Raw genomic sequence first — 1,128,245 nt, 5'->3', positions numbered from 1 at the left:
GTTGGGCACAATGGACCACTGGTCTGACCCAGCAGCAGCAATTCTTATGTTCTTAGGTGTTAATATCAGTGGGTTTGGAATATATAGAAGTGACAAATTTCTTTGACTCTTATCTTGATAGAAATGTCCAGAAATGCAATGTTGCTACAAAAACATTGCATTCCAAAGCAAATAGTATCATGACAAAAATTCAAAAAAAGCACAAGCTCTATTAAACTATCTTCAGACACTCTCCAGATCAAAAAAAGTCATCAATGCATCTCCACCAACAAATCGCCAAATGAAACCACTGAGAAGTGTATACAGATTTCTCCTCAAAATGGGTCATGAATAAAGTGGCAGTCTAAGGAAAAAAAGCTGCCCCATGGCTACACCTGTTTTTTGCAAAAAACTTTTTCATCAAATTAGAATAATTAGAAGTTAAAGGAATCTCCATTAGTGACAAAATACATTCAACAGGGACAAGCCGTAGTCACAGGGCTTGTTCCAAAACTATACTTGCCACTTCCAATGCTTTATTCTGGAATATGTTTGTATACAAAGATGTAATATCCAAAGTAACAAGGAACACTGGGGTTCAGGCACTTCAAGAGTAGATAATAGCTTTAATACCGTATGCTGTCCTTAATGTATGATTCGATTTGCGAGACCCACGATTGTAAAAAAGAGCCAACATATTTGCAAATACGTTCCAACAAGAATCCACAAGCGGACACAATAGGTCTCTTAGGAGGATTCGTGAGCTGTTTATGAATTTTGGGTAAAGTATAAACACTGGAATTTTAAAACTGATAATGTAATGTAATGTAATGTAATTTATTTCTTATATACCGCTACATCCGTTAGGTTCTAAGCGGTTTGAAGAAAATATACATTAAGATTATAAATGAGAAGTAAGAAGGTACTTAAAAAAATTCCCTTACTGATTTTGTTTTAAAAAAAACAACTGCTTTCTTGCCATCCATGGTGATCTTCGCTATCCTGGCCGCAGTTGCATCTGAAGGAGCCTCAGGAAGTTCAAAATAAGTAGTCCTGTCATCCAACTGGCAATAAGCCTCAGTCAAATGCAGACACTAGAGCAAGCCTGTGGAATGCTTTGGAAGGGCAGTTATGATTATATTCAAATAAGTTACAATTTAAGAAGCTGTTAAAAAACTCAACTGTTACAGTATTTTTGTAATATATTTGGTTGATTCTGGAGCAGGAGATACTTTTTAAGAGTAAAGATTTTATAATCTTATTTTGTGATGTTAATTTTATGTATGTTTTATTATTGTAAAACCGTTTAGTCCAGGGGTGTCCAATGTCGGTCCTCGAGGGCCGCAATCCAGTCGGGTTTTCAGGATTTCCCAATGAATACGCATGAGATCTATTTGCACGCACTGCTTTCAATGCATATTCATTGGGGAAATCCTGAAAACCCGACTGGATTGCGGCCCTCGAGGACCGACATTGGACACCCTGGTTTAGTCTTTAGAAGGTATATAAATTTTAAAATAAATAAATGTAATCTTCTGTATTCTGAAGTACTATTGTTCCTCCTTTGTCAGCCTCGTGGATCACTATCTTGGAATTATTCTGTAATCCCTTCTGCTCTTGTGTCAAATTCATGGAAACCCATGGTAGATGACCTTCTAGTGCAGAGCTGCCCAAGTCCGGTCCTTGAGATCTACTGGCAGGCCAGGTTTTCAGGATATCCACAATGAATATGCATGAGAGAGATATTTGCATACCAAGAAGGCAGTGCAGGCAAATCTCTCTCATGCATATTCATTGTGGATATCCTGAAAACCTGGCCTGCCAGTAGATCTCGAGGACTGGACTTGGGCAGCCCTGCACTAGAAGGTCATCTACCATGGGTTTCCATGAATTTGACACAAGAGCAGAAGGGTTTACAGAATAATTCCAAGATAGGCTGACTGAGGAGGAGCAATAGTACTTCAGAATACAGAAGATTACATTTATTTATTTTAAAATTTATATACCTTCTAAAGACAAAACGTTTTACAATAATAAAACATATATAAAATTAACGTTTGAATGAATGAACGGAATGAAATGTTTGAAGTATAGGATCTAATGGGCCACTCACACTTCACATAGAAGAATCTTTAACAACAGACCTATCTACCCCGCATCCCAGACAATCTGCAAAATGTAATTTTAACTGTAACTTTCTAAAAAAAAACAAAAAAAACACAATACCTTTCTAAATCCATCCTGACTTGGAAGGAATTATGTAACTGAGTCAGTCCTTAAGTTTCTGAGGGCTGTTCTCACATTAACTGAGACTTTTTTCTCCATGTTTGTGAATGGTCATGTGATATGTGTGTTATACACAGAAACATGATGGCAGATAAAGGCCAAATGGCCCATCCAGTCTGCCCATTCTCAGTAACCATTATCTCTTTCAGTCTCTAAGAGATCCCACGTGCCTCATGAGCATTTACATTACATAGCTATTTACATGTTTCTATCATATCTCCCCTCTCCCGCATTTCATCCAAAGTATACAGTTTGAAATCTTTAAGTCTGTCCTCATACGCCTTATGACGAAGACCACGCACCATTTTAGTAGCCTTCCTCTAAACCAGGGGTGTCAAAGTCGATCCTCAAGGGCCGTAATCCAGTTGGGTTTTCAGGATTTCCCCAATGAATATGCATGAGATCTATGTGCATGCACTGCTTTCAATGCATATTCATTGGAGAAATTCTGAAAACCCGACTGGATTGCGGCCCTCGAGGACCGACTTCGACACCTGTGCTCTAAACCAACTCCATCCTTTTTATTTCTTTTTGAAGGTGCGGCCTCCAGAATTGTACACAATATTCTAAATAAGGTCTCTCCAAAGTCTTATACAGGAACATCAATAAATCCTTTTTCCTACTGGCCATATCTCTCCCTATGCACCCTAGCGTCCTTCTAGCTTTCGCCGTCACCTTATCAACCTGTTTAGCCACCTTAAGATCATCACATACAATCACACCCAGGTTCCGCTCTTTAGTCGTGCACATAAGTTCTTCACCCCTAAACTGTACCGTTCCCTCGGGTTTTTGCAGCCCAAATGCTTGACCTTACATTTCTTAGCATTAAATTTTAGCTGCCAAATTTCAGATCATTCTTCAAGCTTCACCAGGTCATCTTATTTACACCATCCTAGGTGTCCACTCTATTGCATATTTTGGTATCATCCGCAAAGAGGCAAATCTTACCCGGCAGCCCTTCAGCAATTACGTTTATAAAAATGTTAAAAAGAACAAGCCCAAGAACAGAACCTTGAGGCACACCACTGGTAACTCCCTTTCCTCAGAGCGATCTCCTTTGATCACCACCCTCTATCGCCTTCCACTCAATCAGTTCTTGACCCAGCCTGTCACTTTGGGATCCATCCCGAGGGCACTCAGTTTATTTATTAGACATCTGTAGGAATGGGGGCACTGGTGAGCACCAAACATGGTGGACGCTTAGAGCTGGGCTCCTGCAAAACACCATTAAAGAATCAAAAACCTTTGCTTTTTAGCTGCTCAAAGCTACTTCCTTTTACAGAAAGCTGCAGCAGGTGATGACTACCAACAAACTGGGCAAACGGAGAAACACTGATCCGGTCTCACCTCATAAATCATCTGGAAGTAAGGCAGAGGAGGAAAGCACTCAGACCATTATCGAGTAGATTCAGGCCATGCGGTCTGAAGTCAAATGGGACACGGAGGAAATTAAGTCTGAGCTGGCTGCCTTTAAATCAGAGCTTGCCGAAATTAAAACTAAGGCTGCTGATACGGCTACAAAACTTTCTACTGCAGAAAACAACATAAAGGATCTAACGAGGCAATTGAAGCATATTACACAGCTGGAAATGCAATTAGAGGACTTTAACAACAGAGCACATCGTAACAACTTCAGGATCCTGGGCTTACCCGAGGCGCAGGAGGGACGGAACATGAATGATTTCCTAGCAAAAACACTGCCCAAGCTACTGGATCTTACCTTTGATCTTCCATTTGAAATTGACAGAGCACACAGGGTCCCCTCGAATTCACTGCCTAATGGTGCTGGCAAATATCCCAGACCCACGGTAGTGAATCTGCTGCACTACTCCCAAGTCCTGACCATCATGCAGCAAGCATGTGTCAAGGCCCGATAAAGTTTGAAGGGAATACTCTGCTGTTTGTCTCTGACCTGGGGAAACATACTGCTAAGATGAGAAAACTGTTGCTTGAATACAGACCTAAACTAAAGCAGTTAGGGGCCTAATTTGGTATGATGTATCCAGCCCGTCTGCGTGTCACCTACAATAACAGTACCAAGGACTTCACTAACCCTACTGACCTCGCCAAATATCTTGAGCAAATTGCACCGAGTACAATTAATTGTACCTGATAAGTATTCTGGCTGATTGCAAGTATTCTGGCTGATTGCTGCTTTGCTATGTATTACTGTATATTCTGCTATACTGTGTTGATATATTCATTCTGCCTGTGATTGTCTCAGTGTAAGCTTGTTCTGCATTTCATTGTGTTTTGGTTATGCAAGGTGTTATTCACTTGTTCTCTTGCAGGTTTTGCTACCTTAGCTTCTGCTTTATGTGTACCCATGGCTCACTGACCTGTGTTAAGCCATATAGATATGCACTCCTGTTTTTTCTTTAAAAAAAACAGGCTCCAGGTTTTTGACCGTTCATCTACTTTTCTTTATGTATTTTTATTGTATGCTTATTCTCAACTCATTTCTTATGATACATCTGACTTAGTACTGTTTTTTTCTTCTCTCCCATGCCACTAGCATGCTCCACCCTCAATGTTAAGGGATTAAATAATCCAATTAAATCAAAGAAAATCCTGAATTACCTATCCAGCCTGTTAGCAGATGTGATATTCCTACAGGAAACACATCTAGATGCTGAGGCCTCTAAAAAACTGTCTCTGCCTTGGGCCTCCCTGCCACTTTTTTCACCTGTCGTTGAAAAAAAAATGGTGTCCTTACCTTCATTAGAAAAACTGGGGGGCTACAGGTTAGAAACATAGAAACATAGAAAATGACAGCAGAAAAGGGCCATGGCCCATCAAGTCTGCCCACACTAAAGACCCACTTCCCTAAATTTACCCTCCTAGATATCCTTATAGCTCATCGAGTCTGCCTACTCTGATGACCCTCCCCCCAACTATACCCTCTTACAGATCCCACATGCGCATCCCATTTATTCTTAAAATCTGGCACGCTGCTGGCCTTGACCCACCTGCACAGGAAGTTTATTCCAATGGTCAACCACTCTTTCGGTGAAAAAATACTTCCTGGTGTCGCCATGAAATTTCCACCCCTGATTTTTAGCGGATGCCCTTTTGTGGCCGAGGGTCCTTTAAGAAAGAAAATATCATCTTCCTCCTCGGTATGACCGGTGATATATTTAAACATCTCAATCATGTCTCCCCTCTCCCTACATAATTTATTCAGCCTCTCCTCGTATGAGAGGTCCTTGAGCCCCGAGACCATCCTGGTAGCCATTCGTTGAACCGACTCAACTCTCAGTACATCTTTAAGGTAGTGGGGCCTCCAGAACTGCACACAGTATTCCAGATGAGATCTCACCATGGATCTGTACAACGGCATCATGACCTAGAGCAGGGGTGTCAATGTCCCTCCTTAAGGGCCGCAATCCAGTCGGATTTTCAGGATTTCCTCAATGAATATGCATGAGATCTATTAGCATACAATGAAAACAGTGCATGCAAATAGATCTCATGCATATTCATTGGGGAAATCCTGAAAACCCGACTGGATTGCGACCCTCGAGGAGGGACTTTGACACCCCTGACCTAGAGCTTCCGGCTGACGAAACTTCTATGGATACACCCCAACATTTGTCTGGCCTTGGATGAAGCCTTCTCCACTTGATTGGCAGCTTTCATGTCTTCACTAATGATTACTCCTAAATCACGCTCTGCTTTGGTCCTAGCTAAGGTCTCACCATTTAGGGTGTAATTTCTGCACGGATTTTTGCTGCCAAGGTGTATGACCTTACATTTCTTAGCGTTGAAGCTAAGTTGCCAAGTCGAGGACCAACGTTCCAACAAGAGTAGGTCCTGTGTCATACCGTCAGGCAAATTGCTATGTTACACAGTTTGGCGTCATCGGCGAATAATGTTATTTTACCTTGAAGCCCCCTACAATATGTTGAAAAGGATCGGGCCCAAGACTGAGCCCTGCGGCACTCAACTGGTTACCTCCAACGTTTTGGAGAGGGTATCGTTAACCACCACCCTCTGAAGTCTACCACTTAGCCAATCATTGACCCATGTAGTTAGTGTATCTCCTAATCCCATCGATTTCATCTTGCTTAATAACCTATGGTGTGGAATGCTATCAAAAGCTTTACTGAAGTCCAAGTATACGACGTCTAAGGACTCTCCCAAATCCAGTTTTCTTGTGACCCAGTCAAAGAAGCTAATTAATTTGGATTGGCAGGACCTACCCTTGGTAAATCCATGTTGGTGGGGATCCCGTAGATTCTCTTTGCTCAGGATTGTATCTAATTCATGTTTAATTAGTGTTTCCATGAGTTTACTCACTATTGATGTGAGACTCACCGGTCTGTAATTCGCAGCCTCTGTCCTGCAACCCTTTTTGTGCAGTGGAGTGACGTTGGCCATTTTCCAGTCCAAGGGGACTCTTCCCGTACTCAGGGAAAGATTAAAGAGCATGGATAACAGTTCTGCTAGGACATCACACAACTCTCTGAGCACTCTGGGGTGTAGATTGTCCGGTCCCATGGCCTTGTTTACCTTGAGTCTTGATAATTCACGGTAGACGTCGCTGGGTGTAAACTCGAAATTCCGAAATGGGTCTTCCGAGCTTTGCCTTGCCTTCAACTGTGGACCGGACCCCGGCACCTCGCAAGTGAATACTGAGCAGAAGTATTCATTAAGAAGTTCTGCTTTATTGGAATCTGATTCTACATAATTCCCTTCTGGGTTTCTAAGGCGTACTATCCCGTCTGTGTTTCTTTTTCTGTCACTAATATACCTGAAGAAGGATTTGTCCCCCTTCTTAATGTTCTTCGCTAGATTTTCCTCTATTTGAAGCTTGGCCTCTCTGATTGCCATTTTGACTGCTTTAGACTTGGCTATATAGTCTGTTTTAGCCGCCCTTTTCCCAGGTTGTTTGTAGGAAATAAATGTTCTTTTCTTTAATGAGGTCTGAGATCTCTGCAGTGAACCATTGGGGTCTATTGTTTCTTCGCCGTTTGCTCACTGTTTTTATGTAGCGATTTGTTGCTTCGTATAGGGTAATTTCAGGGTTGACCACATCGCCTCCACGTTATCGGCTTCGGTTTGGTTTTGCAGTGCCCAATGGACGAAATCTGCCATGAGTTTGAAGTCAGTGCCCCGAGAGTTTGAGTACTTTTGTTGACGTGTTCGATCTAGTGTAACCTTTCCTGAGGTTGAACCATACCATGTTGTGGTCGCTGGAGGCTAGCGTATCGCCTACCGAAACCTCCGAGACGCTCTCTCCGTTTGTGAGTACCAGGTCCAGTATCGCCTGATCCCTAGTGGGCTCCAATACCAGTTGTTTGAGTCGTGCTCCTTTTATGGAGGTTAATAGCCTTCTGCTGCCGCTGGTTGTCGCTGAAAGTGTGTTCCAATCCGCATCGGGCATATTGAAGTCCCCTAACAGTACAGTGTCCCCACGTAAAGTGGTATTCTGTATGTCCTCAATTAATTCCATGTCCTTGTCTTCCAGTTGTCTTGGAGGTCTGTATACTACACCAAGATACAGGCATTTTTCGGTACCTCTGGCCAGGTTCACCCAGAGGGAATCTCCGGTGTACTTGACATCTGTGATTCTGGTAGTTTTGATGTCTTCTTTAGTGTATAGTGCCACCTCTCCTCCTAACTTGCCCTCTCTGTCTTGACGAAGTAAGTTGTAACCCAGTATAGCCATATCCAACTCATGTGAGTCCGTGAACCAGGTCTCGGATATCGCCACCACGTCTAGCTTGGCGTTCATTATTTCCGTCTCCAATTCCAAAATTTTGTTGCCTAAACTGTGTGCATTAACATACATAGCCCTCCACATCTTATGTTTGCTAAGTCCCTGTGGGGATTTTCCCAGTCAGTGTGATTCTTAAAGAATCGTTTGCAATGTGGGTACTTACCTCGGGCTCAGAAGTGGAGTCGTGACTTACCTCCTCAGGATAGTTACTTACTGCGCTGGTATGTGAGTGGGTACTCTCCCCCAACTTAACTAGTTTAAAGCCCTACGAAGTAGGCGGGCTAGTCGATGTCCAAAGATGTACTTACCTCTACTGGTCAGGTGTAGTCTGTCTGGTCCCTGAAGTCCCTGCAATGCCTCTCCATGGTTTAGGAATCCGAAGTTCATCTCCCTGCACCATCCATGTAGCCACTCGTTAGTCCTCTGGATACGCTCTTCCCTTGCCTCTAATTGGGAGGATCGAGGAGAAGACCGCCTCCGCTCCCGTCCGCCTCAGCTTCTCACCCAGAGCTCCAAAGTCTTTGGGTATGTCCTCCGGGTTGTCTCCCATGACACTGACACGCAGGGAAGATGGGTCTCTGTCAGACTCAGTGTTAACTGTACTGAGATTGACTTGTTAAACATTTATGGCCCCAATATTGATGATTGTGAGTTTTTTGATGATCTTGCCACTAAGCTTAATAGTTACCAGGATGCCCACTATGTGATTGGTGGAGACTTCAACCTAGTTCAAGATCCACTCAAAGATAAGAAATCAATATATACATATAGGAAGACCAAAGCTTGGCATAGATTACAAAATATTATTGCCCAATTCAAGGTAATTGACCCTTGGTGTTTAACTCATATGGAAGATCGTGACTACACCTTCTTCTTTGTACCCCACTCCTCCTATTCAAGAATTGATTATTTTTTTATTAGTCCTTTGCTTGTCAAAATATTACATTCTGAAATTAAAAGATTAGCGTCTCAGACCATGCTGCTGTACTGCTGACCTTAGATTCCCCTGGGCCCATGGAGATTCAATTCATCTTTATTGCAAGATAAAACATTTCATGCTCACATAGTTAAGGCTATAGAGGAATACTTTACATTCAATACAACATCTGATAGTAACTAAAAAAGAAATTCATACCTATGAATCTGAAATAAAGAAATTGGAATCTTTGCACCAATCCAATCCACTAGATATAGAGAATCTAAAAAAGCACCAAGGGCTCTGTTACCATTCTAATACCTGTTTGAGCAAACAGGCTGCCTCACAGGTTTTCTTCCAATCTGCAAAATATTACACAGAAAATAATAAATGTGGCCACCTGCTTGCTGCATATTTAAAGGACAAGCATAGCAAAACTAATATTACTGCCATTCACTCTGATCACAATGACACATCTGAACTGACTGAGGATCATTCTCCTGACTCCTTTCTTCATAACCTAGTTTATAACACTCTTATCTAGTGAAGATAATGTTATTTTAGATTCTCCATTCACCATTCCTGACTTGACAGAGACCTGTACAACATGGCTCCAAAAACAGCCCCCGGCACTGATGGGCTTGACTACAGAGTTCTATCAAACTTTTCAAGAATGGTTTTCCCCTCATTTAATAGAATTCTTTAATTACATGATAGATTCTGGTGATATTAGGGGTTCCTTTACAGAAACCACTACCATTGTGCTTCCTAAGGTAGGGAAAGACCCCTTAAAAGTGCAGAATTATAGGCCATTTTCACTCATCAATGTGGACGCCAAATTGTACGCTAAAGTGCTTGCTGACAGGCTACAAAAAATTCTCCCTAAGTTGATTGACCAAGACCAGACTGATTTTATGGCTGGACGCCTGTCCAGTGATAATACCAGAACTTTCACTAACATCATCTCCTTGTCTGCCTCTATAGATCATCCCTTACTAGCCATGGGATTAGATGCCGAAAAGACATTCGATAGGGTGGCGTGGCCTTACTTATTTCAAATCCTGAGGTAGTTTGGCTTCTCGTCCCCTTTTATTGCAGTGGTAAAGGTCCTCTATTCCTCTCCAATTAACAGAATCTATGTGAATGACATGTTTTCAGCCTCATTCTCCCCCAGCAGAGGTGCTAGGCAGGGCTGCCCCCTGTCTCCTGTGCTCTTCAACCTTGCGCTAGAGCCACTGTTGATTGTCATCCGCTCGTCTATGGATATCAGGGGTTTTTGTCATGCTGGACTAGAAATTAAACTCTCTGCTTATGCAGATGATATTCTACTATATATTACACAAGAATCCATACCTCCCCTATTGAAGTTGATTGACACATATTCCCTTTGCTCAGGCTATAAATTGAATGTTTCCAAGACAGAGGTCATGCCATTGAATTGTCCTGGTCTGGGTCAAGATATTCAACAATTGGGTTTACAGTGGTCGTCAAACAAATTGAAATATTTGGGCTTATACTTTGGACCCTCCATTGCTGACACCCTGGATTACAACACCACTTACCTTCTTGACACTGTTAGATCTCTAACTAACAAATGGTCCCCTCTGAGGCTCATATGGTGGGGACGTCTGGAAACCATCAAGATGATGATCTCCTGTGGTGAACTATATTTTGAGCATACTACCCATATATTTGAAGTCCCAGACCTATAGACAAATTGATAAAATACTGTCTGACTTCCTATGGAACAAGAAGCTTCCTCGAATCAGTCTGAAAAAACTAAGGAATGATAAAGCAAATGGGGGTGTCAATTTCCCAAACTTCAAAAACTATCATACTGCTTTTCTCTCGAGACAAGGCTCCAAGTGGATTGGAAGAAACCAGGTCACTTCAGTGCCTCATTGGCTTAGCCTGGAAAACTTAATCGTGGAGATTTTTCCTCTTGATACCGTCCCATTCTTGGGTGCTCAGGACAAGCTAAAACGAATGAGATATCATCATATCTACCAGCCTAGCTGTGCAAGAACTAGATAATTTGCTCTCTCCAAGGTGGAATGACACAACTTTCATGCCAATCTGGGGTAATACCAGAATACGCATCCAAAACAAACCTGTCCTCAGACCATCTTGGAGCACGACCAGACTTTGGAGAATAAATCAACTATATTCAGAGGCTTCTTGGACAAGTTTCCAGCATCTTGTTGCCACCTATAATATACCCAGAGCATGCAATTTAGTGTATTTTTTAGTGTGGTGCTTGAGAGTTGGCATGCTAGAAGATCCATGTGTGGGGTGGATGTTTTTTCGAGAATGTTTAGAGTTAGGGAGTCTTTGAATATGATTGCAAATCCTCCTCCTCTTTTTTCTCACTGCAAGACACTGTTATTTTATATCCCTGAGGGCAGACTTCCGTTATTCTGGGATCTGTGTCTGACGTTAGCCAGGTTTCTGTAAGGAAGAGGCTAACATCAGACACAGAGGCAGAAAGTTTTGGGCGAGTTAGGGTGATGGTTCTAACTTCCCTCTGTGCTTTCAGCAGGGTATTTTTGGAGAGAAAAAAAAGTTGTAACCTCTTTACAAGCTCTTTCTTACTTTTAACTCTGTGCAGCCTGTGTTGTCTGGTAGACCTATACAAAAATTTAATATTAAATTTTTGGAGAGAAAAAAAAGTTGTAAGCTCTTTCGAGGAGAGACTATTTTCTTACTTTTAACTCTGTGCAGCCTGCGTTGTCTGGTAGACCTATAGAAATATTTAATAGTAGTAGGTCCTCCAGAAAGGGGGAGGGGAAAAAGAGAGTCCAGAGCCAGACTTGGCTGTGCTTTTCCCTCTTTGATCACATTAGTACTCTTTGTGACTCTGTGCAGTGCTGCGTACATCTGAGAGCGCTATAGAAATATTTAATAGCATTAGGTCCTCCAGAAAGGGGAAAAAAAGAGTCCAGGGCCAGACTGGCTGTGCTTTTCCCTCTTTGTGACTCTGTGCAATGCTGCTGCATCTGGTAGACCTATAGAAATATTTAATAGCAGTAGGTCCTCCAGAAAGGGGGAAAAAAAGAGTCCCGGGCCAGACTGGCTGTGCTTTTCCCTCTTTGTGACTCTGTGCAATGCTGCTGCATCTGGTAGACCTATAGAAATATTTTATAGCAGTAGGTCCTCCAGAAAGGGGGGAAAAAAAAGAGTCCAGGGCCAGACTTGGCTGTGCTTTTCCCTCTTTGTGACTCTGTGCAACGCTGCTGCATCTGAGAGCGCTAAAGAAATATTTAATAGCAGTAGGTCCTCCAGAAAGGGGGGGAAAAAAGAGTCCAGGGCCAGACTTGGCTGTGCTTTTCCCTCTTTGTGACTCTGTGCAATGCTGCTGCATCTGAGAGCACTATAGAAATATTTAATAGCAGTAGGTCCTCCAGAAAGGGGGGAAAAAAAGAGTCCAGGGCCAGACTTGGCTGTGCTTTTCCCTCTTTGTGACTCTGTGCAACGCTGCTGCATCTGAGAACGCTATAGAAATATTTAATAATAATAATAACTTAATTTTTGTATACCGCAGTACCAGAAAACTTCAGAGCGGTTTACATGGCAAGAGACTGTACATCGACAGCAAAGTTACAAATAAGTCAATCAATATCAATATAGCTTAGCAAGTCGGGAGCAGGCAAGAAGGAGAAAGCGAAGTTACAAACAAGTCAATCAGCGTAACTTAGGAAGTCGGGTGCAGGTAGGTAGGAAGTCCTCCAGAAAGGGGAAAAAAAAAGAGTCCAGGGCCAGACTTGGATGTGCTTTTCCCTCTTTGTGACTCTGTGCAACGCTGCTGCATCTGAGAGCGCTATAGAAATATTTAATAGCAGTAGGTCCTCCAGAAAGGGGGAAAAAAAAGAGTCCAGGGCCAGACTTGGCTGTGCTTTTCCTTCTTTATGTCTCTGCAGCGCTGCATATATCTGAGAGTGCTATAGAAATATTTAATAGCAGTAGGTCCTCCAGAAAGGGGGGGAAAAAAGAGTCCAGGGCCAGACTTGGCTGTGCTTTTCCCTCTTTGATCACAATTGTAATCTTTGTGACTCTGTGCAGTGCTGCGTACATCTGAGAGCGCTATAGAAATATTTAATAGCAGTAGGTCCTCCAGAAAGGGGGGAAAAAGAGTCCAGAGCCAGGCTTGACAGTGCTTTTCCCTCTTTGTGACTCTGCAGCGCTGCGTACATCTGAGAGCACTATAGAAATATTTAATAGTAGGTCCTCCAGAAAGGGGGGAAAAAGAATCCAGAGCCAGGCTTGACAGTGCTTTTCCCTCTTTGTGACTCTGTGTAATGCTGCTGCATCTGAGAACGCTATAGAAATATTTAATAGCAGTAGGACCTCCAGAAATGTCTAGGGCCAGACTTGGCTGTGCCTTTCCCTCTTCTTTCATTACAGAGTGTTTAGGGCAGGTTAAGCCCAGAAGAGCAAAAATAAAAATCGTTGTAGCACTCACGGTTCCTGTTAAAGTGATACATCTGCCATTCCTTTTTTTTGTTCATATCGTGCCCTGCCGTAGTGTAAGTGTGCACTGAATATCCAATAGGCTCCCACGTTACCACTCAAAAGTCTTATTCATAGGTACTTTTCATTTTACCAACATGAGTAAAAAAGTGTTCAGAAAACAACACTGCTCAGTTATTTCAGAAAAGAGACGCCACAAACTAATGAAGGTGCAGCGTCAACTGCTGATGTGGCAATTTCAGACAAAGACATTGCAGAGGCTGGTATAGGGGAAATCTTTTCAGCACACACTCTGCCATTTGATAAATCTAAGCACCGCTTATCCGGCATAAACAAACAATGGTTTAAAGAGTTTGTCTGGCTAATGGTCAAAGAAAATGGTATGTGGTGCTCATTGTGCTTGAAATATTCAAACAAACACCTCCCAAGGAGGGAGTTACCTTGGGTAAATGTGCCATGCACAAGAATTCGAAAAGAAAGCTTGCTGGACCATGAAAAAAGTAAAACACACATTGAGTCTTCTTCTGATCTTTTAGGAAAGCGTGTACTAGAGCAAACTGGAATCGGTCAAATTGAAAGATCTGTATCTATGTTAAATAATTTACAGAGAGATGCCTTTGTGGGAGCTTTAAGATCCATGTATTGGTTGGTAAAAAATGAATTACCACATACAACGTTGTTTGAAAAGCTGTAGGAACTCTGTAAAGAAAATGTGGTTGTTCCTTTTTACAACAACTCATTGTTGGTATAAAATGCACATTACACCTCAGAAAGAATAATGCAAGAGCTGCTGGATGTCTTAGCATCAGAAATAAAGTCTATACATACTGAAAAATATGCACGCTGAAAATTTTTTCAGTATTCTATATGATGAAACCACAGACATCTCAGTTGTAAAACAATTATTTACATTAAATATGTTTGGCCAGGTCACTGAACAGGTCAAAATTAGTTTTGTATCAACCCACAATATGACTGATGGCAAAGCAGAGACTATAACCAACACACTGAGTGAGAACTATGGACATACTAGGCTTGAAAACTGCTAATCTGGTTGGACTAGGGTCAGATGGAGCAGCTGTTATGATTGGGAAACAGAAAGGTGTGGTAAAACTGCTTAAAGATAAAACATCTGGACTCTTGGTCAACTGCCACTGTGTAAACAATCGATTGGCCCTTGCAAGTGCCCAAGCAGCAACTGCCATATCTTATTTAACAAAACTGAATGATATCTTAAGGCAGCTGTTCTATTCTTCCAAAATTCTTCAGATTAAGCTGAAAATGGCCAGTGACACTAGATGGCTGTCTCATGCCTCTGCAGTACAGTCTCAACGACAATTGCTTGATGAGTGCCAAAGCTGCGCTAGAAATGAGAGGCCACTGAACGAAATGACATCACAGCTGAAGAATTAAGCAGATGTATTTAAACGTCCAATTTTTGTTTCCTCTCTGATATTGTTTTCAGATGTATTACCTTTGTTGTCCAACTTATCTAAGGCTTGGCAAAGGCAAGATGTCAATCTTTACCGAAATTGAGCCAATTTTTGCTCGCCACAAAATTGTCCCTCATGCAGTTGAAAGACACTCCTGGGAGATATTTCAAAGCCTTCAAAGCCTTCATTCAGAAGAATAGGTCAGATCTCCGCATTGTCTATACACAGAGTGATGTAATGGCATTCAAAATTGCAATATATGATAAATACCTAGAGACAGTTGTCAATCATCTAGATGCAAGATTCCCTGACATGCCAATTATTTCCAGCTTTTCAAAAGTTTTCAATGCAGAAACTCACGATTCAAGTGAGTCTGCTGAAATTCTTTTTGCTCATTACTCCAAAAATGGTAGCCCTCCAATTTTAAAAATATGAAAGTAGCAGGCAAGAATGGACAGTTGCATCAAAAATGATCAGAAGTCAATCATGCAAAGACTTTAGTCCAAAACAAATTTTATTAAAAATGGCAACAACATCAGAGCTCAAAGAGTCGTTTCCAAATTTAGGCCAAACTAGCTTATATTGGGCTAGTGATCCCAGTGAGCACAGATGAATATGAAAGGGGGGTTTTCTGCCCTTAAAAGGATCAAGTCATGTTTGAGAAATCGCAACAATCAAAGACGCTAAATAATCTCATGCTGATCTCCTTGGAGGGCCCAGATCCTGAGGACGTTTGATTATGGCAAAGCTGCAGACAACTGGGCCTCTAGGAAAAAAAGAAGAATAAATATTTAACTGAAGGCACCTTCTGCATATGCAAGTTGGCTTTGAAGGTAAAATTATGTCCTTACCCTGATAATTTCTTTTTCTTTAGTCACAGTAGATGAATCCAGAGACTAGTGGGATGTATCAGAGCAGTCCAAACGTAGGGAGGGGAAATAAAGAAGCGAACAGGAAATCCCTCGCCCCCAAATCCTGCCCTGTAGCATGTATCCCAAGGAGATTCTACATTCCAGAGAGTATGTTACCCACGATCATACAGAGGCTACCCTCCCTAGCCTATGTGAACAGGAGGCCATCCTTGCCTGAGAGCACCATGCTGTGGAAAACACGAATAGAATGAGTGCAAAGCCGCCACCCATCATATCCGACAGGCCCCAAATATCCTCCATGTGGAATGGAACCATCATGCCTGGCAATGGTGCTTAGCTGATGTCAAAACCCATGAGCACCACCGCAGACCAGACCTTTTCCTCGCAAGGGTCTAGGGTAGAGAATGACATGGTGGTTGTTACCTGCGGCTAGCCGCGAGTAGCCACGGGTAAACCTGCCGAAATGGGGAAGAAAAAATAGTGGTCTCTGCGGGGACTTGTCTCAGCAGTGAGGGAATCAAGGATCGCGCGGACCCCACCCGCCTGATCGCAGCATTCCGAAATCTCCCTCCTTCCACTTCACCTTAGATGTAGATTGTAGAGCACTGTTCTGCGACTGGTGTCTGTCCGCAGGACATTTCTGCCGGTCCGCGCAGGGCTGGCAAGATGGACAGGCGCAAAAAAAAAAAGGCCTCCTTCCTTTTCCCCTGCTCTTATCGCCCTGCCGCTACTAAAGCCAACAGGAAGTCTTTCCGACGTCAATTCTGACGTCGGAGAGGATGTTCTGGGCCAGCCAATCGCTGCCTGGCTGGCCCAGAACGTCCTCTCCGACGTCAGAATTGGCATCGGAAAGACTTCCTGTCAGCTTTAGCAGCTGTAGCATGGCGGTAAGAGCAGGGGAAAGGAAGGAGGGAGGCTTTTTTTTTTTTTTTTTTGAGCGGCAGGGAGGCAGCAGGCTGGCTATGGCTAGGGAGGGAGGGAGGGAGGTAGACAGGCAGGCAGGCTTCGGGGGGGGGGGGGGGGGGGGACAAAGTGTGGAAGGCAGTGAGAGGGGACATAGGAAGGAGGCACTAGGGGCATTAAAGACATGGAAGGATGCACTGGGGGGCACTAAGGATATGGGAAGGAGGCACTGGGGGGCACTAAAGACATGCGAAGGAGGCACTGGGGGCACTAAAGATATGGAAGAAGGCACCGGGGGCACTAAGGACATAGGAAGGAAAGAGGGAGGAATAGAAAGGGACAATTCTTGGGCCTGAGCGCAGAAAGAAAGAAATGAAAGAAAGGATACACAGACAGAAGGAAACGCAACAAGAGACTCATGAAATCAATCACCAGACAGCAAAGGTAGGAAAAAATGATTTTATTTTCAATTTAGTGATCAAAACGTGTCAGTTTTGAAAATTTATATCTGCTGTCTATATTTTGCGCTATATTTGTCTATTTTTTTATAGTTACTGAGGTGACCGAGTTCGCAGAGATGGGGCTGAAAACGGGGTTTTAACATTTTAGTCCTAGTAGTTTGCCGGTCCACAAAATAATTCTTTATTTCTGCCGATCCACGGGTGTAAAAAGGTTGAAAAAACACTGATGTAGAGGTATGCCAGCTTTCTTCTTCTTCCAGCCGCACGTGCGGCTGCTCGAGTTGATCAATCTTCTTCTCTCCTGCAACTTCCTGTTGCGTCAGAGGAGAATATTGAACAAATGAGCAGCCGCACATGCGGCTGGGCGAAAAAGAAAGCCGGCATACTCTACATCTAAGGTGAGGTGGAGGGAGAGAGATGGCGGAACACTGCAATGGATCGGGTGTCTGCTGTTTTTGTATCACTGCCTGCCTGCGCTCACGTTCCAGATCCTCCTGTTGCTCATTGTACTGCAGCATCTACATGATTATGTGCTCAGGTGGGCATTTTTAGTGTGCACAACTGATCTGATTCGAGCTATAGGTGAACATGGGGGACACATCATTGCAAGGGAGGACAAGTCAATTGATTTATTTTATGTTCTGTTTTTACTACAGGGCAGTGGCACTGAAACAGATTCTCAGTGCAGTAGTAGTAGTGGCAGGACTCTCTTCTGTCTTCATGGTGTTTCGCAGTACTGAGGCTTATATGGATGCTGAGGGGGTGGTGACGGGGACAGATTTTTTTCCCCGTGTCATTCTCTAGTCTAGGGCATCAAGCCTGGAAATGTGACAAGGGAAGACTCCTCCTCTAACTGAAGGCCTCTGAAGCACAAATCTATACGGCTCCCTCAGGAGGCAAACTGTTGACCAAAGTCAAGAAGAATGCCAGAGGAGAAGCAATACAACAAAACTGTACTTGGGCCCTGACGTGACAAGTGCCTTTCCCAGAGCCCCCAAATAGATACAGCAACAACATCAGATATCTGATCCAACTTTTAGCCCACTCCTCCACATGAATGACCCAGAAGGAGTGGAAAGAAAAAAACTCTGATCCAGAGAGAAAGAGCTGCAGCTAGCCCACAACTAGCCTGGCCCCAGCTGTCAGCCAGCCAGGATTAAACAAGGTACACTAAGCTGCCAGTGAAATGGCGCCCCAGCCAAGGCCAACCTCAACTAGGGCCTGCTGAATAGTGAGGGCAAAGGAATCACTGCCGGAGGCGGTATCCCTCCTCCAAGAGGAGAAAGACTGACAGCGGTGACACCCCCCCCTTTCGTGGAGGGAGGGAGGGCCTTGGCCGACTACCCTCAGGGCCTGTTGCTGCCCGCGCAAGACTACGGCTGAAGCAGCCTCGGCTGTCCTACGCGACAAAGTAGTAACAAATTCCTCCCACCGGCACCTCTCATGAATGACAATGGTGACTTCTGTAGCCCCGCACCCACAGAACAAATGAGCTTATGGAACTTTAGGTAGCCAGGTTTATCAAGGGGGGAAGGGACCTGATAGCCAGGTGTTGCCCCCCCAAAATGGCACTGTACAGCCCCCATCCCGCAGCTCAACTGAGGCCTGAGCCGCAGGAACCTTTCTCCCCTGAGGCCTAAAGTCACAGGAACATTTCTCCTCTGAGGCCTAAGCCACAGAAATATCTTTCAAAATCCACAGTAGAATCCAGGAGCTGTGAGGAACCCCTGTAGTCCAAAAGGCACCACATCTAGTAGAGTAAGGGACCTGGGAGGTTTCCAGGTGTTACCTTGAAGAGGGTGAGGTAGGGACGCTGGGAGGGCCCAGGTGTACCTCCAAAGCTGAAACTTGATGGATGTAATCCTACTAATTTCTGGATTCATCTGCTGTTGATGATGAGGAATATATTTTTCATTTTCTTCATTAGGTTTCCCATATTTTTTTTTCATTGTTTTCACTTTTCTTCCTGACAGCGACAATACTTGTGGTGCTTGGTTTATGTCATAACAATTGTTATTTAAAATTTTTGTTAGGATTGCAGGATCCTGAATTGGATACTTTTTAAATTTAATAAAAATATTCTGGCACAAGTGTTGAACCTTAAAAAAGGTTGGAAAATAATTAATGATAATTAACTAATAAAAATAGTACACATTTAATTTCCCCCACCACCAAATTTCCCCGTCCCACCCCACCCAGCTACTTTTTCATGCCATCCGGCTGGAAAAAGTTTCTGGGGAGAACACTGCTTCTCATACTACTGGACCTAACTGCAGCATTTGATCTGGTAGACCATAACATACTACTGCAAATTTTGGACACAATAGATATCTCAAAGTATTCTCATGGTTTGAGGGTTCCTAAAATCCAGAACAGCGAACTGGATGGAAGTCCACAAACTGAAACTCAACCCAGACAAAACAAAATTCATCCTCCTCGAAAATAACAAAACCCCAACTATTACCAACATAGAAATCAACTCGATCAATTACCTCATTCAAAACACCCTAAAACTACTAGGCGTGACAATAGACAGATGTTGCACTATGCAATCGCAATCCAGCTCATAGTTCAATCCCTTATCCTGGGTATACTGGATTATTGCAGCATCCTCTATCTCCCATGCAACAATGATCAAACAACTGCAAACAGTCCAAAATACAGCACGAAGACTCGTCTACTCCCTAAAGAAACATGGCCACATTACTGAAGCATTCATGATCTCACACTAGCTCCCAATCCAGGAAAGAATACTATTCAAATTTTACTGCACGCTATTTAAAGTCATAAACGGAGACAGCCCAACCTACCTGAACAACCGACTCATCCATAATGCCTCAACCAGACAGAAAAACTCACACCCCATTCACACACCCGCCAATCAAAGAAGTTAAACAAAAAAAACTTTATGACGGCCTCCTAGCCACCCAAGCAGTGAAACTGGATAACCAAATCTCCAATCTGCTGATAACAACCATGGACTACAGGTTATTCAGAAAAGAAATAAAGACCATACTCTTCAAGAAATCCCTGATTAAGTCTTAACATCACGATTACCTTATTCCTCCTATCTTATTCTTAACTCCCTGAAAATACCCGCCATATTCTCTACCTTCACTAGTCATGACCACTGATCTCTTCTTGTAACAGACCACTGATCTCTTCTTGTAACAGACCAACCATAAATCTTTTGTAATCCGCCTTGAACCGCAAGGTAATGGCGGAATAGAAATCTCTAAGTGGATACAATCAAAGCAGCCATAGCAGCTTATATGAAAAAACACAAGCTCAGTGATGAAACTCCTGCCCTGCTTCAGCTTTGTAACAAACTGTCTTACTCGAAGCATGAATCATCTCAATGGTATAAAATACTACGGAAAAACAATACTTTTTCGATGGGAGGTCTTCATTCGGTGTGGGAACGAGACACTGGCATGCACATTGATAGCCACATTTGGTCTCGGATTTGGTTGGAATCGTATCGAGCTCTATGGTCATCGGCTATGATACAATTACTTTACTTCCTCTTGCATAAAGCTTTCTGGACTCCGATGAAATTGGCTAAACTATCGAACCAAGTGCACAAGGCTGATGATAAATGCTGGTCTTGCCACACTAAGCGGGAACTTTGGATCACAAATTGTTTTCCTGTCCTACTGTTAATCATTTGTGGACACAAATATGGAAAACGATTAGCAACATTCTACACATCTCTGAGCCCCTTACTCTTGCCACAGTGATTTATGGTGGCTATGGCCTAAATACCACCATGACGGAAGCTTCAGCTCATCTGCTTAAAGCATTGATCTCCATTGCCATCAAATTAATACTGACCCATTGGAAAAACTCATCTGCTCTGTCACACACAGCTTGGTGGAATATGGTCTGTTTGACAGCTAAGTACGAACTTTATGCTGCAGATAAGAAAGGTATACTATCAAAAACCCAGTCCATCTGGCAACCCCTAATGGATTTCTGTGCTGATCTATAATTTTATGATGTATCTATGATATTGTCCTATTTCTGAAACACTATGATAAGAATTTTGTTTGCTGTCTCTGGTTTTTGTAGCTGAACGGTCATTTATTAATTTTGCTGAGTGTTTGATTTCCCATCTTTTTCTTTTTGCATATTTTCTTGATTTTCAGTAATGCGCTGGCTGTACCTGGCTATCCTGATAGATGATAATTTGTTATTGCATTACTATTGTTCTGCTTGAACGTATCTTGTTGGTTGTATTCCTTGTTTATTGTACTACTTAACTGCCAATAAACAGTTTGAACTGAAAAAAAGACATCTGTGTGGAACACTGTCAAAGGCTTTGCTAAAATCTAAATACACCACATCTAGCACACTCCCTTTATCCAATTTTCTGGTCACCCAGTCAAAGAAATTGATCAGATTTGTCTGACAAGACCTACCTCTAGTGAATCCACATTGCCTCCTGTCCTATAATCTACAGGATTCCAGAAACTTCACCATTCTCTGTTTTAAAAGCATTTCCATTAATTTGCTTACCACAGAAGTCAGACTTACTGGCTTGTAATTCCCTAATTCTTCCTTACTTCCACTTTTGTGGAGAGGGACCACATCGGCCCTTCTCTAGTCCCCCAGTACCACTCCTGACTCTAGAGACTCATTGAAAAGGTCAGTCAGTGGAGCCACCAGAACTTCTCTAAGTTCCTTCAGCACCCTCAGATGTACACAATCTGGCCCCATTGCTTTGTCTACCTTTATTTTAGCTAGCTCCTCACGAACACAAACCTCTAAAAATTGATCAGGGTCTACCACTCCTCAATCCCTATTCACGTTTGTCTTCTCCGTGTGTGTGTTATATATACACATAGAGATTGTGCTTTTCTGATTTGTATAAATACTCCCATAATTCCACCGATTTACACTTTACTACCATGCTTTCAAATTCTCACAGTGCCCAACACATGAGTCCCAGTCCAGATTATATGAACTGCCTGCAGAAGCCTTAACTACTTGCTCACTTTATTCCTGGTGATCCAGAGAGTAAAATCAGACAGCCATCCTGGGTCCTGATGTCACTTCCTGCCAAACCTTCCTTTTTACCTGTCAATCACTGCCAACCTATCTCCACCTCCATCCCTTTAAGCTTGTTCCCCCCCCCAAAAAAAAATGTAACCCCTTAATGTGCTTTCTCTGTAAACTTCTTGATGGTGTTCTCTCTTCTACAGGTGTTCTGTTTTCTTCTGGCACCACATAGTTCTCATTCATTTTGAACCACATGTACTGAAACTCCTGCACCTTTGTCTCATAAGAATATTGTGGTATTTTTGGTAGCACACAGCTTACATTCACTGAGAGTTGCACAGAATAACCATTGCAGTGGTTAACCAGCAGCAAGACAATGGAGAAGGTTAGGGAGAAATTTGTATTACAGGAATAGACAGGGGCCACACTTAAGGTATTTAGGGATGAGACTGACTCCTGGGTCTTGCAGTGAAGAACACTATAAGACAAATTGCTTTGTTCTAGGATAGCTTATGCTTTGTCTTCACCAGAGATACTGTATTTCATCATTGAATTCCTTTATGTGTCTGTTATATGTTTTCTAGTAGCAAAACAAAAATTATTTCCCCCAATACCAAACCACTACAGAATGGTTATCAATAGTGCAAGCTTCCTACTCATTGTCCTACCGCAGAACAAATTTTACAGAGTGGCATTGCTTTACCAGCCTATTTCATCTGTGCTCTGGAGGGTTTGCCTCTCTGCTGTACTTGACACTGTTTTTTTGTTTGTTTTTTTTAATTTTGTACTTACTTATTTTTGCTACAGATACATAGAACGGAAGGCTTTCCTGGACCGTGTAGATTACCGTCAGTTTGAGCTGGAGCGAAATATTCGGCTGAAGAATATGAAGCAGTGATGCCCATGAGAAAACTGCATTGATAGAGAGTTTGACTCTTGCCACCCTGTTCTGCATATCTACTATTATCTCTGTTTCCATACTAATTGACAGACAGACTTGAGAAACAACAAATTGATCCTTGCTTTGTAATATAAAGCAATAATCATTCATACAACCTCCTACTGCTGATCTCTACTGTTACTATCATATGTCATGGGAGGGCCTGAATACACTCAAGGGTTATATTGTTGCTTGAGTAACAGGTTTTGCCCTATTAAATACTTAGTGACTGTAACACAGACATTTCTAATCCTAATATGAAGACAGTCTGAATGGCAGTACTGCATAGAAGAGATTCAAAGATGAGCAATCAGATGAAAAGCAGAAGTGGCCTTCACACACTGAAGGGAAGAAGGATTCTAAGGAATGATCTGCAATAGGGAGCTGGTTTTTTTTTATTTTTTTTAGGGGGGGTTCTTACCTGCTACACAGGTTGTATGCCCATGCTCTTCCCACGCATTGGAAGCTTGTTTAAATGAAAGAAAATGTCTCGGTGTAAGTGGTAATTTGCTCTGTAGCCCTGACCCCTGACAGATATGTTTGGTAGTACTGTGTCATCAAGTTCCTATGCTTCTGAGCCCATGACTGACACTGTGTCTGTGGGACAGTGCGCACTGTGCTACATTACCCAGACTTGTGCAGTATCCATTCATGATGTCTATTTTATGACTAAAAATTCTCTGTATATTTTAATTTTGTTTTGTTTGCCATGGCAACAATAAATCCATAAATAGTTTTGATTTAATTCTTAACAGTTGTGTTACACATGTTTTTAAATTGCTTGTGGGAGGAAGGAACTATAGTAAAGTACATTTAATCTAAATATTCAGTAAGTGGTGGGAAAAGGTTCTTTACACCTGCATCTCAGCACAGAAATGTTTGGGATCTGGGAAGATGGAGAGGAATATATGGCTGATAATATATTGGCAGGATTAATACTTTTTTAAAAAGAGGATGTTTAATAATCATTTGGGAGCTAAAGAGACTAAAGGGCCAATATTCATACCATTGAAGTCAGCTGGGCTCAGGGCCAGATTAAAGGGTAGGCCCAGTAGGCAAGTGCCTAGGGCCTGAAAATATCAGGGGGGCCAGGTCTGGTGTTAGGGGGGAAGCAAACAGGGCAGGTGGCCCCCGACTGTCTGAAGGTCAGCTTCCCCCTCCTACTCCCTCATTGCTTTCCCGCAACACAAGGAAACTTAACTCAAGTCGCGGGGCTCAGCGCAGGGCGGCTTCCCTTCTTCAAAACAGAAAGTTAAGCACAGTTATTTACCATAACAGTTGTTATCCAGGGACAGCAGGCAGATATTCTCAACATGTGGGTGACGTCATCCACGGTGCCCCGTAGCAGACAGCCTCACAAGCAGACTTGCTTGCAGAACTTTCAAAGAGTTTGCGAGTGCTGCACCACGCATACGCGAGTGCCTTCCCACCGAACGTAGGTCGTGCGTCTCATGTGAGGTACCTCAGTTCAGATAGCTAGCTAAGAAGCCAACCAAGGGAGGTGGGTGGGTTGTGAGAATATCTGCCTGCTGTCCCTGGATAACAACTGTTACGGTAAGTAACTGTGCTTTATCCCAGGACAAGCAGACAGCATATAACATAGTAGATGACGGCAGATAAAGACCCGAATGGTCCATCCAGTCTGCCCAACCTGATTCAATTTTAATTTTTTAATTTTTTCTTCTTAGGTATTTCTGGGCAAGAATCCAAAGCTCTACCTGGTACTGTGCTTGGGTTCCTACTGCTGAAATCTCCGTTAAAACCTACTCCAGCCCATCTATACCCTCCCAGCCATTGAAGCCCTCCCCAGCCAATCCTCCACCAAACAGCCATATACAGACACAGACCGTGCAAGTCTCCCCAGTACTGGCCTTAGTTCAATTTTTTAATATTATTTTCTGATTCTAGATCCTCTGTGTTCATCCCACGCTTCACAGTCACAGTTTTACTCTCCACCACCTCTCTCGGGAGCACATTCCAGGCATCCACCACCCTCTCCGTAAAGTAGAATTTCCTAACATTGCCTTTGAATCTACCACCCCATAACTTCAAATTATGTCCTCTGGTTTTATCATTCTCCTTTCTCTGGAAAAGATTTTGTTCTACGTTAATACCCTTCAAGTATTTGAACGTCTGAATCATATCTCCCCTGTCCCTCCTTTCCTCTAGGGTATACATATTCAGGGCTTCAAGTCTCTCCTCATACGTCTTCTGGCGCAAGCCTCCTATCATTTTCGTCGCCTTCCGCTGGACCACTTCAAGTCTTCTTACGTCCTTCGCCAGATACGGTCTCCAAAACTGAACACAATACTCCAAGTGGGGCCTTACCAATGACCTGTACAGGGGCATCAACACCTTCTACTGGCTACGCCTCTCTTTATACAGCCCAGCATCCTTCTGGCAGCAGCCACTGCCTTGTCACACTGTTTTTTCACCTTTAGATCTTCGGACACTATCACCCCAGGTTTCCTCTCCCCGTCCGTGCATATCAGCTTCTCACCTCCCAGTATATACGGTTCCTTCCGATTATTCATCCCCAAATGCATTACTCTGTATTTCATTCCATTGAATTTTAGTTGCCAGGTATTAGACCATTCCTTTAACTTTTGCAGATCCTTTTTCATATTTTCCACTCCCTCTTCGGTGTCTACTCTGTTACAAATCTTCGTATCATCTGCAAAAAGGCACACTTTTCCTTCTAACCCTTCAGCAATGTCACTCACAAGCATATTGAACAGATTGGCCCCAGCACCGAACCCTGAGGGACTCCACTACTCACCTTTCCTTCGAGCGACTTCCATTAACCACCACCCTCTGGCGTCTATCCGACAGCCAGTGTCTGACCCAGTTCACCACTTTGGGTCCTAACTTCAGCCCTTCAAGTTTGTTCAACAGCCTCCTATGAGGAACTGTATCAAAGGCTTTGCTGAAATCTAAGTAAATTACATCTAGCATATGTTCTCGATCCAGCTCTCTGGTCACCCAATCAAAAAATTCAATCAGGTTCGTTTGGCACGATTTACCTTTTGTAAAGCCATGTTGCCTCGGATCCTGTAACCTATTAGATTCAAGGAAGTACACTATTCTTTCTTTCAGTAGCACTTCCATTATTTTTCCAACAACTGAAGTGAGGCTCACCGGCCTGTAGTTTCCTGCTTCATCCCTGTGACTACTTTTATGAATAGGGATCACATCCGCTCTTCTCCAATCCCCAGGAATCACTCATGTCTCCAGAGATTTGTTGAACAAGTCTTTAATAGGACTCGCCAGAACCTCTCTGAGCTCCCTTAGTATCCTGGGATGGATCCCATCTGGTCCCAGCGCTTTGCCAACCTTCAGTTTTTCAAGTTGCTCATAAACACCCTCCTCCGTGAACGGCGCAGAATCTACTCCATTTTCTCGTGTAACTTTGCTAGACAATTTCGGTCCTTCTCCAGGATTTTCTTCTGTGAACACAGAACAGAAGTATTTGTTTAGCACATTCGCTTTCTCCTCATCACTTTCCACATATTGGTTCCCAGCATCTTTTAGCCTAGCAATTCCATTTTTCATCTTCCTCCTTTCACTAATATATCTGAAAAAAATTTTGTCTCCCTTTTTTACATTTTTAGCCATTTGTTCTTCCGCCTGTGCTTTCGCCAGACGTATCTCTCTCTTGGCTTCTTTCAGTTTCACCCTGTAGTCCTTTCTGCACTCCTCTTCTTGGTGTTCTTTATATTTCACGAACGCCAACTCTTTCGCCTTTATTTTCTCCGCCACTAGTTTGGAGAACCATATCGGCTTCCTTTTCTCTTGTTTTTATTGATTTTCTTCACATAAAGGTCCGTAGCCATTTTTATCACTCCTTTCAGCTTAGACCACTGTCTTTCCACTTCTCTTATGTCCTCCCATCCTAACAGCTCTTTCTTCAGGTACTCCCCCATTGCATTAAAGTCCGTACGTTTGAAATCTAGGACTTTAAGTATCGTGCGTCCGTTCTTCACTTTAGCCGTTATATCAAACCAAACCGTTTGATGATCGCTACTTTCCAGGTGAGCACCCACTCGAACATTAGAGCTACTCTCTCCATTTGTGAGGACCAGATCCAATATCACTTTTTCCCTCGTGGGTTCCGTCACCATTTGTCTGAGCAGAGCCTCTTCTTTCCGATTCTGCAGACGGAACATTCCAGTCTACATCCAGCAGGTTGAAATCTCCCAAAAGCAGAACCTCCTCTTTCCTTCCAAACTTTTGGATATCCACAATCAGATCCTTATCAATTTGCTGTGATTGAGACGGAAGTCTGTAGACTACACCCATGTAGATAGACGTTCCAACTTCTCTTTTCAGAGTGATCCATACCGCTTCTTCCTCTACCCAGGTTCCTTGCATTTCGGTCACTTGGATATTGATCTTTACATAGAGAGCTTCTCCACCTTTTTGACCATCTCTGTTCTTCCTAAAAAGATTATATCCCGGTATGTTTGCATCCCATCCATGTGATTCACTGAACCATGTCTCTGTGATAGCGACAATATCTAGATCTGCCTCTAACATCAGGGCTTGCAACTTTGTTGGTTAGACTGCGAGCATTTGTGGTCATCGCTTTCCAGCTATTTTTCAGCAGTAATCTCCTTTTTCGTATAGATTTTTGTTTCGTTTCACTTTCCGTTGCAATACTAAGAAATGAGTTGCTGATATTGTTTATGTTGCAATCTTTACTACTATCACATCTTTGCTTTTGCCGGGGGTGGTTTCTATAATTGTCCTTCATACATACACCACCCCCACCTTCTAGTTTAAATGTCTAGAAACATATTGTCTAAATTTCTCTGCGAGGTTTCTTTTTCCTGCTGTAGTAATATGTAGTCCATCAGTGCAATATAGCTTCTTGTCCTTCCATGTATTTCCCCATCCTCCTTTGTACCTGAATCCTTCTTGATGACACCAGGCTTTGAGCCATCTATTAAAGTCCTCTGTGTTTTTCACTCTTTGCTCTTCCTTTCCATATGCAGGCAGTATTTCAGAAAAAGCTAAAGTCTTTACAAAAGGTTTCACGCCGTCACCAAGCTCCCGAAAAGCTTTCTGTGCTGCAAGTGTGGAATTGTTGGTCAGGTCATTTGTTCCCAGATGGATAACAACATCAGTGTTAAAATCCTTAGTTTCTTCCTTAATTATAGTCTGTATTTGCCTGGAACTCCTGGTAGCTGAGGATCCTGGAAGACATTTCACTATTTTGGTCTCCTCGCCTTGTGTTCCAAGGTTAATGCCTCTGATGATGGAATCTCCCAACATTAAGAGTTTTCTGTTTTTGGCTTTTTTATTTGTGTTTAGGGTGCGCTTGTTCTCTTAAGTTACCTTCATTGGTTCCAGCCCCACCTCCCTTTTGTTTTCTTTTTTATTTTATATTTATCAAATTTTACATTTTATAAATCAAGTATCCACTTGTACAGAAAGTTGAAGAAAAGCAGGAAAATAATACTCATAGGTAAAATACATAATAATCAACTAAATAAAAATAAATGTTTATCTTAAATTCAGCTCAAGTCCTCTAAATTAGATCCAAGAAGGATGAGGCGGACATATTAACAGATGCTAACAAATATCAATTCAAATATTAGGAAAACGAAGTCCCTTAGCTGAGGAAGGATATCATTTATTCAATTACACCTCGCTTGATTTCCCTTCATCCAGTCGAGTTCCTGCCAGAAAAGCTGTCAACTGGAATGGCTCAAAGAATACATATTTCTTCATATGGTACTGTATTACACATTTGCAAGGGTGTCGTAGGAAAAAAGTCCCTCCAAGAGATATAACACCTGGCTTCATCAAAAGAAATTCTCGCCTTCTTCTCTGGGTTTCCCGTGCCAAATCTGGGAACATTAATATTTTATGTCCAAGAAATTATTTCATTTTATTCCTAAAGTACAATCTAAGCAACCAGTTTTTATCTGGTGCAAGAGCCACCGTAAGAAGCAATGTTGCCGGAGATGCAAGCTCTCTGTCCGAAAGTTCCAAGATTGCTGAAACATTAAGTGGTTGATTATCCTCCTGTTGTTTAAGTGGTAATTTAGTAGTTTTCATTAGTAAGTAGTATACTTGAGTAAATGGTGGTAATGTATCCTCTGGAATACCCAAAATCTCTACCATATAACGTTTCAACATATCTCTAGGTGTCACAGAGGCTATCTTAGGAAAATTAATCAAGCGGAGATTATTATTACGAGAAAAGTTCTCCAAAGTTTCCAATTTTCTGCGCAAACTTGTGTTATCTTTTACCATTGCTTCATTAAGCTGTTTTGATGCTTTTAACTCCTGTTGTATATTCACAATTGAGTTCTTGGATTCATCAATTTCAACTTTTATATTTTTTATATCATTTTCTTGAAGAGTAATTTTATTTTCCAGCTGCAAAAGCTGGGGCTTAACAGACTTGGCTAGGTCAGCAACTAAATCCCAGATTGAGTCCAGTGTTACTTCTCTGGGTTTTTCAATAACATATGAAAGATTAGAAATTTGAATAGTCTCACCGGTTATCAGCTGATTCTGGCAATCCTTCTGCTGGGCTGAAATGATCCCTGATGTTTCCAAATCCTCTGTACTTCTTGGACTCACCAGAAAACTCAGGGAGTCCATCTCCACGCTCCCCTCTCTGTTCTTCCTGGCCTCCGAGGGTAGTTGCTTGCCTCCTTCCGGGAGCTCCTCCACTCGTGGGGAGCTGGTAACCTGAGGAGGTGGGGGAGGTGCCCTAGCGTCGGGGCTAAGCGTAGTCTCTAGCCCCAAGGAGATCACCTCATTTCCGCCTCTCTGAGGCGTCTCCAGCGGGGGGGGGGGGGTGCCGACGCTGCCAGGATATCCTGCATCCGACGCAGGAGCTCTTCAATATTGCCGAAAGTTTCGTCAGCCGTAAGTTTCGTCAGCAGGAGTTTCGTCAGCCGTAAGCCTGAAGTCATTATGCCATTGTATAGATCCATGGTGAGACCACACCTGGAGTACTGTGTGCAATTTTGGAGGCCGCATTACCGAAAAGATGTGCTGAGACTAGAGTCGGTGCAGAGAATGGCAACCCGGATGATCGCGGGTCTCAAGGATCTCCCTTACGAGGAAAGGCTGGATAAGTTACAGCTCTACTCACTCGAGGAACGCAGAGAGAGGGGAGACATGATCGAGACGTTCAAGTATCTCACGGGTCGCATCGAAGTGGAAGAAGATATCTTCCTTCTCAAGGGTCCCACGGCAACCAGGGGGCACCCGTGGAAAATCAGGGGAGGGAAACTGCACAGTGACACCAGGAAATTCTTTTTCACTGAGAGAGTGGTTGACCGCTGGAATAATCTTCCACTTCAGGTCACTGAGGCCAGCAGCGTGCCTGATTTTAAGGCCAAATGGGATATATACGTGGGATCTATTCACTGAGTTAGGTGGGGAAGGGTCATTGCGGTGGGCAGACTGGATGGGCCGTGGCCCTTATCTGCCGTCTATTTCTATGTTTCTATGTTTCTATGAAAGAGGGGACCGCTGAACGCCGCGAGGCTCCAGCGGCGCTGCGGCCTCTCCTCTTCGGCATCTCAAGTAAGTAATCGCTCTAAAAAAGAAAATTTTCCAATCAGTCTTCTCCGGCGTGCTACTCAGCGTCCGGGACCGTCGGCCATCTTGGATCTCTCCCCTTCTGTTTTCTTGAGTATCGCAGTGCACTAGTGGAGCAAAGGAATTCTGTAGAAGTAATATTTGTGAAGGTGGATGTTTCTGTGTTACATGCCACAGTCTTCCTGAGCCTACTGTGACCCATTTATTCCTGGGCTGTTTTATTCTTTGAGGTAGAGGTGGTAAGTTGGTATGATTTGTGGAGTGATGGAAGCTGCTTTAATTGTATTCAATTCCTGTTTAAGTTTGCAGAGCTCTTCCTTAATACTAGCAAGTTGAAGACAGATGGGGCAAGCCTTGGAATTAAAGCACCACAGTGATTGCATAGAATAAAGGTCATCTTGATTGGTTGTGAAGTGACTTGATTTGAGTAGTCCTGATTATTTGGGTCTCTATATATGAAAAGTGGTCCCTAGGGTTGGTGGGACTATAAGTCTTACCCTTATTCCTATGAAGAGGAAATAAGATTTAACAGAGGACAGAGCAGGGTTTATTTTTTTGTGGGGGGTTTTTGTTTGTTTTTTTTAAAGTAAGAAACAAGGGAGGAGAAGAGAAATTAAGCAGATATAATGCTGAAAAACAGTGAAAAGAGCAGAATATGAAATGCTGAGTAACTTAGCTTTTAGAAGTTCACAGGGCAGACTTGTTCACAGCACTGTCCCAAAGATAATGCAGTTAACCTTAGTAATAAATCAGAGCCCCTCCCTTCTACACCTAATCAGCAGACACAATGGCTGAAACCTAATAGGTCAGAAATGCAGGCTCTATACCAGATCAGTGGCTACCCTAAAACACAGGATTTTAAACAAAAATGCAGGTTCTATACCATCCTAAAACAGGATTTTAAACAGAAATGCTGGCTCTAAACCACCCTAAAACACAGGATTTATAACAGGATTTTCCCTACTTTAGTCACCCTGTGCCACAGGCACCAGGATTTAATTAGAGTAAATATAAGTCTTACCCTTATTCCTATGAAGAGGAAGAGGAAATAAGATTTAACAGAGAAGGGTTTTTTTGTGTGTGTTTTTTTTAAAGTAAGAAACAAGGGAGGAGGAGAAAAGAAATTAAGCAGATATAATGCTGAAAAACAGTGAAAAGAGCAGAATATGAAATGCTGAGTAACTTAGCTTTTAGAAGTTCACAGGGCAAATTTGATGCGAAATAAATCACCTTGGTCGTTCTTAGATTCATATGTTCATTCTGCCTCGTAGACACTTCTACCTCTCTCTTTTTCTCCCTCTTTCTCTTTCTCCTTCTTTACCTTTCTTTTTTTTCTTTTACTTCATCCTCACTTTCTTTTTTCTTTTACTTCATCCTCTCTGCTTATCTACCCTTTCTATTTCTTTTCTTAGCAGTTTCAAATACTCTGAATTCTTCTTAATAATTTGTTATATGCAAATGAATGCAATTACGGTATCTTTTGTTTCTACATCACTATTTCTTATTCAATTTTCATGTACTTGAACTGCTTTCTGTATATTATTTATAATATTCAATAAAATTATTGAACTAAAAAAAAAAAAAAAAAGAAGTTCACAGGGCAGCCTTGTTCACAGCACTGTGGGTGACCTCCAAACTAACCAGAATCGGATGGAGGGAGAGTTGGCAATTTAGGAGAATAAATGTTGTAAAACTGCCTGGCCAAAATGGTCATCCCGTCTGTAGAAAGTATCCAGACAATGATGAGAGGTGAATGTATGAACCGAGAGCTAAGTGGCAACCTTGCAGATTTCCTCAATAGGAGTTGATCTGAGGAAAGCTACAGACACCACCATAGCTCTACTTTATGGCCCGTCACTCAACCCTGCAGAGGGAGACCAGTCTGAGCATAGCAGAAAGAGATGCAAGCAGCCATCCAGTTAGAGATGGTTTGCTTGGAAACAGGATGCCCCAACTTATTTGGATCGAAGGAGATAAAAAGTTGAGGAGCAGTTCTGTGAGGTTGAGTGCGTTGCAAGTAGAAAGCCAAAGCACGTTTACAGTCCAGAGTGTAAAGAGCTGTTTCTCCAGGATGAGAATGAGGCTTTGGAAAAAAACACTGGAAGAACAATGGATTGATTGAGATGAAATTCTGAAACCACTTTAGGTAAGAATTTGGGATGAGTACCGAGGACCACCTTGTCATGATGGAAAACTGTGAAAGGTGGGTCTGCCACTAGAGCTTGACTGACTCGTCTAGCAGAGGTGAGCGCAATGAGAAAAACTACTTTCCAAGTGAGATATTTAAGATGAGCCGAATCTATTGGTTTGAAAAGAGGCTTCATCGAACAACATTGAGATCCCAAACCACTGGAGGCGGCTTGAGAGGTGGTTTGACATTGAAAAGTCCTTTCATAAATCTGGAAACCACCGGATGAGCAGAGAGGGGTTTCCCTTCGATAGGCTGATGAAAAGCAGCAATTGTACTTAAGTGGACTCTTAACTGATGTGGATTTGAGGCCAGATTTAGATAAGTGCAGCAGGTAATCCAAAACTGAAGACAAGGAGGTAGATTGTGATGAATAGTACACCAAGCAGAGAATCTAGTCCATTTCTGGGTGTAACACTGCCTAGTGGAGGGCTTCCTGAAAGCCTCTAGAATGTCCTATACAGATTGAGAGAACTGTATAGTGGCAGTTAAGTGGAAAGGTACCAAGCTGTTAAGTGTAGAGACTGCAGGTTGGGATGAAGCAGAGACCCCTGACTCTGTGTAAGTAGAGAGGGAAATACTGGTAGAAGTAGAGGCTCCCTGGTGCTGAGTTGAAGTAGAAGGGAGTACCATGGTTGTTTGGGTCACTGAGGAGCTATCAGAATCATGGTGGCATGCTCCTTCTAGAGTTTGATAAGAGTCTTGAGAATCAAAGGGAATGGAGGGAACGCATAGAGAAACTGATTCGTCCATGCCAGAAGGAAAGCATTTGCCTTGAGACGATGAGGAGAGTATATCCTGGAGCAGAACTGAGGCAGTTTGTTGTGGGGAGAAGCAAAGAGGTATATCTGAGGAGTTTCCCATTGAGCAAAAATGTAATGTAAAGGAGAGGAATTGAGTGTCCATTCATGAGATGACTCAATTTGTCTGCCACACAGTTTTGCTGCCCTTGAATGTAGACAGCGCTGAGAAAGGTGTTATGAATTATTGCCCAATTCCAAAGCTTCAGATCTTCCTGGCAAAGAGGGAGAGATCCTGTTCCTCCCTGCTTGTTGACATAGTATATGGTGACTTGGTTGTCTGTTTGAATGAGGATTACCTGGTCGTGAAGAAGATGCTGAAAAGCTTTGAGAGCATTGAGGATCGCTCTGAGTTCCAACAGATTGATGTGACACTGACGATCCATGCTGGACCAATGGCCTTGAGTACAAAGACCATCGAAATGAGCCTCCAAGCGTAGGTTGAAGAGTCTGTTCTGAGAATCTTCTGATGAGGGGGCGTGTGAAATAGCAAACCTCTGGAAAGATTGGAAGAGAGCATCCACCAGTGAAGAGAATGTCTCAACAAAGGAGTTACCATAATATGTTGAGAGAGTGGGTCGCAAGCTTGCTGCCACTGAGATGCCAGGGTCCACTGAGGAATTCTGAGGTGAAGTCTGGCAAAAGGAGTCACGTGAACTGTAGAGCCCATGTGACCGAGACGAACCAACATTTGTCTTTCCGAGACTGACGTAAGGGAAGATATCGTTAACAAAGGTGAATGAGAACATCTTTGGTTGAGGCAGGAATGCTCTGAGTTGAACCGTGTCCAGTATGGCTCCAATAAACCGTAGAGTTTGGGAAGGACATAACTGGGACTTTGAAAAATTGATATCGAATCCCAGACTTTGGAGTAACGCTATAGTCCACTGGGTCGCTACAATAACCTCCTGTTGAGATGAGGCTTTGATGAGCCAGTCGTCCAGATATGGAAAGACTTGAAGACCCTGTGTCCGCAGGGCTGCAGCCATCACCACCAGGCATATTGTGAAGACTCTGGGATATGTGGCAAGTCCGAAAGGAAGGACTCGGTACTGAAGGGTGAATGTTCCCCCACCCGAAACCTTAGAAATCTGCGAGAGGCTGGATGAATTGGAATATGAGTATAAGCCTCTTTGAGATCTAGGGAGCATAACCATCCCTGTGATCTATCAGGGGATAGAGTGTTGGAAGAGAGAGCATTCGAAACTTTTCTTTGACAAGAAATTTATTGAGAGCTCTGAGGTCCAGGATGGGTCGCAAATCCCCCGTCTTCTTTGGGACTAGAAAATAACAGGAATAAAACCCCATGTTCCGTTGGTTCAAGGGAACCTGCTCGACAGCCCAGAGGCGAAGAAGAGCCTGAGCCTCCTGAAGAAGAATGTGAAGTTGCGACATGTTGGAAGGAAACTCTTTTGCAGGGAGATCTGGTGGAAGTTGAAGAAACTGAAGCGAGTAACCCTCCCTGATGGTGGTTAGGACCCAGAGGTCTGATATAATCTGCTCCCATTATTGGTAAAAGTGATGGAGACAACCTCCTATGGGAAGAAGAGAAGTCTGATGGATGGAAGTGGACGTTATGCTCAGATTTAGAATGTCAAAAAAACTGTGGAGGCTTAGCTGCAGCAGGAGTCTGGGGTTTTTGCTGACGCTGCTGCTGTGGTTGCTTCCTAGGCGGAGGTCTGGAGAAAGCAGGAGTAGATTTCTGTGGATAGCGACGTGGAAGTGGCCTATAATGCTTGGAAGCTGGAGGTTTAGCCTTAGGTCGAATCAAAGAGGCAAATGATCGCTCATGATCTGAGAGACATTTGGTGGCAGCCTCTATGGAGTCATCAAAAAGCTCATTACCCTGGCATGGTAAATTGGTTAGATGATCCTGCAAGTTAGGATCCATGTCCACAATTCAAAGCCAAGTCAGACGACGCATTGCCACAGAAAAAGCAGTGACCCAAGATGACATCTCAGATGCATCATAAGTGGCTTGAAGCATAAAGAGACGGATTTATGAGAGAGTCTGCTAAAGTTGTTGAAACTCAGGCAACCAGTGTTCAGACAAATCCGGGGAAGAAATAGGGCATGGTCTTTATGCAATATTTCAGGTAAGATGTGAACATGAAGTTGTAATTCAAGATCCTATTTGCCATCATGGAATTTTGATACAGACAGCGTCCAAATTTATCCATTGTACATCCCTCTCTGCCTGGAGGAACTGCGGCATACACCTTGGTGGGATAAGGTTTTGTAAGAGATGATTCTACCACCAGGAATTGGTGTGACAATTGTGACTTCTCAAACCCCTTACAAGGAACCGTACGGTAACAAGATTCCATCTTAGAGGGGATAGCTGGGATTGAATAAGGAGTCTTGAGATTCCTGAGAAAAGTTTGTTTCAAACAGGATTCATGGGAATCCTCATGGTGTCCTTTGGTGGATGTGGCAATTCCATCTCAGCCAAATACTCGGGTATACTTAGACTCGGATACTTAGATTGACTTGAAGAGCCTTACTCATGTCAAAAATGAATTTTGAAAAAGATGTAGATCTGGAAGCCGAAGAATCCTCATGAGGAGAGGTGGAGCGAGATCTAGGCGCCTCTGAATAAGAAGGAGAAGCCTCCCTGGAGTATTGAGAAGGGAGGTCAATATCCAACGTAAGAGTCGCAGAAGAAGCTCCACTATGTGACATTGGGGGAGTTAGTGAGTGCTTTCATTTGAGAAGCCTTGATGGAGAAACCCCAGGAGTATGAGAGATAGAAAGCTTCAACTCGTGCCTCATAGAAACAGGCGAAGGCAGATCCCTCGTAGATCATCTCGACAGAGGAGTCCGGGACCTAGACAAGCCTCAAGCAGGAGAAGTACATATATGTTCTATCATTTTGTTCTTTATAATAGTCTCTACCATTTTGCCTGGCACCAACATCAGACTCGCCAGTCTATAATTTCCCCGATCGCCTCTGGAACCCTTTTAAAAAATTGGCGTCACGTTGGCCACCCTTCAGTCTTTTAGAGAAAAATTACAATAGCTCTGGAAGTTCATTTTTCAATTCTATCTGCACGCTGGGATATATACCCTCCGGTCCAAGTGATTTGCTACTATTCAGTTTGTCAAATTGACCCATTACATCGTCCAGTGTTATAGAGATTTGTTTGAGTTTCTCTGATTCATGAGAATTGAATACCATTTCTGGCACTGGTAACTCCTCCACATCTTTCTCCGTGAAGACGGAGGCAAAGAATTCATTTAATCTCTCCACTATGGACTTGTCTTCCCTGAGAGCCCCTTTTATCCCTCAGTTATCTACCTGTCCAACTGATTCTCTTCCCGGCTTCTTGCTTTTAATATACCTAAAAAATGTTTTTACTGTGTGTTTTTGCTTCCAGTGCAATCTTCTTTTCAAGGTCTCTTTTTGCTTTCTTTGCATTTGACTTGACAGCTATTTTTAGCACACTTGGCGCTTCCCTTGTTATTTGTATAAAGATCTTGCTTGCCATAGGTATCTGAGAGACAAGTGGATGGCCTATTATGGCACTAATTACGCACCCGACCTTGACCCGGGTCTTTTTTGGGAGGCTTCGAAGGCGGTCATCAGGGGTTTATTTCTGAAGTATTCTCTCTTAGCTCTAATACAGTGGTCTCAAACTCGTGACCCTCCAGGTATTATTTTGAGGCCCTCGGTATGTTACCATTATTCTGGAATGTTGCCCGCTTCACTGCTGTAACCTCACGCAAGCGTTTTCCTGTGTCTGTACATGATTGTGAGGTGGAGTGGAAAGGACAATCGCGTACAGATGCAGGTAAGCGCTTGCGTGAGGTTACAGCAGTGAGGCAGGCAACATTCCAGAACATAAGATAACCATTGGAGGCAGTGCAGCTTGTGCGTCTGTATACGTAATCTCGTGAACTCTCGCAAAATTCGGCACCTCTCCTGATGGTGACTGCTTGATGTAAGATGGCGGTTGTGTCCAGTACTGGAGGAGGTGAAAGCTGAAGGTGGTTGCGAACGTGACCACCGGACACTTAAAGCACAAGTTTTCCAGGCACAAGTCAGATATTGATTCTCCCCTCTACAAAAATGCCTAGAAGACTACACCAAAATCTTGTCTATTGCAGTTAATACTTTACAAACTAAATCACAATTGCTTCTGATTATTTCAGCTATACACAGCTGAAAGCAATACAACATGCAGAAGGTGAAAAACTATGGACTAGATTCACTAACCTGCCTGATTGTAACTGATCCGTGTCCGATCCAGGCAGGTCCAATGGATTCTTCAAGCCACAATATTCAAATAGGGGCAATCAGAGGAACACCCCCTTGCGCCGACACGGATCGCTAGTGTGCGATCCAGACACAGTGTTCTTTTGCTGCGTTTTTTTTTTTTTGTTTTTGTTTTTGGGGGGAGGGCCCGACTTCATCCCTGGTGGCAGCAGCAACCTCTTTTTTTAAAAACTTTTTTTCTCAACTTCTTTGCGAGCCCGTGATTTTAACCCACTTAAACCCATGAGATAAAACCATGGGCTTGCTGTGCAGGGAAGGGCAGGAGAGATTCGGGGGAGAGCAAGGCAGCGATTCGGGGTGGCAGGCAAGAGAGATTCAGGGGAGAGCAGGGCGGCGATTCGGGAGAAAGCAGGGTGGCAGGCAGGAGAGATTTGGGGCAGAACAAGCAGGACAGATTCAGAACAGAGCAGGGCGGTGATTCGGGGCAGCAGGAGAGATTTGGGGCCGCAGAGAGCAGGGCGGCAATGGAGCTGGAGAGTCAGAAAGGATGTTTGTGACTGGTCCCCAGCAGTTGCTTCTTGGGTTGATCAGCCAGCCGTTGGTTTGCAAAATTTGTTTTGTGAATCGCTTCCCTGCCTACTTTGCATGCCGTTCCCCTCATTTGCATGTGCGAATCGGATCAACAGAGAGGTAAGTGAATCGGGCCAGAGTAAAATCGGGTCGCAAACCAATTGGATTGCTTAGTTAATCTAGCCCTATCTAAACTTCACTTTCTGCATGTTGTACTGCTTTCAGCTGTGTATAGCTGAAATTATCCAAAGCAATTAAGGAAAGCTTTATAAATTATAGCGAGTTTTACCTCATGCAAAGTTGTCATTTCTTTAATAAGACATTAACTATTTTTTCTGCGGCCCTCCAAGTACCTACAAATTCAAAATGTGGCCCTGCAAAGGATTTGAGTTTGAGACCACTGGTGTAGAGGTATTCAGTGATTTACTTACCTGAGGGCTTATACTCACCCAGGAGCTTTGATCACCCTGCCCCATCACTTCTAGTTTAAAGCCCTCTTCAATAGATTAGCCAGCCTGCTGGTAAAGACACTTCTTCCCTTCTTTGATAGATGCACACCATCCCTGCTCAGCAGCCCTTGGAAAATCATCCCATGGTCCAGGAAGCCAAAATGCTCTCAACGACATTATTCACGTAGCCCCGCATTCATCTCCAGGATAGACGAGAATGCCACCTGCACACCTGACTGCTTCACTTTCTCTTCCAGACCCACAAAGTCACTTTTTTTTGTTCAAAAAGTTTTATTGGCTTTTCAATAACAAAAATCATAAACATAAGATGCATAGAAATTGTAATAAGCAAAGTAATATCACAATGATACAGCATATGTAACAGATAATTCTGTCATCAAATGCAAATTATAATAAGAACCAATGAGAACAGCAATGACAACTCAAAAGGTGAATAGGAATACAACAAAACAATGAGCTAAACAAAAACAAGTCTACATGGTCATGTATAATACAAAATGCATTTGTGGAAGTGCCAAGTAAAATAATAAAAAAAAACCAAGGCCTAAAATACAGAGCATGAGAAGTTCAACCGTAAAAATCACAATGTGGCAGTACAAAAGCAGTGCATTCATTCATCATTAGCAATTTGAGGGTTATCTAGTCCACTGTTCTTTAACTGCCAGTCCGCAGGAAATTTCTGCCGGTCTGCACAGGGCCGGCGAGATCAAGGTGTCATTTTCAGCTGTTCCGCGCAGGGCCGGAGAGATCATAGGGAGCCTCCGACAGTGGCTTTCCCCCTCTCAGCAGCTCTCCTTACTTACCAGCGCAATGATTCAGGAAGGCAGCCTTGGGGCTTTTGCTGAGTCACGGCCACCTCTGATGATGCAACTTCCTCTTTCCTCAGAAGCAGCACGGCCCATCAAAGGACTCAAGGCTGCCTTAGTGAATCACTGCGCTGGCAAGTAAGGATAGCTGCTGGGAGGGGTGAAAGCCACTGTTGGAGGGGAAAAAAAAGCTGTTGGGCAAGGGGAAAAAAAAGGGACAGCTGCTACTGGACCTGGAGGGAAGGAGAAGGAGAGATGCTGCTGGGAGGCGAGGAGGGAAAGGAGTCTAGGAAGCTGCTGGACAAAGGAAAAAAAAGGGACAGCTGCTACTGGACCTGGAGAGGGAGAAGGAGAGATGCTGCTGGGAGGGGAGGAGGGAAAGGAGACTGTGAAGCTGCTGGACAAGGGAAAAAAGGGACAGCTGCCACTGGACCTGGAGGGAAGGAGAAGAAGGGAAGAGAGTTACTGCTGGACAGGAGGAGGAGGGAAGGGAGAAGGAAACAGCTGGCAGGGAGATTAGAGGGGAAGGGGAGAGACAGGCATGAGAAAGTAGAGATTGATGATGGGAAGGGGTCAGCAGAGAAATAAGCAGAGAGGGACAACGATGCTAGATCTGGTGTAGGAGAGATAAAAATGAAGAGAGCAGTGAAGCTGGAATGAATCATGTAAAAAGAGAGGAGGCACAGGTTGGATAGAAAGGGGAGAGGGGCATAGAAAGAAGACAGATACCATATGGAAGGGGGAGAGGGCAGACAGTGGATAGAAGGGGCAGATGCTGAATTGAAGAGACAGAGAGGGCAGACACTGGAAGGAAGAGAGTGAAAAGAAGATGAAAGCAGAAACCAGTGACGATAAAAGGTAGAAAAAAAATAATTTTATTTCTATTTTGTGATTAGAATATATCAGATTTGAAATATATATCCTGCTAGAGCTGGTGTTAGACATAACTGGGGACTGCAAAGCCCAGGCAGTGCTTCTTTAGCTTCCAGCTGGCTTAGGGCTCTCTCTGACCAGGGGGTAGTTGCCCTAGTTGCACTCCCCTAACACTATTTCTGTCATGTATGACTGCAGTATTCTGTTAGCATGATATTTCTGTGTAGCATTCTGTAATAATTTGGCTTATTCAGTTTTCTTGATAGTAGAGGGGATATATGTGAAGGGGAGGGAGACAGGGGTTTGTTGATACTTGCTCTGTATTTGTATTTATAAAATGACAATTGTAAAGAATATTTTCTTTTTATATTTTAATAAAATACATTCAATATAAAATCATAACTGAGCCTTGTGCGGATGGGATCAGATGATTTGCGGGGACCGAGCTTGCAGAGACAGGGCAGAAACGGGATTTTAAAATTTCAGTCCTAGTTGTTTGCCAGTCCACAAAATAATTATTTTACTTCCGCCGGTCAATAGGTGTAAAAAGGTTGAAGAACACTGATCTAGTTGACCCTATTACAAGGAGATAATCAATCTGATGAATGATAAGGAGGTAAAGTCCAATAGTGGAGCCTATAGTTTTTCAAATTTCTGCAGTGCACTTGATCTCGCTGCAGTAATTTGTTCGTATTTAGCTACAAGACATACGGTGTTCCACCAACTTCCATATTTTGCAGCAGCCAAGTTTTACCAGTGAGAGAAGATGATTTTGATTGCAATAAGTACAAATATGTGCAACAAGTTATTATCGTCTTCAGTTAAAGGGATTTGGCCATCATAGCAACCAGTAATGAGGACATTGAATAATAGAGAGTAATTTATCTTAAGTAAGGAGCAGATGTCCGCCCAAATTCTACGCCAGTAGGTACGAAGTAATGTACAGTCGTATAGTATATGGCGTAGTGTTCCCCCTGTATTGCCACAAGACCAACAGTTATCTTCTGTCTTGGATTTAAGTTTGGATAGATGACTAGGTGTCCAGTAAACTCTGTGAAGTAAAAAGAAAGATGTTTGAAGAAACAAGGCCGAACGACATAACTTGGAGGTACGAGACCATAGAATTTGCTAAATATCATCTGTAACTCTCCTGGCGGTGACTGCTTGATATAAGATGGTGGTTATGTCCGGTGCTGGAGAAGGTGAGAGCTGAAGGCGGTTGCGAACGCAACCACCGGACACTTAAGGCACAAGTTTTCCAGGCATAAGTCAGATATTGATTCTCCCCTCTACAAAAAAGCCTAGAGGACTACACCAAAATCTTGTCTTTTGCAGTTGATACTTTACAATCTAAATCACAATTGCTTCTGATAATTTCAGCTATACATAGCTGAAAGCAGTGCAACATGCAGAAAGTGAAAAACTATTCTATTCATAAAACACATAAAATCAAACTAACACCTGCATCACCTGCAACTACTACATATGAACTTCTAATATCATGTCAACTCAGATGTAAACCTTAACAACTCTAAGAAATGTACAAACTACTCCCTAAATACTTCTAGTCTCCGGACAAACCATTTGTAATCCACAAGGCGGAATAGAAATCCCTAATGTAATGTTTAGCTGAAATTATTAAAAGCAATTAAGTTAAGATTTATAATCTATAACAAGTTTTACCTCATGCAAAGATGTCATTTCTTTAATAAGACATTAACTATTTTTTCTGTGGCCCTCCAAGTACCTACAAATCCAAAATGTGGCCCTGCAAAGGATTTGAGTTTTAGACTGCTGCTCTAATAGATTCCTTCACCTCACTTGTTAACCACACCGGTTGCCGTTTGGTCTTCCTTCCTCCTTTATTAATACATGGAATATGTCTAATGTGAGCTTCCAGGATGGTATTTTTAAATAACATTCATGCCTGATATATATTTTTGACCTTTGCAGCTACACCTAAGAACATCTGAACATAAGAATAGCCTTACTGGGTCAGACCAATGGTCCATCAATCCCAGTAGCCCATTCTCATGGTAGCCAATCCAGGTCACTAGTACCTGGCCAAAACCCAAAGAGTAGAAATACTCCATGCTACCAATCCAGAGAAAGCAGTGGCTTCCCCCATATCTTTTTCAATAATAGAATATGGACAGTTCCTCTAGGAAATTGTCCAAACCTTTCTTAAAACCAGCTATGCTATCCACTCTTACCACAACCTCTGGTCCCCGGAATAAAGTGTGGATTTACAAGAAAAAAGATTAGCAAAGGTAAGAACTTAATCTTTTATTCTTATACAATCCCACTTCATTCTGGGACTAGTGAGACATAACAGAGCAGTCCTGAAAATTCAGGATGGGACCAAAACACAGGCACCAAAAGCTGAATCCTGCTTGGCCACCACATTAATCCTGTAAAACTTGGTGAACTAATGCAAGGAGGACCAGGTAGCAGCCCTGCAAATCCCATCCAGAGAAACAACCAATGACTCTGCCCAAGAAGATGAAACACCTTTGATAGAATGAACCCATACAGCGAGGGGGAGATGCTTCTTTCCAGCCGCTACATAAGCAACGGAAATGATCATACAGATCCACCTGGAGATGGTGTCCTTAGAAACTGGACTACTCTTGCGGGCAGGATCCACCAAAATGAACAGATGATCAGAGATGAAACTCATTGGTGACCTCCAGATACCTTAATAGCTTGCGCACATCCAAGGACAACAACACCGGTCCTGCTCCATTGAGCCGCAGGAAGCGGAAGCCGGACTTCCTGATTCACATGGAAAGTGGAAACTACTTTCGGAAGAAAAGAAGGAATAGTACACAGCATCTCACTGGAATCCATAATATGCAAAAAGGGATTCCAGCCTGAAGTTCCAAAGCCCTCATGTTATAGTCACCTTTTTTAAAATGGTAAAATTTTTCAGAGAAAGGAAAATGGTAAAACCAGAGGACATCATTTGAGGTTGAGGGGTGGTAGATTCAAAGGCAATGTTAGGAAATTCTACTTTATGGAGAGGGTGGTGGATGCCTGGAATGCGCTCCCGAGAGAGTAAAACTGTGACTGAGTTCAAAGAAGCGTGGGATGAATACAAAGGATCTAGAATCAGAAAATAAGATTAAATATTGAACTAAGGCCAGTACTGGGCAGACTTGCACGGTCTGTGTCTGTATATGGCCGTTTGGTGGAGGATGGGCTGGGGAGGGCTTCAATGGCTGGGAGGGTGTAGATGGGCTAGAGTAAGTCTTAACAGAGATTTCGGCAGTTGGAACCCAAGCACAGTACAGGGTAAAGCTTTGGATTCTTGCCCAGAAATAGCTAAGAAGAAAAAATTTAAAAATTTAAATTGAATCAGGTTGGGCAGACTGGATGGACCATTCGGGTCTTTATCTGCCGTCATCTACTATGTTACTATGTTACTATGTTGTATTGGATTTCCTGTGTGAACTTATTCCAGGGATTATATCAAATCTGATCATATTATGATCACTGTTATCAAATGACCCCAGCACCATTACCTCCCATACCAATTCATGTGCTCCACTAAGAACTGGATCAAGAATTGTTTCATCTCTTGTTGGTTCCTGAACTAGCTGCTCCATAAAGCAGTCCTTGATTTCATCTAGGAATTTTATGCCAGGCAAGCAGGCAGCATATTCTCACATATAGATGACATCATCCATGGAGCCCTGGTATGTCAGCTGAAAAAGTACACCAGCACTTTAAGAACTTTAGAAAGTTTGTGACTGACTGCACCACGCATGCGTGAGTGCCTTCCAACCTGATGTAGCCGCGCGGCTCCTCAGTTCTTATTTTTCTGCAGAGCTAAGAAGTCGTGTTTTCAAACGTTCATTGTTTTTTGCCTTTACCTTCCCACTTGCATGATATTTTTATCTAATTTTATTCCTTTATTCATTCTCCCTTTGTTTCTTTTTTTTTTTTTAAACACTTTCTGGGAGTTCTTTTTCCATTTCTTAAATGCCGTTCGACAGTTTGACTGGCGAGAGCGCTCTTCTCGCGTCAACCATTAAGTTCAATTTGGCTGAGGCAATGTCCCCATCAATGTCCCACCCGGTAACGGGTTATAAAAAGTGCTAAAGTGCGGCCGCTGCCACAGGGCAATTTCCATCACCAATCTTCACAAATGCTTTCTGCACTATGGAAATTAAAGACTATAAAAAAATACTTTGATCCTCTATCCTTTAGATTATTGGTGCAGGCATTAGTTCTATCCATACTGGATTATTGTAATATTATCTATTTGGGAGCTCCAAAGAAAGTATTGAGAAAATTGAGAATAATAATAATAATAATAACTTTATTCTTATATACTGCCATAGTCGTGAGACTTCTAGGCGGTTCACACTGAAGAGAGCAGAATAGTGCAGAATACGGCTGTCTGACTGATATTTGGATTAGTCCTTACTATCGATTGCTGCATTGGCTGCCGGTGGAGGCGCAAGTACTTTCAAATTTTCTTGTATCTTATCTTTTATCTCATTTCGTGTTGTACAGCCCAACGAGGAAAACTTGGAGTTTACATTTATTCACATATCCAAAAATTACTGGTTGCAGATACAAGACTTTTTGGGATAAGACTCTTGCATTTCAAGCGGGTAAACAGCAGTCCTGGTTGGGTAAATACATTGGTGGGCTATGCTGTCTTATGGTGCATTTTGAAAAGAAATTAAGTCAGCGCTGTTTGACAAATTTATTTCCTAAATGTGGGTATTTTTGTTAGCAAAACTCTACACTGAGTATATTTAAGAAACTTGTTGTATTTTTAACTATTTGTATTTTGCTGATTGTCCAGCCTTCTTCTAGTGTGTAAACCGCCTAGAAATCGTTTGGTTATGTCAGTATAGAAAAATAAAGTTATGTTATGTTTAACTGGTGTTTCCAGTGCCTTGGCTTAGAACATCGCATTGAGACCTGCGCGCGTTGTACCACTATTAAAAGGAAAAATTGTTTGGTGTCAACATGGAGGGAGCTGATGCATCGCATGCCTCAACATCGCAGCCCTCGTCATCGAAGACACCAACGCCAGTCAATACACCGAAATCAACTCCGATGTTGCAGGCCAGCTAAAAAGCCACCAGCTTCCCAGATGGGGTTGCAGGTCATTATGACATCAAGGCCAATCATGCTGACCAAGCGAAGGCCCCCTATGCGACTTATTTCCAAATTGAGGGGTGCATCATCATCTGAGGCATCCTCTCCAGAACGAGTCATGGCACCATTGCTACCGGCGTCTAAGCCAAAGGTATCAGTGCTCACTTTCAAAGAGAAGCTCGATGCTCTCTTTCGTGCAGAGTATGGGGAAATGTGTAAGCTCATTACCCTGATGTCAACTCTTTCTGTACCGGCCCAGTCTAGCATCAAACCATATGAGATGCCAGTACCGCCACTCCATTGATGCACCATCATGGCTCTCAACACCGGTCATCATTCAGCCATGCATCAAAGCATCGTCCCTCCAGACGCCACTCCAGTTCATCGAAGCGTCATTCTTCTCCTTGACGTTCTCAGTCCAGCAAGTGTTCTTGTAAATTTAAACATGCTGTTTCCAAATGTCCAGAGAAACGTAATCATCCTGCATCGCCTTCCATATCGGACCTGTACTGTTCTAAGTGGCAGCATTGATCATTGCATGCATGGTGCGGTCAGTCATGAACTTTCTAAAACTCTTAAAGTACCAGTGTACTGTTGCAGCTGTCCATATCGGGGCTCTGTGGATGACATCACCCATATGTGGGAATATTAGCCTGCTGTCCCTGGATAATACCTGTTACGGTAAATAACTGTGCTTTATCTCCCTAGCATGCCCTAATGTTACATTTTGAGGAAGGGTATAGAAGTCCTGTGTAGTAAAGCCCAGGTGAAGACCCCTAAGATTTCCCCATTTAAGCAAACAGGCCAATACAGCTAGAACCTAAAATGGATGCAGAAAAAGCAAAATGGACACTCTGACTAACAAACTTTCAGCTCTGAAAGACACTTCTGCTTTCTTGAAAGAAAGGTCAAACAGAAAACACAGCTGGAAAGGAAGACACTAATACTGATGTAAGAAACTCACCAAGAAGCTACCGGGAGCTGCGCAAGAAGTAAAGGTTGTAAGAATGTAAGAACTGACCACAAAGCTGAAAAAAACGTTAGGCCCAGGTGCTCGAGAGGGGGGGCTTGGTAGATTAACAGGACATTTATGGGGACAGGGGGACATAGGGCAGAATTAGATAATAAGGGGCATGGTCACACAGTATCACTCATTATGCTAACCAATCAGATTAATAAATGAGATAATAAATATGATTAACCAATGAAAATGTGAAATGTAACATGCACCAAGGTGGGCCAGAATTGTCAAGAGTCATATAAAAGAGAGCTCCCAGGATCAGAGCATCAGAACTCTTCGGAAGTTCTCCATCAGTCTGGCCAGCCTGCTGTGTGCTCTATCACTCTGAGTGCTGTATGATTTATTCTTGTAAACTATTGCTGTTTGATTATTAAATTGATATTATTTGAACCAGCATAAAGAGAGTCGAGTGGTCTATCAGTGGAGGTCGTAATAGCCGGCTCTTCAATTTACCCAGTCAATATTGAGGTAGTTGAAATCACCCATTCTGTTACATTCCTTCCAGATTCAGTACACTAGATGTTCAATTCTTTCCCGCAATCTGGGAGTTGCAGAAATCCAAACACTTTTCTGAGCACATGCTCCTCCCACATCAGACAGAAAGTTAGAGCCCTCTGTAATTTTCAGTATCTGCAAGCAATCCATGCTGAAGTCTTTTGGATTTGCTCTGCATCTTTCTTATTTTATCGCTTAAAATTCATCTTTTGTTGGCTTGAGTACATTGAGGCCCCCTTTGCGGTGGTCCTCTGTCAGAAGAAAGTTACAGTTCCGCGGAGCCGGACTGCTACTTCACTGAGAAACTTTGGTGGATCTGTAGAGTCAGCCTGCTGTGTGCCACCCTTCCTGGACTCAGGGTCCATTCCCCTGGAAGCTCATTTGCCTACTGACCTTGTCAGGGGTTTAAGCGCAGGCTGTATGTGTTCTGAGTAAAACTCCTCCAAGTTTCAGGGCGCAGGCTGCATTTCCCTGTCACATCGAGAGGATTCTTGGGGGCGGAGGTTACAGTTGGTGTCCATCCGACTGGCAGTCCAAAGATCTTCAAGTCTGGTCATTTTGGAGCTATTCTGAGGCAGTAAATCCTTTTTTTCCATTCAGCTGCAGTGAAAACAGCTGACAGGCAAGGCACTTCAGTGACTGTGAGTACACCTCTATCATTCCCTATGGGAACTTTGGGGGGTGGTCTGTGAAACTGTCTAAAACTCATTTTTGAGAGTAGGGCTCGGGTCTCTAGTTTCAAATTTTATTTTTGCCGTTTTTAGCACAAATTTGCTGGTGGCAGCCATCTTGGATTTTTATCCATCTTTTTTTCAAAGTTTTATTTCTGCCTTATAACCCCTTGATTTCATGAAAAATCATTTGGGATGGACTCCCCAGCCCCTAATCTATCAAATGTGTGCATTGATTGCGTTGAAGTGGCAACGGATCAAAAACCGTGTCACGCGTGCTGCAGCACTATGGAGGAGGGGACGGGGGCTTCACTTCCTTTGAGTCCTCAAGGGTTGATCTGTGTTTTTAGGAAAAATTCCTTCCCAGAGGCCATTCTGAAATCTGGCACCAAACGCCAGTGTTAGGAGTCTGGGGACTCTTTTGGCACAGAGCAAGTTCCTCAGCAGTGGACCAGGTGTGAATTTTCACCAGACTTTTTTTCAGGTTCTCTGGAAAGTTTATTCTTTGGACCCATCTTGTTGGACGCAGCCAGTGGGTGTGTCCATTTCTTTTGAAACAGTTGTGCCATTGGCAGAGATTCCTTTTCAGGAGCCCTGTCATCCGGCTCTGGCAGAGCTCAATTCCATTATGCCATATGGATATTATGCCGCTTTTGTTTCCTGACACTGCTTTTATTTTTAATTCAGCTGATACCCTTGCTGGAACTAGTCAACATGGTCACCCTGAGAGTCCAGATTTGAGTGAGGACCCCTCCATCAGCAGACCTTTTAAGCATGGCTTTGTCCACCATTTTATTTCTAAGGTCCTGAAAGAGCAAAAAATTAGAATCTCCCTTTTCCATGTCACAGTATTCGGTCATGGACCGTTCTCATGTGCTGTCCTCTTTTTTCCATCCCATCCACAGCTTCTTGGTCTGGTTACAGAACAATAGGATGCCCAAGTTGCTCTTTCTGGCTCTCTCCAGCTATGTCTAAGCTTTATCCGCTGGCTCCTGCTATTCAGCAGTTTTGAGCAACCTAAAATTAATTCCACTGTGGCACAGGATACCCGGCGCTTGGACCTCCTTAATGATGAAGTTGTGTTTGAGGACGTCCAGGACTGAAGAGCAGATATTCTATTTTAAAACAAACAAATAAACCTTTTTGAAGTAGCTTCTTCAGGCATCAAGGTGTAGTGGCAGCTTCCTTTCCTTTGCGGCACATGCCTGTCACAAGACATTACGCAGGATGCCCTCTGCAGAAGTGGATGTCTGTCCCCAGCTAGTGCTGGATAGGGTGGATTATGTGATAGTTGCCCTTTATGATCTCATTCGAGTTCTTACCACTTATGCGGTGTCTGCGTGCTGGCCTCTAAGGATCCATCCTTGGGCTGGGGACGCTGCCTCCAAGACTACTTTAAGCATACTTCCTTTCAAAGGTCAGCTTCTTTTTGGGAAAAGGTCTGGGTGACTTCATGATTGATTCTGCTGATTGCTACTCTAAGTCTCTCCCTGTGAATGAGTCTCACTGGACTTTGGGAGGGGACGGTAGTAACTTTTGTCCCTCCTGTAGTTTTCATCAGGGATCCTCAAGGTCTTCCTGCCAGAGATATTCCCAGGGATACAGTCCCTGTGACAACACTTCCAATTCCAGACATCCTCAGGCATCCTGACCTGGGCACTTACTGCTTCTAAACAGCCCTCCAGAGGGCCGCCCTGCTTAATTTTACCAGGAGTGGACTCGCATGTCCTTGGATAAATTGGTGCTTGACGTCATTTGGGAGGGGCACAAGATATATTTATTTTGCCTGCCTTCATATTTGTTTCTGGATTCGCCAGCAGGTCGGCTGAAAAAGGAATCAAAGGTCTATACTACTTTGCAGTGTCTCTTGGACATCCAAGCACTAGAACCCATTCCAGAACACAAATCGTGCTCCGACAGATACTCTTTATACTTCATTATGCCAAAGTAGGGCTCAGAGGACTGTTCTGGATCTCAAGTCGATCAATCACTTCCTTCAGATTCCTCATTTCCAAATGGAAACCATGCACACAGTAATTGCTGCTGTCTCTCCTAGGGAGTTTCTAGTGGCCTTGGATCTCACAGAGGTTTTCCTCCATATTCCAATATTTCCAGAGCATCGCAGATTTCTGTGTTTCCATGTTCTGCAACAGCATTTCCAGTCCGAGGCGCTTCCCTTTGAGCTTGCAGAAGCTCCCTGCACTTTCATTAAGGTGTTGGTACTTGTAGCAGTTTTTCTCTGCAGGCAGTGTCCAGGACCATCCTTTCTTGGTTGGTTGTTCCAGGCTCCGTCTTGACTAGAGTGCATCCATACGGTGGAGACGGCGGTCTCTCTGCTACAGAGCTTGGGTTGGTTTGTCAACTTCAAAAGGACCAGTTGATGCCATTTCAGACCTTGGAGTTTCTGGGCCTTCTCTTCCAACACACAGCAGGGTCATGCATTTCTTCCCATGCCACGCAGTCTGAAACTTCAGCAGCAGATCAGAGATCTTCTGAACCTTCCAGCTCCCATTCCCTGGCATTATTTGTAGGTGCTGGAGTCCATGGCAGACCCCTGAGCCAGTGCACATATGTGCCCTCTAAGGGAATCCTCTTTTGGCTACTCATCTGTATCTGATGCTCAGACTGTCTTTCTGGTCGCCTTTATCTAAACACAGCGTATTTCGGATCTTCAAGATCTCTCATGCAGAGACCCTTTCTCCATATTACAGATACCGGAGTTGTTCTCCGTACTGTACCTTCCTTTCTACCAACAGTAGTTTCTGCTTTTCATATCACCCAGGAGGTTGTTTGAACATAAGAACATAAGAAGTTGCCTCCACTGAGTCAGACCAGAGGTCCATCTTGCCCAGCGATCTGCTCCCGTGGCGGCCCATCAGGCCTATTGCCTGAGTAGTGGTCCCTGACTATTTCTATAACCTACCTCTACTCCTATCCCTGTAACCTACCTCTACTTCTATCTGTACCCCTCAATCCCTTTGTCCTCTAGGAACCTATCCAAACCTTCTTTGAAGCCCTGCTCCTGCCTAACACAGCCTCCGGAAGCGCGTTCCATGTATCCACCACCCTCTGGATGAAAAAGAACTTCCTAGCATTTGTCCTAAACCTGTCCCCTTTCAATTTCTCTGAGTGCCCCCTTGTACTTGTAGTTCCCCATAATTTGAAAAATCTGTCCCTGTCTACTTTTTCTATGCCCTTCAGGATCTTGAAGGTTTCTATCATGTCTCCTCTAAGTCTCCGCTTTTCCAGGGAGAACAGCCCCAGCTTTTTCAGTCTGTCAGTATATGAGAGGTTCTCCATACCCTTTATCAGCTTAGTTGCTCTTCTCTGGACTCCCTCAAGCACTGCCATGTCATTCTTCAGGTACGGCGACCAGTACTGGACACAGTACTCCAGATGCGGGCGTACCATTGCACGATACAGTGGCAGGATGACTTCCTTCGTCCTGGTCGTGATACCCTTCTTAATGATACCCAACATTTTGTTTGCTTTCCTTGAGGCTGTGGCGCACTGTGCCGACGCCTTCAGTGTTGTGTCTACTATCACTCCCAGGTCTCTTTCAAGGTTACTTACCCCTAGTAGTGATCCCCCCATTTTGTAAGTGAACATCGGGGTTATTTTCCCTACATGCATGACCTTGCATTTCCCTATGTTGAAGCTCATTTGCCACTTTTTGGCCCACTCTTCCAGTATCGTCAGATCCTTTTGTAGGTCTTCGCAGTCTTCCGTGGTTTTAACCCTGCTGTATAGTTTGGTGTCACCCACAAATTTAATGACCTCACATTTTGTTCCCGCCTCCAGGTCATTAATAAATATATTGAACAGGAGCGGTCCCAGCACCGACCCCTGCGGAACTCCGCTTGTGACCCATTGCCAGGCTGAGTAATGGCCCTTTACTCCAACCCTCTGTCTCCTGTCTGCCAGCCAGTTTTTGATCCATCGGTGGACCTCCCCTTGCACCCCATGGTTCCATAGCTTCTTAAGCAGTCTTTCGTGTGGTACCTTGTCAAAGGCTTTTTGGAAGTCAAGGTAGATGCCTACGTTTCATTCCACTGGCTCAGAGTGAAAGGATCAGATCTTATGCAAGTTGGACATCAAGAGAGTCTTGCTCCACTTTTGGAGAGGATCAATGATTTTCAGATATCTGATCTCCTCTTTGTCCTGACTGCTCTGCCAGCGGACCCAATGCAGTTATCTCCTGTACTGTCTTGCGCTCCACTAAGGACCAAATCTAAAATATCTCCCCCTCTTGTTGGTTCCTGGACCAATTGCTCTAAAAAGCAGTTGTGAATGAAGTCTAGGTATTTTACCTTCCTAGCACTCCCTGATGTAACATTTATCCAGTCAATGTTGAGGTAATTGAAATCAATCCTCAAATATAAACTATACTCTCTTCTGAAGGGGTTCCAATCCCTGTCCTCAACTGGTATATAGTGGAGAAAAAAGACCTCAGTGCCAACACACTATCCGTACCCAGTGTTCTTTCATATTATTCTCCCCTGAAGATGCGCTTGCGAAACAGGGTCTCCTGTAGGGAGTGTGTTAAATTGGTGTGGCGATTTTTGTTATTTTTAATTGGCTGCAGTAAGGAGATTGATTAAATTTCAACTTTAGACAAGTGTTCGGTTGCCTGATTGTAGGACTGGAGCTGTTGGATGATCGGGGCATAGCAGAAGAAATGTGGATGTGAATTTTCCAGGATGGCCATATGTTGGCTTAAGAGGATGCTGGACAGTTAAGTAATTGCTTTGCTCTTCTAACAGTTGCACACTTTGGTGTGTGTAGTTGTGAACATTGCGTTTTGCCAAAGCGTGTTTGAATTTTTTTCTGTGATCAATCGACTCCATTTGATTTTTTTGTTTTCTTTTGAAGAATAATTGGCCACACCATTGAGAGTTTGTTTTGACCATTTTTTCCTGATGTGGGTTCAACTGTTTTTTGATATGGAAGTTTAATGAGTGGAGTTTTTTGGCATCTGATTAAGGTGTGCTTGTTTGACTACTTCAGGCTTGCTTGAATTGAACATTGCACTGTTGGTACTGAGGTATTTTTGCTCCACTATTTACTGGTTGAGGACAGGGATTGGAACCCCTTCAGAGGAAAGTATACTTTATATTTAAGGATTAATATTGTTCTTGTCCTTTGGGAATTTTTCTTGATAATTGAAATCACCCATTATTATACTGTTCAATTTTTGCCAGCTTTCCTAATCTCTGAAAACATTTCATCTGTCTGCTCATTCTGTCCCAGTGTACAGTAGTATAACCCTACCTTTATATTCCTTCCCTTCACACATAGAATTTTTTTTTTTCTTTCTTTAATCTGTTTATTGAGCATTTGCATGATACAAAACAAAAGGAAGTCTCAGATCAATTACAACAAGCACAAAAAATAGTACAAAATCCAAACATCCAGCCTAGCAGTATACAAGAATATAGAAAAACTGCAAAAACTCAGGAACTAGGAAGGACAAATCAGAAAACAGCAGAAAGTAAAACTACTATATAGCAAAAACAACATAGCATAACAAAAAACGCTCAATACTCAAATTTTCTCAAAGCAAAACCCAAAATCGCCCAGAACACCCCTCCCTGACCCAACAACACCCCCCCCCCATGTGTGTTACATTGATAAGATGAGTTCTAATCACAGGCACAACCTGTGCGAGTTGCCAAAGAAAGAAAACCAAAATAAGCAGAAAAGAATAAAGGAGGAAGAGAAGAAATGAGAAAAAGAGATGAAGAGAAGTAGTACCAGAACCCCCAACCAAGAAAAAAAAGGAAAAGAAAGAAGAAAGGAGGAAACTAGGAATTAAGAAGCAAGCTACGCGCTCGATGAGGCAAAGAGTCCCAGTATACCTCCTAAATATCCTGGAATTTATCCCAGCCATGTACTCCCCTGCCAGATACAGCTCGGCGCTAAAACATAGCCAGTTCAAACAGTAAGTGTTTCCATTGACTCAAAGGAGGAATGGTTGAAGTTTGCCAATATATCAGGATCACCTTTTTAGCCAACAATAGCGCCTTGGCCACCAAAAGTCGGTGTCCTCCATGAAGAGTGAGAAAACCATTATCCACATAAAAAAAGAACAATCTGTGGAGAGGGTGCAGGTAAAGATGATAATAAGATCCTCAAAAAACTCCAAATGCGGGACTAGAAAAGTTGAACCTTAGCTGTGACCAGACAGGCTCTGGGCCTGCCAGCGTCCCAGTTAAATCAGAAGGAAAAGTAAAGGGTAAACCCAGAAAGGGAGTTTACAAGATCTGTCCTAGCCCTGATGATGATAATTTCCCTGTCAACCACCAGGGGGAGCCTGATCTTACTAAGAATGTAGTAGGTAGTGAGTATTTGGGTCACCACCGGAGGAGCCCAAGAGCTACCTTGTTCCCTGTTGACTCAGCTAGGTTAGGGCGTGTCCCTAGGATAGAAAAGCCAGCAGTGGGGAACAAACAGACAGGTAGAAGGAGAAGGTTTAGGCCTTTGCTCCCTGAGGATCTCCCTGGGCCAAGCAGGAGCAACTAAGCCACACCTATGGAGGTGGAAGAATCTGGAGATGGCCTGAATGTATCTTTGTCTGACATGGAGCTTCCAATGGAGATACAAGAATCTTTGCCTGAAGAATTGGAGCACTTTGATGAAGCCATGGAGGTTGGCTTATCCACCAGCTGCAAGCAGTAAACTACAAACAGTGAGTTTTGTTTTGGAGCTGTTTGTTTTTTTGGAACTTTTTGTTTGGCTCAGCATTTTTGGTTTTTCTTTGTAAAGCTGGAAGTGTCTCACTGGGGAGAGGTTTGCTGTCACCCAGGGAGGGAATTTTGAAAGCCTTTGGAAAAGCTTTTTTAGCAAACCTAAGACATTCTCCTAATCCTAGCAGAACTACAAATTGCTGCTAGAGGCTTTGTTTGAGAAAGTGTGAACTGTTTGAAAGTAACACACAGGACTGGAATTTGATTTTGGCACCTGGTTTGGAATACAGGTTGTGCTGGCTCTGGGGAGAGCCTTAGCTCAAACATTACTGACTGAGTTTAAAGGAAAGGAAAAAGTTGGAACTTTTCCTGCATTGTTTTATTTGCCTACTTTTGAGTTTTGCTATGAGCATTGTTTTCTTTATTGATGACATCCTGACATTTTTATTTTCCAAGTAAAGGTGAAGCATTTTTCCATTTATTCATTCTTTGTGTTTGATTTTTGATTATTGTGAGTTCCACTGGTGTGTCAGTCCGTTCCTGCAGGGTGACTCCAAGCCGGGTAACACGCTGTTGTGCTTACTAGGTTTAGCCACTAAAGGTGCTGTTGAGTCCCAGTCCGGGACTGCGGCGTGACTACAAGTTTTGGTGTCAGGAGACACAGGGAACTACAATTTTGGAAAAAATTTAAAAAAAAAAGATTTTTTCTTTTGCATTCATTTTTGGACTTGGCTGAGAAAGGTATATTTGCTTACTCTTTATTTTTGTATTTGAACTGCTGAACTATTTACCTATCATTCTGTCTGGACCAGTATTTTTCATTTGTGGCACTTTATCTGGAGTTTCCGGTGGCCTATTCGGAGGAGGAGTCTTCAGGATCCAAACTGGAAGAAGGAGGTCGTCCGGATAAAGACCAGGAGCTTATCCTTTGGAGGAGAGCGATGTGGAGCTCAGTTCCAGTTCAGCAGTGGAGCGAGTAGGAAGAGAGTTCCTGAAGGACCAGAGGACCGAGCCAGAGACCAACTCCAGACTGGAGACAGCACGGGCGGTGCACCCAATCAGCACGCAGGCGCAGACTCATCAGTGCCTCTGGTAAGAGTACCTAGGGGTAGCTGTTGAGGATAAGGTTGTGCTGGTTGGGGAGGACTGGAGATTGGGCCAGCTAGGAAGGGAGATTGCCCTGTTATACAGCCACACTTGGGTTCGCTTTTCTTTTGTTTATTTTTTAGGTCTACAATATGGAGCAGGCTCAGATGCTGGCGACGTTGGCTGGTGAGCGACAGAGGCAATGCGAAGATCTAAAAGCCATTTTGAAATCTAGTGAGGAGCGCTGGCAAGCCAATCAAGAGACTATGCTAAGGCAACACGGGGAACTGATGGCATTTATGAAGGACCAGGCCCAAGTCTTCAAGCAAATCTTACAGCAGACGGCTATACAACCGGGAGGACAGTCTATACCGACCGTACCGATTCCAGCTCCAGTAGGACTAAGTTCTCTTACGCATTTAAACCTCTGCAAAATAGCGCCTAGGGATTCATCCGATGACTTTCTCAGTTCCTTTGAGCACATTCCCGTGGCTGCCGGGTGGCCTCCTGAGCAGTGGGTGGATAGGCTATTGCCCTGTTTGGCCGGGGAGACTCTAGCGGCTTTCCAAACCCTAGGGCCCGAACAGCCAGTAGTTATCTAGCAGTCAAGACCCATATTCTTGATTATTTAGGTTTCACTACAGAACATTACCGGCAAAAATTTAGGCCTACACTGATGGTGCATACTGAAAGGCCTAAGGCTCTGCTACAGCATATAACTAAGCTTGCTGAGAAATGGCTACAGCCAGTTTTGAACGACGCTAGAGCCCTATTCACCAAAATAGTTAAAGAGCAGTTGCTAGAAGCCTGTGCCTAAGAATTTGAGATCTTGGATTAAGAGGCAAAATTGCAGGACAATTGGGCAGGTACTGGAGGTAGCGGAAGTTTACCTGGACGCACAAGAACCTTCAGTAGAAAGCACAAGTCAGCCACAAGGACACACACCCAGACCTCATTTAGGCGAGTCCAGTAAGTGGTGGAACAGGAAAGCCCCAGCCAGGGATTCATTTACACTTACACCTAGATCCAAAACTCAAGGTGGGGACAGGAAATGCTATCGGTGCGGAAAGACTGGCCACACTCAGAGATTTTGTAGGGACAGAAGAGACTTTATGATAACCCGGGGGTCTAATATTCAAGACATGAAGGAATGTCAGGTCCGGTGTGGGTATCAGGCAAGAAGGTGTGGGCCTTAGTAGACACTGGTGCGGAGCAGTCTGTCATGTCCCATCAATTGTGGAAGCAGGTGGAGAACACTCCCTTAGGGAAGGGGAATACGAACAAGGTCTCAGTTATGTGTGTGCATGGTGATACGAAGTTTTATCCGTTGGCAAGAGTGATCATAGAACATAGCAGGGAGAAACATGAGGTACAAGTAGCCATCCTTGACTCTTCTCATTGTCCTCTGATTTTGGGTAGAGACTGGCCGGGCTGGAGTAATGTGGTTACCCAAGTGGCCCGGAGTCCGAGTAAGAAGCGGGAGAAATTTCAGACACTCCATAAACAGGTGTTGGGCGCTCAAACCAGGAGGGATAGGAACGGTGATAGAAGAGCTGGGAGAATCAGACAGTCTCAGTCTAGAGCTCCCGGGAAGGGGTGGCGTCCTACGCTAAGGTGGGTCCCTTTGTCTGGGCAGGCTCATGCCCCGACTCAAGCATATGCCAAATCCACTGGCTATGATATTTATGCAACTCATGAGCAGGTGGTACCAGCTAAAGGCAGGGCTCGTGTCCAAACGGATTTGCAGGTTTCCCCTCCACCTGGTTCCTATATAAGAATAGGACCTAGGTCAGGTTTGGCAGCGGAACACTCCCTAGATGTCTCAGCGGGTATAATTGACCCTGACTATAGGGGAAACATCACGGTATTATTGGTGAACCAGGGGGATTCAGATTACCAGGTTCATCCTGGTGATAAAATTGCTCAATTAATATGTGAGCGTATTTGGTTTCCTAAATTAGAACGCTGGGGACACCTTAGGGACACAGATAGAGGGATAAAAGGGTTTGGCTCCACGGACAGCAACAGCCCGAACAATATTCAGGCCTCTGAACTGAACGCATCACAGGGCAGTGAACGGGAGAACTTTCAGGAGAGTCAATCCCATAGCTCTGAGATTGAAGGTAAAAATCAGATTGAGAGGATTTTGCAACTGCAGCAGGAAGTAGCATCCCTGAAGAGTGAATTACGGGAAGTGGCAAAAACTCAGGGGGACCAATGGAAGGAGGAATTAGAAGCGTTAACGGCTACAGTGGTTGGAGAGGTGCCCTAAGCTGACATCAGAGCCAGAACTACTAGTAGTCTCATGCCTGAATTAAAAGAGGCAGTTAAACAAGAAATGTTGGTACAGACACAGCAGCAAACTAACACTCTGGAGAAACTGATAGCCCAAATGAAAGCCCAGATTCAGGAAATGGAGTCTAGAGTAGCTGGAAGTCAGGTTCAACAGCAGGAGGTGTTGCTACAACTAAAGAAGATACAGGTTACACAGGAGCTCTGGACTGCTGATAGGGTGGAACCAAACATTTTAGTCAAAAAGAGCCAGAATAATAAAACCCAGTTGGAGCAGCAGGCTTTGCAGTTGGGAAGCGTTAAAGAATCTGTAAAAAAAACGTAGGGGGTAGTGTTACACATTTACAGGATCAAATACAAGAACACATGGAAGAAATAGCGCAGGTCCTTACCGCTATCACAGAAAGTGTAGAGGGGTTAGAAGACTCTAAAACCCTTGAACCTCCAGTGCTACACTGGCTGGAAGATTTTGAAAATTTAAGTCCAGACCCATGTCCGGTGTGAGGAAATATAGGAACAGGAGACGCAAATAACATTTAGGGTTTGTTTTTTGTTGCATGTTCCCCAGGGTAAGCATTTGCTTAGGGTGGAGGTATGTGACCAGACAGGCTCTGGGCCTGCCAGCGTCCCAGTTAAGTCAGAAGGAAAAGTAAAGGGTAAACCCAGAAAGGGAGTTTACAAGATCTGTCCTAGCCCTGATGATGATAATTTCCCTGTTGACCACCAAGGGGAGCCTGATCTTACTAAGAATGTAGTAGGTAGTGAGTATTTGGGTCACCATCGGAGGAGCCCAAGAGCTACCTTGTTCCCTGTTGACTCAGCTAGGTTAGGGCGTGTCCCTAGGATAGAAAATATCAACCAAGGCAGGACTTGTGGAAAAAAGATGTTTATAGTATCTTTTAGCAGTGCCCTCAGATACCTGTGCTGTTAATCATAAACGATTGCTTTTAAACAGCTTAAACAGGTTGGAGATATTCACTGGGTTCTGCTCTTTTCTAAAGTGCCAATGCTTAGTGCACATAATCCTTCAAATAAATATGTAAAGTGATCTAGTGCAATTACAAAAAAGTTTAAATTTTAGACAGCACTTATCTTCAAACGCTGTCTTAGCCCAACGGGACCCGTTTTGCCGATCCTTCGGCTTCTTCAGGGGTCGTGGCACTAATTTACTAAAATTAATGAAATAACAAAAGTAAATAAAGTGTATTCTTACAAACTAACATACTATAAACTCTCTTAAAACACTAAAACAGCGGTACTTACTGGGCAGCTCTGCTCACTGATTTCTTTACAAAAAATGGCGCTGGCAGAGTAAGAACGCCGCACATGCGCTTTAAAAGCTAGTTAATTAAATATTTATGACGTTCCTACGCTAATAGAAATCTATATTTTTAATTTTTAACTAATGTACCAATACTATGATAGAAACTCAACTGGAAATGTACAAAGTATTGTTTTAAAAGAACGAACTCCACTCAACTATGTTGTTAAGGCCCGCCGGTTTTAAAGAGCCCAATTTAAAGATCCATCGGGATTCTTTTTGTAAAAGTAATCTCTTACGATCTCCTCCTCTCTTACTTAATGTGATCTTATCAAAACAAAAACTTTTTAAATCCAGAAATTTATGCTGCATTTGAACGCAGTGTTCAACTAAGGGAGCTGTTGTTCTTCCACATTTCAAATTAGATTTATGCTCGTTTAATCTTATCTTAAAAGGTCTGGTGGACATGCCTACATACCATTTGCCACAAGGGCAAATGATAGCGTAGATAATGTGGTCTGAAGAACAAGTGAGGGTCGGGTCACACGCTGTTGTGCTTACTAGGTTTAGCCACTAGAGGTGCCGTTGAGTCCCGGTCCAGGACTGCGGCGTGGCTACGTAGCGCATGACCAAAACATATGACCCAGAGTAGTATGCCCTTGACCACATTTGGGACAAAGATCGGTCTCAGCAAAGCCCACTCTAAACGCCCGCCAAGGAGAGACGAAAGCATGATGAAAAAATTTATATTCTTGCTCCCTATGCTACAAGAGACTACAGCAACAAAGCCATATCCCCTGGCCACAACCGCAGAGTCAATAAGAGCATTCAGGTCCGCACTCCAGGCTCACGCTAAAGGTATGAATTGAGCATCAGACTGAAGAGACATAAGAGACAGAATATAATGTCTCAGGCGCGGAGCTCCCTCTTCCCACATCGCCAAGCAATGCCCTAGCCGTTCCGCAATAGTAACTGTCAGAAAAGAACTATCTAGACCAGAAACATAATGCTGAAGCTTGCAAATACCCAAAAGGATCCACAACCTCAAGATTATATAAAGAAGCAAGCTCCATGGGAGCCAGAAGACGGCCCTGATTGCTAAGAACATCCCCCACCCGTTTGATACCCTGGGTGGCCTAAGTCTGGAAAATATGGGAGTCAGTCCCTGGACTAAAACCCGGGTTCCCCACTAATGGTAGAAATGGGGAGATACTAAAATTCACCTGCAATTCTTTACACAAAAATTTCCAACCTATGCGCATATACGACCAAACCACATTTCCTTTCAGAGGGGCAGCCAGACACGAAGAAGGAGCATGCAGAAGGTATAACCCGGACATAGGTGCCAACAAGTCCTTTTCTAACAAGTAGTCAACAGCAAAGGACGATTCAAGACACCAATCGCGTATCACCCTTAGTCCACATGCTAAATTATAAACCCGAAGGTCCAAAAGCCCCATCCCCCCTTGGAAACAGGAAGCATCAGGACCTGCAAGGACAACCTAGGTCGTTTCCCACCCCCCCAGAGCAAAAGACGAAGTTCCCTATATAACAAAGTCAAGTCTCGATGACTTAACCAAATAGGCAAGGTTTGCAACAAATATAACCAACGGGGAACAATCATCATGTTATAGAGAAATATTCATCCCATCAACGAAACAGGCCAAGAACCCCATAGGCGCAAACACTCTATAGACTTCTTAAGTAAAGGGCGCACATTGCACTCATATAGAGTGGCCAGGGAGGATGGAATATAGGCACTCAAGTATTTCACCTGCATAGCAGCCTCCTTCAATGGAAATTGAGTCCAAAGAGCAGAGATAACACAATGAAGCACCATCGCTTCCGACTTAGAAATATTCAACTTCAGCCCTGAACCCTTACCAAAACAAGAGATCAAGTAACAAAGATAGAGTGACTTCCGGACGTATTAATATTACCATAATATCGTCAGCAAAGGCCAAGGCACAGATGGAAGAGTCGCAACTTCCACCCCCCTCAAACCTGGATGATGTATCTGCAATAGCAAGGGTTCCAGAAACAAGATATATAACAAAGGGGATAGAGGGCAGCCTTGTCTAGTCCCCCGTCCCAAAGGAAATACCCTCGAGACACGGCAATTAACCAATATTGCAGCCGCTGGATTAGAATAAAGTGCCTGCATGGCTTGAAGATAAAAATCCGAAATCCCATAATGAGGTAACAGAGAGAAAAGAAAACCCCATTCAACCTGATCAAAAGCCTTTTCTGAGTCACAACTAATGACCAGGGACGGAATATGATGGAAATCGCAATAAGCCATTGCAAGCAACAGCTTGCAGACATTAAGCCCCGCCTGGCAACCCTGCACAAAACCCACTTGATCCACCCCCACTAAGGTTGGAATAAAAGGAGCTAATCTATCCGCAAGAATCTTGGCTAGGATTTGTAGGTCAACATTGATTAACGAAATGGGGTGGTAGGATTCCACGAAACGAGGATCTTTACCTGGCTTAGGCAGAACCGTAATTAAAGCTTGATTAGAAGTAGCGGGAAACTGACCGTCCGTAATTGCACTATGATAGAAACAATGCAAAGGGTCTACAAGATGTCCCCCAATCAATCGATAAAATTCACCTCCAAAGCCATCCGGGCCAGGGGATTTGCAAAGGGGCAGATGTTTTATAACCCAAATGATCTCCTCCCTGGTAATAGGAACATTGAGGACGTGATGCAGCCTGCTTAGCTGGCCGTGTGGAAGGAGAGCTCCCGCTCCACCGTCACGAAAACCGCGCAAAACTCTGCCTCGTCCCGCTCCCCCTGGGTAAATTTCTGTCTTACCGGTGCCGGCACTCCCTTGCACTGCAGGGGGCACCTTCGGGGGTCGGCTGCCGAGTCGGGTATGCCCATTAAATCGGCCCAAAGTGCCCAGAAAAAGCCTATGCCTGCAGCTCCCAAGATGGCGGTGGAGCCTGCTTCTTTTACGATCCCGGCCGGGGACTGGATCACGGACATCACCAGGTCCGTGTCCGCAACGTTGGCGGATTGGCTGAACAAAATACAGTCGGCTGTGGATGAGATGAACGAGAAATTTGATTCCCACAGCTGATGCTTATCGGAGGTAGAACAGCGGGTGTCCAATCAGGAGGACACGTGCACGGGCCTGGCGACGCAGATGGAGGAGCTGGCAGAGAAATTGGAGGAGCAGGAGAATCAGAGCCGCCGAAATAACCTGCGGGTCGTTGGGCTCCCGGAGACGGTGGCGGACCAGGACCTGTACCGCATCTTCACCATCTGGCTGCCGTCTACGCTGGGCCTGCCTGCGGATACGACACACTATGGATGTGAGAGGGCCCACCGCATTGGTACCAAACCCGCAGATAGGAAGAGAGTGCGCACGACTATCGCCCGCTACAACAACTGGAGGGAGAAGGAGCTGATTCTCCAGGCCTACCGTAAGGCGGGGGCCTTAGAATACGAGGGCTCCTGGGTGTTGGTCTTCAACAATTACTCCGTGCCGGTTGCAGCCCTGTGTAAGCTCATGGCGCCGTTTTGCACGAACCTGCATAACAGAGGAGTGAGGTTTGCGTTGGTGTTCCCGGCCAAGTTGAGAGTTTGGCGTGATGGCGCGACCCACACTGCATCCACGGTTGAGGAGGCCAGGGCCTTGTTGGCGAAGATGCCTGTCTGAGCTGACCGCTTGGACATTCGGTACCTGCGTTTCTTCTCCTGCTCTGGAGGGGCTTCTGGGCCTGACTACGCCCTGGGGGCCTTTGTGTGCCTTTCTTGAGTCCGGGTGGCTTGGACAGCATCTGCTGAGTTTGTTACTTTTCCCTGCCAGTGGCTGTTGAGTCTGCTTGGTGGCCTCTCCTTGTTCTTGGTCTGTGGAGAGGACAGCGTGGCTCTGATGCTCTCCGGGAACTGCCTTCCCTGCAGTGGTCCCTGGTTTTGAGTGCCTATCGGCTTGTACTTGACCTTTTCCACCTCATCGGCTGCTCTGCTTGGACTTATTGGACTCCGGGACTGGGGGGTTGCTGGAGTGGGGGTTTTGGGGGTGGGGGGCGGGGGTTCTCCGGGCAGGCTGGGGGGATTGTCTTTGGGTTTGTGTGCCATAGAGGTGCGCTTGTTCCAGGGGGCAGGGGAGGAGGGAGTTGGGATGGGGGTTGGGGGGCACCTTAGAAACATAGAAACATAGAAAGATGACGGCAGATAAGGGCCATATAGCCCATCAAGTCTGCCCACACTATTTACCCACCCTCTTAAGTCTTCTGACCCCTTAAGTATAATTGTAATTATACTGTCACTCTACTGACCCGCTCATTCAAGTCCTAGTGACCCTATCCCTTGGCATGACCCCGTAGGGATCCCACATGGGTATCCCATTTGTTCTTGAAGTCTGGGATGCTGCGTGCCTCGACCACCTGCACTGGAAGCTTGTTCCAATGCTCGATCACTCTCTCCGTGAAGAAGTACTTCCTTGCGTCTCCACGAAACTTCCCTCCCCTGAGTTTGAGCGGATGTCCTCTTGTGGTCGAGGGTCCCCTGAGAAGAAAGATATCCTCTTCCACCTCGACCCGTCCCGTGATGTACTTAAATGTCTCAATCATGTCTCCCCTCTCCCTACGCTCTTCAAGAGTGTAGAGCTGCAATTTGCTCAGTCTTTCCTCGTACGGGAGACCCTTTAGCCCCGAGACCATCCTGGTGGCCATCCGCTGAACCGACTCAATTCTGAGCACATCCTTACGGTAATGTGGCCTCCAGAATTGCACACAGTACTCCAGATGAGGTCTCACCATGGCTCTGTACAATGGCATCATGACTTCAGGTTTCCTGTTGACGAAGCTTCTCTTGATACAACCTATCATCTGCCGTGCTTTAGATGAAGCCTTCTCCACTTGAGTGGCTGCTTTCATGTCAGCACTGATGATTACTCCTAAGTCTCGTTCTGCCGTAGTCCTGGTTAAAGTTTCTCCATTCAGGGTGTAAGTTCTGCAAGGATTTCCGTTACCGAGATGCATGACCTTACATTTCTTGGCGTTAAAGCCCAGCTGCCACATCAAGGACCAACTTTCTAAAGTACGCAGGTCTTGCTCCATAGCATCTTGTAGATTATGGCCGTTTACTATATTGCATAGTTTGGCGTCATCAGCGAATAAGGTTACTTTGCCTTGAAGCCCTTGAGTCAGATCCCCAATGAATATGTTGAAGAGGAGTGGGCCCAGGACCGAACCCTGTGGCACTCCGCTAGTCACCTCCGACATTTTAGAGCGGGGTACCGTTAACTACCACCCTCTGAAGTCTGCCATTAAGCCAATCTTTAACCCATGCAGTTAGAGTCTCTCCTAATCCCATCGATTTCATCTTGTTCAGCAGCCTGCGGTGTGGGACGCTGTCGAACGCTTTGCTGAAGTCCAGGTACACAATGTCCAAGGACTCTCCTGAGTCCAGTCTTCTTGTTACCCAGTCAAAGAAGTTGATTAGATTTGACTGGCATGACCTACCCTTGGTGAATCCATGTTGGCTGGGATCCCGGAGATTTCCCTCGTTCAGGATCGTATCTAATTTATACTTAATTAGTGTTTCCATGAGTTTACACACTATTGAGGTGAGGCTTACCGGTCTATAGTTTGCAGCCTCAGCCTTGCAACCCTTTTTATGTAGAGGAATGACGTTGGCTGTTTTCCAATCTAACGGAACTTTCCCCGTACTTAGTGAGAGATTGAAGAGCACTGCTAACGGTTCCGCCAGAACGTCTCTCAATTCTCTGAGCACTCTTGGGTGTAAATTGTCCGGTCCCATGGCCTTGTTTACCTTTAGCCTTGCCAGTTCGTTGTAAACGTCCCCAGGTGTGAACTCAAAATTCTGAAACGGGTCATCCACGTCTTGTTTTATCATCAACTGTGGTCCGTGTCCCGGTGCGACTTTTCTATCTGGGAGCAGCGGAGCTCGGCTGGGAGGCTTGGACTGCTCCAGTTTCTCACATTACTGCTGTTTTGACACCTGAGCTGCCTGTTGACCCTGGCTAGGCATCCCATCTTGCTGTGGGGGGAAGGGAGGAGGGGCTTTCTTTCTTTCTTTTCTCTTTTTTCCTTTTTCTTTCTCTTTTCCCTCTGTATCTCTGCTTTAGTTTCCTTTGGTTTTCTTTTGATATGGCGGATTTGAAAGTGGTCTCATTTAATGTTGATGGAATTAAGAGGGCTCGTATCCTGACTGGCCTGCGCAAGGCAGGGGAGGACATCGCTTACTTGCAGGAGACCCATCTCACTCAGATTGAACATGCTAAATTGCGTAAGAACTGGGTTGGTGAAGTCTATTCCTCCACGTTTAGTGGATGTCAGCGTGGGGTGGCGATTCTGTTGCACAAACGGCTAACATTCACACTACATAAACAACTTCTTGATAGGGATGGGAGATACATCATTATTCTGGGGGAGGTCTGGGGTCTGAAAGTATTACTCTGTAACATATATGCACCGAATGTCTACTGTCATAAATTCTTTTCCACAGGTTTGTCCTTAGTGTCAGCCTATACTGAGTACCAAGTGATCCGGGGGGGAGATTTCAATATCACGGCGGCTCTGGGAGTGGACTGCAAACCCCCTAGGGCTAGCCTGAGGGATCATGACAACAAGGGGGTGGGCTTTTTGATGCACCATTTAAATCTCGTTGATGTGTGGCAGGCCTTACACCCTTTTGACTCTAAATTTACTTTTTACTCCCATGTCCACAAGGTTTAAGCCCGGTTAGACTACCTTCTCCTTGATAAATGATTGTTCTCCTGGGTCACCAAATCTGAGATTGCGGAGGCCACAATCTCTGATCATGCGATGGTGGGGCTTACACTGACTCTTTCTAGGGGCCAACTCGCTTTCTCTTGGAAACTGTCCCCGCACTTGTACAATGATCCCGAGTTTCGGACCTTTTTACGGGCGCGTTGGATAGATCACCAGGCCACTAATGCTACTCCAGAGGTGGGACCGGTGTCTTTCTGGTATGCATCCAAGGCGGTCACGAGGGGCCATATTATAGCCTACACAGCCACTAAGCGCCGGGAACACGAGGGGGCGCTTTTGAATCTTACTCAGCAACTTCACAGGTTTTGTAGGGCGCATATAGCCACCTTCTCTGATTCAGACCTTCTGGCATACAAGGGGATCAGGGAGAAGATTGAGGCCCTGCTCCTTCAACGTGCGGAACAGTCTCTCTCTTACCAACGATATAATCTTTATCGCTGGGGTGGAAAGGCAGGGAAACTTCTCACTAACTTGGTTCGCCCTTACAAAAAACGGCAAATTATCACTGCTATTCGAGATACCACGGGGACCCGGCATAAGGGGGAGAAGCAGATAGCTGATCAGTTTGTACAGTACTACGAAGCCTTATACGGGCGGAGGCCGCTGGATAGGGACGCCCTGGATGCTTTCTTTCAGGGCCTTCATGTTCCCCGGCTGGATGACGACCAGGCGGCCTTCCTGAGTCGGCCGATCACTATCGAGGAGCTGAGGGCCACTATTAAATCTCCCAAATTAACCAAAGCGCCTGGGCCGGACGGGTTTGGGCCAGAATACTATCGGATTCTCCCTGATTTGATCGCGCCGCTCCTGTGTGAGATGTACAATGCTGTGGCAACGGAGGGGAGAGCATTCCCAGATAATATGGCCCATGCGGTCTTGATCCCCAAGGCCGGCAAAGATCCGGACCTGGTGGGTTCCTTTCAACCCATCTCCCTCTTGGACCAGGACATCAAACTCCTGGCTATGACACTTGCGAAACGATTGAACAGCTTTCTTCTGACCCTCATTCATACTGACCAGGTTGGCTTTGTGCTAGGGCACTACTATGCCTCTATGAATTTGTTGAAGGTCCTGGGAGCTATCTATGCTTGGTCGGGTCGGGGAGGATTGGAGGCAGTGGCGGGAATGGACATGGAGAAGGCATTCGACAGTATTTCATGGGAATACCTTTTTTGGGTTTTAGGTCAAGGTGGATTTCAGGGTTTATTCTTGGCTTGGGTGTCTGCTTTATACACTAACCCTAGGGCACGTCTTTTGATTAATGGTGGACTCACATTGGACTTTGGGTTGCAGAGGGGTACCCAACAGGGCTGTCCCCTGTCCCCGCTTCTTTTTCTCCTGACCATTGAGTCGTTGGCTGCTAAAATACGGCAGAGATTTCCCCTTTTGTGCACTTTGAAGGCAACTCTCAATTCCTGCCAGGGTGGGGTCGGACGGTGTTTCGCGACTGGCGGCCCGGGGTTGCGCGACTATGGACCACTTGTTAGAGTTGGGTTCTGAGGGCTTCCCTTCCTTCCAACAGATTAGGAAGCGGTGGGATCTCCCCTCCCGACACTTATTCTCCTACTTTCAACTTAGACATTACTGGGATGTTGAACGGAGGAGCCGGGAGGGAGCTTGGGTCAAGGGCTGCCTGGACACCCTTTTTTCCGTGACTCCTGAGTCTGCTAACACTCTGGCTTACTAGTACCGACTGTTGAAATCTTCCATCCCCATATCTGTGCTTGCCCCATTGCGATCTCGCTGGGAGCAGAAACTGGGGCAGAGTCTTTCCGAGCCGCACTTTCTGGCCTGTTTCAAGACCCTCTACACCTATACTAAATCTGCTGACTTCCAGGAGCTTCAGTTTAAGATCCATCATCGAGCCTACTTTACCACGCAGCGGGGGACCTGCTTGGGGCTTTGGGATAGTGCTCTCTGCGTTAAGTGCAAGTGTCAGGCCGGTACTTACCTTCGCTCTTTCCTGGAATGCTCCATGCTGCGCATTTGGGGGGACGCACTCCCTCTTCTGGAGCGCGCCGTACATGCACTGTGGAGTGAGATTATGGATTCCTCCTGGGGCTGCAGACCTCCCTCCAGGGTCAGGGGTTCACTGACCCTCAGTGTCGTTTCTTTATAACGTTACCCTTCTTGTTAAGAAACTGATTTTGACTTATTGGATGTCGGAGGATTCATCTCCGGCGCCTCAGTGGAGGAGTAGACTTCTGGAGATGGCCCGTTTTGAGATTCGGTCTTATGCCAGCTCTCCGCAACAGGACATGAGGCAGTATGTTTGCTTGTGGGAGCACCTGAAGGAGTTGGTTGGGGCATGAGTGATTGCCCAGGATGGGGGGTGAACTGGCATATCCGCACTCTACGTTTTCCTTCTCTTCTTCTTGTTCTTTCTTTTTCCTTATCTCTCTTTTTCTTTTCTCCTTCCTTCCCTCCTCTCTCTCTTCTTCTCCCCTTTAATCGGTATTTTGTCTTCTGGTGGGATTCACTTCTGGTGGTGCCTTGGGGATGGGGTGGGGTGGGTTGGTATGTCTGGGAGTTTGTGTGTTCTGTGATATGGACTGAGTGTGGGTGCGAGTGAGGTGGAGGGTGCAGTGGTTGGTCCCCTTTGGGGACATTTAAACACAAAATGGTGGAAGGTTATGACGCTAGATCTTTGCTCTTTAGTACTTTCTTGTTCTGATGCACTACCCCTGGGCGATACGAGCTCTGCCCAATAGTGTTTTCTTGTTATGCTGAGCTTCTGGAGGGCCCAGAATGGGTAAGTTGCTGTTATTTTTGTTCTTGATGCTTATTTGTGATGTTTGGCTGTTTTTACATTCATGCTTTGTATTTTGTATGAGTCTAGTTGTGACCTTTTTCACTTTCAATAAACATATGTAGACTTCAGAGGTTAGTGGTAAACGGTACCCTCTCCAATACGACGGAATTGATCAGCGGAGTGCCGCAGGGCTCGGTCTTGGGCCCGATCCTATTTAACATCTTCGTAAGAGACTTGGCTGAGGGGCTTCGAGGTAAAATTACATTATTCGCCGATGACGCCAAACTATGCAACATAATAGGCAACCACACAACAGATGAAAGCACAGTGCCCGACAAAAGCTCAATGCCCGACAGTATGACGTAGGACCTACTCCTGCTGGAGCATTGGTCAAAGACTTGGCAACTAAGTTTCAATGCCAAAAAATGCAAGGTCATGCACCTTGGCGTCAAAAATCCATGCAGGACTTACACCCTAAATGGTGAGATCCTAGCAAGAACTGTAGCAGAACGTGACTTGGGGGTGATCATTAGCGAAGACATGAAGACTGCCAATCAAGTGGAGAAAGCTTCATCCAGGGCTAGACAAATCATGGGTTGTATCCATAGAAGTTTCATCAGAAGTAAGCCCGAGGTCATAATGCCGTTGTACAGATCCATGGTAAGACCCCATCTGGAATACTGTGTACAATTCTGGAGGCCGCATTATCAAAAAGATGTGCAGAGAGTTGAGTCGATTCAGCGAATGGCCACCAGGATGGTCTCAGGACTCAAGGATCTCTCGTATGAGGAACGACTGGGTATGTTGCAGCTGTACTCACTCGAGGAACGCAGAGAGAGGGGAGACATGATTGAGACGTTCAAATATGTCATGGGCCGTATCGAGGTGGAAGAAGATCTCTTTTTCCTTAAAGGACCCACGGCAACAAGAGGGCATCCGTTGAAAATCAGGGGTGGGAAATTTCATGGCGACACCAGAAAATATTTCTTCATCGAAAGGGTGGTTGATCGCTGCAATAATCTTTCACAACAGATAATTGAGGCCAGCAGCGTGCCAGATTTTAAGAAAAGATGGGATTGGCATGTGGGATCTCTTTCATGGAGGTAGTTAGGGGGTGGGACATTAGTGTGGGCAGACTAGATGGGCCGTGGCCCTTTTCTGCCATCATCTACTATGTTTCTATGTTTCAAAAAAAAAAAGGAACATTGAGGGAGTTAAGAGCATCAGAAGACAAAGACGGGATATCCACAGAGTCCAGAAAGGCACCTATCACGGTTCACCACCTCCCAGCTCTATAAAGGCCCTGATAGTATTGAACAAACAAATCTTTTAACTGGGCCTGCGTAGTAACTACTTCCCCCACAGAGTTCCTCAGAGAAGAGATAGGCCAGTTTTTAGTCAAGCGAGCCAAAAGTTTCCCCGGGCGATTACCAAAACAATGGAGCTTATATTTATAATAAAAAATTGATTTATGAGCTCTGTCATATAAGAGCGCATTATAGGCATCTTGGGCAGTGCGAAAATCATTTTTATGCTGCAACGAGGGAGAGCGAAGAAACCGCTTCTGACAGAATTTAACTTTCTTCTTAAGCTCCAAAATTTTCCTAGCCATGAGCTTATTCTTCAGGGAGGTATAAGCTATTACAGCTTCCCAGAGAACCACCTTAGCAGCATTCCAGAAAAGCAAGCCCTCCTCTATATGAACATGGTTAAACTCTACATAGTCATTCCATTGTTGCACCAAATAGGTCACAAAATCGGGATCCTGATATAAGGCAACTGGGAAATGCCACCTCCCCCCTCCCCCAAACCCTCCCACCCCCAGTTTCATATCCACCCAGACAGGTGTATGATCGGAAACAGCCAAAACCCCTATAGCTTCATGAACTATATGAAAGGAAGACCTGGACAAAAATATATAATCAATTCATGAGGAAGTATGATGTACCCTGGAAATATGGGTATAGTCCTTTCCCCGGGATGCAAAGTGTGCCACACATCCACCAAATCAAGAGTAATGTAATGTAATGTAATTTATTTCTTATATCCCGCTAAACTCCGTTAGGATTCTAAGAGTCCAGAGGAAAGCAGGCAAACCGTGATCAGACCGGGGAGGGGAAGATGTAGAGCCCCCAGAGCAATCCCAATCAGGATGTAGTACAGTGTTAAAGTCGCCCAACAGTATTTTATGAGCAGGAGCGGTATCCTGCAAGGGAAGTAAAACACCCAATAGTTTTTTCAAAAATGCTCGCTGCGCGGCATTAGGTGCATAGATAGAAGCAAGAACTATACGTTGTTCAGTGTTCTCCCCAGAAACTTTTTCCAGCCGGGTGGCATGAAAAAGTAGCCAGGTGGGGTGGGACATTGCTGAAGGGTTAGAAGGAAAAGTGTGCCTTTTTGCAGATGATACAAAGATTTGTAACAGAGTAGACACCGAAGAGGGAGTGGAAAATATGAAAAAGGATCTGCAAAAGTTAGAGGAATGGTCTAATACCTGGCAACTAAAATTCAATGGAAAGAAATACAGAGTAATGCATTTGGAGATTAATAATCAGAAGGAACCGTATATACTGGGAGGTGAGAAGCTGATATGCACGGACGGGGAGAGGGACCTTGGGGTGATAGTGTCCGAAGATCTAAAGGTGAAAAAACAGTGTGACAAGGCAGTGGCTGCTGCTAGAAAGATGCTGGACTGTATAAAGAGAGGCGTAGCCAGTAGAAGGAAGAAGGTGTTCATGCCCGTGTACAGGTCATTGGTAAGGCCCCACTTGAGAGTATTGTGTTCAGTTTTGGAGACCATATCTGGCAAAGGACGTATGAAGACTGAAGCGGTCCAGCGGAGGGCGACGAAAATGATAGGAGGCTTGCGCCAGAAGACGTATGAGGAGAGACTTGAAGCCCTGAATATGTATACCCTAGAGCAGGGGTGTCCAATGTCGGTCCTCGAGGGCCGCAGTCCAGTCGGGTTTTCAGGATTTCCCCAATGAATATGCATGAGATCTATTTGCATGCACTGCTTTCAATGCATATTCATTGGGGAAATCCTGAAAACCCGACTGGACTGCGGCCCTCGAGGACCGACATTGGACACCCCTGCCCTAGAAGAAAGGAGGGACAGGGGAAATATGATTCAGACGTTCAAATACTTGAACAGTATTAACATAGAACAAAATCTTTTCCAGAGAAAGGAGAATGGTAAAACCAGAGGACATAATTTGAAGTTGAGGGGTGGTAGATTCAAAGGCAATGTTAGGAAATTCTACTTTACGGAGAAGGTGGTGGATGCCTGGAATGTGCTCCCGAGAGAGGTGGTGGAGAGTAAAACTGTGACTGTGAAGCGTGGGATGAACACAGAGGATCTAGAATCAGAAAATAATATTAAAAAATTGAACTAAGGCCAGTATTGGGCAGACTTGCACGGTCTGTGTCTGTATATGGCTGTTTGGTGGAGGATAGGCTGGGGAGGGCTTCAATGGCTGGGAGGGTATAGATGGGCTGGAGTAGGTTTTAACGGAGATTTCGGCAGTAGGAACCCAAGCACAGTACTGGGTAGAGCTTTGGGTTCTTGCCCAGAAACAGCTAAGAAGAAAAAATTTAAATTGAATCAGGTTGGGCAGACTGGATGGACCATTCGGGTCTTTATCTGCCGTCATCTACTATGTTACTATGTTATATGCTGTCTGCTTGTCCTGGGATAAAGCACAGTTACTTACCGTAACAGTTGTTATCCAGGGACAGCAGGCAGATATTCTCACAACCCACCCACCTACCTTTGTTGGCTTCTTAGCTAGTTATCTGAACTGAGGTACCTCACATGAGACGCACGACCTACGTTCGGTGGGAAGGCACTCGTGTATGCGCAATGCAGTACTCGCAAACTTTTTGAAAGTTCTGCAAGCAAGTCTGATTGTGAGGCTGTCTGCTACGGGGCTCCGTTGATGACGTCACCCACATGTTGAGAATATCTGCCTGCTGTCCCTGGATAACAACTGTTATGGTAAGTAACTGTGCTTAACTTTCTGTTTCGAAGAAGGGAAGCCGCCATGCGCTGAGCCCTGCAACTTGAGTTAAGTTTCCTTGCGTTGCGGGAAAGCAGTGAGGGGGAAGCTGACCTTCAGACAGTCAGGGGCCACCTGCCCTGTTTGCTTCCCCCCTAACACCGGACCTGGCCCCCCTGATATTTTCAGGCCCTAGGCACGTGCTACTGGGCCTACCCTTTAATCTGGCCCTGAGCCCAGCTGACTTCAATGGTATGAATATTGGCCCCTTAGTCTCTTTAGCTCCCAAATGATTATTAAACATCCTCTTAATCCTGCCAATACATTATCAGCCATATATTCCTTTCCATCTTCCCAGATCCCAAATATTTCTGTGCTGAGATGCAGGTGTAAAGAACCTTTTCCCACCACTTACTGAATATTTAGATTAAATGTACTTTACTATAGTTCCTTCCTCCCACAAGCGATTTAAAAACATGTGTAACACAACTGTTAAGAATTAAATCAAAACTATTTATGGATTTATTGTTGCCATGGCAAACAAAACAAAATTAAAATATACAGAGAATCTTTAGTCATAAAATAGACATCATGAATGGATACTGCACAAGTCTGGGTAATGTGGCACAGTGCGCACTGTCCCACAGACACAGTGTCAGTCATGGGCTCAGAAGCATAGGAACTTGCTGACACAGTACTACCAAACATATCTCTGTCAGGCAGTGGCGTACTAAGGGGGGGGGAGGTCCGCCCCGGGTGCTCCGGCATCCGTTCCCCTCCCCCCCCCCCCCCGACGTCCGGTTCTTCCCCTCTGGCCTCCCTGCACCATTTAGAGTAGCGAAGCAGCCTGCAGCAAGATCGCGATGCCAGTGATCTTGCACTGCTTCGTGCTGTTTCCTCTGCCGCGGTCCCGCTCCCTCCACTGACATCAGAGGAGGGGGCGGGTCTGTGGCGGAGGACAGCACAAGTAGCACAAGATCGCTGACATCGCGATCTTGCTGCAGGCTGCTTCGCTACTCTAAATCACAGTTCTTCAACCGCTGGTCCGCAAAAAAATCTTGCCGGTCCGCACCGCAAGGAAAGGTGCCGGTGTCAGCTGACTTGCAACTTCCTGTTGCCATCGCTGTGCCAGGACTCCTGCCTTCCACCGCGTATGCCTCCTGCCTTGTCTCTGCACCTCCAGCAGCGGCAGCTCTGTGTGCTTTTAACTTCGGCACAGAGCTGCCCCTAAGCAGTAGTTTAGCGCGGTTTCATGAGGCAGCCTCGGGGCCTTTGCTAGGCCGGCCCACATCGTATCATCGAAGCAGGCCCGCCTAGCAAAGGCCCCGAGGCTGCCTCATGAAACCGCGCTAAACTACTGCTTAGGGGCAGCTCTGTGCCGAAGTTAAAAGCACACAGAGCTGCTGCTTGCCTAAAGACTCTTGGGCCGCTGAAGGAGGGCAAAGAGCAGCTGTCCTGGAGGTCTCCCTTCCTCTCACCTTTGCAGGTCACTTTGGTTTTTTTTTTTTCAAACGGCAACGGGCCCCAGCATGACATCAAATAAGTTCCACTGTTCCTTGCAAGCGGTTCTGCTCGGCCAAAGCTTCCCCTCTGACATAAGCCATCCTCAGGGGAAAGAAAGTGACCCGCAAAGGTGAGGGGAAGGGGGGCAGATGATGGAAGTTGGGGGGGAAGAGAGAGAAGGGGCAGATGATGGAATGGAGGAGATGAGAGAGAGAAGGAGACAGATGATAGAAGTGAGAAGAAGGGAGAGAGAGCAGAAGGATGTCAGTTGAGAGGGGAGAGCAGATGCTGAATGGAAGTGGGGAAAGAACACATACTGGATGGAAGGAGGAGATAAAGGGGGAAGAAAATAGTAAGATAATGGAGGGGTGAGGAAAAGGGGTGACAAGCTGTAACACAGTGAAAAGAGGGAAACAGGACTAAATAGTAAGAAAGAATTTAATTTAGATGGAGGTAGAAAATAGAGAAGGAAGACCAGAGAAGAAAAGGGAAGAGAGAGTAGAGAACGAAATCAGATCTCAGTGGAGGAAATGAGAAGAGAGAGATGCTAAAAACCACAGGGGAGAGGGAAGGACAGAGATGCCAGACCATGAGGGAAACAGAAGGAAGATGATGGATGCCAGACCAAATTGGGGGGGGGGGGGCAGGAGGAGAGATGGCAGAGAAAGACAGACGTGAATGGAAGGGGCAGATGCTGGACTGAAGAGACAGAGAAGGTTATCATGCCGCTATACCAGGCCATGGTACGCCCTCACTTGGAGTACTGCGTCCAGCACTGGTCACCGTACATGAAGAAGGACACCGTACTACTCGAAAGGGTCCAGAGAAGAGCGACTAAGATGGTTAAGGGGTTGGAGGAGCTGCTGTACAGCGAAAGATTAGAGAAACAGGGCCTCTTCTCCCTCGAACAGAGGAGATTAAGAGGGGACATGATCGAAACCGCGTAGTCAGAACAGCAAAGAGAGAATATGAAGAGAAACTTGCAAAGGAGGCACGGAACTTTAAACCTTTCTTTCGATATGTGAAAGGGAAACAGCCGGCGAGGGAGGAAGTGGGACCCCTGGATGAGGGGGATAGGAAAGGAGTGGTAAAGGAGGAAAAGGAAGTGGCGGACAGATTAAACACGTTCTTCTCGTCGGTCTTCACAAAAGAGGACACATCCAATGTTCCGGAAACGGAAAAATTCTTCAAGGGGGACCAAGAGGAAAAATTATCGTGCATGGAGTTAAGCCTCGAAGACGTACTCAAACAGATAGATAGGCTAAAAACTGACAAATCGCCAGGCCCGGACGGAATTCACCCAAGAATACTAAGAGAACTTAGAAACGAAATAGTGGAGTTACTGCAACAGATTTGTAACCTATCCCTGAAAACAGGGGTAATACCGGAAGACTGGAGGATAGCAAATGTTACACCTATCTTCAAGAAAGGAACCAGAGGCGACCCGGGGAATTATAGACCGGTCAGCTTGACCTCAGTTCCGGGGAAGATGGCCGAATCATTGATCAAGAACAGTATCAGTGAGCACATAGAAAAAAATAAGCTGATGAGAACAAGCCAGCATGGTTTCTGTACTGGAAGATCCTGCCAAACAAACCTACTGCACTTCTTCGAGGGGATAAGCGGACATTTGGACAAAGGTGACCCCATAGATATAGTATACCTAGACTTCCAGAAAGCCTTCGACAAGGTACCTCATGAGCGCCTTCTAAGGAAACTGTGGAACCACGGGGTGGAAGGGGACATACACAGATGGATCAAAAACTGGTTGGCAAACAGGAAACAGAGGGTAGGAGTAAAGGGACACTATTCTGACTGGAAAGGGGTCACAAGTGGCGTCCCACAAGGGTCAGTGCTGGGACCGCTGCTATTCAATATATTTATTAATGACTTGGAAACAGGGACAAAGTGTGAAGTTATAAAATTTGCGGATGACACAAAACTCTCCGGTAAGGTTAGATCTGTAGAGGAATGTAAAAAACTCCAAAGGGATCTGGACAAACTGAGTGAGTGGGCAGATAAATGGCAGATGAGTTTTAATGTGGAGAAATGTAAAGTTATGCACATAGGGAAAGGGAACCTGATGTACAACTACATGATGGGGGGGATGACATTGGGAAAAGGCAACCTAGAAAAGGACTTGGGGGTTTTGGTGGATAAAACAATGAAACCGGCAGCACAATGCGCAGCGGCCTCAAAAAAGGCGAACAGAATGTTGGGCATTATCAAAAAAGGTATCACTACCAGAACCAAGGAAGTTATCCTCCCGCTGTACAGGGCAATGGTGCGACCACATCTGGAGTACTGCGTCCAGTACTGGTCGCCGTACCTAAAGAAAGATATGGCGATACTCGAGAGGGTCCAGAGAAGAGCGACAAAAATGATAAAGGGCATGGAAAACCTCTCGTATGCTGAGAGGCTGGAGAAGTTGGGGCTCTTTTCCCTGGAAAAGAGGAGACTTAGAGGGGATATGATAGAAACTTATAAGATCATGAAGGGTATAGTGAAGGTAGAGAGAGACAGATTCTTCAGACTGGCGGGGGCAACAAGAACTAGAGGACACTCAAAAAAATTGAAGGGAGATAGGTTTAGAACAAATGCTAGGAAGTTCTTCTTCACCCAGAGGGTGGTGGACACCTGGAATGCGCTTCCAGAGGGGGTGGTTGAGCAGAGTACGGTTTTGGGTTTCAAAAAGGGATTGGACGAATTCCTGAGGGGTAAGGGAATCCAGGGGTACAATTAGAGGGTTACTATACAAGACAAAATGCTCTTGAGTAATAGATCACTACAGGTCATTGACCTGGGGGGGCCGCCGCGGGAGCGGACTGCTGGGCATGATGGACCTATGGTCTGACTCGGCAGAGGCCATGCTTATGTGCTTAAGAAACATTCAAGATACTGAAGGGAAGACTTGGTAGATAAAGACAGGTTATTCACCCTCTCCAAGGTAGGGAGAACGAGAGGGCGCTCTCTAAAGTTAAAAAGAGATAAGATTCCGTACAAACGTAAGGAAGTTCTTCTTCACCCAGAGAATGGTAGAAAGCTGGAATGCTCTTCCAGAGTCTGTTATAGGGGAAAACACCCTCCAAGGATTCAAGACAAAGTTAGACAAGTTCCTGCTGAACAAGAACGTGCGCTGGTAGGGCTAGTCTCAGTTAGAGTGCTGGTCTTAGAGCAGAGGGCCGCCGCATGAGCGGACTGCTGGGCATGATGGACCACTGGTCTGACCCAGCAGTGTCAATTCTTATGTTCTTAGGACAGACCCTGGATGGAAGAGAGTGAAAAGGCAATGAAAGCAGAAACGAGAGACGACAAAAAGTAGAAAAAATAATTTTATTTCTATCTTGTGATTCAAATATATCAGATTTGAAATATGTATCTTGCTGGACATAACTGGAGAGTGCAAAGCCCAGGCAGTGCATCTTTAGCTTCCAGCTGGCTTAGGGCTCTCTCTGACCAGGGGGCAGTTGCCCTAGTTCCACTCCCCTAACACCATTCCTGTCATGTGTGACTGGTATTCTGTTACATGATATTTGTGTAGCATTCTGTAATAATTTGGCTTATTCAGTTTTCTTGATAGTAGAGGGGATATAAGGGGAGGGGAGACAGGTTTTGTTGATCTTTGCCCTGTATTATTTGTATTTATAAAATGACAATTGTATAGAATATTGTTTCTTTTTATACTTTATATTGTTTCTTTTTATACTTTAATAAAATATGTTCAATATAAAATCATAACTATTTGAGGCTTGTTCGGATGGGATCAGATGGTTTGTGGGACCGAGCTCGCGGGGATGGGGCGGCGATGGTTTTTAAAAAAAATTTCAGTCTTAGTAGTTTGCCGGTCCACGAAATAATTATTTTATTTCCGCCGGTCCATAGGTGTAAAAAGGTTGAAGAACATTGCTCTAAATGGTGTGGGGAGGCCAGAGGGGAATAACCGGATGTTGGGGTGTGGGGGGCAAGCGGTCCTTCGGGGTGGGGCGAGCAGGCAGGCCTTTAGGGGGAGATGCAGGCCTTAAAGAGGGGGGGACAAGCCTTCATGGGGGGGGAGACAGGCTTTGGAGGGGGGGGGACAGACAGGCAGGTAGGCCTTTAAGAGGGGGGGGTGACAGGCCTTCATGGGGGGGGACAGGTCTTCAAGGGGGGTACAGGCCTTCAAGGGTTAGACAGGCATTCATGTGGGGGGATAGGCCTTCAAGGGGGGGACAGGCCTTCAAGGGGGGGACAGGCCTACAAGGGGGTGGGACAGGCCTTCAAGGTGGGGACAGGCCTTCAAGGGAGTGCAGGCCTTCGTGGGGGATGCAGGCCTTCAAGGGGGGATAGGCCTTCAGGGGGAGATACAGGCCTTAAGGGGGGGGACAAGCCTTCATGGGGGGAGACAGGCTTTTGGGGGGGGCAGGCCTTCAAGGGGGGACAGGCAGGCCTTTAAGGGGGGGGGACAGGCCTACAAGGGGGTGGGGCAGGCCTTCAAAGGGGGGACAGGCCTTCAAGAGGGTGCAGGCCTTTAAGGGGGGAGACAGGCCTTTGGGGGGACCCTGGTGTAGAAGTAGGGAAGGGGGTGTTCAAAGAGACGTGCATATGCCAGACTTTGGAGGGAAGAAATAATGGGTCTGAAAATAGAGGAGAGGGAGAGAGATGATGGACCATGGGATTTTAATATTTATTTATTTATTCGATTTTTTTAGCCCGTCCTCCCAAAAGAGCCCAGAACAGGTTACAATGAATATATTGGTGCATTAAAATTATAAGTAAGATAGGTACTTAGAAATTCACTTACTGTCCTGAAGGCTCACAATCTAACTAAAGTACCAGGAAAAATGACAATTAGAAGAGTAATAAAGAAAAAATAGAGATAGAGGAGAAAAATAAGAAAATAAACATTCTAATAAGATTACAATGATCTAAAGGAATTTGAAAGGATAAAAAGAGGGGAGATAGGAATAGATGCAGAGGGAGAACCATTGAAGCAATAGAATTCTGGGGAAATTTAAATGAAATTTGAATGATAAAATAAAACAAAACAAGTGGCAAAACAATGAGTGAGATTAAAAAATATATCATAAACTAAAAAGAAGTGAAAATAAAATCAAAACAGTCAAAACTGAAGTCCAGCTTCAATAGGCCCCCGAGCCAACCGTTGGTCCGATGGCCGGACTGCAGCCCTCCTCTTTCGGCTCCCCCGCTGGAACGGGCCCCTGAGCCGACCGTTGGTCCGATGGCCGGACTGCAGCCCTCCTCCGTCGGCTCTCCCCTGCTGGAATGGGGGAGGAACGAAGACAGTGTCGGGTGCCCCGCTGGAACAGGCCCCCGAGCCGACCGTTGGCCGATGGCCGGACTGCAGCCCTCCTCCATCGGCTCTCCCCTGCTGGAATGGGGGAGGAGCGAAGACAGTGTCGGGTGCCCCGCTGGAACGGGCCCCCGAGCCGACAGTTGGTCCGATGGCCGGACTGCAGCCCTCTTCCGTCAGCTCTCCCCTGCTGGAATTTAGGGAGGGAAGGAACAGAAAGGGAGAGAAATTGGACACAAGGGATGGTGTGGAGGAGGGATAGAGATACTGGATATGAGGGTAATTGGGAAAATAAAGGGAGAGATGGTGGACCCTGGGGTGGTGGGGAAGGAGGGAGAGATGCCGGATGAAAGCGTAGTTAAGAAAAGGTGGATCTGTGGAGGGAGATGAAAAAAAGGAAAGATACCACACTTCCTGGGGAGGGAAGGGAAATGGAAAGGGAGGACAGAGATGGCAGATGGATGGTTAGCATGCAGAAAGAAGAAAGAAGGAGACCCTGGCAAGCAAGTTATCAGAAGAAAACCAGAGCTTTGGACCAACAAAATTTGAAAAATAACCAGACAACAAAAGGTAGAAAAATTAATTTTATTTTCTGTCTTGTGATTACAATATGTCAGATTTGAAATGTGTATCCTGCCAGAGCTGGTGTTAGACCGCAAACGTGAGCTAGGATCTACCAGAGAGAGGAAAAGACCTTTTTATTTCTTTATTTTATTTACACCACGGTGCCAGTGTGGTTAGGAGAAGCCAAAGGGGGTGAAAAAGCTATAAAACCCACCAGGATTTTTGAAAACAATCACCCAACTGGGCAGGAAAATCGAATCGAAAAACCAATTAAATAGGCTGAATCGAAATTTTTCTTCCTGAATTGGGCAGTTTGCGCTACTGTCTCAGACTTTAGGACCTGGGATTGGTCAGACTTTTGAAGGGTCTGCAGAAGAAAAATATTGTATAGGCTGGGGACATGAGACAGCAGGAAATGGGAACTTTTCTTCCTTCTATTTTTGTGAATGGAAAGGCTGAGGATGTCAGAGAGTTCAGTTAAAATATGTGCTTTATAAGAAAATATAATAATGTGTTTTATAAAGTTTATAGCATTGCTAGCCTACCTGGTGAGGTGTTCCTAGTGGTGGTGGTGGCAGCGTGTCAATGTGTTGAGAGGAAGAGGTGGTCTAGGAAATTCTGCTGAGCAAACTCCGGGCCCATTTCCACTTCCCAGTTAGTCCACTCCACTCAACTGGTTCACACACTGAGTGGGTCTTTGGATGTTGTTTTGTGATCTCTTCCAGTGGTTTGTCAGTATCTCCTTCTGGTCCAAGGAAGGAAACTTTGTTAACCTTAGCATTGACCTACAGAATATGTTTGTAACAGCGCTGCTTGTGTGGCATTAGGCTATGTAGTGATCGAAAGAAAAAAACAGACCTTTGCATATTTTTGCACTATATGGTGGGTGTATGAGGAGATTCACATTTCCTGCACAGCTAAGTCCGTGTGAAGTTACCTTGTGCTGTATTTGACATCTAGCAAGGTCTCTGGAAGGAAAGATCTAAGCTTAAAAATTAAGTGGCCAGAAGTTATGGTAAAAGCGGATAGCGTAGCTGGTTTTAAGAAAGGTTTGGACAAATTCCTGGAGGAAAAGTCCATAGTCTGTTAATAAGACATGGGGGAAGTGTCTGCTTGCCCTGGATCGGTAGCATGGAATGTTGCTACTCTTTGGGTTTTGACCAGGTACTAGTGACCTGGATTAGCTACCATGAGAATGGGCTACTGGGCATGATGGACCATTGGTCTGACCAAGTTAGGCTATTCTTATGTTATGTTCTCATCTGTAGGGGGCCTTTGTTTTCACTTCTTATTTTAATGTATTTTTTTTCTGGGAACTTATCAGTTTTTTTATAATGGGAACAAAAATGGAAGAGAATTAATGTGTGTGGAATGGGGGGGGGGTAACTAATTTCTTCAGCTAATTAATTCAATCCACCTCAACCAGACATAGGAGAACTCACGCACCATTCACACACCCTCCAACCAAAAACGTCAAAAAAAAAAAAACTGTTCGACAACCTCCTAGCCATTCGAGCTGTAACACTCGACCCCCAACTCTACAACCTATTGACCTCGACCACAGACTACAAAACCTTCAAAAAAGAAATAAAAACCCTTCTATTCAAAAAACACATAAAACCGAACTAACACAATCAGAACTGTCCCAAGCATCACCTGCAACTACTCCATATGTACTTCTGATGTCATGACAATTCAGACATAATTTGTTATGTTATGTTTGGAATAATGGTTATATATATGAGGTTCAATAAAAGAAAATTTTCACTGCCTGTTTCTATTCTGATCATTTATTCCGTTTCATGGTTATTACAAAAAATATTTTTTTACATGGGGGTGTCAAAAAATGATGGGCTCCGGGTGCCACATACCCTAGGTACGCCACTGCTATCAGGGGTCAGGGCTACAGAGCAAATGACCACTTACACCGAGACATTTTCTTTCATTTAAACAAGCTTCCAATGCGTGGGAAGAGCATGGGCATATAACCTGTGTAGCAGATAAGAACCCCCCCTCAAAAAAAAAAAAAAAAAAACAGCTCCCTATTGCAGATCGTTCCTTAGAATCCTTCTTCCCTTCAGTGTGTGTTGAAGGCCACTTCTGCTTTTCATTTGATTGCTCATCTTTGAATCTCTTCTATGCAGTACTGCCATTCAGACTGTCTTCATATTAGGATTAGAAAAGTCTGTGTTACAGTCACTAAGTATTTAATAGGGCAAAACCTGTTACTCAAGCAACAATATAACCCTTGAGTGTATTCAGGCCCTCCCATGACATATGATAGTAACAGTAGAGATCAGCAGTAGGAGGTTGTATGAATGATTATTGCTTTATATTACAAAGCAAGGATCAATTTGTTGTTTCTCAAGTCTGTCTGTCAATTAGTATGGAAACAGAGATAATAGATATGCAGAACAGGGTGGCAAGAGTCAAACTCTCTATCAATGCAGCTTTCTCATGGGCATCACTGCTTCATATTCTTCAGCCGAATATTTGGCTCCAGCTCAAACTGACGGTAATCTACACGGTCCAGGAAAGCCTTCCGTTCTATGTATCTGTAGCAAAAATAAGTAAGTACAAAATAAAAAAAACACACAAAAAAACTGTGTCAAGTACAGCAGAGAGGCAAACTCCTTCATACATCTATGGTTAAACCCTCCAGAGCACAGATGAAATAGGCTGGTAAAGCAATGCCACTCTGTAAAATTTGTTATGCAGTAGGACAATGAGTAGGAAGCTTGCACTGCTGATAACCATTCTGTGGTGGTTTGGTATTGGGGGAAATAATTTTTGTTTTGCTACTAGAAAACATATAACAGACACATAAAGGAATTCAGTGATGAAATACAGTATCTCTGGTGAAGACAAAGCATAAGCTATCCTAGAACAAAGCAATTTGTCTTATAGTGTTCTTCACTACAAGGCCCAGGAGTCAGTAGCATCCCTAAATACCTTAAGTGTGGCCCCTGTCTATTCCTGTAATACAAATTTCTCCCTAACCTTCTCCATTGTCTTGCTGCTGGTTAACCACTGCAATGGTTATTCTGTGCAACTCAGTGAATGTAAGCTGTGTGCTACCAAAAATACCACAATATTCTTTTTTTTTTTTTTTAAGTCAAGGTTTATTTATTGAAAATTTTTACAAAACATGGGAAAAACAATATAACCCTTGGAACAACAAACCATGCGAGTCAAGAAAATACATCAGAATACTTGCTGTGACGAAAGCAATAAACAGGTCTACATGTCACAACCATAATAAACATAGAAGATGAGGAAATCTCGCATGAGGGTAATACAAGCCATGGAAAGGAAGGAAAAACCAAAGAAGAAAGAGAAGAAAAGGTAAAAGAAAAGGAGAGACTAAGGGTCGGAGCCTTGCAAATAGAGTGTGAGAGGGTTCCATTTGTTAAAAAAGTGGGGTAGTCTATTATTTTTCTTGGCCAAGTACATCTCATATCTATATGTCAGACAGACAAGATTCCATCATTGGGTCGAGGACACCCTAGAAAGATCTTTCCAGGAACTAAGAAGAAGTTTCAGGGCCAGAGAAATAAGAATATCAAAAAGATATGCAGCATCGTTTGGTAAGTTGAAGGTGAGAGCAGATGATTTAAGCAATAGCATCTGGTAGGAGAGGGACACATTGATATGGAAAAGAGAGCAAATGGTGTTCCATATGGAAGACCAGAAAGTTTGTATAGAGGGACATAGGAATAGCAAGTGTTTAAGGGAGCCAGGAGCAGTATTGCACGTCCAACAAGCTTCAGAAAAAGTGGGATTAATTCAATGCGATTTAATCGGGGTCCATTGAGCTCTGTGGCATAGGAAAAAAAGACTTTGCGTAATTGAGGCAGATCTAGAGGAGTGGAAAACAGATTTTAGATAGGAGGTCCAAGCCTGGTCTGAGATAGGGCAACCAATATCTTCCTCCCAAGATTTTTTCACTGAGGGAGGGAGTGGGTAATGTACTTCTTTAAAAAGTTTATAATATTTGTAAGCCGAGTGACCCAAAGTTCGAAATTGGTTGGAGACAGTGAATAGTGGGCAAGGAAGTGCTATCTCTCAGATCAAGATTGGATTTACGTAGTACGGAGCTCAGCTGTAGCCATTGATATTGAATGAGAATCAGGAAGGTCATATTTCCATTGTAGCTCATGAAAGTTGAGCCAGGAACCATCTGAGTGACGTAGAGCAGCAGCATCCCAAATGTGATAGGTGAACCAAGAGGACCAGGCAAATTGCCATTTCCCAATCAAGAACATGGGATTCCTCCAGAGAGGACAGAGAGCGGATCTAGTCCAAGGACGTTCCAAAATGCGGTCCAAATCTTGGAAAGTCTGAAAAGAAGCAAGAAGTATAGGATTGTGAGGTTTAGTTTGAAGGTGAGTAGAGCCTACAAGTCTAAGGAGGGGGATAGGATGTAGAAGAGCCATTTCGAGACTTAATCAATTAGGGAGAAGAGAGATATCAGATGAATGGAGCCATTCGGATCCCTGTCTCAAGAGAAAGGCTTTGTGATAAAGGAGAAGATCTGGGAAATTTACTCCTCCTAAGGATTTTGGAGATTTCAGTTTATGTTTTGATATTCTATGGGGTTTGTTATTCCATAGGAAATCGAAAAGGAGTTTTTCTATCTGCTTATAGAAGGAGGGAGGAAAAAGAAGAGGAAACATGGTAAACATATAGGTAATTTTTGGGACCACCATCAGTTTTAGAGTGTCAAGTCTGCCCCACCAAGAAAGGTGGAGGGGAGACCAAGTAGACAGGGCGTTTTGTACAATGGTGACGGTTTTAGCCATGATAAGATTAGAGGTAATCTTCAGATCTCTATCAAAGGGTACTCCTAGATATTTCATGCCTGTAGTGATCCATGTAAATGGATAAGAGGGAAGAGTAAAAGGGGAGCAAGCGTCGTTAAGAGGCATAAGCTCGGTCTTATCCCAGTTGACCTTATATCCAGACATAGGTGAAAAACGGGAGATAAGGTCTATGAGGGAAGCTAAAGACAGTTCAGGATCAGAAAAATACAGAAGAATATCATCCGCATAGACAGATAATTTAAATTCAAGATCAGAAAGAGTAATGCCCTTAATGGAGGAAGATAATCTAATGTGAGCAAGGAGAGGCTCAAGGGCTAAGTTAAACAATAAAGGAGACAGGGGGCACCCTTGGCGAGTCCCCCTATGCAGAGTGAAGGATTCTGAAAAAGCATCATTGACCATGATTTTAGCAGTAGGAGCATTATACAGTAAGGAAACCATGTGAGTAAATTCAACAGGGAAACCAAAATGTCGAAGTACACAAAACAAATAATTCCACTCCACCCTGTCAAAGGCTTTCTCAGCATCAAGAGAATCTATTAAGAGAGGTTGATCCTTTGACAGGGTGGAGTGAAGAATGTGACATAACAATCTAGTGTTGTCAGCTCCAAAGCGACCTTTCAAAAAGCCAACTTGATCTCTGTGAATGAGAGAAGACATAACATGTTCTATTCTATGAACTAAGATTTTTGCAAAGATTTTATAGTCCAGGTTCAATAGAGAAATTGGTCTATAGTTTTTAACAAGTTGGATGTCTCTGTTAGGTTTTGGCAAAACAATGATATTAGCTTCATGAAAGTGAGAGAGACAATCAGAAGCAACAAGAGTGTGGTAGTAAGATAACAAATGTGGAGTCAAGAAGGTTGAAAAGGTCTTAAAGAATTCTGATGGGAGGCCGTCAGGGCCCGGTGATTTAGAAGACGCCATGGTAGAAATGGCTCTGTAGATTTCATATGGAGAAATAGGTTGCTGCAAAGAATGTTGCTGAGATGAGTTGATGGATGGAAGTTGAGCCGATCGGAGGAAGTCCGAAATGATGTCTGGGCAGGAAGATTCAGAGGTTTAGAGAGATGCATAAAAGGAATGGAAGTCTTTAAGGATGTCTTGTGTCGAAGTATGGATGAGACCAGAAGATGATTTGATATGGGATATCCTGTGTTTGGTCCTTTTCCCTTTGAGATAAGAGGTTAGGAGGCGGCCAGCTTTATTGGAGTCAGTATAATACATGGCAGATTGCTGAAACATGGAGATCGAGGCAAAAGAGCTGAATATCTCATTATACTGGAACTTGAGATGTTGTAAAGATTTAAAAAGAGTGGTATCGAATTTACAGTAGAGTTGAGATTCCAAGTTGTGAATGTCCTGTTCCAAGCGAAGTAAATCCGCCTTCTTAAACTTGAGACGATAGGCCGTATAACTGATACATTCGCCACGCAACCAAGCTTTATAGGATTCCCATAGGATGGCATAATTCGATACTGAAGATTCATTCTCGGAGAAGAAAGCAGCGGATTCAGTAGTGATGTGAGACAGAAAATGATTGTCACTGAGAAGTAGGTTATTCATTCTCCAAGTACGAGGCGACTTGGTATGGTTCCAAAGGAGGGAACATGAGATGGCTGCATGGTCGGAGATAGAGATGTCATGTATAGGTTGTAAGGTTCAAAATATCCTTAGATCCTAAAAAGTAGTCAATGCGGGAGTATGATTTGTGTGGCGCTGAATAAAATGTGGTAGGATGGAGGACTCTCCACAGATCAGACCATCCATACGATTGCATGAGGGTAGAGAGAGTAGACCGTACTTTGAGTTTGGCAGGGCGGCACATGGAGGATCTGTCAATGAAGGGGTCCAGCGGAAAGTTGAAGTCTCCGGCAATGATGGTGTGATCAGAAAAAGAAGAATTGCAGATGGTGTGGAGGTTGTGAAAAAAAGAAGGGTCGTCTGAGTTGGGGGCATATAGCACAGTTACTTACCGTAACAGGTGTTATCCAGGGACAGCAGGCAGATATTCTCACATGTGGGTGACGTCATCCACGGAGCCCCGACGCGGACAGCTTTTCAAGCAAACTTGATTAAAGATTTCAAGTTTGCTGGTGCTGTACCACGCATGTGTGTGCCTTCCTGATCCACTAGAGGGCGCATCCCCTCCTCATGGTCTTCAGTTCAGATAGCTAGCAAAGAAGCCATCCTCGGGGAGGCGGGCGGGTTGTGAGAATATCTGCCTGCTGTCCCTGGATAACACCTGTTACGGTAAGTAACTGTGCTTTATCCCAGGACAAGCAGACAGCATATTCTCACATGTGGGTGACCTCCAAGCTAACCAAAAAGGGACGGAGGGAAGTTGGCAATTCAAGAAAACAGATTACGCAAAACCGACTGGCCAAACCGTCTGTCGCTCCTGGACAGAGTATCCAGGCAGTAGTGGGAGGTGAAAGTATGAACCGAAGACCAAGTGGCAGCCTTGCAAATCTCCTCGATAGGCGTTGACCTGAGGAAAGCTACAGAAGCCGCCATCGCTCGGACTTTATGTCCCGTGACTCGACCATGCAGCGCGAGACCAGCCTGAGCGTAGCAAAAGGAAATACAAGCAGCCAACCAGTTGGACAAGGTGCGCTTGGAAACTGGGCGTACCAACCAATTAGGGTCGAAGGACAAAAAGAATTGAGGAACCGTCCAAGGAGACTGAGTGCGTTGAAGACAAAAAGCCAACACCCTCTTACAGTCAAGTGTGTGAAGCGCCACCTCGCCAGGAGGCGAGTGGGGCTTCGGAAAAAAGACCGGAAGAACAATGGAAAGATCGAAAGGAAAGTCCGAAACCACCCTGGACAAGAACTGGGGTTGAGTACGCAGGACCACCGTGTCATGATGAATTACAGGAAAAGACGGGTCCGCAACCAGAGCTTGCAGCTCACTGACTCTGCGAGCAGACGTGAGAGCAACCAGGAATACCACCTGCCAGGTGAAGTAATTCAAAAGAGTTTCATCAATGGAATCAAATGGAGGTATCACCAATTGAGCCAGGAACACACAAAGATCCCAAACCACCGGTGGGGCTTTGAGCGGAGGATGTACAATGAAGAGAACCCTCATAAAGCGGGAAACCGTCGGATGGACGGAGAGCAGCGTCCCATTCAGCGGCCGATGAAAGGCAGCAAATGCACAGAGGTGGACTCGAATAGATGTAGATTTGAGACCAGACCGAGACAAGTGCAACAGATAATCCAGCACTGAAGGCAAGGAGGCAGAGAGCGAATCCATGCGGTGCTCAGCACACCACGCAGCAAATCAGGACCATATCTGGGAAAAGCATTGCCGAGTGGAGATCTTTCGAGAGGCCTCGAGAAAAACCCCCACCGACTGAGAGAAACAGAAGGAGGGAGGCACGTTGCGAGGAACCAAGCTGATAAGTGTAGAGACTAGAGAGTTGCGCGGGGACAGAAATCCCACCCGTCCCCACCCGTCCCCGCCAAAATCCCACCCATCCCCACCCGTCCCCGTGAGGAATCCCTCCGTCCCCACCCGTCCCCGTGAGGAATCCCTCCGTCCCCACCCGTCCCCGCGAGGAATCCCCTCCGTCCCCACCCGTTCCCGCGAGGAATCCCCTCCGTCTCCACCCGTCCCCGCGAGGAATCCCCTCCGTCACCATCCTTCCCTATAAACTTCAGAAATAGTTATTTAATTTAATTATGCTACTGAATTAAAGGCTCTGGTAGAGACCCATTTACAAATAAGCAAAGAGACTATTAATTTGGAAATATTAATTGGGAAGAATACATACTTTGTAAATGGGTTTCTACCAGAACCTCTAATGTAAATATAAAATATAAATACTCAGCTGATGAGAACCCACAAACTGTCAGCTGAGGACTTCCTTTGCAGTTGGCCTGGGGTCCCTTTTGCCAAGCTTGGCAGGCAGCAGTAGCGTCCCTGAGTCACAGATGCTGGCACCTCAGTGGCTCATGGATGCTGCCAGCGACTGCTGCGCTTGGTGGAGGGGAGTTCTGACCATCTCTAGAGGAGGTCCTCTGCTGGCGGTGCTTGGGGATCCCCACCAGTCACAGCAAGGGCCAACAAGTACTTCAACACTGTAGAAATAAAACCAGAAATGCATTTCCTTTTCTTTTGAACACAAAACAAAGATATCTGCCATATACATTTCCCAAGGCAGATGACTCTATGCAATGTCACCTCGGTAACAAAATACAAAAATAGACAAATACACCCCCTCCCTTTTTACTAAACCACAATAGTAGGTTTTAGCACAGGGAGTTACGCTGAATGCCTCGCGCTGCTCTCAATGCTCATAGGCTCCCTGCGCTAAAAAACAATATTGCGGTTTAGTAAAAGGGAGCCATAGTGCAAAATATAGACAGCAGATATAAATTCTCAAAACAGACACATTTTGATCACTAAATTGAAAATAAAATCATTTTTCCTATCTTTGCTGTTTGGTGATTTCATGAGTCTCTGGTTGCACTTTCTTCTTCTGACTGTGCATCCAATCTTTCTTCCTTTCTTTCAGCCTCCTGTATGTTTCCTCTCCTCCAGACCTCATTCTCTCCCCCAACTTTTTCTTTCTGTCTCCCTGTTCCCCCTTCTTTCTGTCTCTCTGTCTGCCCCCTTTCTTTCTTTCTCCGTGCCTCCCCCAAGCCACCGCTGTCCCAAGCTTTCCCTGCAGAAGCGTCGCGCTGACCAGCATTCCGCTCCCTGACGTCAATTCTGACGTAGGAGAGGAAGTTCCGGGCCAACAAGGCATTTCTCCTCATTCCATCCAGCCTGAGCCCCATCTCTCCTTGATCCAGCATTTCCCTTCTGTGTCTGTCAGAATTACCATTCCACCTATTTTCCAGCATCACCCTTCTTTGTGTCCATCTCACCTATATCCCTATCTCACCACTTTTTCAGAATCTTCATTTGTCTCTGTCCTTGTCTTTACCCCATATTCACCATTTGCCCTTTCAATGTCTTTATCTCCCCCCCCCACACACACTTTTTCAGCATTACTTCTATGTCTCTATTTCACCTCCTCTTCATGTCCCCTCTGTATCTCTATCCTTATTCAGAAGGTCCTGCTTACCCTTTCTCTTCTTTGTGTCACTATCTCCATTTTCAGCTTTCCCCCCTTTTCCTTTGTTACTGCACCCTGTAGCCAGAATCTTTCCACCCTCTCTCCACTCCGGCCCAGCCCAGTATGAAATATTTCCTTTTGTTTCTCTCCCCTCTCTCTTCTCCTCCCTCACCCACGAGTCCTGCATCTGGCCCTCTCCCTTCTACCTGCACCTGGCAACACCCCCCTGCTCCGCGGCTCTCTTAAGCAACTCGTCAGCAGCGGTGATCAAGACAAGCTGCCGACATCGAGGCCTTCCCTCTACGAGTCCCACCTTTGTGGAAAAAGGAAGTTGAAACAAGCGGGACTCGCAGAGGGTAGGCCCCGACGCCAGAAGCTTGTGTCGATCGTTGCTGCTGAGTTGCCGAAGAGAGCCGCAGGTAGAAGGGAGAGGGAGATAGGAAGGCTGTAGAAGCTCCGGAGCATGACACCGAACCCGGCCAGGATGATTTCTTTTTCAGGCTGCTGCTGCCGCTGCCATCGCCCACCCGAAATGACAAAAAACAGCCTAATGCCCGCGTCGGGAAATAGCCATGCTGAGCAGTGAGCTCAGCACGTACACAGATGAAAGCCTTGCTTGCTGATTGGTCCGGCGGCACGGTGGGGTGGGGCCGCCGGACCAATCAGCAAGCAAGGCTTTCATCTGTGTACGTGCTGAGCTCACTGCTCAACATGGCTATTTCCCGACGCGACGCCAGACTTGTAAGCTGCATGCTTGCATCGCCAGAATTTAGGTAGGTTGTTTTCATCCCCGTGGGAGTCCCGTGGGCAAGGGGGCGTCCCCGTGGGAGTCCCGTGGGTCAGGGGGGCATCCCCGTGGGAGTCCCGTGGGCCAGGGGGCGTCCCCGTGGGAGTCCCGTGGGCCAGGGGGGGAACCCGCGGGATCCCCGCGGGACCCGCGGGATCCCCGCGATCCCCGTTCCCGTGCAGACCTCTAGTAGAGACTGCAGATTGAAATGCAACAGAAACCGCAACACTGAGACAGCAGAGACGGGAACATAGGTAGAAGCTGAGTCTCCCTGACACGCTGAAGGAGCAGGGAGAACCATGGCCGCCAGGGCCACAGAGGAGCCATCAAGATCATGGTGGCGCAGACCGACAGGAGGTGTATCAAAGACCCAAGAATCAGAGTAAAGGGAGGGAACACATAGAGGAACCTGCCCATTCCATCGAGAAGGAAAGCATCCACCTCGATGCGAACCCGGGAGAACATCCTCGAGCAATATCGAGGCAACCAGTGAGTGAGGGGCGAAGCGAACAGAACTACCTGTTGGGTTCCCCACTGAACAACCACATGCCGCAGAGTCTGAGAATGGAGCAACCATTCATGCGGCCGAAAAGGGTGACTCAACGTGTCCACCAGACAATGCTGCACGCCCCGGAAATACACCGCCCGAAGAAAGAAGCAGTGGTGTAACGTCCCCTGCCAATGACGAAGGGCTTCCCTGCAAAGTAACAGGGAACCTGTACATCCTGGCTTGATCACAGAATACATCGCTCCCGGGATGTCGGGACGCACCAGGACCCCGCAATCTTGCAATAACGAAAATCCACCACGGCATTGTAAATGGCCCGGAGCTCCAGCAGATTGAAGCGGCTGCGACGGCCCGCACCCGACCAAAGACCCTGAGTCTGAAGGCCATCGAGGTGCACCCCTAAGCCTATGCCGAGGAGTCCATCGGCAGAACCTTCTGATGCGATGATACGAAGAGGTGGCCCACCAACGAAACAAACGTGTCAAGGAGGGAGGCACCACAATGTGCTGGGAAGCGGGATCCCGATCCTGCCATCACTGAGATGCTCGGGTCCAGCGGGGAACACGTAGAGGAAACCAGGCGAACATCGGGACATGAACCGTGGAGACCCATGATCCCAAAAGGATCAGCATCAACTCAGCCGAGGCCGAAGACCGCTGAGACACCAGCTGACTCAGGTGCAGACAGGCGGCCCGCCAAGGCAGAGGCAGAAAAGACCGGAGACGGACCGAGGACAGAGGGGTCACCTTCCGGCATAAACAAACAAGGGCCTCCCCCTGAGGCCAAGACAAGAAGGAGCGCAGACAAACTGGGTCCAGGTCTGCCCCGACGGACTCCCGAGACTGGGGCGGACAGAGTCTGAACCACTCCCGGACCAGAAACTAGTGCAGGGCACAAAGGGCCAGGACCAGACGCAGATGGGAGGATGGGAATGCCCAACCGACAGAAGCGAGGCTATACTCCCGATGCGTAGACACGGAGACACCCCTCCCAAAGGGAGGAGGGGAATCCCCAGAAGGAGAGCAGCCCGGAGGCTATGCGAGAATCGTCAAAAAGACGGCCAGGAGTCACCGAAGCCGGCGGCTGGACCATAACCCGGCGCAGCTGCTGCTATTGCAGCTGCTGCGAAGGAGGCCGAGATAACACAAGAAAGGTATCCGGAGGCCCCTCCGGAGGAGTCCAAACCACCAAGGCAGATGGGATTCAGCTGAAGGCGTCCCGAAAGGCGAAGGACCGGTCGCGTGCTGAGAGGCGGTTAGAGGCCTCCACAAGAGAGGCCTCAAGAAGCGCAGTCCTCACGCAAGTAAAAGTGGCGAGACGATCCTGGAGGTTCGGATCCCCAGCCACACTCTGCACCAAGCGAGATGACGCATGGCGGGAGCAATAGAGCCGGAGCAGGGAGAGAATCTCCTCCAGGAAACCAAACTCCGTACTACAAGATTCCGTCACGGCTGCCCGGAATGAACCGAAGAGAAAGCGGGGAACCCTCTCGAACAGGAGCCGGAGACGCCGAGGCACAGAGCCCCAGATGACGTCGAGGCACTAAGCCCACGTCGATGCCGAGGTATAAAGCCCCCAGCGACGTTGCAGCACCAAACCACAGTCGGCTTCGAGACACAAGGCCACAGCCAACCAAAGGGCACAAAGCCCCAAGCGACGTTAAGTCACAAAGCTCCAGTCGATGGCGAGGCACGAAGCCTCGGTCAACGATGAGGCACAGAGCTCGAGCCGACAATGAGGCCCCCAGCCTCAGTCGACGTCGAGGCCCAAGCCTCAGACGATGTTGAAGCACAAGCGTCAAGTGACGCGAAGCACACGGCCGCAGCCGACGGCGAAGGCACAAAGCATCCGTCAACGTCGAGACACCAAGCCGCAGGCGACATCGAGACACCAAGCTCCAGTCGACGTCGAGGCAGAAAGTCGAGGCACCAAGCCCCAGCCGACGTCGAGGCACCAAGCCCCAGCCGACGTCGAGGCCCCAAGCCTCAGTCGACGTCGAGGCCCCAAGCCTCAGTCGACGTCGAGGCCCAAAGCCTCAGTCGAGGCCCGAAGCCGGAGTCGACGTCGAGGCCCGAAGCCGGAGTCGACGTCGAGGCCCGAAGCCGGAGTCGACGTCGAGGCACGGAGCCCCAGTCGACGTCGAGGCACGGAGCTCCAGTCGACGTCGAGGCACACCGAAGACCGTCAGAAGTCGGCACCATACCAATGAAACTGGTAATAAAGGTGCAGCAGTGCGCTCCATAAAGGGCAACCTCGAGATGAGTATTCCCATGAAAGGAGGCACGCTTTGAAGGTCTCGTAGAGGCGGGCACGACTGCACTCGATGCCTGGAATGCCTGAGACTCAGCCGGCGGCGTTACCGAGGTAACGCACCTAGAAGAACAGAAAGAAAGAAAGAAAACTAACGGGGGATCGAAGCTACTCAGTCCGATTCCAACGAAGGAAAAAGGGTCCCAACCATTCTGCTCACACGAGGTGAGCCCAGAGAGAGGCCAGGGAAGAAGAAAATACAGCTGCAGCCAACTGAGGCCCAGCAGCATGGCTGAGGCCCAAGAAGGGCCTGCCGGTGGAACCAGCAGAAACACAATAAAAAGTCCTTTTTTTTTTTTTTTTTGAAACAAAGAAATATACGATCAATCAACAAACGCACAGTGACTCCCTAACAAAATAAAGAAGCCGCGGTGCTAGAAAGGCACTTAGAAGAATGCAGAGAAGAGAGACAGGGCTTTCTGGCTCCGCGGAAAACTAAGAACTGAAGACCATGAGGAGGGGATGCGCCCTCTAGTGGATCAGGAAGGCACACACATGCGTGGTACAGCACCAGCAAACTTAAAATCTTTAATCAAGTTTGCTTGAAAAGCTGTCCGCGTCGGGGCTCTGTGGATGACGTCACCCACATGTGAGAATATGCTGCCTGCTTGTCCTGGGATAAATATTTAATATATTCAAAGGTTTACCAGCAACAGCGCCCTCAATGTAAGACCATCTGCCCATAGGATCAAAGGAATGCATGGAGAGCCGAAAATTGAGAAATTTGCGCAGGAGAATAATCACTCCATTTTTCTTCCCCATAGCAGGTGCAGCAAAGCAGTGCTGTATCCATCCTCCGACAAGTTTATGTGCTTCCATTAAGTTGATATGTGTCTCTTGAAGGAGGCATATGTCCACTCCCAGATGTTTAAAGTAATGCAGAATTGTCTTTCTTTTAACAGTACTGGATAATCCATTAACATTAAGGGAAACAAGTTTTATGGTAGTCATAGGATTATTGTGATTAGAAAATCAACTGATGACCTGATGAAAAGTGCACAAAGTCCAATGAAGAAAAATGACCAGTAGGTAAAAGAAGGTGTCCAAAGGCAAAAAAGACCAAAAGGTGGTTGTGATGTAGTGGAAAAAAAGGAAAATGATTCAAAAAATAGTGCAAGGCTCCAAAAAGAAAAGGAAAAAGGTAGGATACTGCCGCAAAGCAGAGGAATTTGTAGGGGAGGTTACCAGAGAGGTAAAGTGGGCGGAGTCGTCATTTGTGAGGTTAAAAAATTTTATAGAGTATAAGATTTTATTGTCTCTTATTACTGTACCTCGCTTATAAGGTAAGGTAAGCGAAAATTTTTGCATTGTTATATTGCAGGGGTGTCCAATGTCGGTCCTCGAGGGCCGCAATCCAGTCGGGTTTTCAGGATTTCCCCAATGAATATGCATGAGATCTATTAGTATACAATGAAAGCAGTGCATGCAAATAGACCTCATGTATATTCATTGCAGAAATCCTGATAATCCGACTGGACTGCGGCCCTCGAGGACCGACATTGGACACCCCTGTTATATTGTTTTTGTAATGAGTCATAAAGGCACTTAGGATTCTCCCCCTGCTAGACAGATGAGACTTGTAAGGCTTATGTTGCCTGTGTGTGTGTGACATTCTTCCTTCAGCCTACATCTTTCTGTGTCACCAATCCTTTCCCGTATACGTTTGCACTGTTTATATGTTTAACACTGATTTAGGACATGCTGTTATATGGAATGAATTGCAAGTGGTGTTTGAATCAGTCTAAGATCTCTCCCTCGTAGTTTGTACACAAGAACTGTTTCTTGTCTTCCTTTTGAACATACAATAGTTTGATCCTGACTCATTTTGTGGGTCTCTTCTACGGCTGCTTCCTTTGAGTTCTGTGCTGGCAAAATTTTGTTTTGTTTTTAGAAGATTAGCAAGTTGTAAATTTTCTCTGTGCTTATTTGGATACCTAGTTACTGACCTTAAGGAATGCTTTTGCCCCTCCCCCCAGACTTCCCGGTTTGGGCTTCCACTGACAATGTTGTAAGCAGTATGGTGAGAATCATGATTCTACTAATTGTCACTTTTCTTTCCTCCGGTATTATCAAAACCACTAACAATCCTGTTGTCAAAGCTGATGGCATCCCCCGCTTCGTCCTAGACTTTAGGGCTGTTAATGTATTGGTAATTCTCATTGCACCCATTGTCCCTGATGTTTCTTCCTTCCTCTCCTCCATTCCACCGGCAGCCAATGTTTTTTTTTCTGTCATTGTCCTAAAGAAAGTTTTTTTTTAGTCCCTGTTGATGAGGCTTCTCAGCCCCTTTTTGCCTTCACCTTTAAGCAACAGTATACCTGGTGTGGAATGCCCCAGGGCTATGTTGACTCCCCTGTGTTGTTCTCCATTGTCCCCCGGGCTATTCTACAGCCATGCACTGCCCCTCATGGTTCTGTCTTCATCCTGTACCTCTTTTTGTGTTCCAAAATTCAGGAGACCTGTTAGGCTGACCGTTTGCACCTTTTACAATGGTTGTCTGTGTGTAGTCACAAGGTGTCACAAAATAAACTGCACTGGTGTAAATCTGAAGTGAAATACCTGGGTTTTGTCCTGTCTCATGGTCAGAGGAAACTCTGCACTTTCCACATTGCTGCTGTTCTGGGTCTGCCCCGCCCAGCTACCAAGAAAGACATGCTTATATGATTGGTTCCTGCCGCCAATGGATCTCTGCTTGTTCCTTCTATAACCAGATTCTGAGACAGATCCTGGGTTCTGAAATGACTGCTCTTATCAGATGGACTCATGAAATGTTGGACATTTGAGATGTGCTTTGGTTTCTAGCCCAGGCCTGGGTCTTCCTGATTATGACCATATGTTTTATCTCTTTGTTCGGGACCATTGTAACAACATGAAGGGTGAACATGGCGGTAAGTTACGCTCTGTTGCCTTTTTTTCTATAGTCACTCCTGTTCAAGTTCATGGCATGCTTGCCTGCTTGAGAGCCCTGGCTGCATGTGCTACGGCGGTAGAGATGGTTACTCCTCTGACCCTTGGTCACCCCTCTGACTCTTGGTCACTCCTGGGTCTCAAGGGTGAACAGGATTCTCTTCCTCTCTTTTTTCACAGCTTCAGTCCTTTGTTACCCCCCTCTGAACTTGATGCCTGGCGTTTGGTAGGTGCCCAAAGCCACCCTTTTGGACGGACTTTGGTGCAAAGAGGGGAAACCCTGGATACCAGCTGCTAGCTCTCCCTTATTCATTGCCCCATATCATGGTATTGGTTATCGTAGTGCTCGCTCGACATTTCAACTTCTTGCTAGTGATATTTTCATTCTTGACCTTTTGCTCCTTGATACAGATATATATAGCTCGATAGCTACAGCTGGCACGTTTGTGAATTGAAAACAAATTGGAAAACACAATTCCTTTCTATTGTTTTAGCTGAAATTAGGATGTTGCTAATTTAAAATGTTTTTTCTTTTTCTTAGCAGTAGTTCGGATATATACATAGCCATCCCAGATCAGTTTTGGCACAGATATTTCTAATGTTTTCCAAGGGTCCTCTTTATCACTGCAGAGATAGAGACGCGAGACATTAGCTTTATGCCTTTTTCTGAATATGAGATGGTTATGATATACATTATTTGTAGTTTTGGTTTTTTTTTATATCAATGTGTTTATTTGCAGAGTTTAATTCAGCCCTGCACACTTGACAGATGGAATAATAGCTTCACGCTTAAAACTTTATGTTTTGTCTGTGTCATGTCTACTTGCTTTAGTTTAGTGGGTACCCCAGGATACATAACATTGGCCATTTCTAGAGCTCTTTTTCCACTTCTTACTAGCCTAACGGCGCAATGTTCTTTTACTTATAGCTTTCATATTCTAAATATAGTTTAGTTAGGGGTTATATGTTTAAGAAAAAGTTTTACTTTATACAGCTTTTATTTCGTGGTGCTCCTACATATGATCCATTCAGTATACATTTCTGAATACATTCAGTACATCAGTATGGTCTCTCTGAAGTGCATAATAGTTATATTCAGCACGCAAAAATATATCTTTTTGGATTGTTCAATTAAGAACCTTAAGTAACTGAGTATTGTCTTTCTTTTGCCGTAGCTATACCAAGTAAATGTATTGGTATTGTTACATTTTGCCACATTCAGTACAGGCAACATGGTTTCTCTCTTGTTTTCTATCTCTTTCTGTATGCACAAACATCTGGCTGCTCTCCCTTTGAGATTCTCACGGGATGACCTTTCCTCACCCCATGGGTAGATAAACCCTCAATATTGAGAGTAGTGATCTTCCCTTGATACAGGAAGAATACGTCCAAAAGCTCATTGAAATATTAGGGCTTGTTCAAAGAAACGTGTCTTGCACTTCTCCTTTCTCTCCACAGATTCCTACCCATTTTTTCCAGCCTGGTGACAAAGTTATCGTCCAGAAGCTTTCCAAGGATAGGAAGCAGACGGATTTCCCCTTTGGCCTTCCCACTACTGTGATCGCTGTGACCAGGACCGCTGTACTCACTGAGGAGTTTCCTGTTTGGATCCACGCAAGTCGCTTGAAGAGGGTTAACCTAAAACCCCAGAAGGCAAGTCTTCCCTGCGCAGATTTCACCTCCTCCAGTGGAACAACATGATGATCTCATTGCAGCATTCTACCAACTTTATCATTCTCTTACTGGCAACGCTGCTGCTAGTTTTTATTCCTCTATGGATCACTTCTAACTGGGTTTACAGGGATGATGTGTTCTGGGTCCACGACACTTTCTGCCCATACCCATTTGTAAATGACACTCCTGCTGTAAATAGTACCCCCGGCACCTCTTTGCGAACACGAAGTCAAGCTGGACTCCCTTCCAAGGGCTGCCCTTCAATTGGAATCCAGAAAGACAGACAGTATACTACCCTTTGGTATACTTCCAGCAGTGTGCACATGGTCACCTTCACTTTTGAGTATTGTGACATTGTGGACTGTTCATCAATTGATATCCTAAGGCTGTGCCATTGGTCCTCAGAGATTCCTAAAACTAAAGAAATATGTATATATATGTGTTACTGACTCACGTTGGGGGGATAAGTGTGCATTCTGGGGAGCGGTAGGGTGGAATATTGATACTGACTGGGCTTATAAACCAGAAAGTACTCTGAAAAAAATTGGACCAAAATGGTAAATCACTGCTTATTCATAGGACCCTTCGTAAGGTTGAAAACTGTTATAGGAAAAGTGTTCCTGCACAAATTATTAAGCTTTCTCTTACTATTGACAACCCTAGACCTACTGATGAAGGTATATACATTATGGGCATGTGGTTTAAGGGTGGGTCTAGCTATTCGACCCATCATTTTTCTTACGGGATCTATCTACTCCTCTAGTTTTACCTATCCCCTTTGTGCACTTTGGTGTTCTAAATACCTTTTGCTGCCTGGACAGAAAAACTTGATATTGCCATTACCATCTATAAGGGTAATTACACATGTCATGTTTCTAATCTGACACGGTAGTTTTGTAGGTAATTTACCCCCAGGTTATTGTTCTGTCTTGGCTCATAGGTATGCCCCATTGTTGCAGCATCAGATTTTCACCCTAGGTGATATTTACTGGCTCTATGGAGACTTTTGGCTCCCTGTTAAGCTACCCAGCCAGTGGATAGGCCAGTGTGCTTTAGCTAAGGTTATTATGGCCATTCAGAAATTAGCAGACCTCTTTGCTGAGCTCAAATGTAACTCTGGTTTATCTAATTCTTGGGATCAGTACTTTAGTTGAATGCAGGGTTGGGTAAAAGATCTTTTTATTGTTATAATCTCTATTATTATCTGCACTCTTGTCTTTTATGTAATTTCTCGCCTGCTCATGCACTGTGTTATTCGTATTACAGCTTCTAAAACCCCTCCTCAAGAGACATATCTAGAGTATCTCTCCCTCCCAGCTCATGCTGTGCATTTATGACGTCATTTTCATGACTTAAGAGGGGATTGAAGGGACACGTATCATGTACCTTGGTAGTTTTCCTTAGGCTATGTTTGAAGCTGTAAGAAATCCAGACACTGTTTGCCTTCTTTTGCTGAAATACTGCAAGGCCATTTTATGTTTGAGAAGATGTGTTCTTATCTTGTTGTGAAGTGAATTCAATTGTTTTCATAAGCTGTATTTGTAAGAAGCTTTAGATAACAAATTGTCTGCTATGCAGGGCACCCTTTGGACTTCAGCCTTTAGATAGAAAGATGCTTGTTATTTCTTTAAAGTTTCATGTGACCTGTGTCCATATATGGTTTGTACTTACGTCACATGCTGATGACATTGACTCATGTAAAATGATATAAAAGAGTGGTAAAGCTGACAATAAACTGGACATGTTTGGGAGATAATTTCTTGTCTCTAAGATACTGTCCCCAGATGCAACTGTCTTGCAAATGACAGGAAAGGGTGGGGCAGTAATTGGGACCTAATCCTTTTCAACAGTGTTCCATACAGATGTCTTTTTTCAGTTCAAACTGTTTATTGGCAATTAAGTAGTACAATAAACAAGGAATACAACCAACAAGATACGTTCAAGCAGAAAAATAGTAATGCAATAGCAAATTATCATCTATCAGGATAGCCAGGTATAGCCAGTGCACTACTGAAAATCAAGAAAATATGCAAAAAGAAAAAGATGGGAAATCAAACACTAAACAAAAATAATAAATGACCGTTCAGCTACAAAAACCGTTCAGCAAACAAAATTCTTATCATAGTGTTTCAGAAATAGGACAATATCATAGATACATCATAAAATTATAGATCAGCACAGAAATCCATTAGGGGTTGCCAGATGGACTGGGTTTTTGATAGTATATCTTTCTTATATTCAGCATAAAGTTCGTACTTAGCTGTCAAACAGACCATATTCCACCAAGCTGTGTGTGACAGAGCAGATGAGTTTCTCCTAGGACAAGCAGGATGAGTCAGCCACATATGGGTGTTGTCCCAACAGCTCCCAATTTACGAATAAGCTCTCCAATAGCTCAGAGAGATTTTTTTTTTTTCTCTGAGCACGTGCAGTGCCCATGCACCACTGGGCATGCCCGAGCCCTATCCATTTCCCCCCTGCTTCCCCCTAATCCCCAAGATGTTCCTAGCTGTGGCCAGGTCGGCCATATGGGGAGGCGGGTGGGTTGTGTGGCTGACTATCCTGCTGTCCACGGAGAACCTACGTTACAGGTAAGTAACTACACTTTCTCCTAGGACAAGCAGGATGAGTCAGCCACATATGGGTGATTCCCTAGCCGAGGGATGTACCGACTGGACCTGTGCCTTAGCGCTCTGTGCATCCCTCACCTGGCTGTGGAGGCCGAGCCGCGCAGGGTAATCAGGCGAAGCAGGTGAAGTTGAGGAAACAAGGTTTTAGATAAAGTGCTGTATTAACTGAGCAATAATACTCACAGAACAGTGAACTGGTTGAACGGACACGTATCAGAACTTTAGTAAGTGTCCTTAGGCATATGTTGTTTAAAGATGCAAAGGTAGGCCCTGTTTATCTTTCCCTTCTTTGAAGATGGTATAAGGACATCTATGTTTGTCTTTCTTTCTTTGACATGAATGTTTAAACAGAGTTGTAGTGAAGTGAATTCAATTGTTTTGTTAAGCCGTATTTACAGACAGCTTTAGTTAAGAAGCTCTGCTGGTCAAGGCTTTTTCTTACCTTTTGGACTTCAATCTCTAGATAGGAAAAATGCTGATGTGTTTAAAGTTTCATGTGACCTTCCATATATGGTTTGTATTTACGTCACATGCCGTCACATGCTGGCAAACCTGATTCGTATAAATATGTGAAACTCATAATAAAAGACGGACATATTTGAAAGATGGTTTCTGGTCTTTAAGATGTGTCCCCAGGTACCTGACTTACATATGACAGAGACAGAGAAAGTATGGGGCAGGAATTGGGACCTGAATCCTTTTCAGTTGGGGGCTCGTCCGGGATGGGCAGATGATATCACCGGTATTTTGTGAGTATTTCTGAATTTTTTCTGTTCTTTAATACTCACTGGGTAGTGGTGACCTGTACCCAACCCTTTATTTTAAGTTCAAGCTTTGGGTTCTCTTATGGAGTTTTTTTGGGAAAAATCTCGGGGTACTTTTGGTAAGCGCCCCTCATATATATAAGCAGCTGCCATTCTTTCGGGAAGAATGAAATTATTTATAGAACCCCCCTGCCCACTCTGTCATTTGTAAGGTTAAAAACTTTTATAGAGTATAAGATTTTATTGTCTCTTATTACTGTACTTCGCTTATAAGGTAAGATAAGCGAATATTTTTGCATTGTTATATTGCTTTTGTAATGAGTCATAAAGGCACTTACTCCTAGACAAATGAGACTTGTACGGCTGTGTGTGTGTATGACATTTTTCCTTCAGCTCCCATCTTTCTGTGTCACCAATGTTTACTACTGAGGTAGGACATGCTGTTATGTGGAATGAATTGAAAGCGCTGTTTGAATCAGTCTAAGATCTTTCCCTTGTAGTTTGTACACAAGCCCTAATTTTGTGCGTTTTTTTCTACCTGCTGCTTTCTTTGTGTTCTGTGCTGGATCATAAAAAAAAAAAAAAAAAAAAAAAAAAAAAAAAAAAAAAAGAAACAAGAAAAAGAAAAAATTCCGTTTTAAAGGTTTTCTTTCTTGTGCAGAGCAAAGCTAATCTGTTCTTTGCTTTCATTATCAGGGTCTGTGCATGAATGTTTTTGTCCCTTCCCCCAGACTTCTCTGTTTGGGCTTCCACTGACCCCCTATAGTGCTTCTTTGAAGTTACTCATTCTTGGTTTTATAAAGCAGTAAGGTGAGATTCCACTGCTTGTCTCTTGACTTTTCTCCGGCATTATCAAAACCACCATCTCTTCTTATAATTCGCCCATCGCTCTTGTTGCCAAAGCTAATGGCATTCCCTGTTTCGTCCTAGATTTTCGGGCTGTTAATGTTTTGGTAATTCTCATTGCCCTTATGTTTCTTCCACCATTCCATCGGCAGCCAATGATTTTTTTCTGTCATTTTCCTAAAGAATGTTTTATTTTAGTCCCTGTTGGTGAAGCTTTTCAGCTCTTTTTTTTGCCTTCACCTTTAAGCAACAGTATACCTAGTGTGGAATGTCCTTCGGGCTATTCTACAAGTCATGCACTGCCCCTCATGGTCCTATTCTTATTTTGTACAACTTTTGTGTTCCATAATTCAGGAGACCTGTCAGGCTGATAGTTTGTACCTTTTATAATGATTGTCTGTGTGTGGTCACAAGGTGTCATGAAATAAACTGCACTGGTGTACATCTGAAGTGAAATACCTGGGTTTTGTCCTGTCTCATGGTCAAAGGAAAATCTGCACTTTCTGCATTGCTGCTATTCTGGATCTGCCCCTCCCAGTTACCAAGAAAGACATGTTTACTTTTCTTGCTATGATTGGTCACTGCCGCCAATGGATCTCTGCTTGTTCCTTCTATGACCAGATTTTGAGACAGACCCTGGTTTCTGAAATGACTGCTCTTATCAGATGGACTTATGAAATGTTGGACATTTAAGATGTGCTTTGGTTTCTAGCTCAAGTTTGGGTTTTCCTGCTTATGCCCACATGTTTTATCTCTTTGTTTGGGACTATTGTAACACCATGAAGGGAGAACATGGCGGTAAGTTACGCTCTGTTGCCTTTTTTTTATAGTCACTCCTGTTCAAGTTCCCTGGCTGCTTGTGCTATGGTGGTAGAGATGGTTACTTTTCTGATCCTAGGTCACCCCATTAAGCCCTTCTTTTAAATAGGCTTCTGGGTCTCAAGGGTGAACAGGATTCTCTTCCTCTCTTTTTTCACAGCTCCCTCTGAATTTGATGCCTGGCGTTTGGCAGGTGCCCAAAGCCGCCCTTTTGGACGGACTTTGGTGCAAAGAGGGGAGACCCTGGATACCAGCTGCTAGCTCTCCCTTATTCATTGCCCAATATCATGGTATTGGTTATCGTAGTGCTCGCTCGACATTTTAACTTCTTGCTAGTGATATTTTCATTCTTGACCTTTTGCTCCTTGATACAGAGATATATAGCTCGATAATTACAGCTGGCATGGTTGTGAATTGAAAATAAATTGGAAAATACAATTCCTTTCTATTGTTTTAGCTGAAATTAGGATGTTGCTAATTTAAAATGTTTTTTCCGGATTTATACATAGCCATCCCAGATCAGTTTTGGCACAGATATTTCTAATGTTTTCCACGGGTCCTCTTTATCACTGCAGAGATAGAGACGCTCCAAAGAGACATTAGCTTTATGCCTTTTTTCAAATATGAGATGGTTATGATATACATTATTTGTTGTTTTGGTTTTTTTTATATCAATGTGTTTATTTGCAGAGTTAAATTCAGCCCTGCACACTTGACAGATGAAGAAATAGCTCCACGCTTAAAACTTTATGTTTTGTCTGTGTCATGTCTACTTGTTTTAGTTTAGTGGGTACCCCAGGATACATAATATTGGCCATTTCTAGAGCTCTTTTTCCACTTCTTACTAGCCTAACTGCGCAATGTTCTTTTACTTTTAGCTTTTATATTCTGAATATAGTTTAGTTAAGGGTTATATGTTTAAGAAAAAAGTTTTACTTTATACAGCGTTTATTTCGTGGTGTTCCCTACATATGATCCATTCAATATACATTTCTGAATACATTCAGTACATCAGTATGGTCTCTCTGAAGTGCATAATAGTTATATGAAGCACGAAAAAACATATCTTTTTGGATTGTTCAATTAAGAACCTTAAGTAACTGAGTATTGTCTCTCTTTTGCCATGGCTATGCCAAGTAAATGAATTGGTATTGTTGCATGTTGCCACATTCAGTACAGGCAACATGGTTTCTCTTATTTGGATCACATTGGAGTACAGCTGCTGAATGATATTTGGAATGCTTTTCAAGCATTTCTTTTCAAGTATCTCTTTCTGTATGCACAGACATCTGGCTGCTCTCCCTTTGAGATTCTCACGGGATGACCTTTCCCCGCCCCATGGGTAGATTTTCCTTTGATACAGGAGGAATACGTCCAAAAGCTAATTGAAATATTAGGGCTTGTTCAAAGAAACGTGTCTTGCACTTCTCCTTTCTCTCCACAGATTCCTACCCATTTTTTCCAGCCTGGTGATTGTCCAGAAGCTTTCCAAGGATCGGAAGCAGACGGATTTCCCCTTTGGCCTTCCCACTACTGTGATCGCTGTGCCCAGGCCTGCTGCACTCACTGAGGAGTTTCCTGTTTGGATCCACGCAAGTCGCTTGAAGAGGGTTAACCTAAAACCCCAGAAGCAAGTCTTCCCTGCGCAGATTTCACCTCCTCCAGTAGAACAACATGATGATCTCATTGCAGCATTCTACCAACTTTATCATTCTCTTACTGGCACCGCTGCTGCTAGTTTTTCTCCCTGTATGGATCATTTCTAACTGGGTCTACAGGGATGATGTGTTCTGGGTTCACGACACTTTCTGCCCATACCCATCTGTAAATGACACTCCTGCTGTAAACAGCACCCCCGACACCTCTTTGCGAACACGACGTCAAGCTGGACTACTCCCTCGCAAAGGCTGTCCTTCAATTGGAATCCAGAAAAGACCGATGGTATGCTACCCTTTGGTATAATTCCAGCAGTGTGCAAGTTGCCACCTTCTCCTTTGAGTATTGTGACATTGTGGACTGTTCATCAATTGATATCCCAAGGCTGTGCCATTGGTCCTCAGAGATTCCTAAAACTAAGGACATATATGTATATGTTACTGACTTACGTTGAGGGGTTAAGTGTGCATTCTGGGGAGTGGTAGGGTGGAATATTAATACTGACTGGGCTTATAAACTAGAAAATACCCTGAAAAACAGTGGACCAAAATGGTAAATCACTGCTTACTTGTATGACCCTTCATAAGGTTGGACACTGTTATAGGAAAAGTGTTCCTGCACAAATTATTAAGCTTTCTCTTACTATTGACAACCCTAGACCTACTGATGAAGGTATGTACATTATGGACATGTGGTTTAAGGGTGGGTCTAGCTATCATCAGTTTTCTTATGGGATCTATCTACCTCCACTCATCCTCTCCCGCCATTTTGTGGGGGCCCCAAAAAATACTAACCCACTGGCCCCTACATTCAATAAACTTACTGACATGATGGCTATTGCCAATCCCACTTTTGAAGATATTGTGGCTGTTGAGGTAGGGTTTTCAGAACGTAACCTTTGGTTAGAATGGATGAAATTCACTGCTGATCAACATAATAAGAGTAATTGTTACATATGTGCTCAAGCTAGACCCCATCTAGGAACCGTACCTCTGGACCTCCCTCCTGGTATCCAACCATGCCTTTTTGGGTTATTTACCAATATCTCCTCTAATTTTACCTATCCTCTTTGTGCACTGTAGTGTTCTAAATACCCTTTGTTGCCAGGACAGCAAAAGCTTGATATTGCCGTTATCATCTATAAGGGCAATTACATATGTCATGTTTCTAATCTGACACAGAGTAGTTTTGTAGGTAATTTACCCCCAGGTTATTGTTCTGTCTTGGCTCATAGGTATGCCCCATTGTTGCTGCATCAGATTTGATATTTACTGGCTTTATGGAGACTTTTGGCTCCCTGTTAAGCTACCCAGCCAGTGGATAGGCCAGTGCACTTTAGTTAAGGTTACTATGCTTCTGCATATTCTTTCTGAAAGGCATCCTTCCTATTCACATGGTTTTTCCTTTTACTTGTCTTGATATAAATCTGATCACATGTATACATAGATGCTATAGGGGTCCCAAGAGGGGTCCCAGATGAATTTAAGGCCCGAGCTCAGGTTAAGGCTGGGTTTGAGTTCCTTATTCCCTTTATTACTATTAATAAGAATGTTGATCGGATTAATTAAAATTATTATAATCAGCAACGCTTTGTGAACTATTCTAGGAACGCCTTGCAAAGTATTACTGATCAATTAGGCTCCACTTCTCAGATGGTTCTCAAAATCATATGGCCCTAGATATGATTTTAGCTGAGAATTCTGTTAAATTCTCCTCAGTACTTTAAGCTGTTGTACTTTTCTTTCTGACAATATAGGTCCTCCTATGGACATTCAGAAATTAGCAGACCTCTTTGCTGAGTTCAAATGTAACTCTGATTTATCTAATTCTTGGGATCAGCATTTTAGTTGAATGCATAATCTCTTATTATTTGCACTCTTGTCTTGACTGCTCATGTACTGTGTTATTCGTATTACAGCTCCTAAAAAGACCCCTCCTTGAGAGACATACCTAGGGTATCACTCCCTTCCAGCTCATGCTGTGTATTTGTGACGTCATTTACATGACGTAAGAGGGGAATTGAACGGACACGTATCAGAACTTTAGTAAGTGTCCTTAGGCATATGTTGTTTAAAGATGCAAAGGTAGGCCCTGTTTATCTTTCCCTTCTTTGAAGATGGTATAAGGACATCTATGTTTGTCTTTCTTTCTTTGACATGAATGTTTAAACAGAGTTGTAGTGAAGTGAATTCAATTGTTTTGTTAAGCCGTATTTACAGACAGCTTTAGTTAAGAAGCTCTGCTGGTCAAGGCTTTTTCTTACCTTTTGGACTTCAATCTCTAGATAGGAAAAATGCTGATGTGTTTAAAGTTTCATGTGACCTTCCATATATGGTTTGTATTTACGTCACATGCCGTCACATGCTGGCAAACCTGATTCGTATAAATATGTGAAACTCATAATAAAAGACGGACATATTTGAAAGATGGTTTCTGGTCTTTAAGATGTGTCCCCAGGTACCTGACTTACATATGACAGAGACAGAGAAAGTATGGGGCAGGAATTGGGACCTGAATCCTTTTCACTGGTCAATGACAATCAATGAACAGTGAGAAACCAACTGGTCAACAGTGACAAGTCGTACTTGCATGTGAGAATTCATACTTGCCTATTCCACATTCAGTCTAGACAGGAGTGCTGGAAGACCTACTTAACTCACCGAACAGTGAAACTGGTCAATGACAATCAATGAACAGTGAGAAACCAACTGGTCAACAGTGACAATTCGTACTTGCATGTGAGAATTCATGCTTGCCTATTCCACATTCAGACTAGACAGGAGTGCTGGAAGACCTACTTAACTCACAGAACAGTGAAACTGGTCAATGACAATCAATGAACAGTGAGAAACCAACTGGTCAACAGTGACAATTTGTACTTGCATGTGAGAATTCATTCTAGACAGGAGTGCTGGAAGACCTACTTAATCAATATCTATAACATCCTACTTGATCAGTGTTTGTCGATATTTATAACACCCTACTTGATCAGTGTTCGTCAAGGCTGTGCTAGTGGTTGCTGTCCCTCCCGGAAGGGAAGAGCCACTTCCAAGACTGCTCGGCCGAATGCATTTGGAGCGTGGAATGCTATGTCGAGGCAGTAGTGCTTGGTGAAGGTGTGCATGGAGGACCAAGTGGCTGCATCGCAGATGTCCCCTATTGGTGTGTGGTGCAGATGAGCCGATGTGGTGGCTATGGCTCTGCGCTGGTGGGCGTGGGCTCCCACCTGTGGTTGATGCTGCGCTTTTCTATAGGTGAAGGGGATGCACTTGTATATCCAGCACGAGCGCCTGCGTTTGGTGGCCGGAAGTCCTGGTCTGTTTTGGTCGTAGGAGACGAACAATTGAGGCTTGTCTAATCTGCTGCATAGTCACATACAGTCCAGGAGGTGTTGCTGAGGTGGCTGTGTGCCTCCCTGTGGGGAGATGTAGAATGCCGGGAGGCACGTTGAAGCCACCTTCGGCAAGAATCGGGGGTGGGTTCTGGGTACCACCCTGTTCTTATGGAGGAGTGTGTCGGCCGACACGATGGTCAGGGTTTTCCCAGCCAGGAATACGGGATCTGCCTCCCCCAAAGGTTTGAAGGGGTCGAGGTGAGCTGATGTGGCACCAAGTTGAGGTCCCATCCGGGCGGTGGTGGTCTGACCGGTGGGTGCTGATTGGACAGTCCCTTCATGAAATTTTGTGATTACTGAATGCCTCGACACTGGTTTGTTGTCTAGGCCAGTGTGGTATGCTGCGATTGCACATAGGTGGACCTTGATGGAAGTGGGTTTTAGGTCCCACTGAGATAAGCTCAGTATGTACTGCAGGATGTCCGGTATGGGGCAGTTGTAGGGGTCTCGCTGCGTGTCTGTGCACCGGTAATGGAACCTTCTCCATTTCAATCCCATAGCATTTTCTGGTTGAAGGTCTTCTGGCTGCCATAAGTGTGTGCTCCACATCTTGTGGTAGGTTCATCATCTCATCATCCATGCGGTCAGGGCTAAGGAAAGCAGGTCGTGGTGGAGGGTAAGGTTCCCGCATTGTGTTATAAGAAGTGCACTGATCAGGAGGGGGGAGAGATGGGTGAACTGCTATCCCTTGCCGGAACGGGAACCATGGTTGCAGGGGCCCGGACAGGGCAATCATGATCACCGTTGCTCTGTCCTGAAGGATCCTCTGCAGGACTTAGGGTATGGCGGGTAGGCGTATAAGAGTCCGTGGTTCCAACTCACAGACAGACTGTCAGGGCTGAGACGGCGATGGGTTGATCTCTTTGTGCAGAAGGTCGAGTATTTTGAGTTCGGTTCGGTTGCCAACAGGTCGATGCTCGGTGTGCCCCAGGTGCTGAAGATCTTCGTCGCCGCTGGATTGAGACACCACTCATCGGGATCCAGCTGGTGGCTGAGGCTTTCTGCCAGGTCGTTCTGCTCCCCCGGGAGGTAAGTTGCCTGAATGGGGCATTGAATGGAGTTGGTGAACTCCCACATGCGGCAAACTTCCTTCCATAGCGAGGCTGACCCTGTCCCTCCCTGCTTGTTGATATAGTGCATGGCCACTTGGTTTTCTGTTTGGGTGAGGACTGCCCTGCCTGTCACCCATTGTTTGAAGGTTTCGAGGGCATTCCCTATGGCCCTGAGCTCCAGTAGGTACATATGGAGTGAGGAAACCTGTGCGAGGATCAAGAAGGTGTGTCCCCCCCCTCCATGTTTGGAGGCATCCATGGTGGCCACCAGCTGGTGAGGTGGTGGTCTGGTTTCTCTTTTGCTAAGTTATCTCAGGCCATTCACCAGTGAAGCATCTTGTGTATGGGCTGGCGAATGGGTATCTGGGTGGTCAGAGGTTGGGTACACTAATCCCAGTGACGTCTGAGGTCCCTTTCAGGGATCTCATGTGTAGTCTGGTGTGCTGGACAACAAAGACCGCAGCCGAGACACAGGAGGGAGCGTGCTGACGATGAGCTGCTGGCAGGGATGCACTGGGCCAGGGATGTCATGGTGTCGATCTGGTAGTCCCGTAGGACGGCCTTGGTCTGTGTGGTGTCGATGACTGCCCAGATGAACGATATCCCCTGGGGGGGTATCAGGTGGGATTTCATGTAGTTGATGAGGAACCCCAGTTCTTGGAGGAGGGTTATGGTGGTTGTCGGGGCTGCCAGCTGTCGAGATAAGATAGGATGCACACCCCTTGAAGGCGAGGATGTGCCACTGCCACACACTTTGTGAACGCTCTTGGAGCCGTTGAGAGTCCAAGGGGTAGGACCTTGTACTGGAGGCGTCTGTTTTGGCTTTAGAAGCGACGATGCCTCCTGTGGGCTGGGTGCATGGACACGTGAGTGTATGCATCATGTAAGTCCAGAGATACTAGCCAATACTCGGGCTGTTACAGGGCCAAGACTGAACCCAGAGAGTGCCTCTGGACCTTGTGTATGCACCTGTTGAGCTTGCAGAGATCCAGGATCGAGTGTTGTCCTTGTCCATGGGGACGCGGGAGTTCCTGGAGTAGAAACCCCTTGGTGATCTCCTCTGTTCGTCACCACCTCTATTGATTCTGCCGAAGCAGGTCCTCTCCTTGCTGCAGGAAAATTGGGTCGTCAGATGGAGGGTGCCCCGCCCACTCGGGGGGGGGGGGCGGGAGTGGAGACGAATTCGGAATCCCTGCTTGATGATGCTGAGGGCCCACTGGTCGATGGTGATCCTGGGCCAAGCCTTCGCAGACAATCTGATCCTGCTGGGCCGGACGGTGGTCAAGGTTCTGTTTTTGTCTTGGGGAGAGGGCTGCCCTTGGATGCCCCTGCCCCTCGGGCAGTGTTTGTTTGCGTAGCAGTTATGTTACTGTTGCGAGCGCTGGGGCACAGACTGCTGCCAGTGTGGACTGGCTCGGTAGTGAGCTGGAGTTCCTATTTTATTTTATTTATTTATTTTCTCTCACTGGCCTCCTGACAAAACCGCATCTGGAACTGGAGCGCAGCAATTCGTGCGCTCAGCATTGCACCCTCGAAGGTCTTTTTCCCCGTGGAATCCAGGGTTTTTCAGGTCCTTCCGTGACGGGGCGTTGGAGGGGGGGGTCGTGCTGCCCTGTTTCTCTTAAGCCAAGGCTACCGCAATGTCCATGTATGGCTGCTGCGGGTTGTCGAATCTCTGGGCTGGAAAGATCTGGTACTTCAATCCCAGTCTCCTTGATGTTGGTTGCCCTGAAGAGGGAGTCAGCCAAAATCTTGTCTCTGCAGTCCAGGAGGTTCTTGTGGACTGGAATCGCCACTGCTTGCGTGAAGTACTGGTACTGGTAGTTCAGGCCTTGTAGTACTCTGTTTTGGGTACTTGTCCACCCACGTGGATCTTGAGAAAGGCTATGAGTTTCTGGAGGGACTTGGGGTGAGTCCTCATTTGTGGGTTTTCTTTTTTTTTTTTTTTTTTTTGGTTAATTATTTATTTATTTATTTTTGTGGGTGGTGACTCGGGGCGTGGCTGGAGGCTGGTGTGTTGCTTGTTCCTCCGTAGCTTGGGTGCATCGCATGCCGCTGGAACGCGCCATGTTGTTGTGCGTGACTCCCTCTAAAGGGGGGCATTGGGGGGAGTGTTGCCCGCTGAGAGAGGAGTGGGTCAGCAGGAGGATTAACTGTTGCTGCTGGTCCCAACCCTGGTGGTTCGCAGGTTCATGTGCTGCTCCACTTGACTGGTTGGGTGGCTCCATGTACCCCACCAACATTCTCTGTCCTTCTTGAAAGGGGGGGGAGAGCCTGCAGAGAGGGGGCAGGATGCACCCCTTCATCTGTGCCAGTGCTCCTGGCTACGTTTCCCACTGTGCCTGGAGGCAGAGAAAGAGGAGTGATAATGCCTCTTGAGAGGGCTTCTCCTGCTGTACTGCCTATTGTATATTAAACTGTACAGTGCTGCATATGCCTTTCAGTGCTATAGAAATCATAAATAGTAGCAGAGTCCCTCATGCTGGCTGGAAAAGCATCTGAAGTGCAGTGAACTGCTCTTTAGGCTGAGGAGTTTCAAACCTCCACCTTTGGAGAGGCGTGGTCTGACATGCCGCATCACTGATGATATCAGCACCCTGCTGTGAAAGGCAGACTCCTCGTTCCCGACATGAGAGGGGGAGGGGGGCGGGGTGGGAGAAGTGTGAACTGCAGACTCTGCAGGACCTCAAGAGGGAAAGAAGCATCGAGTTGTTGTTTTTTTTTTTCAGCATATCCTTTACAAGCTGAACTCTGGGGCACCATGTCTCCTGCTGGTGGGAGAGGTTTGCAGGTCCCCTCCGAGGGAAAGAAGCATGGGAGTTTCTTTCTCCTTAAATTCAGATTGGGAGGAGGGTGGGGCAGAGCCCTCGGGGCTGCAAAAGATTATCAGAGGTTTTCCCAAAAACAAGCAGATAGGACTTACCTTTGGGGCTGGAGGGGGAACCCCGATCAGCTCCCTGCAGAGGCTGGCTGTAAGCGGCAGCATGCAGTCTGGAGGGCGAAAACCCCAATCTGCTGATTGCAGAGGCTGGCTTTACGCGGCAGCATGCAAAAACTCCGGTAGAGATCTCTCAGTCTGGAGGGCGAAAACCCTGATCTGCTGACCGCAGAGGCTGGCTTTACGCGGCAGCATGCAGTGACTCCTGGAGAGATCTCTCGGTCTGGTGAGACTCCTATCGGCTGCCCTGCAGAGGCTGGCTGTAAGCGGCAACATGCAGGGACTCCGGGAGATATTTCTCTACCGGGCCGAGTGCAGGCGGGGGGATTAGCTGAGCCAGGGCATCCTGGAGGCTCCTTGCCGCTGTAGCTTGTGGATCCCCCGCTGCTGCATTCCGATGAGGATGGCTGCTGGAGGAAGATTCTCGGGCCTCACTTCTCTTCATGAAGTCTCTCAGTGCCCTCTTCCTTAGCTTGCATGCACGTGGTGACATGTGCGCACAATGCAAGCAACATGGAAACCTCGAGCGCTGGATCCAATCAGTGGGCGCACAATTCATGAGGATCCAGTGTGTTCATCCTTCTCCTGCATCCCAGTCATTTCTTTAGATGATTCAGGCATCTTCAAGGTGATGAGTAGAAAAGTTGTAATGGAGAGCTGTAGAAAATCCGGCCGATGGGAACGGGCGGAAACTAAAGACTGGGGATTAGGGGGAAGCAGGGGGAAATGGGTAGGGCTCAGGCATGCCCAGTGGGGCCCGGGCACTGCACGTGCTCAGAGAAAAAAAAAAAAAAATCTCTCTGAGCTATTGGAGAGCTTATCCGCAAATTGGGAGCTGTTGGGACAACACCCATATGTGGCTTACTCATCCTGCTTGTCCTAGGAGAACCCGCCTTTCACATTCAGCTGTGCTCACTGGGATCACTAGCCCAATATCAGCTAGTTTGGCTAAATTTGGAAACAACTCTTTGAGCTCTGATGTTGTTGCCATTTTTAATAAAATTTGTATTGGACTTAAGTCTTTGTATGATTGACTTCTGATCATTTTTGATGCAACTGTCCATTCTTGCCTGCTACTTTCATATTTTTTTTTTCAGTTCAAAAAAAAATTTTTTTATTGGTTTTTGGAAAACATAAAAAAACTGAAGTACAAAAAGAAGAGCTTCCAAGGAAGCACAGGTTATAAACCGGGTGATGACACCCATCCAGTATATCCAATTACATAATAAGAAGTGGCAATAACAAGATAAATGAACAGTAAACAGTATATCAATCATGTTAGTATGCACATCATAAAAGCCTATAAGAACGAGGAACAAGCTTCGTATGGGATAGTGAAGGGAGTAAATCAAGAGAGATAAGATACAATATAGTCCACGCTAAAACAGTACACATGTGACTGTATATCGTCAGCAGACAATGACAAAATAGTATGAAATAAAATAAAGAGAAAATAAAGGAAAGATCAAACCAGAATACTATAGGTAAATGATCCGGTTTATGGTCAAGGGTCTAAGTGCTGATGTTTGCCAGAATCGACCAAGTTTTATCAAACGTCGCTCTAGATTTATGGCGGTCAGCCATATGTCGTTCAAATTTATTGTGGAGGCACATTGAATTCCACCATTGGTTATAATCTAATTTTGTAAAATCTTTCCAATTATGTAAAATAAGTTGAATGGCTAGAATTAATAAAAGGGTAAAAAGGCGGTCATGATACACAGATAGATGGGCAGTGAGTGCCGAGGAACCCAGAATCAAAATATCAAATGAGAAAGGATCAGTGATAGAGAAAATTTTAGAAATCGTGTGCCAGATCGAATTCCAGAAAATCTGCAAATGGGGGCAATCATAGAGCATATGCCGCAAGGAGCCTTCAGATGCTTTGCAAGACCAGCAAGAGTTAACTGAGGACTTCATTATTTTGGCTGATTTAATAGGAGTCCAGAAGGCTCTATGATAGAGGAAAAGAGCTGTTTGTCTATGAAAGGCTGAGTGAAGGGATTTAAATAATCTGGGCCATAACGCCAACCATAATTGCTCGGTAATAGGGGATTGCAACATCGGATCCCATTTAGAGATGGATTCGACGAGGAAAGGATATGATTTTGCCTGCATATACTTGTACCAATTTGAAGATTGACCTTTGGAAGCAGAGAAAAGTTGTATCTTTGAGTGGAGGTCAGGAGTAGTATGCAAGGATGCGGGAGATGAGAACCTCGCAGTAAGACAATGATGCAGCTGAATCCAATTAAAATATTGGGTGGGAGGGATATGGAATTTTGCCATAATGTCCGAGAAGGTAATCCATTTATTCGCGTTGATAAGATGCGCAATAGTACAGAGACCTTGCTGTTGCCAAGATTTCCAAAGTACCACGGAATTGTCAATTTTAAGTTTGGGATTATGCCAAATAGGTGCAGCTAATGAATCAGCTAATTTGTTCTCTGAGATGGAGTCAATGTGGTTAAGTGTTTGCCAAGTACTATGTAAAATCGGATTGCGTTTGGCCTCTGAAGGCAGAGGAATGGCAGGTGCATGTTGCATGATGTACGGATCGAGTAAAGAATGCTCTAAGGATAACCACGTGGGCGGTGTGCTTATGAGGAAAAGATTAGACCATAGGGAGCCTTGAGATAATAGAAAAGCATAATGGTATTCCCGAAAGCTAGGGAAGTTGACACCTCCCTGGTCCCGAGGACACTTTAATTTACGCAAGGCAATCCGGGGCTGTTTGTTGTGCCACAAGAAGGAAGAAAGGAGACGCTCAATACGAGAATAGACGGAGGGAGAAAAAAGACATGGAAGCATACTGAGAACATAATTTATTTTGGGAGTTATCATCATTCGTATTGTAGAAAGTCTGCCCCACCAGGAGAGGTTGAAGGGGGACCATTTGGAAGTACAAGTGTGAATGATAGAGAAGATGAAATCAGAATTAAGTTTCAATGTGGATTCGAGAGTAGGACCAAAGAATAAACCAAGGTATTTAATTTTGGTAGGGGACCATATGAAGCCAGAGTTAATTGCATCAGTTTGGACATCGATGCAATTTAGCGGAAGTATTTCTGATTTAGTGATGTTTAGTTTATAGCCAGATATGGCTGAGTACTGTCTAATTTGTTCAAGAACAGGAGAAAGAGAGTCCGGGGTGATGTAGAGCAGGATATCGTCTGCATAGGCCGAGAGTTTAACTGAAAATTGGTCAGACTGGAAGCCATTAATTCTATGGTCGTGTCTGATAGCCGCTAATAACGGCTCCAGAGCGAGATTAAAAAGTAATGGGGATAGGGGACATCCTTGTCTGGTGCCACGGGATGGATAGAAAGGTTGCGAGGTACGGCCATTAATCATAATCCGAGTCGTCGGGTGGGAATATAGAACTTTGATCATATCAATAAAAGGATCTGGGAATCCATACCAACGGAGAATATGAAAAAGAAAATGCCATTCTAGGCGATCAAAGGCCTTTTCAGCATCGAGGGCCATAATCAAGAGTCTGTCTGGATGAGATGTAGTGTGGTGGATGATATGTGACAAAAGGCGGGTATTATTGGAGGAGTATCGGTTATGGATAAAGCCAGATTGATCAGGGGAGATAAGAGATGGAAGAACAGATTGGAGCCGGGTAGCAAGAATTTTAGCAAAGATTTTAGCATCCACATTAATTAGAGAGATAGGTCTATAGTTTTTGACATCTTGGGGGTCTTTGCCGGGTTTGGGAAACACAATAAGGGTAGCCTCTGTAAAGGAGCCTGAAGAATCGCCCTGATTGCAGAGAAACTGAAAGAAAGATAGCAAATGTGGAAGCAGAGTAGGAAGAAAGGCCTTGTAAAACTCAACAGTAATGCCATCGGGGCCTGGTGATTTATTCGAATTTAGAGAGTTAATGGCGTCCAGGAGTTCCTGAGCAGAGAAGGAAGAGGAGAGAGGAGACGTCTCGGTAGGTAAGAGTGAAGGATGGGGAAAAGATAAAAATGAGGTAAGCTGAGGAATAGAGGGGGAGGTTTCTGATGAATATAGTTGTTGATAAAAATCATGGAAGGCAGAAGAGATGGAGGAATAGTCTGTAGATAACTGCCCAGATACATCTTTAATAGAAGATATGGTAATCTTATCTTGAGATTTTTTCAGATAGTTTGCAAGTAGATGACCCGGTTTATTATTGTCGGCGTAATATGTGGATGCTTGAACAAAAACAGAGTTGGCAGCAGAGGAGCTTAAAAGAGAGTTGTATTGCAATTTAAGATTGCGAAGATCAGTTAGAGCTTGTATATTAGATGTATCAGAGATATGGATGGACTCAGCCAAACGAATGTGGGATTCCAGATCCCGTTGTGCAGTTTTCTGAGAAGAATGAAGTTTGGCTGAGAATTGAATAATAGTGCCATGAATAAATGCCTTAAAGGCGTCCCAGGTAACAATCCAATTAGTATGTGTGGGAATGTTGAATTTGAAAAATTCTTCAATGGCAGCACTAATGCAATCCGAAAAATGGTCCTCAGCAAGGAGTGAAGAATTAAACCGCCATTGCTTACTGCGAGGTTCTAGGGAGAAATGTGTGCAATTTATTGTAATGGCAGCATGATCTGAAACAGTTATGGAGTGAATGTCAGATGAAAGAATGTGTGTTAAGATAGATGTGCTGACAAGGAAATAATCAATCCTGGAGTATGTGGCATGGGGGGCAGAAAAGAATGTAAATTGTTCATCATCCCTATGGTGGATTCTCCAAGGATCTGTTAGTTGTAACTGAGTCATAATATCATGCAATGCATACCATGATTTTGATTTTTTATAGGGGGCGTGTGATTTCCGGTCCCTACTAGGGTCCAAAATGAGGTTAAAATCCCCCCCTATTATTACGGGAGAATCTGGATCCTGCAATACATGGTTGGCGATATTATGAAAGAAATCTGGAGAATCAATATTAGGTGCATAGATGTTAATAATTCGCAATGCATGATTGGAAATAGAAAGCTTAGCACTTACCCATCTACCATGTGTATCATGAGAGCTAAAAAGTGTGGAAATGGAGGGATGTTGTCTCACCAGAGTAATGACACCATTCTTACCATCCTCAGCAGGGGAGAAAAGGGGAGGAAGAAAACCACGTTTGGTAAACTTGGCAGAGTCAGCAGAATTAAGATGAGTTTCCTGTAGCAGAATAACATCAGATTTAATATCATCCAAATATGACATTAACTTCCGTTGTTTTATTACATTATTAAGACCCTTGACATTCAAAGATGTTATTGATAATGACATTTGAAGATAATAAAAAGAATCTAATAATTGTCTGCATATAAAATATATGGAATGAAATACCCATCAGAAACTGCATACATATCTGTAGTAAATAGAACAGGAGTGATAAATATCAGTGAAATACCAATAAAGAGAGAAAGAAGTAAAGAGCAATAAAATATACTGGAAAAGGTGAGAAAGCCCCCTGCTAAATAGCAGCAGGCCATAAAATATGGGTGGGCTGAGAAGCCAAGGCCCAGGCCGAAGGACAGCACACACCAGCAAACCTATTGACAAAGACTGTGAAAACAGTAGCTCTTGCTGCACACTTAATTATGCAGGAAAACAAAAACAGGATATCAGCAAGTTCAAGCAGTAAAACCTTGAGTAAACAACTGACGCTATTAGGCTAATTGAAAGATAACCAGTCATAACAATCCAGGTAGCAAAAACAGTTGAAGCAGAACTAACAGGGCTGAACAGATACAGGAGCAGCTGTGAGTGAAAACAAGGTGTCAGAGTGACCGAGGAGAAAGCAGAAGGCAGCCGCACACAGTGAGAGGCTAGAGAGAGAGAGCCGAAAACGGCTCCAGAGACAGATGCAGGCAGCATTAAATCTAATGGTGCCGAGGCCCAAGGCGGGAAAGGAAACAAACAGAGAGCACGTTGTCAGCTCGTGGTGTAGAGGAGTGCAGTAGAGGTAAGGAGAGTAGGCAGACATTGTGCAAAAAGAAAAAAAACAAAACAAAACTTGAGCCATAATTACAAAAGGAAGTAATGCATCGTGGTGAGGAAAATTCCGTTGCTCTGAAGTAGAGAGTCACTCTTTAAAGCACAGCCATGCTTCTGCTAGCAGAGCAGGGCAGATCAGACTCACACATTGTCAATCGGGGTGGGCGAAGTTTCTTCTATGTAGGTGGCCAAGAGCTCCGGATCGGTGAAGTCTTTTGTTTGGTTTAAATATGTCACCCGCATCCGCGCCGGATAAAAGAGGCCAAAGCGGGCGCCCATCTTCTTTAGCTGGGGACGGAATGCTAGGAGTTGCTGCCGGGTTTTGACTGTGTTCTTATGAAGATCCGGGAGAATAAGAATCCGGTTACCCTCATAAGTAATGGGAGCCATAGATCTTGCTTTTTGTTGTATAGCAATAACTTGAGGGTATCTCAGGATTTTCATCACGATGGGTCGCGGTCGACGGTCGCGTGGGAGCCTGGAAGATGGCGACCGGTGGGCTCGCTCAATCTCGAAGTCGTGGGTGAATGAAAGATCCAGCAGTTTGGGGATGAACGCTTCGAGGAAGGTGACCATATTGTTTCCTTCCTGCCCTTCCGGGACCCCCAAAAGACGCAAATTGTTCCGGCGAGAACGATTACTCGCGTCTTCCATATCTTTCTCCAGGGCCAGCGTGCGTTTCACATGGCCCTGAAGCGCTTTAACATTAGCCTCCGTAGTTGCCGATTTGATTTCTAAATCAGCCAATTTGGATTTAAATGAAGACAAATCAGTGTGAATCACTGCCAGATCTTCTTTAAGCTCCGATATTGCATCTTTGGTGTCTGTCATAAGTTCTTGAACTGTTTTAATTGCTTCCCACAAGTCAGACATGGAGGGAGATGCAGCAGTATCAGAAGTCTCTGAATTGGAGTTTTTCGCCGGAGAAGGTGGGTCTGGCTTGTGTCTCTTGCCCTTAGTAGTTGAAGCCATAGTTCATACAGCTGAAGGTGGTAATTAGAGGGGTGAAAAACGAAAATATTGCAGCAAAAGAGCAAAAAGTAAAGAAAGGTTGCTGGAGCTAGTTGTTCAAGCGACCATCCCAGTCGGGCTCAACAGCGCCCCCCCCCTACTTTCATATTTTAAAATTGGAGGGCTACCATTTTTGGAGTAATGAGCAAAAAGAATTTCAGCAGACTCACTTGAATCGTGAGTTTCTGCATTGAAAACTTTTGAAAAGTTGGAAATAATTGGCATGTCAGGGAATCTTGCATCTAGGTGCTTGACAACTGTCTCTAGGTATTTATTATATATTGCAATTTTGAATGCCATTACATCACTCTGTGTATAGACAATGCGGAGATCTGACCATTCTTCTGCCAGACAAAGATGAAGGCTTTGAAAATATCTCCCAGGAGTGTCTTTCAACTGCATGATGGACAATTTTGTGGCGAGCAAAATTGGCTCAATTTCGGTAAGATTGACATCTTGCCTTTGCCAAGCCTTAGATAAGTTGGACAACAAAGGTAATACATCTGAGAGCATTATCAGAGAGGAAACAAAATTGTACGTTTAAATACATCTGCTTAATCCTTCATTTCGTTCAGTGGCCTCTCTTTCCAGCGCAGCTATGACACTCATCATGCACTGTCGTAGTGACTGTACTGCAGAGACATGAGACAGCCATCTAGTGTCACTGGCCATTTTCAGCATAATCTGGGGAATGTTCAGAATATTTTTGCATTTCTGTTAAACCAGCCATCCTAACTGAAGAATTTTGGAAGAAATAGAACAGCTGCCTTAAGATATCATTCAGTTTTGTTAAATAAGGTATGGCAGCTGCTGCTTGGGGACTTGCAAGGGCCAGTCGATAGTTTACACAGTGGCAGTTGACCAAGAGTCCAGATGTTTTATCTTTAAGCAGTTTTACCACACCTTTCTGTTTCCCAATCATAACAGCTGCCCCATCTGACCCTAGTCCAACCAGATTAGCAGTTTTCAAGCCTAGTATGTCCATAGTCTCACTCAGTGTGTTAGTTATAGTCTCCGCTTTGCCATCACTCATATTGTGGGTTGATACAAAACTAATTTTGACCTGTTTAGTGACCTGGCAAACATATTTAATGTAAATAATTGTTTTACAACTGAGATGTCTGTGGTTTCATCATACAGAATACTGAAAAAATTTTCAGCATGCATATTTTTCAGTATGTTAGACTTTATTTCTGATGCTAAGACATCCAGCAGCTCTTGCATTATTCTTTCTGAGGTGTAATGTGCATTTTTACCAACATTGAGTTGTTGTAAAAAGGAACAACCCATTTCTTTACAGAGTTCCTACAGCTTTTCAAATAATGTTGTATGTGGTAATTCATTTTTTACCAACCAATACATGGATCTTAAAGCTCCCACAAAGGCATCTCTCTGTAAAAAGCAAGCCCGAGAGCTAGTCTCGACGGGCGACCCTAACGCGGGGCTGGGTGGCCCGCTGAGTCGCCCGTCGGGCTAGTAAGAAGAGAGGGAGAGGGATAGAAAACGAGCGAGTGGAGGGGAGGGGGGGGTGGAAGAGGGGCGGTCCGTGGTCACAGGATCGCTCCCCCCCCCGCCCCTCGGAGCGTCGCAGCCGAGGGGGATTGTGGGTGGGAGGGGTATAAGGCGAGCACGCTCGGAGGACTTAAACCTTTCGGTCCTCCGAGACAGTGTTGCTCACCTCGTGTGCCTGCCGATTCACAGATCTTCACGGGTCGGTTGTTAGCTACCAAACACGATGGAGCACACGTCTACAGAGGACCTGGCAGAGCTGTCCCTGCTAGCGGGGGACTCGCTTGACGAGGGAGACCAAGCCCCGGTAAGTGTGGCGAGCGGGGGTAGGGCCTTGCCTCCCAGGCGGTCCCGTGCAGCAGCCCGAACGGCGATCGCGTTAGAAATAGCGGGGGCGGTACCGGCAGCACAGGAACGTGCGGGTTTAACCCGCAGGGGTAGGGGCCGATGTCCGGGACCGCGCACACGTGGCAGGACATCGGCAGGGAGAGGGGCGGTAGCGACCGTGCCTGCTGCGGATTCGGGGACACAGGTGATATCCCAGCAGGCAAGGGAGGTATGCGATGGTTCAATGGAAGATCGGTCGGGTGTGGGGGCTACACCTTTAATTGGGGGCTTGAGCACAGCCAACGGGCTTCCTGGGGCTCCCGTTTTCCCGGCTACCTCGGGTGCCGCTAGTGGTACACAGGTGGGCATGACGGGCGGTTGGTCCCCGTGGGGTATGTGGGGCCCTCCGTGGGTGATGGGCCCGTGGGCTTCGGTCCCCCCTTCGTTTCAGGTGGCAGGCCCTCCGTCGCATTGGGGACCAGGTGTTGGGGGAGGTTTTAGGGGGGGGCGAGATCCCAGATAGGGCTACAGGGTCTGCGGGGCTAACTTACCCTCCTGCTGCGCAGGTTGCTGGCCCCTGTCCGGATTTCTCCCCACAGGAGATCACCGCTGGACGCGCTGTCATGGCCGGGACATCTACTGCAGGACTGGTTCGGGAGAGACCTGCTGGAGCCGTGCGGACGAACGTGGTGGATACTGCTCGGATTACTCAGCATCCTGCTACGGTGGTAGCTGCGGACGGCGCCACTTCGGAAGCTGCGGACGGCGGATGCGGACCTGGAGTCGACCGGATTACGGGTAACATGGCCCTAGTGGCTGGGGTAGATAACCGGGATAAGCGGGAAAGGAAGAGGGGTAAGGGTAGGAAGCGCCGCAGGGACAGACATTCTTCTTCGTCCTCTTCCTCTACATCAACAGTTTCCTCCTCTTCTTCTTCATCTTCCACTTCGGCGGGTAGCGAGTGGGGGACAGTTACATGAGGGGGACGATCGGGGAGCTCCTGCCCTGGTAGCGTTATCGGAACTGTGGGAGAAGGTACCGCGGTCCTTGCAACGGAAAATTAGGAGGCGTACCTGCGTAGACGTCTTCGCGCTTATGGAGGGTCGGGTGCACGGTAGAAAGAAGAAGGGTAAAAAGGAAGGTGAAAAACCCAAGGTGGGAGTAGTGTCGCGTAATATTGTCAATTGGACACGCGCGTTCTTGCGGCTGGCTAGTGTCTGGGGGAGGGAGAGCCCTCAGGATTATGGCCTCCTATTGGCTTACGCGGACTCCGTATTAGACGCTTACCAGCGCTTCGGAGGTTGGGCGTGGCTAAACTATGACGAAGCGTTTCGTGATAAGATGGAGGAGAATCGGCACATGTCATGGGGTACGCAAGACATTAATCTCTGGCTCACCCATATGGCGAAGCCGGGAGGGTCGGGTCCTGGAACTTCGGGCAAGCAGGTTCAACAAACGATGGACGCGGGACGCTCCTTTCATCCGCCCGGAAGTGCGGGTGCCGGGGGAGGGCCGGGCATCTGCTGGCAGTTTAATAAATCAACCTGCTCCTTTACCGATTGCCGCTTTCGACACACTTGTTCCCTGTGCGGCCAGGGACATCTGGCTACCAAGTGCCCCAAGAAAGGAGTCGGCATGCCTCCTCCCCCGGGTAAGTGAGTCGGGGCCCCGTGGGTTGCCCACTCCGGTTAGGGTGGGTGCCATGAGGCCGTGGCTAGCTCAGTATCGGGATTTGAGGGCGGCAGAGGTACTATTGGGGGGGTTTAGCGAGGGATTTGTGATACCGTGTGTTTTGCCATTAGCTAATGTTCAGGCTTCCAACGCTTCCTCGGTGTCTCAGCTTCGGGTGGAGGTTCGCCGGAAGTTGACGGAGGAACTTGAGTTGGGACGGGTGGCGGGGCCTTTTCGCGACCGTCCGTTCCCGATTATGGTGCTGTCTCCCCTGGCGATCATACCAAAAAAGGAGCAAGGTAAATATTGTTTAATTCACAACTTGTCCAGACCGGTGGGACTTTCGGTGAACGACGGCATACCGCGTGATCTCTGTTCCGTACGTTATGCGTCCTTTGACAGTGCCCTCGGTCTCGTTCGACGGGTGGGCCCTTTGACTTGGTTGGCTAAGGTGGACATCAAAGCGGCTTTTCGGCTATTGCCGGTTCATCCGGCATCGTACCCTTTGTTAGGTTTTAAGTTTGAGGGTGCCTTCTATTTTGATAGATGCCTGCCGATGGGGTGCTCCATTTCATGTGCCTTTTTTGAAATGTTTAGTTCCTTTTTGCACTGGGTCACAGTACGACGGGCAGGGAGGGACGCAGTAGTGCACTATTTGGATGATTTCCTTTTTGTAGGGGGAGCGGCTTCCAATGATTGCTTGCTATTGAAGACTACATTCGAGACCATGGCTGCAGAATTCGGTGTCCCGTTGTCGGAGGATAAGTCGGAGGGTCCCTCCACGTGCCTCACCTTTCTGGGGATCGAGATTGACACCGCAGCGATGGTTACTCGTCTTCCACAATGCAAGGTGCGGCAGTTATTGGAGTTGATATCGCTGGTGAGGGGTGCTCGTAAGCCTACTCTGCGGATGGTACAATCTCTTTTGGGGTCTCTGAATTTCGCTTGTCGGGTGCTACCTATGGGTCGCCCCTTTTCCCGTCGCTTGGCGGCGTCGACAGCTGGCGTTCGGGATCGCAGACACTTCGTGCGGATTTCGGCAGGTATACGGGCCGATTTGCGGATGTGGTCCATGTTTCTTGAGCGCTTCAATGGTTCGCTTCCTATTCAACAGCCAGAGGTCACCAATTTGGAACTCGAATTGCAATCAGATGCGGCGGGGGGTGTCGGTTTTGGTCTTTACTTCCAGGGAGATTGGTGCGCGGCGGCTTGGCCGGAGGCTTGGCAGCAGGCGGGTATTACCCGCAACGTCACTCTCTTGGAGCTTTTTCCGCTACTGGTGGCTTGTGAGTTATGGCCGGACAGGTTGAAGAACAGGCGGGTAGTGTTCTGGTGTGACAATATGGGGGTCGTGGAGGTAGTAAACAGGCAGTCGGCAAAATGCTTAAGGGTAACTGCGTTAATGCGCGAGCTCGTCGTGCGCTGCTTGCGACTAAACCTATGCATTCGGGCGCGGCACGTTCCAGGAGTGCAAAACAGACTTGCTGACGCTCTTTCTCGTTTTCACTTTTTGCAGTTTCGACAGCTGGCGCCGGGAGCGCAGCCGGAAGGATTGCAGATGCCAGCGCATTTGTGGAGCCTGGTGGGGAGCGGATCTGGCACCTCTTGCGACTATCAGTAGCTCAGGCCACGTGGGCCCGGTACAACAGGGGCTTTATAACGGTATCTGGTTTTCTTCAGTCTCGGGGATGGACCCCAGGACCCGTGTCTGAGAGGCAGCTGGCTGAGTTCTTGGCCTCGTCACAGCTACAGGGCTGCTCTCGAAGCGCGACGACTGGTCATCTGGCGGGCTTCGCATTCTTTTGCAGGGCCTTGGGGTGGTCTTGCCCTTCGTCAAGTTTCCTGCCGCGTCGGATGTTGGCGGCATGGGGTAGGTTGGCTCCGCGAGTACCTGACTCTCGTTTGCCCATTACCCATGAGTTGCTGGTGGATCTCGTCAACGCGCTGCATCAGGTGACGAGATCGGCTTTTGAGGCATGCTTGTTTCGGGCAGCATTCTCCTTATCCTTCTTCGGAGCGCTGCGGGTGGGTGAGCTGCTGGTCCACCCGTCGGATGTGCAGGGACTGCGGGGCCTACTGCGCAGTCAGGTGTGTATCTCCGGTCCCACGCTACGAGTGTTCATTGCTCGTTCAAAGGCAGATCAGCTGGGCAGGGGGCGTTCGTTGATCCTGCATCAGGTAGAGGGTAGTACGTCATGCCCCGTCCGATCGCTTACTGCCTACATGGCGATCCGTCCTTCCTCGGCCTCGGCGCTGTTGGTGCACGAAGATGGCACCCTCCTCTCACGGTATCAGTTCCTGGCAGTGTTGCGCCTGGCATTGGGTGTCTGTGGAGAGGACCCGGCCTGTTACGGCACCCACTCCTTTCGTATTGGGGCGGCCACCAGTGCGTTCGCGGTGGGAGTTCCGGACGCGGCTATTCGCCGGCTGGGTAGGTGGTCGTCCGATGCGTATCGTGGCTATATTCGCCCATCGGGTTCGATTCGCCGAGGTGGTTCGATTCGCCGAGGTTCGCAGTTGAAGGGAATTGAATAGCGGGTGGCTGGTGGGGGGCTGGTGTTCGGGACAGGGGCATGGTCGTGGGTCGAAGGGTAAGGGCGGAGGGTGCCCCTACATGACTCACAGTTTACTAACTGCGGATATTAGTAGGTGATGACTTACTTGCTGGGTTTACTTTGCAGGTGCGGTGCAGCGGGTCCTATCGGTTTGGATTTTCGGGCATTCCTTCATCCACTGGGCTGGGGAGCGCGCCGTGGTCCAGCCAGGCGGTCGACATCTGGGCCTCGGGCATCGCGGTGTCTTTGTCTCCTGGTGGGGGCAGAGGGGCATGCGTTGGCACCAATTGCTCCCCCTGCTGAACGATCTTCGGCGGCGTCCTCAGCGTCCAGATATATTGATTCTACACCTGGGGGGCAACGATGTTGATGTAATGAGTGGCAAGCGTCTCATTGACTTGGTAATCGGAGATTTGGGAGTGGTTCAGGGCTGGTTCCCCGGAGCGCGGTTGGTCTGGTCCGATATCATTCCTCGACCCAGCCGATTATCGTCTAAGAGATGGACCAGGGGGCTTGTAAAGGTTAATAGGCAGGTAGGTCGATGGGTGGAGTCTCGGGGAGGGATTCAGGTTAGGCACGACTGGGTGGACATGTCTTGCGGGGGGTTGTTTTATAGGGATCGGATCCATCGGTCCGATATAGGCTGGGATTTGTTACTGGACGACCTCGCCACCTGTTGTGAGTGAGTGTTGGTCTCCTAGCCGCAGCTCTGTTCCTTGTGGGGTAGGGCCTGTAATGGTTACAGGCCTGTGGCGGTATCCCGAGCTACTGGTTACTGGGGCTCATCAAGGGATGAGCGGTGGGCCGGCTGGGAGCCGTGCCTGGTGGGTCGGTTGACCCTGGATAATGGGGCATGTGTGGGACATGCCACCCCTCAGACCCTAGCTTGGATGGCGGGGTCGGGGGCCAATTACTTCGGAGGGTAGCTCGGGATCAGGTAACAATGGTGATACCATTGTTATGGGGTTTTGTTAATGTTTAGGTTTGGCTGTTAACTTATGTATATTTAATCGTGTTGAATTCTTGAATATGTTATTATTCAATAAACAGGGCTGCGGCCAGGTATTTACCAACTAAGGTGTGTTTTGTCTTCTTGGGATTAGTCAGAGGTAGACAGGGACGGGGGAGGGGGTGTCAAGTAAAAGGAAGCGGGCCACTCCAGGTACCGCTGTTAGTTATTTAACATAGATACAGATCTTTCAATTTGACCGATTCCAGTTTGCTCTAGTACACGCTTTCCTAAAAGATCAGAAGAAGACTCAATGTGTGTTTTACTTTTTTCATGGTCCAGCAAGCTTTCTTTTCGAATTCTTGTGCATGGCACATTTACCCAAGGTAATTCCCTCCTTGGGAGGTGTTTGTTTGAATATTTCATGCACAATGAGCACCACATATCATTTTCTTTGACCATTAGCCAATCAAACTCTTTAAACCATTGTTTGTTTATGCCGGATAAGCGGTGCTTAGATTTATCAAATGGCAGAGTGTGTGCTGAAAAGATTTCCCCTGTGGACCAGCCTCTGCAATGTCTTTCTCTGAAATTTCCACATCAGCAGTTGACGCTGCACCTTCAATGGTTTGTGGCATCTCTTTTCTGAAATAACTGAGCAGTGTTGTTTTCTGAACACTTTTTTACTCATGTTGGTAAAATGAAAAGACTTTTGAGTGATAACGGGGAGCCTATTGGATATTCAGTGCACACTTACACTACGGCAGGGCAAGATATGAACAAAAAAAGGAATGGCAGATGTGTCACTTTAACAGGAACCAGTGAGTGCTACAAGGATTTTTATTTTTTGCTCTTCTGGGCTTAACCTGCCCCAAACACTCTGTGATGAAAGAAGAGGGAAAGGCACAGCCAAGTCTGGCCCTAGACTATTTTTCCCCATTTCTTGAGGACCTACTGCTATTAAATATTTCTTTTTTTTTAGTTCAAATTTTTTATTAAATTTTTTTAAAATACAAAATACAAAAAATTAATGAAAATAAGATACAAAATGAAACGAGGAGATGCAAAGAAACTAAGCATATGCAGTCAGAGGGCAACATAACTCTGCTATAAAGATAGTCACAAATATCACAACTTCAATAAAAGGGGGGTAGAAGGATGAACGAGGGAAAAAAGAAAGAAAGAAAGAAGAAGAGGAGGAAACGGAGAGAAATGACGGGAGTAAGTATGAGTCAGTAAAGGTCGGAGCAGTCAAGAAAGAGATTGAGATTGCATAAAGGAGTCCAAATATTACCACGAAGATATTTGGGTGGAGGTTAAGGTGAGGAATCTCAGCAGTCTTGATATACGTAATTTTTGAGAAGTATATTGTTAAATATTTCTATAGCGCTCTCAGATGTACGCAGCACTGCACAGAGTCACAAAGAGGGAAAAGCACAGCCAAGTCTGGCCCTGGACTCTTTCATTTATTTCTCCCCTTTCTGGAGGACCTACTGCTATTAAATATTTCTATAGTGTTCTCAGATGCAGCAGCGTTGCACAGAGTTACAAAGAGGGATAAGCACAGCCAAGTCTGGCCCTGGACACTTTTTTTTTCCCCTTTATGGAGAACCTACTGCTATTAAATATTTATTTAGCGCTCTCAGATGTACACAGCACTGCACAGAGTCACAAAGAGTACTAATGTGATCAAAGAGGGAAAAGCACAGCCAAGTCTGGCCCTGGACTCTTTTTTTCCCCCTTTCTGGAGGACCTACTGCTATTAAATATTTCTATAGTGCTCTCAGATGTACGCAGCACTGCACAGAGTCACAAAGAGGGAAAAGCACAGTCAAGTTTAACCCTGGACTCTTTTTTTTCCACTTTCTGGAGGACCTACTGCTATTAGATATTTCTATATCTCTCTCAGATGAACGCAGCACTGCAGAGTCACAAAGAGGGAGAAGCACAGCTAAGTCTGGCCCTGGACTCTTTTTTTCCCCCCTTTCTGGAGGACCTACTGCTATTAAATATTTCTATATCGCTCTCAGATGTACGCAGCACTGCAGAGTCACAAAGAGGGAAAAGCACAGCCAAGTCTTTCCCTGGACTCTTTTTTTTCCCCTTTCTGGAGGACCTACTGCTATTAAATATTTCTATAGCGCTCTCAGATGCAGCAGCATTGCACACAGTCACAAAGAGGAAAAAGCACAGCCAAGTCAGGCCCTGGACTCTTTTTTTTCCTCCTTTCTGGAAGACCTACTGCTATTAAATATTTCTATAGTGCTCTCAGAAGTACGCAGCACTGCACAGAGTCACAAAGAGGGAAAAGTACAGCCAAGTCTGGCCCTGGACTCTTTTTTTCCCCCCATTTCTGGAGGACCTACTGCAATTAAATATTTCTATAGTGCTCTCAGAAGTACGCAGCACTGCACAGAATCACAAAGAGGGAAAAGTGCAGGCAAGTCTGGCCCTGGACTCTTTTTTTTCCCCTTTCTGGAGGACCTACTGCTATTAAATATTTCTATAGCGCTCTCAGATGTACGCAGCACTGCACAGAGTCACAAAGATTACTAATGTGATCAAAGAGGGAAAAGCGCAGGCAAGTCTGGCCCTGGACTCTTTTTTTCCCCCTTTCTGGAGGACCTACTGCTATTAAATATTTCTATAGCGCTCTCAGATGTACGCAGCGTTGCACAGAGTCACAAAGAGAGAAAAGCACAGCTAAGTCTGGCATTGGACTCTTTTTTTCCCCCCTTTCTAGAGGACCTACTGCTATTAAATATTTCTATAGCGCTCTCAGATGTACGCAGCGTTGCACAGAGTCACAAAGAGGGAAAAGCACAGCGAAGTCTGGCCCTGGACTCTTTTTTTTTTCCACCTTTCTTGAGGACCTACTGCTATTAAATATTTCTATAGCGCTCTCAGATGTACGCAGCACTGCACAGAGTCACAAAGAGAACTAATGTGATCAAAGAGGGAAAAGCACAGCGAAGTCTGGCCCTGGACTCTTTCATTTATTTTCCCCCTTTCTGGAGGACCTACTGCTATTAAATATTTCTATAGCGTTCTCAGATGTATGCAGCGTTGCACAGAGTCACAAAGAAGGAAAAGCACAGCCAAGTTTGGCCCTGGACTCTTTTGTTTTCCCCTTTCTGGAGGACCTACTGATATTAAATATTTCTATATCGCTCTCAGATGTACGCAGCACTGCAGAGTCACAAAGAGGGAAAAGCACAGCCAAGTCTTGCCCTGGACTCTTTTTTTTCCCCCTTTCTGGAGGACCTACTGCTATTAAATATTTCTATAGCGCTCTCAGAAGTACGCAGCGCTGCAGAGTCACAAAGATGAAAAAGCACAGCCAAGTCTGGCCCTGGACTCTTTTTTTTCCCTTTTTGGAGGACCTACTGCTATTAAATATTTCTATAGCGCTCTCAGATGCAGCAGCATTGCACAGAGTCACAAAGAGGAAAAAGCACAGCCAAGTCTAGCCCTGGACTCTTTTTTTTCCCCCCTTTTCTGGAGTATCCACTGCTATTAAATATTTTATAGCGCTCTCAGATATACGCAGCACTGCACAGAGTCACAAAGAGTACTAATGTGATCAAAGAGGGAAAAGCGCAGGCAAGTCTGGCCCTGGACTCTTTTTTTCCCCCTTTCTGGAGGACCTACTGCTATTAAATATTTCTATATCGCTCTCAGATGTACGCAGCACTGCAGAGTCACAAAGAGGGAAAAGCACAGCCAAGTCTGGCCCTGGACTCTTTTTTTTCCCCCTTTCTGGAGGACCTACTGCTATTAAATATTTCTATAGCGCTCTCAGATGTACGCAGCACTGCAGAGTCACAAAGAGGGAGAAGCACAGCTAAGTCTGGCCCTGGACTCTTTTTTTCCCCCCTTTCTGGAGGACCTACTGCTATTAAATATTTCTATATCGATCTCAGATGTACGCAGCACTGCAGAGTCACAAAGAGGGAAAAGCACAGCCAAGTCTGGCCCTGTACTTTTTTTTTTCCCCCTTTCATGGAGGATCCATTGCTATTAAATATTTCTATATCACTCTCAAATGTACGCAGCGTTGCAGAGTCACAAAGAGGGAAAAGCACAGCCAAGTCTGGCCCAGTACTTTTTTTTTTCCCCCTTTCTGGAGGACCTACTGCTATTAAATATTTCTATAGCGCTCTCAGATGTACGCAGCGTTGCACAGAGTCACAAAGAGGGAAAAGCAAAGCCAAATCTGGCCCTAGACTCTTTTTTTCCCCCCTTTCTGGAGGACCTACTGATATTAAATATTTCTATAGCGCTCTCAGATGCAGCAGCATTGCACAGAGTCACAAAGAGGAAAAAGCACTGCCAAGTCTGGCCCTGGACTCTTTTTTCCCCCCCCTTTTCTGGAGTATCCACTGCTATTAAATATTTCTATAGCGCTCTCAGATGTACGCAGCACTGCACAGAGTCACAAAGAGTACTAATGTGATCAAAGAGGGAAAACAACAGCCAAGTCTGGCCCTGGACTCTTTTTTTTCCCCCTTTCTGGAAGACCTACTGCTATTAAATATTTCTATAGTGCTCTCAGATGTACGCAGCACTGCAAAGAGTCACAAAGAGTACTAATGTGATCAAAGAGGGAAAACAACAGCCAAGTCTGGCCCTGGACTCTTTTTTTTCCCCCTTTCTGGAAGACCTACTGCTATTAAATATTTCTATAGTGCTCTCAGATGTACGCAGCACTGCACAGAGTCACAAAGATTACTAATGTGATCAAAGAGGGAAAAGCGCAGGCAAGTCTGGCCCTGGACTCTTTTTTTCCCCCTTTCATGGAGGATCCATTGCTATTATGTGTAAATATGTTTATTGAACAAGAATGGCAAAAACAGTATACAATGAATCAAAACTTTTCCCACCATACCATCACAATTCCCAATCCCCCCCCATCCCACCCCCACCCCACCCAGGCAGCAGCAACCAGAACCAATAGAAAAACAAACAAGAAACATCTCAAGTATCCCAGAGTTGTCTACGAACATAGGAAGTAAAGGTCAAACTAAAAGAATACCAACATTGACGGAAGAGTCTACCTGTCTTGGTTGACATGTCCACAATGTCTCTGCGCTCCAGCAACATTTGCTGCAGCATTAATGCTCTCCACTGTTGAACAGTCGGGGGTTGAGAAGAGAGCCACTGCAACAGAACACACTTCCTCCCCAGCAGAATAGTCCTCTTGATAAAGGCCGAACAGCCCGGCTTGGGCGGGTGGAAACGAATCTGCAGAGTAATGAGGAAGCTCGGATGAAGTCTCCAGGAGCACCCCCATATCCGGGCCACAGCAGATACCAATTGCAACCAAAAGGCAGACACCATTGGGCAGGTCCAAAACATATGTCCAAAAGATGCCATAGGTTGGTTGCATTTACCACAGCCATGCTCCGCACTAATCCCCATCACATGCGCTCTCTTGGGGGGATAGAAAGCTCGCAAGAGAAATTTGTAATTGCGTTCCCATTCCATGGAAGATAGGCGGAGGGCATTCCCCAGGCAAAGGCCCCGTCGAATCATGTCTGCTGTGATAGGCACCTGCAAATCCATCGACCATTTCCCGGCCAAGGTTGGAAAATCAAGATCTCCCAAGCAGTCCAAAAGCAACCCATGATACAATTTCAAGGGTATCAAATCCTGTGCTGTCAGTCCAAGAACTTCTTGTAATTTAGTGTAGCTCTCCTCACACAGCACCGCCGGTGTCAGGTTCCGTAAATAATGTTGTAATTGTCTGTATGCAAACCAATCATTTGCGGTGAGGTGGAACTGAGTGGTCAGGTCTGTGAAAGAGATAGGAAGTCCTGTGGATTGTACGACCTGGGAAATGTACTGCAATCCCACTGAGGTCCAGCGGCGAAATGGTCCAGAATCCAAACCAGGTGTAAAATCCCCATTGCCAGCAATAGGCAAGTAAGACGTCGCCCTGGAATTGATCTTCAACAGTCTGCAAAGGGATTTCCAAGCCTTGCGCATAGCCGGCAGAAGTGGATGAGAGCTAAGCTGTGGCAAATCCGGCAAGTGGAGAGCATGTAGTAAATAACTGAAATGGTAAGGGTGAAAGCAATAACATTCTATCTCCGGTAAAGAAAAATATTTAGTATCACAAAACCAATCATGGATATGTCTGAGCTGGCAAGCAAGGTTAAATCTGGAAACACTTAAGAGACCCAACCCCCCTTTCCTACGAGGCAACATCAACTTAACTAAAGAAATCCTAGCCCGCTTCCCCTGCCAAAGATATGCAGTAAGGTGAGAATTGTGTTGTGATACATGAGCAGGAGAAAGCATGACGGGGAGCATCTGTAATACATAAAGCCATTGGGGCAGGATCATCATGTTGTAAAGGGCAATACGACCCGAAAGGGACAAAGGCAATCGCCTCCAGTTAGCTAAAGTAGTCTCCGTGCGACGGAGCAGAGGCAGGATGTTCGCAGTGTACAGCCGATCCAGGTCCCGAGGTATAACCACCCCCAAGTAACGCAAGGAAGAAGAAGCCCATTGTAATGGAAATTCTCCAAGCCAATCCTGACGTACTGCCTCTGTGGTTGGTAGTGCTAGGGATTTCTGCTTGTTAAGGGTCAAGCCAGAGTAAAGGTGAAATTCATCAAGAATGTCCAACGCACGAGATAGAGAGCGATGAGGGTCCCCCAGAGTTAGTAAAAGGTCATCCGCAAATGCCAACACCCGTAACTGTGCAGATCCCTCAGACAACCCAACAATCACATCATCTCTCTGAAGAGTACGCAACAGAGGGTCCAAATACAGCAAGAAAAGCAGCGGGGAGAGCGGACATCCCTGTCTCGTCCCCCTACCCACATGAAAACCAGTGGAACGCACCCCATTAACTATAATCGAGGCCGTGGGATCTGTGTAGAGCGGTCGAAGCAATGCCAAGTAACTATCCGGAAGTCCAATATGCTGCAACACCTGAAACAGATATTGCCACTGAACCTTGTCAAATGCCTTTGCCGCGTCCAATCCAACCAACAAACCCGGGCATTGGGAATGTTGCGCCCGCGAGAACGCCATCAACACTCTCCGAACATTCAAAACCGAGTGCCGCTCCCGGACAAAACCCACCTGCTCAGGCACTATGATGGAAGGTAACAAAGGTGCCAACCTATCTGCCATCACTCGAGCTAAAATTTTTACATCAACATTCAGAAGCGAAATCGGCCGGTATGATTCAATCTCAGTGGGTGGTTTAGATGGTTTCGGAATTAGGGTGATAAGAGCGTCATTCGCATAGCAGGGAAAGGCACCGCAGTCACGAACTGCTGAATAATAATTCAGCAGAGGCTCCCCCAAGACCGATGATAAGATCTTATAGAACTCCGGAGAATAGCCATCCGGACCCGGAGCCGTGCAGGTTTTTAATGTTTGGATTGCTCGCAATACTTCTTGTGCGTGTAAAGGCCTATCTAATCGAGATATCTGAGCTGGCGATAATTTAGGCATCCCCGCGTCCTCTAAATAATCACACACATCAGGGCCCATATAGGGACCCGGGGAAGCATAAAAGGCCTCAAAATAATTTTTAAAACAATCTGCAATTGCCTCTGCCGAGGTCAATATAGTCCCCGAGGCATCTCGGATCATAGGAATATATCTAGAACCCGACCAGCTCTTAGTTACAGATGCGAGTAATTTCCCCGTCTTGTTACCGTGCTTATAGAATCGAAACTTTCTGTAAAACAACAGTTTTTTTGTGCGCTCATGGATAAGGGTATTCAACTCAGCCAAGACCGTTTTATACAGGTCATTAGCGGCCACCGACGGGGAAGTCAACAAGTCACGTTTCAACTGCTGCGAATGACGCTCAAGTTGTACTATGCGGTGTGCAATTCGTCTAGTCCTAGAGACCACGTATGCTATAATGTCACCACGCAACACCACTTTAGCAGCGTCCCAAAATAAAATAGGTTGTTCTATGTGCTGCGCGTTAAGAGAACAATAATCCTCCCATTTGTGCATCAGAAATTCCCGAAAATGGAGATCTTCATGTAAGTACGCAGGAAATCTCCAACCCCTTCCCGAACCCACAGGGCCCCCCACAGCAATATCAAGCCAGATCATATGGTGATCGGACACCTCAAGGGGGCCAATAGTAGCCTCCGAGACTCGAGCAAACAGCGTCTCAGATAAAAGCGTATAATCAATCCTTGAGAAAGAGCCATGGGCCCTGGACTGGTGAGTGTAATCTCTTTCCGTGGGGTGAAGCAACCGCCAAGGGTCCACCAGTCCCAGGGCCCGACAGAAATAAGGGTTTCCCCTGGTCTGCCTCCCAGACGTCGTCCCCGAGCCTCCAGATCGATCCACGCCCGGATCCATCACCTGGTTGAAATCACCCACTACTATCAGGGGACAGTCCGAGTCTTTCAAACAAATATTAACCAAATTTTGAAAAAAGGAATGTTGATATTTGTTAGGGCCATATCCCACCAAAAGCCGAAAAGGCCCCCCAGGTCCAACCACCCTCACCAAAAGGTAACGACCCTGTGAATCACGCCTCAGAACCTGGATCGCACACTGCAAACCCTTCCTAAATAGTATCGCCACCCCTGCCCTTTTTCCAGAAGAAGAGGCGTAGTGCAGGTCTCCAACCCAACCCCGTCGCAATTTCTGGTGTTCTACATCTGTAAGTCTGGTCTCCTGCAGACAGGCTATGTCCGCTGAGTGATGTTTCAATTGGGACAGAATTTTAGTGCGCTTGGCAGGGGAAGTGATGCCCGATACATTCCAGGAAAGTATACGCAACTTCCTGTCACCCATCAGGGGCCAACACCAGACTCATCACAGCCAGCAAAGAAATCAGCAAACGGAGTCCTAGGGCGCCCAGCCCCACCCCAAGACTCACACACACATGCCATGCATACTTTCTCACCCATCTGAAAGAAAAGTGATTCACTACTACCCTGAACAAGAAAAACAAAACAGATTGATAACCCGGTTGCTGCCACCCAGGACCCCCCCCCCACCCCAAATCCCCCCAACAACTCCAAACTTCCCCCACATGTGGGAGCTAAGAGGTCACCAGAGATGCCCCATCCCGGGCCACCCCGCCCCGCCCCATCAGAATGTGTGCCCCCAAGGGCCCCAAAAAACACACACGATCCCCCATGTAATCAACCAATACTAGAAAATGTACAAACAGACCACAGTGCAAGGTTATCAACAGTGCAATCAGACAGTTCCCCGATCTGGATCTCCAAGCAGCTTGATGAATGCAGCCGCCTCATCTGGTGAATGAAAGGATTTCCAGATCCCATTACGCTGGATCCGCAGGATAGCCGGGTAGTTGAATTGGAATCTGTGCTGGAGCTCCGATAACTGCGCACACAGTGGATAAAAAGGTTTTCTCTTCTCCTGCAGAGCCGTGGAGTAATCCTGGCTTATGCGAATCGGTGAGCCATCATATTTCAAAGTGTCTTTCTTGCTTCGGTACTGTTGTAGTATTTCCACTTTGTGTCTGAAGTTCAGGAGTTTCAATATAACCACACGTGGTCTGGCCTCCAGGCCAGGGCGAGGACCCAAGCGGTGCGCTCTTTCAATGCGCACAGGCCCCGCAGCAGAAGAAATCGGGAGCTCCGTTCGCAGCCATCCTTCCAACAATTCTGGCAATGAGCGCTCCGAGAGCGTCTCCGGGACACCCATCAGGCGCAGGTTCGAGCGACGGGACCGATTCTCCAGGTCATCTAGCTTATCCGCGTGGGCTCGAACCTGCGCCTGCAATACAAGGAGGTCATTACTCTGGGTGGTACCTGCGTCTTCCAGGGAAGAAACCCTCTGCTCCAGCTCCGTGGTCCGAGCCGACGCCGTTTCCAGCAGGGTTTCAATGTTGGCTATCTGGGCTGTCAATACTTCTAGTTTTGGTCCCAAGACCTGGGCCAGGGCCTCCTTTATGTCGCCCAGCGCGGCTTCGGAAAGGCTTGATACCGCCGCCGCGGGGCTCGCCGCCATTTTAGGGACACCAGGCCGCGCCCGATCACGATCTTTCCGTGCCGATTTCGTGTGCATGAGCTCCCGGGATCGAGTCAGGTATCTGTCCATGCACCAGCGCTTTATCAATCTGCGGGTTACCCGCAACGAGGGGGGTTCAATAGTCCGTTTTTGAAAGAAAAGTCGGCAGGGCAGCCCCGGAGCGAGCGAGGAGACGTCCTCACGCGCTCATGACACCACGTGACCTCCGGATCCATTGCTATTAAATATTTCTATAGCACTCTCAAATGTACGCAGCGTTGCAGAGTCACAAAGAGGGAAAAGCACAGCCAAGTCTGGCCCTGGACTTTTTTTTTTCCCCCTTTCATGGAGGATCCATTGCTATTAAATATTTCTATAGCACTCTCAAATGTACGCAGCGTTGCAGAGTCACAAAGAGGGAAAAGCACAGCCAAGTCTGGCCCTGGACTCTTTTTTTTCCCCCTTTCTGGAGGACCTACTGCTATTAAATATTTCTATAGCGCTCTCAGATGCAGCAGCATTGCACAGAGTCACAAAGAGGAAAAAGCACAGCCAAGTCTGGCCCTGAACTCTTTTTTTTTTCCCCCTTTCATGGAGGATCCACTGCTATTAAATATTTCTATAGCGCTCTCAGATGTACGCAGCGTTGCACAGAGTCACAAAGAGGGAAAAGCACAGCCAAGTCTGGCCCTGGACTCTTTTTTTCCCCCCTTTCTGGAGGACCTACTGCTATTAAATATTTCTATATCACTCTCAGATGTACGCAGCACTGCAGAGTCACAAAGAGGGAAAAGCACAGCCAAGTCTTGCCCTGGACTCTTTTTTTTCCCCCTTTCTGGAGGACCTACTGCTATTAAATATTTCTATAGTGCTCTCAGATGCAGCAGCATTGCACAGAGTCACAAAGAGGAAAAAGCACAGCCAAGTCTGGCCCTGAACTCTTTTTTTTTCCCCCTTTCATGGAGGATCCATTGCTATTAAATATTTCTATAGCACTCTCAAATGTACGCAGCGTTGCAGAGTCACAAAGAGGGAAAAGCACAGCCAAGTCTGGCCCTGGACTTTTTTTTTTCCCCCTTTCTGGAGGACCTACTGCTATTAAATATTTCTATAGCGCTCTCAGATGTACGCAGCACTGCACAGAGTCACAAAGAGTACTAATGTGATCAAAGAGGGAAAAGCACAGCCAAGTCTGGCCCTGGACTCTTTTTTTCCCCCCTTTCTGGAGGACCTACTGCTATTAAATATTTCTATAGCGCTCTCAGATGTACGCAGCGTAGCAAAGAGTCACAAAGAGGGAAAAGCACAGCCAAATCTGGCCCGAGACTCTTTTTTTCCCCCCTTTCTGGAGGACCTACTGCTATTAAATATTTCTATAGCGCTCTCAGATGCAGCAGCATTGCACAGAGTCACAAAGATTACTAATGTGATCAAAGAGGGAAAACAGCAGCCAAGTCTGGCCCTGGACTCTTTTTTTTCCCCCTTTCTGGAAGACCTACTGCTATTAAATATTTCTATAGTGCTCTCAGATGTACGCAGCACTGCACAGAGTCACAAAGAGGGAAAAGCACAGCCAAGTCTTGCCCTGGACTCTTTTTTTTTCCTCTTTCTGGAGGACCTACTGCTATTAAATATTTCTATAGCGCTCTCAGATGCAGCAGCATTGCACAGAGTCACAAAGAGGGAAAAGCACAGCCAAGTCTGGCCCTGGACTCTTTTTTTTCCCCCTTTCTGGAGGACCTACTGCTATTAAATATTTCTATAGCGCTCTCAGATGTACGCAGCACTGCACAGAGTCACAAAGAGGGAAAAGCACAGTCAAGTTTAGCCCTGGACTCTTTTTTTCCCCTTTCTGGAGGACCTACTGCTAATAAATATTTCTATATCGCTCTCAGATGTACGCAGCACTGTAGAGTCACAAAGAGGGAGAAGCACAGCTAAGTCTGGCCCTGGACTCTTTTTTTCCCCCCTTTCTGGAGGTCCTACTGCTATTAAATATTTCTATATCGCTCTCAGATGTACGCAGCACTGCAGAGTCACAAAGAGGGAGAAGCACAGCTAAGTCTGGCCCTGGACTCTTTTTTCCCCCCTTTCAGGAGGACCTACTGCTATTAAATATTTCTATAGCGCTCTCAGATATACGCAGCACTGCACAGAGTCACAAAGATTACTAATGTAATGTAATTTATTTCTTATATACCGCTACATCCGTTAGGTTCTAAGCGGTTTACAGAAAATATACATTAAGATTAGAAATAAGAAAAATTCCCTTACTGTCCCGAAGGCTCACAATCTAACTAAAGTACCTGGAGGGTAATAGAGAAGTGAAAAGTAGAGTTAGAGGAAAAATAAAAATAAAATAAACATTTTAACAAGACAGCATTGATCTAAATACTTTGGAAGGTAGAAGAGAGGAGAGAAAGGAATAGAAGCAGAAGGGGGAGCCGTTGAACAGTAGAATTCTGGAGAAATTTAAATGATAGAAATAGAACAAAACAAAGACAAAAGGCAAAACAATAGATAAGATTAAAGATAAATCATAAGCTGGAAAGAAAAATAAAATAAAACTTTGTCTTCAATCCACTAATGTGATCAAAGAGGGAAAAACGCAGGCAAGTCTGGCCCTGGACTTTTTTGTTTTCTCCTTTCTGGAGGACCTACTGCTATTAACTATTTCTATAGCGCTCTCTGATGTACGCAGCACTGTACGGAGTCACAAAGAGTACTAATGTGATCAAAGAGGGAAAAGCACAGCCAAGTCTGGCCCTGGACTCTTTTTTTCCCCCCTTTTCTGGAGGACCTACTGCTATTAAATATATTTTTAGCGCTCTCAGATGTACGCAGCGTTGCGCAGAGTCAAAGTGAGAAAAGCACAGCTTAGTCTGGCACTTGACTCTTTTTTTTCCCCCCCCATTCTGGAGGACCTACTGCTATTAAATATTTCTATAGTGCTCTCAGATGTACGCAGCACTGCACAGAGTCACAAAGAGGGAAAAGCACAGCCAAGTCTGGCCCTGGACTCTTTTTTTCCCCCCCTTTTCTGGAGGACCTACTGCTATTAAATATATTTTTAGCGCTCTCAGATGTACGCAGCGTTGCGCAGAGTCAAAGTGGGAAAAGCACAGCTAAGTCTGGCACTTGACTCTTTTTTTTCCCCCCCATTCTGGAGGACCTACTGCTTTTAAATATTTCTATATCGCTCTCAGATGTACGCAGCACTGCAGAGTCACAAAGAGGGAAAAGCACAGCCAAGTCTTGCCCTGGTCTCTATTTTTTCCCCTTTCTGGAGGACCTACTGCTATTAAATATTTCTATAGCGCTCTCAGATGTACGCAGCGTTGCACAGAGTCACAAAGAGGGAAAAGCACAGCCAAGTTTGGCCCTGGACTCTTTTGTTTTCCTCTTTCTGGAGGACCTACTGCTATTAAATATATTTTTAGCGCTCTTAGATGTACGCAGCGTTGCGCAGAGTCAAAGTGGGAAAAGCACAGCTAAGTCTGGCACTGGACTCTTTTTTTCCCCCCCATTCTGGAGGACCTACTGCTATTTAATATTTCTATAGCGCTCTCAGATGTACGCAGCGTTGCGCAGATTCACAAAGAGGGAAAAGCACAGCCAAGTTTAGCTCTGGACTCTTTTTTTTTCCCTTTCTGGAAGACCTACTGCTATTAAATATTTCTATAGTTCTCTCAGATGTACGCAGCACTGCACAGAGTCACAAAGAGGGAAAAGCACAGCCAAGTCTGGCCCTGGACTCTTTTTTTCCCCCCCTTTCCTGAGGACCTACTGCTATTAAATATTTCTATAACGCTCTCAGTTGTACGAAGCACTGAACAGAGTCACTAAGAGGGAAAAGCACAGTCAAGTTTAGCCCTGGACTCTTTTTTTTTCCCTTTCTGGAGGACCTACTGCTAATAAATATTTCTATATCGCTCTCAGATGTACGCAGCACTGCAGAGTCACAAAGAGGGAGAAGCACAGCTAAGTCTGGCCCTGGACTCTTTTTTTCCTCCCTTTCTGGAGGTCCTACTGCTATTAAATATTTCTATATCGCTCTCAGATGTACGCAGCACTGCAGAGTCACAAAGAGGGAGAAGCACAGCTAAGTCTGGCCCTGGACTCTTTTTTCCCCCCTTTCAGGAGGACCTACTGCTATTAAATATTTCTATAGCGCTCTCAGATATACGCAGCACTGCACAGAGTCACAAAGATTACTAATGTGATCAAAGAGGGAAAAACGCAGGCAAGTCTGGCCCTGGACTTTTTTGTTTTCTCCTTTCTGGAGGACCTACTGCTATTAACTATTTCTATAGCGCTCTCAGATGTACGCAGCACTGTACGGAGTCACAAAGAGGGAAAAGCACAGCCAAGTCTGGCCCTGGACTCTTTTTTTTCTCTTTTCAGGAGGACCTACTGCTATTAAATATTTCTATAGCGCTCTCAGATGTACGCAGCACTGCACAGAGTTACAAAGAGGGAAAAGCAAAGCCATATCTGGCCCTGGACTTTTTTGTTTTCTCCTTTCTGGAGGATCTACTGCTATTAAATATTTCTATAGTGCTCTCAGATGTACGCAGCACTGCACAGAGTCACAAAGAGGAAAAAGCACAGCCAAGTCTGGCCCTGGACTCTTTTTTTTCCTCCTTTTCTGGAGGATCCACTGCTATTAAATATTTCTATAGCGCTCTCAGATGTACGCAGCACTGCACAGAGTCACAAAGAGTACTAATGTGATCAAAGAGGGAAAAGCACAGCCAAGTCTGGCCCTGGACTCTTTTTTTCCCCCCCTTTTCTGGAGGACCTACTGCTATTAAATATATTTTTAGCGCTCTCAGATGTACGCAGCGTTGCGCAGAGTCAAAGTGAGAAAAGCACAGCTAAGTCTGGCACTTGACTCTTTTTTTCCCCCCCCATTCTGGAGGACCTACTGCTATTAAATATTTCTATAGTGCTCTCAGATGTACGCAGCACTGCACAGAGTCACAAAGAGGGAAAAGCACAGCCAAGTCTGGCCCTGGACTCTTTTTTTTTCCCCCCTTTTCTGGAGGACCTACTGCTATTAAATATATTTTTAGCGCTCTCAGATGTACGCAGCGTTGCGCAGAGTCAAAGTGGGAAAAGCACAGCTAAGTCTGGCACTTGACTCTTTTTTTTCCCCCCCATTCTGGAGGACCTACTGCTTTTAAATATTTCTATATCGCTCTCAGATGTACGCAGCACTGCAGAGTCACAAAGAGGGAAAAGCACAGCCAAGTCTTGCCCTGGTCTCTTTTTTTTCCCCTTTCTGGAGGACCTACTGCTATTAAATATTTCTATAGCGCTCTCAGATGTACGCAGCGTTGCACAGAGTCACAAAGAGGGAAAAGCACAGCCAAGTTTGGCCCTGGACTCTTTTGTTTTCCTCTTTCTGGAGGACCTACTGCTATTAAATATATTTTTAGCGCTCTTAGATGTACGCAGCGTTGCGCAGAGTCAAAGTGGGAAAAGCACAGCTAAGTCTGGCACTGGACTCTTTTTTTCCCCCCCATTCTGGAGGACCTACTGCTATTTAATATTTCTATAGCGCTCTCAGATGTACGCAGCGTTGCGCAGATTCACAAAGAGGGAAAAGCACAGCCAAGTTTAGCTCTGGACTCTTTTTTTTTTCCCTTTCTGGAAGACCTACTGCTATTAAATATTTCTATAGTTCTCTCAGATGTACGCAGCACTGCACAGAGTCACAAAGAGGGAAAAGCACAGCCAAGTCTGGCCCTGGACTCTTTTTTTCCCCCCCTTTCCTGATGACCTACTGCTATTAAAAATTTCTATAACGCTCTCAGTTGTACGAAGCACTGAACAGAGTCACTAAGAGGGAAAAGCACAGTCAAGTTTAGCCCTGGACTCTTTTTTTTTCCCTTTCTGGAGGACCTACTGCTAATAAATATTTCTATATCGCTCTCAGATATATGCAGCACTGCAGAGTCATAAAGAGGGAGAAGCACAGCTAAGTCTGGCCCTGGACTCTTTTTTTCCTCCCTTTCTGGAGGTCCTACTGCTATTAAATATTTCTATATCGCTCTCAGATGTACGCAGCACTGCAGAGTCACAAAGAGGGAGAAGCACAGCTAAGTCTGGCCCTGGACTCTTTTTTCCCCCCTTTCAGGAGGACCTACTGCTATTAAATATTTCTATAGCGCTCTCAGATATACGCAGCACTGCACAGAGTCACAAAGATTACTAATGTGATCAAAGAGAGAAAAACGCAGGCAAGTCTGGCCCTGGACTTTTTTGTTTTCTCCTTTCTGGAGGACCTACTGCTATTAACTATTTCTATAGCGCTCTCAGATGTACGCAGCACTGTACGGAGTCACAAAGAGGGAAAAGCACAGCCAAGTCTGGCCCTGGACTCTTTTTTTTCTCCTTTCAGGAGGACATACTGCTATTAAATATTTCTATAGCGCTCTCAGATGTACGCAGCACTGCACAGAGTTACAAAGAGGGAAAAGCAAAGCCATATCTGGCCCTGGACTTTTTTGTTTTCTCCTTTCTGGAGGATCTACTGCTATTAAATATTTCTATAGTGCTCTCAGATGTACGCAGCACTGCACAGAGTCACAAAGAGGAAAAAGCACAGCCAAGTCTGGCCCTGGACTCTTTTTTTTCCTCCTTTTCTGGAGGATCCACTGCTATTAAATATTTCTATAGCGCTCTCAGATGTACGCAGCACTGCACAGAGTCACAAAGAGTACTAATGTGATCAAAGAGGGAAAAGCACAGCCAAGTCTGGCCCTGGACTCTTTTTTTCCCCCCCTTTTCTGGAGGACCTACTGCTATTAAATATATTTTTAGCGCTCTCAGATGTACGCAGCGTTGCGCAGAGTCAAAGTGGGAAAAGCACAGCTAAGTCTGGCACTTGACTCTTTTTTTCCCCCCCCCCATTCTGGAGGACCTACTGCTATTAAATATTTCTATAGTGCTCTCAGATGTACGCAGCACTGCACAGAGTCACAAAGAGGGAAAAGCACAGCCAAGTCTGGCCCTGGACTCTTTTTTTTCCCCCCTTTTCTGGAGGACCTACTGCTATTAAATATATTTTTAGCGCTCTCAGATGTACGCAGCGTTGCGCAGAGTCAAAGTGGGAAAAGCACAGCTAAGTCTGGCACTTGACTCTTTTTTTTCCCCCCCATTCTGGAGGACCTACTGCTATTAAATATTTCTGTAACGCTCTCAGTTGTACGCAGCACTGCAGAGTCACAAAGAGGGAAAAGCACAGTCAAGTTTGGCCCTGGACTCTTTTGTTTTCCCCTTTCTGGAGGACCTACTGCTTTTAAATATTTCTATATCGCTCTCAGATGTACGCAGCACTGCAGAGTCACAAAGAGAGAAAAGCACAGCCAAGTCTTGCCCTGGTCTCTTTTTTTTCCCCTTTCTGGAGGACCTACTGCTATTAAAAATTTCTATAGCGCTCTCAGATGTACACAGCGTTGTACAGAGTCACAAAGAGGGAAAAGTACAGCCAAGTCTGGCCCTGAACTCTTTTTTTTTTCCCCCTTTCATGGAGGATCCATTGCTATTAAATATTTCTATAGCACTCTCAAATGTACGCAGCGTTGCAGAGTCACAAAGAGGGAAAAGCACAGCCAAGTCTGGCCCTGGACTTTTTTTTTTCCCCCTTTCTGGAGGACCTACTGCTATTAAATATTTCTATAGCGCTCTCAGATGTACGCAGCACTGCACAGAGTCACAAAGAGTACTAATGTGATCAAAGAGGGAAAAGCACAGCCAAGTCTGGCCCTGGACTCTTTTTTTCCCCCCTTTCTGGAGGACCTACTTCTATTAAATATTTCTATAGCGCTCTCAGATGTACGCAGCGTTGCACAGAGTCACAAAGAGGGAAAAGCACAGCCAAACCTGGCCCGAGACTCTTTTTTTCCCCCCTTTCTGGAGGACCTACTGGTATTAAATATTTCTATAGCGCTCTCAGATGCAGCAGCATTGCACAGAGTCACAAAGATTACTAATGTGATCAAAGAGGGAAAACAACAGCCAAGTCTGGCCCTGGACTCTTTTTTTTCCCCCTTTCTGGAAGACCTACTGCTATTAAATATTTCTATAGTGCTCTCAGATGTACGCAGCACTGCACAGAGTCACAAAGAGGGAAAAGCACAGCCAAGTCTTGCCCTGGACTCTTTTTTTTTCCTCTTTCTGGAGGACCTACTGCTATTAAATATTTCTATAGCGCTCTCAGATGCAGCAGCATTGCACAGAGTCACAAAGAGGAAAAAGCACAGCCAAGTCTGGCCCTGAACTCTTTTTTTTCCCCCTTTTCTGGAGGATCCATTGCTATTAAATATTTCTATAGCACTCTCAGATGTACGCAGCTTTGCAGAGTCACAAAGAGGGAAAAGCACAGCCAAGTCTGGCCCTGGACTCTTTTTTTTCCCCCTTTCTGGAGGACCTACTGCTATTAAATATTTCTATAGCGCTCTCAGATGTACGCAGCACTGCACAGAGTCACAAAGAGTACTAATGTGATCAAAGAGGGAAAAGCACAGCCAAGTCTTGCCCTGGACTCTTTTTTTCCCCCCTTTCTGGAGGACCTACTGCTATTAAATATTTCTATAGCGCTCTCAGATGTACGCTGCGTTGCACAGAGTCACAAGGAGGGAAAAGCACAGCCAAATCTGGCCCTAGACTCTTTTTTTTCCCCCTTTCTGGAGGACCTAATGAAGGTACCTTTTAGGATAAGGCCCTCCGTTAGTAGTGCAGAGACTTGAGCCAGAGACTGAAGAGATTTAAAAAGGCTTTTATTAAACAAGCATATATGCTGGACTTCTGGGCAGAACTGGCTGCATAAACAGAAGACCCTGAGAATTTCAAACACAAAGATTATATAGGGTCCTAACCAGTCCGAACCAGTTTAACCAGTTCTGACCAAAAGGTAGGAGCAAAGAGAAAAACAAAACCATAAATCCATCCTATAATCTATACATCAATGGCTAGCTAACATCTACATTCCTTTGCCTCCTGGCTGTACCAGGCACTAAGACAGATACATAGAACAGGCCTGCATGCATACGTGATTTCTCAGAGCAGTAAAATGGAGTCACAAGTTGTTCTTTGTACTAATTATGACCCACTGATCTAAAATAAAGTTTTCTTCATCTACACCGTGACCCAGCTATGTCAGCTAGCTAGGGATCCTTCACCTACTGCTATTAAATATTTCTATAGCGCTCTCAGATGTACGCAGCGTTGCACAGAGTCACAAAGAGGGAAAACCACAGCCAAATCTGGCCCTAGACTCTTTTTTTTCCCCCTTTCTGCAGGACCTACTGCTATTAAATATTTCTATAGCGCTCTCAGATGTACGCAGCACTGCACAGATTCTCAAAGAGTACTAATGTGATCAAAGAGGGAAAAGCGCAGGCAAGTGTGGCCCTGGACTTTTTTGTTTTCTCCTTTCTGGAGAACCTACTGCTATTAAATATTTCTATAGCGCTCTCAGATGTACGCAGCGTTGCACAGAGTCACAAAGAGGGAAAAGCACAGCCAAGTTTGGCCCTGGACTCTTTTGTTTTCCTCTTTCTGGAGGACCTACTGCTATTAAATATATTTTTAGCGCTCTTAGATGTACGCAGCGTTGCGCAGAGTCAAAGTGGGAAAAGCACAGCTAAGTCTGGCACTGGACTCTTTTTTCCCCCACAATTCTGGAGGACCTACTGCTATTTAATATTTCTATAGCGCTCTCAGATGTACGCAGCGTTGCGCAGATTCACAAAGAGGGAAAAGCACAGCCAAGTTTAGCTCTGGACTCTTTTTTTTTCCCTTTCTGGAAGACCTACTGCTATTAAATATTTCTATACTTCTCTCAGATGTACGCAGCACTGCACAGAGTCACAAAGAGGGAAAAGCACAGCCAAGTCTGGCCCTGGACTCTTTTTTTCCCCCCCTTTCCTGAGGACCTACTGCTATTAAATATTTCTATAACGCTCTCAGTTGTACGAAGCACTGAACAGAGTCACTAAGAGGGAAAAGCACAGTCAAGTTTAGCCCTGGACTCTTTTTTTTTCCCTTTCTGGAAGACCTACTGCTATTAAATATTTCTATAGTTCTCTCAGATGTACGCAGCACTGCACAGAGTCACAAAGAGGGAAAAGCACAGCCAAGTCTGGCCCTGGACTCTTTTTTTCCCCCCCTTTCCTGAGGACCTACTGCTATTAAATATTTCTATAACGCTCTCAGATGTACGCAGCACTGCACAGAGTTACAAAGAGGGAAAAGCAAAGCCATATCTGGCCCTGGACTTTTTTGTTTTCTCCTTTCTGGAGGATCTACTGCTATTAAATATTTCTATAGTGCTCTCAGATGTACGCAGCACTGCACAGAGTCACAAAGAGGGAAAAGCACAGCCAAGTCTGGCCCTGGACTCTTTTTTTTCCCCCCCTTTCCTGAGGACCTACTGCTATTAAATATTTCTATAACGCTCTCAGTTGTACGAAGCACTGAACAGAGTCACTAAGAGGGAAAAGCACAGTCAAGTTTAGCCCTGGACTCTTTTTTTTTTCCCTTTCTGGAGGACCTACTGCTAATAAATATTTCTATATCGCTCTCAGATGTACGCAGCACTGCAGAGTCACATAGAGGGAAAAGTACAGCCAAGTCTGGCCCTGGACTCTTTTTTTTTTTCTCCTTTCTGGAGGACCTACTGCTATTAACTATTTCTATATCGCTCTCAGATGTACGCAGCACTGCAGAGTCACAAAGAGGGAGAAGCACAGCTAAGTCTGGCCCTGGACTCTTTTTTCCCCCCTTTCAGGAGGACCTACTGCTATTAAATATTTCTATAGCGCTCTCAGATATACGCAGCACTGCACAGAGTCACAAAGATTACTAATGTGATCAAAGAGGGAAAAACGCAGGCAAGTCTGGCCCTGGACTTTTTTGTTTTCTCCTTTCTGGAGGACCTACTGCTATTAACTATTTCTATAGCGCTCTCAGATGTACGCAGCACTGTACGGAGTCACAAAGAGGGAAAAGCACAGCCAAGTCTGGCCCTGGACTCTTTTTTTTTCTCCTTTCAGGAGGACCTACTGCTATTAAATATTTCTATAGCGCTCTCAGATGTACGCAGCACTGCACAGAGTTACAAAGAGGGAAAAGCAAAGCCATATCTGGCCCTGGACTTTTTTGTTTTCTCCTTTCTGGAGGATCTACTGCTATTAAATATTTCTATAGTGCTCTCAGATGTACGCAGCACTGCACAGAGTCACAAAGAGGAAAAAGCACAGCCAAGTCTGGCCCTGGACTCTTTTTTTTCCTCCTTTTCTGGAGGATCCACTGCTATTAAATATTTCTATAGCGCTCTCAGATGTACGCAGCACTGCACAGAGTCACAAAGAGTACTAATGTGATCAAAGAGGGAAAAGCACAGCCAAGTCTGGCCCTGGACTCTTTTTTTCCCCCCCTTTTCTGGAGGACCTACTGCTATTAAATATATTTTTAGCGCTCTCAGATGTACGCAGCGTTGCGCAGAGTCAAAGTGGGAAAAGCACAGCTAAGTCTGGCACTTGACTCTTTTTTTTCCCCCCCATTCTGGAGGACCTACTGCTATTAAATATTTCTATAGTGCTCTCAGATGTACGCAGCACTGCACAGAGTCACAAAGAGGGAAAAGCACAGCCAAGTCTGGCCCTGGACTCTTTTTTTTCCCCCCTTTTCTGGAGGACCTACTGCTATTAAATATATTTTTAGCGCTCTCAGATGTACGCAGCGTTGCGCAGAGTCAAAGTGGGAAAAGCACAGCTAAGTCTGGCACTTGACTCTTTTTTTTTCCCCCCCATTCTGGAGGACCTACTGCTATTAAATATTTCTGTAACGCACTCAGTTGTACGCAGCACTGCAGAGTCACAAAGAGGGAAAAGCACAGTCAAGTTTGGCCCTGGACTCTTTTGTTTTCCCCTTTCTGGAGGACCTACTGCTTTTAAATATTTCTATATCGCTCTCAGATGTACGCAGCACTGCAGAGTCACAAAGAGAGAAAAGCACAGCCAAGTCTTGCCCTGGTCTCTTTTTTTTCCCCTTTCTGGAGGACCTACTGCTATTAAATATATCTTTAGCGCTCTCAGATGCAGCAGCGTTGCACAGAGTCTCAAAGAGGGAAAAGCACATCCAAGTCTAGCCTTGGAATCTTTTTTTCCCCCCTTTCTGGAGGACCTACTGCTATTAAATATTTCTATAGCGCTCTCAGATGTACACAGCGTTGTACAGAGTCACAAAGAGGGAAAAGTACAGCCAAGTCTGGCCCTGAACTCTTTTTTTTTTCCCCCCTTTCATGGAGGATCCATTGCTATTAAATATTTCTATAGCACTCTCAAATGTACGCAGCGTTGCAGAGTCACAAAGAGGGAAAAGCACAGCCAAGTCTGGCCCTGGACTTTTTTTTTTCCCCCTTTCTGGAGGACCTACTGCTATTAAATATTTCTATAGCGCTCTCAGATGTACGCAGCACTGCACAGAGTCACAAAGAGTACTAATGTGATCAAAGAGGGAAAAGCACAGCCAAGTCTGGCCCTGGACTCTTTTTTTCCCCCCTTTCTGGAGGACCTACTTCTATTAAATATTTCTATAGCGCTCTCAGATGTACGCAGCGTTGCACAGAGTCACAAAGAGGGAAAAGCACAGCCAAACCTGGCCCGAGACTCTTTTTTTTCCCCCCTTTCTGGAGGACCTACTGGTATTAAATATTTCTATAGCGCTCTCAGATGCAGCAGCATTGCACAGAGTCACAAAGATTACTAATGTGATCAAAGAGGGAAAACAACAGCCAAGTCTGGCCCTGGACTCTTTTTTTTCCCCCTTTCTGGAAGACCTACTGCTATTAAATATTTCTATAGTGCTCTCAGATGTACGCAGCACTGCACAGAGTCACAAAGAGGGAAAAGCACAGCCAAGTCTTGCCCTGGACTCTTTTTTTTTCCTCATTCTGGAGGACCTACTGCTATTAAATATTTCTATAGCGCTCTCAGATGCAGCAGCATTGCACAGAGTCACAAAGAGGAAAAAGCACAGCCAAGTCTGGCCCTGAACTCTTTTTTTTCCCCCTTTTCTGGAGGATCCATTGCTATTAAATATTTCTATAGCACTCTCAGATGTACGCAGCTTTGCAGAGTCACAAAGAGGGAAAAGCACAGCCAAGTCTGGCCCTGGACTCTTTTTTTTCCCCCTTTCTGGAGGACCTACTGCTATTAAATATTTCTATAGCGCTCTCAGATGTACGCAGCACTGCACAGAGTCACAAAGAGTACTAATGTGATCAAAGAGGGAAAAGCACAGCCAAGTCTTGCCCTGGACTCTTTTTTTCCCCCCTTTCTGGAGGACCTACTGCTATTAAATATTTCTATAGCGCTCTCAGATGTACGCTGCGTTGCACAGAGTCACAAGGAGGGAAAAGCACAGCCAAATCTGGCCCTAGACTCTTTTTTTTCCCCCTTTCTGGAGGACCTACTGCTATTAAATATTTCTATAGCGCTCTCAGATGTACGCAGCGTTGCACAGAGTCACAAAGAGGGAAAACCACAGCCAAATCTGGCCCTAGACTCTTTTTTTTCCCCCTTTCTGCAGGACCTACTGCTATTAAATATTTCTATAGCGCTCTCAGATGTACGCAGCACTGCACAGATTCTCAAAGAGTACTAATGTGATCAAAGAGGGAAAAGCGCAGGCAAGTGTGGCCCTGGACTTTTTTGTTTTCTCCTTTCTGGAGAACCTACTGCTATTAAATATTTCTATAGCGCTCTCAGATGTACGCAGCGTTGCACAGAGTCACAAAGAGGGAAAAGCACAGCCAAGTTTGGCCCTGGACTCTTTTGTTTTCCTCTTTCTGGAGGACCTACTGCTATTAAATATATTTTTAGCGCTCTTAGATGTACGCAGCGTTGCGCAGAGTCAAAGTGGGAAAAGCACAGCTAAGTCTGGCACTGGACTCTTTTTTCCCCCCCCATTCTGGAGGACCTACTGCTATTAAATATTTCTATAGCGCTCTCAGATGTACGCAGCGTTGCGCAGATTCACAAAGAGGGAAAAGCACAGCCAAGTTTAGCTCTGGACTCTTTTTTTTTCCCTTTCTGGAAGACCTACTGCTATTAAATATTTCTATACTTCTCTCAGATGTACGCAGCACTGCACAGAGTCACAAAGAGGGAAAAGCACAGCCAAGTCTGGCCCTGGACTCTTTTTTTCCCCCCCTTTCCTGAGGACCTACTGCTATTAAATATTTCTATAACGCTCTCAGTTGTACGAAGCACTGAACAGAGTCACTAAGAGGGAAAAGCACAGTCAAGTTTAGCCCTGGACTCTTTTTTTTTCCCTTTCTGGAAGACCTACTGCTATTAAATATTTCTATAGTGCTCTCAGATGTACGCAGCACTGCACAGAGTCACAAAGAGGGAAAAGCACAGCCAAGTCTGGCCCTGGACTCTTTTTTTCCCCCCTTTCTAGAGGACCTACTGCTATTAAATATTTCTATAACGCTCTCAGATGTACGCAGCACTGCACAGAGTTACAAAGAGGGAAAAGCAAAGCCATATCTGGCCCTGGACTTTTTTGTTTTCTCCTTTCTGGAGGATCTACTGCTATTAAATATTTCTATAGTGCTCTCAGATGTACGCAGCACTGCACAGAGTCACAAAGAGGGAAAAGCACAGCCAAGTCTGGCCCTGGACTCTTTTTTTCCCCCCCTTTCCTGAGGACCTACTGCTATTAAATATTTCTATAACGCTCTCAGTTGTACGAAGCACTGAACAGAGTCACTAAGAGGGAAAAGCACAGTCAAGTTTAGCCCTGGACTCTTTTTTTTTCCCTTTCTGGAGGACCTACTGCTAATAAATATTTCTATATCGCTCTCAGATGTACGCAGCACTGCAGAGTCACAAAGAGGGAGAAGCACAGCTAAGTCTGGCCCTGGACTCTTTTTTTCCTCCCTTTCAGGAGGTCCTACTGCTATTAAATATTTCTATATCGCTCTCAGATGTACGCAGCACTGCAGAGTCACAAAGAGGGAGAAGCACAGCTAAGTCTGGCCCTGGACTCTTTTTTCCCCCCTTTCAGGAGGACCTACTGCTATTAAATATTTCTATAGCGCTCTCAGATATACGCAGCACTGCACAGAGTCACAAAGATTACTAATGTGATCAAAGAGAGAAAAACGCAGGCAAGTCTGGCCCTGGACTTTTTTGTTTTCTCCTTTCTGGAGGACCTACTGCTATTAACTATTTCTATAGCGCTCTCAGATGTACGCAGCACTGTACGGAGTCACAAAGAGGGAAAAGCACAGCCAAGTCTGGCCCTGGACTCTTTTTTTCCCCCCTTTCTGGAGGACCTACTGCTATTAAATATTTCTATAGCGCTCTCAGATGTACGCTGCGTTGTACAGAGTCACAAAGAGGGAAAAGTACAGCCAAGTCTGGCCCTGGACTCTTTTTTTCCCCCTTTCTGGAGGACCTACTGCTATTAAATATTTCTATAGCGCTCGCAGATGTACGCAGCGTTGCACAGAGTCACAAAGAGGGAAAAGCACAGCGAAGTCTGGCCCTGGACTCTTTTTTTTTTCCACCTTTCTTGAGGACCTACTGCTATTAAATATTTCTATAGCGCTCTCAGATGTACGCAGCACTGCACAGAGTCACAAAGAGTACTAATGTGATCAAAGAGGGAAAAGCACAGCGAAGTCTGGCCCTGGACTCTTTCATTTATTTCCCCCCTTTCTGGAGGACCTACTGCTAATAAATATTTCTATAGCGTTCTCAGATGTACGCAGCGTTGCACAGAGTCACAAAGAAGGAAAAGCACAGCCAAGTTTGGCCCTGGACTCTTTTGTTTTCCCCTTTCTGGAGGACCTACTGATATTAAATATTTCTATATCGCTCTCAGATGTACGCAGCACTGCAGAGTCACAAAGAGGGAAAAGCACAGCCAAGTCTTGCCCTGGACTCTTTTTTTTTCCCCCTTTCTGGAGGACCTACTGCTATTAAATATTTCTATAGCGAGAGGTCACGTGATGCTGTGAGCTGAACGGCTGTGTTTCCGTTCGGCTCCGGAGCCCTGCACTTCATACAGCCTAAATTTTGACCGTCGGCACGAACGATACTGACTCCCCTTAACAACGGACGGAGCGCTCCTTGTATGGACAAGTTTATTACACATTCGGCGTCTCCAATGGCTTCGAAATCGACGAAGAAAGACCGGGAGAAGGTGCGGCCCAACGAAGAAAAAATGGCGGCCGCACCTCGAGGGGACGCTCCGGTGGCGGCGTTCACACCCGATATGATAGCGGAGTTGCAGCAGGTCATATTACAAGCTTTGGGGCCACAAATGGAATCAATCTCCACTAAGCTTACCAAACTGGAATCTTTGATGGAGGACAATGCCAAGCGCGTGACAGAGCTGGAGGGGCGGCTTTCAGCAGTGGAGGACGGGGCAACGGCGAGGGACGCTGCGGTGTCCACCCTGACCACACAGCTTCGAGTGTGCCATGACAAAATTGAAGATTTGGAAAACAGGTCTCGTCGGGGGAACCTGCGTTTCATAGGTTTGCCGGAGACCATAGCAGATGCGGTGCTTTTGTCGGTGGTGGAATCATGGCTGGCAAGCGAGCTTCCTATGCCGTCCTCCCTGGGCCCAGCTCGTTTTGAGCGTGTACACAGAGTGGGGCCTCGTCCAGGAAAAGATCAGAGACCCAGAGTTGTAATTGGTAAACTTCACAATTACAGGCATAAAGTGGAGCTGCTGCGGGCATTTCGCTCCAAAAAAGAGCCTCTGACATATGAAACTTTACCAGTACGTATAGGTCAGGATTACTCTGCAGCACTGACCGAAAAGCGCAAGATCTTCCATCCTCTCTGCTCTAAACTTGTGGAACAAAAGCGGAGGTTTATGTTTCTTTATCCAGCAGTCCTCAAAATATTTCATAATGGAAAGTGGCATGTATTTGATTCTGCAGATTTGGCGGGAGAGTTTGTTAACTGTTCTGACTTCCCTTCGGGAGCCACTTGACTAACATGACTAGCTGTTGCTGTACAACTGGTATTGGGGGTCACTCCTTTATGTTATGCGTTGACGGTTATGAAGTGCATTTATTTTACCAAGCATTTAGAAGGCAGGGTTCTGATAGCCTCTTAGATGTGATCTGCTTTCCTGGAACCTGGAGGGTTTTAGGTTAGTGCAGTTTCTAGACGGTTGGGGATTGGGGGGGGTGAGGGAAGACAAAGGGGAGGGGGGTGGGTTAGGTAGGGACGGAGGGATTGGGAGATTTGCAGAGGTGAAATTGGGATCATCTATATTCTTTTATGTTTTTCCTTCCAGTGTATTCTCTAAGAGTGTTACAACTACATCCTTCTGTTGGGCATTACTACCTAGTTTACAGACTAATTCTCTCCGGTGTGGCTGGGAGCCGGGGGGAATGGGTAGAAGGAATTGTGCAATGCATAATCTGAATGTTTTCACGTGAGTTCTAAATCTTTTCGCATTATATCCTGGAATGTTTGTGGGATTACCTCTCCTGTAAAGCGCAGTAAAATTCTGCAGCGTCTCCGGCATCACAAAGCTGATTTGGCCTGTCTTCAGGAGACCAGACTTTCGGATGCTGAACACGCTAAACTCCTGCGCAGTTGGGTGGGACAGGTTAGTTATTCCTCCTCCTCTATTGGGAAGGCGGGTGTGGTTCTGTTAGTTAGAAGGGGATTTCCGGGGAAAGTAGAACAAATTTACCAGGATACTGTGGGGAGGATATTACTATGTAAGGTTACCATGTCAGGTTCTGCATTTAACTTGCTCATGATTTATGCTCCCAATCAATATGATCACACATTTTTTACCACAGTGGCGGGGCTCGGTATTCGGGACCCTAATAACCCTTTGATACTTTTGGGTGATTTTAATCAGGTACTAGACCCTAGCGTTGATAGAACGGGTCCGGGTCCATCTCAATCCATTGGACCTACTAAGGGTATACCCTACTTATGTGATACTTTAGATCTTATTGACCCTTGGCGTACGTTGCACCCAACAGACCGGGATTATACACATCAATCTCGCGCACACCACACATTCTCTCGCATAGATTACATATTGACATCGTCTGGTTATTTACCAAAAATACAGGCTTCGGAGGTGGGTCCTCTTTCTGTGTCTGACCACTGTCCTATTTGGCTTGACTTATTGACTGGGGTTGACTCAGTGCCTGGGGGAACTTGGAGGTTTCCGTCCTATTTATTCAAAAATTTACATTTTCAGAAATATCTTACACGGAAATGGGACGACTACCTGGCCTTTAATTCTCAACATCAGGAACAACCGTTATTATTTTGGGAGGCGGCTAAATCCGTGCTTAGGGGGGATATTATTTCTTACGTTAGTGCACACAGGAAACGACTCTCTCAGGGAATCCTACATTTGGAGAGTGAATACAAACGTCTAAAGAGGGCTCATATAGCACATCCGTCTCAGCGGTCACAGGAGGCTTTGGCGGCGTCACAGCATGCTTTAAATACTTTATTACATGAACGCACTCAACATTATTTTCATTATTGCAGGTTTAAATTTTACAGATTCAGGAATAGAGCAGGGCGTTTGTTATCAACTCTGACCAAACCCAGTCGTCCAAATCGTCACATTTCACGTATTCTACTTAGTTCGGGTAGGGAACTTACTACCACACCCGATATTGTGGATAGTTTTTTCCAGCACTACAAAGATTTTTATGCCTCTGGAGAAGGTCGGGGGGGGGGCCAGCCGTGGAGGACTATTTGATGGATGCAGGGGTGCCCAGATTGACATCTCCAGAACGTTTACAACTGAATCGTCCCATTCAGGGTAAGGAGTTACAGAGAGCGGTGAAACAGCTTAAGGGGGGCACGTCGCCGGGTCCTGATGGTTTTTCCCCAGAGTTCTATAAACTTCTCTTTCCCTCTCTTTGCGGACCTCTGGAGGCATACTATAACACTGCTTTGGAAGGTGGCTCTTTCCCACAGGGGTCCAATCAAGCCTTCATAACTTTAATACCTAAGCCGGGCAAACCCGAGACGGATGTTGAATCATACCGACCAATATCTTTAATCAATGTGGATATCAAGATATTAGACAAAATATTAGCTAATAGACTGGCCCCATTGTTGTCTAGACTGATAGTTCCGGAACAAGTTGGTTTCGTACAACATCGTCACTCAGTTCTTAATGTTCGCAGATTACTCACAGCAATACAGTGCTCCAAAGACTCTGCTGTTCCGGGTATATTGGTGGGATTGGATGCAGCCAAGGCCTTTGATCAGGTTGATTGGGAGTACCTTTTTAATGTGTTAACATACATGGGCTTTGACGGGTGGTTCTTAGATATGATCCATTTGTTATATAAGGATCCCACGGCTTGTGTATTGTTTAATGGTACACGTTCCCCAATATTCTCAATAGCACGTGGGACGAGACAGGGTAGCCCGCTATCCCCACTCCTTTTCTTATTGTATTTAGACCCCTTCCTGCGTACTATAAGGCAGGATGATATATTAATAGGTCTACCGGAAGGGGATTCCCATCTACGAGTCCTAGCTTATGCTGATGACCTCTTACTAACATTGGGATCTCCTGAGACTTCTCTCCCTAGGGCCCTAGAGTTGTTGGATGAATTCAGTATGTACTCGGGAATGATGTTAAACAAATCAAAATCCATGGTACTGCCTTTGACCTTGGAGGTGCGGATGCAATGGCAGGGTACATTTCCCCTTGTTTGGGCGTCGGATCACCTTACATATTTGGGCATTCTTATCTCACCTGATCCTGCAGAATTGTATACACTTAACATAAACCCTCTGGTTGCTACCACGGTTCAAAAACTTGAGAACTGGAGGGTTTATCCACTCTCTTTAACGGGTAAAATAGCATTGTATAATATGGTTCTGGTGCCTCAATGGCTCTATGTATTTCAAATGATCCCTGTTTTATTGACTGCTCGGCATGAAAAACAACTTGGGAGAAGCTTACAACGCTTTCTGTGGAATGGAAAGAGAGCACGAATTACATTGTCTGGATTGGCACGTCCAAGAGATCGTGGTGGTTTTGGTCTCCGTAGTCTCCGCCTGCTGTCATGGGCGTGTCAGATGAGACACCTGAATGACTGGTTTAGGGGTACAAGCTATTTTTCGGCAACCTCACAGGAAATATTACTTTGTTCCCCATATCATTTTAGTTATCTACTTCATGTATCTCATTTGCCACGGAAATCTAATTCTGCAAGAGACTTGTTTTTAATGCCTCTACGACGCCTATGGAAAATACTATGCCAGCAACTACATATTTCTTTCAAGGTGACTCCTTACTTACCTCTGCGTGGCAATGGTGCCTTTACGGCGGGATTGAACCCGGTGTCCTCCACGGTATGGAACTCCCAACCTAATCAATATGTGTTTCAACTGGTCCATTCTTCAGGTGCCCTGAAGACGTTTGAGGAATTGCAGCGTGATAATGGTTGGCGATCCGCTGATTGGCTTTCTTACCTTCAACTATCCTCATATGTGACTTCGTTGCCACGTGAGGCTATCACCGACCATAGTATGGAGTCTCTTTCGGAAGCGTTGAGTTTAACGGCCCAAGTACAGATTCCATTACGATTTCATCATCGTCACCTTCAGGAACAATTGGGCGAGCCCCCTTATGATACCATTGCTTTTAAATGGACACAGGAACTCTCCTGCGAGGTGACTTCCTGCATGATTCGTAGGGGCACCCTTCGGGCGGCTGGGGTGACACATAGCATGACACTGTTTGAAATGGATTACAAATTCTTACATCGGCTCTACAGATCTACCTCCTACCAGTTTCGTGCAAAAATGTGTACGTCTGATAACTGCCTTAAATGTTCTCACTCTCCATCTACATTGGGACATCAGTTCTGGACATGTCCTAGGATTTTTACCTTTTGGCAACAGCTTTGTGCTCATATTCAAGCCATATGGAATTACAAATTTACATGGACTCCGGTGATGTTGTTTACATTGAACCAACTTCCTTTGTCTGCACCGAAGGGATTTCGTAGTTTCCTGTCTAGAGCGGTGTTATTAGGGAAGAAGGCAATATTGCTCTACTGGATCTCTGCGACGCCTCCGACCCTGTCTCAATGGAGAACATTGATGATTCATCAAGCCTCTATGGAGAGACTTTGCTTTACTTCATTAGACTCTATGCAGGGCAAATTATTTTGCACGCGCTGGACACGCTTTTGTGACACCTTAACACATAGAGCTCGCAGTAAATTATTGAACATCTGAGTTTATTGTGGGGAATACACTGGAATGGTTTTTGAGTTTTTCTTATGGTTTGGTTCAGGTTGTGGGAAGGGAGGTGGGGGGGTGGGGGGGGGTTTCAGATGACAGGTGAAGTTGTGAAGAGTATTGGTACTCATTCTTTCCCATGTACACCTTGTATTCTGACTGTTTGTACATTATGTTGAAAATGCAATAAAATATACTATGAAAAAAAAAAAAAAAATATTTCTATAGCGCTCTCAGATGTACGCAGCACTGCACAGAGTCACAAAGATTACTAATGTGATCAAAGAGGGAAAAGCGCAGGCAAGTCTGGCCCTGGACTCTTCTTTTCCCCCTTTCTGGAGGACCTACTGCTATTAAATATTTCTATAGCGCTCTCAGATGTACGCAGCACTTCACAGAGTCACAAAGAGTACTAATGTGATCAAAGAGGGAAAAGCACAGCCAAGTCTGGCCCTGGACTCTTTTTTTTTTCCCCCTTTCATGGAGGATCCATTGCTATTAAATATTTCTATAGCACTCTCAAATGTACGCAGCGTTGCAGAGTCACAAAGAGGGAAAAGCACAGCCAAGTCTGGCCCTGGACTCTTTTTTTTCCCCCTTTCTGGAGGACCTACTGCTATTAAATATTTCTATAGCGCTCTCAGATGTACGCAGCACTGCACAGAGTCACAAAGAGTACTAATGTGATCAAAGAGGGAAAAGCACAGCCAAGTCTGGCCCTGGACTCTTTTTTTCCCCCCTTTCTGGAGGACCTACTGCTATTAAATATTTCTATAGCGCTCTCAGATGCAGCAGCATTGCACAGAGTCACAAAGAGGAAAAAGCACAGCCAAGTCTGGCCCTGGACTCTTTTTTTCCCCCCCTTTTCTGGAGTATCCACTGCTATTAAATATTTCTATAGCGCTCTCAGATGTACGCAGCACTGCACAGAGTCACAAAGAGTACTAATGTGATCAAAGAGGGAAAACAACAGCCAAGTCTGGCCCTGGACTCTTTTTTTTCCCCCTTTCTGGAAGACCTACTGCTATTAAATATTTCTATAGTGCTCTCAGATGTACGCAGCACTGCACAGAGTCACAAAGAGGGAAAAGCACAGCCAAGTCTGGCCCTGGACTCTTTTTTTCCCCCCTTTCTGGATGACCTACTGCTATTAAATATTTCTATAGCGCTCTCAGATGTACGCAGCACTGCACAGAGTCACAAAGATTACTAATGTGATCAAAGAGGGAAAAGTGCAGGCAAGTCTGGCCCTGGACTCTTTTTTCCCCCCTTTCTGGAGGACCTACTGCTATTAAATATTTCTATAGCGCTCTCAGATGTACGCAGCGTTGCACAGAGTCACTAAGAGGGAAAAGCACAGCCAAGTCTGGCCCTGGACTCTTTTTTTTCCCCCTTTCTGGAGGACCTACTGCTATTAAATATTTCTATATCGCTCTCAGATGTACGCAGCACTGCAGAGTCACAAAGAGGGAGAAGCACAGCTAAGTCTGGCCCTGGACTCTTTTTTTTCCCCCCTTTCTGGAGGACCTACTGCTATTAAATATTTCTATATCGCTCTCAGATGTACGCAGCACTGCAGAGTCACAAAGAGGGAAAAGCACAGCCAAGTCTTGCCCTGGACTCTTTTTTTTTCCTCTTTCTGGAGGACCTACTGCTATTAAATATTTCTATAGCGCTCTCAGATGCAGCAGCATTGCACAGAGTCACAAAGAGGAAAAAGCACAGCCAAGTCTGGCCCTGAACTCTTTTTGTTCCCCCCTTTTCTGGAGGATCCATTGCTATTAAATATTTCTATAGCACTCTCAGATGTACGCAGCGTTGCAGAGTCACAAAGAGGGAAAAGCACAGCCAAGTCCGGCCCTGGACTCTTTTTTTTCCCCCTTTCTGGAGGACCTACTGCTATTAAATATTTCTATAGCGCTCTCAAATGTACGCAGCACTGCACAGAGTCACAAAGAGTACTAATGTGATCAAAGAGGGAAAAGCACAGCCAAGTCTTGCCCTGGACTCTTTTTTTCCCCCCTTTCTGGAGGACCTACTGCTATTAAATATTTCTATAGTGCTTTCAGATGTACGCAGCACTGCAGAGTCACAAAGAGGGAAAAGCACAGCCAAGTCTGGCCCTGGACTCTAGCGATTAAGATCAGGCACACTACAAACCTGCGGGGTATACATCTGGGGTCGCAAGAATTTAAAATCAATCTGTTTGCTGATGATATGCTTATATTTTTGGGGGATGTTATTACGGGTTGGGCCCATGTGCCTCAGGCCGCGCCCCCAGGTGGGACCTAAGGCTCCAGGGCCTATTCTGATTGGCCCACGCGCCTTAGGCCCCACCAGTAGGCGGAGCTTTAGGACGGATGGGCCAATCCGGCCTCATTCCTTCGTTGGCTGCCTGCCGGACTCTTTTTTTTCCCCCTTTCTGGAAGACCTACTGCTATTAAATATTTCTATAGTGCTCTCAGATGTACGCAGCACTGCACAGAGTCACAAAGATTACTAATGTGATCAAAGAGGGAAAAGCACAGGCAAGTCTGGCCCTGGACTCTTTTTTTTCCCCCTTTCTGGAGGACCTACTGCTATTAAATATTTCTATAGCGCTCTCAGATGTACGCAGCGCTGCAGAGTCACAAAGAGGAAAAAGCACAGCCAAGTCTGGCCCTGGACTCTTTTTTTTCCCCTCTTTTCTGGAGTATCAACTGCTATTAAATATTTCTATAGCGCTCTCAGATGTACGCAGCACTGCACAGAGTCACAAAGAGTACTAATGTGATCAAAGAGGGAAAACAACAGCCAAGTCTGGCCCTGGACTCTTTTTTTTCCCCCTTTCTGGAAGACCTACTGCTATTAAATATTTCTATAGTGCTCTCAGATGTACGCAGCACTGCACAGAGTCACAAAGATTACTAATGTGATCAAAGAGGGAAAAGCACAGGCAAGTCTGGCCCTGGACTCTTTTTTTCCCCCTTTCTGGAAGACCTACTGCTATTAAATATTTCTATAGCGCTCTCAGATGTACGCAGCGTTGCACAGAGTCACAAAGAGGGAAAAGCACAGCCAAGTCTGGCCCTGGACTCTTTTTTTTCCCCCTTTCTGGAGGACCTACTGCTATTAAATATTTCTATAGCGCTCTCAGATGTACGCAGCACTGCACAGAGTCACAAAGAGTACTAATGTGATCAAAGAGGGAAAAGCACAGCCAAGTCTGGCCCTGGACTCTTTTTTTTCCCCCCTTTCTGGAAGACCTACTGCTATTAAATATGTACGCAGCGTTGCACAGAGTCACAAAGAGGGAAAAGCACAGCCAAGTCTGGCCCTGGACTCTTTTTTTTCCCCCTTTCTGGAGGACCTACTGCTATTAAATATTTCTATAGCGCTCTCAGATGTACGCAGCACTGCACAGAGTCACAAAGAGTACTAATGTGATCAAAGAGGGAAAAGCACAGCCAAGTCTGGCCCTGGACTCTTTTTTTCCCCCCTTTCTGGAGGACCTACTGCTATTAAATATTTCTATAGCGCTCTCAGATGCAGCAGCATTGCACAGAGTCACAAAGAGGAAAAAGCACAGCCAAGTCTGGCCCTGGACTCTTTTTTTCCCCCCCTTTTCTGGAGTATCCACTGCTATTAAATATTTCTATAGCGCTCTCAGATGTACGCAGCACTGCACAGAGTCACAAAGAGTACTAATGTGATCAAAGAGGGAAAACAACAGCCAAGTCTGGCCCTGGACTCTTTTTTTTCCCCCTTTCTGGAAGACCTACTGCTATTAAATATTTCTATAGTGCTCTCAGATGTACGCAGCACTGCATAGAGTCACAAAGAGGGAAAAGCACAGCCAAGTCTGGCCCTGGACTCTTTTTTTCCCCCCTTTCTGGATGACCTACTGCTATTAAATATTTCTATAGCGCTCTCAGATGTACGCAGCACTGCACAGAGTCACAAAGATTACTAATGTGATCAAAGAGGGAAAAGTGCAGGCAAGTCTGGCCCTGGACTCTTTTTTCCCCCCTTTCTGGAGGACCTACTGCTATTAAATATTTCTATAGCGCTCTCAGATGTACGCAGCGTTGCACAGAGTCACTAAGAGGGAAAAGCACAGCCAAGTCTGGCCCTGGACTCTTTTTTTTCCCCCTTTCTGGAGGACCTACTGCTATTAAATATTTCTATATCGCTCTCAGATGTACGCAGCACTGCAGAGTCACAAAGAGGGAGAAGCACAGCTAAGTCTGGCCCTGGACTCTTTTTTTCCCCCCTTTCTGGAGGACCTACTGCTATTAAATATTTCTATATCGCTCTCAGATGTACGCAGCACTGCAGAGTCACAAAGAGGGAAAAGCACAGCCAAGTCTTGCCCTGGACTCTTTTTTTTTCCTCTTTCTGGAGGACCTACTGCTATTAAATATTTCTATAGCGCTCTCAGATGCAGCAGCATTGCACAGAGTCACAAAGAGGAAAAAGCACAGCCAAGTCTGGCCCTGAACTCTTTTTGTTCCCCCCTTTTCTGGAGGATCCATTGCTATTAAATATTTCTATAGCACTCTCAGATGTACGCAGCGTTGCAGAGTCACAAAGAGGGAAAAGCACAGCCAAGTCCGGCCCTGGACTCTTTTTTTTCCCCCTTTCTGGAGGACCTACTGCTATTAAATATTTCTATAGCGCTCTCAAATGTACGCAGCACTGCACAGAGTCACAAAGAGTACTAATGTGATCAAAGAGGGAAAAGCACAGCCAAGTCTTGCCCTGGACTCTTTTTTTCCCCCCTTTCTGGAGGACCTACTGCTATTAAATATTTCTATAGCGCTTTCAGATGTACGCAGCATTGCAGAGTCACAAAGAGGGAAAAGCACAGCCAAGTCTGGCCCTGGACTCTAGCGATTAAGATCAGGCACACTACAAACCTGCGGGGTATACATCTGGGGTCGCAAGAATTTAAAATCAATCTGTTTGCTGATGATATGCTTATATTTTTGGGGGATGTTATTACGGGTTGGGCCCATGTGCCTCAGGCCGCGCCCCCAGGTGGGACCTAAGGCTCCAGGGCCTATTCTGATTGGCCACGCGCCTTAGGCCCCACCAGTAGGCGGAGCTTTAGGACGGATGGGCCAATCCGGCCTCACTCCTTCGTTGGCTGCCTGCCGGACAGGCGGGTTTGGCTCCCGTCTGTCCGGCCAACTACCAAAGGTACGGGGAAGGGGGGTGGGGGTCGCCAGGGGGGTCGCGGGTCGGCTGGGGGTGCGGTCGGAGGTTCTTGGGGGGGGGCCGTCGTTGGGGGGAGGGGTGTTTGCGTCGAGGGCAGGAGGGCCTGGGATCTCTCCTGCCCGTAATGTAGTGCGGGGTGGGGTTAGGGGGTCGCCGTGGCCAGGAGGGTTTGGGCTCCCTTCTGGCCCGATATTGTCGGGAAGTCGGCGGTCCTTCGGGGTGGGGGTGCGAGTGGTCCTGCCGGGGTGGGGGGATGTATCGGACGTCGGGGAGTCGGCCGGGCAAGAGGGCTTGGGCTCCCTCTTGCTCCGATCGTGGATGCGGGTGCGGGTGGGAGCGCGTGCGAGCGGTCGTTCGGGGTGGGGGTGCGAGCGGTCCTGCTGGGGGGGTGAATCGGGCGTCGGGCGGGGTGGGAACTATGTTTAAAAACTTTTGTATACCGCGCTCACGCATATAACGCGCGAGGGGTATGCGCGGTACGTAAAAACGCGTATAACGCGCGCGTTATATCCGCGAAAATACGGTAAATATTTCTATAGCGCTCTCAGATGCAGCAGCGTTGCACAGAGTCACAAAGAGGGAAAAGCACAGCCAAGACTGGCCTTGGAATCTTTTTTCCCCCCTTTTCTGGAGGACCTACGGCTATTAAATATTTCTATAGCGCTCTCAGATGTACGCAACGCTGCAGAGTCACAAAGATGGAAAAGCATAGCTAAGTCTGGCCCTGGACTCTTTTTTTCCCCTTTCTGGTGGACCTACTGCTATTAAATATTTCTATAGCGCTCTCAGATGTACGCAGCACTGCACAGAGTCACAAAGAATACTAATGTGATCAAAGAGGGAAAAGCGCAGGCAAGTCTGGCCCTGAACTCTTTTTTTTCCCCCACCTTTTCTGGTGTTAAATATTTCTACTGCTATTAAATATTTCTATAGCGCTCTCAGATGCAGCAGCATTGCACAGAGTCACAAAGAGGAAAAAGCACAGCCAAGTCTGGCCCTGGATTCTTTTTTTTCCCCCACCTTTTCTGGTGTTAAATATTTCTACTGCTATTAAATATTTCTATAGCGCTCTCAGATGTACGCAGCACTGCACAGAGTCACAAAGAGTACTAATGTGATCAAAGAGGGAAAAGCACAGCCAAGTCTGGTCCTGGACTCTTTTTTTTCCCCTTTCTGGACCTACTGCTATTAAATATTTCTATAGCGCTCTCAGATGTACGCAGCACTGCACAGAGTCACAAAGAGGGAAAAGCACAGCCAAGTCTGGTCCTGGACTCTTTTTTTTTCCCCCCTTTCTGGAGGACCTAGTGCTATTAAATATATCTTTAGCGCTCTCAGATGCAGCAGCGTTGCACAGAGTCACAAATAGGGAAAAGAACAGCCAAGGTTAGCCTGGACTCTTTTTTTTTCCCCCTTTCTGGAGGACCTACTGCTATTAAATATTTCTATAGCGCTCTCAGATGTACGCAGCACTGCACAGAGTCACAAAGATTACTAATGTGATCAAAGAGGGAAAAGCGCAGGTAAGTCTGGCCCTGGACTCTTTTTTTCCCCCTTTCTGGAGGACCTACTGCTATTAAATATTTCTATAGTGCTCGCAGATGTACGCAGAGTTACACAGAGTCACAAAGAGGGAAAAGCACAGCGAAGTCTGGCCCTGGACTCTTTTTTTTTTCCACCTTTCTTGAGGACCTACTGCTATTAAATATTTCTATAGCGCTCTCAGATGTACGCAGCACTGCACAGAGTCACAAAGAGTACTAATGTGATCAAAGAGGGAAAAGCACAGCGAAGTCTGGCCCTGGACTCTTTCATTTATTTCCCCCCTTTCTGGAGGACCTACTGCTAATAAATATTTCTATAGCGTTCTCAGATGTACGCAGCGTTGCACAGAGTCACAAAGAAGGAAAAGCACAGCCAAGTTTGGCCCTGGACTCTTTTGTTTTCCCCTTTCTGGAGGACCTACTGATATTAAATATTTCTAAATCGCTCTCAGATGTACGCAGCACTGCAGAGTCACAAAGAGGGAAAAGCACAGCCAAGTCTTGCCCTGGACTCTTTTTTTTCCCCTTTCTGGAGGACCTACTGCTATTAAATATTTCTATAGCGCTCTCAGATGTACGCAGCACTGCACAGAGTCACAAAGATTACTAATGTGATCAAAGAGGGAAAAGCGCAGGCAAGTCTGGCCCTGGACTCTTTTTTTCCCCCTTTCTGGAGGACCTACTGCTATTAAATATTTCTATAGCGCTCGCAGATGTACGCAGCGTTGCACAGAGTCACAAAGAGGGAAAAGCACAGCGAAGTCTGGCCCTGGACTCTTTTTTTTTTCCACCTTTCTTGAGGACCTACTGCTATTAAATATTTCTATAGCGCTCTCAGATGTACGCAGCACTGCACAGAGTCACAAAGAGTACTAATGTGATCAAAGAGGGAAAAGCACAGCGAAGTCTGGCCCTGGACTCTTTCATTTATTTCCCCCCTTTCTGGAGGACCTACTGCTATTAAATATTTCTATAGCGTTCTCAGATGTACGCAGCGTTGCACAGAGTCACAAAGAAGGAAAAGCACAGCCAAGTTTGGCCCTGGACTCTTTTGTTTTCCCCTTTCTGGAGGACCTACTGATATTAAATATTTCTATATCGCTCTCAGATGTACGCAGCACTGCAGAGTCACAAAGAGGGAAAAGCACAGCCAAGTCTTGCCCTGGACTCTTTTTTTCCCCCCTTTCTGGAGGACCTACTGCTATTAAATATTTCTATAGCGCTCTCAGATGTAGCAGCATTGCACAGAGTCACAAAGAGGAAAAAGCACAGCCAAGTCTGGCCCTGGACTCTTTTTTCCCCCCTTTTCTGGAGTATCCACTGCTATTAAATATTTCTATAGCGCTCTCAGATGTACGCAGCACTGTACAGAGTCACAAAGAGTACTAATGTGATCAAAGAGGGAAAACAACAGCCAAGTCTGGCCCTGGACTCTTTTTTTTCCCCCTTTCTGGAAGACCTACTGCTATTAAATATTTCTATAGTGCTCTCAGATGTACGCAGCACTGCACAGAGTCACAAAGATTACTAATGTGATCAAAGAGGGAAAAGCACAGGCAAGTCTGGCCCTGGACTCTTTTTTTCCCCCTTTCTGGAGGACCTACTGCTATTAAATATTTCTTAATCGCTCTCAGATGTACGCAGCGCTGCAGAGTCACAAAGATGGAAAAGCACAGCCAAGTCTGGCCCTGGACTCTTTTTTTTCCCCCTTTCTGGAGGACCTACTGCTATTAAATATTTCTATAGCGCTCTCAGATGTACGCAGCGCTGCAGAGTCACAAAGAGGAAAAAGCACAGCCAAGTCTGGCCCTGGACTCTTTTTTTTCCCCTCTTTTCTGGAGTATCAACTGCTATTAAATATTTCTATAGCGCTCTCAGATGTACGCAGCACTGCACAGAGTCACAAAGAGTACTAATGTGATCAAAGAGGGAAAACAACAGCCAAGTCTGGCCCTGGACTCTTTTTTTTCCCCCTTTCTGGAAGACCTACTGCTATTAAATATTTCTATAGTGCTCTCAGATGTACGCAGCACTGCACAGAGTCACAAAGATTACTAATGTGATCAAAGAGGGAAAAGCGCAGGCAAGTCTGGCCCTGGACTCTTTTTTTCCCCCTTTCTGGAAGACCTACTGCTATTAAATATTTCTATAGCGCTCTCAGATGTTCGCAGCGTTGCACAGAGTCACAAAGAGGGAAAAGCACAGCCAAGTCTTGCCCTGGACTCTTTTTTTTCCCCCTTTCTGGAGGACCTACTGCTATTAAATATTTCTATAGCGCTCTCAGATGTACGCAGCACTGCACAGAGTCACAAAGAGTACTAATGTGATCAAAGAGGGAAAAGCACAGCCAAGTCTGGCCCTGGACTCTTTTTTTCCCCCCTTTCTGGAAGACCTACTGCTATTAAATATGTACGCAGCGTTGCACAGAGTCACAAAGAGGGAAAAGCACAGCCAAGTCTGGCCCTGGACTCTTTTTTTTCCCCCTTTCTGGAGGACCTACTGCTATTAAATATTTCTATAGCGCTCTCAGATGTACGCAGCACTGCACAGAGTCACAAAGAGTACTAATGTGATCAAAGAGGGAAAAGCACAGCCAAGTCTGGCCCTGGACTCTTTTTTTCCCCCCTTTCTGGAGGACCTACTGCTATTAAATATTTCTATAGCGCTCTCAGATGCAGCAGCATTGCACAGAGTCACAAAGAGGAAAAAGCACAGCCAAGTCTGGCCCTGGACTCTTTTTTTCCCCCCCTTTTCTGGAGTATCCACTGCTATTAAATATTTCTATAGCGCTCTCAGATGTACGCAGCACTGCACAGAGTCACAAAGAGTACTAATGTGATCAAAGAGGGAAAACAACAGCCAAGTCTGGCCCTGGACTCTTTTTTTTCCCCCTTTCTGGAAGACCTACTGCTATTAAATATTTCTATAGCGCTTTCAGATGTACGCAGCACTGCACAGAGTCACAAAGAGGGAAAAGCACAGCCAAGTCTGGCCCTGGACTCTATTTTTCCCCCCTTTCTGGATGACCTACTGCTATTAAATATTTCTATAGCGCTCTCAGATGTACGCAGCGTTGCACAGAGTCACAAAGAGGGAAAAGCACAGCCAAGTCTGGCCCTGGACTCTTTTTTTTCCCCCTTTCTGGAGGACCTACTGCTATTAAATATTTCTATATCGCTCTCAGATGTACGCAGCACTGCAGAGTCACAAAGAGGGAGAAGCACAGCTAAGTCTGGCCCTGGACTCTTTTTTTCCCCCCTTTCTGGAGGACCTACTGCTATTAAATATTTCTATATCGCTCTCAGATGTACGCAGCACTGCAGAGTCACAAAGAGGGAAAAGCACAGCCAAGTCTTGCCCTGGACTCTTTTTTTTTCCTCTTTCTGGAGGACCTACTGCTATTAAATATTTCTATAGCGCTCTCAGATGCAGCAGCATTGCACAGAGTCACAAAGAGGAAAAAGCACAGCCAAGTCTGGCCCTGAACTCTTTTTTTTCCCCCCTTTTCTGGAGGATCCATTGCTATTAAATATTTCTATAGCACTCTCAGATGTACGCAGCGTTGCAGAGTCACAAAGAGGGAAAAGCACAGCCAAGTCCGGCCCTGGACTCTTTTTTTTCCCCCTTTCTGGAGGACCTACTGCTATTAAATATTTCTATAGCGCTCTCAGATGTACGCAGCACTGCACAGAGTCACAAAGAGTACTAATGTGATCAAAGAGGGAAAAGCACAGCCAAGTCTTGCCCTGGACTCTTTTTTTCCCCCCTTTCTGGAGGACCTACTGCTATTAAATATTTCTATAGCGCTCTCAGATGTACGCAGCACTGCAGAGTCACAAAGAGGGAAAAGCACAGCCAAGTCTGGCCTTGGACTCTAGCGATTAAGATCAGGCACACTACAAACCTGCGGGGTATACATCTTGGGTCGCAAGAATTTAAAATCAATCTGTTTGCTGATGATATGCTTATATTTTTGGGGGATGTTATTACGGGTTGGGCCCATGTGCCTCAGGCCGCGCCCCCAGGTGGGACCTAAGGCTCCAGGGCCTATTCTGATTGGCCCACGCGCCTTAGGCCCCACCAGTAGGCGGAGCTTTAGGACGGATGGGCCAATCCGGCCTCATTCCTTCGTTGGCTGCCTGCCGGACAAGCGGGTTTGGCTCCCGTCTGTCCGGCCAACTACCAAAGGTACGGGGAAGGGGGGTGGGGGTCGCCAGGGGGGTCGCGGGTCGGCTGGGGGTGCGGTCGGAGGTTCTTGGGGGGGGCCGTCGTTGGGGGGAGGGGTGTTTGCGTCGAGGGCAGGAGGGCCTGGGATCTCTCCTGTCCGTAATGTAGTGCTGGGTGGGGTTAGGGGGTCGCCGTGGCCAGGAGGGTTTGGGCTCCCTTCTGGCCCGATATTGTCGAGAAGTCGGCGGTCCTTCGGGGTGGGGGTGCGAGTGGTCCTGCCGGGGTGGGGGGATGTATCGGACGTCGGGGAGTCGGCCGGGCAAGAGGGCTTGGGCTCCCTCTTGCTCCGATCGTGGATGCGGGTGCGGGTGGGAGCGCGTGCGAGCGGTCGTTCGGGGTGGGGGTGCGAGCGGTCCTGCTGGGGGGGTGAATCGGGCGTCGGGCGGGGTGGGAACTATGTTTAAAAACTTTTGTATACCGCGCTCATGCATATAACGCGCGAGGGGTATGCGCGGTACGTAAAAACGCGTATAACGCGCGCGTTATATCCGCGAAAATACGGTAAATATTTCTATAGCGCTCTCAGATGCAGCAGCGTTGCACAGAGTCACAAAGAGGGAAAAGCACAGCCAAGACTGGCCTTGGAATCTTTTTTCCCCCCTTTTCTGGAGGACCTACGGCTATTAAATATTTCTATAGCGCTCTCAGATGTACGCAACGCTGCAGAGTCACAAAGATGGAAAAGCATAGCTAAGTCTGGCCCTGGACTCTTTTTTTCCCCTTTCTGGAGGACCTACTGCTATTAAATATTTCTATAGCGCTCTCAGATGTACGCAGCACTGCACAGAGTCACAAAGAATACTAATGTGATCAAAGAGGGAAAAGCGCAGGCAAGTCTGGCCCTGAACTCTTTTTTTTCCCCCACCTTTTCTGGTGTTAAATATTTCTACTGCTATTAAATATTTCTATAGCGCTCTCAGATGCAGCAGCATTGCACAGAGTCACAAAGAGGAAAAAGCACAGCCAAGTCTGGCCCTGGACTCTTTTTTTTCCCCCACCTTTTCTGGTGTTAAATATTTCTACTGCTATTAAATATTTCTATAGCGCTCTCAGATGTACGCAGCACTGCACAGAGTCACAAAGAGTGCTAATGTGATCAAAGAGGGAAAAGCACAGCCAAGTCTGGTCCTGGACTCTTTTTTTTCCCCTTTCTGGACCTACTGCTATTAAATATTTCTATAGCGCTCTCAGATGTACGCAGCACTGCACAGAGTCACAAAGAGGGAAAAGCACAGCCAAGTCTGGTCCTGGACTCTTTTTTTTTCCCCCCTTTCTGGAGGACCTAGTGCTATTAAATATATCTTTAGCGCTCTCAGATGCAGCAGCGTTGCACAGAGTCACAAATAGGGAAAAGAACAGCCAAGGTTAGCCTGGACTCTTTTTTTTTCCCCCTTTCTGGAGGACCTACTGCTATTAAATATTTCTATAGCGCTCTCAGATGTACGCAGCACTGCACAGAGTCACAAAGATTACTAATGTGATCAAAGAGGGAAAAGCGCAGGCAAGTCTGGCCCTGGACTCTTTTTTTCCCCCTTTCTGGAGGACCTACTGCTATTAAATATTTCTATAGCGCTCTCAGATGCAGCAGCATTGCACAGAGTCACAAAGAGGAAAAAGCACAGCCAAGTCTGGCCCTGGACTCTTTTTTTCCCCCCCTTTTCTGGAGTATCCACTGCTATTAAATATTTCTATAGCGCTCTCAGATGTACGCAGCACTGCACAGAGTCACAAAGAGTACTAATGTGATCAAAGAGGGAAAACAACAGCCAAGTCTGGCCCTGGACTCTTTTTTTTCCCCCTTTCTGGAAGACCTACTGCTATTAAATATTTCTATAGTGCTCTCAGATGTACGCAGCACTGCATAGAGTCACAAAGAGGGAAAAGCACAGCCAAGTCTGGCCCTGGACTCTTTTTTTCCCCCCTTTCTGGATGACCTACTGCTATTAAATATTTCTATAGCGCTCTCAGATGTACGCAGCGTTGCACAGAGTCACTAAGAGGGAAAAGCACAGCCAAGTTTAGCCCTGGACTCTTTTTTTTTCCCCCTTTCTGGAGCTCCTACTGCTATTAAATATTTCTATATCGCTCTCAGATGTACGCAGCACTGCAGAGTCACAAAGAGGGAGAAGCACAGCTAAGTCTGGCCCTGGACTCTTTTTTTCCCCCCTTTCTGGAGGACCTACTGCTATTAAATATTTCTATATCACTCTCAGATGTACGCAGCACTGCAGAGTCACAAAGAGGGAAAAGCACAGCCAAGTCTTGCCCTGGACTCTTTTTTTTTTCCTCTTTCTGGAGGACCTACTGCTATTAAATATTTCTATAGCGCTCTCAGATGCAGCAGCATTGCACAGAGTCACAAAGAGGAAAAAGCACAGCCAAGTCTGGCCCTGAACTCTTTTTTTTCCCCCCTTTTCTGGAGGATCCATTGCTATTAAATATTTCTATAGCACTCTCAGATGTACGCAGCGTTGCAGAGTCACAAAGAGGGAAAAGCACAGCCAAGTCCGGCCCTGGACTCTTTTTTTTCCCCCTTTCTGGAGGACCTACTGCTATTAAATATTTCTATAGCGCTCTCAAATGTACGCAGCACTGCACAGAGTCACAAAGAGTACTAATGTGATCAAAGAGGGAAAAGCACAGCCAAGTCTTGCCCTGGACTCTTTTTTTCCCCCCTTTCTGGAGGACCTACTGCTATTAAATATTTCTATAGCGCTTTCAGATGTACGCAGCATTGCAGAGTCACAAAGAGGGAAAAGCACAGCCAAGTCTGGCCCTGGACTCTAGCGATTAAGATCAGGCACACTACAAACCTGCGGGGTATACATCTGGGGTCGCAAGAATTTAAAATCAATCTGTTTGCTGATGATATGCTTATATTTTTGGGGGATGTTATTACGGGTTGGGCCCATGTGCCTCAGGCCGCGCCCCCAGGTGGGACCTAAGGCTCCAGGGCCTATTCTGATTGGCCACGCGCCTTAGGCCCCACCAGTAGGCGGAGCTTTAGGACGGATGGGCCAATCCGGCCTCATTCCTTCGTTGGCTGCCTGCCGGACAGGCGGGTTTGGCTCCCGTCTGTCCGGCCAACTACCAAAGGTACGGGGAAGGGGGGTGGGGGTCGCCAGGGGGGTCGCGGGTCGGCTGGGGGTGCGGTCGGAGGTTCTTGGGGGGGGCCGTCGTTGGGGGGAGGGGTGTTTGCGTCGAGGGCAGGAGGGCCTGGGATCTCTCCTGCCCGTAATGTAGTGCGGGGTGGGGTTAGGGGGTCGCCGTGGCCAGGAGGGTTTGGGCTCCCTTCTGGCCCGATATTGTCGGGAAGTCGGCGGTCCTTCGGGGTGGGGGTGCGAGTGGTCCTGCCGGGGTGGGGGGATGTATCGGACGTCGGGGAGTCGGCCGGGCAAGAGGGCTTGGGCTCCCTCTTGCTCCGATCGTGGATGCGGGTGCGGGTGGGAGCGCGTGCGAGCGGTCGTTCGGGGTGGGGGTGCGAGCGGTCCTGCTGGGGGGGTGAATCGGGCGTCGGGCGGGGTGGGAACTATGTTTAAAAACTTTTGTATACCGCGCTCATGCATATAACGCGCGAGGGGTATGCGCGGTACGTAAAAACGCGTATAACGCGCGCGTTATATCCGCGAAAATACGGTAAATATTTCTATAGCGCTCTCAGATGCAGCAGCGTTGCACAGAGTCACAAAGAGGGAAAAGCACAGCCAAGACTGGCCTTGGAATCTTTTTTCCCCCCTTTTCTGGAGGACCTACGGCTATTAAATATTTCTATAGCGCTCTCAGATGTACGCAACGCTGCAGAGTCACAAAGATGGAAAAGCATAGCTAAGTCTGGCCCTGGACTCTTTTTTTCCCCTTTCTGGTGGACCTACTGCTATTAAATATTTCTATAGCGCTCTCAGATGTACGCAGCACTGCACAGAGTCACAAAGAATACTAATGTGATCAAAGAGGGAAAAGCGCAGGCAAGTCTGGCCCTGAACTCTTTTTTTTCCCCCACCTTTTCTGGTGTTAAATATTTCTACTGCTATTAAATATTTCTATAGCGCTCTCAGATACAGCAGCATTGCACAGAGTCACAAAGAGGAAAAAGCACAGCCAAGTCTGGCCCTGGATTCTTTTTTTTCCCCCACCTTTTCTGGTGTTAAATATTTCTACTGCTATTAAATATTTCTATAGCGCTCTCAGATGTACGCAGCACTGCACAGAGTCACAAAGAGTACTAATGTGTTCAAAGAGGGAAAAGCACAGCCAAGTCTGGTCCTGGACTCTTTTTTTTCCCCTTTCTGGACCTACTGCTATTAAATATTTCTATAGCGCTCTCAGATGTACGCAGCACTGCACAGAGTCACAAAGAGGGAAAAGCACAGCCAAGTCTGGTCCTGGACTCTTTTTTTTTCCCCCCTTTCTGGAGGACCTAGTGCTATTAAATATATCTTTAGCGCTCTCAGATGCAGCAGCGTTGCACAGAGTCACAAATAGGGAAAAGAACAGCCAAGGTTAGCCTGGACTCTTTTTTTTTCCCCCTTTCTGGAGGACCTACTGCTATTAAATATTTCTATAGCGCTCTCAGATGTACGCAGCACTGCACAGAGTCACAAAGATTACTAATGTGATCAAAGAGGGAAAAGCGCAGGCAAGTCTGGCCCTGGACTCTTTTTTTCCCCCTTTCTGGAGGACCTACTGCTATTAAATATTTCTATAGTGCTCGCAGATGTACGCAGCGTTACACAGAGTCACAAAGAGGGAAAAGCACAGCGAAGTCTGGCCCTGGACTCTTTTTTTTTTCCACCTTTCTTGAGGACCTACTGCTATTAAATATTTCTATAGCGCTCTCAGATGTACGCAGCACTGCACAGAGTCACAAAGAGTACTAATGTGATCAAAGAGGGAAAAGCACAGCGAAGTCTGGCCCTGGACTCTTTCATTTATTTCCCCCCTTTCTGGAGTACCTACTGCTAATAAATATTTCTATAGCGTTCTCAGATGTACGCAGCGTTGCACAGAGTCACAAAGAAGGAAAAGCACAGCCAAGTTTGGCCCTGGACTCTTTTGTTTTCCCCTTTCTGGAGGACCTACTGATATTAAATATTTCTATATCGCTCTCAGATGTACGCAGCACTGCAGAGTCACAAAGAGGGAAAAGCACAGCCAAGTCTTGCCCTGGACTCTTTTTTTTCCCCCTTTCTGGAGGACCTACTGCTATTAAATATTTCTATAGCGCTCTCAGATGTACGCAGCACTGCACAGAGTCACAAAGATTACTAATGTGATCAAAGAGGGAAAAGCGCAGGCAAGTCTGGCCCTGGACTCTTTTTTTCCCCCTTTCTGGAGGACCTACTGCTATTAAATATTTCTATAGCGCTCGCAGATGTACGCAGCGTTGCACAGAGTCACAAAGAGGGAAAAGCACAGCGAAGTCTGGCCCTGGACTCTTTTTTTTTTCCACCTTTCTTGAGGACCTACTGCTATTAAATATTTCTATAGCGCTCTCAGATGTACGCAGCACTGCACAGAGTCACAAAGAGTACTAATGTGATCAAAGAGGGAAAAGCACAGCGAAGTCTGGCCCTGGACTCTTTCATTTATTTCCCCCCTTTCTGGAGGACCTACTGCTATTAAATATTTCTATAGCGTTCTCAGATGTACGCAGCGTTGCACAGAGTCACAAAGAAGGAAAAGCACAGCCAAGTTTGGCCCTGGACTCTTTTGTTTTCCCCCTTTCTGGAGGACCTACTGCTATTAAATATTTCTATAGCGCTCTCAGATGTACGCAGCACTGCAGAGTCACAAAGAGGGAAAAGCACAGCCAAGTCTTGCCCTGGACTCTTTTTTTTCCCCCTTTCTGGAGGACCTACTGCTATTAAATATTTCTATAGCGCTCTCAGATGTACGCCGCACTGCACAGAGTCACAAAGAGGGAAAAGCACAGCCAAGTCTGGCCCTGGACTCTTTTTTTCCCCCCTTTTCTGGAGTATCCACTGCTATTAAATATTTCTATAGCGCTCTCAGATGTACGCAGCACTGTACAGAGTCACAAAGAGTACTAATGTGATCAAAGAGGGAAAACAACAGCCAAGTCTGGCCCTGGACTCTTTTTTTTCCCCCTTTCTGGAAGACCTACTGCTATTAAATATTTCTATAGTGCTCTCAGATGTACGCAGCACTGCACAGAGTCACAAAGATTACTAATGTGATCAAAGAGGGAAAAGCGCAGGCAAGTCTGGCCCTGGACTCTTTTTTTCCCCCTTTCTGGAGGACCTACTGCTATTAAATATTTCTTAATCGCTCTCAGATGTACGCAGCGCTGCAGAGTCACAAAGATGGAAAAGCACAGCCAAGTCTGGCCCTGGACTCTTTTTTTTCCCCCTTTCTGGAGGACCTACTGCTATTAAATATTTCTATAGCGCTCTCAGATGTACGCAGCGCTGCAGAGTCACAAAGAGGAAAAAGCACAGCCAAGTCTGGCCCTGGACTCTTTTTTCCCCCCCCTTTTCTGGAGTATCAACTGCTATTAAATATTTCTATAGCGCTCTCAGATGTACGCAGCACTGCACAGAGTCACAAAGAGTACTAATGTGATCAAAGAGGGAAAACAACAGCCAAGTCTGGCCCTGGACTCTTTTTTTTCCCCCTTTCTGGAAGACCTACTGCTATTAAATATTTCTATAGTGCTCTCAGATGTACGCAGCACTGCACAGAGTCACAAAGATTACTAATGTGATCAAAGAGGGAAAAGCAGCAGGCAAGTCTGGCCCTGGACTCTTTTTTTCCCCCTTTCTGGAAGACCTACTGCTATTAAATATTTCTATAGCGCTCTCAGATGTTCGCAGCGTTGCACAGAGTCACAAAGAGGGAAAAGCACAGCCAAGTCTGGCCCTGGACTCTTTTTTTTCCCCCTTTCTGGAGGACCTACTGCTATTAAATATTTCTATATCGCTCTCAGATGTACGCAGCACTGCAGAGTCACAAAGAGGGAAAAGCACAGCCAAGTCTTGCCCTGGACTCTTTTTTTTCCCCCTTTCTGGAGGACCTACTGCTATTAAATATTTCTATAGCGCTCTCAGATGTACGCAGCACTGCACAGAGTCACAAAGAGTACTAATGTGATCAAAGAGGGAAAAGCACAGCCAAGTCTGGCCCTGGACTCTTTTTTTCCCCCCTTTCTGGAAGACCTACTGCTATTAAATATGTACGCAGCGTTGCACAGAGTCACAAAGAGGGAAAAGCACAGCCAAGTCTGGCCCTGGACTCTTTTTTTTCCCCTCTTTTCTGGAGTATCAACTGCTATTAAATATTTCTATAGCGCTCTCAGATGTACGCAGCACTGCACAGAGTCACAAAGAGTACTAATGTGATCAAAGAGGGAAAACAACAGCCAAGTCTGGCCCTGGACTCTTTTTTTTCCCCCTTTCTGGAAGACCTACTGCTATTAAATATTTCTATAGTGCTCTCAGATGTACGCAGCACTGCACAGAGTCACAAAGATTACTAATGTGATCAAAGAGGGAAAAGCACAGGCAAGTCTGGCCCTGGACTCTTTTTTTCCCCCTTTCTGGAAGACCTACTGCTATTAAATATTTCTATAGCGCTCTCAGATGTACGCAGCGTTGCACAGAGTCACAAAGAGGGAAAAGCACAGCCAAGTCTTGCCCTGGACTCTTTTTTTTCCCCCTTTCTGGAGGACCTACTGCTATTAAATATTTCTATAGCGCTCTCAGATGTACGCAGCACTGCACAGAGTCACAAAGAGTACTAATGTGATCAAAGAGGGAAAAGCACAGCCAAGTCTGGCCCTGGACTCTTTTTTTCCCCCCTTTCTGGAAGACCTACTGCTATTAAATATGTACGCAGCGTTGCACAGAGTCACAAAGAGGGAAAAGCACAGCCAAGTCTGGCCCTGGACTCTTTTTTTTCCCCCTTTCTGGAGGACCTACTGCTATTAAATATTTCTATAGCGCTCTCAGATGTACGCAGCACTGCACAGAGTCACAAAGAGTACTAATGTGATCAAAGAGGGAAAAGCACAGCCAAGTCTGGCCCTGGACTCTTTTTTTCCCCCCTTTCTGGAGGACCTACTGCTATTAAATATTTCTATAGCGCTCTCAGATGCAGCAGCATTGCACAGAGTCACAAAGAGGAAAAAGCACAGCCAAGTCTGGCCCTGGACTCTTTTTTCCCCCCCCTTTTCTGGAGTATCAACTGCTATTAAATATTTCTATAGCGCTCTCAGATGTACGCAGCACTGCACAGAGTCACAAAGAGTACTAATGTGATCAAAGAGGGAAAACAACAGCCAAGTCTGGCCCTGGACTCTTTTTTTTCCCCCTTTCTGGAAGACCTACTGCTATTAAATATTTCTATAGTGCTCTCAGATGTACGCAGCACTGCACAGAGTCACAAAGAGGGAAAAGCACAGCCAAGTCTGGCCCTGGACTCTTTTTTTCCCCCCTTTCTGGAGGACCTACTGCTATTAAATATTTCTATAGCGCTCTCAGATGTACGCAGCACTGCACAGAGTCACAAAGATTACTAATGTGATCAAAGAGGGAAAAGTGCAGGCAAGTCTGGCCCTGGACTCTTTTTTCCCCCCTTTCTGGAGGACCTACTGCTATTAAATATTTCTATAGCGCTCTCAGATGTACGCAGCGTTGCACAGAGTCACTAAGAGGGAAAAGCACAGCCAAGTCTGGCCCTGGACTCTTTTTTTTTCCCCCTTTCTGGAGGACCTACTGCTATTAAATATTTCTATATCGCTCTCAGATGTACGCAGCACTGCAGAGTCACAAAGAGGGAGAAGCACAGCTAAGTCTAGCCCTGGACTCTTTTTTTCCCCCCTTTCTGGAGGACCTACTGCTATTAAATATTTCTATATCGCTCTCAGATGTACGCAGCACTGCAGAGTCACAAAGAGGGAAAAGCACAGCCAAGTCTTGCCCTGGACTCTTTTTTTTTTCCTCTTTCTGGAGGACCTACTGCTATTAAATATTTCTATAGCGCTCTCAGATGCAGCAGCATTGCACAGAGTCACAAAGAGGAAAAAGCACAGCCAAGTCTGGCCCTGAACTCTTTTTGTTCCCCCCTTTTCTGGAGGATCCATTGCTATTAAATATTTCTATAGCACTCTCAGATGTACGCAGCGTTGCAGAGTCACAAAGAGGGAAAAGCACAGCCAAGTCTTGCCCTGGACTCTTTTTTTCCCCCCTTTCTGGAGGACCTACTGCTATTAAATATTTCTATAGCGCTTTCAGATGTACGCAGCATTGCAGAGTCACAAAGAGGGAAAAGCACAGCCAAGTCTGGCCCTGGACTCTAGCGATTAAGATCAGGCACACTACAAACCTGCGGGGTATACATCTGGGGTCGCAAGAATTTAAAATCAATCTGTTTGCTGATGATATGCTTATATTTTTGGGGGATGTTATTACGGGTTGGGCCCATGTGCCTCAGGCCGCGCCCCCAGGTGGGACCTAAGGCTCCAGGGCCTATTCTGATTGGCCACGCGCCTTAGGCCCCACCAGTAGGCGGAGCTTTAGGACGGATGGGCCAATCCGGCCTCATTCCTTCGTTGGCTGCCTGCCGGACAAGCGGGTTTGGCTCCCGTCTGTCCGGCCAACTACCAAAGGTACGGGGAAGGAGGGTGGGGGTCGCCAGGGGGGTCGCGGGTCGGCTGGGGGTGCGGTCGGAGGTTCTTGGGGGGGGCCGTCGTTGGGGGGAGGGGTGTTTGCGTCGAGGGCAGGAGGGCCTGGGATCTCTCCTGTCCGTAATGTAGTGCTGGGTGGGGTTAGGGGGTCGCCGTGGCCAGGAGGGTTTGGGCTCCCTTCTGGCCCGATATTGTCGAGAAGTCGGCGGTCCTTCGGGGTGGGGGTGCGAGTGGTCCTGCCGGGGGGGGGGGATGTATCGGACGTCGGGGAGTCGGCCGGGCAAGAGGGCTTGGGCTCCCTCTTGCTCCGATCGTGGATGCGGGTGCGGGTGGGAGCGCGTGCGAGCGGTCGTTCGGGGTGGGGGTGCGAGCGGTCCTGCTGGGGGGGTGAATCGGGCGTCGGGCGGGGTGGGAACTATGTTTAAAAACTTTTGTATACCGCGCTCACGCATATAACGCGCGAGGGGTATGCGCGGTACGTAAAAACGCGTATAACGCGCGCGTTATATCCGCGAAAATACGGTAAATATTTCTATAGCGCTCTCAGATGCAGCAGCGTTGCACAGAGTCACAAAGAGGGAAAAGCACAGCCAAGACTGGCCTTGGAATCTTTTTTCCCCCCTTTTCTGGAGGACCTACGGCTATTAAATATTTCTATAGCGCTCTCAGATGTACGCAACGCTGCAGAGTCACAAAGATGGAAAAGCATAGCTAAGTCTGGCCCTGGACTCTTTTTTTCCCCTTTCTGGTGGACCTACTGCTATTAAATATTTCTATAGCGCTCTCAGATGTACGCAGCACTGCACAGAGTCACAAAGAATACTAATGTGATCAAAGAGGGAAAAGCAGCAGGCAAGTCTGGCCCTGAACTCTTTTTTTTCCCCCCTTTTCTGGTGTTAAATATTTCTACTGCTATTAAATATTTCTATAGCGCTCTCAGATGTACGCAGCAGTTGCACAGAGTCACAAAGAGGGAAAAAGCACAGCCAAGTCTGGCCCTGGACTTCTTTTTTTTCCCCACCTTTCTGGTGTTAAATATTTCTACTGCTATTAAATATTTCTATAGCGCTCTCAGATGTACGCAGCACTGCACAGAGTCACAAAGAGGGAAAAGCACAGCCAAGTCTTGCCCTGGACTCTTTTTTTTCCCCCTTTCTGGGGTATCCACTGCTATTAAATATTTCTATAGCGCTCTCAGATGTACGCAGCACTGCACAGAGTCACAAAGAGGGAAAAGCACAGCCAAGTCTGGCCCTGGACTCTTTTTTTTTCCCCCCTTTCTGGAGGACCTAGTGCTATTAAATATATCTTTAGCGCTCTCAGATGCAGCAGCGTTGCACAGAGTCAGAAATAGGGAAAAGAACAGCCAAGGTTAGCCTGGACTCTTTTTTTTTCCCCCTTTCTGGAGGACCTACTGCTATTAAATATTTCTATAGCGCTCTCAGATGTACGCAGCACTGCACAGAGTCACAAAGATTACTAATGTGATCAAAGAGGGAAAAGCGCAGGCAAGTCTGGCCCTGGACTCTTTTTTTCCCCCTTTCTGGAGGACCTACTGCTATTAAATATTTCTATAGTGCTCGCAGATGTACGCAGCGTTACACAGAGTCACAAAGAGGGAAAAGCACAGCGAAGTCTGGCCCTGGACTCTTTTTTTTTTCCACCTATCTTGAGGACCTACTGCTATTAAATATTTCTATAGCGCTCTCAGATGTACGCAGCACTGCACAGAGTCACAAAGAGTACTAATGTGATCAAAGAGGGAAAAGCACAGCGAAGTCTGGCCCTGGACTCTTTCATTTATTTCCCCCCTTTCTGGAGTACCTACTGCTAATAAATATTTCTATAGCGTTCTCAGATGTACGCAGCGTTGCACAGAGTCACAAAGAAGGAAAAGCACAGCCAAGTTTGGCCCTGGACTCTTTTGTTTTCCCCTTTCTGGAGGACCTACTGATATTAAATATTTCTATATCGCTCTCAGATGTACGCAGCACTGCAGAGTCACAAAGAGGGAAAAGCACAGCCAAGTCTTGCCCTGGACTCTTTTTTTTCCCCTTTCTGGAGGACCTACTGCTATTAAATATTTCTATAGCGCTCTCAGATGTACGCAGCACTGCACAGAGTCACAAAGATTACTAATGTGATCAAAGAGGGAAAAGCGCAGGCAAGTCTGGCCCTGGACTCTTTTTTTCCCCCTTTCTGGAGGACCTACTGCTATTAAATATTTCTATAGCGCTCGCAGATGTACGCAGCGTTGCACAGAGTCACAAAGAGGGAAAAGCACAGCGAAGTCTGGCCCTGGACTCTTTTTTTTTTCCACCTTTCTTGAGGACCTACTGCTATTAAATATTTCTATAGCGCTCTCAGATGTACGCAGCACTGCACAGAGTCACAAAGAGTACTAATGTGATCAAAGAGGGAAAAGCACAGCGAAGTCTGGCCCTGGACTCTTTCATTTATTTCCCCCCTTTCTGGAGGACCTACTGCTATTAAATATTTCTATAGCGTTCTCAGATGTACGCAGCGTTGCACAGAGTCACAAAGAAGGAAAAGCACAGCCAAGTTTGGCCCTGGACTCTTTTGTTTTCCCCTTTCTGGAGGACCTACTGATATTAAATATTTCTATATCGCTCTCAGATGTACGCAGCACTGCAGAGTCACAAAGAGGGAAAAGCACAGCCAAGTCTTGCCCTGGACTCTTTTTTTTCCCCCTTTCTGGAGGACCTACTGCTATTAAATATTTCTATAGCGCTCTCAGATGTAGCAGCATTGCACAGAGTCACAAAGAGGAAAAAGCACAGCCAAGTCTGGCCCTGGACTCTTTTTTTCCCCCCTTTTCTGGAGTATCCACTGCTATTAAATATTTCTATAGCGCTCTCAGATGTACGCAGCACTGCACAGAGTCACAAAGAGTACTAATGTGATCAAAGAGGGAAAACAACAGCCAAGTCTGGCCCTGGACTCTTTTTTTTTCCCCCTTTCTGGAAGACCTACTGCTATTAAATATTTCTATAGTGCTCTCAGATGTACGCAGCACTGCACAGAGTCACAAAGATTACTAATGTGATCAAAGAGGGAAAAGCGCAGGCAAGTCTGGCCCTGGACTCTTTTTTTCCCCCTTTCTGGAGGACCTACTGCTATTAAATATTTCTTAATCGCTCTCAGATGTACGCAGCGCTGCAGAGTCACAAAGATGGAAAAGCACAGCCAAGTCTGGCCCTGGACTCTTTTTTTTCCCCCTTTCTGGAGGACCTACTGCTATTAAATATTTCTATAGCGCTCTCAGATGTACGCAGCGCTGCAGAGTCACAAAGAGGAAAAAGCACAGCCAAGTCTGGCCCTGGACTCTTTTTTTTCCCCTCTTTTCTGGAGTATCAACTGCTATTAAATATTTCTATAGCGCTCTCAGATGTACGCAGCACTGCACAGAGTCACAAAGAGTACTAATGTGATCAAAGAGGGAAAACAACAGCCAAGTCTGGCCCTGGACTCTTTTTTTTCCCCCTTTCTGGAAGACCTACTGCTATTAAATATTTCTATAGTGCTCTCAGATGTACGCAGCACTGCACAGAGTCACAAAGATTACTAATGTGATCAAAGAGGGAAAAGCACAGGCAAGTCTGGCCCTGGACTCTTTTTTTCCCCCTTTCTGGAAGACCTACTGCTATTAAATATTTCTATAGCGCTCTCAGATGTTCGCAGCGTTGCACAGAGTCACAAAGAGGGAAAAGCACAGCCAAGTCTGGCCCTGGACTCTTTTTTTTCCCCCTTTCTGGAGGACCTACTGCTATTAAATATTTCTATATCGCTCTCAGATGTACGCAGCACTGCAGAGTCACAAAGAGGGAAAAGCACAGCCAAGTATTGCCCTGGACTCTTTTTTTTCCCCCTTTCTGGAGGACCTACTGCTATTAAATATTTCTATAGCGCTCTCAGATGTACGCAGCACTGCACAGAGTCACAAAGAGTACTAATGTGATCAAAGAGGGAAAAGCACAGCCAAGTCTGGCCCTGGACTCTTTTTTTCCCCCCTTTCTGGAAGACCTACTGCTATTAAATATGTACGCAGCGTTGCACAGAGTCACAAAGAGGGAAAAGCACAGCCAAATCTGGCCCTAGACTCTTTTTTTCAAGTTTCAAGTTTCAAGTTCAAGTTTATTAGTTTGCTTGTTGAATCGCTTAATCGGATTTCTAAGCGATGTACAATAAAATATACATGTAAGGAAACGAAAACATTACATACAGTTAATTAATTATAACATAAACAAAAGGTAAGAGGGGGTGAAATACATTTTTTATAGTAAAGAAAGAACATACAGGGAAAATACATAAGGAAATTAAAAAAACAAAAGATAGAAAAATAATTCGCTAGAATAACACTTTATAATAAAATTTAATTAATTTGCAAATGCGTCTTTAAATAAAAAGGTTTTTAATTCGCTTTTAAATTTCCCAAACACCTTCTCCTCCCGTAAAAACATAGGAAGCGCATTCCAGATATGGGGAGCATTGCACAGAGTCACAAAGAGGAAAAAGCACAGCCAAGTCTGGCCCTGGACTCTTTTTTTCCCCCCTTTCTGGATGACCTACTGCTATTAAATATTTCTATAGCGCTCTCAGATGTACGCAGCACTGCACAGAGTCACAAAGATTACTAATGTGATCAAAGAGGGAAAAGTGCAGGCAAGTCTGGCCCTGGACTCTTTTTTCCCCCCTTTCTGGAGGACCTACTGCTATTAAATATTTCTATAGTGCTCTCAGATGTACGCAGCACTGCACAGAGTCACAAAGAGGGAAAAGCACAGCCAAGTCTGGCCCTGGACTCTTTTTTTCCCCCCTTTCTGGATGACCTACTGCTATTAAATATTTCTATAGCGCTCTCAGATGTACGCAGCACTGCACAGAGTCACAAAGATTACTAATGTGATCAAAGAGGGAAAAGTGCAGGCAAGTCTGGCCCTGGACTCTTTTTTCCCCCCTTTCTGGAGGACCTACTGCTATTAAATATTTCTATAGCGCTCTCAGATGTACGCAGCGTTGCACAGAGTCACTAAGAGGGAAAAGCACAGCCAAGTCTTGCCCTGGACTCTTTTTTTTTTCCTCTTTCTGGAGGACCTACTGCTATTAAATATTTCTATAGCGCTCTCAGATGCAGCAGCATTGCACAGAGTCACAAAGAGGAAAAAGCACAGCCAAGTCTGGCCCTGAACTCTTTTTTTTCCCCCCTTTTCTGGAGGATCCATTGCTATTAAATATTTCTATAGCACTCTCAGATGTACGCAGCGTTGCACAGAGTCACAAAGAGGGAAAAGCACAGCCAAGTCTGGCCCTGGACTCTTTTTTTTCCCCCTTTCTGGAGGACCTACTGCTATTAAATATTTCTATATCGCTCTCAGATGTACGCAGCACTGCACAGAGTCACAAAGAGTACTAATGTGATCAAAGAGGGAAAAGCACAGCCAAGTCTTGCCCTGGACTCTTTTTTTCCCCCCTTTCTGGAGGACCTACTGCTATTAAATATTTCTATAGCGCTCTCAGATGTACGCAGCACTGCAGAGTCACAAAGAGGGAAAAGCACAGCCAAGTCTGGCCCTGGACTCTAGCGATTAAGATCAGGCACACTACAAACCTGCGGGGTATACATCTGGGGTCGCAAGAATTTAAAATCAATCTGTTTGCTGATGATATGCTTATATTTTTGGGGGATGTTATTACGGGTTGGGCCCATGTGCCTCAGGCCGCGCCCCCAGGTGGGACCTAAGGCTCCAGGGCCTATTCTGATTGGCCCACGCGCCTTAGGCCCCACCAGTAGGCGGAGCTTTAGGACGGATGGGCCAATCCGGCCTCATTCCTTCGTTGGCTGCCTGCCGGACAGGCGGGTTTGGCTCCCGTCTGTCCGGCCAACTACCAAAGGTACGGGGAAGGGGGGTGGGGGTCGCCAGGGGGGTCGCGGGTCGGCTGGGGGTGCGGTCGGAGGTTCTTGGGGGGGGGCCGTCGTTGGGGGGAGGGGTGTTTGCGTCGAGGGCAGGAGGGCCTGGGATCTCTCCTGCCCGTAATGTAGTGCGGGGTGGGGTTAGGGGGTCGCCGTGGCCAGGAGGGTTTGGGCTCTCTTCTGGCCCGATATTGTCGGGAAGTCGGCGGTCCTTCGGGGTGGGGGTGCGAGTGGTCCTGCCGGGGGGGGGGGATGTATCGGACGTCGGGGAGTCGGCCGGGCAAGAGGGCTTGGGCTCCCTCTTGCTCCGATCGTGGATGCGGGTGCGGGTGGGAGCGCGTGCGAGCGGTCGTTCGGGGTGGGGGTGCGAGCGGTCCTGCTGGGGGGGTGAATTGGGCGTCGGGCGGGGTGGGAACTATGTTTAAAAACTTTTGTATACCGCGCTCACGCATATAACGCGCGAGGGGTATGCGCGATACGTAAAAACGCGTATAACGCGCGCGTTATATCCGCGAAAATACGGTAAATATTTCTATAGCGCTCTCAGATGCAGCAGCGTTGCACAGAGTCACAAAGAGGGAAAAGCACAGCCAAGACTGGCCTTGGAATCTTTTTTCCCCCCTTTTCTGGAGGACCTACGGCTATTAAATATTTCTATAGCGCTCTCAGATGTACGCAACGCTGCAGAGTCACAAAGATGGAAAAGCATAGCTAAGTCTGGCCCTGGACTCTTTTTTTCCCCTTTCTGGTGGACCTACTGCTATTAAATATTTCTATAGCGCTCTCAGATGTACGCAGCACTGCACAGAGTCACAAAGAATACTAATGTGATCAAAGAGGGAAAAGCGCAGGCAAGTCTGGCCCTGAACTCTTTTTTTTCCCCCACCTTTTCTGGTGTTAAATATTTCTACTGCTATTAAATATTTCTATAGCGCTCTCAGATGCAGCAGCATTGCACAGAGTCACAAAGAGGAAAAAGCACAGCCAAGTCTGGCCCTGGATTCTTTTTTTTCCCCCACCTTTTCTGGTGTTAAATATTTCTACTGCTATTAAATATTTCTATAGCGCTCTCAGATGTACGCAGCACTGCACAGAGTCACAAAGAGTACTAATGTGATCAAAGAGGGAAAAGCACAGCCAAGTCTGGTCCTGGACTCTTTTTTTTCCCCTTTCTGGACCTACTGCTATTAAATATTTCTATAGCGCTCTCAGATGTACGCAGCACTGCACAGAGTCACAAAGAGGGAAAAGCACAGCCAAGTCTGGTCCTGGACTCTTTTTTTTTCCCCCCTTTCTGGAGGACCTAGTGCTATTAAATATATCTTTAGCGCTCTCAGATGCAGCAGCGTTGCACAGAGTCACAAATAGGGAAAAGAACAGCCAAGGTTAGCCTGGACTCTTTTTTTTTCCCCCTTTCTGGAGGACCTACTGCTATTAAATATTTCTATAGCGCTCTCAGATGTACGCAGCACTGCACAGAGTCACAAAAATTACTAATGTGATCAAAGAGGGAAAAGCGCAGGCAAGTCTGGCCCTGAACTCTTTTTTTTCCCCTTTCAGGAGGACCTACTGCTATTAAATATTTCTATAGCACTCTTAGATGTAGGCAGCACTGCACAGAGTCTCAAAGAGGGAAAAACACAGTCAAATCTGGTCCTGGACTTTTTTGTTTTCTCCTTTCTGGAGGACCTACTGCTATTAACTATTTCTATAGCGCTCTCAGATGTACGCAGCACTGTACGGAGTCACAAAGAGGTAAAAGCACAGCCAAGTTTAGCCATGGACTCTTTTTTTCCCCCTTTCTGAAGCTCCTATTTCTATTAACTATTTCTATAGCGCTCTCAGATGTACGCAGCACTGCACAGAGTCACAAAGAATACTAATGTGATCAAAGAGGGAAAAGCGCAGGCAAGTTTAGCCATGGACTCTTTTTTTCCCCCTTTCTGAAGCTCCTATTTCTATTAACTATTTCTATAGCACTCTCAGATGTACGCAGCACTGCACAGAGTCACAAAGATTCCTAATGTGATCTAAGAGGGAAAAGCGCAGTCAAGTCTGGCCCTAGACTCTTTTTTTTCCCCTTTCTGGAGGACCTACTGCTATTAAATATTTCTATAGCGCTCTCAGATGTACGCAGCACTGCACAGAGTCACAAAGAATACTAATGTGATCAAAGAGGGAAAAGCGCAGGCAAGTCTGGCCCTGGACTCTTTTTTTCCCCCTTTCTGGAGGACCTACTGCTATTAAATATTTCTATAGCACTCTCAGATGTACGAAGCACTGCACAGAGTCACAAAGAGGGAAAAGCACAGCCTAGTCTGGCCCTGGACTCTTTTTTTTTTCTCCTCTCTGGAGGACCTACTGCTATTAACTATTTCTATAGCGCTCTCAGTTGCAGAAGCGTTGCACAGAGTCACAAAGAGGGAAAAGCACAGCCAAGTCTGGCCCTGGCCTCTTTTTTTCCCCTTTCTGGGGGACCTACTGCTATTAAATGTTTTTATAGCACTCTCAGATGTACGCAGCACTGCACAGAGTCACAAAGAGTACTAATGTGATCAAAAAGCCAACAGAATGCTGGGCATCATAAAGAGGGGCATAACAACCAGGACGCGGGAAGTCATCATGCCATTGTATCGAGCGATGGTGCGTCCACATCTGGAATACTGTGTTCAATATTGGTCGCCGTACCTCAAGAAGGACATGGCGGTACTTGAGAGAGTCCAAAGGAGAGCAACGAAGCTGGTAAGAGGGCTGGAACACTGCCCATACGCCGAGAGGTTGGATAGGCTGGGGCTCTTCTCTCTGGAAAAAAGGAGGCTCAGGGGAGATATGATAGAGACCTTCAAGATCATGAGGGGCATAGAGAGGGTGGATAGGGACAGATTCTTCAGGCTGAAGGGGTGAACAGGCACGAGGGGGCATTCGGAGAAACTGAAGGGAGATAGGTTCAGAACAAATGCAAGGAAGTTTTTTTTCACCCAAAGGGTCGTGGACACTTGGAATGCGCTACCGGAGGAAGTGATCAGGCAGAGTACGGTACAAGGATTCAAACAGGGATTGGACGGATTCCTGAGGGATAGGGGGATCGTGGGATACTGAGAGAGGTGCTGAGATGTAACACAGGTATAGAAAGCTAACCAGGGGTCGCGGCCTACTCTGGTCGTGCATGTGCAAGACCGGAGGGTTAGGACTTCGATGGGAAGATAGAACTCAATGGGAAACCAAGGTGGCAAGGGGGCCCCTTCTGGTGACTCAGACAGGCCGTGACCTGTTCGGGCCGCCGCGGGAGCGGACTGCCGGGCAGGATGGACCTATTGTCTGACCCGGCGGAGGCACTGCTTATGTTCTTATGTATGTTCTTAATGTGATCAAAGTGGGAAAAGCACAGCCAAGTCTGGCCCTGGACTCTTTATTTTCCCCCTTTCTGGAGGACCTACTGCAATTAAATATTTCTATAGTGCTCTCAGATGTATGCAGCACTGCACAGAGTCACAAAGATTACTAATGTGATCAAAGAGGGAAAAGCGCAGGCAAGTCTGGCCCTGGACTCTTTTTTCCCCCCTTTCTGGAGGACCTACTGCTATTAAATATTTCTATAGCGCTCTCAGATGTACGCAGCGTTGCACAGAGTCACAAAGAGGGAAAAGCACAGCTAAGTCTGGCCCTGGACTTTTTCCCCCCCCTTTCTGAAGGACCTACTGCTATTAACTATATCTTTATGTTCAAATCTGTTTTATTATGCAAAACAACAGAAAGCACAACTGCAATAGTAAAACATGGTATACAATGTCACCCAACAACAGCCGCGGAGGACTGGACTCTGATGTCCCCCGCGAGTGAACACCACCCCCACCTCACAGAAGAAACCCCCCCTCCAGCTCCCCCCATCCCACCCCACCCCCCCAATGAACATACAACTCTCAAGTAGGGTACAGCAATGGTGTCGAGAGGAACGGACTCACAAATGGAGCCTATTCAATACGCGGCTACGACTTTCAGGGGTCAAAATGTTCAAATATGGAGTCCAAGTTTGAACAAAGTCTCTGCTCCGGCGACGAGAAGAACAGGCCAAACGGGCCTCCCAGCCCATAAGTTCGTGAAGCCGATTCCTCCAGTGCCAAAAGGAGGGGGGCTCAAGAGAAAGCCAACAACATAAAATACATTTCTTCCCCAAAATAAAACATTTACTGAGAAACAATTTGTCAGAAGAAGTATACATAGACAGGAAAGAGAATTGGGCAAACAACATAGAATTCACTGAGACAGGCACAGGTGTTTTCAACAAGCCCTGCAAAAAGGAGGCCAGCGCCTTCCAAAAAGCCTGAGTCCCCTCGCAGCTCCAAATACCATGAAAATAAGTGTTAACCTCCCCCGAGCAGCGGGTGCAAAATTGAGTACCAACACACCCCATATAGTAAGCCTGACTTTGGGAAGCATAGGCCCGCAAGACAGTGCGATAATGACATTCTCGTAATTCCTCACTATGTATTAAACCCGAAGTACGTTTCAGGACGTTCAACAAGAAATGGTCCCCCAAATCCCTGCCCAGGTCCCGCTGCCAGGCAGCCAAAACACCAGGAAAAACCCTCGGTGGGCGAAGAGCCATTATCTGACCGTGAAAAAAAGAGATAGAGACCCTAGTATCAGTCAGCAGTCAAAAAAGCACTAAGCTGGGTCCCAAAATCCCCTTGCAGGGAACTCCCCGGGAGAGACGCCACGTAATGGCTAAGTTGACAATAGGCAAAGGGGAGACCAAGCTCGGGAACCCCCCGTCCCACTAACTCAGCACATGAGAGGAGAGACCCATCATCCTGCAGAACATGCCTCAACTGCTCCACCCCCCGAGCCCTCCAGCGACCAAAAACTGAGGGGCCAACCCCCGGAGGAAAAGCCAGGTTCCCCACCAATGGCAACAGGGTACTAGTATGGGAATCCTGATTCCATAACCCAAGGAGTTGATGCCACACTGTCCACAAAGATCGGAACAGAAGGCTACACTTACAAGATCTCGGCAATTTGGACAATGGGGCATGAAGGAGATACAACAGATGAAGAGGATAGAAATGATCCCTCTCCATTGAAAGATCCGTATAAAACGAGGTGCCCATCACCCAATCACCCACATGACGTAGCAAACAAGCCTGGTTATAAACCCTGATGTCCGGCACCCCCATACCACCCCTAGAAGCGGGCCCCACCAACAAGGACCATTTCATTTTAGGTCTCCGCCCTCCCCAACAAAACCGGGACAACATGGAGTAGAGGGATCGAATATCCCTCTGTAACAAGGAAAGAGGAAGAGTCTGGAGAACGTAAAGCCACCTCGGGAACACAACCATACGAAATAAATGAATTCTACCCAACAAAGACACCGGCAGCGCCTGCCATTTGGTCAGTAACAATTTAGTGTCGACAAGGAGTTTATCTATGTTAAGGCGATACAAGTGGGCTACCTCCAAAGTCAGCCGGATCCCCAAGTAACGAAACGAGGAATTGGCCCAGCGCAACGGAAAGCGATCCCCCCAAAACCGCTGAAGATGGGTTGAGGAGGCCAAAGCCTCTAATTTTGCAAAGTTCAGAACGAAGCCGGAGAAATCCCCGTATTCCCGCAAACTCTCCAGCAATATGGGCAAGGAACGCTGCGGGTCCGTTAAAAAGACCAAGAGATCATCCACAAACGCCGCAAGTTTAAAATGGGAATCTCCCAATACCATTCCCCTAATATCCGCATTAGCCTGAATCTCCCGGAGTAATGGATCCAAAGAAAGCACGAACAATAGCGGCGACAGGGGGCAGCCCTGGCGAGTCCCCCGGTGAATATCAAAAAAGCCCGAGAGAGTCCCATTGACCGAAATCCGCGCAGCTGGATCACTGTATAACGCCTGTATGGCCCCATAAAAGAAAGGCCCCAAACCGTACGTCCTAAGTACCGCGAAGAGGTAACCCCACCGCACCTTGTCAAAAGCCTTCTCAGCGTCAAAACTAATAAGCATGGAGGGGCCACCCCCCTGTCCCGCTCTTTCCAGAGCCAACAAGATACGCCGGATATTCTTAGCTACAGGGCGATCCCGCACAAACCCCACCTGCGAGTCCGAGATCACTGAGGGCAGGACGCGCGCCAGGCGGGTAGCTAGAATTTTAGCTAAAAGCTTCGCCTCGTAATTTAACAGTGAAATAGGACGGTACGATTCAGGGAAAAGAGGGTCCTTGCCGGGTTTCGGGAGAACTATAATAGTCGCCAAATTCACGTAACGTGGTAAAAAGCCCTTAGCAACACTCAGATTATAAACTTCAGCCAACACAGGCGCTATCTCCGTCACCAACAATTTGTAGAACTCACTCCTGTACCCATCTGGGCCCGGCGCCTTTCCCAACGGACTGACCCCTATCGCCCATTCAACCTCCTCAACTGCAATGGGAAGATCCAAAGCGGCAGCATCTCGCCGAGAGATACAGGGCAAATCGAGGCTATCTAGATAAAGTTGCCCATCCAAAATCTCTGAGCCAGGATCCGCATACACCTCAGCAAAAAACTCCCGCATCAACTCACAAATCTCCACCGGCCGATGATGCAGCAACCCACAGGAGTCCCGAAGTGCGGAGACACCCTCCTGTCTGCCCCGCGGGTGCGCCATGCGGGCCAACAGTCTGCTACTCTTATTCGCAAACCGAAATAATCGAAACTTAAAGTACGCCCGCGTCCGCATAGCCCGGAGGTGCAATAATTCGTTCAATTCCTGCTGGACCTCCAAAAGCTGCGTACGAAGCAGAAAGGAGGGTGTCCCGCTGTACTGCCTCCTCAGCGCAGTCGCCTTTCGTTCCAAAGCCAAAACCGTCCTGAACCTAAGCTTCGACTCTCGGGCCACATAAGCAATGATATCCCCCCTTAATACAGCCTTAGCCGTCTCCCAATAGAGAATGGGCTCCTCGCGATGCTGCTGATTAGTGTGGTGGAAATCTTGCCAACGCTTCACCAGGTATTCCTGAAACCGAGCCTCCCTAAACAAATAACACGGAAACCGCCAGGGCCCTCTAGGGCATGCAGAATCGCCCCAGGTCCACCGCAATCCCACCCATGCATGGTCAGAAACTTCAATGGGCCCCTGATCCACCCCCAACACCCGGGGAAGCAGGTCGCGGGAAATAAGAATAAAATCAATTCGAGAAAGCGTCCCGTGCACCCTGGATATGTGGGAGTAATCCCTCTCCAATGGATGGAGCACCCGCCACACATCCAACACCCCCAGGGTAGATTCCAAGAGCTGGGCCCCAGTGAAAAGTTTAGAGGTCTCTCTGCCCGAAGAAGCAGAGCGATCTAACTTAGGATCCGGCACCTCGTTAAAATCCCCGCCCACCAGCATGGGAACATCACCAAACTGCAAAAGCTGATTGCGAAGCCCCCGAAAGAACCTGCCCGATGGATTGTTAGGAGCATAGATATTACATAACAAAAGGGGCCTATTATCCAGTAACACTAAGGCAACGATGTAACGCCCACGCGGATCACGGAGCACTCTCTGGGTTTGAAGACGAAGACCCTTTCGGATCAAAATAATAACACCTCCCTTTCCCCCCACTGCGGGCGCCTCCAAATGGGAACCCACCCACCAGGTACAGAGCTTAGCATGTTCCACTGAGGATAAACGTGTCTCCTGTAAAAAGGCTATGGAGGTTTTAGAGCGATTCAAACGCTGCAAAATTTTTGAGCGTTTAATAGGGGAATGAATTCCCCCAACGTTCCAAGAAGTTAAAGTATATTCCAGAGTTGCCCACTTAGTAGAAAAAGAGAACATAGAGAAGAAACCAGTAATGCACCAGAGAAGCGTCCCAGCCACCACTTCTCCAGTATCAAGCAGCCGCCTGCCCCAAAAGGCGAGCCATACCCCCGCCGCCAATCCAGATCAAACAGCCCCCCCACCCCACTCCCACTAGAATCTACAATTACCCCAACCACTGAATCCCCAAACCCCTGCTCAACCTCCCCCCACCCCCCAACCCCTCCCCTCCCCTCCCCTCCCTCCCCCTGCCACCACCAACCCTCACCCAACTCACATCCCAGACACCCCAAAAAGGGCATCACTTCCAGAAAACCGTGACCACCCTCCCACGGGATCACTGACCAAGAACCCCCGGGCCTCAGACCCCCACCATAAAAAGACCAAAATGCAACCCCAGTAACCAAAGCTACCCCGAGCACTCAAACACACCCCACCCCTCCCCGCTCCCTACCACCACATCTCCCCCATGCGGTCACACTCTTCCAGCAAAGACCCCAATGGATACAGCACAATATTGAACAGGCCAAACACCACTGGGAAACCTCCTGGATCTGAAAAAAAAAAAAAAGAAACGAAGAAACACACAAACCAAGAGACCCCATCGCCGGACACCAGCAGGACCAACGTGTCAGTCTCCCCTCCAACCACACTCCCACCAGCCTCATCCACGCTTAGAGGGACCCATAGGTTCCAAGCAGACAAAGCGTTAAAAGAAAGGAAAGGAAAAACAGGCCACCAGTCCATACATAAACTACAGGACAGTCCACCGAAGATAGGGTTCCTCAATCCCCGACAGCTCTCTGCGCCTGTTCTTCTGGCATCATCTCCGTCAGGAACTGCTGCGCTGCCTCCAACGTGTCAAAGTGATGTACCCTTCCCAGGTGGGTCAACCGCAAGCGAGCCGGATACTGCAGAGAAAAGGCAATGTGGCGTTGGATGAGACGGGTGCACAAAGGTGAAAACCGGCGCCGTGCCTGAGAGACTTCCGCTGAGTAGTCCTGAAAGCAAAGAACGGGCCTGTTGTCATACAAGAGTTTCTTGCCCTGTCGCAACGCACGCAAAATCTCCATCTTATGATGATAATTCAGGATACGGCAGATAACCACTCGTGGCCGGTCAGCATTCTCTCGCCGCTGCCCCAAGCGATGCGCCCTCTCCACCCGCAGGGGGCCCGAGGAGGAAGATAAAGATAAGGTCTCCGGCAGCCAGCATTCCAACAGCGCTCCTAGCTCCACATCTCGCACCGACTCTGGCAAACCCACAAAACGGAGGTTATTCCTGCGGGACCGGTTCTCGAGGTCATCCACCTTGGCTCTCAATGCAGCCATAGAGGCAGCCTGGGCAGACTGCTCCTGAGTAAGCTGCTGGACAGTATCCTCGGTAGCACTCACTCTTTGCTGGGTCTCTTTCACCTCCGAGGAAAGGGAAGCAAAACGCTGATATAAACTGTCCAACTTGTCCAGTATGCGCTGCAGCTTGTCTCCTAGGGAACTTTCAAGCGCCGCCTGGACCTCCGCAGACACCGCCGACACCCAGGAGGAGTTAGGAGCCTCCGGCGACGGGGGAGCCACGTGGTCCGCCATTTTGGAGTCAGGCGGCTTGCATCTCTCCCGCTCCTTACGGACCGTCTTCGTGGCCATCTCAGCGCGCCGACCCGTGCAATCTGCTCGCACACCTCCTGGGAACACACCACCTCCGTGGGGGGACCGAGTCCGAAGATCAAAATGCGGCGAATTTGCCGAGCCGCGGTCGGGTGGTGCGGAGCTGTAGCTACTCGCGGTCTACAGCTCCATGTTTCCGCCGGAAGTCTCTAACTATTTCTATAGCGCTCTCAGATGTACGAAGCACTGCACAGAGTCACAAAGAGGGAAAAGCACAGCCTAGTCTGGCCCTGGACTCTTTTTTTTTCTCCTCTCTGGAGGACCTACTGCTATTAACTATTTCTATAGCGCTCTCAGATGCAGCAGCGTTGCACAGAGTCACAAAGAGGGAAAAGCACAGCCAAGTCTGGCCCTGGACTCTTTTTTTCCCCTTTCTGGAGGACCTACTGCTATTAAATGTTTTTATAGCACTCTCAGATGTACGCAGCACTGCACAGAGTCACAAAGAGTACTAATGTGATCAAAGTGGGAAAAGCACAGCCAAGTCTGGCCCTGGACTCTTTATTTCCCCCCTTTCTGGAGGACCTACTGCAATTAAATATTTCTATAGTGCTCTCAGATGTATGCAGCACTGCACAGAGTCACAAAGATTACTAATGTGATCAAAGAGGGAAAAGCGCAGGCAAGTCTGGCCCTGGACTCTTTTTTCCCCCCTTTCTGGAGGACCTACTGGTATTAAATATTTCTATAGCGCTCTCAGATGTACGCAGCACTGCACAGAGTCACAAAGAGGGAAAAGCACAGCCAAGTCTGGCCCTGGACTCTTTTTTTTTTCCCCCCCTTTCTGGAGGACCTAGTGCTATTAAATATATCTTTAGTGATCTCAGATGCAGGAGCGTTGCACAGAGTCACAAAGAGGGAAAAGCACAGCCAAGTTTAGCCCTGGACTCTTTTTTTTTCTCCTTTCTGGAGGACCTATTGCTATTAAATATTTCTTTAGTGCTCTCAGATGTACGCAGCACTGCACAGAGTCACAAAGAGGGAAAAGCACAGCCTAATTTGGCCCTGGACTCTTTTGTTTTCCCCATTCTGGAGGACCTACTGCTATTAACTATTTCTATAGCGCTCTGAGATGCAGCAGCATTGCATAGAGTCACAAAGAGGGAAAAGCACAGCCAAGTTTAGCCCTGGACTCTTTTTTTTTTCTCCTTTCTGGAGGACCTACTGCTATTAAATATTTCTATAGCGCTCTCAGATGTACGCAGCACTGCACAGAGTCACAAAAATTAGTAATGTGATCAAAGAGGGAAAAGCACAGCCAAGTCTGGCCCTGGACTCTTTTTTTCCCCTTTCTGGAGGAACTACTGCTATTAAATATATCTTTAGTGCTCTCAGATGGAGCAGCGTTGCACAGAGTCACAAAGAGGGAAAAGCACAGCCAAATCTGGCCCTGGACTCTTTTTTCCCCCCCTTTCTGGAGGACCTACTGCTATTAAATATTTCTATAGCGCTCTCAGATGTACGCAGCACTGCACAGAGTCACAAAGAGGGAAAAGCACAGCCACGTCTGGCTTTGGACTCTTTTTTTTTCCCCCCTTTCTGGAGGACCTACTGCTATTAAATGTTTTTATAGCACTCTCAGATGTACGCAGCACTGCACAGAGTCACAAAGAGTACTAATGTGATCAAAGAGGGAAAAGCACAGCCAAGTCTGGCCCTGGCATTCTTTTTTTCCCTCCCCCCTTTCTGCGGGACCTACTATTAAATATTTCTATAGGTCTACCAGACAACGCAGGCTGCAGAGAGCTAAAAGTAAGAAAATTGTCTCTCCTCGAAAGAGCTTATAACTTTTTTTTTTCTCTCCAAAAATGTAATATTAAATTTTTGTATAGGTCTACCAGAGAACACAGGCTGCACAGAGTTAAAAGTAAGAAAGAGCTTACAACTTTTTTTTCTCTCCAAAAATACCTTGCTGAAAGCACAGAGGAAAGTTAGAACCATCACCCTAACCCGCCCAAAAAGCACAGTTACTTACCGTAACAGTTGTTATCCAGGGACAGCAGGCAGATATTCCCACACTTGGGTGACGTCACTGACGGAGCCCCGCAGCGGATAGCCTCGAAAGCAAACTTGCTTGAAGATCTCGATCTTTCGAGGACTGCACCGCGCATGTGCGCGTGCCTTCCCGCCCGAACTAGGGGGCGCATCTCCTGAGAGGATCCTCAGTTCAGATACCTAGCCAAGAAGCTAACCAGAGGAGGTGGGAGGGTTGTGGGAATATCTGCCTGCTGTCCCTGGATAACAACTGTTATGGTAAGTAACTGTGCTTTATCCCAGGACAAGCAAGCAGCATATTCCCACACATGGGTGACCTCCAAGCTAAGTAAAAAGGGATGGAGGGAAGTTGGCAAGTTACGAAAAAAGATTTTGCAAAACAGATTGGCCAAAGCGGCCATCCCTCCTGGATAAAGTATCCAGACAGTAATGAGAGGTGAAAGTATGAACCGAGGACTAAGTGGCAGCCTTGCAGATTTCCTCAATAGGAGTTGATCGGAGGAAAGCTACAGATGCCGCCATCGCTCTAACTTTGTGGCCCGTCACTCGACCTTGCAGAGGAAGACCAGCCTGAGCATAGCAGAAAGAAATGCAAGCAGCTATCCAGTTGGAGATGGTGCGCTTCGAGATAGGACGTCCCAACCTGTTTGGATCAAAGGAGATGAAAAGTTGAGGAGATGTTCTATGAAGTTGAGTGCGTTGGAGGTAGAAAGCCAAATCACGTTTACAGTCCAAGGTATGAAGAGCCGCTTTTCCAGGATGAGAATGAGGCTTTGGAAAAAAAACAGGTAGAACAATAGATTGATTGATGTGAAATTCTGAAACAACTTTAGGTAAGAATATAGGATGAGTAAGGAGAACCACCTTGTCATGATGAAAAACTGTGAAAGGTGGATCTGCAACCAAAGCTTGTAACTCACTGACTCGTCGAGCAGATGTGAGGGCGATCAGGAACACAACTTTCCTAGTGAGATACTTGATGTAACCCCCGCCTTCTCAGACTGAGGTAAAAAGGTATCCCTCTTGAAATAAGATTTGTTTTGTAGTCGTGCACACCGAGGGTTAAATTGATACCTTTCCCCAGGAGAAGGGGTGAATTACATAAACAAAATAATAATATATAATAATATGGTATAACCTTGAAATAAAAATAGTTATTAAACATATAATAAAATAAATATAAAGAAGCACTAAGGATTCAGAATTTAAATTAGAAATAATATTTAATAAACAAATGCTGTAAATCAAATCTAAGCAAAGAGATTCTACTCTGTAAAGTTCTTCTTTTTTCCTCTGATTTGGGTATTTGAGGCTTTATGTTCTTGCTATGTAGGGGTACCACGTAGGCGCGCTGTTGCTAGCAGAATCTCTTGCTAGCAGACTCTCTCTTGCTGAAAACCACCTACTACTCTGTCTTAAACAAACCAATAAGGGAAAACCCTATCCTAATCTAATAACCCCAAATTGCCTAAATATACTTTCTAAGCTAGAAAAAAAAAATAGATAATTGATGTTCCCTATACTTTTTCCCTCCCCAGAATTTCCTATTTCCAAAATCACTCAAATTTCTTATATCTCAAAACACAAATAAAACCCACAGTCTCAATAAATTTTACAGAAGATATTAAACTTCCAAAACAGTTTATCAAATTTTCTTCACCAATATTCCCTCATGACATTACACAGAAATCTCACAGACTATTTCTAACACCCAATAGTCTCACAGATAAAACAATTCTTCACATCCGCCAGAAAGAAATATTTCAACCTTGGAAATTACCAGAATCTATGAATCAAACCAACTTCAACCACAACTTACAATTCTTATTCAAAATTCAATAAAATCAAATATAATTACCTTCACAAGAGCCACACAATCCAAAACACCTCCTCACAGATCCAAGTCACCCTCCCAACTGTTAAATTTCACAGTTAGAATGTTCAGACAGCTTATGCTGATCTCTGCATGAGGACAGCAGACCTGTGCAAGAGATCAGCAACAGAAAACCTCAAAACTGCACCAATACAAACAATACACAAACCATACTTCTCAAAAATAAAAAAAAGCACAGATATTTCCTTCCAGATCCTCTCTGCTTCATGAAACCCTTTAAAAACTTCTTTAAACCCTGTTTTTTTTCTCAAGTAGCTATTAAATTTTTAACCCTGGTTACATTGAGATGAGCTTTGTCAAGCGGTTCAAAAGGAGGTTTCATCAGTTGAGCCAAAACAACATTGAGATCCCAAACTACTGGAGGTGGTTTAAGCGGGGGATGGAGATTAAGAAGTCCTTTCATGAAGCGAGAAACCATAGGATGTGCAGAAAGAGGTTTTCCATCTAGAGGCTGATGAAAAGCAGCTATAGCACTAAGATGGACTCGAATAGGGTTCATAGACAATTGCGCGCAAGACAATTTCGCGCAAGACAATCGCGCGCGGACAAAATCGCACAGACAACCGAGCGCGAGACAACTGAGCGCAAGACAACTGAGCGTGAAGACAACTGAGCGCAAGACAATTGAGCGCAAGACAATTGAGCGCAAGACAATTGAGCGCAAATTATTTTCAAAAATGTGCACGAGCGAGACAACTGAGCGCAAGACAACTGAGCGCAAGACAATTGAGCGCAAGACAATTGAGCGCAAATTATTTTCAAAAATGTGCACGAGCGAGACAACTGAGCGCAAGACAACTGAGCGCAAGACAACTGAGCGCAAGACAACTGAGTGCGAGCAACTGAGCGCAAGACAACTGAGCGCAAGACAACTGAGCGCGAGCAACTGAGCTCAAAACTGAGCGCAAGACAACTGAGCGCAAGACAACTGAGCGCAAGACAACTGAGCGCGAGCAACTTAGCTCAAAGCAAGACAACTGAGCGCAAGACAACTGAGCGCAAGACAACTGAGCGCGAGCAACTGAGCTCAAAACAACTGAGCGCAAGACAACTGAGCAAAAGACAACTGAGCGCGAGCAACTGAGCTCAAAACAACTGAGCGCAAGACAACTGAGCGCAAGACAACTCAGTGCAAGCAACTCAGCGCAAGGCAAGGCAACTTCCCTCATTATTTTGGAGACCTTAAAAATGCATTATTAATTTTGTTAGGCACATGCCTCTGCCCTGCGCTCAGTTGTCTGTGTGCGGCCTTTGTCTTGGTGTGGTCTTGACCTGACACTGTTAAAGCAGAGATGATAGGAATGGGAGAGGGACAAGGACAGCTACATAACTCATAGGGACAGGATGGTGAATTTAGTTCCTGTGTCCCTGTGTCATTCTCATATTGGAAAAAATAGTTTAATAAATCAAAGTAACAGGGTGGCCAGGTTACCCAGTTCCAGGCTGCAGATTTTGGGATAGTTCTAAGTTTTTGACCCAGGTGTTTTTGTCCCGTTACCAGACACATTAATTGTGGACTGTGAGACCTGTAATAGTGGAAGGTAAATGGGCCTAGTGGGTGTTTGCATTGGGGTCATAATGAAATGCCCATAGTCTGATGCCTGCAGTGTCTATTCATCTGATCCATCTGTCAGATGCTAAGTTTCATTATTTCTGTTTGTCTTGCATGATATGTTTGTTGTATGAATTGTTAAAATTTTGTAAAGCTGAATTAGCTTAATAATCTTTACATGACACAATATATGTTTTAAGTGTTTATGACGATCATTATGTCATTTTCTTTGTTTGTTTAAATCGTTATTCATGTTCAAACTTACAAGTGTCTTCATGCTCTGTCGTCTTCACGCTGAGTTGTCTTCAGGCCCAACAGATTTCAAAGATTAAAGACAAGCTTCACTGCCCCCCCCCCCACCGAATAAAACCCAAACAAAACTGTCCACAATTTGTTTGCAGCTTTCTAGTTATTGATTTTATGAAGTGTTTTAATATGTTAAAAGACAATAATAAACAATTTGTTAAATGACAACGTTAGTCATTATAAGTTCATAATGTCATTGGAGTTTGTGAGTGTAAAATAAATTCTGGAATCAATAGTTGTGTTATAATGTTTTTATTTCTGAGTAACTGTATTATTGAAGAAAGCATAATACAGTGAACATATAGAATGGATAACATAGATCTCCCAGGGCAAAGTTAAATGCAAAGTAAGTATTATTGAACACAAGTAAACATGATGTGAACAGCAAATAATAACATTGAATGATAAAGATCATTATAAGAATTTTGAAATTGAAAAGATTTTGAAATTGGTCTAAAAATAGGATGATGATGAGGGCGAAAGCATAAATTCACAGAAAGAGAAGTATTCTGTATGCTTGAGATTCAGTGTTTGAACTGGAGGATGTAAAAGGCTATGAACTTTAAAAGATCATATGAGATACATACATAAATTTAGTCCATATAGAGTATGTTTTGTGCAATGCTAAAGTATTGTTCCCCCATCAAGCACAGGAACATTTGAAAAATGGACATAGTGTGGAGAAAACTGACTCTTTGGCTCTCATTCAGTCAGTGTGTGTGTGTCTGTGTGCAGTGTGAGCCACAATAGTGGTGAGGTACTTAGATTAACTGAGTACTTTGCAAAAATGTCATAGATTCACAGAGAAGATGGCTTCTTATTATGGATTTTGTGTGCCAAAACACAAGTTCTCCAAGCGTGAAGTACTCTGATTAACTGAGTACATGTCGCTCAATGCTAAACTGCTATTCCCCATCAAGAGGAAAGTTAGAAATATAGCTGAAATAGACTGGGCCTGGGGCAAACTGGCGCACCTGTTCAATGCTAGTGCTTTGACACTGCACTCAGGAAGTACGTATTAAATACATGCTATTACGTCAGGAGACCAGTGCCCCTGTTTTATTGATGGTAAGTAGTTCAGGATTTAAAGCAAACTAAATGTGCATCTCCTTACAAGAGGCATACAGGGAGATGGGTGACTAAAATTATGTCAGGTGTACACCTTATACATCTATCACATTTTGTGTGCACGAAAGGAATGATGTTAACATATCACCTCTATGCATTTCATCTAATTTATACTTAAAGGATTAAGAATGATAAGTGTTATACTCTATTAAGAACATCTCTAAACAAGATAAGCTGTCAATCTTGTAGCATTACAAATTCTACCTAGTTGACACAGCCATGTAAATTAACACTTATGTTTGATAAGGTTTTGCATTTATCCAGTACTGCAGTTGTCATTTATTTTCAATAAGTTGTATATTAAAATGTATTTTTAAAAGTATCATAGATATGATGTCACATTTTTCTGATCATCGAAGGAGAGCTGGCAAGCCAAGTCCAGATGTGGGAGCTGAGACGGTGGGATGCAGGCGAGTCCTCATGCTGGACACATGAATTGTGAAGTTGTAGTCACCGCTGCTGCGACACAGGAGGCTGGAGGGCAAAGAAAACACTGTGGTAAGGGAGAGAGAGAGAGAGAGGGAGGGAGAGAGAGAGAGAGTGGGAGAGAGAGAGATAGAGAGAAAGAGAGGGAGAGGGAGGGTGAGGGAGGGAGAGAGGGAGGGAGGGAGAGAGGGAGGGAGGGAGAGAGAGCCACTCACAGAAGGACTGAAGATCCCACGAGACGGTAGGAGACAGGCGAGTCATGATGCTGGAGACATGAATTGTGAAGTAGTCACCGCTGCTGCGACACAGGAGGCTGGAGGGCAAAGAAAACACTGTGATAAGGGAGAGAGAGAGAGGGAGGGAGGGAGAGAGAGAGAGAGTGGGAGAGAGAGAGAGGGAGAGGGAGGGTGAGGGAGGGAGAGAGGGAGGGAGGGAGAGAGGGAGGGAGGGAGAGACAGCCATTCACAGGAGGACTGAAGATCCCACGAGACGGTAGGAGGCAGGCAAGTCATGATGCTGGAGACTGTAGGTGGAGTGGGGTGGGTATGGTGTGAATGGATGTGAAGGGGTGGGAGTGTGGAGGGGGGTGGATGAAAAGGGGGGGAAGAAGGGGAGGGAGTTGTTTTTTTTACTTTTTTTGTATTTTTTCTGGGAGGGCTAAGGGCAGGATGGGGGAGGGAGTGAGGCAGGGGGGGAAGAAGGGGAGGGAGTTGTTTTTTTACTTTTTTTGTATTTTTTCTGGGAGGGCTAAGGGCAGGATGGGGGAGGGAGTGAGGCAGGGGTTCCCCCCCCACGCCCCCCGTCAGAGCCCTAAAAACGGTCATTTAGAGCGGCGCGGCTTGCGCGCAATCGTCTATGAACCCCCGTCGGAGCCCTAAAAACAGTAATTTAGAACGGCGTGGCGGCGCTGCGCTCAATTGTGTGGGCACGCCTTTGACCCGGCACGCCGGCGCGCTTTTGACCTGGCACCGTATGGGAATTTAACTCTGACGGATCCTAGCATGGGGAAGGGAAAGCATTAGGATCCTTCAGAGTTAAATTATCATACAGCTCTGTCAGAGCCAGAGACTAAATGTGGCAGGGACCCGAAAAGTGGCGCAGAACGCGGATTTTTAAGGACCTGTGCATTTAGATACGGGACCCATGGGGGTGGGGGGGACATCGCGCTGCGTCTTGCGCGCAATTGTCTATGAACCGTTGTGGGGCGTTTTAGGGAAAAAGTATTTTAGGGAAAAAGTTAAGGTTTAAGTATAATGGTATCCCTTGCAAAGGCAGCAACATTTACAAACACGCGCACGTGAGAACTGAAAATGTAAATATCAACATACCCTATATAAACTTCATAATCAATTGCGCCGAGTTTTATGATCATACCCTCCCTTTTCTTGCGGAGTTTTATGATCATACCCTCCCTTTTCTTGCGGAGTTTTATGATCATACCCTCCCTTTTGTTGCGCGTGAAGCGGAAATATAAACATACCTGTAAATGAAGAAATGTGGACGTTCGCTCTCACCAGAGGCGAGAAAAATCCGCGCAAGACAAATATTCGTTATAGATCAAGTACCAGCAAAACCAGATCTTTACCTATAACGGACACGGTCAGGCAGCGAAAGGAAGGCGGGAAAGGAAGGAGGACATATATAATGTGGAAACGTAACCATAGTAACGAAAATGCATTCACGTGACTTATGTTTAAAATGCAAAGAGTCAAGGGAATCATACTGAACACACGTCGACGTGATGACGTGTTCACGTGCTGTACGTGCGCGTGTCCTCCGATGGTCAAGCGGCCTCTAGTGGCGCGCTCAGTTGTCTTGCGCTGAGTTGTCTTGCGCTGAGTTGTCTTGCGCTGAGTTGTCGCTGCGCTCAATTGTCTTGCGCTGAGGTGTCGGTGCGCTGAATTGTCTTGCACGCAATTGTCTTAGCGCTTATTTGTCTGCGCGATTTTGTCTGCGCGCGATTGTCTTGCGCGTTTTTGACCTGTCACCCTCGAATAGATGTAGTTTGAAGTCCAGAATGTGATAAGTGAAGCAAGTAGTCCAGAACGGATGCTAAGGAGGAAGATATCGTTTGCAATTGACGTGTAGAACACCAAGTAGAAAATCTAGTCCATTTTTGGCCATAACATTGTCTAGTTGATGGCTTTCTGGAAGCAAGTAAGATATCTTGAACAGACTGAGAAAATTGAGTAAAGTCTGTTATGCAGAAAGGTTAAGTGTAGAGACTGCAGATTGGGATGAAGCAAGGATCCGTGACTCTGCGTGAGTAGAGAAGGGAATACTGGTAGAAGGAGAGGCTCCTTGACGCTGAGTTGAAGTAGAAGGGAGAACCAAGGTTGTCTGGGCCACCGAGGAGCTATCAGAATCATGGTGGCATGTTCTGACTTCAGTTTGACTAGAGTCCTGAGAATCAGAGGAAACGGAGGAAAGGCATAAAGGAACTGATTCCTCCAGTCCAGTAGAAATGCATCCGCCTCGAGACGTTGAGGAGTGTAAAGCGGGAACAAAAGTGAGGCAGTTTGAAGTTGAGAGGTGACGCAAACAGATCTATCTGTGGAGTTCCCCAACGGGCAAATATTTGACAAAGAGTAGGAGAATTGAGTGTCCATTCGTGAGGCTTTAGAAGACGACTCAATTTGTCTGCCAAATAATTGTGTTGACCTTGAATGTAAACAGCTCTGAGGTAGATGTTGTGAAGGATTGCCCAATGCCACAATTTCAGAGCTTCTTGACAGAGGGAGTGAGATCCTGTCCCTCCCTGTTTGTTGACATAATACATGGCTACTTGGTTGTCTGTACGTACAAGAATCACCATGTCGTGAAGGAGATGTTGAAAGGCTTTGAGAGCATAGTATATCGCTCTGAATTCCAACAGATTGATATGACATTGACGGTCTGTTGAAGTCCATAGACCCTGTGTACGGAGACCGTCCACATGAGCCCCCCAAGTGTATGTTGACGAGTCGGTTGTGAGGACTTTCTGATGAGGAAGATTGTGGAACAGCAAGCCTCTGGAAAGATTCGAAGAGAGCATCCACCAACGGAGAGACTTCCGCAATGAAGGAGTTATGGAAATCAGTTGAGACGGTGGATCCACGGTTTGCTGCCATTGGGATGCCAGTGTCCATTGAGGAATACAAAGGTGAAGTCTGGCAAAAGGAGTCACATGAACTGTAGAAGCCATGTGACCGAGCAGCACCATCATTTTCCGTGCCGGAACGGATGGAAGGCGGAAGAATTGATGAGAAAGCTGAAGAAGTGCAGCCTGACGTGGTTGTGGAAGGTAAGCTCTCATATTGATAGTGTCCAGAGTCACTCCTATGAACTGTAGAGACTGAGATGGAGTCAACTGAGATTTTGGAAAGTTTATGTGAAATCCTAGACTTTGAAGAAAAAGAATAGTCTGTTGGGTTGCTGCAATAACCCCTGAAAAAGAGAGAGCTTTGATGAGCCAGTCGTCGAGGTATGGAAATACTTGGAGACCCTGATTGTGAAGAGCTGCAGCTACCACCACCAGACATTTTGTGAATACTCTGGGAGAAGAAGCCAACCTGAAAGGGAGAACCCGGTACTGCAGATGAAGGTTTCCTACTTGAAATCTGAGGTATTTGCGAAACGCTGGATGAATAGGGATATGAGTATAAGCCTCTTTGAGATCGAGGGAACACATCCAATCCCCTTGATCCATCAAGGAATATAAAATCGGCAGAATGAGCATTCAAAATTTCTCTTTGACTAGGTACTTGTTGAGAGCTCTGAGATCCAGAATAGGTCGCAAGTCCCCCATCTTCTTGGGAACTAGGAAATAACGGGAGTAGAATCCAAAGTTCCGTTGAGCAAGAGGAATTTCCTCTACAGCTCGCAGACGAAGAAGAGCCCGAGCTTCTTGAAGAAGAAAGGGAAGATGCGACTGATTGGAAGGACACTCTCTTGGATGGCAATCTGGAGGTACCTGAAGGAACCGAAGAGAGTATCCCTCTCGTAGGATGGTAAGCACCCGGAGATCTGATGTGATGAGCTCCCACTGGTGACAAAAAGTGGAAAGACGACCCCCCTATGGGAAGGGGAGAGTTGGGAAACAGAGAAATTTGAATGCTCAGACTGAGATTGTCAAAAAGACTGAGCCGGTTTGGTGGCAGCGGGAGTCTGAGACTTTTGCTGACGCTGTTGTTGTGGAGGACGACGAGGTGGAGGCCTGGAAAAAGCAGGAGTCGTTTTCTGAGGATAACGATGTGGAGTCTGTTTGAATCCTCTAGTTGGTGTAGATTTTGGTTTTGGTCGAATGAGAGAAGCAAAAGAGCGTTCATGTTCTGAGAGACGCTTAGTAGCTGCTTCAATAGAGTCATCGAACAATTCGTTCCCCTGCCAAGGTAGATTCGCTAACCTATCCTGAAGATTGGGATCCATGTCTACAATGCAGAGCCATGCTAAACGACGCATGGCTACAGCAAAGGCAGAGACTCAGGAAGATAATTCAAATGCATCATAAGAGGCTTGTAACATGAAGAGTCGTAACTGAGCAAGAGTCTTGAGGATGAGTTTGAATTCTGAAAGACAAGTTGTGGAAATATCTGGGTAGAAAGATGTCAATATTTTGAGAAAATGGTTGAAATAAGATGTAAAAATGTAGTTGTAATTAAGAACTCTATTCGCCATCATGGAGTTCTGGTATGGGCGGCGACCAAACTTATCCATGGTACGACCTTCTCTGTCTGGAGGAACTGAAGCGTAGATTTTGGAAGGATGAGCTTTCTTTAAAGATGATTCTACTACCAATGATTGATGAGAAAGTTGTGATTTCTCAAACCCCTTACAGGGAACTGTTCGATAACGGGATTCCAATTTGGATGGAATGGCAGTGATGGAATATGGAGTCTCCATGTTACGTATAAAAGTTTGTTTAAGAACAGGAGTCATAGGTAATCTGAGGGACTCTTTAGGTGGATGAGGAAGCTCCATATCTGCTAAATATTCAGGAGTATATTTAGAATCTGAATGGAGATCCAGTTTGAGAGCTTGTCCCATATCAAATACAAACTTTGCAAATGAAATGGATTTGGAATCAGATGCTTCCTCAGGAGACAAACTGCGAGATTTAGGAAGTGCTGAGTAGGAAGGAGAAGCCTCTCTAGAATATGGTGAGAGTGGTTCGGACTCCAGATGCAGGGTTACAGAAGAAGCTGTACTATGTGGTGGAGTGAGAGAATGTTTTCTCTTGAGGCTCCTGGATGGAGAAGTACCAGTAGTACGTGGTACCGAATGAGTCGAAGCTTGAGGAGAAGTGTCTCGACGAGTTGGCTTCGACGGAGGGGTCTTCGACTGAGAAGGGCTTCGGGTCGATGCTCGGTGGTGTCGAGATTCGTGTTTCGACTTCAAAGAACGAGGCAAAGAAGTCTCCGTATCCAAGTTAGAGGACTCTCGTACGAAGCTTGGAAGCAAGATGTCTCGAATGCTTCGACCGATGCTTCGGAGGAGGCGATTCTGGTGAAGAATCAGTGGAAGGTATCCTCTTCGGTGTCCGGGATCGGCCTCGAGGCACAGGAAGCTCTGGTTGGGCGACAGGCTGATCCACCCGAGGCAAGGTCAAGGACGGGACTAATTGAGCCACCAATGATGAAATTTGAGTGGTCAGAATAGATTTCAGCATGTCTTCCAGCATCGGCACCGAGACAGAAGGTTCTGATCTCGTAGGTGCAGCAGTACGCTCCGAAGAGGGCGACCTCGAAGGTGAGTATTCCCTTATCTTGGAGGTACGCTTGGAAGACGGGCGTGAAGAGGACTCTGGTGGTTTCTTGGGCAGGGCACCTGAAAGGGAACCAGGAGACTTACCCCCCGCTGAAGACTTCACCGATGTCACCGTCTTTGAGGGCACCGAAGTCAATGGCACGGTCGAGGCCTTCGAGACCGTGGAGGTCGTCGATGTCGGAGTCGAAGCCTTCGAAACTGGGGCAGCCGCCGAGATCGAGGTGGTATCCGAAGGTTGCTCCATGTCTCCAAAAAGTTGGTGGAACTGGGTGCACCGACGTCGAAATGCTCAGGGAGTAAGAGTGAAGCACCGATGACAATCTTCGGGTGAATGGTTCGAACCCAAGCACTGTAGGCAGCGACAGTGAGGATCGGTGACCGAGATCATACAATTACACTGGTGACAATGTTTAAACCCGGTGAGAGGCCGGGACATAGAAAAAATAAAGTCCGTGTCGAACGGAAGGAGCAATTGGGCCGGACTAGCGCAAGAAAAGAAAGAAAATTTTTTTTTTTTTTTTTTAAAGGAGAAATAAAGCAGAAGAGCACAGTGACCGAACTTTTCTGAAAAAAAGAAACAGCCGCGGTGAAGAGAAGGCAAAATTGCTGCAGAGCCAAAGAAAAACGTGTCTTCTTGTCTCCGCAGAATTTAACGAACTGAGGATCCTCTCAGGAGATGCGCCCCCTAGTTCGGACGGGAAGGCACACGCGCATGCGCGGTGCAGTCCTCGAAAGATCGAGATCTTCAAGCAAGTTTGCTTTCGAGGCTGTCCGCTGCGGTGCTCCGTCGGTGACATCACCCATGTGTGGGAATATGCTGCCTGCTTGTCCTGGGATAACTTTCTGCCTCGTCCCTCAGCACAGCGGGAAACAAAAGTTCCGACGTTTAAAGGGCGGACCTATGGAGCGTGGGCAAAAACGTTTTAATAAGTAGATGTTACAAAACACTATGCAAATTACCCTTCACTGCTCACGGTGAAGGAGTAGGGGCGGGGAAGGGGTAATTTGCATAGCGCGCCAAGGCGTTGGACCAACCGAAATACAGCCCCTTGGCGTGCTATGCAAATTACCCCTTCCCAGCCCGTACTCCACCGTGAGCAGTGGTGTGATTCAAGGAAAATCCTTGTAGCAGCGCTGTAGCACTTAATTCAGAAAGCTTGCTTTGGTCGCTAATGCTGGTTCTTCTGTTCATGCTCAGTTAGTCCTGATCTGAGCATGTGCGGAAGAACAGGCATTATCCGAAGTTTGCGTGCTAAATTAAGTGCTGCTGAAGATGTGGTTCGGGCAGGAAAGGTCTGTTCACCTTCAAGTACGGGGTGCAGGCAAACCGGAAGAAGCAGGCGCTTGACAATTCGTGCGCGAACCACTGCTGAGTCGCGAGTCCGATGTCAGATCCCGGAATCGGTTCGGCACGGTCTCTGCATTTGCAAAATGACAGCCTGGCGCTCACTTAAAGTAACTGGGCGGTGGGCCTGGCTGAAACACGCTAGGGAGAACACTCAAAACCTGGTCGATACTACTTGATTATTGTAAATCGGACTTTTGATGTTTGTTATTTCTCTCCTGCTACTCCTGCATTTATTGCTGTATTTTGTATTCTCTTCTTCAACCACCTAATAATGTATGGTATCTTATTGCTTATATCACTACTGTGGTATGGATGATTATTATATCTGTTGTATCTTTATTATTATATTTAGCTTAGCAGCTTTATCACTGATTCCTACTACGTATGCATATTTTATTTCTTATTAAGCAGTATGATATACTTGGCATGTGTTACTATTTGTTACCATTTGCTTCCCTTTTGGAAGCACTTTCACTGTGTATGTTTTTGTTTTCTCTCAATGAAAAACCAATAAAAAATTTTTGAACAAAGAAGTCTATGATCAACGCATTGCAGTTTTAAATCTGCACCCTCAACTGAAATAGCAGTGTCTTACCAAGGACAAGGGATGCTTGCGGCGCATCTGGAAAGCCTGATGCATTGCCTACCACTTGAGTTTCTGGGTTTTTTTTTCTTTATACCTGGGGGGTTTTCTGCTTCCTTTATGGATTTGAGCTAAACTCCAGTTGGTTTATTGGACATTATAGCTTTGTTGCTTGCTGTAATTCTGTTGTTTGCTTATTTTGCCTAGCAGGATTTTGCTTACCAGTTATGTATAGTGCTATGGATTGGCCTTAGTGTGCTCCCTTCTTTTCACTTCTGCTGTTGCTGGTCTGACATCTTTAGGTGCTTGGACCAGTCAGTAGAACTTTGTTGGGGAATAGGATTGGGTTGATGGGGGAGGGGGGGTTGGGGTTCTCTCAAGGGTCTTTTGTATTTTATATTTGGCATTATCTTTTTCTTTGAGACACCATTTATACTGTGGTTGGGATATATGATGTATGTTGGGGGGCTGTTAGCACTGTGGGTTTGTTTTTCTTCTCTTTATTTTGTATATATCTATGACTGTCCTTAAGTGCTTTTCTTTAAATGTGAAGGGCTTAAATTCCCCTCTCAAGCGCCATCTTTTGTTCATGGGATATACTGCGCTTCTGGGCTGAAGTAGCCTTTATGTTAGCAAAACATGAGTATTATTGCATTTCCTCATTTATATTTTGCTTCTAGTCATCACACCAAGACAAGGGTGGTACTGATAGCTTTGATGAGGGATTTGCCCTGGCAAGTACATAAAATCATTCAAGACAGAGAGGGCAGATATTTGTTACATAAAGTGGCTTTGGGCACCCAATTTTTTACTTTGGTAAATGTTTATTTTCCTAACAAGGGTCATGTTGCTTTTCTCCAGTCGCTTATGCAGCTTCATCTTCCTATAGCGGTGGGTATTTGCTTATGGTGGAGATTTTAATTTAGCTTTACGTCCCTCTTGTGATAGTTTTGCTCCTCAGGTGTCCTATGGTGCTTCTGATAGAGTGGCTGTGGAAAAATTTTTTTTTTTTTTTAGTATAAACTTTTTTATTCACCAACATGAAAGATATACACAGAGTAGAGAGAACACAATTATTTTCTCAGTACAATGCCACAATACAGAGTAACATGGTAACACCCAACTAGAAATCTCAGATATCAGCGAGAGTCCAGGCCTGTACTCTTATAGCCTGGAGCCCTCCAAATCCCTACTAGTCACAACCCCCCAACCGCTCCATCCCAACCCCCCCCCACCCCCAAAACCCCACCCTCAACCCACTGGCAAAACAGGAGCAACTGGCTTCCGCAAGCGATTGACCACCTGGCTCTTTATCACAGGGGGCAGAGTATCCAAATAAGAAGCCCAGACAGACAGAAAAAGCTTGCTCCGAGATCCAGAGAACCGAGCGGACAGGGACTCCCAGACCATTAAAAGATGCAATTTATTGCGCCAATACCAGATGGTGGGCGGGGAGTCCTGAAGCCAATGAGTAAGAATACATTTCATTCCCACAATATATCCCTTACGAATGAGCTGGCTATCCCCTGCAGAAAGGCCGCCTAAATAGCCCTCCGCCAAAAAAATAGTCCCTTCCACCGATGAGGGGAGCCGATAACCTACCAAAGATTCCAAATAACAGCGGACCTCCATCCAAAAGGCAGAAATTGAAGTACACAGCCACACCCCATGTGCCAAAGAATTATCAACCCGGTGACATTTCAGACAAAGAGCCGTAGGGGCACAACCGAAATAAAAGGCCTGCTGCTGAGAGACATATCCCCGATGTAAAACCCGAAAGTGACATTCCCGGAGCTCGGCGCTCTGCACCACCCGAGGTATCCGGCGCACCAGAGGAGCCAAGGACGCCACCCGCGGGCGACATCCCAGGTCCCGGGCCCAAGATGCCAAAAGCCGCTTATAATCCCGCCGAGGCTGCAGAGCCACCAATCTGCGATGATATTGAGAGATAGAGAGCCAATCCCACTGAGCATCAAAGAAAAAGTCGCGTACAGTGATAGCAAAAGACTGGGTCAATGAGTCCCTGGGCAAGGAGGCTGCATAATGGGAGAGCTGCATATAAGCAAACCGATCCGCCGCCCCCAAAGACCAGGACGCCTGGAGAGTCAAAAAGGGAACAACGCTACCATCCATCTGTAGAAACTGCTCCAAAGTTCGGAGTCCCTTCCTCGCCCACCGTTTGAAAACAACATTGTCCTGACCCGGACTGAAGGCCGCATTGCCCACTATGGGCAGCAGAACAGAACTAAAAGGCGAGTGACCCCACATCCGCGAAACACATCTCCAAGCCCGACGAAGCGGCTCCACCAAGCAGCTACGGGCCCCCGGCCCCAATCGCACCTTCCCGTCCCACTGTAACAGATAAGGCAGAGCCCACGGAAAAAAATAATCAACCTCCAACTCCCGATCAGTATGCTGAGAGCCAAGAAAAAGCCAATCCCGGACATGCCGAAGCAAGCATGCCAAATTATATAAACGAATCGAGGGAAGACCCAATCCTCCCTGTGCCCAGGACCCTGAAGGAAAGAACGATGCATTTTACCTTTCTTACCCCCCCAGCAAAATGAAATCACCAGTCTCTGAAGACCCAAGATATCTTTTTCCAAAAGAAAGAATGGAAGCGTTTGCAGGACAAATAACCATTTCGGGAAGATAATCATGCGAAAAAGATGAACACGGCCCATCAAGGAAAGAGGGAGATTCAACCAGCGCCGTAAAAGCCCCTTAGTTCCCTGCAACAAATGATCAACATTCAAACGGTAAAGCGCGGAGACATCCATAGACAACAAAATACCAAGGTATCGAAAAGAGGATCCCGCCCAGCGTAACGGAAAGTCCGGCCCCCATTCCACCCGCAAAGATTCCGGAGACGCCATAGCCTCCGACTTCTGCTTATTTAAACGGAAACCAGAAAAATCCCCATATTCACGAAAACATTCCAAAAGAGCAGGGAGGGAGGCCCGAGGATCCGTCAAATAAACCAAGAGGTCATCGGCAAAAGCCGCCAGTTTAAAATGATGAGCCCCCACGACCATTCCCATAATGTCCGGGTTACCCTGCACATCCCGAATGAGAGGATCCAGAGTCAGGACAAACAACAAAGGGGAAAGGGGGCATCCCTGGCGAGTACCCCTACAAATTGGAAAAGGATCCGAAAGGGTATCATTGGCCCACACACGGGCCACCGGGTTTTCATAAAGAGTCCGCACCGCCTGAATGAACCAGGGGCCGAGACCGTACACTCGCAGGACCTCAAACATAAAGCCCCAATCTACCTGGTCAAAGGCCTTCTCGGCGTCAAAGCTGATCATCAAAGAAGGCACCTGATCCTGTGCAGTCCGCTCCAAAGCCGCCAATATACGGCGGACATTTTTAGCAATCGCACGGCCCTTCACAAAACCCACTTGCTGATCAGAAATAAGACTCGGGAGTACCAAGGCAAGACGGGTGGCCAAAACTTTAGCAAAAAGCTTAGCCTCAAAATTCAATAAGGAGATCGGTCTGTACGACTCGGGTCTTGTCGAATCCTTCCCAGGTTTCAACAGAACAATAATCTGTGCCACATTCAAGTGGCGAGGGAGCTCCCCCAGGCCGACCGCCTCGTTAAACACCGAAGCCAACAAAGGCGCCACCTCAGCTCGCAATATCTTATAAAACTCGCTACGCAGCCCATCCGGGCCAGGAGACTTACCCAAAGCGCTAGCCTGGATCTCCCGCTCAATCTCCCCTGCAGTAACCTCCGCCTCCAACTGCTCCCGAGAGGAAGCTGAAAGAGTCGGGAGATCCCGACCAGCCAAATATACCTCCCCATCTAGCAGAGGGTCAGAGGGAGCAGCATACAAGTTCTCAAAGAAATCCCGCAACTCCCTGTTGATGTCTCCATCAGTATGCACTATCTCCGAGGTCCGCGTCTGCAGAGAAGCAATACGCGAACTACCCCGCTGCTGCCGAACTAGCTTTGCAAGAAACGTACTACTCTTATTCGCAAAGCGATAAAGATGATACCTATAATGCTCCATAGACCGACGAGCGTGTTGGTGTAACAGAGAGTTAAGCGAACACTGAGCCTCCAGCAATCTAGCCCTATCCGGGAGTGCCCGAGTGGAGCCGTAGCGTCGACGGAGAGAAGAAACCAGTCTCTCCAGCCGAAGCAGCTCTCGCGTGCGCGCTTTCCGCTGAAAACTAGCATAGGAAATAATCTCACCCCGAAGGACCGCCTTTGCCGTCTCCCAAGCCAACGAAGGAGTACCAAAATGAGCTGCATTGGTATCCTGAAAAGAGCGCCACCGGGCTACCAGATGTTCGTGAAATTTACTATCACGATAAAGGTGGCAAGGAAAGCGCCAACCCCGAGGGGTCCCCGGCGTCCGAGATAGCTGCCATACCAACGCCACCCAAGCATGGTCCGATACCTCAATGGGCCCCAGCGTAGACTCTACGATCTCTGCAAACACAGAGCGGGAACAGAGAATATAGTCTATACGAGATAAGGAAGCATGGGCCCGAGAAACGTGAGTGAAATCCTTCTCCAAGGGATGCAAGACCCTCCAGGCGTCCACCAAGTCAAGGGAAGCACAAAGAATCTCAATTCCAGTAGCAGATTTCCGAGATTCCCTCCCCACCCCCGACGATCTATCCCAAAGAGGATCCGCCACCTCATTGAAATCCCCCCCCACCAACAGAGGAACATCTCCATAGACCGACAAAAGATCTGCTAAATGATGAAAAAAACCCACGCCCGGGCTATTGGGAGCATAAAGGTTGCAGAGAATGTAAGGTTTAGAGTTCAAACTAACCGAGGCTATCACATACCTACCCTCCGGGTCCCTAAGGACAGTCAGTACCTCCAAATGAAGATGTTTACCCACCAAAATAGCCACTCCAGCCCTCTTACCCAACGCCGGGGAATCCAGGACATCCCCCACCCACCAGGTTCGCAATTTGGCATGCTCCGCAGCTGTCAAATGCGTCTCCTGCAAAAAGGCCACGTCCGCCCGGCTCCTCCGCAGCTGTCGAAGCACCTTCTGTCGCTTTATTGGGGAATGAATGCCCCCCACATTCCAAGATAATAACTTAAGGGACATAAAAATGAAACAAAAATACCCAACAAGGAATCAAAAAATTCAAAAGCCTAGGAAGAGGCGTCCCAGCAAGCCCCCCTCCTAAGGCCACAGTCCTGCGGAAGCCAGTGCCTGCGGTCACCATGTAACAAGAACAACAACCCTCCCCACCCCACCCTCCCCTCCCCCCCAACACCAACCCACCCCCACCCACCACCCACCCCAACCCAACCCCCAAACCCAACCAGACCAATCCTACCCCACTAAACTCCTCCCATCCCATCCACCCCAACCCTTCTGGTCCCCACAGGAACCCAATCACTACAGACGCCCCCTCCACAGAAACCCCCCCCAAAATAGCGAAGAGAACTGGACAAACCCCCAAGAGCAACCTTGCAGAATTAGAACCCATCTCCCAATCTCAAGACAGCCTCATATAATGCCTCAGTGTCCCAGGAAGGGCCCCCGACCCAAAGGAACCTAATCCCAGCCCTATCCACCCCCTAATATCCCTTGAGAATGAAAACCAAGAACCCCAAAACTCATACTCAACAGGAACCCCAAAACCCCCACTCAAACTCTCCTCCCCCCCTCCGCACCCATCGCATCAGACACGCCGCCAACCACTCGTCCCCATGCACGCCCCTCACCCCAATCAACAAGCTCAACAACACCCGCTCCAAAACAGGAATCCAGGCCACCGTCCTCCCAACACAGCCTGGGCCGCGCAGGGGTAAAGAGAGGCCCCGGCCACCCGTAATAAACAAGAAAGCCCCACACATCCAAGGGCCTGAAGACCGCTGAAAGTCAAAAGCACAGAAGCTGAGCAGCGCCCCAGTCAAAGACCGAAGTCCAACCAAGGTCCCAGCCAAATCCAAGAAGGAGTCCCAAGTTATAGTCGAGCCAGGTGAATGAGGAGCTCCGAAGAGAGAAATCCAGCAATAGTCCAGGGACACCGTGGCATCTGGAAGCACAAAATCCGAGCGACGCCACCATCAAAGGCATAGCCGCACAGGGCCATCCAAGGACCTGACAAAGATCCAAGAAGAAGACTAGAGTTGCACCAATTCCAGAAGAAAGAGCGTCTCTGAAGACCGGCAGCCATCAAGCCGGACCAGCAGTAGAGGAGATCACACCAGCGGCACTAGTAGAAGGCAGGTCCACATTCCACGCATCCAACATGCTCTGCGCCTCCGCTACGGTAGAACAAAACTGAGTAGTGCCATTGTGATGGACCCTCAACCTCGCCGGGTAGAGGAGGGCGAAGCGAACATGGCGAGCCGCCAGCGTAGAGCACACCGGAGCAAATGCCCGCCGTTGCTGAGCCACTTTCGTAGAATAGTCCTGAAAACAGAGCACCCTGCCGTTTTGATAGGTGAGAACGCGCTCGCCCCGAGCCGCCTGAAGAATAGACTGTTTGTGAGCATAGTTCAAGATCTTTGCTATTACCACCCGTGGCCGGGCCTGATGAGCTGAACTGAGACCCAGGCGATGCGCCCTCTCGATACGAAGCGGGCCGAGATCCGCAGGAAAGGTAACAGAGGCAGCTAACCAAGCTTCCAGCGTGCCTCTCAAGTCCCGCTCCGCCACAGCCTCTGGAAATCCGATAAAACGCAAATTGGACCGGCGTGATCTATTTTCCAGGTCCTCAATACGATCCTCGAGAGCAGAAATAAGGCGCTGCTGGGTTGTCTGGACATCCTCCACGTGCTGCAGGCTATCCTCCACATCGCTCACCCGCTGTCGGAACGCCGCCGTCTCCTGGCCCATAGCATCCAGCGAAGCCTGGACCACCGCCAGCTTGTGATCCAACGGCAGGAGCTTTTGTTCCAACACGAGCTCCATCGCCGCCGTAACTCCGGCCGTGATTTCAGCTATCCAAGCCGGACCCCCCGTAACTGCGCCAGGACTCGGCGGCGCCGCCATCTTGAGTTCCCCTTGCTTGCCGCGGTCCTTTTCTCTGCGGGCCGACTTCAGCGACATACCACCGCAGAAGCGGCCCGAGACTCACTCACAGAGTCCGGAGGGGGGGAGATATCGGAGGGTCCGGTCCAAAGGCTCAAGAGCCGTAGAATGCCCAAAAAGGGAGGGGAAGCTGCGTAGGGCCGCGGGAGAGAGAGACACAAACTAACGTCCGCCTCGCTGCACAACTTCACGGATCCAAGACTGCTCAATGGATAGGTGATTAAAGTCTGTGATCCTAGCTCTCAGTGACCAAGCACGATCTCTCTCAGCAGTGCAGAGAAATCCTTACCAGCGAGTCCAACCCCAGTGCAGCACCCCTCTCCACGTGGCTCCTGGTATTTTCGTTTCAGTAAAGCTGGATGTGTTCGTGGAGCTTGTTATTGCCAGAGTTCTAACAGCTGCATAAGCTGGACTGGATTATTGGGCTCATGCTGGTGTGCAGTGACTTATTTTAATTTTTTAATGCTTTCAGCATCAGCCTTGCATTGTGCTGCAGCACTTAACGTAAGTCATTTGGTTTCATTCAGTCGTTCCCCTCGGTTCAGGGACGGACATGCTGCCTTACAGCCAGTCGCAGACAGGATTCCCTAGCTGTTCCAGGGCACGGCAGCGCCGCCATCTTGACCTCCCCCTGCTTACCGCGGTCCGTTGCTTTGCGGGCCGATTTCGGCTACACGCCCCGACGAAATCGGCCCGAAACTCGCCCACCGCGTCCGGAGGAGGGGAGGTATCGGAGGGTCCGGGCCGGCGCCTCAACATCCGAAGAGTGCCCGAAGGGGGAGGGGAATCTGCGGAGGGCCGCGGGAGAGACACAGACTAGCGTCTGTCCCGCAGCATGGCGTCACGTGATCTCTCGAAAAATTTTTAACATTATGGAATCTTTATGATTTATGGCGGGAATTACATCCGGGCACACAAGATTACACTTTTTATTCTGCAGTACACAAGACCTATTCTCGTATTGATTATTAGTTTGGAGATGCTTGCATCTTTAGTTTATTGGTTGATGCAGAAATTTTGACTCGCTCCTGGTCGGATCATGCTCCTTTGATTTTGGAGTTCTACCTTCCCCAACTCAGTCGTAAGGCCTTTAGTTGGCGTCTTAATGATGTTTTGTTGTTAGATTTCAAAAATTTGGAGCAGATTGAGTTAGAACTCAAAGATTACCTTACTCTTAATGATATGACAAATGTTGAGCCCTCTATTCTATGGAAGGGTCATAAAGCTGTTATGCAGGGGCATTTAATAGTCTTACAATTTCACTTGCATAAACTTGCACAGGAGAGGTCCTTGATTTCCCAAATTCATGTATTAGAAGCACGACTTAAAAGTGGGGTGAATTCATCCCCCTTATTTCAGCAGCTTCTCAATTTGTGTCTTGATTTGCATAAGTTGCATCTGGAGACCTTGGCCTCAGATTTGGAATGGGTGCATCAAATACATTTTGAATTTGGGAACAAGGCCAGTAGGCTATTGGCGCATAAATTGAAGCAGCAAGCAATATGTAATATAATTACTCTGGTCTATGACCCAGATGGATCTCTTTGTGTTTCACAGGACTCTATCACTAATGTTTTTACTCAATTATACACTCCAGACCATTCTTGCTCCTTAGTGGAAATTGAACACTTTTTGGAAATGGTTTCTTTGCCTTCCTTACCATCTTCGGCACTGGAAGATCTTTCACATCCTATAGAGTTGAACGAAATATTGGAAGCTATAAAAGCTTTGCCGTTGGGTAAATCACCTGGCCCTGATTGCTTTTCTAGTCGCTATTATAAATGATTTAGTGCAATTTTGGCCCCTTTATTCCTCTGGGTTTTTATTTCTTTGGACCAGTTGTGCATTCTTCCCCATTCTTGATGCCTGGCGGCTATCACTTTGATTTTGAAGCCTGGCAAAGATTCTCATCAGTGCCAATCTTATAGACCAATCTCTCTGTTAGGGACTGATTACAAGCTCTTTACAAAAATTTTTGCCACTGATTACAGCGGTATTTATTGGATTTAATCCATGAGGATCAGGCAGGCTTTATTAGAGGTAGGCAAACTTTTGATAACATTCGAAGAGTTATTCATTCTATCCAGATTGCTTGAGACACGGATACGCCAATACTTTTATTGTCTCTTGACACCGAGAAAGCATTTGATAAAGTCTGTTGGCCTTTTATATTTTCAGTTTTGCGAAAGATGGGTTTTGGGGGGCGATTTTTTGTATGGTTGCATTTACTTTATATAGAACCCTTGGCATTTTTGAAGGTAAATCATTCTCATTCTGCTATTTTTCCCCTCCATAGAGACTAGACAGGGGTGTCCCCTTTCCTCACCTTTGTATGCAGTGGTGATGGAGCCTCTTGCTCAATCTATTTGGGCTAGCAAGGAGATTTGGGGTCTTTCCTGGGGCAGATTTCACCTGAAAGTGGCTCTTTTCGCAGATGATATGTTATTGACTCTTACGAGACCAGATGAGTCTTTATCTCCCCTTATGAATCTTTTACACAAATATGGTCAGCTCTCAGGATTTAAGGTAAATTATACTAAGTCAAAGATTCTAAATGTTACGCTTTCGCAGGATGTGGTGGCAGGCCTTAAACCTAGTTATCCTTTTCGTTGGGCAAAGCAAAGTATAAAATATTTAGGAATCTGCCTGCAAAAACTCAGGAGTTATTTCAACTTTTGGATCAATGGGAAGGACTGACAGTCTCTTGGAGTGGTCGGATTCAGGCTATTAAGATTATTCTTTTGCTAAAATTGTTGTTTTTGATTATGGCTATTCTACTTCCCATCTCCTAGATTATTTTTTTCAGCATCTTAAGCGTCAGATTTAGCTCTATATATGGAATAAAGGCCTCCCCGAGTTCGTGCTGTGATGATGCAGTATCCTAGGTGGAAGGGTGGGATGGGGTGAAAAGGATTTAGGTCCCAATTCCTGCCCCATACTTTTATCTGTCTCTGTCATTTGGAAGTCAGGTACCTGGGGACATATCTTAAAGACCAGAAATCATCTTCCAAAACATGTCCAAATTTTATTATGAACTTCACATTCCTTTTATATTATTCTACACGAATCAGTGTTGTCAGCATGTGACGTAAACACAAACCATATATGGACACAGGTCACATGAAACTTTAAAGACATCAGCATTTTTTCTATCTGGAGACTGAAGTCCACAGAGGGTCAGAAAAAGCCTTAACCAGCAGAGCTTCTAATCTAAATCTGTCTGTAAATACGGCTTAACAAAACAATTGAATTCACTTCACAACATCTCTGTTCAAACATACATGTCCTTGTAGTATTTTCAAAGAAAGAAAGACAAACAGGGTCTGGCTTTTACAGCTTGAAAACAAGGCCTAAGGACTTGATACGTGTCCCTTCAGGGGGTTCTAGATTTTTTTCTCTATTATAAAGCAGTGCACCTAAGGATTCTTTTTGATTGGCATACTCATTCTTCTAAATTGTAGGTGCGATCGGAACAAAATTGGATTTCTTCTACCCCCTTGTAGGCAGTTCCTTGCCTTCTATTTGAGCTATTGCTTGTCGAACTCCTTTGGCATTGCAGAGCATCTTGGACATCTGGAGAACAGTACAGAAGCTGTTTTTTTGGACAGAAAATACTTTTTATTGACTTCTTTGGGTTATGTGCCTGATTTTCAACCAGCCCTTACTGATAGTGCTTTTTTGGGGTGGGGAAAATGTGGTCTTTATACTCTTTGGCAGATATGGGAGGAGGACAGGGTAGTTTCTTTTCAACTTTTACAAGATGAGTATGGTCTATTAGCAAGTGATCATAAGAACATAAGAACATAAGAACTGCCTTCTCCGGATCAGACCTTCGGTCCATCAAGTCCGGCGATCCGCACACGCGGAGGCCCTGCCAGGTGTACACCTGGCTTAATTTATAGTCCACCATATCCTTATATGCCTCTCTTAAGGAGATATGCATCTAGTTTGCTCTTGAAGCCTAGGACGGTCGATTCCGTCATAATCTCCTCTGGGAGGGCATTCCAGGTGTCAACCACTCTCTGAGTGAAGCAGAACTTCCTGACATTAGTCCTGAACCTGTCCCCCCTTAGCTTCATTACATGTCCTCTAGTCCGTGTCAAATTGGACAATGTAAATAATCTTCTCTGCTCTATTTTGTCGATTCCTTTCAGTATTTTGAAGGTCTCGATCATATCCCCACGCAGTCTCCTTTTCTCAAGGGAGAACAATCCTAGTGTTATAAGTCTGTCCTCGTATTCCAGTTTCTCCATACCCTTCACCAGTTTTGTTGCTCGTCTCTGCACCCTCTCCAGCAGTTTTATATCCTTCTTTAGGTAGGGAGACCAATGTTGGACGCAGTATTCCAAGTGGGGTCTGACCATTGCCCTATAAAGCGGCATTATAACTTTCTCCGATCTACTCGAGATTCCTTTTTTTATCATGCCCAACATTCTATTTGCCTTCTTTGCCGCTGCCGCGCATTGTGCCGACGGCTTCAGGGTCCTATCTATCAGTACACCCAGGTCCTTTTCTTGTTCACTCTTCCCCAGAGTTGCACCTGACATTGTATACTCGTATTCCTTATTCTTATTGCCTAAATGCATTACCTTGCATTTCTCCACATTGAACTTCATCTGCCATTTCTCTGCCCATGTTTCCAACCGACACAAGTCGCTCTGGAGTTTCTCTCTATCCTCCTGCGATCTGATCGTCCGGCATAGTTTTGTATCATCTGCAAACTTGATGATCTCACTGGATGTTCCTTCCTCCAGGTCATTGATATAAATATTAAAAAGGATCGGCCCAAGTACCGAGCCCTGGGGTACACCACTAGTCACTTTCTCCCAGTCGGAGAACTTCCCATTTATGCCCACTCTCTGCTTTCGGTTTTCCAGCCATTTGCCTATCCATCTTTGTATATCCCCCTCTATGCCATGGCTTTGTAGTTTCCTGAGAAGTCTTTCGTGTGGAACTTTGTCGAACGCTTTCTGGAAGTCCAAGTATATTATGTCCACCGGCTTCCCACTATCAATTTGCTCGTTCACGGTCTCAAAAAATTGGAGTAAATTCGTCAAACATGATTTCCCTTTCCTGAATCCATGTTGACTGGGTTTCATCAAGTCGTGTGCGTCCAAGTGCCGGACTATGCTATCCTTGATCAGTGCTTCAACCATCTTGCCGGGGACAGACGTAAGACTCACAGGTCTATAGTTGCCCGGTTCCCCTCTCGATCCTTTTTTGAAAATTGGGGTGACGTTCGCTATCCTCCAGTCGTCCGGTATCTGTCCAGTTCTGATTGTCAGGTTTGCAAGTTTTTGCAATAACTCTCCGATTTCAACCTTCAATTCCTTTAAGACTCTCGGATGAATCCCATCCGGTCCAGGGGATTTGTCACTTTTAAGTTTGTCGATCTGATAGTATATCTGGTCTAAGTCCACTTCAACTGTGGTGAGGCTGTCTTCTGTTTCTCCTGCAAACACTTTCTCCGCTTCAGGTATTGTTGAGGTGTCCTCTTTCGTAAAGACGGACGCAAAGAAGGAATTTAGTTTGTCTGCGATTTGTTTATCTTCCTTGATGTACCCTTTTCTTCCCTGGTCGTCCAGGGGTCCCACTGCCTCTTTTGCAGGTTTTTTCCCTTTCACGTATCTAAAGAAGGGCTTGAAGTTTTTGGCCTCCTGGGCTATTTTTTCCTCATATTCCTGTTTTGCATCCCTCACCGCCTTGTGACATTTCTTCTGATCATCTTTATGTTTGTTCCAGGCTTCGGTTGTCTTTATGCATTTCCATTTTTTGAAAGAGTCCTTCTTTTCTTTTATGGCTTCCTTCACCTGTATGGTAAGCCATGCCGGTTCTCTTTTTCTCTTTGTTCTCTGATCTTTGGAAATCCTCGGAATGTAGAGATCTTGTGCTTCTGTGATAGTATTTTTCAGTAGGGTCCATGCCTGATCAACCGTTTCAAGTTTGTCCACCATCTTCTCGAGTCGTTTTTCTACCATGGCTCTCATGCTATCGTATTTACCCTTTTTAAAGTTCAAGGTGGTGGTTAAGGTTTTGGCATGTTTCCCTTTCCCGATGTCAAGTTTAAAGTTGATTACATTGTGATCACTCGTTCCCAGTGGAACCATGACTTCCACTTCTGTTATCGGTCCCGTGAGGCCATTTAGGACCAAGTCCAAGGTGGCGTTGCCTCTTGTCGGCTCTTTTACCATTTGTTCCAGGAAGCAATCCCCTAGCACCTCCAGGAACTTGGCTTCCTTGCCGCAGTTGGAGGTTGCTAGTTTCCAGTCTATCCCTGGGAAATTGAAGTCTCCCAATATAATTACATTGCCCGTCTTGCATTCTTGTTTGATTTCCTCCATCATTTCTGAGTCAGTTTCCTCCGCCTGTCCTGGGGGACGATAGTAAAGGCCAATTTTCGTATCTGCACCATATTGACCAGGAATTTTGATCCAGAGTGACTCAAGCTTCTCTTTCATTTCTGTTGTAACCATTTCAACAGAATCTATTCCCTCCTTAACATATAGAGCAATACCTCCACCTTTCTGCCCTACTCGATCTCTTCTATACAGTTTGTATCCCTGTAGTACTGTGTCCCATTTGTTTTCTTCATTCCACCATGTTTCTGTTATGCCAATGATGTCCAATATGTCATGTCTTGCTATTGTCTCTAGTTCCCCCATTTTGTTACCCAGACTTCTAGCATTCGTATACATACATCTAAGTTCCCTTCGTGTTACCTTTTTGGACCTTCTACTCTTGGCTGTCCCTGTAGTTTCAATTACGGTATCATTTACTGCTCCTGTGTTATCACCCTTGTTTGCTGTGTGGTCGTCCCCTCCTGTGTCTGAGTTGTCCCTTCCTGCTTTTTCTCCCTTATTGGCTGTGAGGTCGTCTTCTCTTGTGTAGGAGTAGTAGTCCTTGGCTTCTTCGACGGGGCATCCTGCTATCCGTACCATCGACCGGTGGTCGACTGTCGGCTTTCCCCTATCTTTCAGTTTAAAGCCTTCTCGATTGCCTTCTTCATGTTGCCTGCCAAAACTCTTGCTCCTTCCTTGTTGAGGTGTAGTCCGTCCCTTCTGTAGTACTTGCTTTTTCCCCAGAACGCCGTCCAGTTGCGCACGAAGTCGAAGCCTTCTTCTTCGCACCATCGTCTCATCCAGGCGTTGATTACTTGCAATTCCCCTTGTCTCTTTCCATCCGCTCTTGGTACTGGGAGGATCTCAGAGAAGGCCACCTTCACCTCCCTGATCTTCAGTTGTCTTCCGAGTGAGCGGAGCTGGCCCTTCATCTCTTCCCTGTCATACTTCCGCCCGCTCACATCATTTGTTCCCACGTGGATAAGTACAGCGGTGTCCTCTCCCCCTGCTCCATCTATGATCCTGGAGATCCTGTTGGTCACATCCTTCACTCTTGCTCCAGGCAGACAGGTGACAACTCTGTCCTCTCTTCCTCCTGCGGTGTGGCTGTCCACATGTCGTATGATGGAGTCGCCTACGATGATCCCCATCTTCTTTATTCGGGAGTTCCTTGGGGGGCGTAGGTCCACGTCCTTGGAGTAGGGCCAGTCTTCTTCCTCCAATGATACTCTTGAAATTGTTTCCTGTTCTTTGGGTGGGGCGATGTCTTCCTGTGCTCTCACTATTCCTCCTGGTGTGCAGTTGTCTCCTACCTCGTCTTCAGTTTCTTCTGTGTTTGCATGGGTGTCTTCTCTCCTCACATCGGTTTCCTGAGTACAGTTTTCCAGCCCTGGGATCTCTACATGGTGCTGATGAGCTTCCTCTATGAACATTTCTAGTTCCTTGACCTCGTCGTTTGGGCTGTACTCCACTAGAATCTTCTCCTGTGCTCGGATTCTGTCTTCGAGTTCCATCACTGTTCCTTCCAGTAGTCTTACCTGGTATTTCAAGTTATCCATCTCCATGCATCGATTGCAAATGTATGCCTGGATCCCCGAAGGGAGGTAGTCATACATATTGCAGCCGATACAGAAGACTGGAAAGCTCACCTTCTGACTTCCTTGGGCTTCCATTTCTTGCTTCCCTCGTGTGTGCTTGTGTCCCTTGCCTGCTGCTTCCTTATGTTGCTTGCCTTGTTGTCTCTTTTGTGTGTGCTGTCTCCGCTCTACTTCACCTTGATTGTATGTGTGGGTTTGTTCCTTTGGCGTCTGTCTCTTCCTTACCTTCTGTGTTTGTCGATTCCTTACCGTTCAGTCCTCCTCGGTGTTCTTGATAGTAGATACTCGTCCCTTGCAAGGCCCTTCGCAAAGGCGCTCTCGCTAAGGCGAGCGCCTTTACCGCTCGCCTTCGCCGCGCGCCGAACGGCTGTGCGCCGTTGGCTCCGCCCCTTTTAAGGGGACGCTACTCGGATGACGTCGGGGGTGGGCGGAGCTAACTCTCGCCGCTGCCCCAGTCGATCCTTCCTCCTCTGCTCCTGCTTTCTCCTCCGGTTTTGTTTGTTTTCCTCCCCTGTTCTTCTCCTCTTGCTTCTCTGCCTCCTCTCTGCCTTCTACAGAGCCGAACGGCTGTGCGCCGTTGGCTCCGCCCCTTTTAAGGGGACGCTACTCGGATGACGTCGGGGGTGGGCGGAGCTAACTCTCGCCGCTGCCCCAGTCGATCCTTCCTCCTCTGCTCCTGCTTTCTCCTCCGGTTTTGTTTGTTTTCCTCCCCTGTTCTTCTCCTCTTGCTTCTCTGCCTCCTCTCTGCCTTCTACAGATCCTTTTCACTACACTCAAATACGTACATTTTTAACATGTCATGCAGTTGATGACTTAGCCTTAGCTCAGGGGTGTCCAATGTCGGTCCTCGAGGGCCGCAGTCCAGTTGGATTTTCAGGATTTCCCCAATGAATATACATGAGGTCTATTTGCATGCACTGCTTTCATTGTATGCTAATAGATCTCATGCATATTCATTGGGGAAATCCTGAAAACCCGACTGGATTGCGGCCCTCGAGGACCGACATTGGACACCCCTGCCTTAGCTGAAACACATCTGGAAAGAGCATTGTATAAAGGAACTAGTAGAGGTGTGATCTCTAGGATTTATTTGGCTTTGGTGAATTATGGCGATCCCATCTCTACTTATAAACAGTGTTGAGAGAGGGATCTTCAGATAATTTTTACGGCCCCGCAAAATGGCCATAAGATGCTCTTTTGCTGGTACTATATGCCACTTCGTCTACAAGCCTGGCTTAGTCTGGGAATTGGGGTTTGTTGGCGTGAGTGTGTTGGAGAGGGTGATATGTTTCATATTTGGTGGACCTGTCTCAAGAGTGGTGGGTTTTGGAAATCAGTTTATGCTTTGGTTCACCAGATCACGGGGTCCTCCTACCCTGAACGAGCGGAGCATTGTCTTTTGCATCTATGTCTGCCTGGGGTATTGCCCTTGGTTCATAGATTAGTCTCCCATATCTTTGTAGCGGCTGGCTAGTTCTTGCTTGAGTCTGGAAATCTCCCTTATCCCCATCTGAAGCTGCTGAAGCTGAAGTTGGATTTTATTTTCTTAATGACTAAACTGACTGCATTGAAGTCGGGCCGTTTGGTGGCTTTTTACAAAATATGGGATCCCCATATTATTTGGAAGACTGCTATTTAAGGTTTTTTGTTTTTGACCCCTGAGAGATTTTGGGAGGGGTGGGAGGTGGGTTGGAATAGGGTATTCTGTCTGTTACTGTTCTTGTGTGAGTACACTTCTTGCTGTTTTGATCTACAGATATTTATATTTCTCTTTTTTTGTTGAAAATTTATTGCGATAGTTGTGTACTCTGTGTTATATATCAATAAAGAATTTTTTGGGGGAAAAAGCTTCAATTTACTAGCCCTAACTCAAATAAATGCTGGTCATGTCATCATGATAAAGGGAAAGCAATACTAGGTTGGTATGTTCAAAAGTGAATGGTTTATCTGAAATACCCCTATGTTTGCTTCAAAACAGCGGGGGATTTACGTGGCACCTCATCATAGGTATTAAATTATCTAAATGCTGTGATAATTATACAATGTTAATATCTTTTTTTGTGAACTTAGTTCACAGAAGTTGTACTTGTGAGTCGGATGACACCGGCGGCCTCGGGAGACCCTTGAGACAGCACTGTTTGTGCGAAACATGTCGGGTCAGACTCCCAGGTCCAGCTGTGTGGTTAAAAGTTAAGTATATACACCACATAAAATAATATATTAGTTCACAAAAAAAGATATTAACATTGTATAATTATCACAGCATTTAGATAATTTAATACCTATGATGAGGTGCCACGTAAATCCCCCGCTGTTTTGAAGCAAACATAGCGGTGGAGTGGTGGGGCTGAGGTATTTCAGATAAACCATTCACTTTTGAACATACCAACCTAGTATTGCTTTCCCTTTATCACCATTGAAGTAGGGTTGGTGTTTGAATTAATAACTAATACACTGGTATTGGACTAAAGGTCATGTCATCATGACATTGGCACATTATCTCACACACTTTATTACAAGAGTTTTAGCATCGAATTTGGGACACCATCTGCACACTACTCAATATAACTGAACCTTTAACCTTACAAATCATAATCTTGGATCACTATGGCCTTAAACAGGCAATAACGGAAGGCTATGAAAAGTTACTCTGCATACTTCTAATGTTTGCGATTAAAATAATTTAACAACACTGGAAGAACACATCTGCAGTGGAATATATTACCTGGTGGAATACACTATGCATTACCGCCAAATGCGTATGAATGAATTGCTGCTGAAAAAACTAACACAATACGATCATTTATGAAAACGAGGAATCCCCTTATTAAATACAATATTGTGCCCGATTAAGCATTACATTTTGTAACTTATTCCTTCTGTATTACCATATCTCTTCTCATCCTCTGGTGTACATCCATTCTACACTTCTGATACTTAGATCAAGTTTCTCAGATACTTCTAATGGTCAATTGTATTGCCATTATGTTTCATGCTGTTTACTTTTAGATATCGTACATCTGTAATATCCTGTTGTGGTCGTAACCACTGTATGTTCCTTAAATGTATGGTATCTGCTCTCTTATTACAAATAAATAAAAATGATTGAAAATCAATAAAATGGTAATCGTGGGATTTTACAAAGATTTTACCAGTTTCTAAATTTCTACAGACCCTCTGCTTCACTCAGTATGAAGTCTTATGTCATTACATCCAAAATTATAATTACAATAAACTTTATATATTTATTCTTATTTTTAATCACCTTCTATATTATATTTTTTGTATTCTAGCACTGTGCACTTTATTTGTATCAGTTGTTATCCTGTTGAGGAGTGGAGCTTTTTGAGCCGCTCTTCCCTATATTTTTCCCTCTCAGGGTTTATCACCTGCATCATTAATTATAGAAGAGACCAATGATGTATGCGGCAAAACTCATTTAGGTTTATTTTAAACCTGGTGCTGGTCATCCATGAGTTTTTGTCCGGGGCTGGGAAAGGCTATCGATACTACAGGCCCATACAGAAGTGTCTCATATTTATTTTCTTATATTGATTCTTATTGACTTTCTGAATCATTTAGTAATTTTGACTGATATATGGGTTCATAATCAGTTGCGCACAAGACAAAAGCGTGAGGACAAACGGGCGCAGACAAGTGAGCGAAAGGACAAGTGAGTGCGAGACAAGCGAGCGCCAAGACAAGTGAGTGCAAAACATCTGAGCGCAAAACACTTCAGCGTGAATGATTTCTAGTAAAAAGCACGAGCATGACATCTGAGCGCAAGACAACTGAGCGTTGACAACCGTGCGCAAGACAACTGAGCGTTGACAACCATGCGCAAGACAACTGAGCGTTGATAACCGTGCGCAAGATAACTTTTATAGTGTTATAGTGTCTATTCCTCTGATCCAAGCTAACCCAATTCATCCCTCTTGTCTTCCAGTTCATAATCAAATGCTAATGTAAAAAAGCCTTCTAGAGGCGTCTAACATTCAGTAAGTTCTGTTATTTTCATTATTCTAAGTTTAGCACCTGTAATCATTTATTTGTGTTTGTCTTGCATGATATTTTTATTCTATGAATTTTCAAAATGTGTTAAAGCTAATGGCTAGTTATATTTGCATAATTATCTTTACATGACAGAATATATATTATCTCATTGTAGTTTTTGAGGTTAAAATCAAATAAATTCTGGACTCAGTTGTATAATATTGTTTTTATTTCTGGTTAACTGTCATTTAATAAAGCATAATACAGTGAACGTCTAGAATGTTAAATGCAATATAAGTATTAATAAACACAATTAAACATGTGAACTGTGAATAAAACATAGAATAATAAAGAGCATTTATAAGGAGTTTGACACTGAAAAGACAATTACATAGTCAAAATATAGTCTGCTGATGAGGGCGAAAGCCTAAATTCACAGAAAGAGAAGTATTCTGTATGCTTTAGGTATAAAATAGTTAAGCCTTGAGCTTTATCTTCAGCGTTTGAACTGTAGGATGTACATGATTAGATACATACATACATACATACATACAGTACATATATACATATAGAGTACTTGTCGTTCAATGAGAAAGTATTGTTCCCCATCAAGGGCAAGCACAGGAACATTGTAGAAATGGACAGGGAGTGAAGGAAACTCCAGTGCATGTTCAACGCCAGTGCTTTGACTCTTTCGCTCTCATTCAGTCAGTGTGTGTGTGCAGCGTGAGCCACAATAGTGGTCGCTATAATAGGGGTGGTTGGTGGTGAGGGGTTGGTCCCAAAATCCAGGGTAGAGGGGCAGAGGGAGGTAGAACAGGTGGGACACTGGGTGGGGCTTTGAATGGGGTGGGGGGTTGAAACAGAGGATAGGGTGCAAGAGGGGTATGCTACGATATCTGCAATGACAAAGAGCATTATAAGCAGTTGGAAATTGAAAAGATAATTACGTAGTCTAAATATAGGCTGCTGAAAGAGAAGTATTCTGTTTAACAGAGTACTTCTTGTTCAGTGAGAAAGTATTGTTCCCCATCCTCGCTGTCATCTGAAGAAAAAAAAGATAAATGCATGTAGTGTCTGAAATATATGTATTGAATGAAGAACTGTTAATGCTTAAAAAACATTATTAGTCAACAGAGATATTATGACTGCAAGGGCAAGCACAGGAACATTGTAGAAATGGACAGGGAGTGGAGGAAACTCCAGTGCCTGTTCAATGCCAGTGCTTTGACCCCTCGATATCATGATGGAGTACTTCTCTCTAAATGCAAAGTTACTGTTCCCCCATTAAGGGGAAATGTTGTAATATAGTTCAAATGGACAGCGCATGGAGGAAACTCCAGTGTCTGTTAACCGCCAGTGCTTTGACCCCTCGCTCAGAAAGGGAACACATACCACACTCCACTATGAGGTCTTTGAACCCCTTCATTATTGGTGATAATGGAGTGCATTTGGGGAGTGAGATTTTATACCTCCTGAAAAAGATTATTCTCATGCTATTACTTCAGGAGATCTGTTTCCCTGTTTTATTAATGGTAAGTAGTTCTAGGATTTAAAAGCAAACTAGATGCACATCTCCTTACGAGAGGCAAAGAGGGATATGGGTGACTAAAATTACGCCAGGTGTACATATGGCTGGGCCTCCGCGTGTGCGGATCGCCAGACTTGATTGACCGAAGGTCTGATCCGGAGATGGCAGTTCTTATGTTCTTATACAGCAATCACATTGTGTGGGCATGAAAGGAAAGATGTTAAACATATCATCTATATACATTTCCTCTAATTTATACTTAAATGATTAGGAATGATAAGTGTTCTACTCTATTAAAAGCTCTCTAAACAAGATAAGCCGTCTAACTTGTAGCTTTACAAATTCTACCTAGTTCTGTGCTGTGCTGCTGTCACTGGGCATGACACAGCCATGTAAACTTAACACTTATGTTTGATAAGGTTTTGCATTTATCCTGTACATTTGTGGTTCATTTTCAATAAATTGTATATTAAAATGTCTTTTTAAAAGTATCGTAGACATGATGTCACATTTTTCTGATAATCGAAGGAGAGCTGGCATACCAAGTCCAGGCGTGGGAGATGAAATGGTGGGATGCAGCTGAGTCCTGATGCTGGAGACTTGATTGTTGAGGTAGTAGTCATTGCAGCAGCAACACAGGAGGCTGGAGGGGAAAGAAAACACAGTTGTGAGGGATAGGAAGTAGAGAGCTGCACGGGAAAGGGGACGACGGGAATCCCGCGGGACCCACGGGCATCCCGCTGGTTCCCCCTTCGGGTCACGGGGATCCCATGGGGACGTCTCCGAGGGTCGCGGGGTTCCTGCGGGGCTGGATGTACTCAGTCGCGCGGCTCTTCTCCCTACCTGCTCTGCTTGCAGCACAGAGCCAAACGGAAGTCTTCCCGACGTCAGCGCTGACGTCGGGAAGACTTCCGTTCGGCTCTGTGCTGCAGGCAGGGCAGGTAAGGAGAAGGAGAGTAGCCTCGCGGTTCGAGTGGCTACCAAGGGAGGGGGCGGTGCGCCCTGGGTGCAGCACAGCCTGCCAGGTCCCCTTACTTTTGTGGCGCTTCCCTGATCGACCGACCGACAACAGCCCTGGTCCGACAATCCTCCCTGCCCTGTAGCCACGAATCAAAATTACCTTCTTACAGCAGCTGTAAGAAGGTAATTTAGATTCGCGGTTAAGGGCAGGGAGGTTTGTCGGACCGGGGCTGTTGTCGGTTGGTCGGTCGGGGAAGCGCCACAAAAGTTAGGGGACCTGGCCGGCTGTGTTGCACCTGGGGTGGGAGAGAAGGAGGGGGAGAAGGATGCTGAAAGCACTGGAGAAGACAAAGGGGTGGAGAAGGACGCTGAAAGGCCATGGGAAGGGCGGGGGGAAGGACTCTCAAAGCACTTGTGGAAGACAGAGGGAGGAGAAGGATGCTGAAAGCACATGGGGAAGACAAAGGGGTGGAGAAGGACGCTGAAAGGACATGGAGAAGACGGGGGGGGGTGGAGAAGGACGCTGAAAGAACATGGGGAAGCAGAGTGGGGAGAAGGACACTGAAAGCACATGTGGAAGACAGAGGGGGGAGAAGGACGCTGACAGGACATGGGGAAGATGGGGGGGAGAAGGACACTGAAAGGAAATGGGGAAGAGAGAGTAGGGAGAAGACGCTGGCAGGGAAGAAGACAGATGCCAGACTATGGGGGGAGCGGAGGGAAGAAGATGGGTGCCAGACCAATTTGGAAGGGGGAAGAAAGGGAGAGGCACAGTAACAGAGCAAATGGAAGATGCAGAAGGAAGAGAGACAGTGGATGGAAGGAATTGAATGAGAACATGAGGAAAGCAGAAACCAGGCAACAAAGGTAGGAAAAGAATTCTATTTCTTTTTTTTGCTTCAGGATAAAGTAGTATATTAGTTGTGTTGATAAAAATTTATAAACATTAGAGGCTCTGGTAGAAACCTGTTTACAAAGTATGTATTCTTTCCAATTAATATTTCCAAATTAATAAAGTCTTTTTGCTTATTTGTAAATGGGTTTCTACCAGAGCCTTTAATTCAGTAGCATAATTAAATGAAATAACTATTTCTGTAGTTTATAGGGACAGGCGGGGACGGAGAGGATTCCTCGCGGGGACGGAGGGATTCCTCACGGGGATGGGTTAGACTTTGGCGGGGACGGGTGGGATTTCTGTCCACGCGCAACTCTCTAATAGGAAGCACCAGTCTGGGACCAGGAGAAAGAGAGAGAGATAGAGCCACTCACAGGAGGATTGCAGATCTGATGAGACGGTAGGAGGTAGGCGAGTCCTGATGCTGGAGACTTGATTGTTGAGGTAGTAGTCATTGCTGCAGCAACACAGGAGGCTGGAGGGGAAAGAAAACACAGTTGTGAGGGATAGGAAGCACCAGTCTGGGACCAGGAGAGAGAGAGAGAGCCATTCACAGGAGGATTGGAGATCCGATGAGACAGTAGGAAGCAGGCGAGTCGTGTTGCTGGAGACCAGAGGCCAAGGTAGTATTGAGTGGCGACATGAGTGCTGCTGCAACACAGGAGGCTGGAGGGGAAAGAAAACACAGTTGTGAGGGATAGGAAGCACCAGTCTGGGACCAGGAGAGAGATAGAGCCACTCACAGGAGGATTGCAGATCCAATGTGATAGTAGGAAGCAAGCGAGTCCTGTTGCTGGAGACCAGATGACTTTATGTGATAAGGGGTTGGTAAGTATGGAACAGATGTGGAGGGGGTGGGAGTGTGGAGGGAGGTGGATAAAGAGGGGAGGGAGGGTGGAAGGGGGAGGGAGGAGGGGTGGGACTTGTATTTATAATTTTTTTGGTTTTTTCCAGGAGGGGTGGGACCTGTTTTATTTAATTTTTTTTGTTTTTTTCCAGGAGGGGTAAGGGTGGGTGAAGAGGGGAGGGAATGTGGAAGGAAGAAGGGTTGGGAGGAGGGGTGGGAAGAGGGTACAGCTACTCGGTAACAGCAGGAGACATTCACAGGGTGGGAGGGGCACCACCAAGTTTGTCCATTAAGGTCTTTAGTGCCTCTGTGATGTTACGGACCATTCAGACCGCCGCCTGGGAGAGGTCATGAATGGTTCTCACACCCGCATTCAGGATTCCCACCACCGTATAAATGTTCTCCGCTGTTACTGAACTGGGCGGAGGATCAGTGTTGGCAGCGTGAGCCACAATAGTGGTCGCTGCAACAGGGGTGGTTGGTGCTGAGGATTTGGTCTCACAATCTCAGGTAGAGCAGCGGAGGGGGGTGCAACAGGTAGGACAATGGGCAGGGCTTTGAATGGGGAGGCGGGGTTGAAACATGGGATAAGGTGGGAGAGGAGGGAATGCCAATATATCTGCAATGAAAAAGCATTATAAGCAGTTTGAAATTGAAAAGACAATTACATAATCAAAATATCAGAACACCAGTCTCGACAGAAGTCGCTGAATCTTTGGAGAATGGGGGATGAGGGAGGGCTGCTGGAGGGATGTGGGAGGGCTGAGGGTGGATAAGTGAGGGCTGTGGGAGGGCTGAGAGAGTACTCAGGGTGGAAGGACGATTGTGGGGGAAAATTTTGATGATGAACCGGGGGTAGGGCATGGGAAGGAGGGGGAACCAGGCATTGGGAATGAAAGGCTAGGGCCGGGTTTGGTGCGTTTTCTTAGGGGGATTTTGGATGGGGGTGAGCGAGGGCGTCGGTGGGTGGAAGGGAGTTAGGAAGAGGGATGGGACTGGGTGGAGGTGGAAGGGTGTTGGGAAGAGGGACAGGACTGGGTGGAGGTGGAAGGGGGTTGGGAAGAGGGACAGGACTGGGCGGAGGTGGAAGGGGGTTGTGAAATGGGACGGAAACGGGTGGAGGTGGAAGGGGGTTGGGAAGTGGGACGGGACCGGGCGGAGATGGAAAGGGGTTGGGAAGTGAGGCGTCTGTGGGGGATAATGAAGGGATGGTCAGGAATAGGGGCAGCGGCAGCATCTTCCTCTTTCTCCTCTTCCTCCTCACTGTCATCTGAAGAAATAAATGCATGTAGTGTCAGAAGTATATGAAGAACTGTTAATGCTTAAAACAAATTATTAGTCAACAGAGATATTATGACTGCACACCTTACACCCCACCTTTAGGTTACTGTAACATACCTGGAGTGTTTTCCAGATTCATCCTCACAGACCTCACCCAGGCGGGATGATGCAGCCTGAGCTCACGGGCTTTTTTTTTTTCTATCAAATCCTGCATCTATTATATAATGGACAGAAATGAGTGAGGCATGATATATATGGGATATGTTGAACATTATATTAAAGCAAGGGTAGGCAACTCCGGTCCGCGAGAGCCATAATTCAGTCGGGTTGTCAGGATTTCCCCAATGACTATGCATTGAAAGCAGTGCATGCAAATAGATCTTGAAAAGGATTAGGTCCCAATTATTGCCCCACATTCTTTCTGTCATTAGCAAGACAGATGCATCTGGGGACAGTATCTTAGAGACAAGAAATTATCTCCCAAACATGTCCACTTTATTGAATGTTCTGTAGCTCTTTTTATATCATTTTACATGAGTCAATGTCGTCAGCATGTGACGTAAATAAAAACCATATATGGACACAGGTCACATGAAACTTTAAAGAAATAACAAGCATCTTTCTATCTAAAGGCTGAAGTCCAAAGGGTGCCCTGCATAGCAGACAATTTGTTATCTAAAGCTTCTTACAAATTCAGCTTAAGAAAACAATTGAATTCACTTCACAACCAGATAAGAACACACATCTTCTCAAACATAAAATGGCCTTGCAGTATTTCAGAGAAGGAAAAACAAACAGGGTCTGGTTTTCTTACAGCTTCAAACACAGCCTAAGGAAAACTACACGTGTCCTTTCAATCCCCTCTTACGTCATGAAAATGACATCATAAATGCACAGCATGAGCTTGGAGGGAGAGATACTCTAGATATGTCTCTCGAGGAGGGGTTTTAGGAGCTGTAATACGAATAACATAGTGCATGAGCAGGCGAAAAATTACATAAGAGACAAGAGTGTAGATAATAATAAAGATTATAACAATAAAAAGGTCTTTTACCCAGCCCTGCATTCAACTAAATTACTGATCCCAAGAATTAGATAAACCAGAGTTATGTTTGAGATCAGCAGAGAGGTCTACTAATTTCTCAATGGCCATAATAACCTTTCCTGTAGGACCCATATTGTCAGGAATAAAAATGCAACACAATAAAGTACTGGGAAGAATTTTACAGACACCCCTCTTCTCAGCTAGAATCATATCCAGGGCCATACGATTTTGAAAACCATCTGAGAAGTGGGGCCTAATTGATCAGCAATACCTTGCAAGGCATCCCTAGAGTAGTTCACAAAGTGTTGCTGATTATAATAAATTTAATTAATCCAATCAACATTCTTATTAATAGTAACAAAGGGAATAAGGAACTCAAACCCAGCCTTAACCTGATCTTGGGCCTTAAATTCATCTGGGACCCCTCTTGGGACCCCTATAGCATCTATGTATACATGTGGATCAAAACTACCAAGGAAATCAGATTTATATTGAGACAGAAAAGAGGAAAAACCATGTGAATAAGAAGGGTGCCTTTCAGAAAGAATATGCAGGAGTATGGTAACCTTAGTTAAAGCACACTGGCTTATCCACTGGCTGGGTAGCTTAACAGGGAGCCAAAAGTCTTCATAGAGCCAGTAAATATCACCTAGGGCGGGGGTCGGCAACCTGCGGCTCCAGAGCCGCATGCGGCTCTTTTCCACCTTTGCTGCGGCTCCGGTAGTGTGTCACGCAGGCATGCAGTTACACGTCCGGCGTCGCGGCGGGAAATAGCCATGCTGAGCAGTGAGCTCAGCACATACACAGATGAAAGCCTTGCTTGTTGATTGGTCCGGCGGCCCCGCCCCGCCGTGCCGCCGGACCAATCAGCAAGCAAGGCTTTCATCTGTGTAGTGCTGAGCTCACTGCTCAGCATGGCTTGGCTATTTCCCGCCGCGACGCCGGACTTGTAAGGTGCACGTCTGAAAAAGAAATCATCCTGGCCGGGGTCGGTGTCATGCTCCGGAGACCTACAGCCTTCCTATCTCCCTCTCCCTTCTACCTGCTTCCGGCCACATCCCCTGCTCCGCCTCTCTCTTCGGCAACTCAGCAGCAGCAATCGACACAAGCTTCTGACGTCGGGGCCTACCCTCTGCGAGTCCCGCTTGTTTCAACTTCCTTTTTCCACAAAGGCGGGACTCGTAGAGGGAAGGCCTCGATGTCGGCAGCTTGTCTTGATCACCGCTGCTGACGAGTTGCTTAAGAGAGCCGCGGAACAGGGGGGTTTTGCCAGGTGCAGGTAGAAGGGAGAGGGCCAGATGCAGGACTCGTGGGTGGGGGAGCAGAAGAGAGAGAAAGAGAGAGGGGAGGGAAACAAAAGGAAATATTTCATACTGGGCTGGGCCGGAGTGGAGGGAGGGTGGAAAGATTCTGGCTATAGGGTGCATTAACAAAGGAAAAGGGAGGAAAGCTGAAAATGGAGATAGTGACACAAAGAAGAGAAAGAGTAAGCAGGACCTACTGAATAAGGATAGAGATACAGAGGGGACATGAAGAGGAGGTGAAATAGAGACATAGAAGTAATGCTGAAAAAGTGTGTGGGGGGGGGAGATAAAGACATTGAAAGGGCAAATGGTGAACATGGGGTAAAGACAAGGACAGAGACAAATGAAGATTCTGAAAAAGTGGTGAGATAGGGATATAGGTGAGATGGACACAAAGAAGGGTGATGCTGGAAAATAGGTGGAATGGTAATTCTGACAGACACAGAAGGGAAATGCTGGATCAAGGAGAGATGGGGCTCAGGCTGGATGGAATGAGGAGAAATGCCTTGTTGGCCCGGAACTTCCTCTCCTACGTCAGAATTGACGTCAGGGAGCGGAATGCTGGTCAGCGCAACACTTCTGCAGGGAAAGCTTGGGACGGTGGTGGCTTGGGGGCTGTTCCCCGATTGCGGTGGCAGCAAACCGAGTGGCTTGGGGGACGGCACGGAGACAGAAAGAAGGGGGAACAGGGAGACAGAAAGAAAAAGTTGGGGGAGAGAATGAGGTCTGGAGGAGAGGAAACATACAGGAGGCTGAAAGAAAGGAAGAAAGATTGGATGCACAGTCAGAAGAAGAAAGTGCAACCAGAGACTCATGAAATCACCAAATAGCAAAGGTAGGAAAAATGATTTTATTTTCAATTTAGTGATCCTGTATATAGCATTAAGATAAGAAACAATATATGCAGTGTTAGATTTGTTTTATAATGGTTTTGCGGCTCCAAGTTTTTTTTTTCTTTTCGAAAACGGGTCCAAGTGGCTCTTTATGTCTTAAAGGTTGCAGACCCCTGACCTAGGGTGAAAATCCGATGCTGCAACAATGGGGCATACCTATGAGCCAAGACAGAACAATAACCAGGGGGTAAATTACCTACAAAACTACCCTGTGTAAGATTAGAAACATGACGTGTAATTACCCTTATAGAGGGTAACGGCAATATCAAGCTTTTTCTGTCCAGGCAACAAAAGGTATTTAGGACACCACAGTGCACAAAGGGGATAGTAAAATTAGAGGAGGTAGATAGATCCCGTAAGAAAAACTGATGGGTCGGATAGCTAGACCCACCCTTAAACCACATACCCATAATGTACATACCTTCATCAGTAGGTCTAGGGTTGTCAATAGTAAGAGAAAGCTTAATAATTTGTGCATGAACACTTTTCCTATAACAGTTTCCAACCTTACGAAGGGTCCTATGAATAAGCAGTGATTTACCATTTTGGTCCACTTTTTTCAGAGCACTTTCTGGTTTATAAGCCCAGTCAGTATCAATATTCCACCCTACCGCTCCCCAGAATGCACACTTATCCCCCCAACGTGAGTCAGTAACACATATATATACAAATGTCTTTAGTTTTAGGAATCTCAGGACCAATGGCACAGCCTTGGGATATCAATTGATGAACAGTCCACAATGTCACAATACTCAAAAGTGAAGGTGACCACGTGCACACTGCTGGAAGTATACCAAAGGGTAGTATACTGTCTGTCTTTCTGGATTCCAATTGAAGGGCAGCCCTTGGAAGGGAGTCCAGCTTGACTTCGTGTTCGCAAAGAGGTGCAGGGGATGCTGTTTACAGCAGGAGTGTCATTTACAGATGGGTATGGGCAGAAAGTGTCGTGGACCCAGAACACATCATCCCTGTAGACCCAGTTAGAAATGATCCATACAGGAAGAAAAACTAGCAGCAGCGTTGTCAGTAAGAGAATGATAAAGTTAGTAGAATGCTGCAATGAGATCATCATGTTGTTCCACTGGAGGAGGTGAAATCTGCGCAGGGAAAACTTGCTTCTGGTGTTTTAGGTTAACCCTCTTCAAGCGACTTGCGTGGATCCAAACAGGAAACTCCTCAGTGAGTACAGCGGTCCTGGTCACAGCGATCGCAGTAGTGGGAAGGCCAAAGGGGAAATCCGTCTGCTTCCGATCCTTGAAAAGCTTCTGGACGATAACTTTGTCACCAGGCTGGAAAAAATGGGTAGGAATCTGTGGAGAGAAAGGAGAAGTGCAAGACACGTTTCTTTGAACAAGCCCTAATATTTCAATGAGCTTTTGGACGTATTCCTCCTGTATCAAGGGAAGATCACTACTCTCAACTATTGAGGGTTTGTCTACCCATGGGGCGGGGAAAGGTCATCCCGTGAGAATATCAAAGGAAGAGCAGCCAGATGTCTGTGCATACAGAAAGAGATAGAAAACAAAAGAGAAACCATGTTGCCTGTACTGAATGTATTCAGAAATGTATACTGAATGGATCATATGTAGGGAGCACCACGAAATAAACGCTGTATAAAGTAAAACTTTTTCTTAAACATATAACCCCTAACTAAACTATATTTAGAATATGAAAGCTATAAGTAAAAGAACATTGCGCCGTTAGGCTTGTAAGAAGTGGAAAAAGAGCTCTAGAAATGGCCAATGTTATGTATCCTGGAGTACCCACTAAACTAAAGCAAGTAGACATGACACAGACAAAACATAAAGTTTTAAGCGTGAAGCTATTATTCCATCTGTCAAGTGTGCAGGGCTGAATTAAACTCTGCAAATAAACATATTGATATAAAAAAACCAAAACTACAAATAATGTATATCATAACCATATATATCATAACCATCTCATATTCGGAAAAAGGCATAAAGCTAATGTCTCTTTGGAGCGTCTCTTTCTCTGCAGTGATAAAGAGGACCCTTGGAAAACATTAGAATATCTGTGCCAAAACTGATCTGGGATGGCTATGTATATATCCGAACTACCGCTAAGAAAAAGAAAAAACATTTTAAATTAGCAACATCCTAATTTCAGCTAAAACAATAGAAAGGAATTGTGTTTTCCAATTTGTTTTCAATTCACAAACATGCCAGCTGTAGCTATCAAGCTATATATATCTGTATCAAGGAGCAAAAGGTCAAGAATGAAAATATCACTAGCAAGAAGTTAAAATGTCGAGCGAGCACTACAATAACCAATGCCATGATATTGGGCAATGATTAAGGGAGAGCTAGCAGCTGGTATCCAGGGTTTCCCCTCTTTGCACCAAAGTCCGTCCGAAGGGCGGCTTTGGGCACCTGCCAAACGCCAGGCATCAAGTTCAGAGGGGGGTAACAAAGGACTTAAGCTGTGAAAAAAGAGAGGAAGAGAATCCTGTTCACCCTTGAGACCCAGGAGCCCATTTAAAAAAGGGCTTGGACATCGTGAAAAGTGTGAAGGGTAGTGGGGTGACCAAGGGTCCTAGGAGTAACCATCTCTACCACCATAGCACATTCCGCCAGGGCTCTCAAGCAGGCAAGCATGCCATGAACTTGAACAGGAGTGACTGTAGAAAAAAAAGGCAACAGAGCGTAACTTACTGATATGTTCTCCCTTCATGGTGTTACAATGGTCCCAAACAAAGAGATAAAACATATGGTCATAATCAGGAAGACCCAGGCCTGGGCTAGAAACCAAAGCACATTTCAAATGTTCAACATTTCATGAGTCCATCTGATAAGAGCAGTCATTTCAGAACCCAGGGTCTGTCACAGAATCTGGTCATAGAAGAAACAATCAGAGATCCATTGGTGGCAGTAACCAATCATATAAGCATGTCTTTCTTGGTAGCTGGGCGGGGCAGACCCAGAACAGCAGCAATGCGGGAAGTGCAGAGTTTCCTCTGACCATGAGACGGGACAAAACCCAGGTATTTCACTTCAGATTTACACCAGTGCAGTTTATTTCGTGACACCTTGTGACCACACACAGACAACCATTGTAAAAGGTGCAAACTATCAGCCTGACAGGTCTCCTGAATTATGGAACACAAAAAGAGGTACAGGATGAGGACAGAACCATGAGGGGCAGTGCATGGCTGTAGAATAGCCTGGAGGACAATGGAGAGCACCACATGGGAGTCAACATAGCCCTGGGGCATTCCACACCAGGTATACTGTTGCTTAAAGGTGAAGGCAAAAAGGGGCTGAGAAGCCTCATCAACAGGGACTAAAAAAAAACATTCTTTAGGACAATGACAGAAAAACAAACCATCGGTTGCCGATGGAATGGAGGAGAGGAAGGAAGAAACATCAGGGACAATGTGTGCAATGAGAATTACCAAAACATTAACAGCCCTAAAGTCTAGCATGAAGCGGGGGATTCCATCAGCTTTGACAACAAGAGCGATGGGCATATTGTAAGAAGAGATGGTGGTTTTGATAATACCGGAGGAAAGAAAAGTGACAATCAGTGGAATCATGATTCTCACCGTACTGCTTACAACATTGTCGGTGGAAGCCCAAACCGGGAAGTCTGGGGAAAGGGACAAAAGCATTCATGCACGGACCCTGATAATGAAAGCAAAGAACAACAGTCAAAGGTCTGGCAATCAAAAGTGCATTTGTACTTTATATAATTCAAACTGTCAAATAGAAAAATATGGCTTTCAGTCAGAAAGAGAAAACCAGAATCGCATTCCTTAAGGTCAGTAACTAGGTATCCAAATAAGCACAGAGAAAATTTACAACTTGCTAATCTTCTAAAAACAAAACAAAACTTTGCCAGCACAGAACACAAAGGAAGCAGCCGTAGAAGAAACGCACAAAATGAGTCAGGATCAAACTATTGTATGTTCAAAAGGAAGACAAGAAACAGTTCTTGTGTACAAACTGCGAGGGAAAGATCTTAGACTGATTCAAACACCGCTTGCAATTCATTCCACATAACAGCATGTCCTACCTCAGTGTTAAACATATAAACAGTGCAAACGTATACGGGAAAGGATTGGTGACACAGAAAGATGTAGGCTGAAGGAAGAATGTCACACACACACAGGCAACATAAGCCTTACAAGTCTCATTTGTCTAAGAGGGGGAGAATCCTAAGTGCCTTTATGACTCATTACAAAAACAATATAACAATGCAAAAATATTCGCTTATCTTACCTTATAAGCGAGGTACAGTAATAAGAGACAAAAAAATATTATACTCTATAAAATTTTTTAACCTCACAAATGACAAAGTGGGCAGGGGGGGTTCTATAAATAATTTCATTCTTCCCGAAAGAATGGCAGCTGCTTATATTCACGAGGGGCGCTTCCCAAAAGTACCCCGAGATTTTCCCCAAAAAACTCCATAATAGAACCCAAACCTTGAACTTAAAATAAAGGGTGGGAACAGGACGCCAATACCAGTGAGTATTAAAGAACAGAAAAAATTCAGAAATACTCACAAAATATTGGTGGTGTCATCTGCCCCTCCCGGGCGGGCCCCCAACTGAAAAGGATTAGGTCCCAATTATTGCCCCACACTTTTTCTGTCATTAGCAAGACAGATGCATCTGGGGACAGTATCGTAGAGACAAGAAATTATCTCCCAAACATGTCCACTTTATTGAATGTTTTATAGGTCTTTATATATCATTTTACATGAGTCAATGTCGTCAGCATGTGATGTAAATACAAACCATATATGGACACAGGTCACATGAAACTTTAAAGAAATAACAAGCATCTTTCTATCTAAAGGCTGAAGTCCAAAGGGTGCCCTGCATAGCAGACAATTTGTTATCTAAAGCTTCTTACAAATACAGCTTATGAAAACAATTGAATTCACTTCACAACAAGATAAGAACACACATCTTCTCAAACATAAAATGGCCTTGCAGTATTTCAGAGAAGGAAAAACAAACAGGGTCTGGTTTTCTTACAGCTTCAAACACAGCCTAAGGAAAACTACACGTGTCCCTTCAGATCTCAAGCATATTTATTGTGGAAATCCTGAAAACCCAACTGGAATACGACTCTCGCGGACCGGAGTCACCTATCCCTGTATTTAACTCAAAAAAGTAAAACATGGAGGGACACAATTATGAACTGCGCAATTTTCCAGCAGGTGGATGATGATGTAGTGCGCGATTTCATGGAATGCGGACAAAATATGCATACATATTATTGACTTCCGTGCAACAAACATGCATATTATAAATATATATAAACCGCGCATGTATTTAAAAGGTACTTACTGAGCGCGGTGTCAAGGCACTGGCATTGAACAGGCGCGTGAGTTTCCTCCATGCCCTGTCCATTTCATTAATGTTCCGCCATTTCCCCTTAATGGGGAACAGTAATTTTGCATTTAGAGAGAAGTACTCCGTCAAACGGAATACTTCTCTGAGAAGTTGGGCTTTCGCCCACGAACTACTTCATCGGAAGCCATCTTAGTGCATCTATGACATTTTTGCAAAGCTTATATACCACTCACATGACTGATTGAGAGTGAATATCGTGAGATTTCCCCTTCCTGCGCTGCTATTGGTTATCTAAAACACATGTTATATGGTTAATCGTCAAGCACTGATTATATTATATTGAAAGCACGCATTGGAATAGTGAAATGCGCATGTTAATTGAGTATGTGTGAATTGTGAAGCATATATGTTTTGTATTACTTTAGCAAAACACAGAATTTACATCAGCGTGACGCGCATAAGTCTTGACTGAATCGCATGATGACATCAGCATTCATCCATTGTGCATGGTAAAGACGTCTGTCCTCATTTTAAAGTTATCGTTGTTTTGCACGCAGTGACACCTATGAATTCCCAGTTCTCTGTAAACAATGTTTTCTAAAGCAAACATTAAGAAATTGCATGCATTTGAAGTTTAACTTCAAATGCATGCAATTTCTTAATGTTTGCTTTAGAAAACATTGTTTACAGAGAACTGGGAATTCATAGGTGTCAATTCATAGGGAGGGAACAAACTGCGCATGCGCAGATGATTTCCGATGTATGCATGCGCTGGCTTAACGCTCCTTATGAGACAAATGTGGGTCGCGTATATATGAATGTGCAGCATGCATATGTTGAGTGGTTTACTATCAAATATTCGCAATTGTTTCGCGCATATTTGTTTGAGATCAGTGGCATACCTAGGGTATGTGGCACCCGGGGCCCATCATTTTTTGACACCCCCCATGTAAAAATTTTTTTTTTTTTTTTTTGCAATAACCATGAAATGGAATAAATGGTCAGAATAGAAACAGGCAGTGAAAATTTTCTTTTATTGAACCTCATATATGTAACCATTATTCCAAACATAACATAACATAAATTTTGTCTAAATTGTCATGACATCAGAAGTACATATGGAGTAGTTGCAGGTGATGCTTGGGACAGTTCTGATTGTGTTAGTTCGGTTTTATGTGTTTTTTGAATAGAAGGGTTTTTATTTATTTTTTGAAAGTTTTGTAGTCTGCGGTTGAAGTCAATAGGTTGTAGAGTTGGAGGTCGAGAGTTGCAGCTCGAATTGCTAGGAGGTTGTTGAACAGTTTTTGGTTGGAGGGTGTGTGAATGGTGCGTGAGTTCTCCTATGTCTAGTTGAGGTGGATTTAATTAGTCGATTGCTCCAATAGGCTGGGCTGTCTCCGTTTATTGCTTTAAATGGTAGGCAGGAAAATTGGAAGTGGTTAGTAGGGATAGTGGAGCATATCTGGAGACTGAGTAAGAAGGTTAAAACAACAAACTTAAAAGCAACTTAGAATTCTCTTCCATTTTTGTTCCCATTATAAAAAAAACACTGATAAGTTCCCAGGAAAAAAATACATTAAAATAAGAAGTGAAAACAAAGGCCCCTACAGATGAGAACATAACATAAGAATAGCCTAACTGGGTCACACCAATGGTCCATCATGCCCAGTAGCCCATTCTCATGGTAGCTAATAGTGCTGCCCGATTCAGAGAAAAATATTTCATTCGATTCGATTCACTGTTAATGACACCGCTTTTTAAGTTTAAACAAAGTACAACAATAAATTTCACAACAACAATAAATTTCACAAAGTACTTAAAAAAAAAATCACATTTTTCCATTAAAGCAGTTCTGGAGACATTTGCTTGAACAGTCTTTTTTCCCAGTCTATAAGCAAGCAATATGAAAAAGATTTCCTTAATTATCTACTCAAATATTTTTGCTATTTACTTTCATTGTACCTAGACTATTATTCAGTAGAAAAAAATTAGTTTGTTCAATCAAGCAGAACATTCACTCATAGAAGTCCAATGTCCACACAGGATTTGATTGAACAAACCAAATTTTTTCTACTGAATAATAGTTTAGGTATACTGAATAGCAAAAATGTTAAAGCCACACAGAAAAGCAGTAAAAGTCAATAGGTTCTCCAAGTGGGAACAACCTGATGTCTCAGCACTTGAGGAAAAGACCACGTAATAATGTTTATAAGATAAATCATATAAATGATTATACTGAAGCAGGGTGTCCTCAGCGTGAGAGGTAAGCGAGAGGAGTGCAGTGCACACCATCATAGGACACCTCAGGTGTGCTCAAATTAATCAATGTGATAAATTAAACAGTGATAAACAATTGGTCAATCACAAGAGTGCAAGATCAAACAGGTTGTTCCCACTCAGAGAACCTATTGACTTTACTGCTTTTCTGTGTGAGTAGATAATTAAGCAAATTTCAGATAGCCTACAGAACTGATTCTCACCTTCCATCCCCAGCCCCCAAGACTTACCAGACCCCCCCTGCCGATGTATTTACTTACTGCCTGAACTGGATATTAATTCGTGGGGAAGAGAGGAGAAATGCGGGAAAAGAGCCAGCCAAAACTAGTATTTGTTGCTGCTGAGTGCCGAGGTCTGCTGCACGAGGTCCGCTCGCTCGCCGCTTGACTCTCCCACTCCTTTCGTTTCTTCCGATGTAATTTACTGTTTCGCAAAACCGGAAGTTACATTAGATGGGAAGAGTCCGGCGGCGTGAAATAGTCCGAACTCGTCGATTCACCTGATTCGAATCGGTGAACCGATTCAAATCGTGAATCGGGCAGCACTAGTAGCCAATCCAGGTCACTAGTACTTGGTGAAAACCCAAAGAGTAGCAACATTCCATGCTACCAATCCAGGGCAAGCAGACGCTTCCCCCATGTCTTAATAACAGACAATGGACTTTTCCTCCAGGAAAGCCTTTTAACATAACTTCTGGCCACTTCATTTTTAAGCTTAGATCTTTCCTTGCAAACAAAGACCTTGCTAGATGTCAAATACAGCACAAGGTAACTTCACACGGACTTAACTATGCAGGAAATGAATCTCCTCATACACTCACCATATAGTGCAAAAATGTGCAAAGGTCTGTTTTTTTCTTTCGATCACTACACAGCCTAATGCCACACAAGCAGCGCTGTTACAAACATATTCTGAAGGTCAATGCTAAGGTTGACAAAGTTTCCTTCCTTGGACCAGAAGGAGATACTGACAAACCACTGGAAGAGATTCTAAAACAACTACCCAGAAATAACATCCAAAGACCCACTCAGTGTGTGAACCAGTTGAGTGGAGTGGACTAACTGGGGGTGGAAATGGGCCCAGAGTTTGCTCAGCAGAATTTCCCAGATTACCTCTTCCTCTCAACACACTGACATGCTACCACCACCACCAACACTAGGAACACCTCACCGAGTATGCCAGCAATGCTTATAAACTTTATAAAACACATTAATATATTTTCTTATAAAGCATATATTTTAACTGAACTCAGCCTTGCCATTCACAAAAATAGAAAAGTTCCCATTTCAAGCTGTCTCATGTACACTTTTCAAATCTAACATATTGTAATCACAAAACAGAAAATAAAATTATTTTTTCTACCTTTTGTTCTCTGGTCAATATTCAAATCTTGTTGGTCCCAGGCTCTTGTTGTCTTGCTTGCCAGGGTCTCCTTTCTCTGTGCTAACCATCCTTCTGCCATCTCTGACCTCCCCTTCCGTTTCCCTTCCCTCTCCCGGAGATCTGGCATCTTTCCTTTTTTTTGTCTCCATCCACAGATTCACCTTTTCTCAACTCCCCACCACCCCAGGATCCACCATCTCTCCCTTTCTGTTCCCAACTATCCTCCTATCCAGTATCTCTATCCCCCTTCACACCATCCCCTGTTTCCAAGTTCTCTCCCTTTCTGTTCCTTCCCTCCCTAATTCCCATTATGCACCATCTCTCTCCTCTCCTCTGTTTTTAGACCCATTATTTCTAACCCCCAAAGTCTGGCATATGCACGTATCTTTGAACCCCCCCTTCCCTCTCTCCCTCTGTGTACTTTTACACCAGGACCCCCCTTCCCCGAAGGTCTGTCCCCCCTCCGAAGGGCTACACCCCACCCCTGAAGGCCTGCACCCCCCCAAAGGCCTGCACCCCCCTGAAGGCCTGCACCCCCTGGAGGCCTGCACCCCCCCTGAAGGCCTGCACCCCCCCCGAAGGTCTGTACCTCCTGAAGGCCTGCACCCCCCTGAAGGCCTGCACCCGCCCGAAGGACTTTACCTCCCACCCGAAGGTCTGTCCCCCTCTGAAGGCCTAAACCCCACCCCTGAAGGCCTGCACCCCCCCGAAGGTCTGTACCTCCTGAAGGCCTGCACCCCCCTGAAGGCCTGCACCCCCCCACCCGAAGATCTGTCCCCCCCTGAAAGCCTACACCCCCCCGAAGGTCTTTACCTCCCACCCAAAGGTCTGTCCCCCCCCTTAAGGCCTACACCTCCCTCTTAAGGCCTACACCCCACCCCTTAAGGCCTACACCCCCATCTAGTACTGTCTAATGCAATTAGGTACGGGTCAGGAGGCCAGAGGGGAAGCAGGACATTGCAGCAATTCCCAACTGACCCTCCCCCCTCACCCTCTAAAGCAGGAGCCGGCTAGCAAGAGGAAGTTGCCGATCCTGCTTTAGGGGGGGAGGGTCAGTTGATGATTCGGGAGGCCGATTTTGGGGTTTTTAAAAAATTGATTCGGGCAGAAAAAAAAAATAACAATAAAACCACCGCCAAGCAGCCCAGCGATACTCACCCTCAGTTCCTGCCTTAATTGCAGTGTCCCACGCGGCTCGGGCTCCCTTTCTTGCTTCCACCCAGCTGGAAACCGGAAGTTGCTGACCAAGCTCCGACGGCGACGGGGGGTGTGGCCATGGGGGAATGGAAGTTAAGAGAGAGGGCTCAGGCAGGATCACTTCGGGGACTCGCGGAAGCCTTGGAGTCGGGCCATAGCAGGGAAGTTCCCGGGCCATGACTCCAAGGCTCGAGCACCCCTAATGAGCTGGCACCCGGGGCGGACTGCCCCCCCCGCCCCCCAGGTACGCCACTGTTCGAGACCCAATATTTTAACTATGGAACAGAACGGTGCCAAGTCAGATGCGTGAGAGACTGACACATATGCACATGCGCAGAAGAAACGGGTAGCACAATATGTTAATCTGTAAATACTAGTGTAGTGGTTAAAAAAAATTGGAGAAATTTTAGGCATGGCTTGGGAGTGATTGCATGATGATATGTCGCATACAGTTCAAGAGGGCTGATAGCGCCTGAAAGCTGGAAAGAGGATAAGGGGGATAAGAGGGAGATAAGCAAAGTCCAATATGTATGAAGAGGACTGTAGAGGCTATGTATGCACAACATTTCTTGAATGTTGATGGAGAGTGTTTATAGCAACATTTGAAAGACAGTGGGTGTGACCACAATAACATGGACAAGAGTAGTTAGATTTTTTGGAACTTCACATTTGGAATGTTACCATGTGCACATTTATTTCCAAGGTTTAATAATCACTTTTTATGATTACACAATTATATATAGGTTTCATTGGATGTACACAACAGTTATAGGATCACTTTATTTCACTTACCTACCATGTTAATTCTTGTCTTTATAACTTAGAAAAGTAATCACCTAACAGCTGAAAATCATTGAAAGACTTTAGATGTGTTTAGTTCATTGTTTAAATTGTATCCCTTATTAGTTAGTTTGTGAAATTGCATGTATAAAAGTAACAATAAATGCTATGGTTATTTATTTCATACAAAGATAAAACAAGAGAATAAACTTTTTTAACAATGTTTATTAACATATAACATATGATTGAAACATGTAATACACATATTTTTTTCAAACTTTAAATCAACACAATAAAGAGCATGGGTGTAAGGAGAAGAAGAGAGCAGTGGATGTTAGCATATCAACAGTAAAATCTGAACTTCAATATCAAACTCTAAAGTTCCAGATTATATGCTATACCTCTCAGATATTGAAAAAGAGGTCTCTGTCCATATGTTGGCAGCAGCGCTGTTAGTCTTTGAGTCACTTTCAAATACACGCTCTTACTGCTGGATGCTGCACGGTTACCTGCATGGAAATGAGCAATCAGCTGTTCAGTGTGATCTTGCTCACGCTGTATATGCTCAATGAGTTTAAAGACGGTTGGATGATGACATGAAACCGAAGATTGGAATGCATGGTGCCAACCCTCCACCGAATTGTTGGTCCGAGGCAGTCCATCTTCAACATATGAGTGCATATTCCATAGAGAAATAGCAAAATTTGGGGGACCTCTCTGATTTCGCTGCCATCTACCGATGTAATTGTCTTCCCAATATTCATACACTGTGCGCAGTTCATCTGGTTGGCTGTCCATCAATGACTCAAAACATTCACTAACATCTTGAACAGGAACAAAACTTAATGCTAACAGCATAGTAACATAGTAACATAGTAGATGACGGCAGATAAAGACCCAAATGGTCCATCCAGTCTGCCCAACCTGATTCAATTTAAATTTTTTAAATTTTTTCTTCTTAGCTATTTCTGGGCAAGAATCCAAAGCTTTACCCGGTACTGTGCTTGGGTTCCTACTGCCTAAATCTCCGTTAAAACCTACTCCAGCCCATCTACACCCTCCCAGCCATTGAAGCCCTCCCCTGCCCATCCTCCACCAAATGGCCTTATACGGACACAGACCGTGCAAGTCTGCCCAGTACTGGCCTTAGTTCAATATTTAATATTATTTTCTGATTCTAGATCCTCTGTGTTCATCCCACGCTTCTTTGAACCCCGTCACCGTTTTACTCTCCACCACCTCTCTCGGGAGAGCATTCCAGGCATCCACCACCCTCTCCGTAAATTTCCTAATATTGCTCTTGAATCTACCACCCCTCAACCTTAAATTACGTCCTCTGGTTTTACCATTTTCCTTTCTCTGGAAAATATTTTGTTCTATGTTAATACCCTTCAAGTATTTGAACGTCTGAATCATATCTCCCCTGTCTCTCCTTTCCTCTAGGGTATACATATTTAGGGCTTCCAGTCTCTCCTCATACATCTTCTGGCGCAAGTCTCCTATCATTTTCGTCGCCCTCCTCTGGACCGCTTCAAGTCTTCTTATGTCCTTCGCCAGATACGGTCTCCAAAACTGAACACAATACTCCAAGTGGGGCCTTACCAATGACCTGTACAGGGGCATCAACACCTTCTTCCTTCTACTGGCTACGCCTCTCTTTATACAGTCCAGCATCCTTCTGGCAGCAGCCACTGCCTTGTCACACTGTTTTTTCACCTTTAGATCTTCGGACACTATCACCCCAAGGTCCCTCTCCCCATCCATGCATACCAGCTTCTCACCTCCCAGTTCTAAGTAGAGTACATATCGCTCTTCCAACGCAGTTCTTAATTTTTTATTTTTTTTTTAATTTATAAATTTCAAATTAACAAATCAAGATAAATCTTGTACAGAAAGTGATTACAGCAAAAGAACAAAAAGAAAACCTTTTTGGTGTACAATTTTGGTGTACAATCTTATTCTGTCATCATCCCTGTAGTTAACGGTCAATCTCTCATCTTGAATTTTACGCCACAACAATTGCCCCAGAAGGAAAAGAAAGCCAGAAACTGCAGCATTTGGAAATACTGTACTGGCAGCTTGCAGGCATGCTCTTTCAAAGTCCATCAGAATAGTCAATGGTGCCAACGTGTTTCTGGTTTCTACCAGTTTTCTTAGCACACGTTCATAGTCTTCCTCCGTTTTACTATTCAACAACACATACACCATGGGAAGTGCACGATTGTCTACAAATGCATGGATGGTAAACACTTGTACAAACAAATGGGGGGCAACTTTAAATGTCCCATCCATGAACCAATGGCCATGTTGCTCCAACACCTCAAGATTGGCTGGGGTTGTGAAAATGAAAATACGCCTTTCATCATTTTCACCTGAATCCCACAAAAGTAATTGTTCACCATGCGAGGTTCTTTGCAGCTGCTCAGGAATTTGAATCTCTCTTAGTGACCTGGGATTACCTATTTCTAGAGGTCCTGCTTTTCTTTTTTGATTGATTGTTCTCTGCATGGATGTGTATGCAGGCAATAAGGTAGATGTTTCTAAGGTGAAACCCGCTGTTGTCCCCAGAATGATCTGTCGTGGCTTTTCAACTGTGGTCACAGCCCTTTCACGTACTTCTCCCATCATTCTTTCAGCAGCTATTCTGGCGTTGTTGGGTGCATGCACATGCGCCGTTATCTCGACAGAAGATCCATCCATGTGCCTTTTTCTTCTGCCTACACAGTCACGACACACACACCTCCAGGATGTGGAACCGTCTGCCATAACTCGATCACGACGATAAAGATGTCCTTCATGAACCCAGTGCTCTTTCCCACGCTGTGAAGTTATTACTTCCATGTCCATGGCAGTTCATTCCTGAAAACATACAGTTTATTATTATTATTATATATTGCAAATCCCTCCCCTCCTTCCCCTTTTCTTCACCCTCATAGAAAAAATACAAAAAAAGATAAAAAAAACAACTCCCACATCTCCACATTCCCTCCCCTCTTCCCCCTTACCCATCCAAAATATGCACTTATCTACAGCTCAATTCAGTAGTGCGCATCTTACAAGCACTTTTCTACAGCCTACCGAAACCTTGAGTGAAACTTGAGCTACACAGCGTTTTCTTACCTACGGCCTACCAAAACTTTGAGCGAAACTTGAGCTACACAGAGTTTTCTTATCTACGGCCTACCGTAGCTTACTGCGGTCTACATAGTCATAGCGTTTTCTTACCTAAGGCATACCGAAACTTTCAGCAAAACTTGAGCTACACAACATTTTCTTACTGTGGCCTACCGAAACTTTGAGCGAAACTTGAGCTACCGAAATTTGCGTGCAATGTTATATAAAAAGTTAGCAAATGAAAATATAAACATACCTTGCTAATGAAGAAAATTGAAGAAAATTTGAAGTAGTGTTGCAGTGAAATCCGAATTTGGAAGTAGTGTTGCTCTCACCAAAGGCGAGTGAAATTTGCGCAAAAGTAAGGTTGCTCTCACCAAAGGCAAGAGAAATACCAGTTATATAGCAAGTTATATAACAGGCACAGTCAGGCAGCGAAAGGATGGTGGACTGTTCGGAGCAAGTATAAAAGGAGCAAATGTAACCAATCAAGAAGACGCTAGCGAAGGGAAACCAATCACAAAGACGCTAACAAAGGGAGGGGGGGCTCTTCCGAGGAAACCAATCACAAAGATGCTAGCTAAAGACTTTAGCAAAGGGAAACCCAATCACAAAGACGCTAATGAAAGGAGGGTGGGCTCTTCCGATGAAACCAATCACAAAGACGCTAGCTGACTTTTCGCTCAATTGTCATGCGCTGAATTGTCTTTGCGCATTTGTCTTCGCATGTTTGTGCATTTGTCTTTGCATTAGGCTTGCGCTCATTTGTCTGCTCCCATTTGTTTTTGCGCTCACTTGTCTTTGCGCTCATTTGTCCGCGTGATTTTTTCTGCATTCGTTTGTCTTGGCTCTGTTGTCTAGCACTCATTTGTCTTTGCGCTCACTTGACTTTTCGCTCAATTGTCATGCGCTGAGTTGTCTTAACGTATTTGTCAACGCGCGTAAGTCTTGCGCGCATTAGACTTGCCACCGATATATGAGTGCTGGTGAACTCCCTCTGAGTGTTTCATATAGGGTTCTGCCATCATTTTTTGTTATTTTATATATATTTTTGGCAGTACTTTTTGAGTTTTTTTGTGTTGCCCTTTGATAAATGCTACAAGAATGAAACACAATCTCACTTTGCCTGGGAAGAACTGTAACTTGAGTACTCTCTCCCTTCCCTTTGCTGCATCTGTTTTTTGCTAACTGAGGTCATTCTAACAGGAAACACCTTTCCAGCTCAGGAAGTTTTCAAAACAAGACAATCAAACATAATCCTTGGAGAGGTGAAAGGAAAAGACAGAAGGAAACCCCTTGCTGACACAATGGGAGCTTTCTTTGGTATACTGTGCTTCGGTATATGGAACTGGCTAGTGTGAGGCACAATTAAATATCTCATCCCATGTTGTATCACAGTGCAAGAGCTCTTTTGATTGAGGCAGCAAGAGTATAATAATTTTGTAGTCAAATACAATGAGTTACTCCTCTGAAAGAAAATTTATCAGTTCAGTGTAATTTTTTTAATCTTCCACGCAGAGGAATAATTTGTAGAGATGTAGATTACCGTAATTTGAAATGATATGGGAAATGTCAATGACATTTCTCATATTATTTTTATTTTTAACCCAAAATATGCACTATTTGAGCAAAAGACAACACTTTACATTACAACAGATAAGTCTTATAAGTCTTATATTGTCAAACACCTGAAACTCAAGATGGTTTATAAAAGGATAATGATCATAGAGATAAAGAAACATGATGGCAGCTAAAGGCCAAATGGCCCATCTGCAGTAATCATTATCTCTTTCTCTGAGAGATCCCATGTGCTTATCCCAGGCCTTCTTGAATTCATACACAGTCTTTGTCTCTACCACCTCTTCTGGGAGACTGTTCCATGCATCTACAACCCTTTCTGTAAAAAGTATTTCCGTAGATTACTCCAAAGCCTATCACCTCTTAACTTCATCCTATGCCCTCTCATTGCAGAATTTCCTTTCAAGTGAAAGAGACTCGACTCATGCGCATTTACATTATGTAGGTATTTAAACGTCTCTATCATATCACCATAGATAATCATGTATTTAATTAGTTTTCTATCCCACTGTCTCCAAAGAACTCAGAATGGGTTACAGGTTAAACATACATAATATACAGTTAATAGGTTACGATTTGCACTAGATTTACCATAATTTCAGTACAAGTTTTTGTTCTAACTTGACATGTACTAAGGGTCTAATACTAGCATACATAATATATAGTTTACGGGTTACAATTTGCTATAGTTATCCTTACAGTGCAAGTTTTCCAGTACAAGTTTTATCCTAACTTGACACACAGACAGTTTACATATTAGATTTGCCATAGTTGTAGTGCAAGATTTTTCAATACAAGTTTTCCTTCTAATAATCTCTACCATTTTTCCCAGTACCAGTGTCAGACTAATTTCCCAGATGACCTCTGGAACCCTTTTTAAAAATTGGCGTCATGTTGGCCACCATCCAGTCTTCTGGTACAATGCTGGATTTTAAAGAAAAATGACAAATTACTAACATAGCTCTGCAATTTTTAAATTATATCAGCACTCTGTGATGTATACCATCCAGTCCAGGCGATTTGCTACTGTTCAATTTGTCAAATTGACCCATTCAGGGGGTATCAACCTCAAATACACAGTAGGCTAAAATTAAAACTTGGACAAAGTTGTAGGCCAGCCTTGATATTTATTGAAAAAAAATGTCTACAATTTAGGTATGAAACAGTAAAAACTAGTAGCTACAATACTACAATTGAGGTATAAAACAGTTGGCGAAACCAGTTACATCAGTTGGCGAAGCGAAAGTTGATGTTTATGAATATATGGGAACCTTACTTACAAACCTTGCATCCTAAGGGCCGTTGTGCGGTCTTAAGATGGGTGTCCTAGAGTGTATTGATGTGTCATAGTGAGGTGAATTAGAGAATACCATTGGGGGGGGAGGGAGGGTTTTGGGTGGGGAGGTGGAGGGTATTTATGCTTCTTATTTTATATTATTTGATGCATTGTTGTTGTACTATACATAATGTGATATTCTTATGTTGTTTTTTGATATTGTATGCATCAATAAAAATTGTTTGAATCTAACTGATAGCTATAAAACCTTTATACATTGCTAGAGACAAATGGTGAACCTAAATTAAAAGCAGGAGTGGAAAAAAGGAAATCTCTCAAATAGGAAAAGCCAAGAGAATAGAAAATACTACACGAGGAGAAAAAGTTTGGGATCTGGAACAGTTGAAGATTTTGCCCTGCTTCTTGCTATGCAACTGAATTCACCTATGGCACCATGCCTTATCCAAACCAGTTGATAACGATGCCTCTCCTGTTTCACCTCTCCATGATTTTAGCTTTACTCTGGCAGCTCAAAAAGCTTTACCTAGCTCAGCTCTCTCCCATAGTTGCTATGGAACAGATGATTCACATTCAATGACTAGCAATCCTTACATCTCCAGCTCAGAGCAAACATTAAAGAAGAATGTGGCATCTACATATCATCCTGTCTTCCTTTGATGGTGGTATCACATTTAACATAGCTTTCACCCCCCCCCCTCCCCTGGGGAGTTGTTTCCTGGCTGGAGCAATCAGGCCCCATTTGTTGTAGAAATGACTTAGATGAGAAGTGCAACAATTGCAGGCAGCCTGTAACAACCTGTTGAATTCTCTCTCTCAGCACCATCTGTCAGGCTGTCTCACAGATGTGGCCCAGCAGCGACTTTTCACGCGGCCCTGCTGCTAACAGATGAGCCTTCCCCCCCAATCCTAGCCATCCTGTGTCACACTAATCTCACCACCAAAAAAGAAAAAACCAGAGAGAGAGTAGAAAATTGAATGAGAACTTTCCTAACCCAGTGTAGCCACTGCTGAATTAAATAACGGGTTTGGAAAGAGAGATGTGCATACATAAAAGTGGTGATAGCGTTTCCTTCTTGGGCAGCTGCAACGGGATAGTCTGAACTGAACCTTCTCTCAGGCACCCCTATCCACTGCTGTAAGGCCTACGGCAGACAGAGAGTACTGTAACACCATCATCTCCTCTACTCCTGGCCTGGGACCCAGCATGACTCACCCGTCACCCCCCAGGCACCTGCGAGGAGGAGAAAGCAGCTGCACAATCCAGTCTGCCGGATCACTCACTATACCCAACACCGTTCACCACCAAAGACAAAAACCCCCAGGAACACATTGACAATCATTGGTCCAAGAGCAAATAGTAGAATACTCTCAAAGCTGTGACAAGAACTTTTAAAGCAGGAATACTTACCAAAAAAAGCAATTGCAGAAGAGTCCAGTGCTACTGCAACTGTGACAAACCTGTAGCCAGCTTTGTCCCTATAAGGGATAAAAGCAGCACACGGTCCCTGGTCCGAAGGGCTGATCAGGTTAAAGGTAAAAGTTTGGAAATGGCTGACTACCCCTCAGACAGTGAGGTAGAGCAAGAGAGACAAGAACATAAGAATATCCAGCAGAGAGCGCTGTCTCAGGATAGGTACTTCAGAAAGCCTGTGGGGACTCTTATTGAGAAATGGAGTCCCAATCCTGCAAGGTACACACATTTCTCACCTAGGAGGAAGCTGTATGATTTCCCTAGGGATTTGCTGCCCAACCCCCCGGCTCCTAGGAGAGAGGGGTGGGGCTTTTACTGGGATAAGAACATGGCGTGGAATCAGGAGGGAGAGCAGGGACTGAGCAGAAGCTGAGGAGCCTTGGGCAGAGCAGGACCTACAGCAGCACAAGGAGTCAGAGCAGGAGAGAAGCCTCTCTCCTCAATCCCATGTTGGGGAGGACATAGAAATGGCTGAGGACTGCCCATGCTCAACTCCAGCTGCTGCTGACAGGACAGAAGCCATGGAGATCTCTGAGCCGTTTGTGGAAGCTGACAATTTCCCTGCTGAAATGGAGGTGGGTTACTGAAGGGAGTGAAGCTAGGCTGTGCTTGTGCTGGCTCCGTAACCTAAGCCTCAGCTGATAGCAGTAAAGTCTTCCACTGTGAAGGCTGCATGGAGGTCAGTGTTTGTTCAAGAGAACTGTATCGGGATAGGTGTGAATTGCCTGTATGCAAGCTTTAGTATATCTTAGCAGCTTAGCTACTGTCCTATTGTGCACCGTGAACTGAGAAACGCAGCTGCTCCTAATGAGTTTAGCAGGCAGCTCTGGACTCTTTAACCCTTCCTCAGCTAGGTTAGCTGAAGGTTGAAACCTGAAGTCACAGTTACTACTTTAGGTTCCTGGTTTTGTTAGGAAGTTTATTTCACATGATTTTGTGAATTTATTTTGATGGCATTTTTGTGTTTCTGTTACCCTGGTGAAAAGGACTGTATGCAAGCCAAGGCAAGTCCAGGGAATTGCCATTATATGCCATATGCAAGCTGTAAGCCATTCTGACAAATCTGACACATTAATAAAGTTAATGAACAAGTTTTTGAACTGACTTAAGATTGTGTCTCCTCCTTTTTGGGCCAAGGTTATCTCAGTGTGGCCTGGCAGACTAGGCAGGAGCCTAGTCTGTTCTAACCTGAAAAGCCTTCCTCCTACCTGAGGAGGCCACGCTGACAGGTCAATATTCAACACAACTATACCCCTGCCAGTCAGAGCAGGGTATAAGTGTGTCACACAACGCAGTGTGAGACTGTGAAGAGAGCCATAGAACACTGCGGGAACTTGTATAAACGTCAAACGTGATGACGTTCCTAATAGGGATGTGAGCCAATTGGATCAAAAAACTGTTTACTGGTGGGCTAGCTCAAGCAGACATTTGGTATTGTCATGCGGGCCAAATATAATTACACCGAGGGCCAGATTTGGCCCACGGGCCTGAGTTTGACTGCCCTGCATTATATCTTCCAGTGTTATAGAGATTTGTTTGATTTTTCTCAGATTCATCAGAATTTAATACCATTTCTGGCACCGGTAACTTCTCCACATCTTCCTTGGTGAAGACCAAGGTAAAGAATTCATTTAATTTCTCTGCTATGGCCTTGTCTTCCCTGAGAGCCCCTTTTATCCCTCAGTTGTCTAGTGGTCTACCTGATTCTCTTCCCTGCTTCTTGCTTTTAATATACCTAAAAAAGATTTTACTGTGTGTTTTTGCTTCTAGCACAATTTTCTTTTCAAGGTGTCTCTTTGCCTTCCTTATTAGTGCCTTGCATTTGACTTGCCATTCCTTGTGCTGTTTACAACTATTTTCAGTCGGATCCTTCTTCCACTTACTTAAAGATTCTCTTTTAGCTCTAAAAGCTTCCTTCCCTCTCTCCCATTGTACAGCATCCTTACTTCCTTCTGTCCTGGATCAATCACCCTCTTTTTTTCCCTTCCCACCCCTGATAAGTAACCAAGATAATAACAAGATAGTCTATCAAGTTACAAAAATGCAATTGTAGTGGGTCAACTTACCAATTATCTGGAGAAATTTTCATTACTTCAACCTTTTCAATATGGGTTTGTTCTTATTTTAGTACCAAAACTTTATTGATCTCTCTAAAATCCAACTATGACTTCAAAATAAATATTCAATTTTGATTCAGTTTGATGTAGTACATCATGACATTTTGTACCAATTACTTTCAGATATCGGTCTTAATCAGGTTGTTCTTGTTTGGTTTTCTACATTTTTATTGTCCCGATCTTATTCAGTTAACATTGATGGTAATATTTCTAATTCCTGGCAACCTCCTTGCAGAGTTCCCCAGGACTCTCCGCTTCCCCCAATTTTGTTTTATCTTTATATGACAACTTTGAATATTTATAAGCTGTCAGTTTGGGAAACACTTTGTCCACCTTCAGCAACTTGAAAAACTGAAGATGGACAAAGCGATGGGACCAGACTGGATCCATCCCAGGATACTAAGGGAGCTCAAAGAGGTTCTGGCGAGTCCTATTAAAGACTTGTTCAACAAATCTATGGAGACGGGAGTGATTCCTGGGGATTGGAGGAGAGCGGATGTGGTCCCTATTCATAAAAGTGGTCACAGGGATGAAGCAGGAAACTACAGGCTGGTGAGCCTCACTTCAGTTGTTGGAAAAATAATGGAAGTGTTGCTGAAAGAAAGGATAGTGTACTTCCTTGAATCTAATGGGTTACAGGATCCGAGGCAACATGGCTTTAAGAACATAAGAAGCGCCATCTCCGGATCAGACCTTCGGTCCATCAAGTCCGGCAATCCGCACACGCGGAGGCCCTGCTAGGTATACACCTGGCTTATTTTATAGCCAACGTAATATAACCCTGTGGTATTATTTATAAATACAAGCAATAGGAGTAGAATACCACTCTATCAGACGCTACACCTCAGTATACTCAAACTGTTATTATATAGTTTTTATAATTTTTATGAATTTTTATAATTATCCAACTGAATAGCCTCAGAAATGGAGCCTACGCATAACGACACAGTCATCAACTGGGAAAATCTGCGTAGTATATATGCTCCTGCTCCAATCATTGGCCTCTAAATCTAGTCTTATCAAACATCTTATTTAATTGCTAGATTAACTAAAACTTAATAGAGCAACCCCACACCCTATAGTGCTAAAGACTTAATGACATTAAACTGGGTACTCAATATCAAACTACTGTGTGTAAAGTCCAAATTTGAAAAACTCGACCAAGCAACTTATCTTGTTAGTTGAGTGTTCTTCATTGTCGAAGTATAAGCAATAAAATTTTCAAAACATTCCGTTTGCCAACGCAGCCAGCGTTTCGCGGGTATACTATACAACCGCTGCGTCAGGGCCATCGGAACATTCACACACACATCCTAACTGAAAAAATAAACAAACATTAGCACAAACTCATTCAAAACCTCAAAAAATTCCTATAAAACTTTTAAATAATTCAATACTCACATACGTATACTCAGTCAACGCTTTTCAAACAGAGATAAAATGGCAGCAACACTTCTTTTATAGGCTAAAGACGTCACTGACGTGCTGACGTCATGACAATACACGTTTTGCTTCGCAAAACCAGCTCTCAGTAAAAATGTTGCCATTCAAATGCCCTATTAAGGCCCATAGGCCACAAGGTATCTAATCTATTAATCCAGCGCTGTTCTTTTTGGGCCAGATAACGTCTGAAATCCCCTCCCCTATTCCCAGGAAAAACTACGTCCAGAACCAGAATTTTTAAAGACCAAAAGTCATGAGCCTGTTCTATACAATGTTTCGCCAGAGGTGCCCCCAGGACTTTATTCTTGATATTGCTCTTATGTTCGGTAAGCCTTATATTAAGCTTCCTAAAGGTCTGCCCTATGTAAATCAAATTACAGGGGCACTGTATAATATATACGACCCCACAGGTTTTGCAATCAGAAACGTGCCGCAGCATGTATATCCGTTTATCCTTCGGATTGCAAAACCTGTCAGTACATATCATGAGTTTACACATTTGACAGGAACCACATGATCTATGTCCTAACTGAGTCCCATCCCTGTTGGAATTCACACTCGATAACTGTGAGGGACACAAAATCTCCTTAAGGTTCCGAGTACGTGGTTCCTGTCAAATGTGTAAACTCATGATATGTACTGACAGGTTTTGCAATCCGAAGGATAAACGGATATACATGCTGCGGCACGTTTCTGATTGCAAAACCTGTGGGGTCGTATATATTATACAGTGCCCCTGTAATTTGATTTACATAGGGCAGACCTTTAGGAAGCTTAATATAAGGCTTACCGAACATAAGAGCAATATCAAGAATAAAGTCCTGGGGGCACCTCTGGCGAAACATTGTATAGAACAGGCTCATGACTTTTGGTCTTTAAAAATTCTGGTTCTGGACGTAGTTTTTCCTGGGAATAGGGGAGGGGATTTCAGACGTTATCTGGCCCAAAAAGAACAGCGCTGGATTAATAGATTAGATACCTTGTGGCCTATGGGCCTTAATAGGGCATTTGAATGGCAACATTTTTACTGAGAGCTGGTTTTGCGAAGCAAAACGTGTATTGTCATGACGTCAGCACGTCAGTGACGTCTTTAGCCTATAAAAGAAGTGTTGCTGCCATTTTATCTCTGTTTGAAAAGCGTTGACTGAGTATACGTATGTGAGTATTGAATTATTTAAAAGTTTTATAGGAATTTTTTGAGGTTTTGAATGAGTTTGTGCTAATGTTTGTTTATTTTTTCAGTTAGGATGTGTGTGTGAATGTTCCGATGGCCCTGACGCAGCGGTTGTATAGTATACCCGCGAAACGCTGGCTGCGTTGGCAAACGGAATGTTTTGAAAATTTTATTGCTTATACTTCGACAATGAAGAACACTCAACTAACAAGATAAGTTGCTTGGTCGAGTTTTTCAAATTTGGACTTTACACACAGTAGTTTGATATTGAGTACCCAGTTTAATGTCATTAAGTCTTTAGCACTATAGGGTGTGGGGTTGCTCTATTAAGTTTTAGTTAATCTAGCAATTAAATAAGATGTTTGATAAGACTAGATTTAGAGGCCAATGATTGGAGCAGGAGCATATATACTACGCAGATTTTCCCAGTTGATGACTGTGTCGTTATGCGTAGGCTCCATTTCTGAGGCTATTCAGTTGGATAATTATAAAAATTCATAAAAATTATAAAAACTATATAATAACAGTTTGAGTATACTGAGGTGTAGCGTCTGATAGAGTGGTATTCTACTCCTATTGCTTATTTTATAGCCAACCATATCTTTATATGCCTCTCTCAAGGAGATATGCATCTAGTTTGCTTTTGAAGCCTAGGACTGTCGATTCCGCAATAATCTCCCCTGGGAGAGTATTCCAGATGTCAACCACTTTGTCAAAAAGTAAATCGTGCCAAACGAACCTGATTGAATTTTTTGATTGGGTGACCAGAGAGCTGGATCGAGGACATATACTAGATGTAATTTACTTAGATTTCAGCAAAGCTTTTGATACAGTTCCTCATAGGAGGCTGTTGAACAAACTTGAAGGGCTGAAGTTAGGACCCAAAGTGGTGAACTGGGTCAGAAACTGGCTGTCGGACAGACGCCAAAGGGTGGTGGTTAATGGAAGTCGCTCGAAGGAAGGAAAGGTGACTAGTGGAGTCCCTCAGGGTTCGGTGCTGGGGCCAATCCTGTTCAATATGTTTGTGAGTGACATTGCTGAAGGGTTAGAAGGAAAAGTGTGCCTTTTTGCAGATGATACCAACATTTGTAACAGAGTAGTCACCGAAGAGGGAGTGGAAAATATGAAAAAGGACCTGCAAAAGTTAGAGGAATGGTCTAATGCCTGGCAACTAAAATTCAATGCAATGAAATGCAGAGTAATGCATTTGGGGATTAATAATAGGAAGGAAGCGTATATGCTGGGAGGAGAGAAGCTGATATGCAAGGACGGGGAAAGGGATCTTGGGGTGATAGTGTCCGAAGATCTAAAGGCGAAAAAACAGTATGAGAAGGCAGTGGCTGCTGCCAGAAGGATGCTGGGCTGTATAAAGAGAGGCATAGTCAGTAGAAGAAAGAAGGTGTTGATGCCCCTATATAGGTCATTGGTAAGACCCCACTTGGAGTATTGTGTTCAGTTTTGGAGACCGTATCTGGCGAAGGACGTAAGATGACTTGAGGCGGTCCAGAGGAGGCCGACGAAAATGATTGGAGGCTTGCGCCAGAAGATGTATGAGGAGAGACTGGAAGCCCTGAATATGTATACCCTAGAGGAAAGGAGAGACAGGGGAGATATGATTCAGCCGTTCAAATACTTGAAGGGTATTAACGTAGAACAAAATCTTTTCCAGAGAAAGGAAAATGGTAAAACCAGAGGACATAATTTGAGGTTGAGGGGTGGTAGATTCAGGGGCAATGTTAGGAAATTCTACTTTATGGAGAGGGTAGTGGATGCCTGGAATGCGCTCCTGAGAGAAGTGGTGGAGAGTAAAACTGTGACTGAGTTCAAAGAAGCGTGGGATGAACAAAGAAGATTTAGAATCAGAAAATAATATTAAATATTGAACTAGGTCAGTACTGGGCAGGCTTGCACAGTCTGTGTCTGTATATGGCCGTTTGGTGGAGGATGGGCTGGGGAGGGCTTCAATGGCTGGGAGGGTGTAGATGGGCTGGTGTAAGTCTTAACAGAGATTTCGGCAGTTGGAACCCAAGCACAGTACTGGGTAAAGCTTTGGATTCTTGCCCAGAAATAGCTAAGAAGAAAAAAATTAAAAAAAAAAAAATTTTAATTGAATCAGGTTGGGCAGACTGGATGGACCATTCGGGTCTTTATCTGCCGTCATCTACTATGTTACTATGTTACTATATTTTTACTTATGCGTATGACATTTTTATACTGATTGAGATTGATCCAAATATTACCAATTTAACTTTTAAAATAAATCACTGTATCTCTAAATTCCAAACTTGGGCTATGTCTGCCAGATGAAGCTAAATGCAGCTAAAACTAAACTTTTGTGGTTAGGCCCAAAATTCGATCATCTTCCTTCCACTGTATTTTTGGATTCTGGAGCCTCCCTACAAATTGAGTTCTCTTCTAAGATTTTGGGAATACTTTTTGATTCTTCTCTTACTTTAAAGGTTAGGAAATGTTTTTTCAGCTTACGAATGTTGAGGAAGGTCAGATCTCTTTTCCATCAGCGTCATTTTTATGCTTTGGTCCAATCTATTATATTATCCTGGTTAGATTATTGTAACGCCATTTATCTTGGCATCACTAAGAACTGCCTTCAAAGACTACAATTGATTCAGAATACTACCGCGAAGTTGATCTATGGAAAGAGCAAATTTGACCATATGCCTCCTATGCTTGAGTTGATCTATGGAAAGAGCAAATTTGACCATATGCCTCCTATGCTTTTCTGTCTCCATTGGCTCCCGGTTTATTTTAGAATTCAGTTTATGTTTAAATCGTTTTTATTAAGTATCACAAGAGTAAGAATGCTTATTACAAACACAGTTTCATAACATAATACAAAACCAATCCCCACCCACCCAACCTACCACCCACCCACCCTCCTTCCCACCCTGGCAGCAGCGGTAACAAGGTGGATTAAATACAAATAAGAAAGAAGTAAAACAATTAAGTGTTCCAAACTTGGTTTTGAACGTAAGGAGTAAAAGTCAAGCTAAAGGGGTACCAACATTGATAAAACAACCGTCCAGTTTTAGTGGACATATCCACAACTTCCCGTCGTTCCAATAACATTTGGTGCAGCATTAACGCTCTCCATTGGGGGATAGTGGGCGGTTGTGGCGAAAGCCATTGTAACAGAATGCATTTCCGTCCCAGCAACACAGTTTTTCGGAGGAAGGCTGCACACCCTGGCTTAGGTGGGTGAAATCGAATCTGCAAAGTGAAGAGGAAACTGGGGTGCAGTCTCCAAGAGCAATTCCAAAGTTGTGCCACCAAGGTCACCAATCGTATCCAAAATGAAGATACCAGGGGGCAAGACCAGAACATATGTCCAAATGATTCCATAGGGCACGCGCATTTCCCGCAACAGTGTCCTGTACCGATCCCCATCACATGTGCCCTCTTCGGTGTGTAAAATGCACGCAATAGGTTGCGTTCCCTCTCCACCGAAGACAAGGTCGTGGTCCGTCCCAAGCGCAGGCCTTTGCGAATTGCATCGGCTGAGATAGGCAGTTGAAGATCTGTTGACCACTTCTGAGCCAGGTTGGAGAAATCCAAGTCACCAGCACGTTCCTGCAGCCACCTGTGATAAAATCGTAGCGGTACTGACTCTTGAGCTGTAAGGGAGAGCGCCTCTCGCAGTTTGTCCTGAACCTCCTCCTGGAGCCTCGTCGGAGTCAGGGTCTGTACGTAATGGTGAAGTTGTCGGTATGCAAACCAGTCCTTAGACAATAAACAAAACTTCGTTTGCAGATCATTGAAAGAGAGTGGAGAACCAGTACTCTGCACCATCTGCGACACATATTGAAGGCCCACACTGGACCAACGTCGAAATATTGTAGAGTCCAAGCCCGGTAGGAAGTCCCCGTTGCCCACTATAGGGAGACAAGGCGTACTGCGTGGGGAAATCTGCAACAGCTTGCACAGCAACTTCCATGCCCTGCGCATCGCTGGCAAGAGTGAATGGGACTTTAACTGCGGTAAGTCTGGCAACTGAGGAACATGTAAAAGATAGCTGAAATGGTAGGGCTGAAAAGGAAAACATTCAATCACAGGTAATGAAAAATCTGTAGTGTTACAAAACCAATCATGAATGTGCCGTAATTGGCACGCCAGGTTAAACCTAGATATACTTAATAGTCCCAACCCCCCTTGAGTGGGTGGAAGCATTAATTTGGCCAATGATATCTTCGCTCGCTTACCCTGCCACAGATATTTGGACAAGTGGGACCTATGGAGCGCTATGTGCCGCGAAGTTAACATAACAGGAAGCATTTGTAATATATATATCCACTGGGGCAATATCATCATGTTATAGAGTGCTATCCGGCCAGATAAAGAAATAGGAAACCTCCGCCAGCCACTCAGCAGATTTGAGGTTCGATGGAGCAAGGACTGTATATTGGCCGTATAGAGTCTATTTAAATTTTGGGGGATAATCACTCCTAAATATGTCAAAGAAGAGGGGGCCCACTGCAAAGGAAACTCACCCTGCCATGTCTGTCGCACCTCTGGTAAGGTAGGAAGTGCCAATGACTTCTGCTTGTTCAAAACCAAACCTGAATAAATGTAAAACTCATCCAGTATTTCCAGTGCTCGTGGTAATGAGCTATGAGGATTACCTAATGCAAGCAAGAGATCATCCGCGAAGGCTAACACCCTCAATTGTGACGTACCCTCTGCTAAACCCGTAAGCACATCATCTCTCTGCAAGGTGCGTAACAGGGGATCTAAATATAATAGAAAGAGTAAGGGAGATAGTGGGCAGCCCTGTCTGGTCCCCCTACCAATATTAAAGGAGGACGATCTCACTCCGTTGACCAACACCGAGGCTGTTGGTCCAGTATACAATGCTTGTACCGATGTCAAGAAACTGGCGGGAATCCCCATACATTGTAACACCTGGAACAAGTAATGCCAATTAACCTTATCAAAGGCCTTAGCCGCGTCCAGCCCAACCAGCAATCCAGGGCAATGCTCTTGCTGTGCGCGAGAGAAAGCCAAAAGAACCCGCCAAACATTGATTGTTGATTGTCTGTTCCGAACAAAGCCCACCTGCTCGGGTACAATGATAGAAGGCAAGATAAGTGCTAACCTATCAGCCAATATTCTAGCAAATATTTTAACATCAACATTCAATAAAGATATCGGTCGATATGATTCTATGTCTTCTGGAGGTTTAGATGGTTTAGGGATTAATGTAATCAGGGCGTCGTTACAATGACGGGGGAAAGCCCCACGTTCCTGTATAGTCATATAGTAATCCAAAAGAGAGTCGCCTATGGAGAGGGACAAGATTTTATAGAACTCTGGCGAATAACCATCCGGCCCCGGTGCAGTGCAAGGCCTCAATTTTTGTATGGCCTGCGTTACCTCTTGAACATGCAGCGGCCTATCTAATCTAGATATCTGGGTTGCCGTCAGACGAGGTAATCCTGCATCTTCTAGGTAGTCACATACATCTGGACCTGTATAAGGATCTGGGGACGCATAAAAGGCTTCAAAATATTTCTGGAAGCCAGACGAAATATCCACCGACGATGTTAGAAACCTCCCCGAGCTCTCACGTATCGAAGGTATGTATCTAGATCCCTTCCAACTTTTAGTTATAGATGCTAACAATTTCCCTGCTTTATTACCATATTTATAAAAATGGAATTTACGGTAAAACAAAAGTTTCTTAGTACGTTCGTGAATGAGAGAGTTTAGCGCCACCAACACAGCTCTATAAGCCTCACTATTAGCCTCCGATGGATCATGCAATAAGTCCTGTTTCAACAGTGCTAACTGCCGTTCGAGTTGTACTATGCGATGTGCAATGCGACGGGTTCTGGCAGCAACATAAGCAATAATGTCCCCACGCAATACCGCCTTGGCAGTATCCCAAAACAGGGCTGGTTGGTCGACATGTTGGGCATTGTGTGTGGAATACGCCTCCCACTTTTCAATTAAGAATTTCTGAAAATGGGTATCTTTATGTAAGTATGAGGGAAATCTCCATCCAGACCCTAGTCCAGCTTTACCACCTAGTGCTACATCAATCCAGATCATGTTGTGGTCTGATATTTCGAGCGGGCCTATCGTGGCCTCAGAGAGCCGAGCAAATAAAGTTTCCGAGATTAAAGTGTAATCGAGTCTTGAGAAAGAGCTATGTGCTCTAGACTGGTGGGTATAATCTCGTTCAGTAGGGTGAAGCAGTCTCCATGGGTCCACCAACCCCAAAGCTCTACACAGATAAGGAATACCCCTAGTCTGCTTCACCGGTGCCACCCCCGCCGACCCAGAGCGATCCATAGTGGGGTTGTTTCTAGATTGGTTTTAAGATTTTACATGGTATCTTTGCTCCTCTTGTTCCTCTGCTATGGAATGTTTATAGATTTTCATACGCGAGAGGCATTCATCGATTTAACCTTTCTCTTCCTTCTAGGAAAGGAATTCAAGGAGTTAAGAATTTAAACAGCTCTCTGGTGTTTAAATTTCCCCAATTATGGAATGAACTTCCCCTAATTTTGAGGTGTCCCAGTTCCTTCCAATTCTTCCGTAAACTTCTAAAAACTTTTTTATTCGCTAAACATTTTGAAAACAACTCTCATGTATTTCAGTTTACTTTATGTTTTTATTTTATTGTTAACCGTGTCAAGCTTCCTTTGGTTGAAGACCCGGTATATAAGGTTAAGTTTTAGTTTAGATTAGTTTAGGTGCAAATATCAGTTTAACCAGAAAAGAATACCATAAATTAGCGGCTACTGCTTATGAGAATTAGGGGCCATTAGCTTCTTATGAGAAGATAATAAATGGATATATGAATTTGAGGATAAATCCAAGGATGCTGAAGGAACTTAGGGAAGTTCTGGTGGCTCCGCTGACTGACCTTTTCAATGCTTCTCTAAAGTTGGGAGTGGTACCGGAGGACTGGAGAAGGACAGATGTGGTCCCTCTAAACAAAAGTGGAAGTAAGGAAGAAGTAGGAAATTACAGGCCAGTAAGTCTGACTTCTGTGGTAAACAAATTAATGGAAATGCTTTTAAAACAGAGAATGGTGAAGTTTCTGGAATCCGGTGGATTACTAAACCAGAGGTAACATGGATTCACTAGAGGTAGGTCTTGTCAGACAAATCTGATCAATTTCTTTGACTGGGTTACCAGAGAATTAGATAGAGGGAGTGTGCTAGATGTGGTGTATTTAGATTTTAGCAAAGCCTTTGACAATGTTCCACACAGATGTCTAATAAATAAACTGAGTACCCTTGGGATGGGCACCAAAGTGATGGGGTAGGTCAAGAACTAGTTGAGTGAAAGGCAACAGAAGGTAGTGGTTAATGTAGATCGCTCTGAGGAAAGGAATATTACAGTGGTGTGCCTCAAAGTTCTGTTCTTGGGCCTGTTCTTTTTAACATTTTTATAAGCGATATTGCTGAAGGGCTTTCAAGTAAGATTTGCCTCTTTGCGGATTATACCAAAATCTGCAATACAATAGACATCCCGGATGGTGTGAATAACATGAAGAAAGACCTAGTGAAGCTTGAAGAATGGTCTGAAATTTGGCAGCTAAAATTTAATGTTATGAAATGCAAGGTCATGCATTTGGGCTGCAAAAACCCGAGGGAACAGTACAGTTTAGGGGGTGAAGAACTTATGTGCACAACAGAAGAGCAGGACTTAGGTGTGATTATATGTGATGATTTCCCCCCCCCTCCCTCCCTCCCCGGTGAGCTCCACTCAGCTGGCATCTTCTCTTCAGCTGCCAACTCCAGACTCCGTCCCTTCTGCCTTGCTGCACCATATGCTTGGAACAAGCTGCCCTAATCCCTATGGCAGGCTCCGTCTCAGGCAGTGTTCAAGGCCCAGTTAAAAGCCCACCTCTTTGAGAGTGCTTTTGACTCCTAACTCCTTTCACCTTGGGTTCTGCATTCCCAAGCCTATGTCATGTCTGTCTGTTCAAGTTACATTGTAAGTTCTTCTGAACTGGGACCGTCTAAAAATGTCAAAATATACAGCGCTAAGTGATAAGTAGTAGTGTAGTGATAAGTAGTAATGTGAAAATTGTGAATCTGTTTGTATTTTAATTATTTAAGTGGAGTTTTTTTCTGACCAATGATGATAAAGGCTAAGGGAAAATACATAAATCCTAGAGCACTTTTTATTGAGGTCTGTATCTCTGCTTTTTTTTAAATATGATAACCCAGTTTGCTAAGTTTACCTATTACACACAGGTAAGGTACATACATGGTTTCAAAGATTACTACAATCCAGGACTTAGAGTAAAGTCAAACAAAGAAAAATCCCTGCGGCGTACCCCAAGAATCGCCTTTATCTCCCACACTCTTCAACCTCTAAATTGCATCCCTCGCCACCTGCCTAAACAAATTAGGCCTCACCTCCTATAGCTATGCAGACGACATCACTGTTCTCCTTCCTTTTGATCAACCAGTGCCCTTCATGACAGACACACTACACAGAACACTAGAAACAGTAGCAACATGGATGAAAGAGCACAAACAATCTGAATCCTGACAAAACAAAATTCATCCTCGAAAATAACAAAACTCCAACCATAACAAACCTAGTAATAAACTCAATCACATACCCCATTCAACACACTCTAAAACTTCTGGGAATGCTGATAGAGGCTGTACCATGCAGCCACAAATCAACAAAACAATATAGAAATCATTTGCAGTCATAAGAAACCTAAGGCAAGTTAGAAAATTCTTCGACAGGAAACAATTCCAGCTCTTGGTCCAGTCCCTAGTCCTGGGTATTCTAGACTACTGCAACATCCTCTATCTCCCCTGCCCCACAACCATGATAAAACAACTACAAACAGTACAAAACACAGTTTTGAGACTTATCTACTCAATGAGGAAACACGACCACATCATAGCGGCTTACCACGATTCACACTGGCTCCCAATACAAGCAAGAATACTATTCATATTCTACTGTTTACTATTTAAGACCATAAAGAGACTGCCCAGCCTACTTGAACAACCGACTAATCCAAACAACCACAACCAGACATAGGAGAACCCACACTCCATTCACGCACCCTCCAATCAGAAACGTCAAACGAAAAAAATGTACAATGGCTTCCTGGCCACTCAAGCAGCAAAACTAGACTACCAATTCTCCAATTTACTGATCACGACCCCAGACTACAAAACCTTCAGAAAAGAAATAAAACCCTGCTAGTCAAGAAATCCTTAAAGACAAACTAACACAGCAAGAATCATCTCAATCCCCAATAGCAACCGCTCCACTTCATAATACCACGGGAAATGTCTAGATAACTCCCTATGTATTCCTAAATGTCCAAATAACTCCTTATGTACTCCGCCTTGAATTGCAAGGTAATGGAATAGAAATCACTAATGTAATGTAATGCATGTTTATAAGAAAGACTTTGATTTATATTAATTGACATAAACGTGAGACTCCTGAGAGTATAGTGGCATTATGCCATAGACATGTGAGGGATTTGTTTATGGGAGCATTTCTCAGGGCTTTTCTGTGATTCCTTTTTTGGACCCAAATCAGAAGAAGGAACTTATTGGCCTTAAAACCATGAGTCCTGGTTTGGGCTGGGACAATTGATTTTTACAAAATGTCCTTGCATTTGTTTCATACTTTATGGTGGATAATGTTATTCTTCATTCACCCTTAAGCAGTTTCAGAATTAATTTTTTATTACAGAGAAGGCTCACTAAGGCCCCTTTTACAAAGCCACAGTAGTGAATCCCAGCGCAGCAAATGCGACACAGCCCATAGGAATGGAAGAGGTTGTGTTGTATTTGCCATGAGGGAATTACTATTGCAGCTTTGTAAAAGGGCCCCTAAATATTTTAGTGGTTCCCATAGTTAAACCTTAACCCATCTTGCTATATTCAACATTGCCTCTGTAATTACATTGTCTTCTTTTCCTATATCAGTTTACCTTATTCTTGGCTATTCTGTTCTGGACTAATATTTGATTGTTAGTTCAATAAAACATTTCTAAATAAGTTGTTATATCATGGTCACTGAAAGGCATTACATTCAAAACCGTGTTTCTAAACCAAAAGGGGAGAAGAAAAAGCCTCAAATTAACGTAGCACTATTGAATATTTCCACTACAGCTGCTTTCAATTACCATATTTTTTGCTCCATATATCACACTTTTTCCCCCAAAAAAAGTAGGTGGAAAAAAAGGGTGCGTCCTTTGGAGCGGATACCAAATACCCCCGTTACCTTATTTAGACCACCGCTGCCGCTTGCCCATTGCTGCTGCTGCTGGTTGCTCACTGCCGCCAAAAGTAGAGGAAGGGAAAGGCCAGGTGGGTGCAGCGATTGCATGCTGCCGGCCTAGAAGCCTTACCACCGATGTCAGAATTGACGTCGGGAGTAAGGCTTTTGGACTGACGGCATGCAATCGCTGCACCCGCCTGGCCCTTCCCAGCAATTCCTTCTGTTCTGGGTGCCACGCTGCTGAGCCAGGAGTCCCCCCCACCCGCTGCTGTTTCATCAACGTAGCCTCACAGCAGCAGCAGCAGCAGCAGTGGGCAGTAATTAAATCCAGTGGGGGGTGGGCGGGAAGCCTTGGGGGCGGCAGAAGAGGATAGAGGCTAGAAGGCAGTAAGGGGAACAGGAGGGAGGGAGGAAGGGGGACAATTGTTGAGCCTGAGTTGGGGGGGAGGGGGAAGAGGACAAAGGCTAGAAGGCATTTAGGGGGACATAGGAAGGGACAATTGTTGGGCCTGAGAAAGGAAAGAAAGAAATCGCCAGACAACGGGGGAAGGAAGAGGACAAAGGCTTGAAGGCATTGAGGGGGACATAGGAAGGAGGCAGGGAAGAAGGGAAAATTGTTGGGCCTGAGGAAGGAAAGAAAGAAATCACCAGACAATAAAGGTAGGAAAATGATTTTATTTTCAATTTAGTGATCAAAATGTGTCAGTTTTGAGAATTTATATCTGCTGTCTATATTTTGCACTATATTTGTCTATTTTTCTATAGTTGTTACTGAGGTGACATTGCATATTTTTAAAAGTCATTTGCCCACCTTGTCCCAGCCTACCACTAGACCACCAGAGGGGGGACAGGGGACAGAACCTGGCAGGGAAAGGGGGTCAGGGTGCAGAGCCTGGCAAGGAGTGTGGGGTTGGGTGCAGATCCTGGCAGGGAGAATTTGGTTCAGAATGTTTTTTTCTTGTTTTCTTCTAAATCTAGGGTGCGTCTTATGGAGCAAAAAATGCGGTATATCATATATAGGCATAAAAAAACTCCCACTCACTATAAATGGGGATTAAAAATGAAAAACTGCTAATCAGGTGCACACAAAAGGACCTATATTAAGAATGGGACTTCTCTCCAATAAGCCAGCATGATTTCTTCTCACTCTGTCCCAAAGCTCCCAGCTCCTAACAAGAGACCTTGTTTTGCCAACACCAGTGGCTACTTCAGGGGAGAAACACATCAAAAATGTGCTATGCACATATCCACTTTTGAAGGCAGTCTGGAATAGAAGCATATAAATATGAAGATAATTAAGAATAAGGAGGAATTGAGAGTGCAGAAATTTAAAAAAATTATAACGAGATGAAATGAACTATAAGGAGGGTTTTGTTTAAAGATGGATAAGGAAATGAAGAATAATAGACCATCCAGGAAAGGTTTGTCTACCAAAGAATCATCGACTAGTGGAGAAGAAGGCATGAAGAGTGTGAAGACTTTTTTAGGAAGAGGAGGCAGACCTTGCAGAGGAAATTGGAGAGGCAAACATGAGGGTCCGACTATATGTTCGCAAAGAAAGATGGTGGTGGAGTGATTAATCTGTTCTCAAAGGAATTGTCTGTGCAAGAATTGTCAGTCTTGGCAAAGGGTCTTTCCTTTGTTCCATTTCAAATAAAGATTGATTTGGAAAACATTTTTTACAAAATACAGTTGAGGCTACATTTTTTTGGAAAAGGAATTCCCGGATTCTGGAACTTGGAGACGCAGCTGCATGGACATGTAACTGTTGAGCTCCCATTCCTAGGCATCTTCTGAGCATTTTTAAAGTGATTTTAAATTTTTTTCCTCTGAAGCTGATATACCTAATTCTACTCAACAATGACTTCTGTCAAGCAAACCAAAACTGAGGTGACTTCAAACCCTGGAGGAAAAGCTAAAAGGCAAAATGCAGATCCAACCACACCTTCTAAGGCTATTTTACCTTTTGATGCCCTTGACATGATTGAGATGTTAGAGGAACTAAGAAGTATTAAAGCAATGATTGCAACAAATACTTAATAGCTGACAAACCTAGCACAAAAGAAGGACGTGGTAAGCAGCAGTGTGGGACAACTAGAAACAAGGGTTGAGAAAATTGAAATGGAGCCGATACAATTTAAAAATGACCATAAAACTATTCAAGATTTGGAGAAAAGGATGGTGGAGATGGAAAACAGATCAAGAAGAAATAATTTAAGAATATTGGTTTTGGCTGAGGGAATTGAGGGAAGAATGTGGTAGCCTTTTTGGAGGAGAATATACCAAAGATACTCCCCATTAAACTAAAAGAGCCACTTGAGATTGAAAGGGCACATAGAATACCTGGTAGAAGGGCTATTGGACAGTCAGGACCTAGACCACTAATTTTCCATGTACTGCGTTTTCAACATGTTCTGGAAATATTAAAAGTTGCAAAGGAAAATAGAAACCTAACTTATAAAGACTCAAAGATCCTTTTCTAGATTTTGCAAGGGAAACAGCAAATAAATACAGACAATTTTTGACAATGAGATCAAAATTACAGGAGTTTGGTGCAAGATATGGCCTCTATTATCCTGATGTAATACCGATCTCATACAAAGGTAAAAGTTTTCAGTTTGAAGATCCTGAAAAGCTAAAAGAATTTCTAGATCAGCAGAAAACACCAATGAACTGAATTAATTTTCCTGTGAGTTGTGGAGTGGCATCGAAGGATATGTCTAAATGTGTCTGAACAGAATCGGATTTTTTAATGTTTTATTTAAGTGAATGTATAAACAAGGATAACTTAGATTTAATGGATTTGTATTTCTATTTCAATTCAATAATAATAATAAGTAACAGTTACTTTGGGTTCCAACTGCAATGGATGGATGACCCCGAGGACATTAGAAGCCTTGTGATTGGATAAAAAATGTTCTCTAACTCATCGAGTGACAATGAGATGATTGGAACGTTGCTTGGGGCTATAATCCAGGATAATTCCCACGGGTGCGCCAATGGGTGTTCCAGGCTGCCATAGTGTTTTCTTCTTCCGGCTCCGTGGCTTTTTGCCCCAGATTATACAACCAGATGGGCTTGGATAGTGCAAATAATAGATTTCTTTCATGCAAAACCAACAAGATTCACGGACGAGGACGGCACGGGTCGTGTGGTTGCAACTTCCATCATTCAACTCTGTTGTGTGGGCAGTGCATCGTGGGCATGGCTTGGTGTCATCGTCTGATGCTCCGGACTCTTGACTGTGGCTGGTGGATAGAGAGCGAATCGTTCGCGGGTGCGGGCTCTGTGCTTTCTCTTGCCGAGCTGCGTCACAGGTCTGGTTGGGATGCCAGATTTGCTTACAGTGATGGCGGAACTCTAGCTCAAAATGCGCTAGAGAGACAGAATTCCTGGAAGCTACACAGGATTGCTTCATGGAGCAGCTTGTTAGAGAACCAACGAGAGGAAATGCCACTCTGGATCTAATCCTAAATGGGTTAAGGGGACCTGCAAAGGAAGTAGAAATAGTGGGACCGTTGGGAAGCAGTGATCATAATATGATCAAGTTCAAGGTTGAAGTAGGAATACCGAAAGGGAAGAGAACCATAGCGACAACTTTAAACTTCAGGAAAGGAAACTACGAGGCAATGAGGGAAATGGTAAGAAAAAAACTTAGGAACACTTCCAAAAAATGGCAAACGGTACAACAAGCCTGGTCTTTTTTCAAGGGCATGGTGAGCGAGGCGCAAAATACATATATCCCCAGGTTCAGAAAGGGGTGCACAAAGAGTCGAACAAAAGACCCGGCATGGATAACCAAAATAGTGAAGGAAGCAATAGGCAATAAGAAAAATTCATTCAGGAAGTGGAAAAAGGACAAAACTGAGGAGAATTGGAAAGAGCACAGGAAAAATCAAAAAGAATGTCACCGTGTGGTTCAAAAAGCCAAAAGAGAGTACGAAGAGAGGCTAGCTAAGGAAGCACGAAACTTCAAACCATTCTTTAAATATGTTAAAGGGAAGGAGCCGGCTAGGGAGGAGGTAGGACCGCTGAATGACGAAGACAGGAAGGGAGTTGTGAAAGAGGAGAAAGAAGTGGCAGAAAGGCTAAACATGTTTTTTTTCGTCTGTATTTACAAATGAGGACACTTCAAACATACCGGAACCTGAGCAATTCTTTCATGGAAGTCAAACAGAAAAATTAACATACATAGAAGTGAGCCTTGAAGACGTACGCAGGCAGATAGGAAAACTAAAACCTGACAAATCCCCGGGTCCGGACGGAATACATCCAAGGGTTCTGAAAGAATTAAAGGAGGAGATAGCGGAACTACTACAGCAAATTTGCAACCTGTCCCTAAAAACAGGCGTGATCCCGGAGGATTGGAAGATAGCCAACGTTACGCCCATCTTTAAAAAGGGATCAAGAGGAGACCCTGGAAATTACAGACCAGTGAGTCTGACCTCGGTTCCGGGAAAAATGGCAGAAGCTCTGATAAAAGAAAACATCGATGAACATTTCGAAAGGAACGAACTACTGATAACCAGTCAACATGGTTTCTGCAAGGGTAGATCGTGCCTAACGAACTTATTGCACTTCTTCGAGGGAGTTAACAAACAAATGGACAGAGGAGACCCCCATAGACATCATATATCTAGATTTCCAAAAAGCCTTTGACAAGGTGCCCCATGAACGTCTACTCCAGAAGCTGAAGAACCATGGGGTGGAAGGAGATGTACATAGATGGATCAGAAACTGGTTGGAAGGTAGAAAGCAAAGGGTAGGAGTGAAAGGCCACTACTCTGACTGGAGGAGGGTCACGAGTGGTGTACCGCAGGGCTCGGTGCTCGGGCCACTGCTATTTAATATATTCATAAATGATCTAGAAACAGGGACAAAGTGTGAGATAATAAAATTTGCAGACGACACCAAACTTTTTAGTGGTGCTCGGACTATAGAAGACTGCGAAGAATTGCAAAGGGACTTGAACAAGCTAGGGGAATGGGCGACGAGGTGGCAGATGAAGTTCAACGTTGAGAAATGTAAAGTATTACATATGGGAAGCAGAAACTTGAGGTACAACTATACGATGGGAGGGATATTATTGAAGGAGAGTACACAGGAAAGGGACTTGGGGGTAATGGTGGACACAACAATGAAGCCGATGGCACAGTGTGCAGCGGCCGCCAAGAAAGCGAATAGAATGCTTGGTATAATCAAGAAAGGTATTGCGACCAGAACGAAAGAAGTTATTCTGCCGTTGTATCGGGCGATGGTGCGCCCGCATCTGGAGTACTGCGTCCAATTTTGGTCACCATATCTTAAGAAGGATATGGCGTTACTCGAGAGGGTCCAGAGGAGAGCGACACGTCTGATAAAAGGTATGGAAAACCTTTCATACGCTGAGAGATTGGAGAAATTGGGTCTCTTTTCTCTGGAGAAGAGGAGACTTAGAGGGGATTTGATAGAAACTTACAAGATCATAAAGGGCATAGAGAAAGTAGAGAGAGACAGATTCTTCAAACTTTCAAAAAATAAAAGAACAAGAGGGCACTCGGAAAAGATAGAAGGGGACAGATTCAAAACGAATGCTAGGAAGTTCTTCTTTACCCAACGTGTGGTGGACACCTGGAATGCGCTTCCAGAGGACGTGATAGGGCAGAGTACAGTAATGGGGTTTAAGAAAGGATTAGACAATTACCTACTGGAAAAGGGGATAGAGGGGTATAGATAGAGGATTACTGCACAGGTACTGGACCTGTTGGGCCGCCGCGAGAACGGACTGCTGGGCACGATGGACCTCTGGTCTGACCCAGCAGAGGCACTGCTTATGTTCTTATGTTCTTATGTAACTCTGTGCCACATCCTTCGCGGCTACGGGTTGGTTTGGGACAGCTAGCGCATCCAGATGTTATCACAGTATGCCTTCGGTCAGGAACGGGGTGCCGCCTGCAGTCGGGCTTTGCCACAGGCCATCGCCTAAGTATAAATTCTTCATATTTTTTCATCAGTGTGTCATCATTGAGTAGCAGATGTATATCATGAGGATTAGAGCATTCTGAGCACTCGGGACAATGGATGTTAACTCTGCTCTCAGAGATTTCTGTTTGTGGATACTGACGTGAGCAGTTTGCACAGGATCTATGGTAGCGAGTCATTATTTCTGGGAACCTGTCCTTTGAGTGCCACGGAGGGTGCAGCGGACATTCCAGGGAGTCTCCACTTTTACTGTTGGAGGTGACTCCGATGAGGTGCATGTGGAGAGGGCAGAGTTCTTGTCCATGCATGGCTCGGAATGTATGCTTTTAGTGCTTGCAATTCCCTCTAATCCTCCATTTGACTCCCTTGATTTGTATTTTGTATCCTGTTTCCTTTGAAGGAGAGAGCTTAGTGAGATTCTTCTCTTCTTTGGAGCCTTTTTGACTGGTGGCAGACTAACAGAGGAAGCGGAGGACTGTAAGTCACGATCTGAACCCATTTGTCAAGGCAGGCTCATCTCTCGAGTGTTCACTTAATGTGTTAACTATGATTGATGTTAGAGTAACTAGAGCTGGCAGAGGATGCTTAATGGGTTTAAAAAAGAAGGGAAGAAAATATCTTACAGGAACAAGTTCATTTGTTTATTTATTTACTTATTTATTTATATTTTTTAAACTAAAGCTATTTAGTTATTCTTTATGTTTTTAGGCTAAATTTACAGATATAATTGGGAAAATTTAAAATATATATTCTTAAGGAATGAAATTTGTCATAAAATTGATTTTAGTTCAATTGGATAATATGTGTTGTGTGTTAAATACTTATATATTAATTTTTTAATGTTTTAATATATGAAAAGTCTAATATACTGTTCATTTTATTCTATAGGCATATTTATGATTCTGTGCAGGGGTCTCAAAATCTCTCCTTGAGGGCCGCAATCCAGTCGGGTTTTCAGGATTTCCCCAATGAATATGCATGAGATCTATGTGCATGCACTGCTTTTAATGCATATTCATTGGGGAAATCCTGAAAACCTGACTGGATTGCAGCCCTCAAGGAGGGACTTTGAGATCCCTAATTCTGTGCATGTTAGTAAACTTAAAATAAGTCTTTGATCTGTTAGGGTTTTTAAATTATTATTACATGAATATTGGTTGAGTAGGGGAGTTATGAAATTATAGCAAGTTAGATAATTCTGTAACTTTCTTATTCATGAAATTCATTATTATATTAATTAATATTAATCATTAATCTTGTGGTTGTTTAAAAATTATTTTAAAATCCTTTTATTTATTTATTACATATAGTATTCAAGTTTTTACTATATTGTTATTGTATTCTGGGGTGGATGTTAAAGATAATCTTTAGGGGAAATACTGGGGAGGTTTGGGTTGCTTGTCTATATGTGCACTTTCAAGTTGTTATATGATTTTGGGGGAGGGGGAGGGGTCAGGGATTTTATGGTAGGGGTGTGGATGTGTATTGATCAAGGGGTGTTAGGTATTAATGGAACTAAGAGGTATGTTTTGTGGTAAAATGATTCTGAAAATATTTTCTCTAAATGTCAATGGTCTCAATCATCCGGTTAAGAGTAAAAAAATACTCAACTTCTTAAAAAAACAAAGTGCTGATATATACTACATACAGGAAACACATTTAAATGCCATGGAAGCTAAAAAACTAGAAGGTGGATGGGTTAAGCATTGTTTTTTCTCTCCCGCTGTAGGGAAAAAAGCTGGGGTGGCCATTTTAGTTAGCAAAAAGTGTTCAGCTACATTTAAACTGGTTTCTATAGATCCCACAGGTAGATGGATACAGGTAGATATGAGCTTGGGGAAAGATACTCTGAGGCTGGTTAATGTCTATGCACCTAATTCAAATCAGAATATATTTTTTAAAACTCTTCAACAGTTGTTTCTGCCACTGGCTGCTTCTAATTTAGTGGTGGCGGGGGACTTCAGTGCAGTTATGGATCCGATATTGGATAAAAAACCTAGTAAAATACTAAAATCATTAGGGCTAGGGATAACTTGGTACAATCCTGTGGTTTAAAGGATATATGGCAGATTCTTCATTTTAATGATCAGGAATTTTCTTTCTGCTCCCAGGTACATAAATCATTTTCCAGAATAGATTATATATTTGTATCAGATCATTTAATCTAGCAGGTTACAAAGGCCGCCATAGATTTAATCATTTTGTCATATCATGGTGGAATTTGGATTGAACTGAAAATGGATGAACAAGCTTACAGTAGACCTGTCTGGAGATTCAATAATACATTGCTTGCAGATTCCAACTTTATTGAGGAATTTCAATCAAAAATTACTGAATACAGTGGTACCTCGGTTTATTAGTGCACCGGTTTGCGAGTGTTTTGCAAGATGAGCAAAACATTTGCAAAATCGGTGTCTTGGAAACAGAGCATGGCTCGATTTACGAGCGCCCTCCCCCCACAATCCGGCACCCCCCGCCACGATCTGGCATCCCCCAATGCGATTGGGCACCCCCCGCCACGGTCCGACACCCTCCCAACATGATTGGGCACCCTCCACCACTTCTTACTCTCATCTGAGCACCCCGAAGATCGGCCTCCTCGTCTGCTGGGCCTTGAGCATCTGCGCGGATGCCCAATCACGTCCGGGGGTGCCGGATCACAGGAGGGGTGCCGGATCGCAGGGGGGCCTTCGAGGGGAGCAATGCCGCTTCTCGGGGGGAGAACACATCAAAGCGAGTTTCCATTATTTCCTATAGGGAAACTCGCTTTGATAAACGAGCATTTTGGATTATGAGCATGCTCCTGGAACGGATTATGCTCGTAATCCAAGGTACCACTGTATTTTTATCTCAATGTTTCAGATGATATCTCTGTAGAAACCTTAAGGAATGCTTTTAAAGCTACTATGAGAGGGCAAATAATGTAATATTTGGCACACGTCAGGAAACAACTCAATAAAGAATTTTCAAATTTGGAGCAAACTATTAAAGACTTAGAGTCACAATTGGCCTTGAAATGGGACCAAACTACTTTACAGGCCCTCTTAAAAGCTAAATATAAATACAATGAGATTTCCTCTCAAATGGCTAGGAAAGAGCTGTTCTCTCAGCAGGCTCTGTATTATGGAAACTCGAATAAGGCGGAAAGAGTATTAACTAATTATCTTAAAGTTAAAAAAAGAAAAGTAAAGATTGTGGCTATTAAAAATGAAAAGGGTGAAACTCATTCTCAAATTGGAGATACTTTAAAACAATTTTTGAACTGAAAAATTGGGATAGACTAAATTACACATTTTGTTGGGAATCTCTTTGCTATATTTTTAAAATGGAGCGGTTTATGGCCATTCAGCAAGGAAATTACAAGAAATTTATGGATGTTTGGGAACCGTTAACTAAATAGTGTAAGGATTGATTTTTTTAGTTGTCCCTTTGATACACATCCAGGGTGGGAAGGTGGGAGGGTACATTTTGAAATTGGATTCAGGGGTATGTATTGATTGTTCTTGAAGGTATTTATTTATTGATAGGTGGAAGGGTGAGAGAGAATTAATTTTCCTTTTTATATATTTTTTAAGTTAATGTGCTTTAATTTTAATATTATATGTAAATGTATTAATTATTGTGCACTTCTATAGTTTAAAAATTGAATAAAGAATTTAAAAAAAAAATTGAACTTTAAGGTTTTCCATGTGGCAAAAAGAATGCTATTGTCCTTATAAATTCTGGGCAATTTGATACTCAACACATGTCATAATCGTAATGGGGACATGAGTTGCCATTCTAAATAAAGCCAATCCAGAAGATGCTCCAAGACTTCAGGAAGGATCCAATATATACTCTGACGCAGAATAAATGCTTGATGGTATCTATAAAAATTTGGGAAATTTACCCCACTTGCCACAATTGGTTTTTGCAAAGATACTAAAGCTATTCTAGCAGTTTTACCAGCCAAATAAATTTTGTGAGAATTCCATTCAGTTTCTTATAAAAGGATCCCTGAAAAAAAAACAACTGGCAACATACTCATTTGGTAGCAAACTACAGGCAAAATCATCATCTTGACAGTTTGAATTCTCCCCCACCAAGACAGATGTAATGGGTTCCAATGCTCACACATTTCTTTGACTTTCAGCATAAAGATTTTTCATTTACTGTCATCGTGTCTTCCAATGTTTTTTGGATCATGATACCTAAATATATTTTATACCCTCTTCCTTCCAAAGGAATGGGAATGGATCAAATAGTCTTTTTGCACAATGCACATTAACAGAAGAACCTCAGATTTGCTCCAATTTATTTTGTACCCAGAAAATTTACCAAATCTATCAATCAATTCCAGTAAATGCGGAATGGTAGATTCAGGTTTTCTCAAGGGAAGCAAGATATTATCTGCATAAGCAGAGATCTTATATTCCCAACCTGCATAAGGAATCTCCTGTATCTCCTTTGCCTGCTGTATGGCCAACAACAAGGGTTCCAGAATAATATCAAAAAGCAAAGGAGAAAAGGGACATCCTTGTTTAACTCCCCTTTTTAGACAAAAACATTCAGAAAATGTATTATTAATATATAGCCTGGCTGAAGGGGAACTATACAAGGTTTGAATCATTTCAATAAAGCCGGATCCTATACCAAACCAGTCCATTGCTTGATACATAAAAGTCCATTCCACACGATCAAAGGCCTTCTCCGCATCCAAAGAGACAGAGAAAACCGGATCATTCATTGTTTTTGCAAGATTTAGCATATGAAATGCCAGTCTGGTGTTATTGGAAGAATGTCTTTGAGCCACAAAACCCATGGCTAATCTTAGAGCCAATAACTTAGCCAAAAGTTTCCCATCCACATTAATTAAAGAAATAGGCCTGTAATTTGAAATCAACATGGTATCTTTATTTGGCTTCGGCAAAACAATGGTTAAAGATTCCACCATAGTGCCTGAAATACAACCTTTAGTCAGTTGTGGTTGATATAAATTTAGAAGATGAGGCAAAAGAATAATTTGAAATGATTTGAAAAACTCCACTGTGAAACCATCACCACCCAGAGAGTTCCTTAAGTGATATAGGTGCGTCAAGATTTCTTTTCATATGCTTGGGAATTTTTGGACCCTTAATTAACTTTAAAAATTCTAATCCTTCAATTTCCTTATCTGAATAAAGCTCAGAAGAATATAAAGCTTTATAAAATTCCAAAAATTATTTTAAAATATTTCTAATTTGAGAATGATCTATACCAGGGATGCCCACGCTTTTTTGACTCGCGAGCTACTTTTAAAATGACCAAGTCAAAATGATCTACCAACAATAAAATTTTTAAGAAACACAACGCACACTGTACGCATAGAATTGTTAATTATCATTCCTATTCCGGGGTTTTTTCAAAGAGGTCAAAGCAGATGACTCTATGCACTGTCACCTCAGTAACAACCATACAAAAATAGACAAATACCCACCCCCTCCCTTTTTACTAGGCAGCGATTGGCTGGCCCGAACTTCCTCTCCGACGGCAGAATTAACGTCGGGGAGAGGAAGATTGATCGGCCCGATAGATCACCAAGGCAAAGGGAGTCCTGGATGATCGACTCACTTTGCCTTGGCGAGCTACCGGTCGATCGCGATCGACCTATTGGGCACCCCTGATCTATACCCTTCTCATCTTTAATAGCCACAATCCTAACTTTTCTTTTTTTAGCTTTGAGATAGTTAGCCAATAATATTTCCGCTTTATTCGAGTTTCCATAATACAGAACCTGCTGAGAAAACAAATCCTTCCTAGCCAATTGTGAGTAAATCTCATTATATTTATATTTAGTTTCAATAGGGCCTGCAAAGTATTTTGATCCCATTTTGAGGCCAATTGTGACTCTAAGGTCAAGATAACTTGATCCAAATGAGAAAATTCCAATTTTAGTTGTTTCCTAATGTGCGCCGAATAGGAAATTATTTGCCCTCTCATTGTAGCTTTGAAAGCATCTCAAATGGTTTTCAAAGAGATTTCCTCCGAGGTGTTGAGTTGAAAATTTTTTTTGAATTTCCTCGAGAAAGTTTGAATCTGCAAGCAATGTATTATTAAATCTCCAAACAGGTCTAGTATAATCTTTTCCAGTAAACTGAAATTCAATCCAAATTGAGAGATCCAAGATGGCGACGGAGTAAGTCGTGTCGGCGAGAGGCTCCTGCACAATTGGCAAAATACTTACTTGTTTGCTTTTTTTCCTATCTCTGCTATGCCTAAGCGCAGGGGGAGACAGAGGGGTGTTCTTCCAGCTTTCTCTGCCTCTTCGCCATCGAGGCAGATGATGATTACCTCCTATGCTGTCCCAGTTGGAGCGGGCACATCCGCAGACCGAGGGGGGCAGACCTCGATCTTGGAGGGCGAGACGTCGCTCAACCCGACGGGACCTGGAGTTCCTCCTCACCCCGGGATGAAGTCAGGAACACTGCTTGCAGCACAGGAAGCTCCAGAGTTGATGTCTCCGGCGGCACTGCAGATTTCCCCTCTGACCCCGGATGAGGTACACGGCTTGCCTACTTGCTTGCAGCTGACAATGGAGAATGGAGGAACGGAAACCTGTAATGTAACAGAGAAGGAGAAGGCGGAATCCAGTGGAGTGATTCCTGGTATAACTTTGCTTCCTACTTTGATAAGACCAGAAGTTATAGACATGGAGGCTATTTGGAGTGGTTTGGAATCATTATACAAGGTATGCTCTCAATTTGTCACTTCAGTCCAGAGTACTAACACACAGCTTAAGACTTTTGAAGAGAAACTTTTAAAACAATCCGATAGAATAGACAATTTGGAAAAATCTGTGACTGAAGCAAAAGCTTCAATTAACTTACAATTAAAGGATAAAAATTTACTTTTTAGAAAATTGGAAAATTTGGAAAATGCTAATAGGAGTCTGAACCTTAGACTTTTAAATTTTCCTATTTCCAAATTCCAAACGGCAAGAGAACTGTTTCATTCCTTCTGATTCTCAATCCGGCTTCCGCTCAAACCACAGCACAGAAACGGTCATAGCTGCTCTAACCAATTACCTCCTCCACCTATTCTCACTGGGCAAAAGCGCCCTAGTACTCCAATTCGACCTAAGCAGCGCTTTCGATCTGGTCGACCACGACATCATGCTCCGCTGCCTCGACTCCATCGGCATCTCCGGCCAAGTACTTAATTGGTTCTCAAGCTTCCTAACTAACCGCACTTAGGTCCACAGCAACGGAACCTTCTCCCATCAATGGCGTAACCCCTGCGGAGTCCCACAAAGCTCCCCATTATCCCCCTCCCTTTTCAACATTTACTTGGCCCCTCTAGCACGGATACTAGCCGACCTAAACCTTAAATCATTCATATACGCCGACGACATCACCATTATCATCCCCCTAACTTCTTTCACTCAACAGACGGAACAACTCACCTCCTCTATCCTCACCAAGCTAGAACAATGGACCTCACAATTTAAATTAAAATTAAACACAGAAAAAACCAAAATCTTCCTGGCAAGCCCTACCCATAAAATAACAAACACTTCCCTGAAACTGGACGGCCTAGAATACCCCATCAACCCCACCATAAAAATACTCGGAGTCATCCTAGATAGAAGCTTGACCTTTGAAGCCCACACCAGTGCCCAGGTCAAAAAAATGCTTCTGTTCCCTCTGGAAACTTCGCACCATCAAACACCACTTCGACCACCTCTCCTTCCGTTTACTGGTCCAATCAGTAATCCTAAGCATACTGGACTACTGTAATATCATATACCTGGGAGCCTATAAAAACACCATCAAACGTCTTAGAATAGTACAAAATGCCGCTGTCCGCCTCATTTTCGGCCTCAAAAAATATGACCACGTCAGCCCCTATTACACCAAACTCCACTGGCTGCCGGTGGAGGCAAGAATCATCTTTAAATTCGCCTGCCTCTGCTTCAAAACCTTAGCAGGCTCTTCACCAATTTACCTATCTGAGCACCTTGAAATTGCAGGCCCCTCTCGTACTCGAAATACCTACCTGTTTTCTTTTCCCTCCCCGAAGGGCTGCCTCAACAAAAAATTCCTCGACCGATCCCTAGCATTCCAAGCGGGCAAATGGAACAAATGCCTCTCCACTCTCATCTCCAATTCCCCCCCATCAAACCTTCAGGAAGTTAACTAAAACCTACCTTTTTGACAAATTCCTCTGAATGTTCCACTCTCCTCCCTCCTCCCCCTCTGACCTCAACTCTCCCCCAGACTCTTTACCGCCGTATGTAATACTTCTATTTGTAACACTGCTGTATGTAACTTATAGCAAACATAACTACTCCAAATATATTACCTACCTGCAAAAATTAACTTCTCCGTAAATGTATCATCTAAAATGTAAATTTAACTTGATTGAAAAATGCATTGTCTAAAATGTTAATGTAACATTAACAAAATTGTAACTTCGCTGTAATTGTACAGTCTCTTCTTCTGTTAACCGCATAGAACTTCCATGGTAATGCAGTATACAAGAATAAAGTTATTATTATTATTATTACTTAAATTTCCTGAAAATAATCTGCCACCGTTACATAAATTATACTATTTAAATATTCCTAAAGAGGAAAAAGGAAAAAGAACCGTAGCAGGAGACCTAGATCTCACAGCTATCCTGGAAACATCTCAACAAGAAGAAATTATGGAAAGAGCAACTTTATTGGTAACCTTTGTTTTTCATCAAGATAAGGAAGCAGTTCTTCGTCTATTCTATAAGACTGATAATTCAGAATTTCATGGTTCAAAAGTCTTAATTTTTCCTGATGTATCGAAATGGACCCAAGATAGACGAAATAAATTTTTAACCTATCGTCAGTCTATTTTGAGTATGGGAGCAACCTTTCAGTTACGTTTTCCCTGTAAATGCTGTGTTACCCATCAGAATATTAGATATATATTTTATGAACCTGATCAGTTGAACTTTTTTCTTGAGGGTAAGGCAGCTGGTTAAGCTCCAGTTCCCTCCATGGAACTTCTCAATTAACCAGGATGATAATTTAATTTAATCCAACTGTATGATCTCCTAATATGAAAGAACATTTCTTGAAAACCAACTTCCCTTGGAGGTGAAGGATTCTCTCTCCTCAGTTTGTGGACTGTGAACTTAGTTAACTTTGTGGAATTTATAATTCATATGTTTTTTTTCTTTATAATTGTTTATTTCTATTATATTGTTGTTTAACAATTTGTAAAACTTATAAACAAATAAATTTAAAAAAAAAAAAAGAAATTCAATCCAAATTCCAGCATGATCCGACAAAAGGATCGGGTCTATGCTAGCTTTTTTAACCTGTTAAGTTAAATGATATGAGACAAAAAATAATCACTTCTCAAAAATGATTTATGAACCTGTGAGCAGAAAGAAAATTTATGAGCATTAAAATGCAAAAGTCACCATATCTTTCAATCCATACGACTGCACAAGATTGTCTAGACCTAGTGATTTCAGTTGCTTACTAGGTTGTTTATCTAATAGAGGATCCATGACAGCATTGAAATCTCCAGCTACAATTAAATTAGATGTAGCCAGTGATATAATTAATTGTTGGAGTTTTTAAAAGAATTCAGCCTGATTTGAATTAGGAGCATAAATATTAAAAAGCGTCAGGGCATCATTGCCTGAAGTCATATCCACATGAAGCCATCTCCCCATTGGATCAGCTTGTACATTACCAAATACAGCATCCATTCCATTCTTCGTAAAAATAATGGAAGGTTTAGTACACACCCAATTGATGGACTACCTTGATCAGTTCTCGCTACTACATGAAACCCAGTCTGGCTTCAGACCTCTGTTTAGCACAGAGACGGTGATCGCAGCTACCCTAGAATACTCACGCAACTTACTCAGCAAGGGACATAATGCCTTAATCATGCAATTTGACATGAGCTCGGCCTTCGACCTGGTGGATCACAAAAAATTGCTACAATGTCTAGACGCAATCGGCAGCGGAGGTGAAGTACTTGACTGGTTCCGAGGATTCCTCACATCCCGCACCTATCAAGTACGCTTCAATAGCAGCCTCTCTAAAACATGGAGAAACCCATCAGGCGTTCCACAGGGGTCCCCTCTATTCCCACTACTCTTCAACGTCTATATATCTTCACTAGGCATGCAGCTGGCCCAACAGGGTATAAAAGTATTCAGCTACGCGGATGACTTCACAATCATTATCCCATTCAATACTTCTCCCTCCGATATCACCCCCACAGCAACACAAGCACTAAACCTGATGGAACAATGGACCTCAGAATTTAAACTGAAACTCAATTCAGATAAAACTAAATTCTTTATAGCCTCGCCACTCTCAAATATCATGACAAAATCATTACGCATAAACAATCTTAACTACCCCATCCAGCCAACAATGAAGGTACTGGGGGTAATACTAGACCAAGGTCTAACTATGAAAGACCATGTGGACTCCCTAGTCAAAAAAGGGTTCTTCACTCTCTGGAAACTTAGATCCATAAGAGCATACTTCGACGCTTCAGCATTCAGAATACTGGTACAATCCCTAATATTAAGCCACCTTGATTATTGTAACATCACCCACCTGGCAATTTCCCAGAAGCAAATGCAGAGACTACAACTGATACAAAATGCAGCAGTCAGGCTGATTTTCGGGCTGAAGAAGTCCGATCATATAACCCCTTCCTACCGACTCCTGCACTGGCTACCAATGGAGGCACGCACGAAGTTCAAGCTGGGATGTCTATGCTTCAAAGTACTATCAGGTCTAGCCCCTAAATACATAACAGACCTCTTCTCATACCCAACCAACAGACATGAGAGAAGATTACACCTGAAATTCGTCTCCCCACCAGCCAGAGGATGCAAATATAAGAGATACCATCAACAACTTCTATCCTATCAAGCAGCCTTATGGGGCAAAAACTTAGCTAAACTAATTACACACACAAACAACTATGGAGAATTCAGGAAACACCTGAAAACATACCTGTTCACAAAATACCTAGGCAACGAACAAGGACAATAACCCCCCTCGTAATCACTCCCCAAATCTGTTCTTGTAAACTGATAACCCCAATCACTAACTTCCAACCTTGTGCAAACCGCAAGGTACTTCACGACCCTACAATACATAACTGTTGTTATTATCATTAATGCTGTTACTATCAGATGTACATTGCAATATTCTTTGCTGTAAACCGCCTAGAAGTTGCAAGATTGTTGGCGGTATATAAGAATAAAGTTATTATTATTATTATTATCTTTTATGGACCAGCCTTTTTTGCCACCACAGGAGCACAAAAACAGTATTTAAAGCACCCCCCGACTAGCTTGACAGCCTCAATATTTGATAAGTATGTTTCTTGTAAAAAACAAACATCAGCCTCCTGTTTAAAAAAAATTGAGAATTTTTTTCTTTTAATAGGATGGTTAAAGCCTATTGACATTTAAAGAATATAACTTTGATTAAAACATATTGATAAATATTCCATTTAACCAGATATATATGTAATAATTTCACACACATCCAGGACCCCATAAAAAAAACAATTTCCCACTCTTAATCCCACCCTTAAAATAATATGGAAACTTGGATGTAAGCATTGGATTAACAGCCTCCAAGTTCTCCCCAAGTGCCCTAATATCCATGCCAACCCAACCTACATTTCATAATGGTTACATCCCCTGATCTTCCCAAGTATAAATCATAATATAAATAAGACTAGTCTTTAAGCCCGTTACATTAACGGGTGCTAGAATATATGTATGTCTGTCTTTTTGTCTCACTCCCTGCCCTTGTGTCTTTCTTCTTTTCTTTCTGTCTCCCTCCCTCCTATTATTTGTCTTTCTATTTGTCTCTCTTTCTGCCCCCTATGCAGCATTTATCTCCCCTTGTCCACTTTCCTGTACAGTAGCAATATCAGCATTCCCTCCCCCTCCATTTCCTTGTGCATCAGCATTTCCTCCCTCCCTACTTCCCTGTGCAGCATTTTCCTCCCTTGGGTGCTAGAATATATGTGTGTGTGCGTGTCTTTATTTCTTTCTCTCTCTGTCTCCTTAGACACTTTTTCCTGTCCATTCTCCCTTCTTTTTACCTCCCCTGTGTCCACCACCACCCCTTCACTGCTCCCCTTATCCAGCAGCAGCCCTTCTCCCTTTGTTTTACCTCCCCCCTGTCCATCAGCATCTCTTCCTGCTCCCCCTGTCCAGCAGTAGGCCTCCCTTCATTTCCCCCCCTGTCCATCAGCACCTCTTCCTGCTCCCTCTGTCCAGCAGTAGGCCTCCCTTCATTTCCCCCCCTGTCCATCAGCACCTCTTCCTGCTCCCCCTGTTCAACAATAGGCCTCCCTTCATTTCCCCCCCTGTCCATCAGCACCTCTTCCTGCTCCCCCTGTCCAACAATAGGCCTCCCTTCCTTTTTCCCCCCTGTCCATCATCACCTCTTCCTGCTCCCCCTGTCCACAGGAGTTAGTACAGAGCCGGTCTCTGCCGTTCTCCCCAGAGTTTTATTTACTCAGATAGAGTCCTTGCGCCCCCCCTTCCCTTCCCGCGTACCTGATTACGAACTGGGCGATTCAAGCAGCCTGTGCAGCAGTCTTCACACGCTGCTTCGGGTTCTTCTACTGCCCTGATTTACTCTGGAACGTCCCTGATGACATCATCAGAGACGCGGCAGAGCAAATCAGGGCAGTAGAAGGGCCTGAAGCAGCGTGTGAAGACTGCTGCACAAGCTGCTTAAATCGCCGGGTAGATAGTCGGGTCAGCGGCAAGGGAAGGGTGGTGAGCGGCAAAGGACTTGTCTGGTCTGTTGCGGAGGGCGGCCTGGCTCCATTTCTCGATTCGTTCTGGAGAGGGGGGGACAAATGCGCTGTGTTGGGGGGAAGGGTAGGCAGACGCGGGGACCGGGTTGCGCGCTTTCATGCTCAGTATATTTCGCAGCTTCTGTGGTGCCTGAGCTGCAGGAGAGGGAGCGGGTTGTGCGTGGACCAGCTGCAGCTTCTTTGTCGTTGAAAGCCGCCGCCGCAGCTCCTCTCTCGATCCTGGTGCAGTTCGAGAGAGGAGCCAGTACCATGCACAGTGAGAGGTGGGGGTGAGGAAGGCCGCCGCAGCTGTGTAACTTTTTTTTTAAATTTGAAAGACGACGACGCAGCCGGGGCCGCGCATGCGCAGTCGTGTTTCCGCGACGGATCAGGGAACACGACTTTTGAGTACGCATGCGCGGCCTAGCATTTTATTATATTAGATTAACTAAATCAATTCTAAAGTACCATTTTATCTTAATTGTAGAACTTGCCATTAATACATAGGAGACTCTTGAACAAACTTGAAGGGCTGAAGTTAGGAACCAAAGTGGAGAACTGGATTAAAAACTGGTTGGCATTTTCCATTTTATCTATATGAAGATTCCCATTTTCAACAATTTCTTGTGGAGCAATGGGCAGATTATGCTCATTTTAATTCAGAACATGAAGCTGATTCAATCCTTTATTGGGAAATTTCCAAGGCTGTACTACGTGGGGATGTCACGGGGCATAATCGTTGCATTGCTTCTAAAATTATATCTCTGGAACGTCAATTTCAAACTGCAAAAAAAACTTATCTTCGTTGCCCTACTTTGGCTCATAAGGAGGGTATGTTAGCAGTGCAATTGGCTTTAAATACTCTTCTTCATGAACGGTTTAAGCGTAGTACCTTTTATCACAAATTTTGCTTTTTTCGTTTTGGTAATAGACCTGGCCGTTACCTTGCTCGTCTCACTAAAACATGGAGTGGGTCTCATTTAATTTCTTCTATTCGGCTTCCTGATGGGACTTATACTAATGACCCTATTCAAATTTTGAATTTTTTGTGGATATTTTTCTTGCCTATATACTTCAAACTCCTCTTCACAACCCTCATTGGTGCAATCATATTTAGAGGGAGCCACAGAGGGAGAGAGGCAAGAGAGAGACTTGGAAGGCAGGGGTTAGGAGAGGAGGAGAGCCAGGAGGGCACAGGGAGAGTGCAGAGCGAGGGGTAGCGGCGAGAGGTAGCTCCGCCCACCCCTCCGACGTCGGACCTCGGAGCTCCACCTTAAAAGGGGCGGAGCCAATGCCGAACAGTCCAGCTTGCCTGCAAGCAGCCACAGAGAGAGAGAGGCAAGAGAGAGACTTGGAAGGCAGGGGTTAGGAGAGGAGGAGAACCAGGAGGGCACAGGGAGAGTGCAGAGCAAGGGGTAGCGGTGAGAGGTAGCTCCGCCCACCCCTCCGAAGTTGGACCTCGGAGCTCCGCCTTAAAAGGGGCGGAGCCAACGCCAAACAGTCCAGCTTGCCTGCAAGCAGCCACAGAGGGAGAGAGGCAAGAGAGAGACTTGGAAGGCAGGGGTTAGGAGAGGAGGAGAGCCAGGAGGGCACAGGGAGAGTGCAGAGCGAGGGGTAGCGGCGAGAGGTAGCTCCGCCCACCCCTCCGATGTCGGACCTCGGAGCTCCACCTTAAAAGGGGCGGAGCCAATGGCGCGCGGCAAAGGCGCTCGCCTTAGCGAGAGCGCCTTTGCGAAGGGCCTTGAGAAGGGCCAGGGCACTACACCAAGGTCAGCACACAACCAGAGGCAGAGAGTGAGTGTGGGTGTGAGGTGAGCACACAACCAGAGGCAGAGAGTGAGTGTGGGTGAGAGGTCACAGCAGCAGCAGGCGGAGAGTGAGAGTGGGAGAGGGGACACAGCAGCATCAGGCAGAGGGAGAGAGGACACAGCAGCAGCAGGCGGAGAGTGAGAGTGGGAGAGGGGACACAGCAGCACCAGGCAGAGGGAGTGAGGACACCAACAGATCAGAGGAGACCAGAGTGGTGAGAGCCAGAGGAGAGAGCAGAGAGGAGAGAGCAGAACAGGCAGACGAGAGAGCGGAGAGCAAATAGACGAACCAAAGGAGCAGAGCAGAGAGCTGAGGGAGACCGGAGAGCGGAGCGGTAAATATGGAAATGGAGGCAGCCGGAATACACCAGAGCTTTCCAGTATACTGCATGGGGTGCCATATGTACGACTACCTCCCTTCGGGAAGGCGGGAGTACATATGCGGTCGATGCCGGGAGCTGGAAGGCCTGAAGTATGAGATTGCAGGCCAGGGTTCAGGACCTGGAGGGGCTGCACGCTTCAGAGGAGCCATGCCAGGCGTCTGAGGATCCAGACAGAAACAGCTCCATTGAAGATCAGGTGAGGGACCTTGAGAGATTCATCAAGGAGAGCTACAGGAGGGTCGAGGAGCAGAACCAGCAGCAACTCAGACAGGTGTCATCAGACGAGAGCCAGGACCCACCGGAGGATGGACCTAGTGGAGAGGCCAGTGGAGAGGCCAGGAGGGCAGAGGAGGCCAAGGACCCCGAGGGAGGAGCGCCCAGATTCACCATGGACATGGACCTGAGGCAGAGGAGGCTCTTAAGGAAGGGAAAGACTGCAATTGTTGTGGGAGACTCGATCCTGAGGGAGGTGGACAGTCACGTAGCCGGAGGTCGAGAGGACCGGCTGGTGACATGTCTCCCTGGGGCCAGGACAAAGGACATTGCCGACAGAATCGAGAGGATCTTGGACGGAGCCGAAACGGAGGAGACAGCAGTAATTGTCCACGTCGGAACAAATGATGTGAGCCGGAGGAATTTCAGCATGCCTGCGCTAACAGACCAGTTCAGGGTCCTGGGAAGGAAGCTGAAATGGAGGTCACAGAGGATAGCATTCTCAGAGATCCTGCCGGTCCCGAGGGCAGATGCAAGGAGGCAGGCCAAGCTCCAGGAGGTGAATGCGTGGCTGAGGAGGTGGTGCAAGGAGGAGGGCTTCCACTTTGTGAGGAACTGGTCGTCCTTCTGGGGAAAGAGCAAGCTCTACAGGCGGGATGACCTGCACCTGAGCACGGCGGGAACAAGAATACTAGCAGCCAACGTAAAGAAGGAGATCGAGAGGGCTTTAAACTACAGAGAGGGGGAAAGCCGACAGCTGACCTGATGACGCTTCGGACAGCAGTATCAAGAAAAGATGCTGAATGGGCTGACTGCAGGGAGGAGGACGGGGGTCCGATGGAACTCGCGATCAGACAGCGAGGGAAACACCAGGTAACAGCAGCTTGCTGGGAGAAGTCTAAGGGGAAGGGGAAAACAGGGGATTCAGGAGGACAAGATGGCACCAGGGTGCAAACAGAAGGCAATAAGGTGGAGCCACAGGGCAAAGGGGAGACACAAGGCAAGGGGAAACAAACCAAGGCCCAGGGGACGATAGCACAGGAGGGGGCTGGTACTCCCCGGGGAAAAGCGGGGAGGTGGGGTGGAGGGGACATGGGGAGGAAGAGAGTTGCGAGGGTAAAGGCGGAGGGCACAGCAGAGGCACCGGGAGCGGGAAAACGGCCCGAGACCCAAGGGAAGGCGGCCCAGGTAAAGGCAGAGGTGGAGGACAAACACCGGGACCTACAGTGCTTATACGCAAATGCAAGAAGCCTTATGGCTAAGATGGGTGAACTGGAAGTCATGGCCAAGGGGGAGGACCTGGATATAATAGGAATTACAGAAACCTGGTGGACAGAGGAAAATCAATGGGATGTGGCGCTGCCAGGGTACAAGCTCTACAGGAGGGACAGGACCCACAAGAAGGGGGGAGGCATAGCGCTGTATATAAAGGACTATATCTACTCGATTGGGATCGATACGGCAACAAAGGCAGAGGAGCTAGAATCGCTATGGGTCAAATTGCCGGGAAAGAAGAGTGCAGATATAAAGCTGGGGCTATATTATCGCCCGCCTGGTGCGTCAGAAACATTAGGACACGACTTGGAAGCAGAACTGAGACAGGAATGCAGGACTGGAAGTCTAACAGTGATGGGGGACTTCAACTACCCGGGGATAGACTGGAGTACGGGACACTCCAACTCCACGAGGGAAGCAGGATTCGTAGAAGCTGTGAGGGACTGCTTCATGGAGCAACTAGTCAAGGAACCGACGCGAGGGGGTGCTACTCTTGACCTCATCCTTAACGGATTAGGGGGGCCTGCAAGAGGGGTAGAAGTGGGAGGAACACTAGGCAACAGTGATCACAACATGATCAGATTCACATTAGAAAGGGGGTCACCCATAGTGGGGAGGACCGCAACGACTGCGCTCAACTTCAGGAAAGGGAACTATGTTGCTATGAGGAAAATGGTGGGGAGGAAGCTCAGGAAAGGCTTTAGGATGGAGACTGTAGGGAGCGCCTGGACCCTTCTCAGGGACACACTGCAGGAAGCGCAAAAACTGTACATCCCCAGTTTCAGGAAAGGCCGCAAGACCCGGTTTGGATGACACCTGATGTAAAGAGGGCAATCAGTGACAAGAAAGTGTCCTTCCGGAAATGGAAGAGGGATCCAACGGAGGAAAATCACCAGGAGCACAGGAAATGCCAAAAGGAATGCCACCGAGAGGTTAGAAAAGCAAAAGGGAAATACGAGGAGGGGCTGGCCAGGGAGGCAAAAAACTTCAAGGCATTCTTCAGTTACGTAAAGGGGAAGCAACCAGTGAGAGAGGAGGTGGGGCCATTGGACGATGGGGATAGGAAGGGAGTGATTAAGGAGGATAAAGAGGTAGCTGAGAGGTTGAACACGTTCTTCTCGTCGGTCTTCACGAGTGAGGACACGTCCAATATACCGGACTCAGAGGAGCTCATAAGTGGGGAGCAGGCCAAAAGATTGGGGCATATAGAGGTAAGTTGGGAGGATGTCCTCAAGCAGATTGACAGACTGAAAAGCGGCAAATCACCGGGACCGGACGGGATCCACTAAAGGAACTAAGTCAGGAAATAGTGGGCGCAATCCAGCATGTTTGATACCTATCCTTGAAAACTGGAGAGGTACCAGAGGACTGGAAACTGGCGAATGTCACACTTATCTTTAAGAAGGTATCGAGAGGTGACCCCGGGAACTACAGGCCAGTGAGCCTGACTTCAGTTATAGGGAAGATGGTGGAAGCAATGATCAAGGACAGCATTTGCAAGCACATCGAGAAAAATGGCCTACTGCGGACAAGCCAGCACGGATTCTGTAAGGGAAGGTCATGCCTGACAAACCTTCTGTACTTCTTTGAGGGAATAAGCAGTCAGGTGGACAAAGGGGAACCCATAGACATCATTTACCTCGATTTTCAAAAGGCCTTTGACAAGGTGCCACATGAAAGGCTGCTTAGGAAGCTGTGGAACCACGGGGTGGGCGGGGATGTGCACAGATGGATCAAGCACTGGCTGTCAGGTAGACTACAGAGGGTCGGAGTAAAGGGCCAATATTCTGACTGGCGGGGAGTCACGAGCGGTGTGCCGCAGGGATCGGTGCTGGGGCCGCTACTCTTCAACATATTTATCAATGACCTGGAAACGGAGGCAAAGTGTGAGGTTATAAAATTTGCAGACGATACCAAACTCTGCGCCAGAGTTAGGACCAGGGAGGAGTGTGAAGAACTGCAAAGGGACCTCGATAAGCTGGAGGACTGGGCAAACAAATGGCAAATGCGCTTTAACGTAGATAAATACAAGGTCATGCACATAGGGAAAAAGAACCCTTTGTTCGAGTATAAAATGGGGGGGAGATTGCTGGAAGACACCGGACTTGAGAGAGACTTGGGTGTGCTAGTGGATCCATCCATGAAACCATCCGCACAGTGTGCAGCAGCCTCGAAGAAAGCCAACAGGATGCTGGGCATCATCAAGAGGGGCATATCAACCAGGATGCGGGAAGTCATCATGCCGCTGTATCGAGCAATGGTGCGCCCACATCTGGAATACTGCGTTCAATATTGGTCGCCGCACCTCAAGAAGGACATGGCAGTTCTTGAGAGAGTCCAAAGGAGGGCAACAAAACTGGTAAGAGGGCTGGAAAACTGCCCATATGCCGAGAGGCTGGATAAACTGGGGCTCTTCTCTCTGGAAAAGAGGAGGCTCAGGGGGGATATGATAGAGACCTTCAAAATACTTAGGGGCATAGAGAGGGTGGACAGGGACGGGTTCTTCAGACTAAAAGGGACGACAGGTACGAGGGGGCACTCAGAGAAACTGAAGGGAGATAGGTTCAAATCAAATGCAAGGAAGTTTTTCTTCACCCAAAGGGTCGTGGACAAATGGAATGCGCTCCCGGAGGAAGTGATCCGGCAGAGTACAGTACAGGGATTCAAACAGGGATTGGACAGATTCCTGAGGGAAAAGGGGATCGTGGGGTACTGAGGGAGGTGCTGGGGTGTTGCATAAGTATAGACAGCTCACCAGGTCGTGCAGGTGCAAGGCCGGAGGGTTAGGACATTGATGGGAAGAGAGGACTTCGATGAGAAACCTAGGGGGCAAGGGGGCCCCTTCTGGTGATTAAGGAAGGTCATGACCTGTTGGGCCGCCGCAGGGGCGGACTGCTGGGCGGGATGGACCTCTGGTCTGACCCGGCAGAGGCACTGCTTATGTTCTTATGTTCTTATGTTTTGCCATGTTTAACTCCTCAGGTTATTAAATCGTTATCTGCTTGTAAAGCACCTGATCCAGATGGATTTGCAGCTGAATATTATAAAATGTTGTTTTACTATCTTCCAGGATCATTGGTGCAATATTTTAACTCATGTGTGGAGGAGGGTTCCTTCCCTCTTGGTGTTAAGAATGCCTTAATTACTTTAATTCCGAAACCTGTGAAGGATCCACACATGGTTGACTCTTGTCGACCAATATCTTTGCTTAATGTCGATCTAAAAATTTTTGCTAGAGTTTTGGCAGATAGGCTTGCAACTCACTTACCTATGCTTATTGGTCCAGAGCAAGTTGGGTTTGTTCGTGGTCGACAATCAGTTTTACATGTTTGTAAAGTTCTTATGGCCTTGGCAACGGGTCAGGCACAAGGAATATCTGGGCTTTTGGCTAGTCTAGATGCTCAAAAAGCCTTTGACAGGGTAGAATGGTCTTTTCTTTTTTCGCCACTTCATTATATGGGTTTCTCAGGTTGGTTTTTTGATTGTTTGCATGCTTTGTATGCTGGCCCATGTGCTTCTATTCTTTTTTTTTTAGGTCAAATATATTTTATTGAAGTTTTAAATCAGGGAAAAACAGAAATAAGCACTAGTACATTGTCAAAAGAAGCACTTTGTACAATAGATAGGTAGTATTAATGGGATTGATACTTCACATTTTAATATTTCTCGAGGAACTCGCCAGGGTTGTCCTTTATCCCCATTACTTTTTATTATTTATTTGGAACCTTATTGTGTACCTTACTGCGTGATGTTCATATCACTGGTTATCTATTGTGGGTAGAGAATTGAAAGTTTTGGCTTTTGCAGACAATCTCATGGTCATATTAACTAATCTGAAGAGCTCTTTATCATGTTTGCTGGACGCTTTAGCTGAATTTGGTTTTCATTCAGGTTTTCAGTTAAATTTTCAAAAGTCGATGGTTCTTCCCTTTCATTCGACATTACCCTCTCAATGGAATGGTACTTTTCCTTTAACCTGGATATCCCACAAGATCTTGCTCAGCTTCATGAGGTAAATATACAACCTTTACTGGACTAAATCACATTTTTTTTGTTATGGCGCCATTTTCCAATTTCATTGATGGGGCGTATTGCTCTATGTAATTTGATTATATTGCCTCAACGGTTGTATGTTTACCAGATGCTCCCTCTTATTTTTTATTGAAAAATTGAGATACAATTGAATAAATTTATTTGTGGATTTCTTTGGCAAGGGGGGTCAGCCTTGTTTTCCTTTGACTACGGTAGCTCTATCAATAAATAAGGGTGGCCTTGGTTTACTATCTTTATGCCAATTTTTGGAGTCTTGTCATTTAAGGCAGTGTTCTTCAACCTTTTTACACCCGTGGACTGGCAGAAATAAAAGAATTGTTTTGTGGACCGGCAAACTACTAAGACTAAAATTTAAAAACCCCGTTTATGCCCCATCTCCACGAGCTCGGTCCCCGCAAACCATCTGATCCTATCTGCACAAGCCGCAATTATGATTTTATATTGAACGTATTTTATTAAAGTATAAAAAGAAACAATATTCTGAACAATTGTGATTTTATAAATACAAATATACAGAGCACGGACCAGCAAAACCCCTGTCTCCCCTCCCCTTCACATATATCCCCTCTACTATCAAGAAAACTGAACAAGCCAAGTTATTATAGAATGCTACATAGAAATATCAAGCTAACAGAATACTGCAGTCCCCAGTTATGTCTCTAGCAGGATATATATTTCAAATCTGATATATTCTAATGACAAAATAGAAATAAAATTATTTTTTTCTACCTTTTGTTGTCTCTGGTTTCTGCTTTCATCTTCTTTTCACTCTTTTCCTTCCAGCATCTGCCCGTTCCATCCAATGTCTGCCCTCTCCCCCTTCATTTTGTATCTGACTTCTTTCTATGCCCCTCTTCCCTGTCCATCCAGCCTGTTCCTCCGCTCTCCTTTTTACATCATTCATTCCAGCTTCACTGCCTTCTTCATTTTTATCTCTCCTACACCAGATCTAGCATCTTTATCCCTCTTTCATTTCTCTGCTGACCCCCTTTCCAGCATCAATGTCTCTCTACTTTCTCATTCCTCTCTCTCCCCTTTCCCTCATCTGATCTCTCCATTCCACCCTGACCCCCTTCCCCTCCTGTAATCTCCCTGCCAGCTGTTTCCTTCCTTTTTTCTTTCTCCCTTCCCTCCTCCCTCTATCCAACATTAACTCTCTTCTCTTCCCATCCCTTTCCCTCCTCCCTTCCCAGCAGCATCTCTCCTTCTTCTCCCTTCCCTCCTCCCTCTATCCAACATTAACTCTTTTCTCTTTCTTTTCCATCCTCCCCTTCCAGCAGCATCTCTCCTTCTTGTCCCTTCCCTCCTCCCTCAATCCAACATTAACTCTCTTCTCTTCCCATCCCTTTCCCTCCTCCCGTCCCAGCAGCATCTCTCCTTCTAACTCTCTCCAAGTCCAGTAACAGATCTCCCTTTATCCAGCAGCTTCCCTGCCTCCTACAGTGGCTGTCTCCCCTTCCAGCAGCTCTCAGTACTTGCCTGCAGGAACTTGCCGGTAAATCACTGCCCTGGCAAGTAGGAGAGCTGGTGGGAGGGGAGGAAGTCACTGTGAAGGCTCCCCAGGATCTTGCTCGCACAAGCTGACCATCTCCCTCCACCTGCACCTGTATCTGCAGCTCTCTCCATTCTACTTGTAACTTCCCCGCAGCCCTCTTCAGCAACTCGGCAGGGGCGGCGACAAGACAGGCTGCCACGTCGGGACCTTCACTCTCTGAGTCCCGCCTATTTTGTTTCAACTTCCTGTTTCCGAACAGGCGAGACTCAGAGAGGGAAAGCCCCGACGTCGGCAGACTGTCTTAATCGCCTGAGGCTGGGAGGAACATTAGTGAGCAGGAACCACAGTCGGCAGGAAATTTAACTGCCGACTTGATCTTGCTGGCCCTGCGTGGACCGGCAGAAATTTTCTGCGGACCGGCACCGGTTGAAGAACTGTGATTTAAGGCATATACATGATTGATTTCTCATTACATCTTTTTTTCTTGGACTCCAGTGCAACTTTGTTTTTGGAGCCCTTTTCATTTTAGTTATCTTTTGCATTCTTCTAGATTGGAATCTGCTGTCCTGAAGAACCCTTATTACTTTTTGCTGGCCCCTTTAAGAGTAACTTGGCGTCAAATTTGTAATAAATTGTCAATTAATTGTCAAATCACCCACTTGCTACCTATAAGGGGCAATGGATCATTTCAACCTGGTATGTCATCAGTTGGTTTTAGAGCAGAAAAGAGAGGGACTCTTACTTACTTGTATCAGATTCTTAAAGATGATGGTACTCTGCCAACTCAGCTATGTGCTGAATATAGGTGGTCTCATTTATGTTCTACAATATTTAAGACTATCGGAGGTGCTTTGGTTAGAGGCTCAAATGATAGTTTCAAGTTTATTTTTAATTTGATGAATCGCTTATTTAGATTCACTAAGCAAGATACAACTTTAATAAAAAGTATAAACATGTTTGTAAATATACTATTTAAATTTTAAAATAATGGGTTAGACCGACAGACCTATAGACTAACTGATACACAAGGTAAAAAGGGGGAGGAACTACAATTCAATATTTTAGGACAGCAAGGAGAACCATAAATGGAAAGAAAGTTAGGGAGGGAAGAGTAAAAACTATGAAAGAGCTAAAATAAACTTTGAATATGATTTAAAGGTTAAAAGCATCTTTAAAAAGGAAACTCTTTAAATTACTTTTGAAACGGGTCAAATTATTTTCCTCTCTTATATATTGAGGTAAGGTATTCTATAGTTGGCAGAGCCATTACTGAGAACATATCATGTCGTGTTCCTTTAAAATATTTTAGGCATTCAGGCCCTAATTCTGTATAGGATGCCCGGGAGAGGTGTCCTATACAGAATCGGGCCTATACTAAACCCCGATTCTGTAACCGGCGTCCATGTTACAGACGCCGGTTAGAGAATTGGGTTAGATTAGACATGGCCACTACACTTATCGCGGCAAGGGATATGTATAGCGGCCACCTGTCCGATCGCCGGCCAACTCCTCCTGCCGGAACCCCGGAACCCCCCCAAACTCGTAATTGCCGGCAGGAGGATGCCCAACTTCTCCTGCCAGAACCCCGAAACCTCCCAAACTCATAATTGCCGGCAGGAGGATGCCCAACTCCTCCTGCCGGAACCCCAGAACTCCCCCAAACTCGTAATCTCCGGCAGGAGGGTGCCCAACTCCTCCTGCTGGAACCCCCCCAAACTCGTAATCACCAGCAGGAGGATGCCCAACTCCTCCTGCCGGAACCCCCCTTCCAAACTTGTAATCGCCGGCAGGAGGATGCCCAACTCCTCCTGCCGGAAAGCCGGACCCCCTCCCAACCCCCCATGCTAACGACCTCCTCCCAACTAACCTCCCTCCCCCAACTAACCTTTAAATGTTGGTCGGCTGGACGGATCTTGCTGCCGTCCAGCCAAGAGGCTTGCGTCGTGGAAATGAGACGGGCCCGTCCCTTCCCGGCCCATCCCCGCTACATCTAAGGCCTGATTGGCCCAGGCTCTAGAAGCCTGCACCAATCAGGCCTTAGGCATAGCGGGTCCGCCCATCCCCACTAATCCTAAGGCCTGATTGGGCCAATCTCCTCTACTAGGGAGACGCGTAGGGCCGCCTATGTTCGCCTAAGGCCCTTAGGCGAGCTTAGGCGTCTTGCGGGCCTCCCTAGGCTCCTGGAGGTGCCTTCAATATAGGCAGCCTGCCTGGGGAGCATTTTTTTTAAAAAACGTGCATCCCGATTGGTTGATTAGACAGCTGTAGGACGCCTACAGCTGCCTAAAATCGGGACGGCACTTTTCAGAATCAGGGCCTCAATGTTGGAATTTTCTCATTCCATGGATTATGATAAAGTGGCCTCTGATTGGAATATTGAGTTACAAATAAATTTACAAGGTGATCATATTAAGCGTTTTTTGCAATTATTATATGGTTTATTACCTGACATTTCATTTTTTGAAATGGGTTACAAATTTATTTGTTGATTGTATATAGCACCTTGGAGAGCCTATAGAGCAACTATTATATCTGTGGGCTCTTGTTTGAAATGTAATCACCCAAAAATGACATTATCCCATATGTTTTGGGAATGTCCTTTGGTTCGAAGTTTTTGGGCAGAGGTTTTTTTTAAAGTCAGCAACATGTGGCAAGTACTATGGTATTGTAATAATCATAATCTATTTTAGATTTTTGATGTTCAACATCCAATACCTAAAGGATTTTTTTGAAAAGAGCTATTCTTATGGGTTTAAAAACTATTCTTTATTTATGGATAAAATCTGTGGGTCCAACTTATGGTCAATGGAGGGCTTGTATGTTGCATCTTATATGTATGGAAGCTATGTCTATTTCTGATTGGGAGATGAAACAGGGAAGATTATTTCTTATGATTTGGCAACCTTTTTTAAATACATTGACACCTACTGCACGAAGTCGTGTTTCAATGAGTAGATCATACATTTATTTATTTATTTTATATGCAGTTTTGAGAAGGGGGATGGGTAAGAGAGGGGTTTGGGAGAGGGTAATAGTTGAATAATCTTTCTTATATTATAATTGTATTTGAAACAAAGTTTATGCCATTAATTTATAAATTGTTTAATTTTGAATTTATACTTATGTTATATATGATTGGTTTTTTTTTTTTGTTTTTTTATTTTTTTATTATAATATTTCTTTATTGAGCAATACCAACATCACACAAGTACAAGAAAAAGAGCATTAGTACATAAACATATCCGCTAAATAATGGCACCCGCCCGTCCACATGAAGCAGACAGCAGACACAAAATACAGATGGTACATGCCCAATAGAGGATTTTACAATTACCCTCCCCACCCCTCCCCCACCAGCACCAGAGGCAGAAAACAAAGGCAAAGGCGAAAAATCCCAATTCCCCAACCCACCCCACCCCCAGACCAGTGTGGTAAATAACAGCTAAAAACAGAACCATACAAAAAAGAAAACAAAATCAGTATAAGAGGAGACACAAACAGACCCAGTCCCACAAAAGCAAACCCCACTAAGGGGAGGTGAACCTCCAGTTCCCTGAAGGAGAGCTTAACGTACACGTCAGCTATTCAACAATAGGCTCCGCTCCCCATGTGGAAGAGTCAGCCAGTACCCCTCCCAAATATCTTGAAATTTGATCCAAAGGCTCTCAACCTGTGTCCCTGCTGCTCTGCGTTCCATCAGAGCTAAATCAAAAAGGGACGCATGCCACTGGAATAAAGACGGGGCTTGTCGTGACCGCCAAAAGACCAAAATGAGCCTCTTAGCCAATAGAAGAGCCTTAGAGATCAACAACCTCTGTGCTACCGAGCAAAGTGGAAGAGCCTCAGCAGCGTAAAAAAGGGCAGAAGCAGGGGTGCATGCAGGCAACGAAACACAAATGGAGGACAAGAAAGCCCACACCTCCAGCCAAAAATGCTGGATCGACGGACACGCCCAAAACATGTGCCCCAGAGTAGCAGGGCTCAAAGAACACTTGGGACAGCAAGCATGTGCCGCAAACCCAGCACGATGAGCTCTCTGCGGGGAAATAAACATTCTATGCAAAAATTTATATTCCTGCTCTCTATGAAGCATATTCTGAGAGAGGAAACGCAAGAAAACAAAACAGTGAGATGTTCCCAAATGGACTTTATTTGAAAGTTTCAAAGGTACACTAAAATCATCCACATAAAATAATTCCATCCACATAAAAGTAAATCATCCACATAAGAGCCTTAAAGGACCTAGTCCGCTAGGGATACAAGACCCAACACGGTCTGCGTTTCGACAAAAAGTCTTCTTCAGGGATCCCTGGGGGTCCTATAAAGGTGAGTATGTGGGAAACAATTGTGTGGTGAACCGGAAGTGAGACACTGCTTGCCATGTTGGGTCCTGTATCCCTAGCGGACTAGGTCCTTTAAGGCTCTTATGTGGATGATTTACTTTTATGTGGATGGAATTATTTTATGTGGATGATTTTAGTGTACCTTTGGAACTTTGATACTTTCAAATAAAGTCCATTTGGGAACATCGTCACTCCATAGAGTTTTTTTTTGTTTTCTCTGGATTTTCTTCTTTGTGGATATTTTGGGGTCAATTCCTTTTGTTTTATCTCCTGTGACAACATCTTCCTCACTCAGACCAAGTGCTGTTTATCTTCTGTGACAACATCTTCCTCACTCAGACCCAGTGCTGTTGGTTAACTCCTGTGACAACTTTTTTCACTCAGACTCACTATACTATACTATTTATAGGTTCAATACCCCCATGTGTGTTTTTCTGCTATAACACATCTAAGTTAACAAAGGTGCAAATGTGATGGTGGCAATCAGGTGTTGGCCTTTCTAGAACCCACAAGCAGAGTCCCCAAGTAGGAATGCCAATCAGGTGCTGTCTCAGAAAACATGAGATGCAGAATCATACATTGTTTTACATTTCAGCATGTTGTACATAATAGATCATGAATGGTTAGCTCAAAGATTTTGTGGTGTTGACACTACATTTGAACATATATGTATTACATGTTTATCACATATGCTATATGTTAATAAACATTTACCAATGTTGAAAACGTTTTTTTCTCTTCTTTATCTTAGTATGACATCAATAACCATGCCATTTATTGTTAGTTTTTATTGTGCTATCCCACTAACTTACAAGTAAAGTACACAATTGAAACAATGAAGTATTAGAAAGAATTTCAAGTTATGTATTTAATTTAAAATATTTTATTATTTGTACACTTGATGTAAGATTAAAAAATGAATAAACAATTTAAAAATTATTTAATCATGTTTATTGTTACATCATTAAATACATCATTTGACAATCTTTCCATTTTATCTTATGATACATAGAATTACCTCCCTTCCCTCCCATCATTCCAACTGCTATGTTATCCTAGTATGAATAATAATATATCACTGGGGTCCAAGATGCTCTATGCTGAAGAAAAAACGAAGTTTGTCTCATAGATGCAAACATTGTACATCTCATCATCCAAGACTAAATTTGTGGCCATTGAGATGCAGAAACGGAATGCTCCAAATATCCCTAAGACCAGTTTTAGGCTTCTTTTTTACAGATTCACACATAGTTTTATACCATTGTGTGGCCTCATGTCCCAGAAAGTCTACCTGAAAGCATAACAATTCCAGACTATATTGCGTACTAAGATTATTCCATTCAGGGAACCCTGCCTGAATGGCCTGTTTCAGATGCAACCACCTGAAACTTTGTGATTTATTAAGACCATATTTATGTTGCAACTGTGTAAAATCAAGCAGTTCATCATTTGAAATAATATAATTTAAAGTCCATATACCTGCTATAATCCAATGCTTCCAGAGGACCTTAAATCCGCCAATTTGAATCTTTTTTTTTCAATGAAAGCTTTTATTAAAATACACTCCAAACATAACAATTTCACAGGAAATGCAAGAACAAAAATACATGGAGCAAAATACCACACTCCAAAATAACACACAAAATAAAATCAACACCATAGACATGTGCAAGTCCTACAAACTAATAAGAATAATCTAGAATACCCATCAAAACACAGTCAATACCCCCCCACCCACCCCCCAGGGACAAAACACAATACCTACAGCTCTCAAGAAGGTTGAGAAACAGTCAATTCCAAACAGAAACCAAAAATTGAAAAGGAATATGGTTATGGGATCCCCCCAAGCATCGCCCATCCATTCCAACTCCAAGGCCAACTCAAAGCCCCTAGCCTCCCCTGCCACAAACCCCCACAGAAGCCCAAAAACTACGCCAAATACGAGCATAGCCATGTAGTTTACCATGTCGCAAAGCCGTTAAGTGATAAAGGTTCTGCCAATGAAGCAAGCGTTGCTCCACCAGTGCCCAGTGGGAGGGAGCGCCTGATTCCACAAAGAGGCAATGGCTAATCGAGCAGCAGTGAAAGCCAACTTACAAAATAAAGAATCACCCCAAGCCAGATCCAATTGATGCCAAAACAACAGGGCGTGTCGCCAATCAACCGGTATCTGGACATCCAGGATCCGGGACACCCGAACAAAAACCTCAGTCCAGAATCCACATACCCGCCTACACTGCCACCACATATGAAAATAGGTACCCACCTCCCCACAGCTCCTCCAACATAGAACACTCGCACCTCCCTGCCAACGCGCCACAACCTGAGGGGTATAGTACCAACGAAAGAGGACCTTGTATCCATTCTCTATCAACAAAGCAGCTATACCCGCCGAGGAAATCTCTGACCAGATGTCACCCCAAGTGTCCCAGGAGATAGCAGAACCACAATCACCCTCCCAGGCCTTCATGTAAGGAAGGGGAGCCCCCGACAATTAAGACACCTATATACCGCAGAGAGAGCTCCCTTCCGAAGTACTGGGCCCAATAACAGCTCAAAGGGCATCTTACCACCCCTCAAGTCCCCCAGAAGACCTGAGGTCCTGATATAATGGAGAACTTGTAGGTAGGGAAACAAATCCCATACCCCAAACTCAAACTTGCCCCTGAGTTCTGCAAAGGGTCTAATACCGCCCAGAACTGGATCCCACAACTGTCCCACACAAACTAAGCCCCGAGACTCCCAGTCTGCAAACACTCCCCCATCCCTTCCCGGTGGAAAGTCAGGATTATGTCTCAACGGTGTGTACCAGGAATGTCGCCTACGCCACAATAAACTAGCTCGGGTCTGATTCCAAACCCTCAAAGAAGTCACAACCGAGGATACCTCCCCCACCAGTCGCACCCTACCAGGCACCCACGGCCGATGTAACAAAGGCACCCCATCACTTAAGCTTTGCTCAATTTCCACCCACGATTTCTGCGTCTACATCTGCCACTCTAAAAGGGCGCGCAGCTGAGTAGCCTGATAGTATTTTACCACATCAGGGACCCCCAACCCCCCATCCCCTCTCCCCATACATAAGACCTTCCTACTCACTCTGAGCCGCCGAACAGCCCAAATAAAATTAAAGATATGCCTTTGAACCCCCTCCAACGTTCCCCTACCCACCCAAAGAGGCAATACTTGGAATAAGAACAACAGACGAGGCAGAATCATCATCTTCACGATGGCCACCCGACCCAACCAAGAAAAATACAGATCTTTCCAATTGAGCAAATCCTGGCAAATACGACGAAAGAGCGGAGGAAAATTAAGGTCATATAAATCCACTCCCGGCGGTCCAAAATAAACCCCGAGATAACGCAGAGAGCGCTGCACCCACCGAAACGGATACCGGACTCGGAGATAGGATACCCGGCCATCAGGCAAGTTAATATTGAGGAGCTCTGATTTACCAACATTGACCCAGAATCCCGACACCCCACCATATATATCCAGCTCCCATAATATAGCCGGTAAGGAAGTAGCAGGGTCTTCCACCGTAAACAAAATATCATCCGCAAACAAAGCCAACTTATAATCCCCTCCCGGCACCGTAACCCCCTTAATATCCTGATTCATCTGCACTCGCTGCGCCAGGGGTTCCACCGTCAAAGCGAAAAGGAGCGGTGAAAGAGGACACCCCTGACGTGTTCCCCTTGCCAGAGAGAAAGTCTCCGAATAACCCCCATTCACTTTGATACAACTAAGAGGTCCAGTATATAGGACCCGAATCCAATTCCGCATTCGTGGACCCAACCCCAAAGACTCCAGGACCCGAAATAAAAAAGGCCAAGATACCCTATCAAACACCTTCTCAGCATCAATAGATAAAAACACCGTTTCCCGCACCCCACCCCTGGCTCGATCATACAAATCATAGACCCGACGAGTATTATCACCCACCTGTCTACCCACCACGAAACCCGACTGATCTGGATGGATCAGCCGGGGAATCCAGCTCATCAATCTGTCCGCCAAAATCCGCGTGAAGATCTTAGTATCAACCCCCAACAAGGATATCGGCCTGTAGGAAGCACATTGAAGGGGATCCTTCCCCTCCTTAACCAACACTATCACACCCACCAAGCGCATGAAGTAGGGAAGGGCACTATTCCCTTGTAAAGAGTTAAGAAAACGCAACAGAGGAGGCAGCAGCAGATCCTGAAAACGTTTGTAGTACCGAACGGTAAAACCGTCCAACCCAGGCGACTTACCAAGCTTCATAGAACGCAGCGCTCCACGAGCCTCAATCAACGTAAGAGGGCGGTCCAACCGCGCCACATCAGCCTGTGTGATCCAGGGTAACTCTGCTGAAGCTAGATAAGCGTCCTGATCCTGTGAGGGCCCTGGTGCTTCCGGAGTATAGAGTTGGGAATAATATTCCACAAAACGGGCACGGATAGCATCCTCAGTCTGCAACAATTCCCCAGAGGCCGCCCGAAGCAAAAAAATCTGGTTGCGCGTCTGTCGCACCTTAAGACGATGGGCAACCAGTCGACTAGCTTTGTTGGAGAACTCAAAATATCTCTGTTGGAGAAGCTGTAAGTTATGGTGTAATCTGTCCAAGTCTAAAGCCTGGAGATCCCGACGTGCCTGAAACAAGCGCTCCCGCAGCTCCACATCCCAAGGACAACGCTTATGCAAACTCTCCAACCTACCAATCACACTCAACAGGGCCGCCGCATCCTCCCGCCGTTTACGCTGCCGGGCCGACGACAGGGCAATCAATCTTCCCCTAAGGGTAGCCTTTAACCCCTCCCAAACCGCTTCCAACGAAGCTCCACACTCCACATTCACATCTAGATATTCTTGTATCCACCCTTCAATCTGTGCTCCCACCTCCGGGTCCTCTAGAAGACTATCATTGAAACGCCAAAATTTCTGTCCCGAGCCTCCACCCACCCCCTGGAGCCGCAACGACACCGGGGCATGGTCCGACCATGTGAGGGACTCAATCCCCACGGACTCCACCCTTCGGAGTAGTCCCCGCTCTACAAAAACATAATTAATTCTAGAATATGAGGAATGTATTCCCGAGAAATAAGTATAGTCCTTAACCGAAGGATGTAGCCACCTCCAGCAATCCACCACATTCAGAGTAGCCAATGCCTCACGCAGTAGTTTACGATCCCTTCTCCCATAAAGATCCGCCCTCCCTGAGTTATCCAAATGAGGGGTCACTGTAAGATTGAAATCCCCACCAAAAACCAGGGCCCCCCCCTTAAACTTGAGGATCCGAGGGACCAACTCACGGAAGAAGGTCCCCTGACCCTCATTAGGGGCATAGACATTCACCAGGGAGTACAAGATCCCCTCAATCAGAGCCTCCAACATAATGTATCTGCCCTGAGGATCCCCGCCAATTTGAATCTTAGGGTTTAGCTATGTAATTTGATTTATTAATAGGAATAGTTGTTAAATTGCTGACAAATGTTAAGGTTTTCCATGTGTCCATTAATATTCAGTTATCTTTATATAATCTAGGCATCTTGATAATAAGAACATAACATATATTTAAAGGAAACATGAGTCGCCATTCCAAATAAAAGCAATCTGGGGTGTTTTCAATGAGCTCAGGGAGGACCCAATACACACCTTGGCATAAAATATAGGCTTGATGATATCTATAAAAGTTTGGAAAATATACCCCACCCTCTGTAATTGGTTTTTGTACAGATACTACAATGATTCTATGAGTTTTACCCAGCAAAATACATTTTGTAAGAATAGAATTCAATTTTTTATAAAAAGACCCTTGAAAATAAACTGCATTGAGCATAAATTTATTCCCTCCGCATCCCCCTTCCCTAAAATATTTGATGTATGAATGTATAAATATACTATGAGTGGAAAATGATGTGTAATTATTACAATAATTTGCTATTGACTCCCAGATCTTTTTAAAATTATTATAATTTTAATGTTCTTATGTGTTACCAATATTCAAACACTGTTATATCTGCGCATGCGCAGATGTGTCAGTCTCTCACGCATATGACTTGCAACCGTTCTGCTCTCTTATTTTGCTATACAATAAATAAAAGATTATTGCTAGTATTTGATAAAACCTTTGCACATGCACGCTACACATTCATATCGGCGCGATTCACATTTGAATCATACTTTGAACAACATGTGCGCATGCGCAGTTCGGTGCCCCCACCCGCATTTACACCTATCACCATTTATTCAGTTTCCAGTAAATCGGTTCGTCAGCGCGGATTTGACTTGCACTCATTGGACTTAAACCCGTCAATTGCGCGCTGGGAAACAAACCGATCAATAGCGCGCAAAACTACGATAACTTTAACATGAGGACATACGTCATCATTATGCATTAATGGATGCATGATGATGTCATCATGCGTTTCAACACGTATGCGCGCCATGCTAATGCTAATTGTGTTTCAATAAAGTACAACTAAACTATATACTATACAATTTACACATACTCAATTAATATGCGCATTTCACCACTTCAATGCGTGCTTTCAATGTAATAAAATCTGTGTTTGATGATTAACCAGATAACACGTGTTTTAGATAATCAATAGCAGCGCAGAAAGGGGAAATCTCAGGATATTCACACTCGATCGCTCATGTGACTGGTATATAAGCTTTGCAAAAACATCATAGATTCACAGAGAAGATGGCATCCTATCAAGGGTTTCGTGGGTGAAAGCCTAACTTCTCGGAAAGAGAAGTACTCAGTTTAAGAGTACTTCTCGCTCAATGTAAAGTTGCCGTTCCCCATCAAGGGGAAACGGCGCAATATTGGCGAAATGGACAGGGCGTGGAGGAAACTTGCGCACCTCTTCAATGCCAGTGCTTTAACACTGCGCTCCATAAGTACTTATTAAATACATGTTATATATATGCATGTTTTTTTGCGAGGAAGCCAATAATGTATGCAAATTTGGTCCGCATGTCATGAAATCGCGCACTGCGTCATCATCCTTCAGCTGGAAAATTGCGTGGTTCATAATGGTGTCCCTCCATCTTTTAGTTCTTTCAGTTAAATACAGGGATAGGCAACTCCGGTACGCGATAGCTGTATTCCAGTCAGGTTTTCAGAATTTCCACAATGAATATGCATGAGGTCTATTTACATCCACTGCTTTCAATGCATATTCATTGGGGAAATCCTGACAACCCGACTGGAATACGGCTATCGCGAATTGGAGTTGCCTACCCTTGCTTTAATATAATGTTTAACATATCCCATATATATCATGCCTCACTCATTTCTGTCCATTATATAATAGGTTGAAGATTTGAAAAAAAAAGCTAGGGAGCTTAGGCTCCATCATCCTGTGTGGCTGCGTGCGGTAAGGCGGAATCTGGATAAAACCCCAGGTATGTTACAGTAAAATATAAGTGGGGTGTAAGATGTGCAGTCATAATATCTCTGTTGACTAATAATTTTTTTAAACATTAACAGTTCTTCATATACTTCTGACATTACATGCATTTATTTCTTCAGATGACAGTGAGGAGGAGGATGCCCCTATCCCTGACTGCCCCTTCCTTATCCCACGCTGACGCCCCACTTCCCAACCCCCTTCAACCTCCGCCCAGTTCCGTCCCACTTCCCCCAACTAACACCCTCGACCACCCTCCTCCAAGATCCCTCTCAGAAAACGCCCCAAACCTAGCCCTGCCCCTTCATTCCCAATGTCCGATTCCCCCTCCTTCACACACCCTAAACCCTGGTTCTGTTTAGAACTTTTCCCCCAAAATCGTCCCTCCATCATCACCTCTCCCCCAGCCCTCCCACATACCTCTATGAGTCCTCCCTCATCCCCCATCCTGGACAGATTCAGCGACCTCTCTGTCCAGTCCGGTAAGTGTTCCGATATTTTGATTCTGTAATTGTTTTTTTTCAAATTCTTTATTCATTTTTAAAACTTACATCAAGTGTACAATTAATAAAAACATTTAAGATTAAATACATCACTTGAATTTTCCTAATATAATATCAAATGCATAGGTTTATTCCCTTCCTATGTAACAAAAAGAACCAAGTTTGTCTCATAAGATGCTGCCACTGTACACTTCATCCTCCAAGACCAAATTCTTGGCCATTGAGACGCTGAAATGTGATGCATAATCTCAATGCTCCAAATGTCTCTTAGTCCTATTAAACAAAATACTTCTCTTTCAGCAGCCTATATTTTGACTATGTAATTGTCTTTTCAATTTCCAACTGCTTATAATACTCTTTTTCATTACAGATATATTGACATCCCCCTCCTCCTCCCAGGTGTCAAGATCCCCCCTCCCCATTCAAAGCCCTGCCCCTTGTCCCACCTGTTCTACCCCCCTCCGCCGCTCCACCTGAGATTGTGGGACCAACCCCGCACCACTAACCACCCCTGTTGCAGCGACCACTATTGTGGCTCACGCTGCCACCAACACAGATCCTCTGCCCAGTTCAGTAACAGCAGAAGACATTCATACGGTGGTGCGAAACCTGAATGCGGGTGTGGAAAAGATTCAGGACCTCACACAGGAGGCGGTCACAACGGTCCATGACATGACAGGGGCACTATGGACCTTGATGGAAAAACTTGGTGGTGTCCACTCCCACTCCGTGAATGTTTCCCGCTGTTACTGAGGGAGCTGCACCCTCTTATCACCACTCCTCCCACCCCTTCTTCCTCCCCCTACCACATTCCCACCCCCTCCTGCCCTAACCCCTCCTTGAAAAAAAACAAAAAAAGTAACAAAACAAGTCCCATCCCTTCTTCCTCTCCCTGCCACACTCCCTCCCCCTCCTACCCTAACCCCTCCTTGAAAAAAAACAAAAAAAGTAAAAAAACAAGTCCCACCTCTTCTTCCTCCCCTCTTCATCCACCCCCTCCACACTCCCACCCCCTCCACATCCGATCCCCACTTACCGAACCCTTCTCACCTACAGCCACTGGTCTCCAGCATGAGGACTCGCCTGCCTCATACGTCTCATGGGATCTGATATCCTCCCGTGAGTGTCTCTCTCTCTCCCTCTCCCAGTCCCAGACTGTTGCTTCTTATCCCTCACAACTGTGTTTTCTTTCCCCTCCAGCCTCCTGTGTTGCAGCAACAATGATTAATACCTCATCCATCAAGTCTCCAGCATCATGACTCGCCTGCCTCCTACTGTCTCATGGGATCTGATATCCTCCTGTGAGTGTCTCTCTCTCGGTCCCAGACTGTTGCTTCTTATCCCTCACAACTGTGTTTTCTTTCCCCTCCAGCCTCATGTGTTGCAGCAGCAATGATTAATACCTCGTCCATCAAGTCTCCAGCATCATGATTCGCCTGCCTCCTACCGTATCATGGGATCTGATATCCTCTTGTGAGTGTCTCTCTCTATCTCTCTCTCCCTCTCCCGGTCCCAGACTGTTGCTTCTTATCCCTCACAACTGTGTTTTCTTTCCCTTCCAGCCTCCAGTGTTGCAGCAGCAATGATTAATACCTTGTCCATCAAGTCTCCAGCATCATGACTTGCCTGCCTCCTACTGTATCATGGGATCTGATAGCCTCTTGTTAGTGTCTCTCTCTATCTCTCTATCTCCCTCTCCCGGTCCCAGACTGTTGCTTCTTATCCCTCACAACTGTGTTTTCTTTCCCTTCCAGCCTTCTGTGTTGCAGCAGCAATGATTAATACCTCGTCCATCAAGTCTCCAGCATCATGACTCGCCTGTCTCCTACCGTCTCATGGGATCTGATATCCTCCTGTGAGTGTCTCTCTCTATCTCTCTCTCTCCCTCTCCCGGTCTCAGATTGTTGCTTCTTATCCCTCACAACAGTGTTTTCTTTCCCCTCCAGCCTCGTGTGTTGCTGCTGCACTCAAGCCAACACTCAGTACAACTTCAAAATTCAAGTCTCCAGCATGAGGACTCGCCTGCATCCCACTATCTTAGCTCCCACATCTGGCTTGGCTTGCCAGCTTTCCTTCGATGATCAGAAAAATTGTGACATCATGTCTATGATACTTTTAAAAAGACATTTTATTATACAGTTTATTGAAAATGAGCCACAACTGCATACAGGATAAATGCAAAACCTTATCAAACATAAGTATTATTTTACATGGCTGTGTCATGCCCAGAGACAACAGCACAGCACAGAACTAGGTAACATAGTAACATAGTAGATGACGGCAGATAAAGACCCGAATGGTCCATCCAGTCTGCCCAACCTGATTCAATTTAAATTATTATTATTATTTTTTTTTCTTCTTAGCTATTTCTGGGCGAGAATCCAAAGCTTTACCCGGTACTGTGCTTGGGTTCCAACTGCCGAAATCTCTGTTAAGACTTACTCCAGCCCATCTACACCCTCCCAGCCATTGAAGTCCTCCCCTGCCCATCCTCCTCCAAACGGCCATGCACAGACACAGACTGTACAAGTCTGCCCAGTAACTGGCCTAGTTCAATCTTTAATATTATTTTCTGATTCTAAATCTTCTGTGTTCATCCCACGCTTCTTTGAACTCAGTCACAGTTTTACTCTCCACCACCTCTCTCGGGAGCGCATTCCAGGCATCCACCACCCTCTCCGTAAAGTAGAATTTCCTAACATTGCCCCTGAATCTACCACCCCTCAACCTCAAATTATGTCCTCTGGTTTTACCATTTTCCTTTCTCTGGAAAAGATTTTGTTCTACGTTAATACCCTTTAAGTATTTGAATGTCTGAATCATATCTCCCCTGTCTCTCCTTTCCTCTAGGGTATACATATTCAGGGCTTCCAGTCTCTCCTCATACGTCTTCTGGCGCAAGCCTCCTATCATTTTCGTCGCCCTCCTCTGGACCGCCTCAAGTCTTCTTACGTCTTTCGCCAGATACGGTCTCCAAAACTGAACACAATACTCCAAGTGGGGTCTCACCAATGACCTGTACAGGGGCATCAACACCTTCTTCCTTCTACTGACTACGCCTCTCTTTATACAGCCCAGAATCCTTCTGGCAGCAGCCACTGCCTTGTCACACTGTTTTTTCGCCTTTAGATCTTCGGACACTATCACCCCAAGGTCCCTCTCCCCATCCGTGCATATCAGCTTCTCTCCTCCCAGCATATACGGTTCCTTCCTATTATTAATCCCCAAATGCATTACTCTGCATTTCTTTGCATTGAATTTTAGTTGCCAGGCATTAGACCATTCCTCTAACTTTTGCAGATCCTTTTTCATATTTTCCACTCCCTCTTCGGTGTCTACTCTGTTACAAATCTTGATATCATCTGCAAAAAGGCACACTTTTCCTTCTAACCCTTCAGCAATGTCACTTACATACATATTGAACAGGATTGGCCCCAGCACCGAACCCTGAGGGACTCCACTAGTCACCTTTCCTTCCTTCAAGCGACTTCCATTAACCACCACCCTCTGGCGTCTGTCCGACAGCCAGTTTCTGACCCAGTTCACCACTTTGGGTCCTAACTTCAGCCCTTCAAGTTTGTTCAACAGCCTCTTATGAGGAACTGTATCAAAGGCTTTGCTGAAATCCAAGTAAATTACATCTAGCATATGTCCTCGATCCAGCTCTCTGGTCACCCAATCAAAAAATTCAATCAGGTTCGTTTGGCACGATTTACCTTTTGTAAAGCCATGTTGCCTCGGATCCTGTAACCCATTAGATTCAAGGAAATACACTATCCTTTCTTTCAGCAACACTTCCATTATTTTTCCAACAACTGAAGTGAGGCTCACCGGCCTGTAGTTTCCTGCTTCATCCCTGTGACCACTTTTATGAATAGGGACCACATCCGCTCTCCTCCAATCCCCAGGAATCACTCCCGTCTCCAGAGATTTGTTGAACAAGTCTTTAATAGGACTCGCCAGAACCTCTCTGAGCTCCCTTAGTATCCTGGGATGGATTCCGTCTGGTCCCATCGCTTTGTCCACCTTCAGTTTTTCAAGTTGCTCATAAACACCCTCCTCCGTGAACGGCGCAGAATCTACTCCATTTTCTCGTGTAACTTTGCCAGACAATCTCGGTCCTTCTCCAGGATTTTCTTCTGTGAACACAGAACAGAAGTATTTGTTTAGCACATTTGCTTTCTCCTCATTACTCTCCACATATTTGTTCCCAGCATCTTTCAGCCTAGCAATTCCATTTTTTATCTTCCTCCTTTCACTAATATATCTGAAAAAATTTTTATCTCCCTGTTTTACATTTTTAGCCATTTGTTCTTCCGCCTGTGCCTTCGCCAAACGTATCTCTCTCTTGGCTTCTTTCAGTTTCACCCTGTAGTCCTTTCTGCTCTCCTCTTCTTGGGTTTTTTTATATTTCATGAACGCCAACTCTTTCGCCTTTATTTTCTCAGCCACTAGGTTGGAGAACCATATCGGCTTCCTTTTTCTCTTGTTTTTATTGATTTTCTTCACATAAAGGTCCGTAGCCATTTTTATCGCTCCTTTCAGCTTAGACCACTGTCTTTCCACTTCTCTTATGTCCTCCCATCCTAACAGCTCTTTCTTCAGGTACTTTCCCATTGCATTAAAGTCCGTACGTTTGAAATCTAGGACTTTAAGTATCGTGCGGCCTCTCTCCACTTTAGCCATTATATCAAACCAAACCGTTTGATGATCGCTACTACCCAGGTGAGCACCCACTCGAACATTAGAGATACTCTCTCCATTTGTGAGGACCAGATCCAATATCGCTTTTTCCCTTGTGGGTGCCGTCACCATTTGTCTGAGCAGAGCCTCTTGAAAGGCATCCACAATCTCCCTACTTTTTTCCGATTCCGCAGACGGAACATTCCAGTCCGCATCCGGCAGGTTGAAATCTCCCAACAGCAGAACCTCCTCTTTCCTTCCAAACTTTTGGATATCCACAATCAGATCCTTATCAATTTGCTGCGATTGAGTCGGAGGTCTGTAGACTACACCCACGTAGATAGAAGTTCCATCTTCTCTTTTCAGAGCAATCCATATCGCTTCTTCCTCTCCCCAGGTCCCTTGCATTTCGGTCGCTTGGATATTGATCTTTACATAGAGAGCTACTCCTCCACCTTTATGACCATCTCTGTCCTTCCTAAAAAGATTATATCCCAGTATGTTTGCATCCCATCCATGTGATTCACTGAACCATGTCTCTGTGATAGCAACAATATCTAGATCTGCCTCTAATATCAGGGCTTGCAGATCATGAACTTTGTTGCTTAGACTGCGAGCATTTGTGGTCATCGCTTTCCAGCTATTTTTCAGCGATAATCTCCTTTTTCGTATGGATTTTTGTGTCGTTTCACTTTCCGTTACAATACTAAGAAATGAGTTGCTGATATTGCTTATGTTGCAGCCTTTACTACTATCACATCTTTTCTTTTGCCGGGGGTGGTCTCTATAATTGTCCTTCGTACATACACCACCCCCACCTTCTAGTTTAAATGCCTAGAAAAATATTGTCTAAATTTCTCTGCAAGGTTTCTTTTTCCTGCTGTAGTAATATGTAGCCCATCAGTGCAATATAGCTTCTTGTCCTTCCATGTATTTCCCCATCCTCCTATGTACCTGAAGCCTTCTTGATGACACCAGGCTCTGAGCCATCTATTAAAGTCCTCTGTGTTTTTCACTCTTTGCTCTCCCTTTCCATATGCAGGCAGTATTTCAGAAAAAGCTAAAGTCTTTACAAAAGGTTTCACGCCCTCACCAAGCTCCCGAAAAGCTTTCTGTGCTGCAAGTGTGGAGTTGTTGGCCAGGTCATTTGTTCCCAGATGGATAACAACATCAGTATTAAAATCCTTAGTTTCTTCCTTAATTATAGTCAGTATTTGCCTGGAACTCCTGGTAGCTGAGGATCCTGGAAGACATTTCACTATTTTGGTCTCCTCGCCCTGTGTTCCAAGGTTAATGCCTCTGATGATGGAATCCCCCAACAGTAATAGTTTTCTGTTTTTGGCTTTTTTATTTGTACTTAGGGTGCACTTGTTCTCTTGAGTTACCTTCATTGGTTCCAGTCCCACCTCCCTTCTGTTTTCTTGAGTATCGCAGTGCACTAGTGGAGCGAAGGAATTCTGTAGAGGTAATATAAGTGAAGGTGGATGTTTCTGTGTTACATGTCGCAGTCTTCCTGAGCCTACTGTGACCCATTTATTCCTGGGCTGTTTTATTCTTTGAGGTAGAGGTGGTAAGTTGGTATGATTTTGTGGAGTGATGGAAGCTGCTTTAATTGTATTCAATTCCTGTTTAAGTTTGCAGAGCTCCTCCTTAATACTGGCAAGTTGAAGACAGATGGGGCAAGCCTTAAGCCTCCAAATAGTATGTCTTGGAATTAAAGCACCACAGTGATTGCATAGAATAAAGGTCATCTTGATTGGTTGTAAAGTCCTGATTATATGGGTCTCTATATATGAATAGTGGTCCCTGGGGTTGATGGGACTATAAGTAAGCCTACTAGTAAGGCAGAAATATAGGCTCTATACCACCTAAAACACAGTATTTTAAACAAAACTGCAGGTTCTATCAGTGCTACCCTAAAACACAGGATTTATAACAGGATTTTCCCTACTTTAGTCACCCTGAGCCACAGGCACCAGAAATATAGGCTCTATACCACCTAAAACTCAGTATTTTAAACAAAAATGCAGGAAGAGGAAATAAGATTTAACAGAGGAAAGAGAAGGATTTATTTTTTGTGCTTTTTTATATTTTTTTTTAGTAAGAAACAGGGAGGAGAAGAGAAATTAAGCAGATATAATGCTGAAAACCAGTGAAAAGAGCAGAATATGAAATGTTGAGTAACTTAGCTTTTAGAAGTTTACAGGGCAGTCTTGTTTCAGCAATGTCCCAAAGGTAGAATTTGTAAAGCTACAAGATTGACAGCTTATCTTGTTTAGAGATCTTTTTAATAGAGTAGAACACTTATCATTCTTAATCATTTAAATATAAATTAGATGACATGTATAGAGGTTATATGTTAACATCTTTCCTTTCGTGCCCACACAATGTGATTGCTGTATAAGGTGTACACCTGGCGTAATTTTAGTCACCCATATCCCTGTATGCCTCTTGTAAGGAGATGCGCATCTAGTTTGCTTTAAATCCCAGAACTACTTACCATTAATAAAACAGGGAAACTGGTCTCCTGAAGAAATAGCATGAGAATAATTTTCTTCAGGAGGTATAAAATCCCACTCCCCAAATGCACTTCAATATCACCAATAATGAAGAGATTCAAAGACCTCACAGTGGAGCGTGGTATGTGTTCCCACTCCTATATTTTTTGCTATGTAAATGTAATCGGTACTTACTGAGCAAGGGGTCAAAGCACTGGCAGTGAACATTTCCATTTCCCTGTCCATTTCTACAATATTCCTGTCCTTGCCCTTGCAGTCATAATATCTCTGTTGACTAATAATTTTTTTTTAGCATTAACAGTTTTTCATTCAATACATATATTTCAGACACTACATGCATTTATCTTTTTCTTTCTTCAGATGACAGTGAGGTTTGGGAACAATACTTTCTCATTGAACGAGAAGTACTCTGTTAAACAAAATACTTCTGCGCAACAAACATATATATATATAAACTGCGCATGTATTTAATAAGTACTTCCTGAGCGCAGTGTCAAGGCACTAGCATTGAACAGGTGCGCGAGTTTTCTCCATGCCCTGTCCATTTCTCCGATTTTCCGCGGTTTCCCCTTAATGGGGAACAGAAGCTTTGAATTGAAAGCGAAGTACTCAGTTAATCAGAGTACCTCAAGCTCAGAGAATTTGGGCTTGCGCACACGAAATCCATGATAGGAAGCCATCTTCTCTGTGACTCTATGACGTTTTTGCAAAGTACTCAGTTAATCTAAGTACCTCACCACCACCACCATCCACCCCTGTTGCAGTGACCACTATTGTGGCTCACACTGTGGCTCCCGCTGCACACACACACTGACTGAATGAGAGCCAAAGAGTCCGTTTTCTCCACACTCTGTCCACTTCTCCAATGTTCCTGTGCTTGATGGGGAACAATACTTTATCATTGAACAAGAAGTACTCAGTATGTATATATGGACTAGATTAATGTATATAATCTTTTACGGTTCATAGTCTTTTACATCCTCCAGTTCAAACACTGAAGCTCAAAGCTTAACTATTTTATACCTAAAGCGTACAGAATACTTCTCTTTCTGTGAATTTAGGCTTTCGCACTGGAGTTTCATCCACTACCTGTCAATTTCTACAATGTTCCTGTGCTTACCCTTGCAGTCATAATATCTCTGTTGACTAATAATTTTTTTTAAACATTAACAGTTCTTCATATACTTCTGACACTACATGCATTTATTTCTTCAGATGACAGTGAGGATGGGGAACAATACTTTCTCATTGAACGAGAAGTACTCTGTTAAACTCTATGAAACAAAATACTTCTCTTTCAGCAGCCTATATTTTGATTATGTAATTGTCTTTTCAATTTCTAACTGCTTTTAATGCTGTTTGTCATTACAGATATATTAGCAACCACCTCCTCTCGCACCCTATCCTGTTTCAACCCCACCTCCCCTACAAAGCACCACCCGGTGTCCCACCTGTTCTACCGCCGCTCCACCTGTGATTTTGGGACCAACCCCTCACCACCAACCACCCCTATTGCAACTACCACTATTGTGGCTTACACTGCACACACACACACTGACTGAATGAGAGCTAAAGAGTGAAAGCACTGGCATTGAACAGGCACTGGAGTTTCCTCCACTCCGTCCATTTCTCCAATGTTCCTGTGCTTGCCCTTGATGAGGAACAATACTTTCTCATTGAAAGAGTACTCTATATGTGTATATGTACTATATTTATCTATGTATCTATGTATATAATCTTTTACATCCTCCAGTTCAAACACTGAAGCTAAAGCTCAAGGCTTAACTATTTTATACCTAAAGCATACAGAATACTTCTCTTTCTGTGAATTTAGGCTTTCGCCCTCATCAGCAGCCTATTTTTTGACCATGTAATTGTCTTTTCAATTTCAAACTCCTTATAATGCTTTTTATCATTCAATGTTATTCACTGTTCACGTCGTGTTTATTTGTGTTCAATAATACTTACATTGCATTTAACTTTGCCCTGGGGGACCTCTGTTAAAGTCCATTCTTTATATTCACTGTATTATGCTTTCTTAAATAACACAGTTAACCAGAAATAAAAACATTATAATACAACTACTGAGTCCAGAATTTATTTTATTTTAACCTCACAAGCTCCAATGAGATTATGAACTTATAATGACTTATAATGACTGAGGTTGCCATTCAACAAATTAGTTATTATTCTCTTTTAACATATTGAGACACTTCATAAAATAAATAACTACCGGTAGAAGGCTGAAAACAAATTGTGGACAGTTTTGTTTGGGGTTTTTTTCGGGGGGGTGGGGGGGAGGGGGGCGTTCAGTGAAGCTTGTATTTAAGCTTTGGAATCTGTTGGGCCTGAAGACAACTGAGCATGAACACAACTGAGCGCGAAGACACTTATTGTAAGTTTGAAAATGAATAACGATTTAAACAAACAAAGAAAAAGAGATAATGACCTTCATAAACACTTAAAACATATATTCTGTCATGTAAAGATCATTAAGCAAATTAAGCTTTACCAAATTTTGAGAATTCATACAACAAACATATCCTGCAAGACAAACACAAATAAATGATTACTTAGAAATAATGAAACTTAGAATAATGAAAATAACATAACTTACTGAATGTTACACACCTCTAGTTTTACATTAGCCTGGTTACCTTAGCATTTGACGGATGGATCAGATGAATAGACACTGCAGGCATCAGACTAGGGTCATTTTATTATGAACCCATTGCAAACACCCACTAGGCCCATTTACCTTCCACTATAACAGGTCTCACAGTCCCCAATGAATATGTCTGGTAACGGGACAAAAGCACCTGGGTCAAAAATTGAGAACTATCCCATAATCTTTAGCCTGGAACTGGGTAACCTGGCCACCCTGTTACTTTGATTTATTAAACTCTTTTTCCAAATAGAGAATGACAAGGGGACAAATTTTTCCCTGTCCCCGCAGGAACTCAATTTCCCCATCCTGTCCCTGTGAGTTATGTCGCTGTCCTTGTCCCTATCCCATTCCTATAAGCTCTGCTTTAATTACACAAGCCTCAAACACTTATGACTTTAAAGTGTTTGAGGCTTGTGCAGATGAGGACGGAGCTTAGGCATTGGTGGAATGAGGCACTATGACATCTGGTAACAGGTCTCACAAACCCCAATGAATATGTCTGGTAACGGGGCAAAAGCACCTGGGTCAAACGCGTTGTGGGGGGGTTTGGGGGGTTATACTGAAAACAGGGAAAAACTTAAGTTTCCAGTACAATGAGGGGGGTTACAACCCCCCAAGCCCCCCTCAATGCCGTCGTGATCTGTATTCCGTAAAGTGGGGGGGTTCCACACTAACACCCCCCGTCGGAGCCCTGTCGCTTCTGCTTTGCGCTCACTTGTCTTGGCGCGCCTTTGTCGGCGCATGCTTTGTCTATGAACCAGTTGTCTTGCGCTCAGTTCCAGCTCATATGACTCTCGCTCAATTATCTTGCGCTCACCTGCCGGCGCTCAGTTGTCTCTCGCTCAATTGTCTTGCGCTCACCTGCCGGCGCTCAGTTGTCTTGCGCTCAATTGTCTTGCGCTCACCTGCCAGCGCTCAGTTGTCTCGCGCTCAGTTGTCTTGCGCTCACTTGCCGGCGCTCACATGACTCTCGCTCAGTTGTCTCGCGCTCAGTTGTCCCGCTCGTGCATATTACAGAAAATAATTTGCGCTGAATTGTCTTGCGCTCAGTTGTCTTTGCGCTCAATTGTCTTCGCGCTCAGTTGTCTTCGCGCTCATTTGACTAGCGCTCACTTGTCTTGCGCTGAGTTGTCCGCGTGCTATTGTCTTGCACGCAATTGACTATGAACCAATTAAAATATGTCCCATTTCATCATAAAATAGTCCCTTGGTAAGTACAACAGATAGCCAATTAAATAAGTCCACTTTAAAATCAAGTATTGCAGCTTTCATAATCATCTATGGACATTCATCCAGCAAACAATTTGATGTAGCATATTTGTTGAACAAATTTAAAAATTAGTGCCAATTTGGAGTCTCTGTCCCCTCTCCCTGCCCTATCTTCCTACCTCTGCCGATCTGGTGGAGGTGCAGCGGGTCCTCTGCCAATCGTTGGTGGAGGTGCAGTGAGCAGGAGCAAGCTTTTTGAACTCCTGTCCCGCTGCTAACCGGTTGTGCGGATCCACTTAATCCATTTCAGTGGCATGAGCAGCAGCGTGATTTGGCGCTGCTTCTCGGTGCTGAGTGGCTTCCTTACTGGCTCCTGCAAATTCTCGAGAAAGTGGTCGATCAGCAGAAACTGCAGAAGACTCTGAAAGCCTATGTCAATCACCACTTGCTGTTCCTGTGGTTGGAACTTCATCTTCAGGCTCTCTCAGCAGCACACTAGTGGGAGTGGACAATGTCCAAGCCAATTTCCTCAGCAGACAGACTCTGGATCTGGGAGACTGGAAGCAGTGGTGTATCAAGGAGGGGCGGACTGCCCCAGGTGCATACCCTAGGAGGGTGCACAGCCAGCCAGGTCCGGGTCTGGAACCTCCCACCCTACTGTGCAACAGGACCTGCACCTCAGCGCGGCTGCCGGTCCACCCTCTCTGACATACTTGCTCTGAAGCTGCACTGAGGTGCAGTTATGTCCCGCGATGACTACTCTGCCGGCTCTGCACTGGAAGAAGTAAGTTACGTTGGAGGGGGCGGACTGGAAGACACAGGGAGTTGCGGCAAGGTCCCGCGATGACTGGGTCTGCCGGGTCCACCCCCTCCGGCGTCAGGTACTTCTTCCGGAGCAGAGCCAGCAAACATAATCATTGTGGGACCTAGCTGCTTGAAGGAAGAGAAAGGAGTAGGACTGCTGGTATGGAAGAGTGGTGGAGGGTGAGAAAGGGGGCAGGGTAGTATGGAAGGGTGGTGCTGATGGAATTGGTGTGCAGGGAAAGGGGAGAGAGACATAAGGGGGAAGGATACTGGATGGAATTGGATTGGAGAGAAAAAAGGAGGCAGATGCTGATGGAAGTGAGGGGGAGAGACAAGGGGTAGATGCTGATTGAAGAGGGGTAAATGGAGAGAGAAAGGGCAGACATTGGATGGTAGTGGGGAGGGGGGAGCCTATGCTGTATGGAAGTGGGGAGGGGGAGCCTATGCTGGATGGAAGTGCGGATGGGAGAGATCAGGGAGCAGATGCAGGAAGGAAATGGGGAGGAGAGAAAGAGGGGAGCAGATGCTGGATGGAAGTGGTTAAAAGATTTAACCTTATTTAAAAAAAACCTTAAAAACATTTCTCTATAAAGATGCCTACGATTCCTAGCATACTAATTATCGATTTTTACTTAAGTAGCTAAAATTACCCCCTCCTTTTTTGTTCTTTCCTTTTATGTTTTTCTTTCTCTCCTATCTAAACATTGTAACTTTCTTCCCACTTACCCACACAATTCTTGTAAGTTTTAACCCATAACAAAAGTTATTTTGTATGTTAACACCAATATTTTATCTGTATATTTTATTATGTTGTACGTCGCTTAGCAATTTAAATAGGCGATTCATTAAGAACAAATAAACTTGAACTTGAACTTGACAGAGAGAGAAGGTACTGGATGGAAGGGGTAGAGAAAGAAGGCACATGATGGAAGAAGGGGATAAATAAAAGGAGGGCACATGATGGGGGAAAAAGGATTGAGTTAGTGAAATACTGAAGGGGGTGAGGGGAAAGAGGTGGCAAACTGTAGGTAGACAGTGAAAACAGAAATTGATGATAGGGTAGTAAGAAGGTAATCTAGACAGATGCAAAAAATAAATTAAAAAGGAAAATGAGGGAGGAAAGGGATTGCAGAGGAGAGGTGTGGGAGAGGTAAGGGGAGGAGAGGAAAGAGATGCTAGACCAATGGGGGTGAAGGGAGAGATGGAAGGGGGAGGCATACAGTTTCTGGAAGGGGCATAGAAGGAGAGAAGATGCCATATAGAAGGGGCAGAGAGAAGGTAAATAGTGGATGGAAGGAAGAGAGTAACAAGATGAGGAAAGCAGAAACCAGAGAAGACAAAGGTAGAAAAAATGTTTCTATTTATTTATTTATTTATTTTTTGCTTTAGGAGACATGTGTCACTGTTTCTGTGGTGTTGCATTGAATGCAGACTCCAACTTCTTGGTGGTTCAGTTTAACCTTTATCTATATATTTCTATTTTATCTCCCCTTTTACAAAACTGTAGAACATTTTTTAGCACCGGCCGTGGTTATAACAGTTCTGATGCTCAGAATTCTCTGAGCATCTGAGCTGTTACCGCCGTGGATAAAAAAGTTTTGTTAAAGGGGGAGGGGTTAGTTTGTGATTACATATCCCATACTAGGCGAAGGTGTTTTCTGTGTTCTGGGTGTTCGAAAGATATAGTTTTCTGTTAAGATTGACTGTGCAGGATTGATCTGTACTAGTCTGACTTGTTTAGTTTTACAATGGGTGTATTGATGTTGTACTGCTCACTGCAGTATGTAAGATGCTGCCTTTTTCTAGTTACACTTTTGTGTGACGTTTGGATTGTTACTAAAAATCATGTTTTTCATACAGATTGGGGGGTGTGTCAAAAAAATGATGGGCCCCGGGTGTCACATATGCTAGGTACGCCACTGACTGGAAGCTATCTGCATTTACCTTCCAAACCATTGTTTGTCACTGGGTTTGCCCAATGTTTGACCTCATGGCAACAGAACAGAAAAAGAAGGTGGACAACTTCTTCATTCAGAGGTCTGAGCCAAGAAGCTCGAGTCTAGAACTCTGATCAAACTGTGGCCACACAGCGAGCTTTTGTACATGTTTCCACCATGACTCATGATAGGGAGGATCCTCCATAGAATCACAAGCCATCGGGGAAAAGTCATTCTCGTGGCTCCAGATTAGCTACGCAGACCATGGTATACCGATCTGGTGCATCTTCAGAGAGGTCCCAGTCTCAGACTGCAAGTGCGGCCAGTAGTCATAGAAGATCCAGATCGCTTTGCCTTTACGACATGGCTCTTGAGTGTGAGGCGTTAGCGAACAAATGATACTCGGAGGTAATCACTGCTACTCTACTCAGGTCTATAAAGCTGTCAATGGTCTCTGCCTAAGCTAAAGCATGGAAAACTTTCCAGCACTGGTGTGTTAAGGATGTTAGCCTTCTTTCAGGATGGCCTTGACAAGGGACTTACAGAGGCATCCCTTAAAGTCCAAATAACAGGACTCTTGTTTTAGGGCGCGTGACTGAAGAGCTACATTGGCATCACATCCAGACGTAGCAAAATTCCTAAAGGGGGCATTGTGTCTCAGGCCCCCTGTAAAACCTCCATTCCCTTCATGTGACCTTAACGTGATTTTGCAGGGACTCAGTCAAGCTCCTTATGAGCTGCTGAAGAAAATGTCTCTGATGGACCTGATGCACAAGACTGTTTTTCTTGTGGCCATTACCTCATTGAGAAGGGTCTCGGAGCTACAGGCCCTCTCTTGCAGAGAACCTTTCCTTCAAATCACTGATGCTGGAGTTTCTTTATGCACCATTCCATCCTTTTTGCTGAAGGATGTTCCAGCATTCCATGTCAATCAAGAAATCAGATTGCTGGCATTCCAGTCCACAGGCTCCAAGAAGGATTGGATTCTGAAGAAGTTGGACATTAGAAAAGTGCTTCTTCGGTATCTTAAGTTCAGGTTATCTGACCATCTCTTTGTGCTGACAAATCCAGCTAGGCACAGTTCACCGGCTTCCAAGGCCATGATTTCCAGAGGAGTCCATAGGGCCATTTCGTTGCCTGTTTCCTTAAAGGCGTATTTGACTAGAAGCATGGCTTTTTCGTGGGTAGAAGCTCGGGTGGTCCCCTGAGATTTGTAGAGCAGCGATATGGCCCACATTTTCCAAGTTTTACAGAGTGAATGCAGCGGTAAGGAAGGACTCTGCATTTGGGTCCTTAGTGTTATGGGCCGGCGCAGTTGTCCTGTCCTAGATTCTGGGACTGCTTTTGTACGTCCCACTTGTCCAGAATAACATATTTATTGCACTAGAAAAAGAGATTAGATTCTTACCTTGCTAGGTCATTCTAAACCCCCGCCCTATCATGTGTGTCCTGCGCTGCCTACTGTTTCAAGCAGAAAGTTTGTATCCACTCTGACATTTAGATGCCAATCAGACCTTAAGGGTATGCAGAATACACTTTTGCTAGAGTTTTCTGGACTATTATTTGAGCTCCATAAAGGTTTCTGTTTGCCATGTTTCTGCTTGCCATGTTTGTTTTCAATGGTAGTGTTGTTTACTCCTAAGAGCTTTAGGCCCCTTCCCGGCGCATCCCAGGATGCACTGGGAAGGGACAGGCTCGCCATTAAATTAGCTTGGAGGGGGATCTGAGCTGTCAAACCTTACTTTCCTGTCAGTGCCTGAACCAATGCACTCAGGCACTGGTGAGAAAGTAAAGCTACAACAGCTCAGACCTGTCAACAAATTTTGGCTGCAAATGTGGCACAATGAGGTTAGGGATTCACTCGGCGTGCTCATTTTAATATTAATGACCTTGTACTACAATTACAAGGCAGAATCAGAGACTGCCAGGAAACTCGGAAAAGGCCACAGTAAGCCATTTTGACAATCTGCCGCTAAAATACAAGCACAATAATCCAAATGGAACTGGTTTAGTGAGCTTGTTAAAGGCACATTAAGTTTTGAGAATCTTCCCTTCTATCCGTCTTTTTCTTTGTTTTCCTTTTGGTGAATTATTGAATTATTCCTCCTCTCTTACAAAGTGCTATATTCACTAAAGATAGCGACTCAATTGCTGTTGGCCGATTCTCCAACAGCGATTGATTCACTATCAAGTTTGCATGCAAACAATTTGCACGCAAACCCGACTGATTTCAATTGCTCAGTGAGCAATTGAGACATGCGCACAGCCTTAACAGCAGTGACATGGAAAGCAGCCTCCTGTTAGGGCTTCTGTGCCATGTCATGTAATGCCCCCTCCTGTGCTAGCACCCCTAAGCCACCACCTGAACCAAAAAACCCAAAAATGGCAGGAGGGATGCCCATTACCTCCTGCCACTGCTCCCCCTCCCCTCCCCTGGAACCAAGAAAAAGATAAGAGGGATGCCCACTCCCACCTGCCAGTGGAGGCTGGCTTCCCCTCCTCCTTCCAGGCCCCCGTACCTTGATGTTGGGAGCAGGAGGTACTGAAAACACCTCCTGCTCCTCTGCGACTCCACTGTGCCTTAGGCCCTGATTAGCTCAGACGCCTCGGGCTCCTCTTTTGAGAGGAGCCTGAGGCATCTGAGCCAATCAGGGACTTCCTTAGGAAGTTGCCTAAGGAAGTCCCTGATTGGCCGAAACAAATGGCCAATCGGGGACTTCCTTAGGCTCCTTCTTAAGGAAGTCTCTGATTCACTCAGACGCCTCAGGTCCCACCCACGGGAGGGGACTGAGGCATCTAAGCCAATCAGGGACTTCCTTAGGAAGGAGTCTAAGAAAGTCCCTGATTGGCCAAAACAAATGGGGGAGGGGTCTCAGGTGGCAGGAGGGAGTAGGGATCCCTTCTGCCTTTTTCTTGGTTCCGGGGAAAGCGGGAGTGTCCAGTGGCAGGAGGAAGTGAGCATCTCTCCTGTCTCTTTTTTGGGGGGGAGGCCCTTCATGGCAGGAGGGAGTGGGCATCCCTCCTGCCATTTGTTTTAGATTCGGGTGGGTCGCTGCAATTGTCAGGGGGAGAGGACAGGGGATGTGATTGTTGGGGCTCGTTGGGGAGGGCTGTTGGTGGCTGTGGGGGATTTTTTTTCATTTTTTTTTTTTTTACTGGGACAGATATTTTGCATGTGCAATACATGCAAAATATCTATGACATTGAAAAAAATGAAAAAAACCCCAAACAGGCAGACTTGTCGGTAACACAGTTACCGATAGGTCTACAGCACTCGGGTTTTAGGATTGGTAAAACCCGATGCTAAATAGCCAAGCAGTGAATCAATCGCTTGGCTATTTTGCATGGAGCTTTACTAATTTGCATGACTGGATTGGAAAATGGGCGATCGAGGAGAAAAACACACAGTGGACCATTTAGTGAATCGGGTCAGTTAGCAGTGATAGTCGCTAAACCTATGAAAACAGGTTTAGTGACAATCACTGACTTTAGTGAATCTAACCCATGGATGTCAAACTCAGGCCCGCGGGTGATTAAATTTGACCCGTGAGAAAATACCATGTTCCTTCCTTCCCTCCATCTCATTGTCCACCATTTCTCTCCCGGCTTCCCGGTCTCACCTTCAGCTTGCTAGGATCGCTACAGCAATGGCAATCCTATGCAGGCTGCCCTAATTAGCTGAAGGTGAGAACGGGAAGCCGGAGAATGCTACAAAGAAGGGGGGAACATGCAGGCCTTCGGGGGGGGCTCTGGTGTAGAAGTACATGAAGGGAGGAAGGGGGGTCCAAAGAGACGTGCATATGCCAGACTGGGGGGAGGAGGGAGGGAGGGGGGAAGAAATAATGGGTCTAAAAATAGAGGAGAGAGAGAGAGAAATGGTGGACCATGGGATTTAGGGAGGAAAGGAAGGGAGAGAAGTTGGACACAGGGGATGGTGTGGAGGGGGGGAAAGAGATATTAGATAGGAGGATTGTTGGGAAGAGGGAGAGATGGGGTGACAGGTCAAAATCGCGCAGACAAAAACGCGCAGACAACTCAGCGCAATGACAATGGCGCTCACAGACAATTGCGCTAAAAACAATTGCGCGCAACTATATCTCCGCGCAAGACAATTGAGCGCAGTGACAACTGAACGCGAGAAAATTTAGCGCAAGATAACTGAGCGCAATGACAATTCAGCGCATTCAGCGCGCCCCTAGATGGTGCTTGGCGAACGAAGGACACGCGCACGTACAGCACGTTCACAAGTAATAACATCAACGCGTTTTCAGTATGATTCCCTTGACTCTTTGCGTTTTCAATATAAGTCACGTGAATGCATTTTCGTTACTATGGTTACGTTTCCCTCATTATATGTGTCCTCCGAACAGCGTTTCAATATAAGTCACATGAATGCATTTTCGTTACTATGGTTACGTTTCCCCATTATATATGTCCTCCGAACAGCCCGCCTTCCTTTCGCTGCCTGACCGTGTCCGTTATAGGTAAAGATCTGGTTTTGCTAGTACTTGATCTATAACGAATATTTGTCTTGCGCTGATTTTTCTCGCCTCTGGTGAGAGCAAACGTACTTCCACATTTCTTCATTTACAGGTATGTTTATATTTCTGGTTCGCAAGCGCAAGAAAAGCACCGTGTTTGTTAATGTCACTCCCTTTGCAAGCCATACAAGATGCTTGCTACACAATCGCAAGAAAAGTGAGGGTATAATCATAAAATTCTGCGCAATTGACTATGAACTGTTTATATTGGGTATGTTGATATTTATATTTCCGGTTCGCACGCGCACGCCAACCGTGTTTGTTAATGTCGCTCCCTTTGCAAGCCATACAAGATGCGTGCTGCACAATCGCAAGAAAAGCGAAGGTATAATCATAAAACTCTGCACAATTGACTATGAACGGTTTATATTGGGTATGTTGATATTTATATTGGGTATGTTTATATATCATGAAACGCTTAGCGCGCATGCGCGCATCAATAGTCATTCTTGCACCAGTCTTGTGCTTAGTTTTCCCGCATGGTAAAAGAGCGAGAAGGCTGAGTTATGATATTCAGATTATGTATCATGTTGTTCCGCCACTTATTTCTGTCAGATGGGATGATCAGTGACACTCAGAAAAGCACACAGACAATATAAAAGCATAGACAATAACCCTTTATTATATATATATATATATATATATATATATATATATATATATATATATATATATATATATATATATATTGTCACAAACCCGGCACCAGAGTTAGGTTTGTGACAGAGAAGGGACAAAAACCCCTGTCTGTTAGGAGAGCAGATCAGTGTAGCAGCTCTCCTACAAGCAGATCCCAAAGCTCAGTCATGGATAAGGGCGCCCAAGAGCAGAAGTCCTGGGGAGGGGAAGATGAGAGCGGGAATAGCCCGGTGCAGCAGGAGGTGCCTTTAAAGAAAGAACAGCCTAAGAGGCAGGCTCACAGCACTGCTAAAGCACAACTGCTGGACCCCATTAGGGCTAATCAGAAAGCCCAGCAGAAGCAACAGGTTGTCCCTCCCCCTTTCAGGTTAGGGCGTAGCCAGCTCAGGACTTTAGAGGCTGTGCTAAAGAGAAACAAGGCAGTCTGTCCTGGGGCAGCCCAGGAAGGAAGCTCGAGGGACTGGGCTCCTGAATCCTCACAGAATCAGGATATTGAAATGCTGGATGCAACTACTGTCCCTGAGGCAAACCAGCCAGCCAGCCAAGATGCCATAGAGCTGATGGATACCTCCATGGAACCTGAAGAAATCCACATGGACGAGAGCTAAGTGAATTTCCTGACTTTGTGCTTTTTAATTGTGAAGTTTTCTTTTGAACTGTCTGAAAGCACAAGTGTGAGCAGTGCTAAGCTCACGGCTGGAGTTGGAGCCTTAATTTTTGGGACATTGAAGGAAATGTGTTTTGTGCATTTTTACTTTTGCCTTTTTTTCTGTTTGGATGGAACTTTGTTGCTGACTGTATGAAAGGGGTAGTAGTGGGGAGAATCCACACAAGATCCTCAGGGTGGGATTGTGGGGCCAATTTTTGGCAAGTTAAAAAAGTATAGTGGATTCGACTACTCCCCTCCCCCACCAGCTTGTTAAGTTGGCTGGGGAAGGCCTGTTAAAAGCCAGGCCTAATCAGCAAGTGCTAAGAGAATTGAAGAGATATAGTGAAGAGCCAGTATAAAGGCTGGGCCGTTTTTGTAGCTCTTATCTTTCCCTTTTTGAATGGTGGGGACTGTAAGAAAGAGCTGCAACGGAACTGTGGACACTTACCTGCAAGAAAGGTGTGGGCTGTCTTTTAGCCAGTCCCAAGTTTTCTGTTTATGTTTGTTTTTGAATTCGTAGCCCAAATTGTGGCAATTTGCTATTTGGGGAAATAAAGTTGGACTCAGTTTTGTTAAAAAGCTTTATTGTTCCTGACATTTTTTCTGTTTCATTCATAAGAACCAGCAGGACCTTCAACCTCTTTTGAAGGCACGTTATGGACGGTGTTTGCTGAGCCATGGTCGGGAGCCAGTTGCAAAACCCAGCACCGGCAAGCTCACAATATATATATATATATATATATATATATATGAATATAAGAATAAAATAGCTTCACCATGATCCTAGGCAACACCATCCTTCACAATTGGGAATCCCTGCAATTGATAGGTGGGTGGACCAAAGGAGACAGTCCCATGGTTGCAACGAAGTGGATTCTAATGTTAGGGGCAAAGTCCCGTTCTTATATAGGGTGAAAACTGCTGAGTTCATAGTTATACCAGTTGATTCTGCAGTAACCAGCTTCCTTCACTACGACTCAGGCACACCTGGTTCTGTTCTTTTGTTCTTTGTTTTGGCAGCACCCAGGTCACTGAGGTCACTGAGGTCAGGATAGCAGATAAGCAGGTTTGTTGCAGAAACCAGCTTTATGTCTGGTTTTACTGTCCTTTTGTTCTTTGTTTTGGCAGCACCCAGGTCACTGAGGTCAGGATAGCAGATAAGCAGGTTTGTTGCAGAAACCAGCTTTACGTCTGGTTTTACTGTCCTTTTGTTCTTTGTTTTGGCAGCACCCAGGTCACTGAGGTCAGAAGGTCAGGATAGGAGATAAGCAGGCTTGTTGCAGAAACCAGCTGTCTTCACTCGGACACCTGGTCAACCTGGTTTTATTGTCCTTTTGTTCTTTGTTTTGGCAACACCCAGGTCACTGAGGTCAGAATAGCAGATAAGCAGACTTGAGGAGACATGTATGCTGAGTGTCAGTTACCCCCTGGCCATAGGCATAACACATGTGATGTTTGATATTAATTGGATGTGGTTCATAGACAATTGCGTGTAAGACAAGCAGGCACGGATTAATTGGAAGTATGTCTATGAACCATAATTGAATGCAGTTATAGAATTGAAAAGTAATAAAGATGTAAAGAAACATGTTAGCTTGAGGTAAAAACTCTTATGCCAGCAAGACTAGTATCTGAATATGTTTAATTTGAGTGTTGCATTATCTATTGATACAATATTATTTGGTAAGTCCATGAGAAAAAAAAAAGTCAAATATCAGCACATAATAATAAACCTTTATTGATCATGACTGGAGTCGCCATTCAAAATATAAGTAATAATTTGAAAGATCATAGTAGACTCAAGTACAGTGGTACCTCGGTTTACAAGTGCACCAGTTTGCGAGTGTTTTACAAGACGAGCAAAACATTTGCAAACTTGGTGCCTCGTAAACCGAGCTTGCCTCGCTGTACGAGCGCCCCCCCCCCGCGATCCGGCATCAACCCAGCGATCCGGCATCCCCCCGGCTCGCGTTGCCCCCCCTCCACCGCGATCCTACTTTCCCCCCGAGCAGTCAATGACACTTCCTTTACCCGATTTGGCACCAGTGCCGGTGCCCGAAGATCCTCCCTCTTCTGGTGCGGCCTGGGCTGGGCGATGTATCAGAGATCCTCCTTCTTCTGGTCTGGGCTGGGCTGGACTGGCTTTGAGCATTTGTACATGCTCGCCTCAAAGCCTTCTGGTCTTGCTCTCTCCGAGATTGAGAGCGAGACCAGAAGGCTTTGAGCATGCGCAAATGCTCAAAGCCAGTCCAGTCCAGCCCAGCCCAGAAAAAGGAAGATTTCCGATGCACTGCCCAGCCCAGGCAGCGCCAGAAGAGGGAGGATCTTCGGGCACCGGCACTGATGCCAAGTCGGGTAAAGGAAGTGTCATTGACTGCTCGGGGGGGGGAAGTAGGATCGCAGTGGAGGGGGGGGGCAATGCGAGTGGGGGGAGGATGCCGGTTCGCGGGGGGGAGCTGGATCGCGGGGAGGGGTTTGGAACAGTGTCGGATTCCTCAAGGGGGGGGAGAATGGAGCAGCGCCGGTAGCCTCGGGGGGGGGGGAGGTGGAACCAATCAAAGCAGTTTCCCTTATTTCCTATGGGGAAACTTGTTTTGATATATGAGTGTTTTGGTTTAAGAGCATGCTTCTGGAACGGATTATGCTCTTAAACCAAGGTAGCACTGTATATAGTTTCGGGTGCAATTCATTATGTCACATTTACAAAATGGAAAGAACAGTAACAATAAAAAAGGGAAGTTGTAATAATTTTAATAAAATTTGGGAGCCATTAACATCTTACTGTAATGAATACACACTATTTTCTATTGAAAGATATACCGTCTTATAGTTGTGAGGGAGGTCGTTATTATACTATTATCATTCTTATTGGGAAAAGTAACAGTGGAGAAGTGGGGTGGGAAGGGAGGTACTTATATCTATTATGTGATAATATAGACAGATTGACATGTGATGTATTTTATTTTATTTTTTGTTTTTTAATTCTTTATTCCTTTTTAAATCATTCAACATGTGTACACGGAAAAACCATACATAGTCTCAGAAACAACACTTGAAAAATCCATCATGACATTAACAATCAATAATAATAAAACGCTAGAGCGCGCATGCGCTCTCAAATTCGTGAGGTGTGGCGCCATGAGGTGTGCTTCTGTGGCAACATTCTAACCTCACGATGCATGCGGGGGCTGAAGGCGCGCGACTGTGCTCTCTCCCTGTCCTCAGCGCGTCACCGCCCGCCCTTACTCGCTGCTGCCTCTCACGCGCCGCCGCTGATCCTCCTCTTCAGAGCAGCCTGTGATCGTGGCTGGCTTTAAAGAACCTCGCAGGCCGCTCTCCAACCTCAGTAGCACGCTCCCTCTGACGCACGGGATCGCGTCAGAGGGAACGTGCTACCGAGTTGGAGAGCGGCCTGCTAGGTTCGCTAAAGCCGGCCACCAAGATTGCAGGCTGCTTTGAAGAGGAGCAGGCCAGAAGATGCCGGGATGGAGGGGAGGGTAAGAAGGGAATCAATACCGGGAGCCAGGGGGAGAGGGAAAAGGAAAGGGGGCTGCTTTGGGGGGAGGGGTGTGCTGGAGGGAGACAGAAGAGGCCATGGAGAGGGAGAGGGAAAGGGGGCTGCTTTGGGGGGAGGTGTGTGTCAGGTTCGCTAGTGGCCCCCACAATATTAGGTGGTAGGGATTAATTGAGAGGCGCCCGGTCCCAGGTTTAGTTCCCTCACTGAAGATTCACCAGGAAGTAGAATCAGAGGCACAGCCAGAGGTGATTGCATAAATAATATATTATAGAAATAGTCTTACAGAAAAGCAATATTCTGAAGCATTACAATAATTAAGCATTACAATTAATGAGAGAGCAAAGCAGTTTCCCTGCCTTACATAGTTCAGAGGCAAAGAGACAGAGAGTCTGAAGTTCTATGGAGAGTCAGAGAGAGAGAGAGAGAGAGAGCCAAGAGCCCAGAGATAGATAGATAGATTGATAGAGCAGAGAGGAGGCTTTTATACCTTGGAATCTTATTCTGAATATAGAAATTATTGTATGTCCCAGTATCTTTCTGTTTAGAATTTGTAAACTGTTTGAAACAATGGTTAATTTAATTGATAAAGGAGGGTGTGATACTTGCAGGCATGGTAAATGGGATTAGTTTCTGGCTTCTTTGTCCCATTCAAGCAGCCTATCTTCTTGATCTGTGCACCTGGACCCATTGTCCTAAGCATCCTCTTAATCAGACATTAACTCCTTTTAGCTAGTCATGATTCAATCAGGGCTACTTGAAACATATCAGGGATACTTAAAACAGTTTCCCTGCCCTCAGGGTCTATCTGCATTTCCATGCCAGAGTCAGATTGATATAATTTTCCATAGGCCTTCGCTGACATAAGTAATGCCAACTAAAAATGCTGAATGGTAGCGATAGCTAGGCTGACATCTCCCATACTTTTTTTTTATTTTTATTCTTTGAAATGAGGGCAAGCTTGTGGTACCCTTCTTTAAACAGCCAGTCTGCAATTAGCAGATGCTTCTTTTACCTCCAACATTATAGCCGCACATCCCCTGTCCTGCAGAATCTCCAAGCTATGAAGATAAACAGTTCCCATTATGAGTTCAAACCTCTGTCTTAGGTTGTATAGGCCATGATCTGGGCGGGGGACCCCAGTATGCTTATATCTTACCCGTTGTTGAGCAAATGAATGGTGCATAAGGGATGCAGGAAGCTTTTCCAGGAGGTTCAGGTATAAAGGTACCAAGATGTCCTGAGAGAGTATCTAAGTATGGGATATGGGAAAATATTATGTCTGACCCTGGTAATGGTAATGCAATAGGCCATGCCAAATTAAAACCAAATTAGAACCAAATTAGAAAGTGTCAGAGAAGATACTGGAAATACATGTATAACTGCCTTAAAAGTTAGAAGGAACTTTGTATGATATGCGTTGTAAAGAAATGTACATGTGTTTCACTTTACAGCAAAGGAAAATCATAATAATACATAGCAAAATTTGTACAATAATTAAGATAAAGATAGGGTGAATTAAAACATTAAATACGTAGTTTGCAGTGGGTGAATACCCAAAGAAAAGTTCCCAAACTGAGACATGAGCGTCTCGTAGCAAATTTTGTGCAATCTGTCCATTTTAAAAAGTGATAGTATAATTCACTTCTTTGGAGGTTTTCTTAAGTTGTTCTTTGGAGGTTTTCTTAAGTTGTTCAATGTAGGCATGGAGCTCAGTAAAGTTCAGCAGCTTGTGGAATGTCTCATTCCCCATACCAAGAGGTAGTGGATATACAGCATATGAAATAAAGTCTGGAATGTCCATAAAATAGGTTGAATAGGTTGAAATGTACAGCAAAGCGTTCTTAGGAAGGTGGCTGTCATGAATCCGGGGATCCAAGGAACAGGAAACGTTTTGTGGAAAGAATAGGTGAAAACAAAAATGTCCAGCTCCAAGGTAGAACAACATGTGTGAAGAAGTAGAGGAGTAGGAGATCTTTGCGGACAGGGAGCAGGAAGATGAATTACAGTCTCTTTAAACTGATGAGATGCACACTTAGGATGAAATGATGTTTGCACAGGATCTGTCAAGTCACTGGAAACTAGTGGTGTTCACCCTTGAGATGAAATGATGTCTGTGCATACAGGGAGGGATTTGAAAAGAGTCCCGATATCATTCAGCAGCTGTACTCCAGTGTGATCCAAATAAGAGATAGAAACCGAGAGAGAAACCATGTTGCCTGTACTGAATGTATAGAGAGAGAGAGAGAGAGAGAGAGACCAGGTTGCCTGTACTGAATGTGGCAACATGTAACAATATAGTTATGGCAAAAGACATACAATATTCAGGTACTTAAGGTTCTTAATCAGACATTCCAAAAAGATATGTTCTTGTGTGCTGCATATAACTATTATGAAACTACATTAGCCTAAATGGTCTGGATGTTGTTGTGTTAATCGTATCTATATAGTACTAGAAAGGACGCCTCAGCCCCACCACTCCACCGCAAAAATTGTTTAAATCGCGGGAAGCATTGTGTGGTGCTTCATCATTGGCTGTCTTTTCTGAGTTTAACCAACTTAAGTGTTTTTGCTTTGTTTTTGTAATTTTAATATATTTTTTTGATCTGGTTATCTCATAAATATACCGTTGTTATACTTGTTGATAGTAATCAAAGTTTGGAATGGTACTTATCTCAGCCAAAGCTGGGGAGCCAGACCCTGACATGTTTCGCACATGAATTGTGCTTTCTCAAGGGTCTCCCTAAAAAATATGGAAACGGAACCGTAAACATACAATTGTGCACAGTCCCCATCCTATCAAAAGTAATATCATTAACAACCAGTGTGATAGAATTCAACTCACCGAGGTCACCGCCGTCATCCGACTCCAAAAGTTTAAATGAGCAAAAGATGGCGCTGGCGTCCTCGGAACTTGATTTAAATACTTCCTTCTCACCTTCCAGTACACGCCCCCCTACAGCTTATTGGCCGGGCTCACATCACAGAACTCCATTCAATCATGTTGTTTAACCCGCGGGGTTCAACTGTGTCGACCTTAAAAATATACCTCTGCTCCTCTTCATTGAGCTGTCTCTGATCCCCCTCCCCCTGAGCATCATTGATCTTAAAGATAATGCGCCATCTCATTTCATCTACAGAATGTTCGTATTTGGCCCAGTGTTCTACTAAGGGAGCCTGGGCTACCCCGTTTACAATGCGAGACTTATGTTCGTTGAGACGTAACTTGATCTTGCGATTGGTACGGACAATGTATATAAGATCGCAGAGGCAAATTATTGCGTATACAACCCCCTGTGAGTTGCAATCAGTATCTGCTCTAGATCTTAAAATAAGATCCCTCCCAGGGACCTGCCAACTGTCTCCCTGGATGGTGAGTGGACACCACTGGCACCTTCCACAGCTGCCGTGGTGACCTCCCACCATTCTCTGCCTCGTCCCATATCTTTGAAAATTGCACCGTTGGCCCAATGATCTCCCCCGAGAATATGCCACTAAGGGGAAATTTTCCAAAGATTTGTGGCTCTGAACTATGTGCCAATATTTCCTAAAGATGCTTACCAGGGCTGAAGTTGCCCTGGAAAAAGGCAAGACACAAGTGAGTTGATTATAGTCTCCCTGAGGAGTGTCTCTCGGTTGTAGCAAAAGGAGATTCCTCTGCGCATATCTCCCCCTTATATACGCCTGTCTGATTGAACCTTAGGATAACCCCTAATCCGCAATCTATCTCCCAATTTTTTAGCTTCCATTTTGTACTGGGTGACCGAAGAGCAAATCCTGCGAATTCGCAAGAATAGCCCAATAGGCAAGTTGTATCTTAGTTTGTACGGGTGAAAGCTGTTATAATGTAATATGGTGTTTCTGGTCACTGGCTTTCTGTAAAGCGATGTGGAAATCACCCCTTCCTGTACCTGGACGGAAATATCTAGAAAATCAATCATGGTTTGGTGACATACCATGGTAAATTTAATATTAGTGTCAACGGAATTCAAATGTTGGTAAAACAATTCTAATTCTTGTCTCGTACTATCCCAAATAAAGAAAATGTCATGAAAGGGTCTGGCTCCCCAGGTTTGGCTGAGATAAGTACCATTCCAAACTTTGATTACTATCAACAAGTGTAACAACGGTATATTTATGAGATAACCAGATCAAAAAAATATATTAAAATTACAAAAACAAAGCAAAAACACTTAAGTTGGTTAAACTCAGAAAAGACAGCCAATGATGAAGCACCACACAATGCTTCCCGCGATTTAAACAATTTTTGCAGTGGAATGGTGGGGCTGAGGCGTCCTTTCTAGTACCGTATTTTCGCGGATATAACGCGCACCTGTGTAAAACGCGCACAGGGGTATAGCGCGCAGAAATCACGATGATATGTACCAAAACTTTTCTATACCGTGCTCAGGCATATAACGCGCATGATGCCCGACGCTCCTTTCGCCCGCCCTGACTTTCCGTGCGCTGTCCCGACTCTCCGTTCACCCCCCCTGACTTCCGTGCACTGCCCTGACTTTCCGTGCGCTGTCCTGACTCTCCGTTCACCCCCCCTGACTTTCCGTGCACTGTCCCCCCTTGAAGTCCTGTCCCCCCTTGAAGGTCTGTCCCCATCCTGAAAGCCTGATGCCCCCCCCCGACGTCCGATACATCCCCCCCCCCCGGCAGGACCACTCGCACCCTCACCCCGAAGGACCGCCGACTCCCCAACAATATCGGGCCAGGAGGGAGCCCAAACCCTCCTGGCCACGGCGACCCCCCAACCCCACCCCGCACTACATTACGGGCAGGAGGGATCCCAGGCCCTCCTGCCCTCGACGCAAACCCCCCTCCCCCCCCAACGACCGCCCCCCTCAAGAACCTCCGCCCGTCCCCCAGCCGACCCGCGACCCCCCTGGCCGACCCCCACGACACCCCCACCCCCTTCCCCGTACCTCTGTGTAGTTGGGCCAGAAGGGAGCCCAAACCCTCCTGGCCACGGCGACCCCCTAACCCCACCCCGCACTACATTACGGGCAGGAGGGATCCCAGGCCCTCCTGCCCTCGACGCAAACCCCCCTCCCCCCCCAACGACTGCCCCCCCCAAGAACCTCCGCCCGTCCCCCAGCCGACCCGCGACCCCCCTGGCCGACCCCCACGACCCCCCCACCCCCCTTCCCCGTACCTTTGGAAGTTGGCCGGACAGACGGGAGCCAAACCCGCCTGTCCGGCAGGCAGCCAACGAAGGAATGAGGCCGGATTGGCCCATCCGTCCTAAAGCTCCGCCTACTGGTGGGGCCTAAGGCGCGTGGGCCAATCAGAATAGGCCCTGGAGCCTTAGGTCCCACCTGGGGGCGCGGCCTGAGGCACATGGGCCAAACCCGACCATGTGTCTCAGGCCGCGCCCCCAGGTGGGACCTAAGGCTCCAGGGCCTATTCTGATTGGCCCACGCGCCTTAGGCCCCACCAGTAGGCGGAGCTTTAGGACGGATGGGCCAATCCGGCCTCATTCCTTCGTTGGCTGCCTGCCGGACAGGCGGGTTTGGCTCCCGTCTGTCCGGCCAACTTCCAAAGGTACGGGGAAGGGGGGTGGGGGGGTCATGGGGGTCGGCCAGGGGGGTCGCGGGTCTGCTGGGAGGGCGGTCGGAGGTTCTTGGGGGGGGCGGTCGTTGGAGGGAGGGGGGTTTGCGTCGAGGGCAGGAGGGCCTGGGATCCCTCCTGCCCGTAATGTAGTGCGGGGTGGGGTTAGGGGGTCGCCGTGGCCAGGAGGGTTTGGGCTCCCTTCTGGCCCAACTACACAAAGGTACGGGGAAGGCGGGTGGGGGTGTCGTGGGGGTCGGCCAGGGGGGTCGCGGGTCGGCTGGGGGACGGGCGGAGGTGCTTGGGGGGGGCGGTCGTGGGGGGGAGGGGGTTTGCGTCGAGGGCAGGAGGGCCTGGGATCCCTCCTGCCCGTAATGTAGTGCGGGGTGGGGGTAGGGGGTCGCCGTGGCCAGGAGGGTTTGGGCTCCCTCCTGGCCCGATATTGTCGGGAAGTCGGCGGTCCTTCGGGGGGGGGGGATGTATCGGACGTCGGGGAGTCGGCCGGGCAAGAGGGCTTGGGCTCCCTCTTGCTCCGATCGTGGATGCGGGTGCGGGTGGGAGCGCGTGCGAGCGGTCGTTCGGGGTGGGGGTGCGAGCGGTCCTGCTGGGGGGGTGAATCGGGCGTCGGGCGGGGTGGGAACTATGTTTAAAAACTTTTCTATACCGCGCTCAGGCATATAACGCGCGAGGGGTATGCGCGGTAGGTAAAATCGCGTATAACGCGCGCGTTATATCCGCGAAAATACGGTACTATATAGATACGATTAACACAACAACATCCAGACCATTTAGGCTAATGTAGTTTCATTGATGTTTATAAGGCTGGATTAATATTATAAGATAAGTGGCCATTACAGTAGTTGCATATAACTATTATGGCACTTCAGAGAGACCATAATTCTGTACTGAATGTATATATAAAAAAATTATGTCAGAAATGTGTACTGAATCTTGTGAGGAGCATAGAATAAACACAGTATAAACTGAAACCTTTACTTAAAAATATAACCCCTAACTAAGCTACATTTAGGATATGAAACAATAGGTAAAAAGAACATTGCGCAATTGGGCTAGTTAAAAAAAAAATGGGGAAAAGAGCTCTAGAAATGGCCAATGTTATGTATCCTGGGGTACCCCCTAAACTAAAACAAATAGACAAAAGACAGACCACATGGCACAGACAACATAAAACACAAATTTTTAGGCGTCCATCCGTCAAGTGTTCAGGGCTGAATTTAACTCTGCAAATAAACACATTGTTATAGAAAAACACAGCAAAGATGAACACCTGAGTAGTACAAATAATGCATATCATAACCATCTCATATTCAGAAAAGGCACAAAGCTAATATCTTCTTTGGAACGTCTTTATCTCTGCAGTGATAAAGAGGAACCTTGGCAAACATTAGAAATATCTTTGTGCCAAAACTGGTCTGGGATGGCTGGGATGTCCAAACTGCTGCTAAGAAAAAGAAAAAACATTTCAAATTAGCAGCATCCTCAAGGTCACTTAGAGCAAACTTTGTCCATGTTCCATTCAGGCCGACCTGGACCACATGTCTGCCACCTGGGTCCCACTGCACTCGGAGGAATGGGCACTGCGGTGCAGAAGTCAGGTGCAGGCTAGATTTGTCTTCTTTTGTCTGCACTGTCGTGTCCTGGCATTCAGAGGCAAGGGGCAAATTCCAAAAATCATTAGTCATGTCTAGGACAGAGAAAAATGCACATTTAGGGTTAAATTTCACAGTAATGTCAGAGTAAGAGGCAGCCACTGGTACTACAGGCTTTGAAATCTTAGTTAGGGCCTGAGAGTGTATAGTGAGCCTAACAGAGCCCTCTGGTTTAGCATCTGACCCAGCTGGAGAGCCACATGCTAAAGAGATAGGTCCACTCAGACCCCTCTCCTCCATCTTAGGCACCAGTTCTGTTGCTGGAGGAAGTACTGGATGCTGTGTTTGTGGTTCAGGATCTTTGCCCTCAAACAAAATTTCTGTGTACCTTTTCCCCACAATCTTGTGCCCAAACTGAAACATCTGCAGCCTCTGAGTGAGTTACACTATGATCATGCTTCTGCACTGGCATGCTACACTGTGTGGCTAACTGCACAGGAATAACCTTATGAACCAAAGGTTTAGAAGCATTTAGAATTCCTGTACCTAATGCAAGACCAGCCACCTCAACAATTTATTTGCCTGTATTCTCACTCGTGCTGGCAGTAGTTTCTACAATGTCTTTCATTTGTTCCTTTTGTGGGATAGACACACACTTTGAAGTTTTGTCATTTAGACCCTGAATCTCACAAATTTCCATATTTTTCTGATCTCCAGTAGGAGGCGCTCTATTTGTAAAACTGATTCTAACCCCTGTATCAATCAAAATTAATTTATCCTGACCCTCTATGGTAGTATTAACATTGGGGCGGCCGCAAGTGTCCAAAATCAAAGGTGCCACATACTTCAAGCTGAATTCTGAGTCTGACTTCTTTCCCTTATCCTGCGTCTCCAAAAGTGAGTCCAAAGGTAAGTGAAAGGAGTCTGGCTGGGCTGTAAAGGCCTGAGTCACCTTGGCATTCGGACACAGAGAGTCAGGACATCCCTATGCACTAGCACTGTTTTTCCTGGCTGTCAAATCACTTTTTACCCTGTCCAATTCTATCTGCATTGTGTGACGATCCTGTTCCCATTTCATTTTCTCTTTTTCTAATGCTTCTGTCTGTGCTCTGAGCTAATGGAAAGGAATGTAAGTGGAGGAATTTCTGTAACTACCTCTGACATGCCCTCTATTTCCTGTGTGTGGTGTTTTATTGTATTGGGGTGCTCCCTCAGCACGCCACCTTCTAGCTTCTGTAACTGAAATAATTTGAGCTGGCTGGGTCTTCCACACAGACCCAATCCTGAGCAGTAAAGTGTCAAAAGGCGTAGTTTTAGGGTCCTCCGAGAACAACAGAAGGTGTTTAGTAATCTCAGGACATAATAATTCTAATAGGAATTCTTTATGTTCTCTCTGACCATAATCTGAGGAACTGGGCCAATGTTCATGTTCGTTAAGTACCGCGTTGATTACCCACACTCTATATGCAAACTGCTCTAGTGTATCACTTGGCAGGGGTGAAAGAGTTCTAAGTACTTGCAAAGAGGTGCAGCGAAATAGTTGTTCGATGCCCATCTTTACAAATTGGTATGGATGAACAAGAGATCCAAATTTATAATAATGTGGACCCAGGGCTAGGTGCATAAGCTTATCAAAATCTGCATTGTTCCTTTTGTATTTCCCTAGACCCCAGTGAATCAGTATATCAGTAGCCCATTTGCACCATTCATTTATGCTAAAAGGCATAGGGCCTACTTTCTCCACTATTCTTTCAATGTCACTGTCTTTCATATGTCCCTGCAGCACTATAGTTACTGGAGCTGTGTCACTTATAGGGGTACTATTGGTATTGCTCTGGCCTGGTAAAGAATTTTCCTCACTTTTGTTTGTCGGTTCTTCTTCCTGTTCTACATCTGTAGCTAGTTTACCTTTTCTCTGGCCTGCTACAAAAACTGGCCTGCTACAAAAACTGACTACATGGATTATATGGTGATGGTGGAAATGGTGCAGACGGCAGAATCTGTGAGGAGACAGCATTAATCTGTCCCTGTGAGGCACATTTTGATTTTAAATACTTTAATTCTGCCTTGGCCTCTTCTAATTGTTCATTTACAGCTAAAAAGGAATTTGTAGCTTGAACAATTTGGGTTCTTAGCATGGATATATTAATTTGTGCCTCATCTAAGTCTTTGGACAGCTGATGGCACTGAGTGTTCAAGTCAGTATTTTCTTGTCTTAGGCTAATAACTCCTCTACATAGCCCCTGAATGAAAAGGCATTTTCGTTTATTTGTTTTCTTTCTAAACTCCTGAGAATGCGAAACCATTTGTTTCTGAATATCGTGCCATGTGTGTTCAGGAAAATTACCCTCATATGGACCCCCTTTCTTGTCAAAATATTTGTGTACAATATCTGTGAGTTCTTGAAAATCAAAAGGGTTCATATTTGAGGCTGCAGAAGTCTGCCTTGGTTCGTGGGCCTTGCTCATATATTTCATGAGAGAGAATGAGCTTCTAAATGTCCCTGTCTGGGTGTAGCCTTTGAGATTGAAATGCTCCCACTTATGAAGGAGGGAGACTTTAGTTAATAGGTAGAAAATCGAGGTAAAGCGTGTTAGGCAAGAGTCATTGGCATAAATAATACACTTATGCCCACACTTACCCACACTGGTTACTACCTGAAATTTACAGGCAGAAGTTTAGCAGGAAAAAATATAAGAAGTCTGTTAGAAGAGCAGAGGTGTCAGCTGCCAGTTCCAGTCCAGTGTGCACTGGGCCTTTCACCAGGGCAGAGACTGACAAGAAATAGAATTAAAAGCACAAGGTAAAAAAAGTAAAAGTTATTAGTACAGATGTGGCGTGTCTTAATTGAGTGACTGGTTTCACTTTTAACCCTGCTTTTCTTCAGAGCAGCTCAAATATTCTTAAATGCAACACCCTAGCAAGCTTATAATAGCAAATCATACAATGCAAACTGGCACAGACTTTTGATAGTAAAATCTCACCAAATATAAAACCCAAAATATTACTGAAACTTTTCACAAGTGTGTCATCCAGTCTAAAACAATTTAAGGGTTCCAGAAGGACTTTTGATTTCTATCTCACTCTGTAATCTCACCAAGTATAAAACCCCACAATATTACTGGAACTTTTCAACAGTGTGTCATCCAGTCTAACGTACAATCAATCTAAGGATTTTCCAAGGACTTTTGATTTCTATCTCACTCTTATACATAAAAAAAAATTGAATTCTACTTACCCAAATGAAATCATCAGGAAGGACCGAGACAGGCCCCCAAAATGTCAGGTTCGCTAGTGGCCCCCACAATATTAGGTGGTAGGGGTTAAGTGAGAGGCGCCCGGTCCCAGGTTCAGTTCCCTCACTGAAGACTCACCAGGAAGTAGAATCAAAGAGGCACAGCCAGAGGTGAACATAAGAACATAAGAACATAAGAAATGCCTCTGCTGGGTCAGACCCGAGGTCCATCGTGCCCAGCAGTCCGCTCACGCGGCGGCCCAACAGGTCCAGGACCTGTGCAGTAATCTTCTATCTATACCCCTCTATCCCCATTTCCAGTAGAAATTTGTCCAATCCTTTCTTGAAACCCAGTACCGTACTCTGCCTTATAACGTCCTCTGGAAGCGCATTCCAGGTGTCCACCACACGTTGGGTAAAGAAGAACTTCCTAGCATTTGTTTTGAATCTGTCCCCTTTCAACTTTTCCGAATGCCCTCTTGTTCTCTTATTTTTCGAAAGTTCGAAGAATCTGTCCCTCTCTACTCTCTCTATGCCCTTCATGATCTTATAAGTCTCTATCATATCCCCTCTAAGTCTCCTCTTCTCCAGGGAAAAGAGACCCAGCTTCTCCAATCTCTCAGAATATGACAGGTTTTCCATACCTATTATCAGACGTGTTGCTCTCCTTTGAACCCTCTCGACTAATGCCATATCCTTCTTAAGATACGGCGACCAATATTGGACGCAGTACTCCAAATGCGGGCGCACCATCGCCCGATACAACGGCAGGATAACTTCTTTCGTTCTGGCTGTAATACCCTTTTTGATTATACCAAGCATTCTATTCGCTCTCTTAGCAGCCGCTGCACACTGTACCGACGGCTTCATTGTCATGTCCACCATTACCCCCAAGTCCCTTTCCTGGGTACTCTTATTCAATAACATCCCTCCCATTGTATAGTTGTACCTCGAGTTTCTGCTCCCCACATGTAATACTTTACATTTTTCAATGTTGAACTTCATCTGCCATTTCGCCGCCCATTCTTCTAATTTGTTCAAGTCCCTTTGCAACTTTTCGCAGTCCTCTGTAGTCCGAGCTCCATTAAATAGTTTGGTGTCGTCCGCAAATTTTATTATCTCGCACTTCGTTCCTGTTTCTAGATCATTTATGAAGATATTAAATAGCAGCGGCCCGAGCACCGAGCCCTGCGGGACACCACTCGTGACCCTCCTCCAGTCGGAGTAGTGACCCTTCACTCCTACCCTTTGTTTTCTACCCTCCAACCAGTTTCTGATCCATCCATCCATTGCATAAATAATATATTATAGAAATAGTCTTACAGAAAAGCAATATTCTGAAGCATTACAATTAAGCATTACAATTAATGAGAGAGCAAAGCAGTTTCCCTGCCTTACATAGTTCAGAGGCAAAGAGACAGAGAGTCTGAAGTTCTATGGAGAGTCAGAGAGAGAGAGAGAGAGAGAAAGCCCAGAGCCCAGAGATAGATAGATTGATTGATAGAGCAGAGAGGAGGCTTTTATACCTTGGAATCTTATTCTGAATATAGAAATTATTGTATGTCCCAGTATCTTTCTGTTTAGAATTTGTAAACTGTTTGAAACAATGGTTAATTTAATTGATAAAGGAGGGTGTGATACTTGCAGGCATGGTAAATGTGATTAGTCTCTGGCTTCTTTGTCCCATTCAAGCAGTCTATCTTCTTGATCTGTGCACCTGGACCCATTGTCCTAAGCACCCTCTTAATCAGACATTAACACCTTTTAGCTAGTCATGATTCAATCAGGGCTACTTGAAACATATCAGGGATACTTAAAACAGTTTCCCTGCCCTCGGGGTCTATCTGCATTCCCATGCTAGAGTCAGATTGATATAATTTCCCATAGGCCTTCGCTGACATAAGTAATGCCAACTAAAAATGCTGAATGGTAGCGATAGCTAGGTTGACAGTGTGCTGGGGCCAGCTTTGCGCTGGGAGGAGACAGAAGGGGCCATGGAGAGATAGGGAGAGGGAAAGGGGGCTACTTTGGGGGGGAGGAGTGCTGGGGACAGACAGCTTTGCTCTGGGGGGGAAGACAGAAGGGGCCATGGAGAGATAGGGAGTGGGAAAGGGGGCTGCTTTGGGGGGGGGAGGGGTGTGCTGGGGGGAGACAGAAGGGGCCATGGAGAGATAGGGAGAGGTGTGCTGGGGACAGACAGCTTTGCTCGGGGGGGGGGAAGACAGAAGAGGGCCATGGAGAGACAGTTAGGGAGAGGGAAAGGGGGCTGCTTTGGGGGGAGGTGTGTCCTGGGGGCAGACAGCTGTGCTCGGGGGGGGGAGACAGAAGGATACAGACAGCGGCCAAGGAGAGAGAGATAAAGAAACACAGACAGACAGACAGACACATCTATTCTAGCACCCGTTAATGTAATGGGCTTAAAGACTATCAATAATAATAAAACGCTAGAGCGCGCATGCGCTCTCGAAAATTCGTGAGGTGTGGCGCCGTGAGGTGTGCTTCTGTGGCAACATTCTAACCTCACGGCGCATGCGGGGGCTGAAGGCGCGTGACTGTGCTCTCTCCCTGTCCTCGGCACGTCACCACCCTCATTCGCCGCTGCCTCTCACTCGCTGCCTGCCCGCGTCTTCGCCGTGTCACCTCACTCGCCGCCGCCACCGCTGATCCTCCTCTTCAGAGCAGCCTGCGATCGTGGCCGGCTTTAAAGAACCTCGCAGGTCGCTCTCCAACCTCAGTAGCACGCTCCCTCTGACGCACGGGATCGCGTCAAAGAGAATGTGCTACCGAGTTGGAGAGCGGCCTGCTAGGTTCGCTAAAACCGGCCACCAAGATCGCAGGCTGCTTTGAAGAGGAGCAGGCCAAAAGACGCCGGGATGGAGGGGAGGGTAAGAAGGGGATCAATACCGGGAGCCAGGGGGAGAGGGAAAGGGAAAGGGGGCTGCTTTGGGGGGAGGGGTGTGCTGGGGGAGACAGAAGGGGCCATGGAGAGGGAGAGGTAAAAGGGGGCTGCTTTGGGGGGGAGGTGTGCTGGGGCCAGCTTTGCTCTGGGAGGAGTCAGAAGGGGCCATGGAGAGATAGGGAGAGGGAAAGGGGCTACTTTGGGGGGGAGGTGTGCTGGGGACAGACAGCTTTGCTCTGGGAGGGAAGACAGAAGGGGCCATGGAGAGACAGGGAGAGGGAAAGGAGGCTGCTTTGGGGGGAGGGGTGTGCTGGGGGAGACAGAAGGGGCCATGGAGAGATAGGGAGAGGTGTGCTGGGGACAGACAGCTTTGCTCGGGGGGGAAGACAGAAGAGGACAATGGAGAGACAGTTAAGGAGAGGGAAAGGGGGCTGCTTTGGGGGGGTGTCCTGGGGGCAGACAGCTGTGCTCGGGGGGGGGAGACAGAAGGATACAGACAGCGGCCAAGGAGAGAGAGATAAAGAATCACAGACAGACAGACAGACACATCTATTCTAGCATCCGTTAATGTAACGGGTTTAAAGACTAGTTGTATATATATATAAATCCATAACCCACCCTCCCTCTCAACACTAATTTTTCTTTATTCATTTTTAATCTCTCATCAAGTGTACAAGAATCATAAGAAACAACACTTATTAAACACTTGAAAAAACTTATCATTATACTCTATTAACATAATGGAAATCCTTACCCTACCCTCCATCCATCCCTATTAATAATTTATATTCCACACTTTATCCAAACAACCCTTCCCCCTTCCTTCCTTAAAAAGGTGTATCTTCAAAAGAAAGATGGTATCTATTCATTACAGAACAATGTTAATGGCTCCCATATTTTAATAAACCTTTTATAATTTCCATTTTGTACCGCTATTGAACGTTCCATGTTATATAAATGACATAGTGAATTCCACCAAAAATTAAAGTTAAGTCTGCTATGATCTTTCCAATTATTAGTAATATGCTGATTTTTACTATTAGAGGTATGATTGCAAAGGTAAGTACAGACATAGTGGGTCCTGTTTGTTATATCTATGTGCTAATGTTATAAATTCTAGTCTTACAGTGATGTGCTGAGGGATATGAATTTGCTGAAACCCCAGTGTTGTCAAGAAGTTCAATCTTGGAGGTATAATATGAAAGGTAAGTACAGAGGTATAGGGATTTGTATTTCATATGTATGTAATAACTTCATATAATCTACTATTGAAGGTGACTACAATCAACAGACGACAGACATCTTCAGTCTTTTCCTGCCAGGGATCGCACCCTTGCAGGTATATTGTGTTGTGCCATAGCGCTGAACTCTACATATAGGGATTTGTATGTCATATGTATGTAATAACCTCATATAATTTACTATTGAAGGTGACTACAATCAACAGAGGACAGACATCTTCAGTCTTTTCCTGCCAGGGATTGCACCCTTGCAGGTATATTGTGTTGTGCCATAGCGCTGAACTCTACATATGTATGGCCTAACCTCACCTATTTTACCTTTGCAGGTTTTTTTGTGTGCTGGAGGTTGGTGGGGGGCGAACATGAAGTTTACATGCATGTTATAACTCTTGCAGGTACTGGTTCAGGGTCGAAGGTCATTGATATCCTTCCAGTCTTACAGGTATGATGTTCTTTTGAGTAGTGCACTCATGATATATGGAATTGTATATCAATTGGAAGTCAAAATAGGATAATGTTATTAATTGTATGGTTTCAGGAGTGATTTGCCATAGACATGGAAGTAATAACTTCACAGCGTGGGAAAGAGCACTGGGTTCATGAGGGCTATCGTTATCATCGTGACCGAGTGATGGCAGACGGTTCCACGTCCTGGAGGTGTGCGCGCCGTGACTGTGTCGGAAGAAGAAAGAGGCACGTCGATGGATCTTCTGAGGAGATAACGGCGCATGTGCATGCACCCAACAACGCCAGAATTGAAGCTGAACGAATGATGGGAGAGATACGTGAAAGAGCTGTGGCCACGGTTGAAAAGCCACGACAGATCATTCATGAGACAACAGCGGGTTCAAGTTTAGAAGCAGCTACATTATTGCCTGCATACACCTCCATGCAGAGAACAATTAATAGAAAGAGAAATGCAGGCCATCTAGCAATGGGTAATCCCGGGTCGATAAGTGAGATACAAATTCCTGAGCCGCTCCAAAGAAGCACACGTGGTGAGCAATTACTGTTGTGGGATTCTGGTGAAAATGATGAAAGACGCATTTTCATTTTCACAACACAATCAAATCTTGAGGTGTTGGAGCAACATGGACATTGGTTCATGGATGGGACATTCAAAGTTGCCCCCCATTTGTTTGTACAAGTGTTTACCATCCATGCATTTGTAGACAATCGTGCACTTCCCATGGTGTACGTGTTGTTGAACAGTAAAAGGGAGGATGATTATGAACGTGTGTTAAGGAAACTGTTAGAAACCAGAAACACGTTGGCACCGTTGACTATCTTGATGGACTTTGAGAGAGCAAGTCTGCAAGCTGCCCACACAGTATTTCCTATGCTACAGTTTCTGGCTGCCTGTTCCATCTGGGTCAATCATTGTGGCACAGAATTCAACATGAGGGACTGACCGCCAACTATAGAGATGAGGAGAGAGAAAGATTGTTCACCAAAATGCTGTTAGCATTAAGTTTTGTTCCTGTGGATGATGTTGCTGAGTGTTTCGAGACCTTGGAGGAGAGTCGACCAGATGAACTGACCCCGGTATATGACTGTGGAAGATGGACTGCCTCAGACCAATAATTCAGTTGAAGGTTGGCACCATGCATTTCAATCCTCTGTTTCATGCCACCATCCAACCATATTTAAACTCCTTGAACATATACAGCGTGAGCAAGATCACACAGAACAGCTGCATGCTCGATTCCAGGCTGGTAACCGCGCAGCACCCAGCAGTAAGAGCACGTATGTGAGAGTGACTCAAAGACTAACAACGCTACTGCCAACATACGGACAAAGACCTCTCTTTCAATATCTCAGTGGTATAGCACATAATCTGGAACTTTAGAGTTTGTTATTGAAGTTCAGGTTTTCCTGTTGCTATGCTACAATTGTGTTCACTCAGTGACATGAACTTTGCTTTGACATGTCCATACGGACTTCCCAAGCACATATGCTGCAGGAACAGATGAGACACTTGGAAATGTCTATGTCCCCCTCTCCTATTTGTTGAGCCAGACAGCCAGAGGCCTGCAAACTGTTGTGCTCAGGATCTCTCCCCCAGGAGTTTCCCTGAAGCCCTCCTCTGGCCCCTACCTATCCTAGTATCCACTGCTCTGACATGTGCCAAGTGTGAAGGTTTTTTTATGCCGACCAAGGTAACCCACTCAAGCATACTGTACTCGCTTTGACATTTTCAAGGTGTTGTGGGTGGTGTTCAAAGGCTTTTTCCTTCACGTAGGGAAGGTCAGATAGTGTCTTGGATGGAGCGGCTTCAGGGATAGCCAGTGTTAAGATCCTTCCCTCTTTCTACCCTTTAAATGTTGCTCATTTAATTTGAAGGGTGTGTTGTCTTTCTTTTTCAAGGGTCTGATAGCAAAATGTTTGTTTTCCACACATGCTGCAGGAACAGATGAGACACTTGGAAATGTCTATGTCCCCCTCTCCTCTTGGTGGCCCGAAAGCCAGAGGCCTGCTAACTATTGTTTCAACTGCTTCACTTAATCTCTCTGTTAATTTGCTCCTGATGTTGTTTAACTGCTGTAACAACATCCTCCTCACTTACTCTCTCCCACTACTGTTGGTTAACTGCTGTGCCAACCTTTGCTCTCAGACCCAGAAATATTGGTTACCCGTTCTGCCAATATCTTTCTCACTCCCACTTGTTGGTTAACTGCTCTGCCAACAGTTGCTCTCAGACCCAGAGATATTGGTTACCTGCTCTGCCAATATCTTTCTCACTCCCACTTGTTGGTTAACTGCTCTGCCAACAGTTGCTCTCAGACCCAGAGATATTGGTTACCCGCTCTGCCAATATCTTTCTCACTCCCACTTGTTGGTTAACTGCTCTGCCAACATCTTTCTCACTCACTCCCCCTTCTTGGTTAACTGCTCTGCCAACAGTTGCTCTCAGACCCAGAGATATTGGTTACCCGCTCTGCCAATATCTTTCTCACTCCCCCTTGTTGGTTAACTGCTGTGCCAACAGTTGCTCTCAGACCCAGAGATATTGGTTACCTGCTCTGCCAATATCTTTCTCACTCACTCCCACTTGGTTAACTGCTCTGCCAACAGTTGCTCTCAGACCCAGAGATATTGGTTACCCGCTCTGCCAATATCTTTCTCACTCCCACTTGTTGGTTAACTGCTCTGCCAACAGTTGCTCTCAGACCCAGATATATTGGTTACCTGCTGTAACAACCCCAGCTCTCACACTCTATATTGTTGTTCAACCATACATGATTAGAAGCAATGCTATACTATTTATAGGTTCAACCCCACTATGTGTGTTTTTATGCTATAACACATCTAATTTAACAAAGGTGCAAACGTGATGGTTGCAGTCAGGTGTTGGTCTTTCTAGAACACACAAGCAGAGTCCCTAAGTAGGAATGTCAGTCAGTCTCAGAAAACATGAGATGTAGAATAATGCATTGTTTTACAATTCAGCATTTTGTACATAAAAGATCATGAATGGTGAACTGAAAGATTTTGTGTTCTTGACACTGCATTTGAACATATGTGTATTACATGTTTATCACATATGCTATATTTTAATAAACATTTACCAATGGTTAAAACATTTAGTTGTTTTATTTATGTTAGTATGACATCAATAACCATGCCATTAAATGTTAGTTTTTATTGTACTATCCCACTATGTAACAAGTAAGGACACAATTGAAACAATTAACTGTTAGAAAGAATTGCAAGTGATGCATTTAAATTAAATTGTTTTATTATTGGAACACTTGATGTAAGATTAAAAAATGAATAACATTTCTTCTAATCATATTTATTCTTACATCATTAAATATATAATTGGGCAATCTTTCCATTTTATTTTAGGATACATGCAATTACCTCCCTTCCCTCCCATCATTCCAAATGCTATTTTATCCTAGAATGAATAATAATATATAACTGGTGTCCAAGATGCTCTATGTTAAATAAAAACCCAAGTTTGTCTCATAGTTGCAGACATTGATCATCTCTTCATCCAACAACAAAATCGTGGCCATTGAGATGCTGAAACTCAATGCTCCAAATATCCCAAAGACCAGTTTTAGGCTACTTTTTAACAGATTAACACATAGTCAGTCTGCTCCCTGAACCCAAGGAGACGTAGATTATATGTACTAATGCCACTACCATTGAGGTGTGCGTCTGGGTCTTCTTTGAGAAAAGCCAGCACTCTGTAAGGATCCAAAAGCTTAGGAGCAACAATAAAGTGTTCTTTAAAAACAAAATGTAGTAAGTCCCTTTGTAAATCTTCGCAGTCCTCTTTAGTCCTAGCCCCATTGAATAGCTTGGTGTCATCTACGAATATTATTACTTTGCTCTTTGTCCCAGTTTCTATATACCGCCTTTCAAGGTTATCTAAGTGGTTTTCAAATGGATACTCATGAATTTTCCCTATCTGTTCCGGTAGGCTCACAATCTATCTGACATACCTTATACAATGGAGGATTGAGTGACTTGCCAAGGATCAAAAGGAGCACTACAGAGTCTGAACCACAACCTCAGGGTGTTGAGGCTGTAGCTGTAACCATTAGTCCACAATAAACTCAAGTTTAAAATACAATGGAATGCATATTTGATGCTTGAAACTTCTAAGACATTAGCAGAGAAAATAAGTTCACCATTCCAATAGAAAAATAAGAATTTTCATTTCCATGCTTTATGTAGGTTAAATCATCTCCAGTACAATTGACCTGGTGGCATATTATCAGTGCTGAGTGACTTAGATTCCATTTTCAGTTAACATTAGGTCAGTTAACTTCAGGACAAAGTTGAAAATTAAAGAACGACCCAATACACACGTTAGTGTGATGATACCTATATAAGGTTGTAAAATATACCCCATCCTCTGTAATTGGTTTTTGTCCAGATACTTTAATTCAATTATTTATAAAAAGACCAGTTAAAGAAATGCATCCCATAACAGCTGTGTACATCCCATTAAACCTCTATCCATTTATTGACAACACCTATCATTATGGAAAACATGATGTTTATTAATCAACAAAAGTGTAAATAGAAAAGGCAGCATCTTACTTACTGCATTGAGCAGTAATGTATTCCCTCCGCATCCCTCTTCCCTAAAATATGTGATGTATGAATGTATTACTATATTATGAGTGGAAAATGATGTGTAATCATTAAAATAATTTGCTCATGACTCCCTGATCTTTTTAAAATTCATATAATTTTAATGTTCTTATGTGTTTCCCATATGCAAACACTGTTATAGCTGCGCATGCGCAAATGCGTCACTCTGTCACACATTTGACTTGCACCCATTATGCTCCTATTTATTTTACGTATACAATAAATAAAAGATTACTGCCAGCATTTGATGAACCCTTTTCACATGTACGCTGCACCTTCATATTGGCGCCACTCAGATATGAATCTTTAGGATTAATAGGTCAGCACATGCATATGTCGAACAACATATGCGCATGCGCAATTAGGCCCCCCACCCGCATTTACAACTGTCGCCATTTATTCTGAGTTCACAGTAACTCTGTTCGTCCGCGTGGTTTTGACTTGCACTAATTGGACTAAAACCCGTCAATTGCGCGCTGGGAAACTAACCTGTCAATTGGGCGAAAAAGTACTCGAACTGTAACATGATGACACACGTCATCATTATGCACTAATGGAGACATGCTGATGTCATCACGCGTTTCAACACATATGCGTGCCATGCTAATGCTAATTGTGTTTCAATAAAGTACTACAAAACTATATACTATACAATTCACACATATTCAATAAATATGCGCATTTCATCAGTACAATGTAATAAAATCTGTGTTTGACGATTAACCATTTAACACGTGTTTTAAATAACCAATAGCAGCGCAGAAAGGGGAAATCTCACGATATTCACACTCCATCGGTCATGTGACTGGTATATAAGCTTTGCAGAAACGTCATAGATTCACAGAGAAGATGGCATTCTATCAAGGATTTCGTGGGCACAAGCCCAACTTCTCTGAGCGTGAAGTACTCAGATTAATAGAAACATAGAAACATAGAAAGATGACGGCAGAAAAGGGCTACAGCCCATCAAGTCTGCCCACTCTTCTGACCCACCCCATCAAGTCTGAGTGCTAATGACCCAGATCCTTAGCTCGACCCCCATAGGGATCCCACGTGGATGTCCCATTTATTCTTAAAGTCTAGCACGCTGGTGGCCTTGACCACCTGCACCGGAAGTTTGTTCCAGTGATCTACAACCCTTTCTGTGAAGAAATACTTCCTGGTGTCACCATTAAATTTCCCTCCTCTGAGTTTGAGCGGGTGCCCCCTTGTGACCGAGGGTCCCCTGGGGAAGAATATATCGCTTTCCGCCTCGACACGACCTGTGATGTACTTAAATGTCTCAATCATGTCTCCCCTTTCTCTACGCTCCTCAAGAGTGTATAGCTGTAGTTTGCCCAGTCTTTCTTCGTATGAGAGACTCTTGAGTCCGGAGACCATTCTAGTGGCCATTCGCTGGACAGATTCAGCTCGAAGCACATCTTTTTGGTAGTGTGGTCTCCAAAATTGCACACAGTATTCCAGGTGAGGTCTCACCATGGCTCTGTAAAGCGGCATTATGACTTCAGGTTTGCGGCTGATGAAGCCTCTATTGATACATCCCAACATCTGCCTTGCCTTGGATGAGGCCTGCTCCACCTGTTTGGCAGCCTTCATATCTGCACTGACGATTACTCCCAAGTCCCGTTCTTCTGAAGTCCTAGCTAGTGTTTCCCCATTTAAGGTGTAAGTTTTGCATGGATTTCCGCAGCCGAGATGCATGACCTTACATTTCTTAGCGTTGAAGCCCAGCTGCCATGTCGAGGACCAGTTTTCCAACGTGATCAAATCCTGCGTCATATTATCCTTGAGATTGCTTTCACTTACTATATTACACAGTTTGGCGTCGTCGGCGAACAATGTTACTTTACCCTGAAGCCCTTGGGTCAAGTCCCTTATGAATATGTTGAAAAGGGATGGTCCCAGGACCGAGCCCTGCGGCACTCCGCTAGTCACTTCCGATGTCTCAGTACTGAGTACTTCACGCTCAATGCAAAACTGCTGTTCCCCGTCAAGGGGAAATGTAGAAATATAGGGGAAATGGACAGGGCCTGGGGAAATCTGGCGCACCTCTTCAACGCCAGTGCTCTAACACCACACTCCGTAAGTACTTATTAAATACATGTAAAATATGCCCGTTTGTTTTTTGCGCGGAAGCCAATTATGGATGCGTATTTCGTACGCATCTCATGAAATCGCGCACTGCGTCATCATGCATCCGCTGCAAAATTGCGCAGTTGATAATGGTGTCCCTCATTTACTTGTTTGAGTTAAATAGCTGTATTCCAGTCGTGTTTTCTGAATTTCCACAATGAATATGCTTGGAATCTATTTCCATGCACTGTTTTCAATGCATATTCATTGGTGAAATCCTGAAACCCGGACTGGAATACGGGGCTCGAGGACTGTAGTTGACTATCCTTGCTTTAACATATCCCATATATATATCATGCCTCACTCATGTCTCTCCATTATATAATAGGCTGAGGATTTGAAGAAAAAAGCCCGAGAGCTTAGGCTCCATTACTCTGCATGGGTGCGGGCTGTACGACGTAATCTGGATAACACCCCAGGTATGTAACAGTAAAATATCGGCTGGATATAAGGTGTGCATTCATAATATCTCTGTTGACTAATAATGTATTTTAAACATTAACAGTTCTTCATATACTTCTGATACTACATGCATTTATGTCTTCAGATGCGAGTGAGGAGGAAGAGGAAGAGGAGGATCAGGAGGAGGAAGATGCCCCTATCCCTGACCGCCCCTTCCTTATCCCACACCAACGCCCAACTTCCCAACCCCCTTCCACCTCCGCCCAGTCCCGTCCAACTTCCCAACCCCCTTCCACCTCCGCCCAGTCCCGTCCAACTTCCCAACCCCCTTCCACCTCCGCCCAGTCCCGTCCAACTTCCCAACCCTCTTCCATCTCTGCCCAGTCCCGTTCAACTTCCCAACCCCCTTCCACCTCCGCCCAGTCCCGTCCAACTTCCCCCCACCGACGCCCTAGACCACCCTTTTCCAGGATCCCCCTCTGAAAACGCCCTAAACCCAGCCCTGCCCCTTCATTCCCAATGCCCAGTTCCCCCTCCCTCCCACCCCCTAAACCCCACTTCTGTATTGAACTTTTCCCCCAACATCATCCCTCTGTCATCACCTCTTCCCCAGCCCTCCCACATACCTCCATGAATCCTCCCTCAACCCCCATCCTGGACAGATTCAGCGACCTCTCTGTCCAGTCCAGTAAGTGTTCCGATATTTTGATTCTTTAATTTTTTATTTTAAAATCTTTTATTCATTTTTAAAACATACATCAAATGTACAATTAATAAACACATTTAAGATTTAATACATCACTTGTATTTTCTTAATATAATATCAAATGCCATTGAGATGCTGACTATGTAATTGTATTTTCAATGTCCAACTGCTTTTAATGCTCTTTTTCATTGCAGATATATTGGCATCCCCATCCTCCTCCCCGCCTATGTCAACATCCCCCCTCCCCATTCAAAGCCCCACCCGTTGTCCCACCTGTTGTGCCCCCCTCCGACCCTCCACCCGAGATTGTGGGACCAACCCCGCACCGCCCACCACCCCTGTTGCAGCGACCACTATTGTGGCTTACGCTGCCACAAACACAGATCCTCCGCCCAGTTCAGTAACAGCGGAGGACATTTATACGGTGGTGGCAACCATCTTAGCGGGGGTGCAGCACATGCAAGACTTTGCAGAGGAGTCCGTCAGAACCATCCGTGACATGACAGGGGCACTACAGATCTTGCTTGCAGCACTTCGTGGTGCCCCTCCCACCCCGTGAATGGCTCCCGCTGTTACCGAGGGAGCTGCACCCTCTTCTTCCTCTCCCTGCCTCACTCCCTCCCCCTCCTGCCCTTAGCCCTCCTCGAAAAAAAATACAAAAAAAGTAAAAAAAACAATTCTCACCCCTTCTTCCTCCCCTCTTCATCTACCCCCTCCACACTCCCACCCCCTCCACATCCGTCCCCACTTACCCACCCCACTCCACCTAAAGTCTCCAGCATCATGACTCGCCTGCCTTCTACCGTCTTGTAGGATCTTCAATCCTCCTGTGAGTGGCTCTCTCTCTCCCTCCCTCCCTTCCTCACCCTCTCTCTCCCTGACAACACTGTTTTCTTTGCCCTCCAGCCTCCTGTGTTGCAGCAGCTGTGACTACAACTTCACAAATCAGTTCTCCAGCATCATGACTCGCTTGCCTCCTACCGTCTTAGCTCCCATATCTGGACTTGGCTTGCCAGCTCTCCTTTGATGAGCAGAAAAATGTGACATCAAATCTATGATACTTTTAAAAAGACATTTTAATATACAGTTTATTGAAAATAAGGCACAACTGCGTACAGGATAAATGCAAAACCTTATCAAACATAAGTGTTAATTTACATGGCTGTGTCAACTAGGTAGAATTTGTAAAGCTACAAGATTGACAGCTTATCTTGTTTAGAAATCTTTTTAATAGAGTAGAACACTTATCGTTCTTAATCATTTAAGTATAAATTAGATGAAATGTATAGAGGTGATATGTTAACATCTTTCCTTTCGTGCACACACAATGTGATTGCTGTATAAGGTGTACCTGGCGTAATTTTAGTCACCCATATCCCTGTATGCCTCTTGTAAGGAGATGCGCATCTAGTTTGCTTTAAATCCCAGAACTACTTACCATTAATAAAACAGGGACACTGGTCTCCTGAAGAAATAGCATGAGAATAATTTTCTTCAGGAGGTATAAAATCTCACTCCTCAAATGCACTCCAATATCACCAATAATGAAGAGATTCAAATACCTCCCAGTGGAGCGTGGTATGTGTTCCCACTCCTATATTTTTTACTATGTAAATGTAATCGGTACTTACTGAGCAAGGGTTCAAAGCACTGGCGATGAACATTTCCCTTTCTATTTCTACAATATTCCTGTGCTTGCCCTTGCAGTCATAATATCTCTGTTGACTAATAACTTTTTTTAGCATTAACAGTTCTTCATTCAATACTTATATTTCAGACACTACATGCCTTTATTACATTACATTACATTAGGGACTTCTATTCCGCCTATACCTTGCAGTTCAAGGCGGATTATAAAAGAGCTAACTGGACATTTCCAGTTAAGTTACAATAGTTTTGGGTTTTATTTTTTTTTTGTTACAAGGGAGGAGAGGTACCTGGATTAATTCTGGAAGAGCTTGCAAATTGGATATTAAATTGACTGTACGTTACTGTGTGATATAACAAATAGATTACAGTTAGAGTACAAATAAGATTACATTACATTTCAGGGGTCTGAATACTTGGTTGGTATTTTGGGGAGGAAGAGATTATTTAAGTGGAGGTTTTGGGGGAGAATTTATCTAGGAGGAGGGGGAAGGGTTGGGTTAAGATATCTGGATAAAATTTTTGAAAAGTAGGGTTTTGATTCCTTTTCGAAAAGTTTTGAAGTCGCCCGTAGCCGTCAACAGGTTGGAGATAGAGTGGTTAAGTTTTGCTGCTTGCGTCGCCAGAAGGTTATCAAACATCTTTTTGCACTGAGTGCCCTTGAGTGGAGGAAAGGCAAAAGGGTTCGGAGTTCTTCTTTATCTTGAGGTGAGGATCTGGTTTAGGCGGTTGTTTAGATAGGGGGGGGGGGGCGGAGCCGTTTAATGCCACTTCAGATGACAGTGAGGTTTGGGAACAATACTTTCTCATTGAAAGAGAAGTACTCTGTTAAACAAAATACTTCCGCGCAACAAACATATATATAAACCGCGCATGTATGTAATACGTACTTCCTGAGTGCAGTGTCAAGGCACTAGCATTGAAAAGGTGCGCCAGTTTCCCCCAGGCCCTGTCCATTTCACCTATATTTCTACGTTTCCCCTTGATGGGGAACAGCAGTTTAGCATTGAGCGACATGTACTCAGTTAATCTGAGTACTTCACGCTCGGAGAATTTGTACTTGTGCACACAAAATCCATAATAGGAAGCCATCTTCTCTGTGAAACTATGACGTTTTTGCAAAGTACTCAGTTAATCTAAGTACCTCACCACCAACTACCCCTGTTTCAGCGACCACTATTGTGGCTCCCACTGCACACACACACTGACTGAATGAGAGCCAAAGAGTCAGTTTTCTCCACACTCTGTCCATTTCTCCACTGTTCCTATGCTTGATGGGGAACAATACTTTAGCATTTAACAAGAAGTACTCAATATGTATATATGGACTATATTTATGTATGTGTCTCTGTATATAATCTTTAACGGTTCATAGTCTTTTACATCCTCCAGTTCAAACACTGAAGCTCAAGGCTTAAATATTTTATTTTATACTTAAAGCATACAGAATACTTCTCTTTCTGTGAATTTAGGCTTTCGCACTGGAGTTTCATCCACTCCCTGTCAATTTCTACAATGTTCCTGTGCTTACCCTTGCAGTCATAATATCTCTGTTGACTAAGAATTTTTTTAAGCATTAACAGGTCTTCATATACTTCTGACACAACATGCATTTATTTCTTCAGATCAGAGTGAGGATGTGTAACAATCATTGTCTGTTCAATTTACAACTGCTTTTAATGTTCAATTCTCCAATATTCCTGTGCTTGCCCTTGATGAGGAAGAATACTTTCTCATTGACAGAGAAGTACTCTATATGTTTATATGTACTATACTTATGTATGTATATAATCTTTTACATCTTCCAGTTCAAACACTGAAGCTCAAGCATACAGAATACTTCTCTTTCTGTGAATTTAGGGTTTCGCCCTCATCATCATCCTATTTTTTGACCATGTAATTGTCTTTTCAATTTCAAACTCCTTATAATGGTCTTTATCATTCAATGTTATTATTTGCTATTCACATCATGTTTACTTGTGTTCAATAATACTTTGCATTTAACTTTGCCCTGGCGGACTTAGGTTATCCATTCTATATGTTCACTGTATTATGCTTTCTTCGAATAACACAGTTACCCAGAAATAAAAACATTATAATACAACTATTGAGTCCAGAATTTATTTTACCCTCACAAACTCCAATGAGATTATGAACTTATAATGACTAAGGTTGCCATTTAACAAATTGGTTATTATTATCGTTTAACATATTAAGAGACTTCATAAAATCAATAACTAGAAGGCTGCAAGCAAATTGTGGACAGTTTTGTTTGGTTTTTATTCTGGGGGGGGGGCAGTGAAGCTTGTCTTTAATCTTTGGAATCTGTTGGGCCTGAAGACAACTGAGTGTGAAGACACTTGTAAGTTTGAACATGAATAACAATTTAAACAAACAAAGAAAACGAGATAATGATCTTCATAAACACTTAAAACATATATTCTGTCATGTAAAGATCATTAAGCAAATTCAGCTTTAAAAAAATTTAACAATTCATACAACAAACATATCATACAAGACAAACACAAATAATGAAACTTAGCATTTGACAGATGGATCAGATGAATAGACACTGCAGGCATCAGACTATGGGCATTTCATTATGACCCCATTGCAAACACCCACTAGGCCCATTTACCTTCCACTATTACAGGTCTCACAGTCCCCAATAAATATGTCTGGTAACGGGACAAAAACACCTGGGCCAAAAATTGAGAACTATCCCAAAATCTGCAGCCTGGAACTGGGTAACCTGGCCACCCTGTTACTTTGCCTTATTAAATTCTTTTTCCAAATAGAGAATGACACAGGGACACAGGAACTAAATTTCCCCATCCTATCCCTGTGAGTTATGTTGCTGTCCTTGTCCCTGTCCCATTCCTACGGTATCAGGTCAAGAGCACGCCGGGACAAAGGCCGCATGCAGACAACTGAGCGCAGTGCGGAGGCGCCCCCCGAAGAAAATGACTGTTTTAAAGGGCTCCGACGGGGGTTGCGCCGCGTTGAGGGAGCATTGTGGGGGGTTTGAGGGGTTGTAACCGCCCACATTTTACTGAAAACTTCACTTTTCCCCTAAAAAACAAGAAAACTGTTAAGTTTCCAGTATAATGAGGGTGGTTACAACCCCCCACAACGCCCCCGTGATCTGTATTAAGTAAACTGGGGGGTTCCCCCCCAAAACCCGAGTCGGAGCCCCTAAAAACACTCTTTTTCTTTGGTGTGCGCTTCCGTCTTGCGCGCGCCTTTACCTTCGGCAGTTTTATCTATGAACCTTCTCACGCTGACCTGCCGGCGCTGAGTTGTCTTGCGCTCACCTGCCGGTGCTGAGTTGTCTTGCGCTGAGTTGTCCCGCTCGTGCACATTACGGAAAATTATTTGCGCTCAATTGTCTTGCGCTCAAATGTCTTAAGCTAGGTTGTCTTCACGCTCAGTTGTCTTCACGCTCAGTTGTCTTCCGCTCAGTTGTCTTGCGCTCATTTGTCCGCGCGCAATTGTCTATGAACCGAGAGATGGTGGTCCCTGAGGTGGTGGGGAAGGAGGGAGAGACGCTGGATGAAAGGGTTGTTGCGAAAAGGAGAGATGGATCTGGGGATGGTGGGGTCCATTGCTGCAGCTGCGAGGATGGAGACGATAAAAAGGAAAGATGCCAGACCTCTGGGGGAGGGAAGGGAAATGGAAGGGGAGGACAGAGATGGAAGATGGATGGTTAGCACAGATAAAGAAGGAAACAACAACTGGGCAGAAGACCCTAGCAAGTGAGTTATCAGAAGGCAAACAGAGCCTGGGACCAACATGATTTGAATAATGACTAGACAACAAAAGATTGAAAAATTAATTATATTTTCAGTTTTGTGATTGTCAGATTTGAAATGTTTTGTGTATGTCAGATTTGAAATGTGTATCCTGCCAGAGCTGCTGTTAGACAGCAAGCTGAACTAGGAGTAAAAGAGAGAGGAAAAGTCTTTTTATTTATTTTGTTTACATCACAGAGCCGGAAGGGGGTTGTAACCCTATACTTCTATAGACTAAGGGGGTCCTTTTATTAAGGTGCCCACTTAGCATGTACTAATCTTTAGCACACGCTAAATCAGTTAGCGTACTTTAATAAAAGGACCCCCGAGTATCTTAATACAAAATTCTGTCCCTGACTTAGCCTATGTAATGTTATAGATTTCGGCCCCTTATGAGATTGAGTTTGACACCTCCTGATCTAACCCAAAGTATTTTCTAGACAATAGTTTTCACTGTTTACTTTGTAATTGGAAACCGCTTAGAATAGATACTGTGCAGGAAAAGCGGTTATATCAAGTTAATAAAACCTGCAAAACATCTGTCTGTTTCTCTGCGTTTGCATTGCTTGTTCCCTACCCACAATTGCACTTCTTTTTGCTTTCCTGGTTCTCTTCCAACCGTCTCTTTAGTGTTATCCTGGCAGACTGCTCATCTCGCTGTGTTTGGCTCCGCTTGTTATCGTAGCCTCTCCCTCAGATCCCACTTCACGGTTTCTCTGTCACTCCTCCTTCCCACCACTGTGTTTGGTTCTGTCTGTGCATCGCTCTGTCTCGACGATTGCCCCTTGCCCCGCTCTATTCCCATCCTTCAGCACCGTCTCTGGTTTCCTGTCTGTGCATCGCTCTGTCTCTTGGACTGCCCCTTGCATCGCTCCCTCCCCGTCTGTGACGGTCTCTTTCTTTCGCTTAATCCCTCCTTCCTGCCCCCGGTATCTTGGCTCCCTCCTTCCGTGTGTGTGATCCAGGCGGAGTCTCCCAGTCCTGGCTGCCCAGAACTCAGCCTGTCAGCGAATACCGTGCCGGGAAAGATCGAACTTCCAGTCCGGAATCGGAGCGCCAAAGGGCACCGGAGCTTCCCGGGATCGGTTCTAGAGTCGGAACCCGCCGTTTCCCGTTATCGGAGCGGAAGCAGGAACTAAGGCAGTTCGGAGCCGGACTATGCATTAAACTGCAGGAGGCCGAGAAACAGCGGCAGTAGTGGGAGGGAGCTGCTTTCCGTCGACCGCCAGAGCCTGCTGGAGACATGAACTACCTGGTAAATGACTGCCTTTCGCTGAGGCTCTGCCTTCAGAATACTAATCAGGATGGGAGGAGAGACAGGATACAGACAGGATAATAAGGGAGAGCCGGCTGAGATGCTTCGCTTTCTGACCCTGGGTCACTTTGTTTCGGGTCCTGGCCTGTGCTCTTTTGCTGCCTCTCTGTATCCCTTCTCCATTCATTTCACTATCCTTTGTAGACTCCCTGTTTTGATTGCTTTGCTTTAACGAGGTATATGTATTGGCGCAAGAATTCCAAATATTGCTGTACAAGGCTTCCTGCTTATTCTCCCAAATGTGTCTTATCTGGTAGCAAGGGTTTTAACATAGATGTCCATAGTTTCTGGCTAAGAGGCTTATAAATTAGGATCTGAACAAATGGCGTTTTTTGTTAATCTCCTCTGGCCTTATACCCATGCTGCTTAAGGTTGCCGAGTTAGAAATAATTAAATATTTCAGCTGTGAGAAACAGAGTCCGAGCTTCCTGTCATTAGCAAACTGGCCTTGTCCAAGTTGGTCGTTTATGGGAAGCCATAATCTGAAGTGAGTCGGTTCTGTCTTAAGGCAAGGAGGGAATGCAGTCTTTCTGAATTTAATTCTAAAGGAAGCATAAACATTATTTGCCTAGTAGCTCTTCAGGATAGGTTAGAGTGAGAGACATTGTAGTTCAACTACTAGAGCAAAATGTTTTAAGTGCTAATAATTAAGTTTGCATTTGGGATTCCACTTTGTGCATGTGTGCTAGCTGGGATATACTGCATTTATTTAGATCTGATGAGAGCCTATATACGAGCATTGCTTCCCTTTTTTATAGATATTTGCAAGATGTGGACCACCTTGAACATGTGAAGGGCAATTCTGTAACCTAGGCGCCTACATTTACACCCCTTGCATGCATAAATGTACAAAATACTAGTAATTAAATGTGAAAGTGTACACTTTTATGCAAAAGTGCCAGCAGGATGTTAAGAGCCAGTTATCAGCGCAGATTAAACCTATTAACCAATTAAGTTAGGCACCTACATTAGCTAGGTGGGCCGACATAGGTGCCTGATTTTAGGCAGAGGTGTGTGGTTTTATTCAATTGTCCCTTTCTTCTGAAGTAGAATCCTGATTAACTGGTACTCAAGCAACTGGCACTCTCACACAACTGGCAAAGAAAAAAAAGAAAACCGTTTCCTCCCTCCAGCCCCTGAAGCCAGTGGCATAGTAACATAGTAGATGACGGCAGATAAAGACCTGAATGGTCCATTCAGTCTGCCCAACCTGATTCAATTTAAATTTTTATTTTTTTTATTTTTTCTTCTTAGTTATTTCTGGGCAAGAATCTAAAGCTTTACCCCGGTACTGTGCTTGGGTTCCAACTGCCGAAATCTCTGTTAAGACTTACTCCAGCCCAACTACACCCTCCCAGCCATTGAAACCCTCCCCTGCCCATCCTCCACCAAACGGCCATACACAGACACAGACCGTGCAAGTCTGCCCAGTAACTGGCCTAGTTCAATATTTAATATTATTTTCTGATTCTAAATCTTCTGTGTTCATCCCACACTTCTTTGAACACAGTCATAGTTTTACTCTCCACCACCTCTCTCGGGAGCGCATTCCAGGCATCCACTACCCTCTCCGTAAAGTAGAATTTCCTAACATTGCCCCTGAATCTACCACCCCTCAACCTCAAATTATGTCCTTTGGTTTTACCATTTTCCTTTCTCTGGAAAAGATTTTGTTCTACGTTAATACCCTTCAAGTATTTGAACGTCTGAATCATATCTCCCCTGTCTCTCCTTTCCTCTAGGGCAGGGGTGCCCAACACGTCGATCGTGATCGACCAGTAGCTCAGGAAGGCAACGCGAGTCGATCGCGGAGCCCATCCCGGGCTCCGTGATAGACTTGTGTTGCCGTCCTGATCTACCGGGCCGATCAGTCTTCCTCTCCAGTGTTCTCTCTAGGGCCTTTTAGCTGGGCGGTCCGCCCAGCTATCATCTGCTGCTGCCGCCGCTGCTGAACATTAAAAAAAAACAAAAAAAACCGGCTTGGAGATTTCAGCCCGTAGCGAACTTATGCTCCGTGGCTCTAACGTGTGCGTGCCGGCTTCCCTTCTCTTCCCTCAGAAACCGGAAGTTATGTCCGGGAGGGGGGGGGGGGGGAGAAGGGAAGCCGGCACGCACATGTTGAGAGCCCTGAAGCAAGCGTTCGCTATGGGCTAAGGCGGGAGACATGTTAGTGAAGCATTTGCTCTTCTTGCTGCCGGGTCCTGCCTACTTTCTGTTTCCGCGAATGCAGGACCTGGCAGCATTTCCCCCAATAGGTCGATCGCGATCTTGGGCCAATCAGCCTTCCTCTCCCCGACGGCAGAATTGACGTCGGGGAGAGGAATGCTGGTCGGCCGAAGCAGGGACAGCTTGGGGCGGCGTCGGCTTTCGGGCCTGTTATTGGTGGCGGTTTGGGTCCTGGTCCCCGATGGCAGTGGCTTGGGGGAGGGCAGGGAGAAAGAAAGAAAAAGGGCAGGCAGGGAGACAGAAGGAAAGAAGAGAAACAAAAAAAAGAAAGGGAGGCAGAGAGAAAGAAAGGGCAGGGAAGAGGAAGGAAAAGTTGGGGGAAGGAATGAGGTCTGGAGGAGAGGAAGCATACAGGCTAAAAGAAGGGAAGAAAGATTGGATGCACAGTCAGAAGAAGAAAGTGCAACCAGAGACTCATGAAATCACCAGACAAGGTAGGAAAAATGATTTTATTTTAAATTTAGTGATCAAAATGTGTCTGAATTTATATCTGCTGTCTATATTTTACACTAAAGTCCCCTTTTACTAAACCGCAATAGTTTTTTAGCGCAGGGAGCCTATGAGCGTCGAGAGCAGCGCTGGGCATTCAGCGCAGCTCCCTGCGCTCTAAAAACTGCTATCGTGGTTTAGTAAAAAGGGAGGGGGTATATTTGTCTATTTTTGTATGGTTGTTACTGAGGTGATAGTGCATAGAGTCATCTGCTTTGACCTCTTTGAAAAACCCTGGAATAGGAATGATAATTAACATTTTCTATGCGTACAGTGTGCGTTGTGTTTTTTTTAAAATTTTATTGTTGGTAGATCATTTTGACTTGGTCATTTTAAAAATAGCTCGCAAGCCCAAAAAGTGTGGGCACCCCTGCTCTAGGGTATACATATTCAGGGCTTCCAGTCTCTCCTCATACGTCTTCTGGCGCAAGCCTCCTGTCATTTTCGTCGCCCTCCTCTGGACCGCCTCAAGTCTTCTTACGTCTTTCGCCAAATACGGTCTCCAAAACTGAACACAATACTCCAAGTGGGGCTTCACCAATGACCTGTACAGGGGCATCAACACCTTCTTCCTTCTACTGACTATGCCTCTCTTTATACAGCCCAGCATCCTTCTGGCAGCAGCCACTGCCTTGTCACACTGTTTTTTCGCCTTTAGATCTTCGGACACTATAACCCCAAGGTCCTTCTCCCCGTCCGTCGTGCATATCAGCTTCTCTCCTCCCAGCATATACGGTTCCTTCCTATTATTAATCCCCAAATGCATTACTCTGCATTTCTTTGCATTGAATTTTAGTTGCCAGGCATTAGACCATTCCTCTAACTTTTGCAGATCCTTTTTCATATTTTCCACTCCCTCTTCGGTGTCTACTCTGTTACAAATGTTGGTATCATCTGCAAAAAGGCACACTTTTCCTTCTAACCCTTCAGCAATGTCACTCACAAACATATTGAACAGGATTGGCCCCAGCACCGAACCCTGAGGGACTCCACTAGCCACCTTTCCTTCCTTTGAGCGACTTCCATTAACCACCACCCTCTGGCGTCTGTCCGACAGCCAGTTTCTGACCCAGTTCACCACTTTGGGTCCTAACTTCAGCCCTTCAAGTTTGTTCAACAGCCTCCTATGAGAAACTGTATCAAAGGCTTTGCTGAAATCCAAGTAAATTACATCTAGCATATGTCCTCGATCCAGCTCTCTGGTCACCCAATCAAAAAATTCAATCAGGTTCGTTTGGCACGATTTACCTTTTGTAAAGCCATGTTGCCTTCGGATAGATTCAAGGAAGTACACTATCCTTTCTTTCAGCAACACTTCCATTATTTTTCCAACAACTGAAGTGAGGCTCACCGGCCTGTAGTTTCCTGCTTCATCCCTGTGACCACTTTTATGAATAGGGACCACATCCGCTCTCCTCCAATCCCCAGGAATCACTCCCCTCTCCAGAGATTTGTTGAACAAGTCTTTAATAGGACTCGCCAGAACCTCTCTGAGCTCCCTTAGTATCCTGGGATGAATCCCGTCCAATGTTCCCTCTAAGGATTGATGAGGTGTGTGCAAAAAAAAATATGCATGAGCGACAAGTTACATATTCCACAAATTTATGAGCAGGCACGGAGGACGCATTTTTAAACAAATGTAGTTTATCCTTGTACTCCTTATGTATTTTTAATCATCTATGGATATGTTTGTATGTTTATTATTCAAATGGTTTTATTTACTTCCCAAAATTTATTTTTGTTATACACATTGAAAATATTTGATATTGCATTTAAATCAAAATCTCAATAAACTTGAAACGAGTGCCCATGAGATTGTGGGAGGGTTAAATACTCAAAACTTAGAAGAATAACAATTTACTTAAAGTTTTTGCTTCGCCAGCTTTCTGGTATCTTTACATAATGCAGTGGCGTACCTAGCATATGTAACACCCGGGGCCCATCATTTTTTGGCACCCCCCCCATCTGTACGAAAAACATGATTTTTAGTAACAAGCCACACGTCACACATGAGTATCTAGGAAAAGGCAGCATCTTACATATTGCAGTGAACAGTACATCAATACACCCATTGTAAAACTAAACAAGCCAGACCAGCACAGATTAATCCTACACCGTCAATCCTAACAGAAAACTATGTCTTTCGAACACACAGAACACACCTTCGCCTAGTATGGAATATATAATCACAAACTAACCCCTCCCTCTTTTACAAAACTGTAGTGTGGATTTTAGCTACGGAGGTAACAGCTCTGATGCTCATAAAATTCTGAGCATCAGAGCTGCTACCACCACGGATGGTGCTAAAAAACGTTTCACAGTTTTGTAAAAGGGGGGATAAAATAAAAATACATAGACAAAGGTTAAATTGAACCAGCAAGAAGCTGGACTCTGCATACAATGCTTCACAGAAACAGTGACACATGTCTCCTAAAGCAATAAATAAATAGAAATTTTTTTCTACCTTTGTCTTCTGTGGTTTCTGCTTTCCTCATCTTCTTGTAACTCTCTTCCTTCCATCCACTGTCTGCCGTCTCTCTTCCCCTATATGACATCTTCTCTCCTTCTATGCCCCTTCCAGAAACTGTATGCCTCCCCCTTCCATCTCTCCTTTCACCATCATTGGTCTGGCATCTCTCTCCTCTCCTTCCCTCTCCCACACCTCTCCTCTGCAATCCCTTTCCCTTTTTTCCCTCATTTCCCTTTTCAATTTATTTTCTGCATCTGTCTAGATTATGTTCTTACTACCCTCTCATCGATGTCCTTTTTTACTGTCTACCTAAAGCTTGCCACCTCTTTCCCTCACCCCTCCAGTGTTTCCCTAACTCAATCCTTTTCTCCCCATCATGTGTCCTCCTTTTATTTATCCCCTCCTTCCATCATGTACCCTCTTTCTCCAACCCTTCCATCTAGTACCTTCTCCTCTCTCTGTCCACTTATCATCCAGCATCTGCTCCCCTCTTTCTCTCCTCCCATTTCCTTCTGGCATTTGCTCCCTTATCTCTCCAATCTGCACTTCCATCTAGCATAGGCTCCCCACTACCATCCAATGTCTGCCCTTTCTCCCTCCATCCACCCCTCTTCAATCAGCATCTTCCCCCTTTCTTTCCCTCCAATATCCTTCCCCCTTATGTCTCTCCCCTTTCTCTGTACATCAATTCCATCAGCACCACCCTTCCATACCACCCTGCCCCCTTTCTTTCCCTCCACCACTCTTCCATTCCAGCAGTCCTGCTCCTTTCTCTCCCTTCATGCAGCAAGGTCCCGCGATGATTGTAGCTGCCTGCTGCCAATCCACCCCACTCTGACGTAGTTGCTCTAGAGCGGACTCAGCAGCCGCATGCTGGAAGGGCCCGCGATGACTCGTCTGCTGGCTCTGCTCTGGAAGAAGTAAGTTACTTTGGAGGGGGTGGACCCGGCAGACGCAGGGAGTTGCGGCAATGTCCCGCAATGACTGCGTCTGCCGGGTCCACCACCTCCGACGTAACTTACTTCTTCCAGAGCAGAGCCAGCAGACGAGTTATCGCGGGACCTTCCTGCACCTCAGCGCGGATGCTGACTCTGCTGAAGAGAAAGTAAGTCAGTGGTAACGTGACCATTTATTTTTTTCATCAAAAGGGGACATCTATTAATTGACTGTGTATCCTTTCTTTCTTTCTGCACTCAGGCCCAACAATTGTCCCTTTCTATTCCCTCCCTCCTTCCTTCCCATGTCCTTAGTGCCCCCAGTGCCTCCTTCCCGTGTCCATAGTGCCCCCAGTGCCTCCTTCCCGTGTCCTTTGTGCCCCCAGTGCCTCCTTCTTATGTCTCCCCACTGCCTTCCAGATTTTGCCCACCCCCAAAGCCAGCCAGCTCTGCCACCTCTCCATTTTTTTCTCTCTGTCTCCACCCCATCCCCTATGCTCTGGCATCTCTCTCTTCTCCTTTCTTTCCTTTGTACCCCATAGTCTGGTATCTTCCCTTCCCTGATTCTCTGGCATCTCTCTCCTTTCCTTTTCTTCATCTTTCGCTCCCCCTCCATGCTCTCACATCTCCCCCTTCCTTTTCCCTTAGTCTGGAATACCTTCCTCCTACCCTCCAAGCCCTGGCATCTCCTTTCATTCCCTCCCTCATCTTCCTTCTCCCTCCAGTTGGGTACCGCAACACTCTCCCCTGCAGCTCTGGACTTCCCCACACCTGCTCCCCCAAAATTGCCATGCTTCGGTTCCTCTTTTTCCTTCCTCCCTCCCCCCGCAGGACCCTGCGGCACCATCAACTCTTACTCCCTCTAACGCCGGCCCTGCAGCTCCGGACTTTCCCTCACCTCTCCCCCCCCCGGATCGCTATTATTTTAAATGTTATAGCCGCGGGGCTGTATCCATCAGTGGAGACGTCTAACCTCGGCCTGCCCCGGAACTCTTACTGCAGCAGCCGCCCGTCTAGGCAGGAACAGGAAGTCACTGTTGCAGTAAGAGTTGTGGGGCAGGCCGAGGTTAGACGTCTCCACTGATGGATACAGTGCAGCTGCTATAACATTTAAAATAATAGCGATCCGAAGGGGGGGCAGGTGTGGGGAAGTCCGGAGCTGCAGGGCCGGCGTTACACCAATGAGAACAAGGGGCAGACCGCCCCCCACTTAGTACGCCACTGATTGCAGGGATCATGAAAGGAGCTGCCGCTGCTGCATCTTAGGCGAGCAGGGCAGACCGCCACCGCCGCCGCTTGCTCTCACCTCCGCTCGAGTGAGCGACACCAGAAGAAGCATGAGCGACGCCACTGAAAATAGTGAGCGATCGCTCATGCGCTCACCTTAGAGGGAACACTGATTCCCGTCTGGTCCCATCGCTTTGTCCACCTTCAGTTTTTCAAGTTGCTCATAAACACCCTCCTCCGTGAACGGCGCAGAATCTACTCCATTTTCTCATGTAACTTTGCCAGACAATCTCGGTCCTTCTCCAGGATTTTCTTCTGTGAACACAGAACAGAAGTATTTGTTTAGCACATTTGCTTTCTCCTCATCACTCTCCACATATTTGTTCCCAGCATCTTTTAGCCTAGCAATTCCATTTTTTATCTTCCTTCTTTCACTAATATATCTGAAAAAAATTTTATCTCCCTTTTTTACATTTTTAGCCATTTGTTCTTTCGCCTGTGCCTTCGCCAAACGTATCTCTCTCTTGGCTTCTTTCAGTTTCACCCTGTTGTCCTTTCTGCTCTCCTCTTCTTGGGTTTTTTATATTTCATGAACACCAACTCTTTCGTCTTTATTTTCTCAGCCACTAGGTTGGAGAACCATATCGGCTTTCTTTTTCTCTTGTTTTTATTGATTTTCTTCACATAAAGGTCCGTAGCCATTTTTATCGCTCCTTTCAGCTTAGGCCACTGTCTTTCCACTTCTCTTATGTCCTCCCATCCTAACAGCTCTTTCGTCAGGTACTTTCCCATTGCATTAAAGTCCGTACGTTTGAAATCTAGGACTTTAAGTATCGTGCGGCCGCTCTCCACTTTAGCCGTTATATCAAACCAAACCGTTTGATGATCGCTACTTCCCAGGTGAGCACCCACTCGAACATTAGAGATACTCTCTCCATTTGTGAGGACCAGATCCAATATCGCTTTTTCCCTTGTGGGTACCGTCACCATTTGTCTGAGCAGAGCCTCTTGAAAGGCATCCACAATCTCCCTACTTCTTTCCGATTCCGCAGACGGAACATTCCAGTCCGCATCCGGCAGGTTGAAATCTCCCAACAGCAGAACCTCCTCTTTCCTTCCAAACTTTTGGATATCCACAATCAGATCCTTATCAATTTGCTGCGATTGAGTCGGAGGTCTGTAGACTACACCCACGTAGATAGAAGTTCCATCTTCTCTTTTCAGAGCAATCCATATCGCTTCTTCCTCTCCCCAGTCCCTTGCATTTCGGTCGCTTGGATATCGAACTTTACATAGAGAGCTACTCCTCCACCTTTATGACCATCTCTATCCTTCCTAAAAAGATTATATCCCGGTATGTTTGCATCCGATCCATGTGATTCACTGAACCATGTCTCTGTGATAGCAACAATATCTAGATCTGCCTCTAACATCAAGGCTTGCAGATCATGAACTTTGTTGCTTAGACTGCGAGCATTTGTGGTCATCGCTTTCCAGCTATTTTTCAGCGATAATCTCCTTTTTCGTATGGATTTTTGTGTCGTTTCACTTTCCGTTGCAATACTAAGAAATGAGTTGCTGATATTGCTTATGTTGCAGCCTTTACTACTATCACATCTTTTCTTTTGCTGGGGGTGGTCTCTATAATTGTCCTTCGTACATACACCACCCCCACCTTCTAGTTTAAATGCCTAGAAAAATATTGTCTAAATTTCTCTGCAAGGTTTCTTTTTCCTGCTGTAGTAATATGTAGCCCATCAGTGCAATATAGCTTCTTGTCCTTCCATGTATTTCCCCATCCTCCTATGTACCTGAAGCCTTCTTGATGACACCAGGCTCTGAGCCATCTATTAAAGTCCTCTGTGTTTTTCACTCTTTGCTCTCCCTTTCCATATGCAGGCAGTATTTCAGAAAAAGCTAAAGTCTTTACAAAAGGTTTCACGCCCTCACCAAGCTCCCGAAAAGCTTTCTGTGCTGCAAGTGTGGAGTTGTTGGCCAGGTCATTTGTTCCCAGATGGATAACAACATCAGTGTTAAAATCCTTAGTTTCTTCCTTAATTATTGTCAGTATTTGCCTGGAACTCCTGGTAGCTGAGGATCCTGGAAGACATTTCACTATTTTGGTCTCCTCGCCCTGTGTTCCAAGGTTAATGCCTCTGATGATGGAATCCCCCAACAGTAATAGTTTTCTGTTTTTGGCTTTTTTATTTGTACTTAGGGTGCGCTTGTTCTCTTGAGTTACCTTCATTGGTTCCAGTCCCACCTCCCTTCTGTTTTCTTGAGTATCGCAGTGCACTAGTGGAGCGAAGGAATTCTATATAGGTAATATTAGTGAAGGTGGATGTTTCTGTGTTACATGTCACACTCTTCCTGAGCCTACTGTGACCCATTTATTCCTGGGCTGTTTTATTCTTTGAGGTAGAGGTGGTAAGTTGGTATGATTTTGTGGAGTGATGGAAGCTGCTTTAATTGTATTCAATTCCTGTTTAAGTTTGCAGAGCTCCTCCTTAATACTGGCAAGTTGAAGACAGATGGGGCAAGCCTTAAGCCTCCAAATAGTATGTCTTGGAATTAAAGCACCACAGTGATTGCATAGAATAAAGGTCATCTTGATTGGTTGTGAAATGACTTAATTTGAGTAGTCCTGATTATATGGGTCTCTATATATGAATAGTGGTCCCTGGGGTTGGTGGGAGTATAAGTCTTACCCTTATTCCTATGAAGGGAAAGGGAAAGAGGAAATAAGATTTAACAGAGGAAAGAGAAGGGTTTATTTTTTTGTGCTTTTTTATTTTTATTTTTTTTAAGTAAGAAACAGGGATGAGAAGAGAAATTAAGCAGATATAATGCTGAAAACCAGTGAAAAGAGCAGAATATGAAATGCAGAGCAACTTATCTTATTGAAGTTCCAGGGCAGCCTTGTTCACAGCAATGTCCCAAAGATAATGCAATTAACCTTAGAAGTAAAACAGAGCCCCTTCCTTCTCCACCTAATCAGCAGAAAACAATGGCTGAATACTAGTAAGACAGAAATATAGGCTCTATACCACCTAAAACACAGTATTTTAAACAAAAATGCAGGTTCTATCAGTGCTCCCCTAAAACACAGGATTTATAACAGGATTTTCCCTACTTTAGTCACCCTGAGCCACAGGCACCAGGATTTAATTAGAGTTAACAAAATCTTACCCTTTTTCCTATGAAGAGGAAGAGGAAATAAGATTTAACAGAGGAAAGAAAAGGGTTTATTTTTTTTGTGCTTTTTTTTTTTTTTAAAGTAAGAAACAGGGATGAGAAGAGAAATTAAGCAGATATAATGCTGAAAACCAGTGAAAAGAGCAGAATATGAAATGCAAAGCAACTTATCTTATTGAAGTTCCAGGGCAGCCGGGGCACTGTCACCCCCCCTGCCCCCATACCACTTTAACTTTCCCAGTGTGAGCAGCATCACCAATTTACTGTTGGTGTCGGCTCTCCCTCTGATGTCACTTCCTAGGCACGGGACCCGGAAGTAATGTCAGAGGGAGAGCCGACACTGACAGCAGGTTGGAGTTATATAAGAACATAAGAACCGCCGCTGCTGGGTCAGACCACTGGTCCATCGTGCCCAGCAGTCCGCTCCCACGGCGGCCTTTAGGTCAAAGACCAGTGCCCTAACTGAGTCTAGCCTTACCTGTGTAGATTCTGGTTCAGCAGGAACTTGTCTAACTTTGTCTTGAATCCCTGGAGGGTGTTTTCCCCTATAACAGCCTCTGGAAGAGCGTTTCAGTTTTCTACCACTCTCTGGGTGAAGAACTTCCTTACGTTTGTACGGAATCTATCCTCTTTTAACTTTAGAAAGTGCCCTCTCGTTCTCTCTACCTTGGAGAGGGTGAACAACCTGTCTTTATCTACTAAGTCTATAACCTTCATTATCTTGAATGTTTCAATCATGTCCACTCTCAGTCTCCTCTTTTCTTTTTTTTCTTTTGCTCCTGCTGGTGAAGAGCTAGAGCCAGGGTGCCCAAAAGGTCGATACCAAAGGCAACGCGATTCAATCGCGTAGCCCATCTCATGCTCCGTGATAGACTCGCATTGCCTTCCATTCTACCTGCTTCCCGACCCTGAACAGAGGACGCTGAAGTACAAGGCTGACCAACCTTCTTCACCTGACGTCAATTCTGACGTCGGAGAGGAAGTTCCAGGCCAGCCAATCGTTGCCTCGCTGGCCCGGAACTTCCTCTCCGACATTAGAATTGACGTTGGTTGGGGAAGGTTGGTCGGCCTGGTGCTTCAGCGTCCTGTTTACGGTGGCGGCCTGTACCCTTATGGCGGCAGCGGTGGCTTGGGGGAGGCAGAGAAGGAGAAAGAAAGAAAGGGGGAGGGGTCAGGGAAACAAAGAAAGGCAGGGAGACAGACAGAAAGGGAGCATGAAGATAGTGTTGGTCTGTACAGAGGTCTGTTTTGGTTTTTCAACGCAGCATGAACGAAGGTGTTGGTTAGGGCTTTTGTCTTAGAATGCCTAAAACCAAAGAGAACTTGAGCTCATCCAGCTCCTGCAGTGACTCAGATAATAGTCGTGAAAGGAAGAAGAGAAAGAAAAAACCTCCTCCAGCTAAAACTAAGAGAGAAACAGAAGTTTGCAAAGGAACTAAAGGCTTCCGCTAAGAATCCACAGGAAGACAGTACTGAAGGAAACATGTTTCAGGAATTGCTTTATTTCCTGATCAGTGGAACCAGCTGAAGGAGCAGATTCCAGATATTGATGCAGCAATCAAGAAACTGTGACGAGTAGGGCACCTCAAAAAGGACAGAGGACTGTTTTGTTGTGAAGATCCTTTTAAAATATTAAAATATTGTTTACCTCTGAAAAAGAAAAGAAAGGGGGCATAGAGAGAGAAAGAAAGAAAGAAAGGAGGCATGGAAAGAGAAAGACAGAAAGAAAGAAAGGGGAGGGGCACAGGAAGAGAGGAAGAAAAAGTTGGGGGAGGGAATGAGGTCTGGAGGAGAGGAAGCATACAGGAGGCTAAAAGAAGGGAAGAAATATTGGATGCCCAGTCAGAAGAAAAAGGGCAACCAGAGACTCTTGAAATCACCAGACAACAAAGGTAGGAAAAATGATTTTATTTTCAATTTAGTGATCAAAATGTGTCCGTTTTGAGAATTTATATCCGCTGTCTATATTTTGCACTAAGGCCCCCTTTTACTAAACCTCAATAGCGTTTTTTAGCGCAGGGAGCCTATGAGCATCGAGAGCAGCGCAGGGCATTCAGCGCAGCTCCCTGCACTAAAAACTGCTATCGCAGTTTAGTAAAAAGGAGGGGGTATATTTGCCTATTTTTGTATAGTTGTTACTGAGGTGACATTGCATAAAGTCATCTGCCTTGACCTCTTTGAAAACCCGCGGAATATAAATTATAATTAAAATTTTCTCTGCCTACAGTGTGCTTTGTGTTTTTAAAAATTTTATTGTTGGCAGATTGTTTTGACTTGGTCATTTTAAAAGTAGCTCGCAAGCCCAAAAAGTGTGGGCACCCCTGAGCTAGAGGTATGATGAAGGGGGAAGGAGTGGGAAGGGGCGGAGAGGAGGATGGGTGCCAGTGCCCCCACCAAGATGGCACCCATGGCGGACTGCCCCCCCTTACTACACCCCTGCCTGAAGCAGCAGTGGCAACCGTCCTGACCCAACAATTCCCTCCCTCCCTTTCTCCCTCCAGCCTTGAAGCAGCAGTGGCCTCGACTTGTCAACCTCTCTCTCCGAAACAATAGCGGCAGCAGTTCTGACTCACCAACCCCCCTCTCCCCTCACCCAAAGTAGCAACCAGCCTGCAGAGGCAGCGCTGTAAACAGGCTGCTCACAGCCAGCCTCAGCAGGGTATTTTCTCTGCCGTGTCAGTTTTCTGTTGATTGGCTGCTGCTGCTGCTTTGGGTAAGTGAGGGGAGGGGGCAATCCAAGACACCAGATCTGTGCAAAGGGGGGGGGGGGGTCAAATCTGGGGTAGGGGAGGTGGATAAGAAGTGTGTATGGAGGGAGGGTCCAGCAGGGTGATGCTGGACCCATAAATGGGGGAGGGTAGAGAAAGTGACCCAGACCAGAAAGGAGGGTGGGAAGGAAGGAACAGATGCTGGACCTACAAATGGGTGTGGGGGGATGATGGAGAGAGGAAGAGAGCAAGGTGGGAAGTGAGACAAATCTATTTCTAGAGTAACTCTCAAACAATCAAACTACAGTTATCCAATATCTACAAATCCCCATGGGTGCTGGGTAACTGAGATTCTACTGCAATGAGCTGTATCACATTCAAATACATACATAAAAAACTTTTTAAAAAAATGTTTACTATTATTGTGTTAAGGCTAGCAATGCAATTTGGATAAACTTCAGCAATGTAAACAACGACATCTTGCAAAGATGAGGTTTAAGTTTTTATGCTAACCTCTTTGGAGGGGTTGGGGTATCTTATGCATGGCCTGGAGTAGTCCTCTGTTCACCCTGGTCCACTAAAGCTGTTTGTTCCCAGACCCCCCACTATCTCTCATGCCTCCCTCCACAATTGTATCCCATAGAAAATTGCAGCTTGAAGAATGGAGGCAGACTGGAAACCACTTCCTGTTAGAAGCTGTGGAATGTTGACAGAAAGCAACCTCCTTTCACACTTCTGAACATTCTCCCACTCATAGGGCTAGATTCACAAAGCAAGCCGATCATGCACCGATCGGTTTGCGACCCCTTTCCGACCAAATTTCCCTCTGGCCCCATTCACTAACCTCTCCTGTGATCTGCTTCGAATCCGTGCATGCAAATGAGGGGAAACGCATGCAAAGTAGAACAAGGATGCGATTCACCAAACAAATTTTTGAAACCGACTGGGCTGGCCGATCAACCGAAGAAGCGACTGCTGGAGACCACTCGCAAACGGCTTTCCGACTCTCCAGCTCCATTGAAGCCCTGCTCTCTGCATGCCCTGCTGTACCCCAAATCGCCGCCCTGCTCGTCGTCATCTCTCCTGCCTGTTGTGCCCCGAATCGCCTCCCTGGCCTGCTCGTCCCCGGATCTCTCCTGCCTGCTGCCCCGAATCTCTCCTGCCCTTGCTCGGACGGTCATGTGCAGACCATCTACAGATGGTCTGTGCATGCATGGGGGTAACAAGTTTCAAGTTTATTAAGTATTTGATTAATCTCTTACTCAAATATCTAAGCGATAAACAAATATTTCAATTTACATGTAATACAGGGGTTATAAAAAACAGGTAAACACTGAACAAAACATTTTCAATTAATGACTAACAAAATAAAAAGAATTGGAAAAAGGGAAAGGCAGGGTAATGAAATACAATAATAATGATAGAAAGAAGGACGATTATGGTAAAAAAACAATAGGAGGGAAATAAAAGAAGTAGCCTTATGAAAATAAGCGAAAATAGGCTGGTACTCCTAAATATCATAAGCATCTTGATAAAAAAGCTCTTAAGTTTACTTTTAAATTTATCTAAGTTCTTTTCTTCTCTTGAGATAAATAGGGAGGGAGTTCCAAGTTTGAGGAGCTGTAACAGAGAAGATAGAGTGCCGCCGTGTATAATAACTTTAAGTGAGGGCATAACTAATAGATGTTGGTCAATAGATCTCAGTGATCTGATTGGGGTATAAGGGATCAATAACTTGTAAATGAAAGCTGGAGTTTTATATAACAGGGATTTGAAAGTAAGTAGATTTAGTTTATATTGAATTCGATGCGCAACTGGAAGCCAGTGTGCTTTCTTAAGAATAGGAGTGACGTGATCAAATTTCCTTGCTTTCATTATGAGTTTAATTGAGGCATTTTGAATGATCTGCAAACGTCAAATTTCTTTTTGAGCTATTCCCATAAGTAAAGCATTACAATAATCAATTTTCGAAATAACCAGCGATCTGTGCCGGTGGATGGGGGCGTTCCTCCGATCACCCCCATCTACATATTGCAGTTTGACGAATCCATCGGACCTGCCCGAATCGAACACGGAGTGGTCTTGATCGGGCAGGTTCGTGAATCTAGTCCCTACACCTTTCCCTATCACACCCACATACACACTATGAATCGCTCCACCCACTCCCAATATAGGTCAGGCATAGGGACTAATTTACAGTCTATGTTTTGTCTCCATGTGGTTTGTATATGTTTGTGAGTGCTGTATGTGTTGTGTCTGTTGCAGGTAGATAATAGATTGGTGGGGAGTTGCAGGGTGCTAGTTGCAGGAGGTTTATAGTGCAGAACCTAGTATGCATACTCGTGCTGCCTGATCACGATTCGAATCGGTTCACCGATTCACTTCAGGTGAATCGATTTGAATCGATTTAAAACCAACAAAAATCGGCCTCCCGATTCAGTGACTGACTCTCCCCCCTTGCCCTCTAAAGCAGGATTGGCAGCGCTGCCTCTTGCTGGCCGGCTGCTGCCGCTCGTGCTTTAGAGGGCGAGGAGGGAGGGTCAGTTGTGAAGTGCTGGTATCCAACTTCCCTCCTGGCATCCCGCTTCCCGCTGGTGTTACCCCCTGGCCTCTGAAGCAGTTTGCAAAGATCGCTTGCACCGCGAACTTCTCTGCATGCTGCTCATAAATAGTGCGAGAGCCGCAGTCCATGAAGACTCGCTGCTTCGGAGGCTGAGGGCGGGGTCTCGGCCGCTATTTGACAGCCACTCTAGCCTTTGCCGAGAGGGCCGCTCGCTGAGCCGAAGTGACCGGCTCTCTTCTTTTGCCTGCAGCGGCCTGTCAGCTGGAACTTGATTTGCACTCAGATTCTGCCCGGGAGAGGGAGGGGGAGTGATAATGCTGGTTCTCCCCTGACCTTCTCCAATGGCGTCTGACAGCGACACAGAGGAGCTGTATGATGCTGCTGAAGGTGTCAACATGGGCTCCTACCCCGTGGTGTAAGTATACTGCTTTTGAAGCTTGATTGTGCCTATTTTTATTTGATATTCCGCCTTTCCTCCGCAGCTATAGTAAACTCTCTAAAGTAGTTTCCCTCTCTCCCGGCGGGCTCACCATCTAACTAAGGTATCTGGGGCAGTGAAGTGTCTTTTAGAGAGTTGCGCGGGGACAGAAATCCCACCCGTCCCCACCCGTCCCCGCCAAAGTCCCACCCGTCCCCACCCGTCCCCGTGAGGAATCCCTCCGTCCCCACCCGTCCCCGCGAGGAATCCCCTCCGTCCCCACCCGTCCCCGCGAGGAATCCCCTCCGTCCCCGCCCGTCCATATAAACTTCAGAAATAGTTATTTCATTTAATTATGCTACTGAATTAAACGCTCTGGTAGAAACCATTTACAAATAAGCAAAAAGACTTTATTAATTTGAAAATATTAATTGGGAAGAATACATACTTTGCAAATGGGTTTCTACCAGAGCCTCTAATGTTTATAAATTTTTATCAACACAACTAATATACTACTTTATCCTGAAGCAAAATAAAAAAAAAGAAATATAATTCTTTTCCTACCTTTGTTGCCTGGTTTCCTCATGTTCTCATTCAATTCCTTCCATCCACTGTCTCTCTTCCTTCTGCATCTTCCATTTGCTCTGTTACTGTGCCTCTCCCTTTCTTCCCCCTTCCAAATTGGTCTGGCACCCATCTTCTTCTCTCCGCTCCCCCCATAGTCTGGCATCTGTCTTCTTCCCTGCCAGCGTCTTCTCCCTACTCTCTCTTCCCCATTTCCTTTCAGCGTCCTTCTCCCCCCATCTTCCCCATGTCCTGTCAGCGTCCTTCTCCCCCCTCTGTCTTCCACATGTGCTTTCAGTGTCCTTCTCCCCCCTCTGCTTCCCCATGTCCTTTCAGCGTCCTTCTCCCTCTCTGTCTTCCCCATGGCCTTTCAGCGCCCTTCTCCACCCCCCCCCATCTTCCCCATGTCCTTTCAGCGTCCTTCTCCACCCCTTTGTCTTCCCCATGTGCTTTCAGCATCCTTCTCCCCCCTCTGTCTTCCACAAGTGCTTTCAGAGTCCTTTCCCCCCCCTTCCCATGGCCTTTCAGCGTCCTTCTCCACCCCTTTGTATTCCCCCATGTGCTTTCAGCGTCCTTCTCCCTCCTCTGTCTTCAAGTGCTTTCAGCGTCCTTCTCCCCCCCTCCTTCTCTACCCGCCCCGGGTGCAGCACAGCCGGCCAGGTCCCCTTACTTTTGTGGCACTTCCCCGACCGACTGACAACAGCCCCGGTCCGACAAACCTCCCTGCCCTTATCTGCGAATCTAAATTACCTTATTACAGCTGCTGTAAGAAGATAATTTAGATTCGCGGCTACAGGGCAGGGAGGATTGTCGGACCGGGGCTGTTGTCGGTCGGTCGGGGAAGTGCCACAAAAGTAAGGGGACCTGGCCGGCTGTGCTGCAACCGGGGCGGGATGTGGCGGGGCGGACCGCCCCGTCCCTTGGTAGCCACTCGAACCGCGAGGCTACTCTCCTCCTTACCTGCACTGCCTGCAGCACAGAGCCAAACGGAAGTCTTCCCGACTCAGTCGCGCGGCTCTTCTCTCTACCTTCTCTGCTTGCAGCACAGAGCCCTCCCTCCCTCCGACGTCAGCGCTGACGTCGGGAAGACTTCCGTTCGGCTCTGTGCTGCAAGCAGAGAAGGTAGAGAGAAGAGCCGCGCGACTGAGTACATCCAGCCCCGCAGGAACCCCGCAACCCTCGGAGGCGTCCCAACGGGATCCCCGCGACCCTAGGGGGTGTCCCCACGGGATCCCCGCGACCCTAGGGGCGTCCCCACGGGATCCCCGTGACCCAAAGGGGGAACCCGCGGGATGCCCGCGGGTCCCACGGGATTCCCGTCGTCCCCGTTCCCGTGCAGCTCTCTAGTGTCTTTCCCAGCTGAGTCTGCTTCCCTGCCTTTCAGCTCACTGCTTTTTTCCATCAGGTTTGCTTTTTAGGAGATGTATTATCATGCGCGCATGTGTGTGATGTCATTACGCTGATGTCTGCACATGTGCAGAGACCCTTCAGACACAGCTCTGAGTTCGGGGCCTTCAAAAAACCCGGACAAACTGCTGAGAAATATCTTCCTACTAGGGATCATGACATCAGTAACGTTTCATGATATTCATTCCTACCAGGATACCTGGTCTTGGTCACATGTGCAGAAAGAATACAGATAAACCCTATGCAAATACAAGACCACAAACTAAAAGTCCTAGTATAGACAAACAAAACCCTGCATGCAGTACAACACCAGAGATATAGAAAGGAATACATTTCTTCCTGAAGAGTGCAAAATATAGACAGCAGATATAAATTCTGAAAACTGACACATGTTAATCACTAAATTGTAAATAAAATCACTTTTCCTACCTTTGTATTCTGGTGATTTGATTTTTTTATTCATCTTTTCTCTGGTTGCACTTCCTTCTGTCTGTGCTCTTAACTCTGTTTCCAGAGCCTTCTTATCCATTTGCTGTTTTTTCTCTCCTTTACTTTCTGCCCTACATTCATCTTTGAAGCGGAGATGCGTTTTGGCGTCCCATTTAAAGTCTGATCGGATACGTTACACCCTGAGGCAGCAGACTGTGAAACGCTGGCCACCGTTGGTGTACCGATCAAATAGAAGATAAGTGGAAAGATTTTTTCTTCTATCTCTAAGCACAAGTAATATAACAGCACCGTATGAGGCTTTTATCCATTTACAATTGAATAGAGGTTTTTTGCCAGTGAGGTTAACGCCTAACCACCTTTAACCACCTTTTGTGGCATGGGAGGGCCTGAGTCTGAGGCTTTTTCCTCTGTTTCTTTAAACTGTATATTAAGCATTGTGGGTATCCACCAGACATCACACATCTTTTTGTGAAAGTGTTTATTAGACTTATTGGGTTTTCACTATATCCGAGTTGTTTCCCTTCTCATCTATTCATGTGCACTATCTCCTCCCTCTCTTTGACCTTTCCAACCATTCATGTGTGCCATCCCCTCCCTCTTTCTATTCTTCTATCTATCCATAAACAACATTATCCCAGGGCAAGCAGGCAGCATATTCTTGACTGATGGGTGACGGCACCGACAATTTTAGAGTGATTGCACTCTAAGAACTTGGAAAGTTCTGGTAGGCCGCACCGCGCACGTGCGAGTGCCTTCCCGCCCGACAGAGGCGCGCGGTCCCCAGTTTCTTAGTTTCCGCGGAGCTAAGAAGACGCGTTTTTCAACGGCCGTTGAAATTTTTTCTCTTCGCCTTCCCGCTCGCGTAAACCCTTTTGGCTCTATTGCCTTTTTTCTTTTATTTTATTTTTGTTAAAAAAAACCAAAAAAAAAACCTTATATTTTTTCTTCAATTTGGTTTTTCCCCGGCGGGGCCTACTGCCACCATCGAGGCCTCGGCCTTCGATTTGGCGGAAGCCGTTTTTACTTTCATGCCCCCTCAACCAGGTTTTAAAAAGTGCCAGCGGTGTGCTCGGCCTATATCTCTCACGGACCCGCACAACTGGTGCCTACAGTGTTTGGGTCCTGAGCATCAGGCTTCCACCTGCACCCACTGTGCCACGTTGAAAAAACGTACTTTGAAAAATCGCCAGATACAACAGTGATTACTTTTCGGTGCCGATATGTCCGATCCCGTACCATCGACACCGGCATCGGCACCTTCCCAATCGGCACCTACTTCTTCGACGCCGTGCGATACCACACCGGCGTCGCACCCAGGTAAGCCGGCTAAGAAGCCTTCCCCGTTGGAGCGTCCTCCGGTCTCTATTGCAGCGAGTCCAGTCCTGCCGACCGTGAAACGCCACCGGAAGCGCTCCGCCCCGATTGAAGTGAGTCCCTCGACCTCGGGCTCTTCATCTTCGGGGCGTCGAGCGGCACCGCAGGTACCGCAAAAGAAAAAGGCGGTACCGGTGCCTACTTTGGATGAGCGCATTGCCGCCGTCCTCCAAGTGCAGCTAAAGGAGCAGTTACAACAACTCCTTCTTGCTTTATTGGCACCGAACCTTCCGGTGCCGGTCCGGTCTGAACCACCAGTACCGGTAGTAGACCAACCTCTATTATCTGCAGCATCCGCTTCGGTACCGGTCCACTCGGCCTCATCGATATCGATGCCTGTTCTTGCTCCGGAACCGAGAGCCCAGCATCAGTCGGTACAGACTTCGGCACCGGTGCAACCGATAACGTCTCCTGGTACCGTATCGATGAGGTCGGGTAAGTCGGTGCGCAAATCCCGGCACTTGGAACCATCCACCCCAGAGTCCCGAGACCGTAGTTCCCATATCAGGGACCCTGATCTGTGGGGTGACTCTGAAGAGCCCTTTCTGTCTGAGGGTGAATGTTCCTCAGATGAGGATGAGCCTGCTGTACCTGACCCATCCTCTCAACATGAATCCACATCTTTCACTTCTTTTTTGAAAGACATGTGTGACTCTCTATCCATTCCTTTGGAGGCTGAATCTAAAAAGTCTAAAGCATTTTTAGATGCCCTTGACTTTGATCAGCCTCCAAAAGAATTTTTGAAACTCCCTCTTCACGACATCTTAAAGGAAACTTTCTACAAAAACCTAGAAACTCCCTTAACGATTCCAGGAGCTCCCCGTAAATTAGATTCATTGTATAAGGTAATTCCTATTCCTGGTTTCGATAAGCCCCAGCTTCCGCATGAATCTCTGCTTGTGGAATCTACTCTTAAAAAGTCCACAGGGGCTAGTGTCTATGCTTCTGTACCTCCTGGCAGAGAGGGCAAAGCCATGGATAAATTTGGTAAGAGGCTCTACCAAAATGCAATGTTGGCTAACAGATCTGGTAACTATGCTTTTCATTTTTCGTTTTATCTTAAGCATCTTCTTACCACCATGGCTTCATTTGAAAAATACCTTCCTCAGCGCAAACAGCAAGCTTTTCATCACTGCTCGTCTTCTCTGTTTCAACTGCGTAAGTTCATGGTTCGGTCAATTTATGACACTTTCGAACTTACCTCCAGAGCAACTGCGATGTCTGTAGCCATGCGTCGCCTTGCCTGGCTTCGAGTATCCGAGCTTGATGTTAATCATCAAGATCAGTTAGCCAATGCCCCATGCCTGGGGGATGAGCTCTTTGGGGAATCCATGGACTCGACCACTCAAAAGCTCTCTGCACATGAAACACGCTGGGATACCCTGCTCAAGACTAAGAAAAAGCCTCCTCAGACTTGGCCTTTCAGACAGCAATCGGCTTATCAACGACGCTATGCAGCTCGCCCATTGCCAGCAGCTCCCCAGCAACCCAGGCGTCAACGTCAACAACAACGTCAGCCTCCCAGGCCACAGCAGGCCTGTGAAGCCACCTCCACAACAAAAATCGACACAGCCCTTTTGACTGCATTCTCCAAAGCATAGCCAGTGTTCCAATTTCTACCCACCTACCTCAACCTATAGGTGGTCGCCTCTCTCTTTTCCTAAGCCGGTGGGAGTTTATCACTTCGGACCAATGGGTCCTCAACATCATCCACCACGGCTACTCTCTCAACTTTCAGACCCTTCCAGCTCAAAGCCTGCCAAAAGAGTCTGCTTTGAACACTCCTCAGTCTGCCCTCCTTCTTCAGGAGGTTCAATCCCTCCTCCTTCTAAATGCTATAGAGGAAGTTCCTCTAGATCAACAGGGACAAGGATTCTACTCCCGTTACTTTCTAGTCCCCAAAAAAACAGGAGATCTCAGACCAATTCTAGATCTTCGCGATCTCAACAAATGTTTAGTCAAGGAAAAATTCAAGATGCTTTCTCTGGCCACTCTTTACCCTCTTCTCAATCTAGACGACTGGCTATGCTCCCTCGATCTCAAAGAAGCATACACTCACATACCGGTCAATCTGACCTCCAGACAGTATCTCCGCTTCATGATCAATCGCTGTCATTATCAATACAAGGTGCTACCATTCGGTCTTGCCTCCTCTCCAAGGGTGTTCACCAAATGTCTCATTGTGGTGGCTGCCTTTCTACGCTCTTACCACCTTCAAGTCTTTCCTTATCTGGACGATTGGTTAATCAAGGCCAATTCATCTCAAACAGTGCTCCTGGCCACCAACCAAACCATCCTGTTTCTACAGCTTCTGGGGTTCGAGATCAATCTACCCAAATCTCATCTCATCCCCACTCAGAGACTTCAATTCATTGGAGCGGTACTGGACACAGTCCTCATGAGAGCTTTCCTGCCATCCAACCGTCTTCAAACTCTTCAATCTCTATGTCAGCAGGTGCTTCCACATCGTTCCATCTCTGCCAAGCAAATGATGATACTCTTGGGTCACATGGCATCCACAGTTCATGTCACACCCCTCGCACGTCTTCACCTGCGCACTCCTCAATGGACCCTTGCTACCCAGTGGTCCCAAGCGACGGATCCTTGCTCACGACACATATCTGTGACATCATCTCTTCATCAGTCTCTACAATGGTGGTTGATATCCTCAAATCTCTCCAGAGGTCTTCTGCTCCATCTACCTCCTCATCAACTAGTCATCACCACCGACGCCTCCCCTTATGCCTGGGGAGCTCATTTGAACGAGTTCCAAACTCAAGGCCTTTGGACAGCCCAGGAAAAGAAGCATCACATCAATTTCCTGGAACTCAGAGCGATGTTTTATGCCCTCAAAGCCTTCCAACATCTTCTCTTTCCTCAAGTTCTCCTGCTGTGCACAGACAATCAAGTGGCGATGTACTACATCAACAAGCAGGGTGGGACGGGCTCTCGCCTCTTGTGCCAGGAAGCCCAGAAGATCTGGACTTGGGCCATAAATCACCATCTATTCCTAAAAGCTATCTACATTCAGGGAGAAAAGAATTCCTTAGCAGACAAGCTCAGCAGAATTCTCCAGCCTCACGAGTGGACACTCGATCCTTTCACTCTACAGTCCATCTTCGCTCAATGGGGCACTCCTCAGATAGACCTCTTTGCAGCTCCTCACAATCACCAGCTGCCCCTATTCTGCTCCAGACTCTACTCTCCTCACCGTCTGGCAGCGGATGCATTTCTCCTCGACTGGTCCAATCTGTTCCTGTACGCATTCCCTCCTCTGCCTCTCATGTTGAGAACCTTGTTCAAGCTCAAGAGGGAACGAGCCACTATGATTCTGATTGCTCCGAGGTGGCCCAGGCAACATTGGTTCTCCCTTCTACTTCAACTCAGTTCCAGGGAACCTTTTCTTCTTCCACTGTTTCCTTCTCTGCTTACACAGCATCAGGAGACCCTTCTACATCCCAACCTCCAGTCTCTGCACCTGACAGCTTGGTATCTCTCGGGCTGACTTCTCATGATACTCTTTTGTCTCAGCCCGTTCGTTCCATTCTAGATGCCTCCAGGAAACCAGCCACTCTGCAATGTTACCATCAGAAGTGGACAAGATTTTCTTCCTGGTGTCTTCTTCACCATCTTGATCCCACTTCCCTGGCAGTGGAGACATTGTTGGATTATTTGCTTTCTTTGTCTGACTCTGGCCTTAAGTCTTCTTCCATCAGAGTCCATCTCAGTGCCATTGCTGCCTTTCATGAGCCGGTTCATGGAAAACTTCTCTCAGCTCATCCCCTGGTGTCCAGGTTCATGCGGGGTCTTTTCAATGTGAAACCACCTCTTAAAGCCCCTCCTGTTATCTGGGATCTCAATGTGGTTCTTTCCGCCTTAATGAAGCCTCCTTTTGAACCTTTGGCTACCACTCCTTTCAAGTTTCTCACTTGGAAGGTACTTTTCCTTATTGCCCTTACCTCTGCCAGGAGGGTCAGTGAGCTACATGCACTAGTTGCAGATCCACCTTTTACGGTCTTTCATCATGACAAGGTGGTTCTGCGTACACATCCAAAGTTTCTCCCTAAGGTTGTCTCTGAATTCCATCTCAACCAATCCATTGTTTCTGCCTGTCTTCTTTCCGAAACCTCATTCTCATTCTGGGGAACAGGCTCTGCATACTTTGGATTGTAAGAGGGCTCTAGCTTACTATCTAGAGCGTACGAAACCCCAAATTGGGACGTCCTGTTTCTAAACGTACGTTGTCTAATTGGCTGGCAGCGTGCATTTCATTCTGTTATGCTCAGACCGGACTGACACTGGAAGGTTCTGTCACGGCCCATAGAGTCCGAGCGATGGCAGCATCTGTAGCTTTCCTCCGTTCCACTCCTATTGAGGAAATCTGCAAGGCTGCAACTTGGTCCTCAGTTCATACTTTTACATCTCATTATTGTCTGGATGCATTCTCCAGACGGGATGGACACTTCGGCCAATCTGTTTTGCAAAATTTGTTTTCCTAATGGCCAACCTTCCCTCCATCCCTCTTTTTGTTAGCTTGGAGGTCACCCATCAGTCAAGAATATGCTGCCTGCTTGCCCTGGGATAAAGCACAGTTACTTACCGTAACAGGTGTTATCCAGGGACAGCAGGCAGATATTCTTGCGTCCCTCCCACCTCCCCGGGTTGGCTTCTTAGCTGGCTTATCCTAACTGGGGACCGCGCGCCTCTGTCGGGCGGGAAGGCACTCGCGCGTGCGCAGTGCGGCCTACCAGAACTTTCCAAGTTCTTAGAGTGCAATCACTCTAAAATTGTCCGTACCGGGGCTCCGTCGGTGCCGTCACCCATCAGTCAAGAATATCTGCCTGCTGTCCCTGGATAACACCTGTTACGGTAAGTAACTGTGCTTTTTTGCCATCTCTCTTCCCTTCCCCAACCCTGTGCACTATGTCCTCCCTCTTTCTCCACTTCCTCTCCATCCCTTGTGTACCAACTTCTCCCTCTCATTCCCTTTCCTATGGTCTGATACCTGTCTTCTCCCTTTCCCCCTCCTATGGTTTGGAATCTTTATCTTCTCCTTTCCACAATCTGGCATTTCTCTCCCCGCCTTCCTTTCACTCCTCCCCCTTTGTGGTCTGGTATATCTCTGTTTTTCCCTTCCCCTCCCCTACCTTAGTTTAGAATCCCTTCCTCTTTTTTTCCTTTCGCTGATATGATATTTCTCTCCCCCCCTTCTCCATCCAGTGATCTGACATCTCTCTCCTTCCCTTCCCCCATCCCGTTGTCTGGTATCTCTATCTGCCCTTTCCCTTTCTTCCCCTGGAGGTCTGGCTGCAATCTTTCCTTCCCTTTCCTCCTCATGCACACGGTCCTGCATCTATCTTACTCTCCCCATGTTATTTTTCCCTCCCCTTCCCACTGCAGGATCTGATGCTTGCTCACCTTTCTACCCAGCGGCACTGCTGTAACTCTCCGGGCTGTCGGCAATGTGAGTGAAGTATATATGCTGTCTTCGGTGACCCAGAAGCTTTCTCTGTGCTATGGCTTCCTGCCTATGCGGGGACAGGAAACAGTAGCAGAAGAAAAGCTTCTAGATTGCTGAAGGCAGCGGGAGTGGGACCACAGAAGACAAATGTGAATAGGGATGGAGGAGTAATAGACCCTGATCGATTTTCAGAGGGCTGTGTTCATAAGGAGCCAGCTAAAATAAAGGTAGACAAAGCAATGGGGCCAGATGGTATACATTCTAGGATGCTGAAGGAACTTAGTGAAGTTCTGGTAGCTCCGCTGACTGACCTTTTCAATGAGTCTTTAGAGTCAGGAGTGGTACCATAGGACTGGCGAAGGGTAGATGTGGTCCCTCTCCACAAAAGTGGAAGTAAGGAAGAATTAGGGCATTACATGCTGGTAAGTCTGACTTCTATGGTAAGCGAATTAATGGAAACACTTTTAAAATAGAGAATTATCAAGTTTCTAGAATCCTGTGGATTACAGGACCGGAGGCAACATGGATTCATTAGAGGTAGGTCTTGTCAGACAAATCTGATCAATTTCTTTGACTGGGTGATGAGAGAATTGGATAGAGGTTGTGCGCTAGTTGTGGTGCATTTAGATTTTAGCAAAGCCTTTCACAGTGTTCCACACAAATGTCTAATAAATAAATTGAGTGCTTTCGGGATGGGTCCCAAAGTGACGGGCTGGGTCAAGAACTAGTTGAGTGGAAGGCGATAGAGGGTAGTGATTAGTGGAGATCGCTCTGAGGAAAGGGATGTTACCATTGGTGTGCCTCAAGGTTTTCTTCTTGGGCCTGTTCTTTTTAACATTTTTATAAATGATATTGCTGAAGGGTTGTTGGGTAAGATTTGGCTCTTTGTGGATGATACCAAAATCTGCAATAGAGTAGACACGGCGGATGGTGTGAATAATATGAAGAAAGACCTGGTGAAGCTTGAAGAATGGTTTGAAATTTGGCAGCTAAAATTTAATGCTAAGAAAACCCAAAGAAATGGTACAGTTTAGGGGGTGAAGAACTTATGTGCATGACGGAAGAGCAGGACTTGGGAGTGATTGTATGTGATGATCTTAAGGTGGCCAAACAGGTTGAAAAGATGACGGTGAAAGCTAGAAGGATGCTAGGTTGCATAGGGCTAGTAGGAAAAAGGAGGTATTGATGCCTCTGTATAAGACTTTGGTGAGACCTCATTTAGAATATTGTGTACAATTCTGGAGGCTGCACCTTCAAAAAGATATAAAAATGATGGAGTTGGTCCAGAGGAAGGCTATAACATGGTATGTGGTCTTCATCATAAGGCGTATGGGAACATACTTAAAGATCTCAATCTGTATACTTTGCCAGGACAAGCAGGCAGCATATTCTCTACATGTGGGTGACGTCACCGACGGAGCCCCCTAGTGGACATTTTCGCAAGCAGACCTGCTTGAAGACCTTCAAGCTTGTGATTGGCCCACACATGCGCGCGTGCCCCTCCTGCCCAGTCTAGGGCATGCATCTCCTCAGCATGTCCTCAGTTCAATGTTTTCCGCAGAGCCTGAAGCACTGCTCCCTTGCTACGCACGATCTTGTTGTCCCTCTTGCACCGCGGCTTTCTTTTTTATTTTCATTTAAGTAGCTATGCTCGCGTCTTCTTTTTTCTATATTATTTTTCTTCGTGTATTTTTGACCGGTCCTCCGGTCTTGCTCTGGCCGCTTAGCCTCGCGGGGCCGCGGCCTTCCTTTTGCTTTTGTCTCGGCCTTGCTCCGGGTTCAAAAACTGTACTAAGTGCAACCGGGTTATCTCTATCACCGTTCCCCATCGTTGGTGTGTAGAGTGCCTGGGTGCGGAGCACCGTGCTGAGTCGTGGCTGCGTTATGCGACTTTGCAACCGTGAGCACTTCATCAGAGAGTGGCCAAGATTCTTCAACTGTTTGACCCTTTGGATCCGGCGGGACAGGCCTCGAGCTCGTCCTCGGCCCCGGCAGCAGGGCCCTCGTCCTCGAAGTACCCCGGCTTTGGGTAAGTCTCAGATGTGCCAGCAAAGAAGCCTACCTCGGAGTCTCATGCGAGTGCCGCTTCGTCGGCCTCTTCAAAACATCATTCTAAGCGTGCCTCCTCACGTACAGAATACTCTTCCTCGAGGTCGCCCCGAAGGAGCGCAGTGCTGCACCCCAGAACCAACTTCCTTTGTTCTCGGTGCCGATGTTCGAGGATATTCTTAAGGCAATCCTTACCTCGCAGCTTTCCTCGGTGGTGAGCCAACTGGTCCCGGCCTCAACGCCTTTGACCTCAGTCTCGACCCACCCTTCTGACCAGCCTGAGTATTCTTCGCTTGACCCTTGGGGTCGCACACGTAAGACTTGCAGGGTTCTCTTGAACGATTCTTCGTCCCCGGATTTGGGGCCTGTGACTTTCCGGGGTCCCATTTTTCCCCGGCTACTTTGTCGAGGTTCGCTCCTCCTAAAAGGTTGCGGTCTTCCCCGCCTCTTTGAGGCAGGTCTCCGACCACAAAATCCTCCAAGCACACCCTTGTCCTTCAACTGGACTCTACCTTGCATTCTCCATTGAGGCATTGGGCTGCCTCCCGGGATTCTTCTTCAAAGCCAGCGGCAGAATTTTTTTTTGCCCCGTCTTCTCCGGGGCTCCGCATGAGGGTCCCTTGGACTCTGGGCTCCTCTGAAAAGGATTAGGTCCCAATTCCTGCCCCATACTTTCTCTGTCTCTGTCATTTGGTAGCCAGGTACCTGGGGACATATCTTAAAGACCAGAAATCATCTTTCAAAAACATGTCCAATTTATTGTGAGCTTTACATCTCTTATATATCATTCTACATGAATCAGTGTTGTCAGCATGTGTCAGCATGTGACGTAAACACAAACCATATATGGACACAGGTCACATGAAACTTTAAAGAAATCAGCATTTTTTCTATCTCAAGACTGGAGTCCAAAAGGTCAGAAGAGCCTTGGGGCCAGCAAAGCCTCTTCTGTTTGCAAATACGGCTTATAAAAACAATTGAAGTCACTCACAACAAGATAAGATCATATCTTTTCAAACATAAATGTCCTTGTACTATTTTTCAGCAAGAGAAGGCAAACAGAGTCTGGATTTACAGCTTTAAACAACATATGCCTAAGGAAAACTACCAAGGTACATGATACTGATACGTGTCCCTTCAACCCCTCTTACGGCATGAAAATGACGTCATAAATGCACAGCATGAGCTGGAAGGGAGTGATACTCTAGATATGCCTCTCGAGGAGGGGTTTTAGGAGCTGTAATACGAATAACACAGTACATGAGCAGTCAAAGACAAGAGTGCAGATAATAATAGAGATTGTAACAATAAAAAGGTCTTTTACCCAACCCTGCATTCAACTAAAGTGCTGATCCCAAGAATTAGATAAACCAGAGTTACATTTGAGCTCAGCAAAGAGGTCTGCTAATTTCTGAATGGCCATAGTAGGACCTATATTGTCAGGAATAAAAGTACAACAGCATAAAGTACTGGGAAGAATTTTACAGAATTCTTAGCCAGAATCATATCTAGGGCCATACGATTTTGAAAACCATCTGAGAAGTGGAGCCTAATTGATCAGCAATACCTTGCAAGGCGTCCCTAGAGTAGTTCACAAAGCGTTGCTGATTATAATAAATTTAATTAATCCAATCAACATTCTTATTAATAGTAATAAAGGGAATAAGGAACTCAAACCCAGCCTTAACCTGAGCTCGGGCCTTAAATCCATCTGGGACCCCTCTTGGGACCCCTATAGCATCTAAGTATACATGCGATCAGATTTATATCGAGACAGAAAAGAGGAAAAACCATGTGAATAGGAAGGATGCCTTGCAGAAAAATATGCAGGAGCATGGTAACCTTAGCTAAAGTGCACTGGCCTATCCACTGGCTGGGTAGCTTAACAGGGAGCCAAAAGTCTCCATAAAGCCAGTAAATATCACCTAGGGTGAAAATATGATGTTGCAACAATAGGGCATACCTATGAGCCAAGACAGAACAATAACCTGGGGGTAAATTACCTACAAAACTACCCTGTGTCAGATTAGAAACATGATATGTGTAATTACCCTTATAGATGGTAATGGCAATATCAAGCTTTTTCTGTCCAGTGCACAAAGGGGATAGGTAAAATTAGAGGAGGTAGATAGATCCCGTAAGAAAACTGATGGGTCGGATAGCTAGACCCACCCTTAAACCACATATCCATAATGTACATACCTTCATCAGTAGGTCTAGGGTTGTCAATAGTAAGAGAAAGCTAAATAATTTGTGCAGGAACACTTTTCCTATAACAGTTTCCAACCTTATGAAGGGTCATACAAGTAAGCAGTGATGTACCATTTTGGTCCACTTTTTTCAGAGTACTTTCTGATTTATAAACCCAGTCAGTATCAATATTCCACCCTACCGCTCCCCAGAATGCACACTTATCCCCCCAACGTGAGTCAGTAACACATATATATATACATATGTCTTTAGTTTTAGAAATCTCTGAGAACCAATGACACAGCCTTAGGATATCAATTGATGAACCGTCCACAATGTCACAATACTCAAAAGAGAAGGTGGCAACTTGCACACTGCTGGAATTATACCAAAAGGTAGCATACTGTCTGTCTTTCTGGATTCCAATTGAAGGACAGCCTTTGCGAGGGAGTAGTCCAGCTTGACATCGTGTTCGCAAAGAGGTGCCGGGGGTGCTGTTTACAGCAGGAGTGTCATTTACAGCCCCAACCGATCCCAACCGATCTCAAATACCCCATCCTCCGTCGCTCTCTCCCAATTTCATATGGCCACTCATACCGAGGTCCTCAAAACCCTGAGAGAACTCAAACCCTCCAACACCATCCTCGATCCCTGCCCATCCAGCCTCCTGCTGTCCACAGAAGACGCCATGGCAGAATCCATCCTCCCCATCATTAACACATCTCTAACCACTGGGACTGTTCCCCTCAGCTGGAAGTCAGCTATTATCAAGCCCACTCTCAAAAAACCCACCCTTGATCCTAACGAACCCGGCAACTATCGCCCAGTCTCCAACCTCCCATTTGTCTCCAAACTCCTTGAGCGAATTGTGCTCCACCGACTACACCCTTTCATTGAAGAACAAGCTGCTCTATCCCCTGCCCAGTCCGGCTTCCGAAAAGGCCACAGCACAGAGTCAGTACTCCTTGATATCATTGGGCAGCTGGGCAATACTCGACAAAGGCAGTGATGCCCTACTAGTCCTACTTGACCTCAGCGCTGCATTTGACACAGTCGACCACCACCTCCTCACATCCAGACTCTATGACCTCGGAATCAAGGACACAGCCCTCCAATGGATCACCTCCTTCCTCCATCAAAGGACCCAAACTGTCTTTCTAGGGACACACAAATCTCACCCCAAGCCTAACAAATATGGTGTTCCTCAAGGCGCTCTTCTATCCCCCCTCCTATTCAACCTCTACATCAGGCCTTTCATTGATATAGCACAGAAATATAGCATTAAAATCCACTCTTATGCAGATGACATCCAGCTGCTCCTCCCACTAGGCGAGAACCGGTCGTCCCAAATTGCTAACCTACAACAATGCCTATCTGACATGAAAGCTTGGATGTCAAACAACAAACTTCAACTTAACGCCTCTAAAACCGAACTCTTATGGATCAGGAAAAAAAGCACCAAATACACACGTCCCACACTAGCATGGGACTCCATTCTACTAACGGCAACAGATCAGGTGCGCAGCCTAGGAGTAACCTTAGACGGACACCTATCCCTATCTGCCCACATATCCCAAGTAATCTCCACCTCCTTCTACTACCTCCGCCAACTGAAAAGGATCAAACCCTACATCTCCTCACCTAACCTCGCCCAACTCCTTTACGCATATGTCCTCTCCAGAATGGATTACTGTAATTCCCTATTTAATGGCCTAACCAAAAATAATCTCAAACGCCTACAACGGGTCCAAAATACAGCTATCCGCCTCCTACACAACCTCAACTACCATGATCCTGTCTCCTCGGCACTCCGCGCAGAACACTGGCTCCCAATTAGCCAGCGCTGTGCTTTCAAGGCCCTAGCAATAGCCCACAAAATAATTTATACCACCACCCACTCCTACATAAAATCCAAGCTTCCCATCTACACACCCACTCGCACCCTCCGCTCAAAATCGGAAATATGCCTACGCATTCCCCCTGGAAGGTCCCTCCTCTCAGAAACTGCCCGCAAACGATCCTACAGCCACTTCATTCCACATCTCTGGAACCAACTCCCCCCTCAACTCAGACAACAGAACTCATTATTGACATTCCGTAAAATGGTAAAGACCCTCCTCTTCAACTAAAGGTCACCCTCAGTCCACTCCCCCCTTAAACCCCCCTCTCTCTTCCCTCCCCTGTCTAACTTCTCCCTAAATTTCAGTACAGTCCTCTCTTAGTCTGTACTCGGATAAATTGTACCTAAACTCAAATAACTTGTACTAAACTAAACTACTCATACCAAACTAAACGACTGATACTAAACTAAACTACTTATACTTAAACTCTACTCTTAATTTACTGTATACTCCCTGTATTTAACTACTTCGCAGTCCTGTATGTCCAAATATTTAACCTATAGTACATCTTATTTGTCTAATTACTCTCCATTGTGTATGTTTATCTGTAGACCGTTCTGAGCTACTGGGAGAACGGGATAAAAATCTAAATAAATAAAATAAAATAAATAAATAAAATAAATATAGATGGGTTTGGGCAGAAAGTGTCGTGGACCCAAAACACATCATCCCTGTAGACCCAGTTAGAAATGATCCATACAGGAAGAAAAACTAGCAGCAGCGTTGCCAGTAAGAGAATGATAAAGTTGGTAGAATGCTGCAATGAGATCATCATGTTGTTCCACTGGAGGAGGTGAAATCTGCGCAGGGAAGACTTGCTTCTGGGGTTTTAGGTTAACCCTCTTCAAGCGACTTGCGTGGATCCAAACAGGAAACTCCTCAGTGAGTGCAGCGGGCCTGGTCACAGCGATCACAGTAGTGGGAAGGCCAAAGGGGAAATCCGTCTGCTTCCGATCCTTGGAAAGCTTCTGGACAATAACTTTGTCATCAGACTGGAAAAAATGGGTAGGAATCTGTGGAGAGAAAGGAGAAGTGCAAGACACGTTTCTTTGAACAAGCCCTAATATTTCAATGAGCTTTTGGACGTATTCCTCCTGTATCAAGGGAAGATCACTACTCTCAACTATTGGGGGTTTGTCTACCCATGGGGCGGGGAAAGGTCATCCCGTGAGAATCTCAAAAGGAGAGCAGCCAGATGTCTGTGCATACAGAAAGAGATACTTGAAAAGAGATGCTTGAAAAGCATTCCAAATATCATTTAGCAGCTGTACTCCAATGTGATCCAAATAAGAGATAGAAAACAAAAGAGAAACCATGTTGCCTATACTGAATGTGGCAACATGTGACGATACCAGTACTTGGTATAGCTATGGCAAAAGAGAGACAATATTCAGTTACTTAAGGTTCTTAATTGAACATTCCAAAAAGATATGTTTTTGCGTGCTGCATATAACTATTATGGCACTTCAGAGAGACCATACTGATGTACTGAATGTATTCAGAAATGTATACTTAATGGATCATATGTAGGGAACACCACGAAATAAACGCTGTATAAAGTAAAGCTTTTTCTTAAACATATAACCCCTAACTAAACTATATTCAGAATATGAAAGCTATAAGTAAAAGAACATTGCGCAGTTAGGCTAGTAAGAAGTGGAAAAAGAGCTCTAGAAATGGCCAATGTTATGTATCCTGGGGTACCCACTAAACTAAAACAAATAGACATGACACAGACAAAACATAAAGTTTTAAGCGTGAAGCCATTACTCCATCTGTCAAGTGTGCAGGGCTGAATTTAACTCTGAAAATAAACACATTGATATAAAAAACCAAAACAAAGAAACAATAATGTATATCATAACCATCTCATATTTGGAAAAAGGCATAAAGCTAAATTCTCTTTGGAGCGTCTCTATCTCTGCAGTGATAAAGAGGACCCTTGGAAAACATTAGAAATATCTGTGCCAAAACTGATCTGGGATGGCTATGTATACATCAAACATTTAAATTAGCAACATCCTAATTTCAGCTAAAACACTAGAAAGGAATTGTGTTTTCCAATCTGTTCAATTCACAAACGTGCCAGCTGTAATTATCGAGCTATATATATCTGTATCAAGGAGCAAAAGGTCAAGAATGAAAATATCACTAGCAAGAAGTTGAAATGTCGAGCGAGCACTACGATAACCAATACCATGATATTGGGCAATGAATAAGGGAGAGCTAGCAGGTGGTATCCAGGGTGTCCCCTCTTTGCACCAAAGTCCATCCAAAAGGGCGGCTTTGGGCACCTGCCAAACGCCAGGCATCAAGTTCAGAGGGGGGGTAACAAAGGACTGAAGCTGTGAAAAAAGAGAGGAAGAGAATCCTGTTCACCCTTGAGACCCAGGAGCCCATTTAAAAGAAGGGCTTGGACATCGTGAAAAGTGTGAAGGGTAATGGGGTGACCAAGGGTCAGAGGAGTAACCATCTCTACTACCATAGCACATGCAGCCAGGGAACTTGAACAGGAGTGACTATAAAAAAAAGGCAACAGAGCGTAACTTACCGCCATGTTCTCCCTTCATGGTGTTACAATGGTCTCAAACAAAGATATAAAACATATGGGCATAAGCAGGAAGACCCAGACCTGAGCTAGAAACCAAAGCACATCTCAAATGTCCAACATTTCATGAGTCCATCTGATAAGAGCAGTCATTTCAGAAACCAGGGTCTGTCTCAAAATCTGGTCATAGAAGGAACAAGCAGAGATCCATTGGCGGCAGTGACCAATCATAGCAAGAAAAGTAAGCATGTCTTTCTTAGTAGCTGGGCGGGGCAGACCCAGAACAGCAGCAATGCGGAAAGTGCAGATTTTCCTCTGACCATGAGACAGGGTAAAACCCAGGTATTTCACTTCAGATTTACACCAGTGCAGTTTATTTCGTGACACCTTGTGACCACACACGGACAACCATTGTAAAAAGTGCAAACTATCAGCCTGACAGGTCTCCTGAATTATGGAACACAAAAAGAGGTACAGAATGAGGACAGAACCATGAGGGACAGAGCATGACTGTAGAATAGCCCGAAGGACAATGAAGAACACCACAGGGGGGTCAACATAGCCCTGGGGCATTCCACACCAGGTATACTGTTGCTTAAAGGTGAAGGCAAAAAGGGGCTGAAAAGCCTCACCAACAGGGACTGAAAAAAACAAAACATTCTTTAGGACAATGACAGAAAAAAAAACATTGGCTGCCGGTGGAATGGAGGAGAGGAAGAAACATAAGTGCAATGAGAATTACCAAAACATTAACAGCCCTAAAGTCTAGGACGAAACGGGAAATGCCATCAGCTTTGACAACAGTAACAAGCAGTGGAATCACGATTCTCACCGTACTGCTTGATAAAAACAAGAATGAGTAACCTCAAAGAAGCACTATAGGGGGTCAGTGGAAGCCCAAAACCGGGAAGTCTGGGGGGAGGGGCAAAAGCATTCATGCACAGACCCTGATAATGAAAGCAAAGAACAAGGTCTGGCAGTCAAAATGCATTTGTACATTATATAATTCAAACCGTCAAAATAGAAAAATATGGCTTTCAGACAGAAAGAGAAAACCAGAATCGCATTCCTTAAGATCAGTAACTAGATATCCAAATAAGCACAGAAAAAAATTGTCACAGAGAGAATTTATAACGTGCAAATAAGTCTTTGGCAGACAGCCAGATGGTCAGTGAAAAAAACATTAGCTTTGCTCCGCACAAGAAAGAAAGCCTCTAAAACGGAATGTTTTCCTTCTATGAGCCAGCACAGAACACAAAGGAAGCAGCCGTAGAAGAAACGCACAGAATAAATCAGGATCAAACTATTGTATGTTCAAAAGAAAGACAAAAAACAGTGCTAGTGTATAAACTTAGACTGATTCAAACAGCGCTTGTAATTCATTCCACATAACAGCATGTCCTACCTCAGTGTTAAACATATAAACAGTGCAAACATATACGGGAAAGGATTGGTGACACAGAAAGATGTAGGCTGAAGAGAGAGTGTCACACACACTAGCAACATAAGCCTTACAAGTCTCATCTGTCTAGGGGGGGGGAGAATCCTAAGTGCCTTTATGACTCATTACAAAAACAATATAACAATGCAAAAATATTCGCTTATCTTACCTTATAAGCGAGGTACAGTAATAAGAGACAATAAAATCTTATACTCTATAAAATTTTTAACCTCACAAATGACAAGAGTGGGCAGGGGGGTTCTATAAATAATTTCATTCTTCCCGAAAAAATGGCAGCTGCTTATAGTCACGAGGGGCGCTTCCCAAAAGTACCCCGAAATGTTTCCCAAAAAACTCCGTAATAGAACCCAAAGCTTGAACTTAAAATAAAGGGTGGGTACAGGTCACCAAGACCCGTGAGTATTAAAGAACAGAAAAAATTCAGAAATACTCACAAAATATTGGTGATATCATCTGCCCATCCCGGACGAGCCCCCAACTGAAAAGGATTAGGTCCCAATTCCTGCCCCATACTTTCTCTGTCTCTGAACATAAGAACATAAGAACTGCCAACTCCGGATCAGACCCATGGTCCATCGAGTCCGGCGATCTGCACACGCGGAGGCCCAGTCAGGTATACACCTGATGTAGTTTTAATCACCCATATCCCTCTATGCCTCTCGTAAGGAGATGTGCATCTAATTTGCCTTTGAATCCTAGCACAGTGGATTCCTTAATAACCTCCTCTGGAAGAGCATTCCAGGCGTCCACCACTCGCTGCGTGAAGCAGAACTTCCTGACATTTGTCCTGGACTTGTCCCCCCTTAGCTTCAAACCATGTCCTCTTGTCCGTGTCACGTTGGACAATGTAAATAATTTGTTTTTCTGCTCTATTTTATCGATGTCTTTCAGTATTTTCAACGTCTCTATCATGTCCCCTCGCAGCCTCCTCTTCTCAAGGGAGAACAGTCCCAGTTTCTTGAGTCGTTCCTCATATTCCAAGTTCTCCATACCTCTTATTAGCTTCGTTGCTTGTCTCTGCACCCTCTCCAGCAGTTTTATATCCTTCTTTAGGTTGGGAGACCAATGTTGGACACAGTATTCCAAGTGTGGTCTGACCATTGCTCTATAAAGCGGCATTATGACTTTCTTCGATCTACTCGTGATTCCTTTCTTTATCATGCCTAACATTCTGTTTGCTTTCTTTGCCGCTGCCGCGCATTGTGCCGATGGCTTCAGGGTCCTATCTATCAGTACACCCAGGTCCTTTCCTTGTTCGCTCTTACCCAGAGTTGCGCCTGACATTCTATACTCGTGTTCCTTATTCTTACTACCTAAATGCATTACTTTGCATTTCTCCACGTTGAACTTCATCTGCCATTGCTCTGCCCATTTCTCTAACTGATACAAGTCGCTCTGGAGTTCCTCGCTATCTTCCTGCGATCTGATTGCCCGGCATAGCTTTGTGTCGTCTGCAAACTTAATGATCTCACTGGATATTCCGTCTTCCAGGTCATTGATATAAATATTAAATAGGATCGGCCCAAGTACCGAGCCCTGGGGCACACCACTAGTCACTTTCTCCCAGTCTGAGAACTTCCCATTTATGCCCACTCTCTGCTTCCTGTTTTCCAGCCATTTGCCTATCCACCTTTGTATATCTCCCTCTATTCCATGGCTTTGTAGTTTCCTGAGAAGTCTTTCATGTGGAACTTTGTTGAATGCTTTCTGGAAGTCCAAATATATTATGTCCACCGGCATTCCACTATCAATTTGCTTGTTTACGGTGTAAAAAAATTGAAGTAAATTCGTTAAACATGATTTCCCTTTCCTGAACCCATGTCATTTGGAAGCCAGGTACCTGGGGACATATCTTAAAGACCAGAAATCATCTTTCAAAAACATGTCCAATTTATTGTGAGCTTTACATCTCTTATATATCATTCTACATGAATCAGTGTTGTCAGCATGTCAGCATATGTTCTTATGTTCTTATGTAAACACAAACCATATATGGACACAGGTCACATGAAACTTTAAAGAAATCAGCATTTTTTCTATCTCAAGACTGGAGTCCATAAGGTCAGAAGATCCTTGGCCAGCAAAGCCTCTTCTGTTTGCAAATATGGCTTATAAAAACAATTGAAGTCACTCACAACAAGATAAGATCATATCTTTTCAAACATAAATGTCCTTGTACTATTTTTCAGCAAGAGAAGGCAAACAGAGTCTGGATTTACAGCTTTAAACAACATATGCCTAAGGAAAGCTACCAAGGTACATGATACTGATATGTGTCCCTTCATCCTCTCCAACCCATCTTGTGCGGGGTCATTCCTTGACGCATCCGAGGCACTTTAGCTGAGCCTCCTCGATTTCCCATTCTCGGGACTCCGAAGGTCCGGCGTGCTACTCGAGAGAGATTTCTCTCTCTTTCTCTGCTGCCCTGAGATCTTGTTCGGGATCCCCTCCTGAAGATGAGTTTTCTTCTCAAAACTCTTCCTTCACTCGTTTCATTGCTGACATGGGCAAGGTTTTGAACCTGGACCTCCAGTCAGAGTCCCGTTATACCCAGGAATTCCTTGTGGAGATGGGGGTTTATCATCCCCCCGTGAAGTGCTCCGCTTGCCTTTGCACCAGGTGCTCCTGCAAACTTTCCTGCGGAACCTGGAGACCCCTTTTGCAGTCACGGCTATTCCCTCCAAGTTGGAGTCCCGCTACCGGACAATTCCAATTAAGGGATTTGAGGGTTCTCGGCTTTCTCACCAATCCCTGGTGGTTGAGTCTTCCTTGAAGAAGTCCAGTCCCTCGAAGTTGTACGCCGCCGTCCCTCCAGGATGAGGGACGTACGATGGACAAGTTTGGTCGCCGTCTTTATCAAAACTCGATTATGGCAACATAGTAACATAGTAACATAGTAGATGACGGCAGATAAAGACCCGAATGGTCCATCCAGTCTGCCCAACCTGATTCAATTTAAAATTTTTTTTTTTTTTTTTTTTTTTTCTTCTTAGCTATTTCTGGGCGAGAATCCAAAGCTTTACCCGGTACTGTGCTTGAGTTCCAACTGCCAAAATCTCTGTTAAGACTTACTCCAGCCCATCTACACCCTCCCAGCCATTGAAGCCCTCCCCAGCCCATCCTCCACCAAACGGCCATATACAGACACAGACCGTGCAAGTCTGCCCAGTAACTGGCCTAGTTCAATATTTAATATTATTTTCTGATTCTAAATCTTCTGTGTTCATCCCACGCTTCTTTGAACTCAATCACAGTTTTACTCTCCACCACCTCTCTCGGGAGCGCATTCCAGGCATCCACCACCCTCTCCGTAAAGTAGAATTTCCTAACATTGCCCCTGAATCTACCACCCCTCAACCTCAAATTATGTCCTCTGATTTTACCATTTTCCTTTCTCTGGAAAAGATTTTGTTCTACGTTAATACCCTTTAAGTATTTGAACGTCTGAATCATATCTCCCCTGTCTCTCCTGTCGTATCCTCAACTATAACTTTATCTTTACGTCCTATCTTCGGTTCTGTGTGGAAGCCCTCCACTCATTCTGGGCGGACGTGCCGGTTTCTCGTCGTCAGGAGTTTCGCCTCCTCGAGTAGACTCTCTCCCAGCTCCGGCTCTATATGTTCCAGGCAGCCTATGACGCCTTCGAGTTGTCCTCGAGAGTCATGGCTTTTGCGATCGCCTCGCTTGGCACAGAATTGTTGATATGGATCCGAATCTTCAGGATCGTCTAGCCAATCTCCCTTGCGTGGGTAATGAACTGTTTGGTGATTCCATCGAGGCGGCCACTAAGCGCCTCTCAGAGCACGAGCGGTCCTTCGCCTCTCTGGTGCGCCATAAGCCGAAGACCCCTCTGGCGCGGCATTACAAGATCCCTCTAAGGAGGTATCCGCAGAAAACTACTCCTGCGTTCTCTTGGCCTCCTTCGAAGCGGCCGCAGCAGCAGCAGCAACAAGCTAAGGTCTAGCCGCCAGCTCCGGCAAAGCCTGGGCCGTCTTTTTGACAATTCTGGTTTGAGCTTTCGGGCTCCCTTGCTTCTGGAGACTTCTTCCCTCCCCATCGGGGGGCGTCTCCATCATTTCTACACTCGGTGGGAAAGCCTTACCTCCGACAGTTGGGTGCTTTCCATCATCCGGAAGGGGTACTCCCTTCACTTCAGTCACGTACACCCAGACCTTCCTCCAAAAGAGTTTCCTTCAGGCCGGTCTTAGCTGCCCCTCCTTCTCCAAGAAGCTTGGACCCTTCTTTGCCTCCGGGCGGTCGAGGAGGTTCCTCTGGACCAGTGGAATACGGGGTTCTACTCCCGGTACTTTCTGGTGCCCAAGAAGACGGGGGATCTGCGCCTGATCCTGGACCTCCTTGCTCTGAACAAGTTTCTGGTCAGGGAACGGTTCAGAATGCTCACCCTCCCCTCTCTGTACCCCCTCTTGGAGGAGGGGGACTGGCTGTGCTCCCTGGATCTCAAGGAGGCGTACACGCACATTCTAATACAACCGGCCTCTCGCCGGTATCTGAGATTCCGGGTAGGGGATCTCCATCTCCAGTATTGTGTTCTTCCCTTCGGCCTGGCGGCCTCTCTGAGGATTTTCATGAAATGCCTGGTTGTAGTAGCTGCGGCCCTGCGTCTCCACGGCCTGCAGGTGTTTCCCTACCTCGACGGCTGGTTGATCAAAGTGTCCTCTCCCGAGAAGTCGTGCGAGCGACGAATCATACCATATTGCTCCTTCAGAGCCTCGGCTTCGAGGTGAACTTCCCCAAGTCTCACCTCTGTCCGTCCCAGTCTCTAGAGTTCATCGGAGTGGTCCTGGACATGGTTTGTCTCCGCTCCTTCTTGCCTCGGCAGGAGGCCCTGGTTCGTTTATGCCAGAGGGTGGCCCATCTATCCTTGACCCCGGCTCGGCTCCTGATGGTCCTCCTCGGTCACATGGTCTCTACAGTTCATGTGACTCTTTTTGCCATACTTGACCTCCGTATTCCTCAGTGGATTCTTGCGTCCCAGTGGAACCAGGATCGGGATCCTCTCTCTCGACACATTATCGTGACTCCTTTGTTGAAGAAGTCTCTCAGTTGGTGGATGCTCTCTTCCAATCTTTCCAGAGGTATTCTGTTTCATGCTCCTCCTCCACAAAAGGTCCTCACGACGGACTCGTCGGCCTATGCTTGGGGGGCTCATATGGACGGTCTTCGCACTCTTTGGTCCAATGCCGACCACCTTTGTCACATCAATCTGCTGGAGCTTCTGGCGATTTTCCTCGCCCTGAAGGCTTTTTGTCACCTGCTTCACGACCGGGTGGTGCTGATCCGCTTGGACAACTAGGTCATAAGAACATAAGAACATAAGAAGTTGCTTCCACTGGGTCAGACCAGAGGTCCATCATGCCCAGCGGTTCGCTCCCGCGGCGGCCCATCAGGTCCACGTCCTGTGACGTGGTTTCTGACCACTCCTGTAACCTACCTCCACCTCTATCTGTACCCCTCAATCCCTTTTTCTTTTAGGAACCTATCTAGATCCTCCTTGAACCCCTGTAGCGTCCTCTGGCTTATCACAGCCTCCGGGAGCGCGTTCCATGTGTCTACCACCCTCTGAGTGAAAAAGAACTTCCTAGCATTTGTTCTAAACCTGTCCTTTTTCAATTTCTCCGAGTGCCCCCTTGTACTTGTGGCTCCCCATAGCCTGAAGAATTTGTCCCTGTCTACCTTCTCTATGCCCTTCATGATTTTGAAGGTTTCTATCATGTCTCCTCTAAGTCTCCGCTTTTCCAGGGAGAACAGCCCCAGCATTTCCAATCTGTCAGCGTATGAGAAGTTTTCCATACCTTTTATCAGTTTTGTCGCTCTTCTCTGGACTCCCTCAAGTACCGCCATGTCCTTTTTGAGGTACGGTGACCAGTACTGGACACAGTACTCCAGATGCGGGCGCACCATTGCCTGATACAGCGGCAAAATTACTTCCTTCGTCCTGGTTGTGATGCCCTTTTTGATGATACCCAACATTCTGTTCGCTTTCTTTGAGGCTGTCGCACACTGTGCTGATGCTTTCATTGTTGCGTCCACCATCACCCCCAGGTCTCTTTCAAGGTTGCTCACCCCCAGCAATGATCCCCCCATTTTATAGTTGAACGTCGGGTTCTTTTTCCCTACATGCATGACTTTGCCATTTTCTCGCCCAGTCTTCCAGTCTCGTTAAGTCCCTTTGCAGGTCTTCACAATCTTCCTTGGTTCTAACCCTGCTGTAGAGTTTGGTGTCGTCTGCAAATTTAATAACCTCACAGTTCGTCCCTGTCTCCAAGTCGTTAATAAATATATTGAACAGGAGCGGTCCCAGAACCGATCCCTGTGGGACTCCACTCGTGACCCTTTGCCATTCTGAGTAATGGCCCTTTACTCCAACCCTTTGTTTCCTGCCTGCCAGCCAGTGTTTGATCCATCGGTGGATATCCCCTTGCACCCCGTGGTTCCACAGTTTCTTTAGCAGCCGTTCGTGGGGTACCTTGTCGAAGGCTTTTTGGAAGTCCAGGTAAATGATGTCTATGGATTCCCCTTTATCTACCTGGCTGTTTATTCCCTCAAAGAAGTACAGCAAGTTCGTGAGGCATGACCTCCCCTTGCAGAAGCCGTGCTGGCTTACCTTCAGCTGCCCATTGCTTTCTATGTGATCGCAGATGGTGTCCTTAATCAGTGCTTCCATCATGTTTCCCGGAACCGAGGTCAAACTCACCGGCCTGTAGTTTCCCGGGTCACCCCTTGATCCCTTCTTGAAGATGGGCGTGACATTTGCTATTTTCCAGTCCTCTGGGATCTCCCCTGTTTCTAAGGAAAGGTTACATATAAGGCAAAATGTTTCTGCTATTTCGTTTCTAAGCTCCTTCAGTACCCTTGGGTGGATGCCGTCCGGACCTGGTGATTTGTCGCTCTTTAGTCTGTCTATCCGACGGAGGACATCCTCCCGGCTTACCTCCAGTTTGACCAGCTTCCCATCCCGGTCTCCATGTAAGATCTCCTCGGGTTCTGGAATATTGGATGTGTCCTCTCTTGTGAAGACTGACGAGAAGAACTTGTTTAACCTGTCAGCTATCTCTGTTTCCTCCTTTACCACTCCCTTTTTGGCTCCATCATCCAAGGGTCCCACTTCCTCCCTGGCCAGTTGTCTCCCCTTCACATACTTGAAGAATGGTTTGAAGTTTCCTGCTTTCCCTGCCAGTTTCTCCTTGTATTCTCTTTTTGCTTTCCTTATCACTCGGTGACATTCCTTTCGGTGCCTTTTGTGTTCATCCTGGTTGTCCTTGGTTTGATCCTTTTTCCATTTTCTGAACGATGCTTTCTTGTCACTTATTGCCTTTCTCACTGCATTTGTTATCCACACCGGGTTTTTTGTTCGATTCTTTTTGCACCCTTTCCTAAACCTGGGGACGTACAGGTTCTGTGCTTTGTGCACCGTGTTCTTGAGTAGGGACCAGGCTTTTTCTACGGCCTCCATCTTCCCTGAGCTACTGCTGAGTTTCTTTCCCACCATTTTCCTTATGGCCTCATAGTTCCCTTTTCTGTAATTGAGTGCTGTCGTTGTGGTTCTCTTCACTTTTGGTGTTCCTACTTCTAGCTTGCACTGGATCATGTTGTGATCGCTGTTACCTAGTGGCGCTAGTACTAACACCTCCTTTGCGGGTCCCCCCTAGCCCGTTGAGGATCAAGTCAAGAGTGGCTTCTCCTCTTGTTGGTTCCATGACCAGCTGTTCCATGAAGCAATCCCTTATAGCCTCCAGGAATTCTGTTTCCCTTGTGCAGTTTGAGTGTCCAATACTCCAGTCTATTCCAGGGTAGTTGAAATCCCCCATCACCACCACACTACCGCTTTTGCATACCTGCCTTAATTCAGCCTCCAGGTCCTGATCGTTTGCTTCCGGTTGTCCTGGTGGGCGATAGTACAGTCCCAATTTTATGTCAGCTCCTTTTCCTCCTGGTAGCTTAACCCACAGTGATTCCAAGTTATCTGCCCCTATTGCTGTTTCCATCCTGGTTGAAGGAATGGAGTCCTTTATGTATAGCGCTATTCCTCCACCCTTCTTGTATGTCCTGTCTCTCCTGTAAAGTTTGTACCCTGGTATGACCATATCCCATTTGTTGTCCTCGGACCACCATGTTTCAGTGACTCCAATTAGGTCGCCATGTATTATATCAACAAACAGGGAGGAACAGGTTCCCTGTCCCTGTGCCGAGAGGCGATGCGGCTCTGGGATTGGGCCATCCGCCGCAACATGTTTCTTCATGCGATCTACATTCAGGGCCAGCACAATTGTCTGGTGGACAGGTTGAGTTGTCTTTTGCAGCCTCACGAGTGGTCCATCCATTCTGTGACTCTGTGTCAGGTGTTAGCTCATTGGGGGACTCCGGACGTTGATCTGTTTGCGTTCCCCCTCAATCAAAAGTTCTGCTTCTGCTTCTGCTCCAGGGTTTACACCCCTCTCCGGCTCGAGGCGGATGCTTTTCTGCTGGATTGGACGGACCTGTTTCTGTATGCATTCCCTCCATTTCCTCTGATTCTGAAGACTTTCATCAGGCTCAAGTCCACGCACGCCACCATGATTCTGATAGCTCTTCGGTGGCCCCGACAGCCGTGGTTCTCCCTTCTCTTGCAACTCAACTCCAGGGAGCCTCTTCTTCTGCCTGTTTTTCCTTCTCTGCTTACGCAGAGTCGGGATTCACTGCTTCATCCCACTTGATGGCTTGGTTCCTCGAGACTTAATGCCCTTGTTCCAGTTCTCCCAGCCTGTGCTGGATGTTCTGGAGGCGTCTCGGAAGGAGTCCACTCGCCAATGTTACCACCAAAAGTGGACCCGCTTTTCTTCCTGGTGTGCTACTCGGCAGCTGGAGCCGCTGCCTGCCTCCTTATCTGCTGTTCTGGATTATCTGTTGAACTTGTCTGACGCTGGACTCAAGTCCTCTTTGGTTCGAGTCCACCTTAGTGCTATTGCTGCTTTTCATCAGCCGATTGATGGGAAGCCTATCTCTGTTCATCCTGTGGTTTCCCGCTTCATGAAAGGCCTTTTACATGTTCATCCACCCCTTAAACCTCCTCCGGTGGTTTGGGATCTTAATGTGGTCCTTACTTGATGAAACCCCGGTTCGAGCTGCTGGTGCAGGCTCACTTGAAATTTCTTACTTGGAAGGTTGTGTTTCTTATTGCTCTCACTTCTGCCCGTCGGGTCAGTGAGCTTCAAGCCCTGGTAGCAGACCCACCTTTCACTGTCTTCCATCATGATAAGGTGGTCTTCCGTATCCATCCTAAGTTCTTGTCTAAGGTTGTTTCTGAGTTTCACATCAACCAATTCATTGTTTTTCCTGTGTTTTTTCCGAAGCCCTATTCTCACCCTGGAGAAGTGGCTCTGCATTCTCTTGATTGTAAGCGCACTGCTCCTCATCGTTCTGCTCCACAGCTGTTCCTCTCTTTCGACCCTAATCGCTTGGGTCGCTCTATTTCTAAGCAGACCATTTCTAACTGGTTGGCTGCTTGTATCTCTTTCTGTTACGCTCAGGCTGGCCTCTCCTTGCCGGGTCGAGTCACAGGCCATAAGGTCCGAGCGATGGCAGCGTCTGTTGCTTTCCTCTGCTCAACTCCCATTGAGGAAATCTGTAAGACTGCCACTTGGTCCTCGGTTCACAGTTTCACCTCCCACTACTGTCTGGATGCCTTTTCCAGGCGTGATGGCCACTTTGGCCAGTCCGTTTTGCAAAATCTGTTCTCCTAAATTGCCAACTTTAGCTTGGAGGTCACCCACATGTAGAGAATATGCTGCCTGCTTGTCCTGGGATAAAGCACAGTTACTTACTGTAACAGGTGTTATCCAGGGACAGCAGGCAGATATTCTCGCAACCCACCCACTTCCCCGTGGTTGGCTTCTTTGCTTGCTATCTGAACTGAGGACATGCTGAGGAGACGCATGCCCTAGACTGGCGGGAGGGGCACGCGCGCATGCGCGGGCCAATCGCAAGCTTGAAGGTCTTCAAGCAAGTCTGCTTGCGAAAACGTCCGCTAGAGGGCTCCATCGGTGACGTCACCCACATGTAGAGAATATCTGCCTGCTGACCCTGTATAACACCTGTTACGGTAAGTAACTGTGCTTTAAATACCTAAGTAATGTAAAAGTTCATGAATCGAGTCTCTTTAATTTGAAAGGAAAGTGCAATGAGAAGGCATAGAATGAAGGTAAGAGGTGATAGACTTTGGACTAATCTAAAGAAATACTTTTTTACAGAAAGGGTGGTAGATGCATGGAACAGTCTCCCAGAAGAGGGGTGGAGACAGAGACTATGTCTGAATTCAAAAGGACCTGGGATAGGCACGTGGGATCTCTTGGAGAGAGAAAGAGATAATTGTTACTGCAGATGGGCAGACTAGGGGTTAAAAACCGACCTTGTACCGCTCAGTTTGCGCTCACTTTCCTACTATGGCTCAATTCACTAACCTTCCTCTAGACCCCATCCGCACCCTATCCGATCTGCGCATGCAAATGAGTAAAAAGGCATGTAAATTTCTTAAGGCATTGATTCATGAAACCATTTCGTCCAAACCGATTGCCCTTTCCGTTCCAAAATGTTTCAAATGCTGAGGACCAGTCAGTCGCTTTACATCCTCGCCGACTATTCCTGCCTAGCAACTGCCTTGTGCATGTTAAGAACCCCATTAAAAATATATATCTACCTTGCAAAAAATCCAAAATATATCTAAACTTTAAATATATGTAAACTTTCATGTATATAAGCGTTAGAAATATTTTTTTGATTTTTTTTGGAATGCGCATAGCAAGTGCGGGAGTGATTCTCGGATTTGTAATGCGTATGGTGAGAAAATTGTGGATTAACCCCTTGCTGTCCTTGCGCATTGTACAAAATCTTCCTAGCAAGCCCTACCCACAAATTAACAAACACCTCCATAAAACTGAACGGCCTAGATTATCCTATCAACCCCACCATAAAAATACTCGGAGTCATCCTAGATAGATGCTTAACATTAGAAGACCATACCAATGCCCAGGTCAAAAAATGCTTCTGTACCCTCTGGAAACTCCGCACTATTAAACACCACTTCGACCACCTCTCCTTCCGCTTACTGATCCAATCATTAATCTTAAGCATATTGAACTACTGTAACATCATATACCTAGGAGCCTACAAAAACACCATCAAACGCCTAAGAATAGTACAAAATGCCGCCGTCCGCCTCATCTTCGGCCTCAAAAAATACGACCACATCAGCCCCTATTATGCTAAACTCCACTGGCTGCCGGTGGAGGCAAGAATCATCTTTAAATTCGCCTGCCTCTGCTTCAAAACCTTAGCAGGCTCCTCACCAATCTACCTATCCGAACACCTTGAAATTGCAAGCCCCTCTCGCACACGAAACACCTACCTCTTCTCCTTCCCCTCCATGAAGGGCTGCCTCTACAAAAAATTCCTTGACCGATCTCTAGCATTCCAAGCAGGCAAATGGAACAAATGCCTCTCTACCCTTATCTCCAATTCCCCCCACTATCAAACATTCCGGAAGTGTCACCGAGTGGTTAGAAAAGCAAAAAGAGAATACGAAGAGAGACTGGCAAAGGAAGCAACAAACTTCAAGTCGTTCTTCAGATACGTCAAGGGGAAGCAACCGGCGAGAGAAGAAGTGGGACCATTGGACGATGGAGACAGAAAGGGAGTTGTAAAAGAAGAGAAAGAGATAGCTGACAGGTTAAATGAGTTCTTCACGTCAGTCTTCACGATGGAGAATATAACCACCATTCCGGAACCCGAGGAGATCGTAATAGGAGACCAATACGATAAGCTGGTCGATTTAGAGGTAAGCCAAGAGGATGTACTCAAGCAGATCGACAGACTAAAGAGCGACAAATCGCCGGGTCCGGATGGCATTCACCCAAGGGTACTCAAGGAACTAAAAGATGTAATAGCGGAGCCACTTCGACAGATATGCAACCTATCTTTAAAAACCGGAGAGATCCCGGAGGATTGGAAAATAGCAAATGTCACGCCCATCTTCAAGAAGGGCGCAAGGGGGGACCCGGGAAACTACAGGCCGGTGAGCCTGACCTCAGTCCCGGGAAAGATGATGGAGGCACTGATTAAAGACAGCATCTGTGAGCACATCGAAAAAAATGGGCAGCTAAAACCGAGTCAACATGGCTTCTGTAAGGGTAGGTCATGCCTCACAAACTTACTGTACTTCTTTGAGGGAGTGAACAGCCAGGTGGATAAAGGGGAATCTATAGACATCATTTACCTTGACTTCCAAAAAGCCTTCGACAAGGTGCCACACGAGAGACTGCTTAAAAAGATATGGAACCACGGGGTACAAGGGGAGGTCCACCGATGGATCAAAAACTGGCTGGCAAACAGGAAGCAGAGGGTTGGCGTAAAGGGCCACTACTCAGACTGGAAAGGGGTCACGAGCGGAGTTCCGCAGGGGTTGGTGCTGGGACCGCTCTTGTTCAATATCTACATAAATGACCTAGAGGCGGGAACTAAGTGTGAAGTCATTAAATTTGCAGATGACACTAAACTATACAGCAGGGCTCAAACCAAGGAAGACTGCGAGGATCTCCAAAAGGATCTAACGCAGCTGGAAAAGTGGGCCGAAAAGTGGCAGATGAGCTTCAACGTGGGGAAATGCAAGGTCATGCACGTGGGGAAAAAGAACCCGATGTTCACATACAAAATGGGGGGAACACCACTAGGGGTTAGTAACCTGGAGAGAGACCTGGGAGTGATGGTAGATGCAACACTGAAGGCATCGGCGCAATGCGCCACAGCCTCTAGGAAAGCAAACAGAATGCTGGGTATCATTAAGAAGGGTATTACGACCAGGACGAAGGAAGTCATCATGCCGCTGTATCGTGCAATGGTACGGCCGCATCTGGAGTACTGTGTCCAGTACTGGTCGCCGTACCTCAAGAAAGACATGGCGGTACTTGAGGGAGTACAAAGAAGAGCAACCAAACTGATAAAGGGAATGGAAAATCTGCCATATACCGAAAGATTGAAGCAGTTGGGACTTTTCTCCCTGGAGAAACGAAGACTTAGAGGAGACATGATAGAAACCTTCAAGATCCTGAAGGGCATAGAAAAAGTAGACAGGGACAGATTTTTTAAATTAAGGGGCACCACAAGCACAAGGGGGCATTGGGAGAAATTGAAAGGGGACAGGTTTAGAACAAACGCTAGGAAGTTCTTTTTCACTCAGAGGGTAGTGGACACATGGAACACGCTTCCAGAGGCTGTTGTAGACAAGAAAACATTAAATGGTTTCAAAGAAGGTTTGGATAGATTCCTAGAAGAAAAAGGGATTGGGGGGTATAGATAGGTATAGACCATTGCTCAGGCAATGGACCTGATGGGCCGCCGCGGGAGCGGACCGCTGAGCAGGATGGACCTATGGTCTGCCTCAGCGGAGGCAACTTCTTATGTTCTTATGTTCTTAACCAAAACCTACCTCTTTGACAAATTCCTCTGATCAACCCTCCCTCCTCCCCCCCCCCTCCTGACCTCTCTCCCTAAACCCCTACTACCTCATGCAACACTGCAATCTGTAACGCTGCTGTATCTAACTATAGCAATTTTAACTATTCTGAACATATAACCTAACTGCCAAAATAACTTCACAGCACATTTATTGTCAAAAAATGTAAAGGTAACCCGACCGAATTTGTATCGTCCAAAATGTAAATCTAACCTTAACGAAATTGTAACATCACTGTAAATGTACAGTCTCTTCTTCTGTTAACTGCATAGAACTTCAATGGTAATGCGGTATACAAGAATAAAGTTATTATTATTATTTCATATATCAATGCCAAATTTTTAAAAAAAATCAAAAATAACTTTTAAGGGCCAGCTATCCCTCCCTTCCTTCCAGCTAGATTGTTGCGTGCATCTGACGTCACGGGGGTCGCCTTTGGTTTCTTCGTACTTAACAGCAGAAAGAGCCGCACAGCCTCCTGGGATTTGTAGGCTATATATAACAGCGTGTGATCCCAGCACATTCAACTGCTGTTAACTATTGTGCCTTCTAGAAACTTAGTTCTTTTCCTGAGAGAAATGATAAGCTGTTTGGAAACGCGCAATAAACTTTGAGATCGATCCATAAAAAAAGGATGAACTCCTAGAATTCCACAGCTCACTCACAAACCTCCGATGCTATTTCTCCTTAAAACTCTCCAACAAATTTTTCAAAAAGCTACAGTCACAGTTTAAACAGCTTGCAACAGCACTTAAGAAAAAAAGAGAGATTGGTAAAAACTACAGTTCTTATATTACATTTTTTATGACAGCAATGCTTTGCCGTAGGCGCATTCACAGCCTGCCAATGACATCCGCGATTCAACCCCATCCCATTTCTACGTAGTGAAGTCCTAAAGAGCTAGCGCATGCATTATGTGCTTCAAAACCAACAAGGAGACAGTGTGCACACGCGTCGATCGATGTTACAGCAAGACGTGGGGCCATGTTTATGATTTGATCATTTGCATGGACAAGCTTTACTGGTTAAGGGGCTGGAGGAGTTGCCGTACAGTGAGAGATTGGAGAAACTGGGCCTCTTCTCCCTTGAAAACAAGAGACTGAGAGGGAACATGATCGAAACATTCAAAATACTGACAGGAATAGACTTAGCAAATAAGAACAGATTGTTCACCCTCTCCAAGGTAGGGAGAACATAGAAACATAGAAAAAAGATGGCAGATAAGGGCCGCGGCCCATCTAGTCTGCCCACCTCAATGACCCTTCCCTATTTAACTGTGCAGAGATCCCACGTGACGATCCCATTTCTTCTTAAAATCAGGCACGCTGCTTGCCTCGATCACCTGAAGTGGAAGTCTATTCCAGCGATCAACCACTCTTTCGGTGAAAAAGTATTTCCTGGTGTCGCCATGTAACTTCCCCCCCCTGATTTTCCATGAATGTCCTCTTGTCGCTGTCGGACCTTTGAAAAAAAAGAAATCCTCTTCTACCTCGATACGGCCCGTGAGGTACTTGAATGTCTCGATCATATCTCCCCTCTCTCTGCGTTCCTCAAGTGAGTATAGCCGCAATTTATCCAGCCGTTCCTCGTACGGGAGATCCCTGAGTCCCGAGACCATCCGGGTGGCCATTCGCTGGACTGACTCAAGCCTCAGCACAACCTTGCGGTAATGAGGCCTCCAGAATTGCACGCAATATTCCAGATGGGGCCTCACCATGGATCTATACAACGGCATAATGACTTCAGGCTTACGGCTGATGAAACTTCTACGTATACATCCTATGATCTGCCTAGCCTTAGATGAAGCCCGCTCCACTTGATTGGCAACCTTCATGTCTTCACTGATGATCACCCCTAAGTCCCGTTCTGCAACAGTCCTTGCTAGGATCTCGTCATTTAGGGTGTAAGTCTCGCATGGATTTTGACTGCCGAGGTGCATGACTTTGCATTTCTTGGCATTGAAACTCAGTTGCCAGGTCCTTGACCATTGCTCCAATAGGAGTAGGTCGTGTTTCATATTGTTCGTTGTGCTCTTGCTTGTTATATTACATAGTTTGGCGTCATCGGCGAATAACGTTATTTTACCGCGAAGCCCCTCAGCCAAGTCCCTTATAAAGATATTGAAAAGGATCGGGCCTAAGACCGAGCCCTGTGGCACTCCGCTGATCACTGCCGTCGTTACAGAGGGGGTGCCGTTCACCACCACCCTCTGAAGCCTACCACTAAGCCAGTCCCCAACCCATTTTGTCAAAGTGTCACCTAATCCTATAGAACTCATTTTGCACAACAACCTGCGGTGTGGGACACTATCAAATGCTTTGCTGAAGTCCAAGTATACAATGTCCAAGGACTCTCCAACATCGAGCTTCCCCGTCACCCAGTCAAAGAAGCTGATCAAGTTGGATTGGCAGGATTTCCCCTTGATAAATCCATGTTGACGGGGATCCCATAGATTCTCTTCATCCAGGATCTTATCTAATTGGTGTTTGATTAGGGTTTCCATTAGTTTGCTCACTATAGATGTGAGACTCACTGGTCTGTAGTTCTCAGCCTCTGCCTGCAACCTTTTTTGTGGAGTGGAACGATGTTAGCCGTTGTGTCTGATTAGGTGGAGAAGGGAGGGGCTCTGTTTTACTTCTAAGGTTAATTGCATTATCTGTGGGACATTGCTGAAACAAGGCTGCCCTGTGAACTTCTAAAAGCTAAGTTACTCAGCATTTCATATTCTGCTCTTTTCACTGGTTTTCAGCATTATATCTGCTTAATTTCTCTTCTCCTCCCTGTTTCTTACTAAAAAAATATAAAAAAGCACAAAAAATAAATCCTTCTCTTTCTTCTGTTAAATCTTATTTCCTCTTCCTGCATTTTTGTTTAAAATACTGTGTTTTAGGTGGTATAGAGCCTATATTTCTGGTGCCTGTGGCTCAGGGTGACTAATGTAGGGAAAATCCTGTTATAAATCCTGTGTTTTAGGGTAGCACTGATAGAACCTGCAGTTTTGTTTAAAATACTGTGTTTTAGGTGGTATAGAGCCTATATTTCTGCCTTACTTGTAGTCTTACTTATAGTCCCACCAACCCCAGGGACCACTATTCATATATAGAGACCCATATAATCAGGACTACTCAAATCAAGTCACTTCACAACCAATTAAGATGACCTTTATTCTATGCAATCATTGTGGTGCTTTAATTCCAAGACATACTATTTGGAGGCTTAAGGCTTGCCCCATCTGTCTTCAACTTGCCAGTATTAAGGAGGAGCTCTGCAAACTTAAACAGGAATTGAATACAATTAAAGCAGCTTCCATCACTCCACAAAATCATACCAACTTACCACCTCTACCTCAAAGAATAAAACAGGCCAGGAATAAATGGGTCACAGTAGGCTCAGGAAGACTGCGACATGTAACACAGAAACATCCACCTTCACTAATATTACCTCTACAGAATTCCTTCGCTCCACTAGTGCACTGCAATACTCAGGAAAACAGAAGGGAGGTGGGACTGGAACCAATGAAGGAAACTCAAGAGAACAAGAGCACCCTAAGTACAAATAAAAAAGCCAAAAACAGAAAACTATTACTGTTGGGGGATTCCATCATCAGAGGCATTAACCTTGGAACACAGGGCGAGGAGACCAAAATAGTGAAATGTCTTCCAGGATCCTCAGCTACCAGGAGTTCCAGGCAAATACTGACTATAATTAAGGAAGAAACTAAGGATTTTAACACTGATGTTGTTATCCATCTGGGAACAAATGACCTGGCCAACAACTCCACACTTGCAGCACAGAAAGCTTTTTGGGAGCTTGGTGAGGGCGTGAAACCTTTTGTAAAGACTTTAGCTTTTTCTGAAATACTGCCTGCATATGGAAAAGGAGAGCAAAGAGTGAAAAACACAGAGGACTTCAATAGATGGCTCAGAGCCTGGTGTCATCAAGAAGGCTTCAGGTACATAGCAGGATGGGGAAATACATGGAAGGACAAGAAGCTATATTGCACTGATGGGCTACATATTACTACAGCAGGAAAAAGAAACCTTGCAGAGAAATTTAGACAATATTTTTCTAGGTATTTAAACTAGAAGGTGGGGGGTGGTGTATGTACGAAGGACAATTATAGAGACCACCCCAGGCAAAAGAAAAGAGGTGATAGTAGTAAAGGCTGCAACATAAGCAATATCAGCAACTCATTTCTTAGTATTGCAACGGAAAGTGAAACGACACAAAAATCCATACGAAAAAGGAGATTATCGCTGAAAAATAGCTGGAAAGCGATGACCACAAATGCTCGCAGTCTAAGCAACAAAGTTCATGATCTGTAAGCCCTGATATTAGAGGCAGATCTAGATATTGTTGCTATCACAGAGACATGGTTCAGTGAATCACATGGATGGGATGCAAACATACCGGGATATAATCTTTTTAGGAAGGACAGAGATGGTCATAAAGGTGGAGGAGTAGCTCTCTATGTAAAGATCAATATCCAAGCGACCGAAATGCAAGGGACCTGGGGAGAGGAAGAAGCGATATGGATTGCTCTGAAAAGAGAAGATGGAACTTCTATCTACGTGGGTGTAGTCTACAGACCTCCGACTCAATCGCAGCAAATTGATAAGGATCTGATTGTGGATATCCAAAAGTTTGGAAGGAAAGAGGAGGTTCTGCTGTTGGGAGATTTCAACCTGCCGGATGCGGACTGGAATGTTCCGTCTGCGGAATCGGAAAGAAGTAGGGAGATTGTGGATGCCTTTCAAGAGGCTCTGCTCAGACAAATGGTGACGGAACCCACAAGGGAAAAAGCGATATTGGATCTGGTCCTCACAAATGGAGAGAGTATCTCTAATGTTCGAGTGGGTGCTCACCTGGGTAGTAGCGATCATCAAACGGTTTGGTTTGATATAACGGCTAAAGTGGAGAGCGGCCGCACGATACTTAAAGTCCTAGATTTCAAACATACGGACTTTAATGCAACGGGAAAGTACCTGAAGAAAGAGCTGTTAGGATGGGAGGACATAAGAGAAGTGGAAAGACAGTGGTCTAAGCTGAAAGGAGCGATAAAAATGGCTACGGACCTTTATGTGAAGAAAATCAATAAAAACAAGAGAAAAAGGAAGCCGATATGGTTCTCCAACCTAGTAGCTGAGAAAATAAAGGCGAAAGAGTTGGCGTTCATGAAATATAAAAAAAAACCCAAGAAGAGGAGAGCAGAAAGGACTACAGGGTGAAACTGAAAGAAGCCAAGAGAGAGATACGTTTGGCGAAGGCACAGGCGGAAGAACAAATGGCTAAAAATGTAAAAAATGTAAAAAAGGGAGATAAAAATTTTTTCAGATATATTAGTGAAAGGAGGAAGATAAAAAATGGAATTGCTAGGCTAAAAGATGCTGGGAACAAATATGTGGAGAGTGATGAGGAGAAAGCAAATGTGCTAAACAAATACTTCTGTTCTGTGTTCACAGAAGAAAATCCTGGAGAAGGACCGAGATTGTCTGGCAAAGTTACACGAGAAAATGGAGTAGATTCTGCGCCGTTCACGGAGGAGGGTGTTTATGAGCAACTTGAAAAACTGAAGGTGGACAAAGCGATGGGACCAGACGGGATCCATCCCAGGATACTAAGGGAGCTCAGAGAGGTTCTGGCGAGTCCTATTAAAGACTTGTTCAACAAATCTCTGGAGACGGGAGTGATTCCTGGGGATTGGAGGAGAGCGGATGTGGTCCCTATTCATAAAGGTGGTCACAGGGATGAAGCGGGAAACTACAGGCCGGTGAGCCTCACTTCAGTTGTTGGAAAAATAATGGAAGTGTTGCTGAAAGAAAGGATAGTGTATTTCCTTGAGTCTAGTGGGTTACAGGATCCGAGGCAACATGGCTTTACAAAAGGTAAATCGTGCCAAACGAACCTGATTGAATTTTCTGATTGGGTGACCAGAGAGCTGGATTGAGGACATATGCTAGATGTAGTTTACTTGGATTTCAGCAAAGACTTTGATACAGTTCCTCATAGGAGGCTGTTGAACAAACTTGAAGGGCTGAAGTTAGGACCCAAAGTGGTGAACTGGGTCAGAAACTGGCTGTCGGACAGACGCCAGAGGGTGGTGGTTAATGGAAGTCGCTCGAAGGAAGGTAAGGTGACTAGTGGAGTCCCTCAGGGTTCGGTGCTGGGGCCAATCCTGTTCAATATGTATGTAAGTGATATTGCTGAAGGGTTAGAAGGAAAAGTGTGCCTTTTTGCAGATGATACCAAGATTTGTAACAGAGTAGACACCGAAGAGGGAGTGGAAAATATGAAAAAGGATCTGCAAAAGTTAGAGGAATGGTCTAATGCCTGGCAACTAAAATTCAATGCAAAGAAATGCAGAGTAATGCATTTGGGGATTAATAATAGGAAGGAACCGTATATGCTGGGAGGAGAGAAGCTGATATGCACGGACGGGGAGAGGGACCTTGGGGTGATAGTGTCCGAAGATCTAAAGGCGAAAAAACAGTGTGACAAGGCAGTGGCTGCTGCCAGAAGGATTCTGGGCTGTATAAAGAGAGGCGTAGTCAGTAGAAGGAAGAAGGTGTTAATGCCCCTGTACAGGTCATTGGTGAGGCCCCACTTGGAGTATTGTGTTCAGTTTTGGAGACCGTATCTGGCGAAAGACGTAAGAAGACTTGAGGCGGTCCAGAGGAGGGCGACGAAAATGATAGGAGGCTTGCGCCAGAAGACATATGAGGAGAGACTGGAAGCCCTGAATATGTGTACCCTAGAGGAAAGGAGAGACAGGGGAGATATGATTCAGACGTTCAAATACTTAAAGGGTATTAACGTAGAACAAAATCTTTTCCAGAGAAAGGAAAATGGTAAAACCAGAGGACATAATTTGAGGTTGAGGGGTGGTAGATTCAAGGGCAATGTTAGGAAATTCTACTTTACGGAGAGGGTGGTGGATGCCTGGAATGCGCTCCCGAGAGAGGTGGTGGAGAGTAAAACTGTGACTGAGTTCAAAGAAGCGTGGGATGAACACAGAAGATTTAGAATCAGAAAATAATATTAAAGATTGAACTAGGCCAGTTACTGGGCAGACTTGTACGGTCTGCGTCTATGTATGGCCGTTTGGAGGAGGATGGGCAGGGGAGGGCTTCAATGGCTGGAAGGGTGTAGATGGGCTGGAGTAAGTCTTAACAGAGGTTTCGGCAGTTGGATCCCAAGCACAGTACCGGGTAAAGCTTTGGATTCTCGCCCAGAAATAGCTAAGAAGAAAAAAAAAAAAAATTTAAATTGAATCAGGTTGGGCAGACTGGATGGACCATTCGGGTCTTTATCTGCCGTCATCTACTATGTTACTATGTTACTATGTTTTCCAGTCCAACGGGACTCTACCTGTACTAAGGGAGAGATTGAAGAGTGCGGATAGTGGTTCCGCCAGGACGTCCCTTAACTCCCTGAGCACCCTGGGGTGTAGGTTGTCTGGCCCACAGCTCACAGTAGACAGCTCACAGTAGACAGCTCACAGTAGACACTGCTTGTTGTAAACTTGAAATTACTAAACGGGTCTCCTGAGTCATTCTTTTTCTGCAGCCGAGGGCCAGAACCCGGCGCCTCGCGGGTGAAGACTGAACAGAAGTATTCGTTTAACAATTCAGTTTTTTCTGAGTCTGCTTCTACATAGTTCCCGTCTGGTTTTCTAAGGCGTACTATCCCGCTTATGCTGCGGTTTCTGTCGCTAATATACCTGAAGAAGGATTTATCGCCCTTCTTGATGTTCTTTGCTAAAGTTTCCTCCATTCGGAATTTGGCCTCTCTAACCGCTGTTTTGACAGCTCTTGCCCTAGCCAAATAGACTTCTCTAGAGTCCTGAGATCCTGTATGTTTGTAGGAGATGAACGCTTTTTTCTTCACTTTTATGAGGTCCGAGATCTCCGCAGAGAACCATTGTGGCTTATTGTTCCTGCGCCGTTTACTCACTGATTTTATATAGCGATTGGTTGCCTCCTGAATGATAGCTTTCAGAGTCGACCACAATTCCTCTACGTTATCTGTTCCTGCTCGGTTTTGTAGTGCTTGATTGATGAAATCCCCCATACCCTCAAAGTTGGCGTTCTTGAAGTTAAGGACCCTGGTTAATGTGTTAGTTTTGGCGAAACCCTTCCTGAGTTTGAACCATATCATGTTGTGGTCGCTGGAGACCAACTTGTCGCCCACTGAGACCTCAGTGACACTTTCGCCATTGGTAAGCAATAGGTCCAGTATTGCCTGTTCCTTTGTTGGCTCCAATACCAGTTGCCTCAGTTTAGCTCCCTTCATAGAGTTCAATAGTCTCCTGCTGCTGCTGGATGCAGAGGAAAGTGTGTTCCAATCCACATCAGGCATATTGAAGTCTCCTAACAACACTGTATCCCCACGTAAGGTGATATTCTCTATGTCACCGATTAATTCTATATCTATGTCATCCTGTTGCCTTGGGGGTCTGTATACTATGCCAAGATACAGGCATTTGTCATTCCCCCTGGCCAAATTTACCCAAAGGGATTCCCCTAAAGCTGAAAGGGGGTAGATTCCGTACAAACGTAAGGAAGTTCTTCTTCACCTAGAGCAGGGGTCTGCAACCTTTAAGACATAAAGAGCCACTTGGACCCGTTTTCGAAAAGAAAAAAAAACTTGGAGCCGCAAAACCATTATAAAACAAATCTAACACTGCATATATTGTTTCTTATCTTAATGCTATATACAGGATCACTAAATTGAAAATAAAATCATTTTTCCTACCTTTGCTATTTGGTGATTTCATGAGTCTCTGGTTGCACTTTCTTCTTCTGACTGTGCATCCAATCTTTCTTCCTTTCTTTCAGCCTCCTGTATGTTTCCTCTCCTCCAGACCTCATTCTCTCCCCCAACTTTTTCTTTCTGTCTCCCTGTTCCCCCTTCTTTCTGTCTCCGTGCCGTCCCCCAAGCCACTCGGTTTGCTGCCACCGCAATCGGGGAACAGCCCCCAAGCCACCGCCGTCCAAAGCTTTCCCTGCAGAAGTATTGCGCTGACCAGCATTCCGCTCCCTGACGTCAATTCTGATGTAGGAGAGGAAGTTCCGGGCCAACAAGGCATTTCTCCTCATTCCATCCAGCCTGAGCCCCATCTCTCCTTGATCCAGCATTTCCCTTCTGTGTCTGTCAGAATTACCATTCCACCTATTTTCCAGCATCCCCCTTCTTTGTGTCCATCTCACCTATATCCCTATCTCACCACTTTTTCAGAATCTTCATTTGTCTCTGTCCTTGTCTTTACCCCATGTTCACCATTTGCCCTTTCAATGTCTTTATCTCCCCCCCACACACACACTTTTTCAGTATTACTTCTATGTCTCTATTTCACCTCCTCTTCATGTTCCCTCTGTATCTCTATCCTTATTCAGTAGGTCCTGCTTACCCTTTCTCTTCTTTGTGTCACTATCTCCATTTTCAGCTTTCCCCCCTTTTCCTTTGTTACTGCACCCTGTAGCTAGAATCTTTCCACCCTCCCTCCACTCCGGCCCAGCCCAGTATGAAATATTTCCTTTTGTTTCCCTCCCCTCTCTCTTTCTCTCTCTCTTCTGCTCTCTCACCCACGAGTCCTGCATCTGGCCCTCTCCCTTCTACCTGCACCTGGCAACACCCCCCTGCTCCGCGGCTCTCTTCAGCAACTCGTCAGCAGCAGTGATCAAGACAAGCTGCCGACATCGAGGCCTTCCCTCTACGAGTCCCGCCTTTGTGGAAAAAGGAAGTTGAAACAAGCGGGACTCGCAGAGGGTAGGCCCCGACGTCAGAAGCTTGTGTCGATCGCTGCTGCTGAGTTGCCGAAGAGAGCCGCAGAGCAGGGGATGTGGCCGGAAGCAGGTAGAAGGGAGAGGGAGATAGGAAGGCTGTAGATCTCCGGAGCATGACACCGACCCCGGCCAGGATGATTTCTTTTTCAGCGTGCACCTTACAACTCCGGCGTCGCGGAGGGAAATAGCCATGCTGAGCAGTGAGCTCAGCACTACACAGATGAAAGCCTTGCTTGCTGATTGGTCCGGCGGCACGGCGGGGCGGGGCCGCCGGACCAATCAGCAAGGAAGGCTTTCATCTGTGTGTGCTGAGCTCACTGCTCAGCATGGCTATTTCCCGCCGCGACGCCGGACTTGTAAGCTGCATTCCTGCGTGACACACTACCGGAGCCGCAGCAAAGGTGGAAAAGAGCCGCATGCGGCTCTGGAGCCGCGGGTTGCCGACCCCCGACCTAGAGAGTGGTAGAAAACTGGAATGCTCTTCCGGAGTCTATTATAGGGGAAAACACCCTCCAGGGATTCAAGACAAAGTTGGACAAGTTCTTGCTAAACTGGAATATAAGCAAGTGAGGCTGGACTCATTTAGAGCACTGGTATTTGATCTGGGGGCTGCCGCGGGAGCGTACTGCTGGGCATGATGGATCTCTGGTCTGACCCAGCAGTGGCAATTCTTATGTTCTTATTGATCGGCCAGAATTACTCAGAAACGGATAGGACACAAATAGGATAGATTTGTGGACTTTAGTGAATCTAGCCCCTAGATGGGCCATTTGGCTTTATCTGCCATCATGTTTCTATGCCAGCAACCCAAAGAATTAGAGAAGCGCTGCTGGGAATTAGAACTGTAAGCAAGCATTGAATTTCGCTGGGGATGAGGGGAAGGGAGGGAGGAGACTCCGGATTGGTGCGCAAGCCACCAGGTGTCTGCAGGCCTTGCAATGAAGACCACTGCTTTACGGTTATTAGATATCTGGTTTCCCCGAACAAAAGTAGTAAAATAAAAAAGACGCCTGAACTCCTGACAGAGTCCTCAAAAAAAGGACATGTCTGGGGATACCCAGACATTCTAGTAACCCTATTTCTAATGTAACATGTCCAGATGCCTTTTCAAAACCTGGCACTTTGACTGGGTTTTGAAAAGCTTGGAACAAATCACTGTCAGACAGGAGCGCATCCACCGATGCCAAGTGATGACATCACATTTAGATTCGCATGCGCTTGACAGCCAATGGGGCGGGAATGGATGGAACTGGGAGGGCCTGGGGGTGGGTCTGGATTTTCTGAATGGAAAATCTGGTAACCCTATGAATATTAGCTTACCCGGTTACGTTATAATTGGTAAAAAAAAACAAACCTGGGTATTCAAATGCTAGCCACTAGTCTGGAAACAGTCCAGTAGTGAACATCCAGGCTCTCCACTCATTGCAGAACTTAGGCAGGCTGCCTTGCACAATGCCTCATGAAAAGGAAGATTATTTATAGGTTGTGCCCTGCTATTACTCCTGTGTCCAATATAAAAAAAAAAAAAATAAAAATCTGAGCTCTTAAATTGAGTCCTAAGTTAGGCTTCTAAATTTGTGCCTTGTTTTCAGTCAAATTTAAAAGCATACCTTTATAGCTAAAAAGCCATCTTCATTTAGAAACTTAAAAGTTTTGTTCATAAATTTAAGCCTGCCATTTATTTGCCTAGATTTATGAGCCTAGAGCTGAAAATTAGTGCTAAGCTTTAACTTTATTTAGAGTAAGAAATTTATGCACTTAGCCTTGTAAATTTTCAAAGAAGCCAATTTAGAAGTATAAATCTCATAGGGGCCCTTTTACTAAAACTTAGTACGTGCTAAGCTAGGAGCATAAATACTTATAAATTTAGGCTTGCCATTCATCTGCCTGGATTTATAAGCCTAGTGCATCCCTCCCTCCCTCTCCTGCCCCTCCTCCTAACCTATAGCCAAGGTTCTCTCCCCTTTCAAGGCCTCAACCCTTTAATCTCCCTCTCAACCCCACAATTTCCCCTCCCCCAGTCTACCGAGTTACCTGGTGGTACAGTGAGAGTTTTTGTGGCAGGTGTGCGGCCCTCTCGCTCCTGCCTCCTTGTGTCTGCCTTCTAAAATTTCTAAAATTGCTGCAGTGACCTCTCACAGCAGCTTGCAGTTCTACGTGAAATGCTGTGAGCAGCTGCGAGAGGTCACACCACCGAGTAGGCAGGAGCGAGAGAGGGCTGTGCTCCTGCCACAAAGACCCCTGCTGGACCACCAGGTATCTCGGTAGGCTCGGGGGGGGGGGGGGTATTGTGGGGATTAAAGGGTTGGGACTTGGAGAGCCGCAGCCACATGCATGAAGAGCCTCATGTGGCTCGTGAGGCACAGGTTGCCTACCCCTGGCCTTGTGCAAAAAAATACATACTAAACACTTAACTTCACTCCCACCCCCAAATTTGCCCTTATTGCCACTCATTTTTTATACTCCTAAATTTAAATGTTTGTTGAGAGTTTGAATAAAAATAAAGGTACTATCCTAGTAAACTTTCAAAGAGGCCAATTTAGGAGCATAAATATCAGAGGCCCTTTTACTAAAGTTTAGTGTGTGCTAATGGACACATAAGCCATGTGGCTTCTAGGTGTAAAATGGTCTGCACAGCATTTAGCTGTCAGCTCACACTAAGTTTTAGTAAAAGGAGCCCAAAGTTAGGAGGTTAAATCTTTTGATATCAGGCACATTGAATCTAGGAACCAGCAGATGAGATTTATTTTTTGTTTCTCCTCCATTCCATACCCAATAATGTCCTCAGTAAAATTTGATGGGAGGGGTGATTCCCTCCAAGATCAGCAGCAGTTTTTTAATAAACTGATTCAGAGAAGCCAAGGGTAGCCCATCCCAAAGCTGGAGACTTCCAACTGCTATGGTGAAGATTTAGGCCAATGAGTGAAATTTTTCTTGCAGGTCCCAGCCATGTCTTAAACTAGCTCTAGCATAGTTAGTTAGGTTCCATTGACTTGTGTTTGAGTCCTAGCGACTTGATGAATTACAGATCTAAAAAGAGAACAGTTTTGTGCTAGTCCAGTAAGGTCCTTCAGCCTTTTTTTTAATTTAATTTGCGCAGATGCTCAAGGCCCAGTCCAGGCAAGAAGCAGGATCTTCGGGCACCAGCACCACACAGGATGTGGGGGATGCCGGATTGCGGGGGGTAGGGGTGGGGGTAACGCAAGTGGGGGTGGGAATTCCGGTTCTCGGGGGGGGGAGGGAGTGATTATGGTTCTTGGGGGTGTGTGGAGCAGTGCCGGTGGCCTCGGAGGAGGGGGATAAGGTGGAGCAGCATCAGTGGCCTCGGAGGGGGGGGGAGGGAATGAATCAAGCGAGTTTCTCTTACTTCCTATGGGGAAACTTGCTTTGATATATGAGCAATTTGGTTTACAAGCATGCTTCTGGAACAAATTATGCTCGTAAACCAAGGTTCTACTGTATATATTGTGGCCACCATTACAGCCTAAATCAGGGCTCTGGAACAATCCTGAAAGTAGCCACAAACAAAGTACTAGCGTGTGACCCGACAGAGAGTCACCCTGCAGGACTGAACTTTCAAAAACATTCACAATTATGTTCACACAAAAATAAAGTCTCCACACAAGGAAGCAAAATTGGAAAAATAAGTCAATTTTACTCATTCAATAAGCAGGTAAGTAATTCCTCATTCTTAGTCACCATAGTCAGGATTCCATACCTCATTAAAGAAGAAGAAAAAAAAACACTGCCCAAAAAGAAAGGGCCTGAAAACAAAACAGTTCACAAACAGAATCAAACTTTCTTCTTCTGCTAATAATTCCCAATTGTCCTCTAGATCATAGTTCAATACAGAGCTTGCTCTGTCTGCTCCAAAGCATGTATTTCAGTAAACCAATAGTAAAGTTCAGCATTCTGAATTCCACAATTCCTCATCCAAAACAAAATAAAAGAAAGCCTCTGGCAACAATCCAGGTCTGCCAGGAACAGGAGAGTGTACTAGGTTTTGCAAAAATATAGGCCCTAAAATAGGCTTTCAAATATTCCCTCCCAAGGTGGAAGCAAAACCTCTCCCCAAATTACACTCCTAGCTTTTTCAAAGCTCACATTCCATGAAAAAAAAAAAACACAGCACACAAACAGTCAAAAACAAACACACTCACTGTTTGTGGCTGGAAGCCAAGTCCACCTGCATCAGCTCAGGGTCATTAGATTCACTGCCAGAACAGGCTTCTTGAAAATCCATAGGTTCTTCTCCCAGGAGGGACAAGTGTTCAGCTTGTTCAGCCTCGATCAGCTCCATGGGTTGGGGCCTGTTGTCCCTGTTTGGCTCAGGAGAATCCCTAGGGAGGCAAGGCTTAAACTTCCTCCCTAACCGGCTTCCCTGTTCTGAATGCCAGTGCTGGCTTATGTACTCTAGGGGCAGGCCCTGTTCTGAGTGTGTCAGCAGATCTCCAGGGCCTCTAGAGCTCCCCTGGTGGTGGCTTACATTATTTTCCTAATTTACCTGGGACCTTGGCAGAGCCCTGATCTGCCTGGTCACATACCCCCACCCTTAAACGATGCTTATCCCTATAAGCATGTCAAAGAGAGGAGATCTATTTAACAGAGAACCAACAAAAAAAAACAGATTAACCTTATTTGTGTCTCCTATTTCGATATTTCTTCTCCTCTGGTCAAGGATTTGAGCATAACTTCTCAAAATCCTGTGGCCAGTGTAGCACAGCGGGTTCAGGGTTCATGGTGTCTTGTTGCTTCTCCGATTCTACACCTTCCAACCCCTCCACCCTTACTGTGATAGCCGTAATGACCTGGGCTATTTCTTCCACCCGCTCTTGGATTTGATCCTGCAAATCATTCACACTGCCACCCACACGTTTCACCGAGTCTTCTACTGAGCCTAACTGGACAGCTTGCCGTTCTAATTGGCTCTTATTACTACGGCTTTGTTTGGCTAAACTGCCAGGTTCTATCCCTTCGGTGGCCCAGAGTTCTTGTGCAGTTTGAACTTTCTTAAGTTGTACTAGCAACTCTTGTTGTTGAGCTTGGCTACCAGATACTCTAGACTCTATTTCCTTAATTTGGGATTTTATCTGGTCTAGTAGTTTCTCAAAAGAGTGTGATTGTTGCTGTGTCTGTGAAGAGATTTCCTGTTTTAGGGTCTCTCTTAATTTTACCAAAAGATTACTAATATCATGTTCTCGTTCTGCATTTCTCTTAGGGCCCTCATCTACCCATTGAGAACTTACTGCTGCTAACTCTTCTTTCCATTGAGCTGCCTGAGTCTTAGTCATCTCCTGTATTTCGTTTTTCAGAGATGCTATCTCCTGCTGTAAGCGTCCCATATTCTTCGTAACTTGATTTTTACTTTCATCACCTGAGCTATGGGATTGACTTTCCTGAAAGTTTCCCCTTAATAAATCAAGATCAGATGTGTGCGTCTTGTTCGGGGCACTCCTATCAGAAGATCCAAAACTATTTTTACCTCTACTGGTGTCCCTGAGATGTACCCAGCGTTCCAACTTAGGGAACCATACCCGCTCACATATTAACTGAGCAATTTTATCCCCAGGTTGAACCTGGTAATCTGAATCCCCATGGTTCACTAATAATACCGTGACATTTCCCCTATAATCAGGGTCAATTATGCCCGCGGCTACGTCTAATGAGTGCCCAGTTGCCAATCCCGACCTAGGGCCTATTCTTATGTAAGAGCCTGGAGGTGGAGAAATCTGTAGATCAGTTTTTATTAGAGCTCTACCTTTAACCGGTATAACCTGTTCATGGGCCGCATAAACATCAAAGCCTGCCGCTTTTGAGTATGCTTGAGTGGGGGCCTTAGCATTCTCTGACAGTGGTACCCACCTAAGTGTGGGCTGCCACCCAGATCTACCGGTTGAAAAAGAAGACTGTCTTCTTTTCCGATCTTTCCTATCAGTATACCAACCTCCTTTAGACTGTGCTCCCAACGCCAGTTTAGGCGAAGGTTGACATTTCACCGGGGTTTTACTAACCATTGGTTTAGCTTGTCTAACCCTCTTCTCCCATCCTGACCAATCCCTGCCTAGAATTAATGGGAAAGGGCACGCATGTAGAACAGCAACTTGAAGATTATATTTCTTTCTATCATGTTCTAACTCTATTCCAGACAGAGGGTACCGTCTAGAGTCCCCATGCACGCATCTCACATATACCTCATTCAACTTTCCCTTCCTTAAGGGAGAGGTCTCAACCTGTTTCCACAGTTGGCTTGACATTACCGATTGTTCAGCCCCTGTGTCCAGTAATGCCATTATTATTTTCCCAGCCACCCATACCGGGACCTGGCACACTGACGTATCGAGACTATTAGAGTCCCGATGGATCACAAAGTCTCTCTTCTCCCTACAGAACCTTTGGGTATGTCCAGCCATCCCACTCCTGATACCAATTATGTGGCCACCATTACAGCCTAAATCAGGGCTCTGGAACAATCCTGAAAGTAGCCACAAACAAAGTACTAGCGTGTGACCCGACAGAGAGTCACCCTGCAGGACTGAACTTTCAAAAACATTCACAATTATGTTCACACAAAAATAAAGTCTCCACACAAGGAAGCAAAATTGGAAAAATAAGTCAATTTTACTCATTCAATAAGCAGGTAAGTAATTCCTCATTCTTAGTCACCATAGTCAGGATTCCATACCTCATTAAAGAAGAAGAAAAAAAACCACTGCCCAAAAAGAAAGGGCCTGAAAACAAAACAGTTCACAAACAGAATCAAACTTTCTTCTTCTGCTAATAATTCCCAATTGTCCTCTAGATCATAGTTCAATACAGAGCTTGCTCTGTCTGCTCCAAAGCATGTATTTCAGTAAACCAATAGTAAAGTTCAGCATTCTGAATTCCACAATTCCTCATCCAAAACAAAATAAAAGAAAGCCTCTGGCAACAATCCAGGTCTGCCAGGAACAGGAGAGTGTACTAGGTTTTGCAAAAATATAGGCCCTAAAATAGGCTTTCAAATATTCCCTCCCAAGGTGGAAGCAAAACCTCTCCCCAAATTACACTCCTAGCTTTTTCAAAGCTCACATTCCATGAAAAAAAAAAACACAGCACACAAACAGTCAAAAACAAACACACTCACTGTTTGTGGCTGGAAGCCAAGTCCACCTGCATCAGCTCAGGGTCATTAGATTCACTGCCAGAACAGGCTTCTTGAAAATCCATAGGTTCTTCTCCCAGGAGGGACAAGTGTTCAGCTTGTTCAGCCTCGATCAGCTCCATGGGTTGGGGCCTGTTGTCCCTGTTTGGCTCAGGAGAATCCCTAGGGAGGCAAGGCTTAAACTTCCTCCCTAACCGGCTTCCCTGTTCTGAATGCCAGTGCTGGCTTATGTACTCTAGGGGCAGGCCCTGTTCTGAGTGTGTCAGCAGATCTCCAGGGCCTCTAGAGCTCCCCTGGTGGTGGCTTACATTATTTTCCTAATTTACCTGGGACCTTGGCAGAGCCCTGATCTGCCTGGTCACAATATATTTATATAAAATGCTGAGAGAGAGAGAAAGATTGAGATTCCATAAACTGGCATATTCTAATCAATAAGTAACTCATAGAAGATAAAATTAATTGTTCTACCTTCATTGTGTGGGTTTTGCTTTGCTAGGGCTGTCTAGTATCTCACCTTTGTGTCCCTGCCCCTATTCTCCTGCTATGTTGAGTCCTGTTCCTCATCTTTCCTCTCTGTCCATATCTCTCTCCTTCCTGATTCCCAGAATTACCCTTCTTGGTCCTTATCCCTCCCCATGTCCATCTTCTCCCCTCATTCTTTTGTTCCCCACACCACCTACCCCCACCTATATCTCTGGAGCCGGTATCTCTCCATGTGTCTTCCTTCCCTCCTGTTTCCCCCCTTCCTCCATCGCAAGTTTGAGTCTCCTTCCTACCTTCTGTGTCCCAAGTTCGTGCCTTCCAGCCTTTGTCCTAAGTTCATTCGCCTCTCATGTCCCAACGCGCTCCTTCCCCTGCCTCCTTCCTTCCTTTATCCCACATTCATATCCCTTCTCTCCCTTATTCCAATGCGCTCGCTTGCTCTCTTCAGGGCCATCCAGGTGGGTCGTCATCTTCATGCCTTCACTGCACTTGCTTCGCAGGGCCACGGACATCGGCTCCTGCATGCTGCACATGGCTGACCCGGAAGCCTTCCTTCTGATGTTAGAGCTCTGATGTTGGAGGGAAGGCTTCCGGGTTGGCATTGGCAGTGTGCTGGGAGCCTACATACAGCTTTGTGAAGGGTTGCTTGCAGCTGGAGGGCAGGAAGAAGGAGACGCTGCTGAAGCTGCTAGTCTGGGAGGTGTACATGAGCCAAATTGACAGCCGCATGGGCAGAAGGGTGGGAGGATGTGGCAGTGGTGATATCGACAGTGGCAGGAGGGCAAGAGATGATGGTGCTGTGTACATCCTGCCACTAGTATGCATACCCCCTAGGGTATGCGTACTGCATGTTGAGAACCTCTGTCTTATAGTATTCTATAAGTTAGATGTGCAAGTCTGAGTCCCGTCACACTCCGTCCAGACTCCACCCATTTATATGATACTAGTCTTTAAGCCCGTTACATTAATGGGTGCTAGAATATATGTCTGTCTGTCTTTCTTTCTTTCTGTCTCTCTCTCTCCTTGGCTCCCTTTTTCTGTCTGTCTTTCTGTCCCTCTCCCTGCCCCTGTGTCTTTCTTCCTTTCTGTCTGTCTCCCTCCCTCCTGCTGTCAGTCTGTCATTCTTTCCCTCCATTTCCCTGTGCAGTAGTATTTCCACCCCACTTCCCTGCAACAGCATTTCCCTCTCCCCCCCCGACTTCCCTGTGCAGCAGCAGCGGTATTTGTCTTCTCCTCTAGGTCCCTGTGCAGCAGTTGCAGCATTTCCCCCACCCCTTCCCTTCCCTTCCCGCGGTCTTGAGCTTCGGTCTGGTCTGGCCTCTCGCCTTGCCGTATTTTTTTTTTTTAGTTGAAAGACGCGGCGGTGGCTTCTCTCATGATCCCCACCTGCGTTGGAAGTCCGACGCAGGCGGGGATCGTGAGAGGAGCCACCGCTGCGTCTTTCAACTAAAAAAAAAAATACGGCAGGGAGCAGGCCAGACCGAAAAACAGAACCGTAAGCCGCGCATGCGCACTTCCTATGGGTCGCTACAGCTCACGGAAAACCGGCGCACACGTGGCTTACCGTTTTATTATATTAGATGTGCTATGTGTGTAGCCAAATGTTTGGCACTTACCATATATGTGCGTGTATATACTTGTGTGGTAGACATTTTTGCATATATTTACCACATATATAATAGTGCCTTCTTTATAGAATTCCCCCCTATTTCTGGTAACAGCAAATTTCAGGAACAGAATTATGAAGCTAAATTGAACGTAGGAGGATGTTGCTTTGTATTCCTGACTTTAAGTTGGCTCTGGGTATGTAACAATGAAGGATGAAAGGACAGATACTAGAAGTACGATGAATGTTATCTTTTGCCCACTCTGCTCACCCTTCCTAGCACAAGAGAGAGAGTTTTCCACTTTCTTAGAAGACAGTGTGTGCCTTTTGGGAGGGTGTTATACTCACTGGCACGCTATGCGCTATACATTTCCAGTTTTCATGCCCTTAGGAAATCCTCTGCTCCAGAATGCAGGCATGAGCCTTTGGACAAGCCCTGACAAGGGAACTTTGCTGAATGGAATTGTCTAAACATTCTTCTGCAGACATCAGTATACTTTTTGGCTGACTCTAAGCTCAGTCTATAGCAGTGTTGGCCTAATAGTATGTTTATATATCATCATAGATAGCCAAGCACAGATATTATGCACAATTGAAAATTTTAATTTTTACAGAATGCTTTACTTCAGTTCTAATTAATGCTGCAATGGTGAGATCTATTTGCTTACCCTGACAGGGAATTCAATAATGTTGTAAGGAAAAACTTGAGGGTGAACAGAAATGTGATTTTCTCTTTCATTTTACGTTCTTTCAAATAACCTGTATTGGATGTTTTTAAGATTAAAAATATGTGTCTTTGCACTAGGTATTTGCATAGGCAAATCCTTTTTGGCTTAAGATTTTTCAGAATTTTTTGATTTGCTTTAATAAAGATTTTTTGTACATTTGTTATTTTACATAGAAACATGATGACAGGTAAAGGCCAAATGGCCCATCCACAGTAACCATTATCTCTTCCTCTCTCTAAGAGATTTTATAGGTTAATAATGTGTATTAAATCAAGGCTCATCAAATCCCAGGTTACCATAGTGATTAGAAATTTGTCTCTGGTGCCTGGGATTTTTGTGACAATTTTTTTTTTTTTTTTTTAGTTGACACTGCTGCACTTGGTGGTCTCAAGTTTTGTGTTAGAGTGCCTGCACCACTTGGTTCAGGCTCACAGAGTGGTTTCAAATGTAATCCAATTAAGACAGTTTCCTTACTCCCTTTTATATAGGGCATCTTGATTCTGCTGAGTGACCCAGTAAAAATCCTTGACATTACAATTGATAAATTTCTTACATTTGATATGCAGATCTCCACTGTAATTAGAATATCATACTTTATTCTCTATCAAATTAAATCTGCTTGATATTTTAACACTTATGGTCCCAATTCATTCAACTCTGTTGAGTTCAGTTTCCTGTTATAATTTTCCAGCTGTTCAAGTTTTTTATGAATCAAGACATTATCTTTTACTAATACAGAAGATAGATTTAAAAGAGGCAAGTTCCACTTGAACCTTAGATATCTGGTTAGAACTTTCTTGCTTAAAGTCTGAAAGAGTGTGCATTCTACTCATAAATGTGAAACCTCTGGTGTAGATTTTGAATCTAAGCCTTCCAACCTGCAGACTACCTTCCAGATTTCTCTTAGGAGCACTGTAGTTGGAGCCATTCCTGCTCCTAAAATGTTCTGTCCTGCGGGGTTTGCCATCTCTGACCTGAACCCCTCAGTTGGTGAAACTCAATCTGCCTCTTTGGATTCTGCTTTCCATAGGTGCATTATAAACTCCAGAGGTGATAGAGATGTATCATTCCCTAAGGCCATGGCCAATCCTTCAGTCACACGGCCAGCAGGACTACAAACTCTGGTTTCCAAGGAGTTCTCAGTGGCATAGCATTCATTACTCATCTGAGTCAGGGAGGAAGTTTAAGCTGGCGGAGGAATGACTCTCACTATACCCTTATGCTTAGCGTGCAGCATGTTGACAGAAGAAAAAAAGATAAATGCAAAGAGTCAAACACACTCAGCTACTCATGCTGCCATCTTAACTCCACCCCCATTATATACTCTGTTATCACAACTTCACAAATGTGTTGGGTACCGTTGGTTCAGAATACCATTCTAAAACTTCTTTATGGTAAAAAAAAAAAAAAAATTGATAGAATCACTCCCTACTCCGGAAAGAGCATTGGCTCTATATTTCATATTGCATTCCTTTCAAAATTCTAATAATCACCCATCAGGCCTTTTGCATTGACACTCCTTTCTTTCTTAGCTGTCATCTCACTCTCTATTGCCCTTCTTGCTCTTCACAGTATACATTTCTGGTAGTCCAATCCTAATTGTATATCTGCCTCCTATCACTCTTATTTTTGAGTACTGGGCCCTACACTGTAGAATCACCTCCTTCTTAAAATCTGACTGGAGACTGTTTAAAAAATTCAAACGGGTCTTAAAAAATAAATTACTTTGGATATTGTGCCTTAAGTGGGCAGGATCCTCTCCTGCCTGCTTAAAGCACATCCTGTTACCTAAATGGGGATATTCAGCCGCACTTAACTGGAGAAGGCCACTGAATGTCCCCTGAAACCGTTCAACTGAAAAGTGGACAGGTCAAGGGCGGTACTGAGGAGGAGCCCAAGGTTATGTGGGTTCTGACAATATTCAGTGCTGGCACCCGCATAGCTTTTATCTTTTTAAAAATAAGATCCCCTGAGCCCCCCAATGTATATAGTTTTGAAACTGCTTATTCATGCACCATATGCAAACTAGGCTAGATGTCGACAACAATGATCTTCCTGCATAGTAATGCTGAATCTAAAATCACTTCTAGACATTACAACAGTACAGAATGGAAACAAGTTGGAAACTGCATACTAAAAAAATAATAACAAAAGAATATAAGAATTGCCACTGCTGGGTCAGACCAGTGGTCCATCGCGCCCAGCAGTCCAGGTCAAAGACCAGAGCCCTAATGCAGATCAACCCTACCTGCGTACGTTCCGGTTCAGTAGGAACTTGTCCAACCTTGTCTTGAATCCCTGGAGGGTGTTTTCTCCTATAACAACCTCCAGAAGAGCGTTCCAGTTTTCCACCACTCTCTGGGTGAAGAAGAACTTCCTTATGTTTGTATGGAATCTATCCTCTATGGCTGGTCTAAGTGATTGTGTCTCAGTTCTAGGTGCATACTTGATATGTTATGCTGGTATTCTAGATTTAAAAAGTGTGTGTGTGCTTTTCATTATAGAATGAGCTCAACTAGATGTTCTATAGGTGCCTAAATGCAGGCACTTCATAGAACTGCCCTTTTTCTATCCTAGATGGGACCATCACCAGCACAGGTCCTTTTACCACTCAGTGGTGGAAGGGAAGAATATTTAGAAGTTGATAAAAATAAGTCTGAATTGCTTAACAAATATTTCTGTTCTTTGTCCATAGCTGAAGCGCCGGGAACAGGACCGCAGAAAATTACCAAGACTAGAGGACACTCAATGAAGTTACAGGGAAATAATTTTAAAACTAATAGGAGGGGGCGAGTCACATGGTGCCATGAAATGGAGTGGATACTGAACGGCGGAGCTCTGCGCTTCCCCAATTAATTTGCTAAACTGGCCGGTTTACCTCACCTAATCCTCGATAATGGGGCCATTGGAGAAAGCGTGAATCCCTGGCAAATGATTTAAGGGAATCTTGAATCCAGGTCGGTGACCTTATGGCATCAAAAGCTTTGCGGAAAGAGCAAGAGAAATTGAAGGGCCCGGAACCTAAGATGATAAAGGCTCTGTCTTCACCACCCTCTTCAGTGTGTACAGCATGGATGGCCAAGAACACTGCTGAGGTGACTGCAGCAGTGAAGGTGGCATGAGACAAAAAGTTACAAAGCATTGTTGACAGGGCAGAGATGGTGCACGAACGCCTAGATAGCATGAGGCTCGAAGTAGATTAGATTCAACGCAGAGTGGGAGAGCTAGAAGACCAAATGGCGGAGGGGCTTATTGTTATCATGCAAAAACGGAGTACTGATTTGGAAAACAAACTGGATGATTTGGAGAATCGATCCAGGAGAAACAACCTCAGACTAATTGGCAACCCTAAGTTGTCTTGGGTGGGGGACTTCTCCAGAGTCTTAGAAAAGTGGTTTGTGGACATTATATCTTTTGATTCACAGCTGGGACCTCTGAGAATTGAGCAGGTTCACTGAGTGGGTTCCCCGTGCCAGGCCGATGCTAAACCACGTGTAGTGATTTTACGGCTCCTCTACTTTGCTCACAAACAGGCCATTTTGAGGGCCCGCAAAATATTATGCTTCCAAGACTATGTGACCTGGAAAGCCTTTGTAGTAGTTTGCTCTTCTCTGACTGCATGGAAGATTTGTTTATCTTTGCGCTTTTCAGCTAAACTACGGATATATCATTCTGATAAGGACCAGATTTTTGAGGATCCTGGATCAGCCCAGGACTTTTTGAATACCTTGCCAGAGGATCCTGTTACTACATAGGCTTCTGTTTCTGGATTATTACTAGAGGTTTATACATCAGCTTGATGTTGCTCAGTGATATTTGATACTAAGTTCCTGCAACTTTTCTTTGTCCCCTTGGTATTGACTAATGCCTTTATAGCAGAGACCTCCGTAGAACCTCCTATGGACATTGTTCTCTTACATGGATGACCACTTCCATTGGGCCTTGGGACTCAGGCTTGGTTATCACTTGGTATTGCACATGTAGGGGGTTATTGTTGTTTTTGTTTTTTTAAGATTTGCAGGGTTTTTTTCCCCTTTTTGATTAACCTGGCACTTCCTTTCATGGGGAATAGCAGATGCCAGAAGTGACTCCCTAGAGCCAATTCTGACTCAAGTACTGCAACGGGAGGTGAGGGTAGAAGCCTCTATGGCTTTGGAAGGGGAGGAGGGGAGTGGGGGGATTTGGAGATGGGTGGAAGGTGAATATTTTAATTTGTATGACTGCAGGATGAGTGGTGGACTGTTTAAGATGCTTTGCTCTGCACAGGGGTACTGTAAGGAAATGGACTGGATAGTTGAATGGGGCTGGGTAGAGGCTGGGATACCTGACCCCTTTTGGTATGGTTTTATTATGCTTTCTTGGTTTGCTCTCTCTCTACCTTATGCCTTGTGAGATTATATTATAGAATGTGGGGGCATCCACTTGCCCATAAAGAGAAGCAAGATATTACAACAATTGAACCATCATAAGGCACAGATTGTATTACTTCAGGAAACACATCTGTCTACCTTTGAGCATGCTAAGCTTTGTAGATGGTGGGTGGGAGACTTGATTGAAAACCCTGCCTTGATTGAAAACCCTTCCCTGCATGGGAAGGCGGGAATAGCAATCTTGTTCAGGAAGGGTCTTGCAGTGGAAAAATATCTTATTGCTCATATATCTGATAATCGGAAAGAACTGGTACTCATCATCGTATACGCTCCAAATGTCTATGATCACACTTTCCTCAAAAATCTTATAAGCCACACCCTTTTTTCCTCCAAGGTGCCTATTATTATGGGGGGAGATTTCCCATGGTTTTTGATCCTTTACTGGATAGGTCTTCAAATCCAGGGGTCACCCTTATTGATTGCTCTTTTGTGTGAATCCCTGGATTTGTTGGGATTCTTGGAGATTTTTACACACATGTCTCTTGAGCGCAGACTACTTGTTACTCTCTTCTTCCTTATCCTCCAGATTACATTTAGCGGGTATACGATCATGCTGTGTATCAGACCATGTGTTCGTTTGGATGGGGTTGCAGGATGTGGGGATTGCCCCTGGGTCTAGGCCAACAATGAAGCTTATGCCTACCAGCCTTCTCTTTTTTAGGAAGCTGCGAAAGCAGTTCTTCGTGGCAAGATCATCTGTTATGATGCCCACAAAAAAAAACATGCAGGAGAAGCAGAGATCAAAAGATGGGAGAAACAGGTCTGTTGGGATAGACAGCACTATGGGGCTGCCCCTTCGGGAACTAATAGAGTGGCTTGGCTGGCTTCTCAATCTACTCTAAATCACTTACTACAAGAAAGGGCTCATAAATCAGATCAATATTATAAATTTCAAATGTTTCACTTCACCAACAAGCTAGGCTTTATGCTGGCTTGGCTTGTGCATTTTACAACTTCTAGATGGGGGGGGGGGATATGGGGTGGGTATGATACACTCGGACCAGGAAATATTGCACACTTTTTATGCTTACTATAATGGCTGTAAACACCCCCTGAACATCCAGTCCTTGATGGTACCATATATCTTTCTAATGTGGCTCTCCCCTCTCTTACTGAGGCTCAACGGCTGTTACTTAATGCCCCTATCTCTGAGGATAAGATTTCTTATCATATTGGACTCAGCACGTTGGGTAAGTCCCCAGGGATTGATGGACTTGCCACAGAATTTTATAAACTCCTTCAGTCAGATATGTGTGGCTGTCTGGTAGAGGTGTTCAGCTCCTTTATCGAGCCAAACTACAAGTGGAAGAAAACCTAGCAAAGAACATTAAAAGAGGGGACAAATCCTTCTTCAGGTGAAAAGAACACCAGCGGAATAGAACGCCTTAGAACCCCGGATGGGAATTATGCAGAAGCGGACTCCGACAAAGCCAATCTACTGAATGAATACTTCTGCTCAGTCTTTACCTGCGAGGCACCTGGACACGGACCTCAGCTGGCAGCAAAACCAAGCGTGGAAGACCCATTTCAGAACTTTGAGTTCACACCAGCTGACGTTTACAGCGAACTGGCAAGACTCAAGGTGAGCAAAGCCATGGGACCAGACAAAGTGCACCCAAGAGTGCTCAGAGAGCTGTGCGGAGTCCTGGCAGAGCCATTAGCCATGCTCTTCAATCTTTCCCTTCGGACGGGGAGAGTCCCACTGGACTGGAAAACAGCTAACGTCGTTCCTCTGCACAAAAAGGGTTGCAGAGCAGAGGCTGCGAATTACAGACCAGTGAGTCTCACATCGATAGTGTGTAAACTCATGGAAACACTAATTAAACGCAAGTTAGACATGATCTTGGAGGAGGGGAATCTGAGGGATCCCAAACAACATGGATTCACTAGGGGCAGGTCGTGCCAATCGAATCTCATCAGCTTCTTTGATTGGGTAACTATGAAGCTGGACTCCGAGGAGTCTCTGGACATAGTGTACATAAGAACATAAGAACATAAGCAGTGCCACTGCTGGGTCAGACCACAGGTCCATCCCGCCCAGCAGTCCGCTCCCGCGGCGGCCCAACAGGTCACGACCTGTCTGAATCACCCCTTGGTTTCAGTACCCTACGATCCCTTTGTCCCTCAGGAATCCGTCCAATCCCTGTTTGAATCCCTGTACTGTATTCTGCCTGATCACTTCCTCCGGGAGCGCATTCCATGTGTTCACGACCCTTTGGGTGAAGAAAAACTTCCTTGCATTTGTCTTGAACCTATCCCCCTTCAGTTTCTCCGAGTGCCCCCTCGTACCTGTTGTCCCTCTCAGTCTGAAGAACCTGTCCCTATCCACCCTCTCTATGCCTCTCAGGATCTTGAAGGTCTCTATCATATCTCCCCTGAGCCTCCTTTTTTCCAGAGAGAAGAGACCCAGCTTATCCAGCCTCTCGGCGTATGGGCAGTTTTCCAGCCCTCTTACAAGCTTCGTTGCTCTCCTTTGGACTCTCTCAAGTACCGCCATGTCCTTCTTGAGGTGTGGCGACCAATACTGAACGCAGTATTCCAGGTGCGGGCGCACCATCGCCCGATATAGTGGCATGATGACTTCCCGCGTCCTGGTTGTTATGCCCCTCTTTATGATGCCCAGCATCCTGTTGGCTTTTTTCGAGGCTGCTGCGCACTGTGCAGATGGCTTCATTGATGCATCCACCAGCACACCCAAGTCTCTCTCAAGTCCGCTGTCTCCCAGCAGTGCCCCCCCCATTTTGTAGTTGAACAACGGGTTCTTGTTTCCTATATGCATGACCTTGCATTTCTCAACGTTAAAACGCATTTGCCATTTGTTTGCCCAGTCTTCCAGCTTGTCCAGGTCCCTTTGCAGGTCCTCACATTCCTCCCTGGTCCTAACCCTGCCGCAGAGTTTGGTATCGTCCGCAAATTTTATAACTTCGCATTTTGCCTCCGTTTCCAGGTCGTTGATAAATATGTTGAAGAGCAATGGCCCCAGCACCGATCCCTGCGGCACACCACTCGTGACTCCCCGCCAGTCAGAATATTGGCCCTTCACTCCGACCCTCTGCAGTCTACCCGACAGCCAATGCTTGATCCATCTGTGTACATCCCCGCCCACCCCGTGGTTCCACAGCTTCTTAAGCAGCCTTTCATGTGGCACCTTGTCAAAAGCCTTTTGAAAATCGAGGTAAATGATGTCTATGGGTTCCCCTTTGTCCACCTGACTGCTTATTCCTTCAAAGAAGTACAGTAGGTTCGTAAGGCATGACCTTCCCTTACAGAATCCGTGCTGGCTTGTTCGCAGTAAGTCATTTTTCTCGATGTGTTCGCAAATGTTGTCCTTGATCATCGCTTCCACCATCTTCCCTATAACTGAAGTCAGGCTCACCGGCCTGTAGTTCCCGGGCTCACCCCTCGATCCCTTCTTAAAGATAGGTGTGACATTTGCCAGTTTCCAGTCCTCCGGCACCTCTCCTGTTCTCAGGGATAGGTTGCAAACATGCTGGATTGTGCCTGCTATTTCCTGTCTTAGTTCCTTTAGAACCCTTGGGTGGATCCCGTCCGGTCCCGGCGATTTGCCACTTTTTAGTCTGTCTATCTGTTTGAGGACATCCTCCTGACTTACCTCTATATGCTCCAATTTTTCAGCCTGTTCCCCACTCATGAGCTCCTCTGAGTCCGGTATATTGGATGTGTCTTCGCACGTGTACTTGGATTTTAGTAAAGCTTTTGACAGTGTTCCACACCGCAGGCTTTTAAGTAAGATGAAATCAATGGGGATAGGTGAGATGCTAACTACTTGGGTCAAAGATTGGCTGAGTGGTAGACTTCAAAGGGTGGTGGTCAACGGCACCTTCTCTGAAACATCGGAAGTGACCAGCGGAGTCCCGCAGGGCTCAGTCCTGGGTCCATTCCTTTTTAACATATTCATAAGGGACTTGACACGAGAGCTTCAGGGTAAAGTATTATTCGCCGATGACGCCAAAATATGCAATATAGTAAGGGAAAATAATTTGCAGGATTGTATGACGCAGGACCTGCTTACTTTGGAGAGCTGGTCCGCAACATGGCAGCTGGGCTTCAACGCCAAGAAATGTAAGGTCATGCACCTCGGTAGCAGGAATCCGTGCAAAACCTACACCTTAAATGGAGAAATGTTGGCTAGGACGACAGAAAAAGCGAGACTTGGGAGTGATCATCAGTGCAGACATGAAGGTTGCAAACCAGGTGGAAAAAGCATCATCCAAGGTGAGACAAATGATGGGATGTATCAATAGAAGTTTCGTAAGCAGGAATCCTGAGGTCATAATGCCACTGTATAGAACCATGGTGAGACCTCACCTGGAGTACTGTGTGCAGTTCTGGAGGCCACATTACCGCAAAGATATGCTTAGAGTCGAGTCGGTTCAGCGGATGGCCACTAGGAATATCTCGGGGCTCAAGGGTCTCTCGTACGAAGAGAGACTGAACAAACTGCAGCTCTACATTCTGGAGGAACGCAGGGAGAGGGGAGACATGATTGAAACGTTTAAATACATCACGGGTCGTGTCAAGGTAGAAGATGACATCTTCCTACTCAGGGGACCCTCGGCCACAAGAGGGCATCCGCTCAAACTCAGAGGAGGGAAATTTAGGGGTGACATTAGGAAGTATTTCTTCACGGAAAGAGTGGTGGAGCACTGGAATAAGCTTCCGGAGCAGGTGGCCAAGGCCAACAGCGTGCTTGACTTTAAGAATAAATGGGACATCTACGTGGGATCTCTACAGAGGCCTAATAAGACACTCAGTCTTGATAGGGAGGGTCAGTAGAGTGGGCAGACTTGGTGGGCTATAGCCCTTTTCTGCCGTCATCTTTCTATGTTTCTATGTTTCTATCTTTGAGGGAAGCCCTTATCATAGTTCTTTTGAAACAGGGTAAGGATCCCCACTCGACGGATCCTTATAGACCCATTTCTTTGATATCCTACGGGGCCAAATTGTTTTCTATGATCTTGGCTCATAGAATGGCATGAGTCTTACTGGATCTATTGGCGTTATCTCAGGTGGGATTTGTGTGAGGCTGCATGGTTATAAAGAATATTAGACAAATTCTTTTTGTCCCTGGAGAAGGTGAAAAAAGACTCTACCATCCCTACTCATTAGTTTTGATGCTGAAAAGGCATTTGACCAGGTCAATTGGTCTTTTATGTTTGCGGCGCTCCAAGCCTATGGATTTTCGGGGGCCTTTGTGTTGGGCGTTCAAGCATTGTACCACTATCCTATGGTGAGGATGGGGGTTAATGGTGGTGTGTCTGAGCCCTTTTGTGTGCAACGAGGTACATGGCAGTGATGCCCACTGTCTCCTCTCCTTTTCATTTTGATTGCATTGTGCTATTTTGCTACAGTTCGACCTTTCGGCAGCTTTTTACGTCGTTGATCATGATATCCTAATGCACTATTGATTAATATCGGTTTAGATCAGAGAGTTTTGAATTAGTTGAACTGTTTTTTGAAATTACGATCTTATCAAGTTCACGCTGAGGGTAAATTTTCTCCATCTTGGTCTCCTATTTGCAGAGTACCACAGGGGTCTCCATTATCTCCCATATTATTTAATATATATATGACGACATTAACATATTTGAATTTATCTACCTCAGAATTGATTTTTACTTATGCTGATGATATTTTCATTTTACTTGACGTTGATCCATTATTGACGAATTGCAGATATGAACTCTTGTATTTTAAGACTTCAAGGTTGGGCCTCCTCTGTACGTATGAAATTAAACGCCACTAAAACAAAACTTTTATGGTTTGGCCATACTATACACAATTTGCCTCCCTCTGTACGATTAAACTCTGGGGATACTTTGAAGATTGACTTTTCATCCAGAATTCTTGAGTTTGTTCTGGACTCTTCTCTTTGACTAATCAAATTAACAATGTATCTAAAAAATGTTTACAGATGTTAAGGAGGGTTCGTTGTTTTTTTTATCTGTGCCACTTTGCTGTATTGGTCCAAGCTATTGTTTTAACCTCTTCCGGGAGACTGTTCCACGCATCTACCACCATTTCCATAAAAAAGTATTTCTTTAGATTACTCCGGAGCCTATCACCTCTTAACTTCCTATGCCTATGACCTTTCATTTCAGAGTTTCTTTTCATATGAAAGAGACTCGACTCATGAACATTTATATCACGTAGGTATTTAAACATCTCTATCATATCTCCCCTATCCCGCCTTTCCTCCAAAGTATACAGATTGAGATCTTTAAGTCTGTCCCCATACGCCTTATCACGAAGACCACACACCATTTTAGTAGCCTTCCTCTGGACCGACGCCATCCTTTTTATATCTTTTTGAAAGTGCAGCCTCCTGAATTGTATACAATATTCTAAATGAGGTCTCACCAGAGTCTTATACAGAGGCATCAATACCTCCTTTTTCATACTGGCCATACCTCTCCTTATGCAACCTAGCATCCGTCTAGCTTTTGCCGTCACCTTTTCAACCTGTTTGGCCACCTTAAGATCATCACATACAATCACACCCAAGTCCCGCTCTTCCTTTGTGCACATAGGTTTTTCACCCCCTTGGGTTTTTGCAGTCCAAATACATGACCTTGCATTTCTTAGCTTTGCCAAGTCTTTCTTCATGCTATTTACACCATCCGGCATGTATATTGCAGATTTTGGTATCATCCGCAAAGAGGCAAACCTTACCCGACAACTCTTCAGCAATATCATTTTTAAAGAATGTTAAAAAGAATGGGCCCAAAAACAGAACCATGAGAACCATTGGTAACATCCCTTTCCTCAGAGTGATCTCCATTGATCACTACCCTCTGTCGCCTTACAGTCAACCAGTTCCTGACCCAACCCGTCACTTAGCGACCCATCCCAAGGGCACGCAGTTAATTTATTAGACGTCTGTGTGTAACACTGTCAAAAGCTTTGCTAAAATCTAAATACACCACATCTAGTGCACATCCTCTATCCAATTTTCTGGTCATACAGTCAAATAAATTGATCAGATTTGTCTGACAAGACCTGCCTCTAGTGAATCCATGTTGCTTCCAATCCTATAATACACAGGATTCCAGAAACTTGACCATTCTCTGTTTTAAAAGTGTTTCCATTAATTTGCTTACCACAAAAGTCAGCCTTACTGGCCTGTAATTCCCTACTTCTTCTTTACTTCCACTTTTGTGGAGAGGGACCACATCCGCCCTTCTCCAGTCCTCCAGTACCACTCCTGACTCTAGAGACTCATTGAAAAGGTCAGTCAGCGGAGCTACCAGAACTTTCCTAAGTTCCTTCAGCACCTTCAGATGTACACCATCTGGCCCCATCACTGTCTACCTTTATTTTAGCTGGCTCCTCATAAACACAACCCTCTGAAAATCGATCAGGGTCTATTACTTCTCCATCCCTATTCACGTTTGTCTTCTGCAGTCCTGGTCCCGCTACACATTGCTCAGCCAGAAAGATCTCTACCGGCTTTGTTGGAAACCTTAACCAAATTTGGGGATTTTTTGGGCTTCAAGCTAAACTTGACTAAATTTGAATATTTAGTGCCCGAAGAAGACATTCAACTGTCCTCTGAAAAGAGCCCATAATTCATTTAAATAACTGGGCATATATATGAGTGCAGATCCTTCTTTGCTGTATGAGCTCAACCTCTCCCATTTAATGTCTACTTCTCAAACTTCTTTCAGACAGTGGGCATCCCTTCCCCTATCTCTTATGGGGTGTCTTAGTTTGTATGCGATGGTTGTGTTCCCGAGATAGCTATACAGTAAATTCTTGGATTGCAAGTAACTTGGTTTGCAAGTGTTTTGCAAGACAAGCAAAATATTTTATTAAATTTTAACTTGATAAACAACAATGTCTTGCAATACAAGTACATATACTATACACACATCACATCATCACAATTGAGCCAATGGTTCTTCTCTCTCTGACGCTGCAAAGTCTTGCAATACAAGTACATATAGTACATACAGTAAACAAGCAAAGTCTTGCAATACAAGTACATACAGTATACATGTGTCACATGTCATATCATCACAACTGAGCTGATAGTTCTTCTCTCTCTGACGCTGGGTGAGTGTAGTGACTGTTCTAAACAAGCGAGGTCTTGTAATACAAGTATATACAGTATTTTATATTAAAGTTTTTGGGTTGTAGAACGAATCATCTGAGTTTCCATTATTTCTTATGGGGGAAATTCGCTTTTATATACGAGTGTTTTGGATTACAAGCATGGTTTCGGAACGAATTATGCTCACAAACCAAGGTTTTACTGTATTTTCTGCAGGTTCTTCCACTATACTTAAATTCCAAAGACATTAAGGCCCTTTACAGTATACTGCCCCGTTTTTGTTGGGGGGGGGGGGGTCCAGAGGGCTAAGATACGTATGAATATTCTGCTGGGTAACTGGAGACGGGGTGGTTTGGGAGTGCCAGATGTTAAACTTTACAATATGGCGTGTCTTCTATGTAATTTGGGAGACTGGCTTAACTACACTTCTTACTACTCACCTTTGGCAATGGAGTGGTCCTGGTGTGTGCCATATGCTCCGTCCTCGGCTCTTCCCCCTCAGGTTGCTTCTTCTGTAATATTTCGAGCTGCTCGGAGGTTTTGGCAGACCTTGTTGCATGGGGCAATTTGCTCCCCATAGTAGTTGCCTGCTCCCTATTCAAGGCAATGTGGATTTCTTATTGGGGATAGAGAACCCCTGCTTTTCTTCTTGGAGCTCCATGGGCCTCCAATAATTACAACATGTTCTAGGCAAGGAAGGCTGGCTGCGACACTTGAGTTCATTGAGGGTACCGGATGCTCTTTGGTCCGAGGTCTTTGCCTATGGGCAATTACGCTGCCATTATATACACTTACTTCTGGGTCCCTCGCTAGGATTGGAGGATGCTGATCGTTTGGAAGATTTCTGTACGAATCATATGGAGAGCCCACAGTCTATTTCTTCCTTTCATAGGAAGCTGTTACAACGTATGCCCCTAGGGATTTTTCTAAAGTGGCAACTACCTGGAGTGCAGGTTTGAATTGTGTGGTCTCCTCTGATTTGTTGAGTCTTATACGTGCTATCCCCACTTGGTCGCTTCAGCAGCACTATGCGAATGCTATACAGGGTGTTATATAGGGCATACATTTCACAACATAGGCTTTTTCTTATGGGCAGAATACCCACTGATCTTTGGGGGAGATGTCATGAACTGTGGGAGTGTGTTGACATATTGAATTTCTGGAAGATGATTATGGAATATTTGGAGCGTATTTTGAAACATTCTCTCATCCTTCACCCAGGCAGAATATTATTGGGTCAAATTTTACGGTTGGGGGTGTGGGGCAGGGGCTTGAGGCTCTGGGTGTTAAAAGCCTGTGCAGTGAGGAAGAAATGTATTCTTCAATGCTTGACTCAGGATAAAGCACCCTTTTACTGGCATTGGAGCAATAGGCTTCATGAATTGTTGCTACTGGAGCTTCGTGCCCTGCACCGCACCTTGAAGCGTATGTGACACTTCTACTCTATATGGGGGTCTTGTCCCCAAGGGCTTGTAGTGCCATTCTCAATCATCTCAGCGATGCCTTTCAACTTACTTGAGGCATAAGGTCTTTCGCTCTCTTTCTACTTCCCTGTTTTTCACCACTCATTTCCAGGTTTTTAAAAAATTGATTTATTTTTTCTTGTTTTGTATGTGCTTGCTCCAGAGAGTCTATTCCCAGGAGCCCTCAGAGTATCAGGTGCCTCCATAAGTTCAGGGGAGAGAATCTCCCCAGTTCCACCAGCCTCTCACTTCTCTCCAGGGGTGATCTCCCAAGACGGTGGTTCCCCGGGAGGAGAGAAGTTGAACTCAGATCAATTATTATATCAACCACTTTTGGAATTACCATCATCCTCTATAATAAAACCCTAAGCGCGCATGTGCACTTACAATGCCATGTTCCTGACAGCATGATGTGTGCCTCTGTGCTGAATTCAATTTCAGGCGCGTGGGGCGGCTTGTGGCGTGTGCAGCGATTTGAGTGGCTGTGACGGTTTGACTGCTGTGCTGCCGCTGCTGGGACGCCTCTTTTCACCCCCGGATCAGCAAACGCAGCAGCCGCGGGGCATTTGCTAGGCCGGCCCACTTCGATAATGCAAGGTGGGCTGGCCTAGCATAAGCCCCGAGGCTGCCTGGGCTAGCGGATGCTGGACAGGGTGAGCAGGGAAAGGAGAAGGCCTGCTGCTGGACAGAGGGATCAGATAAGAGGTGCTGCTGGACAGGGGGGAGGTAAAAGGAAGGGTGAAGGCCTACTATTGGACAGGGGGAACAGGGAAGGGGCACTGCTGGATGGGGGGGTAGGTAAAAGGAAAGGAGAAGGCCTACTGCTGGACAAGAGGGAGCAGGGAAAAGGTGCTGCTGGACAGGGGGGAAGTAAAACAAAGGGAGAAGGGCTGCTGCTGGACAGGGGGAGCAGTGAAGGGGTGCTGCTGGACAGGGGGGAGATAAAAAGAAGGGAGAAAGGACTGCGGCTGGACAGGGGGAGGTAAAAGGAAGGGAGAAGGACTACTGCTGGACAGGGGGAGCAGGCAAGGGGTGGTGGTGGACAGCTGAGGAAAGAGAGAGACAGAAAGAAAGACAGACAGACAGTGGCCAAGGAGAGAGAGAGAGAGAAAGAAAGAAAGACAGATAGACATACACCTCTATTCTAGCACCCGTTAATGTAACGGGCTTAAAAACTAGTTAGATAATAAACTTCAATCAGTTGAATTTCCCTCTGAGAATTCACCTAATGAGGATGTACCTCAACAAATTACACTTTTGGATGTATGGAGGTCTGAGATGTTGCTACAGGGTCCAGTGCAAAAACTTTGTGCTTTTTCAGATCAAGTGGTATCTAAGATTAAGGTTATAGATGAGAAAATTAATTCCTTAGAAATAACTACAAAGAAAATAGAATCTCAAGTTGGTTTGTTGCAGCAAATTAGTACTTCAGCAATCAAAGATAGTCTTTAGTTTAACTGCATAGGCAGTGTGAAATAATGGAAAATCATATGAGAGCTTCTAATCTTTGAATTTAGAATTTTCCAATTTGTTCACTATTATCAACAGAGATATTACTTAGAAGCTACTATAAGGAGGTTCTAAATTTAAGTAATACTGAAACTATTGCATTGAATAGATGTTTCTATCTTCCAGTTAGAAGTGTGGACCAGGATGGTGGCATAACTAATGGATCAGAACAAAAGAAAGATCCATTAGAAGATTTAACTGCTTTTTTAGAAACTACTCAGGATGAAATTACTGATCATGTTACTCTTCTGGCCACCTTCTCCTCGGAGAATGGTAAAAGTTTTGTTTTTAAAAAAGATTTCTTATACTGTGGCCTGAAATTTCAAATATTTCCTGATGTTTGTAGAGCAACCCATCTTAGGAGGAAATGATTTCTTCAGTATAAATCTCGAGTTCTATCAATGGGTGATACTTTTTTCCTCAAATTTCCTGCCAAGTGTTTGATTGCATATTTAAAATTATCTGGTTGTTGGTTTTTTTTTTTTTTTTTTACCTAATCAATTAGAGAGATTCCTGTTAGATAAGGAGGCTGTTGGTGAAAGTAAAATGTACTCGAAAGGGTCCAGAGAAGAGCGACTAAAATGGTTAAGGGGCTGGAGGAGTTGCCGTACAGTGAAAGATTAGAGAAACTGGGCCTTTTCTCCCTCGAACAGAGGAGATTGAGAGAGTTCATGATTGAAACATTCAAGGTACTGAAGGGAATAGACTTAGTAGATAAGGAAAGGTTGTTCGCCCTCTCCAAGGTAGGGAGAACAAGAGGACACTCTCTCCAAAATTGAAAGGGGATAGATTCCGTACAAACGTAAAGAAGTTCTTCTTCACCCAGAGAGTGGTAGAAAACTGGAACGCTTTTCCGGAGTCTGTCATAGGGGAAAACACTCTCCAGGGATTCAAAACAAAGTTAGACAAGTTCCTGCTGAACCAGAATGTACACAGGTAGGGCTAATCTTTGACCAGAGGGCCACCGCGTGAGCAGACTGCTTGGCACGATGAACCACTGGTCTGACCCAGCAGTGGCAAATCTTATGGTCTTATCTGAACTTTTTGTAATATCTTATAATGATTTATTTGATTTAAATGTTTCTTTTCTTTCTCCTGTATCTCCCTTGATGTAGGCTCTGAACTTGCTTTAGAATATGGTTTTTGTAATGATCATAATGTAATAAATTAAAAAAGTATGATCCTACTTTGCTTTTTGTTCATATTAATGTTACTCTGCTCACTTAGCAAAGATAATTTTAAGTAGTTGTAGGCAGTCAACAACAAACTCAAGAAAGAATATATAAAATAAATAACTAACATTCAAGAGCATAGAATTATTTTGCTATTTGATCCCGTCCCCCCTCCCCTTCCCAGATGCATCTGGCCTTGTTGGGATAGCTCTAGTCAGAGATACTTACAGTAGTGATTCTGACATAATCAAATCAAATCAAAAGGGAAAAATGCTTGAGTACCTGATTGTAAAAACCGCTTAGATAACCTTGATAGGCGGTATATAAAAAATCCTAATAATAATAATAATAATAAAAAAAAATCTGAGTTAATACTAGACTAAAGATACTAAGGAAATCTACTGTCATACTTGTTTGTTGATTCTGGAGGCTGAACCTTCAAAAAGATATAAAAAGGATGGAGTTGGTCCAGAGGAAGGCTACTAAAATTGTGCATGGGGTTCATCATAAGGCATATGGGGACAGACTTAAAGATCTCAATTTGTATACTTTGGAGGAAAGGCAGGAGGGGGAGATAATGATAGAGATGTTTAAATACCTATGTGATGTAAAGGAAGCTCTGGAATGAGAGGGCATAGGATAAAATTAAGATGTGAGAGGTGATAGGCTCAGGAGTAATGTAAGGAAATACTTTCTTACAGAAAGGGTGGTAGAAGCGTGGAACAGTCTCCTGGAAGAAGTGGTAGAGACAGAGACTGTGTCTGAATTCAAGAAAGCCTGGGATAGGCAAGTGGGATCTCTTAGAGAAAGGAAGAGATAATGGTTACCATGGATGGACAGACTGAATGGGCCATTTGGTCTTTATCTGCCATCATGTTTCTATGTTTCTGAGCAAGGACCTTATATTGAATGTTCTAATGTATAGTGCTATGTATATCTAGCAGTGCTATAGAAGTGATAAGTAGTAGTAGTAGTACTGTGTTTGTATTTAAGTTTCAAAATGGTTAGCTTTGATTAAATGAGGCAAAATGTTTGAAAACGGCAGCTGCAGAGGTTATAAGTTTAAATCAGGCATGGGCGTTGTTTAAAAATACCATCTTGGCATTCCAGATCAAATGTATTCCACATATAAAAAAGGTGATAGGAAGGCTAAACGACAGCTGGCATGGTTAAAAGGTAAAGTGAAAGAGACTGTTTAGGGGCATAATCAAAAAACGAAAACATCCCAAAAACTGCCTAGGTCTGCACTTGGACGTCCTAATCGCTGGGACATCCAAATGCCTATGTATGAAGCTGGACGTCCAGTAAGACGTTTTGCCCAGTATATGTCCAGAGTTCATGGGGTTGTGTTAAGAAGCATGTTAGAGTTGGACATCTTGCGGGGTATAATTAACCTTTTCCCAGACATCCTAAACAGAACTTAAATGTTTTGGGCTAAACCTTTTCACAGCTTCTAAGTGCCAAAAAGGTACCCAAACTGACCAGATGACAACTGGAGGGATTAAGTAATGATCCACCCACACTCCCTTAGTGGTCAGTGACCCCCCTCCCACCCCACAATAACTGAATGAAACAGTACATAACTGTCTCTGGAACAGCAGCGTCCTAGTAGAGCATTATACAGGTGTCTTAAGTCGCCAGATGGGTAGGTTAGTGAACCAGAGAGGAGGAGCCAGACTCATAAGGCACTCTACAACATTTATGGCATTAAGTATAAGCCTGCCAAAACCCTACTCTATTACCTTATAGGTGCTACCTGCAGCTAGTTTATTGGACAGGAACTTGGAATATATATATCAGCTAACCTACTCCTCACACATCTTGAATGTAGGCAGGCTCTATTACAGTGTATAGAACGGTGTTTTAATAGAAAATTTACATTGAAGATAGGTTTCATTGCTAACACAACTCACAGATCTCTGGTGGCTTAGGCCTTCCCACCCTCTCCTCAGCCCACCTACCCCTGCGCTTATACTACTTAAATACCTAATTGTCATTTGCTTGGCTCCCTGCTGAATTAAGGACAAATTGTTTCACTCACCCCTGGATTATCACTGATAAGTATTTTTATCCCAGGACAAGCAGGCAGCATATTCTTTAACGTATGGGTGACGTCACCGACGGAGCACCGGTACGGACATTTTAACTAGAAAGTTCTAGTTGGCCGCACCGCGCATGCGCGAGTGCCTTCCCGCCTGACGGAGGAGTGCGTGGTCCCCAGTTTCTTCGTTTCCGCGGAGCGAAGAAGACGCATGTGTTTTCAACAGCCGTTGAAAAACTAGTTTCTGCCTTCCCGCTCGCGTATTTTTTCTTGTTCTTTGATTTTTTTCCTTTCAGATTCCTTTGCTTTTATTTAAAAAAAAAAAAAAAAAAAACTCGTCCAGTTTTCTTATTTTTTCGGCCCGGCCCCAGCGGGGCCTGTTGCCACCATACAGGCGTCCGGCTTCGATTTTGCAGAGGCCGTGTTTCCCTTCATGCCCCCTCAACCGGGCTTTAAGAAGTGCCAGCGGTGTGCACGCCCGATCTCTCTCACCGACCCGCACAATTGGTGCCTGCAGTGCTTGGGTCCGGAGCATCAGGCTGACACCTGCACCTGCTGTGCGACTCTTAAAAAGCGCACATTGAAAAATAGGCAGATCCAGCAAAATATTCTCTTTGGCACCGGATCTGCCATGGAACCTGCCGCGACGTCGACGGCATCTCAAAAGTCGGCACCGACTACTTCGACGACGCCAGATCCTTCTTCGGGGTCGCTGGCCCCAGGTAAGCCGGCTAAGAAGCCTTCCACTTCCCTTGAGCGCCCTCCTGCCACGGTTGCGACGCCGGTCCTTCCGGCACTGCACCGACCCCGCAAACGCTCCGCTCCAATATCGGTGAGTGCCTCATCATCGGCCTCCTCATCGCCGGAGCGTAGAGTGGCACCTATGGTACCGAAAAAGAAAAAAGCGGTACCGGTGCCTCCCCTGGACGACTGCATCACGGCCATACTCCAGACCCAATTACAGGAGCAGCTGCAGCAACAACTCCAACAACTGTTGCCGGCACTGCTGGCCTCACACCTTCCGGTGCAGGACCGGTCCGAGCCTCGCACGATCCCATCGGTGTCGACCCCCTCGGTACCGCTTAACATCTCCATGCCGGTGCTCTCGGCTGAACCACACCGTTCCCAACCTGCGGTACAGGCCCGTTCTGATGCCGACCTTTCCCGGTACCAGGAGCGGCACCAGTCTTCCTCTCCCGGTACCACCTCGGTCCGCTCCGGCAAGTCTCTCTCCAAGACCCGCCATGCCGAGCCCTCCACACCGATGACCCGCCGTGCACACCCCGACATCAGGGACCCTGACTTATGGGAAGAATCCTCGCACGGTACCGAGGAAGACGCTTCCTCGACGGACGAGGAACACTCAACGATTGACACCGGTTCAAAGCCTGAACAGTCCTCTTTTACCAAGTTCCTCAGGGAGATGTCGGCTGCTCTTTCAATTCCTTTAGAGTCCGACTCTAAAAAGTCCCAGGCTTTTCTCGATGCCCTAGACTTTGAGCAACCTCCCAAGGAATTCCTTAAGTTACCCGTCCATGACATCCTACGGGAAACTTTTTACAAAAATTGGGAGAACCCCCTTACTGTTCCTAGGGCCCCTCGCAAACTGGATAGCTTGTACCGGGTCATTCCAATCCCGGGGTTTGACAAGCCTCAATTGCCCCATGAATCTCTCCTGGTGGAGTCCACCTTAAAGAAAACTCAGGGCTCCAGTGTCTATGCCTCCACCCCTCCTGGCAGAGAGGGCAAAACTATGGATAAATTTGGCAAGCGCCTTTTCCAGAATGCAATGCTGGCCAACAGGGCAAATAATTACACCTTTCACTTCTCCTTCTATATGAAGCATCTGGTGCAACAACTCTCCTCCTTACAAAAATACATTCCTGAACGTAAGGTCCCTCTTTTCCAACAGCAAATTTCCAGTCTGCTACAACTTCGGAAATTCATGGTACGCTCCATTTATGACTCATTTGAGCTGACCTCTAGAGCATCTGCCATGGTTGTTGCCATGCGGCGTCTGGCCTGGCTGAGAGTTTCTGACCTCGACATTAACCACCAAGACCGCCTGGCTAACGCACCTTGTCTTGGTGACAAACTCTTCGGGGAATCCCTGGACTCAACCACCCAGAAACTCTCAGCGCACGAGACTAGGTGGGACACTCTGGTCAAACCCAAAAAGAAGACTCCGCCTGCTCGCCCCTACAGACAGCAGTCCTCCTACCAACGCAGGTTCTCGGCCAGACCTCTCAACCCGCCTCAGCAGCAACCTCGCCGTCCTCGTCACCAGCATCAACCTCAGGCTCGTTCCCAGTCTCATCAGCCTGCCAAACCTCTCCCTCCATCAAAACCATCTCAACCCTTTTGACTCCTTTCTCCAGGGCATAGCCAGTCTCCCACCATCATTGCCTCTTCCTCAGCCTATCGGAGGACGCCTCCAACTCTTCCTCAGCCGTTGGGAGGTCATCACATCCGACCAATGGGTCCTCAACATCATTCGCCATGGCTACTCTCTCAACTTCCAGACTCTTCCACCAGACAATCCTCCCATAGAGTCTGCTTCTCACTCCTCCCAATCCCTCCTCCTCCTGAGGGAGGTCCAATCCCTCCTTCTTCTCAATGCCATCGAAGAGGTACCCTCAGACCAAAGGGGTCAGGGATTCTACTCCCGCTACTTCCTGGTTCCCAAGAAGACAGGAAAGCTCCGTCCCATCCTCGATCTCCGGGACCTCAACAAGTGTCTGGTCAAGGAAAAATTCAGAATGCTCTCCCTTGCCACGCTTTATCCTCTTCTCTCTCAACACGACTGGCTATGTTCCCTAGACCTCAAAGAGGCCTACACTCACATTCCAATCAATCTGACTTCACGTCGCTACCTCCGATTTCAGATACAGCACCGCCACTATCAGTACAAAGTGCTACCCTTTGGCCTCGCATCATCGCCTAGGGTGTTCACCAAGTGCCTTATTGTGGTGGCGGCCTTCCTCAGGTCACACAACCTCCAGGTGTTCCCCTACTTGGACGATTGGTTGGTGAAAGCACCTACGTCTCCGCTTGTGCTACAAGCCACTCAACACACCATCTCTTTCCTCCATCTCCTGGGGTTCGAGATCAACTACCCCAAGTCGCACCTACTTCCCACACAGCGACTTCAGTTCATTGGTGCGGTTCTCGACACCACTCTGATGAGGGCGTTTCTCCCCTCCGACCGTCAACGGACCCTGCTCCACCTCTGTCGTCAGGTGCTCCTTCATCACTCTATCCCAGCTCGGCAGATGATGATCCTCCTGGGCCATATGGCCTCGACGGTCCTTGTGCTTCCTCTGGCGCGACTCCACCTCAGGACACCTCAATGGACTCTAGCCAACCAATGGTCACAGACTACGGATCCTCTTTCTCATCCCATCTCTGTGACATCGTCTCTTCAGCAATCTCTTCAATGGTGGTTGAATTCCTCCAATCTTTCCAGGGGTCTACTTTTTCATCTACCCCCTCACTCCATGATCATAACCACAGATGCCTCCCCCTATGCGTGGGGAGCTCACCTGGGAGATCTTCGCACCCAGGGACTCTGGACCCCTCAAGAGCGTCAACATCACATCAATTTCCTGGAATTCAGGGCCATATTCTATGCTCTCAGGGCCTTCCAGCACCTTCTCTACCCGCAGGTTCTTCTCCTGTGCACGGACAACCAAGTCGCCATGTACTACATAAACAAACAAGGCGGCACAGGATCTCCCCTCCTTTGTCAGGAGGCCATCCGCATCTGGACCTGGGCCATGGCCCACAGTCTCTTCCTCAAGGCTGTCTACATCCTGGGCAAACAGAACTCCCTGGCCGACAATCTCAGCCGCATCCTTCAACCTCACGAGTGGTCTCTGGATCCTCACACACTCCGCTCCATCTTCGCTCGGTGGGGCACTCCTCAGGTGGACCTCTTTGCAGCTCCTCACAACCATCAGCTGCCCCAGTTCTGTTCCAGACTCTTCTCTCCTCATCGTCTGGCCCCGGATGCATTCCTGCTCAACTGGACGGATCGGTTCCTCTATGCCTTTCCTCCACTGCCTCTGATGTTGCGGACGTTATTCAAACTCCGCAGGGACAGAGCCACCATGATTCTCATTGCCCCACGGTGGCCTCGCCAACACTGGTTTTCCCTCCTGCTCCAGCTCAGCTCCAGAGAACCCATTCCTCTTCCTGTGTTTCCTACTCTACTTACACAGCAGCATCAGTCTCTACTGCATCCCAATCTGTCCTCGCTCCACCTGACAGCTTGGTTTCTCTCGGGCTGACCTCTCCGGAGAATCTATCTCAGCCTGTCTGTCGTATTCTGGATGCCTCAAGGAAACCAGCCACCCTCCAATGTTACCATCAGAAGTGGACCCGGTTCTCCTCTTGGTGTCTGCTTCATCATCACGATCCCACTTCATTGGCGGTGGAAACTGTACTGGACTATTTGCTCTCTCTCTCTGACGCTGGCCTCAAGTCGACCTCAATCAGAGTCCACCTCAGTGCCATCACTGCGTTCCATGAGCCTATCCTCGGAAAACCTCTTATGGCTCATCCCCTGGTTTCCCGATTCACGAGAGGCCTCTTCAATGTCAAACCACCTCTGAAGCCTCCTCCAATCGTCTGGGACCTGAATGTGGTTTTATCTGCCCTCATGAAACCTCCTTTTGAGCCTCTTGCCACAACTTCGCTCAAATCTCTTACCTGGAAGGTGCTTTTCCTCATTGCCATCACCTCTGCCAGGAGGGTTAGTGAGCTGCATGCACTGGTTGCCGACCCATCTTTCACTGTTTTTCACCATGACAAGGTGGTTCTGCGTACCCATCCTAAATTCCTTCCCAAGGTGGTCTCGGAATTTCACCTCAACCAGTCCATTGTGTTGCCTGTCTTTTTCCCTAAGCCCCATTCTCATCCTGGGGAACAGGCGTTACACACGCTGGACTGTAAGCGTGCCCTTGCATACTCCTTGACCATACCAGGGCCCACCGCTCGTTCCCTCAGCTCTTTTTGTCCTTCGACCCTAACCGCCTAGGTCGTCCTGTCTCCAAACGGACGCTTTCCAACTGACTTGCTGCCTGCATTGCGTTCTGTTATGCTCGGGCCGGTCTCTAACTGGAAGGTGCTGTCACGGCCCACAGGGTCAGAGCTATGGCTGCTTCTGTGGCTTTCCTCCGTTTCACGCCCATTGAGGAAATCTGCAAGGCTGCCACTTGGTCCTCAGTTCACACGTTCACTACTCACTACTGTCTGGATACCTTCTCCAGACGGGATGGACACTTCGGCCAAGCTGTGTTACACAATTTATTTTCCTAATGGCCAACCATCCCCCCTCCCTCTCTGTTAGCTTGGAGGTCACCCATACGTTAAGAATATGCTGCCTGCTTGTCCTGGGATAAAGCACAGTTACTTACCGTAACAGGTGTTATCCAGGGACAGCAGGCAGATATTCCTACGTCCCACCCTCCTCCCCGGGTTGGCTTCTTAGCTGGCTTATCTTAACTGGGGACCACGCACTCTTCCGTCGGGTGGGAAGGCACTCGCGCATGCGCGGTGCGGCCAACTAGAACTTTCTAGTTAAAATGTCCGTACCGGGGCTCCGTCGGTGACGTCACCCATACGTTAAGAATATCTGTCTGCTGTCCCTGGATAACACCTGTTACGGTAAGTAACTGTGCTTTCTTGTCTATAGATCAGTCACTTCCTATACCATCCAATCAAGATGACCTTTATTCAGTGCAATCACTGTGGCGCTTTAGTTCCAAGGCGCACCATCTGGACTTAGGGCTTGCCCCATCTGTCTTCAGCTTTCTAGTATTAAGGAGGAGCTCAGAAATCTTAAGCAGGAATTTAATGCAATCAAAGCAACTTCCATCACTCCACAGAATCATACCCACAGTCTCCAGCCTTCTAGTATTAAGGAGGAACTCAGAAATCTTAAGCAGGAATTGAATGTAATCAAAGCAACTTCCAACACTCCACAGAATCATACCCACAGTCTCCAGCCTTCTAGTATTAAGGAGGAACTCAGAAATCTTAAGCAGGAATTGAATGCAATCAAAGCAACTTCCAACATTCCACTGAACCATACCAATTTACCACCAGTGCCTCAAAGAGTAATGCAATCAAGGAATAAATGGATCACAGTAGGGTCAGGCAGTGGCGTACCTAGGGGGGGCGGTCCGCCCCGGGTGCACGCCCCAAGGGGATGCACAAGACAGAGCTGAATGGGGATGACGGGGGACCCGCGGGGTTAAATACAACTCGAGCCGCGAAGCTCGTCTTCTGTTCCTACCTGCCCTGCCACGCACACAGAGCCGACCGGAAGTCTTCCCAGATGTCAGCGCCGACGTCGGAGATTAGGCTTTGCTTAAGCCCTCCCTCTGACGTCAGCACTGACATTGAGGAAAACTTCCGGTGGGCTATGTGTGCGCGGCAGGGCAGGTAGGAACAGAAGACGAGCCTTGCGGCTCGAGTTCCACCCAAACCCAGAAATAAGGCAATACATGGGTTGTTGTTTTTTTTTCCCCAATCCTGCCCTCAACCGGTCAAGACTTTAGGATGTCCACAACGAATCGGTACAAGATAACTTTTGATTGCATGTATGTAGTTTTCTTACAGCGCGTGGAGGCAGCGAGGGTAGGCAGCGGCTGAGGAAGCAGGAGAGACAGAGGGAGAGGAAAAGCGATTTCTGGACAGAGGAGGAAGCAGGGGCTAGCGGCAGAGCGGAGCGGGTAGCGAGAGGTAGCTCCGCCCACCCGCACCGCATCACAGCAGCGTCGGTGCCTGGACTCCCCCCCTTAAAAGGAGGGTGGCCAACGAAGCAAAGGCTTTTCAGCGCGTGGAGGCAGCGAGGGTAGGCAGCGGCTGAGGAAGCAGGAGAGACAGAGGGAGAGGAAAAGCGATTTCTGGACAGAGGAGGAAGCAGGGGCTAGCGGCAGAGCGGAGCGGGTAGCGAGAGGTAGCTCCGCCCACCCGCACCGCGTCACAGCAGCGTCGGTGCCCGGACTCCCCCCCTTAAAAGGAGGGGGGCCAACGAAGCAAAGGCTTTTCAGCGCGTGGAGGCAGCGAGGGTAGGCAGCGGCTGAGGAAGCAGGAGAGACAGAGGGAGAGGAAAAGCGATTTCTGGACAGAGGAGGAAGCAGGGGCTAGCGGCAGAGCGGAGCGGGTAGCGAGAGGTAGCTCCGCCCACCCGCACCGCGTCACAGCAGCGTCGGTGCCCGGACTCCCCCCCTTAAAAGGAGGGGGGCCAACGAAGCAAAGGCTTTTCAGCGCGTGGAGGCAGCGAGGGTAGGCAGCGGCTGAGGAAGCAGGAGAGACAGAGGGAGAGGAAAAGCGATTTCTGGACAGAGGAGGAAGCAGGGGCTAGCGGCAGAGCGGAGCGGGTAGCGAGAGGTAGCTCCGCCCACCCGCACCGCGTCACAGCAGCGTCGGTGCCCGGACTCCCCCCCTTAAAAGGAGGGGGGCCAACGAAGCAAAGGCTTTTCAGCGCATGGAGGCAGCGAGGGTAGGCAGCGGCTGAGGAAGCAGGAGAGACAGAGGGAGAGGAAAAGTGATTTCTGGACAGAGGAGGAAGCAGGGGCTAGCGGCAGAGCGGAGCGGGTAGCGAGAGGTAGCTCCGCCCACCCGCACTGCGTCACAGCAGCGTCGGTGCCCGGACTCCCCCCTTAAAAGGAGGGGGGCCAACGAAGCAAAGGCTTTTCAGCGCGTGGAGGCAGCGAGGGTAGGCAGCGGCTGAGGAAGCAGGAGAGACAGAGGGAGAGGAAAAGCGATTTCTGGACAGAGGAGGAAGCAGGGGCTAGCGACAGAGCGGAGCGGGTAGCGAGAGGTAGCTCCGCCCACCCGCACCGCGTCACAACAGCGTCAGTGCCCGGACTCCCCCCCTTAAAAGGAGGGGGGCCAACGAAGCAAAGGCTTTTCAGCGCGTGGAGGCAGCGAGGGTAGGCAGCGGCTGAGGAAGCAGGAGAAACAGAAGGAGAGGAAAAGTGATTTCTGGACAGAGGAGGAAGCAGGGGCTAGCGGCAGAGCGGAGCGGGTAGTGAGAGGTAGCTCCGCCCACACGCACCGCGTCACAGCAGCGTCGGTGCCCGGACTCCCCCCCTTAAAAGGAGGGGGGCCAACGGCGCACAGCCGTTCGGCGCGCGGCGAGGCGAGCGGCAAAGGCGCTCGCCTTAGCGAGGGCGCCTTTGCAAAGGAGCCGAGAGAAGGAGCCAGGAGTCCAAGCTGCTCAGCAGCAAATTCAATACAATCTTCAATCTTCCTAAATTAAATTTAAAAAAAAAATAAAATAAATAAATATATATATATATATATATATATACATACCCTTTCTTCTATACTCATTATTTTTCTCTCTCTACTTCTACACCTAGACACACGTTGGGCGCACTCCAGCGCACCAACTTTAATCACAGGGAAGGAATAATGGAGACAGCAGAAGGACAGCGAAGCTTTCCAGTATACTGCATTGATTGTCACATATATGACTACCTCCCTTCCGGGAGGCAGGCCTACATATGCAGTCGATGTCAGGAACTGGCTAGCCTAAAAAAGGAGGTTGGGAGACTGCAGATTAAAGTACAGGAGCTAGAGGGACTCCACTCCTTAGTGGAACCAAGGGAATTTGAACCAACTGAGGACATCACCAGAGAAAACCACATCAATGAACAGGTCAGAGAGCTCGAAAGATTCATCAAGGAGGCCTGCAGGATGGTAGAAACACAGGATCACCCGCTCTTCAGAAGGAAACAAACGGATGGAGGACAGGACCCGCCAGGAGCCACCAGGAGCCAACAGGACCCACCAGGAGCCAAGGGAGAGCAACCTTGCGGAGGAACCAACCAGGAGAAGGAAGGATTGGAGGACCCAATCATCGACACAGACCTGAGACCCAGGAGGAAGCTGAGGAGAGGAAAATCTGCTATCGTGGTAGGAGACTCAATCCTGAGAGAAGTGGACAGGAGGCAGAGCGGATCGCCTAGTGACATGTCTCCCAGGTGCGAGGACAAAGGACATCGCCGACAAAATTGAGAGAATCATGGAGGGCGCTGAGACAGAGGACACAGCAGTGATAATCCACGTCGGAACAAATGACGTCAGCAGAAGGAATTTCAACATGACTACATTGACCGAGCAGTTTAAGATCCTGGGGAGGAAGCTGAAACTGAGAACAGGGAAGATAGCCTTTTCAGAGATCCTGCCAGTACCAAGGGCAGATGCAAGGAGGCAGACCGAACTGCAAGCAACAAATGGATGGCTGAGGCGATGGTGTGACGAGGAGGGTTTCCTCTTTGTACGGAACTGGTCAACCTTCCTGGGGAAAAACAAGCTCTACAGGAGAGACGGACTGCATTTGAGCACGGCTGGGACGAGGATGCTGGCACGTAACATCCAGACCTGCATTGATATGACTTTAAACTGATAACAAGGGGAAAGCCGATAGTCGATCTGACCTCGACACATCGGACCACAGTATCAAGTAACGATACTGAAACAGGAAATGGCGATAGTGGACTAGAGACAAAATGGACACTTTATGGACATAAACCCAAAGATGCAGCGCAGGGACTCGAGAGCCAACTAGAGCTAAAGAGCATGACAAGGAGGAAACAGCCGGAATCAGAGGGCTACCAAAGAAAAAATCAGGCAGAGGACGGGATAGACACACCACAGGAGGCGACATGTGAGGAGACCAGCAGGAGCAACAAATCAAGAGTAGATCCAAAAGAAAAGGTAACAAACTGGGACTTAAATTGCCTATATACAAATGCTAGGAGCCTAAGGACCAAAATGGGGGAGCTAGAAGTGATAGCCGGAAATAAAGACCTAGACATAATAGGAATCACAGAGACATGGTGGTCAGAGGTCAACAAATGGGATGTGGTCCTACCAGGGTACAAACTCTACAGGAAGGACAGGGCACATAAGAAGGGGGGAGGAATAGCACTGTATATAAAGGACTCCATTCCTTCATCCAGAACAGTAACAACAATAAGGGCGGACAGTCTGGAGTCATTATGGGTTAAGCTGACAGGAGGGGAAGGAGCTGACATCAAATTGGGACTGTATTATTGCCCACCAGGACAGCCAGAAGCAAACGACCTGCACCTGGAGGCCGAACTGAGGCAGGTGTGCAAAAGTGGAAGGGTGGTGGTTATTGGGGATTTCAACTATCCGGGAATAGACTGGGACATTGGACACTCAAATTGCACGAGAGAAACTAAATTCCTAGAGGCGGTAAGGAACTGTTTCATGGAGCAGCTGGTCACGGAACCAACGCGAGGGGATGCCACTCTAGACCTAATCCTCAACGGGATAGAGGGACCCGCAAAGGAAGTGGTGGTACTGTCACCATTAGGGAACAGCGATCACAACATGATCCAGTACAAATTAAACATGGGAACATCAAAGGTGAAAAGAACCACAACGACAGCACTCAACTTCAGAAAAGGAAACTACAAGGACATGAGGAAAATGGTAGGAAAAAAGCTCAGCAACAGCTCAGGGAAGGTAAAGACCATAAAGAAAGCCTGGACACTGCTTAAAGGCACAGTGCTCGAGGCACAAGACCTGTGCGTCCCAAGGTTTAGGAAAGGGTGCAAAAAAAAAATCGAAATAGAAACCCAGCATGGATAACTACTGCAGTTAAAAAGGCGATAAGCGACAAGAAATCATCCTTCAAGAAATGGAAAAAGGAACCAACAAAGGAAAACCAGGAAGAGCACAAAAGACACCAGAAAGAATGTCATCGAGAGGTCAGGAAAGCAAAGAGAGAATATGAGGAACGACTGGCAGGAGAGGCAAGAAACTTCAAACCCTTCTTCAGGTATGTGAAAGGGAAACAACCAGCCAGAGAGGAAGTAGGACCACTGGACGACGGAGGCAAGAAAGGAGCGATAAAGGAGGAAAAAGAGATAGCTGACAGGTTAAACAATTTCTTCTCGTCAGTCTTCACCAGAGAGACACATCCAATATCCCAGAACCCGAGGTGATTATAAGCGGAGAACACGACGAAAGGCTGGTACAACTAGAGGTAAGCAAAGAGGATGTCCTCAGGCAGATAGACAGACTAAAGAGCGACAAATCACCGGGCCCGGACGGCATCCACCCAAGGGTAATAAAAGAACTGAGAAACGAAATAGCAGAGACACTTCGCCAAATATGTAACCTCTCCCTAAAAACTGGGGAGATCCCAGAGGACTGGAAAATAGCAAACGTCACGCCCATCTTTAAGAAGGGATCAAGGGGTGACCCGGGGAACTACAGGTCTGTGAGCTTGACCTCGGTTCCAGGAAAGATGATGGAAGCAATGGTAAAGGACACAATCTGCGAACACATAGAAAACAATGGACAACTGAAGGAGAGCCAGCATGGCTTCTGCAAGGGAAGGTCGTGCCTCACGAATTTACTGTACTTCTTTGAGGGAATAAACAGTCAGATGGATAAGGGGGAATCCATAGACATCATTTACCTTGACTTCCAAAAAGCCTTCGACAAGGTACCTCACGAACGGCTACTTAAAAAGCTGTGGAACCACGGGGTGCAAGGGGATATCTACCGATGGATCAAACACTGGTTGGCGGGCAGGAAACAAAGGGTTGGAGTAAAGGGCAAATACTCAGATTGGAAATGGGTCACAAGCGGAGTTCCGCAGGGGTCGGTGCTGGGACCCCTACTGTTCAACATATTTATTAATGATCTGGAGACAGGGACTAAATGTGAGGTTATCAAATTTGCTGATGACACCAAACTCTGCAGCAGGGTTAGAAACACGGAAGACTGCGAAGACCTGCAAAGGGACCTAACGAGACTGGAAGACTGGGCAAAAAAGTGGCAAATGAGTTTTAACGTAGAGAAATGCAAGGTCATGCATGTAGGGAAAAACAACCCGATGTTCAGCTACAAAATGGGGGGAACACTGCTAGGGGTGAGTAACCTGGAAAGGGACCTGGGGGTGATGGTCGACACATCACTGAAACCATCGGCGCAATGTGCAACAGCCTCAAAGAAAGCTAACAGAATGCTGGGCATCATCAAAAAGGATATCACAACCCGGACGAAGGAAGTCATCATGCCGCTGTACCGCGCAATGGTGCGACCACACCTGGAGTACTGTGCTCAATACTGGTCACCGTACCTCAAGAAGGATATGGCGGTACTCGAGGGAGTACAGAGGAGGGCGACTAAACTGATAAAAGGTATGGAAAATTTTTCATACGCCGACAGGTTAAAAATGCTTGGGCTGTTCTCCCTGGAGAAGAGGAGACTTAGAGGGGACATGATAGAAACCTTCAAAATCCTTAAGGGCATAGAGAAAGTGAATAAGGATAGATTCTTCAAACTGTGGGGAGCCACAAGCACTAGGGATCACTCGGAGAAATTGAAAGGGGACAGGTTTAGAACAAATGCTAGGAAGTTCTTTTTTACACAGAGGGTGATGGACACATGGAACGCGCTTCCGGAAGATGTGATAGGCCGGAACTCTGTACAGGGGTTCAAGGAGGGTTTGGATAGGTTCCTGGAGGATAAAGGGATAGAGGGGTACAGATAAAACTGAGGTAGGTTATAGAAGTGGTCAGAAACCACTTCACAGGTCACGGACCTAATGGGCCGCCGCGGGAGCGGACCGCTGGGCAAGATGGACCTCGGTCTGACCCAGTGGAGGCAACTTCTTATGTTCTTATGTTCTTATATGCATATAACTTGTTGTTTTCAATGTTTTGCATTGTTTGTATTTTATTTGTTGTGAACCGCCTAGAACTTTTTGGGTATGGCGGTATATAAAATTAAATTATTATTTATATGCAGATGATTTATATAGCTATTCATTGTGGATATCCCGGCTGTAGAGAACCCCCCAACTCCCCATAGAGTTTAAGAAGCTCTGCCCTAGTGGGTTGAAATAAAAAAAAACGGGGGATAAATACAGCCCAGGCATTTCACAAACTGCGGGTCCCAGGATGCGAGTTCAAGTCATGCCCCCTGTCTCTGCCGGGGGGGGGGGGCAGGTCACGTCACCCCAGTGGAAGCTAAGGCTGCGCCCCAGTTGAGGCGGCGCGACGGAGGCTGGAGGAGGAGGAGGAGGAGGGACGGTCCGGATGGCTGAGAAAGTTGCTAAGATGAGGGCTAGGAGGCAAACGCGGAACACAAAAGGGGGGGAGGGAGTGCATTTTTGGACACAAGGCATGAACTTGGGAGAGAGGATGGAAGAAGGGAGGGAAAGAGGTGGGGGAGGGAATGTGTTTTTGGACACAGAAGGCATGGACTTGGGAAGAGAGGAAGGGAGGGAAAGAGATGGTTGTGTACACGGGGAATGCAAGAAAGAGAATTTTTGGTCATATGGAGGGAGTGAGGTACAGACAGTGGCATACCAAGGTGGGGGGGTCCACCCCGGGTTTACGCCCCAAGGGGGTGCACAGCTGGCACCGTCCAGTGTTCTCCCTAGGCCGGCAAAATGCAGCTCTTTAGCTACTTGAGTGCCACCGCTGCCATCGGGAACTTGCCGGCGCCGAGTTCTCCCTGCTTTTCCCTGTGGGGCCAACCAACTCTCGCCACCCGTGTCAATTCTGATGTTGGAAAGGACGTTCTGGGCCAGCCATTCGCTGCCTGGCTGGCCCAGAACGTCCTCTCCGACGTTAGAACTGACGTCGGGCGGCGAGAATTGGTCGGCCCCACGGGGAAGAGAAGCAGGGTGAACTCAGCGCCGGCCTGTTCCTGATGGCGGCAGTGGCAGCATTTTCCCAATGGTGGTGGCATGGGGGAGGGGAGGGCAGGGAGAAAGAAAGAAAGGGGGGAGGACAGGGAGCCAGAAAGAAAGAAAGGAGGCAGGGTGAAAGAAAGAAAGAAATGGGGCACGGAGAGAGAAAGAAAGACATACAGAAAGAAAGGGGGTATGGGGAAAGAGAAAAAGAAAAGGGGGCAGGGTGAAACAAAGAAAAAGTTTGGGGAGGGAATGAGATCTGGAGGAGAGGAAGCATACAGGAGGCTGAAAGAAAGGAAGAAATATTGGATGCACAGTCAGAAGAATAAAGTGCAACCAGAGACTGATGAAATTACCAAAGGTAGGAAAAATGATTTTATTTTCAATTTAGTGATCAAAATGTATCCTTTTTGAGAATTTATATATGCTGTCTAATTTTGCACTATGGCTCCCTTTTCTAAACCGCAATAGCGGTTTTTAGCGCAGGGAGCCTATGAGCGTCGAGAGCAGCGTGGGGCATTCAGCGCAGCTCCTTGCGCTTAAAACCACTATCGCAGTTTAGTAAAAAGGGAAGGGGTATATTTGTCTATTTTTGTATAGTTGTTACTGAGGTGACATTGCATAAAGTCATCTGCCTTGACTCTTTGAAAACCCGCGGAATATAAATGATAATTAACATTTTCTCTGCGTACAGTGTGCTTTATGTTTTAAAATTTTATTGTTGGTAGTTCATTTTGACTTGGCCACAAAGGTAAGGGGGAGGGAGGGGAGCTGCTGAAAGACATCTAGTAATCCTTGCAGGCTTGACTGTGCAGGAAATTATTTTTGTAAAATCATGTTTTGTTATGTGACTGGCATTATTTAGACTTTAATTTCTATGAATGAATAGAATGAAAATGATATAAAATTACTTGCTTGTTTTTATGTGCGTGCGCTGAAGGAAAGTGGAGAAAGAGTGGGCTGAGGATGCTGAAGGGAAATGGGGAAGAGAGAGTGGGGAGAAGACGCTGATTTATAAATTGACAATTGTACAGAATATTGTTTATTTTTATACTTTAATATAATAAGTTCAATATAAAACAATTCAAGGCTTGTGTGGATGGAATCAGGTGATTTGCGGGGATGTAAAGTGGTGATTGTTATGTATCAGTTTTTTCAAATTTACGTCTACTGTCTTTATATTTTGCACTGTATTAGAGGACATGTGTTACTGTTTTTGTGGTGTTGCATTGTATCCAGGATCTGGTTTCTGGCGGTTCAGTTTAACTTTTGTCTACATATTTCTATTTTTAGCTTGTGATTATTCCATATTGGGCGAGGGTGTATCTCTGTTCTGTGTGTATGAAAAGAAACATAGTTTTCAGTTGGCATTGACTGCAGAATCAACTGAGTGCGGGATCTGGCTTGTTTAGTTTTGCAATGTATGTGGTGGTGTTCTAGTGCTCACTGCAGTGTTTAAGATGCTGCCTTTTCCTAGGTACACTCTTGTGCGATATGTGGATTGTTACTAAAAATCATATTTTTCATATAGATGGGGGGGTGTCAAAAAATGATGGGCCCTGGGTGTCACATATGCTAGGTACGCCACTGGAGTCAGGTAGACTGTGACACTTGACTCAGAAACATATACCCTCACAATTGCACCTACAGAATTGCTTCATTAGAGCATTGCAGTGCTCAAGAAAGAACTGAAATCGAACTGGAACCAGTGAAGGTAACTTATGAAGAAAAGTACTCACAAAGGAAGAGTAAGAAACCTCAAGCCAATAAATTATTGTTTTTAGGGGATTCTATCATCAGAGGCATTAACATTGAAACGCAAGACAAGGAGCTAAAATAGTGAAGTGTCCCCCAGGATCCTCGGCTACTAGGAGTACCCAACAAATACTATCTATAAATAAGGAAGAAACTAAAAAGTCTAAAGCTGATGTTGTTATTCATCTGGGAACAAATGACATAGCCAACAACTCCACACTTGCAGCTCAGAAAGCCTTGCGGGAGCTTGGTGAGGGCTTGAAACCTTTTGTAAAGACTAGCTATTTCTGAAATACTGCCAGCATATGGAAAGGGAGAGCAAAGAGTTAAAAACACAGAGGACTTCAATAGGTAGCTCCAGTGTTCTCCCTAGGGCCTTTTAGCCGGGCACTCTGCCCGGCTAATTTAGATGAACGCCTGGCTGTCATCCGATCGCGAATCCTGCTGCCACTGCCGCTCAACATTTTAAAAAAAAAACTCTCTCACCGGCTTGGAGATTTCACGCCTTAGTCCATAGCGAACTTATGCTCCTGGGCTCTAACGTATGCAGGCCGGCTTCCCTTCTCTTCCCTCCGAAACAGGAAGTTATGTCCGGGGGATGGGGGGGGAGAGAAGAGAAGGGAAGCTGGCACGCACATGTTAGAGTACCTGAGCATGAATTCGCTATGGGCTAAGACGGGAGACAGGTCAGTGATGGAGGGAAGCTTACAATTTCTGTTCTTGCTGCTGGGTCCTGCCTACTTTCTGTTTCCACGAAGGCAGGACCTGGCAGCATTTCTCTACAACATTGCTCCTTAGTTTTATCAAGTGGTGCAGTGAGGGGCCATCAGCTATGGTTACATCTTATCACCTTATTCTTTTATTATTATTTTTTCTCCTCATGGTTCTTTATTCTAAGCAGCTCTGGCAATAACAGTACTATAGGTGCCTTATGCTACTTTCACTACCACTTGCGGTCAGGTTCGGCATTTTATCATGGTTTGGGGGTTTTATTTAGTTTTTCACCAGTATTTTCATTTATTTATTAAAGCAGCCTTTTTTTGACAGCCCGATGCCCTTCCCCCTATTAGTGTGCATCCAATCCACTTTTTTGGCGCCTCTTTCAACGGATCAAATATCATAGCCCCACTGTTGCGTGTTCACATTTATTCTGCTTACGAGTTTATCTCATCAGCGCAGAGACCTTTTCGGTAAGTCCATTTTACTCCCCCTTTTTTACTTTCCTGAGTGCTTTGGTTTTATTCTTTGGTTTTAATAGAAGATCATTTGAACAGTAATTTAGATCTTTCCCAGGTTTCACTTTTCATTTACCCGGTCAACTTGTCTTTGAGCTACTATCGGCTTATGTTTTCAAGATACACTCTATATTATCAGCTGATCATTTCCCATACGTTTACTTTTGACCTGTTTAGGTATATATAGTCTAGACATACTGTTTGTAACCAGCTGTCATTGTAAGTATGTATATGCCCTATTTTAGGTTGTTTTTTTTTAGTTCTTTTAGCATTTTATTTCATTAATTCTGAGTTCGGTGTTACAATATGTTGTTCTTGGTTTTTAGTTTACACATTATTTATTCTTTTCTATGACGTGTTCGCATCGCAATTTTACTCAAAAGCAGTGGCGTACCAAGGGGGGTCGGTCCGCCCTGGGTGAACGCCCCAAGGGGGTGTACAACCGGCCACCCTCCCTATTCTGCCGCTGCTGCTCTCCTTAACCAGCAGCAGTGGCAGTAAACAGGGGTGCTCCATCTGGCGGCTGCCTGAAGCCCAAAGTTGATTAGCAGTAGGTGAGATTCCCCTCCCCACCACAAAACAGAATTGGGCCTGGTGTAATACGCCCAATTCCCAAACTCTGCTATCGCACACTTCCCCCTCGTGCCTCGGTCTCCCACCTCCCCTCGGCTCCCGGATTGGTCTCTCTTTGGTCGCCGGCGCTGCCTCTCATTCAAAGAAGGCGTCACCGTCCAATAGTGAGGCTTCCTGCGGGTTCCGCCTCCAGTTCAACAACGTGCTGCTGTCACCTTTCAGCAACAACAACAAGAAGGGTGGTGGCCCGGGTCCTGCTGTGCCGGAGAGCTGCGGGGGTCCTGCTGCAGGAAAGGCTGCGGCTTGGACCGGAGCCACAGAGGCGGGCGGTGGCCCACTTCACTTTCTACCCGGACCCGGAGCCCAGCGAGTACGGTGAGGAGAGGTGGCAGGGTGATGGAAAGCAGATGGGCACCGAGCTGGATGGAGGGCAGAGGAGGAAGAAGTCATGCCAGCTCCCTTTCTCAGCAGAGGACTTAGAATTTACAGCTTAAGGGACTTTCCTAAGGAGCAGCAGTGGGATCTGATACTTGCTTCTTAGTTTGGGTCAGATGCACAAAGCCTCCCATGCTGGGAACTTTGCATTTAGACTGGTTACCAGCATGGGAGGCTTTGTGTATCTGACCCAAACCAAGAAGCAGGATTCAGATCCCACTGCTGCTCCTTAAGAAAGTCCCTTAAACTGTAGATTCTAAGTCCTCCGCTGAGAAAGGAGATACCAGACCATGGAGGGGGAGGAAGAGATGCCATGGCATGGGGGGAGGGAAGAGAAGGAGATAAAGATACCACACCATGGTGTGGAGTGGGAAGGAAGGAAGAAAAGGAGAAGAGAAAGAGAGAGATGCCAAAGCATAGGGGAAGGGGTGGAGACAGAAAAATGGAGAGGGGGTGAAGCTGAAATGAACCATGTCCAAAGGAGAGAAGGAACCCTGGATATACAGTTTATTGAAGGGACATAGAAAGAGGGAAGATGCCATTTGGAAGAGAGAGAGGGTGGACAGTAGATGGAAGGGGCAGAGAGAGTGTGGGCAGTAGATGGAAGGGGTAGAGAGAGAGAGAGCAGAAGCTAGGTGGAAGGGGCAAAGAGAGAGCAGATCTTACATGGAAGGGAAAGAGGACAAATGCTGTATAGAAAGAAGAGAGCAAAGAGAAGATGATTAAAGCAGAAACGACAAAAGGTAGAAAGATTTTTTTGTTGCTTTACTTAGAATCAAGTAGTATTGTAACTGTATTGATAAAAGTTTATAAATAGGAAATGGAAATAAGGCAATTTTTTGGACTAAACCCCTTTCCTCAGGTCAGGACAGGATACCATAACAGCAGAATACTGTACTGTTCTGAAGAAAGATTTGGCCTCTGAAAGCTAATTGAAAAATGGATTAGTCCAACAAAATGATATTTTCTTATTTCTCATTATTTGTTTTATTTTTATTTGTTAATTTGTAAAGTGGTGATTGATATGTATCAGTTTTTTCAAATTTACATCTACTGTCTTTATATTTTGTACAGTATTAGGGGACATGTGCCACTGTTTTTTGTGGTGTTGTGGTGTTGCATTGTATGTAGAGTCTGGTTTCTTGGCGTTTCATTTTAACTTTTGTCTACATATTTCTATTTTTAGTTTGTGATTATTCCATATTGGGCGAGGATGTATGAAAAGGACACAGTTTTCAGATGGCATTGACCACAGGATCAATTGACTGTGCAGGATCTGGCTTATTTAGTTTTACAATGTATGTGTTGATGTTCTACTGCTCACTGCAATGTTTAAGATGCTGCCTTTTCCTAGGTACACGCTTGTGCGATATGTGGATTGTTACTAAAAATCATATTTTTGATATAGATGGGGGGTGTCAAAAAATGATGGGCCCCGGGTGTCACATATGCTAGGTACGCCACTGCTCAAAAGTAGAAATAGGTATCCATATTTCCATTCAAGTTTCATCACAGTGCTCTAGTTTTGGCTCCAGTATTTATCACTTCCGTTATTTATCACTTCCGTCCACCAGGTCTGGCTATCTGTTACTGTCTCATATTTTAAAGACTCACTCGTTATAATTAGCAGAGGTCCACACGTCTCTTCATAATGGACATGTCCGATTTTAGCGTCTGAATCTTAGTACTATGGGTTTGGTCTTTTCTGGTTTCCTTTCTGCAGTCTGCTTTTCGTCTGGAGTATTTTGAGTTTAGAATTACATTTTATGACATATTTTTGTGGTTATAATTGTATGACATGTCTAAATCGGTCAAGTTATCCATTCTTTTTATTATTTTTTGTTCCCTCATACAGTGGCTGGCTGACCGCCCTGGGTGCCAGCCCTAGGGGGGTACACAGCCGGCTGGATCTGGAACCTTCCGAGCTGCTCTAAATGGCACCTGCACCTCAGTGCGTCTGCCGTATTTATTCCGAAGCAGAGCGGCAGCCGCACTGAAGTGCGGGAAGGTCCCTTGATGACTGCGTTTGCCGCCTCTGCCTCCGGAAGACGTAAGTGACATCGGAAGGGGTGGACCGGCAGCTGCAGTCATCACAGAACCTTGCCGCAACCATCGCAGAACCTTGCAGAACCATCGCAGAACCTTGCATCTGCCGGCCCACCCCCTCTGACGTCACTTAGTCTTCTGGAGGCAGAGGCAGCAGAAGCAGTCATCATGGGACCTTGCTGGTTTGGAGGGAGAGAGGAACATAGAAGGGTGGTGGAGGGAGAAAAAGGGGGTCAGGGTGGTATGGAAGGGTGGTGGAGGGAGTGAAAGGGGGCAGATGCTGATGGAATTGATGTGCAGGGAAATGAGAGAGAGACATAAGGGGGAAGGATACTGGATGGAATTGGGTTGGAGGGAAAGAAAGGGGGCAGATGCTGATGGAAGTGGGGGGAAGGGAGAGGAGAGAGTGAAATGCCAGACCACGGGGGTGTGGGAGAGGGAAGGGAGGAAGAGGAGAGAGATGCCAGACCATTGGAGGAGGGAAGAGAAGAAGATGGATGCCAGACCAATGGGGGGGAAGGGTGAGGCATAAAGTTTCTGGAAGGGGAATATAAGGAGAGAAGATGCCATATAGAAGGGGCAGAGAGAGAGTAGACAGTGGATGAAAGGAAGAGAGTGACAAGACTCTGAGGAAAGCAGAAACCAGAGACGACAAGGTAGAAAAAAAAAATCTATTTATTTAATTTTTTGCTTTAGGGGAGATGCATCGCTGTTTCTGTGGTGTTGCATTGTATGCAGAGTCCAGCTTCTTGGTGGTTCAATTTAACCTTTGTCTACGTTTTTCTATTTTATCCCCCCTTTTACAAAACTGTAGAACTGCCGTCATCTACTATGTTATTATATATTAAATATTGAACTAGGCCAGTACTGGGCAGACTTGCACGGTCTGTGTCTGTGTATGGCCGTTTGGTGGAGGATGGGCTGGGGAGGGCTTCAATGGCTGGGAGAGATGGGCTGGAGTAAGTCTTAACAGAGATTTCGGCAGTTGGAACCCAAGCACAGTACCGGATAAAGCTTTGGATTCTTGCCCAGAAATAGCTAAGAAGAAAAAAAAAAAAAAAAAAAAATTTAAATTGAATCAGGTTGGGCAGACTGGATGGACCATTCGGGTCTTTATCTGCCATCATCTACTATGTTTTTAAGCACTGGCCGTGGTGGTAATTGCTCTGAATTCTATGAGAGTCTGAGCTGTTACCACCATGGCTAAAAACCACATTACAGTTTTGTAAGAGGGAGAGGGGTTAATTTGTGATTACATATTCCATACTAGGCGAAAGTGTTTTCTGTGTGTTCAAAAAACATGGTTTCTGTTAGGATTGACTGTGTAGGATTGATCTGTACTAGTCTGGCTTGTTTAGTTTTACAATGGGTGTATTGATGTTGTACTGCTCACTGCAGTATGTAAGATGCTGCCTTTTCCTAGGTACACTCTTGTTTGACGTGTGGATTATTACTAAAAATCATATTTTTCATACAGATGGGGGGTGTCATAAAATGATGGGCCCTGGGTGTCACATATGCTAGGTACGCCACTGCCTTCATAGTTTATGTTTATATCTAATCCACAAGCCTGTTTTTAGGACCTACAGGGTATGTATCTCCCTGATTCATGACAATTTCACTTCTTATGTTATCTTATCCATTCTTTTTATTATACAACTGCCCAGATAAGCATCATGGTTTAGCGCACTAGAAACGCTATCGCAGCTTAGTAAAAGGAGCCTTTAATTTTCCCCACCACAAAATTTCCCCGTCCCGCCCCACCCGGCTACTTTTTCATGCCACCCGACTAGAAAAAATTTCTGGAGAGAACACTAGGTGGCTCAAAGCCTGGTGTCATGAAGAAGGCTTTAGGTACATAGGAGAATGGGGAAATACATGGAAGGACAAGAAGCTATATTGTACTGACGGGCTACATATTACTACAGCAGGAAAAAGAATCCTTGTGGAGAAATTTAGACAATATGGGGGTAATAATAATAATAAAAAAAAAAAACGTCTAAAAAGTGTCCTAAATGGCTACTTGGACGATCAAAAAGCCTGATCGTCCAAGTACCCATAACCAAAGCTGGTTTTTAGACGTATCTAAAAATAGCTTAGGCCTTTCCCCTGCCTCTAGAAGCAAAGAGAGAAAAGAGATGTGTTTAGAGGAGGGGAAAGGGCGGGCAGTGGGCAGGAGGTGGGCCGACCTACACCTAGGCATACAACAGGTATAACCAAAACAGTTACAGGTTGCCTAGTCGGCACTTAGACCTTTTTGACTTAGACATAGTCAAACCAGGTCTAAGTGCCGAAAAAAGGGCTGCTGAGCTGAGGGCCGCTGGCGCCATCAGTTCAGCGGCCCGGCAACCGACCTACCGCATCCATCACGACAGGAGAGATGCCTCATCTCCCCTACCGCGATGCCATCACTCCTCTACCCGAACTGCCGCGACCTGCGGCAGGAGAGATGCCTGACTCCCCGGCTGACCCCACGACCCCCCCAGCCCACCCCCCTTCCCCGTACCTCTTTAAAGTTGGCCGGACAGACGGGTGCCAAATCCGTCCGTCTGGCAGGCAGCCCACAGCAGAATGGGGCCGGATTGGCCCAGTCCTTCCAAAGCCCCGCCTACAGGTGGGGCCTAAGGTGCCTGGGCCAATCAGAATAGGCCCGGGAGCCTTAGGCCTCTCCTGTGGGTGGGGCCTTAGGCACATGGCCCGGGTCACGGGTTGGCTGGGGGGGCGATTGGGGGTTCTGGGGGGGACGTTGGGGGGAGGGGGGTTCCGTCGAGGGCAGGAAGTTCTGGGATCCCTCCTGCCCGTATTGTAGTGGGGGGTGGGGGTAGGGGGTCACCGGGGCCAGGAGGGTTTGGGCTCTCTCATGGCCCAATGTTAATCGGCGGGGCAAGAGGGCTTGGGCTCCCTCTTGCCCTGATGTTGTCGGGAGGGGTGGGGGTCATGTTTGACATGGCAGGAGGGCTTGGGCACCCTCCTGCCTGGATGATTGTGGGGGGGGGATTCTGTAACCGGTGTTGTTTTTGACAGACACCAGTTACAGAATCCAGCTTTTAGGCGAAGGACTGGCTCCTCCTTCGCCTAAAAGCCCTTCTGTTGGACATTTGTGGCTTAGGCGTTTTTTTGTTTCATTATGGCTGAAAAGTGTAGACGTGGTGTGGGTGTACTTTTAGACGTAGTGGTGATTGGGTGTTTAGGCAGAGGAAGGCCATAATCAAAACAAGGACATTTGTTTTGGTTATGGACACTTTCTCTGCTTCTGGGTTGAACGTTTAAGGACTTAGGCCAAAAGGGGACTTAGACGCTTTTTTTGATTATGCCCCTCCACTTTTCTAGGCATTTAAACTACGGGTGGCGTTTGTATGAAGGACAATTATAGAGACCACCCCCAGCAAAAGACAAGAGAGATGGTAGTAAAGATTGCAACAGAAACAATATTAGCAACTCACTTCTTAGCATTGGATTGGGAAGTGAAACGAAACAAAAAACTATACAAAAAAGATTACCACTGAAAAAAATAGCTGGCAAGCGATGACCACAAAAGCTCGCAGTCTAAGCAATAAAATTCATGATTTGCAAGCTCTGATGTTAGAGGGAGACCTGGATATTGTTGCTATCACAGAGACGTGGTTCAGTGAATCCCATGGATAGGATGCAAACATACCGGGATATAATCTGTTTATCAAACGAAGCAAAATAGACAAGAACTTAATAGTCTTGAATCTCAAATTAAAAGTCAAGAGCAAGCCTTCTATAACTCAAATGATAAAAGCCTTCTATCTGAAATATATAAATTGAAATTTTCCTATAATAAGCTGGTTAGTATAAGAGCGCAGCAAGATCTTTTTCTTACCTCCACTAAGTATTATGTGGAAATGAACAAAAATAGCAAAATGCTTGCTAATTATCTCAAAATGAAACAGCTTAGAGTAAAGATTCCGTCCATAAAAACCTCCAATGGACAGTTCCTTTCTTCACATTCTATCTCCACAGCCTTTCATTCCTTTTATTTTCAACTATATTCATCGGATATATCAGATCGCCAGACAAGTGTAAATGACTTTTTAACTTCTTTACAATCTCCTAAACTTACTATCCGATGGTGAATCCTTGCAAAGTCCATTCGATGTGTTGGAAATTTCCTCTGGGAAAGCACCTGAACCAGATGGACTTACAGTAGAGTTTTACAAAGTCTTTCGTGATAAACTGTCTCCTATACTTACATCCCTATTTAATTCTTTTAATTCTCAGACGGTCTCTACCAGCCATTTCCTTGATGCAGTAATTACAGTTATCCCTAAACCTAACAAAGACCCTCAACAAATTTCAAATTACAGGCCTATATCATTATTAAACACTGATGACAAAATATATACAACAATCCTCTCTCATTGACTTCAACACTATATTGGCAAACTCATTTCATCCCACCAAGTCGGTTTTATGCCAGGTAGACTCATAACGGATAATTCCCGTCTTTTCTTTCATTTAGCATCCATTGCTCACTCTACTAAAGATCCAAGTATAGCCTTATCTTTAGATGCGGAAAAAGCATTAGATCATGTAGAATGGTCCCACCTGTTCCACACTTTACATTGGTTTGGTTTTCCTCCTAAATTCATAGAATACATTCAGATTCTTTCCTCTAACCCCAAAGCCTCTATCATCACTAATAATATATTGTCACCCTCTTTTACTCTACAGCAAGGTTGCCCTCTCTCGCCCTATCTTTTCAACCTAGCTCTTGAACCTCTTCTTTTGGCCATAAAATCAAATGAAAAAATTTTAGACATCACTCACAATAAAACAGAATACAAACTATCAGCTTATGCTGACAATGTACTTTTATATATTACTAAACCAGATAGCTCCCTCCCTGCCCTCTTTAATCAAATACAACTATTTTCTGGCTACAAAATAAACAAACAAAATACCGAAGTGTTGCCTCTTAATGCCCATTCCCACCCTGAATCGATTCAAACATTTAATCTACTCTGGTCCCCATTGCATATAAAATACTTGGGAAACGATCTCTATTCCTCCTTTTCTGCTACCATTAAGCACAATAGCGATAATCTCACTGGTATCCTTAAATCACTAATACATTCATGGCATCCCCTTCATCTTTCTTGGTGGGGCAGGGTAGAAACTATTAAAAAGGTTGTGGCACCAAAGATAAACTTCGTACTTAGTATGATTCCACACATATTTTCTCCTCCTTTTTATAAATTGATTGATAAACACATTTCTGCTTTCTTATGGAACCGCAAACCTCCCAGAATTGCCCTTAAGAAGCTTAAAGCCTCTAAAGACAGAGCAGAGGTCTTTCTGCCCGACTTCCTAACCTACCGTAAGGCTTTTATTTTACATCAGATGAGCCATTGGTTTTCCTCATCTCATGACTATCTCTCTTTATGGCTGCAGTTGGAACATACTCTCTTCCCAGCCTACCCATTGCTAGCCCCCCTATTAACATCTGACGCCCTGCTCCACAACACGAACCCAATCATCTCCCAATCTGTAAAATGTCTTCTAGAATTTGATGAGTTATTAGATGCCCCATTAGACATTCAACATATATCTCCCTCTGGGGCAACTCGTCTTTCCTAATAAACAAAACATCAATACCTTGGGCTCAGTGGGCCAGCCTTGGTATACGGTATTTAGCGGACATTTGCACCTCATCTTTACAACTCTTGACCTTTTCAGAATTACAAGATAAAGTTCGCTCTTCCAGCCTCAGCATTCTATCAATGGCTTCAGCTCAGTTCCCAGATCAAAAAATCTAAGATCTTGCAAACAAGAGTCACAGGAGTCCCTACCATGATCCCTTTATTTTCTAAACTCTCGACTGCCGGCCATGTGGCATCACAAATATATAAAATATTTATTGATTCCCGGTTTAACACTCATATTCCTTTACAAAAATCATGGGAATTAGACTTAAATTGCCGAATACCAGACAGACAATGGTTAGTCATTTGGTCTAAAATCTTAGAACTATCCCCTCCGCTAACTCGATGCAATCCATGTATTTTTTGCATCTTAAATCAACTTGGACTCCCTAAAAACTTCATGTATCCGGCCTATTACCCTCTAACAAATGTTGGAATTGTAAATTGCTTCCAGGCACTCTACTCCATATGATTGTTGAATGTCCCTGTTTAAAAAATTTTTGGACTGATATCTGGTCCATTATCCAAACGATTTTTCATTTTCATTCTGACTTCTCTTCTATCATAATCATTCTGAAATCAGAGGCTCCTTCACTCAATCTGCCGTCAGCTCAGCATGCTTTATTCAGTATACTTCTCATCGTCGCTGTACGACTTATATTATCTAACTGAAAATCATTTGACTCTCTTAATGTACATTTCTGGTTTCAATCTGTTCTTTTGTAACATAAACGTGAAATGCTGATCTCTACTACTATGCCTCTATCTACCAAAGTCCATATGAAATGAGCCATCTTTAAAGATTACTTAGACTCTCTTTAAATACTTATTTAGGTATACTCATAGTTCCACTCATCTATTTTCTACTATTCTTCTTCTCTTTCCTCTCTCTTACCTTTGGCCTCTGGGAGACTCATTTCTCTCCTTCCCTTGGATAATACTGTTTTTTTCCTTCCCTTTACCTGTTAGTAGCCTCTCCTTCTCTCCTATTTTCTTTCTTTCCTTTCCCCTCCTTGCTCTTTCCTCCTATCTCGCTTGATTGTACCACAACTCTTAGGACATTGTTTTCCTATGCACATTCGATCTTCTTATGTTGTGATAGGACATTGTTCTATTGTTCCATGCATATAATGTTGACATAACTCTGTTTTCCCTTTTTGTATTTAATTAATTTTCAATAAAATTTCATGGAAAAAAAAGATAGATCTTCGAATGCTATTATATCAGCTTCTCCCCTCCCAGCATATATGGTTCCTTCCGATTATTAATCCCCAAAATGTATTACTCTGTATTTCTTTGGATTGAATTTTATTTGTCAGATTTTAGACCATCCCTCTAACTTTTGTAGATCCTTTTTCATGTTTTCCACTCCCTCCTCGGTGTCTACTCTTACAAATCTTGGTATCATCCGCAAAAAGGCAAACTTTTCCTTCTAACCCTTCAGCAATGTCACTCACAAACATATTGAACAGGTTCGGACCCAGCACCGAACCCTGAAGGACTCCACTACTCACCTTTCCTTCCTCCGAGCGACTTCCATTAACCACCACCCTCTGGCGTCTGTCCGTCAACCAGTTTCTAATCCAGTTCTTCACTTTTGGTCCTAAGTTCAGCCCTTCAAGAGCCTCCTATGAGCAACCGTGTCAAAGGCTTTGCTGAAATCTAAGTAAATTGCTTCTAGCAAATGTCCTTGATCTAGTTCTCTGGTCACCCAATCAAAAAATTCAATCAGGTTTGTTTGGCATGATTTACCTTTAGTAAAGCCATGTTGCCTTGGATCCTGTAACCCATTAGATTCTAGGAAGTTTACTATTCTTTCTTTCAGCAACACTTCCATTATTTTTCCAACAGCCAAAGTGAGGTATACCGGCCTGTAGTTTCCTGCTTCATCCCTGTGACCACTTTTGTGAATAGGGACCACATCCGCTCTTCTCCAGTCCCCAGGAACCACACTCATCTCCAGAGATTTGTTGAACAAGTCTTTAATAGGACCCGCCAGAATCTCTCTGAGCTCCCTCAGTATCTTGGGATGGATCCTGTCTGGTCCCATTGTTTTGTCCACCTTCAGTTTTTCAAGTTGTTCATAAACACTTTCCTCTGTGAATGGCGCAGAATCTACTCCATTTTTTTGTGTAACTTTGCCAGACAAGCTCGGTCCTTCTCCAGGTTTTTCTTACACAGAGCAGAAGTATTTGTTTAGCACGGTTGCTTTTTCCTCCACATATCGGTTCCTAGCATCTTTTAGTGTAGCAATTCCATTTTTCATCTTCCTCCTTTCACTGATATATCTGAAAAAATTTTTGCCTCCCTTTTTTACATTTTTAGCCATTTGTTCTTCCGCCTGCGCTTTCGCCAGGCGTATCTCCCTCTTGGCTTCTTTCAATTTCACCTGGTATTCCTTTCTGTACTCTTCTTGGTTTTTTTTTTAAATATTTCAGGAAAGCAAACTCTTTTGCCTTTATTTTCTCTGCTGCTAGTTTAGAGAAAAGAGATCCTCACCTACAACTTGGAGATGTGAAAGAAGGGGAATGACACGGTGGTGTTTACCCATGGCTAGCCGCATTTAGCCGTGGGTAACCCGCCGAAACGGGGAAAGAAAAATAGCAGTCGCTGCGGGGACGGCTCAGTGCAGTCTTCAAGCGCCGCGGCTCCTTTCCTCTTAAGGAGGAGCCCGGCCGATGATGCTGCGCTGACGTGGGGGTGGGCGGAGCCTCCTCTCGCCGCTACCCGCTCCGCTGAAGCTGTTCTTCTTCTCCCCTCTTCTGGCTTCTCTCTCCGGCTCCTCTGTCTCTTTGCCGCTGCCTACACGCGGCTCAGTGCAGTCTTCAAGCGCCGCGGCTCCCTTCCTCTTAAGGAAGAGCCCGGCCGATGACGCTGCGCTGACGCGGTGATGGAAGGAATTGAATGAGAAGATGTGGAAAGCAGAAACCAGACAACAAAGGTAGAAAAAAAAATTCTATTTATTTATTTATTTTTTGCTTTAGGATAAAGTAGTATATTAGTTGTGTTGATAAAAATTTATAAACAAAGCCCTGCCAGCTGAACATCTCTTTCTCTAGTTCAGCAGCAGGAACTTTGATTTATAATAAAGGAATAAGCTAAATATTACAGTACTAAGGCTTATATGGATGCTGCGGGGACGGTGACGGGGCGGTGAATGGGATGGCAGTGGCGGTGACGGGGTGGTGAAAGGGATGGTGGTAACGGGGCGGTGAAGGGAACTGCGGTGACAGGGCGGTGCAGAGGATGGTGGGCCGGGGACGGTGCGGTGACAGGGACAGATTTTTTCCCCGTGTCATTCTCTACATCATATGGGCTTAAAAGTGAGAGTGCAAAGTATTAGGGTCTCTCAGATGGCACCATAAAGACCTACGAATAGCCATACTGGGTCAGTATCCAGATCATATAAAGTTCTGTAGCTCTATTTATTGCACCTTTCAACTTGATTTGGCATCTTTCTCTCCTTCCCATAGCCTGGATCCTCTCTCCTCTCCCATCTCTTTCTCCATCCCTCCCTCTTCCTGAGGTCTAACACTACTCTCCTTCTCTCCTCTCCTCTCCTCTCCTTCTTGCAGTCTGGCATCTCTTTCTCCCTGTTCTCCATATATACCATCTCTCTTTCCCTCCCACTCCACACACCTATGTCCAAGAATTTTCTTTTTCTCTTCCCTCACCCACCGGCAGCATCTCTCTTTCCATTCTTTCCTAACCCGCAGCCTGTGAATTGATGGGGGGAAGGCTTGTGGGCTGGCGGTTTGCGATCGCTGCATTTGCCTGGCCCTTCCCAGAGTTGCGGCTGCAGCGGGAGGTAATTTAAATGGAGCGGGTGGGTGGCGGGTGGCGGTGGTGGACCGGGGGGAGGAATAATTGGCGGCTGGTCGGCTTGGGGGCAGGCAGGCTTCTGCGCTGCTTCGGGGGAGGGAAGGAGGAAGGGGTTGGGACAAAGGCTGGAAGGCAGTGAGGGGGACATAGGAAGAAGGAACATAGGAACTCGGGAGGGAGGGAGGAAGAGGGCACTAACTTGGGACATAGGAGGGAGGGAGGAAGGGAGCACTTACTTGGGACATAGGAAGGAGGGAGGGAGGAAGGAAATAGAAAGGTACAATGGTTGGGCCTGAATGTGTGAGTGAGAGGGAAAGAGATTGTGCACATGGGGAAAGGAAGAGGAAAATTGGGCAAAGAGGTAGCGATGCATGGGGGATAGAAGGATGGGAGAGATGTTGGTTGGGGAATGGAATGAGGTCTGGAAGAGAGGAAGCATGCAAAAGAAAGAAAGAGAGAAATAAATAAATATTAGATGCACAGTCAGAAGGAAGTGCAACCAGAGACTCATTAAATCACCAGATAACAAAGGTAGGAAAAATGATTTTATATTCAATTTAGTGATCAAAATGTGTCAGTTTTGAGAATTTATATCTGCTGTCTATATTTTGCACTATGTTTGTCTATTTTTCTATAGTTGTTACTGAGGTGACATTGCATATTTTAAAGTCAACTGCCTTGACATCTTTGAAAACCCCCAAAATATTTAACATTAATTAACATTTTCTCTGCTTACAGTGTGCTTTGTGTTTTTTTAATTTTGTGGTTACCATATGTATTAATAAGATTATGTTGTGTGTATTTGAAAAAATGGATGGAAGAAATTGCATTACAATTAGTATTATTTTTTATATTTTTTAAAAATCTTTATTCATTTTCAAACTTACAATAAGTGTGTCAATATGTTAAAACAGATTAACAATAAATATATCACTTAATAATCATCAATAATACAAATAATATGCTTATATCTCCCACCCTTCCCACCCTTTCAGATTATATAATCAAATACCTTGAACAATATGTAATAATAAAATTACTGTCCCTCCCCCCTCATAATTGAACTTGTAAATTTAAGGGAAAAAATGTCATCTACAATACTTTACAGTACAATATTTTGTTCATGGCTTCCACACATCTTGAAATTTCCTAAAACATCCTCACTGTATTACAATAAATCTTTCCATTTTATAAATATGACACAAGGAATTCCACCAGAAATTATAATTTAATCTACTCCAGTTTTTCCAATTATAGATAATTTGTTGAAGGGCAACCCCAGTCATTCTAAGTAATAATTTGTTATTATTTGCAGAAATCTGACTTTTTGCTCTCATTGCCATACCAAACATAGAAACATAGAAACATAGAAAGATGACGGCAGATAAGGGCCATAGCCCATCAAGTCTGCCCACACTATTTACCCACCCTCTTAAATCTACTGACCCCCTAAAGAATAATTGTAATTATACTGTCACTCTACTGACCCGCTCATTCAGTCCTAGTGACCCTATCCCTTGGCATGACCTCGTAGGGATCCCACATAGGTATCCCATTTGTTCTTGAAGTCTGAGATGCTGCGTGCCTCGACCACCTGCACTGGAAGCTCGTTCCAATGCTCAATCACTCTCTCCGTGAAGAAGTATTTCCTGGTGTCTCCACGGAACTTCCCTCCCCTGAGCTTGAGCGGATGTCCTCTTGTGGTCGAGGGTCCCCTGAGAAGAAAGATATCATCTTCCACCTCTACCCGTCCCGTGATGTACTTAAATGTCTCAATCATGTCTCCCCTCTCCCTACGCTCCTCGAGAGTGTAGAGTTGCAATTTGCTCAGTCTTTCTTCGTACGGGAGACCCTTTAGCCCCGAGACCATCCTGGTGGCCATCCGCTGAACCGATTCAACTCTGAGCACATCCTTACGGTAATGTGGCCTCCAGAATTGAACACAGTATTCCAGATGCGGTCTCACCATGGCTCTGTACAGTGGCATCATGACTTCAGGTTTCCTGTTGACGAAGCTTCTCTTGATACAGCCTATCATTTGCCGTGCTTTAGATGAAGCCTTCTCCATTTGAGTGGATGCTTTCATGTCAGCACTGATGATTACTCCTAAGTCTCATTCTGCCGTAGTCCTGGCTAAAGTTTCTCCATTCAGGGTGTAAGTTCTGCAAGGATTTCCGTTGCCGAGATGCATGACCTTACATTTCTTGGCATTGAAGCCCAGCTGCCAGATCAAGGACCAACTTTCTAAAGTACGCAGGTCTTGCTCCATAGCATCCTGAAGATTATAGCCGTTTACTACATTGCATAGTTTGGCGTCATCAGCGAATAAGGTTACCTTGCCTTGGAGCCCTTGAGTCAGATCCCTAATGAATATGTTGAAGAGGAATGGGCCCAGGACCGAACCCTGTGGCACTCCGCTGGTCACCTCTGACATTTTAGAAAGGGTACCGTTGACCACCACCCTCTGAAGTCTGCCACTAAGCCAATCTTTAACCCATACAGTTAGAGTCTCTCCTAATCCCATAGATTTCATCTTGTTCAGCAGCCTGTGGTGTGGGACGCTGTCAAACGCTTTGCTGAAGTCCAGGTACACGACGTCCAAGGACTCTCCTGAGTCTAGTCTTCTTGTTACCCAGTCAAAGAAGCTTATTAGATTGGACTGGCATGACTTACCCTTGGTGAATCCATGTTGGCTGGGATCCCGGAGATTTCCCTCGTTCAGGATCGTATCTAATTTATACTTAATTAGTGTTTCCATGAGTTTGCACACTATTGAGGTGAGGCTTACCGGTCTATAGTTCGCAGCCTCAGCCTTGCAACCCTTTTTATGTAGAGGAACGACGTTGGCTGTTTTCCAGTCCAACGGAACTTTCCCCGTACTTAGTGAGAGATTGAAGAGCACCGCCAACGGTTCTGCCGGGACATCTCTCAATTCTCTGAGCACTCTTGGGTGTAAATTGTCCGGTCCCATGGCCTTGTTTACCTTTAGCCTTGCCAGTTCGTTGTAGACGTCCCCAGGAGTGAACTCAAAGTTCTGAAACGGGTCATCCACGTCTTGTATTATCATCAACTGTGGTCCGTGTCCCGGTGCTTCGCAGGTGAAGACTGAGCAGAAATATTCATTTAGTAGTTCTGCTTTTTCTGAATCCGCCACCGCGTAGTTTCCGTCCGGTTGTCTAAGGCGTACTATACCGTCTGTGTTCCTTTTCCTATCGCTGATATACCTAAAGAAGGATTTGTCCCCTTTTTTAATGTTTTTTGCCAGAGTTTCTTCCACTCGACGTTTGGCCTCCCTAACTGCTGTTTTGACCGCTGCCGATCTGGTCTTATATTCTACTTTAGTTTCTCTTCTCTGGGTGCGTTTGTAGGAAAGAAATGCTTTTTTCTTCTCCTTAATGAGGAGTGAGATCTCTTCAGTGAACCATTGGGGTTTGTTGTTTCTTTGCCGTTTATCTACTGATTTTATGTAGCGATTAGTTGCTTCGTGTATGGATGATTTCAGGTACGACCACATAGTTTCCACATTGCCGGTCTCTGCTTGGTCCTGTAGCGTCTGATGAACGTGATCTCCCATACGTGCGAAGTCGGCGCCCCGAAAGTTGAGCACCTTTGTTTTTGTAATTGATTTAGGGGATCCTTTCCCAATGTTGAACCATACCATGTTATGGTCGCTGGAGGCTAGCGTATCTCCTACCGAGACCTCTGAGATGCTTTCCCCGTTTGTGAGTACCAGTTCTAGGATCGTCTGGGCCCTAGTGGGCTCCGTTACCATCTGTCTGAGATGTACTCCTTTTATGGAGTTCAGAAGCCTCCTGCTGCTGCTGGTTGCTGCTGAAAATGTGTTCCAGTCTGCGTCAGGCATGTTGAAGTCCCCTAGCAGCACAGTGTCACCCCGTAGAGTTATATTCTCTATGTCTTCAATTAATTCTGCGTCCATGTTTTCCGGTTGTCTTGGAGGTCTGTATACCACACCAAGATACAGGCATTTTTTTACTACCTCGTGCCAGGTTAACCCAGAGGGACTCCCCGGTATACTTGACATCAGTGATCCTGGTAGTTTTGATGTCTTCCTTAATGTATAGTGCTACCCCTCCACCTAACCTGCCCTCTCTGTCCTGACGAAGTAGATTGTACCCCGGTATAGCCATATCCCACCCATGTGCGTCAGTGAACCAAGTCTCGGATATTGCCACCACGTCCAGGTTGGCATCCCTTATTTCAGTTTCTAGTTCTAGAATTTTATTGCCTAAACTGTGTGCATTAACATACATGGCCCTCCACACTTTGTGTTTGCTGAGTCCCTGTAAGGCTATTCCTGACCGAGTCTGTGTGGCTCCAAGAGAACTGTTTGCATATTGGGTCCTTACCTCGGAATCTGAGTGTCGACTCGTCCCATCAGGATAGTTCCTTTCCACCTCAGTATATGAGTAGGTCCCCTCCCCCAACTTACCTAGTTTAAAGCCCTGCGAAGTAGGCAGGCTAGTCGGTGTCCGAAGATGTTCTTACCTCTGCTGGTTAAATGGAGTCCGTCTGGTCCCTGTAGTCCTTGCAGCGGGACCAGTATCATATGATAATGTCACTGGGTTGTCTAATAAACAATTAATTTGGCCCCAAATTGATTTCGAAAAATTCATAATAAATGGACAGTAGAATAATAAATGATCCAAAGTCCCTTCTTCAAGATGACAGTGCCAACATCTATTAGACTTAGAGCTATCCAATTTTTGTAACCGAACAGGGGTCCATAATGCTCTATGTAACAGAAAAAACTATGTTTGTCTCATAGATGCCGATACTGTACATCTCATCCTCCAAGTCCCAATTTGTGTCCATTGAGATACAGAAATTTGATGCTTAATCTCAGTGCTCCAAATGTCTCTCCAACCATTGTTTGGTTTCTTTTTAATAAATCCAATTAACAATTTATACCACTGGGCAGCCTGGTGACCCAGGAAGTCCGCCTGAAAGCATAAGAACTCCATACTATATTGATTATTAAGGTTTTTCCACTCAGGGAACCCAGCCTGAATGGCCTGCTTCAGTTCAGTTGCAACCATCTAAAACTTTCTGATTTATTGAGGCCATATTTATGTTGCAACTGTGAAAACTCAAGCAGTTTACCATTAGAGATAACATCATCCAATAAACGTATTCCAGGCGACCTTTTCTCCGCCAATTTGAATCTTGGAGTTCAGCCATATAGATTGATTTGTAGATTTGTGAACTGGAATAGTTGTTAAATTACTTACATATCGCAGTGTTTTCCATGTATCAACTAATATTCTGTTATCTTTACAGTACCTAGGCATTTTGATACTGAGAACATGGCATAGACATATAGGAGACATGAGTTGCCATTCTAACCACAACCAATCTGGGACTTTTTTCCATGAGCTCTGGGAGGACCCAATACATACCTTGGCGCAAAATATAGGATTGATGGTACCTATAAAAATTGGGAAAATTTACCCCTCCCTCTGAAATCGTTTTTTGTAAAGATACCAAAGCAACTCTAGGAGTTTTACCCAGCCAAATAAATTTTGTAAGAATGCTATTTAATTTTTTATACAAGGACCCTTGAAAAAAACCCGGCAACATACCCATCTGATAACAAACCAGAGGCAAAATCATCATTTTAATAGTTTGGACTCTCCCCCACCATGAAAGATGTAAAGGATTCCATTGCTCACACATTTCTGTTACCTTCTGTAATAAAGATTTTTCATTTATTTTCATTGTTTCTTCCAGCGTATTTTTAATCCAAATGCCTAAATACTTTATTTCATCTTCTTTCCAAAGAAAGGGAAATGAATCAAACAAACCTTTTGTACAGTGGACATTAAGGCCCAGATTCTCTAAAAGTGCGTCCCGATTTTAGGCAGCTGTAGGCGTCCTACAGCTGTCTAATCAGCCAATCGGGATGCAAGTTTTTTAAAAAAAAATGCTCCCCAGGCAGGCCTGAAGGCGCCTCCGGGAGCCTAGGGAGACCCGCAAGATGCCTAAGCTCGTCTAAGGGCCTTAGGCGGGCCTTAGGCTGAACCTAGGCGGCCCTACGCGTCTCCCTAGTAGATGAGAAGCTTAAAAATGTAGGCCAGCAAAATGCTGGTCTACATTGTAAGTAAACGCGGCCGCTATACTTATTGCGGCAAGGGATCTCTCTGCCGCTATAAGTATAGCGGGACGTGGCCCCTGACCGATCACTGGCAGGAGGGTGCCCAAACCCTCCTGCCCGAAGACGCACCCCCCCCGACACTACCGACCGCCCCCCCCCCCCCGACACTACCGACCGCCCCCCCCGACATTACCGGTCGCTGGCAGGAGGGTGCCCAATCCCTCCTGCCCGAAGACGCACCCCCCCCCAGCGCTAACAACCCCCACTCCACCAAACCTGTTCTTACCGATGGGTCTTGCACGTCGAGCAAGCAGGCACGCCTCATCGAAATGAGGCGGGCCCGCCCCTTCCCGGCCCATCCCGCCGAAGCCTAAGGTCTGATTGGCCCAGGCTCTAGAAGCCTGGACCAATCAGGCCTTAGGCATAGCGGGTCCGCCCATCCCCACTTAATCTAAGGCCTGATTGGCCAATCAGACCTTAGACTTAGTAGGGATGGGCGGACCCGCTATTCCTAAGGCCTGATTGGTCCAGGCTTCTAGAGCCTGGGCCAATCAGACCTTAGGCTTCGGCGGGATGGGCCGGGAAGGGGCGGGCCCGCCTCATTTCGACGAGGCGTGCCTGCTTGCTCGACGTGCAAGACCCATCTGTAAGAACAGGTTTGGTGGAGTGGGGTTTGTTAGCGCCGGGGGGGGGGGGGGTGCGTCTTCGGGCAGGAGGGATTGGGCACCCTCCTGCCAGCGACCGATATTGTCGGGGGGGGGGGGGGCGTCTTCAGGCAGGAGGGATTGGGCACCCTCCTGCCAGCGACCGATATTGTCGGGGGGGGAGGGCGGTCGGTAGTGTCGGGGAGGGGGGTGCGTCTTCGGGCAGGAGGGTTTGGGCACCCTCCTGCCAGTGATCGGTCAGGGGGCCACGGCCCGCTATACTTATAGCGGCAGAGAGATCCCTTGTCGCGATAAGTGTAGCGGGCCGTGTCTAATCAAAACCAATTCTCTAACCCGCGTCTGTAACATGGACGCCGGTTACAGAATCGGGGTTTAGTTTAGGCCGATTCTGAATAGGACGCCTCTCCCGGGCGTCCTATACAGAATCAGGGCCTAGGTGTCTTGCGGGCCTCGCCTTCAATATAGGCGGCCTGCCTGGGGAGCATTTTTTTTTTAAAAACGTGCATCCCGATTGGCTGATTAGACAGCTGTAGGACGCCTACAGCTGCCTAAAATCCGGACGCACTTTTAGAGAATCTGGGCCTAAGTGGAAGAATTTCTGATTTACTCCAATTTATCTTGTATCCTGAAAATTTTCCAAATTTCTCAATCATTTCAAGTAAGCAAGGAATGGTTGTCTAAGGATTCCTCAAATAAAGCAGTATATCATCTGCATAAGCAAAGACCTTGTATTCCCGATCTGAATAAGGAATACCCTGTATCTCCTTCACTTGCCGAATAGCTAATAACAAGGGTTCTAATACAATATCAAAAAGCAGAGGAGATAAGGGACAGCCTTGTCTAACCCCCCGTTGCAACCTAAAACCTTCTGAAAAATTATTATTAATATACAATCTAGCAACAGGGGAGCTATACAATGTTTGAATCATTTGTATAAATCCTGAACCTATACCAAACCATTCCAACACTTGATACATAAAGGTCCATTCAACACGATCAAAGGCCTTCTCTGCATCAAGGGATACAGAAAATGCCGGATCATTTAAGGCTTTTGACAAATTCAACATATGTAAGGTCAGCCTAATGTTGTTAGAAGAATGTCTCTGAGCAACGAATCCTGTTTGGTGCATTCCAATAATAAAAGGGAGAGCTTTAGCCAACGTATAATTAGTATTATTATTATGGGAGTGGAGTCAGGGGTGGGGTTTGAGCGGGTCTGGGGTGGAGTTTGGGCGGGGGTACTCAGTTGGTATTTGTTAGGCTTAGGGGGTACTTGGCTTGAAAAGGGTGAGAAACAGTGGTCTAGAAAATAGTTTTTGAAAATGGTGATTTGAACGTTTGGGCAATTTAACTGTATGCTATTTTTTGAACATTTATCTGTTTTGAAAATGATCCCTTTAGCCATTTAAAGTTCCAACTAAATTATGATTCGATAGGTACTCCATTTTTGAATATTTTAGTATCCAAAGGAAAAAATAGCTTTGTTACATTAATATGCTACAAATCAACAGACAAAAACAAATTACTACACTTTCAGAGGTTTCATAACAGACCTTTGAAAGAATATTCACCTACATAAATGTTTCTAAAATGCTTGCAAACATATATGTTCTGAAATACCAGCACAGACACATTTAAATTGCTGAGTTGTACTTATTTATATTTAAGATATGTGTATATTTTTGAAAAGTATGCTTTTGCTGCATGTAAGCAGTGCATAAATGTCTATTTCACCATGTATCTTAGAATAGGCTCTATGTTTGCAGATCTTATTCTAAAATACCAGCAGAACTTAAAGAGGTCCCAGCCTGGACATTTCAATTCTGATTTGCATGTCCTTTCTAAAATGCCACTCAAAATCTACCAAGGAGAGATAGCAACATCCCTAACTGGGAAGTTTTTAAAGGTGGTAGGTAGCACACTGGTGTGCCAATCACTCTCAAACACAAATATAATTTTTTGATGATGTAAAAGAAAGAGAGGAATCTCCTTACATGGCCCAAAAATTCCAGATCAAGCATTTATAATTACTACATTAATATCCAGGGCCAGCTATAATTGCTTCCTGCTCCTTCACATAGGGCACTGTTTGTGTGTTGAGTTTCACATAGCAGAAGCCTGGGTGATTCTTGAGATGAAGCATCTATGCTGGTTGTACCCAGTCTTTGGGTGTTTTATGTCAGGAGGAAAGCTGTAATCGAACTGGTCCATCCTCTGCTTCTGTGCTGAATAGATGATATATTTTCCCCTTTGGGCTGACAATAATAGCATGGGTTTGCACTGCAGCTGATTGGCCTTACTTTGAAAAACATATGTTTTGCATTCTTGGAACTTGGCTATGCAATGAGAGGAATGTTATCAAGTATAACCTTTTTTTGTGAAATATTACTGCACTGCAATGCTCTGGTTGAGACAGAAATTGATCCATGGCTGAGACATACTGAATTTCTTGTAGCAAGCTATACAGTAGAGATGGGAATAACTAGTGAGAGAATTAAATTTGCTGATGACACAAAGTTGCTCAAAGGTGAAAAATTGCAAGAGGACTTTGTGAGACTGGGGAACTGGGTGTCAAAATTGCAGATGACGTTTAATGTGAGCAAGTGCAAAGAGATTCATGTGGGAAAGAGGAACCTGAACTATTGATACATGATCCTGGGTTCTATGTTAGGAGTGACTGCCCAGGAAAAGGATCTAGGTGTCATTGTTCAGCTCAATGTTCAGTGGTGGCTAAGAAAGCAAATAGAATGTTAGGACTTTTCAGGAAAGGAATGGAAAACAAAGATGAAAATGTTATACAGTCGACTCCACCTAAGTGTACGTTGGTTAGGCGCTCGCTTCGGTTATCTGCAGCCTACAACCATGGTCCCGTTTTTTTTTTGTTTTTTTTTACATTAAAGTCAATGGACGTAAACTCTGGATAATTGCAATTCGGATAAGCACACAATCCACTTATGTGCATTGATGTTATAGGTCCCACCTCTATGCATTCACTTTACGTTCACTCCAGTTAAAAGCAATCACGTTCTCACCTTGATGAGCCAAGTGTTTTGGATTAGCAGTCTAGGCCTGGCCAGGTGTTCGAACTTTCGAAACTGCATCATGGTGTCTCGTGGAGATAAACCTTTGTCTTTGGCTGGTCAAAAGTCATTGTTTCTGGCTGAACGTGTCAATGTCTTAAACAGACTTGACCAGTGGGAGAGTCAGATCTCTATTGCAAAACATTACAGCGTTCATCCTAGCCAGATTTCTCGGATTCACAAAAAAAAAAGCCATATTGAAAGACTGGCAAAACAACAGCAATCCTATTAGGAAATGAAAAAGAATAGGGAAGGCTGGAGACGTTGAACAGGTGTTGCTGTGATGGTTTGCTGAAGCTAGAAGTCATCAACTACCAATCAGTGGGCCTCTGCTGATGGAGAAAGCAGCACAGCTATCCGAAGAACTGGGCGTAGAAGACTTCAAAGCAACAAATGGATGGCTAGAGAGGTGGAAAGTTCATAACGGCTTAAAATTTAAGAAGCAGCATAGCGAAAAACAAAACACTGATGAGTTTGGTGCAGAAAGATGGGTCATGGAAGTGTTGCCACCAGTCATTGGTGGATATGAACCATGCGACGTTTTCAACGCCGATGAGACGGGCCTGTATTGGCGTGCCATCCCTGATGGAACATTGGCTTTCAAACGCAACAAAACTGTTGGCTTCAAGGTGCTAAAGGAACGATTGACATTGCTGCTTAGTTGCAATATGGACGGTAGTGAAAAGCTCGAGCCATTGGTGATTGGGAAGAATCAAAATCCTCGGTGCTTCAAAAATATTAAACGCATGCATGATTGGGACACTGTGGATTGAATGGTTGCAGAAGCTTGACAATCTGATGAGTAGGCGTAGGAGACACATTGTAATACTGTGTGATAACTGTGCAGTACACAGCAATGACGTACGACTAACCAACATCAAACTCATGTTTCTTCCACCAAACATGACTTCGTTGATCCAACCGATGGACCAGGGGATAATCGCCAACTTCAAACGTCATTACAGGTCGCTTGTTCTAAGATATGTGATGGCAGTGATTGATGCAAGCACAGAATCCAGCCCCTGAGCTGCTGAGCTTGCAAAAAAAAAAAAAAAAAATGACGGTGCTCTTCACATAGTATGAGAGGCGTGAAGTCGAGTCTCATCATCAACGATTTCAAATTGCTATCGACGGGCGAGCTTCATTCACGCATCTGATGAGACAACTGAAGCTGACATTTCGTCCATTGAACTCCCAGTTGGACTCTTGGCATAAGAATTTGAGCTTTATGTTGCTGTTGACAGTGATGTGCCCACAACATTTGACAGCGCTAATTCCGATATCTGAACAGTCATAAAGGACACTGCAGACAACCAAGAGTCTGATGATGACGGGGATTCTGCTGCGGTCATCACAACTAATGAAACACCTGCAGAGATTGCTTCTTTCTCAGACGCGCTGAATTCCCTACACACGCTGCGTTGTTATTTGGAGATAGATAAATGGATGTCACAACTGTGGCCAGTTTTACAGCATCAGTAGTCAGATCCACAGTCTGAATCGTGCAATCTGCGTGCAGAAAACAATGACTGATTATTTCAGTAGAATGTTGGTTTTAAAGAAGGTTTACAGTGTATTGCATTAGACGGAACAGTGCTGATTCTAAAACTGAATCATGTAGAATTGTTTTACGTGTGTTTTTTTTGTTGAATAAAAGTTTTATTGCATTTGACTACTGTGTACTGTGATTTTTCATGACTAAAAGGGGTACTTCGATTAAGCGCACACTACGTTTAAGCGCACGTGGCGGTTCGTTCCAGAGGCCTTGCACTTAAGCGGAATCGACTGTAATGCCCTTGTGTCACTCTATGGAATGACCGCACTTCAAGTACTGTGTGCAGTTCTGGTTGCCATATCTCAGGGGTCTCAAAGTCCCTCCAGTGGGATTTTCAGGATTTCCCCAATGAATATGCATGAGATCTATGTGCATGCACTGCTTTTAATGCATATTCATTGGGGAAATCCTGAAAACACGACTAGATTGCGGCCCTCAAGGAGGGACTTTGAAATCCCTGCCGTATCTCAACAAAGATATAGCAGACTTAGAAAAGGTACAGAGAAGGGCAACAAAAATGATAAAAGGAATGAGGCGACTTCCTTATAAAGAAAGGTTAAAGTGGCCAGGGCTCTTTAGCTTGGAGAAGAGATGGCTCAGGGATGATATGATAGAGATCTATAAAATACTGAGTGGAGTTGAAAGGGTAGATGTGAATCACTTGTTCACTTTTTCCAAAAAGACTAGGAGCTATGCGACGAAGCTACTAAAATAAACCAGAAAAAATATTTCTTCACACAATGTATAATTAAACTCTGGAATTTGTTGCTGGAGAATGTGGTGAAATTAGTTATCTTTGCGGGGTTTAAAAAAGATTTGGATAATTTCCTAAAAGAGCAGTCCATAGGCCATTATTGAGATGGCTTGAGGAATCCACTGCTTATTCCTAGGATAAGCAGCATAAAATCTGTTTTACTACTTGGGATCTTGCTAGGTATTTGAGACCTAGGTTGGCTACTGCTGGAAATTGGATTCTGGGCTTGATGGACTTTTGGTTTGTCCAAGAATAGCAATTCTTATGTTCTTATGTGAGGTCCTTGATGCAGTGTTCTAACCTAGAAAAATATTCTGCCTCAGCAGTGTTGTCTCATTTTTCTCTGTGATGTGTTGTTTTCCAGTGCTCTGGAAGAGTAACTGTAATATTCAGCCTACTACAATAAGACATTAACTAACCCCAGATGTTCAATGCCAGGGCATGTGTGGCTACCAACATTGAATATTTGGGTATGTGCATTGATCCTGTTCAGTTAACTGGGCACTGGATGATTTTCAGACCAGAGCCCAGTTAACGTGATGCATAAAGTTAAGACAGCCTTTTTGCTATCCTAACTTTATGTGCTTAACTAGATGGTTAGCAGACTAAATAGCACTGTCTCTACCCAAACTTGCCCCAGACTGCTCCTAACGTAACCGGTTAGGGAATGGCTAGTTAGTAGAGATATTTAGTAACACTATCTGTGTCCCTGCATATTGTCAACCAGCCAGCTCAGCAGGGTTTAACCAGGCAGGAGCCTCTCTTTCCTGGTTAAACCACTTTGAAACCAGGCCTGTAGAGTCCTATCATATGTCCTGGCAGCCTGGCACAGTTTGTAGCATGGCATCTTGCATAGTTCATCTTTTTTAATTTATTTGAAGTTTACTTCTTTCTTCTGTTTTGCAGAATGTGTTGGCCAAAGCTCTTTTCGACAATGTGGCAGAATCTCCGGATGAGCTCTCATTCCGCAAGGGGGATATCATGACGGTGCTGGAGCGCAATACTCAAGGCTTGGAAGGCTGGTGGTTATGCTCACTGCATGGACGGCAGGGCATTGTGCCAGGAAACCGGTTGAAAATCTTGGTCGGCATGTATGATAAGAAACAAAGCAATTCTGGCCAAGGACAACAAGTACAGCAGCAACCACAGTCACAGCCCCAGCTGCAGCCACAACCACAGCCTCCAATGCCTTATACTCATCAAGGGGTCTACAATATGCCATCCCCTGTCTCACAGTATGCATCAATGCACCCTGCATACCAGATTCAGGGAGATAATATCTACTTGATTCCAGCACCAAATAAGTCTCAGCAGTTGGACCTTTACCAGAGCCCCCAAGGTGCACAGAGTCAGTCCAGTTCATACCAGAGCCTTTCCACCAAACAGCCAGCCCTGTATCAAAAACAGGCACCTCATCACCAGTTTGAAAGCCAAACTCAGGACATTTACCAAGTTCCACCAGCCTTGAATCCAGTGCAGGATGTATACCAGGTTCCAGTGAGCTCAGCAAGCCCACCTCAAGATACCTATCAGTTCCCTTCATCTACTAGCTTAGGGCAGGATATTTATCAAGTGCCACCTTCAATGACCATGTCCCAGGATATGTACCAAGTGCTGCCTTCTGTTACGCACACCAAGGATATCTACCAGGTGCCACCATCCATGGATAAAAGAAACTGGGAAAGCGGCCAGTCACCTGGAAAGGTATATTGCTAGAAATTATACCCAATATTGATTTCCATTTATTTATTTAGTTGGTTAGTTAGTTAGTTGGATTTAGTTCACATCTGTATCAGTAGTAAATCAAAGTGAGTTACATTTGGGTACACTATTCCCAAAGGGCTTGCAATCTAATTTTGTACCTGAGATATTGCTGAGCCTGCATGCATTGTTAATTTTACATGTAAGGGGTAATTCTATAAAATGGCACCTAGAGTTACATGCTAGATATATAAATCAAAGTTCAGAATACAGTGAGTTCTCGCTATTTGCTGGGGTTAGGTTTCTAGAAAATCCTGCGAATACCGAAAATGTGAATATGGAACAATTGATCCTATAGGGCACATGTGTCAAATGCGAAACACACATGCCAAATCTGGCCTGCCTGGCCGTTTTATGCAGCTTGTGGTGACTGTGCGCCTGACACTACACTCTCCAGGAACCTCCTTGAGTCCCGACTTCCCCACCTACCATCTCCCCGCTGCAGAAATTTAAAATCTTTGGGCAGCCGACGCAAAGCCAGTCTCCCGCCATTGCCCTGCCCCAGAAGTGTCATTTCTGCAGCATCCTACCTATGTGGGAAGAGGAAGTGCTGCAGAAAGAACACTTCCAGGGCAGGGCAATGGCAGGAGGCTGGCTTTGCTTTGGCTGCCCGAAGATTTTTAATTTCAGCTGCGGGGAGGTGGTAGGTAGGTGTGTTGGGAACTGGGGACTTTCGTACTGTAGTATCCAGCTGAGAGGGGATGACTGGAGTTGGGAATGAGGGAAAGACAAATTGCATGGGCTGCGGTGGAGGGGGTTTGGGAAAGCAAGAAGGACAGATGCTGCACGGTTTGGGAGGGAGTTGGGAAGGACAGACGCTTCACAGGCTGGGGGTTAGGAAGGAAAGAGAGATGCTGCCGGTGGGTGAGGAAAGAGAAAAAGAAAATTCTTCGACATAGGTGTGTGGAGTGGAAGGGAAAGAGATATGGTATACATGGGGAAGAGGGAGAATTGTTGGATATGATAGTGGTAGAGGGGAGGGATGGAGAAATGTTACACTGGGAGAGAGGAGAGATGACTCAAAGAACTGAGAGATGCCAGATTCTGGAGAAAGGTGATGGAAGGAGGGAAGAGAGAGATGTCAGACCACTGGAATGGGAAGGAGAGAGAGAGAGTTGCCAGACCACGGAATGGAAAGGAAGGAGGGAAGAATGAAATGCCAGACCATAGAAGAGGAGAGAGATTCCAGACAATTTGAGGTGGGAAGGAGGAAGACAGAGTTGTCTGCCCACGGGAGAGGGGGAGAGGAAGGAGATGGTGCACAGCAATGGGTTTTGGCAGGGAAGAGATAAGAAGAAATGCTTCTTCCTCAGCAACAGCAGCAGATGAATCCAGAGACTAGTGGGATAGCACACATCGACCAGCAGGTGGAGATAGAGAACTGATTAACAGGTGGACCTATTGGTTGGTACTCTCCCTGTAACCTCAGTATTCTCTATCTCCCAGCAGGGGTTGGATGCTGTTCCACGAGCTCCTGGATTCTAGCTGGTTTTTTATTCCTCTACTGTTGAGAATTTTTCTCTTCAGTTAGATTGGGGTGCTTGGCTGAGCGGTGCCAGCTTTGGGAGTCACACCTGGGCCCCCCCAGGTCCCTGCTCCACCCGCCTCTCCGGTGGATTGAGGTTCCTTTCTGGTCATTGGTAATTTTTCTCCTTTCCCTGAGGCAAGACTAAAAGAGGAAGACCAGTGTGCTACTGTGGGACGATGCTTTGATCTGGGTCCCAGCAATCAGCTACCAGCCTTATCAAACAGTGAGTTGCCTTTTTTGGTCTTTGGGTGTTTTCGGCCGTTTCTTCGCTGGGCTTGGGTGCCGCGGGGGTTGTTTCGGCTGTGGCCTGATTTGCAGAATGATGGCGGCAGAGGCGGTTAAGAGGTGTTCCCGCTGTGGGAAGCAGCGAACACCTTCGGGCCTCTGTTCCGTGGGTTGCGCGGACACTGGAGGAGAAGAGGTGCAGGTCGCATCTGATGCGATCTTGGTTTCCCGCGTGATCGAAGTCGGGCCTCCTTCTCCCGCGCGCGCGGCTGCGGCCGTTCCGCTTCGGTGCACGTCGGCAGCCGTGCCGGCGGGCACCTGTTCTGCTTCGTCTTCTTCTGTGGCGGGGCAGATTTCTGGGCAGGGGGTCTCTTGTGCTCGGCAGGCTTCTTCGAGTCAGGTGGGGTTTTCCCCGGAATTTGTTATGCTGATGCACAAGGCCTTTTTAATGCAGGGTTCTCTGCCTGCTCAGCGTTCTGACAGTCTTTTGGATCTGGGGTCGGTCTTTCAGGCCGGTGGACCTCCTCTGGAGTCTCAGGCCACTAAGAGGCGCAGGGTAGCGCCTATGGACGATGATGACCCTTCTGCGGACTTTGCCTTGGCCTTGTCGCAGCCGGACTCCCTAAAAGACAGGGAGGTCACGGATTTGGAGCTGGAAGATGCACTGGCTCGGGAGGTGCACTGGCTTCGTCTTTTTCATCGGGAAGAATTACCGTCCTTTATTACCCGGGCGCTGCAGGGCCTTAATATTGCTCAGCAGGATTCTCTTGCGTCGAGTTCGGCTAATCCTCTTATGGCAGGCACGAAAAAACCTGCAAAAGCGTTCCCAGTGCATGAAGCGATGCTGGAGCTTATATCTGCACAGTGGGACACGCCGGAGAATGGTCTTCGGGTGACAAAGGCTATGCACCAGTTGTATCCCATCTTTCGGGACGAGCTTGACAAGTTTAAAAACTTTGGACGCTTTGGTGGCTGCGGTTACCAAAAAGACTACCTTACCGGTTGAGGGAGGTATAGCCCTCAAAGACATTCAGGATAGGAAGATTGAATCTTCTCTCAAACTGTCCTTTGATGTGGTGGCGGTTACCTTGCAGGCGGCGGTGTGCAGTTCCTATGCGGCACAGACTTGCCTTCAATGGGCTCAAGGTACATAAGAACATAAAAACATAAGAAGTTGCCTCCACTGGGTCAGACCAGAGGTCCATCCCGCCCAGCGGTCTGCTCCCGCGGTGGCCCATCAGGTCTGCGACCTGTGAAGTGGTTTCTGACCACTTCTATAACCTACCTCAAGTTCTATCTGTACCCCTCTATCCCCTTATCCTCCAGGAACATATCCAAACCTTCCTTGAACCCCTGTACAGAGTTCTGGCTTATCACCTTCTCCGGAAGCTTGTTCCATGTGTCCACCACCCTCTGGGTAAAAAAGAACTTCCTAGCATTTGTTCTAAACCTGTCCCCTTTCAATTTCTCCGAGTGACTCCTAGTGCTTGTGGCTCCCCACAGTTTGAAGAATCTGTCCTTATTCATTTTCTCTATGCCCTTTAGGATTTTGAAGGTTTCTATCATGTCCCCTCTAAGTCTCCTCTTCTCCAGGGAAAACAGCCCCAGCGTTTTTAACCTGTCAGCGTATGAGAAATTTTCCATACCTTTTATCAGTTTAGTCGCCCTCCTCTGCACTCCCTCGAGTACCGCCATGTCCCTCTTGAGGTACGGCGACCAGTATTGAACACAGTACTCCAGGTGCGGGCGCACCATTGCGTGATACAGCGGCATGATGACTTCCTTCGTCCTGGTTGTGATACCCTTTTTGATGATGCCCAGCATTCTGTTTGCTTTCTTTGAGGCTGTCACACACTGCGCCGATGGTTTCAGTGATGTGTCGACCATCACCCCCAGGTCCCTTTCAAGGTTACTCATCCCTAGCAGTGTTCCCCCCATTTTGTAGCTGAACATCGGGTTCTTTTTCCCTACATGCATGACTTTGCATTTCTCTACGTTAAAACTCATTTGCCACTTTTTTGCCCAGTCTTCCAGTCTCGTTAGGTCCCTTTGCAGGGCTTCACAGTCTTCCGTGTTTCTAACCCTGCTGCAGAGTTTGGTGTCATCAGCAAATTTGATAACCTCACATTTTGGCCCCGTCTCCAGATCGTTAATAAATATATTGAACAATAGAGGTCCCAGCACCGACCCCTGTGGAACTCCGCTCGTGACCCATTGCCAGTCTGAGTATTGGCCCTTTACTCCAACCCTCTGTTTCCTGCCTGCCAACCAGTGTTTGATCCATCGGTAGATATCCCCTTGCACCACAGCTTTTTTAGTAGCCGTTCGTGAGGTACCTTGTCGAAGACTTTTTGGAAGTCAAGGTAAATGATGTCTATGGATTCCCCCTTTTCTATCTGGCTGTTTATTCCCTCAAAGAAGTACAGCAAGTTCGTGAGGCACGACCTTCCCTTGCAGAAGCCATACTGGCTCGCCTTCAGTTGTCCATTGTTTTCTATGTGTTCGCAGATTGTGTCCTTTACCATTGCTTCCATCATCTTTCCCGGAACCGAGGTCAAGCTCACAGGCCTGTAGTTTCCCAGGTCACCCCTTGATCCCTTTTTAAAGATGGGCGTGACATTTGCTATTTTCCAGTCCTCTGGGATCTCCCCAGTTTTTAGGGAGAGGTTACATATTTGGCGAAGTGTCTCTGCTATTTCGTTTCTCAGTTCTTTTAGTACCCTTGGGTGGATGCTGTCCGGGCCCGGTGATTTGTCGCTCTTCAGTCTGTCTATCTGTCTGAGGACATCCTCTTTGCTTACCTCTAGTTGTACCAGCCTTTTCTCGTGTTCTCCGTTTATAATCACCTCGGGTTCTGGGATATTTGATGTGTCCTCTCTGGTGAAGACTGACAAGAAGAATTTGTTTAACCTGTCAGCTATCTCTTTTTCCTCCTTTATCGCTCCTTTCCTGTCTCCGTCGTCCAGTGGTCCCACTTCCTCTCTGGCTGGTTGTTTCCCTTTCACATACCTGAAGAAGGGTTTGAAGTTTCTTGCTTCTCCTGCCAGTCTTTCCTCATATTCTCTCTTTGCTTTCCTGACCTCTCGATGGCATTCTTTCTGGTGTCTTTTGTGCTCTTCCTGGTTTTCTTTTGTTGGTTCCTTTTTCCATTTCTTGAAGGATGATTTCTTGTCGCTTATCGCCTTATTAACTGCAGTTGTTATCCATGCTGGGTTTCTAGTTCGATTTTTTTTGCATCCTTTCCTGAACCTTGGGACGCACAGGTCTTGTACCTCGAGCACTGTGTCTTTAAGCAGTGTCCAGGCTTCCTTTACGGTCTTCACCTTCCAAGTTTCAAGTTTATTAGTTTTTAATATACCGACCATCAACAAATATCTGGCCGGTTAACAATAAAATTTAAAAGGTAAGAAGGATAAAAAAATAAAATAATTGGCATTTTAAAATAAATGGTGTGAACATAAATAATATCAACAAGACAAACTTGAAAGTGAGGGGAAAAGGGAAGGGAGGGGAAAAGTTACATATTTGAGAAGAAAAGGAGAAAGTGGGTATGGGATAAAATGTATAGGGTAGGGTCGCTTTTTTAAACGGTTGGTTGCTTGAAAAAGAAAAGGAAATTAAAAAAAAAAAAAAAAGAAGACAGAAGGTAAGTCTAAGCACAGCCAAATGCGTCACGAAATAAAAAAGTCTTTAGGCTTATCTTAAATTTGTCTAAATGTTGTTCATCGCGGAGTTGCTGTGGCAGAGAATTCCATAAAGTTGGGGCAGCTACTGCGAAATTTATTTTCCGTGTGTAATAAAAGTCTTTTATGGAGGGAATAAAGAGAAGCTTTTGATCAGTTGACCTTAGAGTGCGTGGGGAACATTGGGGGATGAGAAGTTTATCAAGAAATGAGGGCTGGTGAGAGAGTTTTATTTTGAAGGAGAGTAAGATGATTTTATAAGTGATACGGAGCCAGTGTGCCTCTTTTAGAAGAGGAGTGACATGGTCAAATTTGCCTATTTTGTAAATGAGTTTTATTGCTTTGTTTTGTATTAATTGTAGGCGTCGGATTTCTTTTTGAGGGAGACCGTTGAGAAGCGAGTTGCAATAATCTAAATGGGAGATGACTAAGGAATGAATCAGCTCTTGCTGAGCTTTTTTCCTACCATTTTCCTCATGTCCTTGTAGTTTCCTTTTCTGAAGTTGAGTGCTGTCGTAGTGGTTCTTTTCACCTTTGATGTTCCCATGTTTAATTTGTACTGGATCATGTTGTGATCGCTGTTCCCTAACGGTGCTAGTACCACCACTTCCTTTGCGGGTCCCTCTAGCCCGTTGAGGATTAGGTCTAGAGTGGCATCCCCTCGCGTTGGTTCTGTGACTAGCTGCTCCATGAAACAGTCCCTTATCGCCTCTAGGAATTTAGTTTCTCTCGTGCAATTTGAGTGCCCAATGTCCCAGTCTATTCCCGGATAGTTGAAATCCCCCATAACCACCACCCTTCCATTTTTGCACACCTGCCTCAGTTCGGCCTCCAGGTCCAGGTCGTTTGCTTCTGGCTGTCCTGGTGGGCGATAGTACAGTCTCAATTTGATGTCAGCTCCTTCCCCTCCTGTCAGCTTAACCCATAGTGACTCCAGACTGTCTGCCCTTATTGTTGTTTCTGTTCTGGCTGAAGGAATGCAGTCCTTTATATACAGTGCTATTCCTCCCCCCTTCTTGTGTGCCCTGTCCCTCCTGTAGAGTTTGTACCCTGGCAGGGCCACATCCCATTTGTTGTCCTCTGACCACCATGTCTCTGTGATTCCTATTATGTCTAGGTCCTTATTTCTGGCTATAACTTCTAGCTCCCCCATTTTAGTCCTTAGGCTCCTAGCATTTGTATATAGGCAATTTAAGTCCCGGTTAGTTACCTTTTCTTTTGGATCTACTCTTGGTTTGATGCTCCTGCTGGTCTCCTCACGGGCTGCCTCCTGTGGTATGTCTATCCCGTCCTCTGCCCGCTTCTTTGTTCTTTGATAGCCCTCTGGTTCCGGCTGTGTCCTCCATGTCTTGCTCTTTAGCTCTAATTGCCTCTCGGGTCCCTGTACTGCATCTTTGGGTTTATGACCATAAAGTGTACATTTTGTCTCTAGTCCACTATCTCCATTTCCTGTTTCAGTATCCTTGCTCGATACTGTGGTCCGATGTGTCGAAGTCAGATCGACTCTCGGCTTTCCCCTTGTTATCAGTTTAAAGGTATGGCGGATAAAATTATGGAGACCAGGGTGACTGTGCCGTCTCACTTTCCGGATATGGAAACAGGGCCAGCTTATCTGGTGGACGCCCTTTATGATATTATTAGGGCTTCGGCAAAACAAATGGCTCTGTCTGTTGTTTCTCGACGTTCCTTGTGGCTTCGTCACTAGGCGGCGGATGCGGCTTCTAAGCTTAGACTCGTGCGACTTCCCTTTAAGGGTCGTTTATTATTCGGGGAGGATTTGGACAAACTTGTAAAAGATTTTGGGGATACCAAAATGCAACGGTTGCCGGAAGATAGACCTAAAGCGCCTTTGCGGGTGTCAGCTGCCAGAAACCGTTTCAGGGATGTGAAGAGATATCGTCCTGGCAAGTCCTTTCCGACTTTTCTTGTTCTTCCTATAACTCTAGACCTAGGTTTTCGCAAAAGACTTCCTTTCGTCCTACAAAACTCCAACAGTGAGCCTCCCCGTACCCCGGCCTTGCGTAATTCCCAATGACGGGATGTCGGCTCCCTCTGTCGTGCCAATCGAGGGTCAGCTGTCTTCCTTTCTGGCGGAGTGGGCCAAGATTACGTCCGATCAATGGGTCTTGGACATTATTCGAGACGGGTACAAATTAGAATTTTCCTCTCTCGTCGCAGATTCTTTCTTGGTCTCCCCTTGTATGGGGGCGGCCAAACGAGAATCGATGCGAGCCACCCTTCAAGTTCTTTTGGACATTGGGGCCGTCATTCCCGTTCCTCCAGAGGAAAGGGGTCAGGAAAGATATTCGATTTATTTCATAGTGCCCAAAAAGGGGGTTTCGGTCAGGCCTGTCTTGGATCTCAAGAAGGTCAATCGCTTTCTAAGGGTCAGGCATTTCCGGATGGAAATGGTTCGGTCGGTCATTGCGGCTGTTCAGCCGGGTAAATTCCTTACGGCTCTCGACCTCAAGGAAGCTTATCTGCACATTCCTATTTGGCCCCCGCATCAGAGGTATCTGCGCTTCGCGATCCTTGGCCAGCAGTATCAGTTTCGAGCCATGCCGTTTGGGCTGGCCATGGCTCCTCGTACGTTCTCGGAGGTCATGGTGGTGGTGGCCGCTTTCCTGCGCAAGGAGGGAATTCGGGTGCATCCTTACTTGGCCGACTGGTTGATCCGGGCATCTTCCAGACAGGAGAGTGTGACGGTGACCCAGAGGGTGATCTCTCTTCTCCAATCTTTGGGGTGAGTCATCAATTTTCCAAAGAGCTCTCTTACCCTGTCTCAATCGTTGGAGCATCTGGGGGTGCATTTCGACACCGATTTGGGGAAGGTGTTTCTGCCCATGGAACGGGGAGTAAAGTTACAGTCTCGGGTTCGCCTGCTTCTCCAGTCACCCAGACCGAGGGTTTGGGATTATATGCAGGTACTGGGGTTGATGGTGGCCGCTCTGGAGGTGGTTCCCTGGGCTCGCTTCCACATGAGACCATTGCAGCAGTCCCTTCTCTCTCGGTGGTCCCCGGTGTCTCAGGACTACACTCGTCGTCTTCAGTGGACGTCTCCAGCGGAGCTCAGCATGCGTTGGTGGCTCAACGAGATCAATCTGTTCAAAGGAATGCCACTTGCGACACCGGACTGGATCATAGTTACAACAGACGCCAGTCTGCTGGGATGGGGAGCTCAGTGCCTTCAATCGTCAGCGCAGGGGATCTGGTCTCAGGAGGAGACGCAGTGGTCAATCAATATGCTGGAGTTGAGAGCAACCAGGCTAGCACTTCTCGCATTTCAGTCCATGATTCGGGGCCGTCCGACGAGGGTTTTTTCGGACAATATAACGGCGATAGCTTATGTCAACCGGCAGGGAGGTACCCGGAGTCCTCAATTGGCCAGCAAGGCTATGGTGCTGCTTCACTGGGCAGAGGTTCATCTTCCTCTTCTCTCGGTGGCGCACATTACGGGGCAGGCAAATGTTCAAGCAGACTTTCTCAGTCGCAATATTCTGGATCCCGGGGAATGGGAACTCTCCGCTCGGACGTTCGATCTGCTTGTGCAGAGGTGGGGTCTTCCGGTGATGGATCTCATGGCTTCCTCTCAAAATGCAAAACTGCCTCGGTTCTTCAGCAGACGTAGGGAGTTGGCGTCCGAGGGGGTGGATGCCTTGGCTCTTCCATGGCCTCAGGGTTGTCTCCTTTATGTGTTCCCTCCGTGGCCGATGATAGGTCGGGTGTTACATCGCATAACTCGATTTCCGGGCTCGGTGATTCTGGTGGCTCCGGATTGGCCGTGTCGACCTTGGTATGCGGACCTGATGCGTCTGTCGACGGGCGATCGGTTGGTGTTCCCTGTGACTCCGGACTTGCTCACTCAGGGCCCGATATGCATGGAAAACCTGTCCCACTTTGGTCTTACTTCCTGGCTCTTGAAAGGTCGCGGCTGAGGCATAAGGGATTTTCGGAGCCGGTTATTTCCACTCTTCTTCAGGCCAAGAAGAGATCTACTTCTGCCTCGTATGCTAGAGTCTGGAGGGTTTTTGATTCCTGGTGTTCGGCTCAGGGTTTGTCGCCCTCCCGAGCTTCTCTCTCTTCCATCCTTTCCTTTCTTCAAGAGGGGGTTGCCAAGGGTTTGGCCTATAATTCTCTTAAGGTTCAAGTGGCCGCTATAGCTTGTTACAGAGGTCGCGTGGCTCATTCTTCCCTTGCGTCGCAACCTGATGTGGTTAGATTTCTCAAAGGGGTGCAACATGTTCGCCCTCCTATTAAGAAGATATGTCCGGAGTGGAGCATTAAAGTAGTCCTTGGGGGTTGCAAAAGCCTCCATTTGAGCCTTTGTCATCCGCGACGCTGAAGGATGTAACGTTGAAGGCGGTCTATCTTGTCGCGCTGGCTTCGGCCAGGCGGGTGTCTGAGTTGCAGGCGTTGTCTTGTAGAGATCCTTTTTTGCGTATTTCGGATACGGGGGTTTCGGTGAGAACAGTACCATCATTTCTTCCTAAGGTGGTATCAGCCTTTCATGTTAACCAGTCTCTCTTCCTTCCAGCCTTTCGGAAGGAGGATTGGGGGGAGAAGTTCTCTTCGTTGCGGTTGACCGCTTAGAACCTAACGGATGTAGCGGTATATAAGAAATAAATTACATTACATTACTTATCCATTATCTTGGAATTACTAACGATTTTCGCCGTTCGGATCACCTCTTTGTGTTATTTGCGTGCCGCAACAAGGGTATGGCTGCGTCTAAGGCTTCCATTGCTCGATGGGTCAAGGAAACCATCGCTTCTGCTTACTTGACTTCGGGTAGGCGGATGCCTGACAAGCTGCATGCTCATTCCACTAGGGCAATGGCTACTTCTTGGGCTGAGTCCCAAGGTTTTTCTTTGGAAGAGATTTGTCGGGCGGCAACTTGGTCTTCTAGGAATACTTTTTCTCGGCATTACAGGTTGGATGTGGCTGAACGAGCGGAAACTGCCTTTGGTGCGTCGGTTATTGCTGAGGCGGCATTTGCTTCCCACCCTGATTGAGGATTGCTTTGCTACATCCCACTAGTCTCTGGATTCATCTGCTGCTGATGCTGAGGAAGGAAAAATTATGTTCTTACCTGTTAATTTTCTTTCCTCTAGACGCAGCAGATGAATCCAGAGCCCCACCCTTTCTGGCTCTTGGATCTCGGTTTCAGTTTTCTGTGTTCTCTGGTTTTGTTATGGTTGGTGGTTGTTTGTTCTAGGGTTACCTTTTGCAAGTTATTCTGGGAAAGGAGTTTTTTACCTGTTGACCTTTTTCTGGTTTAGACTGCTTGGGCAAGGAGCTATACTGAGGTTATAGGGAGAGTACCAACCAATAGGTCCACCTGTTAATTAGTTCTCTATCTCCACCTGCTGGTCGATGTGTGCTATCCCACTAGTCTCTGGATTCATCTGCTGCGTCTAGAGGAAAGAAAATTAACAGGTAAGAACATAATTTTTCCTTATGGATAGATGGAAATAGGGGAGAAGAAAGAGGGAGGAGATGGTACACACAGATAGATGGGAAGTGAAGATATGGAAAAGTAGATAGATTTTGAGAAGAAAGCAAAAAAAATGGAAGAAATTTGAATGTTAAAAGTTAATGCTAAAGATGGATATATGATCCAAACAGACCGGGGATTTTAAATTACAGTCTACTTGAGGGGGCAATTCTTTCAAAATAGAACAAAACACAAAAAAAACCCTCTCATCAATACTGGGCAAGTTTCTCAAATAGTATCTTCATATAACATTTAAAGGCTTATAAATATTTAAATGTGCTCATGAACTCTTCAGCAAGGCTCCACAGCAGCAGTACAATATCGCTAGAAAGGTGCTTGAATTTTAATCATAACACATTGGATGGAGCAAGGATACTTGCTTCTACTGGAGTGGCAAATGTTAAGGCTCTACAAAAGTTGTTTAACAGTAGACCACTTATCTGAAAAGGTCAGTTCACGGCTCCAACACAGTCTGTGTTTCACTACGCTACATTAGGAAGCCGGAAGGATGAGCTTTTTATATTGATTTTATTTGCAGTGTGCAGTGCCAAAGAAGAACAAAAACGTGCTATGAAAATATGCTCATAGTTAAGAAACAAAATTCATTATATAACAACCATGTATTTAGAACATTGTTTTAGTCTGGCTGCAAGGCAGGTTACCTGAGTCCTTTGGTCTACACACTTGATGTTGAAAAGAGACGCCCTGGGGAACGGCACCAAACAGAGGCTGCAAAAAAGAAGCAGCCCAGCTGACGTCAGTAACCACAGGGAACATAAGGACCCGCCTCTCTTACTGCGATTGGTCAGAATTGTATACTGCTCAGGAGAGAAGATTCTTACTATGATTGGTCAGGATGGTATGCTGCTCAAGAAAAGAGACTTTTACTGTGATTGGTCAGAATGATATGCAGTTCAGGAGAGAATTCAACTATATGACAGCACAAGTGTACAAAGCTCAAAAGCAGAGAGAGAGGAAGAACCAAACGTTAGGAAGCAGGAACTTTTGTACAGAACATTATAAAAAACTTTCCAGACAGGAAAAATCATCAGAGCAGAATAAAAGATTACAAAAATGCACATCACTCAACCTCTTTGTTTAAACCTGTAGGGTGTATGGATTGTAAGTGGTAAATCCACCGCTGTTCGTTCCTCCATAGTGTTCTAGCTAGATCCCCTCCTCGGGGCAGAATAACTGTGTCAATGATAAAAAACTGCAAGTCTGACGGCTGGTGCCCTAGATCCCTCCAGTGCTGCACCAGAGGGGCTTCTGTTACTCCTTTGCGTATTCTGCTGAGATGTTCGTGTATTCATGCTCTTATAATTCTAGTGGTACACCCCATGTATATCTTCTTGCAGGGACATATAAAAACATAAACAGCTGCTGTAGTGAGGCAGTTAGTAGACTCCTGAAGGGAATACGTGACATCTCTGTGGGTGAACGCTTGTATAGTGATTGTGTGGGCACAGACCGTGCATCGGCCGCAGGGTCTGTGTCCCGCGGAGCTTTCCAAATTTCTGTTATGAGTAACATATTGAGATCTTGTCACACATTCACGAAGATTACGCTGACGTAGAAAAGCAAATCTGGGACCCTGCTGGAACACCTCATGGGTGCTTAGCACCTGCCAGTGCTGTTTGATAATTTTCTTGATAGCGAAAGCTTGAGTTGAATATGGCAAGACGCATGTCAGATTTGTTTCAGAAACCGTATTAGAGGGTTGCAATAAACATTCGCGAGGCTCGCTTGTAAGCATGTTTAATTACTTTATGAGGATACCCTCTCTCCACGAACTGGCTCCTCATCTCCTGTGCACGCTCTTTATATTCATCAATATGGGTATATAAACGCCGTAGCCTCAAAAATTGGCCAGTCAGTAAGTTGTCCTTTATGTGTTGAGGATGAAAGCTGGTATATTGCAATAGATTATTGTGATCAGTAGTCTTCCTGAATATGGTAGTGGTAAATTGCCCCCCTTCCAGGGTGATCAAAATATCCCAAAATGGAACTTGAACAAAACTGGTATGTGCTGTAAATTGTAAATGGGTGTTACAACCATTCAACCACATCAAGAAGATTTGAAACAACTCCCCGGATCCTGTCCTTATCCCAGGACAAGTAGGTAGGTATTCTCACATATGGGTGACATCATCAACGGAGCCCAGAAGCGGACGCCTCGCAAGCAGACTTGCGTGAAGAAACTTGAAGTTTCGAGTCGCCCGCACCGCGCAAGCGCGTGTGCCATCTCGCCCAGCACAGGGCACATCTCCTCAGTTCTCAGTTTCCACGGAGCTGAGAAGTCCATCTTTGACTCTCTGCGTTTAACTTCGTTCACTTTGTGCCTTCTCTCAACCACGGTTTGTGTTTTTTTCTTCACGAATTGCTGTTTTATTTTATTTCTTTTATTTTAGTTAAAAAAAAAATAAAAAAATTTTTCTTCTTCTGTTCGTTTTCCAGGATAGGCTGCTCAGCCGCAGCCCAAGGGCTTCGACTTTGTGGCGGCTATTTTTCCATCTATGTCCCGGCCTGCTACAGGCTTCAAGAGTTGTAGCAAGTGTCAGCGCATGATCTCTCTTACGGACCCTCACGAACGCTGCCTCAAGTGCCTTGGGCCGAAACATCATCCTAGGTTGTGCCTGCCTTGCCAAACACTTCAGCCTCGTGCTTTCAAGCGTCGTTGCATTCTGGTGGACAAGCTTTTCGAGATGGAGTCTCCTACTGATCCCTCGACTTCAAAGGCGTCATCGGCCTCGACTTCCATCGAGCTCCTTCTGCGCCTACTGCTTCCACCTCAAGCCTCATCAGACCTTCGTCGTTTGCAGCGTCTCTTGCTTCGATGTCATCTGCTGTATCTTCCCCTGTTTCCTCAGGTCAGATAGCTCAGCAGTCGGTTCTGCCGGTGGTGATTAAAGTGTCCAAGACTCCTAAGTCGAAACACACGCACACTACTTCAAACGAACCTCCAGCCAAAGCAGGTGGTCCGGTATCAGGCACGGATCCATCCTTGCCGGCTTCTTTCCAGACCATGTTAGAGAAGCAGTTTATTCAGTTCCTTACTAATATGGGACCCAAACTGCTTCCTCTTATCCAGCCTGGGCATTCAGCAGACTCCCGCGAGGTCAAGCCGCTTCCTTTGCCCCAGTCTAAACTTACACACTCTTTGCAGGGAGCAGTCTCTGCGAGTGTCTGGTCTGTCATCCAAGCATGAAAATCAAGGAGTAGATTCTTTGCGAGTGCCTCGACGAGAATCCTCACACTCTAAACAAGGAGCAGAGTCTTTGAGAGTGCATCGAGGTTCCTCCACCAAGCCTCTAGAGCTTTGATCTACAGCCTCTAGTCCTATTCATACATCGGCATCGGCTGCCTACGTCTCCGAGGCGAAATCTCCTCGATCCTCGAGATCTGGTTCCAGACACAGTTCTCACCGACATTCGAGGCTTTCATCGAGGCATCCTTCCAGGCATAGATCTTCTCATGAAAGACCATCTTCCTCGAAGCCTCGATCTACTCCAACCTCGACCAGACCACCGACTCCTTGTTCTAGGTCTCCGATGCCGGACCTCGAGGATGTTCCGGTCTCGATTGCCTCGTCCAAGTCACCAGGTTCCTTTGATGCCTTTTTCCCTGCCGAAGCTTCTTCTTCGACACAGGCTGCCTCGACGTACTCGAGTCCTTCTCGAGGCAAAGCATTGGCAGATCAGCTATCTTTCTCGTCTTTCCTGCGACAGATGGCTGTAGACTTGGATATTCAATTGGATACTGGCTCCAAGTATTCTAAGGAGTATCTAGAAGTCATGCATCTTCCTCAACCTCCGGCAGAGTGTCTTAAGCTTCCACTTCATAACTTTTGAATCAGACTTTTGGTCGATGCAAAGAAACACCTTTTTCCATACCAGCTGTTCCAGGAAAATTGGACTCTAGGTATAAAGCTGTGCATCGCAAAGGGTTTGACAACTCACAGTTATCTCATCAATCTCTGCTTGTTGAATTCTCCTTGAAGAGGTCCCATCCTTCCAAGGTTTATGCCACAGTTCCTCCTGGAAGGGAAGGGAAAACTATGGACAAATTCGGACGTCGCATCTACCAGAATGCTATGATGTCCTCTAAAGTCCTCAATTATAATTTTTATTTCATCACTTACTTTGAATTTCTTCTTTCTCTTCTACCAAAGTTTTTGGCTTATTTGGATAACCAAATGCATTTTGAGTTTCAGAAAGTCATTGCTTCTTTCTCTCAATTATGTCTGCATCTCCTCCAATCATCTTATGATGCCTTCGAGTTGTCTGCCTGAGCGGCTGCTTACTCTGTAGCTATGCAGCGCCTTGCCTGGCTTCGTACCATTGACATGGACTCTATCCTAACATTCCTTGTGAGGGCAACGACCTCTTTGATGAATCCATTGAGGCAGCCACCAAGAAATTATCTGACCATGAAAAATCATTTGCTTCTATAGTCAGACCTAAACCAAAGCCAGCTCCTGCCAAGCCTGCATGCCCTGCTTTTATCTATCAAAGGCGTTTTGCTCCAAAGCCGGCTCTTATATTCACCCTCCTCTGAAAAAACAACAACCTCAGAAGCAACAGAAACCCCAACCTTCTGCTGCACCTAAGGCTTCTCAACCTTTTTGACTGTTTACAATAGAGCATAACCTCCACTGTTCTGTCTCTGTCTCCTTTTCCCCCTATAGGAGGTCGTCTCCATGATTTTTACAACCGATGGACAATAATTACATCCGACCTCTGGGTGCTTACCATCATCAGGGAAGGATACTCTTTTCATTTTTCTCAGGTTCCACCAGAGCTTCCTCCAAGAGAGTATCCTTCCAATCCATCCCAGACCGCCCTTCTTCAGGAAGCTCAAGCTCTGCTTCGTCTCCATGCCATCGAACCAGTTCCCTTGGAGCAGCAGAACAGGGGTTTTTACTGCCGTTACTTCCTTGTTCCGAAGAAGACGGGCGATCTGTGGCCCATTCTGGATCTCAGGGCTCTCAACAAATTTTTAGTCAAAGAAAAGTTTCGAATGTTGTCCCTGGCATCTCTTTATCCCCTTCTCGAGCAGAACGACTGGTTATGCTCTCTGGATCTCAAGGAGGCCTACACTCATATCCCCATTCATCCGGCCTCTCATCAATACCTCATATTTCGGGTGGGGAATCTGCATTATCAATACAGAGTACTACCCTTCGGCCTGGCCTCGTCTCCCAGAGTGTTCACCAAGTTCCTGGTAGTGGTAGCGGCAGCTCCACGAAACAATGGTCTTCAGCTATTTTCCTACCTAGACGACTGGCTAATCAAAGATTCCACATCTCAAGGGGTTATTGTACCGACCCAACGGACTACCTGGTTCCTACAAAGATTGGGATTCAAAATCAACTTTCCCAAATCTCAACTTCAGCCCTCACAGAATCTACAATTCATTGGAGCTGTTCTGGACACTGTCCAACTCAGAGCATTCCTTCCACAACAATGTCTGGAGGCTCTTCTACAACTCTGTCACACAGTGTCTTCCCGCTCTTCCATCTCAGCGAGACACATGATGGTACTTATTGGTCACATGGCCTCTACAGTACACGTGACTCCTTTTGCCAGACTTCACCTCAGAATTCCTCAGTGGACTCTGGCATCTCAATGGACGCAAGTTTGCGACCCTCCTTCCCAACACATTTCAGTCACTCCTTCCTTCAAGAAATCTCTCCGTTGGTGGATGCTCTCTTCCAATCTTTCCAGAGGCTTACTTTTTCAAATGCCCCCTCATCAAAAGGTCCTCAAGACAGACTCTTTGACCTATGCTTGGGGCGCTTATCTCGATGGTCTCCGTACTCAAGGCCACTGGACCAGTACGGATCGTCAATGTCACATAAATCTTTTGGAACTCAGAGTGATTTTCAAGGCTCTCAACGCTTTTCAACATCTTCTTCGCGACCAGGTAGTCCTCATCCGGACGGACAACCAAGTCGCCATGTATTATGTCAACAAACAAGGAGGGACGGGATCTGCCTTCCTTTGTCAAGAAGTTCTGAAGGTTTGGGACTGGGCAATCCGCCACAACACCTTCCTCAAAGCTGTCTACATTCAAGGGGTGAAGAATTGCTTGGCGGACAACTTGAGTCATCTTCTGCAACCTCACGAATGGATTCTCCATTCCTCGCCTCTTTATCACATTTTTTCACAATGGGGAACCCCTCAGATAGACCTCTTTGTGGCTCCCCACAACTTCAAACTGCCTCAGTTCTGCTCCAGGATATATTCTCCTCACTGTCTCGAGGCAGATGCTTTTCTTCTGGAATGGACAAAACTCTTCCTCTATGCATTCCCTCCATTCCCTCTCATTCTCAAGACTCTGGTCAAGTTGAAGAACGATCATGCCACCATGATCCTCATCGCTCCTTGGTGGCCAAGACAACTTTGCTACTCCTTTCTACTTCAACTCAGCACCAGGGAGCCATACCTTCTACTAGTTTTTCTTTCTCTGCTTACACAGAGTCAAGGATCTCTGCTTCATCCCAACCTGCAGAATCTACACCTGACAGCTTGGTACCTATCAACATAACCCCTCTTCAGTTTTCTCAATCTGTAAGAGACGTTTTAGAAGCTTCTAGAAAGCTTACAACTATGCTATCACCAAAAATGGACTAGATTTTCTACATGGTGTTTTTCTCATCATAAGGAGCCTCAGCATTCATCCTTATCTTCTGTTTTGGACTATCTTTTGCACTTATCCAATTCTGGTCTCAAGTCTACATCCATACGAGTCCATCTCAGTGCAATTGCGGCATTCCATCAGCCTATTGAAGGGAAACCCCCTCTCTGCTCATCTGGTGGTTTCCAGATTCATGAAAGGACTTTTCAATGTCAAACCTCCTCTCAAACTGCCTCTTGTGGTTTGGGACCTAAATGTTGTCCTTACTCAACTCATGAAGCCTCCATTTGAACCAATTGATAAGGCTCATCTGAAGTATCTCACTTGGAAAGTGGTGTTTCTCCTTGCCCTCACTTCTGCTCGACGAGTCAGTGAGATGCAAGCTTTAGTTACTGACACACCATTCACGGTTTTCCATCATGACAAAGTGATTCTTTGTACTCATCCGAAATTCCTACCTAAAGGGGTCTCAGAATTTCATCTCAACCAATCCATCGTTCTTCCAATGTTTTTTCCAAAGTCTCATTCTCATCCTGGAGAATCAGCTCTTCATACTCTGGACTGTAAACGTGCTTTGGCCTTCTGCTTGGAACGCACCAAACCACACAGAACTGCTCCTCAACTTTTTGTTTCCTTTGACCCAAATAAGTTGGGACATCCTATTTCTAAGTGTACCATCTCCAATTGGATGGCGGCTTGTATCTCTTTCTGCTATGCCCAGACTGGATTACCCCTTCACAGTAAAGTCACAGCCCATAAAGTCAGATCTATGGCAGCTTCGGTAGCTTTCCTCAGATCTACACCTATTGAGGAAATTTGCAAGGCTGCTACTTGGTCCTCGGTTCATACCTTCACTTCTCACTATTGTCTGGATACTTTCTCCAGACGGAGTGGACAGTTTGGCCAAACAGTATTACAAAATTTATTCTCCTAAATTGCCAACAATCCCACCGTCTCATTCTGGTTAGCTTGGGGGTCACCCATATGTGAGAATACTTGCCTGCTTGTCCTTGGATAAAGCACAGTTACTTACCGTAACAGGTGTTATCCAGGGACAGCAGGCAGCTATTCTCACAACCCACCCACCTCCCCTGGTTGGCTTCGATGCTAGCTATCTGAACTGAGGAGACGCGCCCTTTGCTGGGCTGGAAGGCACTAGCGCATGCGCGGTGCGGGCGACTCGAAACTTTGAGTTTCTTCAAGCAAGCCTGCTTGCGAGGCGTCTGCATCCAGGCTCCGTCGATGACATCACCCATATGTGAGAATAGCTGCCCGCTGTCCCTGGATAACACCTGTTATGGTAAGTAACTGTGCTATATTAGAAATACATCGTCTATATAACGCTTCCACATTAGAATGTATTGAATGTATTCTGAAGTATATAGGAACTCTTCTTCAAATTTGGAAACATACAAACAGGCTACAGAGATCGCTGTTCCACATATTGAAAATAGAATTGGTTGTTGAATTCAAAAAAATTTTTGCTCAACGCGATGCGTGCCAAAGTTGTCAATAACTCCACTCTCCGAGGATTGATGCCTTTAAGCGTGAGATGATATTGTATCAGTATCACTGCTTCTTCTTGCGGAACATTGGTGTACAGAGCCGCAACGTCTAATGTGGCCAGAAGAGCTCCTGGGGGGAAATTTGTCAATTATTGTAAAAGTTGTATCATGGATGTAGTGTCCTTAATATAGGACGCTCCTTTTTGTACTTCCGACTTGAGATGGAAGTCCACCAAATCTGACAAGGGCTCTAGAACTGAGCCTATGCCTGATACTATGGGCCAGCCCGGAGGGTTACTTAGAGACTTGTGGATTTTTGGCACAAAATATATCACCGGAGTAATAGGATGTGGTTGGAACAAATAATCATATTCCTGTTCAGTAATAATTCTGTCTTCTAATGCTCGGACCAAAATGGCTTTTATCATGTCTTGCAGGTGTGGGGTGGGATCAGATTTTACTTGTTGATAATATTTGACATCAGGCAGCTGCCGGAGAGCCTCCTTCACGTATAGTTCAGAATCTAAAATTACCACTCCCCCACTTTTATCAGCCGGATGAATCACAATCGACCTATCTTGAGATAGGGTGGACATGGCTTGTTCTTCTTCCTTAGACATGTTATAAGAAGATTGTAACTTGGAGACAGATGCTATGACCAAATTTTCAAACACTTGAATGTGTGGGTCACAGGTTCCCGGAGGCACCCATCGAGACTTCCTCCTCAGTGTACTGTACATTTCTTGATCAAGATCAATGTTGTCACATTCCTGAGTGGTGGATTGCGCTACATCAACTTTATCATCAAAATATAATGCTAATTTGCATTTATGGATAAACTTAAAAAAAATTTACACGAAAATCAAACATGCTGAAATTATTAGCTGGGACAAAGGATACACCAGCCCCCAACTGGGACTTCACTGTTGGTTCCTCCTCTCTCTCACTGGTTTCACTGTGGGTGCTGTCGAGGCTGGTTGCCGAAAATTTCGTGTTGTGCTGTTGCTTTGATCTTTAGATACAATGGCTACTTGTTTAGTAGGCTGTGGTTTGTTGCGGTCATCGTCCAAGGACTCTGTGGATGTATTAGTATAAGTGGGTGGCTTAGACTGTTTGGATTTTCTTGTCTTGTCCATCCAATTATATACATAGCCTTTTGCATAGTCAATCTCATTGCGTCTGAACTTCTTGATTTTCGTCTGTTTAAGATCTGCCCGGTATTTATCCATTTCATCCTGGTGCCTGGTGCCGTCAGCTGTTCAGTAAAGGCTTCTACTTCCAGGGATGTCCGCAACAATTCTTTCTTTAAGGAAAAATCTTCCTGATACTGTGTCAGGACTGACTGAGTGGTCTCTATTATTAGTAACATAAGGTCAAGAGAGCACTTATTGAGGACTGAATTCCATCTTTCTAAAAATGTGACATTGTCCAGAAAGAGTCTAGGCTCCTTCTGGATTCTCAGACCTCTAAGTATCCATTTAGCTCGACAGTACTCCGCCAGTGTGGTGGCATGCAGCTCAGCCCGAGTGATTCTCTTCTGCAAATAACCCAGTTGTACCCAATCTAAAGGTGCCTGTTCTTCATCCTGAGTCGTGAATAATTTAAATTTAGACAGCAGGTCCACAGCTTGGGTGTCGTCAAAGGACAGGACACTTTCCCATCAAACGCAGCCATGAATGATACCCCTTCAATTGCAGGTTTGATCTAAACAGACCGAGGATTTTAGGTTAAATCAATTTTTTATTTTTCAAACAACAAAAATCCAACCAACAAATGCCAACAGTAGAGAACACTAGAAAAAATCCAAAGCATCAGATCCAACAATCCCAACCCAAACCTTCCACACCACAAACCTCCCAATCCAAAAGCAAAGAAAAATCTTAGAGCAGTAGGCTTGGACTCTTATAACCCACTGCCAAGGACTAGGAATTAAAAAAAAAAAAAAAAAAAAGTAAAAACACAGAAGAAAGGTTCATGACCTTCCACGCACCCCTGGCGCTCCAGCGATAACAATATATAGAGAGCTCTGGCCTTGGAGAGGTTTACAAGGAATTCAAAATGTCACTTCGAGCCCTTGGCGATAGAGAATGGAGATAGGAATCCCAAATCCGAAGAAACTGTCGCAAGCTATGATACACATCCTTCCTTTCCAGCAGCAGCAGACCATGCAAACGATTCCTCCAAGCCCAAAAGGAGGGCAAAGCGTCTCCAATCCAGACAGAAAGAATCACCTTCTTCCCCAAGGCACCCACCCGCCGCATAAACTGACGCTGACACGGATCAGGCAAGAAAAAGGCTTCATATTTATCCAGCAAAAGACCAGCCGCAGAAAAAGGAAGTGTACAACCCAAAACACCCTCTCTACGTAAGATAAAACCTGCTTCCAAAAGCGTTTAATTTTCACACAGGACCAAAAAAGCATGGATAAACGAATGGGGCTGCATGAGGTATTTAGGGCACAAAGATGAATCCGTATAACCCGAGTAACATAACTGACTCTTCATAAAATAGCCTCGATGAAGTACCCGAAATTGACATTCACACAGATCTGCATTAACAGAGACTCCCGGGATTCGTTTAATCAAGGAAGGGAGATCCAAAGCATCTCGGGCTATCTCCAGATCTTGACACCAAAGTGCCTGTAACACTGCACGATCAGTCGGTCCCATAATATGATGAAAGTCCTTATAGAGGCCAGAAACCGTAAATCCAAACTCCAGATATGGATCCAGAAATTCCGCAAACCTGTCTTCAATAGGAAAAGTTAAAGCATCTCGAGGGAGAGACCGTATATAATGATGAAGTTGCCGAAAAGCAAGAAAGTCCTCAATGGAAAAAACACCAGACAAGCTAAGATCATTCCAAGATATTAAGGAGCCATCAGCCTGTAGAACATGGGTGAGCAAAGTAAAGTCCCGCGACGCCAATTTACGAAAACTAGCATTCTCCATGCCTGGACGGAATTGGAGATTCCCCTGAATAGGTAAGTATCTAGTGATCAAGGGATTACCGTTCCAAGATTTCAACACATAAGACCATATGATGCGTAAAGAGTTCAACAGCAAACCACCCTTAAATGGAGCAGGTAAGTCAGAACGAGGCGCCTGCACCAAGGACAGAATATGCCATGGGGCAAAAAATTCCTTCTCATAGGATTTAGGTGTAAAATCCTGGCAATCTGAAAGCCACTCCCCAAGATAACGCATCAAACAGGCGGCATTATACAACCGAACATGCGGTATCCCTAACCCCCCCCCCCCCCCAGGCACCAAGCAGGTATCGCAATGCCACACGCGGCTGTCTTCCCCCCCAACAGAAACGAGAAAGCAAAGAACGTAATTTGGTAATATCCTTTTTCAAAAGCCATAAAGGGAGTAACTGCAAAGTATAAAGCCATTTAGGAAAAAGGACCATGTTAAATAAATGGATTCTGCCATGCAAAGACAAAGGAAGAGGAGACCAACGGACAAAACACTTAGCCGAATAACGCAAAAAAAGAGTCAATGTTAACATGATACGGCGCAGAAGTATGAGTTGTCAACAAGATCCCTAAATAACGAAAAGAAGAGAAGGCCCATTGAAGAGGAAAAGGCCCAGGCCAAGAGTCCTGCAATTGCAGGGAAGTGGCCAAAGCAAGAGATTTGTCAAGATTAAGCTTAAAACTGGAATAATCCCCATACTCTGTAAAGGTGGCCATCAGATTCAAAAGAGACACTATAGCAGGGGTATCCAATGTCGGTCCTCGAGGGCCGCAATCCAGTCAGGTTTTCAGGATTTCCTCAATGAATATGCATGAGATCTATGTGCATACACTGCTTTCAATGCATATTCATTGGGGAAATCCTGAAAACCCGACTGGATTGCGGCCCTCGAGGACCGACATTGGACACCCCTGCACTATAGGATCCGAGATATGGACTAAAAGGTCGTCTGCAAAAGCTGAAATCTTAAATTCCGAAGAGCCTATGCGAATGCCCGGAATAGCCTCATTAAGCAGAATATCACAAATCAAAGGATCCAACGACAGAGCAAATAGCAATGGGGAAAGGGGACAACCCTGACTCGTGCCATGACATATGGAGAACGAAGGAGAACAAAGTCCATTGGCCTAGACAAATGCCTTAGGTGAATGATAGAGCACCTGAACAGCATCTTGAAAAAAATCCTTGGATACCATACTGATCTAAGACCGCAAATAAAAAATTCTAAGAGACCCAATCAAAGGCCTTTTCAGCATCAAAGCTAACCAGAAGAGAAGATTGTTGCTTTCGCTCCACAAATTCCAAAGATGCCAAGATGGATCTAATATTTTTCACACTAGTGCGTTCCTGCACAAATCCCACCTGAGGATAGGCTATCAAATCAGGAAGAACGCAAGCAAGACGATTAGCCAAAACCTTGGCAAACAATTTAGCCTCCACAGTCAGCAACGATATAGGACGATACGAGGAAGAGAGGTCAGCCTCCTTTTGTGGCTTCAACAACATGACGATTTGAGCAGTAGTAAGAGAGTCTGGAAAACTACCTCGTTGAATGGCTTCTGTAAAAGTATCCGCCAAGACAGACGCCACAGTGGGGTGAAGAAGTTTATAGAATTCCATCCGGAAACCATCCGGTCCGGGAGCCTTCAACAATGACCCATTCTGTATGACGCCTGCCACCTCCTCCACAGTAATCGGGGCATTGAGTTTATCCACTGCCTGGTCCGATAAACACGGAAGAGGAAGGCCATCCAAATATACCATACCCTCCATTAAATCAGATTGTTGTTCATAAAGCTTCTTATAATATTCAAAGAATACCGCATTAATCTTTGTGTCCGTCCGGACCATGACCCCTCCAGCTGAGCGAAGTTGTACTATATGAGTACGTCCCGCAGAGCGACGCACCACCCATGACAAAAGTTTCCCTCGCTGGTTCCCATAGCGAAAAAATTGATACCTATAATAAGCAAGTGATTTGATAGCTCTATCATGCAACAATTCCTGAAGCATACACTGGGAGGTCAAAAATTGGGAGCGGAGAGAGGAAGCATGAGATTGACCATAAAGCCGACGAAGTTCACCAACCCTGCGTTCCAAACATAAAATCTCCCGGTCCCGATCCCGACGTTGATGACTGGAATACGCTCACTGTGGAGTACCACCTTAGCTGCCTCCCAATAAAGAGTAGAATCTTCACGATGTTCAATATTATGGAGTTGATATTCAGACCATTTCCTAATCAGGAACTCTTTAAACTTAGGATCCGTATACAGGCGGAGCGGAAACCGCCAACGGAAGGAACCCGGGGAAGAGACGTCCAGATGCAGAGTTAACAAAAGCATGGTATGATCAGAGACATCAAAAGACCCAATCGTAACAGATTCAATCTTGGAAAACAGCAAGCTGGAGGTTAGCCAGTAATTGATTCGAGACAAAGATGCATGAGCCCTAGAAACATGAGTATAATCACGCTCACCTGGATGAAGCGTCCGCCAAACATCGATAACATCTAAAGAAGAGCAAAGTAAAGAGATACCCTTAGTAGGGTTCAGCCGATCCTGAGGAGCAGAAAGTGATTTATCTAATAAGGGATCATGAACACAATTGAAATCCCCCCCCCCACACAAGTAAAGGAACATCGGGATGTTGACAGAGGAGACGAAAAAGTAAAGAGAAAAACCGAGAGTCATAGGTGTTAAGAGCATAAACATTACAAAGAATCAAGTAATAACGATTAACCTTAGTGATAAGATACCTACCCCCAGGATCCACCCATTGATGTTGAACAACAAAGGGCAATCCCTTCTGAATCAGGATCAAGACCCCTGCCTTATGCTTCTCAGCCGGGGCCCCTAAATGATGACCTACCCACCAGGTTTGAAGTTTGGCATGCTCTGCCGCTGACAGGTGTGTCTCCTGACGGTTCAAGGCTCTCAAGATCTTATGTCGTTTAATAGGCGAAGTGACACCAATAACATTCCAGGATATACATCTAAGAGCCATCAAATGGAAAAATAAAGTGACAAAGAACAGGCAAAATACCAAAAGCATAACAGAGAGCAAGGTCGTCCCAGCCAGCGACCTGCTCCCACACCATCAATCCAGGCCTGAGCATCCCCACCAAAAACAAAAGGCCAAGCACAGGGCACCAGGAATGCGAGAGAAAAGAGAAAAAAAACAAAAACCCGAAATGTACACCAAAAAAAATATACAGAGAACAGATCAAAACAAAAGCCCAGCCACCCCCCATCCAACCCCTTCCCAACAACCCTCCCACACCCTCCCCCCACCTCTCCCTCCCCATCCGTCATATGACCTACAAGTGATCCAGGGGTCCTGTGGAGGAGCTCCCAACCTCCCCCCAATAAACATTACAAACAGAAAACAACCCTCACAAAACCAAACCAACCCGAAAATTCACCAAATGATCTCAAGCACAACCGAAGCAGACCAAAGTGGAACAGCTAGCAATCCCAAAAATGAGTCCAAGCAACAAGGACAGTGTTCAAAAGCAGTCCAGGCATCAAAAATGGGCTACAACCAAAACAATGGGAAGTTGCAAAATAAAAGTAATACTAAACAGCTCAATAGAACAGCCAAGCATACATCCAAAACTCTCAAACCAGCACACAAACACTCCCTCAAACAATCCCACGGACACACATCCCTCATGCAAACAAAATCACCCAAACCGAAACAAGGACCCCCCTCCCCCCTAATAAAGAACAAAAACAAAACAAAAGGAAAAAGGAAATAAATCCCAAAAAGTATACAATCTTCCCCAGCAAAATACAAGCACCCCACCCAGTCATCCACACAATCCAGGAAACGAAAGGAAAGTCCCAAAATAGTCCAGAGCGTTGCCACTGCCCCAGGATCCACGCCAAGGCCCACCAGACGTCAAGAGCTTAGATGGAAGCTCGTAGATAGAAAAACAAGGCAAATGACCTGTCCGAAAACAAAAATGGTTAATGTCCATTCCAAGACCACCTGCAGCCGATCAAGGAGCCGGATCCTGGGCCTGTAGGGACAAAACGAAGTGCTTCAGCAGCCACCATGAAAAAATGAGTCTGACCAGCATGTCGCAGCCTCAGGCGCGCAAAGGGAATTTTCTTCTGAAACAGCTGGGAGCAAATTGGGGTGAATTCCTTCCATTGGGCTTGCAAAGCAGGGGAGTAGTCCTGGAAACACAAAACCCTGGAGTTGTCATATAACAGGGAACCCGAAGTACGGACAACCCGCAAGATCTCTTGTTTATGGGCTGAGTTCAGCAACTTAAGAATGACAGTGCGGGCCCTAGAGCCAGGCTCCCCCAAAGGACCCAAACGATGAGCGTGTTCAATTCTCAGGGGACTATGCGCCTTTGATAAATTTAAAGTACGCGGTAACCACGATTTCAAAAAAAAAAATGGAGCTCACCATCCTTCACAGTTTCAGGCAGACCAACCAGCCGCAGGTTCCTCCGTCGAGACCGGTTCTCCAAATCATCGAGTTTAACCTCCATAGCAGTGAGTTGCGCTCGGAGTTGTAGATGGTCCCCTTCACGTTGCTGTACTTGGTCCTCCAGGGTAGAAAGACATTGCTGGTAAGATGAAAACTCGCCCTGCAAGGTTTCCAATCGAGTGTCCACGGAATCCAATTTTTCCACGATAGGCTGAAATTTCGCAGTCAGGGAGCCCTCCAAAAGAAGTTTAACCTCAGCCACAATTTCAGTCACCCAAGCGGATGTTGCCAGGAGCGGTGGGAAGATTCGTGGTTGGCCATCTTGGATTCACCCGCTTGGCCCTGATCCCGCTAACGGCGGGGCAATTTGCTAGTCATGAAGCCCAAGATCCCCAAAAGGCTCGTCTGTATAGTGGAGGCCAATCGAAAACAGAAACCCAAAAGGCGAAATCGTTGATCGCAGGGTCAAAAATGGGCAGAGTGTGAGAGTGGGATCGGGAGCTCACCCCACTGACGTCTGCCTAGCATCTCGACATCACGTGACCCCCAAGACCGGGGATTTTAAATTACAATCCACTTGAGGGGGCAATACTTTCAAAATAGAACAAAACACAATAAACCCCCTCTCATCATGAGCACATTTAAATATTTAAAAGCCATTAAATGTTATATGAAGATACTATTTGAGAAACTTGCCCAGTATTGATAAGACGGGGTTTTTTGTGTTTTGTTCTATCAAAGATGGATGTAAGGCAGAAATTGAAGGAGAGAAAAACAGCAAATGGATAAGGTGGCCCTGGATACACAGTTAAAAGCACAGACAAAAGGAAGTGCAGCCAGAGAATGGGAAAAGATGGCTTGAAAATCAAAATCACCAGACAATAAAGATAGGGGAAATGATTTTATTTTCAGTTTAGTGATTGAATTGTGCCAATTTTGAGAATTTACATTTGCTGTCTATATTTTGCACTGTTCAGGAAGAAATGCTTTTGTTTCTATTTCTCTGGGGTTGTACTACATGCAAAGTCTTGAATCTTAGAGTTTCACTTATATATTAGTACTTTTAGTTTGTGGTCCCATATTTGCATACGGGTTATCTGTGTTCTGGTAGGAATGAATGTTGAGAAGCATACAGTGTGCTTTGTGTTGTTTAATTTTGTGGTTAACCATTATGTGTTGTTAATAAGATTATATTGTGTGTATATATGAAAAATGAATGGAAAAATGGTATTACAATTGGTACTATTATGGGACGGGGGTGGAGCTTTCGACCCCTAACCCCCCTCAATAAAAAGTGTTTCACTTTCTTTGCCTAGAAGACTATTTGAATAAAGTTAGGATTAAGTATGGTAACATCTATGAGGTAAAAATAACCAGGCGAATCACTGGACTGGTGTCTTAGGGTAAGGAAGGATCTATACTTCTACTAAGTATCTTAATAAAAAATTTGGTCCACGACTTAGCCTGTGTTTTAGATTTCGGCTCCTTAATGTAATTGAATTTCATACTCCTGCTATAGGGAAAAGGGGATTAGGTTCATCTGTGACCTTGCTTATTGTGCGATTTTGGTGCCTAATATCACAGAGTCATCATTTCAAGTACCCTTCTTGTAAAGAACAGCTTGTATATTTAATTCTGCATTTTGTAAATATATTTTATATACTCATTTTTTGTGAAAAATGTTTGGGGTAACAATACTCATGCACAGCTCTACGAATATCTTCATTCTCATGGGAACACAGTAGTGCTGCCCGATTCACGATTCGAATCAATTCACCGATTCGAATCAGGTGAATCGATTCAAATCGATTCAGTTTTTAAAAAATCGGCCTCCTGATTCGATGACCGACCCTTCCCCCGTGCCTTCCTAAAGTATCAGTGGCAGTTCTGCCTCTTGCTGGCCATCCGCTGCCGCTCCTGCTTGAGGGGGAGGGTCAGTCAGAAAGGCCTGCATGTTCCCCCAGCTTCCCCACTCTTACCTTAAGCAGCTAATATGGCAGCCTGCAGGATCACTGGTGCTATAGCGATTCCTGCAACTGCCCGTCGTCCTCAGTGGCACGTTCTCTCTGCTATGGTCCTTCCCTGCTCTGACGTCAGGGGCAGGATCGTGGCAGAGAGAACGTACTGCTGAGGACGATGGATCGCTATAGCACCAGCGATCCTGCAGGCTGCTGTATTAGCTGCTTAAAGTAAGAGCGGAGAAGCTGGAGGAACATGCAGGCTTGTGGGGGGAGTAGGCCTTCGCGGCGGGGAGGAGAAGGAAGAGTGCCTTCACGGCGGGGGGTGGGGTGGGGGCAAGCCTTTGCAGGGAGAGCAGGCCTTCAGGGCAGGAAGGCAGGCCTGTGCAGAGGGAGGAGGAGGAAGAGTGCCTTCGCGGGGGGGGGGGGGGGGGGGGGAGGCAGGCCTGTGCAGAGGGAGGAGGAGGAGGAAGGAGTAAGAGAGGATGCCAGACCTGTGGGTGAAGGGAAGAGAGAGACCAAACCAAAAAGAGGGGGAGGAAAGCAGAGGAGAGGTGCTGGACTAATGGAGAGAGAAATGCAAGACCACAAGGGGAAGGGTACAAGAGGGACAGATACTGCTCCAAAGTAGGTGGGCAGGGTGCAGGATGGCAGGAGAGATAGGAGAAAGCCTGTACCTGGGGAAGAGGATACAGGAGGTAAGGAAGAGAGAAAGAAGAAGCTGGATATGGGGAGAGATAAGATGCTGGGCATAGAGGGAACATAGGAACAGGGACACAGTACTGGAGAGGAGAATAGGAACAGGGACACAGAAGAGAGATGCTGGATGAAAGGGTAGTAGAGAAAAGGAGAGATGGTGGATCTGTGGATGGTGGGGTCCATTGCTGCAACTTCTGGGGGATGGAGATGAACAAAAGGAAAGATGCCAGACCTCTGGGGGAGGAAAAGGAAACAGAAGGGGAGGATAGAGACGGAAGATGGATGGTTAGCACGGAGAAAGAAGAAAGAAGGAGAGCCTGATCAGAAGACAATCAGAACAACACGGGACCAACATGATTTGAAAAATGACCAGACAACAAAAGGTAGGATAAATAATTTTATTTTCTGTTTTGTGATTACAATATGTGAGATTTTAAATGTGTATCCTTTCAGAGCTGGTGTTAGACCGCGAACATGAGCTAGGATTTATCAGAGAGAGGAAAAGTATTTTTTTGTTTGTTTATTTTGTTTACACCACAGGATCAGTGTGGGTAGGAGAGGGCAAAGGGGGTGAAAAGGCTATAAAATAAACCCACCAGTATGTTTGGAAAAAACCACCCAATTGGGCAGGAAAATCGAATCGAATAAAAAAAATCAATTCAATAGGCTGAATTGAATTGAATCAAAATTTTTTTCCTGAATCGGGCAGCGCTAGAACACATTCTGCATGACCATGATTAAGCGAAAATGCCCTTTGAATAGTGAAAATGGGTTACACTATTTTGCACAAATAAGTGAATTTGTGAATATGGAACATACTGATAACACTGCACAACAATTTTTTGGTTAAGTCTTGATTCCTGAAAAGTTTTTGGTGATTATGACAGGTACCAACTTGGTATGCTCAAATATGGTTTTGGTTTTACTGCATCACGTAAGAACTATGAGAAATAGACATTTTTATGTTTACTGACAATAAAATATATAGTCAAGTTTACGTTTCGCACAAGCGACTAAATGAAACAGAATTAAAAGTGTTTTGCTCCCGAGTTTCTTTTATATTCAGTGTCTGGTGCATCACGTTGTAGCATCCAACAATAGTCGGCAAGCATTGACGGATTCCAATTGCCCTGGTATCGTTTCTCCATCGTAGCTATGTCTTGATGAAACCTTTCACCGTGCTCGTCACTCACAGCACCGAGATTTGCGGGGAAGAAGTCCAAGTGTGAATGGAGGAAATGAATCTTGAGTGACATATTGCACTTCATTCTCTTGTATGCTTTGAGAAGTTTGTCTACCAGCTGAATGTAGTTTGGGGCTCTGTAATTGCCCAGAAAATTGTCAACAACGTCTTTCAAGGCTTTCCAGCCAATTTTTTCCGGCCCAACTAACAGATCTTCAAATCGCTTGTCACTCATAACATGTCTGATCTGGGGGCCAACAAAAATACCCTCTTTGATCTTGGCATCAGTTATTCTTGGGAACATCTGTCTTAAATAACGAAAACCTTCCCCTTCCTTGTTCATTGCTTTCACAAAATTCTTCATGAGTCCCAGTTTAATGTGAAGAGGAGGCAAAAATATCTTTGTCGGGTCAACAAGCGATTCATGTGCTACATTTTTCTGTCCTGGAACTAACTTTTTACGGAGTGGCCAGTTCTTTCTAGAATAGTGCGACTCTCTGTCTCGGCTGTCCCATTCGCAGATGAAACAGCAGTACTTTGTATAGCCAAGCTGCAGTCCTAGTAACAGAGCAACGACTTTGAGGTCTCCACAGATATTCCAGTTATACCTGGTATACTGGACATACTTTAGTAACATTTCCATATTCTCATATGTTTCTTTCATATGTGCTGCATAGCCAACAGGTACTGAAGGATAAACGTTGCCATTGTGCAACAGAACAGCTTTCAGGCTTAACATTGACGAATCAATGAAAAGACGCCACTCTTCCGGGTTGTGATCACAACCAAAGACCGAGAACAATCCTTCAATGTCACAACAGAAACAGAGACTGTCGACTTGTGCAAAAAATTTGGTTATATCATGATGCCGGTCTCGAAACACAGAAATTTTCGTACCTGGTGATAGCAAACACCATTCCTGCAGTCTCGAACCTAGCAGCTCAGCTTTTGCTTTTGACAGACCCAAATCTCTGACCAAATCGTTCAATTCGGACTGTGTTATCAGATGTGGATCGCCTGATGAGGATGGTTCAAAATCCGGGTCAATGTCACTGTTAGAACCCTGCACTGCAGTTTCTTCATCTGGTTCGTCTAAGGTCCAATCCTCTGGTGGTTTCGGAACTAGAAGACTGTCATCATGTGGCATGGGTCTCATTGCTGAAGGCAGATTAGGATATTCAATTGACTTCTTGTTTTTGGCAGAGAAACCAGACACATTAGTCAAACAGAAATAACAGTCCGTCCCATGGTCTTTCTGTTCTCGCCATATCATCGGAACAGCAAATGGCATCGTCTTTCGAGTACCTCTGAGCCAGGCTCTCAGACTAACAGCACATGTCGCACAGCAAATGTGAGGCGCCCATTGCTTGTCTTGATCACCTATTTTGCAGCCAAAATACAGATGATAGGCTTTCTTTACAAGGGCAGTCATCGAACGTCTCTGAGGCGTAAGTGTATATTCCCCACAGATATAGCAGAATGTGTCGCGGCTGTTACGACACCGACGAGACATATTGCCCGACACCAAAACGTCTATAGCATCAAGCTTACTTACTGTTATATTGCTACAGCTACTATACTACTATACTTTACTATACTGATACTATATACACACACGGACTATCTATATTAACCAAATGAGCAGGATCGGTGTATGGAAGCCACCATTATAGCATGGTGAGACAGCGCAAGCTCGTTCAGACCTGCCCAGACATGCCCAGGATGTCATCTTCCATAAAACAGCTTCCAACCTGGCTAGATTTTATGCATGGACATACCCAGGCGGCACAAACCGTTGTTGATAAGACACTTATGGGAGAAAAAATTGTTTGCATCCAAATATAAGAAAAAATCACGACAAAATTGAAGATTTCTCTGAAATGGTACGTGATGGGTAATTTTTGATGTAATATTCATGATCAGCACCCAAAATTCTATAAGAAACACCCAGCAGTGTTCAGGAAGCAAAAACTTTGTTGTGCAGTGTAATGAGAACGCATATATTTACGTATGTGTATACATATGTGCATAAATAATAGTATATTGCCTATACGCAGTTGTGTAACTACATGCATTTCTCTGATAGTACGTTACTATGCAGGTGGGTAAGCACATAGGCAGAGCATGGGTGAAGGGGCCCTTGTTTATACATGTAAATTTTGGACATCTTTGAGTTATGCGCATATCTTCTGAAACAATCTACTGCTTATGTCTAGGATAAGCAGCATAAAATCTGCTTTATTCTTTTGTGATCTTGCCAGGTATTTATCAGCTGGATTGGCCACTGTTGGAAACAGGATACTGGGTAGAGAATGACATAGGTACAAATTTTTCCCCGTCCACGCAGGAACTCAATTTCCCCGTCCCGTTCCTGCAAGGTTTATCACTGTCCTTGTTCCTGTCCCATTCCGGCAAACTCTGCCTTAACCGCACAAGCCTTGAATGCTTACGTTTTTAAAGTGTTTAAGGTTTGTGCAGATGAGGACAGAGCTTACAGGAATGGGGCAGGGACAGGAAAAGAACTTACATGTAGCACCTCACCTTGCTGGCACAAACATGTACACACCTTCCTTTCTAAAATGATAACCAAATTCTACATGTAGTCACTTCCACACATATTTTTGGGGATAGATGTACTTTCTAAAATGTGCCTGAATGTTTTATTGGAATGTAGGGGTCATAGATCTTTCTGTTTGTTTGGTTTTTTCAACAGCAACCTCATTTGCTTCAAATACTATTCAAACTTCATCCTGAATAACTTTTTAATATAACACTTGATATATAAAGAACATCTAAAAGTGGTCTCATGGTACTGTAATAAAGATTAGTTTATGACTTGTGGCTGGAGGTAGGGAAGTTCACTGGCAACATACTTAAGAACATAAGAATCGCCATACTAGGCCAGACCGAAGGTCCATCAAGCCCAATATCCTGTTACCAACAGTGGTCAACCCAGATCCCAATTTCTAGCTAGATCCCAAGTAATAAAACAGATTTTATGCTGCTTATCCTAGAAATTAGCAGTGGATTTCCTTAAGCCATCTCAATAATGGCCTATGGACTTCTCTTTTAGGAAATTATTCAAACTTTTAAAAAACCCTGCTAAGCTAACTGATTTCATCACATTTGCCGGCAATGAATTCCAGTGTTTAATTACACGTTGTGTGAAGAAATATTTTCTCTGGTTTGTTTTAAAACTACTACTTAGTAGCTTCATCGCATACCCCTAGCCCTAGTATTTTTGGAAAGAGTAAATAAGCGATTCACATCTACCATTTCCACTCCACTCGGTATTTTATAGACCTCTATTATATCACTTCTGATCTGTATCTCTTCCAAGCTAAAGAGTACCAGCCACTTTAGTCTTTCCTCAAAGGAAGTTGTCCTATCTCTTTTATCATTTTCGTTACCCTTCTCTGTACCTTTTCCAATTCTGCTATATCTTTTTTTGAGATACAACAACCAGATTTGCACACAGTATTCTAGGTGAGCCATATCATAGAGTGATACAAGGACATTGTAACATTTTCATCTTTGTTTTTCATTCCTTTCCTGATAATTCCTAATATTCTGTTTGCTTTCTTAGCCGCTGCTGCACATTGAGCTGAGGGTTTCAATGCATCCTAAATGATGACACCTAGATCCTTTTCTTGGGTAGCGACGCCTAACTTGGAACCCTGCTTCACGTAGCTATAGTTCTGGTTCCTCTTTCCCACTTGCATCACTTTGCACTTGCTCACATTAGAGGGTTCTTTTACTAAGGCGCGCTAGTGTGTCTTAGCGCGTGCTAAATATTAGCGTGCGCTAAATGCTAACATATGCTAACGCATCCATTATATCCTATGGAGGTATTGCCATGCGTTAGCATTTAGCGCACGCTAAGATGCACTAGTGCACCTTAGTAAAAGGGCCCAGTCTCACAAGGTTCTCTTGCAATTTTTCACAATCCTCTTGTGATTTAACAACTTTCTTTAATTACTTTTTCAAAAATACAGTTAACAAGTAACCACTTGTTATGGCAATACAGATTAAGAATCTATATAGATTCATAAAAGGAAAAATAAAACAAATTAAAGCAACATTCATTATCTTCTTTAGACCTCAAATAAAGTGGGGGAGTATTAAGAAAAATAAAGGAGCATTTCAGAAGAAATCATATTATTTATCACAAAGGCTTAACACAAATACAACGGTATTTCCTTAAACCCCAGTCTTTGGTCTTAAATTATATGCTTTAATTAGTCACCAATGCCAAATCTGTAAATCTCTTTATATATAAAATGACCACACAGTATAATACATGCTTAATAGTGAACGCTCAGACCCACAACTATATTCCAGTGAAATATCACGGAGAAGCTGTGTAAAGAGACCATCATTGCTTGTTCACAGTCTCTCCCACCATTACATATAACATTAGATCTTAACTGCATCCACAGCTCCTGAACTAGAAACAAAAACTACTAATCTTAGTAAGGTGGTACTGTGGTCTTTACAGCTACTCCGGGTACATCCTTAATCACCACAACTGCACAAAATGCATATTCACCGACCCCCCAACCCAGGTTTCACCGGTTGGCTTCATCAGGAGGGGTACTACAAAACAAAATTACACCCTGTCACTCACTCATCTCACCAAACCAAGCAAAGTTCACCAAACGCACTGAATCATACACTGTAATAGAGAAGCTCAGTCAACTTCAAATTATACTTCTTTTACAAAACTAGCTACAGGCTTACCGGGAAAAGCAACTTCCTTCGTTCAGCACACAGAGCACTCTGGCATCACGTTACACACCAGCAGGCCACACCCTCTAAATACTCTCTCTGCTGCAAACGTTCATTCTGTGCAAGCTCACACAGCTGACAGCTAAATTTGAAACCAGTCAATTTCACTGTTTAACTCTACTGGGGCCAAAGTGTGCCACTGAAAAATAAACCTGTGTTCATGATACAACAAATACTGGGAATATTCCCTATATCTTTATAGGCATGAAGCAGCACTGTATATTTAATATCTTCAGCCATGTGTTTCATTTCTAGCCAATGACCGACAAGAGGAGCAGATTCCCTTTTACAGCGAATATTGCTCAAATGTTCAGCTATACGAACTTTGACCACTTGTCTAGTGTGACCTATATAATACATCCCACAGGGGCACACTATACAATATACTACTCCCCAGGAAAGACAGTTGGTCCTAGTACGTAAATAAAATCTCTTACCACCAGATCTTGGGATACTTAATTGGTCAGTGTGCAGAACATATGAGCAATATACACATTGCCCACAACATTCGTGGCGTCCCAATGTAGGCTGATGATCTCTGTGTTTCAGGATCTCAGCCAAATTTCGCCCACGTGTAAAAGCAAACCAAGGAACTTCATTTAAACCATCATGTATCTGTAACACTGACCAATACCTGAGGATTATCTGCTTGACCTGAAAGCTGTGGCTAGAAAAGGGTAACACACACACCATAGCCCGTTCATTCCTACGTTCCTGGGGATGTAATAACCATTCACGCTGACAATTGTGGGCTCTTTTCCATGCCTGTTTCACAACTTTAGGGGGATACCCACGTTCCAAAAACTTCACATACATACATACATGTGGTCTGCTGGTGGAAATCCGCGTTATCAGAGCAGACCTTCTATAATCTAAGAAATTGCCCCACTGGTATACTGTACCGCAGGGGCTTAGGGTGAAAGCTGCTGTAATGAAGGAGCGTGTTACGATCAGAGGGCTTCTTGAATAAAGTAGTCTCATATTTCACTACTGAATCTCTACTTGATTTTATAACCTGAATGTTCAAAAAGGATATAATATCACTGCTAACAGTGTATGTCAATTTAATGTTAGGATCTACTTGATTAAGTTCTTCAAGGAACCCCGCTAATTCATCACGCTCCCCATTCCAGACAAAAAAAATGTCATCAATAAACCTTCTCCATAAGCCAACTCTGCTAAACCACTTTGATGTATACACATGTTGTTCCTCATACTGAGACATATAGAGGCATGGGTGACTAATTAAAGCAGTGTTATTATTATCACCCTTTTTGTGATTATAATTCCCTCTCATAATAAACTTAAATTATATGCTTCATATCGATGAAGTTTTTCAACTGTTCAGGTGATGACATTGGTATGACGAGTGAGGTGATTAAATTTGTGAACGATAAGTTATTTAGAGTAGTGAAGACACAGGGGGATTGCAAAGATCTGCAAAGTGACATAATCAAGCTCGAGAAATGGGCATCGACAATGCAAATGAGATTCAATGTGGATAAGTGTAAAGTGATGCATGTCGGTAACAAAAATCTCATGCACGAATACAGAATGTCCAGGGCGGTACTTGGAGAGGCCTCCCAGGAAAGAGACTTGGGAGTTCTGATCGACAAGTCGATGAAGCCATCCGCACAATGCCTGGCAGCGGTGTAAAGGGCGAACAGAATGCTAGGAATGATTAAGAAGGGGATCATGAACAGATCGGAAAAGGTTATCATGCCGTTGTACCGGGCCATGATGCGCCCTCACTTAGAGTACTGCGTTCAGCACTGGTCGCCATACATGAAGAAGGACACAGTACTACTTGAAAGGGTCCAGAGAAGAGCGACTAAAATGGTTAAGGGGCTGGAGGAGTTGCCGTACATTGAGAGACTGGAGAAACTGGGCCTCTTCTCCCTTGAAAAGAGGAGACTGAGACAGAACATGATCGAAACATTCAAAATACTGAAGGGAATAGACTTAGCAGATAAAGACAGGTTGTTCACCCTCTCCAAGGTAGGGAGAACGAGAGGGAACTCTGTAAAGTTGGAAGGGGATAGATTCCATACAAACGTAAGGAAGTTCTTCACCTAGAGAGTGGTAGAAAACTGGAATGCATTTCCAGAGTCTGTTATAGGGGAAAACACCCTCCAGGGATTCAAGAAAAAGTTGGACAAGTTCCTGCTAAACTGGAACATACGCCAACCAGACATCAATAGCAGCGTCCCCCAAAAACCCAGACTCCTACTAAGGCTACACCGGCACCATCTTTTTGACAATCCAGATCAGAGCCCCGCTTACGTCAAGCAGCCTTCTTTCTTGCCCATAGGAGTTCGTCTCAGTCTCTTTTATCATCAGTGGGAGCTGATTACATTGTACCCCCTGATGGACGAGGGGGATTGGCTATGCTCACTGGATCTCAAAGAAGCTTGCACTCACATCCTGATTCATCCGGCCTAACACAGATTTCTGAGATTCCGGGTGGGGAATCTCCATCTACAGTAACGTGTTATCCCTTTTGGACTCGCCTCACCCCTGAGGGTCTTCACGAAGTGCCTCATGGTGGCCGTTGCCCTGCGGATGCAGGGCCTTCAAGTGTTTCCATACCTCGACGACTGGCTCATCAAAGCGTCATCTCAGCAGGAAGTTATTGCAGCGACCCAACAGAGTATTACGTTCCTCCAAAGTCTGGGCTTCGAAGTCAACTTCCTCAAGTCCCAGTTATGTCCTTCTCAATCTCTCCAGTTCATCGGAGTGGTGCTGGACACGCTTCAACTCTGATCATTCCTGCCTCGACCTCGTCACGATACTCTCATTCACCCTTGCCAACGGGTGTCTCTTCTTTCGACAGTTTCAGCCGGACACATGATGGTCCTGCTGGGTCACATGGCTTCCACGGTTCATGTGACTCCTTTTGCCAGACTTCACCAAGTTCCTCAGTGGACCCTGGCATTGCAGTGGTGGCAGGATCGAGATCCCGTCTCTCAACATATTGCAGTGACTCCTTTGTTGAGACAGTCTGTCCACTGGTGGATGCTCTTTTCCAATCTTTCCAGAGGTATTCTGTTTCATGTGCCCACTCCGCAGAAGGTCCTTACGGCAGACTCTTCCGCCTATGCTTGGGGGGCTCACCTCGATGGTCTCCGTACTCAAGGCCACTGGTCCAGCACAGATCGTCGCTGTCACATCAATCTGTTGGAGCTCCGAACCATTTTCAAAGCTCTAAAAGCCTTTCATCATCTGTTTCGCGACCACGTGATCCTAATTCGGACGGACAACCAAGTAGCCATGTATTATGTCAACAAACAGGGAGGTACGGGATCCCTTTCTCTTTGCCAGGAAGCTCTGAAGATTTGGGATTGTGCAATACGTCACAACATCTTTCTCAGAGCGGTCTACATTCAGGGCCAGCAGAACTGTCTGGCAGACAAATTGAGCCACCTTCTGCAACCTCACGAATGGATACTCAATTCCTCAACTTTGTGTCAGGTGTTTGCTCGGTGGGGTATTTCGTATATAGATCTGTTTGCGTCCCCCCTCAACCATAAGTTGCCTCGATTCTGCTCAAGGATTTACTCTCCTCACCGTCTTGAGGCAGATGCTTTCCTTCTGGAATGGATGAACCTGTTTCTATATGTGTTCCCTCCATTCCCTCTGATTCTGAATACTCTCGTCATGCTCAAGTCAGCCCACGCCACCATGATTCTGATAGCTTCTCGGTGGCCCAGACAACCGTGGTTCTCCCTTCTTCTTCAACTCAGTGCCAGGGAGCCTCTGGTTCTACCAGTTTTTCCTTCTCTGCTTACTCAGAGTCAAGGATCTCTGCTTCATCCCAACCTCACAACCTGATTGCCTCATTCCAGTTTTCACAGTCTATACAGGAAGTTCTTGAGGCTTCTAGAAAACAATCCACTAGACAGTGTTATGCTAAAAAATGGACTAGATTTTCTTCTTAGTGCGCTACGTTTTATATGGAGCCGCAATCTGCCTCTTTGTCTTCCGTGCTGGATTATCTGCTGCACCTGTCTTGGGCTGGTCTCAAATCAACATCTATTCGAGTCCACCTCAGTGCCATTGCTGCTGCGCTTCATACTCTGGACTGTAAGCGTGCGTTGGCTTTCTACTTGCAACGCACTCAAGCTCATCGGACTGCTCCTCAACTTTTCATATCTTTTGGTCCAAATAGGTTGGGGCATCCTGTTTCTAAGCGAACCATCTCCAACTGGTTGGCTGCTTGTATCTGTTTCTGCTATGCTCAGACTGGTCTCCCTCTGCAGGGTTGAGTCACGGGGCATAAGGTCAGAGCGATGGCAGCGTCTGTAGCTTTCCTCAGATCAACTCCTATTGAGAAAATCTGCAAGGCTGCCACTTGGTCCTTGGTTCATACATTCACCTCTCACTACTGTCTGGATACTTTTTCCAGATGAGACGGCCATTTTGGCTAGTCTGTTTTGCAAAATCTGTTCTCCTAAATTGCCAACTCTTCCACCGTACCATTCTGGTTAGCTTGGAGGTCACCCACATGTAGAGAATATGCTGCCTGCTTGTCCGTAACAGGTTTTATCCAGGGGCAGCAGTCAGATATTCGTGCAACCCACCCACCTCCCCTGGTTGGCTTCTTTGCTAGCTATCTGAACTGAGGCCATGCTGAGGAGAGCGCGCACCCTGACTCAGGCGGGAAGGCACTCGTACATGCGCAGTGCAGCACTTGCAAACTCTGAAGATCTTCAAGTTTGCTTGCGAGAATGTCCTATCAGGGCTCTGTAGATGACGTCACCCACATGTTTAGAATTATCTGCCTGCTGTCCCTGGAAAACACCTGTTACAGTAAGTAACTGTGCTTTCCAGAGCAATAGGTGAGACATTCTAGACAGATGGGACATACAAAAGCAGTCCCCAAAAAGCTAGGGCAGGCTTGCTGCACCAGCCCATAAGACTGAGGACCCAAAGGCAGAGTCCTATCCCGTCACCACTTCCACTCTGTAAAACTTGGCAAACGTGCGTAGAGAGGACCAAGTTGCTGCCCTGCCGATCTCCTCAGGGGAGACAGCTCTAGCTTCGGCCCACAAAGAAGTCACACTCCTAGTAGAATGCATCTTGATGGAAATGGGAGACTGTTCCTCTTTTCTCTTTGGTAGTGTATGTCTTGTGTGTCATGCCTAAGTTAAATGTATTGTTCCCAGAAAGTTGTAATTTTAATTTTGTTAATCACTTTGAATTTTGAGTAAGTGATAAATCAAATTTTAAATAAACTTGAAACTTGATCTGGAAATCGTGGCCTTGGAAGCTGGAGTGTCCCGCTTAACAGAATCAGTCAGCACAAACAGATGGTCAGAGAGATGAAATTCGTTAGTGACCTCCAAGTAGTGAAGAAGCACTCTATGAACACCAAGTTTCTTCAAAAGGCAATCTTGTGTCTTGAAATCAGTAGGCTGAGAAACAGGCAAACGCACTTCCTGATTAACATGAAAAGCCAAAATCACCTTCGGCAGAAAGGAAGGCAGGAACCCCCAGTCTCTGAGATGCGGAAGAACAGTTCCCTACATGAAAGAGCCTGGAGTTCTGAGAGATGACATGCTGAGGAAATAGAGACGAGAAATACGGTCTTGAGCATCAAGTCCAAGAGGGAAGCATCCTGAAGTGGCTCAAAGGAAGCCTTGGTGAGGCTAAATAGCACCAGGTTGAGGTCCCAGGAAGGGACAGTGGCTTAACCAACAGTCAGATGCAAAGAGCCCCCTTCAGAAATCTAGTGACATCAGAATGAGACGTCAAAGAGGAACACCAAAGAGGATTCTGGCTCTAAAACAGAAGAGCCTGGCTACCTGGTCCTGAAGAGATGCTATAGTGAAGCCTGAAGCCTGAAGAAATGCGAGAATCACTGAGATCAGAGCCGAATAAGTGTCCCTGGTCCTGAGTGCACCAGTGTTGGAAAGCCTTCCACACCTTAGTGTAAGCTGAAACTGTAGATGACTTCTTAGACTTGAGTAGCGTGTCAATAACCACATCAGAATGGCCTTTGTGTTCTAAGGCTGCGCGCTGAAGGGTCATGCCATAAGAGCAAAGCGACCTGGATCTTCCATGCAGACCGGACCCTGCGCAAGCGGGTCTGGATGGGCGCGCAGCCGAAGGCCATAACCCATGCAAAGACACATCAGATCTGCAAAGCCAATCTGGAGCCACCAGAATGACGTGGCCCGGATGGACCGTGATCTGTCGAATGGCCTAGCCGATCATGGGCCAGGGAAGAAAGAATTACAGGAGAGGCTCTTGAGGCCACAGCTGAACTGGAGCATCAAGACCCTTACTTCCGGGCTTGGATCTTCAACTGAAGAAACAACCGCTTCCTCTGGCTTCCTGAGCCAGAGGGGTGCTCTTGGTCCCTCTCTGGCAATTGACATAGGCTACCGCTGTCACATTGTTGGAGAAGACCTTGACCACTTGACCCTCCTGAGTCTTCTGCAATTGCATCAGAGCCAACCGAATGGCTCTTAGCTCCAACCAGTTGATTGACCATTTCCTCTGAGAGGGTGTCCAACACCCCTGGATGGGACAATGATTGCAATGGACTTCCCAGCCCCGAAGGCTGATACCTGTCATCACAATGATCCAGGAGGCAATCTGCAGCGGAACGCCCTTGCAGAGCGACTGTGGGAGTAGCCACCAATCCATGCTGGCCCAAGACTCGGAGTCCAGCTAGATAGTAAGGCATGCTGGAGAGGATGCATGTGTGCCCTTGTCCAAGGAACCATATCCATCGTAGCAGCCATGGACCCCCAGGACCTGAAGATAGTCCCATGCCAAAGGAGCTGGCTGTTTCAGAAGAGAAGAAATCTGGGCACACAGTATGTCTGTGTGCTTCTGGAAGATAGACACAGCCCGCAGCATTGTGGAAGAGAATTCCCAGATATTCCAGTGAATGCATAGGCATCAGATTGCTCTTTCTGTAGTTCACAATCCAGCCCAGGTCCTCCAGCACCTGGATCATCTGAACCACCGTGCGCCAACCCTCAGCCAATGAGGGAGCCCTGATCAGCTAGTTGTCCAAGTAAGGTTGTACCTGCTGTAAGTAAGCTGCTACGATCTCCATCACCTTGGTGAAGGTATGGGGAGCTGTTGCCAGCCCAAAGGGCAGAGCCGAGAACTGGTAATGATTTTCCAAAACATGAAACTGCAAGTATTTGTGGTGGCTCGGAAATATTAAAATGCGCAAGTAAGCTTTTGTGAGATCCAGAGAGGCAAGGAACTCTCCTGGGGCCACCGCTCCAATAACTGATCACAGTGTCTCCATGTGAAAGCGTGGAACCTTGAGAGCCACATTCATGTGCTGAAGATCCAGAATAAGCCTTCAATCTTTGTTGCCTTTCTTTGGCACGATAAAGTATATAGAGTATGCAGCACAGTCTCTATAGCTTGAATATCCAGCAAGCATTGAAATGTGATCTGAACCTTGATCACTTTGTCTAGCTGACCTGTGGGAGAGTCCACAAACCAATCTGTCAAAAGCTGGGAAAATTTGAGCTTGTAGCCTGACCAAATAATGTCCAAGAACCACTGTTCAGACAAAATGTGAACCCAGGTGAGCAGGAATGCTGAGAGTCTGCCCCCTATCTGTAGAGGGCATCCCCCAGCCTGGCATCATTGTGCCGTTTTGGCAGAGGTGCAGAACAGGAGGCGGAGGGCTGGGATCGCCTGTAGCACTCACATACAGGTGGAATCACTGGAAACTTTGAAAATTACAGCAACCAGAACCTCTAGAGGTCCTGGGTCTGCTATCAGGCAGGGTCTTAGGGTGACAGTCCACCACCTTGCCAAACAATAACTGCCCATGAAAGGAAAGTCTAACCAAAGTAGCCTTGGCAGTAGAATCACCAGCCCATTATCTGATCCAGAAAGAAGTTGAGGAGGAGGATCCACAGCTTCACTCTCTAGCATGCGCAGCCAAGAGATAGACACGTGTGTGACAAAGGACGCTGCAGAAGCAGCTTTTATGCCTAAAGCAGTTGCATCAAAGAATCTCCAGTGGACCATCCACATGGTGGTCCTGCATATCTTTAAGCACCATACCAACTTCACTGGATAGAGAGGTGCGCTTAGTCACCTGCCCAACCAAAGAATCCACCCTAGGGCTGACCCAGAAGCTGCTGGCATTCCTGTGCCAGAGGATACAAGCGAGACATGGCTCTTGCTATCCTAAGAGCATCTTCCGGAGAGTCATACTGCTTTGAGATTAGAACGCTCATATCAGAGTGTCAGGGAAAGGTTGTAGACTGTAAGCGCACACCATAAAGCCAGGAGGAAGAAGTAAATGGAGCTAGCTGAATGACTAAATGCGACTCCTCTAAAGACTCCAAAATAAGATCCAACAAAACCCCAGACTTAAATAAACGCAGAACCGTGGGATCGTCCCTAGGTTCCAAAACCCCAGCGGGATCCGCAGATCCAGCATATAGTTCCTGGACCCCCTTCCCGGGAAGTGCTGCACCTGTAAATAAGGGGTCAGCAAGTTGATCATCATCATAAGGATCTCTCAGATCAGGATCAGGCAACACAAGAACAGTGGTTGACTGAGCCAAAGATGTGCCCATAGAAGCAATGTCACTGAGAGACGAATCTGAGGTAGATTGAGACTGCACAGGGGAAGAATGGCAGCTTTGAAACTCATTCCACAAATGTTTCATAAATTCTGATAAAGCCTCTGGCTCCTGTGGCATAGAGTTACCCTTTGATGACTTAACTGGGCTTGCTGAATGTTGTGTCACCTGCTTAAGCATGGGAGAGGCTAAGCTTGGCACTGCCACCTCTCCTGGCTGTGCCACATGGCATGTGGCACAAGGATGCTCTTGAGGCAATAATTTGCACAATCCTGGCAAGAATTCACATTAGGGGAGCTGAAGGACTCCATCCCAACAAGTTTTGAGGCAAAAACTGCAGTTTTGGAGAAGCAGGGCGCTTTGGAAGAAAAGATCACTAAAAATCCCAAATGGCTGATACTAAGTAATTTGCAACAAAATTGTGATATTTTTCACATTAAACAAAATGCAAAAATGGCGATTTTAGGATTTTTCAGTTGGGGGAATATAGGGGGATATGCAGAAACCCTCAAAACTTCGATTTTCAAACCTCCCTAATTCACCTCACAGGCTGAATAACACTGTGACCTGTGTTGGTAATGTGCTGCAGCCTGCCTTAGCTCTCTTAACAGTAGATGGAATCAGAGAATCGCTGTCTCATGCTGGGCATGCCTCTTCAATGCTGATCTTCGGGCTGCCAGTCAGATCCTATGCCTGAATTCACCTCCACCCCTGTGGATGATGGATGTACTCAGGGATGGGCGGAGGTCAGAAGACGTAGCCGGCACCCTGCGAGACACCACTGAGTCTCCTACAGATGCTCAACAGCCTGTGCTCAAACCTTTGTTCGGCAGAAAGAGAAAGATGGGGACAGCCTTGAGCTCCTGTGAAGTAAATGCAGGCTGGCTGACAGATACCACTAGGGCAGGGGTAGGGAACTCTGGTCCTCGAGAGCCGTATTCCAGTCGGGTTTTTAGGATTTCCCCAATGAATATGCATGAGATGTCGTTGCATGCACTGCTTTCAATGCACTAGGGATTGGGCTGTCAGCTGCAAATCGAATTCTTATTTTTTTTTTTTAATTATAATTTTGAATACATTACAATATCCAATAATTCAAGGAAAAAAGAAAAAACGCACAAAACAATTCATAATCATTCATACATACATAATTCCTTTTAAGTCCACATTATGGGGAAACATGTTACAATTTCTAATCAAACAAATTTAGAAGAAAAGATTAAGGACAATAATTCTCAGTTCGTCCTAATGAACCTTGAATCATAAGAACATAAGAAGTTGCCTCCGCTGGGGCAGACCAGAGGTCCATCCTGCCCAGCGGTCCGCTCTCGCGGTGGCCCATCAGGCCTAATTGCCTGAACAGTGTCCCTGACTAATTTTGTAACTGCCTCTAATCCTATCCCTAATACCTACCTCTACTCCTATCTGTACCCCTCAATCCCTTTGTCATCCAGGTACCTGTCCAGACCCTCTTTGAAGCCCTGTAGCGTGCTTCTGCTTATCACATCCTCCGGTAGCGCGTTCCATGTATCCACCACTCTCTGTGTGAAAAAGAACCTCCTGGCGTTTGTTCTAAACCTTTCCCCTTTCAATTTCTCTGAGTGCCCCCTTGTACTTGTGGTTCCCCGTAATTTGAAAAATCTGTCCCTGTCTACTCTTTCTATGCCCTTCATGATCTTGAAGGTTTCTATCATGTCTCCTCTAAGTCTCCGCTTTTCCAGGGAGAAAAGCCCCAGCTTCTTCAGTCTGTCGTTATATGAGAGGTCTTCCATACCCTTTATTAGCTTAGTTGCTCTTCTCTGGACTCTCTCAAGTACCGCCATGTCCTTCTTGAGGTACGGCGACCAGTACTGGACACAGTACTCCAGGTGCGGGCGCACCATTGCACGATACAGTGGCAGGATGACTTCCTTCGTCCTGGTCGTGATACCCTTCTTAATGATGCCCAACATTCAGTTTGCCTTCCTTGAGGCTGTGGCGCACTGCGCCGACGCCTTCAATGATGTGTCTACCATCACTCCCAGGTCTCTTTCAAGGTTACTCACCCCCAGCGGTGATCCCCCCATTTTGTAAGTGAACATCGGGTTCTTTTTCCCTACATGCATGACCTTGCATTTCCCTATGTTGAAGCTCATTTGCCACTTTTTGGCCCACTCTTCCAGAGTTGTCAGATCTTTTTGGAGATTTTTGCAGTCCTCCTTGCTTTCAACCCTGCTGTATAATTTGGTGTCATCCGCAAATTTAATAACCTCACATTTTGTTCCTGCTTCCAGGTCGTTAATAAATATATTGAACAGGAGCGGTCCCAGCACCGACCCCTGTGGAACTCCGCTCGTGACCCATTGCCAGTCTGAGTAATGGCCCTTTATTCCAACCCTCTGTTTCCTGTCCGCCAGCCAGTTTTTGATCCATCAGTGGACCTCCCCTTGCACCCCGTGGTTCCATAGCTTCCTTAGCAGTCTTTCATGTGGTACCTTGTCAAAGGCTTTTTGGAAGTCAATATAAATGATGTCTATAGGTTCCCCTTTATCCACCTGGCTGTTTACCCCCTCAAAGAAGTATAATAAGTTAGTGAGGCATGACCTGCCCTTGCAGAAGCCATGCTGGCTCGGCTTTAGCTGCCCAGTGTTTTCGATGTGCTCCCAGATGCAGTCTTTAATCAGCGTTTCCATCAGTTTTCCCGGGACCGAGGTCAAGCTCACCGGCCTGTACCTAAGGACACAATGCAATTGCCCAGGACCAAGGACATTGAACAAAGACACTGTAAAGGAGGGCTCAGGAATGAGTGGGGATTTTTTGAAGAAGGACCAAAGGAGAATTTGCAGGGGTCTAGGGCACAAATGAAATTGGCAAACAGGACTAATAGAGAACAACGGAATCCAAAAGGACAACCACAGATGGGCGCCAAACCACGAGGAAAACCAGCAAGAGAGGCAAAAAACCGGGACTTACACTGCCTATACACAAATGCTAGGAGCCTAAGGGCTAAAATGGGAGAGTTGGAAGTCTTAGCCAACAAAAAGGGCCTTGACATAATCGGAGTCACAGAAACGTGGTGGGCTGATGACAATAAATGGGATGTGGCTTTACCGGGATTCAAACTCTACAGGAGAGATAGGCCACACAAAAAAGGTGGAGGAATAGCGCTATATATAAAGGATTCCAAACATTCAATCAGGATGGAAACAACAGTAAGGGCGGATGACTTGGAATCACTATGGGTTAAGTTATCTGGAGGAACTGGAGCAGACATAAAATTGGGTCTGTACTATCACCCACCTGGACAAACGGAAGAAATCAACCAGGATCTGGAGGCTGAACTGGGGCAGGTATGCAAAAGTGGAAGTGTGGTGGTGATGGAGGATTTCAACTACCCGGGAATAGACTGGAGTATAGGGCACTCAAACTGCATGAGGGAGACCAAATTTCTGGAGGTCACGAGGGACTGTTTCATGGAACAACTGGTCACGGAACCAACACGGGGAGATGCGACTCTTGACCTAATTTTTACCGGACATGGGGGACCCGCTAAGGAAGTGGTGGTACTAGCCCCACTAGGAAACAGTGATCACAACACGATCCAGTACAGGCTAGAAATTGGATCATCAAAGGTGAAAAGAACTACGACGACAGCACTGAACTTCAAAAAAAGGAATTATGATGCCATGAGGAAAATGGTGGGAAAGAAACTCAACGACACCGCAAGGAAGATGGAGTCCGTAGAAAAAGCCTGGACCTTACTCAAGGGCACAGTGCACGAAGCACAAAACCTGTGCGTCCCCAAGTTCAGGAAAGGGTGCAAAAAAAATAGAACAAAAAACCCAATGTGGATAACAAATGCAGTGAAAAGGGCGATAAGGGAAAAGAAGGCATCATTCAAAAAATGGAAAAAGGACAAATCAGAGGACAACCAAAAGGAGCACAAAAAACACTAAAAGGAGTGTCACAGAGTGGTTAGGAAAGCAAAAAGAGAATATGAAGAGAGACTGGCGGGGGAAGCAACAAACTTCAAATCATTCTTCAGGTACGTCAAGGGGAAGCAACCAGCAAGGGAGGAAGTGGGACCCTTGGATGATGGAGACAGAAAGGGAGTGGTAAAAGAGGAGAAGGAGATAGCTGACTGGCTAAATGAGTTCTTCACTTCAGTCTTCACGAGGGAGGACACAACCAACATTCCGGAACCCGAGGAGATCGTAAAAGGAGATCAGGATGAAAATCTGGTCCAACTATAGAGGTAAGCAAAGTGGATGTCCTCAGGCAGATAGACAGGCTAAAGAGCGACAAATCGCCAGGTCCGGACGGCATTCACCCAAGGGTACTCAAGGAACTAAGGAACGAAATAGCTGAGCCACTTAGACAAATATGCAACCTATCCCAGGAATCATTCCTTACTGATTGGGATTCTAATTGCTCCTCTTATTTCTCAGCAGATGAAACAAACTCATTTCTGTTCTCTCGCAACTAAAAATTGTTGTAATTGTATGAGGTCCCAAAAAACATACTCAATATCTTGCAACTTAACCAAACATTTACAAGGAAATTTCAGATAAAAAGATGCCTCTAGGGCCAAAACTCTAACCTTTAACTTCAAAAATTCTTTCCTTCTCAGTTGAGTGGCCCTAGAGTCATCTGGAAAAATCCTAACCAGATCCCCACAAAATTTCATTAACCTATTTTTAAAGTAAAGTTTCATTAATAACATCTTATCTATATCACTCATGCATGTTATCACCAGGGTGGACCGACTCTGGATCACATCCTGAGTATCTTCCAAAAATTCAGTCAAATTTACTTCAGTCGTGACTAGATGGTCCACCTCCTGGGCAGATTCTATTTTTTTGGGAGGAATATAGGAGTAGTTATTTATTGGAAAATTCTCCGCATTAGCCAGTCCCAGTACTTCTTTAAAAAACTTCCTTAATAAAATTTAAGGTGACAATAAATGAGTTATTGGGAAATTGACTAAGCGGAGATTTTTCACTCTATTCATATTTTCCATAGATTCTATTTTAGCATGTATCACTGTAGAATCTTTAACAGCAGATACCGAGACAGCTTGGAGTGTATTACATTGAGTTTCCATAACATTTAATCGTTTATCCAAACAATTTAAATTGGAATCCACATTTTCTAATTTATGAGAAACTGACTGAGAAAAGTCCTCCATTTGTCTCATCATTGTCCTGAGAAACCCTTCAACTCTAGAAATTCCTAACCATAAATCTTTAAGGGTAATATCCTGTGTTTCCTCCGTTAGTGGATTTTCCTCCACTCCACCTGAAAAAATCAGTGGTTTAGGTATTTCAGTATAAACTAACTTGTTAATATGGGTGGAGGATACCACTTGTTCGTTGGAAATAGTAGGGTTTATATTCCTACTATCACTAGATACTGAGTGAAGGGGAGGAGTCCGTTCGAGGGGATTCATTGAAGCTCCTGACAAAGAGGAATCAATATTCAATGGTACGACTGATGGATTTTCAGATAGTAATATTAAATGCCTGTCCATGGGGCCAGATACAGCTGGCGTTAAGCTTTTTGGTTTGATTTTCCTTTTCCCCATATTCAAATCAAAAAGTACAAAAGTACGAAAATTATAAAAGTAAATAACCAACTTGGATTCCAACTCCCCGACTCCTCGTGGCTCCAAGGGGCGTGCCCAAAGGGCTCCCCTTCGGCCACGCCCTACGGCTGCATGGCTGCGGCTGCAACTGCGGCAGCGGCTGCTCTTTAAATTGTTGGAGACGGACCCGATGACATCAGGGGTCTGTCTCTGTCGATGCCTGCCGGCTTGGTCAAACAGACAAACCGCTGCTGCAGGAGACCTGGAAACTACCAAAAAGCCTCCTCCAAATATCCCTCCGGGTCAGTAACAGCTCCCAGGGTAGCCACGGCAGTGGCTGCTCTTTAAATTGTTGGAGACGGACCCGATGACATCAGGGGTCTGTCTCTGTCGATGCCTGCCGGCTTGGTCAAACAGACAAACCGCTGCTGCAGGAGACCTGGAAACTACCAAAAAGCCTCCTCCAAATATCCCTCCGGGTCAGTAACAGCTCCCAGGGTAGCCACGGCAGTGGCTGCTCTTTAAAGTGTTGGAGACGGACCCGATGACATCAGGGGTCCATCTCTGTCAATGCCTGCCGGCTTGGTCAAGCAGACGAACCGCTGCTGCAGGAGACCTGGGGACTACCAAAAAGCCTCCTCCAAATATCCCTCCGGGTCAGTAACAGCTCCCACTGCAAATCGAATTCTGTGTAATCTCAATGCAGGCAAAGCTGAAAAATCGCTCTGAGAACAAGAAACCCCAAAAAAGGGATGAAAAAAACACCTAATAAAATGGAGAGAACAGAACAAACATCATATACCTAGATTTCCAGAAAGCCTTTGACAAGGTGCCTCATGAACGTCTGCTCCGGAAACTGAAGAACCATGGAGTGGATGGAGATGTACATAGATGGATCAGAAACTGGTTAGCGGGTAGGAAACAGAGGGTAGGGGTGAAGGGCCACTACTCGGACTGGAGGAAGGTCACGAGTGGTGTTCCGCAGGGCTTGGTGCTTGGGCCGCTGCTATTTAATATATTCATAAATGATCTAGAAACAGGGACAAAGTGTGAGATAATAAAATTTGCAGACGACACCAAACTATTTAGTGGAGCTCGGACTAAAGAGGACTGCGAAGAACTACAAAGGAACTTGAACAAACTAGGGGAATGGGCAACGAGATGGCAGATAAAGTTCAATGTTGAGAAGTGTAAAGTACTGCATGTGGGAAGCAGAAACCCGAGGTACAACTATATGATGGGAGGGATGTTATTGAATGAGAGTACCCAAGAAAGGGACTTGGGAGTAATGATGGACATGACAATGAAGCTGACAGCACAGTGCGCAGCGGCTTCTAAGAGAGTGAATAGAATGCTAGTTATAATCAAGAAGGGTATTACAACCAGAATGAAAGAAATTATCCTGCCGTTGTATCGGGCGATGGTGCGTCCTCATCTAGAGTACTGTGTCCAATATTGGTCGCCGTACCTTAAGAAGGATATGGCATTACTCGAGAGGGTTCAGAGGAGAGCAACACATCTGATAAAAGGGATGAAAAACCTTTCATACGCTGAGAGATTGGAGAAACTGGGTCTCTTTTCCCTGGAGAAGAGAAGACTTAGAGGGGATATGATAGAGACTTTCAAGATCATGAAGGGCATAGAGAGAGTAGAGAGGGACAGATTCTCCAAACTTTCAAAAAATAAAAGAACAAGAGGGCATTCGTAAATGTTGAAAGGGGACAGATTCAAAACAAATGCTAGGAAGTTCTTCTTTACCCAACGTGTGGTGGACACCTGGAATGCGCTTCCAGAGGAAGTAATAGGGCAGAGTACGGTACTGGGGTTTAAGAAAGGATTGGACAATTTCCTGCTGGAAAAGGGAATAGAGAGGTATAGATAGAGGATTACTGCACAAGTCCTGGACCTGTTGGGCCACCGCGTGAGCGGGCTGCTGAGCACGATGGACCTCAGATCTGACCCAGCGGAGGCATTGCTTATGTTCTTATGTAAACACACTCCTGCTGGCATATGTGCAGAAGGAAAAAACTAAATTGAGCTACGAAACCCAGTGAAGTACAGCTGAGGCACAGAGAAAAAATCTGGAGTGGATTCCTTCTGCAGATGTCACACAACCCATCTGCCTAGAATGTCTCACTTATTGCACTGGAAAAGTGGTTAGCTGCAGGAATTCTGCTCAGCCTAGGATTGCCTCAGTAGGTATTGAGGCTCTTATCCCGGTTCTGGCTGGAAGCCTATCTGACGCTGCTATCAGTTCTCACTCCCTCACTGCACTGGCTCATTCGTTCACATTCTGTTGTCCAGTCTCTCCCTCTGTGCCGCGGTAGTGTTGGTGCACATAGCTGTCACAATGTTTGTGTCAGGCTCACCTGGTCTCTCCCGCCATCGTGAGAACTCGCAGCAGCCATTCAGCTAGCAGCTTTACACAGGGCAGGAACATAGTAAGATTGTTTCTGCCCCAGTTTACCGCTGGACCACCAGGGATTTGAAAGGTACGCCAGGGAAGTGGGAGGGAGGTGAAAGTTTTTAGAGTTGGCCTGGTCAGGAGGCAAGATGGATCCCTCCTGTCCCGGCCTCTCTGCTGGACCACTAGGTCTTATGGCAGGTCCAGAGGAGGCCTACAAGGAATCTGGAGATAGGGAGGATAGGGTACATAGCTTGGCAGGGCAGGAAGGGAGAGGGACTGGGGGCAGGGCTGGAGGAGAGCTGGTTGCAGAGCCATGCAGGGCAGGGCATTTTAATATTAACAATCCTCCTTTGTTTATATTCAAATCAACCTTTTTTCCTCATTTTTTGGGGGAAAGAAAGGTTACCTCGGTTTATATTCAGAGCAATTTATATATGAGTGTATATGATACTGTAACAGAGCATCTTTATTTTTTTGTGCTGGTCATGTGTCTCCTGCTCTCTTACTGAATTCAGTTTGCATGATTCTGTCTGATACGTGTGTAGTTGTGTTATTAAATTACGTGTTGAAGAGGTCTGGATGGAAGAGTGTATAGTCTAGTATTCAGAACTCTAAAATCAGGAGAAAACAGTTAAAATCCCAACCCCGCTACCTTTGGACAGTCACTTTTACCCCTTGTGTTGTTCCATCTGTGACCCTGGGTTATTTTTATGCAGCCTGATTGCTAGATATGTTTTTGCATGTTTAGTGTATTGGGATCACTGGTAGTGTTTGTGTTTGAAAAGTGTTCTGCAAGTGTGACATCTCCTGAGTCCTGAGTCACACTACAGGCAGGAAATATGTGAGCCAAACCACAGGAAGCATCAGTGAGTCACTCCAAGGAATCTAAGGGACATTGAACAGGGAGTGGTGAGTATCTCTTATCAGCACACATTGTAAGGATGGCCCTGCCCCACTGGTATACTTTCCACCATGTGCCAATAACATAATTCTAATGATTCATGCCAGTGCTCCCTGTACAATACCATAATTCTAAGTATTCAGGCCACCTCCAGAGAGAGACTGAGAGAAAACTAATTTATAAGCCTGCTTTTTTTTCTGTATACATGCCTTTCTTCTTCCTCCCTGTCTCATCTAATTGTAAACTGTTGCATATATTTTTAGGAAAATGTGAATTTCAAAGTAGAAATATGGAAAGGTTAAATTCAGGCAGGATCTACGGTAGAATCTTTTTCAAGCCCCTGCTCTGTAAAGCTGCAGGAAGTAGAGGTCTGCATGGGGATTGCGGGAATCCCGCAGGTCCCACGGGACTCCCCCCAAAACCCACGGGACTCCCACAGGGACCCCCCTCTGGCCCACAGGACTCCTACGGGGACCCCCCTCTGGCCCATGGGACTCCCACGGAGATGGAAGGCTTTGGAAGCAGGGTTCGTCCATATAATATAATGGACACGTCAGCCTTAGTAAAAGAGGGGGTTTATAAGTTAATTATCTGAACAGAAAACAAAAAAAGGGTTCCACCAAAAGAAATTCCACAAGGAAATCAGCAGCACAAACACAAAAGAAACTGTGGATTGTTGATCCTGTCAGAAGTAATTGCTGCTTTTTATGGGGACGGGTGGGGATGGGTGTAATTCCTTGCGGGGATGGGTGGGGATGGAGAGGATCCTGGCAGGGAAGGGTGGGGATGGAGAGGATCCTGGTGGGGATGGGTGGGATTTCTGTCCCCGTGCAACTCTCTAGCAGGAAGCTGTGACTCTACTGTCTATTCGATAGTGTTTGTTTAAGCTGGCACTCACCCTTTGTCTCCAGAGACCTTGATTTGCCTCAGTCACTGCTCAGATTTCTCTTTATCTTCTAGAAAAAAAAAAGTGGGGATAACATAACTTGTAAATGCAAAAATAGAGTTGTAACTTTCAGTGCTGTACTAGTTACTATAAAAAAGTAACAAGTTACCATTACTAGTTACATAGGGATGAAAAGTAATTAGTTACTGATTTTTTTAGTTACTCTTCACTAAATGTAAATACAGTGGAACCTTGATTTACGAGCATAATTCATTCCAGAAGCATGCTCGTAAACCAAATTGCTCGTATATCAAAGCAAGTTTCCCCATAGGAAGTAAGGGAAACTGCTTTGATTGGTTCCACCTCCTCCCCCCCCTCCACGAGGCTACCGGCGCTGCTCCATTCTCCCCCCCCTTGAGGAATCTGACGCTGTTCCAAACCCCTCCTCGCGATCCAGCTTCCCCCCCCCCTGTGAGCCAGCATCCCCCCGCTCACGTTGCCCCCCCCTCCACCGCGATCCTACTTTCCCCCCTCCCTTTACCCGACTTGGCACCAGTGCCGGTGCCCGAAGATCCTCCCTCTTCTGGCGCGGCTGGGCGGTGTGTCGGAGATCCTCCTTCTTCTGGGCTGGGCTGGACTGGCTTTGAGCATTTGCGCATGCTCAAAGCCTTCTGGTCTTGCTCTCTCCGAGATTGAGAGCGGGACCAGAAGGCTTTGAGCATGCGCAAATGCTCAAAGCCAGTTCAGCCCAGCCCAGACCAGAAGAAGGAGGTTTTCCGACGCACCACCCAGCTGCGCCAGAAGAGGGAGGATCTTCGGGCACCGGCACTGGTGCCAAGTCGGGTAAAGGGTGTCATTGACTGCTCGGGGGGGGGGGAAAGTAGTATCACGGTAGAGGGGGGGCAATGCGAGCGGGGGGGGATGCCGGATCGCTGGGGGGGGGGGCACTCGTACAGCGAGGCAAGCTTGGTTTACGAGGCACCAAGTTTGCAAATGTTTTGCTCGTCTTGCAAAACACTCGCAAACTGGTGCACCCGTAAACCGAGGTACCACTGTAGTTACTTTACTAGTTACTAAAAAAATGAACTAGGTAGTTGATATTTTGTTTATTAATTATAACTATATGAACTATAACTATATGAACTATATGAACATTACAAAACCATTTGGTGGAGGATGGGCTGGGGAGGGCTTCGGTGGCTGGGGGGGTGTAGATGGGCTGGAGTGGGTTTTGACGGAGATTTCGGCGGTGGGGGCCTGGGCACAGTGTCGGGTGGAGCTTTGGATTCTTGCCCAGAGATAGCAGAGAAGAAAAAATAAAAAAAATAAATTTGGATTGGATCGGGTTAGGCGACCATTCGGGTCTTTATCTGCCGTCATCTACTATGTTACTATGTTACAAAAGAAGGACTTCAGAGTTGTGCTGCCCGATTCAGGAAAAAAATTTCGATTCGATTCAGCCTATTGAATCGATTTTTTGATTCAATTCGATTTTCCTGCCCAATTGGGTAGTTTTTATAGCCTCTTCACCCCCTTTTCCCTCTCTTTCCCATACTGGCACTATGGTGTAAACAAAATATACAAAACAGACTTTTCCTCTCTGTTAAATCCTAGCTCACGTTCACGGTCTAACACCAGCTCTGATAGGATACACATTTCAAATCTGACGTATTGTAATCTCAAAACAGAAAGTAAAATTAATTTTTCTACATTTTGTTGTCTGGTCATTATTCATATCATGTTGGTCCCACGCTCTGGTTGTCTTCTGATAAAGCACTTGCCAAGGTCTCCTTCTGTCTCCGTGCTAACCATTCATCTTCCTTCCCTCCCCTGGAGCTTTGGCATCTTTCTTTTTTTTGTCTCCATCCCCGCAGCTGCATCCCCAACATCCCCAGATCCACCATCTCCTTTTTTTTAACTACCCTTTCATCCTGCATCTCTCCCTCCTTCTCCACCACCCAAGGGTTCCCCATCTCTCTCATTCTCTTCCCAACTACCCTCCTATCCAGTATTTCTATCCCCCCTACACCATCCCTTGTGTCCAACGTTTCTCCCTTTCTGTTCCTTCCCTCCCGAAATCCCATTGTCCACCATCTCTCTCCCTCTCCTGTTTTTAGATCCATTATTTCTCCATCCCTTCCCCCATCTCCCCTCTCCCTTCCCATTTCTCCTCTCCATGATATCCCCCAAGTTCATCTCTCCATAATCTCTCCCAAGTCCATCTCCCCTCTCCATAATCTCCCCCAAGTTCATCTCCCCTCTCCATAATCTCTCCCAAGTCCATCCCCCCTCCATAATCCATCTTCCCCTCTCACCCTAGTGAAGAAACAGCATGAGACCTATCAAGTTATCCAGTTCCAGGGTGGATACTTCAGACCAATCTGGGATTTCTGGCAGCCTCATTCATAGTATGAATGCATAGTATGCATGAGGCTGCCAGAAATTCCAGATTGGTCTGAAGGATCCACCCTGGAACTGGATAACTTGATAGGTGTCATGCTGTTTCTTCACTAGATTGTACCTTCCACCCTCATCTGTTCCTGCTTCCTCCAGATGTGAGCAGCCAGTGCATTATCTCCCTTTCCCTACTGATCTGTCTGAGTCTTGAAGCCCTGTCAACCCAGAGAACCCAGGGCTGGCTTTCCATTAAGGCAAGACTAAGGCAGTTGGCTAGCAGCTTCTCAAGGGTGACAAAGAACAGCACAATCAAAACTGAACAATAGATTCTGGAAGCCACAAAACAATAACCTCAGAATCAACAGGCATCCTTTTACTTTCAGGAAGCTTGGGCATATACGTATAACATTTAAAAGTATGATATCCAGTTATGCACTTTTACAGAAAGGTTGCAGAAGAGGTGGTGCTGGACAGATAACAGTTTTGTTTTTTTACTTTAATTATCAAAATCTCTAAGAGTGGTGAGGATGGTTCAACTGAAGACTCCCAACCCAAGGACCTCAAGGGACGTGTCGAAGTGGAAGATGATATTTTCTTTCTCAAGGGACCCTCGGCCACAAGAGGGCACCCGCTCAAACTCAGGGGCAAAAAATTTCATGGCGACACCAGAAAGTATTTCTTCACAGAGAGAGTGGTTGATCATTGGAACAAGCTTCCAGTGCAGATGATCGAGGCAGACAGCGTGCCAGACTTTAAGAATAAATGGGATACCCATGTGGGATCCCTACAAGCGTCAAGATAAGGAAATTGGGTCTGTTATGCCTCAGCATATTACTGACATGTTCAACATATTACATGTTCAACATATTACTGACATGTATCCTCAAGTCTGCTTATCTGACCTCTTTGTCCTGAGTGTTACCTTGATCTCAAAGGGACAGTAAAGCTTGCTTATTTGAGATCTTGACTTCCTTTGCATGCGTGCCGCTCAAATAACATCAGTAAAGACAGATGGGAAACCAAACAAGTATCTGCTATCTTGACCTCTTTGACCTGGGTGTTGTCAAAACAGATATCAAAAGACCAGGACCAGCTGTCTTACTAAGAGGCCAGTAACATCAAAAGGACTGAGAAACCAAACAAGTATCTGCTATCTTGACCTCTTTGACCTGGGTGTTGTCAAAACAGATAACAAAAGACCAGGACCAGCTGTCTTACTAAGAGGCCAGTAACATCAAAAGGACTGAGAAACCAAACAAGTATCTGCTATCTTGACCTCTTTGACCTGGGTGTTGTCAAAACAGATATCAAAAGACCAGGACCAGCTGTCTTACTAAGAGGCCAGCAGTTTTTCACCCTATATAAGAGACGAACTCAGCCCAAAGAAAAGGAATCCATTTTCGTTGCAACAAAGGGACAGAAACCCGGTTCTCCCCTCCTATCAATCGCAGAGGGTTCCCGATTGTGAAGGATGGTGTTGCCCAGAATTACGGTGATGTTATTATATTTTTATATTTATCTATGCATGTAATAAAGTGTTATTGTTTAGGCTTTATATTGTCTGTGTGCTTTTCTGAGTGTCACTGATCATCCCACTTGGCAGAAATAAGTGGCGGAACAGGGTCATTAGGGCATAGACAGGGGGGTGGGTAAGCAGAATGGGCAGACTTGATGGGCTGTAGCCCTTTTCTGCCTTCATCTTCTATGTTCTATGTTTCTATGATTGGAGCTGGAGGGAGGAGCAGCTCCTGCATGTTGTAGCCAACAGGAAGAGAGACAAGAGCGAAGCACACTGAAAAGCAGCATCGGCAGCCTAGATGGCCTCCGTTTTACTGGCATTGAATCAGCACTGCGTCTGGTTGAAAACCATGCAGTTGCCTGGGTTGCGAGAAAACTGGCAGCTGCAGGTCAGAACCAGGGGAAGGGAGAGTCACGTTCACTTTCTGTGTCTGAGATCGCGCATGCAGGGGGGAACAGTCAGCCCTTTCTCTCGCTAGCGTGCGTTAAGGATGGGACCTTTCATTATTGCTATTTTTAAAAACTTACTACTACTTTTTAGCACTCCCTTTGCCAAAGTCCTTGCTTCTGATGTAACTTCTGGTTTCGCAAAACCGGAAGTTACATTAGATGGAGTTGAGGGGAGCTTTCAGAAGCATTTGGATTTTACTGTTTTGGATGTAGAGTATGTATGGACTATTTTTTGGATGCAGTTTTGTTTTTGATTTTGGCTTGATTTTAACTAAAGATTTGAGGACTGGGGAACACAAGATTTTGTTTGCCAGACAAGATAGAATACCATGGTACATTAACTATTGCCTTCCTGATCAGGAGAGGACATCAGAGAAAACAGCTGAGATAAGTATTTTTCTTATCTTTTTACTCTGTTTATTCATAATTGGAGGTAGGGAGGGCGTGTGCTATGATGTACATGTTTAACATCTATTTTTAAATTTATTTATTCAATTTATCAGATTCAAACAAGCAATTCACATACTTGTACACAGATTTGTAAACAATTAAGAGAAAATTTATAAACCTAATTCCACGTAATTCAGTGTTTTAGGTTATTTCATTATAATTTAACTATTTAGTCCACCATAATTTTAGAGAGATTTTTAGAAAAAAATAATAATAAATGAAAAGAATCTTATCTCGGATAAGATTTTTTTCATTTAACGTCTTTTTAGCCTGTCTATGGCATTTCTGATGTTGATTTCACTGAGCAAACATTTATATTTATCTTTTTTGTATGTGTTTTTGAATCTACTTGAATTCTCTTGTTTTGTGGGAATAAATGATACAACATAATGAAGCGTTAAAAATAGTGGTGCATTATAGTGCAGAGTGGAAATACAATGAACAGTGATCGGATGTAAAAGTGGAAATGTGTGAAATAATTTTTTTTATTTTTAAAGGTGAAGGCGAAATATGTGTACGTACCAAGATATTGAATTTCAGTATACCAAGAACCATATGGAGAATAGCAGTTGAACATAAAATTCTTAAAAACATAAAAATAAAAATGCATATAAATGGTAAAAAATATTAATAGGAAAACTAGGCATGAACAAAATTAAAAAGTGCATGGTAAACGGAAACAGAACTATGTGGAAACACTAAAAATTGGTATAAGGCTATCCCAAGAGCATATAACATGAGGGGGATATAAATTAGTCTAAAAGGAAATAAAGATGAAAGCATCGGGCTTCAAGGCTATCGAGTATGCCCTTGAGAAAACCTTGGGTTGACACCATGCACCATGCGTACTGCATATAGAGGGCTGTCACATATAATAGTAAATCAAAAGACGTAGCTTACATTACAACAACATGTACTTTATTTTCAAATGAGTTTCTTATTGGCTCTGAGCATTAAAAGCATTTCAAAATGCTTGTCGGTTAAACTGTTCCTGCATGGTGTAAGAATCTGTCCACCAATACTGAAGAGTTTCTCCACTGGTGCGCGTGATAGAAGGCTTGTATTCTTCAGAATAAACACTTCTTTGACAGTTGGATAGTGCTGGAAACTGGATATATCATGTGCAGCATCATTCATGAAGAGGTCTAGTTCCGACTGCCCAGCATTGTCCCCTTTATTGCGATAGAAGGGTGGGATGGCAAGGCGACCGATTTATCAAGATTAATAACCAGACCCGAATAGACGTCCCCTTTATTTGATTCTTAGAAGCAGAGGAAGCTAGTATCTTCACTGGAAGTTAGTGCTGCATTAGGAGTTGTGTTTGCAGGATCAGCCTGGGCTTGCATTGCTTGCATTAGCAAGTATTTGGCATGAGTTCTGGTAGCAATTGACTGGATCCAGTGCAGTTTGAATTGTGGATGTGAAACACTTGCTACTATCAAATCATCCTTAGTTTTAAATGGATCAAAGCACTTAATGATTCCACTCAACTTCGAACAGGTTGTAATCTAATTTTTCCAGCCAAAAGTGCCGGTGATCTACCACCATGAAAATTAAGTTTAAAATTAACTTCAAATTAAATTTTAACCCAATAAAGTTGGAGGATTCTCTCTCCCCCCCCCCATTTTTAATGAGGGGCCAAAAGGGACTATGAGGAAAAAATAGCCAAGGAGGCAAAAAACGTCAAGCCATTCTTTCTATATATTAAGGGGAAATGACCCGCGAAGGGAGCGGTGGAGCCATTGGATGAGCATGGAATAAAGGGAGTGCTAAAGGAGGACAAGGCCATCACCGACAAACAGAGCACAACATACCGGAAGCTGACAGACTATATGTAGGAAACAAAGATGGGAAACTGACTTGAGTTGATGGAGAGTCTAGAAGAGGTATGCAGGCAGATTGACAGGCTTAAAAACAACTAATCCCCTGGACCGGATGGCATCTATCCGAGGGTAATCAAGGAACTGAAAGGGGTTATAGCTGAACTGCTTCAACTAATAGCCAATCTGTCAATCAAATCGGGAAGGATTCTGGAAGACTGGAAAGTGGCGAATGTTATGCCGATCTTCAAGAAAGGATCTAGGGGAGATCAGGGAAACTACAGACCGGTGAGTCTGACCTCGGTATCAGGAAAGATGGTGGAGGCGCTGATAAAGAACCGCATCATTGATCACCTTGACGGACACGATCTGATGAGGACCAGCCAGCACGACTTCAGCAAAGGAAGATCTTGCTTGATGAACTTGCTGCACTTCTTCGAGGGAGTAAACAGGCAGATAGACAAGGGTGACCTGGTCGACATTGTATATCTGGATTTTCAGAAGACGTTTGACAAGGTCCTGCATGAACATAAGAATTGCCACTGCTGGGTCAGACCAGTGGTCCATCGTGCCCAGCAGTCCGCTCCCACTACGGCCCTTAGGTCAAAGACCAGTGCCCTAACTGAGACTAGCCTTACCTGCGTAGGTTCTGGTTCAGCAGGAACTTATCTAATTTTGTCTTGAATCCCTGGAGGGTGTTTCCCCCTATAATAGCCTCCGGAAGAGCATTCCAGTTTTCCACCACTCTGGGTGAAGAAGAACTTCCTAACGTTTGAACGGAATCTATCCCCTTTTAACTTTAGAGAGTGCCCTCTCGTTCTCTCTACCTTGGAGAGGATGAACAACCTGTCTTTATCTACTAAGTCTATTCCCTTTATTATCTTGAATGTTTCGATCATGTCCCCTCTCAGTCTCCTCTTTTCCTCTTCGAAAAATTGCGAGCCATGGAATTGAGGGTGAAATACGTGGATTAAAAACTGGTTGGCGGATAGGAAACAGAGAATGGGGGTAAATGGACAATACTCGGACTGTAATAGCGTCACGAGTGGAGTGCTGCAGGGTTCGGTGCTTGGACCCATGCTCTTTAACATATTTATAAACGACCTGGAAATTGGAACGACGAGCAAGTTGATTAAATTTTCAGACTGATACAAAGTTATTCAGAGTAGTGAGGACGCAGGAAGATTGTGAAGAACTGCAACGTGACATAAACACGCTCGAGAAATGGGCTGCGACATGGCAAATGAAGTTTAACGTGGATAAGTGTAAGATGATGCATGTCAGTAACAAAAATCTTATACACGAATACAGGATGTCCGGGGCAGTACTCAGAGAGACCCTCCAGGAAAGAGACCTGGGAGTACTTGTTGACAAGTCAATGAAGCCATCCGCGCAATGTATGGCAGCGGCAAAAAGGGCAAACAGAATGCTAGGAATGATTAAGAAGGGGATCACAAACAGATCGTAGAAGGTCATCATGCTGCAGTACCGGGCCATGGTGCAACCTCATCTGGAATACTGCGTCCAGTACTGGTTGCCGTACTTAAAGAAGGACACGGTACTACTCGAAAGGGTCCAGAGAAGAGCGACTAAAATGGTTAAGACCTAGTACTAGGTCTATTGGACTACTGCAACATACTCTATCTGCCTTGCCCTGCAACAATGATAAAACAACTACAGACAATCCAAAACACTGCACTCAGATTAATCTACTCACTGAGAAAATTTGACCACGTCACTGCGGCCTACCTGGACTCACATTGGTTGCCAATGCAAGCACAAATTCAATTCAAACTATACTGTTTATTATTCAAAGCAATAAATGGCACAGCCCCCAATTATCTAAACAACTGCCTGTACCAAAACGCCACCACTAGGCAAAGAAGAACTAAGACCCCTTTTACCTACCCCCCACTCAAAGGCACCCAGCGCAAGAAGATATTTGACAGTCTGCTGGCGACGCATGCAGCGAAACTAGACCACACTATCTCCAACCTGCTGATAACAACAAACGACTACAAATATTTTCACAAAGAAATCAAAACCCACCTATTCAAAAAATTTATACAGATGGCTTAACCCCAACCTGACCCTCCACAACGCAACTCCCCCCTCCTCCCCCTTTCACCAGTTCCCTTCTCTTTAGCCTCAAGCATGTCAACTGCTTCCCTAACGGTATATATACTGGATCTGCACTATTTCCTATTTGTACAGCATCTTGTAGCTCTTGAAATATACAGCTCCATTATTCTAGTAACTTCTCCTGGGAATGACCAGAATTCTCTCTGTAATTATCCTGGAAATGTCCAGTTGTCTCTTTTGTAATCCGCCCAGAACTGCAAGGTTGAGGCAGAATAGAAATCAGTAATGTAATGTAATGTAATGTTAAGGGGCTGGAGGAGTTGTCGTACAATGAGAGATTAGAGAAACTGGGCCTCTTCTCCCTTGAAAAGAGGAGACAGAGGGGACATGATTGAAACATTCAAGATAATGAAGGGAATAGACTTAGTGGATAAAGACAGGTTGTTCACCCTCTCCAAGGTAGGGAGAGGGCAATCTCTAAAGTTAAAAGGGGATAGATTCTGTATGAACGTAAGGAAGTTCTTCTTCACCCAGAGGGTGGTAGAAAACTGGAACGCTCTTCCAGAGGCTGTTATAAGGGAAAACACCCTCCAGGGTTTCAAGACAGAGTTAGACAAGTTCCTCCTAAACTAGAATGTACGCAGGTAGGGCTGGACTCAGTTAGGGCACTGGTCTTTGACCTAAGGGCCGCTGCGGGAGCGGACTGCTGGGCACAATGCACCACTGGTCTGACCCAGCAGTGGCAATTCTTATGTTCTGTCATTTATTTTGAGCAACAGAAGTTACTTGGGTATGGATCAGCTGTTAAGCAAATTAATCAAAAACAAAACAGAGATGAAGATCCAGTAAGAACTGCAAGGGGAAATGGAAAGTACATTTTTTCTTAACGTTTTATTGAGTAATAAGTTTTGTTACTGTCTTATTAACTTTCTTTAACTTTTTATAAAATCATTTTCAAACTTACAATAAGTGTGTCAATATGTTAAAACAGATTTACCAATAAACTTTCTTTAACTTTTATTGAGTAATTTGTGTTAAGTTTAGGTCGAGTATTGCTCCAAGCTGATCTTGCACAATCTTTAATATTTCACTCTTGCTCATTAGTGAAATGACTGAGCCTGCATTTCATCCACTAGTTTTTTGAATTTGGATGAATATTGCGTGAGGGCCAGTCTCAGGGAATCCTGGAGATGTCATGTTGGAACGTTGGGTACTCTTTGTTATTTTTAGATGGGAAAATGCAAATAAGTAGAACCGAAACAGAAGTGTACAGCTTCACTGCATCTTCTCAAGTTGGGGAATTTGTCTCTAGCTTCCAAAGAGATTCTTGCTCAGCACGGGTCTTTTTTTTTTTTTTTTTATAATTCTTTATTCATTTTTACAACTTACAACAAGTGTAAACAGAAATAACATTTAAACTTACAAACTTAAAAACATCACTTGAATTTCTATTACAATCATCTTAAATTAATGAAATTTATCCCCCCCATCCTTACCGTATCATATGTAATCATGTATATCATATAATATATTATTTTCTACTAATCCAAGCACTTAATGTAAGATCAGAAACCCCCCTACCCCCAATAATCTATTAATGGTCCCCAAACATCTTTGAATTTATTAAAATGTCCTTTCTGTATGGCTAATATTCTTTCCATCTTATATATATGACATAAAGAATTCCACCAGAAATTCAAGTTTAATCTACTCCAATTCTTCCAATTAAATTAACCTCTCCACGAACATATCCTCATGCATAAAGAACCTCCAATCCTGGGCATTCACAATGCATATGAAACTAAACGAGTCCAAAACAAAACTCCTTTGGCTCGGCCCAATATTAGACCATCTACCTTCCTCCATCCCATTGTCCTCCGGCCCCCCATTACAGCTCGAGTTCTCAAGCAAAGTTCTGGGTGTCACCTTAGACTCTTCTCTATCCTTCAACGAACATCTCCAATCCCTGGTGAAGAAATGCTTCTTCAGCCTTCACATGCTAAGGAAAGTCAGACCCTATTTTCACCAAAAACACTTCGCAGTCCTAGTACAATCCATCATCCTCTCCAGATTGGATTATTGCAATTCTATCTACCTCAGCCTAACCAAGAAAAGCCTCCACAGACTTCAGCGGATTCAGAACGCCGCAGCTAAGCTTGTTTTCGCGAAAAGCAAATTTGATCGCGTCTCACCACTCCTGTCTAAGCTCCATTGGCTTCCAGTAATCCCCAGGATCCACTTCAAATGTGCGTGTCTGGCCTACAAGATCCTACATGGCATCCTTCCTGCCGTTATCCCTCTATCCTGGAACTCACCAACCCCTACTTCCTCCAGATCCTCCCAAATTTTTAAACTATCCTTCCCTTCCATAAAAGGTATTTCCCATGCAGGCAAACTTGGGTCATCCCTCCCCTTTAGAATCACTGAGATCTGGAATAACCTCACCTCCCCACTCCGAACCTCAAGCTCCCTCCAACTCTTCCGCAAACACCTAAAAACCTGGCTATTCTCAAAACTGTAACACTTCCCCCCTCTTAGGCCTCTCACCTTCCCCTTTACACCTAACTCTTTAATCTCTCCACTGTAGTTCCTCTCTCATCCTTCTTCCTGTAAACCGTGCCGAGCTCCGCATTCGTGGAGATGGTGCGGTATATAAACCCAAGGTTTAGTTTAGTTTAGTTTAAAAGTAATTTGTTGAATGGCGACTCCAGTCATAATTAGCAAGAGCTTATTATTTTTTGAGGATATTTGACTCTTTGCCCTCATTGACATGCCAAATAAAATAGTATCATATGATAGGGCCACCAGATTTTCCAATAAATTATTTGGCCCCATATTGATTTCCAAAAGTCCAAAATAAATGGACAATATAATAATAGATGATCTAAAGTCCCAGCTTCGAGACTGCAGTGCAAACATCTATCAGACTTAGAGCTATCTAATTTATGTAAACAAACAGGGGTCCAAAATGCTCTATGTAACAGAAAAAACCAAGTTTGTCTCATAGATGCAGACATTGCACATCTCATCCTCCAAGACCAGATTCGAGGCCATTGAGGCGCCGTAATTTGATGCTTGATCTCAATGCTCCAATTGTCCCGAAGACCAGTTGTTGGTTTTTTATTTATAAATCCAGATATTAATTTGTACCACTCTGCGGCCTGGTGTCCTAGGAAGTCCACTTGAAAGCATAAGAACTCTAAACTATATTGATTAGTGAGATTTTTCCATTCAGGGAATCCCGCCTGAATAGCCTGCTTCAGTTGCAACCATCTATAACTTTGTGAATTATTAAGACCATATTTATGTTGCAACAGTGAAAACTCAAGCAGTTTACCATTAGAAATAACATCTTCTAATACATATATTCCTGCAATCATCCAATGCTTCCAGATGACTTTATATCCGCCAATTTGAATCTTGGAGTTCAGACATACAGTTTGATTTGTTGATTTATTAATTGGAATAGGTGTTAGATTGCTCACATATCTTATTGTTTTCCATGTGTCTACAAGTAATCTATTTTCTTTATATACTCTAGTCATTTTGATACTAAGTACATGGCATAAGAACATAAGAACATAAGCAGTGCCTCCGCCGGGTCAGACCACAGGTCCATCCCGCCCAGCAGTCCGCTCCCGCGGTGGCCCAAACAGGTCACGGCCTGTCTGAGTCACCAGAAGGGGCCCCCTTGCCACCTTGGTTTCCCATTGAGTCCTATCTTCCCATCGAAGTCCTAACCCTCCGGTCTTGCACATGCACGACCTGGTTGGATTTCTATACTTATTACCTGGTTAGCTTTCTATACCTGTGTTACATCCCAGCACCTCTCTCAGTATCCCACGATCCCCCTATCCCTCAGGAATCCGTCCAATCCCTGTTTGAATCCTTGTACCGTACTCTGCCTGATCACTTCCTCCGGTAGCGCATTCCAAGTGTCCACGACCCTTTGTGTGAAAAAAAACTTCCTTGCATTTGTTCTGAACCTATCTCCCTTCAGTTTCTCCGAATGCCCCCTCGTGCCTGTTGACCCCTTCAGCCTGAAGAATCTGTCCCTATCCACCCTCTCTATGCCCCTCATGATCTTGAAGGTCTCTATCATATCTCCCCTGAGCCTCCTTTTTTCCAGAGAGAAGAGCCCCAGCCTATCCAACCTCTCGGCGTATGGGCAGTGTTCCAGCCCTCTTACCAGTTTCGTTGCTCTCCTTTGGACTCTCTCAAGTACCGCCATGTCCTTCTTGAGGTACGGCGACCAATATTGAACGCAGTATTCCAGATGTGGACGCACCATCGCTCGATACAATGGCATGATGACTTCCCGCGTCCTGGTTGTTATGCCCCTCTTTATGATGCCCAGCATCCTGTTGGCTTTTTTCGAGGCTGCTGCGCACTGTGCAGATGGCTTCAGTGATGCATCCACCAGCACACCCAAGTCTCTCTCAAGACTGCTGTCTCCCAACAATGCCCCTCCCAATTTGTAGTTGAACAACGGGTTCTTTTTCCCTATATGCATGACCTTGCATTTTTCCACGTTAAAGCACATTTGCCATTTGTTTGCCCAGTCTTCCAGCTTGTCCAGGTCCCTTTGCAGGTCCTCACACTCCTCCCTGGACCTAACTCTGCCGCACAGTTTGGTATCGTCTGCAAATTTTATAACCTCGCACTTTGCCTCCTTTTCCAGGTCATTGATAAATATGTTGAAAAGTAACGGCCCCAGCACCGATCCCTGTGGCACACCGCTCGTGACTCCCCGCCAGTCAGAGTATTGTCCCTTTACTCCGACCCTCTGCAGTCTACCCGACAACCAGTACTCGATCCATCTGTGCACATCCCCTCCCACCCCGTGGTTCCACAGCTTCCTAAGCAGCCTTTCATGTGGCACCTTGTCGAAAGCCTTTTGAAAATCAAGGTAAATGATGTCTATAGGTTCCCCATTGTCCACCCGACAATGAAGTCCCTCAAAGAAGTACAGAAGGTTCGTTAAGCATGACCTTCCCTTACAGAATCCATGCTGGCTTGTTCTCAGTAGGCCATATCTCTCGATGTGCTCGCAAATACCGTCCTTGATCATAGCTTCCACCATCTTCCCTATAATTGAAGTCAGGCTCACCAGCCTGTAGTTCCCGGGGTCACCCCTCGATCCCTTCTTGAAGATAGGTGTGACATTCGCCAATTTCCAGTCCTCTGGTACCTCTCCAGTTTTCAAGGATAGGTTGCAAACATGCTGGATTGTGCCCGCTATCTCTTGTCTTAGTTCTTTCAGAACCCTTGGGTGGATCCCGTCCGAGCCCGGCGATTTGCCGCATTTTAACCTGTCTATCTGCTTGAGGACATCCTCCTTACTTACCTCTATGTGTTCTAATTTTTCAGCCTGTTCCCCACTCATGAGCTCCTCTGAGTCCGGTATATTAGATGTGTCTTCTCTCGTGAAAACCGACGAGAAGAACGTGTTCAACCTCTCAGCTACCTCTTTATCCTCCTTAATCACTCCCTTCCTATCCCCATCGTCCAACGGCCCCACCTCCTCTCTCGCTGGTCGCTTCCCCTTTACGTAACTGAAGAATGCCTTGAAGTTTTTCGCCTCCCTGGCCAGCCCCTCTTCGTATTTCCTTTTTGCTTTTCTAACCTCTCGGTGGCATTCCTTTTGGCATTTCCTGTGCGCCTGGTGATTTTCCTCCGTTGGGTCCTTTTTCCATCTCCGGAAGGACACTTTCTTGTCGTTTATTGCCCTCTTTACTTCTGTTGAGATCCAAACCGGGTCCTTTGACCGCTTGTTCTTGCCGCCTTTCCTGAAACTTGGGACGTACATTCTTTGTGCTTCCTGCAGGGTGTCCCTGAATAGGGTCCAGGCGCTTCCTACAGTCATAAGAACATAAGAACATAAGCAATGCCTCTGCTGGGTCAGACCTGAGGTCCATCATGCCCAGCAGTCCGCTCACGCGGCGGCCCAACAGGTCCAGGACCTGTGCAGTAATCCTCTATTTATACCCCTCTATCCCCTTTTCCAGCAGGAAATTGTCCAATCCTTTCTTAAACCCCTGTACTGTACTCTGCCCTATTACTCCCTCTGGAAGCGCATTCCAGGTGTCCACCACTCGTTGGGTAAAGAAGAACTTCCTAGCATTCGTTTTAAATCTGTCCCCTTTCAACTTTTCCAAGTGTCCTCTTGTTCTTTTATTTTTCGAAAGTTTGAAGAATCTGTCCTTCTCTACTCTCTCTATGCCCTTCATGATCTTATAAGTCTCTATCATATCCCCTCTAAGTCTCCTCTTCTCCAGGGAAAAGAGACCCAGTTTCTCCAATCTCTCAGCGTATGAGAGGTTTTCCATCCCTTTTATCAAGCGTGTCGCTCTCCTCTGAACCCTCTCGAGTAACGCCATATCCTTCCTAAGGTACGGAGACCAATATTGGACGCAGTATTCCAGATGCGGGCGCACCATCGCCCGATACAATGGCAGGATAACTTCTTTTGTCCTTGTTGTAATACCCTTCTTGATTATGCCTAGCATTCTATTTGCTTTCTTAGCGGCTGTTGCACACTGTGCCGTCGGCTTCATTGTCATGTCCACCATTACCCCCAAGTCCCTTTCTTGGTTGCTCTCAATCAATAATATCCCTCCCATCGTATAGTTGTACCTCGGGTTTCTGTTTCCAACATGCAATACTTTACATTTCTCAACGTTGAACTTCATCTGCCATCTCGCCGCCCATTCCCCCAATTTGTTCAAGTCCCTTTGCAATTCTTCGCATTCCTCTTTAGTCCCAGCTCCACTAAATAGTTTTGTATCGTCCGCAAATTTTATTATCTCACACTTCGTGCCTGTTTCTAGATCATTTATGAATATATTAAATAGCAGTGGCCCGAGCACTGAGCCCTGCGGAACACCACTCGTGACCCCCATCCAGTCCGAGTAGTGGCCCTTCACCCCTACCCTCTGTTTCCTACCCGCCAACCAGTTTCTGATCCATCTATGTACGTCTCCGTCCACTCCATGGTTCTTCAGTTTCCGGAGTAGACGTTCGTGAGGCACCTTGTCAAAGGCTTTTTGGAAATCAAGGTATATGATGTCTATGGGGTCTCCTCTGTCCATCCGTTTGTTAATTCCTTCGAAGAAGTGCAATAAGTTGGTTAGGCACGATCTCCCCCTGCAGAAACCATGTTGGGTTGTTTTCAAAAGTTCGTTTCTTTCCAGATGTTCATCGATGTGTTCTTTAATCAGTGCTTCCGTCAGTTTCCCCGGAACCGAGGTCAAACTCACTGGTCTGTAGTTTCCCGGGTCACCTCTTGATCCCTTTTTAAAGATGGGCGTGACATTGGCTATCTTCCAATCCTCCGGGATCATGCCTGTTTTCAAGGATAGGTTGCAAATTTGCTGCAGTAGTTCCGCTATCTCCTCCTTTAATTCCTTCAGAACCCTGGGATGGATTCCGTCCGGACCCGGGGATTTGTCAGTTTTAAGTTTTTCTATCTGCCTGTGTACATCATCAAGGCTCACTTCCATGGATGTTAATTTTTCTGCTTGATTTCCATTGAATATTTGTTCAGGTTCCGGTATGTTGGTTGTGTCTTCGTTTGTAAATACAGACGAGAAGAACATGTTGAGTCTTTCTGCGACTTCTTTCTCCTCCTTCACCGCTCCCTTCCTGTCTCCTTCGTCCAGCGGTCCTACCTCCTCCCTAGCTGGCTGTTTCCCTTTAACATATCCGAAGAACGGTTTGAAATTTCGTGCCTCCCTGGCTAGCCTCTCTTCATACTCTCTTTTGGCTTTTCGAACCACACAGTGACATTCTTTTTGATACTTCCTGTGCTCCTTCTGGTTCCCTTCAGTTTTGTCCTTTTTCCATTCCCTGAATGAATTTTTCTTATTGCCTATCGCTTCCTTCACTATTTTAGTCATCCATACTGGGTCTTTTGTTCGACCTTTTTGCACCCCTTTCTGAATCTGGGGATGTGCAGATTTTGTGCCTCGCTCACTGTGTCTTTGAAAAAAGACCAGGCATGTTCTACTGTTTGCCATTTTTTGGAAGTGTTCCTAAGAATGGCAAACAGTAGAACATGCCTGGTCTTTAGTCATCCAGTATGGATGACTAAAATAGTGAAGGAAGCGATAGGCAATAAGAAAAATTCATTCAGGGAATGGAAAAAGGACAAAACTGAAGGGAACCAGAAGGAGCACAGGAAGTATCAAAAAGAATGTCACCGTGTGGTTCGAAAAGCCAAAAGAGAGTATGAAGAGAGGCTAGCCAGGGAGGCATCCTAAGGATGTTTTTGAGCTTCCTCCCCACCATTTCCCTCATAGCAACATAGTTCCCTTTCCTGAAGTTGAGCGCAGTTGTTGCGGTCCTCCTTACTGTGGGTGTCCCCCTTTCTAATGTGAATCAGATCGCGTTGTGGTCACTGTTGCCTAGTGGTCCTCCCACTTCTACCCCTCTTGCAGGCCCCTCTAATCCGTTTAGGATGAGGTCAAGAGTAGCACTCCCTCGCGTCGGTTCCCTGACTAGTTGCTCCATGAAGCAGTCCCTCACAGCTTCTACAAATCCTGTTTCCCTAGTGCAGTTGGAGTGACCCGTACTCCAGTCAATCCCCGGGTAGTTGAAGTCCCCCATCACTGTTACACTTCCAGTCCTGCATTCTTGTCTCAGTTCAGCTTCCAAGTCGTGTCCGATTTCCTCCGGCGTACCAGGTGGGCGATAGTACAGCCCCAGTTTTATGCCTGCACCCTTGTTTCCCGGCAATTTGACCCATAGCGATTCCAGCCCCTCTGCCTTCTTAGCCATATCCATCCCGACCGAGTAGATAGAGTCCATTATAAATAGTGCTATGCCTCCCCCCTTCTTGTGGGTCCTGTCCCTCCTGTAGAGCTTGTACCCCGGCAGCGCCACATCCCATTGATTCTCCTCTGTCCACCATGTTTCTGTAATTCCAATTATATCCAGGTCCTCCCCCTTGGCTACGACCTCTAGTTCACCCATCTTGGCCATGAGGCTTCTTGCATTTGTGTATAAGCACCGCAGGTCCCGTCGTTTTTCCTCCACCTCCGTATTTACCTGGGCCGCCTCCCCTTGAAATTCGGGCAGTTCTCCTGTTCCCTGTGCTTCTGCTTTGCCCTCAGCCTTTACCCTCGTAGCTTTCGGTTTCCCCACATTTCCGCCACCCCACTACCCCGCTTTTCCTCTGGGTTTTCTAGCCCTACCGGCCCCCTCCTGGGCTATCATCCCTTGAGCCTCTGTTTGATCCCCCTCACCTTGTGGCACCCCTATATTGCCCTCAGTTTTCGCCCTCGTGCCACCCAGTCCCCCTGTGTCTCCATGCCCCTTAGTCTCCTCCCAGCAAGCTCCCTTTACCTGGTGTTTCCCTCGCTTTCTGATCATAAGATTCACCGGTCTCTCTACTTCCTCCTTGCAGTCAGCCCGTTCAGCATCTGTTCTGGATACTGTTGTCCGAAGCATCAACATCAGATCAGCTGTCGGCATTCCCCCTCTCCTCAGTTTAAAGCCCTCTTGATCTCCTTCCTCACATTGGCTGCCAGTAGTCTAGTTCCCGCTGTGCTCAGGTGCAGGCTGTCTCGCCGGTAGAGCTTGCTCTTTCCCCAGAAGGACGTCCAGTTCCTCACAAAGTGGAAGCCCTCCTCCTGGCACCATCTCCTCAACCATGCATTCACAGCCTGGAGGTCTGCCTGCCTCTTTGCATCTGCTCTCGGTACAGGCAGGATCTCTGAGAATGCTATCCTCCGGGTACTCCGCTTCAGCTTTCGTCCCAGGGCCCTGAACTGGTCAGTCAGTGTGGCCATGCTGAAGTTCCTCCGGCTCACATAATTCGTTCCGACGTGGATTATCACCGCAGTCTCCTCTGTCTCTGCTCCGTCCAGGATCCTCTCGATCCTATCAGTGACATCTCGTGTCTTGGCCCCTGGGAGACAAGTCACTAGCTGGTCCTCCCTTCCTCCAGCTACGTGACTATCTACCTCTCTCAAGATCAAGTCTCCCACCACAATAGCGGACTTCCCTTTCCTCAGCAACCTCCTCTGTCTCAGGTCCGTGTCCTCAGTGTAATGTGGTGTCTCTCCCTCGGGGTCCCGGTGAGTCACGGTCTCCTCCTCTTGCGTGATTCCTCCGCTAGGTCCTTCCCCGGTGTCACCTTGTGGATCCTGGGTCTCGTCTGCCGACATCTGTCTGTGCAGCTGATGGTCCTGTTCCTCCACCTTCCTCCTATAGGCCTCCTCGATGAATCTCTCGAGATCCCTCACCTGGTCCACAATGGGGTCTGCTCCGTCTGTGTCCTTGGTTGACCAGTTCGTCTCCTCTGTGTTGCGCAGTCCCTCCAGTCCCTCCAGTTCCTGGACCCTGACCCTCAATCTGCCGACCTCCATCCTCAGGCTTTCCAGTTCCTGACACCGACTGCATATGTACTCCCGCCTTCCCAAGGGGAGGTAGTCATACATATTACACTCTGTGCAGTATACCGGAAAGTACCTCTGGGATCCTGGGTCCTCCATTGCTCTCGTGAAGTGCTGGTGTGCTCCTGCTGTGGGTAAGAGAGAGAGAAAAGAGAAAAGAGAAAAGAAAGTGAATTACTTGGCGTTTCTGGCTCCCTCGCAAGGCTCCTTCGCATAATCGCATAATCGCAGAGGAAACATAAGGCGCCATTCCAACCAAAACCAATCTGGGATATTATCAATAGGCCCTGGGAAGATCCAATACATACCCTTGCACATAATATAGGATTGATGATACCTATAGAAGTTGGGAAAATTTACCCCTCTCTCTTTAATCGGTTTTTGTAGAGATACTAAAGCAATTCTAGCCTTTTTACCCAGCCAAATAAATTTTGTTAGAATACAATTTAACTTTTTATAAAAGGACCCCTGAAAAAAACCCGGTAACATACACATTTGATAACAAACCACAGGCAAAATCATCATTTTAATAGTTTGGACTCTCCCCCACCAAGACAGATGTAAAGGATTCCATTGCTCACACATTTCTGTTACCTTCTGTAATAAAAATTTTTCATTCACTTTCATTGTTTCTTCCAATGTGTTTTTTATCCAAATGCCTAAATATTTTATTCCATCCTCTTTCCATAGAAAGGGGAATGTTTCAAATAATCCTTTTGTACAATGGACATTAAGTGGAAGAACTTTACTCCAATTTATCTTGTACCCTGAACATTTTCCAAATTTCTCTATCAATTCTAATAAGCTTGGAATGGTTGTTTCCGGATTTCTCAAATGAAACAGTATATCATCCACATAATCGGAAACTTTATATTCCTGATCTGAATAAGGAATACCTGTATCTCCTTCACTTGCTGAATAGCTAATAACAAGGGTTCTAATATTACATTACATTACATTACATTACATTAGGGGTTTCTATTCCGCCATTACCTTGCGGTTCAAGGCGGATTACAAAAGGTTAATTTAAAAAGGACAGAATTACAATGATTATCTAGAGAGGTAAGTTGTAGATCTTAAGAGCATTTAGAGGTCGTGTTGTTATTGCTGTTTCAGGAATTTCTTGAAAAGTGTGGTTTTTATTTCTTTTCTGAATGTCTTATAGTCTGGGGTGGTCATCAGAAGGTTGGAGATCTGGTTGTCCAGTCTTGCGGCTTGAGTGGCTAGGAGGCCGTCGTGTAGTTTTGTTCTTTTTACTTCTTTGATTGGGGGGGGTATGAATGGGGAGTGCGTTTTTCTGTGTCTGGTACTGGGTGCTTGGATGAGGCGATTGTTCAGGTATGATGGGCTGTCTCCGTGTAGGGTTTTAAATAATATGCAGTAGAATTTGAAATGGATTCTTTCTTGGATTGGGAGCCAGTGTGAGTTGATGAAGGCTTCAGTGATGTGGTCATGTTTTTTCAATGAGAAGATGAGTCTCAAAGCTGTATTTTGGATTGTTTGGAGTTGTTTTATCGTAGTTGCAGGACATGGAAGGAAGAGTATGTTACAGTAGTCCAATATACCTAGTATTAGTGATTGTACTATAAGTTGGAATTGTGTTCTTTCAAAGAATTTTCGGACTTGTCTCAGGTTTCTCATGATTGCGAAAGATTTTTGAATTGTTTTGTTTATTTGCGGTTGCATTGTGCAGCATCTGTCTATGGTCATGCCTAGTAGTTTTATGGTGGTTTGGATGGGATATTTGGTTGCGTTTATGTCTAGGTTGGTTGTGGTTTGGATCTTGTCATTTTCTAGGAGGATGAATTTGGTTTTGTCTTGGTTGAGTTTAAGTTTGTGATTTTTCATCCAGGTTGTGACTGCTTCAAGTGTTTGGTGAAGTTTGTCTGTCATGGTAGGTTTAGAATGGTCATATGGGACGAGGATGGTGATGTCATCCGCATAACTATAGGAGGTTATGCCTAGATTATCCAGATGCGTTCCTAGAGAAGCAGTGTAGAGATTGAAGAGGGTGGGGGATAGTGGAGATCCTTGTGGTACGCCGCAGGGGTTTGACCAGGATTCTGACTTTTCTTTGTTTGATTTTACACTGTAGGTTCTGAGTTTTAGGAATCCTTCAAACCAGGAGTATACTTTATCTGAGATGCCTATTGCATCTAAGATCTGTAGAAGGATGTTGTGGTCTACTAGGTCGAATGCCGCCGATAGGTCCAGTTGTATGAGTAGCATTTTTTTCCCTGTACTAAGTTGTTGTCTGACGGTATCCATAAGGGAGCCTAGTAGTGTCTCTGTGCTGAAGTTTGTTCTGAAGCCTGATTGCATGGGGTGGAGTAGGTTATGGTCCTCTATGTAATTGGTGAGTAGTTTGGCTACTAGGCCTTCTATAATTTTGACATATAGCGGAATTGAGGCTATAGGTCTAAAGTTAGATGGGAGGTTTTGTGGTGCTTTTGGGTCTTTTTGGATTGGGGTGATGACAATTTCGCTGAGGTCAGCAGGGAATGTGCCTTCTGTGAGCGTGAATTGGATCCATTGTAGAGTTATGGTGCGGAATTTTACACTAGAGGTGGTAAGGAGATATGAGGGGCAATGGTTGAGGTCACAGGAGGCATGGCTGTATTTTTTGTAGCATTTGTTGAATTCTGACCATTGTATGTTAGGGAATTGAGTCCAAATTCTGTCTGCTGCGATTGCCTCTTTTCCTGTAGGGTGGATTGTGATTGGATTTTGATGGGATGGGTTTAGGATGAGTGTGGCTCTGGTGTTGGTGATTTTGTTCTTGAAGTGTTCTGCTAAGAGGGTGGGTGATGGTGGAGGTGTGTTCGAGGAGGTAGTGTATGGTTTGGTGTCTGTTAATTCTTTCAGGATTTGGAATATTTTTTTGGAATCTTGGGTTTCCGTGCCTATGAGATTAGTATAGTAGCTTTTCCTCTTATCTTTTAGTAGATTTTTGTATTGTTTGTTGATTTTTTTCCAATCGGTTTTTGTTTGATCTTGGTTCTTTTTTCTCCATTTTCTTTCTAATCTTCTACACTGTCTTTTGAGTTGGAGTAATTCATTATCAAACCATTGGTCTGATTTCCTTCTGGTTCTGGTTTTGGTTTGTAGGGGTGCCAGATCATCAAGGATGTTGGTGGATACATTTTTCCAGTGGGAGATGAAGTTTTTTGGGTCGCAGTCTTGGATAGTTTCGTCTACCTTTCACCAGAAAATGGTTGGGTCGATATGTTTGCGTGAGGTATATGTGGTTTTTTTTGATTGAGGTGTGTGTTTGGTCTTGGTCCAATTGATGTTGAAGTTATAAATGTAGTGGTCTGACCATAGGGATGGGGACCATGTTCCGTTAGGAGTTTGGATTGCTGGATTGGATGGTTGGTGAGACATGAATGCAGCAATGTCCAGTTGATGACCTTTTTCATGAGTGGTTTGTGGGTTTAGGATCTGGAAGGATAAGGCATTGAGGAAGGATAGACAGTTATTTGCTGGTGTGGAGGTTGTGTCTTCTAGGTGTAGGTTTAGGTCTCCTAGGATGAGGTTATATTCAGCTGTTAGTGAGTTTTGGTAGATGAAGTTTTCAAATTCAGGTCTCACTGTGGTCCAGTTTCCTGGTGTTATGTAGCAAAGCAAGCAGTTTAGAGAGTTTTTTAGTGTTGGGTTTGTGAGTTGACACGCTAGGAAATCCATTTGTGGAGTGGATGTTTTCTCAAGTATGTTTAGAGTTAGGGAGTTCTTGAATATTATTGCTAGTCCTCCTCCTCTTTTTTTCTCTCTGCAGGTTACTGTTATTTTGTATCCTGGCGGGCATACTTCTTTTATTCTAGGGTCTGTGTCTGAGGTTAACCAGGTTTCAGTGAGGAATAGGCAGTCAAGTTTTTCTGTTTTTATCCAATTTTTTATGTTTTCTGTTTTGGGTCCTAGTGCTCTGATGTTAACATAGGCACATGTAAGGGAGGTCGTGTCAGTCTGGGGAGTGTGAGTTGTTTCCGGGTATATGAGTGTTGTGGGAGATGGATGAGATTTTGTTTTCGGAAGTGTTGATCTTCTTCTCCAGGTAACAGTGATGGAGTGTTGAGTGCTGGCGTGGTGGTTCGAGTTTCTTGATGTGAGTATTCTTCTGTTGGGAAGTTGGAAGTTGGTTGTACTGGAGGATGTGGTAGTGGTGGGTAAGTTGTTTGCTGCTGCTTTCCAACTAGAAATGAGGAGGATTATCAAAAGGGTGGCTAGTGTGTGTGTGTGCAGGGAGAGCTTCATTTTTGATGTCTGGTTCGGGGGGGCGGAGCAGGGCTCCCACGCTGGCCCGATCTGGCTGGCTTCTGTGAAGTGGTGCGCTGGGTCGTTTTTAAATGTAATATGTCCTCCGGCTGGATTGGGGGGGCGGAGCAGGGCTCCCACACCGGCCCGATCTGGCTGGCTCGAGTTGGTGTTGTGCGCTGGCTTTTTTAAGGTAAAATGTCCTCCTGCTGGATCAGGGGGGGCGGAGCAGGGCTCCCACGCCGGCCCGATCTGGCTGGCTCGTGTTGGTGCTGTGCGCTGGTTTTTTTATGGTAAAATGTCCTCCTGCTGGATCGGGGGGGGGGGGCGGAGAAACAGTTGAAGAAAAACAGGTAATCCTTGGTGGATTTAAACAGTGTACAGAGTCAGGGTTGAGTAGTGATTGTGGACTAGGGTAGGATGAAACTTGACAGGTGTGGTGAGACTTGATAGGAATAAGATCAAGAAGTTTGAGCTGCAGGTGGCCTTGGGTGACGGAGCTGGACTCCCACGCGGCCCGAGGTTCTCTCTCTGCAGCTGAGGGACGAGTCTCGCGTTGGGGCAGCTCCCGGTATCGATGGTGCTGCCCTGTAGAGTAGCGCTGGAGAGAGCTTGGTTGCAGGGGGTTTCGGGAGGCGGAGCTGGACTCCCACGCGTCCCGAAGCTTCGTCCCTGCAGCCGGAGGGTCGGACAGTGATGGGGTAGCTCCGGATTCAATGGAGCTGCCCGAGAGTGTAATTAACGTAAAAATCAAACAAAGTAATTAATGTAAAAACCAAACAAAGGTTAAGCCGCAGGAGGCCTCGGGTGACGGAGCTGGACTCCCACGCGGCCCGAGGTTCTCTCTCTGCAGCTGAGGGACGAGTCTCGCGTTGGGGCAGCTCCCGGTATCGATGGTGCTGCCCTGTAGAGTAGCGCTGGAGAGAGCTTGGTTGCAGGGGGTTTCGGGAGGCGGAGCTGGACTCCCACGCGTCCCGAAGCTTCGTCTCTGCAGCCGGAGGGTCGGACAGTGATGGGGTAGCTCCGGATTCAATGGAGCTGCCCGAGAGTGTAATTAAAGTAAAAACCAAACAGAGGAAGGCAGGCAAAGCGCTGGGGTTTCGGGGGGCGGAGCAGGGCTCCCACGCGGCCCGAGGTCGGAAGAGATGTGCAGGCAGCTCCCGGTGGCAGAGGAGCTGCTTTTAGAGTAAGGCAGGCAAAACGCTGGGGTTTCGGGGGGCGGAGCAGGGCTCCCACGCGGCCCGAGGTCGGAAGAGATGTGCAGGCAGCTCCCGGTGGCAGAGGAGCTGCTTTTAGAGTAAGGCAGGCAAAACGCTGGGGTTTCGGGGGGCGGAGCAGGGCTCCCACGCGGCCCGAGGTCGGAAGAGATGTGCAGGCAGCTCCCGGTGGCAGAGGAGCTGCTTTTAGAGTAAGGCAGGCAAAACGCTGGGGTTTCGGGGGGCGGAGCAGGGCTCCCACGCGGCCCGAGGTCGGAAGAGATGTGCAGGCAGCTCCCGGTGGCAGAGGAGCTGCTTTTAGAGTAAGGCAGGCAAAACGCTGGGGTTTCGGGGGGCGGAGCCGGGCTCCCACGCGGCCCGAGGTCGGAAGAGATGTGCAGGCAGCTCCCGGTGGCAGAGGAGCTGCTTTTAGAGTAAGGCAGGCAAAACGCTGGGGTTTCGGGGGGCGGAGCAGGGCTCCCACGCGGCCCGAGGTCGGAAGAGATGTGCAGGCAGCTCCCGGTGGCAGAGGAGCTGCTTTTAGAGTAAGGCAGGCAAAACGCTGGGGTTTCGGGGGGCGGAGCAGGGCTCCCACGCGGCCCGAGGTCGGAAGAGATGTGCAGGCAGCTCCCGGTGGCAGAGGAGCTGCTTTTAGAGTAAGGCAGGCAAAACGCGGGGGTTTCGGGGGGCGGAGCAGGGTTCCCACGCGGCCCGAGGTCGGAAGAGATGTGCAGGCAGTTCCCGGTGGCAGAGGAGCTGCTTTTAGAGTAAGGCAGGCAAAACGCTGGGGTTTCGGGGGGCGGAGCAGGGCTCCCACGCGGCCCGAGGTCGGAAGAGATGTGCAGGCAGCTCCCGGTGGCAGAGGAGCTGCTTTTAGAGTAAGGCAGGCAAAACGCTGGGGTTTCGGGGGGCGGAGCAGGGTTCCCACGCGGCCCGAGGTCGGAAGAGATGTGCAGGCAGTCCCGGTGGCAGAGGAGCTGCTTTTAGAGTAAGGCAGGCAAAACGCTGGGGTTTCGGGGGGCGGAGCAGGGCTCCCACGCGGCCCGAGGTCGGAAGAGATGTGCAGGCAGCTCCCGGTGGCAGAGGAGCTGCTTTTAGAGTAAGGCAGGCAAAACGCTGGGGTTTCGGGGGGCGGAGCAGGGCTCCCACGCGGCCCGAGGTCGGAAGAGATGTGCAGGCAGCTCCCGGTGGCAGAGGAGCTGCTTTTAGAGTAAGGCAGGCAAAACGCTGGGGTTTCGGGGGGCGGAGCAGGGCTCCCACGCGGCCCGAGGTCGGAAGAGATGTGCAGGCAGCTCCCGGTGGCAGAGGAGCTGCTTTTAGAGTAAGGCAGGCAAAACGCTGGGGTTTCGGGGGGCGGAGCAGGGCTCCCACGCGGCCCGAGGTCGGAAGAGATGTGCAGGCAGCTCCCGGTGGCAGAGGAGCTGCTTTTAGAGTAAGGCAGGCAAAACGCTGGGGTTTCGGGGGGCGGAGCAGGGCTCCCACGCGGCCCGAGGTCGGAAGAGATGTGCAGGCAGCTCCCGGTGGCAGAGGAGCTGCTTTTAGAGTAAGGCAGGCAAAACGCTGGGGTTTCGGGGGGCGGAGCAGGGCTCCCACGCGGAGACAAAGGACAGCCTTAAAATGCACTGAGAAATTATTATTAATATATAATCTAGCAGCAGGGGAGCTATACAAAGTTTGGATAATTTGTATAAATCCTGAACTTATACCAAACCATTCCATTGCTTGATACATGAAGGCCCACTCCACCCGATCAAAAGCCTTCTCTGCGTCTAAGGATACAGAAAAGGCCGGATCATTCATAGCTTTTATTAAATTTAACATGTGAAAAGCTAATCTGGTGTTATTAGAGGAATGTCTCTGAGCAACAAATCCTGTTTGGTGCATACCAACGATAAAAGGGAGAGCCTTGGCCAAGCTTAAAGCCAATGTTTTAGCTAGAAGTTTTCCATCTACACTAATTAAGGAAATAGGCCTGTAATTTGAAACCAATGTGGGATCTTTATTTGGCTTCGGCAAAACTGTAGTAACAGATTCTGACATAGTACCTATGATACAACCATTAGTTAGTTGGACCTGAAATAAATTTAACACATAAGGAAATAGGATATTTTGAAATGATTTATAAAACTCCACTGTGAAACCATCACCACCTGGAGCGGATCCAACTCTAAGGGATTTCAAAGCTGTTTGCAATTCTTTTATTGATATTGGAATTTTTAGTCCCTTAATTAATTTAAAAAAATTCTAAACCATCCTTTTCTTTATCTAAATAAAGCTCAGAAGAATACAGGTCTTTGTAAAAGTTTAAAAATTGTTTTAAAATCGGTCCAATTTGAGAATATGTATTCCCTTTTTCATCTTTATCACCACTATTTTTGTTTTCTGTTTTTTTTGCTTTTAGATAATTTGCCAATAATCTTCCCGCTTTATTTGAATTTCCATAATATAATGCCTGTTGAGAAAATACATCTTTTCTTATCAGTTTAGAAGAAATCTCATTATATTTCCCTTTGGCTTTCAAGAGATCTTGTAATGTAGAGTATTCCCATTTGTCCATCAATTTTGATTCCAATAACTTGAAAATAATCATTTATTTTTAACTGAATTTCCTCAATGAAATTTGGTTCTGCCAGCAATGTATTATCAAATCTCCATACAGATCTACTATCATCTTGGTCAATTATTTTCATTTTAATCCACACACCACCATGATCTATGGTGGCTTGTGTTATGTGTTGAACTAATTTATTTGAAACAAATATATAATCTATTCTTGAAAAAGATTTATGAACATGGGAGCAAAACAAAAATTCCTAATCATTAAAATGAAATATTCACCATATATCTTTCAAATCACAATTTTTTTTAAATCAAATTCTCTAATCCTAGTGACTTCATAATTCTACTAGGTTTTTTATCTATTAAAGGATTTATAACAGCATTAAAATCCCCTGCCACAACTAAATTAGAAGCAGCCAGTGGTAGTAGTAATTGTTGTAGAGATTTAAAAAATTCAGTTTGGTTTAAATTAGGTGCCTATACATTAAAAAGCGCTAGCGTAGTATTTCCCAGTTTCATGTCTACATGTAACCACCTTCCTGAAGGATCAGCATCAATCATGTTAAATATAGCATTACATTTTTTATTTACTAAAATTGCTACACCTGCTTTCTTTCCTGGGCTGGGGTGTAAAAACAATGTTTTACCCAATCTCCTAATTTTTTGGATTCTAAAGCTGATAAGTGAGTCTCTTGAATGTAACATATATCTACATTCTGTTGTTTTAAAAATAAAAGTGTTTTCTTCCTTTTTATTGGATGGTTAAGGCCATAATTTAAGATTTTTACTTACTGAACACTTGAACCACATCAAATACTTTATCTTATTGTAATTATAATTTTTCTGTATGTATTTCTTTTCCCTTAATTTACTATGTGTAACATCTCTATATTTCTTTATTCTATTAAATGTTATATTTCTAAGAACCCCAAAACCCTTCCCTATGCCCTCCCTTAAACCCTCCCTTTCTATATTACGATAACTTGAAGACATAAAATCAGACTGGCCTCCTTATCCCTCCCCCAGGCATCATACTTCATTATTTCTTTTATACTATAAAAATTAATTAATCATTTTTATATTTAAAAGATATATATTTTCCTTCTTTTTTAAAATAAACCTATCTTTTTAGCATTTTACATAAATATCTATATGAATTCATTTCCACAAACAAGTTTATGAGTAAATGCTACATTATATTCATTAAATTAATTATATTAAACTAAACTAAACCAAACTAAACCTTAAGTTTATATACCACATCATCTCCACGGATGTTGTGGAGCTCAGCACGGTTTACAAGAACTTAAAATATAGGAAGAGAAGGAAAAAAAAAGGTTTACTTGAACTTATATAGAGAAGAAAAGAGTAAGGGGAGATAGAATTACATTTTAGTGAAAAGCCAGGTTTTCAGTTGCTTGTGGAATAATTGGAGGGAGCCCAGGTTCTGCAGTGGGGTAGTAAGGTTGTTCCAAAGACCTGTGATTCTGAAGAGAAGGGATTTTCCCAGTTTGCCTGCATAGCGAATACCGTGTAGAGAGGGGAAGGATAATTTATATCTTTGGGTGGGTCTGGTAGAGTCAGGACTCGAGGAGTTATAAGATAGTGGGATTAAGGGAGGAAGGATGCCGTGAATGATCTTAAAAGCCAGGCAGGAGCATTTGAAATGGATTCTGGAAATCACTGGGAGCCAGTGAAGTTTGGCTAGGAGTGGGGAGACATGGTCAGACTTGCATTTTGCAAAGATCAACTTGGCTGCAGTATTCTGGATTAGCTGGAGTCTTTGAAGACTTTTTTTGATAGGCTTAAGTAGATGGCATTGCAGTAGTCTAATTTGGAGAGGATGATGGATTGGACAAGGACGGCGAAATGTTGTTGGCGAAAATGGGATCTTACTTTCCTCAGCATGTGGAGGCTGAAAAAGCATGATTTAGCCAAGGAGTTGAGGTGGTCATTGAGGGAGAGAGAAGAATCGATAATGATGCCAAGGACCTTGCTTGAGAACTCAAGCTGCATTGCAGCGCCTGAGGGTAGTGCGAAGAGGGTGGGCAGGTGTTCTAATTTTGGGCCAAGCCAGAGTAATTTTGTTTTTGATTCATTCAATTTCATCTGTACCGAGAAGGACCAGAAATGGAGTCTCATTATGCATGCTGTAATGTTCTCTTGGAGGTTGGTGAGGTTCTGGTCTGTCTCAAGGATGACAAGGATGTCATCAGCGTATGTGTAGATTGTTTCAAGGGGGGATAATTGGAGGAGTTTCAGGGAGGACATATAGATGTTAAAGACAATAGGGGATAGGGGTTATCCCTGAGGGACACCGCAAGATGGTGTCCAAGGAATGGACATGGTGCCATTTGTGTTGACAGTGTAGGAGCGAGAGCGTAGGAAGTTTGAGAACCACTTTAGGACGGTGGATTCAATTCCTGTCTCGGAAAGTTGATAAAGTAGTATGTCGTGGTGGACAATATCGAAAGCTGCAGAGAGATCGAATTGTAATAGGACAGCGAATTTGTTACGAGAATGTAGTTGTTGCACCTTAGAAATTAAGGAAACTAGGAGGGATAGAACGTGAACTCGCAGGCCTTGAGCATGCACAGATGCTCAAGGCCCAGCAGAAGAGGAGGCCGATCTTCGGGCACCAGCACCAACGCACAGGACATGCTGGTGCCGGTGCCCAGATGACGGTAAGAAGTGGCGGGGGGGTGCCCATTCGCGGCGGGGGGGGGTGCCCAATTGTGGCGGGGGATGCCCAATCGCGTTGGGAGGTGCCGGATCGTGGGGAGGGGGGGGCGAGGGTGCCGGATCGCAGAGGGGCGCTCGTAAATCGAGCCACGCTCGGTTTCCGAGGTGCCGATTTTGCGAATGTTTTGCTCGTCTTGCAAAACACTTGCAAACCGGTGCACTCGTAAACCGAGGTACCACTGTATATATATTTATATCTATTCATCCATAACATTTTATCCTTTCAACTAAGAAATATAAATATAAATGAAACATAGTATTCACTTAAAATAAATAAATAATAATAATAATAACTTTAATAATAATAACTTTATTTTTGTATACCGCAGTACCATGGCAGTTCAGAGCGGTTAACAGAGGAAGAGACTGTACATTTACAGTGATGTTACATACAAGACCGTGATGTTGCGTACAAGATAATAATGTTACAAACAAGACATTCAGTTAAACTTAGCGTTCAGTTTAACTTAGACATTTAGGCCCTGATTCTCCAAAACTGCGTCCCGATTTTAGGCAGCTGTAGGCGTCCTACAGCGTCTAATCAGCCAATCGGGATGCACGTTTTTTAAAAAAAATGCTCCCCAGGCAGGCCGCCTATATTGAAGGCGAGGCCCACAAGACACCTAGGCCCTGATTCTGTATAGGACGCCCGGGAGAGGCCAATCAGACCTTAGACTTAGTGGGGATGGGCGGACCCGCTATGCCTAAGGCCTGATTGGTCCAGGCTTCTAGAGCCTGGGCCAATCAGGCCTTAGGCTTCGGTGGGATGGGCCGGGAAGGGGCGGGCCCGTCTCATTTCGACGAGGCTTGCTTGCCGGCTGGACGTGCAAGACCCATATCTCGCCATAAGAATAGGTTTGGCGGAGTGGAGGTTTGGGGGTTGTTAGCACCGGGGGGGTGCGTCTTCGGGCAGGAGGGATTGGGCACCCTCCTGCCAGCGATCGATATTGTAGGGGGGGGAGATCGGTAATGTCGGGGGGGGCGGTCGGTAGTGTCAGGAGGGTGCGTCTTTGGGCAGGAGGGATTGGGCACCCTCCTGCCAGCGATCGGACAGGCCGCGGCCCGCTATACTTATAGCGGCAGAGAGATCCCTTGCCGCGATAAGTATAGCGGCTGCGTCTACTTACAATGTAGACCAGCATTTTGTTGGCCTACATTTTAAGCTTTTCCTCTACTAGGGAGACGCGTAGGGCTGCCTAGATTCAGCCTAAGGCCCGCCTAAGGCCCTTAGACGAGCTTAGGCATCTTGCGGGTCTCCCTAGGCTCCCGGAGGCGCCTTCAGGCCTGCCTGGGGAGCATTTTTTTTTTTTTTAAAACGTGCTTCCCGATTGGCTGATTAGATAGCTGTAGGACGCCTACAGCTGCCTAAAATCGGGATGCACTTTGGAGAATCAGGGCCTTAGTTTAACTTAACAAGTCAGGAGTAGTCAGATAAATCGGAGGCATATCAGAGATCAAGGCAGGGATACAAGGTAGGGGGGAGTCAGAGAAATTTATCAAAGAGATAGGTTTTGATTGATTTCCTGAAAATTTGGTAAGATGTTGAATTAGAGATGAGGGTGGTTAGGCATTTATTCCATTTGCCTGCTTGGAATGCTAGAGATCTATTAAGGAATCTCTTGTAGATACAGCCCTTTAGGGACGAGAAGGCAAACAGGTAGGCATTTCGTGTGCGAGTGTTCCGACAGGTAGATTGGGGAAGAGCCTGTTAAGGTTTTGAAGCAGAGGCAAGGAAATTTGAAGATGATCCTTTCCTCCATCGGCAGCCAGTACAGTTTTTTGTAATTAGGGCTTACATGATCAGATTTTTTGAGATCTTAAATGAGGCGAACGATAGCATTTTGTATGATTCTCAAGTGTTTGATGGTTTTCTTAAAGGATCCCAGGTATATAATGTTGCAATAATCTAAGATGCTTAAGATTAGTGATTGAACCAACAGTCGAAAGGAGAGGAAGTCGAAGTAGCGTTTGATGGTGCGAAGTTTCCAGAGGGTACAAAAGCATTTTTTAACCTGAGCACTAGTATGGTCTTCGAAGGTCAGGCATCGGTCCAGAATGACTCCAAGGATTTTCATAGTGGGGTTGATTGGGTAGTCTAACCCATTTAATTTCAGGGATGTATTTGTTAGCTTATAGGTAGGGCTTGCCAGGAAAATTTTGGTTTTTTCAGGGTTCAGTTTTAATTTGAATTGTGTGGTCCATTGTTCTATCTTGGTGAGGACGGAAGAGGTGAATTGTTCCGTCTCTTGTGTCAGCGAGGTTAAGGGAATGATAATAGTGATGTCATCTGCGTATATAAATGATTTCAGATTTAAGTCAGATAACATACGTCCCAGCGAAGCCATGTAGACATTGAATAGAGAGGGGGATAGGGGGAACCCTGTGGAACTCCAAAGGGATTGCGCCAGGATTGGGAAAAGGTTCCGTTACAGTGAACCTGGTAAGTGCGTTTTTTTAAGAATCCTGTGAACCAGTTTAATACCTGTCCAGTGATGCCAATGGAGTCGAGGCAACTGAGCAAAATGTCATGGTCAACCAGGTCAATGGCACTGCTCAAGTCGAACTGAAGTACCAGGGCGCTATTTCCCAGTGAGAACAAGTGGAAGAGGTAATTTGTCAGTGAAGCTAAAACAGTTTCTGTGCTATGATTTGTACGAAAGCCAGACTGGGAATCATGAAGAATGTTGAACTTCTCTAGGTATTTCATGAGGTCATGATTAACTAGACCTTCCATAAGTTTTTGGAAGAGTGGTATATTGGCAATGGATCTGTAGTTGGTAGCGGAAGAGATTGGTTCTTTGGGGTTTTTAATAATAGGAGATACAAGGATGTGGCCAAGTTCAGTCAGAAAGTGACCAGTGGACAAGCATAGTGAAAACCAGTTGAAAAGTTCAGCTTTAAATGTTGGGGGGGGGGGCAGATTTCATGATAGAGGGTGGGTAGTTGTTTAGTAGGCAATTGTATTTAGCATATTTAGAGAAGAGCTTGAGAAATAGGTTCCAGTCTGGGCTATCGAAATGATTCTAGGTCATGTCTACTATTGAACCTTCGTTACCTATGGCAGGTTGGTTGAATATTGGTTCTATGCTGGAAACTATGAGAGACGATTTCAGATTATGAATTTTGTTGGCAAAATAGTCGGCTAAGATTGTAGCAGAGGGTGGGAGGTCTGAGATGGAGCGTTTATGTAAATCAATATCAAACAGAGAATTGACTATTCTAAAAAGTTCTTTGCTATTCAGCGAAGGGGAATTAATTATTTGGGAATAATGTTTACTGCGTTTATCTTTAATCATTCTTTTGTACTCTTTGACTTTTAGTCGCCAGTTGAGTCTATCGTTGTCTATCCCTGATTTACACCATGTTCTTTCTAATTTTCGTACTTCTCGTTTTAAGGCTAATAGGTCAGCATTGAACCAGCTGTCTGAAGGACGAAGTGTTTTCTTGCGAAGTCTCAGTGGTGCGATGGTGTTTAGGACCTGGTCGCTGAAATTTTTCCAATCTAGGAGGAAATTAGGGTCTAGACCGGGGTTGGAAATAAGGCTGTAGTGCAACCAGAATTCTACTGGGTTTAATTGTTCTCTTGTCCAGATCATCTTCTTTATATAGTTGGACCTAGGCTTCCTATCGGGTTGTTTTTTGATCCAGCTTAATTTAAAATTACAAAGAAGGTGGTCCAACCAGGGGGTGTTAGCCCAGGTTTCACCTATGAGACTTATATTGGGGGTAGTAGGGGCATTGGAAAGGAAAGTAATCAAGTCAAGGTGGTGACCTTTCCTATGTGTTGTAGTCGGAGAAGGCTTGGAAAAGCCTAGCGATGTGAGGAAGGAAAGTAGGTCTGCTACGTTAGAATTCTCTTCCTGCTCGAGGTGTAAATTAACATCACCGGCTAAGAGATTATGGGTGCCGGCTGCCGAATTAGTAAGGAGGAATTCGTAGAAGTCTTCTTTTGCTAGATTCCATTTGTTAGGGGGCATGCAAAATATCGTAACGATTAAGTTGTCTTTACAGTCCATTTTGGATATTTTGCAAGTGAGGATTTCCAGGTCGTTGGTTAGTTTAGAATCTAGAACTTGGAATTCAAAATGATCTCGGAGAATAATAGCTGGACCACCTCCTCTTTTTGAGTTTCTTGATAGGGGGATAATTTTGTAGTCTGATGGTAGTATTTCCCCTATGATTGCATCCTGATCGGAAATTAACCATGTTTCGGTTAGAAGTACAATATCTAAGTGAGTTTCTTCCAGCCAGTCTTTGATTAATTGGGTTTTATTTCTAACTGAGCGAATGTTCAAATAGGCTCCAGAAATAATGTATTGTTCCAGGGGATGTGAGGGTTCAGTACGTTGTAAGTTTTTTAGGGATCATTTTCTTTTGTGTATTGGTCTAGGGCAGTGGTTCCCAAACCTGTCCTGGGGGACCCCCAGCCAGTCAGGTTTTCCAGATATCCCTAATGAATATGCATGAGAGAGATTTGCATATAAAATTTGCAGACGATACCAAACTGTGCGGCAGAGTTAGATCCATGGAGGAGTGTGAGGACCTGCAAAGGGACCTGGACAAGCTGGAAGACTGGGCAAACAAATGGCAAATGTGCTTTAACGTGGAAAAATGCAAGGTCATGCATATAGGGAAAAGGAACCCGTTGTTCAACTACACATTGGGGGGGGGGCATTGCTGGGAGACAGCAGTCTAGAGAGAGACTTGGGTGTGCTGGTAGATGCATCACTGAAGCCATCTGCGCAGTGCGCAGCAGCCTCGAAAAAAGCCAACAGGATGCTGGGCATCATAAAGAAGGGCATAACAACCAGGACGCGGGAAGTCATCATGCCATTGTATCGAGCGATGGTGCGTCCACATCTGGAATACTGCGTTCAATATTGGTCGCCGTACCTCAAGAAGGACATGGCAGTACTTGAGAGAGTCCAAAGGAGAGCAACGAAACTGGTAAGAGGGCTGGAACACTGCCCATACGCCGAGAGGTTGGAAAGGCTGGGGCTCTTCTCTCTGGAAAAAAGGAGGCTCAGGGGAGATATGATAGAGACCTTCAAGATCATGAGGGGCATAGAGAGGGTGGATAGGGACAGATTCTTCAGGCTGAAGGGGACAACAGGTACGAGGGGGCATTCGGAGAAACTGAAGGGAGATAGGTTCAAAACAAATGCAAGGAAGTTTTTTTTTCACCCAAAGGGTCGTGGACACCTGGAATGCGCTACCGGAGAAAGTGATCAGGCAGAGTACGGTACAGGGATTCAAACAGGGATTGGACGGATTCCTGAGGGATAAAGGGATCGTGGGATACTGAGAGAGGTGCTGGGATGTAACACAGGTATAGAAAGCAAACCAGGTAATAAGTATAGAAACCCAACCAGGTAGTGCATGTGCAAGACCAGAGGGTTAGGACTTCGATGGGAAGATAGGACTCAATGGGAAACCAAGGTGGCAAGGGGGCCCCTTCTGGTGATTCAGACAGGTCGTGACCTGTTTGGGCTGCCGCGGGAGCGGACTGCTGGGCAGGATGGACCTATGGTCTGACCCGGCGGAAGCACTGCTTATGTTCTTATGTTAATGGAAGTTACAGGTATGCAAATCTCTCTCATGCATATTCATTAGGGACAACTGGAAAACCTGACTGGCTGGGGGTCCCCCAGGACAGGTTTGGGAACCACTGGTCTAGGGGGATGGCGAATGGTGTTGACCACAGAGATTGGGAAAGGACCTGTTTCTGTGCAATCATGAAGGAGTTGATGGGGGCGGAGAGATTTTTCAGGCCCTGAGATTCTATCCATGTAATGTAGTTTGGGATAGGTTCAAAGGCTAAGGCTTTTGAAATCCAACCTCCTGTGCCAAGCAAGTAGAGGAGGAGAAAGGCTATGAACTTTTGTGTAGGGTTAAGAACATAAGAACATAAGCAATGCCTCTGCTGGGTCAGACCTGAGGTCCATCGTGCCCAGCAGTCCGCTCACGCGGCGGCCCAACAGGTCCAGGGCCTGTGCAGTAATCCTCTATCTATACCTCTCTATCTCCTTTTCAAGCAGGAAATTGTCCAATCTTTTCTTGAACCCTAGTACAGTACTCTGCCCTATTACGCTCTCTGGAAGTGCATTCCAGGTGTCCACCACATGTTGGGTAAAGAAGAACTTCCTAGCATTCGTTTTGAATCTTTCCCCTTTCAACTTTTCTGAATGCCCTCTTGTTCTTTTATTATTCGAAAGTTTGAAGAATCTGTCTCTCTCTACTCTCTCTATGACCTTCATGATCTTGTAAGTCTCTATCATAGCCCCTATAAGTCTCCTCTTCTCCAGGGAAAAGAGACCCTGTTTCTCCAATTTCTCAGCGTATGAAAGGTTTTCCATCCCCTTTATCAAACGCGTTGCTCTCCTCTGAACCCTCTCGAGTAACGCCATGTCCTTCTTAAGGTACGGTGACCAATATTGGACACAGTACTCCAGATGCGGACGCACCATCGCCCGATACAATGGTAGGATAACTTCTTTCGTTCTGGTTGTAATACCTTTCTTGATTATGCCTAGCATTCTGTTTGCCTTCTTAGAGGCCGCTGCGCACTGTGCCATCGGCTTCATTGTCATGTCCACCATTACCCCCAAGTCCCTTTCTTGGGTACTCTCATTTAATAACATCCCTCCCATCGTATAGTTGTACCTCGGGTTTCTGTTTCCCACAAGTAATACTTTACATTTCTCAACGTTGAACTTCATCTGCCATCTCGTCGCCCATTCCCCTAGTTTGTTCAAGTCCCTTTGCAATTCTTTGCAGTCCTCTTTAGTCCGAGCTCCACTAAATAGTTTGGTGTCATCTGCAAATTTTATTATTTCGCACTTCATCCCTGTTTCTAGATCATTTATGAATATTTTTAATAGCAGCGGCCCGAGCACTCCTACCCTCTGTTTCCTACCCGCCAACCAGTTTCTGATCCATCTATGTACGTCTCCTTCCACCACATGGTTCTTCAGTTTCCGGAGTAGGCATTCATGGGGCACCTTGTCAAAGACTTTTTGGAAATCTAGATATATGATGTCTATGGGGTCTCCTTTGTCCATCCGTTTGTTAATTCCTTCGAAGAAGTGCAATAAGTTTGTTAGGCACGATCTCCCCTTGCAGAAACCATGTTGGCTGGTTATCAGAAGTTCGTTTCTTTCAAAATGTTCATCGATGTTTTCTTTTATCAGTGCTTCCGCCATTTTCCACGGAACCTAGGTCAGACTCACCGGTCTGTAGTTTCCCGGGTCACCTCTTGATCCCTTTTTAAAGATGGGCGTACGTTGGCTATCTTCCAGTCCTCCGGGATCACGCCTGTTTTCAGGGATAGATTGCAAATTTGCTGCAGTAGTTCTGCTATCTCCTCCTTTAATTCCTTCAGACCCTTGGATGGATTCCGTCCGGACCCGGGGATTTGTCAGATATAGTTTTTCTATCTGCCTGCGTACATCTTCAAGGCTCACTTCCATGGATGTTAATTTTGCTGCTTGATTTCCTTTGAAGAATTGCTCAGGTTCCGGTATGTTGGATGTGTCTTTGTTTGTGAATACAGATGAAAAGAACATGTTAAGTCTTTCTGCCACTTCTTTCTCCTCCTTCACCACTCCGTTCCTGTCTCCTTCGTCTAGCGGTCCCACCTCCTCCCTAGCCGGTTGCTTCCCTTTAACATAGCTAAAGAACGGTTTGAAATTTCGTGCTTCCCTGGCTAGCCTCTCTTCATACTCTCTTTTGGCTTTTCGAACCACTCGGTGACATTCTTTTTGATACTTCCTGTGCCCTTTCCAGTTCCCCTCAGTTTTGTCCTTTTTCCATTTCCTGAATTAATTTTTCTTATTGCCTATCGCTTCCTTCACTATTTTAGTTATCCACACCGGGGCTTCTGTTCTACTCTTTTTGCACCCCTTTCTGAATCTGGGGATATACAGATTTTGTGCCTCGCTCACCATGTTCTTGAGAAAAGACCAGGCATGTTCTGCCGTTTGCCATTTTTTTGGAAGTGTTCCTAAGTTTCTTCCTTACCATTTCCTTCATTGCTTCGTAGTTTCCTTTCCTGAAGTTGAAAGTTGTCACTATGGTTCTCTTTCCTTTCGGTATTCCTACCTCAACCTTGAACTTGATCATGTTATGATCGCTGTTTCCCAACGGTCCCACTACCTTTGCAGGCCCCCTTAACCCATTTAGGATTAGATCCAGAGTGGCATTTCCTCTCGTTGGTTCTCTAACAAGCTGCTCCATGAAACAATCTTGTATAGCCTCCAGGAATTCTGTCTCCCTAGTGCATTTTGAGCTTCCAAGACTCCAGTCTATCCCAGGTTAGTTGAAGTCTCCCATAATAACCGTGTTACCGCTTTTGCATTCTCGCTTCATCTCGGCTTCCATTTCTTCATCGATATCTCCGGTTTGCCCAGGCCCTTTCCATCCCGGTATTTTAATCCATGGCGATTCCAGCTTGTTGGTCGTCTCTGCTGTGCCTATTTTTGTCGATTGTATGCTTTCTTTTATGTATAAGGCTATTCCACCTCCTTTCTATCCTGACCTGTCCTGGCGATAGAGCTTGTACCCCGGCAGTGCTGTATCTCATTTGTTTTCTTTATTCCACCACGTTTCAGAGACTCCAATGATGTCTATGTCCTCTGCATTGGCCATGGCTTCTAATTCCCCCATTTTGTTTCTTAGGCTCCTTGCATTAGTATATATGCAATTTAAATCCTGGTATTTTCTTGTCTTCATTTCCTTTCCCAGTGCTTTGGTCTTTAGTTTCTTCTCTTTTGTTACAATCCTTCTAACCTCCTCTTCTGGGTTAGTCGACTCCTGTAATTTGTCCATTGTTTCTTCCCAGGGTTGGTCATGTTGGAGCTGAGATTGGAAGAAGGAATAAGGGAGAAGAAACTGAACCTACTGAACATAGGGGGGTGGAGCAGGCAGGTCAAGCAAGGAAATAAGCGAGTGCTTATGAGGTGATGCAGGCTTAGGTTATCTATGCGAATGCTTATAAGATAATACAGACTTATGTACAGACTTGGGTTATCTAGACAAATGCTTATAAAGTAATACAGGCTTATATACTGCAACTGTTATAATTTGATCACCATTCAGCAGCAGTCCTTTTAAGCCTCAAGTGCGCTAACATTTCTACTGACATGCTGTCTCCCTCAGTGACAAGCGGTGTGCCCAAGGGTTCGGTTCTTGGGCCAATCTTGTTCAATATTTTCATAAACGACTTAGAAGAAGAAACAAGTAATTTAATCAAGTTTGCGGACGACACAAAACTGTGTAGGGCAATTGGGACACAAAAGGACATAGAAGAACTCCAGAGAGATTTGAACCAGCTAGAGAAATGGGCGGAAAAGTGGCAGATGAAGTTTAATATAGAAAAATGCAAGTGATGCACCTGGGCAAGAAGAACAAGGAACATGAATACAAAATGTTAGGTGCAGCATTGGGAAAGAGCGAGCAAGAAAGGGATCTGGGGGTACTGATAGACAAGACCTTGAAGCCGTCGGCTCAATGCGCAGCGGCGGCAAAGAAAGCTAACAGAATGTTGGGCATGATAAAGAAGGGAATCACGAGTAGATCGGCAGACGTCATAATGCCGCTTTACAGAGCAATGGTCAGACCACACTTGGAATACTGTATCCAACATTGTTCTCCCTACCTGAAGAAGGATGTAACCCTGTTGGAAAGGGTGCAGAGACGAGCCACGAAGCTAGTAAGAGGCATCGAGAATTTGAGCTACAATGAACGCCTCAAAAAACTGGGATTGTTCACTCTCGAGAAGAGAAGTCTGCGAGGGGACATGATAGAGACTTTCAAAATACTAAAAGGATTTGACAAAATAGAGCAAAAACATCGTTATTCACATTGTCAAATGTGACTTGGACAAGGGGTCATGGACTGAAACTGAGGGGCACCAGACCCAGGACAAATATTAGAAAGTTCTGTTTCTCACAGCGAGTGGTGGACGCTTGGAATGCTCTCCCGGAGGGGGTTGTGTCGGAGACCACCATTTCAGGATTCAAGGGCAAGTTGGATGCACACCTTCTTGCAAACCACATTGAAGGAAACAAGGTCTTAGCAGGGAACCCCGGGATTGGCCTCCGCGTGTGCGGGTCGCCAGACAAGATGGACCTAGGGTCTGCTCCGGCGAAGGCATTTCTTATGTTCTTATTCAGTGAGACGGCTTGTTACTTCATGGGAGGTATGTTGCTGGTCTCAGGGGTAAGAGTGTGCAGCTGTACAGCCTGATAAGTGGAAATTGAATACTACTAGAATTGCTGTCCGGAGGGGGGGGGGGGGGGGGTGCAGAGACAGAGCTAACGGAGTGGAAATGGTGTCTTCTGTATAAGACTCAACATACTGTAATGTGAAGTTAGTAGCAGCATGGTATGGTGATTTTCTTCTGTGGTTTCTACTGTAAGAGTCTCGTCAGGATAATCAGAAGTTCCAGATGGTTTTTTATATAACATTTTATGATTGATTCCAGAGTAACTAGAATTTTAAAAAAAATCTTTATAAGTGTATCAATATGTTAAGATAAATTAATCATAAATATATCACTTAATAAACATCAAGATAATAAATAATATGCTATTATTACCCACCCTTTCCACCCCTTCCTATTATATAATCACATACATTGTACAATATATAATAATAAAATTATCCCCCTCCCCCTCATAATTGAACCTGTAATTTAAGGGGGAAAAATGTCATCTAATCAGTACAATAATTTGTTAATGGTTCCCACACATCTTGAAATTTCCTAAAACATCCAGCTCCAGCGACGAGAAGCCAGTTCTCCAGCCCCCCGCATTGATACTTGCGGGCCGCTGAGGAGTCAGAGACCAGCAGAGAGGAGAGGAGCGTGGGAGCACTGCTCCGCCCCTCCCCCAAACCAGCAGGGGACCTCCGACAGTAAAAGAACAGCTCCAGCGACGAGAAGCCAGTTCTCCAGCCCCCCGCACCGATACTTGCGGGCCGCCGGGGAGTCAGAGACCAGCAGAGAGGAGAGGAGCGTGGGAGCACTGCTCCGCCCCTCCCCCGAACCAGTAAAAGAACAGCGCTGTTCGGCACGCCGACGAAGGCGCACGACAAAGGCGTGTACGCCTTAGTGCGCGTTCGCCGTAGTGCGCACCTTTGTGAAGCGACTGCAGGGAAGCAGTCCAACCACCATCGACGGCAGATACAACCATTCTCCCTAAAAATCTTCCGAAAACCACTTTCTACTCTGAACCGACTCCATCCTACCAGCCTTCCAGGAAAGGAAGCTATCTCAACGCTCCCGACGCCAGGAAACCGCCCACTCCACCAAACTCAGAGGGAACACCAGCGGTCTTACCCTCAAAGTGAGTGAGTCCCACTTCACTTACTCCCCCCACCAACTGGAAGAGGAAACATTCCCAGATCAGAACTCACAAGTGAGCATAGCAGACTCCCTAACACAACAGGACAGAGTGGAAGAAAGACACTCTCCCCTCCCCCAACCTTCTCTACACCTCTCAGATTCTTGCACCTCACACCAGGTACCAGGCTAAAGAAGATACCCCTCTACACACAAAAACACAATGTCTCCCGGTTTAACAACAAGTTTACTCGTCCATCTACTACTCTTCCTATTCCTAACCAACAGAAAAACAGAAGGGTACCATACATCCTCAATCCCAACCTTATCAGAATCCTACAGGCATCCTCAACCATCCAGAAAACTCTACTCTACCAGAAACCTGTTAGACTGCTCCTCATTCAACCATATCAGCATGCCTACTAGCTGGGGAAAAAGACCACCCCCAAAACCAAGATCTTCAGTCCACAATTCTCACCCTCAAACTAAAAATTTCCTCCATCCAAAACGCACCCCCTCGCCCCACACAAACTATACCTCACTAGCCTGTGCATATATGAACATTAGATCAATAAGCACAAAAGCAAACCTTATAAAGAACTGGATAGTTAAAAAACAGTTAAGTTGCTTATTCCTAGCCGAAACCTGGCTAACCTCTAACTCGGATCCCAGCATCACAGAACTCTGCCCGAAGGGTTACAAAATAGAATTGGTCTGCAGAGAAAAAAAACGAGGAGGAGGTCTAGCCATCATACTCAAAAACAACATCAACTTAAAGACCCTAGACAAACACTCCACTCCCCATCTAGATCTCCTAGCCTGCCAATTATCCAACGATACACTCATAGGAACTCTAACCTGCATTCTTTGTTACACAACACCAGGAAAACGGAATGCTAACAAACAAGCTCTCGAAGAATTCATTTATCAGAACTCCATAACATCACCTCATAACTTACTCCTTGGAGACATAAACCTCCACTTAGAAGACCACACCTCCAAACAAGTAGAAAATATACTCTCATACCTCAAAGCACTGAACTACCAGATCCTCAACCTCCAACCCACACACGAAAAAGGCCACCAACTAGATGTCGCTGCATACATGTCCCAACACACTCACAATCCCGAAATCCACATCTCAAATGGGGCCTGGCACCCCTCCCTCTGGTCAGATCACTACAAATACACCTTTAACATCAATTGGGCTCAACGCAATAACAAGCAACCCCCTCCCAAAACCTCCTTCAAAACACGCCAAAAAATTGAACCCTCCACATTCTGGAACAAAGCAGACCCCGCAATCACCAATATAGCCCCCAACGAATTCATAACACAATGGCGTACTGTAAGCGAAACCATCCTGAATGAGCTAGCTCCTGAAAAATCAAAATCCAGAATCTGCAGACTGTCAGACAAATGGTTCGACACTGAACTTCTCCTACTAAAAAAGCTCTGCAGACAACTAGAAAGAGAATGGAAAAAAAAGAGCCTAGAACACACAAAAACAGCATGGAGAACTCAGATCAACCAATACAAGAACAAACTCAAGGAAAAACGGAAAGCCTACTACTCCAAAATGATAGGCACTGAAACCCTAGACACAAAAAAGCTATTCAATCTAGTAAAGAATCTCACCGACACCAAACCTCACCTAGCTACACAAGGAAACCACCCACCGACAGCTATCCAACTAGCAGATCATTTCAAAAATAAGATCACCAAGATCAGAACCACATTCAACAGTACTCACACCCACCTCGACAAGATAACAACAAATCCTTCAGCAGGAGAAGCCATCACTGCAGACAGAAGCTGGACAGTCTTCCCCGTATTACATTGGTCGGATATGAATCGACTCTACAAAAAATACAGCCAAGCTTCTTGCAACTTAAATAACTGCCCCACCTACCTGTTATCAAACTCCTCCACCACATTCAGAGCCAACCTTATGCTATGGATTCAAACCACATTAACAGAAGGTCAATTCTCTCAAGTCCTTGGAGAGATCATAATCACCCCAATCATGAAAGACCACAAAGGCCCAATAGATAACCCCTCCAACTACAGACCAATCGCTTCAATACCAATATACGTTAAAATAATAGAAGGTCTAGTTGCACAATACCTTACCAACTACCTGGAAGACTATAACCTACTTCACCCCTCACAATCAGGATTTCGAACCAACCACAGCACAGAAACACTACTTGTAACACTACTAGACACAGCTCGACAGCAAATTAGCAAAGGCAAAAAGATGATGCTAATCCAACTTGACCTCTCCGCAGCATTTGACCTGGTCGACCACTCCATACTGTTACAGATACTTGACGCCATTGGGATCTCAGGCAAGGTCTACAATTGGTTCCAAGGATTCCTCAAATCAAGATCCTACAGGGTAAAGTCCAATAATATCAAATCAGAACCATGTCCAACCCATGCGGAGTTCCACAAGGATCACCTCTATCACCTATGCTTTTCAACCTCTTTATTTCCTCCCTTGGAGCCACTTTAGATAACTTAAATGTTACATCCTTCAGCTACGCAGACGACATCACCATTCTCCTCCCCTTCGACCCTTCAGAGCCCACCACTACAGCAAAACTGGAAATAACCCTAGATGCAGTGGAAAAATGGATGGTAAACCACAAACTGAAACTAAACTCAGATAAAACAAAATTCCTTCTGCTCGAAAAGGCCAAAACTCCCACCATTACAGAACTGAAAATTAAAAACACCAAATACCCAATACAGCCCGAACTCAAACTCCTAGGAGTAATGATAGACAGATGCTGCACAATGCAGTCCCAAATCAATAAAACATCCCAGAAAGCTTTTTTAATTATGAGAAATCTGCGTAAAATAAGAAAATTCTACTGGTCTATTGCAATTCCCTCTATCTACCTTGTCCTGCCAACATGATAAAACAACTTCAGACTATACAAAACACTGCCCTCAGACTGATCTACTCCCTGAGAAAATATGATCATATTACAACTGCCTTCCCAGACTCTCACTGGCTACCTATGCAAGCACGAATTCAATTCAAATTCTACTTTCTATTATTCAAAGCATTAAACGGCTCCACCCTCCCTATCTAAACAACCGCCTAAACCAGATCCTCACCTCAAGACAAAGAAGAACTCCGAACCCTTTTGCCTTCCCTTTACTCAAGGGCACTCAGTGCAAAAAGATGTTTGATAACCTTCTGGCGACGCAAGCAGCAAAACTTAACCACTCCATCTCCAACCTGTTGACGGCAACAGGCGACTTCAAAACTTTTCGAAAAGAAATCAAAACCCTACATTTCAAAAAATTTATCCAGATATCTTAACCCAACCCTTCCCCCTCCTCCTAGATAAATTCTCCCCCAAAACCTCCACTTAAATAATCTCTTCCTCCCCAAAACACCAACCAAGTATTCAGATCCCTGAAGTATAATGTAATCTTATTTGTACTCCAACTGTAATCTATTTGTTATATCACACAGTAACGTACAGTCAATTTAATATCCAATTTGCAAGTTCTTCCAGAATTAATCCAGGTACCTCTCCTCCCTTGTAACCAAAAAAACCCCCCCAAACTGTTGTAACTTCACTGGAAATGTCCAGTTAGCTCTTTTGTAATCCGCCTTGAACTGCAAGATATAGGCGGAATAGAAGTCCCTAATGTAATGTAATACTATATTGATCACTAAGATTTTTCCATTCAGGGAACCTGGCCTGAATGGCCTGCTTCATTTGCAACCATCTAAAACTTTCTGATTTATTAAGGCCATATTTATATTGCAACTGTGAAAACTCAAAGCAGTTTACCATTACAGATAACATCATTCAATAAACGTATCCCTGCTATCATCCAATGCTTCCAGACGATCTTTTCTCTGGCAATTTGAATCTTGGAGTTTAGCCATATAAATTTTTGGTTAGTTAGATTACTCTATAAATTTCTTATATTTATGAAATTCATTAAAACATTAATATACATTAGTCTTAATTGTGGTTGTTTAAGAATCATTTTAGAATCCTTTTTTCCTTATTTATTATATAAAATATTCAAATTTTTAATACATTATTTTTGTATTTTGGGATGGATTGAGCATAACCAGGTTTGCTCATGGGTGGGTAAAGAGTATATGAAAAATGGCACATGACGCAAATTGTATTAAAAAGCTTATTTGGTTTATTAATTTCCATAATTAATTATCGAAAGATTATTACGTCACCGGGAGATCTTTACAGATGCCAAACGCTGGCATTCTGGCAAAGAATCTCAATCTCATAATTGTCATTCACCAATATATACCTTCAGTCCAATTTGACATCATTAGTTGTCAGCCAATCCACTAACAGAAGCGGTCCTTAAGTTTGAACAAAGAACTTCCTTTTGACATCGACATAAAAGTTTCAGAAATCATATTTTTTTTTTACCTTAATTTCTAAATACTGTATACATAAACCCATTATTACATTTCCAAAGAAAACTTTAAATCCAAAACAGCTTGTTAAAGTCAACCTGCATTTTTATTCAGCACCCGCTGAAAAGTTCATGCCCTATCAGCACCAGAGAAAGGAGGAGGGGCTATTTCCCCCTGCTCTGAGTCTCTCAAAGACTGGTACAGTGTTTCTGATTCTATTTCCAGATGTTGTTCTCAGATTTCTCCTTAAAGTTTCTTGCATCTTATATATATCTATCTAAAACATTTAAATATAAGTACAAATAATTTTCTCACATCTCACATCCATCATTCATTCGGGGCCCCATTCACACATCCAACACGGTACGTTAGATAGATTGTGAGCCCACCGGGACAGAGAGGGAAAATGCTCGAGTACCTGATTGTAAAAACCACTTAGATAACCTTGATAGGCGGTATATAAAATCCTAATAAACTTGAAACTTGAAACTTATTACATTCATATTTAATACAAGAAGGCTTTCTCTGTTATACCCCATTTTGGGATATGTAATCTAATATGCTCCTAATCAGCTCAAGCACATCTGTTTTCAATTAGCCCATGAGGCTCAAGGCGGGAAACTGAACAAAGACACAAGAAGGACAAAGACAGACAGAAAGACAGAACACAAGATGGAGTTCTTAATACAAGATGGAGTTCTTAATCCCTCTAGAAGTATGTTACGCATTACCTGATTTCCTCTATGATCTGGCTTAACAGCAAAATACATAAAGAGAATATTATTATGCTTTTCCTTACTATTAATCTGTAGTGTATTTTTCTGGCCTTGGCTATATCCTTATTCAGATTTTCATGCACCCACTTTTCCATACGTTTCTATTGGGTGTGGCCTTAACTTTCATATGTACTTCTAACTTGTTTACCCAGAACCATATGAAAAGCAGGCATTTTTGTAGAAAAAAACTCCACAAAATACTGCACCATCATGTCCTGCACACTGTCTATTCCATTAACGTACCATAGCGCCCCCTAGAGTGCCACCTCAGGATGTTAAAGATAATTTTTAGGGGAAAATATTTAAGATGCCTGGGGGGGGGTTTAGATTACTTGTCTATATGTGCACTTTCAAGTTGTCATCTGATTTTGAGGGAGGGGGGTCAAGGGGATTTTATGTTAGGGTTTGGATGTGTATTGACCATTTATATTAGGTATAAATGGAATTAAGGGATATGTTTTGTGGTTCCATTTCCTTTTTATAATAGCAAAATGACTCTGAAAATATTTTCTCTAAATGTCAATGGTCTCAATCATCCAATAAAGAGAAAAAAAACACTTAACTTTTTTAAAAAACAGAACGCGGATATATACTATATACAAGAGACCCATCTAAATGCTGTGGATGCAAAAACGCTAAAAGGTGGATGTGTTAAAAGATTGTTTTTTTGCTCCTGGGGTGGGAAAAAAAAGCTGGGGTGGCCATTTTAGTTAGGGGAAAGTGTTTGGCTACATTCAAATTGATATCTGCAGATCCCACGGGAGATGGGTACTAGTGGATATGAGCTTGGTGAAAAATACTCTGAAGCTTAATATCTATGCACCTAATTCAAATCAAAATGTATTTTTTAAATCTCTTCAACAGTTGATTCTGCCACTGTCTGCTTCTAATTTAGTGGTGGTGGGGGACTTTAATGCAGTTATGGATCTGATATTGGATAAAAAACCTAGCAGAATAATAAAATCTTTAGGGTTAAATAATTTGGTACAATCTTGTGGTTTAAAGGATATTTGGTGAATTCTTAATTTTAGTGATCGGGAATTTTCTTTCTGCTCCCAGGTACATAAATCATTTTCTAGAATAGACTATATATTTGAATCAGATCATTTATTACAGCAGGTTACAAAGGCCAGATCATGGTGGAATTTGGATTGAATTGAAAATGGATGAGAAAGATTATAGTAGACCTGTCTGGAAATTCAATAATACATTGCTTGCAGATTACAACTTTATTGAGGATTTTCAATTAAAAATTACTGAATACTTTCATTGAAATGCCTTAGATAAAGTCTCTTTGGAAACCTTATGGGATGCTTTTAAAGCTACTATGAGAGGGCAAATAATCTCATATTCGGCACACATTAGGAAACAGCTCAGTAAAGAATTTTCTAATTTGGAACAAAATATTAAAGAATTGGAGGCACAATTGGCCCTGAAATGGGACCAAACTACTCTAAAATGCTATTAGAGATAGAGAGAGCACACAGAATTGGAGGGAAAAAAAATCTCAAAATCAAGAAAGACCTAGACCAGTAATGCTAAGATTACTAAGGTTTCAGCAGGTTCTTGAAATTTTAAAAGCAGCAAAAGAAACAAAAAAAATCCAGCTTATAAAGATTCTAAACTGATATTTGTTCCAGATCTTGCCAAAGAGACTGTTCAGCTAAAGAAACAATTTTTACAACTGAGACATCCGTTAAGAGATATTGGAGCAAAATATGGATTGTTTTATCCTGCTTTGATGAGAATTACTTATAAAGATAAAGTTCATCAATTTGATGATCCAGAAAAACTCAAAGAATTCCTTTCATCTCAAGAAACACCCATGAGTTAAAGAGTTTTTAATAGGGAAGAAAACTATTTCATATAGATTTTATTTATCACTTTGATCTGAAATACTATGATAAATATAGATATAACTAAACATTTAAAATATTAATTTTATTTTATACTTAGAGGGCTACCACAACTGATTCTTAACTGAAATGGAACTAATGGAACAGTTTTAATTTACAACAGAGGAAGATTTTGCACAGATGTCATAGCTAATATATTCAGAACTTTACCTGATGTCAAGAGAATTTGGAGGTTGGAATTTTTCTGATGAGGCAGTGCTGAGAATTCTTTATAGTAGACATGCTGCATTAGGCCGTGAGTTGGGGAGACTGCTGGAGTGGTGGATCCCCCGTGGTGCATCCTCCCTGACTTCTTTGATATAATGTGAGCCACTGACACTGGCCGGCTGGATTAAATGAAGGTCAGTCTGCCTAATTTGGAAGTTGCTGCTTCTGTTTATAGTTATCGAGGGAGACTGCTGGAGGGATGTGATCCACAATGCCTCACGAATACCCAGCATTTACCCCTATGCAGAAGAAGGGGCTCTTAGATAATGCCCGCTGCAGTGTTGCCCATGGCAACGGCATCATTGCTGCCTGAGCTCAATCAATGTGGAAAACATCGAGGAGAACCGCTGGTCCTTTCGTCAGCTGCTCTTCGCCGCCAATGAGCGGGCAGGTCCCTGCATTGGGGGAATCATTCTCTATGATGAGGCCATGTGACAAGGGATCAATGCAGGTTGGATGGACTAGCTGGGCGTTGTGCTCGGTGCAGGGGGAGGATGCAGATTTCGCAAAATGGCGCTGTGTGCTGAAGATCTCAGACCATACTCCCTCCCATCCTATCATCATAGAAAATGCTAATGTGTGGAAACGTTAGGCCAACATTTCCCAGCAGCATGGCATTGTTCCCATTGTGGAGCCCGAGGTGTTGCCTGATGGGGGTCATGATCTGTAGTGCTGACAGTATTTTACACTGAAGGTTTTGGCTGCAGTCTACAAGGCTCTGAGCGACCACCATATTTACCAGGAGGGAATCCTGTTGAAACCTCAACATGATGACCCCTGGTCATGCCTGCACTAAGAAATACACTCCTGAAGAGGTTGCTATGACAGATGTCTCTGCCGTGCGTCGCACCGTTCTCCTAGCAGTTGCTGGAATCACCTTCCTATCTGAAAACCAGAGAGATGAAGAGGCCGCAATCCATCTGAATGCCATAAAAAAATGGCTTCTGCATAAGCTTGGGCCTCTTTCCTTCTCCTTTGGCCGTGCCCTGCAGGCCTCTGCTCTCAAGACTTGGGGAGGCAAGAAAGAGAATGTTAAAGCTGAAGAGGAATACACAAAGCCAGCCAGGCTGCCCAGGGCAAGTACGTTCCAAGTGGACAGGTTGGAGTTGTGACTGGAGAATTCCTCTTTATTTCCAGTCATGCCAATTGAATCATTCCCCTTTGTGCTATCTTTTCCTCTGCACCTAATGAAATATTTATGTTATATGTTTGTATGTGGAAATGTTCTCATACAAAATGATAGAAAGCTAGGTTTTACTAAAAAAGGGAGGGGAAAATATATAATTTAAATATGATTACAGTCAAACCTCAGTTTGCGAGTAACCCGATTTACGAGTGTTTACAAGACGAGCAAAACATTCTCGCTAAACTTGTCTCGCAAACTGAGTGTTAACTCGATTTGTGAGCCCCCCATCTGATAACCGGCATCGCTCCCCCCGCTCGAACCGGCAGCCCCCGCCCAAACAACTTGAACTTACCCCCTGTCTTGTACCGGCACGCAACCCACAGGATGTGCCGGTGCCGCTAGAAGATCTTCCTGCCTCTGCCGGGCCTTGAGCATGCTCAAAGCCTTCTAATTCTCCCTCTCGCCGAGATTCTCTAAGATCTTAGGTTTGTACAGTCATCTGGGCACGGAACACAGCATGCTACATCTTACCCGTCTTTGAGCGAATGAACGGTGCATAATGGATGCAGGAAACTTTCTCAGGCGGTTCAGGCTGAAAGGTATCAGGATGCCATGAGGATGAGAGTATGGGATAGATCATATATCATATCTGATCCTAGCATGCGATGCAATAGGCCATGCCAAATCAACCAAATTAGGACCCAGTTAGCCAAATTAGCAAGTGTCAGAGAAAATTCTGAAAATTCACATATAAAATTGAATGCGTAGTCATTTCATAACAAAGGAAAACATAACTATACATAGCAAAATTTGTTCCATACATAAAGTAATGATAGAGTGACTTAAAGCATCAAAACATGATAGGTATAGGCAAATGCCCAGTCCTCAAACTGAGACATAAGCGTCTCGTAGTAAATTTTCAACAGTTGTGCAATCTGTCCATTGTATGATTCACTTCTTTAGAGGTAGTTTTTAAGTTGTTCAATGTCTGTAAAATTCACCAGCTTATGGAATATTTCATTCCCCATGCCAAGGGGGAAGTGAGTGCACAACATAGCTATTCCAGGTATGGTTTAGGTACAGCAAAGCGTCCTTAGGAGTGTAGCTGTGAAAAGAACAGGTGAAAACAAAAGTGTCTTTGCAGTCATGGTGCAGGGAGATGAATTAGTCCAATAGAAGCTGACAGCCTCTTGAAACTGCACATGCAGGGAGGATGCACCAGCTTGAAAGGAGTCCAGGTATCATCCAGTGGCTGAACCCCAGTGAAGTGATCCAAATAAAAGAGAGAAAAAGAGAGAGAGAGACCATATTGCCTGTACTGAGTGTGGTAACATGTGACAATATTAGTTCATTTTCTTGATATAGGTATTGCAAGAGAGAAACAATATGCAAGTACTTCATGTTCTTAATCAGACATTTCAAAAATATATATTTCCCTTTCTTTTTTTTATGTGTGTGCTGCACACAACTCACTTGACCACAATTATGTACTGATTCAAAAAATTATGTCAGGAATGTGTCCTGAATTAATCTTATCCAGTGAGCACCAAAACGACAGCCACGGCACTGAACTTCTGAAAAGGGCATTACGAAGGGATGAGACTCATGGTAGGGAAGAAGATTAAGAAGAGGATAAGCACTGTAAAAACACTAGAGCAAGCTTGGCCCCTTTTTAAGGACACAGTCACCGAGGTGCAAAATCTATATATACCGCGTATCAACAAGGGATCCAAGAGGAAAAAGAACAAAGAATCAACATGGCTCACTGTAGAGGTGAAGGAAGCGATCAGAGACAAGAAAACTTCATTTAAGGAATGGAAAAGGTCAAAAATGGATGAAAATTGGAACAAGCACAAACAACATCAACACAGGTGCCATAAGGTGGTAAAAGGGGCCAAAGAGACTACGAGGAAAAAATAGCCAAGGAGGCGAAGAACTTCAAACCATTCTTTCGATATATTAAGGGGAAACGACCCGCAAAGGAAGTGGTGGGACCGTTGGATGTCCATGGAATAAAGGGAGCTCTAAAGGAGGACAAAGCAATCGCTGACAAACTGAACACATTTTTTGCATCTGTATTTACCGAAGAAGATGTACACAGCATACCGGAACCCATCAGGCTATATGCTGGAAATGAAGACGGAAAGCTGACAGGATTGAGGGTCAGTTTAGAGGAGGTATATAGGCAGATTGATAGGCTTAAGAACGATTAATCCCTGGGACCGGATGGCATCCATCCGAGGGTCATCAAGGAACTGAAAGGGACCATAGCTGAACTGCTTCAACTAATAGCCAATCTTTCGATCAAATCGGGAAAGATTCCGGAAGACTGGAAGGTGGCGAATGTTACACCGATCTTCTAGAAAGGTTCGAGGGGAGATCCGGGGAACTACAGACCGGTGAGTCTGACCTCGGTACCGGGAAAGATGGTAGAGTCACTGATAAAGGACAGCATCATTGATTACCTTGACGGACACGGGCTGATGAGGACCAGTCAGCACAGTTTTAGCAAAGGCAGATCGTGTTTGACGAACTTGCTGCACTTCTTTGAGGGAGTAAACAGACAGATAGACAAGGGCGATCCGGTCGACATTGTATATCTGGATTTTCAGAAGACATTCGACAAGGTTCCGCATGAACGACTACTTCGGAAAATTGCAAGCCATGGAATTGAGGGTGAAATACTCATGTGGATTAAAAACTGGCAGGAGCATAGGAAACAGAGAGTGGGGGTAAATGGACAATACTCAGAATAGAAGAGCATCACCAGTGGGGTGCCGCAGGGCTCGGTGCTTGGACCCGTGCTCTTTAACATCTTTATAAATGATCTGGACATAGGTACGACGAGCGAAGTGATTAAATTTGCAGATGATACGAAGTTATTCAGAGTAGTAAAGACGCAGGGGGATTGCGAAGATCTGCAACGTGACATAATCAAGCTCGAGGAATGGGCGACATGGCAGATGAGGTTCAACGTGGATAAGTGTAATGTGATGCATTTCGGTAACAAAAATCTCATGCACGAATACAGGATGTCCAGGGCGGTACTTGGAGAGACCTCCCAGGAAAGGGACTTGGGAGTTCTGATCGACAAATCGATGAAGCCGTCCACACAATGTGCGGCGGCAGCAAAAAGGGCAAACAGAATGCTAGGCATGATAAAGAAGGGGATCACGAACAGATCAGAGAAGGTTATCATGCCGCTGTACTGGGCCATGGTACGCTGTACATAAAGAAGGACACAGTACTACTTGAAAGGGTCCAGAGAAAAGCGACTAAGATGGTTAAGGGGCTGGAGGAGCTGCCGTACAATGAAAGATTAGAGAAACTGGGCCTCTTTTCCCTCGAACAGAGGAGATTGAGAGAGGACATGATCGAAACATTCAAGGTACTGAAGGGGATAGACTTAGTAGATAAGGACAGGTTGTTCACCCTCTCCAAGATAGGGAGAATAAGAGGGCACTCTCTAAAGTTGAAAGGGGATAGATTCCGTACAAACGTAAGGAAGTTCTGCTTCACCCAGAGAGTGGTAGAAAGCTGGAACGCTCTTCCAGAGGCTGTTATAGGGGAAAACACTCTCCAAGGATTCAAGACAAAGTTAGACAAGTTTCTGCTGAGCAAGAATGTGCGCTGGAAGGGCTAGTCTTAGTTAGTGTGCTGGTCTTAGACCAGAGGGCCGCCTCGTGAGTAGACTGCTGGGCATGATGGACCACTGGTCTGACTCAGCAGTGGCAATTCTTATATTCTTAAATAAACACTACATAAAACCTTTCCTTAATATAACATAGCTTACTTCACACTTGGGCTATGTAAACTATAACTAAAAGGATATTGTGCAATTGGACTAGTAAAAAATATATAAAGAGCTCTAAAAATATGGCCAATGTCATGTATTCCGGGGTACCCCTTAAACTGAAACAAATAGACAAAACAGAGACCTCATGGCACAAACAAAACAGAAAACACAAAGTTTCAGGCTTGGAACTGTTCTTCCATCTGTCAAGGATTCAGGGCTGAACTTAAATCTGCAGATAAATGCACAGTTATACAAAAACAAACATCCATCATAGCACTAACCATATTTATGTGCAAAGTAAATTTCTATATAACACATGGCATAATAATCACATAATCATAAAAGCCAAATGGTGTGGTGTCTAAATGTCTGCTGGAACTTCTGAAAGAGAGAACGTAAGAGTTTAATCACTCTGAGTCGTTGCCCTGCCTATTTCATTCATAGAACATGAGAGATAATATAGACAGGGACACAAACTGCTAGGTTGTGCTTCAATCTTTAAAAATAAGCAGAGCTTACTAGTTAAAGCAAGATACAGTGTACAATGTTAAGTACAGAGGTATTCTGAAGTATTGTATTGTCAATTCTAAGGGGAAAAAGAAACATGTTAAATTTTAAGTGCTAGGTCATTTCAAGGTTACTTGAGGCATAACTTTTTCTTCCTTCTTTTGGTTCAGCAAAAGATTCTTTGTGTCAAAAAACAGGTCCAGAATAGCTCTGTATGTATGCCAAATGACTGCCAAGACAAAGAAGAAACATTTCAACTCAACACCACCCTTAAGGTCACTTAGCCATGTTCCCTTCAGGCTGACCTGGAACCCCTGTCTGCCACCTGGGTCCCCAGGATCTCCCTTCTCTCCTTTCACAAGAATCTGGTTATCCAAAGAGCCAGTAAAGGTTCCCAATGCACCGGGGGCCCAGGATTCCCATCTTTCCCTGATGGACCTGGGTCTCCTTTGTTCCCTTGAGGCCCAGGAGGACCAACTGGCCCCAAATCACCTCTAGCTCCCTTCTTTCCAGGAGGTCCAAAACCCCCCCATAGCTGGAGCACCTGGAATTCCTTGATTCCCTTGAGGTCCTAGAGGGCCAGGAGAGCCATTCTTGCCTGGTAGACCTGGGCTACCCTTCTCTCCTTTAAATCCTGATTCTCCTGGATCCCCATTTTCACCTGGATCCCCATTCTGTTATGTGGTACTGGCAGTCGGTGTATTAGCTGGGAGATAAAGCAAAAATTCAATAAAACTTTTCAGGGTCCAGTTGACACCAAGTATGGCCACAGGAAAATTTAAAATATAGACCTACTACCTAAAGAACATAATTAAACGTTCTGGTAGCACAAAAGAATTATTCTCAATCCATCCTTTATCAATGTTATCAAGCCCTTGTTTATCATATATTCCAATTTTCAGAAAAATATGGGTACTTAACCTCTATCTTTGTTAGTCTTTTACTTTAAATTCCCCAGTTTAATTTTAAACTATATTTAAAAAGTGATTAATCCCTAATCCTACATTCAGGCAATACACAATTTTAAAATACTTTATAAACCATGCAATGGCACAAAAATTCATATTAAGAACTAATGTGAAACACTGGTTTAAAAATACAAAGGCAGGGATTTTTTTTTTTTCTCATGCACACCTAACACAAACCCCACATGCATGCTGAATCTCTGTCCTTGCACTCACAAAAACAATCTCTCTTTTAAACATGGTATCTGGTTTTTGGAATCAATCTTTTTCTTTTCACAAAATTATTCTTATAAAGCAGAATTTAAAATGCCATGTCATTTATAGATGTGAGATATTCTATCATAATTATAATTACCTATTTAAAAATATTCAGCGCAACCCCTTTGCTTCTACGATGTGTTTGGTACTTCGGTTCAAGCATATAAATTAAATACTAGGGCATGAGTGAACTTTTTCCCTTTTTCCCCCATCTCTTTCTCACATTCTCTAGGTTAAAGCGGGAAGCAAGATAAAACTCCTAAGGATTTATGACATAGGCAAATAGATTGCACATACAAAAACATTTAAGTCTGGTTTCTAATTACGTTGAGCCCTGTTTTACTCATTAAAGCATCGAATTGCAAAGATCTCTACACCTTTAGTTCAAATGGGCTATTTCCACGGTAACACATCTAGAATTTTGGCTCATACAAATTCTCAGAAACCTGTAAATACATCCCTTTAACGGGCAGCTTAATGAAAAATACACCGGAAATAAAACAATTTTCCCTAATTCCTATTGCTCTCCATACTTTTCCTCTATTTTCCAAAGTGTACAAACTGCTTTCGTTTTTTAGTACAGGAAGCCTGTAATGATTTGTAAATTAACTCCCTGTACTCTTCAGTATCTTAATTAATTGTAATTGCTCTACCTTTATAGATTATATTTTAAAATTTCTCAACCGGCTAATGTAGTTGGGAAAAATCTCACAGCATCCCCTCCCTGTTCACCACAACTAGGAGTGAATCTCCTGTACTGTCTGTCCTTCTAAGCTCTATACCCGGAAAAAAATTGAATCTTTCTTTTATTTTGACATACATCACATTCCCTAATGCTGTAGCTTCATAACTCTTGCTAAGCAAATATATATACAGGCATCATACAAAAACAGATTATACTTAATATTAGATCCTTGTATAATTTTACAGGCAGCACATGAATATCATTTAACAAAATAAAGCATGCATATGTAAAGAATTTACATTTACAGTTGGCTGGCCACACCTTCTATAAAATATACCTTCACTGTACGGGACACCCCTAAGCTACAATTTTAGCCTCCATGCCTCCTCCTCCCCGTGATCCCACCCAGGGATAGAGGGTCGCTTTGCTGGCCACATTCTACACCCCACTTCTGATACCAATTTGTTCTGCCACGTATTTATCTAGCAAGGGTATGTAGAAGTCACCTCCACCAAAACTTCAGAGTAATATGATACTTTATTGCATATACATCAGATAATACCAACTAATACAGATAGACATCAGATAATATACAAGATATAAGCAGAGAATATCTATATACACCAAATAGAATACTTCACCATGGCTGCCACGCCCCCTTCCAATACTGATCGGGAATCTGATCGATCAAGGGAAAGGATACAGTCCATGGCCCTCCCAAGGCTGCAGCAAGATTCAAAGTCCAGTCTGTGACTCTCAGTCTTTTATAGCACAGAAAGTGCGGAATTCCTCGCACACACAGACACTGCTGTTTCTGCAGTAACAGGAGGTATCTCCCTTATCTCCTAACTCTCACAGATGGAATGTTAACCGCTGTTCGAACCCTCCCTTATCCCTGTAGCATGAGAGTCCTTCCTCGGCAAGACATGAAACAGTATAAGATATACGCCACAAGCTGATAACAATTTGCTCTCATGAAAGTAAGTTGTAAGGCTGCCTAATTGTCTAACACAGATGTAAGGCAAGAATTGCAGCTAAAAAGCAAGCAGACTTGAAGATTCACACCTAATAGCCAAAGTGACTACTTGCCATGCCCTTGCCAGCCATGGGCATAACAATACTCTACCAAATTTATGTGACTAACTTCACTCAATAGGAAAAGTACAAAGACTCTGCAAACCAGTCCAGGAAAAGGCCTCAGAGATGGAGCCTACGCACAGTCATAGACTGAATGAATCAGCGTAGCTTCTCAGCTCCTTGCTCCAATCATTGGCCAAAAACCTGGTAAACTTATTTATTGAAACTCAAGAACAAACTTTTTTATAAAACATTTTTTTTAGATTTTTATAAAATTTTTATTCGTTTATTTTTCATGGCTTTTTTTAAACCAACAACCCCTCTTAAGGCTAAGAATATCTCCTATATGTAATCTATTTTTTTATCTTTTCTTCAATTTCAGCGCACTAATCCATGACACTGAGAAAAGTGACTTTAAGATTATTTTTTAGAAAAACAGCCTTTAATTACAAAAAAACGCCACTTATCTGAAGGCGATAGTAGCCTGAAGAAATGCCGGGGCAATATTAATTGAAAAACATGCCATTCGCTGCGTCAGGGCCAGAATCATGGCATTACAGGCTTGATGCAGCCAGCGTTTTGCGGGTCAGTATTTCTGACGCGGCCAGCGTTTCGCGGGTCAGTATTTCCATCCGGTGCGTCAGGGCCAGAGTCATGGCATTACAGGCTTCTGCAAACAACAAAAAAAATTTAGTAACTGGTAATGAAATCATTAAACTTATTCAACAGAACTAACTTACTTAGTAGCAATGTCTCATCAACAGTTCTCAGCATAATAGACAATGGCGACAGCGTTCTTTTTATCAATACGTGTACGTAATGATGTCACGGCTCACTGCAGATTCTACTAGAGCCAAACAATTGACAAAACTACAGGGAAGTTAAAATACTCTGCCATGAAAGCGACAGGAAAGGAAAGAATATGGAAAGAGAAGAGAATTATTGTATCTTACGGTTCAAGGACTACTCTCTGTAAGGGGAAGGGAAGGGAGAAGTTAGGAGTTGTAGGTGTCTTGAAAAAGAAAAGATTTTAGATTATATTTGAATTTTTCCAGGGAAGTTTCATGTCTAAGGAGTCTCAGAAGCCTGGAGATTCTGGTGAGCTGAGCTACCATCATCCGGTGGTTCCTACTTCTGCTATTGATTAAAGCCAGGTTGGCCAGAGAGAGCCTGTTCAATTGCTGCTATCAGAGGGGGCAAGGTAACAACTGGCTTGTAAAATTTTTGAAAAAATAACAGTCACCTCTCCCGAGCGAGAGCAAGCTACCTGCATTACACCACTGGCTGTGTATTACAGTGGATGAAAATACAGAGAACTATGGGGATAAAGACTCAAGTTTGTAGAACACTTCTATGTATGCTCCAAGTAGGCTCTTACAAAATTATACCAGGAGTACATTTATATATAAAGTAAGAACACAGAAACTTAAGTGGCAATTCTGTAACTTGGCGTCTCACCAGCTGTGCTGAGTGCAAATTCTAGAATGGCATTTTGGCACCAAGACTCCTTTTTAGAATACTAGAGTTATTGGTGACGTCATCTACGGAGCCCCGATCGGACACTCTCACAAGCAAACTTGCTTGAAGATCTTCAAGCTTGTGAGAGTACCGCGCATGCGCGGATGCCTTCCTGTGTAGGCTAAGGGGCGCATCTCCCCCTCGTGGCCTCAGTTCTTCGTTTTCCGCGGAGCCAGAAGCCCAGTTCCTCTGCTCTGCGAGATCGGAATGCCTCTTGCACCGCGGCTTACTTCGTTTCTTTATTTTCGGGTGAGTCGCTGTGCGGCGCGTTTTTCAGTAAAAAATACCCCAAATTTTTCTTTTTTAACTTCTATCGGGGACCTGGGGCTCCGGGTCTGACCTGGCCGGTGAGCCTCGCACGACCGCAGGGTGGCTTGGGCCTGTGTCCCGGCTGGTCTCAGGTTTTAAAAAGTGCACTCAGTGCAGTTGGGTGATTTCTATTATCAACCCCCACTGGTGGTGCATCGAGTGCCTCGGGGCCGACCATCGTTTGGACTCCTGCCTGCGTTGTGCTACTCTTCAACCGCGGGTGCTTCGGAGGAGAAGGTCCAAGATCCTCAGGCTGTTTGGAAGCATGGATCCGGCTCATGCTTCGACTCCAGCGGGGGCCTCGGCCTCGAAGGCCTCGACTTCGTTGAAGTTGCCCTCGTCTGTCAAACCTGCGCCTGCATTGGCGAAGCCTGTGGCTTCGGGTAAATCTCCTCTTCCTTCCTCAGGTTCCCTGGTGAAGAAGCCTACCTCGGGGTCTCAGGGAGGTACTGCGACCCATGCCCCGTCCATACCTCCTTTAAAGCGTGCCTCCACTCAAAGGGAATACTCTTTTTCGAGGTCGCCCTCGTTGGAGCGCACTGCTGCACCTTCTCGACCTGATCTGATGGTCTCGGTGCCAATGTTCGAGAACATGCTGAAGGCCATCCTGTGGACACAGATCTCCTCGGTCCTGAGCCAGCTTGCCCTGGCTTCGACCTCGACTCCAGCAGGCCAGCCTGAGCGTCCCCTAGATGCCCCTCGAGGGTGGCCTCGAAGAGCTTCTTCGAGTGAGTCATCCCCTGCTATCTCGAGGCCCGGGTCCCCGTCCCGTGGACCTTGTTCGAGGCAGCTCTTGAAGTTTCCTCCTTCAAGGCTTCCGCCCTCGAAGAGATTGAGGGACTCGCCTCCTCGGGGCATATTCCCTGACCCGCGTTCCTCGGATGGGTTTTGTGGAGCAGGTGCGACCTCGCCACTCCTCTCGCTCCCATCGGATGTCCTCCCTGTCAGTCTCCCCGGCTCGGGGTGGTTCGTGTTTGAGGACTCCTCCCTCGAGGCCCTCGGGGAAGCTGGCCTCCTCTTTGGTTCCTCATACTCCGGGCTCTTCGCCCAGTGGGGGTCGCGCGAGGGGTTCTCTGCCTTTCCGGCCCCTCAGAGCAGAACGTCTTCTCTGTCCTTTTCTCGGGACTCGGACCTTTTCGGCGGCTCGGCATTCCGGATCCTCCTCACATCATGAGACACCTTCGTCATCTCGGACCTCATCCTTTACTATGTTTGTTTCAGAGATGGGTAGGGCTCTTCAGCTGGACCTCCAGTCTGAATCCTTGTACACCAAGGAATACCTGGAGGAGTTGGAGCTGCCTCATCCCCCTAGGGAATCCTTGCGGCTCCCTCTGACTCTGGTCCTCAAACAAACCTTCCTCCGTAATCTGGGAGCGCCTTATGCCATCCCAGCCATCCCTTCCAAGATGGAGTCTTGGTACCGTACGGTTCCGTGTAAGGGTTTCGAGAGGTCGCAGCTTTCCCACTAGTCGCTGGTGGTCAAATCCTCTCTTAAGAAGTCCAACCCCTCCAGGGTCTATGCGGCTGTCCCCCCAGGCAGAGAGGGCCGGACGATGGACAAGTTCGGTCGCCACCTGTTTCAGAACTCGATGGCAAATCGTGTCCTTAACTACAATTTTACATTTACTTCCTACCTCAAGCACTGCCTGAAGGATCTGCAGTCTTTCCTGCCTGACATCTCCTCCTGCCGTCGGAGACTTTGTCCAGCATTCATCTACATGCTGCAGGCCGCGTACGATGCCTTTGAGCTGTCATCCTGGGTCACGGCCTTCACGGTGACGATGTGTCGCTTGGCCTGGCTGCGTCTGGTGGACATGGATCCCAGCCTCCAGGATCGCTTGGCGAATCTTCCCTGTGTGGGGAATGAGCTTTTCGATAACTCAATCGAAGCAGCCACGAAACGTCTCTCGGAACACGAGAGATCCTTCGCCTCATTGGTCCGTCCTAAGGCGAAAGCCCCTCCTGCTCGCCAGTACAAGCTTCCTTCACAGCACTATCCGCAGAAATCCACTCCTCCGCTGTCTCGTCCGCCACCTCGGCGCCCTCAGTAGCAGCGTCCGGCTAAGTCTCAGCCGCCTGTGGTGTCAAAGCCGGTGCCATCCTTATGACAATCACGGACCGTACACCCTGGTATCCTACGTGCTGGAGCCTTCCCCTTCCCATTGGGGGTCGGCTTTGTTTTTTTTGCAATCAGTGGGAAGTGCTGATGACCGACACATGGGTCCTCTCCATAATTCGAGAGGAGTACTCTCTTCGCTTTCAGTGTGCACCTCCAGCCCAGTCCGTCCGGGAGTTTCCTTCTGATGCAGTGCATCTTCCCCTCCTGCTTCAGGAGGCCCAGGCTCTTCTCCACCTTCGGGCGGTCGAGAAGGTTCCGGAGCTTCAATGGGGCTCGGGATTCTACTCCCTGTTCTTTCTGGTCCCCAAGAAAACCGGGGACTTACGCCCCATTCTCGACCTTCGGGCGCTCAACAAATGCCTGGTCAAGGAGAAGTTCTGCATACTCACTCTTCCAATGTTGTATCCCCTCATGGACGCAGGACACAGGCTTTGCTCCCTGGACCTGAAGGAGGCCTATATGCACATCCCGATTCATCCGGCCTCCCGTCCATTCTTGAGATTTCGTGTGAGGGATCTCCATCTGCAATACCGTGTTCTCCCCTTCAGCCTTGCGTCTTCCCCGAGGGTGTTCACGAAGTGTCTGGTGGTGGTTGCCGCGGCCCTGCGGATGCAGGGGCTTCAGATTTTCCCGTACCTAGACGACTGACTTATCAAGGCGTCGTCTCGTAAGGAAGTTATCTCAGTGACCCAACGGACTATTCTCTTTCTCCAGCGTCTGGGTTTCGATATAAACTTTCCAAAATCCCATTTATGTCCATCCCAATCTCTCCAGTTCATTGGGGCGGTGTTGGACACGCTGCGTCTCCAGTCGTTCCTGCCTCATCCTCGCCAGGATTCCATCATCCATCTTTGTCGGCAGGTTTCCCTCCTTTTGACCATCTTGGCCAAATGCATGATGATTCTGCTGGGGTATAAAGCCTCCACTGTGCACGTGATGCCTTTTGCCAGACTTCATCTTCGTGTTCCGCAGTGGACCCTGGCCTTGCAGTGGCATCAGGATCGCTACCCGGTCTCCGCCAGGATCGCGGTGACTCCTTCCTTGAAGCGATCTCTCCACTGGTGGATGAGCTCTTCCAATCTTTCCAGAGGTTTTCTGTTTCACGTTCCTCCGGTGCAGAAGATCCCGATGACCAACTCGTCTACTTACGCGTAGGGGGCCCACCTCGATGGCCTCCAGACACAGGGACTTTGGTCCAGCGGGGAGCGGCGCTGTCACATCAACCTGTTAGAGCTTCGCTCCATTTTCAATGCTCTCAAAGCCTTTCATCTGCTTCGCGACCACGTGGTCCTCATCCGGACGGACAACCAGGTGGCCATGTATTATGTCAACAAGCAGGGGGGAACAGGGTCCCTGTCTCTTTGCCAGGAAGCTCTCCAGCTTTGGGACTGGGCGATCCGCCACAACATCTTTCTCAGGGCGGTCTACATTCAGAACTGCCTGGCCGACGGGCTGAGTTGCCTGCTGCAGCCTCACGAATGGTCTCTTAAGTTCGCGGATCCTGAGTCAGGTGTTCAATCGGTGGGGGACTCCACAGGTGGATCCGTTTGCTTCCCCCCTCAACCACAAGCTGCCTCGATACTGTTCCAGGATTTATTCCCCGCATCATCTCGAGGCGGAGGGTGGGTCTGTTTCTCTATGCGTTCCCACCCTTTCCTCTGATTCTCAGGACTTTAGTCACGCTCAAGTCTGTGCAGGCCACCATGATTCTCATAGCTCCTTGGTGGCCCAGGCAGCCCTGGTTCTCCCTGCTCCTTCAACTAAGCGCCAGGGAGCCACCTTTTCCAGTTTTTCCCTCTCTGCTGTCTCAGAATCAGGGTTCTCTTCTGCATCCCAACCTGCGGTCCCTGCATTTGATGGCTTGGTTTCTCAGCACCTGACCGCCTTGTTCCAGCTCCCTCCATCTGTTCAGGATGTTCTCAAGGCATCTAGAAAGCGGTCCATTCGACAATGTTATTCTCAGAAGTGGACCCGGTTTTCCTCTTGGTGTTCGTTGCTAAGCCTGGAGCCACAGTCTGCCTCCTTGCCTGGATTATCTGTTGCACTTGTCCCGGTCTGGTCTTAAATCCACTTCTATTTGAGTCCACCTCAGTGCCATCGCGGCTTTTCACCGGCCGCTGGAGGGGAAACCGCTTTCGGTGCATCCGGTGGTTTCCTGGTTCATGAAGGGCCTTTTCAATGTTCATCCTCCCCTCAAACCTCCTCCCGTGGTTTGGGAGCTCAGTGTTGTCCTTTCTCAGTTGATGAAGCCTCCCTTTGAACCCATCGATCGAGCTCATCTGAAGTATCTTACTTGGAAGGTGGTCTTCCGTATTGCGCTCATGTCTGCCCGCAGGGTCAGTGAGCGGCAGGCTTTGGTTGCGGATCCACCTTTCACCGTTTTTCATCATGATAAGGTGGTCCTCCGCACTCATTATAAGTTCTTGCCTAAGGTGGTTTCAGAATTTCATCTCAACCAATCCATTGTTCTGCCTGTAGTTTTTCCTAAGCCCCACTCTCACCCTGGAGAAATGGCTCTTCATACTCTTGACTGTAAGAAGGCGTTGGCTTTTTATCTGCAACGCACTCAGTCTCATCGGACTGTCCCTCAACTCTTCATATCTTTCGATATGAATCGGTTGGGGTGTCCCATGTCCAAGCGCACCTTATCCAACTGGTTAGCTGCTTGCATTTCTTTCTGCTACGCTCAGGCTGGTCTCTCGCTGCAGGGTCGGGTCATGGGGTATAAAGTCAGAGCGATGGCGGCGTGTGTTGCTTTCCTCAGGTCCTTCACCTCGCTCTACTGTCTGGATACTTTCTCCAGGCGAGACAGCCAGTTTGGCCAGTCTTTGTTGCGTAATCTATTCTCCTAAATTGCCAACCTCCCTCCTCCCTCCTCCCTTTTTGGTTAGCTTGGAGGTCACCCACATGTGGAGAATATGCTGCCTGCTTGTCCTGGGATAAAGCACAGTTACTTACCGTAACAGGTGTTATCCAGGGACAGCAGACAGATATTCTCATAACCCACCCACTTCCCTTGGGTTGGCTTCTTTGCTAGCTATCTGAACTGAGGCCACGAGGGGGAGATGCGCCCTCTAGCCTGCACAGGAAGGCACCTGCGCATGCGCGGTACTCTCACAAGCTTGAAGATCTTCAAGCAAGTTTGCTTGCGAGAGTGTCCGATCGGGGCTCTGTAGATGATGTCACCCACATGTGGAGAATATCTGCCTGCTGTCCCTGGATAACACCTGTGACGGTAAGTAACTGTGCTTTTTGGTACCAAGACTCCTTTCTAGAATACTAGAATTAGTTGTGGATCGTGGCTGCTTCTTCTGCTGCTGAGCAGCAATGAGCGGCAGCACGTTTTGGTGCTACTGCTCGGCACTCAGCGGCTTCTTTGAATGGCTCCTGCAAATTCTCATGATTCGCGAGACTTCATGGGAGCCAATCAAAGAAGCTGCTGAGCGCCGAGCAGGAGCGCTAAAGCGAGCTCCCTCTCATTACCGCTCAGCAGCAGAAGAAAGCAGTCGTGATCAGGCCAGAGGTGGTAGGATGATGTGACAGGGTGCACAGCGAGCAAGCAAATGAGCGAGGAGGGAGGGGATGGGGTGCAATCTGACAGATGTACGGGGAGGGAGGGAGCAGAGTATGACAGGAGGGGTGGCTGACTGGGTGCAGAGTCTGGGGGGGTGGTTGGCTGGCTGGGCGCAGTCTGATGGGACTGGCTGGGTGCAGTCCGACAGGGGGAGTGGCTGGGGGGGGGTGGAGAGACTGGGGTTGGATGGGGGTGGAGAGTCTGATGGGGTGGAGAGTCTGAAAGGGGAGGGGTTGGGGATTGGCTGGGGGTGGAGAGACTGGGGTTGGCTGGGGTGGAGAGTCTGATGGGGTGGAGAGTTTGACAGGGTGGTGGTGGTGGGTGGTTGACGGGGTAGAGAGTGATGGGGTGGAGAGTCTGACAGGGGTGGCGGGGGGTGGAGAGTCTGACAGCGGGGTGATAGAGGTGGAGAGTGACAAGGGTGTGTGGCTGGGGGGTGGAGAGTCTGAGGGGTGTGTGGCTGGGGGTGGAAAGTGACAGGAGTGTGTGGCTGGGGGGTGGAGAGTCTGATGGGGTGGAGAGTCTGACAGGGGTGGCGAGGGGTGGAGAGTCTGACAGCGGGGTGATGGAGGTGGAGAGTGACAAGGGTGTGTGGCTGGGGGGTGGAGAGTCTGAGGGATGTGTGGCTGGGGGTGGAAAGTGACAGGAGTGTGTGGCTGGGGGGTGGAGAGTCTGATGGGGTGGAGAGTCTGACAAGGGGGGTGGAGAGTCTGATGGGGGTGTGGCCGAGGGGTGGAGAGTCTTACAGGGAGTGTGGTTGGTTTGTGTGGCTGGGGGGTGGAGAGTCTGATGGGGTTGTGGCTGGGGAGTGGAGGGTGATGGGTGTGGTGAGTGACGGGGTGGCTGGGGTGGAGAGTCTAATGGGGAGTGGCTGGGGAATGCGGTGTCTGATGTGGGGGTGGCTGGGGGTGAGAGTCTGACGGGTGGTTGGGGGGTGGAGAGTCTGACAAGAGGATGGAAAGTCTGACGGAGTGGCTGGGGGTTGCAGAGTCTGATGGGGTGGCTGGGGTGTGGAGAGTCTGATGGAGGTGGCTGGGGGGTGGAGAGTCTGACGAGGGGCTGGCTGGGGAGTGATAGGGTGTAACTGGGGGGTGCAGAGTATGACGGACTGGAGAGTGACGGGGTGGGGAGTCTGACAGGGGAAGGGTTGGGGGATTGGCTGGGGGGTGGAGAGACTGATGGTGGTTGGCTGGGGGTGGAGGGTTTGACAGGGGGTGGTGGCGGAGGGATTGACTGGGAATAGAGAGTCTGACGGGGTTGAGAGTCTGATAGCGGGATGGCGGGGGATTGAGAGTCTGACAGCGGGGTGGTGAGGGGTGGAGAGTCTGACAAGGGTGTGTGGCTTGGGGTGGAGAGTCTGAAGGGGTGTGTGGCTGGGGGTAGAGAGTGACAGGAGTGTGTGGTTGGGGGGTGGAGAGTGACAGGGTGTGTGGCTGGGGTGTAGGGGTGTGTGGTTGGGGTGTGGAGAGTGTGATGGGTGTGATGGGGTGGTTAGTCTGTTGGGGTGGAGAGTCTGACGGGGGTGTGGCTGAGGAGTGGAGAGTCTGATGGGTGTGTGGCTGGGGGTGGAGAGTCTTAGATGGGGTGTGGCTGGGTTGTGTGGCTGGGGGGTGGAGAGTCTGATTGGGTTGTGGCTGGGGGGTGGAGAGTGCCGGGTATGGTGAGTGACAGGGGGTGGCTGGGGTGGAGAGTCTGATGGTGAGTGGCTGGGGGTGCGGAGTCTGATTGGGTTGCTGGGGGTGAGAGTCTGATGGGTGGTTGGTGGAGAGTCTGACAAGGGGGTGGAAAGTCTGACAGGGAATGGCTGGGGTGTGGAGAGTCTGATGGGGGTGGCTGGGGGGTGGAGAGTCTGATGAGGGGTTGGCTGGGGAGTGCAGAGTGATGGGGTGTGGCTAGGAGGTGCAGAGTATGACAGAGACGGGAGTGGCTGGGGGGTGGAGAGACTGACTGGAGGTGACTGGGGAGTGGAGAGTCTGACAGGGGTGGTGGCTGGGGGGTGGAGAGTCTGACGGGGGTGGCGGGGGGTGGAGAGTCTGACAGGGGTGTGTGTGGCTGGGTGTGGAGAGTCTGATAGGGGTGTGGCTGGGGGGTGGACAGTGACGGGGAGTGTGGCTAGAGTCTTACAGGGGGTGTGTGGCTAGGGTGTGGAGAGTCTGATAGGAGTGTGTGTGATTGGGGGTGGAGGGTCTGACAGAGGTGTGTGGCTGGAGTGTGTGGGGGTGTGTGACTGGTGTGGAGAGTCTGACGGGGCTGGCAGGGGATGGAGAGTGTGATGGGGGTAGAGAGTGACAGGGGGGATGGAGAGTCTGACGGGGGTGTGGTTTCCTTTTTCTCTTGGTTTTATTTATTTTCTTCACATAAAGTTCCATAGCCCTTTTTATTGCTCCTTTCAGATTAGACCACTGTTTTTCCACTTCTCTTATGTCCTCCCATCCTAACAGCTTTCTTCAGGTACTCTTCCGTTTTATTAAAGTCCGTACATTTGAAATCTAGGACTTATAGTATTGTGCGGCCGCCCTCCACTTTAGCTGTTATATCAAACCAAACCATTTGATGATTGCTATTTCCCGGATGAGCACCCACTCCCCATTTGTGAGGACCAGATCCAATATTGTTTTTTCCTCATGGGTTCCGTCACCATTTGTCTGAGCAGAGCCTCTTGAAAGGCATCCACAATCTCCCTACTTCTTTCCGATTCTGCAGATGGAACTTTCCAGTCCACATCCGGCCGGTTGAAATCTCCCTCTTTCTTTCCAAACTTTTGGATATCCACAATCTTTATCAATTTGCTGCGATTGAGTCGGAGGTCTGTGGACTACACTCAGGTAGATAGAAGTTCGATCTTCTCTTTTCAGAGCGATCCATATCACTTCTTCCTCTCCCCAGGTCCCCTGCATTTCAGTCGATTGGATATTGATCTTTACATAGAGAGCTACTCCTCCACCTTTTTGACCATCTCTGTCCTTTCTAAAAAGATTATATCCCATCCATGGGACTCACTGAACCATGTCTCTATGATAGCAACAATATCCAGGTCTCCTCTAACATCAGGGTTTGCCAATCATGAACTTTATTTCTTAGACTGCGAGCATTTGTGGTCATAATTTTCTAGCTATTTTTCAGCGGTAATCTTTTTTGTATAGTTTTTTTGTTTCGTTTCACTTCCCGTTGCAATACTAAGAAGTGAGTTGCTAATATTGATTGTGTTGCAATCTTTACTACCTTGTCTTTTGCTGGGAGTGGCCTCTATAATTATCCTTCATACATATGCCACCCCTACCTTCTAGTTTAAATGCCTAGAAACATATTGTCTAAATTTCTCCGCAAGAATTCTTTTTCCTGCTGTAGTAATATGTAGCCCATCAGTACAATATAGTTTCTTGTCCTTCCATGTATTTCTCCATGCTCCTATGTACCTAAAGCCTTCTTGATGACACCAGGCTTTCAGCCACCTATTGAAGTCCTTAGTGTTTTTAACACTTTGTTCTCCCTTTCCATATACAGGCAGTACTTCTGAAAAAGCTACAATCTTTACAAAAGGTTTCAAGCCCTCACCAAGCTCCCAAAAGGCTTTCTGAGCTGCAAGTGTGGATTTGTTGGCCAGGCCATTTGTTCCCAGATGGATAACAACATCAGCTTTAGACTTCTTAGTTTCTTCTTTTATTATAGACAGTATTTGTCTAGTAGCCGAGGATCCTGGGAGACACTTCACTATTTTAGGCTCCTTGTCTTGTGTTTCAATGTTAATGCCTCTGATGATAGAATCCCCTAAAGCAATAATTTATTGGATTGAGGTTTCTTCCTGTTCTTTTGTGAGTGCTTTTCTTCATAAGTTACCTTCACTTGTTCCAGTTCGATTTCAATTCTTTCTTGAGAACTGCAATGCTCTAATGGAGCAAAAGAATTCTGTAGGTGCAATTGTGTTTCTGTGTCATGTGTTGCAGTCTGCCTGACCCTACTGTGATCCATTTACATTACATTAGAGATTTCTATTCTGCCATTGCCTTGCGGTTCAAAACAAATTACAAAATAATTACAAAAAACGTATTACAAGAAGAAGATATCTGGTAATTTCTAGAGGAGATAAAGAGGTTGCTTTGGGGTTTTGGGAAGTAGTCTTGGGAAGTGGGAAGGAGCTAGGGATATTAAGTTGTTTGCAGGAATTTCTTGAAAAGTAGTGTCTTTACTTCTTTTTTATTTTTATTTTTATTTATTCATTTTCAAGATTACATTAAGTGTTAAAATATATTCAATCACATAAACAATAAATACATCACTTAGAAATAATCATTGGCACATCTCACATATTCTTATACCCTACCCAATCCCATCCCTCCCCTTCATATATTTAATTATCATAAAAACATGTGATAATAAAATACCCCCCTCCCTACACTTTAACAATTAATATAAGGGAACCAATTTTTAAATTAATCTTTACAATATTTCATTAATGGTTTCCACACATCCTGAAACTTTTTAAGATAACCCCGCTGTACTGCAATAAACCTTTCCATTTTATATATATGGCATAAAGAGTTCCATCAGAAGTTGTAGTTCAATCTCTTCCAATCTTTCCAGTTAAATGTGATTTGTTGAATGGCAACTCCAGTCATTATAAGTAATAATTTGTTGTTATTTGCAGAAATCTGACTTTTGGCTCTCATTTCCATACCAAATATCACAGTATCATAAGTCAATGCCACTGGGTTCTCTAATAAATTATTAATTTGGTCCCAAATTGATTTCCAAAAATTCATAATGTATGGGCAATGAAACAATAAATGATCTAAAGTTCCTGTTTCTAAATGACAATGCCAGCATCTATTAGACAAAGAACTATCTAGTTTTTGCAACCTAACAGGGGTCCATAACGCTCTATGCAACAGAAAAAAACAAGTTTGTTTCATAGATGCTGAAACTGTACATTTCATCCTCCAAGACCAAATTCGTGGCCATTGAGATGCAGTAATTTCATGCTTAATCTCAATGCTCCAAATATCTCTTAAACCAGTTTTTAATTTCTTCTTAGTATATCCATTTAATAATTTATACCACTGGGCGGCCTGGTGACCCAAGAAGTCTGTCTGGAAACAAAGAGACTCCATACTATGATGATTATTAAGGTTTTTCCATTCAGGGAACCCCGTCTGAATGGCATGCTTCAGTTGCATCCATCTGAAATTTTCTGATTTATTAAGTCCAAATTTATATTGCAACTGTGAAAATTCAAGCATAGCACCATTAGAAATGACATCATCTAAAATACGTATTCCTGCTATCATCCAATGCTTCCAGACTAGTCTTTCTCCGCCAATTTGAATCTTGGAGTTTACCCATATAGATTGAATTGTAGATTTGTAAATAGGAATAGTTGTTAAATTGCTTACATATCTTAGAGTTTTCCATGTATCTGCTAGTATTTTATTGTCTTTACTATAATTAGGCATTTTGATACTGAGAACATGGGATAGTCGTAATGGAGACATGAGTTGCCATTCTATCCATAACCAATCTGGGAGTTTTTCCATGAGTTCTGGGAGGATCCAATACATACCATGACGCAAAATATAGGCTTGATGGTACCTATAAAAGTTTGGAAAATTTACCCCTCCCTCTGAAATTGATCTTTGTAAAGATACCAAAGCTATTCTAGGAGTTTTTCCCAGCCAAATAAATTTTAACATAATGCTATTTAACTTTTTATAAAAGGACCCTTGAAAATATACCGTTAACATGCCCAACTGATAACAAACCACAGGCAAAATCATCATCTTAATAGTTTGGACTCTTCCCCACCATGAAAGGTGTAAAGGATTCCATTGCTCACACATTTCCGTAACCTTTTTCAATAACAATTTTTCATTTAATTTCATTGTTTCTTCCAATGTATTTTTAATCCAAATACCTAAATATTTTATTCCATCTTCTTTCCATAGAAAAGGAAATGTATCAAACAAACCTTTTGTACAATGTACATTGAGTGGAAGAACTTCTGATTTAGACCAATTTATCTTATAACCTGAAAATTTCCCAAAATTTTCAATTAATTTAAGTAAGCAAGGAATGGTTGTCTCAGGATTTTTCAAATAGAGTAATATATCATCTGCATATGCTGAAATCTTATATTCTCGATCTTTATGAGGAATACCCTGTATCTCCTCTATCTGTTGAATGGCTAATAACAAGGGTTCCAATACAATGTCAAAAAGCAGAGGAGATAAAGGACAACCCTGTCTAACTCCTCTTTGCAATTTGAAAATTTCTGAAAAATTATTATTAATATATAATTTAGCAACAGGGGAGCTATACAAAGTTTAAACCATTTGAACAAATCTTGATCCAATACCAAACCATTCCATCGCTTGATACATAAAGGTCCATTCAACACGATCAAAAGCCTTCTCTGCATCTAAAGATATAGAGAAAACTGGGTCTTTTAAGGTTTTGGACAAATTCAACATATGCAATGCAAGCCTCGTGTTGTTAGAAGAATGTCTTTGAGCAACGAATCCTGTTTGGTGTATACCAATAATAAAAGGGAGAGCTTTAGCTAAACGAATAGCCAAAATCTTAGCCAAAATTTTCCCATCAACATTGATTAAAGAAATCGGCCTGTAGTTTGAAATCAGTGTGGGATCTTTATTTGGCTTTGGTAAAACAATAGTTAATGATTCAGCCATGGTACCTGTAATATATCCTTTAGTAAGTTGATTCTGATATAAATTTAATAAATATGGTAACAGGGTAATTTGAAAAGATTTATAAAACTCTACAGTAAAACCATCTCCACCTGGAGCGGATCCAACTCTAAGGGATTTCAAAGCTGTTTGCAATTCGTTTTTTGATATTGGTTTTTCTAAACTTTCTTTTATATGTTCAGGAATTTTCGGTCCCGTAATTGATTTTAAAAATTTTAAACCATCTTTTTCCTTATTCAAATAAGGCTCAGAAAAGTTGTAAGTTGTAAAAGTTGTAAAAGTTTAAAAATTGTTTTAAAATTGGTCCAGTTTGAGAATAACTATTTCCCTTTTCATCTTTTATCATTGCTATTTTTGTTTTTCTTTTTTTAGCTTTTAGATAATTTGCCAATAATCTTCCTGCCTTATTCGAATTTCCATAATACAATGCTTGTTGAGAAAATAAATCTTTCCTAATTAACTTAGAAGAAATTTCATTATATTTTCCTTTCGCTTTCAAGAGGTCTTGTAATGTAGAATATTCCCATTTTTGAATTAATTTAAATTCCATTAACTTTATATCCTTTTCTAAACTATAAAATTGTTCTTTAATTTGTTTTTTAATATATGCTGAAAAAGAAATAATTTGACCTCTAATGGTTGCTTTAAAAGCATCCCATAACGTTTCTATTGAAATATCCTTCGTATTGTTAATTTGAAAATAATCTTTCATTTTCATTTGTAATTCTTCATTAAAATTTGGCTCTACAAGCAAAGTATTATCAAATCTCCATATAGGTCTACTATCTTCTTTACCCTCTATCTTAATTTTAATCCACACCCCACCATGATCAGACAGAATAATTGGATCAATGGAGGCTTGTGTTACTTGTTGAACTAATGAATTTGAAACTAGTATATAATCTATCCTTGAAAAAGATTTATGAACATGGGAACAAAACGAAAATTCCCGCTCATTAAAATGAAATATTCGCCATATATCTTTTAAATCACAATTTGTTACCAAATTATCTAATCCTAATGATTTCATATTTCTACTAGGTTTTTTGTCCACAAAAGGATCTATAACAGCATTAAAATCCCCAGCCACAATTAAATTTGAAGTAGCTAGTGGTAATAACAAATGTTGTAGAGTTTTAAAAAATTCAATTTGGTTCGTATTGGGTGCATATACATTGAACAGCTCTATGGTAGTATTTCCCAGAATTATGTTTACATGTATCCATCTTCCCAAAGGGTCAGCTGAAATAAATTTAAAATTTGCAGTACATCTCTTATTTACTAAAATTGTAACCCCTGCTTTCTTTTTTATAGCTGGTGCATAAAAACAATGTTTTATCCAATTATCTTTTAATTTTATAGACTCTATAGCTGATAAATGTGTCTCTTGAATATAGCAGATATCTATATTTTGATGTTTCAAGAATAAAAGCGTTTTCTTTCTTTTTATTGGATGGTTTAAACCATTAACATTAAGTGAAAGTATTTTAAGCTCCATTATTAGAATTATTACTATCAAATATAAACTTCAATAAATTATATAATGAATATTTATCTTGTATAGATTTAATTTCCCTTAATTTATTATAAGATAAATTTCTTTCTTCCTTATTAATAAAATCCCAATAACCCATCCCTAAACCTTCCCTTATCCCATCCCTTCTTACAATGCGATAGCTTGGAGTCAAACGATCAGACCAGCCTTCTTTCCCCTCCCGAGCAACTTATTTCATTATTTCCCCTGTATTATAGAAGTTAAATATAAATCCTATTTTTCCTCTTATATGTGTATCAATTCTATTTTATAAACCTATATCCATATTCATATTTCTTTTTACATGTATACTTTAATTATTATTATTTTTTTTTTTCCCTCTCCCTCTTTTCTTTATCCTTTCCCAATATAAATTATTTTATATTAAATGTCCTGACAAAAATCTCTCTTACATCTTATCCATAATAATAAATTTATTATATAATTTTTACTTGTATTGTATGTATATTGTTTAACAATATTAAATGGAAAATAAAAATTTACTTTTGCATTACAATTGAAACATTAATCTTCTCGAATTAGAAAACCACTCATGTTTTTAAATGCATACATAACATTCATTCCAACCTGTCGTTGTAAACCATCCTTCCCTCTATCTTTACTAAGTGAACATCTTTGTTTTTCTCATTTCTAAAGATGATCTGGACTAATATTTCTTACCGTGAAATTAGAATTCTGATAAAATTTAAATGATAAAATGAAACAAAATAAGGGGCAAAACAATGAATAAAATTAAAATAATTTAAAAACTGGAAAGAAAGTGACAATTAAAATCAAAACATTTTAAACAGAAGTCCAGCTTGAAATGACTTCACTGCTTAGGGTGCCATATCTCTGCAGGCGACAGCCGATCTTTGCCAGCATACCGGATGCCTCAGAGAAGAGAGAGAATGAAGATCCAGCATTCAGACATCCCCAACATGGCTGTCCCACCGGCTGCACGTTTGTTTGATTTGGTTGTCGAGTTTTGCTGCTTGTGTGGCTAGGAGCCCATCATATAGTTTTTTCCATTTGACTTCTTTAATTGGAGGGTGCGTGAATGGAGTGTGGGTTTTCCTGTGTCTAGTTGATGTAGTTTGTAGGTTGGGCTGTCGCCATTTATGGTTTTAAATAGTAGACAGTAGAATTTTAATAGTATTCTTGCCGGAATTGGAAACCAGTGTGAGTTGAGGTATTCCTCTGTGATGTGGTTGTGTTTCCTCAATGAATATACAAGTCTAAGTGTTGTGTTTTGGATTGTTTGTAGTTGTTTTATCATTGTTGCTGGGCAGGGGAGTTAGAGAATGTTGCAATAGTCTAAGAAACCTAGGACTAGGGATTGTACTAAGAACCGGAATTGTGTTCTATCGAATAATTTTCGAACTTGTCTTAAGTTTCTCATAACTGCAAATGATTTCTGTATTGTTTTATTGATTTGTGGTTGCATGGTGCAGCATCTATCTATCATCATTCCTAGTAGTTTTAGGGTGGGTTGAATGGGGTAATTGATTGAGTTAATTTCTATATTGGTTATGGTTGGGACTTTGTTATTTTCGAGGAGGATGAATTTTGTTTTGTCTGGGTTCAGCTTCAGTTTATGATCTTTCATCCATGTTACTACTGCTTCTAGTGTTCGGTGTAGTGTGTCTGTCATAGAGGGCTTGGGTTGATCAAAAGGTATGAGAATGGTGATGTCGTCTGCATAGCTATATGAGGTTAGGCCTAGTTTGTCCAGGCAGACGCCGAGGGAGGCAGTATAAAGATTGAAGAGAGTAGGAGAGGAGCCGCCAGTGCTGCCAGCAGCACTATACAGAACATCCGATGCAGGCACCGCAGCAGTCCTGGCGTCTGGCACTGAGAGGGGTCCTTGGAGGTTCCATAAAAGACCAAGGGGTGCCGGGGAATGTGGCCCGCGGTCATGTGACCGAAGGGGTGTGACCAAAGGGGCAGGACACACCCCTTTTGAGCCCCTTCAGAGCCCTAGAGGAGTAGAGGGCAGAAGAGTATTTCCCTAACAGAATGGGGAAAAGAAAGGCAAAGATAGTTTCATCTTTGCCTTTACTAGGGCCATTGGATCGCCATTTCCAGTCTTTAACACCACCAGCGTTGGGGAATAGGATGGTCCATCTCCTCATATTGCATCTCTCTCCTCAGGTGAACCGTCCCCACCTCTTTAACCAGAATTGAATTCTATGGGGAGCTCTGTATCTGCTCCCGAAGAGGAGACAGCTTCATCTCCAGAATCAATAATTATACCAAATGTGAGTACGGACATACAACAAACAAATATATCTATCCAGGGAAGGAAAACTTTAACTCCTGTCCATATGGTAATAGAGTCAAGTCAAGACTCTATACCTAAGGACAAAATAATTTCTCTCAATGATATCTGGCTGGTTGTGAATAGGATTGAGTCCTCATTACAGAGCACTGTTATTAATCTCTGCCAATTCTCATCTGATATAACAGTTAAAGTAAATGAACAACAAACTCAGTTATCTTCACTTACATCTTGATTAGATAAAGTGGATAACTCTGTAGAAGTTTTGCAAAAAACTGCTATTTCTAATATCAAAGATAATTTATCTTTACATAATCAAATGGAAAAGATGGAGAACTTGGCAAGAGTAAAAAATCTTAAAATATTACATTTTCCTATATCACATTACTTGGCACCTTTGGAACTCCTGAAGATATATATGAGAGATGTTTTACAATATACTCAGGTGGAATATTTTACACCTGATAACTTATATTACATCCCCAGGAGTACTAAGGAAACTGGTGAGAAAGGAGAATTGGATAAGATTGTGTCTCCAGATAGTTTAAATATTTCCCAGTTTCTAGACTCTTCTAAGGATTTGATTACCAAACGAGCAACTTTGTTGGTGATATTTAAAACAGAAATTGAAAACCAACTTATACTTAAATTGTATTTTTTGACTAAACAAGCATTGTTTTGTGGACAACAATTAATGATTTTTCCTGATGTGTCCAGGCAGACACAACTTAGGAGGAAACAGTTTCTACAGCTTAAACCTATAGTTATAGCTGTGGGAGCTACTTTTTTTCTTAAAATTCCCTTGCAAATGTCTTGTAAACTATAAAGCTGATAAATTTGTTTTTGTAGATCCGTCGCAATTGGAGAATTTCTTGATTGATAAGGTTACACTGAAAATTTCAGATACTAATGTAATTGTTGAAGAAAGTTAAGGACATAATGGATTTGGTCATTTTGCCTGTTAAAGATGAGTGTAAACTGTTTTCTTTATAATTTTTATTGCACTTTAGGTTGTACTGAGCGGCCCTTGTTAATGTGGACTTGGCATAAGTCTTAATTTGAATTTTAAGTTGTTTTCTTTGAATTGTTTTCCTTTTGCTTTTCCTGATTTTTGTTATTGATGTAACAAATATTAATAAAAATGTAAATAATAAAAAAGAGAGAGTAGGGGATAGTGGGGATCCTTGGTGTATGCCGCAGGGGTTGGACCAAGGTTCTGATTTTTCTTTGTCCGACTTTACTCTGTAGGTTCTGGATTTTAGGAATCCTTCAAACCATGAGTATACCTTATCAGTGATACCTATTGTGTCCAAAATTTGCAGTAGGATGTTATGTTCTACCAGGTCAAACGCTACGGTCATATCCAGTTCTATGAGCAGCATTTTTTTTTTCCTGTGCTGAGGTGTTGTCTAGTTGTATCAACAAGAGAGCCTAGTAGTGTCTCTATGATGAAGTTAGTTCTGAAGTCGGATTGCATGGGGTGGAGTATGTTATGGTCTTCCAGATAGTTGGTGAGGAGTTTGACTACTACCCCTTAAGTTAGTTTTACATAGAGAGGTATTGAGGCAATGGGTCTGTAATTGGATGGTTGATCCTTTGCTCCTTTAGGGTCTTTTAGGATCGATGTGATGATGATTTTGTTGAGGTCATTTGGGAAAAGGCCATCTGTGAGCATGGTTTGTATCCATTGTAGGAGAAGGGCATGGAATTTTGTGCTGGCAGTTTTTAAGAGATACGGTGGGCAGTGGTTGAGATCATATGATGTGTGGCTGTACTTTCTGTAGAATTTGTTAAGGTCGGACCATTGTAAAGTGGGGAAGTGGGGCCAGGTTCTGTCTGCAGCCGTTGATTCTTTTTCTGTGGGGGGTATTGTGATTTCTTTTAGGTGGGTTGGGGTACTGTTGAGGGTAGCTCTGGCATTTGTAATTTTGTTCTTGAAGTGTTCTGCTAAAAGGGTGGCTGAAGGGGGAGGTATTGTTAGTGGTCAGGTAGGGTTTGGTGTCAGTTAACTCTTTTAGTATTTGAAATAGTTTTTGGTGTCTTGAGTTCTGTGCCTATTAAGTTGGTGTAGTGTGCTTTTCTCTTATCCTTTAGTTGTAGTTTGTATTGTTTGTTTAGTTTTTTCCAGTTTTTGTATGTTCTAGGTTAGCTTTTCTCCATTTTCTTTCTAGTCATCTACATTGTCTTTTGAGTAGGAGTAGTTTGTTGTCAAACCATTGGTCTGATCGTCTTGCTGGTTCTGGTTTTGGTTTGTAATGGGGCTAGTTCATCAAGGTTGTGAGTGCTCAGTTTGCACCATGGTGAAATGAAGTCCTTGGGGTTGCATTCCTGTATTGTTTCGTCTGTTTTATTCCAGAATTTGATTGGCTTGATGTGTATGCATGAGGTGTAGGTTACTTTTTTGGATTTTGGTGTGGTTTTGTTTTTAGTCCAGTTGATGTTGAAGGAGTATGTGTAGTGGTCTGACCAGAGGGATCGGGACCATATTCCATTAGATGTATGAATTTCTAATAGAGATGGTTGATGGGTCATGAAGGCTGCAATATCATGAGTGGTTTGTGGGTGTAAAATCTGGGATGATAAAGCATCGAGAAATAAAAGAAAGTTATCTACTTGTTTGGATGATTGGTCTTCAAGGTGTAGGTTTAGATCTCTTAGGATTAGATTGTAGGTTGATGTTAGTGAGTTTTGGTATATGAAGTCTTCAAGTTCAGGCCTTACTAGGGTCCAGCTTCCTGGTGTTATGTAGCAGAGCATGTAGTTAGAGAACCTTTTAGTGTGGAGCATGAGAGTTGGAAGGCTAGAACAGGGGTAGAGAACTCCGGTCCTCGAGAGCCGTATTCCAGTTGGGTTTTCAGGATTTCCCCAATGAATATGCATTAAAAGCAGTGCATGCAAATAGATCTCATGCATATTCATTGGGGAAATCCTGAAAACCTGACTGGAATATGGTTCTCGAGGACCAGAGTTCCCTACCCCTGGGCTAGAAGGTCCATATATAGGGTGGATGTTTTTTCAAGTATATTTTGAGTTAGGGATTCTTTAATTAAGATTGCTAGTCCTCCTTCTCTTTTCAAAGTTTGACATCCGTCACAGACATCATTGTTGCTCCAATCCTAACATGCATAATTGACATCTTACCCTTCAGACTCAATTGCATACTATTTTCTGATCTTAGATATCTTCTGAGGTGGTAAATTTCAAAGAACTCTTATTATACCTTTGGAGAAGCATGATACAAGGTCTGATGAATGATTGAAAGAATCTTAAATGCACTCTTTCCTTTATTTATTCCTTGATTGCATTAATCTTTTAGGCAGTGGTGGCAAATTGGTATGGTTCTATAGAGTGATGGAAGTTGCTTTGATTGCATTCAATTCCTGCTTAAGATTTCTGAGCTCCTCCTTAATACTAGAAGGCTGAAGACCGTTGGTATGATTCTGTAAAAGAGATCCTTGACTCTTAGTGAACAGAGATGGAAATTGGAACTCAGCTGAAGCAGAAGGGAAAACCAAGGCTGTCTGGGCCACCAAGGAGCTTATCAGGATCATGATGGCTGATTCACACTTGAGCTTGACTAAAATCTTAAGAATGAGAGGAATTGATGGAAATGCATAAAGGAACTTGTTTGTCCATTCCAGAAGAAATGCATCTGCTTCGAGACAATGTGGAGAGTACTGTCTGGAGCAGAATTGAGGCAATTTGTGGTTGTGGGGAGACACAAAAGGGTCTATCAGAAGAGTCTACCATAGTGAGAAGATGTGGCACAAGACTTTGGAGTTGAGAGTCCACTCATGTGGCTGAAGAAATCTGCTGAGCTTGTCGGCTAGAGTATTCTGCTTCCTTTATACATATATGTCTTTGAGGAATATGTTTTGAGCAATTGCCCACTTCCAAATGTGCTTGGTTTCTTGGCACAGAGGAAGAGAGCCTGTTCCCCCCTGTATGTTGATGTAGTACATTACTACTTGATTGTTCGAACAAGGAGGACTTGGTTTTAGAACATTTTAAATTGTCCACAGCTCTAACAGGTTGATGTGGAATGTCTTTTCTTGAGCAGATCTATCGCCAGGACAGGTCAGGACAGAAAGGAGGAGGAATAGCCCTATACGTAAAAGAAAGCATACAATCGACAAGAATGGACAAGTGGAGACGACCAACAAACTGGAATCGCTATGGGTTAAAATACCGGGTAGGAAAGGGCATGAAATAAAAATGGGCCTATACTATCGTCCACCCGGGCAAACTAGAGATATTGATAAAGAAATGGATGCCGAGATGAAGCGAAATGCAAAAGAGGTTACACAGTTGTTATGGGAGACTTCAACTACCCCGGGATAGACTGGAGTTTTGGAAGCTCAAGATGCGCCAGGGAGACAGAATTCCTGGAGGCCATACAAGATTGCTTCATGGAGCAGCTTGTTAGAGAACCGACGAGAGGAAATGCCACTTTGGATCTAATCCTAAATGGGCTAATGGGACCTGCAAAGGAAGTGGAAGTAGTGGGACCGTTGGGAAACAGCGATCATAATATGATCAAGTTCAAGGTTGAAGTAGGAATAACAAACGGAAAGAGAACCATAGCGACAACTTTCAACTTCAGGAAAGGAAACTATGAAGCAATGAGGGAAATGGTAAGGAAGAAAAATAGGAACACTTCCAAGAAATGGCAAACGGTAGAACATGCCTGGTCTTTTTTCAAGGACACGGTGAGCGAGGCGCAAAATCTGTACATCCCCAGATTCAGAAAGGGGTGCAAAAAGAGTTGAACAAAAGACCCGGTATGGATGACTAAAATAGTAAAGGAAGCGATAGCCAATAAGAAAAATTCATTCAGGAAATGGAAGAAGGACAAAACTGAGGAGAACTGGAAAGAGCACAGGAAGTATCAAAAAGAATGTCACAGTGTGGTTCGAAAAGCCAAAAGAGAGTACGAAGAGAGGCTAGCCAGGGAGGCACAAAATTTCAAACCGTTCTTCAGATATGTTAAAGGGAAACAGCCAGCTAGGGAGGAGGTGGGACCGCTGGACGAAGGAGACAGGAAGGGAGCGGTGAAGGAGGAGAAAGAAGTCGCGGAAAGACTTAACATGTTCTTTTCGTCTGTATTTACAAACGAAGACACAACCAACATACCGGAACCTGAGCAAATCTTCAATGGAAATCAAGCAGAAAAATTAACATCCATGGAAGTGAGCCTTGATGATGTACACAGGCAGATAGAAAAACTTAAAACTGACAAATCCCCTGGTCCGGACGGAATCCATCCAAGGGTTTTGAAAGAATTAAAGGAGGAGATAGCTGAACTACTGCAGCAAATTTGCAACCTATCCTTGAAAACAGGCATGATCCCGGAGGATTGGAAGATAGCCAACGTCACGCCCATCTTTAAAAAGGGATCAAGAGGTGACCCGGGAAATTACAGACCGGTGAGTCTGACCTCGGTTCCGGGGAAAATGGCGGAAGCACTGATAAAAGAAAACATCGATGAACATTTGGATAGAAACGAACTTCTGAAAACAAGCCAACATGGTTTCTGCAGAGGGAGATCGTGCCTAACTAACTTATTGCACTTCTTCGAAGGAATTAACAAAAGGATGGACAAGGGAGACCCCATAGACATCATATACCTTGATTTCCAAAAAGCCTTTGACAAGGTGCCTCACGAACGTCTACTCCGGAAACTGAAGAATCATGGAGTGGATGGAGACGTACATAGATGGATCAGAAACTGGTTGGCAGGTAGGAAACAGAGGGTAGGAGTGAAGGGCCACTACTCGGACTGGATGAGGGTCACGAGTGGTGTTCCGCAGGGCTCGGTGCTCGGGCCGCTGCTATTTAATATATTCATAAATGATCTAGAAACAGGGACGAAGTGTGAGATAATAAAATTTGCGGACGATACAAAAATATTTAGTGGAGCTGGAACTAAAGAGGAATGCGAAGAATTGCAAAGGGACTTGAACAAACTGGGGGAATGGGCGGCGAGATGGCAGATGAAGTTCAACGTTGAGAAATGTAAAGTATTACATGTGGGAAGCAGAAACCCAAGGTACAACTATACGATGGGAGGGATGTTATTGAATAAGAGTACCCAAGAAAGGGACTTGGGGGTAATGGTGGACATGACAATGAAGCCGACGGCACAGTGCGCAGCGGCCGCTAAGAAAGCAAATAGAATGCTAGGTATAATCAAGAAGGGTATTAAAACCAGGACAAAAGAAGTTATCCTGCCGTTGTAACGGGTGATGGTGCGCCCGCATGTGGAATACTGCGTCCAATATTGGTCGCCGTACCTTAAGAAGGATATGGCGTTACTCGAGAGGGTTCAGAGGAGAGCGACACGTCTGATAAAAGGAATGGAAAACCTTTCTTTTTTTTTTTTTATTTTTTTATTTTACAGGTGCTTTATTGATGTGGAGTGCTTTTTAGTAGAGAGCCATCCAGTTGCCAATCCATTTATCTGAACAAAAAAACTTAAGAATAAAAAGACGCCTTTGATCGCAAATTAAAACAGACACAAGCTGAAAAGATGAGTTTAAATAGGTAACAACACATTATAACTTGCGACAGACATCTTTTTGTAGAAGAGAAGCTGAAGTGCGGCACTTAAATCTTTATGTTCAGCAGTTCATCAAGCTTATTCTGGATGTCTCCATATACTATATGGAAAACCTTTCATACGCTGAGAGATTGGAGAAACTGGGTCTCTTTTCCCTGGAGAAGAGGAGACTTAGAGGAGATATGATAGAGACTTATAAGATCATGAAGGGCATAGAGAGAGTAGAGAGGGACAGATTCTTCAAACTTTCTAAAAATAAAAGAACAAGAGGGCACTCTGAAAAGTTGAAAGGGGACAGATTCAAAACGAATGCTAGGAAGTTCTTCTTTACCCAACGAGTGGTGGACAACTGGAATGCGCTTCCAGAGGGCGTAATAGGGCAGAGTACAGTACTGGGGTTTAAGAAAGGATTGGACAATTTCCTGCTGGAAAAGGGGATAGAAGGGTATAAATAGAGGATTACTGCACAGGTCCTGGACCTGTTGGGCCACCGCATGAGCGGACTTCTGGGCATGATGGACCTCAGGTCTGACCCAGGAGAGGCATTGCTTATGTTCTTATGTTCTTATGACCATGTGTCCTGAGACAGTCCAGGTGGGCTCCTCAAGCATATGTGGACGCATTCATAATGAGCACTTTCTGATGTGGGGGATGTGAAACAGCAAACCCCTAGAGAGATTTGTCAGATCCATCTACCACTGAAGAGATTGACAAAGAGGTAAGGTGAATGTGATCCATTGGGATAAGGGATCGACAGCTCAGCTCAGTCCTCCATAGCCCCAGGTACGTTAGCTAGATAGTGAGCCCACCGGGACAGAGAGGGAAAATGCTTGAGTACCTGATTGTAAAACCACTTAGATAACCTTGATAGGTGGTATATAAAAAATCCTAATAAACTTGAAACTTAAACTTGAAATGCTAGGGTCCACTGATCTGATCTGAGATGAAGTTGTGCAAAGGGGCTAACATGAACTGTGGATGCCATGTGAGCTATGAGTCGCATTATTTGTCTTGCTGAGATGGTTTGTAGAGTGGAGACATGATTGCAAAAATGTAAGGTATCTTGTCTTTGTTGAGGTAGTAAAGCCCTTATAAGAGTGGTGTTGAGTAGGACTTCTATGAATTTTAGCACTTGAGAGTGTTGAAGCTGCAACTTGGGGAAGTTGATTTTGAACTCTAGAAACTGGAGAAAAGTTATTGTCAACTTTGTTTCCGAGTGGACTGCTTGAAGAGATGTAGCTTTTATCAGCCAATCTGTGAGTATGTAGGGATGCTGCCACGACCACTAGGCACTTGGTGAATACTCTTGGAGAAGAAACGAGATTGAATGGCAGAACTTTGTACTGGAAGTGTTGATGAGCTATTTGAAAATGCAGAACTTTTTGTGATTGGGATGTATGGATATGTGTTTATAGGCCTCTTTGAGGTCTAGAGAGCACAACCAATCATTTCGTTGTAGAAGTGGGTTTAGGGTCCCTAAAGATAGCATGCAAAACTTTTCTTTAACTAGATATTTGTTCAAAGCTTGGAGGTCGAGAGTTGAGGAAGACCTCCTGTCTTCTTTGGAATTAGGAAATACCTGGAGTAGAATCCCAGAATTTTTTGAGAAGGGGGAACCACTTTTATGGCACTTAGTTTTAATTATTTATTTAAAAATGTATATACCGCATATTAGCTATGCGGTTTACAAGTTACATTCACATCATCTTGTGGGCCCTACGATCACTACCAATGTAGCATAGGCAAACAAAGAGGATCACAAAATTCAAGTAAAACAAAAACAGGCCGTATCAGATCAAGTTTCAGCAATAGAAAACAGTAAAACAATAATGGTTGCATTCATCTCAGAATATTCTTGAGAAATAAATCTTAAGATTTCAGAAACGCAGTAACACACATAAAGAGGGATAACCATAGAAGGTATTAACATAGAAAGACATTAGTGAACAGCTGTGTTTTCAACATTTTCTTACAATTAATCCTCTCAGCGCAAAATACTGGGCAGGGCATTCCAAAGTTTGACATCTGTCACAGACATCATTGTTGCTCCAATCCTAACATGCATTATCCCAGGACAAGCAGGCAGCATATTCTCCACATGTGGGTGACGTCACCAACGGAGCCCCCTAGCGGACGTTTTTGCAAGCAGACTTGCTCGAAGACCTTCAGGCTTGTGATTGGCCCGCTCATACGAGCGTGCCCCTCCCGCCCTGCTTAGGGCATGCGTCTCCTCAGCGTGTCCTCAGTTCAATGTTTTCCGCGGAGCCAGAAGCACTGCTCTCTTACTTCGCGCGTTCTATTTGTCCCTCTTGCACTGCGGCTTATTTGGTTTGTTTCCTTTGAGTCGCTGTGCTCGCGTCTTTTAATTTCTTTATTTTCATTTTTTTCCGTTCATGTATTTTTGACCGGGTTCCCGGTCTTCCTCTAGCCGCCTGGCCTTGCAGCTTTATTTTTCTAATGTCCTGGCCTCGTTCCGGCTTTAAAAACTTCACTAAGTGCAACCGAGTTATCTCCATCACCGATCCTCATCGTTGGTGTGTGGAGTGCCTGGGTGCAGAGCACCGTGCTGAGTTGTGTCCCTGTTGTGCGACCTTGCAACCGCGGGCTCTTTGTCGGATGGTGGCCAAGATTCTCCAACTCTTTGGCCCCATGGATCCTGCAGGACAGGTCTCGAGCTCGGCCTTGGCGCGCTCAATGGGTGCCTTGGCCTTGAAGTCCCCGTTGGCCTCGAAGTCCCTGTCGGCCTCGGAGGCTCCGGCCTCGGGTAAGTCTCCACTTTCCTCCTCAGGTGTGCCGGCAAAGAAGCCTTCCTCGGAGTCTCATGTCAGCACCGCCTCGTCGGCGTCTTCGAGACTTTACTCTAAGCATGCCTCCTCACATATGAAATACTCTTTTTCGAGGTTGTCCCCGAAGAAGCGCACTGCTGCACCTCCGACCCATCTATCTTTGGTCTCGGTGCCTATGTTCGAGGACATGCTTAAGGCTATTATTACCACGCAGTTTTCCTCGGTGGTCAGCTAACTAGTTCCGACCTTGATGCCATTGACATCGGTCTCGACCCAGTCGCAGTCTGACCTGCCTGAGCGTCCTCTCATGTCTCGAGGCCTTCCTCGTAAGACCCGTCGGGTTCCCTCGAGCGAGTCATCCTCCTCTGAGTCACCAGTGACTTTTTGGGGTTCCAGGCCGGGGACCACTTTTTCCCCTGCTACTGCAGCGAGGCTCGCCTCTTCTAAGAAGCTCCAATGTTCTCCACCCTGTCGGGGTAGGTCTCCGACCTCGAGGCCCTCTAGACACACACTTGTCCTCAAATTGTACTCAAGTGTCTGTTCTCCTTCGAGGCGCTTACCGGCTTCTCAGGGGGCATTCTTTGAAGTTAGGTGGGGATTTTACCCATACCCCGTCTTCTCTGAGGCTTCCCCAGCGGTTTTCTCGGACTCTGGGGTCTTCCCTGATCCGCCTGGCGCGGAGCCGTTCCTCGACGCCCCCTACACGCCTTAGTAGAACCTCTTCGGTCTCCCGTTAGCGGGACTCTGAGGCCCCAGCTTACTATTCCAGGTAGGTTTCTCCCTCTTTCTCGGCTGCACCCCGATCTCGGTTGGAGTCTCCCCTAGAGGATGTCTTCTTCTCGGACCGCCTCCTTTACTCATTTCATCTCTGACATGGGCAGAGCTCTGAACTTAGATCTTCAGTCCGACTCCCCTTTACTCAGGAATACCTGGTGGAATTGGGAGTTGACGACACGCCTCGTGAGGCACTTTGCCTCGTTGCATCAGGTTCTCCAGCAGACGTTTCTCCGGAACCTGGAAACACCGTATGCTGTTACGGCTATTCCCTCCAAGTTGGAGTCCTGTTACCAGAATGTCCCGATAAAAGGGTTTGAAAGTGCTCAGCTTTCCCACCTGTCCTTGGTAGTTGAGTCTTCCTTGAAGACATCGAACCCCTCGAAGGTTTACGCTGCTGTTCCTCCGGGCAGGGAGGGCCGCACAATGGACAACTTTGCTCACCGCCTTTATCAGAATTCGATGATGGCGAACCGTGTCCTTAATTACAACTTCTTCTTCACTTCCTACCTCTGATTCTGTGTCGATGTCCTCTGCTCGTTCCGGGAGGTCGTTCCAGAGCCTTGGTGTCGGGAGTTTCATCTCCTCGAGGAGACCCTCTCCCAACTCCGCCTGTATATGTTTCAGGCCTCTTATGATATCTTTGAATTGTCCTCGAGAGTTACAGCCTTTGCCATCACCATGCGTTGCCTTGCTTGGCTCCGGATTGTGGACATGGATCTGAATTTGCAGGATCGCCTTGCCAATCTCCCGTGTGTGGATCATGAGCTCTTCAATGATTCCATCGAAGCTGCCACGAAGCGCCTCTCAGACCACGAGCGGTCCTTCACGTCTCTGGTGAAACTTAAGCCGAAAGCTCCTCCGGCTTGCCAATATAAAATTCCTCTCTGGAGGTACCCGCAAAAATCCACTCCTGCTGTCTCGAGGCCTCCTGCAAAACGGCTCCTGCAGCAGCAGCCATGTCTACCTAAGACTCAGCCGCCGACCCCGGCGAAGACCGGGCCATCCTTTTGACAATTCCAGTTCGAGCCTGCGGGCTCCCTTTCTGGAATCTTCCCCCTTCCCCATCAGGGGTCATCTCCATAATTTCTATACCCAGTGGGAGAGTCTTACCACCGACAGTTGGGTGCTGTCTATCATCCGGGAAGGGTACTCCCTACACTTCAGTCGCGTACCCCCGGACCTGCCTCCAAGAGAGTTTCCTTCTGCTCAGTCTCAGCTCCCTCTCCTTCTGCAGGAAGCTCGGGCCCTGCTTCGCCTTCGGGCGGTCGAGGAGGTTCCCCTGGAACAGTGGAACTCCGTATTTTATTCCTGGTACCTTCTGGTACACAAAAAGACGGGGGATCTACTTCCAATCCTGGACCTCCGTGCTCTGAACAAGTTTTTGGTCCGGGAACGATTCAGAATGCTCACCCTTCCCACGTTGTATCCCCTCTTGGACAAGGGGGGACTGGCTGTGCTCACTGGACCTCAAGGAGGCGTACACGCACATTCCGATACACCCGGCCTCTCGCCGATATTTGAGATTCCGAGTGGGGGATCTCCATCTCCAGAATCATGTTCTTCCCTTTGGCCTGGCGACCTCTCCGAGGGTTTTCACAAAATGTCTGGTTGTGGTAGCTGTGGCCCTATGTCTCTGCGGCCTGCAGGTGTTTCCCTACCTCGACGACTGGTTAATCAAAGCGTCCTCTCGGGACGAAGTCCAGCGAGCGATGAATCAAACCATCGTGCTCCTTCAGAGTCTCGGCTTCTGGTATTTGTTCCCAGAATATTGCATCTTTTATCTTGTATTTCTATTTTACAATAAAACTTTATTTTAAAAAAAAAAATCTGTAATAAATTCTGATGCAAAATATATGTGTATATACATCTATAATTTAAAAGTGAGTGAAGTAATACTAAGGGCTCCTTTATCAAGGTGCGGTAGGCGGTTAACGCGCGGAATACCGCGCATTCAACCACCTGCCGTGCTAGTCGCTAACGTCTTCATTGATGAGGCGTTTGTTTTTTGGCGTGCCGCAGGGGTTAGCGCGTGATGAAATGTCTGACGCGCTAACCCCCGTAAGCGCACCTTGATAAAAGGAGCCCTAAATGTGTGTAACACTGGAAAGTGATAAAGAGAAATACATAAAATCTACCCAATGGATATTGATCATAGAATGTTATCAGAAAATGAAGAATAAAAATAAATGAATAAATGCTTAGAAATGTGTGAACTTGTACTAGAAAAGTGATCAAAGAACCTATGCCATCTTATCGCTAATTATGTGACTAGGATAGTGCTTACAACTTGTATATAAGTCAGAATTCAGAAAAAATGAGAAGAATCCAAAAGGAATGGGACCCAGCAGTGAAACTAAAGAGCGGAAAGTCCAAACATTCAAAGTAAAGTTTTGTATAATACAGATTGCAAAAAAAGGAAAATTCTATAATATGTGAACTGTGGCCCTCCTTTACAAAGCCGTGCTAGCATTTTTAGCGCTGGCTGCGTTGGTAAGAACTCCAATGCTCATAGGCATTCTATGAGCGTTGGAGTTCATACCACTGTGGCTGGCGCTAAAAATGCTAGCACAGCTTTGTAAAGGAGGGGGTATATGAAAATTAAAAACCTTAGAATTCATTGTTCAACAAACGACCCTAGTGATCATCCGATACCTATCACCCAAGGAAATGATACACCGGCAGACATGATCTGGAGCTCCTTTCAAGATTTAGAGTGGAACAATTACAACAGACTATATAACAAATACTCTAAATCCTATTGCGTTCTGGACTCATGCCCCCCAGAAATCATGAAAGCGGCACCTTTAGTATTTAAACTATCGTTGATGCAATATTTGGCTCATAACCTAAAAACTGGGAAGTTCCTCTCTAATAATGGTCACATAATAATAACCCCAATTCTAAAAAATCGAAAAGAATCTTCAGCTCTAATATCCAACTACAGACCAGTAGCATCCATTCCGTTTATTGTAAAAATTATGGAGGGATTGGTACACACCCAACTGATGGATTATCTGGATCAGTTCTCTCTCCTACATGAAACTCAACCCGGTTTTAGACCGTTATTCAGTACTGAGACAGTAATTGCGGCTATTTTAGACAATCTGCACCTACTGTTTAGTAAGGGCCTTAATGCCCTGGTTATGCAATTCGATATGAGTTCTGCCTTTGATCTAGTAGACCACGGGAAACTGCTGCAATGCCTAGACGCCATTGGTATCAGGGACGAGGTGCTGAATTGGTTCCGTGGCTTCCTTATGTCCCGCACTTATCAAGTACATTTTTTTTTTTTTTAAATTGAGCTCAAGAAAACAGCAAACAGGAAACCAATCGAATACAAACAAGCTCAGCTTTTTAGAATACAGAAAATCCCCCCCATCCCAACACAACCCACCCCAAAATAAATAACCCCCCCAGGGTCCTCCTTCCAAATACATCACAACCAGAGAAAGATTTACAAAAAGCAATTTAAATAGACAGAGCAATAAATAACAAGATACAAAAATTCAACAGTTCAGCAAGCGGCTTCGGGCCAGCGGGGTCATCGTTGCCCAGAAGGGTTCCCAAGTGTGTTGAAAGACCCGGCCAGGGAGAGAAGAAAGGTCCAACACATCTCTCCGTTCCCACATCAAGAGAGTAATCATTCGACAGCGCCAAAGAGAGTAATCAGGAGCCATATCCTCAAGCCAATTCAGCAAGATACATTTCAAAGCCACCAAGACAGTCCATTTAAGGAAAGCTGCAGCACCCCTCACACGAGGGAAATAGTGAGGAACAATTCCAAACAATAATAAAGGGGAGCGACGAATGGTAATTTTCCAGATACGCTCCACAAAGGCAAATACTGCATTCCAAAAAACTTGAATAGCTGGGCAAGTCCAAAACATGTGTCCCAAACTCGCTGCTGGAGCTTGGCATCTAAGACAAACAGCAGTGTCACGAAGGTGGGATAAGTATGCCCTCTTCGGAGAGATATATAGGCGAAAAACCAACTTATAATGTTGTTCCCAAAACGTGGTATATTTTCGAAAGGCTGGCAACCTTCGGACTGCCTGCGAGAGTACATCATCCGGTAGGGCCACAGCAAGGTCACGAGCCCAGGCGTCCCGTAATTTGGTATGATCAAACAAGGGGGACTCATCCTTCAAGTGGTGATGATGGAATTTAAGCAGAACTGGAAGTTGAGAATCAATGGTGAAAGCTGTGGAGAGCAACTCATGACAAGAAGCAGTCAAAGAATTGGAAGGTAAAGATGAAATATAATGATGAATCTGCATATAAGCAAAATAATCAGTAGGGGGGAGATCGAACTCCTCTCGCAATTGTGCAAAAGGCTTTATTTTGCCATCATCATCAACCAACTGAAAAACGTAGTGAATCCCCCTTGTTTCCCACCGAACAAAACTCGGCCCATCAATCCCCGGCATGAAGGAGTTATTGTAGTGGATAGGCAAAAAGGGAGTCACAGAAGCAGAAAGAGCGTGGAATTTACAGATCCAGCACCAAACCTTCCTCAAGGGACGGTGAAGCACTTTTGCAGAGAGAAGTTCAGGCACAAGAGAAGGAAGAGAATGAAGATAAGCACTAAAGTGAATAGAGCGAAAACAAGAAAGTTCTAGAAAAATATTAGTGAACACCGAAGTGCCCCTAAAAAAGTCATTAATGTGGCGCATGCCACAACCAACTGTCAAGTAACGGAGATTCAATAAACCCAATCCACCCCTATACCACGGAACCGCGGCCCTCTTGTAAGGCATGAGAGGCCGTTTCCCAGACCAAAGGAATCTCTGAACCAAACGTTCTAACCGTTTCTCATCTCGAGAAGACAAGTAAAGAGGAAGTACCTGAAAAACATATAGCCAACAGGGGACAATAAGCATGTTGTAAAGATGTACCCGACCCAAGAGCGAAAAAGGAAGAGATCCCCATAACTGCAATTTGTTCTGAAGGGCCTGAAACAGCGGTTCTACATTTAAATGATACAATTGAGATAAGTCCAGAGGAATGAAGACCCCCAAGTATTTCAAGTGAGAGTCCGCCCAACGAAGAGGAAATGTACCCCTCCAACGGGAACGCAAATCGGGGGTGAATGGCAAGGCCAAGGACTTATCCAAATTAAGAGATAGGCCAGAATAAAAGCCAAATTCGGAAATGAGATCCAATGCATTCGGTAAAGAATCCTCAGGTCTAGTGAGAATCAAGAACATATCATCCGCAAATGCCAAATTCTTCAGTTCAAACCCGTTAATAGAAAGACCCCTAACTTCCTCAAATCCCCAAAGAGTACACAGCAAGGGTTCCAAAGAAAGCAGAAACAGCAAGGGGGAAAGAGGGCAGCCCTGCCGAGAACCATGGAGAACAGGGAAAGAATCCGTTCGGGTCCCATTAACTAAAAGGGAAGCCCGCGGGTTAGAGTAAAGAGAACGTATAGCATCAAGGTAAAAACCAGCCGAGGTCCGAAGAGACAAGATCAGTTTTCTAGGAGCCTCAATGTTGATCAAGCGGGCCATGAGACGCCCAGGTTTATTGCCAAATCGCTGGAAGCGGTGTTTATAAAATGCCTGCCACCGTTGAGAACTAGAATGAAGTAACGAGTTCAAAGCCTCTTGGGTAGACAAGTAGCATTCTCGAGTCTCCTGTGAGAGAGTCAAATGAAAAGACCGCTTAGCCACCCGCAGAGCCCGTTCTAAGATAATAATTCCTTTATTGATATGCCTATTATGAGCACTCAGAAAAGAAATAATTTGTCCCCGAATCACAGTCTTACCCGCCTCCCAAAACAATATAGGATCATTCAAGTGGGAAGCATTGTTAGCGGAATAGTCCTCCCATTGAGCCTGCAGAAAGGTATGAAATTCCTTGTCCTTAGCAAGGTAGGCGGGAAAGCGCCAATAGGGAGTCCGAATATTCTCGGAATCCAGAGAGATATCAACCCAAATAGGAGTATGGTCCGAAATATTCAGGGGGCCGATCTCAGCCGATTGGACATATGGGAACAATGTCGAGGACAGAAAAATATAATCAATCCGGGACCATGTCCCGTGGGCCCGAGATAGATGCGTATAATGCAATTCGATATGAGTTCTGCCTTTGATCTAGCAGACCATGGGAAACTGCTGCAATGCCTAGATGCCATTGGTATCAGGGACGAGGTGCTGAATTGGTTCCGTGGCTTCCTTATGTCCCACACTTATCAAGTACGTTTTAATTATGAACTTTCAGATACCTGGAGCAATCCATCCGGTGTGCCACAAGGGTCTCCGCTATCTCCATTGCTCTTCAACGTCTGCATGTCCTCACTAGGCATGCAGCTAACCCAGTTAGGGATAAAACTATTTAGTTATGCAGATGATTTTACGATCATCATCCCATTCGTTAATTCTATCTCTGAAACTATTCCTAAAGCTTCAGAAGCCATAAACGTGATGGAGCACTGGATGACAACCTTTAGGCTCAAACTTAATTCAGAAAAGACAACTTTCTTCGTTGCTTCGCCACATCCGCTTGACACCAAATCACCACTATGTATCAATAATCTTAATTACCCTATCCAACCTACCATAAAGATACTAGGTGCAACTTTGTATCAGTGCCTAACCATGAGAGACCAGGTGGACTCCTTGATCAGAAAGGGATTTTTCACTCTCTGGAAACTCAGATCCATTAAAGCTTATTTCTATACAGCGGCATTCAGAACCCTAGTCCAATCCCTCGTACTGAGTCTACTTGACTACTGTAACATCGCCTATTTAGCAATTTCCCAAAAGAACATTCAGCGTTTACAATTGATGCAAAATGCAGTGGTCAAACTGATCTTTGGGCTGAGGAAGTTTGACCACGTGACACCCTACTACCTGCAGCTGCATTGGCTGCCAATGGAGGCGCGTGTAAAGTTTAAATTTGCCTCCTTCTGCTTCAAAGCACTACACGGACTTGCCCCTAAATATATAACTGACCTTTTCGTCTTCTCAGCCAACAGACACAAGAGAAGCTCACATTCCAACTTTGTTTCCCCCCCAGTGAGAGGTTGTAAACTGAAAAAACACCATGAACATCTTCTCTCGCATCAAGCAGCATCATGGGGTAAAGTCCTAGAACAATTGCTTTCGCCCACTACTTATGAGGAATTTAGGAAACGTCTGAAAACACACCTGTTCCTAAAGTATCTAGACAACTGATCTTTTCTTCTCTCTCCCCTCTATAGCGATTAACTTGTTCTATTGATCACTCTCTCCTCAAAAATGGATTTCCTGTCCTATTAACCCTCTTTCTTCCTCCCCTCTTAAAGTCAATCAATTTGTACCTTTGCTTAATCTTTGTAAACCGCATAGGTATTGCAGTATATAAGATGTATTATTATTATTAATAAATAATTTCCCTAAAAAAGATTAATCAAAAATTCAAAGTGAAATTGTGTAAAATGGTGATGCCGAAACAAAGAACCTTTTAAATTATTTGAGCAATATTATTCATTATTAAGTGCCCAAAAAAAGGATTGACCATACAGTGACGCCAGAGGACAGAGGGTGCTGCTGCACAGAAAAAAAGTATCAGATGGGCACACAATGAAGACGTAGAATAAAAATAAAAAATTATGTGAAGACAAATACTGAAGAAAACAGAGAAAAATGAGGAAAAATCAAAATTACCTATCCATGGCTTCAGACAACAGGAAGCTCCATATATCTACCCTAATGCTGTAGAGAAATTTAAAAGGAATTCCAAACATATATTCAGCATCAGATAAGCTTATATAGGTTAAAGAATTCAAAATCAAGAAAGATAGCTCACCCGTATAGGTGCTTGTTGCAAACAGACTACTGTTCCGGTGCGATTTGAGAAAACAGAGGTATGCGCAAAGAACGAAGAAAAATAGCATGTCCATATAATAATAATAATATAGCTTTATTTATATCCTGTCATATCTCTTCAGTTCAAGATGGTATACAACAAGAGATGCTGTAAAGACAGTGAGGTTACATCAGATCAGAAAGAATTGGGAAGGAGTGGGAGACAGTCGAGTGACCGAGGTGGTAGAGTGAATAAGGGGTGAATAAGAAGAGGTAAGAGAAGAGCGGAATTGAAGGATCAGATAAATTTGCTGAATGAATGATATGTGGGTGTGTTCAAAATTAGGTCGCTTAAGGTGTTTCAGGTCCCTGCTTCAAAGGAGAGTGTCCTATTGAGGAATCTTTTGAATTTGCATCCTTTGGGAGAAGGAAATGTAAACAGAAAAGTACTGCGAGAGAGGCGGAGTTTGTCCTGTAGGGTGAGGTGTTTCAGGAGGTAGGTGGGTGCGGTGCTGAGGAGAGTCTTGAAGCAAAGGCAACCAAATTTGAAGATTATTCTGGCCTCGATGATGTAAACATAAAGTGATGTCATCAGTTTGCGATCTCTAATATGTAAACTGATGTATTAAAAAATGGTAATGTATATTACAATCTGTTTCTTTTTTTAGTTCAAAATTTTTTTTATTGATTTAATATATAAAAGTACAATAAATGAATGTTAACATGGCAAAAGAAATGCACGCTGCATCAATACAAAGTTACAAAATATTATCTACATAATATAATACAGCAGGCAGAAAGAAGAGAGTAGCAGCACAACACGCAGCCAAAAAAAGATTGTAATATCCAAAACACAGAGAGACACTGGAGCCATATACCTATAGGAATGTATGGATTGAGTCATAAAAGAAAAAGCCAGGTTCGAAGGAGGATATCCATGATTCAGCATGTAAACTGAATGTCATTAGCCTGTGTTGCAATAGGAGTGAACTGGACTCCAGATTTTAGACCTGTTTATTGTTTCTAATGTCTATTAAAAAAAATAAAAAATAAATAAATAGATAGATAGATAGATATTGTGACGGGGCCGGGGGTAAGCCTAGCGCAAGCAACCCAGCTCCCGCCCCAGGCGTAAGGACCAAGCGCTCCCAGGAGGACTTCCGCTGGGAAACAGTGAAATAATTAATGGAGGCTGCGTTAGTGGTAAAGTTCAGCTTTTCGTTTATTTCCCTCAGTTTACAGCATTAGGGTTCAGGCAGTCCCTCTGTGTTGAGGAGACTTAAACAAAACATATTTTCATACAGTCCAGCCTGATGTCCAGGCAGAAAAGCCAAAAATAAAACCAAAAACGTTTTCTCCCGATTTTGCTTTTTCTGTTTGAAAAAATCGTTAGGAAGCTTTAGCACTGTCCCCCCTGAAGCCCAATGCCCCCACTACCCCAAGCTCTCAGGGTAGGGCAAGGGAACTTTATAACCCAACCATTTCAGACTGCTGTTAGTCCCCTCCCAAAGTTCCTGCTTCAGGGTTAAACTATATCGGGACTCTTAAGTTCCGTGCAAGCTTTCTGAGGAGGTTAATCACAGGTTCTCACCTCCTTCCCTATCTTCACAGGCTTTCCTCTCAGGCTCTAAGTAATTTATTTGTGCTAGTTCACAGTTAGACTAAGGGAGAAAGAACGCTACTGCCAAACATTCACTTTCATTCCCCTCCCCCATTCATACCTCGTTATCTGGGACTCTCCTGGAGCTCCCATGCTGCGAGATTGCATTCCATGTCACTGCTCTCAGACAACGCCCTTTCTAATTCCATTAGGGAATCACCATTCTCTGAGCTAGGGTAAGAACTCCCTTCAGGGTCAGCTAACGGACAGCCCTGTCCTGGAAGTCTGGCTACTTCCCTGCACTGCTGTTGAGGAGTTAGAAGTCTGGTTACTCGGGAGGGTTGTAAGACCAGCTGTGCTTTAGCTAAGGTCTGGGACAGAGACCTCTTAGCAGGCTCTCTCCTGCTTAGTGCAGCCTGGCTCTTCCCTGCATTCCCCCTTCCAGTCTTCTCTCCAGTATTCTCCACCGTGTTCGTAATCTCCTCAGCCCTCCCCCTATTGTTTCCACCTGGGCTCATTTTATGCTGCAAGCCTAATCTCACTCTCCCTCTGGGTTCGTCCTGCTTGCTAGCCACACCCCCCTCATTAACCATGCCTGTGCTGGTTTTCTTTCTCAGAGGTTTTGTCAGAGCTTTGCCCAAGGAATCATAAAAGGAATTATAGTGCCCTAAACTAGACTATATGGTTTCTGTCCTTGCCTCTCTGCCTTGCCCTGCCTGTTGGCTCTTAGTGATAGGCACAGGGATACTAGACAGTTTCCTGGGTTTAGGAATAGGGACAGCCCTTTGCAAGGCAGGGTTTAAAACCGGGTTTAAACCGCTGACAGGCACTTCCCTGTCACAATATTAAGCTAAAAAAATAAAGACAGTATTTTTGGCTATTATATAAAACAATGAGATAATAAAATCATTAGTGTAAAAACAGAACCCAAAGGAAACCGATAATTACAGATCTAAAGAAGAGGGGACCCCTCCATCCTTAAAGGACATTCATTTTGGAGTACTCCAATTGTTATGTTATGCATGAAAAATTGTAAACCCTAAATCACTTTAATAGTACTAGAAACTATGAATGTAAAAAACATTCATTTCATAGTTGTAAAGATTGAGTTAAAGATTTTGTCTGTATGATCACCAGATGATTAATGTACCCCTGAATCAGGCCTTTGAGCTTGTTAGGGTCTGATTGAATTTAGACAAATATTCCATTGTAGACTGTTTATTGCAATATAGACTGTTTTTGAACATCATTATAATAAAATCCTTTCATTATTATCTCTGGTTGATGTATACAGTTCCATCCCCACTTTATCCATTATTGCTTCATTTGGGCCACCAGGCCTTGCATTTCTTTGTTACAGTGTTTGCATTTTGCATGCATATCTGTCATACCCATTGTTAGAGGAACTTCATTAAAATATTTCTAAACTCGGTCTCTTTTATGGCTTGCTGCCATTAAAGGTTTTCTCCTTCAAGGAGAGAATATTATAAACCTCAGCTATACACACAAAGATCCCAAGATTTGTAGAGTATTCTCAAAAGATTTCACTTTGTTTTACTGCTTGTTCCACCCTTCCTCTTCACACTTAGCTTCTTGTGTAGATATATAAACTTAGCACTTTAAGGGGCAAAGGGTTGATTCTGTGTACATCAATTTGCAACGGAGGTGTGTTGTGTATGTTCTGTGAGAGAGGGGTCACTAAGATCCTCTGCACTTCTAGCATTTCAGTTACTATCTTAATTAGTGACCCATTTGAGAAGCATCTCACTAACTCAATTGGATCTAGGCCTTGTGATTAGGGTTACCATATGTCCGAATTTCCCTGGACATGACCTCTTTTTGAAGACTCTGTCAGGAGTTCATGCGGCTTTTCAATTTTATAACTTTTGTCTGGGGAAACTGGACATCTAGTAACCCTACGGCAGCTCACGCACCTATCCGGAGTCATCCTCCTCTCCTTCCCCCTGTGCACATATCCAGAGTCCTCCCTCTCCCACCCTCCCACACATCTATCCAGAGTCCTCCTCCTTCCCCTCCCTGTAGGATTCTGTGCTTGCTCATCCGGTGCTGAAGGCAGCGTATTTAGTTCACTCAAATTGCCAGTGGCAGAAAGAGTTTACAGCAGTACCAAATAAGCAAGCACCGAATCAGGGATGGTGGGGATGGTAAGAAAGATGATGGACAATGGAGATGGGGAGGAAAGGGAAGGAAAGATGCCCTAGATCTGCAGGGGAAGAAAGGGAAGAGGCAGATAGAGATACCAGACCACGGGAGGAGGGGAAGGGAAGTAGAGAGATGTCAGACCACTGGATGGAGAAGGGGGAGGGAAGAAGAGAGAAATGTCACCAGGGAAAGGAAGGAGGAGGGAGGAATTCCTGTCTAAGGCAAGGTAGGGGAAAGGAAAGGCAGAGAAATGACAGACTACAAAGGGGGGGGGGAGAAGGAAAAGGAAGGGGGGAGAGAGATGCGAGACTGTGGGAAGGAGAGGCGAAAGGTCCCAGACTATAGGAGAGGGAAAGAGAGAAGACTGATGTCAGGCCATAAGAGAGGGAGGAGATGGTACACATGAATGGAGGGGAAAGGGTGAGAGAGAGAGAGAGGACATGTTGCATAGGGATGGAAAGAATGGGGAATGTAAGAAAATGGAAGAAATGATGTTTATGGATAGATGGGAATAGGGGAGAAGAAAGAGGGAGAAGATGGTACATATGGATAGATGGGAAGGGAAGACATAGAAAAGTAGAAAGATTTGCAGAAAAATGAAATAAAATTGAATGTTAAAAGTTAATTCCAAAAATGGATGTAGGGAAATACACTCCAAAAAGACCCCGTCTGATATTTACAGTTATGCAAATCTTAGTAAACCAGCTCTTGATAGAAAATAATAATCTTTATGTGCTCTTAGATCAATGATTCACAGGGTGCCATGTGGTAAACCAATGTTACCAGTGGTACGTATCATATTCTATTCATAGAACACAGGCTTCAAGTAGCTTGCTTATATGAAAAATATCTAATAGTGTTCTGCTTATAAAGGTGAATCAAAACGAACACACTTAACTTCAGAGTTGACCCCGGCCTTGACACGAGCCATGTTTCGCCAACACTACTTGAGGAAGCCAAGCAATGACTTTTTTTCTTGTTTTCAAATACATCTGTGAACAAACATGAAAATTGTGAAGAAAAACTCATGCATATTTAAATGAATGACCAACTAGTTCTCATAAACATGTTAAAGTCCTAAAAATACAGCAATTTGAATGGTACCCGAGTCCTCTGATGTGAACAGTTATAAAAGCTTAGAAAAAGAAAGAAATGAAATGAAAAATGCCTCACGAAACCGGCGCCAAAATGAGGCTTAAGACACCGGCAGCAGTGACATCATGACGAGCCAAAAATAATTACCCAACAAGCCTTCTCCCTGTCGGGTAATTGTTTTTGGCTCCTCAAGACATTTGTCAGAGTGTTCTGGCTTAGCTTGCATGCCTTTCAAGCTTATCTCTTATTTTATCGACAATTTTGTTTTAGCTCAATATCCATCCTTAGGACACCTGAGGAAGTTGATAGAGTCGAAAAACGGTCTGTGTTAGGTCCGTACTTTTTTGAACTCTATGAATCATGTGGATACAGTTGATGATACAGAGTATTCAATTTGTTTGCATTTCAATAAATCCGGCATCATGAACATCTTCTTCGCAGTTCTCCTTTTGGTTTTCTATATGGATTGACTTAGGCACCTACCTTTAATTGCAGTTCTTTAGGACAAGAAATCCCTGGCCTAAATGGCAGTGTGCCTAAAGATGCAATGCTTTAGAATGCTTAGTCACCACGAGATGCAATTATTTTTTGTTAAATATCTTTATTCATTTTAAAGCCAAAAATAAGTGCAACATATTTTACAGACATTTTACACTTTAACAGCACTTAAAATCAGTCAAAATTATATTCTATGACAAATCATATATCACCCTGCCCCCCCTCCCCATGTACATATCCAAATATTGCACTCTAAATTTAAAAATATCTTCCCACCCACCCTGGACATTTATTATCAAAGGGGAAAAATCAACAATCACTCCTTACAGAATTGTGTCAATGGCCCCCAAATATCCATAAACTTCCTATAATGTCCCTGTTGTATGGCCATCATGCGTTCTATTTTTAAAGTGTAACACAGAGATTCCCACCAAAAAGTATAATTTAACCGATCCCAATTTTTCCAGTTCCTCAAAATAAGTTGTATGGCAACCCCTATCATTATAAAGAGAAGTTTGTTATTCTGAGCAGATATTTGGCTTTTAGCCTTCATTAACGTACCAAATAGGATGGTATCGTACGTCAGTGCCACTGGACTTTCCAATATTTTGTTCACTTGATCCCAGATGGATCTCCAAAATTTAAGTATCAAGGGACAATAGTACAATAGATGATCCAATGTTCCAACTTCGAGATGTCAATGCCATCATCTATTAGACTTGGAGCTATCCAATTTCTGTAATCGAACAGGGGTCCAAAATGCTCTATGTAACAAGAAAAAACATGTTTGTCTCATAGATGCAGACACCATACATCTCATCCTCCAAGGCCAGATTTGTGGTCATTGAGAGGCAGTAATCTGATGCTTTATCTCAATGCTCCAAATGTCATGAAGACCAGTCTTTGGTTTCTTATTCAAAAATTCAGATATTAATTTGTACCATTGAGCGGCCTGGTGTCCCAGGAAATCCGTCTGGAAGCATAGGATCAGCAAACTATACTGATTTTTAAGATTTTGCCAATCAGGGAACCCCTTCTGAATGGCTTGCTTGAACTGCAACTACCTATAATTTTGAGATTTAGCAATACAAAATGTTTGTTGCAGTCGTGAAAAATCAAGCAGCTTTTCATCAGATATTACATCATCCAGAGTACATATGCCTGCCTTCAACCAATTCTTCCAGATGATCTTAAACCCGCCAATTTGAATCATGGAGTTCAGCCAAAGGGACTGACAGGTTGATTTATGAATTGGAATAGGTGTTCAGTGTTCCTCCTAGGGCCTTTTAGCCGGGCGGTCCGCCCGGGTAATTTAGATGACCGCCCAGCTATCATTCGCTCCTGAATTCTGCTGCCGCCGTCGCTGCTAAACATTTAAAAAAAAACCTGGCTTGGAGAATTTATGCTCCGGGGCTCTAACATGTGCGTGCCGGCTTCCCTTCTTTTCCCTCCAAAATCGGAAGTTATGTCCGGGGGGGGGGGGGAAGAGAAGGGAAGCCGGAACGCACATGTTAGAGCCCCGAAGCATGCGTTCGCGTGCTAAGGCGGGAGACAGGTCAGTGAAGCTTACCATTTGCTCTTCTTACTGCCGGGTCCTTCCTACTTTCTGTTTCCGCAAAGGCAGGACCCGGCAGCATTTCTCCCAATAGGTCGATCTTGGGCCAATCAGCCTTCCTCTCCCCGACGTCAATTCTGCTGTCGGAGAGGAAATTCTGGCCAGAGGAACTTCCTCTCCGACGGCAGAATTGACATCGGGGAGAGGAATGCTGGTCTGCCCGAAGCAGGGAGAACTTGGGGCGGCGGCGGCTTTGGGGCCTGTTATCCGATGGCAGTGGCAGTGGCTTGGGAGAGGGCAGGGAGGGAGAAAGAAAGAAAGAGGGCTGGCAGAGAGACAGAAGGAAAGAAGAGAAATAGAAAAAAAGAAAGGGGGCATGAAGAGAGAAGAAAGAGAGGGCAGGGAGAGAGGAAGAAAAAATTGGGGGGGGGGAATGAGGTCAGGAGGAGAGGAAGCATACAGGCTGAAAGAAGGGAAGAAAGATTGGATGCAGTTGCTTGTAGTTCCTTCTTTGGGATCCCCTGATGCCCGGGCCATCGACTGGTTGTCGACTGTCGGCTCTCCCCTGGTCCTTAGTTTAAAGCCCTCTCAATGGTCTTCTTCATGTTTTCAGCGAAGACTCTTGCTCCTTGCTTGGTGAGGTGTAGGCCGTCCCTTCTATAGTATCTGCCACTTCCCCAGAATGCCGTCCAATTGTGCACAAAGTCGAACCCCTCCTCATCGCACCATCGTCTCATCCAGGCATTGATTGCTTGCAGTTCATCTTGTCTCTTTCCATCTGCTCTCGGTACTGGGAGGATCTCGGAGAAGGCCACTTTCACCTCCCTGACCTTCAGTTTTCTTCCGAGTGAGCAGAGTTGACCCTTCAGTTCTTCCCTATCATACTTCCGTCCACTCACATCATTGGTTCCCACGTGGATAAGCACAGCAGTGTCCTCTCCTCCTGCGTTATCTATGATCCTGCTGGCCACATCCTTCACTCTTGCACCAGGCAGGCAGGTGACCAGTCTATCTTCTCTTCCTCCTGCGATGTGACTGTCCACATTGCGTATGATGGAATCTCCAACGATGATCCCTATCTTCTTTATTTGGTGGTTCTTAGGGGGTCGTAAGTCCGTATCCCTGGTGTAGGACCTGTCTTCCTCCGTCTGTGGTGCTTCCTCAGATGGGCTCCCATTTCCGCTAAGTGTGTGGTCGTCCTCTACCTCCGTTTTGGCCTCTTCGTCCATTGTAACATAGAAACATAGAAACATAGAAATAGACGGCAGATAAGGGCCCACGGCCCATCTAGTCTGCCCACCTTAATGTCCCTCCCCTACCTTTGCCCTGTGAATAGATCCCATGTGCCGATCCCATTTGGCCTTAAAATCAGGCACGCTGCTGGCCTCAATCACCTGTAGTGGAAGACTATTCCAGCGATCAACCACTCTTTCAGTGAAAAAGAATTTCCTGGTGTCACCTCGTAGTTTCCCGCCCCTGATTTTCAACGGATGCCCTCTTGTTGTCGTGGGACCCTTGAAAAAGAAGATATCTTCCTCCGCCTCGATCATGTCCCCCCTCTCTCTGCGCTCCTCGAGCGAGTATAGCTGTAATTTGTCAAGCCGTTTTTCGTATGGTAGATCCTTGAGTCCCGAGACCATCCGGGTGGCCATTCTTTGCACCGACTCCAGTCTCAGCACATCCTTGCGATAATGCGGCCTCCAGAATTGCACACAGTATTCCAGGTGGGGCCTCACCATGGATCTATACAATGGCATAATGACTTCCGCCTTACGACTGACGAAACCCCTTCGTATGCAGCCCATGATTTGTCTTGCCTTGGACGAAGCCTGCTCCACTTGATTGGCAGACTTCATGTCCTCACTGACGATTACCCCCAAGTCTTGTTCTGCTACCGTTTCTGCTAGGATCTCGCCATTAAGGGTATAATACTTGCATGGATTCTGGCTGCCCAGGTGCATAACTTTGCATTTTTTGGCATTGAAGTTGAGTTGCCATGTCCTAGGCCATCGCTCCAGTAGGAGTAGGTCGTGCATCATGTTGTCGGGCACTGAATCTTCGTCTGTTGTGCATTTGCCCACTACATTACTCAGTTTGGCGTCATCGGCGAATAATGTTATTTTACCTCGAAGCCCTTCTGCCAAGTCTCTTATAAAGATGTTGGGCCCAAGACTGAGCCCTGTGGTACTCCACTAATCACCTCCGTCATTTCGGAGGGGGTGCCGTTCACCACCACCCTTTGGAGCCTACCTCCAAGCCAGCTCCCAACCCATTTCGTCAATGTGTCACCTAATCCTATAGAACTCATCTTGCTCAGTAACCTGCGGTGTGGTACGCTATCGAATGCTTTGCTAAAGTCCAGGTACACGATGTCCAGGGACTCCCCAATATCCAGCTTCCCCGTTACCCAGTCAAAGAAGCTGATCAGGTTGGATTGGCACGATCTCCCCTTAGTAAATCCATGTTGTCGGGGATCCCGTAGATTCTCCTCATCCAGGATCTTATCTAATTGGTGTTTGATTAGAGTTTTCATTAGTTTGCTCACTATCGATGTTAGACTCACTGGTCTGTAGTTTGCTGTCTCCATCTTTGAGCCTTTCTTGTGGAGTGGAATGACGTTAGCCGTCCTCCAGTCCAACGGGACGCTGCCTGTACTAAGGGAGAGGTTGAAGAGCGCGGACAGTGGCTCCGCCAAGACATCACTCAGCTCCCTAAGCACCCTGGGGTGCAGGTTGTCCGGCCCCATTGCCTTGCTAACCTTGAGCCTTGACAGCTCACCGTAGACACTGCTGGACGTAAACTCAAAGTTACTAAACGGGTCAACTGAGCCAACCCTTGTCTGTAGTTGAGGGCCGAGCCCTGGCGCTTCTCGGGTGAAGACTGAGCAGAAGTATTCATTTAATAGTTGGGCTTTTTCCGAATCCTTTTCCACATAGTCTCCGTCTGGTTTCCTAAGACGTACAATCCCGCCTGAGTTTTTTCTTCTATCACTGATATACCTGAAGAAGGATTTATCTCCCTTCTGAATGTTCTTTGCTAGAGACTCCTCCATGAGGAATTTAGCCTCCCTGACTGCTGTTTTGACGGCTTTTGATTTGGCCAGGTAGTCTGCTCTAGAGTCCTGCTTCCCTGATTGTTTGTAAGAGATGAATGCTTTTTTCTTCTCCTTGATCAGGTCTGATATCTCCGCAGTAAACCACTGTGGCTTATTGTTCCTTCGCCGTTTACTTACTGATTTTACATAGCGGTTTGTTGCTTCTTGTATGGTTGCTTTCAAAGTCGACCACATGTCTTCCACGTTATCGGTTTCTTCTTGGCTTTGTAGCGCCTGGTGAACGAAGTCTCCCATTTCTTTGAAATTTGTGTCCTTGAATTTGAGGACTTTGGTTAGTGTAGTAGATTTAGTGAAACCTTTCCTGATATTGAACCATACCATGTTGTGGTCACTGGAGGCCAATGTGTCGCCCACCGAGACCTCTGTGACACTTTCTCCATTGGTAAGTATCAGGTCCAGTATTGCCTGATCCCTTGTCGGTTCCAACACCAGTTGCCTGAGGCTTGCTCCTTTCATAGAGTTTAATAGCCTCCTGCTGCTGCCAGAAGCAGAGGTAAGTGTAACCCAATCCACATCAGGCATGTTGAAGTCACCTAGCAATACTGTGTCCCCACGCAAAGTGATATTTTCTATATCTTCGATTATTTCCATATCCAGGTCATCCTGTTGTCTTGGGGGTCTGTAAATTACGCCAAGATACAAGCATTTGTCCTTCCCTCTGGCCAAATTAACCCAAAGGGATTCCCCAGTATACTGGACATCTGAGATTCTCGTGACCTTAATGTCATCTTTAGTATATAATGCTACACCCCCTCCCTTCCTACCCTCTCTGTCCTTGTAGTGGTGCCTCCTTCCATATCGCCTGGGCCCTCTTCCTTGGTTGTTGTTTGGGCACTGATCTCCAACCCTGGGACCTCTACATGTTGCTGGTGGGCTTCCTCGATGAATCTCTCCAATTCCTCGATCACTTCACTGGTACTGGACTCCCCTAGCAACTTCTCCTGCTTGAGGTTTTCTTCTTTCATGGCGAGGAGTTCTTCTAGTTCTACCACAGTTCATTCCAGGAGTCGGACTTGCTGTTTCAGGCTTTCCAGCTCCTTGCATCGACTGCAAACATATGCCCTAGTAATCTGTTTAGTGATAACTGGACCTAAAGACTGATAAGTGTTCCATTTAGACCAGATTACAAAGAAAGGGGATTGAATCAAATAATCCTTTAGGACAATGTACGCAAAAGAACCTCTGATTTAGTCAAATTTATTTTATACCCTGAAAATTTCGCAAATCTATCGATCAAATCTAGTAAATGTAGAATGGTAGTTTCAGGATTCCTCAAATGAAGCAAAATATCATCTGCATATGCAGAGACTTTATATTCCCGGCCTGCATAAGGAATACCCTGAATCTCCTTTGCCTGCTGTATAGCCAATAAGGGTTCCAGAACAATATCAAACAGTAAAGGAGATAATGGACATCTCCTCTCCAGACAAAAACAATCTGAAAAAGTATTATTAATATATAATCTGGCAGAAACAGAACTATACAAGGTTTGAATCATTTGTATAAATCCAGAACCAATACCAAACCAATCCATTCCTTAATACATAAAGGTCCATTCTACACGATCAAAGGCCTTCTCTGCGTCCAAGGATACAGACAAGGCCGGATCTACCATAGCTTTTGTTAAATTTAATGTATGAAAAGCTACTCTAGTGTTGTTTGAAGAATGTCTTTGAGCAACAAACCCTTTTTGGTGCATACCGATAATATAAGGGAGAGCCTTGGCTAAGCGTAAAGCCAATAACTTAGCCAGAAGTTTTCCATCTACATTAATCAAAGAAATAGGCCTGTAATTCGAAACCAATGTAGGAACTTTATTTGGCTTCGGCAAAACTATAGTTAAAGATTCTGCCATAGTACCTGTAATACAACCTTTAGTCAGTTGAGCCTAATATAAATTTAATAGATAAGGCAATAGGGTAATTTGAAATGATTTCTACATTGAACCCATCACCACATGGAGCAGATCTAACTCTAAGGGATTTCAATGCTGCTTGTAATTCTTTCTTTGATATAGGCACATCAAGAGTTCCTTTTATATGCTCAGGAATTTTAGGCCCCTTAATTAACTCCAAAAACTTTAAACCCTCAATTTCTTTATTTGAATAAAGTTTGGAAGAATATAAAGCTTTATAATATTTGAAAAAGATATTTCCAATTTGAGAATGAGTTTCCCCATTCTCATCTTCCCGCTTTATTCGAGTTTCCATAATACAGAGCCTGTTGAGAAAACAACTCTTTCCTAGCCATTTGAGAGGAAATCTCATTGTATTTATATTTAGCTTTTAAGAGGGCCTGTTCCCACTTCAAGGCCAATTGTGACTCCAAATCTTTAATATTTTGTTCCTACTTAGAAAATTCCATTTTAAGTTGTTTCCTAATATGTACCGAATATGATATAATTTACCCTCTCATGATAGCTTTGAACGCATCCCACACTGTTTCTAAAGAGATTTCCTTTGAGGCATTAATTTGAAAATATTCATTCATTTTTAATTGAAATTCCTCAATAAAGTTTGAATCTGCCAGCAATGTATTATTGAATCTCCAAACAGGTCTATTAGAATCTTGTTCCTCAAATTTTATTTCAATCCAAACTCCAGCATGATCTGATAGATCGAATGGGTCTTTGCCAGCTTTGGTCACCTGTTGAACTAACTGATCTGATAAAAATACATAATCTATTCTTGAAAATGATTTATGAACATGGGAACAAAAGGAAAACTCCCGAGCATTAAAATGTAGAATCCGCCATATGTCTTTTAATCCACAGGATTGAACTAAATTATCCAATCCCAATGATTTCAAAAGTTTACTAGGTTGTTTATCCATTGAAGTCCCTAGCTACCACTAGATTAGAAGCAGCTAGCGGCAGAAGTTCTTGCTGAAGAGCTTTGAAAAATTCTGCTTGATTTTAATTAGGTGCATAGATATTAAACAGCATCAGAGCATGTTTCCCCAAGGTCATATTCACCTGAACCCACCTTCCTAAAAGATCTGCAGAAATAAAATTAAATACAGTTTAACATTTCCTATGCACTAAAATAACCACCCCCACTTTCTTTCCCACAGCTGGCGCAAATAAACACTTCTTGACCCACCCCCCCTTCCAACTTCATCGATTCCCCAGCTGACAAATGAGTTTCCTGTGCCATATATATATCCGCATCTTGCTGCTTTAAAAAATTGAGCGGTTTTTCCCTCTTAACAGGATGATTGAGGCCATTGACATTTAAAGAAAACATTTTTAAATTCATTGCAAAATTTCAAAGAAGAAAACCTATAATAGTATACAAAAATCCTTTCCCCCCAAAAAAAAACACTCTTTGTTCAATACACATCCTAAACCCCTTAATAAAAATCCCCTGTTCTCCCCCCATTCTCTATCCCCTATATCATACAATTGCTTGAAGACGCTCATGTAGACTAGCAGCCAGAACCCCTCCCCAGGCAACATAATTAATTGCTTCCCCTTATAAAATTAATATTGATCTATCCTTATAGATTAAAATATTACTTAAATACGTGAATAATGAATGAATACTCATAAAAATTGAACATATAAATAATAGAATATAATAATAAAATAAAGTACAGTTTCTAAATATGTGGAAATTCACTAAATTAGTGAGATTATTTAAACACATCTATTTAATCAATATAATCATTAAATGCCCGTTATACTGCCCTAAGTCAATCTTTAAAAACTCCTATTGAATTAACATATACTATATCCATTTATATATCAATGAAATTAAATCAGTGAGACCTGAAATCTGAAGTTTTAAAATATATATCATGAAAGTGACTAGTGGTGTGCCCCAGGGCTCCGTGCTTGGGCCGATCCTATTTAATATTTATATCAATGACCTGGAAGACGGAATATCCAGTGAGATCATTAAGTTTGCAGACGACACAAAGCTATGCCGGGCAATCAGATCGCAGGAGGATAGCGAGGAACTCCAGAGCGACTTGTATCAGTTAGAGAAATGGGCAGATCAATGGCAGATGAAGTTCAACGTGGAGAAATGCAAAGTAATGCATTTAGGTAGTAAGAATAAGGAATACGAGTATAGAATGTCAGGCGCAACTCTGGGTAAGAGCGAACAAGAAAAGGACCTGGGTGTACTGATAGATAGGACCCTGAAGCCGTCGGCACAATGCGCGGCAGCGGCAAAGAAAGCAAACAGAATGTTAGGCATGATAAAGAAAGGAATCACGAGTAGATCGGAGAAAGTCATAATACCGCTTTATAGAGCAATGGTCAGACCACACTTGGAATACTGTGTCCAACATTGGTCTCCCAACCTAAAGAAGGATATAAAACTGTTAGAGAGGGTGCAGAGACGAGCAACGAAGTTAATAAGAGGTATGGAGAACTTGGAATAGGAGGAACGACTCAAGAAACTAGGACTGTTCTCCCTTGAGAAGAGAAGGCTGCGAGGGGACATGATCGAGACGTTCAAAATGCTGAAAGGCATCGATAAAATAGAGCAGGAAAATAAATTATTTACATTGTCCAACGCGACACGGACAAGAGGACATGGTTTGAAGCTAAGGGGGGACAAGTCCAGGACAAATGTCAGGAAGTTCTGTTTTACGCAGCGAGTGGTAGACGCCTGGAATGCTCTCCCAAAGGAGGTTATCAAGGAATCCACTGTGCTGGGATTCAAAGGCAAATTAGATGCACATCTCCTTATGAGAGGCATAGAGGGATATGGGTGACTAAAACTACATCAGGTGTATACCTGACTGGGCCTCCGCGTGTGCGGATCGCCGGACTTGATGGACCATGGGTCTGATCCGGAGATGGCAGTTCTTATGTTCTTATGTTCTTATGTAAAATAGTATAAGATTAAATTAGTCTTTAGAATAAATAACTTTAAAATTCTTAAAGTGATTATACTAATTCACTCTAACAATTTAATTTAAATTTAACAATTTGCAGTTTATATGAACCTTTACTCCACTCTGCTATACGAATACCAGACTGTAAAGCTTCAATTTCTGCCACGGTGCGAGGGACGCATGTTAGCAATTCCATGCCGTTGGCATTCACCGCGATGTCATCCTCAATACGCACCCCACCAAAATCACAGAAGCGCTGCAATATGTCATTGTTAATGAAGCAGGACTGCATAGGGTCTGCCAGGGCTTGGTCCAGCAAGTGATCAATGAAGTAAATGCCTGGCTCAATGGTTAGAACCATGCCTTCCTGAAGAATGCGGGCTGTACGCAGACTCTTCAAGCCTGGCAAGTCAATGCGGTTAGCTCCCTCTGGGTAGCCTCCAACATCATGCACGTCAATTCCAAGTAGATGACCCAGCCCATGTGGCATAAATCTTGTGCCCAAAGGTCCAATGGAAAAACAATTTCTGGCGAAACACCTGTATCAGTGCAATATCTTTGGGTCTGCTCCCCTCCCTGTAGTACGACAATGGCACTCTTCTGAAAATCCTTGTACTTCAGCCTATCATACATCCACCTTCTGCTCAAGGCAAAGATAGCCTGTGGAACCTTCAAGGTCTCATTCCCTAGCCAAAAAGATGGTCCGTCCACCGCAGCTATACTGCTCTCCAATTTTTGTCTGTCACGTGAAACATCAGCTGCTCAGTTGCAAGCGAGAGACAAGGTACACCACCACCCTTTTATCACAGACCGAGTCATGCAGCCGATCGTCAACAGCCAGCCCGCACCCCATGGGGTTACAATGCCGACAGCGGGACACACAGTTCATGACAGAACTGTATATAAATTGCACAGCACCATCAACAACACCCAGCTGCCAGGTCAGAAGTCCGGCCCCATGCGTGCGCTGCACTTCTCTGTGATAGTCTCGATGTTTCCGGCCTGGGAAACGGCGCAGCAGTTCCGGAGACTGACTTCAAAGCCACCCACAAATATATCGGCCGCATGGAGAGGGCAGCGGGAGCAGGCCGACCGGGCACTGTCTGACAGCAAAAGAGCTCATGAAGATGGAGTCAGCGCTACACCATGCTCCCTCCTTTCCGGCATGGCTTCTTCCAAAGGCCTCTACCAACTGGCCAGGCAACTGCCAATGAGAATGCGCAGTCAGACCAGAAGAACACCACTACTCTTCTGATGTCCACCAATGTGCCTCCGTCGAGAATCTCCACTAGCATAGTGGGCGGGTACTGTCTTCCTGCTGATCAGACATTGGTTGAAAGTGGAAAAAAGACCAAATTCTCTCCAATCTCGAGGTATATTCAAATAAAAAGAAAATGATGTCCTCGTGGTGCTGTAACAGTTGAAAATCCGAAGCAGTTAAGTCAGTTAACTTTAAATATATATATAAATAATCCATAACACCAATTCAGTCCCACTATATGAAAATTCAAAAGAAGGACATTAAATAAAAACTTGATTCACTCCAACTTCCATATTCTCTCCTCCAGTGTGTCCTCTTCAGCTGACAAGAACATCAGCCTAGTTCATCGGTGTTTCCTGCTGAGACAGAAACTCCTTCAGCTTTTCAGAGTCTTCAAATTGATAGGATTTTTCTTTATACATAACCCTCATTAATGCAGGATAATAAAGTCCATATCTTGCCCCAATATCCTTTAATTGTTGTCTTAATTGTAAAAATTGTATGCGCAGGTTCACTGTTGTTCTCGCAAAGTCTGGCACAAACATAATCTTTGAATCTTTGTAAGTTAAATTTTTAGTCTCCTTTGCCACTCTTAAGATTTCCATGACATGCTGGAAATGTAGTAGGCGAAATATTAATGGTCTAGATCTCGACTGACCATTAAATCTCCTTACTGGAATCCTATGTGCCCTTTCTATTTCCAATGGCACTTTTAAATTAAGAGGGAATATTTTTGGAATGATTTCTTCCAAGAAGGCTATTACATTCTTACCTTCCACCACTTCGGGTAATCCCAGTATCCTCAAATTGTTTCTTTTTGAACGGTTCTCCATGTCTTCCAGCCGTTTTTCCATGTCCTGAATAATCTTGTGATCATTTTAATTTTCCAATTGCTCCATTTCCACTTTCTCCAATCTGGTTTCCATCTGTTTCATTCTGGTGTGTACCATTTCCACTTTCTGTGCTAAGTTTGCCACTTCTCCCTTTATTGCTGCTAATTGATCTGTATTTTCTTTCATCACTAGTTTAATGTTTTTTAGCTCTTCAATTATCTCTATCATCTAAAGCATCCACAGGCAGGGGAGTCTTTGAAGGTGTGACCAGATCTGATTTTGACCTTTTTGCCTTCCTACCTGTACTAGAAGCTGTTTCAGATTTGGTTTGCTTATTAGAAGCCATTGTTAGGTAAAATGTCCAAATTTCTGCTTTTGAGGAATAAAATTTTTAAGTTGAAAATCTTCAAAAGTGTGCCTGGGGATGGCAGCTAAATAGCTACATGTCCATTCAGCAGTGGCTCCAAGTTCCGGAATGCAATTCTATAAAGGCGCCTGTCAGTTGATTGACAGCCGCACCAAATGGTGTCTAGGAGTTAGGTGCCATTTATAAAATCGGCCTAAGTGAATAATTTTGAAACCCGTCCTCAGTCCCCCCCCAAACCTGGCCACTTCTTAAATAAATTCTATCAGGTCATTCAGTCATGTTTTTGATCCAATAATCAAAATACATGGATAGTGAATATACATAATTTGAATGCTATATGTAATACAGTTTTACTTTATTATATTATGTTGCCTTGAGGTCTTACCAAATGAATAGGATACCAGAATTCTCAAATAAATAAATACCAGTCCAAAGATAATTTAGGAATAATGCTGCTCTCTATATTGTTGGATGCTGATTTGGAATGAGGATCGTTCATTCAATACAGATGTATATTATTTTGTAAAGATTATTTCTCTATATAAATTGCTGTTTTGTCCTATGACAGGTGGTAGTCCCTAGCAGGGTTGAGCAGATGTACATTTATGACTCTTCCAAGACAGAGCAGGATGAATATGATGTTCCCAGGCATCTTCTTTCCATGGGGACTCAGGAAATTTATGATGTACCTCCTAATCGTGGAACACCTGCAAGCCAATACAGTCAAGAGGTTAGTGCAATATTTTTTTTTTACTTTTGTCTTCAGAATTAACTAAAATATTCATATCTAACCATAACATCAACAATAAACATATATGGCACTTATATACTCAGCAATAATTAGTGCAGGGCTTGAGGGACTCCAGGTGTCAGGTGATCTTGGCAGCTAAAGAATCAGATCTGCTTCAGATCGCATTGGCAGCAATATCACAGCATCAGAGCCACACAAAGAATGAAGCACATAGATTTTGGAACTGGAGATGGGGGGGCATACCAAAATGTCAACTGGCTGCTCCTCTAACTTCAGCTGCCTTCTCTTGCTTGCCCAACACCCCAAATCCCCTGCAGAGCAGCAAGAGCTTGTATTTTTGTTGCCACTGTTTTGTTGGTCCTCAGCTGGCTCTGTCTGCAGCACTGCACAGGATTTGAAAGCCAGTTGAAAACTTCTCTATTTAGTGATGCTTATAGTCAATGTTCATCCTTAATAGACATGGCCATTTGCATTTCTGGGCTTGGAGGGATACCAGGACTGTTTGCGATGCCCAAAGATAATCTGTCTTTAGAGCTACTGTGGAAATTGCTAAACTAAGACAGGAATCCTATTTGATGCATGGTCAGAGAGCAGAAGTGATAGAAAATCTGAGAATAAAATAAATAAAGGTGGCAAGGACATAGGGTCACAAGAGCAGACATCAAGACAGGTTATGGAGGTTAAAGGTGGTTGTTTCTGTAGAGCTATATGGATTGTAATGCGAAATCAAGAATATAGTGGTCAGTCCACTGGTATCGAAAAACAAACTACTAAAGGAACAAAACAGCTACTTCAAAAATCTTTAAACCTTAGGTGGTGCTCAGATTCCGAGATGGAAATCAAGAACTCAATGTGGGGACTTAACCCCTATAGAGACTCTTGTGGTATCTATCATTGCACCGTATGGAAAAGATGTTTGAAAGTACTTGTTGATAAATGGCTCAAAGTTCTTTTTAAATAACTTCAAAGTAGATGAACTTGAAAGTGAATAAACTTCAAGAAAGACTTAGCTGTAGAATACAGGAAGCGTTGGTGATGCTGGGTCCTGACGCGTTTCGCCGCCCTGGCTTCCTCAGAAGACCCGCATGCAAACTTGTATTCAAAGCTTGTCCTGGTTTACATCAATAAATTGCAAACTTGTATTCGAAGCTTGTCCTGATAAAACAAAGGACATGATGCAGATAAATACAAATATGTTGTAAACTATAGTGAACTATTGAAATAACTGTACCAAGCTCTCGACGCTGTCGGTGGGGTACCTGGTTTACATCAATGAGTTTTCCGTTTCCTGTGACGTAAGCGCTCAGCTGAGCGCCCGATATTTGTACACTGGAAGAGATGTCAATCACCTAGTGGAGAAACGCCCACCACTCCACTTCTTTGTTTAAACCCGAGGGTGTCACTGTCTGCCAGTGAAAGATCCACTTTTGCTCATGCTTCCAGAGCCAAGCCTGAGAATTTCCCCCTCTTTTACTGTGGGCCACCTCAAGTACAGTGAACTGTAAATCTTGTTACTGGTGTGAGGTGGCCTGCCAATGTTGTACTAAAGGGGCATTAATGTCTCCCCTCCTGATTTTGCTTAAGTGTTCAATAATACGGGTCCTCTTCAGTAAATTTTCAAGGGTCGGCCTCCCACAAAACAGGAGGCCCTCGGACCACCAGGGGCAGGCGCCCTCCGAAACCTTGACCGGGGGTAATAATATATTCAATTTATCTAGTCGAGATCTGTCTGCCAGTGAGACCGCTGTTCTTTCCAAAGGGCTGTCATTTGTTCCGTTTACAAATTACAACCCTTTGGACACTAGAATCAGTCTGTATAAATTAATCAGAAAATGCAACCTTAAACTCTTTTTTCAGGATAAACCTAGCGATCCCGGCCCTACGGGACTTTATAAGTCTTCTACCTGGACCCCTCCTGGGTCCTTGGATCCTCATTTGCATGTTTTTCAAAGCCTAGTTGAGCGAGATATTGCCAACTTAGAAAGTCAACCTTCTCATATTAGGCGTAATATGTCACCTGAGATGAGTCAATCACTAAGGACCCTGTCTAATGACACAAACATTGTGATTCGGTCAGCTGATAAAGGCGGTGGCATCGTCATTCAGGACACAGCGGCTTACGTAAATGAAGCTCATAGACAACTGAGTGATAGGCAGTATTATGCAGCTTTGCCCAGCGATCCCACCGCACATATCTCTGACCTTGTTCAGCATACCCTTTTACAGGCGTTAGAAATGGGTACTATTACAGACAGGGAATATCGTTTTCTCCATTAAAATCACCCTTGTATCCCCGTGATATACTTTGTCCCTAAAATTCATAAGCATGCCACCACCCCTCCTGGGCGTCCCATTGTGTCGGGCATTGGTTCTGTGTTAGAGCCGCTGTCCGACTTTGTAGACTTTTATCTGAAACCTTTAGTCTCTGGTGCCAAGTCATACATAAAGGATACTACCTCCATGCTAGTGTGGCTCCAGGAGTCAGAGCGTATCCCTCATGGGGCTATGCTGGTTACCCTTGATATTCAGGCTTTGTACACCAATATCCCTCAAAATAGTGCAATTGAGGTTGTGCGTAAATACCTTGACACACTTCAGTTGTCCAAAGCTAGAGTGGATTTTTTAGTCACCATTGCCAGTATTGCGTTACAACATAATTATTTTATGTTCGATGCAGACTTTTTCTTACAAACACAGGGTACCGCAATGGGGGCCACTATGGCCCCGTCCCTAGCATGCCTCTATGTAACTGACTTTGAAGACACGTACATTTATTCATCAGCCTATGCCCCAGATATATATGTGTGGAAACGATATATTGATGATGTTTTCTTGATTTGGACTAACACCAAGGAAAAGTTTCAGCAGTTTTTACAGTGGCTCAACACATGTAACCCGCACCTACAATTCACTGCTAATACTTCTCATACACACATATCCTTTTTGGACATTCATATCACCATAAATGATGGAGCGTTTGTCACATCTTTATATCGAAAATCCACAGACAGAAACACTTTACTTCACTATGACAGTTACCATCCTCGTCACTTGAGAAATAATTTACCAGTGGGTCAATTTTTAAGACTCCGGCGTCTGTGTAGCACCAAAGATGAATATAAACTTCGATCAGTTGATATGTGGCAACGATTTAGGGAACGTGGATATCCCAATGGTATTATTAAAAAAGCGTACAAAAGGGCTTTATATGCTCACCGGACCTACCTGTTACAATCTTCTGTTGATCCATCTGAATCTCGGATGGTTTGTACGCTTCCATACTCGTACAAAGCATTCAACATCAAGAAAATTATTAATTCACATTGGCACATTTTACAGGTTCATCAAAATCTAGCTCAACCTCCTCTTTTTGCTTATTCCAGAGGAAGAAATGTACGGGACAGTGTGTCCTGTTCCCATTTTGTTAGTACACCAACAGACATCATGATTCAGGAACCTATAGGGCACTTCAAATGTGGACACTGTACTATATGTTCATATGCTCTGGAAACTACTTGTATACACCACCCCAGGTTACCAAAAAAACATGTGTTACAGCAGTATTCGGACTGTGATTCATATGGAGTTGTTTATCTTATTGTGTGCCCATGTAAACTGCTTTATATCGGACATACTACCAGAAACATCAAGACCCGTATTATTGAACACTTAAGCAAAATCAGGAGGGGAGACATTAATGCCCCTTTAGTACAACATTGGCAGGCCACCTCACACCAGTTACAAGATTTACAGTTCACTGTACTTGAGGTGGCCCACAGTAAAAGAGGGGGAAATTCTCAGGCTTGGCTCTGGAAGCATGAGCAAAAGTGGATCTTTCACTGGCAGACAGTGACACCCTCGGGTTTAAACAAAGAAGTGGAGTGGTGGGCGTTTCTCCACTAGGTGATTGACATCTCTTCCAGTGTACAAATATCGGGCGCTCAGCTGAGCGCTTACGTCACAGGAAACGGAAAACTCATTGATGTAAACCAGGTACCCCACCGACAGCGTCGAGAGCTTGGTACAGTTATTTCAATAGTTCACTATAGTTTACAACATATTTGTATTTATCTGCATCATGTCCTTTGTTTTATCAGGACAAGCTTCGAATACAAGTTTGCAATTTATTGATGTAAACCAGGACAAGCTTTGAATACAAGTTTGCATGCGGGTCTTCTGAGGAAGCCAGGGCGGCGAAACGCGTCAGGACCCAGCATCACCAACGCTTCCTGTATTCTACAGCTAAGTCTTTCTTGAAGTTTATTCACTTTCAAGTTCATCTACTTTGAAGTTATTTAAAAAGAACTTTGAGCCATTTATCAACAAGTACTTTCAAACATCTTTTCCATACGGTGCAATGATAGATACCACAAGAGTCTCTATAGGGGTTAAGTCCCCACATTGAGTTCTTGATTTCCATCTCGGAATCTGAGCACCACCTAAGGTTTAAAGATTTTTGAAGTAGCTGTTTTGTTCCTTTAGTAGTTTGTTTTTCGATATGGACATTTAGGAACACTTCTGTTTTTTGAATTTACCCAGTCGTTTATATTGGGATACAGTCCACTGGTATTACAGATGGGGTGGAAATAGAAAATCTGGTAGCTGTGTTAGGACAAGGCCAGAAGTATGACCCTGGGATTGTGTCCAGGATTGGACATGCTGCTTAAGCCCAAGGTCTGAAACAAGAGAGCAAACCAAAAGTCAAATGGACACTTGGGATTGTCAGAATGGATGTTAAAGTCCCTGAGAAGAATCAGATTGGAGTAACAGAGAGCCATGTCAGTCAGAAATGAGCAGCTGTAGGAGCTGGTGGCAGGTAACATAGTAAATGAAGGCAGATAAAGACCTGAACGGTCCATCCAGTCTGCCCATAAGTTATACTCATTAAAAAATATATGATTAGATTAACTTGTCTCTGCTTTGATATTTCTGGGCCGTAGACTGTAAAGTTTGGTATTGTCCTAGGTTCCAAATGCTGAAGTTGCTGTCCAAGCTCACTCCAGCCTATCCAACCATCTCGTTGTTTGCAGGACATCTACCGTAAAGTCTGGCCAGCAACATCCTCCTTTTCCATATTAGTGGAGTTCACATTGATGCCCACCCCAGCCCATCCTATACCGAATCACCATATATGGAACACAGACCGTGCAGGTCTATCCAGTACTGGCCTTAGTTCTTTACTTTATATCCTTCATTTTCTAGTTAGAGATCCTCTATTTTTATCCCACGCTTTTTTGAATTCCATCATCATTTTCCTCTCCACCACTTCCTTCGGGTGGGCATTCCAGGCATCTACCACCCTCTCCATAAAGAAGAATTTCCTAGCATTGCTCCTAAGTCTTCCTCCCTGTAACCTCAAATTATGCCCTCTAGTTTTACCATTTTTTCTTCTCTGGAAAAGATTTGGTTCTATATTAATGCCTTTTAAGTATTTAAACGTCTGTATCATATCTCCCCTGTCCCTCCTCTCCTCCAGAGTACACATATTTAGGTCTTCCAGTCACTTCTCATACTTCTTTTGGTTCAAACCCCTTACCATTTTCGTCGCCTTCCTCTAGACCACTTCAAGTCTTTTTATATCCTTCACTAGATACGGCGTCCAAAACTGAATGCAGTACTCCAAGTGAGGCCTCACCAATGACCTATACAGGGGCATAAACACCTTCTTCCTTCTACTGACTACGCCTCTCTTTATACAGCCCAGCATCCTTCTGGCAACACCTCTCTTCTTCTGCTGTTTATTCATAAGAACATAAGCAGTGCCTCTGCTGGGTCAGACCAGAGGTCCATCGTGCCCAGCAGTCCGCTCTCGCGGCGGCCCAACAGGTCCAGTACCTGTGCAGTAATCCTCTATCTATACCCCTCTATCCCCTTTTCCAGTAGGTAATTGTCTAATCCTTTCTTAAACCCCATTACTGTACTCTGCCCTATCACGTCCTCTGGAAGCGCATTCCAGGTGTCCACCACACGTTGGGTAAAGAAGAACTTCCTAGCATTCGTTTTGAATCTGTCCCCTTCTATCTTTTCCGAGTGCCCTCTTGTTCTTTTATTTTTTGAAAGTTTGAAGAATCTGTCTCTCTCTACTTTCTCTATGCCCTTTATGATCTTGTAAGTTTCTATCAAATCCCCTCTAAGTCTCCTCTTCTCCAGAGAAAAGAGACCCAATTTCTCCAATCTCTCAGCGTATGAAAGGTTTTCCATACCTTTTATCAGACGTGTCGCTCTCCTCTGGACCCTCTCGAGTAACGCCATATCCTTCTTAAGATATGGTGACCAAAATTGGACGCAGTACTCCAGATGCGGGCGCACCATCGCCCGATACAACGGCAGAATAACTTCTTTCGTTCTGGTCGCAATACCTTTCTTGATTATACCAAGCATTCTATTCGCTTTCTTGGCTGCCGCTGCACACTGTGCCATCGGCTTCATTGTTGTGTCCACCATTACCCCCAAGTCCCTTTCCTGTGTACTCTCCTTCAATAATATCCCTCCCATCGTATAGTTGTACCTCAAGTTTCTGCTTCCCATATGTAATACTTTACATTTCTCAACGTTGAACTTCATCTGCCACCTCGTCGCCCATTCCCCTAGCTTGTTCAAGTCCCTTTGCAATTTTTCGCAGTCTTCTATAGTCCGAGCACCACTAAAAAGTTTGGTGTCGTCTGCAAATTTTATTATCTCACACTTTGTCCCTGTTTCTAGATCATTTATGAATATATTAAATAGCAGTGGCCCGAGCACCGAGCCCTGCGGTACACCACTCGTGACCCTCCTCCAGTCAGAGTAGTGGCCTTTCACTCCTACCCTTTGCTTTCTACCTTCCAACCAGTTTCTGATCCATCTATGTACATCTCCTTCCACCCCATGGTTCTTCAGCTTCTGGAGTAGACGTTCATGGGGCACCTTGTCAAAGGCTTTTTGGAAATCTAGATATATGATGTCTATGGGGTCTCCTCTGTCCATTTGTTTGTTAACTCCCTCGAAGAAGTGCAATAAGTTCGTTAGGCACGATCTACCCTTGCAGAAACCATGTTGACTGGTTATCAGTAGTTCGTTCCTTTCGAAATGTTCATCGATGTTTTCTTTTATCAGAGCTTCTGCCATTTTTCCCGAAACCGAGGTCAGACTCACTGGTCTGTAATTTCCAGGGTCTCCTCTTGATCCCTTTTTAAAGATGGGCGTAACGTTGGCTATCTTCCAATCCTCCGGGATCACGCCTGTTTTTAGGGACAGGTTGCAAATTTGCTGTAGTAGTTCCGCTATCTCCTCCTTTAATTCTTTCAGAACCCTTGGATGTATTCCGTCCGGACCCGGGGATTTGTCAGGTTTTAGTTTTCCTATCTGCCTGCGTACGTCTTCAAGGCTCACTTCTATGTATGTTAATTTTTCTGTTTGACTTCCATGAAAGAATTGCTCAGGTTCCGGTATGTTTGAAGTGTCCTCATTTGTAAATACAGACGAAAAAAACATGTTTAGCCTTTCTGCCACTTCTTTCTCCTCTTTCACAACTCCCTTCCTGTCTTCGTCATCCAGTGGTCCTACCTCCTCCCTAGCCGGCTCCTTCCCTTTAACATATTTAAAGAATGGTTTGAAGTTTCGTGCTTCCTTAGCTAGCCTCTCTTCGTACTCTCTTTTGGCTTTTCGAACCACACGGTGACATTCTTTTTGATTTTTCCTGTGCTCTTTCCAATTCTCCTCAGTTTTGTCCTTTTTCCACTTCCTGAATGAATTTTTCTTATTGCCTATTGCTTCCTTCACTATTTTGGTTATCCATGCCGGGTCTTTTGTTCGACTCTTTGTGCACCCCTTTCTGAACCTGGGGATATATGTATTTTGCGCCTCGCTCACCATGCCCTTGAAAAAAGACCAGGCTTGTTGTACCGTTTGCCATTTTTTGGAAGTGTTCCTAAGTTTCTTTCTTACCATTTCCCTCATTGCCTCGTAGTTTCCTTTCCTGAAGTTTAAAGTTGTCGCTATGGTTCTCTTCCCTTTCGGTATTCCTACTTCAACCTTGAACTTGATCATATTATGATCACTGCTTCCCAACGGTCCCACTATTTCTACTTCCTTTGCAGGTCCCCTTAACCCATTTAGGATTAGATCCAGAGTGGCATTTCCTCTCGTTGGTTCTCTAACAAGCTGCTCCATGAAGCAATCATGTGTAGCTTCCAGGAATTCTGTCTCTCTAGCGCATTTTGAGCTTCCAAGACTCCAGTCTATCCCAGGGTAGTTGAAGTCTCCCATAATAACTGTATTCCCGCTTTTGCTTTCTCGCTTCATCTCGGCTTCCATTTCTTCATCGATATCTCCGGTTTGTCCAGGTGGACGATAGTACAGGCCTATCTTTATTTCAGGCCCTTTCTTTCCTCTTTCTATACAGCCTAGAATCCTTCTGACTGCAGCCACTGGCTTATCACACTGTTTAGATGCCTTTAGATCCTCAGAAACAATCACCCCAAATTCCCTCTCTCCATCTGTGCTTATCAGCCTCTCACCTCCCAGCACAGACGGTTCCCTTGGATTTCTACCTCCCAAATGCATCACTCTGCACTTCTTCGCATTGAATTTTAGTTGCCAAATGCTAGACCATTCTTCTAACTTTTACAGATCCTTTTTAATGTTTTCCACTCCCCCCGGGGTGTCCACTATGTTACAAATCTTGGTATCATCTGCAAAATGGTTAATCTTACCTTCTAACCCTTCAAAAATGTCACTCACAAACATTGAACAGAATCAGTCACAGCACCGAGCCTTGAGGCACTCCACTACTCACCTGACTCTCCTCTGAGTGAATTCCATTTACCATTACCCTCTGGCATCTGTCCATCAATCAGTTTCTAATCTAGTTCACCACTTTGGGCCCTAACTTCAGCCCATGGAGTTTGTTAAGAGCCTCCTATGAGGAACCATATCAAAGGCTTTGCTGAAATCTAAGTAAATTACATCTAACACATGTCCTTGATCCAATTCTATGGTCACCCAAGTCAAAGAATTAAATCAGATTCGTTTGGCACGATTTACCTTTAGTAAACCCATGTTGCCTCAGATTTTGTAATCCTTTAGATTCTAAGAATTTCACTATTCTTTCCTTCAGCAACGTTTCCATTATTTTTGCAATAATATGAAGTGAGGCTGTAGTTTCCACTTCATCTTTACAACCATTTTTGTGAAGAGGGACCACATCCGCTCTTCTCCAGTCCCGTGGAACCTCTCCAGTCTCTAAAGATTTATTGAACAAATCTTTAAGAGGATACGCCAGAACCTCTCGGAGCTCCCTCAATATCCTGGGATGGATCCTGTCCGATCCCATAGCTTTGTCCACCTTCAGTTTTTCAAGTTGTTCATAAACACTTTCTCCTGTGAACGGTGCAGTATCCATTCCATTCTCAAGTGTAACTTTGCTGACCAATTGTGGTCCTTCTCCATGTTTTTCTTCCGTGAACACTGAATAGAAGTATTTGTTTAGCACATTTGCTTTTTCCTCATCACTCTCCTTCTTTCAGTCTCGTAATTCCATTTTATGTCTTCCTCCTTTCACTAATATACCTGAAAAAATTTTTGTCTCCCTTATATTTATAGCCATTTGCTCTTACGCTTGCGCTTTCACTAGACACATCTCTCTTTTAACTTCTTTCAGTTTCATCTGATATTCCTTTCTGTACTCCTCTTCTTGACCAGCAGGATATGTAAAGAAAGTGACGGGAGCCAGAAAAACATATCCTCAGTAAGGGGTGGTGAGAAGATAGTTAACTGGCGAATCATAAGATCCACTCAATCTAGTAGAGCCAAACCACCCCATGTAGAACCATAACTTTTAGGAGAAGAAAAGGCCATATATCCATCAGGAAGACACTGAGTCAGAATAGGCTCTTCCCCATCTCTGAGCCACATTTCTGTAAGAAAAAATAGAGAATGAGGGTGCAAAAAAAAGTATCTTGGACCAGGGAAGTGTTTGAGTGGACCGCCCTGCAGTTCAAGAGTAAAATGAACAGAGAAAGCAAGGAAGCAGGAGCAGTAGAAATGGAAACTGTAAGAGAATCTGACCTAGATGTATGCAGCGCTGTACATTAAAACATTCAAGAGACAGTCCCTGCTCAGTAGAGCTTATAATCAAACAGACAAACAGAACAATTAGGGGGTTAGGGAGTGGGGATTAGGAGTTAAAAGCAGCCTCAAAAAGGTGGGATTTTAGTCTGGATTTGAATCCTGCTCTGGAAGAGCTTGACATCCTGACTCGGGCCGTTTGTTCCAGACATATGGTGCAGCAAGGTTGACTTGCTCAATGAACGGAGTTCTCGGGGAGAAGTATATGGAGAGATAAGAGAGGAGATATATTGAGGAACTGCAGAGTGAATGCACTAGTAAGTCAACAGGAGGAGTTTGAACTGTATGCAGAAATAGATAGAGTGACTTGGAAATGGATGAAGTGACTTGAGGAGAAAGGTGATGTGGGTATGGCGACTTTGGCGGAGGATAAGTTGTTTGGCAGAAGTTTGAATGGATTGAGGGGGAGAGAGATGGGTACATGGAAGACTTTTGAGAAGCAAGTTGCAGTAGTCTAAGCAAGAGGTGATAAGGGTGTAGATAAGAGTTTTGATAGTGTGCTCAGAGAGGAAGGGTTAGATTTTGGAGATATTATAGAGAAAGAAATGACAGGCTTTGGCAATCTGTTGGACTTTTGCAGAGATAAAGGGAGAGGAGTCAAAGATGACCCTCAAGGTTATAGCTAGTGAGAGTGTTATCCACTGAGATAGAGAGTGGGGGAGAAGATTGGTAGGTTTAGGTGGAAGGATAAGTATGTGTAGTCTTGGTCTTGTTCAGTTTTAAGTGGTAGCAGGACATCTAGGCAGCGATGTCAGACAGGCAGGCTGAGACTTGGGCCTGGATTCCTGTAGAGATTTCTGGTATAGAGAGGTAGATCTGGGAGTCGTCAGCATAGAGGTAATATTGAAAATAATGCGAGGAGATGAAAGCACTAAGGAAATCAGGGTATTAAGGGAATAAATATAGATGGAGAAAAGAAGAGGTCCCAGGACAGAACCTTGGGCATAGGAGTCAACTTTTCAAAATGATTGGAGGTGCTCCACTCACCACAAATTACCAAGTCCATATAAAAGAAATTAAAGCATGGTACGTTATGAACACAACTGACCAGGCTGTCTTTAAATGAAGAGCACAGTAGGTTATGCTACACAGCGAGGACTTGTGAGTAAAAGAAATGCTAATGGTAGCATCACAAATCTCACTAGTTTCTCTTCCTCCCCAAACATAGGGTTACCAGATTTCCTCTTTAAAAAAAAGAGGACACACCCCTCCCTGTTCTGCCCTGCCTTCACAAGGGCCTCGTGTCTCCTTCCCCAAGCTGTGGGACACATCTAGAGGGCCTTTGCACATGTGTGGACATCAGCACGATGAACTCACGCTTATACATGTGATGTCATCATGTCAGCATCCGCGCATGCGCAGAGGCCCTCCAAACGCAGCCCTGAGCTCGGTGCCTTTCAAAACCCAGACAAACTGCTGACAAATATCTTCCTACTTGAGGCCATGACACCAATAACATTTCACAACATTCATTCCTACCAGAACACCTGGCCTTGGTCACACGTGCAGAACACAGATGCAAATACAGGAAAACAAACAAAAAGTCCCAATATAAACAAAACCCTAAGATGCCAGACTCTGCTTGTAGTACAACACTAGAGAAACAGAAAGAAATAAGTTTCTTCCTGAACAGTGCAAAATATAGACAGCAAATGTAAATTCATAAAACTGACACATTACAATCACTAAATTGAAAATAAAATCACTTTTCCTACCTTTGCTGTCTAGTGATTTTATTTTTTTACTTATCTTTTCCCCATCTCTGGTTGCACTTCCTTCTGTCTGTGCTCTTTGAAGTTTCAAGTTTTATTATTTTTAATATACCGACCATCAACAAGTATCTAGCCGGTTTACAATGCTGTTTTTCTTTCCTTCACTTTTTACCCTACATCCATCTTTAACATTAACTTTTAACATTCAACTTTCTTCCATTTTTCTGCTTTCCTCCTCAAATCTATCTACTTTTCCATGTCTTCCCTTCCCATCTAACCATGCACACTATCTCTTCCCTCTCTGCCCTTCCCCACCATCCAGTATGCCAACTCCTCCCTCTTTTTCTCCCCATTCCCATCTATCCATAAACGGCATTTTTGCCATCTCTCTACCCTTCCTTACATCTAGCTGAAATAAATTAACCGAGTTTGTCCATCTAGCCCCTTCCCTTGTTTAAAAGCAGACTGAAAACCCATCTTTTTGATATAGCTTTCAATCCTTAATCCTGCTCTTCTGCCCTCCAACTCAGCCAGCTGATTAACCGTTCCCCTTAATTGTATCCATGACATCCTGTTTATCTGTCTTGCCTGTTTAGATTGTAAGCTCCTTTGAGCAGGGACTGTTTTCTTACTCCTTGTGAATCTGTACAGCTCTGCATATGTTTGGTAGCGCTACAGAAATAATTAATAGTAGTAGTAGTATATGTGTATAAGAGCTTATACCAGCTCGATGCTTCATGGCCTTGAACTCTCACCGTACAGCATATAATGGGGTAAGCTTGCTTGATCCTTTAAAGTACTAAGCAATGGAAAGCCAGCTTTAATTGCATGTTGGAGTTGTATCCACTTAAAACATTGTGAGAATGGCAAAGCAAATTTCTGCTGTAAGGACTGAAAAGACAACAAGCATGCTTGACTCATCACATCTTGCAGGGTTCTAATTCCTGCTTGCATCCAAACTTTCCAAAGGATCATTGAGCCATTGATGGTAATCGCAGGATTTATCCATATGGATATATGTGTGGAGCTTTTAGTTGAAGTAACAAGTAAGTTATCCAAAAACAACAATGCTTGTCATGTGGATTTAAAGAGTTAAAGATTTCATATAAGAACATAAGAACATAAGAAATGCCTCTGCTGGGTCAGACCCGAGGTCTATCGTGCCCAGCAGTCCGCTCACGTGGTGGCCCAACAGGTCCAGGATCTGTGCAGTAATCCTCTATCTATACCCCTCTATCCCCTTTTCCAGTAGGAAATTGTCCAATCCTTTCTTAAACCCCTGTACCGTACTCTGCCTTATCACATCCTCTGGAAGCGCATTCCAGGTGTCCACCACACGTTGGGTAAAAAAGAACTTCCTAGTATCTGTCCCCTATCAACTTTTCCGAGTGCCCTCTTGTTCTTTTATTATTCAAAAGTTTAAAGAATCTGTCCCTCTCTACTCTCTCTATGCCCTTCATGATCTTATAAGTCTCTATCATATCCCCTCTAAGTCTCCTCTTCTCCAGGGAAAAGAGACCCAGCTTCTCCAATCTCTCAGCGTATGACAGGATTTCCATACCTTTTATCAGACGTGTCGCTCTCCTCTGAACCCTCTCGACTAATGCCATATCCTTTTTAAGGTACGGCGAACAATATTGGACGCAGTACTCCAAATGCGGGCGCCCATTGCCCGATACAACGGCAGGATAACTTCTTTCGTTCTGGCTGTAATACCCTTTTTGATTATACCAAGCATTCTATTCACTCTCTTAGCGGCCGCTGCACACTGTGTCGTCGGCTTTATTGTCATGTCCACCATTACCCCCAAGTCCCTTTCCTGGGTACTCTTATTCAATAACATCCCTCCCATTGTATAGTTGTACCTCGAGTTTCTGCTCCCCACATGTAAAACCTTACATTTCTCAACATTGAACTTCATCTGCCATCTCGTCGCCCATTCTTCTAGTTTATTCAAGTCCCTTTGCAATTCTTCACAGTCCTCTTTAGTCCGAGCTCCATTAAATAGTTTGGTGTCATCCGCAAATTTTATTATCTCACACTTTGTCCCTGTTTCTAGATCATTTATGAAGATATTAAATAGCAGCGGCCCAAGCACCGAACCCTGCGGGACACCACTCTTGACCCTCCTCCAGTCGGAGTAGTGGCCCTTCACTCCTACCCTTTGTTTACTACCCTCCAATCAGTTTCTGATCCATCTATGTACGTCTCCTTCCATCCCATGGTTCTTCAGTTTCCGGAGTAGACGTTCATGGGGCACCTTGTCAAAGGCTTTTTGGAAATCTAGATATATGATGTCTGTGGGGTCTCCTTTGTCCATCCGTTTGTTAATCCCTTCGAAGAAGTGCAATAAGTTCGTTAGGCACGATCTTCCCTTGCAGAAACCATGCTGGCTGGCTATCAGAAGCTTGTTTTTTTCAAAATGTTGATCAATGTTTTCTTTTATTAGTGTTTCCACCATTTTCCCTGGAACCGAAGTCAGGCTCACCGGCCTGTAGTTTCCCAGGTCACCTCTTGATCCCTTAAAGATGGGCGTAACGTTGGCTATCTTCCAGTCCTCCGGGATCACGCCTGTTTCAGGGATAAGTTGCAAATTTGCTGCAGTAGTTCCGCTATCTCCTCCTTTAATTCCTTCAGAACCCTTGGATGTATGCCGTCCGGACCCGGGGATTTGTCAGTTTTTAGTCTTTCTATCTGCCTGCGGACGTCCTCAAGGCTCAGTTCCATGGATGTTAATTTTTCTGTTTGACTTCCATTGAAGAATTGCTCAGGTTCCGGTATGTTGGATGTGTTTTCGTTTGTAAATACAGACGAGAAGAACATGTTAAGCCTTTCTGCCACTACCTTCTCCTCCTTCACCACTCCCTTCCTGTCTCCGTCGTCCAGCGGTCCCACCTCCTCTCTTTAACATATTTAAAGAATGGTTTGAAATTTCTTGCTTCCCTGGCTAGCCTCTCTTCATACTCTCTTTTGGCTTTCCAAACCACACGGTGACATTCTTTTTGATACTTCCTGTGCTCTTTCCAGTTCCCCTCAGCTTTGTCCTTTTTCCATTTCTTGAATTAATTTTTCTTATTGCCTATCGCTTCCTTCACTATTTTGGTTATCCACGCTGGGTCTTTTGTTCGATTCTTTTTGCACCCCTTCCTGAATCTGGGAATATACAGATTTTGTGCCTCACTCACCATTTCCTTGAAGAAGGACCAGGCATGAATTACCGCAGTGCTCTCCCCAGGGCCTTTCAGCCAGGCGCTCCGCCCAGTTAATTTAGATGAGCGCCCGGCTGTAATCTCGATCGCAATCCTGCTGCTGCTGCCACCTTCTGCTCAACATTCCAAAAAAAAAACCTTCTCATCGGCTTGGAGATTTACCGGGCTGACTCGGCACAGCCTGAATCGCAGGAGCCAGACTTTTTTTTTTTTTTTTTAGTTTTTAACGCCAGCAAGCGACTTGAACCCATGCTCCGGGGCTCTAACATGTGCATGCTGCTTCTCTTCGAAACTGGAAGTCACGTCCTGAGGGAGGAAGAGAAGGGAAGTCGGCATGCACACGCCCCGGAGCATGGGTTCGCTATAGGAGACAGGTCAGCTTACAACTTGCTCTTGCTTGCTTCGGGCTTTCTTCGCTGCCGGATCCTGCCTACTTTGTGTTTCCAAAAGTAGGCAGGACCCGGCAACGAGGAAGGCCCGAAGCAAGCAAGAGCTGCGAGTTGTAAGCTTCCTTCCGTTGCTGACTTATGGAAGATAGGTCAGCGATGGAAGGAAGCTTACAACTTGCCTTAGTCCAGCCCTGCACAACATGCGGCCCAAAACAGATCTCACTGCCGATATGGCTCTCACTCCGCTCTCCTTTGAAGATCAGCTCAGGAGGCAAGATTTAGCCCGAGATCAGACGAATATTAAAGGGCATTTGAAGGCATCTGAGCAGATTGAGGAGAACATGTCCTGTTTTTCCATGCCTAAAAATACCACCTTGTCTAATGTAATCTCTGATCAGATCCTTAAGAGTGATGCAACTATGTATGCTGGACAGTCTCCTCCAGTAAACAGAGCTTTAAAGCCTGCAACCATACAGAACCAGATGGTCAAAGGGCTCCGAAGTGTAGTATTGCCAAGGGATCTGTCTCACAAGTTTCTGACGCTGGCAGATGTAAGCACAGCACAAGAAATAGAGACTTGTGGCATTCTGTGTAGAAAGCTGATGCATAATGAATTTACTATTAGCCATGTAATAGTGCCAAAGCAGTCTGCTGGACCAGACTACAGTACAGTGATATGGAGAATGTGGAAGAATTATTCAGTGTTCAAGATCAACATGATATCCTCACAGAAGAAAGACGGAGAGAAAGAGAGAGGCCTAGACCAAAGGGGAAAGACAGGAGGCAGATACTGGAGAGGGGGGGGGAGAGAAGAGAAGGAGATAGAGATGTCAGACCATGGGGTGGAGTGGGAAGGAAGGAAGGAAGGAAAGGAGAAGAGAGAGATGCCAGAGCATAGGGGTGGAGACAAAAAATGGAGAGGGGTTGAAGCTGAAATAAATCATGTACAAAGGAGAGAAAGGGCACAGGATATAGAGTTTATTGAAGGGACATAGAAAGAAGGAAGATACCATATGGAACAGAGAGAGGGCAGACACTGGATGGAAAAGGCAGAAAGGATGGACAGTGGATGCAAGGAGCAGAGATAGGGTGGACAGTAGATGGAAGGGGTAGAGAGAGGGTAGAGGCTGGGTGGAAGGGGCAAAGAGAGAGGACAGATGTTGCATGGAAGGGAGCGAGGACAAATGCTGAATAGAAAGAAGAGAGTGAAGAGAAGATGACTAAAGCAGAAACGACAAAAGGTAGAAAAAAAATATTTTTGTTGCTTTACGTAGAATCAAGTAGTATTGTAACTGTATTGATTAAAATTTATCAATAGGAAATGGAAATAGGGCAATTTTGGGAGGGAATAAACCCCTTTCCTCAGGTCAGGACAGGATACCATAACAGCTGTATACTGTACTGACTTGAAGAAAGATTTGGCCTCTGAAAGCTAATTGAAAAATGGATTAGTCCAGTAAAATGGTATTTTCATATTTCTTATTATTTTATTTCTATTTGTTAATTTGTAAAGTGGTGACTGTTATGTAGAAGTTTTTTTCAAATTTACATCTACTGTCTTTATATTTTGCACAGTATTAGGGGACATGTGTCACTGTTTCTGTGGTGTTGCATTGTATGCAGAGTCTGGTTTCTTGGTTCAGTTTAACTTTTGACTACATATTTCTATTTTTAGTTTGTGATTATTCCATATTGGGCGAGGGTGTATCTGCGTTCTGTGTGTATGAAAAGGACATGGATTTCTGTTAGCATCGACTACAGGATCAATTGACTGTGTAGGATCTGGTTTGTTTAGTTTTACAATGCGTGTGTTGGTGGTCTAGTGCACACTGCAGTGTTTAAGATGCTGCCTTTTCCTAGATGCACCCTTATTGTGTGACTCATGGATTATTACTAAAAATATATTTTTTTATACAGAGGATGGGGTTGTTAAAAAAATGATTAGCACTGGCTGTCATATATACTAGGTACACCACTGGATTTAATGACTCTATTCTAACTTTACTGTTGACGTAGGTGTTGTCCCCCCCAACACACAGACACACATTATAAAGATTTAAATTAAAGTTGTATTATCATCAAGTAGCTTTCAAATGACATTATAAGCAAATAAAAATAAAATATTTTTAATACATTGCTAATTATTACCTGCATCTTTACCTATACTGTTTTGCCCTAGCTCTTACTTTGCACTATAGCAAAATAAAAAAGAAGCAGATAAAGATCAATCACACAGGTGCCCTTCAAGGCTCAGTAACACCTCTCCATAAATTATGTGGAAGAGGTCTGGAAGTGGGGATAGCATCTATTTCATATCCTCAGTGAAACCTCAGGAAGGAACCTAGTGATCAAAACATTATTAGAGGTGTTGTACAGCCATTTCTTGTATGACTGGATGAGCTATATTTATCTTTTTTTTTTAGTTGTTTAAATTCATGCAGAAATAAATGGTTAGATTGAACCTAATGACTTCATTAATGAATTTCCCTTTTTTAAACCTCTATACTATTTGAAAGAGGGTGAATATCTGATTATTCACTTCTAGAATTGGATATTTCTTAAATTTAGTAAAAATATTCTGGCACAAGTGTCAAACCTTAAAAAAGGAAGTCATATCGAGCATTGGAAAATAATAATAATTAACTAATAAAAATAGTATACATTTAATTTTCCCCACTACCAAATTTCCCCTCCCCGCCCCGCCCCACCTGGCTACTTTTTCATGCCACCCGGCTGGAAAAAATTTCTGGGTAGAACACTGTACCGTTTGCCATTTTTTGGAAGTGTTTTTAAGTTTCTTCCTTACTATTTCCCTCATTGCTTCGTAGTTTCCTTTCCTGAAGTTAAAAGTTGTCGCTATGGATCTCTTGCCTTTTGGTACTCCTACCTCAACCTTGAACTTGATCATATTATGATTGCTGTTTCCCAACGGTTCCACTACTTCTACTTCCTTTGCAGGTCCCCTTAACCCATTTAGGATTAGATCCAGAGTGGCATTTCCTCTCGTCGGTTCTCTAACAAGCTGCTCCATGAAGCAATCTTGTGTAGTTTCCAGGAATTCGGTCTCCCTAGCGCATTTCGAGCTTCCAAGACTCCAGTCTATCCCGGGGTAGTTGAAGTCTCCCATAATAACCGTGTTGCTACTTTTGCATTCTCGCTTCATCTCGGCTTCCATTTCCCCATCGATATCTCCGGTTTGCCCGAGTGGACGATAATATAGGCCCATTTTTATTTCAGGCCCTTTCCTTCCCGGTATTTTAAGCCATAGCGATTCCAGCTTGTTGGTCGTCTCTGCTGTGTCCATTCTTGCAGATTGTATGCTTTCTTTTATGTATAGGGCTATTCCACCTCCTTTTTGTCCTGACCTGTCCTGGCGATAGTGCTGTATCCCATTTGCTTTCCTCATTCCACCATGTTTCAGAGATTCCAATGATGTCGATGTCTTCTGCTTTGGCCACGGCTTCTAGTTCCCCCATTTTGTTTCTTAGGCTCCTTGCATTAGCATATATGCACTTTAGATCCTGGTATTTTGTTGTCCTTTCCTTTCCCTGTGCTTCGGTCTTTATTTTCTTCTCTTTTGCTGCAAACATTCTAACCTCTTCTTCTGGGTTAGTCGACTCCTGCAATTTGTCCCTTGTTTCTTCCCAGCCTTTTATCCCCTCAGTATCTTCACGGGATACCGTCTTCCGAATCGTCGACGCTTGGTCAACTGTCGGCTTTCCCCTTCTTCTTAGTTTAAAGCCTGTTCTATTCCTCTCTTGATGTTGTTTGCTAGGAGTCTAGTTCCCGCCGTGCTCAGGTGCAGTCCATCTCTCCTTCATCCTCACACCATCTCCTCATCCACGCATTTATTGATTGTAGTTCCTCCTGCCTTTTCACGTCTGCCCTCGGTACCGGTAGGATCTCTGAGAACGCTATCTTCTGGGCCCTCATCCTCAGCTTCCTTCCCAGAATCTTGAACTGTTCTATCAGCGTGCTTCTTCTATAGTCTCTCCTGCTGACATCATTCTTCCCGATGTGGATCACTACTGCGGTCTCTTCTGTCTCCGCTCCTTCCAGGATCATTCCAATTTTGTCCACGATGTCCTTGGTTCTTGTTCCCGGAAGGCAGGTCACCAATCGATCCTCTCTCCCTCCTGCTATGCTATCCACATGCCTCAGGATCGAGTCTCCCACTCGGATTGCTGACTTTCCCTTCTTCAATTTTCACTTCAGTCTCAGGTCAATGTCCTCGATGTGCTTCGCTCTTTCTTCTTCTGGGCCTTGACTAGCCAAATTCTCCCCCTCGTGCAGTAGTCCTCTGTGGGTGTCATCTTTGAGGTAATCTGCTTCTTGTTCTCTATTGCATGTTGGTATCCGTGTAGCTTCTTCTTTCATCTGAAGTTCGTTCTCTTCCACCTTCGTCCTGTATGCCTCTTCAATGAATCTCTCGAGTTCCCTGACTTCCTCCTCAATGTGTCTCTTACTCATGGAGTCTTCAGCTGTCCTGATTGGGTTCTCCGTGGTGTAAAATCCTTCTAGCTCCTGTATCTTGTCCTCTAGTCGCTTGACCTCCTTCTTCAAGCTTTTCAGCTCCTGACACCGACTGCATACATATGGCTGTCTCCCCGAGGGGAGGTAGTCATACATATGACAGGCTGTGCAGAACACTGGAAAGCTCATCTTCTGGCTTACCTCTGCTTCCATTGTTGTTCCTACTTTAAGATACCAGTTGAGATTACTTGTGACTTGTGGCTGCTTTGTGTCCTTTTTCTCTCCCTACCTGCTGCTGGTGTCCTCCCTGACTCTCTCTCTGTGCTGGTGCCCTCTCTTTCTCTCTCTAACTGTCTCTGGTGTCCTCTTGCTCACTGCCTGTTGGTGGTGTCTTCTCTGTCTCTCTCTCTGTGCTGGTGTCTTCTCTGTCTCTCTGTGCTGGTGTCCTCTCTCTCTCTGTGCTGGTGCTCTGTGCTGGTGTCTCTCTTTCTCTCTCTACCTGCTGCTGGTGTCCTCTCGCTCTCTACCAGCTGCTGGTGTCCTCTCGCTCCCTACCAGCCGCTGGTGTCCTCTCTCTCATTCTCTCCCTCTGCCTGCTTGCTGCCTCCTTGGTATACTTGTGTAAACGGCTTGGCCTTTTATGTCTGCCTCTTTCTTACCTTCTGTGCTTTCCTTCTGTGCTTGCCACTTGCTGCTTCTTTACCCTTCTGTCCTACACAGGTGTTCTTGGTAGTAGTGACTTGGCCCTTCGAAAAGGCGCTCTCGCTAAGGCGAGCGCCTTTGCTGCTTGCCTTCTCCGCGCGCTGAACATCTGCGTGCTGTTGACTCCTCCCCCTTTCAAGGGGGAGTCCGATGCTGCCTCTGACGCAGTGGGGATGGGCGGAGCGTACTCTCGCCGCTTCCCCGAGTCTTGTGCTTCCTCCTGCCTCCTTTGCCTGTTCAATCCACTGTTTCTCCGGCTCTCCCTAGCTCAATCCAGCTACACGAGCACGCTACCTCCTTCTCCTGCACTCGGTTCCTGATTCAGCGTTCGCCGCGTTGGCTCCTCCCCCTTTCAAGGGGAAGTCCGATGCTGCCTCTGACGCGGTGGGGGTGGGCGGAGCGTACTCTTGCCGCTTCCCCGAGTCTTGTGCTTCCTCCTGCCTCCTTTGCCTGTTCAATCCACTGTTTCTCCGGCTCTCCCTAGCTCAATCCGGCTACACGAGCACGCTGCCTCCTTCTCCTGCACTCGGTACCCGATTCATTATTCCTTTAATAAAATGGGAGAGTACCTGAAGAAAGAGCTGTTAGGATGGGAGGACATAAGAGAAGTGGAAAAACAGTGGTCTAAGCTGAAAGGCACTATAAAAATGGCTATGGAACTTTATGTGAAGAAAATAAATAAAAACAAAAGAAAAAGGAAACCGACATGGTTCTCCAAACTAGTGGCGGAGAAAATAAAGGCAAAAGAGTTGACGTTCCTGAAATATAAAAAAGTCCAAGAAGAAGAGTACAGAAAGGACAACCAGGTGAAACTGAAAGAAGCTGGCAGAAGAGCAAATGGCTAAAAATGTAAAAAAGGGAGACAAAATGTTTTTCAGATATATCAGTGAAAGGAGGAAAATGAAAAATGGAATTGCTAAACTAAAAGATGCTGGGAACCGATATGTGGAAAGTGATGAGGAAAAAGCAAACGTACTAAACAAATACTTCTGCTCTGTGGTTCACAGAAGAAAATCCTGGAGAAGGACCAAGATTGTCTGGCAAAGTTACATGGGAAAATGGAGTAGATTCTCCGCCGTTCATGGAGGCAAGTGTTTATAAATAACTTGAAAAACTGAAGGTGGACAAAGCAATGGGACCAGAAATAGCTAAGAAGAAGAAGAAGAAAAAAACTCAACAAATTTTTTGATTGAATCAGGTTGGGCAGACTGGACAAACCATTTGGGTCTTTATCTGCCGTCATCTACTATGTTACTATATTACTGTGCTACTATATGGAACTTGTATACCTGTCAAATGGTTAAGTCGGAGCCGTGATATTAGAGCAGATTCTAATTGTAACCAGTCAGTACCTGATCATATAATTCTGGTATTATCTAATACATTCTGAAATTAGGAAGGTTGACTCCCCACAATTCTTTGACTTTTTGTAATTTTGGCATTGCAAGTCTAGGTGTCTTTCCCAACCATATAAATTTGGTAAGTAATCTATTCTGTTTGTAACAACCCTCTGAAAAAAAATATTGGTAACATATTCATGTAATAGTGTATTACTGGAGCCATCATCATTTTTATTGTCTGAACCCTGCCCCACCAGGTAAGATATAAGGGACTCCATTTCTCACATAATCCTTGTATTTTTGAAAGAAGACACTTCTCATTTGCAGACATGGTATCTCCCACATTTTGCAGGAGCATTATTCCCAGATATTTAATACCATTAGATTTCCAAAGAAATGGATATTGGTCTAGTAATAATTTTACACAATGTACATTTAAAGGCATTTACTTCAGACTTACTACAGTTGATCTTATACCTCGAGAAGGATCTGAAGGTGTCAATCAACTGCAGTAAGGCTGGTACAGATTTTTCTGGCTCTGTTAAGGTATAATAAAATATCAGCATACGCTGAGATCTTATACATGTCATTTTTATATGATATTCCCTTAATATTATCTGATTTTTCAATGGCCAGAAGAAGAAGCTCTAATACTAGATCAGATAACAATGGGGATAGCAGGCATCCCTATCTGACCCCTTGGTAGAGATGGAACTTTTCAGTAAAAATATTGTTTATACATATTCTAATATTAGGGTGGCTGTATAGTGTTTTGATCATATATATAAATCTTGTGCCTATACCAAACCACTGCAGTACATTGTACATAAAGGACCACTCCACCCTGTCATATGCCTTCTCAGCATCCAAAGACACAGAGAAGACAGGGAATTCCATTGTCTCGGTCAACGACATGAGTTGTAACGCCAAGCGGGTATTATTATAGGACTATCTGCCCGATACAAAGCCCATTTGGTGCATGCCTACTATATTAGGTAAAACTTTTACCAAGCAAAGTGCCAGAACTTTGGCAAAAGTTTACCATCTAAGTTTAATAATGAGATGAGTCTATAGTTGGCCATTAGCATCGGATCTTTCCCTGGTTTGGGGAGAAGCACCATAAGTGCCTCAGCCATTGTCCCTGCAATATATCCTGCTGATATAACTGATTGGTACAGATGTAGTAATTCTGGCAACAAACTATTCTGAAAAGATTTGAAAAATTCAGCCGTAAACCCTGGTGATTTCCCATTCTGCCTGGACCCCAATGCAGTCCTAAGTTCCATTAATGTTACGGGAGCTTCCAAAAATTGTGCTGCTTGTTCTGACAATTTTGGTCCCTCTAACCCAGTGATGGCTAACCTTTTTGAGCCCGAGTGCCCAAACTGCCGCACAAAACCAAAGAATTTCCTCAAAGTGCCAGCACGTCAATTAAACCTTAATAACAAGATTTTAGTATCTAAAAACTCTTTATAAAGTTGCCTGAACTATGTAACATCATTTTTAAAGGTTGGAATCTTTGTATTGCCAGAGAATCAATTTGATTCACAATCCTTTGGTTTTCATTTCAATTTATTGGCAATTTATAATGTTTTAATGATTTCATTCAATTTAATGAATTTAGGAAGAATTTGATTCAGTTACACAATATATTTTAAATGTATTATTCACATAACATGTCAAATGTATCCTGAGTAAAAAAAAAGATAAACTTCTTAAAACTGTTAACTGTGTCAAGACTCGGTGTGCATTCCCAAAGAGTCTATACATGTTTTTTTGTAAAATTTACAATCAAATTAGAAAATAGTTAAATCATTACATTTCTAATAATATGATGTAAAGAAAACAAAAGAGCTTTCAATTAAACCAACCGTTTTTATTGGAAATTCCAGATTGGAATACAACAGGGCCATGTAAAGTCCCTTTTTAAAATAACATCTTTAAATAATATTTAAATAACTTAGAAAGTGTCTTAACTGCAAACTGAAAACACTGCTTCATGTAAACATATGCATTGGGCATGCTCTGAAAAAAATTAATGTGATTTTTGTTGTTGCATGCATGCTGATAACTTGTCAATTCTTGGCTCATAGTGCGTTAATTTCAGAGCAACACATGCAGCACTCATGTCATCCGTTAATCTGTTTCTAGGATCAGATTTTATATGATTCAAAGCCGAAAACAGCTGCTCACAAGCATAGGATGACCCAAACAAAGTAAGAAGAGCAATCCCAAGTGCTTTCATGGACTTAAAATTGACTGGCAGAGAATTCCACGCTTTTAGGATTTCATTTTCAGAACTGCTAGCAGTGATTTCATTTGTCACCCTTTCACACTCAATACGTTCAAGAGCCGCACGCAGGTCATTGAATTTACTTTTCCAGATAGAGCTTTCTTGAAATTCCAGTAGCTCCATTTCCAAATTTTGAATATCCAACCACTGTAAGCAGGAAAGATCAAGATCTTCAAATGTGGACTTTTCTGGGGAAGTTATAAATGAAAGGGTTGTCTCCATCTTACGGAACTGAGAAAATCTTTTACTAAAATTCTCCTTTGCTTCGGCTACAATGGTGGAATATGCTTTGTGGATTTCCTGGTGTTTTTTATGACTGTCCACAAATGTTGTAGAATTATCCAAATGTATTTTTAGGTTGGGAAAATATTTTAGCTGTCCACTCTCAAGGTCTTTTTCGAAAACATGCAATTTTCTCTCAAAAGCTTTGATGCTTTCTGCTGTTTTTCCCATGCCTTGTAATTTTTTGTTTAGTACATTAAAGTGGTTAGTAAAATCTGTAAAGAACATGAGGCTGGTAAGCCAGGCCATGTTGGTGAGTTGAGGATAATCTTCCCCCTTTTTGTTCATAAATAGCCTAACTTCTTCCAAGCAGGCCACAAATCTCTCTAACACTCGTCCTTTGCTCAGCCACCGGACATTATTGTACATCAGTAAAGTGTTATATTGTGCCTGAACCTCATCAAGAAGGGCTTGAAATTGTCGAAAATTAAGAGCACGCGCCATGATGAAGTTCACCATTTTTGTTACATCTTTGAGGACATCGTCAAGTTTTTTGCTGCTTTCTTTGGCGCAGAGAGCCTCTTGATGTATTATGCAGTGAAATTGAATCAGTGGATGTTTTGCTTCCTTAGCAAAGAAATGAATGAATCCTGATGTTGTCCCCACCATGCTAGGTGCTCCATCGCTAGTAACTGAAACTACTTTTTCTGGACTTATGTCTAGTGATGAAAAAGCCTCCATCACAGCATTGTGGATATCTATCCCTTGTGTACTTCCAGGCAAAGACAGCAGTTTTACCAGCTCTTCTCTCATGATGTCACCAGTAGCATAACGCAAAATGAGCGCTAGTCTTGCATGGTTAGTAATATCTGTACTTTCATCCAAGCACATGGAGTAGAAGGGTGCTTTTTGTAAGTCGCAAGTAAGCTGTTGACTAACATCAGCAGCCATTCGCAGAACCCTATCTTTTGCAGTATTTCTGCATAGCGGCATCTCAGAGATGCGCTGCACAATTTTATCCTTGTTTTGGAAATCATGGAAGAGTGAATTACTCCCAGCCAAAATTGCCTTTTTGATAAAATCTCCATCAGAGAGGGGCTTACCATGTTTTGCCATGCACAGTGAAATTTGAAAGCTGGCAACTGTAAGATGATTAGTTTTTGAAAGATAGTTGCTAAAACTAAGAGACTGGGAGTGATATTTCTTTAATTTTCCTACAAGGAACTCTTTTCTTTGAGCTAAACCAAGTTCAGCAACACTGTTATGGTTGGTCTCAAAGTGACGTTTGACACTTGATGTGCGAGACACAACACTTTCATTACACATAATAGACAATGCTTTCCCACTGCATTCAATCACTCCATATGTACTATGTCCAGGCCTCTTGGAATGGTCTTCCACTATCTGTTTTTGCTTTTTTTGCTGTACTCATTTTCTTTGTTCAAGACTTCAAGTCTACAAAAAGATAAAATTTGTATAATAAAAAAAATCTAATGAAGTGCTGTATACAAATCCGTCCCCATAAAAAAATATGTGATTGGGGAATTTTACTAATTGTAGACATCTGTTTTGGTAAAAAAATATACTGTCCGGGTGAAAACCGGACTTGTGCAACCTGAGTGTATGGGAAAAGGACTTTTATTTTTCATTATTGGAGCCTTTGTTATTTTATTATGATGTTTACAAAAGCACTGTGAAGGGCCACATATACACTTTACTGTTTTTTGCTATATTGAGTTTTCCATAAGGTACAGCGCAGAGGATTAGTGTGTTGGTTGTTCACAGAGAGCCCAGCCCTCCTCTCAGCTTACTGAACTTCTCTATGCAATCATCATAAGCAGCTTTTTTATTTCCTCAAATTTAGCATGTCCCCCATGGAAGATACAGAGGTTTTTACAGAGGAGCACATTATTAGACACATTAACTTCCCCCCATATCCTCACCTCTCTAGCATGGGAGCACTAGGAACTGTTCCTGATTACAGATGTCACATGTGGAGTTGCACTACAGCCTCACTGAGTTCCTGTGACAGACTCAGTGTGGAGCTTCTCTTCCTCCCCCCACTTCCCCCTCACACACTGCCTGGCTCATAGGATACTAAGGGGAAGACAGGCAGGCTAAACATCCACTCACAGGACTGCAGCCAGCACAGGAGGATGGGCCGCGGCCCACCGGGACAATGCCCGGTCCTCCCAATGGCCAGTCCGGCCCTGTTGCCAGGTGAGCTGCAAAGCAGACACCGGCACACTCGCCTCCCGCCGCGCCGCATATCTTAATTGCGGACTAGAGAGTTGCGCGGGGACAGAAATTCCACCCGTCCCCGCCAAAGTCTCACCCGTCCCCACCCGTCCCCGTGAGGAATCCCACCCGTTCCCGTGAGGAATCCCTCCGTCCCCACCTGTCCTCGTGAGGAATGTCCTCCGTCCCCGCCCGTCCCCGTGAGGAATCCCCTCCGTCCCCGCCCGTCCCTATAAACTTCAGAAATAGTTATTTCATTTAATTATACTACTGAATTAAAGGCTCTGGTAGAAACCCATTTACAAATAAGCAAAAAGACTTTATTAATTTGGAAATATTAATTGGGAAGAATATACACTTTGTAAACGGGTTTCTACCAGAGCCTCTTTTGTTTATAAATTTTTATCAACACAATTAATATACTACTTTATCCTGAAGCAAAAAAAAAAAGAAAAAAAGAAATAGAATTCTTTTCCTACCTTTGTTGCCTGGTTTCTGCTTTCCTCATGTTCTCATTCAGTTCCTTCCATCCACTGTCTCTCTTCCTTCTGCGTCTTCCATTTGCTCTGTTACTGTGCCTCTCCCTTTCTCCCCCCTTCCAAATTGGTCTGGCACCCATCTTCTTCCCTCCGCTCCCCCCATAGTCTGGCATCTGTCTTCTTCCCTGCCAGCGTCTTCTCCCCACTCTCTCATCCCCATTTCCTTTCAGCGTCCTTCTCCCCCCCATCTTCCCCATGTCCTGTCAGCATCCTTCTCCCCCCTCTGTCTTCCCCATGGCCTTTCAGCATCCTTCTCCACCCCACCCCCCATCTTCCCCATGTCCTTTCAGCGTCCTTCTCCACCCCTTTGTCTTCCCCATGTGCTTTCAGCGTCCTTCTCCCCCCCCCGTCTTCCCCATGTCCTGTCAGCGTCCTTCTCCCCCTTCTGTCTTCCACAAATGCTTTCAGTGTCCTTCCCCCCCACCCCGTCTTCCCCATGGCCTTTCAGCGTCCTTCTTCACCCCTTTGTCTTCCCCATGTGCTTTCAGCGTCCTTCTCTCCCCCCCCCCCGTCTTCCCCATGTCCTGTCAGCGTCCTTCTCCCCCTTCTGTGTTCCACAAATGCTTTCAGTGTCCTTCCCCCCCACCCCGTCTTCCCCATGGCCTTTCAGCGTCCTTCTTCACCCCTTTGTCTTCCCCAGTGCTTTCAGCGTCCTTCTCCCCCCTCCTTCTCTCCCGCCCCGGGTGCAGCACAGCCGGCCAGGTCCCCTTACTTTTGTGGCGCTTCCGCGACCAACAGACCGACAACAGCCCCGGTCTGACAAACCTCCCTGCCCTTAACCGCGAATCTAAATTTCCTTCTTACAGCTGCTGTAAGAAGGTAATTTAGATTCGCGGTTAAGGGCAGGGAGGTTTGTCGGACCAGGGCTGTTGTCGGTCGGTCGGGTTAGCACCACAAATGTAAGGGGACCTGGCCGGCTGTGCTGCACACGGGGCGGGGCGGGGCGGACCGCCCCTCTCCCTTGGAAGCCACTCGAGCTGCGAGGCTACTCCTCCTTACCTACCCTGCCTGCAGTACAGAGCCGAACGGAAGTCTTCCCAACGTCAGCGCAGACGTCGGAGGGAGGGAGGGCTTTGTTTACCGACGTCAGCGCTGACGTTGGGAAGACTTCCGTTCGGCTCTGTGCTGCAAGCAGAGCAGGTAGGGAGAAAAGCCGCGCGACTTAGTACATCCAGTCCCGCAGGAACCCCGCGACCCTTGGAGGCGTCCCCATGGGATCCCCGCGTCCCGTGCAGCTCTCTATTGCGGACCTTCCCGCGTGCCAGCTGCAAGGCCTTCGCGTGCCACAGCTGGCACGCTTGCCATAGGTTCGCCATCGCTGCTCTAACCTATCCAAAAAACTTCCCTCTTGTGTGGAGTCATACTCTGTAGAATATAACTTTTGATAGAATTGTGAAAATTTGTTCATAATATCTTTTTGATTAACCAATATTGTGTCTTTATTATGGTGCAGCCCCTCCTTATCTGGCTAATAGTTTTTCCATAGCTACTGATAAGACTGGCTGCGATATCTTATCATCAGCCCATAATAAATGTCCTCGTGACAGTTACAATGAGATAGGTTTATTAGTAATAAGCATAAGGCAACTCATATGAAATAGCAAAGTATAGCATATTGGCTACAAAAGATAGCATACATATGAAATAGCAATCTGATGTTCTTTTGGGTCTGACTCCTCTCTCTTCTCTCCTCCTTCCTTCCCTTAAGCTAGCCAGCTTAACATTTACAGCTCTCTCCTGCCTCTCCTACTGCCCTCTTCTTCTCGGCGGTTCGCGGTTGGAAAATACCATGAATGAACAGGACCGCGAACCGCTGACCGCGTACGACCGGGGGAACACTGTATACACTTTTGTTCAGTAGTCTCAGATAGAGATTACATAATTGCTTTTCTATTGGCTATATGATGTAAACACTCATCATGGAGCCATACTGCCTGATGCCAAAACTGACCTTTCTATATTTCCCTGATTAGTGCATTTCCAATACTAAGGCTAATAACTCCGGAGAACAGACCCCCCACCTTCCAGAGTTACACTGTCCATGCTAGTGCTTCTTAGGAGGACATCATATCATGTCCCAAAACAATGATGCCACAGTCAGGAGATCTGACTGCTGGTTTCTGGAGCAAAGGTGAATCTCTCTCTTTTGCTGACAGAGAGGAAAATGACTGCTTAGAAGTCTGAATTCATATGCATAATGTCTCTCTTAGAAATATAACTATTTGGGGTTTCACAGGGGTCTTTGTCTACAATATATGCAGGTCTTATGCAATCTTCTGCCTACATTTTCATGCAGATCTTATTCCTGATTCTCCTCTGATTCGTCCTCACTCATGTTCTGTTCAATTTCCCTTCTATAAAAAGTTGTAAAAGCAAGAAATTCCTAAATCACTCTTTAGCATCTCAGGCAGCTTCTTATGAAAAAGAATTTTGATCATTGTTGCTCACAGCTGCTTCTTACAGACATTTTAGAAAACAGCTAAAATCCTATCTTTTCTCCAAATACCTGACTAGCTGACTCATTCAAATATACGATTATGTTTAATGTTTATAATCTTTTGTAAACCATGTAGAACTTTTTGGTAACGCGGTCTATAACTATAATGTTATGTTATTATCTTTAATAAACAATATCCTTTCCCTGTTTCTTTTTGTTTCTTTATTGGCGCCTGCATATATACAACATTACTTATAAAGAGGTCTTTACGCGCCCTATGACTTAGAGCAGAGTTGTATTTGAATTTCAATCCCATAAGCCTCTTTACTACCCTTGCGTCCCACCTTGTGACTAGCTGTGTTTCCAAATTTGTTATTTCTTTTTCCAAAACCTTCAATTCAGCAACAGCTATTCTGCTTTTATAAGCCATATATGCAATAATGTGACCCCTTATAGTTTATTTTATTTATTTATTTTTAGTATTTATATATCACTTATAGCCTAAGTGGTTTACATTCAGGCACTCAAGCATTTTTCCCTGTCTGTCCTGGCAGGCTCACAATCTATCTAATGTACCTGGGGCAATGGGGGGTGGGGGGGAGATGGAGTGACTATTTCTGGTGATACCTGCTCTTAATTATTTAGTTGGAAAAATTCCTGGATTTTCCGTTGCATTTCTTCCAGAAATTGAGGGTCAGCAAGCAAAGCATTATTAAAGTACCATACAGGAGAAGAACTGGAAATCCAAATACCAGCATGATCAGAGAGAAGGATATCATCTATTTCTGCCTGGAGAATTTGATGTAATAAATGATTTGAAATCAATACATAGTCAATCCTAGAAAAGGATTGATGAAAATGAGAGCAATATGTGAATTCACTATCATTTGGGTGCAGAATTCTCCATATATTTTTCAAACCACAAACTTCTAGATATATTGCAAGCTCTCATAGATTTCCTATCTAATATTGGATCTAGGACAGCATTAAAGTCTCCCGCCATAATCAGGTTTGATAGATCCCACACTAGAATCAAATTTTGCAATGCCATATAAAAAGAAGCATTATTAGCATTATTAAGCAATGTTAGAGTCAAGTTCTGTAATTTCATTTTTTGATATACCCAACGACCTTTAGGATCTGCATACCCATTCTCCAGATCCCAAAAAACAGATTTATTTAAAAAGATCGCCACTTCACCCTTTTTGGCTTCTGCTGTTGCATAAAAACAATTTTTAACCCAACCACCCTGTAATTTAGCAGACTCTACACTATTCAAATGTGTTTCGTGCAAGAGGTATACTTCTGTCTTTTGTTTTTTTAAGAAATTCAGAGGTTTTGTTTTCCTTTTGACAGGGTAGTTGAGGCCATTAACATTTAAGGAAAATATTTTAAGTGACATGAGAGTTCAGAATCACAAAAACTTTCATCTTACCCTTCATACATTCAAATCCCTGCCAGACATACATAAGCCATAAAGCATAGTTACTTACCGTAACAGTTGTTATTCAGGGACAGCAGGCAGATATTCTCAACATGTGGGTGACGTCATCCATGGCGCCCCGTAGCAGAAAGCCTTGCAAGCAGACTTGCTTGAAGAACTTTTAAAGTGTTCGCAAGTGCTGCACCGCTCATGTGTGAGTGCCTTTCCACCAAACGTAGGTCATGCATCTCCTTTGAGATACCTCAGTTCAGATAGCTAGCTAAGAAGCCAACCAGGGGAGATGGGTGTGTTGAGAATATCTGCCTGCTGTCCCTGGATAACAACTGTTACAGTAAGTAACTGTGCTTAATCCCAGGACAAGCAGGCAGCATATTCTCAACATGTGGGTGACCTCCAAGCTAACCAGAATGGGATGGTGGGAGTGTTGGCAATTTAGGAGAATAAATGTTATAAAACTGCCTGGCAAAAATGGCCATCCCGTCTGGAGAAAGTATCCAGGCAATAATGAGAGGTGAAAGTATGAACCGAGGACCAAGTAGCAGCCTTGCAGATTTCCTCAATAGGAGTTGATCTGAGGAAAGCTACAGACACCACCATAGCTCTAACTTTATGGCCCGTCACTCGACCCTGCAGAGGGAGACCAGCCTAAGCATAGCAGAAAGAGATGCAAGCAGCCATCCAGTTGGAGATTGTTCGCTTGGATCGAAAGAGATAAAAAGTTGAGGAGCAGTTCTGTGAGGTTGAGTGCATTGCATGTAGAAAGCCAAAGTATGTTTACAGTCCAGAGTGTGAAGAGCTATTTCTCCAGGATGAGAATGAGGCTTTGGAAAAAACACTGGAAGAACAATGGATTGATTGAGATGAAATTTTGAAACTACTTTAGGTAAGAATTTGGGATGAGTACGGAGGACCACCTTGTCATGATGGAAAACTGTGAAAGGTGGATCGGCCACTAGAGCCTGTAGCTCACTGACTCATCTAGCAGAGGTGAGTGCAATGAGAAAAACTACTTTCCAAGTGAGATATTTAAGATGAGCCAAATCTATTGGTTCGAAAGGAGGCTTCATCAATTGAGCAAGAACAACATTGAAATCCCACTAGAGGCGGCTTGAGAGGAGGTTTGACATTGAAAAGTCCTTTCATAAATCTGGAAACCACAGGATGAGCAGACAGGGGTTTCCCTTCGATAGGCTGATGAAAAGCAGCAATTGATGTAGATGTAGATTTGAGGCCAGATTGAGATAATAAGTGCAGCAGATAATTCAAAACCAAAGACAAGGAGGTAGATTGCGGTTCCTTGTGATGAATAGTACATCAAGCAGAGAATATAGTCCATTTCTAGGTGTAACACTGCCTAGTAAAGGGCTTCTGGAAACCTCCAGAATGTCCTATACAGATTGAGAGAACTGTATAGTGGCAGTTAGGTTGAGAGGCACCAAGCTGTTAAGTGTAGAGACTGCAGGTTAGGATGAAGCAGAGACCCTTGACTCTGTGTAAGCAGAGAGGGAAATACTGGTAGAAGTAGAGGCTCTCTGGTGCTGAGTTGAAGTAGAAGGGAGTACCATGGTTGCCTGGGCCACTGAGGAGCTATCAGAATCATGGTGGCATGTTCCATCTTGAGTTTGACAAGAGTCTTGAGAATCAGAGGGAATGAAGGAAACTCAAAGAAAATGATTCGCCCATTCCAGAAGGAAAGCATCTGCCTCGAGGCGATGAGGAGAGTATATCCTGGAACAGAATTGAGGCAGTTTGTTGTTGTGGAGAGACGCAAAGAGGTCGATCTGAGGAGGTTCCCCATTGAACAAAAATGTGATGTAGAGGCGAGGAATTGAGTGTCCATTCGTGAGGTTGTAGAAGTCGACTCAATTTGTCTGCCAGACAGTTTTGCTGCCCTTGGATGTAGACAGCTCTCAAGAAGATGTTTTGAAGGATTGCCCAATTCCAAAGCTTCAGAGCTTCCTGACAAAGAGGGAGAGATCCTGTTCCACCCTGCTTGTTGACATAATACATGGCGACTTGGTTGTCTGTCCAAATGAGGACTACCTGGTCATGAAGAAGGTGCTGAAAAACTTTGAGAGTATTGAAGATCGCTCTGAGTTCCAACAGATGTCACACTAATGATCCATGCTGGACCAATGGCCTTGAGTACAGAGACCATCAAGATGAGCCCCCCCAAGAGTATGTTGAAGAATCTGTTGTGAGAATCTTCTGATGAGGGGGTGTGTGAAATAGCAAACCTCTGGACTGTCTCAAAGAAGGAGTCACTGCAGTGTGTTGAGAGAGTGGAGTGCAAGCTTGTTGTCACTGAGATGCCAGGGTCCACTGAGGAATTCTGAGGTGAAGTCTGGCAAAAGGAGTCACGTGAACTGAAGAGGCCATGTGACCTAGAAGAACCATCATTTATCTTGCCGAGATTGATATGAGTGAAGACACTCGTTGACAAAGGTGAATGAGAGCATCTTGACGTGATTGAGGCAGGAATGCTCTGTGTTGAACATTGTCCAGTATGGCTCCAATAAACTAGAGTTTGGGAGGGACGTAACTGGGACTTTGGAAAATTTATTTTGAACCCAAGCTTTTGGAGAAATGCAATAGTCCGTTGGGTTGCTACAATAACCTCCTGTTGAGATGAGGCTTTGATGAGCCAGTCGTCCAGATATGGAAAGACTTGAAGATCCTGTGTCCGCAGGGCTGCAGCCACCACCACTAGACATTTTGTGAAGGCTCTGGGAGATGAAGCGAGTCTGAAAGGAAGTACTCGGTATTGAAGATAAAGATACCCCACCTGAAATCTTAGAAATCTGTGAGAGGCTGGATGAATTGGAATATGAGTATAAACCTCTTTGAGATCTAGGGAGCATAACCAATCTCCTGGATCCATCAGGGGATATAGAGTTGGAAGAGAGAGCATTCCAAACTTTTCTTTGACAAGAAATTTGTTGAGAGCTCTGAGGTCCAGGATAGGTCGCAAATCCCCCATCTTCTTTGGGACCAGAAAATAACGGAAATAAAAGCCTGTGTCCCGTTGGGGCAAGGGAACCTCCTCGATAGCCCGGAGGCGAAGAAGAGCCTGAGCCTCCTGAAGAAGAAGGGGAAGTTGCAACATATTGGAAGGAAACTCTCTTGGAGGGAGATCTGGTGCAATTTGAAGAAATTGGAGCGAGTAACCCTCTCGAATGATGGTGAGAACCCAGAGGTCTGATGTAATCTGCTCCCAGGAAGGATCCAATACATACCCTGACACAGTATATAGGCCTGATGGTACTTATAAAAGTTTGAGAAATTTACCCCACCCACCATAATTGGTTTTTGTAAAGATACTAAAGCAACTCAGGCACTTTTACCCAGCCAAATAAATTTAGTGAGAATACTATTCAATTTCTTATAAAAGGACTCCTGAAAATAAACTGACAACATACCCATTTGGTAGCAAACCACAGGCAAAATCATCATTTTAACTGTTTGAACTCTCCCCCACCAAGACAGATGTAAGAGGGTTCCATTGCTCACACATTTCTGAGACCTTTAGTAATATAGATTTTTCATTTACTTTCATCGTGTCTTCCAATCGCTGTCTGGATGGCCCGGAACGTCCTCTCCAACATCAGAATTGACGTTGGGAAGAAGGCTTCTGGGTGCGATTAGCGGCAGGGAGGTAAGCAGAGGAGCAGCGGCGGTGGACCGGGGGGGATGTTTAAATCGGGCCTGGAGGGAAGCTTTTTTTTCCATGGTAGGGGGGAAGGAGATAGGCAGGCAAGCTGGCTGGCTGGCTTTTGCGCGGCAGAGAGGTAGGTAGGCAGGCTTTGGGGGAGGTAGGCAGGCAGGCAGGCTTGCTTTGGGGGAGGTAAGCAGGCAGGCTGGCTCTGGGGGAGGTCGGCAGGCAGGCTGGCTTTGGGGGAGGCAGGCAGGCAGGCTGGCTTTGGGGGAGGCAGGCAGGCAGGCTGGCTGGCTTTGGGGGAGGTAGGCCGGCAGGCTTTTTGGGAGGGGGTGAGACAAAAGCTAGAAGGCAGTGAGGGGGACATAGGAAGGAGAGATGAAGGAAGGAGAGAAAGAGGCAGAGAAGGGGTGTTGTAAGTAGAAGAAAGACTAGAGAGATAAAGGCCTGGACCAAAGGGGAAAGACAGGAGGCAGAAGCAGGACTTTGGGAGGTGCAGAGAGAGGGGGAGAGCCCCTGAGGAAGAGCAAAGAGAGGCAAGATCATAACACAGGAGGGAGAGAGAGGGAGACCTGGAACAAAGGTACAAAGGAGAACTGACACTGGATCTGGGGACACTAAGGACATAGGAAGGAGGCACTGGGACACTAAGGACATAGGAAGGAGGCGCTGGGGGCACTAAGGACATAGAAAGGGCACTAAGGATATAGGAAGGAGGTGCGCTGGGGACATTAAGGACATAGGAAGGAGGCACTGAGGGCACAGGACAGAGGCACTGGAGGCACTAAGGACATAGGAAGGAGGTGCTGGGGACATTAAGGACATAGGAAGGAGACACAGGGACACTAAGGACATAGGAAGGAAGGAGAGAGGGAATAGAAAGGGACAATTGTTGGGCCTGAGTGCAAAATGAAATGAAAGAAAGGATGCACAGTCAGAAGGAAACGCAACCAGAGGCTCATGAAATCACCAGACAGGAAAGATAGGAAAAATGATTTTATTTTCAATTTAGTGATCAAAATGTGTCAGTTCTGAGAATTTATATCTGCTGTCTATATTTTGCATTATATTTTTCTATAGTTACTGAGGTGACATCTTTGAAAACCCCCCAAATATAAATGATAATTTACATTTTCTCTATGTATAGGGTGCTTTGGTCTTTTTAAAATTTTATGGTTACTATTATGAAATAATAAGATATTATGTGTACATGAAAAATGAAAAGAAGAAATTGGGGGTGGGGCTAGATTGGGATTGGGGGCGGGACTGAATATTAATAGATGTCCCGTTTTGATGAAAAAAATAAATGGTCACATTATCCATTCCACACGATCAAAGGCCTTCTCTGCATCCAAAGATACAGAGAAGGCCCGATCATCCATAGCTTTTGTTAAATTTAGCTTATTGTGACGGGGCCAGGGGTAAAAGCCTAGCGTTGGCAACTCGGCTCCCGCCCCAGGCGCAAGTATTAGCGCTCTTTGGAGGACCACTCTGAAATTAACCCAGCAGAGAAAAAAAAACTTCCCACCAATAATTGCCAATTCCAGGTTTTATTACCCAGTTCAATTGTACTGGTTCTAAGGCAGCCACACCGGCTGATGAGGCTGGGAAAAGATTTATCACAAACAAAAGTTCTCTTTTACAGCAAGTCCGTGCTTCAATCAGGAAAGAAAAGAAACACCAAAACCATTTCCTTTTAAACAGGATTTCTCTTTCTCTTTGCACAGTTCTGGGCAGCCTTCTGGTTTCAAGAACCCAAATACAAGAGTTTAGCTCCACTCTTTTTTAGGCTTGGCGCAATTATTGTATTGCACCTTCTGTTTCTTCAGGAAGTTCTTCCCACCTGACCACCTGAATTATAAATACCCCCGCTACCTTCTTTATTTCTGGGCAGGGACTAGGAACCATCCACCCTTGTTTTAATGGTCTAAGATTCCCCTCCCAAAAGTTCCCACTATCAGGAATGTGAAATGTCAGGTCACTGAATCCACTCCGGGCTTTATTTCTCCTTTTTAGGTTAGTTAGCATTACCCATCCCCCACTCACTATGCTTTGCTTGCATACAGGGATTCTGGTTTAATTTCTGTTGCTAACCAATCCTCACATTCACACATCAAATTCATTCATTATACAGTCCCACTTAAGGACAGAAATATTTCTTTAAGTACTTTAGACCAATTTTATAGAACAAACTTTCATTCCCTTCCCCCACACAGTACCTTACTGACTCATGCTGCATTCAGACATATAGTCTAAAGCTTCTGGGCTGCAGTCCATTTCATCCCCTTCAGAGACATATCCCTCTATTTCAGTGGTGTACTAAGGGGGGGGGGGAGGTCTGCCCCGGGTGCATGCTCCAAGGGGGTGCACAGCCGGCCGGGTCCGTAAGCTCGCTGCTGAAAACGGCACCTCAGCACAGCTGCTGTATTTATTCCAGAGCATAAATACGGCAGCCACGCTGAAGTGCACGAAGGTCCCATGATGACGACTACTGCTGCCACTGCTTCGGAAGAGATAAGTGACGTTGGAGGGGGGTGGACTGGCTGCCGCAGTCATCGCGGGACCTTGCCACAACTCCCTACGTCTGCCGGCTCAGCCCCCCTCTGATGTCACTTACCTCTTCCGGAGCAGAGGCAGAAGTAGTCATCGCGGGACCTAGCTGATTTCGATGGAGAGAGAAAGAAGCATAGTAGGGTGATGGAAGGAGATAAAGGGGGTCAGGGTGGTATGGAAGCATGGTGAAGGGAGAGAAATGGTCAGGGTGGTATGGAAGGGTGAGAAAGGGGGTCAGGGTGGTATGAAAGCATGGTGAAGTGTGAGAAAGGGGGTCAGGGTGGTATGGAAGGGTGTGGAGGGTGAGAGGGGATCAGGGTGGTATGGAAGGGTGTGGAGGGTGAGAAAGGGGGTCAGGGTGGTATGGAAGCGTGAAGGGTGAGAAAGGGGGTCAGGGTGGTAAGGAAGAGTGGAGGGTGAGAGGGGTCAGGGTGGTATGGAAGTGTGGTGAAGAGTGAGAAGGGGTCAGGGTGGTATGGAAGGGTGGTGAAGGGAGAGAAAGGGGGTCAGGGTGGTATGGAAGGGTTTGAAAGGGGGTCAGGATGGTATAGAAGCATGGTAAAAGGTGAGAAAGGGGGTCAGGGTGGTATGGAAGGGTGTGGAGGGTGAGAAAGGGGGTCAAGAGTGGTATGGAAGTGTGGTGAAGGGTAAGAAAGGGAGCAGATGCTGATGGAAGTGGGGGGAAGGGAGAGAAGAGAGTGAAATGCCAGACCATGGGGGTGTTGGAGAGATGGAAGGGGGAGGCATAAAGTTTCTGAAAGGAGAGAAGATGCCATATAGAAGGGGCAGAGAGAGGGTAGACAGTGGATGAAAGGAAGAGAGTGACAAGAAGATGAGGAAAGCAGAAACAAGAGAAGACAAGGTAGAAAAAAAATTCTATTTATTTATTTATTTTTTTGCTTTAGGGAAGATGCATTGCTGTTTCTGTGTTGTTGCATTGTATGCAGAGTCCAGCTTCTTGGTGCTTCAGTTTAATCTTTGTCTACGTATTTTTATTCTATCTCCCCATTTACAAAACTGTATAGCGTTTTTTAGCGTTGGCATCTAAGCTATTACCACCACGGCGAAAAACCACACTACAGTTTTGTAAAAGGGGGAGGGGTTCGTTTGTGATTACATACTAGGCGAAGGTGTTTTCTGTGTTCTGTGTTCAAAAAGACATGGTTTTCTGTTAGGATTGACTGTGTAGGATTGATCTGTTCTAGTCTGGCTTGTTTAGTTTTACAATGGGTTTATTGACGTACTGCTCACTGCAGTATGGAAGATGCTGCCTTTTCCTAGGTACACTCTTGTGTGACGTGTGGATTGTTACTAAAAATCATGTTTTTAATACAGATGGGGGTGTGAAAAAATGATGTTAGGTACACCACTGCTCTACTTCCATGAGGGACTCCTCACTCTCTGAAGCTGGGTACAAGCTATCCTCTGGAGCAGCATTTGACCAAATCTGCTCATGGAGCTTTTCCCTTCCAATTAGCCTCTGCTTGTAAAGCAAAGTTTTTTCAGCATGGCAGTGCTGTGGGACAGGGAATTTCTTAGCAGAAGGCAGTAAGATAGAGCTCCTAGCCTTCAGTTCCCTATTCTGTGATGAACGTCCTTCCCTCCAGGTTCCTGATTGCTTGTGGGTGTTCTCATCTGGCTTTGATTTATTCTGCTGTGTAACCTTCACTGGAGCTCTAGCCACATTCTGCCTGTAAGCACCACCCCTTTCCTTAACCCTTGCTGTGTCAGATTGCTTGACCAGAGATTTAGCTAGAGAATTAACAGATGATTTATAAAAGGGATTATAGTGACTTGGAACAGGTATTCTGTTCTTCTCTGCTATCTCTTCTCTGTTCTGCCCTGCCTGTCTGATCTTAGCACAGGGAACAGAGTTAATGGGCAATTGCCTTGGCTTAGGAATAGGCACATTTGTTTTAGTGGCAGGGTTTAAAGCAGGGTTTTAAACCAGTGGCAGGGGTTTAAACCAGTGACAGAGGCTTCCCTGTCACAATATGAAAAGCCAGTCTGGTGTTGTTTGATGAATGTCTTTGAGCAACGAAACCCATTTGGTGCATACCAATAATATAAGGGAGAACCTTGGCCAAGCGTAAAGCCAATAACTTAGCCAGAAGTTTTCCATCTACATTAATCAAAGAAATAGGTCTGCAATTTGAAACCAACATGGGTTCTTTATTTGGCTTCGGTAAAAGATTCTGCCATAGTACCCGAAATACAACCTGTAGTTAGTTGAGCCTGATATAAGTTTAAAAGATGAGGTAATAATATAATTTGGAATGATTTGTAAATCTCCACAGTGAACCCATCATCACCTGGATCGGATCCAACTCTAAGGGACTTCAATGCTGTCTGAAGTTCTTTCAATGATATAGGTGCCTCAAGATCCCCCTTTATAAGCTCGGGGATTTTTGGCCCCTTTATTAACTTTAAAAACTCTAAACCCTCAAGTTCTTTATTTGAATAAAGCTCAGAACAATATAAAGCTTTATAATATTTCAAAAATTGTTTTAAAATATTTCCAATTTGAGAATGATTTTCACCCTTCTCATCTTTTATAGCAGCATTCTTTACTTTTCTTTTTTTGGCTTTGAGATAATTAGCCAATAATCTTCCCGCTTTATTTGAGTTTCCATAATACAGAGCCTGCTGATGAAAACAAATCTTTCCTAACCAGTTGCTATATTTATATTTAGCTTTTAGGAAGGCCTGTAAAGTAATTTGTTCCCATTTCGAGGCCAGTTGTGACTCCAAATCCTTAATATTTTGTTCTAGTGCAGAAAATTCCATTTTAAGCTGTTTCCTAATGTGTGCTGAATACGAAATGATTTGCCCTCTCATAGTAGCTTTGAAAGCATCCCACAATGTTTCTAAAGAGATTTTTTAATTGAAATTCCTCAAGAAAGTTTAAATCTGCAAGCAATGTATTATTGAATCTCCAAACAGGTCTATTACAGTCTTGTCGAGCAAACTTAAATTCAATCCAAACTCCAGCATGATCTGATAAAATAATTGGGTCTATGCTGGCTTTTGTAACCTGTTGAATTAATGGGTCTGAAATAAAAATGTAATCTATTTTTGAATTATATCAGTTACCCACGCTCATTCCGCTACCTTCTGGTCCGACACTGCAGATCGAATACTCAAGCAGTTTTGAGCATCATTATTGACTCTACACTTTCCTTTAATGATCATCTCAAGTCTTTGGTAAAAAATGTTTTTTTAGTCTTCACATATTGAGGAAAGTGAGATCCTGCTTCTGCCAACAACATTTTGCTGTCTTTGTACAATCAATCATTCTTTCCAGACTGGACTATTGTAATTCCACCTATCTAAATCTAACCAAGAAAAATCTTCAAAGACTTCAGTGGATCCAAAATACTGCGGCTAGGTTGATCTTCGCAAAAAGCAAATTCGATCATGTTTCCCCGCTTCTGTCAAAACTTCACTGGCTTCCGGTGATTTCTAGGATTCACTTTAAATATACCTGCCTAAATTTTCAAGATCCTACATGGCATTCTTCCTCCCCTAATCCCACTAACCTGTAATTCTTCGAGACCTGACACTACCAGATCCGCCCACATACTCAAACTATCTTTCCCCTTGTTAAAAGGCATCATGTATGCAGGTAAATTAGGGAAATCCCTTTTCTTCATATTCACTGAGCTTTGGAATAACCTCCCTGCCCCGCTGCGAAACCTAGGCTCATTCCAATTATTCTGAAAGCATCTGAAAACCTGGCTTTTCTCCAAAACGTAAAGCTATCTATTTAAAATGTAAAGCTAGCTATCCTCTTCATAACCTCTAATTTCTTATTATGTCCTTCCCTCATTTATTGAATTACCTGTAAACCGTGCTGAGCTCTATCTTTATGGAGATGATGCAGCCTACAAACTTAAGGTTTAGTTTAGTTTACATGGGAACAAAAAGAAAATTCCCGAGTATTAAAATGAAGAATTCGCCAAATATCTTTCAAATCACAGGACTGTACTAAATTATCTAAACCCATGGATTTTATTAGCTTATGGGGTTGTTTGTCCAACAATGGGTCCATAACAGCATTAAAGTCCCCAGCTACTAACAAATTAGAAGAAGCCAGTGAGAGAATCAACTGTTGAAGACTTTGAAAAATTCAACCTGATTTGAATTAGGCAACTACTACAGTGGCCACTTGTCGTATTAGTATTAATCCAGCCTTACAAATATCAATGAAACCACAATTACATAAATGGTCTGGATATTATGCTGTTAGTTCTACCGCATGCAATATTAGAAAGGACGCCTCGGCTGAGGCGTCCTTTCTAATATTGCATGTGGTAGAACTAACAGCATAATATCCAGACCATTTATGTAATTGTGGTTTCATTGTGATTTGAATTAGGGGCATAAATATTAAAAAGTTTCAGAGTATCTTTTCCCGAGCTCATGTGTACCTGAATCCATCTTCCCATAGGATCTGCTGAAACTACATTAAATGCAGCCGAGCATCTTTTATTCACTAGGATAGCCACCTGAGCCTTCTTTCCCACTGCAGGAGCGAAAACCCTTCTAACTTGGCTGAATCACTAGCAGTTAAATTACATTACATTAGTGATTTCTATTCCGCCAATACCTTGCAGTTCAAGGCGGATGAGTTTCCTGGATAAAATATATACCCGCCTCCTGCTATTTTAAGAAATTGAGTGTTTTTTTCCCTCTTTATTGGATGATTGAGCCCGTTGACATTCAATGAAAATATTTTTAAAGCCATGTTAAGTGATAGTGACCTACTACCAAATAAACTTTTAATTTCCCTTTGAACATAGAAAATTATAATAATTTTCCCCACATCCAGGAACCCAAACAAAATCCCCCCACCCTCCCCAACCCCAACCCAATAAGTATCGCATAAACTTGGATGCACCTATAATGACTAACAACCACCATCCGCCCCTAGGCACACTAAAATCACCATAAGTAATCCCCCCATTTGACACATAGAATTAATTCAATTATAATTATCTGTCAGAATTAAACTTAAAATATTAAGCCTAAAAAACAACAGCTGAACAGTATATAATATAAATAAAATGATTTGTTTAACAATATTCCATTGTAATCTTAAAGTAAGTACCATATTCAGTGTATATTTCATATAAATTAACTTCTTAAGTAGCTAAATGTGTACAGGCTCAAAATGCCCCTATGAAAAAGGATATTCCTAAGGAACCCCATATCAACCTTAATTAATAAGTCAAACTTATTGAATAAATAAAAGTAGAACCTCACTATGTATACTTTTTTTTTCTTTCCCCTTCCCTTTTTCCTTCCCCTTCTTTCTCCTCTCTATTTCCCCTTCCTTAAAAATAGATAAGTAAATTATGTCAGTTTTATATAAATAAATTAGAATTAGAACTACTAAAATGTATTTTCCCCCATTTTTCCTTTTCCCCCTTATCCTTTGTATTTGGTGTTTTCCTTCCCTTTCTCTCTCTCATCTCTTTTCCCTATCCTTTTCCACCCCTTCCTCCTTGAATATATAAATTGACAGTACGAACAAAACTGATATTAATTAATTGAAATCTATCAAATTTATATAAGTACAGGAAACTAAAAATATTAAAATCAGAGAATAATCAACTCTCTTACTCATTCAATCAGTTAATCCTCATCCATACTCGCCCCTATCGATCATCTAATATAATAAAGAGCTAGCCGCGCATGCGCACTCCTATTTGCGTGTTCTGTGCGCATGTAGGTCTGTGGCCGAAGGAGTGCGCATGCGCGCTAATATGTCACCAGCCGATCGCCTCCACAAGCTGGACCGCAGCCAGACGACGATCTACATTCCTCCTGCCGCCGCCGATCTACGTTTCTCCTTTGCCACCCACCCCCTTCTCTTCCCACGGGCCCGAATGGCGATTCCAGCAGCATGTGCATCAGTCTTCACACGCTGCTTCGGGCCCTTCTACTGCCCTGATTTGCTCTGCCGCGTCTCTGATGATGTCATCAGGGACGTGCCAGAGTAAATCATGGCAGTAGAAGGACCCGAAGCAGCGTGTGGAGACTCATGCAAGCGCTGCTGGAATCACCACGTTTGTAGTCCGGACCGCGGGAAGGGAAGGGGGGGGGGTAGAGGAAACGCTAATGCTGCTGCACAGGGAACTGGTGGGGGGGAAATGGAGGGGGAGGGAATGCTGCTTTGGACAGACAGACAGAGAGGGGAAGGGAAACACAAAGAAAATAAGAAAGACACAGGGGCAGGTGCACAGGGAACTGGTGTGGGGGGAGGGAAATGGAGGGGGATGGAATGCTGCTTTGGACAGACAGACAGAGGGAGGAAGGGAGACAGAAAGAAAAGAAGAAAGACACAGGGTCAGGGAGATACACAGAAAGACAGACAGGCAAAGGGGGCCGGGGCCAGGGACAGAGACAGACAGAAAGGACAGTGGGAGCCGCATCAGGAGGGGTGCGGGATGCGGCAGTGGGAACTTTTCCAATGGGTGCAACTGGGCGGCTGTCGGGAACATCTGATCAGGGGCAGAGCAAGGTAAGAGTATCAGGGATAAGAAGGAGGAGGGGGGATAAAAAAGGGGGAGAAGGAAAGAGGGACAGGGGGAGAAGGAAAGAGATGCTGATGGACAGGGGGGGTGAAGAAAAAGGAACAGAGGACTAATGTTGGACAGGAGGAGAAGGAAAGAGGTGCTGCTGGACAGGGGGGAGGTAAAACAAAGGGAGAAGGGCTGCTGCTGCATAAGGAGAGCAGTGAAGGGGTGGTGGTGGACACAGGGGAGGTAAAAGGAAGGGAAAATGGACAGGGGGAGCAGACAAGGGGTGGTGATGGACAGCCAAGGAAAAAGAAAGGCAGAAAGAAAGAAAATGGCTAAGGAGAGAGAGAGAAAGAAATAAAGACAGACACACACACATATATTCTAGCACCCGTTAATGTAACGGGCTTAAAGACTAGTATAATAATAATAATAATAACAGCTTATATACCACAATACCGTGAAGTTCTATGCGATTTACAAAGATTAAGCAAAGGTACAAATTGATTGACTTTAAGAGGGGGAGGAAGAAAGAGAGTTAATAGGACAGGAAATCCATTTTTGAGGAGAGAGTGATCAATAGAACAAGTTAATCGCTATAGAGGGGAGAGAGAAGAGAGCATGAGTTGTCTAGATACTTTAGGAACAGGTGTGTTTTCAGACGTTTCCTAAATTCCTCATAAGTAGTGGGCAAAAGCAATTGTTCTAGGTCTTTACCCCATGATGCTGCTTGATGCGAGAGAAGATGTTCATGGTGTTTTTTCAGTTTACAACCTCTCACTGGGGGGGAAACGAAGTTGGAATGTGAGCTTCTCTTGTGTCTGTTGGCTGAGAAGACGAAAAGGTCAGTTATATATTTAGGGGCAAGTCCATGTAGTGCTTTGAAGCAGAAGCAGGCAAATTTAAACTTTACACACACCTCCATTGGCAGCCAATGCAGCTGCCGGTAGTAGGGTGTCACGTGGTCAAACTTCCTCAGCCCAAAGATCAGTTTGACCGCTGCATTTTGCATCAATTGTAAACGCTGCATGTTCTTTTGGGAAATTGCTAAATAGGCGATGTTACAGTAGTCAGGTAGACTCAGTACGAGGGATTGGACTAGGGTTCTGAATGCCGCTGTATAGAAATAAGCTTTAATGGATCTGAGTTTCCAGAGAGTGAAAAATCCCTTTCTGATCAAGGAGTCCACCTGGTATCTCATGGTTAGGCAATGATCCAAAGTTACACCTAGTATCTTTATGGTAGGTTGGATAGGATGATTAAGATTATTGATACATATTGGTGATTTGGTGTCAAGCGGATGTGGCGAAGCAACGAAGAAAGTTGTCTTTTCTGAATTGAGTTTGAGCCTAAAGGTTGTCATCCAGTGCTCCATCACATTTATAGCTTCTGAAGCTTTAGGAATAGTTTCAGAGATAGAATTAACGAATGGGATGATGATCGTAAAATCATCTGCATAACTAAATAGTTTTATCCCTAACTGGGTTAGCTGCGTGCCTAGTAAGGACATGTAGACGTTGAAGAGCAATGAAGATAGCGGAGACTCTTGTGGCACATCGGATGGATTGCTCCAGGTATCTGAAAGTTCATAATTAAAACGTACTTGATAAGTGCGGGACATAAGGAAGCCATGGAACCAATTCAGCACCTCGTCCCTGATACCAATGGCGTCTAGGCATTGCAGCAGTTTCCCATGGTCTACTAGATCAAAGGCAGAACTCATATCGAATTGCATAACCAGGGCATTAAGGCCCTTACTAAACAGTAGGCGCAGATTGTCTAAAATAGCCGCAATTACTGTCTCAGTACTGAATAACGGTCTAAAACCGGATTGAGTTTCATGTAGGAGAGAGAACTGATCCAGATAATCCATCAGTTGGGTGTGTACCAATCCCTCAATAATTTTTACAATAAACGGAATGGATGCTACTGGTCTGTAGTTGGATATTAGAGCTAAAGATTCTTTTCGATTTTTTAGAATTGGGGTTATTATTATGTGACCATTATTAGAGAGGAACTTCCCAGTTTTTAGGTTATGAGCCAAATATTGCATCAACGATAGTTTAAATACTAAAGGTGCCGCTTTCATGATTTCTGGGGGGCATGAGTCCAGAACGCAATAGGATTTAGAGTATTTGTTATATAGTCTGTTGTAATTGTTCCACTCTAAATCTTGAAAGGAGCTCCAGATCATGTGTGCCAGTGTATCATTTCCTTGGGTGATAGGTATCGGATGATCACTAGGGTCGTTTGTTGAACAATGAATTCTAATGTTTTTAATTTTCGAATCGAAGTGTAGTGCTAAGTCATTTGCAGAGAGTAACTTAGAGTTGTGTGTGGGTGTGGTGTAGCGAGCGGTGTCAAATAAATTTGTGATCAGGTTGAATAGCTTTTTTGTATTGATTCCTTGTGAACCATTACAAGATGAGTTGATTTTAATTGAGTAGAATGCTTTACGTTTGTCTTTTATCATTTGTTTGTAGATTTTTATGTTAGCTCTCCATTTGTTACGGTCTGTTAGTTCTCCTGGTTTTTTCCAAGTTCTTTCTAGTCGTCTAGCTAGTTGTTTCAGTTTTAGAAGTTCAGTGTCAAACCATTTGTTATATTTATTTGCATTGCTTTTGCTATTGCGTATAGGGACGATTTTATCTAAAATGGATGTGCTGGTTGTCATCCAGTGATTCCAGAAATCTATTCCTTCTTCTATCTCTGATTGCAATTCATATTGTGACCAGAAATCTATTAGATTAATATAGCCTCTGGTGTGATATTCTCTTTTTATTATTGGGCGTGTTTTAGATTTAGAATAAGACCAGATTAACTTGAAATAATAAGTAAAATGATCAGACCAGATATCATGACATCAGGTGCCTTTACGTATAGAGATGGCAGGGTTTGGGATGTCCTTTGTGGACATGGCTACCATATCTAACTGATGGCCTTTTTCATGTGTTTGTGTGGGTAGAGGGAGGTTGTAATTGAGTAGGAATAGAAAGTTTTTAAACTCTTTCACGTTTGTATTGTCCTCTTTATCTAGGTGTAAGTTTATGTCTCCTGCAATTATATTGTAAGAAGAACCGAGTGAATTGTTTAGGACAAATGCACAGAAGTCTTCTTTGGCTTTTGGCCAGCTTTTTGGTGGGACATAGAATAATATGCATGATAAGGATTCTTCTAGATGACGGTTGCTAATTTTACAGGCTAGAATTTCTAGTTGGTCGGTCATTTTGGAATCTAATAGTTCGAACTCAAATCCATCTTTAAGAATAATTGCTAGACCTCCTCCTTTTTTTCCCATGCAGTTTAGCGTAAGGATTTTAAAATTGTCTGGTAGGAGGTTAATTATTATTGGATCATCTTCTGATAATAACCATGTTAGAGTTAGTAAAAGGCAGGCTATTTGCTTGTTAATGATCCAATCATTAATTAGGAAGGCTTTATTCCTGACAGATCTAGTATTAAGGTATGCACAGGGGACAGATGTGGGTGTGATAGGTTTGGTAGCGGTATTGGTTTTGATGGGTTTTACTTGCCTTATTCTTTTTTTAAGGGTTCGTTGGTGTCTTCTTTTATTTGAGATAGCAGTAATGTGATTTGTTATGTTTTCTTGTGGAATAGAGATGTGTAAAAGTGAGAGATCCGGGTAGTTGATTGATTGTGATTGTGGGTGGAGGGAGTTAACATCTTTGATGTTGCCAATTAGCAGACAGATCAGGAAAATCAGGAGGAGATTCATGTTTGCAGAGTATGGTATTTCTTCCTAGCACAGAAGTGTAATGGTTTCCCTGTAAATTCTTGAGTTATTGTTTGTATGGCTGTTGATTGGATTGGTGTAGGTTTTGAAGGTGGTCCAAAGGGATATAGATCTTAAGCAGTTCTACGACAAGTTTCTAGTAATTACACATGCAGCTATCAGTTACTCATGCATTTAATAGCTATTTGTGTCTCTGATGATAACATAACATAAGAACATAAGCGTTGCCTCTGCCGGGTCAGACCAGGGGTCCATCGTGCCCGGCAGTCCGCTCCCGCGGCGGCCCCCCAGGTCCATGACCTGAAAGTGTTCCCTACCTAACCTAAAATATCCATACCCTATTCGCTCAATGTCCTGTAAGGTAAACCTCTACCTGTACCCTGTTATTCCCTTTGCTTCCAGGAAATCATCCAGTCCCTTTTTGAACCCCAGAATTGTACTCTGTCCTATCACCTCTCCGGGAAGCGCGTTCCAGGTGTCCACCACCCTCTGAGTGAAGAAGAACCTCCTTGCATTCGTTATGAATCTGTCTCCTTTCAGTTTTTCTGAATGACCTCTTGTTTTAGTTGTCCCTGCTAGTCTAAAGAATCTGTCCCTCTCCACCTTCTCTATGCCTTTCATGATTTTATAAGTTTCTATCATGTCCCCTCTCAGTCTCCGCTTCTCCAGGGTAAAGAGCCCCAGCCTGTCCAACCGTTCGGCATATGAAAGGTTCTCCATACCCTTTATCATCCTCGTTGCCCTCCTCTGGACCCTCTCGAGTATTGCCATGTCCTTTTTGAGGTATGGCGACCAGTATTGGACGCAGTATTCCAGATGTGGGCGCACCATTGCTCGATACAGTGGCAGGATAACTTCTTTTGTTCTGGTAGTGATACCTTTTTTGATAATGCCCAACATTCTGTTCGCTTTTTTTGAGGCCGCTGCACATTGTGCCGCCTGCTTCATTGTGTTATCCACCAATACCCCCAGATCTTTTTCTTGGCAGCTTCCCCCGAGTACCCTCCCTCCCATCGTATAGCTGTACATGGAGTTCCCCTTCCCTATGTGCAATACCTTACATTTCTCCACATTGAAGCTCATCTGCCATTTTTTTGCCCACTCACTCAGTTTGTTCAGGTCGCTCTGCAGTTCTTTGCATTCCTCAACAGTTCTGGCCCTGCTGGAGAGTTTTGTGTCATCCGCGAACTTGATAACTTCGCACTTTGTCCCCGTTTCTAGATCATTAATAAATATATTGAACAGCAATGGTCCCAGCACTGACCCTTGCGGAACACCACTTGTGACCCCTATCCAGTCAGAGTAGTGCCCCTTTACTCCTACCCTCTGTTTCCTGTCCGCCAGCCAATTTTTGATCCATCTGCACACGTTCCCTTCCACCCCGTGACTCCACAGTTTCTTCAGTAAGCGTTCATGGGGCACCTTGTCGAAGGCTTTTTGAAAATCTAGATATATAATGTCTACTGGGTCACCTTGGTCCAATTGCTTACTTATCCCCTCAAAGAAATGCAGTAGATTTGTTTGGCATGATCGGCCTTTACAGAAACCATGCTGGCTTGATCTCATCAGATTATTTTTTTCTATATGCTCATTGATACCTTCCCTGATCATTGATTCGACCATCTTCCCCGGAACAGAGGTTAAGCTCACCGGTCTGTAGTTTCCCGGGTCGCCTCTCGAACCTTTTTTGAAGATCGGTGTAACATTCGCTATCTTCCAGTCCTCCGGGATTACCCCTGTCCTCAAGGACAGGTTGCAAATATGCTGCAGTAACTCTGCTGTTTCATCTCTGAGCTCTTTTAGTATTCTCGGGTGGATCCCGTCTGGGCCCGGAGCTTTGTCCGTTCTTAATCTATCTATCTGCCTGAGAACGTCTTCGAGGCTTACCTCCATGCATGATAATTTCCCCTCTTGGTCTCCCCTGAAGATTTTTTCCGGTTCTGGCACACTGGATGTGTCCTCTATTGTAAAGACCAACGAGAAGAACTTGTTTAGCCTACCAGCCACCTCTTTTTCTTCTTTCACCACTCCCTTCCGGTCACCCTCATCCAGGGGCCCCACCTCCTCCCTCGCTGGCTGTTTCCCTTTCACATATCGGAAAAATGGTTTGAAATTTCTTGCTTCCTTTGCTAGTCTCTCATAATCTTTTTTGGCTTTCCTGACTACTCGGTGACATTCTTTTTGTTGCTTCCTGTGCTCTCTCCAGTTTCCTTCAGTTTTGTCCTTTTTCCACTTCCGAAATGATTTTTTCTTGTCTCCTATCACTTTCTTTACTTCACTGGTTATCCATGCAGGGTCCTTTGTCTGATTCTTCTTGGAACCTTTCCTAAATCTTGGTATATATAGGTTTTGTGCCTTGTTTACTGTGTCCTTGAATAGGGACCAGGCTTGCTCCACAGTCCGAGTTTCCTTGGAGCTGTTTTTGAGCTTCTTTCTCACCATTTGTCTCATGGCATCATAGTTCCCTTTCTTGAAGTTAAATGATGTTGCCTTGGTTCTCTTTCCCATGGGTAGTCCTACTTGCACTTTGAACTGAATCATGTTGTGGTCACTGGTTCCTAGTGGTCCTATGATCTCCACATCCTTCGCGGGGCCTTTCAGCCCATTGAGGATCAGATCCAGAGTCGCTGATCCTCTCGTTGGTGCCTCGACTAGTTGTTCCATGAAGCAGTCCTGGACTGCTTCCAGGAACTCCGTTTACCTTGCACATTTTGAATTTCCAAGACACCAGTCTATCCCAGGATAGTTGAAATCTCCCATAACTATGGTGTTTGGGTTCTTGCATTCCCTTCTCAGCTCGGCTACCATTTCTGTATCTTCAGCTTCAGTTTGCCCAGGTGGACGGTAGAACAGTCCCATCTTTATCTCGGATCCGTTGCTTCCTGGTACTTTGATCCACAATGACTCCAGTTGGGCATTTGTCTCTGCTGTGTCCACAGTGGTTGAGTGGATGGTATCCCTTATGTATAGTGCTATTCCTCCCCCCTTCTGGTACGTCCTGTCTTTTCGGTAGAGTTTGTATCCTGGCAGTACTATGTCCCATTTGTTTTCCTCGTTCCACCATGTTTCCGTGATCCCTATGATGTCTAGTTTCTCCTTATTGGCCATGACTTCTAGTTCCCCCATTTTGTTCTTTAGGCTCCTTGCATTTGTATACATGCAGTTCAAGTCTTGGCATTTTCCCTTCCTTTCTATTTTCCCTTGCATTTCATGCTTCATTCTGTCCCCTTCCTGGCCTGTCAACTCCTGAGTATTGTCTCTTTTGTCCTCTCTTTGTGGTAGATTCCTATTGTCTTCCCCTTGTGGCGTGTTCCTATTGTCCTCCTCTTGTTCTTTCTCATCATCCAATCCCGTTTTGACTTCCCCTTCCAGTATGTTCATCCTTTCCCCCTCTCGCTTCATCTGACTCCCTTGTTTGCTCATAGTCTGTTGCTTGCCACTTGTGTCTTCCCCAGAATCTTTCCCCTCAGTACCCTCACTGGGTACTGTTTCCTGAACCATCAATACCAGGTCGACTGTCGGCTTTCCCCTTCTACTTAGTTTAAAGCTTGCTCTATCGCTCTTCTGACGTTATTTGCTAGTTGTCTAGTTCCCGCCTTGCTCAGGTGTAGACCATCCTTCTTGTAAAGCTTGTTCTTTCCCCAGAACGTTGTCCAGTTCCTCACGAAGAGAAATCCCTCTTCCTCACACCATTTTCTCATCCATGCATTAATTGATTGTAGCTCTGTCTGCCTCTTCGTTTCTGCCCTCGGTACTGGCAGGATCTCTGAGAAGGCTATCCTCTGGGTCCTCATCTTCAGTTTCCTTCCTAAGATCTTGAATTGTTCAGTCAGTGCATTCCTGCTGTATTCCCTCCTGGTGACATCGTTTGTCCCGACGTGGACTATCACTGCTGTCTCTTCCGTCTCTGCTCCTTCCAGGATTCTCTCAATCTTGTCAACGATGTCCTTTGTTCTTGCTCCTGGGAGACAGGTCACTAGCCGATCCTCTCTCCCTCCTGCTATGTGACTGTCAACGTGCCTCAGGATTGAGTCTCCCACCAGGATTGCAGATTTCCCTTCTTTCAGCCTCCGTGTCGGTCGCAGGTCTGTGTCCTTGGTGTTCTTTGTTTCTTCCAGCAAGGTTCCTCCGTGGGTATCCTCTACCTTGGTGTCAGATGTTTCTTGTCCTCTGCTCTGTGTGTCTTCCTCATTTCCGTGCTCCTGTTCTTCCACTCTCCTGTAGGCATCCTCGATGAACCTCTCGAGCTCCCTGACTTGTTCCTCGATGCACTCCTCTCGCATGGGGTCTTCGGCTGTCTGGAAGGGGGCTTCGGAGATGTAGAGTCCCTCCAGCTCCTGGATCCTGAGCTTCAGTCGACTGACTTCGCTCTTCAAGCTTTCCAGTTCCTGGCATCGTCCGCACACATATGACTGCTGCCCGGAGGGGAGGTAGTCATACATGTGGCAGTCCGTGCAGTACACTGGGAAGCTCATCCTTCGGGTTCCTTCTGCTTCCATATTTGTCCGCTCTCTAGGAGTCCTATTGCTCTATGCTAGTGTGTTTACTCCTGTGCCTGGCTCTTCCTTACCTTCTTCGTCTTTCGCTTCCTTTTACGTATGCGCTTGTGCTATTTGCCCCTTGCTTACCCTCTGTGGCTGCCTTTTCCTTTAGCTCGTGTTCTCTCTTTTCTTGTCCTGTTGAGCTTGTTACTGCTGTCTCTGTGTATGTGTGTGCGCTACCTTCTTAGCCTGCTTCTACCCTGTCTTCAGTGCCTTCTTGCCTGTCGTTCCTTTGATGTGTGGTCCTTCCTGGGCCTATTCCTTCCTTCTTTTCTGTGTTTGCTTCCCTCTTACTTGTGTGTGTGCGTGTATGTGTATACTTCCTTACCTTGCTGTCTTCCTTTCTTGGAGTCCTTGGATGTAGTGACCTGGCCTGCCCTTCTTGAGGCCCTTCGCAAAGGCGCTCTCGCTAAGGCGAGCGCCTTTTCCGCTCTCCTTCACCGCACGCCGAACGGCTGGGCGTCGTTGGCTCCCCTCCTCTTAAGGGTGAGTCCGGCCACTGGCTCCGCTGGTGACACGGTGCGGGTGGGCGGAGCTTACTCTCGCCGCTGCCCGCCCTCGCCACCGCTACCTCTCTGTCTCAGCCCTCCTGGCTAACTCTCTCCGCCGCTGCTGCAAGCCTCCACGCGGCTTGTGCTGCCTTCGCGCCGCAGCTCCCCTCTTCTTAAGGGTGAGTCCGGCCTCTGGCTCCGCTGGTGACGCGGTGTGGGTGGGCGGAGCTTACTCTCGCCGCTGCCCGCCCTCGCCGCCGCTACCTCTCTGTCTCAGCCCTCCTGGCTAACTCTCTCCGCCGCTGCAGCAAGCCTCCACGCGGCTTGTGCTGCCTTCGCGCCGCAGCTCCCCTCTTCTTAAGGGTGAGTCCGGCCTCTGGCTCCGCTGGTGACGCGGTGCGGGTGGGCGGAGCTTACTCTCGCCGCTGCCCACCCTCGCCGCCGCTACCTCTCTGTCTCAGCCCTCCTGGCTAACTCTCTCCGCCTCTGCAGCAAGCCTCCACGCGGCTTGTGCTGCCTTCGCGCCGCAGCTCCCCTCTTCTTAAGGGTGAGTCCGGCCTCTGGCTCCGCTGGTGACGCGGTGCGGGTGGGCGGAGCTTACTCTCGCCGCTGCCCACCCTCGCCGCCGCTACCTCTCTGTCTCAGCCCTCCTGGCTAACTCTCTCCGCCGCTGCAGCAAGCCTCCACGCGGCTTGTGCTGCCTTCGCACCGCAGCTCCCCTCTTCTTAAGGGTGAGTCCGGCCTCTGGCTCCGCTGGTGACGCGGTGCGGGTGGGCGGAGCTTACTCTCGCCGCTGCCCGCCCTCGCCGCCGCTACCTCTCTGTCTCAGCCCTCCTGGCTAACTCTCTCCGCCGCTACAGCAAGCCTCCACGCGGCTTGTGCCTCAAAAACATATGCCTCAAAAATTCCTAAGTAGTCCTAATTCAAGACTTCACCAATTACACATACATCTAGTGGTTAAATTTTCATCTAGCAATTGTATGACTCTGATGGTAACATATGCCTAGCAGTTACATATGCAGGCAGGCAGTTCTTAATCGCAGGATTGGGTCGATGGGCTCACTGTAGTGGCGATGGCTGATCCCACTGCTTGGAAATAAAAAGCAGGTAGTTATTGGCGGAGCACAGATACTTGGCAGGATCGGGTCGATGGTTTCCCGATAGTGGTGGCTGATCCCTCTGCTTGTTTTTAAAAGAAAGCAGGCAGTTGATTCTCCCCAGCAGACTGCGAGGGGGGGGGAGGGGCGGAGCTCAGACACCTGGCAGGATCGGGTTGATGGGCTCCCGATAGTGGTGGCTGGTCCCTCTGCTTGTTTTCAATTTTCCAACCTTCCAATTACCACTACCACCTATTTAATCCATTCATACTTCCTTAAGCTGCTCTCGCTAAATTAATCATTTAACATAGCCAAGTCAGATATAGGAGTAGGCATCTGATTATGCAGCTGCAGTGAGTGAATAGCAATGAGTCATCAACTTCACCATATTTGTTAAACTCGACCACCAAATATGTTCTCCAATGATCCTCCCAATTCTACTCTGTTTATCTTGGCTGCCAAAGTTTAAAGGCATTATGTAACAAATCTTCCCCTTCCTCATGATATGAGCATTACCACTGGTCCTGTTGACGCCCCACAGGACTGCAGTCTTAACTTAAGAGATATGGCAACAAGGGCTGAAGCCTGAAACACGAGCAATGGCTGCTGGCAGATGGATTGGGTGGTTGTGTGCATATTGTGACCAAGCAGACTCCGCACCTGCCAGGGTCCCTGTGAGTGCTGGGAGGAAAGGGGATAGGAAACCAAAAAAAGGAGCGCCCAGAGCCCGGCCTCAGCCCTATTTGGAGTTCCCTGAGCCTGCTAGACATTCAGGACCGAGGCTTGGAAAAACTTCTCACAAACCTCGGGAACACAGTAGAGCTAGGACCCAGGAAGGCAAAGCCAGAACTGAGAGCCCTCATAGAAACCAGTATCTAGGTTACCACCGGGGGAGCCCAAGAGAGGAGCAGAGCCAGGCTGACTCAGTAAAATCAGGGCGTGTCCCCCACCTAGAAAGGCCAGCAGTCCTTCACAAAGTATTAGGCAGGACAGGAAGGAAGCTAAGGGCTCCCTCTCAGGAAAACCTGCCTGGTTCAAGCAGGAGTAATGGCTGTACACCCATGGAGGTTGATGATCCTGGAACCTCTCCAGATTTAACAGCAGCTGATGAGGAGACTCCCATGGAAATTCAAATTCAATGGAGCTTCCTATTGAAGGGATATGTGGAGCCATGGAACCAATGGAGGTGGGAGTAACAATCAGCTTGGACTAAACAAAGACTGTGAGGTTTTTTTTTTGTGACTGGGTTCTTTTACCTGCTCCCAGTCATCTTTCTGGACTGTGTTTTGCTTGTGAAACTAAGAGAGAGTTTTGGGGGGGGGGGGAAGTTTGCTGACACCCAGGAGGGAATTTTGAAAGCTGCGTGTGTGCTTTTTGGAAAGGCAAACTTAGACCACTCCTCTGCACCCAGCTGGAGGGTGGTGTTAGGCTGGAGGTTTCTTTTTGGTTTATGGTTTTGAGACCAAGAAGACTGAAAGATGGAAAACAATTTTTTCAGGAACTATTTGGAGTGTGGTGAACTGTACTTACCTGAGCTCTACTTGGGAGCAGACTTAGGTGGAAAAATTGGGAAAAGTAAGAAATCATGAGAGCTGCCAGAGTTTTTACTCTGGCCATTTTTTTTTGTTCTGGACATTTATCTGTTTGTTAAGCTTTGAGCTCTTCTGATTTGTGGAACATTATGACTTTATTTTGATCAGTAAATTTTTCATATTGCCATTCTACAGCAGTGTCTGTGGTTTGATTCCAGTTCCTTTAGAAAACCTGCAGGGTAACTCCAGTCTGGGTCACATGCCGGTGCACTTTTTGTGGGTGGCCACTGCTGAGTCCCGGCCTAGGGCTGCAGTGTTGCTATAATTTCCAGTGAGGCAGATTATGGCTTTAGGAAGTCTGGGAGCCTAGCAGTCTCTCGATGGCTGCATTGATGTTGCCACCGGTGGCTATCAGGGTCTACAGGTTGGCCTCCTCGTTGATAAAGCCCATGACGTTCAGCTGCTTCATCTGCTGTTGGAGGCACTATTACCAGCATCCGAATTATCTGCTGCATGAGTTACTGCTGCTGCTGAGAGCTGCTGCCCCCTTCTGGCACGGAGGTGGAAGATGGTGGACTCTCAGGGTTTGTGCTTCCTCCGGTGGAGGCAACCCAAATGAACTGAGGCTAGGAACCAACCCTGGCGCCTCTGTTTGCCACGTCTGAAGTCCCTGCTGGATTTGTATCGAAAGAGCCTCTGGGTTCTGCATCTGCTGCAGAAATGCTGGTAGCTTAAGCCGTAGCTGCTCCTGGAGCTGACTGATCCCAGGAAAGAGAGGATTAGTCATCTGTGCTAAGTCTGGGTTTTGTCTGGGTCTGCGCATGTAAGGGTCAGAGATCATGTTCTGCATGAGTTGTGGGTTTTCCAATATCTGTTGTAGCAAGCCCTGCATTTCTGGAATGTTAAACATCCCGGAATAGTTGCAGGAAACTTTCGACGGCGTCCTCACTGCAGCAGACATGCAGCGGCCATCTTGGAACCTCCCCGTCACGGGGAAGGAACGTCGGAGGAGCCTCCCGGCGACCCTTAACCCCAGCGGTCACTATTGATGATTTTCTCCGACGCCTACAACGGGAGCAAGAAGAGTCGGGTGCCAGCTCGCTAGGGACGCCGCCGTAGAGTAACGCGGTGGTGAGATCCCCTGGGCTCGATGTCACTCTCAGCCCCGACGTTAGGACGCCACCCCTTCAACTGACGCCGCAAACAGCTAGCTCTCCACGGGACCAGAATGCACCCGAGGAGGTAGCTTCTTTGTTCCCAGAGGCTAGCATGGAGGGCTCGCCAAACATAACAACGCAGAGTGACATGCTTTCTCTGCAAGGACTTGCGACCAGAACAACAGAGGCTGGGGGAATACAAGACGCCACTGAGGTAAAGCTAACTTCAGAACATTTAGATACTACACCATTACAACTTTTTTCACCTACAAAACCCCCTAAAGTTACACTTGAAGCATTATGGGACTTGGTAGTGAATTTGGGGAATTCTTTAAATCCTCAAATAAAAAGTTTGGACAAGGAATTAAAAGAACAAAAAGAAGAAATAAATGTGTTAAAGCAGGATATATCTCAATTAAAAACAGAGTCACAAAATAAAAGTAAGGAGCTAATATCTTTAAAACAAAATCAAGATTTGCTGGTTAAAGATAATATAATACTCAGGAGGAAGCTGGAAGCTCAGGAGAATAATGGTCGAATTAACAATTTGAGATTTATAATTTTCCAAAGATCTTGTCAACCTCTCCTAGAGAAATGGTGAAAAGGTATTTTATGGAAATATTGGAAATTCCTGAAAGCTCCTTACCTCCTCTTACAAGAGTGTATTATCTCCCTGCCAAGTTCCAATTCAAAGAAGAAGGAAAAAATGAGGAACCCCGGGAGAGATCATTGGACATTTCCGCAATACTGGAACAATCGGATAGAGAATTGGCTGTTCCAGCCACTCTCTTGTTGTCTGTCGCTTTGGCTCCAGACAAGGATTGGATATTAAAACATTTCTTTAAAAATAGGTCCAAAGACTTCCTGGGACATCATATTCAGATTTTCCCCGATGTCTCTAGAGAGACTCAAAAGAGAAGGAAAGAATTTCTACTTCTAAAACCTGGAGTGACTCAAATAGGGGGTATGTTCTTTCTGAGATATCCATGTAAACGTGTGGTTAGATATTTATCATTGAAGTATATTTTCACAGAGCCGTCACAACTGATTAGTTTTCTCTCAGCGAAACGTCTTGAGAAAGGAATAACAGCGCCCATGGAAGGTTAGCTCCCCGCACTGTAGTAAGACATGGATTTTCTTTTAATGAATTTGATTTATATTTGTCCTACTCTTTAAATCTTGGATCCAATATATGGAGGACTAGTGTGTGATCAACTAGATCATTATTACTTTATTTATTTTTATTTTCAAACTGAATTATGATTGTGGTATATCTTAATTTTGGAAATTTAGTTTTTGATCTCACTTTACTGTACAAGATGTATATGCTTGGTAATATTATAAAATTCTATAAATAAATAATAAAAAACAAAACAAACAAACAAAAAAAACATCCCGGAGCCCAGGCTGCTAGCGCTGACTCCAAGGGGGTTTGAATATGGTAAGCATGTTTTAGCTTCACATCACGGTGGATGAATTCTTTGAATGAAGGTATTCAATTCGACTAATCTCCTTGCATCATTTTGCAGATTTTACATTTCTATATGAAGCTGGGGATGTTTTGTTTTTATATATTCTACTTTGATGACAAATTCCCGCTCCTGCAGCAATGTTAGTTACCAGATAGATGTCACTGTAGGAGCCGTTGCCTATCTTCCGACCTAGCTGGTAGCGGTTCCTGACTCTGAGCTCCATGGCGCCCGGCTCCGCTCACGAAACGGCTGCCACCATACCTCACATGCAATGAACGGAGACACCAAAAGAACGCGTGAGCGATGCACTCACTCTACTCCACTATCCATCTGAGCGACAAGCATCCCATTCAGATTTGTTTTAATAATGCCTCTTTTCCACCGGACATTGCCAACGTATTGTCAATAAGGACAGACAGTCGTTTCCGGGGCATTGAGTGCACGTCACTGTTCACAGTTAAAAAATGCGTGCCAGAAGTAACATCCCTCTCGACGTCAGCAGGTCTCAGACTACACAAGCCAATCCGGAGGCACCACCACTCGGCATCAAACATTCATCTGCATCTTCCCGACAGCCGCACATGCGCAGTGTTCAGAATTCAGCCCTAAAAGAAGGAGAGCCCCAGCAAAACACCATGGAGGCAAAATCTCTGGGAGCCAGGATCATCCAAATCCATGAAAATCTCCTGCAGAGGAGAGCAGAACACCAACTGATCCAGCATCAGGACAAAAACAGTTTGAGGAATAGCAGAGGTAAGTGGTATAACCTCCCAACATTTCAAGCCTCTTTCTGATAATCAGTCATTCTTTAGAGTGTTCAGTTCAGTTCAGTTCTTTAGAGTGTTCAGAGAGTAAAAAGAACTTAATTGAAGTTGCAACTGACTAAGCCATTTAAGACCAAAACAGCAAAAAAAAATCCAAAAAACAACTTTATATAAAACAAATATTACCAACTTAAAATCAAAAAAGAAGGAAAATAAGTAATTATTGAAGGTCACATCTCTATTTTTATTCTTAGGACATTCCCTCTTCATGTTGACTAAGGTATTCTTGTAACTTTAATGGATGCTCGTAGAATATTGTTTTGTTGAAGTGAGTGGCCTTCATCTTTGCAGGGAAAAATAATCCATACAACGCCCCCATTTGTTTCAGCTGGGGGCGAAGTGCCAAAAATTGTTTTATTTTGTCAGCTGTGGCCTTGGCATACCATATACAGTGGTGCCTCGCATAACGGACGCCTCGCACAGCGAACGCTGCGCACAACGAACTTTATGTCTTGATTCGTACAACGAACTTCGTTTCACACAACGAAGTCGCCCGAGCTGCATCCTTCCGCGCAGGCACTGCGCTTAACTGCCCTCTCTCCGCCTGGCTCCCTCTTGCCCCCCCCCCCGACTCCCCGACACGATCGGGGCAAGAGGGAGCCCAAGCCCTCTTGCCCCCCCGACTCCCCGACACGATCGGGGCAAGAGGGAGCCCAAGCCCTCTTGCCCCCCCGACTCCCCGACACGATCGGGGCAAGAGGGAGCTCAAGCCCTCTTGCCCCCCCGACTCCCCGACACGATCGGGGCAAGAGGGAGCCCAAGCCCTCTTGCCCCCCCGACTCCCCGACACGATCGGGGCAAGAGGGAGCTCAAGCCCTCTTGCCCCCCCGACTCCCCGACACGATCGGGGCAAGAGGGAGCCCAAGCCCTCTTGCCCCCCCCGACTCCCCGACACGATCGGGGCAAGAGGGAGCTCAAGCCCTCTTGCCCCCCCGACTCCCCGACACGATCGGGGCAAGAGGGAGCTCAAGCCCTCTTGCCCCCCCGACTCCCCGACACGATCGGGGCAAGAGGGAGCCCAAGCCCTCTTGCCCCCCCGACTCCCCGACACGATCGGGGCAAGAGGGAGCTCAAGCCCTCTTGCCCCCCCGACTCCCCGACACGATCGGGGCAAGAGGGAGCCCAAGCCCTCTTGCCCCCCCCGACTCCCCGACACGATCGGGCCAGGAGGGAGCCCAAGTCCTCCTGGCCACGGCGACCCCCCAACCCCACCCTGCACTACATTACGGGCAGGAGGGATCCCAGGCCCTCCTGCCCTCGACGCAAACCCCCCCTCCCCCCAACGACCGCCCCCCCCCAAGAACCTCCGACCGCCCCCCAGCCGACCCGCGACCCCCCTGGCCGACCCCCACGACACCCCCAACCCCCTTCCCCGTACCTTTCTGTAGTTGGCCGGACAGACGGGAGCCAAACCCGCCTGTCCGGCAGGCAGCCAACGACGGAATGAGGCCGGATTGGCCCATCCGTCCCAAAGCTCCGCCTACTGGTGGGGCCTAAGGCGCCTGGGCCAATCAGAATAGGCCCGGGAGCCTTAGGTCCCTCCTGGGGGCGGGGCCTGAGGCACATGGGCCCAACCCGACCATGTGCCTCAGGCCCTGCCCCCAGGAGGGACCTAAGGCTCCCGGGCCTATTCTGATTGGCCCAGGCGCCTTAGGCCCCACCAGTAGGCGGAGCTTTGGGACGGATGGGCCAATCCGGCCTCATTCCGTCGTTGGCTGCCTGCCGGACAGGCGGGTTTGGCTCCCGTCTGTCCGGCCAACTACAGAAAGGTACGGGGGTTGGGGGGGTCGTGGGGGTCGGCCAGGGGGGTCGCGGGTCGGCTGGGGGGGCGTTCGGAGGTTCTTGGGGGGGCGGTCGTTGGGGGGAGGGGGGGTTTGCGTCGTGGGCAGGAGGGCCTGGGATCCCTCCTGCCCGTAATGTAGTGCAGGGTGGGGTTAGGGGGTCGCCGTGGCCAGGAGGACTTGGGCTCCCTCCTGGCCCGATATTGTCGGGGAGTTGGGGAATCGGCGGGGCAAGAGGGCTTGGGCTCCTTTTTGCCCCGATCGTGTCGGGGAGTCGGGGGGGCAAGAGGGCTTGGGCTCCCTCTTGCCCCGATCGTGTCGGGGAGTCGGGGGGGGGGGCAAGAGGGCTTGGGCTCCCTCTTGCCCCGATCGTGTCGGGGAGTCGGGGGGGCAAGAGGGCTTGGGCTCCCTCTTGCCCCGATCGTGTCGGGGAGTCGGGGGGCAAGAGGGCTTGGGCTCCCTCTTGCCCCGATCGTGTCGGGGAGTCGGGGGGGCAAGAGGGCTTGAGCTCCCTCTTGCCCCGATCGTGTCGGGGGTGCCAGGGACCACACGGAGTCACCCACCGTACCACCCGATTCGGGTAAGCGCAGGTATCGGTGGGTGGCTTATTTGCGGGGGGGTGCCGTATTTTACATTTTTTTCTAAAAAGGGGGGGCTGTCTTATTTGATGGCCCTGCCTTATCATCGGGGAAACACGGTAGAAAAAAAAAAAAAATGAACAGTTAAGTCCCAGTTTTTGCCGCTGAGACTCTGCCCTCTCTCACTGTAAAATTAGACTCTACTTAGTCTGTCTTTAAATTTAAAAAATGTGTGTTGTTTTAAAAAACAATTATGTTTTTAGATGTATCTAAATAAAAATAATAACCAAAAATTTATCTTTTTTTATGTCATCTTAGCATATTTTATGCTGCAGAACGAATTATTTTTTTTTACATGTATTCCTATGGGAAAACGCGTTTCACATAACGAACGTTTCACATAACAAACTTGCTCCTGGAACCAATTAAGTTCGTTGTGTGAGGCACCACTGTATACTCGAATATAAACCGTGATTTTTGGGTCAAAAAATTGGCCCAAAAATGGGGATCCCGGTTTAAATTCGGGTCAATGCCCCCTCCCAGAATTCTTTTTTTTTTAACGTCGCCGCTGCCAGGCTCTGTCCCCGCCTCCCTCCCTGCTCAAGCCTCATACAGTACCTCAGCTTGGCGATCCGCGGTGGAGGTGCAAGCGGGCAGGAGCGAACTTTCCAAGTTCCTGCCCTGCTGCTAACTGGCTGCCAAGAGTTCCTTCGGCTGCTGAGCGACACGAGCAAGAACGCGATTTGGCGCTGCTGATCATACTGAGAGGCATCCTTACTGGCTCCCACGAAGGAGTCAGAGTTGTTGGTTTCAATCTTTTGCTTTTTCCCTGAGAAGCAAATGCAGATTCCAAGCTTTGTTGTTTTCCTGAGGCCATCAGAGATTAAAAAAAAAAAAAATAAAAGTCAGTCTGAAGGGAATCAGAGTGTAATAAATATTCAGTTTGTGTGCCTAAGGGAGGAGCTCAGCAGCTACACAGCCATTCCTGTTGCAACCAAGTTCCAGAATCCGAGAATGTCTTGGTTTTTTAGATTTGCTATTAAAACGGCTGCATTAGCAGATTGTCGCTTTTTAACGCAGGTTTTTGAGAATCCTGGCCGCAGTCCTACGGTGCTGACTGCTGCTTCACAGAAAAACTCTGGTGGATCTGTGAAGCCAGCCTGTTGTGTGTCACCTTTTCTAGACTCGGGGTCCCTTCCCCTGGGAGTTTGCTTGCCAGTGACCTTGTCATGGATTTCAAGCGCAGGCTGTATGCTAATGGAGTGAAACCCACTTGGGTTTCAAGGCATGTGCTGCCTTTCCTGCCCCTGACTGTGTGTACAAGGATCCGTGGGGGACAGAGGTCATAGTTGGTGTAAGGCTGGCTGACAGTCTGCAAATCATCCACTCTGGTCATTTGGAGAAGTTTCTGAGGCAGAAAAATCCTTTTCCTCCACTCAGCTGCTGTTTAAAATTTCTGACAGGCATGGTACTACAGAACTCTGAGTACCCTCCATTATTTCCTATGTGAACTTCGGAGTTGGCTTCTGGATTGTTTTAAAAATTGTTTTTCACAGTTTCTGAGGGTAGGTTTCAGGTCCCCCTACCTCCTCAGACCCCAAATCGCTGTTTTGTTTTGTTTATTTTTCCTGTTTTGGTGCAAATTTGCTAGTGGCTGCCATCTTGGATTTTAAATGATCTTTTTTTTCTAAGTTTTATTTCTGCCTCAAAACCCCTCGATTTGATTAAAAATCATTTAGGATGGACTCCCCAACCCCTAATCTGTTCAATGTGAACATTGATTGTGCCGGATTGGCACCAGATCAGCGAATGTGTACTGCATGCCATAGCATTCTGGGAGAGGGGGCGGGAGCTTCAGACTTCACCTCCTCTGAGTATTCTTGGGCTGTGAAGCTTGTCTTCTGAAGAAAATCTCACCCAGAGGTCATCCTGGAGTCTGGGTCAAAATGCCTGCGTTCTGAGTCTGGAGACTCTTTTAGCATGGGGCAAGTACCTCAACAGAGCCTTTCCATGGTTGTGGGGTGTGCCTTTTCACCAGATTTTATTTGACTCATTTGAAAGGTGTATTTTATAGACCCCACTCATTTGACGCAACCGGCGGGTTCGTCAGGTCTTTTTTGGTCTGTTGCACCTGTTCCTGTTCAGGAACCCTCTCGTATGACTGTAGCAGACCTTGATTGCAGTAGTTGCTATACAGATATTGCGACTCTTCTGTATCTTGTTACTCCCTGTATTTTAGATCCGGCTCATGCTTTTGCTAGGACCGGTTACCTTGGCCGCCTTGTGCATCTAGATTTCAGTGCTGACCCTTCTTTGCAGATTTTTAAGCAGGCTTCTGTCTGCCTCTTTACTGCCGATGTTCTGAAAGAGCTCCATTTGGATTCCTCACCTTTCACTTCTCAGGCTTCCATTATGGACCATTCTCCTGTGCCTTTTTTCCCCTACAGTCCACAGCTCCTTAGTCTGATTTCAGAACAATATGGTACCCCAGAAGCTCTTTCTGACCTTTTAATGCTATTTCTAAGCCTTATCACTGGGATCCTGATTTTCAGCAGGTTTGAACAGTCGAAGGTAGATTCCGCAGTGGTGCAATTATCCAGCATGCAGTCTTTCCTAGTGATGGGGTCGTGAGGTTTAAGGATTCTCAGGATCACAGGGTGGATATTATGTTAAAAATGTTCTTTCTAGCGGCATCTTTAGATATCCAAGCGGCAGTGGCCATTTCCTTTATGGTGCATGCCTGTCATTCTGGCTTGCACAATGCATCCTCTGTGGAGGTGTATGCCTGTCCTCCGCTGGTGATGGTTGGTATGGATTAGGTGCCAGATGCCCTTTATAATCTCCTTTGGTTCTTAGAACACTTTCTGCGCGCCGGACTCTTTCAATCTATCTTTGGGCTCTGGCAGCCTCTTTGGAGGTGATCCCCTGGACCAGAGCGCTTATGTGACCTTTACAGGAGTCCCTCCTATCTTGGTGGTTCTCAGTTTTTCCCCTTAAGATGCCGCTCCCCTGAATGGTGCCAGCTAGCAGCAGCTTGAGCTGGTGGCTTCAGGTGAGGCTCTCTGTCAGGGCTGGCTTCTTCGAATTTCCGAGTGGATGACTCTTATGATGGATTCCAGCCTGTTGGGTGGGAGCGCACTGCAGGGGCCGCTCCATCCAGGGGCAGTGGACTCCTGGTCCGAAACATTGGTTGACTGGAGCTTCTGGAAATTTGGCTGGCACTACTCACTTTCCAGCCCCTTTTGAAAGGAGCAGCAGTGTGTCTAAATTTGGGTGCTGACCCTTCTTTGCAGATTTTTAAGCAGGCTTCTATCTACCTTTTTGCTGCTAATGTTCTGAAAGAGCTCCATTTGGATTCTTCACCTCTCTTTCTCCACTTCCATCCTGCACCTGTTCCCTTCTCTCCTTCCCCTCCCCACTTCCGTCCAGCATTTGCTGCCCCTTCTCTCCACTGACATCCAATGTCTATTCTCTTCTCTCTTCCCCTTCACCCCATTTCCATCATCTGCTTCTCTCCCTCTACCCCAATTCCATCAAGTATCCTACCCCCTCTCTCTTTCCCTCCACCCTGATTCCATTGAGTATCCTGCATCCTTCTCTTTCTCTCCCTCCACCCCAATTCCATTGAATATTCTGCTCCCTCTCTCTCTCCCTCCACCTCAGTTAAACAGGCTTGGGCAGGAGGCAGGAAAGGAGAAGGAGAGAAGAGAAGAGAACAGGAGAGGGGAAGAAGGAGTAAGAGAAGGCAGGAGAGAGCAAGGGGCATCGGTGAGAGGTATCTCCGCCCACCCCCAACGTCATCCACCAGAGCTCCTCCTTAAAAGGGGAGGGGCCAACGGAGCTCAGCTCGGTGCATGTCGAAGGCAAGAGTGTCTTTGCGAAGGGACGAGCAATGAAGAAACACTAAGGAAGGACATATACACAGGCAAGTACCACAAGGGCAACAGGCAAAAAACAAAAGGAATTGACCCCGAAATATCCACAAAGAAGAAAATCCAGAGAAAACCAAAAAAACTCTGTGGAGTGACGATGTTCCTAAATGGACTTTATTTGAAAGTGTCAAAGTTCCAAAGGTACACTGAAATCATCCACATAAAATAATTCCATTCACATAAAAATAAATCATCCACATAAGAGTCTTTCCATTGCAAATGTAAGTAGTGTCTCACTTCCGGCTCACCACACAATTGTTTCCCATGTACTCACCTTTATAGGACCCTCAGGGACCCCTGAAGAAGACTTTTTGTCGAAACACGGACCGTGTTGGGTCCTGTATCCCTAGCGGACTAGGTCCTTTACGGCTCTTATGTGGATGATTTATTTTTATGTGGATGGAATTATTTTATGTGGATGATTTCAGTGTACCTTTGGAACTTTGACACTTTCAAATAAAGTCCATTTAGGAACATTGTCACTCCACAGTTTTTTTTTGTTTTCACAAGGGCAACAGGACAGACAAGCAGTAGATAAACAAACACAGTAGTAGCAGAGGGCAATCACAGCAGACACAGAGGACACACACAAGCAACAGGGGTAGCAGGTTTAAAATCAAGAAAAGAACTTCACAGTAACACCGAGGATGCTACACGGATTCCTACACAAGGAGAAGCCACTTCAGACGACAGACTGGCAAGCGGACAGCAATGGATGCAGCAAACAGAAGCAGGATGTTGAGCTACCCAATTTTCTGCACCGTTTGCCATATGTATGACTACCTCCCATCTGGGAGGCGGTCTTATGTATGCACTGGTGCAAGGAACTGGAGGGCCTGAAGAAGAAAGTCAGACTCCTGGAGGGCAGATTACTGGAACTAGAAGCACTTTGAGCAGTGGAAGAGGAGGACAGAGAGGCAGAAAACTTCATGACAGAGGAAACTGTTGAGAAAGAAGTCAGGGAGTTAGAGAAGTTCATCGAACAGGCATACAGGGAGGCTGTGAAAAATCATCAACAACAGTGGAGCTACCAAGATACACCTACAGTGAGCGAGGACCAAGACACGCCTACAGTAAGTGGGGACCACCTGGAGGACAACCACAAGGAAGATGAGTCCAGTGCAAGCCAATGCCTGGATGGGGGAAGATGGAAGTGCACAGAGGACACGGACCTGCGGCTAGAGGCAAGAGAAGATAGAGAGGACAGCAATCGTCGTGAGAGACTCCATCATCAGACAAGTCAACAGCCACATAGCGGGAGGAAGACAGGATCGGCTGGTAACCTGCCTACTGGGAACCAAGGTAGAAGATATAGTGAGCCGCTTCGACAGGATCATGGACAGCGTAGAAGAGGAAGATACGGCAGTGGTATTCACGTGGGGACAAACAATGTGAGCAACAGGAACTACAGCAGGGAAGGACTGAAGGACCAATTCCGGATGCTAGGAGGAAGCTGAAGACCAGAATGCCGAAGGTAGTGTTCTCGAGATCCTACCGGTACCCAGGGCCAATGGTGCTGCAAGCAGTCAACGCATGGATGAGGTGCTGGTGTGAGAAAGAAAGATTCTACTTTGTGCGCAACTGAACGATGTTCTGGGGAAAGAGCAAGCTATTCAGGAAGGATGGACTCTACCTCAGCGGAGATGGAATAAGGCTACTTGCAAGCAACATCAAGAGAGAAATTGAGAAGTTTTTAAACTAGAAAGAAGAGGAAAGCCGACTGTCGACCAAGAGTCGATGGTTTGTGAACCAGTATACCCAGAGGATACTGTGCAGGAAGATAGTGGAGAAGACTCACAGAAATCCTGACGGATCGAAAGGGACACAAGAGGGAAGGAAATGCAAGAAAGTAACAGGCCGCAAAATCAAGTGTATGTACACGAACGCAAGGAGCCTAAGAAATAAGATGGGGGAATTGGAAGTTATGGAAAAAAAAGATAACCTTGACATCATCGGCATCATGGAAACATGGTGGAACAAGGAAAATGTCTGGGACACTGTGCTACTGGGATACAAGCTATACCGCAGGGACAGAGTAGTCAAAAAGGTGGAGGTATTGCCCTATACGTCAAAGAGGGAATTGAGTCTACCGGAGAGGACACACCGGAAATGAAAAATAAGGTAGAGTCTCTATGGGTCAAAATTCCGGAAACAAATGGAACGGAAATGAAGATCGGCATCTACTACTGATCCCCAGGGCAGTCCGAAGAAATTGATGGAGAAATGATGGACGAGATTAAACGCAACTGCAAGGGAGGCAATGCAGTTATAATGGGTGACTTCAATTATCCAGGGATAGACTGGAACCTAGGCACCTCCGGCTGCAGTAGGGAGAACAAATTCCTGGATGCTGTAGGCGATTGCTTCCTGGAACAACTTAATGAAGGAAAATACAAGAGGAAATGCAATTCTGGACTTAATTTTAAATGGACTACAAGGACCGGCATAAGGTGTAGAAGTAGAAGGGACACTGGGAAGCAGTGATCACAATATGATCTGCTTCAACCTGGACCCAGGGGCAAAACATCGATCCAGAACGATGGCCATGGCACTGAACTTCCAAAAAGGGAATTACAAAGTGATGAGACTCATGGTGTAGAAAAGGATAAGCACTGTAAAAATGCTAGGGCAAGCATGGTACCTTTTTAAGGTCACCGAGGCACAAAATCTATATATACCGCATATTAACAAAGGATCCAAGAGGAAAAAGAACAAGGAACCAGCTTGGCTCACTGTAGCAGTGAAGGAAGTGATCAGAGGCAAGAAGATTTCGTTTAAGGAATGGAAAAGGTCAAAAAAGGACGAAAATTGGAAAAAGCATGAACAACATTAAAGCAGTTGCCATAAGGTGGTAAGAGGGGCCAAAAGAGACTACGAGGAAAAAATAGCCAAGGAGGCAAAAAACTTCAAGCTGTTTTTTTGATATATTAACGGAAAACGACACGCGAAGGAACCGGTAGGGAATAAAGGGAGTGCTAAAGGAGGACAAAGCCATCACCGACAAACTGAACACATTTTTTGCATCAGTATTTACCGAAGAGGATATGCACAACATACCGGAAGCCGACAGGCTATATGCAGGAAATGAAGACGGGAAACTGACTGGGTTGATGGTCAGTCTAGAAGAGGTATGCAGGCAGATTGATAGGCTTAAAAACAATAAATCCCCAGGACCGGATGGCATCCATCCGAGGGTAATCAAGGAACTGAAAGGGGCTATAGCTGAACTGCTTCAACTAATAGCCAATCTGTCGATCAAATCAGGAAGGATTCTGGAAGACTGGAAAGTGGTGAATGTTACGCCGATCTTCAAGAAAGGTTCGAGGGGAGATCCGGGAAACTACAGACCAGTGAGTCTGACCTCGGTACCGGGAAAGATGGTAGAGGCGCTGATAATGGACCGCATCATTGATCACCTTGACGGACACAATCTGATGAGGACCAGCCAGCATGGCTTCAGCAAAGGAAGATCTTACTTGACGAACTTGCTGCACTTGTTTGAGGGAGTAAACAGGCAGATAGACAAGAGCGACAAAGTTGGCATTGTATATCTGGATTTTCAGAAGGCGTTTGACAAGGTCCCGCATGAACGACTACTTCGAAAAATTGCAAGCCTTGGAATTGAGGGTGAAATACTCACGTGGATTAAAAACTGGCTGGGGGATAGGAAACAGAGAGTGGGGGTAAATGAACAATACTCGGACTTGGAAAGCGTCACGAGTGGAGTGCCGTATGGATCGGTGCTTGGACCCATGCTCTTCAACATATTTATAAACGACCTGGAAATTGGTACGCCGAGTGAGGTGATTAAATTTGCAGCTGATACAAAGTTATTTAGAGTAGTGAAGATGTAGGAGGATTGCGAAGACCTGCAACGTGACATAAACACGCTCAAGAAATGGGCCGCGACATGGCAAATGAGATTTAACATGGATAAGTGTAAGATGATGCATGTCGGTAACAAAAATCTTATACACGAATACAGGATGTCTGGTGCAGAACTCGGAGAGACCTCCCAGGAAAGAGACTTGGGAGTACTGGTTGACAAGTCAATGAAGCTGTCCGCGCAATGTGTGGTAGCGGCGGCGAAAAGGGTGAACAGAATGCTAGGAATGATTAAGAAGGGGATCACAAACAGATCAGAGAAGGTTAAGTACGCCCTCACCTGGAATACTGCGTCCAGCATTGGTTACTGTACATGAAGAAGGACACAGTACTACTCAAAAGGGTCCAGAGAAGAGCGATTAAAATGATTAGGGGGCTGGAGGATTTGCCATACAGTGAAAGATTAGAGAAACTGGGCCTTTTCTCCCTTGAAAAGAGGAGACTGAGAGGGAACATGATCGAAACATTCAATATAATTAAGGGAATAGACTTAGTAGATAAAGACAGGTTGTTCACCCTCTTCAAGGTAGAGTGAACAAGAGGGCACTCTCTAAAGTTAAAAGGGGATAGATTCCGTACAAACATAAGGAAGTTCTTCACCCAGAGAGTAGTAGAAAACTAGAACGCTCTTCTGGAGGCTGTTATAGGGGAAAACATCCTCCAGGGATTTAGACAAATTCCTGCTGAACCAGAACGTACGCAGGTAAGGCTAGTCTCAGTTAGGGTAATGGGCTTTGACCTAAGGGCCACCGTGTGAGCGGACTGCTGGGCACAATGTACCACTCTCTGACCCAGCAGCAGCAATTCTTATGTTCTTATGAGTATCCTGCCCCTTCTCTCTCTCTCCATACCCATTCCATCATGTATGTTGCCCTCTCACCTCCCCACCGCTGCTTTCCTATATCAGCAGTAGAGGCTGTAAACTTAAATGCAGCCATCGCAGGACCTTTCTGCACCTCCCCATAGATGCTGGGTTTGCTCCAGAACAAAGGAGTGGCATCAGAGGGAGTAGACTGGCAACCATAGGTGCAGAAAGATCCCGCTTTGACTGAATTTCAAGTTTACAGCTGCTGCTAGTACGAAGAGTCATGCAGGAGGTCTGTATGTCGGCTGTACACCTCCTTAGGGCCTGCACCTGGTGCAGCCCACCCCTCTCAGATATGCAACTGAGTCCCACCAAGACCTCCCCCTTCCACACTTCAACCCTCAAGTTCTCTGTCAGCCACCTTCTCTAGATCCCAGCATCTACCGTATTTTCACGCATATAACGCGTGCGTTATACACGATTTTTACAAACCGAGTATAACCATGCGCGTTATATTCGTGAGCGCGTTATCCCCTTTTTTTTTTACATAGTTCCCCCCCCCAACGTCCGATTCACCCCACAGGACCGCTCGCACCCCCACCCCGAAGGACCGCTCGCGCTCGAACCCGCACCCCCACCCCGAAGGACCGCTCGCACCCCCACAGCCTCCCCCCCATCATGTAGAAGCTGCCTACCGTCGTCCTGCTGCTTCCTCTGCCGGCGGTCCTGCCCCTTCTCTTAGCCCAGCGTCTACGCTGCTTCCTCTTCCGGCGGTCCCGCCCTTTCTCTGACATCAGAGAAAGGGCGGGACCGCCGAAAGAGGAAGCAGCGTAGACGCAGGGCTAAGTAAGAGAAGGGGCAGGACTGCCGGCAGAGGAAGCAGCAGGACGACGGTAGGCAGCTTCTACATGATGGGGGGGTTGGGGAGGCTGTGAGGGTGCGAGCGGTCCTTCGGGGTGGGGGTACGGGTGTGTGTGCGAGCGCGAGCGGTCCTTCGGGGTGGGGGTGCGAGCGGTCCTGCGGGGGGGGGGGTGAATTGGACGTCGGGGGGGGCATCAGGCTTTCAGGGTGGGGACAGGACTTCAAGGGGGAACAGGACTTCAAGGGGGAGAGGAGAGTCGGGGCGGGCTAAAGGAGAGTCGGGCTGGCCAGAGGAGAGTCGGGGCGGGCTAAAGGAGAGTCGGGCTGGCCAGAGGAGAGTCGGGCTGGCCAGAGGAGAGTCGGGGCGGGCGAAAGGAGAGTCGGGCAGCAACGGGAGAGTCGAGGCGGCATGGGCGGTATAGGGGTGTGCGCGGTATATAAAAATTTATTTACATAAATTACAGTTTCCCGTGCACTATACCCGTGTGCGCGTTTTACACGGGTGCGCAGTATATGAGTGAAAATACGGTAATCTAAACTCCCATGCGACCAACTGCCCACATGATCCTGATGGCACACAATAAATCTCAAGCACAACTCAATGTCTTCTCTTTGCTGGTCCATCTCTCTCCGTTCCCCTCACCTTCTTTGCCATTCAGAATCAGTTTTCTTTTCCAGAGGAGCCATGGTGCGGTAGCCGTTCTCACAAGTTGCAGGTGACTGCCCCAAAACTTTCCCTCTGCCACAATCTGCCCAGGCAGAAACAAGAAGTTGCATCAGAGGAGAAGCTTCAGGGCAGACATCTGCAACTTATGAGAATGGTTGCTGTGCTGGGACCCCTCTCAAAAGGAAAATTTTGATTTTGAAAGGCAACCGCAAAGGTGAGGGGAAGGGAGGGAAATGGACCAACAAGAGGAAGAGATGCCTGGAACGTGGGGCCCCTTGGAGCTGTGGCACTCAGGGCAGCTACCCTGTTTGCCCTCCCCTAATGCCGGTCCTGTTCCCAGGGCTTCTTGTCTGCCCATAGCTAGAGAAGTTTATTCATACGTTGCATTTTTTCATATTCATATTTTTTATTTTGTAATATCATTATTTTTTATCAACATGTTTATTTATATGTAATTTCTGCATGTTTATATATTTATGCTTCTTGTACTTTAGACTCCTGATGCAGGCCACTTAGGCTGAAACACAGTTATGTCGAGTCTTTGGAATAAATAAAATATTTAGAACACAGAGGTCGCCTTCACTATACTCTTTTCTTTTCAATGGAGAAAGGCCAGTACGCATTTAGACAAAGGAGGTTGTGTATAACTAATTCAGGCTTGACACATTTTCTTTGGATCTAGGTGCCAACTGAAAAGCTTAGAAGCCAGTAGATGAGAGCTCTGTCAACTTTCTTGTTGTCCTCATAGAAGTTAGAAGGGCAGAGTCCATAGCAAAGTTTATATAGTTTTCCAGTAGCTGACATCTTCTTAAGTTTCTCTTTCTGCTGTCTGCTACAACTAATGCTGCCTGATTCAGTTCGTTGAATCAATTTCAAATCGATTTGTTAAAAAAAAAAAAAAATGGACTCACTGATTCAGTGAATTCTGAGTTTCCTGACACATCCAGGTCTTATAAAGCAGCAGCAGCAGCAGCGGATGGATTTGCCTACTTGCAAATTCATCATTATCTAAATTCATTGCAGCCTGTTCATTTAACAGCCTCTTGTCAAGAATTGTTGTCCACTGCTTATATGCTTGGTTCTCAGCTCCTGGTCCTTCTTAAATTTCATCATCACCATTTAAAGGATGAATCCCCCTTGCTTAACCATTCTAGATTGCGAGATGCTTGGTCTCATGACCTTGGAACAGATTTACCTGAGGATGTGATACTGAAAGCTGTTAAGAAATTATCTACTCTTCACAAATACATGACCTTTTGGGAGTAGCATTATAAATTGGTTTTGCGATTGTACATTTCTCCCAAGCGAACTTATCTTTCTCGTTTTCGAGACTCCGCTGAGTGTCCTCGTTATCATGCTCCTGAGGCGGGATTGAGTCATATGTTTTGGACATGCCCCATCATTCGAGCCTACTGGACTCAATTATTTCTTTTTCTGGAGTGCATTTGGAATATTACTATTCAAAGTTCTCCATTGCTTCTTTAGTTTAAAAAAATATATATTTTTATTGATAATGGCAAATGGCCCAGACACAAAATCACAATCAACAAAACAATAATCCAGGGAGAACAAGAATAACAGTGGAAGAGCTAACAGGGTCAAGCCTTTCCGAGTGGCAGTAGCGTACTAAGGGGGGGGGGGCGGTCCGCCTCGGGTGCCAGCCCTGAGGGGGTGCTCCCGGCCTTGCCGTTCAGTCCCCCCCACCCCCGAAGGACCGCTCGCCCCACTGACCTTCCTGCACCACCTATGAAGCAGCCCGCAGCAGGATCGCGATGTCAGTGATCCCTGAGCTGCTTGGGCGCTGCTTCCTGCGCCGCGGTCCCACCCCTCCTCTGACATCAGAGGAGGGGCGGGACCGCAGCGCAGGAAGCGCGCCGAAGCAGAGCAGGGATCGCTGACATCGCAATCCTGCTGTGGGCTGCTTCATAGGTGGTGCGAGGAGGCCAGGGGGGCGAGCGGTCCTTCGGGGTGGGTCGGGGCATCAGGCCTTCAGGGTGGGGTGGGCAGGCAGGCAGGCCTTCAAGGGGGGGGACAGGCCTTCAAGGGGGGGACACCCAGGCCTTCAAGAGGGGGCACAGGCCTTCGGGGGGTGTGCAGACCTTCAAGGGGGTGCAGGCCTTCAAGGGAGAGGGACAGGCCTTCAAGGGGGGGGGACAGGCCTACAAGGGGGTGGGACAGGCCTTCAAGGGGGGGACAGGCCTACAAGGGAGTGGGACAGGCCTTCGGGGGGGGGCAGGCCTTCAAGGGGGGGGACAGGCCTTCAAGGGGGGGACAGGCAGGCAGGCCTTCAAGGGGGGGACAGGCCTACAAGGGGGGGGACAAGCCTTCAAGGGGAGGACAGGCCTTCAAGGGGGGTACAAGCCTTCATGGAGGGACAGGCAGACCTTTAAGGGGGGACAGGCCTTTGGGGGGGGACCCTGGTTTAGAAGTACACGGAGGGAAGGGGGTGTTCAAAGAGACGTGCATATGCCAAACTTTGGAGGGGGGGGGAAGATATAATGGGTCTGAAAATAGAGGAGAAGGAGAGAGTTGATGGACCATTGGATTTAGGGAGGGAAGAAACAGAAAAGGAGAGAAATTGGACACAAGGGATGATGTGGAGGAGGGATAGAGATCCTGGATAGGAGGGTAATTGGGAAAAGAAAGGGGGAGATGGTGGACTCTGGGGTGGTGGGGAAGGAGGGAGAGATGCTGGATGAAAGGGTAGTTAAGAAAAGGTGGATCTGTGGAGGGAGATGAAAAAAAGGAAAGATACCAGACTTCCTGGGGAGGGAAGGGAAATGGAAAGGGAGGACAGAGTTGGCAGATGGATGGTTAGCATGCAGAAAGAAGAAAGAAGGAGACCCTGGCAAGCAAGTTATCAGAAGAAAACCAGAGCCTTGGACCAACAAGATTTGAAATATAACCAGACAACAAAAGGTAGAAAAATTAATTTTATTTTCTGTTTTGTGATTACAATATATCAGATTTGAAATGTGTATCCTGCCAGAGCTGGTGTTGGACTGCAAACGTGAGCTAGGATTTAACATAGAGAAGAAAAGTCCTTTTTGTTTCTTTATTTTATTTACACCACAGCGCCAGTGTGGTTTGGAGAAGCCAAAGGGGGTGAAAAAGCTATAAAATCCACCAGGATTTTTGAAAAAAAATCACCCAACTGGGCAGGAAAATCGAATTGAAAAACCAATTCAATAGGCTGAATCGAATTGAAATTTTTTTTCCTGAATCTGGCATCATTAGTTTGCGCTACTGTCTTAGAATTTAGGACCTGGGATTGGGGAGAGATGGCATCCTCAGTACTTTATAATGCAAGTGAAACGAGGATTTGGTCAGACTTTTGAAGGGTCTGCAGAAAAAAAATATTGTATAGGCTGGGGACATGAGACAGCAGGAAATGGGAACTTTTCTTCCTTCTATTTTTGTGAATGGAAAGGCTGAGGATGTCAGAGAGTTCAGTTAAAATATGTGCTTTATAAGAAAATATAATAATGTGTTTTATAAAGTTTATAGCATAGCTGGCCTACCCAGTGAGGTGTTCCTAGTGGTGGTGGTGGCAGCGTGTCAATGTGTTGAGAGGAAGAGGTGGTCTGGGAAATTCTGCTGAGCAAACTCCGGGCCCATTTCCACCCCCCAGTTAATCCACTCCACTCAACTGGTTCACACACTGAGTGGGTCTTTGGGTGTTGTTTTGGGATCTCTTCCAGTGGTTTATCAGTAGCTCCTTCTGATCCAAGGAAGGAAACTTTGTTATCCTTAGCATTGACCTACAGAATATGTTTGTAACAGCGCTGCTTGTGTGACATTAGGCTATGTAGTGATCGAAAGAATAAAACAGATCTTTGCACATTTTTGCACTATATGGTGGGTGTATGAGGAGATTCACATTTCCTGCACAGCTAAGTCCATGTGAAGTTACCTTGTGCTGTATTTGACATCTAGCAAGGTCTCTGTTTGAAAGGAAAGATCTAAACTTAAAAATGAAGTGGCCAGAAGTTATAGTAAAAGTAGATAGTGTAGCTAGTTTTAAGAAAGATTTGGACAAATTCCTGGAGGAAAAGTCCATAATCTGTTATTAAGACATGGGGGAAGTGTCTGCTTGCCCTGGATCGGTAGCATGGAATGTTGCTACTCTTTGGGTTTTGACCAGGTATTAGTGTCCTGGATTGGCTACCATGAGAATGGGCTACTGGGCATGATGGACCATTGGTCTGACCCAGTTAGGCTATTCTTATGTTATGTTCTCATCTGTAGGGGCCTTTGTTTTCACTTCTTATTTTAATGTATTTTTTTCTGGGAACTTATCAGTGTTTTTTATAATGGGAACAAAAATGGAAGAGAATTAATGTGTGTGGGATGAGGGGGTAACTAATTTCTTCAGCTAAATAATTCAATCCACCTCAAACAGACATAGGAGAACTTGCACACCATTCACACACCCTCCAACCAAAAACGTCAAAAGAAAAAAACTGTTCGACAACCTCTTAGCCATTCGAGCTGCAACACTCGACCCCCAACTCTACAACCTATTGACCTCGACCACAGACTACAAAACCTTCAAAAAGAAATAAAAACCCTTCTATTCAAAAAACACATAAAACCGAACTAACACAATCAGAACTGTCCCAAGCATCACCTGCAACTACTCCATATGTACTTCTGATGTCATGACAATTCAGACATAATTTATGTTATGTTATGTTTGGAATATAAGAAAATTTTCACTGCCTGTTTCTATTCTGACCATTTATTCCGTTTCATGGTCATTACAAAAAATATTTTTTTACATGGGGGGGGTGTCAAAAAATGATGGGCCCCGGGTGCCACATACCCTAGGTACGCCACTGCCGAGAGGGAAATCCAGGAGGGAGCAGTTGGATCAATCCGGACTCACAGCGGTCGGGACAAATACCGCTCCATATGGGAACATTAGCCATAATATTTATACTTTTAAGAAACCCACCAACCCGCAGTCAAACAAGCAGCTATCCATACATCCGAAACCCCACAACAGGCATTCAACATACATACCACATCCACCTCCAACATGCTCCTCCCCCCATTGAATCTCTCTCCCGCCCCTCTGCCCTCGGAGTACCAGTAAGGGAGCAGAAGCAAAAACAAACAATCAGATGCACCAGAAGCGCAAACAGAATAATGGTATCAAAAAGTAATTAAGTAGTGAGAAGATCCAGCATAGTTCCTCATGTCCAGTCGTTGGGAGCTATCATAGGATCGAATCTCAAATTGAGCCATCTCTCTCAGCTTGGCCCACCATTGAGCAGTAGGGGGAGTGTCTTCAGAAGCCCAGTAAGTCGGAATCAATTTTTTTGCCACAAGGAGAGCATTATACAGGAATCTACATTGGGGAGGGGAGAAGCCCTGTTCTTGTAGCGATCCATGGAGGCCCAGAAGGAGAGTGCCATAGTCCCATTATATAGGCCTATGAAGGACAGATTCAAGGAGGCCCAGGAGTTCCTTCCAAAGGGAAAGCTCAGTGCACTCAAGGAACGAATGGATATAGGCTTACATTTACATTTGACACAGAGATCACTGGTCCACAATCCAAGCTGCGCCCCCTATGTCGAGTGATATGTGCTCTGTGTAATATTTTATACTGCATTTCCTGGTAATCTGCCAATTTAGAGAAGAGATAAAGGGTCCTAATACAGTCCAAGAACTGAAGGTCAGAGATGCCATGGCCCAAATCACCCTCCCAACTCTCCCGCAATTTGCCCATTCCAGGAACCTGGGAAAAGAGCCACAAGACACCATAACAGTGGGACAACCGGTTGAGCATCGGTGGGGTAGCCACGAAGATCCGATCCAGAGACACAGAGGTCCACACTCCCAACTTGCAGTGGTCCAGTAATGCTGACGCTGAAGAAAGGAAAACAGATAGGTATAGGGAAGTGCGCATTTAACCTGGACTTGTTGAAAGGAGGGAAAGGAAGCCTCCTAGAGGTCCAGCAACTGTTCCATGCGGCGGCATCCTCTCTATGCCCACTCCCGAAACACCGACCGTCCCCAACCAGGCAGAAACTCGGAGTTACCCTCAAATAACACATAAGGAGAAACCGCAGATGGCAGACCCTGCCGTCACCACCACCACCGCCAGGCCTGTTGAAAGGGGGTCAAAAAACGGGAGCGGCCCCCCAAACGTGCATTGTGGTCTGGCTGACAGTGCAGTAAGTTAAAAAACTGAAATGGTTGATTCCAGCCCTCAACCCACCGATCATACCCCGTATAGCCCTCATGGATCCAGTGCATAAGGGCGGCAACATTGTACAACCATATATCTGGAACATTCAACCTGCCAGCCCCCTTAGCCAAAGTCAGTTTGGCCAAAGCCACTCGAGGCACCTTGGACTTCCAAATAAACTGAGAAATTAAAGATTTAAAACGAAGCTCATCCTGACAACGGAGTCAAAGTGGCACTGTCTGAAGGGGATAAAGTTACTTCGGGAGCAGGACCATTTTAACCAAGGCCACGCACCCCAGCAGGCCCAGCAGAAGGTCCCGCCACGCCTGGCACAATTTTCCAATAAGCTCAAGATGGTGGAGAACATTCATAGAGTAAAAGGTAACAGGATTAGTGCTCAAGTAGATACCCAAATAGCATACTGGAGTGGCCGAGGGCGGGATAGGAAGCAAAGCATGCCACAGTTCTACAGGGCCGCCTGCCAGTAACAAAAGCTCAGACTTACTGCAATTGACCTGCAAGCCCGACAATGCCCCAAAATCCTGTATGATCACCAGCGCCGCATGCAAATGAATGGGAGCCTGGTCCAGATAGAGTAAGTTATCGTCCGCGAACAGGCTGATTTTGCATTCGGTCCCCCCACCCAGATGCCTCGGACACTAGGGGCCCGTCGCAACTTGAAAGCCAGAGGTTCAATAGCCAAAAGAAACAGCAGTGGGGAGTGTGGGCAACCCTGCCTAGTCCCTCGCAGCCCAAACGTATCCACCAAGCTCCCATTAATGAGCAACTGGGCCCTGGGTTGAGTGTATAACGTCCTGATCCAATCCAGAAAAAAACCCTTAAAACCATAACCCTCCAAAACCCAAAATAAATATTCCCAGGAGACGCTGTTGAATGCTTTTTCCATATCCAATCCCGCCACTGCAGACTGCCCCTCCCCCCCCCCCCCCCCCCGACTCTTGTGGTCATGAATGGCCCCCGATACTTTCATCAGATTCATTGAGGCATATCGACCAAGCACAAAACCCACCTGATCTGGATGGATCAAGTCTGGCAAGAAACAATTTAAGCGGCGCGCCAGGGTAATAGCTAGTAATTTAATATCCTGGTCCAATAGTGAAATAGGGCGGAAGGAGCCCACCAATTCAGGATCCTTCCCCGGCTTTGGTAACAGCACTATGTGCGCCAAGTTTTCAGGAAAGCAATGGTCAGCACCCGCCACCACATTACACATCTGGCTAAGTGGGCTAGCTACTAGGTCCCGTAATAAACAATAATATTCAAGACCGAGACCATCTGGGCCCGGTGCCTTGGCCAAAGCAAGGGAACCAATCATGATAGACATCTCATCTGCCATAAGGGATGTGTTCAAAACCTCCACCTGATCCTCTGTCAGCTGAGGAAGTCCTAGATCAGCAAAAAAATTGGTCAGGGCTTCCCTATCCAAAGGTCTACAGCCATACAAAGTCTGGTAGTATTGAACAAACTGCGTCACGATTTGATGTTCCCCCACATAACGCACTCCCTGGGTATCCTTAATAGTAATGATAACCTGGCGCTTTTTATGCGAGCGGATCAAATTAATCATCAGCTTCCCAGTCTTACCACCCCAGCGGTAAAGCTGCTGTTGATAGTACAGAGAGCGTTCCATACTAGTGCTGCCCGATTCAGGGAAAAAAAATTTAGATTCGATTCAGCCTATTGATTTCAAATATGTTTATTAGGTTTTAAATTGAAGAAAGAGAAACAATAAAAGGAACAATAGAACATACAAAAAAAAGGTCGGAAGAGGCAAAATGGCAGTCAAACAATGTACAGAATAGTAGATCATACAAGATGTACATGGCAGTCCTAATTAATACTGAATGGCATCCTGGAGGGGGAAGAGAGAAGAAGAAGAGATAATAAAAGTAGCGAGTTTCGCAATCTAGGAAGGAGACAAAACCAGTCTAGAGCAGGGCGGGCATCAAGTTCCTGCAAGGAGTAACGTGTCTGATAATATAATAGAGCAGTTTACAAGAGTAACATACCAACCTGAAATGTCAACATTTATGGAGAGAAGTATTTTATAAGTTCCCAAATTTGAGAAATGAGCAAAAATCTATTGGAAAATTCTGCTGCTTTGGTTTCATATAAGTGTATCATGAGAACCATGCAGATTTCCAATTATGAAGAATCATTTATATCGTTATAGCAAGTAAAATATTAAGGAGAGATTGCTGCTTAAGAGTGAGATGATCTGGAACAGCTAGAGCTCTAAAAAGAAGAATATCAAAAAAGAATTCATAAAAAGTATAAAGACTGAGAGATACTGGCGGAAGCCGTAGGACGGACAATTTAACTAAAATAATGATCCCAATCCTTGTCTGAACCCCGCCATGTCTTATAAGCAGACCAAATGTCCATGGATTTCTTGAATCTGGGATACAAGAAGGATCTTAGTTCTTTATAAAAAAGGATGTAGTATGACCTAATACTAATCCCAAGCGAGAAGATGTTAAGAAATCAGATGTATGAAGAATAGGAAAAAATAGAAGGAGAGCATTTTTTTCAAACAATGGGAGAGTTGAAGCCATCGAAAGCATTCCGAGGGAGGATTCGATTTTCCTGGTGGGTTTATTTTATAGCCTCTTCACCCCTTTTATAGCCTCTTCACCCCCTTTGCCTTCTCCTAACCACACTGGTGCTGTGGTGTAAACAAAATAAACAAACAAAAAATACTTTTCCTCTCTCTGTTAAATCCTAGCTCATGTTTGTGGTCTAATATCAGCTGTGGCAGAATACACATTTCAAATCTGACATATTGTAATCACAAAACAGAAAATAAAATTATTTTTTCTACCTTTTGTTGTCTGGTCATTATTCAAATCTTGTTGGTCCCCGGCTCTGGTTGTCTTTTGATAGCTTGCTTGCCAAGGTCACCTTCTTTCTTCTTTCTCCATGCTAACCATCCATCTTCTATCTCTGTCTTCCCCTTCCCTCCCCGGAGGTCTGGCATCTTTCCTTTTTTTCGTCTCCATCCACAGATCCACCTTTTCTCAACTACCCTTTCATCCAGCATTTCTCCCTCCTTCCCCACCACCCCAGAGTCCACCATATCTCCCTTTCTTTTCTCAACTACCCTCCTATCAAGTATCTCTATCCCCCCTCCACACCATCCCTTGTGTTCAACTTCTCTCCCTTTCTGTTCCTTCCCTCCGTAAATCCCATTGTCCACCATCTCTCTCCCTCTCCTCTGTTTTTAGACCCATTATCTCTTCCCCCCCAAAGTCTGGCATATGCATGTCTCTTTGAAACCCCCCGTTCCCTCCCTCCCTCTGTGTACTTCTACACCAGGGCCCCCTCCCCTGAAGGTCTGTCTCCCCCTGAAGCCCTGCATCTCACCCCAGAAGCCTTGCATCCCACCCCGAAGGCCTGCACCCCACCCCTGAAGGCCTGCCTGTACCAGCCCCCCTAAGGACTGTGCAACCCCCCTCTCTGGAAGGCCTCTGTGTTCCCCCTGGCATCCCGCACACCATTTACCTACTAGCAGCAGCCTGAAGAGAAGATCGCTGGGGCTAGCGATCTCTGCAAGCTAATATAGGTCTTCGGAGCTGTTTCCTCTGCCGCGATCCTGCCTCTGACGTCAGAGGAGGGACAGAACCGCGGCAGAGGAAACAGCTCTAAAGACCTATAGCAGTTTGCAGAGATCGCTAGCACTAGCGATCTTCTCTGCAGGCTGCTGCTAGTAGGTAAATGGTGGGCGGGAGGCCAGGGAGGAAGCCAGACACCAGCAGGAGGCCAAAGGGGAAGCCGGACACCAGCAGGAGGCCAGAGGGGAAGCCGGATTCCAGCGGGAGGCCAGGGGGGAAGCTGGATACCAGCGGGAGGCCAGGGGGGAAGCCGGACACCAGCACTTAGTAGATGACAGCAGATAAAAACCCGAATGGTCCATCCAGTCTGTCTAACCTGATTCAATTTTAATTTTTAAATTTTTTTCTTAGCTATTTCTGGGCAAGAATCCAAAGCTCTTCCTGACTGACCCTACCCCCTTGCCCTCTAAAGCAGGTGCCAGCAAGAGGCACGCTGCCGCTCCTGCTTTAAGAGGGGAGGGGGGAGGGTCAGTTACCAAATTAGGAGGCCGATTTTTTTTTTGTTTTAAATCGATTCGAATCGATTCACTCGAAGTGAATCGGTGAATTGATTCGAATTGTGAATCGGGCACCACTGTTCCGTACGCTGATTAAGAAGCTCCTCAATCTGACCCCGAACCCCTTGGAGCTCCAGCCAATCTGCTTCCGACAATGTACTGATATGGGCCCTCTGAAGATCGTGCAGCCTCCCAACCAGTCGCAATAATTCCCCCTCCCGTTTCTTCCGCTGACCCGAAAGATACGCAATAATGTGCCCCCGGAGCACCGCCTTAGAGGCATACCAGAACGTAACAGGGCCCACCTCAGGCGTCATTCATAAGTGTATAATCTACCCAACGCGCTCTCAGAAAAGTGCGGAAATCCGGGTCATGGTATAAGTGAGGAGGCAACTTCCAGGAGGAGTTCCAGCCCGTGGGGGCAAAACTCAACCGGAGTTCCACCGGGGCGTGGTCAGAGATGGTACTCTCATAAATTTCTGAATGAGTGGCCATGGAGAACAGGCGCTTATCCAGAAGGAGGTAATCCAGCCTGGCATACACCTTATGGGCATAAGAGTAAAAGATAAAATCAGTTTCATAGGGGTGCAGGGTGCGCCAAACATCTGCTAGATCTAAGTACTGGGTAAAGAAACCCACCCCCTTAGCATCATGATCCCTCATGCGGGCCTGGGGCGGCTTACAGTCCATCCCTGGGTTTGCAGTAATGTTGAGGTCCCCACCCAGGATCAAATGATATTCAGTGTTTTGAGAAAGGATGGGAAGGACAGAGGAGAAAAATCTATGACAGTAAACATTTGGGACATACAGATTACACAACAAGAGCTTACATCCCCATAACTCTCCCAGGACCATTACATAATGGCCCTCTTGGTCTTGAATTTGTTTATGAAGGTGAAAGGGTAGGCTCTTATGCACTAAAATAGCTACCCCTCGTTGTCTGCCCCAAAAGCTGAGGGAAACACCTCCCCCACCCAGTCACTTTTAAGTTTGGCATGCTCCAGCCAAGAGAGATGGGTTTCTTGCAAGTAAGCAATGTCAGTATGCAATATACGAAGACTGGACAAAATTTGAGTTCTCTTCACGGGAGACCCGAATACCATCCACATTGAATATGGTCACTGTCAGTTCAGCCATACTCTCCCCATAGAAGAGAAAAATCAAACAGCAACACACCAATACCAGCCAGCCCAGGGCCTCCCAGCCGGACCCTAGGGCTGTACCAAAGAAGCAAACCAGCAAAGTGCAGATGCTCCCCACACCAGCTGCCCTCCCACTGCACTCCAAGCGACCCCCAAACTACAAGCATACCACCATGCATATCTCCACTCATACTAACAGACAAACTCACCCTCCCCGCACCCCCACGACCAGCCCCTCCAACCCATCCTGTGTTCCCAGCATACAATCCTAAATCCATGCCCACTGCCTACCCAAGGGAGACCTCCACCCCCCCCCCCACCCTCCACAAAACAGCTCCGGTACACAGCAGTGCAAACACAGGAAAGTAAACCTGGAAAAGCAACACAAATCCATGCCCAAACTCGGTGCCCAAGCCCTAGCATCAGCAGATAACTCAGGCCTAGGATGTCATCAGGAGGATTGTCAGGACTATCCCAAAACCCTCCAGTGGTGCAGGCAGAAGCCCTGTCTTAGGAGTCACCAGAAACAAACGGTGCGAGATCGAAGTGTGACCGCAGCCAAGGCCACTGGAGCCTCCAAGGAACCCCCAAGCATATCCCAAAGGTATGACTCCCAACAACAGGGACATGCAAAGCCCCATTCCAAGGTCCAGGGACAAGTGTTGTCCAGATCATAGAGGCAACACGGTGGAAACAGCAAAAAGGGCGCAAGAAGAGACCCAAGCAGACAAATTGCCCAAAAATGAGTGGGCCTCCTCCACCGTGGCTAAGGTCATAGATGTACCATTCCTCCAGACCCAGAACCTAGCTGGGAAAACCAGGGCAAATTGGACACCCGTATTATGTAGCTCGGTGCAGAATGGTGACATTATCTTGCTTTGTGCTGCTACTCACACTGAGTAGTCGTTGAACAGAAGCACTTTTGCCCACTCAAACTCCAGTGATCCCGCTTTGCAAAAGGCCTTAAAGATCGCCTCCTTGCCTCTCCAGCTGCTGTAGTGGCCGATGGCCGTATGCACTTGTCTGCCTTCCGCCGCCTTGAGGCCAATACTGTGGGCCCTCTCACAGTCAAATGACAGGCCCAAGGCAGAAAGACCCAATTTCTCTGGCAGCCAGGAGCTGAAAATCCGATAAAGGTCTCCGTTGGTAATAGTCTCAGGCAGGCCGACCAGCTGGCTGTGGATTTCATATACTTCAAACTAGTCCTGCATGTCGGTGCTCTGTTTTTGGAGCGCAGACACCTGCGCCTCCAATGCTAAAAATGTGTCTTCCTGGCCCGACACTCATTGCTCCACAGCAGCGATCCTCTGACTATGCACGTCAAACTTTTCATGGACTTCATCCACCACCGATTGGAGCTTGTTAAGGCGGTCTGCCAAGGCTGCCATCCCTGATCGGGTTATTTCTTGGATCCAGTCCCCTGCCAGTATGGTGAAAGACGCGGGTTCCGCCGCCATCTTGACTGTGGGGGACCAAGGCTTATCTCAGGGTGGTTTTGCTGCTTTTATGGACATACCAAAGTGCTGTCGCTTCCTAAGCTCAGCAACAACAATCCAGAACACTGAACACTGTCTGCCAGAGCAGGTAGGAGCAGAGTGCGGGGTTATAGCTGAAGTTAATAGCCGATTTAGTCGGGGTCGGTCTGGAGCTCTCCTCTCCTGTGTCTGTTTAGGCAGGCTGCATTACGTGACCCCCTCTCCATTGCTTCTGTTTGGAGTTCTTCATTATTGTCCTTGTAAAAAGGGAGCGGCAGTTTTTCTGTACTGGTCACTTTGAAATGTATTCTTCTCAAGTGGTTGGAGGGGGACGCTCCTGATATTTCTCTTTGGCGATAAATCCCCGGGACCGGATGGTATCCATCCAAGGGTCATCAAGGAACTGAAAGGGACTACATCTGAACTGTTCAGCTAATAGCCAATCTGTCAATCAAATCGGGAAAGATTCCAGAGGACTGGAAGGTGGTGAATGTTACGCTGATCATCTTGTTTGACAAACTTGCTGCACTTCTTCGAGGGAGTAAACAAGCAGATAGACAAGGTCGACCCGGATTTCCAGAAGGTTTTTGACAAGGTTCCGCATGATCAACTACTTCGGAAAATTGCGAGTCATGGAATCGAGGGTGAAATACACGGATAAAAAACTGGCTGGAGCATAGGAAACAGAGAGTGGGGATAAATGGGCATTACTCGGACTGGAAGAGCGTCACCAGTGGGGTGCCGCAGGGCTTGGTGCTTGGACCCGTGCTCTTCAACATCTTTATAAACAATCTGGACATAGGTACGACGAGCGAGGTGATTAAATTTGCAGACGATACGAAGTTATTCAGAGTAGTGAAGACGCAGGGGGATTACGAAGATCTGCAGCGTGACATAATCAGGCTCGAGGAATAGGCAGCAACATGGCAGATGAGGTTCAATGTGGATAAGTGTATAGTGATGCATATCGGTAACAAAAATCTCATGCATGAATATAGGATGTCCGGGGCGGTACTTGGAAAGACCTCCCAGGAAAGAGACTTGGAAGTTCTGATCGATAAGTCGATGAAGCCGTCCACGCAATGTGCCACGGTAGCGGCGAAAAGGGCGAACAGAATGCTAGGAATGATAAAGAAGGGGATCACGAACAGATCGGAGAAGGTTATCATGCCGCTGTACTGGGCCATGGTGCGTCCTCACCTGGAGTATTGCGTCCAGCACTGGTCACTGTACATGAAGAAGGACATGGTACTACTCAAAAGGATCCAAAGAAGAGCAGCAAAAATGGTTAAGGGGCTGGAGGAGCTGCCGTACAGCAAAATATTAGAGAAACTGGGCCTCTTCTCCCTCGAGCAGAGGAGATTGAGAGGGGACATGATCGAAACATGCAAGGTACTGAAGGGTATAGACTTAGTAGATAAGGACAGGTTGTTCATCCTCTTCAAGGTGGGGAGAACGAGGGTGCACTCTCTAAAGTTGAAAGGGGATAGATTCCGTACAAATGTAAGGAAGTTCTTCTTCACTCAGAAAGTGGTGGAAAACTGGAACACTCTTCCGGAGTCTGTCATAGGGAAAAACACCCTCCAGGTATTCAAGACAAAGTTAGACAAGTTCCTGTTGAACCGGAACGTACGCAGGTAGGGCTAGTCTCAGTTAGGGCGCTGGTCTTTGACCAGAGGGCCGCCCCATGAGCGGACTGCTGGGCACGATAGACCACTGTTCTGACCCAGCAGCAGCAATTCTTATGTTCTTATGATGTGGGAACACAGAGACATCTCAGACATTTCTTCTTCGAAGGGGCGTTCTTTTCAGCAATATTGGAAACCCTTTTGGAGCCCGATGACTCCCCTAGCAAGGAGTTGCTTATTGAAATGCTGAACTAAGAGTTTATGTGTGTATTGTTTAGGTCACTGTTCATCTTTTTGGTTTTCTTTTCCCATGTTCTTGGATAGATGGAGGACTGGGGGGGGTTTGGGGGTGTAGGTTGGCAGGTTGGGTTTGGAGGTATTTTTATATAATGGAAATCTGAGCTTCTGTGTGATTATTTTATCGGTTCATGGAGGTGTTTGGATTGATTGTAGTATAGATGGACAAGAGAATAATAGACCTTTATGGAGATTCAGTAATACATTGCTGGCAGACTCTAATTTTAAAGAGGAATTTCAGTTGAAAATAAATGAATTTTTTCAGATTAATGATTTAGAAGAAATAACTAAAGAAACAATATGGGATGCCTTTAAGGCTACCGTGAGAGGTTATATAATCTCATATTCTTCATATATTAAAAAACAATTAAATAAAGAATTTCATATTTTAGAACAAGATATTACTAAATTAGAGTTACAATTGAAGTCAAATTGGGATCCAAATACTTTTCAGGCTCTTTTAAAAGCAAAGTTTAGATACAATTAAATTTCTTCTCAGCTAGCTAGGAAACAATTGGTGTCTCTAAAGGCTTTGTATTAGGGAAACTCAAATAAGGCGGGAAGACTACTGGCTAATTATTTAAAAGCTAAAAAGAGGAAAATAAATATTACAGCAATTAAATATGAAAACATGGTAATTCATTATCAAAATAACAATATATTAAAACAGTTTTTGAAATTTTACACAAGCTTGTATTCTTCTGAGCATTATTTAACTAAGGAGGAAGATGGGTTAGAATTTTTAAATCTGATTGAGGGTCCCAAAATTCCCGAGCATGTGAAAGGAAAATTAGAAGCACCCATTTCACAAAAGAAATACAATCTGCATTGAAGTTCCTTAGAGTTGGATCCGGTTGAATTCTATGCATCATTTCAAAACATATTAATACCCCATCTATTAAATTTATATCAGGATCAACTGAATAATGGTTGTATAACAGGTACTATAGCGGAATCATTAACTATTGTTTTGCCAAAGCCAAATAAAGATTCCTTGTTGGTTGCTAATTATAGGTCGATTTCTTTGATTAATATAGATGGGAAAATATTAGCGAAATTATTAGCTTTATGCTTGGCCAAGGCTCTTCCTTATATTATTGATGTCCACCAAACAGGGTTCGTTGCTAGTCGACATTCTTCAAATAATACTAGATTGGCCTTTCATATGCTAAATTTGACAAAAAAAATGGATGATCCGGCCTTTTCTGTTTCTTTAGATGCAGAGAAGGCTTTTGATCGAGTAGAATGGTCCTTTATGTATCAGGCTATGGAATGGTTTGTTATTGGTTCTGGATTTATACAAATGATTCAAACCTTGTATTGTTCCCCTTTTGCTAGATTGTACATTAATAATACTTTTTCAGAGCAGTTTCGCTTGGAAAGGGGAGTGAGACAGGGATGCCTATTATCTCCTTTGCTGTTTGATATTGTTTTGGAACCCTTACTGTTGGCTATTAAACAAGCAGAGGAGATTTGTGGTATTCCTTGGGCAGGTTGGGAATACAAACTTTCTGCATATGCAGATGATATTTTGCTTCATTTGAGAAGTCCTGAAATTACCATACCATGTTTACTGGAACTGATTAATAAATTTGGAAAATTCTCTGGTTACAAAATAAATGGAACAAATCAGAAATTCTTCCATTGAATGTACATTGTACGAAAGGATTATTTGATGAATTTCCTTTTATTTGGAAGGAGGATGGTATTAAATACTTAGATATATGGATTAAAAATACATTGGAAGGAACGATGAAAATAAATGAAAAATCATTATTATCAAAGGTCATGGAGATGTGTGAGCAATGGAACCCTTTACACTTGTCTTGGTGGGGGAGAGTTCAAACGGTCAAAATGATGATCTTGCCGGTAATTTGTTACCAACTGAGTATGTTACCAATTTATATTCAAGGGTCCTATTACAAAAAGTTAAATATTATATTGACAAAATTTATTTGGCTAGGGAAGAAAGCAAGAATTGCTTTAGTATCTCTTCAAAAAACAATTGCGGAGGGTGAGGTAAATTTTCCCAATTTTTATAGGTATCATCAAGCCTATATAATGCGTCAAGGTATGTATTGGATCCTCCCTGAGCTCTTAGAACAAGACTGGCTATATCTTTAGTGGAAAATCATGTCCTCAATGAGACTGTCTCATATATTAAGTATTAAAATATCTAGGTACGCTAAGGATAATGTGATTTTATTGGACACATGGAAAACAATTAAATTTATTGATAAGTTAACAGATGTTCCCATAATAAAGTCTACTTTGCAGTCCTTATGGTTAAACTCCAAGATTCAAATAGGTGGTGCTAGGATCACTTGGAAGAATTGGATGCAGGCAGGTATTCAGACATTAGATGAGGTTATGTCTAATGGAAATCTGCTTGATTTTCCACAATTGCAACAGTCATTTGGAATTTTAAAATCTCAACAATATAGGTGGTTGCAGTTGAAGCAGGCTATTCAGAGTGGGTTCCCTGAATGGAAAAATTTTAAAACATATTTTAGCCTGCAAATCCTTTGCTACCAAACTGATTTAGTAGGTCATCAGGCTGCTCAGTGGTACAAATTGATTTCTGGATTTTTGAATAAAAAACCAAAAAATAGTCTTAGAGACATCTGGAGCATCAAGATAAAACAGTATATTTCTGTGTCTCATTGGCCACGAATTTGGACTTGGAGATTGAAATGTACAGCATCAGCATTTATGAGACAAACATGGTTATTTTTGTTACATAGGATTTTCTGGACCCCCAGTTCGATTAAATAAAATAGATAGTTCTAAGTCTAATAGATGCTGGCATTGTCATACTGGTATAGGGACTTTGGATCATCTGTTGTATTTTTGTCCATTTATATTAATATATTGGAAGTCAATTTGGGGGGAAAAAAAATTTAGTACTAGATTCAAATGTTCCAATGTCATATAAGGCTATAATTTGTGGAACAATTTTACATGTGAAACCCACTCTAGATAAATATAAGAGTCGTCTATTTATGATCCTAACAGGTATAGCCATTCAATTGATTACAAGTAATTTGAAAAACCATGATAGAGTTAATTATACATTTTGGTGGTTGAATGTGTGTACTACATACAGATCAAACGAATTAACGCAGAATGTAGGGGTTTTAGTGAGGTATTTAATAAAATTTGGAGCCCATTGACTAAATTTGTAAAAACATAATAATGTATTTTTATCATATCTCTTCTTTTCTTTGGTTTATTTATCTTTACACATCCATGGGGGTGGGGGGTTGGAGGGAGGGGAATAAATATTGATAGTGATATTTGGGTAACTTTGTTCTTTATTTGTATTGTTTATTAGAATATATTATGATATTATTATATGCAGGAAAATGAAATTATTGAATATTTATGTTACCTGTATAGATAATAGTGTAATATGTGGAATATCTTTCGTTCTTTCATTTGTATGACACTGTTGTTGATTAAAAACCAATAAAGAATTTCAAAAAAGAAAGAAAAAACGCCCAATTGGGCAGGAAAAGTGAATTGAATCAAACAAAAAAGTCAATTCAATAGGCCAAATCGAATTGAATCAAAAAACTTTTCCCTGAATCAGACAGCACTAGCTGCAACTACTTGAAGACCTGATTTTCTGTTTGACCATTCTGCCTCTATTAGACAAAAAATTAAACTCCCCTACTAAAGCTGGCTTTTAATGTAAGTTACTCTTTTTTCGCTCTTTCTCTCTTCCTCTCAGCCAGTACCTAGTAGTCTCCCTCCGTCTCCTACCTTAATTTCCACCAGTCTTTCACTCTGTCTCCAACCTTCATCACCAAAAGTCTCTGTTCCTCCTCCATTCTTCTCCCCATTCATTGCCATCATTTTTCTAGCTAACTAGCCACCCTTCTAAAATCTTCAAGAAGTCATCCCAGCCAGTCATCTCCCAGCTGGTCTGAATCAACCATTCTTCCTTTCTCCTTGCTGGTTCCTGCTGCACTTCTACTTCTGGTACTAATGTTCATGCACAAAAGCTTTTGAATGCCCTAAATGCTGTTTGAGAGCACCCATGTGTGCTGTAATTCACGTGTGAAGTGATTCACAAGGAGTGGAAGGAGTAGTGTAGTGGTTAGCATAGTGGCCTGAGGAACTGGATTCAATTTCCACTGTAGCTCCTTATGACTCTGGGCAAATCACTTAACATTCTGTTGCCCTGGGTACAATATAAGTATCAATAATAATAAAAGGCTAAGCGCGCATGCGCTTTTCAAAGAGCGTGATTCCTGGTGGCGTGAGGTGTGCCTCCGTGCCAAATTCGATTTTCGAACACGGAGGTAGGCCAGAACACGGAGACACTCCCCCCTCGCCGTCACTCACTGCCAGAGTCTGCCGCTGATTCGGAGGGGGAGGAGGGGAGCACAGGCGCACCTGCCAGGATCTTCTCACCCTCCTCACCCGCCCGCCGCAGCTCCTCTCTCGAACCGCACCGGGCGGGGATCGATAGAGGAGCTGCGGTGTCGGCTTTCAAGTGAAACACGGGCGGGCGGGTGGCCCGCAGATAGGAGGCTGCCGAAGCCGGAAACGAAGCTTCCCGGGGGGGGGGGGGGGACGGCACAGCAAGCGACGGAGAGGAGGGAGTGGGAGCAGGCCACAAAGGCTGTCGGTGCCTGCAGACCGCGGCGGCTTTAGGCAGATGTTGGTGGAGGTAAGGGTTGCTGCTGTACATGGGAAGAGGTGCTGTTGGACGGGGGGGGGCAAAAAAAAAGGAAGGGAGGCCTACTGCTGGACAGGGGGAACAGAAAAGAGGTACTGCTGGACAGGGGAAGAGGTGCTGATGGATGGGGGGACAAAAAAGGAAGGGAGGCCTACTGCTGGACAGGGGAACAGAAAAGAGGTACTGCTGGACAGGGGAAGAGGTGCTGATGGATGGGGGGCAAAAAAGGAAGGGAGGCCTACTGCTGGACAGGGGGAACAGAAAAGAGGTACTGCTGGACAAGGGAAGAGGTGCTGATGGACGGGGGGGGCAAAAAAAGGAAGGGAGGCCTACTGCTGGACAGGGGGAACAGAAAAGAGGTACTGCTGGACAAGGGAAGAGGTGCTGATGGACGGGGGGGGCAAAAAAAGGAAGGGAGGCCTACTCATGGACAGGGGGAACAGAAAAGAGGTACTGCTGGACAGGGGAAGAGATGCTGATGGACCGGGGGGGGGCAAAAAAAGGAAGGGAGGCCTACTGCTGGACAGGGGTAGCAGGAAAGAGGTGCTGCTGGGCAGGGGGGAAGTTAAAACAAAGGGAGAAGGGCTGCTGCTGGATAAGGGGACCAGTGAAGGGGTGGTGGTGGACACAGGGGAAGAAAAAGGAAGGGAGAATGGACAGGGGGAGCAGGCAAGGGGTGGTGGTGGACAGCCGAGGAAAAAGAAAGACAGAAAGAAAGAAATACAGAAACAGGGTAAGGAGAGAGAGAGAGAAAGAAAGAAATACACACACACATATTCTAGCACCCGTTAATGTAACAGGCTTAAAGACTAGTCTGTATATAATAGTTAAACCACTTTAATTATAACCACAGAAAGGCAGTATATTAAGTCCCATTCCCTTTCCTTTGTGATGCCAAGATGGCCAGAAAGTGTGTCACACATTATCCTTCTTTTCAGTGCTTGTTAATATATAGTGGATCCATTTGGATTCCTGAAGAAGGTAAATTAGCCAAAACACAGACTATATTGGGTCCTCATCATTTGGTTTCACCTATTGTTTTACTATTTTCTTTTTTGGATATTTACTCTTGACTATATTGAACACTATAATCAGACATTGTTCTAATAAATTTGTTTTGTATTCATCAAGATACTGGACTGGGTTTCTCCCACTATGTTTTGTCTCTTGTCTTTGAGTCACAAACTGTTGTAAAATCAGAACTTTCATTTAGAAGGGTTTTACCTAATGGATTGATACTTGAAATATTATAACAACTTTGCATGTCATATAATCCTTCTGCGGTTGTTACTTTCAGGTTTATAAAACACCTGTTATTTCCATGAAGGGTCCAAGCAGCAGAGAGCAAACCCAGGAGATCTATGATATACCTCCTGTTGTGGAGAAGAAATCTCAGACTCATCTGATGGTTAGTGAAGACAAATCTAGTCTTAGACTATGTGTAGGATGGCAACGGTAATTGTACTGCTTCTGTTATGGGCTGCCAGAGCAAGGTTTGTATGTATGAATTGAATATTACAGCCCCCCAGCACCACACATTCACAAACTGGAATCACTGTCCTATGGTATTGCAGCTTGATTTCAAAGGTAGTAGTGCTGTCAACATCACAATGAGACTGATTCAAAAAGTTTCCTACATGATTACCATAGGTTTAATAGCTTTGCCACAGAATAGCAAAGCTGAAAGGGTTTCAGTGAGGGTGTTAACTCACATGGAAACCTGACCGAAATGAATGCAAATGTGATGTATTTGTTATTCCATGACATGCAAAAAAAAATAAATAAATGAAAGCTTTGGCTGTGTGATTACCACAGAAATTTACACCAGGGTCCAGGGCAGTGTACAAGAGTTGGTTGAAAGGAGTGGGTGTCTAACAACACTTTCTCTTTCCCACCACCCCCTGATGGTTTAGTGCCCTTTCCCCAATGATTCAACATGACCCCCCATTCAAAAGATTTCCTCGGTGATCTAGTGCCCACTTCTCCCTATTCCCTCCTCACCAGACCCAAGACCCTCCCTTTCCCATTCCCCTTGCCTCAAATAAAAAAATTAGTTTCCTGCCCCCTAATATTCAGCCAGTGTTAGTCAGCATGTTTTTTTTAACTTATCTTCACTGGCTTCTTTTGCATTGATATTCAGTGCTGGGCCATGTCCGGGCACTGGTACTGAATATCAGGGCATAAGAGTTGTGCAGTCCTGGCTGAATATCAGACTGGGAAAACATAACTTTGTGTGGTATTAATCCCCCTTCTAAAATCCCCCAACAATGTTCCTTCACCCCAACCTGAGGCCAAACCTCTCTCCCCTACCTGCTAGGCACCCCAACCCTCCATGTATTGGTAGGCCCCCATGGGCCTATCTTAATACCTGGTGTTCCACTGGGGAGTGGTTGAGGGCAGAAGCTCAGCTGCCTTGCTCCTGCCCTTTGCCAGTGCCTGGGAAAATTGCTGCAGTGACCTCTCAAAATACCACAAGCTGCTACAAAGGCTTGCAACAACCATTTTCCTAGGAGCTGGCAAAAGGTAAGAGTGAGGGAGCTACATTTCTGCCCCCAACAACCCTCTACTGTGCATTTAGGTAGGCTCAGGGGAGTCTACTTAACCAAGGGGGGTGGGAAATGCACTGCACAGGGCCATCTTTCAAGAGGAGACATGAGTGAGCATTGCTCATGCTTACTATAAAGGTATAGCTAAGAAGTAAGGGGGATGAGGGTGGTACCTAGCAGAGGTGTCAGGTGGGTAGGGAGTGTCTTTAAGCACTAGGGACTACTGTATATATTTGAATATAAACTCACCTGAATATAAACCGAGGTGGAACCTTGGTTTACGAGCATAATTCGTTCCAGAAAGCATGCTCGTAAACCAAAATACTTGTATATCAAAGCGAGTTTCCCCATAGGAAATAATGGAAACTCGCTTTGATACGTTCCCCCCCCCCCCCCCCGAGGCCAGCGGCGCTGCTCCCCCCCACTTGCAAAGACCCCCCTCCGCGCGAACCGGCACCCCCCGCCCGAACAACTTAAACTTATCCCCTCCTCCCCCCCCCCGTCTGGCACCAGTACGCAATCCACTGGACATGCCGGTGCCACAAGAAGATCTTCCTGCTTCTGCCGGCCTTGAGCATGCATCTGCTCAGATAAAGACCCGAATGGTCCATCCAGTCTGCCCAACCTGATTCAATCTAAAAATTTGTTGGGTTTTTTTTTCCTTCTTCTTAGCTATTTCTGGGCAAGAATCAAAAGCTCTGCCCGGTACTGTTCTTAGGTTCCAACTACTGAAGTCTCCATCAAAGCTCACTCTAGCCCATCTACACCATCCTAGCCATTGAAGTCCTCCCTAGCCTATCCTCCACCAAACGGCCATATACAGACACAGACCATGCAAGTCTGCCCAGTACTGACCTTAATTCTTCAATATTTACTATTATTTTCTGATTCTAGATCCTTTGTATTCATCCCATGCTTTTTTCTAACTCCGTCACCGTTACAGAGCTATTGTTAGTAATTTGTAATTTTTCTTTAAAATCTAGCATAGTACTGGAAGACTAGAGGGTGTCCAATGTGGCACTGATTTTTAAAAAAGTTTCCAGAGGTGATCTGACCGGTGAGTCTGACATCGGTATTGATTAAAATGGTAGAGATTATTATAAAGAATAAAATGACAACATATAGGTAAACATGGATTAATGAGAAAAAGCAAACATGGATTTAGTCAAGGGAAATCTTGTGTCACCAATCTACTGCAACTCTTGAAGGGATGTGGATAAAGGTGAGCCTGTTGTATTTGGATTTTCAACAGGCATTTGACAAACTATCTCATGAAAGACTTTTTTTTTTTTTTTTTTAAATATATGTTTATTAGAGGAACAAAGCACAGAAGAAATATACAGTGGTCAAGCTGGAAGCACCAAAAAAAAAAAAAAAAAACAACAACACAAAACCTCAATACAAGTGAACATTGAAACCAGGCGAAAAATCAAACAAGCAAACAAATAAAGAGAACTCCCATGCAAAGTCCCAATTTTGTACATAAATACAGAAATCCACCCATCCACACCCCTCCTCCCCAATGCCCTCCCTGTCAGCCCCCCCTTGCATCCTAGGAATCTGACCCAATTTAGAAAGAACTCCAACAGTCCAAATAAGCCACTGATTGCCAGCTAGTGGCACCCCTCTTGCGCTGTCGCTCCCAAATCGCCATCTGGGACATACTAGCCTGCCACTGCTGGATCGTCGGATGCACCTCTCCCACCCAGTGTTGCAGAATAAGCTTTTTAATGAGCCCCAGAGCTATCATCACAAAGCATCGCGAAGGCTCTGTAATACCAGCCTCAACTAAAGATCTCGTGACACCAAGCAGCAGAGTCTTATAAGACCACTCCAGAGACTGCCCCAAAACAACTTCCACCGCCCGAAGCACCTGCACCCACAAAGGTCCCACAAAAGAGCATTCCAAGAAATGATGCACCATCATACCTCGGAGAGCCAGGCAGCGTGGGCAAAAAACATCCGACCACAGGCCCATAGCACTCCCTTTACATCGGGTTATGTATGCTCTGTGTAATACCTTAAGATGGATCTCTTGCAAAGCCACGTTGGGGGTAGCACCAGCACCCTCAACAAAACACAGAGTCAAGTCCTCAACTGTGATCTCCTCTCCCAGCTCAGAGCTCCAAGCGACAGCCATGGATGTCAAAAACCCGACAGGCTTCCAGGACCTCCCCAGTTTATACCAGTCCGAAAGCGTGTTAAACTCTAGAGAAAGGGAAAGGAAAGCCTGATCTAGTGGGGAGAAAGTGGGCACCTGCCCAGTTTGCGAGCTAAGGGAGGAGCAATAACTACGAAGTTGTAGATAAGCCAATATGGATCCCACACTCCATGTCCAAGAATCCCGACAAGTTTGAAAGCTAGGAATCAACCCCGAGCCTAACTCAGTGACTTGTCTCACAAACCGGCAACCTGTCATGCGAGCTCTCACAAAGAAAACATGCTCACCAGCGGGGAAGTGAGGATTAGCCACGAATTCCACAAAGGGGGAGGGGCCCGTCGAACCCCCCACTTCCCTGCGCCACCAGCACCACAGCCTGCGCAAGGGTCGAAGCAAAGAGGCACAAGCCCCAGCTCCACTCCCCAAAACATTAAACACCAACACCGAAGCCGCCAATACTTGCCAGAACCCCGTCGGGGCAAACCTAGATGCACCAGATTACACCTCATGCACCCAGCGGAGCAGAGCCGCCACATTATAGAGACGGAGGTCAGGTAAATTCACTCCCCCATGGGCACGTTCCCTAATCAACTTACCAACTGGCACAATTGGATCTCCCTGTCTGAGACCACCTACCACTCCCTTGCTCCACTATCCACTAAAACTGTCTCCTACTCCTGCAAGGCCCCCTGGTACCTTCCATATCACAGACAACTGAAACAGAAATGTCGAATACTGGAACGCAAATGGAAAAAATCTAAATCCCCCACTGACAGACAGTCCTGAAGGGCTAATATTAAGTTCTACAATACTGAATTTAAAAAATCAAGGAAGAACTACTACGGCAACAAAATCTCCAGATCCAACAACCAAAGTAATACACTGTTCAACATTTGGCGTTCCTTATCCTCTAAACATGATTCCGCCACACTCCCCTCCTCTCCATCTGCCGATGATCTAGCAAAATTTTTCAATGAGAAAGTCACTACCTTATGATGCTCCTTCCCTCCTACACCCTCTTACAATTCTCTGGTGCTCGCCATCTCCAACCCTAATCTAACCGAGGCCAACCATATCTCAGTCGATATATCCTGGACCGCCTTCAAACTCGTTTCCGATTCCCAGGTCTCCAAACTCTGCCTCAAGTTAAAATTCTGCAACTGTACCTTGGATCCTTTCCCCTCCTATTTATACGAGAATATTCCCGCAAAAGCCATCTCATCTCTCACCAAACTTATAAATTCCGCCCTACTCTCAGGCCTATTTTCTGCGGAAATGGGACACATTGCCTTATCCCCTCTATTGAAAAAAACTAATCTAAACTCCTCCACACCATCCAGCTATCGCCCAATAGCCAACATTCCTCTCCTGACCAAGATGCTAGAGTCCATCATAGCCACCCAACTCTCATCCTATCTTGAGAGATTCTCCATTCTCCTACCCTACCAACATGGCTTCAAACCCAACTTCAGCACCGAATCCCTTTTGGCCTCTTTAATTTCAAAAGTCCAACAACTTCACTCTTGCAACAAGTTTGCTGTCCTTCTTCAATTTGACCTATCTGCAGCTTTCGACATTGTCCATCATGACATACTAATCCTCCAACTTTCTGAAATTGGCATAAACTCCACAGTCTTAGATTGGTTCTCAAAATTCTTATGTTCCCGCTCCTACTTCGTTAACATGAATGGCACCTCATCTTCCCATTGGAAACCGATTTGCGGAGTTCCTCAGTGTTCACCTCTATCCCCGATTCTTTTCAATGTTTATATGTCCTCCCTGAAACTCCTCCAACTATCCCCCTTGGAGACACTTTACACCTACGCCGACGACATCCTCGTCCTCCTCGAGACTGACTCTAACCTCACCAACCTCTCTGATAACATCTCTTCTTGTATAACGAATCTCCAATCCTGGGCTCTCACCGTTCAAATGAAACTAAATGAGACCAAAACAAAACTACTTTGGCTCGGCCCAAAATTAGATCAGCTGCCCACCCTCATCCCACTATCCTCTGGCACCAAACTGCAGCTTGAGCACTCAAGCAAAGTTCTGGGAATCATCATTGACTCTACACTGTCCTTCAACGATCACCTCAACTCCTTAGTAAAAAAATGCTTTTTCAACCTTCACATGTTAAGGAAAGTCATAAGAACATAAGAAGTTGCCTCCGCTGGGGCAGACCAGAGGTCCATCCTGCCCAGTGGTCCGCTCTCGCGGCGGCCCATCAGGCCTAATTGCCTGAACAGTGCCCCTGATTAATTTTGTAACTGCCTCTAATCCTATCCCTAATACCTACCTCTACTTCTATCTGTACCCCTCAATCCCTTTGTCCTCCAGGTATCTGTCCAGACCCTCTTTGAAGCCCTGTAGCGTGCTCCTGCTTATCACATCCTCCGGTAGCGCGTTCCATGTATCTACCACCCTCTGAGTGAAGAAGAACTTCCTGGCGTTTGTTCTAAACCTTTCCCCTTTCAATTTCTATGAGTGCCCCCTTGTACTTGTGGTTCCCCGTAATTTGAAAAATCTGTCCCTGTCTACTCTTTCTATGCCCTTCATGATCTTGAAGGTTTCTATCATGTCTCCTCTAAGTCTCCGCTTTTCCAGGGAGAAAAGCCCCAGCTTCTTCAGTCTGTCACTATATGAGAGGTCTTCCATACCAACAACACTTTGCTGTCCTCGTCCAATCCATTATTCTATCCAGACTGGATTACTGCAACTCCATCTATTTAAGCCTAATAAAGAAAAGTCTTCTCAGACTGCAGCGGATTCAGAATACCGCGGTTAAACTAATCTTCGCAAAAAGCAAATTCGACCACGTCTCCCCGCTTCTGTCTAAGCTTCACTGGCTCCCAGTTATCCTCAGGGTTAACTACAAATGCACCTGTCTAGCCTTCAAGTCTCTTCACAGCATCCTTCCTCCCCTTTTTCCACTTTCTTGGCTCTCCTCGAATCCTAACTCCACCAGATCCACTCAAAAATTCAAACTATCCTTCCCCTCTTTAAAAGGCATATCCCATACAGGCAAACTTGGAACATCCCTCTTCTTCAGGATCACCGAGCTGTGGAACAGCTTTACTGCCCCTCTTCGGAGTTCGACCTCCCTCCAACGCTTCAGAAAACATTTGAAAACTTGACTTTTCTCTAAAATGTAACTACTCCCTCCCTCTCCACTATACTAAGTCCCCTCTTTTTTTCCTTTTTACTAAGCCCTTCTTCTTTCCATTGGAGTTTCTTTCTTTATTAATTCCTGTAAACCTTGTCGAGCTCCACTTCTGTGGAGATGATGCGGTATACAAACTTAAGGTTTAGTTTAGTTTAGTTTCTCGCCCGCCGAGAGCACCAAATGAAGGAAGAAACAATACCTTTATAAACCTGCACATCCGCGTGTGTAACCCAAAGGGGCGCCATTTGCAGGGGATAGAGCAATTTCGGTAGGAGGACCATCTTAATAAGAGCAATTTGACCAAGAAAGGAAACCGGAAAGTCCATCCACCTCCGGCATAACACTCGAATAGCATCCAATTTATCCACCACATTTTTCCGATAGACCACCCGAGGATCCGCATGTAAATAGACCCCCCAGATACTTAAGCGTAACGGAAAAGTGGGATCATTACGTACAGCACATTGTGAATGAATTGCCAGAGCCTCAGATTTATCAAAGTTGATCCGCAGACCTGAAAACACACCAAAGTGACAAATAAGCCCTATCAACACCGGGACTCACGTGCCCGCATCACCCAAGAAAATGAGCATATCATTCGCAAACAGGTTGATTTTTAATTCCTGAAACCCCAACTGTATACCAAGCAAGGCCCGATGTTGCCGGATCTTTGCTGCTAAAGGTTCTAGGGCTAACACAAATAACATAGGAGAAAGTGGGCATCCTTGCCGAGTGCCCCAAGCCAAGGAAAAGGGGGAGGAGAGTGCACCATTTACCAAAATCTGTGCAGTCGGCTGTTCATAAAGAGAATGGATCCCAGCCAGGAAAACCCCCAAAATACTCAACTGTGGCAAAACCCAAAACAAGTAATCCCATAAAACCTTATCAAATGCCTTGTCAGCATCGAGACTGGCAATAATGGCATTTTCCTGGCCGGGATGCCTCCTCTGCAGGGCAGGATTTTGCAACACCGCCAATGCTCGCAAGACATTGGCAGAGGAAAACCGGCCCAGCACAAAACCTGCCTGGTCCAGATGAATCAGAAAGGGCAAAACCTGACCAAGCCGCGCAGCCATGATAGCAAATAACTTGATATCTTGGTTTAACAAAGAGATTGGCCTATAAGACCCCAGCTGGTCCTCCGGTCTACCAGGCTTCGGGAGTACAACAATATGGGCGTGGGTAAGTCTATGCGGAGGCAAACCCCCCTCACAGAGGGCCTGACATAAAGCTCGGAAGGGGCCCAACACCCGATCCCCTAGCAGTTTATAATATTCAGGGCCCAAGCCATCAGGGCAGGTGCTTTAGCTAGTTTTAACGCCCTTATAGCCCTATGAATTTCCACCGCCTGCACCGGTGCATTGAGCTTATCCCGCTGGTCCTGTGTCAAAGCAGGAAGAGAAAGGTCTCGAAAAAATGCATCTCGCTGCTCAGTGTCACATCTCCCCTTATCATACAGGGCCTGATAAAATGTTACAAAGCTCTGTTGAATAGCCGACAACAAGGTCGCCTCAGATCCATCTGGAGCCCATAGTTTAGAGATATTACACTTGCGGGCTCTTTGACCAACCAGAGAAGCCAGCAATTTCCCTTCTTTATTTCCCCAATGGTGCATGCGATACTTATACATCTGGATGTCCCGCAAGGCCCTCTGAGCCAACAACTCATTGATTTGGCGTGGCAGCCCCAAGTACCGACTCTTGAGTGCCACAGACCCTAATTTATGCAGCTCCCCCCTCACCGACCCCAATTGGCATGCCAGATCCAGCAGTGCCCGGTCTTGGACCTTCCTCTTGTGTGTAGTATAGGCAATAATCTTACCCCTTAGAACAGCTTTGCTAGCCTACCAGAACACCACCTCTGAAACATCAGAAGAGGGGTTGTCTGCTAGGTAAGAATCACATTGTTCTACTAGAGAAGTCCGGAAGTGGGATTCATTCTCCAACCAGACAACAACCTCTGTGGCACCTGCGGATCAATTAGCTCTATCCATACCAAGTGATGGTCAGAAAGAACGCCATCGACAATCATCACTTGCTTAACTCCAGTCAGAAGGGACGGGGCCACTAACAAGTAATCCAAACGACTATGCACATTGTGCACGGGAGAATGGTAAGTGAAATCAGGTTTGTCAGGGTGGAGTGTACGCCACAGGTCCACAAGTCCCAACTGAGAATTGACAAAGTTGACTCCCTTGTGTTCCCCTTGGTGTAAACGAGGCTTAGGAGGTTTGCAGTCAATAAGAGGATTAGCAGTAATATTAAAATCCCCACCAAGCACTAGCTGGTACTCAGGAAAAGGGGCAAGGGCAACCACAAGAACAAAGAAGAAACGATGGGAATAAACATTGGGAGCATATATTGAACAAAAAGCATATTTGTTCCCCAAGAACTCCCCGGCCCAGATCACAAAGCGACCCTCAGGGTCCGTAATCAGTTTGTGTAGCGTACAAGTATGTTTCATATGGAAAAGCACAGCTACACCTCTTTGTCTGCTATTAAAAGAGGCATACACAAGTTCACCCACCCACTCTCTTCGTAGCTTGGCATGCTCAGAGGCACTGAGGTGCATCTCTTGAAGAAGCAAGACATCCACCTGCAGTTTCCTTCAGTATTGAAGCATCTTGCTGCGCTTTATGGGGGAGTGCAACCCATCAACATTAAAGCTAGCAATTTTAACACCACTCATAAGAGCAAGATATAGCATTGATGTATGTGAAAAAACATTGACCACATGGGGCAATAGCAGCGGCCTCCCAGCCGAGCCGACGTTCTGCCCACTCACACAAGAAATCATACTGAGCCAGACTCCCAGGATGCAGCCCGCCCTCCCCCACAACAAAACTTCCTGTTCTTTCAGACAAACCCCCAACCCTCACAGACATCCCCCCTTGCCGCCCCCCACCCCCCACTCAACAGCTCCCCATCCCAAAACCACACTCTCATCCACAACTTCATAACACCAACCCCAACTACAAGCAGACACAGATACTCACACTCTTCCCCAACTCCCCTATCCACCCCCCAGGATCAAGTCCAATAGCAAAAAAAACAAAACAATGTCGTCCATGACTTATGTGGGAGCTAAAATGCAAAGGCATGTAAAAAGAACCTGAAACAGAAAACTTGGAAAACTGGGAAGGCGGTAAGCCTCCCCCCCCCCCCCCATCAAAATGAAAAGGAGTCCAAGAAGAGTCCAACTAAACTCCAGCGAAGCTCCTGAGAGGAGGCAGCTCTGCCAGAAAGGCCTGCTCCTCAGGCGCCCCAGGAGAGGCCCCCTCCATCCAAGGCAGCGATCACAAACAGCAAGGTCTTCCAAATAGTCTCTCTCAAGGTGACACCAAAGACACCACCATGTACAATGATAAGCCCCTCTCCCCAAAACGGAAACACAAAGAGGAAAGGGGAATCAAAGAGCATCGTACAAGGCTGGATCGCCACCAGGCACCTATTAGGTAGAGAGCAGCAAGGTGTTCACAGAGTCCTTACTGGGCAGGGAGACTTTCGATGAAACGCTTCAGCTCCTCCACCTTAGATGTAGTAAAGGTGCGATTCTCATGGGTCAAGCACACCTTAGCCGGATATAAGAAGGCAAATCTGATACCTCTTGCGACCAGTTGAGAGCAGTAAGGTATAAAGGCTCTGCGCTGTTCGGCAACCTTAGTTGAAAAGTCTTGAAAGATCAAAATCTTAGTGCCCTCATAAGCCAGATGCCGGGACTTCTTAAATAAATCAAGCAGGCTAGCTTTTATACCATAAATAGCTGATGCCCCGGCGTTGCACGGGTATTTAATTATAGCAATAACACTGTAAATGGATTCAAATAAAGATACTTTATAGTGGTGAATGAAATTATTTTTTTATAGCTTAATAAAAAGTACAATATTCAAATTATAATGTGAAATATTTGACAAAATGAATACAATACAACTAACGCAAAACGTGATTATAAACAACATTTTTAGTTTCACCTTCTGGAGCAAGAACATATAAATTCTTGGGTGAACCCACCCTTGAGCAAGCAACATAGAGTTGCGGGCCGCGAGACCCCCAGAACATATCACCCCAGGTAGTGAGGGATCTGCATACCAAGTTTCGTTCAAATCGGTCAAGCCGTTTTTGAATTACTGTGAGAATGGCAGCTTTTTACATTTTTTCCATTGACATGAATGGGTGAAATCTGATTTTCTGTTTGTAGCTCCGCCCACGTGTGCAGGTGGGACGCGAGACCCCCAGAACATATCACCCCAGGTAGTGAGGGATCTGCATACCAAGTTTCGTTCAAATCGGTCAAGCCGTTTTTGAATTACAGTGAGAATGGCAGCTTTTTACATTGACATGAATGGGTGAAATCTGATTTACTGTTTGTAGCTCCGTCCACGTGTGCAGGTGGGCCGCGAGACCCCCCAGAACATATCACCCCATGTAGTGAGGGATCTGCATACCAAGTTTCGTTCAAATCGGTCAAGCCGTTTTTGAATAACTGTGAGAATGGCAGCTTTTTACATTTTTTCCATTGACATGAATGGGTGAAATCTGAATTTATGTTTGTAGCTCCGCCCACGTGTGCAGGTGGGCCACGAGACCCCCAGAACATATCACCCCAGGTAGTGAGGGATCTGCATACCAAGTTTCGTTCAAATCGGTCAAGCCGGTTTTGAATTACTGTGAGAATGGCAGCTTTTTACATTTTTTCCATTGACATGAATGGGTGAAATCTGATTTTATGTTTGTAGCTCCGCCCATGTGTGCAGTTGGGCCATGAGACCCCCAGAACATATCATCCCAGGTAGTGAGGGATCTGCATACCAAGTTTCGTTCAAATCAGTCAAGCCGTTTTTGCGTGATCGCGGCACATACACACACACATACATACACACATACATACTTCCGATTTTATATATATAGATTGTGGAAATGGGCCAGCACGGCTCTCAGTCTGCCATTGCCATCATTCTCTCGTCGCTGCCCCACACGATGAACGCGCTCCACCACCACAGGACCCGCTTGTTCCAGCAGGCCCAGCTCCTTCAGTAGCCACCTCTCCACAAGATGAAGGAGCTCAGGATCCCGAACAGTCTCCGGGATTCCAATGATCCGAAGGTTCTTCCGTCGGGCCCTGTTATCCTGGTCCTCAACTTTCTCCATAAGTTGACAGACTCGTGCTTGCAGAGTCCAGCCTACCGTCGGCCACCCCCGCATGATCTTCCTAGGCCGACAATCTCACCTCCACTTGTTGAAGTTGCACTGCTTGTCCCGCCAAGGTGTCCTTTAATTCGTCCATGGAGGCATGCAGTTTAGCAAGTTTATCATCCAGAAACTGCGATAAATGCCTCATGGACACCTGCAGCACATCGTCAGAGCGATCTGTCGGAATGTCCGTTTGCGTCCCCGCCATCTTGCACGCCGGGCTCCCACACTGTTTCACCGTCCGGGAAACTTTTGGCATGCCCCGCGACACAAAAAACGAAATCGCCGCCTCCCGGATCGCAACAGTGTGCCCTTGCACTAACTTAAACACCGGCGTCCAAAAAAGAGGCTCCACCCGGCATGGACCGCTAATAAGGGGGAGAAATCGGGGAAGTCGGAGCGGAGCTCTGTGCTCAGACATCCGCTCAGGAACCAGCCATCACGTGACCCCCCCCTCATGAAAGACTTCTGAGGAAATTAGTAAGTCCTAGGAAGGAGTAAGAGTACTGGCAGGCAACATGAAGAGGGCCATAGAGAAGGCTTTAAACTAAAGGACAGGGGAAAGCCGACAGTCGACCACCAGTCGATGGCCTGGGCGATAGGATGCCCCGTAGAAGGAATTATGGACAACTACTCAGACACGGAAGGGGTCGACCACAAAGCAAATGAGGAAGACAACACATCAGCAGAAAAGGATACCGTGGAAGAAACAGTAGATACTGCTAAGCTTAAAAAGTCCAAGAAGGTAACACAAAGGGAACTCAAATGTATGTATACGAATGCTAGAAGTTTGGGAAACAAAATGGGAGAGTTAGAAGCAATAGCAAAAAAACGACGAACTGGAAATCATTGGCATAACAGAAACATGGTGGAGTGACGAAAACAAATGGGACACAGTATTACAGGGATACAAACTGTACAGAAAAGATAGAGTGGGGCAGAAAGGTGGAGGTATTGCCCTATATGTTCGGGAAGGATTAGAATACGTGAGAAAGACTATGGCGGAAAAGAAAGAGAAGCTGGAATCCCTCTGGATCAGGATTCCCAGACACAACGATGCTGACATAAAGATTGGCCTTTACTACCGACCACCGGGACAGAGGGAGGAGACAGACTCGGAAATGATGGAGGAAATTAAACAAGAATATAAGACAGGTAATGTCATAATCTTGGGGGATTTCAATTTCCTGGGGATAGACTGGGACCTGGGAACCTCCAACTGTAGCAAGGAGGCAAAGTTCCTGGAAGTGCTAGGGAACTGCTTCCTGGAACAGATGGTAGGAGAGCCGACGAGAGGAAACGTCACCTTGGACTTGGTCCTAAATGGCATTATGGGTCCGGCAAAGGAAGTAGAAGTCACGGTCCCACTGGGGATGAGCGATCATAACATGATCAACTTCAAACTTGATGTTGGGAAAGGGAAAGGTACCAAATCCTCAACCACGATTTTAAACTTTAAAAAGGGAAGATACGACAGCATGAGAGCCATGCTAAAAAAACGGATCAAGAAAAAGATGGGCAAAGTCATAACAGTGGAACAGGCATGGTCCCTACTGAAAAATACTATCACGGAAGCACAAAGCCTCCACATTCCGCGGATGTCCAAAGTAAAGAAAACCAAAGGCAAAAGAGAGCCGGCGTGGCTTACCAAAGAGGTGAAGGAAGCCATAAATGAAAAGAAGGACTCCTTTAAGACGTGGAAACGCATGAAATCATCCAAAGCTTGGAACAAACATAAAGATGATCAGAAAAAATGTCACAAGGTGGTGAGGGTTGCCAAAAAGGTCTACGAGGAGAAAATAGCGCAAGAGACCAAAAATTTCAAGCCCTTTTTTAGATACATAAAAGGGGAAAAACCCGCACGGGAGGCGGTGGGACCGCTGGACGACTTGGGAGGAAAAGGGTGCGTCAAGGATGACAAACAAATTGCATACAGACTGAATTCCTTCTTTGCGTCTGTCTTCACAAAGGAAGACACCGCAGCAATACCTGACACAGTGAAAGTGTTCAAGGGAGTCGTACAGGACAGCCTCATCACAGTAGAAGTGGACTTGGACTAGATTTACCAACAGATCAACAAACTTAAAAGTGATAAATCTCCTGGACTGGACAGAATTCATCTGAGAGTACTAAAATAACTGAAATTTGAAATCGGAGAACTATTGCAAAAACTTGCCAACCTGTCAATCAAAGCAGGACAGATACCGGACGACTGGAAGATAGCGAACGTCACACTGATATTTAAAAAAGGATCGAGAGGAGTGCCAGGCAACTACAGACCTGTAAGTCTCACGTCTGTCCCTGGAAAGATGGTTGAGTCGCTGATCAAAGATAGCATAGTCCGGCACCTAGACACACACGACCCAATGAGAGCCAGTCAACATTTCTTCAGAAAAGGGAAATCATGTTTGACTTCAATTTTTTGAGACAGTGAACAAACAAATTGATAGTGGAGAACCGGTGGATATTGAATACTTGGACTTTCAGAAAGCGTTCGACAAGGTTCCACATGTAAGACTTCTCAGGAAATTACAAGGCCATGGAATAGAGGGAGATGGATAGGCAAATGGCTAGAGAACAGAAAACAGAGAGTGGGCATAAATGGGAAGTTCTCAGAATGGGAAAAAGTGACTAGCGGTGTACCCCAGGGCTCAGTACTTGGACCCATCTTATTTAATATTTTCATAAATGACCTGGAAGAAGGAACATCCAGTGAAATCATCAAGTTTGCAGACGACACAAAGCTATGCTGGTCAATCAGATCGCAGAAGGACAGCGAGGAACTCCAGAGCGACTTGAATTAATTGGAGAAGTGGGCAGATAAATGGCAGATGAATTTTAATGTGGAAAAATGCAAAGTGATGCATTTAGGCAGAAAAAATAAAGATCACAAGTATAGTATGTCAGGTGTAACTCTGGGAAAGACCGAACAGGAAAAGGACCTGGGAGTATTAATCGATAGGACACTGAAGCCATCGGTGTAATGCGCGGCGGCAGCGAAGAACGCGAATAGAATGCTAGGCATGATAAAGAAGGGAATCACGAGTAGATCGGAGAAAGTTATAATGCCGCTTTATAGAGCGATGGTCAGACCACACTTGGAATACTGCGTCCAGCATTGGTCTCCATCCTAAAGAAGGATATAAAACTGCTAGAGAGGGTGCAGAGACGAGCAACGAAGCTAGTAAAAGGTATGGAGAATCTGAACTACGAGGACCGACTTAGGAGACTGGGGTTGTTCTCCCTTGAGAAGAGGAGACTGCGAGGGGATCTGATCAAGACTTTCAAAATACTGAAAGGATTCAACAAAATGGAGCAGGGAAAGCAGTTATTTACAATGTCCAGTGTGACACGGACAAGAGGACACAGACTGAGCTGAGGGGGGACAGGTCCAGGACGAATATCAGGAAGTTCTGTTTCACGCAGCGAGTGGACACCTGGAATGCTGTCCCAGAGGAAGTAATTGCAGAATCCACCATTCTAGGATTTAAGGGTAAACTAAATGCACATCTCCTTAAGAGTGGCATAGAGTGATATGGGTAAGGGTAAATTAGATGCACATCTCCCTTGAGAAGCATACAGTGATATGGGGACTAAAACTATGCCAGGGTACACCTGGCGTGGCCTCCGCATGTGCGGATCACCGGACATGATGGACCCAGGGTCTGATCCGGAGATGGCAATTCTTATGTTCTTATGTATGGATTAAGAACTGGTTGAATGACAGAAAACAGAGAATAGGTTTAAATAGTCAATATTCTCAATGGAGAAGAGTAAATAGTGTAGTTCCCCAGGGGAATTCAGTCACTAGTGTTTGTTTGCCGACGCGGCCAGCGTTTCGCGGGAATTTTAAAACATCCGCTGCGTCAGGGCCACCAGGACATTCAAAATCAAGGTGACCGAGTGAAGTGATTGAGCCTTGATTTTGAATGTCCTGGTGGCCCTGACGCAGCGGATGTTTTAAAATTCCTGCGAAACGCTGGCTGCGTCGGCAAACAAACACTAGTGACTGAATTTATCTTTAAAGACAAGTCAGCAACAAGATAAGTATTTTTTGGTCTATGTTTTTCAAATCCTGGCTTGCACTTACACAAAGTATCCCTGAAAAAGTTTCTTAAGTTCAGGGTTTAGTCTTAGCTTTATTGAAATGCTTTAGAAAACTATTTAAAAAAATTTATACACCGGCCAATGATTGGAGCAGGAGCTGTATTACTACGCGGATTATCCTCAGTCTGTGATTTTCACTGCTGTGCGTAGGCTCCGATTCTGAGGCCATAGCCCTTCAAGTTTGTCGGGCTAATAATACTGATGTGTATTGTTTGCTATTAGCGGTATTTTGGTTTGATTTCTACTATATTACTGTATACTGCTGGGGTGATTAGTTTTATGTTATAAAATAGAGTAGAAAGGGTAGATGTGAATCGCTTGTTCACTCTTTCCAAAAATTCTACGACTGGATGGCATGCGAAGAAGCTACTAAGTAGCAGATTTAAAACAAACCGGAAAAAATATTTCTTCACACAATGTATAATTAAACTCTGAAATTTGTTACCAGAGAACGTGGCTTGGATAATTTCCTAAAAGAGAAGTCCATAGGCCATTATTGAGATGGCTTGGGGAATTCCACTGTTTATTCCTAGGATAAGCAGCATAAAATCTATTTTACTGCTTGGGACCTGGGTTGGCCAGTGTTAGAAACAGGATAATGGGCTTGATGGACTTTTGGCCTGTCCCAATATGGCAGTTCTTATGTTCTTATGCAGCAGACTCATGAGATTACTGTGGGAACTCACATCAGCCATTTTGAGTAGTGAGATTGCATGTGGCAGGAAGATAGGAGAATTGGCTTTGCCCTAGCTCACTACTGGACTAGCAGGGCTTAAGTTAGGCCTGGGGAGAGGCCTGCAATGGGTTCATGTTTATCATTCCCTCTTTGAGAAATTTCCTAACCCTTATTTGTCCTGTTTGTCTGTTTGAGCCTGATGCATTAAACAGGATCGGTAAGACTGCATGGGTCTGCTGCGCTCCAAGTTTTGGACGATTCTAAAAGAGCTATTGATGCACTAAACATTTTGCATGCAAATGATTCACACGTAGGTTCATTATAATCCCCGTCCCTCCCGTCTGATTGGATGCTGTGAAAGCGACTCTCACACATGCGCAGAGCCGGCAGGGGAAGTTGAACAGCTGAGAAGCAGGGGAAGTGGCACAGATGCTGTGTGTATGTTACGCACAATATCTGCCCCATTAAAAAGCTTTTAACATTTGATTTAATTATTTATAGTATCTTTCTAATTCTCTTAAGAAATTAAGCAGCAATGTGCCCTTTCCTTTAGTTTTTTCCTTATTTGGCTTTCATTCGTATCCAATTTGTAGTTCTAACCCAATTTCCTTTTGTCTCTCGTTTGTCTGTCACATTTATCCCCTTTTAATATGCCATGTACTAGTTGATGTTTCTTTTAAATTGTATTTCCTCTGTATGTGTTAATGGTATTGTTAATGTTATTTTTATTTTGTATTGTTTTTATTTTTATATTTTATATTGTAAACTCGCTTAAAAATTGGATAAGTGATCAAATCAATTTTTAATAAAAACTTGAAACTTGATGCTGCTCGGCTCTCAGGCAGCAAAAGCCTCTTTGGATCACAGAGTAGATCACTCTCATGACAGAGGCCAGCCTAGCGGGCTGGGGTGCTCATTGCAGGGATCGCTCTATTCAGGGGCAGTGGACTCCATCTCAGAAGTTGGTTGATCAATCATTTTGAGCTTCAGGCCATACATCTGGCATTAAACACTCTAAAGCACATCCTGGAAAGGAATGCAAATAATTTTAGACAACACCATGGCGGTGGTCATATGTGAATTGACAAGAGGACACAAGAAGCTCTCCCTTAGGCCTGAAAGCTCAAATGCTGTTCTGATGGTCAGAGGTGTGTCTGTGGCTCATGTGGCTGGGGTTGAAAACATGAAAGTGGGCTTCCTCAGGCAACAGATCCTGGATCCAGGAGAATAGTCTGTCTCCTGAAGAGCATTCCATCTTATACTGCAGCACTGGTGCAAGCCACAGATGGACTTGATGGCTTCAGCCAAGAACTCAAATGCCAGTAACTTCAGTTGAAGGACAGAATCCGGAAGCTTGGGCCTAGATGCATTTGTTCAGCCCTGGCCAATACATGAGCTCCTTGATGTGTTCATGCCATGGCCTCAGGTTGGTTGGGTCATCCGCAGGATAGCATCGCATCCAGGATTGGTGATCCTAATAACTTCAGAATGGCCTCGCCATCCATGGTATGTGGATCTATCCATCTTCAACGAGACAGGAAGCTCCAGCTTCCTCTTCATCAGGGTCTGGTTCCAATGGATAACCCACAGCGCTTTGACCTTTTATCAAGGCTCTTGAGCACTTAGCCTTGCTAAAGTTGGGATATTCTGATGTGGTCATCTTGATGCTATTGAAGTTCAAGAAACCCTCTGCTATGGCTACTTATGCCAAAGCATAGAAGGCTTTTCAGCAGTGGTGTGCCAAAGGCCAAGTGGATCTTGTGACAGCTCCTTATTCCAGTGGTTCTGGCTTTCCTGCAGGCAGGTTTAGATAAGGGTTTGGCGGTGGCTTCCATTTAAATTCAAGTGGCAGGTATTTTGTGTTTTTTGAGCACACAATGGTTCTAGTTCGCTGATGGCTCATCCAGATGTGATTAGATTTCTTAGAGGGGTGCTTTGCTTGCGTCCTCCTGTACGTCAGCTCTTTCCTACATGGAATCTTAATATTGTTCTGCAGGGTCTTGTGGGAGCCCCTTTTGAGCCACTGAAGGATACTACGCTTTTGGATCTGATGATGAAGACTGTCTTTCTAATGGCTGTTGTCTCCACACAGTGTATTTAGGAGCTTCAGGCTCTTTTGTGTAGAGAGCCCTTTCTACGGATAACAGACTTGGGAGTTGTGATCTGTATTGTTCCTTCCTTTCTGCCAAAGGTGGTTTCTGATTTTCATGTCAACCAGGAAGTTTTTTTACCTGCCTTTCGCTCCACTTGGTCGGCGCAAAAGGATCAGATTTTGTACAGATAGGACATGGAACGGAAATGGAGACAAACTAAATCAAGAGATAACTTAAGTAAATATAAAGAACAACTGCAATATTATAAAACTAAAAGAAACCTAGCAAAAACAACATATTATTCCAATAAAATTGAAAGTGCCAAAACTTCCTCTGCCCTCTTTGCTATTTTAAAAAATCTTACAGCTCCAAAAAGAATAGAAAACCCTCCAGGACAGGTTTGGGAACCACTAACTTTGTAGAAAAAACACATACATTACATCCCAATCGGACAGGCTTCAGATCTAATCACTCAACAGAACACTCTATGATAAGTCTTACAACCAATACCACTTAGATCACCATAATCTGTACTTGATCTATCTGCAGCATTTGATACCATTGACCATCATTTACTCATCAAGAGACTGTCTTCCATTGGCATTTCTGACCAAGTGCTAAACTGGTTTAAATCATATTTTCAAGATAGGTCAGCAAAAGCTATTTTCAATAATTCATCATCAAACAGCTATACAAACTCTTATGGCATCCCTCAAGGCTCAATCTTGTCCCCTCTTTTATTTAATATTTTCTTGTCGCCACTCCTCACTTTAAGTCAGTCCATTGGATTCTCTGCTTTCGCCTATACAGATGACATCCAGCTTTTGTATCCATTAAATATAGCTGATTCCAATGAGATAATAAATATAAACAATAAGTTAAAACAAATAAGTCAATGGCTTAAAGACAACATGTTGGCCCTGAACGCAACCAAATCTTCAATAATGTTTTTTCCATGGAAAAAGGATCTTACATTCTCATCACAAATACTGTTAGACAACTTCCCATTACAAAAAGTAACAACGATGAAAATACTAGGAGTATTATTAGACTTTCTTTTCATGATCAGATTAGTTCCGTAGTTAAAAACTGTTTCTATAAGCTACGTCTCATTAGATCTTTATCCAAAGTCTTAAAACCAAAAGCTCTTAATATTCTAATTCATTCTTTGGTTATTTCCAGGCTGGATTATTGCAATACTTTGTATCAAGGCATAACTCAGAAAGAAATAAGAAAGCTACAAATTATACAAAATACAGCAATAAAAATTATTACCAACTCCAAAAAATATGATCATGTCACACCTCTTCTATGAAAAGCACATTGGTTACCAATTTCACATAGAATAATCTATAAAATTGCATTGATAGCCTTCAAAATCCAACAAACCAACACACCAATATTTCTGCATCGTTTTTTGATACCATACTCCTCAGCCAGGACTCTAAGATCAATGGAACAGCATTTGCTGACTATTCGTTCTTTAAAAATAATAGGTACCAGAAGAGCTACAATTTTTTCAGTCATAGCACCCCAGCTTTGAAACAATTTACCAAACTATTTGCGTGGAGAAACCTCATTAGAAAAATTTAAAAGCACATTAAAATGCTACCTGTACATAGACGCATTTGAGTCATAGATAGGATAATTCTTCTATCATTAATCCCAGGCTCAAATACCTAAATTTAATCAGACCTTATGTATAGGTCACAACCTCCCCCATTCTCTTTTTAGGCTTAGCCATATTTGTAAAACATTTTTTCATTACCCTCCTGATGTTATTTTTTCCTTAAATGTATCTTTACTTTCCTTAAAAATTGTAGTTCACCCCTCTTCCCTTATGTATCGCTAATTATTTGTGTACATACAGTATATGTTTACTGAAAAGGATTAAATCCCAATTCCTGCCCCATACTTTCTCTGTCATTTGGAAGTCAGGTGCACCCGGGGACATATCTTAAAGACCAGAAATCATCTTCCAAAACATGTCCAATTTTATTGTCAGCTTTACATCTCTTTTATATCATTCTACATGAATCAGTGTTGTCAGCATGTGACATAAACACAAACCATATATGGACACAGGTCACATGAAACTTTAAAGAAATCAGCATTTTTTCTATCTCAAGACTGGAGGCCAAAAGGTCAGAAGAGCCTTGGCCAGCAAAGCCTCTTATCTAAAGCTGTTTGAAAATACGGCTTATAAAAACAATTGAATTCACTTCACAACAAGATAAGAACATATCTTTTCAAACATAAATGTCCTTGTACTATTTTTCAGCAAGAGAAGGCAAACAGAGTCTGGATTTACAGCTTTAAACAACATATGGAAAACTACAAGACGTGTCCCTTCAATCTCCTCTTACGTCATAAAAATGATGTCATAAATGCACAGCATGAGCTGGAAGGGAGTGATACTCTAGATATGTCTCCCGAGGAGGGGTTTTAGGAGCTGTAATACGAATAACACAGTACATGAGCAGTCAAAGACAAGAGTGTAGATAATAGTAGAGATTATAACAATAAAAAGGTCTTTTACCCAACCCTGCATTCAACTAAAGTGCTGATCCCAAGAATTAGATAAACCAGAGTTACATTTGAGCTCAGCAAAGAGGTCTGCTAATTTCTGAATGGCCATAGTAGGACCTGTATTGTCAGAAATAAAAGTGCAACAGCATAAAATACTGGGAAGAATTTTACAGAATTCTCAGCTAGAATCATATCTAGGGCCATACGATTTTGAAAACCATCTGAGAAGTGGAGCCTAATTGATCAGCAATACCTTGCAAGGCGTCCTAGAGTAGTTCACAAAGCGTTGCTGATTATAATAAATTTAATTAATCCAATCAATATTCTTATTAATAGTAATAAAGGGAATAAGGAACTCAAACCCAGCCTTAACCTGAGCTCGGGCCTTAAATTCATCTGGGACCCCTCTTGGGACTCCTATAGCATCTATGTATACATGTGGATCAAATTTATATCGAGACAGAAAAGAGGAAAAACCATGTGAATAGGAAGGATGCCTTTCAGAAAGAATATGCGGGAACATGATAACCTTAGCTAAAGTGCACTGGCCTATCCACTGGCTGGGTAGCTTAACAGGGAGCCAAAAGTCTCCATAGAGCCAGTAAATATCACCTAGGGTGAAAATCTGATGCTGCAACAATGGGGCATACCTATGAGCCAAGACAGAACAATAACCTACAAAACTACCCTATGTCAAATTAAAAACATGACATGTGTAATTACCCTTATAGATGGTAACGGCAATATCAAGCTTTTGCTGTCCAGGCAGCAAAAGGTATTTAGAACACCACAGTGCACAAAGGGGATAGGTAAAATTAGAGGAGGTAGATAAATCCCATAAGAAAAACTGATGGGTCGGATAGCTAGACCCACCCTTAAACCACATGGCCATAAAGTACATACCTTCATCAGTAGGTCTAGGGTTGTCAATAGTAAGAGAAAGCTTAATAATTTGTGCAGGAACACTTTTCCTATAACAGTTTCCAACCTTATGAAGGGTCATACAAGTAAGCAGTGATTTACCATTTTGGTCCACTGTTTTCAGAGTACTTTCTGGTTTATAAGCCCAGTCAGTATCAATATTCCACCCTACCGCTCCCCAGAATGCACACTTATCCCCCCAACGTGAGTCAGTAACACATATATATACATATGTCTTTAGTTTTAGGAATCTCTGAGGACCAATGACACAGCCTTGGGATATCAATTGATGAACAATGTCACAATACTCAAAAATGAAGGTGGCAACTTGCACACTGCTGGAATTATACCAAAAGGTAGTATACTGTCTATGTTTCTGAATTCCAATTGAAGGACAGCCTTTGCGAGGGAGTAGTCCAGCTTGACGTCGTGTTCGCAAAGAGGTGCCGGGGGTTTTGTTTACAGCAGGAGTGTCATTTACAGATGGGTATGGGCAGAAAGTGTCGTGGACCCAAAACACATCATCCCTGTAGACCCAGTTAGAAATGATCCATACAGGAAGAAAAACTAGCAGCAGCGTTGCCAGTAAGAGAATGATAAAGTTGGTAGAATGCTGCAATGAGATCATCATGTTGTTTCACTGGAGGAGGTGAAATCTGCGCAGGGAAGACTTGCTTCTGGGGTTTTAGGTTAACCCTCTTCAAGCGACTTGCGTGGATCCAAACAGGAAACTCCTCAGTGAGTGCAGCGGGCCTGGTCACAGCGATCACAATAGTGGGAAGGCCAAAGGGGAAATCCGTCTGCTTCCGATCCTTGGAAAGCTTCTGGACAATCACCAGGCTGGAAAAAAAATGGGTAGGAATCTGTGGAGAGAAAGGAGAAGTGCAAGACACGTTTCTTTGAACAAGCCCTAATATTTCAATGAGCTTTTGGACGTATTCCTCCTGTATCAAGGGAAGATCACTACTCTCGACTATTGAGGGTTTGTCTACCCATGGGGCGGGGAAAGGTCATCCCGTGAGAATCTCAAAGGGAGAGCAGCCAGATGTCTGTGCATACAGAAAGAGATACACCGGGAAAAAAGTCCAAATATCATTCAGCAGCGGTACTCCAATGTGATCCAAATAAGAGATAGAAAACAAGAGAGAAACCATGTTGCCTGTACTGAATGTGGCAACATGTGACAATACCAGTACATTTACTTGATATAGCTATGACAAAAGAGAGACAATATTCAGTTACTTAAGGTTCTTAATTGAACATTCCAAAAAGATATGTTTTTGCGTGCTGCATATAACTATTATGGCACTTCAGAGAGACCATACTGATGTACTGAATGTATTCAGAAATGTATACTGAATGGATCATATGTAGGGAACACCACGAAATAAACGCTGTATAAAGTAAAGCTTTTTCTTAAACATATAACCCCTAACTAAACTATATTCAGAATATGAAAGCTAAAAGTAAAAGAACATTGCGCAGTTAGACTAGTAAGAAGTGGAAAAAGAGCTCTAGAAATGGCCAATGTTATGTATCCTGGGGTACCCACTAAACTAAAGCAAGTAGACATGACACAGACAAAACATAAAGTTTTAAGCGTGGAGCTATTATTCCATCTGTCAAGTGTGCAGGGCTGAATTTAACTCTGCAAATAAACACATTGATATAAAAAACCAAAACTACAAATAATGTATATCATAACCATCTCATATTTGGAAAAAGGCATAAAGCTAATGTCTCTTTGGAGCGTCTCTATCTCTGCAGTGATAAAGAGGACCCTTGGAAAACATTAGGAATATCTGTGCCAAAACTGATCTGGGATGGCTATGTATATATCCGAACTACTGCTAAGAAAAAGAAAAAAAACATTTAAATTAGCGACATCCTAATTTCAGCTAAAACAATAGAAAGGAATTGTGTTTTCCAATCTGTTTTCAAGTCACAAACGTGCCAGCTGTAATTATCGAGCTATATATATCTGTATCAAGGAGCAAAAGGTCAAGAATGAAAATATCACTAGCAAGAAGTTAAAATGTCGAGCGAGCACTACGATAACTAATACCATGATATTGGGCAATGAATAAGGGAGAGCTAGCAGCTGGTATCCAGGGTTTCCCCTCTTTGCACCAAAGTCCGTCCAAAAGGGCGGCTTTGGGCACCCGCCAAACGCCAGGCATCAAGTTCAGAGGGGGGGGGGAGGTAACAAAGGACTGAAGCTGTGAAAAAAGAGAGGAAGAGAATCCTGTTCACCCTTGAGACCCAGAAGCCCATTTAAAAGAAGGGCTTGGTCATCGTGAAAAGTATGAAGGGTAGTGGGGTGACCAAGGGTCAGAGGAGTAACCATCTCTACTACCATAGCACATGCAGCCAGGGCGTCCAAGCAAGCAAACATGCCATGAACTTGAACAGGAGTGACTATGGAAAAAAAAGGCAACAGAGCGTAACTCATGTTCTCCCTTCATGGTGTTACAATGGTCCCAAACAAAGAGATAAAACATATGGACATAAGCAGGAAGACCCAAACCTGGGCTAGAAACCAAAGCACATCTCAAATGTCCAACATTTCATGAGTCCATCTGATAAGAGCAGTCATTTCAGAAACCAGGGTCTGTCTCAGAATCTGGTCATAGAAGGAACAAGCAGAGATCCATTGGCGGCAGTGACCAATCATATCAAGAAAAGTAAGCATGTCTTTCTTGGTAGCTGGGCGGGGCAGACCCAGAACAGCAGCAATGCGGAAAGTGCAGATTTTCCTCTGACCATGAGACAGGACAAAACCCAGGTATTTCACTTCAGATTTACACCAGTGCAGTTTATTTCATGACACCTTGTGACCACACACAGACAACCATTGTAAAAGGTGCAAACTATCAGCCTGACAGGTCTCCTGAATTATGGAACACAAAAAGAGGTACAGAATGAGGACAGGAGCATGAGGGGCAGAGCATGGCTGTAGAATAGCCCAGAGGACAATGGAGAACAGGGGAGTCAACATAGCCCTGGGGCATTCCACATCAGGTATACTGTTGCTTAAAGGTGAAGGCAAAAAGGGGCTGAAAAACCTCACCAACAGGGACTGAAAAAAAACATTCTTTAGGACAATGACAGAAAAAAAATTGGCTGCCGATGGAATGGAGGAGAGGAAGAAACTTCAGGGACAATGGGCGCAATGAGAATTATCAAAACATTAACAGCCCTAAAGTCTGGGACGAAGCGGGGGATGCCATCAGCTTTGACAACAGGATTGATAGTGATTTTGATAATACCGGAGGAAAGAAAAGCGACAAGCAGTGGAATCTCACCGTACTGCTTGATAAAAACAAGAATGAGTAACTTCAAAGAAGCACTATAGGGGGTACATGAAATACAACATTGTCAGTGAAAGCCCAAAACCGGGAAGTCTGGGGGGGAGGGGCAAAAGCATTCATGCACGGACCCTGATAATGAAAGCAAAGAACAGTGTCTGGCAGTCAAAGTGCATTTGTACATTATATAATTCAAACTGCAAAAATAGAAAAATATAGCTTTCAGTCAGAAAGAGAAAACCAGAATCGCATTCCTTAAGGTCAGTAACTAGATATCCAAATAAGCACAGAGAAAATTCACAACTGGCTAATCTTCTAAAAACAAAACAAAACAAAATTTTGCCAGCACAGAACACAAAGGAAGCAGCCGTAGAAGAAACGCACAGAATAAATCAGGATCAAACTATTGTATGTTCAAAAGGAAGACAAGAAATAGTGCTTGTGTACAAGCTGCGAAGGAAAGATCTTAGACTGATTCAAACAGCGCTTGCAATTCATTCCACATAACAGCATGTCCTACCTCAGTGTTAAACATATAAACAGTGCAAACGTATACGGGAATGGATTGGTGACACAGAGAGATGTGAGCTGAAGGAAAAATGTCACACACACACAGGCAACAGGGGGAGAATCCTAAGTGCCTTTATGAAAACTCATTACAAAAACAATATAACAATGCAAAAATATTCGCTTATCTTACCTTATAAGCGAGGTACAGTAATAAGAGACAATAAAATCTTATACTCTATAAAATTTGTAACCTCACAAATGACAGATTGGGCAGGGGGGTTCTATAAATAATTTCATTCTTCCCGAAAGAATGGCAGCTGCTTATATTCATGAGGGGCGCTTACCGAAAGTACCCCAAGATTTTTCCCAAAAAACTCCGTAATAGAACCCAAAGCTTGAACTTAAAATAAAGGGTGGGTATAGGTCACCAATACCAGTGGGTATTAAAGAACAGAAAAAATTCAGAAATACTCACAAAATATTGGTGATATCATCTGCCCATCCCGGACGAGCCCCCAACTGAAAAGGATGAGGTCCCAATTCCTGCCCCATACTTTCTCTGTCATTTGGAAGTCAGGTGCACCCGGGGACATATCTTAAAGACCAGAAATCATCTTCCAAAACGTCCAATTTTATTGTCAGCTTTACATCTCTTTTATATCATTCTACATGAATCAGTGTTGTCAGCATGTGACGTAAACACAAACCATATATGGACACAGATCACATGAAACTTTAAAGAAATCAGCAATTTTCTATCTCAAGACTGGAGTCCAAAAGGTCAGAAGAGCCTTGGCCAGCAAAGCCTCTTATCTAAAGCTGTTTGCAAATACGGCTTATAAAAACAATTGAATTCACTTCACAACAAGATAAGAACATATCTTTTCAAACATAAATGTCCTTGTACTATTTTTCAGCAAGAGAAGGCAAACAGAGTCTGGATTTACAGCTTTAAACAACATATGGAAAACTACAAGACATGTCCCTTCATTTACTTGTACAAATTGTTTTATTTTGTCTCCCAAAAATTTTATTGTCATACGCATTGAAATTATTTGATATTGCATGCATAACAAACTTTTTTAAAAAATCTTTATTCATTTTCAAATGTATAATAAGTTTATCAATATGTTAAGACAAATTAATCATAAATATATCACTTAATAAATATCAAGATAATAAATAATATGCTATTATTACCCACCCTTCCCTATTATATAATCACATACATTGTACAATATATAATAATAAAATTATAAAATTATCCCCCTCCCCCTCATAATTGAACCTGTAATTTAAGGGAAAAATGTCATCTAATCAGTACAATAATTTGTTAATTGCTCCCACACATCTTGAAATTTCCTAAAACATCCTCGCTGTATTGCAATAAATCTTTCCATTTTATACATGTAACATAGGGAATTCCACCAAAAATTATAATTTAATCTATTCCAGTTCTTCCAGTTATAAGTAATTTGTTGAACGGCAACCCCAGTCATTATAAGTCATAATTTGTTATTGTTTGAAGAAATCTGACTTTTTGCTCTCATTGCCATACCAAACAGCACAGTATCATATGATAATGCCACTGGGTTGTCTAATAAACAATTAATTTGATCCCAAATTGATTTCCAAAAAGTCATAACAAATGGACAGTAGAATAACAAATGATCTAAAGTCCCTACTTCAAGATGACAGTGCTAACATCTATTAGACTTAGAGCTATCCAATTTTTGTAACCGAACCGGGGTCCAGAGTAACAGAAAAAAACATGTTTGTCTCATAGATGCTGACACTGTGCATCTCATCCTCCAAGTGCAAATTTGTGTCCATTTAGACATAGAAATTTGATGTTTGATCTCTATGCTCCAAATTGTTTGGTTTCTTTTTAATAAGTCCAGTTAATAATTTATACCACTGGGCAGCCTGGTGACCCAGGAAGTCCGCCTGAAAAAATAAGAACTCCATACTATATTGATCACAAAAATTTTTCCATTTAGGGAACCCGGCCTGAATGGCCTGCTTCAATTGCAACCATCTAAAATTTTCCGATTTATTAAGGCCATATTTATATTGCAACTGTGAAAATTCAAGCAGTTTACCATTAGAGATAACATTATTCAATAAACATATACCTGCTATCATCCAATGCTTCCAGACGATCTTTTCTCCACCAATTTGAATCTTGGAGTTTAGCCATATAGATTGATTTGTAGTTTTGTAAATTGGAATAGTTGTTAAATTACTTACATAATGCAATGTTTTCCATGTATCAGCTAATATTCTGTTATCTTTACTGTAACTAGGCATTTTGATACTGAGCACATGGCAAAGGCATAATGGAGATATGAGTTGCCATTCTAACCACAACCAATCTGGGAGTTTTTCCATGAGCTCTGGGAGGACCCAATACATACCCTAGCGCAAAATATAGGCTTGATGATACCTATAAAAATTGGGAAAATTTACCCCTTCCTCTGAAATTGGCCTTTGTAAAGATACCAAAGCTACTCTAGGAGTTTTACCCAGCCAAATACATTTTATAAGAATACTATTTAAATTTTTTATAAAAGGACCCTTGAAAATAAACCGGCAACATACCCATCTGATAACAAACCTCAGGCAAAATCATCATCTTGATAGTTTGGACTCTCCCCCACCATGAAAGATGTAATGGATTCCATTGCTCACACATTTCTGTAACCTTCTGTAATAACAATTTTTCATTTATTTTCATTGTTTCTTCCATCGTATTTTTAATCCAAATGCCTAAATACTTTATTCCATCCTCCCTCCAAAGAAAGGGAAATGAATCAAACAAACCTTTTGTACAGTGGACATTGAGTGGAAGAATTTCTGATTTACTTCAGTTTATCTTGTAACCTGAAAATTTTCCAAATTTCTCAATCATTTCGCCGGACCCCCGCACCGATACCAGCGGGCAAACCTTTCTCCTCAGGGCCCAACATCGGAGCGTGGGAGCACTGCACCGCCCCTCCCTCGAACCAGCAGGGGATCCTGCTACAGATAAAAAGAAACTGCTCCAACGGCATTTCATCACCGGACCCCCGCATCGATACCAGCGGGCAAACCTTTCTCCTCGGGGCCCAACATCGGAGCGTGGGAGCACTGCTTCACTCCTCCCCCGAACCAGCAGGGGATCCTGCTACAAGTTTCAAGTTTAATAAAGATTTGATTAGTCGCTTAATCACAATTCTAAGCGATGTACATAATAATAAAATCACAAAGTATGGGGAACAATACAATGGATAACAAAAACAAGGTCCAACAGGACTATTGACAAACTTAACAGAACTAAGAACATAAGGGAGGGAAGGGATAAGAACTACAAATTATTTAAAAGTTAAAGGGACATACAAGGGAGATACATAAGGAAAGGGAAGTTAAAAAATTACTTCAATAAAATTAGGCAGAAAAAGTAAAATTAGTTGGATAAAAAGAAACTGCTCCAACGGCATTTCATCGCCGGACCCCTGCACCGATACCAGCGGGCAAACCTTTCTCCTCGGGGCCCAACATCGGAGCATAGGAGCACTGCTCTGCCCCTTCCCCGAACCAGCAGGGGATCCTGCTACAGATAAAAAGAAACTGCTCCAACAGCATTTCATCGCCGGACCCCTGCACCGATACCAGCGGGCAAACCTTTCTCCTCGGGCCCAACATCGGAGCGTGGGAGCACTGCTCCGCCCCTCCCCTGAACCATCAGGGGATCCTGCTACAGATAAAAAGAAACTGCTCCAACGGCGCATTGCCGTTTGGCACGCCGACGAAGGTGCACGACAAAGGCACGTGCGCCTTAGCATGCGCCTTTGTGAAGTGACATTGCGAAGAGACGCAGGTCGCGGAACAACTCAACATGATTTGCCCAACATCACCAGAAGAGCAGAGAGCATTACCGGGAAGCCGACCGAACCTGATGCAGTCCAGACATCTACTATAGTTGTTTACACCTCTCTGCAAAAACTGCTGTACCCTGCAAACTGTCTCCTAACTTGGAAGATTTGCCTCACAACCTTGGATACTCTCCACACGGACCCACTGACAATACTGATAAGTATTTGCATGTTCCTCTATCCTGCATGCCTATCCAGCTGACTGAAAATCTGATAAGTACTTGCATGTTTAGCCTATTATACCGACTCCTGCACCGAAGAGGTGAGCGAGTGAGCCCCGCTACGCCCCCCCCCCCCCCCAGAGACAGGGAAAACTCCTATAAAGAAAGGGCTGTAACGGCTCGCAGCCGTTCGGCGTGCCGGCCAAGGCGCCTTTGCTGTGCGCCTTTGCAACTGATTCTCCGACCTGCACACTACCTTCAAGTGAGCAATACTACAGTTCCATTCCAATAAGAAAGAGTGGTAAGGAACCTCCTCTCACACAAATGATCCAACCCAATAAGAGCAAAAGGTAAAGAACCACCTCTCATACAAACGCCACTTACACAATAGCAATGGCAACCAGCACAGCTAGGCTCATACTGGTTCTCTTACTGCTCTCTCTGCTCCTAACAAACTGGAAAATAGTAGGTTACCACATATCCCCAATCCCAACAGTGACAGCAGCTTACAAACAAATCCAACCATCCAGGAAACTTCTATCCCCCAGAAATCTGATATCCTGCCCACCGGCTACCCACGAAAGCAATCCCCCATCTGGGGAAAAAGGCCACCTCCAAAACCCAAGACAACTGAAAAACCTTGGACACTCCCTAGAAACCTCCTCCATCCAAAGATTATCTCCACTCCGCACACAAAATTCACCTCATTAGCCTGTGCATACATGAACATAAGATCAATTAGCCCAAAGGCAGACCTAATCAAGGACTGGATAGCTAAAGAACAAATAGGTTGCCTCTTCTTAGCCAAAACCTAGCTAACCTCCAACTCAGACCCACGCATAACTGAATTCTGCCCCAGAGGATACAAACTAAAACTAGTCTGTCAACAAAACAAGCGAGGGGGAGGACTGGCTATTCTAGTAAAAAACAACCTCAACCTAAAAGTCCTGGATAAACGCTCCTTCCCCACCTAGACCTTCTAGCCTGCCAACTATCAGATCACACACTCAAAGGTACCTTGACTTGCCTTCTTTGCTACATTACACCAGGCAAATGGAACATCTCCAAACACGAACTCGAAGACTTCATCTTCCAGAACTCTTTAAACTCAACACACAACTTGCTCCTCGGAGACATTAATCTACACCTAGAAGACCACACCTCAAAACAAGTCGAGGATCTAATATTATACCTCAATGCACTATCCTACCAAATCCTCAACCCCCAACCTACGCATGAAAAAGGCCACCAACTTGACATTGCAGCATACACAACCCAAAACTCACACACACCAGATATCCACATCTCCAGTGGTGCCTGGCATCCCTCCCTCTGGTCAGACCACTTCAAATATACCTTCAATATCAATTGGGCACAAAGCAACAACAAACCCGAACCCCATAAAACTGCCTTCAAAACTTGCCAAAAAATCGAACCAACCACATTGTGGGACAAAATAGACCCCGCAATAGGCTCCACAGATCTTAAAAAATTTATATGCCACTGGCATACCTTAAGTGGAACAATACTGAATGAACTAGCCCCATTAAAACCTAAAAACAGAATTTGCAGGCCATCCAACAAATGATTCGACACCGAACTTCTACAACTAAAAAGGCGCTGTAGACAACTCGAAAGCCTGGAAAAAGCAGAACCAAGAACAAACCAAAGTCAAATGGAGAAACCTAATCAAACAATACAAGATCAAACTTAATGAAAAACGGAAAGCCTACTATTCCAAACTAGTTGGCATCGAAGCCCCAGACACTAAAATGCTCTTCAAACTAGTAAAGAACCTCACTGACACCAAGCCTCTCTTAGCCACTCAAGGAAACCACCCACCAACAGCCTCCCAAGTAGCTGACCACTACAAAAGCAAGATCACCACAATCAGATCCACCTTCAATAACACATCAACTTACCTCGACGAGATAATAACAAAAACTACAACAGAAGAACCCATAACGGCCGACAGGACCTGGACCACCTTCCCATTAGTTCAATGGTCTGACATGGACCGTCTCTACAAAAAATACAGCAAAGCATCATGTGACCTGAATAACTGTCCTTCATATCTCTTAACAAACGCAACCCCTAAATTCAGAGCCAACCTCATGCAATGGATTCAACCACACTCACGGAAGGTCAATTCCCAATTGAACTAGGTGAGATTATAATCACCCCACTATTAAAAGATCTCAAAGGCCCAATAGATACCCCCTCAAACTATAAACCCATCACCTCAATCCCACTATACATCAAACTAATAGAAGGTCTAGTAGCTCAATACCTCACCAACTACCTAGAAGACCATAACATACTTCACCCCTCCCAATCAGGATTCTATAGCACAGATCTAGCTATAGCACAGAGACATTATTAGCAACACTACTAGACATAGCCAGAATGTTGCTAATTCAACTCGATCTTTCAACGGCATTCGATCTGGTAGACCACACCATACTACTTCAGATACTAGATGCCATAGGGATCTCAGGAGTGGTATACAACTGGTTCCAAGGATTCCTAAAAACAAGAACGTACAGAGTCAAGTCACACGACAACAAATCGGACCCCTGGTCTAACCCCTGTGGAGTCCCACAAGGATCACTGCTGTCACCCATGCTCTTCAACCTCTTCATATCCTCCCTTGGCACCACTCTAGATACCCTAAAAGTAACATCTTTCAGCTACGCAGATGATATAACCATACTCCTCCCTTCGACACCCAAGACCCCACCTCATTAGACAACCTAAAAAGAGCACTGGAAGCAGTGGAAAAATGGATGCTAGACCACAAACTGAAACTGAACTCGGACAAAACAAAATTTCTATTACTTGAAAAGGACAAAATCCCATCCATATCAGAATTAGAAATAAACGTCACCAAATATCCCATACAGCCCTCTCTCAAAATCCTTTTAGTGTCGATAGATAGATGCTGCACAATGCAGATCCAAATCAACAAAACCACTCAAAAAGTGTTTTTCATCATGCGCAACCTAGGAAAAATAAGAAAACTCTTTGAAAAAGATCACTACAGGATCATAGTCCAATCCCTTGTCCTAGGACTAGTGGACTATTGCAATATCCTCTATCTTCTATGCCCCACAAACTTGATAAACCAACTACAGACCATTCAAAACACAGCCCTCAGGCTGATCTACTCACTTGGAAAATTTGACCATATCACTAATGCTTACCTAGACTCACACTGGCTACCAATACGAGCTCAAATTCAATTCAAATTTTACTGTCTATTATTCAAAGCAATAAACGGAACTGCACCCACCTACCTCAACAACCGTCTAATTCGCAACCGCACACCCAGACTAAGAAGAACCAGATCCTATTCTCCTACCCTCCACTCAATGGAACTCAGCGCAAGAAGATGTACGACAGCCTCCTAGCGACGCAGGCAGCGAAGCTGGACCCCCTCCATCTCCAACCTGTTGACAACTACAATTGACTTTAAATCATTCCGAAAAGAAATCAAAACTCTGCTATTCAAAAAAACAATACAGCCTTCTTATTCCCCCCCTCGCATCCTCCCCCTTCCATGCAAATTTCCAGTTGACCTCCTACCCCTCTACTAATATCTCCCCAATGACCCTTTCAAGTAACCAACCCAGAACTACATCTTCCCTACTACTAATCCTCAATCCTCCTCCCTTCCTCAATTTCTTCCCTCTGCCTCTACAATTTAAAGTCCCCTAAATTGTAACTTCCTGGAAGTGTCCAGCTATCTTCTACTGTAATCCGCTTAGAACTGCAAGGTACAGGCGGAATAGAAGTCACTAATGTAATGTAATGTAATGTAAGCAAGGCATGGTTGTCTCAGGATTTCTCAAATAGAGCAATATATCATCCGCGTAAGCAGAGACCTTATATTCCTGATCTCTACGAGGAATATCCTGAATCTCCTTCGCTTGCTGAATGGCTAATAACAAGGGTTCCAATACAATATCAAAAAGCAGAGGAGATAAGGGACAGCCTTGTCTAATCCCCTCTGCAACCTAAAACCTTCTGAAAAATTATTATTAATGTACAATTTAGGAACAGGGGAGCTCAGGATGACTAAAGTAGGGAAAATCCTGTTATAAATCCTGTGTTTTAGGGTAGCCACTTATTTGTTATAGAACCTGCATTTTTGTTTAAAATACTGTGTTTTAGGTGGTATAGAGCCTGTATTTCTGACTTACTAGTTTTTAGCCATTGTGTCTGCTGATTAGGTGGAGAAGGGAGGGGCTCTGATTTACTTCTAAGGTTAACTGCATTATCTTTGGGACAGTGCTGTGAACAAGGCTGCCCTGTGAACTTCAAAAAGCTAAGTTGATCAGCATTTCATATTCTGTTCTTTTCACTAGTTTTCAGCATTATATCTGCTTAATTTCTCTTCTCCACCCTGTTTCTTACTTTAAAAAAAAGAACAAAAAAGCACAAAAAATAAACCCTTGTCTTTCCTTTGTTAAATCGTATTTCCTCTTTCCCTTTCCCTTCATAGGAATAAGGGTAAGACTTATAGTCCCACCAACCCCAGGGACCACTTTTCATATATAGAGACCCAAATAATCAGGACTACTCAAATCAAGTCACTTCACAACCAATCAAGATGACCTTTATTCTATGCAATCACTGTGGTGCTTTAATTCCAAGACATACTATTTGGAGGCTTAAGGCTTGCCCCATCTGTCTTCAACTTGCCAGTATTAAGGAGGAGCTCTGCAAACTTAAACAGGAATTGAATACAATTAAAGCAGCTTCCATCACTCCACAAAATCATACCAACTTACCACCTCTACCTCAAAGAATAAAACAGCCCAGGAATAAATGGGTCACAGTAGGCTCAGGAAGACTGTGACATGTAACACAGAAACATCCACCTTCACAAATATTACCTCTACAGAATTCCTTCGCTCCACTAGTGCACTGCGATACTCAACAAAACAGAAGGGAGGTGGGACTGGAACCAATGAAGGTAACTCAAGAGAACAAGCGCACCCTAAGCACAAATAAAAAAGCCAAAATCAGAAAACTATTACCGTTGGGGGATTCCATCATCAGAGGCATTAACCTTGGAACACAGGGCGAGGAGACCAAAATAGTGAAATATCTTCCAGGATCCTCAGCTACCAGGAATTCCAGGCAAATACTGACTATAATTAAGGAAGAAACTAAGGATTTTAACACTGATGTTGTTATCCATCTGGGAACAAATGACCTGGCCAACAACTCCACACTTGCAGCACAGAAAGCTATTCGGGAGTTTGGTGAGGGTGTAAAACCTTTTGTAAAGACTTTAGCTTTTTCTGAAATACTGCCTGCATTTGGAAAGGGAGAGCAAAGAGTGAAAAACACAGAGGACTTTAATAGATGGCTCAAAGCATGGTGTCATCAAGAAGGCTTCAGGTACATAGGAGGATGGGGAAATACATGGAAGGACAAGAAGCTATATTGCACTGATGGGCTACATATTACTACAGCAGGAAAAAGAAACCTTGCAGAGAAATTTAGACAATATTTTTCTAGGCATTTAAACTAGAAGGTGGGGGTGGTGTATGTACGAAGGACAATTATAGAGACCACCCCCGGCAAAAGAAAAGATGTGATAGTAATAAAGACTGCAACATAAGCAATATCAGCAACTCATTTCTTAGTATTGCAACGGAAAGTGAAACGGAACAAAAATCCATACAAAAAAGGAGATTATCACTGAAAAATAGCTGGAAAGCGATGACCACAAATGCTCGCAGTCTAAGCAACAAAGTTCATGATCTGCAAGCCCTGATGTTAGAGGCAGATCTAGATATTGTCACTATCACAGAAACATGGTTCAGTGAATCACATGGATGGGATGCAAACATACTGGGATATAATCTTTTTAGGAAGGACAGAGATGGTCAAAAAGGTGGAGGAGTAGCTCTCTATGTAAAGATCATTATCCAAGCAACTGAAATGCAAGGGACCTGGGGAAAGAAAGAAGCGATATGGATTGCTCTGAAAAGAGAAGATGGAACTTCTATCTATGTGGGTGTAGTCTACAGACCTCCGACTCAATCGCAGCAAATTGATAAGGATCTGATTGTGGATATCCAAAAGTTTGGAAGGAAAGAGGAGGTTCTGCTGATGGGAGATTTCAACTTGCCAGATGCGGACTGGAATGTTCCGTCTGCGGAATCGGAAAGAAGTAGGGAGATTGTGGATGCCTTTCAAGAGGCTCTGCTCAGACAAATGGTGACGGAACCCACAAGGGAAAAAGCGATATTGGATCTGGTCCTCACAAATGGAGAGAGTATCTCTAATGTTTGAGTGGGTGCTCATCTGGGAAGTAGCGATCATCAAACAGTTTGGTTTGATATAACGGCTAAAGTGGAGAGCAGCCGCACGATACTTAAAGTCCTAGATTTCAAACGTACCGACTTTAATGCAATGGGAGAGTACCTGAAGAAAGAGCTGTTAAGATGGGAGGACATAAGAGAAGTGGAAAGACAGTGGTCTAAGCTGAAAGGAGTGATAAAAATGGCTACGGACCTTTATGTGAAGAAAATCAATAAAAACAAGAGAAGCCGATATGGTTCTCCAACCTAGTGGCTGAGAAAATAAAGGCGAAATAGTTGGCGTTCTTGAAATATAAAAAAAAACCAAGAAGAGGAGAGCAGAAAGGACTACAGGGTGAAACTGAAAGAAGCCAAGAGAGAGATACGTTTGGCAAAAGCACAGGCGGAAGAACAAATGGCTAAAAATGTAAAAAAGGGAGACAAAAATTTTTTCTAGATATATTAGTGAAAGGAGGAAGATGAAAAATGGAATTGCTAGGCTAAAAGATGCTGGGAACCAATACGTGGAGAGTGATGAGGAGAAAGCAAATGTGCTAAACAAATACTTCTGTTCTGTGTTCACAGAAGAAAATCCTGGAGAAGGACTGAGATTGTCTGGCAAAGTTACACGAGAAAATGGAGTAGATTCTGCGCCGTTCACGGAGGAGGGTGTTTATGAACAACTTGAAAACCTGAAGGTGGACAAAGCGATGGGACCAGACGGGATCCATCCCAGGATACTAAGGGAGCTCAGAGAGGTTCTGGCGAGTCCTATTAAAGACTTGTTCAACAAATCTCTGGAGACGGGAGTGATTCCTGGGGATTGGAGAAGAGAGGATATGGTCCCTATTCATAAAAGTGGTCACAGGGATGAAGCAGGAAATTACAGGCCAGTAAGCCTCACTTCAGTTGTTGGAAAAATAATGGAAGTGTTGCTGAAAGAAAGGATAGTGTACTTCCTTGAATCTAATGGGTTACAGGATCCGAGGCAACATGGCTTTACAAAAGGTAAATCGTGCCAAACGAACCTGATTGAATTTTTTGATTGGGTGACCAGAGAGCTGGATCGAGGACATATGCTAGATGTAATTTACTTGGATTTCAGCAAAGCCTTTGATACAGTCCAGTTCCTAATAGGAGGCTGTTGAACAAACTTGAAGGGCTGAAGTTAGGACCCAAAGTGGTGAACCAGGTCAGAAACTGGCTGTCGGACAGATGCTAGAGGGTGGTGGTTAATGGAAGTCGCACAAAGGAAGGAAAGGTGAGTAGTGGAGTCACTCAGGGTTCGGTGCTGGGGCCAATCCTGTTCAATATGTTTGTGAGTGACATTGCTGAAGGGTTAGAAGGAAAAGTATGCCTTTTTGCAGATGATACCAAGATTTGTAACAGAGAAGATACCGAAGAGGCAGTGGAAAATATGAAAAAGGATCTGCAAAAGTTAGAGGAATGGTCTAATGCCTGGCAACTAAAATTCAATGCAAAGAAAAGGAGAGTAATGCATTTGGGGATTAATAAAAGGAAGGAACCGTATATTGTGACCAGCCAGAGATTCTCCCTGTTCAGGTCCCTGTTAGGACAGAGGAGAAAGGAAAAGAAAAGAAATCCTGGAGAGGAATTGGGAAGGGACAGGTAGTTCCTGAACATAATAATAACACTGTCCACCGGGGGAGCCCAAGAGGCCCTTGGAACACTGCCAGGGCTGACAAAGCAGGGCGTTTCCCCAAGGTACTTAAACCTGTGTGTAAGAACAGAGAGGGAAGCCAGCTGGGGAGGAGGTTTAATCCTTTCCTCCCTAAAGAATCCTCTCAGCCAAGCAGGAGCAATGGCCCCGTTCCAATGGAGGTACTAGAGGAAGGTCAGGTTGAAGATCCTGTGTTCCCTGGGGAGTTACCTATGGAATTGGAAGAAGGTTGGTCTGATTTTGCTCCCCAAGTCACTGAAGCAATGCAGGTGGACTTTGCCTCCATTTCCAAGCAGTGAGTGTGATTTTGAATGCTGGACTGTTTAGAGAGTGTTCTTCTTTTTTGTTCTTGCTATTTTTCTTTTTACAAGCTTGGGATTGATTAATGGGGAGAGGTTTTGCTGTTATCCTGGGTGGGAATTGTAAGAGTCAAACTAATGACTGTTTGTTTGCAAAACCTATCACTCCCTGGTTTTTTCCTGGCAATATATGGAACTAGCCAGAGGCTTGTAGAAACTGTGGCACTTCTGGGAGGTGAAGATAAATGCCTAAAACTGGATTGTTGTTTTGTTTTTTTGTTGTTTGATTTTGAAAATTGCCTGCTTTAGTAGCAGGCTGGGTTTGGATTGAGTTGGACTACAAACCCTGGACACAGCTGAAGTGTCCTCAGTTCTGAAGACCAGGCAAAGACTGTTTAGTATACTGGCTTTGTCCTATTTGAATTGTTTCTCTTTGGGAGAGGAAACTGTTTGAACATTCGGACCAATGTAGCAAACGTTTGAAGAAAACTACTTACCTGAATTCAGGAATAATAAATATGTTTATGTTTTTTTTTGAAGAAATAGATGATAATGACTTTGTGTTGTTTTTGATTCCATCTTGGAATCCGGTCCTGCAGGGTGGCTCCAGTCCGGGCCACACGTCTGGGTGCTATTGGTGAGAGGTGCCATTGTGATAGATATACAGGACTGTTCTGCATTACAGTGGGCCACAATATGCTGGGAGGAGAGAAGCTGATATGCACGGACGGGGAGAGGGATCTTGGGGTGATAGTGTCCGAAGATCTAAAGGTGAAAAAACAGTGTGATAAGGCAGTGGCTGCTGCCAGAAGGATGCTGGGCTGTATAAAGAGAGGCGTAGTCAGTAGAAGAAAGAAGGTGTTGATGCCCCTATATAGGTCATTGGTAAGACCCCACTTGGAGTATTGTGTTCAGTTTTGGAGACCGTATCTGGCGAAGGACGTAAGAAGACTTGAGGCGGTCCAGAGGAGGGCGACGAAAATGATAGGAGGCTTGCGCCAGAAGACGTATGAGGCGAGACTAGAAGCCCTGAATATGTACACCCTAGAGGAAAGGAGAGACAGGGGAGATATGATTCAGACGTTCAAATACTTGGGTATTAACGTAGAACAAAATCTTTTCCGGAGAAAGGAAAATGGTAAAATCAGAGGACATAATTTGAGGTTGAGGGGTGGTAGATTCAGGGGCAATGTTAGGAAATTCTACTTTACGGAGAGGGTAGTAGATGCTTGGAATGTGCTCCAGAGAGAGGTGGTGGAGAGTAAAACTGTGATTGAGTTCAAAGAAGTGTGGGATGAACACAGAGGATTTAGAATCAGAAATTAATATTAAATATTGAACTAAGGCCAGTAATGGGCAGACTTGCACGGTATGTGTCTGTATATGACCGTTTGGTGGAGGATGGGCTGGGGAGGGCTTCAATGGCTGGGAGGGTGTAGATGGGCTGGAGTAAGTCTTAACAGAGATTTTGGCAGTTGGAACCCAAGCACAGTACAGGGTAAAGCTTTGGATTCTTGCCCAGAAATAGCTAAGAAGAAAAAATTAAAAAATTTAAATTGAATCAGGTTGGGAAGACTGGATGGACCATTCGGGTCTTTATCTGCCGTCATCTACTATGTTACTATGTTACTATACAATGTTTGAACCATTTGTATAAATCCTGAACCAATACCAAACCATTCCAACGCTTGATACATGAAGGTCCATTCAACACGATCAAAGGCCTTTTCTGCATCCAGGGGTACAGAAAAAGCCGGTACATTTAAGGCTTTTGACAAATTCAACATATGCAAGGCAAGCCTAGTGTTGTTAGAAGAATGTCTTTGAGCAACAAATCTTGTTTGGTGCATTCCAATAATAGAAGGAAGAGCTTTAGCCAAACGTATAGCCAATGTTTTAGCTAAAAGTTTTCCATCTACATAAATTAAAGAAATAGGCCTGTAATTTGAAACAAGTGTGGGATCTTTATTTGGCTTTGACAAGGCTATACTTAATGATTCCGCCATGGTACCCGTAATACAACCTATAGATAGTTGAGTCTGATATAAATTTAACAAATACGGTAATAAGGTAATTTGGAATGATTTGCAAAACTCTACTATAAAACCATCTCCACTTGGAGCGGTATGAACTCTAAGGGACTTCAATGCTGCTTGCAATTCTTTTATTGATATTGGCTTTTCTAAGCTTTCTTTTATATGCTCAGGAATTTTCGGCCCCTTAATTAAATTAAAAAATTCCAATCCATCCTTTTCTTTATCTAAATAAGGCTCAGAAGAATATAGATCTTTATAAAAATGTAAAAATTGTTTTAAAATAGGACCAATTTGTGTAAAAGCATTTCCTTTTCATCTTTTATCGCCACTACTTTTGTTTTTCGTTTTTTTGCTTTTAAATAATTTGCCAGTAATCTTCCTGCCTTATTTGAATTTGCATAATACAATGCCTGTTGAGAAAATAAATCTTTCCTTATCATTTTAGAAGAAATCTCATTATATTTTCCTTTAGCTTTCTTTTTTATTTATTTATTTATTTATTGAAATTTAACATAATTCACAAGAATATTCCTCTTGTACAAGTAAAGCAGAAAAGAAACAAATTAAGTAAACTCACAATTACTACTATCATGAAAAAAATTCATTCTTTCTTAGACCACTAACTCAGGGGGGAGAGGAGTTTTATGAATATATTGAAGAGATAACAAACATAAGTAATAACTATATTCTTGAAAGGCTTAACAGTCTTTAACCCCCTCTTTTCTTCCTACTCTTAAACATTCTGGGTAGCAAGATTCTTTAAATCTAAAAAGGTGCCTAACTCTTCTGGTGCATAGTAGACATATTTAACACCTTGATATTTAATTAAACATTTGTATAGATATGCTAATAAGAATGTCGCTCCAAGGGTCAAAGTCTCTACTCTCATTGCTAAGAATAATTTCCTTCGCTCCTGCGTTGTTCTCGTGACGTCTGGAAAAATCCATACTTTCTTTCCAAGAAACATTTGTTGAGGATTTCGAAAATATAAACGCATAATTGCATTCATATCTTGTTCGAAAACAAAAGATATGAACATTGTGGCTCTCTCTGTGGATTCGGGTAGAGTAGTTTCTAATAATTCAGTAACATTTAAAGCATCTATTGTCAAACGTTCCTCTGCCCCTGGTTCGGTTCCTTCAATTTTCTTTTTCGGCAAATAATAAATTCTATTAAGTGGAGGTATATGTTCAGGGGAAAACTTTAATACTTCAATTAAATACCTTTTCCACATATCTATAGGTGTAACCCCCAAGCCTTCAGAAAGTTCAACAGACGCAAATTCAATCTTCGATTGTAATTTTCTATTTGTTCAATTTTTTTACTCAAAATTGTTCTTTCCTTTATCAAATTATTGGTTACAGCTTGAATATTTACCACATTATTCTTAACTTCTTTTATCTCCGTTGAAAATTCATCTTTAGTTTTCTCTAGGGATTTCCCCAAAGCGTCCACAGTACTTACAAGAGTTGTCAAATCACGTGAAGATCTGGCTACCTGGTTGTTTAACCTCTCGAGAGAATCCCAAATCTTCTCGAGGGTAATCACCTCCGATTTAGCTGTTCCAGAGCCAGTAACAATGCTGGCTCTCACTTCCCCCTGCTCTTCTGCTCTCGCGATTCCGAGCCCCTGAAACGGGGTCTCCCCAGCATTCACTTCCGCAGAGGAAGCCTCCATTCGGGCCGCGAGTTGAGCAGGGTGCGGGGGCGGAGCAGGCTCCGGAGGGGAGAGAGAAACCTCCTGCTCGAAATCTCCAGCCGCTCTTCCGGCCGGAGAAAGCCCGAGTCCACCTCCTGGAGTTACGGGGCCAAATGAAGCTGCAGCGATAGAGCGCTGAACGGGGGTAGACGTCCGAGCCACAGAGGGCTCGGCTCGGACGCTACCCTTCCGTTTAGAATGGGGCATAACGAAGGTAAGAGAAAAACTTTCCCGGACCGCTGGTGTGATCGCAGGCTTCACGCTGCCGCCATCTTAACTCCTCCCCCCCTTTAGCTTTCTTGTAATGTAGAGTATTCCTATTTGTCAATCAATTTTGATTCTAATATCTTTATATCTTGTTCCAAACTATAAAATTGTTTTTTAATTTGATTTTTAATGTATGCTGAAAAAGAAATAATTTGACCTCTCATGGTTGCCTTAAAAGCATCCCACAGCGTTTCCATAGAAATATCTTCCACATTATTAATTTGAAAATAATCATTTATTTTCAACTGTATTTCCTCTATAAAATTTGGTTCCGCCAGCAATGTATTATCAAATCTCCATACAGGTCTACTATCCTCTTGTAGTGCAGCTAGGTTTATAATAGTTAGCAGAACCCTCAGATACCTGAGCTGTTAAACCATCAAAAGTTCTGATAACAGCATATACAGGTAGCGAGTATCATTCATTGGGTTCTGCTTTTTAAAGTGCTTAATTCTTAGTTCTTGTTCTATTGCACATCTACTAAATAAGGTGCTCTGAGTGCATATTTAATAAATAAATAGATGAATAAATAATAAATAATGAACGGCAGTTATCTTAAAGCACTGTTACAGCCCTCAGCCCAATGGGACCCGTTTCGCCGAACTTTCGGCTTCTTCAGGGGTCGTGTTAGATAGCTATAAAAAAATCACCAAGAAAGAAGAAATGTTAAAAGCTATACTATAAACTTTTGCAAAATTCATTGAAACGGACGGTACTTACTGGGCAGCTTAGCTTTCTTGTAATGTAGAGTATTCCCATTTGTCAATCGATTTTGATTCTAATATCTTTATATCATGTTCCAAACTATAAAATTGTTTTTTAATTTGTTTTTTAATGTATGCTGAAAAAGAAATAATTTGACCTCTCATGGTTGCCTTAAAAGCATCCCACAGCGTTTCCATAGAAATATCTTCCACATTATTAATTTGAAAATAATCATTTATTTTCAACTGTATTTCCTCTATAAAATTTGGTTCCGCCAGCAATGTATTATCAAATCTCCATACAGGTCTACTATCCTCTTGGTCAATTATTTTAATTTTAATCCACACCCCACCATGATCAGATAAAATAATCGGATCAATGGAGGCTTGTGTTACTTGCTGAATTAATGCATTTGAAGCAAATATATAGTCTATTCTTGAAAATGATTTGTGAACATGGGAGCAAAACGAAAATTCCCGGTCATTAAAATGAAATATTCGCCATATATCTTTCAAGTCACAATTTTGCACCAAATTATCTAATCCTAATGATTTCATAATTCTGCTAAGATTTTTGTCCATTAAAGGATCCATAACAGCATTAAAATCCCCTGCCACAACTAATTTAGAAGCAGCCAGTGGTAACAACAAATGTTGTAGAGATTTAAAAAAATTCAATCTGGTTCGAATTAGGTGCATATGCATTGAATAGCGCCATGGTAGTATTTCCCATGCTCATGTCTACATGTATCCATCTTCCTGCAGGATCAGCAGCAATCAACTTAAACTTCGCGTTACATTTGTTACTCACTAATATTGCTATATCTGCTTTTTTCTTAACAGCTGGGGCAAAAAAGCAATGCTTTACCCAACCTCCTTCTAGCTTTTTGGACTCTATAGCTGATAAATGAGTCTCCTGCACATAGATATATCTATATTCTGCTGGTTTAAAAACAAGAAAGTTTTCTTCCTTTTTATTGGATGGTTGAGGCCATTAACATTTAACGAAAAAAATTTAAGCTCCATTAAGATATTTATACCTATGACACCTGAACTTCAACAAATACTTCATCCTTTTATAATTTTCCTGCATAAAATTATTTTCCCTTAATTTACAATATAGAACATCCTCCCTTAACCTTAATTCTTTAAATTTTATATTTATAAGATTGCAAAATCCCTTCCCTTCATCCTCCCATAACCCTCCCCCCTTATATTACGATAACTTGAAGACATAAGGTCAGACCAGCCACCCACCCCTCCCCCAAGCATCCTATTTTACTATTCTTTTCACTATACACATCAATCAATCTATATATTAAACCCCCCTTAATTATTCCTTTAACTATATCCCAAACCCATTACATAAAATCTTCATAAATTCATTTCAATAAAGAAATGTATAATATAAATTACCTTATGTTTACAATATCAATCTAAATATATAAAAAATACATTAGAATTTCCTTTACCCTTCCCTTTAAAAATTGTAAATTTATTTCAAACCATAAATGCATTACAATATTACAATATATCAAATCTCTTAAAACTAGGAATTCCATTTAATTAATTTATAAAATTCTTTCAATCTTTCATTCAATATATTAAGTATTTTATATAAATTAAATTTTATGTAATCCTCCATTTCATTTTATGTATTCATTTTAAGAAACAATTATATAATAAAGTATCTTATAAAATAAAACTTAAATGCATTATAATATTTCATTCTATCTTCACTCCATGTATTATGTATTTCATATAACTCAACTATTCATACATTTCATTTTATTTATTCATTCAAGGAAATAAATCGTAAATAGAAATATACTTATAGATGCAATAAAGTATAATTAGAAACCGTCTAAAACAATTAATTTTGTTAAGATATTTCTTATTATTAAAATCAGTACACTATTAAACAAAACAATCATTTCAGTTCTACCGCTTTTTGCACAGCCGCCGCTCGGTGGATCGCGGGCAACCCAGCCTCGTGTTGCTACAGCAGGAGAGGAGCGTGGGAGCACTGCTCCGCCCCCCTCCAGTCCCAGCAGGAGCCCAACTCTTCAAAACTAGCCGCACCACCGGAGCGCGGCCTTTTTGCACAGCCGCCGCTCGGTGGATCGTGGGCAACCCAGCCTCGTGTTGCTATAACAGGAGAAGAGCGTGGGAGCACTGCTCCGCACCCCTCCAGTCCCAGCAGGAGCCCGACTCTTCAAAACTAGCCGCACCACCGGAGTGCGGCCTTTTTGCACAGCCGCCGCTTGGTGGATCGCGGGCAACCCAGCCTCGTGTTGCTACAGCAGGAGAGGAGCGTGGGAGCACTGCTCCACCCCCTCCAGTCCCAGCAGAAGCCCGACTTCTCAAAACTAGCCGCAACACCGGAGCGCGGCATTTTTGCACAGCCGCCGCTCGGTGGATCGCGGGCAACCCAGCCTCGTGTTGCTACAGCAGGAGAGGAGCGTGGGAGCACTGCTCCACCCCCTCCAGTCCCAGCAGAAGCCCGACTTCTCAAAACTAGCCGCAACACCGGAGCGCGGCATTTTTGCACAGCCGCCGCTCGGTGGATCGCGGGCAACCCAGCCTCGTGTTGCTACAGCAGGAGAGGAGCGTGGGAGCACTGCACCGCCCCCTCCAGTCCCAGCAGGAGCCCGACTCTTCAAAACTAGCCGCACCAACGGCGTGCAGCCGTTCGACGTGCCATTGAAGGCGCACGTCAAAGGCGCGTGTGCCTTAGCCCGCGCCTTTGCGAAGCACCAGAATAGAAGGCCTCTGACACCAGCACCCAAAACCAGACAATATAAACCCAAACCATCTGAACAAAGTGACGGCCGCAGATCTCCACTCCAGGCCCTGTGATCACAACCCAACCGAGCCACAGCAGGGACGACCTACAGACAAGTTCATCTCCTCACAAGACCGACTCAACAGAGCCGCCGCACCAGACTCCCTGCCATAAGGAGCAAGACCAGATAGACTAACTAGATAAGTAACATTGCTATCCAATACTTTCTTATACTGTACAACCTTGCTAGACCCTTACAACATACTTGAGCGCCTCACTAGTAGCCAACTCAACCCCTAGCACACAAACACAACACTATAACAATACAAGCATCCCACAGCCTACACCAGCCCAACTTACCCCACCAGTCTCACACCCTTACTACTCTGATCAGCTGCACCCACAATACTCTGGTCACTTGCACTACCAAGCTGGTCATAGCTCTACACCAACAGCAGTCCGCACATCTGCTCCACGTAGCAGCTACCAACAGGTCCTCACAAATAGCACACTCAGGATAAGATTACCTTTACTTATAAACTGTATTGTACTATACTGACATTACTGTATTGTACTGTATTGACATTACTGCATTGTTCTGTACTGACATTATACTGCATTATACTGTACTGCATTATACTGTACTGACATTATATCGAACTGTATTGGATCACACTGTATGATACGTCATTGAACCCAGCATCCCCCTAACTATTCCTTACCTCTCTGCAACAAACCTGACCAACCAAGCAATAGTCAAGAGAAATACCACTCCAAACCAACACTGCGCCACGTCCCACCCATCTATCACCCACAGAGCCCTCACCATGGCCTGGCCAAACACTAGCCAATGCGCAGCACTACTCCTACTCTACCTACTCACCTCTAGATACTGCTACGCAGACCACTCAAACGCATCCCCCATCCCCATCCCCATCACCTTATACCGATCGGTAAACCCCAAATCCCCTACTTACACTCTCCACACCACAAAAGCCCACCCAAACACCAATCCTCCCCCTATCCACCCTCACCCCCACAAACAGACCAAACCTCGCCCAAAAAAACCAAGATCGCTAAAAAAACTTGAATACTCCCACCTCTCACCAATCGACCACACCAACCACCAGTCCCTACTTGGATCATACCTAAATATCAGATCAATGAGAAACAAATCGACACTGATCAAAGATTGGCTAACCGAAACTAACCCCGACTTCGTCCTCTTCACAGAAACCTGATTGCAATCAGACAAGGACATTATCATTAAAGACTGTCTACCCCCAGGTTTCAAGATTCTCTCACTAGCCAGAACATGGGGAAGAGGAGGAGGCCTAGCAATAATCTACCAGGACCAGCTAAAATGTGCCATTCTCAACACAATATCCTCGCCCAACGTTGAAATTCTAACCATCTCTCTAACCTCAAAATCACTGCCCTCCTCGCTAACTATCACGTTATTCTATATACCTCCAAAAAAATGGACACTGGCCAAAGAGAACTTCGCGGAATCACTATTAACCAACTCCTTAACAAGTCCTTACAATCTACTATGCGGGGACATCAACATCCATCTTGAGCAATCTGACCAACCAGAAATTGCGAACCTATGGTCACTGCTCACCCAACTAGGCTATGCCAAACAACCCCCTATTAAAACCCACCAAAGAGGTCACCAACTAAACCTGGTAACCTTCTCCTCCAAGGAACTGGCCAATCCCATGTTTTATTGGAATCAAGGCAGTTGGTCCGACTCCCTTTGGTTGGATCACTCCTTATGCACCTTCTCAATAGGATGCCAACAAAAAACCCCCAAAAACAACAAAACTAGAATGACCAAAACCCACACTTACAGAGGAAAAATTGACCCAGTGGAATTCTGGTCCCATTTCGAAACATACACCAATCAAACCGAAGAAACGGAACAACTCATGACCTCCTGGATCGAGGATAGTACGAACATACTAAACGAAATAGTCCCCATGAAGACCCGCAGAATAAGAACCTCAAACCAAGAAGGCTGGTTCGATTCAGAACTGCTGCTATTAAAAAAGGAGCTCAGAAAAACAGAAAGACTATGGCAAAAATCAGGAACCCAAGAACATAGACTGGCCTGGAAACTAAAATTAAAAAATTACAAAAACCTCACCAACGAAAAAAGAAAAAACTTTTACTCCCACAAAATTGGCAACATTAAAACCAACAGTAGTAACCTCTTTAAACTGGTTAATGACCTATACAACATCAAAACCATCACAAACATCTATGAAGAACCCACTATAACTGCCAACTCCCTCGCAGACTTCTTCAACACCAAGACTCAAAAATTAAGATCAAACTTACCCACCAGGACCAATCCCCTCGAACTATTCCCCATTCTCCCAGACCCCGACATATCTAACCCAAACCCAGGATCCAGAACAGACCTTAGCTGGAAACAATTCTCAACAATTGACTGGCAAACCTTTAACACTTACTACAATAAATACACCCACTCCTTCTGCAAATTGGACACATGCCCCCCATACATCATGAAAACTGCCCCATGCCACTTTAAAGCAAACATGATGACATGGGTCAACTCCCTACTAACCACAGGAAACTTCCCACCAGAGCAAGGTCATATTCTGATTACCCCCATTATAAAAAACGCAAAAGAATCTCCAAATTCCCCATCTAATTACAGACCGATCGCAAACATCCCCCTTTTCACCAAAATAGCAGAATAGCAAAAGACTGAACTCTCCACATACCTAGAAAAATTCAACATCCTAAACGACAATCAATCAGGCTTTCGCGCGGACCACAGCACCGAAACCATAATAGCCTCCCTTCTTGACTATATTCACACGCTCTTTAGTCAAGGCTCTAGTGCCTTGATCATACAGCTAGACCTAAGCAGTGCCTTTGACCTGGTCGACCACACCATACTCCTCGAATGCCTGGCACACATTGGCATTTCCGATCAGGTCCTCAAATGGTTCCAGGAGTTCCTAAAAAATAGATCATACAAGGTACTCAAGGACAACTCTATCTCATATAGCTGGGACAACACCTGTGGTGTCCCGCAGGGCTCCCCCCTATCCCCCACTCTGTTCAATATCTACCTGGCCTCCCTAGGTAACCTCCTTCACACCCTCAAGCTCAAATTTTTCATCTACGCAGATGACATCACAATAGCCATCCCTCTTACCAGTTTCACACCAGAACTACTTGACTACATTACAAATATTCTCAATCAGATTGAACGTTGGATGCTATCATTCAGGCTGAAACTAAACCATGACAAAACAAAATTTTTTCTAGCCACCCCCAAGGACAAAATCAAAAACACCGCAATTCATCTGAAAGGAATGACTTTCCCCCTAGAACACACCTTAAAAATACTGGGAGTCACCCTAGACAAAAACTTATCCCTAGAAAATCACATCGACCTCATTGTCAGGAAATGCTTCATGGTACTTTGGAAACTCCGTACCATAAAAAATACTTCAATGACTCCTCCTTCCGCCTACTAGTACAATCTTCCATTCTCAGCATTCTGGACTACTGCAATATTATCTACCTGAGCTCTACAAAGAAAACCACCAGGAGACTAAAAATGATCCAAAACACCGCCATTCGCCTCATCTATGGCCTGAAGAAATGGGAACACATCACCCCGTTCTACCACCAACTTCACTGGCTGCAATTCGAATCCAGAGTTCTTTTCAAGTTCACATGCTTCTGCTACAAATCGATAAATGGCCTTTCGCCAAGATACATCACCCCCCACTTTAACCTTTACTGCACCAACAAGAAACCCCGCAGAATTCAGCTGTTCGCCTTCCCTTCGCTAAAGCTTTGTCAACTCAAAAGATTCCTAGATAAAACCCTCGCCTTCCAAGCAGCCAAGCTGAACCCATGGCTAGCCCAAATGATACTCGAGGCCCCCACCTACCTCGACTTCAGAAAATCACTCAAAACCTACATTTTCAGCAAACAAGACCCTTAACCAACCCCTCAGATAATATCAGGGCCCCTTGCTCGGCTTATCTCCTCCTTCATGATAGCTCCTTTCTCCCCCTTCCTCTTCTACCCTCTCACTTCTTCATCTGCCAAATTTGGCTAAATTTGTTGTAAATCCGATAAATTTGTTGTAAATCCGATAAATTTGTTGTAAATCTTCCTTCTTCATCTGCCAAGTTTGACTAAATTTGTTGTAAATCCGATAAATTGGTTGTAAATCTACATGTATATGTGGATCCTAATCTAATTAATGTAAACCGCCTAGAACTCGCTGGGTATGGCGGTATATAAGAATAAAATTATTATTATTATTATTACCTTTGAAAAGAGAATGTACACATAAGATAGAGCAGCATGCCACAAAATCAAATCTTCAAGGACAACACAGCAAATCTTCTCACTATGTACACTAATGGTCTTATATATTAGTATACAATTCTGCTGACTGTGCCTCTTCAGGGGTCCAAAGATATTGGAAGCCATTCTGTTCTTTCTTACTGGCCATTGCAGTGGCTTCCCAGTACCAAGAGTAAAGCTGGAACCCCCATCCGAAGACTGTGTCACTCGGGAGCTGTTCTTCCCCTTGGGATATATCCCGGGTGAGGAGCTGCTCTTGTGGTGGCACCAAGGACATTTGGAACTGGTGATTCCAGGGGCACGCCTGAGATTTCTGAAAGGAAGCCTGAAAGATGAAGATGGGCTGTCCATTCTAAATACCTTCACAGAGCGAGCTGAGAAATTGTTTCCAATGCGGGTTCAATCCATTTGATAAAGGACTGGAATTTAGATACTCATACAAAGTAGCAGTGTAGGAAGTGGGTCTGGAAATCTTCACCAACTGACCTTGCAGCAGCAACCAGGGACTGACGCACGCTTTGTTCCCCAAAGAGCCTCTGAGAAGCAGGAAACCAGTAATGCATGCCTTGAAACAGGTCAGTGTCCAGCGACTCCAGGTACAGGACTCTTGTCAGGAGCCCGCTGCAAAGGTCAGGGGAAGGCAACGTCGACTTGGCCTCACGAGCGCTTTAAGACTTAGCTTCGGCGACTGTCTGGTGAGAGGACCATTTTGACATCATAAATTCAGATATTGAGTTACTGGGGTCATTAAAAAAAAAAAAATCCGTGTTCTCTGCTACTTCCGTTTTTCACCTTCCAGCCCAAGGGGCATGAGCACAAACCGGGTAACCAATCAAAACGCTGCAGATCCGTTATCCTTCATCCTGGTCTCCTTTTTCCAATCTCCCAGCCACCCCGGCCTTTTTCCGATTCAGTTCATCGGCAATTAAGTGCGCCGCGGTGGTGAATTTATTCCAAGCCGCGCAGCTGAGCCCCATACATCACAGCCCTGTCCAATGAACTGTTTCTCTCCCGAATCAGCCGATTGGTGACAATGATCTCTTTCACTGACCCATTTCCTATGGATGGCTTCACACAAACATCCTCCCTTTAATCAACATATCTCCCCTGCTTTGAATCTCTGACAGAGATCAAATGAAGGCATCAGAATCAGAAGATTTTTTGATTCTATCTTAGATTCTTCAGATGTCAGCATGTTCTTGAATAAATTAATTACATCACCAGGTATTTTTGTTTAAACTTAGAATCTTCTCCTGTTTTAAAATGTTTCTAATTCCAACAATTCTAATACAATTAAAAGTCATTTGTAGCGGCCATATTTAAAGTTAAAAATATAATCTTAATATAAATCTAGAGATCATGGGTGTCTCTTGAGAAGATAGGAACTTCTTAAGTTTTTCTGGGTCATCGAAGGAATAAAACTTATCTTTATAGGTGATTTTCATTTGTGCTGGATAGAATATTCCATAATTTGCTCCTATTTCTTTTAATGGTTCCCTTAGCTGCAAAAACTTTTGCCTTATGTGAACAGTTTCCTTAGCCAAATCTGGAGAGAAAAACAATTTAGATCCTTTATATACTATATTTTGTATTTCTCTAGCCGCTTTTATAATATCCAGAACATGTTGGAATCTCAATAATTTTAGTATTATTGTTCTTGGCTTACCTGAATTTTGGGATTTTTTTTGCTCCAATTCTATGAGCTCTTTCTATTTCTATTGGTATATTTATTCTGAGTGAAAGAACCTTTGGAAGTATTTCCTCTAAAAATGAAATCATGTTTTTTCCTTCACTTCCTTCTTTTAATCCTATAATTCTCGAATTCTGTTTCCTAGAACGTTTTTAAAGATCTGTCATTCTCTTCTGCATTACTTTTAACATCTCATGATCTTCTTTATTTTCTTGTTGTATTTGTTCTATTTTACCTACTCTGATTTCCATATTATCAATTCTGTTGGTAATTATATCCAGTTTACTGTTCATCTGATTCATTTCCTTTCTCATTTCCATCAGAGTCAAATTTATGTTTTCCAATTTGTCTATAACATCTATAACATCCAATGCATCTATAGATTATGAATTTCCACTTGATGTCTGTGGATCCTCCTTTAATCTTTTGTTTTTCTCTACAGACTTTGTTGATAATTCCTGTATCTTTTGTTTCATAGGTGTCATCTTTGAAGATTTTCCAACAAACAAGACAAAAAGAATAATTATTGTATATTAAATTCTTATATCAATTGCTCAGAGGAGGGAGCTCAGTCTTTAGCCAGCCATTCACTCAGCCTCCAAGTTCCGGAATCTTATATATATAACAAACTTTTAATAAACTTGAAACTTGAAACATGCGGAGAATCCTCCTCCACTATTTGAGAAAACTAATTATATTCACCTTTTAGATCATCTCTTGCCAAGGTAAGCCGGCATCTAAGGCTTCTGTCGCCTTAGATGTTGGATTGGTATGGCAATTTAGTCGACTTAACATCACCCACAGCAAGCAGCCACCAGTTTCTCTCAAGGCTACTTGGTCTTCTCTTCATACCTTTACCATATTTTACCGAGTGGATGTGACAGCTCATTCTGATGCCGTTTTTATGTTCTCAGGGTTGAGGGCAGGCTCTTCTGTCCCTCCTTTGACGATGCCATTGCTTTGGTACATCACCTTGCATATAGAATCCAGAAGCGATGTACCAGAATGGAAGATTAGGTTCTTACCTTCAATAATCTTCTTTCTGTTGTCCCTGGAGAATTCTATATGACCCACCCTCTCAATATAGGCTCAGTTTTTAGAATCACCTGCCTTTTCTTCTGCCTCAGTTTTTTCTCCTTATAGGCTAGTATCTTCCTACCAATAGACAGGGTCTGTGGGGGATTTCACTCTTCTGTGAGTACAATTGTTACCGAAGGCAGGATTCTAGTGGGTGCTCATTGCACACAGCAGGTTAGTTCTACATTGTTCCTAGTTTCTCTGGGTTAACTGTTGGCTTATTAATTATGTTGTTATTTCTTGCAGAGCAGAACAGAACAGACTTTACTTATGTTTCCAGGGAGATTTCCCCATGCCTCCTACTTTGTTGTTGCCTTGTTCCAGTGTGGTTGCTTGGCTTTTTGATGTAACCGCAGAGGGCTCTGTCTCTCTCTCAGTAGTGGGAGAAGCCCATGGTAAGAAAAGTATGGATTTCTGCAAGTCCCGGATCACAGGAATGGATTGGACACCTTGCATATACACTTCTCCCTCCAAATCCGCGGTTTCAGTATCCGCGGATTCGGTTATTTGCGATTTTTTATTTTTTTTTAAAAAAAGCTAATTCCGGACCTTCCCTGCCTCCATCCTGCCGTAGTCTCGAGAGACTACGGGAACTCACAGCAGCCATTTGCTATGAGTGATCCTCATGGGGCAGGAGCGTAGGAAGATCGCTCCTGCCCCAAAAGCCTGCTAGACCACCAGGTAAGGTCTGGGATGCTGGGAGGGAGGCGGGAAGGTCTGGAATGAGGTGGAGGTGGGTCAGAGCAGGCTGAAAACTTATTTGTGATTTTTCACACTTCGCAGTCCAGCTCTGCACCCAACCCCCGCGAACACCGAGGGAGAAGTGTAGAATCCTCCAGGGACTACCAGAAAGAAGATTATCGAAGGTAAGAACCTAATCTTCCATTCTTAGGCCCTGTAAATCATTTTGTTTTTTGTTTCTGAAATGTGTATAGATTAAGCTTTAAACTATAGAGCCACACAACAGAGAGTAATATCTTACAAATGAGATTTTAAACTTCCTTGCTTTGCAGCACTAGAGCTTACAAGGGACTTTATACTTTCTAACATCGACTATAGAGGCTGAGCTGTCAAACGTCTCCCTATACAATCTGTCAGCATCTAAATAGACTTTGTACAGATTCACCAGTATTAATAGGTGTTACTTGACCATCATAAAGTGTGTGTCTTTTTGTGAGGAATACAACTCAAGTAGTTCTTAACAAGCCTACACAGTACGAGAGACCACTGAAAAGTTCTCAGCCCAACCAAGAAGAGATGTAATTTACTTAAATCGTTGTTATGTAATTCTCTCGGTAATGTCCTGATCTCTTTTAACTGTAATCCGCTTAGAACCGCAAGGCACAGGCGGAATAGAAATCACAAATGTAATGTAATGTAATGTAATTGATGTGGAGCCATGAAACTTTTCTTGACAGTTTTTGTTTCAATGATATGAAATGTTAAGAAAAAGTGTGAAATAACTTGCAACTGGCAATCTCTTCTTGATTGAGCTGAGAACTTTTCTATGGCCCCTCATATGCACATCATGTATTGCAAAACACCTGCAGGTTGTTTTTCTAGGTTCTTTACAATCTAATATAATAAAACGCTAGCCACGCATGCGCACTCCCATCTGCGTGTTTTCCGTGCGCTGTAGGGCACCGCAGGTAGGAGTGCGCATGCGCGCTAAGCTCTCTCTCTCTCCCCCCTAAGGTGGATGGCGGCTGCGGCGGCTGTCGGCGGCCCGAGGCGGGTGTCGGCCGCGGCAGCTGTCGGCGGTTGCAGGCCGTGGCGGCTGAGCCCGGACGGCATTTAAAAATAAAACAGGCAAGTTTTTAAAGTCCTGAAAAGCCGTCGGCCATGAAGTATGCAGATGGCATACTTCACGGCCGAAGGCTTTTCAAACAACCCCCCCCCCGGAACTGCCGCCGCTGTACGTTTTAAAACCCTCCATCACCCCCCCAGCTTTGTGGTTAAGGCCTGGCTTCTTCGGGCAGCAGCAGCGTTTAAAATTTGCTGCTGTTGCTGGCTTCAGGCCTTCTTCTCTGGCGGGTCCTGCCTACTTCATGTTTTCATGAAGACAAGACCCACCAGAGAGGAAGACCTGAAGCCGGCAGCAGCAGTTAATTATAAATGCTGCTGCTGCTTCTGCCCGATGAAGTTGAAGGAGGAAAGGGAGCAGAGAGGGAGAGAATGGTAGGGCATGGAGGTAAGGAAGAAGGTATGGGGGGGGGGAAATGCTGCACAGGGAAATGGGGTGGGAGGGAAATGCTGCAGCACAGGGAAATGGAGGGACAGAAAAAGGAAGGGAGGTGTACTGCTGGGCAGGGGGAGCAGGAAAAAGGGTTTGATGGACAGGGGAAGAGGTGCTGATTGACAGGGGGGGCAGAAAAGGAGGGAGGCCTACTGCTGGAGAGGGGGAGCAGGAAGGAGGTGATGATGGACAGGGGGGAGGTAAAACAAAAGGAGAAGGGCTGCTGCTGGATAAGGTGAGTAGTGGGGTGGTGGAGGACACAGGGGAGGTAAAAGGAAGGGAGAAAGGACAGGGGGAGCAGGCAAGGGGTGGTGGTGGACAGCCAAGGAAAAAAAAAAAAGAAAGAAAGAAAGACAGAAATACAGAAAGCGGCTAAGGAGAGAAAAAAAAAATAAAGACAGACACACACACATATATATTCTAGCACCCGTTAATGTAACAGGCTATAAGACTAGTAAATTTATATTTGGATTTCAATTGTAGAGCTACAGAAATGATAAGTTGTATAAAGTGCTACAAAGAAAGGTTCCCTTACAGTCCACAGTGTATTTGTACAATTGCTGTTTCACTGTACACACACATGCTATATGATAGATGGGAGGTACTTTCATAACAGGGTGCCTGTGTGAAATGCCCAAAAAAGCACCTATTTTATGCCTAAACTCCTATTTAACTTAATAAAATAGGCTCCTTGAATGATCCCCAGTAGTGCATGAATTTTCTTGCTCCAAAGGAGTGTGTGTGTGTAACAGGAGACAGTAGGAGAATTTAATTGACGGGAAACTGCACCAATCAAGATTGTATTTTGACTGTATCAAAATGGCAGCAGCATAAAGAGATGGCTTCAGGGTTGTCACATGATGACGTATCCTGTTAATTAAACTTCCTTGATGTATATACTATGCTTGTTGTGTGTTTCAGCTTTGTCCAAACCATGCCCTTGGGAATGCTTGTTTGTAGTACACATACAATCTTATTGGAGCATGTACTTTTTGTGCTTCTTTGGCTGCACCATTTCATAACTGCTATTATCCCAGGACAAGCAGGCATGATATTCTCACATGTGGGTGATGTCATCTACGGAGCCCCGATGCGGACAGCATTTCAAGCAAACTTGATTGAAGACTCAAGCTTGCTGTGCTGCATCACGCATGCGTGCCTCCTGCTCCACTAGAGGGCGCATCCCCTCCTCGTGGTCTCCAGTTCGTTTTTTTCCGCAGAGCTAAGAAGACTTGTTTTTTCCTAGCTCTGCCCCAAGTGCCTTCTTTGCACCGCGATTTATTGTTTTTCATAGTTAAAAGTCGCTGTGCGTATAGTTACTTCTTTTTCCTGCTCATCGCGTTTAACACGCTTTCGTTCGCGACTCGGGGGCTCCCGGGTCGACGCGACCGCGTGGCCTGGTAGGCTGCGGTCGCCTGTTTTTTCTATATCCCGGCCTGTTACCAGCTTTAAAAAGTGCACCAGGTGCAAGCGTCTATTATCGATCACAGACCCGCATCGCTGGTGCATCCTTTGCCTGGGGGCCGATCATCCGACCGAAACTTGCCCCCGGTGCGCAAGCTTCCAACACCGGGCGCTCCGCCGCCGACGGACCCGCATGGCGGACCTGTTTGCTGCCGACCAACCCTCGACCTCGGCCTCGAGGTTGGCCCCGGCCTTGACCTCGGCCTCGGATCCCTCGGCCCGCCTCGGGACTCGACCTCGAAGACCTCGAGTTCTCAAAAGTCTTCGGCTCCGGGTAAGTCCCCTCTTCCTTCCTCAGGTTCCATACCTTCGAAGAAGCCAACCTCGGGGACAATGGCCGGGCAAGGGGGGAGTTCCTTACCCATGGTCCCGGCAAAGCCCTCGAAGACCTCTTGGTGTGTCTCCACCACTCGGGAATGTTCAAAATCGAGATCGCCCTCGGTGGAGTGCACCGCGGCCTCCAACATGCCATCGATGCTGTCTGTGCCGGTGTTCCAGGATATGCTCCGGGCAATGATCACGACGGAGCTATCGGCTGCCTTGGCTCACCTTCAACCGGCCCCGACCTCGACCTCGCGTGCGCCGGACCAGCCTGAGCCCCGCGTCGAGACCCCTCGAGGCAAAGTGCGCCGTTTTCGCCACCTCTCTTCTTCCTCAGATTCCTCTCCGAGGCACTCGAGGCGTTCGTCCCCAGCGGAGCTGCGCAGGGCAAAACGTAGATCGAAGCCCCTCGACTCCTCGGGCCGCCGACTTTCCAAAAAGGCCCGGAGTTCACCACCGATCCGAGGCCACTCGCCCTCGACTCGATCGGGGGGACCGCTATGGGTTACCGAGCTATCTCTCGCTAACCCCAAGCTGTTACTGACTCACCCCTCGTTCCGGGGCTCCGGTCCGAGGCTCTAGGCTTTCGCTGAGGGAGTTCGGGGAGAGGTCTCCGACCCGACATCGGTCAGTGCCACTTACCCCAGCGTCGTCCCCAAGGGGCTCCTCGAGGCGACGCAGGTCCTTGACCCCAGAGCGCTTCCATAGCGCGTCCCCGGTGTTGGATCGAGAGTCCGAGCGAGAACCTCGTTATTCGAGGGAGGCTTCTCCTTCCTTCTCAGTGAAACGGAGGTCTCGTTCACCGTCCCCGCAAGGGGCCACGGGATCACACCGGCCTTCCTTTACGAGGTTCGTCCAGGACATGGGACGTGCCCTTGACTTGGACTTACAATCTGACTCGAGGTACTCCAAGGAATACCTGGCGGAGCTGGATATGCCTTCTCCGCCCCGAGAGTCCCTCCGGCTGCTGCTGAACCCGGTGCTCCGGCAGACCCTCATCAGGAACCTCGAGACTCCTTACATGGCGACGGCTGTCCCATGTAAAATGGAGTCTAAGTACCATATGGTGCCCTGCCCGGGGTTCGAGCAACCACAGCTGTCCCACCAATCTTTACTGGTGGAGTCTTCTGTGAAGAAAGCTCACCCCTCTAGGGTATCCGCGGCGGTCCCTCCAGGACGCGAAAGCAGGACACTAGACAAATTTGGCCGCCGTTTGTATCAGAACTCTATGATGGCCTCTAGAGTCCTGAACTACACATTCACCTTTTCCTCTTATTTGAAACACCTCATTGGGCTGCTGAGCGCCTTCTCGGTGGATTTACCTGCGCCCCCCCCCCCCCCAGGCAGCGTTTGGCCTACTCCTCTAGGATTTTTCAAACCTCCGACTGCACCTGTTCCACACCGCTTACGACAGTTTCGAACTTTCATCCAGGGTCGCAGCCTTCGCTGTGGCCATGCGCCGGCTGGCGTGGCTGCGGCTGGTCGATATGGACCTTAACCTCCAGGATCGGTTAGCTAACCTTCCTTGCGTCGGTAAGGAACTGTTTGACGACACTATCGAGGCAGCGACGAAGCGGCTATCGGAACACGAACGTTCCTTTGCTTCATTCGTCCAGCAAAAGCCTAAACCGCGAGCCTCTCGACCTTTTTGGGGATTGTCTCGCCGCTACCCCCAGAAGTCCACCCCGGCCTTTTCCAGACCGCCGCCTCGGCGTCCCCAGACTCATTCTAGGGCTTTACCAAAACCGCAGCCTACTGCGCCTGCGAAGTCGTCTCCGTCCTTTTGATGGGATGAGCGGACGGGGACTGGCCCCCTCCGCGCCTCCGCCTGGCCTCCATCCCATCGGGGGCCGCCTACGAGCCTATTACCCTCGCTGGGAAGCCATAACGTCGGACTCATGGGTTCTTGATGTGATCTCATCAGGGTACTCACTCAACTTTCAAGAGGTTCCTCCAGACAGCCCACCAAGTGCGTGTCCCCCCAATCGAGCGCAGTTGTCCCTCCTCCTCTCCGAGGCACAGGATCTCCTTCGCCTGCGGGCGGTGGAACCGGTCCCCCAAAAACAGAGGGGCCAAGGGTTTTACTCCCGTTACTTCCTGGTACCGAAGAAGACGGGAGACCTGCGCCCGATTCTGGACTTAAGGCGCCTGAACAAGTTTCTAGTGCGGGAAAAGTTTCGGATGCTTTCCCTTCCGATTCTTTATCCCTTGATCAACGAGGGCGATTGGCTCTGCTCCCTCGATCTGAAGGAGGCTTAAACCCATGTTCCGGTGCACCCTGCTTGTCGCAGGTACCTGCGCTTTCAGGTGGGAGACCTCCATCTGCAATATCGGGTCCTCCCCTTTGGCCTGTCCTCGTCCCCCCGGGTCTTCACGAAGTGCCTCGTAGTGGTCGCGGCTGCCTTGCGCTCCCAGGGTCTGCAAGTATTCCCCTACCTGGACGATTGGTTGATCAAAGCCCCGACCAGGGAGGGGGTTATCTCAGCGTCCAGGTAGGGGAATACCTCTCTTCAGAGTCTGGGGTTCGAGGTGAACTTTCCCAAATCCCAGCTGTGCCCCTCTCAGTCCTTACAATTCATCGGGGCCGTGCTGGACACGGTCCGTCTTCGTTCCTTCCTCCCTCCTCAGCGTCTGGAGGCGCTGGTAAATCTGAGCCGACAGATCTCGAGGTCGACCTCTGTCTCGGCTCGACAAATGATGACGCTCCTCGGCCATATGGCCTCTAAAGTCCACGTCACTCCGCTTGCCCGTCTTCATCTGCGGTTACCACAGTGGACTTTGGCCTCACAATGGCGTCAGGATCGGGACCCGATCAACCGCCCCGTGACAGTGACTCCTTCTTTGCAAAAATCGCTCCATTGGTGGGCCGACTCTTCAAATCTTTCCAAGGGTTTGCTCTTTCTCACCCCTCCACACCACAAGGTCCTAACCATGGACTCGTCGGAGTATGCTTGGGGGGCTCATGTGGACGGTCTCCGCACTCAAGGTCTGTGGTCAACAGAGGATCGTCGCTGCCACATCAACGTGCTGGAGCTTCGGGCCATTTACCTCGCCGCGGTGGCTTTTCAACACCTGCTTCACGACCAGGTGGTTCTCATCCGCACAGACAACCAGGTGGCGATGTACTACGTAAACAAGCAGGGAGGGACGGGGTCATGGTCCCTCTGCCAAGAGGCTCTACGTCTCTGGGAATGGGCGGTCTCCCAAAACATCCTCCTTCGAGCGGTTTACATTCAGGGAGAGCAAAACTGTCTGGCGGACAGGCTCAGCCGCCTCCTCCAGCCACACGAGTGGTCCCTGCATTCTCAGGTCCTGCGACAGGTGTTCGACACATGGGGAACTCCACAGATAGATCTGTTCGCCTCCTCCGACAATCAAAAACTGCCTCTCTTCTGTTCAAGGATATACTCCCCGGACCGTCTCGAGGCCAATGCCTTCCTCCTCGATTGGGAGGGGAAGTTCCTCTATGCGTTCCCGCCTTTTCCTCTGATTCTGAGGACGCTGGCTCATTTGAAATCGGTGAGGGCCACTCTGATCTTGATTGCTCCTCGGTGGCTCCGCCAGCCTTGGTTTTCCCTACTACTTCAACTCAGTGTCAGGGAGCCTCTACTTCTGCCTGTCTTTCCCTCTCTGCTATCTCAGAGTCGGGGCTCACTGTTACATCCCAATCTTCAGTCTCTTCATCTGACTGCTTGGTTTCTTTCCCCTTGACTTCTCTCCCGGTATCTCAGTCGGTCAGGGAGGTGTTGGAGGCTTCTCGGAAAGTCTCGACTAGACTCTGCTATTCCCAGAAGTGGACTAGATTCTCGTCCTGGTGCTCCTCTCACCGCCAGGACCCGGTGTCGGTCCCTGTGTCTTTGGTTCTGGAGTATTTGCTTCATTTATCTCACTCTGGCCTGAAGACCAATTCCATTCGAGTACATCTTAGTGTGATTGCTGCCTTTCATCAGCCCCTGGAAGGGAAAGCTCTCACTCCATCCCTTGGTTTCTCGTTTCATGAAGGGTCTTTTGAATGTTCATCCTCCCCTCAAACCTCCTCCTGTGGTTTGGGATCTTAATGTGGTTCTGGCTCAACTAATGAAACCCCCATTTGAGCCTATGGATAAGTGTCATGTTAAGTTTCTCACTTGGAAAGTGATCTTCCTACTCGCACTCACGTCTGCTTGAAGAGTTAGTGAGCTGCAGGCTTTGGTGGCGGACCCACCTTTCACTGTATTCCATCATGACAAGGTGGTTCTCCGCACTCACCCTAAGTTTTTACCTAAGGTGGTGTCTGATTTTCATCTCAACCAGTCCATTGTTCTGCCTGTGTTCTTTCCCAAGCCCCATTCTCATCCTGGAGAGGTGGCGCTCCACACTCTTGACTGCAAGAGGGCGTTGGCCTTTTACCTTCAACGCACTCAGTCTCATCGGACGGTTCCCCAATTGTTTTTGTCCTTTGACCCTAACAGGTTGGGGCGCCCAGTTTCCAAGAGCACCCTGTCCAACTGGTTGGCTGCTTGTATTTCTTTCTGCTACGCTCAGGCTGGTCTCACGCTGCATGGTCGAGTTACGGGGCATCAAGTCCGAGCGATGGCAGCTTCGGTAGCTTTCCTCAGGTCCACGCCTATTGAGGATATCTGCAAGGCTGCCACGTGGTCTTCGGTTCATACCTTCACCTCCCACTACTGCCTGGATACACTGTCCAGAAGCGATGGCCGGTTTGGCCAATCGGTTTTATGTAATCTGTTTTCTTGAATTGCCAACTTCCCTCCGCCCCTTTTTATTAGCTTGGAGGTCACCCACATGTGAGAATATCATGCCTGCTTGTCCTGGGATAAAGCACAGTTACTTACCGTAACAGGTGTTATCCAGGGACCGCAGGCATATATTCTCACAACCCGCCCACCTCCCTGGGGTTGGCTTCTTTGCTGGATATGTGAACTGGAGACCACGAGGAGGGGATGCGCCATCTAGAGGAGCAGGAGGCACGCATGCGTGATGCAGCACAGCAAGCTTGAGTCTTCAATCAAGTTTGCTTGAAATGCCGTCCGCATCGGGGCTCCGTAGATGACGTCACCCACATGTGAGAATATATGCCTGCTGTCCCTGGATAACACCTGTTACGGTAAGTAACTGTGCTTTTTCTGCATGTAAGCATGTTTTATATGCAGAAAATGCTGCATAAAATTAATTCCTGAAAAAAAAAGTGGGGTATGTCTGTCAAACAATGCTAATAGTATATTAATAATACTTCTGTGTTTACTAGATAACTCTGTCTGTTTCTGCAGATTTATGATATCCCTCCATCCATAAGTAAAGATGTTCCAGACATCTCCCTCAGAGAGGAGACCTATGATATCCCCCCAGCCTTTGCAATGCAGAAATTATTTGATTCGATCAATCCTATCCCACAGATCCCACCTCAGCAATCCACAGTACAGGAACCTTACATTCCAGAGGATATCTATGACATGCCCCCATCTGCTGGTAAAGGGACAGACATGTCCTTCTCACAAGAAATCTATGATGTGCCTCCAAGTTTAAAAAAAAATGGGGATTCAGCTTTCTCACAGGATGTGTACAACTTCCCCAGAGAGTTCCATAGTGGAAAAGAGTCTACTGAAAGTGATGGGGATTATATCTATGATGTCCCTCCCCAGCAGGATAGGGAAGTGAAAATGATGGAGGAACTCTCCAGCAACTTTAAGAGACTCTCTGCTTCCAGTACAGGCAGCACTAAGAGCAACATCTCCACCTCTTCCTTGGATACCATCCCTGTGAAAGAATCATCGGTAATTCTCTCAAGGCCTGCTGGCAAGGAGATGAGCTTAGACTTAGATGCAGCTATGGATATGCTGGCCAAGTTGCAACAGAATGTGTTGGGTTCCATCTCCTACCTCATGTCCTTCATCACCTGCACCTGGAGGAGCCATGAACAGATGGAGGCCAATGTCCAGAAAATACGTTCTGCAGTAGAGAGCATAAAAAAGACAGTAAAGGACTTACTTGAATTTGTGCAGGGGGTAGTGACCAGTGCCTCACAGACATCTGATCGTACTTTGCACACCAAACTCAGCAATCAGTTGCAGAAGATGGAAGATCTTTATCAGGTCCTGCTGAAACACAGTCAAGTGCTGGACAATTGTGAATGGGATTTGAATGTTCTAGTGACCAATACATCAAACACTACTGATGATTTGGACTGTTTTGTAATGTACTCTCGTGGAATCCCAGATGACACTAAGCAGTTGACATCTTTCCTCCATGGTAATGCCTCTTTGTTATTTAAAAGGACAAAACAAAAATCTTTGCTAGTGGACTCCCAGTCTGGTCTGGAGAATACTGGCCAGCTAGCCAACAACAATAGTAGCCTGTCAGCTCACCAAATGGGCCATTCTGAAAAAAACAACATCCAGTCCAGGCCTTTGCCATCCCCACCCAAGTTCCTGACAGAAGAGTCACCCGATGGGCAATATGAAAATGAAAGTGGCTGGATGGAAGACTATGACTACGTTCATTTGCAGGTTAGTGCAGGACAATGTTCACAATAGATTCATGTGCAGCTTACCAAATGCCCTTGAATGCAGTATCACTTTATGCCTGAGTAAGTCATATCCTAAATGCAGCTGTCCTGCTATGTTACTTATCTGAAGTAAACTGTTACTGCTGCCTGTGATGGGTTTCTTGGAAAATTTGGTCTTTGGTAACTTATACCTGAAGGGGTCTTCCAAGGCTTCACAATACACTAGTCTTAACTGGAAACAAGTAAGCAGGATGAGGCACTATACAAGTACAACTCTCTTGCAAAGTCTGTTTTTCACCTTCAGGCTGGATTGGCAACCTGTTGGCACCAATGTTCCCTCTAAGGCAGGGGTGCCCAATAGGTCGATTGCGATGGCAATGTGAGTCGATCGCGGAGCCCATCCCGGACTCTGTGATAGACTCGTGTTGCTGTCCCAATCTACCGGGCCGATCAGCCTTCCTCTCCCCGACGTCAAAGACACCGCCGCCGGGTATCCACTTTAGTTTGTTTTTTTGTCTTTTTTGGGGGGGGGGGCAGTGGTGACAGCAGCAGCCTGAAAAAGAAATCATCCTGGCCGGGGTCGGTGTCATGCTCCGGAGCTTCTACCTCTGCCAGCAGCCTTCCTATCTGGCCCTCTCCCTTCTACCTACATCCGGCCACGCCTCCTGCTCCACGGCTCTTTTCGGCAACTCGTCAGCAGCAGCGATCGATACAAGCTTCTGACATCGGGGCCTACCCTCTGCAAGTCCCGCTTGTTTCAACTTCCTTTTTCCACAAAGGCGGGACTCGCAAAGGGAAGGCCTCGATGTCGGCAGCCTGTCTTGATCACCGTTGCTGACGAGTTGCTGAAGAGGGCCATAGGGCAGGGTGTGTGGCTGGATGCAGGTGGAAGGGAGAGAGCCAGATGCAGGACTCGTGGGTAAGGGAGGAGAATGAGCGAGAGAAAGAGAGAGGGGAGGGAAACAAGGAAATATTTCATACCGGGCTGGGCCGGAGTGGAGGGAGGGTGGAAAGATTCTGGCTACAGGAAAAGGGGAGAAAGCTGAAAACGGAGATAGCGACACAAAGAAGAGAAAGGGTAAGCAGAACCTACTGAATAAGGATAGAGATACAGAGGAGACATGCTGAAAGCAGGGGTGGTGGTGGTTTAACACAGAGGGAGAAATCCTGAAAAGGGGTTACATGGGTTTACAGAGGGAGGCAATGCTAAAAGAGGCTTGATTGGCACACAGAGAGAATAATACTGAAATGGAGGGTTGATGGGGATACAGATGGAGCAATGCTGAAAAGGGGGAGAGGAGATAGGGACACAGAGGGAGCAATGCTGAAGGGAGGTAGTGCTGAAAAAGAGGAGATGAAATAGAGACATAGAAGTAATGCTGAAAAAGGGGGGGGGAGATAAAGACATTGAAAGGGCAAATGGTGAACATGGAGTAAAGACAAGGACAGAGACAAATGAAGATTCTGAAAAAGTGGTGAGATGGGGATATAGGTGAGATGGACACAAAGAAGGGTGATGTTGGAAAATAGGTGGAATGGTAATTTTGACAGACACAGAAGGGAAATGCTGGATCAAGGAGAGATGGGGCTCAGGCTGGATGGAATGGGGAGAAATGCCTAGTTGGCCCGGAACTTCCTCTCCTACATCAGAATTGACGTCAGGGAGTGGAATGCTGGTCAGCGCGACGCTTCTGCAGGGAGAGCTTGGGGCGGCGGTAGCTTGGGGCTGTTCCCCAATGGCAGTGGCGGCAAACTGAGTGGCTTGGGGGAGGGCAGGGAGAAAGAAAGAAAGGGGGCAGACAGAGAGACAGAAAGAATGGGGAACAGGGAGGCAGAAAGAAAAAGTTGGGGGAGAGAATGAGGTCTGGAGGAAAGGAAACATACATGAGGCTGAAAGAAGGGAAGAAAGATTGAGCATCGAGAGCAGCACGGAGCATTCAGCGCAACTCCCTTCGCTAAAAACTGCTATCACGGTTTAGTAAAAAGGGAGGGGGTATATTTGTCTATTTTTGTATGGTTTTTACTGAGGTGACATTGCATAGAGTCATCTGCCGTGACCTCTTTGAAAAAAACCCGGAATATGAATGATAATTAACATTTTCTCTGCCTTTCAGTGTGCTTTGTGTTTGTTTTTTTAAATTTCATTGTTGGTAGATCATTTTGACTTGGTCATTTTAAAAGTAACTCGCAAGCCCAAAAAGTGTGGGCACCCCTGCTCTAAGGTGTGTGTGAGTCCTGCCACTAGCAGTGCTGTTTCAGTATTAAGTTTTCAATAGCAAGGGACAGGCAAGTTCTTCAGGACTCCAGAAGACTTACTTATCCCTAGTGATTGAAAACATGACATTGAAGCATCACCTTCCACTGGAAGGAATGCCTTTGAAGGACTCCACAGCTTAGAGGGAACATTAGTTGGCACTAGCTGTACGTATTTAGAGCAATTTACAAATAACACTACATTTTATCCTTTATCTGTTTCTTCTTTTGTTCAGGACATACTCAGTATTTAAATAAGTTACAAATATAATGTTAAAAATATTATTTAAATTGTGTTACTGTGTTGATACAACTAGTAGTTCACACTGACAAACAAATCTTATCAGTTTGCAATAAAACAATGTTCACAATTTAGTCAAAACTGCCCAGAAACATTTTCTAACAATTCCCTGGAAGGGTGTTCAATAATCTACCTGAGTATGAAAGAAAGTAGCAAGTGTGTTGAAACAAGTCTGTGTGCATGTTGTGACATGTCTCAATGTTACTCATACACAGTTGTGGCTCAGTGTGAGTCTAACATTCCAAGAGACTGGGTGTCAGAAGAGTCCTCATGCAAATCAAGTAAGAAACTGCTAGATTTGGAGCACCATTCAGTGATAAAATTTATTTTAAAAGAAGGGGAAAAACCAAAGGAGATCCGTAAATGCATGACTGAAGTTTTTGGTGAGTTTGCCCCATAATACTACAAAAAAAATTTTAGAGCAATCGGTTTAAGTGGGGTAGAGAGTCCATTGAAAATGACCCTCACGCTGGACAGCCTGTGGAAGCAATTTCCACAGAAATGTGCAAAAAAGTCGAGGATTTAATTTTGTCAGACAGAAGAATTAAGGTTTCCCAAATAGTTGAAGAAATTGGCATCTCATGAAAAGTTGGGTTGTCCAAGGTTAGTGCAAGATGGGTTTAAAGAATTCTAATGCCATGTCAGAAGGTCATGAGGCTCCAGTGCTGCCAGGAGAACTTGGAGATGATCCATGAAAACCAAGTTAATTTTTTCATTGTTTGGTTCCTGGAGATGAGACTTGGGTCTATCACAGAGATCCTGAGTCCAAAATGGAGTCAATCCAGTAGAAGCACAAATCATCCCCCACCCCCAAAAAGTTCAAGACAGAAAATTCTGCAGGCAAAGTCATAGCAACTGTCTTCTGGGATGATGAAGGACTTTTGCTTCTGGAATTCATGCCAAACATGATAACAATAACTGGTGAGAGTTTCGCCAACACAATGATCATTTTGCGGGAGTCAATCAAGGAGAAAAGATGAGGAAAACTCACAGTAGGTATACTGCTTATTCACAACAATGCACCTGTGCACATATGACAATCACAGGCTGCTATCTGAGAATGTGTGTTTCAGCAGCTGAACCATTCACCCTACAGTCCTAACCTGGCTCCCTTGGATTATTTCCTCTTCTGAGTTTGATAGAAATCTCTCCTTGGACAGCGGTTATCAAGTGATGAAGATATCAAGGAAGCTGTGACATCCTGGTTTGAAGGTCAAACAGAATTATTTTCAAAGGAGTTAGTCATTGCAGGAAAAGTGAATGAAATGCATGGAGTTATGAGGGGACTATATTGAAAAATAAAACAAAAATGTTTTGAATATTCTTTTCTTTCCTACTGAAGTAGATAAATTATTGAACTCCCCTCGTATCTTGAGAATTAATATGAACTTTTAGGTATTAAACAAGACAAGTTTTCTCTTGCAGTTGCTTTTCCCTCCTTACTGAGACAGCAGGTCACTTAGAACTGTCTGCACATACTCCATGCCAAACTGAGGTGTTACATTCCTCCAATGGGGGAAAAAGCATAGTAAACTAGTCCCTTAATTTGTAATAGTGAAGTGTCAGGTGGTAAAACACCATGCATAGGCTCATTGATTTGATAGCAGTTGGTTATATATTTAGTGCAATGGTTCTTAACCTGGGTTCGACCTGGGTGAGTCAGTCTCGCGGGTTCGGCGGAGGTCAAAACACACCTCCGACTCATATAGCGCTTCGGTCACGTTCAATCATCTATCAGTTATTCAGAGATTTTGATCAAGACTGATCGTGTACTCGGTTTCTTGATCTATCAATCTGTAACTAACGCCTTATATACATCAATCAATTCCTGATCAAAATTTGTGATTTAACTGATAGATGATTGAACGTGACCGAAGCGCTTATGATTCGTGATGATACGCCCCGCTTGTCCATAATTGGCTGCAGGTGATCACGCAACATCGCTTGGCCTATCTGTGCTGCATGGGATTTGATGCGCACAGTAGTCGAATTATAACTGTTGTGATGGTACGTCGTGTGATACCTATCTTAATATTTTAATCCCTTACTAACTATGTCGAGCAAAATATGAAAGTGGTCGGACAAATATGTACAATATGGATTCACATGTATAACGGAACGTGATGGGAGTCAGCGTCCTAATTGCATGATTTGCAATGCCAAGTTGAGTAATTCTAGTCTAGCTCCGGCAAACTAAGGGAACATTTCCTTAAGCTGCATGGAGATGGAAAATACAAGAACACAACGCTCGCTGAATTCAAGGTGAAGAGAGCAAGATTCGATGAAAAGGCTACTCTGCCTGTTCTCGGCTTTGTACCCATCAACAAACCAATCCTCACAGCATCGTACGAAGTTGCTTACCTGATCGCAAAGCAGGGCAAACCACACACCATTGGTGAAACACTCATAAAACCAGCTGTGTTGAAGATGGCGAATATCATGCTGGGAAAAGCGGCTGAAGTTCAGTTATCTGAAATTCCTCTTTCAAATGACATCATCAGCAACAGCATAAAGGACATGAGCTAAGACATCTTGGCTCAAGTAGTTACAGATCTGATTTCAAGCCCGGCAAAATTCAGCCTTCAACTCGACGAGACCACAGACGTTTCCAATCTAAGCCAGCTTGCAGTATTCGTGCGCTATGTGAAAGACGACGTGATAAAGGAAGATTTTTTATTTTGTAAGCCTCTTACAACAACAACTAAGGCAACTGATGTGAAGAAACTTGTGGATGACTTCTTCAAAGACAACAATCTTTCGTGGGATATGGTTTCTGCAGTTTGTTCGGACGGAGCTCCAGCCATGCTCGGAAGAAAGTCCGGTTTTGGTGCGCTAGTGAATGCCGATGCACCACACATCATTGTTACGCATTGCATTCTGCACAGGCATACGTTGGCAACAAAAACCATGCCTCCAAAACTGGCAGAAGTTTTAAAAATTGTGGAATGCGTGAACTATGTACGAAATAAAGCTCTGAAGCACTGCATCTTCAAGGAGCTGTGTAAAGAAATGGGATCTGAATTTGAGGTACTTCTGTACCATTCTAACGTTCGGTGGTTATCCCGGGGACAGGTGCTGAATCGTGTTTTTGCCATGCGTGTGGAATTAGCTCTGTTTTTGCAAGAGCAGCAACATTGTCATGCAGATTGCTTCAAAAATTCTGAGTTCATTCTCATTTTAGAGTACATGGCTGATATCTTTGCAGCTCTCAATCATCTCAATAAGCAGATGCAGGGTGGTGGAGTCAACATCATCGAAGCGGAAGAAAACCTGAAAGCTTTTCAAAAAAAGCTACCATTATGGAAACGACGAACAGAAAACGATAACTTCGCAAACTTTCCCCTGCTAGACAACTGTGTAAGTAAGATCGAAGATGTATCTGGAATTGGAGACATTTCTGTACCCACGGAAGCCACGCACTTAGATGAGCTTGCAAAGTCTCTCGACGGATACTTCCTTACAAGAGAGTCATATCCAGCATGGGTGAGACAGCCGTTCACGTTTAGTGTTGAGACAACATGTCAATTATGAATACCTCGATGAAATCATTGAAATTCAGCAGAGCCAGGTTCAACAGCAACTCTTCAAAACAACAACGCTCTCAACGTTTTGGTGTCAACAATTGGTAACGTACCCTGTTATTGCTAAGAAAGCTCTGGAAATTTTAATACCGTTTGTTACAACATATCTTTGCGAGCAATCCTTTTCGAGGATGCTGGACATAAAAACGAAGAAAAGGAACAGACTTTGTTGCGAAAATGGCATGAGAGTGGCACTTGCCAAGGTAAAGCCGCGCATTTCTGAACTGGTCTCTGAGAGGCAACAGCAGAGAAGTCACACTGATTTGCAGTAAATTTCATTATTATGTTATTATTATTCAAAATATAGGAGAACTTTTTTGTTTTCAAAATTGATATTATTTTTTCCCTCACTGTATACCTATGTTTTGAATTTGTAAAAATCATATTTTATTTTTCCAATAAAGAAGGGTTCGGTGAACACGCATATGAAACTGGTGGGGTTCAGTACCTCCAACAAGGTTAAGAACCACTGATTTAGTGTTTCTTTGACCTATCAAATTTTAGAACCAGGGCTGGATTAAGACATACGCAAACTAGACACAAGCCTAAGGCCCAAAAGTATAGGGAGTTCTGTCAGATTTGCACAGGCCTGCAAAACAATTTGGATCTTTTTTTTTGTTTGTTTTTTTTTTTTTTGGGGGGGGGGGGCTTCTACAGATTTATAAATTGTCTCAAAGCCAGTAGTAAATTGTCTAAAGTCTTGATGGTTTTTTATAGTTTAGCCCTATATAGCTTTTCAGTCCTCCAGTCTTACATTGCAGAGACTGATAATGGGAAGACTGCTTGAGTCACAGCAAAAGAGGCTGGTTGCAAAGCTGTTTTGAATCCTGCAAGTTACTGTCCTGGGGAAAGTGTGAGGGGTCTGCTGATGTAAGCTGTGAAAAACATCTAGCAGTAAATGCAAGAACATTACCTGATAGTGGACAAAGCTAGAAGGTGGGAAGGAAAAGATATTGACTGAATACCCTCAGAAGAGAATGTATATCTATCTGAAAACAGTGTTCTCCCCAGGGCCTTTTAGCCGGGCGCTCTGCCCAGCTAATTTAGATGACCACCCGGCAAATCCTGCTGCTGCCGATGCTCCTTCCTGGGCTGACTCGCCGCCAAAAATTTTGTTTGACGCCTGCCTTTTTTATTTTTGCCAGCATGCTTTTACTTGCTTCGGGCCTTCCTCGTTGCCGGGTCCTGCCTACTTTGTTTTCGCAAAGGCAGGACCCGGCAGTGAGAAAGGCCCGAAGCAAGTAAAAGCAGCAAGTTGTAAGCTTCCCTCCGGGACTCTATCGTGTGTGTGCCGGCTTCCCTTCTCTTCCCTCCCCCCCCCCCCACGGGATGCAACTTCCAGTTTTGGAGGGAAGAGAAGGGAAGCCGGCACACACACAATAGAGCCCTGAAGGGAAGCTTACAACTTGCTGCTTTTACTTGTTTCGGACCTTCCTCGCAGCCGGGTCCTGCATTCGTGGAAACAAAGTAGGCAGGACCTGGCAATGAAGAAGGCCCGAAGCAAGTAAAAGCAGCAAGTTGTAAGATAAATCAGCGATGGAGGGAAGCTTTACAACTTGCCTAGCGACTCTGCCAATGGGTGTGTGAGCTGAGAGGGATGGGAAGAGAAATGCTGCTGCTGATGCACCCATTTTGGGGGGAAGGGAAGAGAAATGCTGCTACACCAACTGGGGGAGGGGAGGGGGAAGAGAAATGTTCTGCTGCTGCACCCATTTTGGGGGGGAGTGGGAAGGGAATAGAAATGTTGCTGCTGCTACAACCAATTTTGTTGGGGGAGGGGTAGAGAAAAGCTGCTGCACCCAATTGGGGAGGGGGGAGGGGAAGAGAAGTGCAGCAGCACCCCCCGATTGGGGAGGGGAAGAGAAGTGCTGCTGCAGCAGCACCCAATTGGGGAGAAAGAAGGGGAGAAGGAAGACCAGGAAAGGGAGAGGAGAGGCAAGAGATGCCAAGGCCATGGGAGGGAGGGAAAGGAAAGGAGCTACCAGACCATGGATAGGGGAGTGAGATGTCAGTGCATATGGAGGAAGGAGTGAGATGTCAGGGCATGGGGAGAGAAAAGGGAAGGAGACAGAAATGCCAGACTATGGGGTGGAGTGGGAAGGAAGGATGGAAAGGAGAAGAGAGAGATGCCAGAGCATAGGAGAGGGGGTGAAGCTGAAATGAATCTTGTACAAAGAAGAGAAAGAGCACAGGATATACAATTTATTGAAGGGACATAGAGGGAATATGCCATATGGAACAGACAGGGTGGACAGTGGATGCAAGGGGCAGAGAGAGGGTGGACAGTGGATGCAAGGGGCAGAGAGAGGGTGGACAGTAGATGGAAGGGGTAAAGAGAGGGCACAAGCTGGGTTGAAGGGGCAAAGAGAGGACAGATGTTGCATGGAAGGGAGAGAGGATAAACGCTGTATAGAAAGAAGAGAGCAGAGAAGATGATTAAAGCAGAAACGACAAAAGGTAGAAAGATTTTTTTTGTTGCTTTACTTAGAATCAAGTAGTATTGTAACTATTGATAAAATTGTATAAATAGGAAATGGGAATAAGGCAATTTTTTGGACTAGACTCTTTTCCTCAGGTCAGGACAGGATACCATAACAGTACTGTTCTGAAGAAAGATTTGGCCTCTGAAAGCTAATTGAAAAATGGATTAGTCCAATAAAATGGTATTTTCTTATTTCTCATTACTTGTTATATTTTTATTTGTTAACTAGTATTTTAGTCCGTTACATTAACGGGTGCTAGAATATATGTCTGTCTGTCTATCTTTATTTCCGTGTCTCTCTCTCTGTCCTGCTGTCTTTCTTTCTGTCTGTCTCTGTCCCTGGCACCCTTTGTCTGTCTGTCTTTCTGTGTCTCTCGCTGTCCCTGTGTCTTTCTTCTTTTATTTCTGTCTCCCTTCCTCCCGCTTGCGGTAGAATATATGTCTGTGTTTCTTTCTGTTTCTCTCCATACTCTCATTCATCTTGTCATCTCCCTTTTGACCTCATACAAATGGCTCACCACTTTCAGAATACCCCTCCCTCTCTCCACTGGTCAGTCTATATCTCCCTGTCTCTTTCTCTTCATCCCCTAGCATCTTCTTATCCCAGCTCTCTGCCCTCCCATGGATTCTTTTTTCCTCCATTTTCTGTTGTTCTTCTTCCTTCCCCCCTTGATGCTGAACAATAAGATGGAGGGAAAAAAAGAGATGCTGCATCTCTCTCCCCTTTCCACCCCCAGACCTAACATTTCTCCCTCCCTTCCATCCCTAGGTCTAATTTCCCTCCCCCAGGTTCACCATCTCTCCCCAATAGTCCTCCCTTCAAGTATCTCTTTCCCCAAATCCAGCTTCTCTCCCTTCAGACCATTACCTACCATCTCTCTCTCTCCTCTGTTCCTGGCCCCATAAGCTGTCCCCCATGCCCAGTCTGGCACTTCTTTTAATACTCTCCCCCTTTGCACTTTATAAAAATTTAAAAAGAGTTAATCCAGGGAATTTCCTAGGCTCAACATGTTCTCCCTCTTCTCTCCATTCCATTCCGATATTGCCTTCACCTTCTGTATCGCTGAAAAATCCGCTGGCCTCAGCTGTGATTCAAGAACGTTGTCCGTGGCTCCCCTTCCTGCTTTCAATCTGCCGCGGTTCTCCCCCCTGTCCCCCCGGCGGAATGTTTCTGAATCGCAGCCGAGGGTGGTGGATTTTTCAGCAAAACAGAAGGCGAGGGCGACATCAGACCGGTCCCTTTCTCCCTATCTCCTTCCTTACTTCCCTGTGCAGCAGCCGCAGCATTCCCTCTCCCTCCATTAACTGCAAGAGGAGCCTGCACATGGACCTAACAGGCCGAGCCTCCAGCAGTCTAACTTCCTGGCAGCTCCTCTGACGATCGCCGCCTTCTCCGACGCAGGAGCGGCTCATGAGAGGAGCCGCTGCAGCGTCTGTGAAGTTGAAAAAAACTTCGGCCTGTTTCCGTGCTCGGCCGCGGCGGGCTACAGGTGCCGCGGTCTGCAGCCGCCGACATCCGTTTTGATTTTTTTTTTTTTTAGTTGAAAGACGCGGCAGTGGCTCATGATGTCTGACGCAGGCGGGGATCGTGAAAGTAGCCACCGCCGCGTCTTTCAAAGAACCGTAAGCCGCGCATGTGCACTTCCTATGTGTCGCTACAGCTCACAGAAAAGCGACGCACACGTAGGAACTGCGCATGCGCGGCTTACCATTTTATTAGATTAGATTTGTAAAGTGGTGATTGTTATGTATCAGTTTTTTCAAATTTACATCTTCTGTCTTTATATTTTGCACAGTATTAGAGGACATGTGTTACTGTTTTTGTGGGGTTGTGGTATTGCATTGTATGCAGAGTCTAGTTTCTTGGCAGTTCAGTTTAACTTTTGTCTACATATTTCTATTTTTAGTTTGTGATTATTCCATATTGGGCGAGGGTGTATCTCTGTTCTGTGTGAATGAAAAGAACATAGTTATCAGTTGGCATTGACTGCAAGATCAATTGAGTGTGCGGGAACTGGCTTGTTTAGTTTTACAATGTATGTGTTGGTGTTCTATTGCTTACTGCAGTGTTTAAGATGCTGCCTTTTCCTAGGTACACTCTTGTACGATATGTGGATTGTTACTAAAAAATCATATTTTTCATATAGATGGGGGGGGGGTCAAAAATGATGGGCCCCGGGTGTCACATATGCTAGATACGCCACCGCTTGTGAGTCCAGTGCTTGTATGTGCCTGGCCTGGCTCATGGAAGCAGCAGGGAGAAATCGGCGTGGTGGCTTAGGGGGTAGGGAAAGAATCGGGGAAATGGAGAAATCGGCGCAATGGCTTAGGGGGGCAGAGGGGAGAGAGAAAGACAGGCAGGCAGTGGAGAGAGAAAAAGAAAGAGAGACAGAAAGAAAAGGGGAGGGGCAGAAAGAAAAAATATTGGATTTATAGTCAGAAGAAGGAAGTGCAACCAGAGACTCATGAAATCACTAGACAAAAAGGTAGGAAAATGATTTTATTTTCAATTTAGTGATCAAAATGTGTCCGTTTTGAGAATTTATATCTGCTGTCTATATTTGGCACTATGGCCCTCTTTTACTAAACTGCATAGCAGTTTTTAGCGCAGGGAGCCTAAGAGCATCGAGAACGGTGCAGGGCATTCAGCGCATCTCCCAGCGCTACAAACCGCTATTGCAATTTAGTAAAAAGGGAGGAGGTATATTTGTCTATTTTTGTATAGTTGTTTCTGAGCTGACATTGCATAGAATCATCTGCCTTGACCACTTTAAAAATCCGTGGAATATAAATGATGATTAACATTTTTTTTTGCATACAGTGTGCTTTGTGTTTTTTAAAAAATTTTATTGTTGGTAGATCATTTTGACTTGGTCATTTTAAAAGTAGCTCGCAAGCCCAAAAAGTATGGGCACCCCTGCTGTAGAGCCATTTCTTGTATGACTGGATGAGCTATATTTATCTTTTTTGTTGTTGTTGTTTAAATTCATGCAGAAATAAATGGCTAGATTGAACCTAATGACTTCATTAACGCCTTTCCCTTTTCTTAACCTCTATACCATTTGAAAGAGGGCAAATACTTCTTAAATTTAGTAAAAATATTCTGGCACAAGTGTCAAACCTTAAAAAAAGGAAGTCATATTGAGCACTGGAAAATAATAATAATTAACTAATAAAAATAGTACACATTTAGGGCTCCTTTTATTAAGTTGCGATAGTGGTTTTAGCATGCGCTTAGCGTGCGCAGAATTGCCACACGCGCTAGACGCTAACACTAGCATTAAGCTGCCATTATTTTTCCCCACGTAGTGCAGGGGTCTACGCATGCTAAAAATGCTAGTGCACCTTAGTAAAAGAGAGGGTTAATTTTCCCCACCACCAAATTTCCCCATCCCTCCCCACCCGGCTACTTTTTCATGCCACCCGGCTGGAAAAAAATTCTGGGGAGAACACTGTGAAAATAAATAGAAAGCCTTTAGTTCTTTAACCTAATTCCTCCCCCTTTCCTTTATCCCTGCTTCTAATTCTGCTTTTTTTGTGAACCACACAAATGCCAGCCTTTGACTCTTTGTGGTATATTAAGATTCTGTAATACAATTTTTTTCATTCATTTTTTCATATATACATACAGTATAAGCTTATTAACAACTCATAATGATTAACTACAGAATTAAACTACAAAAAGCACACTGTATTCTTCTAAACATTCATTCCTACCAGAACACAGATAACCCCTAAGCAAATATGGGACCACAAACTAAAAATACTAGTATTTAAAAATGAAACCCTAAGATGCCAGACTCTGCATACAATGTAACATCACAGAAACAGTGACACATGTCCCCTAATACTGTGCAAAATATGAAGACGATAGTTGTAAATAGTAGTAGTAAATTTGGAAAAACTGATACAAAACAATCACCACTTTACAAATTAACAAATAAAAATAAAACAAATAATGAGAAATAAGAAAATACCATTTTATTGGACTAATCCATTTTTCAATTAGCTTTCAGAGGCCAAATCTTTCTTCAAAACAGTACAGTATACTGCTGTTATGGTATCCTGTCCTGACCCGAGGAAAGGGATTTAGTTCCAAAAAATTGTCTTATTTCCATTTCCTATTTATAAATTTTTATCAATACAGTTACAATACTACATGATTCTACAAAAAGCAACAAAAAAATTTATTTCTACCTTTTTTCATTTCTGCTTTAATCATCTTCTCTTCGCTCTTCTTTCTCTTCAGCGTTTGTCCTTTCTCCATTCCATGCAACATCTGCCCTCTCTCTACCCCACCTATTGTCTACCCTTTCTCTGCCCCTTCCAGCCACTGTCCACCCTCTCTCTCTTCCATACGGCATCTTCCCTCTTTCTATGTCCCTTCAATAAACTGTATATACTGTGCCCCTTCTCTCCTTTGTACATGATTCATTTCAGTTTCACTCCCTCTATATTTTTCTGTTTCCACCCCGTCCCCTATGCTCTGGCATCTCTCTCTTCTCCTTTCCTTCCTTCCTTCCCACTCCACCCCATGGTCTGGCATCTCTATCTCCTTCCCTCCCCCCATGCTTTGGCATCTCTCTCCTCTCATATCTCTCCCTCCATGCTACCCTGTTTGGTCCCCCCTAATACCGGGCAATTTTTGGGGAGGTCACGGCCCCTGTGGGCCCCCTCCCCTCCCCCCACCCCGCTCCGACGCCTATGGTGTGTGCGTATGTGTACCTGAAGAAGAATATATGCATGTGTCTCAAACAAGTCTTTTCACTGTTTTGATCATTTCCTAGGGATTATCAGGCAGATTAAACCCAGTACTGTAAACATATAACCAGAATAGATTCTCAATTCTTAACTAATTCTTCTTCAATGGAACAACTAAAACAGGAAAAAATGATTTACAGTTCAGTTGCTTGAAAAGAATTGTAGCCTCTACTACCAAGAGTCCATGCTCAACCAGTGTTTCCTAGACTCAGGGGACTGGGAAAGTAATTTCTGCACACACAGAGAATTATATAAATTTGTGGCCCAAGGGCGCAATCTTACTTTTAAAGGCATAATCAATGCATACTCTACACAAAATAACTTGCCTTCATGAATATGATGACCTATACTCCCCATCTGGGTAGATACCACTCTTTAATTTCTTAACTATAAACACCTGCAGGGGAGTAGGGAGATTGGAAGGAGAGAAAGAAAGAAGCATCCGTGGAAGAAGGGGGTTGGAAGGAGAGAGAGAGAGAAAGAAAGAAAGATTTCCGGGACAAGTTTTTGCTTGTTTCAAGCTCTCTATAGTTCAGGCGACTTTTCTTTTGCAGTCTCGCAGGAGCTGAAACAAGAGACAGACAACACAAACAAAGAACAAGAGTGTATGGCCGTTTGGTGGAGGATGGGCAGGGGAGGGCTTCAATGGCTGGGACGGTGTAGATGGGCTGGAGTAAGTCTTAACAGAGATTTCGGCAGTTGGAACCCAAGCACAGTACCGGGTAAAGCTTTGGATTCTTGCCCAGAAATAGCTAAGAAAAAAAAAATTTAAAAAAAAAAAAATTTAAATTGAATCAGGTTGGGCAGACTGGATGGACCATTCGGGTCTTTATCTGCCGTCATCTACTTTGTTACTATGTTAAAAGAGAAAAGTCTGAGTCTTTGGGAATAGACAGTAGTCCACAGAGTACTCTTTTATGACTCTTCACAGAATAAGAGAAGTATCACTTCAGTGACTGGTCTGATGATGGTCTTTACCATCTCTTGATTCATGGGTCTTGATCTCCAGTTTGCAAACTTTCTCACTTGGAAAAGTTTTACTGACGAGCTCCAAAGGCTAACTGTTGCATTGAGCTTGGCTGTCATTCAGCTGTTCAATAATAATAACTTTTATACCACCATAACCAAAAGTTTTAGGCGGTTTACACTAAAAAGAGCTGGACAATTAGCGACATACAATAATACACTAAAAAAAATACAAATATTTGTAAAATAGAATTTCAATAATAAAACTCACTAAGTAATAAACTTATTGAACAAAGTGGTCTTAATTAATTTCCGAAAACTGCAAGAGGATAACATAGCTTGCTGAATACATTTACCTAACCAAGATTGTTGCCTACCAGCTTGAAATGCTAGGGTCCTATCTAAGAAGGTCTTATATCTACACCCATTAATTTTTGGATAAGCAAATAAGTAGAAGTTTCTAGTTTCTCTTGATGGTCTATGGAACATAAAATGAGGAAAAAGATAAGCTGGAGACAATCCCGACATCAGCTTAAAGCAGATACAGGAAAATTTGAATAATACTCTTGTCTCCAAAGGCAGCCAATGAAGTAAACAATGTTGCCTACCAGCTTGAAATGCTAGGGTCCTATCTAAGAAGGTCTTATATCTACACCCATTAATTTTTGGATAAGCAAATAAGTAGAAGTTTCTAGTTTCTCTTGATGGTCTATGGAACATAAAATGAGGAAAAAGATAAGCTGGAGACAATCCCGACATCAGCTTAAAGCAGATACAGGAAAATTTGAATAATACTCTTGTCTCCAAAGGCAGCCAATGAAGTAAACAATAATATGTACTAATATGGTCATTCTTTTTTTAAAAAAATTTATTTATAATTATACAATCAAATTTTGCAAGAATAATTCTTGTTCCATTAAATACAGGGAAGAAAAATTGCAAACCAAAAATTAAGCTCTTTCAATACATCATACTGATTATCCCCTTCTTAGACCACTATAATAGGGGGTGATCAAGCATAAATTTAGAGATATTGATTAAACCAAAAAAGGCATAATGTATCAAGCGCCCATTACTTCCATTGTCCCTCAATCCTTGATGATCTTCTTAACATCTAGAAATTCCTTCAAATGGTTAGGAGAGAAAAAAGCATATTTAACACCCAAGTACCTAACCAAGCATTTGCAGGGATATGCCCGAAGAAACGTTGCTCCCAAGTTTATAGTCTGTTGTCGCATAGAAAGAAATTCTTTCTTCCGTTCTTGTGTAGTCTTAGCAACATCAGGGTATATCCATATTTTCTGTCCCCCGAATAATTTTTGGGAATTTTTGAAGAACAATTTCATGATCATATTCACATCTTGCTCAAAAACAAATGATACTAATAACGTTGCTCTATCCGTCTCAGATGTTATTGTTTGTTCAAGTAAAACCGTCACATTTGCAAAATCTATCACATTTGTCTTTCCTACCTTTTCTTTTCCAGTCTCATTTCCAATCTCATTTTCACCTTCTTCTCTTCCAGGCATCTTTTTATTTGGTAAATAATAAATTTTATTAATTGGAGGAATACAGTTTGAAGAAATTTCCAAATTTTCAATGAAGTATCTTTTCAATAAATCAAAAGGTAACACACCTGGAGTTTGAGGAAAATTCAAGAAACGGAGGTTCAAACGCCTATTAAAATTTTCAAATTGTTCTAGTTTCTTATGAATGGTAGAACTATCTTTAATTGAAACCAATTTAAATTGTTGTAAGTGTTGTATATCCACCTGCATCTGCTTGGCTTGGCCTGTATATTCTAGTCTCATAGTTTCAACTGTCCCAGTCAACAATTCCAGTTTTTCAGTTAATTTTGTTACCTCTTCAGTTGATTTTTCAATTTTTCCTTCCATCCGCTGAAGCAAGTGCCAGATGCTGTTCATAGAGATCTCCATCGGAGAGGAAAGAGATTCCCCTCTCTCAGTTGTTTCCATCAGTCGTCCTGCCATCGTTGCTGTGCCCTCGCCGGGAGATCCCACGTCTCCACTTCCGGGAGCGTGTGTCTCTCGCCGCAGAGTTTTGGCGGCTGCCGGGCACGGAGGTGTCATGGGAGCCGGAGGAGATAATGATGTTTCAGTGCCCGAGAGGGCTAGTGACTCCCTCCCATCACCGCCCAACGCCGAGCTCTCCACTCCGGCAAATGTGAGTGCCGGAGGAGCTGCGAGGAAATGGTCCATCGTCTGCTGAATCGGGGTGGACGTCAGGGCCGACGAGGAAGAAGCCCTGAGCACCCCTTTCCTCTTAGAATGGGGCATCGGATCAGAGGTATTTGAATAAGGAAATGCAGGCTAGGAGAATATTAACTACGTCTCTCGCAGCTTCTCTACATCGCTGCTATCTTGATCCTCCTCTTTGGTCGTTCTTTTTTAAACCAAAAATCAATCGAACAGCTGTATTCTGAATTATCCTTAATTTCCTTAGAATTTTTTTGGGGTGCTCCTAAATAGATGATGTTACAATGGACCAGATGGCTGTGCCTTATTTTTCCTCCGGAACCGCTTTCAGCTAGTTAGTAGCACCAAGCTGTAGCTGACAACCAAGACTCTGAAAACAAACCAAGTGGCCATTGCAGAAATACTGCAGTGCAGTGAAACAGGCAGGTTGCTCTATGTGGTGGTCATCCACTTGAAAGTATGTACTGGCTGGGAGTGGTTTTGATCAGCACAAGACTCTGACCTACTTCACAACCTACAGGACATAAAAGAGGGGGCAAAAGTCCCACTCATTGTTTGTGGGGATTTTAATGCTGAGCCTACCGAGGACATCTACAAGCATTTCGCCGCCTCCAGTCTGAACCTGAACAGTGCTTATAAGCTGCTGGGCAGTCTGAGTCACCTTACACCACATGGAAAATTTGCCCATCAGAAGAGAGCTGCCCCCCGAGCATTTGTATGGAACATGGCATATAAAGAACAAGGAGACATCCCATCTTGAACAGGTTCCATTACAACTGTTCAATGGATTGCTGTTTTATAGTTGTGTTTACTGATAATTCATAGGGAAGTAAAGGATGGCATGGGTAGGGATAGAGATAAGTACAGCTTTGACCAACTGTTTCCTAATTGAGATGGAGATGGAACTTGAATGCACTATATCTTATATTTCATTTTTGTTATCTGCTTTAAAATTTAGGTTTCAGGTCTCATTGAGGTAAAACTATAGATTTTTAAATAACCTAGTGGAAGGGGTTTGTTTGTTTTTTTATGTTTCATGGGCTAATTTAATCTTACTGATTTAATTGAAGGAGAAGGATGGATTTAGGAAATTATATAGAGCACTCAATGGTTGTATGGATCAATTATATTTGTTTAAAGCAATTTCATTGATTTAAGGAATTTCCATAAGTACAAGGAGCATAATGTATCTTATTGTTATAATCCATTATTTATTTATTTATTCACCAGTTAGTATTATTTATTCATTTATTCAGATACCTATTAAATATTTTGTTTAACCACATAACATACATTTAGAAGAAGAGAAAAACTAATACATATATGCACACAACATGAATAATTTATTAAATATTTTTGGTATAATGGATAGATCAATATTATAGGAGTTGATTAATTATATTGCTGGGGGGGGGTTCCGGCTGCTAGTCTAAATGTATGTCTTCAAGCAATCATGTGATATGGGGGTTAGGGAATTGGGGGAAGAACAGGGGATTTTTATTAAAGGGTTTAGGACATGTATGGAGCAAAAGGTGTTTTTTTTCTTTTGGGGAAAAAGGATTTTTGATATACTATTATGGGTTATCTTCTTTGAAATTTCGCAATGAATTTTAAAATGTTTTCTTTAAATGTCAATGGCCTCAATCATCCTGTTAAGAAGAAAAAAACGCTCAATTTTTTAAAACAGCAAGATGTGGATATATATATATATATATATGACATAGTAAACTCATTTGGCTGCTGGGGAATCGATGAAGTTGGAAGGGGGGGGGGTCAAGCAGTGTTTCTTTGTGCCGGTTATGGGAAAGAAAGCGGGGGGGGGGGTAGCTATTTTAGTGCATAAGAAATGTTCAGCTGTATTTAATTTTATTTCTGCAGATCCTTCAGGAAGGTGGGTTCAAGTTAATATGACCTTGGGGAAACATGCTCTGACGATATTTAATATCTATGCCCCTAATTCAAATCAAGCAGAATTTTTCAAAACTCTTCAACAGGTACTTCTGCCGCTAGCTGCCTCTAATCTAGTGGTAGCTGGGGACTTAAGTGCTGTTATGGATCCATTGCTAGATAAACAACCCAGTAAGCTTTTGAAATCAATGGGATTGGATAATTTAGTTCATTCCTGTGTATTAAAAGATATCTGGTGGATTCTCCATTATAATGCTCAGGAGTTTTCTTTTTGCTCCCATGTTCATAAATCATTTTCAAGAATAGATTATGTATTTGTATCAGATCAATTAGTTCAACAGGTAACCAAAGCTGGCATAGACTCAGTTGTTTTATCAGATCATACTGGAGTTTGTATTGAATTAAAATTTGAGGAACAAGATTCTAATAGACCTGTTTGGAGGTTCAATAATTCATTGCTTGCAGATTCAAACTTTATTGAAGAATTTCAATTAAAAATGAATGAATATTTTCAAATCAATGCGTCAGAGGAAATCTCTTTAGAAACATTATGTGATGCTTTCAAAGCTACAATGAGAGGGCAAATTATCTCATATTCGGCACATGTTAGGAAACAATTTAAATTGGAATTCTCTAATTTGGAACACAATATTAAGGTTTTAGAGTCCAAATTGGCCTTGAAATGGGAACAAACTACTTTACAGGCCCTCTTAAAAGCTAAATACAAATACAATGAGATTTCCTCTTAAATGGCTAGGAAAGAGTTGTTTTCTCAACAGGCTCTGTATTATGGAAACTCTAATAAAATGAGAAGAGTATTAGCTAATTACCTTAAAGCTAAAAAAAGAAAAGTAAAAATTGTGGCTATCACAGATGAGAATGGGGAAACTCATTCTCAAATTGGAAATATCTTATAACAATTTTTAAAATATTATAAAGCTTTATATTCTCCTGAGCTTTATTCGAATAAAGAACTTGAGGGTTTAGAGTTCTTGAAGTTAATTAAGGGGCTTGATATTCCCGAGCATATAAAAGGAACTCTTGATGCGCCTATATCAGTGAAAGAACTACAAACAGCGTTGAAGTCCCTTAGAGTTGGATCCACTTCAGGTGATGATGGGTTCACTGTAGAGTTTTACAAATCATTTCAAATTTCCCTTTTACCTCATCTATTAAATTTATATCAGGCTTAACTGACTAAAGTTGTATTACAGGTACTATGGCAGAATCTTTAACTATAGTTTTACTGAAGCCAAATAAAGATCCTACGTTGGTTTCAAATTACAGGCCTATTTCTTTGATTAATGTAGATGGAAAACTTCTGGCTAAGTTATTGGTTTTACGCTTGGCCAAGGCTCTCCCTTATATTATGGTATGCACCAAATGGGGTTCGTTGCTCAAAGACATTCTTCAAACAACACAAGATTGGCTTTTCACATGTTAAATTTAACAAAAGCCATGGATGATCCGGCCTTCTCGGTATCCTTGGATGCAGAAAAGGCCTTTGATCGTGTAGAGTGGACCTTCATGTATCAAGCAATGGATTGGTTTGGTATTGGTTCCGAATTTGTACAAATGATTCAAACCTTGTATAGTTCCCCTTCTGCCAGATTATATATTAATAACACTTTTTCAGAACGTTTTCCTCTGGAGAGAAGAGTTAGACAAGGGTGTCCGTTCTCTACTTTGCTTTTTGACATTGTACTGGAACCCTTGCTATTGGCTATTCAACAGGCAGAGGAGATACAGGGTATCTTTTCCAGGTCAGGAATATAAAGTCTCTGCGTATGCAGATGATATTTTGCTTCATTTGAGGAATCCTGAAACTTCCATCCCACATTTACTGGATTTGATTGACTGGTTTGGCAAGTTTTCTGGCTATAATACAAACTGGAGTAAATCGGAGGTTCTTCCACTAAATGTACATTGTCCAAAAGGATTATTTGGCACATTCCCTTTTCTTTGGAAGGAAGAGGGTATAAAATATTTAGGAATTTGGATACAAAAAACGTTGGCAGAGATGATGAAAATAAATGAAAAATCTTTACTGCTGAAGGTCACAGAAATGTGTGAGCAATGGAACCCATTACATTTGTCTTGGTGGGGGAGAGTTCAGATGGTTAAGATGATGATTTTGACTGTGATTTGCTACCAAATTGGCATGTTACCAGTGTTTTTCCAGGGGTCCTTTTACAAGAAATTAAATAGTATTCTTACTAAATTTATTTGGCTGGGTAAAACGAGAGTTGCTTTAGTATCTTTACAAAAAAACAATTGCAGCGGGTGGGGTAAATTTTCCCAATTTTTATAGATACCATCAAGCCTATATAATGTGTCAGTGTATGTATTGGATCCTCCCTGAGCTCATGGAAAATCTTCCAAACTGGTTATGGTTGGAATGGCAACTCCTGTCTCCATTGAAATTGGGTCACATCTTAAGTATCAAGTTACCTAGGCTATATAAGGACAATAGAATTATATTAGACAAATGGCAGAAATTCAAATTTATTAATAATTTAACACCTATACTGATTCATAAATCCATGTATCAGTCCCTTTGGCTGAACTCCAAGATTCAAATTGGCGGGTTTAAGGTCATCTGGAAGCATTGGATGAAGGCGGGGATACATACACTAGATGATGTTATTTCAAATTGGAAAATGCTTGATTTTTCACGACTGCAACAATCTTTTGGTATTTCAAAGTCTCAAAATTATAAGTGGTTGCAGTTGAAGCAAGCCATTCAGAAGGGGTTCTCTGATTGGCGAAATCTAAAAAATCAGTATAGTTTGCCGGTCCTATGCTTCCAGACAGATTTCCTGGGACATCGGGCCGCTCAGTGGTATAAATTAATATCTGAATTTTTGAATAAGAAAGTAAAGACTGGTCTTCATGACATTTGGAGCATTGAGATAAAGCAGTAGATTTCTGTGTCTCAATGGCCACGAATTTGCACTTGGAAGATGAGATGTACGGCGTCTGCATCTATGAGACAAACATAATTTTTCTGTTACATAGAGCTTTTTGGACCCCTGTTTGTTTACAGAAATCGGATAGTTCTAAGTCTAATAGATGCTGGCACTGTCATCTCGAGGTCGGAACATTGGATCATTTAATATTCTATTGTCCATTGATACTTAAATTTTGGAGATCCATTTGGGATCAAGTGAATAAATTATTGGAAAATCCAGTGGCATTGATGTACGATACCGTGCTATTTGGCACATTAATGAGAGTCAAAAGCCAAATATCTTCCCATAATAATAAACTTCTCTGTATTTTGAGGAATTGGAAAAGCTGGGATCGGTTAAATTATACCTTCTGGTGGGAATCTATATGCCACATTTTTAAAATGAAGCGTATGATGGCCATACAACAGGGACATTATAACAAATATATGGATGTTTGGGAGCCATTGACAGAATTGATTTTGCCCTTTGAACATACATGTTCAGGGTGGGTGGGAGGAGTGGGGAGATACTTTTAATTAGAGTGCAATTGTTAGATATATATAAAGGGGGGGATGATATATGTATTTGTCATAAATATAATTTGATAGAAGTTAAGTGTTGTTAAAGTGTAAAATGTCTGTAAAATATGTTGCACTTATGTTTGGCTTTAAAATGAATAAAGATATTTAAAAAAAAAAACCACAGCACTAAGGTCTTTCATATGTTTCTTATGTATCACTTCTATTATATAACTGCTTTTCTTCCTGTCCTCTTTGGGATTATCTTCAGGTTCTGGGCTCAATGGTTGCCATGTTGGATGTGATTCCTTGGGCAAGGGTGCTCTTGCATCCTCCACAACATGCTTTGCTCTCTCACCAGGTTCCACACAGAGATGTTGAGCAAGCATGGTCTTGTGGCTTCTTCTGCAATCGTTCCACTATACTCTGTCTCCTGGATCATGGTGATGACAGAAGCCAGCCTTTGGAGCTGGGGAGCTCATTGCAATCGTTATCCTGTTCAGGGGTGTTGGACACCATCTCAGTGACAGTGGTCACTCAACTGGTGGAAGCTCAGAACCATTTGATTAGCTCTGTCGAGATTACAGGAGACGCTGGTAGACTAAGAAATTTGGGTCTTCTCCAATAGTACAATAGCTTCTGTCACTTGCCAGGGAGACACAAGAGTACTCCTCTGGCCCAGTAAGCCCATCTTCTTTTTCACTGGACAGAGCGTCATGCCATAGCACTGTCAGCAGTGCAAGTGGCAATAGTAGACGACGTTCTAGCAGACTTCTTCTGCAGACAGCCTCTGGATCCAGGCAAGTGAGTTCTGTCCCCAGTAGTGCTGCCTGATTCAGGAAAAAAAAAATTTTGATTCGATTCAGCCTATTGAATAAATTTTTTGATTAAATTCGATTTTTCTGCCCAAGTGGGTGTTTTTTTTCAAACATCCTGGTGGGTTTATTTTATAGCCTCTTCACCCCTTTAATAGCCTCTTCATCCCCTTTGCCTCTCCTAATGGTGCTGGTGCTGTGCTATAATCAAAATAAACAAACAAGAACATAAGAACATAAGAATTGCCACTGCTGAGTCAGACCAGTGGTCCATCATGCCCAGCAGTCTGCTCACGCGGCGGCCCTCTGGTCCAAGACCAGCACCCTAACTGAGACTAGCCCCACCAGCGCACGTGCCTGTTCAGCACAAAAAAGACTTCCTCTCTCTGTTAAATCCTAGCTCATGTTCGCGGTCTAACACCACTTCTGGCAGGATACACATTTCAAATCTGACATATTATAATCACAAAATAGGAAATAAAATTATTTTTTCTACCTTTTATTGTCTGGTCATTATTCAAATCATTTTGGTCCCAGGCTCTGATTGTCTTCTGATAACTTGCTTGCCAGGGTCTTCTTTCTCCATGCTAACCATCCACCTTCCATCTCTGTCCTCCCCTTCCGTTTCCCTTCCATCCCCCAGAGGTCTGGCATCTTTCCTTTTTTTGTCTCCATCCCCAGATCCACCTTTTCTCAACTACCCTTTCATCTTTCATTTCTCCCTCCTTCCTCATCACCCCAGGGTCCACCATCTCTCCCTTTCTTTTCCCACCTACCCTCATATCCAGTATCTCTATCCCCCTCCACACCATCCCTTGTGTCCAACTTCTCTCCCTTTCTGTTCCTTCCCTCCCTAAATCCCATTTTCTACCATCTCTCTCCCTCTTCTCTGTTTTTAGACCCATTATTGCTTCACCCCCAAAGTCCGGCATATGCATGTCTCTTTGATGCCCCCTTCCCTCCCTCCCTCCCTCCCTCCCTCTATGTACTGCTACACCAGGGCCCACCTCCTCTGAAGGCCTGTCCCCTCGAAGGCCTGTACTGTCCCCCCTGAAGGCCTGTACCCTACCCCTGAAGGCCTGTCTGTCCTCCCTGAAGACCTGCACCCCTCCGAAGGCCTATTCCCCCCCCCTCCCGGAAAGCCTGTGTGTTCCCCCCTGACCTCCCACACATCCATTTACCTAATGCCAGCAGCAGAGCAGCCTGCAGAGAGGATCGCCGTCACTTTAGTAATCCTTGCAGGTTGCCATAGGCCTTCGGAGCTGTCTTCCCTCTGCCGCAGTCCCGTTCCTCCTCTGATGTCAGAGGCAGGATCGTAGTAGAGGGAAGACAGCTCCTGAGGCCTATGGCAACCTGCAAGGATCGCTAAAGTACCGGTGATCCTCTCTGCAGGCTGCTCCGCTGCTGGCATTAGGTAAATGGATGCACTGGAGGCCAGGGGGGAAGCCGGACACTGCAGCACTTCTTGACTGACCCTCCCCACTCGCCATCTAAAGCAGGAGTGGTAGCGGCCAGCCAGCAAGAGGCAGCGCTGCCGATCCTGCTTTAGGGGGTGAGGGGGAGGGTCAGTCACCAAATTGGGAGGCTGATATTTTTTGTTTTTAAATCGATACAAATCGATTCACCCAAAGTAAATTGGTGAATCGATTCGAATCGTGAATCAGGCAGCACTAGTCCCCAGAGGCATTCCATGAAATAGTGGGGAAGACTCCACTTTGACCTCAGGGCCATAGCAAGAAGCAAGTAAGCGGATCGCTTCTTCAGTCAAAGATCCAAGCCCAAAAGCGAGGGACTCGATGCTCTGGTGCAGCTATGGTCTCCAGAGATTCTCCTGTATGTTTTTCCTCCTTGGCCATGGTTGGCCGAGTCCTTCAGAGGATTGCAGTTCTTCCAGGCCACGTCATTCTGGTGGCTCCAGATTGGCCTCGCAGTCCTTGGTACGCAGATTTCCTGTGCCTGCACAGTGGTCACAGCCTTTGGCTGAACCTCTCTACAGACTTCCTCATGCAGGGTCCAGTATCCATGGAGGATTCGGGTCACTTTGCTCTTCCGGCTTGGCTCTTGAGCACGCAGCCATAGAACAACAGAATATTCTGTCCTGGTTGTTGATATGTTTCGGAAGACTGCAAAGTTTTCTGCTGTGTCGGCTTACACTACATGCGTGGAAGGCACAGGTTCAGGTGGACCCTTATTCAGCTATGATCTTGCTCATTCTTGCCTTTCTTCAGGCTGGTTTGGATACAGGCCTTATTGTGGTTTCTCTTCGAGTCCATGTGGCCGGATTCTCCTGGAAGCGTTGGTTCCCTTGGCGTCTCAGCTTGATGTCACTAGACTCTTGAAGGTAGCTCTTCATGTCCAACCACCGGTTAAGCACCTTTTCCTTTTCTGGGTCCTTCACCAGATATTGTCTAACTTTGCTAAGGCATCTTTTGAGCCACTTTGAGATGCTACCCTCTTGGACTTAACACTCAAGACTGTTTTCTGGTCGCCATAACATGGTGTCGGTACTGAAGGCTTGGTCTTGCAGGGACCCTTTCCTCTGTTTTTTCGAAGATGGGGGTTTTCCTTTGGATGTTTCTTTCCTGCTTGCCGAACATGATTTTGGTTTTCCTGGTCAGTCTGGATGTGTGTTTGCCTGATTTTCAGCCAACAGGTTCCGAGTCACAGGATCGCCTTTTGAAGAAACTGGATGTGTGCAGAGTTCTGCGTTACTTGGAGGTCACCGAGTCTCGTCTTTTTGGCCAAAAAGACGAGACTCGGTGACCTCCAAGTAATGCAGAACTCTGCACACATTCTGTTCAGTGGGATGCACAAATTCTGTTCAGTGGGATGCTCCTGCTTCCAAGGACATGATTTCCAGATGGCTCTGTAGAGCCATTTCGTCAGTTCACATTCTTATGGGGACTCAATCTCCTATTTCAGTCAAGGCACATTCTTCAAGCTGTCTGGTTTCTTTGTGGGCCGCAGCTAGAGTTGTCTCTCTTGTGGAGATTTGCAGGCCGACAACATGGTCTTCTATTCACACATTTGCCAAGTTCTACAGTGGACGTGGCAGCAAGACAGGACTCTTCCGCCTTTGGGTTCTCGGTCTTCTGGGTCGGCATAGCAAGCCCACCCTAGTTTTTTGGGGGACTGCTTTTGTACATCCCTACTGTCTAGAATGTCTCACCTATTGCATTGGAAAAAGAGATTGGTAAGCTCTTTTCCAGTAGATAGGTGAGACATTCTAGACTCCTGCCCATTAGTTACCGTGCCTGCTTACAATTTTCAATCTGTTGATGCTTCTCCAAGCTGTTTCTTGGATGCCTGTCAGCCCTTGTGGGCTGGAAAGAATTTGTATATATGTTCCATTTATTGGGGAGTGGTTTCTCAGCATCTTTGAAGCCAGTATTGGCATTTCACTTTACTGTTGGTTGAATTCTTGAGCAGAACAGTTGGTTTGAGCCTGTTGCTACAAGTGCCTCTACTTTACATATATTCAGTGCTCCTCAGTGCTTGGGTACTGACTGTAGAGGGCACTAAACTGATCAGTGAAGTACTATATAGAGAATGACATGGGGGACAAATTTTTCCCCGTCCCCGCAGGAACTCAATTTTCCCATCCCGTTCCCGCGAGTTTTGTCCCTGTCCCTGCCCCATTCCTGTAAGTTCTGCCTTAACCACACAAGCCTCGAACACTTATGATTTTAAATTATTTGAGTCTTGTGCAGATGAGGACATAGCTTAAGAAATGGGGAAGGAAAAGAACTCAATGGGAAAATGAGTTCCTGCAGGGACGGGGAAAATTTGTGCCTATGTCAATCTCTAATACTCTAGAGGCAGAGTGAAAAATCCAGAGTAGATTCCTTCTGCAACCATGCAGCTAAAGGTAAATAGCCCTACTGTCTAGAACAGGGGTGCCCACACTTTTTGGGCTTGCGAGCTACTTTTAAAATGACCAAGTCAAAATGATCTACCAACAATAAAATTTAAAAAAAACACAACGCACACTGTACGCATACAATTGTTAATTATCATTCCTATTCCGGGGTTTTTTCAAAGAGGTCAAAGCAGATGACTCTATGCACTGTCACCTCAGTAACAACCATACAAAAATAGACAAATATCCCCCTCCCTTTTTACTAAACCACAACAGCAGTTTTTAGCGCAGGGAGCTGTGCTGAATGCCCAGCGCTGCTCTCGACGCTCATAGGCTCCCTGCGCTAAAAACCTCTATTGCGGTTTAGTAAAAGGGGACCATATTGTAAAATATAGAGAGCAGATATAAATTCAGACATATTTTGATCACTAGATTTAAAATAAAATCATTTTTCCTACCTTGTCTGGTGATTTCATGAGTCTCTGGTTGCACTTTCTTCTTCTGACTGTGCATCAAATCTTTCTTTCAGCCTATATGCTTCCTCTCCTCCACACCTCATTCCACCCCCCCAACGTTTTCTTCTTCTCTCCCTGCCCTCTCTTTCTTTCTCTCTTCATGCCCCCTTTCTTTTTTTCTGTTTCTCTTCTTTCTTTCTGTCTCCCTGCCTGCCCTCTTTCTCCCTCCCTGCCCTCCTCCAAGCCACTGCCACTGCCGCTGCCATCGGATAACAGGCCCCCAAAGCCGCCCGCCGCCAGCCAAGTCTCCCTGCTTCGGGCCCACCAGCATTCCTCTCCCCGACGTCAATTCTGCCGTCGGAGAGGAAGTTCCGCTGGCCAGAACTTCCTCTCCAACGGCAGAATTGACGTCGGGGAGAGGAAGGCTGATCGGCCCAAGATCGACCTATTGGTAAAAATGCTGCCGGGTCCTGCCTTTGAGGAAACAGAAAGTAGGCAGGACCTGGCAGCAAGAAGAGCAAATCGCAAGCTTCACTGACCTGTCTCCCGCTTTAGCCCGCGAACGGGGCTCTAACATGTGCGTGCCGGCTTCCCTTCTCTCCCCCTCCCCCCTGGACATAACTTCCGGTTTCAGAGGGAAGCGAAGGGAAGCCGGTACAAGCACATGTTAGCCCCCGGAGCATAAGTTCTCCAAGCCGTTTTTTTTTTTTTAAATGTTGAGCAGCGGAGGCAGCAGCAGAATTCAGGGGCAGGCCAGTCAGGAGGGGAAAAAAGAGAAGGGAAGTAGGTAACCCGCTCTGCGATCGACTGGGGTCGCCTGAGCGAGCGACCTGTCGATCGCGATCGACGCATTGGGCACCCCTGGTCTAGAATATCTCACCTATCTACTGGAAAAGAGCTTGCCAGGGTAAGTGCATAATCTCTTTTTACCTGATAATCCTGTATCTATGTGAAAAAAATTGTCTGGGGTGCAATAGCGATTGAGAGAAGACACTAGACTAATTGTGGAGAAATTTGAAAGATGGTGCACGCCACCGAGCAGCATGCAATGCTACTAGCACTAGCAAACTAGATAGAGGCACATTCAGTGCAGCTGCTTATGTTGTGGGTCACATGACAAAGGTAGGGAGGGCAAGCTCAGTACTAGAGTAAGCTAGGAGACTCGATAACAATGGCAACCAGATTCTGAAAAAACAAAATACAGGCAGTACATTCAGTAAGAGTTAGACAAAGAGAACACCACTAGTACTAGCAAACTAAATAGAGGCACATGCAATCAAGCAGTGGAGTGGCAAAACCTCTGATGTTCAAATTACTTCACACATGGACAGTAACTTGAAACTCAAGGGAGGCTTTACATTAGACAAAACTGAGACCTAAATGAAAGGCAGTCCACCACTGAGACTGACACAGGAAGATGATATGATTTAGAGATTACATTACATTAGTGATTTCTATTCCGCCGTTCAAGGCGGATTACAAAAAGGATCTATCTGCCCATTTCCAGAGGAATTATAGAATAGTTAGGGAGTAGTCAACTTGGTTCATTGAGATGAGATGGTTCTTTTTATAAATCTTTATTCATTTTCTTATGTTACAACAAGTGTTTCAAATAAATTCATTATAAACTTGAATAATCACACTTGATTAACTTACAGATTAATATCAAATTTAAAATTTCTTTAGAAAATCAATATTTTCTAAAGTTATAATATTATGTAAGAAATCTAAATTAATATAATTATTATTGAATATAATAATCTCCCCTCCCTCTCTCCCTCCCTATCAATATTGAATGAGAAATCTTTATTCATTTTCATATGTTACATCAACAATATAAATTCATACTAATATTTCAGAAAACTAAATTTATATAATTCTTAGTTAATATAATAATATCCCATCCCCTCCCCCCTCCCTTCTATTCAGTAATACATGAATAAAATTTTTAAATGTTATTTTATCCATATTTCATATTATAAATCTAGTATTAATATATTATATAATATTTAGAGATATGATCTCTTTTTCTTCTAATCAAATTCTATACATGGGAAAATTAATCATTCTTTACAATATTCAGTTAATGGTCTCCATATTTTTGAAATTTATCTACATGTCCTTTTTGTGTTGCTATAGTGAGCTCCATTTTGTATATATGACATACAGAATTCCACCAGAATGTATAATTTAATCTGTCATGTTTTTTCCAATTGAATGTGATTTGTTGTATTGCTATTCCAGTTAAAATAAAAAGAAGTTTGTTATTACTTGATGATATTTGACTTTTTGCTCTCATAGTTGTTCCAAATAATATGGTATCATATGTCAAGGCTACCGGATTTTCTAACATCCTATTTATTTGGGGCCAGATTGATTTCCAGAATGTTAAGATGAATGGACAATAGAATAAAAGATGATCTAATGTCCCAATTTCAACATGACATTGCCAGCATCTATTTGACCTAGAGCTATCTATTTTTTGTAATCGAACAGGGGTCCAGAAAGCTCTATGTAAAAGAAAAAACCAAGTTTGTCTCATAGATGCTGATACCGTACATTTTAGCCTCCAAGACCAAAGTCGTGGCCATTGAGATGCACTAATTTGGTGCTTTATCTCAATGCTCCAAATGTCTCTAAGACCATTTTTTGGTTTTTTATTTATATATTCGGATATTAATTTATACCACTGTGCAGCTTCATGACCTGTTGAATTAATCTGGAAACACAGGAATTCCAAACTGTGATAATTAGTAAGATTTTTCCATTCAGGGAACCCTACCTGAATGGATTGCTTCAATTGCAACCATTTAAAATATTGTGTTTTTTTAAGATCAAATTTATGTTGCAATTGTGAAAACTCCAGCAACTTTCCATTTTTTATTATATCATCTAAAATACGAATACCTGCTGTCATCCAGTTTTTCCAGATTATTTTGAAACCGCCTATTTTGATCTTGGGGTTTAACCAAATCGTTTGAGTTGTTGATTTACTAATTGGAATAGGAGTTAGATTACTTATATATCTTAAAGTTTTCCATGTATCCATGAATATTTTATGTTCTTTGTATAGCCTTGGCATTTTGATACTAACTACATGACTGAGACGTAAAGGAAACATGAGTCTCCATTCAAGCCAGAACCAATCTGGAATATTATCAGTGGGCTCTGGGAGGATCCAATACATACCTTGACGTAAAATATAGGCTTGATGATACATATAGAAGTTGGGAAAATTTACCCCTCCCTCCGCAATTGGTCTTTGTAATGTCACTAAAGCAATTCTGGGACTTTTCCCAAGCCAAATAAATTTTGTCAATACCTTATTTAACTTTGTATAAAAAGAATCTTGAAAGAAAACTGGTATCATTCCCATTTGGTAACAAACTACAGGTAAGATCATCATTTTAACTGTTTGTACTCTTCCCCACCAAGATAAATGTAAAGGATTCCATTGTTCACACATCTCTGTCACTTTTTGTAATAAACATTTTTCATTAATTTTCATTGTGTCTTCTAAATCTTTAGAAATCCAAATTCCAAGATATTTAATAGTATCCTCCTTCCAAACAAAAGAGAATGTATTAAATAAACCTTTTGTACAGTGTACATTTAATGGAAGTATTTCTGATTTATTCCAATTTATCTTATATCCTGAAAACTTTCCGAATTTATCAATTAGTTCAAGCAATTGTGGAATGGTGGATTCTGGATTCCTCAAATATAATAATAAATCATCAGCATAAGCTGATATTTTGTATTCTCTATCTGAATGAGGTATTCCTTGTATTTCCTTTACTTGTTGGATTGCTAATATTAAGGGTTCTAAAACTATATCAAACAGTAAAGGAGACAAGGGACATCCTTGTCTAACTCCTCTCTGTAGATTAAATTTTTCTGAAAATGTATTATTTATATATAATCTAGCAGAGGGGGAGCTATATAATGTTTGTATCATTTGTATGAATCCAGGACTTATACCAAACCATTCCATAGCCTGATACATAAATGTCCATTCTATTCTATCAAAGGCCTTTTCTGCATCTAAAGAAACAGCAAAAGTAGGCTCATTCATTTTCTTTGTTAAGTATAACATATGGAATGCTAATCTGGTATTATGAGATGAATGTCTTTGAGCAACGAATCCTGTTTGAGGCATACCTATAATATGGGGAAGAGCATTAGCCAATCTTAATGCAAGTATTTTTGCTAATATTTTTCCATCTACATTTATTAAAGATATTGGCCTATAGTTTGAAACCAATGTGGAATCTTTATTTGGCTTTGGTAAAACAATAATTAAAGATTCTGCTATAGTGCCATTTATACTTCCTTTATTAAGTTGATATTGAAAAAGATTTAATAAATAGGGTAATAATAAATTTTGAAATGTTTTATAAAATTCCACTGTATATCCATCACCACCTGGAGCGGATCCAACTCTAAGGGATTTCAAAGCTGTTTCTAATTCTTTTAATGATATTGGCTCTTCCATACTTCGTTTTATATGTTCAGGAACTTTTGGACCCTCTAACATTTTCAGAAATTCTAAACCATCTTTTTCTTTATTTAAATAAGTCTCGGAAGTATAAAGAGATTTATAAAATTTTAGAAATTGTTTTAAGATAGGTTCAATTTGTGTTAATGTGTCACCTTTTTCATCTTTTATAGCAATTATTTTTGATTTCTTTTTTTTCGCTTTGAGATAATTTGCCAATATTCCATAATATTTCCATAATACAATGCCTGCTGGGAGAATAAATCTTTTCTTATCATCTTTGATGAGAATTCATTGTATTTTACTTTAAGTTTTAATAATTCTTGTTGTATAGAATATTCCCATTTTTCTATTAATTTTGATTCTAAAATTTTTATTTCTGTTTCCAAATTAGAAAATTGTTTTCTATTTTGTTTATTAAGATAAGCCGAATAAGAAATAATTTGTCCTCTTATTGATACCTTAAAAGCATCCCATAATATTTCCCTAGAGATCTCATCTTTATCATTCATTTGAAAATAATCTTTCATTTTTGTTTGAAAATTCTCACAGAATATTGGATCAGCAAGCAATGTATTATCAAATTTCCATATTGGTCTATTTGTATTTTGATCTGTGATTTTAATTTCAATCCACACTCCACCATGATCAGATAATATGATTGGATCAATGGCAGCTTGTGTTACTTGATGTGCTAGGTGTTTTGATATAAATATATAATCTATTCTTGAAAAAGAATTATGAACATGAGAACAGAAAGAAAATTCCCGTCCATTAAAATGAAGTATTCGCCAAATATCTGTCAAATTACAAGTTTGTACCAAATTATCTAGTCCCATCGATTTCATATATCTACTTGGGTTTTTGTCTAATAAAGGATCCATAACAGCATTAAAATCCCCAGCTACTATTAGATTTGAAGTAGCCAGTGGTAAGATCAGTTGTTGAAGAGTCTTAAAAAATTCATTTTGTTTTGAATTAGGGGCATATATATTAAACAACGTCATGGTTGTATTTCCCATGCATATTTCCACTTTTACCCATCTGCCATGAACATCTGATTCTTTTAATTTAAATAAAGCTGAGCATTTTTTATTCACTAGAATAGCAACAGCTGCTTTTTTCCCTATGGCTGGTGAATAAAAACAATGCTTTATCCAACCACCTGTCAACTTATTAGATTCAATGTTTGAAAGGTGGGTCTCTTGTATGCAACATATATCTGCATTTTGCCTTTTTAAGAACAGTAATGCTTTTTTCCTTTTTATAACATGATTTAGACCATTAACATTCAAAGATATTATTTTAAGAGACATTTATAATTATAATTTTTATAATATATTTTCTATATAATGATATATAATGTTTTTTATTAATATATTTTCCCAATATACTTAATAAATTATAATTTCCTTTTATTATTTCTATATCTCCTTTATATCTTTCTTTCCCATTCCCTCCCTTATCCCTATTTCCCTCCCTCCCCCCCCCTCTTATTAAATACGATTACTTGGGTACGCAAGATGAGGTTAGGTTAAAATAACTTCCCCAAGCTAAGTTAAAATATTCTTTATTTACTACTAATAATTTATCTCCCTTTATCTAATATATTTCCTATATATCTAGCAAATATATATTTTTCTTATATAAATTTTATATAAAAAGTTAATATATTTAAATCTATATAAGAAAATATTATCTTTTGATAAATCTATATAAGATTTATCAATGAGATTTACAATTTTGCATATATTTATCAAGAATCAACTTTACATTCATTATATTGATATCTAATATTATTATTATTTTAATAATACTATGTAGATCATGAAGTGGAGTCTGTGTGTCTTAAAATGTCTTTATATAGGTATGTTTGTTGAAATCAGTCTATTTTCAACCTTTATTCCAATTTGTGTTGTGAGGAAGAGATTTAGGTAAAATTCCCAGTTGTAAGACTCCTAGATTCTTTTCTTTTCTCCAATTTCTGTCCCCAAAAACGTTTTTGTGTTGCCTATTCAATTCAACCTTGTAGGATTCAGTATTCCTCTTTCATTGTTTCTGCTAAATATTCCAAGATATTCATCATTCCCTTAAGAGAGCAAGTAATGAAGATGTTTCCTGACTAGGGAATTGATTTTATTTTTGTCAGTATTGAGGACAGCCCATCAGTCAAAGTGCCAGAGAAATAAAAGTGCTGAATAACTTCGAAGCTAGTTCAGTATTCGAGAAGGAGAAAATCAGTTACACCTTACATACAGCACAGTCTTTTTGGATTTATTCTGTGTTATTCCATACTGAATCTCCTCTCTTTCATAACAAACTTAGCAACATTTTAGAATCGGAGAGGAGTTATTAATTAGTTTTTATGAACTCCTATCATTACATATTTAGCTCGTCGTGAAAAGGTTGTCCGTGGAAGGTGACGCTTCTCCCTGGGACTCTTTTAATTTACAAAAGCACAACGTCCCCTGTCACCTCTATGTTCTCCAAATCTATCTAAAGAGAGTAAGCGGTCTGCCTCAATAGTAAGCATCACTCGATATATATAATTCACTGTTTCTTACATATAAGGAGAAGGTGGGGTGTAGGAATTAATTAAAGTTTGAAATATAATCTGCAGAGAGACTTTTAAGAGATAGAATCAAAACGGAAGCACTTCCTTTTACAGGATATTCTCTCTGTCGACCAATCTCTTTTTGTTTTGTATTTTGTAACTCCCCAGCAGCGTGATTGGAGATTTTTCCTGTCCATCAATCACATTTCCTGTTTGTATATAACCACTCCCATATTTAGTTACCATATTTACTTCTCAGTAAATTTTTCATTCGGATCTCCATTTAATCCACGTTTTCTTCTGTAAGTATATTTTCTTCAAAATGTTTATAAAACTTTCCTTTAAAAAGTATAAGTTTATGTACTTTTATAAAGTTTGTTTTATTTCTTTTATTTCCTTCATAGAATGTTGGTTTTGTATAGTTCCATGTGTGTGCTGCAGCACATGTAGTTTCAGTCCGTTGTTTTTTGAATCCACTTCAAAGTTCTAGATTTTAACTGTAAGTCATATTATTAATAAAATCAATTCTTATATGGTGAATATTTTAGTAAAGTATTAACAGATTTATACATACTCATTTTTCTCATTAGGATTTCCATTAAGATGTTTAGGATGTCATGGGTTGTTCATATTGGTCCAGAAATTCTTGTAGTTTTGTTGGATCTGTAAAATTCTGAGTTTTATTTGCAATAGTGATCTTCATTATTGCTGGATAAAGGAGCCCATATCTAGCCCCTAAAGATTTCAGTTGTGGTCTCATATCTAAAAATTTATTCCTTTTTAATGCAGTTTCCCTCGCAAAATCAGGGACAATATGTATTTTTGAATCTTGACATTTGAGATTTTTATTTTCTTTAGCTAATTGACAAATTTCCAGCGCTTGTTGATGTCTCAGTAGTTTGAATATTAATGTCCTTGGTCCAGTTTGTGAAGTTTTCCTTTGTGTTGGTATCCGGTGTGCCCTTTCGATTTCCAGTGGTGTTTTAAATTTTAATGGTAGCACTTTAGGTAGAAAGTGTTCCAAAAAATAATAGGATTATTTTTTTCTACCCCTTCCGGTATTCCTATTATTCTTAAATTATTTCTTCTTTCACGGTTCCGGCTGTCTTCAAGGTCTTTTTTAATTTCTTCTACCTCTTTCCATATGATTTTGTTTTGTCTTGCGTTCAGATTAAGTTGTTCAAAGTTATCCTCTATTAGGTTTATTCTGTTTTCTGTCACTTCCACTCTTTTAGTTATTGCTGCTGTATCTTCAATAGCTTTTTGTAGTTTTTTGTTGCTGTCCAGAACAATTTCTTTAATTTGTCTTAATTCTTCCATTACATCGAGGTTGTCATCTGATGGCAGTGGAGTGATGCTTGGCTCCGGTTTTGATCGTTTATTACTTCCTGTACCGGATCCTCCTGCTCCTAAATCGCTTTTGTTCTGTTTGCTAGACGTCATTATCTTTCAATATTTAGATATTTTTCTTTTGAATTTTGATTTTTTTTTGTAGTAATTTCAAAATTATAGCTTTTGAGTATGGAGCTATTCGTTTACCCGACCATCGGAATGCGCGTCCAAGCCACGCCCCGAGATGAGATGGTTCTTGTGGCGTTAGGTTGTTTTAGAGAGAAGGGAGGAGTTAGGTTGGTTTCAATTATTGCGTATCAGGAGTTTATTGGGTAGTGATGGTGCTAAAAGGATCCTTACATCTATAACAATGTTTGTAAAGACCCATATGTCTTCAGACTTACCATAGAGCAGGCTGCACATTCAGACCACACTCTTTTCAGGAAAAGTGATTAAGAGCCACAAGGTACCATACAGGCCAACTAATTTGTTGGGGCATGAGCTTTTGAGTCAAAATGCTAAGAGCCTCTTTGTCAGTTTTAATAGCTGCTTCCCTGAAAATTTGCATCCGATAAGAGGAAGAGCAAGCTGCTGCCATTAATATGCTCTCATTTAGAGACATCATATCATTTTAATCATGCAAATATAGCTCACAACAAGACATTGTAGATCTGACCAGAGCAAAGAATTGTGATTGCCATGTTAGTTCACTTGGATATGTGAAAATAAGGGTCAATAAACAATTTGCAGATGATAACCTTTTTATTAGACAGATTTAATATGTATGTTCGATAATCCAATAAAAAGGTCTCATGAGGTGTTGATCCTGGAGGAGGACTGCAAACCTGTCAGGTTGTTATGCTGCCTGCATTGTATGCAAATCTGTCACATGAGTGTTCATTGGGGATGAAATTCTGACTGGTTTGCAGACCTCTAGGATTGTAACATAAGAGTTGCCGTACTGGGACAAACTGGCAGTCCATCAAACCTAGTATCCTGTTTCCAATAGTGCCAGGTCACAAGTTCCTATTATATAGAAGTTTGCTGTGCAAACTGGCATTGATATAACCACTTATCTTAATAATGTCTAAAACAAGTTGCCTGACATTATTAAGATAAGTGGTTTTTACACTTTTGATATTATTTATATATTATCAATGCAAGTTTGCACAACATGATTTTTGCACAGTAAAATGGTGGAGGATAGCTAGTGATTGAAATTGATGTCCAGATTAGCTGAATGGCCAGTGGGCTGGCATGTGAATGGTAGTTCAACAGTTACAATTACAAAAACTTATCTATAATAATAAAATGCTAAGCGCGCATGCGCACTAAAAAAAACGTGTTCCCTGAGATGTCCCGAAAATACGAGTGCGCATGCGCGCCTACGACGTCACCACAGCCTGCTCTCCGTCTCCACCTCGCGCCGCTGCAGGCCCCACACTCGCAACTCACACATCCGCTGCAGCCTAGCAACTCCGACCACAACCTTCCACCCTCAACCGCCTATGCCGGCTCAGGCTGGCGCGTTGAGGAGTCGAAATGCAGACCCGGAAGAGCGAAGGAAGCCTCACACTGAGCAACTGTATTTACACTGTGCAACGAGCCTCTGCCACGGTCCCGGGTTCCTCTCAGCCTACCCTTCTCGCGGTCTGGCCGGCTACCTTAGTCCTTTGCCGCCGCCGCCACCCCCTTCCCTTCCCTACCCGCGGTCGACAAAACTCTTGCCTCCAGCAGCCGCCGCAGCACTGTAAACACGCTGCTTCGCGGCCTCTACTGCCTTCATTTGCTCTTCCGTTTCTCTGATGACGTCATCAGGGACATGGAAGAGCAAATCGGGGCAGTAGAGGCCGCGAAGCAACGTGTTTACAGTGCTGCAGCGGCTGCTGGAGGCAAGAGGTTTGTCGACCACGGGAAAGGAAGGGGGTGGCGGCGGTGGCAAGGGACTAGGGGAGCTGGCCAGACCGCGAGAAGAGAAAATCGCGTGGGCCACGAAGAGACAAGGAGGAACTGGGAAGAGGGAAAGGGGCCTGCTTTGGGGTAAGGGTGTGCTTGGAGGCACACAGCTTTGCTTGGGGGGGAGACAGAAGGGGGCCACGGAGAGACAGGGAGGAACTGGAGCTGGGGAGGGAAAGGGGCCTGCTTTGGGGAAGGGCTGTGCTTGGAGGCAGACAGGTTTGCTTGGGGGGGAGACAGAAGGGGGGGCCACGGAGACACAGTCAGGGAGGAACTGGAGGGCCAGAGGGAAAGGGGTCTGCTTTGGGGGAGGGGTGTGCTGTGAGGTAGATAGCTTTGCTTGGGGGGGAGAAAAAATGGGGGGCCACGGAGAGACAGTCAGGGAGGAATTGGAGGGGTAGAGGGAAAGGGGTCTGCTTTGGGGGGAGGGGTGTGCTGGGAGGCAGACAGCTTTGCTTGGGAGGGGAGACAGAAGGGGGACCACGGAGACACTGTCAGGGAGGAATTGGCAGGGTAGAGGGAAAGGGAGCTGCTTCGGGGGGGAGGGGTGTGCTGGGAGGCAGATCATTTTGCTTAGGGGGGGAAGACAGAAGGGGGGCTACGGAGAGACAGTCAGGGAGGAATTGGAGGGGGAGAGGGAAAGGGGGCTGCTTTCTAGCACCCGTTAATGTAACGGGCTTAAAGACTAGTATTCATATATTTCATTACAAAAGTCTTATATTCATATATTTCATTACAAAAGTCTGCATATCATCCATTTATGTTGGTTGTTTCTGCTGAGTCAACAAATGTTCACAATGGTTGTATTTAGCTCTATGATACACTCTCTTCAGACTCTATTTTTTTATACCCACGTTTCTGCAAATCTTTCATTAAGATTTTCGAATGTTCTTTAAAGTCACTAGTGCTGCTACAAATTCTTCTAAATCTTAAGAACAGAGAAAAAGGCAAATTGTCCCATATGTGTTTGGGATGACAACTCTCATAAGAAAAAAAGGTGTTCTTATCTGTATCTTTCTTATATACAAGAAAATTTGCCTTTTTCTCAGTTCTTAAGATTTAGAAGAATTTGTAGCAGCCTATCAGCTAAATACAACCATCTTGAACATTTGTTGACTCAGCAGAAACAACCCTAAACATAGAAACATAGAAACATAGAAATAGACGGCAGATAAGGGCCCACGGCCCATCTAGTCTGCCCACCTTAATGTCCCTCCCCTACCTTTGCCCTGTGAATAGATCCCATGTACCGATCCCATTTGGCCTTAAAATCAGGCACGCTGCTGGCCTCAAGACCTCATATATGCAAAGACACAATTTAAAAGAGATTTTGAGCCCTGCATGCTTACCAAATAAGAATAAGGAAGTAAAATCAGGGCTTATAGGACATTTCAAATGCGGGTAATTCTCTACTTGCAAAATAACTATCCAACTGAAGTCCTTTAAAATTCTATTAGATGGGGCTGACTGTCTCCTGCCGGAGGTCCCACTCTCCAGTCAGGCACCCCTGCAGCCACTACCGGTAGCTGCCGATCGAGGAGAGGCCCTCTCTCCTCAGAATAAGAACGAGGTGAGCCGCGGTGAAAAGAGGGCTGACTGTCTCCTGCCGGAGGTCCCACTCTCCAGTCAGGCACCCCTGCAGCCACTACCGGCAGTTGCCGATCGAGGAGAGATCCTCTCTCCTCAGAATAAGAACGAGGTGAGCCGCGGAACGCGGCCCGCGAATGCGTGCCCAAGGCCGTGTGGCTGAAGGGGCGTGGCCAAAGGGGCACGCCCCTTTGGAGCCCCTTCGGAGCCAGGAGGAGCGAGGAGCAACTGGGAAGAATAATGGGAAAGCGTAAAGCCAAGATTATTTCTTCATCACCTTCTAATGTCTATGGACCCATGGATCGTCATCTTTCAGCTTTACAAGCGATATCTGAAGGTAAGACTGATGCACGTTCCCAATCTGCCTCTATTTCATCTGGCGAACCCACGCCTCCACCTCAACCTCTAACTGCATTACCGGAGAAGGCTGACTCCATTTCCCAGTCAGGGCTGGACTTAGCCTCCCCATTATTTTCAGAGTTGGACTCTAAAAATAATTCCAAAGGGGAATATTCCTTTATGGTCTCTCCTGTTTCAATGCCTACCGGACCTATTCATAGGCCTGAGGTGGGCAATAAACCAATCACTTTGCAAGATGTCTGGACTGTTGTTAATAGAATTGAGAGTTCACTACAGGGCACAGTAGTGCAATTATGTAAGTTTTCTTCAGAAATAACGAATAAAGTGGCTGAGCATGATACTCAATTGGTTAATATGGGGAAAAAATTTGACAAAATAGAATCATCTGTTTCTGTAATGCAATCTTGTATGGTATCTCAAGTAAAGGATAATATTTTATTACATTTACAGTTAGAGAAAATGGAGAATGCTTTGAGATCTAGAAACCTCAGATATCTGAATTTTCCTATATCTCATTTTCTTTCTCCCTTGGAATTACTTAAAATGTATCTAAAAGATGTACTATCCTATACTGGTTTAGAAAGTTTTTGTCCAGATAATCTTTATTATTTACCCAGTAGTATTATAAAGATTTCAGAAGAAGGGGGGAAAGATCAATTAGTGTCTCCTGATAGTTTGAATATTTCCCAATTTCTTGAGTCATCTAAAGACTATATAGCCAAAAGAGCAACATTATTAGTCACATTTAAAACTGAGATGGAAAAACAAGATATTCTCAAATTGTATTTTTTAAATAAAACTGCTATGTTCTGTGATCAACAGATAAATATTTTTCCAGATGTCTCTAAACAGACACAATACAGGAGGAAGCAATTCCCACAACTTAAGGATAAAACCTTGAGTGTAGGTGCTTCATTTTTTCTTAAATTCCCCTGCAAGTGTTTGGTGGTATATCAAGATACCAAATATATTTTTTTAGATCCAACTCATTTAGAAAATTTTCTTTTAGATAAACCTAAGTTGGATATTTTGCCTGTTATTAACGCAGAGGTTGAGACGGAATGATAAATGGAATTATTATTATGCTTGACTTTAGAGTGTATTTGTGTTGAATATGTTGATGATGTTTAATTATTGCTTATTAAAGGACGTATCAGGAATAGCCAGCCCCAATAATGTGGACTTAAAGATTATTATCTATTTTATTTTCAATTTCCTGTGTATTTGTTTATTTTGCTTGAATTTGTTATCTGCTGTAACAATTAATAAATTTAATTAAAAAAAAAATAAAATTCTAGTAGATGGCAAATTTTATTATCTAAGACACTTCAGTAATTGTCATACAAAATATGCTATATATATTACACAATGCCCTTGCACTAAAATTTCCATCAAAAAGACTACAAGAAACTTCAGAATTAGAATCAGCGAACGCAAATCAAGTTTGAAAAGATCACGTAGTGAAGCCCCAATAGTGCAATACTGTCTAGATCAGCGATGGCGAACCTATGGCACGCGTGCCAACTGTGGCATGCGAAGGCCTTGCAGCTGGCACGCGCAGGGCCGCCATCAGGGCAGTACTACCAGGGGGTGCACAGGAGAGAGAGCTGAACGGGGACGATGGGGGACCCGCGGGGTTAAATATAACTTGAGCCGCGAGGCTCGTCTTCTACTCCGACTGCCCTGCCGCTCACACAGCCGATCGGAAATCTTCCCCGACGTCAGCGCTGACATCAGAGGGAGGGCTTAAGCAAAGCCCGCCCTCCGACGTCAGCGCTGAAGTCGGGGAAGATTTCCGATTGGCTATGTGTGCGCGGCGGGACAGGCAGGAAATAGAAGACAAGCCTACGCGGCTCGAGCTACATTTTGCTGAGAAAGTTGCTAAGATGGGCTGGGAGACAAACGGGGAACACAAAAGGGGGCGGGAGTGCGTTTTGGACACAAGGCATGAACTTGGGAGAAAGGAAGGGAGGGAAAGAGATGCTGAAGTGGGGGAGGGAATGGGTTTTTGCACACAGAAGGAATGGACTTGGGAGAGAGGAAGGGAGGGAAAGAGATGCTGAGGTGGGGGAGGGAATGGGTTTTTGCACACAGAAGGCATGGACTTGGGAGAGAGGAAGGGAGGGAAAGAGATGCTGAGGTGGGGGAGGGAATGGGTTTTTAGACACAGAAGGCATGGACTTGGGAGAGAGGAAGGGAGGGAAATAGATGCTGAGGTGGGGGAGGGAATGTGTTTTTGGACACAGAAGGCATGAACTTGGGAGAGAGGAAAGGAGGGAAAGAGATGCTGAGGTGGGGGAGGGAATGGGTTTTTGCACACAGAAGGCATGGACTTGGGAGAGAGGAAGGGAGGGAAAGAGATGCTGAGGTGGGGGAGGGAATGGGTTTTTGCACACAGAAGGCATGAACTTGGGAGAGAGGAAAGGAGGGAAAGAGATGCTGAGGTGGGGGAGGGAATGGGTTTTTGCACACAGAAGGCATGGACTTGGGAGAGAGGAAGGGAGGGAAAGAGATGCTGAGGTGGGGGAGGGAATGGGTTTTTAGACACAGAAGGCATGGACTTGGGAGAGAGGAAGGGAGGGAAATAGATGCTGAGGTGGGGGAGGGAATGTGTTTTTGGACACAGAAGGCATGGACTTGGGAGAGAGGAAGGGAGGGAAAGAGATGCTGAGGTGGGGGAGGGAATGGGTTTTTAGACACAGAAGGCATGGACTTGGGAGAAAGGAAGGGAGGGAAATAGATGCTGAGGTGGGGGAGGGAATGTGTTTTTGGACACAGAAGGCATGGACTTGGGAGAGAGGAAGGGAGGGAAAGAGATGCTGAGGTGGGGGAGAGAATGTGTTTTTGGACACAGAAGGCAAAGACTTGGGAGAGAGGAAGGGAGGGAAAGAGATGGTTGTGTACACAGGGAATAGAAGAAAGGAGAATTTTTGGTCATAGGGAGGGAGTGAGGTACAGACAGTGGCATACCAAGGTGGGGGTGGGGGCGGTCTGCCCCGATTTTACGCCCCAAGGGGGTGCACATCTGGCCACCCTCCAGTGTTCTCCCTAGGCTGGCAAACTGCGTCTCTTTAGCCACTTGAGTGCCACCGCCGCCATTGGGAACAGGCCGTTGCCAAGTTCTCCCTGCTTTTCCCTGTGGGGCCAACCAACTCTCGCCACCCGCGTCGGAGAGGACGTTCTGATGTCGGAGAGGACGTTCTGGGCCAGCCAATCGCTGCCTGGCTGGCCCAGAACGTCCTCTCCGATGTTAGAATTGACGTCGAGTGGCGAGAGTTGGTCGGCCCCGTGGGGAAGAGAAGCAGGGCGAACTCGGCGCCGGCCTGTTCCCGATAGCGGCAGTGGCAGCCTATTCCCCAGTGGCGGTGGCAGCATTTTCCCAATGGTGGTGGCATAGGGGAGGGCAAGGAGAAAGAAAGAAAGGGGGGGACAGGGAGCCAAAAAAAAAAAAAGAAAGAGGGCTGGGTGAAACAAAGAAAAATGGGGCACGGAGAGAGAGAGAGAAAGACAGACATACAGAATGAAAGGGGGTATGGAGAGAGAGAAAAAGAAAGAAGGGGGCAGGGTGAAACAAAGAAAAAGTTTGGGGAGGGAATGAGGTCTGGAGGAGAGGAAGCATACAGGAGGCTGAAAAAAGGGAAGAAATATTGGATGCACAGTCAGAAGAATAAAGTGCAACCAGAGACTGATGAAATTACCAAAGATAGGAAAATGATTTTATTTTCAATTTAGTGATCAAAATGTGTCCGTTTTGAGAATTTATATATGCTGTCTATATTTTGCACTATGGCTCCCTTTTACTAAACCGCAATAGCGTTTTTTAGCGCAGGGAGCCTATGAGCTTCAAGAGCAGCGTGGGGCATTCAGCGCAGGTCCCTGCTCTAAAAACCGGTTTAGTAAAAAGGGAGGGGGAATATTTGTCTATTTTTGTATAGTTGTTACTGAGGTGACATTGCATAAAGTCATCTGCCTTGACCTCTTTGAAAACCCGCGGAATATAAATGATAATTAACATTTTCTCTGCGTACAGTGTGCTTTGTGTTTTTAAAATTTTATTGTTGGTAGATCATTTTGACTTGGCCACAAAGGTAAGGGGGAGGGAGGGGAGCTGCTGAAAGAGTCTACCTTGACGTGGTTGCAGGCTTACAAATCTTTTGGTCAAAGAGTGCGGCGACAGAGAAAAGTATGTGTGTATTCGGCCCATGAATGAAATCATTAAAACATTATAAATTGCCAATAAATTGAAATGAAAACCAAAGGATTGTGAATCAAATTGATTCTCTGACAATACAAAGATTCCAACCTTTAAAAATGATGTTACATAGTTCAGGCAACTTTATAAAGAGTTTTTAGATACTAAAATCTTGTTATTAAGGTTTAATTGACGTGCTGGCACTTTGAGGAAATTCTTTGGTTTTGTGCGGCAGTTTGGGCACTCGGGCTCAAAAAGGTTAGCCATCACTGGTCTAGATCATAACATGTTTTTTCTGAATTGAGGTCTTTCATTATTGATGTGATATGGAACAACAAAAGGAGCAGAAACCAGAATAAGTTATTAACGCAGTGTAACGCTGGATTAATAGACTGAAGAGATTAGAACCGGCTGGTCTTAATGCTTTCATCGAGTAGAAAGTTTTCTTGTAGTTCTGACATATTCAGCTGTGATTGGTTGACATTCTAGGATTATGTGTCAATTAATGGGCATTGTGTCGGCATATGTTCAAATAGCCACCACCATTTTTCATGTCAGTAGCTTTTGCAAATGAAGTTATGTATGCAATCTATATTTTTTTTCATGTGCTTTCAGTAATGAGCTGATTAGAGCACTGTTTAATCAGAAAGAAACTAAACTAAACCTTAAGTTTGTATACCACATCATCTCCATAAAGATAGAGCTCGGCAGGGTTTACAGGTAAATTCAAAGAGGGAAGGACATAATAAGAAATTAGAGGTTATGAAGAGGATAGCTAGCTTTACATTTTAAATAGATAGTTTTACGTTTTGGAGAAAAGCCAGGTTTTCAGATGCTTTCGGAATAATTGGAATGAGCCTAGGTTCAGCAGTGGGACAGGGAGGTTGTTCCAAAGCTCAGTGAATTTGAAGAAAAGGGATTTCCCTAATTTACCTGCATACTTGACGCCTTATAACGAGGGGAAAGATAGTTTGAGTTTGTGGGCGGATCTGGTAGTGTCAGGTGTCAAAGAATTCCAGGATAGTGGAATTAGTGGAGGAAGAATGCCATGTAGGATCTTGAATATTAGACAGGTACATTTAAAGTGAATCCTAGAAATCACCAGAAGCCAGTGAAGTTTTGACAGAAGCAGGGAAACATGGTCGAATTTGCTTTTTGCGAAGATCATTCTAGCCGCAGTGTTCAGGATCCGCTGAAATCTGTGAAGATTTTTATTGCTTAGACTTAGATGGAATTACAATAGTCCAGTCTGGAAAGAATGATTGATTGTACAAGGACAGCAAAATGTTGTTGGTGGAAGCAGGATCTCACTTTCCTCAACATGTGAAGACTAAAAAAACATTTTTTTACCAGAGAGTTGAGATGATCATTAAAGGAAAGTGTAGAGTCAATAATGATGCCCAAAACTTTGCTTGAGAATTCGATCTGCAGTGTGGGACCAGAAGGTAGTGGAATGAGCGTGGTAACTGATCTAATTGGGCCAAGCCAGAGTAGTTTTGTTTTGGACTCATTCAGGTTTTTTTTAGCAAGAAACATAAAGCTGTGTTTTCATGTGCTGTGCTTCAGTTAATGGATCTTTTCCTCTAATTAGCAAATAGTGTTGCTGTTTGTCCACAAAAATGTATCTGTTTTGATGTACCCTGTTTATGTGGTACCCTATTAAATGTATTTTAATCATAATAAAGCAAAAATAAAATCCCAGAGAGCTATTTAGCAGATCACATTAAGGATGTCCAAACTGCCTAAGTTCCGTCCATAGAACTCAGGTCTGAAGCCCAAACTATGCTGAAAAGTAGACTTCCTTTACAACTTATTTATAAATGATCTGGAAATTGGAACGATGAGTGAGGTGATTAAATTTGCAGATGACACTAAACTGTTCAAAGTTGTTAAAACGCATGCAGATTGTGAAAAATTGCAGGCAGACCTTAGGAAATTGGATGACTGGGCGTCCAAATGGCAGATGAAATTTAATGTGGACAAATGCAAAGTGATGCACATTAGGAAGAATAACCTGAATCACAGTTACCGGATGCTAGGGTCCACCTTGGGGAATAGCACCCAAGAAAAGGATCTAGGTGTCATCATAGACAATACAATGAAATCTTCCACCCAATGTGCAGTGGTGGCCAAAAAAGCAAATAGGATGCTAGGAATTATTAAAAAAGGGATGTTTAACAAGAATAAGAATGTTATAATGCCCCTGTATCGCTCCATGATGCGACCTCATCTGGAGTATTGCGTTCAATTTTGGTCTCCTTATCTCAAGAAAGATATAGTGGTGCTAGAAAAGGTTCAAAGAAGAGCGACCAAGATGGTAAAGGGGATGGAACTCCTCTCATATGATGAAAGATTAAAATGGTTAGGGCTCTTCAGCTTGGAAAAGAGACGGCTGAGGGGAGATATGATTGAAGTCTACAAAATCCTGAGTGGAACAGAACGGATCGATATTTCACTCCATCAAAAATTACAAAGACTAGGGGACACTCGATGAAGTTACAGGGAAATACTTTTAAAACCAATTGGAGGAAATTTTTTTCACTCAGAGAATAGTTAAACTCTGGAACTCATTGCCAGAGGATGTGGTAAGAGTGGATAGTGTAGCTGGTTTTAAGAAAGGTTTGGAAAAGTTCCTGGAGGTAAAGTCCATAGTCTGTTATTGAGAAAGACATAGGGGAAGCCACTGCTTGCCCTGTATCAGTAGCATGGAATATTGCTACATCTTGGGTTTTGGCCAGGTAATGGTGACCTGGATTGGCCACCGTGAGAACAGGCTACTGGGCTTGATGGACCATTGGTCTGACCCAGTGAAGCTATTCTTATGCCTATAGGATCTAGTTTACAATTGCTATGCAACTTGCTAGCTCACTGTGTAGCACACTGGTTAAACCTACAGCCTTCTACCTTAATGTTGCTGATTCAAATCCCAGTCACTCTCTCTGATGGAAGAGAAATAAATAAAAGCATTAAACAGATCCAACTCCCAGTATCATAATTATAATGAAAAACACAATAAAATCACCATTCTAATAACGTCATAATAATAAAATATTATAACATTAAGGACATTGGACGTCTAACTCTCGCCTAAAACCCGATTCTTTAAAGGACGTCTCAAAAATTGGACGTCTAAGTGCTTAGCGTGATTCTACAAAGTACGCCTATCTTGGACACCCAAATGGCGCCTAACTTTAGGTGTGCTTTGCAGAATCAGGGTCATTGTGTCCCCGAAGAAACAATAAATTTGTGAAACGGTTGAGTCGCCATCAGACAAAAATAGGACATCAATAAGCTAAGGTCAGTGGTTCCCAAACCTATCCTGAGGGCACCCCAGCCAGTCAGGTTTTCAGGATATCCACAATGAATATTCATGAGAGACCTCTGCATGCAGATCTCTCCCATGAATGCAAATCTTTCCCATGAATATTCATTGTGGATATTCTGAAAACCAGACTGGCTAGGGAGCCCCCAGGACAGGTTTGGGAACCACTGAGCTAAGTAGTTTTGTTTTTCACATAATATGGAATTATTTTTATATATAATTGACACAACAATTGATAAATAAATTAAAAAATTATTTTAAAATTTCACACAAAGAGCTCACAGAATCAAAACCAGGTCTTTGTGTGAAATTTTAAAATAATTTTTTAATTTATCTATCAATTGTTGTGTCAATTATATATAAAAACAATTCCATATTATGTGAAAAACAAAACTACTTAGCTCAGTGGTTCCCAAACCTTGCTGTTTCACTACTTGTTCTGTTTTCTATGCTTTCTTCACTACTGGTTGTATGTTCACTTTGCAATTGCTAATAAAGACATTTTAAAAAAAAATTTCACACAAAATTAACAGCAAGATTTTTTGGACCGATGATCAAGTTTCAAGTTTATTGTAGTTTTGATTTAAACACAATATCAAGTATTTTCAATGCGTATAACAATATTAAAACTTGGGGGGAACAAATAAAATCATTTGAGACAAAAAAACATACAAACCTATCCATAGTTAATAAAGATACATAAGGAATATAAGGATAAACTACATTTATTTTAAAAAGAAAAAAAAATGAAAATAAAAACATTTGGTAAAAGAGCAACATCAGGAAGGGTATTAAAAATTTTTTTAATGAAACTTGTTTTGGAAAAAATGTTTAAAAAAAAGGCTTAATAAAAAAATCAAAGATTATCTGATCTAAGATTCATATGCGTCTTTATGATAAGATTCATACCCCATTAAGACATTTACTGGAGGGTTATATTTGGGTGTTTGAGGTCCTTTTCCTTGCTAGAGAAAATATATGTTTAAAGGTTAAATTATATTCTCTCTCTCTCCATTTGTCTATATGTCTACCTTAAGATCATCACACACAATCAAACCCAAGTCCTGCTCTTCTGTCATGCACATAAGTTCTTCACCCCCTAAACTATACTGTTCCTTTGGATTTTTGCAGCCCAAATGCATGACCTTGCATTTCTCAGCATTAAATTTTAGCTGCCAAATTTCAGACCATTCTCAAGCTTCACTAGGGGCTCCTTTTACTAAGGTGCTGGCGTTAGCATCTAGCACGTGGGGCAATGCATTGCGCACTAAAACCGCTAGCGCAGCTTAGTAAAAGGAGCCCTAGGTCTTTCTTCATATTCTTTCCACAATTCGGGGTGTCTACTCTATTGCAGATTTTGGTATCATCTGCAGAGAGGCAAATCTTACCTGACAGCACTTTAGCAATATTGCTTATAAAAATGTTAAAAAGAATAGGCCCAAGAACAGAACCTTGAGGCACACTACTGGTAACATCCCTTTCCTCAGAGCGAACCCCATTAACCATTACCCTCAGTTGTCTTCCACTCAACTCGTTACTTTGGGGCCCATCCTAAGGGCACTCAGTTTTATTTATTAGACATCTTTGTGGAACACTGTCAAAGGCTTTGCTAAAATCTAAATATACCACATCTAGTGCACTCCCTCTATCCAATTTTCTGGTCACCCAGTCAAAGAAATTGATTAGATTTGTCTGACAAGACCTACCTCTAGTGCAGGGGTGTCAAATATCGGTCCATGAGGGTCACAATCCATTCGGGTCTTCAGGATTTCCCCAATGAATATGCATGAGATCTATTGGCATACAAAGAAAGCAGTGCATGCAAATAGATCTCATGCATATTCATTGGTGAAATCCTGAAAACCCAACTGGATTGTGGCCCTCGAGGACTGACATTTGACACCCCTGCTCTAGTGAATCCATATTGCCGCCATTCTTTGTTTTAAAAGTGTTTCCATTAATTTGCTTACCACAGAAGTCAGACTTACTGGCCTGTAATTCCCTACTTCTTCCTTACTTTCACTTTTGTGTAGAAGGACTTCATCCGCCCTTCTCCAGTCCTCTGGTATCATTCCCAACTCTAGAAAAGCATTGAAAAGGTCAGTCAGCGGAGCCACCAGAACTTCTAATCTAATCTAAATCTTGGATTTTTTTTTTTTTTAAGTTCAATATTTTTTTTATTAGTTATAGGCATAAACAGATATGAACATTAGAACAAATATTTGACAGATTCTACAATTGCATAATGAGTCAAAATTAAATATAAATATAAAGAAAGCGCAAATGTGGATGAAAACAATTAAAGAATCCATGAAATTCAAGTATGAGAAATTTACAAACATAAAATGCACCCCACTGTTATATTATTACAGTAAGTTCCAAAGAGAAATCATGTAACTGTGTTTAATCTTTCACAATATTCCACCATTGATTGCCAAATCATGTCATGTTTCCGTGCATTACCACATCTGAGAGCAAAACTTCTTTCATATCTCATAATTAGGCATACATTATGCCACCACAAAGAGTAAGATAGATTATCGGGATTCTTCCAATTAGTTAAGATAAGTTTCAAAGCAACCATAATCAAACCTCTTAACAATTTAGCCTTAGGTTCAGAAAGAGTGGATTGTAAACTAAAAGCACCATACACTATAATTGCTAGGGTTAGTTTTTCTTCAATAGCAAGTATCTCCATCATCGTTTTCCAGATTTGCATCCAAAACGTATGAATTGGAGGGCAGTGGAAAATCATGTGATCTAATTTTCCTACATCCTTTTTGCAGGACCAACAGCAAGTGACCTCCGATTTGGCTAACTTAGCCAATTTGTGTGGGGTCCAAAATGCTTTATGCAATAAAAAGTAGCATGATTGGGTGATTGATGCAGAGTGAAGAGTCGAAAATGTGTTTTTCCATATTTTGGACCATGTAGCAGTCGTAACTGTAACTCCAGTGTCATGCTCCCAAGCTTCACACAAGCCCAAAGTGGCATCAAATTTAAGGTTTATAAGCAGTGTATACCAGGTAGCTGTATGGCCTTTGTGTTTAAGTTTCATCAAATCATATAACTTCAGAATTGAAGGTTTGCTCTGCTTGAGAGATTGTAAGTTATATCTCGCAGTAATAGCATGACGTAGTTGTAGCCATCTAAAATGATGTGACAATGGTAAGTGGTATATTTGTCTTAGGGTATCAAATGGGATCCAGGAGCTATCACAGTATAAATGACCTATATAAGCAATGCCCATACGTTTCCAAGGGATCCAGTTTACTGTTTCATGTTGAATGGTGATTTTTGGATTATTCCAAAGGTAGATATAAGTCGTGTCTTCAACTTTAGTTTTCAATAAGCTGTCTATTTCTCTAAGTGCAATTCTCGTGGAAGTGACTGAGTCACAGGGTACGCCAATTTTGTTCTTCACAAATGTAGCATGGAAAATGTCATCCTGTCCAGAGGTATCCATTTCGAGCGTTATCCAATTAGGGAGATCTCCATCTGAGGATTCCTGTAGCCAGTGAGATCCTTGGCGTAACAACATAGCTGAGTGATATTCATAAAAACTGGGAAATCTAACTCCCCCGTCAGTTTTGTCCTTTTTCAGTTTCTGTAAGCTTATGCGTGGAGTGGAATTATTCCATAAAAATTTGACAAGCGAAGATTCAATCATCCTGTATGTAGATCTTGGAAGGTAAATCGGTATCATACTTAATGTATAGTTAATCACTGGAGAGATCATCATTTTAATGGTGTCAAGCCTTCCCCACCAAGATAATCGAAAAGGCGACCACCTTGAAGTCATCTGGCGGACCAATTCAAGAAGATGCTCCGTGTTCAGCTGTATAGTTTCTTCGATTGTCGGTGCAAACAGAACACCCAAATATTTCATTTTCCTGCCAGCCCACTGTAAGCCCAGGTCATGTATTGTGTTGTACTCTTCCGGAGCATTCAGAGCCATCACCTCAGTTTTTGTAGTATTCAGTTTGTATCCAGAAACTAAAGAGTATTTAGTGATGAGATCAAGAGTAGGTTGGATGGAATCTACAGTGATGTATAGCAACACATCGTCTGCATATGCAGACACTTTAATTTCTTTTCCTTCAACGCGGATACCTTTAATATTCGAATTGGTACGTAGGGTTATAAGCAAAGGTTCCAGGGCCAAATTAAACAGGAGCGGTGACAAGGGACACCCCTGACGAGTGCCTCTTTCAGGGTTAAAAGATGATGAAAACAGACCATTTATATATATCCTAGTTGTCGGTGAGATATATAGAACTTTCAGCATGGTGATAAAGTGGGGGTGAAAGCCAAACCAAAGAAGTACCTCAAAAAGATAAGACCATTCTATTCTATCGAAGGCCTTCTCTGCGTCCAGGCTCATAGCTACCATTGGATCAGACATAGCACCTATTCTAGCAATTACATTGAGAAATGTACGGGTATTATCATTTGAAAATCTGTTAGGCATAAAGCCATTTTGATCCAATGCAATAAGCTTAGGTAAAACAAGCTGTAGTCTGGTAGCTAATAATTTAGCGTAGATTTTTGCATCAGTATTTATCATCGATAACGGTCTGTAGTTGGATATTTTCATCGGATCCTTATGCGGTTTAGGAAGAACTATGATTGTAGCTTCTGTGAAGGATCCTGTAATATCACCTGTTGCAATAAGATAATTGAAATAGTTAAGTAAGTGTGGAAATAACTGTTCATGGAATGTAGAGTAGAATTCAATTGTTAATCCATCAGGTCCCGGAGTTTTCGATTTAGCCATAGATTTGATCGTAGTGTATAATTCAGAGGGAGCTAGCTGTTCACTCAGTTTCTTATTGTCTAGCTCATCCAGTATGTTATGTGGCAGGGAGGATAAAAATCCATGTATGTCTCTCCCAGTATCCACCTCAGAACTATACAGCTGACTATAATATTTCTGAAAGGATGCTAATATATCTTTGGGATCTGACAGCAGTTTATTGTCCTCATTGTGGATTGCAGTTATGTTAGTCTTATCTCTCTTGCCCTTTAGATAATTGGCAAGGCTTCTTCCACATTTATTTGTAGTAGCATAATAATTGGCATGTTGGAAATAAATTTGATTAGCAGCCATTTTGCTTAATATTAGATTATATGAAAATCGTTTGGCCCTAAGCTTTTTCAATTTAACCATATTGGTGGCGTTTTCACTGTGTTCTTTCTCCAATGCTTTAATCTCCGTTTCGAGTTTCACTAATTCCTGATTTTCAGATTTCTTTTTAGAAGCAGCATATGATATGACTAATCCTCTTATGTATGCTTTAAAAGCGTCCCATACAAAGGGCCATCTAGTGTCCGCCGGTGAGTTATCAGAGAAATAGTTAGTGATTGCAGAATTTATATATATTCTAAATTCTTCCTCTTGTAGTAAGGAGTTATTGAATCTCCATTGACCAGGAGTGGCAGGATTCCCAAAAGCATTTAATTGTAATTGCACCAGTGCATGGTCTGACACACTGATTTCGTGCACCTCAGTGGACTTTATGTAACGAACTAATGATTGATTTATTAGGAAGAAATCCAGCCGTGAGTAAGAATTGTGAGGCATGGAATAGAAGGTGTAGTCAGTGTCATCTAAATGGGTAATTCTCCATGCATCCACAAGCTTAAATTGTGATATAATATCTTGAAGTGAATACCAGTTTTTAGATTTTCTGTAAGGTATATTTGATTTCCTATCTTTATGGGGGTCCTGAATAACATTGAAATCTCCACAAATAATACAATGAGAATCCTTATGTTCATTTAGCATCTCAGCCAAATCTGCATAAAATGAATTGTCATCCAAATTAGGACCATATATATTTATCAGCACAATGTCAGTTCCAGCTACATTCAAGCATGCTTTAATCCATCTACCCTGTGTATCAGTAATATGGGACAGAATTTTTAAATCTTGTCTTTTCCGTATAAATAATAAAACACCATTCTTTTTGCCTAAAGCAGGTGAGTATAATGCAGGATGAGCCCAATTAAGACTACACTTTTTGGATTCAATTTCTGTTAGATGTGTCTCCTGCAGGCAAAGTATGTCAGCTTTAAATTTAGAAATATAGTTGAAGATCTTTGTTTTCTTTACTGGATTATTCAACCCTTTAACATTTAATGTCAAACAATGTAAAGGCATATAGTTAGTGATGGTGAGATTGTCATGTAATGCACATTACTATATATGGAACAAAGCATTTCATACATACAACTGTGATCAGTTAGAATATCATCCACTAAGCGAGAATACAGGAAAGTGAGTGAAAAACAGAAAGAAAAAAAAAACTCATTAGACAGCATTAGTAGTTAACCACGGGATAGTGAGCACTCAGAGAGAGCCTGAGAGTGATCATCCATCCCAAGCTACAATTATATGTAAAATATTTAAAAATATAACAGTATATTCAACCACCACACTTCAAAGTGACCCACACTAAATAGTGAGTAACCATGGTATGAACAATTCACTACAGTGCACAGTGATTATTATACTCATCAGGTACTGTCAATGCGGCTTGGTGAAAGTTGTTCGAGATAATCAGCAAGTTCATCAGGTCTTGTGAAGTCTTTTGTGCAGTTATTAATCGTGACTCTCATTTTGGCGGGATACAGCATTCCAAACTTGGCACCAAGTTGTTTCAGTTTGGGCCGATATTCTAGCAGCTTTTTCCTGGATTTAGCTGTTTGCTTGCAGAGATCAGGGACAAAAAGAAGCGTGTGACTCTCAAACTTGATAGGTGCCTGTAATCTTGCCTGTTGCATTATTTCCAGCACCTGAGTATATCTGAGGAGTTTTACAATCACAGGTCTCGGATATTTGTCAGCTATATTAGGTTGCTGAGTGGGTATACGGTGCGCTCTTTCGATTTCGAATGCATGAGGAGAAGTCAGCTTAAGCAGCTTAGGGATCATGTCAGCTAGGAATTTTATCATATCTCTCCCCTCACAAGCCTCAGGGAGGCCAAGGATACGAAAATTGCTCCGGCGAGAGCGGTTACTAAGATCCTCCAGGTCAGATTCCAGTTGGGTTATTCTTTTTGTCTGTCTCTGTAGCGTTTTAATATTTTCAGTGTTAGCTGCTATTTTATTTTCTGCAGTATCAAGCCGCGTATTAATATCAGCAATTTCGGATTTGAATACAGAAATTTCGGCAAGAATTTCATCCGTTACCGTTTTGTTGTCCGCCATGAGGGAGCGGAGGGCGCGCAGCTCTTCCAGGAGTGAGGCCGCAGTGATATCGTCGAGCTTGAGCGGCGGTTTGGAAGGCGAAACCGGCTCTAAGCTTTTCCTCTTACTTGTTTTCCCCGACGCCATAGCAGCCATGCACGTAGTGAAATTGGTTTTTTTTAAAATCGGGTGGTGGAACACGCCGTTTCGAGGCTTTATAGTGTAACTCGGGACGGAGCCACGCGCTCAGGCAGCCATCTCTATCGCGGCACACTAGCGCCCCCAATCTTGGATTTATATACCGTGTCATCTCTCCTAAAGGAGCTTGACTCGGGTCACATAAAAATCAATAATCGAAGGGAAAGTAGTTTGATTAAAGAGAAAATAACTTATTAATGAAGACCTTCATCCGACATCTTAGAGAGAAGATAACTAATTTTCCTTAGAACTATTTTCTAAGAACTGTTGAAATAACAGTGTTTTCATATATTTACAGAAAATCTGGAAGGAGAGAAGAGTTCTAATACAAGAGGGAATCCCATTCCAAATCATTGTAAAAGTATATGAGAAAGATCGAGTTATATTATCAATTGATTTTATTCCTTTTAAATATGGAAAGGACAGTTTAAATTTCTGAGAGTTTCTTGAATCAGGTGATCTCTGATTATTCAAAGATAGAGGTATCAAAAACGTAAATAGCCCATGTATGATTTTAAGGAATGGAAAAGGTAAAAAAACGGACAAAAACTAGAAAAAGCACAAAAATCAAAGCAGGTGCCATAAGGCAGTAAGAGGGGCCAAAAGAGACTACTTGGAAAAATAGCCAAGGAGGCAAAAAACTTCAAGCTGTTCTTTCAATATATTAAGGGGAAATGACCCCATAAAGGAAGCAGTGGAATGCTAAAGGGAGTGCTAAAGGAGGGCAAACTGAACACATTGTTTGCGTCTGTATTTACCGAAGAAGATATACACAACATACCGGAAGCAGACAGGATATATGCAGCAAACGAAGACGGAAAACTGACAAGGTTGACGATCAGTCTAGAAGAGGTATGCAGGCATCTTGATAGGCTTAAAAATGATAAATCCATCCAAGGGTAATCAAGGAACTGAAAGGAGTTATAGCTGAACTGCTTCAACTAATAGACAATCTGTCGATCAAATCAGGAAGGATTCCAGAAGACTGGAAAGTGGCGAATGTTACGCTGATCTTCAAGAAAGGTTCGAGGGGATATCCAGGAAACTATAGACCAGTGAGTCTGACCTCGGTACTGGGAAAGATTTTAGAGGTGCTGATAAAGGACAGCATCATTGATCACCTTGACGGCCACAATCTGATGAGGACCAGCCAGCACGGTTTCAGCAAAGGAAGATCTTGCTTGATGAACTTGCTGCACTTCTTCGAGGGAGTAAACAGGTAGATAGACAAGGGTGACCCAGTTGACATTGTATATCTGGATTTTCAGAAGGCGTTCGACAAGGTCCCACATGAATGACTACTTCGAAAAATTGTGAGCCATGAAATCGAGGGTGAAATACGTGGATAAAAATTTTGGTTGGCAGATAGGAAACAGAGAATGGGGGTAAATGGACAATACTCGGAATGGAATAGTGTCACGAGTGGAGTGCCGCAGAGTTCAGTACTTGGACCCATGCTCTTCAACATATTTATAAACGACCTGGAAATTGGTACGACGAGCAAGGTGATTAAATTTGCAAACGATACAAAGTTATTCAGAGTAATGAAGACACAGAAGGATTGTGAAGACGCTCGAGAAATGGACCGCGACATGGCAAATGAGGTTTAATGTAGATAAGTGTAAGGTGATGCATGTGTTAACAAAAATCCAATGCAGTACTCAGAGAGACCCCCCCAGGAAAGAGACTTGGGAGTATTGGTGGACAAGTCAATGAAGCCATCTGCGCAATGCGCAGCAGCAGCAAAAAGGGCGAACAGAATGCTAGGAATGATTAAGAAGGGGATCACAAACAGATCGGAAATAGTTATCATGCCACTGTACCGGGCCATGGTACGCACCAACCTGGAATATTGTGTCCAGCACTGGTTACCGTACATGAAGAAGGACACAGTACTACTGTATGAGGAGAGACTGGAAGCCCTGAATATGTATACCCTAGAGGAAAGGAGAGACAGGGGAGATATGATTCAGACGTTCAAATACTTGAAGGTTATTAACGTAGAACAAAATCTTTTCCAGAGAAAGGAAAATGGTAAAACCAGAGGACATAATTTGAGGTTGAGGGGTGGTAGATTCAGGGGCAATGTTAGGAAATTCTACTTTACGGAGAGGGTGATGGATGCTTGGAATGCGCTCCCGAGAGAGGTGGTGGAGAGTAAAACTGTGACTGAGTTCAAAGAAGAACACAGAAGATTTAGAATCAGAAAATAATATTAAATATTGAACTAGGCCAGTTACTGGGCAGACTTGCACGGTCTGTGTCTGTGTATGGCCGTTTGGTGGAGGATGGGCAGGGGAGGGCTTCAATGGCTGGGAGGGTGTAGATGGGCTGGAGTAAGTCTTAACAGAGATTTTGGCAGTTGGAACCCAAGCACAGTACCGGGTAAAGCTTTGGATTCTTTAAAAAAAAAAAAAAAAAAATTTAAATTCAATCAGGTTGGGCAGACTGTATGGACCATTCGGGTCTTTATCTGCCGTCATCTACTATGTTACTATGTTACTCGAAAGAGTCAAGAGAAGAGCGACTAATGGTTAAGGGGCTGGAGGAGTTGCCGTACAGTGAGAGATTAGAGAAACTGGGCCTCTTCTCCATTGAAAAGAGGAGACTGAGAGGGGACATGATCGAAACATTCAAGATAATGAAGGGAATAAACTTAGTAGGTAAAGACAGGTTGTTCACTCTCTCCAAGGTAGAGAGAACGAGAGGGCACTTTCTAAAGTTAAAATGGGATAGATTCCGTACAAATGTAAGGAAGTTCTTCTTCACTCAGAGAGTGGTGGAAACTGGAACGCTCTTCCGGAGGCTGTTATAGGGGAAAACACCCTCCAGGGTTTCAAGACAAAGTTAGACAAGTTCCTGCTGAACCAGAACGTAGGCAGGTAAGGCTAATTAGTAGAGAATGACACGGTGACAAAATTTGTCACCATTCCCGTCCCCGCGGATAACCGCGGGAAATAATCCCATGTCATTTTCTAGTGTCTATTTCAACCTCAGTCCTTCTATACCAGCATTCTTCAAAGCAAAGCTTGTGGGTCAGTTATTGTGGCCATTCATACTCTGATTCTTTCCTCTCTCCTTAAAGAATGAGATGAAGATGGTTTCCCGCAGTTATCCGCGGGGACGGGAATGGTGATGAATTTTGTCACCGTGTCATTCTCTACTAGTTAGGGCACTGGCCTTTGACCACAGGGCTGCCGCGGGAGTGGACTGCTGGGCACGATGGACCACTGGTCTGACCCAGCAGCGGCAATTCTTATGTTCTTATAATCCATAAAAGCACATTTAAACTGTACTCTTAAGATAGACAGGTAGATAGACTTCTTAAAAGAGGAGACACAATCAAATTTTCTCTTATCAAATATTAGCTTTGCTGTAGTATTTTGAATTAGTTGCAACCGTTTAAGATTCCCCTTACTCAGACCTATATAATTGTGCTAGGATAATAGATTACACCAATACCACAAAATGTTGCTGGTGAAACATTCTAATTTTCCTTAACATTCGTAAGCTTGAGACGTGATTAACCTGACATTGAAATGATAAAGAAGAGTCCAGAATTATTCCCTTCAGCACCCTCGGATATAAGGGCATTATAACATTCTCATCTTTGTTTTCTGTTCCTTTCATGATAATTCCTAATATTCTATTTGCTTTCTTAGCCACCACTGCACACTGAGCAGAGGGTTTACATGTATCATCAATGATGACACACAGATTCTTTTTCTGGGTGGTGAATCCTAATATGGAGCCCTATATTACATAGCTATAGTTATCTTTGGACAAACAGGCAGTATATTCTCACATGTGGGTGACATCATCCATGGAGCCAGGTATCACTTTAAGCTTTTGAAGCTTCTAGATTATCCATACCAAGTATATGCCTTCCTGCCCGATGTTGACTGACTTTTGTACTGTTGTCCGCAGCTTTACTCAAACCATCCACCAAGAGGAACAAGACAAAACCAATTTCAAGTGTCTTTAGTATATCCACACAACAAATTGTAGAAGTAGGGTAGGAAAAAAAAATTTCCCATTTGCAATTTTCCTGCTCTCCTAAAGGGGCGTCAGATCCCACTCCTGATACCAATTGTCGCCCACCAGGCCTCTGGTTAGTACAGCAGAGGGCGCTGGTAGGGACTAGACTTGGACCCTGGCGTGTTCCCCTGGAATTAAGGTTACCCTTAGGAGTAAGCACTGGCCCGGAGTTTGCCCAGGACCAGCCGGTATACTGGCTGTAGTAGCCAAAAATCACCACCATACAAAACAGTCAGTGTAAAGGAAAAATAGTTTTATTCAACTCTTTTACTGGGCTCAAGTCAGAACAGCCAGGCTGGCAATTCTAAAACACAAAGAAAATCCAAGCCACAACTTTCATGAAAAAATAAAGAAAAATACTTTTCAAACAGAATTAGTTTGCTAGGACAGTTCTTTTCAAAGACTAGCAATGTAGTATATTCAAGTAGAGAGAAGGCACACATTAAACTTCACTGCACCTGGAGCGGGGGAGGGGATCTGGCTCTCTAAGCTGTAGAGCCTGGCTCTCTCCATACTGTTTTTTTAGGGACTGTCTTAAAATAACAGGCTTCTCTTTAAAAGCAGTAAACATTGTTGGCTCAGAAATAAACCTTTCCTTTGTGTGTGTCTAGGTAACTAGTTCCTGACTTGTTCAGCTTCACTGCCTGCTAACTCCTGTCTATGGATACTGACCTGGTCAGCTCTTCTGGTAAGGGAAGCTGATGCTGCATTCTTTTGGGAGCAAGCCAGGTCACAGTGTCTGGGCTCAGACCACCAGGTGGACGCTTGTATTCATTGCCCTACCCTTCAGAAATGTACCCTCAAGGCTCGACGACTTCAACAAGAGAAGCTCTTTGAACCGGCGATCAGTACCGAAAAAGGTACCGGTGTCGTCTTCTTCATCGGTGTTTGTATTGCCACGTATTTGCCTAACAAGGATGTGCAATAGTAACATCCAAAGAAAGCATCAGATGAATATATTTTATTGTATAGACATCAGATAAACACCAGATTATACATAAAATTGAAGCAGATTATATATACAGTATACTAGTTTTTTAGCCCATTACATTAACGGGTGCTAGAATAGATGTGTAGACTTAGGCATTTCTTTCTTTCTTTTTCTTTCTTTCTTTCTGTCTCTCTCCCTGCCCCTTTCTTTCTTTCTGTCTCTTTCCCTGGCTCCCTGTCTGTCTTTCTGTCGCTCTCCCTTCCCCCTGTCTGTCTTTCTTTCTTTCTGTCCTCTCATTCTTTCAGCTGTAAGGAATATTTCTCCCATCCTCTCCTCTTCTGAAAGGAAGACTCGCCTCCCCCTCCTTTCTGTCCTGTTACAAATCTGAATTATCAGTACTCAAGAACTTCAGAGCCCCTCAGTCTCTCTCTTCAGGATTGATTTACTTCACAATCTCCCTGAGGACATTTGGAGCACATTCCAGTCCTGTCTTTCAGCCCCTCCTCCACAAAGTTTCTTCTATTACCCAGAAATCTGCAGCACTGTGAAACTTCATCCCTCTCTTCAGCACATCAATAGAGGAACCTCCGCTATACATGCCGAGGGCTAACGGCCTCGCCTCCCACCCCCGGACAGCCACAGCGCCTGCCCACCTACCAGTGTTGCGCTCCCATTCGGGGCTTCTGAGCGCCGTCGCCCCAGACAATCGTCGGCCGCCTTGGTCTGGGCCGCTCCACGGCACAAGGCAGGTGCAGCTCATGCCGCTGTCACGCCAACCCGCCACCGAGTTGTCTTTCCTTCTCTGCCGGCGGGGACCGCCGGGGCCTGGTTGCAGCGGGGAAGGGTGGTCTTGCCTGGCCGGGACCGGCCAAATCCCGGCCTTCCCCTAAGTCCTGGCCCCTCCTCCACGCCATCTAGCGCATGCACACTCTTGCCGCCACATCCCGACAGATCAGGAAACACACAGCGAGAGTGCACATGTGCGCGTAGCGTTTTATTATTATAGATATATACACAAAAACATCAACATTACCTTGTCTGTTATATCTGTCCCTCACTAAATTAAACTAAACTAAGCTAAACTAAACCTTAAGTTTATATACCGCATCATCGATCGATGAGTCAGTACATTTCATGGGACTCCTTTGGCTGCAGCTGGATTCAAATTCTAGGATGTGACTCTCAGTCTTATATAGCACAGAAACCACAAACAGCAGCAAAAAAAGGTCTGATGGACCTTCAAAGTATCTAACTTCTGTCTCGAGCACTGGACTACCAATCATATGCCGTATAAATAATATAATTGAAAAAAGGAGGGAGTCTCAGTGTGAAGGACCAACGAAAGGAGAAAAGCATCTCCAGCACTCACATGCTAAGGTGAAGGTCTAATAACCTCCACCTGCACACCATCATCGAATCCCTCCTGTGTGCACCCACCAACCAAATCAAAAATAGGGTGAAATAAAGTGAAATTCAATAGTGATAATAATAAATCACATACTCACAGTGCTGAAACAGAGAAAAATACTTTGAAGGTCCCCCCAGCTGACTCCCAGAATCAAAAAGGAAAACTTAGCTTGCAGGCATGGTCCGTAGATGAAAAACAAAGGCAAGGAGACACTGTAAACTGCCAAGTCAGATGAAATTCAGGAGCAGGTTCCAGTGCTGAAACAGAGAAAAATACTTTGAAGGTCCCCCCAGCTGACTCCCAGAATCAAAAAGGAAAACTTAGCTTGCAGGCATGGTCCTTAGATGAAAAACAAAGGCAAAGAGACACTGTAAACTGCCAAGTCAGATGAAATTCAGGAGTAGGTTCAACCAGCCCGGTTTCGGGGACTCTAGGTCCCTTCCTCAGGAACCTGTAAATTTAGACAGGCAGCATTTATTCAGCCATGAGCGGCAAATAAAGCAAACTAGCCAGCCTGGAGAGAGGGAAGAGGAAACTTTCTCAGGAGGTTCAGGCTGAAAGGTATCAGGATGCCATGAGGATGAGAGTACGAGATAGGGGATCATATACCATATCTGATGCAACAGGCCATGCCAAATCAACCAAATTAGAACCCAATTAGCCAAATTAGCAAGTGTCGGAGAAGATCCTGGAAATTCACATATAAAATTGAATGCGTGGTCATTTTACAGCATAGGAACATCATAACCATACATAGCAAAATTTGTACAATACATAAAATAACTATAGGGGGAATTAAAACATTAGGCAAATACCCAAAGAGCAGTTCTCAAACTGAGACATGAGCGTAGTCAATTTTCAATAGTTGTGCAATCTGTCCATTTTAGTATGATTCATTTCTTTAGAGGTAGTTTTTAAGTTGTTCAATGTCTGTAAAATTCACCAGTTTATGGAACGTTTCATTCCCCATGCCAAGGGGGAGTGGGTGCACAGCATATGGTATGGTTTAGGTACAGCAAAGCGTTCTCAGGAAGGTGGCTGTGAAAAGAACAGGTGAAAACAAAAGTGTCTTTGCAGTCAGGGTGCAGGGAGATGAATTAGTCCAATAGGAGCTGACAGCTTCTTTAAACTGCACATACAGGGAGGGTTACACCAGCTTGAAAGGAGTCCAGGTATCATCCAGCAGCTAAACCCCAGTGAAGTGATCCAAGTAAGAGATAGAAAAGAGAGAGAGAGACCATGCTGCCTGCACTGAGTGTGGCAAAGTGACAATATTAATGCATTTACTTGGTATAGGTATTGCAAGAGAGGAACAATATACAAGTACTTAATGTTTTTTCTAAAAAGATATATTTTCCCCTTTTTTTATGTGTGTGCTGCACACAACTCATTATAGCACTCAAGAGAGACCACAATTATGTACTGATTATATCGAACAAAAAATTATGTCAGGAATGTGTACTGAATTAATCATATCCAGTGAGCACCATAGAATAAACACTACATAAAACCTTTCCTTAATATAAGATAGCCTAATCTACACTTGGGCTATGTAAACTATAAATAAAAGGATATTGCGCAATTGGACTAGTAAAAAAAAAAATGGAAAAAGAGCTCTTAAAATGGCCAATGTCGTGTATTCTGGGGTACCCCTTAAACTGAAACAAATAGACAAAATGGAGACCACATGGCACAAACAAAACAGAAAACACAAAGTTTCAGGCTTGGAACTGTTCTTCCATCTGTCAAGGATTCAGGGCTGAACTTAAATCTGCAGTTATACAAAAAAACAAACAGAAATCATAGCACTAAACATATTTGTGTGCACATATCAGCCAAGTAAATTTCTATATAACACAAGACATAATAATCACATAATCAGAAAAGGCATTGATTATTGGTATGGTGTCTAAATGTTTGCTGGAACTTCTGCAAGAGAGAACTAAGAATTTTAATCACTCGGCACCGTTGCCCTGCCTATTTCATTCATAGGACATGAGAGATAATGTAGATAGGGACACAAACTGCTAGGTTGTGCTCCAATCTTCAAATTACTTATAACTGGAAGAACTGGAGTAGACTAAATTATAATTTTTGGTAGAATTCATTATGTCATATGTATAAAATGGAAAGAGTAATAGCAACACAGCGAGGATATATTAGGAAATTTCAAGATGTGTGGGAGCCATTAACAAAATTTTGTAATGATTAGATGTTACTTATCCCTTAATTCTTAAAGTTCATTTTTACTTGTTATGAAGGGGTGGAAAGGGAGGGAGTTAAGATTTTATGATTGGTATTATTGCTGAATATTAAGTTATATTCTCAATGTGCAAACATTATGTATGTTTATGTATTATCACATTTATTGTACATATAAAAATGAATAAAGATTTACAAAAATAAGCAGAAGTTACTAGTCAAAGCAAGATACAGTGTACATTGTTAGGTACAGAGGTATTATGAAGTATAGCAGTGTCAATTCTAAGGGGGAAAAAACGTTAAATTGTCAAGTGCAAGGTCATTTCAAGATTACTTAAAGCATAACTTTTTCTTCCTTCTTTCAGTTCAGACAAGATTCTTTGTGCCAAAAATGAGTCCAGAATAGCTCTGTATGTATGCCAAATGACTGCCAAGAAAAAGAAGAAGCATTTCAAATCAATACCACCCTCAAGATCACTTAAAGCAAGCTTCGCCCATGTTCCTATCAGACTGACCTGGACCACCTGTCTGCCACCTGGGTCCCACTACACTCAGGAGTGGGCACTACTGTGCAGAGATCAGATGCAGGCTAAACCTGTATTCTTTTGTCTGCACTGTCTTGTCCTGGCCCATTTACATAATAACTATCATCATTGTCATCCTTATTTTTTTTTAACTTTATCCCTTTCCTCTGGAGCTTAAAACTACTAAGTTTTTAAAGTTTATTTCTTTTTCCAATTGTGTTTAGAATTTGATCGCTTAATTATATATTCAGGACAATACCCAATTCTAACAACACTTTATACAGACGTTCAGGGGAACAAAAAATTCATATTCTAAAACATGAGATAATTGTCACACAAACCTAATAAAGAACACCAGGATAGAGACACAATACTGGAAAGCAAGGGAGACCATTATTTTTATAATTCTCCATTCTGTTCCTCTCTTCCACCCCTGCTAATCCACAGAAGTAAAATAAAACTATATCATATACCACTGTTTTCAATCCTTTTTCCAAATTCCTTCTATTATTTGTTAATACAACAATTTTCCTCTGTTAGGATTTTTTTTTTTTGTTTTTCCTTCTCACTGAAAGCCAGATAAAGGCACTGATTCACAGCGTAAATGTAAATCTATAAAAAGCAGAATTTAAAATACAGTGTCATTTATAGACATGGAATATTCTATCATCGTTATAATCGCCTATTTCAAAATATTCAGTACAACCCCTTTGATTCTACGATGTGTTTGGTACAAGCATATAAATTAAATACTTGGGAATGAGTGAACTCTTCCCTTTATCCCCATCTCTATCTCACATTCTCTATGTTTAAGCGGGAAGCAAGATAAGACTCCTAAAGATTTATGACATAGGCAAATAGATTGCACATACAAAAACATTTAAATCTGGTTTCCGATTACGTTGAGCTCTGTTTCACTCATTTAAGCATTGAATTGCAAAGATCTCTACACCATTAGTTTGAACGGGTTATTTCCACAGTAACACATCTAGAATTTGGCTCATACAAACTGCCTTATAGGATAGGGTGAATCTATCCTGTGAACGGGCAGCTTAATGAAAAATACACCGGAAATAAACCTTTTTTTCCCCCTGGCTCCTGTCGCTCTCCACACTTTTCCTTTATTTTCCAAAGTGTACAAACTGCATTCACTTTTTAGTACAGGAAGCCTGTAATGATCTGTAAATTAATGATCTGTAAATTAATTCCCTGTACTCTTAAGTATCTTAACTAAATTCTCAGCCCCTCCCCTTCCTGCTCACCACAACTGAGAGTGTGAACCTCCTGTACCGTCCTTCTAAAATCTATACCCGGAAAAAGTAATCCGTCCCTTTGCCCAAATTTAATCTTTCTTTTATATTAATATACATATACACAAAGGCCCGTGCACTAAGGCTGTAGCTTTATAACTATTGCTAAGCAAATATATACAAGCATCATACAAAAACAGATTATACTTATCATTAGATAATATTATTCCTTGTATAATTTTACAGGCAGCACATGAATATCATTTAATAAAATAAAGCATGCTTATTTAAAGAATTTATACTTACAGTGGACTGGCCACACCTTCCTTAAAATATACCTTCACTATACAGGACAATCTTCACCGTACAGGACACCCCTAAGCTACAGTTTTAGCCTCCATGCTCCCCCGGGATCACAAATATATATATATATTTATTTTTCCCTTAACACAAATATGCAGATAAGACAATCCACCTTCTCCCTCGTTTTTTTATTTATTTATATTTTGCACACCTCACCACCGCCTTCTCAGCTACATTCTGATACGTATCTACCTGATCCATTAACAATTTATTCTAACCTTATAACATTGTTAACGCTTCTGTTGATCACACATGCTCCTCTCCAACTCCTCCAATTTCATTTGTAGCTCATGCTTTGCTTCATGCAATTTACGCCATGCTGTTAAAATCATCCACCCTCTCCTTGAAATACCTTCCCGTTCTTTCCCTTCTGCAATCTTTATTTTCTGCAATAAAGCACAGAACTCATGTGGATCACCACTGCCAAAAATCCATGATTCACACAATCCTGCTCCCACAGACCACTCAGTGGCCACCGTCTTATATACACTGTCATCCCATCCAGAAATAGAGGGTTCTGAAGCCTGCTCCAGATTCCCCACTTTCTTCTGTTGCTTTCTTGGCCACATTTTGCTCTGGTACCAATTTGTATTGCCACGTATTTGTCTAACAAGGGTGTGCAATAGTAACATCCAAAGAAAGCATCAGATGAATATGATATTTTATTGCATAGACATCAGATAAACACCAGATTATACATAAAATTAAAGCAGATTGATTATATATATATATATATATATATACATAAAATTGAAGCAGATTGATTATATATTTATTTATATATATATATATATATATATATATATATACAAAAACATCAACATCACCATGTCTCACGATCGGGAACCCTTTTGATCGATGAGTCAGTACAGTTCACGGGACTCCCTTGGCTGCAGCTGGATTCAAATTCTAGGATATGACTCTCAGTCTTATATAGCACAGAAAGTGCTGAATTTTGCTAGTCTGACTCACACTCACACTGCTGTTCCTGCAGTAAAACAACAGGTGTTCCACTTATCTCACATCCCTTGCAGCTGGAATGTTCACAGTACCATGAGAATCCGTTTTCAGTAACAAGATAACAAAGTTGGAAAAACAGCCCAGGAGAGAGACTCCCGTAGTATGCTCTCATTAAACAAGTTGAAAAAAACAATAATTAGAAGCAGACATGAATATTCACATGCAAGTTGCCCAGTGGCGTACCAAGAGGGGTCCACCCCGGGTGCAGCCTTAGGGGGGGTGCACAGCCAGCCCGGTCCCTATCACGCTCCTTCCATCCTTACTGCCGCTGCTGAGTTGAATCAGCTTCCTTTCTCCCTCCCTGCCCCTTACCTTCATGGCACGTTCACCACCACCTTACCTTCGTGGCGCTTTCACCCCCCCCCCCCCAACAGGCCCGGTCTGATAAACCTCCCTGCCCTGTGGCTGGCGATGTCTAAACTGTCTTCTTACAGCAGCTGAAGCATTGTAGTTGCATAAGGCTGCCGTAAAGGTCGTCTCTGATACAACTTCCGGTTGCGTCAGAGATAACCTTTACGGCAGCCATATGCAACTACAACGCTTTGGCTGCTGTAAGAAGGCAGATTAGACATCGCCGGCCACAGGGCAGGGAGGTTTGTCGGACTGGGCCTTTTGGGGGGGTGAAAGCGCTACGCAGGTAAGGGGCAGGGAGGGAGAAAGGGAGGAAAGGTGGGTTGGAGAGGAAAAGACGCTGAAGGGAAATGGGTAAAATAGGGGGGAGAAGGACACTGAAAGTACATGGGGAAGACAGAGGGGGAGAAGGACGCTGAAAGCACATGGGGAGAAGGACGCTGAAAGCACATGGGGAAGACAGAGGGGCGAGAAGGACGCTGAAAGCACATGGGGAAGACAGAGGGGCGAGAAGGATACTGAAAGCACATGGGGAAGACAGAGGGGGAGAAGGACTCTGAAGGGAAATGGGGAAGAGAGAGTGGGGAGAAGACACTGAAGGGAAATGGGGAAGACAGAGTGGGGAGAAGATGCTGGAAGGGAAGAAGATAGAGATGCCAGACTATGGGGGGAGAAGAGGGAAGAAGATGGGTGCCAGACCAATTTGGAAGGGGGGAGAAAGGGAGAGGCCCAGTAACATAGCAAATGGAAGACGCAGAGAGAAGAGAGACAGTGGATGGAAGGAATTGAATGAGAAGATAAGGAAAGCAGAAACCAGACAACAAAGGTAGAAAAAAAATTCTATTTCTATTTCTTTTTTTTTTTTTTGCTTCAAGATAAAATAATATATTAGTTGTGTTGATAAAAATTTATAAACAAAGCCCTGCCAGCTGAACATCTCTTTCTCCAGTTCAGCAGCCAGAACTTTGATTTATAAGGAAGGAATAAGCTAAATATTGCAGTACTGAGTCTTGTATGGATGCTACGCGGACGGTGATGGGGCGGTGAAGGGAATGGTGGTGATGGGGCAGTGAAGGGGACGGTGCAGTGACGGGGACAGATTTTTTCCCTGTGTCATTCTCTAGTGCTCACGTCAAAAGCTTCCCTCTGACTCAACTTCCTGTTTCCGCTTTTGACTGAGCACCACGTTGCCGATCTGAAGTTCTGTTGATGCCGGGGGTAGAAGGAGGCCCGTTGCCGATCTTGTTCCAAAATTGGAAAGGTGAGGAAGGGAGAAAGATGGGCCTGTGGTGGATGGAGAGATTGAGAGAAGGGGCAGATGATGGAAGTGGGGAGAGAGAAGAGGGCAGATGATGGAAGTGGAGGGAAAGAAAGAGAAGGGGCAGATGATGGAAGTGGGGGAAAGAGAGAGAAGGGGCAGTGATGGAAATAGAGAGAAGGGGGAGAGAGAAGAGGGCAGATGATGGAAGTGGGGAGAAGGGGATGATGATGAAAGTGGGGAGAGAGAAGGAGAAGGGGGAGCAAATGCTGAATGGAAGTGGAGAAAGAGAACACATACTGGATGGAAGGAGGGATAAAGAAAAAGGACATATGCTGGATGGGGAAGAAGATAGAGTTAGTGAGAAAGGGCAGACATTGGATGGTAGTGTGGCGGGTAGAGGGGGAGCCTATGCTGGATGGAAGTGCAGATGGAAGAGATAAGGGAGCAAATGTAGGAAGGAAATGGGAGGAGAGAAAGAGGGGAGCAGACGATGGAAGTGGACAGAGAGGAGAAGGTACTAGATGGAAGGGATAGAGAAAGAGGGCACATGATGGAAGGAGGGGATAAATAAAAGAAGGGCACATGATGGGGGAAAAAGGATTGAGTTAGGGAAATACTGGATGGGGTGAGGGGAAGAGGTAGCGAACTGTAGGTAGACAGTAAAAAAGGAAATTGATGAGAGGGTAGTAAGAGCGCAATCTAGATGGATGCAGAAAATAAATTGAAAAGGAAAATAAGGGAAGAAAGGGATTACAGAAGAGAGGTGTGGGAGAGGAAAGGAAAGAAGAGAGATGCCAGACCAATGGGGGTGAGAGGAGAGATGGAAGAGGGAGGCCCACAGTTTCTGGAAGGGGCATGGAAGGAGAGAAGATGCCATATAGGGGCAGAGAGATGGCAGACAGTGGATGGAAGGAAGACAGTAACAAGAAGATGAGGAAAGCAGAAACCAGAGAAGACAAAGGTAGAACAAAAATTTTCTATTTATTTATTGCTTTAGAAGACATGTGTCACTGTTTCTGTAGTGTTGCATTGTATGCAGAGTCCAGCTTCTTGCTGGTTCAATTTAACCTTTGTCTATGTATTTCTATTTTATCCCCGCTTTTACAAAACTGTGGAGCTTTTTTTAGTGCCAGCCGTGGTGGTAGCAGCTCTGATGCTCAGAATTCCATGAGCGTCAAAGCTGTTACCATCGTGGCTAAAATGCACACTACAGTTTTGTAAAAGGGGAGGGGTTAGTTTGTGATGACATATTCCATAGTAGGCGAAAGTGTTTTTTGTGTTCTTTGTGTTCGAAAGACATGGTTTTCTGTTAGGATTGACGGTGTAGGATTGATCTGTACTAGTCTGGCTTGTTTAGTTTTACAATGGGTGTATTGATATTGTACTGCTCACTGCAGTATGTAAGATCCTGCCTTTTCCTAGGTACTCATGTGTGACGTGTGGCTTGTTACTAAAAATCATGTTTTTCGTACAGATGGGGGGGTGCCAAAAAATGCTAGGCCCCGGGTGTCACATGTGCTAGGTACGCCACCGAAGTTGCCAAAGTGGCCACTTATGCTATGCCTTGGCCAGCCATAGGCATAACAATGTTGGATGCCATTCCTGCATCGGATAGACCAGCTAAGAAGTCTTCCACTATCCCATCAGTGTCGCAGGCATCTTTAGCATCGAGTGCCTCAGTGCATGCCGAAAGCTGACGCCAAAGATTTTCCTCAGTTCAGGAGGTGTCACCTATAGGAAAGGCATCCTCATCAAGGTCATCCACCCCTCATTGACCTGCAGCACTGATGGTACAGGCTATTGAGCCAACAGTACCGGTGCCGGTTATTCTACAACAACTGCAGGAATTTTTTTCTGAAGGAGATGAGGTACCTTCTTTAGCTGCATGCGACACTAATGTTAATCCTCACTCTCTCAGTCTGAGTCTCAATCTGAGCATAGTACACAGTGACCCAAAGGTTCTGAATCCGCTTCTGCATCAAAGCATCGGCAGACATCGACGCCTGACACCGATGCTTCTCCAGTGGTGTACCAAGGGAGGGCGGATGGCGGTCCGCCCTGGGTGCACGCCCCAAGGGGGTGCACAACTGGCCACCCATCAGGGAATAGGCTGCCGCTGGGGAATAGGCTGCCACTGCCGCCATCAGGAACAAGCCAGCGCCGAGTTCTCCCTCCCTACTTTTCTTCCCCGCGGGACCGACAAACTCTTGCCACCCGACGTCAATTCTGACGTCGGAGAGGATGTTCTGGGCCAGCCAGTTGCTGCCTGGCTGGTCCGAAATGTCCTCTCCGACATAAGAATTGACATCGGACGGCGAGAGTTGGTTGACCCCTCGGGGAAGAAAAGCAGGGAGGGAGAGCTCAGTGCCAGCCTGTTCCCGATGGCGGCAGTGGCAGCCTTTCCCCGGTGGCGGTGGTAGCAGCATGTTTCCCAATGGCGGTGGCATGGGGAGGGCAGGGAGAAAGAAAGAGAGGGCAGGGTGAAACAAAGAAAGAAAGAAAAAAAATGGGGCACGGAGAGAGAGAAAGAAAGGGGGCATGGAGAGAGAAAGAAAGAAGGGACATGATGAAAGAAAGAAATGAGGCACGGAGAGAGAGAGAAAGACAGACATACAGAAAGAAAGGCGGCATGGAGAGAGAAAGAAAGAAGGGGGCAGGGTGAAAGAAAGAAATGGAGCACGGAGAGAGAGAGAGAAAGACATAGAGAAAGAAAGGGGACATGAAGAGAGAAAGAAAGAAGGGGCAGGGTGAAAGAAAGAAAGAAACGGGGCACGGAGAGAGAAAGACAGACATAGAGAAAGAAAGGGGGCATGCAGAGAGAAAGAAAGAAGGGGGCAGGGAGAAAGAAAGAAAGAAATGGGGCATGGAGAGAGAGAAAGACAGACATAGAGAAAGAAAGGGGGTATGGAGAGAAAAGAAGGAGGCAGGATGAAACAAAGAAAAAGTTGGGGGACGGAATGAGGTCTGGAGGAGAGGAAGCATACAGGAGGCTGAAAGAAGGGAAGAAATATTGGATGCACAGTCAGAAGAATAAAATGCAAACCAGAGACTGATGAAATTACCAAACAAGGTAGCAAAAATGATTTTATTTTCAATTTAGTGATCAAAATGTGTCTGTTTTGAGAATTTATATATGTTGGCTATATTTTGCACTATGGCCCCCTTGTACTAAATCGCAATAGCGTTTTTTAGCGCAGGGAGCCTATGAGCGTCGAGAGCAGCGTGGGGCATTCAGCGCTGCTCCCTGCGCTAAAAAACACTCGCGGTTTAGTAAAAAGGGAGGGGGGTATATTTGTCTATTTTTGTATAGTTGTTACTGAGCTGACATTGCATAAAGTCACCTGCCTTGACCTCTTTGAAAACCTGCGGAATATAAATGATAATTAACATTTTCTCTGCCTACAGTGTGCTTTGTGTTTTTAAAATTTTATTGTTAGTAGATCATTTTGACTTGGCTACAAAGGTAAGAGGGAGGGAGGGGAGCTGCTGAAAGACAACTAGTAATCCTTGCAGGCTTGACTGTGTAGGGAATTATTTGTGTAAAATCATGTTTTGTTATGTGATTGGCATTATTTAGACTTTAATTTCTATGAATGAATAGAATGAAAATGATATAAAATTACTTGCTTGTTTTTATGTGCGTGCGCTGAAGGAAAGTGGAGAGAGAGTGGGCTGAGGACGCTGAAGGGAAATGGGAAAGAGAGAGTTGGGAGAAGACGCTGATTTATAAATTGACAATTGTACAGAATATTGTTTCTGTTTATACAGTGGTACCTCGGTTTACGAGTGCACCGATTTGCGAGTGTTTTGCAAGACGAGCAAAACATTTGCAAATTTGGTGCCTTGTAAACCGAGCTTGCCTCGCTGTATGAGCGCCCCCCCACCCCCGCAAACCGGCACCCTCCCCACCGCAAACCGGCACCCCCCCTGCCGCCATCGGACACCCCCTCCGCCGCCATCGGGCACCCCCCACGCCGCCACCTGAGATCCCCCAACCCACCCAAACCCTCTTCTTACTTCCAGTGTAGCCTCCGCATCGACACCAGCATGTTCTGTGCCCGAAAATCTGCTTCCTGTGCCGGGCCTTGAGCATGTGCACATGCTCAAGGCCTGAGAGTTCCCGGCACAGGAAGCAGATTTTCGGGCACAGGACATGCTGATGCCGGCGATGCCGATGCGGAGGCTACACTGGAAGTAAGAAGAGGGTTCGGGTGGGTTGGGGGATCTCAGGTGGCGGCGGGGGGTGCCCGATGTCGGCGAGGGGGGTGCATGATGGCGGCGGTGGGGTGCCAGATTGTGAGGGGGAGGGTGCCCGTTCGCGGGGGGGCCTTCGGGGGGAGCAATGCTGATTCTCATGGGGGGGAGCAGCGCTCCTGGCCCGGGGGGGGAAGGTTTGGGGTGGGAACATATCAAAGCAAGTTTCCCTTACATCCTATGGGGAAACTTGCTTTGATGTACGAACATTTTGGATTACGAGCATGCTCCTGGAACGTATTATGCTCGTAATCCAAGGTACCACTGTACTTTAATATAATAAGTTCAATATAAAACAATTCAAGGCTTGTGTGGATGGAATCGGGTGGTTTGAGGGGATGGGGACCGAGCTTATGGTGATTAGTCCAATAAAATTATATTTTCTTATTTCTCATTATTTGTTTTATTTTTATTTGTTAATTTGTAAAGTGGTGATTGTTATGTATCAGTTTTTTTAAAATTTACATCTACTGTCTTTATATTTTGCACAGTATTAGAGGACATATGTTACTGTTTTTTGTGGTGTTGTGGTGTTACATTGTATGCAGAGTCTGGTTTCTTGGCGGTTCAGTTTAACTTTTGTCTACATATTTCTATTTTTAGTTTGTGATTATTCCATATTGGGCATGGGTGTATCTATGTTCTGTATGTATGAAAAGAACATAGTTTTCAGTTGGCATTGACTGCAGGATCAATTGACTGTGTGGGATCTGGCTTGTTTAGTTTTACAATGTATGTGTTGGTGTTCTAGTGCTCACTGCAGTGTTTAAAATGCTGCCTTTTCCTAGGTACACTCTTGTGCGATATGTGGATTGTTACTAAAAATCATATTTTTCATATAGATTGGTGTCAAAAAAATGATGGGCCCCGGGTGTCACATATGCTAGAAACGCCACTGTGCTTCTCCATCTAAAAGCAATAAAATGTCCAGAAGAACCAGTTCCCTTTCACTTTGGCACTAGAGAGCTGCACGGGAACGGGGACGACGGGAATCCCGCGGGACCCGCAGGCATCCCGCAGGTTCCCCCTTCGGGTCACGGGGATCCCGTGGGGACACCCCCTAGGGTCGCGGGGATCCCGTGGGGACGCCCCCGAGAGTTGCGGGGCTCCTGCGGGGCTGGATGTATTCAGTCACGCGGCTCTTCTTCTCCCTACCTGCTCTGCTTGCAGCACAGAGCCGAACGGAAGTCTTCCTGACGTCAGCGCTGACATCGGAGGGGAGGGAGGGCTTAAACAAAGCCCTCCCTCCCTACGACGTCAGCGCTGACGTCAGGAAGACTTCCGTTCGGCTCTGTGCTGCAGGCAGGGCAGGTAAGGAGACGGAGAGTAGCCTCGCGGTTCGAGTGGCTACCAAGGGAGGGGGGCGGTCCGTCCCGGATGCAGGACAGCCGGCCAGGTCCCCTTACTTTTGTGGCGCTTCCCCGACCGACCGACAACAGCCGCGGTCTGACAATCCTCCCTGCCCTGTAGCCGCGAATCTAAATTACCTTCTTACAGCAGCTGTAAGAAGGTAATTTAGATTTGCGGTTAAGGGCAGGGTGGGGACGGAGGGGATTCCTCGCGGGGACGGTGGGGACGGAGGGATTCCTCACGGGGACGGGTGGGGACGGGTGGGACTTTGGCGGGGACGGGTGGGATTTCTGTCCCCGCGCAACTCTCTACTTGGCACCAACATGGGGCCATTTCTCCTCGATGTAGGTCAAAGCATCAATCTACACATTCTCGCTCTCATCATCATTCTACCTCTGTGTTGTCTTCAGACTGGTACAGACGCCATTAGAGGAATCAGTCTAGCCATACTTCAAGTCAAACTTCTCATCCCAGAAAACACCACTCTTCACTAACTCCTGAACAGTATCAGGGTGTTGAAGGAGTGGATGCCAATCTTTCTCCTCATAATACAGATACTGACTTGGAGCCTATACTATCTGCACCAGAGTCATACGGAATTCCATCATACCTGTTTCCCCTCCACCAAGGTGCATATCTCCACCAGAGAGTCTTTCACTTACAAAGTACATCAGACAGCTAGGCAGAGACTTACCAGATAAGTTTGAATCTGGTGTAGAGCCTAGAGTAGAATTACTAGAGGCTCAGAACTTTGATGAACCCCCAAAAGAGCTCTTGAAGTTACCCTAGCATACACTCCTCAAGGAGGCTCTTTTTAAGAACTGGAAGGTTCCTCTTTCTTTCCATTTGCTCCTAGAAAAATTGACTCACTTTATAGGATTCAGTCTTGTCCAGGATTTGATAAACCACAGTTATCTCATAAGAACATAAGCCATGCCTCCACTGGGTCAGACCTGAGGTCCATTGTGCCCAGCAGCCCACTCACGCGGCGGCCCAACAGGTCCAGGACCTGTGCAGTAATCCTCATCAATCATTACTAGTTGAGTCTACTCTTAAGAAGTCATCTAGTTCCAGAGTCTATGCTATGGCACCACCAATCACGAAGGTTGCACGATGGACAAATTTGGTACACATCTGTTCCAGAAATCAATGCTTATAAGTAGAGACAGCTGGACTCGGATTACAGAACACTGCAAGATTAGTACGTTGACTCCCCCCGCCCTATTACTGAAGAACCGGTATGCTGTCCTGGAAGTGGAGAAGATGAGAGCATCCCAAGGAGAGGAAGGACCAAAGCTTAAATCCCCAAAATTACTGGTCCGTGACCACTAGGAGGCGTAAGGTAGTGGTAGTTGGTGATTCCCTTCTGAGGGGTACAGAAACATCCATCTGCAGGGGTGTTTAATTTTCGAAAGGGCGACTATGATAAAAGGAAAATGTTTTTTTTAAAAAAGCTAAAAGAATCAGTTACAAAGGTTAGGACTGTAAACCAGGTGTGGAAACCCAGACCAGATGCATTCCACATATCAGCAAAGGTGGAAAAAAGAGGAAATGAGAGATGGCGTGGTTAAAATATAAAGAGAAAGAGGCTATTAGAGCCAAAAAAACATCCTTTAAAGAATGGAAAAAGGATCCAAACGAATAAAATAAAAAGAAACACAAACACTGGCAAGTTAGATGCAAAGCTAAGAAAGAATATGAAGAGAAACTTGCAAAAGAGCCAAAAACTCATAACAGGTTTTTTTAGGTACATCAGAAGCAGAAAACCTGTGAGGGAATCTGTGGGACCCTTGGATGATCAAATAGCAAAAGGGGCACTTAGGGAGGATAAGGCCATAGCGGAAAGATTGAATGAATTCTTTGCTTCATTCTTTACGGAAGAAGATGTAAGAGATCTTCCTGAACCGGAAATGGTTTTCAAGGGTGATGATGCGGAGGAACTGAAAGAAATCTCGGTAAATCTGGAAGATGTACTAAGCCAAATCGACAAGTTAAAAAATGATAAATCACTAGGACCGGATGGCAAACATCCCAGGCTACTAAAAGAACTCAAACATGAAATTGTTGACCTAATATTAGTGATCTATAACCTGTTGCTAAAATCATCTGTAATACCTTAAGATTGGAGGGTGGTCAATGTTAACGCCAATTTTTAAATAGGGCTCCAGGGGAGATCAGGGAAATTACAGACTGGTAAGTCTCACTTCAGTGCAGGGCAAAATGGTAGAAACAATTATAAAAAATGAAATCGTGGAACACGTAGACAAACATGATTTAATGAGATGGAGTCAGCATGGTTTCAGCCGAGGGAGATCTTGCCTCACAAATTTGCTTGAATTCTTTGAAGGCGTGAATAACATGTGGATAAAGGAGAGCTAGTTGATATAGTGTATCTAGATTTTCAGAAAGCTTTTGATAAAGTTCCTCATGAGAGGCTCCTGAGGAAATTAAAGTATCATGGGAAAGGTGGCAAAGTTCAGTTTGGGATTAGGAATTAATTATCGGATAGAAAACAGAGGGTAGGGTTAAATGGTTATTTTTTTCAATGGAGGAGAGTAAACAGTGGAGTGCCGCAGGGTCTGTATTAGGACCGGTGCTATTTAACTTATTTATAAATGATCTGGAAATTGGAATGACGAGTGAGGTGATTAAATTTGCAGATGACCCTAAACTGTTCAAAGTTGTTAAAAGCATGCTGATTATGAAAAATTGCAGACGGACCTTAAGAAACTGGAAGACTGAGCATCCAAATGGAAGATTAAATTTAATGTGGACAAATGCAAAGTGATGCACATTGGGAAGAATAACCTGAATCACAGTTACTGGATGCTAGGGTCCACCTTGGGGGTTAGCACCCAAGAAAAGGATCTGGGTGTCATCGTAGACAATATGATGCAACCTTCTGCCCAATGTGCGGCAGCAGCCAAAAAAGCAAACAGGATGCTAGGAATTATTTAAAAAGGGATGGTTAACAAAACTGTTATAATGCACCTGTATCACTCCATGGTGCGACTTCATCTGGAGTATTGCATTCAATTCTGGTCTCCTTATCTCAATAAAGATATAGTGGTGCTAGAAAAGGTTCAAAGAAGAGCGACCAAGATGATAAAGAGGATGGAACTCCTCTCATATGAGGAAAAACTACAACGGTTAGGGCTCTTCAGCTTGGAAAAGAGATGACTGAGGGGAGATATGATTGAAGGCTACAAAATCCTGAGTGGAGTAGAACGGGTACAAGTGGATCGATTTTTCACTCCGTCAAAAAATTACAAAGACTAGGGGATACTCAATGAAGTTACAGGGAAATACTGTTAAAACCAATAGGAGGAAATTTTTTTCACTCAGAGAATAAACTCTGGAACACATTGCCACAGGTTGTGGTAAGAGCGGATAGCGTAGCTGATTTTAAGAAAGGTTTGGAAAAGTTTCTGGAGGAAAAGTCCATAGTCTGTTATTGAAAAAGACATGGGGGAAGCAACGGCTTGCACTGTATCGGTAGCATAGATTATCCCAGGAGAAGCAGGCAGCCTATTCTCACATATGGGTGACATCATCCACGAAGCCCGGATGCAAACAGCCTCGCAAGCAGACTTGCTTGTAGAAACTAGAAGTTTCAAGTCAGCTGCACCGCGCATGCGCGAGTACCTTCCCGCACAGCGCAGGGCGAGTCTCCTCAGTTCTCAGTTTTCCGCGGAGCTGAGAAGTCCTTCTTTGACTCTCTGCATTTAACTATCCACCTCTGGCCTCAAGTCTACATCGATTTGAGTCCATCCCAGTGCAATTGCTGCTTTCCATCAGCCTATTGAAGGGAAACCCATCTCTGCTCATCCGGTGGTTTCCAGATTCATGAAAGGACTTTTCAATGTCAAACTTCCTCCTATGGTTTGGGACCTCAATGTTGTTCTTGCTCAACTGATGAAGCCTCCATTTGAACCAATTGACAAGGCTCATCTGAAGTATCTCACTTAGAAAGTGGTGTTTCTGATTGCCCTCACTTCTGCTCGACGAGTGAGTGAGCTGCAAGCTTTGGTTACTGATCCACCATTCACTGTATTCCATCATGACAAGGTGGTTCTTTGTACTCATCCGAAATTCCTACCTAAAGTAGTATCATAATTTCATCTCAACCAATCCATTGTTCTTCCAGTGTTTTTCCCAAGGCCTCATTCTCACCCTGGAGAATCCGCTCTTCATACTCTGGACTGTAAGCGTGCTTTGGCCTTCTACTTGGAACGCACCAAACCACACAGAACTGCTCCTCAACTTTTTGTCTCCTTCGATCCAATCAAGTTGGGACATCCAATCTCTAAGCGTACCATCTCCAACTGGATGGCTGCTTGCATCTCTTTCTGCTATGCCCAGGCTGGATTACATTTACAGAGTCGAGTCACAGCCCATAAAGTCAGAGCAATGGCAGCTTCAGAAGCTTTCCTCAGATCTACACCTATTGAGGAGATTTGCAAAGCTGCTACTTGGTCCTCAGTTCATACTTTCACCTCTCACTATTGTCTGGATACTTTCTCCAGAAGGGATGGCCATTTTGGCCAGAGAGTATTACAAAATTTATTCTCCTGTTGCCAACACACCCACCATCCCATTCTGGTTAGCTTGGAGGTCACCCATATGTGAGAATAGGCTGCCTGCTTGTCCTGGGATAAAGCACAGTTACTTACCGTAACAGGTGTTATCCAGGGACAGCAGGCAGCTATTCTCACAACCCACCCACCTCCCCTGGTTGACTTCTCTGCTAGCTATCTGAACTGAGGGGACGCACCCTACACTGGGCGGAAAGGCACTCGTGCATGCCCAACCCCCTCTCCGGATCCCCCCAACGCCCCCAAGATCGCCGGCAGGAAGGTGCTCAACTCTTCTTGCCAACAGAACCCGCACCCCGACAATCGCCGGCAGGAAGTTGCTCATTTCTTCCTGCCGACAGAATCCGCCCCCCCACCGACGATTGTGGCAGGAGGGTACCAAACCCCTCCTGCTGACCCCCCCAACGGCCCTCCCGACAATCGCAGCAGGAGGCTACCTAACCCCTCCTGCCGACAGTCACGGCAGGAGGGTACCCAACCCCTCCTTAACGGCCCCCCTCAGTGGCCCTCCCAACAATCGCGGCAGGAGGGTACCCAACCCCTCTTAACGGCCCCCCCTAAGATCGCCAGCAGGAGAATGCCTAACCCCTCCTGCCAGCCCCCCAACGGTCCCCCCTAAGATTGCCAGCAGGAGGGTGCCCAACCTCTCCTGCTGTACTACCCCCAACGAACCCCGGAACCCCCCTTGGTCTTACTTTGAAGTTGGACTGGACGCCTCCTCGCACATCTGGCCAGCTGGCCCGCCTCTGTCCAAATGAGGCGGGCCCGCCCCTCCCTTCCCAACCCACAGGATCCTAGGGCCTGATTGGCCCAAGCGCCTAAGGCCCCTCCTATAGCGGGAGGGGCCTTAGGCACCTGGACCATTTAGGCCCTAGGATCATGTGGGTTGGGCAGGGGAGAGGCGGGCCTGCCTCATTGGGATGGAGGCAGGCCTGCTGTCCGGACATTCGAGGACCCATCCGGTCCAACTTGAAAGTAAGACCAAGGGGGGTTCCGGGTGGGGGGGTTTGTTGAGAGGGTCCGGCAGGAGGGGTTGGGCACCCTTCTGCCGGTGATCTTAGGGAGGCCGTTGGGGCCAGCAGGAGGGGTTACGTACCCTCTGCCACGATTGTCAGGGCCGTTGGGGTCGGCAGGAGGGGTTGGGTACCCTCCTGCCGCGATAGTCGGGAGGGCCGTTGAGGGGTCGGCAGGAGGGGTTGGGCACCCTCCTGCCGCGATCACTGGGGAGAGGGGAGACTTGCGGCCATAGCCGCAGCCACTATACTAATCACAGCAGGGAGATCCTTGCTGCGATTAGATACAGCGGGCACGTCTACTTACCATGTAGGCCAGCATTTTGCTAGCCTACATTGTAAGTGTCTCCCGTTCTGGTAGGGAGAAATGTAGGGCCGCCTAGGTTCGCTTAAGGCTACCGCCTAGCCTAAGGCGGGCTTGCAGGCCTCTCTAGGCTCCCTGGAGGCACCTTAGTATAGGCGGCTTGCCTGGGGAGTATTTTTTTTTTTTAGAAAAATTGCCTCCCGATTGGCTGATTAGACAGCTGTAGGACGCCTACACCTGCCTATAATCAGGAACACGTTGCAGAGTCAGGGCCTAAGAGTTGAAGCTGTTTGGATAATTGCTTCTATTTCCAAGTTATCAAGCTGATAATTTCTCCTCTCAGAGTAGCTTTGTATGCTTCCCAGTTGGTAGATGGGGAGATATCAGAATTGGGAATATTATTTTGAAAAAATTCTACTGTAAAAGTTGCAATTTTATCAGCAATTTCTTCATCTTTTAGAATACTATTAAGTCTCCATGTATGTTGTTAATGAGATGGCAGATTGATAGGCTTAAGAGCAATAATTCCCCGGGACTGGATGGCATCCATCCGAGGGTCATCAAGGAACTGAAAGGGACCATAGCTGAACTGCTTCAACTAATAGCCAATCTGTCGATCAAATCGGGAAAGATTCCAGAAGACTGGAAGGTGGTGAATGTTACGTCAATCTTCAAGAAAGGTTCGAGGGGAGATCCGGGAAACTACAGAACAAGAAGTCTGACCTTGGTACCGGGAAAGATGGTAGAGGCGCTGATAAAGGACCGCATCATTGATCACCTTGACGGACACGGGCTGATGAGGACCAGTCAGCACGGTTTTAGCAAAGGCAGATCGTGCTTGACGAACTTGCTGTACTTCTTTGAGGGATTAAACAGATAGATAGACAAGGGCGACCTGGTCAACATTGTATATCTGGATTTTCAGAAGGCATTTGACAAGGTTCCACATGAACGACTACTTCGGAAAATTGCAAGCCATGGAATCGAGGGTGAAATACTCACGTGGATTAAATACTGGCTGGAGCATAGGAAACAGAGTGGGGATAAATAGACAATACTCAGACTGGAAGAGCATCACCAGTGGGGTTCCGCAGGGCTCGGTGCTTGGACCCTTGCTCTTCATCTTTATAAACGATCTGAACATTGGTATGACGAGTGAGGTAATTAAATTTGTGGATGATACGAAGTTGTTCAGAGTAGGGAAGACATAGGGGAATTGCGAAGATCTGCAACGTGACATAATCAGGCTCGAGGATTAGGCATCAACATGGCAGATGAGGTTCAACGTGGATAATTGTAAAGTGATGCATATAGGTAACAAAAATCTCACGCACAAATACAGGATGTCTGGGGCGGTACTTGGAGAAACCACCCAGGAAAGAGATTTGGGAGTTATGATCGACAAGTCGATGAAGCTGTCCACGCAATGTGCTTGCGGTGGCAAAAAGGGCAAACAATGCTAGGAATGATAAAGAAGGGGATCATGAACAGATCAGAGATGGTTATCTTGCCGCTGTACTGGGCCATGATGCACCCACACCTGGAGTACTGCGTCCAGCACTGGTCGCCTAACATGAAGAAGAAGATGGTACTACTCGAAAGGGTCCAGAGAAGAGCTGCTAAGATGGTTAAGGGGCTGGAGGAGAAACTGGCCTTTTCTCCCTTGAACAGAGGAGATTGAGAGGGGACATGATTGACACATTCAAGGTACTGAAGGGAATAGACTTAGTAGATAAGGACAGGTTGTTCACCCTCTCCAAGGTAGGGAGAACAAGAGGGCACTCTCTAAAATTGAAAGGGGATAGATTCCGTACGAATGTAAGGAAGTTCTTCTTCACCCGGAGAGTGGTAGAAAATTGGAACGCTCTTCCGGAGCCTGTCATAGGAGAAATCACCCTCCAGGGATTCAAGACAAAGTTAGACAAGTTCCTGCTGAACTAGAACGTACGCAGATAGGGCTAGTTTCAGTTAGGGCGCTGGTCTTTGACCAGAGGGTCGCGCATGAGCGGACTGCTGGGCATGATGGACCTCTGGTCTGACTCAGCAGTGGCAATTCTTATGTTCTTATGGCAAGATTAGATCTAGTATGAGGGAGACTGGAGCGTGGTCCGAAAGTGTAATGCCAAGGGCCAAGGGTCTGTGAGGTCATAACTGGATATCATCCATTGAATCTCAGTTAAAGTTTTGGATTTGAAAGAGCAGCTGAGTGAGGTATGGTCCAGTAACAAATCTAGTGGTTGGTTATAGTCTTCTCCAATAATAACGGGGGTTGTAAAGTGTGCTATTAAAGCTGATTGTAAAGACCTAAAGAATTCAGGAGAATCTGATACTGGTGCATACACATTAATTAGTATCAAGGGTTTGTTATGAACAGAGATGTGTAAAACAACACCAACTGCCCTCCATATCTGCTGAATGAGAGAGAACCTGAAGTGGTAGGGATAATTTGATATAAATAGATACACCTGTAAGGTTTGTTAGTGGCCCCCACAATGTATGGTTGGTGGGGTCACTTGAGGTGCCCATACACACGCCAGGTCCCAGGTTCAGTTGTTCCCTCACTGAAGGTTCACCAGGAAGTAGAATCAAAAAGGCACAGCCAGAGGTGATTGCATAAAGAATATATTATAGAAATAGGCTTACAGAAAAGCAATATTTATAAGCATTACAATTAAGCATTACAATTAAGTAGAGAGCAAAGCAGTTTCCCTGCCTTACATAGTTCAGAGGCAAAGAGACAGAGAGTCTGAAGTTCTAGGGAGAGCCAGAGAGAGAGAGAGAGAGAGAAAGGGGGATGGGGTGATAGTCTAAGTTTCGGGCTCCAGAGATCGGCCAGAGAGAGAGAGAAAGAAAGAAAGAAGAAGGGAGCCAAGACCCAAGAGAAGAGAGGGGGGTGATGCTGCAAGGGGGTTTTTATAGCTTGGAATCTTATTCTGAATATAGAAACTATTGAGCTTCAATAGAAGTTAAATCTCCCCCTCCTTAGTAAACTTGTGCTAGACAGCCGAAGAATAGGCTATGGTCAAATGTAATTTCCAGTATGCCTCTGACAATAGTTTCTGATTAACTTTAGTTATCTGTGCACCTGGACCCATTGTCCTAAGCACCCTCTTAATCAGACATTAACACATTAACACCTTTTAGCTAATCATGATTCAATCAGGGCTACTTAAAACCGTCTTTTTGGGTTATATGAAACAGTCTACCTACACTCAGGGTCCATCTGCATTCACATGCCAAAGTCAGATTGATATAATGTCCCATAGGCCTTTGCTGACATCAGTTATGCCAACTGAAAATGCTGAATGCCAGCAATAGCTATGCTGACATCTCCCATACTTTTTTTATTTTTATTTTTAATCTTTGAAATGAAGGGAAGCTTGTGGTACCCTCGCTTACCTCCAACAGCACATCCCCTATCCTGGAGAATCTCCAAGCTATGAAGATAAATAGTTCCCATTATGAGTTCAAACCTCTGTCTTAGGTTGTATAGTCCGTCATCTGGGCGGGGACCCCAGTATGCTTATATCTTACCCGTCGTTGAGCGAATGAACAGTGCATAAGGGATACAGGAAGCTTTCTCAGAGGTTAAGGCATAAAGGTACCAAGATGTCATGAGAGAGTATGCCAGTATGGGATATGAGATAATATTATCTCTGACCCTGGTAATGGTAATGCAATAGGCCATGCCAAATTAAAACCAAATTAGAACTAAATTAGCCTAATTAGCAAGTGTCAGAGAAGGTACTGGAAATACATGTATAACTGCCTTAAAAGCTAGAAGGAACTTTGTATGATATGCGTTGTAAAAAAGTGTACATGTGTTTCATTTTACAGCAAAGGAAAATCATAATAATACATAGCAAAATTTGTACAATAATTAAGATAATGATAGGGTGAATTAAAACATTAAATACGTGGTTTGCAGTGGGCGAATACCCAAAGAAAAGTTCCCAAACTGAGACATGAGTGTCTCGTAGCAAATTTTATACAGTTTGTGCAATGTGTCCATTTTCAAAAGTGATAAATATCTCGTTCCCCATACCAAGAGGTAGTGGATGCACAGCATATGAAATAAAGTCTGAAATGTCCATAGAATCATTAGTAACCAGAGGTGTGGAGTAGGTTGTCCCATTAATGGTGATGGAGGACAGAGGTGAATGACTACACCCGGTATTATTCAGTAAATAGGTTGAACTGTACAGCAAAGCGTTCATTGGAAGGTGGCTATCATGAATCCGAAGATCCAACAAACAGGAAACATTGTGTACAGCATGTGTGAGAAGGTAGAGAAGTCTTTGCAGTCAGGGTGCAGGAAGCTGAATTAGTCCAGCAGGAACCGGCAGTCTCTTTAAACTGGTGAGATGCACACTTGGGATGAAATGATGTTTGCACAGGATCTGTCAGTCACTGGAAACTAGTGGTGTTCACCCTTGAGATTAAATGATGTCTGTGCATACAGGGAGGGATAAATCGGCTTGAAAAGAGTCCAGATATCATTCAGCAGCTGTACTCCAGTGTGATCCAAATAAGAGATAGAAAACGAGAGAGAAACCATGTTGCTTGTACTGAATGGAGAGAGAGAGAGAGAGACCAGGTTGCCTGTATTGAATGTGGCAACATGTAACAATATTAATGCATTTACTTGGTATAGTTATAGCAAAAGACAGACAATATTCAGGTACTTAAGGTTCTTAATCAGACATTCCAAAAATAAATGTTTTTGTGTGCTGCATATAACTATTATGGCACTTCAGAGAGACCATAATTCTGTACTGAATGTATATATAAAAAAAATTATGTCAGAAATGTGTACTGAATCTAATGAGGATCATAGAATAAACACAGTATAAAATAAAACCTTTACTTAAAAATATAACCCCTAACTAAGCTACATTTAGGATATGAAACAATAGGTAAAAAGAACATTGCGCAATGGGCTAGTAAAAAGTGGGAAAAGAGCTAGCTCTAGAAATGGCCAATGTTATGTATCCTGGGGTACCCCCTAAACTAAAACAAATAGACAAAAGACAGACCACATGGCACAGACAAAACATAAAACACAAATTTTTAGGCGTGAAACTATTCTTCTTCCATCTGTCAAGTGTTCAGGGCTGAATTTAACTCTGCTGTGTTTTTCTATAACAATGTGTTTATTTGCAAAGATGAACACCTGAGTAGTACAAATAATGCATATCATAGCCATCTCATATTCAGAAAAGGCACAAAGCTAATATCTTCTTTGGAACGTCTTTATCTCTGCAGTGATAAAGAGGAACCTTGGAAAACACTAGAAATATCTTTGTGCCAAAACTGGTCTGGGGTAGCTATGTATATATCCGAACTGCTGCTAAGAAAAAGAAAAACAAGGTCACTTAGAGCAAACTTCATCCCTGTTCCATTCCGGCCGACCTTGACCACATGTCTGCCACCTGGGTCCCACTGCACTCGGAGGAGTGGGCACTGCGGTGCAGAAGTCAGGTGCAGGCTAGATGTGTCTTCTTTTGTCTGCACTGTCATGTCCTGGCATTCAGAGGCAAGGGGCAAATTCCGAAAATCATTAGTCATGTCTAGGACAGAGAAAAATGCACATTTAGGATTAAGTTTCACAGTAATGTCAGAGTAAGAGGCTGCCACTGGTACTACAGGCTTTGAAATCTTAGTTAGGGCCTGAGAGTGTATAGTGAGCCTAACAGAGCCCTCTGATTTAGCAAATGACCAAGCTGGAGAACCAAATGCTAAAGAGATAGGTCCACTCAGACCCCTCTCCTCCATCTTAGGCACCAGTTCTGTTGCTGGAGGAAGTACTGGATGCTGTGTTTGTGGTTCAGGATCTTTGCCCTCAAACAAAATTTCTGTGTACCTTTTCCCACAATCTTGTGCCCAAACTGAAACATCTGCAGCCTCTGAGTGAGTTATACTACAATCATGCTGCTGCACTGGCAGGCAACACTGGGTGGCTAACTGCACAGGAATTTCTGTACCCAGTACAAGACCAGCCACTTCAACTATTTCTTTGCCTGTATTCTCACTCATGCTGGCAGTAGTTTCTACAATGTCTTTCCTTTGTTCCTTTTGTGGGTTAGACACACACTTTGAAGCTGTGTCATTTAGACCCTGAATCTCACAAATTTCCATATTTTTCTGATCTCCAGTAGAAGGTGCTCTATCTGTAAAACTGATTCTAGCCCCTGTATCAATCAAAGTTAATTTATCCTGACCCTCTATGGTAGTATTAACATTGGGGCAGCCGCAAGTGTCCAAAATCAAAGGTGCCACATACCTCAAGCTAAATTCTGAGTCTGACTTCTTTCCCTTATCCTCCGTCTCCAAAAGTGAGTCCACAGGTAAGTGAAAGGAGTCTGGCTGGACTGTGAAGGCCTGAGTCACCTTGGCATTCGGACACAGAGAGTCAGGACATCCCTGTGGACTAGCACTGTTCCTGGCTGTCAAATCACTTTTTACTCTGTCCAATTCTATCTGCATTGTGTGTTTATCCTGTTCCCATTTCATTTTCTCTTTTTCTAATTTTTCCTTTTGGTCTCTGAGTTCATGGAAGGGAATGTAAGTGGAGGAATTTCTGTAACTACTTCTGCCATGCCCTATATTCCCTGTGTGTGGTGTTTTCTTGTATTGGGGTGCTCCCTCAGCACGCCACCTTCTAACTTCTGATACTGAAATAATTTGAGCTGGCTGGGTCTTCCACACAGACCCAATCCTGAGCAGTAAAGTGTCAAAAGGCGTAGTTTTAGGGTCCTCCGAGAACAACAGAATCTTAGTAATCTCGGGAGATAATAATTCTAATAGGAATTCTTTATGTTCTCTCTGACCATAATCTGAGGAAATGGGCCAGTGTTCATTCTCTTTAAGTACAGCGTGTATTACCCACACCCTATATGCAAACTGCTCTAGTGTATCGGTTGGCAGGGGTGAAAGAGTTCTAAGTACGTACAAAGAGGTACAACAAAATTGTTGTTCGATGCCCATCTTTACAAATTGGTATGGATGAACAAGAGATCCAAATTTATAATAATGTGGACCCAGGGCTAGGTGCATAAGCTTATCAAAATCTGCATTGTTCCTTTTATATTTCCCTAGACCCCAGTGAATCAGTATATCAGTAGCCCATTTGCACCATTCATTTATGTTAAAAGGCATAGGGCCCACTTTCTCCACTATTCTTTCAATGTCACTATCTTTCATATGTCCCTGCAGTACTACTGTTACTGGAGCTGTGTCACTTTTGGTACTTTTGGTATTGCTCTGGCCTGGTAATGAATTTTCCTCATCTTCATTTGTGGGTTCTTCTTCCTGTTCTACATGTGTAGCTAGTTTACCTTTTCTCTGACCTGCTACAAAAACAGTGTTCTGTTTTTCAATAAACTGACTACATGGATTATAGGGTGAATGATAGGGTGAATGGCAGATGGCAGAATCTGTGAGGAGACAGCATTAACCAGTCCCTGTGAGGCACATTTTGACTTTAAATACTTTAATTCTGCCTTGGCCTCTTCTAATTGTTCATTTACAGTTAAAAAGGAATTTGTAGCTTGAACAATTTGGGTTCTTAGCATGGATATATTAATTTGTGCCTCATCTAAATATTTGGACAGCTGATGGCACTGAGTGTTCAAGTCAGTATTTTCTTGTCTTAGGCTAATAACTCCCCTTAATATTCCTTGAATGAAAAGGCATTTTCGTTTATTTGTTTTCTTTCTAAACTCCTGAGAATGAGAAACCATTTGTTTCTGAATATCGTGCCATGTGTGTTCTGGAAAATTACCCTCATATGGACCTCCTTTCTTGTCAAAATATTTGTGTACAATATCTGTAAGTTCTTGAAAATCAAAAGGGTTCATAATTGAGGCTGCAGTCTGCCTTGGTACGTGGGCCTTGCTCATCCCTGTCTGTGTGTAGCCTTTGAGATTAAAATGCTCCCACTGATGAAGGAGGGAGACTTTAGTTAATAGGTAGAAAAAAATGAGGTAAAGCATCTTAGGCAAGAGTCATTGGCATAAATAATACACTTATGCCCACACTTGCCCATACTTTAAATGCAAAGGTTACTACCTGAAATTTACAGGCAGAAGTTTAACAGGAAAAAATATAAGAAGTCTGTTAGAAGAGGAGAGATGCCAGCTGCCAGTTCCAGTCCAGTGTGCACTGGGCCTTTCACCAGGGCAGAGACTGACAAGAAATAGAATTAAAAGCACAAGGTAAAAAAGTAAAAGTTATTAGTACAGATGTGGCGTGTCTTAATTGAGTGACTGTTTTAATTTTGGACCATGCTTTTCTTCAGAGCAGCTCAAATATTCTTACATGCAACACCCTCTAGCAAAGCATAAAATGCAAACTGGCACAGGTAAACTGCAAAGACTTTTGATAGTAAAATCTCACCAAATATAAAACCCAAAATATTACTGGAACTTTTCACAAATGTGTCATCCAGTCTAAAACAATTTAAGGGTTCCAGAAGGTCTTTTGATTTCTATCTCACTCTGTCTATCAATCAAAAATACAAAGTCTATTGATAAATAAAATCTCACCAAGTATAAAACCCCACAATATTACTGGAACTTTTCACCAGTGTGTCATCCAGTCTAACATACAATCAATCTAAGGGTTTTCCAAGGTCTTTTGATTTCTATCTCACTCTGTCTATACTGCACAACGTCTTTTGAGGGGAAAATACCATCTCTCACCTTGTCTTAGGCAGCTAATAATCCTATTGCATAGTGCATACAAGGAAAAAAAAAATTGAATTCTACTTACCCAAATGAAATCATTAGGAAGGACCGAGAGAAGCCCCCAAAATGTAAGGTTTGTTAGTGGCCCCCACAATGTATGGTTGGTGGGGTCACTTGAGAGGCGCCCTTACACACGCCAGGTCCCAGGTTCAGTTCCCTCACTGAAGATTCACCAGGAAGTAGAATCAAAAAGGCACAGCCAGAGGTGATTGCATAAAGAATATATTATAGAAATAGGCTTACAGAAAAGCAATATTTATAAGCATTACAATTAAGCATTACAATTAAGTAGAGAGCAAAGCAGTTTCCCTGCCTTACATAGTTCAGAGGCAAAGAGACAGAGAGTCTGAAGTTCTAGGGAGAGCCAGAGAGAGAGAGAGAGAGAGAAAGGGGGATGGGGTGATAGTCTAAGTTTCGGGCTCCAGAGATCGGCCAGAGAGAGAGAGAAAGAAAGAAAGAAGAAGGGAGCCAAGACCCAAGAGAAGAGAGGGGGGTGATGCTGCAAGGGGGTTTTTATAGCTTGGAATCTTATTCTGAATATAGAAACTATTGAGCTTCAATAGAAGTTAAATCTCCCCCTCCTTAGTAAACTTGTGCTAGACAGCCGAAGAATAGGCTATGGTCAAATGTAATTTCCAGTATGCCTCTGACAATAGTTTCTGATTAACTTTAGTTATCTGTGCACCTGGACCCATTGTCCTAAGCACCCTCTTAATCAGACATTAACACATTAACACCTTTTAGCTAATCATGATTCAATCAGGGCTACTTAAAACCGTCTTTTTGGGTTATATGAAACAGTCTACCTACACTCAGGGTCCATCTGCATTCACATGCCAAAGTCAGATTGATATAATGTCCCATAGGCCTTTGCTGACATCAGTTATGCCAACTGAAAATGCTGAATGCCAGCAATAGCTATGCTGACATCTCCCATACTTTTTTTATTTTTATTTTTAATCTTTGAAATGAAGGGAAGCTTGTGGTACCCTCGCTTACCTCCAACAGCACATCCCCTATCCTGGAGAATCTCCAAGCTATGAAGATAAATAGTTCCCATTATGAGTTCAAACCTCTGTCTTAGGTTGTATAGTCCGTCATCTGGGCGGGGACCCCAGTATGCTTATATCTTACCCGTCGTTGAGCGAATGAACAGTGCATAAGGGATACAGGAAGCTTTCTCAGAGGTTAAGGCATAAAGGTACCAAGATGTCATGAGAGAGTATGCCAGTATGGGATATGAGATAATATTATCTCTGACCCTGGTAATGGTAATGCAATAGGCCATGCCAAATTAAAACCAAATTAGAACTAAATTAGCCTAATTAGCAAGTGTCAGAGAAGGTACTGGAAATACATGTATAACTGCCTTAAAAGCTAGAAGGAACTTTGTATGATATGCGTTGTAAAAAAGTGTACATGTGTTTCATTTTACAGCAAAGGAAAATCATAATAATACATAGCAAAATTTGTACAATAATTAAGATAATGATAGGGTGAATTAAAACATTAAATACGTGGTTTGCAGTGGGCGAATACCCAAAGAAAAGTTCCCAAACTGAGACATGAGTGTCTCGTAGCAAATTTTATACAGTTTGTGCAATGTGTCCATTTTCAAAAGTGATAAATATCTCGTTCCCCATACCAAGAGGTAGTGGATGCACAGCATATGAAATAAAGTCTGAAATGTCCATAGAATCATTAGTAACCAGAGGTGTGGAGTAGGTTGTCCCATTAATGGTGATGGAGGACAGAGGTGAATGACTACACCCGGTATTATTCAGTAAATAGGTTGAACTGTACAGCAAAGCGTTCATTGGAAGGTGGCTATCATGAATCCGAAGATCCAACAAACAGGAAACATTGTGTACAGCATGTGTGAGAAGGTAGAGAAGTCTTTGCAGTCAGGGTGCAGGAAGCTGAATTAGTCCAGCAGGAACCGGCAGTCTCTTTAAACTGGTGAGATGCACACTTGGGATGAAATGATGTTTGCACAGGATCTGTCAGTCACTGGAAACTAGTGGTGTTCACCCTTGAGATTAAATGATGTCTGTGCATACAGGGAGGGATAAATCGGCTTGAAAAGAGTCCAGATATCATTCAGCAGCTGTACTCCAGTGTGATCCAAATAAGAGATAGAAAACGAGAGAGAAACCATGTTGCTTGTACTGAATGGAGAGAGAGAGAGAGAGACCAGGTTGCCTGTATTGAATGTGGCAACATGTAACAATATTAATGCATTTACTTGGTATAGTTATAGCAAAAGACAGACAATATTCAGGTACTTAAGGTTCTTAATCAGACATTCCAAAAATAAATGTTTTTGTGTGCTGCATATAACTATTATGGCACTTCAGAGAGACCATAATTCTGTACTGAATGTATATATAAAAAAAATTATGTCAGAAATGTGTACTGAATCTAATGAGGATCATAGAATAAACACAGTATAAAATAAAACCTTTACTTAAAAATATAACCCCTAACTAAGCTACATTTAGGATATGAAACAATAGGTAAAAAGAACATTGCGCAATGGGCTAGTAAAAAGTGGGAAAAGAGCTAGCTCTAGAAATGGCCAATGTTATGTATCCTGGGGTACCCCCTAAACTAAAACAAATAGACAAAAGACAGACCACATGGCACAGACAAAACATAAAACACAAATTTTTAGGCGTGAAACTATTCTTCTTCCATCTGTCAAGTGTTCAGGGCTGAATTTAACTCTGCTGTGTTTTTCTATAACAATGTGTTTATTTGCAAAGATGAACACCTGAGTAGTACAAATAATGCATATCATAGCCATCTCATATTCAGAAAAGGCACAAAGCTAATATCTTCTTTGGAACGTCTTTATCTCTGCAGTGATAAAGAGGAACCTTGGAAAACACTAGAAATATCTTTGTGCCAAAACTGGTCTGGGGTAGCTATGTATATATCCGAACTGCTGCTAAGAAAAAGAAAAACAAGGTCACTTAGAGCAAACTTCATCCCTGTTCCATTCCGGCCGACCTTGACCACATGTCTGCCACCTGGGTCCCACTGCACTCGGAGGAGTGGGCACTGCGGTGCAGAAGTCAGGTGCAGGCTAGATGTGTCTTCTTTTGTCTGCACTGTCATGTCCTGGCATTCAGAGGCAAGGGGCAAATTCCGAAAATCATTAGTCATGTCTAGGACAGAGAAAAATGCACATTTAGGATTAAGTTTCACAGTAATGTCAGAGTAAGAGGCTGCCACTGGTACTACAGGCTTTGAAATCTTAGTTAGGGCCTGAGAGTGTATAGTGAGCCTAACAGAGCCCTCTGATTTAGCAAATGACCAAGCTGGAGAACCAAATGCTAAAGAGATAGGTCCACTCAGACCCCTCTCCTCCATCTTAGGCACCAGTTCTGTTGCTGGAGGAAGTACTGGATGCTGTGTTTGTGGTTCAGGATCTTTGCCCTCAAACAAAATTTCTGTGTACCTTTTCCCACAATCTTGTGCCCAAACTGAAACATCTGCAGCCTCTGAGTGAGTTATACTACAATCATGCTGCTGCACTGGCAGGCAACACTGGGTGGCTAACTGCACAGGAATTTCTGTACCCAGTACAAGACCAGCCACTTCAACTATTTCTTTGCCTGTATTCTCACTCATGCTGGCAGTAGTTTCTACAATGTCTTTCCTTTGTTCCTTTTGTGGGTTAGACACACACTTTGAAGCTGTGTCATTTAGACCCTGAATCTCACAAATTTCCATATTTTTCTGATCTCCAGTAGAAGGTGCTCTATCTGTAAAACTGATTCTAGCCCCTGTATCAATCAAAGTTAATTTATCCTGACCCTCTATGGTAGTATTAACATTGGGGCAGCCGCAAGTGTCCAAAATCAAAGGTGCCACATACCTCAAGCTAAATTCTGAGTCTGACTTCTTTCCCTTATCCTCCGTCTCCAAAAGTGAGTCCACAGGTAAGTGAAAGGAGTCTGGCTGGACTGTGAAGGCCTGAGTCACCTTGGCATTCGGACACAGAGAGTCAGGACATCCCTGTGGACTAGCACTGTTCCTGGCTGTCAAATCACTTTTTACTCTGTCCAATTCTATCTGCATTGTGTGTTTATCCTGTTCCCATTTCATTTTCTCTTTTTCTAATTTTTCCTTTTGGTCTCTGAGTTCATGGAAGGGAATGTAAGTGGAGGAATTTCTGTAACTACTTCTGCCATGCCCTATATTCCCTGTGTGTGGTGTTTTCTTGTATTGGGGTGCTCCCTCAGCACGCCACCTTCTAACTTCTGATACTGAAATAATTTGAGCTGGCTGGGTCTTCCACACAGACCCAATCCTGAGCAGTAAAGTGTCAAAAGGCGTAGTTTTAGGGTCCTCCGAGAACAACAGAATCTTAGTAATCTCGGGAGATAATAATTCTAATAGGAATTCTTTATGTTCTCTCTGACCATAATCTGAGGAAATGGGCCAGTGTTCATTCTCTTTAAGTACAGCGTGTATTACCCACACCCTATATGCAAACTGCTCTAGTGTATCGGTTGGCAGGGGTGAAAGAGTTCTAAGTACGTACAAAGAGGTACAACAAAATTGTTGTTCGATGCCCATCTTTACAAATTGGTATGGATGAACAAGAGATCCAAATTTATAATAATGTGGACCCAGGGCTAGGTGCATAAGCTTATCAAAATCTGCATTGTTCCTTTTATATTTCCCTAGACCCCAGTGAATCAGTATATCAGTAGCCCATTTGCACCATTCATTTATGTTAAAAGGCATAGGGCCCACTTTCTCCACTATTCTTTCAATGTCACTATCTTTCATATGTCCCTGCAGTACTACTGTTACTGGAGCTGTGTCACTTTTGGTACTTTTGGTATTGCTCTGGCCTGGTAATGAATTTTCCTCATCTTCATTTGTGGGTTCTTCTTCCTGTTCTACATGTGTAGCTAGTTTACCTTTTCTCTGACCTGCTACAAAAACAGTGTTCTGTTTTTCAATAAACTGACTACATGGATTATAGGGTGAATGATAGGGTGAATGGCAGATGGCAGAATCTGTGAGGAGACAGCATTAACCAGTCCCTGTGAGGCACATTTTGACTTTAAATACTTTAATTCTGCCTTGGCCTCTTCTAATTGTTCATTTACAGTTAAAAAGGAATTTGTAGCTTGAACAATTTGGGTTCTTAGCATGGATATATTAATTTGTGCCTCATCTAAATATTTGGACAGCTGATGGCACTGAGTGTTCAAGTCAGTATTTTCTTGTCTTAGGCTAATAACTCCCCTTAATATTCCTTGAATGAAAAGGCATTTTCGTTTATTTGTTTTCTTTCTAAACTCCTGAGAATGAGAAACCATTTGTTTCTGAATATCGTGCCATGTGTGTTCTGGAAAATTACCCTCATATGGACCTCCTTTCTTGTCAAAATATTTGTGTACAATATCTGTAAGTTCTTGAAAATCAAAAGGGTTCATAATTGAGGCTGCAGTCTGCCTTGGTACGTGGGCCTTGCTCATCCCTGTCTGTGTGTAGCCTTTGAGATTAAAATGCTCCCACTGATGAAGGAGGGAGACTTTAGTTAATAGGTAGAAAAAAATGAGGTAAAGCATCTTAGGCAAGAGTCATTGGCATAAATAATACACTTATGCCCACACTTGCCCATACTTTAAATGCAAAGGTTACTACCTGAAATTTACAGGCAGAAGTTTAACAGGAAAAAATATAAGAAGTCTGTTAGAAGAGGAGAGATGCCAGCTGCCAGTTCCAGTCCAGTGTGCACTGGGCCTTTCACCAGGGCAGAGACTGACAAGAAATAGAATTAAAAGCACAAGGTAAAAAAGTAAAAGTTATTAGTACAGATGTGGCGTGTCTTAATTGAGTGACTGTTTTAATTTTGGACCATGCTTTTCTTCAGAGCAGCTCAAATATTCTTACATGCAACACCCTCTAGCAAAGCATAAAATGCAAACTGGCACAGGTAAACTGCAAAGACTTTTGATAGTAAAATCTCACCAAATATAAAACCCAAAATATTACTGGAACTTTTCACAAATGTGTCATCCAGTCTAAAACAATTTAAGGGTTCCAGAAGGTCTTTTGATTTCTATCTCACTCTGTCTATCAATCAAAAATACAAAGTCTATTGATAAATAAAATCTCACCAAGTATAAAACCCCACAATATTACTGGAACTTTTCACCAGTGTGTCATCCAGTCTAACATACAATCAATCTAAGGGTTTTCCAAGGTCTTTTGATTTCTATCTCACTCTGTCTATACTGCACAACGTCTTTTGAGGGGAAAATACCATCTCTCACCTTGTCTTAGGCAGCTAATAATCCTATTGCATAGTGCATACAAGGAAAAAAAAAAATTGAATTCTACTTACCCAAATGAAATCATTAGGAAGGACCGAGAGAAGCCCCCAAAATGTAAGGTTTGTTAGTGGCCCCCACAATGTATGGTTGGTGGGGTCACTTGAGAGGCGCCCTTACACACGCCAGGTCCCAGGTTCAGTTCCCTCACTGAAGATTCACCAGGAAGTAGAATCAAAAAGGCACAGCCAGAGGTGATTGCATAAAGAATATATTATAGAAATAGGCTTACAGAAAAGCAATATTTATAAGCATTACAATTAAGCATTACAATTAAGTAGAGAGCAAAGCAGTTTCCCTGCCTTACATAGGTCAGACCACAACAATACACTCCAAATTTGCCAAAAATCCTACTATAGAGATAACACAAAAAGGCAACCTAGTCACATCAAGGTTTGTATGGGGGACGCTCAGGAAGCCAAAACTGGCTCACAACTTACAGAACACCATCATCTAATAGGGCTTTTGTATTTGGGTTCCAGGTTTCAGTGGGGGTTCTTTGGCTGGGGTTATTGGTTTGATTTTAGGATGGGTCATGTTTCTTGCTCAGTGTGTTTGCGTATTTATGGGCGTGTTTTCGCCCCTGTGTGTGATTGGTTTGCATGTGTTGTATGATTGGTTGGTTGGTGTATGACGTCACCCGTAGATCCGTTTTAGGCGGCGTGCTCTCCCGCTCGGGCACCCCTCCCTCCAGCCGACCTCTTCGTTTATGTTCCGTCGGGGGTCAGGTTCCTGAAGAAGGGCTCCTCCCGAAACCAGCGCGGTTGAACCTTTTCTCCTGGCGCGGTTTTTTGCGTTTATTAGTCTGTGAGATGGTTTCAGATAAGTATTGTATTTATTTGGTATTTTTTGTATGGTGATTCTTGATTTTGTTGTGTGGTTCGGGGGGTCTGGCTGGCAGGGTCTGGCTTGGGGGTCGCTCAGGTTTTTTGTGTGGAGTTTGATTTACTCACTTTGATTGATTGATTTGTTTGATTTAGTGGACTTAGGTCCCTTTAAATTTCAGCACACTCAGGGTGCTCGATGATGGTGTGGGGGTGGAGGCTTACCGCCTTGACCCAGAAGTGAAGTGTCGGAGCTGTGCTCCTATTGCTGATGGTTCACACTGAGAGCACCCTATATTATATTTATCTAATTTTGGTCTGTAAGTTGTGAGCCAGTTTTGGCTTCCTGAGCATCCCCCATACAAACCTTGATGTGACTAGGTTGCCTTTTTGTGTTATTTACATAGGTCAGAGGCAAAGAGACAGAGAGTCTGAAGTTCTAGGGAGAGCCAGAGAGAGAGAGAGAGAAAGGGGGATGGGGTGATAGTCTAAGTTTCGGGTTCCAGAGATTGGCCAGAGAGAGAGAGAGAGAGAGAAAGAAAGAAAGAAAGAAGAAGAGAGCCAAGACCCAAGAGAAGAGAGGGGGGTGATGCTGCGAGGGGGCTTTTATAGCTTGGAATCTTATTCTGAATATAGAAACTATTGAGCTTCAATAGAAGTTAAATCTCCCCCTCCTTAGTAAACTTGTGCTAGACAGCCGAAGAATAGGCTATGGTCAAATGTAATTTCCAGTATGCCTCTGACAATAGTTTCTGATTAACTTTAGTTATCTGTGCACCTGGACCCATTGTCCTAAGCACCCTCTTAATCAGACATTAACACATTAACACCTTTTAGCTAATCATGATTCAATCAGGACTACTTAAAACCGTCTTTTTGGGTTATATGAAACAGTCTACCTACACTCAGGGTCCATCTGCATTCACATGCCAAAGTCAGATTGATATAATGTCCCATAGGCCTTTGCTGACATCAGTTATGCCAACTGAAAATGCTGAATGCCAGCAATAGCTATGCTGACAACACCATTCTTTTTCAAAATGGCCGGTGAAAAGTAAGGGGAAGAATAGCACTTAAATACAGTTTTAGAATTGTCAGAAGCTGAGAGATGGGTTTCTTGAAACATTAATACATCAGGGTTACGTGAGCGTATATTATTTGCTATTTTCTTGCGCTTAATGCAATTATTTATCCCATTGACGCTGAATGACAGTATATATAATTCTAGCATTAATATCTTGTCATTCCTTAGTTAATTGGTATATGTGCTGTAAAAGAAACAGAGATGTTAGGTGACAGACAAATCTGACATAAGCCCTTTTAAGAACAATATAACATCCTGAAGTAGATAACCATAAACAATGACAAATTTAGAAAACTTGGAAGGTTAGCAATGTGTCATCAATCTAATATAATAAAACGCTAGGCCGCGCATGCGCACTTCCTATGCGTGCGCCGGTTTTCCGTGAGCTGTAGCGACACATAGGAAGTGCTCATGCGGGGTGACCTCTCCCTAGGAGCCGCATGCCCCTACAGTACTCTCTTCCTTCGCCGCCGCCGTTCCCTGTTTGTGCTTCTTTAATAAAAACCTGCTTCCTACCTCCCCTTAAAGTAGTAACTTTGCCGTCGCCGTGATGTAGGGACCCGCAGGTAGGAGCCGCATGCCCCTACAGTACTCTCTTCCTTCGCCGCCGCCGTTCCCTGTTTCTGCTTCATTAATAAAAACCTGCTTCCTACCTCCCCTTAAAGTAGTAACTTTGCCGTCGCCGCGATGTAGGGACCTGCAGGTAGGAGCCTCATGCCCCTACAGTACTCTCTCCCCCTCTTCCTTCGCCGCCGCTGTTCCCTGTTTGTGCTTCTTCAATAAAAACCTGCTTCCTACCTCCCCTTAAAGTAACTTTGCCGTCGCCGCCGCCGCAATGGTTCCCTGTAACAGCGGCTCCTTTCACGATCCGACTCTGCTGTTCTTCGGTCTGCCCTGCTCCTTGCCTTACTATATTTTTAAGTTGAAAGACGAGGCAGCGGCTCCTCTCAGGATCCCCACCTGCGTCGGAAGTCCAGTGCAGTCGAGGATCTTGAGAGGAGCCGCCGCCACCGTGTCTTTCAACTTAAAAATACACTAAGGCAAGGAGCAGGGCAGAACGATCTTCAAATAGGCGGCAACTCGATCTCCGTTCCTCCGGGGGGGAGGGGGGGTCTGGGAGGAGAGGGATCGCAGCCACTCAGCGCCCCCACCGAGGAGCCCAGCAACTTTCCGCTGCCCGGGACCCGAGTCATTTGCTGCCCCCCCTCTTCCCTTACCGCGGGCCCGACTGGCAATTTAAGCTGCGTGTGCAGCAGTCTTCACACGCTGCTTCGGGCCCTTCTACTGCCCTGATTTGCTCCGGACGTGCCAGAGTAAATCAGGGCAGTAGAAGGACCCGAAGCAGCGTGTGAAGACTGCTGCACACGCTGCTTGAATCGCCATGTGTAGTCTGGCCCACGGGAAGGGAAGAGGGGGGCGGCAAAGGACTCAGGCCTGCGTTTGTAGTCGCGACTGTGGGAAGGGAAAGAGGGTAGAGGAAACGCTAATGCAGGCACAGGGAACTGGTTTGGGGGGAGGGGAATGGAAGGGGGAGGGAATGCAGCTTTGCACAGACAGACAGAGGGAGGAAGGGAGACAGAAAGACAAGAAGAAAGACACAGGGGCAGGTGCACAGAGAACGGTGTGGGGGGAGGGAAATGGAGGAGGAGGGAATGCTGCTTTGGACAGACAGACAGAGGGAGGAAGGGAGACAGAAAGACAAGAGGAAAGACACAGGGGCAGGTGCACAGGGAACTGGTGTGGGGGGAGGGAAATGGAGGGGGAGGGAATGCTGCTTCGGACAGACAGACAGAGGGAGGAAGGGAGACAGAAAGAAAAGAATACAGACACAGGGAGATATACAGAAAGACAAACAGACAAAGGGGGCCAGGGACAGAAACAGACAGAAAGAAAGACAGCGGGAGTCGCGTCAGGAGGAGTGCGGGATGCCGCAGAGGGAACTTTTCCAATGGGTGCAACTGGCTGGCTGTCGGGAGCCTCTGATCAGGGGCAGAGCAAGGTAAGTGTATCATAGGAATAAGAAGGAGGCGGGGGGGAGAAAAAGGAAGGGACGCCTACTGCTGGACAGGGGGAGAAGGAAAGAGGTGCTGATGGACAGGGGGGGTGAAGAAAAAGGAACGGAGGCCTAATGTTGGACAGGGGGAGAAGGAAGGTGCTGCTGGACAGGGGGAGGTAAAACAAAGGGAGAAGGGCTGCTGCTGCATAAGGAGAGCTGTGAAGGTGTGGTGGTGGACACAGGGGAGGTAAAAGGAAGGGAGAATGGACAGGGGGAGCAGGCAAGGGGTGGTGATGGACAGCCAAGGAAAAAGAAAGACAGAAAGAAAGAAAGCGGCTAAGGAGAGAGAGAGAGAAAGAAATAAAGAGAGACACACATACATATATTCTAGCACCCGTTAATGTAACGGGCTATAAGACTAGTATGACAATAAAACAAAGCAGGGTAGGGTTGATACCACAGTGGTCAAACCGGAGCACAATCTGGCCTACTCAGGGACAGTAGTGGAGCTGAGACATGGTAATCAGCTATCCCTACTGAAGATTCAGAAAGGCAGTCATACAGATTGCTCCGAAGAATGTGTCTTCTTCACTGCATTTTGGTAGAGTCGATTAATTTCTGCAGTTCCGCTGGATCAGAGTATGTAAGAGTCGTATTGTTATAGGTGATTTTCATACGTGCCGGATACAGGAGACCAAATCTTGCGCCAATATCTTTCAAATCTTGCCGTTGCTGTAGGAATAGTTTTCTACAAGCAGTTGATTTCGCCAGGTCCGGGACAAAGAGAATTTTCCAACCAGAGGGCCGCCACATGAGCAGACTGCTGGGCACGATGGACCACTGGTCTGACCCAGCAGCGGCAATTCTTATGTTCTTATGTTATGTTCTTACTGGATTCTGCTGTGCCTTTGATCTAGTAGATCATGATATCTTGTTGGGATGTTTAGACACAATGGGGATGTCAGGTAAGGTCTGGAAATGGTTCCAAGGATTCTTGAAAACACGATCTTATCAAGTGATTATGATGGAAATTATTCTCACCCTTGGAACAACCCTTGTGGCGTACTCCAGGGCTCTCTGTTGTTGCATACACTGTTTAACATCTATATTTCCCCACTTGGATATCTATTGCAGAGTTTAAATTTGAAATTTTACATATATGCTGACGACATCTCTATTCTGTTTCCTTTAAACAAGTTTACTGTGGAAGCCATAAATCAGATATCATCCATATTATCTCAGATAGAGCAATAATATTAGTTTCAGGTTGAAACTCAATACAGAAAAAACAAATTTTTTTTTAGCCAGTCCCAATGATAAAATAATAGAAACATCGCTTTGTTTTAATGGACGACATGTCTATCCAATAACCAATTCCATAAAAATTCTGGGTATCACACTTGACCGCCAACTGACTTGGATCAATCACACAAACTTGGTAGTACAAAAATGTTTCTACACATTGTGGAAATTACAGACCATTAAAAAATACTTTGACCCAGTGTCTTTCAGATTACTGGTACAATTATTGATCCTACTCATTATGGATTATTGTAACATCATTTATTTGGGATCTTCCCAAATGATTTTAAGAAGATTGAGAATAGTTAAGAATGCTGCAATTCGATTGATATTTGGTCTGAAGAAGAATGACATTAGTCCATATTGTCGATTATTGCATTGGCTAGTGTTGGAAGCAAGAATACTATTTAAGTTTTCTTGTATTTGTTTTAAGCTGATTTCAGGAGAGTCTCCAATTTATTTATCCCCTCACTTTGAATTTTATAGACCATCAATGATTACAAGAAGCTCCAGCTTATTTACCTATCTTAAGCCAAATCGTGTGAGATATAAGATCTTTTTTGAAAGGACCTTAGCGTTTCAGACAGGCAAACTACAATGTTGGTATGGTGAATGTCTTCATCAAGCCATGTCTTACTGTTATTTTCAAAAATTAGTAAAGTCTGCTTTGTTTGACAAATTTATCACATAATTAGGTTTTTTAACATTGTAATTATTTTACTAACTTTTAATCCTGGTTTTATCTTATGATATGTATGTACTTCGGTGATTGTTCAGTTTCTTATGGTGTAAACCGTCTAGAACTCTTGGGTAATGGCTGTATAAAAGAATAAATTTATTATTATTATTAAACAAGCTTGCTTGTAATTTAAAACAAAGAAATAAAATAGACTAACAATTCTGTAGAAATTAAGGATTTCTGCTTTCTTCAAATCCACACTTCTACCAGTGCATCCCAAGGGCTGGGGAACTGGGAGTGTATCTTCACTACTCTCTGTGATGATGGTGATACTGTACTTAAACTTAACAACACCAGATTAATTAGAAGCTGGCAAATTCAATGTGTAAAATCAGAAGAGGGCACAGTTCTGCCCTAATCCATGTGCTCTCTGACAAAATGGATTCTGATCGCACACAGAAACAGAAAAAAGGGTGTGCTATAGCCACAGGCTGCAGCCAAGCCTACTAGCAATAGGGGAGAAGGAGGGGGGGAACACAGCCCAATGGCTACAGCTGAGCATCCTGGGAGCTTCAGTCCATTACACACTCTGTTTACATCCCCCTAAACACTAACTTCATACACAATACATAATCAATCTGCACTCATGAGCATGGGGGCATAATAGTGTTTTGTTTTTTCAGGGAAAAGAAGAATTTGAAAAGACACAGAAGGAGCTATTGGAGAAAGGAAACATTATCCGGCAAGGCAAGGTGCAGTTGGAGCATCAACAGGTGAGATAAAAGCTTTATATCCTGATGTTTTTTCCACAGCCTGTTCAATTTCTATAGAGTGCAGGGATCTTCCATTTGGGTCCTCATGCACACTGGGGCCTATATGAATATTACTACCTCATCCACAGCTAGATGCACTAAAAACAGTCATTAAGACCATGCGGTCACTATAGGCTGTTTTTTGGCCGATTTCTAAATGGCAGCTGATGTTCAAACAGCTTCCCATGCAAATGAGTTTTGCGGAGGGCAGTCATAATCCCATCTGATCATTCGCTTAGAAACCGGCTCTCACACATGCACAGAGCCAGTTTGGGGAAACCTGAACAGTAGAGCAACAGGGGACACCCCAAAGCAGCCTCCTGCCACTCAACTGTTTTGGTCTTTTTTTTCTTTCTTTTTTTAAAATGGAATAGATGTGCATGTGCTACATACACAAAATAACTGCCCCATAAAAAAAAACAAGTTGAGCCAACCCCCCCATGACAGTCCCCCGGCTTTCTTCTGCTGCTGTGAACCCCCCCAAACTGATTGACTGACCCCCTCCCCCTTTCCTTAGTCCCTGTATTTTACCAAAAAAAAAATCGACAGAAGGGATGCCCACTCCCTCCTGCCACCGGTTGTCCCCCAGAACCCCTGCCAAACCACCCCCGTACCTCTAGTGATGAAGACATCAGAAGGAATGCCCAGTCCCTCCTGCTCACAGATCCAAAATGGTGGGCCTTCCCCTTCCCAGTGCATCCTGGGATGCATGGGGAGGGGCCTTAGGCCCTGCTTGGCTCAAATACCTAAGGCCTCTCCCAGGTGGCAGGAAGGAGTGGGCATCCTTCCTGCCAATTTTTTATAAAATACGGCGAGTGGAGAAAGGGAGGGGTCTTGGTGGGGGTGGTCGTTTCAGCAGGTGTTTTGCAACAGCAGGAGGGAGTGGGTATTTGAGAATGACACGGTGGCTAGCCGCGGGTAAACTGCCAAAATGGTGTGGGGGGAAAGTGCTCACTGCGGGCACGGGGACAAGGCCATCCACTACCCCGTGGAGTAGTGAATGGCCTTGTCCCCGCAGTTAAGAGAGGGAATATGCATGGTCACTGATCTCATGAGGCCCCCTCCCTCCTTCCTACCTACAGGCCGAATCTATCTCCCTCCCTCCCCTTACCTTCACGGCGCGTTAGTAAAGTAACTTGCTCAAGCCAGCCTTGCATCCTGTTTGCTTTTTTAGCTGCTGCTTCACATTAATTTTAGGCCCAAAAAAAACCACTAGATCTTATTTTCAGGAAAATAATGCCCAATCACAAACCCACAGCATCTTTCTATCCCCCCACTGCTACCGAACCCCGCTCTCCCTCCACTGCTCCCTCCCACTGCTGCCGAATCTTCCAGCTCTCCCTCCCCATGCAGACCACGAGACCGACCGCGAGTACATTCTTCCAAACATCAGCGTCGCGGCAGCAATCTAAACACGCTGCTTCGGGCCTTCTACCATCAGGGCACTGCTGTGCCATGTTGCTGATGACATCATCAGTGATGCGGCAGAGAAATGCCTCGGCGGGAGAAGGCATGAAAAGCGTGTTTAGATTGCTGCCGCGACGCTACCATTTGGAAGAAGGTAATGGTATGTTGGCTCGTGGTTGGCAAAGGGAGGGAGAGATGGAAGGGTCGGCAGGGAGGAGCGCTGCTGCCTGCGAATCCAGTGCTTCAACTAGCGCTTATTTTTGCGGTAGGGCCGAAATACCTGGAAACAAACAGCAGTGTCGGCAGCAAAGGCTGGATCGCGGCCTGCCCTTCTTACGTCTGGGCATTCCTCTGCTGCATCACTGATTATGTCATCAGCAACGGAACGGTCGGGTATGAGAAGGGCAGGCCGCGATCCAGCCTGTACTGCTGACACTGCTGTTTGTTTACAGGTATTTTGGCTCACGGTCGGGGTTCACATGGGAGGGAGAGATGGACGGGTCAGTGGGGGGCACTCAGGGGGAAGCGCTGCTGCTGGCGACTAGGATTTATTTTCGGGTGTAGGGCTTATATTAAGACCTACTCCAAAAATCATGCTAGGGCTTATTTTTGAGGTAGGTCTTATTTTTGGGGAAACACATGGTAGGTAGGGGAAAAAACTGAAGAGAATTATTTAGTCCTTAGAAGGAAAGTTATTGTCCAAAAGCATCCTAGAATAAGAACTTTTTTAGTTTAGATTTGAATTCACTTTTTTTTAAAAAAATTATTTATCGCATTTCTTATTTACAATCAAGTATAATAATTATAAGATTTGAATTGACTTAATGTGGTAACCAGATTCTATTGTAGAATACTAGAGTAATCTGTTGTTTTATTCTATAAGTTTTCAGTTGCAGCCTATCACATCTCCCTTGCATTTAAACACTCTGCTGCCCATTGTGTGTGTAAGTTCACTTACCTACAAAGTGCCAGTTATAGATATAATTTTGGGAGGTGATGATATTTCAGAGGATAGTTGAGTAGTATTAGAAGGGACAATTAGGTAGGTAACCAGAATATGGAACAGTTTGAAATGAACAATTCCCTAACTGAAGCTCCGGAAGCAGATTTTGGACTTGCTACAGATTCCCATGGCATGGCATTACCTGCATGTCTTGTGGTCAATGGCAGCAGCCATAGAGGTGGTCCCTTGGACAAGAGCACACATGAGGCCTTTCTAAGACTCTCTTCTCTCTCGATGCTCTCCTCATATGAACTCAGTTCAGGGTTGTTGGACACTGGCTCAGCAGAAGTGGTCTATAAATTGACTAAAACTAGCGCTTCAGGCACTGGAAAAGTCTCTGGCAGTCGTCTTCTCGGACAATGCAACAGTGGAGGGTCTGTGTCAACAGGCAAGAAGGCTCCAGAAGCACCCTTCATGCCTAGAAGCTCAACTCCTCTTTCAGTGGTCAGAAGCTTATTTGCAGGCTTTCTCAGCTGTGCACTTAGCAGGAATGAAAAATGTGCAGGCTGACTTTCTCAATAGGCAGACTCTCGACCCAGGCGAATGGTCAGTGTCCCCCCAAGCGATCAAATCCATAGTTCAGCAATGGGAGCATCCACAGATGGATCTGATGGCCTTGGCTGTAAACACAAAGGCGGATCACTTTTACAGCTAAAGATAAAAACCCAGAAGTGCAGAGTTGGATGCATTAGTTCAGCTGTGGTCAGAGGAAAGGCTCTTGTACATGTTTCCCCCATGGCCCATGCTAGAGCGAGTCATCCATAGGATTGCATGTCATCCAGAGTAGGTAGTCCTAGTGGCACCTGATTGGCCCCATAGACCATATTATGCAGACCAAAGGCCTCATACTGCCAGTCCAAATGGATCTTCTCACTCAGGGACCGGTCCCTATCAAGAATCTGGAACACTTTGGGCTTAAGGCATGGATGGCTCTTGAGCGGGTGGTTACTCAGATGTGGTTGTTTTATAAGAACATAAGAATTTGCCTCCGCTGGGTCAGACCAGAGGTCCATCACGCCCAGCAGTCCGCACCCGCGGCGGCCCATCAGGTCCATGACCTGTCATGTTATCTTGATTTAGCCCTATAGCCCCCTTGTTTTCATCTATACTCTTTCCATACTCTTATCTACCCTTATCTGTATCCCTCAATCCCCCTATCCTTCAGGAATCCATCCAATCCCTCTTTGAATCCCCGTAGCGTACTCTGCCCAACCACTTCCTCCGGGAGCGCGTTCCATGTGTCCACAACCCTCTGTGTGAAGAAGAACCTCCTGGCATTTGTTCTAAACTTCTCCCCTTCCAGTTTCTCTGAGTGCCCTCTTGTGCCTGTGGTTCCCCATAGTTTGAAGAATCTATCCTTGTCTACCTTCTCCATGCCCTTCATGATCTTGAAAGTTTCAATCATGTCCCCCCTAAGCCTCCTCTTTTCCAGGGAGATGAGCCCCAGCTTGTCCAGCCTGTCAGCGTATGAACAGTCCTCCATACCATTTATCATTTTCGTAGCTCTTCTCGACCTTCTCAAGTATCGCCATGTCTTTCTTGAGGTACGGCGACCAATATTGGACGCAGTACTCCAGATGCGGGCGCATCATTGCACGATATAGTGGCATGATGACTTCCTTCGTCCTGGTTGTAATTCCCTTCTTAATGATGCCCAGCATTCTGTTAGTTTTCTTCGAGGCCGCTGCACATTGCGTTGATGATTTCATGGTTGTATCCACTAGCACACCCAAGTCTTTTTCAAGATTACTCTCCCCCAGCAATGTTCCCCCCATTTTGTAGCTGTACCTCAGGTTCCTTTTCCCTATATGCATGACCTTACATTTTTCTATGTTAAAGCACATTTGCCATTTGTTTGCCCACTCTTCCAGTTTGCTTAGGTCCCTTTGCAGGTCTTCGCACTCCTTTGTGTTCCTAACTCTGCTGCAGAGTTTGGTGTCATCAGCAAATTTTATAACTTCACACCTCGTCCCCGTTTCCAAGTCATTGATAAATATATTGAACAGCAGTGGTCCCAGCACCGACCCCTGTGGAACACCGCTTGTGACCCTCTGCCAGTCGGAGTATTGGCCCTTCACTCCAACCCTTTGTTTTCTGTCGGCCAACCAGTGCCTGATCCATCTGTATACATCCCCTCCCACCCCGTGGTTCGACAATTTCTTAAGTAGCCGTTCATGGGGGACCTTATCAAAGGCCTTTTGGAAGTCGAGATAAATGATATCTATGGATTCCCCTTTGTCCATCTGGCTGTTTATCCCTTCAAAGAAGTGCAGTAGGTTTGTTTGGCACGATCTTCCCTTGCAGAATCCATGTTGGCTCGGTTTAAGCTGTCCATTTCTTTCTATGTGTTCACAGATGGCTATCCTTTATTAATGCTTCCATCATCTTGCCCGGAATCGAAGTCAAGCTCACCGGTCTGTAATTCCCCGGGTCACCCCATGATCCCTTTTTAAAGATAGGTGTGACATTTGCTAGCTTCCCGTCCTCCGGTACCTTCCCAGTGCTTAGGGATAGATTACAGATTTGTCGGAGTGTGTCCGCTATTTCCGTCCTCAGTTCTTTTAGTACCCTTGGGTGGATTCCTTCCAGACCCGGTGATTTGTCACTTTTCAATCTGTCTATCTGTCGGAGGACATCCTCATAGCTTACCTCTAAGGTCTCCAGTTTTTCATCCTGATCCCCACTTATGGTCTCCTCGGGTTCCGGTACATTGGAGGTGTCCTCACTAAGAAGCAGTCGACAGTAGCAGTCTATGCCAAGCCTAGAAGTCCTTTTAGCACTGGTGTGATGTGGATGATGTAGAGCCCTTACGAGCTCTGATTTCAGTAGTCCTGGACTTTTTGCAAGAGGGACTTCAGAAGGGTCTGTTGGTTGGATCGCTGAAAGTACAGATAGCAGGCCTTTCCTGTTTCCAAGCTCAGGGGCAAAGAAGGTCTTTGGCCTCTCACCCAGATATAGCCCATTCCATTAAAAGGGCTCTTCAGTTGCGCTCTCCGGTGCATCTCCCCTCCCTTCCTGGGATCTTAACACAGTATTACAGGGTTTCAAATAATGAAGGGCATAGACTTAGTAGATAAAGACAGGTTGTTCACCCTTTCCAAGGTAGGGAGAACGAGAGGGCACTTTCTAAAGTTAAAAGGGGATAGATTTCGTACAAACGTAAGGAAGTTCTTCTTCACCCAGAGAGTGATGGAAAACTGGAACGCTCTTCCGGAGGCTGTTATAGGGGAAAACACCCTCCAGGGATTCAAGACAAAGTTAGACAAGTTCCTGCTAAACCAGAACGTAAGCAGGTAAGGCTAGACTCAGTTAGGACACTGGTCTTTAACATAAGGGTCGCCACGGGAGCGGACTGCTGGGCACAATTTACCACTGGTCTGACCCAGCAGCGGCAATTCTTATGTTCTTATCTCCGTTTGAGCCCTTACGGGAAACTTCCCTTCTGGATCTTACAGTCAAGACAGTGTTTCTGGTGGTGATTATGGCTGAGTTACAAGCTTTGTCCTGCAGGTAACCATTCCTTATCTTTACAGAAGCAGGGCTCCCCTTGTGCACAGTTCTGTTTTTCTTACTGAAAGTAGTCTCGGCCTTCCATGTCAATCATGAAGTCCATTTGCCCGCTTTTCATCCTACAGGGTCTAAGAAAATGGATAAAGTGTTGCATTTGCTGGATGTCAAGCGAGTGCTTCTCTGATCCTTTAAGTTACCAAGGAGTTTTGCATATCGGATCACCTTTTTATTCTGACCAGTCATGCAAAGAAAGGGAGCCAGCGTCTAAAGCCTCGATTTCTAGATGGATTAAAATCACCATATCCACCATGTATGTGGACTGTAGTAAGCAGCTGTCAAAAACAATGAAAGCACACTCCACTAGAGGAGTCACTACCTCATAGGTATAGACTCGAGCTGCTACTTGGTTTACCCCTCATACCTTTACCAGGTTTTATAGGATGAATGTAGCAGCCAGAAAACACACCACTTTAAGGTCCTCCATTTTAAAGGCAAGGGGAAGGGAATGAGGACTTGTATACCGCTTTTTTGTGGCTTTGGCATTCAAAGGTGACATCCAAAGCTCAGCATGCCCACCCTAAACTCTGAGGACTGCTTTGGTATGACCCTAGTGTTCAGGAACATAGACACATTGCACGAGAAAGAAAGATTAGGTTCTTACTTCGATAATCTTATTTCTTGTAGATGTGTCTAGGGTCCTGAAGCCCCACCCTATCAGTGGGCTTCACCTGCCTTCTGTCTTAAGATCAGTCCAAATTTGGAGAATTCTCTGTCTCTCAGATAGAAACATAGAAACATAATGGCAGATAAAGGCCAAATGGCCCATCTAGTCTGCCCATCTGCAGTAACCATTATCTCTTTCTCTTTCTCTTTCTGAGAGATCCCAGGCCCTCTTGAATTCAGACACAGTCTCTGTCTCCACCACCTTTTCTGTGAGACTGTTCCATTACTGAGATTACTGAGAGGATCTTAAATAATAAAATGCTAGCCGCGCATGCGCACTTACGCCACTTGTTCCCTGATCCCTTTTCTGTCGGGGTGTGGCAGCACTAGTGCGCATGCGCGCTTAGTACGTCACTGGCAGGGATGGAGAGAAGCAGCATTGCTGGGCAAGGGGCTGTCCTCGCCCGCCCCGAGATCAGGGCAATCTCAAGGCCAGTGTCCATGCTAGGGGTAGGGTAGGAAGGAGGGCTTTGAGGCAGGCGACTGTCGGCGGAGAGCAGCCGAATGCAGAAAGCGGAGCGGCCAGGTAAACAAAAAAACAACCAATCGAGTGAGCTGGGCCGCTGAGAAAGCGCGGGAGGCCTGGCCCGGGCTGCAGAAGGGGACAAAGCTGGGGTGGTGAGCCTTCCCTGCGGCTGAAATGGAGCTGGCCCGCCCTCCGTGACAGACCAGAGGAGTCCGAGTCTTTTGCCGCTCAACCCCCCTTCCCTTCCCGAGGACCCAACTACCTTGGCGATTCACGCAGCGTGTGCAGCAGTCTTCACACGCTGCTTCGGGCCCTTCTACTGCCCTGATTTGCTCTGCCGCGTCTCTGCTGATGTCATCAGGGACGTGCCAGAGTAAATCAGGCAGTAGAAGGACCCGAAGCAGCGTGTGAAGACTGCTGCACACGCTGCTTGAATCGCCGGGTAAGTAGTCGGTCTGCGGGAAGGGAAGGGGGGGCAGCAAGGACTCTGGGGAGAACGGCAGACACCGGCCCTGTACTAGCTCCCGTGGACAGGGGGAGCAGGAAAAGGTGCTGATGGACAGGGGGGAGGTAAAATAAAGGGAGAAGGGCTGCTGCTGGATAAGGGGAGCAGTGAAGGGGTGCTGGTGGATACAGGGGAGGTAAAAAGAAGGGAGAATGGACAGGAAAAAGCAGCTAAGGAGACAGAGAGAGAAAGAAATAAAAACAGACACACACATATATTCTAGCACCCGTTAATGTAACGGGCTATAAAGCTAGTATATATATATACTGAGATTATTGAGAGTATATATATATAAGGAAAATAATCAAGAGCATAAATTCTGTTTAAGTCTCTGCATGATAGCAGGACATGTAAGTAGCTATGAGCTCTATAGGACAGTGCTGTGAACAAAGCTGCCCTGTGAACTTCTAAAAGCTAAGTTACTCAGCATTTCATATTCTACTCTTTTCACTGTTTTTCAGCATTATATCTGCTTAATTTCTCTTCTCCTCCCTGTTTCTTACTTAAAAAAAAAACAAAAAAGCACAAAAAAATAAACCCTTCTCTTTCCTCTGTTAAATCTTATTTCCTCTTCCTCTTCATAGTAATAAGGGTAAGACTTTATTAACTCTAATTAAATCCTGGTGCCTGTGGCTCAGGGTGACTAAAGTAGGGAAATTCCTGTTATAAATCCTGTGTTTTAGGGTAGCCATTGATTTGTTATAGAGCCTGCATTTTTGTTTAAAATACTGTTTTAGGGTGGTATAGAGCCTGTATTTCTGACTTACTAGTTTTTAGCTATTGTGTCTGCTGATTAGGTAGAGAAGGGAGGGGCTCTGATTTACTACCAAGGTTAACTACATTATCTTTGGGACAGTGCTGTGAACAAGGCTGCCCTGTGAACTTCTAAAAGCTAAATTACTCAGCATTTCATATTATGCTCTTTTCACTGTTTTTCAGCATTATATCTGCTTAATTTCTCTTCTCCTCCCTGTTTCTTACTTAAAAAAAACAAAAAAAGCACAAAAAAATAAACCCTTCTTTTCCTTTGTTAAATTGTATTTCCTCTTTCCCTTTCCCTTCATAGGAATAAGGGTAAGACTTATAGTCCCACCAACCCCAGGGACCACTTTTTATATATAGAGACCCAAATAATCAGGACTACTCAAATCAAGTCACTTCACAACCAATCAAGATGACCTTTATTCTATGCAATCACTGTGGTGCTTTAATTCCAAGACATACTATTTGGAGGCTTAAGGCTTGCCCCATCTGTCTTCAACTTGCTAGTATTAAGGAGGAGCTCTGCAAACTTAAACAGGAATTGAATACAATTAAAGCAGCTTCCATCACTCCACAAAATCATACAAACTTACCACCTCTACCTCAAAGAATAAAACAGCCCAGGAATAAATGGGTCACAGTAGGCTCAGGAAGACTGTGACATGTAACACAGAAACATCCACCTTCACAAATATTACCTCTACAGAATTCCTTCGCTCCACTAGTGCACTGCAATACTCAACAAAACAGAAGGGAGTTGGGACTGGAACCAATGAAGGTAACTCAAGAGAACAAGCGCACCCTAAGCACAAACAAAAAAGCCAAAAACAGAAAACTATTACAGTTGGGGAATTCCAACATCAGAGGCATTAACCTTGGAACACAAGGCGAGGAGACCAAAATAGTGAAATGTCTTCCAGGATCCTCAGCTACCAGAAGTCCCAGGCAAATACAGACTATAATTAATGAAGAAACTAAGGATTTTAACACTGATGTTGTTATCCATCTGGGAACAAATGACCTGGCCAACAACTCCACACTTGTAGCACAGAAAGCTTTTCAGGAGCTTGGTGAGGACGTGAAACCTTGTGTAAAGACTTTAGCTTTTTCTGAAATACTGCCTGCATATGGAAAGGGAGAGCAAAGAGTGAAAAACACAGAGGACTTTAATAGATGGCTCAAAGCCTGGTGTCATCAAGAAAGCTTCAGGTACATAGGAGGATGGGGAAATACATGGAAGGACAAGAAGCTATATTGCACTGATGGGCTACATATTACTACAGCAGGAAAAAGAAACCTTGCAGAGAAATTTAGACAATATTTATCTAGGCATTTAAACTAGAAGGTGGGGGTGGTGTATGTACGAAGGACAATTATAGAGACCACCCCCGGCAAAAGAAAAGATGTGATAGTAGTAAAGACTGCAACATAAACAATATCAGCAACTCATTTCTTAGTATTGCAACGAAAAGTGAAACGAAACAAAAATCCATACGAAAAAGGAGATTATCGCTGAAAAATAGCTGGAAAGCGATGACCACAAATGCTCGCAGTCTAAGCAACAAAGTTCATGATCTGCAAGCCCTGATGTTAGAGGCAGATCTAGATATTGTCGCTATCACAGAGACATGGTTAAGTGAATCACATGGATGGGATGCAAACATACCGGGATATAATCTTTTTAGGAAGGACAGAGATGGTCAAAAAGGTGGAGGAGTAGCTCTCTATGTAAAGATCAATATCTAAGCGACTGAAATGCAAGGGACCTGGGGAGAGGAAGAAGCGATATGGATCACTCTGAAAAGAGAAGATGGAACGTCTATCTACATGGGTGTAGTCTACAGACCTCCGACTCAATCGCAGCAAATTGATAAGGATCTGATTGTGGATATCCAAAAGTTTGGAAGGAAAGAGGAGGTTCTGCTGTTGGGAGATTTCAACCTGCCGGATGCGGACTGGAATGTTCCGTCTGCGGAATTGGAAAGAAGTAGGGAGATTGTAGATGCCTTTCAAGAGGCTCTGCTTAGACAAATGGTGACGGAACCCACAAGGGAAAAAGCGATATTTGATCTGGTCCTCACAAATGGAGAGAGTATCTCTAATGTTCGAGTGGGTGCTCATCTGGGAAGTAGCGATCATCAAACGGTTTGGTTTGATATAATGGCTAAAGTGGAGAGCAGCCGCACGATACTTAAAGTCCTAGATTTCAAACGTACGGACTTTAATGCAATGGGAGAGTACCTGAAGAAAGAGCTGTAAGGATGGGAGGACATAAGAGAAGTGGAAAGACAGTGGTCTAAGCTGAAAGGAGCGATAAAATGGCTACGGACCTTTATGTGAAGAAAATCAATAAAAACGAGAAAAAGGAAGCCGATATGGTTCTCCAACCTAGTGGCTGAGAAAATAAAGGCGAAAGAGTTGGCATTCGTGAAATATAAACCAAGAAGAGGAGAGCAGAAAGGACTACAGGGTGAAACTGAAAGAAGCCAAGAGATAGATACGTCTGGCGAAAGCATAGGCGGAAGAACAAATGGCTAAAAATGTAAAAAAGGGAGACAAAATTTTTTTCAGATATATTAGTGAAAGGAGGAAGATGAAAAATGGAATTGCTAAGCTAAAAGATGCTGGGAACCAATATGTGGAGAGTGATGAGGAGAAAGCAAATGTGCTAAACAAATACTTCTGGTCTGTGTTCACAGAAGAAAATCCTGGAGAAGGACCGAGATTGTCTGGCAAAATTACACAAGAAAATGGAGTAGATTCTGCGCCGTTCATGGAGGAGAGTGTTTATGAGCAACTTGAAAAACTGAAGGTGGACAAAACGATGGGACCAGACGGGATCCATCCCAGGATACTAAGGGAGCTCAGAGAGGTTCTGGAGAGTCCTATTAAAGACTTGTTCAACAAATCTCTGGAGACGGGAGTGATTCCTGGGGATTGGAAGAGAGCGGATGTGGTCCCTATTCATAAAAGTGGTCACAGGGATGAAGCAGGAAACTACAGGCCGGTGAGCCTCACTTCAGTTGTTGGAAAAATAAAGGAAGTGTTGCTGAAAGAAAGGATAGTGTACTTCCTTGAATCTAATGAGTTACAGGATCTGAGACAACATGGCTTTACAAAAGGTAAATCGTGCCAAACGAACCTGATTGAATTTTTTGATTGGGTGACCAGAGAGCTGGATCAAGGACATATGCTAGATGTAATTTACTTGGATTTCAGGAAAGCCTTTGATACAGTTCCTCATAGGAGGCTATTGAACAAACTTGAAGGGCTGAAGTTAGGACCCAAAGTGGTGAACTGGGTCAGAAACTGGCTGTCAGACAGACGCCAGAGGTTGGTGGTTAATGGAAGTCGCTCGAAGGAAGGAAAGGTGACTAGTGGAGTCCCTCAGGGTTCGTGGCTGGGCCAATCCTGTTCAATATGTTTGTGAGTGACATTGCTGAAGGGTTAGAAGGAAAAGTGTGCCTTTTTGCAGATGATACCAAGATTTGTAACAGAGTAGACACCAAAGAGGGAGTGGAAAATATGAAAAAGGATCTGCAAAAGTTAGAGGAATGGTCTAATGCCTGGCAACTAAAATTCAATGCAAAGAAAAGCAGAGTAATGCATTTGGGGATTAATAATAAGAAGGAACCGTAAATGCTGGGAGGAGAGAAGCTGATATGCACAGACGGGGAGAGGGACTTTGGGGTGATAGTGTCCGAAGATCTAAAGGTGAAAAAACAGTGTGATAAGGCAGTGGCTGCTGCCAGAAGGATGCTGGGCTGTATAAAGAGAGGCGTAGTCAGTAGAAGAAAGAAGGTGTTGATGCCCCTGTATAGGTCATTGATAAGGCCCCACTTGGAGTATTGTGTTCAGTTTTGGAGACCGTATCTGGCGAAGGATGTAAGAAGACTTGAGGCGGTCCAGAGGAGGGCAACGAAAATGATAGGAGGCTTGCGCCAGAAGACGTATGAGGAGAGACTGGAAGCCCTGAATATGTATACCCTAGAACGGGGGTCGGCAACCCGCGGCTCCAGAGCCGCATGCGGCTCTTTTTCACCTTTGCTGCGGCTCCGGTAGTGTGTCACGCGGGCCGGAGTCTTTCAGTGGCTGCGGCGCGCTCCTGAAGAATGGGAGGCGTGGAGGATGACGTGTGATAGAGGTCTGCACGGGGACGCTCCCTGGCCCACGGGGATGAAAACAGACTACCTAAATTCTGGCGATGCAGGCCCCGCCGTGCCGCCGAACCAATCAGCAAGCAAGGCTTTCATCTGTGTACGTGCTGAGCTCACTGCTCAGCATGGCTATTTCCTGCCGCGATGCCGGACTTGTAAGCTGCATGCCTGCATCGCCAGAATTTAGGTAGGCTGTTTTCATCCCCGTGGGAGTCTCTCTCGTGCACTATGGCTCTAAGTCAGGGGTGCCCAACACGTCTATTGCGATCAACCGGTAGTTCAGGAAGGCAACGTGAGTCGATCACAGAGCCCATCCCGGGCTCCGTGATAGACTCGTGTTGCCGTCCCGATCTACTGGGCCTATCAGCCTTCCTCTCCCCGACGTCAAAGACGCCAACGCCGGGCATTAGGCTGTTTTTGTCATTTCAGGGGGGGGGGGAGTGTGGCAGCGGCAGCAGCAGCAGCCTGAAAAAGAAATCATCCTGGCCGGGGTCGGTGTCATGCTCCGGAGCTTCTACAGCCTTCCTATCTCCTTCTCCCTTCTACCTGCTTCCGGCCACACCCCCTGCTCCGCGGCTCTCTTCGGCAACTCAGCAGCAGCGATCGACACAAGCTTCTGACGTCGGGGCCTACCCTCTGCGAATCCCGCTTGTTTCAACTTCTTTTTCCACAAAGGCGAGACTCGTAGAGGGAAGGCCTCGATGTTGGCAGCTTGTCTTGATCACCGCTGCTGACGAGTTGCTGAAGAGAGCCGCGGAGCAGGGGGGTGTTGCCAGGTGCAGGTAGAAGGGAAAGGGCCAGATGCAGGACTCGGTGAGGGAGGAGAAGAGAGAGAAAGAGAGAGGGGAGGGAAACAAAAGGAAATATTTCATACTGGGCTGGGCCGGAGTGGAGGGAGGGTGGAAAGATTCTAGCTACAGGGTGCAGTAACAAAGGAAAAGGGGAGGAAAGCTGAAAATGGAGATAGTGACACAAAGAAGAGAAAGGGTAAGCAGGACCTACTGAATAAGGATAGAGATACAGAGGGGACATGAAGAGGAGGTGCTTATTGGCCCAGTAATGGTGGTGATCTGTGATTTTTAGCAGTACAGTGGTATTGCGGCAGAAACGCCGAACAATTTTCACAAAGGTTGCAGGTAAAGGAAGGGGAAGTGGGCATAGTAAATTTTGGTATGGGGCCCTGTGATTTCTACTTACGTTGCTGTTTTCAACCCCCTGGTAGGCCATCCATGGATAAAGGCAAGAAAAGAAAAATTTCTGAAGAAAACAGAGTGTTTAATGATACGTGGACAGAATCATTTGCATTCTCTACTGACGAGACTGGTTTACCAGTATGCTTAATACGTGGTGAGAAATTAGCAAACCACAAAAAGTCCAATGTTGCAAGACATTTCCAGAATAAACACACAGCCTTTGCTGAAAAATATACAGATGGAGATGAGAGACGAAAAGCTGTTGCAGAACTTATCAGGAAGGTTAATATGAGCAAAAATAATTTCAAGAAGTGGGTGAAGTCTGCAAATACCACAACATATGCTAGTTTTGTGGCCGCTCAGGAAATAGTCAAGCACGGGAAGCCCTTCACCGATGGAGAGTATATAAAAGAAGCATTCATTAATATTTCGGAACATCTATACATGGACGTTAAAAACAAAAATGAAATTGTGCAGAAAATCAAAAACATGCCACTCTCTGCGAAGACTGTCAAAGACAGAACCCTAAAAATGGCAGAAAACATTAGCAAACAGCAAATTCAAGACATTAATTCAGTTATGGCATGCTCCATTGCCTGTGATGAGTCCAAAGATATTGGTGATATTGAACAAATAGCGCTGTTCTGCCGATATGTGAACTCTTTTGGGCCACAGGAAGAACTGATTGAGCTGATACCACTAAAAGACCAAACAAGGGGTGAGGATATCTGTAAGGCTGTCCTGGACTTTTTAACTGCTAAAAAAATAAACACTAACCACCTGGTCTCAGTAGCTACTGATGGGGCACCGAGCATGAGAGGAGCACAGAAGGGCTTTGTGGCTCTACTGCAGAAGGCGTTGGGTAGAAGGCTGCTGTCATTTCATTGCATCCTGCACCAAGAGGCATTGTGTGCTCAAACATTTCCGCCGGAATGCACAAAAGTGATGGATGTGGTCATTCAGATTGTAAATAAGATAATGGCAAAGGGTTTAAACCACCGCCAGTTCCGTTTGTTATTGGATGAGATTGAAAGCAAATATTCTGACCTCCTGCTCCACAACAAGGTCCGGTGGCTGTCCAGAGGCGAGGTGCTAAAACGCTTTGTCACATGTTTGGAAGAAGTAAAAACCTTCCTGGACAGCAAAGAGCTCACCTTTGCTGAGCTGGAACAGCCAGAGTGGCTGGAAAAATTACATTTTATGGTAGACATGACAGCACATCTAAACACGCTAAATACAACCCTTCAGAGGAAAGGAGGCACAGCCCTGCATATGCTGGAGGAGGTTTTGGCATTCGAGCGCAAGTTGACAGTGTTTATCAAAGATTTACAGAGAGGCACACTGTCTCACTTTCCCTCTTTGAGAGAGTTCAAACAAAGTCATGATACAATCAATTTGGAATATTTCAAGTCTGCAATCACCGCAATGCAAAGTTCATTTGAGAAACGATTCTGTGAGTTCAGAGAGGAAAAAACCACATTATCCTTCCCTGTCACTCCCCTGGAGATAGATCCATCCCTATTGAATATGACTGCATTTACAGGTGTAAGTCAACCTGATCTTGAGATGGAATTGGCCGATATAGCCGACAAAGATCTATGGGTGTCCAAGTTCAAATGCTTGACCGCTACTCTTGAGGATGTTGCCCATCAGAAGGCCATTATGGCTCAGAATCATAAATGGACTGATATTGAAAACCTTCCCAAACTGGACAAACTTGTATTCGAAACATGGAATGCCATCCCCAACACTTATATAAACATGAAAAAGTATGCATTTGGAGTGCTGTCGATCTTCGGCTCCACATATGTATGTGAGCAGGTCTTCTCCAACATGAACTATATTAAAAACAAACATCGATCACGCCTCACAGATGACAGCTTGCAAGCCTGTGTGAAAATGAAGGTGACGTCTTACAGCCCTGATGTGCAGACACTGTGCACTGAGGTTCAGGAGCAAAAATCCCATTAACCAGCTAAATAAAATATTTTAATTAGCTATTAATATGCAAAAATATATTTTACATTGTTAAGTGAAAAAGTCCTTTTTTTTCTTCAGATTGACAGCTAACTGCATGATCCTGTATATAGCATTAAGATAAGAAACAATATATGCAGTGTTAGATTTGTTTTATAATGATTTTGCGGCTCCAAGTTTTTTTTCTTTTCGAAAACGGGTCCAAGTGGCTCTTTATGTCTTAAAGGTTGCAGACCCCTGCCCTAGAAGAAAGGAGAGACAGGGGAGATATGATTCAGACGTTCAAATACTTGAAGGGTATTAACTTAGAACAAAATCTTTTCCAGAGAAAGGAAAATGGTAAAACCAGAGGACATAATTTGAGGTTGAGGGGTGGTAGATTCAGGGGCAATGTTAGGAAATTCTACTTTACGGAGAGGGTAGTGGATGCCTGGAATGAACTCCCGAGAGAGGTGGTGGAGAGTAAAACTGTGACTGAGTTCAAAGAAGCGTGGGATGAACACAGAGGATTTAGAATCAAAAAATAATATTAAATATTGAACTAAGGCCAGTACTGGGCAGACTTGCACGGTCTGTGTCTGTATATGGCCGTTTGGTGGAGGATGGGCTGGGGAGGGCTTCAATGGCTGGGAGGGTGTAGATGGGCTGGAGTAAGTCTTAACAGAGATTTCGGCAGTTGGAACCCAAGCACAGTACCGGGTAAAGCTTTGGATTCTTGCCCAGAAATAACTAAGAAGAAAAAATTAAAAAATTTAAATTGAATCAGGTTGGGCAGACTGTATGGACCATTCGGGTCTTTATCTGCCGTCATCTACTATGTTACTATGTTAGTGATGGTTGCTACAGTTTTTATACCTGTTTTGAATGTTTATGTTAATGAACTTGTTTGTTATAGAGCAGAACTGAATTGTAGCCTCGGAGATTTTTCCCCATGTTCCTCCTTCTGGTTATGTCTGATATTTACAGTGCTACATGAATACTTTTGTGCAAACTTCCATTTTTTTTACTGAAAGTAGTCTCTCCCTGGTAAAGAGGAGGTGGCGTTCAAAAGATGATTGACAGCATTCTGCAAGCAACTTGTGGGTTAAGATGCAAAATCTTAGCATTCAAGACCACTAGACACATCTGTAAGAAAGAAGATTATCTAGATAAGAATCTAATCTTTCTACACTGTGCAAAACTTTTGGGAATGCTTGCCCTTGTCCCTCCCATGGCCACGTCCTCTTTTAGGTTGCACAAAAGTGAATTTAGATGCAGTTTATAGAACTGCATGTAAGCAGTTGCATATGCAACTCCAAATAAGTGCCAATTAACGCCAATAATTGGGTGCTAGAAGCCAATTATTGAGTGTTAATGGCTCACTAACTATTTAGTTGCATACACAATTCATGATCATGCCCAAATTTGGACAACCTTTATAGAATATGGGGGTTTGTGTGTGTGGGAGGGGTAGAGGTGATGGTTTATTTCTTTAGAGTCCCTGTTACGATTACGATCTTACCCATTTTTTTTAACTCATAAGAACATAAGAATAACCTTACTGGTAACCAATGGTCCATCAAGCCCTATAGCCCGTTCTCACGTTGGCCAATCCAGGTCACTAGTACCTGGCCAAAACCCAAGGTGTAGCAATATTCCATGCTACCAATACAGGGCAAGCAGTGACTTCCCCCAAGTCTTTCTCAATAACAGACTATGGACTTTTCCTCCAAGAACTTGTCCAAACCTCATGTCTTTTTTTTTTTTCACCATATTTTCTTATATTCCAAGTTTTATTCCTTTCTGTTAAATCTTTGGAGACTTATGTTGCATTGACAATCAGCAGAAACATAAAGGAAAGCAATGATCATTGGAGTATCATAACGAAAATTTATTCAATCCAATCAGACATTCTGAGTTCCTTTTACATAATTCTTTTCAATTTCCATTGCATTGGAAGGAATTAAAAGGGATTTTTATGATTTGGGGGATTGCTACCTTAATTTTTTCACACCTTATGCACATAGCAACTAATTTTAATTGCAGTGCTATCTTTGTTTTTGTTTTTTGAAGCTGAAGCAGTTTGAACTACTGGAGCAGGAAGTGACACAGCCCATCGACCATGACCTTTTGAACTGGATACCACCCGAACACTATATACAGACACGCAGCACACTGGGCATCTCAGATCGTCAGCTGCTTCTCTTTTATTTGGAGCAGTGTGAGGCCAGTGTCACCACATTGAACAATGCTATTGATGCTTTCTATACCTCCATCAGTACCAACCAGCCTCCCAAGATCTTTGTGGCCCATAGCAAGTTTGTAATCCTCAGTGCCCACAAGTTGGTATTCATTGGGGACACCCTGTCCCGCCAGGCAAAGGCCCAGGACATCCGCAGCAAGGTCACACATTACAGCAATCTGCTGTGTGAGATGCTGAAGGGGATTGTGGTGACCACAAAGACTGCAGCCCTTCAGTACCCCTCCCCTTCTGCGGCCAGAGACATGGTAGACAGAGTTAATGACCTCAGTAACAGCACAAAACAATTCAGAATGGCACTGGGTCAGATGGCTGCTATGTGAAGGCCATATCCTTGGTTCACCATCAACCAGAAGAAATATTTTGCTATTAAACTGTGTAAGGGCTATGCCCTCTTGCCCAGTAATTACCAGGAGAGAACCTTTACTATTCAACCATGTAAGGGCCATGCCCTCATGCCCTTTCCAACCAGGAGAGAATCTTCCCTATTAAACTGTGTAGGGGCCATGCCCTCTTGCCCAGTGACCATTAGAAAATAAGCCTAGCTATTAACCATGTAAGGGCCATGTTTTTATGCTCAACAGCAAACAAGAGAGAATCTTAGTTGTTAAACCATATGAGGAGCTTTCAAATAATTTTAATACCATTTGAGAGAGTTTGTGAAATAAAACCATGTAAATTCTGTATTCTCTCACACCGAAGAACAAAAGCAAAAACTGCAGTACTGGTGTACAAGATGCCAACACTGCTTATTCCAGTTGTTATCCATCAGGTTTCTTTATATATGATACACTTTAGGACCCCTGAGGAAGGAGTATTTCTTCAAAACATGGACCGTGTCGGGTCCCGTTCATCAACCCTTTTGGATACAAACAGTTTTATGATTATATTTGACTAGTCTTATAGCCCGTTACATTAACGGGTGCTAGAATATATGTGTGTGTGTCTCTCTTTATTTATTTCTCTCTCTCTCCTTAGCCGTTTTCTTTCTTTCTTTCTGTCTTTCTTTTTCCTTGGCTGTCCATCACCACCCCTTGCCTGCTCCCCCTGTCCATTCTCCCTTCCTTTTACCTCCCCTGTGTCCATCACCACCCCTTCACTGCTCTCCTTATGCAGCAGCAGCCTTTCTCCCTTTGTTTTACCTCCCCCCTGTCCAGCAACACCTCTTTCCTTCTCCCCATGTCCAACATTAGGCCTCCGTTCCTTTTTATTCACACACACCCTGTCCATCAGCACCTCTTTCCTTCTCCCCCTGTCCAGCAGTAGGCGTCCCTTCCTTTTTCTCCCCCCTCCTCCTTCTTATGCCTATGATACACTTACCTTGCTCTGCCCCTGATCAGAGGTTCCCGACAGCCGCCCAGTTGCACCCATTGGAAAAGTTCCCTCTGCCGCATCCTGCACCCCTCCTGACGCGACTCCCGCTGTCTTTCTTTCTGTCTGTATCTGTCCCTGGCCCCCTTTGTCTGTCTGTCTTTCTGTGTATCTCCCTGCCCCTGTGTCTTTCTTCTTTTCTTTCTGTCTCCCTTCCTCCCTCTGTCTGTCCGAAGTAGCATTCCCTCCCCCTCCATTTCCCTCCCCCCACACCAGTTCCCTGTGCACCTGCCCCTGTGTCTTCTTTTCTTTCTGTCTCCCTTCCTCCCATTGTCTGTCTGTCCAAAGCAGCATTCCCTCCCCCTCCATTTCCCTCCCCCCACACCAGTTCCCTGTGCACCTGCCCCTGTGTCTTTCTTCTTTTCTTTCTGTCTCCCTTCCTCCCTCTGTCTGTCTGTCCAAAGCAGCATTCCCTCCCCCTCCATTTCCCTCCCCCCACACCAGTTCCCTGTGCACCTGCCCCTGTGTCTTTCTTCTTTTCTTTCTGTCTCCCTTCCTCCCTCAGTCTGTCTGTCCAAAGCAGCATTCCCACCCCTCCATTTCCCTCCCCCACACCAGTTCCCTGTGCACCTGCCCCTGTGTCTTTCTTTTTTTCTTTCTGTCTCCCTTCCTCCCTCTGTCTGTCTGTCCAAAGCAGCATTCCCTCCCCTTTCCATTTCCCTCCCCCCACACCAGTTCCCTGTGCAGCAGCATTAGCGTTTCTTCTACCCCCCCTTTCCCTTCCCTTCCTGCAGGCCCAACTACACATGGCGATTCAAGCAGCGTGTGAAGACTGCTGTACACGCTGCTTAAATCGCCAGTCGGGCCCGCGGAAGGGAAGGGAAGGGGGGGCGGCAAATGACTCGGGTCCCAGGCAGTGGAAAGTTGCTGGGCTCCTCGGTGGGGGCGCTGAGCTGCTGCGATCCCTCTCCTCCCAGACCCCTCCCCCCACCCAGCTGGAGGAACGGATATTGGTGGCTACAGCCGCTGGCTTCGGCGTCTTCTATCCACTGCAGCCAACCCTAGCGGAAACAGGAAGTAGTCAAAGAGGGCGGGCTGCAGTGGATAGAAGACGGCAAAGCCAGCGTTAGCGCTTTTCTCTCCATTTAAAGGTGGGTGATCCGGCGAGAAGGAGGAGGTGGTGGTTTTGGCTGTGAGTGAGGGCGGGAGGGGGGAGTCGCCGGCTGTGCTGTGCTTTCCCGATCTGGCCACCGCATACGTGCTGTGACCACAGACATACAGATCACAGATCAGGGATTACAGATCACGCAGGTCTGAGTGCGCATGCGCGGCTAGCGTTTTATTATATAGGATTGTTCATTAAAGACTTGGCATTTTGTATACCAACTATTACTGCAGTTTTTGCTTTTGTTCTTCGATTCGATGTTTTACTGCAGTTTTTGTTGGATTTTTTGCTTGTTGTTGCTTCTTGTATTCTTTCACACAGCACCAATGGGAAGAGATTCTTAGCCATTAAAAACTGAGTTATGAATCCCCAAAACATAGGGGATGTAGGAAGCATTACTTACTGCAGTCATCTGTAAATGAAATCTGTAAATATTGAAAACACTTCTATACAGAAGTGTGTGATGATATACATACTTTATTTCTAAGCAAGAAAAACAATGTACCTTTTAACCGGTGGTGGGTATTAGGGGCAGGGATTTTGCTCTCCAACACTGTTGTAGTTACATTTGTTAGTGAAGGCAGATAGAAATTAGGCAAACTATTTGTTATACTGTTATGTAATAAGAGAGAGAATCCCCAAATAGTTATTTTTCATTATTGATTTTAAAATCATTGGAATAAAGGGTTATGTGTTGCAGAATCTGTACTAGATCAGAGGAGATCATAATATGGGTGTGCTTGGGAGAATAAAACTTTGTATTTTGACTGTGTGGCCGTCTGAGCCATCCCGGATAGGATTTTAAGGCTCTGAGCACGGCTACACATGAAAATGAACATTTGCGTGAGACCCGACATGGAGTCTTCCTGTAGGACTGGATTCAAAAAAACAAAACTCCAAAATAAAGTTCCAACACTCAGACAAGTTAAATAAACAGTTCACTTTACTTAATGTCTTTGGAACAGGTAAGTAATGTCATTCAGCATTCTGATATTTTTCCCTCCAGATTATATACAGCATTTATCAGAGAAAAAAAAAATCAAACAATTGCCAAAAGGGGCAAAGAAACAAAAGTCAACTTGTTTAGCTATCAGCTTTACTTTGTCACAGTTTTCTAGGTCTTGCCTCATACAAAGACCTTGGCTCCCTAGAGCTTCTTTAGACTGCTAGGAAAGCAGTTGCTTTATTCAGTCCCAAAACCCAAAATTATAATCCAACATTCAGGTATCCTTCCTTCTTAGTCCATAGCACAAAACAAATAAAGGAAAAAACAGCCTCTGGCAATCACTAATTATGGCTGCCAGGAAAAAGAGAGAGTCACAGGATTTGCACAATTACTGGTCTGAAAAACAGACTACAAATTCCCTCCCAGGTGGCAGCAAATCCTCTCCCACACTCTCTCTCTAAGCTATCACAGCAAAAACTTCATTCAAACAGCAAAACACAGCCCACAAACAGTTTGCAAACACCTTCACTGTTTGTGGCTCAGCATTAAGTTCACCTGCATGGGTTCAGGTTCATTCTCTTCACAAGTCCAAGCCTCTGGGATATCCATGAGCTCTTCAGATTGAGACAGATCTCCAAGCTGTTCAAACTGCTCAACTTCCATAGGCTGGCACTCGTTGTCCCTGTCTGGCTGGACAGGATCCTTAGGAAGGCAAGGACCTAGCTTCCTTCCTAGCCGGCTTGCCTTTCTACTGGGAGAGACAGGGTTATATAGTTTGGGGACACGCCCTGCTGTGTCAGCCCTGGCAGTGTTCCAAGGGCCTCTTGAGCTCCCCTGGTGGTCAGTGCTATTATTTAGCTCATTCATAACCTGATCCTTCCCAATTCCTCCCCGGTATTTCTTTTTCACTTCTTTCTTTTCTGAGCAGACTGGGACCTGTGCTTGGTGTATACCTGACTGGTCACAATTGACAGTTATTCAAGATGGCGTGATGTTCATTGTAACAGGGTTGCTTTTAATTGGTGCACTTTATGATGCTCGTTATAAATTAATTATTTGTAAGGGTATCTCAGTGGAGATGAGGAATGAAAGGGGTTGATATGAGCACAGCACAGTAAGGAAGAACAGGGAAATGCATAAATTCATTGTACTGTTAACAGATAGTGCTGTCACCCTCTGATGTCTGTCTGTCACCAGGTGACACTTTTCCAGAGGCACATCTATGTTTGCTCGCTGTTGCATCTCATTTCAAGCCCAGATTTAGCAACAAAATGAAGAAAACAATATGAGAAAATGAAATTAGTACCTTGAATGCAGTAGACTTTGGGGGTAAGCCAGAGCTATGTAAGTCTCTGTCTAGTGTGCATTTCCCTTTATTGGTGGTGTAGTAGGAATAAGATTGTTTATAACTATGATGCTTTCTGGTTTACTGTATATCTGTTACATTTTCATATCATACGTTCTTCTATAAGTGAAACACAGTTTTGCATAGGTCTTCTAGGTTGGAAAGAGGATGTCCAAGTGAGGGCATCCACAGTTTGCTGTATATTTTACAAAAGGCTCACTAATCTGAAGCCATTTATAAAATATGTATAAAACTATGGGAAAAATGTACTTGATTACACATATTTAGCAGGGATGGCCATTTTACAATAATACACATGTGAAAAAGATCATTATATCCTGGGGCTTACATATGCAAGTGCTGGTCTTTGCTGCTTTCATGTGTAAGTGGCAGAATCTGCAGAACTATACATGAAAAGACAACCAGTTAAGGTGCTGAACTCTAGTCTAAAACTCAAAATGTTTGATTTCTGAGGTGATTCTAAATGCAAAATCAAGAGGATCGTAGGGTCCAAAAGATGACTTTCCTCCTGGGTATAGCATCCATCAGTTCAAGTTTATATTATCATCTTATATAAATCCATAACTCAACATAGTACCATGTTTTGGTGAAAATACACCTTCAGGGGTTAACAACTAGGATCTATAAAAAATACAAATTTTAAAAATAATGAATATATAAGGGATGAACATAAATAGAAAAAACAGACAATGTGCATATACATTAAAAACACCACGTTATAACTATGGGGCTCATAATAAAAAATAAAGACATCCAAACACCATCATAAGTTAGCACTTGAATATCTGAATCGCCAGGATGTCCAAGTGCTGATTTTCGAAGCTGACATTCTGGACGTCTTGTGAGGCATTTTGCCTACTGTGCAGCCAGAGTTCCAAGGGTTGTGTTTTGAGGCATGTTATGGGTGAGCTTTGGGCAAGTTGGAGTTGGACGTCTTGCGGTGATAATCAAATCTTTCCCAGGATGTCCTAGATGGAATGTAGACGTTTTGGGCAAGACCTGTTTTAGAAGCGTTTAAATTCTACAAAGGTACCAAACATACCAGATAACCACTGGAGGGATTAAATAATGACACCCCCCCCCCCATACTCCACCAGTGTTTACTAACCCTATCCCACCCCACAAAGATCTCAATGAAACAGTACATACCTGTCTCTAGAACAGCAGCACTTAGTATGGGAAAGCCTAGTAAAGCATCACACAAGTGTCTTAAGTAACCTGGTGTGTGGGCTAATGAACCATAGAGAGGAGGACCCAGGCCCATAAGCCACTCTAACCATTACATTTATGGTGAAAAGTGAGAGGCTACCAAAACCTCTACTCTACTGTACATTATGCTGTAACTCAGAGGTTTTAGGTGAGAAATAAATTTTATGTTTAAATGATTTTTATTATTCCAGCAGTAAGAAGCAAATACAAACAGTAGTACCATTCAGGAAATAACATTTTCAACAATATAATCAGTTCCCCTCCCCTCCCAAGAATCCATGGCCAGTCCAACAGCTAAGAGTGGGAATAAAATCTTAAAGATTCAAAAGTCTACTGCGAGCACGCGGTGTGAGGTCCTGCCAGAAATGCTCCCACACCTGACAAAATTTGCGACCCGAGCCAAAAGTCAAGTCTCCCACCATGCGTCTCTCCAGTGTTGCGTGCACTATCATTAGGGATCTCCATTGTGCATATGACGGGGGATCATGGGAGAGCCAGTTGATGAGGATGGCTTTTTTTCCCATCAAAAGGGCTCTGGAGATAAATGCTGACATTCCCCTGGGTTTGGGCGAGGCTATATTATAAAATCCAAATAACGCCCTCGGTTGCGGAAGCCATCGTCTTCCCCAAAGCAATGTGGTATATACGCCAAGATGTCTCCAAAACTGTTGGATTGCGGGGCAGGCCCAAAACATGTGACTCAAAGATGCGTGAGCCTGATTGCATTTCGGGCAAGAATGCGACGCAGTAATCCCCATCCGGGCTGCACGTTCCGGTGAAATGTAATGCATTTCCCAGTGAGTAATATTGGGTGACACCTTCTGAATGTTCTTCAGGACCGTTGTAACTGTTGATCAGTCAACTGGCAATGCAAGTCCTCAGCCCACGCTGTCGCTAATATATCCAGATTCGTACTTGGTTGGCAATCCCGGATCTACACAATATGAAATCGTAAAGGAAATCTCTGTTGGGCTGAAAGGCTGAAGAGTTCCGAATGCACCTCCCTGCAGACTTCAGTAAGGGCAGCCACTGGGAGGGACTGAACATAGTGACGGATCTGGTAATAGGCGAAGAGATCATTAGCCTGTAGGTCAAAAGTTCGTTGCAGCTCGGCAAATGTGACCAGGCTCCCCTCCTCTGAAAACAGGTGAAAAAGATATTGTAGACCTTGTGCTTGCCACCTAAGAAAGGTGGCATTTTGCATGCCCGGCTGGAAAGTTCCATTGCCCAGTATAGGCAAATATAAAGACACCCTAGAAGACAATTTGGCTGTTTTACAGACCCATCTCCATGTCCTTCTGGCCGGCGTAAAAATGGACGCATCCTCGGATCCGCCACATGTAGAAAATAGCTCACATGGAACGGAGCCAGCAAAGATAACTCCAGTGGTGTAGCAGAAAAATCAGATGTGCTTCTAAACCAATCATTAATATGTCTCATCTGACAAGCCATAGCATACCAACGTACATTTAATAAACCATAGCCCCCCCTATCCCTGGGCAGACACATCTGTAGCAAGGGCATACGTGGTCGCTTACCACCCCATAGAAAACACTGTAGCTCTTTCGTTAAACGAATGTTATGGGCATGGGACAGCAGCAGAGGTAAAACCTGAAAACGATATAACCATTTGGGAAAGAGCATCATATTAAAAAGGGCTACCTGGCCCGCCACCGATAAGGGAAAAGTGGACCAATTCTGTAGATATTGTGAGGTGTCTTGAAGCAATGGGGTGATATTGCTGGTGTACAGGGTCGTAAGGTCTCGGGGGATCTGTACCCCCAAATAGCGAATTGAAGTCTGAGCCCACGTAAATGGGAAGTGACCGCTCCAGGTCTGTTGTAGTGTCAGGGGGTTAGCTAGGGCCATAGATTTCTGGTAGTTCAACGTAAATCCTGAATAAAAGTTGAATTCGTCAAGCGCTTGCAATAAATATTGAACAGAGTGTGCGGGGTCAGTTAGCAAAAATAATAGGTCATCTGCAAAGGCCAACACTTTGAGTGAATGAGTCCCGAAGTCCACACCCACTATGTCGGGGTCCTGAAACACTGTGCGAAGAAAGGGTTCGAGGTACAATAGAAATAAGAGGGGTGACAGGGGACAGCCCTGTCGAGTTCCCCTCTCAATAGGTATTGGGTCAGTAGTCTTGGGACAAGTAGCCTTGCTGTTGGAGTGGAATATAAAGTGCGTAATGCCGAGGCGAACCAGCCAGATATCCCCATACAATTTAACACTTCAAAGAGGTACGTCCAATTGACCTGGTCGAACGCCTGTGCCGCATCCAAACTGAGTAGAAGCATAGGAGTGTGATGGAATTGCGTCTGCGCTAAGGCTATCAATGCTTTACGTACGTTGTGTACTGCTTGTCTACCCTGTACAAAGCCGACTTGTGTGGATGCAATCACATCGGGGAGAAGGGTCGCTAATCTATCAGCTAAGATTTTGGACAGAATTTTAATGTCTACATTCAGCAAAGAAATTGGGCGACAGGACTCGGGAGCAGAACTGTCTTTGCCAGGCTTCAATATCAACGTGATTAAAGCCTCATTCGCTTCTCCAGGGAAATGTTCATCCTGGATTACCTGGGAGTAATAGTCCCTTAAAAAAGGACTAAGTGTCCTGAGAGCAGTTTATAAAATTCTGCCGTAAAGCCATCCGGCCCTGGAGCCGAAAAATTTCGTTGATTGTGGATAGCTTTAGAGGTGATGGGTGCATTAAGAAACCTAACATCCGAGTCAGAGAGCGGCTGTAAACCGGAATCCGTGAAATAGTCCTTAAGGGGTTCAGCTCCCGAGTCCTGGCACCCATATATCTTCCCGAAGTGGGACTGAAAAATTTGTGCAGTGTGTTCAGTAGTGTGTTGAAATTGGCCCGTACTATCCCTCAATCCCAAAACATAACGGTGACCCTGCACCTGGGAAATCAAGTGGGCTAATAACTTCCCTGCCCGATTTCCAAAGCGATGGTAGCGAAATTTTTGATACAAGAGCATTTTCACCATGCACTCATGTATATAGGAATTGAGGGTCGTTTCCACAGAAGCTAAGTGTTCCCTAGCGTGGCGGTTCGGGAACAGGGTATACTGATGCTTAGCGCTTGCTATTTCTTTTTTCAACCCGGGACAAACGGCGATCACGCGCTATTACATAAGCTATACAATCTCCTCTGAGCACCACCTTAGCTGTGCTCCAAAACAGTGTCGGATCATTGCTATGCTGACCATTAAAGTCTAGGAATTCACCCCATTTAGTTGTTAGGTATGTTTTGAAATGGTCATCAGAAAATAGATAACTAGGGAAGCGCCAACGTACAGATCTGCGTAAACCGAAACCCACATTCACATCTAGCCAGATCGCATGATCTGAAATCACCGCCGGGCCTATTACCGCTGCATCCACATTTAGAAATGCTCTGCGTGTGGTAAGGATGTTATCTATCCTAGATTGTGTGTTATGTGCTCTGGAGCGGTGTGTGTAATCCCGTTCAGTGGTATGGAGAATTCTCCACGCGTCCACCAGATCTAAAGTGGCGCAAAGATAGGGCAGGCCTCTGGTATGTGATATACTCGCACCAGGTCCCGGCTGAGAACGATCACAAGTCGGGTCAAACACCTGATTGAAATCCCCTGCAATGTATACCAGATCAGTAACCCGCCCAAGAAGCATGGCAGTTAGACCCTCAAAGAAGGAATGGTCATAGGTATTAGGTACATATACATTCATCAAGTAAAAGGAATATGTGCCTACTGACAACTGCAGCAAGAGGTAGCGGCCCTGAGGGTCTGAGGCTACTACTTTCGCAGTGTAAGGCAATGTCTTACTAATCAGTATCGCCACCCCTGCCCGCTTATGAGTTGAAGATGCTGCATGCACTGCGGCTACCCAGGACCTCCTCAATTTCTGATGTTCCAAGTCTGTAAGTCGGGTTTCTTGCAGACAGGCTATGTCGACCTTATGTCGTTTGAGCTGTGTTAAAATTTTTGTTTGTTTTATGGGAGAGGTAATGCCCGAAACATTCCAGGATACTATTCTCAAAGTGTTAGCCAGCAGGTATAAAAGGGGCTAGTACAAACATATAAAATGCTAAGTGTGGAAAAAATCCACCCCGGGTTCCCAGCCATACCCAGGGCAGCTACATGACGCTCAGGACCTGCCCGAGCAGCACCAGTACCATGGTAAATGTCAGGTGCAGGAGTCTCGTAGCAGGGTCTGATCCCACCCTTCCCAATAATCGAAAGAATACCAGCAGCAACCACGTAGGCCAAGGACCCCCCCCCTGGAACCCCAACCCCCCTCCCCCTTCCCAACCTTCTCCCCAATTGCATGGCGGTCCCAAAGGTGTAAAAGATCACAAAACAATGCCACTCTGGGCCCCGAGTTCCCACACAGTAAATACAATAGCCATAAGAGCAGTCTGCAGAGCAAATGAACGTTAGGATGAGCTCAAATATACAGTATTTCAATTTCTGAACTAGTACAGGAAAAAACACAAAATTGTAAACAAACTTAAACCAGAATAGCAAGTAACAGCCATATTATCTGAGATCCAGGCTTCCCCCAAACCAGGAGATCCCGGTGCATCCACAATGCCACAGGCACACAGGAGCATGTGACAAACAAGGAAGCACACCATGTACTCTTTCATGTAAGGTCCGACTGGGGCAACACCTGAGTGTTCACATAAAGGGCCGCATCAGCCACGGCCTCAAATACCTGCCAGCGTCCCTGATGGTAAATTTTCAAAGTGGTTGGATATAAAAAGAGAAAGCGTATTTTTTTGTCAGCCAAAGAGGAGCAAAGTGGGTAGAATTGCTTCCTGCGCTCCGTTAGGGCCACAGAGTAGTCCTGGAAAATGCGCACCTCAGACTCCTCAAAAGCTAAAGTCTCCCGAAGTTGTTTATATTTGCGCAAGATTTCCACTTTATGGTTATAGTTTAAAAGTTTGGCTATTACCATGCAAGGCCTCGCCTCTCTTGCTTGTTCTCAGCCTAGCCGGTGTGCTCTCTCCAGTCGAATAGGCCCCAGGCCCTCCTTCAAGGGAAAGGAACTGGTCAGCCAGGCCTCCAGCACCTGCAGGAGCTTAGGACAGGGTACTGTTTCCGGAATCCCCAAAAAACGTAAGTTAGATCTTCTGGATCTATTTTCAAGATCATCCAGTCTTTCTGCTTGTTTTTGAGTCAGAGCCTGCAGTTCCTGTAATGTGGTGTCATGTACCTGCTGTGTATCCTTGACGCTGGAAACCCGAGTCTCCAGCGCTGCGTTGCGGCTAGTAGTCTCCATAAGTAGATTTTCAAGCTTTTGGAGCTGTTCAGAAAGTTTTTCTATGCTGGGCTGCATTGCCACTGTTACTGCTTGAGTAAGGGCCGTCAGCGCCTCCGGCGCTATTTGCTGAATCGCGGCTGTGGAGGTGACCGGCGCCATTTTGTCAGCGTCGTGCTGCGGGCGGTCCCGATCCTTTTTTTGGGTGCAGGTGGACATCGGCGACGCAGGAGAGGACAGAAATCTGTCCATATATTGTGCACAGCAAGCACTGCAAAGCGCTGTCTCCCGGCTCACCTCCAAAGGCTAGTAACAGGGTGCTTCAGGACTCGGGGCCCGGGAGCTCAGGCAGCCTGCTTCTGCCTTGGCTCAGTGCATCACGTGATCTCCTCGAGAAATAAATTTTAAAATAAATAAATAGATGCTGTCGCAAAGGTGGTATCTGTAGTCATAACAGCTATTGGTGTGGTAGACAGGTAGGTATGGGAGGGAATTTGGCATGCTCATCATAAATTATAAGGGGGTTATGGTGAGATGTACATCTGGCACCCTTTATGTGAAGCTCACAGCAGTGCCCTCTAACGTATCCCACTGCTCTGTTGGCATGTCTATGTGGCCAGGTCATTACAATGCTGGCCCCTTCAATGTACAAATGATCTGGGTTTGGATGTTTTGAAGTTGGACATTTCTGTGTTCGAAAATTGGGTTTAAAGTTAGGCATTTTTAGGTTGGACATCCTTTGGATATCTGTCAGCTAAGACATCCAAGTAAGCGATTTTGAAAAGAAACATTTTGGGACATCTAACAGTTTGCCTTTCAAAAATGGATGTTTCTGTGCCTCCGAATTTGGACGTCTTGCAGGAAAAGACTAATTCAGACTTAGATGTCCTTTTTGAAAATGGCCCTCAACATGTCTAAAAGATATATATGTACCTATCAATAAGCAAAAAAAAAAAATTATAGATATATAAAATTATATTAAATAACATAAGCACAAATGTATAATATTGTGTATTAAAATGAATTATTTAAAATTAAAAATGTAAAAACCTACCCAATTTGGTGTACAACTGAATATATTCAAATGATCCTGGATGAGACTGTAACATAAGAACATAAGCATTGCCCCTGCTGGGTCAGACCAGGGGTCCATCATGCCCGGCAGTCCGCTCCCGCAGTGGCCCCCAGGTCCATGACCTGAAAGTGCTCCTAACCTACAACTTCCATACCCTGTTCGCCTAATGTCCAGTGAAGTAACCCTCTATCTGTACCCTGCTATCCCCTTTGCTTCCAGGAAATCATCCAGTCCCTTTTTGAACCCCATTATTGTACTCTGTCTTATCACCTCTCCTGGAAGCGAGTTCCAGGCGTCCACCACCCGTTGAGTGAGGAAGAACTTCCTTGCATTCGTTTTGAATCTGTCTCCTCTCAGTTTTTCTGAATGACCACTTGTTTTTGTTGTCCCCACTAGTCTAAAGAATCTGTCCCTCTCCACCTTCTCTATGCCTTTCATGATTTTATAAGTCTGTATCATGTCCCCTCTCAGTCTCCGCTTTTCCAGGGTAAAGAGTCTCAGCTTGTCCAACCATTCGGCATATGAAAGGTTCTCCATGCCCTTTATCATCCTTGTTGCTCTCCTCTGGACCCTCTCGAGTATTGCCATGTCCTTCTTAAGGTATGTCGACCAGTATTGGATGCAGTATTCCAGATGTGTGCGCATCATTGCTCGATACAGTGGCAGGATGACTTCCTTTGTTCTGGCAGTAATACCTTTTTTGATAATGCCCAACATTCTGTTCGCTTTCTTTGAGGCCGCTGCACATTGCGACGCCAGCTTCATTGATTTGTCCACCAATACCCCCAAGTCTTTTTCTAGGTTGCCTTCCCCCAGTACCTTCCCTCCCATCGTATAGCTGTACATTGGGTTCCCCTTCCCTATGTGCAAGACCTTACATTTCTCCACATTGAAGTTCATCTGCCATTTTTTAGCCCACTCACCCAGTTTGTCCAGGTCGCTCTGCAGTTCTTTGCATTCCTCAACAGTTTTGACCCTGCTGGAGAGTTTTGTGTCATCCGTGAACTTGATAACTTCGCACTTCGTCCCTGTTTCCAAATCATTAATGAATATATTGAACAGCAGCGGTCCCAGCACTGACCCCTGCGGAACACCACTCGTGACATCTATCCAGTCAGAGCAGTGCCCCTTTACTCCTACCCTCTGCTTCCTGTCCGCCAGCCAATTTTTGATCCATCTGTGTACGTCCCCTTTCACCCCATGGCTCCACAGTTTCCTCAGCAGGCATTCATGGGGTACCTTGTCGAAGGCTTTCTGGAAATCCAGATATATGATGTCTATGGGGTCACCTTGTTCCAATTGCTTACTTATCCCCTCAAAGAAATGCATTAGATTCGTCTGGCATGATCGTCCTTTACAGAAACCATGCTGGCTTGTTCTCATCAGATTATTTTTTTCTATATGCTCATTGATACCTTCCCTGATCAGTGATTCGGCCATCTTCCCCAGAACTGAGGTTAAGCTCACAGGTCTATAGTTCCCCGGGTCGCCTCTCGATCCTTTTTTGAAGATCGGTGTAACATTCGCTATCCTCCAGTCCTCCGGGATTACCCCTCTTTTCAAGGATAGGTTGCAAATATGCCGCAGTAACTCCGCTGTCTCGTCTCTGAGCTCTTTCAGTATTCTCGGGTGGATCCCGTCTGGGCCCGGAGATTTGTCAGTTTTTAATCTATCTGCCTGAGAACATCTTCGAGACTTACCTCCATGCATGATAATTATCCCTCTTGATCCCCCTTGATTTTGTCCGGTTCCGGCATGTTGGATGTGTCTTCTTTTGTAAAGACCGACGAGAAGAACTTGTTTAGTCTCCCAGCCACCTCTTTTTCCTCTTTCACCACTCCCTTCCTGTCACCCTCATCCAGAGGTCCCACTTCCTCCCTTGCTGGCTGCTTCCCTTTCACGTATCGGAAAAATGGTTTGAAATTTCTTGCTTCCTTGGCTAGTCTATCCTCGTACTCTTTCTTGGCTTTTTTGACCACTCGGTGACAATTTTTTTTTGATGCTTCCTGTGCTCCTTTCAATTTCCTTCAGTTTTATATTTTTTCCACTTCCGAAATGATTTTTTCTTGTCTCCTATCATTTTCTTTACTTCATTGGTTGGTTATCCATGCAAGGTCTTTCGTCTGATTCTTTTTGCATCCTTTCCTAAATCTGGGTATATACAGGTTTTGCGCCTCGTTTACCGTGTCCTTGAATAGGGACCAGGCTTGCTCCACAGTCCAAACTTTCTTGGAGCTGTTTCTAAGCTTCTTCCTCACCATTTGTCTCATGGCATCATAGTTCCCTTTCTTGAAGTTAAACGTTGTTGCCTTGGTTCTCTTTCCCTTAGATAATCCTACTTCCACTTTGAACTGAACCATGTTGTGGTCACTGTTTCCACTCCCCTTGCAGGTCCTTTCAGCCCGTTGAGAATCAGATCTAGAATCGCTGACCCTCTCGTTGGTGCCTTGACAAGTTGTTCCATGAAGCAGTCCTGAACAGCTTCCAGGAACTTCATTTCCCTCTTACATTTTGAATTTCCAAGACACCAGTCTATCCCGGGATAGTTGAAATCTCCCATAACTATGGTGTTAGGGTTCTTGCATTCCCTCCTCAGTTCGGCTACCATTTCTGTATCCTCTGCTTCAGTCCCATCTTTATCTCGGTTCCGTTTCTTCCTAGTATTTTGACCCACAATGACTCCAATAGGTCATTTGTCGCTGCTGTGTCCACACTGGTCGAGTGAATGGTGTCCCTTACGTATAGTGCTATTCCTCCTCCTTTCTGATAAGTCCTGTCTTTTCGGTAGAGTTTATACCCTGGCAGTACTATGTACCATTTGTTTTCATCGTTCCACCATGTTTCCGTGATCCCTATGATAGCTAGTCTCTCACTGTTGGCCATAACTTCTAATTCCCCCATTTTGTTCTTTGGGCTCCTTGCATTAGTGTACATGCAGTTTAAGTCCTGACATTTTCCCTTCCTCGCTATTTTCCCTTGTGTTTCATTCTTCATTTTCTCCCCTTGCTGACCTGCCAACTCCTGAATATTGTCTCTTATGTCTTCCCTTTGTGGTATGTTCCCATTGCCTTCCCCTTGTGTTTTCCTATTGTCCTCCTCTTGTTCCTCCTCATCGTCCAGTTCCATTTTGACTTCCCCTTGCAGTATGTTCATCCTATCTTCCTCTCGCTTCTTCTTTCTCCCATGTTTTTTCATAGCCTGTGTCTTCCCAGCAATCTTCCCCCTCAGTACCCTCACTGGATACTGTTTCCCGAACCGTCGATACCAGGTCGACTGTCGGCTTTCCCCTCCTGCTTAGTTTAAAGCTTGCTCTATCGCTCTTCTGACGTTATTTGCTAGTTGTCTAGTTCCTGCCATGCTCAGGTGTAGACCATCCTTCTTGAAGAGCTTGTTCTTGCCCCAGAACGTTGTCTAGTTCCTCACTTAGAAAAATCCCTCTTCCTCGCACCATCTCCTCATCCACGCATTTATTGATTGTAGTTCCGTCTGCCTCTTCGCTTCTGCCCTCGGTACAGGCAGGATCTCTGAGAAGGCTATCCTCTGTGTCCTCATCTTCAGTTTCCTCCCTAAGATCTTGAACTTTTCGGTCAGTGCATTCTTGCTGTAGTCTCTCCTAGTGACTTCATTTGTCCCGACGTGGACTATCACTGCTGTCTCTTCCGTCTCTGCTCCCTCCAGGATTCTTTCAATTATGTTGACGATGTCCTTCGTTCTTGCTCCTGGGAGACAGGTCACTAGCCGATCCTCTCTCCCTCCTGCTATGTGACTGTCTACTTGCCTTAGGATTGAGTCTCCCACCAGGATTGCAAATTTCCCTTTCTTCAGCCTCCATTTTGGTCGCAGGTCTATGTCATTGGTGTTCTCCGTTTCTCCTCACTCTAGGCACTGATAGTGTCTTGCTTCTTCTTCCAGCATAGTTCCTCCATGGGTATCCTCTACCTTGGTGTCAGATGTTTCTTGTCCACTGCTCTGCGTGTCTTCCTCGTTCCTGTGCTTCTCATGTTCCTGTTCTTCCACTTTCCTGTAGGCATCTTCGATGAACTTCTCGAGCTCCCTGACTTGTTCCTCTATGCACCTCTCTCGCATGGGGTCTTCGGCTGTCTGGAAGGGGTCTTCTGAGATGTAGAGTCACTCCAGCTCCTGGAACCTGAGCTTCAGACGGCTGACTTCGCTCTTCAAGCTCTTCAGTTCCTGACATCATCCACACACATACGACTGCCGCCCGGAGGGGAGGTAGTCATACATGTGGCAATCCGTGCAGTACACTGGGATGCTCTTCCTCCGGGTTCCTTAAGCTTCCATTCTTGTCCGCCCTCTAGGAGTCCTGGTGCTTTTTGCTAGTATGATCACTCCTGTACCGGGCTCTTCCTTACCTTCTTCGTCTTCCGCTTCCCTTTGCTTGTGCGTGTGTGCTATTTGCCTCCTTGTTTGCCCTCTGTGCCTGACTTTTCCTTTAGCTCGCGTTTTTGTGTTCTCTCTTGAGTCCGCCTTTTCTTGTCTTGCTGTGTTTGTTGCTGTCTTTGTGTATGTGTGTGCTTGTGCTACCTTCTTGGCCTACCTCTACTATGACTTCTGCCCCTGTTTCTGTTCTTCAGTGCTTTCCTTGCCTGTCGTTTCCTTTGGTGTGTGGTCCCCCTTGGGCCTACTCCTTCCTTCTCTTCTGTTTGCTGCCCCTTGCCTTTTTTGCTTGTGTGTGTGCGTGTATGCGTATACTTCCTTACCTTGCTGTCTTCCTTTCTTGGGGTCCTCGGATGTAGCGACCCAGCCCTTCTTAAGGCCCTTTGCAAAGGCGCTCTCGCTAAGGCAAGTGCCTTAGCTGTGCACTGAACGGCTGCGTGCCGTTGGCTCCCCTCCTTATAAGGAGGAGTCTGGGCGATGATGTTGTGCTGACTCGGTGGGGATGGGTGGAGCCTCCTCTCACCACTACCTGCTCCTCGCCGCTGCTGTTAGCTGGTCTCCGGCTCCCCTGGCTCCTCTCTCCGGCTCCCCTGGCTTCTCTGCTGTCTCTCCTCCTTCACTCTTCGTCGCTGCTTCCACGCGGCTGGGATAGCCTTCGTGCCATGGCTCCCCTCCTTTTAAGGAGGAGTCCAGGCGAAGACGCTCTACTATGCTGACTGGGTGGGGGTGGGCAGAGCCTCCTCTCGCCGCTACCTGCTCCTCGCCGCTGCTGTTAGCTGGTCTCCGGCTCCCCTGGCTCTTCTCTCTGGCTCCCCTAGCTTCTCTGCTGTCTCACCTCCTCCTTCACTCTTCGCCACTGCTTCCACGCGGCTGGGATAGCCTTCACGCCGCAGCTCACCTCCTTTTAAGGAGGAGTCCAGGCGATGACGCTGTGCTGACTCGGTGGGGGTGGGCAGAGCCTCCTCTCGCCGCTACCCGCTCCTCGCCGCTGCTGTTAGCTGGTCTCCGGCTCCCCTCACTCTTCTCTCTGGCTCCCCTAGCTTCTCTGCTGTCTCTCCTCCTCCTTCACTCTTCACCGCTGCTTCCACGCGGCTGGGATAGCCTTCACGCCACGGCTCCCCTCCTTTTAAGGAGGAGTCCGAGCGATGATGCTGTGCTGACTCGGTGGAGGGAGCGGAGCCTCCTCTCACCGCTACCCGCTCCTTGCCGCTGCTGTTAGCTGGTTTCCAGCTCCCCTGGCTCCTCTCTCCAGCTCCCCTGGCTTCTCTGCTGTCTCTCCTCTTCCTTTACTCTTCGCCGCTACTTCCACGCGGCTGGGATAGCCTTCGCGCCGCGGCTCCCCTCCCCTGTAAAAAATGATGAATCAAAAAACTAGTCAAAAAAGAGAAGAGAAAATGAGCCTTAAATGTGGTGAAAAAACTCAGACACCAGATGCCATTTATATTCATTGCCACAAAATCATACCCTATAGATAATGTTAGCACAATCATATGTCCTCAAAATGCTACTATGAATACACACAAAAGGGATTTTTTTTTTTAAAATGAAAAGTTAACCAAAATCACATTTCAGAGTTATGGCAGTAGATCCTATTACACACAAAATCTATCCTACCATGTGATATGAAAGTAAAAAATGTATACATGTTATTTAAAAATGTTAAATAACCCATAACTCAGAAAATTTACCAGCAATACATTGCAACAAAATATATAGCCAATATTTAATTATTTTTAAAACTGTCAGTGAGAGAGCATGACCTTACCTTGGCTTGGGCTGTAATAGAGCACACCTGCACTGGGTTGTGCTTTTAAAGATAACTACGGGCTCATCAAAAAGCACATTTGTACAGTAAAATATAAAAACAATGATCAAAAAATATGTAGGAAATATATGCATTAAATCTATTTTTTTTTTAAAGTAACAATTTAGGATAGGAGCCAAATAAACATTTGAAAAGTCACAGAGTAGCAAGAAGGACCATATTCCTCTTTTACTGTTGATTCACTAAAAGGCATATGCTAAAGCCTTTATATTTTCTGTTCTGCAAACCTCACAGCATATAAACTATTTCAGCTCTCAAATGCTAGGCCCATTGCTCCCATATAAATAGTATCAGTCCTGTTAACTCTGATGTATAAAGCCTCTCAGCTTTGCAAAAAGAGTTTATACTGTGTTTAATTTAACAGTAAGGCCCTGATTCTGTAAAGGACGCCTAAGGTAAGTTAGGCGAGACTTAGGTCCAAATTAAGTAGTTAATAAGCAATTTAAGGGTCTTCATGAGTGATAATTGGCACTTGGATGTCCAAAGGATGTGGATGCGAGTTCCAAGAATTTTGTGGATGTCTATCGGAAAAAGCTGCGCCTAAGGAATTAGGCATGGGTGTGGTGTAGGCATGGAGTGGGAGAGGCTTCAATGTGGATGTTTGTTGACTAATTTATATATCGCTGAGTGCCCTAGTGCATCTATCTAAAGCCTACATTGTAGGCGAATGAAAAGCAGGTCTACTTTTGAGCGGGATTTGTGCTGCAGATAGACATAAGTTCTATAGATGGAACATAGGTGGGCTTTGGATGCTTCCAATTCGATCTGCTAAATCGGTTTCTATGTTTTTATTTTTGTTTTATCAAGCTCAAAATACATTTAATAATGCAGCACATAAACAGGGCACATGAATACAAAGATATTGCAAAACCTTCTATTTTTGTGGGCAAACAGCAATATTATTTGCTATTTATAGGAAAAGATCCATTAACTGAAGCATAGCACATGAAAAAGATAGCTTTATATTTCTTGCTAGAAAAAATCTACCCTTTTTTCTCAGCACAGAGTGCTGCATTGAGCTCATTCTTGAAAGAGGTGCATTAGGCAAGCAAAGCACTTGAAAAAAATATTGCATAGATAACTTCATTTGCAAAAGGTTAAAATCTGAAAAAACAGATACAGACCTCCTCAGCATGGCTTGTAGTTCATTGCAAATGGACGTCTGCAGCTGCACAATGGTGACCTCAGTGTGAGATCATCAAGGTGCACCTGGAAGATAGAATATCACAAGTAAAATAGGAATATGTGCTGGGGGAGTTGGTTGGGATTCAAACCCATGACCTTTGGAAAATGCAAATAGGGCTTTTACCCATTAAGGCACTGCAGCTTCCAGTCAGGTTCTTCCTCGCATGTGATATGATACCTTAGGGATTTGCTAAGGTATGATCTCCTCAGGTATCATATCATAACTGCCTGAAAGAAAGCAGCTCTAACTCAATGGTTTAAAGCACTTTTTTCATTGTCCAAAAGTCATGGGTTCAAATCCACACATCCCCCCTCATCTCCAGTATCTTTACAGCTTCTTATTTTCTCTCATAAGAGAGTATGGATAGTAAACTTTGCCATTTTCATCAGCACTCTGCCCTTTACAGGCAAATTTATTTTTACCCTGACATGGTTAGGATCTCCTAAGCTCTCATCGTAGGAACCACTAACTTAAAGGAAGCACCTGTGGCTCAGTGGATAAAGGCATTTCGTCCATCTTCTGAAGGGCATGGGTTCAAAACACCCCACCCTCATCTCCAGTACCTTTACAGCTTCTTATTTGCTCTCATAAGAGAGTATGGATGGTAGACTTTACCATTTTTCATCAGCACTCTGCCTTTACAGGCAAACTTATTTTTACCCTGAGATAAGTAGGATCTCCTAAGCTCTCATGGTAGGAACCACTGACTCAAAGAATCACCTCATCAGTTAAAGACACTTCTTCCATCCTCTGAAGGTTATGGGTTCAAATCCCAAGGCTGGCCAGTTACTCCAGCACATGTTACTTTTTTGTGGCAATCTGCCATCTAGGTGCATGTTGATGATGTCACAATGAGGTCAAGATTGCGCATCAGATACATCCATTTGCTCTGAACTACAAGCCATTGTGTTTCAAATTTATTTATTTTTATGCAATATACACAGGGCAAAAAGTATGAGTTTTAGGAAAACACCAGAGGACCTGGATAAGTGTTGAAGGTATATGTTTTGATATGTAACCTAGAGAAATTACTACTTGTGAATCAAGATTGGCTTTAGAATTGGGGTTTGTGGTTTATTGCCTGAGGTGTTTGGGGTGGTGATCAGGATGAGATAACTGGTTGCTTTGGAAAGTAAGCAGGTGAAAAATGACTATGTAAAAGCTCTGAGAATTGGTGCAGATGATTAAAACTCAGTCCAGTGTGTTTGGTAAAACAGCACCCAAAGGACGCCCAATCAGTTTGAAAGTTTTGTGGTGGGGAAAACCTAATGGATGCCTATGACATCCGATGCTACTTAGGCATCCTTATTATAAAAAGGGCTCAGGCAGAGCAGATTTTAATCTTTAGGACTCCCAGCATGTGTTTGTGCTTCTGGTCATTGTTGGTGATACAGTGAGACTTTGCTGTATGCTGTGACCTTGTCCTACTATCCTTGTTGTTTCTGCTTTGCGTTTTGTTCCCTATATCGCCTACAACTCTCTCCATTCCATTTACCTTCTCCTGTTTTATAATATGCCTTTTACTTTTGCCACAGTGTCATCAGCAGCTATGAAACTGAACAATGTGCAACAGATGTGTTTCTAAAAGTTTCCCTCTTTTCTCCTGAATTCAAGTGACTATGCTTATTTCCTCAGAGAGTGGCTAATGATCCCCCCCCCCCCCCCCATTGTATATCCCAGAGACCAGAGCAGGTCTGGTATAACTGGGCTCAGAACACCACCATGCACTTATGCAAGGAATTCTTGGTAGCAGCTCAAATAGGTGAGAATTATATATTGCAACTTTTGTTGTTTGCTTACTCCACATATCCTTCACTTGACTGTTCATCATTTCTTCCCTCTATATTCTTCCCTGAGCAGCCCTAGTGATGAGTTAAATACATTTCAAGTTGCTAACATGTTTCACACTCTTGTTCCAGTTATGATGTCCCAGACCTTCATCGTCTCTAGACATGGGCATCATCATTGTGTGGTTCTTGATGGCCTGGGTAGAGAATGGTATATTGGTGATAGTTTTGTGCTCATATAACACCATTCCATGTACCTAACTATTGCTTCTACATGCTTTCCTGCTCTTACCTGCACGGTCATATTTATGTAATTATTTATAAAGTCAATCATCCTCTCAAAGGAGCTCAAAATAGATTACAAATCAGGTGCACAAACATTTTCATTATCTGTCCTGGCAAGCTCACAATTTAATGTACTTGAAGCAGTGGAGGATTAAAAGTGACTTGACCAGGGTCAGAAGGGATAGTGTGAAATTTGAACCCACAGCTTCAGGATGCTAAGGCTGTTGCCCTAACCACTACACCATACTATTCATATAAGCTAAGCAGGTCAAGACATGGCTTCAGGAAAGGGAGGACAGATTGAGATATCAGGGTTTAACCTCCTTTGCTTTCAATGGCAAAGGCCAGATATCTCTACAAGTCCTCTTTAATTCCATTGCTTTCAATAGAAATAAAACGTGGATTTCTCAATATCTCCTTTTTCTGAAGCAATATGGTAACCTTAGCCCTTGTGACAAGTTGGGGTACTTCTCCAGTATGTTAACATATTTCCCCTCTTGTCCCTTTTCAGGTGTCTAGACCGACCGTCGTGGCTATGCAAGGGCATCCTCGTCGTGTAATTATTGCTGGGGTATTGGCAGATCTTGTTCTATATTACTGATATTCCCACTGCAACAATGTGTTTGTGCTTCCCACTGCAACAATGTGTTTGTGGTAGTTTTTTTGGGAATTCTCTTTGGGTGAGACATTTACTCACTTCCCGTAACCTTCACCATTCAGAACCTTTTGTTACACGCCTGGTTTACCAAACCAGAGTGTGTAGGTTGCTTTCTTTAAGTTTAGGGGTGTGGTTACCATATGGCTCAAGAACAAGGATGGATTGAGACATCTGGGTTTTAATTCCATTGCTTTAAATCAGCGGTTCTCAACCTGTGGGTCATGACCCCTTTGGGGGTCGAACGACCCTTTCACAGGGATCGCCTAAGACCATCAGAAAACACATATTTCTGATGGTCTTAGGCAGTGTTCTTCAACAGCCGGTCCGAGGACTGGTGCCGGTCCGCAGGGCTGGCACGTCCATCGAGCCCAAGACAGCGTTCTTCAGCCGCCGGTCCACAGTGCGATCGACATGACGTCTTTGGACCAGCTCCCTGAGTGCTGCAGTGTACAAAGCCGTGGGAAAAGGCTCCTACGTGTAGCCTGCGCCTGAACCGGAAGTCTTCTTTCCAATGTCACAATGTCAGAGGGAAAGCTTCCAGATGAGGCGTGGTACACGCGCAAGGAGCCGCTGCCCACAGCTTTGTGCAATGCAGCACTCAAGGAGCTGGCCCGAAGATGCTGCATTGATCGCACAGTGGACCGGCCCAAAGATAACATCGGGGGGCAGGCCAGAAGGCAAGGGACATGGAAAGAGAAAGACAACAATGGTAGGGGAAATGCTTTTATTTTTTTATTTAGTGATTGATTTGTCTGTTCAGGAAGAAATGCATTTGTTTCTTTTCCTCTATGGTTGTACTGCTTGCAGAGTCTTGCATCTTAGGGTTTGTTTGTAAATATTAGTACTTTTAGTTTTTGGTCCTGCATTTGCATGGGGTTATCTGTTTTCTGGTAGGAATGAATGTTAAAAAGCATACAGTGTGCTTTATGTATTTTAATTTTGTGGTTAACCATTATGTGTTGTTAATACAATTATATTGTGTGTATACATGAAAATGAATGGAAAAAATGGTGTTACAATTAGTACTATTATGGGGGCGGGGTCTGGGGCGGAGATTGAGTGGAGATGGTCACGACTTTGCCCAGTGTTCTTTAACTGCTGGTCCGCGGACCGGTGCCAGTCCACAAAATAATTATTTTATTTCCGCCGGTCCATAGGTGTCAAAAGGTTGAAGAACACTGGTCTTAGGAACCGAGACACTGCTCCTCTATCCGTCTCTAGGCAGGTCCGCCTACATGCTGATATGCCCACATACATTTATTTATAATTAGAAATAAATATTTCACAATATATTGTTTTTGTAATTAATCACTATGCTTTAATTATGTTCAATTTGTAACAATGAAAATACATCCTGCATATCAGATACTTACATTACGATTCATAACAGTAGCAAAATTACAGTTAGGAAGTGGCAACGAAAAAAATTTTATGGTTGGGGGTCACCACAACATGAGGAATTGTATTAAAGGGTCACGGCATTAGGAAGGTTGAGAACCACTGCTTTAAATGAAAGAAACTTCTGCGTTTTACAATTTTAGACTTCTTCTTTTGCATTCAGTAGAAGAAAAACCAAGATGTCTCAATCTGTTTTCCTTTTTCTACTGTCTGCTCCAAGTTTTATACTCATGTTTGTAGGACTGATAGTCTTTTGATTCTCTGTTATTGCATTTCAAGGTCAATGCATAAAAAAACATTTTTATTACTTTTTTTATGTTCATGTATATGTAATATTGATTGCACATTGATTATATAATGTTTTCTCTTTGTGTTGTTTATTCGTTATCTGTTTGTTCCATTATACGTTTTAAGGACCCTTGAGGAAGGCTATATAAGCCGAAACATGGCCCGTGTAGGGTCTGGTCATCGTTGATTCAGTACTATTATTACAGTTTTTGTGATATTTTATTTAATATTTTATTTACCAATAAACTGCGATTTTAAACTCTTGGAGTCCAGGAACTGGTTCCACATATCTGTTCTTCTATGTTACTGGTTTTTCTGTGGTACCCAGCTCCATTTCTGTGGTAGGTAGGACCGTCTTTGTGACGTAGACCAACCCCACAGTGTTGTTCTGTATTTGGAGGTTCCTTTTTCTAGAGCCTGGTCTCTCCTAGCTTACTATCCCTGAGCAGCTTTTATGAAACCTTTACAATTGCACCAAAGTGATATTCTCCCCTTCCTCAGGTAGGCTGACACTTCATTTGGACCCAGGAGTGGCTTACTCTGCATATCATATGCCTGACTGCCTACTTGTGTATCTGGGATCTATCTCATTGAGCTGCAGTTGCATAATATTACACTCGCATACTGCTCTCCTGGACTGTATGATTATTCTAGATTTGAGTGGCTAGGAAGTAATAGAATTATGTAGATCAATAAAGATCTTAAATGTTTTTCAGTGACCTTATGCTTATTTGCAAAAGGAAGGCCAGGGCCCTTTCAGATGTAGTAGTGTAGTGATAGGGTTCAGGAGGTAATGCTGTGCGGGTTCACCTCTCCCTGGATCCCTGTGTTGGAGAGGGTGGGGGAGAATAGAGGAGGCCAGCTCCAGGGAGGGGACAAGAAGGAAGGGGGTTGGATGCGGTCAGCAACAGGAGGGGAAGGAGAGTGAGGGGTAGGAGTTTGGGTGGGGGCAATTGCCTTTGCCAGCTCTTCCTCCACCTCAGCCTCTTCATCATGTTAGCAGCCAGCCCCTGCACCCTCTCCAGGGAGTGCTTCCACTGCTGCTTCAGCTAGACAAGAAGGAAATATGGAAACAGGATACAGTCAGGTAGTGTCAACGATACTTTTGAACACGACATATTCTTTTTGCTTTCTTTTCTTCAAATGTTAATAAACGCACGCACGTACCAAGGACTCCACTATAAGCCACATGCAGGGGAATGAATAAAAAGCATCAACCTCCTACAAGGTACATTATTAACATTTGTTTATTTTCTATACTGTTCCTCCAGGGGGACTCGGAAGAGTTTACATGATTTTTTTCCCCTGGTGGGCTCACAATTTATCTAATGGCACTGGAGCTACGGGTGGGTTAATTGACTCTAGAAATCGAAATGTAGCATAAGTGAGCTAGGTAGAGGACAATGAAGCCATTGTGACATCACTGAAGAAGGTGGCTCTTATTGGTGGAATTATGTCACAATAGCTGCTCTGGTTATCAGAGGCTAAAACTTTTCAAACTATATATTCAGTTTACATTCATTTATTCAGATGCTCAAGCATTTTCCCCTGTCTATCCTAGTGGCAGTGGCGTACCTAGCATATGTGACACCCGGGGCCCATCATTTTTTGGCACCCCCCCATCTGTATGAAAAACCTGATTTTTAGTAACAAGCCACATGTCACACATGAGTACCTAGGAAAAGGCAGCATCTTACATACTACAGTGAGCAGTACAACATCAATACACCCATTGTAAAACTAGACAAGCCAGACTAGTACAGATCAATCCTACACCGTAAATCCTAACAGAAAACCATGTCTTTCGAACACACAGAACACAGAAAACACTTTCGCCTAGTATGGAATATGTCATCACAAACTAACCCCTCCCCCTTTTACAAAACTGTAGTGTGGATTTTAGCCACAGTGGTAACATCTCTGACACTCAAAGAATTCTGAGCATCAGAACTGCTACCACCACGACTGGCGCTAAAAAAATGCTCCACAGTTTTGTAAAAGGGGGGATAAAATAGAAATACATAGACAAAGGTTAAATTGAACCAGCAAGAAGCTGGACTCTGTATACAATGCAACACCACAGAAACAGTGACACATGTCTCCTAAAGCAAGTTTCAAGTTTATTAACTTTTTAATATACCGACCATCACAAAGTATCTGGCCGGTTTACAATAAGATTTATAAAAATTTTAAATATAAAATGTAGTGAGTGAACATTAAAGACATAGTTTGACTAACATGAAGGTGCGGATAGGAGGGAAAGGGAGGGGGAAAGTTACATATTTTGGAGAATAAAGGGAGAAGTGGGGATGGGAAAAAACATATTGGATAGGATCGCTTTTTTAAAGCGGTTGGTTGCATGAATTGGAATCGGAAGAGTTTAAGAACAAAGAAAATGGGAAGAAAAGAGAAAAAAAAAAAAAAACTAAGAAGAGGCAAAAAAAAACTAAGAAGAGGCAAATGCATCTTGAAATAGAAATGTCTTCAAATTGATCTTGAATTTATCTAGATGTTGTTCTTCTCTAAGTTGTTGAGGTAATGCATTCCATAATGTAGGGGCAACAACTGTAAAATTTATTTTTCGAGTATTATAGAATTCTTTAATAGAAGGGATTCGTAATAGTTTTTGGTCAGTAGACCTCAGAATTCGTGGAGAGCTATGGGGGATAAGTAGTTTATGAAGATATAAAGGCTGGTGTGTGAGATTTATTTTGAAAGTAAGCAGGATGACTTTATAGGTTATGCGGTGTGCGATTGGTAACCAGTGTGCATCTTTCAAAAGCGGAGTAACATGATCATATTTGCCTATTTTATAAATGAGTTTTATTGCAGTATTTTGTATTAATTGTAAACGGCGGGTTTCTTTTTGTGGGAGGCCAGTATAAAGTGAGTTACAATAGTCTAAATGAGAGATGACAAGGGAATGTACTAGAATTGTAATTGCTTCTGTTCCTAAGATCGAGGTTAATGAACGGATAAGACGGAGTTTGAAAAAACAGATTCTTACGACTGAACTGATTTGGTCGTGAAAGGTGAGATCCTTATCGATTATGAATCCCAATAGTTTTATTTTTGTTTCCATTTGTATAGGAGTGGATTTAATAGCAATTTTATCTGACAAAGATTCACTGTTTTTAATTGGTAGAAGTAGAGCTGAAGATTTTTCGATATTGAGAGACAGTTTGTTAGTATATAGCCAGTCATGTATAGTGTCAAGTTTATGATTTATGTCTGTTACGTCTGAGGTATTAGAGGTGTTGATTGGGTGGAGAAGTTGAATGTCATCTGCATAAGCGAAAATAGTGAAGCCAATAGATTGAGCTAGTGTGAGAAGAGGAGAAAGGAAAATATTGAATAGTAGTGGGGATAGAATAGATCCTTGTGGAACTCCGTAGGTCAGTGAGATAGCAATAAATAAATAGCATCTTCATGTCCCATCTTGACTCCCCACCCCACCCCTCTCATTCCATAACCTTTCGCAAAAAAACCTCGAGCAATCTATTCTGGTCCAAATTCCTCAACCAACTCTCCTCCAACCCTAGACCTACAGACCCCGAATCCCATTGGCGCAACTGGACTGCCCTCTCCGAGTCCACCTACCACTCCCTTGCTCCAATATCCACTAAAACCATCTCCTACCCCCGAAAGGCCCCCTGGTACTTACCTCTTCACAGAGAACTGAAACAGAAATGTCGCGCTCTAGAGCGCAAATGGAAAAAATCCAAATCCCCCTCTGATAGACACACCTGGAGGATCAATATTAAACTTTACAATTCTACACTAAAAAAAGCCAGGAAAAACTTCTTCGGAGACAAGATCTCTAGATCCAACAACCAGATCAGTGCGCTGTTCAACATCTGGCGCTCCCTAACTACAAAAAGGACCCATCTGTGCTCCCACCGTCTCTATCAGCCGATGCCCTCGCAAATTTCTTTAATGAAAATGTTACCACCCTAAGATCCTCCTTCCCACCCACAGTCTCCTACAATTCCCTGACCTCTACTGACCTCAACCCTACCTTACCTATATCCACCCCCATTCCCGCCGACAGATCTTGGACCGCCTTCGAGCCTGTTTCCGAATCGCAAGTCTCCAAACTCTGCCTCAAACTAAAAACCTGCAAGTGCACTCTGGATCCTTTCCCCTCCTATCTATTCGAGAATATCCCTACACAGGCCATCGCTTCCCTCACCGAACTCATAAACTCTGCCCTAACATCGGGCCTTTTCTCCCCCAACATGGGACACATTTCATTGACTCCTCTACTGAAAAAGGCCGAACTTGACCCCTCCATGCCATCAAACTACCGCCCTATAGCAAATATCCCTCTCCTAACCAAGTTATTAGAATCCATCATATCCACCCAACTCTCATTCTACCTAGAAAGATTCTCTATTCTCCTACCCCACCAATTCGGCTTCAGACCCAACTTTAGCACCGAATCCCTCTTGGCCTCACTAATCTCTAAGGTGCAACATCTCCATTCTCGCAACAAATTTGCTGTTCTCCTACAATTTGACCTCTCCGCAGCCTTTGATGTCGTCCACCACGACATCCTAATCTTCCAACTCTCCGAAATAGGCATAAGCTCCACAGTCCTAGATTGGTTCTCGAAATTCTTACGCTTCCGCTCCTACACCGTTAACACAAACGGTACCTCTTCCCCCCCCTGGAAGCCAAAATGTGGAGTCCCGCAAGGCTCACCCCTCTCCCCTCTCCTTTTCAACATCTACATGTCCTCTTTGAAACTCCTCCATCTATCCCCCCTAGAAACTCTCTACTCCTACGCTGATGACATCCTCATCCTCCTCGAGACCGACTCAAACCTCTCAAACCTTGCTGATAACATATCCACATGTATAACGAATCTCCAATCCTGGGCCCAATCTGTACAAATGAAACTGAATGAGTCCAAAACAAAATTACTTTGGCTCGGCCCAATTTTAGATCATTTACCCACCTCCATCCCACTACCATCCGGCCCCACTCTTCAGCTTGAATTTTCAAGCAAAGTCCTAGGCATCGTCATAGACTCCTCTCTCTCCTTCAATGATCACCTCAACTCCTTGGTAAAAAAATGCTTCTTTAGCCTTCATATGCTGAGGAGAGTGAGATCCTGTTTTCATCATTCTCACTTCGCCGTTCTCGTTCAATCTACCATCCTCTCTAGACTGGATTACTGTAATTCCATCTACATAAGCCTAACTAAGAAAAACCTCCATAGACTTCAGCTAATTCAGAACGCCGCGGCCAAGCTTATTTTCGCAAAAGGCAAGTTCGATCACGTCTCCCCACTCCTCTCCAAGCTTCACTGGCTCCCAGTATACTCCAGAGTCCTCTATAAATGTGCCTGCTTAGTCTTCAAGATCCTACATGGCGTCCTCCCTCCCGTTATCCCACTCCTTTGGAACTCCTCAAACCCACACCCCACTAGACCCTCACAAAAACTGAAACTGTCTTTCCCCTCTATAAAAGGTATATCCCGCGCAGGAAAACTTGGAACATCCCTCCTCTTTAGAACCACAGAACTCTGGAACAACCTCACACCCCCGCTCAGAAATTCAAGCTCCTTCCAATCCTTCCGCAAACACTTGAAAACTTGGCTCTTCTCAAAAATCTAATAACCTCCCGTTCTCTTGCAACCGGTCCCTCTCTATCTTCTTAGTCCCTCTCCTTTATCCCTTCATTGTAGTTCCTTTCCTCTTAACTTCTGTAAACCGTGCCGAGCTCTGCGCTTGCGGAGATGGCGCGGTATACAAACCTAAGATTTAGTTTAGTTTAGTTTAAATAAATAGAAAATTTTTGTTCTACCTTTGTCTTCTCTGGTTTCTGCTTTCCTCATCTTCTTGTTACTCTCTTCCTTCCATCCACTGTCTCTCTTCTCTCTGCATCTTCCATTTGTTCTGTTACTGTGCCTCTCCCTTTCTCCCTCCTTCCAAATTGGTCTGGCACCCATCTTCTTCCCTCCACTCCTCCCATAGTCTGGCATCTCTGTCTTCTTCCCTGCCAGTGTCTTCTCCCCACTCTCTGTTCCTCATTTCCCTTCAGCATCTTCTCCCCACTCTCTGTTCCCCATTTCCCTTCAGCATCTTCTCCCCACTCTCTGTTCCCCATTTCCATTCAGCATCTTCTTCCCACTCTGTCTTTACCATGTGCTTTCAGCATCCTCCCCCCTCTGTTTTACCCTGTTTTCCTCTCCACCCCACCTTTTCTTCCTTTCTCCCTCCCTGCCCCTTACCTTCGTGGCGCTTTCTCCCACCCCCCCTGAAGCCGGACAACAGGCCCGGTCCGTCAAACCTCCCTGCCCTGTGGCCGGCAATGTCTAAACTGCCTACAGCAGCCGGAGCATTGTAGTTGCATATGGCTGCCGTAAAGGTCATCTCTGATGCAACTTCCGGTTGCGTCAGAGATGACCTTTACGGCAGAAACATGCAGCTTCAACGCTCTAGCTCAGGGGTGCCCACACTTTTTGGGCTTGCGAGCTACTTTTAAAATGACCAAGTCAAAATGATCTATCAACAATAAAATTTAAAAAAAAACACAAAGCACACTGTACACTGAGAAAATGTTAATTATCATTCCTATTCTGGGTTTTTTCAAAGAGGTCAAGGCAGATGATTCTATGCACTGTCACCTCAGTAAGAACCATACAAAAATACACAAATACCCCCCCCCCTCCCTTTTTACTAAAGCACAATAGCAGTTTTTAGCGCAGGGAGCTGCGCTGAATGCCCAGGGCTGCTCTCGACGCTCATAGGCTCCCTGCGCTAAAAACCGCTATTGTGGTTTAGTAAAAGGGGGCCATAGTGCAAAATATAGACAGCAGATATAAATTCAGACACATTGCGATCACTAAAGTAAAATCATTTTTTCTACCTTGTCTGGTGATTTCATGAGTCTCTGGTTGCACTTTCTTCTTCTGACTGTGCATCCAATCTTTCTTCCCTTCTTTCAGCCTGTATGCTTCCTTTCCTCCATACCCCATTCCCTTCCACAACTTTTTCTTCCTCTCTCCCTACCCTTTCTTTCTCCCTGCCTCCCTTTCTTTTTTTCTCTCTTCATGCCCCCTTTCTTTTTCTCTGTTTCCCTTCTTTCCTTCTGTCTCTCTGCCTGCCCCCTTTCTTTCTTTCTCCCTGCCCTCCCCCCAAGCCATTGCCGCCGCCATCAGGGAGCAGCTCCCTAAGTCACCGCCATCGGGTAACATGCTCCAAAGCCGCTGCCGCCCCAAGCTCTCCTTCCCTGCGTCAGGCCGACCAGCATTCCTCTCCCCGACGTCTATTCTGCCGTCTAGGCAGCGATTGTCTGGCCCGAACTTCCTCTCCGATGGCAGAATTGACATAAGAACATAAGAAGTTGCCTCCGCTGGGTCAGGCCAGATGTCCATCGTGCCCAGCAGTCCGCTCCCATGGCGGCCCATCAGGTCCATGACTTATAAGTTGATCATTTGCCTAAAACCCTTCAGTCCCCTTTATCCTTCTATCTGTACCTTTTCATAATCCTATCTCTACCTCTATATGTATCCCTCAATCCCCGTATCCTTCAGGAATTTATCCAATCCTTCTTTGAAACCCAGTGAATCACTGCCTACCTATTTTGCATGCCGTTTCCCTTCATTTGCATGCAAAGATCAGAATTGGATTGGCACAGAGGTTAGTGAATCAGGTCGTTGGAAAATCAGGTCGCAAAGGGGTCACAAACCGATCGGTTTGCTTAGTGAATCTAGCCCACTGTGACACAGGGAGAAGGTGGATCTGGGAGGGGCAAAACACTTGTGCTGTAGCTTCATTATTGGACAATTCAGTTTGCCAACACTTAGAGCCACATCTTGAAATAGCATTTAGTATAGTTGTGCTACTGACAGTTGTAAAAGCTAGTGTGCTGTACCAATCTGAGCGCTAGCTATCATAGCCGGCCATGCTTCCTTCCACCCCACCTGTCACGTCCTGCCCCTACCTGTGTTGAGCAACTAGCATTTTTTGTTTCTTTTTTTTTCACTGCGCTGGCTGCACTAACCTCTAATTAGAGAATGACACGGTGACAAAATTCATCACCGTTCCCATCCCCGCGGATAACCGCAGGAAATAATCTCATGTCATTTTCTAGTGTCTATTTCAACCTCGGTCCTTCTACACCAGCATTATTCAAAGCAAAGCTTGTGGGTCAGTGGTTGTGGCCATTCATACTCTGATTCTTCCCTTTCTCCTTAAAGAATGACATGAAGATTGTTTACCGCGGTTATCCGCGGGGACGGGAGCAGTGATGAATTTTGTCACCGTGTCATTCTCTACCTCTAATGTCCAGTAAAACTTATACTAGCTTCTTAATGCAGTTTAGTAAAAGGGCCCCTGTGTTGTTGTTTTTTTACTGTACAACATGATGTAGAAAAATATAAAGGCAGTAACAAATATTTCCTGAAGCAAAAATCATCTTAATTTCAGGGTACATTTGAAAAACTTTTCCACACAAATTTAGAAAAAAAAAATACTAGTACTTATTTATTGTAAAAATGAATTACGCCAAAATTGCTAGATAAGCTATGCTTATTTTCTCCTATCAAGTTTGACTACTTAATAGAGAGATAAATTACTTAGTAATCTGTGGCTAACAGGAACTATATTTCAATTATACACAGCTATAAATCATTTAAAATCCAAACTTATTGTATTTGTGAAAAATAAATTCTGTAAATAATTTGTGAAGTGCTCAGACCTGATAACCCATATAGTGGTGATGTCACCACAATGAGGTTAACTAGGGGACCATCATTGCCTTCACTTGTCCCCTACCCTCCCTGAATATTGGATTCTTAATCCTATCTAATGATGGTACTTATCTTCGTTCAGGGGCAGTTCATGTTGAAGGTGTTAGCTCTCATTGGTGACTGGTGCAAATTAAAGTGCTCGTGCTTAGATGGTAGAAATATAACCTAGTATATTTTGTTATCATATATTTCTAGTTTGCTGTTCGATTTTTCTTAGTGTCCCTCCCTGACGAAGAGATGAAACCCGGGTCGGGGGGACGGGAGTTTTCCTAAGAAAGAACTAACAAGATTTTAAACAAGCACGAGCACTTTAATTTGCACCAGTCACCAATGAGAGTTAACACCTTCAACATGAACTGCCCCTGAACGAAGATAAGTACCATCATTAGATAGGATTAAGAATCCAATATTCAGGGAGGGTAGGGGACAAGTGAAGGCAATGATGGTCCCCTAGTTAACCTCATTGTGGTGACATCACCACTATATGGGTTATCAGGTCTGAGCACTTCACAAATTATTTACAGAATTTATTTTTCACAAATACAATAAGTTTGGATTTTAAATGATTTATAGCTGTGTATAATTGAAATATAGTTCCTGTTAGCCACAGATTACTAAGTAATTTATCTCTCTATTAAGTAGTCAATTTAGTACAACAGAGAGTTATGGCTGCTCTCAGTAGGACTTCAAAGTCAGGACTGTCGGAAGAACGTATCTCTTCACTGATGGGTAGTGCACACTTATTTGAAGAAGGAATAATAGATCAAACCATCACATGGGATGACATTAAATTCACCCATAAAGCATTGATAAGATCACAATTGCATTCGGCTGCATTGGTAGAATACTGCCATTCCATGCGAGTACCTAGAGGGTTACGTCTTTATAAAGAACCTAGGTTCCAAGAGAACTCAGAATATATAAAAAATTGGAATGAGACTTTAACACGATGCTCAATTGATCTTATGCTTTTAACCATTGATGCATTAGCTCCATTGATTGAAATACAACAAAAAGAATTGGGTTCTAAATTAGAATTAATTAAACAACAGCTACCAGATGACTCTTTCATGAATAGTTATCAAGAACACTTATCCCAAATGGATAAATACCAAAAGGAACAAAGGCAATTAAAAATTAAAAAATTCCGTCGTGATGAAAGTGATTTCACCAGGGGATATGTATACCCGTGGATGAATCGTAACATCAAAACTAGAAGACAGCGAAATACATTTAACAACAAGAATAAGAGAATAAATTTCAATTTATCCACCAGTAACTCATCTTCGTCTGATGATTCTAATACAATTACTCAGCAGCCAGACGTAACCACTCATAAAGAAACCAGTACTCTTCCAGACTCTTTTTTAAGATTACAACCCATCGAAGGAACTTTCAATCCGATAAACAAAATAGGAACACGCAGCAAAAACAAGGACAAAAAGTAGCTACGGTGTCAACAGGTATTTTTAACCTTTCTTCACGTCAACTTAATAAAGCAGAAGAAGAATTATTGATGAAAGGACTTTCTTTTGTCCCAAGTACTAACTATGACGGTTTTGAAACCCGGGTACATTTACAAAGATTTTTTCGATCTATTAAACTGAAACAATTTTTTCACGATAAACCATCCAATGAAGCAACCCTCCCAGAAGGCTTAAAATACAGATCAGTCTGGATGCCCCCAGGACACCCGGACCCTTTAATTGCTTCTTTTGAAAAACTGGTCCTCAAAGATATACAAAATTTAGAGGCACACTCTCATGAGACCAGTCACCCCAACCTCACGTATGAACAACGTCAAATCCTATCTAAATTAAAAAATGATAGTACCATTTACATCTCTAGGGCTGACAAAGGAGGGGGAATTGTTATTCAGAATTATACTGACTATAAAAAAGAAGCCCAGCGTCAATTAAATGATACGGTATATTACACGCAGCTGCAATTTGATCCTACGGCCGAGATTAAATGCAACATCGATGAGATACTAATGACAGCCAGAATTGAACAAACTTTAACTTCCAAAGAGATTAAATTTCTTACCAGCGATTTTCCCACGATACCCAGAATTCATTTCATTCCCAAGATACACAAGTCAGAGACAACACCTCCAGGACGACCAATAGTTGTGGGTACTGGCTCAGTTCTCGAGCCAGTTTCCCAATACTTAGATAGTCAATTAAAACATTTGGTTCCTCGTGCTGAGTCATATATAAAAGACTCAACCCATTTTTTGCAATTTATACAACAATATTCTGAACAGATTGATACCCAAGAAGTATTATTAGTAACTGCCGACGTGGTTGCGTTATACACCAACGTCCCGCAAAAGGAAGCAGTACGGTTAGTTGAGTCACAAGTTACAAAATTGAACTGCTCTACTTCCAAACGCAGTCTTTTGATAAAATTTGCAGAGATGGTTATTTTTAACAACTATTTCAAATTTGAGAATGAGATCTATCTCCAAACCAAAGGAGTAGCAATGGGAGCCACCGTTGCTCCCACATTAGCTTGCCTGTATATGACTCAGTACGAGGAATCCAATGTTTACACTTCTCCACAATTTCATTTGGTTTCATGTTGGAAACGCTTCATCGATGATATATTTTTTGTGTGTAGTGGTGGAGAAGAAGCTTTGAAAACCTTTATGCAAGAATTAAATCAAAAAGATGCCAATATAGCTTTTACATATACATATGATAAGCATCAAATATCTTTTCTGGATATAGAGATTGTCAAAAATGAACAACAAATCTCCACCACTCTCCACAAGAAAAAATCTGATCGAAACACTTTGTTACAATTTCAGAGCTTCCACCCAAAAGCTCTTAGGAACAGCATTCCAATCGGACAGTTCCTTCGGATCCGAAGAATCTGTTCCGATGAATCCGATTTTGACAAGGAAGCTCATAATATGTATGACAAATTCATTCAGAGAGGGTATCCTGGGAAAATCGTTAGGAAAGCATGGAAAAGAGCTAAAAATTGTCATCGTCCTTGGTTAATGCTCAATGATCAAAATAATCAAAAACATCAGGATATGGTTTGTGTGATGCCTCACACTAGTAAAGGTAACGCTATACAACATATAATTTTAAAACATTGGGCAATACTGCAATACCATTCATCTTTTCAAAATCTACCTAAATTTGCTTATTCGCGGGCTTCCAATTTGGGCGAACTGCTCAAATACAATCATCATCAACAAAGCCCCATAAACAAATTACCCCACAAACCTTGTGGAAAATGCAGGGTCTGCAGTTATGTATTAGACGCTACTTTTATAGAAATTCCACCATCAGGATCACGTCATTTCTTTCTGAATACTGGTACTAATTGTGACTCCAGGGGTGTGGTTTATTACATACAATGCCCATGTAAAAAAGTCTATATTGGTCAAACGATCCGTAAAATCAAAACTCGAATCACGGAACATTTAAGCAACATTAGAACCAATAGGGTTACCGCCCCCCTGGTTTCTCATTGGTCCCAGCATTCACATCCATTAGAAGACCTCAAGTACACAGTGCTAATTCAAACACGTAAAAATGAAGGGGATATATCAAGATCCTTAATATTCAAAGAACAGCGTCTAATATACAATTGGCAAACCCTACAGCCAACAGGATTAAATTCAGATATAGAATGGTTAGCAATGTAGATCAATAATCCGTGAATTAATCTCTCGATGTTGCATTTACTTCCGGTTGTCGGCAATTTTTAAGATCAAGTTCCGGTTAGCTACCCTTTATATTAAACACAACGTGAAGTGAGCTTCATTCGCTCAGTCCACTTTGAAACACTCTGACCATAGTGAGCCGATATCAGGTAAAATTTATATGTAAGATTTATATAAGAAATTGGATATAAGAGCCTTTTAAGTATTAGTTAATGCTTAGATGGTAGAAATATAACCTAGTATATTTTGTTATCATATATTTCTAGTTTGCTGTTCGATTTTTCTTAGTGTCCCTCCCTGACGAAGAGATGAAACCCGGGTCGGGGGGACGGGAGTTTTCCTAAGAAAGAACTAACAAGATTTTAAACAAGCACGAGCACTTTAATTTGCACCAGTCACCAATGAGAGTTAACACCTTCAACATGAACTGCCCCTGAACGAAGATAAGTACCATCATTAGATAGGATTAAGAATCCAATATTCAGGGAAGGTAGGGGACAAGTGAAGGCAATGATGGTCCCCTAGTTAACCTCATTGTGGTGACATCACCACTATATGGGTTATCAGGTCTGAGCACTTCACAAATTATTTACAGAATTTATTTTTCACAAATACAATAAGTTTGGATTTTAAATGATTTATAGCTGTGTATAATTGAAATATAGCTCATATCAAGTTTAAAATAAATGTTATTGAAAGAACAAAAACAAAGCCTGCATGAAAACCTGGTATCTACAATATTATACAATCCCTCTAAATACCGTCAGTATCTAAAAGGCAGACTACAACAAAGGCCTCTAAGAAATCATATAAACAATACGAGAATGAATGTTCTCACTGTCAATATAGGCACAAGGTTAAGTCAGCTCAGCAGAAGCGGCATTCTCTCATGATCCCACTTCAAACAGCTTCAACGCTTCTTATAGTGCGGGGGGGGGAGTGGGGGAAGCTAAAACCCCTTTTTTTGACAACGGCCGCAAATATAAGCTAAAGGTGTTGGGAGATGAGAACCACCCGGGCCCGACCAACTTTTTTATCGCTCTCTCCCCTACACCGTCCCAAAACAGCTGCTAACAAATGCGGCACCGCACGGTTACCTGCACTCCAACGCTGAGCTTGCAAGACTGCCAGATCAGGGGTTGCAGAGACAATTCATTTTGCATTACTTTTTTTTAAAGACTCTCCAGCGCAGCTCCTGCAGTTTTTTTCCGCCCGCGAGTGCCACAGACGCATGCACTCCAACCAGGGAAGTCACGTCGGGGAGAGGCAAGCTGATCGGCCCGGTAGAATTTTCTGGACCTGGCCGGCTGTACACCCCCCCTAAGGTGGCACCTGGGGCAAACCGCCCCCCCTCCCCCCCTTGGTACACCATTGCCTAGTGGGCTGACAATCTATCTAATGTACCCAGGGTCACAAAGAGCAGCATGAGATGAGGCAGTATCGTTAACCAGTGTACCATACTCTCCCTGCATAGTATCTGGCATACAGGTGCATATGAAGTGGAGAGAGTTTATGAGATGGACTCGTTACTCCCAGGCTTCAGCACGCAGTTCCTCGTGCACCCCCTGGAGGAACTCCTGCTCCTGCCGCCTAAGGAGCCCACCGTGCTTTCTGGATAATGGAGAAAGAGAGAAAGAAAGGAGAGGGAGGGATAGGATGAGTGCCATATAGCACTGTGACATAATAAACTTACTTATGTCTTCACCTCTATGTCACAAAAAAATTGAGTCAAAGATATGTTGCCCTCCAGTGATACTGTGAGAAATGAAAATCCTAATATTTTCTAATGGTGTTAATTGTTGCAGAACACCACAAAGAGGGTGAACACTTAAAGGGTATAACATTTGCATTTAATCAGGTGTGGTTAAATAACTACAGGGAAACTATAAAGATATTACTAATACATATTATTCTAAGGCAGTGGATCACTAAAGAGGTAACATTATAAAGAATATATTAATAAAGTGGTAATGAAAAACTAAATGGTAAAATTCCAGAAGGGGTTACATAAGAACATAAGAAGTTGCCTCCACTGAGGCAGACCAGAGGTCCATCTTGCCCAGCGGTCCGCTCCTGCAGCAGCCCATCAGGCCTATTGCCTGAACAGTGGCCCCTGACTAATTTTTGTAACTTACCTCTAATCCTATCCCTATAACCTACCTCTACTCCTATCTGTACCCCTCAATCCCTTTCTCCTCCAGGTACCTATCCAAACCTTCTTTGAAGCCCTGTAGCGTGCTCCTGCTTATCACATCCTCCGGTAGCGCGTTCCATGTATCCACCATCCTCTGGGTGAAAAAGAACTTCCTGGCGTTTGTTTTAAACCTTTCCCCTTTCAATTTCTCTGAGTGCCTCATTGTACTTGTGGTTCCCCATAATTTGAAAAATCTGTCCCTGTCTACTTTTTCTTTGCCCTTCATGATCTTGAAGGTTTCTATCATGTCTCCTCTAAGTCTCCGCTTTTCCAGGGAGAAAAGCCCCAGCTTTTTCAGTCTGTCAGTATATGAGAGGTCCTCCATACCCTTTATTAGCTTAGTTGCTCTTCTCTAGACTCTCTCAAGTACCGCCATGTCCTTCTTGAGGTTCGGCGACCAGTACTGGACACAGTACTCCAGGTGCGTGCGCACCATTGCACGATACAGTAGCAGGATGACTTCCTTCGTTCTGGTCGTGATACCCTTCTTAATGATACCCAACATTTTGTTTGCTTTCTTGAGGCTGTGGCGCACTGCGCCGACGCCTTCAATGTTGTGTCTACCATCACTCCCAGGTCTCTTTCTAGGTTGCTCACCCCTAGCGGTGATCCCCCCATTTTGTAAGTGAACATCGGGTTCTTTTTCCCTACATGCATGACCTTGCATTTCCCTATGTTGAAGCTCATTTGCCACTTTTTGGCCCACTCTTCCAGAGTTGTCAGATCTTTTTGGAGATCTTCACAGTCCTCCATGTTTTTGACCCTGCTGTATAGTTTGGTGTCATCCGCAAATTTAATAACCTCACATTTTGTTCCTGCCTCCAGGTCGTTAATAAATATATTGAACAGGAGCGGTCCCAGCACCGACCCCTGTGGAACTCCGCTCGTGACCCATTGCCAGTCTGAGTAATGTCCCTTTACTCCAACCTTCTGTTTCCTGTCCGCCAGCCAGTTTTTGATCCATCGGTGGACCTCCCCTTGCACCCCGTGGTTCCATAGCTTCCTTAGCAGTCTTTCGTGTGGTACCTTGTCGAAGGCTTTTTTGAAGTCAAGGTAAATGATGTCTATGGATTCCCTTTATCTACCTGGCTGTTTACCCCCTCAAAGAAGTATAATATGTTCGTGAGGCATGACCTGCCCTTGCAGAAGCCATGCTGGCTCGACTTTAGCTGCCCATTGTTTTTGATGTGTTCCCAGATGCTGTCTTTAATCAGCGCTTTCATCATCTTTCCCGGGACCGAAGTCAAGCTCACCGGCCTGTAGTTTCCTGGGTCTCCCCTTGAGCCTTTCTTGAAGATGGGCGTGACATTTGCTATTTTCCAGTCTTCCGGAATCTCTCCAGTTTTTAAGGATAGGTTGCATATTTGTCGAAGTGGCTCAGCTATTTCATTCCTTAGTTCCTTGAGTAACCTTGGGTAAATGCCGTCCGGACCTGGCGATTTGTTGCTTTTTAGCCTGTCTATCTGCCTGAGGATATCCACCTTGCTCACCTCTAGTTGGACCAGATTTTCATCCTGATCTCCTTTTACGATCTCCTCGGGTTCCGGAATGTTGGTTGTGTCCTCCCTTGTGAAATGTTTGTCTAACATTGTGTGCATACAACAGTAAGAAATATTATTAACTCAAAAAGTGTGTGGGGGGGGGGCATTCCTGGGACACTGAATACAATGCCTACAGTCAAGTGAACATTGTATCAAGAGGTGTCAGCAGAATTAACCATAAGAACTATTGTTTAAAAAGATGATCTAAGCATATCACGTGAGGGGCGAGCATGTGAAAGAAGAGAACAGTGCCCAAATATGGTCAGGGCCAATTTGAGAAAAGGCACTGCCCACAAGATGAATAAGACTCTATGAGAGACTGAGTAAAGCAAGCGATATAATTTATTTACATTTTGGGCCCAAAATGGGTGCCCTCTGCACAGAAATTGGCAAGATGGACACATCTGGCATAGTACATTCATCGATTATATAGTCTGTACAATCTTTAGTTAGCCCCTCCTGCCTGTCTGCTCATTTGGTACACCAGTACAATTCACAAACTCAAATCTTCCCACCTATTTCCTATCAATCCACCCCTTAATCTTCAGACCCTGGCCATATTTAGAGCTGCCCATATTTGGGCACTGTTCCCTTCTTTCACATACTCGCCCCTCACATGACATGCTTAGACCATCTTTTTAAACAATAGTCCTTATGGTAAATTCTGCTGATACCTCGATACAATGTTCATTTGACTGTAGGCAGGAATGTCCCCCTCCCACCTTTTGAGTCAGTAATATTTCATACTGTTGTATGCACACACCCCTTCAGGAATTTTACCATTTATTTTTTCGTTACCACTTTATTAATATATTCTTTATAATGTTACCTCTTCAGTGACCCCCACCTTAGAATAATATGTGGAGAGTGTGGCATAATGGTTAAAGCTACAGCCTCAGCACTCTGAGGCTGTGGGTTCAAACCCATGCTGCTCCTTGTGACCCTGGTCAAGTCACTTAATCCCCCCATTGCCCCAGGTACAATAAGATAGATTGTGAGCCCGCCGGGACAGACAGGAAAAACTGCTTGAGTACCTAAATAAATACATGTAAACCGTTCTGAGCTTACCTGGGAGAACGGTATAGAAAATTGAATTTAAAAAAAAAAAAATATTCAATGTCTCAGGAATGCCCCCCTCCCATCCTTTGAGTCAGCAATACTTGTTCCTTGTATGTGCACACAGTGTTTGATAAACTCCTTCTGGAATTTTACCAGTATTTCATTTAGTTGTCCATTACCACTTTATTAATATATTCTTTATAATAGTACCTCTTTAGTGACCCCTGCCTTATTAGAATTATATGTATAAGTAATATCTTTATAGTTTCTGTGTAGTTATTTGACTATACCTGTATTTACCGAAGAAGATGTACACAGCATACCGGAACCCATCAGGCTATGTGCTGGAAACGAAGACGGAAAGCTGACAGGATTGACGAATAGTCTAGAGGAGGTATGTAGGCAGATTGATAGGCTTAAGAGCGATAAATCCCCGGGACTGGATGGCATCTATCCGAGGGTCATCAAGGAACTGAAAGGGACCATAGCTGAATTGCTTCAACTAATAGCCAATCTGTCGATCAAATCGGGAAAGATTCCGGAAGACTGGAAGGTAGCGAATGTTACACCAATCTTCAAGAAAGGTTCGAGGGGAGATCCGGGGAACTACAGACCGGTGAGTCTGACCTCTGTACCGGGAAAGATGGTAGAGTCACTGATAAAAGACAGCATCATTGATCACCTTGACGGAAACGGGTTGATGAGGACCAGTCAGCATGGTTTTAGCAAAGGCAGATCGTGTTTGACGAACTTGCTGCACTTCTTTGAGGGAGTAAACAGACAGATAGACAAAGGCGATCCAGTCGACATTGTATATCTGGATTTTCAGAAGATGTTCAACGACTACTTCAGAAAATTGCAAGCCATGGAAATGAGGGTGAAATACTCACGTGGATTAAAAACTGGCTGGACCATAGGAAACAGAGAGTGGGGGTAAATGGACAATACTCGGACTGGAAGAGCGTCACCAGTGGGGTGCCACAGGGCTCGGTGCTTGGACCCGTGCTCTTTAACATCTTTATAAATGATCTGGGGTTGTATCGCAGCGTATGGGAGGAGGAAAACTGCGGTGCCAAAGCAGGCGATCCAAGATGGCGACTGAGAGCAGGACACGCTGAATTGCTCGTCCCAGAACAGTGATTGTTTGGAACAATTTCTGGCGGTACTTCACTTACCACGCTGCTTCTGCCTCACGGCGCCCTGGAGCTCCGGGTCTCAGTAATATTCAAGATATTCTGCGGCGTATGCAGGAGGTCACTGCAACATCGGATGGCGGCCTGTTGAGGACACAGGGAGGTGAACCCGCGGTGGACACTCCTGGGCCCGACACTACTCTAAGCCCTGATGTTAGGACACCGGCCCCGTAGCCTCAGATTACCAGCTCTCCTAGGGGTGGGGAAACCCCGGATTCTGAGGTTTTCTCCTCTCCAGAGGCAAGGAAGGATCTTCAGGAGAACTTGGAGGCTGGGGCTCGTACTACAAGGGTCCCTATGGAGATATCTGGGGCAGTATCATCTCAGTATGTGGGGGAAGGACAGAAGACAAGCCCCGAAGGAAATCTTCAGAACGGTGAGCACTTTACATTCACACAAACTCCAATTGTATTGATTAAACCTGCTGAAGTGACTCTAGATTCCATTTGGGACTTAATGGCTGGTTTTGTTAAAAATATTACTCCTACTTTTCAACAAATCGAAGGGAAAATTAAGGAACATAATAAAGAATTGAAGGATTTAAGAAAAGAAATGAATACTTCTAACTCATCTATTCAAAAAATAGAAAAGAAAATTATAACATCGAAACAATTGCAAGAGACTCTAGTTAAAGATAATATTAACCTAAGGAAGAAGATTGAAATGCTTGAGAACAATTCACGTAGTAACAATTTAAGGTTAATTAATTTTCCAAGACTTGATTTGGTAACACCCAGAGATATGCTCAAGAGATATCTAGTGGAAATTTTGGAGATACCTGAAGAATCATTACCACCATTCTCACGGGTTTATTATTTGCCTGATAAAGAACAAAATCAACAACAAAAAGCAAAACCTTCAGACCGAGAACCCTTAAATATCTCACAAATTTTATAAATGATCTGGACATAGGTACGACGAACGAGGTGATTAAATTTGCGGTTGATACGAAGTTATTCAGAGTAGTAAAGACGCAGGGGGATTGTGAAGATCTGCAACGTGACATAATCAAGCTCGAGGAATGGGCATCGACATGGCAGATAAGGTTCAATGTGGATAAGTGTAAAGTGATGCATGTCGGTAACAAAAATCTCATGCACGAATACAGGATGTCCGGGGCGGTACTTAGAGAGACCTCCCAGGAAAGGGACTTGGGAGTTCTGATCAACAAGTCGATGAAGCCGTCCACACAATGTGCGGCGGCAGCAAAAAGGGCAAACAGAATGCTAGGAATGATAAAGAAGGGGATCATGAACAGATCAGAGAAGGTTATCATGCCGCTGTACCGGGCCATGGTACGCCCTCACCTGGAGTACTGTGTCCAGCACTGGTTGCCGTACCTGAAGAAGGACACGGTACTACTCGAAAGGGTCCAGAGAAGAGCGACTAAGATGGTTAAGGGGCTGGAGGAGCTGCTGTACAGCAAAAGATTAGAGAAACTGGCCCTCTTCTCTCTCGAACAGAGGAGATTGAGAGGGGACATGATCGAAACATTCAAGGTACTGAAGGGGATAGACTTAGTAGATAAGGACAGGTTGTTCACCCTCTCCAAGGTAGGGAGAACAAGAGGGCACTCTCTAAAGTTGAAAGGGGATAGATTCCGTACAAACGTAAGGAAGTTCTTCTTTACCCAGAGAGTGGTGGAAAACTGGAATGCTCTTCCAGAGGCTGTTATAGGGGAAAACACCCTACAAGGATTCAAGACAAAGTTAGACAAGTTTCTGTTGAACAAGAACGTGCGCTGGTAGGGCTAGTCTCAGTTAGGATGCTGGTCTTAGACCAGAGGGCCACCGCGTGAGCGGACTGCTGGGCATGATGGACCACTGGTCTGACTCAGCAGTGGCAATTCTTATGTTCTTATGTTCTTACTAGCTTTATAGCCCGTTACATTAACGTGTGCTAGAATATATGTGTGTCTGTCTTTATTTCTTTCTCTGTCTCCTTAGCCGCTTTTTCCTGTCCATTCTCCCTTATTTTTACCTCCCCTGTGTCCACCACCACCCCTTCACTGCTCCCCTTATCCAGCAGCAGCCCTTCTCCCTTTGTTTTACCTCCCCCCTGTCCATCAGCACCTCTTCCTGCTCCCCCTGTCCAGCAGTAAGCCTCCCTTCATTTTTCCCCCGTGTCCATCATCACCTCTTCCTGCTCCCTCTGTGCAGCAGTAGGCCTCCCTTCATTCCCCCCGTGTCCATCAGCACCTCTTCCTGCTACCCCTGTCCAACAATAGGCCTCCATTCCTTTCCCCCCGTCCATCATCACCTGTTCCTGCTCCCTCTGTCCAGCAGTAGGCCTCCCTTCATTTCCCCCCCTGTCCATCAGCACCTCTTCCTGTTCCCCCTGTCAAGCAATAAGCCACCCTTCCTTTTTCCCCCCGTCCATCATCACCTCTTCCTGCTCCCTCTGTCCAGCAATAGGCCTCCCTTCATTCCCCCCCTGTCCATCAGCACCCCTTCTTGCTCCCCCTGTCCACGGGAGTTAGTATAGGGCCGGTGTCTGCCATTCTCCTCAGAGTCCTTGCGCCCCCCCCCTTCCCTTCCCACGGACCTTACTACCTACCGGCGATTCAAGCAGCGTGTGCACCAGTCTTCACACGCTGCTTCGGGTCCTTCTACTGCCCTGATTTACTCTGGCACGTACGTGATGACATCATCAGAGATGCGGCAGAGCAAATCAGGGAAGTAGAAGGGCCCGAAGCAGCGTGTGAAGACTGGTGCACACACTGCTTGAATCACCAAGGTAGTCGGGTCCACGGGAAGGGGGTGAGCGGAAAAGGACTCGGACTGCTGTGGTCTGTCGCGGAGGGTGGCCAGGCTCCATTTCAGCCGCAGGGAAGGCTCACTGCACCAGCTCCTTACCCGTCCGCAGCCCGGGCCAGGCCTCCCGCGTTTTCTCAGCGGCCAGGCTGGCTCGGTTGTTTTTGGTTTTTTTGTTTACCTGGCCACTCCGCTTCCTGCATTCGCTGCTCTCCATCAGTGACGTAATAAGCGTGCATGCGCACTTGTCTTGCCACATCCCGACAGAAAAGGGATCAGGGAACACGCGAGGCAAGTGCGCATGCGCGACTAGCATTGTATTATTTAAGATATGCAAGTGTTATACAGTTTAAGTGTTCACACCCTCTCTTATTCTGTAATAATTAACACCATTAGAAAATATTTGTATTTTCTTTTTTTTTTTAATCTTTATTGATTTTCAAACTTCAATAATGTGACACAATTAATATATCAGAAAAACTGCACAAAAACACTGGAACCTAGTAACCTCAAACTGTGGCAAAGAAACAAAGTTCCTGGAAATGATGGGAGACTGCTTCTTAGAACAAATGGTAGGAGAACCGACAAGAGGTAACGCCACCTTGGACTTGGTCCTAAACGGCATAACTGGGCAAACAAAAGAAGTTGAAGTCACGGTCCCACTGGGGACGAGCGATCACAGCATGATCAACTTTAAGCTCGACATCGGGAAGGGAAAGCGAATCAGGACCCAAACCACGACTTATAACTTTAAGAAAGGAAGGTACAATAACATGAGAGCCATGGTGAGAAAATGGATCAAGAAAAAGATAGACAAAATTGAAACGGTGGAGCAAGCTTGGTTCCTACTAAAAAATACCATCACCGAAGCACAGAATCTATAAATTCCGCAGGTTGCCAAAGGAAGGAAAAATAAAGACAAAAGGGAACCAGCTTGGCTAACCAAAGAGGTGAAGGATGCAGTGAGGGAAAAGAAGGACTCATTTAAAAAATGGAAACGCGAGAAAACAACCGAGGCTTGGGATAGCCTCAAAGCCAACCAGAAGTGCCACAGGGCAGTGAGAGAAGCCAAAAGGGTCTATAAGGAAAAGTTGGCGCAAGAGGCCAAAAACTTCAAACCCTTTTTTAGATACGTTAAGGGGATGAAACCGGCTAAGGAGACAGTGGGCCCTCTCGACGACAATGGAAGAAAAGGATACATCAAAGATAACGCTATCAAAGATAATGCAGACAGATTAAATTCCTTCTTTGCATCTGTCTTTACCAAAGAAGACGACACATCAATACCAGAGACATTAAAAGTATTCAAGGGAGAAATAGAGGAGAGCCTCACCACAGTGGAGGTGGATCTGGACCAGATATACTATTAGATTGATAAACTAAAAAGTGACAAATCCCCTGGCCCAGATGGAATTCACCCGAGAGTATTAAAGGAGCTAAAGGTAGAAATCGGAGAACTACTGCAATCCCTTGCTAACATGTCAATTAGGACCGGACGGATACCAGAGGACTGGAAGATAGCAAACGTCATCCCAATCTTCAAAAAAGGATCAAGAGGAGAACCGGGAAACTATAGACCTGTGAGCCTCACATCGGTCCCTGGGAAAATGGTCGAGACTTTGATTAAAGATAGCATAGTCCAGCATCTGGATACCCATGACCTGTTGAGAGGTAGCCAGCATGGATTCAGGAAAGGGAAGTCATGCTTGACGAACCTACTTCAATTTTTTGAAACGGTGAACAAACATGTTGATAGCGGAGAACAGGTGGACATAATATACTTGGACTTCCAGAAAGCGTTAGACAAAGTACCACACGAGAGACTTCTCAGAAAACTACAAAGTCATGGAATAGAAGGGGATATACTAAGATGGATAGGAAATTGGCTGGAATACAGAAAATAAAGAGTAGGCATAAATGGGGAGTACTCAGACTGGAAGCAAATAACTAGCGGCGTGCCTCAGGGCTCGGTTCTTGGGCCTATCTTATTCAATATCTTCGTAAATGACCTGGATGAAGAAACAACCAGTCTCATCACCAAGTTTGCAGATGACACAAAGCTTTGCCGGACAATCAGATCACAAAAAGATAACGAGGAACTCCAGAGAGATTTGAACCAACTTGAGAGATGGGCAGAAAATTGGCAGATGAGTTTTAATGTAGAAAAATGCAAAGTGATGCACCTGGGTAGGAAAAACAAGGAGCATGAGTATAAACTGCTAGGTATAACATTGGGGAAGAGCGAACAGGAAAAGGACCTGGGGGTACTGATAGACAGGAATCTGAAGCCGTCGGCTCAGCGCGGCGGCGGCAAAGAAGGCTAACAGGATGTTGGGCATGATAAAGAAGGGAATCACGAGTAGATCGAAAGAGGTCATAATGCCGCTTTATAGAGCAATGGTCAGACCACACTTGGAATACTGTGTCCAACACTGGTCTCCGTACCTGAAGAAGGATATAACACTGCTGGAGAGGGTGCAGAGGCGAGCAACGAAGCTAGTAAAAGGTACGGAGAACTTGAGCTACCAAGAACGCCTCAGAAATCTGGGATTATTCACCCTTGAGAAGAGAAGACTGAGAGGGGATCTAATAGAGACTTTTAAAATATTAAAAGGAATCGACAAAATGCAGCAAGCTCGCTCACCGACAAGGGGAAAGGATGGAGAGCAAGAAACAGCGTTATTCACTTTGTCAAATGTGACTCGGACAAGAGGTCATGGACTGAAGCTGAGAGGGGTCACAGCCATGACAAATGTCAGAAAGTTCTGCTTCGCACAGCGGGTGGTGAACGCCTGGAACTTTCTCCCAGAGGATGTGGTGGAGGAAACCACCATTTTAGGATTTAAGGTAAAATTGGATGCACATCTTCTTGCGGGACACATTGAGGGATACAAATGATTAAGGTATTTGCCCAGGTACGCCTGGCTGAGCCTCCGCGTGTGCGGACCACCGGACTGGATGGACCCCAGGTCTGATCCGGCGCAGGCATTTCTTATGTTCTTATTACATTAATAATCATTTCCTCCCCTCCTGAACTTATTAATTGAATAGTAATACATATAAATTTATTATATCTATTATAATGAAACTAGTCTTTAAGCCCGTTACATTAATGGGTGCAAGAATATATGTCTGTCATTCTGTCTCTCTACCTCCTGCTGTATTTCTGTTTCCCTGGCCCCCTTTCTCTGTTTGTATTTCTTTCCCTCTTCCTGCCCCTGTGTCTTTCTTCCTTTCTTTCTGTCTCCCTCCCTCCCTCCCTCTGTCTGTCTTTCTATCTGTCTCTCCCTGCCCCTGTATCCAGCCTCAGAGAGCGAGGAAATTCTCATGGAGGTAGAGGGAGGTATCTCTGAGAGAAATGACATGGACTGCAGCCCTGAAGCCTTAGACTATAGGTCTGAATGCAAAATGAGTCTGTAAGGTCTGTGTGGGGGAGGGGAATGAAAGTTTGTGCTGTAACAATGGTCTAACGTATTTAAAAGAAACAGTTCTGTCCTTAGGAAGGACTGTATAATGAATGAGTGTTGGAGGTGTGAATGTGAGGTTTGGTTAGTAGCAGAAATTAAACCAGAATCCCTGTATGCCAGTTAAGCATAGTGAGTGTTGGAGGGCTACTGCTAACTAACCTTGAAGGTAGAAGTAAAGTCCGGAGAGGATTCAGAGACCTGACATTGCATAACCCTGATAGTGGGAACTTTGGGAGGGGAATCTTAGACCATTAAAACAAAGGGTGGATGGTTCCCAGCCCCTGCCCCGAAATAAAGTGGATGGTGGGGATATTTAGAACTCAGGTCAGATGGGGAAAACTTCCTGAAGCAACCGAAGGCATAATACAATAGTTGTTCCAAGTCCAAGGAGGGGGACAGCTGAACTTTGATTTGGGGTTCTTGAAACCCAAAGGCTGCCCAGAACTGTGAAAGCCTGGCAGTAGAGAGCTGCACGGGAATGGGGACGACGGGAATCCCGCAGGACCCGCGGGCATCCCGCAGGTTCCCTCTTCGGGTCATGGGGATCCCGTGGGGACACCCCCTAGGGTCGCGGGAATCCCGTGGGGACGCCCCCTAGGGTCGCGGGGTTCCTGCGGGGCTGGATGTACTCAATCACGTGGCTCTTCTTCTCCTTACCTGCTCTGCTTGCAGCACAGAGCCGAACGGAAGTCTTCCCAACGTCAGCGCTGACGTCGGGAAGACTTCCGTTCGGCTCTGTGCTGCAGGCAGGGCAGGTAAAGAAAAGCCTCGCGGTTCGAGTGGCTACCAAGGGAGGGGGGCGGTCCGCCCTGGTTGCAGCACAGCCGGCCAGGTCCCCTTACTTTTGTGGCACTTCCCCGACCGACCGACAACAGCCCCGGTCCGACAATCCTCCCTGCCCTGTAGCCGCGAATCTAAATTACCTTCTTACAGCAGCTGTAAGAAGGTAATTTAGATTTGCGGTTAAGGGCAGGGAGGTTTGTCGGACCAGGGCTGTTGTCGGTCGGTCGGGGAAGTGCCACAAAAGTAAGGGGACCTGGCCGGCTGTGCTGCACCCGGGGCGGTAGAGAAGGAGGGGGGAGAAGGACGCTGAAAGCACTGAAGACAAAGGGGTGGAGAAGGACGCTGAAAGGCCATGGGAAGGGCGGGGGGGAAGGACTCTGAAAGCACTTGTGGAAGACAGAGGGGGGAGAAGGATGCTGAAAGCACATGGGGAAGACAAAAGGGTGGAGAAGGATGCTGAAAGGCCATGGGGAAGACAGAGAGGGAGAAGGACGCTGAAAGGACATGGGGAAGCAGAGGGGGGAGAAGGACATTGAAAGCACATGTGGAAGACAGAGGGGGGAAGGACGCTGACAGGACATGGGGAAGATGGGAGGGAGAAGGACGCTGAAAGGAAATGGGGAAGAGAGAGTAGGGAGAAGACGCTGGCAGGGAAGAAGACAGATGCCAGACTATGAGGGGAGCGGAGAGAAGAAGATGGGTGCCAGACCAATTTGGAAGGGGGAAGAAAGGGAGAGGCACAGTAACAGAGCAAATGGAAGATGCAGAAGGAAGAGAGACAATGGATGGAAGGAATTGAATGAGAACATGAGGAAAGCAGAAACCAGGCAACAAAGGTAGGAAAAGAATTCTATTTCTTTTTTTTTTTTTTGCTTCAGGATAAAGTAGTATATTAGTTGTGTTGATAAAAATTTATAAACATTAGAGGCTCTGGTAGAAACCCGTTTACAAAGTATGTATTCTTCCCAATTAATATTTTCAAATTAATAAAGTCTTTTTGCTTATTTGTAAATGGGTTTCTACCAGAGCCTTTAATTCAGTAGCATAATTAAATGAAATAACTATTTCTGAAGTTTATAGGGATGGGCGGGGACGGAGGGGATTCCTCACGGGGACGGGTGGAATTCCTCGCGGGGATGGGTGGGATTCCTCACGGGGACGGGTGGGGACGGGTGGGACTTTGGCAGGGACGGGTGGGGACGGGTGGGATTTCTGTCCCCGCACAATTCTCTACCTGGCAGCAGCACTAAAGAAAGAGAAATCCTGTTTAAAAGGAAATAGTTTTGGTTTTTTTTTTTCTTTCCTGAAAGAAGCAGGGACTTGCTATAAAAGAGAACTTTTGTTTATGATAAATCTTTTCCAAGCCTCATCAGCTGGTGGGGCTGCCTTAGAACCAGTGCCTTTGAACTGGGTAATAAAACTTGGAACTGGCAATTATTTGTGGAGTTTTTCTTTTCTGCTGTTATTAACCCTGAGTGGCTCTCCAAAGAGCGCTAATACTTGCGCCTGGGGCGGGAGCTGGGTTGCCAGCGCTAGGCTTACCCCTGGCCTCGTCACAATACACTTAAGTTTGCGGCCTGTTACTTTCTTGCATTTTCTACCTCCTCTGTCTCCTTCGCTTTTGTCCCATTCGATCCGCCAAGATTTCTATCTTGCCTATGATCTGGTGAGTCTTCCTTGCAATCTTCTTGCATGGTATCCTCTGGATATACCGTTTCCCGAACCATCGGCTCTTGGTCAACTGTCAGTTTTCCCCTTCTTCTTAATTTAAAAATTTCTCAATTTCATGCTTGAGGTTGCTTGCAAGTAGCTGTCAGTTTGAAAGTGGCCCCCACAATATTAGGTGGTAGGGGTTAAGTGAAAGGCGTACTGACAAACGCCAGGTCCCAGGTTCAGTTCCTTCACAGAAGTTTCATTAGGGATAGAATCAAATAAGAAGCACAGCCAGGGGTGATTATATAAAGAATATATTATAGAAATAGTCTTACAGAAAAGTAATATTTATAAGCATTACAATTAAGCAGAGAGCATTACACTTAAGCAGAGAACAAGCAGTCTCACTGCCTTACAGAGGTCAGAGGCAGAGAGGGACATAGAAGGTTGCAGTTCTAGGAAGCTTCGTGTTTCATAGATAAAGGGCAGGATAGACAGAGAGAGGGAGAGCCAAGACAGAACCAGAGTGCCAAGCAAAGAGCCAAGAGGTAGTTAGATAGAAAGAGAGAGAGGAGTTGAAGACCCCTCTCCTGATAGCTTGATAGGAAAAGAGAGAGGGTCACTTGATAGAGCAGAGAGCAGGCTTTTATACCTTGGAATCTTATTCTGAATAGAGAAAATATTGTATCTCCCAGTATCTTTCTGTTTAGAATTTGTAAACTGTTTGAGACAATGGTTAATTTAATTAACAAAGGAGGGTGAGAAACCTGATGGGATTAAGTCTCTGGCTTGATCTGTGCACCATTGTCCTAAGCACCCTCTTAATCAGACATTAACACCTTTTAGCTAGCCATGATTCAAGCAGGGCTACTTGAAACTTAGAATATATCAATCAGGGCTACTTAAAACAGTTTCCCTGCACTAAGGGTCTATCTGCCTTCCCATGCCAGGGTCAGATTGATATAATCTCCCAGAGGCCTCTAGGCTGACAGTAGCCTCGTTCCATCTCTGCTGAGGTGGATTCCATCCTTCCTGTATAGCTTGCTCTTCCCCCAGAACGCCATCCAGTTGACTGCTTGCAGTTCCATCTGCCTCTTCCCATCGTCCCTGGGTACTGATAAAATCTCCGAGAACGCTACCATCGGCAGGATCCATGTCAGGGTAAAAATAAGTTTGCCTGTAAAAGGCAGAGTGTTGATGAAAATGGCAAAGTCCATACTCTCTTATGCAAGCAAATAAGCTGTAAAGGTACTGGAGATGAGGGGGGATTTGAACATACTACCCAACAAATAAGATGGATTATAAAGTCACACTAATAGTCCAAGCTGAAAAGCAAGTATGGCTTTTTTTTATTATTATTAATCTTTATTCTTTTTTAAAAAATTCTTTATTCATTTTTACAACTTACAAACATCACTTGAATTTCTGTTACAATCATTTTAAATTAATGAAATTTATCCCCCCTCCCACCCTTACCATATCATATGTAATCACGTATATCATATAATATATTCTTTTCTACTAATTCAAACAATTAATATAAGATCAGAACCCCCCCCCCCCTCATTTGCAATTGTATAATTAAGGGAAAATATTATTTACTTGTTACAATAATCTGTTAATGGTCCCCAAATATCCTTGAATTTATTAAAATGTCCTTTCTGTATGGCTAATATTTTTTTCCCATCTTATATATATGACACAAAGAGTTCCACCAGAAATTAAAGTTTAATCTACTCCAATTCTTCCAAATAAATGTAATTTGTTGAATGGTGACTCCAGTCATAATTAGCAAGAGTTTATTATTTTTTGAGGATATTTGACTCTTTGCCCTCATTGACATGCCAAATAAAATAGTATCATATGATAGGGCCACTGGATTCTCCAATAAACTATTTATTTGGCCCCATATTGATTTCCAGAAATCCAAAATAAATGGACAATAGAACAATAGATGATCTAGAGTCCCAGCTTCGAGATTGCAGTATCTACATCTATCAGACTTAGAGCTATCTAATTTATGTAAACGAACAGGGGTCCAAAATGTTCTATGTAACAGAAAAAACAAGTTTGTCTCATAGATGCAGACACTGTACATCTCATCCTCCAAGACTAAATTTGTGGCCATTGAGACACCGTAATTTGATGCTTGATCTCAATGCTCCAAATGTCTCGAAGACCATTATTTTGGTTTTTATTTATAAATCTAGATATTAATTTGTACCACTGTGCGGCCCGGTGTCCCAAGAAGTCCACCTAAGAACATAAGAAGTTGCCTCCGCTGAGGCAGACCAGAGGTCCATCTCGCCCAGCGGTCCGTTCCCGCGGTGGCCCATCAGGCCTATTGCCTGAGCAGTGGTCCCTGACTATTTCTATAACCTACCTCTACTCCTATCCCTATAACCTACCTCTACTCCTATCCCTATAACCTACCTCTACTCCTATCTGTACCCCTCAATCCGTTTGTCCCCTAGGAACCTATCCAAACCTTCTTTGAAGCCCTGTAATGTGCTCCTGCCTACCACAGCCTCCAGAAGTGCGTTCCATGTATCCACCACCCTCTGGGTGAAAAAGAACTTCCTAGTGTTTGTTCTAAACCTGTCCCCTTTCAATTTCTCCGAGTGCCCCCTTGTACTTGTGGTTCCCCATAATTTGAAAAATCTGTCCCTGTCTACTTTTTCTATGCCCTTCAAGATCTTGAAGATTTCTATCATGTCTCCTCTAAGTCTCTGCTTCTCCAGGGAGAACAACCCCAACTTTTTTAATCTATCAGTATATGAGAGATTTTCCATACCCTTTATCAGCTAAGTTGCTCTTCTCTGGACTCCCTCAAGTACTGCCATGTCCTTCTTGAAGTACGGCGACCAGTACTGGACACAGTATTCCAGATGCGGGCGCACCATTGCACAATACAATGGCATGATGACTTCCTTCGTCCTGGTCGTGATACCCTTCTTAATGATACCCAACATTTTGTTTGCTTTCCTTGAGGCTGTGGCGCACTGTGCCGACACCTTCAATGTTGTGTCTACCATCACTCCCAGGTCTCTTTCTAGGTTGCTCACCCCTAGCGGTGATCCCCCCATTTTGTAAGTGAACATCGGGTTCTTTTTCCCTACATGCATGACCTTGCATTTCCCTATGTTGAAGCTCATTTGCCACTTTTTGGCCCACTCTTCCAGAGTTGTCAGATCTTTTTGGAGATCTTCACAGTCCTCCATGTTTTTGACCCTGCTGTATAGTTTGGTGTCATCCGCAAATTTAATGACCTCACATTTTGTTCCCGCCTCCAGGTCGTTAATGAATATATTGAACAGGAGCGGTCCCAGCACCGACCCCTGCAGAACTCCGCTCGTGACCCATTGCCATTCTGAGTAATGGCCCTTTACTACAACCCTCTGTTTCCTGTCTGCCAGCCAGTTTTTGATCCATCGGTGGACCTCTCTTGCACCCCATGGTTCCATAGCTTCTTAAGCAGTCTTTCATATGGTACCTTGTCGAAGGCTTTTTGGAAGTCAAGGTAAATGATGTCTATGGATTCCCCTTGTCACCCGCACTCTTAGGGCAATGTGTCCAGGACTGCGGGGACAAGATTTGTACCCTTGTGAGCCGCGGAAGGCTCCACAAGGAATGAGAAAGACACCGGTTTAGAGCAAGGATTTTGCCAAAAAAGCCAGGTAAGTTTTTCTTGAAAATCAGGACTGGATTTTATTTTGCTGCATAGCATTAAACAAAAATAAAAACAAACTTTTTGTCAGGATTTCAAACCAAAATAATGCAATCTTCCAAAACTAAACTCAATTTCAATATCATATGCTTTAAAGTTCAAAATTCACACAGCAAAAAGGAAGAAGGGCTCTGTATTTATGAGCCTCAGCTTTAAAGTTCTTTCAAAAAAGAAAAACTAATCAAGACAAACAGTCTCTTTACTTTGATAGAAACTTGTACCAAGATCAGTGACACAGCACTGCACTTCTTCAGCAAATGGAAATGCTGGCCAGGTGGTGTGCTCCACGTGTTGTAATTTCGCTACACAATTGAGCCCTCTATCCCACCTCAAAACGTGGGGCTAGATCCCCCACCACACTGGCTGGAAAAAGGTTTATTTTCTCCAGAACATGAACAAGCTCAGCAAACAAATGAACTTAGATTCTTTTAGTCCTTAGACCCTGTGCTTCCCTGCACCAACTTAATAGGGTGAATTAAAGCACAGCTTCACCAAAAAAGAAAAAAAAAACAACCCAGTTCAGCTAACTCCTTAGTTTTGGAAATCTCCATTAGGCAGTTTCTTTACTTGGCTTGGAGCAACATATTTCCATGGGTTGACTTTCTAGCGGGACCTCTGTACACGGTTCCAGCCCCAACTCCATGGCTTGTGGAATTTCAGAGATATCAGGAGTCAGGTCAGTATCAGCTTCAGTAATCTCCATACATTCTGGGCTTTGTAGGTCCTGCAGAGCTCTTAGTCCTGAGCTAGGCTGCCAGTACTGTTCCTGTGACCGTTCTCCTTCTCTCCAGTTCTCCCTCTGCCTTTCCAACTGCCCAGCCCTGAGGTTAAGGAACTTACAGCCCCGCCCAACCTTCCCAGGTGCAAAGCATTTCCTGTCACAAGCCTTGGGAAGGTGAGGGGGAGGGAAAGTCTGTAGCTCAACTCATAAGCTCCTCTGCTGGTTTTAGTGGGAATATCAGGTAAGAAGGAAAATTGTTCTTTATCTTGGGCAGAATGGGAATTCACTGCTCTAGGCATGGGCCTTATACTAGGGCCAATCCTAGCAGGCCTACCTCGCATACCACATACCCCCCCTTAAACGACTGCTAGGGGTGGGCCTATGCTTATCCGGGTCCTTTTCTCCCACCCAGGATAAAGCATCAGCATTAATGTGTAAATGGCCAGGCCTATGTATGGTTTTATATCTGAAAGTTTGCAAAGCCAGGTACCACCTGGTAAGTCGGGCATTATTGTTTCTCATAGAATTAAGCCAACTCAATGCAGCGTGGTCCGTGACCAACGTAAACTCTTGGCCTTCCAGGTAATGGTCTAGGCTTTGCATGGCCCACTTGGCCGCTAAACATTCCAGCTCAACCATGGCATAATGCTTTTCATTATCATGCAATTTTCGGCTAAGGTACAGAATAGGATGTTCTAAGCCTTCTACCTCTTGACTCAGAACTGCACCTAAACCAGTTTGGGAAGCATCCATTTGTAGCACAAATGGACGTTGGAAATTTACTGATGCCAACACTGGTTCAGAGCATAGACAAGTCTTGAGGTCGTTCAGAGCCTTTCTACCCTCTAGGTCCCACCGCAACTTGTCTGGCCTATTTTTTTTAAGCATTTCAGTTAGAGAGGCAGCACGGGTAGCAAAATGAGGAATAAACCGACAATAGTACCCTACCAACCCTAAGAATCCCCGCAACTGTCTCTTGGACTCCGGTTCAGGGTACTCCCTAACACATTGGATTTTATCCACCAAGGGCTTTACCAAACCCCCTCCTACCAAGTATCCTAGATACTTGACTTCCTTTTTTCCCACACAACACTTTTTGGGGTTGATAGTAAGACCTGCCTCTCTTAAGGCTTGTAATACCGCTCGCACTTGCTCTATGTGCTGATCCCAGGTTTGAGAGTGAATGACAATATCATCTAGGTAGGTGGATGCATACTCCTGATGCCCCCTTAGGACTTGATCCATTAAGCGTTGGCATTAAGCAGCAGCTCCATGCAAGCCGAATGGCATTCTAGTAAATTGGAACAAGCCCAAGGGGAACCCAAAAGCAGTCTTAGGTTTCGCAGTGGGTGTAAGATGGATCTGCCAATAGCCTTTAGTGAGATCCAAGGTGGTAAGATACTGTGCCTGTCCCAACTTATCTAACAATTCCTCCACTCTGGGCATAGGGAAGGCATCAAACTGGGAGATAGCATTCAACTGACGGAAGTCAATGCAGAACCTGGGAGACCCATCTGCCTTGGGCACGATTACAATAGGGCTGGCCCACAGACTCTGGGAAGGTTCAATAACTCCCAGTGCTAACATTTCTTCTATCAATTCCTGCACCAGCCTTTTCTTCTCTTCCGACATCCGGTATGGTTTAACCCTTACTACCTGTCCTGGCAGCGTCTGGATATCATGGCTTTACCAGCGTTTTATTCCCCAGTATGGGAGAGAACACATCCCCAAATTTTCCTAATAAACCTTCCACTCCTTTCTTCTGTGAAAGAGTAAGTTCCTCCCCCATATTAATCTGCTCAGGTAAATTAAACTCCCTAACCTGCGGACCGAATTCATCTTCTTCACAGCGTTGAGCAATGAGGGCTAAGGTTTGACGCTCTCTCCAAGGTTTAAGGAGGTTCACATGATAAATTTGTTCCCTCCCTTTAGCATCCTTAACCTTATACCTCATTCACTTGCTGTATAATAGTAACTGGCCCCTTCCACTGAGCAAGAAACTTATGGGGGTCAGTGGGAATTAAGACCAGGACCTGTTCACCTACTTGCAACTGTCTGTCCTGGGTTTTTTGGTCATAATACGTTTTCTGTTTCCTTTGGCTTTTCTCCATCTGAGTTTTACCCTTTTCTACCAATTTCTGAAATCTTTGCTTGAGTCCGCCCAGGTAAGATATTATGTTAGTCCGACACTCAGGCGGGGGGTCCCATTTATCTTTCAAAATATCTAATAAATCCCTGGGCTTCCTCCCAAATAACATCTCATAGGGGCTAATACCTAACGACACTTGGACTTTCTCCCGACTAGCATATAGCCCACGGTATCATCAAGTCCCAATCAGTCAATTCCTGCCGTGCTACCTTCTTGAGCATTAGCTTAAGGGATTGATTGAATCTTTCCACTAAGCCATTTCCTTGAGGGTGATAGGCTACTGTTTTTATATGCCTTATCCTGAACCTCTGCCAGAAGGCCTCCGTTTCACGGGACATAAAATTGCTCCCCTGATCTGTGAGCACCTGCCTTGGAAACCCTACTGAACAGAATAGACTGACCAACTCCTTGGTAATGTTCTGGGTTGAGGTCTTCCTCAACGGGAAGGCCCAAGGAAACCTAGTAGCAAGATCCATCACTACCAGTATATATTGGTAACCTCGTGGTGTTTTCTGTAATGGCCCGACAATATCCATGGCCCACCTACCTAAGGGTTCCTCCACCCACGGAGTAGGAATTAATGGAGCTTTACCAGGTTTCTGCATCGCTAGCTTCTGACAGATAGGGCAAGAGGCACAGAACTGAATTAACTCCTGACGCAATCCAGGCCAAAAAAATCTCTGTAAGATTTGGGTCTCAGTAGCCTCCATCCCCTTATGCCCTGCCAAAGGATGGTCATGTGCCATTTGAAGCACCAAGGATCTAAACCCTTGTGGCACTACCAATTGTTCGACCTGGTCGTCTAACCCTCCTATGGTACTAACCCTGTATAATAGACCTCTTTTCACTTTCATATTAAAGGGCCCTTTATAAGTGGTTCCCACCTGTTGCCATGCAGCCCGCAGGGATGGGTCAGCTTTCTGCTCGGCCTGAAAGGTGGGAAAAGTTTCTAGTACCCTTTCAGGAATCGAGGGGACTTCCCCATGCTGAGCCGCATGGCCAAGGGCCTGTCTCCTTTGCCATTTCTGGCGCTTCCCCTGCGCTTTAGAGGGGCACGGCCCTTTCTCCTTTCCTCTTTGGAAAACCTCTCCTTGAAAGGGAAAGGTATCACCTAGGGTCTCCTCAGAGGTTTCCTTCATTTCACTCTGGGCTCGCGTATTAACCAGAGCCTGTTCCGGGTTCCACTCTATGGGCCAACTTTTCCAATCCCAGCCCAAAATCATATCATAAGGTGCCCTAGGAACCACAGCCACTAACAGTTTCTCCTCTTTGGCTCCATATTGGACTCTCACCCAGTGAGTCATATATTCATGGACGTCCCCGTGAATACACCTAATAGACATCTTAGGTCCCTTTAGACTGGCCTGCTCTCCTTTATCATAGATAGCGTCCCAAACCTGTTCTTTTATCATAGATTGGGAGGCACCACTATCCAGGAAAGCCACAATAGAGTGACCATTAATCTGTACTGGCACTTGATACACCTTTTTGCCATCATCCTCGGGGAACTGTATCCCCAATAAATTCATGTTTTTCCCACTCTTAATCTGTGCATGTCCCTGAGTGTCTCTCTTCCCCCATCTACATACTTGTTAACGGAGGTTTTAGGGCCTTGAGCTTTCCTCAAAGACTGGGATGCACTCTCCGGGAACCTATTCAGAGGTCTCGACTGACTTCCCTGTCCCCTACTTGACCACCTACTCCCTTGGGCCTCTCCCCCCGGGGTAGTGGTGTACATGGAATCTAAATAGGCCTCTGCCAGGTCGATTACTTGGGCTAAAGAACGACTACCCTGTCTCTGGATCCAGGCTTTTAAACTCTTTGGCACCGCTTCTAGAAATTGCTCATGCAATATTTCGGTGAGTAAAGCCTGGGCATCCCCAAGACAGGGTTGTAGCCACCTTTCAGCTAATTTCTTTAGACGATGTAAGAGGGCTTTGGGTCTTTCCTTATCCCCCATTTGGGCACCCCTGAATTCCTGCCGGTAGTGCTCCCTAGTGAAGCCTAGATAATCCAAGATGTGGTTTTTTATGGCTCTGTAGTTACTGGCTAGCTCAGGACTAAGAGTCTGATAGGCCGTCAATGCTGCACCAGCAAGGCACGGTATCAGTCTTGTAGCCCATTGTTGCTCCGGCCAGCCTGCTGCCACAGCCATCCTTTCAAATGCAAGTAAAAAGTCATCAGGAGCATCTGTGGGACCCATCTTACACACTTGCATGGTATGCAAAGTTTGTAGTCCTACCGGAGATCCTATGGTTGCCGGAGATCCAGCTATAGGTCCACTAGTAGTCCCCTGAAATAGCTGCGCTAGGGTTCTTGTCTGGTCTGCCATCGACTTAACCAGTTCCTCGTGCCGCCGCCCGGTCTCTGCTTGACTTGCTCGCCAGAGTTCCTGGTTGCTTTGTAGCACGACTTTCAAATCCTCCGTCTGCTTCTGTCGCTCGGAAGCCAAGAGGGTAAATAATTGTTGGAGATCCATGGTGAGGCTGGAAAAGAAAAACAAAGAAAAGAAACCCAAGTGCGGCCTTTTTTTTTTTTTTTTTTTTTCTGGCCCACTCCCGCAAGCTAACCCCAGCCTATGCCTCCCAGTCCCTTTATCACACCTGTATCCTCAATCAGCTGCCCAGGGTACTCTTACCCGACAGACTGACGAGTCTGAGCCTTTGAGTAGTGATAGCTGGACTTGGAACACAGGAACACAGCTGGGCTCACTCCGGCTTGGTTTTTCCACTCCCTTCCACGACCTTCACTGTCACAGACTCTCCCACAAATCACTGTTGCTCGACTGCTGCACTGGTGCACTTGTCAACTCCAACAGATGAATCAAACAAACAAAACTTTTAGTCCTAACTTCAGGCTTAGTCCTTTACAGTCTCTCATGGAGGTAGAAAAATCAAAATCACACTCCTGATACCAACTTTTGTCACCCGCATTCTCAGGGCAATGTGTCCAGGACTGCGGGGACAAGATTTGTACTCTTGTGAGCCGCGGAAGGCTCCACAAGGAATGAAAAAGACACCGGTTTAGAGCAAGGATTTTGCCAAAAAGCCAGGTAAGTTTTTCTTGAAAATCAGGACTGGTTTTTATTTTGCTGCATAGCATTAAACAAAAATAAAAACAAACTTTTTGTCAGGATTTCAAACCAAAATAATGCAGTCTTCCAAAACCAAACTCAATTTCAATATCATATGCTTTAAAGTTCAAAATTCACACAGCAAAAAGGAAGAAGGGCTCTGTATTTATGAGCCTCAGCTTTAAAGTTCTTTCAAAAAAGAAAAACTAATCAAGACAAACAGTCTCTTTACTTTGATAGAAACTTGTACCAAGATCAGTGACACAGCACTGCACTTCTTCAGCAAATGGAAATGCTGGCCAGGTGGTGTGCTCCAAGTGTTGTAATTTCGCTACACAATTGAGCCCTCTATCCCACCTCAAAACGTGGGGCTAGATCCCCCACCACACTGGCTGGAAAAAGGTTTATTTTCTCCAGAACATGAACAAGCTCAGCAAACAAATGAACTTAGATTCTTTTAGTCCTTAGACCCTGTGCTTCCCTGCACCAACTTAATAGGGTGAATTAAAGCACAGCTTCACCAAAAAAGAAAAAAAAACAACCCAGTTCAGCTAACTCCTTAGTTTTGGAAATCTCCATTAGGCAGTTTCCTTACTTGGCTTGGAGCAACATATTTCCATGGGTTGACTTTCTAGCGGGACCTCTGTACACGGTTCCAGCCCCAACTCCATGGCTTGTGGAATTTCAGAGATATCAGGAGTCAGGTCAGTATCAGCTTCAGTAATCTCCATACATTCTGGGCTTTGTAGGTCCTGCAGAGCTCTTAGTCCTGAGCTAGGCTGCCAGTACTGTTCCTGTGACCGTTCTCCTTCTCTCCAGTTCTCCCTCTGCCTTTCCAACTGCCCAGCCCTGAGGTTAAGGAACTTACAGCCCCGCCCAACCTTCCCAGGTGCAAAGCATTTCCTGTCACAAGCCTTGGGAAGGTGAGGGGGAGGGAAAGTCTGTAGCTCAACTCATAAGCTCCTCTGCTGGTTTTAGTGGGAATATCAGGTAAGAAGGAAAATTGTTCTTTATCTTGGGCAGAATGGGAATTCACTGCTCTAGGCATGGGCCTTATACTAGGGCCAATCCTAGCAGGCCTACCTCGCATACCACACCCTTTATCCACCTGGCTGTTTACCCCCTCAAAGAAGTACAATAAGTTTGTGAGGCATGACCTACCCTTGCAGAAGCCATGCTGACTCGACTTTAGCTGTCCATTGTTTTCAATGTGTTCACAGATGCTGTCCTTAATCAGCGCTTCCATCATCTTTCCCGGGATCGAGGTCAAGCTCACCGGCCTGTAGTTTCCTGGGTCACCCCTTGAACCTTTCTTGAAGATGGGCGTGCCATTTGCTATTTTCCAGTCCTCCGGGATCTCTCCAGTTTTTAACGATAGGTTGCATATTTGTCGAAGTGGCTCTGCTATTTCGTTCCTTAGTTCCTTGAGTACCCTTGGGTGAATGCTGTCTGGACCTGGCGATTTGTCGGTCTTTATCCTGTCTATCTGCCTGAGGACATTCTCTTGACTTACCTCTAGTTGAACCAGCTTATCATTCTGATCTCCATTTATGATCTCTTCGGGTTCCGGAATGTTGGTTGTGTCTTCCCTTGTGAAGACTGACGTGAAGATCTCATTTAACTTGTCAGCTATCTCTTTTTCCTCTTTTACCACTCCTTTTCTGTCTCCATCATCCAAGGGTCCCACTTCCTCCCTTGCTGGTTGCTTCCCCTTAACGTACCTGAAGAATGATTTGAAGTTTGTTGCTTCCCCGCCAATCTCTCTTCATATTCTCTTTTTGCTTTCCTAACCACTCGGTGACACTCCCTTTGGTGTTCTTTGTGCCCCTTTTGGTTGTCCTTTGTTTGGTCCTTTTTCCATTTTTTGAACGATGCTTTCTTATCACTTATCGCCTTTTTCACTGCATTTGTTATCCACACTGGGTTTTTTGTTCTATTTTTTTTGCACTCTTTCCTGAATTTGGGGACGCCCAGGTTCTGTGCTTCGTGCACAGTGCCCTTGAGTAGGGTTCAGGCTTTTTCTATGGACTCCATCATCCTTGTGTTGCTGTTGAGTTTCTTTTCCACCATTTTCCTCATGGCATCACAATTCCCTTTTTTGAAGTTGAGTGCCGTCATTGTGGTTCTTTTCACCTTTGATGATCTAATTTCTAGCCTGCACTGGATCGTGTTGTGATCGCTGATTCCTAGTTGGACTAGTACCGCCACCTCCTTTGCAGGTCCCCCTAGTCCGTTGAAGATTAGGTCAAGAGTGGCATCTCCCCGTGTTGGTTCCGTGACCAGCTGTTCCATGAAACAGTCCCTCGTGACCTGCAGGAAATTGGTCTCCCTCCTGCAGTTTGAGTGCCTGATATTCCAGTCTATCCCAGGGTAGTTGAAGTCCCCCATCACCACCACACTTCCGCTTTTGCATACCTGCCTCAGTACAGCCTCCAGGTCCTGGTCGATTTCTTCCAGTTGTCCAGGTGGGCAATAGTACAGACCTAATTTTATGTCTGCTCTAATTCCTCCCGGTAGCTTAACCCATAGTGATTCCAAGCCATCCGCCCTTACTGTTGTTTCCATCCTGGTTGAGGGTATGGAGTCTTTTATATATAGTGCTATTCCTCCACCCTTTTTGTGTGTCCTGTCTCTACTGTAGAGTTTGTACCCTGGTATGGCCACATCCCATTTATTGCCACGTTTCTGTGACTCCAATTATGTCTAGGTCCTTCTTGCTCTCCCATTTTGGCCCTTAGGCTCCTAGCATTAGTGTATAGGCAATGTAAGTCGCGGTTGTTTGCCCTCTCTGCTGGTTTTCCTCGTGGTTTGGCACTCCTGCTGACCCCCTCATGGGTTGCCAGTCCCCGAACCTCGTCTCAGTCATCCTCCTCCTGCGGTGTGTCTGTTTCGTCCTCAGCCTGTTTCCCCATTTTTGGTTGCCCCTCTGGCTCCCGTTGTTCTCTGTTGATCCTGCTTGCTAGTTTCATTTGTGCCCTGGGCCCCTGCATTGCGTCCTTAGGTCCTTTTTCAAAAATTCCCACTCAGTCCCGAGCCCTCTTTTACAATGTCCTTGCTCAGTATCCTTATTTGATACTATTGTCCGATGTGTCAAGGTCAGATCGACTATCGGCTTTCCCCTTCTCCTCAGTTTAAAGCCAAGTCTATGACGCTCTGGACGTTGCGTGCCAGCATCCTCGTCCCAGCCATGCTCAGATGCAGTCCGTCTCTCCTGTAGAGCCTGTTCTTCCCCAAGAAAGATGTCTAGTTCCGAACAAAGTAGAAACCCTCCTCTTCGCACCATCTCCTCAGCCAACCGTTTATTGCTTGTAGTTCGCTCTGCCTCCTTGCGTCCGCTCTCGGTACTGGCAGGATCTCTGAGAAAGCTATCTTCCTTGTCCTCAGTTTCAGTTTCCTCCCCAGGATCCAGAACTGGTCAGTTAGTGTAGTCCTGTTGTAGTTCCTCCTGCTGATGTCGTTGGTTCCAATGTGGATTACTACTGCTGTCTCCTCCGTCTCGGCTCCCTCCAAGATCCTCTCAATTCTGTCGATGACGTCCTTCGTTCTTGCCTCTGGGAGACATGTCACTAGTCGGTCCTCTCTCCCTCCGGCTATATGACTGTCCACTTCTCTCAGGATTGAGTCTCCCACTACGATAGCAGATCTCCCCTTCCTCAACTGTCTCTCTGGTCTCAGGTCTGTGTCAGTGGCGCAGTCCGCTAGTCCTTCCTCCGGGCTCTGTTGGGTCTCCACCTCATCTGCCTGTCCAGATCCTCCGCAAGGTCCTACTCCCATGGCGTCTGGTGGATTCTGTAGTCCAACTGTTGGTTCTCTCCTGGTGTGCTGGTGGTCCTGTGCCTCCACCATCCTGTAGGCCTCCTCGATGAACTTCTCGAGCTCTCTAACTTGTTCCTTGATGTGGCTCTCCCTGGTGGTGTCTTCAGTTGCCCAGCACTGTTCCTCTATGGTGCAGATTCCCTCCAGCTCCTGGACTCTAACCTGCAGTCTCCCGACCTCCTTCTTCAGGCTATCCAGTTCATGGCATCGACCACATATGTACGCCTGCCTCCCGGAGGGGAGGTAGTCATACATATGACACTCAGTGCAGTATACTGGGAAGCTCCGCTGGGTTCCTGCTGCTTCCATTTCTCTTTTCTCGTTCCTATAGTCCCTCGGTGTGTGGGAATGGTGCCCGGCGTGCAGCTAGCTGAAAGAGTAGAGAGAGAAGAGAAGAATGAGAAAAGAAGAAAAATACCTGTGGTTTATTTTTCAGAAGTTAGAATTTGCTGCTGAGCTGCCTGGGCTCCTAGCTCCTTCTCAAGGCTCCTTAACAAAGGCGCTCTTGCTAAGGCAAGCACCTTTGCCGCTCGCCTTCGACGTGCGCCGAACGGCTGAGCGCCGTTAGCCCCTCCCCTTTTAAGGGGGAGCTCCGGGTCTGTTGACGGTGATGTCAGGGGGTGGGCGGAGCTAACTCTCGCCTCAGCCCCTCACCCTCTGGCTCTCTCCTGCTCCTTCCCTCCTGCCTCCACGTGTCTCTGTCCTGCCTTCTGCTTCTCTCCTCAGCCCTCTCCTCCTCTGCCTGAAAGCATAAGAACTCTAAACTATATTGATTAGTGAGATTTTTCCATTCAGGGAACCATGCCTGAATAGCCTGCTTCAGTTGTAACCATCTATACCTTTGTGAATTAAGACCATATTTATGTTGCAACTGTGAAAACTCAAGCAGTTTACCATTAGAAATAACATCTTCTAATACATGTATCCCTGCCATCATCCAATGCTTCCAGATGACTTTATATCCGCCAATTTGAATCTTGGAGTTCAGCCATATAGTTTGATTTGTTGATTTATTAATTGGATTAAGTGTTAAATTGTTCACATATCTTATTGTTTTCCATGTGTCCACAAGTAATCTATTTTCTTTATATAGTCAAGGCATTTTGATACTAAGTACATGCAGTGGCATACCTAGGATATGTGGCACCCAGGGCCCATCATTTTTTGACACCCCCCCCATCTATATGAAAAATATGATTTTTAGTAACAATCCACATATCGCACAACAAGAGTGTACCTAGGAAAAGGCAGCATCTTAAACACTGCAGTGAGCACTAGAACACCAACACAAACATTGTAAAACTAAACAAGCCAGATCCCGCACAGTCAATTGATCCTGTAGTCAATGCCAACTGAAAACTATGTCCTTTTCATACACAGAGATACACCCTCGCCCAATATGGAATAATCACAAACTAAAAATAGAAATATGTAGACAAAAATTAAACCGAACCGCCAAGAAACCAGACCCTGGATACAATGCAACACCACAAAAACAGTAACACATGTCCTCTAATACAGTGCAAAATATAAAGACAGTAGATGTAAATTTGAAAAAACTGATACATAACAATCACCAGTTTACAAATTAACAAATAAAAATAAAACAAATAATGAGAAATAAAAAAATACCATTTTATTGGACTAATCCCCGTAAGCTCGGTCCCCATTCCCGCAAACCACCTGATTCCATCCACGCAAGCCTTGAATTGTTTATATTAAAGTATAAAAAGAAACAATATTCTGTACAATTGTCAATTTATAAATCAGCATCTTCTCCCCACTCTCTCTTCCCCATTTCCCTTCAGCATCCTCAGCCCACTCTCTCTCCACTTTCCTTCAGTGCACGCACATAAAAACAAGCAAGTAATTTTATATCATTTTCATTCTATTCATTCATAGAAATTAAAGTCTAAATAATGCCAGTCACATAACAAAACATGATTTTACAAAAATAATTCCCTGCACAGTCAAGCCTGCAAGGATTACTAGATGTCTTTCAGCAGCTCCCCTACCCTTACCTTTGTGGCCAAGTCAAAATGATCTACCAACAATAAAATTTTAAAAACACAAAGCACGCTGTACGCAGAGAAAATGTTAATTATCATTTATATTCCGCGGGTTTTCAAAGAGGTCAAGGCAGATGACTTTATGCAATGTTACCTCAGTAACAACTATACAAAAATAGACAAATATTCTCCCTCCCTTTTTACTAAACCGCGATAGCGGTTTTTAGCGCAGGGAGTTGCGCTGAATGCCCCACGCTGCTCTCGACGCTCATAGGCTCCCTGCACTAAAAAACGCTATTGCGGTTTAGTAAAAGGGGGCCATAGTGCAAAATATAGACAGCATATATAAATTCAGACACATTTTGATCACTAAATTGAAAATAAAATCATTTTTCCTACCTTTGGTAATTTCATCAGTCTCTGGTTGCACTTTATTCTTCTGACTGTGCATCCAATATTTCTTCCCTTCTTTCAGCCTCCTGTGTGCTTCCTGTCCTCCAGACCTCATTCCCTCCCCAAACTTTTTCTTTGTTTCACCCTGCCCCTTCTTTCTTTTTCTCTCTCTCCATACCCCCTTTCTTTCTGTATGTTTGTTTTTCTCTCTCTCTCCGTGCCCCATTTCTTTCTTTGTTTCACCCTGCCCCCTTCTTTCTTTCTCTCTCCATGCCCTCTTTTGTTCTGTATGTCTGTCTGTCTTTCTCTCTCTCTCCAAGCCCCATTTTTCTTTTTCACCCTGCCCTCTTTCTTTCTTTCTGGCTCCCTGTCCCCCCTTTCTTTCTTTCTCCCTGCCCTCCCCTATGTCACCACCATTGGGAAAATGCTGCCACCACCACTGGGGAATAGGCTGCCACTGCCGCCATTGGGAACAGGCCGGCGCCGAGTTTGCCCTCTTCTTTTCCCTGTGGGGCCGACCAACTCTCGCCACCCGACGTCAATTCTAACATCGGAGAGGATGTTCTGGGCCAGCCAGGCAGCGATTGGCTGGCCCAGAACGTCCTCTCCGACATCAGAATTGATGCGGGTGGTGAGAGTTGGTTGGCCCCACAGGGCAAAACAGGGAGAACTCAGCGCTGGCCTGTTTCCGATGGCGGCGGTGGCACTCAAGTGGCTAAAGAGATGCAGTTTGCCGGCCTAGGGAAAACAATGGAGGATGGCCAGCTGTGCACCCCCTTGGGGCGTAAACCCAGCATGGACTGCCCCTACCCCCACCCCACCCCACCCCCACCTTGGTATGCCACTGTCTGTACCTCACTCCCTCCCTATGACCAAAAATTCTCCTTTCTTCTATTCCCTGTGTACACAACCATCTCTTTCCCTCCCTTCCTCTCTCCCAACTCCATGCCTTGTGTGTCCAAAAACACATTCCCTCCCCCACCTCAGCATCTCTTTCCCTCCCTTCCTCTCTCCCAAGTCCATGCCTTCTGTGTCCAAAAACGCATTCCCTCCCTCACTTCAGCATCTCTTTCCCTCCCTTCCTCTCTCCCAAGTCCATGCCTTCTGTGTCCAAAAACGCATTCCCTCCCCCACCTCAGCATCTCTTTTCCTCCCTTTCTCTCTCCCAAGTCCATGCCTTGTGTCCAAAACGCACTCCCTCCCCCCTTTTGTGTTCCGCGTTTGCCTCCCAGCCCATCTTAGCAACTTTCTCAGGAAAAATGAAGCTCGAGCCGCAAGGCTTATCTTCTATTTCCTGCCTGTCCTGCTGTGCACACAAAGCTGACCGGAAGTCTTCCCCAAAGTCAGTGCTGATGTCGGAGGGCAGGCTTTGCTTAAGCCCTCCCTCCAACGTCAGCACTGACATCGGGGAAGACTTCCGATCGGCTATATGTGAGCGGCAGGGCAGTAGGAGCAGAAGACGAGCCTCATGGCTCAAGTTATATTTAACCCCGCGGGTCCCCCGTCATCCCCGTTCAGCTCTCTCCTGTGTACCCCCTTGGGGCGTGCACCCGGGACGGACCTCCCCCACCGCCCCCCCTAGGTACGCTATTGAGTACATGGCATAATCGCAGAGGAACTCTAGGCGTTGTGCCAGCAGACAGCATTCGTTTTCCTTGTGGCAAGACACTCTTCTTTGATTGATTTGTGGTCAGATTCATTCGAGTGTCATACCTCGTATATCATCATTAGTGACTTTTAAGACTCCTGAGGCAGGCCTGTTGGTCGAAACATGCGCATGCCGAGTCAATTTGTCAATTTGATGTTTGAACAATAAAGATTGTCATTTCACCAGACGGATTGAAGGACACTTTTTTAGTGCACATCATTCTCTTTTGGACAATTCCACTCTAGTTGTTGCATAATCGCAGAGGAAACATGAGGTTCCATTCCAACCAAAACCAATCTGGGATATTATCAACAGGCTCTGAGAGGATCCAATACATACCTTGATGCATAATATAGGATTGATGATACCTATAGAAGTTGGGAAAATTTACCCCTCCCTCTGTAATCAGTTTTTGTAGAGATACTAAAGCAATTCTAGCCTATTGTCCAGCTAAATAAATTTTGTTAGAATACAATTTAACTTTTTATAAAAGGACTCCTGAAAAAAAACCGGTAACATACCCATTTGATAACAAACCACAGGCAAAATCATTATGTTAATAGTTTGAACTCTCCCTCACCAGGACAAATGTAAAGGATTCCATTGCTCACACATTTCTGTTACTTTCTATAATAAAAATTTTTCATTCACTTTCATTGTTTCTTCCAACGTGTTTTTTATCCAAATGCCTAAATATTTTATTCCGTCCTCTTTCCATAGAAAGGGGAATGTTTCAAATAAACCTTTTGTACAATGGACATTAAGTGGAAGAACTTCTGATTTACTCCAATTTATCTTGTATCCTGAAAATTTTCCAAATTTCTCTATCAATTCTAATAAGCTTGGAATGGTTGTTTCTGGATTTCTCAAATGAAGCAGTATATCATCTGCATAAGCAGAAACTTTATATTCCTGATCTGAATAAGGAATACCTTGTATCTCCTTCGCTTGTTCAATAGCTAATAACAAGGGTTCTAATACAATATCAAAAAGCATAGGAGACAAAGGACTAAAACGCTCCAAGAAATTGTTATTAATATATAATCTAGCAGCAGGGGAGCTATACAATGTTTGGATCATTTGTATAAATCCAGAACCTATACCAAACCATTCCATTTCTTGATACATGAAGGTCCATTCTACTTGATCAAAGGCCTTTTCTGCATCTAAGGACACAGAAAAGACCGGATCATTCATGGCTTTTGATAAATTTAAGATATGTAATGCTAATCTGGTATTGTTAGAAGAATGTCTCTGAGCAACAATCCCTGTCTGGTGCATGCCAACAATAAAAGGGAGAGCCTTTGCCAAGCACATAGCCAAAGTCTTAGCCAAAAGTTTTCCATTTACATTGATTAAAGAAATAGGTCTAGTTTGAAACCAATGTGGGATCTTTATTTGGCTTCAGTAAAACTATAGTTAATGATTCTGCCATAGTACCTGTGATGCAACTTTTAGTTAGTTGATTCTGATATAAATTTAATAAATATGGTAATAGGGTAATTTGGAATGATTTATAAAACTCTACTGTAAAACCATCTCCACCTGGAGTAGATCCAACTCTAAGGGACTTCAATGCTGTTTGCAATTCATTTATTGATATTGGCTTTTCTAAACTTTCTTTTATATGCTCAGGAATTTTTGGTCCCTTAATTAATTTTAAAAATCTAAACCATCCTTTTTTTTATCTAAATAAGGCGCAGAAGAATACATGTCTTTATAAAAATTTAAAAATTGTTTTAAAATTGATCAAATTTGTTAATGAGTAATCAATCCCTCTTTCATCTTTTACCGCCACTACTTTTGTTTTTCGTGCTTTTGCTTTTAGATAGTTTGCCAATAATCTTCCTGCCTTATTTGAATTCCCATAATACAATGCCTGTTGAGAAAATAAATCTTTTCTTATCAATTTAGAAGAAATCTCATTATATTTCCCTTTAGCTTTCAAGAGATCCTGTAATTTAGAATATTCCCATTTATCAATTAATTTTGATTCCAATATCTTAATTTCTTGTTCTAACCTGGAAAATTGGCTTTAAATTTGTTTTTTTAATATATGCCGAAAAAGAAATAATTTGACCTCTCATGGTTGCCTTAAAAGCATCCCACAATGTTTCCACTGAGATATCTTCTGTATTATTAATTTGAAAATAATCATTTATTTTTAACTGAATTTCCTCAATAAAATTTGATTCTACAAGCAATGTATTATCGAATCTCCATACAGATCTACTATCCTCCTGGTCAATTATTTTAATTTTAATCCACACCCCACCATGATCAGACAAAATAATTGGATCAATGGAGGCTTGTGTTACTTGCTGAACTAATGTATTTGAAACAAATATATAATCTATTCTTGAAAATGATTTGTGAACATGGGAGCAAAATGAAAATTCCCGATCATTAAAATGAAATATCTGCCATATATCTTCCAAATCATAATTTTGTACCAAATTATCTAATCCAAATGATTTCATAATTCTGCTTGTTTTTTTGTCCTTTAAAGGATCCATGACAGCATTAAAATCCCCTGCCACAACTAAATTAGACAAGTTAGTGCACTATTCTTATATCAAGGTGCTAATTCATTCAACTCTCTATTATAGCCAGAATATGAACTTACTTCCAGCTAATAAAGTCACCTTGTTCAACTTTATCAAACCCTCTGTGGCACCACTCAGGACTCAAACGTCTCATTGTCCTGAGCTTTATGTGTCAGCTCGTTACAGGGTCTATTTTATTCTTAATAGAGCTTAATATTATTTTCCCTTTATTTATTAAGATTAATACTTAGCTTAAAATGTGGCTAAGTCTTCTTGGCTAGAGATGTCAGCAGTAGTAAGGGATGTCAAAGCTGACATGTTTCACCTAACTCGCTTTTTCAAGGCTCCATCCCTATTTACTATCGACCCTCGTTGTAACCGTGGTAAAGTATTCTGTTGGGAGAGAAGTTGGTATCTGTAAAGACCAGCGTAGTTTGGTAGAAGCAGGAAGGTATTCCCGCAGACTGAGATTATGGGCAGCAGCACAAAAGCCAAGACACATCCACTAAAATGACATTCATCTTGTTCGAAGCCACAGTTCCAGCATTCTGTGCCGGCTGTTATTTCTGTAGCATAATTGGCTGGCATAAGTATATGAGATGTGTACTGTGGGCAAATATAAATTTATGCAGATGAACTCTAAAATGGAAACAGTGTTTACAACAGCAGAAAGAAAACCTAGGTGCAATCCTGGGATGCAGCTGGTCTGCATGCATCTATTCAGCATATGATATACAGAAAAAAAAAACCCATTTTCAAAATAGCTCTGGAAGCACATGTTTCATATTTATAAATACATGAGCAAATCATCCCACCAATCCTGCCAAAAGGAACAAATGGTAGCTGCTGCCATCTGAAACCACTTGAGATCATTTTTTGAATCCCAACATGTACGATGGAAGTTGTAGGAAGTCTTTAAATAGGAGCCTTATGGTACAAGAAAATGTAATTTATTGAGAGGTGAGCACCTAACATTTCATGGGCTGTTTTACTTAACTAGATGAAAAAATTTGTGCTACAAAATCAGCCCTTGCTGCAGAGGTGATTGAATTGTGCAGGAGGGACTCGCATTGGAGAGGCCAGATTTCCTTTGTGCTTACTTCATTGATTAGCTAATGTAAAATAAAAACTCTAAAGTCAGGAGAGTCAACTTAGTTCCCATGAAGTGCAAAAATGTGCCATTAGTATTGTTTTTTTTCATAGATGTAGGGATCTTGACACTGTCTCGTATGCCATTCCTCATCCTTTCCATCTCTATCTGACCAGTTTAGAGCATGCCATAAATCTAGGAAAAAGGCAGCCCCAGGGTCCATACACTAACAGAGATCGCGGCTCAGTACAGAAGTTCAACTCTTAGCCGCTTAGGCACCCTTCCGGTTAAGTAGGTCGGCGGCAATGGAGCATGCCGTGGCAGTGGATTTATTCCAGGCCGTGCAGCAGAACCAGGGAGAACATAAGAACATAAGAAGTTGCCTCCGCTGAGGCAGACCATAGGTCCATCCTGCTCAGCGGTCCGCTCCCGCGGCGGCCCATCAGGCCCATTGCCTGAGCAATGGTCTATACCTATCTATACCCCCCAATCCCTTTTTCTTCTAGGAATCTATCCAAACCTTCTTTGAAACCATTTAGTGTTTTCTTGTCTACAACAGCCTCTGGAAGCGCATTCCATGTATCTACCACCCTCTGAGTGAAAAAGTACTTCCTAGCGTTTGTTCTAAACCTGTCCCCTTTCAATTTCTCCAAATGCCCCCTTGTGCTTGTGGTGCCCCTTAATTTGAAAAATCTGTCCCTGTCTACTTTTTCTATGCCCTTCAGGATCTTGAAGGTTTCTATCATGTCTCCTCTAAGTCTTCGCTTTTCCAGGGAGAAAAGTCCCAACTGCTTCAATCTGTCGGTATATGGGAGATTTTCCATTCCCTTTATCAGTTTGGTTGCTCTTCTTTGTACTCCCTCAAGTACCGCCATGTCTTTCTTGAGGTACGGCGACCAGTACTGGACACAGTACTCCAGATGCGGCCGTACCATTGCACGATACAGCGGCATGATAACTTCCTTCGTCCTGGTCGTAATACCCTTCTTAATGATACCCAGCATTCTGTTTGCTTTCCTAGAGGCTGTGGCGCATTGCGCCGATGCCTTCAGTGTTGCGTCTACCATCACTCCCAGGTCTCTCTCCAGGTTACTAACCCCTAGTGGTGTTCCCCCCATTTTGTATGTGAACATCGGGTTCTTTTTCCCCACGTGCATGACCTTGCATTTCCCCACGTTGAAGCTCATCTGCCATTTTTCGGCCCACTTTTCCAGCTGCGTTAGATCCTTTTGGAGATCCTCGCAGTCTTCCTTGGTTTGAGCCCTGCTGTATAGTTTGGTGTCATCTGCAAATTTAATGACTTCACACTTAGTTCCCGCCTCTAGGTCATTTATGTAGATATTGAACAAGAGCGGTCCCAGCATCGACCCCTGCGGAACTCTGCTCGTGACCCCTTTCCAGTCTGAGTAGTGGCCCTTTACGCCAACCCTCTGCTTCATGTTTGCCAGCCAGTTTTTGATCCATCGGTGGACCTCCCCTTGTACCCCGTGGTTCCATATCTTTTTAAGCAGTCTCTCGTGTGGCACCTTGTCGAAGGCTTTTTGGAAGTCAAGGTAAATGATGTCTATAGATTCCCCTTTATCCACCTGGCTGTTCACTCCCTCAAAGAAGTACAATAAGTTTGTGAGGCATGACCTACCCTTACAGAAGCCATGTTGACTTGGTTTTAGCTGCCCATTTTTTTCGATGTGCTCACAGATGCCGTCTTTAATCAGTGCCTCCATCATCTTTCCCGGGACTGAGGTCAGGCTCACCGGCCTGTAGTTTCCCGGGTCCCCCCTTGCGCCCTTCTTGAAGATGGGCGTGACATTTGCTATTTTCCAATCCTCCGGGATCTCTCCGGTTTTTAAGGATAGGTTGCATATCTGTCGAAGTGGCTCCGCTATTACGTCTTTTAGTTCCTTGAGTACCCTTGGGTGAATGCCATCCGGACCCGGCGATTTGTCGCTCTTTAGTCTGTCAATCTGCTTGAGTACATCCTCTTGTCTTACCTCTAAATCGACCAGCTTATCGTCTTGGTCTCCTATTACGATCTCCTCGGGTTCCGGAATGTTGGTTATATTCTCCATCGTGAAGACTGACGTGAAGAACTCATTTAACCTGTCAGCTATCTCTTTCTCTTCTTTTACAACTCCCTTTCGGTCTCCATCGTCCAATGGTCCCACTTCTTCTCTCGCCGGTTGCTTCCCCTTGACGTATCTGAAGAACAACTTGAAGTTTGTTGCTTCCTTTGCCAGTCTCTCTTCGTATTCTCTTTTTGCTTTTCTAACCACTCGGTGACACTCTTTCTGGTGTTCTTTGTGCCCTTTTTGGTTCTCCTCTGTTTGGTCTTTTTTCCATTTTCTGAACGATGCTTTCTTGTCGCTTATCGCCTTCTTCACTGCACTTGTTATCCACACTGGGTTTTTTGTTCTATTTTTTTTGCACTCTTTTCTGAACTTGGGGATGCATATGCTTTGTGCTTCGTGCACAGTCTCCTTGAGTAAGGTCCAGGCTTTTTCTACGGATTCCATCTTCCCTATGTTGCCTTTGAGCTTCTTTCCCACCATTTTTCTCATGGCATCATAATTTCATTTTTTGAAGTTGAGTGCCGTCGTTGTGGTTCTTTTCCCCTTTGATGATCCAATTTCAAGCTTGCACTGGATCATGTTGTGATCGCTGTTACCTAGTGGGGGTAATACCGCCACCTCCTTTGCTGGCCCCCCTAGTCCGTTGAAGATTAGGTCAAGAGTGGCATCACCCCGTGTTAGTTCCGTGACCAGCTGCTCCATGAACAGTCCCTCGTGACTTCTATGAATTTTGTCTCTCTTGCGCAGTTTGAGTGCCCAATACTCCAGTCTATCCCAGGATGGTTGAAGTCCCCCATCACCACCACATTTCCGCTTCTGCATACCTGTTTCAGTTCAGCCTCCATCTCCTGGTCGATTTCTTCCGGTTGTCCAGGTGGGCGGTAGTACAGACCCAGTTTAATGTCTGCTCCTGCTCCTCCCTGTAGCTTAACCCATAGTGATTCCAGGCCATCCGCCCGTACTGTTGTTTCCGTCCTGGCTGATGGTATGGAGTCTTTTATGTACAGCGCTATTCCTCCACCCTTTTTATATGTCCTGTCTCTCCTGTATAGTTTGTACCCTGGTATGGCCACATCCCATTGATTGTCCTCGGTCCACCACGTTTCTGTGACTCCAATTATGTCTAGGTCCTTATTGCTGGCTGTGATTTCCAGTTCTCCCATTTTGGCCCTCAGGCTCCTAGCATTTGTGTATAGGCAGTTTAAGACCCAGTTTTTCGTCCTCTCTCTTTGTTTCCCTTGTGCTTTGGTATTCCTGCAGTTTCCCTCATGGTTTGCCAGCCCCTGAGCTTCGTCCTCCTCCTGTTGTGTGTGTGTGACGTCCTCTGCCTGTTTCCCCTGCGCCTCCTGCTCTCCTAATTCCCACTCAGTCCTGGGCTCTTTTTCACAATGACTTTGCCCCTCTGTTTCCTGTTGTTCTGTGTTGGTGCCGCTTACCTGGTCCATTTGTGCCCTCAATCCCTGCAATGCGTCTTTAGGTCCTTTTTCAACCCATACACCCTCAGACCCGAGTCCTCTTTTACAATGTCCCAGTTCAGTATCTTTGTCAGGTACTGATGTCCGATGTGTCGAGGTCAGGTCGACTATCGGCTTTCCCCTTCTTCTCAGTTTAAAGCCAAGTCTATGACGTTCTGGACGTTGCGTGCCAGCATCCTCGTCCCAGCTGTGCTAAGGTGCAGTCCATCTCTTCAGTAGAGCTTGTTCTTCCCCAAGAAGGTAGTCCAGTTCCTAACAAAGTGAAAGCCCTCCTCCTCGCACCATCTCCTCAGCCAAAAGTTAATTGATTGTAGTTCGCTCTGTCTCTTTGTGTCCGCTCTCGGTACTGGCAAGATCTCTGAGAAGGCTATCTTCCTTGTCCTTAGTCTCAGTTTCCTCCCCAGGGTCCTGAACTGGTCAGTTAGTGTAGTCCTGTTGAAGTTTCTCCTGCTGATGTCGTTGGTTCCGATGTGGATCACTACTGCTGTCTCCTCCGTCTCGGCTCCCTCCAGGATCCTCTCGATATTGTTGATGATGTCTTTTGTTCTTGCCCCTGGGAGACATGTTACCAGTCTGTCCTCTCTCCCTCCGGCTATGTGACTGTCTACTCCTCTCAGGATTGAGTCCCCGACCACGATAGCCGATCTCCCCTTCTTCAACTGTCTCTCTGGTCTCAGATCTGTGTCATATGTGTAGTCCGTTTGTCCATCCTCTGGGCTCTGCTGTGTCTCCGCCCCTGGTCTCAGGTCTGCGTCATCTGCGCAGTTCGCTAGTCCTTTCTCCTGGCTCTGATGGATCTCCTCCTCCTCTGCCTGCCCAGGTCCTCCGCAAGGTCCTAGTTCCATGGTGTCTGGTGATTCCTGTCGTCCAACTGTCTGTTCCCTCCTGGTGTGTTGGTGGTCCTGTGCCTCTACCATCTTGCAGGCCTCCTCAATGAATTTCTCGAGCTCCCTAACTTGTTCTGCGATGTGGCTTTCTCTGGCGGTGTCCACGGTTGTCCAACACTGTTCTTCCAGGGTGCACAGTCCCTCCAGTTCTTGTACTCGAACCTGCAGTCTCCCGACCTCCTTCTTCAGGCTATCCAGTTCCTGACATCGATTGCAAATGTATACCTGCCTCCCGGAGGGGAGGTAGTCATACATATGGCACTCGATGCAGAAAACTGGGTAGCTCCCCTGGGTTCCTGTAGCCTCCATTCCTGTAGCCTCGGTGATTTGGGAGCGGTGCCTGACGTGCAGTTATCTGAAAAAGTAGAGAGAGAGAAAGAGTGATAAGAGGAGAATAGAATTTTTTTTTTTTTTAGGTTAGAAGTTATTGAGGTTAGAAGTTAGAAGTTGGATTTAGATTTGCTGCTGGGCTGCCTGGGCTCCTTCACAGGCTTCCTTCGCAAAGGCGCTCTCGCTAAGGTGAGCGCCTTTGCCGCTCACCTTCGCCGCGCGCTGAACGGCTGGGCGCCGTTGGCTCCCTTCTACTTAAAGGGGAGCCCGGGTGCCGATGCGACCTGTGACGCGACGGGGGGGCGGAGCTAACTCTCACCGCGACCCCGGGTCTTTCTGCCTGCTTCCTGCCCTCGCTGTCTCTCCTGCTATCTCCGGCCCCTGCCCTGCAACAGCCGAACCTGCTGAAAAAAGAAAAAAGAAACACAAGGCAAAAACCGCTGAGGTCTGCCTCGTGCCCTGGCTTCCCTTCTACTTAAAGGGGAGCCCGGGCGCCGATGCGACCTGTGATGCGACGGGGGGGCGGAGCTAACTCTCGCCGCGACCCCGGGTTTTTCTGCCTGCTTCCTGCCCTCGCTGTCTCTCCTGCTATCTCCTGCCCCTGCCCTGCAACAGCCGAACCTGCTGAAAAAAGAAAAAAGAAACACAAGGCAAAAACCGCTGAGGTCTGCCTCGTGCCCTGGCTTCCCTTCTACTTAAAGGGGAGCCCGGGTGCCGATGCGACCTGTGACGCGACGGGGGGGGGGGGCGGAGCTAACTCTCGCCGCGACCCCGGGTCTTTCTGCATGCTTCCTGCCCTCGCTGTCTCTCCTGCTATCTCCGGCCCCTGCCCTGCAACAGCCGAACCTGCTGAAAAAAGAAAAAAGAAACACAAGGCAAAAACCGCTGATAAAACAGCAGATAAAGACCCGAATGGTCCATCCAGTCTGCCCAACCTGATTCAATTTAAATTTTTTTAATTTTTTCTTCTTTGCTATTTCTGGGCAAGAATCCAAAGCTCTACCCATTACTGTGCTTGGGTTCCAACTGCTGAAATCTCTGTCAGAACCTACTCCAGCCCATCTACACCCTCCCAGCCACTGAAGCCCTCTCCAGCCCATCCTCCTCCAAACGGCCATATACAGACACAGACCGTGCAAGTCTGCCCAGTACTGGCCTTAGTTCAATATTTAATATTATTTTCTGATTCTAGATCCTCTGTGTTCATCCCACGCTTCTTTGAACTCAGTTACCATTTTCCTCTCCACCACTTCTCTCGGGAGCGCATTCCAGGCATCCACCACCTTCTCCATAAAGTAGAATTTCCTAACATTGCTCTTGAATCTACCACCCCTCAACCTCAAATTATGTCTTCTGGTTTTACCATTTTCCTTTATCTGGAAAATATTTTGTTCTACGTTAATACCCTTCAAGTATTTGAAAGTCTGAATCATATCTCCCCTGTCCCTCTTTGCCTCTAGCCATATTCAGGGCTTCCAGTGTCTCCTCGTCTGATGGAAGCCTCCTATCATTTTTATTGCTCTCCTCTGGACTGCTTCAAGTCTTCTTACGTCCTTTGCCAGATACGGTCTCCAAAACTGAACACAATACTCCAAGTGGGATCTCACCAATGACCTGTACAGGGGCATCAACACCTTCTTCCTTCTACTGACTACACCTCTCTTTATGTTACCAGTTGTGGAAGAGTCCTTGTTAGAATTGCAACTGTTTTGCATTGGGTATATAAGAATACACTTACTGGGTTAGACCAGTTGTTCATCTAGTCCAGTAGCCTGTCTTCACGGTGGCCAATCCAGGTCACTAGTACTTGTCAAAAACTGATATGAGAACAAAGAATCAGAGATAAATGTAAGGGAATAACTTTAGGTACTTATCTGATGCTGTAGTCCTTGAAAGTTGTTGATTAAAGTACAGAGTTCCACTAGTTGAGTTAAAGGGAATGAAGCAATAATTAAGTTTTGGTGAAATGTGTAGAATAGTTGGTAGTATAACAGAAATTCAAACTAAAATTTTGCTAATGATAAAACTTGATCATAATGCCTTTGTAACTTATTGCAAACTATTAACACCTTCTATCCTTTGCTTAATAACAGGAGAGAGCAGGAGAAAAGCAGCTACATAGAGAGGCAAAGGGAGAGAGAAGCCAAAGGGGAAAAACCAGATAAAAGAGCAGGAGAGAGAAGCAGAGGCAGGAGACCAAGAGGGGAATTGGTGAGAGTTAGCTCCACCCCCCCCCGACGTCCACCACCGAAGCTCCGCCTTAAAAGGGGAGGGGCCAATGGAGCAGAGCTGATCTGAGCAGGAGAGAGCAGGAGAAAAGCAGCTACATAGAGAGGCAGAGGAAGAGAGAAGCCAAAGGGGAAAAAGCAGATAAAACAGCAGGAGAGAGAAGCAGAGGCAGGAGACCAAGAGGGGAATCGGTGAGAGTTAGCTCCACCCCCTGACGTCCACCATCGAAGCTCTGCCTTAAAAAGGGGAGGGGCCAACAGAGCAGAGTTGATCTGAGCAAGAGAGCAGGAGAAAAACAGCTACAGAGAGAGGCAGAGGCAGAGAGAACAAAAGGGGAAAAAAGCAGATAAAAGAGCAGGCGCAACCACAGCAGACCCAGAAGGCATCCGCAGCAGACCAGCAAGCAGACAACAATGGAAGCAGCAGACGGAAGCAAGATGTTGAGCTACCCAGTTTTCTGCATCGTCTGCTATATGTATGATTACCTCCCCTCTGGGAGGCGGTCTTACGTATGCGCCCGATGCAGAGAACTGGGGAGCCTGAAGAGACAAGTCAGACTCCTGGAGGGCAGAATATTGGAACTGGAGGCACTTCAAGCAGGGGAGGAGGGAGACAGAGATGCAGAGAACGTCCAGACAGAGAAAGCAGAGAACAAGACAGAAGACACCATCGAGGAAGAAGTCCGAGAGCTGGAGAAGTTCATAGAGGAGGCATACAGGGAGGCCATGGAAAATCACCAGCAACAGTGGAACTGCCAAAAGACACCTACAGAGAGTGTGGACCACCCAACAGACAACCACCAGGAAGAAGTGGGTGATACAGTAGCAAGAACGAAGGATACGGACCTGCGGCAGGAGAGATGGACATACACCAGGGACACGGACCTGAGGCTGGAGAATCAGGAGAAGATAGAGAGGACAGCAATCGTCGTGGGCGACTCCATCATCAGACAAGTTGACAGCCACATAGTGGGAGGAAGACTTGATTGGCTGGTGACCTGCCTACCGGGAGCCAAGGTAGAAGACATAGTGAGCCGCATCGACAGGATCCTCAACAGTGTGGAAGAAGAAGATACGGCGGTGGTGATCCATCTGGGGACGAACAACGTGAGCAATAGAAACTACAACAGGGAAGTACTGAAGGACCAGTTCTGGATGCTAGGAAGGAAGCTGAAGACCAGAACACAGAGGATAGCATTCTTGGAGATCCTGCCGTTACCCAGGGCAGATGAGAAGAGGCAGATGGAGCTGCAAGCAGTCAACGCATGGATGCGGCGCTGGTGTGAGGAAGAAGGATTCCACTTTGTGTGCAATTGGACAACGTTCTGGGGAAGAGCAAGCTCTACAGGAAGGATGGACTCCACTTCAGCAGAAACGGAACGAGGCTACTTGCAAGCAACATCAAGAGAGAAATTGAGAAGTTTTTAAACTAGGAAGAAGGGGAAAGCCGACAGTCGACAGAGAGAGAGAGAGAGTCTATGGTTCGGGAACTGGTATACCCAGAGGATACCGTGCAAGAAGATAGAGAGAAAGACTCACCGGATTACAGGCAAGAGAGATCGATAAGGACACAAGAGGGAAGGAAATGCAAGAAAGGAAAAAGCTGAAAACTCAAGTGTATTTACACAAACGCAAGGAGCCTTACAAATAAGATAGGTGAATTAGAAGCCATAGCACAAAAAGATAACGTTGACATCATAGGCATCACGGAAACATGGTGGACTGAGGAAAACGTCTGGGACACTGCTATCGGGATACAAACTATACCGCAGAGACAGAGTGGCTCAAAAAGGTGGGGGCATTGCCATATACGTCAAAGAGGAAATTGAATCTGCTGGAGAGAACACGCCACAACTGATGGATAAGTTAGAGTCTCTGTTCTGCCACTAATTTCTGACAGGTGGGATTATCAGTAACACTCAGGAAAGCACCCAGACAATATAAAGCATAAACAATAACACTTTATTATACACACATATAAGAATTAAATATAAATTATCCTCACCTTGACCCCAGACCCCATCCTCACTATTGAGAACCCCTAAAATAGATGGATGGAAAGACCAAAGGACTGTCCCGTGAGACGTGGCCAACCGTCATGGATTCTGGATTCTAGGAGCAGAATTCCGTCCTTATAAGCTGCTGAGTTAAACAGCTGGTCCTGCAGTAACAGCGTCCTTCGGTTCAGGCACACCCCAGGTCGGTCCCTTTGAAGTTGTTTGGGCAACATTCAGGTCAAAGAGGTCAAAATGTCAGATAAACAGACTTGTGGATTCATGTCAGTTACCCCTCTGGCCAGTTTCTTTGTTTGGATAACATTCAGGTCCCATCTGGCGTTAATGAGGTGTTGCAGGGACTGGTCTTGCTCTTTTGTTCTCTTGTTTTGGTAACACCCAGGTCTGTCTTTACTGATGTTATTTGAGTGTTACGCAGGCAACTGAATTTAGGGAAAAGCTGTTTGGTTCTTAGTAAAGCATTTGATGTTGTCAAGGTAACACTAAGGTTCAGGAGTTCAGGTAAGCAGACTTGAGGAGACATATAATATTCTGAACAAAATTATCAGTAATATACTGGGGTATAACATTCCACTCCTGGATACTCAAGTTTGCTTCTCCAAATTTAGAAGTCCTCCGAATTAAGGGAGAGAGTGTCCGACAATTAAGAAAGGTTAAAAGATAGTTAAACAAATTTATAGAGTACAAAATGAAGAAACTCCTTTTATGCCATATCACTGCAGTGGTACACATTGTTTCATTTCAAAATTTACACCATTTTCTATCTAAGGGTACAGAATGTGATGTGGTTTTTAAATCAATAACGACATGTAACATTAACTGATCATATCGTAGTGTTAGTTCATAATTATGTACAGTATTTGTCACCCATTCACCTTCCCTTCTAAATACATCTGCTACTCTGGAGTCAAAATATGCTTCTTTGCCAGCCAGTATTTCAGAAACAATAGTATCTATTCTACTTTTAAGCAAAGGTAAAATGGGAAAATTAATTTTCCCTTCATAATTTATTTCCTTATGTGCTAAACCTGGTGTTCTTGCATTCCCTAATATTTCTTGCTAATTAGGCCTTTCACTTGAAAGTATCACGTATTGGGAATCATGAAAATTAATAATCTTATTAATATTATATTTGTGCTCTTACTCATGGCATACATTTAGGGTAGCTTCATATTCACCATCGATCACCGCAGTTATCTGGTATCCCGTTTTTCTTAGCATCTTTGGTTAGGGTCTGGCTATGCTCCAGTTTCAATAGGCTTGCTTTGCCACTCACATGCCTTCACTCATGTAAGTTTCAGGCACCACCTCCACAGACCAGCCCTAATGTTAAGTGGCAGGATATAGGCTCACTTCTATTCCCAAGTCGGTGCCACATAACAGCCTCATGGCACGGCACTGTATGTCTGGTTGCGTCTTCATCTTCTCGGTCTGGTGAAATTTTCTCTTAACCCAGCATGTTAGCCAAATCATCAGAATGAGAGAGCAGAGCTGACCAATTTTATCACAAAAGGATGAAAGTCTATATGGAATAACATTTCCCAGTACGTGATTTTTCAAGGAAAATATTTCCTCATAACTGTTTAATTTCAATGCTTTAGTTACATTAAACCCCCCTAGTGGTAAAAGAGAGTATAAGAGAAAAAGGAGAAAAACCACTTTATGTACAGAAGGTGATAACATGTAACACAATACTTGTGTGTAAAGTAGTATTTGGGTGAGATGAGAGAAGCAACACTAATGCACTTAAAGGTAGTCTGTAGGACATTTAGAAAATACACCTTTTTATGTTCTAGACATAATTATTATGTCATTTTTAAGAGAGACCATACACACGTACAGAATGTGATAACATTTGACACAATACTTGTGTGTAAGGTAGTATTTGTGTGAGATAAGAGAAACAACACTAATGCACTTAAAGGTATTCTGTAGGACATTCAGAAAATATACCTTTTTATGTTCTGGACATAATTATTATGTCATTTAAGAAAGACCATACACACGTACAGAATGTGATAACATTTGACACAATACTGCGTGTAAGGTAGTATTTGTGTGAGATAAGAGAAACAACACTAATGCACTTAAAGGTATTCTGTAGGACATTCAGAAAATATACCTTTTTATGTTCTGGACATAATTATTATGTCATTTAAGAGAGACCATACACACGTACAGAATGTGATACCCAAATAACTTATGTCAGAGATGTGCACTGCACTGTTTATACCTGGTAAGTTAAATAAAGAGAGACCATTTTTTATTTTATTTAGCAAATATCAAATACCAATGAACACCATTTTACCAGGTATAAAGCTTTCTAATTATTTCTCTTCTGATATCCTTTTATAATATAACCCCTAACTAAATTATCATTAGGCTGTATAGAAACATAGAAACATAGTAAGATGATGGCAGAAAAGGGCCAAGGCCCATCAAGTCTGCCCACTCTATAGACCCTTTGCCCTGACCCACGTAGGGATCCCACATGGGCGTCCCCTTTATTCCTAAAAAACTGGCACGCTGCTGGCCTCTATTACCTGTGAGCCATAGCATAAAATCATTGTGAGCATGGTTTTCATAAGATACTTTCTGGTATGTGGGGGAATCTTTTTTGGAAAGGGATATGGTACCATTTGGACTAATAGAAGGGGTGGAATAAACTCTGGAAATGGCCAATGTGCAATGTTGGGGTACCCCATAAGCTAAAACAAACAACACATAACAGAAACAGACAAACACAGAGCTCTGGCATGCTTTCTTCCATCGGTAATGATTCAGGGTTGATTTTAATCTGTAAATAAGCATACTATTAATCAAAAGAGTCACAAACAAATGTGGTATCCATTGGATTCCCACTATCAGGTCACATTGCTGGAAGTATTTTAAATGTGGCACAGTGAAATTGGTTCTCCGGACCATGTCTAGATAATAAGCTTCTAAAAGAAAGAGAGATAGAAATTTAAGTTTTACTGGTCTTCTTTTCTATTTTCTTCCATTTCAAAGTTCTGTCACACAATCATAAAAATTCAAGCAGGGACGCTTTAATCTATAAAACATATAAGAGAGGTTTACGTGCAGGTACAGTGGTTCACAATGTTAGTGTTTGAGATAAAAGACACATTTGCAAAATTACTTGGGGTGCAACTTCCTTATACTATCTAACAAAACTTTATTCATTATAAAGGTCTACTTTTTTATTGTCCAACTTCTGCTTTTTTATTGTCCAACCTACCCCATATGTTACCCCAGATGTGAAATATGTTGCCTCCAAAATCCAAAAAGGCCCAAGTCTGTTTTTTATTTTGGGGAGAAGAGAAGTTTAGCTTTCTCTCTCACCTCTCGGCATCCTTTTGCCCACTTTCTGCTTTAATCTTGTGATAGAAAGTGGGACTATGTAAGTATTTTTGTGGTAGTCTGGTATATGTATATTGCCTCCCTTGCCAAGTGAATGCAAATTGTTCTGGACATTGCTCCACTATAGGGATAGTAAAAAATGCATTGGTTCATGTTTCCATCGGAAAGCTGTCATGTTAACCCTTTTTGGATATCTGGCAAGGAATCCCATAAATTAATCCCAAATTGGTAATTGTCCAATTTTAAAATTTGTAAAATTTTTTCTTCCTGCTTGTATAATTTTCCCCCCAATCCTGATATTTATATTCCTACACCCCAGCGTCCACTACAGTTTGTACCTGTTGCTCCCCAGGTTTCTACTAAATATTTATCTCTACCTGCGGATACTGTTCTAATTTGGTCCAGGCACACACTGAGGCTCGGCATTCACATTATTGATCCTCCCAACACTTCCACCCTTTTAAATCAGGATAAAGAATGGAAGCAATTTCCTCAGGGGGGCTGTTGGCACCAAAATATCCTCCCTCTCTCCTTTGTTCTCTATTTTTGTACATTCCCCATAATGTCCCTGTATCTTCTCCGTCTATTTCTTTCCTCTTTACACCATCTTTTATTAATGCCAAAAACATATTCCTCCGAGACACCCGCTTAGCCCTGTTTGAATTGGATTGTCCTGTTCTCTTTTTATCAAAAGTAGTTTGAGGTCCCCAGTCTCCCAGATCTCCTAACTGTCGGACCGCTTCTAAGGCTTCCAAAATAGTCCTGTCTATTTGATTGATCAACAAAGTTATCTTTACCTGTTTGTATGCTGGTGCAGCATACTTAATCATTTTATTTCTCATGGACTCAGTAAAAGGTAATGACATATATGTGTCAGCGTGACCTATTACTAAGGCTGCCTTCATAGACTCCTCCTTAATTCTCATTTGAGCATCTTTTAATGTATACCAAATCTTATCATTTGAGGGCCAATCAGATTCAAGTGGATATCGCCTCGTGACACCCCTACTAATTATCTCTAATAAAGACCATTGGGCATTTTTTGCAGGATAAGGATCCTTCCGCAACGTATGTTGCACTACTATTTCTTGACTAATTTGAACAAATTTAGGGGCATCTGTGGCATCTAACATAATCCCTGCTGCACCCAGCTCCTGCACCCGAACTACCCACTGTATTAGTGGTTCCCCAGGCTGCTGTGTAAAGCGTGCCATCATATCCATGATTTCATGTGGAGTAACATCCTCCCTGTTATTAGAATTTGAATCCCAAATATTCCCATCCCGTTTGTTTGGATTCCAATCATTCGGCAGATGATAAATTAAGATTTTAATTTTTCTGTAACTCACTTTCCACCTCCGTTTCTTGTATTTATATTGTGCATATTGCATAGCTGACTGTTCTATTACATTTTGATAGGTTTCTACCTTATCCATTAACAACTTATTCTGACATTGTAGCATTGTAATGGCATGCTGTTGTTTATTCCTTTTCTTTTCCAGCTCTTCTAATTTCAATTGTAATTCCTGTTTAGCTTCATGCAAATTCCTCCAGTCTGACAAAATCATCCTTCCTTGTCTAGAAATTACTTCTTGCTCTTCTCCTTTTGAGATTTTCACCTTTTGTAAGGAGGCACATAATTCATGTGGATCCCCACTTCCAAAAGTACAGGATTCACACAATCCTGCTTCTACAGACCTCTCAGTGGTCATTAATTTTCCCATAATTTCATTCCCATTTGGAATGGAGGGATTGGGAGCCTGCTCCTCCACCCCTTGTTTTCTAGGTAACTTTCCTGACCACATGATTACCCCACTTCCTGGTACCAATTTGTTCTGCCACTAATTTCTGACAGGTGGGATTATCAGTAACACTCAGGAAAGCACCCAGACAATATAAAGCATAAACAATAACACTTTATTATACACACATATAAGAATTAAATATAAATTATCCTCACCTTGACCCCAGACCCCATCCTCACTATTGAGAACCCCTAAAATAGATGGATGGAAAGACCAAAGGACTGTCCCGTGAGACGTGGCCAACCGTCATGGATTCTGGATTCTAGGAGCAGAATTCCGTCCTTATAAGCTGCTGAGTTAAACAGCTGGTCCTGCAGTAACAGCGTCCTTCGGTTCAGGCACACCCCAGGTTGGTCCCTTTGAAGTTGTTTGGGCAACATTCAGGTCAAAGAGGTCAAAATGTCAGATAAACAGACTTGTGGATTCATGTCAGTTACCCCTCTGGCCAGTTTCTTTGTTTGGATAACATTCAGGTCCCATCTGGCGTTAATGAGGTGTTGCAGGGACTGGTCTTGCTCTTTTGTTCTCTTGTTTTGGTAACACCCAGGTCTGTCTTTACTGATGTTATTTGAGTGTTACGCAGGCAACTGAATTTAGGGAAAAGCTGTTTGGTTCTTAGTAAAGCATTTGATGTTGTCAAGGTAACACTAAGGTTCAGGAGTTCAGGTAAGCAGACTTGAGGAGACATATAATATTCTGAACAAAATTATCAGTAATATACTGGGGTATAACAGTCTCTATGGGTCAAAATTCCAGGAACAAATGGCCTGGAAACGAAGATCGGCATCTACTACCGACCCCCAGGGCAGTCCAAAGAAATTGATGGAGAAATGACAGACGAGATTAAACGCAACTGCAAGGGAGGCAACACAGTTATCATGGGTGACTTCAACTATCCAGGAATAGACTGGAACCTAGGCATCTCCGGCTGCATTAGAGAGACCTAGTTCTTGGATGCTGTAGGCAATTGCTTCCTGGAACAACTTGTCAAGGAAAATACTAGAGGAAATACAATTCTGGACTTAATTCTAAATGGCCTGCGAGGACCAGCACAAGATGTAGAAGTAGAAGGGACGCTGGAAAACAGTGATCACAATATGATCCGCTTTGATCTGGACGCAGGGGAGAAACATCGGTCCAAAACGATAGCCACGGCACTGATCTTCCGAAAAGGAAATTACGAAGGGATGAGACTCATGGTAGGGAAGAAGATTAAGAAGAGGATAAGCACTGTAAAAACGCTAGAGCAAGCTTGGTCCCTTTTTAAGGACACAGTCACCGAGGCGTAAAATATATATATACTACGTATCAACAAGGGATCCAAGAGGAAAAAGAACAAAGAACCGGCGTGGCTCACTGTGGAAGTGAAGGAAGCGATCAGAGACAAAAAAATTTCATTTAAGGAATGGAAAAGGTCAAAAACGGATGAAAACTGGAACAAGCACAAACAACATCAACGCAGGTAAAAGGGGCCAAAAGAGACTACGAGGAAAAAATAGCCAAGGAGGCGAAGAACTTCAAGTCGTTCTTTTGATATATTAAGGGGAAACGACCCGCAAAGGAAGTGGTGGGACCGTTGGATGACCACGGAATAAAGGGAGCACTAAAGGAGGACAAAGCAATCACTGACAAACTGAACACATTTCTTGCATCTGTATTTACCGAAGAAGATGTACACAGTATACTGGAACCCATCAGGCTATATGCTGGAAACGAAGACGAAAAGTTGACAGGATTGACAGTTAGTCTAGAGGAGGTATGTAGGCAGATTGATAGGCTTAAGAGCGAGAAATCCCCTGGACCGGATGGCATCCATCTGAGGGTCATCAAGGAACTAAAAGGAACCATAGCTGAACTGCTTCAACTAATAGGCAATCTGTTGATCAAATCGGGAAAGATTCCGGAAGACTGAAAGGTAGCGAATGTTACACCTATCTTCAAGAAAGATTTGAGGGGAGATCCGGGGAACTACAGACCGGTGAGTCTGACCTCTGTACCGGGAAAGATGGTAGAGTCACTGATAAAGGACAGCATCATTGATCACCTTGACGAAAATGGGCTGATGAGAACCAGTCAGCACGGTTCTAGCAAAGGCAGATCGTGTTTGATGAACTTGCTGCACTTCTTTGAGGGAGTAAACAGACAGATAGACAAGGGCGATCCAGTCGACATTGTATATCTGGATTTTCAGAAGGCGTTCGACAAGGTCCCGCATGAACGACTACTTCGGAAAATTGCAAGCCATGGAATTGAGGGTGAAATACTCACGTGGATTAAAAACTGGCTGGAGCATAGGAAACAGAGAGTGGGGTAAATGGACAATACTCGGACTGGAAGAGCGTCACCAGTGGGGTGCCGCAGGGCTCGGTGCTTGGACCCGTGCTCTTTAACATCTTTATAAATGATCTGGACATAGGTACGACGAGCGAGATGATTAAATTTGCGGATGATACGAAGTTATTCAGAGTAGTAAAGACGCAGGGGGATTGCGAAGATCTGCAACGTGACATAATCAAGCTCGAGGAATGGGCATCGACATGTCAGATGAGGCTCAAAGTGGATAAGTGTAAAGTGATGCATGTCGGTAACAAAAATCTCATGCACAAATACAGGATGTCCGGGGCGGTATTTGGAGAGACCTCCCAGGAAAGGGACTTGGGAGTTCTGATCGACAAGTCGATGAAGCCGTCCACACAATGTGCGGCAGCAGCAAAAAGGGCAAACAGAATGCTAGGAATGATAAAGAAGGGGATCATGAACAGATCAGAGAAGGTTATCATGCCACTGTACCGGCCCATGGTACGCCCTCACCTGGAGTACTGCGTCCAGCACTGGTCGCCGTACCTGAAGAAGGACACGGTACTACTCTAAAGGGTCCAGAGAAGAGCAACTAAGATGGTTAAGGGGCTGGAGGAGCTGCCGTACAGCGAATGATTAGAGAAACTGGGCCTCTTCTCTCTCGAACAGAGGAGATTGAGAGGGGACATGATCGAAACATTCAAGGTACTGAAGGGGATAGACTTAGTAGATAAGGACAGGTTGTTCACCCTCTCCAAGGTAGGGAGAACAAGAGGGCACTCTCTAAAGTTGAAAGGGGACAGGTTCCGTCCAAACGTAAGGAAGTTCTTCTTCACCCAGAGAGTTTTAGAAAGCTGGAACACCCTTCCAGAGGCTGTTATAGGGGAAAACACCCTCCAAGGATTTAAGACAAAGTTAGACAAGTTTCTGTTGAACAAGAACGTGCGCTGGTAGGGCTAGTCTCAGTTAGGGTGCTGGTCTTAGACCAGAGGGCCGCCGCGTGAGTGGACTGCTGGGCATGATGGACCACTGGTCTGACTCAGCAGTGGCAATTCTTATGTTCTTATGTATTTTTCGCTCCATAAGACGCACCCTAGATTTAGAGTAGTAAAACAAGAAAAAAACGTTCTGAACCAAATTCTCTCTGCCAGGCTCTGCACCCAACCCCACACTCCTTACCAAGCTCTGTACCCTGTCCCCCCTCCCTGCCAGGCTCTGTACCCTGTCCCCCCTCTGTGGTCTAATGGTAGGCTGGGACAGGGCAGGCAGGCCTAGTGGCTGGCAGGCATGTAGGGACAGGGCAGGCAGCCCCCCCCAGGCAGACAGGCAGACCTCCCCCCTCCCAGGTCTGCAGGCAGGCAGGCCAAACCTTCCCTCCTTATTTTTTAATTTGGCAGGCAGGCAGGCCCCGGCACCTCCCCCTGTACCTATTTTTAATTAGGCAGGGCAGCTCCCAGCCTACCTCCCTCGTTACCTTTTTAAAATTCTGACGCCCTCCCATGCTGGACGCGGCAGCCTGCCTGGTTCCTCAAGCACTGACAGCTGACATGGCTACCTCAGTGTCCTCTTCCCCTACGGCAGAAAGGCACACAAGGCTTCTGGCCTGATCCTGCGCCGCTTCCCGCAAGAGTTCTTAACAAGAGAGTTCTCGTGGGAAGCAGCGCGGGACCAGCCAGCAGCCTTGTGCGCCACTCTGCTGCAAGGGAAGAGGACTCGGAGGCAGCTGAGTCAGCTGTCAGTGCTTGTGGAACTAGGAAGGCAACCGCGTCCAATGAGGGAGGGCGTCAGAATTTTAAAAATGGGAGGGGGTTGGGTATTCGCTCCATAAGATGCACCCTTATTTCCACCCCCTTTTTGGGGGTGGAAAAAATGCATCTTATGGAGCAAAAAATATGGTAACTTTAAACTGGTACACATTTAAACATACCACGTTTACTTTTTACTTAATATATTTTCTATACATTTTCTTGTTGAATCCCTTGGTTGTCTGAAGTTGAGAACCTTAATAGTAATAGTTACCATCAACTTATACTTATACTAATATTTAGTAGTAATTTACCACTCTATCACTAGGGGGTCCACATCATTCTTTTCACTTTCCTAGCTACTTTTACAATATTATATTATCCCACTTATTCCCCCTCTCTTCTCTTAACCCTTCCCCCACCCCATGCAACAGATTCTCCTCCCCTCCATTACCTCCAACAATTACACTTCCCTTCTTTCTGGGATTTTCCTCCCCCCAATTCTCCCTTCCCCCCTTCCTGACAGCTTCTGTAATTCTGCAGGGAGTCTCACAGATATGTTAAGTCCTTCTTCCCATGATTTTATTTCCAGCTTCTCTCCTTCTTTCCCCAGGAATCTCCAGCCTTACCTGCCCTCCTATCTCAAGCATGTCTATCCTTCACATTTAGTGCCAGATTCTCAAACCTTACTGTGCCTTTAATGATGTTTGCTAAAGCAGTTCCAGCCAGTTTAGTGTGCCAATATTTTATTGGCTGATTATCAGAATGGCTCACAGTGGTCTTGTCCAAGCTTCCTCCTAGAAGACTCCGACTCTACCATGCAAATATAGTACAACGAAGTCATTAATATTAAAATGGTAGTAAAAAGGGCTCATCAATATTTAAATAATCACTCTGGGTGATTCTCAATCCTCGAACTATATTTGCAGGCAAAATTTTCCAGCAGGATCTGAACTGTTGTAACCTTATTTTTTGGTTAGTATCTGAGTGCTGATTGGCTCAGGCACTGACAGGAAAGTAAGGCTTGACAGCTCAGACACTCATCCACCTCCAGAAATTAAATTAATAAAAAGATCCCCAATTCCTCCCTCCTTCCTATCGATTGCCCTCCAGGGTTGTTCAGTATGATGCTCCCTCCCCCAATTTGGCAGGAGGGATGCACATTCTCTCCTGCCACTGACGTTCCCCAACAACCCCATGAAACCCCCGCACCTTTAAATTGAAAGACAATAGGAGGGATGCTGACTCCCTCCTGCCACTGGAGTCCTCTGCCACCAACACCCCCAACACCCCCCTCCTCCCGACAACCCTGCTTCTGTACTTTGGAATTGAAGGATGGCCAGAGAGGGATGCCCATTTCCTTTGGCCAGCAAACCCACCTCTTCAAAATTGCGGGCCTTCTCCTTTTTCTATTGCTGGCATCCTCCATTCCCCCAACTCCCCGTACTTTGGAATTGAAGCATGGCTAGAACATAAGAACATAAGATGCACCAAAATCAGACCTTCGGTCCATCAAGTCTGGCGATCCGCACACGCAGAGGCCCTCCCAGGTGTACACCTGGCATAATTTATAGTCACCCATATCCTTCTATGCCTCTCATAAGGAGATGTGCATCTAGTTTGCTTTTAAATCCTAGGATGGTCGATTGCGCAATAACCTCTTCGGGGAGAGCATTCCAGGTGTCCACCACTCTCTGCGTGAAACAGAACTTCCTGATATTCGTCTTCAATTTGTCTCCCCTCAGCTTCATTTCGTGTCCTCTTGTACGTGTGCAAGTGGACAATGTAAATAGTTTTTTCTACTCTATTTTGTCAATTCCTTTCAGTATTTTGAAAATCTCAATCATATCCCCTCGCAGTCTCCTTTTCTCAAGGGAGAACAATCCCAGTCTTGTGAGTCGATCTTTGTATTCCAGTTTCTCCATACCCATTATTAGCTTTGTTGCTCGCCTCTGCACCCTCTCCAGCAGTTTTATATCCTTCTTTAGTTTGGGGGACCAGTGTTGGACGCAGTATTCCAAGTGGGGTCTGACCATTGCTCTATAAAGCGGCATTATGACCCTCTCCGATCTACTCGTGATTCCCCTCTTTATCATGCCCAACATCCTATTTGCTTTCTTTGCTGCCGCCACACATTGTGCAGACGGCTTCAGGGTCCTATCTACCAGTACACCCAGGTCCTTTTCTTGTTCGCTCTTACCCAGCGTTGCGCCTGACATTCGATACGCGTGTTCCTTGTTCTTTCTGCCTAAATGCATTACTTTGCACTTTTCCACATTAAACTTCATCTGCCATTTCTCCGCCCATTTCTCTAACTGATACAAGTCGCTCTGGAGTTCCTCGCTATCCTCCTGCGATCTGATTGCCCGGCATAGCTTTGTGTCATCTGCAAACTTGATGATCTCACTAGATATTCCTTCTTCCAGATCATTAATATAAATATTAAATAGGATCGGCCCAAGTACCGAGCCCTGGGGTACACCACTAGTCACTTTCTCCCAGTCGGAGAACTTCCCATTTATGCCTACTCTCTGCTTTCTGTTTTCCAGCCATTTGCCTATCCATCTTTGTATATCTCCCTCTATTCCATGGCTTTGTAGTTTCCTGAGAAGTCTTTCGTGTGGAACTTTGTTGAACACTTTCTGGAAATACAAGTATATTATGTCCACCGGCTTTCCGCTATCAATTTGTTTGTTCACGGTCTCAAAAAATTGAAGTAAATTCGTTAAACATGATTTCCCTTTTCTGAAGCCATGCTGACTGGGTTTCAGCAAGTCATGTGTATCCAAGTGCCGGACTATACTATCCTTGATCAGTGCTTCAACCATCTTTCCAGGGACAGACATAAGGCTTACAGGTCTGTAGTTGCCCGGTTCTCCTCTCGATCCTTTTTTGAAAATTGGCGTGACGTTTGCTATCTTCCAGTCGTCTGGTATTTGTCCAGTTTTGATTGTCAGGTTGGCAAGTTTTTGCAATAACTCTCCGATTTCAACCTTCAACTCCTTTAAGACTCTCGGGTGAATTCCATCCGGTCCAGGGGATTTGTCACTTTTAAGTTTGTCGATCTGGTAGTATATCTGTTCCAAGTTCACTTCAACTGTGGTGAGGCTGTCTTCTATTACTCCTCTAAACACTTTCACTGCTTCTGATATTGTTGCGGTGTCCTCCTTCGTAAAGACGGATGCAAAGAAGGAATTTAGTTTGCCCACTCCCTCCAGACAGTAGACCTGTCTCTTCAAAATGACAGGCTTTTCTCCTGCTGCTGAACTCCACCCCTCAACAGCCCCTTAATACCCCATATCTTGGAATTGAAGGACAGCTGGAGGGATGCCCACTCCCTCTCTCTGGCAGACTCACCTCTTCAAAATGGTGGGCCTTCTCTTTCCCAGTGCATCCTGAGATGCACTAGGAGGGGCCTAAGGCCCGATTGGCTTGTGTTATCCTGGAAAATCCTGAATTCTAGTGTTTGGACTCTGTTTTCAGTAATGTTAAGTGGGAGTCCGGAAATCTGGGTGATCCTGTTTTTACCTTGTTCCCCAAAAGAGAATGTTGAAATGTGAGAGGAAAGCCCTGAATGAAGAACCTGGGGAATGAGAGAAGGGGGAGTGGAAAAGGGTTTTGCAGAGGAGATGATATAAGAAATAGATTGCAGTCCATAGCCAGCCCAGGGAGTATAAGGGAGAGGCAGCATCCCATCACATTAGAGGTATGGCTTCAATTTGATTTCTGAAACTGGGGTGGCACAGTGGTGGCAAGACATTTTATATGGTGGCACTCCTGTAGCAATGCTAATATAAACAAGAAAAAGCTGATTACTAAATTTACAAAACTATACTCTGATAAAACTATCTTTAAAAAGTTGTCCCTCCTCAATTTATGCTCCCCTTCAATAAATTTGCTTACTTACATAATGAAAACCAAAGCAAACTGTATCTATTTATTGGGCAGGAACTAAATCTTTTGTTAACTGCATTCACTGAGGATCTTTATATAGATATTTCTGGCATTTTTCTGAAGGTTTTTTTTTCCATAGGTAAATATGTTGAGTAATACAGCTGCAACATCTGTAGTGCACATACTTTACCTGTTTTCCTTGTCAGACCAAAATTTTTAAAGAGAATCTTCATGCATGTAACGACAATTACATCTCCTAACACCTGTGGTGAGGGCTGGGTACCCTGATGTAGATTTATAGTTTTCATATGCATTGCTTTCAACTCTATCTGAGATGATTGGGGCTAAATCTCCTTCCTCGTTGCAAGTAGCTGCGTGGAATGTGTCTGGGGTGAACTCTCCTATTAAATGGGCTAAATTGCTTTCTAACCTATGTCAACCAGAAGTAGATATTGCTTGTTTACAAGAGACTAAACTGTCTGATGTAGAACATCTGAAACTTAAAACTGGTTGGGTGGATGAGATCTTTTACTCTTCCACAAACTGTAAGAAAGGTGGGGTAGTGATTTTGATTAATAAAAGACTGCTGTGTCAAACTAAATTATTTACTACAGACACTTATAGTTGCTTTGTACTTCTGCAAGTGACCCTAAGTACATTTAGTTTTAATTTTTTAGCGGTATACGCTCCCTCTACTTATGAGCATGCTTTTTTTCAGTTTTTAAGATGATCTTGGAATATGATGCTTCTCCCTTAATCTTAGCTGGCAATTTGAATCAAGTGCTTGATCCCTCACTTGACAGGTCTTCTCCAGGCCAGCAGCCTTCTGTTCTACATAAAGGAGTTCCGTACTGTTCTGCATTGGACATGGTAGATCCTTGGAGATTATTACATCCTGATGAAAGATTATACGCATCTTTCCCGATCTCATTCTACATGGTCACATTTAGTTTACATTCTTGTTACCCAATCCTTGTTTTCTCAAATTCTTTCATCTGTAATAGGACCTTTGGCTATCTCGGATCATGCAATGGTGTTTGTTGATTTAGAGATTGGGATACGAAGAGGTGGTGGTTTGCGATTTCCTGCTTATCTACATGAAGATCCTCATTTTCAACAATATTTAATGGAACAATGGGCAGATTATACACTTTAACTCTGCATAAACCAGTTCTTTAATGGGAACCTTCCAAGGCGGTTCTCCAAGGTGCTTACATTGCAGCACGAAACAGCTGTATTGCTACAAAAATCATTTCTCTTGAACATCAATTTCAACGTGCCAAAAAAGACATACCTTTGTCGACCTACATTAGCTCACAAAGAAAGTTTGTTGACTGTGCAAGTGGCCTTGAACACATTATTACATGAAAGAAATAAATGGAGCACCCTATATCGTAAACATCATTTTTTTCACTTTGGAAGTCGTTCTGGACTTACTAAAGTCTGGAGTCAGTTGATTCACTCCATTCATTTGCCAGATGGAACATTGACTAATGCCTCTGATAAAATTTCTCAAGCTTTTGTGTTTACTTTTCCCACCTTTACACAGCAGATACATCGTCACAACCTTCTTTAATTCAAGCATACCTAGAAGATGCATTTTTGCCTAGTTTAACTCCACAAATGCTTGAATTGTTGAATGCGTCTTTACGAGTAGTAGAGGTTCAAAAGGTTATTCAATCCTTGTCTACTTGTAAAGCTCCGGGACCTGATCGGTTTACTGCAGTATATCATTACGATATTTTGATGCATGTGTGGTGTCACAACCCGTGCTTTGGCTGAGCGGTTTTCAGGTAGCCGGGTAGTGACACTGGACTTGCAACTTGGCGTGAGCCCCTTTTGAATAGGGCAACCTTTCACCTGGGATACCACTGTTTTCCCTGGGCTAAACGCTGTGTGTTCTGGCACAGAAACTTCAGCAGTCAGAATGGCTTCAATGGTAAATCATAGCTTTTATTAGGCCACTGGCCTTGGCAACCTCAGGCAAACCCGGTTTCACCGGTGACATAAACTTTATACCCACAACAGGCACTTCTTTAACACCAACACAATCCTGCTGGCTCTAGGCTGCATCAACATAAATCATCGTTCTAACAGTCCTTTCCTCCAGAGCCTCATAACTGGAAAAGGGTAACTTATATTGATCAAAAGTTCTTTCAGTTTCTACGAGGTACAGCTGGTAACATTGAGCTGGATAAACAGTAATTGTACTTCCCCAACATGCACAAGCAGTCTGTAGTCAGCGTTTGGTTTCAGACTCTAAAGGCAGGCAGTACTGGTGGTCTTTCCCTGGTTGCTATGGAGATCAATTAGCACTTGCCAGCCCTGCACGGAGGTTTGGTAACCCAAAACCAGGGTAAACTCAGGCTGTCGTCCTGCACAGCGTTTGACTAAGCTATGTGCAAGTTTGTATATCTCCCACACAAGTTCTTATGCCTTATTCAGTCCTATTCCCAAGAATAACACTGGCAGTTTCTGTAATTATCTCTTCAGACATAACTTTCCTTTGTGAGCAGTAAGGAACAGAAACTTTCCCTCTTTAAACTCCCAGCCCTTATGCAATATCCATGAGTTCAGCAGGAGCTACACATGGAGCACAGTCTTCCTCAAATCTCATCGGCTCAGGCATCCAGTATTGTAAAGGCAAGTTTCCAACCTGTTCCTCCTTCATGTCCCAGTCCCCTTCAGCAAGAAGCTCTGGCTGCTTCCAGGTCAGTTCAGCTTCATGCTGGGATCCTGGTTCCTGCTCTGCCCCTGTCCTGAGGGCTCTGCTGGTTCCTTTCTGCTCCGTCCCTGCTGCTCCCCTAAGCTCATTACAGAGCCTCTGTTTAATCTGCGGGAAGAAACCACTCCCCTTTAGCTGCAGGGGGGAGAGTTTACTTCCCTTTGCTTGAATCAGTTCTCTCCAGGCCCCCTGCTGTGCTGCTTTCTGCTTCACAGCACCTGGAAAACAGCCTGGTTTCCGGACAGAATCAGGGAAATGACAGCTTTTCTGTTTTACTTCCATTCCTTCACTGTCCATAGAATAGTCAGCTGATCTACACCCCCAGGCTCTGACTTGGTCAGCCCTTCTGCATCGGGGCTTGTAAATTCTTCTATATCTCCTTGTGACAAGACTCGGGGATGCAGGATTGTCACATTCCCCCACACTTAAAAGCTGACTATCTATGTTAGCTCTGATACCGCCTGCGTCTTCTGAGATACGTGACAAAATGTCCACGATGTACCACCTTGAACTTAAATGGTTGGAGGGCTAGGTACCACCTGGTAAGCCTCACATTATTATTACGCATGGTGTTAAGCCACTTCAGGGCGGCATGGTTAATAACCAGTGTGAATGGTCTGTCTAGTAGGTAAAGTTCCAGTACCTGAACCGCCCATTTTATGGCCAGGCACTCCTGCTCTATCGTAGCGTACTTTCTCTCATTGGGATGCAGGGCCGCCATCAGAAATTTCTGGACCCCTTACTGAGCAATCCTATTGAGCCCCCCACGCACCCCTTCCCCCCCCCCCCCCGAACGCCCCCCCTTCTTCCATGGGCCGAAAACACACATACTTTTCTGATAATGCTCCACCTAAGCCAGTCCCTTAAAATCTTCTCACGTCCATTGGGTGATTTGGCATAGAGGAGATATTCATAAAAAGAACGTCCGTCAAGATCTTTACTCATAGACTGTGCCATTTGCTTTAAATCATCTTCCATCATTAATCCAAATTGCACAATTCTTTCTCTGTCTTTGTCCTGAATGACATCTGGCCACATTGCTGGATCCTTCCAGTCAACAAATTTATGAGCAGGCGCGGAGAACGCATTTTTAAACAAATGTAGTTTATCCTTGTACTCCTTATGTAATTTTAATCATCTATGGATATGTTTGTATATTTATTGTTCAAATGGTTTTATTTATTTCCCCAAATTTATTTTTGTTATACGCATTGAAAATATTTGATATTGCGTTTAAATCAAAATCTCAATAAACTTTAAACTTTAAACGAGTGCCCATGAGATTGTGGGAGGGTTAAATACTCAAAACTTAGAAGAATAACAATTTACTTAAAGTTTTTGCTACGCCAGCTTTCTGGTATCTTTACATACAGTGGCGTACGTAGCATATGTAACACCCGGGGCCCATCATTTTTTGGCACCCCCCCCATCTGTAAGAAAAACATGATTTTTAGTAACAAACCACACGCCACACATGAGTACCTAGGAAAAGGCAGCATCTTACATATTGCAGTGAGCAGTACATCAATACACCCATGTAAAACTAAACAAGCCAGACCAGCACAGATCAATCCTACACCATCAATCCTAACAGAAAACCATGTCTTTCGAACACACAGAACACAGAAAACACCTTCGCCTAGTATGGAATATGTCATCCAAACTAACCCCTCACTCTTTTACAAAACTGTAGTGTGGATTTTAGCCACGGTGGTAACAGCCCTGACGCTCATAGAATTCTGAGCATCAGAGCTGCTACCACCATAGCTGGCGCTAAAAAATGCTCCACAGTTTTGTAAAAGGGGGGATAAAATAGAAATACACAGTTTCAACGCTCTAGCTCAGAGGTGCCCAAACATTTTGAGCTTGTGAGCTACTTTAAAATGACCAAGTCAAAATGATCTACCAACAATAAAATTAAAAAACACAAAGCACACTATACGCTGAGAAAATGTTAATTATCATTCCTATTCTGATTTTTTTTCAAAGAGGTCAAGGCATTGTCACCTCAATAACAACCATACAAAAATAGACAAATATACCCTCCATCCTTTTTATTAAACCACAATAGCAGTTTTTAGCACAGGGAACTGTGCTGAATGCCCAGCGCTGCTCTTGACGCTCATAGGCTCCCTGTGCTAAAAACCACTATTGCGGTTTAGTAAAAGGGGACCATATTGTAAAATATAGACAGCAGATATAAATTCAGAACTGTGCATAGTAAGTGAAGGGAAGTTTTCATCTCTGGGAATTTACCCAGTTAACTATTAAGTTATTTGGGCAAATTCCTTTGAAAACTGTGGTAATACTGCCTCCACTTTGCTAAATTTAAAATAAAATCATTTTTCCTATCTTTGGTGATTTCATGAGTCTCTAGTTGCACTTTCTTCTTCTGACTGTGCATCCAATCTTTCTTCCCTTCTTTCAGCCTGTATGCTTCCTCTCCTCCACACCTCATTCCCTCCCCCAACTTTTTCTTTCTCTCTTCATGCCCCTTCTTTTTTTCTGTTTCTCTTCTTTCCTTCTGTTTCCCTGCCTGCCCCCTTTCTTTCTTTCTCCCTGCCGTTCCCCAAGCCACTGCCACTGCCGCTGCCATCGGGGAACAGGACCCACCAATGGATAACAGGCCCCAAAGCCGACACCGACGCCGACGCATGCTCTCCCTGCTTCGGGCCGACCAGCATTCCTCTCCCCGACGTCAATTCTGCCGTCAGAGAGGAAGTTCCGCCCAGCCAGGTAGCGATTGGCTGGCCCGAACTTCCTCTCCGACTGCAGAATTGACGTTGGGGAGAGGAAGACTGATCGGCCTGATAGATTAGATCGCCAAGACAAAGTGAGTCCTGGGTGATTGACTCACTTTGCCTTGGCGAGCTACTGGCGCCCCTGCCTTAGAACACTGCCTAGGACCCTGGGGGAGCCCGGGCCCCTGAATGCAGGACTGGTAGTACTGCCCTGATGGCGGCCCTGTTGGGATGTAACTTCCTGCTAAGAAAGAGCACTGGATGTTATACCCCTTGATGTTCCTGACTGAAAATTGCACCCACCCCTGTACCAGATGTGTCCGTCTATAACACCAATGGTTGGGAGAAGTCAATAGCCCTCAGAACTGGCCGTGTACAAAGCTTGGTTTTAAGCATTTCAAAGGCCTGGTTACTATTGGTTTCCCAACATAAGATCTCTGGATTCCCCTTTTTAAGCATGTCCGTCAGTGGCCCTGCATGAGATGCGAAATGAGGGATGAATCGCCTATAATACCCTATGAGCCCTAAAAGGCCCTTAATTGTTTCTTATTGATGGGCTGCGGGTATGTACAAATACACTCCACCTTATCTATTATGGGTCTTATGTGCCCCTCCCTACAATATATCCTGAATACCGGACCTCCTGCTGGGCCAGGAAACATTTTTTTGGGTTTGCTGTCAGCCCAGCTCCCCTCAGAGCCTGCAGTACAGCCGTCAAGTGTCCCAAGTGTTGCTCCCATGTGGCTGAGTGAATCACAATATCGTCAATATATGCGACCACATAATCATAGTGGTCACGATACTTCGCGGACGAAGCGTTGACCTGTTGCTGCCGCCCCATGAAGGCCAAAAGACATCTGCATAAACTGGAACAACCCCCTTGGGGTGCTAAATGCTGTTTTGGGGCGTGCTGAATCCGTCAGCGGGATCTGCCAATACCCCTTTGTCAAATCTAAGGTGGTTAAGAATTGGGCTTGTCCCAGCCTATCCAATAATTCATCCACCCTTGGCATGGGGAAGGCATCGAACTGGGATACTTCGTTCAACTGCCTAAAATTAATGCAGAACCTCAGTGTGCTGTCTGCCTTGGGAATTATTACAATTGGACTACACCAAGGGCTCTGCGACGGCTCTATAACTCCCAATGCTAGCATTTCCTGGACCAGTTCCTGCACCATCTCTTTCTTTTCTTCCGATAGTCTATAGGGATGGACCCGTACCACCTTCCATGGGGACGTTACTGCATGTATAGCTTGTGTCCGCACATATAACCTGTTACTGCATGAACAACCTGCAACTGCATGTATAACCTGTTACCGCACATATTATCAGTTATAACCTGTTAACTACATATTTAACCTGACACAACCTGTATACTATATGTTTAAACTGCTACCCAAGGTATCTATCTCTGTATACTATACGTTTAAACTGCTACCCCAGGTATCTATCACTGCATATATACTGTATGTTTACCATTTGCTCAACCTATCACTGCATATATACTGTATGTTTACCATATGCTCAACCTACTACCTCAGGTATAACACCCACCTCCTACACACACAGTCCATAAGTCAGCCTGTTGCCGACTGTAGTGTCCGGTTGATCCCCGTCCATACCTTCTATACAACTCACATCTCAACTCATCACGCAGCATGGCAATCTTTAACAAACCCCAACTATTACTAGGGATACTGTACCTAATATGCTCTAAATGCTGGGGCAATGAAGACAACCCTCCCCAACCCATTCACACCTATCCCTCTTGGCACAGGCCAGTCGAACTAACTAAACATACCAACACCCCCCAACTCCTACAATACCACCCAGAACAAGGCCCACATCAAATCACAGTGCTAAACGCCACCAGCAAACAACGCAAACCATACAGGAATTAAGACCAACAACAGCAACCTAAAAAAGATTACATATTCCGAAACTCCAACCCCAACCAGTTACGAAAAGATTAAGGCATACTACCTAAATACCCGCTCCGCGAGAAACAAAGCACACATACTAAACGACTGGATACTACAAACAAAGCCTGACCTCCTGTTTCTGACAGAAACATGGATGATCTCTGACACAGACACTATCATGAAAGAAATCTTACCACAGGGATACAAAATAATCCCACTATCAAGAAGCTGGAAAAAAGGAGGAGGCCTAGCGATTATTCTAAAAGAACACTTTGACTACATCAAGACTGACTCCAAAACTTCAGAAAACCTTGAAATACTAACTTGCAAAATCACATACGCTCAGTTAGAAGAATCACTAATTACAACTCTATTCTATATCCCACCCAAAAAATGGTCAAACGCAAAAGAAGAATTCTTTGAATTCCTAACCGTAACTACCCTAAAAGGATCATACAACCTACTTTTGGGGGACATAAACATACACCTAGAACAAAAGACAAAACCAGAAGTAACCAAAATCGTCAACTTCCTAATGTCACTCAACTTTCCAAATCCAGACACAGAAATAACTCATGAAAAAGGACACAAACTAGACATAATCACCTTCTCCCACAAAGATACAATAGACCCTAAAATACAATGCTACCCAGGATCCTGGGATAAATGCATCTGGTCAGATCACTATATCGGCAAGGTCAGCCTACGCTGGCAAAAACAGAGCACACAACCAAAACACAAAAGCGACAACACGAAAACGATAACCAGTCGTGGTACTATAAACCCTACCAAATTCTGGACTCATTATGAGCTAAGTCCCACAACCAAAGAAATTCAGGACTTCCCAACAAGATGGGAAAATTTCAGCAAAGGACTCCTAGACCAAATAGCCCCATACCTAACATACATAAAAACAGATAGACCACCAAATGAATGGTTTGACTCAGAATTACTAACCACCAAAGAAGAACTAAGAAAACTCGAGAGAATCTGGCAAAAAACAAACAGAGAAACAGACAAGACAAACTGGAAACAAAAAATGAAAATATACAAAAATCTGATCAGAAAAAACGCACAAAGCACTATGCACATAAAATAGGTACTACAAAAATAAACAGTAAAGAATTGTTCAAATAATAAAAACGTTAACAGATACAACATGAATCCTGAAAAAGGACGAGTGCCCAGACCCTAGCCGACGTTTTAAAAAATAAAATCACAGACCTAAGAGCAACCCTACACACACCCACAATAAACACAATTCACTACCTCGAACACCATGACCAAGACTCCAGAGCAGACATGATCTGGGACCACTTCGAGTTCCCAGACTGGCACCAGTTCCTAAAATTATTCAACAAATACACCAAATCAAATTGTCTACTTGATGCATGTTCCCCCCAAAATCATGACAGTTACCTCACTAGACTTCAAAAAGGAACTATTCACATGGCTAACTTATAAACGGAACATTATAAACTTATAAACGGAACATTAAACAAGAACATGGGACACATACTGATCACTCCTATCACCAAAGACCAGAATACCTCTACAGCGCTGATATCCACTACAGACCCATAGCAAGTATTCACAAAGATACAGGAAGGCTTGGTCAACCTACAACTAGTAAACTACCTAGACAAATTTAACATCCTTAGTGAACATCAATCAGGATTCAGAAAAGGATACAACACAGAAACCGTCATAGCCTCCATACTAAACCACCTTTATAATCTTTTTAGCAAAGGTAAAAGCGCACTGATCCTACAACTAGACCTCAGCAGTGCGTTTGACCTGGTAGACCATGAGATCATGGTACTGTGCCTTGATGCAATGGGAATTTCAGGAAAGGTAAAGAAATGGTTCCAAGAACTCCTAACAAACAGATCCTACTGAGTAACCAGCAATGGACATCACTCCAACCCATGGAATAACCCATCGGGCGTGCCCAAAGGCTCCCCCCTATCGCCCACTCTGTTCAACATCTACGTTGCATCCTTAGGTCACCTCCTACAAAAACTAAACTTAAAGCACTACATATACGCAGATGATATATCCATCTTAATCCCTCTAACCGACATCACAAATGAAATTACCGACAACCTCTCAAACACAATGACAGAAATCGAAAAATGGACCACCACCTTCAAACTGAAATTAAACACAGCGAAAACAAAAGTCTTTTTGGCAAGCCCCAATGACAAAATTACGAGAACATCGCTAAAAATCAACAACCACGAATACCCAATATCCAATACCATAAAAATACTGGGTATCACTCTAGATACACATCTAACCATGGCTGACCACACAAACTTATTGGTGAAAAAATGTTTTTACACGCTGTGGAAGCTAAGGACCATAAAAAAATACTTCGACCTAACATCCTTCAGGTTGCTGGTGCAATCGCTGATCCTATCCCTCCTTGACTACTGTAACATCATCTACCTGGGTATCCCACAAGAAACAGTAAAAAAATTGAGATTAGTACAAAACACCGCTGTTCTTTGGACTGAGAAAAAAAGACCACATCAACCCCTACTACAAAAAACTACACTGGTTACCAGTAGAAGCGTGAATACTATTCAAATTTGCATGTATCTGTTTCAAACAAGTCTGGGGACTAGCACCTTCCTACCTGCAAACTCTCTTCGTTCTGCACAACCCCACACGAACAACCAGAAACAAAAACATCTTTGCCTACCCAAAGATCTCAGGCTGCAGATACAAATCCTTCCTGGATAGAACCTTCATGTTCCAAGCGAATAGACAACAAGTCTGGTTGCGAAACTGCATAAATGAACCCAAACTGACTTAAAATACATTCCGAAAAGCAATAAAAACTGCCCTATTCGACAAATTCATTGACTAAAACAGATCACCCTTAAAACTAAAACAAACCCCGCGTAAACGCTATTCAATCTCTCAGGAAGCTCCAATTTTCATATATTCTTTACCCATGGAACTTAAATTAGTATGTACCTTGTTTATGTAACTTTTCTATTTCAGGCTCCTTATCATTTGCTGACTGTCCAGCCTTCTTTCAATGTGAACCGCCTAGAAGTCGACTGACTATGGCGGTATAGAAAAATAAAGTTATTATTATTATTATTATCATGGGTGACTACACTTGTTGTCCCTGGTAGTGGCGAAAAGACATCTCCAAATTGCCCAAATTCCTGAATTTGTTGATATTGCCCCTGGGAGAGGTCTGTCCCTATGTTCACCTCTTCTTGTTTCTCAAACTCAGCCACTTGTGGTCCTAAATCCTCATCCAACCCTTGCTGTGCAAACAATGCAAGGCCCTCTCTGTCCTTCCAGGGTTTAAGTAGATTAATATGGTACGTTTGGATGCGGCCTTTATTATCTGTTACCCGATAATCCACATCCCCCATCTTCCCCGTTATCCTAAACGGGCCCTTCCACTGAGCCAAGAATTTATGTTGGTCCGTGGGAATCAGCACCAATACCTGGTCCCCCACCTTAAGCTGTCTGTTCTACTTCCATTCCTTCACTGTCCATAGAATAGTCAGCTGATCTACATCCCCGGGCTCTGACTTGGTCAGCCCTTCTGCATCGGGGCTTGTAAATCCTTCCATAGCTCCTTGTGACAAGACTCGGGGATGCAGGATTGTCACAGTGGAAAACTTCTTTTCCTCTTGCTGCAATAGATGCTTTAATTATTTTAATTCCCAAACCTGGAAAAGATCTTCAACATGTGGATTATTATCGTCCCATTTCTTTATTTAATGTAGATCTCAAGATTTTTGCACAGGTATTGGCAGATCGATTGAACAGGTTGGTTTTGTGCGAGGTCACCAGTCTGTTATACGTGTCCGTAAAATTTTGACTGCATTGGTGACTGGTCAGGCTACAGCAATATCAGGATTGTTGGCAAACCTAGATGTGGAGAAGGCCTTTGATCGAGTGAAGTGGTCTTTTCTTTTTTCCACATTGTCTCACATGGGCTTTACTGGATGGTTCTTTGTTTACGAGTCTTACATAAAACAGATAAAAACGATATAGAAATTTTAAAAATAAATAAATTATATGCTGGTCCTCGTGTTTCTTTTCTAGTTAATGGGACAAAATCCCCTTCTTTTGTTGCCTCACGAGGCACTCGTCAAGGATGCCCACTTTCTCCACTATTGTTTCTTCTCTACTTAGAGCCTCTTATACGATCTTTGAAGAAAGATGCTCATATAACTGGGCTTTCTATCATGGGTCACGCATTAAAAGTTTTAGTGTTTGCAGATGACTTGATGGTTATTTTAATTAATCCAATATGTTCCTTACCACATCTGCTTGATGCTTTGACTGAATTTGGGTTTCATTCAGGATTTATGTTGAACTATCGAAAATCTATAGCTCTTCCATTTCACTCTAGTCTACCCATTCTTTGGCCTGGTACTTTTCCTCTCACTTGGGCACCTAGGAAAGTTGTTTACTTGGGAATGACCTTAATATACAACCCTTATTGGATAGGACTAAAACTCGTCTTTTAACTTGGCATCATTTTCCTATTTCTTTAATGGGTCATATTGCCTCAATGGTTATATGTTTATCAGATATTACCTCTGTCTCTTTTCCAAAAGATAGAACTACACTTAAACAAATTGTTTTGTGGATTTATTTGAGGCATGTCATTTGCATATCCATGATTGGTTTCTGTCCACATCTTATTTTTCATGGACTAAAGTAGAAATACAATTTTGGAAACCATATCATTTTAGTTATCTCCTTCATACTCCTCGTGTAGTAGCTGCTTTTCAGGGGAACTCATATTTTTTTAGTGCTCCATTAAGAGCCACATGGAGACAAGTCTGTGGTCAGATGGATCTTGGCTTTCACTCTACTCCTTTGTCACCTATTTGTGGAAATGGGTCTTTTCATCCTGGTATGACATCAATTAGATTTGAAATGGCAAGGAGAGGACCTATTTTTTACTTGTATCTTTAATGATGATGGTACTTTACCGGTCCTCTCTCAGTTGCGTACTATTGTACTAACTTAGATATTTTTTCTTATATGCAACTTAAACATTATGTGAATTCTTTGCCAACTTCCAATTTACTTATTAAAGTTTATGAACTTTTATCAGAAATATATTGGTTAGAAGCTCAGCTGATAGTACCATTAAAATATTTCAGACACTTTCTTATGGATTTTTCTCCATCATTAGATTATACCAGGGTGGCCCAGGCTTGGAGTGTGGAGCACATTACATGGCCCAATATACATCGTTTCTTAAAATTATTATATAGGTTATTACCTGATATATCATATTTTGAAATGGGATATAAATTTCTGTCATTAATATATAATGCCTTGGCATGCTTATCGTGCAACACTTGTCTCTGAAGGCTCTTGCCCCAAATTTGGTCACCCTAAAGCTAATTTATCCCATGTGTTCTGGTTCTGTCCTTGGGTGTATAAATTTTGGTCTATAGGTTTTTGTTTTTTTTTAAAGTTGTTAAAATGTGGAATACTAGATGGCATTGTAACAGTTATAGCTTAGTTTGGTTATTTAATTTGAAACATCCTATTCCCAGTGGACTTAAGGGTTTTCTGAAAGCCATACTTTTTGGCTTGAAGGTCATTCTTTTTCTTTGGATTAAACCATTACATCCTACTTATAGTTATTGGCGTTCCAATATGCTCCATCATTTAATTATGGAAAGTATACCTCTTTCTGAATGGGAAACCAAGAAGGGACGAGTATTGTTTAGGCGAATGTCACACCTATCTTCAAGAAGGGATCGAGGGGTGACCCCGGGAACTACAGGCCGGTGAGCCTGACTTCAATTACAGGGAAGATGGTGGAAGCTATGATCAAGGACAGTATTTGCGAGCACATCGAGAGAAATGGCCTATTGAGAACAAGCCAGCATGGATTCTGTAAGGGAAGGTCATGCTTAACAAACCTTCTGTACTTCTTCGAGGGAATAAGCAGTCGGGTGGATAATGGGGAACCTATAGACATCATTTACCTCGATTTTCAAAAGGCTTTCGACAAGGTGCCACACGAAAGGCTGCTTAGGAAGCTGTGGAACCACGGGGTGGGAGGGGATGTGCACAGATGGATCAAGCACTGGTTGTCGGGTAGACTGCAAAGGGTCGGAGTGAAGGGCCAATATTCTGACTGGCAGGGAGTCACGAGCGGTGTGCCACAGGGATCGGTGCTGGGGCCGTTACTCTTCAACATATTTATCAATGACCTGGAAAAGGAGGCAAAGTGCGAGGTTATAAAATTTGCAGACGATACCAAACTGTGCGGTAGAGTTAGGTCCAGGGAGGAGTGTGAGGACCTGCAAAGGGACCTGGACAAGCTGGAAGACTGGGCAAACAAATGGCAAATGCGCTTTAACGTGGAAAAATGCAAGGTCATGCATATAGGGAAAAAGAACCCGTTGTTCAACTACAAATTGGGGGGGGCATTGTTGGGAGACAGCAGACTTGAGAGAGACTTGGGTGTGCTGGTGGATGCATCACTGAAGACATCTGCACAGTGCGCAGCAGCCTCGAAAAAAGCCAACAGGATGCTGGGCATCATAAAGAAGGGCATAACAACCAGAACACGGGAAGTCATCATGCCATTGTATCGAGCGATGGTGCGTCCACATCTGGAATACTGCGTTCAGTATTGGTCGCCGCACCTCAAGAAGGACATGGCGGTACTTGAGAGAGTCCAAAGGAGAGCAACGAAACTGGTAAAGGGGCTGGAACACTGCCCATACGCCGAGAGATTGGATAGGCTGGGGCTCTTCTCTCTGGAAAAAAGGAGGCTCAGGGGAGATATGATAGAGACCTTCAAGATCATGAGGGGCATAGAGAGGGTGGATAGGGACAGATTCTTCAGACTGAAGGGGACAACAAGTACGAGGGGGCATTCGGAGAAACTGAAGGGAGATAGGTTCAAAACAAATGCAAGGAAGTTTTTTTTCACCCAAAGGGTCGTGGATACATGGAATGCGCTACCGGAGGAAGTGATCAGGCAGAGTACGGTACAGGGATTCAAACAGGGATTGGACGGATTCCTGAGGGATAAAGGGATCGTGGGATACTGAGAGAGATGCTGGGATGTAACACAGGTATAGAAAGCTAACCAGGTAATAAGTATAGAAACCAAACAGGTCGTACATGTGCAAGACCGGAGGGTTAGGACTACGATGGGAAGATAGGACTTAAATGAGAAACCAAGGTGGCAAGGGAGCCCCTTCTGGTGATGCAGACAGGTCGTGACCTGTTTGGGCCGCCGCGGGAGCGGACTGCCGGGCAGGATGGACCTATGGTCTGACCCGGCAGAGGCACTGCTTATGTTCTTATGTTCTTATGCTGTCTCAACCTTTTTTAAACACATTGGGCTCCTTTTACAAAGCCGCATTAGCGGCTTTAACACGTGCAACTTTTAATCATGCGCTAGCCCCTGCGCTGGCTGAAAAACTACCGCCTGCTCAAGAGGAGGTGGTAGCAGCTAGCGCGGCTGGCGGTTTAGCATGTGCTATTATGCACATTAAACTGCTAACGCGCCTTCGTAAAAGGAGCCCATTATCTCCAACAGCAAGAAGTCTGTTTATGTTTATTAAAAACTTTATATACCGCATAACGGCCTACAAGGATCCAAGCGGTTTACAATGCATAAACCATATTCATCAAGAAAAGAACTCCATTAAAAATAGAAAAGGAAAGATTAAGAACAAAAGTTAAAAAAAAAATTCTTCATAAATATTATAACAAACTACATCTCAATAAAACCATTCTAATGACAAAATAATAAAACACTCAAATCTCAATGAACCATAATTTATACATACAGCTAAAAATTCTCCATTACAAAATCAATCATTACATGAACATGTTTTGATTGATCATTATCAATTTTTTGTTTTTAGTAGTTCTGAGAGAGGGGAGGGAAGATGATGTAGGGAGGGGGTTGATTATATGTTAGTATTGTTATAATGTTTACATTTACCATTTCAACTTAAGAGAGGCTTGGGCTCGTGATCTAGCAGTAGAGTTGCCGGAGGATGTACTTTTACAAGCTGTCCGTAGGTTGCCTGCCCTTCGCAAATATACCACCTTTTGGGAACAACATTATAAGTTAAATTTTCCGTTTGTACATCTCTCCGAAGAGGGCTTATTTATCCCGACTTCGTGAAAATGCTGCTTGTCTACGCTGCCAAGCTCCTGAAGCGGGCTTGGGACACATGTTTTGGACTTGCCCTAATGTTCAAACTTTTTGGAATGCTGTTTTTGTCTTTGTGGAGCGCATTTGGAAAATTACCATTCGCCACTCCCCTTTGTTATTGTTTGGAACTGTTCCTCACTATTTCCCTCGTGTGCGGGGAGCTGCAGCTTTCCTTAAATGGACTGTCTTGGTGGCCCTGAAATGTATTTTGCTGCACTGGCTTGAAGATACTGCTCCCTTACTCTTTTTGGCGATGTCGGATGATTACCCTCTTGACGTGGGAAAGGAGGGATGTGTTGGACCTTTCTGCTCTTCCGGGCCGGGTCTTTCAACGCACTTGGGAACCATTTTGGACAACTATGACCCCGCTGGCACGAAGCCGCTTGCTGAACTGTTGAATCTCTGTATTTTGTTTTCTTTTGTTACACCTGGTTTGCCTAATCCTTGTATAATTTTCTCTGGATGAGATGTACTTGGAAGGAGGACCCTGGGGGGGGGGTTATTTATTTTGGGGTGGGTTGTGTTGGGATGAGAGGGCTTTCTTATTTGTGGGGACGGGTTTTGTTATCTAAAATGCTGAGCTTGCTTATACTTGGTTTGATTCTTGTTTGATGGTTTTGTTGAGCTCAATAAAATATATTTGAAAATAATGTTTACATTTATAATGATTATATTGTAATATATGTTTTGTTGCATTGATACATTGACATATCATTATAATGTTTGTAGTTACATTTGAAAGCTAATAAATTGAAATTGAAATAAAGAGAAGCTTCATGAGGTGTTTTGCTTTGAAAATAGCTCATAGAATCCACAAGACTGAAAACTGCACCAATAATTTTCCAGAAGGGAGTTTGATCTCTCTGTCCCACTATAATCTCCATATTTACTTAGAAATTGCATCAAAACTGAGATCCTATTGGGATGAAACACTGGACAAGATATACCTGATTAACTTCTCTTGAGCATAGGGCCTTAATGCACGCAATAGCGCGTGTTAAATTCCCGAGCACGTTAGCCACTACTGCTTACTTTTTAGGAGGCAGTAGATTTTTGGCTACCGCACACTATAGCATGTGGTAATTTTGTGCGTGCGCTAAAAACCCTAGCGCACCTTCATAAAAGGAGCCCATAGATTTTGAAAGATGAGTAATCAAATAAAAATAATAATCTAAAAATCTAAATGCAATAGACTCCCTTGTCTTTACCATAAGGTTTATTTTCCTAACTTTTAAGCAGTAACATGTTATGAAAGACTATCTTTTTGCAAAAATATATTTATTTTTGTAAAGTCCTTTCAATACTAGGAAATTTCCACCTACACATTTATTGTTGCTGTTGGAAAAACATATTATAGACTCTTGGAAAAACATTAAGCATGGAATGTCAGTACATATGTAAGGACAAGGCCTGGGGAACAGGCAGGCCTTTCCTACTAATGCATTAGATAAGTAATATAGGCATTCAATTTATTAGCACTGTTTGTAAGCAGCATGAGAAATGAACAGAGCAGGGAGAGTGGTGCAAATAGAAACCTTAAGGACGTCATTGATTAATCTTTAATGGCAAGTGGAATGAGATTTTGTTTCTAATACTTTTCAGTAGAACATTTTACCCTATTTTCTAATAAACTGCATAACTCCCCTTGTAGTTCTCATTTTGAAATAGAAAGAACATCCAGTTCTCTCTATTATGTCCATCCATTGGACTGCAAGTGTCAGGAAAGCAGTGACAATGTGAAACGTGGCACATTTTTGTGACAAATACTGCATTTACATAAGATAGTAGACTATCTTAATAGATCAAAATCCAAGGTAATCCAAAAAGCCATTTGTTTCATTGACAAGTGTCTTCTGTTCTATAATTAGTGAAGTGGTCTCTAGAAAATGGAAGGGTGTTATTTAATAATCCACTCTAAAGCTACTTCTGTTGATGCTATTATGCCATGTATTCTTATATGGTGCAGCTGGGGCTTAATAATCAATGGAAACCATGAGTTGTAGAAATTCACCCAGTCAATAAACCTTTTAAAGATTTAATGGAATATCTATCTGTGTTTATTCCAGCCTGACCATTTTGGTGAGTTTCAAGTTTAGATTTAAAGTTCATGATCTGGGCAGAGCTTGGCCACGAGTGAAGATGGCAGCATAATTTATAAGTGATTGCAGTTGAAGCAAGCCATTCAGAAGGGGTTCCCTGATTGGCAAAATCTAAAAAATTATTATAGCTTGTTTTGGACATCAGGCCGCCCGATGGTATAAATTAATTTCTGAATTCTTGAATAAAAAACAAAAAAATAGTCTTAGAGACATTTGGAGCATTGAGATAAAGCAGTATATTTCTGCATCTCGATGGCCACAAATTTGGACTTGGAGGATGAGATGTACAGCGTCAGCATTTATGAGACAAACATGATTTTTTCTGTTACATAGATCTTTTTGGACCCCTGTTATGTTACACAAGTTAGACAGTTCTAAATCTAATAGATGCTGGCACTGTCATATTCCACAGTCAGCGGCTCTTGAATTGATCTCTAGAATCTTCATGCAAGATATACATCATGATCGTATCAGAGCAGATTTTCTTATTCAACTGGCTCAATTGGTATTAAATCATAATTATTTTCAGTTTGACCAACAATTTTATTTACAGACTCATGGCGTAGCCATGGGCACAGCCGCAGCTCCTAGCATAGCCAACTTATACGTCTCTTATTTTGAAGAATGTCATCTATATTCATCAGCCTGGTATCCATATATCAAGATATGGCGTCGATTTATCGACGATGTTTTCTGTATTTGGACGGGTCCGCCAGAATTGTTATCCCATTTTCTTGACTGGCTCAATTCTTTAGACTCTAATTTGAGATTCACTATGGAATCTAACCTTCACCAAATATCTTTCTTGGATGTGTGGGTCATTAAATCGAATCACACTTTAACTACTACTCTATACAGAAAGACAGTGGAGGTTAATAACTATTTGAATTACACGAGCTGTCACCCGACCAAATTGAAAAAATCCTTACCTATAAGCCAGTTTCTTCGTATTCGTAGGCTATGCTCTGACATTAATGAGTTTCGAAGCCAAGCCCGTAAATTGTTCTCTAGATTTAAAGAGAAGGGCTATCCCCATCGTGTCCTTCAAAACGCTTACCATCGGGCTCTGTATGCAAACAGGGACCTGCTACTTTCCAATACTTCAGCCCAAGAAGATTCTGGTATCACGTGTGTTTTGGCGTTTTCTGACCAAGCCAAGAGGGTCGCCCAGAGAGTGCGGAAACACTGGCATATCCTCCAGTTATATTCAATTTTTCAAGATCCCCCTCGTATTGCATATTCACGAGCGAAGAATTTGTCAGATTACTTGGTTCATTCTAATTAATCGAGCTGTAGGGTGACTTCCACACGTGACGGTCAGCATTCTAAATGCAATGATACATGTGACATTTGTAATAGTACCATCGAAGGGAATAGTTGGCAACATCCCAGGACCAGCAAATTCTATAAATTCAAATCTGTTACTACTTGTAAATCCAAATGGGCTTTGTATGTAATTATATGTCCTTGTGACATGATATATGTGGGACGGACAAAGAGGACAGTTAGGATACGTTTAATTGAACATCAATCGCGGATTAATACTCAATTAATGAGTGCTCCTATAGTCCCTCATTGCGTACAGTTTAACCATGCCTTCCAAGATCTTCGCTGGTTTATAATGGAACAGGCGTTTGAAGATCATCAGGGTGACAAAATAACATGGCTGCAACGAAGAGAACAATACTGGATTTTTGAACTCCAAACGTTGTCTCCATGTGGACTTAATGATTATATAGAATGGCAACATACTTATTAGCATCAGGCCTGCTCTAATGACAGACTGTACTCGTTAATCACAAGTTTGTTATTTTCAGTAACATTATTAATTTCAGTTTCATAGTTTTTCAACGTAACTAATAGTTATACATTGAATACGTCAGCTGTTTGATCAGCTGACTTGTTTAACCAATCATACTTGTGTCTGCAGTTTAAAATGGAGGCGTCCTCTCCAGTTGAGTGCCATTTTCTACCTCGCTTTTCAAGCTGTGTCGGACAATCTGAGAGACCCAGCGCAGTCAAGTTCCTGAAGAAGGGGGTGTGCACCCCTGAAACGGAGTCCCGTAGGACGAAGGACGAAGTTACCATTCGCGGACTGCTCACACACGGAGAAGCTAAGTTCTTCCAGTTTGTGTTTGGCTTGGTGTGATTTGGACACTCTTTTTTCCTTTTGGCCCCATGCTTGGGGGACAGAGACAAATTTCAACTTAACTTTAAGAAGGTGTGTGTTTTTTCACACGCATTGCACTTTTTTGTTGCACTAGTTAATTACTTTTCACGCGGAGAGAGCCCAGGGATGTTCCGCAGTTAACACTCTTTTGGGTGTAACCCCGCGACAGCTACACTCTGGATTTTCCAGCGGTGGCTGTGTGACTGAGGGCTCTCCTGCTTTAATTAATATTTATTAATCTTGGTTATTGTTCAAGTTTCAGTTGGTCTTTGTCTCTTTCCCCTAATCATTTTCTAGTCTTGGGGTTTGGGAGGTTTTTTTCTATTTTGTGATTTTCCCACCTCCATTTGCAGAGTTTATTTTTTGTTCTTTGGCACTGTCATCTAGACATTGGGACACTGGACCATCTGTTCTATTGTCCTTTGATACTCAACTTTTGGAAGTCAATATGGGGACAGATTAATCTCATATTGGAATCAACAATTCCATTGACATATGAGGTAATCATATGTGGAACATTACTGCATTACCACTATAAATGCAGGCTTTTCCTAATTATGATAGGGATAGCCATGCAAATGGTAACTCGCAATTGGAAAAATTGCAATTGCCTTAATTTTCTTTTTTGGTGGGTGAGTTTATGTTTATGCTACAGATATGAGAGATGAATGCTGATATGTTGGGGCATAGAAATTTATTCAAACTGGTTTGGGGTCCGTTGACATCCTTTGTAACTTCTTTATAGGTATCTTTTGTTTTTAATTTTTATTTATTTCCATACACATCCAGGATATGGTGGGTGGGAGGGCGGTTTATTCTTTGATTAAATGCATTGGATGGGAGGGATATTTTTCTTCTGCATTGTTATTGATTGAATATAAGTGCTTGTTTTGATTATTAATGTCTGTATAATTCCTGGCACTTTGTATTAGTTTTGAAAAATTAATAAAGATTTAAAAATAAAAAATAAAAAAGTCCATGAAAAACAGTCCACGATCTGCTCTGTGAAAATGGAGGCTTCAGGTTTTTAAAATCCTGTAGGTTTCGGCTCTGTGAAAAGGAGGGTCTTCGGGTTTTAAAAATCCAGTTTTTTTCGGCTCTGTGAAAAGGAGGGTCTTCAGGTTTAGATTTAAATCTTGTGTTTTCTGCACTGTTAAAGTCAGTGGTCTCAAACTCGAACCCTTAGTGGGGCCACATTTTGGATTTGTAGTACTTGAAGGGCCGCAGAAAAAATAGTTAATGTCTTATTAAAGAAATGACAACTTTGCATGAGGTAAAACTCTTTATAGTTTATAAATCTTTCCTTTAACGTTAAAGGAGAGATTTATAAACTATAAAGAGTTTTACTTTATGCAAAATTGTCATTAACTATTTTTTCTGCGGCCCTCACATTTAAAGTTTAATATCTTTCCTTTCTCAAAACTGACACATTTCAATCACTATATTGAAAATAAAATCATTTTCCCTACCTTTGTTGCCTGGTGACTTTATTTTTCTGTGCATTTAACTATGTTTCCAGGGTTTTCTTGTCCTTTGACTGGTTTTCTCTCCATCTTCACTTTCTGCCTTGCATCCATCTTTAAATAAATAATATATGAACTGACTTCGCATTCAACACAAACCTGTCTATGAAGTGTAATCAATATGTTTTAAGTTGCTGGCAGTTTGAATACACTTTGTGGTGTGAGAGCTTTTCAGTTTTGAAATGTTATCGTATCACTAACTTTAACATAACTGAAGTTTAAAAGACTACAGCCAGTTTTCCAGCAATCGTGGGTGGGTCTCCTGACGAAGGACACGAAACGGGGCCGCGTCAGGACCCCAAACCCCTCATTAAGCTAAGTTATGATTCTATTAATCATGCATAAGTGATGTTCTGACAAGTATAAAACAAGTATAAGAAGAAAGGAGAAAATCCTATACTTTATATCATTTCAAGGACTGTAACAATCTTTATTAACCAACATCCTGGCTTGAAGTGTGATCTCTACAGAAACAGTTGCAATGACTTGGAGGTAAACTCTGTTCCCTTTCTAGGGGGGTGCGTTCCCCCCTTGTTGAGTTTCACATTTCTGAGCAACTTAAAACATATTGATTACACTTCATAGACAGGTTTGTGTTGAATGCGAAGTCAGTTCATATATTATTTATCAAAGCAATTTCTGACTTCTTCTAGTTTTCACTAGTGACATCCCCGCCATCTCATAAGGAAAATTATTTGCATCCATCTTTGGCATTAAGTGCTCTCTTTTCAAAATCTACGTTTCCATGTCTTACCTTCCCTTCTGTCTCTCTCTTCTGTCCCTATTTCCATGGTCTGACATCTCTTTCTTTCCTTTCTCTCCCTCCCTCCTTCTTTCCTTCCTTTCCCCTGGTCTGGCATCTGTCTCCTTCCCTCCTCCAACTTTATATTTCTTTCACCCTGCCCCCTTCTTTCTTTCTCTCTCTGTGCCCCCTTTCTTTCTGTCTTTCTCTCTCCATGCCCCTTTCTGTCTGTGTCCCGTCTCCCTTCTTTCTTTCTGTCTCCCTGTCCCCCCTTTCTTTCTTTACTTCTCCCTGCCCTCCCCCAAGCCACTACCATCGGGGAACAGGCTGCCACCGCCGCAATTGGGGAACAGGCCAGTGCCCGAGGTCTTACTTCTCTCTGCCCTCCCCCAAGCCACTACCATCGGGGGAACAGGCCGCCACCGCCGCAATCGGGGAACAGGCCACGCCGAGGTCTTAACTCTCCATGCTTATCTTCCCCAGCGCGGGGCCGACCAATTCTCATTTTATACTTGCCCATTTCATTTTCTCCTTCCTACACTGTTTCCAGCAAAGTAATAAAACAAACACTGTTCCTTCCAAACTTACCTACCTTTGTCCCTGGTGTTCCTACCTTTGAACCTGCTGGCATACTTTTGTCCCTGGTGATCCAGCGGGGGACAGTTGGGGCAGGAATGTAGCCCCCTCACTCCTGCCGTTAGTGTCTCTTCAAGATGGCTGCCATAACCTCTTGCAGCAGCTCATGGTACTTCTGTACTTAAGTACTTGAAAGGTATTAATATTCACACAAATCTCTTCCAGAGATGTAGGAGTAGTAGAGGACAGGAATGTAGGTTGCAGGGAGGTAGACTTAGGAGTAACATCAGGAAATATTTTTTTACAGAGAGGGTAGTAGATGTCTGGAACTCTCTTCTGATAGAGGTGATACTGTAAAGATAATACCAGGTGGACTTTATAGTCCCCAAACCAGGAAAGGATCATTCGCAGGTGGGCTCCTATAGGCCCATATCTCTTTTGAATCAAGATGTCAAACTGTTAGCCTCTTTATTGGCCTCTCACCTGAACCAATTTTTACCTACCAGGTGGGGTTTGTCTCGCATCAGTACGCCTCAATGAACCTCCTTAAAACAGTGACAGCTATCCATGAGCTCATGGTAGCTGTCAATTACCCTCTTCTCAGAGGCATGATCCTGGCAGCTAGGAAGTCCAACATGTGAGAATATGCTACCTGCTTGTTCTCTGAAAAAGCAAAGATACTTATCTGTATCAGGTGTTATCTGAAGGGAGCAAGCAGATATTCTCAGAACCCTCCTACCTCTCCTAGTTGGCTTCTTAGCTTTGTTACTAAACTGAAGGTCCCAGGAGCCAACATTAGGTTGGAAGGCACTGATGCATGCACAGTATGGGAAGTCTTGAGACTTTTGTTTAAATCATTTTTATTGAGCATACATAAGAACTATGTTTGATCATATTTATTAAATTTTCAAATATAAATAAAAGATTAAGAAACATTTCAAATACAAGAAGAAAACCAAAATTTACAGAGCTATTATATAATAAATATTATCAATAAAAACAAATATTCCCAATTCCCTCCCTTTTTCCCCATCCCAGAGCTGTGATTAAAAAATCATAACATATTAAGTAATATACGACTGCGAGTATGTGGTGTTAAAGTGTCTAAATAAGGTTGTCAAATAGTAAGAAATTGTCTCCCTTGTCTATTATCCCAGTCTAATAATTGCATACTTTCCATTGTCAACATTCTAGAATGCCAATGACTATATGTTGGTCTCAAGGGTCCAATCCAAAGATAGAGTATGACCTTCAGACCAGATAAAATTGTTCTTTGAAGAAAACCTTTAACCCTTTCAGGACCAAGGGACATATTTGTCCCATAACTTTAAAATCCTATAAATTTTGATTGGGATAGTCTACAGTTCTAAATTTGATATGTACGGATTCCATATGATACTGCCTTTATGTAAACAAACTGGTTCCGACATTCATTCATTAGCGTCGTTGCTAGATTGACGAGAAGATTCACTTGCCACACTGTCCATAAGCCAGAAGTGTGATTTTTTTAAATAAAAATAATGATATTTCACAAAAAAAATCAATTTTTTGGCATCTGCAAGCCCTTTTTACCATAAAAATGTCGTCAAAACCACAAAAATTGGCCTACGATCCTTATGGTCCTGAAAGGGTTAAGGCCTCTTGGAATAGGATGTTTAAGATAAAAAAAATCCAATGTCCAAGCCTACTGCATTTTGGTTTTTCTTTGTCCTTTGATCAGGGGGGTTGGGGGTGGGAAAGGTTAGGGCTGGGATTGTTGGATCTGTATGCTTTGTATTTGGTTTTCTTTCTATTGCTTTCTGGATGTTGGTATTTTGTTGGTTTGATTTTTGTTTGAAAATAAAAACTGATTTAACATAAGATTAAAAAAATCCAAAATATACTATAGCTATAACAATGTAAATCAATGTTCCACATTTGTTCAACCATAGAAAAAACACCCCAAAATTAGTATACCAAAGGACATGTCCAAAACATGTGAGATAAATTAGCTTTAAGGTGACCACATTTCAAACATGATCCTAATGAAGCAAAAGTCACCCTATAAGCAAGCCATATAAAATCTTTGAATATGGAACCCTTGAAGCTGAATCCCTAATTCTTCATTCCAAGCTTGAGCTATTTTATTATAATCTAAATTAGAAGAAAGATCCAATAAGGAATGTCTAAAATATTTAAGGGGTACAATCAATTGAGCATCTAACCACAATAATTCTGAAAGAGTATCATATACTTGCGATATTTTGTGACTTCCTTGCCTTCATTGTCACTGAATGCTAAACTGCATATAAGAATATACATTCAGTCTAGACCAATTATAAACAGTATGTAACTGTGATAATGATGGTAAATTACCCTCATCAGTTAATATCTGATATAAATATGAGATATTTCCTCACTTAGATTGAAAACCTGCAGCTGTTATACAAGGCGAAAAGGAACCATTACCACAAATAGGTAAAAGAGGCGTAATCCTGTAATCAAACTTTAATCGATTGCATATCCCATGCCAGGTAGATCTCAAAGGAGCAATTAAAAAATAACAATTTCTCAGAACAGCAGTCTTCATCTTGGAAGTATGTAAAATATAACTAAAGTGATAAGATCTCCATAATTTTAACTCAACTAAAGTCCAGGAAAAATAAGATGTTGAGAGAAACCAATCATGGATGTGACGCATATGACAAGCCAGTCACTATCGCCATTAAAACTTTTCGAACTTAAAACTGATTTACGACCTCTTATAAAGCCAACTTGCTCTTCTCCTATGTATACATAAGAACTAATACAAAAAGAATAGCATTATAAATATCAAATATTAAGCTCAATCAATTTTCAATAACAATCATCAATCCCATCATATCAATCCATTCCCCACCATCCATCTAACTTCCCATTCAATATCTATAACAGAAGCCAACCCACAACCCTCACCCTTATCTAATAATCATAGACTTAAATTGACAGTACTTTTGCATGGATGATGTCACCTACATGTGAGAATATGTGCCTGCTGCCCTTGGATGATACCTGCTACAGGTAAGTTTGTACTTTACCTTCTGAATCCTAGTGTAAATCCTGGTGCTCAAGTTCAACACATAACCCTGGTATTCTAGAATACTGTACCTAAATTTTGGGAATACTCCTGACCTGCCCTCTCATTGCCACACCACTTTTTGAGCTACACATAAGACAATTAAGGCATACTTTGGTCTTCAGTGAGGAAGCTGTAATGAAGATACCTATGCCAGACAGAATATTGAATGGTGTCTAATAATTGGCTCCTTTTTACCCCATCTAAATCTCTTGCTTGTTGGATCACCAACAAAAATCCAGTTCCAAATTTATCCCCTATTCTGTTGCATACTCCAATTACTTTGGTTTCTCATTTTACATATTTGTGAGTCATTCTTGATCAACAGTTCTCTTTTTTGATTATCATATGTTGGCCAATGTAGTGCCAATATTTAAAAAGAGGTTGAGATTATCCAAGGCAGGCAAAATGGTAGAAACTATTATAAATAACAACATTACAGAACACATAGTCTTTCCAAATCACCGGGGCAAGAAGAGAGCCTTCCACATGATCTCTTCTCATCCCAATGGAAGCCCAGCACCGTCAGCCCTACCTACCCAATGTTAATGACCAGCTCTTCAGCCCTTAAAGGGCAATGCTCCAGGAGAGTCTCCTCTTCTCTGATTGCCAAGGGAAGGATGGAATCTGCCACATGATTCCTCCTCACCTTTGACCCTGAAGCCCTGCCCACCTGATGCTGACTACCAATTCTTCAACCCTTAAAGGGCAATGCTCAAGATGGGCCTACTCTTTTCTTCCTGGATTGCCAAGGCAAGGAAAACTCCACATGATCCCTCACCCCAACAGAAGCCCAGCACTGTGAGCCCTGAAGCCCCTCCCACCTGATGTCAATGACCAGCTCTTCATTCCTTAAAGGGAAATGCTCAAGGCATGCCTCCCCTTCTCTTCCTGAATTGCCAGGGCAAGGAGGGAGCCTTCCATATGATTCCTCCTCACCCCATCAGATGCCCAGCACCATCAGCCCTGAAGCCCCACCCATTGGCCATTGATGATCAACTCTTCAGCCCTTAAAGGGCAATGCTCCAAAAAGGCCTCTTCTCATCCTGGATCACCAGGGAAAGGAGTGAGCCTTCCACAGAATCCCTCCTCACCCCTACAGAAGCCCAGCATCATGGCCCTGAAGCCCTGCCTACCCGACATCGATGACCAGCTCTCCAACCCTTAAATGCCAATGCTCCAGATGTGCCACTTCCACCTGCAGACCCCATTGAATGGCCATATGAAGTGGCCCTTTGTGATCTTTGTGGGAACCCCATGTGATCTTTGTGGGAATCCCAGCAATATTGGAACTCCATAAGACTCAACTTATCCCCACAAGCCAACTAGAGGTCCCTTCTTCCAATCAACTACCTACTACCAACGCGACCTAAGTCAAAGTAAGACAAGCTAGCAGAAGAGACAGATGAGTGCCTTACGCATCTTCTTTAGTGACCCTAAGCCACCGTTATTTCCGCTGGTCTATATATGTTGTGCGCTGGAGAACTCAATAGATATCTCAAAATCCAGTTGGTTCAGATCCAGACTCTTAACACTCTACATTCACACTATGTTTCTCCAACCCAGTTTCAGAAATACTGGTGGTTATCATTCATGGGAGGTATGGAGATTTAGGTGAACCTGTTAGGAAAAGGGCTAGAAACAGAGGTGCATGCCTAACACCAATCCCTCAAACCACCATGAGAACCACTAAGAAAGTATTAAACACTGCAGGCTTCGGTAGTTTGTTCGCGTTTCCATTTTTTAAAGGAGTTCTTCTTTTCTTTTACGGCATCCTTCATCTCTTTAGTAAGCCATGCCGGTTCTCCCTTGCTTTTATTTTTCCATCCTTTGGATATCTGTAGAATGTAGAGATTTTATGCTTCCGTGATAGTATTTTTCAGTAGGGACCATGCCTGATCCACCGATTTAATTGCGTTTGTCTTTTTCCTGAGCCGTTTTTTTACCATGGCTCTCATACTATCGTATCTTCCTTTTTTAAAGTTGAGTGTTGTGGTTAAGGTTTTGATACGTTTCCCCTTCCCGATGTCGAGTTTAAAGTTGATCATGTTGTGATCGCTCGTTCCTAGTGGGACCGTGACTTCTACTTCCTTAGTCTGACCAGTAATGCCATTTAGGACCTAGTCCAGGGTAGCATTCCCTCTCGTTGGCTCTGCCACCATTTGATCTAGGAAGCAGTCCCCTATCATTTCTAGGAACTTTATTTCTTTGCTGAAGTTTGAGGTTCCCAGGTTCCAGTCTATCCCTGGAAAGTTAAAATCTCCCATGATCATTACATTGCTTGTCTTACATCCCTGATTTCCTCTATCATTTCCGAGTCTGTCTCCTCCGACTGTTCTGGGGGTCGATAATAAAGGCCAATTTTTGTGTCTGTTCCAATGTGTCTAGGAATCGTAATCCAGAGGGACTCCAACTTATCATTTCCCTCTGTCTTCATCTCTCTAACAGATTCTATTCCTTCTTGAACATATAGGGCAATACCTCTTCCTTTTTGCCCTGTTCTGTCCCTTCTGTATAGCTTGTATCCCTGCAGTACTGTATCCCATTTCTGTTATGCCAATGATTTCTAGTTTGTTGCATCTTGCTATTGTCTCTAACTCTCCCATTTTGTTTTTCAAGCTCCTAGCATTCGTGTACATACATTTAAGTTCTCTTCGTGAACCCTTCTTGGGATTTCCAAGCTTTGCAGCCCCTGCTGTGTATTTTGTGGTATCCGTCTGTGCTCCTACGTTGTCTTTGTGCTCTTCTCCCCCTAAGTCTGAGTAGTTGTCCGTAGTTCCTTCTTCTGGGGATTTCGTCGCCCGGGCCATCGACTGGTGGTCGACTGTCAGCTTTCCCCTGACCTTTAGTTTAAAGTCTTCTCAATGGCCCTTTTCATGTTACCTGCCAATACTCTTGCTCCTTCTTTGGTGAGGTATAATCCGTCCTTTCTGTAGTATCCGCTTCTTCCCCAAAATGCTGTCCAGTTGCGCACGAAGTCAAAACCTTCTTCATCGCACCATCCTCTCATCCAAGTGTTGATCGCTCGCAGTTCATCTTGCATCTTCTCGTCCTCTCTTGGTACCGGGAGGATCTCAGAGAAGGCCATCTTCACCTCCCTGACTTTCAGTCTTCTTCCGAGTGAGCAGAGCTGATCCTTCATTTCTTCCCTGTCATACTTCCATCCGCTCACATCGTTGGTTTCCAAGTGGATAAGCACAGCAATGTCCTCTCCTCCTGCGTTGTCTATGATTCTGGTGATCCTGTTGGCTACATCTTTTACTCTTGCTCCGGTCAGGCAAGTGATGAGTCTATCCTCTCTTCCTCCTGCGGTGTGGCTGTCCACATGTCGTATAATGGAGTCTCCTATGATGATCCCTATCTTCTTTATTCGGGGGTTCCTTGGGGATCCAAGGTGCAGAGCCGATCTCTCTCCTGTAATACATCCCCTTGCAGTCTCCTTCTTTCTCTAAGTGAATGGTTTCCCTCCGATTCTGGTTCTGACCCATCAGTGCTTGTAGTGGTGTCTCCTCTCGCCTCGTCTAGGCCTTCTTCCTGAGTTGCTTGGGTACAGCTCTCCAGCCCTGGGGCCTCCACATGTTGCTGGTGGGCTTCCTCAATGAATTTCACGGATTTCCTTTTCAAAGTTGAGGAGTTCTCTTAGTCCCATCACTGTCTCTTCAAGCAGCTGGACTTGCCGTTTCAGGCTATCCAGCTCCATGCACCGACTGCAAATGTATGCCCGAGTCCCCAAGGGGACTTAGTCATACATATTGCAGTTGGTGCAGAAGACTGGAAAGCTCATCTTCTGACTTCCTTGGGCGATCATTTCCTGCTCCCCTTCTGAGTTGTCTGGGCTGTGTGTTGCGAACCTTCTGTTTCTGTCGGCTGGATGTGACCTGATTTCCTGCTTGCTGTCTCCCTATTTGTCGTGAGTCTGCTGGTGCTGGTTGTGTGTTTGGTGAGTGCTTGCTTCCCCTCCTGGTGTGTGGTGTGTGAAAAAGTGGTCTTTGCTGTGTGGCTAGCTAAGAAAGGAAAAGAACTTGTGGCTTATGTTCTAGGTCACTCTGCTGGGCGGCCCAGTTTCCTGGCTCCTTCTCAAGGCTCCTTCGCAAAGGCGCTCTCACTAAGGCGAGTGCCTTTGCCGCTCGCCGAACGGCTGTGCGCCTTTGGCTCCCTTCCTTTTAAAGGGTAGCCCAGGTGCAGATGCTTCCTCTGACGCGGTGGGGGTGGGCGGAGCTCCCTCCCGCCGCTACCCCAAGCTGCCTGCTTTCGCTCCAGCTCTCAAGTTGTTCTTGGCTCTTCTGCTTCTTCGGCTCCTCTGTGCCTCTCTATCAGCTTCCTCCCTCCTGCCTCTCCCGAACACATGAGGCTTCTCGCGTCCGAGGTCTGCCTCGCGCTCCGGGTCCCTTCCTTTTACGGAGGAGCCCGGGCGCTGATGCTTCCTCTGATGCGGTGGGGGTGGGCAGAGCTCCCTCTCGCCGCTACCCCAAGCTGCCTGCCTTTGCTCCGGCTCTCAAGTTGTTCTTTGGCTCTTCTGCCAAAGAAGGACCGAGATTGTCTGGCAAAGTTACACGAGAAAATGGAGTAGATTCTGCGCCGTTCACGGAGGAGGGTGTTTATGAACAACTTGAAAACCTGAAGGTGGACAAAGCGATGGGACCAGACGGGATCCATCCCAGGATACTAAGGGAGCTCAGAGAGGTTCTGGCGAGTCCTATTAAAGACTTGTTCAACAAATCTCTGGAGACGGGAGTGATTCCTGGGGATTGGAGGAGAGAGGATGTGGTCCCTATTCATAAAAGTGGTCACAGGGATGAAGCAGGAAACTACAGGCCGGTGAGCCTCACTTCAGTTGTTGGAAAAATAAAGGAAGTGTTGCTGAAAGAAAGGATAGTGTACTTCCTTGAATCTAATGAGTTACAGGATCTGAGGTAACATGGCTTTACAAAAGGTAAATTGTGCCAAACGAACCTGATTGAATTTTTTGATTGGGTGACCAGAGAGCTGGATCGAGGACATATGCTAGATGTAATTTACTTGGATTTCAGCAAAGCCTTTGATACAGTTCCTCATAAGAGGCTGTTGAACAAACTTGAAGGGCTGAAGTTAGGACCCAAAGTGGTGAACTGGGTCAGAAACTGGCTGTCGGACAGACGCCAGAGGGTGGTGGTTAATGGAAGTTGCTCGAAGGAAGGAAAGTTGACTAGTGGAGTCCCTCAGGGTTCGGTGCTGGGGCCAATCCTGTTCAATATGTTTGTGAGCCACATTGCTAAAGGGTTAGAAGGGAAAGTGTGCCTTTTTGCAGATGATACCAAGATTTGTAACAGAGTAGACACCGAAGAGGGAGTGGAAAATATGAAAAAGGATCTGCAAAAGTTAGAGGAATGGTCTAATGCCTGGCAACTAAAATTCAATGCAAAGTAATGCAGAGTAATGCATTTGGGGATTAATAATAGGAAGGAACCGTATATGCTGGAAGGAGAGAAGCTGATATGCACGGACGGGGAGAGGGACCTTGGGGTTATAGTGGCCGAAGATCTAAAGGCGAAAAAACAGTGTGACAAGGCAGTGGCTGCTGCCAGAAGGATGCTGAGCTGTATAAAGAGAGGCGTAGTCAGTAGAAGGAAGAAGGTGTTGATGCCCCTGTACAGGTCATTGGTGAGGCCCCACTTGGAGTATTGTGTTCAGTTTTGGAGACCGTATCTGGCGAAAGACGTAAGAAGACTTGAGGCGGTCCAGAGGAGGGCGACGAAAATGATTGGAGGCTTGCGCCAGAAGATGTATGAGGAGAGACTGGAAGCCCTGAATATGTATACCCTAGAGGAAAGGAGAGACAGGGGAGATATGATTCAGACATTCAAATACTTGAAGGGTATTAACGTAGAACAAAATCTTTTCCAGAGAAAGGAAAATGGTAAAACCAGAGGACATAATTTGAGGTTGAGGGGTGGTAGATTCAAGGGCAATGTTAGGAAATTCTACTTTACGGAGAGGATAGTGGATGCCTGGAATGCGCTCCCGAGAGAGGTGGTGGAGAGTAAAACTGTGACTGAGTTCAAAGAAGCGTGGGATGAACACAGAAGATTTAGAATTAGAAAATAATATTAAATATTGAACTAGGCCAGTTACTGGGCAGACTTGCACGGTCTGTGTCTGTGTATGGCCGTTTGGTGGAGGATGGGCAGGGGAGGACTTCAATGGCTGGGAGGGTGTAGATGGGCTGGAGTAAGTCTTAACAGAGATTTCGGCAGTTGGAACCCAAGCACAGTACCGGGTAAAGCTTTGGATTCTTGCCCAGAAATAGCTAAGAAGAAAAATTTAAAAAAAAAAAATTTTTTTAATTGAATCAGGTTGGGCAGACTGGATGGACCATTCAGGTCTTTATCTGCCGTCTTCTACTATGTTACTATGCTTCTTCGGCTCCTCTGTGCCTCTCTATCAGCTTCCTCCCTCCTGCCTCTCCCGAACGCATGCAGCTTCTCGCGTCCTAGGTCTGCCTCGCACTCTGGCTCCCTTCCTTTTAAGGGGGAGCCCGGGTGCTGTTGCTTCCTCTGACGCGTTAGGGGTGGGTGGAGCTCCCTCTCGTCGCTACCCCAAGCTGCCTGCCTTCGCTCCGGCTCTCATGTGGCGGTCCCAAGGTCAAGACCAGTGCTCCAAATGAGTCCAGTCTCACCAGTTTAGCATGAACTTGTCCAACTTTGTCTTGAAACCCTGGAGGGTGTTTTCACCCTTAACAGATTCCGGAAGAGCGTTCCAGTTCTCCATCACTCTCTGCGTGAAGAAGAATTTCCTTACGTTTGTACAGAATCTATCCCCATTTCAACTTTAGAGAGTGTCCTCTCGTTCTCTCTACCTTGGAGAGGGTGAACTGTCTGTCCTCTATTAAGTTTATTCCCTTCAATATTTTGAATGTTTCAATCATGTCCCCTCGCAGTCTCCTCTTTTCAAGGGAGAAGAGGCCCAGTTTCTCCAGTCTCTCGCTGTACGGCAACTCCTCCAGCCCCTTTACCATCTTAGTCGCTCTTCTCTGGACTCTTAGGTTTGGCATCCTATTCTCTTTAAGAGTTGCACAAACAAAGGAAGAAATTCCTCTTCCCCATGGTTTAGTTCAAATCTAAGGATGCTAAAGAAAAAAACAAAAACGCGGAGAGAACCTGGTTTAAGACTAAACTTTTGAAAGACAAGTGTCTGGAAATAGATAATGAAGACCTACAAGCTAAATATATTAGAGGCTAATGAAAAATGCTATTCCCAACTTATCTCAAAAATTCCAAATAGAACAAAGGGTGTCTTTTATCCCTAACCAAGAGTTTATTTTTAGCTGCACAATAGAATGCCTACAAACCAGTTGTTAATGTAGACTAGGAAACCATTTCTACCTTCTTCCAGGAAAAAAAATCAATATTCATACAAATTTAGACAAGGTGACCTTCCAGACTATAGGGAATCATCCTAGCTTAGTCCAGTATATTACAGTTAGACCCTTGAGGAACACAATCTGGACTCCCTCATAATACAGATCCAAAGGGTGTCCGCCAGCATTATCCATAATGTGCAACACCTGGAAGTCCATGCCTAAATCGTGGGAGTAATCCTTGACATGAGGAATGAAGCACTGGTGAAACCAGTTTGAAGCTAGGATTTTGGTAATCCAGGCCTTTGGGTTGTGAATCCAGTGGACTGGCAGCAGGTTTTTGAGGGCTCTAGCGTTTGCTGATTTGTAGATGAGTCCTGGTTTCATCATGTAACCTGCAGCATTGCCTCACATAATGAGCATCACTCTGTCCTTCTGTGCCTTAAACCCTGGAGCTTTGGTTTTGTCCATCATGATGTAAGTTCTGGACAGCATCTTCTTCCAGAACAAGCCTGTCCATGTTGAAAACTTGTTCGGGCTTATAGCCCTTCCCCTCTATGATGTCCCTGAAGGTCTTGGGGTACTTTTCAGTGGATTCTTTGTCAGCAGATGCTGCCTCTCCAAAATTCCGTCCCCCTACCTTCTTGCTGCACGGCCAAAGACCAAGCAAACATACCCACTTTCTCAGCCTACCCTCCAATCTAATTTGCAATAATAGAAGAAAAAGGAGAGATACAATAACCCAACTATCCCTTCAACCTCCCCAGTCCTCCCCAACACATTCCCAAAATCCAATGAATCATTTCCAAACCCCTACAGAACATGGGAGCTGAAATGTTCCAGTCAAGGTTTGATTTGACCAGGTCCTGGACCCTATCCATCTCTACCTGGCATACAACCCAACCTCACCCAGGTATCTATCAATCATACAAGGAGAGAACTGGTTTAAGACTAAACTTTTGAAAGACAAAAGTGTCTGGAAATAGATAATGAAGACCTACAAGCTAAATATATTGGATGTTAAGGAATAATGCTTTTCCCAATTTATCTCAAAAATTCCAAATAGAACAAAAGGCATCTTTTAACCCTAACCAAGAGTTTATTTTCAGCTGCGCAAGAGAATGCCTACAAATCAGTTGTTAATGTAGAGTCGGAAACCCTTTCTACCTTTTTCCAGGAAAAAAATCAATATTCATACAAATTTAAAAGTGACCTTCCAGACTAAAGGGAATCATCCTGGCTTAAGCCAGTATATTACAATTAGACCCTTGATCATTTTTGTGAAATCTCCTTGGACAAATTAGAAATAGCACTAGATTCCTTTGACCTATGCCCATCTTTCTTCTAAAATCAGCAAAGGATGCCTTCTTAAATTCAATCCTATCATTAACTAACATCTCCTTGCAAACATCTCCTTGCAAATCTTGGAAATAAGCAGTGATCAAACCCATACTGAAGAAACCAACTTTAGACCCAAATGTACTTTTCACCAACAACTCATGGCTCTTGCATCACGACAATGCACCAACTCACATGTGTTGCTAGCTAGGGTCCATTTAAGGCAGTCACGGCACGGCATGGCACAGCATCGCTAGGTGGCATAAACCTTTTCATGCCGTGCTTCCAATAAGGGATAGCCCTACAGGAGGTGCTTGGCTCAAAGTGAAACCACAGCACTCAACTAGAATAACCCCAGCACACAGAACAGAGCACAACTTCAGTCAGAACAGTTTGAACTTAGAAAAGATATTTTCATTGTTCAGGTATCAAAACAAGGTAAGTGATTTAAAAAAAAAAATAAAAAAAAGCAAAAGAGAAACATGTGCAAAAACAAACAAATGCAAACTTTCAACAAAAAGTGGTTTAGATAGAACACTGGAGCAGTATTCTGGGTCCCACACTGACTTTTCTCAGAAGGATAGTTGCCACGCCTTAGTCTTAGTTAGAGTCACAGCTGTTCCATAGTTTTTTTCCAAACACCCCAAAAAACCACAAGTTTGCAGTTGAATTTAATAGCAAAAGAGGGAAAAAAAACCCCAACAAGCAGAATTAGCTCACAGTACTATTTCACAAACTTAGTCCAACTTTGTTCCAGTACCCAAAAAAGTAGGGAAACACAAAAAGTTCTGAAGAAAAAAAAAACCCTTCCTCTTAACAGTTCAACAACTTTTTAACCAACTTGGTCACCAAAGCTCTATGGTTACTGAAAAAAACAGTTCAAAAACGGAACAGGTTTAAATCCAACACCTATAGGATTTTCTTGATAGTGCACAAGTCACCTGCTGTCGTAAACTTAAAAAAAAACCAACAGGTGCAGGGAGATCAGCTTTCAGCCTCTTCGCTTCTCCTCCTGATGTACAAGCAGCCTCCTTATTTTGTCTTCCTGAAGCCATAATTGATCTGCAGTATTGCCGTACTTCAGAAAAAAAGAGAGAAGGATCTTTTTGAATTCCTTCAGAACATTCAAATATGTGAGGCAGGGAAGAGCAGTTAGACTATGCTGCCATCTTACTCGCCTCCAAGTTCCGGAATCCAAAAGTATACAACTGGATAATCCACTTAAAATATATCTAGGACCCAGGGCAGGATTAATTCGTCGAGGGCCCCTAGGCACACAAGTACACTGGGCCCCCTGCCCCGCCCCACCTCACCATATTCCCAGGCGGAAACAGGAAGCTGCGTCAGAGGGAAGCTTTGGGCAAGCAGCACCGCTTGCAAAATTACAGTTCCCGTTGCCTTTCTTACCCGCATTGCTTGCTTGTCTTACTTTCTGTCGATGGGGGAGTTGCTGATCGGGGTGGGGCCCACATTGCTGATCAATGCTGGAGGAGCCCATCGCCGTTTGGAAAAAACAATGTTGATGCCTTCCTTCATCGGGCCCCCCTGACCATTTCGGGCCCTAGGCACATGCCTACTTGGCCTATTGGTTAATCCTGCCCTGCTAGGACCTAAACCATAGAGAGGTGTGGACCCAACATGGTCCGTGTTTTGACATTGATGTCTTCCTCAGGGGTCCTATAGATGACAAATTAATGAATGTAATCTTATAGTATATATTGCAAAGTCATGCACCTGGGCAGGAAAAACAAGGAACATTACATTACATTAATGACTTCTATTCTGCCTGTACCTTGCAGTTCTAAGCGGATTACATCAAAAGATAACTGGACATTTCCAGGATGAGGGATACAATTAAAGACATTGGGCCTAATACAACAAGAAGATAGCTAGACGTTTCCAGGAAGATGAATACAATTAAAAGCGTTAGGTCTGAAACAATTTTGAAGGGAAGATACTGGGAGGGGGGAGAGAGGGGAAAAGAAAAAGGGGTTAGTACATTTGGATGAATTTCTTAAATAGCAGTGTTTTGATTTCTTTTCGGAAAGCTTTGATGTCAGTTGATGCTGTCAGTAAGTTGGTGATTGAGGGGTCCAATTTAGCTGCATGTGTTGCTAGTAAGTTGTCGTACATCTTTTTGCGCTTGGTTCCTTTAAAAGGGGGGTGGGAGAAGGGGGATTGGGTCTGGATGAGAGGTTCCTGTTTAGGCGGTTGTTTAGGTAGGTGGGTGCCGTTCCGTTTAATGTTTTGAATAATATGCAGTAGAGTTTGAATTGGATGCGGGCTTGTATTGGAAGCCAGTGTGAATCTAGGAAGGCGTTGGTGATGTGGTCAAATTTTCCAAGGGAATAGATCAGTCTGAGGGCAGTGTTTTGCACGGTCTGTAGTTGTTTTATTAAGTAGGTGGGACAAGGAAGGTAGAGAATATTGCAATAGTCCATTAGAATTAGGACTAGGGACTGGACTACGAGTCTGTAATGTTCTTTGTCAAAGAATTTTCTGATTTTGCAAAGGTTGCGCACGGTGAAGAATGCTTTTTGTGTGATTTTGTTGATTTGCAATTGAAGAGTTGAACGTCTGTCTAATGTTACTCCAAGGAGTTTGAGAGCGGGCTGTATGGGGTATTTGGTGGTTTTTATTTCTAGTTCGGTTGTAGAAGGGGTTTTGTCCTGTTCAAGCAGTAGGAATTTAGTCTTATCTGGGTTGAGCTTCAGTTTGTGTTCTGACATCCATTTTTCCACTGCTTCTAGAGTTTTTACCAGGTTATCTGTTGTAGTGGAGTTTTGCGAGTCAAAAGGGAGGAGTATGGTGATATCGTCTGCATAGCTGAATGAGGTTATTTCGAGTTTGTCTAACAGGGTGCCGAGGGAGGAAATGAAAAGATTGAAGAGTATGGGTGATAGTGGGGAGCCTTGAGGTACTCCGCAGGGATTTGTCCAGGACTCCGATATGAGATCCTTTGTTTTTACTCTGTATGTTCTTGTTTTGAGGAATCCTTGGAACCAGTTGTATACTCCGCCTGAGATCCCTATAGCTTCTAATATCTGAAGAAGTATGGTGTGGTCAACCAGGTCAAATGCAGCAGAGAGGTCGAGTTGAATTATCAGAATCCTTCTTCCTTTGCTAAGGTGTTGTCGGGCTATATCTATAAGGGAAACTAGCAGCGTCTCGGTGCTGTGGTTGGATCTGAACCCTGATTGAGTTGGGTGGAGTAGGTTGAGGTCTTCAAGGTAGTTGGTGAGGTATTGGTCAACCAGACCTTCTATTAGTTTAATATATAATGGAATTGAGGCGATGGGTCGGTAGTTGTAGGGGGTGTCTATTGGTCCTTTGTGATCTTTCAGTATTGGGGTGATTATGATTTCTCCTAGGTCTTGTGGGAATTGGCCTTCCGTGAGTGTTGTTTGGATCCAGTGCAAGAGGCAAGCTTTAAATATGGGGGAGGCATTTGTTAGTAAATATGAGGGGCAATTGTTCAGGTCACATGATGCTCGACTATATTTTCTGTAGAGTCGGTTCATGTCCAACCATTGCACCTTTGTAAAGTTATGTCCGGCATGGCTTACCAGACAGGTGAGGGTAGCCATAAAAGAAAAGAAGGACTCTTTCAAAAAATGGAAACACATGAAAACAATCGAAGCATGGAAAATACATAAAGATGATCAAAAGAAATGTCACAAGGCGGTGAGGGATGCCAAAAAGGACTATGAGGAAAAAATAGCGCAAGAAGCCAAAAACTTCAAACCCTTCTTTAGATACGTGAAAGGGAAAAAACCCGCAAAAGAGGCGGTGGGACCCCTGGACGACCAGGGAAGAAAAGGGTACATCAAGGAAGATAAACAAATTGCTGACAAACTAAATTCCTTCTTTGCGTCCGTCTTTACGGAGGAGGATACCGCTAAAATACCAGAAGCAGTGAAAGTGTTTAGTGGAGTAATAGAAGACAGCCTCACCACAGTTGAAGTGGAGTTGGACCAGATATACTACCAGATCGACAAACTTAAAAGTGACAAATCCCCTGGACCGGATGGAATTCACCCGAGAGTTTTAAAGGAATTGAAGGTTGAAATCGGAGAGCTATTGCAAAAACTTGCCAATCTGACAATCAGAACTGGACAGATACCAGAGGACTGGAAGATAGCGAATGTCACGCCAATTTTCAAAAAAGGATCGAGAGGGGAACCGGGCAACTACAGACCTGTGAGTCTTACGTCTGTCCCTGGAAAGATGATTGAAGCACTGATCAAGGATAGCATAGTCCGGCACCTAGATACACACGACTTGATGAAACCCAGTCAACATGGGTTCAGGAAAGGGAAATCATGTTTAACGAATTTACTTCAATTTTTCGAGACCGTGAACAAGCAAATTGATAGTGGAATGCCGGTGGACATAATATATTTGGACTTCCAGAAAGCATTCGACAAAGTTCCACATGAAAGGCTTCTCAGGAAACTACAAAGCCATGGAATAGAGGGAGATATACAAAGGTGGATAGGCAAATGGTTGGAAAACAGAAAGCAGAGAGTGGGCATAAATGGGAAGTTCTCAGACTGGGAGAAAGTGACTAGTGGTGTGCCCCAGGGCTCAGTGCTTGGGCCGATCCTATTTAATATTTATATCAATGACCTGGAAGACGGAATATCCAGTGAGATCATTAAGTTTGCAGACGACACAAAGCTATGCCGGGCAATCAGATCGCAGGAGGATAGCGAGGAACTCCAAAGCGACTTGTATCAGTTAGAGAAATGGGCAGAGCAATGGCAGATGAAGTTCAACGTGGAGAAATGCAAAGTAATGCATTTAGGTAGTAAGAATAAGGAATACGAGTATAGAATGTCAGGCGCAACTCTGGGTAAGAGCGAACAAGAAAAGGACCTGGGTGTACTGATAGATAGGACCCTGAAGCCATCGGCACAATGCGCGGCAGCGGCAAAGAAAGCAAACAGAATGTTAGGCATGATAAAGAAAGGAATCACGAGTAGATCGGAGAAAGTCATAATGCCGCTTTATAGAGCAATGGTCAGACCACACTTGGAATACTGTGTCCAACATTGGTCTCCCAACCTAAAGAAGGATATAAAACTGTTGGAGAGGGTGCAGAGACGAGCAACGAAGTTAATAAGAGGTATGGAGAACTTGGAATATGAGGAACGACTCAAGAAACTGGGACTGTTCTCCCTTGAGAAGAGGAGGCTGCGAGGGGACATGATCGAGACGTTCAAAATGCTGAAAGGCATCGATAAAATAGAGCAGGAAAATAAATTATTTACATTGTCCAACGCGACACGGACAAGAGGACATGGTTTGAAGCTAAGGGGGGACAAGTCCAGGACAAATGTCAGGAAGTACTGTTTTACGCAGCGAGTGGTAGACGCCTGGAATGCTCTCCCAAAGGAGGTTATTAAGGAATCCACTGTGCTGGGATTCAAAGGCAAATTAGATACACATCTCCTTATGAGAGGCATAGAGGGATATGGGTGACTAAAACTACATCAGGTGTATACCTGACTGGGCCTCCGCGTGTGCGGATTGCCGGACTCGATGGACCATGGGTCTGATCCGGAGATGGCAGTTCTTATGTTCTTATGTTCTTATGTTAGACCAGTGCCTGTCAGCTGCAGTGGCTTCATCTGTTGTAGGGTTTATTATGATCTCGTCTAGGAGGTCGGTGAGTTGTTGAAGGAGGATCTGATGGAGGCGATCTTGTTCTTGAAGTGGTCCGCTAGTTGGGTGGCCGTTGGAGGGTGTGTTCCTTGAGTGGCTAGGAATGGCTGAGTGTCGGTGAGGTTCTTCACAAGTTGGAAGAGTTTCTTTGTGTCTATGGATTCTGTGCCGATTAGTTTGGAGTAATAAGCTCTTCGATTTTCCTTAAGTTTGACCTTGTATTGTTTTATTAGGTTTCTCTAAGCTACTTTGTTTAGTTCTTGGTTCTTCTTTTGCCATACTCTTTCGAGTTGTCTGCAGTGTCTTTTTAGTTGGAGAAGTTCTGTGTCAAACCATTTATCTGAAGATCGGCAGAGTTTGTGTTTTGTCTTTTCTGGGGCAAGTCCATTTCGGGTTGTTTCGCTTAGGGTGAATGAATACATTGGCGAATGAATACATTGTGGTCTAGTGAGGTGATTGAGGGGTCTACTGTGGTCCAGAATGTAGAAGGGTCGATTTTTGGTCGGGTTTTGAAGGCGGTTTTGTGGGTTTTGTGATTGCTTGTGCTTTGTGTCCAGTTGATGTTGAAGGTGAGTTTGAGGTGGTCTGACCAGAAGGAGGGGTGCCAGGCCCCGTTGGAGATATGAATGTCAGGTGTGTGGGGGTGTTGGGACATGTAAGCTGCAATATCGAGTTGGTGTCCTTTTTCGTGTGTGGGTTGAGGATACAGAATTTGGTAGGAGAGTGCATTGAGGTATGAGATTATACCTTCAGCTTGTTGGGAGGATTTGTCTTCTAGGTGGAGATTTATGTCACCGAGGAGCAAGTTGTGGGTAGAGGTTAGTGAATTCCGGATGATGAAATCTTCAAGATCGTGTTTTGTGGCGTTCCATTTTCCTGGAGCTATGTAGCACAGGATGCAAGTTAGGGTGTCTTTGAGTGAGTTACTGGAGAGTTGGCAGGCCATCAGGTCTTATTGGGGGGTGGAGTGTTTGTCTAGGACTGTAATGGTAAGGTTGTTTTTTACTAGGATGGCCAGACCGCCCCCTCGCTTTTTTTCACGGCAGACTAATTCAAGTTTGTATCCCTTGGGGCAGAATTCTGTAATGCTTGGGTCTGAGTCGGAGGTTAGCCAGGTTTCGGATAGGAAAAGGCAGCCTAACTGTTCTTTAACTATCCAGTCTTTTATTAGGTCTGCCTTTGGGCTGATTGATCTTATGTTCATGTACGCACAAGGGATTGAGATTTGATTTTTGTGGGTTTTGGGAATAAGCTGTGGGCGAAGGAGGTTCTTGGGTGTATGTGGGAGTTTGCGACCTGATTTCTTTGTGTAGGGGGGAGGATTTCGTCCCCATGTGGGTGGGATGCTTTCTTGTGTGGTTGTTGTGTATTCTATTAGATTTCTTGTCAGGTGAGGTTTTTTGGGTGGATGTGTCAGTCTGTATGTTGTTGTCACTATTGGAATTGGTGAAAAGTGATATCCTGCAGTTTTCCAGTTTGTTGCGAGTAGGGAGAGCAATAATAGGATACATAGGAGTTTGGTAGTGGGGGTGTCATGTTGTTGAGTAAGGGTGATTGTCTTGGGTCTGGGATCCCCTGTTGGTTCGGGGGGGGGGCAGAGCAGTGCTCAGATGCTCCGATGCTGGGCCCCGAAGTGTGCTGGTCGCTGTTTTGGTCGGCGTTTGGGCAGGATCCCCTGCTGGTTCGGGTGGGGGGGGGGGGCGGAGCAGTGCTCAGACGCTCCGATGCTGGGCCCCGAAGTGTGCTGGTCGATGTTTCGGTCGGCGCTTATGCAGGATCCCCTGCTGGTTTGGGGGGGGGGGTGGGCGGAGCAGTGCTCAGACGCTCCGATGCTGGGCCCCGAAGTGTGCTGGTCGCTGTTTTGGTCAGCGTTTGGGCAGGATCCTCTGCTGGTTCAGGGGGGGTGGGCGGAGCAGTGCTCAGACGCTCCGATGCTGGGCCCCGAAGTGTGCTGGTCGCTGTTTCGGTCGGCGCTTATGTAGGATCCCCCTGCTGGTTCGGGGGGGGGGGGTGGGCGGAGCAGTGCTCAGACGCTCTGATGTTGGGCCCCGAAGTGTGCTGGTCGCTGTTTCGGTCGGCTTTTGGGCAGGATCCCCTGCTGGTTCGGGAGGGGGGGATGGGCGGAGCAGTGCTCAGACGCTCCAATGCTGGGCCCCGAAGTGTGCTGGTCGCTGTTTCGGTCGGCGCTTATGCAGGATCCCCTGCTGGTTCGGGGGTGGGGGTGGGTGGGAGGAGCAGTGCACAGACGCTCCGATGCTGGGCCCCGAAGTGTGCTGGTCGCTGTTTCGGTCGGCGCTTTGGGCAAGAGCGAACAAGAAAGGGACCTGGGGGTACTGATAGACATGACCCTGAAGCCATTGGCTCAATGTGCAGCGGCGGCAAAGAAAGCAAACAGGATGTTGGGCATGATAAAGAAGGGCATCACGAGTAGATCGGCGGACATCATAATGCCACTTTATAGAGCAATGGTCAGACCACACTTGGAATACTGTATCCAACATTGGTCTCCCTACCTAAAGAAAGATATAACCTTGCTGGAGAGGGTGCAGAGGTGAGCCACGAAGCTAGTAAAAGGTATGGAGAATGCCTCAGAAAACTGGGATTGTTCACCCTCGAGAAGAGAAGACTGCGAGGGGATATGATAGAGACTTTTAAAATACTAAAAGGATTCAACAAAATAGAGCAAGAAACATCGTTATTCACATTGTCAAATGTGACATGGACAAGAGGTCATGGATTGAAACTGAGGGGCAACAGATCCAGGACAAATGTAAGGAAGTTCTGCTTTACACAGTGAGTGGTAGACGCCTGGAATGCTCTCCCAGAGGAAGTTGTGATGGAGACCACCATTCGGGGATTCAAGGGCAAGTTGGATGCACATCTTCTTGCGAATCACATTGAGGGATACGGGTAAACAAGGAATTCATCAGGGAACACCTAGCTTGGCCTCCGCGTGCGCGGGTCGCTGGTCTAGATGGACCGAAGGTCTGATCCGGCGAAGGCATTTCTTATGTTCTTATATTTGCAAGTTAAGTGGACATAATGAACTAATAAAGTGACTGGACAAAGATACTGATGAAAAAAATATTATATTATGTGATATGCAAGTAAAGTGGACATGGTAAATTAATAAAGTGACTGGTGCCAAGTAAAGAGTAATATATATATATATATATTTATTTATTATAAAAGTTACTAAATGAAGATTTTTATTATAAAAGTTGAAGACAAAAAGTGGTAAGTGAAGATAGAAACATCTTGGCCCGACCAAGGTGCCAATGATGTTTATCCAGATAATGAACTCTATCAGAAGACCGACGGAAAAGATCAGAAATCTATAAACAATAATAGATAAAACTTCATAAATATTCCTACCCTAAAAGTCCTGATATTAAAGCACGTGGATTAAACACTGAAAACTAAAAACATATAGACAAATGGATATGCTAATACATAGAAAACAAAGAATGTTTATATACTAGCCCCTTCTATTAAACTGTGCTAGCAGTTTTTAGCACAGAGAGCTGCGCTGAATGGCCTGCGCTGCTTCCGACGCTCATAGGAACTCTATTAGTGTCGGGAGCAGCAGGGGCTATTCAGCGCGGCTCCCCGCGCTAGAAAACTGCTAGCATAGTTTAATAGAAGAGGCCCTATATGTATAAAATATTGTGTATGAATCACGTGATGTGCTGAGCTGAGCAAGACAGCTTATCATTTGAACAGGACTCCATCATTCTGGCCCGCCTTGGTGGGATGGGGGCAAGCATTCTCAGTTGGGAGTATGGGGGGGTTAGGTTTTGGGGGTGGGAGTTGGGGATCTAGGTTGGGGTAGGTTGGGTTTTGGGGGGTGGGACAGACCTCCCTCATGTGTCCTAAATGTTTGGAGTATGGGACTACTGGTTTTACTATACTGTGTCTTGTTTGAGGAGCGTTCTCCTGGTTTCTGTTGCACTGGGGAAGGCTCCTGGGTTCCTATTGATTATCTCTTCATTAACCATGGGCTTTTACTTTTCCGTCTCTCTTGTGGAGTTCAATTTTTGGTTCCTTTCATAAGTCTCCCTCATGCAGCTGTCTTTTTTGTGATTTGTTACCTCAGGGGAGGCTGGGCTCCTGGGGTCTCGTTATCGGGTGTTTCTTGGTAGATTAGCTTTCTTCTCTCCCATGCTGATATGAGTACTCCTTTTCGGCTTACCTCTTGGAATGTAGGGGGTATTACCTCGCTGATCAAACGGTCTAAGATATTGGCGGCTCTTCAGCGTTATCTAACTATTCAGCGTTATCTAACTATTTCTGATATAGTTTCTGATAGTTTGTTTACAAGAGACGCACCTGACGGATACAGAAAATCTTAAATTATGTCACTCCTGCGTGGGATAGTTTTATTTTGCCTCCTTCCCTGGACATCATGGGGGTATTGCAGTGGTGGTACGTAAGTCTTCACCTCTGGGGGTTCAGGTTCTTGCTAAGTCCCAAGAGGGTCGTTATCTGCTCTTGCATGTCTTGTTGGGGGACAGGAGATATCTGATGGTGGTTTACTGAGTTTCAGAAATTTTTGCAGACCCAATGGGATGATTATCTTACCAATAATGTGCAACATCGGGCAGATCCTATTTTATTCTGGGAAGCTGCTAAGGTAGTGTTGAGAGGTTATATTATCTCTTTTCTTTCTGCCAGAAATAAGCGTATCACTCGAGAGATTATAACTTTGCAGCGTGCCCTAAGAGATGCCAAGCGGATCTTTCATACTACCCTCTCAGCCATAATCTTGGAAAGGTATTTATCAGCCCGGGAAGCACTTAATTCTTTACTTCATTCTCAGAAGTGGACGGCTTATCATAAACATCGTTTTCACTGGTTTGGAAATATACCTGGGCTTTTCGCTGGCACATTTTGTGGAGGCTAAGACAGGTCGTAAACCAATTCTGGCACTTCGGACCCCGGGGGGGGGGGGGGGGTTATTGTGTCGCGTACAGCAGAGGTGTCTGAGATTCTTTATGACTTTTTTCTCCCGGTTGTATGCAGCCCCTGACAATGCCTCTGAGGACATGGTGACGGATTACCTTCAGGAGTCTGGGTTGCCCTGTCTTCCTGAGGACATTGTGTCCAGTCTTAACTGCCCTTTTCAGGCGTTAGAATTACAGTCAGGTATTAAATCTCTTCATATGGGCAGGGATCCCGGCCCTGATAGATTCTCAGGAGAATTCTATCATATTCTATCGCCCCATCTTTGTGGCCCTTTGTTGGATTACTATAACACAGCTATTGCTACGGGATCTTTTCCCCGCTATGCCAATGAAGCTCTCATTACGTTGTTGTTGAAGCTGGGTAAAGAAGCTGAGGATCCTGGTTCTTATCGTCCGATTTCCCTGATCAACATTGATCTAAAACTTTTCTCCCGCATGTTGACCGATCGGCTTGCCCCTCATCTTCCTATTATTATTCATGCAGATCAGGTTGGTTTTGTTCAAGGCCGCCAGTCGGTTTGCAATGTCCGCAAGGTTCTCTTTGTGCTCGCGCATAGTCAACATCACAAAATTCCCGCCCTGTTTGTGAGCTTGGATGCCTCTAAGGCCTTTGATAGTGTGCATTTGTCTTTCTTGTTTCGCACTCTTGAGCATATTGGGCTTGGGGGGGTTCTACATTCAAGCGGTGTGTTCTTTATACACTAATCCTTGGGTGTCTCTGTTGTTTAATGGCACCCGCACCGATTCCTTTTCTATACTCCGGGGAACGCAGCAGGGTTGTCCACTCTCTGCTTTGCTTTTTTTACTTTCCTTGGAACCCTTGCTTTGCACTCTTTGTCTTTTTGATGAGGTACGTGGCCTTCGAGTAGCGGGTGTTGACTTGAAAATGCTGGCTTTCGTGAATGATATGTTTTTGATTCTCACGGACCCGGAGGTTTCTTTATCTTCTGCGTTAAACCTAATTTCTGAATATGGGTTTTACTCTGGTCTTTCTTTAAATCTCAATAAATCCGTGGCCCTGCCCTCGAGCCCTGAGGTTCGCACTGCATGGAGGGGATGGTTTCCTCTGCGATGGGCGGAGTCTGCATTGAAATATTTGGGGGTTTCTATCCCCCTTGACTTTTCTTGTTTATACTCTCTAAATGTGGAGCCGCTGTTTCAGGCTCTTGTGAATCATTTACAGTTGTGGCGGGGTCTTCCTCTCTCGCTCTTGGATAAGGTGAGCTTATACAACATGCTTATTGTTCCATGTTGATTATATGTCTTTCAGGTTCTCCCTTTGTATTTGACTCTGAAGGATGAACTGCGGCTTGTACGCCTGGTTCAGCAGTTTCTATGGGTGGGTAAGCATGCTCGCTTGCCCTACCGGCGGGCGGCCTCCTTGTGGTATAAGGGAGGATTAGGCCTCTTAAATCTTCGTCACCTGACTGTTAGTTGTGGTATGTGTCATATTAATGACTTTTTTAGGGGTACTTCCTATTTTACTAACACCTCCCTAGAACTCTCCTGTTTTACTATGACTCATTTTAGTGCATTTCTTCACTCTGCTCTTTTTACTGAGCCGGAGCTTCTTCCCAGTACAGTGTTACACTGTCCACTACGGAGGGTTTGGCATTGGGTCTACAGATTTCATTCACTCAGCCCCACTGTTACTCCCTTCTTAACTTTATGATTGAATCCCAATTTTCTACCAGGGGTGGATGGGACTAGTTTTGTCAGATGGGAAGCAGGGAGGATTCACTACTTGTTTCACCTGGTGGATGACAATGGGACAATTAAGTCCTTTGCCCAACTGTGTGAGGAATTTGACATTCCTCCTACTGACAGCTTTGCCTATTAGCAAATTCGTCATCATATTGCTTCTTTACCCCATGACAACCATACGGCTACTTGTCAGGAGCTGTTGTCCACCCCATTTACCTTTGGTTCCCAATTGGCTGTTCCTCTGAAATTCCACCACAGGCATCTTAAGGATGAGTCCCCCCTGCTTGATTCTGTCCATTTGAGGGAGGCATGGGTACGTGATCTTAATATAAAATTGCCTGAGAATGTAATTTTAAAGGCAGTTAAACGATTACCTGCATTAAGCAAATACACAACGTTTTGGGAGCAGCATTATAAGCTGGTCCTTCGCTTATACATATCTCCTAAGTGAGCACACTTGGCAGGGATTCGAGCCTCTGCTGCCTGTCTTCGCTGCAATGCCCCATGTTCTGGACTTGTCCCTCCATACAATCTTTTTGGGATGCCATTTTCCTATTTGTAGACAATACCTGGAAAATTACTACACAAAGTTCTCTCCTTTTGTTTGGAGCCTCTTTGCATTATCATCCCCGTTGCCCTGGGGCGTGAGCTTTTCTCCAATGGACAGTTCTGCTTGCGCTGAAGTGCATCTTGCTCAAGTGGATGGACGTGATGGCTCCTGACTATTCTTTATGGCACTGCCGAATGATTACCCTTCTGATGTGGGAGCACAGGGGAGTGCAAGATTTCTCCTTGTTGCACGGGACAGCCTTTCAATGCACCTGTGAACCCTTCTAGAATACCATGACTCTAGTGGCCCATAGCCACTTATTGAACTGTTAACTTGTTTTTGTTTTGTGTATTAGTTTGATTCTACTGCTTGCATTTTGGTGAAGGAGGACTGGGGGCTGGAATGGGAGGGGGGTGGGTGGGGGGAGATTGGAGGGGTTTATGATGAAACTGTGAGCTGGTATTGCTGTGTTGCTTTGTATGTTATTTCTCTTGGGCTCAATAAAATATATTTCATATAAAATATGGTGTATTTAAAAAAAGGGTTATGAATTCATGAAAGTAATTAAAAAGCATATGTGTAATTGGGTATGCTGAGGAGTTAAAAACTTGAAAAACATGTGAACACTATAGTATACTTAAACGTAAAAAAAGTAAATATGAATTCATAATGAGAACTTATCTATAGGATTAGAGACAGTAAAAACTTTAATAAAAACATTTGCATATAGTTCCATATATATAGTTCCATATGTATATATATATGTATATATATATATGGAACTTTATGCATATATAAAATTATATTGAACTCTATGCATATATAAAATATATAAAATATATATGGAACTATATGCATATATAAAATTATAAGGATTTTAAAAGCTTTAAAAAAGGTAAAAATGCTATAGATAAATGAAGGCCCTCTAAAAAACAGGCGCAAGCAAATTCAATCCCATGGTAATGAAAATGTTAAAAACTTTAAATAAAAGCATGTAGAAGTCTTGCAAAGGCTTGAAAACTAAAAAACTAAAAAGCTCCTGAAGGAGTCTGGGACTGGTTTTCCTGAGTTTTAAATTAAATTTTCTCTTTAATAAAATGCTTGATTATGTTTAGTTGCAGACCTAACTTATCTCATGTTCTAGCTTGCCTACACTGGGTGTTTTAGCTTCTTATGGTTATCTCAGCATACACAATATTGTATTCCGCCCTCCTGGACATGTAACAGAAAGACTGCAGGGCTTACATAAGTGACCTGCTAGTGACTAGCAGGACCAATGAGCTTAGGACCAATGAGCTTAGGACCAATGAGCTTAGGACCAATGATTGTTAAGAAAAGTAACACGTGAGTTCTTTCTAGAATTCAGTTGTATAGCCAGAAAAGTATATAATTATCTCTGTAACTTCCTGGTTCTGAAGCTACCAGCTTGGGGGCTCAGGGGTCCGCATATGCTGAATAAAATAAACCTGTCGCTTTCTTCAAGTCTCTAAGTTGACCAAAGTGAACTCTCATTTGGTGCCCGAACAAGGACTTGAAGGTCACTCGATCGGTCACTTGAGTCTTGTCTAAGAGCTGACACGTCCGCCTCGCTGGCTTAGTCCTCTCTTGGAATCGGTGGAACTCAGACACTTCGACCAGCTCAATTGATTAATCGAGTCCTGGTTTAAAGTGCAGGAACTGATATCTGTCCAAATTTTGAGTGGCCACTCATCTGGTAAGTGCAGAAATTGTTTACTTCTGTCCTGTCTCTCTCTTCTGCCTAGTAAAGCTACTTGATTTCGTCGCTGAAGTCATGGGGAGGGATTCTAGGAATTGTTATTTTCTGATTGGGTAACTAAACTGAAATCTGTTGTGTTTTGTGTGTTTGAGAGTGTCTGAGACGTCCTTGTGGATGAAGCAAGTGCAGACCTGTTAGTACACAGATGGATCAGAAACTGGCTGGCGGACAGGAAACAGAGGGTATGAGTAAAGGGACACTATTCTGACTGGAAAGGGGTCATGAGTAGGGTCCCACAAGGGTCAGTGCTGGGACCACTGCTATTCAATATATTTATTAATGACTTGGAAACAGGGATAAAGTGTGAAGTTATAAAATTTGCGGATGACACAAAACTCTCCAGTAGGGTTAGATCTGTAGAGGAATGTAAAGAACTTCAAAGGGACCTGAACAAACTGAGTGAGTGGGTAAATAAATGGCAGATGAGCTTCAATGTAGAGAAATGCAAAGTCATGCACATAGGGAAAGGAAACCCAATGTACAATTACATGATGGGGGGGATGATAATGGGGGAAGGCAACCTAGAAAAGGACTTGGGGGTTTTGGTGGATATAACAATGAAACCGGTGGCACAATGCGCAGTGGCCTCGAAAAAGGCGAACAGAATGTTGGGAATTATAAAAAAAGGTATCACTACCAGAACCAAGGAAGTTATCCTCCCGCTGTATAGGGCGATGGTGCGACCCCATCTGGAGTACTGCGTTCAGTACTGGTCGCCGTACCTTAAGAAGGATATGGCGATACTCGAGAGGGTCCAGAGAAGAGCAACAAAAATGATAAAGGGCATGGAAAACCTTTCATTTGCTGAGAGGCTGGAGAAGCTGGGGCTCTTTTCCCTGGAAAAGCAGAGACTTAGAGGGGATATGATAGAAACTTATAAGATCATGAAGGGTATAGAGAAGGTAGAGAGGGATAGATTCTTCAGACTGGCGGGGGCAACAAAAACTAGAGGGCACTCAAAAAAATTGAAGGGAGATAGGTTCAGAACAAATGCTAAGAAGTTCTTCTTCACTCAGAGGATGGTGGACACCTGGAATGCGCTTCCAGAGGAGGTGGTAGAGCAGAGTACGACTTTGGGTTTCAAAATGGGATTGGACAAGTTCCTGAGGGAAAAGGGGATTGAGGGATACAATTAGAGGGTTACTATACAGTAATAGATCACTTACAGGTCATTGACCTGAGGGGCCGCCGCGTGAGCGGACTGCTGGGCATGATGGACCTATGGTCTGACTCGGCAGAGGCAATGCTTATGTGCTTGGGACTTGGGTGTGATTGTATGTGATGATCATAAGGTGGCCAAACAGGTGACGGCGAAAGCTAGAAGGATGCTAGATTGCATAGGGAGAGGTATGGCCAGTAGGAAAAAGGAGGTATTGATGCCCCTGTACAAGACTTTGGTGAGACCTCATTTAGAATATTGTGTACAATTCTGGAGGCCGCACCTTCAAAAAGATAAAAAAAAAGGATGGAGTAAGTCCAGAGGAAGGCTACTAAAATGGTGAGTGGTCTTCATCATAAGGCATTAAAGATCTCAATCTGTGGAGGAAAGGCAGGAGAGGGGAGATATGATAGAGACGTTTAAATAGCTATGTAATGTAAATGCGCATGAGTCGAGTCTCTTGCATTTGAATGGAAATTCTGCAATGAGAAGGCATAGGATGAAGTTAAGAGGTGATAGGCTCTAGAATAATCTAAGGAAATACTTATTTACAGAAAGGTTGGTAGATGCATGTAACAGTCTCCCAGAAGAGGTGGTGGAGACAGAGACTGTGTGTCTGAATTCAAAAGGGCACGTGGAATCTCTTGGAGAGAGAAAGAGATAATGGTTACTGTGGATGGGCAGACTAGATGGGCCATTTGGCCTTTATCTGCCATCATTTTTCTATTTCTATTTCTATTTATGGGGACCCCCTTGATACAATGTTAATTTTAAAAAGGGATTTGGCTCTGATTATGGGACTACACTTAAAAAAATCAACCCTTATTTGTTTGTGCCAGTTAGAATGGCCGACGTTTGGTGTGGGTTGGCCCCCCTCTGGCTCCCTGGAAGAGGACATAACCTGTCAGGTTTTTATCATAGAAACCTACCCTAAGACTGGCCATCCTGATCAATTCCCCTATATAGATAGTTGATTAGACTTAGTCCGCAGCAAGCCTTCTTGGCTTTTCCCTCCTATACCCTAGAAACTCCAGTCCCAAGTCCTCACCCTCAGGAAGACTGTCAATGAGCTACTCATGTCTTTGAGTCTGACCCTTCAACTGACATACTTGAAATACCCAATGCTCCTTCTTCTTACTCGCCAACACCACAACCCATACCCAATCCCAGTTCTGTCTCCCTTGCTCAGCTTTCTGTTTCCCAGCCTGTACAACTCCCTGCCCAACTTCCAGTTTCCCCTTCCCGAGCCCCAACCGATAGCTCAGCTCATGAAATTCTGTCCTCCCCAGTCCTTTATCCACCTCTGGACTCTCTCTCTCTTTCTGATGATTCTCCTATCAGCCATCGCTTGAAACCTGATCCTCCTCAAATAGTTCTAACGTTTGAGAATAGAACGTTAGAATCGAGGATAAGTCCTGTTCTGCACTGTTTTGGCATTTCCCCTGACGAAGCCGGTATAGGTGAAACGGTGGCCCCGTCGGGTCTTTAGTGCAGTGCCAAATTTCATTAAGATAAGTGCTGTTTTTCAGTTTATGCACTATCATTGAATGTTTGATATTCTGATTACTTTATAACTTTACAACTTAGAGTATTTTCTATTTAAAATTTATTTGAAAAATATATTTAAAAATATTTAAAACATTAAAATATCAAAAGCACTTATATCTATGTGCCACAAGCCAATGATTGAGATTCTGACCTGATTATGCTTCTAGCAGCACACTGCTTGAATTCAAGGTCTCTGAGGCTTGTTACTCATTAGCTCTATATCACATCAGTGGCTAGTTTTAAAGGTGATTTTGGCTTAGACGACTTTCCGGATTGTTCCCAACTTACTCGCTCGGTTCCGAAGAGCCCTTGGTCAATGTCCGCATAGGGGACCACTGCATCTCTATGCTGGTCGATATTGGCACCAAGCACTCAGTTCTGGCCCGCCCTCTCAGTATGCATTCTTCCAAATCTATCTCCATTATGGGTGCAACTGGCTCTTCTGATTCTGTCCCTATCCTTGAACCTGTTTCGGTCCGCATTGAAGGCCATTCCATACCACATTCCTTTGTGTACATGCCCTCTTGTCCTGTCCTCTTGCTTGGTTGGGACCTTCTCTAGCACTTGGGAGCCACTATTCGTCTGTCCTCTCATGGTCTGACTATAGACCTCACCCCCATTCCTGACCGCTCTGCTGCCCCCTCACCAAGCCTCCTCTGTTCCCTATTGTCAGAACCCATGGCAAGCAAACCCCCACTTTCTGTACCTGATTTTCTTGAGGACCTTGATTCAACTGTTTGGGCTGAGTCTGGGTCCCCTGGACTAGCACGTAACATCCCACCCTTTGTTGTTACCCTCAAGGCTTCCGCCAGTCCGGTCTTTATGAAGCAGTACTCCATATCCTAGTCTGCTCTCCAGGGAATACACATCCATTTGTCTCGTTTGCTAGATTGTGGGTTTTTGGTTCCTTGCAAATCACCCTGGAATACCCCCCTCCTTCCAGTTTTAAAACCCAGTGATCCCTCGATTACCGCCCCGTCCAAGACCTTCGTGCTGTCAACCATCTTGTACAGGACATCCATCCTACTGTCCCTAATCCTTATACCCTGTTGGGATTGGTTCCCCCTGGAGCTACCAACTTCACTGTTTTGGATCTCAAGGATGCATTCTTTTTCTGTTGGTTAGCCCCTTCCAGTCAGCCAATTTTTGCATTCCAATGGGAAAACCCTTCCACTGGACAAACCTCCCAAGTAACCTGGACCCGTCTGCCCCAAGGCTTAAAAAATAGCCCTACTCTATTCAGCACCGCTCTTGCTTCAGACCTTGCCAATTTTTCCCCTTCATCTGATTCCCAAGTCTCGCAGTACGTTGATGATCTCCTCTGTTCTCTATCTACTTCTCAGGAAGATACTCGCTCTCTCCTCCAGTTTCTTCTTCATTGCAGTTACCGTGTGTCTCTCCAGAAGGCTCAGTTGTGCCTTCCTCGTGTCACCTACTTTGGGTTTCATATTTCCCAGGATACTAGGTCCCTTCCCCACACCCGTGTCCAGGCTGTCTGTAGTCTCCCTGTTCCCGACACTCGCAAAACCCTGCTTGCCTTCCTCGGTATCACTGGATACTGTCGTATCTGGATCCCTGATTTCTCAACCATTACCCGCCCTTTGTATGATTCCACCAAAGGTGTTGATTCCGCCCCTTTTGTCTGGACCCAACTCCAGGAGTGGTCTTTCTGCTGCCTCCAAAAACTTCTGACTCAGGCTCATGCCCTTGGCCTTCCTGACCCCTCCAAACCTTTCCAGCTCTATGTTCATGAAAAATCCGGTATCGCAGCCAGGGTCCTTATCCAGTTCCTTGGCTCCTGGAATAGGCCCATTGCCTATCACTCTCAACAATTGGATCCTGTTGTTGCCGGGTGGCCTCCCTACCTTCGGGCAATTGCCACCGTCTCAGATCTCTTACAGCATGCTAACAAACTCACTTTCAGCCAGCATATTGATCTCTTTGTCCCGCATTGTGTGACCTCTCTTCTAGAACATAAAGGCTCTCTGTGGCTCACGAACGAGCACCTCCTTAAATACCAAGCCCTTCTTTGTGAAAACCCTCAGGTCACTCTTGTTGTCTCTTCACTCCTTGACCCCTCCACTCTCCTTCCCATCTCTTCCCAGCCTGTCGTGCACAACTGCCTTGACACCGTTGACTTAGTTTATTCTTCCCATCCTGATCTCACCATCCCACTCCGGGACCCTGATCTCACTCTTTTCACAGATGGCAGTTCGTCTGTCACCCCTTCTGGTACCCGTATCGCTGGTTACGCAGTAGTTTCTGCCACTTCCCCTTTACTCATGGGCCCCCTGCCCTCTGGCACTTCCGCCCAAGAAGCTGAGCTGTATGCCCTCACTTCTGTCCTGCGCCACTCTGCCTCTCAGTCTTGCAACATATACACTGACTCCAAATATGCTTTCCTTACTTTGCATGCCCCTGAGGTCATTTGGAAACATCGAGGTTTCATTACAGCCTCCAGCCTCCTGATCCATCATGCTCCCCTTATTCTTGACCTCCTCGAGGCTGTCAAATTGCCCTCCCGTGTCACGGTTATGCATTGTCAAGCCCACCGTCGTGTCACTGATCTCGTCTCATGCGGCAATGCCCTTGCCAACCACACAGCCCAAGCTGCCAGCCTCTGCCCCCTCCTTCAGCTCCTCTTTACACAACCATTCCTTTTCTGGACACCCTTACACCCCAGTACACTTCTCAGGAACAGACTTGGGCCCGCACTCTTTCGGGCCAGTCTGTCCTGAAAGGGGGGTGGATACAAATATGTGCCAATTCAAGTGCCAATCCAGACCCACATACTGATACTTCAAACGCGAGCACAGCGGGTACCCTCATATTCATTCCTCAACACCTGGCTCTCACGATTGTCAAAAGATGCCATGATCTGGCGTACTCTGGAGAACCCACTATGAAAATGACCCTCAAGAGACATTTCTTTATCAATCACCTTGATCAGCTAGTCTGGAATACGGTCCGACAGTGTGTTGTCTGTTCTAGAACAAATCCCACAACCAGACGACTGCCACCTCCTGGACACCAACCCATTGGAACATATCCGATGCAGATTCTGTCTGTAGACTTCACCCACATACCCACTTCCCATTCCCTCAGTCACCTCCTAGTCTTCACAGACACTCTGACTAGATGGGTCAAAGCCTTCCCTACTCGCACTGAACGCGCCAGGGAAGTAACCTAACACCTCCTAAACGACATAATTCCGCGCTTTGGTCTCCCTGTTTCCAAAGGCAGTGACAACGGCCCTGCCTTCATTGCCGATGTCGTCCAACAAACTGCTCAGGCCCTCCAAATTGAATGGAAGTTACATGCTGCTTACCATCCTGAGAGCTCTGGTCAGGTCGAAAGAATTAACAGAACTCTTAAGACCCTTCTCACGAAATGAATTGAAGAAACCAATCTGTCCTGGCCTATCCTGCTGCCCTCTGTTCTATTTCAGATTAGATGCACCCCATCCAAACCCACTAAATTGTCCCCATTTGAGCTCATGTTCGGCTGGCCACCTGGTTCCGTTGCTACTCTGGGATCAGATATCCTCCAGAGTCAGGTCTAATCCTTAGCTAAGGCCCTTCAAGAGCTCCACAAATGGGTCCTGGAAAGGGCCCCACTACCGATAGCTACACAAGTCCATGGATACATCCCTGGGGATGCGGTATGGCTGAAAACTTGGAAGTCAGACCCCCTGAAACCTAGATGGATAGGCCCTTTCACTGTCCTCATTTCTTCCCCTACAGCTGTCAAGGTGTTTGGACACGAAACCTGCTTTCACTACAGTAGAGTCAAGCCAGCTGTTGTGTGGCAAGCCACCCCAGGCAAAACAGACCTCCAGCTGAAGATCTCTAAAACCTCAAAATTGCTTTGAACATGTACCACTATATTTAGCAGGTGTTCTGAATATAACCTTTTTCACAAGTGTTTGAGTTTAATTGACTGCCTGTGGTTCACCAGCAAGTGCCTTGAGTATAACTGTTTTAGGTTTTCTAAGTTGTTCCTGACAAAATGAGCTTCTTGTGCCAGAATTGTTGGCGCCTTTTGTGTTATATATCTGACTTTTGTTTTGCCCTCACTGTCTTATGTTTCTTTCATCTGTATTTCTTCCCTATTGTACTAGGGGATCAGTCACAATCTCTTACTCCCTGTAAATCGTGTCTTTCTCAGATCCGTAATAGAGATAAGGAAGAAATGGCCCTCCTATACCTTACCCAATTTAAGTGTCCCTCGGCCCCTTTGCCTGATGTTTGTTTGCATGACAGATTTAAATACAGAAAGTGTCAAATATCAGAGGGTATTATCTGTTTCCAACCTACTGGTGATGAAGCTGAAAAGTGGGTGGAGATCCGCATTGATAATGTTGAGGGTCCACTTATCAACCAGACACTTATTGTACATCCCACTCGCCCGGTATCTTTGTATTTTGATGCATGTGTATTATTTGATGTTGCCCAGGGTCATGGTATTGCCCCTAATACAGTCTCATGTGGCTCCCTAGCATGGCAGCGCTATTATACCTCATGTGCTAAGTATGAGTGCCTGTACAACCTAATGCCCTTTAAGAAATGCCCCTATGATGAAACCTTAACTAATGGTGGAGATTGTCCTGAGTGGGAATGTGTTTCGTGGGCCACCTACAAGAACCCTCATAAATACCCAGCCAATACCCCCTCTGCCACTCTTGCAGTAGGCCCTAACCCCGGTCCCACGTGTACTGCAAGCCACTGTAATCCCATGGTTTACACTATCACTAATCCTCACACCTGGAATGCCAATGCCCAGGTCCGGTATGCTAAAAACCGAATGGGATTCTACATTGATGGTAAAGGATTAGACCCAGGCACTGTTGTATATGTCCATATTGTGTCCCGCCCTCATGCCTCTGTTCACAAGTCTGTGGTGTTTCCCCAGTTTTATGAAAATATGAAAGTAGATATTGATATTCCTGTAATCACTAGAAATTTGTTTATACATTTTGCTGAAACTATAGGCCAGACTCTTAACGTTAGCAATTGTTTTGTATGTGGAGGGACTGGTATGGGAGAACAGTGGCCATGGGAGGCAAAGCAGCTGGACATGTTAAACCTGACTTCACAGAACCTCACTTTCATGTCAGGTCCACGATCTCCACGATGGGCCTTGCAAACCTCCATTGTTGCTTCCCACTGCCTTCAGCGAATCAGGGGTCCCTTCAACGTCCAGGTTGGACACCTTAAGTATTCATCTCTCTGGACTTTTAACACCTCTACTGTTGCCTGGGCTTGCTAATAACACCACCAATTTGCCAGGTCCACCCCTTCAGACACTGTTCAATGAAACTTCCTATGAACGATGGCCAGCTCCTGATGGTCGATATTGGCTCTGCGGTCTGTTTGCTTACTCTTGGTTGACTGCTAACTGGACTGGTACATGTGTACTTGGCATGATCCGTCCCAGCTTCTTCCTGTTACCGCTGGCCGATGGTGAACACCTGGGAGCCTCTGTATTTGACACCAGGGGTCGCCAAAAGCAGTCTACTTTCACTAATTCCCTTAAAATAGGTGAATGGGGTGATGACTGGCCTGCAGAACGGATCATCGCTGCTTATGGACCTGCTACTTGGGCCAAAGATGGCTGCTATGGTTATCGGACCCCTATCTATATGCTTAACCGCATCATTCGCTTGCAGGCTGTTATTGAACTCATTATCAATGAAACAGCTCATGCATTGGCTACTATTGGCAAGGCCTATGCTAAAATGCACACTGCTATCTATAAGAACTGACTAGCTCTAGACTACTTGCTGGCGGCAGAAGGTGGCATCTGTGGCAAATTCAACCTCTCCAACTGCTGCCTTGAACTTGATGATGATAGTAAAGTGATCGAGGAAGTTGTATCACCAAACTCATGTTCCTGTCCAGACCTGGCGTGGCCTTACTGCAGAATGGCTATCTGGCACCTTCGGCTCCTGGTTGCCCTCTGGCTCAGCAATGAATACCATTTTGCTGGTTACCCCCCTGTCTTCTCTGCTCCTTTGCTGCCTGCCCTGTGTGGTCCCCATAGTCATAAAGCTGCTCCACCGAACTGTTGACTCTGCTGTTGACCGTTCCACTGTTGCTCTGGCCCTTGCACTCCCCCAGTATCGATCAGTCCTTACAACTGATCCTGACCTTTCTCCTTCTTGAACTTTGTCAGGCTCGTCTCCTTCCTTCTTCATTTGACTAGCCTGAAAGGGGGGACTGAAGGAGTCTGGGACTGGTTTTTTTGAGCTTTAATTTAAATTTTCTCTTTAATAAAATGCTGAATTATGTTTAGTTGCAGACCTAACTTATCTCATGTTCTAGCTTGCCTACACTGGGTGTTATAGCTGGGCATTTTAGCTTCTTATGGTTATCTCAGCATACACAATATTGTATTCCGCCCTCCTGGACATGTAACAGAAAGACTGCAGGGCTTAGATAAGTGAACTGCTAGTGACCTGCTAGTGTGAGCTTAGGACCAATGATTGTTAAGAAAAGTAACACGTGAGAAGTTCTTTCTAGAATTCAGTTGTATAGCCAGAAAAGTGTATAAATATCTCTGTAACTTCCTGGTTTTGGCACTTCTGAAGCTACGAGCTTGGGGGCTCAGGGGTCCGCATATGCTGAATAAAGTATACCTGTCGCTTTCTTCGAGTCTCTAAGTTTTGTGGCTGACTAAAGTGACCTTTTACTCCCATTGCAGCATAAATCTATTTGACTAAAAAATATATATGATGATGCTGCAATAAGGCCATGAAGGTATTATTGAAAAGTGCAGCCCAAAAACTTAACATACTCAAAACTAAAACAGCTTTTTGGTTATAAATACTGGAAAGACAAATGAGAAAGAAGAAATAATCCTAGAACTTGCCAATACTGAATGTAACTCTGCTCGGATAAGGATTCCTCAAAAGTGAAAAAGACGCGCTTGAAGGACTCACCTTTTTTAACAAAGCTGGGGAGTATGTGGTGACTACTGATTGGTGATCCATAGTGGGGAGGGTGTGGCTAAAATCATGACATTAAATGGGAGGAGTGAAAAATACTCGTGATTGAGATAGTATGCACCAAACTGAAACCATAGGGGTGTGCCTGAAACCATGACATTATTGATTGGGAGGAGTCAAAAGTACCGATTAGTGATCAATGATGGTGAGGGTATGGCTAAGACAGTGACATCATTAAATGGGAGGAGTGAAAAATACTCGTGATTGAGATAGTATGCACCAAACTGAAACCATAGGGGTGTGCCTGAAACCATGACATTATTGATTGGGAGGAGTCTAAAGTACAGATTGGTGATCAATGATGGTGAGGGTATGGCTAAGACAGTGACATCATTAAATGGGAGGAGTGAAAAATACTCGTGATTGAGGGAGTATGCATCAAACTGAAACTATGGGGGTGTGGCTAAAGCCTTGATATCATTGATTGGGAGGAGTCAAAAGTACTCGTAAAAGAGGGACTATACAACAAACTGAAACTTCATAGAGGAGGGACAGATAAAGAATACTTGGTGATAATAGGATGGTGTTCTTGGTGGGCGGAGTTAATGATATAAATTAAAGATCTGACAGACAGGAAGAGTGAAGATGTAACCGGAGCCGAACTGCCAAAGAAAGGTTTACCGTGACAAATAACAAATAATTGTGAACTCCTAAAACACTCATCTACCCTGAAACGAACCACAATTTCCAAACAGACATTACCACCCTAACATGTGCCTACTTAAACATCAGAGCCCTAGGACCTAAAACAGAGCATATAAAAAACTGGATAAAAAACCTAGACTGCCTTTTCCTCACAGAAACCTGGTTAACATGAGACGCAGATCCTAGAATAACAGAAGTCTGCCCTCAGGGATATAAAATGACAGTGACCTGCAGAGAGAAAAAAAGAGGAGGAGGGCTAGCAATCTTAATCAAGGACTACCTAACTCTAAATATACTCGAAAAAATATCCACCCCACAAATGGACTTCATTGACTGCCATCTCTCAAGCACCACTCTAAAAAACTCACTAAATTGCATGCTCTGCTACATAACACCAGGAAACTGGACCACAGTAAGACCTGAATTTGAAAACTTCATATACCAAAACTCATCAACAGCAGAATACAACCTCATCCTAGGAGATCTAAACATACACCTTGAAGACCAAGCATCCAAACCAGCAGAAAACTGGCTATCATTTCTCAATGCCCTATCCTTCCAAATCCTAAACCCACAAACCACGCATGAAAAAGGACACCAACTTGACATCGCAGCCTTCATGACATATCAATCATCCACTCCAGAAATCCAACCACCTAATGGAACCTCATCCCTCTGGTCAGACTACTACACATACACCTTCAACATCAACTGGACCAAGAATGAAACCATACCTAAACCCAAAAAAATAACTTACACCTCACGCAAACACATTGACCCCTCCAAATTCTGGACAAAAATAGATGAAACAATCCAGGACTGTGACCCCATGGACTTCATCTCACAGTGGAACAATCTGACCACCAACATCCTTGATGTACTAGCCCCACTACAAACCAAAACTAGAATCAGCAGAAGATCAGATCAATGGTTTGACAATGAACTACTCATACTTAAAAGACAATGCAGACGACTAGAAAGAAAATGGAGATAAACTAACCTAGACCACACGAAAACCGCCTGGAAAAAAATTAACAAACAATACAAACTACTACTAAAGGACAAGAGAAAAACACACTACACTAATCTAATAGGCACGGAAAGCCAAGATACCAAAAAACTATTCCTAATATTAAAAGACCTAACAGACACCAAACCCTACACGATCACTAATAATACTCCACCCCCTTCAGCCACCCTCTTAGCAGAACATTTCAAGAACAAAATTACAAATGCCAGAGCCACCCTCAATTGTACCCCATCCCACCTAAACAAAATCATAGATAAAGAATCAACTGCAGCAGACAGAACATGGTCTCAATTCCCCAACATACAATGGTCTGAACTCAATAAACTCTACAAAAAGTACAGCCACCCATCCTGTGACCTCAACCACTGCCCATCATATCTCCTTACAACCTCCAGCACAAAATTCCATACTCTACTTCTGCAATGGATACAAACCATGCTCACAGACGGCCTTTTCCCAACTGACCTCAGCGAACTCATCATCACCCCAATCCAAAAAGATCCAAAAGGACCAACAGACCTACCATCCAACTATAGACCCATTGCCTCAATACCTCTATATGTCAAACTGACAGAAGGACTAGTAGCCAAACTCCTCACCAACTATCTTGAAGACCATAATATACTTCACCCCACGCAATCTGGCTTCAGATCCAATTTCAGCACAGAGACATTACTAGGCTCCCTCATTGACATAGCCAGACCAGAAAAAAAATGCTTCTCATACAACTGGACCTGACCGCAGCATTTGACCTGGTAGACCATAACATTCTACTGCAAATTTTGGATGCAATAGGTATCTCAGATAAAGTATACTCTTGGTTTGAAGGCTTCCTAAAATCCAGAACATACAGAGTAAAATCAAATAAAGAAAAATCTGAACCTTGGTCCAACCTCTGCAGCGTACCACAAGGATCCCCACTATCCCCTACTCTCTTCAACCTATACACTGCCTCTCTCGGAACTTACCTGGATAACGTAGGCATAACCACCTACAGTTATGCAGATGACATTACCATTCTCATACCTTTTGATCAGCCAAAGACCGCCATGACAAACACGCTACACCAAACACTAGAAACAGTAGCGACCCGGATGAAAGATCACAAACTGAAACTCAACACAGACAAAACTAAATTCATACTCCTCGAAAACGACAAAGTCGCAACCATAACCCAACATAGAAATCAACTCAATCAACTATCCCATTCAAACCACCATAAAATTACTAGGAATGACTATAGACTGATGCTGCACCATGCAACCGCAAATAAATAAAACAATACAGAAATCCTTCACAGTAATGAGAAACCTAAGACAAGTCAGGAAATTCTTTGAAAGAACACAATTCCAGCTTATAGCACAATCACTAATCCTAAGTCTACTAGATTACTGCAACATCCTCTACCTCCCCTGCCCTGCTACAATGACTAAACAACTACAAACAATCCAAAATACAGCTCTAAGACTCATCTACTCATTGAGGAAACACGACCATATTAAAGAAGCATACATCAACTCACATTGGCTACCAATCCAAGAAAGAATACTATTTAAATTCTACTGTATGTTATTTAAAACCTTAAATGGAGACAGCCCAACCTACCTGAACAACTGCCTCATCCAAACTATCTCAGTCAGACATAGAAAACACCCCCCCCCCATGATCAAAGAAGTAAAACGGGAAAAAATACTATACGACGGCCTCCTAGCCCCCCAAGCAGCTAAACTAGATAATCAAATCTCCAATCTACTGATAATGACCCTAGACTACAAGATGTTCAGAAAAGAAATAAAAACTATACTCTTCAAGAAATTCCTGAAACAGTCCTAACATCATACTTACCGTCCTTCCTCCCTTCCTCTTCCCGCCATACAGAAACTTCACGACCTACTCATTACCTCTTTAGAAATGACAAACGATCTTCCATTGTAAGCACCTTCTTTAACTCTTTTGTAATCCGCCTTGAACCGCAAGGTAATGGCGGAATAAAAATCTCTAATGTAATGCAATTGTAACTATATGAAAAGTTTTAAATATATGCTGATAACCTGCTATCCTTGACATAAATACGCGTTATACATCATAGTACATGGTGCCGAGGCAAACATGTTCTTAATTAAGGTAAGTATTATTTACAATAGTTTAAAAATTTGATTGAACATGATGTAACGTTAATGGAAAATCAAATATGTTGTATGTGCTAGCAAACAGAATCAATTTATAGACCAACATAAACATATAAATTGTTATAGAAAACAAAATCTAGATCTTGATTAAGTCCAGCTAGATACACTGTATTAATTTCAAAAATAGCTGTCTGCTCAGATTGCAACAGCAGTTGGTTTAAATTCCCTCCTCTCCAATGGTTCCTAAATGTTTTAAATACAAAATTTTTTAGATCTGTGATGTTATGGCTCAATTCAATCCAGTGATCCACCAATGGGGCTGATCTTATCTCTCTGAGGATGCAACTTCTGTGCTCAATGATTCGTGTTTTAATTTTAATTTTGGTTTTTCCAATATAAAGGAGTTCACAAGGGCATCTAATGATGTAGATGACATTTTCAAAATTACAATAACTGTCAAAGTTAAGTTTATATACCCTTCCTGTTCTAGGATGTTTAAAGACTTGAATATCCATAGATCCACATGATCTATGTCCTCAATGTATTGCAGATGAAATGATAGTCTTTGGTAAAGCTGAGGGAATCAGTTTGTCCTTCAAATTTCGATTTCTGGAAAATGCTATGATGGGTTTAACATCCCTAAAGCATTTATGAAGAGTTAAAATATGCCAGTGTTTTGAAAGGATTTTGCGTATGTCATGTGATAAATGTGAAAACCTTAGTATACATACTATGTCTGGTGGTTTCTTGTTTCTGTTGCCAGTTTGCAGTAAATCTTCTCTATGTAGTGATCTAGATTTCTGTAGACCTTTCTCAATTTCTTTTCTTGGGTAACCCCTTTGAGCAAATCGGTGAACCATCTTATTAGCTTGTGTTTCAAATTCAGATTAATTTGAACAGAACCTTTTCAATCTTAAAAATTGACTATAAGGTAAATTATTTAAGTTGTTATTGATGAAAACATAAATAATGAAGAAAACTATTCCTATTAGTCGGTTTCTTGTAAATGGTAGTCTAAAAAAAAATAACGATCTTTCCTAATGAGAAAGTCAAGGAATGGTATCTGACTTGAATTAAATTCCATCTTAAATCTCAGGTTTCTGTCCCATGAGTTCAGCCAATTAAAGAAACTGCAATCTTGGAATACTACCCCACCAGATGATAAAAACATCATCAATATATCTCTTATATAATCTCAATTCCTCCTTAAAGGGATGATTTTTAAGATGTTCATCTTCAAAATGTGCCACATACAAATTTGCAATATCATAAGAATATAAGAACATAAGAAGTTGCCTCCACTGGGTCAGACCGAGGTCCATCTCGCCCAGCGGTCCGCTCCCGCGGCGGCCCAACAGGTCTGCGACCTGTGAAGTGGTTTCTGCCTACTTCTATAACCTACCTCAAGTTATATCTTGTGGGACCGGGATCCTGGCGAGGCCTAGTAACTTCCCAGAATCCCAATCTTGGCGCGAGCGTAACCGTGGTGGATCACAGCGGCCTGGTGCCTCCCATAAACTGCACACCACACTGGCCGGGTTTTGTCCAAATATATAACTTTTATTTATCCACAAGGAAGGTTTCAAACAAAACAAAGGTAAAAATTTGGCATTCAAAGTAAAAACCCAAAACATTCCATTTTCTCTTGTTCTGCTTTCTTTCTCTCATGTGCCAGTTCTTTCCACTGCACCCTCAGTGCTGGCCAATTCAAGTTCACCAATTAAGAACAAAAAATACAGTTCAGGTTAGGTATTATTTCCCCAAGCAGTGCTAGAACCGTACCAGCTTTGGTAATAGTTAGGCTACCTGGTTCCAGGCACTAATTAGGCTTCTGCTAGATTTGAGTGGCAGTTCCCGTTTACTAGGAGCAGAGGGACTTGTGCTCCCACAGGTGTGGCCACTGTACCACTCATCTAACACAAAAGTAAATTCAGCAGCTTCCAGCCCAGCTTGAAACACGGATACAAAATCCTTTCCAAAACATAAAACCCAAAAAGGAAGAAACAAAAAAAAAAAAACTTTCACCAAGGAAAAAGGACATTCAGGCTTTCCTAAACCTATTCCCATTCCATAGGGTGTTCTTCCTCAGAAGACATAGCATTATTCTCTAACCAGTCCATGTCACAAACCTCAGATAGTGTTTCAAGGTTTTGCATTTCCTTATCCTGGTGAGAACTTCCCAAGGCTGGCCAAAAGTTAGCTGCTTTAGCTGGGTTCCTTCTCAGCTTCCCCTGAGCTTCCATTCCCAGCTGTCCCTCCCCTCTCACTGACGAGGGACCTTCAGAAAAAGGGAGACTCGGCACATAACCACGCCCCCTCACAGCAGCTTTAGCTAATTCCTTAAAGAGCCCTGTCCTTCCCGTTCCAGCCTGAGCTCTGTGAGTTTTTAAAGGGACAGGCTCCCTCTTAACCCTGTGCTCAGGATTTTCCCTATACTCAGGATATTTCTTCTCCTTAGTCCCTGGCACATTATTAATGCTTCCCTGCTCTTTTCCCTGGGCTTTATTAGGACTAGCCAGATCCCTGTCACATTCCCCCACCCTCAAAATCTTACCCCGGGTAAGAGAAGGATTCTGTGACGATAGTTCCGACAGACGCGACAGAGTGTCTACATTAGTATGCAGCTTCCCTGGCCTGTGAACCACCTGGAATCGGTATCCTTGTAGAGCTAAATACCATCGCGTGAGCCTAGTATATTGCGGTGAGACCCTTCTTCTTTCTTCTACCCCTATGGGTCATGGAAATCGGTGGCCCTGTTTGAAAATCATCAGGCCAATTGAGAATAGGGTACTCCGAACTTTCAGCAAAACCCCCTTCTCCTAACTCCTCTGGGTGTTCTAGCCCCTCAATCCTCTCTGTCAGAGCCCCAAGAGAATCTTTTAATTCCCCATTTTCATCTTCTCTAGAGTCTCCACTCTGTGAGCTAGAGCCCCCACTCCCGTTTGGATTTTCTCTAGGCCAGCCTGGATTTCCCTCAGCCGGGTATTGTGTTGCTCCCTAGTCTCCTGTTCCCTGGTCCACTGTTGGCACACTTCAGCTACCTGCCCCCCCTTTCGCTCAGTATCCTTTTGTAAGGACGCTACCTGTTGCGCTAACAGTTCTGCTTGGGGACAGGCTCCTGATTTCTCTCTGAATTGTTCTTTTAGGGCCTGAACCTGTTCTCGCAGGACCTGAGATGCTTCCTGTAATTGCACAAAGTTCCTCTGGCATTCCTCAGTACCTTCCTTAAGTAACTTTAAGGCCTGCTGACTCCCTGGGTCAGAAGAAGGATACCCCTGGGCTCTATCCCTGTCGTCTTCCTGTTCCCCAGCCTCACGCGCCTTCCTCCACTGGGAAAATTGTTCTATTTCTTTCTGTAGGGCACTTACTTGTTCCTGTAATGGTCCTAGCTGCCTAGCTTCAACCTCTCCCAGGGAACCCCCTTCCACCTCCTTCCTTACTTCTTCAGGTGCACCTCCCTGCATACCCGAAGAGCCAAATCCGTTTTCACCCCGAAGTATTGGGGATAAATGAGGCCATTCTTGCAAACGGGGTTTACATAATCGCTCACATACTAACTGAGCTACCTTGTCCCCCACCTGTATAGAAAAGGGTTCAGTGCCAAAATTAAATAACAGGACTGAGAGAATACCCCTATAATCAGGATTGATAACTCCCGCCCCTACATGGATCGCATGACGCAGCGCTAAGCCCGATCGCGGGGCAACCCGTAAATATGTCCCTGGTGGAGGTGACACTTGGAGATCGGTTTGTACTAAGCTTCTACCTCCAGGAGGAATCACTTCCTTCTGAACGGCATACACATCATATCCCGCTGCGCCCTCATAAGCTTGTGTAGGTGCTCTGGCCCGGGCAGACATACGCGCATACCGCAAAACAGGGTGTTTGTTCTCCCTTCGTGCTTGCTGTTTATAACGTTGGTGGATTGTTCTAACCCCCATAATTGCCTGTGGGTCAGGTCTTTCTCTCCTCTGGGGTCTTGCTATCTTTTTACCCCCTATTCCAAGTCCCCTAGAGAGATCCGGCCAGTCTCTGCCCAACAGTAGCGTAAAAGGCGCATCTTTAATTACCGCCACTTGCAGAGAGTGCCTTCTGCCTTCAAATTCAACTGTGAGCCACTGCTGCGGGCAAGATTTCGTAATCCCATGAACACACATAATAGTCGCCGTTGTCTGACTTTGATAGGGATTTTTATTTCCCCGTATCTTTTGCCAATAGGTGTTTGAAATCAGGGTCTGGTCTGCTCCTGAATCTAACAGAGCCCATACCGGGTGTCCCTCCAGAGTCACTTTAAGGAGATATTGATTCCTCCGCCCAGTACCCCAAGTTGTTTGGGAACTAAATTCTTTCCGCACTCTACACTCTCTTTGTAAGTGTCCCACTTTTCCACACCTATAGCATACCACCTCCCTCTTAGGCCCCCCTCGCTTATTAGGCAAGGTTTTAGGCACTATACCGGGAGCTGCTATTCGTCTGATCTCATTCTCCATATAAGCACCCTTTGAGGTTTTAGCCCCACTTTCAGTAACAGGGTAGGAAGCCGTGGCATCCATAAAGTGTTCTGTGGCTTCCACCACCTGTGCCAACTCATCTCCTCCCAGCTTCTTGACCCAGCCACGAACCATCTCTGGTAGTGCCTCAATAAATTGCTCCTTTAGGATCTCTGCAAATAATGCCTTAATGTCAGTTAAACAAGACTGTAGCCACCTCTCCGCCATGCGTTGCAGGCGCTGCAGTAATGTTTTAGGGCGCTCCCCTTCCATCATATGGGAACCCCGAAATTGCTGACGGTAATATTCTTTCATGAGACCTAAAGTTTCCAAAATGTGGGTCCTAACTTGGTTATAATTGGTAACATATTCAGGATTTAAAGTTTGATATGCTGACAAAGCTTTCCCTGCCAGACAAGGTGCTAATCTTACGGCCCACTGGCTCTCTGGCCATCCAGCCGCCGTAGCAACACGCTCAAAAGTATTGAGAAAGTCATCAGCCGCATCCTGCGGACCCATTTTACATAGCATTAGAAATTGTAAAGGTTGAGGTCCCACCAAACTCTGAACCCCAGCACCTGGCATACTTGCGTCCATAGGTGTCTGTCCACCCGCAGGTCCCAGACTAGAAGTTCTTAACTGTGTTGAAAGTACTTTCACCAGTTCCTCATGACGGTGTTGTGCCGTCTCCTGGGTAGCTCTCCATATTTCTTGGTTCGCACGAATCATCGCACGCAAGTCCTCAGTCAATTGTTGTCTCCCGGCAACCATTACCGCCGCCAGCTGCTTGACATCCATCCTGAAATAAACAAAAGGACAGGAAACACCAAGTGCAGCTCCTTAAATCAGAGATTCTCCCTCCCTGGCTAAACTGGTAGACCACTTCCCTTTAGGAATCCACTTCACTTACCTCAGGGACTGAAGAGTCTACGCCTTTGGGATCTCAGGGCGTCCCAAAACCACAATCCTGTCGTTCCTCCGTCTCCTGGATCTGCACTCTCGATCATTCACGCCTCAGCCTGCTGTTGTTCCCACATTGTGATTCTCCACTGACTCCGCCCAAATGTTGTTTCCTCATGAACAAAATCCTCTTAGCCGATAGTTGTTAGGCCCCAGCAGACTGATCGCTCCTCAAAAGAGTAGCAGGAGAGAAAAGACAGCCAAAACCAAAAAAAATAAAAATAAAAATTTTTCTGTGTCCACCTGGAGGCAGTATAATCCCCTCTGATACCACTTGTGGGACCGGGATCCTGGCGAGGCCTAGTAACTTCCCAGAATCCCAATCTTGGCGCGAGCGTAACCGTGGTGGATCACAGCGGCCTGGTGCCTCCCATAAACTGCACACCACACTGGCCGGGTTTTGTCCAAATATATTACTTTTATTTATCCACAAGGAAGGTTTCAAACAAAACAAAGGTAAAAAATTTGGCATTCAAAGTAAAAACCCAAAACATTCCATTTTCTCTTGTTCTGCTTTCTTTCTCTCATGTGCCAGTTCTTTCCACTGCACCCTCAGTGCTGGCCAATTCAAGTTCACCAATTAAGAACAAAAAATACAGTTCAGGTTAGGTATTATTTCCCCAAGCAGTGCTAGAACCGTACCAGCCTTGGTAATAGTTAGGCTACCTGGTTCCAGGCACTAATTAGGCTTCTGCTAGATTTGAGTGGCAGTTCCCGTTTACTAGGAGCAGAGGGACTTGTGCTCCCACAGGTGTGGCCACTGTACCACTCATCTAACACAAAAGTAAATTCAGCAGCTTCCAGCCCAGCTTGAAACACGGATACAAAATCCTTTCCAAAACATAAAACCCAAAAAGGAAGAAACAACAAAAAAAAAAACCTTTCACCAAGGAAAAAGGACATTCAGGCTTTCCTAAACCTATTCCCATTCCATAGGGTGTTCTTCCTCAGAAGACATAGCATTATTCTCTAACCAGTCCATGTCACAAACCTCAGATAGTGTTTCAAGGTTTTGCATTTCCTTATCCTGGTGAGAACTTCCCAAGGCTGGCCAAAAGTTAGCTGCTTTAGCTGGGTTCCTTCTCAGCTTCCCCTGAGCTTCCATTCCCAGCTGTCCCACCCCTCTCACTGACGAGGGACCTTCAGAAAAAGGGAGACTCGGCACATAACCACGCCCCCTCACAGCAGCTTTAGCTAATTCCTTAAAGAGCCCTGTCCTTCCCGTTCCAGCCTGAGCTCTGTGAGTTTTTAAAGGGACAGGCTCCCTCTTAACCCTGTGCTCAGGATTTTCCCGATAATCAGGATATTTCTTCTCCTTAGTCCCTGGCACATTATTAATGCTTCCCTGCTCTTTTCCCTGGGCTTTTCCCCGGGCTTTATTAGGACTAGCCAGATCCCTGTCACAATCTGTACCCCTCTATCCCCTTATCCTCCAGGAACCTATCCAAACCCTCCTTGAACCCCTGTACAGAGTTCTGGCCTATCACATTCTCCGGAAGCGCGTTCCATGTGTCCACCACCCTCTGGGTAAAAAAGAATTTCCTAGCATTTGTTCTAAACCTGTCCCCTTTCAATTTCTCCGAGTGACCCCTAGTGCTTGTGGCTCCCCACGGTTTGAAGAATCTGTCCTTATTCACTTTCTCTATGCCCTTAAGGATTTTGAAGGTTTCTATCATGTCCCCTCTAAGTCTCCTTTTCTCCAGGGAAAACAGCCCCAGCATTTTTAACCTGTCAGCGTATGAAAAATTTTCCATACCTTTTATCAGTTTAGTCGCCCTCCTCTGCACTCCCTCGAGTATCGCCATGTCCTTCTTGAGGTACGACGACCAGTATTGAACACAGTACTCCAGGTGCGGGCGCACCATTGCGCGATACAGCGGCATGATGACTCCCTTCGTCCTGGTTGTAATACCCTTTTTGATGATGCCCAGCATTCTGTTTGCTTTCTTTGAGGCTGTCGCACATTGTGCCGATGGTTTCAGTGATGTGTCGACCATCACCCCCAGGTCCCTTTCAAGGTTACTCACCCCTAGCAGTTTCCCCCCATTTTGTAGCTGAACATCGGGTTCTTTTTCCCTACATGCATGACCTTGCATTTCTCTACGTTAAAACTCATTTGCCACTTTTTTGCCCAGTCTTCCAGTTTCGTTAGGTCCCTTTGCAGGTCTTCACATTCTTCCCTGCTGCAGAGTTTGGTGCCCTTGACGCCCCCATAGCTGTTCCCTTGATTTGAACATAAAATTTGTCCTCATAACAGAAGTAATTTTGGGTTAAGAACATAAGAATTGCCACTGCTGGGTCATACAAGTTGTCCATCTTGCCCAGCAGTCTGCTTACGCGGCAGCCCCCAGGTCAAAGACCAATGCTCTAAATGAGTACAGCCTCACCTGCGTATGTTCCAGTTTAGCAGGAACTTGTCTAACTTTGTCTTGAATCCCTGGAGGGTATTTTCCCCTATAACAGATTCCGGAAGAGCGTTCCAGTTTTCCACCACTCTCTAGGTGAAAAAGAACTTCCTTATGTTTGTATGGAATCTATCCCCTTTTAACTTTAGAGTGCCCTCTCGTTCTCCCTACCTTGGAGAGGGTGAAAATCTGTCTTTATCTGCTAAATCTATTTCCTTCAGTATTTTGAATGTTTCGATCATGTCCCCTCTCAGTCTCCTCTTTTCAAGGGAGAAGAGGCCCAGTTTCTCCAGTCTCTCACTGTACAGCAACTCCTCCAGCCCCTTAACCATTTGAGTCGTTCTTCTCTGGACAATTTCAAGTAGTACTATGTCATTCTTCATGTATGGCGACCAGTGCTGGATGCAGTCATAGTAACTAGAGCATGATCAGACCAGGTTGCTTGATGAATTGAGATCTCAGAAAGCGATCCCAACTGGGACAGCCCACCAAGCCACATATCAATACATGAAAATGAGGCATCCAGGGCCCTCTTACTAGAAATGCATTGGCAGCTCCAGTAGGATCAGTACAACAATCGGGACATGGTTGATTATCCTGAAATGTTATATAGTGCTACTGATTTGGTATATCAAACTGATCCAAGTTACTGTGACTGTAATATTCTGGATGTTGCTCCCAGGGTATATGATACTTGCCTCTGGGAGAGACTCATGAGTGGTTTTCTATTGCATTAGTTTATTAAAAGAGCTCGGGCTGAACCCTGCGGATCTTACTGCCCCCCCCCCCCCGGGTTGGGTTTGGTTCCCCACAATTGTAATATGACGGAGTATTATCATAGGTTGTTTGGGGTGCTTCCCCCTGTAGGCAATTTCATTTTCTTGTAATGTTTCTGAGGGAACAAAAATTGTGTGAGGTTGAAGAAGGCATCCAGGGGAATGCTGGAGTGGAGTTTCCTCCAGTCCTTTATCGAGAGGATTTTGTATATCCGGAAACAGTTCCTTCGCTTCCTACATCAAGCGCGCTGTATGTAATTTTCCTTCCAAGTAGAAACTGAGTGCAAATGGATATTGCCATTTATATTTTATTCCTTTATCTGCCAAATAGCAAGTGTAGGATTGCAACTCTCGCCGTCTCTGTAGTGTGGTTGTGGCTAAATCTTGGTATATTTTGATGGAATAAATGTCCCAAGTAAATGGTGCCTTAGAGTGCACCACCGAGAGAATAGTTTCCTTTCATTTATAATCCACAAAGTTCACCACAATGTCACGTGGTGCATTAGCCTGGGCTTGACTCAAAGTATGATGAGCCCTCTCAATGCGCACTTTATCCACATTTAATGTATGCGTGGAATCAGATAATAAGGTACTTACTAGTTTATGAATCATGGTTTCACAATTATTATATTCCTGGATCTCTGGCAGGCCACAAAAATGCAGATTATGCCTCCAGGACCTGTTTTCCAAATACTCAATTTTATCAAGTAGATAGAGATCTGTAGTCTTACTGGCCTGTAAGGAGTTTTCCAGACTAGAAATCACCTCATGATGCTCATCCAAACTTGATTCATACTCTACTAGTCTGTTACCCAGTTCAGTGATCTCGCCACACAAGTCACTGGCCAGGGCTGTTAACTCCAAATGTTCTGCTTTCAAGTCAGTTTTTATTTCTACTGAAAGCTCTTGAAATCCCAACATAGGATCTGCATCTGGCTCCTAGATTACCTGCTATGCCGCAGTTGCTTTTTCCGCCGGAGGAACGTGGCTTGTCGCCTTCTTGCCTGCCAGAGCAATAGGAGAGGCCGCCAACTTAAACATAAATATCATTAGATCAGTGCAGTGTTGCGTTCCTTTTTTCATTGCTTCCAGCACCTGCTCCCTTTACATATATGCAAATATTATCCGCGCAGTCCAAAAATTGCAAATAATATTGCTTTTGTTGGCAGAGCCCCATGGAGCTCCAATGTTACACATTCAGCTTGTGCTGTTACGTCTCTTCCCCCAAGGCATTCATATCTTAAACAGTTATCAATTTGATGGAGTTTATAACAAAGATGCAAACCATATGTAGAAGTTATTAGTAGACTGACCTATGCACTCATGATAATAAATCTTTTACGCATTTATGTGATTTCTTTGTCCTCTAAAATGTCACATTAACTATATAAAGGCCAGGCTTTTGTCCAGAGTTAGAGCATATCATGTTTGCCTTTAAGATGTGTATGTCTTTGTATATCGATATATTAATAAACAATTGTTAATTCAGAATACAAGCTAGTGTTTATTTATTTACAGTTTCCACAGTAAATGGTAGAGAATCGGGCAGGGATACGACAGTTTCCCAGTTAAGTATATAACAGTCTGTGCTCTGATTTTGGGCTAGATTCATTAAGCAAACCGATCATGTACCGATCGGTTTGTGATCCCTACCCAATTCACTAACCTTCTGACCGATCCTGTCCGCACCCATCTGATCCGCACATGCAAATGAGGGAAATGGCATGCAAATCTAGGAAGGCAGCGATTCACCAACATTTTTCAGGCACACCAACTGGGCTGGCTGATCCGAAACCAAGCGACTGATGAGGACCAGTCGCTCACTCCTTTCCTGCTCTCTCCCGCGCTAAAATACCAGCCCTGCAGCCCTGAAAAAACTTTACTCTGCCATCCTGCCTGCCTCCTGTGTTCAAGCAGCAAGCCTGCTTCTCTGTCCGCTAAACCATTGAGTCTGTGGGGAAAAATGCCGCCCCGACTCTCCTGCTTTTTGCTGCTCTTCCCCGAAGTGCAGCCCCGCTTTAAAACCATGGGCTTTCACTGTGGTCTGTTAACTGTTAATTGTTATGTGTGGCTAGGTCAGGGTTAATTGTTATGTGTGGCTAGGTAAGAGCGGGACTGACTTCAGTCTCATGATAGCATTCTTAGCATAACACTGTCTCCTGTCATAGCCCATTCTGTTCTTTCTCTTTACATGTCTACTCCTTCCTTTAGTTAACTCAATCAACAAAAGTAGAGATGAAAACTTGAAAAGATGATTACACTGGGACTTTATTGCACTAAAATAAACATCAGACTCAACACAGCCTGTGTTTCAGCACTTTAGTGCCTTCCTCAGGAGTCAAACTGTTGATATATTCTGTTGTTTGGAGAAAGACACTTCATATAATTGCACACAAAAAAGCCCAAACACTGCAATATCAATCTCATGTCCAAATAAATTAAGCTAACACAGGGGTCTCAAAGTTCCTCCTTGAGGGCCGCAATCCAGTCGGGTTTTCAGGATTTCTCCAATGAATATGCATGAGATCTATGTGCATGCACTGCTTTCAATGCATATTCATTGTGGAAATCCTGAAAACCCAACTGGATTGCAGCCCTCAAGGAGGTGAAAGGTCACTTTGGGCAGCCACAAAACTTAGAGACTTGAAGAAAGCACAGATGTTTATTAGCATACATATGCGACTCCTGAGCTCCAAGCTGGCTTCAGAAGTCCCGAAAAGAGGAAGTTACAGAGATATTTTACATTCTTCTGGCTATACAACTGAATTCTAGAAAAAACTTTTCACGTGTTACTTTTCTTAACAATCATTGAATGAGTATATATTTTTCTTCCCTGATTAGTACAAATAGAAATTGGGCGGGGGAAGGGGGTATTTATTATTGGAAAATGTTTTTATGAAATATAAAAGGATAGGAAGGAAGGGGATAAATTTAATTTGATAAGATTAATTGTAGAATTTCAAGTGATATATCTATGTTAAAATGTTAATATCAATATTGATGTACTTGATGTAAGTTATAAAATGAATAAAGAATTATTTAAAAAAATAAATAAAAAATTCATAAGGCAAGGAGAGGGTTGCTCGCACCTCAGTGAAAAGTCTCCAAATTTTAACGAGTTGTTGTCATAAAGATTCTGCCAAGGCTCAAAGAAAAAAAAAAAAAGGCACCTATTTGTAAAAAGTAATATGGCATTAGAAATTGTAGAAACCAGCATGGCACAAACACACATTGCCAGGGAATAAGGCATAGAAACAAGGGTACATACTTTAATTGAAAAGGCTCAGGAGAATTATGAGTCAGAAATACAAAAATACCACAGGACATTAGAAATATTATGGGCCAGAGTAGTGCAGTACATAAGTAAGAAATCTTCAGTCAGTCAAATAGAAGCTGCCTATCTGAAATATGAAAACACAACAGCACAGTTTTATGCTTACCTGGATAGGAAGCATTCTCAAGATAGTATGGCTCAGTCTGACAGCCAAAGGGCCATGGATTAGGTATGGTAGGCCATAGTAAAGGATGCTCTTAACCCTTTCAGGACCAAGGGACATATTTGTCCCATAACTTTAAAATCCTATAAATTTTGATTGGAATAGTCTACAGTTCTAAATTTGATATGTACGGATTCCATAGGATACTGCCTTTATGTAAACAAACTGGTTCCGACATTCATTCATTAGCGTTGTTGCCAGATTGACGAGAAGATTCACTTGCCACACTGTCCATAAGCCAGAAGTTTGATTTTTTTTAAAAAAAATAATGATATTTCACAAAAAAAAATCAATTTTTTGGCATCTGCAAGCCCTTTTTACCATAAAAATGTCGTCAAAACCACAAAAATTGGCCTACGATCCTTATGGTCCTGAAAGGGTTAAAAGGCAGAGCACCAAAGGGAGGCTCAGGAAAAGACACTGAATCTCAATACTCAGGTAGATCTAAACCAGGGGTGCCCACACTTTTTGGGCTTGCGAGCTACTTTTTAAATGACCAAGTCAAAATGATCTACCAACAATAAAATTTTTTAAAAAACACAAAGCACACTGTATGCATAGAAAATGTTAATCATCATTCCTATTCCAGGGTTTTTCAAAGAGGTCAAAGCAGATGACTCTAAGCACTATCACCTCAGTAACAACCATACAAAAATAGACAAATATACCCCCTCCCTTTTTACTAAACCACGATAGCAGTTTTTAGCGCAGGGAGCTGTGCTGAATGCCCAGCGCTGCTCTCGACACTCATAGGCTCCCTGCGCTAAAAACCTCTATTGCGGTTTAGTAAAAGGGGACCTTAGTGTAAAATATAGACAGCAGATATAAATTCAGACACATTTTGATCACTAAATTTAAAATAAAATCATTTTCCCTACCTTGTCTGGTGATTTCATGAGTCTCTGGTTGCACTTTCTTCTTCTGACTGTGCATACAATCTTTCTTCCCTTCTTTTAGCCTGTATGCTTCTTCTCCTCCAGACCTCATTCCTTCCCCCCAACTTTTCCTTCTTCTTCTCTGCCCTTTCTTTCTCTCTGCCTCCCTTTCATTTTTTTCTGTTTCTCTTCTTTCCTTCTGTATCCCTGCCTGCCCTTTTTCTTTCTTTCTCCCTGCCCTTCCCCAAGCCACTGCCACTGCCATTACCATCTGGGACCAGGACCCAAACACCACCAATAACAGGCCCCAAGCTCTCCCTGCTTCGGCCAACCAGCATTCCTCTCCCCGACGTCAATTCTGCCGTCGGGAAGAGGAAGGCTGATCAGCCCAAGATCGTGATCAACCTATTGGGGGAAATGCTGCCGGGTCCTGCCTTCGCGGAAACAGAAAGTAGGCAGGACCCGGCAGGAACAAGAACAAATGCTTCACTAACCTGTCTCCCGCATTAGCCCGTAGCGAACGCTTGCTTCAGGGCTCTCAACATGTGCATGCCGGCTTCCCTTCTACACCCCCCCCCCCCCCCCGGACATAACTTCCGGTTTTGGAGGGAAGAGAAGAGAAGCCGGCACACACACGTTAGAGCCCGGAGCATAAGTTCGCTAGGGGCTGAAATCTCCAAGCCGGTTTTTTTGGTTTTTTTTTTTAATGTTCAGCAGCGGCAGATGACAGCTGGGCGGATCGCCCAGCTAAAAGGCCCTAGGGAGAACACTGGAGAGGAAGGCTGATCGGCCCGTAGATCAGGACGGCAACACGAGTGCGATCGACTCGAGTTGCCTTCCTGAGCTACTGGTCGATCGCGATCGACGCGTTGGGCACCCCTGATCTAAACACTCCACAAGGAGCTTCAGAATCAGTAGAACATACAGAATAGCACACTCATGCCAGTCAACAAGCCACTACAGCAGATCATCCACAGTCTCCATGTCTGTTAAACCGAGAATGGAGGCAGAAGATTCAAAATAAAGGCCCTTTATAGCCAGCAAGAAGTAGACCTAAAGAAAAAAAAAAAAAAGAGGCAGAGGCTGCTGCATATAGAGCCAAGGAAGAAGCAGAGGTTATTGCACGCAGGAAAGCAGAGGCAGAGCTAGACATCACCTTGTGCTCTAACAACAGAAAGTAGCTGCCACTGAGGCACAGCTGAAGGTGTTAGAGAAAGCCACAGGGGCAGACAGTGGGGAGAGTCAGCTGAGCCATATCAAACAGGAAGATCCCACACACTATGTTAGAGTAGGTGAAAGCCTACGCCTCTGAACAGGAAGGAATACAATCACAGTCTGACTCTGAGGAGTCACTTAATGAATAGAAGGCACATTCCTCAGCAGTGGAGTCAAGATCGCCATTATAGTGGTCCATATGCAAGCATGCACATGGATGTACTGCCACTGGCTCTCGCTCCAGAAAGGCTCCCTAAGAATGCTTTTTCTCAAGCAAAGACACTGATACTATACAAGAACATGGATCCAGTGAAGTCCAAGCAGCCACATTCTTCTCAGTACACTGTGATTAAGCAAGAGATACCTGACATGTCTTACTCTGTACCTGTTTATAGGCTGACAGCTCCTATGTGACCAGGTGTGGCCCTAGCTGGAGCACAAGGGCCTCAGCCGAGCGGTAAGGCAAGCCCTGGAGTAGGTGGAGTGGAGTAAAAGCAGCAATCACACAGGTGTTTAAGGTAGGAAAAGAAAATGTGGTTTATTGGTTTGCACAGATCAGTACTTATGTTTTGTGCACCATTATTGAAAGTTTATAAAACTGTGATATCATATAAAATTCAATATATTCATTCTTTCTGCTGCTTCTGGTTTTGGTCCCAAAATATGAAAACCAGGTACCGTAAATCATGAGCAATGGAAAACAAAACATAAATGGCTTGTAACTCAGCTGCTGTGCCCCAGTGTTCAATTAGCAGTGCTTGGGGGGGAAAACCTCTTTCCCAAACAAGAGATTTCAAAACAGAAGAAAAACCCCCCACAGTTCAAACCAAAACAATAGCTGGGTCTTAATTAGCTCTAATAAACAATTTCAGCAGAGAAAACCATCAAAACTTATTTCTCTTTTCAGCAAGCTCTGTTCCGGCAATGGCAGCATTTAGCTGACCTCTATGCCTCCTAGGTCAACCCCTCCCCCACACTATGTCCAGTGAATCTCCTTCGTCCAGTCTTTTTGTTACCCAGTCAAAGAAGCTAATGAGGTTTGATTGGCAGGACCTACCCTTGGTGAATCCATGTTGATTGGGGTCCCGTAGATTCCCTTCGTCCAAGACCGTGTCCAATTGGCGTTTGATCAGTGTTTCCATGAGTTTGCATACTATCGATGTCAGACTCACCGGTCAACCCCTCCCCCACACTGCAAATTCTATGCTGCAAGGTTCTGGGGCTTCCACAACTTCAGGCTCCATTATAACATCCTCATAACAAAAAATAGGATCAAATTTATAGGACTGTACCTGAGCTTTGGGTAAGGTGACCGCTTGCCCTGTGCTGGAGTAGACTTCCTTCAGAACCACTCAGTCTGTAGTTGGGAGCTAGGATGAGCTTCCCTTGGTGAGCACCTTGCTTCCTACTAACCACTCCCTTTTCAGTTCCTTGGGACTGATTAGCATTCCAATCTCCTGAGCTCCCCTGGCTCAGGCTATCCACTCTCAGGGTTGTTTTGGGCTGATTACGACTCCTTGCATCTGAGCTGCTCGGGCTACCCATTCCAGCCCTGGTTTGCCTTGTTCCAACCCTGAGGCATGCTAGGATAGGTAGTTCCTGCCTTTTCCCTATGGTTTGCTGTTTAAGGAGATTAGAACAGGCTTTGGATAACTTACCAGTTTTAGAACTGGTGGGTAAAGGATTCTGCTGGTACTGCAGTGCTCTGGACCTAACTCCTACAGTCCAGTCTGTGCCTCTATCCCCATTTATTGGGCATTGCAGAGTCTCCTTTACCAGCACAGGGGTGATACTGTGACAATCTCAAGGTGAAGACAGGCAAGAGGCTATTAGCCTCCATAAGAGGAGCACGCCTCAATCAAATGGTAATGGAGCCCACTAGGGCCCAAACGATCCTTGACCTAGTACTCACCAATGGGGAAAGTGTCTCAGAAGTCTTCGTGGGAGATAAGCTAGCCTCCAGCGATCATAACATGGTATGGTTCCACCTGAGGAAAGGTTTCCATAGATCAAACACTAATACAAAGGTACTCAACTTCCGAGGAACAGACTTTGCACGCATGGGAGTTTTCGTCCATCGGGCGCTCCAGATCCAAACTGAGACAGGGAATGTGGAGGATATGTGGTCATCCCTGAAATCTGTCATACACGAGGCAACCGGCCGTTACATAAAATCATCACACAAACGGCAAAGAAAAGACAAACCCCAGTGGTTCACCGCAGAGATCTCACGTCTCGTTAAGGAGAAGAAAAACGCATTTGCTTCCTTCAAACGCACGGGGAAAAGCGAAGATCAACTGCTACACAGGATCAAGTCCACAGAGGTCAAAACGGCAGTCAGGGAGGCCAAACTTCGAGTGGAAGAAACTCTAGCAAACAACATTAAGAAAGGGGACAAATCCTTTTTCCGGTATATCAGTGACAGGAAAAAAAACACAGACGGGATAGTACGCCTGAAAAAAACGGATGGGAATTACGCAGAATCGGATCCCGAAAAGGCCGAACTACTAAATGAATACTTCTGTTCGGTCTTCACCTGCGAGGCGCCAGGGTCCGGCCCTCAATTGAAGCCACAGTCAAACACAAAAGACCCGTTTCGGAATTTTAAATTCACACCCAGCGAGGTTTACTTTGAGCTAACAAAACTCAAGGTGGACAAAGCCATGGGACCGGACAATCTGCACCCCAGAGTGCTCAGGGAGTTAGGTGATGTCCTGGCAGAACCGTTAGCCGTGCTCTTCAATCTCTCACTGAGTACAGGGACAGTCCCCTTGGACTGGAAAACAGCTAACGTCGTTCCTCTACACAAAAAGGGTTGCAGGACAGAGGCTGCAAATTACAGACCGGTGAGTCTGACATCGATAGTATGCAAACTCATGGAAACACTGATCAAACGCCAATTGGACACGGTCTTGGACGAAGGGAATCTACGGGACCCCAATCAACATGGATTCACCAAGGGTAGGTCCTGCCAATCAAACCTCATCAGCTTCTTTGACTGGGTAACAAAAAGACTGGACGAAGGAGATTCACTGGACATAGTGTACCTAGACTTCAGTAAAGCTTTTGACAGCGTCCCACACCGCAGACTGTTAAACAAGATGAAATCGATGGGGTTAGGAGAGACTCTGACGGCATGGGTCAATGATTGGCTGAGTGGCAGACTTCAGAGGGTGATGGTTAACGGTACTTTCTCTGAGACATCGGAGGTGACCAGCGGGGTGCCGCAGGGCTCGGTCTTGGGTCCGCTCCTCTTCAACATATTCATAGGAGATCTGACTCAAGGGCTTCAAGGTAAAGTAACATTATTCGCCGACGACGCCAAACTATGTAATATGGTAAGCGAGGGCAATCTACAAGATAGTATGGCGCAGGACCTGCGTACATTGGAATGCTGGTCCTCAACTTGGCAGCTGGGCTTCAATGCTGGAAAGTGTAAGGTCATGCACCTGGGTAGCAGAAACCCGTGCAGAACTTATACCTTGAACTTATACCTTGACCAGGACTTCAGCAGAACGAGATTTAGGAGTAATCATTAGCGCAGACATGAAATCTGCCAATCAGGTGGAGAAGGCTTCCTCAAGGGCAAGGCAGATGCTGGGTTGCATCCGTAGAAGTTTCATCAGCAGAAAGCCTGCAGTCATAATGCCATTATACAGGACCATGGTGAGACCTCATCTGGAATACTGCGTGCAATTCTGGAAGCCACATTATCGCAAAGACATGCAGAGGGTCGAGTCGGTCCAAAGGATGGCCACCAGAATGGTCTCAGGGCTTAAAGGTCTCTCGTACGAAGCAAGACTAAACAATTTGCAGCTCTACACTCTCGAGGAACGCAGGGAGAGGGGAGACATGATTGAGACGTTTAAATACGTCACCGGACGTATAGAAGTGGAAGATAACATTTTCCTTCTCAGAGGCCCCTCAACCACAAGAGGGCACCCGCTCAAACTCAAGGGCGGAAAATTTCACGGCGACACCAGGAAGTATTTCTTCATGGAGCGAGTGATTGATCAATGGAACAAGCTTCCAGTACAGGTAATCGAGGCCAACAGCGTGCCAGATTTTAAGAATAAATGGGACGCCCATGTGGGATCACTACGTGGGTCAGGGTAAAACATTGGCTAATCTTAAGGGGAGGGTCCATAGAGTGGGCAGACTTGGCCCTTTTCTGCCGTCATCTTTCTATGTTTCTATGTTTCTACTTCCAAAATGAGAAGCCAGTCGAGAGGTATTCACAAGACGGACGTGCTACCCATGACAACTTAACCAACAGACTGTCCTCCTACTATAGAAATAATAGAGGACTCAGAAAGACAATGTCCAATACATAAGAAACCATATCCTCTTCTGAAATGTTGAGGGTTCAAGGAGAAAACCTTGAGAGCAAAAAGAACTGCTGAGAAAATATTGAATCTGCTAAAAGTGTTGCTCCTCAACCAAACACATGGCTAAAGACTGTAAAGCAACCATTAAGTGCACAGTATGAGATAGTGACTAATACATCAGTGTCTTACATCCTTGCAGGAGTAGACCTCTCCCCCAGAGTCAGGCCAAGGTGAGGAGAAGAGGACGGAGCAAACAACATCACAGAACATCACTGCGAACTGCACAGAGGTATGTGGAGAAGGCCTCAGTGGAAGGTCATGGACCAAGATATGTGTGGCAAAAGTATACCCTAAAGAGCAACCAGAAAAAGCAGTGAAAATGTATGTAGTCACTGATGAAGAAAGCAACCAGTCCCTAGCAAGGACAGAGTTCTTTGATATGTTTAACATCCAGGGAAACTGTTACCCCTACCACCTAAGAACCTGTTCAGGGAGTGAAGGGACACGTATCATGAACTATGGTAATTTTCCTTAGGCATATGTTGTTTAAAGCTGTAAAGCCAGGCCCTGTTTGTCTTTCTTTCTTTGAAGAGAGTACAAGGACATTTATGTTTGAACAGAGATGTTCTTATCTTGTTGTGAGTGACTTCAATTGTTTTTATAAGCCGTATTTGCAAACAGTTTTAGTTAAGAGGTTTTGCTGGCCCAAGGCTTTTCTGACCTTTTGGACTTCAGTCTCTAAAAGAAAAAATGCTGATGTCTTTAAAGTTTCATGTGACCTGTGTCCATATATGGTTTGTGTTTACATCACATGCTGACAACACTGATTCATGTAAAAGATATAAAAGGAATGTGAATCTCATAATAAAGCGGACATGTTTGGAAGATGATTTCTGGTCTTTAAGATATGTCCCCAGGTACCTGACTTCCAAATGACAGAGACAGAGAAAGTATGGGGCAGGAATTGGGACCAAAGCCTTTTCAGTTGGGGGCACGTCCGCGATGGGCAGATGATGTCACCAATATTTTGTGAGTATTTCTGACTTTTTCTGTTCTTTAAAACTCACTAGGTAGTGGTGACCTGTACCCACCCCTTATTTTAAGTGCAAGCTTTGGGGTTCTATTATGGAGGGTTTTTTTGGGAAAAATCTCGGGGTACTTTCGGTAAGCGCCCCTCGTGAATATAAGCAGCTGCCATTCTTTCGGGAAGAATGAAATTATTTATAGAACCCCCCCTGCCCACTCTGTCATTTGTAAGGTTAAAACTTTTATAGAGTATAAGATTTTATTGTCTCTTATTACTGTACCTCGCTTATAAGGTAAGATAAGCGAATATTTTTGCATTGTTATATTGTTTTTGTAATGAGTCATAAAGGCACTTAGGATTCTCCTAGACAAATGAGACTTGTACGGCTGTGTGTGTATGACATTCTTCCTTCAGCTCACCTATCCTTTATATGTTTAATACTGAGGTAGGACGTGCTGTTATGTGGAATGAATTGCAAGCGCTGTTTGAATCAGTCTAAGATCTTTCCTTCGCAGCTTGTATACAAGCAGCTTTCATTATCAGGGTCCGTGCATGAATGCTTTTGCCCCTTCCCCTAGACTTCTCTGTTTGGGCTTCCACTGACCCCCTATAGTGTTTCTTTGAAGTTACTCATTCTTGTTTTTATCAAGCAGTACGGTGAGAATCATGATTCCACTGCTTGTTACTGTTGTCAAAGCTGATGGCATTCCCCGTTTCGTCCTAGATTTTAGGGCTGTTAATGTTTTGGTAATTCTCATTGCACTTATGTTTCTTCCACCATTCCACCGGCAGCCAATGATTTTTTTTTTCTGTCATTGTCCTAAAGAATGTTTTCTTTTTGTCCCTGTTGGTGAGGCTTTTCAGCTCTTTTTTGCCTTCACTTTTACGCAACAGTATACCTGGTGTGGAATGCCCCAGGGCTATGTTGACTTCATTGTCCTTCTACAGTCTATTCTACAGTCTATTCTATGTCTATGCATGAGGGGCAGTGCATGGCTATTCTACAGTCATGCACTGCCCCTCATGGTCCTATCCTTATTTTGTACAACTTTTTGTGTTCCATAATTCAGGAGACCTGTCAGGCTGATAGTTTGCACCTTTTATAATGGTTGTTTGTGTGTGGTTACAAGGTGTCATGAAATAAACTGCACTGGTGTAAATCTGAAGTGAAATACCTGGGTTTTGTCCTGTCTCATAGTCAGAGGAAAATCTGCACTTTCCGCACTGCTGCTGTTCTGGGTCTGCCCCGCCCAGCTACCAAGAAAGACATGCTTACTTTTCTTGCTATGATTGGTCACTGCCGCCAATGGATCTCTGCTTGTTCCTTCTATGACCAGATTCTGAGACAGACCTTGGTTTCTGAAATGACTGCTCTTATCAAATGGACTCATGAAATGTGCTTTGGTTTCTAGCTCAGGTTTGGGTTCTCCTGCTTATGCCCATATGTTTATCTCTTTGTTTGGGACCATTGTAACACCATGAAGGGAGAACATGGCGGTAAGTCACTCCTGTTCAAGTTCCCTGGCTGCATGTGCTATGGTGGTAGAGATGGTTACTCCTCTGACCCTTGGTCACCCCATTACTCTTCACACTTTTCACGATGTACAGGCCCTTCTTTTAAATGGGCTCCTGGGTCTCACGGGTGAACAGGATTCTCTTCCCTTCTAGTCCTTTGTTACCCCCCCCCTCCTCTGAACTTGATGCATGGCGTTTGGCAGGTGCCCAAAGCCGCCCTTTGGACAGACTTTGGTGCAAAGAGGGGAAACCCTGGATACCAGCTGCTAGCTCTCCCTTATTCAATTGCCCAATATCATGGTATTGGTTATCGTAGTGCTCGCTCGACATTTTAACTTCTTGCTAGTGATATTTTCATTCTTGACCTTTTGCTCCTTTGTACAGATATATATAGCTCGATAATTACAGCTGGCACGTTTGTGACTTGAAAACAAATTGGAAAATACAATTCCTTTCTATTGTTTTAGCTGAAATTAGGATGTTGCTAATTTAAAATGTTTTTTCCGGATGTATACATCCCAGATCAGTTTTGGCACAGATATTTCTAATGTTTTCCAAGGGTCCTCTTTATCACTGCAGAGATAGAGACGCTCCAAAGAGACATTAGCTTTATGCCTTTTTCCAAATATGAGATGGTTATGATATACATTATTTGTAGTTTTGGTTTTTTATATCAATGTGTTTATTTGTAGAGTTAAATTCAGCCCTGCACACTTGACAGATGGAGTAATAGCTCCACGCTTAAAACTTTATGTTTTGTCCGTGTCATGTCTACTTGCTTTAGTTTAGTGGGTACCCCAGGATACATAACATTGGCCATTTTTAGAGCTCTTTTTCCACTTCTTACTAGCCTAACCGCGCAATGTTCTTTTACTTATAGCTTTTATATTCTGAATATAGTTTAGTTAGGGGTTATATGTTTAAGAAAAAGTTTTACTTTATACAGCGTTTATTTCGTGGTGTTCCCTACATATGATCCATTCAGTATACATTTCTGAATACATTCAGAACATCAGTATGGTCTCTCTGAAGTGCATAATAGTTATATGCAGCACGCAAAAACATATCCTTTTGGATTGTTCAATTAAGAACCTTAAGTAACTGAGTAATGTCTCTCTTTTGCCATAGCTATATCAAGTAAATGAATTGGTATTGTTACATGTTGCCACATTCAGTACAGGCAACATGGTTTCTTTCTCGTTTTCTATCTCTTATTTGGATCACATTGGAGTACAGCTGCTGAATGATATTTGGAATGCTTTTCAAGCATCTCTTTTCAAGTATCTCTTTCTGTATGCACAGACATCTGGCTGCTCTCCCTTTGAGGTTCTCACGGGATGACCTTTCCCCGCCCCATGGGTAGATTTTCCCTTGATACAGGAGGAATACGTCCAAAAGCTAATTGAAATATTAGGGCTTGTTCAAAGAAACGTGTCTTGCACTTCTCCTTTCTCTCCACAGATTCCTACCCATTTTTTCCAGCCTGGTGATTGTCCAGAAGCTTTCCAAGGATCGGAAGCAGACGGATTTCCCCTTTGGCCTTCCCACTACTGTAATCGCTGTGACCAGGCCCGCTGCACTCACTGAGGAGTGTCCTGTTTGGATCCACGCAAGTTGCTTGAAGAGGGTTAACCTAAAACCCCAGAAGCAAGTCTTCCCTGTGCAGATTTCACCTCCTCCAGTGGAACAACATGATGATCTCATTGCAGCATTCTACCAACTTTATCATTCTCTTACTGGTACCGCTGCTGCTAGTTTTTCTCCCTGTATGGATCATTTCTAACTGGGTCTACAGGGATGATGTGTTTTGGGTCCACTACACTTTCTGCCCATACCCATCTGTAAATGACACTCCTGCTGTAAACAGCACCCCCGGCACCTCTTTGCGAATACGTTAAGCTGGACTACTCCCTCGCAAAGGCTGTCCTTCAATTGGAATCCAGAAAGACAGACAGTATACTACCCTTTGGTATAATTCCAGCAGTGTGCAAGTTGCCACCTTCTCCTTTGAGTATTGTGACATTGTGGACTGTTCATCAATTGATATCCCAAGGCTGTGCCATTGGTCCTCAGAGATTCCTAAAACTAAAGACATATGTATATATATATATATATGTTACTGACTCATGTTGGGGGATAAGTGTGCATTCTGGGGAGCAGTAGGGTGGAATATTGATACTGACTGGGCTTATAAACTAGAAAATACTCTGAAAAAAGGTGGACCAAAATGGTAAATCACTGCTTACTTGTATGACCCTTCATAAGGTTGGAAACTGTTATAGGAAAAGTGTTCCTGCACAAATTATTAAGCTTTCTCTTACTATTGACAACCCTAGACCTATTGATGAAGGTATGTACATTATGGACATGTGGTTTAAGGGTGGGTCTAGCTATCCGACCCATCAGTTTTCTTATGGGATCTATCTACCTCCTCTAATTTTACCTATCCCCTTTGTGCACTGTGGTGTTCTAAATATCTTTTGCTGCCAGGACAGCAAAAGCTTGATATTGCCGTTACCATCTATAAGGGCAATTACACATGTCATGTTTCTAATCTGACACATGTTTCTAATCTGACACTAATCTGACATAGTTTTGTAGGTAATTTACCCCCATGTTATTGTTCTGTCTTGGCTCATAGGTATGCCCCATTGTTGCTACATCAGATTTGATATTTACTGGCTTTATGGAGACTTTTGGCTCCCTGTTAAGCTACCCAGCCAGTGGATAGGCCAGTGCACTTTAGTTAAGGTTACCATGCTCCTGCATATTTTTCTGAAAGGCATCCTTCCTATTCACATGGTTTTTCCTTTTATTTGTCTCGATATAAATCTGATCACATGTATACATAGATGCTATAGGGGTCCCAAGAGGGGTCCCAGATAAATTTAAGGCCCGAGCTCAGGTTAAGGCTGGGTTTGAGTTCCTTATTCCCTTTATTACTATTAATAAGAATGTTGATCGGATTAATTAAATTTATTATAATCAGCAACGCTTTGTGAACTACTCTAGGGACGCCTTGCAAGGTATTACTGATCAATTAGGCTCCACTTCTCAGATGGTTTTCAAAATCGTGTGGCCCTAGATATGATTCTAGCTAAGAATTCTTTAAAATTCTTCCCAGTATTTTAAGCTGTTGTACTTTTCTTTCTGACAATATAGGTCCTACTATGGACATTCAGAAATTAGTAGACCTCTTTGCTGAGCTCAAATGTAACTCTGATTTATCTAATTCTTGGGATCAGCACTTTAGTTGAATGCAGGGTTGGGTAAAAGACCTTTTTATTGTTATAATCTCTATTATTATCTTCACTCTTGTCTTGACTGCTCATGTACTGTGTTATTCGTATTACAGCTCCTAAAAAACCCCTCCTCGAGAGACATATCTAGAGTATCACTCCCTTCCAGCTCATGCTGTGTATTTTCATGACGTAAGAGGGGATTGAAGGGACACATATCATGAACCTTGGTAATTTTCCTTAGGCATATGTTGTTTAAAGCTGTAAAGCCAGGCCCTGTTTGTCTTTCTTTCTTTGAAGAGAGTACAAGGACATTTATGTTTGAACAGAGATATTCTTATCTTGTTGTGAGTGACTTCAATTGTTTTTATAAACCGTATTTGCAAACAGTTTTAGTTAAGAGATTTTGCTGGCCCAAGGCTTTTCTGACCCTTTGGACTTCAGTCTCCAAAAGAAAAAATGCTGATGTCTTTAAAGTTTCATGTGACCTGTGTCCATATATGGTTTGTGTTTACGTCACATGCTGACACATGCTGACAACACTGATTCATGTAAAAGATATAAAAGGAATGTGAATCTCATAATAAAGCGGACATGTTTGGAAGATGATTTCTGGTCTTTAAGATATGTCCCCAGGTACCTGACTTCCAAATGACAGAGACAGAGAAAGTATGGGGCAGGAATTGGGACCAAAGCCTTTTCAGGGAGGACCAGGAAGATGGGGTGAAAAGTAAGTGGTTACACCATAGAAGCAATGGATGGCAGCATCAAGTATGATTTGCCAACTCTTATTGAGTGCAATCAGATATCAGGGAAGTTGCACAACAATACTCTCATCTGCAACCAATAGCAGAACGTCTACAGTCATTGGATCCATAAGCCAAGATCCTGCTCTTACTAGGAAGAGACACACCAGCCCTGGTCAGAGTTCTCAAGTCAAAGGTGGGACTGGTTGATCCTCCATATGCTTATCGATTCACCCTCAGATGAGTAATAGTAAGTGACGTCTGCCTCAATGGACTGAGGAGTCCAAGAGTTCTGTACTTGTTCAAGATGTGTGTCTTGGCCAATGGGCACATCAGCTTATTCAAGCCTTGTCAGAATCATTTACAAGTAAAAGTGTAGGGTCAAAAGAAGTATACAGTTGGAAAGAATCAGAACCTAGTTCGCCACCAGATCACTTCACCACCAGATTCAGAAGATCATCTGGGTGATACAGTGTTCCAGATCACCAAGGATGATGACAAGCCAACTCTTTCAGTAAAAGAGTTCTTCAAGATCATGGACCAGGAATTCTCTAAAGATGAGTCCAACAGCATTTGCTTTGTTTCTTGTATAAGATATTTAACAGACAGCTTTGTGAGACTTTGCTCCTAATAATTAATTTGAAGCAAGAAGGGACTTTGTGATTCTAAGACCCCTTGTTCTGCTTCCATTTTATGAGGGCATTTGCTCAGTTTCTTGTATACGAACTAGTTAAGTGTTTGTAATAGATGTATAAGTAATGTGTGCTCTGTGGACTTAAATTTCCAGAGGGCTGTGCTTTCCCTGAGAGCTAGGCTGCTTCCATAGAGCATAAGCCCGCCTCCTTCTTCTCTAGTCTGGGAGAGAGCAGTGGCCATATTGCAGAGAACATGGCTAAATGAGAACCTGAGTGTAGCATTATTCTCCCACCAGGTTTTAACCTTTGAGTTTTAACAATCTATTACAGGTTAGGTTTTTATCTAAATCTGGAGATGGTATCATTCCACAAGGTGGACACTCCCAGCTTAACTTTGACATGCTGGTGGAGTGAGAAGAGAGGTGACAGGCTTGAACTGCATTGAATCCATCTGACTATAAGTTGTTTTTGTTCATTGTTAAAGAAATTGTTCAATCAATTCAAAGTCAATGATTCTTTAGTCCACAGAGTCTGCACTAATTCTCAGAAAAAAAAAGTATGCATCTACTTTGCCTTTGGAAAACTGCACAGAGAAAAAGAACACAGAGATTGACATCTGATTTAGCAGCAGGTTATTTTGCCCTTCCAAACATAAATGAATTTGAAAATGCTAAAACAACACTAGTGTTTCCAGTCATAAACCAGGCCCTCAGAGGTTATGATGATTCAATCCTGGTGGTGTCAATCCACTCAAAATGTTCCACAAGGTGAGAAATAGGACTGAATTGCTCTTATTATAACAACCATTTCATGCTTTTTAGCATTCCTGACCCTCACCCTGCCTTAAGAATGTGTCTGCTCAATGCAGGTAAGTACACGTGAGTTGTGAAACAATATGCAGTTTTATGTGTATAATAGGTGGGAAATTTTCAGACAGCTAATTTACCTGAGTACTTGACTATTTCTCTGAGGACAAGCAGCTCTTATTATCTCACATGTGGGTGATGTCATCCATGGAGCCCCAGTTTGAACACTGCAAGTGTAATTTTTCTTAAAAGCAAAAGGCAGTGTCCCTATTAAGTGCACGGATGCCTTCCTGCCTGACTCACAAGCATGGGACCAGCAGTCTTTTTTCATCTGCAGTGAGAATAAGATGTATCTGTTGTGACTCCTTTCAGCAATATTGGTGCCTTTCCTCAAGTGATTTTTTTTTCCTTATTATGCCTTTGGGACATTACCATAATTGGTATTATGCTTTTTGCTTGGCAAAGTCTCTGTAGAATCTACAGTAATTTATATAGGTTCTGTCTCTAAAATCCTGCCTCATTAGAACTTGAGGCCCTTAAATGATTTGGCAGTTCATCTAACAATGATATGTCATTCTCAATTTCCCCCTCAGTCTCATCTATCTCTCCCACCCAATATAAGCGCTCTTCATCTTCTGCCTTCATTGGCTCTGGTACCCCTAAAAAAACTTCTTCTGGCTTACAATAAATTATACATCCTAATTTGCATAACAAATGTCTTCCAAGCAAGTTCCAAGAGCCCAATTTCCACAGTAAGAAGTTCAGAAATCAGTTGCTTAACAGGCACTGCTGTGATACCTTCAATAGAGACTGTGTCTGTCAGCAGAATTGAGCCAAATTCCTCTTTTCTTAGTGCTGATTTTGTAGCTGCTGTGTCTACTAAAGTGGTAGTAATTTGACCATTTATTTTTCATGTTAAATTATTTTCAGAATCTAAGGCATATATTTTCATAATAGGTACTTCCTCTCCCTCTTTTTTACTTTCTAGTCAATCTGACTCTTCTTCTTCTTGTACTGACATTAACATTTGGTCCTGCTCTTTGAGCATCTGGACATTCCCTCTTCCAGTGACCATGCTTTCCACAAACAAAGCATGGCCCTTCATCCTGTAATCTACAACCACTATTTACTTTTCCACCAAGCCCTCTTCCTTGGGCTCTGCCCCTCATCGCTCCTTGCCTGCCTGCACTTTCTAAAGATTTCACTTGCAAAGCCAGTAATTTGTCCTTCTTGCCTTTTTCCCTGTTATGTTGTGGCAGTGATTGGCTTGCAGCAGAATTACAGCCTTACCTTTACCCTGCCAGTCCACATAAATTGCTTTCAATAATTTCTGTACTTTTGGTTCCAGTCCCTCTACAAAGGTTGACACCAGTCATCCCATTGCATTTTCTATAGGGTTTGTAATACCAGAATACTGTCCAAACACCCTTGCTAATCTTTCCCAATATGTCCCTGGGGCTTCTCCTAGTGTATGTTTACATGTATGAATGAGTGACAATTAGGTTTATGTGGGAAAGCCTCTTTAACAGTATCTAACAATCTAGTTTTAACTCCATTATAAATGGTTTTGTGAGCTGGATCATTTGGATGAAAAGGTTCTAGTCTATGTTCTGTTTCTATTGCTGGCCAATTTGGTTTTTGCAATAATAACTCATATTGATCCTCAGACAGGGCTATTCTCAACAGCCTCAGACAAGACTGTTCTAAATCTTGGTATGCTCGGTTGTAGATTTAATTATAGCTTTAAGTTCTTCTTTAAACTTAATGGGATCAGTTTTAGGGACTAGGATATCATTATGAATAGCATGCAATTCCTGCCTGCTCCAGGGTGCATAAACCACCTTCGTGCCGCTAGTAGTCATTACTTCCCTAAGGAGATTCATCTGGATAGGACACCCAGTATTATTCTCTTCTTCACTTTCCTGTTTAACTTTACTTTGTGTGTCATATGGGTGCTGATGCACTAACTGAGAACTCTCTACCCCTGAAGTGGTGTCCCCAACAGGCAAAACAACAAACACAGAAAGAAGACCCAAAGTTCCACAGTGAGAACAATCCAAACGATAAAAGCAAAAAAAACCTGTGGAAGTGGATGCTCTAAAAGATTTATTTGTCACTCTTCATAATAAAAACAAATATAGATGCAAATTGATAGTCCACATATATTTGTCCTACACGCAAAATATCTGTGCCATTGAAAAAAAATTAACAAGGCAGACCTGTAGGTAACACAATTACCGACAAGTCTACAGCAATTGGGTTTTAGGATTGTTAAAACCCAATGCTAAATAGCCAAGCAATGTAAGTGAATCAATCGCTTGGCTATTTTGCATGGGGTTTTACTAATTTACATGGCCGGATCGGAAAATTGGCGATTGAGGGGAAAAACACACGGTGGGCCATTTTGTGAATCAGGTTGGTTAGCAGCAATCGTCACTAAATCTGTGAAAACAGGTTTAGCGACGATTGCTGACTTTAGTGAATCTAGCCCTAAGTCACTTATGAAGTTCTTATTTGTGCACAATTTCCAAACCTTGATTGAAACTACAGTGCTAAGCTTCCAAACCTGATTGAAACTACAATGCTAAATTTTTAACTAAGAAAAAGCCAAAAAGCAAAACAAAACAGAGAAACACCTCTACAAAATATCACACTTAATCAATAAAAGTACAGATGAAAGAGATGCTTCAACTGGGACATTCACAATAAGTGCTATGCTTACTGTTAGCTCAGGGATCTCAAAGTCCCTCTAAAGAGTCTGGGACTGGTTTTCCTAAGTGTTGAACTAAGTTTTCTCTTTAATAAAATGCTGAATTATGTTTAGCTGCAGACCTAACTTATCTGATGTTCTATCCTGCCTGCACTGGGTGTTAGCTTGGGCATTCTAACTTCTTATGGCTATCTCAGCATAAATGACATGTAACAGAAAGACTGCAGGGCTTAGATAAGTGACCTGCTAATGACCTGCTAGGGTGAGCTTAGCACCAATGATTGTTAAGAAAAGTAACAATTTACTTTTCAATTAAAGTATGTACCCTTGTTTCTATGCCTTATTCCCTGGCAATGTGTGTTTGTGCCATGCTGGTTTCTACAATTTCTAATGCCATATTACTTGGATAAACCCTTTTTACAAATAGTTCTGCAAGGTGCCTTTTTTTTTTTTCTTTGAGCCTTGGCAGAATCTTTATGACCACAACTCGTTAAAATTTGGAGACTTTTCACTGAGGTGCGAGCAACCCTCTCCTTGCCTTATGAATTTTTTATTTATTTATTTTTTTAATAATTCTTTATTCATTTTATAACTTACATCAAGTACATCAATATTGATATTAACATTTTAACATAGATATATCACTTGAAATTCTACAATTAATCTTATCAAATTAAATTTATCCCCTTCCTTCCTATCCTTTTATATTTCATAAAAACATTTTCCAATAATAAATACCCCCTTCCCCCACCCAATTTCCATTTGTACTAATCAGGGAAGAAAAATATATACTCATTCTTTACAATAATCTGATAATGGCTTCCACATATCCTGAAATTTATTAAAGTTCCCTTTTTGAATGGCTAATGTTCTTTCCATTTTATAAATATGGCATACTGAATTCCACCAAAAACTAAAGTTCAATCTATTCCAACTTTTCCAATTAAGTGTTATTTGTTGTATGGCAACTCCTGTCAAAATGAGCAATAATTTATTATTTGTAGAGGATATTTGACTCTTAGCTCTCATTCCATGCCAAATAATATTGTATCATAGGATAATTCCACATGATTTTCTAATAATTTATTTGACTCCAAATAGATTTCCAAAATTCCATAATAAATGGACAATAGAATAATAAATGGTCTAAAGTTCCTGCTTCAAGATGACAATGCCAACATCTATCAGACTTAGAGCTATCTAATTTTTTTAAATGAACAGGGGTCCAGAATGCTCTATGCAACAGGAAGAATCATGTTTGTTTCATAGATGCGTGGCCATTGAGAAGCAGAAATTTGATGCTTAATTTCAATGCTCCAAATGTCTCTAAGACCTATCTTTGGTTTTTTATTCATGAATCTAGATATTCATTTGTACCACTGCGTAGCCTGGTGTCCCAGGAAGCCCGTCTGAAAGCATAAGAACTCTAAACTATATTGATTATTAAGTTTTTTTCCATTCAGGGAACCTTGCCTGAATGGCCTGTTTCAGTTGTAACCATTTATACTTTTGTGATTTATTACAACCAAATTTGTGTTGCAACTGTGAAAAATCAAGCAGTTTACCATTAGATATAACATCATCTAAAGTACATATTCCTGCTATTATCCAATGCTTCCAAACGACCTTAAATCCGCCTATTTTGATCTTGGAGTTAAGCCATATAGTTTGATTTGCAGATTTTTGTATTGGGATAGGTGTTAAATTATTAACATATCTTATAGTTTTCCATGTATCTATTAATATTTTGTTTTCTTTGTACAACCTAGGCATTTTAATGCTAAAAACATGACACAGCCTTTTTTTTTTTTTTCTCTTGAAAATTTATTGAAAATTTTATCAAAATACAAAAAAAGGAGAGAAACAAACAATCAATATCAATACCATAATCGTGGAACAATAAATGAGTAAAAACAATTATTCAAGCACAACAGAAAATCGTTAGATACATATAATCAGAGGTAAAAATATTCTATGGTGTTGTGATAAGTAGCGGGAAGATATTCAAGGTAAGAAAAAAAAATCAGGAGAGAAGAGGGAAAAGAAAGAAAAAGAAGGGTGATGATGGAGGGCGAAAGGTAAGTAAGAAAGCAACAAGGGGTGAGAGAGAGAAGAGAGAGTCCCCCAGAGGCCAGAAAGAGAGAGAGGAAGAAGTTGGAAAGAGAGATATCTATATATATAAAATCGGAGGTATGTATGTGTGTATGTATGTATGTATGTGTGTGTGTATGTGCCGCGATCACGCAAAAACGGCATGACCGATTTGAACGAAACTTGGTATGCAGATCCCTCACTACCTGGGGTGATATGTTCTGGGGGTCTCGCGGCCCACCTGCACACATGGGCGGAGCTACAAACAGAAATTCAGATTTCACCCATTCATGTCAATGGAAAAAATGTAAAAAGCTGCCATTCTCACTGTTATTCAAATCGGCTTGACCGATTAGAACGAAACTTGGTATGCAGATCCCTCACTACCTGGGGTGATATGTTCTGGGGGTCTCGCGTCCCACCTGCACACGTGGGCGGAGCTACAAACAGAAAATCAGATTTCACCCATTCATGTCAATGGAAAAAATGTAAAAAGCTGCCATTCTCACAGTAATTCAAAAACGGCTTGACCGATTTGAACGAAACTTGGTATGCAGATCCCTCACTACCTGGGGTGATATGTTCTGGGGGTCTCGCGGCCCACCTGCACACGTGGGCGGAGCTACAAACAGAAAATCAGATTTCACCCATTCATGTCAATGGAAAAAATGTAAAAAGCTGCCATTCTCACTGTAATTCAAAAACGGCTTGACCGATTTGAACGAAACTTGGTATGCAGATCCCTCACTACCTGGGGTGATATGTTCTGGGGGTCTCGTGGCCCACCTGCACGCGTGGGCAGAACTACAAACAGAAAATCAGATTTCACCCATTCATGTCAATGGAAAAAATGTAAAAAGCTGCCATTCTCACTGTAATTCAAAAACGGCTTGACCGATTTGAACGAAACTTGGTATGCAGATCCCTCACTACCTGGGGTGATATGTTCTGGGGGTCTCGCGGCCCACAACTCTATGTTGCTTGCTCAAGGCTGGGTTCACCCAAGAATTTATATGTTCTTGCTCCAGGAGGTGAAACTAAAAATGTTGTTTATAATCATGTTTTGCGTTAGTTGTATTGTATTCATTTTGTCAAATATTTCACATTATAATTTGAATTTTGTACTTTTTATTAAGCTGTAAAAAAATAATTTCATTCACCACTATAAAGTATCTTTATTTGAATCCATTTACAGTGTTATTGCTATAATTAAATACCCGTGCAACGCCGGGGCATCAGCTAGTAAGATATAAAAGACGTTAGGCATTAACTTATGAGCAGTAAGGCATTAGAGAGAATTCAGGTATTCGGTGAACTTAGCCCATTTAATATGGACTTTAGCGTTCAGGGGAATAGCAGCAGAGATCAGCATTTCACGCTTGTGTTGTAGTAGGACTGATTGGTACCAAAAGTGCACGTTTAAGGAATCAAACGATTTCCAGTTAGATAATATGAGTCGCAGAGCGACAATGAGGAGCGTGTTAAATAAGGCATAATGTGGTGCAGTTAAGTCGAGCAAAGAACATAAGAACATAAGCAGTGCCTCCGCCGGGTCAGACCATAGGTCCATCCTGCCCGGCAGTCCGCTCCCGCGGCAGCCCAAACAGGTCACAACCTGTCTGAATCACCAGAAGGGGCTCCCTTGCCACCTTGGTTTCTCATTGAAGTCCTATCTTCCCATCGAAGTCCTAACCCTCCGGTCTTGCACATGCACGACCTGGTTGGGTTTCTATACTTATTACCTGGTTAGCTTTCTATACTTGTGTTACATCCCAGCTCCTCCCTCAGTATCCCACGATCCCTTTATCCCTCAGGAATCCGTCCAATCCCTGTTTGAATCCCTGTACCGTACTCTGCCTGATCACTTCCTCCGGTGATCAGGCAGAGTACGCTACAGGGATTCAAACAGGGATTGGACAGATTCCTGAGGGATAAAGGGATCGTGGGATACTGAGGGAGGAGCTGGGATGTAACACAAGTATAGAAAGCTCACAAGTATTGAACACAAGTATAGAAAGGAGATGTAACACAAGTATAAATGTAACACAAGTATAGATGTAACACAAGTATAGAAAGGAGTCTCAGATTTCAATATGACCACTATAGGAGAAAAATTGAAAGTAAAATTAAAAATTTTTTGAATAATTGACCAGACATCCGTCCAAAAGTTTTGTAAGCAGGGGCATTCCACAAACATATGCAGTAAAGTACCTGGATGCAATTTACAGTTCCAGCATTTGTTAGCAGGCAGCAGACCTGAGACGTGTAGTTTTTGAGGCGTCCAAGTGGCTTTGTGATGTAGAAAGAACATGGATTGCATAGAGTTGGTAGATGGAATAGTTCGGATAGTTTTAGACCAAAAAACTTCCCATTGTTTATCTTGTAGATGGCAATTTAAATCTAATTCCCAAGAGTTTTGTACGGGGATATGAATGTGAGTTCGGGAGTTCAGAAGTATTTTATAGAGATGTGAAGCAATATGGCCTATTACTAGGAGTTTGGGAAACAGCGTAAGTATAGTAGGGGTTCTTAAGATTTTCAGCTGTAAGACTTTAGATTTTTTTATCATGGAGGTGAGTTGAAGCCATTGATAGAACGATGAGGCCGGAAGGGCGAATTTGGCTTGCAACTCCGAGAAGGTCAAAAGTTGTAGAGAGGGGGTACAGATGTCTATCAAGTATTGTATCCCAAGTCTGGACCATTGAGGCCAGATTATTGGTTTTTTATTTATTAGAAAAGACGAGTTATACCAAATGGAGATATATGCTGAAGTTCTGACGGGTATTTCTAACAGCTCATCGAATTCAAGGAGACAGGTAACAGATTGGGATATGATGGGGTTTACAGATGAAAGTAAAGCATCAGAAGTTAATAGCGGGGCCAACGTCAGATATGCCGGGTAGAGAGCACGTTCAAGTTGGAGCCATAGGGGGACGTAAGCTTTCGAGGTAGAAAACCAGTGGGTGGGCTGTTCTACTATAAATGCCTTATGATAAGTTAGAAAATCTGGAAGAAAAACCCCTGCTTTGGTCTTTGGAGCTTTAAGTTTTTTAAGAGCTATTTTAGGTGGTTTGTTATTCCATATAAAGGTATTTATGTGTTTATCAATCAATTTGTAAAAGTGAGGTGAGAATATGTGGGGGATCATGCTGAGTACGAAGTTAACTTTAGGTACTACTACCATCTTGATTGTCTCTATCCTACCCCACCAGGAAAGGTGAAGGGGATGCCAAGATTGTATTAATGATTTAAGAATAGCTATGAGATTATCTCTATTATGTTTAATAGTAGCAGGAAGGGATGTATAGAGGTTAATTCCCAAATATTTTATATGTGACGGAGACCAAAGAAGGTCAAATGATTGGATCAATTCAGGACGTGAATACTTGTTAAGAGGTAGTACTTCCGTCTTCTGCTTATTGATTTTGTAACCAGAAAATGAAGAGAAGACCTGAATTAGATTAAAGAGAGCAGGTAGGGATTTGTCTGGTTGGGTAAGATATAGTAAGACATCATCAGCATATGCTGAAAGTTTATATTCTGTTTTATTAAGCAGGATACCGGAGATATCTTTATGAGAGTTAATGGCTAAAAGAAGGGGTTCGAGGGCCAGATTGAAAAGATATGGAGAGAGGGGACATCCTTGACGAGTACCTCGCTGTAGGGTAAAAAAAGGCGACAGTATGTTATTTGTAATAACAGAAGCTCTAGGATTAGGATAAAGGATTTTAACATATTCTAAGAATTTAGGAGGAAAACCAAACCATTGCATTGTTTGAAATAAGTGAGACCACTCTACTCTATCAAATGCTTTTTCAGCATCTAAAGAAAGAGCTATACAAGGTTCATGAGAAGAGTTAGCGATGGAATTTAAATGAAAAAACAGGCGAGAATTATCAGTAATGAGTCTGCCTGGCATAAAACCAACCTGATGTGGGGAAATAATTTTACTAATATGATGTTGCAGCCTAGAAGAGAGGATTGTAGCAAAGATTTTGTAGTCAACATTTAAAAGCGATATAGGTCTATAATTGGGGATTTGCTGGGGGTCTTTGTTGGGTTTAGGGATAACTGTGATAACAGCATCTAAAAAGTGACTGTTGGAGATCCTCTGGGGATTAAGAGAATTAAATAGAGACGTGAGTATAGGGGATAGTTTTTGTTGGAAGGTTTTGTAGAACTCTACCGTAAGCCCATCTAGGCCAGGTGATTTCCCAGAAGAGAGATGTTTTATAGATAGCACTATTTCAGAAACGTCAAATGATCTTTGTAGAGATTCACAATCCGATACGGTAAGTTTAGTAGAGTTCAAAGAAGTCAAAAATTGATTAATAATATCCGATTGATCAGGGGTATCTGAGGAATAGAGTTGAGAGTAGAAAGAATGAAAAGCCGCCGAAATAGAAGAATGAGAAGAAAGAAGTTGTCCAGTAGAGGTTTTTATCGTCGGGATCTGTACTTTAACTCTTTTTCTCTTAAGGTAATTAGCCAGCATTTTACTGCTTTTATTCATTTCTATGTAATATTTGGTAGAAGTAAAAAAGATATCTTGCTGTGCAGCAAGGCTAACTAACTTATTGTATGCATATTTCAATTTGTATATTTTGGGTAGAAGAGTTTTATCATTAGAAGCAAAGAAGAGTCGTTCTTGAATTATAATTTGAGATTCAATGTTAAGAAGTTCCTGCTTTTGTTGTTTTGTTTCATATGCTTGAATAGAAATTAACTCACCTCTAAGAGAGACTTTAAAAGCCTCCCATATAGTTAGTGCATCCATTGATTCAGTCATGTTGAATAAAAAGAATTCCTCTATAAATTTAGTTAATCTTTATTTAGTAGCGTCATTCATTAGCAGGGAATTAGACAACTTCCAAATAGGAGATTTGGTCGTATTAACAGAGGACCATTGCTGTGTGATAGATATTGGGGCATGATCTGAGACAACTATAGTATTAATCTTAGAGGCAGTTAGACATGGGATCAGCGAGGAAGAGATAAGAAAGTAATCGATTCTCGAATAACTACAATGAGGCGCGAAGTATGTATAGTCCCTGTCGTCTGGGTGTTGTAATCTCCATGGTTCGGTAAGATTATAATGTTTAATAAGGGAATGTAGAGCAGAGGCAGCTTTAGTTGGGGTGATAGAGAAAGGAGAGTGTCTATCTAACCATATATCCAGAGGTAGGTTAAAGTCACCAGCAATAATAATAGGAAGAGGGTCGAAGTCTGAAACAGACTGAAAAAGTTGTGCAAAGAACTCAGGAGAGTCAATGTTTGGAGCGTATACGTTAACAAGAAGTACTTCTTGCGAATAAACTTGTGCTTTAACTATTAACCATCTACCCTCTAAATCATGTTTAGATTCTAGGAGTTGGAGAGAGACATTTTTATGAGATAAGATTACAACACCATGTTTTCTGCCAGTTGCTGGAGATTCAGCAATGTAGTTTAGTCCATCTTTGGGGTTCAAAAAGTGGGAAGTATTGGAAATATGGGTTTCTTGTAAAAAAACAATTGAAGGTTTAAATTTTTTAAGATGAGTGAAAATTTTTTTCCGTTTGATTGGGTGTCGCAAACCGTTTACATTCCAGGATACATAATTGAGCGTGGCTAAGGCATTAAAGGTAGACATAATGCAAATAGGATATGTTTAAACCTATACAATCATGACAATTAGAAGGAGGAGAGAAAGAGAGAGAAGAAAAGGTTGGCCTCCAGGGGACTATGTCAGAAGTAGGCATAGTGAGCAAGAGCTCAGCCAGGCGAGAATAATTGAGATATCAGGGGGAAGCAACAGAACAAGAGACGCTCAAAAACAGAAACATCCTCCAATAGGTATAACTAAGTTTTCAAGAAAGCCAGACAGAGGAGAAAAAGGAAGACATAGAAAGAAGATTGGGAGTGGTGGGAACTAGTGATAACATAGTTCCAGTAGAAAATTAGTGTTGAGAAGTCGTAAGTTAGAAATGATTGTGAAAGCAATCTATTATGATAAGTATTGAAGAAGTGCGAGGTGGACAGAGCGTGATAATGAAAATAATCAGACAAGAAGATGTTAAGGAAGAAGCGTGGATTAATAATATCATCAAGTAAATAAAGTACCAGGAGATCAACAAAGAAAAGTATGAGCTAGTATATAAGGACAGGAATGTTTAAGAGTTGCAGAGAACCTACAGCATGAGAAGTAAGAGATAAATTCAAAGAAATGTGCAATGTAAAAGAGTCACATATAATTAAGCAGCGAAATGTTCAAACAATAATGAAAAGGTATATAATCATATTTTATAGCAAGGAATATCATATATTAAGATTCACATATTATAGACCAATAAACAACATAAAGGAATGGAGAGAAAAAACAGCACATAGCAATCCCCTTTTTTTTTTTTTTGTTGAAATATGAAACCGGTTTTTAAATCTATGAGTCAGTATGTTATGAAAAAGGAAAAATAATATATAGGAAGTATTAGCAATTCATTTTGTAGGATGAGTTTGAGATAAAAAGGCTGCTTTGCTGACCTCATTGGAATGACTACAAGACGGCATTGTATTTTCCAAAACAGACAATATTTTTATTATTAGTAAAATGGTAACACAAGTTTATAGCAGCGGAGTCATAACAGCAAGAAATATATATATTGTCAGTTCAGAATATGCAATGGAGAGTAACACTTACACTCATATGCCGAGCAGGGGGCTAGCACACCCTCCAGGCATAAGCAGGTAAATCTCTCTGGCCCTACTTGTGATGCATGGTCTTTTATACAGATAAATTCTTGCTTTGTTTCAAAAGGCTCATCCCCGAACTCTGGTCATATGACTCCCTAATGATACAAAGAATGTATACCTAACTATTCCCCCCCCCAGTCCACGCCTCTCACTTCCCCCCCCCCCCCACGAGAGGGGCCCTAGCAGTCCAGAAACAGAGGGCACTTCGGGAACTTCTTTTGTCCATATCTTGAATCCTTATCACCTTACTGAGGCTGATTTGTTTGTTATACAACACTGTATGTCTTCAGGATGGTGTCCTTGTAAGCAGTCTTATGCCGCAAATGGAAACAAAGATGCAAGGGTGACATTCCAGCATCCTGGCCATGCCTGGATCCCATGGTTTGCTTTAGAGACAGGCACCAGGCCCCCACATCCCTGCTCCCCCTTCATCCTTCAGGGGTTGTTACTTGTTATGGGTGTTTTATGTGGCTTCTCAGGGTGCCTTGCATATGTCACACGGCACTGATAACAGCTCAGTACAAATGAACAATGGCCACCGAACCTTGGAGAAGTATCCTTCTTAGGAAGACAAGAACTAGGCCAGCAAGAGTATCATTTTCATAGATTAGCGAAGTACATGCTGTTCCATCTGGTTAGCTTGTAAAGAAAGGCTGCTTAGACTGTGAGAAAATATGTATTAAAATGGCTGTAGTGTCCAACATACACAAGGTATTTCTCCACCAGGTAATTCAGGTTATCCAACTCAAGTTCAATAAAATATAATTACAGAAAGTATATAACTGAGTAAGTAATTAACAAATACAGGTTGTATTCAATAGTGTGGTGACAGGAAGCCAGTAAAGGGGCTTAAAAGAAAAACTGCACAGACTAATAACATAAGCAACTACAGTGTGATTTCTGAGAGTAGGAGAACAGAAGTGTAATTAATATAGAAAGATGATAGTTGATAAGTTATACAAAAATATAAGCCATAGGGG

The 1,128,245-nt window shown here is 44.5% G+C and overlaps 1 protein-coding gene and 2 pseudogenes across 1 annotated transcript; all 3 read left to right on the top strand.

The window, feature by feature from the left end:
- Positions 1-362,051: 362,051 nt before the first annotated feature.
- Positions 362,052-932,935, top strand: BCAR1 (BCAR1 scaffold protein, Cas family member). The gene is made up of 7 exons (XM_033941917.1): positions 362,052-362,484; positions 492,427-493,224; positions 657,528-657,689; positions 749,773-749,883; positions 811,967-813,202; positions 913,996-914,085; positions 931,880-932,935. The coding sequence occupies exons 1-7, from the start codon at positions 362,473-362,475 to the stop codon at positions 932,387-932,389; spliced, it is 2,919 nt and encodes a 972-aa protein (XP_033797808.1). The 5' UTR covers positions 362,052-362,472; the 3' UTR covers positions 932,390-932,935.
- LOC117359329 lies at positions 368,600-374,658 on the top strand (annotated as a pseudogene).
- LOC117359080 lies at positions 595,474-596,412 on the top strand (annotated as a pseudogene).
- Positions 932,936-1,128,245: the final 195,310 nt, after the last annotated feature.

Source organism: Geotrypetes seraphini, chromosome 4, assembly GCF_902459505.1.
Source record: "Geotrypetes seraphini chromosome 4, aGeoSer1.1, whole genome shotgun sequence".
NCBI lineage: Eukaryota > Metazoa > Chordata > Amphibia > Gymnophiona > Dermophiidae > Geotrypetes > Geotrypetes seraphini.
Note: the sequence above shows the minus strand (reverse complement) of the source record. Positions and strands in the feature narration are given on the sequence as shown.

Bases quoted from the DNA above. Each gene is read 5' to 3' on its own strand.
- BCAR1 (XM_033941917.1), top strand. The intron at 657,690-749,772 runs GTTAGTGCAATA...TGTTACTTTCAG, and splicing joins CAAGCCAATACAGTCAAGAG to GTTTATAAAACACCTGTTAT. The intron at 813,203-913,995 runs GTTAGTGCAGGA...TTGTTTTTTCAG, and splicing joins ATGACTACGTTCATTTGCAG to GGAAAAGAAGAATTTGAAAA.